The 1,153,433-nt window shown below is 45.1% G+C and overlaps 11 protein-coding genes and 3 long non-coding RNA genes across 31 annotated transcripts; 6 read left to right on the top strand and 8 right to left on the bottom strand.

Moving 5' to 3' along the window:
- Positions 1-66,424: 66,424 nt before the first annotated feature.
- On the bottom strand, positions 66,425-87,789 carry tsfm (Ts translation elongation factor, mitochondrial). The gene is made up of 6 exons (XM_069906091.1): positions 87,699-87,789; positions 77,660-77,815; positions 75,162-75,290; positions 69,697-69,819; positions 67,676-67,760; positions 66,425-66,970 (listed from the first exon to the last, which is right to left on the bottom strand). The coding sequence occupies exons 1-6, from the start codon at positions 87,744-87,746 to the stop codon at positions 66,552-66,554; spliced, it is 960 nt and encodes a 319-aa protein (XP_069762192.1). The 5' UTR covers positions 87,747-87,789; the 3' UTR covers positions 66,425-66,551.
- A 10,919-nt stretch (positions 87,790-98,708) lies between these two features.
- cyp27b1 (cytochrome P450, family 27, subfamily B, polypeptide 1) lies at positions 98,709-154,023 on the bottom strand. Its single transcript, XM_069906088.1, has 9 exons — positions 153,801-154,023; positions 133,111-133,301; positions 121,137-121,330; positions 115,817-116,017; positions 114,333-114,496; positions 111,711-111,877; positions 110,823-110,904; positions 106,177-106,374; positions 98,709-105,083 (listed from the first exon to the last, which is right to left on the bottom strand). The coding sequence occupies exons 1-9, from the start codon at positions 153,993-153,995 to the stop codon at positions 104,970-104,972; spliced, it is 1,506 nt and encodes a 501-aa protein (XP_069762189.1). The 5' UTR covers positions 153,996-154,023; the 3' UTR covers positions 98,709-104,969.
- On the top strand, positions 153,855-160,113 carry LOC138747133 (uncharacterized). The gene is made up of 2 exons (XR_011347330.1): positions 153,855-154,192; positions 154,518-160,113. It is a non-coding gene; the product is annotated as an uncharacterized lncRNA (long non-coding RNA).
- mettl1 (methyltransferase 1, tRNA methylguanosine) lies at positions 157,922-176,127 on the bottom strand. 3 transcript variants are annotated; one of them, XM_069906083.1, is made up of 6 exons: positions 175,999-176,126; positions 175,541-175,704; positions 172,414-172,598; positions 161,723-161,836; positions 159,232-159,333; positions 157,922-158,401 (listed from the first exon to the last, which is right to left on the bottom strand). In XM_069906083.1, the coding sequence occupies exons 1-6, from the start codon at positions 176,076-176,078 to the stop codon at positions 158,252-158,254; spliced, it is 795 nt and encodes a 264-aa protein (XP_069762184.1). In that variant the 5' UTR covers positions 176,079-176,126; the 3' UTR covers positions 157,922-158,251. The 3 variants fall into 3 exon arrangements, with proteins under 3 accessions (XP_069762184.1, XP_069762185.1, XP_069762186.1); XM_069906084.1 differs by having other exon boundaries at positions 175,986-176,063; XM_069906085.1 differs by lacking the exon at positions 161,723-161,836 and having other exon boundaries at positions 175,999-176,127.
- On the top strand, positions 175,971-292,431 carry LOC138747131 (uncharacterized). Of its 11 annotated transcripts, none has more exons than XR_011347323.1 (5): positions 175,971-176,484; positions 245,588-245,663; positions 255,959-256,082; positions 287,875-287,993; positions 291,164-292,431. XR_011347323.1 is itself a non-coding variant. In XM_069906086.1 (2 exons), the coding sequence occupies exons 1-2, from the start codon at positions 176,334-176,336 to the stop codon at positions 193,797-193,799; spliced, it is 618 nt and encodes a 205-aa protein (XP_069762187.1). In that variant the 5' UTR covers positions 175,971-176,333; the 3' UTR covers positions 193,800-193,906. The 11 variants fall into 11 exon arrangements, 1 of the variants encoding a protein (XP_069762187.1); XR_011347324.1 differs by having other exon boundaries at positions 245,588-245,676; XR_011347327.1 differs by lacking the exon at positions 245,588-245,663.
- LOC138747129 (E3 ubiquitin-protein ligase MARCHF9-like) lies at positions 240,167-298,570 on the bottom strand. The gene is made up of 4 exons (XM_069906082.1): positions 298,193-298,570; positions 279,556-279,711; positions 256,600-256,792; positions 240,167-240,489 (listed from the first exon to the last, which is right to left on the bottom strand). The coding sequence occupies exons 1-4, from the start codon at positions 298,568-298,570 to the stop codon at positions 240,167-240,169; spliced, it is 1,050 nt and encodes a 349-aa protein (XP_069762183.1).
- Positions 298,571-443,334: 144,764 nt separating this feature from the next.
- cdk4 (cyclin dependent kinase 4) lies at positions 443,335-483,321 on the top strand. Of its 2 annotated transcripts, none has more exons than XM_069906054.1 (9): positions 443,335-443,567; positions 460,774-461,136; positions 463,232-463,367; positions 464,091-464,258; positions 470,927-471,036; positions 472,446-472,496; positions 473,007-473,142; positions 476,902-476,992; positions 483,160-483,321. In XM_069906054.1, the coding sequence occupies exons 2-8, from the start codon at positions 460,865-460,867 to the stop codon at positions 476,989-476,991; spliced, it is 963 nt and encodes a 320-aa protein (XP_069762155.1). In that variant the 5' UTR covers positions 443,335-443,567; positions 460,774-460,864; the 3' UTR covers position 476,992; positions 483,160-483,321. The 2 variants fall into 2 exon arrangements, with proteins under 2 accessions (XP_069762155.1, XP_069762156.1); XM_069906055.1 differs by lacking the exon at positions 443,335-443,567 and adding an exon at positions 451,908-452,230.
- On the bottom strand, positions 475,528-503,476 carry tspan31 (tetraspanin 31). Of its 2 annotated transcripts, none has more exons than XM_069906057.1 (6): positions 503,317-503,476; positions 497,233-497,400; positions 493,178-493,258; positions 490,910-491,050; positions 489,146-489,256; positions 475,528-475,633 (listed from the first exon to the last, which is right to left on the bottom strand). In XM_069906057.1, the coding sequence occupies exons 1-6, from the start codon at positions 503,377-503,379 to the stop codon at positions 475,610-475,612; spliced, it is 588 nt and encodes a 195-aa protein (XP_069762158.1). In that variant the 5' UTR covers positions 503,380-503,476; the 3' UTR covers positions 475,528-475,609. The 2 variants fall into 2 exon arrangements, with proteins under 2 accessions (XP_069762158.1, XP_069762157.1); XM_069906056.1 differs by lacking the exon at positions 475,528-475,633 and adding an exon at positions 483,294-486,418.
- A 7,985-nt stretch (positions 503,477-511,461) lies between these two features.
- LOC138746967 (uncharacterized) lies at positions 511,462-539,960 on the bottom strand. The gene is made up of 3 exons (XR_011347214.1): positions 539,816-539,960; positions 514,240-514,416; positions 511,462-512,604 (listed from the first exon to the last, which is right to left on the bottom strand). It is a non-coding gene; the product is annotated as an uncharacterized lncRNA (long non-coding RNA).
- A 277-nt stretch (positions 539,961-540,237) lies between these two features.
- Positions 540,238-541,278, bottom strand: LOC138747102 (uncharacterized). Its single transcript, XR_011347307.1, has 2 exons — positions 541,197-541,278; positions 540,238-540,784 (listed from the first exon to the last, which is right to left on the bottom strand). It is a non-coding gene; the product is annotated as an uncharacterized lncRNA (long non-coding RNA).
- On the top strand, positions 540,299-992,013 carry LOC138747101 (arf-GAP with GTPase, ANK repeat and PH domain-containing protein 1-like). Of its 2 annotated transcripts, none has more exons than XM_069906050.1 (18): positions 540,299-540,537; positions 702,533-702,591; positions 709,204-709,291; positions 735,852-735,937; positions 753,464-753,605; positions 766,776-766,910; positions 772,383-772,507; positions 777,484-777,636; positions 785,688-785,774; positions 789,997-790,101; positions 791,806-791,953; positions 794,719-794,856; positions 925,687-925,824; positions 951,429-951,583; positions 952,638-952,728; positions 971,275-971,497; positions 980,274-980,529; positions 989,914-992,013. In XM_069906050.1, the coding sequence occupies exons 1-18, from the start codon at positions 540,375-540,377 to the stop codon at positions 990,109-990,111; spliced, it is 2,490 nt and encodes an 829-aa protein (XP_069762151.1). In that variant the 5' UTR covers positions 540,299-540,374; the 3' UTR covers positions 990,112-992,013. The 2 variants fall into 2 exon arrangements, with proteins under 2 accessions (XP_069762151.1, XP_069762150.1); XM_069906049.1 differs by having other exon boundaries at positions 925,684-925,824.
- Positions 992,014-1,003,882: 11,869 nt separating this feature from the next.
- Positions 1,003,883-1,065,854, top strand: LOC138746509 (zinc finger and BTB domain-containing protein 39). Its single transcript, XM_069904734.1, has 3 exons — positions 1,003,883-1,004,019; positions 1,060,661-1,060,875; positions 1,062,001-1,065,854. Exon 3 carries the CDS (start codon positions 1,062,104-1,062,106, stop codon positions 1,064,198-1,064,200), a length of 2,097 nt encoding a protein of 698 aa, XP_069760835.1. The 5' UTR covers positions 1,003,883-1,004,019; positions 1,060,661-1,060,875; positions 1,062,001-1,062,103; the 3' UTR covers positions 1,064,201-1,065,854.
- Positions 1,065,855-1,100,207: 34,353 nt separating this feature from the next.
- On the bottom strand, positions 1,100,208-1,108,217 carry LOC138746627 (G-protein coupled receptor 182-like). Its single transcript, XM_069904917.1, has 4 exons — positions 1,108,063-1,108,217; positions 1,104,483-1,104,622; positions 1,104,135-1,104,216; positions 1,100,208-1,102,515 (listed from the first exon to the last, which is right to left on the bottom strand). The coding sequence occupies exons 1-4, from the start codon at positions 1,108,215-1,108,217 to the stop codon at positions 1,101,510-1,101,512; spliced, it is 1,383 nt and encodes a 460-aa protein (XP_069761018.1). The 3' UTR covers positions 1,100,208-1,101,509.
- A 10,817-nt stretch (positions 1,108,218-1,119,034) lies between these two features.
- On the top strand, positions 1,119,035-1,148,581 carry prim1 (DNA primase subunit 1). 3 transcript variants are annotated; one of them, XM_069906006.1, is made up of 13 exons: positions 1,119,035-1,119,174; positions 1,123,419-1,123,477; positions 1,124,196-1,124,302; positions 1,125,436-1,125,509; positions 1,128,617-1,128,753; positions 1,128,851-1,128,909; positions 1,130,161-1,130,271; positions 1,134,253-1,134,328; positions 1,138,313-1,138,445; positions 1,141,442-1,141,511; positions 1,144,071-1,144,168; positions 1,144,681-1,144,779; positions 1,148,320-1,148,581. In XM_069906006.1, exons 1-13 carry the CDS (start codon positions 1,119,060-1,119,062, stop codon positions 1,148,337-1,148,339), a joined length of 1,158 nt encoding a protein of 385 aa, XP_069762107.1. In that variant the 5' UTR covers positions 1,119,035-1,119,059; the 3' UTR covers positions 1,148,340-1,148,581. The 3 variants fall into 3 exon arrangements, with proteins under 3 accessions (XP_069762107.1, XP_069762106.1, XP_069762108.1); XM_069906005.1 differs by having other exon boundaries at positions 1,123,419-1,123,576; XM_069906007.1 differs by lacking the exons at positions 1,128,851-1,128,909; positions 1,130,161-1,130,271; positions 1,134,253-1,134,328 and having other exon boundaries at positions 1,123,419-1,123,576.
- The last annotated feature ends 4,852 nt before the right edge of the window (positions 1,148,582-1,153,433 follow it).

The following is a 1,153,433-nucleotide window of genomic DNA, read 5'->3' as shown; positions in this document are numbered from 1 at the left end:
TCTGAGGTTAGGTTGGTGAGTGAAAGGTCACAGTGGGTGGTGGTGGTGTGTAATTTCACTCAGAAGATGGTGGTAGTGTGGAATTTATATTATCAATTAGGATCTTTTGTAAAACAGTTAAGTGGTCGACATATGATTTTATTACCTGAATCTAGTTTTGAAGAATATGTACTTTCAATACCAAAAAAGGGATATATATCTGATTTGTATTGTATTTTACAAGAAATTGTTAGTAAAAAAGACTGGGATAAAGATAAGTTGAAATGGGAAAAAGATTTAGGACATAAAATAGCTGAAGAAGCTTGGATGGAAATTTGTCAGAATAGTATTCGGAAATTAATTAACGCTAGACTAGCGATGATTAATTATAATTTTATTCATCAGCTATATTTACCGCAGGAGAAATTAAAAAAATTTGTTCTTAGTAAGTTGGATTCTTGTTTTCGATGTGATCAGAGGGCCAATACTTTTTTGCATACTGTTTGGCTTTGTCATCGATTGCAACAGTTTTGGAAAGGTATTCAATCTATTTTTAACAGTTTATATAATATCTATCTTGTATTAGATCCCGATATATTTTTATTAGGGAACATGCAATCATTAATTGATTTAGGTTTAGAGGATTATCAGATTTCCTTTATCTATTTAGCTTTAGTCGTGGCTAAGAAATGTATAGCACTTACTTGGAAAGATAAAAATATATTAACTTTAGATAAGTGATATTTGGAGATGAAATTTTGTTTGACTATGGAAAGGATATCTTTTTCAATTCAGGATAAGATGTCTTTTTATAAGTTAAAGTGGACTCCGTTTGCTAATTATATGCATTTAAGTTTGATTTAAATATATGTCTAAGCGTGATATTTTAGTATTGATAAAAAAAATTTTGTTGTTAGAATTTTTTTTAGGCTAAGTTTTATCTCTTTTTTTGTAAGTGGTATTTTTTTTCAATACATAATATTGTTAATTTTATTAACTCTTCACTCTTTAGCTTGGGGGGGGGAGGGCTGGACTAATTTTAAGTTAGATTACTAATATTGTGTTACAATTAACGGAGGGGGGTTATTTTGTGTAGTTTTCTGATGTAATATTGTAATCATACCATTTTAATTTTTTTAATTTATCTTTAAATGTAATTCTCTATTGTATTCATGTTATAAAATTTTAAATAAAGTCTTCAAAAAAAAAAGAGTTTGGTGGCAGTGTGGAATTTCACTCAGAGTGTGTTGGAGCATGGAATTTCACTCAGACTATTGTGGGGATGTATAATTTAACTTGGTGAGTGGCGGGGTGTGGAATTTCTCTCAGAGGGTGGTGGGTGTGTGGAATTTCACTCAGAGAATGGTGGCTGAGTTGCATTTCACTCAGAGGATAGTGTGGGTTTGGAATTTCACTCAGAGGGAGGTGGGTGAGTGGAATTTCAATCAGAGGGTTGTGGGGTGTGGAATAACACTCAGAGGGTGGTGGGAGTGTGGAATTTCACTCAGACTGTGGTGGGGGTGTGGAATTTCACAGAGATTGGTGGGTGTGGATTTCTCTCAGAGGGTGGTGGGGATTTGGAACTTCATTCAGAGTGAGGTGGGGGTGTGGGATTTCACTCCGAGGGTCGTGGTGGTGTGCAATTTCAATCAGAGGGTGGAGCGTGATTGGACTTTCATTCAATGAGTGGTGGGTTGTGTGGAATTTCACTCAGAGTGTGTTTTGGTGTGGAATTTCACTCAGACTGCGGTGGGGCTATGTAATCTCACTTGGAGAGTGGTGGGTTGTGGAATTTCTCTCAGAGGGTGGTGGGGATTTGGAACAATTCAGAGGGTGGTGGATGGATGGAATTTCACTCAGTGGCTGGTCGGGCTGTGGAATTTCAATCAGAGGTTGATGGGTGAGTGGAACATAACTCAGTGGGTCACGGGGGGGTTGAATTTCACTCAGAGGGTGGTGGTAGTGTGGAATATCACTCGGAGAGTAGTGGGAGTGTGGAATTTCACTCTGTGGTCAGTGAGATATGTAATTTCACTCAGAGTGCAGTGGGGGTGTGGAATTTTAATCAGAGGTTAGGTTGGTGAGTGGTGGTGGTGGTGTGGAATTTCACTCAGAAGGTTGTGGTAGTGTGGAACATCACTTCGTGGGTGGTGGGGGTGTGGAAATTAACTCAGATAGTGGTGGGTGTTTGGAATTTCCTCACTCAGTGTGTGGTGGGAATGTGGAATTTCACTCAGAGGGAGGTGGGTGAGATGAATTTCATTCAGTGTGTGCTGTGTGTGTGGAAGTTCACTCAGAGGGAAGTGAGTGAGTGGAATTTCAGTCAGAATGTGGTAGCGTGTGGAATTTCACTTAGTGGGTGGTGGGGGTGTGCAATTTCACTCAGAGGGTGGTGTGTGAGTTGAATCTCACTCGGTGGGTGGTGAGGGTGTGGAATTGCATTCAGAGGGTGGTGCGGGTTTGGAACTTCATTCAGAGTGAGGTGGGGTGTGCGATTTCACTCAGAGGGTGGTGGAAGTGTGGAAGTTCACTCAGTAGGCGGTGGGGTGTGGAATTTCACTCAGCATGGTGGTGTGGAATTTCACTCAGAAGGTGGTCACTGAGTAGAATCTCACTCAGAGGGTGGTGTGGGTGTGCAAATTCACTCAGAAGGTGGTGGTAATGTGGAATTACACAGAGTTTGGTGGCAGTGTGGAATTTCACTCAGAGTGTGTTGGGGCATGGAATTTCACTCAGACTATTATGGGGATGTATAATTTAACTCGGTGTGTGGCGGGGTATGGAATTTCTCTCAGAGGGTGGCGGGAGTGTGGAATTTCACTCAGTGGGTGGTGGGGTGTGGAAGTTCTCTCAGAGGGTGGCGGGAGTGTGGAATTTCACTCAGAGGGAGGTGGGTGAGTGGAATTTCAATCAGAGACTTGTGGGGTGTAGAATAACACTCAGAGGGTGGTGGGAGTGTGGAATTTCACTCAGACTGTGGTGGGGGTGTGGAATTTCACAGAGAATGGTGGGTGTGGATTTCTCTCAGAGGGTGGTGGAAGTGTGGAAGTTCACTCAGTAGGCGGTGGGGTGTGGAATTTCACTCAGCATGGTGGTGTGGTATTTTACTCAGAAGGTGGTCGCTGAGTAGTATCTCACTCAGAGGGTGGTGTGGGTGTGCAATTTCACTCAGAAGGTGGTGGTAATGCGGAATTATACAGAGTTTGGTGGCAGTGTGGAATTTCACTCAGACTGTGGTGGGGATGTGCAATTTCACTCAGGGAGTAGCGGAGTGTGGAATTTCTCTCAGAGGGTGGCGGGAGTGTGAATTTCACACAGAGGGTGGTGGGGTGTGGAAGTTCTCTCAGAGGGTGGCGGGAGTGTGGAATTTCACTCAGAGGGAGGTGGGTGAGTGGAAGTTCAATCAGAGGGTTGTGGGGTGTGGAATTTCACTCAGACTGTGGTGGGTGTGTGGAATTTCACAGAGAATGGTGGGTGTGGATTTCTCTCAGAGGGTGGTGGGGGTTTGGAACTTCATTCAGAGTGAGGTGGGGGTTTGAGATTTCATTCCGAGGGTCGTGGTGGTGTCCAATTTCAATTAGAGGGTGGAGCATGATTGGACTTTCACTCAATGGGTGGTGGGTGTGTGTAATTTCACTCAGAGTGTGTTTTTGTGTGGAATTTCTCTCAGAGGGTGGTGGGGATTTGGAACTTAACTCAGTGGGTAATGGGGGGGTGGAATTTCACTCAGAGGGTGGTCGTAGTTTGGAACATCACTCGGAGGGTGGTGGGAGTGTGGAATTTCACCCTGTTGTCAGTGAGATGTGTAATTTCACTCAGAGTGCGGTGGGGGTGTGGAATTCTAATCAGAGGTTAGGTTGGTGAGTGGAAGGTCACTCAGTGGTGGTGGTGGTGTGGAATTTCACTCAGTAGGTGGTGGTAGTGTGGAACATCACTTCGTGGGTGGTGGGGGTGTGGAATTTCACTCAGATAGTGGTGGGTGTTTGGAATTTCCTCACTCAGTGTGTGGTGGGAATGTGGAATTTCACTCAGAGGGAGGTGGGTGAGATGAATTTCATTCAGTGTGTGCTGTGTGTGTGGAAGTTCACTCAGAGGGAAGTGAGTGAGTGGAATTTCAGTCAGAATGTGGTAGCGTGTGAAATTTCACTTAGTGGGTGGTGGGGGTGTGCAATTTCACTCAGAGGGTGGTGTGTGAGTTGAATCTCACTCGGTGGGTGGTGGGGGTGTGGAATTGCATTCAGAGGGTGGTGCAGGTTTGGAACTTCATTCAGAGTGAGGTGGGGGTGTGCGATTTCACTCAGAGGGTGGTGGAAGTGTGGAAGTTCACTCAGTAGGCGGTGGGGTGTGGAATTTCACTCAGCATGGTGGTGAGGAATTTCACTCAGCATGGTGGTGTGGAATTTCACTCAGAAGGTGGTCGCTGAGTAGAATCTCACTCAGAGGGTGGTGTGGGTGTGCAATTTCACTCAGAAGGTGGTGGTAATGTGGAATTACACAGAGTTTGGTGGCAGTGTGCAATTTCACTCAGACTGTTGTAGGGATGTATAATTTAACTCGGTGAGTGGCGGGGTGTGGAATTTCTCTCAGAGGGTGGCAGGAGTGTGGAATTTCACTCAGTGGGCGGTGTGGTGTGGAATTTCATTCAGAGGGTAGTGGGAGTGGTGAGTTTCACACAGAGGGTGGTGGGGGTGTGGAATTTCACAGAGAATGGTGAGTGTGGATTTCTCTCAGAGGGTGGTGAGGGTTTGGAACTTCATTCAGAGGGTGGTGGAAGGGTGGAATTTCACTCAGTGGCTGGTCGGTGTGTGGAATTTCAATCAGAGGTTGGTGGGTGAGTGGAACTTACTCAGTGGGTCGTGGGGGGGTGGAATTTCACTCAGAGGGTGGTGGTAGTGTGGAAGTTCACTCAGTAGGCGGTGGGGTGTGGAATTTCACTCAGCATGGTGGTGTGGAATTTCACTCAGAGGGTGGCGAGAGTGTGGAATTTCACTCACACTGTGGTGGGGGTGTGGAATTTCACAGAGAATGGTGGGTGTGCGTTCTCACTCAGAGGGTGATGGAAGTGTGGAAGTTCACTCAGTAGGCGGTGGGGTGTGGAATTTCACTCAGCATGGTGTTGTGGAATTTCACTCAGAGGGTGGCGAAAGTGTGGAATTTCACTCACACTGTGGTGGGGGTGTGGAATTTCACAGAGAATGGTGGGTGTGCGATCTCACTCAGAGGGTGGTGGAAGTGTGGAAGTTCACTCAGTAGGCGGTGGGGTGTGGAATTTCACTCAGCATGGTGGTGTGGAATTTCACTCATAGGGTGGCGAGAGTGTGGAATTTCATTCACACTGTGGTGGGGGTGTGGAATTTCACAGAGAATGGTGGGTATGTAAATTCTCTCAGAGGGTGGTGAAGGTTTGGAACTTCATTCAGAGTGCGGTGGGGGTGTGGGATTTCACTCATAGGGTCGTGGTGGTGTGCAATTTCAATCAGAGGGTGGAGCGTGATTGGACTTTCACTCAATGGGGGTGGGTAGTGTGGAATTTCATTCAGAGTGTGTTTGGATGTGGAATTTCACTCAGACTGTGGTGGGGCTGTTTAATCTCACTAGGAGAGTGCTGGGGTGTGGAATTTCTCTCAGAGGGTGGTGGGGATTTGGAACTTCATTCAGAGGGTGGTGGATGGGTGGAATTTCACTTAGAGGGTGGTGCGTGATTGGACTTTCAGTGGGTGATGGGGGTGTGGAATTTCAATCAGTGGTTTGTGGGTGAGTGGAATTTCACTCAGAAGGTGGTGGTAGTGTGGAATTACACTCAGAATGTTGCGGGGATGTGGAATTGCACTCAGAGAGTGGTGGGCATTAGAAATTTCTTCACTCAGATTGAGGTGGGTACGTGGAATTTTACTCAGAGGGTGGTGGAGTTGTGGAATATCTTCACTCAGTGTGTGGTGGGAATGTCGAATTTCACTCAGAGGGAGGTGGGTGAGATGAATTTCATTCAGTGTGTGCTGTGTGTGTGGAAGTTCACTCAGAGGGAAGTGAGTGAGTGGAATTTCAGTCAGAATGTGGTAGCATGTGGAATTTCACTTCGTGGGTGGTGGGGGTGTGTAATTTCACTCAGAGGGTGGTGTGTGAGTTGAATCTCACTCGGTGGGTGGTGAGGGTGTGGAATTGCATTCAGAGGGTGGTGCGGGTTTGGAACTTCATTCAGAGTGAGGTGGGGGTGTGCGATTTCACTCAGAGGGTGGTGGAAGTGTGGAAGTTCACTCAGAAGGCGGTGGGGTGTGGAATTTCACTCAGCATGGTGGTGTGGAATTTCACTCAGAAGGTGGTCACTGAGTAGAATCTCACTCAGAGTGTGGTGTGGGAGTGCAAATTCACTCAGAAGGTGGTGGTAATGTGGAATTACACAGAGTTTGGTGGCAGTGTGGAATTTCACTCAGAGTGTGTTGGGGCATGGAATTTCACTCAGACTATTATGGGGATGTATAATTTAACTCGGTGTGTGGCAGGGTATGGAATTTCTCTCAGAGGGTGGCGGGAGTGTGGAATTTCACTCAGTGGGTGGTGGGGTGTGGAAGTTCTCTCAGAGGGTGGCGGGAGTGTGGAATTTCACTCAGAGGGAGGTGGGTGAGATGAATTTCATTCAGTGTGTGGTGTGGGTGTGGAATTTCACTCAGAGGGAAGTGAGTGAGTGGAATTTCAGTCTGAATGTGGTAGCGTGTGGAATTTCACTTAGTGGGAGGTGGGGTGTGGAATTGCACTCAGTGAGTGGTGGGCATTTGGAATTGCTTCACTCAGATTGAGGTAGGTATGTGGAATTTCACTCAGAGGGAGGTGGGTGAGTGGAATTTCAATCAGAGAGTTGTGGGGTGTGGAATAACACTCAGAGGGTGGTGGGAGTGTGGAATTTCACTCAAACTGTGGTGGGGGTGTGGAATTTCACAGAGATTGGTGGGTGTGGATTTCTCTCAGAGGGTGGTGGGGATTTGGAACTTCATTCAGAGTGAGGTGGGGGTGTGGGATTTCACTCCGAGGGTCGTGGTGGTGCGCAATTTCAATCAGAAGGTGGAGCATGATTGGACTTTCATTCAATGAGTGGTGGGTAGTGTGGAATTTCACTCAGAGTGTGTTTTGGTGTGGAATTTCACTCAGACTGCGGTGGGGCTATGTAATCTCACTTGGAGAGTGGTGGGCTGTGGAATTTCTCTCAGAGGGTGGTGGGGATTTGGAACTTAATTCAGAGGGTGGTGAATAGATGGAATTTCACTCAGTGGCTGGTCGGGCTGTGGAATTTCAATCAGAGGTTGGTGGGTGAGTGGAACATAACTCAGTGGGTCATGGGGGGGGTGGAATTTCACTCAGAGTGTGGTGGTAGTGTGGAACATCACTCGGAGAGTGGTGGGAGTGTGGAATTTCACTCTGTGGTCAGTGAGATATGTAATTTCACTCAGAGTGCAGTGGGGGTGTGGAATTTTAATCAGAGGTTAGGTTGGTGAGTGGTGGTGATGGTGTGGAATTTCACTCAGAAGGTGGTGGTAGTGTGGAACATCACTTCGTGGGTGGTGGGGGTGTGGAATTTCACTCAGACAGTGGTGGGTGTTTGGAATTTCCTCACTCAGTGTGTGGTGGGAATGTGGAATTTCACTCAGAGGGAGGTGGGTGAGATGAATTTCATTCAGTGTGTGCTGTGTGTGTGGAAGTTCACTCAGAGGGAAGTGAGTGAGTGGAATTTTAGTCAGAATGTGGTGGCATGTGGAATTTCACTTAGTGGGTGGTGGGGGTGTGGAATTTCACTCAGAGGGTGGTGTGTGAGTTGAATCTCACTCGGAGGATGGTGAGGGTGTGGAATTGCATTCAGAGGGTGGTGCGGGTTTGGAACTTCATTCAGAGTGAGGTGGGGGTGTGCGATTTCACTCAGAGGGTGGTGGAAGTGTGGAAGTTCACTCAGTAGGCGGTGGGGTGTGGAATTTCACTCAGCATGGTGGTGTGGAATTTCACTCAGAAGGTGGTCACTGAGTAGAATCTCACTCAGAGGGTGGTGTGGGTGTGCAAATTCACTCAGAAGGTGGTGGTAATGTTGAATTACACAGAGTTTGGTGGTAGTGTGGAATTTCACTCAGACTCTGGTGGGGATGTGCAATTTCACTCAGGGAGTGGCGGGCTGTGGAATTTCTCTCAAAGTGTGGCGGGAGTGTGGAATTTCACACAGAGGGTGGTGGGTGTGGAAGTTCTCTCAGAGGGTGGCGGGAGTGTAGAATTTCACTCGGAGGGAGGTGGGTGAGTGGAATTTCACTCAGACTGAGGTGGGGGTGTGGAATTTCACAGAGAATGGTGGGTGTGGATTTCTCTCAGAGGGTGGTGGAAGTGTGGAAGTTCACTCAGTAGGCGGTGGGGTGTGAAATTTCACTCAGCATGGTGGTGTGCAATTTCACTCAGAAGGTGGTGGTAATGTGGAATTACACAGAGTTTGGTGGCAGTGTGGAATTTCACTCAGACTGTGGTGGGGATGTGCAATTTCACTCAGGGTGTGGCGGAGTGTGGAATTTCTCTCAGAGGGTGGCGGGAGTGTGGAATTTCACTCAGTGGGAGGTGGGGTGTGGAATTTCACTCAGCATGGTGGTGTGGAATTTCACTCAGAAGGTGGTCGCTGAGTAGTATCTCACTCAGAGGGTGGTGTGGGTGTGCAATTTCACTCAGAAGGTGGTGGTAATGTGGAATTACACAGAGTTTGGTGGCAGTGTGGAATTTCACTCAGACTGCGGTGGGGCTGTGTAATCTCACTCGGAGAGTGGTGGGGTGTGGAATTTCTCTCAGAGGGTGGTGGAGATTTGGAACTTAACTCAGTGGGTCATGGGGAGGTGGAATTTCACTCAGAGGGTGGTGGTAGTGTGGAATATCACTCGGAGGGTGGTGGGAGTATGGAATTTCACTCTGTTGTCAGTGAGATGTGTAATTTCACTCAGAGTGCGGTGGGGGTGTGGAATTTTTATCAGAGGTTAGGTTGGTGAGTGGAAGGTCACTCAGTGGTGGTGGTGGTGTGGAATTTCACTCAGAAGGTGGTGGTAGTGTGGAACATCACTTCATGGGTGGTGGGGGTGTGGAATTTCACTCAGATAGTGGTGGGTGTTTGGAATTTCCTCACTCAGTGTGTGGTGGGAATGTGGAATTTCACTCAGAGGGAGGTGGGTGAGATGAATTTCATTCAGTGTGTGCTGTGTGTGTGGAAGTTCACTCAGAGGGAAGTGAGTGTGGAATTTCAGTCAGAATGTGGTAGTGTGTGGAATTTCACTTAGTGGGTGGTGGGGGTGTGTAATTTCACTCAGAGGGTGGTGTGTGAGTTGAATCTCACTCGGTGGGTGGTGGGGATGTGGAATTGCATTCAGAGGGTGGTGCAGGTTTGGAACTTCATTCAGAGTGAGGTGGGGGTGTGCGATTTCACTCAGAGGGTGGTGGAAGTGTGGAAGTTCACTCAGTAGGCGGTGGGGTGTGGAATTTCACTCAGCATGGTGGTGTGGAATTTCACTCAGATGCTGGTGGGTGAGTGGAATTTCACTCAATGGGTTGTGGGTGTGGAATTTCTCTCAGAGGCTGGTGGGGGTGTGTGACTTCACTGAGAGCATGATGGGGTGTGGAATTTCACTCAGAGGGGATGGGAGTGTGGAATTTCACTCTGACTGTGGTGGTGGTGTGGAATTTCACTTGGAGAGTGGTGGGGTGTGGAATTTATCTCAGAGGGTGGTTGGGGTTTAGAACTTAATTCAGAGTGAGGTGTTTTGCAGGTTTTCACTCAGAGGATGGTGTGTGTGTGGACGTTCACTCAGTAGGTGGTGTGGTGTGGAATTTCACTCAGAAGGTGGTCGCAGAGTAGAATCTCACTCAGAGTGTGGTGTGAGTGTGGAATTTCACTCAGAAGGTGGTGGTAGTGTGGAATTACACTCAGAGAATGGTGGCTGAGTTGCATTTCACTCAGAGGATAGTGTGGGTTTGGAATTTCACTCAGAGGGAGGTGGGTGAGTGGAATTTCAATCAGAGGGTTGTGGGGTGTGGAATAATACTCAGAGGGTGGTGGGAGTGTGGAATTTCACTCAGACTGTGGTGGGGGTGTGGAATTTCACAGAGATTGGTGGGTGTGGATTTCTCTCAGAGGGTGGTGGGGATTTGGAACTTCATTCAGAGTGAGGTGGGGGTGTGGGATTTCACTCCGAGGGTCGTGGTGGTGTGCAATTTCAATCAGAGGGTGGAGCGTGATTGAACTTTCATTCAATGAGTGGTGGGTAGTGTGGAATTTCACTCAGAGTGTGTTTTGGTGTGGAATTTCACTCAGACTGCGGTGGGGCTATGTAATCTCACTTGGAGAGTGGTGGGCTGTGGAATTTCTCTCAGAGGGTGGTGGGGATTTGGAACTTAATTCAGAGGGTGGTGGATGGATGGAATTTCACTCAGTGGCTGGTCGGGCTGTGGAATTTCAATCAGAGGTTGGTGGGTGAGTGGAACATAACTCAGTGGGTCATGGGGGGGTGGAATTTCACTCAGAGGGTGGTGGTAGTGTGGAACATCACTCGGAGAGTGGTGGGAGTGTGGAATTTCACTCTGTGGTCAGTGAGATATGTAATTTCACTCAGAGTGCAGTGGGGGTGTGGAATTTTAATCAGAGGTTAGGTTGGTGAGTGGTGGTGATGGTGTGGAATTTCACTCAGAAGGTGGTGGTAGTGTGGAACATCACTTCGTGGGTGGTGGGGGTGTGGAATTTCACTCAGATAGTGGTGGGTGTTTGGAATTTCCTCACTCAGTGTGTGGTGGGAATGTGGAATTTCACTCAGAGGGAGGTGGGTGAGATGAATTTCATTCAGTGTGTGCTGTGTGTGTGGAAGTTCACTCAGAGGGAAGTGAGTGAGTGGAATTTCAGTCAGAATGTGGTAGCGTGTGGAATTTCACTTAGTGGGTGGTGGGGGTGTGTAATTTCACTCAGAGGGTGGTGTGTGAGTTGAATCTCACTCGGTGGGTGGTGAGGGTGTGGAATTGCATTCAGAGGGTGGTGCGGGTTTGGAACTTCATTCAGAGTGAGGTGGGGGTGTGCGATTTCACTCAGAGGGTGGTGGAAGTGTGGAAGTTCACTCAGTAGGCGGTGGGGTGTGGAATTTCACTCAGCATGGTGGTGTGGAATTTCACTCAGAAGGTGGTCACTGAGTAGAATCTCACTCAGAGGGTGGTGTGGGTGTGCAAATTCACTCAGAAGGTGGTGGTAATGTGGAATTACACAGAGTTTGGTGGCAGTGTGGAATTTCATTCAGAGTGTGTTGGGGCATGAAATTTCAGTCAGACTATTGTGGGGATGTATAATTTAACTCAGTGTGTGGTGGGGTGTGGAATTTCTCTCAGAGGGTGGTGGGGATTTGGAACTTAACTCAGTGGGTCATGGGGAGGTGGAATTTCACTCAGAGGGTGGTGGTAGTGTGGAATATCACTCGGAGGGTGGTGGGAGTGTGTAATTTCACTCTGTTGTCAGTGAGATGTGTAATTTCACTCAGAGTGCGGTGGGGGTGTGGAATTTTTATCAGAGGTTAGGTTGGTGAGTGGAAGGTCACTCAGTGGTGGTGGTGGTGTGGAATTTCACTCAGAAGGTGGTGGTAGTGTGGAACATCACTTCGTGGGTGGTGGGGGTGTGGAATTTCACTCAGATAGTGGTGGGTGTTTGGAATTTCCTCACTCAGTGTGTGGTGGGAATGTGGAAGTTCACTCAGGGGGAAGTGAGTGTGGAATTTCATTCAGAATGTGGTAGCGTGTGGAATTTCACTTAGTGGGTGGTGGGGGTGTGTAATTTCACTCAGAGGGTGGTGTGTGAGTTGAATCTCACTCGGTGGGTGGTGGGGATGTGGAATTGCATTCAGAGGGTGGTGCAGGTTTGGAACTTCATTCAGAGTGAGGTGGGGGTGTGCGATTTCACTCAGAGGGTGGTGGAAGTGTGGAAGTTCACTCAGTAGGCGGTGGGGTGTGGAATTTCACTCAGCATGGTGGTGTGGAATTTCACTCAGATGCTGGTGGGTGAGTGGAATTTCACTCAATGGGTTGTGGGTGTGGAATTTCTCTCAGAGGCTGGTGGGGGTGTGTGACTTCACTGAGAGCATGATGGGGTGTGGAATTTCACTCAGAGGGTGATGGGAGTGTGGAATTTCACTCTGACTGTGGTGGTGTGGAATTTCACTTGGAGAGTGGTGGGGTGTGGAATTTATCTCAGAGGGTGGTTGGGGTTTAGAACTTAATTCAGAGTGAGGTGTTTTGCAGGTTTTCACTCAGAGGGTGGTGTGTGTGTGGACGTTCACTCAGTAGGTGGTGTGGTGTGGAATTTCACTCAGAAGGTGGTCGCAGAGTAGAATCTCACTCAGAGTGTGGTGTGAGTGTGGAATTTCACTCAGAAGGTGGTGGTAGTGTGGAATTACACTCAGAGAATGGTGGCTGAGTTGCATTTCACTCAGAGGATAGTGTGGGTTTGGAATTTCACTCAGAGGGAGGTGGGTGAGTGGAATTTCAATCAGAGGGTTGTGGGGTGTGGAATAATACTCAGAGGGTGGTGGGAGTGTGGAATTTCACTCAGACTGTGGTGGGGGTGTGGAATTTCACAGAGATTGGTGGGTGTGGATTTCTCTCAGAGGGTGGTGGGGATTTGGAACTTCATTCAGAGTGAGGTGGGGGTGTGGGATTTCACTCCGAGGGTCGTGGTGGTGTGCAATTTCAATCAGAGGGTGGAGCGTGATTGAACTTTCATTCAATGAGTGGTGGGTACTGTGGAATTTCACTCAGAGTGTGTTTTGGTGTGGAATTTCACTCAGACTGCGGTGGGGCTATGTAATCTCACTTGGAGAGTGGTGGGCTGTGGAATTTCTCTCAGAGGGTGGTGGGGATTTGGAACTTAATTCAGAGGGTGGTGGATGGATGGAATTTCACTCAGTGGCTGGTCGGGCTGTGGAATTTCAATCAGAGGTTGGTGGGTGAGTGGAACATAACTCAGTGGGTCATGGGGGGGTGGAATTTCACTCAGAGGGTGGTGGTAGTGTGGAACATCACTCGGAGAGTGGTGGGAGTGTGGAATTTCTCTCTGTGGTCAGTGAGATATGTAATTTCACTCAGAGTGCAGTGGGGGTGTGGAATTTTAATCAGAGGTTAGGTTGGTGAGTGGTGGTGATGGTGTGGAATTTCACTCAGAAGGTGGTGGTAGTGTGGAACATCACTTCGTGGGTGGTGGGGGTGTGGAATTTCACTCAGATAGTGGTGGGTGTTTGGAATTTCCTCACTCAGTGTGTGGTGGGAATGTGGAATTTCACTCAGAGGGAGGTGGGTGAGATGAATTTCATTCAGTGTGTGCTGTGTGTGTGGAAGTTCACTCAGAGGGAAGTGAGTGAGTGGAATTTCAGTCAGAATGTGGTAGCGTGTGGAATTTCACTTAGTGGGTGGTGGGGGTGTGTAATTTCACTCAGAGGGTGGTGTGTGAGTTGAATCTCACTCGGTGGGTGGTGAGGGTGTGGAATTGCATTCAGAGGGTGGTGCGGGTTTGGAACTTCATTCAGAGTGAGGTGGGGGTGTGCGATTTCACTCAGAGGGTGGTGGAAGTGTGGAAGTTCACTCAGTAGGCGGTGGGGTGTGGAATTTCACTCAGCATGGTGGTGTGGAATTTCACTCAGAAGGTGGTCACTTAGTAGAATCTCACTCAGAGGGTGGTGTGGGTGTGCAAATTCACTCAGAAGGTGGTGGTAATGTGGAATTACACAGAGTTTGGTGGCAGTGTGGAATTTCATTCAGAGTGTGTTGGGGCATGAAATTTCAGTCAGACTATTGTGGGGATGTATAATTTAACTTGGTGTGTGGCAGGGTATGGAAGTTCTCTCAGAGGGTGGCGGAAGTGTGGAATTTCACTCAGTGGGTGGTGGGGTGTGGAAGTTCTCTCAGAGGGTGGCGGGAGTGTGGAATTTCACTCTGACTGTGGTGGTGGTGTGGAATTTCACTTGGAGAGTGGTGGGGTGTGGAATTTATCTCAGAGGGTGGTTGGGGTTTAGAACTTAATTCAGAGTGAGGTGTTTTGCAGGTTTTCACTCAGAGGGTGGTGTGTGTGTGGATGTTCACTCAGTAGGTGGTGTGGTGTGGAATTTCACTCAGAAGGTGGTCGCAGAGTAGAATCTCACTCAGAGTGTGGTGTGAGTGTGGAATTTCACTCAGAAGGTGGTGGTAGTGTGGAATTACACTCAGAGAATGGTGGCTGAGTTGCATTTCACTCAGAGGATAGTGTGGGTTTGGAATTTCACTCAGAGGGAGGTGGGTGAGTGGAATTTCAATCAGAGGGTTGTGGGGTGTGGAATAATACTCAGAGGGTGGTGGGAGTGTGGAATTTCACTCAGACTGTGGTGGGGGTGTGGAATTTCACAGAGATTGGTGGGTGTGGATTTCTCTCAGAGGGTGGTGGGGATTTGGAACTTCATTCAGAGTGAGGTGGGGGTGTGGGATTTCACTCCGAGGGTCGTGGTGGTGTGCAATTTCAATCAGAGGGTGGAGCGTGATTGAACTTTCATTCAATGAGTGGTGGGTAGTGTGGAATTTCACTCAGAGTGTGTTTTGGTGTGGAATTTCACTCAGACTGCGGTGGGGCTATGTAATCTCACTTGGAGAGTGGTGGGCTGTGGAATTTCTCTCAGAGGGTGGTGGGGATTTGGAACTTAATTCAGAGGGTGGTGGATGGATGGAATTTCACTCAGTGGCTGGTCGGGCTGTGGAATTTCAATCAGAGGTTGGTGGGTGAGTGGAACATAACTCAGTGGGTCATGGGGGGGTGGAATTTCACTCAGAGGGTGGTGGTAGTGTGGAACATCACTCGGAGAGTGGTGGGAGTGTGGAATTTCACTCTGTGGTCAGTGAGATATGTAATTTCACTCAGAGTGCAGTGGGGGTGTGGAATTTTAATCAGAGGTTAGGTTGGTGAGTGGTGGTGATGGTGTGGAATTTCACTCAGAAGGTGGTGGTAGTGTGGAACATCACTTCGTGGGTGGTGGGGGTGTGGAATTTCACTCAGATAGTGGTGGGTGTTTGGAATTTCCTCACTCAGTGTGTGGTGGGAATGTGGAATTTCACTCAGAGGGAGGTGGGTGAGATGAATTTCATTCAGTGTGTGCTGTGTGTGTGGAAGTTCACTCAGAGGGAAGTGAGTGAGTGGAATTTCAGTCAGAATGTGGTAGCGTGTGGAATTTCACTTAGTGGGTGGTGGGGGTGTGTAATTTCACTCAGAGGGTGGTGTGTGAGTTGAATCTCACTCGGTGGGTGGTGAGGGTGTGGAATTGCATTCAGAGGGTGGTGCGGGTTTGGAACTTCATTCAGAGTGAGGTGGGGGTGTGCGATTTCACTCAGAGGGTGGTGGAAGTGTGGAAGTTCACTCAGTAGGCGGTGGGGTGTGGAATTTCACTCAGCATGGTGGTGTGGAATTTCACTCAGAAGGTGGTCACTGAGTAGAATCTCACTCAGAGGGTGGTGTGGGTGTGCAAATTCACTCAGAAGGTGGTGGTAATGTGGAATTACACAGAGTTTGGTGGCAGTGTGGAATTTCATTCAGAGTGTGTTGGGGCATGAAATTTCAGTCAGACTATTGTGGGGATGTATAATTTAACTTGGTGTGTGGCAGGGTATGGAAGTTCTCTCAGAGGGTGGCGGAAGTGTGGAATTTCACTCAGTGGGTGGTGGGGTGTGGAAGTTCTCTCAGAGGGTGGCGGGAGTGTGGAATTTCACTCAGACTGTGGTGGGGGTGTGGAATTTCACAGAGAATGGTGGGTGTGGATTTGTCTCAGAGGGTGGTGGAAGTGTGGAAGTTCACTCAGTAGGCGGTGGGGTGTGAAATTTCACTCAGCATGGTGGTGTGGAATTTCACTCAGAAGGTGGTCGCTGAGTAGTATCTCACTCAGAGGGTGGTGTGAGTGTGCAATTTCACTCAGAAGGTGGTGGTAATGTGGAATTACACAGAGTTTGGTGGCAGTGTGGAATTTCACTCAGACTGTGGTGGGGTTGTGCAATTTCACTCAGGGTGTGGTGGGCTGTGGAATTTCTCTCAGAGGGTGGCGGGAGTGTGGAATTTCACTCAGTGGGAGGTGGGGTGTGGAATTTCACTCAGCATGGTGGTGTGGAATTTCACTCAGAAGGTTGTCGCTGAGTAGTATCTCACTCAGAGGGTGGTGTGGGTGTGCAATTTCACTCAGAAGGTGGTGGTAATGTGGAATTACACAGAGTTTGGTGGCAGTGTGGAATTTCACTCAGGCTGTGGTGGGGATGTGCAATTTCACGCAGGGAGTGGCGGGAGTGTGGAATTTCACTCAGAGGGAGGTGAGTGAGTGGAATTTCAATCAGAGGGTTGTGGGGTGTGGAATAATACTCAGAGGGTGATGGGGGTGTGGAATTTCACAGAGAATGGTGGGTGTGGATTTCTCTCAGAGGGTGGTGGGGGTTTGGAACTTCATTCAGAGTGAGGTGGGGGTTTGAGATTTCATTACGAGGGTCGTGGTGGTGTCCAATTTCAATTAGAGGGTGGAGCATGATTGGACTTTCACTCAATGGGTGGTTGGTAGTGTGTAATTTCACTCAGAGTGTGTTTTTGTGTGGAATATCTCTAAGAGGGTGGTGGGGATTTGGAACTTAACTCAGTGGGTCATGGGGGGGTGGAATTTCACTCAGAGGGTGGTCGTAGTTTGGAACATCACTCGGAGGGTGGTGGGAGTGTGGAATTTCTCTCAGAGTGCGGTGGGGGTGTGGAATTTTAATCAGAGGTTAGGTTGGTGAGTGGAAGGTCACTCAGTGGTGGTGTGGGTGTGCAATTTCACTCAGAAGGTGGTGGTAATGTGGAATGACACAGAGTTTGGTGGCAGTGTGGAATTTTATTCAGATTGTTGTGGGGATGTATAATTTAACTTGGTGAGTGGCGGGGTGTGGAATTTCTCTCAGAGGGTGGCAGGAGTGTGGAATTTCACTCAGTGGGCGGTGTGGTGTGGAATTTCATTCAGAGGGTAGTGGGAGTGGTGAGTTTCACACAGAGGGTGGTGGGGGTGTGGAATTTCACAGAGAATGGTGGGTGTGGATTTCTCTCAGAGGGTGGTGAGGGTTTGGAACTTCATTCAGAGGGTGGTGGAAGGGTGGAATTTCACTCAGTGGCTGGTCGGTGTGTGGAAGTTCACTCAGTAGGCGGTGGGGTGTGGAATTTCACTCAGCATGGTGGTGTGGAATTTCACTCAGAGGGTGGCGAGAGTGTGGAATTTCACTCACACTGTGGTGGGGGTGTGGAATTTCACAGAGAATGGTGGGTGTGCGATCTCACTCAGAGGGTGGTGGAAGTGTGGAAGTTCACTCAGTAGGCGGTGGGGTGTGGAATTTCACTCAGCATGGTGGTGTGGAATTTCACTCAGAGGGTGGCGAGAGTGTGGAATTTCACTCACACTGTGGTGGGGGTGTGGAATTTCACAGAGAATGGTGGGTATGTAAATTCTCTCAGAGGGTGGTGAGGGTTTGGAACTTCATTCAGAGTGCGGTGGGGGTGTGGGATTTCACTCATAGTGTCGTGGTGGTGTGCAATTTCAATCAGAGGGTGGAGCGTGATTGGACTTTCACTCAATGGGGGTGGGTAGTGTGGAATTTCACTCAGACTGTGGTGGGGCTGTGTAATCTCACTAGGAGAGTGCTGGGGTGTGGAATTTCTCTCAGAGGGTGGTGGGGATTTGGAACTTCATTCAGAGGGTGGTGGATGGGTGGAATTTCACTTAGAGGGTGGTGCGTGATTGGACTTTCAGTGGGTGATGGGGGTGTGGAATTTCAATCAGTGGTTTGTGGGTGAGTGGAATTTCACTCAGAAGGTGGTGGTAGTGTGGAATTACACTCAGAATGTTGCGGGGATGTGGAATTGCACTCAGAGAGTGGTGGGCATTTGAAATTTCTTCACTCAGATTGAGGTGGGTATGTGGAATTTCACTCAGAGGGTGGTGGAGTTGTGGAATATCTTCACTCAGTGTGTGGTGGGAATGTCGAATTTCACTCAGAGGGAGGTGGGTGAGATGAATTTCATTCAGTGTGTGGTGTGGGTGTGGAATTTCACTCAGAGGGAAGTGAGTGAGTGGAATTTCAGTCAGAATGTGGTAGCATGTGGAATTTCACTTAATGGGTGGTGGGGTGTGGAATTGCACTCAGAGAGTGGTGGGCATTTGGAATTGCTTCACTCAGATTGAGGTAGGTATGTGGAATTTCACTCAGAGGGTGGTGGGGTGTGGAATTTCACTCAGAGGGTGGTGGGGTGTGGAATTTCACTCAGCATGATGGAGATATGGAATTTCACTCAGAGGGTGCTGGGAGTGTGGAACGTCACTCGGAGGTGGTGGGAGTGTTGAATTTCACTCAGAGCTTGTTGGGAATGTGGGATGTCGCTCAGAGGGTGGTGGGGTGTGGAATTTCACTCAGTGGGCAGTGAGGTGTGGAATTTCACTCAGCGTGGTGGAGATATGGAATTTCACTCAGAGGGTCGTGGTGGTGTGCAATATCAATCAGTGGTTGGTGGGTGCGTGGAACTTAACTCAGTGGGTGGTGGTTGCGTGGACTGAAACTCAGAGTTTGGTGGCGGTGTGGAATTTCACTCAATGTGTGGTGCGGATGTGGAATTTTAATCAGAGGTTAGGTTGGTGAGTGAAAGGTCACAGTGGGTTGTGGTGGTGTGTAATTTCACTCAGAAGATGGTGGTAGTGTGGAATTTATATTATCAATTAAGATCTTTTGTAAAACAGTTAAGTGGTCGACATATGATTTTATTACCTGAATCTAGTTTTGAAGAATATGTACTTTCAATACCAAAAAAGGGATATATATCTGATTTGTATTGTATTTTACAAGAAATTGTTAGTAAAAAAGACTGGGATAAAGATAAGTTGAAATGGGAAAAAGATTTAGGACATAAAATAGCTGAAGAAGCTTGGATGGAAATTTGTCAGAATAGTATTCGGAAATTAATTAACGCTAGACTAGCGATGATTAATTATAATTTTATTCATCAGCTATATTTAACGCCGGAGAAATTAAAAAAATTTGTTCTTAGTAAGTTGGATTCTTGTTTTCGATGTGATCAGAGGGCCAATACTTTTTTGCATACTGTTTGGCTTTGTCATCGATTGCAACAGTTTTGGAAAGGTATTCAATCTATTTTTAACAGTTTATATAATATCTATCTTGTATTAGATCCTGATATATTTTTAATAGGGAACATGCAATCATTAATTGATTTAGGTTTAGAGGATTATCAGATTTCCTTTATCTATTTAGCTTTAGTCGTGGCTAAGAAATGTATAGCACTTACTTGGAAAGATAAAAATATATTAACTTTAGATAAGTGATATTTGGAGATGAAATTTTGTTTGACTATGGAAAGGATATCTTTTTCAATTCAGGATAAGATGTCTTTTTATAAGTTAAAGTGGACTCCGTTTGCTAATTATATGCATTTAAGTTTGATTTAAATATATGTCTAAGCGTGATATTTTAGTATTGATTAAAAAAAATTTTGTTGTTAGAATTTTTTTTAGGTTAAGTTTTATCTCTTTTTTTGTAAGTGGTATTTTTTTTCCATACATAATATTGTTAATTTTATTAACTCTTCACTCTTTAGCTTGGGGGTGGGGGAGGGCTGGACTAATTTTAAGTTAGATTACTAATATTGTGTTACAATTAACGGAGGGGGGTTATTTTGTGTAGTTTTCTGATGTAATATTGTAATCATACCATTTTTATTTTTTTAATTTTTCTTTAAATGTAATTCTCTATTGTATTCATGTTATAAAATTTTAAATAAAGTCTTCAAAAAAAAAAGAGTTTGGTGGCAGTGTGGAATTTCACTCAGAGTGTGCTGGAGCATGGAATTTCACTCAGACTATTGTGGGGATGTATAATTTAACTTGGTGAGTGGCGGGGTGTGGAATTTCTCTCAGAGGGTGGTGGGTGTGTGGAATTTCACTCAGAGAATGGTGGCTGAGTTGCATTTCACTCAGAGGATAGTGTGGGTTTGGAATTTCACTCAGAGGGAGGTGGGTGAGTGGAATTTCAATCAGAGGGTTGTGGGGTGTGGAATAACACTCAGAGGGTGGTGGGAGTGTGGAATTTCACTCAGACTGTGGTGGGGGTGTGGAATTTCACAGAGATTGGTGGGTGTGGATTTCTCTCAGAGGGTGGTGGGGATTTGGAACTTCATTCAGAGTGAGGTGGGGGTGTGGAATTTCACTCCGAGGGTCGTGGTGGTGTGCAATTTCAATCAGAGGGTGGAGCGTGATTGGACTTTCATTCAATGAGTGGTGGGTAGTGTGGAATTTCACTCAGAGTGTGTTTTGGTGTGGAATTTCACTCAGACTGCGGTGGGGCTATGTAATCTCACTTGGAGAGTGGTGGGTTGTGGAATTTCTCTCAGAGGGTGGTGGGGATTTGGAACTTAATTCAGAGGGTGGTGGATGGATGGAATTTCACTCAGTGGCTGGTCGGGGTGTGGAATTTCAATCAGAGTTTGGTGGGTGAGTGGAACATAACTCAGTGGGTCATGGGGGGGTGGAATTTCACTCAGAGGGTGGTGGTAGTGTGGAACATCACTCGGAGAGTGGTGGGAGTGTGGAATTTCACTCTGTGGTCAGTGAGATATGTAATTTCACTCAGAGTGCAGTGGGGGTGTGGAATTTTAATCAGAGGTTAGGTTGGTGAGTGGTGGAGGTGGTGTGGAATTTCACTCAGAAGGTGGTGGTAGTGTGGAACATCACTTCGTGGGTGGTGGGGGTGTGGAATTTCACTCAGATAGTGGTGGGTGTTTGGAATTTCCTCACTCAGTGTGTGGTGGGAATGTGGAATTTCACTCAGAGGGAGGTGGGTGAGATGAATTTCATTCAGTGTGTGCTGTGTGTGTGGAAGTTCACTCAGAGGGAAGTGAGTGAGTGGAATTTCAGTCAGAATGTGGTAGCGTGTGGAATTTCACTTAGTGGGTGGTGGGGGTGTGTAATTTCACTCAGAGGGTGGTGTGTGAGTTGAATCTCACTCGGTGGGTGGTGAGGGTGTGGAATTGCATTCAGAGGGTGGTGCTGGTTTGGAACTTCATTCAGAGTGAGGTGGGGGTGTGCGATTTCACTCAGAAGGTGGTCACTGAGTAGAATCTCACTCAGAGGGTGGTGTGGGTGTGCAAATTCACTCAGAAGGTGGTGGTAATGTGGAATTACACAGAGTTTGGTGGCAGTGTGGAATTTCACTCAGAGTGTGTTGGGGCATGAAATTTCAGTCAGACTATTGTGGGGATGTATAATTTAACTCGGTGTGTGGCGGCGTATGGAATTTCTCTCAGAGGGTGGCGGGAGTGTGGAATTTCACTCAGTGGGTGGTGGGGTGTGGAAGTTCTCTCAGAGGGTGGCGGGAGTGTGGAAGTTCACTCAGAGGGTGGTGGGAGTGTGGAATTTCACTCAGACTGTGGTGGGGGTGTGGAATTTCACAGAGAATGGTGGGTGTGGATTTCTCTCAGAGGGTGGTGGAAGTGTGGAAGTTCACTCAGTAGGCGGTGGGGTGTGAAATTTCACTCAGCATGGTGGTGTGGAATTTCACTCAGAAGGTGGTCGCTGAGTAGTATCTCACTCAGAGGGTGGTGTGAGTGTGCAATTTCACTCAGAAGGTGGTGGTAATGTGGAATTATACAGAGTTTGGTGGCAGTGTGGAATTTCACTCAGACTGTGGTGGGGATGTGCAATTTCACTCAGGGAGTGGCGAGGTCTGGAATTTCTCTCAGAGGGTGGCGGGAGTGTGGAATTTCACATAGAGGGTGGTGGGGTGTGGAAGTTCTCTCAGAGGGTGGCGGGAGTGTGGAATTTCACTCAGAGGGAGGTGGGTGAGTGGAATTTCAATCAGAGGGTTGTGGGGTGTGGAATAACACTCAGACGGTGGTGGGAGTGTGGAATTTCACTCAGACTGTGGTGGGGGTGTGGAATTTCACAGAGAATGGTGGGTGTGGATTTCTCTCAGTGGGTGGTGGGGGTTTGGAACTTCATTCAGAGTGAAGTGGGGGTTTGAGATTTCATTCCGAGGGTCGTGGTGGTGTCCAATTTCAATTAGAGGGTGGAGCATGATTGGACTTTCACTCAATGGGTGGTGGGTAGTGTGTAATTTCACTCAGAGTGTGTTTTTGTGTGGAATTTCACTCAGACTGCGGTGGGGCTGTGTAATCTCACTCGGAGAGTGGTGGGGTGTGGAATTTCTCTCAGAGGGTGGTGGGGATTTGGAACTTAACTCAGTGGGTCATGGGGGGTGGAATTTCACTCAGAGGGTGGTGGTAGTGTGGAACATAACTCGTAGAGTGGTGGGAGTGTGGAATTTCACTCTGTGGTCAGTGAGATGTGTAATTTCACTCAGAGTGCGGTGGGGGTGTGGAATTTTAATTGAGGTTAGGTTGGTGAGTGGAAGGTCACTCAGTGGTGGTGGTGGTGTGGAATTTCACTCAGAAGGTGGTGGTAGTGTGGAACATCACTTCGTGGGTGGTGGGGGTGTGGAATTTCACTCAGATAGTGGTGGGTGTTTGGAATTTCCTCACTCAGTGTGTGGTGGGAATGTGGAATTTCACTCAGAGGGAGGTGGGTGAGATGAATTTCATTCAGTGTGTGCTGTGTGTGTGGAAGTTCACTCAGAGGGAAGTGAGTGAGTGGAATTTCAGTCAGAATGTGGTAGCGTGTGGAATTTCACTTAGTAGGTGGTGGGGGTGTGCAATTTCACTCAGAGGGTGGTGTGTGAGTTGAATCTCACTCGGTGAGTGGTGGGGGTGTGGAATTGCATTCAGAGTGTGGTGCAGGTTTGGAACTTCATTCAGAGTGAGGTGGGGGTGTGCGATTTCACTCAGAGGGTGGTGGAAGTGTGGAAGTTCACTCAGTAGGCGGTGGGGTGTGGAATTTCACTCAGCATGGTGGTGTGGAATTTCACTCAGAAGGTGGTCGCTGAGTAGAATCTCACTCAGAGGGTGGTGTGGGTGTGCAATTTCACTCAGAAGGTGGTCGCTGAGTAGTATCTCACTCAGAGGGTGGTGTGGGTGTGCAATTTCACTCAGAAGGTGGTGGTAATGTGGAATTACACAGAGTTTGGTGGCAGTGTGGAATTTCACTCAGACTGTGGTGGGGATGTGCAATTTCACTCAGGGAGTGGCGGGGTCTGGAATTTCTCTCAGAGGGTGGCGGGAGTGTGGAATTTCACTCAGTGGGCGGTGGGGTGTGGAATTTCTCTCAAAGGGTGGCGGGAGTGTGGAATTTCACTCAGTGGGCAGTGGGGTGTGGAATTTCATTCAGAGGGTAGTGGGAGTGGTGAGTTTCACACAGAGGGTGGTGGTGTGTGGAATATCTTCACTCAGAAATTGGTGGGAGTGTGGAATTTCACTCAGAGTGTGGTGGGTGTGTTGATTTTCACTCAGAGGGTGGTGACTGAGTTGCATTTCACTCAGAAGGTAGTGTGGGTTTGGAATTTCACTCAGAGGGAGGTGGGTGAGTGGAATTTCAATCAGAGGGTTGTGTCTGAGTGGAATCTCACTCAGTGGGTGGTGGGGGTGTGGAATTTCAATCATAGGTTGAGTGGGTGAGTTTATGTTCACTGAGAAGGTGGTGGTAGTGTGGAATTACACTCTGAGTGAGTGGTGGGGGTGTGGAATTTCACTCAGAGTGTCGTGGGGTGTGGTATTTCACTCGGAGGGTGGTGGGAGTGTGGAATTCACTGAGACGGTAGTGTGGATGTGCCATTTCACTCAGAGGGATGTGGGCAAGTGGAATTGGTGGGGTTTGGAATTTCACTCAGAGGGAGTTGGGAGTGTGGAATTCCACTCAGAGGGTGGTGGGGTGTGGAATTTCACTCAGCGTGGTGGAGGTGTGGAATTTCACTCAGAGGTTCGTGGTGGTGTGCAATTTCAATCAGAGGTTGGGTTGGTGAGTGGAAGTTCACTCAGTGGCTGGTGGGGTTGTGGAATTTCACTCATAAAGTAGTGGTAGTGTGGAATTACACTCAGAGTGTGTTGGGGTGTGGAACTTCACTCAGACTGTGATGGGGGTGTAATTTCACTCGGAGAGTGGTGGGATGTGGAATTTCTCTCAGAGGGTGGTGGGGCCTTGGAACTTCATTCAGAGTGTGGTGGGAGTGTACAAGTTCACTCAGTGTGTGGTGGGTGTGGAATTTCAGTAAGAGGGTTGTGGGAGTGTGGAATTTCATTCAAGAGGTGGTGCAAGTGTGGAATTTCACTCAGACTGTGGTGGGGGTGTTCAGATTCACTCGGAGAGTGGTGTGTGTGCCATTTCCCTCAGAGGGTGACGGGGGTTTGGAACTTCATTCATATTGTGGAGGGGTGTGGAATTTCACTCAGAGTGTGGTGGGGGTATGGAATGTCTTCACTCAGATAGCAGTGGGAGTGTGGAATTTCACTCAGATGCTGGTGGGGGTGTGGAATTTCACTCAGAGGGTGGTGGGTTGTGGAAATTCACTCGGAGAGTGGTGGGATGTGGAATTTCACTCAGTGGGTGGTGGGATGTGGAATTTCACTCAGCGTGGTGGAGGTGTGGAATTTCACTCAGAGGTTCATCGTGGTGTGCAGTTTGAATCAGAGGGTGGTGCGTGAGTGGAATTTCACTCAGTGGCTGGTGGGGGTATGGAATTTCAATCAGAGGTTGGTGAGAGAGTGGGTTCACTCAGTAGGAGGTGGGGGTGTGGAATTTCACTCAGAAGGTGGTGGTAGTGTTGAATTACACTCAGAGTTTGGTGGAGGCGTGGAATTTCACTCAGACTGTGGTGGGGGTGTAATTTTACTCGGAGAGTGGTGGGGTGTGGAATTTTTCTCAGAGGGTGGTGGGTGTTTGGAACTTCATTCAGAGTGTGGAGGGGGTGTGGAATTTCTCTCAGAGGGTGGTTGGTTGTGGAAATTCACTCAGTGAGCGGTGGGGTGTGGAATTTCACTCAGTGTGGTGGAGGTGTGGAATTTCACTCTGAGGTTTGTGGTGGCGTGCAATTGCAATCAGACGGTGGTGCGTGAGTGGAATTTCACTCAATGGGTGGTGGGGGTGTGGAATTTCAATCAGAGGTTGGGTTAGTGAGTGGAAGTTCATTCAGTGGGTGGTGGAGGTGTGGAATTTCATTCAGAGTGTGTTGGGATGTGGAATTTCTCTCAGAGGGTGGTGGGGATTTGGAACTTCATTCAGAGTGTGGTGGGGGTGTGGAATTTCTCTCAGAGGGTGGGGCGGTGTGGAATACCTTCAATCAGAGGTTGGTGGGAATGTGGAATTTCACTCAGAGTGTGGGAGGTGCATGGTCTTTCACTCAGAGGATGGTGGGTGAGTTGAATTTCATAGAGGGTGCTGTGGGTGTGGAATTTCACTCAGAGGGTGGTAGGGGAGTAGAATTGCCCTCATAGCGTGGTGGGGTGTGGGATTTCACTCAGAGCAAATTGGGAGTGTGGAATTTCACTCAGAGGGTGGTGTGGGTGTGGAATATCTTCACTCAGAGGGTGGTGGTTTGTGGAATTTCACTCAGCGGGCGGTGGGGTGTGGAATTTCACTCAGCGTGGTGGAGATGTGGAATTTCACCCAGAGGGTCGTGGTGGTGTGCAATTTCAATCAGAGGGTGGTGCGTGAATTAAATTTCACTCAGTGAGTGGTGGGGTGTGGAATTTCACTCAGAGGGTGGTGGGTGTGTACTATCTTCACTCAGAGGTTGGTGGGAGTGTGGAACTTCACTCAGAGCGTGGTGAATGAGTAGACCTTCACTCAAATGGTGGTGGGTGAGTTGAAATTCACTCAGAGGGTGGTGTGGGTGTGGAATTTCACTCAGAGGGTGGTGTGTGATTGGACTTTCACTTAGTGGGTGGTGGGGGTCTGTAATTTCAATCAGAGGTTGGTGGGTGAGTGGAATTTATCTCAGTCGGTGGTGGGGGTGTGGAATTTCACTCAGAGGGTGGTGGGCGTGTGGAATTACACTCAAACTGTGGTGGGTGTGGAATTACACTCGGAGTGTGGTGGGGGTGTGGTATTTCACTTGGAGGGTGGTGGGAATGTGGAATTTCACTCTGTGGTCGGTGAGGTGTGGAATTTCACTTAGAGGGTGGTGGGTGTGGAATTTCACTCAGAGCATGGTGAAGGTATGGAATGTCTTCACAGAGGGTGGTGGGGATGTGGAATTTCACTCAGAGGGTGGTGGGCGTGTGGAATTACACTCAAACTGTGGTGGGTCTGGAATTACACGGAGTGTGGTGGGGGTGTGGTATTTCACTCGGAGGGTGGTGGGAATGTGGAATTTCACTCTGTGGTCGGTGAGGTGTGGAATTTCACTTAGAGGGTGGTGGGTGTGGAATTTCACTCAGAGCGTGGTGAGGGTATGGAATGTCTTCACAGAGGGTGGTGGGGGTGTGGAATTTCACTCAGAGGGTGGTGGGATGTGGAATTTCACTCAGTGGGTGGTGGGATGTGGAATTTCACTCAGCGTGGTGGAGGTGTGGAATTTCACTCAGAGGTTCATCGTGGTGTGCAGTTTGAATCAGAGGGTGGTGCGTGAGTGGAATTTCACTCAGTGGCTGGTGGGGGTATGGAATTTCAATCAGAGGTTGGTGAGAGAGTGGGTTCACTCAGTAGGAGGTGGGGGTGTGGAATTTCACTCAGAAGGTGGTGGTAGTGTTGAATTACACTCAGAGTTTGGTGGAGGCGTGGAATTTCACTCAGACTGTGGTGGGGGTGTAATTTTACTCGGAGAGTGGTGGGGTGTGGAATTTTTCTCAGAGGGTGGTGGGTGTTTGGAACTTCATTCAGAGTGTGGAGGGGGTGTGGAATTTCTCTCAGAGGGTGGTGGGAGTGTAGAATTTCACTCAGTGGGTGGTGGGGTGTGGAATATCACTCAGAGGGTGGTGGGAGTGTGGAATTTCAGTCAGAGGATGGTGGGGTGTGGAATTTCTCTCAGAGGGTGGTGGGGTGCGGAATTTCACTAAGAAGGTTGTGTGAGTGTGGAATATCACTCTGAGGGTTTTGGGGGTTTTGAAATTCACTCTGAGTGTGGTGGCGGTGTGGAATTTCACTCAAACACTGGTGGGGGTGTTGAATGTCACTCTGAGTGTGGTGGGTTGTGGCATGTCTCTCAGTGGGTGGAGGGGGTGTGGAATTTCACTCAGAGTGTGGTGGGTGTGGTATTTCACTCTGTGGTCGGTTAGGTGTGGAATGTAGAGGGTGGTGGGGCTGTGGTTGTTCACTGAGAAGGTGGTGGTGTGTAAAGTTTCTTCACTCAGAGGGTGGTGGGGATGTGTAATTTCACTCCGAGTGTGGAGGGAGTGTGGAATTTCACTCAGAGTGTGGTTGGTGTGTGGATATTCACTCAGAGGGTGATGTGGTTGTGAAAATTCACTCAGATCATGGTGGGGGTATGGAATGTCTTCACTCAGATTGTGGTGAGAGTATGGAATTTCACTCAGAGAGCGGTGGGAGTGTTGAATTTCTTCACAGAGTGTGGTGGTAGTGTGGAATTTCATTCAGAGAGTGGTGGGGGTGTGGAATGTGTTTCTGGCCAAAGTGGTAAAAGTGGGTTCGATTTTAATATTCAAGGAAAAAGAGTTGGATAGGTATACGGATGAGAAGCATATGGAAGGTTATGGGCCTAGTTTCGGTCAATGGGACAAGATGGGAGAAGGTTTTCACCATGGACTAGAAGGTTCAAACTTGCCTGTTTCTGTGCTGTAATTGTATATTAATTTATATATGACTTAATTATTTGGAGCGAAGAAGAGTGAGATGGAATTTGTTCGAGGTTTACACGATTTTGAGAGCTGCAGACAGAGTGGATGCGAGGAGGCTTTTGCTACTGAGATTCGGGGAGATCAATACGAGAGGTCATAGTGTATTTGGAAAATTTTATTTTTAATTTGCATCAATATGTACATCTAAAACCTTCATCATGTAACAATACATTATAATAAAAATGATAAAAAATAATATATAATATTTTTCTTTTTATCCCCCTCCCCCAAAGAAGAAGAAAAGAGAGTAAAGAGAAAACACCTGGATTTATTTATTATTCACTATTCGTATATTCCTAACATATTATTCTATCCTGTACATATTAATTGGGATGAGCAGGTGTTATGGACAATGTGGATGGACTCTTACTGAATTTCCGTATGCCATTAATCCAACCTTATACAATGATCCGACTTCTGTGTTACTGCAACACAGCTCCGTGCCTCACTGTTGCTGCTCTCATAAATTTTCGTTGATATTTGTCTTACTTAAATTTAGTGTCATATAAATCACCAAGCAAAAATATTCTGGGATCTTTTGGTATCTGTATCTTCATAATTTGTCTCAATAATATATTCAAATCTTTCAAAATTTTTCCCACTTTTTCACAAGACAAAACTGTTTCTTTGTTGCATTGAAATATTTGTCAGAACAAGTTGAATTAATTGCATGTAATTTATACAGAGTGTAGTATAATTGGTGCTAAAATTATATTGTACCATTTGATATTGAACATTAATTGTATTGGTTCCACTCTCCTGGCACAATCTTGACCAGGCCCCATCATGAACTTGTATATTTAAATCTTTCTCTCATCTTTTGTTTTCACTTAAATCGTTCCTTTTTCTGCATTTTGTCTTGTAATTATATACGTATTAGTAATAAATTTTCATTAAATGTATGAATTATTAAATATTCAAATAAGCTCTGTTCCGGGTCAAAATTTGCACCTAATTTCTTTTTTAAATATGATTTAAGTATGAAAAAATAGTTTTATTTGGTATATTATTTTTCTCTTTCATTTGTTCAAAAGTCAAGAAAAAAAGAACCTAAGAAACAATCTTTTATCTATTTATCCCGTTATAGTGGCAGATCTCAAAGAAAGGATTATTTAAAGCAAAAGGAATAAGTGAATTCTGCTTTAACATCGTCTTAGCTAATTGGTGGTTCTTAATTCCTCTTTCTACACGAATCGCATTCCATATCTTGAATAAATGTTTTAAAATGGGTTTTCCTTTCAAAAGTTCCTCATTCCATTTGTACAAATAAAATGTTCTGGATTAGTTTCTCCTATATTATCCATTTCAATCTGTACCCATGTTGTCTTCTCCCCAATTTGATAACAGCAGGATAGAAATCTTAATTGAGCTGCTTTATAATAATTTTTAAAATTCGGCAACCGTAATCCTCCCTGATCAAATTTCTAAGTTTGTTTTTCCAAAGCTATCCTAGGCATTTTATCACAGCAAATAAATTTTCTTACACTTGTATTTAATTATTGAAAAAAAACTTTGTTGGTATAGGAATGGGTAATGACTGAAATAAATATTACAACCTCAGAAAAATATTCATCTTTACACAATTTACCCTTCCTATTAAAGTTATTGGTAAATTTTTCCATCTCTTTAAATCTTTTTTTTGTAATGATAGGTAATTCAATTCAAATAAATTATTTAATTTTCTAGCAATATTAATTCCTAAATATTTAGTTGTTTCCTTTTGTCACTTAAACTTCATCATCTGCTTACTTGATGTATAATCCCCATCATTCATTGGCATCACTTAACTCTTTCCCTCATTGACCCTATAATCTGATATCAAACCATATTCTGCCAAATTGTACGTTTCTTTTCCTCAATTATATTTCTGGTTCTGTTAAATATAACATAGCATCATCTGCAGAGAGGTCACAGTTTTAAGCTGAAAGGGGAAAGGTTTGGTGAAACATTAGGGGGAAGTTCTTCACTCAGAGAGTTGTGAGAGTGTGGAATGAGCTGCCATCTGATGTGGTCTTGAGTTTTAAGAATAAACTGAATATATACATGGATGGAGAGGTCTGGACGGTTATGGAGTGGGTGCAGGTCAACAGCAGATGAGAAGGGCTGAATGGCCTGTTTTCTGTGTTGTAGCATTTTATGGTTCTATGAAGAACCATATTTTCAAAGAAGTCTGAGGAGATTTGGCAGGTTGTCAAATACTGTATCAAACTTCCACTTGCAACGATATGATCCAAATGCAGGCAAATGGGACTAGACCAGAATACCAACTTGGTCAGCATGGTCGAGTTGGGCTGAAAGGACTATTCCATGACTCTATACTGTGGAGAAGTATACCAACTGGTTGCATCACAGTCTGGTTTGGAAGCTCGAATGCCCAGGAAAGCAGAAGGCTGCAGAAAGTGGCTAACCTCACCAAGCCTGTTCATGGGAACCAGCCTCCTGCCTATTGGAGATGCTGCCTCCCGATATCCACGAATGATCTGGACGAGGAGACAGGGTGTAGTGGGACTCAATTTGCTGGTGACACTAAATTGAGTGGAAAAGCAAATTGTGCAGAGGAGACGGAGAGTCTGCAGGGAGAGGTTGAGTGAGTGGGCAGATGGAGCACAATGTTGGTCAAATGTGAGGGTATCCACTGCAGAAGGAAGAATGGAAGATCAGAATATTATTTAAATGGAAAGTGATTGCAGTATGTTGCTGTGCAGAAGGACTTGGGAGGCTTTGTGGATGAATCACAAAGGCCTGGTTTGCAGGTGCAGCAGGATATCGAGGAGGCAAATGGAATGTTGGCCGTCATTGCGAGAGGGATTGAGTTTAGGAGCATGGAGGTTCTGCTACAACTGTACAAGGTCCTGGTGAGGCCACATCTGGAGAACTGCATGCAGTTCTGGTCTCCTTACTTGAGGAAGGATGTCCTGGGTTTGGAGGCAATGCAGAGGGGGTTCACCAGGTTGATTCCAGAGATGAGGGGGCTGACCTATGAGGAGAGATTGAGTCATCTGGGACTGGACTCACTGGAATTTAGAAGAATGAGAGAAGATCTTATAGAAACATATAAAATTATGAAAGGCGTAGATCAGATAGAGGGAGGTAAATTGTTTCCATTGGTGGGGGAGACCAGATTGAGGGGACATAGCTCAGGGTTGGCAACAGGATGTATGTTTTAGAGGGGGGCAATTAGTGAGTTAGAAGGGGGTCAGGATCTGACCTGTCGATGGGGGGTTGGGGGTGCTAGTAGGAGCCTACCTGTTGTTGAGGCCATCCCTCTGATGTGGGTCAAGAGGAGGCTCTTTTTATTGCATCAAGCTTGATACATGCTAGTGACGACGTGGCCGGGGGAAGTGGAGAATCGCTAGGAGGGAGTGGGGCAGGTCTGATAGTCAGGGATGGCCCCAACCATATGGGAGGTGGGAACAGCACCTTGTTTAGGGGGGCAAAACCCACAGATACCCCTCTCCCCTGCCGCCATCCCTGACATGGTCTCAAGATCCAGGAGAGTCAATTAAGGATGGAGATGAGGATGGACTGGTTTTCCTAGAGGGAGATGAATCTGTGGAATTCACTGCCCATAGAAGCAGAGGTGACCTCAGTAAATATATTTAAGACCAGGTTGGATAGATTTTTACTTAGTTGGGGAATTAAGGGATACGGGGAAAAGGCAGGTGGTTGGAGATGAGCCCATCATCAGATACGCCATAATCTCATTGAATGGCGGAGCAGTGTCGACGGGCCGGATGGACCACTCCTGCTCCTAGTTCTGATGTTCTTGTGCTCTCACAAAGGCATCCAACATCACTGTGGTCACAACCTCTTCTCACTACCACCTTCAGGCAGAAGGTACAGAAGCCTGAAGACCACCTCCTCCAAGTTCAAGATCAGTTTTTCCCCCAATGGCCAAGTTCACTCTCTTGAACCTGCCCATGCTACCCCAACCCTGACCAGAAACTACTCTGGGACCACCTCGCTGTATATTTGAAACATCATTTTTCTTTTACACAAAATTGAAAAAAAGGACTATTAATATATCCTCTTAGATTTGACATCTTTTTTTGTCTTGTGCACAAATATGGTCTTTTAATTTATGTGATTACTTTTGGTGTGTCTTGCACACCTGCAAAGTTGCAGCAAGCAAGAATTCTGTATGTTGTACAACCATTCATATTCTACTTGGGTGGCAGGAAGTCAGGGGAACACAACCCAGTCCTCGTCAAGGGGTCAGTAGTAGGGAGGGTCAAGAACTTCAAATTCCTGAGGGTCAACATCTCCAAGGATCTGTCCTGGAGCCTCCACGTTGATGCAATCGCGAAGAAGGATCGCCAGCGGCTAGACTTTGTCAGATGATTGAGGAGGTTCGGTACGTCACCGAAGACTCTTGTAAACTTCTACAGGTGGACCGTGGAGAGAATTCTGGCTGGTTGTGTCACTGCCTGGTACGGAGGCTCCAACTCTCAGGACAAGAAAAAACTCCAGAGGGTTGTTAACTCACCATGCAACATCACAGGCACCAGACCACTCCATTGAGGACGTCGACATGAGGCAGTGTCTTAAAAAAGCAGCCTCTATCCTCAAAGACCCCCACCCCCCAGGCCGGGCCCTCTTCACTCCGCTACCCTCGGGGAAAAGGTCCAGGAGCCTAAAGATGGGCATCCAGCGGCACAAGGACAGCTTCTTCCCCACTGCCATCAGATTCCTGAATGATCATTGAACCACAGACACGGCCTCACTTTTTGTGCAGTATTATTTTTATTTTTTATAGAAATGCTGTAAGATGGTTATAATCTGAATGTTTACACTGTGAGGCTGCTGCAAAACACCACATTTCATGATTTGTTCATGACAATAAATCCTGATTCTGATTCAGAAACCTAATAGAATGAAGACTGAATTTTTCCATCTCAGGTAACTCACTCCCTGTATGTTACTTCCCAATCCAAACAGTCCATGTTAGTTCTCTCTCCCTTTGATTACCTTTTCCATCCCTCCCCTTACCTTCCCTCACCTGGTTTCATTTGCCAATTAACCACATACTTATTACCCCCTGATGTGCTATCTATAACTCAAAAGACTGGAGTTTCAGAACAATTGGCTTTTATTTACCATAAGCTTGTAGGGTGTGCTGTGACCCAGGTTTTCTGGGGAGGGGCTGTGGTGTTGAAGCTTTTATACAGGGTCAAAAGGGAGGAGCCACAGGTCCAGTCACAGGACAGGGTGGAGCCAGAAGCAGTTCACCACAGACAACATTGTTTCATCTCTCCTATTCCCTCTCCCACTGGTTCCATCTGGCTTATCTCTGCCCCCACCCCCCACCCCCATTCTGCCCCTTATCTGTTTCCACTTCACCAACTAGCCCCTATCTCAATACTCAGGTGGAGAGGGTGAGCAGATTTAAGATCTTGGGAGTCACTATCTCGGAGGATCTTTCCTGGACCTAACACACCAATGGCATCATGAAGAAGGCACGCCAGCGCCTCTATTTCCTCAGGAGTTTACAGAGGTTCGGTATGACATCATAAACCCTGGCAAATTTCTACAGAGGTGTGGTGGAACGTGTGCTGACCGGTTGGACTGGGATGGGGACACCAATACCCCTGAGGGTAAAGCCCTCCAAAAGGTAGTGGACACAGCCCAGGACATCACAGGGAAAACCTTCCCCACCATCGAAAACATCTACAGTGAACACTGCAGTCAGAGAGCAGCAGCAATCATCAATGACCCACACCACCCAGCACACGCTCCGTTCTCGCTGCTGCCATCAGGAAAGAGGTGTAGGTGCCACAACTCGCCCACCAGGTTCAGGAACACCTGCTCCCCCCCCCCCCCCCCCCACCATCAGACTCCTCAACGACAAACTCAATCAGGGAATCATTTAAGGAATTTCACTGCTGCACTTTATTGATTTTTTTTTCCCTCTCTGTATTGCACAGTGGTTACTGTTTTTGTACTACAAATAAGTGGTCATTCTGCCTCACCCACAGGAAAAGGGATCTCAAGGTTGGATGGGATGTCACAACAATAAATGTGAAATCATCCACCCATTCCCTACGTCTCCCCTGCCCCTCTCCTCCTCCCTTTCCCACTCCCCTCCCCTCTCCCCCATCCCTTCTTCCCCCTTCCCCACCGCTCTCATAGAGTATCACAGCACAGAAAACAGGCCCTTCGAGTCTGTGCTGAACTATGATTCTGCCCAGTCCCACTGCCCTGCACCTTGTCCGCAGCCCTCCATCCCCCTCCCATCCATTTGGAAATTGAGCCCGCATTCACCTCTTCAGCAAACAGCTCGTTCTACACCCCCATCGCTCTCTGTGTAAAGATGTTCCCCCTAAACTGTTCCCCTTTCACCCTTAACCCATGTCCTCTGGTTTGTATCTCACCGACCCCCAATGGGAAAAGTCTACCTACATTCACTCTGTTGGTCCCCGTCATAATTTTAAATACTTCAATCAAATCTCCCCTCATTCTTCTACGCTCCAGGAAATAAAGTCCCAACCTGTTTAACCTTTCCCTGTAACTCAGTTGCTGATGTCCAGGCAACATCCTAGTAAATCTTCTGTGATGGATGTTCAATTTTAACTAGGTGAGGAGAATGGAGAAGTAATTTTTAATATTTGCTTCTTTGATATTCAGTAATAAAATGTCTTTTTAATTAAAGATTACCACAATAGGGAATTCCCCTGTACAAACTGACAAGGACGAGCAGGATTTTTCAAAAGCCCCAAATGACATTTTAGTTTCATGTTGATAATGTTACTCCCCCCATTCATAATATTAAATGTGTTTAGAGGGAACTAGACATGGATACTTTCCAAACTCTTTGGCTAGTTTAAATGTGTGTCCAATGGCCTGTTGGCCAGACAAAGACTTCAGCGCTTGTCAACCATGTTGATTCCAGAGATGAGGGGGTTTGGCCCAAGAGGAGAGATTGAGTCGCCTGGGACTGGACTTGCTGGAATTTAGAAGAATGAGAGGGGATCTTATAGAAATGTATAGAATTATTAGATCAGATAGAAGCAGGTAAGTTGTTCCCATTGGTGGGAGAGACCAGAACTAGCGGATGTGGCCTCAAGATTCAGGGGAGTAGATTTAAGACGGAGATGAGGAGGAACTGCTTTTTCCAGAGGGTGGGGAATCTGTAGAATTTGCTGCCCAATTGAAGCAGTGGAGGCGACCTCAGTAAATATATTTAAGACCAGGCTGGTTAGATTTTAACATTGTCGGGGAATTAGGGATATGGGGAAAAGGCAGGTGGGTGGACAAGAGCCCATAATCAGATCAGCCATGATCTCATTGAATGGTGGAGCAGGGTCGATGGGCCGAATGGACAACTCCTGCTCCTAATTCTGATGTTCTTGTGTGGTGCATTAGGGTTAACAAGTTTTGGTGTTGAATTTCACTCCATACTTCTAGAAAATTGACCTGGAAGGTCACCATGTGTTGGTGAAGAAGGACAAGGGGAAATTATGTTTGTTTCTGATCTCTTTGGCTGATCTTGGTCAGATTAAAAGAAAACGTGTTTCCATAGCCTTGGGTGTTACAAGGTGCTTTGCAGTCAAGTCCTAGTAAAAAATAATAGATTTGTGAAGGGTCATCCCTGATTGAATTTTCACAAAAGTAGCTGAAGTCGTGGTCCAGGAATCTATATGAATGCTATTTGTATGGCCTTCCTAAAGGCATTTCATGAAACCCCTGGTAAATTTAATTAGAGTGATGCAGTGTGGAAACCAGGCCTTTGGAGCAACATGTCCATGCTGGCCAAAATCCCCCTCCCACACTAATCCCACCTGCCTGCCTCATTGAAGTTTGTAGAAGAACAAAATATTGTCGTGAATGTTTTTTTAAAAAAACCAGCTAAGTGACAAGAGATTGAATAGGAAACATGCACAGGTACTTAAATTTTCAGGTTGTCACCTGAAAGATCTGTAATTACTCAGGATATTTATAAACGACTTGGTTGAGCAGCCATGTTTAATTCGAAGGCAGAAAACATTGTTGGCAACGTAGGGAATAAATTAAATAAATAAACAGCTAGAATGTGAGTGTCCTCATCACGGGCTCAGTAATGCAGAGGGTCATGAACTTCAAATTCCTGGGTGTCAACAACTCCAAGGATCTGTCCTGGAGTCTCCATGTTGATGCCATCACAAAGAAGGATCGCCAGTGGCTATACTTAGTGAGGCATCTGAGGAGATTCGGTATGTCACCGAAGACTCACGTAAACTTCCACAGGTGGACCGTGGAGAGCATTCTGGCTGGTTGTGTCACTTTCTGGTATGGAGGTGCCAACTCTCAGGACAAGAATAAACTCCAGAGGGTTGTTAACTTGGCCTGTGACATCACAGGCACCAGACTTCACTCCATCGAGGACATCTACATGAGGCGGTGTCTTAAAAAAGTAGCCTCTATCCTCAAGGACCTCCACCACCTAGACATCAGGGAAAAGGTGCAGGAGCCTGAAGACGAGCACTCAGTGGCGCAAGGACAGCCCCTTCCCCGCTGCCATCAGATTCCTGAATAATCAGTGAACCACAGACACGGCCTGACTTTTCATGCACTGTTTTATTTTTTATAGTAATGTCATAATATGGTTATAATGTGAATGTTTGCCCTGTGACGCTGCCGCAAAACACTGAATTTCTTGACTTGTTCACGACAATAAATTCTGATTCTGATTCAGACTGTCCCTAATTTAACTCCATTTTGGTGAGATACAAAGTATAAGACATGGGTTAAGGGTGAAAGGGGAAACGTTTGGGGGTTACTTTGGGCAGCACAGTTAGTGGAACACTGCTACAGTGCCAGCAACCAGGGTTAGAATCGTGTGCTGACTGTAAGGAGTTTGTACGTTCTCCCCGTGTCTGCGTGAGTTTCCTCCGAGGGCTCCAGGTTCCTTTCACCGGGCTCGTGGGCCAAAATGACCTGTTACTATGCTGTATGTCTAAATTTAATATAAAAAATTAAAGGGAACTTCACACAGAGAGCGTTGGGGGTGTGGAATGAACGGAAGTGATGAATGTGGTCTCAATTTTAACATTTAAGAATTTGGTCAGGTAGATGAATGGGAGAGGTGTGGAGGGAATATGGACTGGATGCAGGTCAGTGGGGCTAGACAGAATAATAGCTCAACACAGACGAGAAGGCCTGTTTGTGTGCTGTTATGTTCTAATGGGATGACCAATGTCACCTGCCCATCTGGGCTGTGGTTGAGGTCTCAATGCCTTCTGGGGTAGGGGAAGGTTGGGCTCATTCTCCTGCGCACACTGGAGCGGTCATGCAGCGGGTGGGAGGGAGTGCGCATGCCGTCACATGATGGTGACGGGCGAGTCAGGGAGCACGCGTGCGGTCAGGTGACAACGGCTCAGTGCCTCCCGCTGCGGGGGGGGGAAGGTCTGGCCAACGCTCGGAGCTGGCTCCAGCGCATGCACCCCTTGTGCCTGCTGTTCCCCCCCCACCCCACCCCTGGCAACCGGTGCCTTGTGATGGGAGCTATGAGTGATTTCTGAAGTGTTCCTAACAGGGTAGCTCACCGTTTGCAGTTTCTGGGTGACCTGGCAGTCCGTGTTGGGGGGGCAGTCAGCAAGGTGATACCTAGGGGCGAAGGGGGTTGTATTCCTGATGACTCCGCTCAACCCAGCGTCTGGGCTGGGGTAGGACCCGGTGATGCCCCATTCTCCCTCCCACCCCAAATGAACAGAAATAAACATACTGAGAATAACAATACAAATACCTTAAAACAGCAAAACAAAAAAGAGGCAGAAAAAAAGATTTAGGGAGGAGGATCCTACTGGGCCTCAATCTTGGCATTCCGGGCCTACTGTCCACTGTTCCTTTTATAGAAAGTCATTAGGAAGGTTAATCACACCCGCGTTCTAATGAACCGCAGGTATGGTTTCCACATCTCAACGAACGTGTCATACCTCCTCAGATTCCAGATGATTTTCTCCAGGGGAACACAGCTCTACATCTCCATGTTCCATCATGTGGTGTGAGTCAGATTTCCAGGTAACGGCTATTTGTTGAGGAGGTGACTAAGAAGATTAATGAGGGTAGAGCAATAGATGTTGTTGTGGTGCACTGTTAGCCAGAATCAGACGCACACAAGGTAAAGACTGTACAACAGGCTTTAATCCACAAAGACTTCCACAGAGCCAGGCTGGCTGTGGCTGCAGCAACTCTGAGTGACGCCCAGGAGGCCAGCACAGGCTTATATCCTGGAGGGTGATTGACACCTGATCGGGTGGGGCTTGATCCATTCAGGCCGACTGAATGGCAGCCGGCCAGGTGTTGTCCTGTCCCCTTACACTCCTGCGGGTACAGAGGTTGCCCCCTGCAGTAGGCTGGTGGTGTACCATTCACCCATTTCTTTAAAATTGTCCCGGAGGGGGTGGGGGCAGTAACAAGGAATCACACCAACTATGTACACACAATATTTACAGGTTGAGACGATTCGGTGGCCACTGGGGTCTCTGTGACCATCGTAGGACTGGCTCCTAGTCACTGGTCAGAGGGCAAGTGGGGGGGATGGCGGCAGGGGTGTGTGGCTGGTGTGGTGCTGCGCGGAGGGGTGGCCAGCGGGGCCGGGGTCGACGTATGCGGGTCGTATTGGATGGGTGGGGGACCGGGTTTGTCTCCTAAGCCTGAAACGGGCCCCTGGTGGTCAAGGAGGCCCTGTGTGCCCCATAGCTGTCTGGGGACGGGGATGTATGCCCCGGTCAGCATCATCCTGGGTTGGAGGGTGGCATGGTGTGGTGGGTGCTCCTGCTGATGCCAGGTCCATGGTTGAGACGGTGTCCTCCCTGCCACTGCCGAACCTAACGTAAGCGTAGTTATGGTTTGCATGAAGGAGGAAAACCTGCTCCATCAGGGCTTCAGCCTTGTGTGTCCGTACGTGCTTACACAGAAGCACCGGTCCTGGGGACGTGAGCCATGCTGGGAGTGACATTCCAGTCGCTGACCTCCTGGGGAATGAGAAAAGACGTTCGTGAGGGGTCTCGTTGGTAGCCGTGCACAGCAGTGACCGAATGGCATGGAGCGCCTCGGGCAGGTTGTCCTGCCAGAATTCAACGCCCCACCGTTTTAACCTGAGAGCCAGGAGGATGCCTTCCAGACCACCCCATTCTCGTGTTCCACTTGCCCATTGCCTCTTGGGTTATAGCTTGTCGTGCGATGGTCGCGATGCCCCTCGCCATCAGGTACTGGCGCAGCTCGTCGCTCATGAAACTAGACCCTCGGTCACTGTGGATGAAGGCGGGGGTAGCCAAACATGGTGAAGATCTGCCCCAGGGCCCTGATGACAGTGGCTGTGGAGATGTCCGGACAAGGGATGGCAAAAGAGAAACATAGGTACTCGTCCGCTACCGGGAGGAAGTAGACGTTTTGGTTCGTGAAAGGCAGGGGCCCTTTGAAGTCCATGCCAAAATGCTCGAAAGGCGAGTAGCCTTTACATGGGCCTGGGGGAGTCGGAAGAAGCGGTCTTTACACTCCGCACAGACCTGACAGGCCTCCGTCATGTCCCTGACGTCCCTGATGGTGTATGGCAGATTTCAGGACTTAATGAAACGGTACAACTGGGTGACGCCCGGATGGCAGAGGGACTCATGCAATGGCTGCAACCTGTCATCATGTATAGACGCGGAGGTGCGAGAGAGTCGTTAAACTTTCCGGGGCGGTACTGGTTGTCGTAGCTGTAAGTTGCCAGCTCGACCCTCCAGCGCAGGATCATGTCTTTCTTGATCTTGCTCTTGTGGGAAGTGTTAAACATGAATGCCATGGCCCACTGGTCCGTGAGGAGCGTGAATCTCCTGCTGGCCAGGTAGTGGTGCCGGTGGCGGACCGCTTCCACAATCGCCTGGGCCTCCTTTTCAATGGCGGAGTGCCGTAGCTCGGAGTCATGGAAGATCCTGAAAAAGAAGGCGACAGGGCGCCCCCCCCTTGATTGAGAGTAGCAGCGAGGGCCACCTCGTAGGCATCGCTCTCCACCTGGAAGGGGGAGTCCTCATTCACAGCCTGCATCGTGCCATCCGTAATAACTTGCCTAATGCAGGTGAAGGCTGCCTGCGCCTCAGGTGGGAGGGGAAAAGTTGTGGCTTGGGCCAGTGGGCAAACCTTGTCTGAGAAGCGAAGGACCCACTGCAAGTAATAAGAGAACAGGCCCAGGCACCTGCGGAGGGTCTTTAGCGTGGGGGGGGGCAGAGGTAACTCCATTAATGGGTGCATCCTTTCCGGATCTGGGCCGACGACTCCATGGGCCATGATGTACCCCAGGATGGCAAGGCGGGTGGTGCTGAACACACACTTCTCCTTGTTGTAAGTGAGGTTCAGCCCCCCCCCCACCCCCAGCCGTCTGGAGGAATTTTTCCAGGTTAGCATTGTGGTCCTGCTGGTCATGGCCGCAGATAGTGACGTTATCCAGATACAGGAACCGCCTTCAGCTTGTGCCAGTCTACCATGCGATCCATCTCCCGTTGGAAGATGGAGACCCCACTCGTGACCCCAAAAGGAACCTGGCGGAACTGGTACAGGCGTCCGTCAACCTCAAAGGCAGTGTAGAGCTTGTCCTTCGAGTGGATAGGGATTTGGTGATACACCGACTTCAGGTCAATCTCATTGACCATGTCGGCGATCCTCGGCAGGGGGTAGGCATTCAGCTGGGCGTACCAATTAATGGTCTGGTTATAAACAACGACCATCCTCGGCTTACTTCCCCCTTTGACCGGGTTGACTTGGGTTCTCCAAGGGCTGTTACTGGGCTCTATAACGCCTTCCGTCAGGAGTCGCCGCACCTCCACCTTGATGAAGTCCCTGTCTGCAGCACAATAACGTCTACTTCTGGTGGCGATTGGCTTGCAGCCTAGCGCAAGATGTAGGAAGAGCGCCGGTGGGGTGATGCGCAGTGTGGAGAGGCCGCAGGTTGGTCGGGGCTGTAGGTTGATGTGCTGTGCAATTTGAGTGGAGGTTGGGGCCCCCCGAAGGCAAGGGTGACACTCTGCAGGTGGCACTGGAAATCCAGGCCCAGGAGGAGTGGTGCGCAGAGTTTGGGCATGACCAGGAGCTTAAATCTTGTGTAAGCCTCCCCTCCCACCGTTATATTGACCAAGCAGTGCCCGAGGGTACCAACAGTCTTATCCTTGGCAGCGAGGGCGATCGAGCAGGTGGTGGGGTGGACCTTTAACCTTAGGGAGTGGGCCACACTTGGGTGAACGAAGTTCTCAGTGCTGCCACTGTCCAACAGGCACTTTGTTACCTGCCCACTGACTCGCATGTCCATCATCGAGCGCCCGAGATTGTGGGGAATGTCCCTGGTCAGCGTGGTGGCGGCCAGGACCATCGCGGAGTTGGAGTCGTCGCTATCCAGAGGGATGGGGAGCATCGAAAGGGAGGTCTGGTCATCGCCCGTGTTGACCACTTCGGCATCGGTCGTGAGGTGCAGCATGCGGTAGCCAATGGGCTCCGGAGGTGTGGGGAGTGTCGGTAGGGTGGCCTGGTCATTGCCTGTGTTGACCAAGTCATTCTCAACATCATCGGGGGTCCTCCGTGTCAGGCGCTGCCTGGCCCAAGATGGCAGCGGCACATGGGGAGCCGCTGCGTGGCTGGCCTCCTTCCCCAGCCATGTCCGCTGCGCCAGGGAAAGTGACGTCATCATGGCCGGTGGCAGTGATGTCATTACATCAGCTAGAAGTAACGTCACACTGTGAGCCGGAAGTGCTGTTGCTGTAGCTCTCAGCGAGCGACAAGGGCGAGGGCTGATGCAGATGCTCGGGGCACACACTGCGACAGTTGCTGGCGGGGCCGGATGTTGCGCGGTTGAAGTCGGGGAAGACGGAAGTCATCACGGGGACAATGGCGCCATCCGGCACGCGCTCATGGGTGGGGGGTCCGCGGAGGAGGTAGGGAGATCATAGAGGGCCGCTGAGCTGCCGGCAGGTTTAGAGAGGCACACTTTTGCAAAGTGGCCTTTCTTGCTGCATCGGGAACAATACAGGTTCTTAGCTGGGCAGTTTTGGCGTGATCGTCGATCTGACCCACACCAGGACTCATAGTACTTACAGGGGCGCTGGGCACCTGCCGCAGCGACGTTCTCCTCCCCAGCTCGGCCTGGGGCTGCAGCTGCAGTGTGAGAGGGCCATGAGGGAGCCTGGGGGAACCTGGAATTGAAGGCTTCAATGTGCAGGGCTGCTGCTTCCAGCATTTGGACCACTTCCACAGTCCTGGTTAGGGCATAGATGTTGTCTTCCAGCAGCTTCTGCCGGATGGCCATCGAGCGTAGCCCTCGGACGAAGGCGTCCCGGATCAGCATCTCGACCTCCTCTACACCTACCCGGGTTCAGCCAGACATGGTCGGGCCAACTCTCACATGACCCAGGTAAGACTCAGCCTTCTCCCCGGGTTGCTGGGCTCAGGTGTTGAGGAGGTACCTTGCACAGACCACATTCGTGAGGGGCTTGTACAAGTTCTTGAGAGTGTCCATTGTGGTCTTGTACGTGGTGCAGCCTTTGGTTACCTGGAAGGCTTGGGGACCCAGATTTGACCGGAGTAGGACCAACCTCTTCCAATCGGAGTCCAGGATGTCGCCCTCGTGTGCCTCAATGTTTGCCTCAACTGTGTGCTGCCAGATCTCGAAGCGTGTCTGGGCTTCCAGGTGGTGTGGGTCTACCTCGAGGCTCCCTGTGCACAGGAATTTTTCCATGGCAGCCGTGGGAAAATTTTGTGGATTAAATTGTGGTGCACTGTTTGACAGAATCAGACACACACAAGGTAAAGACTGAACAACAGGCTTTAATCCACAAAAACCTCCACAGAGACAGGCTGACTGTGGCTGCAGCAACTCAGTGTGAGGCCTCGGGAGGCCGGCACAGGCTAATATCCCAGAGGATGATTGACACCTGACTGGGTGGGGCTTGATCCATTCAGGCTGACTGATTGGCAGCAGGCAGGTGTTGTCTTGTCCCCTTACTCTCCTGCAGGTACAGAGGTTTCCCCCTGCAGTAGGCTGGTGGTGTACCACCACAGTTGTCTATATGGATTTCAGTAAGGCCTTCGATAAGATTCCTCATGGAAGATTGGTAAGGAAGGTTCAGGCATTAGGTATTAATGTTGAGATAGTCAGATGGGTTCAATGGTGGCTAGAAAATAGATGCTAGAGAGTCATGGTGGATAACTGTCTATCAGGATGGAGGCCAGTAATGAGCGGTGTGCCTCAGGGCTCGGTGTTGGGTTCCTTGTTGTTTGGCATTTACATTAATGATTTGGATGATGGGGTGGTAAACTGGGTGAGTAAATATGCAGATGCTACAAAAATAGGGGGAGTTGTGGATAGTGAGGATGGTTTTTGTGGACTGCAGAAGGATTTGGCATGCTGAGAAGAGTGGGCTGAAAGATGGCAGATGGAATTTAATGTAGATAAGTGTGAAAGGCTTCATTTTGGGAAGAATAATCATAACAAGACATGGGCAGTGAAGGGAGGGCATTGAGGAATGCAATGAGGATTCCAAGAGAGATCTTGGAATAATAGTTCATCATTCTTTGAAAGTCGATTTTCATGTGGATAGGGTGGTGAAGAAGGCTTTGGTATGCTGACATTTATAAATCAAAGCATAGAATTTAGGAGCTCAGATATGATATTGAGACTGTTCAAGGCATTGGTGAGGCTAAGTTTGGAATATTGTGTGCAGTTCTGGTCCCCAAATTATAGGAAGGCTATCAATAAGGTAGAGAGGGTGCAGAGAAGATTTACTAAAATGTTGCCTGGATTGCAGTATCTAGAATACAAAAAAAGATTGAGTAGACTGGGAGCGTAGAAGGTTGAGGGGGGGATTTGATAGAGGTATTTAAAATTATGAGGGGGGGATAGACAGAGTAGATGTGAATAGGCTCTTCCCCTTGAGGGTAGGGGAGATTGGAACGAGGGGTCATAAATTAAGGGTTAGGGAGCAAAAGTTTAGAAGTAACATGAGAGGAAGCTTCTTCACTCAGAGAGTGGTGGCTAAGTGGAATGACCTTCTGGAAGAGGTGGTCGCAGCAGGGTCAATTTTGTCATTTAAGAAAAGGTTGGATAAGTGCTTGGATGTGAGTGGATTAGAGGGTTATGGACAGGGAGCGGGTAGGTGGGATTAGAGGAGTTTACTTAAATCGGTGCGGACTAGAGGGTCCAAGATGGCTTGTTCCTGTACTGTCATTGTTATATGGTTATATGGTTATTTCCTGGCCAGTGCCAAGGCAACTTCTACAAATTGAATTTAGTATTTGGACAGTCATGGACTCGCGTATCCCACAACAGGAACAGCATTGGATCCTGTGGATATTCCATCCCTGTAATTTTCTCCAGAATGTTTCCCAGTTCTACCCAAAAGGGTCTTGCCCTGGTGCATGGTCAGGTTGAATGTACAAAGGTTCCTGTCTCCATGCCACATCTAAAGCACAATTCTGCCATCTGACTTTACCTTATGTGATTTGTTTTGTGGTGTGAGGTAAATTAAATTGCACCAGCTAATATTAATGACCGCTCTCATGCTGTGCCAACACAAGTCAGACCAGCACCCTCCTGGATTGCTGTTCCTAAATCTGACTCCCATCTCTGCCTTGATTTATGGAGCCCCAATTTCAGGCCCTCATTTTGGAACAGGAGATACAACGCAGAAATGAATCTACATGTGATCCCCTTTTGAATTAGAGCCTACACATCACCAGGGCCTAAATTGCCCCTCCAAAAAGATTTTAATTGAAGATAGCAAAATAAGATCCTGTTTGACAGATCAAATTTATTTTTTAATTGCTCAAATGACATGAGCTACCCCCTCTCCTAACAGTCCTCGATACATCGGATCCCTTTCCGGCACCAGGTGTCCAGGATCTTGTTACCCATGGTTATACGTATCAATTTATTCTGGGTTGGGGTGTTTTTGGGGACAACCCCACTTTTGACCCAATAATTTGGTTTATCTTTTGCCATGTTTGAATTATGTTGACATTTTTCCTGTTATTAATTTAGTATCCCATTTATATACAATCTCTCCTGCTATCTTCTCCCCTACCATGTGCAGCCCAATTTGTGCCCAGGAGAGAATACCATCCTCCTCAAAGAATGAAGTGATAAACCTCGACTGGGCCGCCCAATAATATTTTTTGAAGTCCGGGAGCCTCATTCCTCACAGACTATAATCCCAAGTCATTTTCTCCATGGAGACTCTGGCTACTTTACTCCTCCACAGAAACTGTCTGGCACATCCATTAAGTCTCTTAAACGAATTCTGGGACAGTGGTATGGGCAAAGATTGAAAAAGATATTGTAGCCTTGGCATCACATTCATTTTAATGCAGTTAACATCGTTATTGGCAGGTTTGTCCATCTGTGCAGGTCCTCATCGAACTTTACAAGCAGGGGGAGGTAATTCAGTTTATATAAATTTTGTAGGTTGTTGTCTACCTTTATCCTTAGATACTTAATCCCCTTTTGTGGCCACTTGACCGTATTCTCCCGTTGATACTCCTCATAATCCCCTTTTGTAAGTGGCATTATTTCACTCTTATCATAATTGATTTTGTGTCTCGAGATTTTACTGTAATCTTCCAGTATGGTCTGTAGCCTGACCAGTGACCCTGCTGGTTCTGTCAAATATATCAACACATCATCGACAAATAAGTTGATTTTATGTTCTTCATGGCCCACTTTAAATCCTTTAATACCTGGATCCCAGTGAATGACTTCTCCCAGCGGTTCATAGCCAATATGAATAGAGCCGGGGACAGCAAACAACTGTCTACTAGATCTGGTCAGTGGGAAGGCTGGAGATATTTGCCCGTTAGTGACAACTTTGGCCCTCGGTTTGTGGTATAACACCTTGACCCAATTTATGAATGATCATCCCAACTTAAATTTTTCCAGCTCTTTAACCAAGAAATCCCATTTCAGTCTATCAAAGGCTTTTTCTGCATCTAGGGCCATGGCTATGCTTGGATCCACCCTAGACTGTGCCAGGTGTATTATATTAAGGAGTCTACTTGTATTGGCTGTGAATTGCCTTTTCTGTATGAACCCCACATGATCTGGGCTTGTTAACTTTGGTAGATATCCAGCCAACCTGCTTGCCAGAGCTCAGGTGAAATTGATCTATAAGAACATGGCTTCAATGGACCCTTATCCATAATTATTGCCATTGAGAAGGTCTCCAGGAGAGTATGTGTCTCAGCCACCTGTTCCACTATGTCCATGGACAGTGGCATCAAACGGTCCTTGAACTCTTTGTAAAATTCAGGAGGGAAACCATCCTCCCCTGGAGATTTACTAGTTTGTAGTGAGCTCAGTGCTTTTACTATTTCTTCCTCAGAGAAGGGAGCGTCCAATCCTTCCCACTCCTCAGGCTCTAAATTTGATCATCCAAATTAGACAAGAATTCCTCCATCTTTTCAACGTCGCCCATGGACCCAGATTTATACAATTTCATGTAAAACTGCCTAAATGCTTTGTTTATTTCCTTCAGTTTGTATGAAATCCTGTCTGTCTTGTTTTGAATCACATTAATTGTCCTTCCAATTTCCTCTGCCCTCAAATGCCAAGAGAGTACCTTATGGGCTCTTTCCCCCAGCTCGTAGGACCTTTGCTTAGATTTTAGTGTTGCTTTTTCCATCTTTTATATTTGCATAGAGTTGTACTTGAGCTTTTTATTTGTTAACATTTGGTCTCCTTCCTTGGGCCTGATTTTTGATCATCCTCTTCCAATTGAGTTATCTCTTGTTCCAATTTATTGACCTCCCTCATATTCTTTCTTAGTGCCTTTAGTATAACCAATTATCTGACCTCTCAAGTAGGCTTTTAATGTAACCCATTACAGAAATTTGTCAGCAATGGAGGTACAGTTCGTCTCGCAAAATATTTCTATTTGAGCTCTAATGGAGCTTCAAAATTCTGGTTTTCTCAACAGCAATGGGTTAAGGTGCCACCTGTATGCTATAGTTTGTTTGTCTGGCATGACAATAATTAAAGGTGAATGATCTGATAATAGCCTTGTCGTGTTCTCAGTTTCCACAATCCTACCCTCCAACTGGGAAGAGGCCAGAAACCAATCAATTCTGGTATAAAGTCATGTTGCTTCAAGTAGAAGGAATAACCTCTCTCCCTCAGGTGCCCCCGTCTCCAGGCATCCACCAGATTTAGCTCTTTTGTGAGGGCAAAGTTGTTTTTGCCTCCCTAGCACTCGTCACTTTCTTCGCTGACATGTCCAATACAAGATTCAGGCAAAAGTTTAAAATCCCCTCCAATTAAGACATTTTCCCACCCCTGCCAAGTGTAAAAAGACACTTTGTATAAATGTTTCATTATCAAAATTAGGATTGTATATATTCATTAGCGTCCAGGATTCTGAATATATTTGACAGTGTACCATTACAAATCTTCCACCTTCACTGGGACATTTTTCCCTATTAGAACAGCTACTCCCCTAGCCTTGGAATTAAAGGAGGACACTATCATGTATCCCATCCAAACCCTTTTTTAATTTTTGATGTTTGCTACTCTTCTAAAAAAGCCACATCTACCTGCATTTTTTAAACATGTGCCAAGACTCTCTTCCTCTTCACTTACCTATTTATACCATTAACATTAAAACTTTAAAATGTAATTGTTTCATCCATTGTCTCAGAGCTCTTCCCTCAAGTTACTTCCCTTTATCTCTCTCCCAAAGTATTTACCCAGTCCATATTGCATGACTTTTTGGCTCATTTTAAATATAAAATGAATTCCATGGACAGTGGCATCAAAAGGTCCTTGAACTCTTTGCAAAATTCAGGAGGAAAACCATCCTCCCCTGGAGAATTCAAAATAAATACTGGAAAAAAATCTAAAAAGTAAAAAAAAACCAAACAAATAACATTCTCCCCAGACACCTATTCTTGCCCCCTCCCACCCATCCTGGCACCAGCCCATGAATTTTTTACACCATCTCCCTCCTCATCCTGGAGTCATTCCACCCATCTTCCTGCCTCACTGCCTCCTCCAGAACTCCCAAAAAACTTTTTTTAACTTTAACATTCATGATAAACAAAGTGTAACAAATAATTTACAACCAGATTGTCCTTTGCCTTTGGTCCTCTCTTTTGTTATCTCAATGCCTCTCTGGCTTATGCAAAGAATTTCTTCTCCCCCCCCCCCCACCCCGGCAATAACACCCTCAGGGTCGCTGGGTGTAACAATGTAAAAAGTCAATTCCCTTATCCCTTAAAAGTTTCTTAACTGGGTCAAACTCCTTATACCTTTTTAGAAGCACTGTACTAATGTGTGGATAAAAGAGGACTTTACCCCCCTGAACTCTACCAGGCCACCTCTCTCCTTCGCACCCACAGCCGCTTGCGTAAAATTCCTTCCCTATACTGATACTTCAGGAGTTTAGTCAGGACAGAGTGAGGCCTCTGCCCCGGACCTGGCTTTGGGAAGAGAGTCCGATGGGGCCCTTTCTATTTGGAAGTCCCGCCCCCAACTCTTTCTTTTCCCAATATCTCAGGGATCCATTCCCTGAAAAACACTGCCGGGTCTTTCCCTTCAACCACCTTCCTTACCCTTACAATTTTTATATTATTTCTTCCACTGAAGTTTTCTAGTTTTTCCCATACCTTTTCTCTGTCCTTTGCCCAGGCATCTCTATCATTTTCTAATCTTTCTATACTGTCTTCCACCCTTTCACCCTCTCCTCCACTGCAGCCAACCTCCCAGGCAATTCTCCCACGGCTTTCCTGATTTCTCCCATTTCCATTGACAAGTCTTTTAAAACTTTCTTTAGTTTGTTCTCTGAGGCCCCACCACAGCCTCTATCACCTCTTTAATGTCTTTCATGGAGGGGTCCGAGCCCCCTCTCTCTCTTTGTTCTGTTTTTCTCCTGTACCCGAGGTGCCGGGCCTCCTTGCCGACCGATCTCCTCCTCACCGTCTGTGCCGCTTCCCGACGTCCCCATCACAGGTTCAGGTTCGCCAGTGCTGCCAGTGGACTGCTCCCGCTGTTCATGGGGCTTATCCTGCGTTGCAGGCTGGGCCGCTTCCACAGGGCTGCCCGTATTTTATTTTCTCGGCCTTTCGGTGCGGGGTCGAGGTCGCCCGCACCTCCCTCTGTCCTTCCGACGTTCCCAGCACTGACACCGCTACTGGCCTTTTTCTCAAGCCACTCGCAGGGCTCAGCTTGTGGTGCAGGCATCACCTCTCCTGCAATGTTGCTTGGGCTCTTTCCCAGGCCCACCGACAGACATGGCCCGGTGCCATCATGATGGCAGCCGGCCAATCCAGGTGAGTTGTCCATTTACGAGGTGGATCGCAACTCCATCCCTACTTTCCTTGCTCGTGAAGGCTCCGTCATCTTTCCTGTCACGAGGTGCTGGGGTTGGCAATTTTTTTGGGGTGGACTGGAGTGGGATTTCTTCATTAAAGTGCTGGAATTCTTTCCTCCCCATTCCTTTGACATTTTTTTTTCTGGCTGTTTTTCATTAGTTTCACTTTGCTTTTCTTGGAACTCTGGTTCCTATGTGACTCCCACTCCTTTTTTTTAATCTCTGTTGCGCATGCTCCCTCTCTCTCTGGCACTCTGGCTCGTGCCCTGTCGCGCCGCCTCTCTCAGGCCCCTGGGCCCCCCCCTCGGGTGCCCAGCCCCCTCCCCACAACCTCCACCTCCCCTCTCCCCACCCCTCTGCCCCACCCCCCCTCCCTCCCTCCCTCTCCCACACCCCTTCTTCTCTTTCTCCCCCCTTTCTACCCCCTCTCTTTCTCCCCATTTCTCCCCCTCTCTTTCTCCACTCAGTCTCTTTCTCTCTTGCTCACTTTCTCTTTGTTGCTCACTCTCTTTCTCTCTCTCTCTCTCTCTCTCGATGTGGTTTCGTGAGTATTTACTACATTTTTGTTTGGAATAGTTCTTGGAAAATTATAGGAATGTAGGAAGTTAAAGATATTGAATGGAAGCTATAGAGAGGTTTTAAAAACAAAGATGAAAATGTGGGGCCCTGGCTGAATCTCTGCTGTTTCAGATGTTTGGGTAGTACTTGTAGAGAGACAAGAACGTCACCACTGAGCGGTGGAGCAACTGTCTTTTGACAGAACGTTCATAAACTCTAGTCCTTCATCTGAGTCACTGGTCGCCTCAAACACAGTTCATCTGAACGCAGTGATGAGTTCTTGTTAATATGGACCTTGCTTTCTTGGTAAATGAGCTTTAATCCAAAATCATCCCTGAAATAATATTTGCTAGGTAAATCATATTGGCAAAAGGGTTCTGGCATAAACACTACTTCACAGAGCCAAACTCCATCAGTCCAAGTTTCACCTTTGAACCTGGCCAACAAAAACATTGCTCCAGTTACCGTGAATTCGGCCAGTCTGATGTTGCCTGGCAACATGGGTGCCAGGAATGACCAAAGTCATAGGGATGACTGATATTTTGATGATTTCTGGAGTATGAACCAACTGCCTGCAGCAAGCTTGATTTGCAGCCACTATTTTATAAATTTGTTTTTCAAAAACTTTTGGCTGCCACAGACTAGATGGGCTGAATGGCCTGTCTTCTGTGCTGTAGCATTCTATGGAAGACTGGATTAAGCAAGCCCAGTGCACTTTATTCAGTGGAATTTTATAAGTGAGGGTCTCCATTTACTGTTTATAGTTTTATTATTGACTATGTTCCATTTTAACAATTGAAACCTGTTATTAAGTGGAAATAGATGTCAAATTATCCCAACTGTTTGGCTGGTTTGGAGTGCAGATGACAGGCTATGTTGTCAGCACCTGATGTTCTTCAGTACGAGTTTCAAAATTCTCTGGAGCATCATAAAGGCTGAATGGCTAAAGGTAACATTGGGACTTAGGCAGGAACACCCCACATTTGATTCTTACCAAATCTAATGCATGACTGTGTGTGAGTAGCAGCCTCTCGGAGAGCAGCGACAGTTGCATCAAAATTCTTGCTTGCTGTGGCCTAGCGAGTGGATAAGATGCACCAACAATGGTAGAAATTAAATTACTGCAGTATTCCTGGACCAAGAAAAAGATAATAAATATAAATTGATAGATAAATGTTCATTGTAAAAACATGACACTGGAGAATCTCAGCAGGTCAAACAGTGAACTTTATGTAGCAAAGATCAAAATACAGAACCAACGCTTAGGGCTTGAGCCCTCCATCAAGGTACAGACAAAATGTTGGCAGGTGTCCAAACAAAAGGGTGGGGGTGGGGGTGGAATGCAGACCCACAGGCGGGAGGTAATAGGTGGATAAGGGAGGGAGGGCACAGCAGCAAACAGGGGGTGGGGGGATGGCCCTGTGAGTGGAGAGGGAAGGGGGTGGAGAGATAGAAGAAAGAAGACAGAGGGGAAGGGGAGGGATATCGGAGAATAGGTTGTCCGAACAGAATGGTAGGGGGAGAGGGGTAGGGGGATCCATACCTTGATGAAGGACTCAAGCCCGAAAGGTTGGTTCTCTACCTTGATCTTTGCTATGTAAAGGACACTATCTGACCTACTGAGTTTCTCCAGCGTTGTGTTTTTACTACGGATGTTTGGGAGGGGGACAGGGAAACTGTTCTTGAGCCGAGAGATGCTGGACTTAACCCTTTGGACTCTGGTCATTTTTAACCTTTCGTCATGTATACGCTGGACTGGGCCGGTGGGTAAACCTTTACAATATTACAGTATGTGGTTGGGTATAAAACCAGTCCTGGAAAACTGGGACATGGAGTCCAAAGTGTTAAGGCTTCTCACTGCTACCCTCAGGCAAAAGGTACAGAAGAGATTGTGACTGGGGTGGTGGGGATCCTTCATGATGTTGGCTGCCTCACGACCTTGCTGGATTTGCCACTTTGTGCAGCTTGCTGTGTTCCTGGGCACTCGATTTTTCCAAGCCAAGCCATGATGCTCCCACTATACCCCTCTGTGGATGCTGAGGGGGAATTGCTTGGAGCTGATTGCAACACTCCACGGTTGTCAACCCTGCCAATACTTGGTCAGGCTTGTGCATTCTTTGAAACAGACACTTGGGATGAAGTGCCAGTGAGTATCTGGCATCCGAGGAATGTTCTCCTGCAGGAGATGGCGCCAGGAGAAAAGGAGTTTCTTATTTTGGGACCTGAGCATTGCAGGCAAGGCCAGCATTTATTGCTCAGCCCTGATTGTCTTAAATGCCCTCTCAGTTTAAGAGTGAGTCATATTGGAAGGACTGGTGTTGTCTGGAGGCCAAAGATTTCCTCCCCAGTACAATTAATATGGCATTTTAGGACAATGCTTTTTTTAAAAGAATAAACTCCAAATTGGTCATTAATTCCACATCGACGTGGATAACAGAGCTAAGCATGGATGAGCTCGTTGGAACACAATTCATAGGAAGAGGCGAACATAATGGAAATTTATCTGAGCTATTTTGAGCAAATCATTTGATGAGTGCCTTTTAATTATGCACATTTAACAACCCAATCAGTTAGCGATCAAATGGCAGAAATGTTCCCAGATTTATGATCCTTTACACAATTTTATTTTTTTTAACCATGCCTCACTATCAAATGTTCCCAAGATCGCTACTGGATATGTCTTCTACAATGCCCCATTAATGAAGTCAAAGGGTTATTTTCCATTCCGAAAGCTGGAGAAATGTGCTCTGCAGTCTTCCAATAAATCTACTTTGGTTTGGAAATGGCACTCGAGTCAGATACCAAAGGAATAAAAACGAAATGTTCTCTTGGTTTCAATCTGGATGAAGTGTAACTTTGTTGGATTAATAACTAGATTTGATCACGGTGAATTTCCATTAAAATCTCTGGGCTTCTTTGGGGTATATTTTAAATGCCTTGTGAAGGTTTTCAACACAGAGAAGCTGGATTTGATGTAGTTGCACTCTGTTATTGTAAACAGCTGCACTTCATCTTGGCTTTTGTTCAGTGTAAACAAACCTAGGGTTCAATCCTGGACCCAATGCACTCCCTAGTGGACTCTGGTTGCCATAACAACTAGTACCACAAGCACTTGCCAATTTGAGTGGAGCTAACTGGGAAAACAACCATTACCAACGGATGTAGCCGAGACTGTTAAATACAAAGTGTGGTATTAAACCATCTTCACTACTGCTAAAGATTAGCTGGGAGTGGGATAGACAGGCATGAGTTTTCAGAAGACTTGCTTTTTAAAACGAGTGGTTGATTTGACAAATGAGTGTCTTGGGAGCTGGATGCTGTCCCCTGTCCATATTGTAGGATCTTCCTTGGGTACTTTGTGGCTTTTTTGACTGGATATCTCGAAGTTCAATTGACTTCCAATTAAGATTACGGTAAAACCCCTGGTATCCGGCACCTATGGGGATCGGTAGATGCCGGATAAGTGCATTTCCCAGTTGCTTGAGACTTACTCTTACAACGCCTAACTAATACACCTGCATTAAGAATAAACCATTCAAAAGACAAAAGTACAACACTGTACTCACACTGAACTTGCATGAATATATAAATCTTAAAGCATTTTACTTTATTTTCAGTCATTCTTTGAAAACATTTACCAGTCGCTGCAGGTTCCTCCCCCTCCACGGAGCTGCTCGAAAGACGAACAATAACATTAGAGATAATTAATCCCCTCCCTCCCCCAGGTTTACAGATGAAGCCTTTGACCAGGGCGACTCTTACTCAGCAGGGATCAGGAGACACTTTGAGAGAGTCACCCCAATGGCGAGCAGCATCAACCAGTTCTTCATCCTGGGCGATCCCCATTGCTGTTTCACACAACTTTGAATATTCAACCAGCTGCTACGAGCAAAGCCCGACCAAGGCTCTCCCTCTGCTGGCTGGATATTGGCTCCCATCATCACCAAAGGTTTACGTGTGACTTCAGAGAACATTTAATTTTACAATTTTAAACTTGAGTTTTTTTATCTGTTATTTTAGTCTTGTTTATTTTAATTTTTAAATTTCTTTTTCTTTTTTTTTATGGTTGCTTGAGGCTGCCGGTTGCTTGAATTCCGATACCAAGGTTTTACTGGTGTTTTTATGTATGTGTGTGTGTGTGTGTGTGTGTGTGTGTGTGTGTGTGTGTGTGTGTGTGTGTGTGTGTGTGTGTGTGTGTGTGTGTGTGTTAATGTGAGGGTGGGAGTTAGTGTGTGTGTGTGTTAATGTGTGTTAGTGTGTGGGTGTGAGTATGTGGGTGCAAGTGTGTGGGTGGTTGTGAGTTAGTGTGTGTGTGTTAGTGGATGTGTGAGTTAGTGTGTGGGTGGGTGTGTGTGTGTTAGTGGGTGTATGAGTTAGTGTGTGGGTATGTGTGTGTGTGTGTGTGTGAGTGTTAGTATGTGGGTGGGTGTGTGTGTGTTAGTGGGTGTGTGAGTTAGTGTGTGTGTGAGTGTGTGTATGTGTTTGTTAGTTTGTGGGTGTGTGAATTAGTGTGTGTGTGTGTGTGTGTGTGTGTGGGTGGGTGTTAGTGTGTTGGTGGGTGTGTGTATTAGTATGTGTGTGTTAGTGTGTGTGGGTGTGTTAGTGTGTGGGTGTGTGTGTGTTAGTGTGTGGGTGTATGTGTATGTGTTAGTGTGTGGGAAAGGGACAGCTGCACAGGAGGTGCCTTGGAGCACACTCTAGCTCCTGTCCCTTTGGGCTGTCAGGGTTGGGGCAGCCAGCACGGGACATCAGCCCAGCCCTGACAGCCCGTGCCGGCAGCCCCTGCCCTGACATCCCATGCCGGGGGCCAGGGGCAGCGGGGAGGGGGGCTGTCAGGTGTTCACCAGTTGATTGTCGTCCCTCCCCTTAGCAGCTGCTTTCAGGCGGCTGCATTCAGGTGCCGGGGGGACTTTAGTGCTCTGGCGATTATCCCTCCCGGAGGAGGGTTACAAAGTTTGCCTCGCAGGCACCTTCTGCACTTCCAGTTGGCCTCCCGACAGCCCCATATGGGCATAATACTGCACAAACCATGGCAAAGATTATATGCTTTGGATCTTGGCCAGTTCCTTTACACTTCCACACTTTGCTCTTACCATCATTCTGATACAGGTTAATTAATCTTGGCCTCATCTGTCCACAAGACCTTTTCCCAGAATTCTGCAGGTTCTTTTAAATACTTCTTGGCGAACTGTAATCTGGCCATCCTGTTTCTGTGGTGAACTAGTGGTTTACATCTTGCAGTGTAGTCTCTGTATTTGTTCATGAAGTCTTCTGCAGACAGTCGCCATTGACACACCCACACCTGCCTCCTGAAGAGTTTCCGACCTGTCGGACAAGCGTTTGGGGATTTTTCTTCATTATGATGAGAATTCTTGTGTCATCAGCAGTGGAATCTTCTTTGGATACCAGTCCCTCTGCAATTACGGAGCTCACCAGTGTGCTCTTTCTTCTCAATGATGTTCTGAACTGTTGATTTTGGTAATCCGATGGTTTGGGCGATGTCTCTTACTGTTTTATTCTTGTTTTGCAGCCTCATAATGGCTTCTTTCACTTTTATTGGCACAACACTGGTCATTGTGTTGAAAAATGGCAACTACAAACTCCAAAGGTGATCAAAAGCTTAGAAGCTCTCTTATCCCTGCACCAATGAAGCAATTAAACGTCCCTGAGTAACCACAAACACCTGTGAAGCCAAGTGTCCCAAACATTATGGTGTCCTGAAATGAGGGGAACCATGTATAAAAAGTGCTATAATTTGGCTGGGATTTGGATCTCGGAAAGAAACCCCTTTTAACTCTGCATTACTGCAATTTCACAAATCACTTTTTGTTTTTTTGTGAATGGGTGGTTATTTGTTCCAGTTTCTTATGAGAAATAAGCAGGAAAAGAGCTACTGGACTATTCAAATGATCCTGTGTGTCCTAATTCTGTGTACTACGCCAGCCATTCCGAAACCTTTTTTTTTGGCTATGGCCCCCTTAGGATTCTGCTCAAAGTTTATGGGCTCCCTTCCTTGTGAAGCAGTCACATTTAGTTGGTTTCTTCTGTACTTCTCTCCGACCAACTACATACAAAATATTGTATGATTTCAGTCTGTGCCCCCCCCCCCCCTTAAATGTGCTGTGGCCCTGAGGTGGGGAGAGGGTGATGTCTGGCCCATTGGGAATGGCTGTACTACACTGTAGATGCTGTCCATTCCATAATCTGTGATGTCATCTCCTCCTAGGAAAACTAACCTTGATTAATTAGAATGGGAAATGTGGCAAATGCCTGCCTAGAAAACAAAGATTTAGAATAAATGGACACTCTCCATGCTGAGGGGATGTAATTGGTGGAGTACACCAGGGATTGGTTCTTGGCTCAGAGTTAACATAACAAAGAAAACATAAGAGTTTCCCTTCCCTCCCCTGAGGACATTGATTCTGTAATGGGATTTGTATATTGAGTGGGCAAAACCTGGCAATTTTGCAAGAGTCCAACACCCATTTTGGGCCCAGGTCCTGGATCCCCCTTTTGTATCTTTTTATCATACAACATTACAACACGGTACAGGCCCTTTGGTCCTCAATGTTGTGCTGACCTAGATAATTCTTACCAAAAAAACCTAAACCCTTCCTGCCTTGTAAATCTCTATTTATCTTCCATCCATGCGCCTGCCTAAGAGTCTCTTAAATGCCCCTAATGTTTCAGCCTCCATCACCACCCCCAGCAAGACCTTACTTTGTACATGTTCCCTGGTGTTTGCTACTCCCGCCCTGGGAAACAGGTGCAGACTGTCCACCTTCTCTATGCTTCTCAGATTCTTGCAGACCCGTTGCTTGAATTATTACGACAGAGAAATAATTTTACGAGTGGCTATTAGAAATGCACAACAGAGAAAATCACCCTTGATGATTCAAAATAATCGAGTTTTCTTCTATGCGGATTTGAGTCAAGAAGTTATGTTCCAACGACGGGAATTCAATCCTGCTAAAGAGTTGTTGTGGAAGAAAGGTTACAAGGCAATCCAGCTGTTTTGAAGGTTTTTCAAGATGGTTGCCAACCAAAGTTCTTTGATTCTCCAAAGGAAGCTATAGCATTTGCTCAAGAGCTGCCAATTACTCAGTTTCAACAGAGACGTAGTCCGCCGTGATCTCTAAGGAGACAAGAGATGGAAGAAAAGAGCCGTGCTCCAAGAAGGAATGGTTGTAATGGTGACTTGGCATTTGGAGCTGATTAAAAGAAGAGTTGTCCTTTTTTTTTAATGTTTTTTTTTAAAAAAAGGGGATATTAAATAATGAGGATGTTAGTTTAAGATGAAGTGAGAGTTGGGGGAGAGAACTGGATAGGCACTATTTCCTGAAAGTCATCTGCTACGTGTGAGTTATCTCACACCCATTTTTTTTTGGGAGTTACCGCATTGCGCGGTTTAGACGGGAGGGGGTATTTTTAACCTCCTACCCGTTTTTTTTCCCTTTTTTTTGTATTATTAGATTAAAGAGTGAAGGGGTTTTTTTTTGTTTAAATATTTAAAAAAAGCATAAGAAAGTATTTGATTGTTTAAAAAACTAAAAATTGATGTGGTTTTTTTTGTAAAGTTTATTCAGTAGATAAGGAATATCTGAAATTTAAATTTGAATGGGATGGATAAGTTTTTTTTTAATATTTTTTCTTTAACTTTAAGGTGAAAGGAGTGCTAATTCTGGTGTATATTATTTTGCTATTTTAGTTATAGAACGAAGGGAATAATGGTGAAAGTTATAAATTGAATTGTACAATTCTTAATGAGGCTTGAATTTTGTTTGTGGTTTATGCTCCATTTGTTGAAGATATAGATTTCGTTGTAGATGTGTTTTTTATTATTTGGATATCTGAATTTTAACGTAAGGATTGGGGATATTTAAATGTGGTATTGGAGCTTTTATTGGATAACTATTCAAGAGTAAAAGGGAAAAATGGTGGAAGAGTACTAAAATTGAATTGTACAATGCTTAATGAGGTTTGAATTTTGTTTTAAGATGGTGGTTTATGTGACTAATATGATGATAGATGTGAAGTTAGTTGATATTTGGTGAAGGTTTATCTCTATAGAGAAAGTTTTTTTTCATCTTTTTTTTCATGCTACAATTTTTTTTTTAAGAATTATTGTTTAAGAATTTTTGATAGATAATGTTACTAACTTTACTAATTTTTTATATTAAGTTTGAGTTAAATATATGTTTCATCTTAACTCCATTTGTTAAATATATGCATTTAAGTTTGATTTAAATATGTTTTTTAAGTCTGATATCTTAGTATTAATTACTTTTTTTTGTTAGTATTTTAATCGGTTATGTTTTTGTTTTTTTTTGTAAGTGGGTTTTTTTCCTCACATATATTATTAACTTTATTAATTCTTCACTCTTTATTTTGGGGGAAAGGGGGGGTTGGACTAATTTGAGTTGGGTTATTAATGTGTAATAATTATTGGGGAGGGTATAGTTTATTTAGATTACTGATATTGTATTGTAATTTTATTATTTTATTCTTAATTTTTTTTAATGTAATCCTATATGTTATTCATGTTATAAAATCTTAAATAAAGTTTAAAAAGAAGATTCTTGCAGACCTCTATCAACTCTCCTCTCATTCTTCTACACTCCAGAGAGAGAAGTCCCAGCTCTGCTAACCTTGCCTCACAAGAATTATTTTCCAATCCAGGCAACATCCTGGTAAATCTCCTGAGCACCCTCTCCATCACTTCGACATCCTTCCTGCAATAAAGTGACCAGTATGGTGAATGCATCCAATTTGCCACAGTGGGGACTTTGGATTCCTATCTGGCATTAAAACACTTTACTTCTGTCTATGAAGAAAAGTTAGAGACCATTTGACTGCTTTACCTCAAGAGGAATTTTTCTTTTGGTCATTTGAAGGAATAATTGTTCAGCCGGTGATGAGTTGGATTATGTTCGAATTGGGATCTGGCTATTGCCTGTTTCAAGTAATCCAGGATAGGCTGTTAGTTGGTCTATTCTCGATAACTTGTAGCAGGAGATGGTCTGCATTGCGTCTGCAGAGATTTTACAACACAGGTGCTTACCGCGGTCAAAAGTAGTATGCGTGTAATAGTCGACCTCCTAAATTTAACTTTTTTTTGTACAAAAAAATGGTCTTTAAAAACTCAACTTTTATATGAGTATATATGGAAATACTCCCTCTCCTAAAGTCTCCATGGATCTTGAGCTTTTGAGATGAACAATCAAATATTGTTGAGAAACTCAAAAGATGCAGATACTGGAATCTTGAACAAGACAAAGAATTGCTGGAGGAACTCAGCAGGTCAGACTGCATCCATGGGGAGAAATGGTCAGTCAACACTTCAAGTTGATATCATTTATCAAATATTGTAGATAATTTCCAGTTTACTTGCAGTCTTGCTTCTAGTTTTGTATCAAGAGAACTTGCAGAGATGAATTATTTGAAATAATGGGAGAACTATTTGTATGTGTGCAATTTACAGCCATTTTGGCAGTTATCTATCTCCTTTTAGTGGCATTAAACTGGTTAAGGTAAAATGCACGAAGAATTGGAAAATGCAGTTATTTCTCCTGTAATCTGCTTCCCCATGCCATCCATTTGCTCATTGTTGGGTCTCTGCCAGGGGTCTTTCCATACCCTGGCGTTCTCTGGAAGGCTACAGACCATGGTAAATGAAATTAGCATCGTGGGCGAGCCACCTGTGTGTTCTTCAGCCTCCGAGCCCCTCACTGGTCCACTATTGTGGTCACCATCCCATGAGTCATCTCCCTGCTTCTCCTTCTAAAATGGAGGGGGGGTGGTCTCCGTATTTCCTGGTGCCCTGCGCCAGTCCGTCTGCTTCCCTGGAGTCTGTAATCCCTCGTGGCCACCACCATCTTGGGCCCAGATCCTGCGGTCATGGGATTTGAAAATAAACTACTGTCAGCTCCTTTAACAGGCCTTTTAAAGCCTTGACGGAGCCAATGGCAGTCAGACTAGAGAGTTGGACCCTGTGGGGGAGTGCTATGACTCTATTCCCAGTGGGTCCTTTTTTTTTTGAATCCATGGTGATATCCTCAATGATGAATAGGGCTCATTTAATGCTGGTTTGTTTTGATTCAAATTCTGAATCATTCCAAGGGAGACCTGCCCCCAAGGCCTGTCTCTCACTCTTGGAGATAGCCAAACTTGGCACAAGCAGGGGGTGAAATTGCTACATTTGTGGTACCTGAAGGCATAATTTTTTCCATGAGTGGATTAGAGTCCCCATTTTAATGAACACACTTGATGCACCTGAGCCTCTGCGGAAAGTTTCTGCAAATTGGCCCCTTTTCCCAAAAAATGCGTCATGAAAGAAAACAGTTTTTCAGTTTCATTCAAAATTTTTTATCTGTTGAAATGCTCCTGGCCTCTGTCTCCGGGCCGCTCCAGTTTCCTCTCGCATACAAATGACTTGTTGGATGGTAGGTTAATTGGCTAATGTAAATAGTGTAGGTGCATGACAGGAGCATTGGGATATTTTTTTTTTAATTTTTATTTTTCACACTATGAACCATATTAATCAAATACACACAAACATTTCCCTCTTGAATATACATAGTGGCATTTTCTCCCCTTTTACCCCCCTCCCTTCTTTCCCTCCTTCCCACCCCTCTCCAAACCCATTAAATGTTCAACATAAACAAGAAAATTGTGTCATCTACTTTTACACACTGGATCAGGTCTTCTCATTCTATAATTTTAGGGGGTGGAGGTCCGAGGTAGGCCCTCTCTGTTGTGTTCCATATACGGTTCCCAAATTTGTTCAAATAATGTGACTTTATTTTTTAAATTATATGTTATTTTTTCCAATGGAATACATTTATCCATTTCCATGTACCATTGCTGTATTCTCAGGTTCTCTTCTGATTTCCAAGTTGCTACTGCGAAGGCTATCATAATAAATCTTTTTTGCGCTTCATCCAGTTTGAGACCTAATTCTTTATTTCTTATATTACTTAGTAAAAAGATCTCTGGATTTTTCGGGATGCTGCTTTTTGTGATTTTATTTAATACCTGATTTAGATCTTCCCAAAACTTTTTCACTTTCTCACATGCCCAAATTGCATGTACTGTTGTTCCCGTTTCCTTCTTACAGTGAAAACATCTATCTGATACTGTTGGATCCCATTTATTTAACTTTTGGGGCGTGGTATGTAGCCTGTGTAACCAATTATATTGTATCATGCGTAACCTCGTATTTATTATATTTCTCATAGTTCCAGAGCATAACTTCTCCCATTTTTCATTTTTTATCTTTATGTTTAAATCTTTTTCCCACTTTTGTTTGGGTTTATAGCTTATTTCATCATTTTCTTTCTCTTGCAGCTTGATGTACATGTTTGTTATAAATCTTTTAATTATCATTGTTTCTGTAATCACATATTCAAAGCTGCTTCCTTCTGGTAATCTCAGTCTACTTCCCAAATTGTCCTTTAAGTAGGTTTTCAGTTGGTGGTATGCAAACATTTTTGTTCAAATGATAATAAATTATTCCCCAAAAAACTATTTTCTATTCTTTTAATCCCTTTTCTCTCCCATTCTCTAAAGGAAAGGTTATCGATTGTGAAAGGGATTAGTTGATTTTGCGTCAATAATAATTTTGGTAGTTGGTAATTTGATTTTTTTCCTTTCTTCTTCCATGTGTTGAGTAAATGGTGCAGTACTGGTGAACTTCTATATTGCACCAGTTTTTCATCCCACTTATAAAGTATATGTTCTGGTATCTTCTCCCCTATTTTATCTAGCTCTATCTTGGTCCAATCTGGTTTTTCCCTTGTTTGATAAAAATCTGAGATACCTTAATTGTGCTGCTCTATAATAATTTTTAAAGTTTGGTAGCTGCAAGCCACCTTGTTTGTACCATTCTGTTAATTTACCTAGTGCTATCCTCGGTTTCCCCCCTTTCCATAAGCATTTCCTTATTATTCTCTTTAGTTCATTGAAAAATTTCTGTTAAGGGAATTGGTAACAATTGAAATAGGTAATGTATCCTTGGGAAGATACTTAGGTATCGGATTCCTTGTGTTTGCGAGCATTGGGATATTGACAGGCATGTACCCCGCTTTATGATGTGGGTGGGAAGGGAAGGTTGAGAACCACTGCTCTAGACCCAATTATTACTGAAATATTTTGCTTGAGAAGAATTGTCATTGGCCCATTTCCTCTGGAGTTCTGAAACCGTGCACATAATGAGTCAATGAAGGACAATTCAAACAGTGGTTTTCAAACTTTTTCTTTCCACCCACATTCCACCTTAAGCAATCCCTTACTAATCACAGAGCATCGATAGTATAGGGATTACTTAAAGTGGGATGTGAGTGGAAAGAAAAAGGTTCAGAACCACTGCTTTATGCAAATTCCCTCTTATGAAGAAACCTGTATTCACTTTTACAGAAGGATTTTTGCTTTTATGAAAGCAGTGAGCCGTTATAGAGGCTGCACACACTCAGAACACAGAGAGCAGTTCTTCCTCTCTCTCCTACATCCCAGTTTCTTGTATCTCCCACCACCCTAACCTCCGAAGACTCAGCCTAACTGCACTGTACATACATTTTTTCTACTTTATAGGCTGTGCATTCCTGCTTTTAATAAATGTGTGTTATTTTAGGTTTTATGAGTTATTTGGTGGTGTGGCGGCGCACATCTCTGTGAGCGAACTGGCCCCGTTTGTACCGCCGCGCTGGCGGGGCAGCTGCAGAAGATGGCGCTGTCAGGGCTTGCTTATTGCCTTGTGGCTTAGGCCACAGCTCACGCTCCAGACCATTTGATGATGTCACTGCTGCGCGGGGCTGTACTCCCGTTGGCCTTAAAGGGGCACGCACGAAATTCAAATAAACAGTTCTACTGGAAAACCCACCGAGTTCAGTGGTGTGCGTTTCTGTGTAGCAGCTGCTACATTGGTGACCCCACAGAGCCCAAACGATATCTGGTCTCAAAACATGGATTCGTCGGCAATCAGCGCTGTCTCCATGAAACTCCCCCCCCCCCCCACCCCCCCGGACCCCGCATGTGGTTTGGGCAGGTGGAGGCACAGTTTCATCTTCAGCAGATCACCTTGGACTCCACCATGTTCTACCACGTGGCACATGGTGATTGTCCTCGATGAAGAAATGGCGGCCAGAGTGGATGACCTGATCCACGATCGTCCTGAGGAGGGTAAGTACATCACCCTCAAAACCCTGCTCTTCGGCACCTTCGGTCTCTCCCGTCGGCAGCGCATGGCCAGGCTGATGCACCTCGATGGCCTGGGGGACAGAGCCCCGTCCACCTTGATGGATGAGATGCTCGCACTGGCAGAAGGTCACAAGCCCTGCCTGATAGAAACATAGAAACATAGAAGATAGGAGCAGGAGTAGGTAATTCGACCCTTCGAGCCTGCTCCGCCGTTTAATGAGATCATGGCTGATCTTAAAGTTCAGTATCCCGTCCCCGCCTTCTCTCCATAACCTTTAATACCCTTATACTGAAGAAATATATCTAATTCCCTCTTAAATATATTTAATGAGCCTGCCTCTACTGCCCTCTGTGGCAATGAATTCCACAGATTCACCACCCTCTGGGTTGCCTATTATCCTCAAACCATGGCCCCGGGTTCTGGATCTTCCCATCATCGGAAACATCCCATCTGCATCCACTCTGTCCAGTCCTGCCAGAATTTTATATGTCTCTATGAGATCCCCTCTCAATCTTCTAAACTCCAGCGAGTACAATCCCAATTTGCGCAATCTTTCCTCATAAGTCATTCCTGCCATTCCAGGTATCAGCCTGGTGAATCGCCTCTGCACTCCCTCCATTGCAAGAACATCCTTCCTTAGATAAGGTGACCAAAACTGCACACAATACTCCAGGTGTGGTCTCACCAAGGCTAGCGGACGAAGACTTCTCAGACCCCAGGAAGGTCGCGGCCCACGCCGACGTGTTGTGGTGGACGAAGCGAGAGAATGAGGCCACCATGAACCAGGTCACCCGCCCTGCGCCCAGCCGACCATAGCCCCCCCCCCCAGAAAGACGACGGAGGAATACCAGTCAACCTGGTGCTTCTATCACTAATACTGGGGAGCACAAGCCCACAAATGCTGCCAACCCTCCTCATACCAGGGAAACGACCGGGCCAGCCACCACTGATGGCTGTGACGGCTGGCCACATGAATAGCCTCTTACACATGGTGGACAAGACCAACGGACAGCGTTTCCTGGTGGATACCAGAGCAGAGTTGAGCGTGCTGCCCCCAACTGCCCTCGAGACCTGCATGACAGCATGAGGCCCAATCCTGTTTGGTGTTTGAACGACTCCAAAAGAAGACCTCCAAGTTTTGTCCGTAGAACTTGTCTACAGTGCACCACTGTCGCTACCAGGGGAGTTTCTCAGAGCAAACGCCGAGCCTGGAGGTGAGACGCCGACATTACTCGCAGACCTCTGCAGCAAGCTCGCCTCATTAATACCCCCACCGCCGACCCACCACGGCAAGCACCTGGCAAACGTCCCCAAAGAGCTGGACTCAGCGGAGTTCGTGTTCGTCCGGTGGGGCCCTCACCCGGCCCCCCTGCAGCGCCCGTATGAGGGCCCGTACAAAATCCTCCAGTGATCGGAAAAAGCCTTTACTCTAGACATTGGGGGCAGGCAGGAACTTTTCACAGTTGACTGGCTAAATCCAGCACACATGGACTTAAACCAGCCTGTGCAGACGGCACAACCTAAACGGAGGGGCCGGCTGCCCAAGCGGTGGGATGTGTAAGCTGGTTCTGGGGGGGTTGGTGGCGCACATCTCTGTGAGCGAACCGACCCCGTTTGTACCGCCACACTGGCGGGGCAGCTGCAGAAGATGGTGCCGTCGGGGTTTACTTATTGCCTCGTAGTTTAGGCCACAGCTTGCGCCCCGAACCACGTGATGACATCACCGCTGCGCGGGGGGGAACTCCCGTTGGCCTTAAAAGGGCATGCGCAAAATTCAAATAAACAATTCTACTGGAAACCCCAGAGTCCAGTGGTGTTTTCTGTGTGTTGCAGCTGCTACAATGGGTTATTTTTTTGGGGTCTGGGAAACTGGGAAAGCTAAAAAAAATTCCAATAGAAATCAATGGTAATCGCTTCTTCACTTTACATCATTTAAGCTAACGGAAGGTTTCATAGGAACGCTCTAGTTTCGTAACGCAGGGCATACCTGTTCCAGGAAATTAGTGAGAAGATGGGATGGGAGCTGGTATGTACTGGGCAGGCCAAATGTGCTCCTATGTTGTAAAAAAAAAATGAAATTTGGCCACCAAGCCCCAAATGAGCTTCACTTTTAAGATTCAGAGAAGTTACAGGGAAAGTTACCTGGATCGTAGAAGAATGAGGGGAGATTTGATCGAGGTATTTAACATTATATGTGGGGAATAGATAGAATAAATATAGATAGGCTTTTGCCACTAAGGTTAGGTAAGATACAAACCAAAGGACATGGGTTAAGGGTGAAAGAGGAATCACTTAGGGGGATGATCATGAGGGGGATCTTCTTCACACAGAGAGAGCAGTGGGAGTGTGGAATGAGCTTCCAGCTGAAGTGGTGAATGTAGGCTCTATTTTAACATTTAAGAGGAATTTGTACAGGTACATGGATGGGAGAGGTACGGGGGGGCTTTGGGCTGGATGCAGGTCAGTGGGACTAAGCAAAAACATGGTTCGGCACAAAGGAGCCTGTTTCTGTGCTGTAATATTCAATGGTTTTAAGAATATTGCCCATCAGTGAACATTTGAATGCAAGTTTTTCTCAAAGAATGGTGTGAAAATGTTTTGGGTGAGAGATTTTTTTCAGAATAGGAAATCAGGTTTAAAAATTCAGAATCCTTGCACTTTGCGAAAAGTGGATCGTACAACGACATTCTCCTTGAACTCCTCCCATTCCTTCCAATGGAAGTCTGACCACCACAGCAACAGTGGAACCTCTCCCAATGTATACCCATTCCCTATTCTACATAACTTAGCCCCTTCAGTGTTTAAATGTGTGGTTTGGTCCTGCTTTGCATGGAATGGTTGAGTTTGGCAAAATAATGATGGCAAAATCTGTGGGAATTGTAATGACTGTTTTGTTCACTTACAACTTTCAATTCTAAGCATCTAATTTCTGGCTAAAGTAACTGTTCTTCACACGCTATTGGTGACAAATAAAAATGATTTCAGAGCCAACTAACTTAAAAACTTTGTGTGTTTTTTTTTAAACATAGATGTCAATGCTGGACAAGTTTTGGCCACCAAGGAGTCAGGTACTACTTAATCACAGTGGGATTATATATCTGTGGTAAATAGTAACATTGCTACTGCATATGTCATTAACTAAGCTCTGGGGGTGCTACATGTTCAGGAGTATAAATGGCTTCAAATTCTTCAAACACTAATTTAGTTATATTTCCATCTTTTTAAGCAGCAGCAGGATTGAAGTATCCTCCAGTTACACATTAATTGGGTGTTTATTATTTCCTGAGAACTAATTTTCTATTTGGTAACAAACTGTGTTGATAATGTGCACACCTGAATAACCTACATCCTGCTACTCGGCAGTGATGGATGTGCACTGCTCAATTTAAAGAAAGAATAGTGGAGAGCCATATTTTGTTAGATCAGTTCATTGGTGAATGTGCCATCCGGTGCAGAAGTTCTTAATACAATCCAAGGTAGTCCTGGCTTCTGTCATTACTCAGGGACCTCGTTCACCCCAAAAGCTAAACCTGCCTCACACTGAAGAATGGACACTTACAGAATTCCAATGTAAAACTACCTCTCAACCAATTTAAATCGAGCTTGTATGAAGGACAGGAAGAGACTGATTTAATTCTTATAAAATGGGTTACAAATTGTCCATTTTCAGACATTAAAGTGAAGTAATAATACTAGCAAAAAACAATTCAGCAGGTGGAGTATATTCTAACTATACATTCTCCCCTGCCTCAATTACTTCACCACATTCATACCGCACAAAGTCCAGTACTGACACTCCGTTTGTCTGCAGCAACTGTCCAACCGTTGTGCCAGGGTCCAGCAGGAAAGGCTGAGCCAACAACTTGGTCTCGGAATCATCACCAGGTGGGTCATCCACCGAGCCCACAGACAGAGGCATCATTCCCACAATATGTTGTCCCAATCTGCGGCCAAGGTCGGAGAGCTGTTCTTTGGCATTCTGTTCCAGGGCCCTGTAGATCACGAACCCACCATATTTTCCAAACGTCATCTTTGTGAGAGATGGGTTATCCACTGGAAGCTCTCCGTGCACATAAGCGCCAATGTACCAGTCAGACGGCACAGCCACCCAGGCAGCTCTTCTAATTGCCATGTTCTCACCAAGGTTACCTTGAAAACAGAAAACACAAGGTGCAAATGCTGGACTCCTGTGCAAACACTGAGCTGCTGAAGGGTCTCAGTGGGTCAAGCAGCATTCGAGGGTAGAAATGGTCAGGACCCTTTATTGAGACTGTAATAGACCAAGATGACTCTTCATGACTAAAGCTGAATAAACGGAAATCTCCAAGTTGCAAAGTGAATGCTAACGAGGAAACTGCATAAATCAACTTTTAAACATTGCCATCTTTAGCATACGATAATTTGAGGAGGTTGGGAAGTGTTAGGGGTGTGGTGGAGGTAGGTCATTGCTGAGGAATAAATACTTGATGCTAACACCGGGTGGAAGACTTGCCTCTCCTCCTCCATCACAAACTCAAGTGCATCTCCACGTTTTGTAAATGCTACATCACTCCCATGAATTTTCCTCTCACTTTTCCCTACACTCTTGTCTCCCAACTCGCTTTTTCCTGCACAGTCATTGCCTCCTCTGTGTGATGTCTTCTGCATTATTTTTCTTTGCAGTGCAAAGGATGTGAAATGTAAACCTTTCTCTCCCCCTCTATCTCTCCTTCCACCAATAATCTGCACCAAACTAGTTACCATCACATTCACATCCAAAATATTTACCTTGCAGTTTACCAAGAATACCAAAGGCAGCACTGAAAGAAAAAAGCAAAACAGCTCATTGGTCCAGGATTGTACTTCCAAACTTACCAATAGCCAGGGCGAGCTGGTCAGCAAGAGTACGGCCGTCCAAACTAGTTTTCAATTTCTTTACTTCTTCGGCCACAAAGGAACTCTGAAAAGTCATGAAGACATTTTTACTATGTACAGAATTATAAAATTGTCATTTCAATTAGAAGTGCTCTCTCAACCCATCTTTTGAGCTAAGATTTTCAGCTAGAATCTGCAGGACGGAATGGTGGCTGAAGGGTTTATTGAGAGCAGGTGAAAATGACTTGGGGCACCATTTCCCCTTTCTCTCGAGGTGGCAGTGTTGGGCTTCCATTTTGTACATTGTACAGATAAAACCCCTGCCATTGCTTTGTGTGACACCAGTGCATTGGTATTTTCCCCAGAGGGAAGCATGGAATAATTTGAAGCTGCTTCCATACAAGGATGGTGGATAGTGTTCAAAGGAAAGGTGGTCAATCCTTGATAGTACAGCAAATCTCCACAACCTGCCTTTTGGGGGAACACCGGCATCAAGCTAAGCAAGAATCCCTGGGACATTGCACCAAAGGAAGGCATTTTTTTCTGCATTCAAAGAATAAAATACTGCAGATGCTGGAAATGTAACATTGAAAAGAGAACATGCTGGAAGTAGTCAGCTGATCAGGCAGCACTGGCTAAGGGTGAAACAGTGTCAATGATCCTTCATCAGAGGTTTGTCAACCTGAAACATTAACTCTGTCTACATCAGAGAGACTGGGCGCAGACTGGGAGATCGCTTTGTCGAGCACCTCGTCTCTGTCCGCCACAATAGCGTGGGTCTCCCAGTGACCACCATTTCAATTCCCCATCCCATTCCCTTGCCAACATGTCTGTCCATGGTCTCATGCACTGTTAGACTGAGACCACCCGTAAATTGTGGGAAACCTCATTTTCTGACCTATGCATCCTTCAACTGGATGGCAGTAACATCAACCTTTCTGGCTTTCATGAACCCACCCCACCCAATCTTCTTCCCCCTGTCACCTTTTCCCCCAGCTCTGTCTCTTCTTTTCCCTCTGTGTCCTTTCAGAGCCAAAAATCAATTCTCACCTTTCCTCTTATCATATCCAACTAGACCCTTATGTTGTCCTGGACTCCTCCCCCAGCCATTCTTCAGCCTTTATTCTGGCACCTTCCTATTATTGGCTTATACCCTGAAGGCCTGACACATCAGCAACGTGCCTTTACCTCCTACGGACTCTGCGAGACCGGCTGACTTCCTCCAGCATTTCTAGGTGTTTTACATTAACTATTGCTCTCCTCAGATGCTGCCTGATGTGCTGAGTGTTTTCAGCATTGCTCCTGTGTTTCTCTATTTGGTGGAAACTCATTAATGAATTGTGGTAAATGAAACCAACCCAAATAATCTCTTTTCTTACTGTCTGTTGGTAACTGCTCTGATCCTGTCACCCCGATGTCTGGACGAATGGTTCACCACACCAGGCTTGAAGTGTCTAGTGGAAGTTAGATTTTTTTCAAACACAGCTTCACACAACCCTACAAGGGAACAGTATTGGCTGGATCAGCTGAGAGAAGTTTTTCCAATACTCTCCAGCCATTCTCAACCATTATTTTTTGGCTATGGCTCCCTTAGGACTCTGCTGAAGGTTTATGGGGCCCCTTCCCTGTGAAACAGTCAAGTTTAAGTGGCTTCTTCCATACTTCTCTCCCACCGACTACATAAAAAATATTGTACGATTTCAGTCTGTGGCCTCCCTTAGATGTGCTGTGGCCCCCCCCAGGTGGGCTGTATGGCCCCCACTGAGAATGGCTGCGAGTCTCAGCAATTGAGCAGCACAGGCTTAACTCCGCCAGGAAGGTCCTTCAACCATGCAGGCCAGACTCCACCACTGCCCAATGGGCTCAGGTAGAATGTCCCCTTTCAGTGTGGGTATCAAGATAAAACCAAATATCTACAAATATAAACTGCTGCTTCTGTGACTGAAGACTCAAACAACGGCAATGAATGTTTGCTGGCATAGACAAGATGGGAAGGGAGAGAGATAGAAGTATGGACAAACCTTGACATAATCAGTTAGGTTTGTCTGTTTGGCACGACAATGTTCCATTGTGGCAATGCCTGCCAGCTGCACCAACTCCCGAAACTTTATATTCCTGGCAACAAAGTCCGTTTCACAATTCACCTGCGAGGGAAGAAACATTTTATTTAAAAATGTCCAGCTAATTCACACAAAGGCACAGAATTGTATAGCACAGAAGTTCATTGTACCCAACATGCCAAGGTCATTTCTCAATACCCATCCTATGAGTTTCATGGCCCTGCTCTTTCTGCAGACCACTGCAATTTTCCTTAATTTAGAGAGACAGCACAGTGATAGGCCTTTCCGGCCCATGAACCTGTGTCACCCAAATACACCCCTGTAACCAGTTAATCCCCTTACGTCTTTAGAACGTGGGAGGAAACCCACACAGACACGGGGAGAACATACAAACTCCTTACACTCAGTGGCGGATTCAAACCCCAGTCACTGGTGCTGTGACAGCGTGGCGCTAACCACTACGCTAATCGTGCAGCCCCAAGATGTCCTTTTCAAACAGATCTCCAATTCCATTTTGAAAATCATTCTTTTTTTAAAAATATTTTATTTAAATTGAACATCACAAACATAACAATTGTTACTACAGTTAAGTACATACATAATGTGATTAATCTTTTTATATATTAAAACCCCCCCAAACCTCCCCACTAATACCCTCCCTCCGCCCTACCCCAACTACAAAGAAAGAAAAAGGAGATCATTATTTAATACTTGAAATTTTATAACTTAAAAGCTTCTTGGCTGCGGAAGCTGAGACATCCACTGGAGCGGACTGAGACCTCATGTTTTTTTTAAACTTTATTTATTCGTTCAAAATACAGATAGTAAATAACATATACAACAATGAACTAGAAACATGAACGATATATTTTATAGAAAAAAAAAGAAAAAAGAAACCCCCCCCCCACCCCTTCAGCCAGCTCTCCTAAGGAGAGCCATAAAGGAAGGAAAAAAAAATTAAGGAAAAATTGAACATACATATTAAGATCTAATCAACGTAAATCAAACTGTAAATATTCTGAATATAACAACCACTTACTAATAAAAAAACTATAGTTATCATGCGATAACATTATTAAACAATATTTCATCTCATTATGCCATCTATTAATATCAATCATATCTGTATCTTTCCATGTACTAGCAATGCATTTTTTCGCTACAAATAATGCTAAATATACAAAAGCAAGTTGAAATTTATCTAATCACAAACCTTTCAGAGATTGCAAACTGCCCAATAAAGATATTATCGAATCTAAAGGTATTTTAATCTTAAACAGGTATTCTAAAAACAATTGAATTTTCTTCCAAAAAGATTATATATATATATATATATATATATATATACACATAACCAGTCAGCATGAAAAAAAGTTCCAACAGAATTACCACATCTAAAACACGAATCTCGTTCACGAAAACCATACTTTTTTAATTTTTCAGGTGTTAAGTATAATTAATATAATTAATCATTGCATAGCGTGTATTTATCAGTCTAATTACACTATCATAACAAATATCTAATCAATCATCTTCGGATAAAATAAAACCAATATCCACTTCCCATTTACCTTTGAATTTATCCCAACTTTTTTTATTCATACCATCCTATAATATTTAATACGTAAATGAAATATAACCCTTCTCTGGCATCTTCATAAGAAAAGTCTCAAATTTAGTCATTTCAGGTAAAATCATATCCCTACCAAACACACGTTTTACCAAAGGTCGAATTTAATAATAAAGAAACAAAGAGTTCTTATCAATACCATAGCTGTCCCTCATCTTTACGCTTAATCGGACTGTTGAAACCTCGAATATTAAAAATAGCAAATCTCAACTTTGACATATCTACTAATATTACTAAAGACCAATAATATCTTTATACGAAAACTCAAATCAACGTATATAGGCCCTCCAATAGGAGGAAAAAAAAATCACAAATTAAAAGCTAAATAAAATGAAAAGAAAAAAAAAAATAACCCCCCCCCCCAAAAAAAAACTACCAAAAGGTAGTAATCCCTAAACAAAATTTGGGTGTGGATCACCCACCAGTGGCTGATGAATAATAGAACCTAGAACAAATCTCTTCCTCCCCAGCCAAACAAAAAATAATCTCAAAATATCATAATAACATAAAAATTAAAATAAGAATAAGAAGATTCTTCTATTCATCCAAGAGGTTCCAAACTTGGAGATCCCATTTCAAAAGAAGTTGGACTCTTTCCATTCCCGTTTTTCCCATTTCTGCCATTTCTTCCATTTCCAGAACAACCAGATTTTTCTTTAGGAGAAAATGGTGGACTGCGTCTTTGTCCTCTTATATCAGGCAATGAATCAGCAAAAATCATTGCTTCACGATCATCCACAAAAAACTGAGATTGATAGTCTCCATGAAACACCTTCAACACTGCCGGATAGCGAAAAGTACTTACAACCTTTACGCCACAAAACTTCTTTAACTGGATTAAATCGACGTCGACGATGAATCTTGACTCAAATCAGGATAGAAAAAAACTCTGCTATTCTGAATCAATAACCAAGTTTGTTGTTTTCTCGCATTTGGCACTGCTAGTCGAAGTATTGCTTCTCTGTCCAAATAACTCAAACATTGAATTATTACTGGTCTCGGTGGTTGACCAGGTAAAGGTGATCTCCTTAAAGCTCTATGAGCTCTTTCCAATACCAAGCCTTCAAAAAAAAAATTCTTGCCCTAGTACTTGTGGGATCCAGTCTTTAAAAAAATGAAGAGGATCTTGTCCTTCCATACCTTCTGGCAAACCAACAATTTTCACATTATTCCTTCTGCTTTGATTCTCCAAGTAGTCTATTTTCTTCTCTAACTCCTTCTCACGTTCTCACAATTCTATAACGGATTTTTCAACCTTCAACACTTTTTCTATATTAGAAGCCACTTGCTGTTTACATTCCAAAAAAGCAGACTGAATTTTAAAAAAATATTCACAAGATGCTTTAACTGTATTCAATTCTGAACTCATAATTTGAGCCATCTCATTCATTATAGGCTGGATGACAGCATTTAATTGCTTACATTGTAGATCAGAAAAGCTCAGCTCTGCTTTCTCTAATGTAGTGGCAGAACCAGGTAACTGCAGCTCCTGCTGCAATTCAACAAAAGGCATTTTAGCAGTTTTACTGCAGGTCTGGACTCCCAGCGACGGCACCCCGGCTTCCTCAGGGGGTCGACGCTGGTCTCCCCCCGCAGCTTGTTGTTTTTCCAAAAAATCACAGATAAGATCGAAATCTCCAGGTTGGAGTGGTGCCTGAAGCATTTCAGACAATGGAGTCGGCTTCCTGAGTGCTCCCTCCGTTAAAATCGGCAGGCTGCCAGAATCAGGATCCACTTCTTGGGAACACGCACCTTCCTCCAGAGAATGAGTAATTCCAGCGCTATCCTTCACTTGGTGAGTAGTAGACATTTTTTTTTTAGATCCCACAGGCAGTCTTTGTGGTTTAGGCACTAAGGAAGTTAAACCTGAAGCTGTAGCAAGTTGTTTAGGCCCCAAATCTTCAACACTTCGAAAATGTAACTTCTTCTGCACTTGAGGTTTAATCTTCTTACCATTAATGGCCATAACGGTTCCTTAATACTTTAAACTAAAATTTATAAAATTTAAACTTGAAAACAAAGGGTTAAAAACGAGTACTTAAAAGTCCGGCCAGAGAGGTCGAGATTCCACGTCTAGACTCCATGCCATCTTGCCACGCCCCCTGACCTTATGTTTCAAGTTAGGGCTCCAGACTTTAATAAAAAATGAATATTTATCTCTCAAATTATATGTAATCTTTTTTTAAAGGAATGCAGGCTTTCATTTCATTATGCCATCTCTTCATCCCTAAATTCAAATCGGATTTCCATGTAATAGCTAAGCACTTTTTGGAAACTGCCAGTGATAAGCGCAAAAATTCAATTTGATAAATATTTAATTTCAATCTTAAAGCTATTGATTTAATATCTCCTAATAAAAACAACATTGGATCAAAAGGTACATTTATTTTTAATATTTGCTTTAAAAATAATTTAACTTGTAACCAAAATCTTTTAACCTTAGGACAAGTCCATGTTGAATGAAAAAAGGTACCTACCTCTTGGCCACATCTGAAACATAGATCTGAAGAACTAAGCTAAAAAAAATTTCAATTTCAATGGAGTCACAGTTGATGTAAAAATGATACTGCACTAATCTATAATGTACATTTATTACCTTCGTAATAACATCTTTACACATATTTCTCCAAAAATTTTCAATCTTTCTATCAAAATCCACCCCATTTTATTCTTGATTTATGAAGATTAGGTTAAGGTAATTTATTTTGTAACAACTTATACATTTCAGAAATACATTTTTTCAAATCATCTTTAGTAAGTAATAATTCTAACGAAGACTGTCTAGGTGGTTTTAAATCATGACCTAATTTTTAACTTGGTAATAGCAAAAAAAAAGTATTTTGAAGAAATTTGGAATTTTTCTTTTATGCAATTAAAGGACAAAAATTTCCCAGCTTCAAAACAGTTTTCAACTTTTTAAATTCCCTTTTGATTCCAAACTTTCAAAAATTGATTATCTACAGTGAAAGAAAAAAGTTTATTCTGATACAAAGGTGTTTTCATTGAAATCTTAGCTTTTCCACCTGTCTAATCATCAATTTTATTCCATAATTCAATTAAATGTTTTAGAATTGGTGGGTCTATTCCAGTTAATAATTTTGAATTCCATTTATAAATGAAAATTATTCTTGAATCTGCTTCTAATGCCCTTCCAGGCAGCACGTTCAACATCTTTTTTTTAAAATTGTCATCTACCTTCTCGTTCTTCAGCAATATTTTCAGCTTGTCAATTTTTTTCCTTTTAATTAGTTCAAATTAAATCTCCTGCCCGTTACAGACATCATGGCCAGGTCTATGGTTCCCACACTCATTCTAATTGCACACAGAACAACTCGTGTGAACAGAGATTCAGAGGGTACTTCAAAAGGAACTGAAGGGTGGAACAGTTAGTGCAACACAGTTAGAGCACTAGCGATGGGGACCTGGGTTCGAATCTTGTGTTGTCTGTAAGGAGTTTGTACTTTCTCCCTGTGTCCGTGTGGGTTTTTCCCGGGGGCTCCAGTTTCCTCCCACCCTCCAAAATGTACCAGGGTTGTAGGTCAATTGGGTGGCACAGGCTTGTGGGCCGAAAGGGCCTGTTACTGAGCTGTATGAATATCCATTTAAGATGATTTAAGAAAGAACACCTGAAAACTTGCAGGTTAAGGGGAGACAGCAGAAGGCGTGGAACTAACTGGAGAGTTCTTTTAAGGGGCGACACAGGCAGAATCCTTCAGTGCTGTGGCACTCTGTAATATAATACATTTGTAACTATTTAATGCACAGAGTCACTTGTCCAAAAGTTGTTCATCCATACCTCCACCAGTACAGCTGAGTTTCCATCATGCAGCAGTCCAATGAGACCCTCTTTTGTCTTCCGGCCTTGCAATTTAGAAGCTTTGCTCCATCCTTCCTTGTGGGCCTGTTGGTGCAGCCAGGCTTCAGCCTTTGAAAAGAAGTCATCATTGACCATCAGTTAAAAGTGGGTACATCCACACAGAGATGGTGGCGTGAGAGTCTCTCCTCCTCCCTCCACCCAGCCACCCACTTTCTGCTTCCATTTCTCGGAGCGACTACACAGGTTTTCTGAAGCAGATGATGCAACAGAAAAATCAGCTTTATTGAAAGCCACTCAAGCTCCTCCGTGAGAAAGCAGGGGTTGTATTTGGACGGCACGGCACGGGCTTATGGGCCGGAAAGGCCTGTTACGGTGCTCTATTTAAAATAAACAAGCCAGATTACACTGGACAACAAATATTTTGCTTCCTGAACACTTTTGGGTGTATTTTATGGATTCTGGGTTGCTGATCACGAAAATCACCGGAACATTTTACTATCACGTACCATTTTTTTTAGATTTAACCTATTTTTGTGATTTCCTGTCATATTTTAAGTCTACTAGTATATTGCCCACAAAGCAAGCTATTTTGGTCAGTCCAAGCATGCCTGTGCATGCACTCAGTCCAGGTGCTATGGAAATGTTTTAGGCCTGGGCATGCTTCGTCAGAATAAATGCAGACAGGCTATAAAAGCAGCTCACATACACAGATGCAGTGCATTACATTGATAAAGATTGAACGCATGTTGATGAACATGTTCTTCAGGCAATAGCACAGTGAGTGTACTTAACAACGGTATTTATTGTCTTCAGGAAGATTCCATACAGTAAAAATGTCTTGTCAATATCCAACAGCTGCGATACATTCTGTTACATTTGTGGCGAGTATACGCTTAAGGCTCAAAGACGCAGCGTGAATGCACTGATTAAGAAAGCCTATGAGCTCTAGTTTGGTTGTAAAATTGGTGACCAAGACAAACCCTGTGCTCCTCATATTTGTTGTGCAGCATGTGCAGTTAACTTGAGAGCTTGGCTCAGAGGGACTCGGAAGTAGATGCCATTTGCAGTCCCAATTATATGGTGAAAACTTCTCCAAATTCCTATGTGATACAGCAAATCTGTAATTATTTTTGTGTTCAGCTTGAAGTTGTCTATTATAATCCCCAATTTTGTTTACAGGAAGCAAACCTTTTGAAAAGATTTGTTGTCCAGTGTTATTTCATCAACTGATCAAATGGTAGAAGAGGTGTGAATTGCACTTTACAACACTTTAAGTGTTTAATTTGCAGTGAAGCACATTTTAAGGTCCTGGAGGGCAAGATTTAATTTAAAATCTTTTTTTTAATGTAAATGAACTACAACACTGGGCAAACTCAGCAAGTCAGGCAGCATCTGTGCAGCTAAGTCCTTCGCCATGCATGAACACATTAAAGGTTAAACTCATCAGTGAAGGATTTAAATTTAAGTCCTTGGGAGTCACTATCTCAGAGGATCTTTCCAGGACCCAACACGCTTATGGCATCGTGAAGAAAGCATGTCAGCACCTCTACTTCCTCAAGAGTTTGTGGAGGTTTGGTACGACATCGTAAAACCTGGCAAATTTCTACAGAGGTGTGGTGGAAAGTGTGCTGACTGGTTGCACCATGGTCTGGGACAGGGACACCAATACCTTCGAGCATAAAGCCCTGCAAAAAGTAGTGAGCACAGCCCAGGACATCACAGGCAAAACCCTCCCCACCATCGAGAACATCTACAGGGAACGCTGCCTTCAGAGAGCAGCAGCAATCATCAAAGATCCACACCACCCAGCACACGCTCTGTTCTCACTGCTGTCATCAGGATAGAGGTATCAGTGCCACCAGGTTCAGGAACAGATGCTCCCACTTCACCATCAGACTCCTTAACTACAAACTCAATCAGAGACTCTTACTTTTGCTCTTTATGTTTTTCCTCTCTGTATTGCAGTCAGTTTGTTTACATTTCTTTATTTGTTTACATGTGTACAGTTTGTTTGCACTAGCAGTAAGTGGTGATTCTGCCTGGCCTGCAGGAAAAAGGATCTCAGGGTTGTATGTGAAGTCATGTATGTACGCTGACAATAAATCTGAATGCTGTAGATATAAGACCCTGTGCACACTAGTGTATTGTTTATACTAAAGAGCTCCCACATTGATTTCTGATCTGGATACAGTTACTTCCTTCTACACCAGGGTTAGAAAGGGGCACAAGGGACTTCTGCTCCAGGACATGATCCAATGGAGCCAGGTTTGCCAGTGATGCCTCCCTTGCTGAGCAGCCTGCTGGAACTTAAAGCCAAGTTCTGTGTGCAAATGACCCTAGAGATGATGCTGACATCAATGGAACCATTACATGGCCTTCAAGACCGGGTGGAGGGAGGAGGTTAAGTGCATTGACGATGGGGTCTGACAGAATAAGAAGTGGGAGTAAGGCCATTCAGCCCTTCGGTTTTCAACTACCTGTTGAAAGTCACTGTCGAACTTTTCCAAGGCCTTCTTACAATTTGTAAACGTGTATCCTGTCTTTTTCCGGAGTTTTATGAGAAGCTCTTTGTCAGCTGCTATCAATCTAGCTCCTGAACAGTGGAGAAACTGGGTTGGTTGTGTGGCGAAGACCTGCAGAAGACAAAGAGCAAAATCTCAAAGACAATGAATAGAGTTTTCGTCTGTGCACTTCTACATCTGCAGCTGAACATCATTCTTTAGTTCACAATCTTGGCCAACACTCACTCTCAGGGACTACTAACAACAACGTAGAGTCATGGAAATGTGTAGCACAAGAAGCAGCCATTATGGTGCCAGTACAGTGCATGGAAACTGAACCTGCCCAATCCTAGCTCTGTAGGCCACAACACATTCAGCACACATCCAGGTATCTTTGAACTATGAAACACAGGGAGAATTCAACAGGTAAAGCGGCATCTGTGGAGGCAAAAGGTGTAAGTTGGCGTTTTGGATTGAGAACTTGCATCAGGACTGAGAGGGAACAGAAAAAACTGTCAGTACATAACAGTGTAGGGGGCGAGAGGCTGGTGTGTAATCGAGCGGAAGGGGATGATGAGCAGATGGAACCACCACGCACACACAGATGCTGCTTGACCTGCTGAATTCCTCTAGCAGCTTGTTTGCTACCATGACGAAGGGTCTTCACTTTAAAACATTGGCCATTTCACTTCTCAAAGATGCAACCTGACCTGCTGAGTATTTCCAGCCTTTTGTGTTTTTACTTCAGATTTTGAACATCTGCAGTTCCCCACCCCCCCAAAATATTTCAAATAAAAAGGCATCAAAAACTTTTCAGCCGGGGGAGTCACGTGATGGAGTAGTGGCTGGACGGCCACTTTTCTCCAGAAAAGTCGGGAAAAACAAAGGAAAACACAAAGGCACAAAAATAAAAATTAAAGAAAAGTGAGTATAAAGGTGGAAAGAAGATGGCGACGAAAAAAGAAAAATCGAAATCAACGGTAAGAAGAGAGGAAGAGAAGACAATGGAAGAAGAAGGAGAAGGCCTTACCTGCTCGAAGAGGCCCGCGGTGGAGAGAGAAACCCGCTCCCTCAGGTCGGTAAAAAGTGGACTACAAAAATGGCTCGCTGAGCTGAGTAAAAGTGCACAACCGCGCATGCAAAAAAACACACCGACGGGAGGGGTGACCAGCTGGGGAGTCGATCTCCACAGCCGGCAATGACAGCTGCAGAACACCTGCAGCAAGAGGAGAACATAGAAGACAACGAAAACAAGAAAGAAGAGAAGAAAAGGGCAACAAAGAAACAACAGATGGCCAACCCAGAGGAAGAAGAAGAGGAAGAGGAAGAGTACAGTGAAATAGAAGAAGAAGGGAAAGGCAAGATAAAGGATATACTTTCTCTTATTAAAGAATACATGGAATCATTTAAAGAATGGCAAGCGCAAGAATTTAATGATTTAAGAAGAAGAATAAACAATACAGAAGAGAAAATGAATAAAATAGATATGACCTTAACAGAAATGGGAAAGAAAATGGACAAGATGGAAGAGCGGGAAGCAGCAGTAGAAATGGAGGTAGAGGACTTAAAAAAGAAATTAGAGGAATCTAATAAAAAAGTTAAAGAGACACAAGAACTGTTAGCTCAGAAAATAGATATAATGGAAAATTATAACAGAAGAAATAACATAAAGATAGTGGGCCTTAAGGAAGATGAAGAAGGCAAGAATATGAGAGAGTTTATAAAAGATTGGATCCCCAGGATCCTAGGATGTCCAGAACTACAGCAAGATATGGAAATAGAAAGGGCACATAGAGCATTGGCCTTTAAACCACAACCACAACAAAGGCCAAGATCTATTTTAGTAAAATCCCTAAGATATACTACAAGAGAAAAGGTACTGGAGAAGACAATGGAAAAAGTAAGAGAGGGCAACAAGCCACTGGAGTACAAAGGGCAAAAAATCTTCATTTATCCAGATATAAGTTTTGAACTCCTGAAGAAGAGAAAGGAGTTCAATACAGCAAAGGAGATTTTATGGAAGAAAGGGTATAAATTTATACTAAAGCATCCAGCGGTATTGAAAATATTTATTCCAGGACAACAAAACAGACTATTCTCGGATCCAGAGGAAGCACGAAAATTTGCAGAACAATTACAAAATAGACTGAGGGATGAAGACGTGTAACGAGAGTACAAAAGACTGAGAACTAAAAAGACACATAAGTTTTGAACTCCTGAAGAAGAGAAAGGAGTTCAATACATCGAAAACGATCTTAAGGGGGAAAAAAAAACTATTCTTGGATCCAGAGGAAGCAAGGAAATTTGCAGAACAACTACAAAACAACCAGAGAGATGAAGATATGTAATAAGAGTAAAAATGACCACGATTTATATGTATGTGGGTAAAGAGGTATATGTGTGTATATGTATAATGTGCATACATGAATGTATCCGTATTTAGAGGAAAATATAGATAAGAATTAATAAGGGAAGGAAATGGAATAGAGGGAATAAGGAGGGAACTAAAAGAGTGACCTTTGTTACATATGAAAAGTGAAATCTTTTCTGGGGGGGTGCTGGGTGGGGAGGAGTTGCGGTCACTGCAAAATCAGCTGACGCTTGCGAGTGAATTCGCAAATCCAAATGGAGAGGGGAGATGTGGTTGTCCGACAAGGGATAAAGGACAACTCAGGAGGGGAAGGGGAGATTGGGGCAAAAGAAGTTTTAAATAGGAGAATAAGGAAAATGTTTGATGTTTTAGGAATGTTGTCTTATAAAGGGTTCAAAACAAGAAAACAGAAATGGATAAGAAGGAAAGGTAATGATGGAGAAACGGAAAGGGAAGATAAACAAAGTATAAAATGGCTACGTTGAACTATATGACTTTAAATATTAATGGAATACATAACCAAATTAAAAGGAAGAAACTGCTAAATTTACTGTAAAAAGAAAAAATTGATATAGCATTTGTGCAAGAAACACATTTAACTGAATTGGAGCACAAGAAATTAAAGAGAGATTGGGTAGGACACGTAACAGCAGCATCGTATAATTCAAAAGCAAGAGGAGTAGCTATATTAATTAGTAAAAATGTGCCATTTAAAATAGAAGAGGAAATAAAAGATCCAGCAGGGAGATATGTAATGATAAAATGTCAGATATATTCGGAGTTTTGGAATCTACTCAATGTATATTCACCTAACGAAGAAGATCAAAAGTTTATGCAAGATATCTTTTTGAAGATAGCAGATACGCAAGGGAACATATTAATAGGAGGGGATTTCAACCTGAATTTGGATTCAAATATGGACAAAACTGGGAAAAAAATTAACAGAAAGAACAAAGTAACCAAATTTATAATTAAATCGATGGAAGAAATGCAACTTTTGGATATATGGAGGAAACAACACCCAAAGGAAAAGGAATATTCATATTACTCGGCTAGACACAAAACATACTCAAGAATAGACCTATTTTTGTTATCAGCTCGTATGCAAAATAGAGTAAGAAAAACAGAATATAAAGCTAGAATACTATCGGACCATTCACCCTTAATATTGACAGTAAAGTTAGAGGACATCCCTCCAAGAATGTATAGATGGAGATTAAACCCCATGTTACTTAAAAGGCAGGATTTTAGAGAATTCATTGAAAAACAAATTAAAATGTATTTTGAAATAAATACGAAATCAGTGAAAGATAAGTTTATACTATGGGATGCAATGAAAGCATTCATTAGAGGGCAAATAACAAGTTATGTATCCAAGATGAAGAAGGACTATAATCAGGAAACAGAGCAGTTGGAAAGGGAAATAGTAAATATAGAAAAAGAATTAGCAATGAAGGAAGATACAACTAAAAGAAGAGAATTGGCGGATAAAAAAATAAAATATGAAACACTACAAACATATAAGGTGGAGAAAAATATAATGAAGAAAAAACAGAAATATTATGAACTAGGTGAAAAAACGCACAAAATCCTAGCATGGCAGCTTAAGACAGAACAAGCTAAGAAAATGGTATTGGCATCAAGGAAAAAAGACAAACAAATTACATATAATCCAAAAGAAATTAAGGAAAACTTTAGAGAATTCTATGAACAATTATACCAAACTGAAAACGAAGGGAAAGAAGGGAAAATAGATGAATTTCTGACTAAAACTGAACTACCAAAACTACAAATAGAGGAACAAAATAAATTAACAGAGCCATTTGGAATAGTAGAAATACAAAGAGATAATAAAAAAATTACCAAATAATAAGACACCAGGAGAGGATGGATTCCCAATAGAATTCTACAAAATATTTAAAGACTTATTAATTCCGCCCCTCCTGGAAGTAATCAACCAGATTGATAAAACACAAAGCTTACCAGATTCATGTAAAACAGCAATAATTACAGTAATACTAAAGCAAGGGAAAGATCCACTCTCACCAGCGTCATATAGACCAATATCTTTACTTAACACAGATTATAAGATAATAGCTAAACTATTAGCAAACAGATTAGCAGAGTATGTACCGAAAATGGTAAATTTAGACCAAACTGGATTTATCAAAAAAAGACGCACAACAGACAATATTTGTAAATTTATTAACTTAATTTATGCAGTAGAAGGGAATAAAGCACCTACAGTAGCAGTTGCTTTAGACGCAGAGAAGGCCTTTGACAGAGTAGAATGGAATTATTTGTTCAAAGTATTGCAAAAATTCAGTTTACCGGAGAAGTATATTAATTGGATTAAAGCATTATATAAGGGACCGTTAGCGAAAGTGACAGTAAATGGACATGTATCAAAGCAATTTAACTTAAGCAGGTCAACACGGCAGGGATGCCCACTATCATCTTTATTGTTTGCGTTAGCTATAGAACCACTAGCAGAATTGATAAGAACAGATAATAATATAAAAGGAATAAAAATAAAAGACAAGGAATATAAAAGCAGTTTATTTGCGGATGATGTTATAGTGTACCTAACAGATCCAGAACTATCAATAAAAGAATTATATAAGAAATTGAAGGAATATGGAGAAGTGTCGGGTTACAAGATCAACGTAAATAAAAGTAAAGCAATGCCTATGAATAATGCGGATTTCTCAAAATTTAAGAAGGAATCACCATTTAGATGGCAAATGCAAGCAATAAGATACCTAGGTGTACAAATAAACAAAAATCTCGGCCAACTATATAAACTCAATTATTATCCACTAATGAAAAAATTACAGGACGATTTAGAGCATTGGAAAGATTTACCACTAACACTAATAGGAAGGATAAACTGTATTAAAATGAACATTTTTCCAAGGATATTATACTTATTTCAGGCATTGCCAATACAACTGACAGAGAAATTCTTCAAGGAGTTAAAGAAAATAATAAGGAAATTTTTATGGAGAGGGGGGAAACCGAGGATAAATTAACAGAATGGTATAAACAAGGAGGCTTACAACTGCCAAATTTTAAAAATTATTATAGAGCCGCACAATTAAGATACCTATCAGATTTTTATCAAACAAGGGAAAAGCCAGATTGGACGAGATTCTTCTTTTGGCTTGGCTTCGCGGACGAAGATTTATGGAGGGGGTAAAAGTCCACGTTGGCTGATGGAGGACCTCAGTTTTCTTCAGGCTGACTTCCAGGCCAAACATTTTGGCAGTTTCCACAAAGCAGGACATCAAGCGCTGAAGAGCTGGCTCTGAATGGGATTAGAATTAGATAAAATAGGGGAAAAGATACCTGAACACATATTATATAAATGGGATGAAAAATTGGTACAACATAGAAGTTCTCCAGAATTACATCATCTCCTCAATATTTGGAAGAAGATTCATGTAGAAAGAAATAAAACAAATTATCAATTACCAAAACTAATATTGAGGCAAAACAAGTTACTCCCTTTTACAATAGATAACATTTCCTTTAGAGAATGGGAAAAAAAAGGGATTAAAAGAATAGAAAATTGTTTTTCAGGAAATAGATTCTTATCCTTTGAACAAATGAAAGATAAGTACAATATAACTCAAGATACAGTGTTGGCATATTACCAATTGAGATCCTACTTGAAGGATAAATTAGGAAGCAGCTTGAGTTTGCCAGAGGGAAGTAACTTTGAATATGTGATCACAGATACAATGTTAATCAAAAGATTTATAACAAATATGTATATTAAACTGCAAGAAAAGGAGAATGAGGAAACAAATGGTAAAACTAAACAAAAATGGGAACAAGATTTAAATATAAAGATAAAAAAGGAAACATGGGAGAAGTTATGCTCCGGAACGATGAGAAATACAATAAATACGAGGTTACGTATGATACAATATAACTGGATACACAGACTATACATTACACCTCAAAAGTTAAATAAATGGGACCCAACAGTATCTGATAAATGTTTTCGATGTAAAAAAGAAAGGGGAACAACAATTCATGCAATCTGGACATGTGAGAAAGTAAAAAAAATTTGGGAAGATCTAAATCAGATATTAAATAAAATAACAGAAAACAATATACCAAAGAATCCAGAGATCTTCCTCCTAAGTAACATAAAAAACAAAGAATTTGGAATTGATTTGGAGGATACACAAAAAAGATTTGTTAAGATAGCTCTCGCCGTAGCAAAAAAATGTATTATGTCAACCTGGAAATTGGAAGATAATTTGAAAATACAACAATGGTATATAGAAATGAATAAATGTATTCCATTGGAAAAAATAACATATAGTTTAAGAAATAATATTGAAATATTCGAACAAATTTGGGAGCCTTACATTAACTACAATAGCGAAAACCTACCGGGGACAGTCATTACCTAAGTTAACGGAAGGAAAAGGAAATGAAAAGAATGGACTCAGTAGAATTTCTGGTGTATTTTTATTGAATGACAACATTGTCTGACTGGTTTAATGTATCCTAGAATGTATACCTTAAATGGACGGGAGGGGGGAGGTAGGGAGGGTGGGATGGGAGGAGGGAGGGGGGGGGAGAAAATGGCACTGTATATGTGTGAAAAGTAAAAAGTGTGTACCATGGTTAATGTGATTTATGGTGTGAAAAATAAAAAATTAAAAATTAAAAAAATAAAAAAAATTTCAGCCCATTATCCCTGTGCCAGCTCCTCAAAAGAGCTCTCCAGTTAGTTTCACCTGCTCTCCGGAACTTTCCCACAGCTCCCAGATTTCTCCTTTATAAATGTAATAGATTCAATTCAAATTACACTGGACAACGAAGATTTTGCTTCCTTGACATTTTTGGGTCTATTTTATGGATTTTGGGCTGCTGATCATGAAATTCACCTCAGAATTTTCCTATCGTGTACGTTTTTTAGATATAACCTATTTTTGTGATTTCTTGTCATATTTTAAGTCCACTTCAAGCCGACAAAACCATGAAGTGCAACATGTCATTGAAAATTAATTTCCTGAATTCGCACTTGAACTCCTTCCCGGCTGATCTTGGTGCCGTCAGTGACAGACATGGTGAAAGGTTTCACCAGGACATGGTGACCATAGAAAAGCAATGTCAGGGTAACTGGAATCCGTCAATGCTGGCCGACTATTGTTGGACACTGACATGAGAGGCATCAGATGCAGAGTACAAACAAAATTCAGTGGCAAAACATTTTTAGGTCAGTTGAACTAACGCAATGTGTCAGCATCATTATGCAATTAAACAGGCTCAATTCAATAATAGGTAATGTTTCTCCAATTTCCTACGTGGTACAGCAAGTTTCTCCAATTTCCTATGTGGTACAGCAAATCTGAAATTATCTTTGTGTTCATCTTGAAGAAGTCTATCATAATCCCCAATTTTTTCAGGATACAAACCTTTTGAAAAAAATTTGTTATCCAATCTTATAGAAGACCCATTCTATCCAACATAGTGTCTTAAACCCACTACCATCAAAAAGATGGTACAGGCACATTAAAATCAGGACCACCAGGTTGGAGAATAGCTTCTTCCCACAGACTGTGGAAACTTATTCATAGTGTTAATTGTATAACTGATTTATAAAAATGATATATATTTGATTATTTATTGACCATTATATACAGTGTATTGTTATTGTGTGTGCACCGTGGTCTGGAGGGATGCTGTTTTGTCAGGTTGTATATGTACAATGAGATGATAATAAACGTGAACTTGAAGAATCTATTTCCACACACAGATCACAATGCAAGATATAATTAAAAAGGTACTCTCCCCTCTAATTCTGATTACCTAAAATCTTTGATCGTTATCCCTTCTTCCATTACAAGTCAATAAGATGAAAGAAAAAGAGGATTATGAGGTAGGAAGGGTTTAGTATTTTTTTTGGTCGGTATATATATGGGATGGAACAACATTGGGGGCTGAAGGGCCTGTACTGTGCTTTGTTCTATCTATGTTACATTCTACAGGAGCTGAAATAGGCTATTCAGCCCATCGAGTCTGGCCCACCATTTCTCACTCAGCCCCACTGCCTGGCCTTCTCCCCATAACCTTTGATGCCCTGGCTAATCAAGAACAATATCATTCACTGCCTTAAATACACCCGATGGCCTGGCCTCCACAATCACCTGTGGCAATAAATTCCAGATTTACCACACTCTGGCTAAAGCAATGTCTCTACATCTCTGTTTAAGTGGATGCCCTTTACTCCTGAAGGCTTCTTTGAACAACTTGGCTCATCCATTTTGTGACTGCTTAACTCAAACTCATCCACAGTTTAGTCCTCCTCATCTCAATTAGAAGAAGCACGGTGACCTTCTAACAGAAAATTGGTGAAGCTCTGAGTTTTGTGAATATGCAGGGTTGGACAATGGCTTGACGAGATTCATTATAGAGGGAAGGATTCTGCTGACCAGCTTTGGGAAGGACAGGTATTTTCCCGCATTATGCAATGAATGGCTGGGAAATATGAGGTAAAACAAATTGAGTGAGGATATTGATCTCAACAGACAAATGCAACATTGCCTCAGCAGGAGGATGGATAGCCCGATGCCCTCTGCTACCTGAGGAAACAGCAGTCCCATCCCAAACCATTGCTCCCTCTTCATCCAACACTCGTGGATTAAGTTAAACATGGGCAGCATGGCAAGTACAACACTATTAAGCGTCAGACCGGGTTCGAATCCTGTACTGTCTTTAAGGAGTTTCCTCCAAGAGCTCTGGATTCCTCCCACCGTTCAAAGCATAGGGTAGGGGGGGGGTATAAGTCAACTGGGTGTAATTGGGTGGCATGGGCTCGTGGGGTGAAAGGGCCTGTTACTGTGCTGTATTCTTTTTAAAAAAAAGCATTATAATAACCCTTTCGCTCGTAAAACATGAAAGTCTGTAGGCACAGTGAAGTAAAAATGCAACACTGGAGAATCTCAGCAGGTCAAACAGTGAACTTTATACAGCAAAGATAAAGATACAGAACCCACGTTTCGGGCTTGAGCCCTTCATCAAGGTATGGACAAAATGTTGGCAGGTGTCCAAACAAAATTATGGGGGGGGGGGGAGAGAAAGAAAGGAGCACCATCCCAAGCTTCATCAAGGTATGGAAGAAGGAACTGTGCTCCTCCCCCTGTCCCCACTATTTAAGCGCCTGCCGACATCTTGTCCGAATCTTGATGAAGGGCTCAAGCCTCAAGTTCACCGCTTGACCTGCTGGGTTGCTCCACCTTGGTGTGGAGGTTCAGCCACTGTGAACCTCCTCTCCAACGTCAGCACATCCTCTCCGAAACGAGGAGCCCACAACTACTCCCAACACCTCGGACCAGAGCTCTTCGACCCAATTCTGGCCCATTCCCATCCCTGCCGGCCTTGAGGCGGGTCGCGCCTGATCTCCACCAATCAGAGACAAGCGCTCGGCGGAGGCCCCGCCTCTGATTGGACAGACCGCGGCTCATCATCCCCTCACTCCCGGCACTTCAGTTTGACCACGCCGCATCCGGCTTTCGAAAGAGAGATTTATTTCCTTCCCCCCCGCCCCCCAAAAAAAACTTCAGCGTTTTTTTTAATAAAAAACCGCTCGTCACTGATGAACTTTATGAATGTTTTAATTACCCTGGAGATGCCGAATCGAGCGCTCCGCAGGGCACACAGGATGAACATGACAGCAGACACCACAGTCGGCTTCAAGCTGCGGTAGCCGACGGCGAGCCAACGAGGACAAGCCTCGGCAGTACCGAACGCCAGGAGAACGCATTTCGAACCCGACTCCTGCTGCTCCTCGACATCTACTGTGCTGTTCAAGCAAGCATCAGCGCAGAAAACAGGCCCTTCGGCCCTTCGAGTCTGCGCCTAGTCCTACTGGCCTGCACCCCGACCATGGTCCTCCCCTCCAAGTACCTGTCAAATTCTTCCTAATGTTTTTAAATTTAAATTTAGACATTCTTTGGCTTGGCTTCGCGGACGAAGATTTATGGAGGGGGTAAAAAGTCCACGTCAGCTGCAGGCTCGTTTGTGGCTGACCAGTCCGATGCGGGACAGGCAGACACGATTGCAGCGGTTGCAAGGGAAAATTGGTTGGTTGGGGTTGGGTGTTGGGTTTTTCCTCCTTTGCCTTTTGTCAGTGAGGTGGGCTCTGCGGTCTTCTTCAAAGGAGGCTGCTGCCCGCCAAACTGTGAGGCGCCAAGATGCACGGTTTGAGGCGTTATCAGCCCACTGGCGGTGGTCAATGTGGCAGGCACCAAGAGATTTCTTTAGGCAGTCCTTGTACCTTTTCTTTGGTGCACCTCTGTCACGGTGGCCAGTGGAGAGCTCGCCATATAATACGATCTTGGGAAGGCGATGGTCCTCCATTCTGGAGACGTGACCCATCCAGCGCAGCTGGATCTTCAGCAGCGTGGACTCGATGCTGTCGACCTCTGCCATCTCGAGTACCTCGACGTTAGGGGTGTGAGCGCTCCAATGGATGTTGAGGATGGAGCGGAGACAACGCTGGTGGAAGCGTTCTAGGAGCCGTAGGTGGTGCCGGTAGAGGACCCATGATTCGGAGCCGAACAGGAGTGTGGGTATGACAACGGCTCTGTATACGCTTATCTTTGTGAGGTTTTTCAGTTGGTTGTTTTTCCAGACTCTTTTGTGTAGTCTTCCAAAGGCGCTATTTGCCTTGGCGAGTCTGTTGTCTATCTCATTGTCGATCCTTGCATCTGATGAAATGGTGCAGCCGAGATAGGTAAACTGGTTGACCGTTTTGAGTTTTGTGTGCCCGATGGAGATGTGGGGGGGCTGGTAGTCATGGTGGGGAGCTGGCTGATGGAGGACCTCAGTTTTCTTCAGGCTGACTTCCAGGCCAAACATTTTGGCAGTTTCCGCAAAGCAGGACGTCAAGCGCTGAAGAGCTGGCTCTGAATGGGCAACTAAAGCGGCATCATCTGCAAAGAGTAGTTCACGGACAAGTTTCTCTTGTGTCTTGGTGTGAGCTTGCAGGCGCCTCAGATTGAAGAGACTGCCATCCGTGCGGTACCGGATGTAAACAGCGTCTTCATTGTTGGGGTCTTTCATGGCTTGGTTCAGCATCATGCTGAAGAAGATTGAAAAGAGGGTTGGTGCGAGAACACAGCCTTGCTTCACGCCATTGTTAATGGAGAAGGGTTCAGAGAGCTCATTGCTGTATCTGACCCGACCTTGTTGGTTTTCGTGCAGTTGGATAATCATGTTGAGGAACTTTGGGGGACATCCGATGCGCTCTAGTATTTGCCAAAGCCCTTTCCTGCTCACGGTGTCGAAGGCTTTGGTGAGGTCAACAAAGGTGATGTAGAGTCCTTTGTTTTGTTCTCTGCACTTTTCTTGGAGCTGTCTGAGGGCAAAGACCATGTCAGTGGTTCCTCTGTTTGCGCGAAAGCCGCACTGTGATTCTGGGCACGATAATAGACCATTCCAGCCCAGAGAGCGTGCTGCCCAATTACACCCATAATCAAACTCACGGTACATTTTCAATGGTAGGAGGAAACCGGAGCTTCCCCCCCCCACCCCCACCCGGGAAAAACATGCAGACATGCAGAGCGTATAAACTCCTTACAGACAGTGTGGGATTCGAATCCCAGTCACTGGCGCTGTAGACATTGCACTATCCATGTCGCCCTGTGTTAAAATTGAGTCTGCATTCACTACTTCAGCTCATTCCATACCCCCACCACTCTCTGAGTGAAGACATTTCCTCTAAACTTCTCCTCTTTCACCCTTAACTCATGTCCTCTGGTTTGTATCTCACCTACCCTCAGTGGAAAACTCATTTACTCTTTCTATCCCTTTCATAATTTTAAATACCTCCATCAAATCTCCCCTCATTCTTCTACGCTTCAGGGAATAAAGTCTTAATCTGTTTAACCTTTCCCTGTAACTCAGTTCCTGAAGTCCGGGCAACAGCCGAGTAAATCTTCTCTGCCCTCTTTCTATCTTATTGATCTTTCCTGTAGTTGGGTGATCAAAACTGCATACGATTCTCCAAATTTGGCCTCACCAATGTCGTATACAACTTTACCATAACATCCCAACTCCTGTACTCAATACTTTGATTTATGAAGGCCAAGATGCCAACCCTATCTTTACAACCCTATCCACCTGTGACACCACTTTCAGGGAATTATGTATCTATATTCCTCCCAGATCCCTCTGTTCTACTGCACTCCTCAGTGACCAGTTACCGTGTCTATCCTTCCTTGGCAACATAATCAGAGTCAGAATTTATCATTATGCACGTCATGAAATTCATTGTTTTGCGGCAGCATCACAGGTGCAAACATTTCCTGTCATATTTTAAGTCCTTTTCAAGCAGACAAAGTCATGAAGCATGTCTTTGAAAATTCATTTCCTGCATTCACACGTGGACTCCTTCCCGGCTGATCCTGGTGCCATCAGTGACGAACAAGGTGAAAGGTTTCACCAGGTAATTACCACCTTATAAAATAAATTAAAATATTGCACAAAGCGTCAAAGTGAGGCAGTGTCTGTGCTTCATTGATCATTCAAGAATCTGATGGCAGCGGGGAAGAAGCTGTCCTTGTGCTGCCGAGTGCTTGTCTTTAGGCTCCTGTACCTTCTCCCCAATGGTAGCAGAGTGAAGAGGGCATGGCCTGGGTGGTGGGGGTCCTTGAGGATAGAGGCTGCTTTTTTAAGACCCCACCTCATGTCGATGTCCTAGACATCTGTGATGTCACAGGCTGAGTTTACAACCCTCTGGAGTTTATTCTTGTCCTGAGAGTTGGCACCTTCATATCTTTCGTAGAGAAAATAAACCCCCCCCCACCAACCCCGCCAAAGTATGAACAGATATAAAACAACCTAACAACACTATTTAGATTCTTTTGGTGTCTGAGACACCATTCTCCCCTCCAGAACACTACGATAGTTTAACAAACCATTCATTTAGTTCCTTATACATGACTTTGACAACAAAGATTTTGCTTCCTGAACACTTTTGAGTGTATGTTATGGATTTTGGGCTATTGATCACAAAGACCACCTTAACATTTTCCTATCACATACCATTTTTTAGATATAACCTATTTTTGTAATTTTCTGTCATATTTTAAGTCTACTGGTATGTTGCCCACAAAGCAAGTTGTTTTAGTCAGTCCAAGCCTGCCTGTGCATGCACTCAGTGCAAGTGCTATGCAAATGTTGTCTTAGGCCTGGGGATGCTGTGGTGAATGTCTTCCAAGCTGCCTGTCTCCCCTCTGGCGAGCCTTGCTGTACTAACATTGGCTGTGAATTATCTCTACTGTTAACTCTATATGCATCTATTGTCTTTCATTATTGTACCATGAGTTTCTGCTAATAAAAGCCATGATTATTGTTTGACCACATTGTCTTTGTCTACTTCATCAACTGGCACTTCAGATGCCTAGTCCTGATAAATGCAGGCAGGCTATAAAAGCAGCTCACATATAGAGATGCTGTGCATTACATTGATATAGATTGAATGCATGTTGATCCACATGTTCTTCAGACAATAGAACAGTGAGTGTAGTTAACAACAGCATTTATTGCTTTCAGGAAGATTCAATACAGCAGAAATGTCTTGTCAATGTCCAACAGCTGCAATACATTCTGTTAAATTTGTGGCAAATATACACTTAAAGCTCAGACTACATCCAGCTGATTGACAACCTGCTTCAAAACACGTCATTGAAAATTAATTTTTTTTGAATTTGCACTTCTTCCCTACTGATCTTGGTGCCATCAGTGACAACCACAGTGAAAGTTTTCACCAGGACATTGCGACCGTGGAAAAGCAGTATCAGGGTAACTGGAATCCGTCAATGCTGGCCGACTATTGCTGGACACTGACATGAGTGGCATCAGATGCTTAGTACAAATGAAAATCCTTTTTAGGTCAGTTGAACTAACGCAATGTGTCAGCATCATTATGCGATTAAACATGTTAAATTCAATAAAAGTTAATGTTTCTCCAACATCCTGCATGATTTAAAAAAATTTAAATTTAGACCTACAGGCCCTTTCAGCCCATGAGTCCTTGTCACCCAATTACACCCAATTAACTTGCACCCCTAGTACGTTTTGAACGGTGGGAGGAAACTGGAGCCCCTGGGGAAACACGCAGACAAGGGGAAAGCGTAAAACTCCTTGCAGACAGCGTGGAATTTGAACCAGGGTCACTGGCGCTGTAACAGCATTGTGCAAACTGTGACACTAACCAGGCCGCTCACTTTTCTGAAATTATTTTTGTGTTCAGCTTGAAGTTGTTCATCATAATCCCCAATTTCCTTAATGGAAACAAGCATTTTAAAAAAAATTGTTGCCCAGTGTAATTATTTGGCGTACCTCGATGTCACATCCTCCATGACCATGCTATCACTGAATTTATTTGACCAACCATTTATCCCCATGTCTTCATCTCCTGAACCCTTGAAAATCCTTGATTTCACGCCCCACTCCCATGCTCGCGTGTCTGTCCATGGCCTCATGTACTTTCCCACTGAGTCCACCCGGAAATTGGAAGAACAACGTGATTTTCCATCTGGCCACTCTCCAACCAGATGGTATTAACATCGATGTCTTCAGTTTCTGCTAGCCCACTCCCCGTTCTCCCTCCCCTCCCCATCCCCCTCTCTTCTTTCCTTCATCTCTCCACCCATTCCCTTTATTCACAGAGCCATCCCCCCCCTCCCCCTGTTTGCTGCTGTCCCCTCCCTCCTTTCTCCACATATTACCTCCTGCCTGTGGGACCACCTTCTGCCCCTGTCCCCCTCTCCCCCTCACCATTTTGTCCAGGTGCCTGCCCACATTTTCCCAAACCTTAATGAAGGGCTCAAGCCCAAAACGTGGGTTCTGTATCTTTATCTTTGCCACATAAAGTACACTGTTTGACCTGCTGAGATTCTCCAGCCTTGTCTTTTAACTTTTTATCTCCTTGGAAACATCTATAATTCTGTCTCATTTACCAACCCTGAATTTATTTGACTAACCATTTGTGTCTTCAGTAGCTCGACACCCCCTTTTTAAGCCTCCCCACCTCTAAACTTAACCCTCCTTTGAGACATACCTTGAATACCATTTCTCCGACCAATCTCATATTCCATCACAGTTCAGTGTCAAATTCAATTAATCAATGCTCCTGTGAAATGCCTTGAGATATTTTGCTCAATTTTGCCATGTAATTAATTAAGTGCTGCTATTCTGAGATCAAAACTGCAACTCGACACCTCCTAACAAAATGTTCAATTAAAGAATATAAATTAAATTCTAGTTCATCAACACACTATTTCTTCCCGCCCCATCTCTCTCTTTTCCCTTTGTCTCCTTTCCCAGAGACAAAATTCTCACCTTTCCCCTTATCATATCCAATTAACACCTTTTGTTCGACTGTTCTCCTCCCCTGGCCAGTCTTCAGTCTTTATTCTGACACCTTTCTGTTTTTGGCTTATACCATGAAGAAGGGCTCAGGCCCGAAACGTTGATCATATATCTTTACGTGAGACCGGCCTGGTTCCTCCAGCATTTCCGTGTGTTTTTACTACAATCACAGCATCTGCAGACTTCTGTGTTTCCCTCAAGGTCTTCTGCTTCCTCTTGAATCTTCCCTCAACAGGAATGTCACTATCATTACAAACAGTGACTAACTTTTGGGGGGCGGCACAGTTAGCGCAACATTGTTCCAGCCCAGGGACTGGGGTTCAAATCCCGCGCTATCTGTAAGGAGTTTGTACATTCTCCCCGTGTCTGCATGGGTTTTCCCCAGGTGCTCCAGTTTCCTTCCCACCTTTCAAAGGTCAGTTGGGTGTAAATTGGGCGGCATGGAGTTGTGGGCTGAAACAATCCGTTACCGTGCTGTATGTCTAAAACAAAAGCTGTTTCACGCGAAACACTTTGGGATTTTGGTATGATGCAGAAAATATCTATGCAGTTTGGTTTGTGGCGTGGCAGCCTTTATTGCCAAAGTAAGGAAGCCTTGGCAGGATTATATAGAGACTTTAGTGTTGTTTGATCTACAACCCCTTGGAGGCAGTATAACATAGATTCATTGGGCTGATTAGGTCAAATAATGTTGGCTTAAACCAGTGGTTCTGTGGTTTGTAAGGGATTACTTAAGGTGGTATGTCAGTCGGGAAAAAAGGTTGAGAACCACTGCCAAGACTCTTGGAAGTTTAGTGTAGGATGATCTAACTGAGATATAGAAGATTCAAAGAATGAGTTCAGTTTACCCTAGTACATTTTGTACTATTTTTTAAAAAGGAATATATGCATCAGCACAACATCAAGGGCCTGTAGTGTTCTGTGTACATGCTGAGTGCAAATGAGGTGCAGCTGATGGCATTAAGAGTGAAACACAAAAGTCTTCAGGTGCTGTGATAGTAGTAAAAACACACAGGGATGCTGGAGGAACCCATCTGGTCTTGTAGTGTCCGTAGAAGGCCTGAGCCCTTCCTCAAAGGTATGGAAAAAGCAGGTGGGCATCTAAATAAAGTCTGGGGAGAGAAAAAGGGAAGAATGGGAGGGGGAGGAGTCCAGTTCAACAAAAGGGGTTAGTTGGATCTGATAAGAGGAAAGGTGAGAATTGATTTTAGGTCTGTGAAGAGACAGGAGGGAAAAGGGAAGAGAGAAACACTTCTCACCTTTCCTCTTATCAGATCCAACTAACCCCTTTTGTTGAACTGTTCTCCTTTCGGGCAGTCTTCAGTCTTTATTCTGATGCCTTCCTGCTCTTTACTTATACCGTAAGGCTCAGGCCCGAAATGTCAGTCATATGGACACTGTGAGACCGGCTGAGTTCCTCCAGCATTTACTATGTGTTTTTACATGAAGTGTGCTGCCTGGGGCAAGGTATAAGCCACAGCAGAAAGGATCCAGACTTAATCAACACTCTTCCTATTGTCCTGAACTTAGAAAAGCCTGCCAGGACCACCCCAGAACAAACATACCAATGGGTCTGGTGCCACTGTCAGCATTCCTGAGTGGCTGGTCTGCCAAGTAAACTGGAGTCGAGGTGAAAGAGGACCTTTGACTCAAGCCCAGCTGGCTCCACACCTTGGCTCCAGATTCAGTTTGGTTTTACCACCAGAGAAAAAAGTACAAATATGAAAATAAATTGCTGTCAACGTGACAGCCTAAAAACAAACAACAATAACTAGGACATCTCTGGTGACTAGCAACCCACCGCCAAGCAGTGCGTATGGTTATATCAGCATGTGAACACACGGTGTCCACGCTCTCTGACCCGCTCGCTCTGGATCCAGCTGTATGTTGCTGACACAATATTCTGAGTCAGTAGAGCCATAAAATTCCTATCAGCAATGAGGGGGAATTAAGTTCAAGAGTCGAGAGGTCATGTTGCAACTCTACAAATCTCTGATGGGACTACGTTTAGAATATTGTGTTCACTTCTGGTCACCTCATTATAGGAAAGATGTGGAAGCTGCGGAGAGGGCACAGAGATTTACCAGGACTTTGCCTGGATTGGGAAACAAGCCTTATGAGGCAAGGTTAGCAGAGCTGGGACTTTTCTCTTTGGAGCGAAGAAGGATGAGATTCTGAGAGGCAGAGATAGACAGCTAGCGTCGGTTTCCCAGGGCAGGATCATCAAACACCAGAGGACATGTGTACAAGGGAAAGGGAGAGAAGTTCAGGGGAGATATCAGGGGGAAGTTTTTTTTACACAGAGAGTTGTGGGTGCCTGGAATGCCCTGCCAGGGGTGGTGGTGGAGGCTGGAACATTAGGGGCTTTTAAGAGACTCTTCGACAGGCACAGGGATGGAAGAAAAATAGAGGGTTACAGGGTAGGGAGGGCTTAGTTTTAGTTTGGTAGCAATACATTGGTCGGCACAACATTTTTAAAAAATTTTTTAAATTTTTCACACTATGAACCATACTAACCAAAACACACACAATTTCCCTCTTTTTTTTAAACTTTATTTAAAATTTTATAACATGAATAACATATAGGATTACATTAAAAAAAATTAAGAATAAGATAATAAAAATTACAATACAGTATCCGTAATCTAAATAAACTATACCCTCCCCAATAATTATTACACATCAATAGCTCAACTCAAATTAGTCCAACCCCCCCCTTTCCCCCCCAAAATAAAGAGTGAAGAATTAATAAAGTTAATAATATATGTGAGAAAAAAAACCCACTTACAAAAAAAAACAACAAAAACATAACCGATTAAAATACTAACAAAAAGAAAAGTAATTAATACTAAAATATCAGACTTAAAAAAACATATTTAAATCAAACTTACACAATTTCCCTCTTGAATATACACAGTGTCATTTTCTCCCCTTTTCCCCCCTCCCTTCCCTCCCTACTTCACCCCCCCCCCCTCCCCACCCACTCAACGTTCAACCTATATGATACATTAAACCCATTAAACAATGTCATCACACAATGAAAATAAACAAGAAATTTGTGTCATCTACTTTTACACACTGGGTCAGTTCATTTCGTCTTCTTCTCCTTCTGTCATTTTAGGTGGTGGAGGTCCGCGGTAGGACTTCTCTGTTGTGTTCCATGTACAGTTCCCAAATTTGTTCGAATACTGTGATGTTATTTCTTAAATTATATGTTATTTTTTTTCCAATGGAATACATTTATTAATTTCTATGTACCATTGCTGTATGCTCAGACTATCTTCTAATTTCCATGCTGACATAATACATTTTTTTGCTACTGCTAAGGCTATCATAATAAATCTTTTTTGTGCTCCATCCAAATCGAGTCCAAGTTCTTAGAAGAAAGATCTCTGAATTTTTTGGTCTGTTGCTTTTTGTGATTTTATTTAATACCTGGTTTAGATCTTCCCAAAACTTTTTCACTTTCTCACATGCCCAAATTGAATGTACTGTTGTTCCCGTTTCCTTCTTAAAACGAAAACATCTGTCTGATACTGTTGGGTCCCATTTATTTAACTTTTGGGGCGTGGTGTATAGCCTGTGTAACCAATTATATTGTATCATGCGTAATCTCGTGTTTATTGTATGTCTCATAGTTCCGGAGCATAGCTTTTCCCATGTTTCATTCTTTATCTTTATGTTTAGATCTTGTTCCCATTTTTGTTTGGGTTTACAGCTTGTTTCCTCGTTCTCTTTCTCTTGCAGCTTGATGTACATGTTTGTTATAAATCTTTTAATTATCATTGTGGGTTGGCACAACATTGAGGGCCAAAGGACCTGTACCATGCTGTCGTGTTCTATGAAAAACATCTCTGGCTGAAGAAAGTTGAACAGGAAAGTCTGCAGACTCTATGATTGTCATGCAATGCACAAATGTGCAGGAGAAATCTGTCATTTTTTTCCCCACCACCATTTGGGGCCCCAAACAGTCCTTCCAGGTGAAGCAACACTTCACTTGTGAATCTGTAGGGGTCGTCTACTGTATCCAATGCTATGGTCTCCTCTACATTGGAGAGACTGGGCGCAGACCGGGAGATCATTTTGTTGAGTTCCTTTGCTGTCTGCTGCAATAACAGGGACTTCCCAATGATCACCTGTTACAAGATCAAACCAGCAACCACAAAGAAGGCAGGGGTAAAGATGAACAATTACTTTATTAACAAAAAATTCACCTTCAAACTTTAATTCAAAATCCCCCCTTTTATAACAATCCCCACTGGTTACTATGCAAATTTCTATAACAGCGTAAAACTAATAAATTCCCCAGCCTAAATATAACATGTAATTAAAGTCTAAGTTATATTTCCAACCAACCCACAGAAAAACAAACACAAAACACACAAGACTCACAAAACTTCGATCTCAACTGAAGCAAAGATCATAAACAAAATTCAGTTTGTTTGGTGAACTGAAGCCAAAAGATCTTTGAGAGAGGAGAGAGAGAGAGAGAGAGAGAAAGAGAGAGAGAGAGAGAGAGAAAGAGAGAGAGAGAGAGAGAGAGAGAGAGAGAGAGAGAGAGAGAGAGAGAGAGAGAGAGAGAGCACGCACAAAATTCAAAGTTGTCTTGTGTTGCTGCAGAGAGAGGAACAATGTCTTGGTCCAGATCCTTCTGGCTGCCTTCAGAATAGTCATCCCTTTACGAAATGCCCAACATTCTAAACTGTCCTACAGACCATGACTCATGCTCTGGGCCTCCTTCCACTCCGTAGCACCCCCAGTGGTGGTTTATCGTCCAAGTCCAGAGATTTTTAGATCATTTTCTGCACATGCTCAGTCCGTTTCCCACTCTCTCAGCAGTCCACCTTTACCTTGGCTCTCTAAGGCAAACTGTCACTTTTTAACATTAAACCACACAACACATAGGCCAATACACCACCCATTTCAATTCCGCATGCCATTCCCACACCAACACATCTGTCCATGGTCTCAGGCACTGCCAAACTGAAGCAACATGCAAATTGTGGATCAACACCTAATGTTCCGTCTGGGCACTCTCCAGTCAGATGGCACTGACATCAACCTCTAGTTTCTGTAAACCCACCACCCCCCAATCTCTCTCTTTCCCTATTGCCCTGTCTCCTTTCCTCCAACTCCCCACACCCTTTCCTCTCCAGAGAGCTACCCCCCCTCTCTCAACATTCCTCAGCTTTTCTCTCTTCTACCCTCACACCTGTTAGCCTGCGCATCTCCCCCTGCCTCTGCCCCCCTGCCCCCAACCCTTTTATTCAGGTGCTTGCCGGCTTTTTGCTCATACCCTGACGAAGGGCTCAGGCCCAAAACGTTGGTCACCCTTTACTTCCCTACAGACGCTGCGTGACCTGCTGAGTTTCTCCAGCACTCTTCTGGATGAAGAGACCCATTCGATACTGTTAGCGCAAGATCAATTATGGAATTTGATAAATGAAGAAATAGGTACGGGGAAAATTTCAGTGAAGACACCTCTGTACCAGAATAAACTTTTTCCTTTTATGCTTAATAATCAACTTTTGAAAATATGGGATCAGAAAGGAATTAAAATTGTACAAGATTGTTACAAAGAAGGAAAAATATGTAATTCCACAAAGTACTCTTTTTTTGTTATTACCAAATTCGAGCTTTACTCTTGGATAATCCTGAACATACTTTAAGATTGCCAAGGCAGTCAAAATTTGAAATTTTGCTTATGGAAGAAAAAAATTTATATCTGAAATGTATTCATTATTACAGAATAAAATTACAGAATAAAACTGATGGCCACTTATTCTCTGAAAGTTTTGGACGTTCAGCTTTGAGAAACTCACTTTGGAAGGTAAAAATCCAAGAGGAAAGTACACAAAAGTACAGTAAAAGTCCAAAAATCCAGTTGCCAGAAATCCGGACCACTCAAGAATCCGGATTTCTTGAAAACACTTGATTTTTGCTTGCATGCGTGTGTGCGTGCCTTGCATAAGCACCACAGATGTACTGACCGAGAATCCATAAAATCCAAAAATTACCCAATCCCTGAGCAGTACAGATTTTAGGACTTTTGCTGTAAATAGCAGGACCCTTGGATGCATTGATGTCCAGAGGAATCTTGAAGAGCAAGTCCATCACTCCCCGAAAATTACAACGTAAGTGGGTGAGGTGTACAACGTGGATGAGGGGTACAATGTGGCTGAGGAGTGCAATGTGAGTGAGGTGGTATAACGTGGGTAGAGGGGTACAACATGGGCAAAGTGTACATTGTGGGTGAGGAGTACAATGTGAGTGAGTGGTACAATGTGGGCAGGGTGGTACAACATGCCTGCTTTCATTGATCATGGCATTGAGTATAAAAGTCAGGAAGTCAGGTTGAGGTTGTACAAAACTTTGGTGAGGGCACATGTGGAGTATTGTGTGTTGTTCTGTTTTCCACATTACAGAAAGGATGTGGAGGCTTTGGAGAGGGTGCAGAAGAGCTTCACCAGGATACTGTCTGGATTAGAGAGACTATTTGCAATAAGGAGAGGTCGGACAAATGTGGGTTGTTTAATCTGGAACGTCATAATGATACCATTAGTTTCAGGTTAATTATGGAAAAGGATAGGTCTGGTCCAAAGATGGTCTTTGAGTGGGGGAAAGCCAGATTTGAAAAATGAGAAGGGATTTGCAGGGAGTAGTTTGGGCTGATCTTTTTTCTGGAAAGGACGTTGAGGAGAATTGGGGAACATTTAAAAGTGAGATTTTGAGAGTGCAGAATCTTTATGTTCCTGTCAGGATAAAAGGCAAGGCCAAATGTTCAAGGGAGCCATGGTTTTCTAGAGAGATTAGGAAGTTGGTTTGGGATAAGAGGGAGGCTTATATTAAATACAAGAAGCAAAGGATTGATGAGATGTATGGACGATACATAGATTGTAGAAAGAACCTTAAGAGGGAAATTAGAAAGGCAAAAAGAAGGTACGAGAGGGCTATAGCAAATAGGGTGAAAGGAAATCCAAAGGGTTTTTACAAATATGTGAACAGCAAAAGGAAAGTTAAGGATAGAATAGGTCCACTGGAAAATCAGAGCGGAAGAATGTGTGAGGAACCATATGAGATGGGGAAAGATATTGAATAAATTCTTCTCATCAGCGTTCACGAGGGAAAGAGATATTGAATTGTGTAGGATAGGTGAGGCAAAGGGGTTAGTTATGGAAAAGATAAAGATTAGTAAAGAGGGGATTTTAGAACTGCTGGGGTATATAAAGGTAGATAAGTCTCCTGGTCCTGATGGGATTTTTCCCAGGTCCTTAAGGGAGGTCAGGGAGGAAATAGCAGAGGCCCTGAAGGTGATTTTTCAACGGTCACTGGAGGAAGGTGTGGTGCCGCGGGATTGGCGGGTTGCAAATGTGGTTCCGCTGTTTAAAAAGGGTGCAAGGAGAGAGCCAAGAAATTATCAGCCAGTAAGTTTGACATTGTTGGTGGGGAAACTAATGGAAGGAATTCTTAGAGATAATATGTATAAATATCTGGAAAGGCAGGCATTGGTCAGGGACACCCAACATGGGTTTGTGAGGAGAAAGTCTTGTTTGACAAATCTTGTTGAATTTTTTGAAGAGGTGACCAGAAAGGTTGATGAAGGTAGAGCAGTTGATGTGGTCTATTTGGATTTTAGTAAGGCTTTCAATAAGGTTCCACATGAAAGGTTAGTGAGGAAGGTTCAGTCTCTAGGGATTAATATAGAGATAGTCAGATGGGTTCAACGGTGGCTGGAAGATAGGCACCAGAGCGTCTGTCAGGATGGAGGCCGGTGATGAGCGGTATGCCTCAGGGATCGGTGTTGGGTCCTTTGTTGTTCGTCATTTACATTAATGATTTGGATGACAGGGTGGTAAATTGGGTGAGTAAATATATGGACGATATAAAAATAGGGGGAGTTGTGGATAGTGAAGATGGTTTTCATGGACTACACAAGAATTTGGACTGTTTGAAAAGGTGGGCTGAAAGGTGGCAGATGGAGTTTAATGTAGGTAAGTGTGAGGTGCTTCATTTTTGGAAGAATAACCAAAATAGGACATATTCAGTGAAAGGGAAGGCATTGAGGAATGCAGAGGAACAGAAGGATCTTGGAATAACAGTTCAGTGTTCCTTGAAGGTAGATTCCCATGTAGAAGGTGAAGAAGGCTTTTGGTATGCTGGCCTTTATAAATCATAGCATAGAATATAAGAGCTGGGAGGTGATGTTGAGACTGTTTAAGGCTTTGGTGAGGACAAGTTTGGAGTATTGTGTGCAGTTCTGGTCTCCAAATTATAGGAAGGATATCAATAAGGTAGAGAGGGTGCAAAGAAGGTTTACAAAAATTTTGCCTGAATTCCAGTATCTTGAATACGGAGAAAGATTGGTTAGACTGGGTCTTTATTTGTTGGAGCGAAGAAGGTTGAGAGGGGATTTGATAGAGGTATTTAAAATTATGAGGGGAATAGATAGAGTAGATGTGAATAGGCTCTTTCCCCTGAGGGTAGGGGAGAATGGAACAAGGGGTCATAAGTTAAGGGTTAGGGGGCAAAACTTAAGGAGTAATACAAGAGGATGCTTCTTCACTCAGGGTGGTGGCTGAGTGGAATGACCTTCTGGAAGAGGTAGTTGTGGCAGGGTCAATTCTGTCATTTAAGAGGAAGCTAGATGAGTACGTGGATGTGAGGGGGTTGGAGGGTTATGGTCAGGGAGCAGGTAGGTGGAACTAGTGGAATTTCACGTAAATGGGTGTGAACTAGAGGGGCCAAGATGGCCTGTTTCCAAACTATAAAATGTTATATGGTTATAAAATGAAGCGTTTATTTGACAGGAAAGCTCAAGTGAGGAATTTTAAGACAGGAAGTAAAGTTTTAATTTTGTTTCCAACACATGTTTGGAGAGCTAAATCAAAACTGAATGATGTTAACTATGTTGTTAACACTCCAGATCGAAGGAATAAAACTCAGGTTTGTCGTATAAATATGTTGAAACCTTATTATGAGGATAAGGGTAGTGAAGAACAATCTGTATCTGAGGTGTTAGTTGTTGACAGAATTGATCATAAGATTATGGAAACAGAGTCTTATGAGGGTAACCTTAAAGAAACCATGGTTCCTGTGTTCCTGTCTAACTCAGAAATTTTGGAAAATTTGGAGGAAAAGTTAGGCCATCTTAAATCACAAGAACTGATGCAGTTGAAAGAAAGAATTTTGAAATATACAAATTTGTTTCTTGATGTGCCAGAAAGGACATCAGTGATTTATCATGATGTGGATATGGGAGAAGCAAATCCGTACTGTAAATTGTTATATAGTTATATATGGTTGGAGTCTGAGGGGTGACCTGAGAGAAGCATGTAAAAATATGAGAGATAAATAACACTGGACAATGAAGATTTTGCTTCCTGAACACTTTTGGGTGTATTTTATGGATTTTGGGCTACTAATCATGAAAATCACCTTAAAATTTTCCTATCGCGTACCTTTTATTTTAGATATAACCTATTTTTGAGATTTACTGCTATATTTTTAGTCTATAAGCATACAAAACCATGAACCACAGAACATTACAGCACAGAAAGAGACCCTTTGGCCCTTCTAGCCCATGCTGAACTATTATTTTCCCTTGTTCCACTGACCTGCATCCTGACCATAGCCCTCCAATCCATGTACCTGCCCAAATACTTCTTAAAAATTAAAATTTACCCCACATTCACCACCTCAGCTCTGCGTGAAGATGCCTTCCCCTGATCCCCATAAACTGTTCCCCTTTCACCCTTAACCCATGGCCTCTGGTTTGTATCTCACCGACTCTCAGTGGAAAAAGCTCACCTACATTTACTCTGTCTAGACCCCTCATAATTTTAAATACCTTGATCAAATCTCCCCTCATTCTTCTACGCTCCAGGGAATAAAGTCCTAACCTGTTTTGTCTTTCCCTGTAACTCAGATCCTGAAGTCCGGGCAACATCCTAGTAAATCTTCTCTGGCCTCTTTCTTTCTTATTGATATCTTTACTGTAGTTAGGTGACCAAAACTGCACACAATACTCCAAATTTGGCCTCACCAATGTCTTATACAACTTTAAAATAACATCCCAACTCCTGTACTCAATACTTTGATTTATGAAGGCCAAGATGCCAAAAACCGTTTTTACAACCCTATTCACCTGCAATTTCAGGGAATTGTGTATCTGTATTCCCAGATCCCTCTGTTCTACTGCACTCCTCAGTGCCCGACCAGTTACCGTGTATGTCCTTTCTTGGTTTCCCCTTCCAAAATGCAACACCTCACACTTGTCTGCATTAAATTCCATCTGCCATTGTTCAGCCCATTTCCCAGCTGGTCAAGATCCCTCTGCAAGCTTTGGAAACCTTCTTCACTGTCCATAACACCTTCAATCTTTGTGTCATCTGCAAATTTTATGGTCCAATTTACTACATTATCATCCAGATCATTGACATAGATGACCAACAACAATGGTCCTAGCACCGATCCCTGAGGCACACCACTAGTCACAGAGGTCCGGTCATCCACCACTACTCTCTAGCTTCTCCCGTGTACCCAATGTCAAATCCATGGTGACTACCTTCCCATGAATACCTAGTGTCTGAACCTTTCTGACCAACTTCCCATGTGGAACCTTGCCAAAGTGCAGCATGTCATTGAAAATTAATTTATGCATTCGCATATGGACTCCTTCCCTGCTGATCTTGTTGCCGTCAGTGACGAACAGGGTGAAAGGTTTTACCAGGACATTGCAACCATGAAAAAGCGGGATCAGGGCAACTGGCTGACTATTGTTGGACACTGACATGAAAGGCATCAGATGCTGAGTACAAATGAAAATCAGTAGCAAAGAATTTTTAGGTCATAATGTGTCAGCATCGTTATGCGATTAAACATGCTAAATTCAATAAAAGTTAATTTAATGTTTCTCCAGCTTCCTGCATTATACAGCAAATCTGAAATTACCTTTGTGTTCAGTTTGAAGTTATCGATCATAATCCCCAGTGTTTTTTTCCAGGAAGCGAACCTTTTGTAAAATAATCGTTGTCCAGTGCAATCACTTCAATCAGTCTTTTAACTAGGGTAGAAATATCAAAAACTAGAAAATTTAAATTTAAGGTCATAAGGAAAAAATTTGAAGTGTTGGAAAATGGGATTGATGTGGATGGATGCCCACTGGTGAGTGTAGACATAGTGGGCTATTCCCATGCTATCACTCCACAGATTTGAAGGCAATGTTGATCTAATCAGGAAATAGACTGGGTGTCCACCAGTCTCTTGCCTTGGTTTATGATGGCGATGTCAACACAAGGAGCAGCGACTCTGACAGTGTTTGGGATACTGTCAGTGGTTGAACCAAAGCTTCCCTACTGTTCTTCCACAACAGGGCAAGTGGGAGAGAGAAAGATGTCCAAGCCAGCAAGTCATTGGGACTGACTTAAACTGCTGTTGTGGAGCTTCAGAGGGTTGAGGTCAAAAGGATTTGGGCTCTCTCATTTGGAGTGCTGAGGCTGTTCACAGTACACCTCGTCATCGGTCGACAAATTGAAGATTGATCTCCTTCTCTGGCACCAGGACAGTTCTGGTCATTGGCTTGATGATGCTTCCCTCAATCTCCTGTCTCACCTCAAAGTGGGTCATGATCTGAAAAGGAATCAACACATCGGGATCGGGATTAGTTCAGTGAGGAAGATTTGACAATGCAGACAGGACATTGCATTTGTCAGGGGGTAATATTGGTGCTTGAAGGGTTAAAATGTAAAGACCAGCTGTTTTCCCTCAGATCAATTGTCAAGCTGAGCATAAGTTCACAGCAAGAGGGTTCAATCAGATACAGAGTTCAGAACAAGGGCTGCCAGTTTAAATTTACAGCCTAAACCTTTGGCAGGGAGTGTTGGGAAGCTTTATCTCACAGAGAGCAGGGGAAATCTGACATGTTCTCACCCGGAAAGTGCTGACCTAACTGTTGAATTCAAGTGGGAGTGTAATTTGAAAGTCTGTAGACGCTGTGATTGTAGTAAAAACACACAGAAACGCTGGAGGAACTCAGCCAATCTCGCAGCGTCCATAGGAGGTAAAAATATATTTCCGACGTTTCAGGTCTGAGCGTTTCTTCGAGGAATAGGCAAAGAAAGCTGCAAGACCAGCTGAGTTCCTCCAGCATTTTAGTGTGTTTTTACTATTTCAGGCAGGAAAGCGGCACAGTCACCTGTCCAACTGAATGGTGTAACAGGCCAGAGAAGGGCTAAACCTTTCCAAACGTGACAGGTTCTGGGTCTGGAGTTACCGTAAACCAGATAAGCCAAGGTCAGCTATTCTGTTCATTACTGATTGCTTTGTCCTTTTAAAATAGAAGCATTCATCAGATTCATGGTCACTTGGACCGATGCCAATTTCTTATTCCCACTTTGCCATTCTATTTCATAAGGTTGAATTCCCAGTTTCCAATGTGGGACTTGAACTTCCACCTTCCACACCTTAGGGCGGCACGTTTGGCGTAGTGCTTAGCGCAAAGCCTTTATGGCGCCAGCAATTCGGTTTGAATCCTGCGCTGGTATGTAAGGAGTCTGTACGTTCTCCCCATGTCTGCATGGGTTCTCCCCGGGGGCTCTGGTTTCCACCCACTGTATAAAATGTACCAGGGGTTGTAGGTCAATGGGATGTAATTGGGCGGCATGGGCTGAAGAGGCTGTAGGTCAAAATGTAAAATTTAAATCTGCACAGAGCTCCAACGTACTCTTGCCAGAGCCAGGTAGACTTCCAGCTCTGCGATTCTTCTGCCAATGCAGCTTCGCTTCCCAAAGCCAAAAGGAATCGAAGCGTAAGGATGAAAAGTGTCGTCCTTGTGAAGCCATCGCAACGGCTGAAAACATTCGGGGTTGGGGAAGATATCTTTGTCTCTTGAGGTTGCATAGTGACACAGAGTAATCAGAGTCTGGGCAGAAGGATGGAGAACAGAGCTTCATCAGAACAATGATCTGTCTGTCTCTCTCTCTCACACACACACACACACACACACACACACACACACACACACACACACACACACACACACACACACACGCATCATAACCAACAAAACACTTGGATGCTCAGAGAAATCTCAGAGTCTCTGAGTGACAGGTTGCTGCTTAGGGTTGAAATCCATAGATCTCTCAAGGTCACCGCGCAAGTTGATAGGATAGTTAAGAAGGCCTATGGGATGCCAGGCTTCATTAGTCGGGGGATTGTGTTCAAGAGTCGAGAGGTTATGCTGAAACAAATCTCTGGCTGTCACCTCATTATAGGAAGGATGTTGGAGAGGGTGCAGAGGGGATTTACCAGGAAGTTGTTGGATTGGAAAATATGTCTTATGAGGTAAGGTAAGCTGGACTTTTCTCTTTGGAGCATAGAAGGATGAGAGGAGACTTGGTAGAGGTCTACAAGATTCTGAGGCATCGATAGGGTGGACAGAAAGTGCCTCTTTTCCCCCAGGGCAAGATCAGCAAACACCAGAGGACATGTAAAAAGTGAAGGGAGGGACGTTTAGGGGAGATGTCAGGGCAGGTTTTTTTTTTAAACACAGTGAGTTGTGAGTGCCTGGAATGCCATTCCAGGGGTGGGGGTGGAGGCTGAAACATTAGGGGCATTTAAGAGACTCTTAAGACGGGCACATGGATAAAAGGAAAATAGAGGGTTACGGGGTAGAGAGGGTTTAGTATTTTTATTTGGTAGGAATCTATCAGTTGGCACAACATCGTGGGCTGAAGGGCCTGTATCACTTTTTCTCATTCATTCGTTTAATATCTGCTTCTACATACATAAGAAATCAAAGGGATTTGGTACAGAAATAGTTACATTTAAGCCAATTAAGTGGTCTCACAGTAAAGACACACAAAGGTAGCTTCCATGGAAGAGAACAGATCATCGTTTCAGCCAAAAGGAGATATGCTGGAGACCGCAGATGCTGGAATCTAACGCTGAGCATGATCTGCTGGAGGAGCTCAGCAAGTCGAGCAGCATCAGCAGGGGAAAAAGAATGGTCGACATTCCTTCTGTGTTGTGTACGCGAGAGTGTGCGGAAGTGTGCAGAAAGAAGTATGGATTTATGGGAGTGTGAATCTCTGCAAGAGGGGGCAGAACGCGCACGCAGGGCAGTGCAAGGAGGAGAGCGCTCACACAGTCTGCGAGTAAGTGTATTTGTGTGCTTGTCTGCAAGGGTGAGGGGTGCAACAGATCTTAAAAGGACTCAGAAGGAAAGGGGAGAGGGAGGGAGAGAGAGAGAGCGAGACTCTCGCTCTCTCTCCTTTCACAGACCAAAAATCAATTCTCACCTTTCTTCTTATCATATCCAATTACATTATTGTTACACACACAAGTACAGGTTGTTGTACTTCTTTAATCCGGCAACATTGGGACCTGGTCATTGCTGAACCACAGAAAATGACCCCTAAGGGAACCCCCTATGTAAACATAACAAAGGTAAAGTTTAAAACAGGAAATAATACTGTGGGGCAGCGCGGTTAGTGCAACGCCTTTACAGTACCAGTGGTCAGGACCGGGGTTAGAGACCAGCGCTGTCTGTAGGGAGTTTGTACTAACGGCTGCAGATTCAAACGTTTCAGGCCACAGGAGTTGCCAGGCCACAGAGCGCCGGATAAGGGAGGTACAACCTGTACAGGTACACTGAAAGACTTGCTGAAGCCACACAGGTATGCAAACCACACTAACAACAACTTAAGTATAATAAACACATGAGCTACCATGCAGAGAAAATAAATCAGATAATAAATATAAAAAGGAAAGAAATAAGTAATAAATATTCACTGTTGGCTGAGAGTGCGAAAAATGTGTTGGCAGTAGTGCAAAGGTCACTAGGTGTTAAGTACATTTCTGTGGGAGGCCTCTTCCAGCTGGTTGCACCTAATAATTTGTTTTAAGAAAACACCAAATTGTCAGAAAGTGCGCAGTAAACTAAATATTATATTCCATTAGAGGGGCATGTCCTTCCACTGTTCAATAGTGGGGTTGTAAGGCCTGCTACCAAGGTACACTCGTGTTCCTTCCCAGTGAGAGGCCCTTGAATCTGTGCAGGTCTTGGTCAGGTTGGGGGGTGGGGGCCCTTGTCTGAAAATACATCGGCAGTTCTCAAAGGCCTGGCACCAACTGAAGCAATCGAGGGAAGAGCGAGGCGCTAGACACATGGGGAAGCCACTTGTAGGGGCACAGAAGCAACTGCGTTCCTTGGATTGAGTGGGTGAGGTCCTGCTGCAGAAGGGCGGTGACCTTCTGTGGGGTTGAAGGGCTGCCCTTGTGGAAGTATGGGCAGTCACCAGTCCCAGTACAACCCGACTGCCATTGGGGACAGATCCGCCGGTGTGAGGGAGAAGGGTAGAGAAAGGCTAAAAAGGAAAAACAAAAGTAATGGCGGTGCTACCAGAGCTGCTGTAATGGCCAGTGGAGCCGACCCGTGGAGACATCGCTCCCCCATGGAGTCCAACCATCTGGTCCACATACCAACGGCTCTGTACAGGCTTTAAATGGCCTGTTAGGGAGCCAATGGTGATTTATTTTAAAATCCTCCAACTGTGGAGTCTGGTCCCAAGACGGCAGTGCCTATGTACGGCAATGCCCATGAGGGGCTTTTAGACTCTGGGGCAGCAGCAGGCCAGGAAGCAGGGCACTAGTAATGGGGGAACACATTTGAAAAGGAGGAGATGACCCCAAGGATGGTGACCAGGGCAGTGGACCAGCAAGAGGCTCTGCGGTTGAAGAGCCCACACAGGAGGTGAGCTGTTGGTGAGGAAGCCAACACAGGCTACCGGTGACTTAAGGTCAAAGGACTCATACTGGGCTGCTGGAGACTGGCTCATGCAAACCAAGTATCGGAACCAGGATTCAAAAGGGCGCTGAGGGCTCCCGTTAGGCCTCGGGCGCTGAAGGCTTCCTCACCGTGTTGGAGGTTGGGATCTGGAGCTTGGGTTTCCGACGGTTCAAACTAAACTCTGTGTGGCTGCAGAAGCACTGGAGGTGAATCCGCGGACACTCAGTAACTCAGAGAGGGCTCTCTTTTGCTTGAGAGTGCACCGAGCGGTGCCGGGTAACTGCTTCCTGAGTCAGACGAGGAGTGTACATGGAGTGTGAGTGGTTGCAGCCCTCTTTGACCACCTGAAGGGGCTACCCCTCAAATTCTGGCTGCATTTCAGCTCCCGCACTCCTGATCTACAGTCGCCCAGTGCTTGTGGGGGTTGCTTTTGGGCTCGGCCAAACTAGCTATTCACGGGTCAAGATGGCGGCAGTCAAGTATCCAGGGTGAGCCAACTGCCTGCCCTTCTTTCGGGGTTACGTAAAGGAGCAGGAGCATGCAGTATCCGAGGGGATACCACCAGGGTATTGAATGCATTGTCAGTAGTGATAACTGGGTTTTCATCTGACCTGCAAAGTGTACATAACAGAGGGGGTGGTATTAATTTGCCACTTATTGCGAATGTAATTAGTACAGTATGTTTAGATGTTGTTCTGTGTACAATTTATGTAGCTTTATGTTATTTGAATAAACCTGTATACGTTAAAAATACCTCTCTTTTACTTCTCTTTCGCTAACTGTAAGGGGTTCTGGGCAATACTCATAGCGAATTCTTCTCTGCCTTATGGCAGACTAAGGCAATTTTGTGCAATATTACATTTCTGTTTTATTACATGTCCTCGGGACAGCTGCGGTGAAGAGGAGATGAATGCAGATTCGCAAAGAGTGTGTGGAGAAAGATACAAGGGTTTTTGTGACAGTTCATCCCCAGCAGCAGTGTGACAGAGGACTCTCTGATCTGTGGGTTGTTCCTGGGGACACACACTGTCTGACATCCAGAACTGCTGGTGAAAGATGCTTTGGCCTGCCTGAAACCTGCTGGTCTTTCAGCCCATGGAGATGTCGGTGAGGGAACGCTGCCGACCGGCACATTCCAGACTGCAGGAGTACGTGCTGAGGAACACACTGAGGCTGGGTGCAGCCAACATGAGGGCACTGTGGGGAAGGACCACAGTCTAGAGTCCTCCCATTACTGGTAACTGAGGGGCTGACACTGAGGGGAAGTCCCTCAAACAACAGCGGGAGGGGAAGTGACAAGGTGCCACAGGGGTGGTAAAGGGGTATTAAGAAAAGAATGAAGAGAATGTATCGATACGATTGACATTATGAATGTAAAAAGTCTTGAACAGTTTTCTTGCATTGCAAATAATTTATTGTGAATAAAGTATATTTTTGGAAAAAAAATTGCATGACAATAAATAGTATTTGATCTGATCTCACATCTGCACACATTTCTCCCAGTCTCTTACCCCCAGCATTAAATAGCACCTGCAATGTCGCCAAATACTTCAAAGCCACTAATGAAACACTGCACTCACTTTTTGGGGAATGATGTATTCACCAATCTGGATATCTTTATTTGGAATCACACGAGCATTACCTGGTATGACAGGATATAGCCTAGGAAATGCAAAAAAAAAAAGCGGGGACATTTACAGGCGTGTTTCAGTGGCACGTGCAGTCAGAAACCAGAGGTTGGGAGAAAAGGAAACGTGGGGTGGGCTTCTAGCACATACCCAAGACTGTGCCAACAGCTCAACTCTCCTCCAGTCTTAGAACTGGTCTGAGACCAATGGGGAGGTCAGTACAGTTGCTGTAAAGGATCCTCAAAACAGCAGAGAGGGTCACTGGGGTCTCAGTATCTTTGACCCACTACCATCAGGAAGGAGGTACAGGAGCATCAAAATCAGGACTGCCAAGCTGGGAAATTGCTTCTTCCCGCAGGCAGTGAGATCGATGAACAGTGTCCTGCAACTGAGAAAATCATCCCAAAATATTTATACATATTTAGCACAGTTAGTGTAGCAGTTAGTGCAATGGTGTTACAGTGCCAGAGACCGGGGTTCAAATCTGGCACTGTCTGCAAGGTGTTTGCACATTCTCCCCTTGCCTGCATGGGTTTTTCCTGGAGGTTCAAAATAAACTGGGTCTAATTGGGTGGCATGGGTTCATGGGCCAAAAAGGCCTGTTACTGTGCTGTATGTCTAAATTCAAATTTTTAAAAAAATCTTCATGTGTATATGTGATTACATTCCATGTATTGTGTGCACCATCATCTGGAGAAACGCTGTTTCATTGGGTTGGATATGTACAGTTGGATGATAATAAACTTGAACTTGAGAGAAGGGGTGGAGGGAAACGGGTGGGGAGAAGATGGATGAAGAAACCAACACTTGCCATCCAGCGACACCCTTTCCACCGCTCACCTCAGTACTTCTTTCACAACGGCTTTCAGAAGGGGAATCTTTGCCACATCCGCAGCTGAGGGGAAGGGCTTGTCGCCAACAGTCTCTCTTATTTCCCGGTGCAGGGCTGCCTGAATATCTGGGTGTCGGGCCAACTCGTAAAGACTCCATGACATTGTGCTAGAAATCTACCCAAATGGGAGAAGGGAACACAGCGAATCAGAATTAGCATTAAAGAGAAGGCCGAGGTCCCCGGTTAACTTTCAGTCAATGCTGCAAGCTTTCAACTGGGGAAGGACAGTGATGCATTGAGTAAAATAGCTGCCTCACTCCTCCAGAAACCCCGGTTCAATGCCAACTTCTGTGTGGAGTTTGCATGTTATCCCTGTGACCTCGTGGGGTTCCAGGTTCCGGTTTCAACTCGTGTCCCAAAAACGTGTGGGTTGGTGGTTGAATTGGCTGCTGTGAATCACCTGCAATGTGTGAGTGGTAGAATCTGAGGGGGGGGCGGTGGGAGGTGGGGAGAGTTCATGGGAATGTGGGAAAAATGCTTGGAGAATGAGATTACTCTGAGAGCTGGCAGAAAGTAGCCACCTTTGTTGTGAGGAAGCATTGGAGATGAGAACGAGCGTGAATTCTCCCTCGACTCTCCGATCAGTGTTCCAAGCTGGAAGCAGACCTCTTGCTCAAACTTTGAGATTGTGGTCTTCTGTCATCTAGACTGTGAGGCAGAGAGGACGGTATGGAGGGAGGAAGAACTTTAATTTCCTGGGTGTTAACATCTCAGAGGATCTGTCCTGGAGTTTCCACGTCATTGCAATCACAAAGCACCTCACTTTGTGAGGTGTCTAAGGAGATTCGGTATGTCACCAAAAACTCTCATAAACCTCTACAGGTGGACCGTGAAGAGCATTCTCGCTGGTTGCATCACTGCCTGGTATGGAGGTGCCAACTCTCAGGACAAGAATAAACTCAAGAGGGTTGTTAACTCAGCCTGCGACATCACAGGCACCAGACCACTCCATTGAGGACATCTACAGGAGGCGGTGTCTTAAAAAAGTAGCCTCTATCATCAAAGACCCCACCACCTAGGCCATGCCCTCTTCACTCTGCTACCATTGGGGAAAAGGTACAGGAGCCTAAAGATGGTCACTCAGCAGCACAAGAACAGCTTCTTCCCCACTGCCATCAGATTCCTAAATGATCAATGAATCACAGACACTCCCTGACTTAACTTTTTCTAACACTATTTTTATTTATTCTGTAAGGTGGTTTATATAAATGTTTGAACTGTGACGCTGCCGCAAAACAACAAATTTTGTGACATGTTCATGACAATAAATTCTGATTCTGACTGTTGGAGGGGAAGGGAGGGAATACCACACAGTCGGAGGGGGAGTGCTGGATATCTGAAGGAACTTCCATCTTTGGATGAAACCTCAAACTAAGGCCCCATCTGCAATAGTGCATCGATACAAAAGATGCCAATACTTTGAAAAGAAGGTGAATTGTGGTCAGTATTTAGACCTCAAAGACCATCTCTTCAAAACTAAACCATCTGAATGCGATGACTTTATGAAATCTTGTTGTGCATAAATTGGAGGCTATGTTCCAACAGCACCCACACCTCGTCCATTGGGAGGTCCTGAGAGAGATGCAGTGGAAAAACTTTGATTCCCACATGGATGTTCTGGCCCCTGGTCCTGCCTTTACTCTACATCAGACATTCCTAACCTATTTTTTGGCTATGCTACTCTTTGTTCTCTGCTCAAAGTTTCTGAGTCCCCTTCCCTGTGAAACAGTCATGTTTAGGTTTCTTCTGTACTTTTCTCCTCCCGACTACATAAAAAGAACACAAGCAGTGGAGGTGGGCAGGCTGCTCCACCATTCAGCAAGACTCAAAGGTGGCCTCAGTCCCACTTTCCTGCTCACACCTCATGTCCCCAGGTGTCCGTGTGAATGGACTCAATGGGTCTGCCTCAGAGTCTCTAAGGATTTGTGACCCTCTGAGAAATTCCTCCTTAAATGTGCAACTTTTTAATTCCAAATTCACATGTCCCAATTCTAGAATCCACACCCTGTCAAACCCCTTCATGAATCAAGGCGTTTCCAGCAGGTCACCTCTCCTCCTTCTGCACCAGCCATTCTCAGGAGCAAAGCCTGATTTCCCATCTGGGAACTCTCCAACCAGATGGCACTAATGTCAACTTCTCCGGTTTTTGCTAGCTCACTCCCAGTTCTCCCTCTCTTCCCTGTCCCTCTCTCTCCTTCCCTCCAGCTCTCCACTCACAGAGCCATTCCCCCTCCCCTTGTTTGCTATGGTGCCCTCCCTCCCTTATCCACCTATTACCTCCTGCCTGTGGAACCGTGCTCCTCCCCCCAACCATTTTGTTCAGGAGCCTGCCAACATTTTGCTTATACCTTGATGAAGGGCTCAAGCCTGAAACATTGCTTATGTACTTTTATCTGTGCTACATAAAGTGTTTTTACTTAAATGTGTTGTGGCCCACAGATTAAAGGGAGGGGGGAGTGGAGAGCCGTAGGCCACCCGTTGAGAATGGCTGCTCTAGATCAACCACCCCACCTCACTGTAGATGATACTTCCTGCAGCTCACAAAAGGAAACAATGGCACAAGCACTCACGGTATCCACACCAGCCAGCAACAACTCAGTGATGTTTCCATAAATGGTTCTCATCGGGAGATTCTGAGATGACAAGTAGTAGGTGAGGAACTTCCCTTCAACTGGTTGGCTTTTTGCTAGTTTCTGCTGAATTTCAACCATCTTTCTGTCGACGTGCCCTTTGGCTGCACAGATTCAAGATTCAATTTCTTGTTACACACAAAATACATAAAGAAGTGAGACACGAAAGTGAAAACCCAACACTGGAGAAACTCAGCAGGTCACACAGTGTCCTTTATACAGCAAAAATAAAGATACAGAACCAACGTTTCAGGCTTGAGCCCTTCATCAAGGTTTGGACAAAATGTCGGCAGATGCTCGAACCTTTTATCTTTATCTTTGCTACATAAAGTAGGTACAGGGTGGCGCAGTTAGCGCAACGCTGTTGTAGCGCCAGTGATTGGGATCGGGGTTCGAATCCCGCACTGTCTGTAAGGAGTTTGTACATTCTCCCCATGTCTGTGTGGGTTTTCCCCGGGGGGCTCCTGTTTCCTCCCACCGCTCAAAACATACAGGAGATTGTAGGTTAATTGGATGTAAATTGGACGACACGGACTTGTGGGCCACGCTATATGTCTAAATTAAAAAGCATGCTGTTTGACCTGCTGAGTTTCACTAGCATCATCTTTTTACTTCAACCACAGTGCCTGCAGACTTCCATGTTGTACTTTAGTGAAATATGAAAGTTTGCAGGCGCTGTGATTGTAGTACAAGCACAGAAATGGTGGAGAAACTCAGCTGGTCTCGTAGTGTTCATAGGAAGTAAAGATATATTACCAACATTTTGGTTCGGAGCCCTTCCAGTTGCAAGATCACTGAGTTCCTCCAGCATTTCTGTGTTTTTACAAAATAGACAAAAACCTTTTTCCTTTGTTTCAAGGAGAAATATTCCACCATATTACTTCCCCAATCGCTACTTCACACAACCTGCCAGTCGAGTTTCTGGCTCAACATCTGTCTGACCTTGTTTCTTTGGAGCAGAGAAGAATGAGGGGTGATCTTATTGAATTATGTAAATAGTAAAGGGTGGTGAGGTTGAGTCATGACAAACTGAGATGTGTAGAAATATGGCAGAGGAAAAGGAATTTGTGGAGTTCTCTACCTCAGAGGGTGGGGCAGGTCGATCATTGGGGTTGGGGTGATTTAAAAAAGAGGAATATGAATGTTTGAAAGATTAGGTGATTGGGATTGTGGGGGAACTGGGTCAGAAGAGGAGTTGGGGACCTGAGGCCAGGATCACACTGATTGGTGAGGTAGGATTTAAGGGGCTGAGGGACCTCCTATTTCCTTTGTGTTCTACCCCTCTACCCATGCCAAACAATTTCAAGATTCTTTTTTTTGAAATATTGCTCAGAATTAGCATCACGTTGAAGCAGAACCTTCTTGGATGACCTTCCCACCCCACGCCCTCAGCCTCGACATACTCGGCAAAGCAGACCCCTCACCAAAAGCAAACATGTAATCCCAGCAGGTAACAAATCTCCGCCAGGGTTCCGGGTAGATTTTGTGCAGGAACTTAGGCATCACCATGGTGAGGAGTGTCATTTGGAACATCGTGTTAATTGACTGAATAAATTCTTCCGTTTCTTTGGGAACATCAGTGTTGAGGCAGCCAATTTGGGTCTCGAAGAGCACAGCTGAGATACCTAGAAAGGATGGAGTTAAACAAGAAAGTCTGCAGATGTTGGGGTTGCCGTGCAGTACACAAAAGTGCTGGGATAAACTCAGCAGGTCACGTAACATCCACAGGAAGTGAAAGGCAACCAGAATTTCAGGCCGGAGCCCTTTGTAACTAAAAAAGGGCCCAGGCCAGAAACATTGGCTATCCTGTGGATGTTGCGTGACCTGCTGAACTTATGGAGCTTGTTTAGGTGGTGCTAGGGTTTGAATCCGCCATTGTAAGGCATTTGTACATTCTCCCCGTGTCTGCATGGGTTTCCTCCCACGTTCTAAAGACGTACATGATTAGTACAGTAAAACCCCAGTATCCGGCACCTGTGGGGATTGATAGATGCCGGATCAGCAGGTTTTCCTGTTGCTTAAGACTCACTCTGACAATGCCTAACTAATACACATGTATTATGAATAAACAGTTTAAAAGACAAAAGAAAGTGGAAAATATACAGCTATTTGAAAAAAAAGTATTGTAGTCCTTAATTATGTAAAGTTCACATTAATCAGGTAATACCCATAACTTACAAAATTAAAATTTACATTTGAACCCCGGTCACTGGCAATGTAACAGTGTTGTGCTAACTGCTACGCTAACCGTGGCGCCATTGTAATTAACCCCCACCCCCCAAGTTTACAGATGAAGCCTCTGACCGGGGCAACTCTTACTCAACAGGGATAAGGAGACCCTTTAAGAGAGTCACCCCAACGGCGAGCGGCATCAACCAGCTCTTCATTCTGGGTGACCCCCATTGCTGTTTCACACAACCTTATTCAACCAGCTCTTCAGCGCTTGACGTCCTGCTTTGCGGAAACTGCCAAAATGTTTGGCCTGGAAGTCAGCCTGAAGAAAACTGAGGTCCTCCATCAGCCAGCTCCCCACCATGACTACCAGCCCCCCCACATCTCGATCGGGCACACAAAACTCAAAACGGTCAACCAGTTTACCTATCTCGGCTGCACCATTTCATCAGATGCAAGGATCGACAATGAGATAGACAACAGACTAGCCAAGGCAAATAGCGCCTTTGGAAGACTACACAAAAGAGTCTGGAAAAACAACCAACTGAAAAACCTCACAAAGATAAGCGTATACAGAGCCGTTGTCATACCCACACTCCTGTTCGGCTCCGAATCATGGGTCCTCTACCGGCACCACCTACGGCTCCTAGAACGCTTCCACCAGCGTTGTCTCCGCTCCATCCTCAACAACCATTGGAGCGCTTACACCCCTAACGTCGAAGTACTCGAGATGGCAGAGGTCGACAGCATCGAGTCCACGCTGCTGAAGATCCAGCTGCGCTGGATGGGTCACGTCTCCAGAATGGAGGACCATCGCCTTCCCAAGATCGTGTTATATGGCGAGCTCTCCAATGGCCACCGTGACAGAGGTGCACCAAAGAAAAGGTACAAGGACTGCTTAAAGAAATCTCTTGGTGCCTGCCACATTGACCACCGCCAGTGGGCTGATAACGCCTCAAACCGTGCATCTTGGCGCCTCACAGTTTGGCGGGCAGCAACCTCCTTTGAAGAAGACCGCAGAGCCCACCTCACTGACAAAAGGCAAAGGAGGAAAAACCCAACACCCAACCCCAACCAACCAATTTTCCCTTGCAACCGCTGCAATCGTGTCTGCCTGTCCCGCATCGGACCTGTCAGCCACAAACGAGCCTGCAGCTGACGTGGACTTTTTACCCCCTCCATAAATCTTCGTCCGCGAAGCCAAGCCAAAGATTCAACCAGCTGCTATAGCAAAGCCCGACCAAGGCTCTCCCTCCGCTGGCTGGATATTGGCTCCCATCTTCACCCAAGGTTCAGAGAACATTTACTTTTACAATTTTAAACTTTTATTTACATTTTTAATTTATTTTCCTGAATTTTAGTGTTAGTTGCTTGAGATTGCCGGTTGCTTGAATTCCTGATAACAGGGGTTTTACTGTAGGTTAATTGCTCAGATGGGTGTTTTTGGGTAGTGTATGCACATGGGTGGAGAGGGCCTGTTATCCTGCTGCATATCAAAATTATTTTTATTTTTAAATTCCTTTTCCCCACCCCTCACCCTCGCCTCCTCCCTAGACAAGACAGATTGGAGGGGAGTCACGTGATGGAGTAGTGGCCGGACGGTGAACTCCAGCCCTCTCCAGAAAAGTCGGAAAAAACAAAGGAAAACACAAAGGCACAGAAATAAAAATTAAAGAAAAGTGAGTATAAAGGTGGAAAGAAGATGGCGACGAAAAAAGAAAAATCGAAATCAACGGTAAGAAGAGAGGAAGAGAAGACAACGGAAGAAGAAGGAGAAGGCCTTACCTGTTCGAAGAGGCCCACAGTGGAGAGAGAAACCCGCTCCCTCAGGTCGGTAGAAAGTGGACTACAAAAATGGCTCGCTGAGCCGAGTAAAAGTGCGCAACCGCGCATGAAAAAAAACACACCGACGGGAGGGGTGACCAGCTGGGGAGTCGATCTCCACAGCCGGCAACGACAGCTGCAGAACACCTGCAGCAAGAGGAGAACACAGAAGACAACGAAAACAAGAAAGAAGAGAAGAAAAGGGCAACAAAGAAACAACAGATGGCCAACCCAGAGGAAGAAGAAGAGGAAGAGGAAGAGTACAGTGAAATAGAAGAAGAAGGGAAAGGCAAGATAAAGGATTTACTTTCTCTTATTAAAGAATACATGGAGTCATTTAAAGAATGGCAAGCGCAGGAATTTAATGATTTAAGAAGAAGAATAAACAACACAGAAGAGAAAATGAATAAAATAGATATGACCTTAACAGAAATGGGAAAGAAAATGGACAAGATGGAAGAGCGGGAAGCAGCAGTAGAAATGGAGGTAGAGGACTTAAAAAAGAAATTAGAGGAATCTAATAAAAAAGTTAAAGAGACACAAGAACTGTTAGCTCAGAAAATAGATATAATGGAAAATTATAACAGAAGAAATAACATAAAGATAGTGGGCCTTAAAGAAGATGAAGAAGGCAAGAATATGAGAGAGTTTATAAAAGATTGGATCCCCAGGATCCTAGGATGTCCAGAACTACAGCAAGAAATGGAAATAGAAAGGGCACATAGAGCATTGGCCTTTAAACCACAACCACAACAAAAACCAAGATCCATTTTAGTAAAATTCCTAAGATATACTACAAGAGAAAAGGTACTGGAGAAGACAATGGAAAAAGTAAGAGAGGGCAACAAGCCACTGGAGTACAAAGGGCAAAAAATCTTCATTTATCCAGATATAAGTTTTGAACTCCTGAAGAAGAGAAAGGAGTTCAATACAGCAAAGGCGATTTTATGGAAGAAAGGGTATAAATTTATACTAAAGCATCCAGCAGTATTGAAAATATTTATTCCAGGACAACAAAACAGACTATTCTCGGATCCAGAGGAAGCACGAAAATTTGCAGAACAATTACAAAATAGACTGAGGGATGAAGACGTGTAATGAGAGTACAAAAGACTGAGAACTAAAAAGACACATAAGTTTTGAACTCCTGAAGAAGAGAAAGGAGTTCAATACATCGAAAACGATCTTATGGGGGGAAAAAAAACTATTCTCGGATCCAGAGGAAGTAAGGAAATTTGCAGAACAACTACAAAACAACCAGAGAGATGAAGACATGTAATAAGAGTAAAAATGACCACGATTTATATGTATGTGGGTAAAGAGGTATATGTGTGTATATGTATAATGTGCATACATGAATGTATCCGTATTTAGAGGAAAATATAGATAGTATAGACAAGAATTAATAAGGGAAGGAAATGGAATAGAGGGAATAAGGAGGGAACTAAAAGAGTGACCTTTGTTACATATGAAAAGTGAAATCTTCTCTGGGGGGGGGCTGGGTGGGGAGGAGTTGCGGTCACTGCAAAATCAGCTGACGCTTGCGAGTGAATTTGCAAATCCAAATGGAGAGGGGAGATGTGGTTGTCCGACAAGGGATAAAGGACAACTCAGGAGGGGAAGGGGAGATTGGGGCTAAAGAAGTTTTAAATAGGAGAATAAGGAAAATGTTTGATGTTTTAGGAATGTTGTCTTATAAAGGGTACAAAACAAGAAAACAGAAATGGATAAGGAGGAAAGGTAATGATGGAGAAACGGAAAGGGAAGATAAACAAAGTATAAAATGGCTACGTTGAACTATATGACTTTAAATATTAATGGAATACATAACCAAATTAAAAGGAAGAAACTGCTAAATTTACTGAAAAAAGAAAAAAATTGATATAGCATTTGTGCAAGAAACACACTTAACTGAATTGGAGCACAAGAAATTAAAGAGAGATTGGGTAGGACACGTAACAGCAGCATCATATAATTCAAAAGCAAGAGGAGTAGCTATATTAATTAGTAAAAATGTGCCATTTAAAATAGAAGAGGAAATAATAGATCCAGCAGGGAGATATGTAATGATAAAATGTCAGATATATTCGGAGTTTTGGAATCTACTCAATGTATATTCACCTAACGAAGAAGATCAAAAGTTTATGCAAGATATCTTTTTGAAGGTAGCAGATACGCAAGGGAACATATTAATAGGAGGGGATTTCAACCTGAATTTGGATTCAAATATGGATAAAACTGGGAAAAAAATTAACAGAAAGAACAAAGTAACCAAATTTATAATTAAATCAATGGAAGAAATGCAACTTTTGGATATATGGAGGAAACAACACCCAAAAGAAAAGGAATATTCATATTACTCGGCTAGACATAAAACATACTCAAGAATAGACCTAGTTTTGTTATCAGCTAGTATGCAAGATAATATAAGAAAAACAGAATATAAAGCTAGAATACTATCGGACCATTCACCCTTAATATTGACAGTAAAGCTAGAGGACATCCCTCCAAGAATGTATAGATGGAGATTAAACCCCATGTTACTTAAAAGGCAGGATTTTAGAGAATTTATTGAAAAACAAATAAAAATGTATTTTGACAAGACAGATTGGAGGTGCTGTAAATACCCAGCAGGCTGAGCAGCATCTACAGAGAGAGAGAGGAAAGTTTCAGGCCTTAGATCCTTGGTCAGGACTGGCAGGGTGGGGCAGGAAGGGCAGGGTGGGTGTCAGTTTGTTCATCCCTCACCTTCCAAGCTGAACTTGTAAAGCTCTCCCGCCAGATCCTTCACCAGGAGGCTGCTGCTCACCCTCTGCTGGCGGAGATGGTGGATCAGGTCAGTGACGACTTTGTTGAGGATGCCGCTGTATGCTGCCACTTCCTTTGGCTTCAACATGTGCTTGCTGAGGGTGCTACGGAGCTCCTGCCACTCCTCGCCCTCCCTGCAAGAAAGAGAAACTCTGAGCAGAGCTGGGAGAACCCCTGATGGAAGTAAAACATGAAAGTGCAGACACCATGATTGAAATAAAATAACAAGGCTGGAAAAACTCAGCAGGTCAAACAGTGAACTTTATGAGGCAAAAATAAAAGTACAGAACCAACGTTTCGGGCTTGAACCCGCTCATCAAAGTATGGACAACATGTGGGCAGGGGGAGGAGCATGGTCCAACAGGCAGGAGGTAATTAGTGGGGGAGGGAGGGAGCACCAGCAAACAAGGGGAGGGGGGGATGGCTCTGTGAATGGAGAGGGAAGGGGGTGGAGAGATGGAGGAAAGAAGAGGGAAAGGGAAGGGAGGGAGAACGGGGAGTGGGCTAGCAGAAACCAGAGACGTCGATGTTAATGCTATCCGGTTGGAGAGTTCCCAGATGGAAAATTAGGTTGTCTTGGTTTGACAGCACAAGACAGTGGACAGATACATCAGTGTGGGAGTGGGGCACTGAATTGAAATGGTTGGCCTCTGGGAGATCCCTGTCACTGGGAGATCTCTGTGGGACTGTGCTCCCTCCCCCCACCATTTTGTTCGGGCACCTGGCAACATTTTGTCCATACCTTGATGAAGAGCTCGAGCCTGAAACATGGGTTCTGTATCTTTATCTTTGCTAGATAAAGTTCACTGTTTGACTTCCTGAGTTTCTCCAGCACTGTATTTTTACCCCAATGGCCCACTGGCTGGTTACACGAGCCTTTAGGTACATTACCTGACAATTGTCTTCGACAGGGTTTGGGAGCAAACTGACTGAAACAACCGGCTAAGCCCTGCAGTTTCCAGATCAACTCCTATCCCACCTCCCCTTCATGCTTACTTACTTTTAGATTTTCCATTGGAAACACCAGCAATTTCATTCAAGGAAAAAAAAACCCAGCATCTGTCTATACGGACATATTTGGATAGCCAGGGACTGATTAGGGATAGTCAACATGGCTTTATGTGTGGTAGGTCGTGTTTAACCAATCTTATAGCTTTCGAGTAGGTTACCAGGAACATTGACGAAGGAAAGGCTGTGTATACTGTCTACGTGGTCTTTAGTGAAGCCTTTGACAAGGTTCCATATGGGAGATTAGTCAGGATGGTTCAGACGCTCAGTATTATAACATATAACATAACAATTACAGCACGGAAACAGGCCATTAGGCCCTTCCAGTCCGCACCGAACCTTCATGGTGAGGTAGTGAACTGGATTCAACAATGGCTAGACTGGAGAAGCCAGAGAGTAGTGGTGGATGGTTGCTTTTCATACTGGAGGCCTGTGACTAGTGGTGTGTCTCAGGGATCGGTGCTGGGACGATTGTTGATTGTCATCTATATCAATGATCTGGATGATAATGTGGTAAATTGGATCAGCAAGTTTGCAAATGACACTAAGATTGGAGGCGTTGTGGACAGTGAAGAAGGTTTTCAAAGCTTGCAGAGGGATCTGGACCAGCTGGGAAAATGGGCTGAACAATGGCAGATGGAAATTAATGCAAACAAGTGTGAGGTGCTGCATTTTGGAAGGACAAACCAAGACAGGACGTACACGGTGAATGGTAGGGCACTGAGGAGTGCGGTAGAACAGAGGGAACTGGGAGGAATACAGATACATAATTCCCTAAAAGTGGCATCACAGGTAGATAGGGATGTAAAGGGAGCTTTTGGGATCTTGGCCTTCATAAATCAAAGTATTGAGTACAGGAGTTGGGATGTTATGTTGTACAAGACATTGGTGAGGCCAAATTTGGAGAATTGTGTGCAGTTTTGGTCACCTAACTACAGGAAAGATATCAATAAGATAGAAAGAGTGCAGAGATGATTTACTAGGATGTTGCCTGGACTTCAGGAACTGAGTTACAGGGAAAGGTTAAAGAGGTTAGGACCATTTCCTGAAGCATAGAAGAATGAGAGGAGATTTGATAGAGGTATCTAAAATTATGAGGGGGTTAGACAGGTAGACAATTTCCACTGAAAGTAGGTGAGATACAAACCAGAGGACATGTGTTAAGGGTGAAAGGGGAAATGTTTTGGGGAAACTTCTTCACACAGAGAGTGATGGGGGTGTGGAATGAGGTGAAGTGGTGAATGTGGGTTCAACTTTAACATTTAAGAGGAATTTGGACAGGTACATGGATGGGAGGGGTGTGGAGGGATATGGATTGGGTGCATGTCAGTGGGACTAGACAATAAAAAAAATGGTTTGGCATTGACTAGAAGGGCCAAATGGACCTGTTTCTGTGCTGTAATGTTCTATACATTCCCACAATGTGGTCAGGCCTGTTAGGTCTGCATTGTTCATGAATGAGTGAGACAAACACCAGGCTGAGTCGAAATCAGGGTTCTTTGTTCTTTATTACCGGATTGTAACACTTGCGACTAACAAAGTTAGTCGGAGAATGCATTCTGCCGTTATCAGCAAAATGGTGATTTTTTATACCCTTGGATATGTGCTTAGAACATCATCATATCATTACTTGTCCAATGACTAAAACTGTTGCTATCCTTTCCCTGCTAACTTCCTGCCTCTCAATCCATCAATGTCTCTCTTATCTTGTAAGTACAAGGATGCATTCACATCTTGTTACTGCCCTGTACATTCCCATCTCATGATGTTTTACCTAACAGGAGTACAAGGACACCTCCCCTTCTTGTTACTGCCCTGTACAGGGTAACTCCCTACACATTCCCATCTCATGATGTTTTACCTTACAATCCCTCCTTTGTCCTCTTTAGAGGACAATCTCGCCCTGACTATGCTACCACCGCGTTACATTAGTTCACCTATTATTGCCAAGCTCTATACGGGTTCTGTTCACAGGGTAGTTCGGCTGGTGGGCGAGGGCTCCCCCAACCCTCCTTTGCGTACACCCCCCATCCGTCACCCCGATCCCATTGCCCGTTTACAAGTTTCATCCCATTTGCCCCCAAGCAAAAAACTAGCTAACCCCCCGTACATTAGTAAATTCCCAAGTTAACATATGGTCTACAATCTAATTCATAATACTTGTTCTACAATCTGATTAATAATGTTTGTGTTACAATCAATGTTATAATATTTGGGTTACAAGCAAGGTTAAAATTATATGTGTAACAATCTAATTCACAATCCCTCCTTCCCATCACATTCCCCTTCAGACTCCAGATCGATCTCAGCAACTTTCTCCGCCTCCTGTAATGTGAGATAGTCTTGCTCCACAGCCTGCACAGCTTGATATTTCGGAGGCAGTTCATCACGGTCAGCAAAGGCTTTCTCTATGGTCCTCGTGACCAGCGTTCGAATGCATGGAATACAACAACAGCCACAAGTGATAAAAATTGATACAGAAATGAACAAACCCAGCAAAAGTTGTCCTAACAATGTGCTCCATCTCCCAAACACTCCCTGTAACCAGAATAAAACAGGATTGGAGACTCCAGACTGGGCTTTTAATTCTTTCGCCAATGCCCTAAGTTTCGTTAACCCCTTAGTGAGTGATCCATCTGGCCCTGTGTTATTAGAGATAGAAGTGCAGCATAGATCTCCAAACATAGCACACACTCCACCTTTCTCTGCCAGGACCATATCAATCGCTATCCTATTCTGAAGTGTCATAAGGGAAGTTTCTGACAGTTGTTGATGTATTGCCTCAACAACGTCCCTGGTCAAATTTGCAAGGCGCTGGACATTATAGTGAATAAGGTTGATCCTATTAATATTCTTATTTACAGTGATGGGAAATATTGCACTAAAAACAGGAAAGCTTTCAAACCCAGCTGCAATCTCATCGGCTAATTTAAATTCGTCCGGAATATTCCGGGCTTGGCCAATGGCATCAATCCATACCCCATCAGGGTTCCTTCCTCCCGGCCCCAAGAGTCCAACACTCCTCCTTTTTCTCCACAGCCAACTCTCTGTGTGGCGCAATTCTAGGGAATCCTCGTCTCCCTCCTGCCTTTTGACAATCAGCACTGGCGCATTAAGGGTTACTAGAGCACACCGACCATCCCAGTTAGCGGGGAGCCAGTTGTACAGCACTCTTCCTCCACAAAACTCATCTGTGTAGTCATGCAATCTGCTACAAGTCTCCTTAGTTTCAGATTCATTTTTTTTGTTATGGGACCTCAAAATCATCCCCTGTATATGTTCATGATAACCAGTAACCTGTTTGGCTGCCCTGTCAGGCACCCATGTGGCGTTTTCCCTGCTAATAGTAGGTCGTCTACACACTGAATCAGTGTAACATCTTCCGGGAGCTTTAATTTCATTAGGATTTCGCTAAGGGCCTGATTGAACAGTCCTGGACTGTCCTTATAACCCTGAGGTAATCTAGTGTATGTGTACCGATGTGTTTGGTAAGTGAAAGTTAACCAGTCTTGCCATTCCTCAGCTAAATTCAAGCAGAAGAATGCGTTTGCCAGATCAATGACAGTATAGTATTCGTGCTCCGGACTCAGAGCCCTAAGTGCTACATATGGGTCTGGGACTGGTCTCCCGATGGTCTTGGTAGCCAAGTTAATCTCCCGGAGGTCGTGTACCATCCTCCAGTCTTTTCTACCCGGTTTGGGAACAGGCATGATGGGCGTGTACCACATACTGTCAGGTGCCGCCCTTAAAACCCCTGACTCCATTAACCCTTCTATCGTTCCTTTAATACCCTCCTCCTGACTGGGCGACAAGCGGTATTGTTTTCTCCATATTGGTTTCTGCCCGGGGTTGGCCAATTCTAGAAATACCTCTCCTTTTATTACTCCCACATCATAGGGCCCCGTTGTCCATATATGTGGACTCAGATTAGAAAGATATTTGTCTGAGTCTCTGTGATCAATATTTTCTCCTTCTATGGCTCGGTCTCTTTCTACTTTCTCATTCACTACCTGGTCCCATGCTTCAATATTCAGTCTGACAAATTTTCCTCCCTCCGAGGTGGAATATCCCGGGATTTCTGTCTGCCTGTATTCACACCCTATCGCTTCCTTTACCATCGGACCCAGCTGTCGAGCGTGATGATCTTTGGCAATACCCAAGGTCACATGAGGCACACTTTCCACTCCTAAGCAGAACCACTCCATTGTTCTTCTGTCATGACAACCATAGCAGCTATTCCCTCCTTACCTACAAAGATAAATGGACAATGTATCGTTTCTGTCTTCCCTTCTTTTAGAGAGTCCCACCTCTCCTCATATTCCTGGTCCGGGTGGATGGTGTAGTTTAATGTAACATGCATAGGATCTAGTGGATAATGGTAATCCCCATACCGAGGAATACTGGCCCTCCACTCAAAAAACTGTTTAATCAGCCCTGGGCCTGGTTCATCATACAGTAGCCGACTCCAGAAAATACTAACCTCCACAGAGTCTTCTGAAGCGTTAGATGGGGTCATTACTATAAACTGTCCTCCCCTTCTTATTGTATCCCCTGGGTATGTTAACCGAAGGCCCTTCTCAGAACATTGTATGGTTATTCCTAGTTTGGTAAGAATGTCCCTTGCTAATAAATTAATGGGTCAACTTGGCACAACCAGGACAGGCGTTTTAACCCTTTGTCGTCCAAATGTCACGTCGATGTTATCTGTATAGGGCTGTGTTTCCCTTATCCCGGAGAATCCTATTGTAGATAATGTTTTGCCCGAAAATGTGCTCCCTGGGGGTTTTTTTAATCACTGTCGTAACTGCTGCCCCTGTGTCAACCATAAATTCAATTTTTTCTCCATTTACCGTCCCCCAAATTTTTGGTGGCTCCCAGGGAGGCGTGATTTTTGATTCTCCTGGGCACCTTCAATAATCAAATTCAGCACCTTCCTCAATATAGTCATTACACTGAGGTGCCTGGACTTGTTGATCACTCTGCCACCCCCCGATTCTCTGGGGCCCATCAATGTGTCCACCCCTACCCCTTGCTTGTCCTCTTAAGTTTCCTCCTCTTCCCCGATAGCCTCTAATAGAGGGTAATCTTTTTCCCCTTGCTCTCCCAGCCTCCGGACAGTTCCGCTGGTAGTGTCCAGGATTTTGGCAGTACCAGCATACTGCATGTTCCCCTCTATACATTGTACCTAGCTGTCTTTCCCAACCATTTCTTACTTGGGGTCCCGGATTTATCACTGGCCCCATGACCTGTGGGACTATCTGTTGGGCCGCTAATTTAACCCCTATATGTTCTATGGCTCTCACCAATTTATCGGTTGTTTTGTCCACCTCCTTCTGGGACGCACTTTCTGACTTAGCATGCTCTGATTGACGATGTCGTTTGATTGCATGTGTCAGGTGTCTTTTCCACAAATCCTCTGACATTGTCTCTAATCCCACAATGTCCCTTAATTTTGCTTGAACCGTAGCAGGTAGTCCGTTTATTATCCCATTACGAAAGTGAGCCCTTCCTAAGGGGCTGTGGTCGGGTCTTTCTCCAGTCCCTGTTTCCCATAAGTCCCATGCTCGAGTGAAATACTCGTGTGCAGTCTCTCCTTCCTTTAGTTGAAGGGTTACCAAGGCATCCAAACTATAGGGTGTAGGAAATGTTTCTCTAAGTGCTTCCCAAAATTTATTCCGAAGTGGGTTAAATTCTATTTCATCCCCCAATTTACTGCTTCTTACAATTCTCTCTATTTGCTTCAGGGCCCCTTCTGCCTTTAATTTTATCATGATAGTTCTGACATCTGCGAGTGCTAATTGTTCTTGGCAGGTTTCTCGCTCAAAACAAGAAATCCATGGACTAGCCCCATTACTCAACGGAGGTAGTTTTTTCATTAAACTCTCTAAGTCCATTCGTGACCAGGGTACATATTTTTGAGTTCCCCGTCCCGTGATCAGTAATGGGCATTGATATCTCAATTTTGGGGATTTCTGCTCCTTCTTTACTCTTGGCATGCATTTATTTATCCCACCTTGTTCTGACTCTTCTTCGTCACTGTCACTGTCCCTATCAGCTTCCAATGTCTCAGGGTCAAAGGTATATTGGTCACGTTCATCTCTAAGATAATCTTTTCGGCCATAGTTTAGTTGTTTCACATCTTTCTCTTTTGTTCTAACTATGTCCAGGTAGGCATGTCTATTTTTCTCCCTCCCGAGTCTTTTCCTTTTACTTTCCTCCCATGGTGGATCGTATCTCGTTTCCTCATCTGTACTACACTTTTCGTCCTTTACTCCTATTACCATTCCTTCAGCTTTAATTTCTCCTGACAGTGTTGTAGTTATCTTTTCCACTTCCTTCAATACACCTACCATTAATTCTTTTTGATCCTCACTGATCTGCCCCAGCACATTAATATCTCTGGTTAAGTTTTTAATGTTAACCTGAACCTTTTTCATGTTCCATTTCTGTATCTCTAACTCCTTTTCTATTTTCTTGGACTCCAGAGGGGTCTCCACATCTATTACTCCCCCTTCTATTTTTATTAAAGGGGCCTGTACCTCGTCTGATGTGTCCCTATTCCCGTGGTTCTTGTCACACCCCAGTGTCTCAATATCTGAATATAAGGGACGTGACTCCAGTGTCCCATCTGGGGTGCCAGAGAGAGAGAGAGAGAGAGAGAGAGAGAGAGAGAGAGCATAGCGAGAGAAAGAGATAGAGAGGCAGATACACAGAGCACAAGAGATAGAGAGAGAAAATGCCTTGCACTGGCCCCACTGGGAGAAAAGTCTTCAGATTAACACTTTCGTTTCAAAGGTTTTAAAAGGTTCTCATCCTGTGATCACTGGTCTGGATCAGATTGGGTCTCCCACCACTGGGAACTATCACTCCTTCCTTCCCTCCCACCTCGAGTGAGCTACATGTCAGCCCACAATGTCTGCCCTGATCCCGCAATGGTGGGGGTGCGGGAAAGAGGGAGGGAGAGAGGATAAAACAGGATCCCATTTGATGCGGAGCTGGAATTGTGGGCACAAAATTAAAACCAAATTGTATTTCTCTGCCCTGCCCAACCTGGGGATTTCAGGGCAGCACCGCCACAGATTGGGATTGGGAGGGGGAGTGGGTGAGAGAGGAGGGGGGGGGAGAAGAGAGAGAGGGGGAGAGAAGAGAGAGGGGGGAGGGTGAAAGGAGGGAGGGAGAGAGCAAACCCGGACACTTCGTGGCTGGAAACTGGAAACAGGCACTTTTCCTTTCCCTTCTGTGTTTTGTTTCTTCCAGCTTATCTAAGCCTCTACGTTTTAAAATTTTTTTTTCCTCACCTGTCAGGAACATCTCAGTGCCCCCGGGTAACCAACCCCTCTTCCTCCAGCGGTCTACACATTTTCGGAGCATTTTTTGTTTTTCCAATGCCGCATTACTGGTATTTCGCTCCTCTAATTCCTGATTAATTTCCTTAATAACTTGGTCAAAAGTCTTAGCAGGCAACTGTACAGCCATAGCTGCGGGACCGCTTTCTAATGCCTGTTTTAATTTAGGTTTTTGTCCGTTTAGGGGATCTATGTCAACGAAAATTACTTTTAAAAATGTCTCCTTGCAAGCTGGATGACTAATATCTTTTAAAAGAACAGTCTCTAAGTCTTGTCCTCCAATTGACTTCAGACTGTCCTGTATACTCTGATTGCTCGTTTTCCACTCTCTGTTTTCCCAAAGGGGTCTGAAAGTTAAATTACAACTAGAAAACCAAATATTTGGGCTATACTTTTGTCCTGTTTCCCTGTACCAATCTATGAATTTACGTAACTTTATCTCCTTGGTGATGTTGGGAATACCCTCATTTAACTTATCAAAAGTATTTCGAATAAACTGGGTGTCTCTTAGGAGTTTGTCAACTTTTTCATTAATATCTCCTACCTGATCCGGACACAGCTGTCGCAGCCTTCTGTCGTCGTTCTTGTTCACCAGGCAGGCGTCCCTGAGTACTTTTTTTGTTGTCTCAAGGTCTCTAGTGTCTGCTGTGGTATTCCACCACGGCGAATTGGGGAAATAAATTCTTAACTTCTCAAGTGTACAGACATTATCATACCTACCGGACATTTATAAGTCAGTCTCTCAGATACAATTGAGGCCAATAAGCCTGAACCTTTGTTTTCTTTCAAAGCCCAACCTTCACGTGGGAGATTTCTCCTCTTAATAACCAGTTTAGGGCAGAAAACTCAGGTCCTCAATTGTTTATAGACCACCTTCTCACTCTATTGGACTTTGCAACGACACAATAAAGACTTTTAAACTCTAGTAGTTTCTTGCGAAGCACTTAATAAATGTCATTCAAACACCTTAAGGACTTTTATCTTGTCTGTAATCACTTACGTGTTACAATCCTGGCATGCGACCTTCAATTGTGGTCGTCTAATTTGTCCGATCTCCAGTTCTTACTGACAATCATAAAGATTTAAAAAAAAGAGAATTTTGTTAAAACAGGCTTCTCTGGACCTTTTTATCAGCCGGCTGAGATGATTGTCAGAAAAAACAGAAACCGTCGTCCAGTGTTCACTCACCCATCACGTCGGGGTCACCAAATTGTTAGGTCTGCATTGTTCATGAATGAGTGAGACAAACACCAGGCTGAGTCGAAATCAGGGTTCTTTGTTCTTTATTACCGGATTGTAACACTTGCGACTAACAAAGTTAGTCGGAGAATGCATTCTGCCGTTATCAGCAAAATGGTGATTTTTTATACCCTTGGATATGTGCTTAGAACATCATCATATCATTACTTGTCCAATGACTAAAACTGTTGCTATCCTTTCCCTGCTAACTTCCTGCCTCTCAATCCATCAATGTCTCTCTTATCTTGTAAGTACAAGGATGCATTCACATCTTGTTACTGCCCTGTACATTCCCATCTCATGATGTTTTACCTAACAGGAGTACAAGGACACCTCCCCTTCTTGTTACTGCCCTGTACAGGGTAACTCCCTACACATTCCCATCTCATGATGTTTTACCTTACAGGCCTCAGCCTGGATTTCCCAGAACGATGACTGGAATCCAAAGAGGAATTCCACAAATAAGGCCGCTTCTCCTGGAATTTGGAAGGATACTAAGGGGACCGGACAACATAGACCCCTCTTCTGTTGACGGGGAAGCCCAGCACCAAAGGGGAGCCTCTGAATGTCGGAGCCAAGATTTCAAGTGTGGATTTTGGAAAGCTGAGGGCAGTGGGAATGGGGAATTGAGATGCTGGGTAGATTATTAACCAAGGGTTAGAGCAGCCACAAACTCACTGAATGGTGGAACAGACTCACGAGAGACTGAATGGGTTCCTCTGTTGATACACTGTTAAAGAAACACCCCAGCAGATGCTGTAAATCTCAAACAAAGGCAAGCGATGCCAGAAGTACTCTACAGTCCATGGAGTGAGTAAAACAAAATTACAGTGCCGATCCAAAACATGGACTTTGTTTCTCCCTCTGCAGCAGCTGCCTGACCAGCTGAGTGTGCCATTGCTGCGGAACCTTTGCCGGGAGCACCCTCTACCACCCACGGTCCTGATACAGGGTCACAACCCAAAACGTCAACTGCAATTTTCTCCATAATGTTTGGGACAAAGATTTTTGTTTCCTCTATTTGCCCCTGTGCTCCACAGTTTTAAACAATTCAGATGCGATTAAAGTGCACAATACAGATTTTATTCCAAGTTATTTGTATACATTTTGATTTTACCATATAGAAATTGCATTTCATTACATTTCAGGGCACATTATGTTTGGGACATTTGGCCTCACTGGAGTTTGTGATTACTCAGGTTATGTTTAATCGCTTCATTAGTACAGGTAATAAGAGAGCTGAGCTTGCTTCTAAGCTTTTCAAGTCACCTTTATTTAACGTTTGTACCATGTTCGCATGATAAAAACAAGGTAGCGTTTCTTCAGATTTACATAAATACAAGTTAGAATAGACGTTAAACACGTAAACTATTAAATAACAGTCACAGGTACACTGTGCACAAATGTTCTGGGAGTTCAAGAGTCTGATGATCTGGTGGGGGGAAAAAACTGTTGCCCAATCTGGACGTAAGGGCCTGAAGTTCTGCAGTACCTCCTACCAGATGACAGAAGGGAGAACAGTTTACATGAGGGGTGTGTGGAGTCCTTTACCATGTTTATTGCCTTTCACCTGCATCAAGTGTTGTCGATGTCTTTCAATTATCTTTTCCACTGACTTCACTATCCTCTGCAGGGTCTTGTGGTCCAAACCAAACCAGGCTGTGATGCAGTTGCACAGGATGCTCTCAATACATCCTCTGTAGAATGTAGTGAGGATGGAAGGTGGGGATGAACTTGCCTCAGCCTTCGCAGGAAGTAGAGGCACTGCTGGGCTTTCTTGATTATGGAGTTGGTGCTAAGGGACCAAGTAAGATTCTCCGCCAGGTGCACTCAACGGTGGAGCCTTGAAGAAGGGCTCAGGCCTGAAACGTTGGCAATATGTCTTTCTCCTTTAGATGCTGAAAATACCGGCTGAGTTTCTCCAGCATTTTGGTGTATTTACCCTTGAATAAAATCTGGAACGTGCACTTTAAACATGAGAATTGTTTGATTATAAATTTAAAACCGTGGCACACAGGGGCAAATAAAGGAAACAAAATGCATTTTTCTCCCAAACGTTATGCAGGGCACTGTATTCTCCTCGCCCAGATACTGCTCAACCTGCTAAGTTCCTCCAGCAGTTTTGTTTGTTTTTTTTTGCTCCAGACCCCAGCATCTGCAGTCTTGTGCCCCTGCTTTCGATAACGCTGAGGGATCAGAGGCAGGCGGTCAAGCCTAGGGGCAAGGGGGGGGGGTTCAACTTCCCCAAGCAGAATCAGATCCACACACTCCACCAAAGGTAGCCCTTCCACTCAGACACACACCCACGATGGTCTACTCACGCAGTGAGGAGCCCGTACGCATGGCCCCTGTGTTGCCTATAATCTTTCCAAGAGGATAAATCCGATCGGATTGGATGCTGGCCTTCCTGTCGCAAAACCTGTTCAATTAACACTGGATCTGCAATGTGTACAGTGAGGATCGGACCAAAACTTGCCTTCCATACTGGTCCATACTTCTCTTTGCCCTCGACCTGTTAAACAAGATGGGAAAGTGATTAGGGGGATGAGTTTATTGTCTTATACATCGTACAATGTACAGATGCAGCAAAATTCTTACTTGCTACAGCTGAAAAGGTATTTTGTAAAACAGACTTCAGATTTATTGTCAGAGTACATACATGATATTACATACAACCCTGAGATCCTTTTTCCTGTGAGCACGGCAGAATTATCACATTGGCAATGCAGAAAAACTGTAAAAAGCGTACACTTATAAACAAATAAAGAAATGTAAACAAACAGCACTACAGAGAGAAAAAAAAATCAATAAAGTGCACAACTTTACATAATTAAATGAGTCCCTGATTGAGTCTGTCGTTGAGGAGTCTGATGGTGGAGGGGTAGCAGCTGTTCCTGAACTTGATGGTCCTGATGGCAGCAGCGAGAACAGAGTGTGTGCTGGGTGGTGCGGATCTTTGATGATTGCTGCTGCTCTCCAACGGCAGCGTTCCCTGTATATGTATTCGATACTGGGGAGGGTTTTGCCCGTGATGTCCTGGGCTATGTCCACTACCTTTTGCAGGGCTTTACACTCAGGGGTATTGGTGTCCCCATCCCAGACCATGATGCAGCCAGTCAGTACACTTTCCACCACACCTCCGTAGAAATTTGCCAGGGTTTCTGATGTCATAACAAACCTCCGCAAACTCCTGAGGAAGTAGAGGTGCTGACGTGTTTTCTTCACGGTGCCTTTAGCGTGTTGGGTCCAGGAAAGATCCTCCAAGATGGTGGCTTCCAAGAACTTAAATTTGCTCACCCTCTCCACCTCTGATCCCCCCATTGACACTGGATCATCCACCTTTGGCTTTCCCTTCTTTTTTTTTTTTTTAATTTTTTTATTTTTCACACCATAAATCACATTAGCCATGATATACACTTTTTCTAATCAGATTTTGGTGACATTGAGTGTGAGATTGTTGTTGGTGCACCATTCAGCCAAGTTTTCAATCTTCCTCTTGTATGCTGACTCATCACCCCTTTTTATACAAACACTACCATGTCATTCACTGTCAGTGAATTTGTAGATGGTGTTATTGTCATACCAAGCGACACAGTCAAATAAAACAACTATAATAGTTGACTTCATTAAATATTTCCATTCGTTCCAGGATGAGCCAGCATTTAATTGTCCATCCCTTGAGAAGGTGGAAAGCATGGCTGGCGTAGGAGTTAGCATAAAGCAATTACAGCGGCAGCAATGGGAACCAGACCTGGGTTCAAATCCCATGCTGTCTGTAAGGAGTTTGGACGTTCTCCTCATGTCTGCGTGGGTTTTCTCCGGGGGCTCCATTTTCCCACCACTCTTCAAAAACATACTGGGGCCGTAGGTTAATGGGATGTAATTTGGGCAGCACGGACTTGTAGGGCCGAATTGGCCTGTACAGTGCTGTATGTCTAATTTTAATTTAATTTAAAATATAGTGGACAGCTTCCTTCTTGAACCATTGAGGAGTGGGTGGGTGGACACACATTGCTGGTCAGAAAGGGGATCCAGGATGTTGACCCAGTGGCAGTGAAGGAACGGCCAGATTCTGATATCCTGACAGGAAGCTCTGTCATGATAATAGGGACAGCCCTTTCACATCAGTGAAAACATTTAAGACGTTCATGATAGTTAAGTACAATGATCTGTATTCAAATACTCTTCCAATATTTTTAAACTAGATAGTTAAAAATAATTCAGTTTTCAAATTGCAGAGTAAAACAAGACCTCCAAGGTAGTAATCTCTGGATTGCTGCCGGTGCCACGCGCTAGTGAAAATAGAAATAGGAGGATGTGGAGGATGAATGCGTGGCTAAAGAGATGGTGCAGGGGGCAAGGGATAAGATTTCTGGATCATTGGGATCTCTTCTGGGGAAGGTCGGACCTGTACAAAAGGGACGGACTCCACTTGAACTGGAGAGGGACCAATGTGCTGGCAAGCAGATTTGCTAGAGCTGTTGGGGAAGGTTTAAACTAGTTTGGCAGGGGGTTGGGGAACAGAGTGTGAGAGCAGTGTCAAGGGAGCATGGCCACCTAGATAGGAATAATAACGATAACAAAGGTAGGATGGAGATTAGGGTAAAAGGTAGAAAAGAGAATATATGTGAGGGTCATTCTCTGAAATGCATATATTTTAATGCAAGAAGCATAGTAAACAAGGTAGATGAGTTTAGAGCATGGACAGATACTTGGAGTCATGATATTGTGGCAATTAGTGAGACCTGGCTACAGGAGGGGCAGGACTGGCAACTTAATATTCCAGGATACATTTGTTTTAGATGTGATAGATCAGGGGGTAAAAAAGGGGAGGAGTTGCTCTGCTTGTTAAGGAAGACATTACTGCGGTGAGGTGGCAGGATGGTCTGGAGGGATCGTCCATTGAGGCTGTTTGGGTGGAGGGGTGAAGGAGGCATGAGGGTTCTAATAGGGGTGTATTACAGACCACCAAATGGGCCAAGAAAATTAGAGGAACAAATTTGTAGGGAGATAACGTATATGTGTGAGAATCATAAGGTAGTGATCATGGGAGATTTTAACTTCCCTCACATTGATTGGGATACCCATACAGTTAGAGGGCTGGATGGGCTAGAGTTCATTAAATGTGTTCAAGATTGTTTTCTAAATCAATTAGTAGAAGAACCGACTCGGGACGGTGTAATACTAGATCTCCTGTTAGGGAATGAGCTAGGTCAGGTATCGGACATTAATGTTGGAGAACAAATTGGGTCTAGTGATCATAACTCTGTTAGTTTTCGGGTAGTTTTCGGGAGGAGCAAGGAGGGGCCTAAAGTTGAGGTTCTGGATTGGAGAAGAGCAAATTTTGAAGGAATAAGAAGGGATTTGGGGAGTATTGAGTGGGACAGGATATTTTCAGGTAAGGATGTAAATGAAAAATGGAGGATATTCAAAAAATAAATTTTGAGGGTACAAAGTAGATATGTCCCAGTGAGGATCAAAGGAAAGGCTGGAAGTCATAGGGAGGCTTGGTTTTCGAAGAATATTAGAAATTTGGTTAGGAGAAAAAGGGAGGTGTACAAGAGGTATAAAGAGCAGGGAGCTGAGAGTTTGAAGGAGGACTACAAGGAGTGTAGAAGGAATCTTAAGAAATAAATTAGAAAGGCCAATAAAAGGCACGAAGAGGCTTTGGCAGACAGAGTAAAAATAAATCCAAAGGGTTTCTATAGGTACATTAAAAGTAAAAGATTACTGAGGGATAAAATTGGACCCCTTGTAGATAGGGAGGGTAGGCTGAGTGAGAAGTCAGAGGAAATGGGGGAAATTTTGAATGAATTCTTTGCCTCGGTATTCACGAGGGAAAAAAAAATTGAACCAGTTGAAGTAAATAAAAATAGTGGGGAGATCAAGGATAACCGAGGAGGTAGTGATGGCTGTGTTGAAAAAGATAAAGGTGGATAAATCTCTGGGACCGGACAAAATATTCCCAAGGACACTCAGGGAGGCTTGTGGACAGGTGGTGGGGCCATTAACAGAGATATTTAGGATGTCACTGGCCACGGGGGTAGTGCCAAAGGATTGGAGGGTGGTGCATGTGGTTCCGCTGTTTAAGAAAGGGTCCAAATGTAAACCTGGGAATTATAGGCCCGTGGGTCTGACGTCTGTGGTGGGTAAGTTGATGGAAAGTGTTCTGAGGGATGGTATTTACAAATATTTGGAGGTACAGGGATTGATAGGGAGTAATCAGCATGGTTTTTTCAGGGGTAGATCATGCTTGACAAACCTGATTGAGTTTTTCGAGGGGGTTACAAAAAAGGTTGATGAAGGGAAAGCTGTGGATGTGGTCTATTTAGACTTTAGTAAAGCTTTTGACAAAGTTCCCCACAGGAGGTTAGGAAAAAAGGTGGAGGCATTAGGTATAAATAAGGAGGTAGTGCAATGGATTCAGCAATGTTTGGATGGGAGGTGTCAGAGAGTAGTGGTGGAAAATTGTTTGTCCGATTGGAAGCCGGTGACTAGTGGAGTTCCTCAGGGATCGGTCCTGGGTCCACTATTGTTTGTTATATATATTAAAGATCTGGAAGTAGGGGTGGAGATTTGGATAAGCAAGTTTGCGGATGATACAAAGATTGGTGGTGTTGTGGACAGTGAGGAAGATTACCGTAAATTAAAAGGTGATTTAGGAAGGCTGGAGGTGTGGGCTGAGAAATGGCTGGTGGAACTTAATACAGATAAGTGTGAGGTGTTACATGTTGGAAAGGCAAATCTAAATAGATCATATGCATTAAATGGTAACGACATGGCCTGTTTCCGCTCCGTAAATGGTTATATGGTTATATTGAGATGTGCAGAGCAACAAAGGGATTTAGCAGTGATGGTAAATAGTACCCTCAAGGCTGATACTCAGGTAGATGGTGTGGTGAAGAAGGCATTTGGAATGTTGGCCTTCATCAGTCGGAGTATTGAATTCAAGAGTAGGGAGGATATGATGAAATTGTACAAGGCATTGGTGAGGCCAAATTTTGAGTACTGTGTACAGTTTTGGCCACCAAATTATAGGAAAGATATAAACAAAATAGAGAGAGTGCAGAGAAGGTTCACGAGAATGTTTTTTTTTTAAATTTTTTATTTTTCACACCATAAACCACATTAACCATGATACATACTTTTTCCTTTTCAAATATATACAGTGCCATTTTCTCCCCCCTCCCAACCTCCTCCCATCCCACCCTCCCTACCTCCCCCCTCCCATCCATTTAAAGTACAAAATCTAGGATACATTAAACCAGTCAAACAATGTTGTCATTCAATAAAAATAAACAAGAAATTCCACTGATTCAATTCTTTTCATTTCCTTCTCCTTTCGTTAATTTAGGTAGTGAATGTCCCTGGTAGGTTTTCTCTATTGTGTTGCAGGTAAGGCTCCCATATTTGTTCAAATATTTCAATATTATTTCTTAAACTATATGTTATTTTTTCTAATGGAATACATTTATTCATTTCTATATACCATTGTTGTATTTTCAAATTATCTTCCGATTTCCAGGTTGACATAATACATTTTTTTGCTACGGCTAGAGCTATCTTAACCAATCTTTTTTGTGCATCCTCCAAATCAATTCCAAATTCTTTGTTTTTTATGTTACTTAGGAGGAAGATCTCTGGATTCTTTGGTATATTGTTTTCTGTAATTTGATTCAATATTTGGTTTAGATCTTCCCAAAATTTTTCTACTTTCTCACATGTCCAGATTGCATGAATTGTTGCTCCCATTTCATTTTTACATCGAAAACATCTATCAGATACTGTTGGGACCCATTTATTTAACTTTTGAAGTGTAATGTATAGCCTGTATATGCAGTTATATTGTATCATACGTAACCTCGTATTTATTGTATTTCTCATCGTTCCAGAACATAACTTCTCCCATGTTTCCTTTTTTATCTTTATATTTAAATCTTGTTCCCATTTTTGTTTAGTTTTACCATTTGTTTCCTCATTCTCCTTTTCTTGCAGTTTAATATACATATTTGTTATAAATCTTTTGATTACCATTGTATCTGTAATCACATATTCAAAGTTACTTCCCTCTGGTAAACTCAGACTGCTTCCTAATTTGTCCTTCAAGTAGGATCTCAATTGGAAATATGCCAGCACTGTATCTTGAGTTATATTGTATTTTCTTTCATTTGTTCAAAGGATAATAATCTATTTCCTGAAAAACAATTTTCTATTCTTTTGATCCCTTTTTTCTCCCATTCTCTAAAGGAAATATTATCTATTGTAAAAGGGAGTAACTTGTTTTGCGTCAATATTAGTTTTGGTAATTGATAATTTGTTTTATTTCTTTCTACATGAATCTTCTTCCAAATATTGAGTAGATGATGTAATACTGGAGAAGTTCTATGTTGTACCAATTTTTCATCCCATTTATATAATATGTGTTCAGGTATCTTTTCCCCTATTTTATCTAATTCTAATCTGGTTCAATCTGGCTTTTCCCTTGTTTGATAAAAATCTGATAGGTATCTTAATTGTGCGGCTCTATAATAATTTTTAAAGTTTGGCAGTTGTAAGCCTCCTTGTTTATACCATTCTGTTAATTTATCTAGTGCTATCCTCGGTTTCCCCCCTTTCCATTAAAATTTCCTTATTATTTTCTTTAACTCCTTGAAGAATTTCTCTGTCAGGTGTATTGGCAATGCCTGAAATAGGTATAATATCCTTGGAAAAATGTTCATTTTAATACAGTTTATCCTTCCTATTAGTGTTAGTGGTAAATCTTTCCAATGCTCTAAATCGTCCTGTAATTTTTTCATTAGTGGATAATAATTGAGTTTATATAGTTGGCCGAGATTTTTATTTATTTGTATACCTAGGTATCTTATTGCTTGCATTTGCCATCTAAATGGTGATTCCTTCTTAAATTTTGAGAAATCCGCATTATTCTTAGGCATTGCTTCACTTTTATTTACGTTTATCTTGTAACCCGACACTTCTCCATATTCCTTCAATTTCTTATATAATTCTTTTATTGATAGTTCTGGTTCTGTTGCGTTCTAGGAGCCGTAGGTGGTGCCGGTAGAGGACCCATGATTCGGAGCCGAACAGGAGTGTGGGTATGACAACGGCTCTGTATACGCTTATCTTTGTGAGGTTTTTCAGTTGGTTGTTTTTCCAGACTCTTTTGTGTAGTCTTCCAAAGGCGCTATTTGCCTTGGCGAGTCTGTTGTCTATCTCATTGTCGATCCTTGCATCTGATGAAATGGTGCAGCCGAGATAGGTAAACTGGTTGACCGTTTTGAGTTTTGTGTGCCCGATCGAGATGTGGGGGGTCTGGTAGTCATGGTGGGGAGCTGGCTGATGGAGGACCTCAGTTTGCTTCAGGCTGACTTCCAGGCCAAACATTTTGGCAGTTTCCGCAAAGCAGGACGTCAAGCGCTGAAGAGCTGGCTCTGAATGGGTAACTAAAGCGGCATCGTCTGCAAAGAGTAGTTCATGGACAAGTTTCTCTTGTGTCTTGGTGTGAGCTTGCAGGCGCCTCAGATTGAAGAGACTGCCATCCGTGCGGTACCGGATGTAAACAGCGTCTTCATTGTTGGGGTCTTTCATGGCTTGGTTCAGCATCATGCTGAAGAAGATTGAAAAGAGGGTTGGTGCGAGAACACAGCCTTGCTTCACGCCATTGTTAATGGAGAAGGGTTCAGAGAGCTCATTGCTGTATCTGACCCGACCTTGTTCGCAAATAAACTGATTTTATATTCCTTGTCTTTTATTTTTATCCCTTTTATATTATTTTCTGTTCTTATCAATTCTGCTAGTGGTTCTATAGCTAACGTGAACAATAAAGGTGATAGTGGGCATCCCTGCCATGTTGACCTGCTTAAGTTAAATTGCTTTGATACATATCCATTTACTGTCACTTTCGCCAATGGTCCCTTATATAATGCTTTAATCCAATTAATAATTTAATCCAATGAGATAGACAACAGACTCGCCAAGGCAAATAGCGCCTTTGGAAGACTACACAAAAGAGTCTGGAAAAACAACCAACTGAAAAACCTCACAAAGATAAGCGTATACAGAGCCGTTGTCATACCCACACTCCTGTTCGGCTCCGAATCATGGGTCCTCTACCGGCACCACCTACGGCTCCTAGAACGCTTCCACCAGCGTTGTCTCCGCTCCATCCTCAACATCCATTGGAGCGCTTACATCCCTAACGTCGAAGTACTCGAGATGGCAGAGGTCGACAGCATCGAGTCAACGCTGCTGAAGTTCCAGCTGCGCTGGATGGGTCACGTCTCCAGAATGGAGGACCATCGCCTTCCCAAGATCGTGTTATATGGCGAGCTCTCCACTGGCCACCGTGACAGAGGTGCACCAAAGAAAAGGTACAAGGACTGCCTAAAGAAATCTCTTGGTGCCTGCCACATTGACCACCGCCAGTGGGCTGATATCGCCTCAAACCGTGCATCTTGGCGCCTCACAGTTTGGCGGGCAGCAACCTCCTTTGAAGAAGACCGCAGAGCCCACCTCACTGACAAAAGGCAAAGGAGGAAAAACCCAACACCCAACCCCAACCCACCAATTTTCCCCTGCAACCGCTGCAATCGTGTCTGCCTGTCCCGCATCGGACTTGTCAGCCACAAACGAGCCTGCAGCTGACGTGCACTTTTTACCCCCTCCATAAATCTTCGTCCGCGAAGCCAAGCCAAAGAAGAAAGAATCCAATTAATATACTTCTCTGGTAAACTGAATTTTTGCAATACTTTGAATAAAATAATTCCATTCTACTCTGTCAAAGGCCTTCTCTGCATCTAAAGCAAATCCTACTGTTGGCGCTTTACTCCTTTCTACTGCATGAATTAAGTTAATAAATTTACAAATATTGTCTGTTGTGCGTCTTTTTTTAATAAATCCAGTTTGGTCTAGATTTACCATTTTCGGTACATAATCTGCTAATCTGTTTGCTAATAGCTTTGCTATTATCTTATAATCTGTGTTAAGTAATGATATTGGTCTATATGACGCTTGTGCGAGTGGATCTTTCCCTTGCTTTGGTATTACTGTAATTATTGCTGTTTTACATGAATCTGGTAAGCTTTGTGTTTTGTCAATCTGGTTGATTACTTCCAGGAGGGGAGGAACTAATAAATCTTTAAATGTTTTATAGAATTCCATTGGGAATCCATCCTCTCCTGGTGTTTTATTATTTGGTAGTTTTTTTATTATCTCTTGTATTTCTACTATTCCAAATGGTTCTGTTAATTTATTTTGTTCCTCTATTTGTAGTTTTGGTATTTCAATTTTAGTTAGAAATTCATCTATTTTCCCTTCTTTCCCTTCGTTTTCAGTTTGGTATAATTGTTCATAGAATTCTCTAAAGTTTTCCTTGATCTCCTTTGGATTATATGTGATTTGTTTGTCTTTTTTCCTTGATGCCAATACCATTTTCTTAGCTTGTTCTGTCTTAAGCTGCCATGCTAGAATTTTGTGTGTTTTTTCACCTATTTCATAATATTTCTGTTTTGTCTTCATTATATTCTTCTCCACCTTATATGTTTGTACTGTTTCATATTTTATTTTTTTATCTGCCAATTCTCTTCTTTTAGTTGTATCTTCCTTCATTGCTAATTCTTTTTCTATATTTACTATTTCCCTTTCCAACTGCTCTGTTTCCTGATTATAGTCCTTTTTCATCTTGGTTACATAACTTATTATTTGCCCTCTAATGAACGCTTTCATTGCATCCCATAGTATAAACTTATCTTTCACTTATTCCGTATTTATTTCAAAATACATTTTAATTTGTCTTTCAATAAATTCTCTAAAATCCTGCCTTTTGAGTAACATGGAGTTTAATCTCCATCTATACATTCTTGGAGGGATGTCCTCTAACTTTACTGTCAATATTAAGGGTGAATGGTCTGATAATATTCTAGCTTTATATTCTGTTTTTCTTACTCTATCTTGCATACGAGCTGATAACAAAAATAGGTCTATTCTTGAGTATGTTTTATGTCTAGCCGAGTAATATGAATATTCCTTTTCCTTTGGGTGTTGTTTCCTCCATATATCCAAAAGTTGCATTTCTTCAATCGATTTAATTATAAATTTGGTTACTTTGTTCTTCCTGTTAATTTTTTTCCCAGTTTTGTCCATATTTGAATCCAAATTCATGTTGAAATCCCCTCCTATTAATATGTTCCCTTGCGTATCTGCTATCTTCAAAAAAATATCTTGCATAAACTTTTGATCTTCTTCGTTAGGTGAATATACATTGAGTAGATTCCAAAACTCCGAATATATCTGACATTTTATCATAACATATCTCCTTGCTGGATCTATTATTTCCTCTTCTATTTTAATTGGCACATTTTTACTAATTAATATAGCTACTCCTCTTGCTTTTGAATTATACGACACTGCTGTTACGTGTCCTACCCAATCTCTCTTTAATTTCTTGTGCTCCAATTCAGTTAAATGTGTTTCTTGCACAAATGCTATATCAATTTTTTCTTTTTTCAGTAAATTTAGCAGTTTCTTCCTTTTAATTTGGTTATGTATTCCGTTAATATTTAAAGTCATATAGTTCAGCGTAGCCATTTTATACTTTGTTTATCTTCCCTTTCCGTTTCTCCATCATTACCTTTCCTTCTTATCCATTCCTGCTTTCTTGTTTTGAACACTTTATAAGACAACATTTCTAAAACATCAAACATTTTCCCTATTCTCCTATTTAAAACTTCTTTAACCCCAATCTCCCCTCCCCCTCCTGAGTTGTCCTTTATCCCTTGTCGGACAACCACATCTCCCCTCTCCATTTGGATTTGCGAATTCACTCGCAAACGTCAGCTGATTTTGCAGTGGCCGTAACTCCTCCCCACCCAGCCCCCCCCAGAAAAGATTTTAATTTTCATATGTAACAAAGGTCACTCTTTTAGTTCCCTCCTTATTCCCTCTATTCCATTTCCTTCCCTTATTAATTCTTATCTATATTTTCCTCTAAATACGGATACATTCATGTATGCACATTATACATATACACACATATACCCCTTTACACACATACATATAGATCGTGGTCATTTTTACTCTTATTACATGTCTTCATCTCTCTGCTTGTTTTGTAGTTGTTCTGCAAATTTCCTGGCTTCCTCTGGATCCGAGAATAGTCTGTTTTGTTGCCCTGGAATAATTATTTTAAGTACCGCGGGGTACCTTAACATAAATTTATATCCTTTTTTCCATAAGATCTTTTTCGCTGTATTGAACTCCTTCCTCCTCTTCAGGAGTTCAAAACTTATGTGTCTTTTTAGTTCGCAGTCTTTTGTACTCTCGTTACACGTCTTCATCTCTCAGTCTATTTTGTAATTGTTCTGCAAATTTTCGTGCTTCCTCTGGATCCGAGAATAGTCTGTTTTGCTGTCCTGGAATAAATATTTTCAATACCGCTGGATGCTTTAGTATAAATTTATACCCTTTCTTCCATAAAATCGCCTTTGCTGTATTGAACTCTTTTCTCTTCTTCAGGAGTTCAAAACTTATATCTGGATAAATAAAATTTTTTCGCCCTTTGTACTCCAGTGGCTTGTTTTCCTCTCTTACTTTCTCCATTGTTTTCTCCAGTACCTTTTCTCTTGTAGTATATCTTAGGAATTTTACTAAAATGGATCTTGGCTTTTGTTGTGGTTGTGGTTTAAAGGCTAATGCTCTTAGTGCCCTTTCTATTTCCATTTCTTGCTCTAATTCTGGACATCCTAAGATCCTGGGGATCCAATCTTTTATAAACTCTCTCATATTCTTGCTTTCTTCATCTTCCTTAAGGCCCACTCTCTTTATATTATTTCTTCTGTTATAATTTTCCATTATATCTATTTTCTGAGCTAACAGCTCTTGTGTCTCTTTAACTTTTTTATTAGATTCCTCTAATTTCTTTTTTAAGTCCTCTACCTCCATTTCTACTGCTGCTTCTCGTTCTTCCACCATGTCCATTCTTTTTCCTATTTCTGATATGGTCATATCTATTTTATTCACTTTCTCTTCTGTACTGTTTATTCTTCTTCTTAAATCACTAAATTCTTGTGCTTGCCATTCTTTAAATGAATCCATGTATTCTTTAATAAGAGAAAGTATATCCATTGTCTTGCCTTTCCCTTCTTCTTCCATTTCACTGTACTCTTCCTCTTCCTCTTCTTCTTCCTCTGGGTTAGCCATCTGTTGTTTCTTTGTTTTCTTTTTCTTCTCTTCTTTCTTGTTTTCGTTGTCTTCTACATTCTCCTCTTGCTGCTGCTGTTCTGTAGCTGTTATTGCCGGCTGTGGAGATCGACTCCCCAGCTGGTTGTCCCTCCCGTCGGTGTGTTTTTTTGCATGCGCATCGCGCACTTTTACTCGGCTCAGCGAGCCATCTTTGTAGTCCACTTTCTACCAACCTGAGGGAGCGGGTTTCTCTCTCCACCGCGGGCCTCTTCGAACAGGTAAGGCCTTCTCCTTCTTCTTCCGTTGTCTTCTCTTCCTCTCTTCTTACCGTTGGTTTCGATTTTTCTTTTTTCATCGCCATCTTCTTTCCACCTTTATATTCACTTTACTTTAATTTTTATTTTTGTGCCTTTGTGCTTTCCTTTATTTTTTTTGAACTTTTCTGGAGAGGGCTGGAGTTCACCGTCCGGCCACTACTCCATCACGTGACTTCCCCGGTTCACTAGAATGTTGACAGGATTTCAAGGTTTGAGTTACAGGGAAAGGTTGTGCAGACTAGGGCTTTTTTCTCTGGGGCGTAGAAGATTCAGGGGGGACTTGATAGAGGTGTTTAAGATTTTAAAAGGGACAGACAGAGAAAATGTGGATAGGCTTTTTCAATTAAGAGTGGGGGAGATAGGGAGGAGTCACGTGATGGAGTAGTGGCCGAACGGTGAACTCCAGCCCTCTCCAGAAAAGTCGGGAAAAACAAGAGAAAATACAAAGGCACAGAAATACAAGTTAAAGAAAAGTGAGTATAAAGGTGGAAAGAAGATGGAGACAAAAGAAGAAAAATCAAAATCAACGGTAAGAAGAGAGGAAGAGAAGACAACGGAGGAAAAAGGTGAAGGCCTTACCTGTCCGAAGAGGCCCACTGTGGAGAGAGGAGCCCACTACCTCAGGTCGGTAGAAAAAGAACTACATCAATGGCTCACAGAGCCGAGTAAAAGTGCGCAACTGCGCATGAAAAAAAACACACCGACGGGAGGGGGGACCAGCTGGGGAGTCGATCTCCACAGCCGGCAACGACAGCTGCAGAACACCTGCAGCAAGAAGAGACCACAGAAAACAATGAAAACAAGAAAGAAGAGAAGGAAAGGGCAACAAAGAAACAACAGATGGCCAACCCAGAGGAAGAAGAAGAGGAAGAATACAGTGAAATAGATAAAGGGAAAGGCAAGGTAAAGGATATACTTGCTCTTGTTAGAGGATACATGGAGTCATTTAAAGAATGGCAAACACAGGAATTCAATGATTTAAGAAGAAGAATAAACAACACAGAAGAGAAAGTGAATAAAATAGATATGACCTTAACAGAAATGGGGAAAAAAATGGACAAGATGGAAGAACGGGCAATAGCAGCAGAAATGGAGGGAGAAGACTTAAAAAAGAAATTGGAGGAATCTAATAAAAAAACTAAAGAGACACAAGAACTACTAGCTCAAAAAATAGATATAATGGAAAATTATAACAGAAGAAATAACATAAAGATAGTGGGCCTTAAGAAAGATGAAGAAGGCAAGAATATGAGGGAGTTTATAAAAGAGTGGATCCCTAAGACCCTAGGATGTCCAGAACTACAGCAAGAAATGGAAATAGAAAGGGCACATAGAGCATTGGCCTTTAAACCACAACCACAACAAAAACCAAGATCCATTTTAGTAAAATTCCTAAGATATACTACAAGAGAAAAGGTACTGGAGAAGACAATGGAAAAAGTAAGAGAGGGCAACAAGCCACTGGAGTACAAAGGGCAAAAAATCTTCATTTATCCAGATATAAGTTTTGAACTCCTGAAGAAGAGAAAGGAGTTCAATACAGCAAAGGCGATTTTATGGAAGAAAGGGTATAAATTTATACTGAAGCATCCTGCGGTATTGAAAATATTTATTCCAGGACAACAAAACAGACTATTCTCGGATCCAGAAGAAGCACGAAAATTTGCAGAACAATTACAAAAATAGACTGAGGGATGAAGACGGGTAATGAGAGTAAAAATGATCACGATTGATATGTATGTGGGTAAAGACAAAAATAGACTGAGGGATGAAGACAGGTAATGAGGGTAAAAATGACCACGATGGGCATACGTGAAAGTATCTGTAATTAGAGGAAAACATAGATAGTATAGACAAGAATTAATAAGGGAAGGTAATGGAATAGAGAGAATAAGGAGGGAATTAAAAGAGTGACCTTTGTGGCATATGAAAAGTGAAATCTTTTCTGGGGGGGGCTGGGTGGGGGAAAAGAGCGGTCACTGCAAAATCAGTTGACGCTTGCGAGTGGATTCACAAATCCAAATGGAGAGGGGAGATGTGGTTGTCCGACAAGGGATAAAGGACAACTCAGGAGGGGAAGGGGAGATTGGGGATAAAGAAGATAGAAATAGGAGAATAAGGAAAATGTTGGATGTTGTAGGAATGTTGTCTGGTAAAGAGTTGAAAATAAGAAAACAGAAATGGAAAAGGAGGAAAGGTAATGATGGAAAAACGGAAAGAGAAGATAAACAAAATATAAAATGGCTACGCTGAACTATATGACTCTAAATATTAATGGAATACATAACCAAATTAAAAGGAAGAAACTACTAAATTTACTGAAAAAGGAAAAAATAGATATAGCATTTGTCCAAGAAACACACTTAACTGAATTGGAGCACAAGAAATTAAAGAGAGATTGGGTAGGACATGTAACAGCAGCATCATATAATTCAAAAGCAAGAGGAGTGGCTATATTAATTAGCAAAAAATGTGCCATTTAAAATAGAAGAGGAAATAATAGATCCAGCAGGGAGATATGCAATGATAAAATGTCAGATATATTCGGAGTTTTGGAATCTACTTAATATATATTCACCTAACGAAGAAGATCAAAAGTTTATGCAAGATATCTTTTTGAAGGTAGCTAATACGCAAGGGAACATACTAATAGGAGGGGATTTCAATCTGAATTTGGATCCAAATATGGATAAAACGGGGAAAAAAATTAACAGGAAGAACAAAGTAACCAAATTTATAATTAAATCAATGCAAGAAATGAAACTTGTGGACATATGGAGGAAACAAAACCCAAAAGAAAAGGAATACTCATACGACTCGACTAGACATAAAACATTCTCAAGAATAGACCTATTTTTGTTATCAGCTAGTATGCAGGATAGAGTAAGAAAAACAGAATATAAAGCGAGAATGCTATCGGACCATTCACCCTTAATACTGACAGTAAAGCTAGAGGACATCCCTCCAAGAATGTATAGATGGAGATTAAACCCCATGCTACTTAAAAGACAGGATTTTAGAGAATTTATTGAAAAACAATTAAAAATGTACTTTGAAGTAAATACGGAATCAGTGAAAGATAAGTTTATACTATGGGACGCAATGAAAGCATTCATTAGAGGACAAATAATAAGTTATGCAACCAAGATGAAGAAGGACTATAATCAGGAAACAGAGCAGTTGGAAAGGGAAATAGTAAACATAGAAAAAAAATTAGCAATAAAGGAAGATACAACCAAAAGAAGAGAATTGGCGGATAAAAAAATAAAATATGAAACATTACAAACATATAAGGTGGAGAAGAATATAATGAAGACAAAACAGAAATATTATGAACTAGGTGAAAAAACACACAAAATCTTAGCATGGCAGCTTAAGACAGAGCAAACTAAGAAAATGGTATTGGCAACAAGGAAAAAAGACAAACAAATTACATATAATCCAAAAGAAATTAAGGAAAACTTCAGAGAATTCTATGAACAATTATACCGAACTGAAAACCAAGGGAAAGAAGGGAAAATAGATGAATTTTTGATAAAATTGAACTACCAAAACTACAAATAGAGGAACAAAATAAATTAACAGAACCATTTGGAACAGTAGAAATACAAGAGATAATAAAAAATTTGCCAAATAATAAGACACCAGGAGAGGATGGACTCCCAATAGAATTCTACAAAACATTTAAAGATCTATTAATACCGCCCCTCCTGGATGTAATCAACCAGATTGATGAGACACAAAACTTACCAGATTCATGTAAAACAGCAATAATTACAGTGATACTAAAACAAGGGAAAGATTAACTCTCACCAGCGTCATATAGACCAATATCTCTGCTAAACACAGATTATAAGATAATAGCTAAACTATTAGCAAACAGATTTGCAGAACAGGTACCGAAAATGGTAAATTTAGACCAAACTGGATTTATCAAAAAAAGACGCACAACAGACAATATTTGTAAATTTATTAACTTAATTCATGCAGTAGAAGGAAATAAAGCACCTGCAGTAGCAGTTGCTTTAGACGCAGAGAAGGCCTTCGATAGAGTAGAATGGAATTACTTGTTCAAAGTATTGCAAAAATTCAGTTAACCGGAGAAGTATATTAATTGGATTAAAGCATTATATAAGGGACCGTTAGCGAAAGTGACAGTAAATGGACATGTATCAAAGCAATTTAACTTAAGTAGGTCAACGCGGCAGGGATGCCCACTATCACCATTATTGTTTGCGCTAGCTATAGAACCACTAGCAGAATCGATAAGAATAGATAATAATATAAAAGGAATAAAGATAAAAGACAGGGAATATAAAATCAGTCTATTTGCGGATGATGTGATAGTGTACTTAACAGAACCAAAACTATCAATAAAAGAACTATATAAGAAATTTAAGGAATATGGAGAAGTGTCGGGATACAAGATAAACGTAAATAAAAGTGAAGCAATGCCTATGAATAACGCGGATTTCTCAAAATTTAAGAAGGAATCCCCATTCAGATGGCAAATGCAGGCAATAAGATACCTAGGTGTACAAATAAACAAAAATCTAGGCCAATTATATAAACTCAACTACAATCCACTAATGAAAAAATTACAGGACGATTTAGAGCATTGGAAAGAGCTACCACTAACACTGATAGGAAGGATAAACTGTATTAAAATGAACATTTTTCCAAGGATACTATACTTATTTCAGGCATTGCCAATATAACTGACAGAAAAATTCTTCAAAGAGTTAAAGAAAATAATAAGGAAATTTTTATGGAGAGGGGGGAAACCGAGGATAGCACTAGATAAATTAACAGAATGGTATAAACAAGGAGGCTTACAACTGCCAAACTTTAAAAATTATTATAGAGCTGCACAATTAGGATACCTATCAGATTTTTATCAAACAAGGGAAAAACCAGACTGGACGAGATTAGAATTAGATAAAATAGGGGAAAAGATACCTGAACACATATTATATAAATGGGACGAAAAATTGGTACAACATAGAACTTCTCCAGTATTACACCATCACCTCAATATATGGAAGAAGATTCATGTAGAATGAAATAAAACAAATGATCAATTACCAAAGCTAATATTGACGCAAAATAAGCTACTCCCTTTTACAATAGACAACCTTTCCTTTAGAAAATGGGAAAAAAAAGGGATTAAAAGAATAGAAAATTGTTTTTCAGGAAGTAGATTCTTATCCTTTGAACAAATGAGAGATAAGTACAATATAACTGGAGATACAGCGCTGGCATATTACCAACTGAGATCCTACTTGAAAGATAAATTAGGAAGCAATTTGAGTTTACCAGAGGGAAGTAACCTTGAATATGTGATTACAGATACAATGTTAATCAAAAGATTTATAACAAATATGTATATTAAACTGCAAGAAAAGGAGAATGAGGAAACAAATGGTAAAACTAAACAAAAATGGGAACAAGATTTAAATATAAAGATAAAAAAGGAAACATGGGAGAAATTATGTTCTGGAACGATGAGAAATACAATAAATACGAGGCTGCGTATGATACAATATAATTGGTTACACAGACTATACATTACATCGCAAAAGTTAAATAAATGGGACCCAACAGTATCTGATAGATGTTTTCGATGTAAAAAAGGAAGGGGAACAACAATTCATGCAATCTGGACATGTGAGAGAGTAGAAAAATTTTGGGATGATCTCAATCAGATATTAAATAAAATAACAGAAAACAATATACCAAAGAATCCAGAGATCTTTCTCCTAAGTAACATAAAAAATAAAGAATTTGGAATTGACTTGGAAGATGCACAAAAAAGATTTGTTAAGATAGCCCTAGCCGTAGCAAAAAAATGTATTATGTCAACCTGGAAATTGGAAGATAATTTGAAAATACAACAATGGTATATAGAAATGAATAAATGTATTCCATTAGAAAAAATAACATATAGTTTAACAAATAATATTGAAATATTCGAACAAGTATGGGAGCCTTACATTAAATACAATAGCGAAAACCTACCGGGGACAAACATTACCTAAGTTGATGGAAGGAGAAGGAAAGAAAAGAATGGACTCTGTAGAATTTCTGGTGTATTTTTGTTGAATGACAACATTGTCTGACTGAATTAATGCAACCTAGATTGTATACCTAAAATGGATGAGAGGGGGGGGGTGGGGGGGTGGCTTGGGAGGAGGGAGGGGGGGGGGGGGAGAAAACGTCACTGTAAATGTGTGAAAAAGAGAAAGTGTATATCATGGCTATTGTGATTTATGGTGTGAAAAATAAAAAAATTAAAAAAAAAGAGTGGGGGAGATTCAAACTAGGGCATGGTTTAAGATTGAAGGGGGAAAATTATAAGGGGAACATGAGGGGAAATTTCTTTACGCAAAGGGTGGTAGGGATGTGGAATGAGCTGGTAGGGATGTGGAATGAGCTTCCGGCAGACATGGTTAAGGTGGGATCATTGGTTACATTTAAGGATAGACTGGAAAGTTACATGGAGAGGAGAGGAGGGGTATGGACCAGGTGCTGGTCAGTGGGACTAGGAGGGTGGGGATTTGTTATGGCATGGACTAGTAGGGCTGAACTGGCCTGTTCTGTGCTGTAAGTGGTTATATGGTTAAAACCAAGGCAAGTCAAGTTTATTGTCATCTGATAGCACAAGTACAACCCGATGAAACAGCATTCTCTGGTCCTTGGTGCAAAACATACAGACATTCAACCAGACATAACACACATACAGACAAATATTACACATGCAGGACAAGTATTCATACATATAAATAAAGTTTCATGAATATGAGAGTCTTAGGTGGTCAGTGTGAGCAGTTCTTTTGGTCGTTCACCATTCTCACTGCCCGTGGGAAGCTGCTGTTCCTCAGCCTGGTGGTGCTGGCTCTGATCCTCCTGGATCTCTTTCCTGATGGGAGTATCTGAAAGATGCTGTGTGCAGGGTGGAAGGCGTCCTCAATGAATTCAGGCAATGGTCCCAGTAGATCATGTTGATGTGAAGGGCGGGGTGGGGGGTGGGGGAAGACTCCAGTGATTCTCTCTGCTGCTCTCATGGTCCTGTCGATTGACCTCTGATCCATTTCTCTGCAGCAACCGTCCCCACACTGTGATGCAGCTGGCCAGGATGCTCTCGATAGAGATCCTGTAGAAGGTTGACATAATAGTGGCCAATTGCCTTGCCCGGTTCAGTCTTCTCAGGAAGTGCAGTCGCAGTTGTGCCTTCCTACTGTTGATACTCAAATCTTTGCCTCCAACTTTTAAAATTGCGAGTAGTAATTGAGATTGTAATATTCGCCTAAAAGTAAAATCCTGGAATTTGAAAAAGAGACATTGCTGGAAATACTCAGCAGGTCAGTCAGCATCTAATATCCGTGCCACTGTCACCCAATACAGATGACCTTCGATCCACTCACATTCTTTGGCTTGGCATCGCGGACGAAGATTTATGGAGGGGGTAAAAGTCCACGTCAGCTGCAGGCTCGTTTGTGGCTGACCAGTCCGATGCGGGACAGGCAGACACGGTTGCAGCGGTTGCAGGGGAAAATTGGTTGGTTGGGGTTGGGTGTTGGGTTTTTCCTCCTTTGCCTTTTGTCAGTGAGGTGGGCTCTGTGGTCTTCTTCAAAGGAGGTTGCAGCCCGCCGAACTGTGAGGTGCCAAGATGCACGGTTTGAGGCGATATCAGCCCACTGGCGGTGGTCAATGTGGCAGGCACCAAGAGATTTCTTTAGGCAATCCTTGTACCTTTTCTTTGGTGCACCTCTGTCACGGTGGCCAGTGGAGAGCTCGCCATATAACACGATCTTGGGAAGGCGAGGGTCCTCCATTCTGGAGACGTGACCCACCCAGCGCAGCTGGATCTTCAGCAGCTTTACCACATACCACTTTAAGTAATCCCTTACTCAGCACAGAGCATCTATGGCATCAAATACCACCATAGATAGCCCTAGCAGTAGCAAAAAAATGTATTATGTCAACCTGGAAATTGGAAGATAATTTGAAAATACAACTATGGTATATAGAAATGAATAAATGTATTCCATTAGAAAAAATAACATATAGTTTAAGAAATAATATTGAAATATTCGAACAAGTATGGGAGCCTTACATTAAATACAATAGCGAATACCGGGGACAAACATTACCTAAGTTTATGGAAGGAGAAGGAAAGAAAAGAATGGACTCAGTAGAATTTCTGGTGTATTTTTGTTGAATGACAACATTGTCTGATTGGCTTAATGCAACCTAGATTGTATACCTAAAATGGATGAGAGGGGGGGTGGGGGGTGGCTTGGGAGGAGGGAGGGTGGCGGAGAAAAAGTCACTGTATATGTGTGAAAAAGAAAAAGTGTATATCATGGCTAATGTGATTTATGGTGTGAAAAATAAAAAATGTAAAAAAAAACAAAAAAAACCCACCATTTGTAAGGGACTACGGTGGTATATTGTGGGGGGTGGGGGGAAGAGAGGTTGAGAACCGCTACCTTGGAACACGTTGCTCTTACCTGCAGCTCATGTAACCTGGCCATCCCTTTATTGAAGAAGAGATTGTAAGCAAAGCCGACAGCGCTAGGACCCGGCATGTCAGCCACAGTTCTCAGGCTCTTCTGTCTTTTGGTCAAGAATGGTTTCGCCAGCATCCCTGCAACATACCTGTAGCACGCGGAGAAGCGCTTAGCCAGCTTTAGAAGTAAAGACATTACAAATACCCGATTAAGATAATGCAAATCATCCTCACCTTCATTCCGTGGGGGTTTATATTGCAACAACCCCGGCTGCCTGCGGACGTATGAATTTTTATAAGCCGCCGAGCCAATCAGGAGTGCTAAGCTGGTATCGTTTGATACAGCACGCCGGTTGTTTCAGAGGACGTGCCGGCGAGGTTTGCGAAACAATGGTAAGAGGCTAATGAATTTTGGGGATAAGATCACAGAGATAAGAAAAGATGAAACGGCTCTATCGCTGTTGCTTTTAAAGATTAAGAAATTGCAAAATAGTCAGGTTTCAAGCATAGTTTATTTGAGGGGGAAGATTTCCAGTCCCCCCCAAAAAATGATTTCAGTTCTTGTTTTTCCAGAGCATCGTGCCTTTTTTTTGGCATTTTCCTCTTTCGAAGGTTTGGTAACTTAGAGGTGTCATTTATCGATATTTCGTTTCATCGTAATATTGCCCTGCTTTAAATTAAAGGTAGAGACGAAGACTCACTAATGTGTTTCTTATAGTGATCAGGAGAGGGTCAAAGGGGCAGAAAAATATGGGGTCATCAGAGCTCACGGTGCCCTGTGGACACGGGATACACGCCAGCACCAACAGGAACGTTGCAAATGGAAAACTACAAGAAAGCATTGAATTACTGTGTCTTGGAACACGCAACGGGAGAATGTCCTTTGCGAAGTAGATACACAGATTACAACAGAATTGGTGACATTCTGTACCTGATTTCCAAATCACTAAATGAAGGGTCCGGTCCGTGGTTCAAATTTCACCACAGATTATTTGACTGTTGGGGCCTTCACCTGGTGCAAAGAAATTAGTGTTTGTTATTGCCCATTCCCTAATTGTCTGTGAGGTGGTTGTGAAGGGGTTTTTACAAAGGTCATAAAAAAAAGTCTAACCATTTAACCTTGACATTCAATGGCAATACACCACCAAGACCCCAACCATTATATTCTGGAACAGCCACACAACACCATGGCTAGGCTGGGCTTCCTACTGCATGCAACACCCCAAAGACTTTCCACCATCTACAAAGCATACATTCAGTGTGATCAAAGATTCTCCACTGATCTGGATGAATTAAGCATCAGGAGCTCTAAATCTCAACACCAATCCAGAGAATAACAGTCTGCCTGACTGGCACCCTGTCTATTATCAGCATACTGTGGCTGCATTGCGTATCATGTACAAAAGACTGCAGCCACCAAGCTGCTCTGACATCACTGACCTCCAGTACCAAGGAGCAGGCATGGAAACCTCACCTGCTGTGTACTCCCTACTGTCACATGTGACACTGAGTTGGAACTATAAACACTGGACCTTTAATGTCACCGGGGTCTAAATCCTGGCTTCCCTTCCACGATAGCACTCGCTAGAAGGTCCGCAAAGGTTCATCTCCACCTTCTCCGATTCCTCTGAAGGGTTTTGGCCTGAAACATCAACTATCTTTTGCCTTCATTGGACCTGCTGAGGTCTTCCAGCATTTTGTATTTCTCCAATAAATTACTGGGGATGTACATATCTCAAGAAATGAATACTTTGATGGAATTTTTTTAAAAAGTAAGCCTGCAGCTAATTTGGTCTATTTTACACAGTTATGCATGACCCTTTTCTATGAACCTGAACATTGCTTTATTATACCCATTTAGTAAGCAAAAATATAATCGCATCACATGCCTTAATGGTGAGATCATGTACTTTTCAATAATTCTGCCGATTTAAAAAATAAACTCCATTTTCTGGGTTCCAAGTATTGACCACATTTCTGGATTTAAAGCTCCTACAATTTACCGGTGTTAATTAAATAGAAGGAATACTTTGTCATGAATAGCAGTCCATTGGAATAAGTTTGGTCACAAACAAACAAAGCCAAGTTGCACATGATTTTATTTTATTTTATTTTTTTTTTTAAATGTAATTTTACCGACCCACTTGTTTTAATTGCATCCAGTGAATGATGAGGAACCTTGTGTTCAGTGTTAAGATGCTGTTTCCTTTTGCAGAACATTTTGAAACCACCTGGGCTTTGAGCAGATTTCATCTTTTTGCCAGAAGGGACAGCCAGGTCCATCCAAATGAGAATCCCATGCAAATACTTTCCCCACATCTCCACTTGGGCAGATCAGTGGGGAAAAGCTTTCCACCTAGATTTTGTTTTATATGCAAACAACTCATCAAGATCAACAGATGTCAATTCTGCCCTGTAACCTTGGTGAACAAATATTGACTTAAAAAAAAATCCAGATATTCCTTTTTAAGCCATTTTCATTTACAAGGACACAAAAAAGCCTTCCACATATTCCCTCCACCCAAAATAACTCTTATCTAATCACCAGATTCTGGGTCAAAAGCTTTAAAGCCTTGTGTGGTTCTTTGCAGCCCTAATTCACATGATCAGTTACTTATTGTCCTTTTACAAACCTTGTGCTGTAATTAACAACTCATCCATCTGAAAACACAACAACTTTGATGCAAACAGCCCAAGACTCAATGTCTAAGATAAAATAGCAAACTTGATCTATGACTGGTGTCAAGGTGAACATGAGCCAGTTGAATCTGATCCATTATCAAAGTCTACTGCAATTAGTATAATTTTTAAAATTTTAGACATACTGCACAGTAATAGTTTGGCCCACGAGCCCATGGTGCCCAATTACATCCAAATGACCTACAACCCTGGTGCATTTTGAATCGTGGGAGAAACTGGAGCACCCAGAGGAAACCCACGCAGACACAGGGAAAATGTACAAACTCCTTACAGACAGCATGGGATTTGAACCCTGGTCAATGGCACTGTAACAGAGTTGAGCTAACCGCTATGCTAATTGTGACATATAGATTTGTAGATTTTAGATTTACAGAAGTTTTGTGTGTGGAAACCAATTCTGACTGGTTTCATCACAGACTGGTTTGGTCATTTGTGTGTCTGGGAACACAGGTCACAGAAAGTAGCAAACCTCGCCAAGTTCATCACAGGCTCTGACCTCCATCCGTTGAAGACATCTTCATGAGGCGCTACCTCAAGAAGGCAGCCATCATCATAAAGGACCCCCTCATCCTCTTCTCACTGCTATCTTCAGGCAGAAAGTACAGAAGCCTGAAGACCAGTACCTGCACATTCAAGAACAGTTTTTTTTTTAAAAAAGTTATCATGCTCTTATACCTCCTGTTACTACACAAAGGCCTGCACTATTGAAATACCATTTTGTTTTCCTCTTGTACCAATTGTAACTGTGAATATTTATTATGCATCTTTTATATTCATCATATCTTTCCACACTAGGGTATTGTAGCTGGTTTTTTTAAAAAAAAAAGTACCTGTTTGGCTGCAGCAAGAATTTCATTGTTACTTTGTGTCTATCATATGGATGTGCAGCAGTCAATTTGTACACTGCAAGATCCTATGAACAGCAAAAGAAATGGATGGCCAGTTAATCCAACTTTTGACGGTAAATGTAGAGGGAGGAGAATTGGCCACTTCAGTGCCATAATGCTCCTTTGGTGAGAGAATCTTTTTATTCAAACAAATAAAAGGTCTCACTACTGAAATCTCCAACAGTGCATCACTCCCTGAGTTCCACACTAAACTCTTAATTTGACTTGGCAAGAACTGTATTTCAAGGGTAGATGACACAGCAGATAGTCATCCTAAAAAAAGTCAGTTATTTAGAACTGTAATGTTGCATTAAGCCTGCCTGATAAATTCTTGCATGTGTAGAGAATGAAAACCATCACTTTTTATGATTGCTGGATGCTCCAAAGCTGCTAAATTATTTCTGAAGTGTAGTCATTGCTGTGATTCAAGTAACACCATTAGAAGCTGTTGAGTAGAAGTAAATGCCTTAGAATATTTGTGTTATCACACAAATCTGAAAAGCTTGCTAAAATAAACAGCAACAATGACAACTGAAAATGTCAAGTAGGATTTCTTATATCGGGTCATTATAATCATACAGTTTTTTAAATAAAAAATCACTTGAGGCAATCTTAGGAAAAAAAATTAGAACTTCTCAAAAATGGCACAAGCAGTTTTTCAATGCTTCTACTGCGCGGTATCAAAATACCTACCCATCATGCAATTATAGTTTGCAATGTTCGGCATGCTAGATTTGTTTGAAACACAAACTGCAGATGGTGGAATATTTATTGTATCTGGCTTGAGCTTTTTTGAAAAAAACCACAATGTGGAGGATTCTTCAATGCAATGTCGTCATTTGCTGGGAGGCAAGGAATGATATCCTCATGACTTTTCTCCTTCAGTTTTTGGCTTCAGGTATTTTTCCCCCTCAATTCGTCGGAACACAGCAGTAAAGTTCTGTCCGCCACTCCTCAATACTTTTTTACCTTCTTCTGTGCATACACCCAGACGGTCGACAATTATGTCATCCTTCTAGTTTAAATAAAAAGATAAGCTTCAGAAAAGTATCCTCCATGGCTGCGAAGGTCAAAGGAGAAAGGGGCAACTTGCTCCCTCGCCTTTGTGGAACGGGAAGTGAGAGAGCACAATGACAGTAATACAGGGGCAACACAAAACAGAAAATTCTGGCTCCAAATTGCAAAAGGCTCCAAAATGACAACATTTTGCAACAAATGTGCTCTGACAGGAAGACGAAAGATAATCTGAGAAGGTTCTACTGCATGCATGGTTAAACATGGTGGCAAAATTGAAACCAACCTTTCAGTTTGAAATTTGCAAGATTCCCAATTAGTCTGAGTGAGAGGATGGATCAGCTCACGATTAGAATGGTGAAGCGAACTCGACGGGCTGATGGGCCTACTTCTACTCCGATAGCCAGAAGGAATTCTGGACTTCAGAATGTTGGTGCTTTTAGAAAATAAATCCCAATTGGTACAAGCATCACATTGATCTTCTATCCCCTTTTGCACATGTAGGTTTCTGAGGGCAAAGGCAGGATATCAGCTGATGATTAAAGAGGCTCAGCGCCCAGGGCTGAGGGAGTGACAAATAAGATTAATTTTCTCAATTCCTGCTAGACAGGGCACTTGGCTGATTGGGCCAGAACAGGATAGGGCTAAAGAAGCTCTCACCAAATCACACAAAATGAAATGTAGCCTTGGAAAGTTAGCAATAAAAAGTAGAAAATACTGGTCAAATAACAAAAGCACAAAGCATTTGGAATACATATTATGCTTTAGCAGTACACCCAAGACAAAACACCACAATCGTGTCCTGACATAAAAGTCATATGTAATTCTCACCAAATCCTCTGGTTGTACATCTTCAAACAATGGGTGCTCCGTGAAGTGTTTGACCATCCACTCGTGTACTTCCTGCACATCAGTAATGGTATAGACCAAACCCTATTGTGGAAAAAGTACAGATAGTTACCAAAAAAAATTAAATGTGGTCTTACAGAAATTACTTCATAAAACTACATGTTGAATTTTGAAAAGAAATTCAATATTTTTCATTAGAAGTTTTCAAATGAGTTGCTTTTGATTTCTCATTTCTATATTAATACTGTAAATGGGTTGGGGCGGACTCCAGAAGCATGTAAGCAGGTAAAGTGAATGAAGTGGACAGATGATGCATCAAAACAGCAGGGTTACGATGACCACCATGATGTAATCAAACCAAGGTAATCTACAATTATAATTTTTTTATAAAAATCACACCAAGACCCACAACAGGATTACCAAAGAAACATTTAGACCAGAAGACATAGGAGCAGAAATAGGCCATTCAGCCCATCAAGTCTGCCCCACCATTCAATCATGAGTTGATCCATTTTCTCTCTCAGCCCCACTGCCCGGCCTTCTTCCCTTAACCTTTGATGCCCTGGCTAATCAAGAACCTATCAATCTATGCCTTAAATACACAAGAGTGCAAGAGTATGTATCAGGTCAAATGACAAACTGGTCGAGGAGGAAAGAGAAATAGAGAGATTCAAGGAAGGGAATTCCTGAGCTTGGTACCCAGACAGCTGAAAATACACCTATCTATGGTATGATGAACCACAGACACTGCCTCACTGACTTTTTTTTTGTAAGGTGGTTGATATAAATGTTTGCACTGGTGATGCTACTGAAAACAATGAATTTCGTGATCTATTCACAACAATAAATTCTGATTCTGAGAAACTGGATCTGAACTTACTTGAGAGTCCAATACATGTCTGTGGTTAAAAGACTAAATTCTACATTTGCTCCCCTTATTTAAGAATACACTGGGATTGGAGGAAGCCTAAAAGATTCACTGGACTAATTCCTGGAATGAGAAGGATGTCAAGTTCATTGTCACATGTACAGAGGTGCAGTGAGAATGGTTGTTTTGAGAGCAGTCCAGCTAGTCAACCCATACATAGTACAGCAAGTAAAACTGCAGAGGGCAGAGATCAGTCAATACAAAGTCATTTTACTGGTGCGAGGTTTAGGAATCTGATCATGGGGTGGAGAATGGGGGGGGGGCAATTGTCCTTGAATCTTGTGGTGCATGGTCTCACAGTTGTAAATCAATAGTTTGGGGGAACCACATTCACAACTCTCTCTGCTGTTTCCTGCAGTCTTGGGCACAACAGTTTCCATCCCATGCAGTGATGTGCACAGACAGGATGCTTTCAATGGTGCACCTGTAGAAGTTGTAATAGAAAGCAGGTGACGTAGTGAATTTCAAAGTTCAGATTTATTGTCTGATTACATAGATGACATCACATACAACCCTGAGATTCTTTTTCTGTAGCCTTACTTAGGAAGTAGGAATTTTTGAGGGAATAGGGGCACTGGTTAGCTTCCTTGGCTATCATGTCAATGTGGTTGGGCCAGGACAGGTCACTGGAAATATTTACCCCAAGAAACAGTCTTCATTCAACTTGGCACTGCTGATGTGGATCAGGGAGTGAGGACCATCCCTCCTCCAAATGGCCCATACCTGCTCCTATTTTCTTATGATTTCAAAATTCAATTTATTGTCATGTAATAAAACCATTGTCATATTACACAAAATACAGCAGACAGATTCACCATCAGCAGAAATTGCCTGAAGTGCTTTTTACGGTCAGAGAAAGAGAAGCAAAAGAGAGTCCCCCAAGAGTCCCTGTTTCCGTGGATTCACCTCCAGCGCTCCCACAGCCACAGAGTCCAGTCCAAATCATTAGCAACCTGAGCTCCAGATCAGATCCTCCGACACGACCATGAAGCCAGCATCCTCAGCAATACCTGGTACCCTTTCAGCCAGTTCTGAGCCAGCCTTCAGCAGTCCACAGCCTGGTGTGAGTCTCTTGACTGCAGTCTCCAGCAGTCTTCGTGGGTTCCTCACCTCGAGTGTCCAACAGTCCACCGCCTTTGTGGGTCCTGCAACCGCAGAACTCTTCACTGGTCTGCTGCCGTGGTCACCAACCTGTGGGTCTTCTCCTTCTCAGACAGTGGTGGTGGCACAGACCTCAGTTGCGTATTTTAAATAAAACCTCCTGTTGGCTCTATTAACGAGCCGTTCAAAGCCTGTGCAGAGCTGACAGCAGTCAGACTGGATGGTTGAATCCTGTGGGGAAGCGCTGTGACTCCACTCCCCATGGGCCCGCACCAGCAACAGCGCTGCCATTTTTTCTTTGAACAGCCCAAATGTTGCTGGCTTCTTCTCACAATTACTCAACAACGAAAAGGTTCTGTGCACCAAATGTGATTCCACCTTTCCCAAGACGAAGGGCTGCTTGTGCATGCTTTCAAATGACATTCAAAATTAAAAGCTACTTACCCCCACACGCAGAATATAGGCATATTCAGCCAGCAACGTTGAGCTTATAATTCTCCATTTATGTTTCGTCTTTTTAAAATGAGGATCCGGAAAAAGAAAGAACATCTTGCTTAACTGCAAAGATAAACATAGTTTACAGATGTTCTTTCAAATGAAAGCAATGTGCTTTCGAGAAAGGGAAAATGGATAAATATTGAACATCGGAAACAACAGTGAGCTGTTCAACCCCTCAAGTCTGAATACTAATTTTGTATCTTGTGTATTTTTCTGCTCAATTCCTTAACTCCTTTAAGTAAATTTAAATTTAGACATGCAGCACAGTGGGGGCATGGCAAGATGGCGTAAGGATCAGACGTGCCTTCCAGTCCTCTCCTGACTCTATCTTATTGTTTTGTCTAGAAATGCCCGTTAAAATTCTTTAAAAGTTTAGATAATTTCAGTGCTTTTTATGATGGTACAATTGGTGGAAAAGAGCAAAAAAAAAAAACGACAACAGATCATCAAAAAACTACATTTTCCAAAAGTTCAAGTTTTGGAGCCTACCTACAGGAAAGACACCGGGACTCAGCGTGAAATGGATCCCAGGAGAGAGGTACAGTGTTCGGATGTAGAGCTCTATGTTACATCGGTAGAGCCCCCTAAAGAGGGCGCCAAACAGCCTTTAGAACAAAGAGTTACTCAAAGGCATTTGTCAGCTGTAGAAGTGGCGCTGCAAACTGCATCTCTTGAGATACAAGAACCTATACAACTTGATGTACTGGGAGAATTTAATACATTATGGACTGGGGAAAACCCCGGTCAGCGTCCTCCAGTCATTGCTGGAGAGGCTGTGGCTGGGGTTTCCACACGCAGTCATACTACAAGGAAGGCAACCAGAATGAAGGAAGGAATAGAAGATCCTTTGGAGAAGAAGCAGGAATCTGTTGAGCCAAAATCTCTTCCAATTGAAAAGATTTTTGTGAATCTTGAATCTAAATTATCTTATACAATGCAGGGATTATTCAAGATCATGACTGAACTTGGTACTAGGTTTAATACTTTGGAGCTTTTAGGCTTGAAGTGAGAGATAAATTTAATTCGTGTGAAGAAGATATAGACGAAATACGGGATCAAGTTTTTTTTTTATAAATTTTTTATTTTTCACACCATAAATCACAATAGCCATGATATACACTTTCTCTTTTTTACACTTTTTCTCCCCCCCCCTCCCTCCTCCCAAGCCACCCCCCCAACCCCCCCTCTCATCCATTTTAGGTATACAATCTAGGTTGCATTAATTCAGTCAGACAATGTTGTCATTCAACAAAAATACACCAGAAATTCTACAGAGTCCATTCTTTTCTTTCCTTCTCCTTCCATCAACTTAGGTAATGTTTGTCCCCGGTAGGTTTTCGCTATTGTATTTAATGTAAGGCTCCCATACTTGTTCGAATATTTCAATATTATTTCTTAAACTATATGTTATTTTTTCCAATGGAATACATTTATTCATTTCTATATACCATTGTTGTATTTTCAAATTATCTTCCAATTTCCAGGTTGACATAATACATTTTTTTGCTTCGGCTAGGGCTATCTTAACAAATCTTTTTTGTGCATCTTCCAAGTCAATTCCAAATTCTTTATTTTTTATGTTACTTAGGAGAAAGATCTCTGGATTCTTTGGTATATTGTTTTCTGTTATTATATTTAATATCTGATTGAGATCATCCCAAAATTTTTCTACTCTCTCACATGTCCAGATTGCATGAATTGTTGTTCCCCTTTCTTTTTTACATCGAAAACATCTATCAGATACTGTTGGGTCCCATTTATTTAACTTTTGCGGTGTAATGTATAGTCTGTGTAACCAATTATATTGTATCATACGCAGCCTCGTATTTATTGTATTTCTCATCGTTCCAGAACATAATTTCTCCCATGTTTCCTTTTTTATCTTTATATTTAAATCTTGTTCCCATTTTTGTTTAATTTTACCATTTGTTTCCTCATTCTCCTTTTCTTGCAGTTTAATATACATATATGTTATAAATCTTTTGATTAACATTGTATCTGTAATCACATATTCAAGGTTACTTCCCTCTGGTAAACTCAGACTGCTTCCTAATTTGTCCTTCAAGTAGGATCTCAATTGGAAATATGCCAGCACTGTATCTTGAGTTATATTGTATTTTCTTTCATTTGTTCAAAGGATAATAATCTATTTCCTGAAAAACAATTTTCTATTCTTTTGATCCCTTTTTTCTCCCATTCTCTAAAGGAAATGTTATCTATTGTAAAAGGGAGTAACTTGTTTTGCGTCAATATTAGTTTTGGTAATTGATAATTTGTTTTATTTCTTTCTACATGAATCTTCTTCCAAATATTGAGTAGATGATGTAATACTGGAGAAGTTCTATGTTGTACCAATTTTTCATCCCATTTATATAATATGTGTTCAGGTATCTTTTCCCCTATTTTATCTAATTCTAATCTGGTTCAATCTGGCTTTTCCCTTGTTTGATAAAAATCTGATAGGTATCTTAATTGTGCGGCTCTATAATAATTTTTAAAGTTTGGCAGTTGTAAGCCTCCTTGTTTATACCATTCTGTTAATTTATCTAGTGCTATCCTCTGTTTCCCCCTTTCCATAAAAATTTCCTTATTATTTTCTTTAACTCCTTGAAGAATTTCTCTGTCAGGTGTATTGGCAATGCCTGAAATAGGTATAATATCCTTGGAAAAATGTTCATTTTAATACAGTTTATCCTTCCTATTAGTGTTAGTGGTAAATCTTTCCAATGCTCTAAATCGTCCTGTAATTTTTTCATTAGTGGATAATAATTGAGTTTATATAGTTGACCGAGATTTTTATTTATTTGTATACCTAGGTATCTTATTGCTTGCATTTGCCATCTAAATGGTGATTCCTTCTTAAATTTTGAGAAATCCGCATTATTCATAGGCATTGCTTCACTTTTATTTACGTTTATCTTGTAACCCGACACTTCTCCATATTCCTTCAATTTCTGATATAATTCTTTTATTGATAGTTCTGGTTCTGTTGCGTTCTAGGAGCCGTAGGTGGTGCCGGTAGAGGACCCATGATTCGGAGCCGAACAGGAGTGTGGGTATGACAACGGCTCTGTATACGCTTATCTTTGTGAGGTTTTTCAGTTGGTTGTTTTTCCAAACTCTTTTGTGTAGTCTTCCAAAGGCGCTATTTGCCTTGGCGAGTCTGTTGTCTATCTCATTGTCGATCCTTGCATCTGATGAAATGGTGCAGCCGAGATAGGTAAACTGGTTGACCGTTTTGAGTTTTGTGTGCCCGATGGAGATGTGGGGGGGCTGGTAGTCATGGTGGGGAGCTGGCTGATGGAGGACCTCAGTTTGCTTCAGGCTGACTTCCAGGCCAAACATTTTGGCAGTTTCCGCAAAGCAGGACGTCAAGCGCTGAAGAGCTGGCTCTGAATGGGCAACTAAAGCGGCATCGTCTGCAAAGAGTAGTTCACGGACAAGTTTCTCTTGTGTCTTGGTGTGAGCTTGCAGGCGCCTCAGATTGAAGAGACTGCCATCCGTGCGGTACCGGATGTAAACAGCGTCTTCATTGTTGGGGTCTTTCATGGCTTGGTTCAGCATCATGCTGAAGAAGATTGAAAAGAGGGTTGGTGCGAGAACACAGCCTTGCTTCACGCCATTGTTAATGGAGAAGGGTTCAGAGAGCTCATTGCTGTATCTGACCCGACCTTGTTCGCAAATAGACTGATTTTATATTCCCTGTCTTTTATTTTTATTCCTTTTATATTATTATCTATTCTTATCGATTCTGCTAGTGGTTCTATAGCTAGCGCAAACAATAATGGTGATAGTGGGCATCCCTGCCGCGTTGACCTGCTTAAGTTAAATTGCTTTGATACATGTCCATTTACTGTCACTTTCACTAACGGTCCCTTATATAATGCTTTAATCCAATTAATATACTTCTCCGGTAAACTGAATTTTTGCAATACTTTGAACAAGTAATTCCATTCTACTCTGTCGAAGGCCTTCTCTGCGTCTAAAGCAACTGCTACTGCAGGTGCTTTATTTCCTTCTACTGCATGAATTAAGTTAATAAATTTACAAATATTGTCTGTTGTGTGTCTTTTTTTGATAAATCCAGTTTGGTCTAAATTTACCATTTTCGGTACCTGTTCTGCTAATCTGTTTGCTAATAGTTTAGCTATTATCTTATAATCTGTGTTTAGCAGAGATATTGGTCTATATGACGCTGGTGAGAGTGGATCTTTCCCTTGTTTTAGTATCACTGTAATTATTGCTGTTTTACATGAATCTGGTAAGTTTTGTGTCTCATCAATCTGGTTGATTACATCCAGGAGGGGCGGTATTATTAGATCTTTAAATGTTTTGTAGAATTCTATTGGGAGTCCATCCTCTCCTGGTGTCTTATTATTTGGTAATTTTTTTATTATCTCTTGTATTTCTACTGTTCCAAATGGTTCTGTTAATTTATTTTGTTCCTCTATTTGTAGTTTTGGTAGTTCAATTTTAGTCAAAAATTCATCTATTTTCCCTTCTTTCCCTTCGTTTTCAGTTCGGTATAATTGTTCATAGAATTCTCTGAAGTTTTCCTTAATTTCTTTTGGATTATATGTAATTTGTTTGTCTTTTTTCCTTGTTGCCAATACCATTTTCTTAGTTTGCTCTGTCTTAAGCTGCCATGCTAAGATTTTGTGTGTTTTTTCACCTAGTTCATAATATTTCTGTTTTGTCTTCATTATATTCTTCTCCACCTTATATGTTTGTAATGTTTCATATTTTATTTTTTTATCTGCCAATTCTCTTCTTTTGGTTGTATCTTCCTTTATTGCTAATTTTTTTTCTATGTTTATTATTTCCCTTTCCAACTGCTCTGTTTCCTAATTATAGTCCTTCTTCATCTTGGTTGCATAACTTATTATTTGTCCTCTAATGAATGCTTTCATTGCGTCCCATAGTATAAACTTATCTTCCACTGATTCCGTATTTACTTCAAAGTACATTTTTAATTGTTTTTCAATAAATTCTCTAAAATCCTGTCTTTTAAGTAGCATGGGGTTTAATCTCCATCTATACATTCTTGGAGGAATGTCCTCTAGCTTTACTGTCAGTATTAAGGGTGAATGGTCCGATAGCATTCTCGCTTTATATTCTGTTTTTCTTACTCTATCCTGCATACTAGCTGATAACAAAAATAGGTCTATTCTTGAGTATGTTTTATGTCTAGTCGAGTAGTATGAGTATTCCTTTTCTTTTGGGTTTTGTTTCCTCCATATGTCCACAAGTTTCATTTCTTGCATTGATTTAATTATAAATTTGGTTACTTTGTTCTTCCTGTTAATTTTTTTCCCCGTTTTATCCATATTTGGATCCAAATTCAGATTGAAATCCTCTCCTATTAGTATGTTCCCTTGCGTATTAGCTACCTTCAAAAAGATATCTTGCATAAACTTTTGATCTTCTTCGTTAGGTGAATATATATTAAGTAGATTCCAAAGCTCCGAATATATCTGACATTTTATCATAACATATCTCCCTGCTGGATCTATTATTTCCTCTTCTATTTTAAATGGCACATTTTTGCTAATTAATATAGCCACTCCTCTTGCTTTTGAATTATACGATGCTGCTGTTACATGTCCTACCCAATCTCTCTTTAATTTCTTGTGCTCCAATTCAGTTAAGTGTGTTTCTTGGACAAATGCTATATCTATTTTTTCCTTTTTCAGTAAATTTAGTAGTTTCTTCCTTTTAATTTGGTTATGTATTCCATTAATATTTAAAGTCATATAGTTTAGCGTAGCCATTTTATATTTTGTTTATCTTCTCTTTCCGTTTTTCCATCATTACCTTTCCTCCTTTTCCATTTCTGTTTTCTTATTTTCAACTCTTTACCAGACAACATTCCTACAACATCCAACATTTTCCTTATTCTCCTATTTCTATCTTCTCCCCTTCCCCTTCTGAGTTGTCCTTTATCCCTTGTCGGACAACCACATCTCCCCTCTCCATTTGGATTTGCGAATCCACTCGCAAGCGTCAACTGATTTTGCAGTGACCGCTCTTTTCCCCCACCCAGCCCCCCCCCAGAAAAGATTTCACTTTTCATATGTCACAAAGGTCACTCTTTTAATTCCCTCCTTATTCTCTCTATTCCATTACCTTCCCTTATTAATTCTTGTCTATACTATCTATGTTTTCCTCTAATTACAGATACTTTCACGTATGCCCATTGTCTCTATTCACTCTTATACCTCTTTACCCGCATACATATCAATCGTGGTCATTTTTACCCTCATTACTCGTCTTCATCCCTCAGTCTCTTTTTGTCTTTACCCACATACATATCAATCGTGATCATTTTTACTCTCATTACCCGTCTTCATCCCTCAGTCTATTTTTGTAATTGTTCTGCAAATTTTCGTGCTTCTTCTGGATCCGAGAACAGTCTGTTTTGTTGTCCTGGCATAAATATTTTCAATACCGCAGGATGCTTCAGTGTAAATTTATATCCTTTCTTCCATAAAATCACCTTTGCTGTATTGAACTCTTTTCTCTTCTTTCGGAGTTCAAAACTTATATCTGGATAAATGAAGATTTTTTGCCCTTTGTACTCCAGTGGTTTGTTGCCCTCTCTTACTTTTTCCATTGTCTTCTCCAGTACCTTTTCTCTTGTAGTATATCTTAGGAATTTTACTACAATAGATCTTGGTTTTTGTTGTGGTTGTGGTTTAGGGGCCAATGCTCTATGTGCCCTTTCTATTTCCATTTCTTGCTGTAGTTCTGGACATCCTAGGGCCTTAGGGATCCATTCTTTTATAAACTCCCTCATATTCTTGCCTTCTTCATCTTCCTTAAGGCCCACTATCTTTATGTTATTTCTTCTGTTATAATTTTCCATTATATCTATTTTTTGGGCTAGTAATTCTTGTGTCTCTTTAGTTTTTTTATTAGATTCCTCCAATTTCTTTTTTAAGTCTTCTACCTCCATTTCCGCTGCTATTGCCCGTTCTTCCATCTTGTCCATTTTTTTCCCCATTTCTGTTAAGGTCATATCCATTTTATTTATTTTCTTTTCTGTGTTGTTTATTCTTCTTCTTAAATCATTGAATTCCTGTGTTTGCCATTCTTTAAATGACTCCATGTATCCTCTAACAAGAGCAAGTATATCCTTTACCTTGCCTTTCCCTTTATCTATTTCACTGTATTCTTCCTCTTCTTCTTCCTCTGGGTTGGCCATCTGTTGTTTCTTTGATGCCCTTTCCTCCTCTTCTTTCTTGTTTCTATTGTCTTCTGTGGTCTCTTCTTGCTGCAGGTGTTCTGCAGCTGTCGTTGCCGGCTGTGGAGATCGACTCCCCAGCTGGTCCCCCCTCCCGTCGGTGTGTTTTTTTTCATGCGCGGTTGTGCACTTTTACTCGGCTCTGTGAGCCATTGTTGTAGTTCTTTTTCTACCGACCTGAGGTAGTGGGCTCCTCTCTCCACAGCGGGCTTCTTCGGACAGGTAAGGCCTTCACCTTTTTCCTCCGTTGTCTTCTCTTCCTCTCTTCTTTCCGTTGATTTTGATTTTTCTCCTTTTGTCTCCATCTTCTTTCCACCTTTATACTCACTTTTCTTTAACTTGTATTTCTGTGCCTTTGTATTTTCTCTTGTTTTTCCCGACTTTTCTGGAGAGGGCTGGAGTTCACCGTCCGGCCACAACTCCATCACGTGACTCCTCCCCGGGATCAAGTTTTTGATGTGACCAAAATGGTCGAAGACTTACAAATTCAAAATAAAAATTTGGTGAAAAAGATTGATTATTTGGAAAATCAATCCAGACGGAACAATATAAAGATTATTGGTTTGCCGGAAGGTATGGAGGGACCAGACCCAAGAAAATTTTTTACTGAATGAATTCCGCAGGTGTTGGGTCAAGAACATTTCCCGGAAGGTATAATACTGGAACGTGCTCACAGAGCCTTGCGTAGAAGACCTATTTCAGGTCAAAGTCCAAGACCTGTTTTGGTTCGTTGCTTGAATTATTATGACAGAGAAATAATTTTACGAGTGGCTATTAGAAATGCACAACAGAGAAAATCACCCTTGATAATTCAAAATAATTGAGTTTTCTTCTATGCGGATTTGAGTCAAGAAGTTATGTTCCAACGACGGGAATTCAATCCTGCTGAAGAGTTGTTGTGGAAGAAAGGTTATAAGGCAACCTTTAGATATCCAGCTGTTTTGAAGGTTTTTCAAGATGGTTGCCAACCAAAGTTCTTTGATTCTCCAAAGGAAGCTATAGCATTTGCTCAAGAGCTGCCAATTACTCAGTTTCAACAGAGACATAGTCCGCCGCGATCTCTAAGGAGACAAGAGATGGAAGAAAAGAGCCGTGCTCCAAGAAGGAATGGTTGTAATGGTGACTCAGCAGTTGGAGCTGATTAAAAGAAGAATTGTCCTTTTTTTTTTCTCATGTTTTTTTTAAAAAAAGGGATATTAAATAATGATGATGTTAGTTTAAATGAAGTGAGAGTTGGGGGAGAGAACTGGATAGGCACTATTTCCTGAAAGTCATCTGCTACGTGTGAGTTATCTCACACCCATTTTTTTTTGGGAGTTACCGCATTGCACGGTTTAGACGGGAGGGGGTATTTTTAACCTCCTACACGTTTTATTTTCCTTTTTTTGTATTATTAGATTAAAGAGTGAAAGGTTTTTTTTTGTTTAAATATAAAAAAAAGCATAAGAAAGTATTTGATTGTTTAAAAAACTAAAAATTGATGTGGTTTTTTTTGTAAAGTTTATTCAGTGGATAAGGAATATCTGAAATTTAAATGTGAATGGGATGGATAAGTTTAACTTTAACTTTAAGGTGAAAGGAGTGGTAATTCTGGTGTATATTATTTTGCTATTTTAGTTATAGAATGAAGGGAATAATGGTGAAAGTTATAAATTGAATTGTACAATTCTTGATGAGGCTTGAATTTTGTTTGTGGTTTATGTTCCATTTGTTGATGATATAGATTTCGTTGTAGATTTGTTTTTATTATTTGGATATCTGAATTTTAACATAATGATTGGGGATATTTAAATGTGGTATTGGAGCTTTTATTGGATAACTATTCAAGAGTAAAAGGGAAAAATGGTGGAAGAGTACTAAAATTGAATTGTACAATGCTTAATGAGGTTTGAATTTTGTTTTAAGATGGTGGTTTATGTGACTAATATGATGATAGATGTGAAGTTAGTTGATATTTGGTGAAGGTTTATCTCTATAGAGAAAGTTTTTTTCATGCTACAATTTTCTTTTAAGAATTGATTATTGTTTAAGAATTTTTGATAATGTTACTAACTACTAATTTTTTTATATCAAGTTTGAGTTAAATATATGTTTCATCTTAACTCAGTTTGTTAAATATATGCATTTAAGTTTGATTTAAATATGTTTTTTAAATCTGATATCTTAGTATTAATTACTTTTCTTTTTGTTAGTATTTTAATCGGTTATGTTTTTGTTTTTTTTTTGTAAGTGGGTTTTTCTTTCTCACATATATTATTAACTTTATTAATTCTTCACTCTTTATTTTGGGGGGGAAAGGGGGTGTTGGACTAATTTGAGTTGGGTTTATTAATGTGTAATAATTATTGGGGAGGGTATACTGAAAAAAATTAGGGATTATGATAGACAACTTCAAGCTGAACACAAAGATTATTTCAGATTTGCTGTATCACGTAGGAAATTGGAGAAACATTAAATTAACTTTATTGAATTTAGCATGTTTAATGTAAAGCGAATATTTGTAAAGTGGGGCATACCTATATATCGAAAAAACAGTACGTGATAGGAAAATTTAAGGCGATTTTCATGATCAGCTGCCCAAAATCCATAAAATACACCCAAAAATGTTCAGGAAGCAAAATCTTCATTGTTCAGTGGTTTCGGAAAATTTCAGAACAGTACTTCTAGAATTTAGATTTTGTGGGACAAGAGCATTGCCAAAAATGGCAACATTGAATGCCTCCCCTTGAACTGAGTTGCCTCTTTGGTCATTTCAAAGGGTAGCTGAGAGTTAAATATTGGCCAGATGGAATATTTTCTAAAGGACATGGTCAAACTGGATTCGTTTTAACAATACCAAGTGCCCTGCTATACAGGCCAGGATATACAATCCAAACTGATCAAAGGAATGAGAGAACGCTGAAGGCACCTTTCAGTAAAAAAAAATACTACAGATGCTCATTTCAACTTCAGATTTAATAGAATTTAAACCTCCAGTTTCTGTGGTGGTGGCATTTGAACTTGGCTTTGGATCATTAGTTGAGATAAAAACAGAATACTGGAGAAAGGTATGTGTGATGAGATACCCCGATGAAGGGCTCAAGCCCAAAACATTGGTTCTGCATCTTTATCTTTGCTGTATAAAGTTCACTGTTTGACCTGTTGAGTTTCTACAGCATCGTGTGTTTACTTCAATCATTGCATCTGCAAACTTTCCTGTTTTACTTCTTACATTGGTTATTTACCTTTGCTACATAAAGTTCACTGTTTGACCAGTTGATTTTTCCAGCTTTGTGTTTTTACTTCAAACAAGGTGTCTGCAGACCTTCATATTTTACTTCATTAGTTGAGGTTTCTGGATTATTACTCTAGTTATATAACCAGAATCAGTCACTGAACGAGCCAAGTACTGTACCTGTCCTTTGTTGAAAAAATTTGGTAAATACTTCATTGCGTTGCTTCTGATGCAAGCGATGTTCTGGTATTTCCCAGGGTTTGAAGCTCTCAGAGATTTGATACGATCTATGACATAGTCGGATACCTTCACTCGAATTTCGAGCCCCAGAATTAATGAATTGGGAAAGAGAGGAGACAACTCAACTGCAAGACAAAAATAAATGTGTGTCATTAGCATTGGGCTAGGTTTTAGTGCTGACTTTCCCGGAATAATAGATATTTGACATGTGCCAAATACCAAACAAATCTGCCCACACTCGATCCCATCCTCCACACGTCACAAATGAAGCACACACAAATCTCTGCTGTACAGAGATGTCAACATGCTTAAAGTTGCACCAAAACAGTAGCAAATTGGACAAACAGTATCTTGCATTCCAAAGTAAAAGACAAAAGTCTGCAGGAGGTAATAGGTGGATAAGGGATGGAGGGTACACAGCAAACGAGGGGAGGGGAGGGGGATAGCTCTGTGAATGGAGAGGGATGGGGTAGAGAACTGGAGGAAAGAAGTCAAATGGTTGGGGAAGAGAGGGAGAACAAAAAATGGCCGAGCAGAAACCAGAGAAATCAATTTTAATGCCATCTGGATCAAGAGTGCCCAGACAGAAATTTAGTTGTTGCTCCTCCAATTTACAGGTGGTCTTGGTTTGACAGCACGAAGCCATGGACAGACACGCAACTATGGGGGTGGGGCACTAAATTGAAATGGTTGACCACTGGAAGATCCCCATCACTGATGCAGACAGAGCGAAGGTGCTCAGCGAAGCCATCTTCCAGTCTGTGTTCAGTCTTTCCAATGTAGAGAAGGTCATAATGGGAGCACCGGATGCAGTAGATGACTGCCTGAAGATTCACAAGTGAAGTATTTCTTGTATAGGGCCCCAAATGGTGGTGAGGGAGGAGATGTCGGCCCAAGTGTGGCTCTTCCTGTGGATGCAGGAGGAGATGCCAAGGGGCTGATTAATGGAAGGGATGAGTGGGTGAGGGAGCGGTCCCTACGAAAGGGAGAGAAAGGAAAATGTGTCTGGTGGTGGGTTCATATGGCAGAAATTATGGAGGATGGTGTGATGGATGTGGAGGCTGGCAAGGTGATAGATGAGGACAAGGGGAATCCTGTTTTTGTTGACGTCTGGGGGCGGAGGGGGCCAGGGCAGATTTGGAGGAGTTTCAGGCAAGGACTGAGTTGATGGTATTCCTTGTATTCCATATTGGCAATCCCCAATCAGACAGCATTGATATTTTTGTTAACGCCTCCCCTGGTCTCTCTCGTTCCCTCAACCTACTTTCCTCTAGCTCTCCTTCTCCTGTCAGAGAGCTTTCTTTTAAAAAAAAATATTTTAATTTTGATTTTCAAATACTCAAATTCAGACAAGACACTATGTTACAACATTTATGTATAACACACGGAGTCCATTTTTCCCCTCCCCACGTGCCCCAATACAACCAAGAATAAAGTTATATAAAATTAAACAAATACAAAAAACACAATTACTGTTGAGGTCAAAGACCCTTGCGAAAAACTGAAAAAATCCCAGGTACTTAAATAAAAATGGGTAAGGGACAAAAAAAAAACAAGAGCATCTTATCTATGCCACGTCCCACTTCTTTGATCCCAATAGGTTCCCTGCTGGGACGATTTGTTTCATTTCCTTCATTCCGAAGGGGTGAAATTATGTCTGTTTACCTATGAGTTTCAAATAGGGTTGCCACACTTTAATGAACGTGTCATAATTCTTCCTTAAATCATACATGATTTTCTCCATAGGAATGCAACTCTGCTTTTCCATATTCCATTGTGTAATATTTAGTTGGGAGTCGGGACTTCCACATGACCGCTATACGCCTCCTGGCTACCGACAAGGTGACCTTCACAAATTGAATATGGTTCTTGGGTAGTTTAAAATTCATGTCCATAATGCTTCCCAGAAGGTACAATTCCGGATCCACTCTTACAATTTTTTTTCAGAATATTCCCCCCTTCCCCCAGCAGGATCTCACCTTTGCACCCAACCAAGTTGAGTAGGTAAAGGTACCAATTTCCACACCACACCTAAACCACAATTCCAAGATTTCTGATTTAGATTTAGTAATTTTCGTGGTGTGAGATTCAGTTGATGCAAGAAATTATATTGCACTGTATCTACCATTAATGACTGCTGTTATGCTGTCCCGACACAGATCTGACCAGCACCGCTCGTGGATTGTTGTGCTCAAGCGTGACTCCCACTGTTCCCTCAACCTGTGTTAACCAGGCTTCAGGCCGTCACTTTGGAATAGGAGATACATCATAGAAATAAACTTAAGCAGATTCCCCCTTCAAATTAGAATTTCCATGTCAGTACACATGGGCAAGGTCATGGATGGTCCCAGTTTGTCCCTCAAAAAAAATCTTAGTGGCAGATAGCAGAAAAATGTTCTATTAAACAAATCATATTTATTCCTCAAATGCTCGAATGACATGAGCTATCCTTGCATGTCACAATGCTCGATACACCTGATCCCCTCTGGCAACAGGTGAGAGCTCCCCTTCTTAGCCCTCTGCCCCCTATCACTTCTCAACTTCTTTCTCTTCTACCCTCCCACCTATAACCACTTACCTGTTAGCCTGTGCTCCTCCCCCTCCTTCCCACCACCTTTTTACTCAGGCATCTTCCCAGATTCATGAAGGGCTGAGGCCTTAAATGTTAATTGCCTTTCTTCCTACAAACACTGCTTGACCTGCTGGGTTTCCCCAGCTCAGTTGTGTTTTGTACTCTGCTGAATCATCTTTTCATTCTCTATGGGCTCCATTACCATCCTCTTTCACCTTCCATTATCAAACCTTCTCCCCTGCTTTCCACCAACCACAGACCTAGTCTTCTCACCTCCCACTTCCCCTTCAGCTTCAATTATTTCTCTCAATTTTTTTTTCCAGTTATGATGAAAGATTACCAAATTGAAATATTAATTTGGACCCTCTCTCCACAAGTGGAGACCCTCTCCAACATTTTTCTGTTTTATCTTGCTTGAAAAGACAGTCTAGGGTTTTTCATTAATTAAAACAAACTTTGACACAGGCAAAAACATTTCTCCAATAACACTCTTACCAAGTAGGCCTCCATAGCCACACCCTATGTCTGCAAATTCCACCTGAAACTTCACATTCTTGTTGTCAGTAAGATTTTTTTCACCATCATGATCCTGTTCAGAACATGGTTGGAAATATTCAGGGTAGTACTTAGACCAATCCATCTCCTCAGGCTTAACAGGGCTAGAGACAAAAAAAAACCTCTTTACATCCATAATCTCCCCCCCCCTCCCCCCCCCCCCCCCCCCCCCCTCCCCCCCCCCCCCTCCTCCTCCCCCCCCTCCTCCTCCCCCCCCCCCTCCTCCTCCCCCCCCTCCCCCCCCCCCTCCCCCCCCCTCCCCCCCCCCCCCCTCCTCCCCCCCCCCCTCCTCCCCCCCCCCTCCTCCCCCCCCCCCCCTCCTCCCCCTCCCTCCCCCTCCCTCCCCCCTCCCCTTTCTCCTTCCCCTTCTCCTTCCCCCTATTACCACAATTACTCACTACTCGAAGGCGTGATCCGCCATCGGATTGGAGTGAGCACGCTGTCGGTAGTAACGTTTTTGAGGAGCCGGCATCGCCATACCCACCGCGCGACACACACAGGCCGGCGCCCCCAAGCTACGTCATCAATACGCGAAAGAAGTCACATGAGCAGCTGCCGTTGCCGAGGAGACGCGAGGAAAATGGTAGCGGCAGGAAGATGCGGTCGTTGTCTGAGAAAAGTTAGGACTCTTTTAGGAAAAAGCGAAAATATATAAGTAAAATACTTCAGTTGGAGAAAAACAGAAGTCAAAACAGAAAATGGTGGAAACGCTCTGTGGAAAGAAGCAGAGTTGATGTTTCTTTCATGGCATCAACCTTCCCTTCACATTGATCTGGACCTCCTCGTTGTTCCAATGAAGATCAAGTTCAGGGAAGAACTTATCTTCCAACTGGGTATTCTGTATTACAGCTTTCAGTCCTCAACGCTGAGTTCAACAATTTCAGGTAACCAGCAATTCAATCATATAATCTTTCATAGGAATTAATTTCAAATAATGATTCTTCTTCCCCAGCTATACCTTCCCTGGCCACTTTATCCAGGTCTGTGTGCCACGCTTTAGGAGCAAGAAGTAAAACACAAAAGTCTGCGGACACAGTGGTTGGAGTAAAAACACGGTGCTGGAGAAACTCAGCAGGTCAAACAGTGTCCTTTATGTAGCAAAGATAAAGATACATAACCCACAATTTGAGCTTGAGCCCTTCATCAAGGTACGGGCAAAATGTTGACAGGCATCCAGTTCATCCTGCTGACTTATCCAAACCAGAGTGGAAGATGTGGCATCACCACCAGGGCTGGAAATCAAAAGGTAACATCATTGCTGCAAAATCCAAACCACAGTTAACTACTAAGAAACAAGCAGAGGTCAAAAATTACACATTACATACAGTGATCTTGTACTTCAACAAACTCCAGCAGAGCAATTTTAAAAATGTAACAGGATCAAAATTCAACAGAACGATAGGAACTGCTAATCTTTTAAAGTAAGCATCGTTACACAAAGTCAACTTATTCAAAATGAGATCCAGTTTACAATTTTAAACTTGTCATTGTATTCCAGTAATCTCTGGCACAGTCACAGGATCCATCACAGTTTTTCCAGCCTGTTCTTCTTTGGCTTGGCTTCGCGGACAAAGATTTATGGAGGGGTAAAGTCCACGTCAGCTGCAGGCTCATATGGTTGTAACCTCCAGGTCCATGTAGTTGAGGAATCCACCTCAATGAGTACAACAGGAATGTCAACAGTCATTTGAATTGGTATCAGGTGGTACGACACTGCTGAAGAATGGCTGAATAGAATTAAAAACACAGTGCTGGAGAAACTCAGTTGGTCTTTTATGTAGCAAAGATAAAGATGAATAACCAATGTTTTGGGCTTGAGCCCTTCATCAAGGTATTCTGAGAGCAGCAGGGATTACATATAGGGAGCAGAGAGAGAGAATCCTTGATGAAGGACACAAGCCTGAAACATTGGTATGCATCTTTGCTACATAAAGTACACTATTTGACCTGCTGAATTTGTCCAACATTGTGTTTTTACACGTTAGGAACAATTTCACAGCTTTGGAGAAAATGAAGTGGTTGACCAAAATAATTTCAGGGATGAGGAACTTCTGGCAGAGATTTCTGCATCTTCATTTAGCCAAAGGGAAGGCACTGGAGGACAGCTAATGTGGTCCAGTGCGATACACAAAAGTGGAAGAGAAACTTGGAGTGGAACACAAAAGTCAGCAGACACTATGATTGTAGTAAAAACCTGGAGGAACTCAGCCGGTCTCGCAGCATCTAAAGGAGGTAACGATACATTACTGACATTTTGGGCCTGAGCCCTTCTTCAAGATATGAGCAAAAATAAAGACTGGAAAGAGAAATATGGAATAATGGGATGGGGAGGAGTCCGGATCAACAAAAGATGTTAATTGGATATGATAAGAAGAAAAGTGAGTATTGATTTTGGCTCTGTGAAAGGAGACAGGGGGTAAAGGGAAGAAAGAGAGAGACCGAACATTAACATTGACTTTAGGTTCTGTTAAATCCCCCCCCCCCCCATCTTCGTCCCCCATCTCCTTTCCTCTTGCTCTGTGTGTCTCTCTCTCTCTCCCCCTCTGTCTCCTTTCGCAGAACCAAGATCACCTCCCCTTTCCTCTTATATTCAATTAACATCTTTTATCTGTTGGTATTGTCTCCTCCCCCTCCCAGCTTTCTCTTTCAGTCTTTACTGAGATCCCTGCCTCCTTTGTGCTTATACCTTGAAGGAAGGGTTCAGGCCCAAAACGTCTTTACCCAGAGAAGTGTGAATCTGTGGAATGCTCTGCCACAGAGGGTGGTAGAGGCGGATTCGCTGACTATGTTCAAAAGAGAGTTAGATAAGACTCTTGTGGGTAACGGAGTTAAGGGTTATGGGGATAAGGCTGGAAAGGGGTACTGATGGTAATGATCAGCCATGATCTAAAATGGCGGTGCTGGCCCGACGGGCCAAATGGCCTACTCCAGCTCCTATTGTCTATTGTCTTTACCACCTATGAACACTGCGAGACCGGCTGAGTTCCTCCAGCATTTCTGGGTGTTTTTGGTAGAGAAACTCAACAGACCATGCATTATCCATAGGAAGTAAAAGGCAATTAACTTTTTTTTTGATGGCTAATTGTTTTTATTTGAGAAAGGCAGCAGGGATAAGCCAGGAAACTACTGACTGGTGAGCCTTGGATCACTAGTGGGAAAGGAATTGGAAGGGATTTATTTGCATCTGGAAATACAAGGACTGATTAGACAATGAAGATTTTGCACTTTTGGGTGTATTTTATGGATTTTGGGCTGCTAATCATGAAAGTCACCTTAAACTTTTCCTATCATGTACTTTTTTCTTCGATATAACTTATTGTAATTTTCTGTCATATTTTAAGTCGAGTATATTGCCCACAAAGCAAGCTGTTTTGGTCAGTCCAAGCATGCCTGGGCATTCACTCAGTGCAGGTGCTATGTAAATGTTGTCTTAGGACTGGGCATGCTTAGTCAGGATAGATGCAGTCAGGCTGTAAAAGCAGCTCACATATACAGATGCTGTGCATTACATCAATTATAGATTGAACGTATGTTGATGCACATGTTCTTCAGGCAATAGCACAGTGATTGTACTATTTATATATACAACAGTATTTATTGTCTTCAGGAAGAATCAATATTGCAGAAATGTTTCGTTAATGTTGCAACAGCTGCGATACATTCTGTTACATTTATGGCGAATATATGTTCAAGACGCAAAGATGCACTTATTAAGAAACCTTATGAGCTCTACTTTTGTTGTAAAATTGGTGACCAAGACAAACCCTGCGTTCCTCACCCTGCGTTGAGGGTTTATGTAGCATGTGCAGTCAACCTGAGAGTTTGTGTCAGCATCATTATGTTAAATTCAATAAAAGTTAATTTCCAACATCCTACATGATACAGCAAATCTGAAATCATCTTTTGTGTTCAGCTTGAAGTTGTCTATCATAATCCCCAATTTTCTTTCAGCAAGCAAACCTTTTGAAGAAAAATTGTTTCCAGTGTTAGCTATGACTTTGTATGTGGGAAAATCACATCTCATGAAGTTGAATGCTTTCTGAAGAGATAACCAAGAGGACTAACAAGGTCAAAGTTATTGTATTCAATCCTCCTTTATGTAACTTGTTTATGATCTCTCGCTCCTCGAAATCTGACTTCTTCAACATCTCTGCTTTTAATCACTCAACTACTGGTGAACAACTCCAAGAAGCTTTTCTCATTTAAAATGCTCTCTAATGTCTTCTAGCAATTGTTTGTATGCTCAAGATTCAACCATCTGAAGCTTTTTCTGTGTGTCTCTTCTATAATATCTCCTTGTGTGCCTTGATATCAGACTTTTTAGTCCTTGGGATAGTCTTCTGCAACTAAGTAAATAAAATAAATGCAAGTTGAATTTTTCCAATGTACACATTGAGGGTTTAGGTTAATCGCCTCAATTTGCTTTTGTGACACAAAGCTATAACCTATTTATTTGGGAACATGCTCCTGTGTCGGTATTGTGCAGTGCAACTTCAGCCGGAGATTTGATTCTTAAAAGCGTCATTTGCTCTATCTGTGTATGATTCCAATGAAATACTGGAAATGACAGAGGTTTGCAACAGTGGAATTTAGGTTAGCTTGTGCACTGGTGCCAAAAATACAAAGTACAGCAATGCAGTGACGTGGAACTTAAAGCAGTGACCTGTCCAATGCAAAATGTTTTTATTAGTAAATGCAATCATAGTGCTATCAGGCAGGTGATGTATCTATTTAGAATAATTAAAGAGCGATAGTTGATAGACATTAATGAATTGAATGTGTTCTAACAACAATCCATTAAGTTGATGTCCAGAATGTGTTTTTTTAAAATTCCAGTTTATTAAATTTGCAGAGTTTAAGCCAGTGGTTTTCAAACTTTTTCTTTCCACTCACATCCCACTTTAAGTAATCCCTATGCCATAAGTGTTCTGTGATTAGTAAAGGATTACTTTAGGTGGGACGTGGGTGGAAAGAAAAAGTTTGAAAACCACTGGTTTAAGCCCCCAGCTGCTGTGCTTTTGCATTTATGAATACAAATTTGTGAATACTAGTAACTTCACCACTACGACATTAAATAATAATAATTGGAGATTTCAGCTATTTGCATCTCAGCCAAAGATCAGTAAACTGACATCAAGTAATAATGCTGTTACAAAAGTAACAATCCGTAACATCAATTGATGAGTGATGAGTTTAAGTCCCTCTTAATTAAATAATTTTGTGATGCAGTGACAGTTATTGAAAAACGACTGGGTTGTAATAATGTTATTCAGAGAAAGAGTCTGCCATCCTTACCCAGTTTGACTGATATGTGACACTAGACATTCAAGGATCGTTGAAGAATGAGTAATGTTGTTTGCATCTCACAGAATGTTTACACTGCAGAAGGAGACCATTCCACCCATTGTTGCTGTGACTTGCAGAGCTACAGACCCATTGTCCCCTGTCCCTGCTTGCACTGGGTCTGTTGCTTTGCAAGTGGACATCCAAGTATTGTTTAAAAATGGGGAGGATTTCTTTCCTGCATCTTCTTTCATGCAGTGAAGTTCAGAATTCTACTATTCTCTAGATGAAAAAAAACTTTCCTCACCTCCCCTCTCATTTTTCTACCAATTATTCAAATTGCTGCCCCTTGGTTTTTGACCCCTGTGCTAGGGAAAATTGATCCTTCCTGTTACTCTCCCGAGGGCCATCATATTCTTGTACACCTCAATTAATTCTCTCTTCAGCCTCTTCTATTCCATACTAAAAAAAACAACCAGAGAACATAAGAAATAGGAGCAGGAGTCGACTATCATGGCTGATCTGATGAGGGGCTCATCTCCACCTACCTGCCTTTTCTGGATATCCCTTAATTCCCCTATGATGTAAAAATCAATCTTGTCTTAAACATATTTACTGAGGTCGCCTCCACTGCTTCAGTTGACAGCGAATTCCACGGATTCCCTCCTCATATCTGTCCTAAATCTACTACCCTGAATCTTGAGGCTCTGTCCCCTAGTTCTAGTCTCCCCCACTGATGGAAACAATTTACCTACCTCTATCTTAATTTCTTAATTTTATACATTTCTAAAAGATCCCCTCTCATTCAGCGAGTTCAGTCCAAGATGATCCAATCTCTCCCCATAGGCTAACCCCTCATCTCTGGAATCAACATGGTGAACCTCCTCTGCACCGCCTCTGATAGCCTGCTACACCTGCAAACCAACCTTTTGCTATTCATGCACAAACACTCCCAAGTTTTTTTGCACAGCAGCACGCTATAGGGTGTGCCATTTAAATAATATTATGATCTTCCATTTTTCCTTGTAAAGTGATAATCTCACATTTACCAACATTGTACTCCATCTGCCAGACTCTTGCCCACTCAATCTATCTATCTCTCTGCAGACTCTCCATGTCCTCTGCACAATTTGCTTTTCCACTCAATTTGGAGTTTAGAGCTTATCCAATCTTTACTCACAGTTACAATTTTTCAGACCTGGGAACGTCTTCATAAATCTCTGCTTCAATCACTTCTTTCCTTCAATGTGGTCACCAGAATGTCGCATGGTAGTCAAGTTGTGACCTACTGTAGCAGGCCAAGCAACCATGCGAGTAAATGGGGTGAATCGCTGCAATACACGGTCAGTCCTAGATGGCACGAGCTCCCCTTCACTGCTGAGAAGGAGCCCACGCCTAGCGACACGTGCAAGCTAAGCCACCTTCCACTTCAGCGAAGCGCCCCGCTGGCCAGAGAGTGACACCACGACACGGTGCCATCACTTCTGGAAACCGGCAGGTATGTCTCCAGAAGTGGGTGGGCCAGCGCGGAGATGCGGCGGATTCAAATCAATAAACTCACTCTTTGGTTCACCCTCACACTGTGCAGACGTGTCCTTACTCTGTAGCACTGCCGCAGCAACCACTGCACTTATGTATATTTCGGCATATAAGTTGAGTCTTGAATCCCTAAAAAATCTCTCAAAAAATAGAGTTCAACTTGTTCGCCAGATATACTTTTGAGACCTTAAATTCAAATATAAAAAAAAACGCTCGATGGCGATTCGGCATATAAGTCAACCATTGAAAACCAATTTGGTATAATACAACTAATCTTCATTCCACCAGCATATTAGAAAAAAAAATTATTGAAAAAAAACATTTAGAATCCTTCAAAATCTCATTGTCTAAGGCAAAGATCATGGCAAGCACATTCATACTCTCACTGTTTAAACAGTTATCATATGGGTCCCAGTCTGATGAGGCAGCTTCAGCTTAGTCATTAGTGTCCCACAATAAATCATCTTCCGTACCGTCAATTGCACAAGAGAAAAAGACTAGCAGAAAGAACAAGGTAGCCAAATTTATGGTTAAATCAATGCAAGAAATACAACTTTTGGATATATGGAGGAGACAACACACAAAGGAGAAGGAATACTCATATTATTCGAATAGACATAAAACATACTCAAGGATTGACCTGTTCCTGTTGTCAGCCAACATCCAAGGGAGAGTTGGGAAAATGGAATATAAAGCTAGATTGTTATCGGATCACTCACCCCTGTTATTAGCAATAGAGCTGGAGGACATCCCACCAAGAACATATAGATGGAGATTAAACTCCATGCTACTTAAAAGGCAGGATTTTAGAGAATTTATTGAGCACCAATTAAAATGTACTTTGAAATAAATACGGAATCAGTGAAAGACAAATTTATATTATGGGATGCAATGAAAGCCTTCATCAGAGGGCAGATAATAAGTTATGTAACTAAGGTGAAAAAGGACTACAATCGGGAAATAGAACAGCTGGAAAGGGAAAAAGTAAGTACAGAAAAAGGAGACTGTACAGCAACAAGGGAAGATGCAACAAAAAGAGAATTGGTGGACAAAAAAAAATACGAAGCACTACAAACGTATAAGGTGGAGAAGAACATAATGAAAATAAAGCAGAAGTATTACGAGCTAGGAGAAAAAACACAAAATACGAGCTTGGCACCTTAAAACAGAACAAGCTGAAAGAACGGTATTGGCATCAAGGAAAAAGGACAAACAAATTACATATAACCCAACAGAGATCAATGAAAACTTTAAGGAATTCTACGAGCAATTATACTGAACTGAGAATGAAGGGAAAGAAGACAAAATAGATGAGTTTCTAGCTAAAATTGAACTACCGAAATTGCAAGAAGAGGAGCAAAACAAATTGATAAAACTATTTGAAATAGAGGAAATACGAGATATATTAGAAAAGCTACTGAACAATAAAATGCCTGGGGAGGACGGACTCCCAATAGAATTCTATAAAACATTTAAAGGGTTACTAATTCCTCCTCTCCTGGAAGTAATGAACCAGATAGAAGAAACACAAAACTTGCCAGATTCATGTAAAACAGCAATAATTACAGTAATACCAAAAACGGGGAAAGATCCACTAACACCAGCGTCATATAGACCAATATCTCTACTTAACTCAGATTATAAGATAATAGCTAAACTATTAGCAAACAGATTGTGTGCCAAAATCATGACTGTGTACCAAAAATAGTAAAACCAGATCAAACTGGATTTATTAAGAAAAGACAAACAACGGACAATGTTTGTAAGTTCATTAATTTAATCCATGCAGTACAAGGAAATAAGACACCAACAGTGGCTGTTGCTTTAGATGCAGAGAAAGCCTTTGACAGGGTAGAATGGAATTAATTATTCAAAGTATTACAGAGGTTCAACCTACCAGAGAAATATATTAATTGGATTAAAGCATTATATAAGGGTCCAATGGCGAAGATGACTGTAAATGGATCTATATTGAACTAATTTAAATTAAGCAGATCAACTAGGCAGGGATGTCCACTATCTCCCTCACTGTTCACTTTAACAATAGAACCATTGGCAGAACTGATAAGAACAGAAAATAAAATAAAAGGGATAAAAATAAAAGAGAAGATGACATCATAGTATACTTAACAGAACCAGAATTATCAATAAAAGAATTACATAAGAAATTGAAAGAATTATGGAGAAGTATCGGGGTACAAGATCAACGCAAATAAAAGTGAAGCGATGCCAATGAATAATGGGGATTTCACAAAGTTTAAAAAAGAATCACCATTTAAATGGCCAACACAAGCAATCTGATACCTAGGTATTAGACTAGATAATAATCTAGGCCATTAATGAAGAAATTGAAAGATGGATGACTTAGAACATTGGAAAGATTTACCACTAATGCTGATAGGAAGGGTAAATTGCATTAAAATGAATATCTTCCCAAGGATACAATACCTATTTCAATCGTTACCAATTCCCTTAACAGAGAAATTCTTCAATGAGCTAAAGAAAATAATAAGGAAATTCTTATGGAAAGGGGGGAAACCGAGGATAGCGATAGATAAATTAACAGAATGGTACAAACAAGGTGGTTTGCAGCTACCAAACTTTAAAAAATTATTATAGAGCAGCACAATTAAGGTATCTATCAGATTTTTATCAAACAAGGGAAAAACCAGATTGGACCAAGATAGAGCTAGATAAAATTATACACTTATAGTGGGATGAAAAACTGGTGCAATATAGAAGTTCACCAGTACTGCACCATCTGCTCAACATTTGGAAGAAGATTCACGTAGAAAGGAAAAAAAACAAATTACCAACTACCAAAATTATTATTGACGCAAAATCAACTAATCCCTTTCACAATCGATAACCTTTCCTTTAGAGAATGGGAGAGAAAAGGGATTAAAAGAATAGAAAATAGTTTTTTGAGAAATAATTTATTATCATTTGAACAAATGAAGTAAAAATATGGAATAACTCATGGTACAATGTTTGCATATCACCAACTGAAAACCTACTTGAAGGACAAATTGGGAAGCAGACTGAGATTACCAGAAGGAAGCAGCTTTGAATATGTGATTACAGAAACAATGATAATTAAAAGATTTATAACAAACATGTACATCAAGCTGCAAGAGAAAGAAAATGATGAAATAAGCTATAAACCCAAACAAAAGTTGGAACAAGATCTAAACATAAAGATAAAAAATGAAATATGGGAAAGCTGTGCTCCGGAACTATGAGAAATATAATAAACACGAGGTTACGCACGATACAATATAATTGGTTACACAGGCTATATATCACACCCCAAAAGTTAAAAAAAAATGGGATCCAACATGATCAGATAGATGTTTTCACTGTAAGAAGGAAACAGGAACAGTACATGCAATTTGGGCATGTGAGAAAGTGAAAAAGTTTTGGGAAGATCTAAATCAGGTATTAAATAAAATCACAAAAAGCACACCATACCAAAAAATCCAGAGATCTTTCTTCTAAGTAATATAAGTAAAGAATTAGGTCTCAAACTGGATGAAGCGCAAAAAAGATTTATTATGATAGCCTTAGCAGTAGCAAAAAAATGTATAATGTCAACTTGGAAATCAGAAGAGAACCTGAGAATACAGCAATGGTACATGGAAATGAATAAATGGGGGGGGCGTGGCAAGATGGCTTCAGGTTTATCTTCCTTCGTGTCTAAGCCACAAAAACTGCCTGTGGGAGCTGAAAAAAAAATGTCTACTACTCACCAAATGAAGGATGGCGCTGGAATTACCCGTTCTCTGGAGGAAGGTGTGTGTTCCCAAGAAGTGGATCCTGATTCTGGAAGCCTTTCGATTTTAACGGAGGGAGCATGCAGGAAGATGACTCCATTGTCTGAAATGCTTCAGGTAGCATTCCAACCTGACAATATCAATTTCCTCCGTGATTTTGTGAAAAAACAATGAGCTTCGGGGGGGGGGGAGACCAGTGTCGACCCCCTGAGGAAGTTGGGTTGCCGTCGCTGGGAGTTCAGACTTGCAGTAAAACCGTTAAAATGCCTTTTGTTGAGTTGCAGCAGGAGCTGCAGTTACCTGGTTCTGCCACTACGTCAGAGAAAGCAGGGCTGCGCTTTTCTGAGAAGCAGTTAAATGCTGTCATCCAACCTATAATGAATGAGCTGGCTCAAATGAATGTTAGCATAAATTCAGAATTGAATACAGTTAAAGCATGTGTGGAAGCATCTTGTGAAGATTTTTAAAAATTTCAGGCTGCTTTTTTGGAATGTAAACAGCAAGTGGCTTCTAATACAGAAAAAGTGTTCAAGGTTGAAAAATCCGTTATAGAATTGCAAGAATGTGAGAAGGAGTTAGAGAGGAAAATAGACTACTTAGAGAATCAAAGCAGAAGGAATAATGTGAAAATTGTTGGTTTGCCAGAAGGTATGGAAGGACAAGATCTTCTTCGTTTTTTTTAAAGATTGGATCCACAAGTACTAGGGCAAGAATTTTTTTCTGGAGGCTTGGTACTGGTAAGAGCTCATAGAACTTTAAGAAGAACACCGAGACCTGTAATGATTCGATGTTTGAATTATTTGGACAGAGAAGCAATACTTCGACTAGCAGTGCAAAATGTGAGACAATGACAAACTCCATTATTGATTCAGAATAGCAGTTTTTTAAAATCCTGATTTGAGTCAAGAGGTCATTCAACGTCGAAGTTGATTTAATCCAGTTAAAGAAGTTTTGTGGCGTAAAGGTTATAAGTCTACTTTTCGCTATCCGGCAGTGTTGAAGCTGTTTTATGGAGACTATCAATCTTGGTTTTTTGAGAATGATTGTGAAGCAATGATTTTTGCTGATTCATTGCCAGATGTAAGAGGACAAAGACGTAGTCCACCATTGTCTCCTAAAGAAAAATCTGGTTGTACTGGAAACGGAAGAAATGGCAGAAATGGGAAAAACGGGAATGGAAAGAGTCCAACTTCTTTTGAAATGGAATCTCCGAGTTTGGAATCTCTTGGATGAATAGAAGAATTTTTTTATTCTTATTTTACTTTTTATGTTATAATGATATTTTGATGTTATTCTTTGTTCGGCTGAGGAGGGAGAGATTTGCTCTAAATTCTGTTAGTCATCAGCCACTGGTGGGTGATCCACACCCTAATTTTGTTTAGGGATTACTACCTTTTGGTAGTTTTTTTTGGGGGTGGGGGGTTTAATTATATTTTTTATTTTATTTTTTTAATTTTCATTTTATTTAGCTTTTAATTTGTGATTTTTTTTTTTCTCCTATTGGAGGGTCTATATACGTTGATTTGAGTTTTCGTATAAAGATATTATTGGTCTTTAGTAATATTAGTAGATATGTCAAAGTTGAGGTTTGCTACTTTTAATGTTCGAGGTTTAAACAGTCCGATTAAGCGTAAGTGAATTTTGGCGTATATTAAGAAAATGAAAATTGATGTTGCTTTTTTACCAGAAACACATTTGAATGTTAAAGAAAGTGTGAAATTGAAGAAGGACTGGGTAGGGCATGTATATTCTTCTTTATTTAATTCCAGGGCTAAAGGTGTAGCAATTTTGATACATAAAAATTTATCTTTTGAATTACAGTCACTGGAGGAAAAGGCAGGATGTATTCTTAAATTGAATTGTAAGATTTTTAGTGAATTTTGGACTTTACTTAATATTTATCCCCCAAATGTAGATGATGAAATATTTATTTCAGATGCATTTTTATATCTGGGTCAGGCTAATGATAACGTTTTAGTTGGTGGTGATTTTAATTGTGTTTTGGAACCTATATTAGATAAATCTCCGAAGAAAGTTAAGAAATCTAAAATGGCAGTTCAGGTTCAAGCGTTGATGAAAGATCTTAATTTAGTAGATATTTAGAGATGTCTTAATCCGACAGAGAAAGATTTCTCCTTTTATTCATCTAGACATGAATCGTTTTCAAGGATTGACTTTTTTTTTTAGTATCGGCACATTTACAAGGGAAAATACAACAAGCGGAAATCAAAAGTAGGGTGATTTCAGATAATTCTTTGTTATACTTTACATATGCAACCTATGAGAAAATTCAAGTGGCCTATTGTTGGAGGTTTAATACAATGTTATTAAAAAATACGGAATTTATTGATTTTTTGAAAAAACAAATTAATTTTTTTTGAAAGAAAATTCTAATTCTGTTCAAAGTAAGTTTGTATTATGGGATGCTATGAAAGCTTATTTGAGAGGACAAATAATTAGTTAGACTTCTAAAATAAAAAAAAGAATCGATTAAATCAAGAGTCTTGAATTAGAGAAACAGATTGATGAGTTAGAAAAGGAATTTCAGAAAGATGCTACAGAAGATCAGAAAATAGAATTATCTAGGTTGAAATTGGAATATAATACTTTGCAATCTTATCAATTTGAATGTATGATTAATAGGATTAAACAACGGTATTATGAATGGGGAGAGAAAGCACATAAGGTATTGGCATGGCAATTAAAGAAAGAACAGGTTTCGAGGTCTATTAATGCTGGGAGATGAAATTCTCTTATCACTTATAAACCTTGTGAGATTAATGATGAATTTTGTTCATTTTATAAAAAGTTATATAGATCTACATTCTAGTGCGAGGAAGAGACAAACGAGACGTGCTCCACACCAAGGTCATGCCCAGTGCGGAATGCCACACTGACCACCGGCTTGTTTGCTGCAAGCTCAACCTTCACTTCAAGCCAAAGTTCAAGAACAGTGGAGCCCCCAGAAAGAGGTTCAATGTTGGAAACTTGCAGGCAGACGAAGTGAGAGGAAACTTCCAGGCAAACCTCCAAGCAAAGCTCGAGGATGCAAACTGCCTCACGGACACGTCTCCTGAAACCCTCTGGGATCAGCTGAAAACGGCCATACTGCAATCCACTGAAGAGGTACTGGGCTTCTCCTCCAGGAAAAACAAGGACTGGTTTGACAAAAACAACCAGGAAATCCAGGAGCTGCTGGCAAAGAAGCGATCTGCCCACCAGGCTCACCTTGCAAAGCCTTCCTGGCCAGAGAAAAAAACGAGCCTTCCGTCTCGCATGCAGCCATCTTCAGCACAAACTCCGGGAGATCCAAAATGAGTGGTGCACTAGCCTCACCAAACGAACTCAGCTTAGCGCCGACATTGGCGACTTCAGGGATTTTTATGAGACACTAAAGGCTGTGTACGGCCCCTCACCCCGTCCAAAGCCCGCTGCGCAGCTCCGACGGCAAAGTCCTCCTCAGCAACAAGATCTCCATCCTCAATCGATGGTCAGAACACTTTCAATCTCTTTTCAGTGCCAACCGCTCAGTCCAAGAATCCGCCCTGCTCCAGCTCCCTCAACAACCCTTGAGTCTAGAGCTGGATGAGGTCCTTAACTGGGAAGAGACATATAAGGCAATTGAACAACTGAAAAGTGGCAAAGCAGCAGGTATGGATGGAATCCCCCTAGAGGTCTGGAAGGCTGGTGGCAAAACTCTGCTTACCAAACTGCATGAGTTTTTCATGCTCTGCTGGGACCAAGCAAAGCTGCCTCAGGACCTTCGTGATGCCATCATCATCACCCTGTACAAAAACAACGGCGAGAAATCAGAATCCTCAAACTACAGGGGAATCACGCTGCTCTTCATTGCAGGCAAAATCTTCACTAGGATTCTCCTTAATAGACTAATACCTAGTGTCGCTGAAAATGTCCTCCCAGAATCACAGTGTGGCTTTCGCGCAAACAGAGGAACTACTGACATGGTCTTTGCCTTCAGACAGCTCCAAGAAAAGTGCAGAGAACAAAACAAAGGACTCTACATCACCTTTGTTGACCTCACCAAAGCCTTCGACACCGTGAGCAGTCTCTTCAATCTGAGGCGCCTGCAAGCTCACACCAAGACACAAGAGAAACTTGTCCGTGAACTACTCTTTGCAGACGATGCTGCTTTAGTTGCCCATTCAGAGCCAGCTCTCCAGCGCATGAGGTCCTGTTTTGCGAAAACTTCCAAAATGTTTGGCCTGGAAGTCAGGCTGAAGAAAACTGAGGTCCTCCATCAGCCAGCTCCCCACCATAACTACCAGCCCTCCCACATCAACAGACTCGACAAGGCAAATAGTGCCTTTGGAAGACTACACAAGAGAGTCTGGAAAAACAACCACCTGAAGAAACACACAAAGATCAGCGTGTACAGAGCCGTTGTCATACCCACGCTCCTGTTCGGCTCCGAATCATGGGTCCTCTACCGGCATCATCTATGGCTCCTAGAATGCTTCCATCAGCGCTATCTCCGCTCCATCCTCAACATTCATTGGAATGACTTTATCACCAACATCGAAATACTCGAGCTGGCAGAGTCCGCAAGCATCGAATCCACGCTGCTGAAGACCCAACTGCACTGGGTGGGTCACGTCTCCAGAATGGAGGACCATCGCCTTCCCAAAATCGTGTTATATGGCGAGCTCTCCACTGGCCACCGAGACAGAGGTGCACCAAAGAAGAGGTACAAGGACTGCTTAAAGAAATCTCTTGGTGCCTGCCACATTGACCACCGCCAGTGGGCTGATATCGCCTCCAACCATGCATCTTGGCGCCTCACAGTTCGGCGGGCATCAACCTCTTTTGAAGAAGACCGCAGAGCCTACCTCACTGACAAAAGACAACCAGCCAACCAATTTTCCCTTGCAACCGCTGCAACCGTGCCTGCCTGTCCCACATCGGACTTGTCAGTCACCAACGAGCCTGCAGCAGACGTGGATATACCCCTCCATAAATCTTCGTCCGCGAAGCCAAGCCAAAGGAAAAGAAGATATAGATCTGAAGGAAAACAAGAAAATGGATCGATTGATCTTTTTTATCACAGTTGAATTTACCGACATGAGAGGATACAGATATACAGGAGTTGGAAGCACCATTTACTGACTTGGAAATTAAAATGGCTATGATGGAAATGCTGAACGGTAAATCACCTGGTAACGATGGATTTTCGGTTGAATTTTATAAAATTTTTTGTGATGATTTTTCTACAGTGTTTGGAGGTGTATTACGTCAAGTTGGAGAACACTATGAATTACCTGAGTCTTGTTCTAGTGCTTTAATTACAGTAATCCCAAAAAAAGTTAGAGATCCTTTGAAAGTATCTTATAGACCAATTTCGTTGTTAAATGTAGATTATAGCTGAAATTTTAGCGAATAGAGTGGCTAAATTTTTACCTAAGTTGATTCATATGGATCAGACAGGTTTCATAAAGAATAGTTTGATTAATAGATTTCGTCAATCTTTAGATCACCTGATGGTGATATCTTTAGATGCAGAAAAAGCATTTGATAGAGTTGAGTGAAATTTTTTGTTTAAAGTTCTGGAGAAATGTAAGTTTGGTCCTATCTTTATTGGTTGGATTAAGGCTTTGTATAGTAAAGCGGTAGCTAGAGTATTGACGAATGGCTTGATTTCGGAACCGTTTAAATTGACTTGATCAACTCGTCAAGGTTGTCCTTTATCACCAACTTTGTTTGCGTTAGTGATTGCTGATAAGACAAAATACATAGATACAAGGTATGAAAGTTTTAGATGAGGAATATAAAATTAATTTATTTGCCGATTATGTTTTGGTGTATTTAACAAATCCAGCTCAATCACTTTTGCACTTGAAGGAATGTCTGATACAATATGGATGTCTTTCTGGATATAAAGTTAATTGGAAAAAAAGTGCAATATTACCGGTAAGTGAAGGAGATTATTCAGTTTATAAGAATATTATTAATTTGAAATGGACTGATCAAATTAAGTATTTGGATATAATTTTGAATGTTAATTATCAATCTTTATATAAATTAAATTATGTTCCGTTAATAAAAAAAATTAAAACTGATTTGATTAAATGGAAAGATTTACCTATTAATTTATTGGGTAGGATAAATAGAATTAAGATGAATATTTTTACGCATATGCAATATTTGTTTCAATCTATTCCGTATTTACTTGATAATATTTTTTTTCGAGATTTGAATAAAGTGGTTAGGGAGTTTTTATGGAGAGATAAATTTTCAAGAGTAGCTTTGAATAAATTAACTTGGAAATATGAGTTAGGGGGATTACGTTTACCACATTTTTAAAATTATTATGCCCAACTTAAATTTATTAGTAGTTCATTGATGGATTTGGAACGGCCCCCTAGTTGGGCTAAAATTGAGATGGCAAATATTTCTGAATTTAAAATACATCAATTTTTGTTTAGATGGAATATAAATTTGTTACAGCAACATAATGTGCCTATATTAAAACATTTAATGAAGTTATGGATAAAGAAAAAGAAAATTATAGGCTCTAGGGGTGAATTATAGGCTCTAGGGGTGAATTATCGGCTTTGACTCAGTTGTATAATAATCAACTTATTTCTTTTTCAATACACAATCGAAGTTTATTACATTGGAGATTTAAAGGTGTGGAAAATTTGGGAGATTGTTTTAAAGACGGTAAATTTTTATCTTTTAATCAGATGAGGGACAGTTATGGTATTTATTTTTTCTTTGTTTCTTTATTATCAAATTCGATCTTTGGTAAAACATGTGGTAGAGATATGATTTTACCTGAAATGACTACATTTGAGACTTTTCTTATGAAGGTACCAGAGAAGGGTTATATTTCATCTATGTATCAAATATTACAGGATGGTATGGATAAGGGCGTGGCAAGCTGGCGTAGAGTCTAGACGTGTAATCTCGACCTCTCTGGCCGGACTTTTAAGTACCCGTTTTTTAACCCTTTGTTTTCAAGTTTACATTTCTTAAATTTTAGTTTAAAGTATTAAGGAACTATTATGGCCATTAATGGTAAAAAGATTAAACCTCAAGTGCAGAAGAAGTTACATTTTCGAAGTATTGATGATTTGGGGCCTAAACAACTTGTTACAGCTTCAAGTTTAATTTCTTCAGTGCCTAAACTACAAAGACTACCTGTGGGAGCTGAAAAAAAAAAGTCTATTACTCACCAAGTGAAGGACAGCGCTGGAATTACCTGTTCTCTGGAGGAAAGTGCGTGTTCCCAAGAAGTGGATCCCGATTCTGGCAGCCTGCCGATTTTAACGGAGGGAGCACGCAGGAAGACGATGCCATTGTCTGAAACACTTCAGGAAGTATTTCAACCTGAAGATCTCGATTTCCTCCCTGATTTTTTGAAAAAACTGCGAGCTGCGGGGGGAGACCAGCGTCAACCCCCTGAGGAAGTCGGGGTGCCGTCTCTGGGAGTCCAGACCCGCAGTAAGACCGTTAAAATGCCTGTTGTTGAGTTGCAGCAGGAGCTGCAGTTACCTGGTTCTGCCACTACATTAGAGAAAGCAGGGAATGGAAAGAGTCCAACTTCTTTTGAAATGGGATATCCGAGTTTGGAACCTCTTGGATGAATAGCAGAATCTTCTTATTCATATTTTACTTTTTACTTTATTATGATATTTTGAGATTTTTTTGTTCGGCTGGGGAGGAAGAGATTTGTTCTAGGTTCTATTAGTCATCAGCCACTGGTGGGTGATCCACACCCAAATTTTGTGTAGGGATTACTACCGTTTGGTAGTTTTTTTTGGGGGGGGGGGGTTTGTTAATTATTTTTTTCTTATTTTTTTTAATTTTCATTTTATCTAGCTTTTACTTTGTGATTTTTTAAATCCTTTTGGAGGGCCCATATATGATGATTTGAGTTTTTATATAAAGATATTATTGGTCTTTAGCAATATTAGTAGATATGTTAAAGTTGAGGTTTGCTACTTTTAATGTTTGAGGTTTAAACAGTTCGATTAAGCGTCACGATGAGGAACAGATATGGTATTGATAAGAATTCTTTGTTTCTTTATTTTTAAATTTGATTTTTGGTAAAATGTGTGTTTGGTAGCGATATGATTTTACCTGAAATGACTAAATATGAGGCTTTTCTTATGAAGGTACCAGAGAAGGGTTATATTTCATTTATGTATTAAATATTATAGGATGGTATGGATAAAAAGGGTTGGGATAAATCCAAATGTGTATAAAGATTAAAATACCTTTAGATCTGATAATATCTTTATTGGGCAGTTTGCATCCTCTGAAAGGTTTGGGATTAGATAAATTTCAACTTGCTTTATCTGCATATTTAGCTTTATCTGTAGCGACAAAATGTATTGCTAGTACGTGGAAAGATATGATTGATATTAATAGATGGCATAATGAGATGAAATATTGTTTAATAATGGAAAAATTACATATGTTTTGCGTGATAACTATAGTTTTTTTTATTACTAAGTGGTTTTTATATTTACTTTTTGATTTACGTTGATTAGATCTCAATATGTATGTTTAATTTTTCCTTAATTTTTTTTTCTTTCTTTATGGCTCTCCTTAGGAGAGTTGGCTGAAGGGGAGGGGGGGTTCTTTTTTTTTCTATAAAATATAACGTTCATGTTTATGGTTAATTGTTGTATATGTTATTTACTATTTGTATTTTGAACGAATAATTAAAGTTTTAAAAAAAGGAAATGAATAAATGTATTCCATTGGAAAAAATAACATATAATTTAAAAAATAAAGTCACATTAATTGAATAAATTTGGGAACCGTACATTTAACACAACAGAAAGGTCCTACCGCGGACCTCCACCCCCTAAAATGATAGAATGAGAAGACGACGAAATGAACTAACCCAGTGTGTAAAAGTAGATGACACAATTTTCTTGTTTATTTTCATTGTGTGATAACATTGTTTAATGGGTTTATTGTATTGTATATGTTGAACGTTTAATGGGTTTGGAAGGAGGTGGGAAGGGAGGGGGGAAAAAGGGGAGAAAATGCCACTGTGTATATTCAAGAGGGAAATGTTTGTATGTATTTTGGTTAATATGGTTCATAGTGTGAAAAATAAAAAAAATTTTAAAAAATTGCACAAGAGATACTGCACTTTTTAAACTATTTTATTACAGTCTCCACTTTCATTTTATCTCATGCTTTGAGCACAAAGTCACACAGCACATTAAGTGATGCAGCACACATTGCCCCACCTTTTGTGAACGATATTTCTGCACTCGACATCCATGTATTCTATTCCTTTTTTTTCACACTATAAACCACATTGTATTCCATTCCTCATGCACATGTTCTTTGAATGGCTTGTTCAAGCAGACTTCGAGAGGTTGTAAGAGACGTCACACCACCTGGGATAACCGCCATGTAAGTATTATGTCGTGCTAATCCACTTTTAGTCTTCTAATTTAAGTGGCTACGAAACATATCCCAGACCAGCAAACTCCATTCTTTGTGCAAACTTCCTGGGCGCCTGTTCCATTTCTGGCCTGACCATAGTTTTACACCATTTTCATCCATCTACCATTTTTCATGAAAATGTACAAAGATACTTTTTTTTTTAAAATTTTTTATTTTTCACACCGTAAATCACAATAGCCATGATATACACTTTTTCTTTTTCACACATTTACAGTGACTTTTTCTCCCCCCCTCCCTCCTCCCAAGCCACCCCCCCACTCCCCCCCTCTCATCCATTTTAGGTATACAATCTAGGTTGCATTAATTCAGTCAGACAATGTTGTCATTCAACAAAAATACACCAGAAATTCTACAGAGTCCATTCTTTTCTTTCCTTCTCCTTCCATCAACTTAGGTAATGTTTGTCCCCGGTAGGTTTTCGCTATTGTATTTAATGTAAGGCTCCCATACTTGTTCGAATATTTCAATATTATTTGTTAAACTATATGTTATTTTTTCTAATGGAATACATTTATTCATTTCTATATACCATTGTTGTATTTTCAAATTATCTTCCAATTTCCAGGTTGACATAATACATTTTTTTGCTACGGCTAGGGCTATCTTAACAAATCTTTTTTGTGCATCTTCCAAGTCAATTCCAAATTCTTTATTTTTTATGTTACTTAGGAGAAAGATCTCTGGATTCTTTGGTATATTGTTTTCTGTTATTTTATTTAATATCTGATTGAGATCATCCCAAAATTTTTCTACTCTCTCACATGTCCAGATTGCATGAATTGTTGTTCCCCTTTTTTACATCGAAAACATCTATCAGATACTGTTGGGTCCCATTTATTTAACTTTTGCGGTGTAATGTATAGTCTGTGTAACCAATTATATTGTATCATACGCAGCCTCGTATTTATTGTATTTCTCATCGTTCCAGAACATAATTTCTCCCATGTTTCCTTTTTTATCTTTATATTTAAATCTTGTTCCCATTTTTGTTTAGTTTTACCATTTGTTTCCTCATTCTCCTTTTCTTGCAGTTTAATATACATATTTGTTATAAATCTTTTGATTAACATTGTATCTGTAATCACATATTCAAGGTTACTTCCCTCTGGTAAACTCAAATTGCTTCCTAATTTATCTTTCAAGTAGGATCTCAGTTGGTAATATGCCAGCGCTGTATCTCCAGTTATATTGTACTTATCTCTCATTTGTTCAAAGGATAAGAATCTACTTCCTGAAAAACAATTTTCTATTCTTTTAATCCCTTTTTTTTCCCATTTTCTAAAGGAAAGGTTGTCTATTGTAAAAGGGAGTAGCTTATTTTGCGTCATTATTAGTTTTGGTAATTGATAATTTGTTTTATTTCTTTCTACATGAATCTTCTTCCATATATTGAGGAGATGGTGTAATACTGGAGAAGTTCTATGTTGTACCAATTTTTCGTCCCATTTATATAATATGTGTTCAGGTATCTTTTCCCCTATTTTATCTAATTCTAATCTCGTCCAGTCTGGTTTTTCCCTTGTTTGATAAAAATCTGATAGGTACCTTAATTGTGCGGCTCTATAATAATTTTTAAAGTTTGGCAATTGTAAGCCTCCTTGTTTATACCATTCTGTTAATTTATCTAGTGCTATCCTCGGTTTCCCCCCTCTCCATAAAAATTTCCTTATTATTTTCTTTAACTCTTTGAAGAATTTTTCTGTCAGTTGTATTGGCAATGCCTGAAATAAGTATAGTATCCTTGGAAAAATGTTCATTTTAATACAGTTTATCCTTCCTATCAGTGTTAGTGGTAGCTCTTTCCAATGCTCAAAATCGTCCTGTAATTTTTTCATTAGTGGATTGTAATTGAGTTTATATAATTGGCCTAGATTTTTGTTTATTTGTACACCTAGGTATCTTATTGCCTGCATTTGCCATCTGAATGGGGATTCCTTCTTAAATTTTGAGAAATCCGCGTTATTCATAGGCATTGCTTCACTTTTATTTACGTTTATCTTGTATCCCGACACTTCTCCATATTCCTTCAATTTTTTATATAGTTCTTTTATTGATAGTTCTGGTTCTGTTAAGTACACTATCACATCATCCGCAAATAGACTGATTTTATATTCCCTGTCTTTTATTTTTATTCCTTTTATATTATTATCTATTCTTATCGATTCTGCTAGTGGTTCTATAGCTAGCGCAAACAATAATGGTGATAGTGGGCATCCCTGCCGCGTTGACCTGCTTAAGTTAAATTGCTTTGATACATGTCCATTTACTGTCACTTTCGCTAACGGTCCCTTATATAATGCTTTAATCCAATTAATATACTTCTCCGGTAAACTGAATTTTTGCAATACTTTGAACAAGTAATTCCATTCTACTCTGTCGAAGGCCTTCTCTGCGTCTAAAGCAACTGCTACTGCAGGTGCTTTATTTCCTTCTACTGCATGAATTAAGTTAATAAATTTACAAATATTGTCGTGCGTCTTTTTTTGATAAATCCAGTTTGGTCTAAATTTACCATTTTTGGTACCTGTTCTGCTAATCTGTTTGCTAATAGTTTAGCTATTATCTTATAATCTGTGTTTAGCAGAGATATTGGTCTATATGACGCTGGTGAGAGTGGATCTTTCCCTTGTTTTAGTATCACTGTAATTATTGCTGTTTTACATGAATCTGGTAAGTTTTGTGTCTCATCAATCTGGTTGATTACATCCAGGAGGGGCGGTATTAATAGATCTTTAAATGTTTTGTAGAATTCTATTGGGTGTCCATCCTCTCCTGGTGTCTTATTATTTGGTAATTTTTTTATTATCTCTTGTATTTCTACTGTTCCAAATGGTTCTGTTAATTTATTTTGTTCCTCTATTTGTAGTTTTGGTAGTTCAATTTTAGTCAAAAATTCATCTATTTTCCCTTCTTTCCCTTCGTTTTCAGTTCGGTATAATCGTTCATAGAATTCTCTGAAGTTTTCCTTAATTTCTTTTGGATTATATGTAATTTGTTTGTCTTTTTTCCTTGTTGCCAATACCATTTTCTTAGTTTGCTCTGTCTTAAGCTGCCATGCTAAGATTTTGTGTGTTTTTTCACCCAGTTCATAATATTTCTGTTTTGTCTTCATTATATTCTTCTCCACCTTATATGTTTGTAATGTTTCATATTTTATTTTTTTATCCGCCAATTCTCTTCTTTTGGTTGTATCTTCCTTTATTGCTAATTTTTTTTCTATGTTTACCATTTCCCTTTCCAACTGCTCTGTTTCCTGATTATAGTCCTTCTTCATCTTGGTTGCATAACTTATTATTTGTCCTCTAATGAATGCTTTCATTGCGTCCCATAGTATAAACTTATCTTTCACTGATTCCGTATTTACTTCAAAGTACATTTTTAATTGTTTTTCAATAAATTCTCTAAAATCCTGTCTTTTAAGTAGCATGGGGTTTAATCTCCATCTATACATTCTTGGAGGGATGTCCTCTTGCTTTATTGTCAGTATTAAGGGTGAATGGTCCGATAGCATTCTCGCTTTATATTCTGTTTTTCTTACTCTATCCTGCATACTAGCTGATAACAAAAATAGGTCTATTCTTGAGTATGTTTTATGTCTAGTCGAGTAGTATGAGTATTCCTTTTCTTTTGGGTTTTGTTTCCTCCATATGTCCACAAGTTTCAGAAAATGTACAAAGATACTTGATGGGAATTTTATTTTAGGTTTAATTTTGCATTTGAAGATGACCATGGGTCTTAACTTTGTCCCTTCGGCCATGTACGATAACACTGCGGTAAACCTGGTCCTTTCGTGTCCTGTACTTCTGGTTTGCACAGTTTTAACACCTTTCCATTCCACTGTTCTATTGCCTGTCATGTCAAAATTCATGAGGGTTTTGTCCATGTTTCCAATATTTGCCAATGCAAACTGGTGTTTCTGCCGGTTACGTATAATAAAACTGTTGAAAACGTACAACTTTATGATCAAGGTCTTTTGGTAGTTTCTGTGCAATTTTTGTTTTTTGTCGTAATACGGGATTTTTCCTGTTCATGAAGCCTACTGTAGCTGCAAAATCTTTACTGCTTTCTGGGTGCGACTTTGTCCACCTCTTAATTTATTTTGTGTGACTGTGTAGCAATCTTGCCTCTGTTCACGTACCCATGCTGCGCTGTGATTTTTCAACTCTGGCCAATGAGCAATTCCCCTTCTCATCGAACATTGTTTTTTTGGTATTTTTCTTAAAATCTCTTCTTTCTTTCTCCAATCCATTACCAACTTCTCAAATACATCAAATTTTCTTGCAGCAATGCAGTTGCTGGATTGTCGGACCATTTCTATTGCTTTTAACCGAACTCGCTTCATATTTTTGTTGTTTTGCTGGAGCCTCCACGATAACAACTACTCTCAGCCAATGCCCAACGGCTCAGTTATCGCAATTTTTGGTGGTTGACTTGTACGCCCGATATATGATAAAGCCATTAAAATGGCAAAATTTTAGGAGAAACTAGGATGCTTCTTCACTCAGAGAAGGTGGCTGAATGGAATAATCTTCTGGAGGAAATAGTTGAGGCTGAGTCAATTCTTTCATTTAAGAGGAGGTTGGATATAGACATGGATAGGAGGGGGTTGGAGGGTTATGGGCGGAGAATAGGCGGGGGGTGGGTAATTAGCGGAGTTGTTTGAGTGAACCGGCGTGGACTTGAAGGGCCGAGATGGCTTGTTTCCAGCCATAAACTGTTATATGGTTATAAATGAGGCTGAAAATGGGGACCCGACTTATCTGCCAGTCGACTTATACACCAAAATATACAGTAACTAGCTTGATTGTTTGAAAAGGGAGGAAAGAGTAGAAAGAACAAGTGTTCTGGCATAACCTTCCTGAAAACACACAGGAGAATGCAATACACAAATGTGCTGGATGCTGAATAAGGGTTTCAGCCTGAAACATCGACTATTCTCTTTCTCCCACTGCTGCTGCTTGAATTCCTCCTGCAGATTGTCTTCAGTTACTCTGACAATAATAAAAAGGTTCTGTGTGCCTTTTTGTCCAGCTTATGGACCTCTCCTGTCAGCATTAAGGAGCTGGAGCTGCACACACCAAAGTCCTCCCTCTGTACCACTCTATATTTTCCTATTTTCTATGTATTGCCTTGCTCTGTTATGCCTCCCCAAATACGTTACCTCATTCTTCCTGAATTGGACTAAATTTTGTTTGCTATTTTCTCTGCGCAACTAATCAGACCATTTATATCTTCCTGCAGTCTAAAGATTTTGTCCTTAGTGACAACCACAAGGCCAATTTCTGTCTCATATGCAAATTTGTTTATCATGCACCTTTAAAAAAAATAATCAGACATGAACTCTCCTTAACAAATCTCTACTGACTGTCCGTGATTAAAACACAAAAGTCTGCAGACACTGTGGTTGAAGTAAAAACACGACGTTGGAGAAACTCAACAGGTGAAACAGTGAACTTTATGTAGCAAAGATAAAGGTACAGAACCAACATTTCAGGCTTGAGCCCTTCATCAAGGTAGGAGCAAAATGTCGGCAGGCACCCGATCAAAACGGTGGGGGGGAAGGGGCAATGGGAGAAGCACATTCCCACAGGCAGGAGATAATAGGTGGATAAGGGAGGGAGGGCACACTAGCAGACGGGGTGGGGGGAGGGCTTTGTGAATGAAGAGGGAAGGAGTTGGAGAGAAGAATAATTTTTCTCAAAGTCTGCTGGGGTAACTATTGGGTTGCTCATCCATAACTTTCCCGGTGACCTGCTTTCTTGAATAACTGTGGCCCAGGGAAGTGTAAGTGCTCGCACAGTGCTGTTGAGTAGGGTGTTCCAGAAGCTAGACCCGGTAGCAAATCATCCTGCCAAACATGCTGATAAACACTGCTTTAGCAACATGTTTTTGGGACCAATTTTCACGAATTCTCTCAGAATTCCCTGAAACTGAAGCTATGGAACAGGAGAAATTCTTGGCATTCCCAGGCACCTGGCAGCACTGCAAATGTGATTTCAGGGTTTGATAGTTATATTAATGTATCAGAATATGGGAAACATTTAGCAAAGTGCTCCAGTTCTCATTAACACAGAGAATGCATTCAAGGCTGAGAAACACTATCTGAGGAAAACACAAATTATCTGATTTATTGAACAAATTAGACATTGAAACCCATTGACTTGACACTGATCGATGGATTTCTAGTTCCTTGGAGGGAATCTCTTATGTTGCACACTAATTGATGCAGTATTTCCCCAATGTGATGACTATTTAGCTTGGAAGAGCTCTCGAGAGTGGCTGGCAGTAGATCCTCCTCTGCATGTCCCTTGCTTTTCTTTCTCCTGGTTTGTCTTTGGTCTCTAGAGGCTCGGAGACAAGCCTGAGGGTTGGCACAAAGATGGACGGTAAGATGAAAGGGGACAAGGGAGAGACAAAATACCTGAGGACCTCCTCACTAATGGTGGATCTGGTGGGTGGGTGGAAATTTATGAAGAAAGAAACCATTACAGAGAGCTTAATGTTCCATGTCAACCCCAGCAGATTTTGAGGAAAATTATTCTTCTGTCTTTCATTCAATTAAAGATTTCAGGATGACTAACTTGACAGAAACAATTAGAAAAATGGACTAACTTTGTCTGATATTAATTCACTTTTGCACTCATGACAATCCCATTGTGCTTGTTAAACCTGAGCAGCTATTATTTTTGCTCCCTTTAGTCTTCTTCAATTTTAATTTTATCGGTTCAGTTGGACAAATGTCATTCTATTAAAACAACTCCTATTTAATTCAATGCAAGGTACCAGACTCAAAAACCTGCTCATACAAATTTAATGATGCACCACATATCTGTAGTCAACTGCAGGAATGGTTAGATTGTATTTTGCTGACACATGAGCCAGGCATTTGCTTGTTTTCTCTGAACTCCTTAGGACTATAATGACAAGGCTCTGGATAGAAATAGCTGTCAGTGATCTTTTAAACATTTTTTGGCATTCAGCATGGTAACTGGCCCAAGAGCCCATGCCATCCAATTGACCTACAACTCCAGTGGGAGGAAACCGGAGCACCTGGAGGAAATCCATGCAGGTCATGGGAAAAACGTACAAACTCATTACAGACAGCGTGGGATTCGAACCCTGGTTGCTGGTGCTGTAGTGCTAACCGTACCACCTTGCAGGATCTTTGACATTTTTGAAAAGACCAGAGATCTTGCAGGATCTTTGAAAATTTTCTGCCGTTTCAACATCGGGATTATTAACTTTTCAACACAAATCACCATCTGACCAGTGCAGAGAGGGATGATGTATGAATGGGTTCATTTCTGAGCCCCTAATAACATCAAAGTAGGTTGAAAGTAGATTTACTTTGGACAGCCAAATGTGAAATGTGAGTAGAAGTTGGCCATTAAGCCCCTCAAGCCTCCTCTGCCATTCATTAAGATCATAACTAACTGGAATCAATACATCACAATGTGGCTTTCCCTCTACCACCTTCAACTCAGCCCTCACTCGCATATCGTCTATTTGCCGCACATCTGCCCTGGCCCCCTTCGCTCCCATGCACAACAAGGACAAGATTACCTTTGTTCTCACCTACAACCCCACCAGCCTCTATGTCCAATATATCCTCCTCTGCCATTTCCGCCAACTAATACATGATCCCACCACCAGATATGTATTCCCCGCTCCTCCCCTCCATGATTCCCTTGTCCACTGCTCCACTTGCGCCCACACCTCCTCCCTCACCGCCATTCGGGGCCCCAAACAGTCCTTCCAAGTGAAGCAACATTTTACTTGTGTATCTGCAGAAGTCATCTGCATTCAGTGCTCCCTTTGTGGCCTTCTCTACATCGGAGAGACTGGGGGTAGACTGGGAGATTGCTTTGTTGAGCACCTCAGCTCTATCCGCCGCAATAGCATGGATCTCCCAGTGGCCACCCTTTTCAATTTCCCATCCCATTCCCTTGTTGACATGTCTATCCATGATCTCATGCACTGACAGACTGAGACCAGCAGCAAATTGGAGGAACAACACTTCATCTTCCAACTGGGAACCCTCTATCCTATTGTTAACACAGGTGCACCTCAAGGATGTGTGCTTAGTCCACTGCTCTACTCATTATACACCCATGACTGTGTGGCCAGATACAATTCCAATGCTATCTACAAATTTGCCAATGACACCACAGTTGTGGCAGAATCACAAACAGCAATGAGGAAGCGTACAGGAGGGAGATAGACCAGCTCATTGTGTGGTGTCACGTCAGCAACCTTGCACTCAACATTAGCAAAACCAAGGAGATTGTGGACATCAGAAGGAAGTCAGGGGAACACGACGCAGTCCTCATCGAGGCCTCAGGAGTGGAGAGGGTCAAGAACTTCAAATTTCTGGGTGTCAACATCTCCAAGGATCTGTCCTGGAGCCTCCATATCGATGCAATCACGAAGAAGGCTCGCCAGCAGCTATACTTTGTGAGGTGTCTGAGGAGATTTGGTATGTTTATGGAGGCACCAACTCTCAAGACGAATAAACTCCAGAGGCTTGTTAACTCGGCCTGTGAATTCACAGGCACCAGACTTCACTCTATCGAGGACGTGTAAGAGGCAGTGTCTTAAGGAAGCAACCTCTAACCTCAAGGACCCTTACCACCCGAGCCATTCCCTTTTCACTCTGCTACAATCGAGAAAAAGGTGCAGGAGCTTAAAGACAGCACAAGGACAGCTTCTTCCCCACTGCCATCAGAACCAAAGACGCAGCCTGACTTTTCATGAATGTTTGCACTATGATGCTGCCACAAAACACTGAATTTCATGGCAATACAATTCTGATTCTGACTTGCTAATACACTATCAATAACTCATGATTAATAGGCCTTAATCACCGTAAACTGCAAGCATGTCTCACATGTTGCTGGCCCGGTTCCAAGACAGGTACTGAGGGAGGGGTTTGGACGTAACAGCCCGATTGTGTTGCCGGTAGTCGTGGGGGGAGGGGGAAATGGGAGTGGTGGTACTGATTGATTGATCATGGGGGCTCTTCCATCTTGGTACTCCACGTAAGTGTACTGGAGGTTCACGTGGAGGAGGTGGACCTTCTCAACCAGGGGGTCTGCCTTTTAGCTCCTGGTGTGTCTCTGGAGCAGAACGGGCCCTGGGCTAATCAGCCAGAACGGCAGCATGGTTCCTGACGCCAACTTCCTGGGGAAGGAAAACAGCCTTTCATGTGGGGTAGCATTTGTAGTGGTATAGAGGAGGGACCTGATAGCATGGAGTGCCTCTGAGAGAAACTCTTACGACTGAGAAACGGGCAGGCCTTTCGACCTGAGGGCTAGGAGGACTGCCCTCCAAACTGTGGCATTCTCCCTTTCCACCTGGCTGTTCCCTCAGGGTTGTAGCTAGTGGTCCATCTCGTGGCTATATCCTTGGCCAGCAGGAACTGGCACAACTCATAACTCATAAAGGAGGACCCCCAGTCATTATGAATATAGCAGGGGTATCTGAACAGAGTGAATGGGTTGCACAGTGTCTTGATGACCATGGCCGTGCTCATGTCTGGGCAGGGGGATGGCGAGAGTACCCGTTCCGGTGGTGGAGGGCAGGGGGCCTTTGAAGTCCATACTCAGATATTCAAAGGGGTGGGTGGCCTTAATCAGGTGAACTTCCTCCGACTGGTAGAATTGTGGATTGTACTCTGCGCAAACCGGGCAGTTCTGTGTCAATTCCCTGATGTCCTCGACCCAGTACTGGAGGTTGCGAGCTCCAGCGAAGTGGTAGAGTCTGGTGACCCCCAGGGTGGCAGAAGTTGTGGAGGACTTGGAGGCGGTCTGTCTGTGCGTTGGCACATGTCCCTTGAGACAGTGCATCAGGGGGCTCGTTGAGCTTCCAGGGCCGGTACAAGATCTCGTAGTCGTAGGTGGATAGTTCAATTCTCCACCTCAGGATCTTGTCGTTCTTGATTTTTCCCTGTTAATTTGTTATTAAATATAAAAGTGACTGGACATCGGTAAGTCAGCAGGGTAAAAGGTTTGCCGAGCAGTAGTGCCTCCAGTGGCGCACTGCTTCTACTATGGCCTGGGCCTCCTTCTCAATGGCTGAATGCTGGAGTTTGTGGCACTGGAGGGTGTAGGAAAAGAATGCCACGGGCCTACCTGCCTAGTTAAGCGTGGCAACCATGGCAAAGTTGGACACATAAATCTCCACCTGAAATGGGATGAATTTGTCCACAGCGTGCATCACCACCTTGAAGGCTACTTGGGCTTCTGCTGACGGAGGGAAGGTGGTTGTTTTCACCAGGGGGTGGGCCTTATCTGCGTAATTAGGGACCCACTGGGTGAAATAGGAGAAGAACCCCAAGCACCTTTTCAGAGCCTTGAGGCTTTGGGGTAGTGAGATTTCCAGCAGGGGGCGTATATGGTCAGGATTGGGCTCAATGACTCCATTCTCCACCACGCAACCAAGTATAGCCAGATGTGAAATGCATAACACGTATTTCTTCTTGTTATCTGTGAAGTTTAGTTTTTTTGTCGTCTGGAGAAATTTTTGTAGGTTGGTGTCATGGTCCTGCTGGTCATGTTGTCCAGATAGGGGAATGTGGCCTTCAACCCGTTGTTGTCCAATGGACATTATGTGTCCATCTCTGTGGCATAATGAGGAATTTAAAGTTTTTGTATTTAGTGTCATGAACGGTTAATGTCATGGTGCAGCTGCCATGGATCTCAGTTAAGTGGGATCTGGAAGCCAAAAAGACTTTGCACCTTGCTGGAGTCACTGCAAGGGAGTAGCACTGTACTGTGACTTGGAGTATGAAATTTTCCGAGCTCCCGGTATCAAACAGGCAGTTTGTAATGTGACCATTTACCTCAATGTCCATCTTGGACCTGGCTAGATGATGTGGGCTGTTCTGGTCCAGGATGATCGAGGCCAACGTCTGGTTGCTGCCCAATCCGCTGCTACTGTACTGGCTTGGTGGTGCCCTCCAAGATGGCGGCCCCCATGGCATGCACAAGGTGCTGTTCCTCGCCGCTGCAAGTGGTGCCATCCTGGGCTGTCGTCCCCATGGTCCCGCCGAGCTATCCTTTCCGACCGAAAATAACACAGTCCAAGATGGCGACAGCTGCTGCCCACACGCGGTGCTGCTGCAGGAGGGTTTGGACCTACACACCCTTTCTTAGTGCCCCCTCTTCCCGCAGCTGCTACATGGCCACAGAAGTGGCATTTCAGGTGCTTGATGGTGGCGACTTGGGATCTCCCTTATAGGTCATCATCATAAAAAGTGAAATAGACTTTTTTTTTTACTTGAGTCAGCTATAATGTGGGGTTTCCTCATAAAAAAGCCTTCTCTCCCTCCTCTCTGTCTCCTTTCACAGAGCCAGAATCAATTCTCACCTTTCCTCTTATCATATCCAATTAACACCTTTTGGCTGTTAGGTCTGGACTTCTCCCTCTCCCTTAATCTCTCGTCTTTAATTCAGGCGCCTTTTATACTGTGAAGAAGAGCTCAGGCTCGAAACGTCGGTAATATATCTTTATCTCCTACGGACGCTGCAAGACCAACTAAGTTCCTCCAGCATTTCTGTGTGTTTTTACTACAATCACAACATCCGCGACTTTTGTGTTTCACTTAATGCATCAGTTCCATCCAGACTGATTTTCCCTAAACTCTTAAAATCTTTCTCCAAAGTAAAAGGATTCAAAAGATTCACCACCTTGAGCGAAAGAGTCCCTCATTTCAATTTCAAGTGGCCATCCCCTGAAACAACTCCCCCCAGTTTGTGTTCTCAGAATAAAATACTGCAGATGTTGGAAATCCAAAACAAAAGCAGAAAATGCTGGACCAGGCTGAACAGGTCAAGCAGCAGGGAGAGAAACTGAGTCGAGGCTTCAGGTCACGGATCATCCATCAGAATGAGCAAGCAAGTGTGTTCAATTGCAGAGATGGAGGGAGGAGAGAACAGGAGGACTTTGGTGATCAAGTGTAGACCAAAGCTATCAAGGTAACAACTATTTTAAAAGCTGACAGTTGGGGACAGAAACAAAAAAGAAACAAATAGAGTGGTAGCACATGTAGAGAGAAAAAAATGAACAGAATGATAATCTAATTAAGTCCCAAGGTGCAAATGAGGTGCTGTTCCTTCAGCTTTTGTTGGGTATTGGAGCTCTGCATAAGACGTGCCAGACAGAAGTCAGAGTGGGAGTATGGCATAGAATTAAAGTGATAGGCAATTGGAAACTCAAACCTGCCCTTATAACCTGAATGGAGGTGTTCTGCAAAGATTAAATTGTGTACACCAAATGCAATGCACAAAAGCTCATTAGCATTTTTATTGCAACTTACTGGCACCTCAAATTGGGCTTGAACTTACAGCACCTGGTCTGCCGAAGACTTGAGTACAGAGAAACAAGCCGACTGCCATTGAATGGGCACAAGTTCTCACAGCGGGTAGTGAATCGCTGGGATTCTCTGCACCAGTGAACGGCGAGAGTTATATCGTTGGAAGTATTTAAAGTGGAGATGGTTAAAATATTTGATAGATCGAGGAGTCGAGGTGGGTGGAGAAATAGCACAGATGAGGAGTTGAGGCCAGCATAGATAAGCCATGATCACATTAAATGGTAGGCCAAGCTTGAAGGTCCTGATGGCCTTATCCTGCTCCTATTTTCTTGAATGCCAAAATAATAGATGACTGTAAACTGAATTTTTAATAAGCTACATAAAAAAAATAATTACATCTTTACTTCCAAAAACAAACAGTTTGTGGAGGTATCCAAAGAATTATAGAATTTTGCCACCAAACAATGGATGAGAATCTGAGAAATGAATGTGGATTATTCAAACATTAGGAACCAATGGGGCTCAGAATTCTGAGTCATTTATGGGTTGTGTGCATTGCTGGAAAGGTTGGCATTTTCTTCCTATCCTCAGTTGAATGGAGTGGTTAGCTGGGTCATTTCTGAAGGAAGTTAGGAATCAATTACAGTAGAATCCCCATTATCCGGCACTTATGGGGATCACGGATGCCATGGATATGAATTTTCTGGTTGACTGGACTCACTCTACCAATGCATTTGCATTAAGAATACACCATTTAAAAGACAAAAGACAGTGCAAAATGGAAAGTAATTTGAAAAAAATCAGTATTGTCATCTTTAATTATGTAAAGTTCACTTTAATCAGGTAATTCCCGTAATTTACAAAATTTAAATTCAAACCCCAGTCTCTGCCGCTGTAACAGTGTTGACTAACCATGCTACTGTCATAAGTAACCCCCACAAAATCAGGGGTCATCCTATACACTGGGTCTAAAACCTGAACCTTGTTCCGGTCAGGCCTTTGGTGCAACCTGGTTCACCTCCATGCAATGTTCCGGTCAGGCCCTCTGTTCACCTTCCTCATCTGACATCCCGACTCACCTTCACGCATCCTGGTCAGGCCCTCAGCGGACCTTCCTCGTGCTAACAACCTGGCTCCCTCCACGCAAGTGGTGACAGCAAAAAGAATGCGTGTGCTTGAGGGGCATCACTAGTTCAGCGGGGCAAACCTGAGCGTGTGCAACGGAGTCTCAGCGCTGCCCTGCGGGATCCATCTGCCATATAACCATATAACCACTTACAGCACAGAACAGGCCAGTTCGGCCCTACTAGTCCATGCCATAACAAATCCCCACCCTCCTAGTCCCACTGACCAGCACCCAGTCCATTCCCCTCCTCTCCTCTCCATGTAACTATCCAGTCTATCCTTAAATGTAACCAATGATCCCGCCTCAACTACGTCTGCCGGAAGCTCATTCCACATCCCTACCACCCTTTGCGTAAAGAAATTTCCCCTCATGTTCCCTTTATAATTTTTCCCCTTCAATCTTAAACCATGCCCTCTAGTTTGAATCACTGTCTTGGGTAAACTTATACCTCTCATTTTGTTCATTTTAGATTGGTCACAGTGTTTGAGCTACCGAAAGAAAATAGACACACACACCGAGAGCAGTTCAGTTTATACAAATGTTTATTACTAATTCAAAAGCTGATTTCACACTACAATATGCAAGCCCTTCCCAACTATACTTATCAACGCTTGGACTGCCGAAGCGAGGCAACGACTGCACACTTGTAGTAGGTTGTCAGGGCGCTGGTAGCAGCTTCTCCACCTCCCCCGACCGGGACGTTGCTCGGACTCTGGCTGTTCTTCCTTCTTGACAAGGGATGTTCTCACCCCTCGGAGAGTCTAAACTTCAGCAGCAGGACCACAGGCTTATATACCCCAAAAACAATTAATCATGCGCCTACTCCTTCTAATATTTGTCAGTCAAATCAAAACTGAACATTACATTCTACAATTTAGAAGATTAATTATTATGGAACCAGGATGTTATAATTTCCTGGTTTATCTCATAGATACAAAGACTTATTAAAACTTCTCGAGCAAGACAGGTTGTGACCAATTCGTCAATTTCAGAGTGTTGCATTTGACAACTGCTTTCCCTGGGCCTCACAGTGGAATTCCATTTCAAAGTGTATCTTCAGATAAGTCCCCATGGCTGAGTTTAATTACATCTGCTAGTTCTGAAAGTAAGGTGACCTGCGTGTGGACCCAGTGTCGTCAGTTCCACATAAGCAAAAAGCATCTGGGTACATGGTTTTAATCCTCCATTACATTCCACCCCTTGGTCACAATCTGTCATTTGCGAGGCCTAACCAGTATTTGAGTACAGAGGGAGCGAAAAAAGAGAAATCAAAACAACAATTACAAAGATAAGCAATGACGCGAGCAACCAACGGAGGATAGTGTGGCCCACTCCCCCAAATGTAGCAGTTAGCCATGAGAAAGGATTCCAACCAAGGCTCAAATTATCCTTGTTGGCCACAATACCCAGATACTGGAGCTCACGAACAGATTTTGAAACATGCTGAACAATAACATATTTATATAAGCTGCACTTGAGGCTGGTGACCGAGGACTTCCTTGGTGTAATGCATCGGACCGTGTTTCCCACGGGTAACTCCCTTGGAATGTCCTCGACATTACAAATCCAATTGCTGGCATCAAAGCAGCTGTTAAGCCAGATCACCAGGAGTGTAAAATGGAGAACCTGGAACAAAGAAGTCTGACACATGTCACTCACGATACCATAAGCGTTCAGTGTTTAAACAGACTAAATCATCCTGTCCCTCAATAGCTACCCACCGAGTATTACCCTGGGCAGGTGTCACTATTTCCCCTTTTACAGGAGGGCCACTACCTGGTGGTGCCACCCATACCTTTTGTCCAACATTCTCTAGTTCGGGGATGGGGGGCAATGACTGTTATTCTTCTGGAATAGGCTGTAATTCAGGAGCGTGAAGAAGTCGGTGGAAAGGTGTACCTCCTTTTAAAGGGCGATGATTCAAATTGTCGACTGCCTGCTGCAGCACATGGCAGCATCCCTTCTGGGTCCCCAGTGATGTTAACAAACGAATTTGTTCCTTCAGTAGGCCGTTCATTTGTTCAACTAACTCGGCAGCCTGCGGGTAATAAGGAATATGGTGGACCCATAAAATACCGTTGTCATTTGCCCAATCACAGATTGCTTTCCCGGAGAAGTGCGAGCCATTATCAGAGTGAATCTCCTCTGGAACATCATAACGATAAATCAAATGGTTTAGTCCTTGGATAGTGCTAGCTTGGTCAGCAGTCTTGGTGGGAAAAGTAAAAACCAGGCCCGAAAAGGTGTCAACCATTACTAGGACGTAATGTTTACCCATACAGTCTAGCGTGGGGCCTATGTAATCAATTTGCCAGACCGCAGCTGAGTGAGCACCCCGTTTTATTCGGCCATGCGGACCAGGTGGAACGGTATGGAACTTCACAAGCTGACATTCTGGGCATGTACGTACGACCATGCGGACATCATCCCGATGGATGGATAAAGCATGTGTACGGGCCCACATAGCTGATCCCTTCTCCCCCAAATGACCACTCTGTTCATGTGCCCATCGAGCCAGGGGGATGGTATCAGCACAGTTGATAGTGGCAAGCTGATCTGCTACTGCATTATGTTGAGTCATGTTAGTCGCCATATTGGTATGGGCATCAACGTGATAAACGGTTATCTCACGGTGGTGGGAAGCATCCCACAACAGCTGCCACAACTCTTTGCCCCATACTGGGCGGTCATGTATCATCCAGTTGTTCTTTTGCAAATCAGGCATCCATACCACAAGTCCATTAGCCACAGCCCAGGAATCAGTAAACAGGCGAAGAGGGTGATCATGGGGATTTAGTGGTAAAGTGACTGCCTTCAACTCAGCATACTGACTGGAGCCACCATCCCCCTCCTCCGATAAGTGAGTTCCTGACCTGGGAAGGTAAGCCACCTGTTCGTGTACGCGGCCCACCCCTTCAGGCCCTCTGGTCGCACGACTCTGAATATACCACTTCCATTTAACAATAGAAGACTGCTGAGCCCGCCCGATCTTTAGATTAGCATTATTAGCCAGGACCCAATTCATTATAGGAAGTGCAGGTCGCAATTGAACATCTGCATCGCCTGTCATTCTTTCAGTCTCTAGCAGGGCCCAGTAACAGGCTAGTAACTGTTGTTCAAAAACAGAATAACGAGTGGCAGCCTCAGGCATGGTACGTGACCAGAATCCCAGTGGGACTCGGCGACCCTCTTGTTTCTGCCAGAGGCTCCAGGAGGCCACATCATCAATATAATGGTGAATTGAGAGGGAAGGCGATACTGGAAGGTGGGTGAAGGTATACTGGCGCCCCTTCCAGGTAAAGGCAAACTGATCCTGTGAGTCCTCAGCTATAAGAATACTGAAGAAGGCGTTTGCAAGATCAATGACAGCATACCGTGTTCCTGAGTTCCCAGTAGCAATGTTTTCAATAAGGGTGACAATGTCCGGAACTGCTGAAGCAAGTGGTGGGGCATGTTTGTTCAAAAAACGATAATCAACTGTCATTCTCCAGGAGCCGTCCGGCTTCTGGACCGGCCAAACAGGGCTATTAAAGGGCGACGTTGTGGGCCTCACTACCCCTTCTTCTTGCAGAGCATTGATGGTGGCAGTAATCTCTTCCTGCCCCCCAGGGAGACGATATTGTGGAATGCACACTGGTTTCATGGGGGCTGGCACCATCACAGGATCCCACTTAGCCTGACCCACTACTAGTTTTTTTTGTAATAGTTCGAATTCCAAATTCAAATCCCCCTTGGCTAGTATTAAGGGCCATACCGGCCAACATATTAATACCCAGGATACACTCGTCAGTAGCAGCCACCAGGGCATGTAACCAGACAGGGGAAGGGCTATCACCCACCATGGCACAGACTTTTATTTCCTTTGCCAGGGTGACCGCTCCTCCCAACCCCTCTATTCGAAAGGCCGGTCCAGTCCAGAGGTCGGGATTACCAGGAATCACCGAGTGCTCTGTACCGGTGTCGACCAAAGCCAAGTATTGGCGATCATTACCCCCACCCCAGTGGATTGTTAACGGTATGTAGGGCCGCGGATCCCCGTGTGTGCGCCGTGTCTCGATGGAGTAGACACGGGAATCCTGCCCACACCTTCAGGCTTCAGAAGGGTTCGGGGGCTTCCAGGACCACATGCTATTGTTATCTTTAAGAGCCTGTTTAACCCATTGTTTTACCTCATTATGAGTAACTGGAGCAGGAGAAGCCGGATCGATAGAAGCAGCAGTGGGAACAGAAGGCACAGCTGGGCCAGGAGGACTCAGCAGCTGGGGATGATGTTCCCCTGCCTTCCTCTCATAAAGGGCATAAAGGACCGCAGTAGGTTTCCCATCAATATCACTTTTAGGTACACCTAACTTTAACAAGGTTAGAAAAAGGTCCTTCCTTGTCGGTCCTCTCTTTTCATCCTGCTTATCTGATTTAACCTGGGCTGTACATGAGTGGATTTTACCTCCCAGTTCTAATTCTCTAGGCCCAGATAAGGCGTGCACCGCCTCAGACACAGAGTGCCCAATTAGTGGACTAGTTATGGACAGAACCAATCCCTGTGTGGTGGGTTGGGCGGAACGAACCAATCTGGTATGCATTCCGGCAGTGAATATCTCTTCATCAGGGCTCCCCCCATGTACCCACAGCCTCAAACGCCCTCCATACAAGGCAGAGGCCAGGGCCTGTTGACGAATTAATGCTATACCCTCCTCTGGGGTTCTCCAATTGTTTTGCAAATGTAAATCCCAATCTATTGGTGATGGGTATACTCGTAGCAGGGCATCCCCTAGAGTAGTAAGTAAGTAATCCATCTCTCTCCCTCTACCCCTCAGCTCAGCAGTGACCCGGATATCAGTAGTCAATGTTCCTAATCCCAACAATTCCTCAGGGGTTAAAAATACATTACCCCCTCCTTGTTCCCAGACATGCAGGAGCCAGGCCGCCAGAGTTTCTCCTGCCTTTTGCCTAAATCGATCTCCAATGGCAGCCAGCTCTTTTACAGAGAAATCACGTATCTTTGACTCCTTCCGACCCCTGTTCCCACTTTGGCTCACAGGGTCCTCCACCCAGTCTAGGGGAGGAGGTGGAGGCCATCCAACAGAGGGAGTAGGCCATAGAGCATAAGCAGGGGTTTGGGTATTTTCCCCTGGGTCCACATGGGAAACCGGGGTATCTATCCCTTCCATCTCTACCCTTACTTCATCCCCCCTTCTGTCTGTTTGGGAAATCTGCTGCCTTATAGGGCGGGCGTGAACAGCAGATGGAGAGGGTAGTATGTTAGACACATGCTGAGGAGTATCTGCATTATTACCATTGTCATTCCAGATATTCCCATCCCAATCCTCAATTACATCAGGATCGTCACCATTCCTTATCATGGCATGAATACGATATGGATCGTGTTCTACTCCATGCCTTTCCTTATCTGCACAGAGCTGCTGCCGGAGTTTAATATTACGGCAAATCATTTGGACATGCTTATCTTCCCATTCTTTGGCTCTGTCCTGACTGGTGCGAACAATCTCGCTCATCATGGAACAGCATTGTCGCAGGACTTCTAGCTCCTCCTCTAATTGCTTTCTTTTGCACTGAGATTCTACTTCTCTTTGAATTAATTCTGCTTCACGCTGAACGGGGTGGCGTAATGCTGTGGCCAGCAACCAAAAACCATTCGTCAGTGTTCCCTTTTTATCAGGAAATTTACTTTCTCGAAGGAGAGTGGCAACCCGTTCTCCCAGAGGTGCACTTGATGAGTCTAACTTCTCATCCCAACTAATGGGTGGTCCCAACAAAGACAGGGTATTGGCCAACATGCCAAACTCATCGTCTTTGGAAGTCCATCCAGGAATCAAGAACTGCTCAGGGCTCACCTCTTTCTTTCGGCGAAACATCTTGAGACCAACCCTGCTCGCAGCGCCAATTGTCTTGGGTAAACTTATACCTCTCATTTTGTTCATTTTAGATTGGTCACAGTGTTTGAGCTACCGAAAGAAAATAGACACACACACCGAGAGCAGTTCAGTTTATACAAATGTTTATTACTAATTCAAAAGCTGATTTCACACTACAATATGCAAGCCCTTCCCAACTATACTTATCAACGCTTGGACTGGTCCCAACTGCTGAAGCGAGGCAACGACTGCACACTTGTAGTAGGTTGTCAGGGCGCTGGTAGCAGCTTCTCCACCTCCCCCGACCGGGACGTTGCTCGGACTCTGGCTGTTCTTCCTTCTTGACAAGGGGTGTTCCCACCCCTCGGAGAGTCTAAACTTCAGCAGCAGGACCACAGGCTTATATACCCCAAAAACAATTAATCATGCGCCTACTCCTTCTAATATTTGTCAGTCAAAATCAAAACTGAACATTACATTCTACAATTTAGAAGATTAATTATTATGGAACCAGGATGTTATAATTTCCTGGTTTATCTCATAGATACAAAGACTTATTAAAACTTCTCGAGCAAGACAGGTTGTGACCAATTCGTCAATTTCAGAGTGTTGCATTTGACAACTGCTTTCCCTGGGCCTCACAGTGGAATTCCATTTCAAAGTGTATCTTCAGATAAGTCCCCATGGCTGAGTTTAATTACATCTGCTAGTTCTGAAAGTAAGGTGACCTGCGTGTGGACCCAGTGTCGTCAGTTCCACATAAGCAAAAAGCATCTGGGTACATGGTTTTAATCCTCCATTACAATCACCCCCACTCTTAATTGAAAAAGCCTATCCACATTTACTCTGTCTGACCCTTTTAAAATCTTAAACACCTCTATCAAGTCCCCCCTGAATCTTCTACGCTCCAGAGAAAAAAGCCCTAGTTTGCACAACCTTTCCCTGTAACTCAAACCTTGAAATCCTGTCAACATTCTTGTGAACCTTCTCTGTACTCTCTCTATTTTGTTTATAGCTTTCCTATAATTTGGTGACCAAAACTGTACACAGTACTCCAAATTTGGCCTCACCAATGCCTTGTACAATTTCATCATAACCTCTCTACTCTTGAATTCAGTACTCCGATTTATGAAGGCCAACATTCCAAATGCCTTTTTCACCACACCATCGACCTGAGTATCAGCCTTGAGGGTACTATTTGCCATCACTCCTAAATCCCTTTGTTGCTCTGCACATCTCAATAGCCTACCATTTAATGCATATGACTGTCACATTTGTGGCCCGAAATGTGAAGTTAATAAAACATTGAACACAAGTTTTATCAGGTAAACTTCTCAGTGTCTTTATTTTCCAGTTTCCTTTGTTCTCCTGCTTGTGCTCTTATCTCTCCCTCATACCACGTGACTTCCAGTACATCTCATACATATTCATTATCATGACATCCCTCCTTTAATCAGAAATAAACTTTACCTTCACTTACCAATATCCCTCAGAAACATACAAATATCGTAACTAATGGTAATACTATAACTCAACTACATAAAATTTACTTCCTACAGCACTCATACATGCACTTTATGATATAAGATTAAAATACTGTCCCAGAGTTCTTATTAAAACTATGGCACAAAGTCTTCGTATCGTTTGGGCGCTTTCAGGTTTCGTTTCGGCCTGCCTGCGATATTGTCGTTGCTTCTCGGTTGTTCACACTCAGCGTCGGAAATACTGCTCGCCACGGCTTCGGGTGTTTCTGGTGCTCTAGTCACTTCATCAGGAGTGCTGGTAACTGCCTCTGGAACATCATCAGGTCTCTCAGTTTCAGCATCTCGTATTGGCCTTTCAACCTCTTCGCTCGATGTATCTCTGGACACCTGATACATTTCTCTTATACAGGACTCCAGTCGGAGACTTGACTGTCACCATACTGCCACTTCTGGATACGACAGTATAGGGTTGATGGTAATAAGGTGTGTCTAGCTTACCACCAGTTTCATGCCTCACTAGAACATTATCTCCTGGCATGATGTCTGAGTACTTGGCTCCACGTTTCGAATCTGTGTACAGCTTTGCTGCACCTTTCTTTTCAGCATCGTGGTCCCTCATCTCCTGGTCGTCTCGGATTTCCTTTATTTCTGGCATTTTTGTGCGGATTTTTCTCCCAAAAAATGCTTCTGCAGGACTTTTTCCAGTGGTTGCATGAGGCGTTGCTCGATAGACAGCCACATAAGATAGCAATGCTTCTCGCCAATTTTGTCCTTCTGCGTGTGCAATCCTCAATCGTTTTTCAATGGACTGATTTTGTCTCTCTACTTCTCCGTTGGCTTGCAGCCATTTCGGAGTTACTTTATGATGGTGGATACCTGTGGTCCTCATGTATTCTGCAAATGTCTCTGAAATGAATTGTGGACCATTGTCAGAGTATAATGTAACAGGTAATCCATATCTTGCGAATATCTCTGCTAATGCTTGTATTGTTTTTTCAGTGGTTGTGGACTTCAACACCACGTACTCATAGTATCTGCTGTAGTAATCTATCACTACCATAATTGATTCACCCGTCGCTAAAGGTCCAAGAAAATCAACAGCTACGTCGATCCATGGTCCTGTCGGGAGTTGCGTACTCCGGATCGGTTCTGGTGGATTACTCCTACTTGTGATTTGACGTCCGTGACAAGTTTTAACAAATTTCTCTGCGTCTTTATCACAACCTGGCCACCATACCTTGGTCCTGAGGTTTTGCTTGGTACCAACAATACCTAGGTGTCCTTCATGCGCTAAGGATACGATCTTCGGTCTCAATCTTTGCGGTATCACCAATCTGCAACCTCTCAATACACACTGTCCGATGCAACAAAGTTCGTCTCTAATGGGAATGTAAGCCTTGTGAGTACACTTGTCCCATTGTCCACTCTGTATGCATTCTCTTACTTCCATGAGTTCTGGATCACGTTCGGATTCTCTCTCGACGATTTAGATTTGCCTTTCCAAAATGTAACACCTCACACTTATCTGTATTAAATTCCACCAGCCATTTCTCAGCCCACACCTCCAGCCTTCCTAAATCACCTTTTAATCTACGGTAATCTACCTCACTGTCCACAACACCACCAATCTTTGTATCATCCGCAAATTCGCTTATCCAATTCTCCACCCCTACTTCCAGATCGTTAATATATATAACAAACAATAGTGGACCCAGGACCGATCCCTGAGGAACTCCACTAGTCACCGGCCTCCAATTGGACAAACAATTTTCCACCACTACTCTCTGAGACCTCCCATCCAACCATTGCTGAATCCATTGCACTACCTCCTTATTTATACCTAATGCCTCCATCTTTTTTCCAAACCTCCTGTGGGGAACTTTGTCAAAAGCTTTACTAAAGTCTAAATAGACCACATCCACAGCTTTCCCTTCATCAACCTTTTTTGTAACCCCCTTGAAAAACTCAATCAGGTTTGTCAAGCATGATCTACCCCTGACAAAACCATGCTGATTACTCCCTATCAATCCCTGTACCTCCAAATATTTGTAAATACCATCCCTCAGAACACTTTCCATCAACTTACCCACCACAGACGTCAGACTCACGGGCCTATAATTCCCAAGTTTACATTTGAACCCTTTCTTAAACAGCGGAACCACATGCGCCACCCTCCAATCCTTTGGCACTACCCCCGTGACCAGTGACGTCCTAAATATCTCTGTTAATGGCCCCACTATCTGTCCACAAGCCTCCCTGAGTGTGCTTGGGAATATTTTGTCCGGTCCCGGAGATTTATCCACCTTTATCTTTTTCAACACAGCCATCCAATTTTATCCCTCACTAATCTTTTACTTTTAATGTACCTATAGAAACCCTTTGGATTTATTTTTACTCTGTCTGCCAAAGCCTCTTCGTACCTTTTTTTGGCCTTTCTAATTTCTTTCTTAAGATTCCTTCTACTCTCCTTGTAGTCCTCCTTCAAACTCTCAGCTCCCTGCTCTTTATACCTCTTGTACACCTCCCTTTTTCTCCTAACCAAATTTCCAATATTCCTCGAAAACCAAGCCTCCCTATCTACTTTGTATCCTCAAAATTTATTTTTTGAATATCCTCCATTTTTCATTTACATCCTTACCTGAAAATATCCTGTCCCACTCAATACTCCCCAAATCCCTTCTTATTCCTTCACAATTTGCTCTTCTCCAATCCAGAACCTCAACTTTAGGCCCCTCCTTGCTCTTCCCTAAAACTACCTGAAAACTAACAGAGTTATGATCACTAGACCCAATTTGTTCTCCAACATTAATGTCCGATACCTGACCTAGCTCATTCCCTAACAGGAGATCTAGTATTATACCGTCCCGAGTCGGTTCTTCTACTAATTGATTTAGAAAACAATCTTGAACACATTTAACGAACTCTAACCCATCCAGCCCTCTAACTGTATGGGTATCCCAATCAATGTGAGGGAAGTTAAAATCTCCCATGATCACTACCTTATGATTCTCACACATATACGTTATCTCCCTACAAGTTTGTTCCTCTAATTTTCTTGGCCCATTTGGTGGTCTGTAATACACCCCTATTAGCACCCTCATGCCTCCTTCACCCCTCAATTCCACCCAAACTGCCTCACTGGACGATCCCTCCAGACTATCCTGCCACCTCACGGCAGTAATGCCCTCCTTAACAAGCAGAGCAACTCCTCCCCCTTTTTTACCCCCTGCTCTATCACATCTAAAACAAATGAATCCTGGAATATTAAGTTGCCAGTCCTGCCCCTCCTGTATCCAGGTCTCACTAATTGCCACAATATCATGACCCCAAGTATCTGTCCATGCTCTAAACTCATCTACCTTGTTCACTATGCTTCTTGCATTAAAATATATGCACTTCAGAGAATGACCCTCACCTATATTCTCTTTTCTACCTTTTACCCTAATCTACATCCTACCTTTGTTATCGTTATTATTCCTATCTAGGTGGCCCAGCCTTATTCACTCAAATTTATTTATTTCCTCAAATTTTTTTTTCTGGTTGATTGAATCCCAAATAATTGGGATTCTATTGTATATTCATAGAGTCTGGTGTCACATATAGGCCAGATCTGAGAAAAAAGACAGATTTCTTTGCGCAAAGGACATTTGTAAACCTGCAGATTCATAGTTAATGTTGCTAAGATTGCCTTTTAGTTCTATGGTTATTGTACTGACTGAATTTACCGTATATAAACATGTAAAGGTTGAATTTTGTGGACCAATGTTTAGATTAAAATTTAGGGGGTTGACCACATGCATACTACTCTGACCACGGTAAGTACCGGTGTCATTCAGGGTGTCAGGAGCTCTGATGGACAGGCAACAGGCTGGGAATGGGTGGTAAGTCTGTGTTCGAGACGTTGGGAACTCTAATGGGCATGGGTGGCTGGGGCCTAGGTGAGAGCCTGTGGTCAGGGAGTTGGGAGCTCAGATGAGAGGGCGGTTGGGTCGTGGGTGAGAGTCCATGGTTGGGACATCAGGAGCTTGGATAGGCAGCCAGCCGGGGCCTAGGCGAGAGTCTACTGTTGGGGCATTGGGAGCTTGGATGGGAGGGCAGACGGGGCAGAGGTGAGATTCCACGGTTGGGGCATCAGGAGCTTAGATGGGCGAGTGGGCAGCCGGGGCCAAAAATAGGGGGGGGTCGACTTTTACATGCAATATATGGAAAATACCAGGTTTTTATGCCAAAAATAGAGGGGCAACCTTTACATGGTATCAGCTATTATACGTTTATATACAGTAAGTTTCCTAGCTGGTATGGTGGGATTTTAACATAAATTTATGGATCGATAGTCTAGTCCTCCGCTAGTCGTTATAAATGTTTGGCATTGCAGCATGAATTCCTAAAAAACCTGTAAATATTCAAGAATGAAAATGGAACTTGACTTTTCAGACATCATAAATCAGACCTCTGTAGATTTAAGGTCTCCTGCCAGCACCCAACTTGTCTGGTTGGTTGTTTTATTTGCTGTGTGGCCTCATGACAGGGTAAAGTAAAATAAACTGTAACAAGGTTACACTTAAAACGTTAACCCTGATCTGGGATGGCACAGTTATCAAGGAGGGACCATCTCTCTGGAGACACTTACCAAGAGATTTATTAATCCACCAACCACTCTGTGAACACAGAAACGAATGAGAGCTTATAATGTGGCATACATTTTATGCAGAGGGTGCCCTGAAACTGTTGTCAGTAACTTGCACCAAGATGTAAAGTATCTGCCATTTCACATGAATATTTGGAATAAAAATGCTGGAAGAACTCAGCAGGTCAGGCAGCATTTGTAAAAAGAGGAACTAGGAAAAGAGCCTTCATCGGAACTGGGAAAAGGAGAAAACAAGTTATTCCAGGTTGTAGAGAAGGGAGAATTTCTGCAACAGGGTAAAATAATGGACGTGCCCAGCAGGCTAGGATATAAAAGAGAAAAAATAAGATAGAAAAAGCAAATTATTTGAAGTTAGAGAATACATTATTAAGTCATGCAGGCTACAACATGTCCAGATGTCAGATGGGGTCAAATTATTACTTCCACTTCCTATTCATTCCATGTGCACAATATGAACTAACCCCATTCCTGCAACGACCCCGCTCAATGTTTGTGGAAACTCCAAGCAACGGAGTTTCTGAGTTTTGTGCTTCTTGCCTACGAACCCTGTGTTTCAGTGAGCGTATTCTTGACATTCCCTCTGTGCCCAATGATGGTTTAACTGTGGGGTTCAACATTTTATTGACTTGCAATAAAACCTTGCATTTTGGAGTCAAAATTACATTGGGCTTCAGTTTAAATTTGCTTGGTGAATTTCTACACTTGAACAATTTGAGACTGATGACAACTTTACATTTCTATAGCACCCTTAAGAGAAGAAAATGTCCCATGGGGCTTTACTGGAGCATTACACTAGACAGCCGCCGCCGCCTACCCTCAGCCTGGACCGGGGCCGCCGCTGCTCTCCCTGTGCCCGGACCGGGGCCGCCGCCTCCAACTCTCTGCCCGGACCGGGGCCTCCGCCTGCCTCACTCGACCGAGGCCGGGGCCGCCATCTCCCCCTTGCTCCTGCCCGGATCGGGCCAGGCTGAGGGTAGGCGGCGGCCCCGGCCTCAGTCGAGTGAGGCAGGCGGAGGCCCCGATCCGGGCAGAGAGTTGGAAGCAGCGGCCCCAGTCAGGGCACAGGGAGAGCAGCGGCGGCCTCGGCCACGGTCCGGGCAGTATGGACCGACCTAGGAGGGGAGGCAGGCCCCTCCAGCCCGGGTAAGAAACCTGCATAGGAGAAGGCCACTCCGATATAAAACCTACGACCCAAGGACCTCGCTGCCACGTCCCAGCTTGCTCGGCCACGACACATGAACCATGGGTGTAAAGGGTGGGGCCAGTACTGCGCGCACTGCACTCCACCTAAAAGCTCCTTTGCGCAGGCCCGAGGACAGGTCCACGTCATCCCCCTCCACGTCCTCCCCCTCAAAAGATGCTCACAAACTCAAGCTAGCATGCTGGAACATCAGAACCATGCTAGACAAGGCTGACAGCCACCGACCTGAACGTCGGTCTGCCCTCATTGCACATGAACTCCTCAGACTTGACATCGACATAGCCGCTCTCAGTGAAGTCCGCCTGGCAGATGTAGGCAGCCTCCAAGAACGCGGCGCGGGCTACACACTCTACTGGTCTGGCAAGCCTTCGGATGAACGACGCCTATCTGGTGTAGGCTTCATGGTCAAGAACTTCATTGCCTCCAAACTCGAAAACCTTCCGACAGGCCACTCGGACCGAATCATGTCCATGTGACTCCCCCTTCAAAACAAGCGTTGCATCACCCTCATCAGTGTCTATGCTCCAACCCTCCAGGCGGAAGCAGCAGAAAAGGACAAGTTCTACACTGACCTGCGCAACCTCATCCAACGCACCCCTACAGCCGACAAGGTTGTCATCCTTGGCGACTTCAACGCTCGCGTCGGCAAAGACTCAGAAACCTGGCCAGGAAACCTGGGCAAGCACGGCGTCGGCAAGTGCAACGACAATGGGCGCCTCCTGTTGGAGCTCTGCGCAGAACAGCGGCTTGTCATTACAAACACCCTTTTTCAGCAGAGGGACAGCCTTAAGACTACCTGGATGCATCCCCGATCCAAACACTGGCACCTCCTGGACTACATCCTGGTGCGAGAAAGTGACAAACGAGATGTGCTCCACACCAGGGTCATGCCCAGCGCGGAATGCCACACTGACCACCGGCTGGTTCGCTGCAAGCTCAACCTTCATTTCAAGCCAAAGCCCAGGAACAGTAAAGCCCCCAGAAAGAGGTTCAATGTTGGAAACCTGCAGTCAGACGAAGCGAGAAGAAACTTCCAGGCAAACCTCAAAGCAAAGCTCGACGATGCAATCCGCCTCACGGACCTCTCCCCTGAAACCCTCTGGGATCAGCTGAAGACTACCATACTGCAATCCACTGAAGAGGTACTGGGCTTCTCCTCCATGAAAAACAAGGACTGGTTCAACGATAACAGCCAGGAAATCCAGGAGCTGCTGGCAAAGAAGCAAGCTGCCCACCAGGCTCACCTTACAAAGCCGTCCTGTCCAGAGAAGAAACAAGCCTTCCGTCGCGCATGCAGCCATCTTCAGCGCAAACTCCAGGAGATCCAAAATGAGTGGTGGACTAACCTCGCCAAGCGAACCCAGCTCAGCGCGGACATTGGCGACTTCAGGGGTTTCTACGAGGCTCTAAAGGCTGTGTACGGCCCCTCACCCCAAGTCCAAAGCCCGCTGCGCAGCTCAGACGGCAAAGTCTTCCTCAGCGACAAGATCTCCATCCTCAACCGATGGTCAGAACGCTTCCAATCTCTTTTCAGTGCCATCCGCTCAGTCCAAGATTCCGCCCTGCTCCAGCTCCCTCAACAGCCCCTAAGGCTAGAGCTGGATGAGGTCCTTGCCCAGGATGAGACATATAAGGCAATCGAACAACTGAGAAGTGGCAAAGCAGCAGGTATGGATGGAATTCCCCCAGAGGTCTGGAAGGCTGGCGGCAAAACTCTGCATGTCAAACTGCATGAGTTTTTCAAGCTTTGTTGGGACCAAGGAAAACTGCCTCAGGACCTTCGTGATGCCACCATCATCACCGTGTACAAAAACAAAGGCGAGAAATCGGACTGCTCAAACTACAGGGGAATCACGCTGCTCTCCATTGCAGGCAAAATCTTCGCTAGGATTCTCCTAAATAGAATAATACCTAGAATATTCTCCCAGAATCACAGTGCGGCTTTCGCGCAAACAGAGGAACTACTGACATGGTCTTTGCCCTCAGACAGCTCCAAGAAAAGTGCAGAGAACAAAACAAAGGACTCTACATCACCTTTGTTGACCTCACCAAAGCCTTCGACACCGTGAGCAGGAAAGGGCTTTGGCAAATACTAGAGCGCATCGGATGCCCCCCAAAGTTCCTCAACATGATTATCCAACTGCACAAAAACCAACAAGGTCGGGTCAGATACAGCAATGAGCTCTCTGAACCCTTCTCCATTAACAATGGCGTGAAGCAAGGCTGTGTTCTCGCACCAACCCTCTTTTCAATCTTCTTCAGCATGATGCTGAACCAAGCCATGAAAGACCTCAAAAATGAAGACGCTGTTTACATCCGGTACCGCACGGATGGCAGTCTCTTCAATCTGAGGCGCCTGCAAGCTCACACCAAGACACAAGAGAAACTTGTCCGTGAACTACTCTTTGCAGACGATGCCGCTTTAGTTGCCCATTCAGAGCCAGCTCTTCAGCGCTTGACGTCCTGTTTTGCGGAAACTGCCAAAATGTTTGGCCTGGAAGTCAGCCTGAAGAAAACTGAGGTCCTCCATCAGCCAGCTCCCCACCATGACTACCAGCCCCCCCACATCTCCATCGGGCACACAAAACTCAAAACGGTCAACCAGTTTACCTATCTCGGCTGCACCATTTCATCGGATGCAAGGATCGACAACGAGATAGACAACAGACTCGCCAAGGCAAATAGTGCCTTTGGAAGACTACACAAAAGAGTCTGGAAAAACAACCAACTGAAAAACCTCACAAAGATTAGCGTATACAGAGCCGTTGTCATACCCACACTCCTGTTCGGCTCCGAATCATGGGTCCTCTACCAGCATCACCTACGGCTCCTAGAACGCTTCCACCAGCGTTGTCTCCGCTCCATCCTCAACATTCATTGCAGCGCTTTCATCCCTAACGTCGAACTACTCGAGATGGCAGAGGTCGACAGCATCAAGTCCACGCTGCTGAAGATCCAGCTGCGCTGGGTGGGTCACGTCTCCAGAATGGAGGACGATCGCCTTCCCAAGATCGTGTTATATGGCGAGCTTTCCACTGGCCACCGTGACAGAGGTGCACCAAAGAAAAGGTACAAGGACTGCCTAAAGAAATCTCTTGGTGCCTGCCACATTGACCACCGCCAGTGGGCTGATATCGCCTCAAACCGTGCATCTTGGCGCCTCACAGTTTGGCGGGCAGCAACCTCCTTTGAAGAAGACCGCAGAGCCCACCTCACTGACAAAAGGCAAAGGAGGAAAAACCCAACCCCAACCAACCAATTTTCCCCTGCAACCGCTGCAACCGTGTCTGCCTGTTCCGCATCGGACTTGTCAGCCACAAACGAGCCTGCAGCTGACGTGGACATTTACCCCCTCCATAAATCTTCGTCCGCGAAGCCAGGCCAAAGAAGAAGACACTAGACAACAAATTTTTACAAAAGATTTGGTTCCTGAAAAAAAAATTGTGGATTATGATCAACATCTTCAGATTTGCTGTATCACGTAGGATATTGGAGAAACATTAAATTAACTTTTATTGAATTGAGCCTGTTTAATCGCATAATGATGCTGACACATTGCGTTAGTTTGATGGACCTAAAAATGTTTTGCCGTTGATTTTAATTTGTACTCAGCATCTGATGTCTCTCGTGTCAGTGTCCAACAATAGTTGACCAGCATTGATAGATTTCAGTTGCCCTGATACCGCTTTTCCACAGTCGCAATGTCCTGGTGAAACCTTTCACCGTGTCCGTCACTGACGGCACCAAGATCAGCCGGGGAGGAGTCCACGTGCGAATGCAGAAAATGAATTTTAAACGACATGTTGCACTTCATAGTTTTGTCTAGTTGTACAGGCACACTGAACTCAAAACAGTCAACCAGTTTACCTACTTCGGCTGCACCATGTCATCTGATGCAAGGATCGACAAAGAGATAGACAACAGACTCGCCAAGGCAAATAGTGCCTTTGGAAGACTACACAAGAGAGTCTGGAAAAACAACCACCTGAAGAAACACACAAAGATCAGCGTGTACAGAGCCGTTGTCATACCCACGCTCCTGTTCGGCTCCGAATCATGGGTCCTCTACCGGCATCACCTACGGCTCCTAGAACGCTGTCTCCGCTCCATCCTCAACATTCATTGGAATGACTTCATCACCAACATCGAAGTACTTGAGCTGGCAGAGTCCGCAAGCATCGAATCCATGCTGCTGAAGACCCAACTGTGCTGGGTGGGTCACGTCTCCAGAATGGAGGACCATCGCCTTCCCAAGATCGTGTTCTATGGCGAGCTCTCCACTGGCCACCGAGACAGAGGTGCACCAAAGAAGAGGTACAAGGACTGCTTCAAGAAATCTCTTGGTGCCTGCCACATTGACCACCGCCAGTGAGCTGATATTGCCTCCAACCATGCATCGTGGCGCCTCACAGTTCGGTGGGCAGCAACCTCCTTTGAAGAAGACCGCAGAGCCCACCTCTCTGACAAAAGACAAAAGAGGAAAAACCCAATACCCAACCAACCAATTTTCCCTTGCAACCGCTGCAACCGTGCCTGCCTGTCCCGCATCGGATTTGTCAGTCTCCAACGAGCCTGCAGCAGACGTGGACATACCCCTCCATAAATCTTCGTCCACGAAGCCAAGCCAAAGAAAGAACAGGTAATAGACTTAAAATATGACAGGAAATCACAAAGATAGGTTATATCTAAAACATGGTACGTGATAGGAAAATTTTCATGATCAGCAGCCCAAAATCCATAAAATACACCCAAAATTGTTCAGGAAGCATAAGTAGACAAAGTTTGACAATGAGTAGATATAAAGGCAGATGATTGAAAGGAACACACTATGAGAGAGGTTTTAAGGAATGAGTTTGAAAGAGGGGAGAGAGCCAGTGAGGTTTAGGGAGAGAATTCTGCCACTTAGGTGTCAAGCAGTTGAAGACATTGTCACCAATGCTGAGAAATCTAGCTGGTTCAGCTGTATAAAGATCCTGGCTAGCAGAGCAGCGTATGCTGCCTCAAATGACTCAGCTCCTGACCCCACAAAACTTTTCCAGCATTGTCACGTCAAGTTTGGGAATACTATCCACTAATCTGGATGTGTCCCACTCTAACAACGCTGAAGACTCTTGACATCCAGGATAAAGTAATGCTCCCTCAGCCACCAGCATACAGTGGCTGCGATGTACCATCTACAAAGAGTACTGCAATTACTTACTGAGGCTACCTTCACAGCCCCTCCAAACCTGAAATCTCTATCACCAAGAAATACAAGGCCAGCAGGTATCACAAGATATAGGAGCAGAAGTGGGCCCATCGAGTCTGCTTTGCCATTCTAATCATGAGTTCCACTCACTGGCTTTTTCCTCGTAACCCTTGATGTCCTGACTAATCAATTACCTGTCAATCTCTGCCTTAAATACACCCAACAACCTCGCTTCCACAGCCACCTATGGCAACATGTTCCACAGACTCACAACTCTCTGACTAAAGAAATATTTCCGCATCCGTTTTAAATTGACGCCCTTTTATCCTGAAGTTATGCCCTCTTGTCCGAGAATCTTCTACCATGGGAAACATCCTTGCTACATCTACACTGTCCAGGCCTTTCAGCATTCAAAATATCTCTCTGAGGTTCCACCCCCCCCCCCTCCCCTTTATTCTTCTGTGCTCCAACAAGTACAGTCCAAGAGCTGTCAAATGTTCCTCATAGGCTAACCCTTTCATTCCTGGTATCATTCTATTATATAATCTCTGAACCCTCTGCAATGCCACCATGTCTTTTCTCAAATAAAGTGCACAAAATTGGGTCTATTTAAGGCAGAGATTGATAGGTATCTGAATAGTCAGGGTATCAAGGGTTATGGGGAGAAAGCCAGGGAGTGGGGCTGAGTGGGAGGATGGATCAGCTCATGATTAGAATGGCAGAGCAGACTCGATTGGCCAATGGGCCTACTTTTGATTCTATATCTTATTTTAAAATGTAGACATACAGCACAGTAACAGGCCAATTTGGCCCTACGAGTCTGTGCCGCCCAAATTATACCCCATTAACCTACACCCCGGTATGTTTTTCAAGGGTGAAAGGAAACAGGAGCCCTGAATTAATCCCACGCAGACATAGGGTGAACATACAAACTCCTTCTGTACACAGTACTCCAAGTGAGGTCTCACCAGTGCTTTATAGAGTCTTTATGTGGAACCTGTGGTTCAAGTCATTCTGATTTGGAACTAAATTCTTTGTCACTGAGTCAAAATCCTGGCATTCCCTGCGCAGCTAGACTGTGAATACCTTCACTGAAGATTGCAGTGACTCAGGAAGTCAGTTTGCTATCACTTTCTCAAGGACAATTAGGGATGGACAATAAATGCAGGCCTGCTACTGACATCGTCATTCCATAAATGAATCTGATGAGATAAATCTGCCTACGAGCTTTTGCTAAAAAGGAATTCATTGTACACAAAGTGGTTCAGGATGTTTTGAGACCTGCAATAGAGGCTATATTACAAGCTCTTTCTATTTGATTGCTAAGCGATAATAGCTTTTAAACAAAACACATTTTTCAGAGTTTTCTTTGGAAAACAATTAGCTGAAGGTTCCTGCAGCGAATCTTCGTCAAAATTAATTGGATGCTTCTCCATTAATACTTAACTATAATTATTAATGGAAACAGCATTTAAAAATAAAATCTGCAACAGCTGGAATTGAATGCGGTCCCTCAGGCTTTCTACTACATGCTAGCTTTCAGTGCAATTCTGTTTTAGTGCAGGGTATCAGATTATAAAGACAGGCTTGGATTCATACAGCACCATTCACAATAGACCAAAATCTTTCACAACCAGTGAATTAACTTTTTGGAGTGCAGATATAATGTTGGAAATCTGACAGCCAATTTGCACACAGAAAGATCTCACAAACTACTCTGTGGGGATGCGATAATGACCAGAGTATTGCTTCATTAATTTTGAGTGAATGATAAATATCGGTCACAGTACATCAAGGAGAGCTCCCCTGAACATCTTCTGTCATGTTATCTATAATTCTATCTGAGCTGTTAAAAGTCTCATCCAAAGGACAGCAGCTCCAACAGTTCACCACACTCTGGTGCCATTGCCTTCAGCTGCCTGCCTCCCCACAACCACCCCCCTCCCATCCCCATCCCCAAACTCGAGAACTCCTACCCTCAATCTCTCTGCCCTCTGGCTGAGATTTTGATTACCGGTTTTTCATCTCCTGTCAAATTTTGACGATTCTCCAGTGAAACACTTTGAGATGCTTTAGCTACCCTGGTGGTGCTTAAAATTATTGTGGTTAGGATATCATTGATTGCTTTGGGGGTGGTGAGAGAATAGAAATTCGGCACTTTTAAATCAGTGATAATTTATAACAATGCAGTATTAGGACGTTCACTGTTATAACCTACAGATCAAGCCACACAGGCTGAGATCTCCCAGCGGCCACCCATTTCAATTCCCCATCCCTTGCTGACATTTTTTTCCATGGTCTCGTGCACTGCCAGACTGAGACCACCTGTAAATTGGAGGAACAACACCTCATCTTCCATCAGAGCTCAACTGGATAGCATTGACATTGACTTCTCTGGCTTTTGTTAAACCCATCCCCCCTTCTTCCCCGTCACCTTTGTCCTGCTCTGTCTGTCTCTCTTTTTTTCCCTCTGTCTCCTTTCACAGAACTAAAATCAATTCTCACCTCTCCTCTTATTATATCCAATTAACTCCCCAACCAGCCTTGTCTTTATTCTGAACCTTCCTTGCTTATTGCTTGAGAAAAGGCTCAGACCCAAAATGTCAGTCATAAATCTTTACCTCCTATGGATGCTGGAAGACTGGCTGAGTTCCTTCAGCATTTCTGTGTGTTTTTACTACACTCAATATTTGTTCAATTTACTCCTAGTTTGATTTTATTAGATTGAGGTTTAATTTAAAATGATAATTTATAATGTTCAACACTAATAGGAGAAGGGCAAAGTAAACCGAAATGTGTTCTGGGGCTGCATTGAGGCCAGGCTTAGTCAAGCATGATATTACCTCACTGGGTCCCCTCCACAATGGGGTGAATAATTTGGGAGGCTCAGTACCTCCAACCCGGTCTGGCTGCTGTCATCTGAGTCAGAGGGGAGGAAAAAGACATGCATTTCTATAGTCTTTCACAATCTCAGAGTGTCTCAGGACACTTTGAAGACAACTAATCATGGTCCATGTTATGTGGGAAATGTGGCTTCAAGCTGCCACAAACATTTAACTTTATCATGACTGGGTCGAGCAAGAGACCACAAGGATAACACTCATCTTCAAAAGTCACAGTGGGATGCTTTGCAATCTTTTTATTTAGACATACAGCATGGTAACAGGCCCTTCCAGTCCACGAGCCTGTGCTGTCCAATTGCACCCAATTAACCTAAAACCCCTGTACGTTTTTGAACGGTGGTAGCCCCCAGAGGAAACCCACGCACATACAGGGAAAACGTACAAGCTCCTTACCGACTGCAAGATTCAAACCCAATTCCTGTCACTGGTGCTGTAACAGCATTGCGCTAACTACTACGCTAAATGTGTTCCCATGTAAGAATGCAGGAAGGCCATGACTTATTGTGCCATTTGAAAAATGGCTCCTCCATAGGGTAGCAGTCCTCTCTGTGAATGTAGTGCTCTATCAAGGCAGCCCTTCTGACATTCAACGCTGTACTCAGTTACAGGCTAGTTTTTTGGATTCACGTCTCTGGAGCTGTATTTGAATCCACAACTGTCTGACTCAAGAGGTGAGAGAGAGGTAAATGACTGGGTAGGGGTCTGGCAGATGGAGCAACTGTTGGTCAATGTGAGGTTATCCACTTTGGAAGGAAAAATGGAAGATCAGATTATTATTTAAATGGAAAGTGATTGCAACATTCTGCCATGCAGAAAGCCTTGGGAGTGCTTATGGATGATTCACAAAAGGCTGGTTTGGAGGTGCAGCAGGCCATCAAGAAAACAAATGGAACATTGGCCTTCATTGCGAGAGAGATTGAGTTCAGGAGCAGGGAGGTTTTGCTGTACAAGGTACTGGTGAGGCAGCATCTAGAGAACTGCATGCAGTCTGGTCTCCTTAATTGAGGAAGGATGTGCTGGCTTTGGAGGCATTGCAGAGGAGGTTGACTCCAGAGATGAGGGGGTTAGCCTATGAAGAGAGATTGAGTCGTCTGGACCTGGACTCGCTGGAATTTAGAAGAATAAGAGGGGATCTTATAGAAATGTATAAAATTATGAAAGGCATAGATCAGATAAGAGCCAGGTAAGTTGTTCCCATTGGTGGGGGAGACCAGAACTTGGGGACATGGCCCCAAGATCCAGGGGAGTGGATTTAGGATGGAGATGAGGAGAAACTGCTTTTCCCAGAGGGTGGGGAATCTGTGGAATTCACTGCCCATTGAAGCAGTGGAGGTGACCTCAGTGAATATATTTAAAACAAGGTTGGATAGATTTTTACATAGTGGGGGAATTAATGGATGTGGAGAAAAGGCAGGTGGGTGGAGATGAGCCGAACATCAGATCAGCCATGATCTCATTGAATGGCAGAGGAGGCCCGATGGCCGGATGGACAATTCCTGCTCCTATTTTTATTATGTTCTTATGTTTCAATTAGTTCTAGAAGACGTACCATTTGAATACCATGAGTAGCAAGTGAGAAATGACAGAGTGAAGAACCTTTCATTGATTGGAATAGGAGTCTCTGATCCTCTGAATGAAAGTTGTTATGAGCCCAAAGGACCCCAAAACGCAGCAGCAATAGACATTCACCAAGACAAGTAGTTACTTAAACAAAAGTTGTTTTTAATTATCTTTGAACATGAAAACAGAATCAAACTTTAACTTATCTCTGTACTTAACTAACCCAAATTAACCTCTTTCTAATTCTAAGTGCATGTGTATGATATGTGTGTAAATTTAAGAAAAGTTCTTTGGTTCACAATTCAATCTCACTTCTCCTTCTTCCAAATTCTCTGGATGCAGGCAATTATACTGTGCGCATGTATAAAGTTCACCAGGCTTTGGTGCTTGGAAAGTAAATGTTTACCGCTCAGGAAGGTTCTTGTAGGGGTCGCAGAGAAAGATTTGTTGTTCCAGCATTTCCACCACCATTAATCACCTCAATGTCTCACTGATGAAACTTGCCCTATCAGGGTTCTCCAGATGATAACCTCTTTCTTTCAGGCTACCACAGAGTTCCTTTCTGTTCCCCTTATTCCAAGAGAAACATCAGACAGATAGCACTTTCAGCCATCTGCCATTCTGGAACTTTCTATTTCCAACAAGCTTCTCCTGGCTTGCACTGTTCAGCTGCTTTCAGTGTCACACACACTAGCTGAGAGAACTTGTCTCCACTCTCTCTCTCTCTCGCTCTTCAACTGAGACTGCTAGAAAGCCCATGTGACTCTCTCACTTACAAAACCCCCACCTTCTTCAGCAAACCACAGGAGTTCTCCTTCTTGATCAAGCAGTTGTCTGAGGTAAACAAAACCCAGGAGTGACCTTTCTGTGAGCACTTTTTAAAAAGGTCAGAAGCCTTATAGTTATTTAACTAGCCAGCCTGTCTCCAATTCAAACAATGTCTATTCATTTCAATCTGCACCTACTTGTGAAATGTGCATAAAATTCTCCATTGTTTCTGTAAAGTTCACTGAATATGAATTCTTCAATATTTCAATTAAGATCTGTTTTAAAATGTGTGTATGTATGTAACCTACTCTCATCTTACCAAATTCTCCCAATATTTATGCATTACAAAGTCTCCCAGGGATCAACTAACATCCATCGCTCTACGGCTGAGTCTTGTAATTACAACCTCACACTCTGGGGAGAATGTCAGGAGAAATCCAACAATTAATAACTAATAACTAACACTCTGTTTTTAAAATCTCAAATCATTTCTTTGTGCACTATTATACTGATTTGGAACTGAGTTGATTTGGACCTAAGAAGGATTGTTTTACTTCACTGGATTTAATATAAGCCGCACACCCAGTGCGGTGAAGGAACACAAGAAATGGGAGCTAAACAAGCCTTCACGTACAACAACGTGCACGTTGCCCTGCTCAATCACCAGAGGCAGCAACAACTTGGTTCTATGTAGTGAATGAGACATGGCAAAAAATACAGTGGGGTGTAAATGAGAAAAAACCTGGTTCTTCCTTTAACACATTCCTTAAATCGGCCTCTTTGACTTGGTGTTGCATAATGATGATGTGTTTATTGTCATACATCTTGTACAATCTGCACATGCACTCAAATTCTTACCTTCTGCAGCTGAACAGGTACTTTGTGGGGGGAAAAAAACGATATAAATATCAACCATAAAATCCCTAAGTAGTAACAAAAATGGGTGTGGGGTTGACCGCAGTGTGAGCCCAAATCTCCCTCCAGACCCCCAATAACAAAGCATATTAACGTGTCCCAAAGCGACATTGACTTAGTTTCAGATAATCAGTTGTTCCATCCTTGTATCTCATATTTCCAGCTTTTTAGTTTTTTTCTTTCAGTTATCTTTTTAATTTTTCTTTCTGTTAATTTTAGATTTCAGTGATGTACTCTTTACGCATCCTCCTGCGACTCCTTTTGTCCCTTATCAACCTCTCTCAGAAGGCACTGCCTCCACTTGTATCGTTCAGTCTCTCCCAGTAACCATCCTAGCACGGACCTCCCCATTTGTTCTCCCTGGCCCTCCCTTCTAACTTCTGGTTAATGGATAGAAAGAGAGGAAATGAACAGATCTTTTTCTGGTCAGCAGGCTGTGACTAGTGGGTGCCACAAGGATTGGTCAAGAAGTGATTTGTGATTTGTGTTTGAGGAAATAAAAAAAACATATTACTGCCATCCACTCTAGAAGTGTTTCCCCAATTTTATTCCAGACAGAAAAAAACAGAAAATGATGGAAACACTCATCAAGCCAGACAGCATCTGTGGAGAGAGAAACAGAGTTAATTAAATTTTTTAATATTTAGATATATAGCGCAGTAACAGGCCATTTTGGCCCACAAGTTTGTGCCACCCAATTTACACCCAATTAACTTCCACCTCTGGTACGGTTTGAACAGTGAGGAAACCAGAGCCCCCGGGGAAAACCCACGTAGACATGGGAGAACGTACAACTCCTTACAGACAGCACGGGATTCGAACCCAAATCCTGATTGTTGGCACTGTAACGGCATTGTGCTAACTGCTACGCCAACCGTTATTTCAGGTCATAAAACTAGACAAAGAAATAGGAACATTTCAGGTCCAGGATCCTTCATCAGATTTTGAATGTACCGCCTCTGCAGTTTTTTAGGTCAACATTTCAATTCAATTACTTTTTGTCAGAACTGGGATCATTTAGAAAACAAGCATGTTTTAAGTTTCAGAGAAGGTAGAATGGTGGGGAGCAGGGAGGACAAAGGGAATGTCTGTAGAAACACAAGAACTATAGATGCTGGAACCTTGAACAAAAAATGAGATGCTGGAGAGAGTTAGGAGGTCAGCCAGCATGCATGGAGGGAAATTAACCATCTCGAAAAAGGGACCTGACCTAAAACATTGACTGTCTATTTCTCTCTCCATGGATGCTGCCTGACCCACTGAGTCTCAGCAACTTCTTATTGTTTGCTCAATGGAATGTTTGTGATCAAAAGGAAATGGATGACACAGATTGGCATCCATTGAAAGAGGGTGATGAAGGCTTGTTAATGGCAGCTAGTCTTTTGGAGGTGGTGTTAAGTGCAGTTAAGTTCCAATCATCTGGCATCCGATTGTTTGGAAGTCCTGATGGTCTGGCACCTTACTCATCTGGAGTGTGAGTGGAGGGTCCAGAGTGCAAGCAGGCTATGCAGTCAGAGCCTAAGGTCCAGAGTATAGCTGGGGCCGGGTAGTGTGGCTGGAGCTGGGATTGTGGTTCAGAACGCCAGATCAGGAATGTGGTTAAGTTTGATACTGCAGTGTAACATGTAAAAAATGTTAACTCAGTGTGTGAATATGAGTATGAATAGGAGTAAAGTTCAATAGTCCAGAAATCTGCTAGTCTGGCATCACCACAATCCCAAGAGTTTTGGATTACACTGGACAATGAAGATTTTGCTTCCTGAACACTTTTGGGTGTATTTTATGGATTTTTTCCTGCTGATCATGAAAATCACCTTAAAACCTTCTTATCATATACTGTTTTTTTAGATATAACCTATTTTTTGTTATTTCCTCATATTTTGTCTGCTTGAAGTAGAAATGTCATTGAAAATTCATTTTCTGCATTTGCACTTGGACTCCTTCCCTGTTGATCTTGGTGCAGCCAGTGACGAACACGGTGAAAGGTTTCACCGGGACATTGAGACCATGAAAAAGTGGCACCAGAGCAACTGGAATCCGTCAATGCTGGCCACTGACACAAGAGGCATCAGATGCTGAGTACAAACAAAAATCAGTGGCAAAACATTTTTAGGTCTACATTTGCAAACTGAACTGGGGTACACTGTAGTCACCCAATATGCATTTGTTTTCTCCAATGTTGAAGAGTTGTAGAGTTATACAGTTATTCTTTCCAACTCGTCCATGCTGATCAAGGTATCTACCTGGACTAGTCCCATTTGCCTGCATTCTGCCCATTGCCCTCTAATCCTCATCTATGTTTCCGCCCAAATGTCTCTTAAACATAATTCTACCTGGTTGCACCACTTCCTCTACCATCCTGTGTCAAAAAGTTGTCCCTCAGATCCCCTTTGAATCTATTCCCCCTCACCTTAAACCTGTGCCCTTTAGTTTGAGATTTCTCTCCCCAAGATTTAAAAAAAACTGTGGCAATCCACCTTATTCATGCCCCTCATGATGAACCTCTACAAGGTCACCCCCCCCCCCCCCAACAGTGATCCCTCTAAGCTATGCGCGCAGAAAGGAAATCAATGAGCGCACATTTGTGTGCCTGCACACTGTGGGTTCTGTGTGCGTGTGCGAGCACACTGATCATTTGTGTGCATATGTGCATACACAGCCGAGATGGAACACCACCCCTAAGCCATCCATGCTCCAAGAAATACAGCTCCAACCTATCCAGTATCTCTTAGTAATTCAAGCAGACCAGTCCTGGTGTGACTCTTTTCTACACCCTCCTCTAGTTTAATCACATCCTTCCTATAGTGTGCCGACCAGAACTGTACACAATATTCCAGGTGCAGTGTCATAACGTCCTATTCAGCTGCAACAGCTTGTCTTTTACTACCTAGAAATTAATCTCATTTGGGTCACATCCTTGCATATGGATCACCCATTTTATTAGATGCTTCCTAGCAATTTCACAATTGATGCAAACCTTTCACTATGCAAAGAACTGTGCCAAGGAAGCTCCAAATAAATTAAATACTCTGCCCCACCACTACTGACCTCAGATCTAGTAAACCTATTGTTAGTGTTTTTTAATGCAAAACAATTAAAATGCAATTCATTTTAATTAAAGGGTTTGCAACATCGCTCATCCACCCCTTAAGAGACTAATTTTAATCAAAGGTTAGCTGATATCAAAAAAGCCTTTCCAGGATAAATAAGGCAAAAAATGTGATGGAATACTCTGCACTTTCCTGGATGGGTGCAACAGCACCCAAGATCAACGCAATTCAAGATTGGCAGTCCCTCTATCACCAGCACACCATAGCTGCATTGTGCATCTTCTAAAACTGCAATGCAGTTACTTTTCCAGGCTAATTAAACAACACCTCCCAAACCCACTGCTTCTGCTACTTAAAAGAGCCAAGAGACCATTGCTTGTGATTTACTCCTCCAAGTCCCACATTATCCTGACTTGGAAACATATTGCTCCAGAATCTAAATCTTGCAACTTCTTACCTAAACAGCACCAGGACTGCAGCAGTTCGAGGAAGTGGCTGACCACCACCTTCTGACTGGCAATTTGAATGTGCAATAAATGTCAGTCTTGCAGGCAACACTCACTATCCTCTGAATGAATGTAAAACAATCTTTATTGGTGAAAAGCAGTAGTATCTGTGCAAGAACTGTGTTGGGAGAATCAGCCCAGAACCAACAGATTCCACATGCATTGCTTTTGCATCACTATTATTTCAAATACAAAAGACAGTTTGATTTGAATTATGCTCTTTAAGAACCTGTCTTTTCCCCTCGGTGATCCTTATGGCATCAGAAAAGGATAGATTTCAGAATCCAAGCTCTCTGCAAATAGAAATAAATAAGCATGTGGGAGACATTGGGCCTAAGGAATTCACATTGAAACCACATCTGTTTAGAAAGCACAGGCTTTTTGTCACTGCAGGTGGCAATCGAAGTGCTGAAGATTGCTGCAACATAAAAGGCAGTTATGTTGCCATGACAGCATGCCTCAAAGGTTCCTTACAATGAAGCTATAGATCAGGAACAGCAATGATGAGACGTTACTGTATGTTGTGAAAAAGCACAGGGCCTCTAATCTCCATTTGGCAGTCAGTTCGAACAAATGTCAGAAAATGTTGCATCCAGCAAGAAGGCGGCCCTTACAATGAAATGACATGTTTTTACTTAGCAAAATTCTCTTTGCCACTTTAAAGACAGAGAAAAGATTTCCATTTCCATAGTGCCTTTCACATTCCTTCAGGATGTCTCAAAATCCTTTACAGCTCATGCGGTAAATGTTTTGATAAGGCAGCCAAATCACAAAGCAAGATCCTACCACAGCAATGTTATAACGTCCAGGTCATCTATTTTAGCAAGTTTTATGCAGCGTTGTTTAAATATTGTCTGCAGGAGACCAGGAGGAACTTGATCTCTCTTTTCTTATGGAAATATATTGCAGTTCCTTCATCTTTGCTGGGTATAAATCCTGGAAGTCCCAAGCAACAGCAGTATCTTCTGCAGTGATTCATAAGTGTAGTTCAACCCCATCTTCTCAAGGAACAAATGGGGATGAGCAATAAATGCCGTCCTCCCAGGGATGCCTACATCCTGTCAATAAATAAAACTCCATACTCAAGCGAAGGGGTGGCCCTGTGATTGCATTGATCACGAGACATAAATGAGAGAAGGTCAAAATGAAAAACAGACTTTCACAACCTTGGGACATGTAGCCAAGGGTGTCCTTTTTGTGCAAATTGACAGCTATGTTCCTTGCATTACAACAACTAAATTTCAAAAGAACTTCATTAGCTTTAATGACTTTTGTGATGTGATTCCAGAAATGAGAGACTTTGTTCAATACCTAAACTCCAGAAAGGAGCCTCAGACCAAGCAATGCCAGATTCACTCTCCTGACTAAAGTGTAATGCTTGCTTGAAAAACACAGCTGAAGGCAAAATGTTTCCTTTTAAAATCTGATAAGCCACAAAACCTAATTCAACCCAATACCGCTCTCAGTCCAGAGTCCCATAGGTAGGATTTGGAGGGCAGAAATAAATTTTAATTTAGACATATAGCATGGTAACAGGTCCTTTCAGCCCATGAGCCTGTGTCACCCACTTGACCTACAACCCCCAGTATGTTTTGAATGGTGGGAGGAAACTGGAACCCCTGGGGAAAACCCACACAGACACAAGGAGAATGTACAAACTCCTTACAGACAGCGTGGGATTCAAACCCTGATCCCGATCGCTTGTGCTGTAACGACATGCAGGTCTCCAACCCTCATTAGGCACTTGCCACCTAACTGTGTGAAGCCTTCACCTTCTCGTTTCAGTGAGTAGAGAAACTGCTCTGCCATTGGTCATCCAAAGTGAAGAGTAAATTAGGAGATCAACTCTAGTATCTACTGAGTATTATTAACCTTTTATTCTTTCCACCTCAAAGTTGGGTCCTTGTTTTGTAACACTTTTAGCTCCTCTGTCTACCATCCTTCACTGAAAAATGCTTTTATCTAAATCAAATAATAAAGCAAAACCAGATCGATGGTTTCTTTAAAATGGGAAGGGGTCTGGATGTTCAAATATTGTCATATGATATGGTAACGAATGTCAGGATGAAATATTTCTGCCACGTCAAGGTTATTAAAACGACACAAAAGGAACTTTATACTGAATTGTATTTTAATATATAAAAAAGTGCCCTGTACATTTTAGAATACATTCTTTCCTTTTGAGGTGGACTACTTTCAATTTATTGGATAAACATCTGTGAAACCAAGATAGGGCACTCCTATATATATATATATATATATATATATATTCAAATGCACTTTGAAGTACCTTGTTAGGGCACTCTTGTATATATTAAAATACACTTCACAGTACCAAGATTGGACACTTATTTACATATCAGAATAGACATTATTGGAGCAAGATAGGAACTCCCAGAGGTACATATAAACAAAATCCATAATACCGAGTTGGGAGACTGTGTATAAATGATGCTCCTAATAATCCTCAGACCTATATTTACAGCTCTCTGAAGACACCCTCCTAAAAAATCAGAAATTTATTTGCATATAAATTATTTGCCTCCTGGTTTGAGTTAGGAGTCGAGAGAAACAGTGACATGCAATAACTTAAAGATGAAGAACACATAGAACTTATTGCCAAAATCCCCCAACATCCTGGAACTGACGATCATTATTGCACTTGCTGCTTTTTGAGTTTTTCACCAAACTATCTTGTCTTCCATTTCTCTCCAAATCAGTTCCCTCCCTCCCTCTCCCTCCCCGCGACCCCCCCCCCCTTGTTTCAGAAGAGATCATTTTTTAAAAAATGGTTTAGAAAAGAATAAAGATGGCAAACTCCAGGCGTAGAGATTGAGGTCCAGTGTGTCCCATTACACTGTTACCATTCTGAGCCTCTAGTTTTACTCATTCTCACATTCCCAGCAGTACTTTGCCACATGTACTTTAAAGTTTTTGCTGTTTTTGTTTGAAATGAGGTTCAGTGAGTGGTCTCTCTTGTTTAGCTTTAGACAGTTGTAACTCGCATAACCAGCTCTCTGTTTGCACTGTTATTATTCTGATGGTTGTTCGGTCTCAGATAGCTGAGAATGTGCAGGATGGTATATCCACAGTGATGATTTAAAATGGTTCCAGTGCGCTGATTGGAACTCCTGTCATTGTTTGATGAGTGGTTCGTCCGTGAATTCCTTCCCCCTATCTTGCTTGTCCCACTAACGGCTTCCCCAAGGTCTTTGGATTTTTCATAGTTCAATACCTTCCACTGTTGATTCACAGCCTGCCAACGCTTAAAGATTCGGTACACAGATGATCCCTCGTGAATGATGAGGCCTGGCAAAAGAGCATGCAAATTGTTAAGACCAAAAATTTGCACATCCTGTAATCACAGTATAAAGTCACAAGGGGCATGGATAAAGTGAATGCTCACAGTCTTTTTCCCAGGAGAGACATAGCGGGCACAGATTTAAGGTGAGAGGGGAGAGATTTAAGAGGGTCCTGAGAATCAACATTTTCCACAAAGAGGGTGGTCCGCATCTGGAACCAGCTGTTAGTGGAAGCTGTAGGTGGGTACTATTATAATGTTCAAAAGACATTTGGACAAAAATATGGATAGGAAGGGTTTAGAAGAAAATGGACCAAATGCAGGCAAATTGGACTAGCCCAGAAGGCATGGACAAGTTGGGCTGAAGGGCCTGTTCCATGCTAAAGGACTCTGACAGAGAGTGTACCTCTACCTCTGACTACAAGCCTCGTCATTTAAATTTGACCTTCACTATTAATCAAATCCATTGTACAGATGAGCCCAACCATTGACTGGGCCACTCGGCACTTTTCCTTCAGCAGCTCTCTGAGCTGCATGGATGAGGACATCCTGGTGTGGGATGGCTTGAATCAGATGGGAAAGAAAGGGGCTGAAAAGGAGAATGGAGAAGGGAGCAATATTGACTTTAAAAATATTACAGCAGTGGAAAGGATGGCACGTTACAAGATCGTCCAATGAGACCATTATGGTTTGAACAAAATAAATCAGTAAATCACACGACTGGGAGGGTAGTCTAGACCTCCAAACAATCAAGGGAGATAGAAAGGAAAATTTATGAGAAGTGATAAAACAATAGGGTGGGTACAGTGGGTGAATTTCAATTAATTGAATATTAACAGGGATACAGCCAGTGTGAAATGTATAAATTAATTAAGAAATCCAATTTGGAATTCAGTAGAAACTTCTTCAGCTAAAAAACTGTGAGAATGTCCAACTCAATACCACAGGAAATGGTTAAGGTATGGATTTAAGGGGATACTTTACAAGCATTTAGGATTGCATGGGATGATACTGATTTATTTATATGGGGAAAGATGGGAATGAACACCAGTATTGGTTGTTTTCCTCAGACAAGAATACCAAGGGAGACTATGCATTAGTACATAGCAGGAACCACAGATTTAAAGTGGTGAAGGATTAGAGAGGAGATGAGGTGATGTTTTTCTAACCAGAGGGTGGTGAAGGCAGAAATCCCTCCCTACATTCAAATATGACTTGGAAATGTACTTGTTGGAAGGAGGGATTAGGCTAGATAGCTTTTTGATCAACACCACAGACAGTGGTCTGAACAGTCTCTTTTACTGTGGTAAATTTTCAATGATTCTCCAACTCGAAAGGTGGTATCGGAGTAGGGCATGTGCAACTACTGATTGCCTGCTACAACAGGCCCTGCAACAGTTTGTTCTGTTAGGTCCAATAAAGGTGAGCCACTCTCAAATGACAGCACTTCACTATAAGTCGCATGTCTATATGCATTTTTAAAACTTTATTAGTACAGCCCACAAGCCCATGCCACCCAAATACCCCAATTAACTTACAACCCCCAGTGTGTTTTGAATGGTGGGAGGAAACCAGAGCACCAAGAGAAAACTCCTTACAGACAGCGCCAGATTTGAACCCTGGTTGCTGGCACTGTAACAGCGTTGAGCTATCCGTGCCACCCACAAACATTACTAGATTATTGGAGGTGCAAAATAAATGCAGACATCCAGATCTCTCCTCCATGAAGCCATTTCAATTAAGTGATAAAGCCATTTCACCTGAAGCATGTGTTTGAAAGGAAATGAGGAAACCTGGCCCAGATTTTAAGACGTGGCTCTCATCATTTGACTGAAAAGAAGCTGGAACATGTTGCCATGTGGGAAATGAACATTTAAAACACAGGAAATGATATCAAAGATATCTTTGACTTCCATTGGTCTGGTCAGTGACAAGAGACCCCAGGCATTCTTCATTGAGTCAGCAGGCACCCCAGTCACTGCAGGTGTTGCTCACACTGCATTGAACAGGGCCTTTTTGTATAGCTACCTTGTCAAGGCCAACATCTCCATCCTGCACAATTGATCATTACTCCCTCCCACCTCCCCAGTTACAAACCATGGGGTGTGAACAGAACAGTTCAAGGGTGTGTGTGTTGGGGGGGGGGGGGGTGGCGGCAAAGATCTCTATTAAAGATAGCTGAATTATCACTTCCAAAGTTTTTACTTGGCCTTGTAAGTTGAGTGATTATTAAAGACCCCTTTATTCCTTGCGGCAAAGAAGTTAATTTTCTATGAAAAGTTTGATGGAAAACGCAAGTATGACTTCCACCAGAGGCACTAACAAGGCAATTGAGAGTATCAGCTGTTATAAGATCATCTCCCTCCTGTTGCTCAGTGGAGTAAGAGAAATTCCATTTTGTACTTTGTGAGTTGCAGTCTTGCATTAACCTGAGTGTCTGAATCCTATTGACTAGTCATCAGCTCAGTTTCCAGATTACAGTCTTAAAGCCTCCAGCCTGGTCTCTTGCATTTCCTCTTCTCGCTGTACCTTCCTCGAGATTAGCGAGATCAAGAATAAACTAGGTGACCATTTATCAGAGCACCTGCACTGTTCACAATAGCTATCTTGAGCTCCTAGTTGCGTGACATTTCAACTCCCTTTCCCCATTGCTACACTGACTCGTCTGTCCTCAGCTTTCCCCATTGCTACACTGACTCGTCTGTCCTCAGCTTTCTCCATTGCTATGGAGAGGACAAGCACAAAATTGAAGAACTATAACTCGTATTCTTCTTGGATGACCTACAACCAAATGCCCTGAACAAACAACTTTCCAATTTCAGGAAACTCACACTCCTTGCCTTCCTTTCCCACTTCTGCCCGACCTCCAAGATTCTCTTGCCCTATTTTTCGCCTTTTCCATTCTCCCTGTTACCTAGATTCATTACTGCCTCACCTGGCTCTCTCTGCCCATCACCCACACACCCGTCCACCTGGGTTTCTCTCCCTTGGCCCAGCTTTTTTATCCCCTCCCTCATCTGCATATCATCCCTCCTTTACCTGGTTCCACTTGTCATCCAACAGCCTCTGTTTCAGAACTATCCTTTCCCCTCTTGGCTGCATTGGCCCATAATCTCCCACCTGGTTGCACCTATCACCCACTGACGCATTTCTCCTTTCTCAATCTTCCTTCAACATTCAGTCCTGATGGAGGGTCTTGAGCCAAAATATCAACCACTCCTTTGCCTCCATAGATGCTGCTTGATCTGTTGGGTTCTTAGTTGTGGAATCATAGAGTTTTACAGCACAGAAACAGGCTCTTTAGCTCAACTTGACCATACTGATCAAATTGTCCACTTAAGCTCGTCCCATTATTCTGCATTCAGCCAGCAGTTTGCATTTTTGCTGCAGTTTTAAAGTGCTCTACTTCTACTGTTTTCCCTTCCATTCCCTAAATCTGACCCTGGATTACCCTGATAGGTTCTTGATTACAATAGACTGCAGATCCTGGAATCTTGAGCATTGAATCTTGAGCCCATTCACACCTCCATAATTTCACCCCTTCCTCAGCTTGTCTGTTGCTCAAGCCCATCTGCCCCACTGGTTTATCTCGACTTCACCATTTCAACATATTTTCGGCCATTTCACTCTCTGTCAGGACATTCAAAAACTCTGCTGCCCATGTCTTACATGGAGTCCTGTTCATCCATCCACCCCCGGGCTCACTGATCTCCACTGACCCCTTCCTCAACTTTGCAATTCTTATCCTCGACTTCAAATCCCCTGATGGGTTCACCCCTCCCTTTCTCTGTAAAAACCCCCCCTGTCCTGCCAACCCTCTGAGATCCTGGTCTCTCAATCATCCCCCAAATTGAATCACCATTCCATCGCTGACCAGCCAGCTGTCTGGGCTATAAGGACCAGAATTCCCTCCCTAAGCCTATCTGCTTCTCTCTCATATCCTTAAGATGTTCCTTAAAACTATCCTCTTTGATTAAGTTTTTAACCTGTCTGGGGTCTGTCCTTATGTGTCAATTTTTGTTTTCAAGAATCCTGTGAGGGAATAAGGAAATGGTTTTTGATTTTTAGACATAAAGCACGGTAACAGGCCCTTTCTGCCCATGAGCCCATGCCGCCCAATTTACACCCAATTGAGGTCACTGACATGTTGTGAAACCCCACACACTCCTGCAGGGTCCTAACACACCATGAAACACCATTCTTGTGAATCTTCTCTGGAGAAAACTGAAAATACCCAGATGCAAAGGGATCTGGGAGTCCTCGTGCAGGATCGCCTGAAGGTAAACTTACATGTTGAGATGGTGGTGAAAAAGGCGAATGCAATACTGGCATTCATTTTGAGAGGAATTAAATATATGAGCAGGGATGTGATGTTGAGGCTTTATAAGGCCCTGGTGAGACCTCACTTGGGAGTATTTAAGAAAAGATGTGCTGACGTTGGGGAGAGGGTACAAAGGAGGTTCACAAGATGATTCCAGGAATGTTTGTCAGCTCTTGGCCTGTACCCATTGGAATTTAGGAGAATGTGAGGGGAATCTCATTGAAACATTTAAAATGTTGAAAAACATGGACAGAGTAGATGTAGAAAGGATGTTTTCCAAGATGGGAGAGTCTCGGACAAGAGGGCACAACTTCAGGATGGAAGGACGTCCGCTAGAACAGAGATGCATAGGAATTTCTTCAGCCAGAGGGTGGTGAATCTGTGGAATTTGTTGCCACAGACGGTTGTAGAGGCCAAGTCATTGGGTATATTTAAGACAGAGACTGATAGGTTCTTGATTAGCCAGAGCATCAAAGGTTACAAGAAGGCCGAGCAGTGGGGCTGAGTGGGAAAGTGAGCTGAGTCAGTTCATTAAATGGCGGGGCAGACTCGATGGGCTGAATAGCCTATTGTATTTCTGCTCCAATGCCTAATGTCTTACAACCCAGTAGACTTTTGAACAGTGGGAGGAAACTGGGTCTCCCGGAGTAAACTCACACAGATATTGGGAGATCATAGTGCAGATCTGAACCCTGATCGCTGGCACTGTAACATCATTGCATTAACTGCTACACTGATGTGGTGAATGGCTGATCCCTAAACTTGACCATTTATTTTTTTTCTAGATATTCTTTGTTGTTTCCACTGAAAAGTAATGGAGAGTTTCCTGACTAATTTGAGTTCACCAGAACTCCCACTGAGGTAGGCCAGGCAGGTATGGTGCCTTTACTTTAAACTAGAAGCCAGCCATTAAGATTATAAAGCAAGGTATATTTTTGAAAGTTTAAAAGCATTAAACAGATTCGAATTGGGAAAATTCTACAGACAATTCTACATAATTGATTTGCTTGCAAATTCCCAGTGCTCCTTTGCCCTAGTTGTTACTGGTATGGTAGCAGTGGTTTAAATTCTAGACTAACAACCAGAGGCTTGGCCCATTGATCCAGTGACACAAGTTTAGATCCCACCACTATGATGGGGAGTTTATTTCAGGTAATTAAATAAATATGGAATTTAATGGGAAACATGAGCAATTCAAATGATGACACTCCTGGATATCAAAATCCACCTGATTCCTTTAGGGGTGGAAATTTGCTTTCCTTCTCCAGTCTGGGTTATCCGTGACTGGTTCACAAGATCACAATCATAAGATATAGGAGCAGAAGTGGGCCCATTGGCCCATCGAGTCTGCTCCACCATTCTAATTCATCCACCTACTCAGCCCCACTCCCCAGCTTTCTCCCTGTAACCCCTTGATGCCCTGACTAATCAAATACCTGTCAATCTCTACCTTAAATACACCCAACGACCTCACTTCCACAGCCGCCTGTGGCAACGTTCCACAGACTTCACAACACTCTGACTAAAGAAGTTCTTCTGCATCTCTGTTTTAAATTGACGCCCTTTTAGCCTGAAGTTATGCCTTCTTGACCTAGAATCTCCAACCATGGGAAACATCCTTGCCACACCAACTCTGTCCAGGCCTTTCAGCATTCAGCAGTCCTCCCTCATCCTTCTGTACTCCAACAAGTACAGTCCAAGAGCTGACAATTGTTCCTCATATACTAACCCTTTTATTTCTGGTATCATTCTAGAAAATCTTCTCTGAACCCTCTCCAACGCCAACACATCTTTTCTCAAATACGGCTCCCAAAACAGTACACAGTGCTCTAAGTGAGGTTTCACCAGTCTCAACGTTACATCACTGTTCTATCCCTCTAGAAATGAAAGCCAATGTTGCCTTCGCCTTCTTCCCCACCGACTCAACCTGGAGGTCAACCTTTTTTTTAAAATTTTTTATTTTTCACACCATAAATCACATTAACCATGGTACACACTTTTTCCTTTTCACACATATACAGTGCCATTTTCTCCCCCCCCCTCCCTCCTCCCATCCCACCCTCCCCACCCCCCCCCCTCCCGTCCATTTAAGGTATACAATCTAGGATACATTTAACCAGTCAGACAATGTTGTCATTCAACAAAAATACACCAGAAATTCTACTGAGTCCATTCTTTTCATTTCCTTCTCCTTCCATCAACTTAGGTAATGATTGTCCCCGGTAGGTTTTCGCTATTGTATTTAATGTAAGGCTCCCATATTTGTTTGAATATTTCAATATTATTTCTTAAACTATATGTTATTTTTTCTAATGGAATACATTTATTCATTTCTATATACCATTGTTGTATTTTCAAATTATCTTCCGATTTCCAGGTTGACATAATACATTTTTTTGCTACTGCTAGAGCTATCTTAACAAATCTTTTTTGTGCACCATCCAAATCAATTCCAAATTCTTTGTTTTTTATGTTACTTAGGAGGAAGATCTCTGGATTCTTTGGTATATTGTTTTCTGTTATTTTATTTAATATCTGATTTAGATCTTCCCATTCCGGAGATTTTTTGGCCTAAGTCATTTTATCTTGGAAACTCCTATTGTACTAAATTTCCTTTTTCATCCCTCTCTAATTGATCAAGCTTATTTACTCTGGAAAGTTAAAGGTATAACATGCTTTTCGGATTTATTCTTGGATAACTCTTTCATGTCATTTGAACAATTATCCATGAAATATGATTTACCTCGATCTCATTTCTTTCGATATTTGCAGATTAGGAGTTTCTTAGTTTCGACTTTACCCTCTTTTCCCAATCGGGAGACTACGACTGTTTTAGAGGATATACTATATTCAAAATTCCCTCCAAAAGGTGTGATATCTAAATTATATAATATAATTACAAAAATAAATTCTGGGACTTTTGAAAAGTTTAAAAATGATTGGGAAAGAGAACTCAACCTTCATATTTCTAATGAACATTGGAATAAAATTCTGCGACTGGTAAACTCTTCTTCTCTATGTGCAAAACATTCACTAATACAGTTTAAAGTTGTTCACAGAGCTCATATGTCTAAAGATAAACTCCATCGCTTTTATTCTCATATCGATCCTATATGTGATAAATGTCAATTGGAAATAGCTTCCCTTACACATATGTTTTGGTCCTGTCCCTCTTTACAGAATTATTGGAAGGAAATTTTTTCCATTATATCTACTGTTTTGAATATTGATTTACAACCACATCCCATTACTGCAATTTTTGGATTACCTATGATAGATTTGACTTATTTATCTCTTCCTGCGGATCGTATGATTGCTTTTCTTACACTAATGGCTAGAAGATCTATACTATTGAATTGGAAAGAGGTTATTCCTCCCACTGTTTTCCAATGGTTTACCCAAACTGTACTATGTTTAAATTTAGAGAAAATTAGAAACTCTGTCTATGAATCCCCTTCTAAGTTTGAGTTAACCTGGCGACCATTTATTCAATATTTGTGGTGAGTTGATCTGGCTCTGTTTTCTTTCTATGATTATGTATGATAATTGGGCTGTAAGATGAGATCGGAGTGATCGGCGTGGTTTAGCTATATCTGTAGGTTTTTTTTTAAAGTTTTTTTTAAATTCAGATTTGTTTTTTCTTCTTTTTTGGGGTTTTTTTTCTCTTTTTTCATATATTGTTATTAATTATCTTTTTTTTAGAGATAGTTCACACCCTAAACTGATCTAAAAAAAATTTTTATGATATATTTTTATTCTGTAATATTATTGTTTAATATCTCTGTATTAATTCATTACTTACTATGTATTTTTTATATCTCTTTGAACTGTATGTGTTTATAAATTATAATAATAATAAAAAGATTGAAAAAGAAAAAGATCTTCCCAAAATTTTTCTACTTTCTCACATGTCCAGATTGCATGAATTGTTGTTCCAATTTCATTTTTACATCGAAAACATCTATCAGATACTGTTGGGTCCCATTTATTTAACTTTTGAGGTGTAATGTATAGCCTGTGTATCCAGTTATATTGTATCATACGTAACCTCGTATTTATTGTATTTCTCATCGTTCCAGAACATAACTTCTCCCATGTTTCCTTTTTTATCTTTATATTTAAATCTTGTTCCCATTTTTGTTTAGTTTTACCATTTGTTTCCTCATTCTCCTTTTCTTGCAGTTTAATATACATATTTGTTATAAATCTTTTGATTATCATTGTATCTGTAATCACATATTCAAAGTTACTTGCCTCTGGCAAACTCAAACTGCTTCCTAATTTATCCTTCAAGTAGGATCTCAATTGGTAATATGCCAGCGCTGTATCTTGAATTATATTGTACTTATCTTTCATTTGTTCAAAGGATAAGAATCTATTTCCTGAAAAACAATTTTCTATTCTTTTAATCCCTTTTTTTTCCCATTCTCTAAAGGAAAGGTTATCTATTGTAAAAGGGAGTAACTTGTTTTGCGTCAATATTAGTTTTGGTAATTGATAATTTGTTTTATTTCTTTCTACATGAATCTTCTTCCAAATATTGAGGAGATGATGTAATACTGGATAACTTCTATGTTGTACCAATTTTTCATCCCATTTATATATATATATATATGTGTTCAGGTATCTTTTCCCCTATTTTATCTAATTCTAATCTCGTCCAATCTGGCTTTTCCCTTGTTTGATAAAAATCTGATAGGTATCTTAATTGTGCGGCTCTATAATAATTTTTAAAGTTTGGCAGTTGTAAGCCTCCTTGTTTATACCATTCTGTTAATTTATCTAGTGCTATCCTCGGTTTCCTCCCTCTCCATAAAAATTTCCTTATTATTTTCTTTAACTCCTTGAAGAATTTCTCTGTCAGTTGTACTGGCAATGCCTGAAATAAGTATAATATCCTTGGAAAAATCTTCATTTTAATACAGTTTATCCTTCCTATTAGTGTTAGTAGTAAATCTTTCCAATGCTCTAAATCGTCCTGTAATTTTTTAATTAGTGGATAATAATTGAGTTTATATAGTTGGCCAAGATTTTTGTTTATTTGTACACCTAGGTATCTTATTGCTTGCATTTGCCATCTAAATGGTGATTCCTTCTTAAATTTTGAGAAATCCGCATTATTCATAGGCATTGCTTCACTTTTATTTACGTTTATCTTATAACCCGACACTTCTCCATATTCCTTCAATTTCTTATATAATTCTTTTATTGATAGTTCTGGTTCTGTTAAGTACACTATAACATCATCCGCAAATAAACTGATTTTATATTCCTTGTCTTTTATTTTTATTCCTTTTATATTATTATCTATTCTTATCAGTTCTGCTAGTGGTTCTATAGCTAACGCAAACAATAAAGGTGATAGTGGGCATCCCTGCCGTGTTGACCTGCTTAAGTTAAATTGGTTTGATACTTGTCCATTTACTGTCACTTTCGCTAACGGTCCCTTATATAATGCTTTAATCCAATTAATATACTTCTCCGGTAAACTGAATTTTTGCAATACTTTGAACAAATAATTCCATTCTACTCTGTCAAAGGCCTTCTCTGCGTCTAAAGCAACTGCTACTGTAGGTGCTTTATTTCCTTCTACTGCATGAATTAAGTTAATAAATTTACAAATATTGTCTGTTGTGCGTCTTTTTTTGATAAATCCAGTTTGGTCTAAATTTACCATTTTTGGTACATGCTCTGCTAATCTGTTTGCTAATAGTTTAGCTATTATCTTATAATCTGTGTTAAGTAAAGATATTGGTCTATATGACGCTGGTGAGAGTGGATCTTTCCCTTGCTTTAGTATTACTGTAATTATTGCTGTTTTACATGAATCTGGTAAGCTTTGTGTTTCATCAATCTGGTTGATTACTTCCAGGAGGGGCGGAATTAATAAGTCTTTAAATGTTTTGTAGAATTCTATTGGGAATCCATCCTCTCCTGGTGTCTTATTATTTGGTAATTTTTTTATTATCTCTTGTATTTCTACTATTCCAATTGGCTCTGTTAATTTATTTTGTTCCTCTATTTGTAGTTTTGGTAGTTCAATTTTAGTCAGATTTTCATCTATTTTCCCTTCTTTCCCTTCGTTTTCAGTTCGGTATAATTGTTCATAGAATTCTCTGAAGTTTTCCTTAATTTCTTTTGGATTATATGTAATTTGTTTGTCTTTTTTCCTTGATGCCAATACCATTTTCTTAGCTTGTTCTGTCTTAAGCTGCCATGCTAGGATTTTTGCGTTTTTTCACCTAGTTCATAATATTTCTGTTTTTTCTTCATTATATTTTTCTCCACCTTATATGTTTGTAGTGTTTCATATTTTATTTTTTTATCCGCCAATTCTCTTCTTTTAGTAATATCTTCCTTCATTACTAATTCTTTTTCTATATTTACTATTTCCCTTTCCAACTGCTCTGTTTCCTGATTATAGTCCTTCTTCATCTTGGTTACATAACTTATTATTTGCCCTCTAATGAATGCTTTCATTGCATCCCATAGTATAAACTTATCTTCCACTGATTCCGTATTTATTTCAAAATACATTTTAATTTGTTTTTCAATAAATTCTCTAAAATCCTGCCTTTTAAGCAACATGGGGTTTAATTTCCATCTATACATTCTTGGAGGGATGTCCTCTAACTTTACTGTCAATATTAAGGGTGAATGGTCCGATAGTATTCTAGCTTTATATTCTGTTTTTTTTACTCTATCTTGCATACGAGCTGATAACAAAAATAGGTCTATTCTTGAGTATGTTTTATGTCTAGCCGAGTAATATGAATATTCCTTTTCCTTTGGATGTTGTTTCCTCCATATATCCAAAAGTTGCATTTCTTCCATCGATTTAATTATAAATTTGGTTACTTTGTTCTTTCTGTTAATTTTTTTCCCAGTTTTGTCCATATTTGAATCCAAATTCAGGTTGAAATCCCCTCCTATTAATATGTTCCCTTGCGTATCTGCTATCTTCAAAAAGATATCTTGCATGAACTTTTGATCTTCTTCGTTAGGTGAATATACATTGAGTAGATTCCAAAACTCCGAATATATCTGACATTTTATCATTACATATCTCCCTGCTGGATCTATTATTTCCTCTTCTATTTTAAATGGCACATTTTTACTAATTAATATAGCTATTCCTCTTGCTTTTGAATTATACGATGCTGCTGTTACGTGTCCTACCCAATCTCTCTTTAATTTCTTATGTTCCAATTCAGTTAAATGTGTTTCTTGCACAAATGCTATATCAATTTTTTCTTTTTTCAGTAAATTTAGCAGTTTCTTCCTTTTAATTTGGTTATGTATTCCATTAATATTTAAAGTCATATAGTTCAATGTAGCCATTTTATACTTTGTTTATCTTCCCTTTCCGTTTCTCCATCATTACTTTTCCTTCTTATCCATTTCTGTTTTCTTGTTTTGAATCCTTTATAAGACAACATTCCTAAAACATCAAACATTTTCCTTATTCTCCTATTTAAAACTTCTTTAGCCCCAATCCCCCCTTCCCCTCCTGAGCTGTCCTTTATCCCTTGTCGGACAACCACATCTCCCCTCTCCATTTGGATTTGCGAATTCACTCGCAAGCGTCAGCTGATTTTGCAGTGACTGTAATACCCCCCTACCCAGCCCCCCCAGAAAAGATTTCGCTTTTCATATGTGACAAAGGTCACTCTTTTAATTCCCTTTATTCCTTTTCCTTCCCTTATTAATTCTTGTCTATATTATCTATATTTCCCTCTAAATACGGATACATTCATGTATGCACATTATACATATACACACATATACCTCTTTACCCACATACATATAAATCGTGGTCATTTTTACTCTTATTACATGTCTTCATCTCTCTGTTTGTTTTGTAGTTGTTCTGTAAATTTCCTTGCTTCCTCTGGATCCAAGAATAGTTTTTTTTTTCCATAAGATCGTTTTCGATGTTTTGAACTCTTTCCTCCTCTTCAGGAGCTCAAAACTTATGTCTTTTTAATTTGCAGTCTTTTGTACTCTCGTTACACGTCTTCATCTCTCAGTCTATTTTGTAATTGTTCTGCAAATTTTCGTGCTTCCTCTGGATCCGAGAATAGTCTGTTTTGTTGTCCTGGAATAAATATTTTCAATACCGCTGGATGCTTTAGTATAAATTTATACCCTTTCTTCCATAAAATCGCCTTTGCTGTATTGAACTCCTTTCTCTTCTTCAGGAGTTCAAAACTTATATCTGGATAAATGAAGATTTTTTGCCCTTTGTACTCTAGTGGCTTATTGACCACTCTTACTTTTTCCATTGTTTTCTCCAGTACCTTTTCTCTTGTAGTATATCTTAGGAATTTTACTAAAACAGATCTTGGCTTTTGTTGTGATTGTGGTTTAAAGGCCAATGCACTATGTGCCCTTTCTATTTCCATTTCTTGCTGTAGTTCTGGACATCCTAGGATCCTAGGGATCCAATCTTTTATAAACTCTCTAATATTCTTGCCTTCTTCATCTTCCTTAAGACCCACTATCTTTATGTTATTTCTTCTGTTATAATTTTCCATTATATCTATTTTCTGAGCTAACAGTTCTTGTGTCTCTTTAACTTTTTTATTAGATTCCTCTAATTTCTTTTTTAAGTCCTCTACCTCCATTTCTACTGCTGCTTCTCGTTCTTGCACCTCGTCCATTCTTTTTCCCATTTCTGATAAGGTCATATCTATTTTATTCATTTTCTCTTCTGTATTGTTTATTCTTCTTCTTAAATCATCAAATTCCTCCGCTTGCCATTCTTTAAATGACTCCATGTATTCTTTAATAAGAGAAAGTAAATCCTTTATCTTGCCTTTCCCTTCTTCTTCTATTTCACTGTACTCTTCCTCTTCCTCTTCTTCTTCCTCTGGGTTGGCCATCTGTTGTTTCTTTGTTGCCCTTTTCTTCTCTTCTTTCTTGTTTTCGTTGTCTTCTGTGTTCTCCTCTTGCTGCAGGTGTTCTGCAGCTGTCGTTGCCGGCTGTGGAGATCGACTCCCCAGCTGGTCACCCCTCCCGTCAGTGTTTTTTTTCATGCGCGGTTGCGCACTTTTACTCGGCTCAACGAGCCATTTTTGTAGTCCATATTCTACCAACCTGAGGGAGCGGGTTTCTCTCTCCACCGCGGGCCTCTTCGAACAGGTAAGGCCTTTTCCTTCATCTTCCGTTGTCTTCTCTTCCTCTCTTCTTACCGTTGGTTTCGACTTTTCTTTTTTCGTCGCCATCTTCTTTCCACCTTTATATTCACTTTACTTTGATTTTTATTTCTGTGCCTTTGTGTTTTGCTTTTTTTTTCTGACTTTTCTGGAGAGGGCTGGAGTTCACCGTCCGGCCACTACTCCATCACGTGACTCCTGGAGGTCAACCTTTAGGTTATCTTGTATGAGGACTCTCAAGTCCCTTTGCACCTCAGAATTTTGAATTTTCTCCCCATCTAAATAATCGTCTGCCATCTGTTTCTTCGACCAAAGTGCATGACCGTCCACTTTCCAACATTGTATTTCATCTGCCATCTCTTTGCCCATTCTCCTAATCTATCCAAGTCTCTCTGCAGCCTTTCCATATCCTCAATTAGGTTCAAGGCAATTAGGAATGGAAAATAAATGTGGGCTTTCATCCTTGTCTCATATTATGTATTATTAAAGAACTTTAAAATTTCTGATCACTACAAAGTGGACCTGGTTTTCACAACTAAGAAATTCTACTTGGGGGAGGGTTCTCGGAGTTTGAAACCATTACAGTGATAAGGAGGAGTGAGATCATGTGGGGATTTGAATTTAACCGGAACATACGAGGGTTGGTTTGCCATAAATAGTGCATCCAAAACTACCCAGACCGATAGGCTGTGTGAGGATGGCTGTACTTCAAATAAACTGGGTGGCATTGCCAGTTTCCTCATGCTCCTATCGGTCTGGGTAGTTTTGGATGCACTCTTTATGGCAAACCAGCGCTCGTATGTTCCCGGTTAAATTCAAATCCCCACACGATCTCACTCCTCCTTATCACTGTAATGGTTTCCAACCCCAAGAACCCTCTGAGATCTTTGTGCTCATCAATTCCTGGCTTTTTTTGATAATTCTTGAATTTATTCCTCTATTGGTGGCTGTTCCTTCAGCTGCCTGAGTCTCAAGCTCCAGAATTTCCTCCTCAAACTGCCCTACCTTTCTGTCTCTGCGCTCCTGAAAACCTACTTCTTTGGCTGAGATTTTCATCACATGTCCTGACATCTCTTATTGTGACTCAGTGTCAAATGCTTTTTGATAACCTTCTGGCAAGACTTTTTGCTACATTCCGAACACTATAAAAGTTGTTATTTCTTGGTTTGAGTACACTTTGGGGACTCAGAGCAGGTGGCGATATTAAACATACCCTCAGCCAACCAAAGAATATCCTTCCTAAAAGTAGATTAGGGGACATTATCATAATGCTTTCTGATATTCTCCATTTCAAAATATGTTATATTATTCAACAATGTGTCCTCTGACTTACCGCAAGCAATATGTTTATCATGTCCTCAGCCTCAGTGGCATTCTGGTCTTGTGATTCCACAAGATTCTTGTAATCTCTTCAGCCTGATTAGATCCCATGACGGTCAGCAAGTCCCCACGGAATTGTAACCTTCAGATCCAAAGCATTGCCTGATCCATCTGGGCACTCAACGAGGCTGACGTGGCTAGGCGCTATGATGGAGCACAACACGAAGGTACCCTCATCACTTGCACCCTTCTGGTGTCACCAAGGAGCCTAGGCCAGGATGGCCAACCATCCCCCAGGAAAGTTCAAGACTGACTGAGTGGGATATGTCCCTCCCATTTGCATCTTTGTCATCCTGATAACTATGGTTAACATTGTACAGCCCACAAACATTATTTTGCAATGCAGGTCAGCATATAAACCTCGTTCAGCAGAAAGAATAAAACATTATAAATGTGTCTGGGAACACTCTAACTGAAGAATCTGTTTAATATTGCTGATTGGCCAGTCATGAGTCCACTCAGAGAGCATCATGGGAGTTTTGTCTCACTCCAGATACAACCCAAAGGGATGGAGAGGGAGCTCCACTCTCAAGATGCTTTGAGGCCTTTCTGCACATGCTTAGTAAAAATGAGGAAGGTTTGGCCCAAATAAGAAAAAAAATTGTGATTTTTTTTTAGAAAAGTTAATGTCCATCAAGCCAGAGATGGGAACCAGGCAGCAGACAAGAAGTGGCAGATTTGCAATTTATAGCGCCTCATCGTATTGCTGAGAAACATCTCATTGAATGAATTGCTATGAGAGGTAAGTCACTGTTGCAGAGCCAAATACGGCAGGCAATTTGCGCACAGTAAGAACGAACAGCAATAAAATGAATGGCTCGCTAATGTGTTTTTTTCAGGAGATGATCATTTGCCAGGATATTAGGAAAATTCCCTGCCCTACATCCAAGAGTGTGTTAATATTGTGTCATGGGAAGGATTATAATGCCCGCTCTGAGATGGACAGAACGGTGGTGTGGCGATTGGAGGGACAATGTAGATAATGTGCTCAAGTCCTGGAGTGGGGCTTGAAAGTGCAGTCAACCGAGTTAACCTGAAACCTACTGAAGACAAGATGTACACTGCTGGGGAGAGAAGAAGGCAGGAAAATGGGAAAGGTTCCACATTTCTTGAGGTGCTGAGATGGAACAAGTTAGTCTGGAAAGCAAGAATCCTAAATTAAAAGTTGGTGCAAAACTAGCGCATCTGAACCTTGGTTGTCACTTGGACACTGCCCACAGCACGATCTACAGTTTGACCATTGATACAGCGATGCTCACCTATACAGACGACATCCATGAAGCCATACATCCCGTAACAGATCTGGAAGAGCAGGTCCTGTCTCTGCCACTTAGCCGACGGACTGAGGGAGGACCAAATTAACCAGGAGATGCTAGCAATTAGGAAGAGGGAGCCAAGGATGATTGCGGCTATCTGCACCTTTTCAATCACTGTGAGGGAGATTGCCTGCCACTGGAATGGGAATGGTGAGGGCACAGAAGATGGGAGAATACAAGGTGGAAAGAGAGAGTGGCAAAATGGTGTGACAGACCAGAGACAAGACAAGGGGAGGTAGAAATAAAGCAGAGAAAGAACAAGTAAGAAAGGGGTGGGTGGGGAGAAAAATTAAGAATGAGTGAGAGAGGGATTTCAACACAAGTGAATGAGGGGCCAGGGTTGGGAACGAGAGGGAGAGAGAAGAACATTAAAGCTAAGCACCTGTAGCTAGTATCACATGACTTAATTGCAATTGCGCATGAAATTATGACCTCTTGGGACACTCAATCCCAGGGAGTCAGTCACCTGAAGGTCTGGCCCACGAGATGGCTCAAGTTAGAGCTGAAAGAACAAGACCTGTTGACTGCTCCAAAAAAAAGGCACTCTAACATGACAGATCGATTGGCATTGGGATGCAATTAGCCATTACAGTGCGGAGCAGCTCCAGATTAAGCACAAAATGGATACAGGGGAACAGTTGCCTGGGCTCTGTACCAGCTAAGGTGCCTTCAATCAAATTTCAGAACGGTGTGGTTCCATTGTCAAATGTGGGCTGGGATAACAACAAGTAATGTGGTTGTGGTCTCTGCAGACAATGAGAAGTTGGTGGAACTCAGTGAGACAAGCAGCATCCATGGGTAGAAATTGACAGTCAACATTTCAGGTTGGGACCTCTCAACGCTGTCTGACCTGCTGAATCCTTCCAGGTTCTCTTTGTTTGCTCAAGATTCCAGCACCTACATGAGTTCCTTCTGCCTTGGGTTTGTGTCTGGGTTTCCATTTCTGCTCTCCCCTCATTCCCCCCATCCCTCACTTCCATACCTTCCTTTAACTCACTCCTTTTCCCCAGCAGAGACAAGATACTTGCTCTCTCACCTTCCTGGGTTGGATTTTGACTTGGGGGGGTGGGGGGGTTGAAAGGACACCATTCTCACCTACTCGGCCAATCTGCCTACCATTTCCTTCATAAATTGTATCCAGCCTCACTTGCCTTTATCTTGGCCTATTTGTTTTGGTTAAACCTCCTTTCCCTCTGTGCCTGGGTCATATCCCTGTCTGAATGTGGCAAGGGATGGCAGCTCTTTCAGAGCTAACTGCGTTGGTGAAGCCAGGAAGGGGTTTGAGAGGTTCAGATGACACAAGTTTCAATTCACTTGATGGCAGGCAGCAGATGTTAATGAACTATGTGTGAGAATAAAGTAAATATTGTAAACAAGGCAGCGTAAATCTCCAACAGCAAATCTCTCCCTCCCCCCCCCCCCCACTCCAATTTCTGCCACCTAGAAGGGCAGCAGGCACATTGGAACACACCACCTACAGGTTCCTCTCCAACGTCCCACACCATCCTCACTTGGAAGTATAAAGTCCTAGTCAGACAGCATGAAAACAGGCCCTTCAGCTCACCAATGAACATTATGCTGATCCCATTTTATTGTCCATACATTCCCATCAACTTCTCCCAGATCTTACACTCAACCAAGCACTCAGGTAAACTTATAGCATCCAATTAACCTCCCAGGAATGTGGGAGGAAACAGACAAAAAAAAATCAGGGTGGCACGGTTAGCACAACAATGTTACAGCGCCAGCCACCCGTGTTCAAATCTGACACTGTCTTTAAGAAGTTTGAAATTTCACCCCGTGTCTGTGTGGATTTTCCCTGGGTGCTCTGGTTTCCTCCCACCCTTCAAAACGTACCAGGGTTTGTAGGTTAATTGGTGTAATTGGACAGCACGGGCTCATGGACCGAAAGGGCCTGTTACCGTGCTGTATGTCTAAAATAAAGGTCCAAGCTCCACACAGACAACACCAGGGGTCAGGACTGAACCCAGATCATTTGAGCTGTGAGACACCACTAGCTGCACCTTTGTCACTGGATCTAAATCCCAAAACTCCTCGCCTAACTGAACCATGGGAGTACCATCATAAGAAGAAAAGCCACAGTTTAAGGCACTGGCTGACCACTACATTTTCAAGGGGGATTTACATCCGGGTAATAAATTCTGGCTTTGCTTGTGATGTCCCAATCACGTAAGGGGATAAAAAGGGGAAGCAAGTCAGGAATGTATTTGGTTGGGATCTCTGTTATATAAATGACCTTTGGTGCACATCCTGTAATTCCTTTCCCTCCTGAGTTCAAATCTTGCTGCAGCAGGTGAAAAAAACAAAAGACTTGGAAAGAAATATCACAACCTAAGCCCAATCTTGTTCACCTCCACACTTGTTTTCCAAGTGGCAACCCTTGGGAGTAGGAAAAACACACAGAAATGCTGGAGAAACTCAGCAGGTTTTGTAGCATCCATAGGAAGTAAAGATAATATGACCGACATTTCAGGCCTGAGCCCTTCCTCAAAGTATAAGCCAAGAACAGAAAGTCACCATTCCCTTGCTGATGTCTGCCCATGGTCTTGTGCACTGCCAAACTGAGACCACCTGCAAATTGGAGGAACAACACTTCATCTTCTGACGGGGCCCTCTCCAACCAGATGGCATTCACATCGACTTCTCTGGGTTTCATTAAACTACCCCTCTCCTCTTGTTCTTTCCCCCAAATCTCTCTCTCTCTCTTCCCTTTTCCCTCTGTCTCCTTTCTCAGAGACAAAATCAATTCACACCTTTCCTCTTATATCCAATTAACTCCTTTTGTTGGTCTGGACTCCTCCCCCAGCCAGTCTTCAGTCTTTATTCTGACGCCTTTCTGTTCTTGGCTTACACCTTGAAGAAGGGCTCAGGCCTGAAATGTTAGTAATACATTTTTATCCCCTATAGATGCTGCAAGATTGGCTGAGTGTGTGTCTTTTCTACAGTCATGGTGTCTGCAGACTTTCATGTTTCACTCTTTGGAGTACGAATCCAGGCTGATCCTGGAGCACCAAGGCAGCACCTCCTGGTGGCCTGTCCGCCCTCTCTTCTGGGTGCATTATCTAACCTGGTTGAGGGAAGGCCATAGAATGGCAGCCAAGCCAGCACAGAGAGATTTAGCACAGAGCAGGAATTTGACCATGCCATTTTCCGCGTTTGTAGAGCGCCCCTGAAACCCACCAGCCAATTCTATCATCCATTGAGTTGTGGAGCAAGAAGTGATCAGTCAAACACAGTCTGAGGGATGGGTGACCTTTGCATAGTCTTTATTTAGCGTCTCCAGGTGAGCTACCTATGGCACCATCATCCTCTATCCAGGACCTGCAACAAATTGTATGGAGAGCAACAGGATCAAGAATAAGATTTGTGGTGGAAAGTGTGCTGACCGGCTGCATCACTGTCTTTACGGCATAAAGCCCTCCAAAAGATAGTGGACTCAGCCCAGGACATCACAGGCAAAACGTTGAGAACATCTACAGGGAACGCTGCCGTCGGACAGCAGCAGCGATCATCAAGGATCCACACCACCCAGTGCACACTCTGTTCTCGCTGCTACCATCAGGAAAGAGGTGTAGGTGCCACAAGACTCGTCCACCAGGTTCAGAAACAGCTGCTCCCCCTCCCCCATCAGACTTCTCAACAGCAAACTCAATCAAGGACTCATTTAAGGATCTGACGTGCACTTTATTGATTTTTTTTCTCTCTCTCTGTATTACACAGCTTGTTTACATTTCTTTATTTGTTTACATGTGTACAGTTTCTTTTGCACTACCAATAAGTGGTAATTCTGCCTCTCCCACAGGAAAAAGAATCTCAGGGTTGTATGTGATGCTATGTATGTACTCTGACAATAAAACTGAAATCAATAAATCTGAAATAAAGGCCAGCATCTATTTACAAGCCACTATGACCCTGAAGTAGAACGGAAAAGATCAGGGGAGGTACTTGCACTGATTTCTCTGAGGACTGACATGGAAGTGTGGGGGAAGTAACTTTATTGGGAGGGACACTCCGCTTGGCAAAACTAGTCATACTAAGTTGCTGATGGAGCAACGGTTAGACAAGAAATGGTGCAAACTCAGGTGGAGTTGTGAAGGCGGATAACCTGTCGTCTTTAGGACCCAAAAGTAGACTGAAAGCTTTGCCATGCAATGTTCATGTACACATGTCACATATCAAACATCTGAAAGAAAAAGAGACTTGAATTTCTATGACAGCCTTTCATGACCTCAGGGCATCCAAAAACACTTCACAGTCACTGTCCATTCATAACACCTTAATCAGCTATTCCTGATGAAGGATTTCTGACCAAAAGTTGGACTATCTATTGCCTTCCATGGATGCTGCCTGACCCAAAAGTGAAAAAACACAATGCTGGAGAAACTCAGCAGGTCAAACAATGTACTTTATATAGCAAAGATAAAGATACAGAACTGACATTTCAGGCTTGATACTGTTTTTACTTCAACCACAGCAGACTTTCGTGCTTTATTACCTAACAACTACTGTCTGCCTGATCTGCTGAGTTTCTCCAGCATGCTCCAATTTTACACCATCTTTTCTTTATCACAGTCACTGATTTTTAGTAAAATAGAACATCCCGGGGGCTTTGAAACAGCACAGGTGACCAAAAGCTGTTTCAAAGTGGGAGGAGGGAATTAGGAAGGGAGTTCCAGAGCCTAGGACCAGGGGAGATGAAAACATGGCCACCATTGCTGGCAGTGCCACACTCCTGAAGTTGCCGGCATGGTCAGATCAGCTTGGATTTTTTTCCTGAAGTCTCTGCACTTGACCTCTGACTTCTTGACTCTGAGGAGAGGCAGTGCTGCCCTCAGTATCCCTCATCGAGTTGGCAATGAGCCCAAGTACCTGCGAGATCTAAAAAGTGATCCGGAAAATCCAGGCACATGGAACATCCAGGTAGAAGGTGGTAGACTAAAAGAAAGCAGAGATTGGCAACGCTTAAAATATGTTGGGCATGACAAGCAGGTGTCACAAAACAGATCCGAGGGAAAGGTCTTCAAGGCCATACTTGAGTAAACAATATTAATCATTGATGTGCACCAGGAAGGGCTGGTATAAATGATGATCCAACTAGATGAACAGGTGGTGATGCAACAAATTAGTTTGGCAGAAGTCTCCAAAATTGTTATTTGCTTGGCAACGGTTTTTAGTAAGCAAATTGGCCAAGTGGGTTGGTTGTCACTCATGGTGCAGTGAATTGAAGCAGCAATGCCTCACCTACCCCTTCGGATCCCAATAATGCATTTTTGCTGGTGACAGCGGCTGAGAAAAGAAGCTGGAGCAAAGCTGCGCTGGCAAGGATTGCAAAGCCCACAAGATCCAGGCCCAATTTGAGGAGGAGGTCAGCGAGCAGAAGCAAAGCCACGTCTGGCATCAAAATCATCAAAAAAGAGCTGAGGCCCAAAATGTCGGCAATATATCTCATATGAAAACTGCAAGACCAGCTGTGTTCCTCCAGCATTTCTGAGTGTTTTTACTATTAGAATGAAGGGCAGAACGGTGAATGTAGTGGTAACGGTGAGTGAACCCAGGTTCAAATCCTGCACTGTCTGTAAGGAGTTTGTACGTTCTCCCCAAGTCTGTATGGGTTTCCTCCCACTGTTCAAAACTTACCGGGAGTGTAGGTTAATTGGGCGGCACGGGCTCGTGGGGCCGGAAGGACTTGTTTCCAGCTGTATGTCGAAATTAAAAATTAATTAAAGTCTTCCTGCCCAGTGATCATACACCAGAGAATCAGATTCACTGGAGGGATCACTTGGGAATGGTTCACCAAAGCAGGAGCTTGACATTTGAGTTACAGTGTTGGGAAATTTTAATTTTTTATATAAATTTAGAAATATAGCACGGCAACAGGTTCTTTCAGCCCACGAACCCATGCCACCCATTATACCCAATTGACCTACAACCCACAGTACACTTTGAAGGGCGAGAGGAAACTGGATCTTCCCCCCCTCCCCCGCAGGAAAACTCATGCATACACGGGGAGAACGTACAAACTCCTTACAGACAGCACTGGAATCAAACCCTGGTCCATATCACTGGTGCTGTAATAGCATTGCACTAACTGCTACACTAACCATGCCTCCAAAAACGAAATGTAGTCAATTTGTGCACAGTAAGCTCCACAAACAGCAACGTGATTACAAACAAGATATTCTCAGGGGTGTTAGTTAAACAATAAACATTGAACTGAGTCACAGGGAACGATGAAGCTGCAAGCTGTCTGTCTAGCAGTACGTCGAGTGATTCGCACCTGTGCTGCAACACCTAGGGATCAGATCTCAGCTAACAGGAATTCTTCTAGCTATGTGTGTCTGTTGAAGATTTTTTTTAGGAAGATAAAGCAAGAGGTCTTGTGCCAGAGTCTTGGCTGGATTGAAATAAGAAAGTCTGCAGATGCTGTGATTGTAGTGAATACACAAAATTGTTGAAGAAGCTCAGTAGGTTCAGCAGCTGGATAGTTGAAATGCAGGCCACCTGGCAGAGAAATGGATCAGTATGGTTTCTGGTCAATCTACAGTACCTTATGAGTGGCATAGAGGATTCCTGGAGTCTCCCTCCCCCCCCACCTAGACATGATCTACTGAGATTGTTGTCTGAAGAGGGCATGCAAAATCATTGAGGACCCCTTCCACCCTGCACACTGCATCGTTCAGCTGCTTCCGTCGGGGAAGAGATACAGGAGGATCAGAGCCAGCACCACCAGGCTGAGGAACAGCTTCATCCCACGGGCAGTGAGAATGGTGAACGACCAAAGGAACTGCTCTCAGTAACCCTCCGAGACTCTCATTTTCACAAAACAATTTTTTTTGTATAAATGAATACTTGTCCTGCATGAGTATTGTTTGTCTGTATGTGTTATGACTTTTGCACCGAGGACTGGAGAACGGTCTTTCATTGGGTTGTACTTGTGCAATCAGATGACAATAAACTGGATTTGATTTGACTTGACTTGAATCTGCCTAGAGCCCTCAGCAATGGTATGGAACCCAAGTGAAGTGGTGACTTGGCTCTCTGCTCCGTCGTGGGCTCGAAACTTTGGCATCCAGAGAGCTCACCTCAGGTGTGGCTGAGACTGTCCCACCACAAGCACCAGTTAAAGTGCTCTGATAGGTGGTACCAGACACCCAATCTGGCATGGGTGTTGCAGGGTTTAGTGCAGGGTCACCTCAAAGTGGGTGGGCCACCAGAATCACTGCAGGTGATCTGAGTTTCAGTTGGCAAATTTGCTCTTCTATAAAAGTTATCCCATTAGAGAAATAGTTGTCATTGCATGCAATCCACACACCAACAACCAAGTATGAGAAAATAAGAAATAGGAGCAGGAGTTGGCCATCCAGCCCTTCGATCCTGCTCCGCTATTTATTGAGATCATGACTGATCGGATGATGGGCTCATCGCCACCTACCTGCCTTTTCCCCATATCCCTCAATTCCCCAACTTTGTACAAATCTATCCAAACATGTCTTAAATATATTTACTGAGGTCACCTCCACTGCTTCAATGGGCAGCGAATTCCATAGATTTATCACCCTCTGGGAAATGCAGTGCTTCCTCATTTCATCCTAAATCTACTATCCTGAATCTTGAGGGTATGAGGCATGGAAGGAACTGCATAGCAGGTTGTGCAGGGGTGATAGTGTGTGGGTTAGAGGATGAGGTAAGTTCACAGCGATAGTGATCAGAGGGATGGGCCAATGACCCCGAGTCCTTCCACCTATACTCATTGAACAAGTTCCTCTGACTGATCATCCAGCCCCAACGAGAACCTCTTCTCAAGAACAGAGGCTCCTGGATACATCTTGGATGAAGATCTCCTCCAAGGAATTGAACAAGAAGCTTCTTCCTGATTAGGATACAAGCACTCATCTTGTGGAGTCACTGAAACTCAATACATGAGAACTATGGTGCAGGAAGTGGTCATTTCACCCATCAGACCCATGCTGACCAAGCAAGAGATACTAAGTAAAAACACAAGTCTGGAGAAACTCAGCAGGTCAAACAGTGAACTTTATATAGCAAAGATAAAGATACATAACCAACATTTTCGACTTGAGTCCTTCATCAAGGTATGAACAAAATGGTGGGTGGGGAGGGGGAGGAGCACAATCCAACAGGCAGGAAGTAATAGGTGGATAAGGGATGGAGGGTACAGCAGCAAACAAGGGGATGGCTCTGTGAATGGAGGGAAGTGGGTGGAGAGCTGGAGGTAAGAAGGGAGAGGGATGGGGAAGGAAATGAAAATGGGGAGTAGTCTAGCAGAAACCGAAGAAGTCCATGTTAATGCCATCTGGTTGGAGAGCACCCAGATGGAAAATTACATGTTTTTCCTTCAATTTACGGTGGCCTTGCATGAGGCCATGGACAGACATGTCATTGCAGGAGCAGAATTGAAATGATTGGCCACTGGGAGTTCCCCGTCACTGATGCAGACAGAGAGAAGGGTCTCAGCGGTGATTTCCCAGAATGCGTCCCATTCTCTCTGATGTAGAGAAGACCACAACAGGAGCATCAGATGCAGTAGATGACTCTTAGTATCTCATAGATACTAAGACTGGATCCAACTGCTGGCTGTCACATTCTAGCCTCAAAGTAAAATTTTCTGGTTAAGAACAAGACTTACTGCAGCTGCCCTCTTCTTCATTCAACAGGCGGAAGTGGCAACTCAGCTCCAGAGGCTGAAGTTCATCTTCCAATGAAAGACTGTGGTGAATGTCTGCCAAGAAACTCGTGCAGCACTCAAGCCAGAGCTGTTGATAATCGACCAGTCTGCCCTGAGGGCCAGAGAAATTTTCAACCACTGGATTGCTTGTTTCGATTACTACATGGCTTGAAATAATGTGGTTGATACAGTGGGGCCACCAGAACTCTCTGTTGGGTGAGGTCCCTTTTGCCATAACGCAAGGAGCTACCACTCTAGCTATAGCCCGGGAACGTCTGACTGCTTATTATGCAGCGCCACGGAATGTGGTGCTTGCTCGACACAAGGAAAGTGATGCTGCCTATGCACTGGCTCTCAACTCGCTGGCAAACGAATGTGATGTCAGGGCAGTCAATGTGCAACAACACCTCAATGCCTTGAAGCTGGATGCTTTGTCAACGGGATTGACTCCAGTTACATCTGACAGAGGCTGCTGGAGACGGAGCCCTTAACCTACGACCGGGCAGTCACTCTAGCCAAAACACTGAGAAGTGCTATGCGGTCCAATGAAATGCTAGAAACCGAAAAGGAAACATCCAGGAGTGCTGGAACCCCGAAGGAAAGAAAAAGGCAAACTCCTGAAAAATGCTACTTCTGTGATAAGAGCTGGCAGCCCCAGACAGAAGTGTGTGGCTCGATTTGCTACCTGCAGCTATTCTGAGAAACTCCGCCACTTTGCTAAAGCTTGTAAGGCGAAAAGTACTCCCACTGATAAGAAGAAGAAGAGAAGCACCAAGAAAATGCGTCCTGGAGCTGCAGGAATGGAAGACAACTGTGAAAAGGGGGAATCTTCAGACGAGCAGGCTGAATCGACTTCGTGATGGCGAGGTGAGATCCCCTGTGATAGCTCAATTGACTCCAAAGCTTGGAGGATGTTACGGACTGGAATGGTCGACTATGAAGGGGGAGGTGAATGGTGAGACTTTTGATTGTCTAATAGACTCGGGGAGTGCTGACAGCTACATCCACGAGAGAGTTGCCAGAGCCTTAAATTTGTGGAGATATCCAGCGAAAGATATCGATGGCTTGTAGTGAACTTACAAAAACTGTACGGGACAAGTGTAAAATTACTTTAAATTTGCAGGGACATTGCCTGGCTGATGTGTGGCTCTTTATTATGCCAGAGCTCTGTGCCCCTGTGGTACTGGGTTTAGATATTCAATCTCAGATGAACAGTATAGTGTTACATTTCAGTGGGCTACTACCCACACTTACCATTCCCTGCGCTAGTTACTGTGGTCTGTCCACTTTAAAGATCAAAGCTCCCTCCCTTTTCAGTGATTTATCCCCCAAGTGTCGGCCGATTGCCACTAAGAGCCGTTCTTACAGCAAAGAGGATAGTGAGTTTATCAAAGCTGAGACCCAGAGATTGCTTAAAGAGGGAGTAATTGAACCCAGTAAGAGTCCGTGGCGAGCCCAGGTGGTAGTTGTGAAAAATCACACTAAGAAACGACTGGCTATTGACTACAGCCAGACAATCAACTGTTACACTAACCTGGATGCCTACCCCCTGCCAAGCATCAATGAAATGATTAATCAGATAGCGCAATACAAAGTGTACTCCACTATCGATCTCAAAGCAGCTTACCACCAAATCCCCATTAAAAAAAAGGAACGACCCTATACAGCCTTTGAGGCTGATGGGTACCTTTAAAAGGGTACCTTTTGGAGTCACTAATGGTGTGTCAGTGTTTCAGAGGAAAATGGATAAGATTGTTAGGACGTACGAGTTACAGGGTACGTCCTGAGCACAACAACAACTTAAAGAAATTTTTAGCAACAGCTAAAAAACTCAATCTTACATTTAATGAGGACAAATGTGTGTTCAACACGACTGAGCTACCCATTCTGGGCTACATTGTCCGCAAGGACGAAATCCGCCCCAACCCGGAAAGAATAGTCCCCCTTAAGAAGTTACCACCCCCAAACTCAGCAAAAGCCCTTAAAAGGTGTATGGGATTCTTTTCCTACCACTGCAAATGGGTTCGGGACTACGCCACGAAGGTACTAAATCTTTTCCTCTCTCCAATGGCCTTGAAGGCTTTTGAGAGAATTAAAGCTGATATTGCCAAAGCTGCACTCTCGTCCATTGATGAGGATGTCCCATTCCAAGAGGAAACTGATGCCTCAGATTGTGGCTTGGCAGGAACCCTTAATCAAAAGGGCAGATCTGTGGCATTCTTCTCCCGCATGTTACGCGGACCTGAACTTAAACATCCTGCCATTGAAAAAGAAGCCCAAGCTATTATTGAAGCTGTTCGCTACTGGAGACACTTTCTAGCCGGCAGAAAATTTACTCTTGTCACTGATCAGAAATCTGTAGCCTACATGTTCAGTACTAAACACAAAAGTAATATCAAGAACGATAAGATGGCACGCTGGCGAATAGAACTCTCAACTTATAATTATGAGATCCAGTACAGGTTAAATGATCCCTCTGACACATTGTCATGAGCTGCTGGAGGGGCTAAAAGAGATCCATAGCAGACTGTGCCACCCAGGAGTCACGAGATTCTTCCACTACATAAGGGCTAACAACCTTCCTTACTCTCTGAAGTATTGCGGTTTGCATTCTGCGCAAACAGGACAGCTTTTAGTCAATTTCTTGACTTCTTCCAAAGCTCCAGAGGCCACTCTCATCAAGGCAACCCGACCTTTTGAGAGGATTAGCTTAGATTTTAAAGGGCCGTTACCTTCCAACAACAAAAATGTATATTTCCTTACTGTAATTGACGAATATTCCAGGTTTACCTTTGTGATACCCTGCCCTGACGTCTGTCTCATCAGCATCTGTCATTAAGTCACGACAAAATTTTCAGCATTTTTGGTTTTCCCAATTACATTCATACCGATGGAGGCTCAGCATTCATGAGCCCTGAACTGTGGCGAGCCCTGCTACGAAAGGGGATTGCCACCAGCTGTACCACTAGCTACAACCCGCAGAGCAATGGGCAGGTTGAAAGGGCTAATGCTACAGTCTGGAAGACTGTTAATCTTGCTTTAAAATCAATGGTTACCCTGTGTGATAGTACAGATTCTATCACCAATGTATATATGTATAGATTGTAGTGTAGGATGACTGTGATTGGCTGAGAGCATAGGCACACCTACTGGCAGGATTGCTCCTAGCAAGACCAGGTCATTCTGGACTGGTCGACCTACATGTGATATGCTCCAGTCTTTTAGTTAATAAAAGCCTTGGTTTGGATCAACAAGTCTTTGGTTCTTTTGACGCGCTCTACAATTTTATTAACTAAAAAGTTTTGAAGGGATGGAGCATATGCTACAGCTGGAATGTCTCGACATCGACCCACAGTCAGCTACAGCCTCAAATGACTTTAAGCACTGGGTGAGATGGTTCGAAACATACTTACAACTCTCTGACCCTGCTGTGATACATCGACTACTAATATTGATGACTATGGTGTCCCTGAGAGTCTACCAGAGCATCCAGGACGCGACCACCTATGCCACAGTCACATGAAGGTGCTGAAAGGGGTCTACGAACGACTGGTGAACAGGGTCTATGCTCGGTACAAACTTGCAACAAGGAGGCAACAGCCCGGTGAGTCCTGTAGAGCTTATATTCAGGCATTAAGGGCAATGGGCAGGGACTGTGCCTGCACAGATAGAACTGCTGCGGAGACCACAGACGATCTCATTCGGGATGCATATGTGGCCGGGATTCGATCGAATGAGGTGAGGCCGTGCCTGCTAGAGCACGGGGGAGAAAACCTAGAGGATGTGATCTGGATCACAGAGTCAATGGAGGCTGCGGTCTTAAGTATGGACGTCTACTCTCGGGGCTGGACCCCACGCTCTGATGTGAGTAGGATGCCCTCCCTCTAATCTACTACTCCCTGGCACACCGACGGCCTGTCAGCTGCCGCTTTACTGCCCGATGCGACCCCGAAGTGTTATTTCTGCAGGAGGAACAAGCACAGCAGGTCCCAGTGCCCGGCGAGAAAAGCCAGGTGCCAGAAATGCCTTAAAAACGGCCATTTTGCTGTAGTCTGTCGCTCCAAAATGGCCACCGTCAAACACAGTGCCTCGCGTGAAGCCCAACCACCACCCTCCCATTCAAACACTTCTTCCTCAGAGCTCTCGTCCAATGAGAGCGAGGGCTCCACTGCGCGACAGTGCCTGACGTCACGGGGCAGACATCGAGCGCGTAAGATACAACCCATCCTCGCCGCAATGACGTTCACCCTCCTTCACAAAGCAACGTCCGACCAGGCCCCAGCCCTGACCTCAACGGGCGCCGCCGCTGCTGCTGACCAGGGACACGCCACACACGCCGCTGCGACCGACCCGGTACCCACCGCTGCGACCGCCGACTTTGCACCCCACCACTGACAGCAAGTAGCGACCCCCAACACTTACCGTTGGCTGGCCGACACCCCCAGCAGGCTGCAGGCAGCAACACCAACTCCTCAACGCTGTCTCTTCAGGCCCAACTGTTTGTGTGACGTCATCACGCAGGACTCCACTGTCCCCATTACAAGTCTCTGCATCAGTAACCCTAGACCAGGACTTCCCCCAACCTCTCACAAAAGCTATGGAACTGATTAAAGTGCATGGACATTATACCAATTGCTTATTTGACTCGGGGTCAACTGACAGTTTTATCCGCCCAGACCTGGCCCATCGTTGCGGACTGGCTATTCTCCCCACTGCCCAGAGGATTTCATTGGCGACCAGATCGCACTCGACTAGGGTAAAGGGGTATTGCGGGGCGACCCTGAAAGTCCAGGGCATCACGTTCACAGACATCAAACTATTAGTCTTTCCCCAATTGTGCGCCCCTGCACTGCTGGGACTGGATTTTCAGTGCCAGTTTCAAAGCGTTTTCCTGCACTTTTGGGGGCCTCACACTCCATTCTCTGTATGTAACCACTCCACCCCGGACACCTCCTGCCAGCGGCAGCCCGAGCCACCCACCCCCAGGGCCTCACCTGTAGCCTCTCCACCCACCGAGTTGCTCTGCCAGCGCTCTTCGCAAATCTCACCTCTGGCTGGAAGCCTGTGGCCACCAAAAGCCGGCAATATAGTTATGAACACAGGAAATTTATCACTAGCGAGGTGCGCAGACTGCTGGACGAGGGCATTATTGAACCTAGCTCGAGTCCCTGGAGGGCCCAGTTGGTGGTTGTTAAAAACGGGGAGAAGCTGCGGATGGTGGTTGACTACAGCCAGACAATCAACCGCTTTACGCTTCTGGATGCGTACCTCCTTCCACGGATCACGGATGTGGTGAATCAGATTGCCCAATACCGCGTATTCTCCACCATTGACTTACGTTCGGCCTATCATCAGCTCCCGATCCACCGAGAAGACCGACCTTTCACGGCCTTTGAAGCGAATGGGTGGCTGTATCAATTCCTCAGGGTACCCTTTGGGGTCACAAATGGTGTCGCGGTCTTCCAGCGGGAAATGGACCAGAATGGGCTGACTGCTACTTTCCCGTATCTGGACAATGTCACCATCTGTGGCTATGACACGGAGGATCATGATGCCAACCTTGAGAAATTTTTTCGGACTGCAATTTGGCTAAACTTGACCTACAATTTCGACAAGTGTGTTTTCCGAACCACTCGACTCGCAATTCTGGGCTGTGTGGTGGAGAACAGGGTGGTCATGCCGGACCCTGACTGCATGCGTCCCCTCATGGACTTGCACCCCCCCCCCCAACTCCCTGAAGGCACTCACACGCTGCCTGAACTTTTTCTCCTACTATGCCCAATGGGTTCCACACTATGCCAACAAGGCACGGCCACTCATCAAGACCACCTCATTCCCCCTGTCAATTGAAGCCAGAGTGGCCTTTGACTGCATCAAATCGGACATCGCTGCTGCAACGCTGCAGACCATCAACGAGTCCATCCCATTCCAAGTTGAGAGCAATGCATCCGACTTTGCACTGGCAGCCACTTTGAACCAGGCCGGCCGGCCGGTAGCCTTCTTCTCCAGAACCCTCCAGGGTCTTGATAGCTGACACTCTGTCGAGAAGGAGGCCCAGGCCATAGTCGAAGCAGTACGTCGTTGGAGACACTACCTCACTGGCAGGCGCTTTACACTGCTGACCGACCAACGCGTGGTCTCCTTCATGTTTAGCAATACCCAGCGAGGTAAGATCAAGAATGACAAAATCACTAGGTGGAGAATCGAGCTCTCCACCTTTAATTATGACATACTGTATCGGCCTGGTAAACTCAACGACCTGCCAGATGCGCTCTCCAGGGGGACTTGCGCCAACATACAACTGGACAGGCTACAGAGACTCCACGAGGAGCTCTGTCATCCAGGGGTCACTAGGTTTGCGCATTTTGTCAAAGCTCGCAACCTGCCTTACACGGTCGAGGAGATTTGCTCAATGACCCGAGCCTGCCCGGTGTGCACTGAGTGCAAGCCCCACTTCTTCCGTCCGGAGAACACCCACGTCATCAAAGCCACCCACCCCTTTGAGCGTCTCAGCGTGGACTTCAAGGGGCCCCTACTGTCAACCAACCGTAATACCTACATCCTTATGACCATCGACAAGTACTCCCGCTTCCCGTTCACTGTGCCCTGCTGGGACATGATTGCCTCCTCAGTCATAGAGGCCCTGCACAGCATCTTCGCCATCTTCGGGTACCCCAGTTACATCCACAGTGACAGGGAGTCCTCGTTTATGAGCGCAGAGCTGCGGCAGTACCTTCTGGAGCATGGTATTGGTTCAAGCAGGACCACCAGCTATAACCCACGCAGTAATGGGCAAGTCGAAAGAGAGAATGCCACCGTCTGGAATGAGGTTTAGCTTGCACTCCGGTCCAAAGGTCTCCCCACCTCCCGCTGGCAGGACGTGCTCACTAGTGCCCTACACTCCATCCGCTCTCTCCTGTGCACCGTGACCAATGCCACCCCCCATGAAAGGATATTCTCTTTCCCGAGGAAATCCAAATCGGGAACAACCATACCGGCGTGGCTCACGGTTCTCAGGCCGGTCCTCCTACGACGCCACGTCCAGTACTCAAAGAACAACCCCTTGGTTGACCGAGTGACTGTTCCATGCGAACCCGCATTATCCCTACGTTGAGTACCTCGACGGGTGGGAGGACACAGTCTCGGTAAGGGACCTAGCCCAAGCTGGATCAGGCGCAGCAGTGCCTTTAACCCAACCTCCCCCTATTCCTTCTTCCCCAGGTCATGTGCTTGAACAGAGGGACCAGCACCACCCCACCAGCTCAGGCCAGTGGCCGCACCCTATGGGCCTGCCAGCGACATGACTCCGGCGACCCCAATCCCGGCGCCACGGCGGTCACGCTGGATGGTCAGGCCCCCTGACCGGTACAGCCCCTAATCTCCATCCACCCTGGGGTCAGTTCTCAAAGAAGGGGTGAATGTGATAGTACAGATTCTATCACCAATGTGTATATGTACAGATTGTAGTGTAGGATGACTGTGATTGGCTGAGAGTGTAGCCACACCTACTGGCAAGTCTTAAAGGATTGCTCCTTGCCAGACCAGGTCATTCTGGACTGGTCGACCTTGATGTGATATGCTCCAGTCTTTTAGTTAATAAAAGCCTTGGTTTGGATCAACAAGTCTTTGGTTCTTTCGACGCGCTCTACAAACTGTTACCCGGTGGCAGGAGGTGCTGCCTGAGGCACTACATTCTATTCGGTCTTTATTGTGTACTGCAACAAACCAAACACTTCATGAACGTATGTTTGCCTTTCCTAGGAAATTAGGAACTGTGATGGACATACTGTATCGGCCTGTTTATCTGAGCCTGGAACTGTGCTGCTGAAGAGCCACGCTCGGGCATGTAAAACAGACCCCCTAGTCCAACCAGTTCAGTTACTGCATACTAACCCCAACTACGCTCATGTTAAATTCCCAGATGGGATTACTGAAACTGTACCCCTAAGAGATCTGGCCTCGCCTGGTTCGCCCCTTCCTCGCACCCCTACTCAGAGGGAGCCTGAGAGGTTGGACTCACCCCCCCCCACCCCCACCACCCACCAGCTTGTGACCCCTAGTAAGCTTTCAGATGGCCATGCTGAGGCTCCACTGCCTCACGCTGGCGATTCTGGAGCGGGCCCAGAAGTTATTCCTTCCCACACTACAGACCCAGGAACTGTACCAGTTCCCAAGGTTGCAAAGGACCCACCTGTTTTGAGACGAAGCACCAGAATTCGTAAACAACCTGATAGGGTGACATATTCATAAAACATCTCATTATATTTAGATTGCTTGCTAGATACTGGCGTATTTTGGCTGTTAGAGTCTTTGGCTTGGCTTCGCGGACGAAGATTTATGGAGGGGGTAAATGTCCACGTCAGCTGCAGGCTCGTTTGTGGCTGACAAGTCCGATGCGGGACAGGCAGACACGGTTGCAGCGGTTGCAGGGGAAAATTGGTTGGTTGGGGTTGGGTGTTGGGTTTTTCCTCCTTTGCCTTTTGTCAGTGAGGTGTTAGAGTATCTCAAGGCCAAACATGGTATCCATGTATCATTTGCTTCAGTCTTTCCTAGCAGCTGTCCTTTTGATTTTAACCCTTCTTCTGCCGGGGGGAGACTGTGGTGAATGTCTGCCAAGCTGCCTGTCTCCCCTCTGGCGAGCCTTACTGTACTAACATTGACTGTGCATTATCTCTACTGTTAAGGACACTCCCCTTGGATATAACTATATGCATCTATTGTCTTTCATTATTGTACCATGAATTTCTGCTAATAAAAGCCATGCTAATAAAAGTCTACTTCATCAACTGGCACTTCAAAGACACATCTTCACAAGAGGTGAATGCCCACAGCTCACTGGGAGGGAAGTATTCTGCATAGTTGGTACCCAATCAAAGGACAATATCACTTCGAGCTCACAGAAGGTGCAGGATTGCTTACAAGAGGCCAAATGGTGATATCACCAATGATCCTGCACGCTGCCCCTTCACTCTACAGCTCCTGAAACTGTTTGACAATGCCTTCGTGACCTCAACCACACGATCATCTCTCTTGGCAGTCCTGAACTTGTGTAAGATATGTATGTGGACTACAGGAGGAAGTCAAGGGAACATGACCCAGTCCTCATCGAGGACTCAGTAGTGGAGAGGGTCAAGAAGTTCAAAATTCCTGGGTGTCAACAACTCTGAGGATCTGTCCTAGAGCCTCCATGTCGATGCAATCACAAAGAAGGCTCGTCAACGGATATACTTTGTGAGGTGTCTGAGGAGATTCTGTATGTCACCAAAGACTTGAAATCTTCAACAGGTGTACTGCAGAGAGCATTCTGGCTGGTTGCATCACTGTCTGGTACAGAGGTGCCAACACTAAGGACAAGAATAAACTCTAGAGGGTTGTTAACTCGGCCTGCGACATCACAGGCACCAGACTGCACTCCATTGAGGACAACTACAAGAGCTAGTGTCTTAAGAACGCAGCCTCTATCCTCAAGGACTCCCCACCACCCTGGCCATGCCCTCTTCACTCTGCTACCATCGGGCAAAAGGTACAGGAGGCTAAATACGAGCACTCAAGGCACAAGGACAGCTTCTTCCCCACTTCCATCAGATTCCTGAATAATCAATGAACCACAGACACTGCTTTACTTTGACTTTTTCTTGCACTATTTTTATTTACTTTGTAAGGTGGTCTATATAAATTTTTGCAATGGAAAATAACAAATTTTGTGTTTACGACAATAATTTCTGATTCTGATACTGACAAAGAACAGGGGTGTCTGCTGCGTTGCCAAGTGCAGCTGGATAATTTGCATTTCTATTGCGTTTTTCGTGAGCACAGCATGTTCTAAAAATGCTTCGCAGCCATCCAAAGCAAAGGGAAATGCGCAGCCAATTTGGGCTCAGCAGGCTCCCTTAAACAAGGGTGCAGTGAACGTCTAGGTTCTCTGCTGTTGGCCACTGGATTAAGGTAAATGTTGACCTGGGTCTGCGGGAAGAACTCTCCTTCAAATAGCGCCATGTGAATTTGTAGTGCCCCTCGTGCACCCAAGAGGTCTGATGGGGCCTTGGACGAACATCACGTCCAAGATGGTACCTCCGACACCAGCCTCTCCCACAGTCATCTATCTATGCCATGTAGTACAGGTCCCCTCCAGAGATACAGAGGGGCTGCCTCAGCTGAATGGATCAGATCTGTTAAATTTATTAATGTTCTAACCACCTTCCTGCTTCCAGTTCTTCCCCATCCCACCCCAATGCTCTTTGCTGGATAGTGCATGTGTGGAGATGCCAGTATTGCCACAGGATCAGGCAGGACTGCAACACTACTCAGAATTAAACAGTCTAGCTGCCCCCTGGGCTCACAACAGATTCACACAGAACAAAATCAAGCTCTTTGGCTCACTGTTTCCACACCACACACTAAGCACCCATGTACACTAATCTCATGCTAATCACATTATTATTTCCCCACATTCCCATCAAATCTACCCCATCTCCACCTAGATTCCACAAACGACGCAATTTATAGTGCCTATTAACCTACCAGTCAGCACATCCTTGGGTTGTGGGAATAATCCCATTTGGTCACAGAGAGAACATACAAACTCCACACAGCGAGCACCAAAGATCAGGACTGAACCAGGATCTCTGGAGCTGTGCGGCAGCAGCACTCTGCCATCTGCAGTGCCCTCCATAATGCTTAGGACAAAGACAATTTTATTTTCCTTTATTTGCCCGCATGCTCCACAGTTTTAACCCTTTGGACTCAGTGTCCCTGTTTTCAGGGACTACCAACAAGCGCATATACACCATGTCCCCGTTTTATGAGACTGGTTTTATACTCAACCACCAGCTGGGTCGTACTGGTGCTTGTACTGAGTACAGTATACAGAGTACAGTATATATTATGAAAGGTTAAAAGTGGCTGGTGTTCAAAGGGTTAAATTTGTAATCAAACAATTTTCACGTGATTCAAGGACATGTTCCAGATTTTATTAAAAGGTTTTTGTGTGCATTTTGGTTTGATCATGTGGAAATGTCAACACTTTTTATACATGGTCCCCTCATTTCAGGGCACCATTATATTTGGGACGTAGTAATGTTAAAGTATATTAAAATAGTCATGTTTAGTACTTTGTTGCATACCCCTTGCCTGCAATGACTGCTTGAAGTCTGTGATTCATAGACATCACCAGGTGTTGAGTATCTTCTCTGGTGATGCTCTGCCAGGCCAATACTGCAGCATCTTCAGCTCCTGCTGGTTTCGGAGGCTTGTCCCCTAAGGTTTTCTCTTCAGCATATGGAAAACATGCTCAATTGGATTTAGATCTGGTGACTGACTTGGCTATTCAAGAATTTTCCAGTTTTAGTCTTTGAAAAACTCCTTTGTTGCTTTAGCAGTTTGTTTGGGATCATTGTCTTGCGATAGGATGAAGTGCCGTCCAATGGGTTTGGAGGGATTTGCTTGAACCCGAGCAGATAAGATCTTTCTATACACCTCAGAATTCATTTTGTGACTGCCATCATCAATGAAGGTAAGTGCCCAAGTACCTGTGGCATCCGTACATGCCCAGGGCCATAACACCCCCACCACCATGTTTCACAGGTGAGATGGTGTGCTTTGGATCTTGGCCAGTTCCTTTACACTTCCACACTTTGCTCTTACCATCATTCTGATACAGGTTAATTAATCTTGGCCTCATCTGTCCACAAGACCTTTTCCCAGAATTCTGCAGGTTCTTTTAAATACTTCTTGGCAAACTGTAATCTGGCCATCCTGTTTCTGTGGTGAACTAGTGGTTTACATCTTGCAGTGTAGTCTCTGTATTTGTTCATGAAGTCTTCTGCAGACAGTCGCCATTGACACACCCACATCTGCCTCCTGAAGAGTTTCCGACCTGTCGGACAAGCGTTTGGGGATTTTTCTTCATTATGATGAGAATTCTTGTGTCATCAGCAGTGGAATCTTCTTTGGATACCAGTCCCTCTGCAATTACGGAGCTCACCAGTGTGCTCTTTCTTCTCAATGATGTTCTGAACTGTTGATTTTGGTAATCCGATGGTTTGGACGATGTCTCTTACTGTTTTATTCTTGTTTTGCAGCCTCATAATGGCTTCTTTCACTTTTATTGGCAGAATACTGGTCATTGTGTTGAAAAATGGCAACTACAAACTCCAAAGGTGATCAAAAGCTTAGAAGCTCTCTTATCCCTGCACCAATGAAGCAATTAAATGTCCCTGAGTAACCACAAATACCTGTGAAGCCAAGTGTCCCAAACATTATGGTGTCCTGAAATGAGGGGAACCATGTATAAAAAGTGCTATAATTTCTACATCGTCAAACCAAAATGTACACAAATAAATAAAATCTGGAATGTGCATTTTAATAATTTGTGAATTGTTTGATTACAAATTTAAAACTAGAGCTCAGGGGCAAATAAAGGAAACAAAAAGTGTCTTTCTCCCAAACATTATGGAGGCCCCTCTGTAAAGAGTGACCAAGCAGGTCAAGTACCTAAGGGCAGCTGATGCCTGTAAAGTTTTGCCTTTGGTCCCCAAGGGTTGGGGAGGAGGGAGTGATAAACAAAGTTGACACCTAGAAATAGGGTGAAATGACGAGATATTCTCTGTGGACAAAGCATGTTCTACTTAACATTTCTGGAATCCCCCCTCATCTGTCTGATACTTCACATATGTGTGGCCATTTATTAACAGCAGACAACTGGCCAACATTTGCGGCACAGAATTGTGGCCAGTGCAAGGTTTGCCTGCTTGCTGGTAAGACATGCTTGCATCATTAAGCAGTCAGTGCCCCCTATCTATTCCATCTTCTCCCTTTTAAGCCATATTCTACCTTCTCTCTCTCTTACTCAGTCTCCCATTCTGTTCTCCTCTCTTCCTCTCCCTCCCCCTTTTCTACCTTGTCTCTCTCCCTCTATGCACCCCATCACCTTCCTCCTCTCTCTCTTGTGATTTTTTAAGCCATTATCAGGAAACGGATGTCTAATCTCTCAGTTCACATAGTACCCCACTGTGGGTGTGAGCCAAAAGCTGTCATTAATGCATGCAGCGTGGAAGAGACCCCACTGACTCTGGTCTCAGGTCTCTGAGACAAGGACACATTTTCAACAGATTGTTTAATAGCAAAATGTTGCTGTGCGAACAAGTTCTTCAATGGAGTTATACAACCACCAGCATCCACATTATAATCCTCTGAAATGCAAGTGGGAAAGAGAGTGGAGAAGACAAAGCTCAAGCATGGCAATGAGGGGTTTGTAACTGGGTAGCGCAATGTGCGGGAACTCCAATGAATGGCAACCTTTTGATTTTTCACAGGCATTTCATCAATGGCCTTGCACCCCCTTACCACACAAAATCATGCTCTTCAGCTGCTAATGTGATGGTCTGCTACTGGTCCACTGCCAGAACTGCAGCCAGAAGACCCTTTCCCCTCTCCACACCCTCTCATTCCTGTCTTTTCTTACCAGGAGATGGCCCCAGCCTGTGAGCAGTTCCTGTTTGACTCAGGAGCTGGCGCCAGTGAACCCTAACTTCCCTCCCTCCCCAATACCTCACTCTCATTCAAAGTTATTTATTTATTTATTTTTATTTAAACATACAACATGGTAACAGGCCCTTGCAGCCTATGAGCCCGTGTTGCCCAATTACACCCAATTAACCTTCAACCCCAGTACATTTCGAAGGGTGGGAGGAAACCGGAGACCCCAGGGAAAACCCATGCAGACACAGGGAAAACGTACAAACTCCTTACAGACAGCACGGCATTTGAACCCTGGTCACGATCGCTGGCGCTTGTAACAGTGTTGTACTAATCTCTATGCCAACTGTGCTGCCCCAATGACCATTCCTATTGGAGCTGCTCACCATGATCCGCAGAGGAACCATGGAGATGAGGTTCCCACTTGCTAGTCAGGGTGGCAGAGGGTTAAAAGTAGCAGTGAAACATCAAGGGGCATCTCCATTGGACTGGAAGCTGTAGTGCATGTAAACATTCAGCCACAGGACTAATCCCAGCTCCCAGCTCTTGATCATGACACAGGAAGTGCCCGTTCAGTGACTTTCAGTTTCTTGTACCCTGACTCAAGCCGTGATCTGTCATGGAGAGGCCAAGGTGGAAACAACTATCGGCAGACAGGAAGTGCGTCATCGGCCCGTTTCTTTCACCCTGCATGACAGGGAACACGTGCAACTGACCTGCAGGGGGTTCTTGGTGCTGATCGCCAGGACTTGGTACTTAAAGTAGCAGAGTTCACAGCTCCAGGAGCCTCGCTCGCTGATCCAGCGGATTAGGCACGGCTGGTGGGTGCAGCGCACGGAGCCGTCGCAGCGACAGGGGCTCAGTAAATCACCCTGCAAAAACAACAGAAGACACAGTAAGCAGCAGGTCACTCATGCTTTGCGGTAGGTGACAAGCAACTGTCTTCCCACCACAAGAACATCAGAAATAGGATCAGGAGTGGTCTGTCGAGCCTGCTCCACCATTCAATTAGGTCATGGCTGATCTGATGATCGACTCTTCTCCACCCACCTGCCTTTTCCCCATATCCCTTAATTCCCCGATTATGTAAAAATCTATCCAACCTGGTCTTAAATATATTTACTGAGATCGCCTCCACTGCATCAATGGGCAGCGAGTTCCACAGATTCACTCCCCTCTGGGAAAAGCAGTTCCTCCTCATCTCCGTCCTAAATCTACTCCCCTGAATCTTGAGGATATATCCCTTAGATCTAGTCTTACCCCACCAATGGAAACAACTTACCTACCTCCATCTTATCTATTTCTTTCATAATTTAATGTGTTTTTATAAAATCCCCTCTTATTCTTCTAAATTCCAACCAGTCCCAAACAGTGCCTCAAACAGCAAAACACGGGGACACACTTTAAGACATAGCAGCAGAAATAGTCTATTCAGCCCATCGAGTCTGCCCCACCATTTAATCATGAGCTGATCCATTTTCCCACTCAGCCCCACTGCCCGCTTTCTCCCCATAATCTCCTTTGATGCTCTGGCTAATCAAGGACCTATCGATCTCTGCCTTAAATATACCCTACCCAATGACCTGGCCTCCACATCTGCCTGTGGCAACAAATTCCACAGATTCACCACCCTCTGTTTGGAAGAAATTCCTCCGCATCTCTTTTCTAAGTGGATGCCCTTCAATCACTTCAATCACTGCTCACCCTTTCAACTCACCATCAAATCACATCACAGCCTTTCTCAATCTCAGTCACTTGGTGCAATGTGTGAAATTGTGGCTGTCAATTTGAGCCCACAAACAGCGGCAAGAAAATGGCCCAATAATCTGGTTCTTTTCGAAAAGAGATTGTGAATGAAATTCTTGTTCATTTCAAATAGCAACCAGGTGATCATTAATCCCTTCTGAGGAGAAAAACGGGTTTAATGTCTCATTCTAAAAAACAAGTGCTCCAACAGTGCAGCAGGTTCCCTTGAGCAGCCCAACATTCTCTCTGTCTCCACAGTGGGACTTGAACCCACAACCTTCAAACTCAATGAGGAATCCTGCACAGTGAATACACACACACACACACACACACACACACACACACACACACACACACACACACACACACACACACACACACACACACACACACACACACCAAGTAAATGGATGCAGCTCTCACTTTTGTTTCCTAAGGTGGAGCTGAACCGTGTTGCTCCAGTCGTCTCCAACATGTCTTGGAGCATACTGATTTACATCGACTGTGATAGCACAGCCCACACATACATCGAGTCTATTATTATCCATTCTAGATGGTACAATTACAGATGACAACCCCACAGGGATCCTGAATCACTCCAGCCTTGTTATTCTCACACTACATTAAAAAATACTTTTCGCATGAGATCACACTGAACACTACACTTACCATGATCTTTTTTTTGGTGAGACTTACTCCCCCCACTACTTACCCACCTCCACTGGGATTGTATGCAAAAAAGGGCACTCTTCATGTGTCAGCCCAGACAATGAGAGGGCTGCCAGGCTAATCAAGGATGGCATACTTTGCAGTCATGTCTGATCCCATTAAGCACTCCATATTTACATGCAGCATCCACGTCTACATGCAGCATCAAATTTCTGCGCAGTGACTGAGTGAGAAATTCTGCGATAATTGAAAGGGCACCAAAGTGCTCCTGGGCAATTCTTGGATGTCACGACAGCTATAGTTATCACCATTTGGGGCTCCAAATTGTCGTTCCAAGTGAAGCAACATTGTACTTGTGAATCTGTACCCCCCTCTGGAACTGGATCCTTGACTTTCTCATTGGAAGACCACAGTCAGTACGAATTGGAAACAACATCTCCTCCTCACTGATTATCAACACAAGTGCACCTAAGGGGGATGTGTGCTTAGCCCACTGCTCTACTCATTATACACCCATGACTGTGTGGCCAGGCACAATTTCAATGCCATCTAGTTTGCCAATGACACCACAGTTGTTGGCAGAATCACAAGCGGCAATGAGGAAGCGTTCAGGAGGGAGATAGATCAGGATGATTGTGGACTTCAGGAGGAAGTTAGGGGAACACAATCTTCATCAAGGGCTCAGAAGTGGAGAGGGTCAAGAACTTCAAATTCCTGGGTATCAACATCTCCGAGGATCTGTCCTGGAGCCTCCACGTCGATGCAATCACAAAGAAGGATCACCAGCGGCTCGATTCGGTACGTCACCAAAGATTCTCGTAAACTTCTAGAGGTGGACCGTGGAGAGCATTCTGGCTGGTTGTATCACTTTCTGGTATGGAGGTGCCAACTCTCAGGACAAGAATAAACTCCAGAGTGTTGTTAACTCGGTCTGCGACATCACAGGCACCAGACTTCACTTCATCGAGGACATCTACATGAGCTAGTGTCTTAAAAAAGCAGCCTCTATCCTCAAAAACCCCCAACACCCAGACCATGCCCTCTTCACTCTGCTACCATCAGGGAAAAGGTACAAGAGGCTAAATATGAGCACTCAATAGCACAAGGACAGCGTCTTCTCTGCTGCCATCAAATTCCTGAATGATCAATGAACCACAGTCACAGCCTGACTTTTCATGAATGTTTCCACTATGATGCTGCCACAAAACACTGAATTTCATTGCTTGTTCATGACACTAAAATTTTGATTCTGAATCTGCAGGGGTCATCTACTGCATCCAGTGCTCCCGCTGTGGTCTGTTCTACATTGGAGAGACTGGGCGCAGACTGGGAGATCGCTTTGTTGAGTGCCTCAGCTCTGTCCATCGCAAAACCGTGGGTCTCCCAGTGGCCACCCATTTCAGTTCCCCACCCCATTCCCTTTCTGACATGTCTGTCAATGGTCTCATGTACTGTCAGACTGAGATACCTGCAAATTGGAGGAACAACACCTCATCTTCTGTCTGGGCACTCTCCAACCAAGATGGCATTAACATCGACTTCTCTGGTTTCTGTTAAAACCCACCCCTCCTTCCCCCAGCTCTGTCTCTCTCTTCCCTTTTCCCTCTGTGTCCTTCCACAGAGCCAAAATCAATTCTCACCTTTCCTCTTATCATATCCAACTAACCCCTTTTGTTGGTCTGGACTCCTGCCCCAGCCAGTCTTCAGCCTTTATTCTGACACCTTCTTGTTCTTTGCTTATTTCTTGAAGAAGGGCTCAGGCCTGAATCGTTGGTAATATATCTTTGTCTCCATTGGATGCTGAAAAGACCGGCTGAGTTCCTCCCGTATCTCTGTGTGTTTTACTGTAATTACAGTGTTTGCAGACTTTTGTGCTTCACATAGGTCATCGTAATGGCTATCCCTCGACGTCGAGGATGATGGACTTCGTTCCATTTTCCACAGAGCAAAGATGCCTCTGTGTGTGTGTGTGTGTGTGTGTGTGTGTGTGTGTGTGTGTGTGTGCTTCTTTAATGTCCACTTCATGTTTCACTCCAAGAAGCACACGATACTTCACAAATCAATCAATCAATCCCAATGGCATGAAAATCCCGATGATCCGAGCTGATTGATTTGTTGCAGCCTTCGTCCACCTTCACAGCCATTGAATTCAGAGTAACTTCATTCACTTGTTCCACTGTTGAGGTCTTGCTTGGATTGTTCTTTGTGGACCATAGCTCCAGACGCCATTGCTCTCAGGATCACAGAACCACACAAGCTGATGGGCAGAGTGAGAATGAATACTTCACCCTAGTTACTTCTGAAGAGATTGGTAGAGGGTTGGTAGTAAATTTTATTGTGTTGTCACTTCCTTTAAATTAAAACACAATTTATCAGGGATTAGGACTGAGATTGGAGCAGGAATTTCAGTCTCGATCAGGCCAAGGAAGCAACAGCCAATCCTCGCACAGCAAACAGTGGAGCCTCCTTCTCTACAGCCACCTTGAGAGCACAGCGCTATCTCAGCTCTGCACAGGAGTTCTGCCTGAGACCTTTGTGAACTTAAGATTAAAGCTGGTTATGGGATAAGCAGGTCTGTGCATTTAAAACCAAACAAACTATACTTCAGGATAATAGAGTGCAGAACGACTGTTCTGAAGACATCTCATGCTTGATATGGGGCAGAGCCACAAAAACAGTGGCTGGATAAGCCACCCACACAGTCTGAGGTCAAACACACACAAATGTCACATAGCCTGCACTCCCCTCTCATTAGAGTTAAATCCTTTTGTCAAAAATTATCATTAGCTCTTCTTTCAATCTTTGGCAGGATGCATTTGGGTTTCTGGCCACACATTACTCAAACCATCATCACCTGCCAGCCATGGATTAGTGAATGGCACTCACAAGTTGAACATAGCACATTACAGCACAGTACAGGCCCTTCGGCCCTCGAGGTTGTGCCAACCTATATATTCCTTCCTAAAAAAAATTAAACCCTTCCTACCTCATAACCCTCTTCTTTCATCCATGTGCCTGTCTCTTAAATGCCCCTAATGTTCCAGCCTCTACCACCATCCCTGGCAATGCATTCCAGGCTCCCGCAACTCTGTGTAAAAAAACTTACCCCTGATGTCTCCCCAAACTCAATGATTTTGCGCACTCTCTTCAGACAATAATCCCAGTAGATCGCATCAATTGGAGGGGGAAGGGAGACTCCAGTTATCCTCTCTGCCACCCAAAGTTGACACTCAGCCCCGTCAGGTAGGCAGACAGTGCTGAATAAATGGTCCAAATTGTTTAAAAAAAAGTAGCAATCTCTGTTGCTCTCTCCATATCCAAGAAGAATGAAATGATGTACTTTGAAATGTTTGTCAATATCAGAAGCCCCAATTTGAAGGCAGGTCAGGTTATCCCTGTTCAGATTGGGGGTATCTTCTTCATCTAAACTTGCAATGAGGCACACTTAACCTTGATGCAAGCACTGAAGGAAAGTGGTTATCAAATCTTAATTTTCTGTATTTATGATTCCTCATCAAGAGAGGAAAGATATCAATAAGATTGAAAGAGTGCAGAGGAGATTTACAAGGATGTTGCCAGGACTTCAGGGAACTAGGACTTTATTCCCTGGAGCATAGAGGAGATTTGATCGAGGTATTTAAAATTATGAGGGGGATGGACAGAGTAAATGTAGGTAGGCTTTTTCCACTGAGGGTCGATGAGATACAAACCAGAGAACTTGGATTAACAGTGAAAGGGGAAATGTTTTGGGGAAACATAAGGGAGAACTTCTTCACACAGAGTGGTGGAAGTGTGGAATGAGTTCCCATCTGAAGTGATGAATGCAAGCTCAATTTTAACATTAAAGAAAAATTTGGACAGGTACATGGATGGGAGAGGTATTGAGGCCTATGGACTGGGTGCAAGTCAGTGGGACTAGGCAGAGAAATGGTTCAGCACAGACTAGAAAGGCCGAAGGGGCCTGTTTCTGTCCTGTAATGTTCTATGGGAACTATGATAGACACAGAGCTGGTGTTCAAATCTCTTGAGATTAAGTTTTATTTGGAAGACTTTAGGTCTTAATGGGCTCTTGATTCCTGCCAACCTGCAGCAACCATGGACAAACACAAAGGAACGGTGATGCGCAGCACCTCGTGAGATCTCACAATTGGGTGCCAACAAGTCACGAGCTATTATGGGAAGCAGCTTGAGCTCTCTTGTCCTTTTTCTGCTGATGTGCTGCTGAGGTGCGGGTCTCAGACCCCCAGTCAAGATGAACACCTGCAATCGTGCTGGCGTACAGGGTGCAGAGACAAGCCCTCACCTCCCCTCCCCCATCCTCCGGGTTAGAGGGACGCCAGAGAAAAGTAATTGCATAAATTCACAATTAAGTGTGAATCATGATTGTTGTAAACAAACTGCATCACCAGATCCTGCTCCAACAGTGTCATCAAGTTTGCAGATGACATGACAGTGGTTCACCTCATCAGCAACAACAATGAAACGCACTACAGGTGGAATATCTTGTGAAATGGTGCGAGAGAAACAACCTGAATCTCAACGTGGACAAGACGGAGATGATCATGGACTTCAGGAGGACCAGGAATGGCCACCCTCCACTACACATCAACAAATATAGTCGAAAGAGTGGAGAGCATCAAGTTCCTTGGGGTTCACTTAACTAGTGACCAATCGTGGACACACATCTCCTCACTTGTCAGGAAGGCTATCGGCCATTATGTCAACTTTCTATAGCAGTGATTTTCCACAAGATCCAGAGTTGTACCTTCTGGGAGATATAGGGGGTGTGAGTTTTACACTGTCCAAATATCAAATTCAGTTCATGAAGGTTGCCCTGGCAGTAGCCAGGAAGTGTATAACGGTTACGTGGAAGTCCGACTCCCAATTAAATACCACACGATGGAATGTGGAAATGCAGAATTGCGTTCCCCTGGAGAAAATCATGTACAATCTGAGGAGGAAACACGACACATTCGTTAAAGTGTGGCCACCCTATTTGAAATACAGGGCGCACAGATGTGACTAGTTCCCCCTCCCTTCAAAATATGGACACGATAAAAATCTGTCCTGGCAGGGAAAGGAGTGGAGTCATGGCCATTTTTTTTTTTAGTTTGTTTTTAGTTCTTTCTTTTTATTCCTTACCTGTGTTATTTAGTGAGCGAGGTTGTGTTTTACTTAGGTTACGGTGAGGGCTGTGAACCCCACTAGTACTTGTGTTTGGGGATGGGAGAGGGAAATAAATACAGACTCAGTATGTTATATGAATGTTGGAAAATATGGTATTGGTTGTCTTACCAGTTGCTTTATGAGTCTATGAAAACCAAATTAAAATATTCAAAAAAGCCTTCTCAACTTTCCCTTTCCACTCACATCCCACCTTAAGCAATCCCTTACTAATCACAGAGCACCGATGGCATAGGCATTACTTAAAGTGGGATGTGAGTGGGAAGAAAAGTTTTAAAATCACTGCTATAGATTAAATACTTGTCCTGAATGTGTATTATTTGTCTGTTCGTGTGTTTGTCTGGTTGGGTGTCCGCATGTTTTGCACCAAGGACCAGAGAATGCTGTTTCGTCGGGTTGTACTTTACTAGACTTGATTCTGCGATGTCTTTGAGGGAGGGAACAGTCAAACCGTCCTCACCCGGTCTAGTTTATATGTGATGCCACGCACTTATCTGCCTCTTCAGTTCAGGGGTACTAAAGATGGAGAGTAAATATTGGTTTGCCAGTGAGAACATCCCATGAAGGAATAAGTAAAAGCACAATTTCCTCTCGGTATGGCAACATTGAGACGTAGAAGATCCATGAGGGAATGGAAAAGGCTCACTGTGAATCTCACTGTGATTGTGGGCGGCACAGTTAGCGCAACTCTATTACAGTCCCAGTGACCAGGATTTGAATCCTGCACTGTCTGTAAGGAGTTTGTACATTCTCCCCATGTCTACGTGGGTTTCCTTCGAGGGCTCTGGTTTCCTCCCACCCTTCAAAATGTACCAGGGCTGTAGGTCAATTGGGTGTAAATTGGGCAGCATGGGCTCATGGGCTGAAATAGTCTGTTAACGTGCTGCATGTCTAAAATTTAAAAATAAAAAAAACCTAAGGATGGATTGATTGAAACCTCGAGAAAAGAGGAACACAGCCCTGATGTCCAAAGTCTTGTTTCACAGAGTGTGAGCAACCGACCAGTGCATCACATTCCTGGAAGGATGTAGCGAGGCAAAAGGCCTGGAATTGTTTCAGAAACAATTGGAGTGGAGAGTGTTAGGTCTCTTTGGATGATGAGGGGATAAGTGGGCTTCTCCATCTCCAACAACTTAGTGATCCATTCAAAGAGAAATGCAAGGTCAAGCAGCGGGTGGGTAGCATTGGGCATAAGAGTAGGATGGTTGCAACCCCGCATGCCCAACAACTAACTTATACAGACCATGGTGTTAAGGGCTGTTCTGTACTGTGTCAACTAAAGCCAATAGATCCAATTGGCTGGGCTGGAAGCCTCAGGAGCAAAGATCACCAACCTGAAACTCTCTCTCTCTCTCTCTCTCTCTCTCTCTCTCTCTCTTTCTCTCTCTCTCTCTTTCTCTCTCTCTCTCTCTCTCTCTCTCTTTCTCTCTTCACAGATGCTGCCTGACCTCTTTGGTATTCCCACAGTTTTTCCTGTTTTATCGTGAACAAATATTGTGAAAAGGGCTGGCAGGCTGCTGAGGGATGAGTCAATCGAACGCAAGTTGTCATGACGGTAAGATTAGTTTAATTGTAGCATCGGAAGCCATTTGGCCCATCTTTTAAATGCAAGGCAAAAAAAGCTATCAAGACTAATAGCTCTCCATCTTGTTGGTCACAACATATCAAGTAATCATCAGCATGTTGTAAAGGTTTCCGGATCGGGTTCTAGGCACGGCACAGTTAGCATTGGGGCAGCAAGGTTGGCGCAGCAATTAGTGCATCACTGTTACATCACCAGTGATCGGGACCAGAGTTTGAATCCCGCACTGTCTGTAAGGAGTTTGTACGTTCTCCTTTTGTCTTCATGGGTTTTCCCCGGGGGCTGTGGTTTCCTCCTACTGTTCAAAACGTACTGGAGGGTTGTAGGTTAATTGGGTGTAATTGAGTGGCACGGGTTCATGGGCCAGAAGGGCCTATTACTGGGCTGTATGTCTAAAAAATCGGGGTGGTAAGTGGGGGGAATGAAAAGATGCAAATTTACTTAACTCCCCTCTTTCTAAGAATCAAGTTATTGACCTCTTTGTTATATAGATTTACACAGCATGGAAACAGGCCACTCAGCACAACATGCACACACCAACCAAGGTCCATATCTTTCCCAACAATGTATGCTGGGCCTTTTGTAATATCATGCACCTCAATGTTCTTTTTGTCGCCCACTGTCCCAAAGAAAACAACATATACAGCCATTCTTAACTCAAACTAGTCCTAGCAACATCCAAATAACTTTTACTTCATTTTTGTACCATCCCATTCTTCCTGCAATGTGGTGACCAGAACTGTACAAGGAAAGCAAGATCTAGCCTAATCTGGCCTCCTTTGTACATTTCCAACATGACCTTTGTATTAAAATGTCTGCTCACATCCATTCCATAGAACCATAGAATATTACAGCACAGAAAACAGGCCATTTGGCCCTTCTAGTCTGTCCTGAACTATTATTCTGCCTAGTTCCACTGACCTGCACCCAGTCCATAGCCCTCCATACCCCTCCCATCCGTGGATCTGTCCAAATTCTTCATAAATGTTAAAACTGAGCCAACATTCACCATTTTCAGCTGGCAGCTCATTCCACACTCCCACCACTCTCTGTGTAAAGAGGTTCTTCCTAATGTTCTCCCTGAACGTTCCCCTTTTCACCCTTAACTCGTCCTCACATAACCTCAGTGGAAAAAGCTTATTTGCATTTACTTTATCTATACCCCTCATCCAGGTCATTTATAAAAATCACAAAGAGTAAAGGACCCAGAACAGATTCTTTTAAGGGGAACATTCAGGGGATCCTCATTACACTGAATGGTGGGAGCATGGAACGAGCTGAAGTGGTGAATGCAGGCTCAATTTTAACATTTAAGAAAAATTTGGACAGGTACATGGATGGGAGGTCGCGTGCGCTCAGGTCAGTGAGACGAGGCAGAATAATAGTTCAGCACAAACTGGAAGGGCCGAAGGGCCTATTTATGTACTGTAATGTTTTATGGTTCTAAGATACTAGATATCTGCATGTTCAGAGGTCTAGCTCCAAGTCATCGATAACTCATTCACTAAAGCAATATGAGTGAACACACTTAGATAATATTCGCAAAACCAAATGTTCTACCTATACAACACCCACTCTCCACCAATAGAGATCGATGACAAGACCCTGGAAAACATGGACCATTTCCCATATTAAGCCAGTTAGGATGATGAGATTCAGCATGGTATTTCAGTGTGCCAACAACTGCTCTTTGCCAACTGAGTAAAAGGACATTTGACAACCGAGACCTCAGATCTGGCACAAAACTGACGGCCTTGCAGGCAGCAGTGATTTCTGCCCTCCTGTACACTTCTGAGTCACAGACTATGTACAGCAAGCATCTCAAGCCGCTTTCAGGTGGAATCACCAGATGAATGGGGCTCCGGAGCTGGCTGCAGGTGTCTGCGAAGGGACATTCAGATGGCAGCGCTGAAGGTGGTGTTCTGCCACCTGAAAGGTCTGCAGCGGGGAGAGGTGCCGCGGAGAAAACGGCGGCTCCTGAGTCGGGGCAGGGCAACTGTCTGACAGCCCCCCTCCCCACTGCCTGATAGCCCCCCCCCCCCCCCGCTGTCTGACAGCCCCCCGGCGTGGGACTACGGGGCTGTCGGCAGCAGGTAGGGAGGCTGTCAGGCGCGGGGAGTTGGGTCGCCCCCTGCTAGGCACCTGAAAGTGGCTAGCTGCTTTGCCTGGTGCTGCTTTCAGGTGCCTAGGGGGAGCGCTCGGAAGTGGAGAATATACCTCCCTGAGGTGGGTTGAGTAAGTGCTCCTTGGGGACGGGTTTTCCGCTTTCAGATGGCCTCCCGACAGCTGCATTTGGGTATTTTAGCCAGCTTTACATTCGGGTATTCTGGCCACCTGAAAGCGGCTTCAATGCGCTGGAGAAGTACCACCAACACATCCAATTGACTGGCAGGCTAAGTGAACCAATGTCAATATCCACTCCCAGGGCATCGAAGCTTCTGGTGACACAGGTATGTAAACATATGAATCAGGAGCCAGTCAAGCCAGCTCAGTCATTTAATAAGATCTGAGCGTAATCTCAACTCTACATTTCCGTCAACCTTTCATCCACTTGCTTATCAATGACTAATGTACTTCTGCCTCAATAATAGTCATAAGATTCTGATTCCCAAAACATTCTGACTCTATTATATTCTATATATTCCCTGTAATAGTTAATGGACAAATAGTATTCTATTGTTACAGTAACTAACCAACCAACCAGTCCAGAAGTAAAACACAGAAGTTTGCAGACACAATGGTTGAAGTAAACACGATGCTGGAGAATCTCAGCAGGTCAAACAGTGAACTTTATGTAGAAAAGATAAAGATACGTCACTGACGTTTCAGGCTTGAGCCCTTCATCAAGGGATGGGCAAAATGTTGGCATGCGCCCAAACAAATGGTTGGGGGGAAGGGGTGGGGGAGGAGCACAGTCCCAAAGGCAGGGGGCGATAGGTGGATAAAGGAGGGAGGGCACACCAGGAGGGGGGATGGCTCTGTGAATGGAAGAGGAAGGGGGTGGAGAGCTGGAGGGAAGAAAGAGGAATGGGGAAGGGAGGGAGAACAGAGAGCAGGTTAGCAGAAACCAGAGAAGTTGACGTTAATGCCATCTGGTTGAAGAGTGCCCAGATGGAAAATCATATTGTTCCTCCAATTTACAGGTGGTTTCGGTGAGATAGTACACTAGATCATGGACAGACTTGTCAGCATAGGAGTGCGGTGCAAAACTGAAATGGACGGCCACTGGGAGATCCCCGTCACTGATGCAGACAGAGGGAAGGTGTTCAACAAAGCGATCTCCCAGTCTGCCCCCAGTCTCTCCAATGTAAAAAAGGCCAACATGACCATCTTTGGGATGTGGGGGAAACTGGAGTACCTGGGGGAAACCCAAGAGGTCACAGGAATAGGTCCAAATGCCATGCAGAGAACACAGAGATCATAATCAAACCTGGGGTGCCAGACCTGTGAGGCAGAAACACTACCAGCTGCCCTACCGTGCTGTCAATATTCAGATATCTGGTCCTTTGATTCAGAAACACTGGTTTCAACCCCACAACAGCTTGGAAGTTTAACTTCAAGTAAACAAATTTATTGGATTGTATTCAGTACAGTAATTATTGAGGGAGCAGAGGTGGAGAGGGTGAGCAAATTTAAGATCTTGGGAGTCTCTATCTTGGAGAATCTTTCCAGGACCCAACACACCAATGGTATCTTGAAGAAAGCAGGTCAGCGCCTCTACTTCCTCAGGAGCTTGCAGAGGTTTGGTACAACATCGGAAACCCTAGCAAATTTCTACAGAGGTGTGGTGAAAAGTGTGCTGACCGGCTGCATCACGGTCTGGTATGGGGAGACACCAATACCCCTGAGCATAAAGCCCTGCAAAAGGTAGTGGACACAGCCCAGGACATCACAAAAAAAAACCTTCCCCACCATTGAGAACAACTATGGGGAATGCTGCCATTGAAGAGCAGCAGCAATCATCAAGGATCCACACTCTGTTCTCGCTGCTGCCATCAGGAAAGAGGTGTAGGTGCCACAAGACTCACCCCACCAGGTTCAGGAACAGCTGCTCCCCCTCCACCATCAGACTCCTCAATGGCAAACTCAATCAGGGATTCACTTAAGGAATCTTACTTGTGCACTTTATTGATTTTCTTTTCTCTTTCTCTGTATTGCACAGCTTGTTTACATTTCTTTATATGTCTACATTGTGAATGTTTTTTTTTGCATTACCAATAAGTGGTAATTCTGCCTCACCCACAGGAAAATGAATCTCAGTGTTGTATATGATAATAAAGTGGAAATCTGAATATTGGAATAAAAAACGTTGATAGTCATGAAACTAGCAGAACATTGTAAAATCTGCCTGATTTACTAAATGTACTTGATAAAAATAAATCTGTTGCCCTTCCCCACTCTGGGTCCATATCCGACTCCAGTTCCATACAATGTGCTCGATGCTGAAATGGCTCAGCAACGTGGCAGCACAGTAGTTAGTGCAACCCTTTACAGTGTCAGTGATCGAGACTGGGGTTCGAATCCCATGTTGACTGTAAGGAGTTTGTATGTTTTCCCTGTGTCTGTATGGGTTTTCCCCAGGGGCTCCGATTTCCTCCCACTGTTCAAAACATACTGAGGGGTGTAGGTTAATGGGGTGCAACGGACTAGTGAGCTGAAATGGCCTGTTACCGTCCAGTATGTCAAAATTTAATTTTTTTAAATTTAAATGTAAAATCACTCAATGCAAAGGACATTTCCTGCTAATGAATACTCAACAAAAATGTGCTACTGTCAAGACAACAATTTGAGGTGCATGCATTTCCCCCGACCAGGATCAACATCCAGTTCACAGCACGTGAATAACACCTTATGCTCTACAGCAGGGGTTCCCATGTACCCCTAAAAATTAAGAATAAAAAAAATCACGACATTGTGCAATCTGGCTGCAGATTACAACACAGTGTAGTGTACAGGAGTAGTTCTTCTCTCAATGTGCCCCTGAAAAGTGCAAATGTACCACTGGGGGTACATGTACCCCAGGTTGGGAACCCCTGCTCTACAGGATCAAATATTCATATTTACCATTGCTGACTGTTCTCTTGTACGTAACATGAGATGTGTCAAAGAAATCCTCATTCAACTGACACTTGGGAGAGATTTCACCTTCTCATTTAAACGACGCCTACAACCTTGGTGGAAATTGCAAAAGTAGGAAATCTGCCCACCATGTTTACAGTTTCTAATAGACAACAACCAAAGAGGAAATCTTGCCCGAGCATCAGAATTACAGAGGAGGGTGGGTGTGTGGAACGAGCTGCCAGAGGATCTGATAGAGGCGGGGATAATTATACTGTTTGAAAGACATTTGATATGATGTAAAAAAGTACAATCGTGCATTGCTTAATGTTCACAATACGTTCTGTGAAATAGAACGTTATGTGAACACCATATTACAGTAACATAGGTGTTTATTATGACTATCAAGACATATGTATTACAGGTTTTATATATATATATATACTGTATCATCATACACCTGGCAGCGCAATCACTTTGTCTACAAGATACATGAGATACACGTGTTGTATGCGGGAAGCCGCTACGTCCATTCTCCAATCAGTATTTCTGAATTATGCAGTCGGACATTGCCCGAGCAGATGTTATGTGGCGCATGACTATTTAGCACAAAAGTCTGAAGACATTGTGGTCGAAGTAAAAATTCAATGCTGGAGAGAAACTCGGCAGGTCAAATAGTGTAAAAATACATAACCGACGATGGGGTGGCACGGTTGGCGAAGTGGTTAGTGCAACGCCTTTACCACACTAGTATCAGGACTTGGGTTCAAATCCCATGCCGTCTGTAAGGAGTTTGTATGTTCTCCCCGTGTATGGTGGGGTTTCCCCGGGGGCTCCAGTTTCCTCATTTGAGTGTAATTGGGTGCTACGGGCTCAGGGGCCAAAAGGGTCTGTTACCATACTGTATGCCTAAAAATAATAAAATATAAAGGACACTATTTGACCTGCTGAGTTTCTCCAGCATTATTTTTTTTTTTACTTTGACATGATGTAGTGTGGATTGTGGAGGGTCACATGACCTCTCCATCTGGAACTTAGTTGAAAGTCGCATCACCTGCCCATCAAGATTGGACTCTACCCACCATGTGGTGCACACCTGACCACTGACCCCTTTAATCACCTAGTGATTACCTGGGCCAGACTCCCCAGCTCACTGTACTATAAAGCCCACCACATGCAGCAGCCCATTCTCTTTGCTCCTTACTATGGACGCTGCTCAACACCAGGTCGTGAACTGTGGACATCGCTGGAAGAGTCGTTGGTAAGGCGTGCATTACACTGAGAGTGGGACCGTAGTATTGTGTAGGGATACTTTGCATTGGGCCATATCCCATTCGAACAGAGAACCTGGAGTACGTGATGAGGTCCCTGTATAGTAAGAGTGTTCTAGTTACTGAATATTATTGCACCTGTGTGAGGCAGAGTAAACAGCCACTGGTATCGGAGATCGCTGTATCCGATGTGACTACTTACATTGTTTGAAGTACTGAGTGTTGTTTTGTGTCTTCCCCGATACTATTTCCCCGTGTGTGCAATAAAGATCATTCTTTCTTTGTTCAGCCTGTGTCTGGACTCATCTCTCTGTGAACCCTCATTTGATCTCATGTAACACATGGACAGGAAAGGTCCAGAGGGAAATGGGCATAACGCAGATAAATGGGACTAGCTCAGGTAGGCAACATGTGTTGGGCCTAAGGATCTGTTTATAGATTCAGATTTATTGTCAGAGAACACACATGACATCACCTACAACCCTAAGATTCTTATTTTCTGCGGGCAAGGCAGAATTACCACTTATTGGCAGTCCAAAGCAAACTGTACACAGCGTATCCATGTAAATAAATAAAGAACTGTAAACAGATAACAAATGTAAACAAACAGACTGTGCAATGCAGAGAGAACAAAGAAAATCAATGCAGAAGTGAGAGTCCTTAAATGAGTCCCTGATGGAGTTTGTTGTTGAGGAGTCTGATGGTGGAGGGGGAGCAGCTGTTCCTGAACCTGGTGGGGTGAGTCTTGTGGCACCGATACCTCTTTCCTGATGGTAGCAGCGAGAACAGAGTATGTGCTGGGTGGTGTGGATCCTTGATTTCTGCTGCTCTCCGATGGCAGTGTTCCCTATAGATGTACTCGATGGTGGGGAGGGTTTTGTCTGTGATGTCCTGCGCTGTGTCCACTACCTTTTGCAGGGCTTTATGCTCAGGGGTATTGGTGTCCCCATCCCAGACCATGATATAGCTGGTCAGCACACTTTCCACCTCACCTCTGTAGAAATTTTCCAGGGCTTCTGGTATCATACCAAACCTCCGCAAACTCCCATGGGGTTGCCTCTTGATGATCTTAATGCACCTCACATGGACACCATTACAAAGCAGTCACTACAATGCAACTCAAAAACAGAGAGCATAATTCCAGTAGATGAGAATCATCAGCTAAACTGCATGACAATATTACAGCATCAAAATAATTTTTAATCCATTGTTTTTTATTGCTGCTGTGTAACCGTGCTTTGCTTTTAGAGTGAGGGATTATTAATGGTATAAGTAGTGCAAAATTTGTTAACTCACCAGGAAGAAATGGTCAGTATATTTTATGCAATTTCACTGAAGTGATTAAACTTGGTTTAAAAAAATCAGATGCTGTCTCAGCACCCATACAACAAACAAGATCTGATCTGCCTCTTCATCAGGCCTCAACAAAAACCATGACAGAATCCCACCCTTTGGCCCCCTTGAGCCTCCAACACCATAGAACATTACAGCACAGGAACAAGCCCTTTTAGTCTGTGCCAAACTATTATTCTGGCTAGTCCCACTGATCTACACCCAGCCCATAGCCCTACACACCTTTCCCATCCATGTTCCCGTCCAAATTCCTCTTAAATGTTCCTCTTCAGCTCGTTCCATATTCACACCACTCTTTGCGCGAAGAAGATCCCCCTCATGTTCCCCCAAAACTTTTCCCCTTTCACCCATTAACCCATGTCCTCTGGTTTGTATCTCACCTACCTATTCAATAAGGTCATAGCCAATTCTCTACCTCATCCATTTTCTTCCCGATCCCCAATTCCCCTTGTGTCCAAAAATCCATCTGTCTTGGTTGAAATGCAACAATTGAACAATTAGAGCCCTCTACTCTGGCTATTAGACCCAAGTTTGGATCAGCTTTGAAAGAAATGAAAAGTCCTTGGGTTTGAGTCAGATCAGGCCAGACAACCTCTTTATAACCAAATTTTTAAAACTGTCACTGTTTAACTTGATTATTGGGTGGTTGTGTGCATATTCAGGGTAGGGGGAGTTACTTATTAAAAAAAGTAAAACATGAAAGTCTTCAGACACTGTGATTGAAGTAAACACACGATGCTGGAGAAACTCAGCAGGTCAAAAAGTGAACTTTATATAGCAAAGATAAAGATACAGAACCCACGTTTTGGGCTTGAGCCCTTCATCAAAGTGTGGACAAAATGTCGGCAGGCGCCCGAACAAAATGATGGGGGGGAGGGGCACGGTCCCACAGACAGGAGGTGGTTAAGGGAGGGAGGGCACACCAGCAAATGGGGGAAGGGGGGGATGGAGAGGGAAGGGGGCGTAGAGCTGGAGACAGAGGGATGGGGAAGGGAGGGAGAACCAGGAGTGGGCTAGCAGAAACCAGAGAAGTCAATGTTAACGCCATCTGGTTGGAGAGTGCCCGCATGGAGGAGTGACTTGAATTGGAAAGCAAGAGGGAGCATGAAGAAATGAGGCAGAGAAGCAGACTTGAGGCAGGCAGATAGATAGATAAGAGGGGTGTACAGTGCACAGTGAAGCCCACTTGCTGGAGCCCTGAGCTGGTCCAATGAACCTTCCTTCCCTTACTGCACAACTCAGAACCAAACTATAGGTTCAGGTGAAGTATCCAAAAAAATGATGGTCTCAAACTCAAGTCGAGCTTGGTTTGGCCACGGTTCAGTTCATGTTGAGGGAGGTCAGTTTTTTTTTAAATTATATTCCCCAGCAAACCTCACTCTGCTGATCAATTGCAAAGATTTTCAGGCTCTGGCTGAAGGAGTGACCTTTTATTTTGAGACAATCCCTGCCCCTTTCCACAACTACACATTCCAGCTATGGGCTTATCCACCCTGTAAAATCCATTTCAAATTCTTGTGTTTCACTGATTATGAACCAATCCTAGACAGTCCTAATACACAACCTCTTCATCCCAGAAATCAATCTTGTGATTCCAAGGCCAGTATGGCGACCAAAGCATGCACAGTCCACAAGATATGGTCTCAGGAAAGCCCTGTAAAATTGCAGCGTCTTTAGGGTGATAAAGACCCACAGACCATTTTCCCTTACCACTGAACTGTCCCATCTTCAGGCAACTTCACACCACTCTTCCATCACCCCACCCCCCCCCCCCCACCCCCCACTGTCCCTGTACAAGAGCATCCACAACTTTGATCGCATCATTTTCTGCCAAAGGCATCCCTAACCTTACCCTTTGAGATGCTCTTTTTAAACCTGCATGCATTTACAACATCCTCTGATTGCAAACAGGCACCAAATGCAGTTCCCAGTGCCACCCCTTGAATTTTAATCTGTCATCCATAAAAGATACAAAGTACATGTGACAACAAACAATTCAATTCAATTGTAAAATAGGTTTAGAAAGAGGCCATTCAGCCCTCCTGTCTGCTAGGACGGTTGATTGACATCTTTGCTCCATACCCCTCAATTCCCATATAGTTAAATAGAAACAATTAAAATTACGTTTTGACATTTTAAACGACTTCTCGACTCAACAGCATTTTTTGTGTGTGTGTGTGGGGGGGGGGGGGGAAAGAGTTCCAAATTTTGTTGTGTAAAATCCATTCCGCATCAGCCCCCCTCATGACTCCAATTTGAATAGTACCTTCCCTTAAGAAACCGAGGAATCCTTTAATCATTCCTGGACACTTTAGATAAGCCCTTAATCTACACCCGAGGAAGAAACATCTTAATACAGATCTGGATACAAATCATTTGCAGAAATGCACAAGGTTTGATATTTCGGTCTTTTAACAATTCTGAGCCTTAGTGGCAATGCTGAGAATGAGAGGGATATGTGGTCTCTCAACACCTCTCCTCTCGTTGTACCTGGTCTGGTCCCTGGAAACAAATTCTGCACAGAGGGCTCCTCATTCCACTCTCGCTGCTGTTCAGGGACACGGAGTCCATACCGGTTTGGAGCGCACCATTCCTCTCCTTGTCGTCGTCTCCTCCTGCAGCACCGCTCGACCCGTAACAATCCTCGTCGGCCCGGGACGAGCAATTGGGGAACGGAGGCCAGCCGCATCCCGATCTGGCCAGCCGTCCTCCACCTCCTGCTCCCCCTCCCTCTTCTTCTCTTCCTCCTCCTCCCCTTCTCCGGCCCGTCTCCAAATCCTGCTCGTTCCTCTGCATCGCGAAAGATCTCATCAAAAGCAGCACCTTCAGGTCATTGCAAACCATGCGGATGTGATACTTGAACATCATTTACATCTGGTGTTTGCACTAAGTCGTATGCAAGAAAAAAAACACAAAAAAATGTAAAGGAGTCAATTATTGATCGCTGGATAATAAAATATATGCAGCCAAATAGAAAACCAGCAGTGGGATGGCCAGATTCCGCGCTGCGTTAGGGAATGGCCAGTGCCATTGTCTCCGCGCCTCCCATTGTGCTTGACTGTCTACCCGAGAGCAATAGGACATTAACCGGGGCTGCCTGGCTCCGCTCGCCTCCGCGCCACCCCCGTCCTCCCCGGCACCAGTGACCACCCTCCTGTCACATTCCCGAACCCGCGCACGTCTGCACCGACCGAGCAGCCCAGATGTGTGTGCGCTTTTCCACCCAAGCCCTGCCTTTTATCTCCTTGCTAACCCCCCCCCCCACTCCTCCACCCCCCCCCCCACTCCTCCCCCCCTTCCCCACAACAAATCCCCTCTCAAAAGCCTCTTCCCAAATAAATCACCACCCCCAAGCCCAGGCGCCACTGCCTGGACATTTCAACCACCTCCACACCTCCGCTTCCGGTACTAATATTTTTTATGAAAAACAGTTATTGCTTCCTTTCCCCCCCCCCCCCCCCAATGGTGACAAACCCCTTCCCCGAACTGCGCGTTGACGTTGCCCACGTGTGAATTTCCCGCTCGATCTTAAGTAATGTCTTGTCAATTTCATTGGGGTTTCAGGGATGGGCCATATTGGGATCCCCCGCATCCCCTGAGTGAAACATAATTGGCTATAGCGAGATCTGTGGAGAGGCAGAATGACCACTTATTGGTAGTGCAGAAAAAAACTACAAACTACACAGAGTACACAAGTCAACAAATAAAGAAATGTAAACCAACTGACTGTGCAATACAGAGAGTGAAAAAAATCAATAAAGTGCAGAAGTGAGAGTCCTTAAATGAGTCCCTGATTGAGTTTGTCCTTGAGGAGTCTGATGGTGGAGGGGGAGCAGCTGTTCCAGTGGCAGCAATGAGAACTTGACAAGGTCCTGCATGGGAGGTTAGTCAGTAAGGTTTAGACGTTATCTATTCATGGTGAAGTAATGAAGTGGATTTAACAATGGCTGGATGGGAGAAGCCAGAGAGTAGTGGTGGATGATTGCTTCTCAGACTGGAGGCCTGTGACCAGTGGTGTGCCTCAGGGATAGTTGTTGTTTGTTCTCTATTTCAATGATCTGGATGATAATGTGGTAAATTGGATCAGCAAGTTTGCAGATGACACTAAGATTGGAGGTGTTGTGGACAGTGAAGAAGGTTTTCAAACCTTGCAGAGGGATCTGGACCAGTTGGGAAAATGGGCTGAAAAAATGGCAGATGGAATTGTAGTAGAGCACGTCGAAAGAACCAAAGACTTATTGCTCCAAACCAAGGCTTTTATTAACTGGAGCATATCACAAGTAGGTCGACCAGTCCAGAATGACCTGGTCTGGGTAAGAGCAATCCTTTAAGACTTGCCAGTAGGTGTGGCTACACTCTCAGCCAATCACAGTCATCCTACACTACAATCTGTACATATACACATTGGTGATAGAATCTGTACTATCACAGGAATTTAATGGAGACAAGTGTGATGTGTTGCAATTTGGAAGGACAAACCAAGAAAGGACATACACAGTAAATGGTCGGGCACTAGGGAGTCCAGTAGAACAGAGGGATCTGGGACTACAGATACACAATTCCCTGAAAGTGGTGTCACAGGTGGATGGGGTTGTAAAGAGAGCTTTTGGCATCTTGGACTTCGTAAATCAAAGTATTGAGTACAGGAGTTGGGATGTTTATGGTAAAGTTGTATAAGACATTGGTGAGGTGTAGCATTCGCGCTACGTGGCCGTGGAGAAGAACGACACACACACACCAAAACCTTGGAGTCAAGACTGGTTTATTGCACTGGCCGTTGTGCTTATATGGCCTCAGGTGCTGATGTCAGGGCTCCGCGTAATCAGAGCGGCCAGCGTTCCTGCCGCACTTCACTGTCTTCCTGCCGTACGGAGGTCACCTGGGACAATGACCAGTGTCACCCCCGGGTCCGTACAGTCGCCGCATTCATCAGCCATTTCGTGGGCCAGTCTGCATCTCCGTGCGCAGGCCGCTACATGACCCCCCCCCCCCCCACCCCAGAACCGGCGACCAGGCCATTATCCATTGACTTGGATGGTCTGCCCCTGTGTTGTGGGAGTATAGACCAGCTCCACTGAGCGTCAGTGAGATACAAGCCAGAGCACATGGGTTAAGGGTGAAAGGGGAAAGGTTTAGGGAAAACTTCTTCACACAGAGAGTAATGGGAATGTGGAATGAATTCCCAGCTGAAGTGGTAAATGCGGGCTCAATCTTTTAACATTTAAGAAGAATTTGTACAGGTACATGGATGGGAGAGGTACGGAGTGCTATGGAGTGCATGTAGGTCGGTGGGACTATGCAAAAAAATGGTTTGGCACAGACTAGAAGGGCTGAAGGGGCCTGTTTCTGTGCTGTAATTATTCTATGGATATATGTTTCTAACAGAGCGTGTTCAGGATGGCGTGGATCCTTGATGATTGCTGCTGCTCTCCGACAGAAGCGTTCCCAGATAGTGGGGAGGGTTTTGCCTGTGTTGTTCTGAGCTGTGCCCACTACCTTTTGAAGGGCTTTATGCTCAGGGGTATCGAACATTACAACCCAAGATGTTGTGCTGACCAATATATAACAAAAAAAATTTAAACCATCCAGACCTCATAACCCTCTATTTTTCTTCCATCCATGTGACCATCTAAGAGCCTCTTAAATGCCCGTATTGTACCAGCTTACACCATCATCTTGATGTTTTCACATTGGCATCTGACTGCAATTTTTGGGGTTTTGGCAATATACCGAAAATAAAAACAGAACATGCTAGATCACTCAGCAGGTCAGGCAGCATCTGTGGAGAAAGAAACAGTTGGAAAAACAAGTTGGAGACTCTTGGAGCTGGGAAAGAGGGAAAATAAAATGAAAACTAATTTGTTGTTTTTTTTCTTTCTTTCCCAGTTCTGACCAAGGATTTCAAACTGAAATATAAAGTGTTACTCTCCCCATAGATACTGCCTGACTTTAGACATCCAGCACGGTAACAGGCCCTTTCAGTCCACAAGCCTGTGCCACCCAGTTACACCCAATTGACTTACAACCCCCGGTATGTTTTGGAGGGTGGAAGGAAACCGGATCCCCCAGGGAAAAACCCACGTGGACACGGGGAGAATGTGTAAACTCCCTATAGGCAACATGGGATTCGAACCTTGGTCACCGGTACTGTAACAGCATTGTGCTAACCACCCCAGTCTCTGACCTGATGAATGGACCCAGCATTTTCTTTACAGATTTCAAGCATCTCTAGGTTTTTAATTCTAGTAAACCTGAAACAGTCTCCTCTCAGATCAAGGGTATCCAAATGTCATCGTTTTGCGTCAATTTTTTGTCTAATTAGATCTTTGTTGAACACTTGTAAATGTTTTACCCAAGTGAAGATTCTGTATAATGTACATTGTTTTGTGGGAAAGACCATACAGTTTACCTCAGACTGATATGGTGCAACCTTACATGTAGCACCAATCTATAAAGCATCAATGCAGGTTGAGAAATGAGGTTTATCCCAATCCATTCACCCTCCCACCAGATGGAATAATTAAAAAGTGGTGTTGGTAATTCAGCACATCATGAAGAGGATAAGAAGTGAGGAAAATACCAAAAAGGGGTGAAACACAAAAGTCTGCAGAGGCTGCAATTGTAGTAGATGCACAAAAATGCTGGAGGAACTTAGCAGGTCACGCAGCGTCCATCGGAGGTAAAGAAGGTCTGAGAAAAAAGTAGGCAGGCGTCTGAATGAAAAGGCTTGGGGAGGAGCACAGACCAAGGGGCAAGAGGCCATCATTGGTCATGGATAGGAGGGCAGGAGCAGAAAGGTGAGAATTGATTGGGGAAGTTCTGAATGAAGACAGAGGGAATGGAGGAATGGAGACAGAGGGAATGGAGACAGAGGGAAAGAGAGAGAGAGAAAGTCCCATATTTCACCACTTCCACTTAGAAGGAAGGAACAACTCACTGTATGAAGATTTACAAATTGCGGCCACAGCACATCTTGCAATGCCAAAACTGTCTCACTATCCTTCTTCTTCTTTGGCTTGGCTTCGCGGACGAAGATTTATGGAGGGGGTAAAAAGTCCACGTCAGCTGCAGGCTCGTTTGTGGCTGACAAGTCCGATGCGGGACAGGCAGACACGATTGCAGCGGTTGCAGGGGAAAATTGGTTGGTTGGGGTTGGGTGTTGGGTTTTTCCTCCTTTGCCTTTTGTCAGTGAGGTGGGCTCTGCGGTCTTCTTCAAAGGAGGTTGCTGCCCGCCAAACTGTGAGGCGCCAAGATGCACGGTTTGAGGCGTTATCAACCCACTGGCGGTGGTCAATGTGGCAGGCACCAAGAGATTTCTTTAGGCAGTCCTTGTACCTTTTCTTTGGTGCACCTCTGTCACGGTGGCCAGTGGAGAGCTCGCCATATAACACGATCTTGGGAAGGCGATGGTCCTCCATTCTGGAGACGTGACCCATCCAGCGCAGCTGGATCTTCAGCAGCATGGACTCGATGCTGTCGACCTCTGCCATCTCGAGTACTTCAACGTTAGGGATGTAAGCGCTCCAATGGATGTTGAGGATGGAGCGGAGACAACGCTGGTGGAAGCGTTCTAGGAGCCGTAGGTGGTGCCGGTAGAGGACCCATGATTCGGAGCCGAACAGGAGTGTGGGTATGACAACGGCTCTGTATACGCTTATCTTTGTGAGGTTTTTCAGTTGGTTGTTTTTCCAGACTCTTTTGTGTAGTCTTCCAAAGGCGCTATTTACCTTGGCGAGTCTGTTGTCTATCTCATTGTCGATCCTTGCATCTGATGAAATGGTGCAGCCGAGATAGGTAAACTGGTTGACCGTTTTGAGTTTTGTGTGCCCGATGGAGATGTGGGGGGGCTGGTAATCATGGTGGGGAGCTGGCTGATGGAGGACCTCAGTTTTCTTCAGGCTGACTTCCAGGCCAAACATTTTGGCAGTTTCCGCAAAGCAGGACGTCAAGCGCTGAAGAGCTGGCTCTGAATGGGCAACTAAAGCGGCATCGTCTGCAAAGAGTAGTTCACGGACAAGTTTCTCTTGTGTCTTGGTGTGAGCTTGCAGGCGCCTCAGATTGAAGAGACTGCCATCCGTGCGGTACCGGATGTAAACAGCGTCTTCATTGTTGGGGTCTTTCATGGCTTGGTTCAGCATCATGCTGAAGAAGATTGAAAAGAGGGTTGGTGCGAGAACACAGCCTTGCTTCACGCCATTGTTAATGGAGAAGGGTTCAGAGAGCTCATTGCTGTATCTGACCCGACCTTGTTGGTTTTCGTGCAGTTGGATAATCATGTTGAGGAACTTTGGGGGACATCCAATGCGCTCTAGTATTTGCCAAAGCCCTTTCCTGCTCACGGTGTCGAATGCTTTGGTGAGGTCAACAAAGCACTCTACATCACTACCCTTCACTCAATAAGAAAATGGAGGATATGAACATTTTTTAAAACTGCAGATTTGAAAACCAGAAAGTTCTGGAAACGCTCAGTAAGTCAGGCAGCATCTGTGGAGAGAGAAACAAGACCCTTCATCAGTGTAATGGAGGTTATGCTTTACTTAACCACCAGCATTCTCTGTGTTTCTCTTTTCTGGAATAAAGTAGGTTGATAGGCGACCTCAGGAGTTTTTAAAATAATGGAAAGTTTTAAGAGCAGATACAATGAGAACATTTCCACTTGTGGAAACTATTTAAAGAGTGGTGCAAGTATGGAACTTGCTCCCACCTGAATGGTTGAAGTGAATTTAATGGGTCAAGCATATGAGAAATGGAGGGTCCAATACCTCTGAGGGTAAAGCCCTGCAAAAGGTAATGGACCCAGCCCAGGGCATCACAGGCAAAAACCCTCCCCACTATCGAGAACATCTGCAGGGAACGCTGCCGTCAGAGAGTAGCAGCGATCATCAAGGATCCTCACCACCTAGCACATGCTCTGTTCTCGCTGCTGCCATCAGGAAAGAGGTCTAGGTGCCACAAGACTCGCATCACCAGGTTCAGGAACAGCTGCTCCTCTTCCACCATCAGACTCCTCAATGACAAATTCAATCAGGGACTAATTTAAGGACTTTTCACTTTATTGATTTTCTTTTGTTCTCTCTGTATTGCACAGTCAGTTTGTTTACATTTATTATCTGTTTACAGATTTTAAATTTATTTACATGTTTACACTGTGTACAGTTTATTTTTTGCACAACCACACCTGCAGGAAAAAGGAATCTCAGGCGATGTCACGTGTGTTCTCTGACAATAAATTTGGAATCTGATAAATGACATGAGGAGGATTGAGTGGAGCATAAAATTCAGAAGGGACTAATGAGGCCAAATGGCCTGTTTTAATATTCTCCTGTACATAAAATACACGTGTCTCAAGTCAAATGATCCTGCTTTTATTCTATGTGATAAGTGTAAAATCTTTGAAGCTTCATTGATTTATATGTTCAGGGATTGCCCTAATTTAGAAAAAATTTGGAAAAATATTTTCCATACTTTATCAGTGAATCTTAAGGTCAAATTAGAACCATGTCCTTTCATTTGGTTTTTCCCAGGAAGAGATTTCCTTGACTTCATCCTAGCTTTTACCTCACTGATAACCAGACGAGCAATTCTAATGAAATGGAAAGATAACTCTTCACCCACTCATATATTTTTGTTTAAATTTTATTTTTGATTTTACCCTCCTGCTTTATGAACAATGCAGGAGATCAATTTTACTTTACAGAGCACTTTGTATCGAGTCTTCTTCCCCCCACTTCCCTCCCCCCACCCCATCCTCCCTCCCAACCCAAATTAACAAAAATAAACATACATTAATAACTGAGAATAACAATTCAAATACATTAAAACAACAAAACAAAAATGAGGCAGAAAAAATATTTAAGGAGGGGGATCCTACTGGATCTCACAGTTATTTCCTCAATCTTGACATTCCAGGCCTACTGTCCACTGTACTTTTATAGAAAGCCATTGGGAAGGTTAATCACACCCACTCATATCTAATGGTTACATGATATTATGTCTTATTTAAGTCTGGAAAAAATTAGATACAGCATTAAAGGTGTGAAATGTGAATTTGATAAGATATGGGGCCCATTCATGGATTACTGTCACAACCTGAAGGTTTAAAAGGGACGGATGCTCCGGAGACTCCCAGTCCGGTATCTGAAAGTCATTATTTGATCCATATCTTCATAATTTATGCAAGTTAACCTTGTTTAGAGGGAGGGGTTAGATTAGTAAAAATAAATTAAACAAAACATAATAAATATAATATCCTCTATAATCATATGTAAATGGTGTACCTACTAAGACACAGCTTCAAACAGCAGAGATTCTTTGGATCATTTGAGATTCCTTTGAACATTTTACCCTAAGAGAGCTCATAGCATGATTCTTAAATTGGTATTCTCAAAATTATGCTTGGTATTTAAATGACTTCCCTCCTTTAATAAAAGCAAAACAAACATGCAAAATGACTACCCAATCTCTGTACTTGCCAATTTAGCATAAAAGTCTCCCAATGCTTTTGGGATGATGTACCCTCCTCCATCACCATCTCATACGATCTGGGCATGGTGTGTGTTGGGTTATAACTTACTTCTCCAACATCTGATATGGCTTCATTCTCACTGTTTCCAGACATTAGCTGTGGTGGGGCAGAGCTGTTTTCTTGTAGCCATTTGCAATTGTTTGCTGGTTTTATTTGGCCATGAATAATACCTGCATCTTCATCTTTGAGTTGCACAGCTAAAGTAATTGCTTGTGTTGAACAGTCCTCTTGATCCTGTCATTGTGCATCTTTATCAGTGCAATCTGCTGTACTGTAATGCTTCCAAGAACTGGCAATGATGCCTTTGTAGTCCATTTTGATAAAATCCACATAACAACTCTGGATTTTTGATGTAGCGGGTGTTGTTTCCACAGAATTGACCTTGTGTGACACCAGATACATTGTTTTCATCTGGTGCTCTAAATCTGACCTTGTCTCTACACAGCTCATCTTGCCCCATGGACTTTCAATTACCTCTTTTTCATTCACCATTTGTAGAAATGATTTTCCAATCCATAGGGTTCACACTTTTTGCCCAGATGCAGGGTGTGTCTGCATGGGTTTCTTCCAGATACTCTGGTTTCCTGCCACCATTCAAAAAAGGTACTGGGAGGTAATTGGGTGGCACAGGCTCGTGGACATGAAGGGCCTGTTACTGTGCTATATGTCCAAATTTAAATTTTATAAAAATTAAAGTAAAATTTAAATTTCTTTCTCAGCCACACATGTTGCCATCTAGTTGGGATATCCAAGCCACCTGTTGTTCTGCTTTTTGTCGCATTGTCTACACTTCCTTCAGTAGGCCTTCCAACATTTCTAGACATGCTTTGAATAGTTCTGCAGCTTTGCAAGTGGTTTTCCAGAGTTAACCATGTCCTGCATAACAGGCAGTCCCTTGGGCTGGACGCTGCAAAAAAAAAATCTCATCTCCATTTTAATCTGTAAAATATTATTCACTAACAGCCTTTATTTCTTTCAGAAAGTGGCAAAGGATTCTTATGCTCCTATTTGTGTATAAAGAACCAGTAATGGTTGACTTTTTCATTTCTAGACAGATTGCAATATGCTTGTAATGCATTCTCCATGGTCTCATTTGGTACAATTCTCTTTCCTTTTTACCAATGAGATGCAGTGATATCTCAACTTTGGAGACGCAAGAGACTGCAGATGCCAGAAACTGGAGCAAGAAGTAAACTGTGGGTAGAACTTGGTAGGTCAAGCAGTACCCGTGGAGGCAACAGAATGGTCAATGCTTCAGAATGAGACCCTCCATCAGGACTGAGATTGTAGAGGGAAGGAAAAGTATGTACAAATGAGAATGAGGGGTGAGATAAGGGTTGGTAGGTGATAGATGGACTGGAGAGGGGTGGGGATGATGGGCAGATGAACGAAAAGGGAGAAAGAGGAGTGTTGAGACAGTAGTTGGTAGGTGACAAAACACGAAAATCTGCCATGGTTGAAGTAAAAAGACAATGCTGAAGACATTCAGCTGGTCAAACAGTGTCCTGTATATCACAAAGATACAGAACCAACTTGAGCCCTTCATCAAGGTTCTGCATCTTTATTGTTGCTATATAAAGGACACTGTTTGACTAGCTGAGTTTCCCCAGCATCGTGTTTTTAGTTGGGAGGTAGTAGCTGGAAATAGATAAGGAGGGAAAAACGCAGATGGAGCTGGATGGAGTGAGGGGAGAAGGGAGGGTCATGACAAGTCTGGTAGTGGTGCCATATAGAGGAGGGATGATGGGCAAATGGAACCAGGTTGGGGAGGGAATATGAAGCAAGGGAGAAGAAACCCAGGTAGATAGGTATGTGGGGTGATGGGTAGAAGGAGTCTGTACGGGGGGTGGGTGATGCATCTTGGTAGTGCATGTGAGGCAATGGATGGAAAAGATGGACAAAGGGAGAGAGGCCCTGAGTGGAAAATTCAATATTCATATCATTGCTGTGGGCTACTTAAGCAGACTATGAGGAGTCTTTCTTCTAGCTCGCATGTGGCCTCACCATGGCAATGGAGAAGGCTGAGGAGAGACAGGTCAGCGTGAGAATGGGATGGAGAGTTGAAATGGCATGCATTCAAGCTCAGGGAAGACATTGTGGTCTGAGCGAGCATGGCACAGGGAAATGGAGCAAATGTGTGTGAGGGTTCCATCAGAGGGAAGACACATTTCCGGAAGAAGGGGGACACATCAGAGGTTCTAGACTAGCAAACCTCATCTTGAAAACCAATGCACCAGAAGTAAAACAGGAAAGTCTGCAGACATCGTGGTTGATGAAGGGCGCAAATCCAAAACATCTGTTATGTATCTTTATCTTTGCTACATAAAGTTCACTGTTTCACCTGCTGAGTTTCTCCAGCCTTGTGTTTTTACACCTTAACTGACCTCTGTTCTTGGTTATCTGACAGAGCCAGCTCGAAAGTTCATGTAAACTCTCCCCTCCATTATCCCTATTTTTTGCTTTCCTGAAGAACAAGTGACAGGGGTAGATTCATTTGTTCCATCATGTACTACCTCACTTGCATTACAGCTCCCTGTCTCTCAGTGCACATCCACACGTTATCTCAATTGGGAGGGATTCATTATTCTATTCAGATACAGAGTGTAAATGACATTGTTTCATCAACCAGCACTTCTGACATCATTAGATGGTATGAGCTTGTGGGCCAGAAGGGCCTGTTACCGTGCTGCATGTTTAAATTAAAATTGTCTCAGTGTCTTTTCCTCATTCAATCATTCAGAAACTAGAGAAGAGCCAGTTATCTGAATGAACTAAGTGCTTTATTTAACAAAAGATAACTGCAGTTCTCCACTGCATGTCCTTCAATTATAATCAGCTTATTGTCATATACATAAATATAATGTACATATGCCCAAAATTCTTACTTGTTGCAGCCAAATAGATACTTTGCTTAAAAAAACTCCAATAGTGCAATGGTATTACAGCGCCAACGACCCGGGTTCCAATCCAGCACTGTCTGTAAAAATTCCTTGTGTCTGCTCCAGCTCTCTCTCACCCTTCAAAACATACCAGGGTCATAGGTTATTTTAGGTATTTGGGTGGTATGGGCTCATGGGCCGGATGGGCCTGTTACCATGTTGCATGTCTAAATTAATTTAAATAGTAGACATTAAAAAGAGATAATGTAAAAGATAGATGATAAATATTCATATTACAGTAGTGCAAGTGTAGGGCACTACCAGTAACCACAGAGACAAGCTGAGGGAACGATAGGCTTTAACACACAGAAAAACCTTGCTGGCCCGGATCCAGGTATAGGATTGGCGGCAAGGGAAAGGTGGCTCGACCTTTATGGCCCAGGACCACGGGGGAGGAGTCATAGGGTATGAGACATCCATGGGCGGGCCAGCTCCATATATCCAACAGACAATGATAACTATATACAATGGAGGAAACATATCACCACATTCACCCCTCCTTTTAGAACAGAAACCCCCTTAGGTCTGGAACTGAAAAAAAAATGACAAGACTAAAGATTTAGTCTCACCAATGACCTCCTCTGTCTATGGGACCTGCGGGGAGCAGGGGTAGGAGTAGTCTGCTGTTCTGCCAGCCGAGTGTCTACAGGGAGGGTCACTGTTGGACTAGACGGAGATGGGACTGTCTGTGTCGGGGCGATGTCGGTCACAGAACTGAAGGGAGGTGGGGTCAGTGCCCTGATGGGAGCCAGTCCTGTTGGAGTGAGGTTCGCGGGAGGTGGTATCCCAGGCGAGTCTGCCCCTAACAGTGAGCCCCAGTGTAGGGTAATGTGAAATGCAGGGTGAACAAGGGTATAACGGGTGGTTCCGGGCTCTCCGGCATGTGCCAGATCACGGATGGGTACAGGGTCCTCGTGGTCATCGGGGTACCTCACAAAGGCATACTGAGGGTTCGCATGAATGAAGTGCACCTCTTCGACCAATGGGTCAGTCTTATAGCCCCTCACATGCCTCCTGAGCAGGACCTGCCCTGGTGTCACCAACCATGGGGGAATCGAGGAACCAGTCGCCGATTTCCTAGGAAAGGCAAACATGCATTCGTGAGGGGTGGTGTTCATGGCGGTACAAAGGACCGAGTGGATGGCGTGCAATGCCTCTGGCAGGACATCCTGCCAGCACGACACTGGCAGGTCTCTGGACTTCAGGGCCAGGAGCACAGCCTTCCAAATGGTGGTGTTCTCCCATTCCACCTGTCCATTACCCCTGGGGTTATATCTGATGGTCCTACTGGTGGCTATGCCTCTGGCGAGAAAGCACGGCCACAGCTCCTCACTCATGAATGAGGATCCCCAATCACTGTGGATGTATTTGGGGTACTCGAACAAAATGAAGATACTGCGTAGTGCCTTAATCACTGTGTCTGAGGTCATATTTGGACAGGGATGGTAAAAGAGAACTGGGAGTATTCGTCAATAATGTTCAAGAAATAAATGTTCCTGTTTGACGAGGGAAGGGGGCCCTTCAAATTGACACTCAGTTGTTCAAATGGGCGAGTGGCCTTAATGAGGTGTACCTTGTCAGGTCTGTAGAACTGCGGCTTGCATTCTGTGCAGACCCGTCAGCATCTGGTCACAGACCTGACATCCTCAACAGAGTACGGGAGATTCCGAGTTTTGATAAAGTGGAACAGTCTCATAACTCCGGGATGGCAGAGGGAATCATGTGGGGCTTGGAAACGGTCAGATGTGCTCTGGCGCATGTCCCCCGGGATAGGGCATCAGGAAAATCGTTGAGTTTTCCTGGCCGGTACAAGATATCATAATTATAGGTGGAGAGCTCAATTCTTCACCTGAGGATCTTGTCATTCTTGATTTTACCCTGCTGCTGCATGTTGAACATGAAAGCGACGGCCTGCTGGTCCGTCAGCAGGGTAAACCATTTACTGGCCAGGTAGTGGCACCAGTGGCGCACCGCCTCAACAATTGCCTGCGCCTCCTTCTCGACCGAGGAGTGCCGTGTCTCAGGGCCGTGGAGGGTACGGGAAAAAAAGGCTACTGGCCTGCCTGCCTGGTTTAGTGTGGTGGCCAGAGCGAAGTCGGAAGCATTGCTCTCCACCTGAAAAGGGATGGATTCATCCTCAGTATGCATCATGGCCTTAGCAATGTCCTCTCGGATCTGTTGAAAAGCAACCTGGGCCTCCGCTGATAATGGGAATCTTGTGGACCTATTGAGGGGGTGGGCCTTATCGGCGTAGTTGGGCATCCATTGCGCATAGTAGGAGAACAGCCCCAGGCTCTTCTTCAGTGTTTTCAGAGTGTTTGGGAATGGGAGCTCCATCAGGGGCCGCATGCAGTCGGGGTTGGGGGCAATGACACCATGTGCCCCGACGCATCCTAGGAGAGTCAGGCAATTGGTATTAAAGACACACTTGTCTTTATTGTATGTAAGATTGAGGACCTTGCAGTCTGCAGAAATTTAGCTAGGTTAGCGTCGTGGTCCTGCTGATCATGGCCATAGATGGTGACATTAGGTAGGGGAAGGTTGCTGCCAGATTGTGCTCCTCAACCATCCTGTCCATCACCCTCTGGAATGCGGAGATTCCGTTGGTGACACCAAAGGGAACCCGGAGAAAATGAAAAAGTTTCCCATCGGCCTCAAAACCTGTATAAATTTGATAATTGGGGCAGAGGGGAAGCTGGTGATAGGCCGACTTAAGGTCAATGGTCGAGAATACACGACATTGTTGACCATGTCGGCTATCCGGGGAAGGGGGTAAGCATCCTGCTGGGTGAAGCGATTGATAGTTTGACTGTAATCAATGACCATCCGTGGCTTGCTCCCACCCCTGACCACCAGAACCTGGGCTCTCCAGGGGCTGGTACTCAGGGCGATGATCCCCTCCACCAGGAGTCGCTGAACCTCAGCCCGGATAAACGCCATGTCCTCGGCGCTATAGCGCCTGCTCTTGGTAGCGATGGGTCGACAATCCGGGGTGAGGTTCGCGAATAGTGATGGAGGGGATACCCGAAGGGTGGTGAGGCCGCGGGCTGGAGCTGGGGGAAGAGGGAAGGGTCTGCGAGTTGTGGGTTGCTCACTGTGAGGCCTCCGAACGCCATTGTCGCACTCTTAAACTGGCTTTGAAAGTCCAAGAACAAGAGGATTGGCGCACAGAGTTGGGGCATAACAAGTAGCGAGAACTTATCATAACACTCATCCCCCACCATCAGAGATGCAACACAATACCCCCCGATGTCAGTTTGGTGGTCTTTGGCTGCTACCGATATCGAGCCGCTCAACGGCCAGACTGGGAGCAAGAGTCTGTGGGCAACGTCTGGGTGAATAAAACTCTCCGTGCTGCAGCCATCAAATAGGCAGTTCATTTTATGTCCATTCACCTCGATCTGCATCGAGTGGGCAATCGGATGAGGGTTGGTCTGATTCAGCATTACAGATGCCAGGATCGGTGTGTCATCTTTGTCATCGACGTGGAGGCCCGATGCACAAAATGGTGACTTCCATGTTGACCACGCGGTCATGGCTGCCGAGGTTGAGGAAGAAGGCGGAAGGGGCGTCAGTGAAGTGGGCTGCGCCTGCTCAGACCATGCAGAAGGCGGGGGCTGTGGTGGGTTAGATGGTGCCCCTCTCTGCACGCAAGCGGTATGTACCAGAAGTAGGGGCAGGATCCGCCCATCAGCCGTGCACACCGCGCTGCTTCGAGTGGAGGTCTTAGCTTGACATACCCATAGATTGTCTCCCCTCTTTCCGCAGCCTGAGCAGCTTGCGCCCCTCACCGGGCAAAGTCGTCGTGGATGCTTCGCCTGCCTGCAGTAAAAGCACTTCGTGCATTTACCACTGCTGCTGTCGTCGGGTCGCCTGTCTCCAATGCCATCTCCCAAGATGGCGGCATTTTTAGCATGCAAATGGAGGACCCGCTTATGCCCGCGATCGATTCTGTGCCACGCTGGGCAAAGTCTAGAGTACTGATTAACTATATGGCTCACTTCAGTGGCAACTGATCTTCTTCGAGGAGACACTGCCGAATGTAGTCGGACCTCAATCCCGACACACAGGCGTCCCGGACTAGGTCTTCGACGCACTGGGCCATCTGTACCGGACCTGTTGAACTACCCCCCACAGTCTTTCCCCAGCACAAACAGGGCACGAATGAATTCTTTGGCCGACTCACCAAGTTGTTGCTTGTGGGAAGCCAGGAGATAATGTGAGTAGACGTCGTTGATCCTCGGTTTATAGAGGGCCCGGAGCTCCGCCTTGGTGAATGTGGTACAGTCCCTGATTGGCTGGAACGCTCATTGGCCTGCAGTACCTCGAACTTCTTTTTGTCAGAGTCCACCAGATCGGCAGCGGCCTTGATAAAATTACCAAAGCAGCTGATCCACTGCTCATAGAGTTCAGACACTCCTGGGAGTTGGGGGTCCACTTCCAGTCGATTGGGGCACAGCAGTTTCTCCATTACCGGAGAGATAATTTCTGAGTATTAAATTGTAAGGCACTGCCAGTAACCACAAAGACTGGGCTGAGGGAATGATGGAACAATGGGCTTTAATACACAGAAGAACCTTGCTGGCTCGCATCCCAGGATAGGAATGGCAGGGAGGGAAAGGTGGCTTGACTTTTATGGCCCAGGACCACGGGGGAGGAGTCATAGGGTATGAGTCATCCGTGGGTGAGCCAACTCCATATATACAATCGACAATGATAACTATATACAATGGAGGAAACAGCAAGTACACCTGTCGAATTCTGATATAGTATTCGACAGCATGCCAAATTTCCTCAGCCTTCTTGGATAGAAGAGGAGTTAGTCTGCCATCTTCACGGTTGCTGGCTCCAGAAAACGTCCTCCTCTATGTGGATTCCCAGGATTGTGAGGTACTAAGCCTCTCCACCTTCAAGACAGACAGCTTCAGTGACAAACAAGAGATCTACTGGAACCTTCAATGCCAAGTAGTCTAAGTGGATACATACTCAATATTACATAAGGCACATTAATTACTCAAATTGACTTCTTGCATAAACTGACTCAATCTAGCCTAGCCAGCAACTAGCTAATGTAAGTTCAACACAGTATTTTAACTCGCAACACATATAAAAGCCCCAAAAGGCCTTATACAACATTCTCTCCTCATAGATGACATTATTTAACTGCACACCGAAATGCTGGAGGAGCTCAAGCCAGTCTTTTCAGCGTCTACAGGAGACAAAGATACATTGCTGACGTTTCAGGCCTGAGCCTTTCTTCAAGGAAAAATCAGAAAAGCAGGATGTATCAGAAAGTCTCAGAATTCAAAGAATGGGGGAAGAATCCAGACCAACAAAAGGTGTTAATTGGATGTGATAAGGGACTGTAAAATTTATCATGTCTGTCCGAAAGGAGACAGGGAATGGAGAGATGACAGTGGGAGTGGGGAGGGGGAGGAAGCAGGGGTTGGGGTTTAACAAAAGCCAGAGAAGTCGATGTTTTAAAGGCACTTGAACAGGTATTTAGATTGGAAGGAAGTGGAGGATAGAGGCTTAATGCATGCAAATAGGATTAGCTTTGATAGACATCACAGTGTGCTGACCAACTGCATCACGGTCTGGCATGGGGGCACCAATACCCCTGAGCATAAAGCCCTTCAAAAAGTTGTGGACACACCCCAGGATATCACAGGCAAAACCCTCCCCACCATCAAGAACAACTATGGGGAACGCTGCCATTGGAGAGCAGCAGCAATCATCAAGGATCCACACCATTCAACACACGCTCTGTTCTCACTGCTGCATCAGGAAAGAGGTGTAGGTGCCACAAGACTCACACCACCAGGTTCAGGAACAGTTGCTCCCTCCACCAACAAACTCAGTCAGGGACTCATTTAAGGACTCTGACTTGTGTACTTCATTGATTTTTTTCACTCCATTGCACAGTCAGTTTGTTTACATTTCTTCATTTATTTACATGTGTACATTGTGTGCAGTTCTTTTTTCACTACCAAAAATTCTGCCTTGCCTGCAGGAAAAAGAATCTCAGGGTTGTATGTGATATCATGTACTCTGACAATAAATCTGAAATCTGAGTTGGCGTGGGAAAGGTGGTCCACAAGAGTCCGTTTCTCTTCTATATGATTCAATGAACTCTGCTTCCCTTTGAAATAGTTTTACATGATTGAAAATTAAATTTAAACTTAAATTTAGATATACAGCACAGTAACAGGCCATTTCGGCTCACAAACCTGTGCCGCCCATTGACCTACATCCCCCAGTACATTTCAAATGGTGGGAAGAAACCAGACCACCCAGGGAAAACCCACACAGACACAGAGAGAATGTACAAACTCCTTACAGACAGCACGGAATTTGAACCTGGACCTGATCGCTGGAGCTGTAACCTTGTGGATCATTTTATATCCATGAGAAAGAATAGATTGGGCTTCAGCTTAACAGCTCATCAGACAGATAGCACTTCTGACTGACCCTGCTCCATGAGAATGCTTGAAAGGATGGTCAACACTAAATCCACCACACTTTTTAAAAAATATTTTATTTTAGTTTTCACAGACTTACAAAATATAATAAACAAAGCCATTCATGGACATAATCATACCCAAAGTCCATATTTGTCCTAACACGCGCCCCCCCCAACCACCCACCTCAGCGTATACATTCCAAAAAACTTATCTCCATCTCTCTCACCATGGGGCACATGACCCCTATCAAAACCTGTAATGAAATCACAATGGCAACGCCATTCAAAGAAAGCACTAAAAAGAAAAGAAACTCAAAAGGAAAAGAAACCTAAGGGCCTGGAAAGAAAAGGGCAGGTGCGCCGTCTGCACCAAGTCCTGTTTCTGTAATCATACCTTGGGCCGTACTGGGATAATTTAACCTTATCCCTATTTAAAAGGGAGGAATCTATCTGAATACCAATGTACTGTAAGTAAGATTGCCATACTCGACTGTATGTGTCATGTTTCCTCCATAGGTTCTATGTGATTTTCTCCAGGGGAATGAAACTCCCATGTTCCACCATGTGGTATTTAGCTGGGAGTCGGACTTCCATGAAACCGCTATACATGTCATGGCTACTGCCAAGGCAATCTTCACAAACAAAATTTGGAATTTAGTCAGTCTAAACTGCACTTCTCCAATATCCCCCAAGAGGAACAGCTCTGGGTCCTGTGGAAAATCCTCTCTTGTAATTTTTTTTATAATATCCCCTAGGTCTTCCTAGGGCACAGCCAGGTAGAGTCAACCCAAAGTTCCCACCTCCACACCACATCTAAAACACATTTCTGAAATCTCAGACTTTGATCTGTGTAGTTTTTGAGGTGAAAGTTTCAACTGGTGCAGGAGGAAGTTATACTGCACCATCCTGAATCTGGCATTGATGACCCCGTCACACTGTCCAGACACAGGTCCTGCCACCCTCTATCATTGATTGTTGAACCCAAGTCCAACTCCCATCTCTCCCTCAACCTTTGTAGGCCTGGTTTCAGACCCTCATTTTGGGATATGTAATACATCTTAGAAATAAATTTACACACATTCCCTTTTCAAATTAGGATCTCCATGTCACTACATTTAGACAGGGTCATTGCTGGTCCCCATTTTAAACCACCACCACCCTTTAAATAGTACCTGTATATAGAACGAAGGGCTACAGATCCAAAAGGGGAAGGTGCATGGATTCACAACCTGCCACATGTCTTGTAAACTTCCCACAATTTTGTGAATCTGTAACCTGATGCAAACTGAGAGTGCTACCAACTGAGCTGTAACTCAATTAGTGTGAATCAACCAGAGATTAAAACCTATTTTAATCAGAGATTGCAGTTTACTTCAGGATTCATGGAGCTATTGAGGCTGAGTCAGAATGATCAGTTGAAGGTTTCAAGAGTAATATTGCACACATAGAGCATAGAACGGGGCAGCACGGTTGGTGTAGCGCTTAGCGCAATGCTGTTACAGCGCCAGCAATCAGAACCAAGGTTGAAATCTGGCATTGTCTGTAAGGAGTTTGTACCTTCTCCTCATATCTGTGTGGGTTACCTCTGAGGGCTCCAGTTTCCTCCCACCAGTCAAAACATACCGGGGTGGGGGGGTGGAGTTGTAGGTCAATTGGGTGTAATTAGGTGACAAGGGCTTGTGGTCCAAATTTAAACATAGAACATTTCAGCACAGTACAGGCCCTTTGGCCCATGATGTTGTGCCAACATCTGCTCATCAAACTAAACCTTCCCTACCTCGCACACATAGCCCTCAATTCTTATTGCATCCATGTGCCTGTCTAAGAATCTGTTAAATGCCCCTAATGTTCCAGCCTACATCACCACCCCGGCAATGCATTCCATGCTCCCGCAATTCTCTGTGTAAAAAAACCTACCACTGACGTCTCCCGTAAACTTTCCTCCCCTCACCTTGTACACATGTCCTCTGGTGTCTGCTACTCCCACCCTGGGAAAAAGGTGCTGACTGTCCACTCTATTTATGCCTCTCAGAATTTTGTAGAACTTTATTAAGTCACCTAAGATTTCTATGGAGCCTGGAAAATGGAACCGAGGACTGACAGCTTTCAGGTGAAGAACACGGGGATACTGTTAGCGTAGCGGTTGGTGCAACACTTACAGCACCAGTGATTTGGACCAGGGTTCAAATCTGGTGCTGTCTGTAAGGAGTTTTTACGTTCTCTCTGTGTCTGCTTGGGGTTTTCCCCGGAGACTTTGGTTTCCTCCACCCTTCAAAACATACCGGGGGGTTGTCAGTCAATTGGGTGTAATTGGGCGGCATGGACTCGTGAGCTGAAAGAGCCTGAATGGGGCATATTTGTGTATCATCAGAATCAGAATTTATTGTCATGAACATGAAAAACAAAATTCATTGTTATGCGGCTACATCACCATGTGAACATTTATATAAATCACCTGACAAAATAAATAAAAATAGTGCAAGAAAAAGTAAAAATCAAAGTGAGGCCGTGTCTGTGGTTCATTGTTCATTCGGGAATCTGATAGCAGTGGGGAAGAAGCTGTCCTTGTGCCGCTGAGCGCTCATCTTCCTCTTTACCAGATTTCAAATATCATTTGAAAACCAAGGTTCCCTATGCCTGTTAACTTTGCCTTTAATCCTGACAGGAACATACAAACTTTCCACTCTCAAAACTTCACCTTTGAAGGTCTTCCACTTACTGAGCACATCCTTGCCAGACAATAATTTATCCCAATCCACTCTTCCTTGATCCTTTCTCATTTCCACAAAATTTGCCTTTCTCCATTTTAGAATCTGAACTCTAGGACCAGACTTATCCTTATCCATAATTAACTTGAAACTAAAGATATTGTGGACATTGGACCCAAATGTTCGCCTACACATACTTCTGTCACCTGACCTGTCTGATTCCCTCATAGGAGATGAGGGAATCATCTCATTGCATCCTCTCTCGTTGGTACCTCTATATAATTGATTTAGAAAACTTTCCTGAATATATTTCAAACTTCAAGCCATCCATCCCTTTTAGAGTATGAGAGTCCCAGTCAATGTGTGGAAAGTTAAAATCTCCCACTATTACAACTTTCTATTTCTTACATTTGTCTGCTATCTCCCTTCACACTTGCTCCTCCAATTCTCTCTGACTATTGAGCAGTCTATAAATGCAACCCTATCAGTGTGGTCACATCTTTCCTGTTCCTCAGCTCCACCTATATGGCCTCTGTAGACGAGCCCTCTGGGCTGTCCTGTCTAAGCACAGCAGTGATATTTTCCCTGACTAGCAGAGCCACTCTTCCCACTTTCATCCCTGCCCCCGGCCCCCCATCTCGTTTGAAACAACAGAACCCTGGATCATTGAGATGGCAGTCCTGCCCCTCCTGCAATCAACTGTCACTAATAGTAATAATGTTGTAATCCCACATGCCAATCCATGCCCTAAGCTCGTCTGCCTTTCCAACAATATTTCTAGCATTGAAATAAATACACCCGAGAACATTTCTTTCATGTATAAACCTTTCATTTCTGTCTATACATGCAGCCATCACATGACATTTATCTTCCTCCACCTCACTATCTGCTCTAACACTCTGGTTCCCATCACCCTGCCAATCTAGTTTAAACCCCCCAGAGCAGCACTAGCAAACCTATCAGCCAGGATATTAGTCCCCCTTCAGTTTAGGTGCAAACTGTCCCATCAGAACAGATCCCACCTTCCCTGGAAGATAGCTTAATGATCCAGAAACATGAAGCCCTCCCTCCTGCACCAACTCTTTAACCACATATTTAGCTGCATTAATTTCCTATTTGTAGCTTCACTAGCAAATGGCACGGGTAGTACTCCTGAGATCACAACCTTGGAAGTCCTGTTCTTCAACCTAGCGCCTAACTCTTTGAGCTCATCCTGCAAGATCTCTTCACCCTTCCAACATGGACAATGACATCTGGTTGCTCACCATCCATCCTGAGGATGCCATGAACTCAATCTGAGATATCTCGGACCCTTGCACCAAGGAGGCAACATACCATCTGGGATGCTTGATCTCTTCCACAGCTCTTATCTGTCCCCCTAATTATGGAATCGCCTATCACTACAGCTCGTCTCTTCTCATCCCTTCCCTTCTTAGCCACAGAACCAGACTCAATGCAAGAGACCTGATCACCGTGGCTTGTGCCTGGAAGGTCTCCCCCCCTCCCCACCCCCCCACCCCACAGTATCCAAAATGGTATACTTGTTAGTCAGGGTAACACCCACAGGGGTGCCCTGCACTGCCTGCCTGTTCCCTTTCCCTCTCCTGACCGTTACCCATCTACCCTCCTCCTGCATCCCAGGTGTAATAATGTCCGTGTAACTCCTGTCAATCACTCCCTCTGCCTCCCAAATGTTCCAGAGTTTATCCAACTCCAGCTCCAATTCCTTAACTCAGGAGTTACAGCTGAACAGATGAAGTTGTCAGGGAACTGCTGGCTTCCCTGATGACCCACATCCTGAAAGAAGAGCATTCCCCTGCCTTGGCTGCCATATCCAATCTCTCTAACTCTCTCTCTGTCTTTCTAACATACTCTATCTCTAAGTATCTCCTTCTACCTCTATTTCTCTCTATTTAACGCTTCTAATTCTTAATCTCCTCTCGGTCAAGCTCTCGCTCACTTCTTCCCTGGGTGATCCCCTTCCTCGTGGTGTCCTGGGCCTGCTGTGCTTCCCCAGCATTGTGTTTTTACTTCAACCACGGTGTGTGCAGACTTTTGTGTTTTACTTCATGATAGCAGGTGCACGCTGGGATGAAGGAAACGGCAGATCTGGCCTGGAGCATGTCCATGGAGAGGGAGGCCAAAGGTTTTAACAGTGATGTGTTGGAGGCAGAAGGTTGGAAATGACCACTAAAGGGTGGCAAAACATGTGTGAAACCCATCACCCACAGCTGGATTGAGACTGATTCAAGGCTAGCAATGATGCCAGGTCTTGCCAACCAGAAACAATCCCCAGTGCCAGTATAAAGATGCAGCTATTTTGCATTTTTGAGCTAACCCTTTAATTATTCCTTATTCTGTGTATAATGCAGAGAAAACAAACAAAAACCACCTGCAACTGCAGCACAATTGCAGTAATTAGTTCTAAAATGTTATTTGTTGCTTCTGTACACTTATTTTAAGCACTTTTAAGATGAAGTGATGGTAAGTGCACTGGAGTCTAGACACTGCCCCTCTGCTGTGTGGAATCTGCATAATTACAACGTGTTATACAGCTGTCTCCAAGAACATGGGTGGAAATATCTTGCTGCATTCCTTTTTTTAAAAGGGTCTGAGTTTGAGGTGAATGTTCCAAATGCCCAAACACCAATTCATGAGGAAGGTGAAGGAAAAGGTGCTTCAGTTGCTCTCAGACCCAGATGGTAGAGAATTTTAAATGTGTGCTGAATCTTTCATTCTTGAGATGGAGGAAAAACTTGCCGCGATTGTCCATGTGAAAATGCACAGAAATGCTGGAGGAACTCAGCCGGTTTCGTAGTGTCCATAGGAGGTAAATCTATATTACTGACATTTCGGGCCTGAGCCCTTTGTCAAAGTGTGAGCAAAAAGCAGGCAGGGGTCTGAATAAAAGAAGAACAGCAGGGGGAGGAGTTCAGACCAACAAAAGGTATTAATTGGATATGATAAGAGGAAAGAGTGAAACACGGAAATCTGCAGACGCTGTGATTGCAATAAAAACACTCAGAAATGCTGGAGGAATCTGGCCGGTCTCGCAGCGTCCATAGGAGATAAAGATATATTACTGACCTTTGGGCCTGAGCCCTTCCTCAAGGAATAGGCAAAGAAAGAATAGGATAAGAGGAAAGATGAGAATTCTCTCTTCCCTTTTCCCTCTGTTTCCTTTCCCAGAGACAAAATCAATTCTCACCTTTCATCTTATATCCAACTAACTCCTTTTGTTGGTCTGGGCTCCTCCCCCGGCTGTCTTTATTCTGATGCCTTTTTGTTCTTTGCTTATACCGTGAAGAAGGGCTCAGTCCTGAATCATCAGTAATGTCTCTTTACCCTCCTCCAAGTTCCTCCGGCATTTCTGTATTTTACTACAATCACAGCGTCTGCAAACTTTCGTGTTTCACACCATTGCCCATGTACCCACAGGGTTGCATCAAATTTTGGCAAAGTCTCCCATTTACAAAGTTTCCAATCTTTGCTTTAACTACTTCCATGGCCTTGTTCCTCAGCTGCCTCTGGTCTCCAAAACTCACCACAGTTCCCGCTCACCTCTGATTCCAGCTTCTTGCCTATTCATCGCTCCCCTTGCTCCACCACTGACAGCCATGTCTTCAGCTACCTTGGTCCTGAGTTCTGGGTTCTCCTGCCCAGACCCCACTACCTCTTTTATCCCCATGAAAATCTTCCTCTTGAACCTGCCCAAAAATTTCGAGATGTGACCGTCTCTAACTGAAGGTGCTCACTAAGTGAGAGCTGTTGTTGCCAGAGGCCAGGCATCAACAAGTCACGTGGAAGATCCCTGTCACTGATGAAGAATCCTGTAACTGGGAGATCTCACACTGATGTGGATCCCTGTCATGGGGAGATCCCTGCCACTGATGCAGAATTCTGTAACTGGGAGATCTCACACTGATGTGGATCCCTGTCATGGGGAGATACCTGACAAGGATGTGGATCCCTGTCACTGAGAGATCCCTGTCACTGGGTGATCTCACATGGATGTGGACCATTATCACAGGGAGATCCCTGTCACTCGGTGAATCCCTGTCACTGATGCGGATTCCTGTGACTGGTGCAGAATCCTGTCAATGGGAGATCTCACACGGATGTGGATCCCTGTCACTGATGCAGATCCCTGACACTGCGAGATAGCTGTCATGAGGAGATCCCTGTCACTGGAAGATCCCTGTCACTGAGAGATCCCTGTCACTGGCATATTCTTGTCACTGATGCAGAATCCTGTCACTGGGAGAACTCACACTGATGTGGATTCTTGTCACTGGGAGAACCCAGTCACTAATGAGGAATCCTGCCACATTGAGATCTCACATGCATATGGATCCCTGTCACTGAGAATCCCTGTCACAGGGAGATACCGGTCACTGGGAGATCCCGGTCACTGGGAGTTCCCTATTACTGGGAGATCCTGGTCACTGGGAGATCCCTGTCACTGGGAGATTCTCACTGATGCAGATCCATGTCACTGGGAGATCACTGTCATTGGAAGATCCCTGTCACTAGATGATCCTTGTCATTGGGATGTATCCCTGTCACTGGGAGATCTCTGTCACTGGGAGATCCCCATCACTGGGAGATCGCGGTCACAGATGCAGATCCCTGTCACTAGGAGATCCCTGTCACTGATGTGGATTCCTTTCATTGTGAGATTCCTGTCACTGGGAGATCCCTGTTACTCATATGGATCCCTGTCATTGGTTGATACCCATCACTGGAAGATTATTGTCATTGGGACATCCCCGTCACTGTTGTGGTTCCCTGTCATTGGGAGATCCCTATCACTGGGAGATTCCTGTCACTAGGAGACCCCTTTCACTTGGCGATCCCAGTCACTTGGAGATCCCTATCTCTGGGAAATCCCTGTCACTGATGAAGATCCCTGTCACTGGGAGATCCATGTCAATGGGAGATCCCTGTCACTCCTAGTGATCCCTGTCACTAGGAGATCCACTGATGTGGATCTCTGTAACTGGGAGATCCTGTCATTTGGAGTTCCCTGTTACTGGGATATCCCATCACTGGATGATCTTTGTCACTGGGAGATTCCGGTCATTGGGAGATCCATGTCACTGGGAGTTCCCTGTCACTGGGAGATCCCTGTCACTGATATGGATCCCCATCACTGGTTGATCACTGTCACTGATTGATCCCTGTCACTGATGTGGATCCCTGTCACTGATGTGGATCCCTGTCACTTGGAGATGAATGTCACTAGAGATCCCTCTCATTGGGAAATCCCTGTCACTGCTGTGGATCCCCATCACTAATTGATGCCTGACACTGGGAGCTCCCTGTCACTGGTTGATCGCTGTCACTGATTGATCCCCATCACTGATGTGGATCCCTGTCACTGGGAGATCCCCATCACTGCTGTGGATCCCTGTCACTGATTTGGATCCCTGTCAATTGGAGATCAATGTTATTAGAGATCCCCCTCATTGGGAGATCCCTGTCACTGCAGTGTATCCCCATCACTGGTTGATCCCTGTCACTGATGTGGATCCCTGTCACTTGGAGATCAAATGTGACTAGAGATGCCTGTCACTGGTTGATCCCCGTCATTGGTTGATCCCTGTCATTGGGAAATCCCAATCACTGATGCAGACCCCTGTCACTGGGAAACCCTTGTCATTGATGTTTTTTCCTGTCACTGGGAGAACCCTCTTACTGGGTTATCCCCATCACTGGATTTTCCTTGTCACAGGGGGATCCCTTACACTGGTTGAACCCCGTTACTGATGCAGATCCCTGTCTGCTATATGGATCCCTGTCTCTGGGAGATCCCATCACTCATGTGGATCCCTTTCACTGCTGTCCATCCCTGTCACTGTGTGATCCCTGTCACTGGGAGATACATGTCGCTTATATGGATCCCTGCCACTGGGAGATCCCAGTCATTGGGAGATCTCTGTCACTTGGACACCCCAGTCACTGGGAGATCCCTGTCACTGGGATATCACGGTCACAGATGCAGATTGCCATTGCTAGGAGATCCCTGGCACTGAAGTGGATTCCTGTCATTGAGAGATCCCTGTCACTGGGAGATCATAGTCGCTAGGAGATTATTGTCACTGGGATATCCCCGTCACTGCTGTATTTCCCTGTCACTTGGAGATCCCCATCACTGGGAGATCCCTGTCATTGGGATATCCCTTTTGTTTGGAGTTCCCTGTTACTGAGATATCCCTGTCACTGGATGATCCTTGACACTGGGAGATTCATGTCACCAGGAAATCCCTTTCACTGGGAGATTCATGTCACTGGAAGGACCCTGTCAATGGGAGGTCCCTGTCTGTGGCAGATCATTGTCACTGTAATGGATCCATGCCTCTGGGAGATCACTGTCATTGGGAGATCCCTGTCACATGGAAACTCTCAGTGATTCAGATCCCTTTCACTGCGATATCACTGTCATTGAGTGATCCCTGTCACTGGGAGATCCTGCTCTCTGGTGTGGATCCCTGTTACTGGGGATCCATGTCACTGGGAAATCCCATTCACTGGAAAATTCATATCACTGTGCGATCCCTGTCAATGGGAGATCTCTGACTCTGGGGGATCATTGTCATTGATGTGGATCCATGTCACTAGGAGATCACTGGCATTGGGAGTTCCCTGTCACTTGGAGAACCCTGTCACTGATGTGGATTCCTGTCACTGGGACATCCCTGTCTCACTTATGTGGATCCCTGACACTGGGAAGTCCCTGTCACTGGTTGATCACCATCACTGGAAGATTATTGTCACTTGTACATCCCCATCACTGCTGTGGATCCCTGTCACTGGGAGATCACCGTCACTTACATGGATCCCTGTCACTTGGAGATGAATGTCACTAGAGATCCCTCTCATTGGGAGATCCCTGTCACTGCAGTGTATCCCCATCACTGGTTGATCCCTGTCACTGATGTGGATCCATGTCTCTGATGCGGATTCTTGTCACTAGGAGATCAACGTCACTAAGAGATCCTTTTCCTTGGGAGATTCCTGTTACTGATTCAGTTCCCTTTCACTGGGAGATCACTGTCATTGTGAGAACCCCGTCACCGGAAGATCCCGGTCTCTGATGTGGAACCCTGTCATTGGGAGATCCATGTTACTGGGAGATAATTGTCACTGATGTGGATCTCTGTAACTGGGAAATCCCTGTCACTGGGAGATCCATGTCACTTATGTGGATCCCTGTCACTTGGAGATCGCAGTCACTTGGCGATTCCTTTCACTAGATGATCCTTGTCATTGGGATGTATCCCTGTCACTGGGAGATCCCTGTCACTGGGAAATCCTTGTCACTGGGAGATCTCTGCCACTGGGAGATCAAAGTCACTGAGAGATCCCCATCACGGGGAGATCCTGGCCTCTGGTGTGGATCCCTGTTACTGGGAGGTCCATGTCACTCAGAGGTACCTGTCAATGGGAGATCCCTCTCTCTGGGAGATCATTGTCACTGATGTGGATCTCTGTAACTGGGAGATTCCTGTCACTTGGAGCTCCATGTCACTTATGTGGATCCCTGTCACTGGAATTTCCCTGTCACTGGAAGATCTCTGCCACTGGGAGATCCAAGTCACTGGGAGATCGCAGTCATGGACACAGATCCTTGTCACTAGGAGATCCCTGTCATTGATGTGGACTCATGTCACTCAGAGGTCCCTGTCACTGGTTGATCGCTGTCATTAGGAGATCCCAGTCTCTGCTGTGGATCCTAGTCACTGGTTGATCACTGTCACTGATTGATCCCCATCACTGATGGGGATCCCTGTCACTGGGAGATCCCTGTTACTGCTGTGGATCCCAGTCACTGATGTGGATCCCTGTCACTTGGATATCAATCTCATTAGAGATCCTTCTCTTTGAGAGATCCCTGTCACTGCAGTGTATTCCCATCACTGGTTGATCCCAGTCACTGATGTGGATCCCTGACATTGGGAGATCCCAGTCACTGATGCAGAACCCTGTCACTGGGAGACCCTTGTCATTGATGTCAATTCCTGTCACTGGGAGATTCCTGTTACTGGGATATCCCCTTCACTGGATTTTCCTTGTAACAGGGCGATCCCTTACACTGGTTGATCCCTGTAACTGATGCAGATCCCTGTCTGTGATATGGATCTCTGTCACTGGGAGATCCCGTCACTCACGTGGATCCCTTTCACTGCTGTGGATCCCTGTCACTGGGAGATCCATGCCGCTTATATGGATCCCTGTCACTGGGAGATCCCAATCATTGAGAGATCCCTGTCACTGGAAGATAGTGGTCACGGATGCAGATCCCTATCGGTAGGAGATCCCTGTCACTGATGTGAATTCCTATATTTGGGAGATCCCTGTCAATGGGAAATCCCTTTCACTGGGAGATCCATGTCACTGGGAGGTACCTGTCAATGGGAGATCTCTGTCTCTGGGAGATCATTGTCACTGATCTGGATCTCTGTAACTGGTAGATCCCTGTCACTGTGAGATCAATGTCACTTATGTGGATCCCTGTCACTGGGAGATCGCAGTCACTGGGAGATCCCTTTCACTAGATTATCCTTGTCATTGGTATGTATCCCTGTCAATTGGAGATCTCAGTCACATGGAGATCTCTGCCACTGGGAGATCCAAATAACTGGGAGATCTCCATCACTGGAAGATCGCGGTCATGGACGCAGATCCCTGTCGCTAGGAGATCCCTGTCTCTGGGAGATCCCTGTCGCTGATGTGGATTCCTGTCACTGGTACATCCCCATCACTGCTGTGGTTCCATGTCACTGGGAGATCCCCATCACTGGGAGATCCCCATCACTGGGAGATCCCTTTCACTAGGAGATCCCTTTCAATTGGAGATCCCTGTAATTTGGAGATCCCTATCTCTGGGAGATCTCGGACACTGATGCAGTTCCCTTTTACTGGGAGATCACTGTCATTGGGAGTTCCATCTAACTGGGAGATCCACATAATTTGAAGATCATTGTCACTGGGAGATCTAAGTCACTGGGAGATCTCTGTCACTGTTATAGATCCCTGTCACTGATATGGATTCCCGTAACTGGTAGATCCCTGTCACTGAGAGATCCCTGTCACTGGCATATCCTTGTCACTGATGCAGAATCCTGTCACTGGAAGATCCCTGTCACTGATGTGGATCTCTGTCTCTGAAAGATCCATGTCATTGGGCGATCCCTGTCAATGGGCGAACCCTGTCTCTGGGAGATCTCTGTCACAGATTGGGATCCCTGTCACTGGGAGATCCCTGTCTCTGGAAAGTCCCTGTCTCTGGGAGATCACTGTCACAGGAAGATGCCTGTCACTAAACAATCCTTGTCACTGGGAGATCCCTGTCTCTAGTAGGACCCTGTCTCTTGGAGATCACTGTCACGGGGAGATGCCTGTCACTGAATGATCCTTGTCACTGGGAGATCATTGTTCCTGGAATATCAGTAACACTGGGAGATCCTGTCAGTGGGATCTCCCTGTCACTGATGTTGATCCCCATCACTGATGTGGATCCCTGCCACTGGTTGATCCATGTCGCTGGAAGATCCCCATCTCTGCTGTTGATCCCCATCACTGGATGATCCCTGTCACTTGTTGATCCCCATCATTGATGTGGATCCCTGTCACTGGTTGATCCCCGTCACTGCAAGAACATTATCACTGTTAGAACCCCATCACTGCTGTGCTTCCCTGTCTCTCAGAGATCCCTGTCATTGTCGTAGATCCCTGTCACTGGTTCTTCCCGATCACTGATTGACCCCATCATTGATGAGTCTGCCTGTCACTGGGAAGATCCCGTCACTGCTCTGGATTCCTTTATTTGGAGATCCCGATCTCTGGGTTATGCCTGTCACTGATGTGGATCCCCATCACTTGGAGATCCCTGTGACTGGTTCATCCCTGTATCCAGGAGATCACGGTCACTGATATGGATCCCTGTCACGTGGAGATCAATGTCACTAGAGATCCCTCTCATTGGGAGTTCCCTGTCGCTGCTCTGTATCCCAATCACTTGTTGATCCTTGTCAATGGGAGATCCCTGTCACTGGTTGATCGCTGTCATTGGGAGATATCTGTCACTAATGTGGATTCCCCAACACTGTTTGATCCCTGAAACTGACTGACCCCCATCACTGATGTGGATCCCTGTCTCTGGGAGATCCATGTCACTGGGAGATCCCTGTCTGTGGCAGGTCACTGTCTCCGGTAGATCCCTGTCTCTGGGAGATCACTGTCACAGGGAGATGCCTGTCACTGTATGATCCTTGACGCTGGGAGATCATTGTTCCTGGAAGATCAGTGACACTGGGAGATCTTGTCACAGGGTGATTCCTGTCACTGATGTGGTTCCCCATCACTGCTGTGGATCCCTGTCATTTGGAGATCAATGACACTAGAGGTCCCTCTCATTCGGAGATCCCTGTCACTGCAGTGTATCCCCATCACTGGTTGATCCCATCATTGATGTGGGTTCCTGTCACTTGTTGAAACCTGTCTCTGATATGGATCCGTGTCACTGGTTGATCCCCGTCACTGCAAGAAAATTATCACTGTTAGAACCCCGTCACTGCTGTGCTTCCCTGTCTCTCAGAGATCCCTGTCATTGTCGTAGATCCCTGTCACTGGTTCTTCCCGATCACTGATTGACCCCATCATTGATGAGTCTGCCTGTCACTGAGAAGATCCCGTCACTGCTCTGGATCCCTTTATTTGGAGATCCCTATCTCTGGGATATGCCTGTCACTGATGTGGATCCCCATCACTTGGAGATCCCAGTGACTGGTTCATCCCTGTCTCCTGGAGATCACGGTCACTGATATGGATCCCTGTCACGTGGAGATCAATGTCACTAGAGATCCCTCTCATTGGGAGTTCCCTGTCGCTGCTCTGTATCCCCATCACTTGTTGATCCTTGTCACTGGGAGATCCCTGTCACTGGTTGATCGCTGTCATTGGGAGATATCTGTCACTGATGTGGATTCCCCGACACTGTTTGATCCCTGAAACTGACTGATCCCCATCACTGATGTGGATCCCTGTGTCTGGGAGATCCCTGTCTCTGGGAGATTTCTGTCACAGGGAGATGCCTGTCACTGTATGATCCTTGACACTGGGAGATCATTGTTCCTGGAAGATCAGTGACACTGGGAGATCCTGTCACTGGGTGATTCCTGTCACTGGGATCTCCCTGTCACTGATGTGGTTCCCCATCACTGATGTGGATCCCTGCCAATGGTTGATCCCTGTCATGGTGTGATCCCCATCACTGCTGTGGATCCCTTCACTGGTTGATTCCTGTCACTTGCAGATCCCTGTCACTGACGTGGTTGCCTGTCACTGGCAGATACCTGTCACTGACGTGGATCCCTGTCACTGGTTCTTCCCAGTCACTGATTGATCCCCATCATTGATGAGGATCCCTGTCTCTGTGCGATCCTTGTCACTGATGTGGATTCTTCTCACTGGGAGATCCCTGTCATTAGGAGATCTCTGTCACTGGTTGCTGGTTGATCCCTGTCACTGATAGATACCCGTCACTGATGTGGATCTTTGTCACTGGGAGATCCCTGTCGCTGGTTGATCGCTGTCATTGAGAGATCCCCGTCACTGATGTGGATCTCTGTCACTGGGACATCCCTGTCACTGCTGTGGATCCCTGTCACTGATGTGGAATCCTGTCACTTGGAGATGAATGTCACTAGAGATCCCTCTCATTGGGAGATCCCTGTCACTACTGTGGATCCCTGACACTGGGAGGTCCCTGTCACTGGTTGATTCCCATCACTGGAAGATTATTGTCACTGGGACATCCCCATCACTGCTGTGGTTCCCTGTCACTGGGAAATCCCCATAACTGGCTGATCCCTGTCATGAGGAGATCCCTTTCATTTGGAGATCCCTATCTCTGGGATAACCCTGTCACTGGAAGATCCTTGTCATTGGGAGATTCCGGTGATTGGGAGATTCCAGTCATTGGGAGATCCATGTCACTGGAATTTCCCTGTCACAAGGTGACTCTCTCTGCTTTAAATCCCGTTCACTGGGAGATCACTGTCATTAGGAGTTCCATGTTACTGGGAGATACCCATCATTGGATGATCATTGTCGCTAGGAGATCTCTGTCATTGATATAGATTCCTGTCACTGATATGGATGCCCGTCACTGATTGATACCCGTCACTGATGTGGATCCCTGCTACTGGGAGATCCCCGTCATTGCTGTGGATCCCTGTCATTTGAAGATCAATGACACTAGAGATCCCTCTCATTCGGAGATCCATGTCACTGCAGTGTATCCCCATCACTGGTTGATGCCATCACTGATGTGGATCCCTGACACTGGTTGATCCCTGTCATTGGGAAACCACAGTCACTGAAGCAGATGCCTGTCCGTGGGATATCCTTGTCATTGATGTAGATTACTGTCACTGGCAGATCCCAGTCACTGGGCGATCGTGGTCGCTGATGTGGATCTCTGTCTCTGGAAGATCCATGTCATTGGGTGATCCCTGTCAATGGGCGATCCCTGTCTCTGGGAGATCTCTGTCACAGATCAGAATCCCTGTCACTGGGAGATCCCTGTCTCTGGAAATTCCCTGTCTCTGGGAGATCACTGTCACAGGAAGATGCCTGTCACTGAACGATCGTTGTCACTGGGAGATCCCTGTCTCTAGTAGGACCCTGTCTCTTGGAGATCACTGTCACGGGGAGATGCCTGTCACTGAATGATCCTTGTCACTGGGAGATCATTGTTCCTGGAATATCAGTAACACTGGGAGATCCTGTCAGTGGGAGCTCCCTGTCACTGATGTGGAACCCCATCACTGATGTGGATCCCTGCCAATGGTTGATCCATGTCGCTGGAAGATCCCCATCTCTGCTGTGGATCCCTGTCACTGGATGATCCCTGTCACTTGTTGATCCCCATCATTGATGTGGATGCCTGTCACTGGTTGAAACCTGTCTCTGATATGAATCCCTGTCACTGGTTGATCCCCGTCACTGCAAGAACATTATCACTGTTAGAACCACATCACTGCTGTGCTTCCCTGTCTCTCGGAGATCCCTGTCATTGTCGTAGATCCCTGTCACTGGTTCTTCCCGATCACTGATTGACCCCATCATTGATGAGTCTGCCTGTCACTGGGAAGATCCCGTCACTGCTCTGGATCCCTTTATTTGGAGATCCCGATCTCTGGGTTATGCCTGTCACTGATGTGGATCCCCATCACTTGGAGATCCCTGTGACTGGTTCATCCCTGTCTCCTGGAGATCACGGTCACTGATATGGATCCCTGTCACGTGGAGATCAATGTCACTAGAGATCCCTCTCATTGGGAGTTCCCTGTCGCTGCTCTGTATCCCCATCCCTTGTTGATCCTTGTCACTGGGAGATCCCTGTCACTGGTTGATCGCTGTCATTGGGAGATATCTGTCACTAATGTGGATTCCCCGACACTGTTTGATCCCTGAAACTGACTGACCCCCATCACTGAAGTGGATCCCTGTCTCTGGGAGATCCATGTCACTGGGAGATCCCTGTCTGTGGCAGGTCACTGTCTCCGGTAGATCCCTGTCTCTGGGAGATCACTGTCACAGGGAGATGCCTGTCACTGTATGATCCTTGACGCTGGGAGATCATTGTTCCTGGAAGATCAGTGACACTGGGAGATCTTGTCACAAGGTGATTCCTGTCACTGATGTGGTTCCCCATCACTAATGTGGATCCCTGCCAATGGTTGATACCTGTCATGGGGTGATCCCCATCACTGCTGTGGATCCCTGTCATTTGGAGATCAATGACACTAGAGGTCCCTCTCATTCGGAGATCCCTGTCACTGCAGTGTATCCCCATCACTGGTTGATCCCATCATTGACGTGGGTTCCTGTCACTTGTTGAAACCTGTCTCTGATATGGATCCCTGTCACTGGTTGATCCCCGTCACTGCAAGAACATTATCACTGTTAGAACCCCATCACTGCTGTGCTTCCCTGTCTCTCAGAGATCCCTGTCATTGTCGTAGATCCCTGTCACTGGTTCTTCCTGATCACTGATTGACCCCATCATTGATGAGTCTGCCTGTCACTGAGAAGATCCCGTCACTGCTCTGGATTCCTTTATTTGGAGATCCCTATCTCTGGGATATGCCTGTCACTGATATGGATCCCTGTCACATGGAGATCAATGTCACTAGAGATCCCTCTCATTGGGAGTTCCCTGTCGCTGCTCTGTATCCCCATCACTTGTTGATCCTTGTCACTGGGAGATCCCTGTCACTGGTTGATCGCTGTCATTGGGAGATATCTGTCACTGATGTGGATTCCCCGACACTATTTGATCCCTGTCATGGGGTGATCCCCATCACTGCTGTGGATACCCTCACTGGTTGATTCCTGTCACTTGCAGATCCCTGTCACTGACGTGGTTGCCTGTCACTGGCAGATACCTGTCACTGACGTGGACCCCTGTCACTGGTTCTTCCCAGTCACTGATTGATCCCCGTCATTGATGAGGATCCATGTCTCTGTGCGATCCGTGTCACTGATGTGGATTCTTCTCACTGGGAGATCTCTGTCACTGGTTGCTGGTTGATCCCTGTCGCTGATAGATACCCGTCACTGATGTGGATCCTTGTCACTGAGAGATCCCTGTCTCAGGTTGATCGCTGTCATTGAGATATCCCCGTCACTGATGTGGATCTCTGTCACTGGGACTTCCCTGTCACTGCTGTGGATCCCTGTCACTGATGTGGATCCCTGTCACTTGGAGATCAATGTCACTAGAGATCCCTCTAATTGGGAGATCCCTGTCACTACTGTGGATCCCTGACACTGGGAGGTCCCTGTCACTGGTTGATTCCCATCACTGGAAGATTATTGTCACTGGGAAATCCCCATAACTGGCTGATCCCTGTCATGAGGAGATCCCTTTCATTTGGAGATCCCTATCTCTGGGATAACCCTGTCACTGGAAGATCCTTTTCATTGGGAGATTCCGGCGATTGGGAGATTCCAGTCATTGGGAGATCCATGTCACTGGAATTTCCCTGTCACAAGGTGACTCTCACTGCTTTAAATCCCATTCATTGGGAGATCACTGTCATTAGGAGTTCCATGTTACTGGGAGATACCCATCAATGGATGATCATTGTCACTGGGAGATCTCTGTCATTGATATAGATGCCTGTCACTGATAGATACCTGTCACTGATATGGACGCCCGTCACTGGTTGATCCCTGTCACTGATTGATCCCCGTCACTGATGTGGATCCCTGTTACTGGGAGATCTCCGTCATTGCTGTGGATCCCTGTCATTTGGAGATCAATGACACTAGAGTTCCCTCTCATTCGGAGATCCCTGTCACTGCAGTGTATCCCCATCACTGGTTGATCCCATCATTGATGTGGATTCCTGTCACTAGTTGATCCCTGTCACTGGGAAATCCCAGTCACTGTCGCAGATGCCTGTCCCTGGGATATCCTTGTCACAGATGTAGATTCCTGTCACTGGCAGATCCCAGTCACTGGGCGATCGCGGTCGCTAATGTGGATCTCTGTCTCTAGAAGATCCATGTCATTGGGTGATCCCTGTCACAAGGCGATCCCTGTCTCTGGGAGATCTCTGTCACAGATCGGGATCCCTGTCTCTGGGAGATCCCTGTCACTGATGTGGATCCCTGTCATCGTGAGATTAATGTCACTGAGAGATCCCTCTCACTGGGGGATATCTATCACTGATGTGGATCCCTGTCTCTGGTAGATCACCGTCATTGGGAGTTCCCTTTTACTGGGATATCCCCATCACTGGATTTCCCTTGTCTCATGGTTATCCCTGTCACTGCTTGATCCCCATCACTGATGTGGATCTCTGTCACTTGGATCTCAATGTCACTAGAGATTCCTGTCACTGGTTGATCCCCGTCACTGATGTGAATCCCTGTCACTGGTTGATCCCTGTCATTGGGAGATCCAATTCACTGATGGAGATCCCTGTCGCTGGGAGATCCTTGTCACTGATGTGGATCCCTGCCTCTGGGAATTCCATGTCACTGGGAGATCCCTGTCTCTGGGAGAGCCCTGTCACTGATGTGGATCGCTGTCTCTGATGCAGATCATTGTCACTAGGAGATCAATGTCACTGAGAGATCCCTCTCATTGAGAAATCCCTGTCACTGATGTGAATCCCTGTCACTGTGAGATCAATGTCACTGGGAGATCCCTCTCATTGAGAAATCCCTGTCACTGATGTGAATCCCTGTCACTGTGAGATCAATGTCACTGGGAGATCCCTGTCTCTGGAAATTCCCTGTCTCTGGGAGATCACTGTCACAGGAAGATGCCTATCACTGGGAGATCTCTGTCACTGGGAGATCCTGGTCTCTGATGTTTATCCCTGTCACTGTTTGATACAAGTCATTGGAAGATCCTGGTCTCTGATGTGGATCCCTGTCTCTTGGAGATCCATGTCACTGGGAGATACCTGTCTCTAGTAGGACCCTGTCTCTTGGAGATCACTGTCACGGGGAGATGCCTTCACTGAACGATCCTTGTCACTGGGAGATCATTGTTCCTGGAATATCGGTGACACTGGGAGATCCTGTCACTGGGTGATCCCTATCACTGGGATATCTCTGTCACTGGGAGATCCTGGTCTCTGATGTTTATCCCTGTCACTGTTTGATACAAGTCATTGGAAGATCCTGGTCTCTGATGTGGATCCCTGTCTTTTGGAGATCCATGTCACTGGGAGATACCTGTCTCTAGTAGGACCCTGTCTCTTGGAGACCACTGTCACGGGGAGATGCCTATCACTGAACGATCCTTGTCACTGGGAGATCATTGTTCCTGGAATATCGATGACACTGGGAGATCCTGTCACTGGGTGATCCCTATCACTGGGATATCTCTGTCACTGGGAGCTCCCTGTCACTGATGTGGATCCCCGTCACTGATGTGGATGCCAGTCACTGGTTGAAACCTGTCTCTGATATGGATCCCCGTCACTGCAAGAATATTATCACTGTTTGAACCCCGTCACTGCTCTGCTTCCCTGTGTCTCGGAGATCAATATCATCGTCGTAGATCCCTGTCACTGGTTCTTCCCGATCACTGATTGATCCCCATCATTGATGAGTTTCCCAGTCACTGGGAGATCCCGTCACTGATGTGGATCCCTGTCATTTCGAGATCGATGACACTAGAGGTCCATCTCATTCAGAGATCCCTGTCACTGCAGTGTATCCCCATCACTGGTTGATCCCATCATTGATGTGGATTCCTGCCAATGGTTGATCCCCGTCACTGCAAGAACTTTATCACTGTTAGAACCCCGTCACTGACCTGCTTCCCTGTCTCTCGGAGATCCCTGTCATTTTCGTAGATCCCTGTCACTGGTTCTTCCTGATCACTGATTGATCCCCATCATTGATGAGTCTCCCTGTCACTGGGAGATCCCATCACTGTTCTGGATCCCTTTATTTGGAGATCCCTATCTCTGGGATATGCCTGTCACTGATGTGGATCCCCATCACTTGGAGATCCATGTGACTGGTTCATCCCTGTCTCCTGGAGATCACGGTCACTGATATGGATCCCTGTCACGTGGAGATCAAAGTCACTAGAGATCCCTCTCATTGGGAATTCCCTGTCGCTGCTCTGTATCCCCATCACTTGTTGATGCTTGTCACTGGGAGATCCCTGTCACTGGTTGATCGCTGTCATTGGGAGATATCTGTCACTGATGTGGATCCCCGACACTGTTTGATCCCTGAAACTGACTGATCCCCCATCACTGATGTGGATCCTTGTCTCTGGGAGATCCATGTCACTGTGAGATCCCTGTCTGTGGCAGGTCTCTGTCTCTGGTAGATCTCTGTCTCTGGGAGATCACTGTCACAGGGAGATGCCTGTCACTGTATGATCCTTGACACTGGGAGATCATTGTTCCTGGAAGATCAGTGACACTGGGAGATCCAGTCACTGGGTGATTCCTGTCACTGGGTTCTCCCTGTCACTGATGTGGATCCCTGCCAATGGTTTGTCCCTGTCATGGGGTGATCCCCATCACTGCTGTGGATCCCCTCATTGGTTGATTCCGGTCACTTGCAGATACCTGTCACTGACGTGGATCCCTGTCACTGGTTCTTCACAGTCACTGATTGATCCCCATCATTGATGAGGATCCCTGTCTCTGTGCGATCCTTGTCACTGATGTGGATTCTTCTCACTGGGAGATCCCTGTCATTAGGAGATCTCTGTCACTGGTTGCTGGTTGATCCCTGTTGCTGATAGATACCCGTCACTGATGTGGATCCTTGTCACTGGGAGATCCCTGTCGCTGGTTGATCGCTGTCATTGAGAGATCCCTGTCACTGATGTGGATCCCTGTCACTGGGACATCCCCGTCACTGCTGTGGATCACTGTCATTGATGTGGATCCCTGTCACTTGGAGATCAATGTCACTAGAGATCCATGCCTTGCATTGGGAGATCCCTGTCACTACTGTGGATCCCTGACACTGGGAGGTTGCTGTCACTGGTTTATTCCCATCACTGGAAGATTGTTGTCACTGGGGCATCCCCATCACTACTGTGGTTCCCTGTCACTGGGAAATCCCCATCACTGGGTAACCCCGGTCACGAGGAGATCCCTTTCATGTGGAGATCCCTATATCTGGGATAACCCTGTCACTGGAAGATCCTTGTCATTGGGAGATTCCGGTGATTGGGAGATTCCAGTCATTGGGAGATCCATGTCACTGGAATTTCCCTGTCACAGGGTGACTCTCACTGCTTCAGATCCCGTTCACTGGGAGATCACTGTCATTAGGAGTTCCATGTTACTGGGAGATACCCATCATTGGATGATCGTTGTCACTGGGAGGTCTCTGTCACAGATTTAGATGCCTGTCACTGGTAGATACCTGTCACTGATATGGATGCCCGTCACTGGTTGATCCCTGTCACTAATTGATACCCGTCACTGATGTGGATCCCTGTTACTGGGAGATCCCCATCACTGCTGTGGATCCCTGTCATTTGGAGATCAATGACACTAGAGGTCCATCTTATTTGGAGATCCCTGTCACTGCAGTGTATCCCCATCACTGGTTGATACCATCATTGATGTGGATCCCTATCACTGGTTGATCCCCGTCACTGCAAGAATATTATCACTGTTAGAACCCCGTCACTGCTGTGCTTCCCTGTCTCTCGGAGATCCCTGTCATTGTCGTAGATCACTGTGACTGGTTCTTCCCGATCACTGATTGACCCCATTATTGATGAGTCTGCCTGTCACTGGGAAGATCCCATCACTGCTCTGTATCCCATTATTTGGAGATCCCTATCTCTGGGATATGCCTGTCACTGATGTGGATCCCCATCACTTGGAGATTCCTGTGACTGGTTCATCCCTGTCTCCTGGAGATCACGGTCACTGATATGGATCCCTGTCACGTGGAGATCAATGTCACTAGAGATCCCTCTCATTGGGAGTTCCCTGTCGCTGCTCTGTATCCCCATCACTTGTTGATCCTTGTCACTGGGAGATCCCTGTCACTGGTTGATCGCTGTCATTGGGAGATATCTGTCACTGATGTGGATCCACGACACTGTTTGATCCCTGAAACTGACTGATCTCCATCACTGATGTGGGTCCTTGTCTCTGGGACATCCATGTCACTGTGAGATCCCTGTCTGTGGCAGGTCTCTGTCTCTGGTAGATCTCTGTCTCTGGGAGATCACTGTCACAGGGAGATGCCTGTCACTGTATGATCCTTGACACTGGGAGATCATTGTTCCTGGAAGATCAGTGACACTGGGAGATCCAGTCACTGGGTGATTCCTGTCACTGGGTTCTCCCTGTCACTGATGTGGATACCTGCCAATGGTGGATCCCTGTCATGGGGTGATCCCCATCACTGCTGTGGATCCCCTCACTGGTTGATTCCTGTCACTTGCAGATCCGTGTCACTGACGTGATTCGCTGTCACTGGAAGATACCTGTCACTGACGTGGATCCCTGTCACTGGTTCTTCCCAGTCACTGATTGATCCCCGTCATTGATGAGGATCCCTGTCTCTGTGCGATCCTTGTCACTGATGTGGATTCTTCTCACTGGGAGATCCCTGTCATTAGGAGATCTCTGTCACTGGTTGCTGGTTGATCCCTGTCGCTGATGGATACCCGTCACTGATGTGGATCCTTGTCACTGGGAGATCCCTGTCGCTGGTTGATCGCTGTCATTGAGAGATCCCCGTCACTGATGTGGATCCCTGTCACTGGAACATCCCCGTCACTGCTGTGGATCCCTGTCATTGATGTGGATCCCTGTCACTTGGAGATCAATGTCACTAGAGATCCATGCCTTGCATCGGGAGATCCCTGTCACTACTGTGGATCCCTGACACTGGGAGGTTCCTGTCACTGGTTGATTCCCATCACTGGAAGATTATTGTCACTGGGACATCCCCATCACTGCTGTGGTTCCCTGTCACTGGGAAATCCCCATCACTGGGTGATCCCGGTCACGAGAATATCCTTTTCGTTTGGAGATCCCTATCTCTGGGATAACCCTGTCACTGGAAGATCCTTGTCATTGGGAGATTCCGTTGATTGGGAGATTCCAGTCATTGGGAGATCCATGTCACTGGAATTTCCCTGTCACAGGGTGACTCTCACTGCTTCAGATCCCGTTCACTGGGAGATTACTGTCATTAGGAGTTCCATGTTACTGAGAGATACCCATCATTGGATGATCGTTGTCACTGGGAGATCTCTGTCACTGATTTAGATGCCTGTCACTGGTAGATACCTGTCACTGATATGGATGCCCGTCACTGGTTGATCCCTGTCACTGATTGATCCCCGTCACTGCTGTGGATCCCTGTCATTTGGAGATTAATGACACTAGAGGTCCCTCTCATTCGGAGATCCCTGTCACTGCAGTGTATCCCCATCACTGGTTGATACCATCATTGATGTGGATCCCTGTCACTGGTTGATCCCCATCACTGCAAGAATATTATCACTGTTAGAGCCCCGTCACTGCTGTGGTTCCCTGTCTCTCGGAGATCCCTGTCATTGTCGTAGATCCCTGTAACTGGTTCTTCCCGATCACTGATTGACCCCATTATTGATGAGTCTGTCTGTCACTGGGAAGATCCCATCACTGCTCTGGATCCCTTTATTTGGAGATCCCGATCTCTGGGATATGCCTGTCACTGATGTGGATCCCCATCACTTGGAGATCCCTGTGACTGGTTCATCCCTGTCTCCTTGAGATCACGGTCACTGATATGGATCCCTGTCACGTGGAGATCAATGTCACTAGAGATCCCTCTCATTGGGAGTTCCCTGTCGCTGCTCTGTATCCCCATCACTTGTTGATGCTTGTCACTGGGAGATCCCTGTCACTGGTTGATCGCTGTCATTGGGAGATATCTGTCACTGATGTGGATCCCCGACACTGTTTGATCCATGAAACTGACTGATCCCCATCACTGATGTGGGTCCTTGTCTCTGGGAGATCCATGTCACTGTGAGATCCCTGTCTGTGGCAGGTCACTGTCTCTGGTAGATCCCTGTCTCTGGGAGATCACTGTCACAGGGAGATGACTGTCCCTGTATGATCCTTGACACTTGGAGACCATTGTTCCTGGAAGATCAGTGACACTGGGAGATCCTGTCACTGGGTGATTCCTGTCACTGGGTGATTCCTGTCACTGGGTTCTCCCTGTCACTGATGTGGTTCCCCATCACTGATGTGGATACCTGCCAATGGTGGATCCCTGTCATGGTGTGATCCCCATCACTGCTGTGGATCCCCTCACTGGTTGATTCCTGTCACTTGCAGATCCATGTCACTGACATGATTCCCAGTCACTGGCAGATACCTGTCACTGACGTGGACCCCTGTCACTGGTTCTTCCCAGTCACTGATTGATCCCCGTCATTGATGAGGATCCCTGTCTCTGTGCGATCCTTGTCACTGATGTGGATTCTTCTCACTGAGAGATCCCTGTCATTAGGAGATCTCTGTCACTGGTTGCTGGTTGATACCTGTCGCTGATGGATACCCGTCACTGATGTGGATCCTTGTCACTGTGAGATCCCTGTCGCTGGTTGATCGCTGTCATTGAGAGATCCCCGTCACTTATGTGGATCCCTGTCACTGGGACATCCCCGTCACTGCTGTGGATCCCTGTCACTGATGTGGATCCCTGTCACTTGGAGATCAATGTCACTAGAGATCCATGCCTTGCATTGGGAGATCCCTGTCACTACTGTGGATCCCTGACACTGGGAGGTTCCTGTCACTGGTTGATTCCCATAACTGGAAGATTATTGTCACTGGGATATCCCCATCACTGCTGTGGTTCCCTGTCACTGGGAAGTCCCCATCACTGGGTGATCCCGGTCACGAGAAGATCCCTTTCATTTGCAGATCCCTATCTCTGGGATAACCCTGTCACTGGAAGATCCATGTCATTGGGAGATTCCGGTGATTGGGAGATTCCAGTCATTGGGAGATCCATGTCACTGGAATTTCCTTGTCACAGGGTGACTCTCACTGCTTCAGATCCCGTTCACTGGGAGATCACTGACATTAGGAGTTCCATGTTACTGGGAGATACCCATCATTGGATGATTGTTGTCACTGGGAGATCTCTATCACTGATTTAGATGCCTGTCACTGGTAGATACCTGTCGCTGATATGGATGCCCGTCACTGGTTGATCACTGTCACTGATTGATCCCCGTCACTGATGTGGATCCCTGTTACTGGGAGATCCCCATCAATGCTGTGGATCCCTGTCATTTGGAGATCAATGACACTAGAGGTCCATCTCATTTGGAGATCCCTGTCACTGCAGTGTATCCCCATCACTGGTTGATACCATCATTGATGTGGATCCCTGTCACTGGTTGATCCCCGTCACTGCAAGAATATTATCACTGTTAGAACCCCGTCACTGCCGTGCTTCCCTGTCTCTAGGAGATCCCTGTCATTGTCGTAGATCCCTGTCACTGGTTCTTCCCAATCACTGATTGACCCCATTATTGATGAGTCTGCCTGTCACTGGGAAGATCCCATCACTGCTCTGGATCCCTTTATTTGGAGATCCCTATCTCTAGGTTATGCCTGTCACTGATGTGGATCCCCATCACTTGGAGATCCCTGTGACTGGTTCATCCCTGTCTCCTGGAGATCACGGTCACTGATATGGATCCCTGTCACATGGAGATCAATGTCACTAGAGGTCCCTCTCATTGGGATTCCCTGTCGCTGCTCTGTATCCCCATCACTTGTTGATGCTTGTCACTGGGAGATCCCTGTCACTGTTTGATTGCTGTAATTGGGAGATATCTGTCACTGATGCGGATCCCCGACACTGTTTGATCCCTGAAACTGACTGATCCCCATCACTGATGTGGATCCTTGTCTCTGGGAGATCCATGTCACTGGGAGATCCCTGTCTGTGGCAGGTCACTGTCTCTGATAGATCCCTGTCTCTGGGAGTTCACTGTCACAGGGAGATGCCTGTCACTGTATGATCCTTCACGCTGGGAGATCATTGTTCCTGGAAGATCAGTGACACTGGGAGATCCTGTCACAGGGTGATTCCTGTCACTGGGATATCCCTGTCACTGATGTGGTTCCCCATCACTGATGTGGATCCCTGCCAATGGTTGATCCCTGTCATGGGGTGATCTCCATCACTGCTGTGGATCCCCTCACTGGTTGATTCCTGTCACTTGCAGATCCCTGTCACTGACGTGGTTCCCTGTCACTTGCAGATACCTGTCACTGACGTGGATCCCTGTCACTGCTTCTTCCCAGTCACTGATTGATCCCCGTCATTGATGAGGATCTCTGTCTCTGTGTGATCCTTGTCACTGATGTGGATTCTTCTCACTGGGAGATCCCTGTCATTAGGAGTTCTCTGTCACTGGTTGCTGGTTGATCCCTGTCGCTGATAGATACCCGTCACTGATTTGGTTCCCTGTCACCGGGAAATCCCCGTCACTGCGTGATCCCTGTCATGAGGAGATCCCTTTCATTTGGAGATCCCTATCTCTGGGATAATCCTCTCACTGGAAGATCTTTTTCATTGGGAGATTCCGGTGATTGGGAGATTCCAGTCATTGGGAGATCCATGTCACTGGAATTTCCCTGTCACAGGGTGACTCTCACTGCTTCAGTTCCAATTCACTGGGAGATCACTGTCATTAAGAGTTCCATGTTACTGGGAGATACCCATCATTGGATGATCGTTGTCATTGGGAGATCTCTGTGACTGATATAGATGCCTGTCACTGGTAGATAACTGTCACTGATATGAATGTCCGTCACTGGTTGATCCCTGTCACTGATTGATTCCCGTCACTGCTGTGGATCCCTGTCATTTGGAGATCAATGACACTAAAGGTCCCTCTCATTCGGAGATTCCTGTCACTGCAGTGTATCCCCATCACTTGTAGATCCTTGTCACTGTGAGATCCCTGTCACTGGTTGATCGCTGTCATTGGGAGATATCTGTCACTGATGTGGATTCCCCGACACTGTTTGATACCTGAAACTGACTGATCCCTATCACTGATGTGGATCCCTGTCTCGGGGAGATCCATGTCATGGGGAGACCCCTGTCTGTGGCAGGTCACTGTCTCTGGTAGATCCCTGTCTCTGGGAGACCACTGTCACAAGGAGATGCCTGTCACTGTATGATCCTTGACACTGGGAGATCATTGTTCCTGGAAGATCAGTGACATTGGGAGATCCTGTCACTGGGTGATTCCTGTCACTGGGTTCTCCCTGTCACTGATGTGGTTCCCCATCACTGATGTGGATACCTGCCAATGGTGGATCCCTGTCATGGGGTGATCCCCATCACTGCTGTGGATCCCCTCACTGGTTGATTCCTGTCACTTGCAGATCTGTGTCACTGACGTGATTCCCTGTCACTGGCAGATACCTGTCACTGACGTGGATCCCTGTCACTGGTCCTTCCCAGTCACTGATTGATCCCCATCATTGATGAGGATCCCTGTCTCTGTGCGATCCTTGTCACTGATGTGGATTCTTCTCACTGGGAGATCCCTGTCATTAGGAAATCTCTGTCACTGGTTGCTGGTTGATCCCTGTTGCTGATAGATACCCGTCACTGATGTGGATCCTTGTCACTGGGAGATCCCTGTCGCTGGTTGATCGCTGTCATTGAGAGATCCCTGTCACTGATGTGGATCCCTGTCACTGGGACATCCCCGTCACTGCTGTGGATCACTGTCATTGATGTGGATCCCTGTCACTTGGAGATCAATGTCACTAGAGATCCATGCCTTGCATTGGGAGATCCCTGTCACTACTGTGGATCCCTGACACTGGGAGGTTGCTGTCACTGGTTTATTCCCATCACTGGAAGATTGTTGTCACTGGGGCATCCCCATCACTACTGTGGTTCCCTGTCACTGGGAAATCCCCATCACTGGGTAACCCCGGTCACGAGGAGATCCCTTTCATGTGGAGATCCCTATATCTGGGATAACCCTGTCACTGGAAGATCCTTGTCATTGGGAGATTCCGGTGATTGGGAGATTCCAGTCATTGGGAGATCCATGTCACTGGAATTTCCCTGTCACAGGGTGACTCTCACTGCTTCAGATCCCGTTCACTGGGAGATCACTGTCATTAGGAGTTCCATGTTACTGGGAGATACCCATCATTGGATGATCGTTGTCACTGGGAGGTCTCTGTCACAGATTTAGATGCCTGTCACTGGTAGATACCTGTCACTGATATGGATGCCCGTCACTGGTTGATCCCTGTCACTGATTGATACCCGTCACTGATGTGGATCCCTGTTACTGGGAGATCCCCATCACTGCTGTGGATCCCTGTCATTTGGAGATCAATGACACTAGAGGTCCATCTTATTTGGAGATCCCTGTCACTGCAGTGTATCCCCATCACTGGTTGATACCATCATTGATGTGGATCCCTATCACTGGTTGATCCCCGTCACTGCAAGAATATTATCACTGTTAGAACCCCGTCACTGCTGTGCTTCCCTGTCTCTCGGAGATCCCTGTCATTGTCGTAGATCACTGTGACTGGTTCTTCCCGATCACTGATTGACCCCATTATTGATGAGTCTGCCTGTCACTGGGAAGATCCCATCACTGCTCTGTATCCCATTATTTGGAGATCCCTATCTCTGGGATATGCCTGTCACTGATGTGGATCCCCATCACTTGGAGATTCCTGTGACTGGTTCATCCCTGTCTCCTGGAGATCACGGTCACTGATATGGATCCCTGGCACGTGGAGATCAAAGTCACTAGAGATCCCTCTCATTGGGAATTCCCTGTCGCTGCTCTGTATCCCCATCACTTGTTGATGCTTGTCACTGGGAGATCCCTGTCACTGGTTGATCGCTGTCATTGGGAGATATCTGTCACTGATGTGGATCCCCGACACTGTTTGATCCCTGAAACTGACTGATCCCCCATCACTGATGTGGATCCTTGTCTCTGGGAGATCCATGTCACTGGGTGATCCCTGTCTGTGGCAGGTCACTGTCTCTGGTAGATCCCTGTCTCTGGGAGTTCACTGTCACAGGGAGATGCCTGTCACTGTATGATCCTTCACGCTGGGAGATCATTGTTCCTGGAAGATCAGTGACACTGGGAGATCCTGTCACTGGGTGATTCCTGTCACTGGGTGATTCCTGTCACTGGGATCTCCCTGTCACTGATGTGGTTCCCCATCACTGATGTGGATCCCTGCCAATGGTTTGTCCCTGTCATGGGGTGATCCCCATCACTGCTATGGATCCCCTCATTGGTTGATTCCGGTCACTTGCAGATACCTGTCACTGACGTGGATCCCTGTCACTGGTTCTTCACAGTCACTGATTGATCCCCGTCATTGATGAGGATCCCTGTCTCTGTGTGATCCTTGTCACTGATGTGGATACTTCTCACTGGGAGATCCCTGTCATTAGGAGATCTCTGTCACTGGTTGCTGGTTGATCCCTGTCGCTGATAGATACCCGTCACTGATGTGGATCCTTGTCTCTGGGAGATCCCTGTCGCAGGTTGATCGCTGTCATTGAGAGATCCCCGTCACTGATGTGGATCCCTGTCACTGGGACATCCCCATCACTGATGTGGTTCCCTGTCACTGTGAAATCCCCATCACTGGGTGATCTCTGTCACGAGGAGATCCCTTTCATTTGGAGATCCCTATCTCTGGGATATGCCTGTCGCTGATGTTAATCCCCATCACTTGGAGATCCCTGTGACTGGTTCATCCCTGTCTCCTGGAGATCACGGTCACTGATATGGATCCCTGTCACGTGGAGATCAATGTCACTAGAGATCCCTCTCATTGGGAGTTCCCTGTCGCTGCTCTGTATCCCAATCACTTGTTGATGCTTGTCACTGGGAGATCCCTGTCACTGGTTGATCGCTGTCATTGGGAGATATCTTTCACTGATGTGGATTCCCCAACACTGTTTGATCCCTGAAACTGACTGATCCCCATCACTGATATGGATCCCTGTGTCTGGGAGATCCATGTCACTGGGAGATCCCTGTCTGTGGCAGGTCACTGTCTCTGGTAGATCCCTGTCTCTGGGAGATCACTGTCACAGGGAGATGCCTGTCACTGTATGATCCTTGACACTGGGAGATCATTGTTCCTGGAAGATCAGTGACACTGGGAGATCCTGTCACTGGGTGATTCCTGTCACTGTGATCTCCCTGTCACTGATGTGGTTCCCCATCACTGATGTGGATCCCTGTCACTGGGACATCCCCATCACTGATGTGGTTCCCTGTCACTGGGAAATACCCATCACTGGGTGATCCCTGTCACGATGAGATCCCTTTCATTTGGAGATCCCTATCTCTGGGATAAACCGCTCACTGGAAGATCTTTTTCATTGGGAGATTCTGGTGATTAGGAGATTCCAGTCATTGGGAGATCCATGTCACTGGAATTTCCCTGTCACAAGGTGACTCTCACTGCTTTAAATCCCGTTCACTGGGAGATCACTGTCATTAGGAGTTCCATGTTACTGTGAGATACCCATCATTGGATGATCGTTGTCACTAGTTGATCTCTGTCACTGATTGATCCCCGTCACTGATGTGGATCCCTGTTGCTGGGAGATCCCCATAACTGATGTGGATCCCTGTCATTTGGAGATCATTTACACTAGAGGTCCCTCTCATTCGGAGATCCCTGTCACTGCAGTGTATCCCCATCACTGGTTGATCCCATCATTGATGTGGATTCCTGTCACTGGTTGAAACCTGTCTCTGATATGGATCCCTGTCACTGGTTGATCCCCGTCACTGCAAGGATATTATCACTGTTAGAACCCCGTCACTGCTGTCCTTCCCTGTCTCTCGGAGATCCCTGTCATTGTTGTAGATCCCTGTCACTGGTTCTTCCCGATCACTGATTGATCCCCATCATTGATGAGTCTCCCTGTCAATGGGAGATCCCGTCACTGCTTTGGATCCCTTTATTTGGAGATCCCTATCTCTGGGATATGCCTGTCACTGATGTGTATCCCCATCACTTGGAGATCCCTGTGACTGGTTCATCCCTGTCTCCTTGAGATCACGGTCACTGATATGGATCCCTGTCATTTGGAGATCAATGTCACTAGAGATTCCTCTCATTGGGAGATCCCTGTCACTACTGTGGATCCCTGACACTGGGAGGTCCCTGTCACTGGTTGATTCCCATCACTGGAAGATTATTGTCACTGGGATATCTCCATCACTGCTGTGGTTCGCTGTCACTGGGATATCCCCATCACTGGATTTCCCTTGTCTCATGGTTATCCCTGTCACTGCTTGATCCCCATCACTGATGTGGATCTCTGTCACTTGGATCTCAATTTCACTTAGAGATTCCTGTCACTGGTTGATCCCCATCACTGATGTGAATGCCTGTCACTGGTTGATCCCTGTCATTGGGAGATCCAATTCACTGATGCAGATCCCTGTCGCTGTGAGATCCTTGTCACTGATGTGGATCCCTGCCTCTGGGAATTCTATGTCACTGGAAGATCCCTGTCTCTGAGAGAGCCCTGTCACAAGGAGATGCCTGTCACTGTATGATCCTTGACACTGGGAGATCATTGTTCCTGGAAGATCAGTGACATTGGGAGATCCTGTCACTGGGTGATTCCTGTCACTGGGTTCTCCCTGTCACTGATGTGGTTCCCCATCACTGATGTGGATACCTGCCAATGGTGGATCCCTGTCATGGGGTGATCCCCATCACTGCTGTGGATCCCCTCACTGGTTGATTCCTGTCACTTGCAGATCTGTGTCACTGACGTGATTCCCTGTCACTGGCAGATACCTGTCACTGACGTGGATCCCTGTCACTGGTTCTTCCCAGTCACTGATTGATCCCCATCATTGATGAGGATCCCTGTCTCTGTGCGATCCTTGTCACTGATGTGGATTCTTCTCACTGGGAGATCCCTGTCATTAGGAGATCTCTGTCACTGGTTGCTGGTTGATCCCTGTTGCTGATAGATACCCGTCACTGATGTGGATCCTTGTCACTGGGAGATCCCTGTCGCTGGTTGATCGCTGTCATTGAGAGATCCCTGTCACTGATGTGGATCCCTGTCACTGGGACATCCCCGTCACTGCTGTGGATCACTGTCATTGATGTGGATCCCTGTCACTTGGAGATCAATGTCACTAGAGATCCATGCCTTGCATTGGGAGATCCCTGTCACTACTGTGGATCCCTGACACTGGGAGGTTGCTGTCACTGGTTTATTCCCATCACTGGAAGATTGTTGTCACTGGGGCATCCCCATCACTACTGTGGTTCCCTGTCACTGGGAAATCCCCATCACTGGGTAACCCCGGTCACGAGGAGATCCCTTTCATGTGGAGATCCCTATATCTGGGATAACCCTGTCACTGGAAGATCCTTGTCATTGGGAGATTCCGGTGATTGGGAGATTCCAGTCATTGGGAGATCCATGTCACTGGAATTTCCCTGTCACAGGGTGACTCTCACTGCTTCAGATCCCGTTCACTGGGAGATCACTGTCATTAGGAGTTCCATGTTACTGGGAGATACCCATCATTGGATGATCGTTGTCACTGGGAGGTCTCTGTCACAGATTTAGATGCCTGTCACTGGTAGATACCTGTCACTGATATGGATGCCCGTCACTGGTTGATCCCTGTCACTGATTGATACCCGTCACTGATGTGGATCCCTGTTACTGGGAGATCCCCATCACTGCTGTGGATCCCTGTCATTTGGAGATCAATGACACTAGAGGTCCATCTTATTTGGAGATCCCTGTCACTGCAGTGTATCCCCATCACTGGTTGATACCATCATTGATGTGGATCCCTATCACTGGTTGATCCCCGTCACTGCAAGAATATTATCACTGTTAGAACCCCGTCACTGCTGTGCTTCCCTGTCTCTCGGAGATCCCTGTCATTGTCGTAGATCACTGTGACTGGTTCTTCCCGATCACTGATTGACCCCATTATTGATGAGTCTGCCTGTCACTGGGAAGATCCCATCACTGCTCTGTATCCCATTATTTGGAGATCCCTATCTCTGGGATATGCCTGTCACTGATGTGGATCCCCATCACTTGGAGATTCCTGTGACTGGTTCATCCCTGTCTCCTGGAGATCACGGTCACTGATATGGATCCCTGGCACGTGGAGATCAAAGTCACTAGAGATCCCTCTCATTGGGAATTCCCTGTCGCTGCTCTGTATCCCCATCACTTGTTGATGCTTGTCACTGGGAGATCCCTGTCACTGGTTGATCGCTGTCATTGGGAGATATCTGTCACTGATGTGGATCCCCGACACTGTTTGATCCCTGAAACTGACTGATCCCCCATCACTGATGTGGATCCTTGTCTCTGGGAGATCCATGTCACTGGGTGATCCCTGTCTGTGGCAGGTCACTGTCTCTGGTAGATCCCTGTCTCTGGGAGTTCACTGTCACAGGGAGATGCCTGTCACTGTATGATCCTTCACGCTGGGAGCTCATTGTTCCTGGAAGATCAGTGACACTGGGAGATCCTGTCACTGGGTGATTCCTGTCACTGGGTGATTCCTGTCACTGGGATCTCCCTGTCACTGATGTGGTTCCCCATCACTGATGTGGATCCCTGCCAATGGTTTGTCCCTGTCATGGGGTGATCCCCATCACTGCTATGGATCCCCTCATTGGTTGATTCCGGTCACTTGCAGATACCTGTCACTGACGTGGATCCCTGTCACTGGTTCTTCACAGTCACTGATTGATCCCCGTCATTGATGAGGATCCCTGTCTCTGTGTGATCCTTGTCACTGATGTGGATACTTCTCACTGGGAGATCCCTGTCATTAGGAGATCTCTGTCACTGGTTGCTGGTTGATCCCTGTCGCTGATAGATACCCGTCACTGATGTGGATCCTTGTCTCTGGGAGATCCCTGTCGCAGGTTGATCGCTGTCATTGAGAGATCCCCGTCACTGATGTGGATCCCTGTCACTGGGACATCCCCATCACTGATGTGGTTCCCTGTCACTGTGAAATCCCCATCACTGGGTGATCTCTGTCACGAGGAGATCCCTTTCATTTGGAGATCCCTATCTCTGGGATATGCCTGTCGCTGATGTTAATCCCCATCACTTGGAGATCCCTGTGACTGGTTCATCCCTGTCTCCTGGAGATCACGGTCACTGATATGGATCCCTGTCACGTGGAGATCAATGTCACTAGAGATCCCTCTCATTGGGAGTTCCCTGTCGCTGCTCTGTATCCCAATCACTTGTTGATGCTTGTCACTGGGAGATCCCTGTCACTGGTTGATCGCTGTCATTGGGAGATATCTTTCACTGATGTGGATTCCCCAACACTGTTTGATCCCTGAAACTGACTGATCCCCATCACTGATATGGATCCCTGTGTCTGGGAGATCCATGTCACTGGGAGATCCCTGTCTGTGGCAGGTCACTGTCTCTGGTAGATCCCTGTCTCTGGGAGATCACTGTCACAGGGAGATGCCTGTCACTGTATGATCCTTGACACTGGGAGATCATTGTTCCTGGAAGATCAGTGACACTGGGAGATCCTGTCACTGGGTGATTCCTGTCACTGTGATCTCCCTGTCACTGATGTGGTTCCCCATCACTGATGTGGATCCCTGTCACTGGGACATCCCCATCACTGATGTGGTTCCCTGTCACTGGGAAATACCCATCACTGGGTGATCCCTGTCACGATGAGATCCCTTTCATTTGGAGATCCCTATCTCTGGGATAAACCGCTCACTGGAAGATCTTTTTCATTGGGAGATTCTGGTGATTAGGAGATTCCAGTCATTGGGAGATCCATGTCACTGGAATTTCCCTGTCACAAGGTGACTCTCACTGCTTTAAATCCCGTTCACTGGGAGATCACTGTCATTAGGAGTTCCATGTTACTGTGAGATACCCATCATTGGATGATCGTTGTCACTAGTTGATCTCTGTCACTGATTGATCCCCGTCACTGATGTGGATCCCTGTTGCTGGGAGATCCCCATAACTGATGTGGATCCCTGTCATTTGGAGATCAATTACACTAGAGGTCCCTCTCATTCGGAGATCCCTGTCACTGCAGTGTATCCCCATCACTGGTTGATCCCATCATTGATGTGGATTCCTGTCACTGGTTGAAACCTGTCTCTGATATGGATCCCTGTCACTGGTTGATCCCCGTCACTGCAAGGATATTATCACTGTTAGAACCCCGTCACTGCTGTCCTTCCCTGTCTCTCGGAGATCCCTGTCATTGTTGTAGATCCCTGTCACTGGTTCTTCCCGATCACTGATTGATCCCCATCATTGATGAGTCTCCCTGTCAATGGGAGATCCCGTCACTGCTTTGGATCCCTTTATTTGGAGATCCCTATCTCTGGGATATGCCTGTCACTGATGTGTATCCCCATCACTTGGAGATCCCTGTGACTGGTTCATCCCTGTCTCCTTGAGATCACGGTCACTGATATGGATCCCTGTCATTTGGAGATCAATGTCACTAGAGATTCCTCTCATTGGGAGATCCCTGTCACTACTGTGGATCCCTGACACTGGGAGGTCCCTGTCACTGGTTGATTCCCATCACTGGAAGATTATTGTCACTGGGATATCTCCATCACTGCTGTGGTTCGCTGTCACTGGGATATCCCCATCACTGGATTTCCCTTGTCTCATGGTTATCCCTGTCACTGCTTGATCCCCATCACTGATGTGGATCTCTGTCACTTGGATCTCAATTTCACTTAGAGATTCCTGTCACTGGTTGATCCCCATCACTGATGTGAATGCCTGTCACTGGTTGATCCCTGTCATTGGGAGATCCAATTCACTGATGCAGATCCCTGTCGCTGTGAGATCCTTGTCACTGATGTGGATCCCTGCCTCTGGGAATTCTATGTCACTGGAAGATCCCTGTCTCTGAGAGAGCCCTGTCACAAGGAGATGCCTGTCACTGTATGATCCTTGACACTGGGAGATCATTGTTCCTGGAAGATCAGTGACATTGGGAGATCCTGTCACTGGGTGATTCCTGTCACTGGGTTCTCCCTGTCACTGATGTGGTTCCCCATCACTGATGTGGATACCTGCCAATGGTGGATCCCTGTCATGGGGTGATCCCCATCACTGCTGTGGATCCCCTCACTGGTTGATTCCTGTCACTTGCAGATCTGTGTCACTGACGTGATTCCCTGTCACTGGCAGATACCTGTCACTGACGTGGATCCCTGTCACTGGTTCTTCCCAGTCACTGATTGATCCCCATCATTGATGAGGATCCCTGTCTCTGTGCGATCCTTGTCACTGATGTGGATTCTTCTCACTGGGAGATCCCTGTCATTAGGAGATCTCTGTCACTGGTTGCTGGTTGATCCCTGTTGCTGATAGATACCCGTCACTGATGTGGATCCTTGTCACTGGGAGATCCCTGTCGCTGGTTGATCGCTGTCATTGAGAGATCCCTGTCACTGATGTGGATCCCTGTCACTGGGACATCCCCGTCACTGCTGTGGATCACTGTCATTGATGTGGATCCCTGTCACTTGGAGATCAATGTCACTAGAGATCCATGCCTTGCATTGGGAGATCCCTGTCACTACTGTGGATCCCTGACACTGGGAGGTTGCTGTCACTGGTTTATTCCCATCACTGGAAGATTGTTGTCACTGGGGCATCCCCATCACTACTGTGGTTCCCTGTCACTGGGAAATCCCCATCACTGGGTAACCCCGGTCACGAGGAGATCCCTTTCATGTGGAGATCCCTATATCTGGGATAACCCTGTCACTGGAAGATCCTTGTCATTGGGAGATTCCGGTGATTGGGAGATTCCAGTCATTGGGAGATCCATGTCACTGGAATTTCCCTGTCACAGGGTGACTCTCACTGCTTCAGATCCCGTTCACTGGGAGATCACTGTCATTAGGAGTTCCATGTTACTGGGAGATACCCATCATTGGATGATCGTTGTCACTGGGAGGTCTCTGTCACAGATTTAGATGCCTGTCACTGGTAGATACCTGTCACTGATATGGATGCCCGTCACTGGTTGATCCCTGTCACTGATTGATACCCGTCACTGATGTGGATCCCTGTTACTGGGAGATCCCCATCACTGCTGTGGATCCCTGTCATTTGGAGATCAATGACACTAGAGGTCCATCTTATTTGGAGATCCCTGTCACTGCAGTGTATCCCCATCACTGGTTGATACCATCATTGATGTGGATCCCTATCACTGGTTGATCCCCGTCACTGCAAGAATATTATCACTGTTAGAACCCCGTCACTGCTGTGCTTCCCTGTCTCTCGGAGATCCCTGTCATTGTCGTAGATCACTGTGACTGGTTCTTCCCGATCACTGATTGACCCCATTATTGATGAGTCTGCCTGTCACTGGGAAGATCCCATCACTGCTCTGTATCCCATTATTTGGAGATCCCTATCTCTGGGATATGCCTGTCACTGATGTGGATCCCCATCACTTGGAGATTCCTGTGACTGGTTCATCCCTGTCTCCTGGAGATCACGGTCACTGATATGGATCCCTGGCACGTGGAGATCAAAGTCACTAGAGATCCCTCTCATTGGGAATTCCCTGTCGCTGCTCTGTATCCCCATCACTTGTTGATGCTTGTCACTGGGAGATCCCTGTCACTGGTTGATCGCTGTCATTGGGAGATATCTGTCACTGATGTGGATCCCCGACACTGTTTGATCCCTGAAACTGACTGATCCCCCATCACTGATGTGGATCCTTGTCTCTGGGAGATCCATGTCACTGGGTGATCCCTGTCTGTGGCAGGTCACTGTCTCTGGTAGATCCCTGTCTCTGGGAGTTCACTGTCACAGGGAGATGCCTGTCACTGTATGATCCTTCACGCTGGGAGATCATTGTTCCTGGAAGATCAGTGACACTGGGAGATCCTGTCACTGGGTGATTCCTGTCACTGGGTGATTCCTGTCACTGGGATCTCCCTGTCACTGATGTGGTTCCCCATCACTGATGTGGATCCCTGCCAATGGTTTGTCCCTGTCATGGGGTGATCCCCATCACTGCTATGGATCCCCTCATTGGTTGATTCCGGTCACTTGCAGATACCTGTCACTGACGTGGATCCCTGTCACTGGTTCTTCACAGTCACTGATTGATCCCCGTCATTGATGAGGATCCCTGTCTCTGTGTGATCCTTGTCACTGATGTGGATACTTCTCACTGGGAGATCCCTGTCATTAGGAGATCTCTGTCACTGGTTGCTGGTTGATCCCTGTCGCTGATAGATACCCATCACTGATGTGGATCCTTGTCTCTGGGAGATCCCTGTCGCAGGTTGATCGCTGTCATTGAGAGATCCCCGTCAGTGATGTGGATCCCTGTCACTGGGACATCCCCATCACTGATGTGGTTCCCTGTCACTGTGAAATCCCCATCACTGGGTGATCTCTGTCACGAGGAGATCCCTTTCATTTGGAGATCCCTATCTCTGGGATATGCCTGTCGCTGATGTTAATCCCCATCACTTGGAGATCCCTGTGACTGGTTCATCCCTGTCTCCTGGAGATCACGGTCACTGATATGGATCCCTGTCACGTGGAGATCAATGTCACTAGAGATCCCTCTCATTGGGAGTTCCCTGTCGCTGCTCTGTATCCCAATCACTTGTTGATGCTTGTCACTGGGAGATCCCTGTCACTGGTTGATCGCTGTCATTGGGAGATATCTTTCACTGATGTGGATTCCCCAACACTGTTTGATCCCTGAAACTGACTGATCCCCATCACTGATATGGATCCCTGTGTCTGGGAGATCCATGTCACTGGGAGATCCCTGTCTGTGGCAGGTCACTGTCTCTGGTAGATCCCTGTCTCTGGGAGATCACTGTCACAGGGAGATGCCTGTCACTGTATGATCCTTGACACTGGGAGATCATTGTTCCTGGAAGATCAGTGACACTGGGAGATCCTGTCACTGGGTGATTCCTGTCACTGTGATCTCCCTGTCACTGATGTGGTTCCCCATCACTGATGTGGATCCCTGTCACTGGGACATCCCCATCACTGATGTGGTTCCCTGTCACTGGGAAATACCCATCACTGGGTGATCCCTGTCACGATGAGATCCCTTTCATTTGGAGATCCCTATCTCTGGGATAAACCGCTCACTGGAAGATCTTTTTCATTGGAAAATTCTGGTGATTAGGAGATTCCAGTCATTGGGAGATCCATGTCACTGGAATTTCCCTGTCACAAGGTGACTCTCACTGCTTTAAATCCCGTTCACTGGGAGATCACTGTCATTAGGAGTTCCATATTACTGTGAGATACCCATCATTGGATGATCGTTGTCACTAGTTGATCTCTGTCACTGATTGATCCCCGTCACTGATGTGGATCCCTGTTGCTGGGAGATCCCCATAACTGATGTGGATCCCTGTCATTTGGAGATCAATTACACTAGAGGTCCCTCTCATTCGGAGATCCCTGTCACTGCAGTGTATCCCCATCACTGGTTGATCCCATCATTGATGTGGATTCCTGTCACTGGTTGAAACCTGTCTCTGATATGGATCCCTGTCACTGGTTGATCCCCGTCACTGCAAGGATATTATCACTGTTAGAACCCCGTCACTGCTGTCCTTCCCTGTCTCTCGGAGATCCCTGTCATTGTTGTAGATCCCTGTCACTGGTTCTTCCCGATCACTGATTGATCCCCATCATTGATGAGTCTCCCTGTCAATGGGAGATCCCGTCACTGCTTTGGATCCCTTTATTTGGAGATCCCTATCTCTGGGATATGCCTGTCACTGATGTGTATCCCCATCACTTGGAGATCCCTGTGACTGGTTCATCCCTGTCTCCTTGAGATCACGGTCACTGATATGGATCCCTGTCATTTGGAGATCAATGTCACTAGAGATTCCTCTCATTGGGAGATCCCTGTCACTACTGTGGATCCCTGACACTGGGAGGTCCCTGTCACTGGTTGATTCCCATCACTGGAAGATTATTGTCACTGGGATATCTCCATCACTGCTGTGGTTCGCTGTCACTGGGATATCCCCATCACTGGATTTCCCTTGTCTCATGGTTATCCCTGTCACTGCTTGATCCCCATCACTGATGTGGATCTCTGTCACTTGGATCTCAATTTCACTTAGAGATTCCTGTCACTGGTTGATCCCCATCACTGATGTGAATGCCTGTCACTGGTTGATCCCTGTCATTGGGAGATCCAATTCACTGATGCAGATCCCTGTCGCTGTGAGATCCTTGTCACTGATGTGGATCCCTGCCTCTGGGAATTCTATGTCACTGGAAGATCCCTGTCTCTGAGAGAGCCCTGTCACAAGGAGATGCCTGTCACTGTATGATCCTTGACACTGGGAGATCATTGTTCCTGGAAGATCAGTGACATTGGGAGATCCTGTCACTGGGTGATTCCTGTCACTGGGTTCTCCCTGTCACTGATGTGGTTCCCCATCACTGATGTGGATACCTGCCAATGGTGGATCCCTGTCATGGGGTGATCCCCATCACTGCTGTGGATCCCCTCACTGGTTGATTCCTGTCACTTGCAGATCTGTGTCACTGACGTGATTCCCTGTCACTGGCAGATACCTGTCACTGACGTGGATCCCTGTCACTGGTTCTTCCCAGTCACTGATTGATCCCCATCATTGATGAGGATCCCTGTCTCTGTGCGATCCTTGTCACTGATGTGGATTCTTCTCACTGGGAGATCCCTGTCATTAGGAGATCTCTGTCACTGGTTGCTGGTTGATCCCTGTTGCTGATAGATACCCGTCACTGATGTGGATCCTTGTCACTGGGAGATCCCTGTCGCTGGTTGATCGCTGTCATTGAGAGATCCCTGTCACTGATGTGGATCCCTGTCACTGGGACATCCCCGTCACTGCTGTGGATCACTGTCATTGATGTGGATCCCTGTCACTTGGAGATCAATGTCACTAGAGATCCATGCCTTGCATTGGGAGATCCCTGTCACTACTGTGGATCCCTGACACTGGGAGGTTGCTGTCACTGGTTTATTCCCATCACTGGAAGATTGTTGTCACTGGGGCATCCCCATCACTACTGTGGTTCCCTGTCACTGGGAAATCCCCATCACTGGGTAACCCCGGTCACGAGGAGATCCCTTTCATGTGGAGATCCCTATATCTGGGATAACCCTGTCACTGGAAGATCCTTGTCATTGGGAGATTCCGGTGATTGGGAGATTCCAGTCATTGGGAGATCCATGTCACTGGAATTTCCCTGTCACAGGGTGACTCTCACTGCTTCAGATCCCGTTCACTGGGAGATCACTGTCATTAGGAGTTCCATGTTACTGGGAGATACCCATCATTGGATGATCGTTGTCACTGGGAGGTCTCTGTCACAGATTTAGATGCCTGTCACTGGTAGATACCTGTCACTGATATGGATGCCCGTCACTGGTTGATCCCTGTCACTGATTGATACCCGTCACTGATGTGGATCCCTGTTACTGGGAGATCCCCATCACTGCTGTGGATCCCTGTCATTTGGAGATCAATGACACTAGAGGTCCATCTTATTTGGAGATCCCTGTCACTGCAGTGTATCCCCATCACTGGTTGATACCATCATTGATGTGGATCCCTATCACTGGTTGATCCCCGTCACTGCAAGAATATTATCACTGTTAGAACCCCGTCACTGCTGTGCTTCCCTGTCTCTCGGAGATCCCTGTCATTGTCGTAGATCACTGTGACTGGTTCTTCCCGATCACTGATTGACCCCATTATTGATGAGTCTGCCTGTCACTGGGAAGATCCCATCACTGCTCTGTATCCCATTATTTGGAGATCCCTATCTCTGGGATATGCCTGTCACTGATGTGGATCCCCATCACTTGGAGATTCCTGTGACTGGTTCATCCCTGTCTCCTGGAGATCACGGTCACTGATATGGATCCCTGGCACGTGGAGATCAAAGTCACTAGAGATCCCTCTCATTGGGAATTCCCTGTCGCTGCTCTGTATCCCCATCACTTGTTGATGCTTGTCACTGGGAGATCCCTGTCACTGGTTGATCGCTGTCATTGGGAGATATCTGTCACTGATGTGGATCCCCGACACTGTTTGATCCCTGAAACTGACTGATCCCCCATCACTGATGTGGATCCTTGTCTCTGGGAGATCCATGTCACTGGGTGATCCCTGTCTGTGGCAGGTCACTGTCTCTGGTAGATCCCTGTCTCTGGGAGTTCACTGTCACAGGGAGATGCCTGTCACTGTATGATCCTTCACGCTGGGAGATCATTGTTCCTGGAAGATCAGTGACACTGGGAGATCCTGTCACTGGGTGATTCCTGTCACTGGGTGATTCCTGTCACTGGGATCTCCCTGTCACTGATGTGGTTCCCCATCACTGATGTGGATCCCTGCCAATGGTTTGTCCCTGTCATGGGGTGATCCCCATCACTGCTATGGATCCCCTCATTGGTTGATTCCGGTCACTTGCAGATACCTGTCACTGACGTGGATCCCTGTCACTGGTTCTTCACAGTCACTGATTGATCCCCGTCATTGATGAGGATCCCTGTCTCTGTGTGATCCTTGTCACTGATGTGGATACTTCTCACTGGGAGATCCCTGTCATTAGGAGATCTCTGTCACTGGTTGCTGGTTGATCCCTGTCGCTGATAGATACCCGTCACTGATGTGGATCCTTGTCTCTGGGAGATCCCTGTCGCAGGTTGATCGCTGTCATTGAGAGATCCCCGTCACTGATGTGGATCCCTGTCACTGGGACATCCCCATCACTGATGTGGTTCCCTGTCACTGTGAAATCCCCATCACTGGGTGATCTCTGTCACGAGGAGATCCCTTTCATTTGGAGATCCCTATCTCTGGGATATGCCTGTCGCTGATGTTAATCCCCATCACTTGGAGATCCCTGTGACTGGTTCATCCCTGTCTCCTGGAGATCACGGTCACTGATATGGATCCCTGTCACGTGGAGATCAATGTCACTAGAGATCCCTCTCATTGGGAGTTCCCTGTCGCTGCTCTGTATCCCAATCACTTGTTGATGCTTGTCACTGGGAGATCCCTGTCACTGGTTGATCGCTGTCATTGGGAGATATCTTTCACTGATGTGGATTCCCCAACACTGTTTGATCCCTGAAACTGACTGATCCCCATCACTGATATGGATCCCTGTGTCTGGGAGATCCATGTCACTGGGAGATCCCTGTCTGTGGCAGGTCACTGTCTCTGGTAGATCCCTGTCTCTGGGAGATCACTGTCACAGGGAGATGCCTGTCACTGTATGATCCTTGACACTGGGAGATCATTGTTCCTGGAAGATCAGTGACACTGGGAGATCCTGTCACTGGGTGATTCCTGTCACTGTGATCTCCCTGTCACTGATGTGGTTCCCCATCACTGATGTGGATCCCTGTCACTGGGACATCCCCATCACTGATGTGGTTCCCTGTCACTGGGAAATACCCATCACTGGGTGATCCCTGTCACGATGAGATCCCTTTCATTTGGAGATCCCTATCTCTGGGATAAACCGCTCACTGGAAGATCTTTTTCATTGGGAGATTCTGGTGATTAGGAGATTCCAGTCATTGGGAGATCCATGTCACTGGAATTTCCCTGTCACAAGGTGACTCTCACTGCTTTAAATCCCGTTCACTGGGAGATCACTGTCATTAGGAGTTCCATGTTACTGTGAGATACCCATCATTGGATGATCGTTGTCACTAGTTGATCTCTGTCACTGATTGATCCCCGTCACTGATGTGGATCCCTGTTGCTGGGAGATCCCCATAACTGATGTGGATCCCTGTCATTTGGAGATCAATTACACTAGAGGTCCCTCTCATTCGGAGATCCCTGTCACTGCAGTGTATCCCCATCACTGGTTGATCCCATCATTGATGTGGATTCCTGTCACTGGTTGAAACCTGTCTCTGATATGGATCCCTGTCACTGGTTGATCCCCGTCACTGCAAGGATATTATCACTGTTAGAACCCCGTCACTGCTGTCCTTCCCTGTCTCTCGGAGATCCCTGTCTTTGTTGTAGATCCCTGTCACTGGTTCTTCCCGATCACTGATTGATCCCCATCATTGATGAGTCTCCCTGTCAATGGGAGATCCCGTCACTGCTTTGGATCCCTTTATTTGGAGATCCCTATCTCTGGGATATGCCTGTCACTGATGTGTATCCCCATCACTTGGAGATCCCTGTGACTGGTTCATCCCTGTCTCCTTGAGATCACGGTCACTGATATGGATCCCTGTCATTTGGAGATCAATGTCACTAGAGATTCCTCTCATTGGGAGATCCCTGTCACTACTGTGGATCCCTGACACTGGGAGGTCCCTGTCACTGGTTGATTCCCATCACTGGAAGATTATTGTCACTGGGATATCTCCATCACTGCTGTGGTTCGCTGTCACTGGGATATCCCCATCACTGGATTTCCCTTGTCTCATGGTTATCCCTGTCACTGCTTGATCCCCATCACTGATGTGGATCTCTGTCACTTGGATCTCAATTTCACTTAGAGATTCCTGTCACTGGTTGATCCCCATCACTGATGTGAATGCCTGTCACTGGTTGATCCCTGTCATTGGGAGATCCAATTCACTGATGCAGATCCCTGTCGCTGTGAGATCCTTGTCACTGATGTGGATCCCTGCCTCTGGGAATTCTATGTCACTGGAAGATCCCTGTCTCTGAGAGAGCCCTGTCACAAGGAGATGCCTGTCACTGTATGATCCTTGACACTGGGAGATCATTGTTCCTGGAAGATCAGTGACATTGGGAGATCCTGTCACTGGGTGATTCCTGTCACTGGGTTCTCCCTGTCACTGATGTGGTTCCCCATCACTGATGTGGATACCTGCCAATGGTGGATCCCTGTCATGGGGTGATCCCCATCACTGCTGTGGATCCCCTCACTGGTTGATTCCTGTCACTTGCAGATCTGTGTCACTGACGTGATTCCCTGTCACTGGCAGATACCTGTCACTGACGTGGATCCCTGTCACTGGTTCTTCCCAGTCACTGATTGATCCCCATCATTGATGAGGATCCCTGTCTCTGTGCGATCCTTGTCACTGATGTGGATTCTTCTCACTGGGAGATCCCTGTCATTAGGAGATCTCTGTCACTGGTTGCTGGTTGATCCCTGTTGCTGATAGATACCCGTCACTGATGTGGATCCTTGTCACTGGGAGATCCCTGTCGCTGGTTGATCGCTGTCATTGAGAGATCCCTGTCACTGATGTGGATCCCTGTCACTGGGACATCCCCGTCACTGCTGTGGATCACTGTCATTGATGTGGATCCCTGTCACTTGGAGATCAATGTCACTAGAGATCCATGCCTTGCATTGGGAGATCCCTGTCACTACTGTGGATCCCTGACACTGGGAGGTTGCTGTCACTGGTTTATTCCCATCACTGGAAGATTGTTGTCACTGGGGCATCCCCATCACTACTGTGGTTCCCTGTCACTGGGAAATCCCCATCACTGGGTAACCCCGGTCACGAGGAGATCCCTTTCATGTGGAGATCCCTATATCTGGGATAACCCTGTCACTGGAAGATCCTTGTCATTGGGAGATTCCGGTGATTGGGAGATTCCAGTCATTGGGAGATCCATGTCACTGGAATTTCCCTGTCACAGGGTGACTCTCACTGCTTCAGATCCCGTTCACTGGGAGATCACTGTCATTAGGAGTTCCATGTTACTGGGAGATACCCATCATTGGATGATCGTTGTCACTGGGAGGTCTCTGTCACAGATTTAGATGCCTGTCACTGGTAGATACCTGTCACTGATATGGATGCCCGTCACTGGTTGATCCCTGTCACTGATTGATACCCGTCACTGATGTGGATCCCTGTTACTGGGAGATCCCCATCACTGCTGTGGATCCCTGTCATTTGGAGATCAATGACACTAGAGGTCCATCTTATTTGGAGATCCCTGTCACTGCAGTGTATCCCCATCACTGGTTGATACCATCATTGATGTGGATCCCTATCACTGGTTGATCCCCGTCACTGCAAGAATATTATCACTGTTAGAACCCCGTCACTGCTGTGCTTCCCTGTCTCTCGGAGATCCCTGTCATTGTCGTAGATCACTGTGACTGGTTCTTCCCGATCACTGATTGACCCCATTATTGATGAGTCTGCCTGTCACTGGGAAGATCCCATCACTGCTCTGTATCCCATTATTTGGAGATCCCTATCTCTGGGATATGCCTGTCACTGATGTGGATCCCCATCACTTGGAGATTCCTGTGACTGGTTCATCCCTGTCTCCTGGAGATCACGGTCACTGATATGGATCCCTGGCACGTGGAGATCAAAGTCACTAGAGATCCCTCTCATTGGGAATTCCCTGTCGCTGCTCTGTATCCCCATCACTTGTTGATGCTTGTCACTGGGAGATCCCTGTCACTGGTTGATCGCTGTCATTGGGAGATATCTGTCACTGATGTGGATCCCCGACACTGTTTGATCCCTGAAACTGACTGATCCCCCATCACTGATGTGGATCCTTGTCTCTGGGAGATCCATGTCACTGGGTGATCCCTGTCTGTGGCAGGTCACTGTCTCTGGTAGATCCCTGTCTCTGGGAGTTCACTGTCACAGGGAGATGCCTGTCACTGTATGATCCTTCACGCTGGGAGATCATTGTTCCTGGAAGATCAGTGACACTGGGAGATCCTGTCACTGGGTGATTCCTGTCACTGGGTGATTCCTGTCACTGGGATCTCCCTGTCACTGATGTGGTTCCCCATCACTGATGTGGATCCCTGCCAATGGTTTGTCCCTGTCATGGGGTGATCCCCATCACTGCTATGGATCCCCTCATTGGTTGATTCCGGTCACTTGCAGATACCTGTCACTGACGTGGATCCCTGTCACTGGTTCTTCACAGTCACTGATTGATCCCCGTCATTGATGAGGATCCCTGTCTCTGTGTGATCCTTGTCACTGATGTGGATACTTCTCACTGGGAGATCCCTGTCATTAGGAGATCTCTGTCACTGGTTGCTGGTTGATCCCTGTCGCTGATAGATACCCGTCACTGATGTGGATCCTTGTCTCTGGGAGATCCCTGTCGCAGGTTGATCGCTGTCATTGAGAGATCCCCGTCACTGATGTGGATCCCTGTCACTGGGACATCCCCATCACTGATGTGGTTCCCTGTCACTGTGAAATCCCCATCACTGGGTGATCTCTGTCACGAGGAGATCCCTTTCATTTGGAGATCCCTATCTCTGGGATATGCCTGTCGCTGATGTTAATCCCCATCACTTGGAGATCCCTGTGACTGGTTCATCCCTGTCTCCTGGAGATCACGGTCACTGATATGGATCCCTGTCACGTGGAGATCAATGTCACTAGAGATCCCTCTCATTGGGAGTTCCCTGTCGCTGCTCTGTATCCCAATCACTTGTTGATGCTTGTCACTGGGAGATCCCTGTCACTGGTTGATCGCTGTCATTGGGAGATATCTTTCACTGATGTGGATTCCCCAACACTGTTTGATCCCTGAAACTGACTGATCCCCATCACTGATATGGATCCCTGTGTCTGGGAGATCCATGTCACTGGGAGATCCCTGTCTGTGGCAGGTCACTGTCTCTGGTAGATCCCTGTCTCTGGGAGATCACTGTCACAGGGAGATGCCTGTCACTGTATGATCCTTGACACTGGGAGATCATTGTTCCTGGAAGATCAGTGACACTGGGAGATCCTGTCACTGGGTGATTCCTGTCACTGTGATCTCCCTGTCACTGATGTGGTTCCCCATCACTGATGTGGATCCCTGTCACTGGGACATCCCCATCACTGATGTGGTTCCCTGTCACTGGGAAATACCCATCACTGGGTGATCCCTGTCACGATGAGATCCCTTTCATTTGGAGATCCCTATCTCTGGGATAAACCGCTCACTGGAAGATCTTTTTCATTGGGAGATTCTGGTGATTAGGAGATTCCAGTCATTGGGAGATCCATGTCACTGGAATTTCCCTGTCACAAGGTGACTCTCACTGCTTTAAATCCCGTTCACTGGGAGATCACTGTCATTAGGAGTTCCATGTTACTGTGAGATACCCATCATTGGATGATCGTTGTCACTAGTTGATCTCTGTCACTGATTGATCCCCGTCACTGATGTGGATCCCTGTTGCTGGGAGATCCCCATAACTGATGTGGATCCCTGTCATTTGGAGATCAATTACACTAGAGGTCCCTCTCATTCGGAGATCCCTGTCACTGCAGTGTATCCCCATCACTGGTTGATCCCATCATTGATGTGGATTCCTGTCACTGGTTGAAACCTGTCTCTGATATGGATCCCTGTCACTGGTTGATCCCCGTCACTGCAAGGATATTATCACTGTTAGAACCCCGTCACTGCTGTCCTTCCCTGTCTCTCGGAGATCCCTGTCATTGTTGTAGATCCCTGTCACTGGTTCTTCCCGATCACTGATTGATCCCCATCATTGATGAGTCTCCCTGTCAATGGGAGATCCCGTCACTGCTTTGGATCCCTTTATTTGGAGATCCCTATCTCTGGGATATGCCTGTCACTGATGTGTATCCCCATCACTTGGAGATCCCTGTGACTGGTTCATCCCTGTCTCCTTGAGATCACGGTCACTGATATGGATCCCTGTCATTTGGAGATCAATGTCACTAGAGATTCCTCTCATTGGGAGATCCCTGTCACTACTGTGGATCCCTGACACTGGGAGGTCCCTGTCACTGGTTGATTCCCATCACTGGAAGATTATTGTCACTGGGATATCTCCATCACTGCTGTGGTTCGCTGTCACTGGGATATCCCCATCACTGGATTTCCCTTGTCTCATGGTTATCCCTGTCACTGCTTGATCCCCATCACTGATGTGGATCTCTGTCACTTGGATCTCAATTTCACTTAGAGATTCCTGTCACTGGTTGATCCCCATCACTGATGTGAATGCCTGTCACTGGTTGATCCCTGTCATTGGGAGATCCAATTCACTGATGCAGATCCCTGTCGCTGTGAGATCCTTGTCACTGATGTGGATCCCTGCCTCTGGGAATTCTATGTCACTGGAAGATCCCTGTCTCTGAGAGAGCCCTGTCACAAGGAGATGCCTGTCACTGTATGATCCTTGACACTGGGAGATCATTGTTCCTGGAAGATCAGTGACATTGGGAGATCCTGTCACTGGGTGATTCCTGTCACTGGGTTCTCCCTGTCACTGATGTGGTTCCCCATCACTGATGTGGATACCTGCCAATGGTGGATCCCTGTCATGGGGTGATCCCCATCACTGCTGTGGATCCCCTCACTGGTTGATTCCTGTCACTTGCAGATCTGTGTCACTGACGTGATTCCCTGTCACTGGCAGATACCTGTCACTGACGTGGATCCCTGTCACTGGTTCTTCCCAGTCACTGATTGATCCCCATCATTGATGAGGATCCCTGTCTCTGTGCGATCCTTGTCACTGATGTGGATTCTTCTCACTGGGAGATCCCTGTCATTAGGAGATCTCTGTCACTGGTTGCTGGTTGATCCCTGTTGCTGATAGATACCCGTCACTGATGTGGATCCTTGTCACTGGGAGATCCCTGTCGCTGGTTGATCGCTGTCATTGAGAGATCCCTGTCACTGATGTGGATCCCTGTCACTGGGACATCCCCGTCACTGCTGTGGATCACTGTCATTGATGTGGATCCCTGTCACTTGGAGATCAATGTCACTAGAGATCCATGCCTTGCATTGGGAGATCCCTGTCACTACTGTGGATCCCTGACACTGGGAGGTTGCTGTCACTGGTTTATTCCCATCACTGGAAGATTGTTGTCACTGGGGCATCCCCATCACTACTGTGGTTCCCTGTCACTGGGAAATCCCCATCACTGGGTAACCCCGGTCACGAGGAGATCCCTTTCATGTGGAGATCCCTATATCTGGGATAACCCTGTCACTGGAAGATCCTTGTCATTGGGAGATTCCGGTGATTGGGAGATTCCAGTCATTGGGAGATCCATGTCACTGGAATTTCCCTGTCACAGGGTGACTCTCACTGCTTCAGATCCCGTTCACTGGGAGATCACTGTCATTAGGAGTTCCATGTTACTGGGAGATACCCATCATTGGATGATCGTTGTCACTGGGAGGTCTCTGTCACAGATTTAGATGCCTGTCACTGGTAGATACCTGTCACTGATATGGATGCCCGTCACTGGTTGATCCCTGTCACTGATTGATACCCGTCACTGATGTGGATCCCTGTTACTGGGAGATCCCCATCACTGCTGTGGATCCCTGTCATTTGGAGATCAATGACACTAGAGGTCCATCTTATTTGGAGATCCCTGTCACTGCAGTGTATCCCCATCACTGGTTGATACCATCATTGATGTGGATCCCTATCACTGGTTGATCCCCGTCACTGCAAGAATATTATCACTGTTAGAACCCCGTCACTGTTGTGCTTCCCTGTCTCTCGGAGATCCCTGTCATTGTCGTAGATCACTGTGACTGGTTCTTCCCGATCACTGATTGACCCCATTATTGATGAGTCTGCCTGTCACTGGGAAGATCCCATCACTGCTCTGTATCCCATTATTTGGAGATCCCTATCTCTGGGATATGCCTGTCACTGATGTGGATCCCCATCACTTGGAGATTCCTGTGACTGGTTCATCCCTGTCTCCTGGAGATCACGGTCACTGATATGGATCCCTGGCACGTGGAGATCAAAGTCACTAGAGATCCCTCTCATTGGGAATTCCCTGTCGCTGCTCTGTATCCCCATCACTTGTTGATGCTTGTCACTGGGAGATCCCTGTCACTGGTTGATCGCTGTCATTGGGAGATATCTGTCACTGATGTGGATCCCCGACACTGTTTGATCCCTGAAACTGACTGATCCCCCATCACTGATGTGGATCCTTGTCTCTGGGAGATCCATGTCACTGGGTGATCCCTGTCTGTGGCAGGTCACTGTCTCTGGTAGATCCCTGTCTCTGGGAGTTCACTGTCACAGGGAGATGCCTGTCACTGTATGATCCTTCACGCTGGGAGATCATTGTTCCTGGAAGATCAGTGACACTGGGAGATCCTGTCACTGGGTGATTCCTGTCACTGGGTGATTCCTGTCACTGGGATCTCCCTGTCACTGATGTGGTTCCCCATCACTGATGTGGATCCCTGCCAATGGTTTGTCCCTGTCATGGGGTGATCCCCATCACTGCTATGGATCCCCTCATTGGTTGATTCCGGTCACTTGCAGATACCTGTCACTGACGTGGATCCCTGTCACTGGTTCTTCACAGTCACTGATTGATCCCCGTCATTGATGAGGATCCCTGTCTCTGTGTGATCCTTGTCACTGATGTGGATACTTCTCACTGGGAGATCCCTGTCATTAGGAGATCTCTGTCACTGGTTGCTGGTTGATCCCTGTCGCTGATAGATACCCGTCACTGATGTGGATCCTTGTCTCTGGGAGATCCCTGTCGCAGGTTGATCGCTGTCATTGAGAGATCCCCGTCACTGATGTGGATCCCTGTCACTGGGACATCCCCATCACTGATGTGGTTCCCTGTCACTGTGAAATCCCCATCACTGGGTGATCTCTGTCACGAGGAGATCCCTTTCATTTGGAGATCCCTATCTCTGGGATATGCCTGTCGCTGATGTTAATCCCCATCACTTGGAGATCCCTGTGACTGGTTCATCCCTGTCTCCTGGAGATCACGGTCACTGATATGGATCCCTGTCACGTGGAGATCAATGTCACTAGAGATCCCTCTCATTGGGAGTTCCCTGTCGCTGCTCTGTATCCCAATCACTTGTTGATGCTTGTCACTGGGAGATCCCTGTCACTGGTTGATCGCTGTCATTGGGAGATATCTTTCACTGATGTGGATTCCCCAACACTGTTTGATCCCTGAAACTGACTGATCCCCATCACTGATATGGATCCCTGTGTCTGGGAGATCCATGTCACTGGGAGATCCCTGTCTGTGGCAGGTCACTGTCTCTGGTAGATCCCTGTCTCTGGGAGATCACTGTCACAGGGAGATGCCTGTCACTGTATGATCCTTGACACTGGGAGATCATTGTTCCTGGAAGATCAGTGACACTGGGAGATCCTGTCACTGGGTGATTCCTGTCACTGTGATCTCCCTGTCACTGATGTGGTTCCCCATCACTGATGTGGATCCCTGTCACTGGGACATCCCCATCACTGATGTGGTTCCCTGTCACTGGGAAATACCCATCACTGGGTGATCCCTGTCACGATGAGATCCCTTTCATTTGGAGATCCCTATCTCTGGGATAAACCGCTCACTGGAAGATCTTTTTCATTGGGAGATTCTGGTGATTAGGAGATTCCAGTCATTGGGAGATCCATGTCACTGGAATTTCCCTGTCACAAGGTGACTCTCACTGCTTTAAATCCCGTTCACTGGGAGATCACTGTCATTAGGAGTTCCATGTTACTGTGAGATACCCATCATTGGATGATCGTTGTCACTAGTTGATCTCTGTCACTGATTGATCCCCGTCACTGATGTGGATCCCTGTTGCTGGGAGATCCCCATAACTGATGTGGATCCCTGTCATTTGGAGATCAATTACACTAGAGGTCCCTCTCATTCGGAGATCCCTGTCACTGCAGTGTATCCCCATCACTGGTTGATCCCATCATTGATGTGGATTCCTGTCACTGGTTGAAACCTGTCTCTGATATGGATCCCTGTCACTGGTTGATCCCCGTCACTGCAAGGATATTATCACTGTTAGAACCCCGTCACTGCTGTCCTTCCCTGTCTCTCGGAGATCCCTGTCTTTGTTGTAGATCCCTGTCACTGGTTCTTCCCGATCACTGATTGATCCCCATCATTGATGAGTCTCCCTGTCAATGGGAGATCCCGTCACTGCTTTGGATCCCTTTATTTGGAGATCCCTATCTCTGGGATATGCCTGTCACTGATGTGTATCCCCATCACTTGGAGATCCCTGTGACTGGTTCATCCCTGTCTCCTTGAGATCACGGTCACTGATATGGATCCCTGTCATTTGGAGATCAATGTCACTAGAGATTCCTCTCATTGGGAGATCCCTGTCACTACTGTGGATCCCTGACACTGGGAGGTCCCTGTCACTGGTTGATTCCCATCACTGGAAGATTATTGTCACTGGGATATCTCCATCACTGCTGTGGTTCGCTGTCACTGGGATATCCCCATCACTGGATTTCCCTTGTCTCATGGTTATCCCTGTCACTGCTTGATCCCCATCACTGATGTGGATCTCTGTCACTTGGATCTCAATTTCACTTAGAGATTCCTGTCACTGGTTGATCCCCATCACTGATGTGAATGCCTGTCACTGGTTGATCCCTGTCATTGGGAGATCCAATTCACTGATGCAGATCCCTGTCGCTGTGAGATCCTTGTCACTGATGTGGATCCCTGCCTCTGGGAATTCTATGTCACTGGAAGATCCCTGTCTCTGAGAGAGCCCTGTCACAAGGAGATGCCTGTCACTGTATGATCCTTGACACTGGGAGATCATTGTTCCTGGAAGATCAGTGACATTGGGAGATCCTGTCACTGGGTGATTCCTGTCACTGGGTTCTCCCTGTCACTGATGTGGTTCCCCATCACTGATGTGGATACCTGCCAATGGTGGATCCCTGTCATGGGGTGATCCCCATCACTGCTGTGGATCCCCTCACTGGTTGATTCCTGTCACTTGCAGATCTGTGTCACTGACGTGATTCCCTGTCACTGGCAGATACCTGTCACTGACGTGGATCCCTGTCACTGGTTCTTCCCAGTCACTGATTGATCCCCATCATTGATGAGGATCCCTGTCTCTGTGCGATCCTTGTCACTGATGTGGATTCTTCTCACTGGGAGATCCCTGTCATTAGGAGATCTCTGTCACTGGTTGCTGGTTGATCCCTGTTGCTGATAGATACCCGTCACTGATGTGGATCCTTGTCACTGGGAGATCCCTGTCGCTGGTTGATCGCTGTCATTGAGAGATCCCTGTCACTGATGTGGATCCCTGTCACTGGGACATCCCCGTCACTGCTGTGGATCACTGTCATTGATGTGGATCCCTGTCACTTGGAGATCAATGTCACTAGAGATCCATGCCTTGCATTGGGAGATCCCTGTCACTACTGTGGATCCCTGACACTGGGAGGTTGCTGTCACTGGTTTATTCCCATCACTGGAAGATTGTTGTCACTGGGGCATCCCCATCACTACTGTGGTTCCCTGTCACTGGGAAATCCCCATCACTGGGTAACCCCGGTCACGAGGAGATCCCTTTCATGTGGAGATCCCTATATCTGGGATAACCCTGTCACTGGAAGATCCTTGTCATTGGGAGATTCCGGTGATTGGGAGATTCCAGTCATTGGGAGATCCATGTCACTGGAATTTCCCTGTCACAGGGTGACTCTCACTGCTTCAGATCCCGTTCACTGGGAGATCACTGTCATTAGGAGTTCCATGTTACTGGGAGATACCCATCATTGGATGATCGTTGTCACTGGGAGGTCTCTGTCACAGATTTAGATGCCTGTCACTGGTAGATACCTGTCACTGATATGGATGCCCGTCACTGGTTGATCCCTGTCACTGATTGATACCCGTCACTGATGTGGATCCCTGTTACTGGGAGATCCCCATCACTGCTGTGGATCCCTGTCATTTGGAGATCAATGACACTAGAGGTCCATCTTATTTGGAGATCCCTGTCACTGCAGTGTATCCCCATCACTGGTTGATACCATCATTGATGTGGATCCCTATCACTGGTTGATCCCCGTCACTGCAAGAATATTATCACTGTTAGAACCCCGTCACTGCTGTGCTTCCCTGTCTCTCGGAGATCCCTGTCATTGTCGTAGATCACTGTGACTGGTTCTTCCCGATCACTGATTGACCCCATTATTGATGAGTCTGCCTGTCACTGGGAAGATCCCATCACTGCTCTGTATCCCATTATTTGGAGATCCCTATCTCTGGGATATGCCTGTCACTGATGTGGATCCCCATCACTTGGAGATTCCTGTGACTGGTTCATCCCTGTCTCCTGGAGATCACGGTCACTGATATGGATCCCTGGCACGTGGAGATCAAAGTCACTAGAGATCCCTCTCATTGGGAATTCCCTGTCGCTGCTCTGTATCCCCATCACTTGTTGATGCTTGTCACTGGGAGATCCCTGTCACTGGTTGATCGCTGTCATTGGGAGATATCTGTCACTGATGTGGATCCCCGACACTGTTTGATCCCTGAAACTGACTGATCCCCCATCACTGATGTGGATCCTTGTCTCTGGGAGATCCATGTCACTGGGTGATCCCTGTCTGTGGCAGGTCACTGTCTCTGGTAGATCCCTGTCTCTGGGAGTTCACTGTCACAGGGAGATGCCTGTCACTGTATGATCCTTCACGCTGGGAGATCATTGTTCCTGGAAGATCAGTGACACTGGGAGATCCTGTCACTGGGTGATTCCTGTCACTGGGTGATTCCTGTCACTGGGATCTCCCTGTCACTGATGTGGTTCCCCATCACTGATGTGGATCCCTGCCAATGGTTTGTCCCTGTCATGGGGTGATCCCCATCACTGCTATGGATCCCCTCATTGGTTGATTCCGGTCACTTGCAGATACCTGTCACTGACGTGGATCCCTGTCACTGGTTCTTCACAGTCACTGATTGATCCCCGTCATTGATGAGGATCCCTGTCTCTGTGTGATCCTTGTCACTGATGTGGATACTTCTCACTGGGAGATCCCTGTCATTAGGAGATCTCTGTCACTGGTTGCTGGTTGATCCCTGTCGCTGATAGATACCCGTCACTGATGTGGATCCTTGTCTCTGGGAGATCCCTGTCGCAGGTTGATCGCTGTCATTGAGAGATCCCCGTCACTGATGTGGATCCCTGTCACTGGGACATCCCCATCACTGATGTGGTTCCCTGTCACTGTGAAATCCCCATCACTGGGTGATCTCTGTCACGAGGAGATCCCTTTCATTTGGAGATCCCTATCTCTGGGATATGCCTGTCGCTGATGTTAATCCCCATCACTTGGAGATCCCTGTGACTGGTTCATCCCTGTCTCCTGGAGATCACGGTCACTGATATGGATCCCTGTCACGTGGAGATCAATGTCACTAGAGATCCCTCTCATTGGGAGTTCCCTGTCGCTGCTCTGTATCCCAATCACTTGTTGATGCTTGTCACTGGGAGATCCCTGTCACTGGTTGATCGCTGTCATTGGGAGATATCTTTCACTGATGTGGATTCCCCAACACTGTTTGATCCCTGAAACTGACTGATCCCCATCACTGATATGGATCCCTGTGTCTGGGAGATCCATGTCACTGGGAGATCCCTGTCTGTGGCAGGTCACTGTCTCTGGTAGATCCCTGTCTCTGGGAGATCACTGTCACAGGGAGATGCCTGTCACTGTATGATCCTTGACACTGGGAGATCATTGTTCCTGGAAGATCAGTGACACTGGGAGATCCTGTCACTGGGTGATTCCTGTCACTGTGATCTCCCTGTCACTGATGTGGTTCCCCATCACTGATGTGGATCCCTGTCACTGGGACATCCCCATCACTGATGTGGTTCCCTGTCACTGGGAAATACCCATCACTGGGTGATCCCTGTCACGATGAGATCCCTTTCATTTGGAGATCCCTATCTCTGGGATAAACCGCTCACTGGAAGATCTTTTTCATTGGAAAATTCTGGTGATTAGGAGATTCCAGTCATTGGGAGATCCATGTCACTGGAATTTCCCTGTCACAAGGTGACTCTCACTGCTTTAAATCCCGTTCACTGGGAGATCACTGTCATTAGGAGTTCCATGTTACTGTGAGATACCCATCATTGGATGATCGTTGTCACTAGTTGATCTCTGTCACTGATTGATCCCCGTCACTGATGTGGATCCCTGTTGCTGGGAGATCCCCATAACTGATGTGGATCCCTGTCATTTGGAGATCAATTACACTAGAGGTCCCTCTCATTCGGAGATCCCTGTCACTGCAGTGTATCCCCATCACTGGTTGATCCCATCATTGATGTGGATTCCTGTCACTGGTTGAAACCTGTCTCTGATATGGATCCCTGTCACTGGTTGATCCCCGTCACTGCAAGGATATTATCACTGTTAGAACCCCGTCACTGCTGTCCTTCCCTGTCTCTCGGAGATCCCTGTCATTGTTGTAGATCCCTGTCACTGGTTCTTCCCGATCACTGATTGATCCCCATCATTGATGAGTCTCCCTGTCAATGGGAGATCCCGTCACTGCTTTGGATCCCTTTATTTGGAGATCCCTATCTCTGGGATATGCCTGTCACTGATGTGTATCCCCATCACTTGGAGATCCCTGTGACTGGTTCATCCCTGTCTCCTTGAGATCACGGTCACTGATATGGATCCCTGTCATTTGGAGATCAATGTCACTAGAGATTCCTCTCATTGGGAGATCCCTGTCACTACTGTGGATCCCTGACACTGGGAGGTCCCTGTCACTGGTTGATTCCCATCACTGGAAGATTATTGTCACTGGGATATCTCCATCACTGCTGTGGTTCGCTGTCACTGGGATATCCCCATCACTGGATTTCCCTTGTCTCATGGTTATCCCTGTCACTGCTTGATCCCCATCACTGATGTGGATCTCTGTCACTTGGATCTCAATTTCACTTAGAGATTCCTGTCACTGGTTGATCCCCATCACTGATGTGAATGCCTGTCACTGGTTGATCCCTGTCATTGGGAGATCCAATTCACTGATGCAGATCCCTGTCGCTGTGAGATCCTTGTCACTGATGTGGATCCCTGCCTCTGGGAATTCTATGTCACTGGAAGATCCCTGTCTCTGAGAGAGCCCTGTCACAAGGAGATGCCTGTCACTGTATGATCCTTGACACTGGGAGATCATTGTTCCTGGAAGATCAGTGACATTGGGAGATCCTGTCACTGGGTGATTCCTGTCACTGGGTTCTCCCTGTCACTGATGTGGTTCCCCATCACTGATGTGGATACCTGCCAATGGTGGATCCCTGTCATGGGGTGATCCCCATCACTGCTGTGGATCCCCTCACTGGTTGATTCCTGTCACTTGCAGATCTGTGTCACTGACGTGATTCCCTGTCACTGGCAGATACCTGTCACTGACGTGGATCCCTGTCACTGGTTCTTCACAGTCACTGATTGATCCCCGTCATTGATGAGGATCCCTGTCTCTGTGTGATCCTTGTCACTGATGTGGATACTTCTCACTGGGAGATCCCTGTCATTAGGAGATCTCTGTCACTGGTTGCTGGTTGATCCCTGTTGCTGATAGATACCCGTCACTGATGTGGATCCTTGTCACTGGGAGATCCCTGTCGCTGGTTGATCGCTGTCATTGAGAGATCCCTGTCACTGATGTGGATCCCTGTCACTGGGACATCCCCGTCACTGCTGTGGATCACTGTCATTGATGTGGATCCCTGTCACTTGGAGATCAATGTCACTAGAGATCCATGCCTTGCATTGGGAGATCCCTGTCACTACTGTGGATCCCTGACACTGGGAGGTTGCTGTCACTGGTTTATTCCCATCACTGGAAGATTGTTGTCACTGGGGCATCCCCATCACTACTGTGGTTCCCTGTCACTGGGAAATCCCCATCACTGGGTAACCCCGGTCACGAGGAGATCCCTTTCATGTGGAGATCCCTATATCTGGGATAACCCTGTCACTGGAAGATCCTTGTCATTGGGAGATTCCGGTGATTGGGAGATTCCAGTCATTGGGAGATCCATGTCACTGGAATTTCCCTGTCACAGGGTGACTCTCACTGCTTCAGATCCCGTTCACTGGGAGATCACTGTCATTAGGAGTTCCATGTTACTGGGAGATACCCATCATTGGATGATCGTTGTCACTGGGAGGTCTCTGTCACAGATTTAGATGCCTGTCACTGGTAGATACCTGTCACTGATATGGATGCCCGTCACTGGTTGATCCCTGTCACTGATTGATACCCGTCACTGATGTGGATCCCTGTTACTGGGAGATCCCCATCACTGCTGTGGATCCCTGTCATTTGGAGATCAATGACACTAGAGGTCCATCTTATTTGGAGATCCCTGTCACTGCAGTGTATCCCCATCACTGGTTGATACCATCATTGATGTGGATCCCTATCACTGGTTGATCCCCGTCACTGCAAGAATATTATCACTGTTAGAACCCCGTCACTGCTGTGCTTCCCTGTCTCTCGGAGATCCCTGTCATTGTCGTAGATCACTGTGACTGGTTCTTCCCGATCACTGATTGACCCCATTATTGATGAGTCTGCCTGTCACTGGGAAGATCCCATCACTGCTCTGTATCCCATTATTTGGAGATCCCTATCTCTGGGATATGCCTGTCACTGATGTGGATCCCCATCACTTGGAGATTCCTGTGACTGGTTCATCCCTGTCTCCTGGAGATCACGGTCACTGATATGGATCCCTGGCACGTGGAGATCAAAGTCACTAGAGATCCCTCTCATTGGGAATTCCCTGTCGCTGCTCTGTATCCCCATCACTTGTTGATGCTTGTCACTGGGAGATCCCTGTCACTGGTTGATCGCTGTCATTGGGAGATATCTGTCACTGATGTGGATCCCCGACACTGTTTGATCCCTGAAACTGACTGATCCCCCATCACTGATGTGGATCCTTGTCTCTGGGAGATCCATGTCACTGGGTGATCCCTGTCTGTGGCAGGTCACTGTCTCTGGTAGATCCCTGTCTCTGGGAGTTCACTGTCACAGGGAGATGCCTGTCACTGTATGATCCTTCACGCTGGGAGATCATTGTTCCTGGAAGATCAGTGACACTGGGAGATCCTGTCACTGGGTGATTCCTGTCACTGGGTGATTCCTGTCACTGGGATCTCCCTGTCACTGATGTGGTTCCCCATCACTGATGTGGATCCCTGCCAATGGTTTGTCCCTGTCATGGGGTGATCCCCATCACTGCTATGGATCCCCTCATTGGTTGATTCCGGTCACTTGCAGATACCTGTCACTGACGTGGATCCCTGTCACTGGTTCTTCACAGTCACTGATTGATCCCCGTCATTGATGAGGATCCCTGTCTCTGTGTGATCCTTGTCACTGATGTGGATACTTCTCACTGGGAGATCCCTGTCATTAGGAGATCTCTGTCACTGGTTGCTGGTTGATCCCTGTCGCTGATAGATACCCGTCACTGATGTGGATCCTTGTCTCTGGGAGATCCCTGTCGCAGGTTGATCGCTGTCATTGAGAGATCCCCGTCACTGATGTGGATCCCTGTCACTGGGACATCCCCATCACTGATGTGGTTCCCTGTCACTGTGAAATCCCCATCACTGGGTGATCTCTGTCACGAGGAGATCCCTTTCATTTGGAGATCCCTATCTCTGGGATATGCCTGTCGCTGATGTTAATCCCCATCACTTGGAGATCCCTGTGACTGGTTCATCCCTGTCTCCTGGAGATCACGGTCACTGATATGGATCCCTGTCACGTGGAGATCAATGTCACTAGAGATCCCTCTCATTGGGAGTTCCCTGTCGCTGCTCTGTATCCCAATCACTTGTTGATGCTTGTCACTGGGAGATCCCTGTCACTGGTTGATCGCTGTCATTGGGAGATATCTTTCACTGATGTGGATTCCCCAACACTGTTTGATCCCTGAAACTGACTGATCCCCATCACTGATATGGATCCCTGTGTCTGGGAGATCCATGTCACTGGGAGATCCCTGTCTGTGGCAGGTCACTGTCTCTGGTAGATCCCTGTCTCTGGGAGATCACTGTCACAGGGAGATGCCTGTCACTGTATGATCCTTGACACTGGGAGATCATTGTTCCTGGAAGATCAGTGACACTGGGAGATCCTGTCACTGGGTGATTCCTGTCACTGTGATCTCCCTGTCACTGATGTGGTTCCCCATCACTGATGTGGATCCCTGTCACTGGGACATCCCCATCACTGATGTGGTTCCCTGTCACTGGGAAATACCCATCACTGGGTGATCCCTGTCACGATGAGATCCCTTTCATTTGGAGATCCCTATCTCTGGGATAAACCGCTCACTGGAAGATCTTTTTCATTGGGAGATTCTGGTGATTAGGAGATTCCAGTCATTGGGAGATCCATGTCACTGGAATTTCCCTGTCACAAGGTGACTCTCACTGCTTTAAATCCCGTTCACTGGGAGATCACTGTCATTAGGAGTTCCATGTTACTGTGAGATACCCATCATTGGATGATCGTTGTCACTAGTTGATCTCTGTCACTGATTGATCCCCGTCACTGATGTGGATCCCTGTTGCTGGGAGATCCCCATAACTGATGTGGATCCCTGTCATTTGGAGATCAATTACACTAGAGGTCCCTCTCATTCGGAGATCCCTGTCACTGCAGTGTATCCCCATCACTGGTTGATCCCATCATTGATGTGGATTCCTGTCACTGGTTGAAACCTGTCTCTGATATGGATCCCTGTCACTGGTTGATCCCCGTCACTGCAAGGATATTATCACTGTTAGAACCCCGTCACTGCTGTCCTTCCCTGTCTCTCGGAGATCCCTGTCATTGTTGTAGATCCCTGTCACTGGTTCTTCCCGATCACTGATTGATCCCCATCATTGATGAGTCTCCCTGTCAATGGGAGATCCCGTCACTGCTTTGGATCCCTTTATTTGGAGATCCCTATCTCTGGGATATGCCTGTCACTGATGTGTATCCCCATCACTTGGAGATCCCTGTGACTGGTTCATCCCTGTCTCCTTGAGATCACGGTCACTGATATGGATCCCTGTCATTTGGAGATCAATGTCACTAGAGATTCCTCTCATTGGGAGATCCCTGTCACTACTGTGGATCCCTGACACTGGGAGGTCCCTGTCACTGGTTGATTCCCATCACTGGAAGATTATTGTCACTGGGATATCTCCATCACTGCTGTGGTTCGCTGTCACTGGGATATCCCCATCACTGGATTTCCCTTGTCTCATGGTTATCCCTGTCACTGCTTGATCCCCATCACTGATGTGGATCTCTGTCACTTGGATCTCAATTTCACTTAGAGATTCCTGTCACTGGTTGATCCCCATCACTGATGTGAATGCCTGTCACTGGTTGATCCCTGTCATTGGGAGATCCAATTCACTGATGCAGATCCCTGTCGCTGTGAGATCCTTGTCACTGATGTGGATCCCTGCCTCTGGGAATTCTATGTCACTGGAAGATCCCTGTCTCTGAGAGAGCCCTGTCACAAGGAGATGCCTGTCACTGTATGATCCTTGACACTGGGAGATCATTGTTCCTGGAAGATCAGTGACATTGGGAGATCCTGTCACTGGGTGATTCCTGTCACTGGGTTCTCCCTGTCACTGATGTGGTTCCCCATCACTGATGTGGATACCTGCCAATGGTGGATCCCTGTCATGGGGTGATCCCCATCACTGCTGTGGATCCCCTCACTGGTTGATTCCTGTCACTTGCAGATCTGTGTCACTGACGTGATTCCCTGTCACTGGCAGATACCTGTCACTGACGTGGATCCCTGTCACTGGTTCTTCCCAGTCACTGATTGATCCCCATCATTGATGAGGATCCCTGTCTCTGTGCGATCCTTGTCACTGATGTGGATTCTTCTCACTGGGAGATCCCTGTCATTAGGAGATCTCTGTCACTGGTTGCTGGTTGATCCCTGTTGCTGATAGATACCCGTCACTGATGTGGATCCTTGTCACTGGGAGATCCCTGTCGCTGGTTGATCGCTGTCATTGAGAGATCCCTGTCACTGATGTGGATCCCTGTCACTGGGACATCCCCGTCACTGCTGTGGATCACTGTCATTGATGTGGATCCCTGTCACTTGGAGATCAATGTCACTAGAGATCCATGCCTTGCATTGGGAGATCCCTGTCACTACTGTGGATCCCTGACACTGGGAGGTTGCTGTCACTGGTTTATTCCCATCACTGGAAGATTGTTGTCACTGGGGCATCCCCATCACTACTGTGGTTCCCTGTCACTGGGAAATCCCCATCACTGGGTAACCCCGGTCACGAGGAGATCCCTTTCATGTGGAGATCCCTATATCTGGGATAACCCTGTCACTGGAAGATCCTTGTCATTGGGAGATTCCGGTGATTGGGAGATTCCAGTCATTGGGAGATCCATGTCACTGGAATTTCCCTGTCACAGGGTGACTCTCACTGCTTCAGATCCCGTTCACTGGGAGATCACTGTCATTAGGAGTTCCATGTTACTGGGAGATACCCATCATTGGATGATCGTTGTCACTGGGAGGTCTCTGTCACAGATTTAGATGCCTGTCACTGGTAGATACCTGTCACTGATATGGATGCCCGTCACTGGTTGATCCCTGTCACTGATTGATACCCGTCACTGATGTGGATCCCTGTTACTGGGAGATCCCCATCACTGCTGTGGATCCCTGTCATTTGGAGATCAATGACACTAGAGGTCCATCTTATTTGGAGATCCCTGTCACTGCAGTGTATCCCCATCACTGGTTGATACCATCATTGATGTGGATCCCTATCACTGGTTGATCCCCGTCACTGCAAGAATATTATCACTGTTAGAACCCCGTCACTGCTGTGCTTCCCTGTCTCTCGGAGATCCCTGTCATTGTCGTAGATCACTGTGACTGGTTCTTCCCGATCACTGATTGACCCCATTATTGATGAGTCTGCCTGTCACTGGGAAGATCCCATCACTGCTCTGTATCCCATTATTTGGAGATCCCTATCTCTGGGATATGCCTGTCACTGATGTGGATCCCCATCACTTGGAGATTCCTGTGACTGGTTCATCCCTGTCTCCTGGAGATCACGGTCACTGATATGGATCCCTGGCACGTGGAGATCAAAGTCACTAGAGATCCCTCTCATTGGGAATTCCCTGTCGCTGCTCTGTATCCCCATCACTTGTTGATGCTTGTCACTGGGAGATCCCTGTCACTGGTTGATCGCTGTCATTGGGAGATATCTGTCACTGATGTGGATCCCCGACACTGTTTGATCCCTGAAACTGACTGATCCCCCATCACTGATGTGGATCCTTGTCTCTGGGAGATCCATGTCACTGGGTGATCCCTGTCTGTGGCAGGTCACTGTCTCTGGTAGATCCCTGTCTCTGGGAGTTCACTGTCACAGGGAGATGCCTGTCACTGTATGATCCTTCACGCTGGGAGATCATTGTTCCTGGAAGATCAGTGACACTGGGAGATCCTGTCACTGGGTGATTCCTGTCACTGGGTGATTCCTGTCACTGGGATCTCCCTGTCACTGATGTGGTTCCCCATCACTGATGTGGATCCCTGCCAATGGTTTGTCCCTGTCATGGGGTGATCCCCATCACTGCTATGGATCCCCTCATTGGTTGATTCCGGTCACTTGCAGATACCTGTCACTGACGTGGATCCCTGTCACTGGTTCTTCACAGTCACTGATTGATCCCCGTCATTGATGAGGATCCCTGTCTCTGTGTGATCCTTGTCACTGATGTGGATACTTCTCACTGGGAGATCCCTGTCATTAGGAGATCTCTGTCACTGGTTGCTGGTTGATCCCTGTCGCTGATAGATACCCGTCACTGATGTGGATCCTTGTCTCTGGGAGATCCCTGTCGCAGGTTGATCGCTGTCATTGAGAGATCCCCGTCACTGATGTGGATCCCTGTCACTGGGACATCCCCATCACTGATGTGGTTCCCTGTCACTGTGAAATCCCCATCACTGGGTGATCTCTGTCACGAGGAGATCCCTTTCATTTGGAGATCCCTATCTCTGGGATATGCCTGTCGCTGATGTTAATCCCCATCACTTGGAGATCCCTGTGACTGGTTCATCCCTGTCTCCTGGAGATCACGGTCACTGATATGGATCCCTGTCACGTGGAGATCAATGTCACTAGAGATCCCTCTCATTGGGAGTTCCCTGTCGCTGCTCTGTATCCCAATCACTTGTTGATGCTTGTCACTGGGAGATCCCTGTCACTGGTTGATCGCTGTCATTGGGAGATATCTTTCACTGATGTGGATTCCCCAACACTGTTTGATCCCTGAAACTGACTGATCCCCATCACTGATATGGATCCCTGTGTCTGGGAGATCCATGTCACTGGGAGATCCCTGTCTGTGGCAGGTCACTGTCTCTGGTAGATCCCTGTCTCTGGGAGATCACTGTCACAGGGAGATGCCTGTCACTGTATGATCCTTGACACTGGGAGATCATTGTTCCTGGAAGATCAGTGACACTGGGAGATCCTGTCACTGGGTGATTCCTGTCACTGTGATCTCCCTGTCACTGATGTGGTTCCCCATCACTGATGTGGATCCCTGTCACTGGGACATCCCCATCACTGATGTGGTTCCCTGTCACTGGGAAATACCCATCACTGGGTGATCCCTGTCACGATGAGATCCCTTTCATTTGGAGATCCCTATCTCTGGGATAAACCGCTCACTGGAAGATCTTTTTCATTGGAAAATTCTGGTGATTAGGAGATTCCAGTCATTGGGAGATCCATGTCACTGGAATTTCCCTGTCACAAGGTGACTCTCACTGCTTTAAATCCCGTTCACTGGGAGATCACTGTCATTAGGAGTTCCATGTTACTGTGAGATACCCATCATTGGATGATCGTTGTCACTAGTTGATCTCTGTCACTGATTGATCCCCGTCACTGATGTGGATCCCTGTTGCTGGGAGATCCCCATAACTGATGTGGATCCCTGTCATTTGGAGATCAATTACACTAGAGGTCCCTCTCATTCGGAGATCCCTGTCACTGCAGTGTATCCCCATCACTGGTTGATCCCATCATTGATGTGGATTCCTGTCACTGGTTGAAACCTGTCTCTGATATGGATCCCTGTCACTGGTTGATCCCCGTCACTGCAAGGATATTATCACTGTTAGAACCCCGTCACTGCTGTCCTTCCCTGTCTCTCGGAGATCCCTGTCATTGTTGTAGATCCCTGTCACTGGTTCTTCCCGATCACTGATTGATCCCCATCATTGATGAGTCTCCCTGTCAATGGGAGATCCCGTCACTGCTTTGGATCCCTTTATTTGGAGATCCCTATCTCTGGGATATGCCTGTCACTGATGTGTATCCCCATCACTTGGAGATCCCTGTGACTGGTTCATCCCTGTCTCCTTGAGATCACGGTCACTGATATGGATCCCTGTCATTTGGAGATCAATGTCACTAGAGATTCCTCTCATTGGGAGATCCCTGTCACTACTGTGGATCCCTGACACTGGGAGGTCCCTGTCACTGGTTGATTCCCATCACTGGAAGATTATTGTCACTGGGATATCTCCATCACTGCTGTGGTTCGCTGTCACTGGGATATCCCCATCACTGGATTTCCCTTGTCTCATGGTTATCCCTGTCACTGCTTGATCCCCATCACTGATGTGGATCTCTGTCACTTGGATCTCAATTTCACTTAGAGATTCCTGTCACTGGTTGATCCCCATCACTGATGTGAATGCCTGTCACTGGTTGATCCCTGTCATTGGGAGATCCAATTCACTGATGCAGATCCCTGTCGCTGTGAGATCCTTGTCACTGATGTGGATCCCTGCCTCTGGGAATTCTATGTCACTGGAAGATCCCTGTCTCTGAGAGAGCCCTGTCACTGATGTGGATCGCTGTCTCTGATGCAGATCATTGTCACTAGGAGATCAATGTCACTGAGAGATCCCTCTCATTGAGAAATCCCTGTCACTGATGTGAATCCCTGTCACTGTGAGATCAATGTCACTGGGAGATCCCTGTCTCTGGAAGGTCCCTGTCTCTGGGAGATCACTGTCACAGGAAGATGCCTATCACTGAATGATTCTTGTCACTGGGAGACCATTGTTCCTGGAATATCGGTGACACTGGGAGATCCTGTCACTGGGTGATCCCCATCACTGGGAGATCTCTGTCACTGGGAGATCCTGGTCTCTGATGTTTATCCCTGTCACTATTTGATACGTCATTGGAAGATCCTAGTCTCTGATGTGGATCCCTGTCTCTTGGAGATCCATGTCACTGGGAGATCCCTGTCTCTAGTAGGACCCTGTCTCTTGGAGATCACTGTCACGGGGAGATGCCTGTCACTGATGTGGATCCACGTCACTGATGTGGATCCCTGCCAATGGTTGATCCATGTCGCTGGAAGATCCCCATCATTGCTGTGGGTCCCCGTCACTGGATGATCCCTGTCACTTGTTGATCCCCATCATTGATGTGGATTCCTGTCACTGGTTGAAACCTGTCTCTGATATGGATCCCTGTCACTGGTTGATCCCCGTCACTGCAAGAACATTATCACTGTTAGAACCCCGTCACTGCTGTGCTTCCCTGTCTCTCGGAGATCCCTATCATTGTCGTAGATCCATACCACTGGTTCTTCCCGATCACTGATTGAACCCCATCATTGATGAGTATCCCTGTCACTGGGAGATCCTGTCACTGCTCTGGATCCATTTATTTGGAGATCCCAATCTCTGGGATATGCCTGTCACTGATGTGGATCCCCATCACTTAGAGATCCCTGTGACTGGTTCATCCCTGTCTCCTGGAGATCACGGTCACTGATATGGATCCCTGTCACGTGGAGATCAATGTCACGAGAGATCCCTCTCATTGGGAGTTCCCTGTCGCTGGTCTGTATCCCCATCACTTGTTGATGCTTGTCACTGGGAGATCCCTGTCACTGGTTGATCGCTGTCATTGGGAGATATCTGTCACTGATGTGGATCCCCGACACTGTTTGATCCCTGAAACTGACTGATCCCCCATCACTGATGTGGATCCTTGTCTCTGGGAGATCCATGTCACTGGTTGATCCCTGTCTGTGGCAGGTCACTGTCTCTGGTAGATCCCTGTCTCTGGGAGATCACTGTCACAGGGAGATGCCTGTCACTGTATGATCTTTGACGCTGGGAGATCATTGTTCCTGGAAGATCAGTGACACTGGGAGATCCTGTCAATGGGTGATTCCTGTCACTGGGATTTCCCTGTCACTGATGTGGTTCCCCATCACTGATGTGGATCCCTGCCAATGGTTGATCCCTGTCATGGGGTGATCCCCATCACTGCTGTGGATCCCCTCACTGGTTGATTCCTGTCACTGACGTGGTTCCCTGTCACTGGCAGATACCTGTCACTGACGTGGATCGCTGTCACTGGTTCTTCCCAGTCACTGATTGATTCCCGTCATTGATGAGGATCCCAGTCTCTGTGCAATCCTTGTCACTGATGTGTATTCTTCTCACTGGGAGATCCCTGTCATTAGGAGATCTCTGTCACTGGTTGCTGGTTGATCCCTGTCGTTGATGGATACCCGTCACTGATGTGTATCTTTGTCACTGGGAGATCCCTGTCGCTGGTTGATCGCTGTCATTGAGAGATCTCCGTCACTGATGTGGATCCCTGTCACTGGGACATCCCTGTCACTGCTGTGGATCCCTGTCACTGATGTGGAACCCTGTCATGGAGATCAATGTCACTAGAGATTCCTCTCATTGGGAGATCCCTGTCACTACTGTGGATCCCTGTCACTGGTTGATCCCTTCACAGATGTGGATCCTTGTCACTTGGAGGTCAATGTCACTAGATATCCCTGTCACTCGTTGATCTTCATTACTGATGTGGATCCCTGTCACTGGGATATTCCCATCTCTGCTGTGGTTCCCTGTCAGTGGGAGATCCCCATCACAGGGAGATCCCAGTCTCTGGGAGATCACTGTCACAGGGAGATGTCTATCGCCGAATGATCCTTGTCACTGGGAGATAATTGTTCCTGGAAGATCAGTGACACTGGGAGATCCCTGTCACTGGGTGATTCCTGTCAATGTTTGATCCCTTTAACTGATGTGGATCCCTGCCAATGGTTGATCTCTGTCACTGGGAGATCCCTATCACTTGGAGATCAATGTCACTAGAGATCCTTCTCATTGGGAGATCCCCGTCACTGCTGTGTATCCCCGTCACTGGTTGATCCCTGCCACTGATGTGTATCCCTGTCACTTGGAGATCAATGTCACTAGCGATCCCTGTCACTGTTTGATCCCCATCACTAATGTGGATACCTGTCACTGGTTGATCCCTGTCATTGGGAGATCCCAGTCACTGATGCAGATCCCTGTTGCTGTGCGATCCTTGTCACTGATGTGGATTCTTCTCACTGGAAGATCCCTGTCAATGGGAGATACTGGTCTCTGATGTGGATCCCTGTCTCTGGGAGATCCATGTCACTGGGAGATCCCTGTCACTGGGAGATATCTGTCTCTGGAAGATCCTTATCACTGGTGGGAATCCCTATCACTGGTTTATCCCTGTCATTAGGAGATCCCTGTCATTGGGAGATCCCTTTCACTGACATGGATCCCTGTCACTGGTTGATCCCTGTCACTGATTGATCCCCGTCACTGCTGTGGATCCCTGTCACTTGGAGATCACCACCACTGCTGTGAATCCCCATCACTGATTGATCCCTGACACTGGGAGATCTCTTTCACTGATGTGGATCCCTGTCACTTATGTGTACCACTGTCATTGGGAGATCCCCATCACTGCTGTGGGTCCCCATCACTGGTTGACCCCTGTCACTAGGATATCCCTGTCACTAATGCAGATCTCTTTCACTGGGACATCATTGTCACTGGAAAATCCCCGTCACTCTGAGATCTCTGTAATTAATGTGAATCCCGTCACTGGGAGATCCCTTTCACTGGTTGATCCCTGTCTCTGGGAGATCCTGTCACTGGTTGATCCCCATCACTGGTGTGGATTCCTGTCATTGGTTGACCCCTGTCACTGGGAGATCCCTGTCACTGGGAGATCCCTGTCACTGATAGGGTTCCCTGTCACTGGTTGATCTCTGTCACAGGGAGATCCCTTCCACTGGGAGATCACCGTTGCTGGTAAATCCCGGTCACTGTGAAATCTCTGTCATTAATGTTGATCCCATCACTGGAAGATCCCAGTCACTGGGAGATCCCTTTCACTGGTTGATCCCAGTCACTGGGAGACCCCTGTCGCTGATGTGGATACCCATCGCTTATGTGTATCACTGTCATTGGGAGATCCCCATCACGGATGTGGATCGCCATCACTGGTTGATCCCTGTCACTAGGAGATCCCTGTCACTAATACAGATCCCTTTCAGTGGGAGATCACTGTCACTGGAAAATCCCTGTCACTGTGAAATCTCTGTCATTAATGTGGATCCTATCACTGGAAGATCCCCATCACTGGGAGATCCCTTTTACTGGTTGATCCCTGTCACTGTGTGATCCCTGTCACTGGTTGATCACAGTCACTGGGAGATCCCTGTCACTGATGTGGACAGAGTAAAGGTGTTTAGCAAAACGATCAACATCCAGTGCTGATGCCTTCTCTGCTTCGGGGAGACTGGACGCAGACACGATGATCGCTTCACCGGGCCCTCTCCAACTGGACGGCACCAACATCAACTTCTCAGTTTCTGCTCCCCCTCTCCTTGTTCTCCTAACCCCATCCCTCCGTCTCCTTTCCTCCAGCTCTCCACCCTTTCCCTCTCCATTTACAGAGCCATCCCCCCTCCCCCATTTGCTGGTGTGTTTCCTCCCTTTACACCTCCACCCACAAGATCACAAGATAAAGGAACAGAAGTAGCCCATTCAGCCCATTGAGTCTGCATAGCATATCCACCCTGAGCTAAACTGTTATCACATCTCGTTCCAATTTCCAGCCTTTTCCCCATATCCTTTGATGCCCTGACTAATTCAATCAACCCCCAATGATCCGGCCTCCACAGCTGGATGTTGCAACAAATTCCACAAATCCACGACCCTCTGGCTAAAGAGGTTTCCCCTCATCTCTGTTTTAAATGGGTTCCTTCTCATTCTAAGACTGTGCTCTCTTGTCCCGGATTCACCCACCAAGGAAAACATCTTATTCACATCTACTCTGTCCAATCCTTTCAGCATTCAAAATGTTTCTATGGGAACCCTCTCATTCTTCTATACTCCAATGAGTAGAGTCCAAGAGTAGCTAAATGTTCCTCATTTGTTAAGCCCCTACATTCCAGGAATCATCCAGGTAAATCTTCTCTGTATTCTCTCCAAGATCATTACATCCCTTCTAAGATAAAGGGCCAAAACTGCACACAGTTCTCCAAATGAGGTCTTACCCTTGCCCCATAGAGCCTCATCAGCACCTCTTTACTCTTGTACACTATTCCCCTTGAAATGAATGCCAACATAGCTCTCGCTTTTTTTTACTGCCGATCCAACTTGGTGGATGACCTTTAGGTTATTCTGTATGAGGACACCCAAGTCCCTTTGCACTTTTGAATTTTCTCCCCATCCACATAATAATCTGCCTGTTTATTTCCTCTTCCAAAATGTACAACTGTACATTTCTCAACATTGAATCTCATCTGCCATTTCTTTGCCCTCTCTCCTAAACTGTCCAAGTCTCTCTGCAACCTTTTGGTTTCTTCAACACTTCCTACTCCACCACCTATCTTGGTGTCATCTTCAAACTTCACCACAATTTAAATTTCCATTGGGTCCCTGGGAATGTGTTAGTATTTACAAGGCATCCCCAGGTTTGTCAATATTTACAGGTGGTACTCAGGGAATGAGTCAGTATTTACACTGGGTCTCCATTGGAAGGTTCCCAGTGTTTATATGGGGTCCACAGGAATAGTCACTGTCTTACCATACTGCGCAGAAACAGGCCTTTCTGCCCACCATGTCTGTATTGACATTTTTCTTATCTGGATTGATTCCATTTGTCAAGTTAAGTTTACTGTCATCCGATTGTACAAGTATAACCCAACGAAACAGCATTATCCAGTCCTCGGTGCAAAACACATAGATACACAGCCAGACATCTCACACATACAGACAAACAATCCACATGCTGGACAAGTATTCATCTATACAAATAGGTAAATAAATACTGTTTCATAAATATGAGAGTTTTGGATGGTGTATTGTGCCAGATGGAATCTGTGGGAATGTGGATGGTTGAGGGTCACGTGACCTTTGTAACCTGGTCGGAATTCGTATCACCTGCCAATTAGTTCACACTTGACTATTGGCCCCTTTAATCACCTAGTGATTACCTAGGCTGGACCCGCCAGCTGACTGTACTATAAAGTCCACCACGTGCAGTAGTGCACCACTTCCTCTTTTGCTCTTCAGTCCTGAGAAAAACCTTGCTCTACTCCAGGTCTTGAACTGTGGACAATGCTGTTGGAGTCGTTGGTAAGGTGTGCTCTACCCAGGGATCAGGGCCGTTAGATAGCATTGGAGCCATGCCCACATCAGACAAGGAATGGTGGGAAGCGTATTGTAATCCTTGGTTGTTATAAGTCTTCACTAGTATCAGTAGTGTTAAGTCCGATGTGACTGGGTTGGTACTGTCCTTGTATGTCTGTACACAGTTGCTAGTATCAGTAGTGTTAAGTCCGATGTGTTGTAGTGTTTGTATGAGTGTAAGCAGTTGCTAATATCTCCATTGCAGGCAAAATCTTCGCTAGGATTCTACTAAATAGAATAATACCTAGTGTCGCCGAGAATATTCTCCCAGAATCACAGTGCGGCTTTCGCGCAAACAGAGGAACTACTGACATGGTCTTTGCCCTCAGACAGCTCCAAGAAAAGTGCAGAGAACAAAACAAAGGACTCTACATCACCTTTGTTGACCTCACCAAAGTCTTCGACACCGTGAGCAGGAAAGGGCTTTGGAAAATACTAGAGCGCATCGGATGTCCCCCAAAGTTCCTCAACATGATTATCCAACTGCATGAAAACCAACAAGGTCGGGTCAGATACAGCAATGAGCTCTCTGAACCCTTCTCCATTAACAATGGCGTGAAGCAAGGCTGTGTTCTCGCACCAACCCTCTTTTCAATCTTCTTCAGCATGATGCTGAACCAAGCCATGAAAGACCCCAACAATGAAGACGCTGTTTACATCCGGTACCGCACGGATGGCAGTCTCTTCAATCTGAGGCGCCTGCAAGCTCACACCAAGACACAAGAGAAACTTGTCCGTGAACTACTCTTTGCAGACGATCCTGCTTTAGTTGCCCATTCAGTGCCAGCTCTTCAGCGCTTGACGTCCTGCTTTGCGGAAACTGCCAAAATGTTTGGCCTGGAAGTCAGCCTGAAGAAAACTGGTCCTCCATCAGCCAGCTCCCCACCATGACTACCAGCCCCCCCCACATCTCCATCGGGCACACAAAACTCAAAACGGTCAACCAGTTTACCTATCTCGGCAGCACCATTTCATCAGATGCAAGGATCGACAATGAGATAGACAACAGACTCGCCAAGGCAAATAGCGCCTTTGGAAGACTACACAAAAGAGTCTGGAAAAACAACCAACTGAAAAACCTCACAAAGATAAGCGTATACAGAGCCGTTGTCATACCCACACTCCTGTTCGGCTCCGAATCATGGGTCCTCTACCGGCATCACCTACGGCTCCTAGAACGCTTCCACCAGCGTTGTCTCTGCTCCATCCTCAACATCCATTGGAGCGCTTTCATCCCTAACGTCGAAGTACTCGAGATGGCAGAGGTCAACTGCATCGAGTCCACGCTGCTGAAGATCCAGCTGCGCTGGATGGGTCACGTCTCCAGAATGGAGGACCATCGCCTTCCCAAGATCGTGTTATATGGCAAGCTCTCCACTGGCCACCGTGACAGAGGTGCACCAAAGAAAAGGTACAAGGACTGCCTAAAGAAATCTCTTGGTGCCTGCCACATTGACCACCGCCAGTGGGCTGATATCGCCTCAAACCGTGCATCTTGGCGCCTCACAGTTTGGCGGGCAGCAACGTCCTTTGAAGAAGACCGCAGAGCCCACCTCACTGACAAAAGGCAAAGGAGGAAAAACCCAACACCCAACCCCAACCAACCAATTTTCCCCTGCAGCCGCTGCAACCGTGTCTGCCTGTCCCGCATCGGACTTGTCAGCCACAAACGAGCCTGCAGCTGACGTGGACTTTTACCCCCTCCATAAATCTTCGTCCGCAGAAGCAGTTGCTAATATCAGTCGTGTTGAGCCTGATGTGACTGATTATATGGTGCTTTTTGATTGAGAGTACTAGTGTGTGTTACCCCTGTTGCAATCCCCTTACGTGTGTTTTAATAAAGATCTTTCCTGTGTTCAGCCTGTGTCCAGACTCATTTCTCTTTGAACCCACCGAAATTTTCAATTCCCACACAACAAATGGTCAGTGTGACCAGTTCCTTGGGTCGTTCACCATTCTCACTGCCCGTGGGAAGAAGCTGCTCCTCAGCCTGGTGGTGCTGGCTCTGATTCTCCTGGATCTCTTTGCTGCATTAGGATTCTCTCCTACTCTGCCTTGACTGTTTAAATGCCTGCCGAAATGCCTTTCAGGTATCTGATACCACATCTTCCTCTGGCAGTGTTTCACAGATTTCAACTATCCTCTTTGTAAAACAAAAACTTAACCTTCAAATCCCCTCTCAGCACTTTTTAGAGGTGGTTCCTCCAGATCATATGGACCCGTAAGAAGGCCTTAGATTCTCTCCTTAAAACACACCATCTCTCTTCCTTGGAGACACCCCTCAAAACCTTTCTCTCTGACCAAGGTTTTGGGCATTTGTTTTGACATGTTTTTCTGTGGGCTGTCTTTCAAAAGATATAAAAGCATAAGAAATAGGAGCAGGAGTAGGCCATTCAGCCCATCGAGCCTGCTACACCATTTAATGAGATCATGGCTGATCTGACGATGGTCTCATCTCCACCGACCTGCCTTTTCCCCATATCCCTTAATTTTTTTTTATGTAAAAATCTAACTGAACCTTAAATATGTTGAATGAAGTAGCCTCAACTGCTTCACCTGGTAGAGAATTCCACAGATTCACTACTCTCTGGGAAAAACAGTTTTTCCTTATCTCTGTCTTAAATCTACTCCCCTGAATCTTGAAGTTGTGTCCCATAGTCTGGTCTTCCCCACCAATGGGAACAACTTTCCTGCCTCTATTGATAACACTTGGCGGCACTGTTGGCATAGCGGTTAGTGCAATACCGTTACAGCGTCAGCAGTCAGGACCTGGGTTCAAATCCCATGCTGTCTGTAAGGAGTTTGTACGTTCTCCCAGTGTCTGCATCAGTTTTCCGCAGGGGTTCCAGTTTCCTCTACCCTTCAAAACGTACCGGGGGCTGTAGGTTAATTGGGTGTAATTGGACAGCACGGGCTTGTGAGTCGAAAGGGCCTGTTACTGTGCTGTATGTCTAAAAAAAAATTTTTTTAACCATATAACCATATACAGCACAGAACAGGCCAGTTTGGCCCTACTAGTCCATGCTGGAACAAATCCCCACCCTCCTAGTCCCATTGACCAGCACCTGGTCCATACCCCTCCAATCCTCTTCCCTCCATGTAATTATCCAGTCTTTCCTTAAATGTAACATCCTTGCTTCAACCACCTCTGCCGGCAGCTTATTCCACATCCCAACCACCCTTTACGTGAAGAAATTTCCCATCATGTTCCCCTTATAATTTTCCCCCTGCAATCTCAAACCATGGCCTCTGGTTTGAATATACTCCACTCTTAATTGAAAAAGCCTATCCACGTTGACTCTCTCTGTCCCTTTTAAAGTCTTGAACACCTCCATCAAATCCCCCCTCAATCTTCTACGCTCCAAAGAAAAAAGCCCCAGGCTGCTCAACCTTTCTCTGTAACTCAAACCCTGACATCCTGTCAACATTCTCGTGAACCTTCTCTGCACTCTCTCTATTTTGTTTATATCCTTCCTATAATTCGGTGACCAAAGCTGCACACAGTATTCCAAATTTGGCCTCACCAATGCTTTGTACAATTTCATCATAACATCCCAACTCTTGAATTCAATATTCCGATTTATGAAGGCCAACATTCCAAATGCCGTCTTCACAACACCATCTACCTGAGTATCAACTTTGAGGGTACTATTTACCACAACTCCTAAATCCCTTTGTTGCTCTGCACTCCTCAAATTGTCTACCATTCAATGTATATGACCTATTTAGATTTGCCTTTCCAAAATGCAACACTTCACACTTATCCGTATTAAATTCCATCAGCCATTTCTCAGCCCACTCTTCTAGTTTTCCTATATCTCTTTTTAAGCTACGGTAATCTTCCTCACTGTCCACAATACCACCAATCTTTGTATCATCTGCAAACTTACTTATCCAATTCACCACCCCTTCTTCCAGATCGTTAATGTATATAACAAACAATAGTGGACCCAGGACCGACCCCTAAGGAACTCCACTAGTCACCGGCCTCTAATTTGACAAACAATTTTCTACCAGTACTCTCTGACACCTCCCATCTATAAGGTTTGTTAAGCATGATCTACTGCTGACAAAACCATGCTGACTACTTCCAAATATTTGTAAATGCCATCCCTCAGAACACTTTCCATCAACTTATCCACCACAGACATCAGACTCACAGGTCTATAATTTCCAGGCTTACATTTGGACCCTTTCTTAAACAGCGGAACAACATGAGCCACCCTCCAATCCTCTGGCACTACCCCCGTGACCAGTGACATTCTAAATATCTCTGTTAATGGCCCCACTATCTGTACACTAGCCTCCCTGAGTGTCCTTGGGAATACTTTGTCCAGATCTGAAGATTTGTCCACCTTTATCTTTTTTTTAACACTGCCATCACTACCTACTTAGTTTTCCTTATATGATTCATGACCTCCCCACTATTTTTCTTTACTTCAACTGGTACAATTTTTTTTTCCTAATGAATACCGAGGAAAATAAATCATTTAAAATTTAAATTTGAATAGCTCCCTTAAATGTTGAGCACAAGGAAAACTTAAACATTTCCATGTTTCTCATATTTAAAATAAATGTCTAATGTTCCTTTACTGGAAGAATTGGTGAAATCTCGCAGCCACAGTAAGAAAACATTGTTGCCACTGCTCCTGTTAACTTGAACTTTCACTTCTTAATAAAAGCTCCTTTTACACAGCCATTAAAATTTAGAAATTAACTAAATTTTAATTGCTTCACCTACCTGTATAAATGCAATGACAGTGGAATGTGGGATCATTTTCAATTCATATCTAATACCACTAAGGTAGGTAGTATCAGTGCTGATGCATTTTGCAATGGCTTCAATCTAAAAGGGTTCACACAGGACGCCAACGCTCTAATGCTACATCACACCTGTGATGTCCCGGGTCCCGCCTCCTTTTGTTCCGGCTTGCTTATGTAAAAGGTCACACTGACCAGAGATTTCTTGGTTCAGTATGAACGATCCATGCTGCCTTTAAAGACGGGTCATTCATGCGCCAATCAAGTGGGATTTCTGTGTAAAAAGGTCTAAAGATTTTGGCGCCCAGTCAATCCTTTCAGCAGAATGCTGCCTGTTGTGTCATCTTATCTGGTAAGGAGGCTGGAAATGTTCATGCAAAAGTGTTGTGTAAAAGCTGGAACCCACCATGCTCAAGCCTTCCTCCTGCATCAGAAAGGTTTCCCTCCTGAAGCACGATCCCGAAATCTTGTTTGATGATGTGAGCACGGCGCTGAGAGAGTGCTGCATTTTTGGAGGGGCAGAGCCAAAGGTGTGCTGGTTATCTTGCTGTGTTTTGGGAGGATGTTTTGTGCAATTAGGCTGCGGGGCCTCAGTGACTACAGTTCAAAGTCATTGGCTGCAAAGCACTTTGCAATATCATGAAAGGGATGGGAATGGTGATATGGAAATGCGCGTTCTTCTTTCTATTCTTTCCCCCAGTCCTAGGCCTTGGCCATACCAAAGAGAGCAAAAAAAAACCTTGTGTTGAAACACGACTATGCAAAACTAACAGCCTGCTATTGTTATCCCTGTTGTCTATGGATTCACACAGGGATAACATGATTAATGTCTGGCTGAATTCAGTTGTCACTGGAGAGTGATCTATTGATAATATCAAGGACAACACCACTGAACATACAAAGATTAAAAGCATGGTCAAATGTGAAGGATCCATCATGCAGAACTGACCTCCCCTCCTGAACAGCACAGTGGGAACATCTTAGATGCACAGACTGCAGCTGCTCAAGAAAGCAACTTAATTCCACCTTCCTTGCAGTGATTTGAGATGGGAAATCAATGCTGCCCATGCTAGCAGCACCCATATCTCATTGGAAGAATAAAAATACACTGTGGGAGGCAGCAGAAAACTGCCCAGTGAAGAAGAGTTGATATTTCAGGTCAATTATCTTTTATTAGAACCCAACCTGAAAGGAGTTTGTGGAGGTTTGGTATGACAAATTTCTATAGAAATGTGATGGAAAGTGCGCTGACTTGCTGCATCACAGTTGGGTACGGGGACACCAATACCCCCAAGTGGAAAGCCCTGCAAAAGGTAGTGGGCACAGACCAGGACATCACAAGAAAAACCTTTCCCACCATCGAGAACATCTACAGTGAACGCTGCCGTCGGAGAGCAGCAGCAATCGTCATGGATCCATACCACCCAGCACACGCTCTGTCTCGCTGCTGCCATCTGGAAAGAGGGGTCAGTGCCACAAGACTTGCACTACCAGGTTCAGGAACATCTGCTTCCCCTCCACCATCAGACTCCTCAACAACAAACTCCATCAGGGACTCATTTAAGGACTCTCACTTCTACACTTGATTGATTATTTTCTCTCCATATTGGACAGTTGGTTAATTTTTTTTTTGTTTATATGTCGTTTTTTTTGCACAACCAATTAGTAGTAATTCTGTCTGGCCCACAGGATAAAAGAATCTCAGGGTGGTATGTGATGTATGTACTCTATGACAATAAATCTGAAATCTGAATCTGAATCTAAACATTAGCACTATTTCTCCCTCCGCTGAAGCTGCCTGACACATTTATTTCAAATTATCCACCATCTCCAAATATTAAGGAGTTAAGGAATTATAAGTTAAGGGACAAAGCCCAGCTTGAACGTGACAAACCTAACTGCCAAACTCTGCAGGTGAAGAATAGTGTATGGTCAGTTAAACTTAATGAACAACATCAACCATCAGCTTTGCTAATGTCACTCAGATTTATTGAGCCCAAATCATTTTAAAGGATATTTCCAGTGAATAGTTGCACTAGATGAATTATTTTTCAGCATCGCATAAGGATATTTATTTGAATATAGATCATTTTAAGAGCTTGGCTGGTGGTGGCGTGAAGTCACTACAGTGAAGCTTCCATTGTCATGAGCATTTGAACTGTCCCATGAGGGGCTGCATTACCAATCACTTCAGAATTAAATTTTGCAGATCTTATAAAGTCTGCATGCAGAAAACCTTGGCAGCAACCTTCACCACGCTAAAACTAAGAAATAGAAAGCGTCCTGGCTGGCTGCATCACACTGTGATGTAGAGCACTGGATCGGAGGTCAATCTGCAGCACCATAAGAGCAGCAGAGAGGATTATTGGAGTCTCCCTCCCCCACCCCCCCCACCCCATCGATGTGATCTACCAGCATCGTTGACTGAAGAGACCTTTCAAGATCGGTAAGGATCCCCTCCACCATGCACCCAATGTGGTGGTACACCACTAGCCTACTGCAGGGGGAAACCTCTGTACCTGCAGGAGATCAAGGGAGGAGAAGGCAACACCTGGTCGGTTGTCAATCAGCCAACCTGAATGGACCAAGCCCAACCCGGTCGGCTCTCAATCACCCTCTGGGATATAAGCTTGATCCGGCCCTTCAAAGACAGTCTCAGAGCTTGCAGCAGCTCTCCTCACAGCCAGCTCTGTGGAAGTTTATGTTGAATAAAGCCTGGAGAACAGACTTTATGTTTTGTGTGTTTGCTTCTGTCTGACAGCACACCACAATTTATTCAACATAAAATGTGAAACTGCTATGGAAAAGCTCCTGAGTGCCAGGAGCCTCGAAATCGACCCATGCCATCTGGAAGCGTAAGCACGCTTCGAGATCTGGAAGCACACGGTTGAAGCAATCATCAAAGACTGCATCGGGTACTCAGAAGCGATGAACACCCTCGTTACCATGTATAAACTAGCCACGAACGTGGTCTTCGCAAGGTACCTCCTAAATATCCGTGCCCAGCTGCCCGGGGAGATGGCCGAGTCCTACCTGGGAGCCCTGCATGAGTTAGCCTGACCTTGTCTGGCTGAACCCAGGGTAAATGAAAGGGAGGTTGAGACACTGATCAGAGACGCCTATGTCCAGGAGTTATGCGCAAGAGCCATCAGGCAGAAGCTGCTTTTTTTTATATAATTTTTTATTTTTCACACTGTGAACCATATCAACCAAAATATGTACAAACGTTTCTCATTAAATTTACACTGTGGCCTTTTCTCCCCTTTTCCCTCCCTCCCCTCTACCCACCCCCTCCAAAACCAATAAACCACACATGTCAAACTCTGGCCCGCGGGCCAAATTTGGCCCGCGATATAATTATATTTGGCCCGCAAGATCATATCAAAAATATATTAGAGGTGGCCCGCTGGCCGCCGCGCCAGTATAGCGCATGCACAGTAACCGCTGTGTCCCAGGGTGGGAGAGGGAGAGAAAAATCCTGGTTCTTGAAAAGTAGTGGTGGGTAGTTTTATAAACACGCTGCCGTGTCCCCCCGCCCACCCCCCCACCGCAGCGCGGCCTGGCCGGTGTCAGGGGAAGCCAAGGCCACTTCCCAGCACCCAGAACCCCAGTGGCACAGCGTTTCTTGGAGCTGCAGATGGAGTCAGGACGCCAGAGGGAAGATTGGGGCTCCCCGCCGGGCGATGGGGGTGCCGGCCGCCGGCCGCCCTGCGCCTTCCCACTGGACCAGCAGCGGGTGCCTGGAGTACACGTGGAGAGCGAGGCTGGTCAGGCAGGTAGGGTGGAACCCCCCGCCAATCTCAGGAGCGGCGTGGGCTGGATCGGGATTAGCTGCGCTCACCTGCTCCTCCACTGCTGACCGGGATCCCAGCACGGTCCTGAGCGTGGAGACTGCCCTGGAAAGGTCCTGGGACACCGGCACGGAAAGAAAAGGGGGATCCGGGAGAAACTCAGCAGGTCAAAGGGGGGTACGAGAGAAACTCAGCAGGTCAAGGGGGAGGGGTCCGGGAGAAACTCAGAAGGTCAAGGGGAGGGGGTCCGGGAGAAACTCAGCAGGTCAAGGGGGGGTCCAGGAGAAACTCAGCAGGTCAAGGGAGGTCCGGGAGAAACTCAGCAGGTCAAGGGGGGTCCGGGAGAAACTCAGCAGGTCAAAGGGGGATCCGGGAGAAACTCAGCAGGTCAAGGGAGGTCCGGGAGAAACTCAGCAGGTCAAGGGAGGTCCGGGAGAAACTCAGCAGGTCAAGGGGGTTCCGGCAGAAACTCAGCAAGTCAAGGGGGGTCTGGGAGAAACTCAGCAGGTCAAGGGGGGTCCGGCAGAAACTCAGGGGGGTCCTGACCTCACCAGGACCGTTGCCCACTCCCCCTCCCTGCCGCAGGCCGACCCGCGACTCACGGTGACGGGGCCGCTGATCCGCTGAGATGCCACCCTGCAGCGAGAGCCGATGCCCCCGCACTGTTGTTGTCCAACCCGATCGCCCGCAAACCCCGCCCTCCCGCACACAGGCCTGAGTAAGGATTATGAACTTTAATCTCAGGATAAAACGATCTTCCAATAGTTTCATGTCACAGTGATAAATATATTCCTGGTTAAAAATGGTCCTGCACCTGGATACAAGCTCATTAGGCATAAAACTTGAAAAGTGTGTAAATCAAAGGATATCTGTACCAATGGAAAAAGGGCATGGCAAATAACCCTGCTAGAGTTCATGCCCACAATCAGTCACCCATTTGATTGTTTCAGGAATCATGTTATTCTCCCACATTCTCAATAGCCCTCAGATTTTACTAGCAACATTTGACAAATCCTCTATAGAGAAATATTATTTATTGAATATTTTATTTCTCATTTGTTAATGCTTCTGGAAAGAGTTTATCCAAAACTATTATTAAACATTTATTTTAATAAGAAAAAGTTTAACATTACATATGTTGAAAGAAGAGAAAACATGCAGATGTTGTTGAAAATTTTCAATAAATATTTAGTTCGGCCCTCGACTTAGTCCAAGTTTTTAATTTTGGCCCTCTGGGAATTTGAGTTTGACACCCCTGCAATAAATATTCAACATATACAATACAATAAAACCATAAAACAATATTTTCACACAAAGAAAAATAAACAAAAAAAATGCGTCATCTATTTATTACACACTGAATCTAGTCATTTTGTCTTCTTATCATTTTCATTCTCATTTTAGGGGATGGAGGTCATAGGCAAGCCCTCTCTGTTGTGTTCCATGTTCGGTTCTCAAATTTGTTCAAACATTGTGACTTTATTTTTTAAATTATGTTATTTTTTCCAGTGGAATACATTTATTCATTTCCATGTACCATTGCTGTATTCTCAGGCTCTCTTCCATTTTCCAAGTTGACATTATACATTTTTTTGCTATCGCTAAGGCTATCATAATGAATTTATTTTACACTTTATCCAATTTGAGGCCTAATTCTCCACTTGTTATGTTACTTAAAAGAAATATCTCTGTTCTTTTTGGTATGTTATTTTTTGAAATTTTATTTAGTATCTGATTTAATTCTTCTCAAAACGTATTTACTTTCGTACATGCCCAAGGTGCATGGAATGTCGTTCCCATTTCCTTCTTACAGCGGAAACATCTATCCGATAATGTTGAATCCCATTCTTTTAATTTTTGAGGAGTAATATATACCCTGTGTAACCAATTATACTGTATCATGCGTAACCTTGTGTTTATTGTATTCCTCATAGTTCCAGAACATAACTTTTCTCATACTTCATTTTTTATCTTTATGTTTAGATCCTTTTCCCACTTCTGCTTAGGTTTGTAGTTTATTTAATTTTCCTTATCTTGCAGCTTAATGTACATGTTGGTTATAAATCTTTTAATTATCATTGTGTCTGTAATCACGTATTCAAAGCTGCTTCCTTCAGGTAATCTCAAGTTGTTTCCCAATTTATCCTTTAAATAAGCTTTCAATTGATGATATGCAAACATTGTACTATGAGTTATTCCATATTTGTACTTCAACTGTTCAAATGTTAATAAATTATTTCCCAAAAAACAGTTTTTCATTCTTTTGATTCCTTTTCTCTCCCATTCTCTAAAGGAAAGGATGCCTATTGTAAAAGGGATTAGCAGATTTTGTGTCTCTCGCAATTTTGGTATTTGATAATTCATTTTTTTCCTTTCTAAGTGGATCTTCTTCCATGTATTAAGTAAATGATGCAGTACTGGTGAGTTTTTATATTGCACCAGCTTTTCATCCCACTTATAAAGTATATGTTCTGGTACCTTTTCCCCTATTTTATCTAGTTCTATCTTAGTCCAGTCTTGTTTTTCCCTTGTCTGGTAGAAGTCTGATAAATTCCTCAATTGAGCACCTCGATAATAATTTCTAAAATTTGATAACTGTAAATCACCTTGATTATACCTCTCTGTTAATTTATCTAATGCTACCCTTGGATTCCTCCCTTTCCACAAGAATTTCCTTATTATTCTCTTTAGTTCATTAAAGAATTTCTCTGCTAAGGGAATTGGTAACGATTGAAATAAGTATTCCTTGGGAAGATGTTAATTTTAATGCAATTTACCCTCCCTATCAACATTAGCGGTAATTCTTTCCACTAAGTCTTCCTGCAATTTCTTTATTAGTGGCTGATAATTTAGTTTGTACAAGTGGCTTAAGTTATTATCTAACCTGATCCCTAGGTATCGGATTGCTTGTGTTTGCCATTTAAATGGTGATTCTTTTTTAAATCCTGTATAGTCTGCATTACTCATTGGCATCACTTCACTTTTATTTGCATTGATCTTGTACCCCGATATTTCTCCATATTCCTTCAATTTCTTATGTAATTCTTTTACTGATACCTCTGGTTCTGTTAGGTATATTATGATGTCATCTGCAAATAAGCTGATTTTATACTCCTTCTACTTTATTTTTATCCCTTTTATTTTATTTTCTATTCTTTTCAGTTCTGCCAAAGGTTCTATTGCTAAGGCAAACAATGAGGGGGATAATGGACATCCCTGTCTAGTTGACCTACTTAATTTAAAGTGACTCGATACATATCCATTTACTGTTACCTTTGCCAATGGTCCATTATACAATGCTTTAATCCAATTTACATATTTTTCTGGTAGATTGAATTTCTGTAATACTTTAAATAAGTAATTCCATTCTACTCTGTCAAAGGCTTTTTCTGCATCTAGAGCAACAGCCACTGTTGGTTTCTTATTTCCTTGAACTGCGTGAATTAGATGAATAAGTTTGCAGACATTGTCTTCTGTTCATCTTTTCTTAATAAATCCAGCTTGATCTTGTTTTACTATTTTAGGTACACAATCGGCCAATCTGTTTACTAATAATTTCGCTATTATCTTATAGTTTGAATTAAGTAGAGATATTGGTCTATATGATGCTGGTGTTAGTGGATCCCTCCCCGTCTTTGGTATTACTGTAATTATTGCTGTCTTACATGAATCTGGCAAGTTTTGTATTTCTTCTATCTGGTTCATTACTTCCAGGAGAGGCGGAATTAATAACTCTTTAAATTTTTTATAAAATTCTATTGGAAATCCATCCTCTCTTGGCGTTTTATTGTTCGGCAGCTTTTTTAATATATCCTGTACTTCCTCTATTTCAAATGGTTTTATTAGTTTGTTTTGTTCCTCTTCTTGCAATTTCGGCAGTTCAATTTTAGCTAAAAATTCCTCTATTTTATCATCTTTCCCCTCGTTCTCAGTTTGATACAATTGTTCATAAAATTCCTTAAAATTTTCATTAATCTGTGTTGGATTATATGTAATTTGTTTGTCATTTTTCCTTGATGCCAGTATCATTCTTTTAGCTTGTTCTGTTTTAAGTTTCCAGGCTAATATTTTATGTGTTTTTTTCTCCCAGTTTGTAATACTTTTGCTTTGTTTTCATTATGTTCTTCTCCACCTCGTATGTTTGTAATATTTCATATTTAATTTTTTTGTCCACCAGTTCTATCCTTTTCATTATATCATCCCTCTTTACTAATTCCTGCAGAGGTCGACAGCATCGAGTCCACGCTGCTGAAGATCCAGCTGCGCTGGATGGGTCACGTCTCCAGAATGGAGGACCATCGCCTTCCCAAGATCGTGTTATATGGCGAGCTCTCCAATGGCCACCGTGACAGAGGTGCACCAAAGAAAAGGTACAAGGACTGCCTAAAGAAATCTCTTGGTGCCTGCCACATTGACCACCGCCAGTGGGCTGATAACGCCTCAAACCGTGCATCTTGGCGCCTCACAGTTTGGCGGGCAGCAACCTCCTTTGAAGAAGACCGCAGAGCCCACCTCACTGACAAAAGGCAAAGGAGGAAAAATCCAACACCCAACCCCAACCAACCAATTTTCCCCTGCAACCGCTGCAACCGTGTCTGCCTGTCCCGCATCGGACTTGTCAGCCACAAACGGGCCTGCAGCTGACGTGGACTTTTTACCCCCTCCATAAATCTTCGTCCGCGAAGCCAAGCCAAAGATCTCCCTTTCCAACTGCTCTATTTCCCGATTGTAATCCTTTTTCATCTTAGTCACATAATTTATTATCTGCCCTCTTATGAAGGCTTTCATTGTGTCTCATAATATAAATTTGTTTTCCACTGATCCTGTGTTTATTTCAAAATATGTTTTAATTTGGCGTTCAATAAACTCCCTAAATTCCTGTCTTTTAAGTAGCATGGAGTTTAAACTTCATCTATATGTTCTTGGTGGGATGTCCTCCAGTTCTATTGCTAATAATAGGGGTGAATGATCTGATAGTAGTCTCGCTTTATATTCAGTTTTTCTAACTCTCCCTTGAATATGAGCTGACAACAAAAACATATCAATCCTTGAGTAAGTTTTGTGCCTACTCGAATAATATGAAAATTCCTTCTCTCTTGGGTGTTCCCTCCTCCACATATCCATAAGTTTCATTTCCTGCATTGATTTAACCATAAATTTGGCTACTTTATTCTTTTTGCTTTTCTTTTGTCCAGTTTTATCTAACATTGGGTCCAAATTAAGGTTAAAATCCCCTCCTATCAATATATTTCCTTGTGTGTCTGCAATCTTCAAAAAAATATCCTGCATAAACTTTTGATCCTCCTCATTAGGAGCATATATATTGAGCAGATTCCAAAATTCTGAGTATATCTGACACTTTATCATTGCATACCTCCCTGCCAGATCTATTATTTCCTCCTCTATTTTGATTGGTACATTTTTGTTAACTAGTATGGGTACACCTCTAGCTTTTAAATTATAGGATGCAGCCGTTACGTGTCCTACCCAGTCTCTCTTTAGTTTGTTATGTTCCGCTTCAGTTAGATGCGTTTCCTGTACAAATGCTATATTTATTTTTTCCTTCTTCAATAAATTTAGTAGCCTCTTCCTTTTAATTTGACTATGTATTCCATTAATATTTATCGTCATATAGTTCAACATGGCCATCTTATATCTTGCATATACCTCTTTTCGACCTCTTCACCACCTCAATCCCCCTTTTCCCCATTTTCATCTCTTAGTTTTCTCTTATTACACTTAATGTACGACGACACATTTAAGACATAAAGTACCCCCGCAGTTCCCACATCCACTAATACCTTAACCCCAAAATTTCCCCCCCTCTCTGAGTTGCCCCACACCCCTTGCCGGGCAACCACAACTCCCCTTTTCATTTGGGTTGCGATCTTGTTCGCAACGTCAACTGATTTTGCAGTGACGGTTATTCCCCCTCTACCCAGCCCTCTCCAGAAAACACTTTTTTAACACGTATAACAAAGCTCTCTCTCTTCTTTTTTTCCCCCTTACTCTCTTCCTTCCCTTCTCTTTTCCCTCTTTAGTTGTTTACTTATACATTGTTTTTACATCTTTATATATACTTTATTGCCATTCTTCATTTTTGTTGCATCTCTTCATCTCTTCTCCTGTCCTCCAAACGTTCTGCAAATTCTTGCGCTTTCTCTGGATCCAAGAACAATTGGTTTTGCTCCCCGAGTATAAATATTTTAAGCACGGCTGGATGTCTTAATATGATTTTGTAACCTTTTTTCCATAAAGTTGATTTTGTTGTATTAAATTATTTCCTCTTTAAGAGTTCAAAACTTATGTCTCCTTGGTAAAAAAGTATTTTTTGACCCTTGTATTCCAGTGGTTATTATCTTCTCTAATTTTATTCCTTGCCCGTTCCAGTATATTTTCTCTTGTCCTATATCTCAAAAATTTTACTAAGATGGATCTTGGTTTTTGATGTGCCTGTGGTTTCTGAGCGAATGCTCTGTGTGCCCTTTTTATTTCCATTTCTTCCTGCATTTCTGTCATTCCTAAAACCTTCGGGATCCATCCTTTTATAAATTCCTTCATGTCTGTGCCGCTATTCAGGCCCACTATTTTTATGTTGTTTCGCCTACCATAATTTTCCAACATATCATTTTTCTGAGATAACAACTCTTGTGTCTATAATTTTTTTGTCACTTTCTTCCAATTTTTCTCTTTTTTTCTACAGCCTTTCCCGCTCTTCCACACTCTCTACTCTTTTCCTATTTCTGTCATTACCAGTTCTAACCTTTGCATTTTATCTTCTGTTCTTTTCATTTTCCTTTTAATTCCATTAAACTCTAATGACCACCATTCTTTTAGTGATCGCATTTGTTCTTCAAAAAAGACTTTATCTACATTCTGTTCATCAGTTTTACCTTTTATTTCTCTTTGTCCATCAGTTTTACCTTCTATTTCTCTGTGAAGATCTTGGTCTTCTTCTTCCTCTTCTGTGTCTGTATCTGTGTTTGTGTCTTCTTCTCTTCTTTATGCCTGTGCCTCTTCTGTTTTTCCTGATGAGCTGCTTGTATCTCTTTGTCGAGCCTCTTCTTCCTGGGCCTCTTGTTGCTGTTCCTCCCCTCTTGGCCTACTCGTCTGTTATGCTTCTCGACATTGATCTTCTTGTCGATCTTCCCTCCCTCCGTCTGTCTTCCACGTCTGTTTCGTCGCACCCTCTTCTGCTGTCTTCCTCGTCCTCCAGCTGAGAGCCCTGGTGTCGGGCGTCTCTCAGCTGCTCAGTTTGTGACAGGCCGCTCCTCTGCTGAGCTCCCCTCCCACCGGTGTCCTCTTTCTCCTTTGATTGCGCACTGCGCACTTTTGTTTGGCTCCAAGAGCTATTTTTGTAGCGTACCGGCTGGTGGGTTGCGACTCTGTAGGGCAGGTACTGACCTCGAGGGTTGGGTGCTCCTCGTCACCACAGCATCCTGTTCCTTCCTGCAGGTAAGGCCTTCTTCCTTCTTTTCCGGCGACTTTTTTACTTCTTTTTTTCCAGCTGTTCTTACTTTCTCCTTCTTGGAAGCCATTTTCTTTCTCTTCTCTGTATTCTATTTCTTGTACTCTATTTCTTTTATGGTTTGCTTTTTTTCTAACTTTTTTTTCTATTTTCCTGAAGAGGGCTGGTTTTCCCGACCGGCCACTACTCCATCACGTGACTCCTCCAGGCAGAAGCTGCTAGAGGACAATATCTACTCCTTGGCCAAAACAGTGGAGATAGTCCGAAGGAGGCAGCAGCCCTGCGCACCGAAGCCTTCGTATCCAAGCTTCCTCAGGCCTCCACGTGGTCAGTACAGATGGCAGCTATGGCCCAAGACCAGACAGTGGACCAAAACATCGCTGCTGCAGGCGCTCAGCGGCCTTGTAAGTACTGTGGGTCCTGGTGTGGGTCTGATCGTCAATCGTGCCAAAACTGTCCAGCCAGAAACCAGTACTGTTCGAGATGTGGCAAGAAATGCCACTTTGCCAAAGTATGCCCCTCAAAGCCTGCAGGCTGCTCAGCGGCCCTCTATGACCTGCCCCCCTCCTTCTCAGTCCCTGCCATGTGTGATTGCCGGACGACACCATTGACCCCGCAGCTACCTCGGCTTCCCCAACCTTGGTGGCCCAACTTCCGCCCTCGCCGGCAACAATCGCTGTGTGCATGCCATGCGCCCAGACCAGCCCTTTCCCTTGCCAGCGCCACCTCGCAAAGACTACAACGATGTCACTTCCGGTCCACGGAATGACGTAACTTTCGCTGCCTGTGATGACGTCACCAGCACCGACTGCCGACTATGTAATGTCACTTCTCCCGGTGCAACTAGCGTAGCCAGGGAAGAAGGTCAGCCATGCCTCACACTCCCACGCGGCACCGCCATCTTGGGCTGGTCAAGCACAGGCACCTCCGCCACCCTGGCCCCCCCAGGCCTACAACGAAGACAGTACTGATGACTATGATGATGTGGTCAACATGGGCGCTGACCAGGCTGTCCTACTGACGGACCCCACGCCTCCAGACGCTGCTGATCGCCACTTATCACACCCCACACCTTCGGAGAGCTCCACCAGAAAAACATTCACTTCTCACGGCGCCTGCAGAGGATGCTGCCGGCTACAATTCAACTCCACCGTCAGGGATTGATGACTTGGACCCCAAAATGGTCCAAGCAGCCACTATCCTGACCAGAGATATCTCTCTCAGCCTCAGGCGCTCCATAATGGACGTCAAAATCAACGGGCAGGTAACAAAGTGCCTAATCTACAGTGGCAGCACCGAGAGCTTTATTCATCTGAGCATGGCCCACTCCCTAAAGTTCCAAATCCACCACACCACCATGTCTATTGCCTTTGCCGCCCAGGACGACTGGCTTCCAAAATCAAGGCTCATGGGATTGGGGGCAAAGTATTGATGTGGATTGAGAACTGGCTGGCAGGTAGAAGACAGAGAGTTGGGATAAATGGCTCGTTTTCTGAGTGGCAGGCGGTGACCAGTGGGGTGCCACAGGGATCTGTACTGGGACTCCAGCTGTTCACAATTTACATTAATGATCTGGATGAGGGGATTGGATGTAATATCTCCAAATTTGCAGATGACACTAAGCTAGGAGGGGTTGTGTGCACGGAAGAGGGGGTCAGGAAGCTCCAGTGTGATTTCGATAAATTGAGGGACTGGGCAGATACATGGCAAATGCACTACAATGTGGATAAATGTGAGGTTATCCACTTTGGTAATACAAACCGGAGGGCAGATTACTATTTGAATGGCAATAGATTAAGAGATGGGGAAGTGCAGAGAGACCTAGGGGGTACTTGTACATCAGTCTCTGAAGGCGAGCATGCAGGTACAGCAGGCGGTTAAAAAGGCGAATGGTATGTTGGCCTTCATATCAAGAGGGTTTGAGTATAGGAACAAGGATACCTTACTGCAGCTCTACAGGGCCTTGGTGAGACCCCACCTGGAGTATTGTATGCAGTTTTGGTCACCTTATCTAAGGAAGATGTTCTTGCAATGGAGGGAGTGCAGAGGCGATTCACCAGGCTGATATCTGGAATGGCAGGAATGACTTATGAGGAAAGATTGCGCAAATTGGGATTGTACTCGCTGGAGTTTAGAAGATTGAGAGGGGATCTCATAGAGACATATAAAATTCTGGCAGGACTGGACAGAATGGATGCAGATGGGATGTTTCCAAGGATGGGAAAATCCAGAACCCGGGGCCATGGTTTGAGGATAATAGGCAAACCATTTAGGACCGAGATGAGGAGGAATTTCTTTACCCAGAGGGTGGCGAATCTGTGGAATTCATTGCCACAGAGGGCAGTAGAGGCAGGTTCATTAAATATATTTAAGAGGGAATTAGATATATTTCTTCAGTATAAGGGTATTAAAGGTTACGGAGAGAAGGCGGGGACGGGGTACTGAACTTTAAGATCAGCCATGATCTCGTTGAATGGCGGAGCAGGCTCGAAGGGTCGAATGACCTACTCCTGCTCCTATCTTCTTCTATGACTGAACTATTAATACCCTCGGGTGCTGCTCTGCTGATCTGACTGTAGGGGGGGGAGACATACACTGGGTTCAGGCTCCTGGTCATGCCCATACTCGGTGCCCCGGTCCTCCTGGGCTTAGAATTTCAATGCCACCTGCAAAGCATCACCCTTGCCTTTGGGGGGCCCTTACCCCCACTCATGCTCCACAGCGCGTCATTCAATCAGCCCTGGCCAACCTGCAGCCTCTCCACTCTGCACATGCCCCCCCCCCCCACCCCCGCTCTCTTCTCATGCCAGACTGCAACCCGATAGCTGTGGACAGAGACTTCATCAGGGCAGAGGTGCGACAGCTTCTGGCGGAAGATGTTATAGACCCCAGCAACAGCAAATGGAGACCCCAGCAACAGCACATGGAGAGCCCAAGCCCTTGCCCAGACACCTCCATGGCCACCATCATCAGGGCACTGACACAGATCTGACAGTGAGGGGCATCGTGACTAGTCACATGACTAGTTACAACCCGAGAGGTAATGGACAAGAGGAATGCAAAAACGGAGTAATCTGGAAGGCGGTTCTCCTGGCCCTGGTCAAAGGAGTGGTCCATAGAATACTAGCAGGACACCCTCCCCGAGGCATTCCATGCTATTAGGTCACTCCTGTGCATGGCTACCAATGAGACCCCTCACGAACGCCTGTTTTTGTTCCCCAGGAGATGGGCAACGGGAACATCTCTCCCATCATAGCTCGCGTCCCCAGGACTGGTGCTCCCGCGTAGACACGTGCAGGCACACAAGGCCGAACCCCTGGTCAAGCAGGTGTTCTTCCTACATGCGAACCACAACTACGCCTACGTTAGGTTCAGCAGCGGCAGGGAGGACACCCTGGCACCAGTAGGAGCACCCACCACAGCATAGCATCCTCCAGCCCAGGACCACGTCGGCCTGACACACTCCCCCAACCCAGGACAGCTATGGAATGCTCAAGACCTCCCCGGGCACCAACGACTCACTCCTACAGTGGGGGATGAATCTTGCCCCCCACCCATCCAATGTATCACACACACCTCAACCCCGGCCCCCCCCGGCCACCCCTCCATGCTGCACCACGCCAGCCGCTCTGGCCTCCGCCCCCAGCACCCACTTACCCTTGCCGACCTGTTGATCAGGAGCCAACCCTGTGATGGTCAAAGAGACTCCAATGACTGCCAGACCATCTGAACTGTAAATAATGTATATATGCTTTGGGGTTCTGGTAGATCACAGACTGCAATCTCCCCCCCCCACCACCTCGGGACAATTTTAAAGAGTGGGGTGAATGTGGTGGTACACCGCCAGCCTACTGCAGGGGGCGACCTCTGTACCTGCAGAAGAGTATGGGGACAAGGCAAAACCCGGTCGGCTGTCAATCACCCTCCGGGATATGAGCTAGATCCGGCCCCTTGAGGTCAGTCTCAGAGCTTGCAACAGCACTCCTCACAGCCAGCTCTGTGGAAGTTTATGTTGAATAAAGCCTGTAGAACAGTCTTTATGTTTTGTGTGTTTGTTTCTGTTTCATAGCGCACCACACCCAGCATCGTTCAGCTGCTCCCATTGGGGAAGAGACACAGGAATATCAGAGCCAGCACCACCAGGTTGAGGAACAGCTTCTTCCCACGGGCAGCGAGCATGGTGAACAACTGAATGAACTGCTCATACAATCGCTTATTATTTAACAATCTTTATTTATTTTTAGATATGTACTACATATAAATTGCTTGTAAATATGTGATCTATGCCTGTCTGTGTTTGCAAGTTTTTGCACCACGGACTGAAGAACGCTGTTTCGTCCAGTTATACTTTAGTACAGTAATAATAAACTTGAACATTGAACAGAAAGACTGACAGGTGGTATATCTTCAGTGCTTTGAAGTCATTGCTTTTCAAGAGTACTCTCCTAATGATGGCACCAGCTTGAAATTTGGGTCACTCAAACTCTCAGGCATTATTAAAATCTTCCAAGATGGAATCATGCCTGATCCTGGTTGGAGTGATGAGGGTTAGTTGACAGGTGAGAGGGTTGTAGGAAGTGGACGGGAATGGCAGTGGTGGACGCTTGATGAAAGTTTGAGTTATTTAGTGGTGACTGGGATTATAACAGCACCGTGCATTTTTGTTTTCATGTCCCAAGGTGCTTCATTAGCAAATGAAAATTCACATCAGAGAATTTAGGACAGTTGGAAGATGCTTATATCAAGGGGCTCCTTGAAAAGATAGGAAGGCAAAGAGGTGAAGTAACTCTGGGATGGAATTGCCGAGCTCAGGTACGACCATCCATGATTAAAGTCAGGGGATGGTCAAAGAGGCCACGTTGAAGCAGTGTGGAGATTTCAGAGGGTTCTTGGCTTGGAAGAAATTACAGAGGTGACGCCACAGAGGAAAGTTAAAGCAATAGTGGAAATGAGCAGAATTAGGAACAGGTGGTGATCTTGGGATTGCTGCCTGTGCCACACACCAGCAGAGTTGGTGTCAGAACAAGTCTAATCGGGGGCATTAGGGTAACCGCATTGGGGTGGGGGGGGGGGGCGGAAGGACACAAACTGACATTCAAGAACTCACTCTGTGGAGGAGGGGAGCAGGTGCCATACCTATCATGGATCTCCTTCATCCACTGTGCCCGCCACACTTCCCCCTTCCCCCTCCCTCCAGTGTTTCATACAAACCCACATGCTTATAGTATGTGGAGACAAAACCACGTGATTCATTTTGGTGACACCCCCTCTGATAGTGTCACCCGGGTGCAGTCTGCACCTCCCTAGTGACACTAGTGCTGCTGGTGGGTGGGGGGCCCAATAACTTATTTGGGGGGGAATGACCCTCCCATGACACTGCGTGCCAGAGATGGCAGGAATAGGAAGTTGCGGCTGATGAATGCATGGTTGAAGAGTTGGGGCAAGGGGCAGGGGTTTAGGTTTGTGGATTATTTGGATCTCTCCTGGAGAAGGTCTGACCTATACAGACAGGACAGGCTGCACCTGAACTGGAGAGGAACCAATATCCTGGTGGGCAGTTTTGCTAATGGTGTTGGGGAGGGGTTAAACTACTTTGGCAGGGGGGTGGGACCATAATGTGAGGGCAGAGATTAAACCAAATAGTGGAAAGGATGGTGCAATGTGTTGTGGCTGTGTGAGGAAGGGCAGTGCTGCGGTCATCGGGAGTGGTGCTGCCCACCACTGATGGCGATGTTTGGGGGTAATAGCTCGCATGCGCAGGTGTGTTAAGCGTCAGTTTACGATGATAGATCTTGGATGCAGGAGGAAGAGAGTGAGAATGTCAGGATCACCTGTGTGGCAGTAAGTCAAAGGAAAGGTCAGAGGAGTTCAGCCAGCTGGTGTTTGGGGAGTTGAAGAATGCAGTATTGTATCTAGTTAATAATAAAAAGAAAGTTGATCTCATGGTGGCTGAAAGAAATGAGTGAGTATACTCTTTATTTATCTGTAAGCTGTGGTAAATCAGTGTTGTTTCAGCTGGCAGGGGAAGAAGTCAGTCGGAGGGTTTGAAATGTGTCTATTTCAATGCAAGGAGTATTAGGAATAAAGGAGATGAACTCAGAGCCTGGATCAGTGCATGGAACTACGATATTGTGGTCGTTACAGAGACAAGGCTGATGCAAGGATAGGATTGGCTGATCCAGGTAACGGGGTTTAGATGCTTTAAAAGGGATGGAGGACATTGCAGAGGGAGTGTGCGCTGAGTCAGTATGGGTGGAAGTCAGAAATTGGAAGGGAGCCATCACTGTACTGGGAAAAGTCTATAGACCCCTAAATTTCCCCCGGGACACCGAGGAACAGATATGTCATCAGAGTTTGGAATGGTGCAGAAATTGCAGAGTGTTGTTATGTGATTGTAAAAAGTCAAAAATACTTCTCACTGCAGGTAAATCCATAGACATTCAGTGACTCTGAAGAGACTCTCATTTGTTTCTCTTTCTCTCGTACTGTAAGAGGCACCGGGAAACACTAATGGCGACTCTTTGTCTGCCTTACAGCAGGAAAAAGGCAATTTCATGTAATATTATATGTTCTGTACTATTACAAGACAATAAGACGATCTTGAATAAGGTGGTTCAGCGGTAGAAAGAGAGGAATCAGGAAATGTCATAAGGGTGGAAAATGGAGCACTTACTGTTGGTTTGAATAATACATGGATGAAAACTTATCCCAGCATTAAATAGGACATCAAGGTGGTAATATAAGTAATTTGTTTAAACTAAATTATTTGCCATTGTTAAAAAAATTGGACGAGGATTTGAAAAGATGGAAATATTTACAAATAACGTTAATAGGATGAGTGAATTGTATTAAAATGAATATTTTTCCAAGAATACAACATTTGTTTCAATCATTGCCCATTCAAGTACCAGAATTTTTCTTATGAAACTTAAATAAAATAATACATGAATTTCTTTGGAAAGGTAAGATGCCAAGAATTGGTTTAGAAAAAATAATGTGAAAATTTGATCAGGGTGACTAAGTCTACCAAATGTTAAGAATTATTTTAAAGCAGCTCAATTGAGGTTTTTGTCCTCCTGTTATCAATGGGGTGAAAAACCAGCTTGGATTCGAATAGAAATGAATAAAATTGGTGAAACTATTCTGGAGTTAGTTCTCTATAAATGGAATTGTGAGTCGTTTAAAGGAACTAAAGATTTTTCCATATTGAAGCATATTTTAAACATATGGAACAGAATTCATATTGAGAGAGGAATTAAAAATGATCAATGACCAAAAATGTTGTTAAAACAAAATCATCTTCTTCCTTTTATTTTAAATAATTCTTTATTTGATAATTCGTATAGTGAAGGTTTACAGAGAATAAAAGATTGTTTCTTAGGATCTTTTTTCTTAACTTTTGATCAATTAAAAGATGAACACAATGTACATAATAATACAATTTTGGCATATCAATTAAAAATGTATTTGAAAAAGAGACAGGGAGGAGATTTGATACTCCCTAAACAAAGTCAATTTTAAGATATAATAGCAGATATAATATGTTGTTTAGAAATGTATTACTAAGATATATATATATATCTTTGGCTTGGCTTCGCGGACGAAGATTTATGGAGGGGGTAAAAAGTCCACGTCAGCTGCAGGCTCGTTTGTGGCTGACCAGTCCGATGCGGGACAGGCAGACACGATTGCAGCGGTTGCAAGGGAAAATTGGTTGGTTGGGGTTGGGTGTTGGGTTTTTCCTCCTTTGCCTTTTGTCAGTGAGGTGGGCTCTGCGGTCTTCTTCAAAGGAGGCTGCTGCCCGCCAAACTGTGAGGCGCCAAGATGCACGGTTTGAGGCGTTATCAGCCCACTGGCGGTGGTCAATGTGGCAGGCACCAAGAGATTTCTTTAGGCAGTCCTTGTACCTTTTCTTTGGTGCACCTCTGTCACGGTGGCCAGTGGAGAGCTCGCCATATAATACGATCTTGGGAAGGCGATGGTCCTCCATTCTGGAGACGTGACCCATCCAGCGCAGCTGGATCTTCAGCAGCGTGGACTCGATGCTGTCGACCTCTGCCATCTCGAGTACCTCGACGTTAGGGGTGTGAGCGCTCCAATGGATGTTGAGGATGGAGCGGAGACAACGCTGGTGGAAGCGTTCTAGGAGCCGTAGGTGGTGCCGGTAGAGGACCCATGATTCGGAGCCGAACAGGAGTGTGGGTATGACAACGGCTCTGTATACGCTTATCTTTGTGAGGTTTTTCAGTTGGTTGTTTTTCCAGACTCTTTTGTGTAGTCTTCCAAAGGCGCTATTTGCCTTGGCGAGTCTGTTGTCTATCTCATTGTCGATCCTTGCATCTGATGAAATGGTGCATATATATATAAAATTACAAGAGACTGTAAAGAAAAAAGATGTATATAAATCAAAAATCCAATGGGAGAAAGATTTAAATATTCAATTTCAGAAGGAGATTTGGTCAAAATTATGTTATGAAAGTGTTACAAATACCGCAAATGTTAGATATCAAATGGTTCAATATTATTTTCTTCATCAAGTTAAATGGACTTAATCCTAATTATTCAAATAACTGTTTTTGCTGTGCAAAAGAAGTAGGGACTTTTTTGCATTTAGTGTGGTCTTATGAAAAAGTGGAAAGGTTTGGAATGAACTGAATTTATTGTTAGGGCAAATTATGAAGATAAAGATACCAAAGAATCCAAGAATATTTTTACTTGGAGATATTTATGAAAAGGATATAAAATTGAAATTGGACAAATACCAAGAAAAAATTTTAAGTCTTGCAATAGCATCTGCAAAGAAATGTATAGTCATATCATGGGGGGGGGGTTAACAAAAGAAAGAGAAGTTGGTATTAATCCCATCTGGTTGGAGAGTGCCCAGATGGAAGATGAACCATAGAACGTAGAACACTACAACAGAGAAACAGGCCCCTTCGGTCCTTCTAGTCTGCGCTGAACCATTTTTTTTGTCTAACCCCACTGACCTACACCCAGCCCATAGCCCTCCGTACCCTTCCCATCCATGTACCTATACAAATTCTTCTTAAATGTTAAAATTGAGCTGATATTCACCACTTCAGCTGGACGCTCATTCGACACTCCACCACTCTCTGTGTAAAGAAGTTCCCCCTCGTGTTCCCCCTAAACTTTTCCCCTTTCACTCTTAACCCATGTTTTCTGGTTTGTATCTCACATACTCTCAGTGGAAAAAGCCCACCTTCATTTACTCTGTCTATCCCCCTCATAATTTTGAATACCTTTATCAAATCTCCCCTCATTCTTCTACACTCCAGGGAATAAAGTCCTAACCTATTTAACCTTTCCCTGTAACTCCGTTCCTGAAGTCCGGACAACATCCTAGTAAATCTTTTCTGTACTCTTTCTATCTTATAGATATCTTTCCTGTAGTTAGTGCACCAAAACTGCACACAGTCCTCCAAATTTGGCCTCACCGATGTTTTATACAGCTTTACCATAACATCCAAACTCCTGTACTCAGTACTTTGATTTATGAAGGCCAAGATGCCAAAAGCTCCCTTTACAACCCTATCCACCTGTGATGCAACTTTCAGGGAATCATCGATCTATATTCCCAGTTCCCTCTGTTCTAGTCCATTCCTCAGTGCCCGACCACTTACCGTGTATGTCCTTTCTTGGTTTGTCCTTTCAAAATGCAACACCTCACAATTGTCTGCATTAAATTCCATCTGCCATTTTCAGCCCATGTTTCCAGCTGGTCCACATTCCTCTGCAAGCTTTGAAAACCTTCTTCACTGTTCACAATGACTCCAATCTTTTATAGTGAAAATTAGTGATTTGTAAAGACAGGTTTCCTCTGTCTTTAAACTGCTCCAATGGAGGATCGGTTACTCCAACGTGCTCCACCTAAGGGGGAAGTGTCAGAGGGGCAGCAGTGTCGCTCCATCTCCTCCATAAAAGGACTGGCGCTGAATGTGGCTCCAAAGGGGTCCTTTGTGATGACCTCTGTTTCGTGATGACGCCGTCAGCCTACGTGTCCCAGAAGCGTGAATTTTAAAGAACCCATATGGTTAATAGAGGTGACTACGTTGCACAGGAGATCTGCCTGAGCCCTAAAACTGCACAGATCTCCACCAGCGTTCGTACTGCTACAGAGTTCTGTATTGTGTGGTTTTATGTTAAAAAATTACAGTTTGCCTTAGAGAGCCAAAGTGAAGGTGAACTGAAGGCTAACCAGTTAAAAGTTAACTGAAGGTGAACTGCTGAGAGAGTAGGAGACGGACTGAGCATATGCCGAAAATGAAAAAAATTTCTGGACTTGGACGATAAACCACCACTGGGGGTGCTGAGGAATGGAAGAAGGCCCAGAGCATGAGTCATGGTCTGGAGGACAGTTTAGAATGTTGGGATTAAAAAAGGATGAACATTCCAAAGACAGCCAGAAGGATCCGGACCAAGCCGTTGTTCCTCTCTCTGCAGCAACACAAGAAAACAACTTTGAATTTTGTGCTCTCTCTCGCTCTCTCTCTCTATCTCTCTCTCTCTCTCTCTCTCTCAAAGATCTTTTGTCTTTACCAAACTGAATTTTGTTTATGATCTTTGCTTCGGTTGAGATCGAAGTTTTGTGAGTCTTCTGTGTTTTGTGTCTAAATTTTTCCGTGGGCTGGTTGGAAATATAACTTAGACTTTAATTACATATGTTATATTTAGGTTGGGGAATTTATTAGTTTTACACTGTTATAGAAATTTGCATAGTAACCAGTGGGCATTGTTATAAAAGGGGGGGGCGATTTTTAATTAAAGTTCGAAGGTGAATTTTTGTTAATAAAGTAATTGTTCATCTTTACCCCTGTGTGATATGCCTTCTTTGTGGTTGCTGGTTTGATCTTGTAACAGTACCTACTCTTCAGTCACCATATTGAGTAAAGGCCACTTTCCCTTCCCGGCGTGTATGTTTCATGTCACGGTGGCAGGCGGCACTACACTACTAGTCCCACCTCCCTCTGCTTTCTGATGCTGGCTCGTAATTCACTCCTGCATAAAAGCACCACACGATCCACATTTTCGGTTGTCAGCATAAAAGGTAAATTTGGCTTTTTTAAAATAACTTGAGCAGGCAATGATGCACCTTTTGTGCATAAAAACCCATTTAGTGTCATCTGCAAACTTGCTGATCCAGTTATCATCCAGATCATTGATACGGTTGTCAAACAACACTGGTCCCAGCACCGATTCCTGAGACACACCACAAGTCACATGCCTCCAGTCTGAGAAACAACTATCCACATTACTCTCTGGTTTCTCCCATCCAGCCATTGTCAAATCCAGTTCACTACTATGAGATGTTGTTCCTCCAATTTGCAGGTGGTCTCAGTCTGACAGTTCATGAGACCATGGGCAAACACGTCAGCAAGGGAATGGGATGGGGAATTGAAATGGGTGCCCATTGGTAGATCCATACTACTGTGACAGACAGAGCCGAGGTGCTCAACGAAGCGATCTCCCGGTCTGCGTCCAGTCTCTCCGATGTAGAGGATACCAAATCGGGAGCCCCAGATGCGGTAGACGGCCCCTGTAGATTCACGTGAAATGTTTCCTCACTTGGAAGGACTGTTTGGGGCCCCGAATGGTTGGGTGGGGGGGGGGGGGAGGAGGTGTGGGCACAAGTGGAGCATCTCCTGCAGTCACAGGGGAAGGTAATCGACCTGAGATGTTTTTTTTTTAAATTTTTTATTTTTCACACCATAAATCACGTTAGCCATGATATACACTTTTTCTTTTTCACACATATACAGTGACTTTTTCTCCCCCCCCCCCCTCCTCCCAAGCCACCCCCCAACCCCCCCCCCCACTCATCCATTTTAGGTATACAATCTAGGTTACATTAAGCTAGTCAGACAATGTTGTCATTCAACAAAAATACACCAGAAATTCTACTGAGTCCATTCTTTTCTTCTCTTCTCCTTCCATCAACTTAGGTAATGTTTGTTCCCGGTAGGTTTTCGCAATTGTATTTAATGTAAGGCTCCCATACTTGTTCGAATATTTCAATATTATTTCTTAAACTATATGTTATTTTTTCTAATGGAATACATTTATTCATTTCTATATACCATTGTTGTATTTTCAAATTATCTTCCAATTGCCAGGTTGACATAATACATTTTTTTGCTACGGCTAGGGCTATCTTAACAAATCTTTTTTGTGCATCTTCCAAGTCAATTCCAAATTCTTTATTTTTTATGTTACTTAGGAGAAAGATCTCTGGATTCTTTGGTATATTGTTTTCTGTTATTTTATTTAATATCTGATTGAGATCATCCCAAAATTTTTCTACTCTCTCACATGTCCAGATTGCATGAATTGTTGTTCCCCTTTCTTTTTTACATCGAAAACATCTATCAGATACTGTTGGGTCCCATTTATTTAACTTTTGCGGTGTAATGTATAGTCTGTGTAACCAATTATATTGTATCATACGCAGCCTCGTATTTATTGTATTTCTCATCGTTCCAGAACATAATTTCTCCCATGTTTCCTTTTTTATCTTTATATTTAAATCTTGTTCCCATTTTTGTTTAGTTTTACCATTTGTTTCCTCATTCTCCTTTTCTTGCAGTTTAATATACATATTTGTTATAAATCTTTTGATTAACATTGTATCTGTAATCACATATTCAAGGTTACTACCCTCTGGTAAACTCAAATTGCTTCCTAATTTATATTTCAAGTAGGATCTCAGTTGGTAATATGCCAGCGCTGTATCTCCAGTTATATTGTACTTATCTCTCATTTGTTCAAAGGATAAGAATCTACTTCCTGAAAAACAATTTTCTATTCTTTTAATCCCTTTTTTTCCCCATTTTCTAAAGGAAAGGTTGTCTATTGTAAAAGGGAGTAGCTTATTTTGCGTCAATATTAGTTTTGGTAATTGATAATTTGTTTTATTTCTTTCTACATGAATCTTCTTCCATATATTGAGGAGATGGTGTAATACTGGAGAAGTTCTATGTTGTACCAATTTTTCGTCCCATTTATATAATATGTGTTCAGGTATCTTTTCCCCTATTTTATCTAATTCTAATCTCGTCCAGTCTGGTTTTTCCCTTGTTTGATAAAAATCTGATAGGTATCTTAATTGTGCGGCTCTATAATAATTTTTGAAGTTTGGCAATTGTAAGCCTCCTTGTTTATACCATTCTGTTAATTTATCTAGTGCTATCCTCAGTTTCCCCCCTCTCCATAAAAATTTCCTTATTATTTTCTTTAACTCTTTGAAGAATTTTTCTGTCAGTTGTATTGGCAATGCCTGAAATAAGTATAGTATCCTTGGAAAAATGTTCATTTTAATACAGTTTATCCTTCCTATTAGTGTTAGTGGTAAATCTTTCCAATGCTCTAAATCGTCCTGTAATTTTTTCATTAGTGGATTGTAATTGAGTTTATATAATTGGCCTAGATTTTTGTTTATTTGTACACCTAGGTATCTTATTGCCTGCATTTGCCATCTGAATGGGGATTCCTTCTTAAATTTTGAGAAATCCGCATTATTCATAGGCATTGCTTCACTTTTATTTACGTTTATCTTGTATCCCGACACTTCTCCATATTCCTTCAATTTCTTATATAGTTCTTTTATTGATAGTTCTGGTTCTGTTAAGTACACTATCATATCACATCATCCGCAAATAGACTGATTTTTATATTCCCTGTCTTTTATTTTTATTCCTTTTATATTATTATCTATTCTTATCGATTCTGCTAGTGGTTCTATAGCTAGCGCAAACAATAATGGTGATAGTGGGCATCCCTGCCGCGTTGACCTGCTTAAGTTAAATTGCTTTGATACATGTCCATTTACTGTCACTTTCGCTAACGGTCCCTTATATAATGCTTTAATCCAATTAATATACTTCTCCGGTAAACTGAATTTTTGCAATACTTTGAACAAATAATTCCATTCTACTCTGTCGAAGGCCTTCTCTGCGTCTAAAGCAACTGCTACTGCAGGTGCTTTATTTCCTTCTACTGCATGAATTAAGTTAATAAATTTACAAATATTGTCTGTTGTGCGTCTTTTTTTGATAAATCCAGTTTGGTCTAAATTTACCATTTTTGGTACCTGTTCTGCTAATCTGTTTGCTAATAGTTTAGCTATTATCTTATAATCTGTGTTTAGCAAAGATATTGGTCTATATGACGCTGGTGAGAGTGGATCTTTCCCTTGTTTTAGTATCACTGTAATTATTGCTGTTTTACATGAATCTGGTAAGTTTTGTGTCTCATCAATCTGGTTGATTACATCCAGGAGGGGCGGTATTAATAGGTCTTTAAATGTTTTGTAGAATTCTATTGGGAGTCCATCCTCTCCTGGTGTCTTATTATTTGGTAATTTTTTTATTATCTCTTGTATTTCTACTGTTCCAAATGGTTCTGTTAATTTATTTTGTTCCTCTATTTGTAGTTTTGGTAGTTCAATTTTAGTCAAAAATTCATCTATTTTCCCTTCTTTCCCTTCGTTTTCAGTTCGGTATAATTGTTCATAGAATTCTCTGAAGTTTTCCTTAATTTCTTTTGGATTATATGTAATTTGTTTGTCTTTTTTCCTTGTTGCCAATACCATTTTCTTAGTTTGCTCTGTCTTAAGCTGCCATGCTAAGATTTTGTGTGTTTTTTCACCTAGTTCATAATATTTCTGTTTTGTCTTCATTATATTCTTCTCCACCTTATATGTTTGTAATGTTTCATATTTTATTTTTTTATCCGCCAATTCTCTTCTTTTGGTTGTATCTTCCTTTATTGCTAATTTTTTTTCTATGTTTACTATTTCCCTTTCCAACTGCTCTATTTCCTGATTATAGTCCTTCTTCATCTTGGTTACATAACTTATTATTTGCCCTCTAATGAATGCTTTCATTGCGTCCCATAGTATAAACTTATCTTCCACTGATTCCGTATTTACTTCAAAATACATTTTTAATTGTTTTTCAATAAATTCTCTAAAATCCTGTCTTTTAAGTAGCATGGGGTTTAATTTCCATCTATACATTCTTGGAGGGATGTCCTCTAGCTTTACTGTCAGTATTAAGGGTGAATGGTCCGATAGCATTCTCGCTTTATATTCTGTTTTTCTTACTCTATCCTGCATACTAGCTGATAACAAAAATAGGTCTATTCTTGAGTATGTTTTATGTCTAGTCGAGTAGTATGAGTATTCCTTTTCTTTTGGGTTTTGTTTCCTCCATGTGTCCACAAGTTTCATTTCTTGCATTGATTTAATTATAAATTTGGTTACTTTGTTCTTCCTGTTAATTTTTTTCCCCGTTTTATCCATATTTGGATCCAAATTCAGATTGAAATCCCCTCCTATTAGTATGTTCCCTTGCGTATTAGCTACCTTCAAAAAGATATCTTGCATAAACTTTTGATCTTCTTCGTTAGGTGAATATATATTAAGTAGATTCCAAAGCTCCGAATATATCTGACATTTTATCATAACATATCTCCCTGCTGGATCTATTATTTCCTCTTCTATTTTAAATGGCACATTTTTGCTAATTAATATAGCCACTCCTCTTGCTTTTGAATTATACGATGCTGCTGTTACATGTCCTACCCAATCTCTCTTTAATTTCTTGTGCTCCAATTCAGTTAAGTGTGTTTCTTGGACAAATGCTATATCTATTTTTTCCTTTTTCAGTAAATTTAGTAGTTTCTTCCTTTTAATTTGGTTATGTATTCCATTAATATTTAAAGTCATATAGTTCAGCGTAGCCATTTTATATTTTGTTTATCTTCTCTTTCCGTTTTTCCATCATTACCTTTCCTCCTTTTCCATTTCTGTTTTCTTATTTTCAACTCTTTACAAGACAACATTCCTACAACATCCAACATTTTCCTTATTCTCCTATTTCTATCTTCTTTATCCCCAATCTCCCCTTCCCCTCCTGAGTTGTCCTTTATCCCTTGTCGGACAACCACATCTCCCCTCTCCATTTGGATTTGCGAATCCACTCGCAAGCGTCAACTGATTTTGCAGTGACCGCTCGTTTCCCCCACCCAGCCCCCCCCAGAAAAGATTTCACTTTTCATATGTCACAAAGGTCACTCTTTTAATTCCCTCCTTATTCTCTCTATTCCATTACCTTCCCTTATTAATTCTTGTCTATACTATCTATATTTTCCTCTAATTACAGATACTTTCACGTATGCCCATTGTCTCTATTCACTCTTATACCTCTTTACCCGCATACATATCAATCGTGGTCATTTTTACCCTCATTACCCGTCTTCATCCCTCAGTCTATTTTTGTCTTTACCCACATACATATCAATCGTGATCATTTTTACTCTCATTACCCGTCTTCATCCCTCAGTCTATTTTTGTAATTGTTCTGCAAATTTTCGTGCTTCTTCTGGATCCGAGAATAGTCTGTTTTGTTGTCCTGGAATAAATATTTTCAATACCGCAGGATGCTTCAGTATAAATTTATACCCTTTCTTCCATAAAATCGCCTTTGCTGTATTGAACTCTTTTCTCTTCTTTAGGAGTTCAAAACTTATATCTGGATAAATGAAGATTTTTTGCCCTTTATACTCCAGTGGTTTGTTGCCCTTTCTTACTTTTTCCATTGTCTTCTCCAGTACCTTTTCTCTTGTAGTATATCTTAGGAATTTTACTACAATAGATCTTGGTTTTTGTTGTGGTTGTGGTTTAGAGGCCAATGCTCTATGTGCCCTTTCTATTTCCATTTCTTGCTGTAGTTCTGGACATCCTAGGGTCTTAGGGATCCACTCTTTTATAAACTCCCTCATATTCTTGCCTTCTTCATCTTCCTTAAGGCCCACTATCTTTATTTTATTTCTTCTGTTATAATTTTCCATTATATCTATTTTTTGAGCTAGTAGTTCTTGTGTCTCTTTAGTTTTTTTATTTGATTCCTCCAATTTCTTTTTTAAGTCTTCTACCTCCATTTCTGCTGCTACTGCCCGTTCTTCCATCTTGTCCATTTTTTTCCCCATTTCTGTTAAGGTCATATCTATTTTATTCACTTTCTCTTCTGTGTTGTTTATTCTTCTTCTTAAATCATTGAATTCCTGTGTTTGCCATTCTTTAAATGACTCCATGTATCCTCTAACAAGAGAAAGTATATCCTTTACCTTGCCTTTCCCTTCATCTATTTCACTGTATTCTTCCTCTTCTTCTTCCTCTGGGTTGGCCATCTGTTGTTTCTTTGTTGCCCTTTCCTTCTCTTCTTTCTTGTTTCTATTGTCTTTTGTGGTCTCTTCTTGCTGCAGGTGTTCTGCAGCTGTCGTTGCCGGCTGTGGAGATCGACTCCCCAGCTGGTCCCCCCTCCCGTCGGTGTGTTTTTTTTCATGCGCGGTTGCGCACTTTTACTCGGCTCTATGAGCCATTGTTGTAGTTCTTTTTCTACTGACCTGAGGTAGCGGGCTCCTCTCTCCACAGCGGGCCTCTTCGGACAGGTAAGGCCTTCACCTTTTTCCTCCGTTGTCTTCTCTTCCTCTCTTCTTACCGTTGATTTTGATTTTTCTTCTTTTGTCTCCATCTTCTTTCCACCTTTATACTCACTTTTCTTTAACTTTTATTTCTGTGCCTTTGTATTTTCTCTTGTTTTTCCCGACTTTTCTGGAGAGGGCTGGAGTTCTCCGTCCGGCCACTACTCCATCACGTGACTCCTCCGACCTGAGATGTTAATACAGTTTCTCTCCAGATAAAGTGCTTGACCACCTGAGTATTTCCAGCATTTTCTGTTTCTAATTATTGTTTAAGATGCTGGTGAGGAATACTTTCTGTTGGCAGAACTATTGATGTCTGATGTTAGTTCTCAGGGCAAGAATACAACCGGCTTTATAGATGCGATCCAATAGCTTTCAGCCCAAAAGATATTAGCAAATTTGAAGGAAACAAATTGTTTTTTCTCTATGTGACTGGCAGCAGAAAAATGAATAAAAAGAATGAATGTGGTTTTAAAAAGCACTGGTCAAATTCTTGGAATGCCCCAAAACATTTCACAGCCTATTACTCCCTTTGAGATGCAGAGAAGCTCTGCATTTGGATGGGTGGGACAAAGTGGCTGTTGCTCTCAGAAGCTGGTCTTCATGGATGTAGGGGTTCTTTAGGGAATTGAACAACATCAAGTCACCTTCGGCAATGACCTGAAGACACACAGCAGATGCTGGAATCCGAAACTGATCACAACATGCTGGTTTTGTAGTGGGTTAAGGTTCTGATGCTGCTCGACACACAAGACCATAAGATAGAGGAGCAGAAGTTGGCCATTCGGCCCATCGAGTCTGCTCTGCCATTCCATTCCACCCAGCCCCTCTCCTTGGCCTTCTCCCCATAACCTATGATACCCTGACTATTCAGATACCCATCAAAATCAGAACTTATTGTCATGAACATGTCACAAAATTCGTTGTTTTGTGGCAGCGTCACAGGGCAAACATTTAAATTTAAATTTTCATTTCTATAAACTGCATTTCAAAATAAATAAAGTAGTGCAAGAAAAGAAAAAGTCAAAGTCAGGCAGTGTCTGTGATTCATTGATCATTCAGGAATCTGATGGCAGCGGGGAAGAAGCCATCCTTGTTCCGCTGAGTGCTCGTCTTTAGGCTCCTGCACCTTTTCCCCAATGGTAGCAGAGTGAAGAAGACATGGCCTGGGCAGTGGGGTCTTTGAGGATAGAGGCTGCTTTTTTAAGACACCGCCTCATGTAGATGTCCTCGATGGAGTGGAGTTTGGTGCCTGTGATGTTGCAGGGCAAGTTAACAACCCTCTGGAGTTTATTCTTGTCCTGAGAGTTGGTGCCTCCGTACCAGGCAGGGATGCAACCAGCCAGAATGCTCTCCATGGTCCACCAGTAGAAGTTTAGGAGAGTCTTTGGTGACATACTGAATCTCCTCAGACACCTCACAAAGTCTAGCCGCCGGTGAGCCTTCTTCGAGATTGCATCAAAATGGAGGCTCCAGGACAGATCCTTGGAGATGTTGACACCCAGGAATTTGAAGTTCTTGACCCTCTCCACTACTGAGCCCTCAACGAGAACTGGTTCCTGTTCTCCTGACTTCCTCCTGAAGTCCACAATCATCTCCTTGGTTTTGCTAATGTTGAGTGCAAGGTTGTTGTCGTGACACCATTCAACGAGCTGATCTATCTCCCTTCTGTACGCTTTCTCATTGCTATCTGTGATTCTACCAACGACTGTGCTGTCATCAGTAAATTTGTAGATAGCATTTAAATTGTGCCGGGCCACACAGTCATGGGTGGGTAGTGATTCAAGCAGTGCCTTAAATGCACCCAACGACCTGGCCTCCACAGCTGCCCATGATAGCAAATTCCAGATGATCCACTGAGTTCTTCCTGCAGATTGTTTTTAGCTTCAGTTTGATCTTCCTTGTTCAGAGCCAGTACAACACCTACACTGAACCCGACCTTGAACTTCATTGCAAATTGCAAAGTGCAGTTCGACTCTCTTCACCATTGCAACAATTCTGCACTGAACAATCATATTGCACAGCCTCCTTCTACATTGGATTGCAACCCTTCATGCTACAACCTCTCAATCATACTACAGCACCCATGCACTGCCCCCCCCCCCCCCATGCACCTCTTTCACTCTATTCCCAAAGCACTGCACTGTAAACACAGTTCGAAAACTTCCATCAGGTCACCCCTCATCATCTCTCTACTGCAGCCCTGTACCCCCAAATTGTAACACTCCCACACTATACCTCATGCTGAAATGCTGCTATATGGATATGCAGCCCTGCACTTAGATTCAGATTTCAGATTTTTTGTCAGAGTACATACATGACATCACATATAACCCTGAGATAATTTTTCCTGCGGGCGAGGCAGAATTACCACTTAATGGTAGTGAAAAAAAATGTATACAGGGCATACATGTAAACAAATAAAGAAATGTAAACAGACTGCGCAATACAGAAAATAAAAACGTCAATCAAGTGCAGAAGTGAGAGTCCTTAAATGAGTCCCTGATGGAATTTGTTGTTGACGGTGGAGGGGGAGCAGCTGTTCCTGAACCTGATGACGTGAGTCTTGTGGCACCTACACCTCTTTCCTGATGGCAGCTGCGAGAACAGAGCGTGTGCTGGGTGGTGAGCTCTCTGACGGCAGCCTGTAGATGTTCTCAATGGTAGGGAGGGTTTTGCCTGTGATGTCCTAGGCTGTGTCCACTATCTTTTGCAGGGCTTTATGCTCAGGGGTATTGGTGTCCCCCCATACCAGACCGTGGTGCAGCCGATCAGCACACTTTCCACCACACCTTGAGAAATTTGCCAGGGTTTCCAATGTTGTATCGAACCTCTGCAAACTCCTGAGGAAGCAGAGGCCTGCAACACCAACTGCACCACCCTGCCCACTACAACCCACTCAATGGATGTAATCAGCACCACACTGCAGTGCTGCATTTTAATTTTAGACATGCAGCACGGTAACAGGCCCTTTGGCTAACAAGCACATACTGCCCAATTTACACCCCATTGACTTACAATCCTTGGTACGTTTTGAAGAGTGGGAGAAAACTGGAGCATCCAGAGGAAACCCACGCAGACACGGGGAGAAGGTACGAACTTCTTATACACATCGTGGGATTCGAATCCGGGTCACCGGTGATGTAATAGAGCGGCGCTAATCGCCATGCCAACCATGCTGCCCTGCACGTATTCACACTGCAAACTGCATATCGCAGCCATCGCACACCATCCTTCACCCACATCAAACCTGGGGCTCCTAACTAGCGTGCAATCTATAACACGTCTACACCGTGCCCATCCCGAGCAGCCACACTGCACCCACCCTCCACATCCCTACACTGTACATTCCCCACACACTGCAAGAGTCCACCCGCTGCATCCACTCCCTACAAACCCTCATAAATCACTCCTTGGACATTGCACTCCCTACACACTGCAGTCCCCACCCCTACCATTGCACCCAGCTAACCCCATCCAAAGTAATACACAGCTCCTCTCCATGTAGATTCCATCAACCCTAACCACCAAACTCAGATGCAGCCCTTAATCTGCACACAGGAATACAAAGCTAATCCATGCATCTGTCCTCATAATTTATCTGGGTAACTGGAGAGAACATTCACCTGATTATTTTCCAAAAGAATGCCACCATTCAATAACGTTTGATAGTTCCACATGATTCAAAAAGCACGACGGAGCAAGAAGGAGAGTGTGTCTCTCATCCACTGATTCAGTTAGGCTTATCATTGCGGAAGGTTGTATATTTTTGCACACAGACGGTTGACCTTGAGAACACCTGATGAGGTCCAGAGAGAGAAGCCATTTTCTCCAGACTTGACCAGTCTATTACAGTCTCCATTGGTGTGTTTTTACCTTTGCAATTCATGAATGCAAAGCAGCATAATAACAGCTAACAGCTCAGTTTGCATTGAGAATAACATGTGTTTAATTTAATTTACAATTTAGACGTAAAGCACAGTAACAGGCCCTTCCAGCCCACGAGTTTGTGCCACCCAATTGACCTACAACCCTGGTACGCTTTTGAACAGTGGGAGGAAACCAGAGCCCCCAGGGAAAACCCACTCAGACATGTGGTTGAATGTACCAACCCCTTGCAGACAGCGCCGGATTTGAACCCCGATCGCTGGCGCTGAGGCAGTGTTGTGCTATCCGCAACGCTAACTGTGCCACCCGACACATGTGACACATCGCTTCGAATACTTGGGTTGGTAGATTTAAACAGCGAGATTTTCTTATCACAACGGTAAATCTGGTGATTATCAGCTGGTTTCTGCTCCTGAAGGCTCTCTTTTGAACCTTGCCATTTCATAATAACAGGAGGGCAGGATGTCGTGTGTATTGAGATACAGTGAGAATATCACTCCAGCATATTGGTCAGGTATTGCAAAATGTCGCGACTCTCTGGCACAACTTTGGATTTTAAAAATATCACAGGAAGCACTGTAAAAGCAAAGTAAACAAGATTACTCATGACAATGGTCACTCTGGGTTTCTAACAATTTGACCTAACAGGAAAATTAGATTCACTCTCAGCAGCTTCCTGTCGTCCCAGGAGCAGCTCGGTTTGGATAGGTGGACGGGAATCCAGCACAAAGTTTATTGTCATCCGACTGGACAAGCACAACCCGACGAAACTGTGTTCTCCGGTCCTTGGTGCAAAACATGCAGACACACACCCAGACGCGACACTCAACCGGACATACAATACACACGTAGGACAAGTATTCATATATACAAGTAAAGAAATATTGTTTCATGAATATGAGAGTCTCGGAGGGTCAGTGTGAGCAGTTCCTTGGGTCGTTCACCATTCTCGCTGCCCGTGGGAAGAAGCTGTTCCTCAGCCTGGTGGTGCTGGCTCTGATCCTCCTGGATCTCTTCCCCAATGGGAGCAGCTGAAAGATGCTGTGTGTGGGGTGGAAGGGGTCCTCAATGATTTTGCACACCCTCTTCATGCAATGATCCCAGTAGATTACATCAATCGGGGGGGCGGGAGACCCCAGTGATCCTCTCTGCTGCCATTATGATTCTGTGGATTGACCTCCGATCCATTTCTCTGCAGCAACCGTACCCATACTGTGATGTAGCCGGCCAGGACGCTCTCGATAGAGCTCCTGTGGAAGGTGCGGGGATGGTTGCTGCAGAGAAATGGATCGGAGGTCAATCCACAGGATCATAAGAGCAGCAGAGAGGATCATGGGGGTCTTCCTCCCCCCCAGCGATGTGATCTACCGGGATCATTGTCTGAAGAGGGCACATAAAATCATCAAGGACCCCTTCCACCCGACACACAGCATCTTTCAGCTGCTCCTGTCGGGGTTAGAGATACAGGAGTATCTGAGCCAGGCTGAGGAACAACTTCTTCCCACGGGCAGTGAGAATGGTGAATGACCAAAGGAACAGCTCACACTCACCCTCCAAGACTCTCATATTCACAAAACAATATTTATTTATTTATTTGTATAGATGAATTGCTTGTCCTGTATATGTATTGTTTGTCTGTATGTGCGTTATGTCTGGTTGTACTCTGCGTGTTTTGCATCGAAAACACGCAGTGCATCTTTCACCGAGTTGACAGTGCTCCAGCAGCTCTGGATGTCAGACAGTGTGTCCCCCCAGGGAACAGCCTGCAGATCAGAGAGTCCTCTGTCACGCTGCTGCTGGGGATGGACCATGACATGGACCCTTGAATCCTACCCCACACACTCTGAGTGAATCTGCATTCAGCAAAGAGGTGGGCAACTCTCTTCACTCTACTGCAGTCATTTTGGGATCAACATGCATGGTGGGTGATGTTCCAGTGATACTGGAAGGATTTGACTGGGAGGGCTCCTCTCGCTGCCAGCCAGGTAAAATTTGTGAGCCATGCCATTGAGGCATTCCACCAGATGACCTGGATGGTTTACTCGGGGAACCACTCCACTGGATCAATTGAGTCCTCGTCTCTCGGTGTCTGCAGGACATTCCATGTGATCATAATCTGATAGCCTTGTGGTCAAAGGTGTTGGTCTGGAAGAACATTTTGATGGATAGGTTGTGTGGCAAAGTCCAGGGACATTGCGTAGCCAGGGACATCCTTCACAACACCTGAAACCAGTAGAACCTAGCACGTGGTACCCTTGTACTTTGGTTCCACGCACAGCCTGATGCAGCAACACACTAAGTTGGTCATCAGGATGAGGGCTACATTGGTTACACCCTTGCCCCTGTTGTGGCGACTTGCACATGGCAACCCTTTGGATCCTAAGTGTGCAGGGGATAGTGGACCAGTCAGACTCGTTACTGAAGAGCATTGCCTTGCTTTATCTCTGGTTTACCCTAGCATCTGATGCCACTCAAATTGGCTTGATGGGGAAGCTATCTGTTTCCCACCCATTGATTTGGACTGCACTACAGATATCCATGTAGAGCATTTAATCCAATTCCAGATTCTCTCTGCAAAGCCCATTTTGAAGATCATATCTGTCATGTACATGTGTGATATCTGGTTGAAAGCCTTCTCCTGGTCTAAGCTGACCATACAGGTGTCCTGCACAGATGAGATGGTATCTCTGAGCTTCCTGACCAGAACCGTGCAGGTCTGGTCAGGGTGGATCACCTGCCCAGGGCAGACATGATTCAATTGGCAATGGCCTTGGACAGGATTTTGTAGTTGATGTTTAACAATGATATGTGTCTCCAATTCCTGATATCCTCCTTCTCCCCCTTCTGTTTGAAGATGAGAGTGATGACACCCTTCCTCATGGAGTCTGACATGCTTTCTGCCAGGAGCATAACATTGTATACTTCCAGCAGGTCCAGGCCCATCCAGTCCCACAGTGCTCAGCCGGTAGGCCATCACTTCCGGGAGTCTTACTTGACCTGAAGGAATGGATGGAGTCCATCAGTTCCCCTAGAGTAATTGGCTGATCCAGATATTCCCTTGTGCTGACATCTAAGACCTCTGTGATAGAGGACAGAAAGTTTTGGCAGGCCATTCTGTCTGTAGCCCTCATGTTGTATAGTTTGGCATAAAAGGACCTGCTGATCCTGTGAATGCGAGGATGTGATTGAGCTGTCCTCTTCCTTTTGGCTGTGGATCACAGAGCTCCCTCTGTGAACCTTTTGGAAGAAGAAACATGAACACTTCTCATCCTTGCTCACTGTGCGGATTGTGGATCGGAAGGTGAACTTGGAGGACTGAGAAATCAGGAGAACATGATCCAGTCCTCATTGACGGGTCAGCAGTGGAGAGGGACAAGAACTTCAAATTCATGGGTGTCAAAATCTCTAAAGATCTGTCCTGGAGCCTCCATGTTGATGCAATCACAAAGGCAGCTCACGTGTGGCTAGACTTTGTGCGATGTCTGAAGAGATTGGATATGTCACCAAAGACTCTCATAAACTTCTACAGGTGGACCGTGGAGAGTATTCTGGCTGGTTACGTCATTGTCTAGTACGGAGGTGAAGAAAAATCTATAGAAGGTTGTTAACTTGGCCTGTGACATCACAGGCATCAGATTTCACTCCATCCAGGACATCTAGAAGAGGTGGGGACAGCCTCTATCCTCAAAGACCCCCCACTACCCAGGCCGGGCCCTCTTCACTCTGTTACCATCAGGGAAAAGGTACAGGAGCCTGAAGACGAGCGACACAAGGACAGTTTCTTCCCCTCTGCCATCAGATTCCTGAATGAACCACAGACACTGCCTGACCTTGTCTTTTCATGCACTATTTTTATTTGTTTTGTGAGGTGGTTTATATGAATGTTTGCTGCAAAACAACAAATTCCATGACATGTTCTGATTCTTAAATTCTATTGTTTCTGTTGTGGTGGTTCACCACAAGGCAGGCGAACCGGCCCCGCTTGTAAGCCATGCGGTGGGGCAGCCAACCAAAATGGTGCCGCCAGGGGTTTCCATTCCTTCCAGGTCAGGGCTCAGAAACCCGCGCTTGGGGACCATGTGATGCCCGGATGACGTCAGCGCCCTCCAGCGCGGTTCTCAGCCAGGTCTGGGCTGGGAGTATAAGTGCAGCCCAGCAGCCTGCAATAAACTAGTCTGCTCACTGAGCTCAACCCGTCTGGTTGTGCGTGTTATTGCAGGAGCAGTGTAGCCGCCGCTACAATTGGTGACCCCAACTGGTTCAAATGTCTTTGAACTCATGAGCGAGCCTGGGATCAGTGCTATAGCCGTGAAAATGCCTGAATTCTGGGTTCACGAGCCGGAGACCTGGTTTGTCCACATGGAGGCCCAGTTTCACCTCCGCCAGATTTCATCCGACAGGACCAAATTCTACCATGTGGTCGCTGCCCTGGACCAGGCCACTGCCAGACGCTTGCTGCACCTTGTTCAGCACCCACCTGCTGATGACAAGTACGAGACCATCAAGCGAGTGCTTACCAGGTCCCTCAGACTATCCAGACACCAGTGCGCCGCTCGGGTGCTGCACCTCGATGTCCTGGGGGACAGGACCTCGATGGAACTGATGGACAAGATGCTGGCGCTCATGGGTAAGCACAGCAACTGCCCACTTTTTGAGTGCCTCTTCCTCGAATATATACCCGGGAACATCCGCCCACTGCTGGTTCAGGAGAGCTTCACTGACCTGAGGAAAGTCGCCCAGAAAGCCCAAGAGCTATGGCTTGCACGATTCTCAGAAGGCTCAGTGGTTCAGCAGGTCATGAGGCACGGGCACAACCACGCCAAGTCCACCCCTAGCTCTGCGGTAGAGCACCCGGCCCCTGCAGGGGCCCCCAAGAGCATAACCAAGGACACAGCATCCGCTTCAGGCCTACCACCAGCGCTGGGGAGCCAAGGCTTGGAAGTATCGTTAGCCCTGCTCGTTCCAGGGAAACGACCAGGCTGGCCGCTGTTAATGGCTGCGGCGGCTGGCCAAGGGCACAGCCTTCTCTACCTGCAGGACTCAGTCAGCGGCTGGCAGTTCCTCATTGACACTGGAGCCCAGATCAGCATCATCCCGGCCACGGCCATTGAATCCAGAAACCAACCTCGTGGACCTCCCCTCCGTGCGGCCAACACAACAGCAATCCGGACAAGACAGTCCACTTCCAGACCAGCCAACAGAATTTCACGTGGAGGTTCACCATCTCATCCCTCCTGACTGCCATCCTGGGTGCAGATTTCCTCCTCACACACGAGCTTCTGGTGGACATTCGAGGTAGGCACCTGGTTGATGCCCGTACCTTCCAGGCCATTCGCCTTGATGCCTCCTGCTCAGAGCAACCGCAGATGGCCACTATCAGCACGCCCAGAGATGAGTTCTAGCAGATCCTGGACGAGTTCCCGACACTCCTCAAGCCACATTTCTCTGCTGCCTCGCCACACCACGGGGTGTTCCACCACATCCCCATCCAGGGCCCACCGGTTCATGCCAAGGCACGCCAGCTCCCGCCTGACAAGCTCCAGGTAGCGAAGGAGGAGTTTTCGCACCTGTTGGAGCTGGGGATCATTCGGTGGTCCAACAGCCCATGGGCCTCGCCGCTCCACCTGGTCCCGAAAGCCTCCAGTGGCTGGCGTCCTTGTGGAGACTATCGACAGCTCAACGAGGCAACCGTTCCTGACCGTTAACCCATCCCTCACATCCAGGACTTTACGGGCAACCTGAATGGCGCGAGGGTCTTCTCCAAAGTTGACCTGGTGCACTCTGAGGACATACCCAAGACGGCCATCATCACCCCCTTTGGTCTGTTCAAATTCCTGCGCATGCCGTTCGGGCTCAAGAACACCGCTCAGACCTTCCAGCCAGCGCCTCATGGACTCGGAGGGCAGGGACTTGGATTTCGTCTTTATTTATTTGGCTGACATCCTTGTCGCTAGCAAGGACCGGTCACAACACAAGGCCCACCTATGTGCCCTTTTCTCCCGGCTGGCCGACTTCAGCCTTACCATCAACCCGGCCAAGTGCCAGTTCAGGAAAGAGTCCATGCATTTCCTGGGCCATAACATCAAGGCTGAAGGAATCACGCCCGTTTGCTACGAAGGTTGCTGCCATCAGGTAGTTCCCACGCCTGAACAGCCTCAAGGGGCTGCAGGAGTTCGCGAGTGTGGTCAACTTTTACAACCGCTTCATCCCGGGAGCTGCGCGCATCATGCAGCCACTGTTCGCCCTCATCGCAGCCAAGCACAAGACGCTCGCTTGGAACCCAGAAACCTGCACCACATTCGAGGCCACCAAGGACGTCCACGCAAAGGCTGCCATGCTCGTCCACCCGCGACTTGCATATGGCACTCTCTGTCAATGCCTTGGCCACAGCCGTCGGTGCCGTCCTGGAGCAGTAGGTGAATGGGCATTGGAAGCCGCTGGCATTCTTTAGTCACCTGCCAGAATGCAAGTATAGTGCCTTCGACTGCGAGTTACTGGGCATGTACCTGGTGGTGCGGCATTTCCACTATTTTTTGGAGGGGAAGACTTTTACCATCTTCACCAACCACAAACCCCCCCACTCAGGTCATCAGATCGTGATGGCAAAGGATCCCTGGTCGGCCCGCCAGCAGCGTCACCTCTCCTTCATATTGGAGTTTACGATGCACTCTCACGACCAGCCATCTGCGCGCTGACGCCCGGCCTCGACTTCGACCAGTTCGCCCAGGACCAGGAAGCTGATGAGGAGACAAGGGCCTTCAAGACCTCCCGACTCTGAGCGGCGAACGCACCATCCTGTGCGATATCTCCTTGAGCACCCCGCGGCCAGTGGATCCTAGCAGTGGCACAGGCAGGTCTTCCATCACATCCACGACCTTTCACATCCGTCCATCAGATCCACGGTTCGGATGGTGGCAGAACAGTTCATATGGCATGGGCTACGGAAGCAGATCACGGGCTGGGCCAGAACATGCACCCATTGCCAGACGTCCAAGGTGCACAGGCACACCAAGGCGCCTGTACAGGAGTTCGAGCATGTCCGAGAATGATTCAGCCACATTCACGTGGACATCGTCGGGCCCTTACCCATTTCCTGGGGCAACCGTTACCTGTTTATGGTGGTGGACCGCTCCACTCGCTGACCCGAGGCGATCCCGATGCCAGACGCCTCCACCGACTCCTGCTCCCGAGCCCTGTTGCATGGTTGGGTCGCCCGGTTCGGCGTCCCAGCTCACCTCACCAGCGATCGGGGCGCCCAGTTCACATCTGCGCTCTGGGCACAGCTCACCAACATGTTGGGGATACAGCTACACCGCACCACAGCCTACCACCCACAGGCTAATGGACTGGTTGAACGTCTGCACCACCACCTTAAGTTGGCACTCAAGACCCGCCTTACCAGTCCTGACTGGACGTGCGAACTGCCTTGGGTGCTCCTGGGCATCCGCTCCACTCCCAAGGAAGATCTGCAGGCATCATCAGCTGAGCTGGTCTACAGATCGCCGCTGGCACTACCTGGTGAGTTCATCAACTCACCTCACAATCCCCAGCGGTCGCCGCATGAACTACTTCCTCACCTCAGGGCATGCTTGGACTCCTTCGAACCCCCACCGCCACCCAGACATGGCACCCGCCTGACTCACATTCCTGGCGAACAGCTTTCCGTGGAGTTCGTTTTCGTTCGGCGGGGCCCGACCGTGGCACCTCTGCAGCAACCATACGAGGGGCCGTACAGGGTTATACAGCATTCCGGCTCGACGTTTACGCTGGACTTGGGCGGCAGGCATGAGCTGTTTACCATGGACAGGCTGAAGCCAACACACCTCGATCCCACCGAGCCTGTGGTCATTGCCCAGCCCAAGAAGCGAGGTCGCCCGGCAAAAAAGGACATTGGCACCAGTTCTGGGGGCGGGGGGGGGGGGGGTGGCTGCATGCCGGTTCACCAGAAGGCAGGCGAACCGGCCCTGCTTGTAAGCCACGCGGTAGGGCAGCCGGCCAAATTGGTGCTGTTAGAAATAGAAGTACCTTTAAAGAAATTGCTCGAGACAAAAATTGAGAACAAAGAACATTTATTTTACAACAATGCAAAGTTGGGTGCTTCCCCTTACCCTGGGAATACACACATATACTGGGGCTCACCCAACTTTTATACAGTTGATTTCAGTATAGGAATACCCTCCCCCTTACATTCTTCTGCCTCCTGCTGGAGAGGTTTGGCATTAGGCAATCCTGCCTGCCTACGTGCAGTTTCAGTACACTTGGAGGACCAGGGGGTATCCTGTGGGTGCCCCATCATGTCATTGTCCTTATTCACACCTTCCTGATTCTCTGGGCTACAGTCTCTTAATATGCAGAGTTGACTCATTCTATCTAGGGTTGGCTAATTTCATATGTATAAATCTGTGTATGGTTAGCTAATTAGAAATGTATGACTTGGTACTTCTGTCCAGGGCTAGGAGACCCTTATCTGATCCAGACTACCTCAACTTCCTACATTCTATTGTTCCTTACCACTCCTTATCTTAGTCTTATGGTGGCTCTTGTCACAAAGACTAGAAGATTCTTATGTTAATCGTGCTGACTCTGCTTTCCTGCATCCTAATTCCCAAGCTCATCCTGTTTGTACTGGCTACAGCCATTAACTGATGTATGAATTTTAGTTTCCTTCATGTTCATAATTTTAGATCAGTTTTCCCATCTCTCACAGTGCCGTTGGGGGTTTTCCTTCCTTCCAGCTTGGGGCTCAGAAACCCACGTTTGGGGACCATGTGATGCCCGGATGACATCAACACTCTCTAGTGCGGTTCTCAGCCAGGTCCAGGTTGGGAGTATAAGTCCAGCCCAGCAGCCTGCAATAAACTAATCTGCTCACTGAGCTCAACCCGTCTGGTTGCGTGTGTTATTGCAGGAGCAGTGGAGCTGCCGCAACAGTGTGATGATTATCTTTATACTGTTCATAGCAGTGCTAATGTGCTGCTAATCTGAATCTCCCAGTGGTTGCCCATTTCAGTTCCCATCCCATTCCCTGGCTGACATGTCTGTCCATGGTCTCATGCACTGCCAGACTGAGTCCACCTGCAAATTGGAGGAACAACACCTCATCTTCCGTCTGGGCGCCTTCCAACTGGATGGCATTAACAATTACTTCTCTGGCTTTCGTTTAAACCCCCCACCCCACCCCCTTCTTTCCCTGTCATCTCTCCTTTCCCTGTCTCCTACCAAGCCCCTTATCACATTGTGAGAAACAGGAGTACCTTCACAGAAATTGCTCGAGACAAAAATGTCAGGTGCTTCCCCTTTACCCTGGGAATACACATACACTGGGGCTCACCCAACTTTTATACAGTTTATTTCAGTATAGAAGTACCTTCCCCCTTACATTCTTCTGCCTCCTGGATAGGTTTGGCATTAGGCAATCCTGTCTGCCTACGTGCTGTTTCTGTGAACTTGAAGGACCAGGGGGTATCCTGTCGGTGTCCCATCATGTCATTGTCCTTATTTCACAAACCTGCCTTTGTTCTTATTCACACCTTCCCGACTCTCAGGGCTACAAACTTCTTATGAGGAACTTGCTAATTCTGTCTCAAAGGCTAGAAGACCCTTATCTTATTCAGACTAACTCTACTTCCTACATTCTAATATCTATCCTTATCCTAGTCATACTGGCTTTATTCATTATACATATATCCATACTAGTTTCCTCATCTTTCATATTTTCATATTAGTTTTACTCATCTCTCACAATCCTCACTTTTCTTTTAGCTACGCTTCGTGAATTCTCAACTGGAATGTATTATTTGTAAACTTGGTCTTTTTCCCAGCTGGTCAGTAAACGAACTGCAGTCTCAGCATCATCAGACAGAATTTAGGAAACATACATCCTTTGGGTTCTAGTGATCTGACGAGGGGTCCGTTGAATTAAATACTGCACACAAGTCTTTAGGCAGGGGAGCACCATAATGGTCAGAATAGCGAGTCCAGCTGCTATAAGGGCTGTGGGTATCAGACTCCAGTTACCAATAAAAAGTCTAGTCCATCCCACACCGGACCGAGGTTGCCAAGTCTGAACCTGGGCATGGGAAGATTTTCAAACTCCTGAAGAAGTGTCTTTAACCGCCTGACCGTTGTGAGCATTGTCATTAACCAGTCTTTCACAAACGCTGCCTTCAGCAGCCAACGAGTAATCGAGAGCCAGGCGGTTTTGTTGAAATGTGGCTCGTATCTGTCGTCTTTCTTCAGCCCATAAATTCAGGGCCATCGCTATCTGTTCGGTGATGATCTCCAAGGCTTCCTGTCGTTCTTAACATTCCGAATGTCTGTGTGACCCAAAGGATGATTTACAGGAGACCAAGTTGGGGAGGGGTGTTTCTTGTCACTGGACCTGTGAGTTGCAGCTTGTCTGTGAACATTAGCATAAGTATTCACTCTATCTCTGCTACATGTACAATCCTGACTAACATTCTGTCTGTCATTGTCCCACCATCTTCTTTGTGCTATCCCTTTAAAACTCCTAATTTTAATACCTGTAGAGGCCAAAATACAAATCAAATCTACTCCCCTAGGGCCGTTCTGTTCCCCTGGTCCATGATGGGATCCTATATTAACCCATACCCCACTATGACTATACTCTATACCTGCGCCCTGTCTACATTCTAAAGGTAAATAATTGTCACCTCCTGTTCCAGGATGACTTAATACATTGTGAGCAATTTGGTGATTTCCAAAAAATTGGGGACCAACAAGTAAACGAAACAGCAAATGGTAAAAACAACATTACAGCACTTTTTCCCGGCGTAGTGTAACTTTCAGATCAGAAGGATGAAGGACTGCACGCCAGGTGGAGGGTAGATTATCAATGTCATTATTCTGCAGTTCAGCAGCTCGTTTAATTCGTTGGATGTGGCTCCATCCCTTTTCTTTCATTCGCACGGCAGTGTCTGTAATCAAAAGTACACAATAGGGGCCATCCCAGACAGGTTTTAGTTGGTGATCTTGCCATGCTTTTACATATACCCAATCACCAGGTTGAATAGAATGAATAGGATACTCCAGGGGTGGGGTTTGTCGTAAGTCATACAGAGAAGTAGAAAGTCCCTGTAAATATTTAGATATGTACTGGTCATTAGCATCAGGGATAGGGGTATCAGTGTGGAATCCCATGTAACGAAGACCAAACATAATTTCATATGGTGAGACAGCAAGGTCCTTACGAGGAGCTGTGTGAGTCCTAATTAAAGCTAAGGGTAAGCATTTAATCCAGGAGAGGCCAGTTTCCTCATGAAGTCCCCCTTCATGAGCTGATTTTTCAAGGTCTGATTCATTTGTTCAACACGGCCTGAGCTCTGGGGGTGCCATGGGGTATGTAGCTGCCAATCTATTCCCAGTATTTTACACACACCCTGGAGTACCTGAGAGGTAAAATGTGTACCTCGATCTGAGTCAATGGTTTGAATCATACCGTATCGTGGAATCACAGACTCCAGTAGTATCCTGATAACGGTGCTGGCACGATCATTAGGGGTCGGGAAAGCCTCAACCCATCGTGTGAAATGATCTACCATCACCAGGAGGTATTTGTAAATTCCTATCTTAGGTAATTCCGTAAAATCAATTTGTATCCGTTGAAACGGGCGTACAGCTATATCGCGACCACCAGGCATTACCTGGCGCATAACTTTCTTATTTACTCTCTGACAGATTGGACAACCCCGAGTACTCTGCTTGGCTATAGTGTATATTCCCGAGCAATGAAAAGACCGTACAAAAGTATCCACAAGTGCCTGTGTTCCCCAATGTGTCTGCTGGTGGAGCTGATCAATAATTTGCCGAGCCAAGGCTTTGTTCAGCACTTGGCGTCCTTCTGCCGTCCACCACAACCCATCAACAGTTTGACGCATTCCCTGGTCTTTCATGTAAACCTCCTCTTCCCGTGAAAAGATGGGAGTCTTTTGAACCTCATATGGGGTGGGCAGTAACAGCTGCATGTCTATTTTCTCCGTGAGCGCAGCCTGTTTGGCAGCTGCATCTGCCTGTCTGTTTCCCTGTGCTTCAGGACTGTCACCACTTTGATGGCTTCGTACATGAACTACAGCTATTTCCTCAGGTAATGTAAGAGCATCTAGAGATTGGACAATTAAGTTTTCATGGATCAACTTTTGTCCTTTTCCAGTTATCATTCCCCGCTCTTTCCAGATCTTCCCAAAGGTGTGCACTACACCAAAAGCGTACTTTGAGTCTGTGTAGATCGTGCCCACCTTGTTCTTTAGACCCTGGAGAGCTCTACAGAGGGCATACAATTCACAAGATTGTGCTGACCAATGACCAGGAAGGCGACCGGCTTCAATCACTACTCCTTCCTTCCCATCCACTACACTATACCTGCTATAGCGAGTGCCATCAATGCAACGGGAAGATCCATCAATAAACCACCTTTCACCCTCCTGTAAAGGCTCATCGCTTAAATCCTCTCTAATTTTGGTCTGTAAATCTATTACCTCTAAACATACATGCTCTAACTCATTCACGGTATTGTCAGAATTTGGAGAAACCAAGAAAGCTGCTGGATTGTGTTCTTTATTCGTAATCAGGGTCAAATCATCCCTATTCATTAGGATCGCTTCATATTTTAAAATTCTAGAATCTGTAAGCCACCTTCCAGCACGTTGTAAGAGAATATTGCGGACTGTGTGAGGGGTGTGAACTATCATCGGGGCACCAAATGTAATCTTTCGTTCTTCCTCAACTAAAATAGCAGTGGCTGCGAGGGCTTGCACACATTCTGGCCAACCACGACAAACAAGGTCTAAAACTTTTGACAGAAAAGCAACTGGCTGTCTACAGCCTGCCCTCTCTTGTGTTAGTACTCCGGTGGCTACACCTCCTTTCGCATTGGTATATAGGTCAAATGGCTTATTTAGGTCGGGTAAAGCCAACACTGGGGCACTAATAAGGCGCTGTTTCACCAAGTTAAAATCTTTAATCTCTTCCTCTGTCCAGACAACAGCTTCGCCCCCTAGAATCGTGAGTTTATCATAGAGAAATTTGACCAGGCTAGAATAATTTTCAATCCAGATTCTACAGTATCCCACTAAACCAAGGAATTTCCTAAATTCTTGGGCATTCTTGGGAGGTGGGATCTGTAGAATACCACGTATTCTCTCTGGACTTATTTTCCTAGTTCCCTGACTTACCAGATGACCGAAGTATTTAACTTCTGATTGAACAAATTGTAATTTGGATTCGCTCACCCTGAGACCCTTATTCTCCAGAAAATTCAAAAGTTCAACAGTATACTGTTTAACTAATTCGTACGTTTTTTCCCGTAATTAACAAATCATCAACATATTGTATCAACTGGCAATTCTCTCTCCGAGGAGCCTCGTCTAGTACTTGTTCTAAGACCTGGCCGAATAAATTTGGTGATTCTGTAAAGCTCTGGGGAAGGACCATCCACCGGTATTGAATCTTGCATCCAGTAAAAGGATTTTCTCATTCAAAGGCAAACATGTCTCTGCTCTCCGTTGCTAACGGACAGGTCCAAAAAGCATCTTTGAGGTCAATCACACTAAACCATTTACTATGGGGATCGATTTGACCCATTATCGTATAGGGATTAGGTACAACCGGGTGACGGGTGAGAATAATTTTGTTCAGCTCCCTCAAGTCCTGCACTAATCGATAGGTACCGTCTGGTTTTTGGACAGGTAAAATTGGGGTATTAAAAGGTGACATACAAGGTTCGAGTATACCATCTTTCACCAACTGGTCAATTACTGGCTGCAGCCCCTTTCAGCCAGCCATAGGAATTGGGTACTGTTTCCATCTAATTACTTGCTCAGGATCTTTTAAAGTAACTTGCAGGGGAGGAATATCTAAGACTCCTCTATTGCCTCTTTTTGCCCATACTCCAGGATTTATTAGTTCCCAATCTTCCTCGCTTAATAGATACAATTGAACCCCGATATCCGATTCCTGTGGTCTGGTGCTGATAGCCAATTGGTCCTGTAAATCTCGTCCTAACAAACTCCAGCTTGGGGAACTAGTAAAATATCCTCTGTCATTATCTTTTCTCCCATTTGTATTCTTACATTCCTTAATACAGGGACCGTAAAATCTCTTCCTCCTACTCCCAAAATCATCACTGTCCCCTCTATCTTAACACCTTCGGGTGGTTGTAAAATACTAGACCGGGCTGCCCCAGAATCAACTAAAAATACCATCTTGTCACTGTGGGGTCCTATGCTTAAATTGACCAATGGTTCTCCGTGCAGCCCCACGGTGTATATTGACTGAGAACCGTGACCCCCCCATTCATAATCTGCTTTCATCAGGCCGTAAGATCGCGTCTCCCTGACTCGCATTGGGCATTCTCTCTTAAAATGTCCCTCCTTTTTACAATGGTAGCAAGCTAATGCTCCTGTTTCCCAATTTCTACCAGGGTCTCCATGGGTCCCGGGAATGGTCGTCGTCCCCGGAATTCTCCTCTACCCCTGCCTCTGCTCTGGTTTCTAATTCCCCACTCCTGGCGCTCCTCCCAACGTCCAGGAGCTGGCACACAGCCCCTACCCTTTCCTTGCTGTCCCTCCACGACTTCCTTGACTGCCTGCATCAAAATCTTAGCCTTTCCTTTCTGTTTATCCTCAGACCTCTGGACGTATGCCCTTTGTGTGACCTGTAAAAGCTGTGTTATTCCCCGCTCATGCCAATTCTCAGTCTTTTGCAATTTCCTTCTAATGTCTGGGGCTGAGTTTGTAACGAAGCCCGTTAATACCAATTGTTCACCCGCTGGGGATTCTATATCCAGACCCCCATATTGCTGTATGGCCGTATGCAATTTATTCAGAAATGCAGAGGGGGGTTTCCTTGGGACCCTGGGGAACCTCAAATGCTTTCCTAAAATTCTGTCCCTTTGGAACAGATTCCTTGATTCCTTTTATCAGATTAACCCTATATTCCTCCATTAATGTGCGACCATCATTAGTATTCTTATCCCAATTTGGTTTTGCCAGGGGGAATTTAAGTTCCCCAGGTATCGCCTCTGGTCCCCCTTGGTGTTCCCTATCCCAGACTCTAATCCCTGCCTGCCGAATCATTCCACGTTCATCCAAAGTGAACAGGGCCCTAAAGATCGATGTTAACTCATCCCATGTATATATATTTGGTCCCAAAAATTGATCTAATTGTTCGGCACATCCCTGAGGATCCTCTATCAGGGAGGTCATTTCTCTCTTAAAGTTACGCACCTCCGTACTAGTCAGGGGCACATTTATGAAACCGAGACCTCCTCCCACGGGAACTTCCCATAAAGGTCTCATCCAGTTAATTTCTGGCTTATTATGTCTAGGTTCCTGCTCTCCGGGAAATGAATCAAAGGGTTTTGCCCTTTCTTCCCGGAGGATCTCACTGTTCAGAGTCCCAGTCTCCTCCCTCTCTTGTCAATAGAGGTGGTAATCTAGTACTTTGTGATCGGGTCATCATACCACCCCTACTTTCTTCTCCTTTCTTGAGCTGTGGGGGAGGAGAGGAAGGTGAAGAAGGGTAGAGCATAGGAGAGAGGGGAAAGATAGGAGCCGGCATAGGAGGAGCATAAGGTGGAGGAAGGGAATGTAACACATCCCATTCTTGTGTTTCAGGGACAAAAGGGTCCTCATCCTTCTTGTCCTTACATTCCTCTTCATTCAAAACCAGTTGATCAACCAATCCACTTAGCCAGCAGGCTGCATATTCTCTGCTCTCAATATTATCTCTTTGGTTTTGATAGAGCCAGATGTTCAATGCCTGACACATCCAGTCCTCATCGGACCCGAACTTTGGCCAATATACCGAATTCCCTTTTATTGGGCTTTTAACCCATTCCAGACAGCAATACATGACCATGGCCTGTTTGTCTTTCCCGCGGGTTCTCCCCGCACCCCAATCAGATAGCATTAAACCTAACGAACTTTGCTTAGTTATCTGATCATCCCGTCCTTCCCTAGGACTATCTTCCATGCTACTCACACCTCCCATACTAACAGGTAAGTAAAATTCCTCTTACCTGGATCCAGTAGCTATTCCTAGCGCGCTTCCTTAACGTCCTCCCGTCATTTGTTCTCAATGACTCTTCTCGGATATCACTCGCTTCATCCACTGACCAGTCACCCGCCGCCTGTGAGTCCAGCTGAATCAGCCGGGGTGCACCTACCCTCGACGTCGGGCACTCTGTCAGTGGAGGGAGTGGGATCCCGGACGAGCCCCCATTTGTGAGAAACAGAAGTACCTTCACAGAAATTGCTCGAGACAAAAATTGAGAACAAAGAACATTTATTATACAACAATGCAAAGTTGGGTGCTTCCCCTTACCCTGGGAATACACATACACTGGGGCTCACCCAACTTTTATACAGTTGATTTCAGTATAGAAGTACCCTCCCCCTTACATTCTTCTGCCTCCTGCTGGAGAGGTTTGGCATTAGGCAATCCTGTCTGCCTACGTGCTGTTTCTGTGAACTTGGAGGACCAGGGGGTATCCTGTCTGTGTCCCATCATGTCATTGTCCTTATTTCACAAACCTGCCTTTGTTCTTATTCACACCTTCCCGACTCTCAGGGCTACAAACTTTTTATATGCAGAACTTGACCCTTATCTTATTCAGACTAACTTTACTTCCTACATTCTAATATCTATCCTTATCCTATTCATACTGGCTTTATTCATTACACATATATCCATACCAGTTTCCTCATCTTTCATATTAGTTTTACTCATCTCTCACAACATCCAATGAACAGCAATAAACTTTGTGAAAGACTCCAAACACACGTTAATGGTTCTCCCTTCTGCCATCTGGAAGGCGGTATCGTTGCACGACGTTCAGATTGGGCAGCAGCTTTTCCCCCAGGTCATCAGGCTCCTGAATTCCCAGAACGAATGTGGATAGTGTCCCGTGGATTTTTACTGCATACGTTTTAATATTTTAACTTCTATTGTAACTTATATTTCTGTAAATATAGTCCGTGGTCCTGGAGAAAGCTTTCGTCTTTCCCGTGTGAGTCTGGTATGAACGACAAATAAAGGGGACTTGACTTGTATGGATTCCTCCCCCATTCTTTGAATTCTGAGACTCTCTGATACAGCTGCCTTTTCTGATTTTTCCTTGAAGAAGGGCTCAGGCCTGAAACGTCAGCAATGTATCTTTGTCTCCTATAGACGCTGAAAAGACCAGCTGAGTTCCTCCAGCGTTTCGGTGTTGCTACCACAATCACAGCGTCTGCAGCCGATGGTGTTTCATTCTTGTTCATGTCCCCCGTCGGTACTGATGCAGGGAACTCGACCCAAAACTGAAGACTTTTGTTTTGGCCCCATCCAGATACTGTTCGTTTGGGAGTTTTTCCTGCCTTTCTGTTTAGATACCGGATTCTTGGATCTGAGGTTCATCTGTCTTTGACCTCCCCCCACTTTCTTTTTAAAAATTGGTTACTTTCAACCAATCAGCGCGGGCTGGGCTGGTCACCGGCGGCAGATCCACCAATAGGGGCGCGCAGAAGGGAGTCAATCATGGCAGCGGAAGGACAATGCACTTCATGTTCTAACTTCTAAACGGGCCACTTCAGTGGAGGGGTTCATCCTTTCCAACGCCAATTATTTTCAATATTTATCCATTGCACACCGCTTTTGCAAATAGTACTTCAACAGAGAGCCGGCGAAGGACCATGATTTTGTTTAGAGATTGATTGGAACAAATCGGGTATCTCAGGGGCTCCAGTGAAAGTTTCGTGACCACGGTAAGTCACGTTGTTGGTGGAGGAGAGGGGGGTGGTTTCCATTCATTTTGCAAAGCCAAGCTCTGTCGTGGGGAAAGAAGAGGGGAACTGTTTGCGATGCGTTTGCAATTTGGTTGGAGCAGGCAAGGCGTGCCCGGGAGACGCTGGGTGATATTCACAATGAAATGGACAAGTTGAAATGACACTTTCGAGTTGCATATGGACCTCCCGAGGCCTTTGTTGTGCACCCGTGTGTCCGATTGGACTTGGATGGGTCTCGAGCGGAGATTTTGGCCCTGTTCAGAGGCTGGTTAAACGATTACTTAATACTGCCACGTTTATCTTTAAATGCAGCGATGCGTTTTCATATCCAAGCAGATATTTCGGGTCTCAATCCACTGAGGGGAGGAGTGGTGGTTCCACCACCATTTCTTTTTTAATCTTTCCTTGATTGAAACTTTCTCTGTTTTGGGTGGAAACGAGGCCTTTCTCTCTAGATCCAGTCATTCACGTTTCAATGATTCAGAATTTAGTTTTCTGAAGTTGAATCCGTGTAAGGTTTGCCTGCCAGGGACTGGTGACTGGTGTTGCATTATGTGTCTCACAAACCGATCGTTCAGCCCCTCTGCTTTTTGTACTATATTGTTTCTGCTGGACAGGAGCTTCCTTCCACTGCTTCACATCCTGCTATTTCCCTCCCCTCCTTTGTGCATTTATCCAGGCACATGGCCCTCCCTCGTCCTGTTAAGCACCTTCATGTGTGGCTGCATCAGGCTGTGTGTGGAACCAAAGTACAAGGGCACTACGTGCTGAGGCTCTACCTGACCCAGGTGTTGCAAAGGATGGGCCTGGCCCTGGTACGACATAATGTCCCAGTCAGCTGGATTTTGTCGCATCACCTATCCTTTGGAAAAATTCTTCCAGACCAACACCTTTGACCACGAGGCCATTGGGTAGTGGTCAGCATGGAACATGCTGCAGACACCGAGAGATGAGGACTTGATGGCTCTTAAGTGATGATTCCCTGAGCACCAGGTCTTCTGGCAGAATGCATCGTCACCGTGGCTCACAAACCAGCACCAAAACTTGGCCTGGCTGGAGGTGACAGTAGTCTTCCCAGTCAGATCCTTTACGTACAACCGGAACATCACCACCACACATGTTGTCCCTGAGATGACTGTGGTGGAGTCAGTCACCCACCTCTTTGCATAATGCTGACTTGCTAAGAGTGTGTGGAGAAGGATATAAGGGTCCCTGTCACAGTTCATTGCCAGCAGCAGTGTGACAGAGGACTCTGACTTATAGGCTGTTCCCAGGGACGTGCACATCCAGAACTGCTGGAAGACCATCAACTGGGTAAAATATGCACTTTGGCCTGCCTGAAACCTGTTGGTCTTTCAGCACGTGGAGATGTCAGTGAGGGAGTGCTGCTGACTGGCACATTCCAGGCTGCAGGAGTACATGCTGAGGGACCCATTGAGGCTGGGTGCAGCCAACGTGAGGGTACTTTGAGGAAGGACCACGGTCTAGAGCCTTCCTATTACTGGGCGTTGTGGGGATAAGACTGAACAGAAGGGGGGGGGGGAAGAAATGACAAGGTGCCACAGTGGTGGTAATGGTATAAATGGAATCCATTGTAATAATGATAGGAATGTATGGTTCTGAAAGTAAGAGTGGGAACAGACTCTTATAAAAGCAGATTACCCACAAATCCAATTTTGCCTCCTATCGATACTGTGTGACCTGAGTTCCCTCTGTGTTTTCACCATAATTCCATCTTTTCCATTTTCCTCAATCGCACCCATGCCACCCTGCAAAAGCAAGCTCCACATTCGGATGTTGCAAGATAGGTGACCAAATAAAATGAAAGCTCATGGTTTTTGCCTCATTGGTGCTGATAACTGTGGTTTTTATTGATAATTGCTCTTTGAGTTTGTCACTGTCTTGAAATGCCAGCAATCCCTTTGAAGGCTGTGGTGATCTATTTTGCACATCTCAAAGGTCATGACTAGTTTTCTTGACTCAGTTGAGGAGCAGGAGAGTGGAGTCGCATTTTCTGAAGGGGGGAATAGCTTGGATGTCCTGGAATGGAAACCCTCATCCTGGGAGCACGTGGGGTGGAGATGGGGGAATCAAGAGAAAGGAATAGAATCCTCACAGGAGAAAGGGTAATCGAGGAAATGGTGGGAGTCAGTGGGTTTATAAAAGATCTCTGTAGATATTTTATCTCTCAAAATGGGGGAAAGGGAGAGAATTTCCAGAGGTGAACCAAGTTGTGGTCAGGGTGGAAGTTGACAGCACCCATGTAGTTGTCGCTGTAACGCAGGAACATCACTGTGGTGGCCTCATGTACTGTCCCACTGAGGCCACCTGTAAATTGGAGGAGAAATATGTGACTTTTTTTTCCGTGTGACGCTCTCCAACCGGATAGCATTAACATGGACTTCTCCAGTTTTTGCTGGCTCACTCCCTGTTCTCCCTTCCCCATTGCTTTCAACAGCTGTCAGTTCTGTATATTAATCCAGTGGGCACCTTTTGAGTGATTGGCTTGTTCAGACAGACTGTTCTTTAAAGTTCAGATTTATTGTCAGAGTCAATCTCTGCGGGCCAGGCAGAATTCTACTTAACAATAACTAAACTCTCAAGGAAAAGATGTGCATATTTAAAACCATGTAAACTGCAAATACAATAATCAATGAAGTGCACAAGTCGAGAGTCCTTAAGTGAGACCCTGATTGAGTTTGTTATTGAGGAGTCTGATGGTGGAGGGGGAGCAGCGATTCCTGAACCTGGTGGTGTGAGTTTTCTGGCACTGACCCCTCTTTCCTGATGGCAGCAGCGAGAACAGAGCGTGTGCTGGGTGGTATGGATCCTTGATGATTGTTGCTGCTCTCAGACAGCAGCGTTCAGTGTAGATGTTCTCTATAGTGGGGAGGGTCTTTCCTGTGAAGTTCTGGGCTGTGTCCACTATCTTTTTGGAGGGCTTTATGCTCAGGGGCATTAGTGTTCCCATACCAGACCATGATGCAGCCGGTCAGCACACTTTCCACCACACCTGTAGAAATTTGCCAGGGTTTCTGGTGTCGTGCTAACCCTCTGCAAACCCCTGAGGAAGTAGAGGTACTGACATGCTTTCTTCATGATGCCATTGGTGTGTTGACTCCCAAGAATATAAATGTGCTCACCCTCGATCCCCCAATGATCACTGGATCGCCCACCTCTGGTTTTCCCTTCCTGAAGTCAACACTCAGCTCCTTAGTTTTGGTGACATTGAGGGTGAGGTTGTTGTTGGTGCACCCTTCAGCCAAGTTTTCAATCTCCCTCCTGTACGCTGACTCATTCCCTTCCTTTATACAACCCACGTGTAGATTTGTATGTGGATGTGGTTAATTTTTTTTATTTTGGTGTCTTTCGAGAATCATTTTGGTGTCTCAGCAGAACGCATGATCCAATTTGTGGACTGATTGTTCTGAGTTTTATCAGAAGGCACTGTATATTTTGGCATATAAAATGACCTTGAAGAACCCAATAAACACACCAAAAACTTCTGGTTGTATGTGGTCTTATAGGCCAGATGCAAAAACATTACCGTAAAATTTTACTCAAAATACCACTCGATTGGTTCCACAACCCACCCGACAACAAATTTTTAAGCTGCTGGTATATTAGAAAGAACTTTTATTTAAAAAAAAATTCGATGCCTGCAGGCTAAAAACTATAATTGATATCTTTCCTGTAGTTAAGTGATCAAAACTGCACACAATGCTCCAAATTTGGCCTCACCAATGTCTTACACAACTTACCATAACATCCCAACTCTTGTTCTCGGTACTTTGATTTATGAAGGCCAAGATGCCAAAAAGCTTTCTTTACAACCCTATCCACTTGTGACCCTGCTTTCAGGGAATTATGTATCTATTCTACCGCACTGCTCAGTGCCTAACCATTCACAGTGTATGTCCTTGGTTTGTACTTCCACTTACAACTTTACCATAATGTGCCAACTCAGTATGCCAAGAGCTATCTTTACAGCCCTATCAACCCCTTGAAGTCTCTAGTTAACAGTGCTCTGAACTTCCTTGCCACATAATCCGTGCCATGTCCTCTCCTTGCTCTCTCCCTCTTCTTCCCCCAGCCTCGTTGTAAGTATCTGATCTGTTTAATACAGTAGGGAGCCTCCTGGTCTTTGACTCAAAGGTAGTTGTATGGAGTTCTCAACTGATCTGCTCGAGATGGGTGACCTGCACGGTTCAATAGTGGCATTACAAATGACTGAAAGCAAGAGAATTGTCTGAGCTAAACACTGCGGATGTGAATTCTCCAAGAGCTCTCTTTCCACATCCATCGCTGAATTCTTTGTTTTACCTCTCCCTCATTTTTTCCCTACCTGTCTACTTTTTAAACCTCATCCCCTGCTGTTCTTCACAAATGCTCCCTGTGGGAGTGGGTCCCACACTCCTCCCGCTCTCGGAATTCCAAGTGGGGTTTCTTCGAGTCGACCCTATTTCTCATATCTCCAAGTCACTATTATTTGGGATTTTAGATGACCCAGAATCTAATGGGGGAGTTTTGATGCAACTTCATGGGGTGCTGATGAGATGATGCAGAAGTAATAAAGAATTGTGTGCTTTGCATTGGGAGCCATACAGAGAAGGTTGTCTATGTTGATTCTTGACATGAAGGGTTGACCTGTGAAGAGCTGAGCTGATGGGAGTTTGGAACAGCCATTCTCAACGAGGGGGATGGGGGTGGCCACAACACTTTTAAGTGAAAGCCTTGTTTTCTCTTCACTTCGTACAACAAATATTTTCCATGCTTTTTATGTAGCTACTCTTTGCAGATGATGCCGCTTTAGTTGCCCATTCAGAGCCAGCTCTTCAGCGCTTGACGTCCTGTTTTGCGGAAACTGCTAAAATGTTTGGCCTGGAAGTCAGCCTGAAGAAGACTGAGGTCCTCCATCAGCCAGCTCCCCACCATGACTACCAGCCCCCCCACATCTCCATCGGGCACACAAAACTCAAAACGGTCAACCAGTTTGCCTATCTCGGCTGCACCATTTCATCGGATGCAAGGATCGACAACGAGATAGACAACAGACTCGCCAAGGCAAATAGCGCCTTTGGAAGACTACACAAAAGAGTCTGGAAAAACAACCAACTGCAAAACCTCACAAAGATAAGTGTATACAGAACCGTTGTCATACCCACACTCCTGTTCGGCTCTGAATCATGGGTCCTCTACTGGCATCACCTACGGCTCCTAGAACGCTTCCACCAGCGTTGTCTCTGCTCCATCCTCAACATTCATTGGAGCGACTTCATCCCTAACATCGAAGTACTCGAGATGGCAGAGGCCGACAGCATCGAATCCACGCTGTTGAAGATCCAACTGCGCTGGGTAGGTCACGTCTCCAGAATGGAGGACCATCGCCTTCCCAAGATCGTGTTATATGGCGAGCTCTCCACTGGCCATCGTGTCAGAGGTGCACCAAAGAAGAGGTACAAGGACTGCCTAAAGAAATCTCTTGGTGCCTGCCCCATTGACCACCGCCAGTGGGCTGATCTCGCCTCAAACCGTGCATCTTGGCGCCTCACAGTTCGGCGGGCAGCAACCTCCTTTGAAGAAGACCGCAGAGCCCACCTCACTGACAAAAGACAAAGGAGGAAAAACCCAACACCCAACCCCAGCAAGAAATTTTCCACTGCAACCGTGTCTGGCTGTCCCACATCGGACTTGTCAGCTACAAACGAGCCTGCAGCTGACGTGGACATTTACCCCTCCATAAATCTTCGTCTGCGAAGCCAAGCCAAAGAAAGAAGGAGAAAAGTGTGGAAGAAACCAAAACTTGACTGCTTCACGGGGAAGGGAACCCGTAAACTAGTCCGAGAGGGGTCATAGCCAAAATAAATGTTGAATGGCTGTTGTAAAATAAAACACACGATGCTGGAGAAACTCAGCAGGTCAAACAGTGAACTTTATGTAGCAAAGATAAAGATACAGAACCAACATTTTGGGCTTGAGCCCTTCATCAAGGTTTGGGCAAATGTTGGCAGGTGCCCAAACAAAATGGTGGGGGAAAGGGGCAGGGCGACGAGCGCGGTAAGACAAGCAAGTGATAATACAGTGAAACCTCATTAGAACGCGATTCGTTAATCTACGGAATTGCTTATAGCGTGGGTGTCTGTGGACCCCAAACATTGACTTTAGGAGGCCAGGCTAACAGTGGTGAACAGCCACAAACTCAAAAATGGTCTCTTATGACTCATTGACAAGATGTGTGTGTTAATATGTGGAGTTTAAAGGTCTTGTTATAGGGTTTGAGTCACAGTCGTCTGTTTCCCTGCTTCCTGAATCATGACGTGTGCATCTGTTCTGCGACTCGGCTGTAACACGGTATGAAATCTTGGACCTCAGCTACTGCGTTCTAACTAGGTTTTTCTGTAGGTGGATAAGGGAGGGAGGGCACAGCAGCAAACAGGGGGAGGGGGAATGGCTCTGTGAGTGGAGAGCTGGAGGGAAGGAGAGAGAGGGACAGGGAAGAGAGGGAGAACGGGGAGTGAGCTAGCAGAAACAGGAGAAGTTGACGTTAGTGCCATCTGGTTGGAGAGTTCCCAGATGGGAAATCAGGCTTTGCTCCTGAGAATGGCTGGTGCAGAAGGAGGAGAGGTGACCTGCTGGAAACACCTTGGTTCATGAAGGGGTTTGACAGGGTGTATATTCTAGAAATGGGACATGTGAATTTGGAATTTAAAAAAAGTTGCACATTTAAGGAGGAATTTCTCAGAGGGTCACGAATCCTTAGAGACTGAGGCAGAGCCATTGAGTCCATTCACACAGTCACCTGGGGACATGAGGTGTGAGCAGGAAAGTGGGGCTAAGGCCACGATCGAGTCTTGCTGAATGGTGGAGCAGCCTGCCCACCTCCACTGCTTGTGTCAGCAAGTGCTGGGGGACTGCGGGGAGGCAGAGATTTGGTTTAGATAGCCCGTCAGCACACTTTCCACCACACTAACCTCTGCATATTCTTGAGGAAGTCGAGGCGCTGACATGCCGCCTTCATGATGCCATTAGTGTGTTGGGTCCAGGAGAGATCCTCTGAGATGGTGGCTCCCAAAAACTTGCTCACTCACCCTCTCCACCTCTGTCTCCCATTCGCAGGTCCTTTAACTTTCTGGACTTGCTGGCTCTTTGCTCAGAGCAGGTGTTCAGCCTATTTTGGAGGAGTGTAGGTTATGGACAACATGCAACGTGAAAGTCTGCAGACACTGTGATTGAAGTAAAAACACAAGGCTGGAGAAACTCAGCAGGTCAAACAGTGGATTTTGTGTGCCAAATATACAAATGTGTTTCTTTATCTTTGCTATATACGTTTGCCCTGTTGAATTTTTCCTGCATTTTCTTTTTACACAACGGATAAGGAGGCTAGGCTGCCTTGCTGCGCCATAGAGCAGGGTTCGATCCTGACCTCTGCCACTGATTGGAGGAGTTTGCATGTTTTCGCAGTGACCTCGTACATTCCACTACCCCCCCATGGTTCTCCAGTTTCTTTTTAAAATTTAGACATGCAGCACGGTAACAGGCTCTTTCAGCCCACGAGCCCGTGCCACCCAATTGACCTACAACCCCTCGATATGTTTTGCAGGGAGGGAGGAAACTGGAGCCCCCAGGGTAAAACCAACGTAGACACGGAGAGAACGTACAAACTCCTAACAGACAGCACGGGATTCCTTCCACGTCCCAGAAGCATGCAGCTAAGGTGAATTAGCTGCTGTGAATCTCCCCTAAAACGTCAATAAGGTGGCAGGAGAATTAAAATGGAGTTGATGATTTCAGAGAGTGAGTGGGTCAGAGGGAAGTAATTGAGGAGGCTCAGGGTTGCTGTTAGCCAGGATGGACTTGATGGGCCTTATCTGCCTCCTGTGTTGTGAAACAAATATTAGAAATCAGGCAGCTTCAGTGAGGACTGCTGCTTAAAAATGTCCATCCATTAGTATTTGAGGTGAAATGGAAGCCAAAGAAGGGAGAGAAATAGATTGACCAGGATCCTGTAGCCTCTGGCAATGTGCAGTGGATATCAGCAGACAGAACTGTTGCTATGGTAATGGCATTGGGTGCAGGACAGTTGGCAAACAAACTGTACACCTTTTTTAAAAAAAATGACTGTGGCGGGTGAGCAATGTAAGAAGCACAGCCACCACGCTGAGGATCATTAATGACGGTTTTATTTGAATTTGGCGCGTGCCATTTAAGGGCAGCATTGGTTCAGTCACCACGTGTGTGATGACGTCACAATCGCTGCCCGGGGGGGGGGGGGGGGGGGGGGGCGTGTGCCACACGGGAGGTTTGAGTGAGGAAGAAACTCCCGACGGTGCCATCTTCCCAGGGCTGCCCCGCCACGTGGCGTTACAAGTGGGGCTGGTTCGCCCTGAGCGAGTGTGCCACCACACAACCTCCCCCCCCCCCCCCCCTCCACCCCCAGAACTGGCTACGCGTCTCGTCGCTTGGGCCTGGTCATCTGCACCGGCTACGACATGTCCACCATGAAAAGTTCGTCCCTCCCTCCCAATGTCTAGTGTGAAGGTTCAGCTGGACCGGTGTGAGACCTTGTACGGGCACTGTAGCGGTGCCGCCTGTGGTCCTCTCTGAACGAACACGAATTGGGCAGAGTTGAATTCCTTGGGGAGGTAGGCCGGCTGAATGCCGTGGTATGCTTGGGATGGGGGGCCAATCTCTTGTGGAGGTCCGCCAGCAGGTTTGCGTTCCTTGGGTGCAGTGTTGAGTTCTGGGCCGAAGAACTTGCTGGGCAGGGAGAGTGGTGTGCCGTATACTATTTCTGCCACCGAGGCTTGCAGATCCTCCTTGGGTGCCGCCCTGATTCTGAGGAGGACCCAGGGATCGTCTGCCACGAGGACTTAAGGTGCTGATGGAATCTCTCCACCAAACCATTGGACTGTGGATGGTAGGCCGTAGTGTGGTGGAGCTTGACCCCCAGGAGTTTCGCCATTTGGGTCCACAGAGCAGATCTGAACTGGGCACCCCTGTCACTGGTGATGTGCGCCGGGACCCTGAACCGGGCAATCCACTGGTTGATCAGGGTCCTGGTGCAAGTCTCCGCAGAGGCTTCCTTGATGGGGATTGCCTTGGGCCATCTCGTGGCTCGGTCCGCCACCATGAGTAGGTACCGCGCCTCCCTGGACACACCGGCAAGGGGCCAATGACATCTACGTGGATGTGCTGAAAATTGCGAGCCGCTGAGTCGAAGTCCTGGATGGGAGCCTGCATGTGTCAGTGGACCTTGGAGGCCTGGCACCTGGTGCAGTTTCTGGCCAGCTCCGCCACCTCTTTCTTAAGCCCGTGCCACATGAACCGCTCCGCAACCATCTGCATAGTCGTCTTTACCGCAAGGTGAGCGAGGTCCTGTATCAGACTGAAGACCTCACTCTCCAGTGCGGTGGGACTACCAGATGCGACATACCTGTTGACACGTCGCAGAGCAGTGTGTCCGGGCTGTTGGGTACTTGGACATCCTTGAGTTTGAGACCTGAGATGGCGGTCTGCAGGGCTTGCATCTCTGCGTTGGTTCGCTGGGCCTGGGCTAGTTGTGCGTAGTCCAACCCGGGGGGGTAAGCGTGTTGATGGCCAGGAGGGAGAGTACGTCTGCCACCACCTTGTCCTTGCCTGCCCTGTGCCGGATGTCGGTAGTGAACTCTGACACGTATGAGAGGAGGTGCTGTTGTCTGGCAGTCCACGGGTTCTTGGCAATTGCCAGTGCCTGGGTGGGGGGCTTGTGGTCCTTGAAGACTGTGGAAGGCCTGCCCTCGAGTAGCAGAAATGGCAGATGGCCAAGTACAGCGCCAGGAGCTCCCAGTCGAAGGCGCTGTATTTGAGCTCTGGCGGTCACAGCTGCTTGCTGAAAAAGGCCAGTGGGCGCCATTGTCCATCAAGCCATTGTTCCAGGACCCCCGGCTACTGTAGCTGAGGCGTCCATGGAGAGTGCCATGTGCGCCTCCGGCCGTGGGTGCACCAGCAGCGTCGCGCTAGCAAGGGCCTCCTTTGTCGCCGCGAATGCCTTGTCCACCTCTTCCGGCCAGGATAAGGTTTTTTCTTTGGTGGCCATCAGCATGAACAATGGACACATGGTACGGGCGGCCCCAGGGATGAAATGATGGTAAAAGTTCACCATCCCCTCGAACTCCTGCAGGCCTTTAAGGGTGGGAGGTTTGGGGAAACGTTTGGGGCGCTGGGGCAGCCCCACCCACCAAAATGGTATGCCCCAGGAACTGGAGGGACTCCTTGCTGAACTGGCATTTGGCCGCATTGACCGTAAGGCTGAAATCTGCCAGCCCGGCAAAGAGGGTGCGGTGTGGAGGTGAGCTTTGTGTTCGCCGTGGTTCCGACTGGCAATGAGTATATCGTCCAGGGAGATAAACACAAAGTTCAAGTCCTTTCCCACCGCTTCCATCAGGTGCTGGAACATCTGGGCCGCATTCTTTAAGCCAAATGGCATGCGGAGGATCTCAGAGACCGAAGGGGGTGACAATGGCTGTCTTACCCCACGTCGTCTGGGTGCACTGGGATCTGATCAGCCTTAAAAGGCTGCTGCAGCGTTGCCTGGTCCACCTGAAAGGGCCTTTTTTTTTCAGAAGCGCCTTGTAGAGCTTCTGGATCTGATGGAGGCGGTGCAAATGGTGCCACAGCGCCACCTGTCATAAACATGCGGCACAGCAATGGCTGTCTTCCCTACCCATATTCCACCACGCAGCGAGAACTGTTGTGGGAAACAGAGCAGTTCCACCTGCGTGGGGATTATGGGGGGGATTATGGGTAGGGAAGACCGCCATTACTATGCCACATTTTGAGCCACAGAGAGCAGCCCGGGTGCAGGAGCACTGTGACAGCCTGCACTGGCCGCCCCCCCCCCCCCCCCCGACATCCCCTGCCCCGACGTCCCTTCCTCAGTAAGGCAGGATCTGTCAGGCAGTGGAGAGTTGGGTCGCCAGCTGATAGTCATCAACCCGCCCCAAAGCAGCTGCTTACAGCGGCTGCACTTTCAGGTGCGTCAGCGGAACCCGGCTCTCTGCCGATTATCCCTCCCAGAGGAGGGTTGGTGTCGGAGCCTCGGAGGTGCTTTTGGAGCATTCAGTTGAGTACTTCCTTAGCCACAAGGGGGAAGATTATGCGGCTTTACATGGGGTGTTCAGGCCACCTGAAAGGGCCTACTGACATTATTGCTTTCCATTAAACCTGCTTGCCTTTTCTTTCCCTTTCCCCCATTTCCTGCCTTTCCAGTTCTTTCACCCACACAACCCTGTCATCCCCCCTCCCCCTCATTTCTGCTGTCCCCTCCCTCCTTTCTCCACCTTTCAACTCCTGCCTTTGCCACCTCCCATTCTTGTTTGGACAGTTGCCAACGTTTTCTCATCCCTTGATGAAGGGCTCAAACCCAAAACGTGAGTTCTGTACTTTTATCTTTGCTGCATAAAGTTCACTGTTTGACCTGCTGAGTTTCTCCAGCATTTGTTTTGTTTTATATTTTATTTATGATTTTCCAGTCTTGAACTCAGTTATCAACATTATCAGCATCAATGTTAAGATGCTCAGCATTGACAACAATTTACAATTTTCCATATTCTACAGTTTCCGTCCTTTTTCCTCCCTTCCACCCCAAGCATTTGGTTTTTTAAATTCCACTTGACTCTGGTTTGAACTTTGAGTGTACGCTCTGCTTCTGAACTGCTATCTAATACCCCTCCACTAATGTTCCTGCTAATTTTTAGTCGTCAGTGTGCACAAAAATCTTGTGTAAATTTTTTTTTCTTGTGACAAAAGTCTGTGCACACTGTATGTTTGAAATGGTTTCAAGATCATTTTGGCCCAGCCTATCTCTCATGGCTTTAATAAAACTATATTTGCATGTTTTAGTACCAAGTAACAGTCACATTCTGCGAAGTAACATATTTAGTTAAGATTTAATTCTTATACTTTGAATGGCTTTGTTCAGTTTGTTGCTCCTTTAAATAAACATCAATGAGTATTTCTTACTTTTATGTCTAAATAAATTAATAACAATAACACCCATCAATTCACTGATTAAGATTATGAAAGTTGCTCGAAATGGTTAAATCAAAACTCATTCAAATATAATTATTACATTAGTTTTGATCACTAACTTTGTGTGTGTGTGTGTGTGTGTGTGTGTGGTGTGTGTGTTATGTACAGTGTAGAGGGAACACCTCTAGAGCCCACCTCACTGACAAAAGGCAAAGGAGGAAAAACCCAACACCCAACCCCAACCAACCAATTTTCCCCTGCAGCCGCTGCAACCGTGTCTGCCTGTCCCGCATCGGACTTGTCAGCCACAAACGAGCCTGCAGCTGACGTGGACTTTTACCCCCTCCATAAATCTTCGTCCGCGAAGCCAAGCCAAAGAAGAGGGAACAGTACCCTGCAGCTTCTCCTTGCAGTTGTAAGATGGTTTACCTTTGCCTTATTCGGCAGGTGGGACAGCAGTGCACGGTCTCGTGAGGCGTGGGACTCGCTGGGCCATGCATTGAAGTATCAGCCCTGATTTCTCTGGTGTGGTGACCTGGATGGTGTGATTACAGGATGGCAAAGCATGCTTTACTGGGTGTCTGGCTTGGTGGAAGCACCTGAAGAATACAATTCACTCTCTCTGTGCACAATTTGACAATTACATTTTATATTAATTTTTTTTTTAAGTGTGGACATTCAGGCCATTTCAGCCCATGAGCTGGTGTCAACCCAACTACATCTCATTAACCTACGTTTTGAGGTAATTGCCTGACAGTGTAAGGAGGATGTGAGAAAAGCCTTTGGAATACAGTAAAACCCCGTATATATGGCACCTATGGTTTGGTGGGGGGTGGGGGGGGATGGAGGGAGGAACTGTCTTCGCTGTTGTTCCTTTTACCAGGCAGTTGAAATTTCATCTTCATTGATGTGACAGAGAATTCCCTTGTGTACCTCTTCCTTGGTACTGCTGAGTTTGATGGTGCCCAGGGTAGTGGTAGTGGTTCAAGGAGCGTGGGGGTGTTGGGAGTTTGGACCCACCATTGCTCACAATGTACATGTGACATGGGGTCTGCCAATGTATCAGCAACATGGTAGATGATTGGCAGCTCATTGGAATAGAGAAGGATGAGGGGGAAACCTCATAGACATTTTGAATGCTGAAAAGCCTGGACATTGTAGATGTGGCAAGGATGTTTCCCATCGTAGGAGATTCTAGGACGAGAGAATCACTTCAGGATAAAAGGACATCAATTTAAAACCGATGCGGAAACATTTCTTTAGTCAGGGTCGTGAGACTGGAACATGTTGCTGCAGGTGGCTGTGGAAATGAGGTCGTTGGGTGTATTTAAGGTAGAGATTGACAGGTATTTGATTAGTCAGGGCATCAAGGGTTACGGGGAGAAGGCTGGGGAGTGGGGCTGAGTGGGAGGATGGTCAGCTCATGATTAGAATGGCAGAGCAGACTCGATGGGCCAACTTGTGCTCCTATATCTTGTGATCCTGTGTAATTAGTATTCCTGCCACAGTGTCTAGACTTTTGTGTTTTACGAATGAAAGGGTTATCACTTTTTAATCCTACAGCATAGTAACAGGCCCTTCCAGCCCACGAATCCGTGCTGCCTAATTATAGCCAATTGACCTACATCCCAGTCGGTACATTTAAACAGTGGGAGGAAACCGGAGCCCCCAAGGAAAATCCACATAAACACTGGGAGAACGTACCAGCTCATTACAGACAGTGCGGACCCTGTCGCTGGTGCTGTAACAGCATTGAGCTAATCGCTCTGCCAACACTGCTGCCCTAAATAGTGATTTTTTTTTCCTCTCTGTTCTGAAGTGTCTCCCTACCTTGTAGCTGTTTACTACACAGGAGTGACCCAAATTCCAAATATCGGTAGATGTCTGTAAATTTAGACTGTTTAAAAAGAATGGACCATATGTTAATCATTTTTGACCTGATCACATTTTATTATATAAAAGTCTGTCTTTTCAGTAAGAGGATGGATAGATTCAGCGGTGATCCTGAGTATCTGTTAATCACTTTTGGGATCAATCACATCAACTGTCCTTCCTGGCCTTGAGAAGAACAATCAATAGTGGTCAACAGTGATCCTGGCTGAGCATCTGCTAATTACTCAAACTTTTCTGTCAGATACTTTAATGTTAATCCCCCCTCCCCTTCTTTCCACCCCCCCCCCCCCCACCCTTAGTCATTCCATTTCATCAGGGAAGTTTAAATTGCTGTTGTATTAACTTAAGACATTCCATACATACGACTGCAAAAAGGTATTAATTTTAAAAAGTAAATAAAAAATGTATGTAAATCTAAAAATTGCGCTTGGTCGTATGTCCACCAGTGCTAACCGCTGACTGTCAAGCAATATCCCGGCATTGTGTACATTGCAGCATCTCTGTTCTCAGGCAAAATGAATGCGGGGGTTGACAGGAGAGAGAGAGCAGGGTAGTGGGATCAGTGTGGGGACAGATACAGGGCTGTGGGGAGAGAGCAGAGCAGTGGAACCAGTGTGGGGAGCAAATGCGTCTGACTTGTGTCCATTTCAAGATGTTGTGAGAGATGGGAAAATTGACCTAAAATTATGAACATGGAAGAAACTAAAGTTCATCAGTAAAATGGCTGAAACCAGTTCAAACAGGATAAGTTTGGGGCTTAGGATGCAGGAAAGCAGAGTCAGCACGATTAACATAAGAATCTTCTATCCTTTGTGACAAGACCATAGGACTAAGATAAGGAATGGTAAGGTACAATAGAATGTAGGAAGTTGAGGTAGTCTGGATCAGATAAGGGTCTCCTAGCCCTGGACAGAAGTACCAAGTCATACATTTCTAATTAGCTAACCATACACAGATTTATACATATGAAATTAGCCAACCCTAGATAGAATGAGTCAACTCTGCATATCAAGAGACTGTAGCCCAGAGAATCAGGAAGGTGTGAATAAGGACAATGACATGATGGGACACCCACAGGATACCCCCTGGTCCTCCAAGTGTACTGAAACTGCACGTAGGCAGGAAGAATTACCTATGCCAAACCCATCCAGGGGGCAGAAGAATGTAAGGGGGAGGGCATTCTGATACTGAAATTGACTGTATAAAAGTTGGGTGAGCCCCAGTATGTGTGTGTATTCCCAGGGTAAGGGGAAGCACCCAACTTTGCATTGTTGTAGTAATAAATGTTCTTTGTTCTCAATTTTTGTCTCGAGCAATTTCTTTAAAGGTACTTTAATTCCTAACAATGTGACTGCTCAGTCAGAACTTGGACACATGTCAAGGAGTATCTACAAATATTTGGCTGGGCTGGCGGTGAAGGGAGCCCTCCCAGTGAGATCCTTCTTGCATAACCGGGGCATCATCCTCCATGCACGTTGTCCTGGGGACGGCTGCAGTGGAGTGGAGACTGTCGCCCACCTCTTTGCTGAATGTAATTTGCAAAGGGTGTTTGGAGAGGGATGCAGGGGGCTTTGTCATAGTTCATCCCCAGCAGCAGTGTGACACAGGCATCTGGTCTCTGGGTTGTTCCCAGACCTCCGAACTACTGGAAGATCATCAACTTGGTGAAAGACGCACTTTGGTCGACCTGAAACCTGTTGGTCATTCAGCCAACGGAGATGTCGGTGAGGGAATGCTGCTGACCGGCACATTCCAGGCTGCAGGAGTACGTGCTGAGGGACGCCCTGAGGCTGGGTGCAGCCAACGCAAGGGCACTATGGGGAGGGACCACAGTCTCAAATCCTCCCATTACCGAGCACCGAGGGCAAGTCCCTCAAACAACAGGGGGGAGAAACAACAAGGTGCCACGGTGGTGGTATTAAGAGAAGAATGTGAAATGTACATTGATAGACACTGTTTTAAAGTTTTGAACAGTTTTTTCCTGTTGTAAATCATTTACCCGATATGATTGAAACTAAGTCTGGAACAGTTTTTACTCCTGTAATGTTTTGGGGGGGGAAAGGGCTAAGAGAAAGAAACCCATGTGCAGAGCAAGAGGTTTTGAAATAACCACAACCTGAATCTCCCCACAATTAAAGGCAGGTATAAACTTTTTATCAGGTGGGCACCACAGGAGTTCGTGTGTTCTGAATGGTGATAACTGTGAACATGTAAATATTGTGCAATTGAAATACTGTATTACATGATTTCTTGTAATCGAAAACTATACCATCTTTTTAAAAGGGAAATGATAAAGGCCTCGGGTGCTGACGGCTTCCTAACGATTCGGAGCCCAGGGTGGAGGAGGTGCAATCTGGACTGGGGCCTGTGAGCTCTGGTTATGGGGCACGTTGCAGGCGGCTGCATCCATGGCCACCATTTTAGACCTGCAGCACAGTAACAGGCCCTTCCGGCCCACGAGCCTGTGACACCCAATTACAGCCAATGAAACTTCCACTCCCGAGGTGAAGAGCAAAAGTCTGCAGCCACTGTGATTGTAGTACAAACACAGAAATGCTGGAGGACCTCAGCGGGGCTGAACATTACTAATGTTTCAGGCCTGAGCCCTTCCTCAAGGTGTGAAGGTATAATTGTTGGTTATGTATCTTCTAGCGGATGCTGTGTGACCTGCTGAGTTAAATTTTAAGTTAATATTTTTTAATTTAACATTTTTAAAATTTATAAAATTTAGCCACACAGCACAGTAACAAGGCTTTTCAGCCCATGAGCCCGCACCACCCTATTAATCTACACCCTATGTTTTGAAGAGTGGGAGGAAACCAGAGCCCCTCCCCCAGGGAAAACCCACACAGACACGGGGAGAGTGTACAATCTCCTTGCAGACAGTGGGGGGTGGTTTGAACCCTGGTCCCGATCGCTGGTGCTGTAAAGGTGTCGTTCTAACCGCGATGCCAACCCTCCAGCATTTGTGTTTTAACCTACAATTCCTGTACATTTTTGAAGGGTGGGAGGAAACCAAACACCAATACAGGTAGAATGTCAAACTCACTGGGCTGGATTCGAACCCAGGTCGCCAGCACTGTAATAATGTTGCGCTAACCATGCTGTGCCATGATGTTTCTGAAGGGACTGTCTCGTTTGCTTTTCTCGTTTGTTGTTTTTAAAAATGGGGCTAGATTACTCAGTGACTTTTTTTGCCTTTGCAAGGCAAACAAAGGGATGATTCTTGTGTATCTTGTGCATGATAATAAATTATAAATTAAATGCTGCTGCTTTGTCCCAGGTGGGGACTTTGTACTTATCCTCGAGCAGAGACCCCGTGTCTGCAGACTGTGGAGCAGAGGAACAAGAGGCGACTCACTGCACAGTTTCCAATGAATTCCTTCCAGGCGAAGTTCAGCCATTTGGAGGCTGTGGGGAGCTGGGAGATGGAGCAGAGTTCCGTGACTCAGTACGAGCCTGTGGCAGAGATTGGGGTAGGTGCCTATGGCACAGTCTACAAGGCCCGAGACTCGCGGAGCGGCAAGTTCGTGGCCCTCAAGAATGTGAGGGTGCACCGGGATGAGGATGGCCTCCCTGCCTCCACCGTCAGGGAGGTAGCCCTGCTGAAACGCCTCGAACGCTTCGACCACCCCAACATCGTCAGGTGAGGTCTCCGGAGAGTTTGGGGGTGGGGGACTGGCTGCTGGGTTGTTGGGAAGGCTGCACTTCACGGCTCGCTCATTGAAATTGTTCAGTTTGGATGTGCATTTTCTTTGATGTGTTCCTTTCCTGTTGTGAGCCATTTCAGCGCTGATGGAGCACCTTTACCACCCAGGACTAACCCACCATCACTTTCCTGGAGGAAAGCAGAAAGGTCAATGGAACATTATAGCATAGAAACAGGCCCTTTGGCTCTTCTAATCTGTGCTGAACTACTATTCTGCCTAGTCCCACTGACCTGCACCCAGTCCACAGCCATCCATACCCCTCCCATTCACTGACCTGTCCAAATTCTTAAATGAGAAAATGAGCCCAATTTCACCACTTCAGCTGGCAGCTCGTTCCACACTCCCACCACTCTCTGTGTGAAGAGGTTCTCCCTTGTGTTCCTCCTAAATTTTCCCCTTTCATCCTTAACCCACATCCTCTGGTTTGTATCTCTGGAAAAAGCCGACCTACATTTACTCTGTCTAGACCCCCACCCCCCAAGTCTCCCCTCATTCTTCTACGCTCCAGGGAATATAGTCTGAACCTGTTTAACCTTTCCCTATAACTCAGTTCCTGAAGTCTGGACAATGTCCCAGTAAATCTTCTCTGCACTCTTTCTATCTTATTGATATCTTTCCTGTAGTTAGGTGACCAAAACTGCGCACAATACTCCAAATTTGGCTTTACCAATGTCTTGTACAACTTTACCATAACATCCCAACTCCTGTACTCTGATTTATGAAGGCCAAGATGCCAAAAGGTCTCTTTACAACCCTATCCACCTGTGATGCCACTTTCAGGGAATTATGTATCTGTATTCCCAGATCCCTCTGTTCTACTTCACTCCTCAGTGCCTGTCCATTCACTGTGTACATCCTGCCTTGGCTTGTCCTTCCAAAATGTAACATTTTTCTTCATTAAACTCAATCTGCCATTTTTCAGCCCATTTTCCCAGCTGGTCCAGATCCCTCTGCAAGCTTTGAAAACCTTCTTCACTGTTCACGACGCCTCCAATCTTTGTCATCTTCAAATTTGCTGATCCAATTTACCACATTATCATCCAAATCATTGATATAATGACAAACAACAAAGGGCCCAGCACCAATCCTTGAGGCCCACCACTAGTCACAGGGGCCCAGTTTGAGAAGCACTCTCTGGCTTCTCACATTTCTCCAATGTAGAATACAGTTTACGACTTCTGCATGAACACAGAGTGCCTGAACCTTCCTGACTAACCTCCCAGGCGGGACCTTGTCAAAGTTCACATAGTGAACCTCCATAGCCTTTCCTTCGTCCTCTTTCCTGGTAAGTTCCTTGAAGATTGGTGCTATCCTAGCTTGTGGTCACATTCCAAAACTTCATGTGGATCTTTGCCACCTTGTCCATGACTGTCCATCATCACTGGTGTTGGTCAGGTTTATAGTTTCCAATTTTAGTTACAAACATTCCCTCGGTTTATTCCATCTCTCTCCCTTCTCTGCATCTTAAAACGTGCTTTATTTCTAACTTTAGATTTACCAGGATGCTTCAATGTATTCCTGTTCATTTCGCAATCAGCATTTGCCTTGGAAATCGCTTTTTTTTGGGGGGGGGGGGTGGGTGCTAGTGGAGAATCAGAGAGGCTGTGAGACCTTCAGGAGAGGATTTTGGGGTGATGCTCTCACCATCTTGTCCTCCCATGGTCACTGAAGGAGATGGGGTGGATAAGGTGGGTGGAGCGCAAGACTATTTGTCCCATGGTGGGGGTTTCTGAAGTAAGATAACATGGGTGTGAGATGAAGGGTAGGAAGATTAGTGGATCTGAGGGGGAAATTTTTGATGCAGCTTGTGGTTGGAACCTGGAACAGTTGACTGATAAGGTGCAAACAGAGATTCTATCTTGTTTAAGAAAACACCTGGAAAGCATTTGAAAGGCTACAGTCCAAAAGCAGGTGGATGAGACTTGCAGAGATCTCATTGGCCAAAGGGCCTGTTTCTGTGATGTCTTGGGAGGGGGCTTTGAGATGTCTGGGTGTTTGGTAGCCACTGAGTGCCTGTGTGCCTTGTTGCAGGTTGTTTGATGTGTGTGCCACCATGAGGGCGGACCGTGAAACAAAAGTCACCCTGGTGTTCGAACACATAGACCAAGATCTGAAGACCTACCTGGAGAAAGCTCCGGCGCCTGGGATACCAGCTGAGACTATAAAGGTAAAGAACCGGGCACCTCACAGGGCCCTTTCTGACATCCTGCTGCTGACTAGCAGAAAGGAGGTGGATATGGTGATCAGGCTTTCCTTTTTTCCATTCCCCCCCCCCCCCCCCCCCCCCCAGCAACCCCTAAGTAAAATTTGTCTGGGAGGAGGGATTCCTTTGACAGCAAAGCCAACTGTTAAAGCTGCTGCGGAGTGGGATCTTGCTGTGCATACAGCAGCTGCCAGGTTTCCCCACAGTGCACCCGTTTTATAATTTTTTTTTAGCCAAATAGTCCCTTCTGGTCCACGAGCCCATGCTGCCCAATTAATCTACAACCTTCCTGGTACATTTTGAAGGGAGGGAGGAAATTAGCACCCCTGGGGAAAACCCACTGAGGCACTGGGTGAATGTGCAAACTCCTTACAGACAGCGCAGGGTTCAAACCCTGGTCCTGATCGCTGGCGTGGTAACAGCGTTGCGCGAACCACTACACCAACCATGCTGCACTCCAGAAAACTTTTATTGACTGTGAGCACATGAGGATGTTGCATCAGGTGCTACAGAAATGCAAAGCTATGGTGTGTTCCTATCTGTTGGTAATCAAGAATATTTTGTAGCTGGGTGGGGAGGGGGCAATGGGAGGGTGGGCATTGGTGGGGGAAGAACAGGAGGGTGGGAGGGGGTGGGTGTTGGCTGTGGCTTCTCTTTCCAGGTGTGTTGTGTGGTTTTCCTGGCAAGGACCTGACGAAGCAGCTGCTGAACGGCCTGGTGTTCCTGCATTCCCACGGTGTTGTGCACAGGGATTTGAAGCCGGAGAACATCCTCGTGACCAGTCGGGGCCAGGTGAAGCTTGCGGACTTTGGCCTGGCTCGGATCTACAACTGCCAGATGGCACTGACTCCGGTGGTAAGCAAGATTCCAAGCTCGGTGGAGGGTCTGGTTAACGTGACCTTTTGTGTATATTCTACCTGGAAAAATTGGTCCCAAAAACTTGACTATTGCGAATATATACGATAGTTCCACTCAGTGCAGTAAAGCCCCTGGTATCCAGTACCCATGGAGATTGGTAGATGCCAGATAAGTGAATTTTCTGGTTGCTTGAGATTGCGTGTTGTGTAATTGGTGAACTAACGGTGAGGTGCTTCAATTAAAAATTTTTTAACCTATTCTGTACGTTTTCTTTTGCCGGTTGCTTGAATTCTGGATAACGAGGGTTTTACTGAAGTTCTCCTGGGTTCTAGTTGGTGAGAAATCCTCATTAGTGAGAAAACTTGAGAGAAATTCTCGATGTGGCTTGGCTTCTCAGAGATTTGACATCCTAACTGCTGAGGGGCAGAAATCTCCCAGAATGGCCTGTTGCCACTGAAATTGTTGGATTCATGGGCCTCCAATTATCGATAGACTTTCCCACTTCTTCTTTTCAGCTAACATTGCCTAATCAAAGCAGAGCAGGCAAACCAGCCCTTTGCCTGAGACATTCTCACCCTTTTTTCCTGTCTATGGCCCCCCTTGGGATTCTGCTCAAAGTTTAAGAGCTCCCTTTCCCTGCAAAGCCGTCAAGTTATGGTTTCTTCTGAACTTTTATCACTGACGACAGAAAAAAAAATTTGTTACATGAGCTGAAAAGAAAACAAGGCTTTTACTTAAATATAAACACAATGCTGGATAACTCAGCAGGTCGAACAGTGTAATTTATGTAGAAAAGATGAAATGCATAACTAACGTTTCGGTCTTGAGCCCTTAAAGGCTTTTACTTAAATGTGCTGTGTGCCCCAATCGGGTGGGATGGATGTTGTAGGGCCTCCATTGAGAATGGATGCTTTGGCCCAACTCGTCGTGTCATTCAAGACACAATCTGTCTGCCTGTGTTCGATCCATCACCCTCTGAACCTTTCCCATTCACAGACCTGTCCAAATGTCTGTTATACGGTGTGATTGTCCCCACCTCCACCACTTCCAGTGCGTTCCACACACCCACCACCCTCTGTGTGAAGAAGGTGCCCCTCGGGTCCCCTTTAAATCTCTCCCCTCAAACCTGTGCCCTCTAGTTTTAGACTCCCCGACCCTGGGGAAAAGACTATGACTGTGGCAAACCACTCTCTGTATATTTATCTGTCGGGGCACACCCACTGGCCGACTGGACCTGTGGCCCCTCCCACACATGCCTGAATAAAGGTGACTGGCCCTCAGCTCCTCCTCAGTTCTGGACAATCGACCAGCACAGATGTGCCTCTGTTCTATTGTGAATAAAAGCCTGTCAGCCAATAACTTCCAGTCTTTTGGAGTTTTTGATGGTGCATCAATTTTAGTCTCAATAAATTTTGACAATGAAGCAGATCCTAAAGCCGAGGAAGTTGGAAATACCCTCAATGACCTGAAGCCTCCACACTTTGAACTTTGGCTGTGTTGCTTTGAAGCCTTCCTGCAGATATCATCAGCCATAGTTTGATCTGAGAATGACAAGCTGCAGGGACGATACTCGCAGGTCGGGCCCTTGGTATACTCAATGATCAGGGACGCCATGTTGTACCCACAGGCAGTGGACATTCTGAGGGGCCAGTACCTGAGGAAGGTAAATGAGGTCTACGTGAGACACCTGGCCACCCGAAAACAGCGACCTGGGGAAATCAAGCGCAGAGTATCTCCGGGCCCTGCAAACTCTCGGATGGGCCTGCAACTGCCAGGCCGCGTTACAGCCACTGAGGACCTGATTAGAGATGCGCATGTCTCGGGCATTGGGCCCAATTACATCCATCAGAGACCGTTGAGCAAGGTGAGCTCAACGCGGAAGGTGGTCAAACTGGCAGGCAGGCTAGAGGTGGCCCTCCAGAATGTGGAAGTTTACTCGGCCAACAAGTCGACTATCTCGTGGTTACCCCAGGCACTGCATCTTAGGATACCCTGCTACATCCCACCGGCAATCTGACTATGGCCACTGTACTCTGTTAGCAGCTGACACCTCTATTGCCACATCCTGCTAGTGACCCAACCACAGCTGCTGTACTCCACGAGCACCCGAAGTGCTACTTTTGTGGCCTGAGCAAGCACTCGAGGAAATGCTGCCCAGCAAAAGATGCGGTCTGCTCCAGCTGCGTGAAGAAAGGGCATTCATTATGTAAAAGTGTGCAAGTCCAAGTCACTCCAACCCAGCAACGCCAAATGCAGGCTGTGTGGGCTGCCATCTTCAAGACCCAGCAGCACTGCGTGGTGGTCGCCATCTTGGATGCCGCCATCTTTGAGAACCAGCAGTGACGTGGGGGCTGCCATCATACAACCAAACATACAAGCTCTTCACTGCAGCTATAGACAGTGACCCGACACTGGCCTCCATCGTGCTGGATCAAGGTAGTCCTCACTAACTCGGCAGATCGATGATGGACATTCAGGTAAACGGCCACGTGACAAGCTGTCTGTTCGATAGTGGGAGCACAGAGAGCTTCATCCACCCTGACATGGTGCACGGCTCTACTCCCTCGCAGTTAGGCCAGTGAGTCACCGTCTCCTTGGCCTCAGTCCTCTACGGCTGATGTCCGTGACTACTGCGTAGTGACCCTGACCATGCGGGGCACAGTCTACAAAGACTTTAAACTCCTGGTGATGTCACAGCTCTGCGCTGCCATGCTACTGGGACTGGACTTTCAATGCCACCTTAAAAGTGTGATTGGAGTAAGATGGGCCCTGCCCCTCTCACTTTCTGTAACCAGCAGTTCTTAAACAGCCCATGGTGCTTCACCAGAAACCACCCCCCCACCCAACTCGCCTCTTTCCCCCACCATTTCAAGCCAATAACCTGGAGATTATCCATGGAACACTACCTCCACTGCTGTTCACTAACCTCACCCCCAATTTTAAAGCCGTTGCCACTAAAAGTAGGCGGAACGGGGCCTTTATTAGGTTTGAGGTGCAGCAGCTACTCAATGAGGGGATCATTGAAGCCAGCACCAGCCCTCGGAGAGCCCAAGTGGTGGTGAGGAATTGGAAGAAAAACCGGATGGTCATCGACTACAGTCAGACTATTAACAGATACATGTAGCTGGACGTGCACCCTCTTCCCCACAAAGCTGATGTAAACCAAATCTTGCAATATTAGGTTTTCTCCACCATTGACCTAAAGTCAGCATACCACCAGCTTCTTATTCGCCTGGAGGACTGCCAATATTCTGGTTTTGAGGTGGATGACCGCCTCCACCAGGGTCTCGGTCTTCCAGCGAGAGATGGACTGAATGGTAGACCAGTATGAGCTGCAGGCTACATTCCCATGTCTGGACAACAACACTATTCCTCCAGACAGCCAAACTCCTTAACCACTCATACAATAAGGATAAATATGTATTTCACACAACCAGCCTTGCCATCCTTGGCTGCGTCATGGAGAATGCAGTCATCGGCCCTGACCCCAATCACGTGCCCCCTTCCCTACAGCCTCAAAGCCCTGAAAGGGTACCTGGACTTCTACTATGCCCAGTAGGTCCCCAATTACACAGACAAGGCCTGCTCCCTCATTAAATCTACCTCCTTTCCCCTGCCACCAGAGGTCCATGCAGCTTTCAGCCACGTCAAGGCACACATTCACCAGGCTATGATGCATGATGTGGACAAATCCACCCTGTTCTAGGTGGAGTGCAATGCATCTGATTTTGCTCTGGCTGCCACACTTAACCAGGCAGGCAGACTGTAGCTGCCTTTTCCCGCACCCTCCAGGGCTCCGAAATTCAACGCTCCTTTTGTTGAGAAGGAGGCCCAAGCCATTTTTAAGGCAGCAAACAATTTATCTTACTGACTGACCAACGTGCAGTGGCTTTCATGTTCGACAACCAGCGAGGTAAAGTAAAAACTGACAAGATATTGAGGTGGAGAATTGAACTTTCCACCTACAATTATGTCTTGTACTGGCCCAGGAAACTGAGCCCCCAGATGCCCTATCCCATGGAACATATGCCAGTGCACAAATAGACTGGTTACAGGCCCTCCACAATGATCTGCCACTCTGGAGTCACCAGGTTCTTCCACTTTATCAAAGCCCACAATCTCCATCGTACTCCATCGAGGAAATCAGGACCATGACTAGAAACTGCCAGGTCTGTGCAGAGTGCAAACCGCACGTCTATCGACCAGATAGAGCACATCTGATAAAGGCAACCCGCCCCTTTGAACATTGATTTCAAGGTACCCCTGCCCCTCCTCTGACTGCAATGTGTACTTCCTCTGCATCGCGTTTCCTGTTTGCCATCCCCTGCCCGGATGTGACAACAGTCACTGTCATCAAGGCCCTACGCAATCCTTTCACCCTGTTTGGGTATCCCTGCTATATCCATAGCGACCAGGGGTCCACTTTCATGAGTGATGAGCTGCGCCAGTAGCTGCTGACCAGAGGCATCACCATGAGTAGGGCCACCAGCTACAACCCCTGAGGGAACAGGCAGGTGGAAAAGGAGACTGCCATGGTCTGGAAGGCCATCCTCCTTGCCCTGCAGTGTAGAGGCCTTCCAGTGTCCCTCTGGCAAGATTACCTCCTGAGGCACTCCACTCAATTGGATACTCCTATGTGCGGCCATCAGAGCCACTCTGCATGAAAGTGTGTGTTCCTTCCCTAGGAAATCTGCTTTGGGGACCATGCTGCTGGCCTGGCTGATGTCCCCAGGGCCAGTCTTACTCCAGAAGCACATGAGGAGCCACAAGTCTAACCCACTGGTCAAAAGGGCCCGCCTCCTCCACACCGACCCCCAATACACCTATGTGGTGTACTCTGATGGGCACGAGGACACAGTGTCTTTTAGAGACCTGGCGCCCACAGGGGTTCTGGGGACCATTACTGATCATTCCACATCACCTCGCCTATCATCACCCACAATGCACCAGGGCCATGGCATGTTGCCCCAGCCCCAACAGATGGCAAGCCCGACTCGACAACGGCATACAGGCGTCCCAGGCTGTCTAGGACCCCATTGCTGCAGCCAGGTCTACAACAGCTGCAGATCAGACCACCCGAAATGCGATTAATGATAAATGTGGAAAACCACTGTTTGTATATTTAACCGTCTGGACACACCCCTTTGGGTGACTGTACCTATGGCTCCTCCCATTCCACAGCCCCCTCCCCAGCTCAGAAGCGTTGACCAGCATGGACGTGCCTCCATTCTATTGAATAAAAGCCTGTCAGTTTCACAAAACTTCCAGTCTTTTGGAATTATTGATGGTGCATCAGTGACAGTCCATCTTATTCATGCCCCTTATGGTTTTATAAACCTCTTGATGAGCCCCCACCCCTCAGCTTCCTATGTTCCCAGACTCCCCTTCCATCTCGAGCTTTCATGGAACTGTCCAGCACAGGAACCGGCCCTGTGGCTCACGGTCTTTGCCGAACATGATGCCCAATCAAACTAAAACGTGTACACCCAGTGTATTCCTTTACTATGCTAATAATTCACCAGCAAAATCTAGGATGAACCTGTTCTATGACTTAATGAACATTAGTATGTACATAATAGTCTTGTATGGACAATAGATACAGAGGAATTGACAAAGTACCTGTTAAATGGCTTACTGACCAGTATGTGATCTCTTAATTATCCGGAATTAAGAGTATGGCTGCAGAGGGATTGCTGGTGCCATCCTGATTACTGCTATCTGATCAATGCTGAGGTGCTAAGATCGAATACAGGACATGCCTGCAGCATGAGGTCGCTGTGCCCTAATCAATGGTGTCAGGCTGAAATATGCAAGAGTACCTGACAGCTGATGTACAAGAAGCAGCCGCGGACCATGTTTGGGGCCCATGTTGTCAGGTCTGAAGCTATTCCCGAGGTCTGAACAGTGAAGAGGTCTGAGCTCCATGCTTGCACCTGATAGATATCCCTCCTCTCCCTTATATTCCCATGTCTACCTCAAAGCCTCTTAAACGCTCTTGGATTTTTTTGCACTCTTGAGCTTGATTGCATCCTTCCTCTAGAATTGTATGCAAAATAAAACCATGCCTTTGGTCCGTAAGACCGCAAGACATAGGAGCAGAAATAGGCTATTCAGCCCATCATTCAGTCATGAGCTGATCCATTTTCCCAACTCAACCCTACTGTCTGGCCTTCTCCCGATGACCTTTGATGGCCTGGCTACTCAAGAACCTATCAAACTCTGTCTTAAATGCACCCAATGACCCGGCCTCCACAACAGCCTGTGGCAACAAATTCCACAGATTCACATGAAGGCTGAAAAAGTTCCTCTGCATCTCTGTTCTCAGCGGACACCCTTTAATCCTGAATTTGTCCTACTCTCCCACCATTGGAAGCAGCCTTTTAAAATCTACTCTGTCCATGCCTTTCCACATTCAAAATGTTTCAATGAGATCCCCCTCCCTCAAATTCCAACAAGTGCAGGCCAAGAGCTGTCAAACCATTCATTCCCGGAATCATTCTTGTGAGCCTCTTCTGAAGGCTCTCTAATGTTAGCACATCCATTTTTGAATGAAAAGCCCAAAACCTGGACTTCTGAGAAGTTTGAGGGGTAGGGTACCACTGTGCTTAAGTTTTGTAACAGTCCAGTCCTTTGTATTGCACTTATTTTGTGTTTGGCCTGACTAGGTGGTGACGCTGTGGTACCGTGCCCCAGAGGTCTTGCTGCAATCAACCTACGCCACCCCTGTGGACTTGTGGAGCACAGGCTGCATCTTTGCTGAAATGTTTTGCAGAAGGTCAGTGCTGGAACACAGCTTAAAACCTCGTGAAAGGAAGGGGCCAGTGCTCACAGGCACCCTGAGTTGTTAGTTGTTTTGAAAGATGTGGTAAGGCCCTTTCAGATAGGGCAAAAGTCCAAATGTAAAGGCGGAGAACCTCCACTAAAATGCATAACCACATACCTTTATGTGGAGGCCGTCTCCAAGCCACAGAATCCAACCCCTCTGAGAGAGGGATAATTGGTGGAAGCACTGTGCTCCGCCAATCAATCTGAATGTACATCTGTGCTAAGTGGCTGTTGATGGGCGGGCTGATGATGCCGTCATCCTGCGATCCATCTCTCCCCTCTCCCTCCAAGTCAGGGCCGGTGTGGGGGTGGCTGGTGCAGGCTGAGACAGCCACACCAGGCCGCTTTGGCCTTCAGGGCCGCTCTCTGTGGGTGAAAATGCGGCAGAGCAATGGCTGTCTTCCCTACCCATAATTCCCCACCCAGCTGGAACTGTTCTGAGAACCACAGAGCAGTTCCAGCTGCATGGGGGATTATGGGATGGGAAGACGGTCATTGCTCTGCTGCGTTTTATATGACAGGTGGCGCTACGGCACCAGTCGCCCCACCTCCATTGGATCCAGACAGCACAACAAGGCTTCTCTGGATATGAATGGGACGCTGGAGCAGCCTTTTAGGGCTGCTGTCTGAAAAGTAAGTTCTTTGTTTTCCATCCGCTCCTGTGGCCGGCCTCAAGGCAGAGGGTTTAACTGAAATGGTCTACGTGAGAATGTCACTTAATTGAGCAGACACAATGTGGGATACAAGTGGTGGCTGTAGATGGTGGCATGGGAAGAGAATCGTGGATAAATTTTGGGTGGCATGGTTAGCGCAATGCTATTACAGCGCCAACGACTAGGGTTCAAATTGGGTGCTGTCTGCAAGGAATTTGTACGTTTTCCCTGTGACTGCGTGGTTTTTTTTGTGGGGGCTCCAGTTTCCTCCCACCCTTCAAAAATGAACTGGGGGTTGTTGGTCAATTGGGTGTAATTGGGCAGTACGGGTTGAAAGGGCCTGTTACTGTGCTGTATGCCTACATTTAAATTGGAGCTGGTCGAGTGTGATCAGGCCCTTGGGGCAGGGGATGTTGTATTGGGAGAGTGTTGGGAGCTGGAATGGGTTTGCGTGTTCCATCAGTGGGTCTGGAGGGATGAACTTGCTGATGGTCCCGCCACTTACTCACGAAATGCAGCTGCTTGCCTCTACTTACTCAAGGAGTGTTGGGAATGGACTGTCTGATATCCTGTAAATCAGTATTGTGATGAACCAATGGGGTAAGGCAGTTACTGGGTAGGGGCTCTTTATATCTTCTGGTGTTGCCCAAATTAAAAGTATTCTCTTCATTTGGGACTTACCTGTTCTCTTTTGTCTTTTTTACAGGCCCTTGTTTTGTGGGAAATCAGAAGTTGACCAATTAGAAAAGATTTTTGAGTAAGTGTGCTTGTTGAATTCCAGTGACTGGGCTGCAGGGAGGGTTGGAGGGGTAATTCTGGGAAGCATCACCCAATTGGGGTAGCCTGGAGAGGAAGCGAGTCTTCCAGTCTGCGTTTGACACAATAGGGTTCAGAATGATGATTGGTTGACTAGCAGTTTTGTCCAACCACAGCTCACAGAACTTCCTGCTGATGAAGGATGCCTGACCAATGAAATCTGTGCAAATTGGCCTGTTGCTTTGACTTGTGGCGCAAACCTCTTGCAATTAAATGCTTAATTTATTCCAGATTTTTGGCAAAGTAGTCAATATTTGACCATTAAACAGTTATCATTTTTTTTCCTCTCCGGCCAATGCTGTTTCTCTGCGCAAATTTGGCTGCCGTGTTTCTTGCGTTTCAAATGTTTCACCAGCTTGTGAGGCACTTTGGGACATCCTAAGTTGGATGTAAGCGGTGCTGTGGAAATTGGAGTCTTTTTTTTCTTTATTGGAAACTTCTTTGCTTTCAGCCTGACGGGGCTCCCGCCAGAGGAGGACTGGCCAGAGGATGTGACGCTGCTGAGAAATGCCTTCACCAGTCGCCCTCCACAGTCGGTCAAGAACTTTATCCCTGAAATGGATGATTTGGGGGCAAGTCTGCTGCTGGTGAGAAGAAATGGCCAGTTTAAAGTGGAGTGCCAGGATTGGACGAGTGGGCAGCCAAACCATTTTTGTTCTGGCCGAAAATTCATTGATTAAATTTTTTTAATTTAGACATACAGCACGGTAACAGGCCATTTTGGCCCACGAGTCCATGCCGCCCAATTTACACCCCATTATCCTACACCCCTAGTATAATTTTTAAAAATTTAAATGCTTATTTTTTTTTTAAATTTTAAATGTCCATTTATTTATTTATTTTTAGGGGTGGGAGGAAACCCACGCAGACACGGGCAGAACATACAAATTCCTTACAGATAGCATGGGATTCGAACCCTGGTGCTGTAAAGGCGTTGCACTAACCGTGCCAGCTCCATCAGAGGTTGATTCCACGTTCTTGTGGACGGCACCATGGGAGGCCTTGAGGTCCACTCCACGGAAGTGTTGCCTGTTTAACCCCCGTACCACCCTTTGGCTGATCAGACCCATGTAAACAATTGGCAGTGCATCTCTTTCATCCCCCTCTGGGCACTGCCCAGCATCTTTGCTGGCAGGGATTCATTGAGACTCTGCCATCCATTGGGCTGGACCATAATAGAATATGGGCACAGCTCTGTGGGCGACATACCAGCCAATGGTGCCCTCACTGCTGCCCTCTTCCACCCTCACTACTATGTTTTTAAATCTGTCTTTCGATGCAAGATTCCTTTTAAAATGTAAATATCGACATACTGCATTGTAACAGGCCCTTCTGTCCCCCAAGCCTGTACCCCCAATTAACGTACGGCCCCCCCCCCCCCACATCGAATGGTTGGAGGAAACCCATGTAGACACGGTGGGAACGTACAAGTTCTAACAGCATTGCGCTAACTGTGCCGCCCTTGATTGTCACGTGATGTACAACATTTCCTTCTGCCTGCCACAAGGCAAAGAGTCGCCATAAGTATCGCCCCTTGCAGTAAGAGGAAAGGAGTGGAAAAAGAGTCAGAACCCCTTTTCACACTGGCACCTTATCCTTGTAATTAACGGCTAATATAACTGGTTAAAGGGCCAGTGCGAATGTTCATGAATCTGCACGTAGGATCAAATCACCCTAGGGATGGGACGCCTAGGAAGGGTGTATCGTCCCCGGGGTCATCTGATGCCTGCGTGCTAATTAGCTCAGTGTGAAAGGGACATGGACTATCCAGGGACAAAATAGTGACATGTGGATGACATTTTGTGTGAATGCAGGAACGTGAAGGGTACAAGATTTAAAAAGGTATAAACTTTGATCATAATTTAGTAAATTGAATACAATGTATCATCTTTAAACAAAATTAATCATGCCTAATTATAACATAATTAAACTTTATGTACAACATATAGTATGAGCCCTTCAACCCCTGTTGTGCTGACCTATAGAAAACCTTTATAAATTTATAAAGGATTGTGGGAAAGTGGTGTAAAACACCTAGCGGAACAATTAAAGACCATAGGAAAGTCAGAGAGAGCAATGGTGGACCTACGCTCCCAGAATTCCATAGGGCAGAGAGGGCTGTATGCATGGAGCACGCATGGAGGGGTTTCTCTGCCACACACAATTCTGGGAGGACAGATCTGCCATCGCTCTGTGTCAATCAGATGTCACTGGGGGAGGATAGGTGGCTGGTGGTGAATGTGAAAGGATGCAAAGAACTGGTTGTGGTTTGTTTTTGTGAATGGCAAAAACGGCTTCTTGAACCAGTTCATTGAATGGCCAATGTACAGGTGAGCTGGTGTGAAAAGGGCTGGAGTGTCTGTGGATTCACGCCTCCAGTGCTCCCACAACCCTCTGCAGCTGCGCTGCCCCCGAACTCCAGATCTAAACTTCTGACATGATAGGAAGCCTTCAGCCCCTCTTGCCCTAAGCAGCTTCACAAATCCTAGTTCCGAGAATCCCTCAACTGGGTCACTGACCACCTGCAGCTTGTGAGTGTCCTTCAGCCGCTGAGGCCCTTGTAGGTTTGCTACTATGGTCACCTTCCCTATAGGGTCATCTCTACTTCTACTTGTCAACAGGAGATGTTCTGTGTTACTGGTGCCTTGTGTGGCTTCTGCAGAATCTGCAACCCGTCTTGGCTGCTCCTGTGATCAGCAATAGCCATCTTGGGCCCAGACCGTGGTTGTAAGACTTTAATGGGGGGGGAAAAAAAGCCACTGGTTTTAATAGGCCATTCAAATCCTGTTCAGAGCTGCTATTTGTTGGAACTGGGCTGTTGGATCTGATGGAGTAGCGTTGTCTCTCCGCTCCTCGACAACACCAGTGGCAGTGCTGCCATTACAGAGGTTGTGCAGGGAGGGAAAGGAACAGTAGTCATGTGGCACAAGAATGACTGGATACCTGGAAGCTTCCATCTGCATGAACATCGACCAAGGAGGTTTCAATGCCCTTTCTTGCCTCTCGATTCTGTCATCAGGTGTTCAGGTGCTAAAGTTCAGGCACCCTGCTCCATCATCCCATCAACGTTCTTGAGTACTGTATATACACATGTAATAGTCAATACAGTGTTCAATAAGTCTCCCCCTCCCCTATTTTTGACCCCGGCCACCCACCCATCCAAGCTCCCGACACTCCGAATGCGGACTTGCCACAGTGTCCTGGCCTAAAAATTGGTCCACAAGATTTGACCATTACATAGATACAGTTGTCTAACCATGTTCAAATGTCCAGTCTGCCCTCTCCCCACCCTTTTTCTCAAATCCAAAGGTCCCAGGTGTACCCACAAGCCCAGTGCAGTACTGAGAGGTGCTGCCTTTCTAGTGAGATCTTCATCCAAGCCCTTGTGGCTCTGAAGATGTCTCTCCTCCCCCACCCACTTTTGATGCTTCTCCATTCCTGGACATTACCTGGTCATTTACACTCCTTGTGCGCAAATTGGCTGCATTTTCTGCATTGAAAGAGGCTGCAACTTCAACAGCACATTGTTGACTAAATGCTTCGGCAGGTCCTGAAAAGGTGCTGCAGAAATGCAATTTATTTTTCTTCCCTCTTGCTCTCATTCATACTGTGGTCTCCTCTCGATCAATGACTCCAACCTCCTCAGCTCTCCAGTCCACTGCCTGGCCCCTTATTTGCACTGAATCTTGATTGGCCAGCACCCTTGCTGACTGACACTGAGTCCAGGTCTGGGGAGAGGGTCAATTTAAAAATTCCTGAAGTGTTTTCTAGTCTCGCCACAAGTTCTGCTGCCTCATGGGCCCCATCGCCTTTTGATCTCCGCACTCCAACTCTGGCCTCTTTGTTTGCCCGTGATTTTGGATCACTGTTGTTTGCAGCGTTGCTTTCAGCGGGCCTCCCTCTGCTGCTGCCCAACCCCTGTCCCTCTGCCTCCAAAGATTTGGTGGCCCTAAAACAGAATAAGTTTTACTGAAGACCCATTGGCATTACCGAAGGAAGTGTGATAGTCCTTCTGCTGCCTGGGCCCATGATTGCTGGGCCTGGCTGTGATTTGTGCCAGGTTGATATTTACTCCCAAGCAGATGATCAGTTTGCTCCTGTCTCTGGGAGTTGGCTGCCAGTGGCGTGCACTCCTCAGGCTTCCCATCTCTCTGGGACATTTTGCAAAACGCTACCGAAAAGCAAGTTGGCCTTGCTGTCTGTATCCAGCGAGAACATTGATTTGTTTGTGAAATAAAACTGGGCTGTGAGCTCCCTTGTCAAAGTGTCTCATTGGAGATATGTCTGTGTCAGTTCTGTGATGACCAGGCGAGGGAGTCCCTGACATCCTTTCTTTTATGTTCCAGGAACTGCTAATATTCAGCCCGAAGAAGAGGGTCTCTGCCATAAATGCCCTGCAACATCCTTATTTCCTTGGCCAAAGCTCTGAGGTTTAAGGTGATTGATTGTGACCTGCACAAAGCAAACTGTAAATGGCTTTAAAAGCACAATACTGGACAAAGTCAGCAGGTTAAACAGTATACAGAACAGAATATCTGTGGAATTTGCTGCCCATTGAAGCAGTGGAGGCGACCTCAGTGAATTTAAGACCAGGTTTACATTATTGGGGAATTGAGGGATATGGAGGAAAAGGCAGGTGGGTGGAGATGAGCCGATCATTAGATCAGCCATGATCTCATTGAGTGGCGGTGCAGACTCGACGGGCCAAATGGCCGACTCCTGCTCTTATTTCTGACATTGTGTTCTTAATGTAGGAAAGATAAAGATACATCACAAAAGTTTCAGGCTTGAGCAATACTTTTTAAAGGATGATGTTTGACCTGAGTTTTTCCAGCATTGTGTTTTTACTTTAAATGGCTTTGCTTTCTTGCCCACACTCAGGGCCCCAGAGCAATGCACAGCTTCCTGACAGATTTATGGGGGGGGGGGGGGGTGGGAGGGGGTGGCGAGGGGAAGGTGAAAACGAAGTGGAGCTTTGACCATTTGGGGATCTTGCTGCTGGATTTGTGTTGACCTGTGATGCTATTTTCTCTGGGTAAAGCCAGTGAGCAGGTGGTACTTTGCCACTGGATTGGGCGAACCTGTGGTCCGTCAGCTTTGAGTGTGGGAGTGCTCTCTGGGTTTGTCTCTGTGCCAGTCCGTTGGTGCATGGAAGACTGGAAATTTGGTACTCCAGCAACTCCCAGGGGAAGCAGTCGAGCACTCGCACTCCAAAATAACCTCACCCCTCTAATTGGCAGACTGAGCCTTGTCTCGCTAGGGCTTTTCAACAGAAGCTTGCCAACTTTCTGTAGCTAGAGGAAAGACACCACCCATGGTCAAAGAGGTGGGGGGTGGGGGGGGGGGTTTAAACAGCGTGAGCCCATATGGCCTGGCAACTGAGATAAAGGGAAAGGGTGAGGTAGGGGGAAAGGAAAATCCCCATTATCCGGAATGGGAGCAACTGGCAAAAAAGTTGCGTTTTTTTTAAAATTAAAGTTTAAAATTGATGCACTCTAGTGGTTAGTTTGTCGATCCACACAACATGCAATCTCCAGCAACTGGAAAATTCACTTATCTGGCATTTGCCAATCCCCATAGATGCCAGATACTGTGGGTTTTAATTAGATTTTTATTAGATTTATTTTTTTAAATCAAAGTTAGACGCACAGCATGGTAACAGGCCCTTTCAGTCCACGAGCCCGTGCCACCCAATTAACCTACAAGCCCTGGTATGTTTTTGAATAGTGGAAGAAAACCAGAGACCCTGGGGAAAACTCATGCAGACACAGGGATAACGTATAAACTCCTTACAGCACGGAATCCGAACCCCGGTCGCTGGTGCTGTAACCGTGTTGTTGGTAACCACTACACTAACCAGGCCTTTTACTGTATTTTCATCCTCTATTCCCACTCCCTCAGACTGCTCTGTATCAGTATATTGAACTTCTTAAAATATCCTTGCCCTATTTTTATTTTCCTCCTTAAGATCCCAATCAATCAGTGTCAACAAAGCATTTCCTCCAGTGGCCTGTATTTTGCACCAAGCTTCAGCAGCCTGGCCTGCTGTGCTGTGCATGTAACTGTTCCCACCTTTGACTTTTTGTTAATAGCATTGAATTGTCCTTTGTCTCTGGCCAAGAAATCTCCCAAGTTCCACTTCTCACCAGCTCTGGGATGGATTATAGCACCTAATGGCCTTTGGATTCTGCTGGATTAAACGGCAGCTGGCAGTACAAAGAGCCCCATCTTGTGTCGGTCCGGTGTGATTTGGGCCTATAACCGGGGAGACTTTGGGTGGTGAAAATGATCTGAAATTGATTGTTGATACTACAGTCTGGATTCTGTAGCATGTAAATCACCCGTTTTTTATACATACAACTTGCTTTTAAAAGGTCACAGTGAAGGCAGATGAAGCAGTTTTATCAAAGACTGCACCTTTTGATCAGAAAATGTTATCTCTTTTTGTTGGGCAGTGACAGAGCATGTCATTTTATTCACTTGCTTTAGCAGTCATTTGTCTTATTTTGGCGAGCAGTGGTTCAGTGGTCTACATTAAACTAATCTGACTTCTCCGGTTATGGCAACTGTTTGATTTGTGAAGAGCTGAGAGCACAGTAATCATGTTGGAGAGGGAAAGGCTGTTCAGTGACTTCAAGTGTCGGACTCTGGCTTTACCCTACCCTCAATTTAGTCTATGTGTCGTCTGAGTCCAGCGTACTCGTTGAATGAAATGATAGGAGAAGGTATTCGATTCAACAATCAGTTTATTACACAGCACAAGAATAAAGCTTAACAGAGCTCAGGTTCAGTCGTTAGTTCATAGGTCACCTGCTCATTGAGCTATTCCTCAAGACTGACCCGTACTGTCCAGTCTCTTCTGTTTATATAGATCAAAAGTTGGCTTTTTTTGATAGGCTCCTTGCCTAAGATGTATCTCAAGCGATTTCCTGCTCTGCAATTATCTATGGTGTAGACCTCGTATCTTAATCCCCAAGGCCAGAATATCCTGTTGTTTTGATCAGAAGTCAATTCATACCCCAGATATTTCTAATTATTCTTTTGTTCTCGTCTGGCCATAGTCTTCTGTTCTAATCAACACCTCCCGTGTATCCTTATGACTTAGTATTCTTACTAAATTGGTTTATCCATTTTGTTTGTCTCATACATTCTCAGTCATGGTACTCTTATCACTTATCCTTGCAATCCACTTATCGTCCTGTCTCTAGCCTGTTTCAGAATAAATCACTGTCCCTATGGTTCCTCCAACTTCATCCTGTCTAACTTCTCTTATCTGCTATCCTATTATTCTCTTGTGTGTTTTACAATTAGCAGTGTAACCTTGGGGATGAAAGTATTTTCTCTCTTTGTATTTGGAGGCAGCAAATTCTACACGTACTATAATCAGCCAACTTTTCTACATACTGTGGCTGTTACTTAATTGCATTAATATTTCCCTTAAACAGTATAATTGAAGTAAATAGTAAATTGTTACATAGTAATGGATTAATGAATACATAATGAATAGTACATAGGCATATTTTCCATGATTACAACTCCTTGGTTCCAACACTAGGTAATATCCTGTTAGCTTTGTGCCCCCCCCCCCCCCCCCTTCACCCCCAACACCAGTTGCAGATTACTGAATCAGTGACTTTGTGGAAGGATTACCTTTATGATGAGATGGGGCACCAAAATATTGGATTAAATACATACAGCACGGTAACAGGCCCTTTCGGTCCATGAACCTGTTTCAATCAATTAACCTACAACACTTGGCTCTTGAGGTCCCAAAACACTAGGAAAATGCTGTCTTGAGCTTTATTGTTGATTCTCCATCACTTTGTGCCAATCGATTGGCGTGTATCTGGGCTATGCATCCAACACCAGCCGTACGTAACTTATTAAACCAGGATTGAGTTTGACTGATAATGAATTTTGAGGGCAAGTGGTCTCTATTGTTTCCTGATATTGGGGCAGTTCTCATTAATCACTGCCCATAAAGCAATGTCATGGGTGAGGACTGGACCACTCAGTTTAATCAAGCTGATTGAACACTTAAGGTTTAATTTATTTTTATCCACCATATTCCCTAAAACAGCTCTTCTCAACCATTTCCATTTGCATACCATCTTCAGATTTGTCAAGAGTGCATAGTGACATCACATACAACCCTGAGATCAGTTTTCCTGCAGGTGCTGCAGAATGACCACTAATTGGTAGTGGGGGAATTCCAAACCTTGAGTCTTGTTATCTTGTCTGCTGCAAAGTTTAATGAAGATCCAGTGCAGTAATTTTCTGGCCAGACTCGGGGTGGCCGTAGTGAGAAAAATAAATGGTGACAAGATGGTCTAGCAAGACCTGGTCTTGGTGGCTGCATCACTTAACCACCCCCCCCCCCACCTCCCCTGGCCCCATTGTATGGGGGGGCAGTGGTGCTTCACTTGGGGTGTAGCTTGGAGGCCAAGGGGGCAGCAGGCTGAAAAGGTTTTGGAACCAGTCTTAAACGAATGCCTAATTGAGTTGGTCATTGAGGAGTCTGATGGTGGAGGGGGAGCAGCTGTTCCTGAACCTGATGGGACGAGTCTTGTGGCACCTACACCTCTTTCCTGATGGCAGCAGTGAGAACAGTGTGTGTGCTGGGTGGTGTGGATCCTTGATGATTGCTGCTGCTCTCCGATGGCAGCGTTCCCTGTAGATGTTCTTGATGGTGGGGAAGGTTTTTCTTGTGATGTCCTGGGCTATGTCCACTACCTTTTGCAAGGCTCAGGGGTTTTGGTGTCTCATGGGATAATTTAATCTGTTTGAATTTTCTTGGCTTGTCCTCTGCAGTGAGCCCAAGATAAATTGAATTGTTGATTGTTGTGCAGTATCAAACTTTGTTTTGCAAGCTATCTGGACAAGTTGACCTAGCCTTGAGTACAACAGGGTATGGGGTAGTGTTGGAGAAAAAGTTTAATTAAATCAATGCAAGGACAGCATCCATTTAGTAATGAGAGAATAATCTGGTAACAGCAGGGAAGAATCTAACTTTGAATCTGATGTGCCTTGTCCTGCCTTTGTCTCTGTTGTCAATAGACCCTCTGCTTGAATGAGACAAACATCAGCCTTCTGTCCTGAGTAAAGTGTAATCTTGCAGTAATCTGCTCATTGTGTATTAGCATATTGCTCTCCTTATTTCAGATGATTTAATTAATTCTGTATTTGTCTGAAAATTGCAAGAATTGATATGGGAGCTGCGTGTGTCTGTTGGGTGCAATGCAAAGCTCTTGTAGCTGTACCTTTTAGATGCAGGCATTGGGAAGGAGGGGTTGTGGGTAGGGGTACAAATGTACCATTTATTGGTAAAATGATATGAAAATCTGGGTGATCAGCAGGTTGTTCTGATGGCAAAAAAAATCTCAGATTGGATCTGCAAGACACCCCTCTCCTCGCCCCTCTATGCAAGTTATCCAGTTACAAGGAGAAGTAGCTCGACTGCTCAAACTTGTTTGCTTTACAATTAGATCCGAGTTGATCAGTACCCTAATTCTATTTACCTATTTAAATGTGTTGGAACTTAAGGCCCTGTCACCCTTCAAGTTTGATATTGTGTGATCCAATCCTGTATCCATGTTTTCCAATGTCCTTTTAGAACATGGGACATTACAGCAGCCCTTGACATTGTGCTGGCCTATATATTACTACCAAAAAAGTACTAAACCCTTCCTTACCTCATAACCCTCTATTTTACTTTCATCCATGCCCAAGTCTCCAGTCCTAATGTTTCAGCCTCCACCACCACCACCCCCCAGCAATGCATTCCAGGCACCCATAACACTGTATTGTTTTTTAAAAACTTACCCCTGATGTCTCCCTTAAACCTTCATTTTGTACAAATGTCCTTTGGTGTTTGCTATTCCTGTCCTGAGATGTCTACCTTATTCTTTTCTCATTCTTTTCTCCAAAGAGAGAAGTCCTTGATCTGCTAACCTTTTGGTTAACAAATCTTCATTTCACTGGTCATTTGCAAAAAAATAACAAGGGTTTTTAAGATTTCTTAAAATAAATTTAGACATACAGCATGGTAACAGGCCCTTCTGCCCTGTTGCATCTGATTGACCTACACCACTGGTATGTTTTAAATGACGGGAGGAAACTGGATCACCCAGAGGAAACCCAGGGAGAACATGCATACTCCATACAGACAGTGCTGGATTCTAACTCTAGTTGCTGATGCTGGAATTGTGTTGCGTTGGCCTCTGCACGTTTCTCTCCTTCGCTGTACGTAGGATTCTCCAACTTTGGCAGTGGAAGGCCTGGTGTTGGGTTTTAAGGTTCATGGTTGGCATGGAGCATCAGTTTGTCTCAACCTCTGGTGCCTGAATGAGTTTGCTCTGGTTTCCTCCCACATCCCAACCATAGTGGGTGTATAATTAATTGGTTACTGTAAATTATTCTTGAGTTGATAGAAATTAAAAAAAAATTCCAGCAAGGCAAGTGAATGGGATGATGGACATGTCCTCCAAATCTTGATGGCAAAGATTTTTTATCTACATGTAAAACTTTTGATATTTGAAAAATAATTTCTGTCCAACTGGAAGTTTATAGGATTGTAATTAAAAACAATGAAATTTCCTTTGCAGGTTTCACAGGACGACACTGTTGAATGCAAGGAAATTGGGTCTGAAGATTCCTCTGAACCCACAGGCTCATTTGCCACCTATCTTAATCATCAAACATCTTCTACTGCCTAAAGCTACAAAATACTGACAAAGTGTTTGAATTAGTAAAGCATTTATTACAAACTTTGTTTTCACTTCATTTTGCACAAGCCAGTTGAAAGCAGTTTATAATGCTCTGAATGTTGGAAATCAAGATTGTGGATGCACAACCTGGCCCATGCAGGCACATCAAGATGCACAGTAGACAAATAGTTTAACATCTAATATTTTTGGTTCCTTGTTAAATCCTTCCCTCAATGTTTTTTTCACAAGGCATCTATTGCTGCTCCTTGGATCAACTCTGTCCAACTTGCCACTTGTTTGATGGTGGAGCTTCTTAACCAACCTGAAATCTAGCACCTGCCAATTCTGTATTAATTGCCACCTTAATGGAGGCTGCCTTCACGAGACTCTTGATCAAGAGTATTTCTCTCCTCCTCTTCCTCCCCCCTTGATTAATCTGAAGCTAGGGTATTTTGGTGCTGGAAGCTATAATTTCTCAAAGTTGGAGTTGTTCAACAATGACCTCAATAGGACCTCAACCCAGCTCCACATCTAGAATGCTAACCAAATCATATGCAATCTCTTATGGCACTGAAAATACCTCAACAACTTGTCTGGATTCCCTTTAGAAAGAATAAAGACAATACAGTTCTTGAAATCTATTGATACAATTACTCAGTGCTAATTCATTGCTGGTAGAAATGATCCCCTGACCATCATGCTGTACTCGGTTTGCTCTGGAACTACTGGACCTGTTGGAGATGGTCTGTGATCCAGAAATCCCAACATACACAACTGGCCTATGCCCACTGCATTGGCCTTGTAAAGTGCATTTTATTTTTTGGAGTGGGGGAGGAAACTGCGAGACTTGTTATTTATATATCTCAAAAATGCAGTTATCTAAACCATATGAAAGTTGGGGGTTGAGAAGGTAATATTTATAAGATTTCAATCTCAAGCTAATACTCCCACAAAGGCCAAAAACATGCAAAATGACAAAATAGAAGCTGAAATGACAAGCTTTTAATAGCAGCAATATTCCTTATGAAGATTGTGTAAACAGTTGGATAATTTAAGATGTATAATGCTATTTGTAAAATGGCACAAAATACCCCAGGAATACAACAGGAAATGTATACACAATCCCCTCAATGAAAGATTAAAAATTATTGCATATTGAGTTCATTTTACAATACAATTCTTATTTATTACCCACCCAGAGTTGAACCGAGTATCTAGCGAGTTGCTATACTTCAAACGGCATTTTCTAAGCTAGTGCAGAGGACAGTTAAAAGTAAATTTTCTCAGTCTAACCAAAAAAATAGTGAGATGCTTCCTTAAAAGGATCTCATTCTTATTCAAAGAAACATGATCAAATAGGTTCATTGACACTGGCTTTTTATTTTCAACTGTTCTTTGAAAGGTCAAATTCAGATCCCTAATGAGACATTAATACTTGTGACTTGTATACAGACCAAGATGGTTTCTCCCACCCCCACCCCTTCAATTATTAGCAAAGGAAAATGGAAAAACCTTGGTAAGAAACCCAGGTCTGGTCTTGCTTTCACTGCTTGCATGTGGACCAAATTGTTTTCTGTGCTGTCAGCAATTCTCACCAACTACATTAGTCAGTGGACAATTCGCTGAAGATCATTTATTTTGCGTTTTAACTTGTGTTCATGTGAAAGGTTAGCTCTAGGCCAGCTTTTCACTTTGTTAATAATAAAGCTCAAGAACTGGTGAACTCCTGCATCAATCACCTTAAGACTTCACTCCTAACATGGGTTGCATTCTGCTCCAACAAAGTGAAAAAGATAACTAAAACATGAAGAAAGTGAACAAAAGCCTCAGTTTAAAAGAAAACCAGCAGAATTCCTTCTCTTTGTAGATGGGGACCATAGTGGTTCTTGCACTTCTCCAATAGAATCCAGGTGCTGAGACAAACTAGTGGCACATTATGGGGAGTTGATGCTGATATATCTACCAGGTCTTTTAATTATTAACTTAAAATATCCAGCCCCTAAAATACTCCTGCTTTGTTCGTAGCTCAACACGTACTTTTAACATTTGACCCGATAGAATTCTTCTTTACTGAAATGCATACAAAATTGAACATATACACCAAATAGCAAATAGTCTCATATTCAAAACAGAACACTTAAATGCTGTTGCACACTAGCCATGGTTTTCACAGACGACACCTATGCACCTCAACATTCTGAGATGTAAGAATCCCTGACAAAAAAAAATCAAATGTGGCTCCAATCATTAACATACTCCCTCAATAATAAATTGAAACAAAAAGAAACAATTTCAGTAGTATTTGGTACATTAACAATTGAACATTATGACAAGTGGTTAAACCAGGACTGGTTATTCACATTTCCTTTCTACCCCACCCCCTGCTTTTTCTACTCAATTCTGCTCAGTCACAGTTGCCAGACAGAGGGATCGTACATCAACAACCAGAAGTTGTTACACCTCTTAAGTCGGGTGTCACCCAGAGGATATGCCTGCATCAGCTCCCCTGACACAGCAGCGCAGAGGTCAAACCTGTGCCCAACGTAGGAATTTGCAATCAGTACTGAAAAATTAAATTTAACTTGCTTGTAAAAGTTTTAGACAACAAAAAAGTTCATTTTAATCAAAAGTTATTTAGAAAGGAGGGGTTGAATTCTTGCCTCACTTCAGTTCGGTCCTCCAAACCTAGCTAAACATTATTAGTAGCTGCAATTATGTGAAAGGTCTAGCATTTCTAACTGCATTAGAAAAGAAACAAGCTCCATATACTATTTCTAAAATTATCTCAACACTGCACATTTTTCAAATCCTGATCTTGTACCCATTAAAGTGGAAACACAAGAATTTCACATTAAGAATGGAGGGATTGGTTAGCACAGCTCCAATTTCACTGAGACTAGTTAGCCACAGCACTGAGGTAATCCACCAAGCAGTGTGGCCATTTGCTTCATCCCATCACGTTCAAGTGAAGCTTCTTCTGTTTTTATCGTTGTTAAGGGTTTTGATTAAAAAAATAATCCCTTGGAAAGATACATTTGTTGAGCAGCTACAGGATACAACTGTCAGGAGACTGAAGAGGGTCCTACAAAAAGGCACTAGGATTTGCTCGGGGGTCTTTCTGGTTCCTAAACCGCATTGCAAGCCAAACTCCAAGAATCTGGTGGAAGAGGAGAAAACGTAAGCGTACATGACTGTCACCTTTACACCCTTCCTCTGATGAATCATTCCACAACACGGACACAAATGAAACCCTGAACATTAAAGTGGCAGAGGAAAAAAAACCATCAGCATCCCAGAGCAACTTACATTTCTATCAATTGGCCCTCAGAGGCATCAGCCACATCAACTGGAATTTAAGAAAAGGTTCAGAACACAATACAGCACCAACATTAGTGTTATCAATAGTGAGAAGTTAGCCCAAGGCTACAGGATAATATTGGCTGGTACGCTGGACCATACAATGGCAGATATAATTTATTCCTAATAAGTTTAAGGTTATATAGTATGGGTAGAATACATGCTACATGTACAGATTATTGGAACATTACCACTCACACAAAAAAACCCAGTAAAACCCTGGTAGAGACGCTTTAAGGTTTATACAAGTACAATGTAGTATTTTTGTCTTTTAAACTATTCTCAATGCAGGTGTATTAGTTAGGTATTTTAAGAGCAAGTCTCAAGCAACTGGAAAGTACACCATCAATCTCCATAGGAGCCAGATACCAGGGGTTTTACTGTATTTTGTTATGAATCAGAATTTATTGTCATGAACAAGTCATGAAATTGGGTGTTTTGTAAAGGCATCATAGTGCAAACATTATAACCATCTTACAACATTGCAATATTAAAAAAATAAACGAAAAGTCAGGCAGTGTCTTTGGTTCATTGATCGATCATTCAGGAATCTGATGGCAGCGGGGAAGAAGCTGTCCTTGTGCCGCTGAGTGCTCGTCTTTCGGCTCCTGTACCTTTTCCCCGATGGTAGCAGAGTGAAGAGGGTATGGCCCGAGGGGTGGGGGTCTTTGAGGATAGAGGCTGCTTTTTTAAGAAACTGCCTCATGTGAATGTCCTCGATAGAGTGAAGTCTGGTGCCTGTGATGTCGCAGGCCGAGTTAACAACCGTCTGGAGTTTATTCTTGTCCTGAGAGTTGGCGCCTCCATACCAGGCAGTGACAACCAGCCAGAATGCTCTCCATGGTCCACCTGTAGAAGTTTACGAGAATCTTCAGTGACATATTGAATCTCTTCAGACACCTCACAAAGTATAGCCAATGGTGAGCCTTCTTTGTGATTGCATCAACATGGAGGCTCCAGGCCAGATCCTTGGAGATGTCAACACCCAGGAATTTGAAGTTCTTGACCCTCTCCACTACCGTGCCCTCGATGAGGACTGAGTCGTGTCTCCTGACTTCCGCCTGAAATCCACAATCATCTCCTTGGTTTTGCTGATGTTGAGTGCAAGGTGGTGGTTGTTGTAGTTACACCATTCAACAAGCTGAGCGATCTCCCTCCTGTACTCTTCCTCATTGCCATTTGTGATTCTGCCGACAACTGTGGTGTCATTGGCAAATTCATAGATAGCATTGGAGTTGTGCCTGGCCACACAGTCACGTGTGTATAATGAGTGGAGCAGTGGGCTGAACACGCATCCTTGAGTTGCACCTGTGTGGTCTTCCGATGAGAAAGTCAAAGATCCAGTTGCAGAAGTGGGTGCAGAGGCCTAACATATGTAGCTTCTTGACCAGCACTGAGGGAATAATGGTATTGAAGGTCAAGCTGTAGTCAATGAAGAGCAGCCGCATGTACAATTTGCTGTTTTCGAGGTGATCCAGAGCCGAGTGGAGAGCCAGCGATATTGCATCTGCCGTGGAGCGATTGTGACGAGAACTGCATCGTCAACTTAACAGCTCTCCAGAAACGGTCAGAATGACACCTTCCTGTTCTTGACTTATACCATGAAGGGCTTCAGGCCTGAATCGTCGGTAATATATCTTTACCTCCTGTGGATGCTGCGAGACCGGCTGAGTTCCTCCAGCATTTCTGTGCATTTTTACTGCAATCACACACCTGCAGACTTTTGTGTGTTCAGTTATTGTCTGCCCCTGAGAAGCTGGCAGTGAGCTCCTCCCACAGTGCCACCTGAGATTTTGAACCAGTGATGGAACAGCGACACTTTACCACGTTAGGATGATGTGACTCGAAAGGGAAGGTACAAGGGGTGACATTTCCACATATATGAAGTCACTGTCCCTGGTGAGTCATAGGTTGAGGGTGTTTGGAGTAGCCTGCTCTACATTGTGTAGGTGCCACGCATTTCAAAGAACCAGAGTTTATTTTTAATTTCTGAATCAGTAAAAGTCCCAAATATCCAGATGGTATGTGTGTGTGTGAGAGAGAATATTTAACACAGGTAATTTTATCACAGAGAAATTAATTTGTATAATGTCTTTTTCTTTTACATTATTCATTTTTAACATAATTTCAAGAATTACATCCTCATTCGTTGGTAGGAAAAAATGTTTAGATTTTTATTGAGTGTCAGGTAAATTTTTCTTTAAAACTGCTTGTTTTTAATAAATGAAGCCTGCTGTATTTACTAATGAATAAACTGATCTGTTCATCTCTTCTTTATTCCTCCATAATTTGAATTTTAAAAGTACTGCCCAAAAATCTGGAATGACCCAATCCCCAACCAGTCCGGATTTTAGGACTTTTACTGTATATCCAAAAAGCCCACACACACAAAATAATTAATCAACAGATTATGTTAAGTTTGTAAGCTTTGGGATTTCAAACCAAGATGAACTATGGTGACTGAGATGAGAAATCCCTTTTGAAATTGCACAGTTACAAGTTGCTTTGCAAGAGTCACAAATCTCACCTCAGTGAAGCTGAAGAAGAGGCCCACGCCTCCCAGGATCCTCAAAGCCTCTCCAGCATGGGTCAGCATCACATCGCCACAAGTTTCACAGTGAAGAGCAAATCTGCAGGACTGTCACAAAGGGAAAAGAAACACAGACACAACTATTGAATATTTGAACCCTTTCTGCATGGATTACACAAGTCCACTTAAACAAGGCAATACTTTGAGTGAATTGGAGGGCACAGCACAGACAACGTGTTTTAGTTTTAATTTTTATTCTCATTTTCATTGTTTATCCCCCCCCCTTTATTATTTATTTAATATTTGGAGTCCAGTAGCATGTTGTTTTTCTTATGTGTATCTGTATAAGTTAAGAGGGAGGGGAGGAAATAAGGAAAGGGAGAGGGGAAAATACTGGACTCTGAATTATATTGTGTAGAAGGAAAATATACTATATTGTTTGCTTGGATTTGCACGAGTGTTGAAAACAAAATAAAAAAGGCAATATTTTTGGAGGGTCGCTATCTGAACATAGGATTCCTTTCAAACACACGCTTAATGCCACAATACCTTTGGTCACCTGAGATTATTCACCCTCCCCCTCCCTCATTTCCCACAAGCACCATCTCAACAAGAGAGTGAAATGGAAATGCAACTCAAACCTGCACTCGTCAAGACAAGGGCAGTGATCAACTTATCTCCATTGCAAATAAGAACACAAGAAATAAGAGCAGGAGTCGGCCATTCAATGACTGATCTGATGATCGGCTCATCTCCACCAACCTGCTGCCTTTTCCCCATATCCCTTAATTCCCCGACTATGTAAAAAGCTATCGAACCTGATCTTAAATATATTTACTGAGGTCGCCTCCACTTCTTCAATGGGGAGTGAGTTCCACAGATTCACCCTCCTCTGGGAAAAGCAGTCCCTCCTCATCTCCGTCCTAAATCTACTCCCCTGGATCTTGAGGCCACGACCCCTGGTTCTGGTCTCCCCCACCAATGGGAACAACTTACCTACCTCCATCTTATCTATTTCTTTCATAATTTAATATATTTTTACAAAATCCCCTCTTATTCTAAATTCCAACGAGTCCAGTCCCAGACGAATCAATCTTTCCTCATAGGCCAACCCCCCCCTCATCTCTGGAATCCACCTGGTGAACCCCCTCTGCATCGCCTCCAAACCCAGTCCATCCTTCCTCAAGTAAGGAGACCAGAACTGCACACAGTTCTCTATATATGGCCTCACCAGGACCTTGTACAGTTGTAGCAGAACCTCCCTGCTCCTAAACTCAATCCCTCCAGCAATGATGGCCAACGTTGCATTTGCCTCCTCGATATCCTGCTGCACCTGCAAACCAACCTTTTGCACTTCATTCACAAACCCACCCAAGTCCTTCTGCACGGCAACATACTGCAATCACTTGCCATTTAAATAATATTCTGATCTTCCATTTTTCCTTAACCTCACGTTTACCAACATTGTACTCCAACTACCAGACTCTTGCCCACTCACTTAACCTGTCTTTATATCTCTGGAGACTCCCCATCTCCTCTTTGCAATTTTCTTTAATAAACACTCATGTGGACAACTAGGAGCTTGACATGTGACATTTCTGACCACAGAAGTCTAATGGGATGGGGCTATCTATGGTAAAGGAAATTGCCTAGAACCTTAAAGGGATAAATACAGACCACGTTACCGCTCAATGCAGAGCTGCTCTGTGCTTTCAAGCATTTATAAAGAGTGTCAAGAATTCAACATGAAACATTACTCACTGCTAAACACATATTATAATTAATCACATAGATGTCACTATTTTCTGTATCATTCATAAATCCACAGCAGTTCAGTTGGTTTTCTAGATCTTGTCTTGTTGCATTTGACATTCTGGTCCAAGTCAGTTTTAGCAGACATTCCTAAACAAAAAAAAAAGTTCACTGCACACCAACATCTAAACAACCATCTGTGAAGTGTATCAGTGCATGCAGCATTCAGAGCAAGTGGGTTAGTGTGTGGATAAGTCTAGAACGAGACTGAAATTAAAGTAGCACATGCAAAAAGAAAAAAAATCAAAAATCCACCTTTCAATAGCCCAGTGTTTGGATTATCACTGGACAATTTTTTTCCTCCCCCACAAGGTTTGCTTCCTGAACAAAAAATGGGGATTATAATAGACAACTTCAAACTGAACATAATTTCAAATTTTCTGTATCACATAGGAAGTTGGATAAACATTAAATTAACTTTTATTGAATTTAGCATGTTTAATTGCATAATGATGCTCTCGGGTTGACTGCACATGTTGCAGAACAAATGTGAGGAGCCCAGGGTTCGTCTGGGTCACCAATTTTATAACCGAACTAGAGCTCATAGGCTTTCTTAATAAGTGCAGTTATGCTGCGTCTTTGAGCCTCAAGCGTATACTCCCCACAAATGTAACAGAATGTATCGCAGCTGTTGGACATTGACGAGACATTTCTACTGTATGGAATCTTCCTGAAGACAATAAATACAGTCGTTAAGTACAATCACTGTGCTATTGCCTGAAGAACATGTGCATCAACATACGTTCAATCTATAATTGATGTAATGCACAGCATCTGTATATGTGAGCTGCTTTTACAGCCTGTCTGCATCTATCCTGACTAAGTATGCCCAGGCCTAAGACAATATTTACATAGCACCTGGACTGAGTGCATGCACAGGCATGGTTGGACTGACCAAAACAGCTTGCTTTGTGGGCAATATATAGTAGAATTAAAATATGACAGGAATTCACAAAGATAGGTTGTATCTGAAAAACAGTATGTGATATGAAAATTTTAAGGTAGTTTTTCTGATCAGCAACCCTAAATCTATAATATATACCCAAAAATGTTCAGGAAGTAAATCTTTGTTGTGCAGTGTTATTTACAGGTCACACACACTCCCCCCCCCCCCCCCCCCCCGCACCCCCCCCCCCCACCCTTAACTCTGGCCCACATTAGACTAGCTTGGACTGGAACTCTGGCTGCACAAGTAGTTATTTTCCTAACACACTGACACAAAGTCCTTCAGTTCTTCATGAAAGAGATTTAAAATGAACTTTTCACCTGCCTCATTACATACACTTTAAAAAAATAAGTACTATTTTTGTAATCCTAGACAACCAAGAGCCACAGTTACGAGAAAAGTAGTGTAGCAGGCATTCAAAGTTTAACTAACACCATCCCAGCTATTTGGCAACTGCTCGTAACAAGACAGTAATTCTTGTTTAACTGTATGTGAACCGCTACAAAAAGTTACACTGGGCATTTGATGCAGCTTCCTTTAAATTGCAGGCTTCCAGGCAGCACGGTTAGCGCAGCAGTTGGCGCAGCAATTGGCGCAGCAGTTGGCGCGACACTATTACAGCACCAGCGACTGGGGATCAAATCCCACACTGTCTATAAGGAGTTTGTGCGTTCTCCTCGTGTCTGCATGGGTTTTCCCCGGGGACTCTGATACCTCCCACATTTTAAAACGTACCAGGGGTGTATGTTAATTGGGTGTAATTGGGCAGTACGGGCACGTGGGCTGAAAGGGCCTGTTACCGTGCTGCATGTCTAAATCTAAATTTAAAAAATAGGGAATCATTTTAATTTTTAAAAAGAGAAAGCACATTTAGAGTCTGGGGCACACTGGAGTATGCTAACTCAGCCATTCTCCACCCTTTTTTTTCTGGCCATAGTCCCCCTTCAGACTTTGCTCAAAGTTTATGGGACCCCTTCCCTGTGAGGCAGTTGAGTTTAGTTGGTTTCTTCTGTACTTTAATTTTTTTTTTTTTTTTTTCTTACAGCACGGTAACAGGACATTTCTCTCCTACTGACTACATATATTAAAAAAATTATTTCAGTCTGTTGTTCCCCCCTTAAATGTGCTGTGGCCTCCAGGGGCGGGGGCCGAATGGCTGAGCTAACAAGATAGCAAAAAAAAATGACTGTGCTCCTTTGAGTTACCAATCAGGCTTCAAAAAGACAAACATAACACTAATGTATCAGAGCAATGTACAGTGCGAAGTGTACCTGTTGACGGCGGTTGAGTGCCAGGCATGAACAAGAAACTCCAAACTGAATTATAAAGACCAGGAATAAAATAACCATGTACTGGAGTGAAAGCAAAGTCAAGGAAGCAAACGAGGGATAATTAATAGAAAGGAGCAGCTCAAATGCTGCACGTCTAAAACTAGCCAGGAAGGCCATTCGATAAAGTCTGTTGGAACTCATGAATTTTCACTGTGTCGACAAACAAGTGCTGTCACGCAAAACCAAAAGAGTACAAAACTCAGCATTGGCAGACTTTCGTATTTCCCTCAGGTTAAATGAGAACATTTTCTCTACACTCAAACCCAAATGTCACTGTAAATCCATTAAAGCTCCCAAAGATGAACCATTACTGACTGCTCCAATCTAGCAGAAATTTATTTCATGTGTAACAATACTGGGACACAATACACCTTAAAACTCTCAAATCCTTTTGTTCCAACATAATAACTTAATATCCTGCATTTTGTTTAATAATCTGGTCTCTTAATCAATATAGATGCAGTTTTCCCATTGTACCTAAATATTATAGCAAAGGTTGCATTTAAAGGCACAAATATGGAATCATAGACACTGCACCACACAGAGTCCAGTGCACTGTGGTTGTGTTATTGGAGCAATATTGCAAAGATGATCAAGCTGAATGCATTATGCGGAAACACAAATTCAGTTAATTTAATAATTCTGCAATAAAATGTAGGGACAGTAATCAAACTGGTCATGGGCGCCAACTGTGCTACCACAGTACCCCTTCGTTCGTGATTCAGAGGATTGGACAAACAAAGCAGAAGCAAGAGTTTAAATCCAAATTCAGCAGCTGTGGAATTTAAATTGTCAATGATCTGGAGTTTGGAAAAGTAACAGTACCTAACACACACAAAACATGAAAGTCTGCAAACACCGTGATTGAAGTAAAAACACAATGCTGGAGGAACTCAGCAGGTCCAACAGTGTAAAGGTTCCATTATTGTCTTTGTAACATTACATTTAGAACGTAACCTACATGAAATTACTCATTTAGAGTCGCCAGTTTGTCCAGTACCCCTCACAGAAACGAGGCCCAGCAAGAAACAAACTCGTGACTCCTGGTTTACTAGGCCAGGGCTCTAACCACTGAGCTATCAGAGCCTCCAGCATATTTTAGCAAAGATAAAGATACGTGACCGATGTTTTGGGCTTGAGAAGGTATGGAAAAATGTCAGAAGGCATCCGAACAAAATGGTGGGGGGGAGGGGCATGGCCCCACAGACAGGAGGTAATAGGTGGATGGCACACCAGCAAACGGGGAGGGGGCTTGGCTCTATGAATGGGGAGGGAAGGGGGTGGAGAGCTGGAGGAAAGACAGAGGGAAGGGAAGGAGAACAGAGAGTAGTTAGCAGAAACCAGAGAAGACGGCAGAGGGATGGAGGAGAGAGGCAGAGCGAGCAAAAATCAACGTTAATGCTATCCGGTTGGAGAGGGCTGAGGCAGAGAATTAGGTTTTGCTCCTCCAATTTATGAGTGATCTTGGTTTGACATGGGAGCGGGGCGCAGAATTGAAGTGGTCGGTCACTGGGAGATCCCCGTCACTGATATAGATAGAATGAAGGTGCTCAGTGAAGCGATCTCCCAGTCTGCGTACGGTCTCTCTGATGTAGAAGGCCACAACGGGAGCATTGGATCATTCCTAGAGATACACAAGTGTGAGCAGTTCCTTTGGTCACTCAACATTCTCACTGGCCATGGGAAGAAGCTGTTCCTCAGCCTGGTGGTGCTGGCTCTGATCCTCCTGTGTCTCTTCCCTGATGGGAGTAGCTGAAAGATGCTGGGTACAAGGTGGAAAGGATCCTCAATGATTTTGCGCATCTGCTCAGTGGATCATGTCGATGGTGGGGGTGGGGGTGGAGAGGAGGAAGACTCCCTTGATCCTCTGCTGCTCTTATGGTCCTGTGAATTGACCTCTGATCCATTTCTCTGCAGCAACCGTACCCATACTGTAATGCAGCCGGCCAGGACACTCTCGATAGAGCTCCTGTAGAAGGTTGATATGATGGTGGCCGGTACCCTTGCCCATTTAAGTCTTCTCAGGATGTGCAGTCATTGTTGAGCCTTTTTGACAAGTGAGGAGATGTTGAGTGTCCACGATAGTCACTAGTTAAGTGAACCCCAAGGAACTTGGTGCTCTCCACTCTCTCTACTACAGAGTTGTTGACATGTAGTGGAGGATAGGCGTTCCTGGTCCTCCTGAAGTCCACGACCATCTCCTTCATCTTGTCCACGTTGAGACTCAGGTTGTTACTCTCGCTCCATTTCACGAGATTTTCCATCTCCTCTCTGTCGTGTAACTCATCGTTGTTGCTGACGAGGCCGACGACTGTCGTGTCATCTGCAAATTTATTGACTCTGTTGGAGCTTGATCTGGTGATGCAGTTGTGGTTAAGTAGCATGAACAGGAGCAGGATGAGCACACAGCCTTGAGGTGCATGATACTGACTCAGACAGATTGTGGTCTTTCTGTTAGGAAGTCCAGGATCCAGTAACAGATAAGGGCGTTGAGCCCCAGAAAGGATAGCTTCACTGACACTCTGCAAGGATGTGAACTGAGCCCTCTACTTGTACTCCCTCTACACCCATCACTCGATAGTCAAATCTTCAAATTCACTAATGACACCACAGTGATAGGCCAAATATCAAATAACAAGACAGAACCTAGTGGCCTGGTGCCAGGATAACCTTCCTCTCAACATCAGTAGACAAAGGCCAAGGCTTTGATGTCATAGATGTCAGGATGGGGGGAGGGGGGGGGGGTGGTAGAGCCTATATCCCTGTCCACATCAATGGCAGTGAAGTGGAGACAGGAAATAGCTTCAAGTTCCTCAAAGTGAACATCTCCAATGATCTGACCCAAACATGTTGGCAGAATGGTCAAGTAACTACACCAACAGATCTACTTTCTTTGAAGAAGTTTGGCATGGCCCCCTGTCCCACAACATCTCCTACAGGTGCCCATTGAGAGCAGACTTACTGGGTGCATCACAATGGGGAACGGCAGCTGCTCTGCTCAGGATCAGAAGCTGCAGAAGGTGGTGAATGCAGCTCAGAACATCATGTAAACCCCCCTCCCCTCTATGGATTCCATCTACATCTCCCACTGTCTGGCAGCTGACATCCTGAATGATCCATCCCACCCCAGAGACTCTCTTCTTCCATCTCCCCCCATATTGGGAGTGCAAGATTCCGCACCAACAGGCTTAAAGAATCAGGTTCCTAAATGAATCCTACCCAATGCTCACTCACTGCCCTTGCTGCATACTAATTGATGGGACAGTATGGGTGGCATAGCAGTTTAGCTTGATGCTGTTACAGCATCAGTGATCGGGACCAGGGTTTGAATCCCACGCTGTCTGTAAGGAATTTGTATGTTCTCCCTATGTCTGCGTGGGTTTTCCCCAAGGGCTCCAGTTTACTCCCATCATTTGAAACATAACAGAGTGTAGGTTTATTGGTAAATTGTAACTTTTAAATTGTAAATTGAAAATTGTAAATTTTCAGGTAAATTGTAAATTTGTCGGCACAGACTTGTGGGCCGAAATGGCCTGTTACCACGCTTTATGTCTACATTTAAATTTTAAATTTAAAAAATTTTTTTAATAATTTTCATTTTAACTGGACATTGTGTAATTGTGCTTTTTGCCCTGCCAATTTATATGGCTGTAGGAACATTAGAATTGACTTGCTAGACTGACCTCCCCAGAAACTTAAAGTTCCTGGTTTCATCATAACCTGCTGGGAAGTCGCGAGCACAGGCCATGGATTTCCATCTGCATCAATTGTCTTCAAGGATCACTTGTACAAACCTTCCAGTTATCATTTTCACCAAGTCCCAGGAGTAGGCATCGACCTTGTCATCGACCTATTGCAGAGAAGGGAATTGAGAGCCAAAGGTCAACTCAGATTTGGAGGGCAGGGAGTAGGGAGGGGAAAGAAAAATTATGTTGCATGACACAGCAATTGTACACAATTCAATGTTGAGGACAAATAAACCAATGAAAGGATACAAAGAACAGCATGACCTGATGGTGATTCACTGCTCCGACAAGTCCAACAACAGCAATGAGAAGGAGGAACACTCCCACAGCAATGACTCCACCAATGACATTGATACTGGAAACGATGCCGTAGCTTTTCCCCCATCCTGCCACCCCGATAAGTAACAGTCCGACCAACTGCAAGTGAGAGAGAGAGAGGGGGAAAAAATGAGAACAAGTAGGGATGGTATAGTTAGTGCAATGCCTTTACAGCGCCAGTGATCAGGATTTGAATCCCGCGCTATCTGTAAGGAGTTTACAATTTCTCCCCATATTTGCGTGGGCTTTCCCTGGGGGCTCCGGTTTCCTCCCACCCTTCAAAACGTACCAGGGATTGTAGGTTAATAGGGTATAATTGGGTGGCACGGGCTTGTGGGCTTACTGTGCTGTATCGCTAAATAAATAAATAAATAAATAAATAGACAGACAGATAGATAGATAGATACATAGACAGACCATATTAGTTTCACAGAGCATCCATAATCTGTCTGCAGTGGACATTTTGACCTCCCGGTTGCTGCCAAATCACCTTCCCCTCCCATGCCCGCATTCCCTGGGCTTACTCCATGCCAGAGTGAATGCCGATGTAAATTAGAGAAACACCTCACATTCTGCCTGTAGTCCACAGCCCAATGGTAACCACATACAATTTTCTAATTTCAGGTAACAAAAACCTGTACCCCTTATTCTGTACCCCTTCTGCTCTTCCTCTCCCTTTTTCTGCCCCTTTCCCAACCATTCTTAGATTTCACCCCCATCTTCCCACTGGATTCTTCCAGACTACCCCTTCCCCCATCCCCTCTGTCATTACCATTTATTCTTATCAGATTCCTACACTGGCAGCCTTCAAATCACCCACCACCCCACTCCTGGGATGACTCACCTTCCTCGACCTTTTCTTGCCTCTCCGTTTTTCTTGCCTCTCTTGTTTCCTGAACACTTTTGAGTATATTTTATAGATTTTGGGCTGCTGATCATGAAAATCACCTTAAAATGTTTCCTATCGTGTACTTTTTAAAAGAGATACAACCTAAAAAATAGGTTTCCTGACATGTTTGAAGTCTACTAGTATATTGCCCACAAAGCAAGTTGTCTTAGGCCTGGGCATGTTTGGAAGGTCTTGGCCACTACAGAACATCAAACTACACCCAGCTGATTTACAATCTGCTTCAAGTAGACAAAACCATGAAGTGAAACATGTCGTTGAAAATTCATTTCCTGCATTTGCACTTGGACTCCTTCCCGGCTGATCTTGGTGCCGTCAGTGACAAACATGGTGAAAGGTTTCACTGGGACATTGCGACCGTGGAAACGCGATATCAGGGCAACTGGAATCCATCAATGCCGGCCGACTATTGTTGGACACTGACACAAGCAGCATCAGATGCTGAGTACAAACGAAAATCATTTTTAGGTCAGTTGAACTAATGCAATGTGTCAGCATCATTATGTGATTAAACAGGCTCAATTTAATAAAAGTTAATTTAATGTTTCTCCAACTTCCTACGTGATACAGCAAATCTGAAATTATCTTTGCGTCTTTTTCAGGAAGCAAACCTTTTGAAAAATATTTGTTGTTCAGAGCATCTGTCCGTCATGCTTCACCCTCTCTCTGATTCACCAATCCCACACTCCTATCCCTCCTACTCTGCTCTCTTGGCACCAACATTTCCCTCTCTACATCCCAGGTCACTATGAAGGGCTTCGGCACAAAATCCCCAACACTCATGCTGATCGACTCTAGCAGATTGTGTGCTCCAGCAGAGGTTGCGAAAACCTCACAGAAAAGGCATTTTTTTTCCTTAAAAGTGTAACCATGCCAAAATTTGCACCTTTAATATGAAAATATTTAATCCTTCCCACCACCTTTGGATGGACAGTTATAATGCAAAAAAAACTGGATTAAAACAAATCAAAATAAAGGTTAGTTCCCTGATTAAATTGCTTTTGAATTCTTTTGAGACTAATCACATTATTATAAGGAGCTGACGTGTATCTGCATCATAAACAGGCCACGTAGCCTTTTTGTGCAATAGAACCAAAAGTCCAGCAATTCTCTTATCAAGCTTTGCACTAAGCTGTTCATCAAAATATCTCAAGGAGAGATAATTTTATGTAGACATTATGTCTCTGCTGGAAGATCAGCTATCAGGAAACAAAATTCAAAAGGTTACTACATTTGATTAACTGGTTACACAAAGGTTAATACCCTTTAGCCATTGAACAATATTCAAATCAAAAAGCTGCTTTAGCATGTGTTAGAGACTCACCCAAAAATTAGTGAAGTATTCATCAGTAATTAAACCAACTCCCCATTTCAACATTCAATTTACTGTTTATAGTAATAAAACAGTGTCCTACTACATGAAATTTCCTTTTGCCTGCTGCAAGGCAGATAGATTCGCCATCGGCAGAAATTGCCTGAAGTGCCTCTTAGTCAGAGAGAGAAGCAAAAGAGAGTTCCCCCAGAGTCACCAAATGTCCATAGATTCTCCTGTAGCCACACAGAGTCCAGTCCAAACCATCGGCAACCCGAGATCCAGATCCCAACCTCCAGCATGGTCAGGAACCTTTCAGCACCTTCTTGCATCCTGGTTCTGATATCTGGCACCCCTTCAGCCAATTTTGAGCCAGTCTCCAGCAGCTCACAGCTTCCGTGGGTTCCTCGCCTTGAGCTGCCAGCAGCCTGCTGCATGCATCGGTCTTTCAGCCGCAGAGCGCCCGTCACTGGTCACCGTCCCGTGGGTCCTCTCCTCTGCTTCTCCTCAGACGACGTGGGGAGGGGGTGATGGTCTCCCCATTTTCTGGTGCCCTGCTCCAATCCTCCGCTCCCCTGGAGTCTACAGCCCTTCATGGCCGCTGCAGATCAGAAGCACCGCCATCTTGGGTGCAGACTCTGCAGTCACAGGATTTTAAATAAAACTGCTGTTGGCTCCTTTAATGGACTATTAATTTGATTACTTTGGACAGAACAAATTTACTCCCCAAATCATGTCTACAGGTTTTGGTCACCAAGCTACAGGAAAGATATCAACAAGATATTTGGGCGGTACTGTTGGCGTAGCAGTAGGCATGCCAGCGATTGAGACCAGGGGTTCGAGTCCGGTACTGTCTGTAAGGAGTTTGTACATTCTCCCCAAGTCTGTGTGGATTTACTCCGTACTCAGGTTTCCTCCCACTGTTCAAAATGTACTGGATGTAATTGGGCGGCATGGGCTCATGGGCCAAAAGGGACTGTTACCATGCTGTATGTCTATATTTAAAAACCATTAAAAAATTGAGAGTGAAAGAGTGCAGAGAAAATTTACTGCCTGGACTTCAGGAACTGAGTTATAGGAAAAGTTAAACAGGTTAGGACTTTATTCTTTTGGGAGTGTAGAAAAATGAGGGGAGATTTGATCGAGGTATTTAAAATTATGAGGGGGGACAGACAGAGCAAATGTAGGTTGGCTTTTTCCACTGAGGGTAGGTGAGATACAAACCAGAGGACATGGGTTAAGGGTGAAAGGGGAAAAGTTTAGGGAAACAGGAGGGGGAACTTCTGCACACAGAGAGTGGTGGGAGTGTGGAACGGTCTGCCAGCTGAAGTGGTGAATGTGGGCTCAATTTTAACACTTAAGAAGAATTTGGACAGGTTTCTGGATGGGAGGGGTATGGAGGGCTATGGACTGGGTGCATGTCAGTGGGACAAGACAGAATCATAGTTCAACACAGACTAGAAGGGCCAAAGCGCCTGTTTCTGTGCTATAATGTCCTATGGTTCAAAGTTAACAAACATTCAAGCTTTGCCACCTCCAGCAACCACTGCATGATCTTCATCAGTCAACAGCACTTCCTTGCAGCCTTCAGCCCTTTTTTCTTCCAATACCACTCCTATTTCCCTCAACGTATTTTTGCTGATGCACAGAAGTATTAAAAGCGTGGATATTTGTGCAGGCTTTGATTCTCTTCCAATGCTACAAGGCCACATGAATGGCAGTTTGCAGTGACAGGTTTAGTCCCCTGACTTCAGACTAGTTCTGGAGGCCTTGGAGCAAAGCATCTTTTTGTATGGACCCCACATCATGGTAGGTCACTTGAAACTGCTGACATGGCACAAATTTTGCATCCTCACGATCACAACTTCCACCAGGCTTCAAACCAAAGTACACAGACAATTCAAAAGTATAACATCCAACATCCTATTTGTTCCAACTGATCCAAAGAGACTTCTTTCAAGCATTACAGACAGCCCTCTCCTTTCCCTGCAATGATCTCAGCATCTCCTTGAGCTTCCAAAATGGAAAGAGGAAAGTGATGGAAAGGTGGGATACAAACTGTACAAATTCATCCAAATGCAGAGCTAGAATTAAGCATCCCAAAAGATGTCGCATCACAGTGTCATCACAAAGCAACATTAGACCTATCAATCCAAATGCAAATACATTAAAATCAATGTGTGCAAGTACAGGGAAACATGGGCCAGATGATATCAATGTTGTAACAACCATAGTCCTAACCAGTCGACCTTTTTTTTGTTGCAATTCCAGACAAGCAAAAAAAACTTTGTTCATTCAAAGCTCCCAAGCTTACCACCCAATAAAACCCAAAAGAGTTTTTACTAAGCCAAATTAACACAGCAGTATCAATCTTGATGGTCATCAACCTAACTAGAAACATCACAGTAAAAACAGCTGATCTTTTCAGCAACTGTAGGAGACAAAGATATATTGCCAATGTTTCAGGAAGGGCTCAGGCTCAAAACGTTGGCAATAGATCTTTGACTCCTTTAGATAGCTGAAAAGACCGGCCGGGTTCCTCCAGCATTTCGTTGTGTTTTTACTACAATCACAGCGTCTGCAAACTTTTGTGTTTCACTTAGAAATCTGCATCACAGGCCAATGAGTCGTTCTGCAATCTTCTTCTGCCCCTTGATCCAAGGACTTAGTGTCATAAATAAAACACAAAAGTCAGCAGATACCATGGTTGAAGTAAAAAGATGGAGAAAATCAACAGGTCAAACAGTGCAAATAGAGCAACGTTTCGGGCTTAAGCCCTTCAAACCTTGACAACATTCGAGTTTGCTTTGGGAAGTAACTTCTAACTGTTTCAACTTTAGCACAAACCAGGACCTTGGAATTCATTCCATGCCCCCTCGAGGGTGAAGGGAGGCATATTAATAGATGTATTGATGGGGAAGATAGATAAATATTTGCAAGATCAAGGAATTGAGGGCTACAGAGAACTGACACTAGATTTGAAAGCCAGTATAGACCAGCCATGATCATATTGAATAACAGGGCAATCTTGAAGGGCAGTTCCTGTTGTCGAGTTAAATACGAAAGTTTGCAGTATGGGATTGAAAAGCAATTGTGTGTATTCCACTGTTTCTGTTTTTTTTTGTGTTTTGAAGTCACAAAAAGAGCATAGATTTCATAAATGTTAGATTTTTTTAACCACTTCAGAAGGGTACATCTTTGAATTGCATTGCATCACAACTTTATGTTGTCTAATCTGATAAATTGAACCAAACTTCACCTACACATATTTCAAAATATCAACTGTTGAAAAGAAACAAAAATAGTGACACATGTAAAATGGAAACAAAGTTAATGTGTCCTGTGATCTGGTTGAAGAGCGCCCGGACAGAAGATGAGGTGTTGTTCCTCCAATTTGCAGGTATCTCAGACTGACAGTACATGAGACCATGGACAGGCATGTCAGAAAGGGAATGGGGTGGGGAACTGAAATGGGTGGCCACTGGGAGACCCACGGTTTTGCGATGGACAGAGCTGAGGCACTCAACAAAGCGATCTCCCAGTCTCTCCAATGTAGAACAGACCACAGCGGGAGCACCGGATGCGGTACATGTGAAGTGTGCTTCACTGGGAAGGACTGTTTGTCACCACTCACTGACAATTGGAGAACTGGACGTGCTTCTTGCTGTTAGCTGGCGAGGAGACGCGACGCACTGCGCATGCTCCCGGAGCCTGGCCCGACTCGTCCGCTCCAACCGCTGACACATCTCCCCTCCCTGCCACAGTCGGTCCCAACCCCGGCCTCAAGTTCACTTACTATGTATACCACGTTTAAAGCGATGAGGGCATTTTTCGAACAGGTAAAACCACCGCAGACCATTGTTAAACTCGCTCTCCTCAGTCAGCAAACTGTAATTCCTCCAACTACAATGACAATGGAGTCCGTGCCCGGCTTCCACCTCTCGCAGCCCATTGGTGCTCCTGAGCGCCCTCTGTCTTTAATGGTCTTCATTGGTCCATAGCTCTGTCAGTCAACCAAGAGGCGTGACAGATTCCTTCCCACCCGCCTTCACGTTCAAGGCCTTTTGCGGATTGGAAGAAGGATTGGCGATCTGTTTTGCACCGAGAAAAACGGCACGGTCATATCATTGGTTGGCCTGGCTGTCAATCACATTGCTGTCGCCCGAAGAAATTGCATCATATCTACTCGCCAAAGGTAGGAGGGGCGATCATTGGAAAAGTCCTTCACTTTTTACAGAACTAACTTTAGATTGTTCTATTATCGTATCTTAAGGTATGTTAGTTGTTTTTCTCCTCCAATACTATTGATTTTTTGTATCTATTTCCATTTTTATTCAGGTTCATATATAGTTCAGATTTAATGTCAGAGTACATCACATCACATACCACCCTGAGATTCCTTTTTCCTGCAGGCCAGGCAGAATTACCACTTATTGGTAGTGCAAAACAAACTGTTACCAGCATTCACAAGTAGACTAATAAAGAAATGTAAACAAACTGCAATACAGAGAGGAAAAAAAATAATCAATCAAGTGCAGAAGTCCGAGTCCTTAAATGAGTCCCTGATGAAATTTGTTGTTCAGGAGTCTGATGGTGGAGGGGGAGCAGCTGTTCCTGAATCTGGTGGTGCGAGTCTTTTGGCACCTTCACCTCTTTCCAGATGGCAGCAGCTGGAACAGAGCATGTTCTGGGTGGTGTGGATCCATGACGATTGCTGCTGCTCTCTGACAGCAGCGTTCCCTGTCGATGTTCTCAATGGTGGAGAGGGTTTTGCCTGTGATGTCCTGGGCTGTGTCCATTACCTTTTGCAGGGCCTTTAGCTCGGGGGTATTAGTGTCTAAATACCAGACCGTGATGCAGCTGGTCAGTACATTATTTTATATTTAGTTTTTCAAAATGTAGACATGCAGCACGGTAACAGGCCATTTTGGTCCATGAGCCTGTGCCGCCCAATTTACAACCCATTAACCTATACCCTAGTAATTTTTCAAAGGTGGGAGGAAAGCGTAGCCCTTGTGGAAAACCCATGGAGACTTGGGGAGAATGTATAAACTCCTTGCAGACAGCACAGGATTCAAACCCCATTCCCATTATTACAGAGAAAGTAACCTAAACAGTTTTAAGCCTGTTTCCTCACCAGCAAGAGAAGAAACAGTATATAAAAAAGAACGAAAAGAAAAAGGAGAGTAGCTGAAGTAACTATTGGTCTCTTAGAGGATGAAACTGGGGAATAACTAACTAATAGAACATAGAGAAATGGCATAGATTCTAAATAATTATTTTGGTTAAGTCTTCCTTGTAGAATATACAAAGATGTTTCAAAAATAACACTGGACAACAAAGGTTTGCTTCCTGAACACTTTTGGGTGTCTTTTATGGATTTTGGACTGCTGTTCACAAATTTACTACCAATCTACAAGGGACACGGGTGTTTTCAAAGGTCGATTTAATCAGCGGTTATCATCAAATCCCAATGCACCCCAAGGACATAACTAAAACTGCCATAATCACCCCCTTCAGCCTGTTCAAATTCATGAGGATGCCCTTCGGGCTTAAGAACGCTACTCAGATTTTTCAACGGCTGATGGACGCAGTAGGCCGGGACTTCCCATTCGCGTTCATCTACCTGGACAATTTCCTTATTGCCAGCCACAACCATTCAGAGTGCACGGCCCACCTCAGACAAATATTCATCTACCTGCAAGTGTTCGGGCTGACCATCAACCCCGCCAAGTGTCAGTTCAAGCAGAACACAATTGACTTCCTGGGGGATCGGATCGACAGGTATGGGGTGAAACTACTGCCCGAGAAGGTGGAGGCCAGTTCACGAAACTTCGCACCATGAAAGGGCTGCAGGTGTTCACTAGCATGATTAACTTCTACCATCGATTCATACCGGCAGCAGCTTGGATCATGCGCTCCCTTTTCAGGCACATGGCAGGTAAAAATCAAGACATTGACTGGGACAGGGAGGCCTCGGAGGTGTTCTAGAAGACTAATTCCACCTTTCTGGTTCACTCCAGGCTGGAGGTGTCCACTGCCCTTATGGTGGACACCTCCAGTACAGTGGTCAGAGCAGTTGTCAAACAGCTAATCGATGGGCAGTGGCAGCCCTAGTCTTTTTTAGCAGGCACCCCCAGCCCCTTGAACTTCAATGCAGCACCTTTGATCAGGACCTATTGTTGCTGTACCTGGCGGTTAGGCACTTCCAATACTTTCTGGAAGGTGGACAATTCAAGGTCTTCACAGAACACTAACCTTCGCCTTCCACAAAGTGTCTGACCAGTGGTTGGCCAGGCAGCAGAGGCACCTTTCCAAATTCACCACGGACATCCAGCACATTGCCGGCATGTACAATGTGGTAGCTGATGCTCTCTTCCATCCCGCCATCGAGTCCGTCCACACCCTATCCCAGGGCATAGACTATTCAGCCCTCTTTGGCTTGGCTTCGCGGATGAAGATTTATGGAGGGGGGTAAATGTCCACGTCAGCTGCAGGCTCGTTTGTGGCTGACAAGTCCGATGCGGGACAGGTAGATGCGGTTGCAGCGGTTGCAGGGGAAAATTGGTTGGTTGGGGTTGGGTGTTGGGTTTTTCCTCCTTTGTCTATTGTCAGTGAGGTGGGCTCTGCGGTCTTCTTCAAAGGAGGTTGCTGCCCGCCGAACTGTGAGGCGCCAAGATGTACGGTTTGAGGCGATATCAGCCCAGACGATGCCGCTTTAGTTGCCCATTCAGAGCCAGAACTTCAGCGCTTGACGTCCTGTTTTGCGGAAACTGCCAAAATGTTTGGCCTGGAAGTCAGCCTGAAGAAAACGGAGGTCCTCCATCAGCCAGCTCCCCACCATGACTACCAGCCCCCCCACATCTCCATCGGGCACACAAAACTCAAAACGGTCAACCAGTTTACATGACAACCTAAGATCCTGGTGCTTTCTGGGCTGTGGCTGGAGGATATTGTCATCGCTCTCGGCAACCAGATGCTCCTCTGTGACATTTCCACCAGCAAACACCCTCCCCATCATGCCAGCAACATGGAGATGGCAGGTCTTCGACACAGTGCACAACCTGTCACATCCGGCCATCAGAACTAAGTAAGGCACAGGCTCCACAAACAGTTCAGTCAGGGTCCAAGACCTGCACGCTCTGCCAGGCATCCAAGGTGTAAACTCACACTAAAGCACCTCCCCAGGCTTTTGAGCCAGCACGGCGTAGATTCAGCCACATCCACGTCGACATTGAGGGGAACAAGATACCTCCTCACTATGGTTGACCACTTCACGAGGTGGCTGGAGGCAGTCCTGATGACTGACACAACCATGGACACCTGTGCCAGGGCACTAATCAACACCTGGGTGTCCAGGTTCGGAGTCCTGGAACATCTCACTTCCGACAGGGGAGCACAGTTTACCTTGGGGCTCTTGGCGGTGTTAGCCAAACTATTGGGAACCCAACTCCACCATACCTCGGCACTTCACCTGCAGACCAACGGGTTGTTGGAGCGGTTCCACAGACACTTAAAAGCTGCCCTGATGGCTCATCTCAAGAGGGCCAACTGGGTGGATGAACTGCCTTGGGTCCTGGAGATACGCACCACAGCAGAAATGGTCTACAGCGCACTCTTAGTAATCCTGGGGGAGTTCGTGACCACCACTAAGGATCCAGAAACCCTCACGGTTGCACTGAAACAGCTGAGAAAAAGACTTGGAACCTTTCTTGTCAAAAACCTCGTTAACGTCTATGTGGACAACATCCACTGTCCTCTCCTCGTCATTTCTCTTGGTCACCTCTTCAAAAAATCAATAAAATTTGTGAGACACGATTTGCCACACACAAAGCCAGGTAGACAATCACTAATCAGTACAATAGAAAGAATACAAAGAAAGCTGTATTCACTTTTACAAAAGGATTTGAATGGGTTTTCGCTTTTATGAAAATAGCGTCCAATAATAGTGAATAGGGCTTGGCTTTATGCCATTTCGGCTGATGAAAGTTTTCATAAAGCGGGGTATACACATACTTCTTTTTCCAAATGCACACAAATCCTGCCTCCAAAAATCCTTTCCAATAACTTTTCTGTTGCTGATTTGAGGATTAATGACCTGTAATTGCCTGTCATATCCCCACTGCCCTTCTTAAATACAAGCAACCCCTGCATTATGGAAAGGGGGGGACTTTACATTCTTGGAAAATGGTCACAAAGAAGAGTCATTGCGCACTCAAGAAATAAGAGTTGTCACATAAATTCTGTAAGTGTGATTTAATTTCATCTCTCAAATTATTGGGGAGTGATTTGTGAATTCTGTAGGGGTAAATTTCCATAACCTGAATGGCTGTGATGCAGAGGTGGCCTTTAAAGGCACAATGGGACATGGGTTAAGGGTGAAAAGGGAAAAATTTAGGGGGAACTTCTTCACACAGAGTGGTGGGAGTGTGGAACAAGTTGCCAGCTGAAGTGGTAAATGTGGGCTCAATTTTTAATATTTTAGAAGAATTTGGATAGGTACATGGATGGGAGAGGTATAGAGGGCTATAGACTGGGTGCAGGTTAGTGGGACTAGGCAGAATCATAGTTCAGCACAAACTAGAAGGACCAAAGTGCCTGTTTCTGTGCTGTAATATTCTATGGTTCAAAGCTAACAAACTCTCAGCTTTGCCACCTCCAGCAACCACTGAGGATCCTTGATGATTGCTGCTGCTCTCTGAGAGCAGCATTCCCTGTAGATGCTCTCGATAGGGGAGAGGATTTTGCTTGTGATGCCCTGGGTTGTGTCAATTACATTTTGCAGGGCTTTACGCTCTGAGGTATTGGCGTCCTTATACTAGACTGTGAATCAACCAGTCAGTACACTTTCCACCACACATCTGTAGAAATTTGCCAGGGTTTCTGATGTTGTACCAAACCTCTGCAAACTCCTGAGGAAGTAGAGGTGCTGATGTGCTTTCTTCACAATGCCTTTAGTGTGTTTGGTCTAGGAAAGATCCTCCAAGGTAGTGACTCCCAAGAACTTAAATGTGCTCACCCTCTCCACCTCTGATCCCCCAATGATCACTGGATCGCCCACCTCTGGTTTTCCCTTCCTGTAGTCAACACTCAGCTCCTTAGTTTTGATGACAGTGAATGTGAGGTTGTTGTTGGTGTACCATTCAGCCACGTTTTCAATCCCCCTCCTGTATGCTGACTCTTTGCCCTTTTTATACAACCCACTACCATGGTATAGTCGGTGAATTTGTAGATGGTGTTATTGTCATACTGAGCCACACAAGTCATAGATGTAAAGTGAGTAGAGCAGGGGGCTAAGAACGCAGCCCTGTGGTGCTCTGGTACTAATGGGGATTGTGGAGGAGAAGTTCTTACCAATCCTCTCTGATTGTGATCTGGAGGTGGGGAAATCCATGATCCAATTACTGAGTCCCAGGTATTGGGAATTTGCTGCTCAGTATTGAGAGATCTGGGCCTAGACAGCTGAAAGCATGACAGCTATTAATGTAGCTATCAAGATTGGGATCATCAAGAGGCCAAACTTGGAAGAATTAAGGAAATTTTAAAGATTTTAAACAACCAGCCAGGTTCCAACTTCTTTATCTCTCATGGGGACACATAAGAGACCTGAGACGTCGATGATACCTTTTCTCCTTCTGATACTGCTCGACCTGCTGAGTTCCTCCAGAAGATTGTTGTTTTAGATGTTTCATGTTATTTGCTGAAGCTTTTGTGGACTCCAGCATTTTTAAAATATGTACTTAAGGAACAGCGTCCTATCATTCCATGAAAATAACTATTGTATGCAACGGTGGTAATTTTTCCCTCAATGTACGTCCCACAGACATTAAGTGTACAGGTCCTATCAAACGTGTCTGCAGTTCAGTTCTTCCTAGAGATGGTGCTGTTGTACTAGGTACTGTCAATGTAGAGCACCTCATTCATTGTTTGTCACATGACAGTTTTTAACAGCATTTTATAATCTAACACCCTAATGATGTAATTTAATCAAAGTATTCTCACAAATTCAGTGACTGATATTTCTGGTGTCCGTAATTAAATCTTAAGTGAACCATTTTTGAAAAGAATTTGTAACAATATGATGAAGTTTATTCTTCAAATTGTCTTTTCACAATTTATCTTTGGCATTATATTATATAGGTTGGCGCAAGATCGAGGGCTGAAGGGTCTGTACTGCGCTATAGCGTTCTATGTTTAACACAAGAAGACAGAGAAGAGGAGACCACTCGGTCCCTCAAGCCTGTCCCACATTCAATGGGATCATGGTTGGTTGGTTCCAGACCTCAGCTTCTCTTCTGTGCCAGTTCCCACAGCCTTCAATTCCCTAAAAAATGTATCTACCCCTCTTTAAATACATCCAGCGATCTGTTCAATGCATCCCTTTGTGATAGCGAATTCCAGAGGTTCACCACCTTCTCCAAGAAGAAATTTTTGTATACAGTAAAAACCTCCGGTATCCGGCACCTATGTGGTTTGGTAGATGCTGAATATATGAATTTTCTGGTTGTTTGAGATTGCGTGTTGTGTGGATTGGCAAACTGACCGATGGGATGGGGGCCTCCAATTTAAAATTTTTGTATTTTTTTACCTACATTTTTTCTGCAATTTTTTTTTTTTGCTTGTTGCTTGAGGCTACCAGTTGCTTGAATTTTGGATAACGGGAATTTTACTATACCTTTGTTTCAAATATCAACCCTTTATCTTGTAGCTATGTTTCCTCATTCAGTACTCTCCCACGAATGGAAACCTCCCCACAGTGACCCAGTCATGCCCCTTTCGAAGTTAAACAAGAAAGTCTGTGGACACTGGGGTTGAGTTCATTACACAAATTCAAGCCAGAGCCCTTCATCAGATTTCTATGAACCTATCATTGTCGCTTTCGGATCTTGCATCTTTCAGCAATATCACCCACCATTCTTCTAAACTCCAGAGAATACAGGCCCAACATGCTTTGCCTCATTTAAAAGAGCAATCTGCTCATCCCAGGCATTCTGTCTGATGAATCTCTTTTGGACTGCTCCAATGCTACAACACTAAACCCCCCCCCCCCAGATCTAGCTCCCATGGGAGATTGATAGATGGTAGATAAGTGAATTTGCCAGTTACTTGAGATTACGTGTTGTGTGATTGGTGAACTAACGGTGTGGTGCACTAATTTTAATTTTTCATATTTTTGACTTATTTATTTTCTACAAATTTTTTGTTTGAATTCCTGATAACAGGTATTTTACTGTCCAGGTATGTCTTATTTTATTAGACATACAGCATGGTAAGAGGCCCTTTCGCTCAATTACACCCAATTGACCAACAACCTCAGTACGTTTTTGAATGGTGGGAGGAATCTGGCACAATGCAGCACCAGCGATCAGGACCGGGGTTAGAATCCCGCGCTGTCTATGAGGAGTGTGTACATTCTCCCGGTGTCTGCATGGGTTTTCCCTCGGTTACCTCCCATTGTTCAAAATGTACTGGGGGTTGTTGGTCAATCGGGTGTAATTGGGTGGCATGTTTTCGTGGGCCAAAATTGCCTGTTACCATGCGTAATGTCTTTTTAAAAAAAAGAAACCCATGAAGAGACAGGGAGAACATACAAACTCCTTACAGACAGCGTGGAATTCAAACCCCGGTGCTGGCGCTGAAACAGCATTGCACTAACCACTACGGTAACTGTGCTGCCCACGGTTTGCATAGTGGTTAGTTTTGTTTGCGGTATGGCCTCATCACCAATCGTAACAAAGATTTAAGATCATTTTATTCTCTTCCAATAAAACAGAAAATGTGATATTACATGAAATTTCCTTTAGTCTACTGTAAAGTAGCCAAAGATACACTATCAGCAGAAATTGTCCAGTGCCCCTTACAGCCAGAGAAAGAGAAGAGAGATTCTTTCCCCCCCCCCACCCCCCCACCTCCCTCCAGAGTCACTGAGGTTTGCCTCTGATGCTCCTGCAGCCTCCACAGCCACACAGGCTTCAGTCCAAAGCATCGGCAACCCAAGCTCCAGATCCAAATCTCCGACATGGTTAGGAAGCCTCCAGCACCCTTGGCACCCTCTTGCGTCTTGGTTCCAATACCTGGTTTCCCCCTCAGCCAGTCTCAAGCCACTCTCCAGCTGTCTGCAGCCTGGTGTGAATTCCTTGACCACAGTTGCCTGCAGCCTGAATGGATTCCTCGCTTCAAGTCACCAACAGCCCAGCCATCTGTGTGTTCTTCAGCCTCAGAGCCCTTCACTGATCTGCCGCTGTGGTCCCTGTCCAGTGGGTCATCTCATCTGCTTCTCCTTCTCAAATGGGCGGAGGGGGGGGGATGGTGACAGTCTCCCCATTTTCTGGTGCCCTGCACCAGTCCTCCACTCCCCTGGAGTCTACAACCCTTGTGGCTACTGCTGAACATGGGCGTGCCGCCATCTTGGGCCCAGACCCCGCAGTTGTGGAATTTTAAATAATATTACTGTCAGCTCCTTTTACAGGCTGTTTTAAGCCTGTTTGGAGCTGATGGCAGTTGGACTGGGCGGTCGAACCCCACAGGTCCACACCAATGCTGGCATTACAGCAACTTCAGCAACGCTGCCATTTTTTTCTTCTCTCTCTTCCCCATTTCTAAACTCTAACTTCTTTGCAATCAGAATCAAAATCAAAATTTTTTGTCATGAACATGACATGAAATTCGTTGTTTGCAGCAATATCACAGGTACAAATATTGCTAAAAATTACATTAACAAATAAATACATAGATTGGTTCAAAAGAAGACAAATTGAGGTAGTCTCTGTGGTTCATTCAGAAATCTGATGGTAGAGGGGAAGAAGCTGTTTTTCTGCCTTTGAGTGCTCGTCTTTAGGCTCCTGTACCTTTTCCCCGATGGTAGCAGTGTGAAGAGGGCATGTCCTGGGTGGTGGGGTCTTTGAGGATAGAAGCTGCTTTTTTAAGATACCGCCTCATATCGATGTCCTCACAGGAGTGAAGTCTGGTGGCTGTGATGTCGCAGGCTGAGTTAACAACCCTCTCGAGTCTATTCTTGTCCTGAGAGTTGGCGTCTCCACACCACGCAGTGATGCAACCAGCCAGAATGCTCTCCACAGTCCACCTGTAGAAGTTTACTAGATTATTTGCTGACATACCAAATCTCCTCAAACTCCTTTAATCGAAGGTCAACCTGTTTTCTTAATTACAGTGAAACCCCGATTTAATGCAAATTCGGATATAATGCTATGAGTCATTAGACTCATCGCAGGAGTGCGGACATCCATGTATTAACTACAAAGAATGGGCAAGTGGTGGTGTGAGATACAAGTTACAATACCTCTGCACCAGACATGCTCTGCATCTCTCTGTCCAGTCCCAAGGGTGTCATAGCACCGAGGCAGTGGGAGAGCACGGGAAACCTTGACCAGTTTCTCTCGCCGCAGGAGTATACAAACAGGAGGCATCTATTCTTACACAGCTCTGCAGCCCTGGAGTCCCTGTGCACGGGTCGGCAGTCTCCAGAACTGCTGGCTGCAAAGACGGTCGTTCGAATTACATCGACCACTGGGCTTGACGCTGCCTATGAACCAAGCAGTAGTATCAGGAGAGAACCAGAGCTGCCACCATCATCCAAGCAGCTTGGAGAGGTCACCAAGGTTGGTGAGCAATCGCTGGCCAGGCACGAGCTGGAGCAAAGATCTAGGCTTTGTTCTGAGGTTACCAGATTAGGTGGAGGAGGAAGGCAGCTCTGGGGGGGAGTCCAGGCAAGTATCCTCAGATACGGTCAGGGGATAATCCCGAGAATGTCCACCTGCGCACGAGAGCGGCATGGGATTTCAGATCCTGAAAGGTTGCAAACCAGAGACCGCAGCTCAAGGCCGAGGGATCAGCAATTTGGATCAAGCGCAATGCTTGCTACAACCCCTGCAAAGTGACCAGACATGTGAAGGCATCGGGGGAAGACATGCACTGAGATGGGTACCTTATAAGCACTGTCAAAGCATATCGCCAGCCTGAGATAAACCAGGAGATTGGCACTGACCCTAGAATAAAAAAAGATAACATACCGGGTCAGGTGGAGGATCTCAATAGTACTTCGTTTTGGGGGAGCAATGCCAGCGAATGCCCCCTCCTTGGTGCCGACTCTGATCTTAGACATGGTCATGCTCATACAGTGAAACCCGATTTAGTGTGACCCTGCTTTTTTTGCGTTGCGGTTTTTTTTTTGGACTCAAACTTTCACATTATAACAGGGTTTCCATGCTGGAACTTGCATGTTAATATGTTGTGTTTCCTGCACTAGAACACCTGGATCTCTTTGTGCTTCACTCATTTCCCTCTCTCTTTCTCCATTTATTAGATAATAATATGTTATTTGATTCTTCCTCCCAAAGTGCATGACCTCACACTTTCTCATATTAAACTCCATTTGCCAGTCTTCTGCCCACTCACTCAATTCTATCCAAATGCCATCAAGTCACAATATCCACATCACAATGTGGCCTTCCAGTAATTCTGTCATCTTTTTATGCCTTCATTAAACATTATAATGAAGCTTTTACATGGGCGTTGCCTTGAAACCTTCACTTAAGATGCTGACTGATTTGAATTTGGATTGCTCGTAAAAAGTCACGGAACTGTAGCTGCTATAAACCTGAAATAAAAACAGAAAACGCAGAAGAGAGAAGATCCTATTATGGAAGAAAAAAATTCAACTGTGAAGGCGGATTCTCTGCCCTCGTGTCGCTGAACCTACCTCTATAAATGCTCAGCATGCACCTCCAAGATGCCGACTCCAATCCCTTCTCAGACTGGTCACAGAGGTGGAGCGGAGTGCTCCACCTCAGTCCATAAATGTACTGCTGGTGCAAGTGGCTGGCTAGGGGCGGGCTGATGACTTCTTCAGCTGTGATCCAGAACCCAGTCATTCACCCTGCATTGAAACAGAAAGAGGTTCCTGTTATAAGACCTGAGGCTCCTTCCTCCAGCTCTTCTGCCCGGCGCTGCCCCTCCGGCATGCCGAACCTGGCTCTTCATTCCCTCTTTCGTCCATTGGACTCCCCAGCTCGCTTCTCTGTGTCTACTCCTCATCATCTTGTAACAGTAACACTGCATAAGTGCTGGAGGTCAGAGTCCCTCGGTGTGCAGGAGGGGCAGCGCTGGGCAGAAGAAGGATCAATGGCTGTCTGTGTTACCCATAATCCCCCATGCAGCTCGAACCACTGTGTTTCCTGGAGCGGTTCTTTCCAAGAGTGGTTCCAGCTGCATGGGGGAATTATGGGTAACAAAGACGGCCATTGCTCGCTGCATATGTATGCTGTCATGTTGATGGGCGGGGCTATGACACCAGTCACCCCGCCTCCATTGGCTCCAGAGGACGCAACGAGGTGCCGCTCTTCATAAAAGCGACGCTGCAGCAGCCTTTTAGGCCTCCTCTAAAAAAGGGTAAGTGCTCATTTTTCTCAGCCAATGGAGCCAGCCTCAAAGTGGGGCCCCTCCATAAAAACAACTAAAGAGAAGGAGGAAGGAGAGAGAGGGGAGGGAGAAGAGAGGGAGGAAACCTCAGAGCGGAGTGGGGGGTGGAGAGATTGCATGCACATTAGCATCTGTGGAGAGAGAAAGAGTTGTCAGGAACATTTCATTAGAACTAGGAAAGAGAAAAAGCAAGTTGCTGACAGAATTGGGGAGGGAGGCACAGGTCAAAGGGCATATTTCTGTTGGTGCATAGTGATCGAGCTAATGAATTAATTAGAGCAGTGAAAGAGAAAACAAAGGAACACCTAAAGGCTGTGAAAGGTGGGTCAAAGCGGTGGGAAATATCCAGCAGATAAGGAAGTGTCAATGGAGAGAGAAAAACTGAGTTAATATTACAGATGGATAGCCTAGACCAGCCATTCTCAACCTTTTTTTGGCTATGGCCCCCTTAGGCCTCTGCTCAAAATCTATGGACCCCCTTCCCTGTTAAGCAGTCACGTTCAGTTGGTTCTTCTGCACTTCTCTCTGACTGACTACTTTTTAAAAAAATTATAATTTCAGTCCATAGCCCCCCCACCCCCCCATAATGTGCTGTGGCACTCAGGGGTCTGTAAGGCCTCTGCCAGGCATCCAAGGTGCAAATTCACATTAAAGCACCTCCCCAGGCTTCTGAGCCAGCACATCCACGTTGACATTGAGGGGAACAAGATACCTCGTCACTAAGGTTGACCACATCACGAGGTGGCCGGAGGTAGTCCTGATGGCCGACACAACCACAGAGACCTGTGCCAGGGCACTAATCAACACCTGGGTATCCAGGTTCGGAGTCCTGGAACATCTCACTTCTGACAGGGGAGCACAGTTTACCTTGGGGCTCTAGGCTGTGTTAGCCAAACTATTGGGAACCCAACTCTACCGTACCACGGCACATCACCTGCAGACCAAGGGTTGGTGGAGCAGTTCCACAGACACTTAAAAAGCAGCCCTGATGGCTCATCTCAAGAGGGCCAAATGGGTGGTTGAACTGCCTTGGGTCCTTCTGGGGATACGCACCACAGCAGAAATGGTCTATGGTGGACCCTTAATAATCCTGGGGGAGTTCGTGGCCGCCACTAAGGATCCAGAAACCCCCATGGTTGCACTGAAACAGTTGAGAAAAAGACTTGGTATTCCTAGCCCCTCCACAACCCCCGCCGCTCAGCCAGCCCAAATCTTTCATCCCCAAGGACTTGCACACCTGTGAATATATTTTTCTGTGAAAAGGAGCATACCAGGCACCCCTCCAATAGGAGGGGCTGAACAGAGAAGTCAGGCACAATGGGTCAATGTGTGTATTGGACATTGCTGGCAAAGAGGAAACCTTCACCCTCGACTGCCTGAAACCGGCCCATGTAGACATTAACCAGCCAATCGAGACTCACTACCCACTACGCAGAGGTAAGCTGCCCAAAGCGGCAGCAAACACTCCAATCACTGGTTCTGTGGGGGTGGGGAGTGTCGTGTAGTGGCCCACTAACTGAATCGTGACTCGGCTCACAAAATGGCTGGCAAACGCAGCGATGGCGAGGGCCCCGTAGGGACCAACAGCTATCGTCCTGCATGACCTCCTGCATGGCGGGAAACAGCGGGAATGCTGGCCAGTCGGACGCTGGCACTACGATATCATCACTCCTGTTGTCAGAGTTGGCAGTCCAATAAATCAGTCTTCGATCTCGACTCAACTGTGTGTGTATTCTTAGTCCACACTTTGCATAGCGCACACGCTACAGTCTAGCCATTTTCTCATATTTATGCATCTGAATGACAGCATTGCAGCCAGACATTCATTTACAAGATAATTACCCAGTCGAAGAAATGGCAGCAATATCACAAATACTGAGACATACTGATTCGGAGAATCACAGAATTATTTAGGAATTAAGGCAACTTCCATGGGTCCAATTCCACGTCTCTGCCACGTGGCCTTGTAAATCATTTCCCTCAAATGTTCATGCATTTCCTTCTTGGGAATCTCAGTTGACTTTGTTTCCATCACCCTCATTGGCAGTGGGTGATCATCAACGCAGTTCTTATCCCTCCTTCCCTTCTGAGCCTCAGGGGCAGCCCCTGTGCCAGAGACCTGACCCCCATGACTCGTCCCTGGTAGGCTGTTCCTCCCAGCAGTATTCAATGCCGAATACATGTTGGTGAGGGGCACTTCCACAGGGGTACTCTGCACTGGCACTCTCCCTCCTTTCCTTACAGTCACCCAATTCCCTGACTCCTGCCTTCTAGGGGTGACCGTCTCCCTGTAACTCCTCTCTATCACTGCCTCTGCTTCCCTTATGATCCTCAGTTCATCCAATTGCAACTCAAGCTCCCTAACACGGTCGCTCATGAGTTGCAATTGGATGCACCTTTTGTGTAGTCGTGAGGAACAGCTGTGCTATCTCTGACTTCCTACATCCCACAATTGGAGCATTTGACTACCCCAGCTGACTCTATTACCTCCTTTCTCAATGTATATAGGTTATTTAAAAAGAAAAACTAAACAAATAATACTAAAAGACTAACCGAAAAGGACACCTTACCACTCAGGGAGCTCCCTCTTACCGAAGTCCCTCGAGCCAAAGTCCCAAGTCTCCACTCCTTCCCTGCCCCAGTCCTCACTGGCCGCTCCCTCCCCTTTCACTCCTTTTTATAGGCCCCTTGACCAATTAATCCCGTCACTTTCACCAAGCTCCTCCTCCGACTCTTTTTCATTGCCGTATTTTACTGTATTGTGTCCATAAACTCTCTGTCATGCCCTGGTGCCTATGCTTGGGAAAACAGTTTTGTAAAGGCGAGTTTTAAAAAAAAATTTATTAAGATTTTAAATCACATCAAAAAGTGTATATATATATATATATAGTATTGAAATCAAATTATATGTGAATATTTTCAACCCTCACTCTCTCCCTCCAAACTTCCCTCCCTAACCCTCCCCCTTTCTAATCTAATAATAAAAATAAAAGATAGATTATGGTTATATGGTTAAAAGAAGAAATATGTAGATAATATAGGAGAATGTCAATCTAAAATATAAATATAAATTGATTTGAATTGTGGAGTACAGGTTCACCACTCAGATGAGATATTGAGGGATCTTTCAACTTTTAAGCCAACACTTTGTATATGGGCTCCATATTTTCAAAAATAAATGATACTTATTGCATAAATTATGAATAATTTTTTTCAAGCGGAATACATGAATGCAATTCTGCATGCCATCTCTCTAACCCTAAATCTACATTAGATTTCTATGTAGTAGCAATACATGTCTTTGAAACAGCTAAAGTAATTTGTAAGAATTCTATTTGATACATGGTTAATCCCAATTTAATACAAGTATTTTTAATATCTCCTCACAAAAATATCATAGGATCTATTGGGAGTGTAACTTCTAATACTTTATTCAAAATTTTTTACATTTTGGACCAAAATGTATATACTTTTGGACAAAACCAAGTGGAATGTATAAAAGAACCTACTTCTTTGTTACATCTAAAACATTAATCTGATAATGTCGAATTAAATTTATTTAACTTCTTAGGTGTTAAATATAATTGATGTAAAAATTATATTGTACTAACCTATACCTAACATTAATAATTTTAGTCATAATTTGTGTACATATCTCTTTCCAATGATTTTCATCTATTTTAACATTTATATCAGATTCCCATTTTAATCTTGATTTATGAATTCCCAATTTCAGATCGTTTTTCTGAAACCTATACATTTCTGAAATAAACATTAATATCTCCATTAGTTATTAATACTTGCATTCTGTCTGGGTAAAGTTAAATTCTGACCTAATTTTTTGATTTAAAATGTTCTTACTTGATAATAAGCAAGAAGTGTATTGTTTGGTATATTAAACCTCTTTCATTCTTTGAAATCGTGTATTATTTTAATTCCTTTTTGAAACCAAATTTTTAAAAAGTTATTACTACACAAGCAAAATACTGTAGATATTGGAAATTTGGAATAGAGCAGAAAATGCTGAATTTATTTGGCAGGTCAGGTAGCAACTGTGGAGAAACAGTTAACATTTAAGATTGACAAACTTTCTGTTGAATTCAACACCTATTGAATGACTGCCTGTTGATTAGAACCATAAAATACTTCAGCACAGAAAATAAGCCATTTGGCCCTTCTAGCCTATGCCGTAACATCATTCCTCTAGTCCCACTGACCTATGCCCATTCCATAACCCTCCAGACCTCTCCCATCCATGTATCTATCCAATTTATTCTAAAAACTTAAGAGTGAGCCCACATTTACCATTTCAGATGGCAACTCATTCCACACTCCCACCACTCTCTGAGTGAATGAAGATCTACCGGGACCAATGCCTGAAGAGGACGCACAAAATCAGTGAACCGGTGCGGACTCGAAAGGCCAACATGGCCTGTTTCCGCTCCGTATATGGTTATATGGTTCCCCCTAATGTTCCTCCAAAGCCTTTCCCCTTTCACCCTAAAGCCATGTCCTTTCATATTTATCTCTCCTAATCTAAGTGAAAAGAGCTTACTTGCATTTACTCTGTCTATCCCCCTCAGAATTTTGTAAACCTCTATCAAATCTCCCCTCATTCTACACTCCAAGGATTAAAGTCATAACCTGTATAATCTTTCACTGTAACTCAACTCCTGAAGACCTGGCAACATCCAAGTAAATCTTCTCTGCATCCTTTGAATCTTACAGATATCCTTCCTGTAGTTAGGTGACCAGAACTGCACCCAATACTCAAAATTTGGCCTCACCTATGTCTTATACAACCTCACCATAACATTCCAACTGCTGTACTCAATTCTTTGATTTATAAGGCCAAGATGCCAAAAGCTTTCTTCACAACCCTGTCTACCTGTGATGCCACTTTCATGGAATTATGTTTCTGTATTCCCAGATCCCTTTGTTCATCTGTACTCCTCAGTGCCCTACCATTTACTATGTATGTCCTACCTTGGTTTGTCCTTCCAAAATACAATGCCTCACACTTGTCTGCATTAAATTCCATCTGCCATTTTATGGCCCAATTTTTCAATTGGTCCATTCCCTCTGCAAGCTTTGAAATCCTACTTCACTGCCCACAACGCCTCCAATCTTAGTGTCATCTGCAAACCTCCTGATCCAATTGACCACATTATCATCCAGATCATTGATATAGAAAACAAACAACAATGGTCCCAGCACCGATCCCTGAGGCACACCACTAGTCACCAGCCTCCAGTCTGAGAAGCAATCATCCATCACTACTGTCTGTCCTATTCAGCCAATTTTGCATCCAGTTTACAACCTCTCTATGGATACCTAGTGTCTGAACCTTCTGAACTAACCTCCCATGTGGGATCTTGACAAAGGCCTTACTAAAGTCCATGTCGATAACATCCATAGCCTTTCCTTCATTTACTTTTTTGGTAACCTCAAAAAAATTCCAAAATTTGTTAAACATGACCTAGCATGCACAAAGCCATGCTAATTATCCTTAATCAGCCTTTGGCTGTCCAAATACTTGTATATCCGATCTCTCAGAACACCTTCCAATAATTTACCTACTAATGTTTACTTTCAGTAAATTTTGTTTTCAACTCTGAATGAACTGCAATGGTTTCAGACTACTTCTTAATCCCATGTACAAACTGGGTAACTTTATTTTTCCTTTTGTATGCAGGTTCATTTGAACCTCATTTAAAGGAGACACACACTTCCACGTGTATGCTAATGAGCCCCAGTTATAGAGTCATAGAGTTATACAGCATGGAAATGAGCCCTTCTCCCCAGCTCATTCATGCTAACCAAGATGGCTTCCTGAGCTAATCCCATTTGGCCCATTTCCCTCTAAACCTTTCCTATCCATGGACCAGTCCAAACATTATAATTGTACCCACCACGACTACCGCTTCCTCTGGCAGCTCGTTTCATATACACACCATCACCTGTGTGGGGGAAAAAGTTGGATCCCCTTTAAATCTCTCCCCTTAAACCTGTGCCCTCTAGTTTTAGACTCCACAACCCTGGGGAAAAGACTGTGACCACCCACCTTATGGCCCTCATGGTTTTATAAGCCTCTATAAGGTCCCCCCTCACTCTCTTCCACTTCAGGGAAAGAAGTCCCAGCCTCTCCTTGTAACTCCAGTCCTCCAGTCCCGGGAACATCCTGGTGAATCATCTCTGTACCCTTTCCAGCTTAATTACATCCTTCTGTTGCCAAGCCCCCAATTTAATTCCCTTGTGGCTACTGGAATTACAGTGGACACGATGAAATGACCACACAAGGTGTTTTTTAGAGTGAATCAAACGTATTTACTCTTCAAAACCCGTGCAACCTTTTAAAAGTCCGAATCACACGCCCGACACGCGCTGGCATCATCACCCTCTGATCTCATATAGTCAGTTCAATGCCTTCTGGGAGCTGTAGTGCCGCCATAGCACCAGAACCAGCTGAAAGGTTTGTGTGTCTCTTAGATGGTCAACCTGTGCAACAGACTGTTGGCTGCTGCAGTGGGGACGACTTGTCCACATGAGCTGGTTTAAGCCTGTCAATAGTGAAAAACTGTGGCTTCCCTCCAGTGTCCAAAATACAGGTCGAACTAGTTTGTCTGAATATCCTGTAAGGTCCTTCATAGGGCATCTGCAGAAAGGATGGTGGCTTCACAGCAACGGCTGCAGACTCCATGTTTGTCCAAAAATACGTTTTTGGACTCGTAGGGGTCACCAATTGTGGCCACTGGAATCGCAGTGGACACGACGAAATAACCACACGAGGCATTTTTAGAGTGAATCAAACGGATTTACTCTGCATTGCCCTGCAACCTTTTAAAAGCCCGACTCATGCGCCTGACACGTGCTGATGTCATCATGCACTGACGTCACATAGTTGGTTCAATGCCTTCTTGGAGCTGTAGTGCCGCCATAGTGCTGCTGCACCCTTTCTTTGTTTGAAAGACTGTTCGTGACCTTGGTGAACTGATTATCCAAATTCACGTCCTCTCCATGCTTGTGTTTGGATCTCAACGGGGCCTCACCTCTTCCTGTCTCTGTAACCTCCACCCTTCCACTCAGAGGTGAGACTAGAACTAGGGAATGGGGGCTCACAATTTGGGAGAGTAGATTTAGGTCGAGATGAAAGGAACTGCTTCTCACAGAGAGTGCTAGATCTGTGGAATTCTCTGCCCAAGGAAGCAGTGAAGGCTGCCTCATTAAATGTATTTAAGGCACAGTTAGATAGATTTTTGTATGATAAGGGAGTTAAGGATTATGGGGAAGGGATGGGTAAGTGATAGGTTTCTGAAGATCTATCTTGGGATCTCCAAGTTGATGCAATCATGAAGGTGGCTCGCCAGTGGCTATACTTTATGAGGAGTTTGTGGAGATTTGGTTCATCACCAAAGACACTTGCAAATTTCTACAGGTGTACCATAGAGAGCATTCTGATTGGTTGTATCACTGTTTGGTTTTAAAGTGCCAATCACAGCACAGGAAAAGACTACAAGGAGTTGTGAACTTGGTCTGTGCCATCACAGGTGCCACTCTTCACTCCACTGAGGACATCTACATGAGTCAGTGTCTCAAGAAAGCAGCCTTTATCCTCAAGAACCCTCACCTCCTAGGATAAGGTACAGGAGTCTGAAGACAAATACCCACTGGAACAGAAACAGCTTCTTCCCCTCCGCCATCAGATTCCTGAACGGACCCACAGACACGGCCGCACTTCCTCTCTTCTTTTGCACATTTTATTTATTTTTAAAAATGTAATGTGTAGCAATATTTGCACCTGTGATGCTGCCGCAAAACAACACATTTCGTGACATGTTCATAACAATAAATTCTGATTCTGAAGTGGAACTGAGACCACGGCCAGATCAACTGTCATCTTATTGAATAGTGAAGCAGGCACGACGGGCCGGATGGCTGATTCCTGCTCCTGTTTCTTATGTTCTGATGTTAACACCTTGAGAACTGTGCATTCCTCTTGTGTAACCTTAACTTTATTCATCCCACCATTGACAGTCTGTCTGGGTCATCCTGAGCTCTGGATTCTCTTTCCAAACCTCTTTGGGAATTCACTTAATTTTCCCAGATGTTGTTTAATACCAAATCCTTTGGCATTGGGTCATCTGAACACATTTCCTCTTTACTTCGATGGTGTTGTATAAATGCAGTTTCTTTCTTTGTGGCATGCACGCAAAAAATTAATCTCCCCTCCCTCTCCCTTGTATGTAAGGATTGCAATAGTACTAATCTCTGCAGATGCCAGTAAATCATAAGGTATCTTAGTCCCCTGTCACTTCAGCCTTGGGGAAAAGCTAATAATGGATTACAATACCTTCAGAGTATTTCCAAATGCTTTTGGAAATGTTGTGCCCTTATTTTGACTATTTTAATCACTCTTTCTGACTAAACCACGTATGCACATATTTATTTTGAAATTCAAATGCACTTTCTGTACTGAGGCTGTGGAAATTTTGTTGCATTTTTATGTCCTTTAATCCAGATTTTTTTTATTAGATAGACCAGATGTGGTCTTTTTCAAATGAAAGCTTAATGCTTAAAAATCATGCTCTGAAGGATTAATCTTGCCTGTGCTTTGAAATTATATTATTTGTGTTTATCAGTGATATTGAAGTCCGTGAAGTTGTAAGTTGATTTTATAAACTTTTTTTTAACCTACTGCAAATGTAAGGAATTTGAAATAAAACTGAAAAGTGTTGAAAATGCATGACCCATCTAGCAGACTAAATTGGAAGCCCTTGGTCTGTGTCTGATCTGCTGTTACCTGATGAGATTTTCTTTTTGGAAGTCATGTTGCTGCAAGTGGCCTGGTTTAAAACACGGACACCAAGCATCTTTCCATTAATGGCTTGTTTTACTATTATATAGCCTTCTCTGACACTTGTATTGCTATGATTTCCTGAATAGCTTGTGTGTTGCAAATAGGTTGTCTCTTGCATCTTTCTTTCTTCCATTCTCTTCAGTGGCTGAGTCTTTGGTCAGGGACTACAGTCCAGAATGTCCTTGTATCAGTCAAAGTTCGTGAAGGTGAAAGTTTTTCTCTGAACCTCATGACCAGAATCAGAATTTATTGTCATGAACATGTCATGAAATTTGTTGTTTTGTGGCAGCATCACAGTGCAAACATTGATATAAATAAAAATAGTGCAAGAAAAAGACAAAGGTTCATTGATCATGCAGAAATTTGATGACAGTGGGAAAGAAACTGTCCTTGTGCCGTTGATTGCTCGTCTTTAGGCTCTTGCACCTTTTTCCTGATGGTAGCAGAGTGAAGAGAGCATGGCCTTGGTGGTGGGGGTCTTTGAGGTTAGAGGCTTTTCTTAAGTCACTGCCTCGTGTAAATATCCTCGAAGGAGTGAAGTCTGGTGCCTGTGATGTCGCAGGCTGAGATAACAACCCTCTCGAGATTTTTCCTATCTTGTACATTGGCAATTCCATATCGGGCAGTGTTGCAACCAGCCAGAATGCTCTCCATGGTCCACTTGTAGAAGATTCCGAGAATCTTTGATGACGTACCGAATCTCCTCAAACTCCTTACAAATTCTAGCCATTGACGAGCCTTCTTTGTGATTTCATTGACATGGAGGGTCCAGGACATATCCTCAGAGATTTTGACTCCCAGGAATTTGAAGTTACTGACCCTCTCCACTGCTGACCTCTCAATGAGAACTTGTTTGTGTTCTCCTGACTTCCTCCTGAAATCCACAATCATCTCCTTGGTTTTTCTGACGTTGAGTGCAAGGTGGTTGTTGTTACACCACTCAACGAGGTGATCTATCTCCCTCCTGTATGCTTCCTCATGGCTGTCTGTGATTCTGCCGACAACCGTGGCATCATCGACAAACTTGCAGATAGCATTTGAATTGTGCCTGGCCACACAGTCGTGGGTGTAGAGTGAGTTGAGCAATGGGGTAAGCACATATTCTTGAGATGCACCTGTGTTGATTATCAATGAGGATGAGACATTGTTTCTGATTTGCATTAACTGTGGATTTCTGATGAGAATTCAAGAATCTATTTGCCGAGTGGGGTGCAGAGGTCCAGAAGTTGGAGCTTGTTGACCAGCACTGAGGGAATGATGATGTTGAAAGCTGAACTGTAGTCGATGAAGAGTATTATCCTGATGTATGAGTTGCTGTTATCTAGATGATCCAGAGCTGAGTGGAGAGCTAGTGATACTGCGTTTGCTGGGGAGCGATTATAATGGTAGGCAAATTGCAGTGGATACCAGCAAAGACCATGCTGGTATCATTGAAAGATCAGTCAATATCGGCCTTGTTTCAGAATCAGGCCATGGGTGTGAGGCTCACCCAGAACCTTGACCACATCATGAAGGTTGACGTTCCTAGTGTGGCAACATTAGAGTATGGGACATTAACTCGAGGTCCCGATTAGCCTCTTGGATTTGTAAAGATCTCACAATGTTGTTCAGTGTGCGGCTCAATAGTTACCTCTCAACCACCGGCACTAACACCTGTTTTTCTTTTATACCTTACTCTTTAGGGGAAATTGCTGTGTTACAAGTGTAATCATGTAAGCCAATTTACAAGGAGCACTTCAAAAGTATTTCAGTGGCTGTACTTTGGGTTAGCTTGAGATTGTGAAAAGTGTGATAAAAATACAATACATGGTGCGATACACGAGTCTCAATGTGGACAAGACAAAGGAGATAATTGTGGACTTGAGGAGGATGAAGGTCAACCATTCTCCATTACACATCAACAGTTCCTTTGTGGACAGAATGGAGAGCACAAAGTTCCTTGGTGTACACATAAAGGACGACATCCTGGACCCACAACACCTCCTCATTAGTCAGGAAGTCAGGAGGGCAAGGCTACCAGCCCCCATCTTGACAACTTTTTGCAGGAACACTATTGAGAGTGTCCTGTCTGGCTGTATCACTGTGTGGGATGGTAGCTGCAAAACATCAGACCCTTTCCATTCAGTGGACAGTATCTTCAACCCACTACCGTCAAGAGGGAAGTACAGGAGTGTCGAAGTCAGGACTGCCAGGCTGGGAGAATAGCTTCTTATCGCAGGCTGTGAGGCTGACGAACAGTATCGTGTAACCGTGCAAATCACTCCAAATATTTTTATATATTTATGTTATATTTATTCACTGTGTATTGTGTGTTTTTGTGCATGTACTGTATTCTGGAGAGACGTTGTATGATCAAATGGTAATAAACTTGAAGGTCCTTCTTGTACATAATATTTAAACATTTAGTCTGGTACCACTCTGCTGTGTAGGCTCTACACACGGACCATTAATATTGAGGACAGGTAAAGACCGCATGCCCCTCTTTGATACCTAATAACTTACCCATCAAACTCCATTTTATTTTAGACATACAGCACAGTAACAGGCCCTTTCGGCCCACAAACCCATGCCACCCAATTACAACCCACGGTACATCTTGAATGGTGGGAGGAAACTGGACCACACAGATATGGGGAGACCTACAAACTCCTTACAGTCAGTGCGGGATTCGAACCCCGGTCCCGATCGGTGGCGCTGTAACAGCGTTGCACTAACCGCTACGCCAACTGTGCTGCCTCTTTAGTTTGACAAATGGGTGAGGTATCAGACAGACATCAGTGACTGCTCAAGGGCTGGCTGTGGTGGGAATTAAACCAATATTTATCTACATCTGGAAGATATGTTTCTGCAAAGGTCTGGAAAGAGGTGTAGTGTTTTTTTGTCGAGGTTCATCCCAAACAGGTGCGTATCACAGAACTCTTTTGCTGCAAGGGCTGTTCCCAGTGATGCACATTGAGAGAGCTACACCTCCAGACTGGACGAGATTAGAATTAGATAAAATAGGGGAAAAGATACCTGAACACATATTATATAAATGGGACGAAAAATTGGTACAACATAGAACTTCTCCAGTATTACATCATCTCCTCAATATTTGGAAGAAGATTCATGTAGAAAGAAATAAAATAAATTATCAATTACCAAAACTAATATTGACGCAAAATAAGCTACTCCCTTTTACAATAGACAACCTTTCCTTTAGAAAATGGAAAAAAAAAGGGATTAAAAGAATAGAAAATTGTTTTTCAGGAAGTAGATTCTTATCCTTTGAACAAATGAGAGATAAGTACAATATAACTGGAGATACAGCGCTGGCATATTACCAACTGAGATCCTACTTGAAAGATAAATTAGGAAGCAATTTGAGTTTACCAGAGGGAAGTAACCTTGAATATGTGATTACAGATACAATGTTAATCAAAAGATTTATAACAAATATGTATATTAAACTGCAAGAAAAGGAGAATGAGGAAACAAATGGTAAAACTAAACAAAAATGGGAACAAGATTTAAATATAAAGATAAAAAAGGAAACATGGGAGAAATTATGTTCTGGAACGATGAGAAATACAATAAATACGAGGCTACGTATGATACAATATAATTGGTTACACAGACTATACATTACACCGCAAAAGTTAAATAAATGGGACCCAACAGTATCTGATAGATGTTTTCGATGTAAAAAAGAAATGGGAACAACAATTCATGCAATCTGGACATGTGAGAGAGTAGAAAAATTTTGGGATGATCTCAGTCAGATATTAAATAAAATAACAGAAAACAATATACCAAAGAATCCAGAGATCTTTCTCCTAAGTAACATAACAAACAAAGAATTTGGAATTGATTTGGAGGATGCACAAAAAAGATTTGTTAAGATAGCCCTAGCCGTAGCAAAAAAATGTATTATGTCAACCTGGAAATTGGAAGATAATTTGAAAATACAACTATGGTATATAGAAATGAATAAATGTATTCCATTAGAAAAAATAACATATAGTTTAAGAAATAATATTGAAATATTCGAACAAGTATGGGAGCCTTACATTAAATACAATAGCGAAAACCTACCGGGGACAAACATTACCTAAGTTGATGGAAGGAGAAGGAAAGAAAAGAATGGACTCAGTAGAATTTCTGGTGTACTTTTGTTGAATGACAACATTGTCTGACTGGCTTAATGCAACCTAGATTGTATACCTAAAATGGATGAGAGGGGGGGTGGGGGGGGTGGCTTGGGAGGAGGGAGGGGGGGGGAGAAAAAGTCACTGTATATGTGTGAAAAAGAAAAAGTGTATATCATTGCTAATGTGATTTATGGTGTAAAAAATTTAAAAAAAAAAGAGAGAGAGAGCTACACCTCAACCTCCTCAGGAGCATGAGGACATTTGGCATGTTCCTGACATCCTCAACAACTTTGACAGATCGCACTATGAAGAGCATCTTGTCACGATGCATTCACTGTGTGGAACGGGAACTCCTCCGCCCAAGGCTGCAAGAAACTGCAGAGAATTGTGAACACAGCTCAGACTGTAACACAACACCCCCCCACCCCAACTCCAACTACACCTTCTGGCATCTCAGAAAAGCAGCCAACACGCTAAAGAATTCAACCCACCCAGATTGCACTCTTCTCCCTCCTCCTGTTGGGAAGAAGATTCAAGGCAAGAAATCATGCACCAGATTCGAGGGCAGTTTCTCTTCCACTGTTATGAACCTCACAGTGGCAAAATAGTGTTGCCCTGATTCCATTGAAACTGATCTTCTCTCTGTACTGTGTTTTATTCTGCTGCATTTGTGTATGGATAGACTTGTCCATAAGGCATAGGAGCAGAATAGGCTGTTCATTCAGCCCATCGAGTTTAGCTCCACTGCCCGCCTTCTCCCCATAACCTTTGATGCCCTGGCTAATCAAGGACCTATCAATCTCTGCCTTAAATATACCAAATGACTTGGCCTCCGCATCTGCCTGTGGCAATAAATTCCACTGATGCACCACCCTCTGGCTGAAGAAATTCCTCCGCATCTCTGTTCTGAACAGATGCCCTTCAATCCTGAAGTTTTACCCTCTTGTCCGAGACTCTCCCACCATGGGAAACAATATTTCTACATCTACTCTGTCCACGCCTTTCAACATTCAAAATGTTTCAATGAAATCCCCTCGTTCTCCTAAATTTCAACAATAGCATGCAGAACAAACCTTGTACTTCAGCACATGTGACAATAAATGTGAACCTGAAAGGTGAGACCAGATGCAGGTTGAGTGATCACTTTACCTATTGCCTAGTTCTGTTCAGCAGAGCGCTACATTTGTTACATTGCTATTTGTTACATTGTCATTGGGCGGCAATTTGTTACATTGCTGTTGGGCGTCAAGTCCAAACATTTTAAGACACACATGTCAAACTCTGGCCCGCGGGCCAAATTTGGCCCGCGATATAATTATATTTGGCCCGCAAAATCATTTCAAAAATGTATTAGAGGTGGCCCGCTGGCCGCCGCGCCAGTATAGCGCATGCACAGCTAATACTACAAATCCCAGAATGCATTGGCGTCAGCCTGCTAATCGCCCCCACCTCCTCTGTTTACGTTGCAGGGTCTCACTGTGGACTCTGGTTTTGGGGCCTGGCCGGTGTCAGGGGAAGCCAAGGCCGCTTCCCAGTGCCTGGAACCGGAGGCCTCGGGCCTGACCTCGCCAGGACTGTTGCCCACTCCCCCTCCCTGCCGCAGGCCGACCCGCGACTCACGGTGACGGGGCCGCTGTTCCGCCAAGATGCTGCCCTGCAGCGAGAGCCGATGCCCCCACACTGTCGTTGTCCAACCCGATCGCCCGCAAACCCCCGCCCTCCCACACACAGGCCTGAGTAAGGATTATGAACTTTAATCTCAGGATAAAACGATCTTCCAATAGTTTCATGTCACAGTGATAAATATATTCCTGGTTAAAAATGGTCCTGCACCTGGATACAAGCTCATTAGGCATAAAACTTGAAAAGTGTGTAAATCAAAGGATATCTGTACCAATGGAAAAAGGGCATGGCAAATAACCCTGCTAGAGTTCATGCCCACAATCAGTCACCCATTTGATTGTTTCAGGAATCATGTTATTCTCCCACATTCTCAATAGCCCTCAGATTTTACTATTCAACAGCACACTAGCAACATTTGACAAATCCTCTATAGAGAAATATTATTTATTGAATATTTTATTTCTCATTTGTTAATGCTTCTGGAAAGAGTTTATCCAAAACTATTATTAAACATTTATTTTAATAAGAAAAAGTTTAACATTACATATGTTGAAAGAAGAGAAAATATGCAGATGTTGTTGAAAATTTTCAATAAATATTTAGTTCGGCCCTCGACTTAGTCCAAGTTTTTAATTTTGGCCCTCCGTGAATTTGAGTTTGACACCTCTGCTTTAAGATAATATTTACTTGGGCTGTATGCTGCTGTGCAAGGAACCCGGAGTAAACCCCTGCTCTCTGCCACTCTCACAGCAGTGAATCACCCAATGATTGTGGTGGAGGGCTTGATGTTGGGTGGGCTAGAGCAAGCCATGTGATACCCAGCCACTGAGATGTGGGGCTCAGGACTGCACCCTGGTCGACACGGTGAGTATGGACCATTGGTGGGGACTGACAGCACTTGCCCTATGTTTTGACAGAGCACACGGATCCTACAGTCACCTCCTGATGCATGCAACTTCCCATCTTTTATTGACTACAAATCTCTCCCCCACCCTCCCAGCCCAGTGATTTCTCTGTTATCATCATGACTTGCTTTGTGAATGAAGATCCAGGAAGGATCGTAGACGTGGGCATGTCCTTTGAGCCTCCACAGTGGATTTTTTAGGTGGAGGGCAGAATTGGACCCACCCAGGGTTTATCTGCCACAGCCGAGCAAGCTGGGATGGAGACAGCCAGGTCCCTACGTTTCAGGTGTTATGTTGGGGTGTCCTTCTCCTAGATGGATGGCCTGATGAGACTAACAAGCCCCCATCTGCCCAGGTTTGAAATCAGAGTTTCTTTCTCTTAGGCATCCAGTTATTCTGCCAGACACTCGGTCGCACCATGATGTAGCAAACTCAGTGAAAATGGGGGACACTAAAGAGTAAATGTTGCTATGGACACAGTAATGTAGGAGAGGCCATTTGCAGTGACCTCATGTCTGGAAAAACAGATAGTGGCCACACAGCAATCACTACACCGAGAAAGGAGAGGCGATGGATTACACGTGCACTTTCCCTGGTTGAGCGGGACATCAGGCCCAGACCTCACCCATCCCCCTTGTTTCTCTGTATTGACAAACTAAATGGCAATTGCTGGCCGTTGCTACCACAGAGAAATCTCTGAGCTAGGGAGACACACAACACAGTACAGACCCTTCAGTCTTCAATGTTGTGCCAACCCTTATATTCCTTCTTAAAAAAAAGTACTAAACCCTCCCTATCTCATTACCCTCTGTTTTTCTTCCATCCATGTATCTAAGAGTCTTTTAAAAGCTCCAATGTTCAAGCTTCCACCACCATCCCTGGAAAGGCATTCCAGGTGCCCACATCTCTCAGTGTAAAACTCTCAGTGTCTCTCCTAAACTTCCCTCCTTTCACTTTGTACAGATGTGCTCTGGTGTTTTCTGATCCTGGTTTGAGTAACAGGTGCTGGCTTTCCACCCTATCAATGTCTTTCATAATTTTATAGTCTCCTCTCATCCTTCTACGCTCCAAAGAGAAAAGTCCCAGCTCTACTAACCTTGCCTTGTAAGACTTGTTTCCCAATCCAGGCAACATCCTGGTAAATCTCCTCTGCACCCTCTGTTCGTCCACACTCTTAAGTAACTGACCATTAACCCTGTACTCAGCCTTTTGGTTTGTCCTTCCAAAATGCATCACCTCACACTTATCTGAATTGAACTCCATCTGCCATTTTTCAGACCAACTCTGCATCCTGTCTATATATCCTTATAACCTACGACAACCTTCAGCTCCATCCACAACTCCTCCAACCTTTGTATCATCCACAAACTTACTGACCCATCCATCCGCCTCTTCATCTAGTTCATGTATAAAGATCATAAAGAGACATGTACAGATGAACAAAGAGAAAAGGGGTGATGAGAGAGAGGGTGCAGGATCTGTGCGGTCTGTCAATGCATGGAACAAGTGCTGTCAGTCTCCACCAATGGTCCACACTCACCATGTCGACCAGGATGTAGGCCCGAGTCCCACATCTCAGGCAGAGATAAGATAGAGGAAGGAAAGTTGTTTCCATTGGTGGGGAAGACCAGAACTAGGGACATAGCCTCAAGATCAAGGGGAGTAGATTTAGGACGGAGATGAGGAGGAACTGCTTTTCCCAGAGGGGGGTGAATCTGTGGAATTCACTATCCATTGAAGCAGTGGAGGCGACCTCAGTAACTCTATTTAAGACAAAGTTGGATAGATTTTTACATAGTCGGGGAATTAATGGATATGGAGAAGAGGCAGGTCGGTGGAGATGAGCCGAACATCAGATCACCCATGATCATATTGAATGGCCGAGCAGGATCGATGGGCCGGATGGCCGACTCCTGCTCCTATTTCTTAGTTCGTATCTCAGTGTTGTCAGCCTTATTTGCTCTCACCCACCCAACACCAACTATTACAGCCAACCTATCCACACCAAGCACTTCTGCAAAAGCAAGAGAGAGGGCACAAGGTTCATTCATTAAAACTGCTAACATCGAAGTACTCGAGATGGCAGAGGTCGACAGCATCGAATCCACGCTGCTGAAGATCCAGCTGCGCTGGGTGGGTCACGTCTCCAGAATGGAGGACCATCGCCTTCCCAAGATCGTGTTATATAGCAAGCTCTCCACTGGCCACCGTGACAGAGGTGCACCAAAGAAGAGGTACAAGGACTGCCTAAAGAAATCTCTTGGTGCCTGCCACATTGACCACCGCCAGTGGGCTGATATCGCCTCAAACCATACATCTTGGCGCCTCACAGTTTGGCGGGCAGCAACCTCCTTTGAAGAAGACCGCAGAGCCCACCTCACTGACAAAAGACAAAGGAGGAAAAACCCAACACCCAACCCCAACCAACCAATTTTCCCCTGCAACCGCTGCAACCGTGTCTGCCTGTCCCGCATCGGACTTGTCAGCCACAAACGAGCCTGCAGTTGACGTGGACTTTTACCCCCTCCATAAATCTTCGTCCGTGAAGCCAAGCCAAAGATACATGTAATATGTAATGGCCCCTTTTTAGTGCTGATTCTATTGGCATGCTTGTCCCAGGGGGAGCATCCTGAGCATTAGGGGAAGTACCAGGTTATCAGTGAAAGATGAAAATCAAAAGTAACAGAGCTCACATTTCAGATTACACCCTTTCTGCCGAAAGGTCTTTAACCTGAAATAGTGACTCTGTTTCTCCTCCCACAGATACTGTTGAGTATTTCCATCATTTTCTATTTTTGTTGTGGTGATGTTACAACAGGTTCTACCTGTCCCCAGCGTTGCGAAGGATGGGCCTGGTCTCATTGTCGTGGAACATTGGATTTAGTTGGTCCGTGTTACTTACTGTGTTGTATGTCTAAAAATGTAAATAAATGGTCCTCATTGAGGGGTCAGCAGTGGAAAGGGTTAAGAACTTCAAGTTCCTGGGTGTGAACATCTCTGAAGATCTGTCCTGGAGGCTCCACGTTGATGCCATCACAAAGAAGGCTTGCCAGCGGCTAGACTTTGTGAGGAATTTGAGGAGATTCGGTATGTCTACAGGTGAACCTTGAAGAGCATTCTGGCTGGTTGCATCACTATCTGGGACAGAGGCGCCAACTCTCAGGACAAGAATAAACTCCAGAGGGTTGTTCACTCAGCCTGTGACATCACAGGCACCAGACTTCACTCCATCGAGGACATCGACCAATCACAGACACTACCTCACTTCCTGTTATTTTTGCATTAATTAATTTATTTTTAAATGTAATTTAATGCACTCTAATACTGTCCAAAACAACAAATTTCAAGACATGTTCATGACAATAGATTCTGATTCTGTGGTGTATCAATTGTCAGGCCCGAGGCCTCCGGTTCTGGGCATGCGTCTTGATGAATGGGAGAACAGACTTGAAGGGTCAAAGACCCAATTTTTAAATCTCTTTTATGTTCTTATTTGGAGAAAAAAAAAATTCGACTTGTGTTTTTTTAAATATCTTGAGCACTCTGGCCCAGTCTTAACTATAAACAAAATGAAGAAAGCTGCATGGAGAATTTTTATTAGCCCTTGCAGTGCTCCTGTGGTGTTTGCTGGTGGGTAGGAACACAACTGCTTATCAGGAGAATCCGAATTTATTGTCATGAAATTCGGTGTTTTGCAGCAGCATCTTATCATAACCATTTTACAACATTACTATAAAAAAATAAAATAATAGTTCATGAAAAGTGAGGCCGTGTCTGTGGTTCATTGGCAGCGGGGAAGAAGCTGTCCTTGTGCCACTGAGTGCTGGTCTTTTGGCTCCTGGACCTTTTCCCCGATGGTAGCCTGAAACCCTCTGGGATCAGTTGAAGACTACCATACTGCAATCCACTGAAGAGGTACTGGGCTTCTCCTCCAGGAAAAACAAGGACTGGTTTGACGAAAACAGCCAGGAAATCCAGGAGCTGCTGGCAAAGAAGCGAGCTGCCCACCAGGCTCACCTTACAAAGCCGTCCTGTCCAGAGAAGAAACAAGCCTTCCGTCGCGCATGCAGCCATCTTCAGCGCAAACTCCGGGAGATCCAAAATGAGTGGTGGACTAGCCTCGCCAAACGAACACAGCTCAGCGCGGACATTGGCGACTTCAGGGGTTTCTACGAGGCTCTAAAGGCTGTGTACGGCCCCTCACCCCAAGTCCAAAGCCCGCTGCGCAGCTCAGACGGCAAAGTCCTCCTCAGCGACAAGATCTCCATCCTCAACCGATGGTCAGAACACTTCCAATCTCTTTTCAGTACCAACCGCTCAGTCCAAGATTCCGCCCTGCTCCAGCTCCCTCAACAGCCCCTAAGGCTAGAGCTGGATGAGGTTCCCACCCTGGATGAGACATATAAGGCAATCGAACAACTGAAAAGTGGCAAAGCAGCAGGTATGGATGGAATCCCCCCAGAAGTCTGGAAGGCTGGCGGCAAAACTCTGCATGCCAAACTGCATGAGTTTTTCAAGCTTTGTTGGGACCAAGGTAAACTGCCTCAGGATCTTCGTGATGCCACCATCATCACCCTGTACAAAAACAAAGGCGAGAAATCAGACTGCTCAAACTACAGGGGAATCACGTTGCTCTCCATTGCAGGCAAAATCTTCGCTAGGATTCTACTAAATAGAATAATACCTAGTGTCGCTGAGAATATTCTCCCAGAATCACAGTGCGGCTTTCGCGCAAACAGAGGAACCACTGACATGGTCTTTGCCCTCAGACAGCTCCAAGAAAAGTGCAGAGAACAAAACAAAGGACTCTACATCACCTTTGTTGACCTCACCAAAGCCTTCGACACCGTGAGCAGGAAAGGGCTTTGGCAAATACTAGAGCGCATCGGATGTCCCCCAAAGTTCCTCAACATGATTATCCAACTGCACGAAAACCAACAAGGTCGGGTCAGATACAGCAATGAGCTCTCTGAACCCTTCTCCATTAACAATGGCGTGAAGCAAGGCTGTGTTCTCGCACCAACCCTCTTTTCAATCTTCTTCAGCATGATGCTGAACCAAGCCATGAAAGACCCCAACAATGAAGACGCTGTTTACATCCGGTACCGCACGGATGGCAGTCTCTTCAATCTGAGGCGCCTGCAAGCTCACACCAAGACACAAGAGAAACTTGTCCGTGAACTACTCTTTGCAGATGATGCCGCTTTAGTTGCCCATTCAGAGCCAGCTCTTCAGCGCTTGACGTCCTGCTTTGCGGAAACTGCCAAAATGTTTGGCCTGGAAGTCAGCCTGAAGAAAACTGAGGTCCTCCATCAGCCAGCTCCCCACCATGACTACCAGCCCCCCCACATCTCCATCGGGCACACAAAACACAAAACGGTCAACCAGTTTACCTATCTCGGCTGCACCATTTCATCAGATGCAAGGATCGACAATGAGATAGACAACAGACTCGCCAAGGCAAATAGCGCCTTTGGAAGACTACACAAAAGAGTCTGGAAAAACAACCAACTGAAAAACCTCACAAAGATAAGCGTATACAGAGCCGTTGTCATACCCACACTCCTGTTCGGCTCCGAATCATGGGTCCTCTACCGGCACCACCTACGGCTCCTAGAACGCTTCCACCAGCGTTGTCTCCGCTCCATCCTCAACATCCATTGGAGCGCTCACACCCCTAACGTCGAGGTACTCGAGATGGCAGAGGTCGACAGCATCGAGTCCACGCTGCTGAAGATCCAGCTGCGCTGGATGGGTCACGTCTCCAGAATGGAGGACCATCGCCTTCCCAAGATCGTATTATATGGCGAGCTCTCCACTGGCCACCGTGACAGAGGTGCACCAAAGAAAAGGTACAAGGACTGCCTAAAGAAATCTCTTGGTGCCTGCCACATTGACCACCGCCAGTGGGCTGATAACGCCTCAAACCGTGCATCTTGGCGCCTCACAGTTTGGCGGGCAGCAGCCTCCTTTGAAGAAGACCGCAGAGCCCACCTCACTGACAAAAGGCAAAGGAGGAAAAACCCAACACCCAACCCCAACCAACCAATTTTCCCTTGCAACCGCTGCAATCGTGTCTGCCTGTCCCGCATCGGACTGGTCAGCCACAAACGAGCCTGCAGCTGACGTGGACTTTTTTACCCCCTCCATAAATCTTCGTCCGCGAAGCCAAGCCAAAGAGCAGAGTGAAGAGGACTTGGGGTATTTTTTTAAGACAGTCTCATGGAAATGACCTCAATGGAGTGAAGTCTGGTGCCCGTGATATTTGTGCTGTCACATCTGGCTTCATCTAATTGCTCATTTTCCTTGGACTCTTGACACTTTCTCTAAACTTTTCCGCCTCTCCCCATCCTATTAAAAGCCCATTAAATCTTGTGTGTTTTGGGGTAAAAACCCTTCTCCATTAACAATGGCGTGAAGCAAGGCTGTGTTCTCGCACCAACCCTCTTTTCAATCTTCTTCAGCATGATGCTGAACCAAGCCATGAAAGACCCCAACAATGAAGACGCTGTTTACATCCGGTACCGCACGGATGGCAGTCTCTTCAATCTGAGGCGCCTGCAAGCTCACACCAAGACACAAGAGAAACTTGTCCGTGAACTACTCTTTGCAGATGATGCCGCTTTAGTTGCCCATTCAGAGCCAGCTCTTCAGCGCTTGACGTCCTGCTTTGCGGAAACTGCCAAAATGTTTGGCCTGGAAGTCAGCCTGAAGAAAACTGAGGTCCTCCATCAGCCAGCTCCCCACCATGACTACCAGCCCCCCCACATCTCCATCGGGCACACAAAACTCAAAACGGTCAACCAGTTTACCTATCTCGGCTGCACCATTTCATCAGATGCAAGGATCGACAATGAGATAGACAACAGACTCGCCAAGGCAAATAGCGCCTTTGGAAGACTACACAAAAGAGTCTGGAAAAACAACCAACTGAAAAACCTCACAAAGATAAGCGTATACAGAGCCGTTGTCATACCCACACTCCTGTTCGGCTCCGAATCATGGGTCCTCTACCGGCACCACCTACGGCTCCTAGAACGCTTCCACCAGCGTTGTCTCCGCTCCATCCTCAACATCCATTGGAGCGCTCACACCCCTAACGTCGAGGTACTCGAGATGGCAGAGGTCGACAGCATCGAGTCCACGCTGCTGAAGATCCAGCTGCGCTGGATGGGTCACGTCTCCAGAATGGAGGACCATCGCCTTCCCAAGATCGTATTATATGGCGAGCTCTCCACTGGCCACCGTGACAGAGGTGCACCAAAGAAAAGGTACAAGGACTGCCTAAAGAAATCTCTTGGTGCCTGCCACATTGACCACCGCCAGTGGGCTGATAACGCCTCAAACCGTGCATCTTGGCGCCTCACAGTTTGGCGGGCAGCAGCCTCCTTTGAAGAAGACCGCAGAGCCCACCTCACTGACAAAAGGCAAAGGAGGAAAAACCCAACACCCAACCCCAACCAACCAATTTTCCCTTGCAACCGCTGCAATCGTGTCTGCCTGTCCCGCATCGGACTGGTCAGCCACAAACGAGCCTGCAGCTGACGTGGACTTTTTTACCCCCTCCATAAATCTTCGTCCGCGAAGCCAAGCCAAAGAGCAGAGTGAAGAGGACTTGGGGTATTTTTTTAAGACAGTCTCATGGAAATGACCTCAATGGAGTGAAGTCTGGTGCCCGTGATATTTGTGCTGTCACATCTGGCTTCATCTAATTGCTCATTTTCCTTGGACTCTTGACACTTTCTCTAAACTTTTCCGCCTCTCCCCATCCTATTAAAAGCCCATTAAATCTTGTGTGTTTTGGGGTAAAAACCCTTCTCCATTAACAATGGCGTGAAGCAAGGCTGTGTTCTCGCACCAACCCTCTTTTCAATCTTCTTCAGCATGATGCTGAACCAAGCCATGAAAGACCCCAACAATGAAGACGCTGTTTACATCCGGTACCGCACGGATGGCAGTCTCTTCAATCTGAGGCGCCTGCAAGCTCACACCAAGACACAAGAGAAACTTGTCCGTGAACTACTCTTTGCAGATGATGCCGCTTTAGTTGCCCATTCAGAGCCAGCTCTTCAGCGCTTGACGTCCTGCTTTGCGGAAACTGCCAAAATGTTTGGCCTGGAAGTCAGCCTGAAGAAAACTGAGGTCCTCCATCAGCCAGCTCCCCACCATGACTACCAGCCCCCCCACATCTCCATCGGGCACACAAAACTCAAAACGGTCAACCAGTTTACCTATCTCGGCTGCACCATTTCATCAGATGCAAGGATCGACAATGAGATAGACAACAGACTCGCCAAGGCAAATAGCGCCTTTGGAAGACTACACAAAAGAGTCTGGAAAAACAACCAACTGAAAAACCTCACAAAGATAAGCGTATACAGAGCCGTTGTCATACCCACACTCCTGTTCGGCTCCGAATCATGGGTCCTCTACCGGCACCACCTACGGCTCCTAGAACGCTTCCACCAGCGTTGTCTCCGCTCCATCCTCAACATCCATTGGAGCGCTCACACCCCTAACGTCGAGGTACTCGAGATGGCAGAGGTCGACAGCATCGAGTCCACGCTGCTGAAGATCCAGCTGCGCTGGATGGGTCACGTCTCCAGAATGGAGGACCATCGCCTTCCCAAGATCGTATTATATGGCGAGCTCTCCACTGGCCACCGTGACAGAGGTGCACCAAAGAAAAGGTACAAGGACTGCCTAAAGAAATCTCTTGGTGCCTGCCACATTGACCACCGCCAGTGGGCTGATAACACCTCAAACCGTGCATCTTGGCGCCTCACAGTTTGGCGGGCAGCAGCCTCCTTTGAAGAAGACCGCAGAGCCCACCTCACTGACAAAAGGCAAAGGAGGAAAAACCCAACACCCAACCCCAACCAACCAATTTTCCCTTGCAACCGCTGCAATCGTGTCTGCCTGTCCCGCATCGGACTGGTCAGCCACAAACGAGCCTGCAGCTGACGTGGACTTTTTACCCCCTCCATAAATCTTCGTCCGCGAAGCCAAGCCAAAGACAAATCTTGTGTTTTTTGGGATAAAAATCAAACATTTGTTTATGTAGCCGAATATTTTCCCAACGTTGCTCAGTGTTATTAAAAACACAACGCTGGAGAAACAGTGTACAAGTCGAACAGTGTACTTGAGAAAGATAAAGAAACAGAAGCAACGTTTTGGGCTTGAGCCCTTCATCAAGGGATGAGCAAACTGTAAATGCACTGCTGAGTTTCTCCAGCATTGCGATTTTACTTCAACCACGGCGTCTGCAGACTTTCGTGTTTTATATCTGTGCTATTGCTTCGCTTGGTAACATTTCTGAAAGTGCATGGGACATTTCTGTACCTTAAAGGCGCTGTAATAACCGTTGCTGTTAGGTTTGACTTCAATTCCAATCCACCAGGCAGCAACAATAACACGACGCTCCCGCCCAATTCAATGTTGTGGAGTGGAGCCTCTTGCACGGCTGTTTCGAGACGGTGCAAGCAGTCTGTGCATTTTGGGGGCTGTTGTCGCTCTGTGACTGGATCGCGGACCGTGCACAACCATTGGAGGGCAATCAAACTTGATAGAATTGTTTCACTCTCTCAAACTTTGGACCTAACCCACAAGCTGACGTCAGTGGAGTGGATGTCAGTATCAGGTAGTGAAACTGAACACACAGGTTGCGAGTTGCGGAAGTGCTCTCTGCACGAGGTACGAGCCAGATATTTCAGCACCGTTAAGAAGCTCAAAGAATCTTTTATTTAAAAAGAAACACCAAGTCCTTCATCTTGCAAGTTCTGTTTATTTTTATGGGTGGGGTTTTCGGGTGGGTTTGGGAGCGTTTTGCAAGGAACAGCATGGGGGAGATCTGCGCCCCCGCAGGGACATCGACGACGCACAGAGGAGCACAGCACAGACGATGAATTCTCAGAAGCAGTTGACCTATTCCATGGCCATCCGTGGCGAAATCCAGAGGTTTGAGAGCGTCCAGCCCAATATTTACAACGTCTACAAGTTGCTGCACCGCGTTAGCGACCCCACACTGCGGAGCACCATTGAAGAAGTTGTCACACGCATTGAAGGTGAGCAGGTGCATCTACTCGTTGCGAAAACCTGCTGCGAGATTCTAGTCTCTTACATGCTGGCGGGGGGCGGGGGGGTATCTTTCACTGACTTTTTACCTTCTGGGAAAGCGTTTCGAGTTAGATGGCGAACGCGCGTTTAACTTGGAAAGTTTCTTTGAAATTCCCTTATTTGCACCTGTATAAGCTGTCGCTGTAGGTTCCGGCAACCCCCAAAAAACCTGTCATCTGACGTGTTCATTTAATCCTGGGGAGAAATGTTTAATGCATTAACCAGTCGAGTATGACAGCCAGTACCGTAACTTCGCGAAGAATCCTTCTATAGAACATTACAGCACAGAAAACAGGCCCTTCAAGTCTGTGCCAAACTATTATCCTGCCTCGTCCCACTGACCTGCCCCCAGTCAACATCCCTCCATATCCTTCCCATCCGTGTACCTGTCCACATTTTAAAAAAATGTCAAAATTAAGCCCGCATTCACCACTTCAGCTGGTGGCCCGCTTCACTCTCATACCACTATGTGTGAAGAAATTCACCCTAATGTTCCCCGAAACCTCTCCTCTTTCATCCTTAATCCATGTGCTCTAATTTGTATCTCACCTAACCTCAATGGAAAAAGCCTACTTGCATTGACTCTCCCCATCATTATTCCAAATACCTCTATCAAATCTCCCCTCATTCTTCTGCCGTGTGTCATGTTTATCGGGAAGGTGCTGTTTGTTGCTACAAGGCACCAATTTTCTTTTGGATGTAAAGCCGTGCGATTGTGACATTTCGCGACGCTATTTTCATTTTTTTTTAAATGAAGATGTATGAACTGGCGATGTGTGGTAGCAAATGCCCAGTTGGTTGTTAAATCTGTCTCTCTGCAGGCAGAGAATACATAACCAGAGTTTAACCACTGACCATTCCCCCCCCCCAACTTACAATTCGACCACAGAGCTAAACGTCACCGTCCATGGTTTTACTTCCAAAGGACATGCATTTCGTGTGCTGATGAGTTCGGGGTTTTTTAAGTTCAAGGAACATGGGCCTTGAATGTTGTTTCTGTAATTTGGAGGTCACTGACTGCACTTGTGTGAGGTTTCTTGTGCCAAGTTCGAGGGAGGAAAGGCTTAATTTCATATTTAAAATGCACGGAACAGACAATAAACCCAAACACAGGAATAGACAAAAGTAACGGAGAAAGAAAATTGATCAAAGCAAACATAAGTTTTCAGTGACAACTCTGGGTATTTTGGAAGGAGAAGGGCTTGGCGTGAGTTGATGGACACAGGGTGTGAGAGGTGAATTCTCAAAGTCTTCTCCCTTTTCTGAACAGAAACTCCATGAAATGGGGTGTCCCATCAAAGTAACTTTTGAATTTGGCAGCGTGCTTTCTTCAGTAATGTCTTTCATAAATTCTGAGGTCACTTTAATGTCGCCAGTTGTGACGAAAAATGGTTCCTCAACAAGATTCTGGTTGGAGGAGTCACGTGGCCGGTCGGGTAAAACCAGCCCTCTCCAGAAAAAAAGTCAAGAAAAGACAAAGCTTAACAAATGTAAAGTATAAGAAATAGAAGATAAAGTTGCAGAGAAGAGAAAGAAGATGGCACCCAAGAAGGAAAAAGTAAAAACAAGGAAAAAAGAAAAGTCACCGGAAAAGAAAGAAGAAGGCCTTACCTGCATGAAGGAACAGGGAGCCGTGGTGGCGAAGAGCGCCCGATCTCCGAGGTTGGTGCCAGCCCCGTGGAGTCGCGACCCCCCGACCAGTGGACTGCAAAAATGGCTCTCTGAGCCAAACAAAAGTGTGCAGTGCGCAATCAAAGGTAAAAGGAAACACCGACAGGAGGGGGGCTCAGCCGAGGAGTGGGCAACCACGGCGCGACCAGCTGAGGGACGCCCGACACCAGGGCTCTCAGTTGGAAGATGAGGAAGGCGGCAGGAGAGGGAATGAGGAACCAGGAGAGGAAGAAAGTCGACGGTGTGAACGGCAAGAGGAGCAGCAGCAGGAGGCCTGGCAGATGAGCAGCCCAGGAGGGGAGGATCAACAATAAGAGGCCCAGCAAGAAGAGGCCCGAAAAAGTGATACAAACAACTCATCAGGAGAATCAGAAAAGACACAGATACAAAGAGAAGAAGAAGACCAAGATCTTCACAGAGAAATAGAAGGTAAAACAGATGGAGAGAATATAGATAAAGCCTTTTTTGAAGAACAAATGAGAGCATTAAAAGAATGGTTGTCATTAGAATTTAGTGCAATTAAAAGGAAAATGAAAAGAATAGAAGATAAAATGCAAAGTTTAGAACAGGTAATGACAGAAATAGGGAAAAGAGTAGAAAATGTGGAAGAATGAAAAACGGCTGTAGAAATGGAAGTAAATGACTTAAGAGAAAAATTGGAAGAAAGTGACAAAAAAATTAAAGAGACACAAGAGTTGTTATCTCAGAAAATTGATATGTTGGAAAATTATAGTAGGCAAAACCACATAAAAATAGTGGGCCTGAAGGAAGGTGAAGGCGGCAAGACATGAAGGAATTTATAAAAGAATGGATCCCGAAGGTCCTGGGAACAACAGAAATTCAGGAGGAAATGGAAATAAAAAGGGCACACAGAGCATTCGCTCAGAAACCGCAGTGACATCAAAAACCAAGATCCATCTTAGTAAAATTTTTGAGATATACGACAAGAGAATATATATTGGAGTGGGCAAGGAATAAAGTTAGAGAAGTTAATAAACCATTGGAATACAAGGGTCAAAAAATATTTTTTTTTACCCAGACATAAGTTTTGAACTCTTAAAAAAGAGGAAAGAGTTTAATACAGCAAAATCAATTCTATGGAAAAAAGGTTATAAATTCATGTTAAGACATCCAACCGTGCTTAAAATATTTATACCTGGGGAGCAAAACAGACTGTTCTTGGATCCGGAGGAAGCACAAGAATCGCAGAGCTTTTGCAGGATAGAAGGAGAGATGAAGAGATGTAATAAGAATGAAGAAAGGTGATAAAGTATATATAAAGATATAAAAACAATGTATATGTAAAGAGCTAAAGAGGGAAAAGAGAGGGGAAGGAAGGAAGTAAGGGGGAAAAAAAGGAGAGCTTTGTTATATGTGTAAAAAAAAAAAAAAAAAAAAAAATGTTTTCGGGGGATTTGTGGGGGAGAGAATAACCATCACTGCGAAATCAGTTGACACTTGCGAGCAAGATCGCAACCCAAATGGAAAGGGAAGTTGTGGTTGCCTGGCAAGGGATAAGGGGCAACTCAGAGAGGGGGAAGGGCATTTGGGATAAGCGCATACAGAGCCGTTGTCATACCCACACTCCTATTCGGCTCCGAATCATGGATCCTCTACCGGCACCACCTACGGCTCCTAGAACGCTTCCACCAGCGTTGTCTCCGCTCCATCCTCAACATCCATTGGAGCGCTTACATCCCTAACGTCGAAGTACTCGAGATGGCAGAGGTCGACAGCATCGAGTCCACGCTGCTGAAGATCCAGCTGCGCTGGATGGGTCACGTCTCCAGAATGGAGGACCATCGCCTTCCCAAGATCGTGTTATATGGTGAGCTCTCCACTGGCCACCGTGACAGAGGTGCACCAAAGAAAAGGTACAAAGACTGCCTAAAGAAATCTCTTGGTGCCTGCCACATTGACCACCGCCAGTGGGCTGATAACGCCTCAAACCGTGCATCTTGGCGCCTCACAGTTTGGCGGGCAGCAACCTCCTTTGAAGAAGACCGCAGAGCCCACCTCACTGACAAAAGGCAAAGGAGGAAAAACCCAACACCCAACCCCAACCAACCAATTTTCCCCTGCAACCGCTGCAATCGTGTCTGCCTGTCCCGCATCGGACTTGTCAGCCACAAACGAGCCTGCAGCTGACGTGGACTTTTTACCCCCTCCATAAATCTTCGTCCGCGAAGCCAAGCCAAAGAAAAAGAAAAGACAAAGAATATTGGGTGTGGGAATTGTTGGAGTATTTTATGTTTTAAATGTGTTGGCATACATTGAGTTTAAAAAGGGAAAACTGAGAGATGAAAATGGGAAAAAGGGGGATGGAGGTGGTGAGGAAGCGGAAAAGAGGTGTAAACAAGATATAAGATGGCCACGTTGAACTATATGACTATAAACATTAAAGGAATACATAACCAAATTGAAAGGAAGAGGCTACTAAATTTACTGAAAAAAGAAAAAAATAGATATAGCATTTGTGCAGGAAACACATCTAACTGAAGTGGAAATTAAAGAATTAAAGAGAGACTGGGTAGGGCACGCAGCGGCAGCATCATATAATTCAAAAGCTAGAGGAGCCATATTAGTTAACAATAAATACAAGGTTACGCATGATACAGTATAATTGGTTATCACTCCTCAAAAATTAAAAGAATGTGATCCAACATTATCAGATAGATGTTTTCGCTGTAAGAAGGAAATGGGAACAACAATACATACAATTTGGGCATGTACGAAAGTGAATACGTTTTGGGAAGATCTAAATTAGATATTAAATAAAATCACAAAAAATAACATACCAAAAAATCCAGAGATCTTTCTTTTAAGTAACATAAGAAGTAATGAATTAGGCCTCAAACTGGATAAAGTGCAAAAAAGATTCATTATGATAGCCTTAGCAGTAGCAAAAATGTGTGTAATGTTAACTTGGAAAATGGAAGAGAGCCTGAGAATACAGCAATGGTACATGGAAATGAATAAATGTATTTCATTGGAAAAAATAATATATAATTAAAAAAATAAAGTCACATTATTTGAACAAATTTGGGAACCATACATGGAACATAACAGAGAGAGCTTGCCTCGGACCCACACCCCCTAAAATGATAAGAAGACAAAACAATTTGATTCAGTGTGTAAAAACAGATGATGCATTTTTCTTGTTTATTTTTCATTTTGTGAAGATATTGTTTTATGGTTTTATTGTATATGTTGAATATTTATTGATTTTGGAGGGGGGAGGGAGGGTAGGGGGAAAAAAAGAGAAAATGCCACAGTATATTTAATGAGAAAATTTTGTATATCTTTTGGTTGATATGGTTCACAGTGTGAAAATTTTTTTTAAAAAACTATATTTAAAAAAAACAATGTTCTGGTTAAACAATAAGGTGGCAAATTAACATAATTTAAAAAATAATAATTTCCTCTCTTAATTCCCCTCTCTAATTCTGTATCAGTCAGATCTCTGTACCCCTCCTCTTGATCATCTTCATTGAATGTTGTTTGTAACACTCCAGTGAAATGGGATATTGAAGATGGAAGTTATTGCTTTTTGATATTTCTTTGTTCTTGTGTAATGGAAATCATTTTATCCTGACTCCAAAGTCCTTGGGTAGGTTTTGAAACTGCAATTCCTCTTTAATCAATCTCTGTGATTAGTGAGGGATTGCTTCAGGTGATATGTGAATGGAAACAAAAAAGCCAACAATGAAGGGAAGATTCTGCCTGACCAACCTAATGGAATTTTTTGAGGTAACCTCAAGTAGGATGGACGAAGGAGAGGCTGTGAATGTTGTGTATTTGGATTTTCAAAAGACCTTTGATAAGGTGCTGCATAAGAGGCTGTTTAATAAGATGAGATCCTGTGGAATTACAGGAAAGATATTAGATTGGGTAGAGCATTGGCTGATGGGCAGAAAGCAAAGGGTGGGAATAAAGGGATCCTGTTCTGGTTGGTGTTCCACAGGGGTCTGTGTTGGGGCCGCTTCATCTTACAATGATGTAGATTATGGATTGAATGGTTTTGTGGTGAAGTTTGAAGATGACACCAAGATAGGTGGTGGAGTAGGAAGTGTTGAAGAAACCAAAAGGTTGCAGAGAGACTTGGACAGTTTAGGAGAGAGGGCAAAGAAATGGCAGATGAGATTCAATGTTGAGAAATGTACGGTTGGACATTTTGGAAGAGGAAATAAACAGGCAGATTATTATTTGGATGGGGAGAAAATTCAGAAGTGCAAAGGGACTTGGGTGTCCTCATACAGGATAACCTAAAGGTCATCCACCAGGTTGGATTGGCAGTAAAGAAACCGAGAGCTATGTTGACATTCATTTCAAGGGGAATAGTGTACAAGAGTAAAGAGGTGTTGATGAGGCTCTATGGGGCAAGGGTGAGATCTCGTTTGGAGAACTGTGTGCAGTTTTGGCCCTTTATCTTAGAAGGAATGTAATGATCTTGGAGAGAATACGGAGAAGATTTACCTGGATGATTCCTGGAATGTAGGGGCTAACATATGAGGAATGTTTAGCAACTCTTGGACTCTACTCATTGGAGTGTAGAAGAATGAGAGGGTTCCCATGGAAACATTTTGAATGCTGAAAGGATTGGACAGAGTAGATGTGAATAAGATGTTTCCATTGGTGGGTGAATCCAGGACAAGAGGGCACAGTCTTAGAATGAGAAGTTACTTATTTTAAACAGATGAGGAGAAATCTCTTTAGCCCGAGGGTCACGGATCCAGTTGTGGAGGCCAAATTGTTGGGGGAGTTTAAGAGGGAGATTGATAGGTATCTAATTAGTCAGGGTATCAAGGGATATGGGGAAAAAGCCGGAACTTGGAATTAGATGTGAGAACAATTTAGCTCGGGATGGATTTGCAGACCAGACTCAGTGGGCTGAATGGGCTACTTTTGTTCCTTTATCTTGTGACTGGATCAATAAACTCCATTGTACATCTCTAGTCCAGTGGTTTCAAACTTTTTCTTTCCACTCACTTAGCACCTGAAGTAATCCCTATGTGCCATAAGTGCTCTGTGATAAGAAAGGGATTGCTTCATGTGGTACATGAGTGGAAAGAAAAAGGTTGAAAACCACTGTTTTAATCATCCCTAATTGACTCGTTATGTGGACGGTTTCATAACTCCAAAGGAAATAGACCAATGACAATTTTTCTCAAGCAAAATATTTCAGTCACAATTGCATCTAGAGCAGTGATTCTCAACCTTCCCTTCCCACTCATATCCCATCTTAAGCAATCCCTTGCTAATCACAAAGCACCTAGAGCATAGGGATTACTTAAGGTGGAATGTGAATGGAAAGAAAAAGGTGGAAAACCATTGCTCTAGTCTGATCATTCACAATCCAAACTTCCATGCTGAGTTTTTTTGTTGTGGGGGCTCCTTTTTTGTGGAGCCCTAGTTCAGCTGCACCATGGTAAATCCAACACTTGGGGGGAAAAAAAACTCTGTGGTGCTCCCTTCCCTTGGTGCCCTAAGCATGTGTTTAATGGTTAATCCAGGCCTGGCTCAGGCTCGAAACGTCAGTAATATATCTTTACCTCCTATGGATGCTGTGAGACCAACCGAGTTCCTCTAGCATTTCTGTGTTTTTACTACAATCACAGCGTCTGCAGACTTTTGTTGCAGACTTTTGTGTTTCACTCCTCTCTAGTTATTGACCTTTCTGTCAAATGAAATTATTCTTTTCTTGTTAAGAGCACAGAGGACCCCAAAACCCAGTAGCAATAATATTCACCAAGACAAATGGTTACTTAAACAAAAGTTGCTTTTAATTATCTTTAAACATGAAAACAGAATCACACTTTAACTTAACTAACCTAACTTAATTCTAATTCTAAGCGCACGTGTATGTAATGTGTGTGTAAGTTCAGAAAAGTTCTTTGGTTCACAGTCCAATCTCATTCCTCCAAGTTCACTTGTTGCAGGCAATTCTTATACTGTGCATGGAATTTAACATTTCTAAAGTTCACCAGGCTTTGGTGCTTGAAAGGTAAATGGTTACCACTCAGGAAGGTTCTTGTTGGTTTTCAGAGAGAGATTTGTTGTTCCAGGATATCCACAGCTGATTCCATTTTAATCAGCCACTCCAGTGTCTTGCTGATGAAACTTGCCCCTTCAAGGTTCTCCAGATGATAACCTCTTTCTTTCAGGTCATCTCTGAATTCTTTTTTGTTTCTCTATTCCAAGTGAAAGATTAGACAGCCAGTCCTCTCCTCTTTCATGAACCACAAGGGCTTTAACCAGGCCATCTTCCAAATGGGGCTTGCCAGCTTGTCCTGTTCTAGTCCCAGCTGCCTCTGCTGGCTGTAACACTGTAGAATGATCTCTGTCTCTCTCTCTCTCTCTTACAGAAAGAAAGTCTGTTTGACTCTCTCTGCTTGCAAAACCATAGAACAGCAAGCTCTACTCCAGACAGAAGGCGGCTCTGACAAGCTCTTTCATCTGTTGCCTTTTTGCATACAATATTCCATTAGTGAAGTCTCTTGGGCACTCTCCAAAGCTCTTGCAAAAGCTGTGGAGCCAATATGTCTAGCATTAGCAGAGCTCCAGTATTTCAAATAAGATTTGTTTTAAAGTGTTTGTATGTAACCTACTCTACAAACTTTCCCAATTTATCTCCCAAAAACATATCTGTATACTCTGTCACATTCTCTATTCACCATATCCAGGGCTCTTTACGCATCCATTAAATTTCTCCTTGGCCTCATTTTCTCCAAAGCATGCAGCTGGTGTACAGATGAGCAGGAGACTTAATAGAAGTCTACAAGATTCTGATAAGCATAGATAAGGTGGACAGCCAGCACCTTTTACCCCAGGGCAGGAATAGCAAACATCAAGACACACCTCTTTCCAATATTTTTATTGAGTTTTATATATATGCTCATACATAGGTAATAATAAGAATATATCCAACAAAGTAAATGTATAGTTACAAATGGCTGTAAATCACCTATGAAAGAGACAAAAATGTATAGAAAACCAAAAATTATTCTAATAATCTAACCCTTCCCTTGTGAAGTTATGATTAAACATGAAAGAAAGGACAACCAATCCATAAAATGGAATCCAATAATCTTATAAATTCTGAAAATAATTAAGGACCCCATAAATTTAGAAAATTTAAGTTCATTACATTGGTAGAGCATCTATTTTTTTCGAGAGTCAAGCATGCCATCACATCAGATAACCTGTGTAGGAGGGACACCATCCTTCCATCCCATCAGTATAGCCCTTCTGGCAATAAGAAGAGCAAAGGCAACTACATGGGATTGTAGCCCAGACAAATTTAAATCAGATGACTTACTTACTCCAAATAGGGCAGGAAAAGGATTAGGAGCCAAATTAACATTAAGAACTAAAGGCAAGGTACAGAAGATACTTTCCCAATAATTGGAAAATGAGGAACATGACCAAAACTATGAAATAATATATTTTCTTCAGTCTTACATCTATCACATTTTGGCGAGAAGTTAGAATAAAATTTAGCCAATTGAACTTTGGAAAAGCTCGATGAACTACTTTAAATTGTAATAATGAGTGTCGGGCACAAAGAGAAAATGAATTGACCAGTTTCAAGGTAGAATCCCATGTAGCATCAAAAAATTCTTGTTGAAAATCTTGCTCCCATTGTTTTTTAGTCTTGTCCAGGGAATTACCACTAGACATCAATAATAATTCATATAGAACTGATAACAACTTTTTAGTATTCGGTTTAAGATGATAAATCTTCTCTATAACCTTAAATTCCAAATCTTGAAGGAGTTTTAATAAAAAGGAATTTAAAAAACTCCTCATCTGTAAATATCTTAAAAAATGTTTAGTTATTTTGAATTTAGAAGATAATTGTTCAAAAGAGGCCAAATTTTGGTCAGTAAAGAGACCTTGGAAAGTTTGGATACTAAACTCTGACCATTGACAAAAAACAAAATCTTGTACCAAAGGTTTTTTTTTAAAAAAGGAATTAGCTAAAAGAAGACTGATTAATAAAAATCTATGGCATCCAAAATGTTTTCTAAATTGAAACCAAATCCTCAACATATGTTTAACAACAAAATTAACAGTTAATTTAGAAGCAGAAAATGGTAATGGAGCTCCAATCATTGAAATGAGGGAATACTTCTTGGTAGAATCAAATTCCAAATGAATCCAACTTGCAACATCCTGAATCATGATGAATCCAAAAATTAATATATCTAATATTAACTGCCCAATAATACAATCTAAGATGAGGTAACGCCAATTCCCCCTCACTCTTCAGGATTTTCAAAGAAAGTTTTATTAAGACGATGGCATTTATTTCTCCAGACATGGAAGAGATAATATAATTGAGCAAATCAAAAAAGATTTTGGGAACAAAAACAGGTACAGCTTGAAAAATATATAGGAATTTAAGCAGAATATTCATCTTAATAACATTAATACGGCCATTTAGGGAGATTGAAAGAGGAGACCACTGAACAAAAGATTTCTTAACATGGTTCATTAAAGTAAGAGTGTTCTCCTTAAACAAATAGTTGAAATTCTCAGTAATACCTAAATAATTAAATTGATTTGTAACAATTTTAAAAGGAATGGCAAAATCTAGAGAGCTAGAGGAGTTGAAGACAAACAACTCACTTTTTTGGATATTTCATTAATATCCAGAAAATTGACCAAATTGATGAAAGAATGATAAAACAGCTGGAATCGAACACCCATACAAAGTGATGGGAGGAAAGTTTTGGGAAAACATCAGGGGTAAGATTTTTTTTTACACAGAGAGTTGGGGGTGCCTGGAATACCTTTCCAGGGGTGGTGGTGGAGGCTGGAACATTAGAAGCATTTAAGAGAGGCACATGGTTGGAAGAAAAATAGGGGGTTACGGGCAAAAAGGGTTTGGTATTTTCTTTTATGGTAGGAATATATAGGTCAGCACAACATCGAGGGCCAAAGGGTTGCTGTAGTGTTCTGTTTTTAATTTTTAATATGGACATACAGACACCTTGTAGTTAAACTTCTTCAGCTCTGATAATATCTTCATGCATTTCCTCTGCACCTTCTCAATGCCATCATATCCTTCCTGTAATGTGGTGACCAGACAGTGTACAGTTTTTGAGCTGTAGCCAAACTAATATACTTTAAGCAAGGCTTCTTTATCCAACAAGTGATGAGCAATAACCTGGGCATGGCAATTGGAAGGTGGCTGCAATCCATGCCCCTGAACCTCAGCAAGAAGTCAATACTTTCATCACCAAGCAAGTTGTCCTATTGGCAAATTAATATGTTGGTTTATTTGGTCCAAATATGAGGCTCTCACTATGTACTTGTATGAGGTTCTGGGCCCTGTAAAATTTACCATAATAAAAACACTGCAGACAACTGTGCAACATATTTAAAAATTACCATCAAGAATGGCAGTTTCTATGTTTTAGTGCTTTTGAGAGTGAGGAATGGGGCCTCAGTGAGTCGATGAATTGTTATGTTTCGTGGCATCGAAAGCCTCAAGCACACAGAAACTTCAATTAGATTTTATTTCAGGGGGCATTTGAAGCAGATGCATGTTACAGGTACGCGTGGCAATCCTAGATGTGCTTACAGGGTTCATTTGGAGTGAGAGACTGTTCCCCTCCCCTCCCTACCCCTCCCCACACCACACATCTGGGTGCAGAGATGATGTCTGGTGAGTGCAAATATCATGTGGGTGTGGATTTCACACACTGCCACGAAGTGCACACTGGCGTTTTTTTTATGTACAACCCAGCAAAATGATGATTTCTGTAAATGCACAGAACTAGAGAGACAGTTTAAGATACTGAATTGTTATGAATGTGGCAGACTGCGGATGTGGCTGTTGGGCCGGGTACAGGAAACAGAATAGAAGGTTGAATTTCAAACTGGGTGGTTTTGTGGTTCATTGGCATTTTTATTTTGAAGGATGGTTTTAAACAGAAAGGCGATTTGAAAAATATTTTCTCCCCAAAATGGAATATTATTATTTATTTCTTGTTTTATCCACGAAAAATTCAGAAGCATTTGACAGTTCATGTTACAAGATTTGAATCATGTGATCTTTGGGAAAGCCTGTAAATATTTAATCAGTGTCATGTATTCTTGTCTCAAATTGGCATCAGTTGAAACTAGGGTAGCTTTATCCATTATGTGTTTCTGGGCAATTTGTAGCTTCTTGTTGAAGATCAATGATCACTGGGGGATAGAGGTGGAGAGGGTGAGCAAATTTAATTCTTGGAAGTCACTATCTTGGACGATCAAATGCCATCATGAAGAAAGCACGTCAGCGCCTCTATTCCTCAGGAGTTTGCAGAGGTTTGGTACAACATTGGAAACCCCGGCAAATTTCTACAGAGGTGTGGTAGAAAATGTGCTGACCGGCTGCACCACGGTCTGGTGCAGTGACACCAATACCCCTGAGTACAAAACGCTGCAAAAGGTGGTGGACACAGCCCAGGACATCACAGGCAAAACCCTCCCCACCATCGAGTACATCTACAGAGAACGCTGCTGTCGGAGAGCAGCAACAATCATCAATACCCACACCACCCAACACACGCTCTGTTCTCGCTGCTGCCATCAGAAAAGAGGTGTAGGTTCCACAAGACTTGCCCACCAGGTTCAGGAACAGTTGCTCCCCCTCCACCATCAGACTCCTTAACGACAAACTCAATCAGGGACTCTGTATTGAACAGTCAGTTTGTTTACACTTCTTTATCTGTTTACATGTTTTACGCTGTGTACAGATTTTTTTGCACTACCAATAAGTGGCAATTCTACTGCCCACAGGTTAAAGGAATCTCAGGGTTGTACGTGATGTCATGCATGTACTCTGACAATAAATCTAAAATTTGGTGGATTATTTTTAAGGTTCAGAACTGTCAGGCACTAATGCTGCCTAATTACTGTGTTTGAGAGAGGAAAATATCAATTCTAAATATTCATGGAAGGGGAAGGGGTGAAAACTTGTCCCTTTTTTCCACTTCTGAATTCTCTCCTCTTAACTATGCTCCCTTTGACTAATATCACATCCAAAGGACTACATTCGAAGTGGAAGTATAGGCATTGAACATCAGAAGGCTGCTTGCAACTTAAACACAAATAGTGTAGAGAATAAATCCTTTTTCCATCATATCATTGTGCTTTAATGGACAGCACACTTGCCCCAGGGTTAAAAATGTTGGTTCAGCTCCCATTCCTAAAGATTGGAGCAGAAAAATCTAGGTTAACTCTTCTGAGCCATGTGTGGGAATGCTGCTCTGTCATAGGTGGCCTCTTCAAATGAAATGTTCAACCAAAGCTCCAATTGCTGTCTCAAGTGGATGCAGAAGTCCCCAATAATATCACTTTGAAAAGAAGAGCCATCTCCCATGACAATGCCAATGTTTATTCTTCAACCAACAGCATGTTGCTGTGTATAAATTGGATGCTGCATTCCCTATATTGCAACATTGCGGGCTAAGTGTGATGTGAAAGGTGTTGCACATGCCTTTCTTTCCAATACTCAACCCCATTGAAGCAAATGGATAGCAGAAGTAAAACAAAGCACAACAACCTTGCACACATTAGCAAAACTAAGGCACTGATTGTGGACTTCAGGAGGGGAAACCGGGAGAACATGACCAAGTCCTCATCGAGGGATCAGCAGTGGAGAGGGTAAGGAGCTTCAAATTCCTGGGTGTCAACATCTCTGAAGATCTATCCTGGAGCCTCCACATCGATGCAATCACGAAGACAGCTCATCAGCGACTAGACTTCGTGAGGTGTGTGAGGAGATTTGGTATGTCACCGAAGACTTGCAAATTTGTACTGATGCATTCTGGCTGGTTGCATCACTCTCTGGTTCAGAGATCCCAATGCGCAGGACAGGAAAAGACTACAGAGGGTTGTGAACTCTGCCTGCACCGTCACAGGCCATAGTCTTCACTCCATCGAGGCGGTGTCTTAAGAAAGCAGCCTCTATCCTCAAGGACCCCCACCACCCAGGCCAGGCCCTCTTCACTCTGCTACCCTTAGGTGCAGGAGCTTGAAGACAAGCATCCAACAGTACAAAAACAGCTTCTTCCCCTCTGCCATCAGATTCCTGATTGCACAGTGAACCACAGACACCACCTCACTTTCTCTTATTTTGTGCTAATTTATTTATTTTAAAATGTAATTTATAGCAATATTTGCACCTGTAATGATGCCACAAAACAATAAACTTTGTGACATATTCATGACAATAAATTTTGATTCTGAACCCTTCCCTCAACACCTCTCACCCTCTGCTTGCCCAAGGACGCCAACTTTAATGCCTCACTCAAACTGCCACCTGCTTAGATTAACTAACTTAGCACAGATCAGTAATAAAGGTGAGGAGTGATTGTTATGATTTTTAACCATACTGGATGTGAATCTATCCACCAAACCTGAAATAATTGGATTATTCAAAATACTTATCAAAGACTTAAAGTTAATCTGGTCTCATCTAAATTTTACATTTAGACATACAGCACAGTAACAGGCCCTTTCGGCCCACGAGCCCATGCCGCCCAATTACACCCAGTTGACCTACAATCCCCAGTACATTTTTCAAACAGTGGGAGGAAACCCACGCAGACACGGGGAGAATGTACAAACTCCTTACTGAAAGCATGGGATTTGCACCCCAGTCTCTGGTGCTGTCACAGCGTTGTGCTAACTGTGCTCCCTGTATTCAGATTTATAAACAGAGGAAATACATGACATCACATACATGATTGGCATATAGTGGTGAAGTTTAACTCTGAGTTTTCATTAATCTGTGCAATCCATAGGTAGATATCCCTTACAATATGGTCAGTTTGAGTGTTGTATAGGAATAAAGAGTGGAAGGTAAAGGTTTTTTTTTTAACTTCTGCTACCCATTTGCTCATGTCTGGATGAGCACAGGAATAAACATCAGAAAGAAGACGTATTTGTTTTTGCTCATGGAAATAACTATTGCTCTATCACAATCTTTGCCCAAGACTCGTCAGATAATTTCTACCTTAGCTCAGCGCCTCTTCCATGGTTTGTTCTGGTCAGTAATTGACAACATATGGTCATACTTGTTCATACCACTGGCATCGTGCAGGGAGCTCAAGCCAGTGCTCCTGTTTTCTTAAAGGGGAATGCTGAGGCTTCTGTAAAATCAGAAATGTTCCAACCACCTCCTGTGCTCCCCTCAGCATCCTTACTACAGGTAAGATCTTTGCCCGAATCAACCTGTGGATGTTGAAATGTATGAGGGATGGACAGACGGGAGTGGGGCGCAGAACTTAAATGGTTGGCCACTGGGAGATCCCTGTCACTGATGCAGACAGAGTAAAGGTGCTCAATGAAGCAATCTCCCAGTCTGCGCCCAGTCTCCCCATTGTAGAGAAGGCCACAGAGGGAGCACCGGATGCAGTAGATAACTCGCGCGGAACATTCCCCCCTACCACCGTGTTTGCTGCTGTGCCCTCCCTCCCTTAACCACTGCAGATCTATCACCAATGTATATAGTGTATATAGTTACAGTATCTAGACTGTGCTTACAGCGATTGGCTGAGAGCTAAGCCACGCCTATTGTCTGGGCCTTAAAGGATTCTGAAAGTATCTTGCTGTAGCACGTCTTTCACATCCTGTTTACTTTGCAGAGGTAATATCAATGCGTGGACTTAACCAAGGGTGCAGTGCTAATTTTTTAGGTGCAGGAGCTCACCAAAAAAGGCAACAAGGAGAGCCTGGTGCAGTCCCATAAGGTGTCTGGAGCACCTCACCCCATGAAGTGCTGGAGTGGCCCCCTGAGGTGTCGGAGTGGAGTTCCGGTGAAATCTGGTAGCACTGCACCCCTGGACTTAACAAGTATCTTTGTCAGGTGTTGACTGTCTATAGCAGTGATTCTCAACCTCCCCCACGCCCCCCCACCCCCCCAACTTCCACCTTAAGTAATCCCTATGCCATAGGTGCTCTGTAGTCAGTAAGGGATTTCTTAAGGAGGTATGTGAATGGGGGGGGGGGTGGGGGGGGGGGAGGTTGAGAACCACTGGTCTATAGGAAAATTATCAGTGCAAAGGACAAACCCCCCCACCCCTTTCCTTGGTCAGCAGCTAATAATTTGAAGGAAGTTGACATTTTCTGAGCTCGCATCAGGATGCATTTATATTTTTTGAGGTGCAGGACCACCGAAGTCTTGAATAATTCAAAATCTGACCTGCTGTCTGGAAGAAGAATCTCGGATCTAAAAGTAACAATTGACTCGCCATCAAATGCTATTTGTGAGAGGCAGTTATAAATTTCTCCCACTCTGTGTCACTAATTTCCTTCCCAAAGCACTCTTTTTTTTTTGACTTTTCCTCTTCGTCCCAGATTTCCCATCCAGTGAACATACTCTCCATCTACCCTGTCTCTTCTCCTTAATAATTTACCATCTGAATTCCAGATTGTACAACGCTCCTTGTAATCTAACCTTGCTGTCCAGGCAAGGTATTCTGGTACATCAACACTCCATCGTCCAAGGTCCACGTATCCTTGCCCTTTTCTCAGCCATTGTTTGCGGCTGAGATTTGGTCTCCCTTCCTCAGCTAGTGAGCTCTGTACACGCTGCTTTTAGAAGGCAAATGCAGCTCCACCTAGTAATGAATGTCACCTCCCTGTGCTTGCATTCCGTGGCTTGATTAGTAAATGCATAGTCTACCATTTGCCTTTGTAATTGCTTTATCTCACAGTCTAGTTAGTCTCAGCGATCTATGAATGTTAACTTCAGCATTCCACTTTTCCTTTATTTTTAGAACCCTGTTATTTATTCTGCATTCCCATGCATAATTAACCTCCCAAATGCCCAAACTCACCTGTTCTGTAATCCAGGTCCTGTCACATGATATGTGTGTGTGTGTGTGTGTGTGTGTTTGCTTGATCATATTCAAATGGAAACTAAAAACATTTACCTGCAAGACCTGCCATTCCTCAAAGCCAAAAGCATTTATGAGTAGACCAACCTCCCTTGACAAACACAAAGAAATGTTGGTGCAAAAGTAAAAACACAATGCTGGAAAAACTCAGCAGGTCAAACAGTGTACTTTATAGAGCAAAGATAAAGATACAGAACTAATGTTTCAGGCTTGAGCAAGGTATGAAAAAATATAGACAGGGACCTGAACAAATTGGTGGGAGGGGGAGGGGCAGGGTAAGGAGCATGGTTCCACAGGGCAGGAGGTAATGGGTGGTTGTACAGCTCGTCGAAAGAATCAAAGACTTGTTGATCCAAACCAAGGCTTTTATTAGCAAAAGACAGGAGCTCTTCACAGGTGGCCGACCAGTCCGGAATGATCCGACCTGGCTAGGGACACAACCCTTTAGGGCCCAGACAGTAGGCGTGGCTTAGCTCTCAGCCAATCGCTGTAAGCACAGTCTAGATACTGTAACTATATACACTATGTACATTGGTGATAGATCTGTACTATCACAGTGGTTAAGGGAGGGCAAACACGGTGGTAGGGGGGAATGTTCCGCGCGAGTTATCTACTGCATCCGGTGCTCCTTCTGTGGCCTTCTCTACAATGGGGAGACTGGGCGCAGACTGGGAGATTGCTTCATTGAGCACCTTTACTCTGTCTGCATCAGTGACAGGGATCTCCCAGTGGCCAACCATTTAAGTTCTGCGCCCCACTCCCATCTGTCCATGGCCTCATATACAATCCCACTAAAACCACCTGTAAATTGGAGGAACAACATGTGATTTTCCGTCTGGGTACTCTCCAGCCAGATGGCATTAATATCAACTTCTCCAGATTTTGCTAGCCCACTCTCCGTTCTCCCTCCTTTCCCCATCCTTCTGTCTCCTTTCCTCCAGTTCTTCACCCCCTTCCTTCATTCACAGAGCCATCCCCCTCCCCCTGTTTGCTCCTATGCCCTCCCTCCCTATTACTTCCTTTCTGTGGGACTGTGCCCCTCCCTCTTGCTCTCCCCCCACCATTTTGTTTATACCTTGATGAAGGGCTCAAGCCTGAAACGTTGGTTCTGTATTTTTATCTTTGCTACATAAAGTTCATTGTTTGACCTGCTGAGATTCTCCAGCTTTTGTGTTTTTAATTCAACTGCGGTGTCTGCAGACTTTCCTGTTTTACAAAAATGTTAGTGTGCCTTTTATATAAAATAAAACTCACTACTTAATGGGCTGCGACTGTTATAACAAGTAGAAACGTTGTTATGACATCTCTGCATATGATAGTTGTAGGAAATAATCACGATCTGGTGTCAACAGATCTGGGGAAGAGCAGCTGTAACCTGGCGATGACTGAGTTGGAGATATTCCCTTACTGAAGTACAAACCCTCAGTCCCAGTCTCCAATGATACCTCGATGAAGGGTTCAAACCCGAAACGTTGGACCTGTATCTTTATCTTTGGCACATAAATTTCACGATTTGACTTGCTGAGTTTATCTTGCCTTGTTTTTTTACTTCAACTGTGGTGTCTGCAGACTTTCGTATTTTACTCTTGAATGTCAGTCCCAGATTTCAACCTTGTCACTGATTTGTGTATTTTTGACTATCCTCTGCTCATTGACAACATCATTCCAGCACTTCAATCAAAAGTGTTGATGATTTGCAGCTTGCTGCTGTCATTATTAAAATAAATGGAAGGCTGTGTAATGTGAAGGATGTGAATTCTAGCCTGATTAGAGAGAGAGGGACAGATGGGGGCTGATGAGAGAGAAGGAGAAGTGCGGGACAGGGGGAGGAAAGAGGAATGCTCCTGCTTCCTCACACACCCTCAATTTATTTACTTTAGGCATGTAACGGGCCATTTCAGACCACAATTCCATGCCATTCAATTTACACCCAATTAACCAACAACCCCTGGTACCTTTTTGAATGGTGGGAGGAATCTGGAGCCCTGGGGAAAACCCATGCAGACACGGGGAGAATGTACAAACACTTTACAGACAGCGCAATATTCGAACCCGTGTCCCAATCGCTGGTGCTGTAAAGGCGTTGCACTAATTGCTACGCCAATCGTGCCACCCTTCACCCCTTCTCTCTCGCTGGCATTCCCCTTGCACCCCCTCTCTCCCTCAGATTTATTGCCATGATATCACATACAATCCTGGAATTCTTTTTCCTGTGGGCCAGGCAGAATTACCACTTATTGGTAGTGCAAACAAAAACTATACACAGTGTAATCATCTAAACAAATAAAGGACTGTAAACAGATAACAAATGTAATTAAACTGTGCAATTCAGAGAGAATAAAGAAAATCAATAAAGTGCAGAAGCCTTGTATGAGTCCCTGATTGGAGTTTGTTGTTGAGGAGTCTGATGGTGGAGGGGGAGCAGCTGTTCCTGAACCTGGTGGGGTGAGTCTTGTGGCACCTACACCTCTCCTGATGGCAGCAGCGAGAACAGAGCGTGTGCTGGGTGGTGTGGATCTTTGATGATTGCTGCTGCTCTCCGATGGAAGCGTTCTCTGTAGATGTTCTCGGGTGGGGAGGGTTTTGCCTGTGAGGTCCTGTGTCCACTACCACTGCGCTGCCCTCTCCTTCACTCCCTCCCTCTCTCTCCCTCACCTCTTTGTTCTCCTCCACCTGACCTTCTCTACCTCAAATCCCTTCACCCCACTTTCCCCAAACCCGTCTCTCCCATCCTCATCCCCTCCAATCTCTCTCACCCTTGCTCCACTCTGCCTCACCCGCTCCCTCAGACCACCCCCAGTCTCCTTGTCTTCCCCTTTCAGCACTAATTGCACATGGTTGAGAAGTTTAGATTTGTTCAGGCCAATGGTTACTTTTCCATTCCCCTCTGCCATTAGTTTCTCTGATACATTTTTTTCTTTTTTCCATTTGCCCGACCTTTTCTGCCAATGACTGCATGTAAGCTGGTTCTTATTTTCGACTTCTATTTTCTTATCAAAGTTTATGACAAGTAAAATAGCATCTGAGCTGAACCTGCCCCATTATCTTGGACCCCTTCCCTTCCACCTTTTTCTTTTTCTGAGTGCTTTTCAAAGTATTCCTTGAGGACAGCTTGCTATTACCTGGTCCATCTGTAACTCAAAAGGTGTATCCGGGGGAAATCACATGGGCCCTAGCTGTGCCTGCCTTTTTTTTGCTACTCGGATTAGCCCTTGTTCCAGACCAACACTGCACCACTCCCCAACTCTTTCTCTGCCACATCAAGGACTGTGTTAGTGCTGCCTCCATGCAGAGCTCCCCAATTTGATCAACTTTGCTACTAACTTCAAATTTACTTGGACTATTTCTGACACCTCTCTTCCTTTTCTAGATCTTTCTGTCTTCATCTCGAGAGACAAACTATACACTGGCATTTACTGTAAACCCACTAACATCCAGATCAGCCATTCTCAGCGGGACCACCGCACATTTAAGTGGCATGGTTGGCGTAGCGGTTAGTCCAATGCTTTGCCAAGTCACCTTTATTTATCATTCATACCATGCTCACACGGTAAACATGAGATATCATTTCTCCAGGACCACGGAGCATATTTACATTAATATAAGTTAGAATGGAAGTTAAGCACATAAAATATTAAGACTTGTACAATAATAGTCCACAGTATCCTATACCCAAATGTTCTGAGAGTTCAGGAGTCTGATTGCTTGGGGGAAAAAAACTGTTGCCCAATCTGGACACAAGGGCCCGAGTGCTGCAGTGCTCCAGATGTCAGAAGGAAGAACAGCTTACTTGACAGTGGTTTACAGCACCAGTGATCGGGACTGGACCGGGTTTGAATCCTGCGCTGTCTGTAAGGAGTTTGTATGTTTTCCCTGTGTCTGTGTGGGATTTCTCCGGGGACTCTGATTTCCTCTCACCCTTCAAAAACATACCAGGTGTAGGTTAATGGGATGTAAATTAGGTGGCACGGACTCATAGGGCTGAATTGGCCTGTTACCATGCTGTATGTTTAATTTTTTTTTTAATTAAAAGCTTTGTTTTCTTTTCACCTTGCATAACAAATATTTTTTGTTTTTTATGTCGTTGGGAGGAGAGAAGTACAGAAGAAACTGTGTACAGATTTTGTGTTACCAATTAGTGGTAATTCTGCCTCACTTACAGGAAAACGTATCTCAGGATTGTATGTGATGTCATGTATGTCCTCTGACAATAAATCTGAAATCTGATTGATTCTCAAAATGAGGTTTTCCACTCCAGGACATCCTCCTTTTTCAGGAAACATGGCTTTCCCTCCACTGTGGCTGATGGAGCCACATCTCCACTGTTCCCCTCATTTTTGCCTCCCCTACCCACAGAGAACAGAGGTAGTGTTCCCTTGGTCCTCAGCTTTTACCCTCCCAGCCTGTGCATCCAGCACCTCATTCTTTGACATTACTGCCAGCGATCCCACCCTCTCTCACTGGTTCGCTCACCCTTCCCTGCCCCCAGGCACATTCCACTGCAACCATAGGAGGTGCAACACCTTGACATCAATTTGCCACTTCCCAAGCTCAAGGACTTCATGAGGGAGCTGTCCTGAGCTAAATGAAGCAAGGCCTCAGCAGCTTGCAATTGCGATGATTTTTTAAAAATCACCACCCTACCTGGTAGAGACTGAGTAGTTAAAATACTGTGGCCATCGGTGTCATGGCAATTCTGATTTCAATGTACTTTTCAACTGGCAGCTAGGGGCACCAATTGATGCTGACAGAGCCCTCTTCAAATATGCAGGCAGACGTTGGTACTCAGCATTTGAAAGTGATAGAGAATCATCCGCAGAACGGAGAGGCAGAAGGTCTTTTGCTTTTGGGCAACCAATTAACTGAACCATTTCACTCTGCCCTGAATGGAGAACCCATTCTGATTTCCCTCCTCGAGCCACATGACAGTATTTTAAGATTTTTCTTGCAGCGTCAGGGAGGGCAGGAGTACTCCTGCAGACTTTGCAAGGTGAAACCGATCAGAAGCCTCCTTTTGATTTGCCGACAAGCCTTCTCTTGCCTCCTCCACCACTGAAAACCCAATTGACCAGTTGCCACTGCCTTCTTGCCTTGGAAGAACATAGACAAGGAACACTACAGCACAGTACAGGCCCTTCAGCCCTCAATGTGGTGCTGACCCATATTCTTCTTTTTCTTTGGCTTGGCTTCGCGGACGAAGATTTATGGAGGGGGTAAATGTCCACGTCAGCTGCAGGCTCGTTTGTGGCTGACAAGTCCGATGCGGGACAGGCAGACACGGTTGCAGGGGAAAATTGGTTGGTTGGGGTTGGGTGTTGGGTTTTTCCTCCTTTGCCTTTTGTCAGTGAGGTGGGCTCTGCGGTCTTCTTCAAAGGAGGTTGCTGCCCGCCAAACTGTGAGGCGCCAAGATGCACGGTTTGAGGCGATATCAGCCCACTGGCGGTGGTCAATGTGGCAGGCACCAAGAGATTTCTTTAGGCAGTCCTTGTACCTTTTCTTTGGTGCACCTCTGTCACGGTGGCCAGTGGAGAGCTCGCCATATAACACGATCTTGGGAAGGCGATGGTCCTCCATCCTGGAGACATGACCCACCCAGCGCAGCTGGATCTTCAGCAGCGTGGACTCGATGCTGTTGACCTCTGCCATCTCGAGTACTTCGACGTTAGGGATGAAAGCGCTCCAATGAATGTTGAGGATGGAGCGGAGACAACGCTGGTGGAAGCGTTCTAGGAGCCGTAGGTGATGCCAGTAGAGGACCCATGATTCGGAGCCGAACAGGAGTGTGGGTATGACAACGGCTCTGTATACGCTTATCTTTGTGAGGTTTTTCAGTTGGTTGTTTTTCCAGACTCTTTTGTGTAGTCTTCCAAAGGCGCTATTTGCCTTGGTGAGTCTGTTGTCTATCTCGTTGTTGATCCTTGCATCTGATGAAATGGTGCAGCCGAGATAGGTAAACTGGTTGACCGTTTTGTGTGCCCGATGGAGATGTGGGGGGGGCTGGTAGTCATGGTGGGGAGCTGGCTGATGGAGGACCTCAGTTTTCTTCAGGCTGACTTCCAGGCCAAACATTTTGGCAGTTTCCGCAAAACAGGACGTCAAGCGCTGAAGAGCTGGCTCTGAATGGGCAACTAAAGCGGCATCGTCTGCAAAGAGTAGTTCACGGACAAGTTTCTCTTGTGTCTTGATGTGAGCTTGCAGGCGCCTCAGATTGAAGAGACTGCTCACGGTGTCGAAGGCTTTGGTGAGGTCAACAAAGGTGATGTAGAGTCCTTTGTTTTGTTCTCTGCACTTTTCTTGGAGCTGTCTGAGGGCAAAGACCATGTCAGTAGTTCCTCTGTTTGCGCGAAAGCCGCACTGTGATTCTGGGAGAATATTCTCGGCGACACTAGGTATTATTCTATTTAGGAGAATCCTAGCGAAGATTTTGCCTGCAATGGAGAGCAGCGTGATTCCCCTGTAGTTTGAGCAGTCTGATTTCTCGCCTTTGTTTTTGTACGGGGTGATGATGATGGCATCACGAAGGTCCTGAGGCAGTTTTCCTTGGTCCCAACAAAGCTTGAAAAACTCATGCAGTTTGACATGCAGAGTTTTGCCGCCAGCCTTTAAAAAAAATACTACCTTGTAACCCTCTATTTTTCTTCCATCTATGTGCCTGTGAAAGAGTCTCTTAAGCACCCCTTATGTTTCAGCTGCCAAGTCCATCCCTAGCAAGGCATTCTAGGCACCCACAACTCTTTTTTAAAATAACCTTTTCCTGATGTCTCCCCTAAACTTCCCTCCCTTCACTTTGTACAGACATCCTTTGGTGTTTGCTCCTCCTGCCCTGGGAAATAAACCACTTTCTGTCCACACTATCTATGCCCCTCATAATCTTGTAGACCTCTATTAAGTCTCCTCTCATCCTTCTATGCTCCAAAGAGAATAGTCCCAGCTCTGCTAATCTTGCCTCATGACTTATTTTCCAATCCAGGCAACATCCTGGTAAATGTGAGGAACTGTAGTGTAGGGCAGTGTAGACATTAACACCACTTGGGCTCAAGCTGATGACCTTGGGAATTATCTCCCAACCTCCCATAACCCCACCCAGTTGAATAATTCCTGATATTCTGACAGTGGTTTCTGTCCAGACTCAGATTTCAGATTTACAGGTTGTAAATCCTACTTACGACCTATGTGACTTGTGACTTCATACACGTGACCGAAAAAACATACTGTATAATTTTTTTTAAATAAAGAAAAAATATGTAAATATTAAAATTATGTGTTAGGTCCTGGGGATCCAGGGGCTTTTCATTTTAGCCAACATGGTGGTGGCCATAGGCCAGGTGGGTGCCGAGACTCCGCTGCTGCCGAATGTGTTCTATTTTTGGGCCAGAAAGGTAGTGGCACACCTGGTGTTCGAGGTGGTGGAGGTGAGTGCAGGCCAGGTGCCAGTGGTGGAGGAGAACGGGCCTTTCCAGTGCCAGGTGGGCTGGGACACGGGACGAAGTGCCGCGGCTCCAGTTTAAGAACATGTCGGCCCAGAGTAACGTGTCCAACTTGGATCCATATCAAGATCCAACCGGTCAGTCAGAATGGAACAACAGTAAGGATCTTGGAACTCAGTGTCAAGCTGCCTGAGTCAACACTGGTATTCCCTCAAATGTTTCTTTTGTGCTGGTTTGACCTGGTTACTGGGAAAGCCAAGTGTAGCTTGCAGCAAGAACTGTCACAGCAGACTTTTGTGATCAAACTCTGGCATTGTGAACCAGTGTGTTTTGAGTACTACATCACAAGATGTAGGAGCAGTCGGCCCATCGAGTCTGCTCTGCCATTCTAATCATGAGCTGATGCATCCTCCCACTCAGCCCCACTCCCTGGCCTTTTCCCCATAACCCTTGATGCCCTGACTATTCAGATACCTATCAATCTCTGCTTTAAATACATCCAATGACCTCACTTCCACAGCCGCCTGTGGTAACAAGTTCCACAGACTCACAACCCTATGACTAAAGGAAATTTATCTGGATCTCTGTTTTAAATTGATGCTATTTTATCTTGATATTATACCCTCATGTCCTAGCCTCCCCTATCATCAGAAACATCTTTGCCACATCTACTTTTAGCATTCAAAATTCTGCTGAGGTCCCCCCCTCATCCTTCTGTTCTCCAACAAGTACAGTCCAAGAGTCAACAATCATTCCTTGTATATTAACCCTTTCATTCCTGGTATCATTTGTAGTGGACTGCATGGTGTCGTTTTCTTTCCTGAATCCTCAATCCTTGGTTACTTCAGCTTCCAAGACCAGTGAGTGATGTGAATGAGCATCAGTGGTCAGGTTTCACATGGAGCCTTTCCCGTTCTTGGGAGATCAGATCAATAATATGATCCACCATCGCAGACCTCTGGGAGAGTGAATGAATTGGTTTGAATTGGTAATAATTTTTCATTATCACCAGATCTTATTCCTCATGATCCATTTAAAGGCCATCCCCCACCATCCCCCACGTTACAGCTGTTCAGGCAACAGAAATTCACAAAAGGAGACAGATACAGGTATATCTTTTTTAAAAAAAAACCTTTAGATTGGCACATGGACTGGAAAAGTTAGGGATATGGGCTGAACACAGGCAAATGGGATTAGCTCGTTGATTAGATAACTTGAACTGCTCATACAAACCCTCCGTGACTCAACTATTTAACAAATAATATTTATTTAGATATTTGTTCACAAGTACTCTGCACATGTATCATTTGTATGTGTGCTACATCTGTATGTATGTTATTAAAGAGAAAATGTAATATTACATGAAATTTCCTTTAGTCAGATTTCAGATTTATTGTTAGAGTACATATATTTTTTTTTATTTTTCACACTATCAACCATACTGACCAAACTACACACAAACATTTCCCTCTTGAATATACACAGTGTCATTTTTTCCCCTTTTCCCTCCCTCCCTCCTTCACCCCCCCTCCCCAACCACTCAACGTTCAAGATATATGATACATTAAACCCATTAAACAATGTCATCACACAATGAAAATAAACAAGAAAATTGTGTCATCTACTTTTACATACTGGGTCAGTTCATTTCGTCTTCTTCTCCTTCTGTCATTTTAGGTGGTGGAGGTCTGCGTTTGGACTTCTCTGTTGTGTTCCATGTACGGTTCCCAAATTTATTCGAATACTGTGATGTTATTTCTTAAATTATATGTTATTTTTTCCAATGGAATACATTATTGTCAGAGTACATATATGACATCAAATACAACCCTGAGATTCTTTTTTCCTGTGGGTGAGGCAGAATTACCACTTATTAGTAACGCAAAAAAAAACATTGGACTCAATGTACACATGTAAACAAATAAAGAGATGTGAACAGACTGTGCAATGCAGAGAGAACACAAGAAAATCAATAAAAGTGCAGAAGTCAAGAGTCCTTAAATGAGTCCCTGATTGAGTTTGTTGTTGAGGAGTCTGATGGTTGGTCACTGAATTATAGGAAGGATATAAACAAAATAGAGAGAGTGCAGAGAAGGTTCACGAGAATGTTGACAGGATGTCAGGGTTTGAGTTACAGAGAAAGGTTGAGCAGCCTGGGGCTTTTTTTCTCTGGAGCGTAGAAGATTGAGGGGGGATTTGATGGAGGTGTTCAAGATTTTAAAAGGGACAGAGAGAGTCAATGTGGATAGGCTTTTTCAATTAAGAGTGGGGGATATTCAAACCAGAGGCCATGGTTTGAGATTGCAGGGGGAAAATTATAAGGGGAACATGAGGGGAAATTTCTTCACGCAAAGGGTGGTTGGGATGTGGAATAAGCTTCCGGCAGAGGTAGTTGAAGCAAGGACGTTATTTACATTTAAGGAAAGACTGGATAATTATATGGAGGGGAGAGGATTGGAGGGCTATGGACCAGGTGCTGGTCAGTGGAACTAGGAGGGTGGGGATTTGTTCCGGCATGGACTAGTAGGGCCAAACTGGCCTGTTCTGTGCTTTATATGGTTATATTGACTGTTCCTGAACCTGGTGGTGCGAGTCTTGTGGCACCTACACCTCTTTCATGATGACAGCAGCCAGAATAGAGCATGTGCTGGGTGATTGTGGATCTTTGATGATTGCTGCTGCCCTCTGAAGGCAGCGTTCCCTGTAGATGTTCTCGATGTTGGAGAGGGTTTTGCTTGTGATGTCCTGGGCTGTGCCCACTACCTTTGGAGGCTTTATGCTCAGGGGTATTGGTGTCCCCATCCCAGACCATGGTGCAGCCAGTCAGCACACTTTCCACCACACCTTTGTAGAAATTTTCCAGGATTTCTGATGTCATACCAAACCTCTACAAACTCCTGAGGAAGTAGAGTTGCTGACATGCTTTCTTCATGATGCCATTGGTGTGTTGGGTCCAGGAAAGATCCTCCAGGATAGTGACTCCCAAGAATCTAAATTTGCTCCCCCTCTCCACTTCTGATCCCCCAGTGATTACTGGATTGCATAGCTCTGGCTTTCCTTTCCTGAAGTCAAGAATCAGTTCCTTAGTTTTGGAGACATTGAGTGCAAGGTTGTTGTTGGCAGAGAAAGATTCGCTATGAGCAAAAATTGTCCAGGTGCCCCTTACAGCCAGAAAAAGAGAAGCAAAAGAGTGTCCTCCCAGAGTCACTGAGTGTTCGTGGATTCACTCCAGCGCTTCCGCAGCCACACAGAGTCCAGTCCAAATCATTGACAAGCCGAGCTCCAGATACACACCTCTGGCACAATCAGGAAGCCTCCAGCACCCTCTGGCATCCAGGTTCTGATACCTGGGACCCCTTCAGCCAGTCTCCAGCAGTCCACACCCTGGTGCGAGTCCTTTGACCACATTCATCAGCAGCCCACATCCTAAATTGGTACCTCGCTTCCAGTAGCCAACAACCCACCCACTGCCTGTGTGTTCTTCAGACCCCGAGCCCTTCACTGGTTCGCATCGTATTGCACCGAGGACTGGAGAATGCTGTTTTGTTCGGTTGTACTGGTACAATCTGATGATAAATAAACTTGAGCTCACTGGAATCACTAGGTGGGTGCAGACTGTATCAGGTGACTGCATCAGAGGGGGTGACACCAAAATGACTGTCTATAAAATTTAAATGCAGTGTTTCAGCAGAAATGTATTATTTTTATAAAAATATCCCTGTAGTTAGCTATAACAACAAAAACATTTTTCATAAGCCCAGTTTACATGTATCAATAGAGCTACAATCTGAAACTTGATGCTCATTTACTTTTTGAACAACCTTTGTTGTTGTTCCCCAATGACAATGAAGCTTTGAATCATATGATTTTGCCTGCACATGCTGCTGTTTTTATTGCTGTTGGTATTTTTATAGTCAGTAATTTCATCATTTTCTAGTGTTTTAGCTAGAATTTTGTGGTCATTAGTATTTGTAAATACGTTTAGGCTGTGTGTATGATATTGTCATTTAAAGGTGTAATTTTAATTTTGCTGGTTGTTTATCTCACTACTATTGCCGTTACATTCAGTGATATACGGGAATTATGATTTACAAGTAACATTAGTACAAAAAATATTACTAAGGATTCAGTATGGTCTAGAATGGGAGGAGGTCCATGTTGGGTGGGGGAGGGATGACACCATGAGTTACCCACACTGGGTGACACCAACACTAGTGACGCCACTGCTTGAGCTTGAACTAAACTTTGCTGGGGTGGTCAAGTTGGGCCAAAGGGTCTGTAAAACTCTGACTCTCAGATAGGTTTTTGGAAAGTTTTCTGCATGATTTGAGTTTTTTTTTTCTTTTTCCCTGACCTTGTGATTGGGGACAACAGTCCTGTCTGGTTCAGCCAAAGCTGCTATATTCGTGTTCTGATTTCACAAGGCGATTGCAAGGATATCGTCTCTTTGTACAAAACTTTAATGTTGCAAGAAAAAAACTCAAGTAGCTTCGTCAGTGTGTTATCGAATGAAATTTGACACTGAGGTACAACCGAATTTTGGGGCATTTAATCTTTAGTAAGGTGTTTTAAAACAGTGGTTTTCAAACTTTTTATTTCCACTCACATAGCACCTTAAGTGATCCCTTACTAATCCACAGGGTTTACTTAAGGTGGAATGTAAGTGGAAAGAAAAAGGCTTGAAAACCACTGTTTTAATTGTCCCTAATTGACTCGTTATGTACACAGTTTCAGAACTCCAAAGGAAATGGGCCAATGACAATTTTCTCAAGCAAAATATTTCAGTAACAATTTGATCTGGAGCAGTGATTCTCAGCCTTCCCACTCCCATCTTTTTATATCTGGATATCCATCGCGTAGGATGGACAATGATTCCTTTCAGTCAGTTTGTGGGCTTTGATATGTACATCCTGGAGTGGCTGTACAGGCCGATCCTTGACAGTCATTGCTTGCCATACACTTGGCAAGTGAGGCCTGGAGGGGAAACGGGGGCAGAAGTTCTGTTGTGGCACTTCCTGTACCTTTCCTCTGTTGCCTCTTTGAGCTTGTTCTCAACAGGGTCCACGCCTTTTCTGATGGTGTCCCTCCACTGTGAGCCATCTTGAGCCCCATGTCGATGGGGCAATGTCAGCTTTGAGGCTCCTGTGCAGAACATCCTTGTGCCATGGTCGCTGGCCTCCTCGTTTTTGGGTACCACTGGACAGATGGCCGTACAAGAAGTCCTTGGGCAATCTTCTGTCAGGCATTCTGAGAACATGTCCTGCCCAGTGCAGTTGGGCTGACATCACCAGGGTTGAAACTGCTGGCATTCTGCTCGAGAACAGACCTCAATATTGGAGACCTGGTCTCGCCAGGTGATCTTCATCAGGGAACGTAGGTGACGTGATGCAGCTGCAGCTGACATAAGTGACTCTGATATGGGCACACATCCATATAGCAAGGCTGATATGACAATGCCCCTATACACCTTGCACTTGGTGGCCAACCTGATGTTCTGTGACCAAACCCGATCTTTCAGCTGCTCAAAGGCAAAGCAGGCCTTTCTGGTTCTTGATGCAATCTCTACATCTAGAGAAGCTGAGGATGTTATGGTGCTGCTCAGGGAGCCAAACTTGTTGGCAGCATTGAGACAAGTATCCTCAATGAGGACAGTTGCTTCTTTGTAGCGTGACCCAGGGGCCAGTTGGTACAAAACCTCTGTCTCTTTCAGACTGATTGTCAATCCGTAGCTCTTGGCAGCACTGGCAAAGCGACACGTGATCTCATGTAAGTGTTCGAGAGAGTGGACAACCAGTACACAGTCATCAGCAAACTAGCTCATGCGTCATAATGTCCCACTCACACGCTACTTTAAGTAATCCCTTACTAATCACAGAGCACCCATGGCATAGGGATTACTTGAGGGGGTATGTGAGTGGAAAGAAAAAGTTTGAAAACCATTGTTTTAAAGGAAAAAGAAAAGGTTGTGATGGTAAAGATTGCAGTTTTGGAAGAGCAGGGCTCAGATGTTTAAATCAACAACTGAATCACCAAGACCAAGAAAGAAGGCAGGTTTAATCATTAGAACATAGAACACTACAGCACAGTACAGGCCCTTCAGCCCTCAATGATGTGCTGACCCATATATTCCTACCAAAAAAAACCTAAACCCTCCCTACCCCAACCCTCTATTTTTCTTTCATCCATGCGCCTGTCTAAGAATCTCTTAAGTGCCCCTCTCACAACTCTCTGAGTGAAAAACCTACTCCTGTCGTCTCCCCTAAACTTCCTTCCCTTCACTTTGTACAGACGTCCTCTGATGTTTGCTACTCCCACCCTGCGGACAAAAGCATTGGCTGTTTGGGGAGGTTTACAAGGATGATCCTCAGAGAGAAAGGTTTTCATATGAGGAGTGTTAGAAGGTTTTAGGACTTTACTCACTGGAGTTTAGAAGAATGGGGATGGGGGGGGATCTCATGAAACCTATCAAATACTGAAAGTATATCCAAATAAAATGGATATGGAGAGGATGTTTCCAACAGTGGAGGAGTCTGGGACTAGAGGGCTCAGCTTCAGAATACAATCCATTTAGAAGAGAGATGAGGAGGAATTTCTTTATCTAGAAGGTGGTGAATCTGTTGGAATTCATTGCCACAGATGGCTGTTCTTTATTTGGAAGGGAATCAAATGTTGCCGGGAGAATGGAGTAAAAAAGGATAGTAAATCAGCCATGATGAAATAGCAGGGTGGACGCGATGGGCCAAATGGTCTAATTCCACTCTTTTGTCTTCTGATCTAAATCTGTCAAAACCTTTTTTAGGTTGTAACTAACAGAATCAGTGAGGGCAAACCAGTGGATGTATGTATGGGTGTACCTCACTTTATGAAACTAGGGCGTTCCTATGAAATCTTTCGTAAGCCAAAATGGAGGCTATTTTTATAAAAACGAAAATCCATTCAAATCCTTTTGTAAAAGCGAACACATTTCTTTGTGAAAGAGAATTTTTTTGATTCGAGTATTTGTAAAGCTGGGTATACCTGTATTTGGACTTTCAGAAAGTCCTTAATAACATGCCACTCAAGATTACTGAACCAAATTAGATTGCACAGAATCAGAGATGATATACTGGCATGGACTGAGGATTGATCAACAGACAACGCGCAGGAATAAATGGTCAATTCAGGGTTGGGTGGTCTTGAAGTGCTGGATGGAACATATGTGGAAAGGTTATGAGGTAGTAGTAAAAACTAGAAAGGCAAGTAATTATTAAATAGTGTTCACAAAGACCTAGTATCCTTGTGTACAAATAATTGAAAGTTAACATGCAGATTCAACAAGCAATTATATGATGACTTTTATTGCAAGTCTAAATGCAAGAGTGGGGTCATTTTGTTTCTCCAGTGATACAGAGCTTGGGAACATTATGTACAGTTCTGATGTACTAAGGGAAGATGGGGTGCAATGCATGTTCTCATTACTGAAAGTGTTTACAAGCTTGCCTTGTGAGGAGAGCTACGTAGACTTGACCAGCCATTCTTAATGGTGGGATGGGGGAGAGGGGGAGTTGGTCCACAGCGCATTTAAATAAAAGCCTTGTTTTCTTTTCACCTCACATAACATGAAGGTTTTTTTGTGTAGTTGGAGGAGAGTACGGAAGGAACCAAAACGTGACTGTTTCACAGGGAAGGGGTCCCATAAACTTTGAGCAGAGTCCTTGTGGTGCCCAAGCTGGAAAAAGGTTGCAAATGGCTGGTCTAGACCAGCCATTCTCAACGGGGGAGAGTGCAGCACATTTAAGGGGGGGGGGGGGCGGGGGCACAAAATGAAATTAAATTACAGTATTTTTTTTAAAATGTAGACCTACAGCACGGTTACAGGCCTTTTCTGTCCATGAGCTTGTGCTCCCCAATTAGACCCAATTGACCTACAACTCTGGTACATTTTGAATGGAAACCGGAGCCCCTGGGAAGAAACCCATGCAGGAATGTGGAGAATGTACAAACTCCTTACAGATAGCGTGAGATTTGAATCCCAGTAATTTGTAAACTTGTGCCTGTGAAGCAAAGTTCCCAGCAGGATTGTAGGGACTCCTATCTTTCTATTTAACTTTGTTTTTTTTTATTTTAATTTTTAAGGGTAACTGGTCCTTTCGGCCCACAAGCTTATGCTGCCCAATTGACCTGATGCGTTTTTGAATGGTGGGAGGAATCCAGAGCCCCCGAGGGAAAACTCATGCAGACATGGGGAGAACGTACAAACTCCTTACAGATAGTGTGGGATTCGAACCCTTGTTGCTGGTGCTGTAAAAGCGTTGTGCTAACTGCGATGCTAACCATACCACCTCATAAATTATTTTTATGTAGTCGGTAGGAGAGAAGAACAGAAGAAACCAACTAAACGTGACTGCTTCACAGGGAAAGGGGCCCATAAATTGCGAGCAGAGTCCTTAGGGGGCTGTCGCAGAACAAAGATTGAGAATGGGTGGTCTAGACAAATATTCACTGGAGTTTAGAAAAATATGAGGTGATCTCATTCAAATACACAAAACTGTTACAGGGGTTGATGAGTTAGGTACAAGACTTGTGTTCTCCCTCACTGGGCTGTCTTGAACAAAGTGTTACAGTCTGAAAATAAGTGAGTAGCTGTTCAGGATGGAGAAGAGAAGAATTTTATTTCACCCGAATGAGAGTGAATCTTTGGAATTCTCATTATAGGAAGGATGTGGAAGCTATGGAGAGTGTGCAGAGGAGATCGACCAGGATTTTGCCTGGATTGGAAAATAAGTCCTTATGAGGCAAGGTTAGCAGAGCTTGGACTTTTCTCTTAGAAGTGAAGAATGGTGAGATGATTATGCAAGACATAATCTGGTGGACAGCCAGCGCCTGTTTCCCAGGGCAGGAATAGCAAACACCAGAGGACATGTGTACAATGTGAAGGGAGGGAAGTTTAGGGGAGATGTCAGGGGTAAGTTTTTTTTACACAGAGAGTTGTGGGTGCCTGGAATGCCTTGCTAGGGAAACATTGGGGGCATTTAAGAGACTCTGGGAGGACAGACACATGGATGAAAGAAAAATAGTGGGTAATGGGGTAGGGAGGGTTTAGTACTTTTTGTTTAGGACTGAAGGGCCTGTACTGTGCTGTATTGTTCTATGGTCTATGTTCTAAAAACACAATGCTGGAGAAACTCAGCAGGTCAAACAGTGCACTTTATCTTGTAAAGATGAAGATGCATAACCAACATTTTGGGCTTGAGCCCTTCATCGAGATATGACAAAATGGAGGCAGGTGCCCGAACGAAGTGTTTTAACTCTCTAGCCAAGATGGCTACCAAGTATCTTTCAGAATCAGAGTGATCGTTTGTTTTGGGTTTTGAAGGACTCATTGGATGTGGAATTAGTACAAGAAAGTGCACTGAGGTTAAAGACCACCAATGATCTTACTGAAAGGAAAAGAAGGCATGGGGGAGGGAGGGGAAATGTCCAAAGCATCGTGCTTTTTTAAAAATTGTTCTTAATGTGAATGATGTACCGATCAAATAGACCAATTTATCTTAAACAGTCAAGCTTCTTTTCAAATTGTACTTCTCCCTTGATTTTTCAAATCATAAGGACATAGGAGCAGAATTGGGCTTTGGAACTGGACTCATCCACTTTCTAAGGGGTATGAGAAGGTTTGGCATGTTGTCGAGCAAATCCCTCAAGCTGCTACAGGTGCACTGGTGGTCAAAGGTTCTGGAGAGAAGGCAGGAGAATGGGATTGAGAGCCATGATTCAAATAGCAGAGCAGACTTGATGGGCCGAATAGCCTGATTCTGCTTCTACATCCTTATGATCTGAAAAATCAAGGCAGAAGGTAATTTGAAAATTTGATTGACAAGATGGTATTCAAGGTGTTTTGAGAGGAGCAGAGAGCTTTGCAGCCATTTTAATTAAAGGCAATCCCATGAGTGAGTGGAGTGAGGAGACTGATTATTTAACAGGAACTATTAGTGCAATCATTTTTGATTGTAGCATTGGAGGCTAAAAATGTTTAAAAATGTACAAGAGATTCGGGAAAGGTGCCACATAGAAGGTTTATCCATAAGATAAGAATGCATGAAGTTAAGGGTGATGTAATAGCATGGATAGAGGATTGGTTAACCCATGGGATACAGGAGTGTTTTTCTATTTGGCCATCAGTGGTGAACTGGGTGCCACAAGGATTGGTGCTGGGCCCACAACTTCTCACGATGTAGACTAATGATCCGGAAGAGGGGACTACGTTTGCTGATGACACTAAATTGAGTGGAAAAGCAAATTGTGCAGAGGAGACAGAGAGTCTGCAGGGAAAGGTTGAGTGAGTGGGCAAGGGTCTGGCAGATGGAGAACAATGTTGGAAAATGTGAGAGTATCCACTGCAGAAGGAAGAATGGAAGATCAGAATATTATTTAAATGGTAAGTGATTGCAGTATGTGGCCATGCAGAAGGACTTGGGAGGGTTTGTGAATTAAGTGCAAAAGCCTGGTTTGCAGGTGCAGCAGGATATCAAGGAGGCAAATGGAACGTTGGTCGTCATTGCGAGAGGGATTGAGTTTAGGAGCAGGGAGGTTCTGCTACAACTGTACAAGGTCCTGGTGAGGCCACATCTGGAGAACTGCGTGCAGTTCTGGGCTCCTTACTTGAGGAAGGATGGACTGGGTTTGGAGGCGATGCAGAGGGGGTTCACCAGGTGGATTCCAGAGATGAAAGGAATAGCCTGTGAGGAGAAATTCAGTCGTCTGGGACTGAACTTGATAGAAACAAATAAAATTATGAAGGGCATAGATAAGATAGAGGGAGACAAGTTGTTTCCATTGGTGGGGGAGACCAGAATGAGGGGACATAGCCTCAAGATCCAGGGCAGTAGATTTAGGATGGAGGTGATGAGGAACTGCTTTTCCCAGAGGGGGGTGAATCTGTGGAATTCACTGCCCATTGAAGCAGTGGAGGCAACCTCAGTAAATAGATTTAAGACAAGGTTGGACAGATTTGTACATAGTGAGGGATATGGGGAAAAGGCAGGTAGGTGAAGATGAGCCAATTATCACATCAACCATGATCACATTGAATGGTGGAGGTATTGGCATAAATACCTTTAATTGTCACTTTTATCCATGGCTGGTGTCTTTAATAAGTCTATAATGGATGTGAAAATTATTCTTGTGATTTAATAATTCACAGAAGAGCAGCTTGTACAATAGAGGTCAGAACTGCTACTGCTGCATTAGATTATGGTGAAGTGGTTACCATAGCAATAACAGTGGGCATGTTTTTTTTCCCCAATGGCGCAAGTCCCTTGTCTGGGATAGTGAAGGACTTGGCTGTTTGTTTTAATACATGTTTGAAATCTTCAGCTTTCCTTTAAAACATATGTAGATCTCAAACCTCGACAGACTGAAGCACAAGAATGTGCCATCCATTTTGCCACCCAAAAACTCTGAATAATGTCTGTCCCCTTCCTTGGTAGGTGGTGACTCTTGACAGTGCCTGGGTTCCACAAGACCCATCGAGGTCCTTGTGTGTGAGCTGAGACGATGACAGTTGGCAGGCTATTGAATCAGGTGGGCGGTGCAGTGAAATTAGATTTGTAAGGAAGCATAAAACCTAATAGCCCCCATTTCAATTCCCTCTGAGGCCTTACTTCCCCACCACATCCTCCCACCCATAATTTATGCAGCCTCTTCAGATAATAAACATCAGAAATAGAAGCAAGAGTCGTCCATCCAACCCATTGAGCCTGCTCCTCCATTCAATGAGATCACGGATGATCTGATGATCGGCTCATCTCCACCGACCTGCCTTTTCCCCATATCCCTTAATTCTCTGACTATGTAAAATGAGAACTCTTCCAATTCTACAAGCTGCCTTCATCTCTGGGTATTTCCAGATCTGATCTGTGGCACATCCCCACTGTGCCACTAGCAGCCCAGCCTTCTGGGTTCTAAGCTCTAGAATTCCCTCCCCATACCTCTCCATTTTTTTCTTTCTCTCTTTGAAGAAGATGCTTAAACCTATTTTTTTTTTGCGGGTACATCATTGTCCGATGTTTTGTCAGCTTCTTGAATTTAATTTTGAGGCTCCCTCAAGACCTGTAACCTAATATGATAGGGAAGATTTATAATTTCAAACCTGATCATAAACGAATGTTATCAGTCCTATTTTTAAGATCTAGGGATAGTTCCCTGGACAGAATTAAAAAAACTAGGGAACAAGATTTCCAACAGTCATTTTCTGAAATGACATGGGACTCTATTCTGAAACGAATGCATCTTTGTGCAAGACATTCACTATTACAGTTTAAGGCTGTAGACCGGGCCCACTATCCCAAAGTCCATTTGACTAAATTCTACTCTAATCTCTGCTCTAAATGTGACAGATGTCTAACTGAAGAAGGTTCACTGTACCATATGTTCTGGTTATGTCCTTCTCTTTCCAATTTTTGGGAAGGGGTATTTCGTACCTGGTCTTTAGTTTTAACATTACTTTGACTCCAAATCCTTCTCTCGCTCTTTTTGGAATAAGTGGGCCATCAGGTTTGATATTAACTGCCGTTGCCCTCACCTCCCTTATCGCTAGAAGGGCCACATTAATAAGGTGGAAAGATGGTGTCCCTCCCACTCACACGCAACGGTTCTCAGATATGACGGCATGTCTGACTTAGGAAAAATGAATTCACTGCTGAAATGAATCTTAATTTTGTGTCTTCGTGGGGCTCTTTTTTCAATTATTTTCAAAATTTGTTCAGATTAATTATTTTCTGGTTTATGACCCCATTGGTTCCCATATTTTTAAAATTATCAGTAGTGGTCTGTCCATGTTAAGCCAAAAGTCTCTGTAGGGTGCAGGAGACTCACCGGGCTGTGGAGGGGCTGGAAGGGGACCAGATATCAGCACTGAGAAGTGATTGGGTGGGGGGGGGGGGGGGGGCAAGGGTCCCTGACCATGTCAGAGGTTCAGATCTGGAGTTCGGGTTGCTCATGATTTATACTGAACTCTGGGTGGCTATGAAGGCACTCGGTAACTTGTGGGGGGTGGGGGGGGAGGTGTGGGGGACCTCTTTCTGACTGCAAGAAATGTAAGAGGCACTTCGACAATCTATGCTGGAGGCGAATCTGTCTGCCTAAACGGGCTGTTCAAAGCCCATGTGGAGGTGAGAGCAGCCAACTGGGCAGCTGGACCCCGTGGGAGCGCTACATCTCTGCTCCCTCACACCCTGCGGGTCTGCACCAGTATCGGCGCTGCTGCAACAGCATTGCCATCTTCATCATAGGATAGTACTTTAATTTTTTTTATTTCAAATTTCAATACCGTCTATTATTCTATAAGATTCTGTTTTATTCTCGTGTATCTTATGTAACATTTATATGGTGGAAACGAATAAAAACACTGAAAGAGATTCAATCTCCTGTGAATCATCATTTGCGTGCAGAAAACAATGGCAACGCTGCCAGAGTTGCTGTCACAGCAGTTCTGCCACTGGGGCGGACGTGGGAGAGTGGGGAGCTTCTCCGCAGGGTCCCACTGCCCCGCCCAAGGACCGGTGGCTCTGTACAGGCTTTAAACGGCCTGTTAAAGGAACTGACAGTGGTTTAGTTTAGAATCCTGCGACCGTGGGGTCTGAGCCCAAAATGGCGGTTCCTGTGTTTGGTTGTGGCCTCGATGGGTTGCAAATTTTGGGGAAGGAGAGGATGGCGCAGGGGAGTAGAAATCAGGGAGATAACCTTCCCCACCATTACCCCCCTCCCCCCCCACCCCAGTTTGAGAAGCAGAAGCAGAGGAGATGACCCACGAGATGGTGACCACAGCTGGAGACCAGTGAGGGGCTCTGTGACTGGCTGTTGGGAGACTCGAGGTGAGGAACCCACGCAGGCTGCTAGCGACTGCGGTCAAGGGACTCACACTAGGCTGAGGACTGCTGAAGACTGGCTGAAGGGGTTCCAGGTATCGAAACTGGGATGCGAGAGGGTGCTGATGGTGATGAGGGCTTCCTGATTGGATCTGGAGCTTGGGTTGCCAATGGTTGGGATTGAATTCTGTGGGGTTGCAGAGGCTGAGGGCATTCTGGATGTGAATCCATGGACACTCAGGGACTCTGGGGGGAACTCTCTATTGCTTCTCTTTTTCTGACTGTAAGGGGCGCCTGGAAATTTCTGCTGATGGTGAATCTTTGCCTTATGGCAGATGAAAATTAATTCAGTGTAATATTACACCTATATTTTATTACATGACAGTAACAGAATCTTGAATCTTCATTTTGGAAGAGGTTCTGAGGAAATGCTGAGTGTCACTGGAATTGTTGAAATTTTTTTCCTCAAGTGCTGCCAGTGTACAGGACGACTAACCTCAAACATATTGCAGTTGATTTTGTTCTCTATTGGTGACTCTGGGAGGGGCGGTGGGAAACTGTGATAGTACAGATCTATCACCAATGTATATAGTGTATATAGTTACAGTATCTAGACTGTGCTTACAGCGATTGGCTGAGAGCTTAGCCACGCCTACTGTCTGGGCCTTAAAGGGTTGTGTCCCTAGCCAGGTCGGATCATTCCGGACTGGTCGGCCACCTGTGAAGAGCTCCTGTCTTTTGCTAATAAAAGCCTTGGTTTGGATCAACAAGTCTTTGATTCTTTTGACGAGCTCTACAGAAACACTCTCTTTTGCATTCCTTTCTCTGTTTCTCTGACTGTAAGGAGCGGCTGGTGATGCTAATAGCAAATCAATTCTGGCTTTTAGACTGCAATGTTGGGAAAATTGCAAAAAAAATTAACATAATTACTGCTTATGTGGTTGATCACACTGGGTGCCTTTTTAGACTGCAAGTCCCTGAGTGCAACAGTCCCAGTGGTTGGGCATGTAGTGGAGTGGATGACAGTCAACAAATTTTTCCGGTAAGATTTATACTGCAGGCTTCCTCCAAAAAGTTGTAGAGGTCCTGCAGGATAAATCACATCCAAAAGTGGCAGCTACTTGCATATCCATAGCTCAGTTTGAACCCTAATCATCTCTCAGAGACATTGCCAAACAACAGGCAATGTACTTGGGCTGATTGGGCATCAGTGTGGAAGAATAGAAGGACCTTGGAGTCCAAATCCATAGATCTCTCAAGGTTTTCACGCAGGTTGATAGGATAGTTAAGAAGGGCTATGGGATGCTGGGCTTCATTAGTCGGGGATTGAGTTCAAGAGTCGAGAGGTCATGTTGAAGCTCTATAAAACTCTTTCTAAATACACCTTTTTTCCTCCTTTATTTATTTAATTTCTAATCAATGTGAAATTATAAACAAAATAAAAAACATTCCAGATCTATAAAATAAAATACCAGAACTGAACTACATGTTGATGTACAAAGAAGGAAGAATCAACACATGATCTCGATGATCAAATTCTGCACTATTGATTATAAACGCAAAATTACACACCGGGCCGATCCTTCAGAGAAAAGTAGGAAACAGGAAAAAAAAGACCCCCTCCCCCAAAGGAAAAGGAAAAAAGGGGTAACTCTCCCATGTAATGTGACAAAATCATCTATTTCCCCAAACACATTAATTTCATACAGATGAAACATGACGTGATTCATCCAGAGCTACTTCCTCCCTTAAGGGATAAGTGTCTTGACATAGACATCGCTAGGGATACTGGAGATAGTGGTGTTGGAGACCGGAGGGGGGATTCATCAAAAGTTAACCCTGGTGAATCTGAAATAAGGGTTCCATATTCTTAAAGACATGTTGTAACAATTTCTGAGGCTGTAAGTAATCTTCTCCAGGAGAACACAACTATGCATTTCTGACTTCCAACACGTCAGACTCAGATGGGAATCCGATTTCCAAGTCGTGGCTCTGCATTTCCTGGCCGCTGCTAAAGCGAGTTCAACAAATTTCAATTGATATTTTGACAGCCTCGTTTTAGGGCTTGTATCTGCTAATTTCCCCAATAAAAACAATTCTGGCACCGGAGGGTATTGAATTTCAGTAATTTGTTCCATGAGATTCCCCAAATCTTCCCAGAAGGATCAAACCGTAGGGCATGACCAGGTCAAATGCAAAAAATATCTTGACTGCATCGAAAGCATAAATTAGATAGTTCAGATTTCAATGTATTTAATTTTTGCTGAGTAAGGTATAGCTGATGCAAAAAATTATATTGCACCAGCTGATACCTGACATTAATTGTATTGCTCATGCTGTCCAGACCAGCAAAATGGATCAATTTCTATACCCAAATCGGATTCCCCTCTCTCTTTCCTAAATACACTTGGAGTAATGTGCTCAGTTCTGGTCACCTCATTATAGGAAGGACATGAAAGCTATGGAGAGGGTGCAGAGGAGATTCGCCTGGATTGGAAAATAAGTCTTATGAGGCAAGGTTAGCAGAGCTGGAACTTTTCTCTTTGGAGTGAAGAAGGATGAGAGGAGACTCAATAGAGGCTACAAGATTCTGAGAGGCAGAGATAGAGTGGACTGTCAGTGCCTTTTTCTAGGGCAGGAACAGCAATCAGCAGAGGACATCAGTACAAGTGAAGGGAGGGAAGTCCAGGGGAGACTTCAGGGGTGTTTTCTTTTACACAGAGAGTTGTGGGTGCCTGGAATGCCTTGCCAGGGGTGGTGGCGGAGGCTGGAGCATTAGGGGCATTTAAGAGACTCTTAGACAGGTGCATGGATGAAAGAAAAATAGAGGGTTACGGGATAGGGAGGGATTTTCTTTTGAAGGAATATATGGGTTGGCACAACATTGAGGGCTGAAGGGCCTGTACTGTGCTATAATGTTCTATTAGCAAAAACTTTGACAAAGAGATTGAAATTAAGGATCACCTTGAGAGGTTGTGATGGTAAGGAAAGGCATTTCAGATCTATAGGCTCTTGAAACGTTTTACATTTTTAAAATGTAGAGATACAGCATGGTAACAGGCCATTTTGGCCCATGAGTCTGTGCTGCCCAATTATACACAATTGACCCAAAACCCCAGTACGTTTTGAACAGTGGGAGGAAACAGTAGCCCCCGGGAAAAACCCATGCAGACACGGGTAGCACGTACAAACTCCTTACAGCCAGCGCAGGATTCGAACCCTGGTCTCAATTGCTGGTGCTGCAACTGCGTTGTGCTAATTGTTATGCCAACTGTGCCGCCCCCAATCTGAAGGCCTGACAGTAAAGCAGGGAGCGAGAGGCCAGAATTGGAGAAGACCAGTCAGACCAGAGTTGAAAGACCAGCCAGATTTGAGAGAGCATACTTGAGGGATCAGCGATCACCCTGGCCAATTGTAAACAAGGTTCGTAGAGGCAAGGTCTGGAGCCGAGAGTTTTTCTGGGCATATGGGAGGGCATTCATGACCAATATTCATCATTTAATCATGAGGCCTGAAACAAGAGGAAATTCGAGAAAGTGGATTCTCACTGGTTCTCATTCTGGGTGGTGTCCGTGATTCTGCCTTTAATATTGTAGCTGAGCTGTTAGTAAACCCATAGTCTCTGGGGGAAGTGGAGAACAGCCAAAGGGAAGAAACAACCTGTTTAACTTGGTACTGGAGTTTGCTTCACAGTGTCAGTTTGATTTAAGTTTACCTAATGCACGCAAAGGATTCATTGTTTCTTTTGATTTTCAGCACTTAGCTGAGTACATTGTGTTTCATGAAACTTCTTTTATTCTCGTCTTCAGCTGGCATTAGGTTCTGCTCAATGAAAATTAAAGATGAGCATTTCTATGGTCTTGGTGGGATCAAAGTAAATCAGAGCAGCCAAAGCTTTTTTTGAAATTATCACCTTTGAAAAAAATAATGGCCATCATCAATTAAAAAAAAAATAATTTAGACATGAAGCAGGGTAACAGTACACGAGCTCATGCTGCCCATTTACACCCAGTTGACCTACACCCCCATTATATTTTGAAGGGTGGGAGGAAACTGGAACCACGGGGAAAACCCACGCAGATACGGGGAGAACGTACAAACTCCTTACAGTCAATGCGGGATTCAAACCCCGATCGTTGGCACTGTGACTGCGATGCGCTGACTGCTACGCCAACTGTGCCATCCCATTTCGGCACAGCAGGCTCTCAAAAACAATGTGAAAAAGACCAAATAATCTACCCCTCCCCCCTGTGAAATTTGGTTTAAGTATTGGCCCATCACAATTGAAATAGCTCCAAACCGAGGCTCCCTGAGAGAGCAAACTATTTAACCTGTCATCCAAAAGAGAGCACCATTATTCTCAGTTGTGGCCTCCCTTGGCACCATTTCCCCCCCCCCCCCTCCAACCCGCCCCCTCCAACATTGCAATTAGTAGCCTGCATCTTTGGCTGGAATCTCTGTGATACAGGTGCTTAACTTTCTGACAAGAGAGCTGTTTGTGGAGCCATGGGTGAAAAATATGCGGCAATATGCAGTTCAAACAGGGTCTGTGGGGCCCCTCCCATATTTTCACTCCAGATCCAGATTTCAGATTTAATGTCAGAGTACATACATGACATCACATACAACCCTGAGATTCCTTTTTTCCTGTAGGCAAGGCAGAATTACCACTTATTGGTAGTGCAAAAAAAACTTTACTCAATGTACACATGTAAAAAAAATAAAGAAATGTAAACAAACTGTACAATACAGCGAGTGAAAAAAAATCAATAAAGGAGTCAGATTCCTTAAATGAGTCCCTGATTGAGTGTTGAGGAGTCTGATGGTGGAGGGGGAGCAGCTGTTCCTGAACCTGGTGGTGCGAGTCTTGTGGCCCCTACACCTCTTTCCTGATGGAAGCAGCGAGATCAGAGCGTGTGCTGGGTGGTGCAGATCCTTGATGATTCCTGCTGCTCTCCGACGGCAGCATTCCCCATAGATGTTCTGAATAGTGGGGAGAGTTTGCCTGTGATATTGCAGGGTTTAACATTCAGGGGTATTGGTGTCCCCATCCCAGACCATGATGCAGTCGGTCAGCACACTTTCCACCACACCTCTGTAGAAATTTGCCAGGGTTTCCGGTATCATACCAAGCCTCTGCAAACTCCTGAGGAAGTAGAGGCGCTGACGTGCTTTCTTCACAATGGCATTTGATCCTCCAAGATAGTGACTCCCAAGAATTAAATGTGCTCACCCTCTCCACCTCTGATTTCCCCTAATAATCACTAGATCATAAACCTCTGGTTTTCCCTTCCTGAAGTCAACAATCAGCTCCTTGGTTTTGGTGACATTGAATGGTGCACCATTCGGTCAAATTTTCAATCTCCATCTCACTGTTCTGTTCTCAATTCCTTGCACCTCTTGTCTGCTGACATTTGATGAGATTTGGAAGTCCGAATTCTGCTTCTTTTATTCTGCAGCCTCTTCTCAGCTGAACACACCCAGTCCCTGAATGCATGGTGAGTCCTGACTTCCTTCAAGATCGGTGGCTGCGTTTCCTGCTTTTATTTCTAATTCCTGAGTCACAATTTAAACATACAGGGTGGTAACAGGCCCTTGCGGCCCACAAAACCCGTGCTGCCCAATTTACACCTCCGGTACATTTTGAATGATTGGAGGAAACTGGAACCCCCAGAGGAAACCCATGCAGAAATGGGGAGAACATACAAACTCCTTACAGTCTTGTCTTTTGAACCATCTGAGACAGCACAGGATTTGAACCCTGGTTTCAATTGCTGGTGCTGTAATGGCATTGCGCTAACCACTGCACCAAACGAGCTGCCCTAAACGTGCTGCCCCAATTCTCAAGTTTTCTGCGACCAGGAATTTGGTGAGAGTAGCTCTGCGACCTCAGTGACTCCTTGTGGAACGCATCCCTTCAGTTCATCCACTCGGGTTGGTGGTTACATGAAGTTGTATCCACTCCATCTCAAGTCAGATTTTTCAAAGAGCGTTACTGTGACATGGAATGTATGTTTGAAAATTTATTCATGGAACACAAGTGTCACATGAAAAGAAAAAATGCTGGAAGTACTCAGCAGGTGGGACAGATATTTCCTGCATTTTCTGTTTTAATTTAATTTATCTAGTATTACCAGGTTGATTCCAGAGATGAAGGAGTTTGGCCTATGAGGAGAGATGAGGCATCTGGGACTGTACTTGCTGGAATTTAGAAGAATGAGAGAGGATCTTATAGAAATGTATAGAATTATGAAAGGCATAGATCCGATAGAGGTAGGTAAGTTGTTCCCATTAGTGGGGAAGACCAGAACTTGGGACATAGCCTCAAGATTTGGGGGAAGTAGATTTAGGATGGAGATGAGGAGGAACTGTTTTTCCCAGAGGGTGGGGAATCTGTGGAATTCACTGCCCATTGAAGCAGTGGAGACGACTTCAGACTTAAGACCAGGTTGGATAGATTTGTACATAGTCGGAGAATTAAGGGAAATGGGGAAAAGGCAGGTGGGTGGGGATGAGCTGATCATCAGATCAGCCATGGTCACATTGAATGGCGGAGCAGGCCCAACAGGCCAGATGGCCGACTCCTGCTCCTATTTCTGATGGTCTTATCTGCAGTTTTTTGACTTTAGAAAGGCCTGATGAATTCTCACTCTGCAGCTGTAAGTGACTGAATATTTTGGGGGTTGGATTAGGAGTATATTGTTGCCTTATCAATGATGGAAAGATGTTGGAATGTCACTCAATACCAGGGCTCTGACTTGCTGTAGCCAGAATATTTTATGTGGCTGGACTGGTTAAGTTTTTATAGTCAGTGGTAACCATCTCCACCTCCATCCCCACCCCCCCCCCCCCCCACCACCCCCCTTCCATTGGCAGTACCTGTGTATCTTGGCCTGGTGAGGAAGACACAGAACTTGTTAGGAAGATGCAACAGTGACTGCACTTCCTGAGAAGACTGAAGTGGGCAAGGCTATCAGCCACCATCTTGTCAACCTTCTGCAGAAGCTCTAATGAGAGCGTCCTGGCCGGCTACATCACAGTGTGGTATGGATGCTGCAGAGAAATGGATCGGAGGCTAATCCACAGGACCAGAAGAGTGGCAGAGACACTGGTGTCTCCCATCAACCCCCCCCCCCCCCAATCATTGGGATCTAACGGGATCATTGAGTGAAGAGGGTGTGCAAAATCATTGTGGACCCCTTCCACTCAACACATTTCATTGTTCAGCTGCTCCCGTCGGGGAAGAGATGCAGGAGGATCAGAGCCAGCACCATCAGACTGAGGAACAGCTTCTTCCCACGGGCAGCAAGAATGTGAACAAACAAAGGAACAGCTCACACTTACCCTCCAAGACTCTCACATTCACAAAACAATATTTATTTGTATATATGAATTCTTGTCCTGCGTATGTATTGTTTGTCTGTGCATATATTATGTCTGGTGTCTGCGTGTTTTGCCCCAAGGACTGGAGAACACTGTTTCATCGGATTGTACTTGTGCAATCAGATGACAATAAACTTGACCTGATTTGAAGATGTTTGAGGACATTTAGCAAAAGTTCACTGTGATACCTTGTTTGTCGAAATTGTGGTTGGCTTGCTGCAAGGAAGAAAATGGGCCAGGCTCATCAAGGGGATATGGAGCAATAAATCAACCTGAGCGGTTTGGCTTCCTCACTGGCTGCAGTGCTGCACAACTGAGGTTGAGCTGTGCAGGCCCATGCATGATTGAGGTGTCGATTTTATCACCAAACCACTGCCTTCTGGTTCCCTCTGTGTGCTGCTGGGTAACTTCTTTTAGCTCCAGCTCTGCTTTGTCTGCGTGCACAGCTAGATGGAATGGAAGATACTGAGTGCAGAAGTTCTTGTGTTTTCTTTTCTGCTCCCCCCTTCCTCATTGGGACAGAGTTGGGGGTGTGGGGAGTGAGGCATTGGGGCATGTGGGAGATTGGTGGAATTTTCCCAACTTTGAGTTAGAGTTTTTAAATATTGTCATCAACTGAACTAAAAGGCATGCATATATCTGTAGGAACAACCATTCTAAAGGAGTATTGCTGCTGCTGACCTTGGGCTCAGCACTCTGCATTTTGGTCAGGTGCCATTCCCAACGGGGGCTATACACCTCCTACCCCTGGGGGGGCTACAGCACATTTAAGGTGAGGGCCACAACTGAAATCATAACTTTTTTTAATGTATGGAAGAAACCAACTAAACTTGACTGGTTCACAGGGAATTAAATTTTTCTTTTAAAAAAAAGTTTAGACGTGCAGCATGGTAACAGGCCGCGGCGCCCAATTTACTCCCAATTAACTTACACCCCCGGTACGTATCAGAGGGTAGAAGGAAACTGGAGCCCCCCAGGGTAAACCCACACAGACACTGGGAAAACATACAAACTCCTTACAGACAGCGCGGGATTCGAACCCCAATCACTGCTGCTGTAAAGGCATTGCACTAACCGTTATGCCAACTGTGCTGTCATAAGGGGGAAGGGGACACATAAACTTTGAGCAGAGTCCTAAGGTAGCCATAATCAAAAAAAAAGTTGAGAATGGCTGCTCTGGAGCACAGGGTAAATGTGAAACATGGGGTTCAAGTAAAGCGGGGGGGAATGTGAAAATGAAGATTTTGCTGTGCATCAAAGAAACTGAAACAAACACTGCCACGCACTTTCTACCTTTTCGTTTCTGCCTCCTCCCCCTAACCCCTTCACTCTTCTATACATCTCGTGTCATCATATTCTCCTGTCAAGTATTTCCTGCGCTAAACAAAAGTTGGCAATTTTGGGGGGGTTTGTTTAGTTCTTTTCCTCTTGGTTGATGAACAAGGGAGGTTAGAAGTCAAGTTTACAGTCATCTGATTGTACAAGTACAACCTGACGAAACAGTGTTCTCCGGTCCTCGGTGCAAAACACGCAGACACCCAACCAGACATAACACACATATAGACAAGTAATACATATGCAGGACAAGTATGTCATCTATATAAATAAATATTGCTTCATGAATATGAGAGTCTCAGATGGTTAGTGTGAGCAGCTCCTTTGGTCGTTCAGCATTCTCACTGCCCGTGGGAAGAAGCTGTTCCTCAGCCTGGTGGTGCTGGCTCTGATACTCCTGGATCTCTTCCCTGACGGAAGCAACTGAAAGATGCTGTGTGCGGGGTGGAAGGAGTCCTCAATGATTTTGCACGCCCTCTTCAGTCAACGATCCTGGTAGATCACGTTGGGGGGGGAGGGTGAGGGGGGGTGGTGAGGGGGAAAAAGAGGGAGATTCCAGGGAAGGAGATTGGCTATAACAGTAAAATTTTTATCTGTGCATTTGCCACTTAACACAGAAAATGGGAGCCTTGAGACCGATAACCATAAAATTTGCAGGCACTCATAAAAAGAAGCAGTATTCCTCATTGCTTAAACACATTCACGTCAATTGAAAATATGCTCATCTGTTTTCAATTAAACAGAAATTTCTGATTGAAAGATTCAATCATATTCTCTACCTTCCATAATTTTCTACTGAAGGCAGCCAACGCACAGCCACCACATTCCTATTGCCCAATTCACTCTCAAATTTGCTTCACCTTTCTTCCAACTCATCTCATCCTTAAGAGCCTCCTTACATGGGATCTTTTGCGACTGGATCCTTGACTTCCTCATCACCTCACAAGACTGCGAACTTATCCTCTGCTCTGTTCCCTCTACATCAATGATTGTAAAGCTAAATTCAGCAATCTATAAATTCATTGACTACCTCACCATTAGAAGCCAAATACAGTAAAACCCCTGGAATCCTGCACTTATGGGGATAAGTGTATTTCCCGGTTGCTTGAGACTTACTCTTACAATGCCTAATCCATACACCTGCATTAAGAATAAACCATTTACAATACAAAAATACTATACTGTTCTTGCACTGAACAAACGTCACTTGCATGAATATATAAACCTTAAAACATTTTACTTTAAGTCACTTTCTTTGAAGACATTTAACCGTCACTGCATCTGTAGGTTCCTCCCCCTCCACAGAGCTGCCCGAAAGACAAACAATAACATTATAGATAATTAACCCACCCCCAAGTTTACAGATAAAGCCTCTGACCAGGGAGACTCTTACTGAGCAGGGATTGAACAGCACGGTACAGGCCCTTCAGCTCTCGATATTGTGCTGACCCATATATTCCCTTATATTCCTTAGAAAAAAAACTAAACCCTCCCTACCCCGTAACCCTCTATTTTTCTTCCATTCCTGTGCCTGTCAAAGAGTCTCTTAAATGCCCCTAATGTTTCAGCCTCCACCTCCACCCCTGGCAAGGTATTCCAGGCACCCACAACTCTGTATAGTTTTTTAAAAAAAACCTTACCCCTGATGTCTCCCCTAAACTTCCCTCCCTTTACTTTGTACAGATGTCTTCTGGTGTTTGCTATTCATCCCTGGGAAACAGGTGCTGGCTGTCCACCTGATCAATGCCTTTCAGAATCTTGTAAACAAAATCTTAAAATTTATTTTCCTCGAATTTTTTTCCAGTTGCTTGAATTCTGGATCATAGGAGTTTTACTGTATTTATATATATATATATATATATATCTCCATTTATATTTATTGTTCTCTTTTCCTGTGGTAATATTGTGGTAATTTAATGTATATGAGTTTGCTACGTACCTGTGGTAACTACAGCAAGTTAGAATGTTGATATATCTGTACATTGTTTGCTGTATCTGTATAACTACGAGGATTTTGGTACCAGTGTTTGTTGTTATCGAATATTCTTTCCAATCCTTAATCAATATGTCCACGTTTCGGGGCTGTTCCTTTCTTCAAGGTGTAAGCATAAAGCAGGTAGGAGATCTTAATCAAGACTGAGAGAGAAAGGGGAAGAGCGGAAGGAGGAAGAGTCCAGACCAACAGAAAAAGGGGTTAATTGGATATGATAAGGGAAATGGTGAGAAGGTGGTTTTAACAGAATCCAGAGAAGTCAATGTCAATGCCATCCAATTGGAGGGTGCCCAGACAGACGGTGAGGGGCTGTTCTTCCAATTTGCAGTGCACGAGGCCATGGACAGACACATCAGCAAGCGAATGGGATGGAATATTGAAATGGATGGCCACTGGGAGATCCACACTATTGCGGTGGACAGAGCCGAGGTGCTCATCGGAATTGTGGAGCACAGGATTTTTTGGTTCCTGACTTGGTGATGAGTGCCAAATGCAATGCCCTGAGTGACAGGCTGACTTGACCATCAAATCCCAAGCTACCTGTTGCTCTCGTCTCACAAATGAAAGGAAAACAGCCAGGAGAGTTATTACACAGCCAAGCCACCTCGGAATGTTTCTAAAAGCAGCTTGCAGCAGAAATAAAAGGCTCTTTAAGTAAAGTTGGACAAAAAAAATCACAACATGGTGAATGCACCATAAGCTTGAATTGTTACCTGATTGTGCTACATTTGGCTAATTGGACTGCCGTTCCACAATGTGGGCCCCTTGTGTCATTATGAATTCCTTGCATTGATTTAATTATAAATTTGGTTACTTTGTTCTTCCTGTTAATTTTTTTCCCCGTTTTATCCATATTTGGATCCAAATTCAGATTGAAATCCCCTCCTATTAGTATGTTCCCTTGCGTATTAGCTACCTTCAAAAAGATATCTTGCATAAACTTTTGATCTTCTTCGTTAGGTGAATATATATTAAGTAGATTCCAAAGCTCCGAATATATCTGACATTTTATCATAACATATCTCCCTGCTGGATCTATTATTTCCTCTTCTATTTTAAATGGCACATTTTTGCTAATTAATATAGCCACTCCTCTTGCTTTTGAATTATACGATGCTGCTGTTACATGTCCTACCCAATCTCTCTTTAATTTCTTGTGCTCCAATTCAGTTAAGTGTGTTTCTTGGACAAATGCTATATCTATTTTTTCCTTTTTCAGTAAATTTAGTAGTTTCTTCCTTTTAATTTGGTTATGTATTCCATTAATATTTAAAGTCATATAGTTCAGCGTAGCCATTTTATATTTTGTTTATCTTCTCTTTCCGTTTTTCCATCATTACCTTTCCTCCTTTTCCATTTCTGTTTTCTTATTTTCAACTCTTTACCAGACAACATTCCTACAACATCCAACATTTTCCTTATTCTCCTATTTCTATCTTCTTTATCCCCAATCTCCCCTTCCCCTCCTGAGTTGTCCTTTATCCCTTGTCGGACAACCACATCTCCCCTCTCCATTTGGATTTGCGAATCCACTCGCAAGCGTCAACTGATTTTGCAGTGACCGCTCTTTTCCCCCACCCAGCCCCCCCCAGAAAAGATTTCACTTTTCATATGTCACAAAGGTCACTCTTTTAATTCCCTCCTTATTCTCTCTATTCCATTACCTTCCCTTATTAATTCTTGTCTATACTATCTATGTTTTCCTCTAATTACAGATACTTTCACGTATGCCCATTGTCTCTATTCACTCTTATACCTCTTTACCCGCATACATATCAATCGTGGTCATTTTTACCCTCATTACCCGTCTTCATCCCTCAGTCTCTTTTTGTCTTTACCCACATACATATCAATCGTGATCATTTTTACTCTCATTACCCGTCTTCATCCCTCAGTCTATTTTTGTAATTGTTCTGCAAATTTTTGTGCTTCTTCTGGATCCGAGAACAGTCTGTTTTGTTGTCCTGGAATAAATATTTTCAATACCGCAGGATGCTTCAGTGTAAATTTATATCCTTTCTTCCATAAAATCGCCTTTGCTGTATTGAACTCTTTTCTCTTCTTTAGGAGTTCAAAACTTATATCTGGATAAATGAAGATTTTTTGCCCTTTATACTCCAGTGGTTTGTTGCCCTTTCTTACTTTTTCCATTGTCTTCTCCAGTACCTTTTCTCTTGTAGTATATCTTAGGAATTTTACTACAATAGATCTTGGTTTTTGTTGTGGTTGTGGTTTAGGGGCCAATGCTCTATGTGCCCTTTCTATTTCCATTTCTTGCTGTAGTTCTGGACATCCTAGGGCCTTAGGGATCCATTCTTTTATAAACTCCCTCATATTCTTGCCTTCTTCATCTTCCTTAAGGCCCACTATCTTTATGTTATTTCTTCTGTTATAATTTTCCATTATATCTATTTTTTGAGCTAGTAATTCTTGTGTCTCTTTAGTTTTTTTATTAGATTCCTCCAATTTCTTTTTTAAGTCTTCTACCTCCATTTCTGCTGCTATTGCCCGTTCTTCCATCTTGTCCATTTTTTTCCCCATTTCTGTTAAGGTCATATCCATTTTATTTATTTTCTTTTCTGTGTTGTTTATTCTTCTTCTTAAATCATTGAATTCCTGTGTTTGCCATTCTTTAAATGACTCCATGTATCCTCTAACAAGAGCAAGTATATCCTTTACCTTGCCTTTCCCTTTATCTATTTCACTGTATTCTTCCTCTTCTTCTTCCTCTGGGTTGGCCATCTGTTGTTTCTTTGATGCCCTTTCCTCCTCTTCTTTCTTGTTTCCATTGTCTTCTGTGGTCTCTTCTTGCTGCAGGTGTTCTGCAGCTGTCGTTGCCGGCTGTGGAGATCGACTCCCCAGCTGGTCCCCCCTCCCGTCGGTGTGTTCTTTTTCATGCGCGGTTGCGCACTTTTACTCGGCTCTGTGAGCCATTGTTGTAGTTCTTTTTCTACCGACCTGAGGTAGTGGGCTCCTCTCTCCACAGCGGGCCTCTTAGGACAGGTAAGGCCTTCACCTTTTTCCTCCGTTGTCTTCTCTTCCTCTCTTCTTTCCGTTGATTTTGATTTTTCTCCTTTTGTCTCCATCTTCTTTCCACCTTTATACTCACTTTTCTTTAACTTGTATTTCTGTGCCTTTGTATTTTCTCTTGTTTTTCCCGACTTTTCTGGAGAGGGCTGGAGTTCACCGTCCGGCCACTACTCCATCACGTGACTCCTCCTGTCATTATGAATTCAAGTCAAGTTTATTGTCATCTGTTTGCAGAAGTACAGTAAAATCCCCTGGGAACCTAGAGAGATTGGTAGATGCCGGATCTGTGACTTTTCCAGTTACCCGAGACACACTCTTACAACGCCTAATACACCTGCATTAAGAATACACAGTTTAAAAGATAAAAGACAGTGCAAAATGTAAAGTAATTGTAGTCTTTAATAATATAAAGTTAATTTTAATCAGGAATTCCTGCAACTTACAAAATTTACATTTAAATTAAAATCCCTGGTCACTAGTGCTGTAACAATGTTGCACTAACCGCTACGCTAAACGTGCTGCCGTCATAATTAACTCCATCCCCCAAGTTTACAGATAAAGCCTTACCTATTACTAATAAAGATAAAGACACACGAGACAGGGATAGGGAGTTGCCCCAGTGATACCGGCCGGCTCTTCATCCTGGGCACCGCCATTTTATTCAAACACTACTTTATTTAAACAGCTGCTGTGGGCGGGACAATACTGGGGCACTCTGCTGGTTGACTGTTTGCTCTCATCTTCACCAAGGGGTTGTGTATGGCTTCAGAGAACATTTAATTTCACAGTTTAAAACTTTTATTTAAAGCTTTATTTATTTCCTCTTTTTTGCTGGTTGCTTGAATTCCAGATACCGAGGATTTTACAGTACAACCTGACGAAACAGCATTCTCCAGTCCTCAGTGCAAAGCACACAGACACACAACCAGACAAAACACACAGTCAAACAATACATATGCTGCACAAGTATTTAGAATCAGAATCAAAATTTATTGTCATGAACATGTCACGAAATATGTTGTTTTGTGGCAGAGTCACAGGGCAAACATTTCTATGAAACCACTATAGTCGCGATGAGAGAAAGTAGTCTAGCTCGAATAGTGTCCAGTGGAAAATCTTTATTGGTTTTTCACATGCACTTTTTAAAATAACCCTCCCAGGAAGCCTCGCATACCACGGGTGGAAGCGACGTCATTTTCCGGCCTCCTGTTTGCCCCGCAGTTAGTGTCTTCTCAATGGCTGACGTTTGCAGCGCACTCATGACTTTTTGAGCCAGTTCAATACGCAGTTAGGTGAGCCGCCACACCACCTTACAACAAATAAAAGTAGTGCTAGAAACAGTCAAAGGCAGTGATTTATATAAAGGCAGTAAGTCAGTGGTTCATTCTTCATTCAGGAATCTGATGGTGGAGGGGAAGAAGCTGTCCTTGTGCCGCTGAGTGCTCGTCTTCAGGCTCCTGCACCTTTTCCTCAATGGTAGCAGAGGGAAGAGGGCATGCCTGGGTGGTGGGGTCTTTGAGGATAGAGGCTGCTTTTTAAGACACAGTCTCATGTAGATGTCCTCGATGGAGTGAAGTCTGGTGCCCGTGATGTCGCAGGCTGAGTTAACAACCTTCTGGACTTTATTCTTATCCTGAGAGTTGGTACCTCCATACCAGGCAGTGATGCAACCAGCCAGAATGCTCTCCACGGTCCACCTGTAGACGCTTTCGAGAGTCAGCAGTGACATATTAAATCTCCTCAGGCACCTCACAAAGTATAGCCTCTGGTGAGGCTTCCTTGTGATTGACACCCAGGAATTTGAAGTTCTTGACCCTCTCCACTACTGAGCCCTTAATGAGGACTGGTTCCTGTTCTCCTGATTTCTTCCTGAAGTCCACAATCATCTCCTTGGTTTTGCTGATGTTGAGTGCAAAGTTGTTAGTGTAACACCACTCAACTATTCATATATACAAAAAAAAGTTATTGTTTTGATAATATGACAGTCCCTGAGCAGTTCCTTTGGTCATTCACCGTTCTCACTGCCTGTGGGTAGAAGCTGTTCCTCAGCCTGGTGGTGCTGGCTCTGATCCTCCTGTATCTTTTTCCCGATGGGAACAGCTGAAAGATGCTGTGTGCGGGGTGGAAGGGGTCCTCAATGATTTTGGCATGCCCTCTTCAGACAACAATCCCGGTAGATCACGTCGATATGGGGAGGGAGACTCCAGTGAAGTGTGTATCAGTCAGAGACTTCATCAGGTTCCACTGCCCCATCGAACCCCAAGTAATTTCCTTTCCCCATCTTTCAATCATTTAGCCAACTTTTACAAAAGACTAATTTCATTCTTATTTTGTCTCTCCTTGTGGTATTGCATTTTAAAGCATCTGCTCAAATTATACTGAATGGTTTACACACTGTCTCAAAGTTGCAGTTGTCTCAGGAGCAGGGACTTGAGGTGGACCCTATCTTTGCTGTCATTTGCCTTTTCTACCCACAGCCCAGTTTCCTCTAATACTAGCCATGTATCGTGGGATGCTCTGCGATTAATTTTCGGCAGAGCCTCTGACGCCAGGACTTCACTACCTGGCTCTCGATTTATCTGCTATAATCCAATGCTTCTTTTTAAACTGACTGGGTAGTGATTTCAAACTACTCACTTTTAAAAAAATGTAAATGTAAATTTAAAAAAATTTAGACATACAGCATGGTAACAGGCCATTTTCAGCCCAATTTACACCCTATTAATCTACACCCCCCCGGTAAGTTTTGAATGGCAGGAGGAAACTGGGGCTCCCAGGGAAAACCCACGCAGGACTGGCACAGGGCACCAGAAAGCAGGGTGACCACCACCCTCCACCCCCCCAGTTTGAGGAGAAGTGCAAGATTTGAACCCGGGTCCTGATCACTGGACCTGTAAAGGCATTGAGTTAATCGCTACGTTAACTGTGCCATCCTTAACTCTGTCCTGATTTTTTTTGGGTGAATGAGAAATTATGAAGCCTTGAAGTGCTCAATATATGTACCAAACAGGCATCATGGTAAAACCATTCTCTGAATAGTTGTGGCCAACAAGCTCTTTATACCAACCAGCCAGGATTTATTGAGCTGGATAGACCAGATTTATCCAGCTCCATTCTACAATCAAGTGCAAGATCGTTGACTAAATCACAAATTCCCTAACGTAATACACAAAAGTGCTGGAGAAACTCAGCGGGCCCAAAACATTGGTTACCGTTTACTTCCTGTAAATGCTGCATGACCTGCTGAGTCTCTCCAGCATAAGAACATTAGGAATAGGAGCAGGAGTGGTCCATTCAGCCCATCAGGCCTGCTCCACCATTCATTGTGATCATGGCTGATCTGATGATGGGCTCATCTCCACCCACCTGCCTTTTCCCCATATCCCTTAATTCCCTGACTGTAAAAATCTATCCAACCTGGTCTTAAATATATTTACTGAGGTCGTCTCCACTGCTTCAATGGGCAGCGAGTTTCACAGATTCACCCCCTCTGGGAAAAGCAGAGTGTTTCTCTGAAAAAGATTAGTGGAGTTAAACCGAACGGATTGTAGTACAATACAGAGAAGTGTGCACAGTTCTGGTCTCCTTACTTGAAGGCTTTGGAGGCGATGCAGAGGAGGTTCACCAGGCTGATCCCAGGGATGAGGGGCTTAGCTTATGAGGAGAGATTGAGGCGTCTGGGAATGGACTCGCTGGAATTTAGAAGAATGAGAGAGGATCTTATAGAAACGTATAAAATTATGAAAGGCATAGATCAGGTGGAGGCAGGTAAGTTGTTCCCATTGGAGGGGGAGACCAGAACTAGGGGTCGTAGCCTCAAGATCCAGGGGAGTAGATTTAGGACAGAGATGAGGAGGGACTGCTTTTACAACAAGCACCAATCCAATTTTTGTGGAATCGAACTGAGTTTATGAAACCCGAAGCTTCCAGAGTAAGGGGTGGGGAGATACCGCAGGAGCTCCCCACGGTAAAAACAGCAGTACCGAGGGAACACCGCACTGTGAGGGGGAGGGGGTTTTGAGAATGAGGAACTTTGCACTGTCGGATGGGAGGTGCTAAGGGAACACTGCGCTGTCAGAGTGACAACGATGTTCTGCTGGAGGGGTGGCCCTCAGGGAGCATCATGTTGTCAGAGTTGCCATGCTACTGTCGACCCCATCAAGCCCTGTATATATAAAAAAAAATGTTCATACATTTCAATAAGACCACCTCTGCCTTCTAACATTTCAGAGTACAGAATCGGTCTGCTTAATCTCTCCAAAGCCACCAACCCAGGAATAAATCTGGTGACCTTTCACTGCTTATTTTGACAAGAGTCTAAGTCTTTCCTTTCACAAGATCACAAGATATAGGAGCAGAAGTAGGCACATCATGTTTGTTCCACACATTCTAATCATGAGCCGATCCATCCTCCTTCTCCCCGTAACCCTTGATACCCTGACTATTCAGATACCTATGCCTTAAATACACCCAACTAGGTAACGAGTTCCACAGACTAACGAACCTCTGACTAAAGAAATGTTTCCATATCTGTTTTAAATTGATGCCCTTTTATCCGGAAGTTATGCCCTCTTGTCCGAGAATCCCCTACCATGGGAAACATCCTTGCCACATCTACTCTGTCCAGGCCTTTCAGCATTCAAAGTATCTCTCTGAGGTCCCCCTCATCCAACAAATATAGTTGAAAAATTGTTCCTCATATGCTAATCCTTTTGTTTCTGGTATCATTCCTTTGACTTAGTACTGTCTCTAAATAGTCACCTTTCCTGTTGCTTCAAAACTATGTATTTAATGTTAGACATTTGTTGTATATCATCATACCTTTTTGTGGTGCTTCCCAGTATACAATGGCCAACCTGCACTTCATACCTTCAAACTTTGCTCTGAAGCATCTGGTTTCAGGTTGCTCCTGCTGCTGTGTTTCTGACATTTCAACAGTAACCCCACTTCAAAGGGCATTTTGATAACCGTGAAGTGCTTTGGGATGACCTGTGGTTGTGAAAGGTTTTATGGAAATGCACATTTTGTTCTTTTCTTGAAAAGCTTTGTTTGAAACCAAGGTGATTAACTTCTCTCATTATGGAGGCTAGTCTTGCCCAGCATTCTCTGAGGCAGAGAAAGCCTTCTATTAAAGCTATTCTATTAAATATAGAAACAGTGCAATATTACACGGAATTTGCTTTTGTCCGCCATAAGGCAGACAGATTTGCCATCGGTAGAAATTGCCCGAAGCGCCTCGCTGTCAGAGAAAGTCGTCATTCTCTTCCCTCCCCCCCCTCCTGAGTCACCGAGTGTCTGTGGATTTGCCTCTAGCACTCCTGCACCACAGAGAGTCCAGTCCAAACCATCGGCAGCACGAGCTCTAGATCCGAACCTCCGACACAATCAGGAACCCTTCAGTGCCCTTGGCACCCTCTCACATTCTGGTTCCAATACCTGGTGCCTCTTCAGCCAGTCTCTGCAATCTGGTGTGAATCCCTCAAATGCAGACACCTGCATCTTGTGCAGGTTCTTCACCTCGAGTCACCAAAACCCGCCTCCTGTGTGTTCTTCAGCCGCCCAGCCCCTCACTGTTCTGCCGCCACGGTCTCCTTCCCTTAGGGTCATCTCCTCTGCTTCTCCTCAATCTGGGGAGTTGGGAGGTGGTGGTCACCCTGCTTTCTGGTGCCCTGCGCCAGTCCTCTGCTTCCCCAGAGTCTGCAACCTCTCAAGACTGCTGGTGAACACATGGGCCACTACCTTGGGCCCAGACCTCGCGGTCACAAGAATTTTCAATAAAACCATCATCGGCTCCTTTAACAGGCTTTAAAGCCTGTATGGAGCTGTCCGTAGACAGGCTGGGTGGTTGGATCCCTGGGAGCGCTGTGTCTCCACTCCCACGTCCACACCAGTGACAGAGCTGCCATTTTTTCCACAAGTTCACATGGGCAAGGATGGGCAGCTGGACCAGAAAGAAATTTTAAATCAGCCCATGATTATAAGAAAGACTATGTTAGATTTGTAGGCCCCAGGCCTCCTGCTGAAGCCAAGAATTCTATAACCTTGCTGGAGTTGAGGTTTCAAAAAAAAAAGAGACATGATCTCATTGAAGCCAGAGCATAGTGGTGGATGATTGCTTCTCAGACTAGAGGCCTGTGATTAATGGTGTGCCCTATGGATTATGGATTGGTGCTAGGACCAGTGTTGTTTGTCATCTATATCAATGATATGGATGATAATGTGGTAAATTGGATCAGCAAGTTTGCAGATGACACTAAGATTAGAGGTGTTGTGGACAGTGAAGGTGTTTTCAAAGCTTGCAGAGGGATCTGGACCAGTTGGGAAAATGACAGATGGAATTTAATGCAGACAAATGTGAGATGTTGCATTTTGGAAGGACAAACCAAGAAAGGATATACATGGTGAATGGTTGGGCACTGAGGAGTGTGGTAGAACAGAGGGATCTGGGAATATAGATACATAATTCCATGAAAGTTGTGTCACAGGTGGATAGGGTTGTAAAGGGAGCTTTTGGCATCTTGGCCTTCATAAATCAAAGTATTGAGTACAGGAGTTGGGATGTTATGGTAAAGCTGTATAAAACATTGGTGAGGCCAAATTTGGAGTATTGTGTGCAGTTTTGGTCACCTAACTACAGGAAAGATATCAATAAGATAGAAAGAGTGCAGAGAAGATTTACTAGGATGTTGCCCAGACTTCAGGAACTGAGTAAGAGGGAAAGGTTAGGACTTCATTCCCTGGAGCATAGAAGAATGAGGGGAGATTTGATGGAGGCATTTAAAATTATGAGGGGAACAGATAGAGTAAATGTAGGTCGGCTTTTTCTACTAAGGGTAGGTGAGATACAAACCAAAGGACATGGGTTAAGGGGTGAAAGGGGAACATGAGATGGAACTTCTTTACAGTGGTGGGGATGTGAAACAGGCTGCCAGCTGAGGTGGTGAATGTGGGCTCAATTTTGACATTTAAGAAGAATTTGAACAGGTACATGGATGGGAGAGATATGGGGGGAGCTATGGGCTGGATGCAGGTCTGTGGGACTAGGCAAAAAAAAATGGTTCAGCACAGACTAGAAGGGCCGAAGCGGCCTGTTTCTTTGCTGTAATGTTCTCTGAAACCTGTGGAATTCTGAGAGGAACTGACTCTTTCCTCAGGGTAGAACCAAGGATTTCAGTCTCAGAGTAAGGGGTTGGATATTCAGGTGAGGAAGAACTCTTCGGATTTCTCTCCCCTAGAGGGTTGTGGAGGCAAGTCTTTCTCAGCGTTCTCTGAGGCCCTCTACTAAAGCTACTGCATCAAATATGACAGAGTCCCTCGTGCGAGTTTGGCCATCTGACTGCTGGGCCAGAAAGAAATTGGAATATTTAAGGTTGAGCTTAATGATTTTTTTGTTGAACGGTAAGGGAATTGAAGGATATAGGAATTGGGTGGGATAGTGAACTTGAGGCACAGAGACTCGCGTGGCTTTGATTTTTTTTTGTTAATATATTCTATTGATGGCTCAGCTGTTAAGGGTTACTTAGCTTGTAAGCATAGAAATGAGCCCTTCTTTCCACCAGTCGAAAGCCTCTAACCTTCACTGCTGCAATTCCAACAAAGCCAATCGAGTCACTGAAATTATCTGTGAAGAGATTGAAGGAGCAAAAAGCAAATTAGAAGCATCAGGTTTTGGGAACAGATTGATTTGTGTGCTGCAAACAACAAACATACAGGTTATAATGCAGAGAATGGATACTCCTATGGCAAATTTATTCCTTTAATGTGCTTTTACTTTCTTTCCAGCCACTTCCAATCTAATTTTTTTAAGCCATCTTTTCTTTCCCTTCTTTTGAGATAATTGCACACCTCCTTTAGGCCTTACGAATTGTGGTTAACAGGGTACACTTTCGTGTGACACCTTTTCTTGTGTTATGAACACTCTCAAAACAACTTACCTCAAATGAGAAATGATACGTGGCTGTAGACAAATCCGGCTTGCTGAGCAATCTTTTGTGCAGAGAATCTTGCTTTAATCCAATCACTGGACCAAATTAGAAACCGGAGAAGTTAATGTTTCAATTAAATGTAATTTTAAATTAAGACATGCAGCACGGTAACAAACCCTTTTGGCTCATGGGCCTGTGTCACCCAATTACATCCAGTTGACCTGCAAACCCTGATATTATCTTGAACGGTGGGAGGAAAACCCATGCAGACATGGGGAGAACGTACAAAATCCTTAAAGACACCGCGGGATTTGAACCCAAGTCCTGATCGCTGGCTCTGTAACAGCATTGCGCTAACTGCTATGCCAACTGTGCTGCCCTTTCCTTGAGGAATGGCTCAGCTGCAAAATGTCGGAAATATATCTTTACCTCCAATGGATGGTGCGAAACTGGCTGAGTTCCTCCAGGATTTTGGTGTGTTTTTAAGTCGATGTTAATGCCCTCTGGTTAAAGGGTGCCCAGATGGAAGATGAGGGTGTTGTTTCTCCAATTTGCAGGTGGTCTCAGTCTAGCAGTGCACTAGACCATGGACAGACACGTCAACAAGGGAATTGAAATGGGCGGTCACTGGCAAGGCCTCAGGCCCGAAATGTCGGTAATATGGCTTTACCTCCTATGGACGCTGCAAAACCAACTGAGTTCCTCCAGCGTTTCCGTGTGCTTTTACTGCAATCACAGCATCTACAGACTTTTGTGATTCACGCCCACAGAAGTGCTCCCAACTTCAAGGGAATCAGAGCCATAGAAAGTGGGAGTTGCTGAGCTCTTGTTTGGGAGAGAAGTGTTTGACCAAAAAAGGGAAACCAAGTTTTCTGTGGATTTTCCTCTCAGCAGTAAGATGAGAAGGACAGTTGTTGGAATATTGTGTTCAGTTCTGGTCACCTCATTATAGGAAGGATGTGGAAGCTATAGAGAGGGTGCAGAGGAGATTCACCAGGATGTAGCCTGGACTAGAAAATAAGTCTTGAGGCAAGGTCAGCAGAGCTGGGACTTTTCTCTTTGGGGCATAGAAAGATGAGAGGAGACAAAATACGTTCTATTATGTATTTTACACAGCCGCTGCGTTCCAGAAGATTATAGCCATTTTCCGGGAACCCATGCTGTGTAAAAAGTTTGGAGCGGGAATGAGGATGCCATTCCCATTCTGATATTTTGTCTTCTAGACCCCTAGTAAGTTTTCCGGAATGCCTGAAAGTTAACTGCAGGTATTCCATGAACAATAGGCTAATGAATAGGATGTATCGATGATGCACGTTGTAAGACCCGGCTCTTCAATTACCGCACTGCCGATATGCTGCCTAAGCTCGTGTAAGAAAACGGAGATTTTGACTTCTGATCATTTGTGTGTGAACAACCAATGCTGAGACTTCTGACATTCTTCAGACCGGTAAAATCATACAAATTTTATCTTTTAAAAAAACCCATAACAGATGAGGTGGACAGTCAGCACTTTTTTCCCAGGGTGGGAGTAGCAAACACCAGAGGACATGTGTACAAAGTGAAGGGAGGGAAGTTTAGGGGAGACATCAGGGGTAGGTGTTTTTTACACAGAGAGGTGTAGGTGCCTGGAATGCTTTGCCTTGTTGGAATATTGTGTTCCGTTCTGGTCACCTCATTATAGGAAGGATGTGGAAGCTATGGAGAGGGTGCAGAGGAGATTCACCAGGATGTTGCCTGGATTGGAAAATAAGTCTTGAAGCAAGGTCAGCAGAACTGGGACTTTTCTCTTTGGGGCATAGAAAGATGAGAAGAGATGAAATACAGTCTATTATGTATTTTACACAGCCGCTGTGTTCCAGAAGATTATAGCCATTTTCCCGGAACGCATGCTGTGTAAAAAGGTTGGAGCGGGAATGAGGATGCCATTCCCATTCTGATATTTTGCCTTAGTGGTGGAGACTGGAACATTAGGGGCATTTAGGCACACGGATGAAAGAAAAATAGAGGGTTACAGGGTAGGGAGAGTTTCGGTTTTTTTTTGGTAGAAATATATTTATTGGCACAACATCGTGGGCCAAAGGGCCTGTACTGCTGTCGTGTTCTAGAAACGGAAGAGTCTCTTGGTTAGGTGTCCTGGTGGCTGCAAGTGTACATTAAATCAGGCAGGAAGTGGGTTGGGTGCCTCAGACAGTTAAATGTTATACTTTATTTATAGTAACACTGTGTAAATCTAATGGCATCTGGATGCCATACATTAGAAAAACAGTTGGCCCCCTGGGAGAGAATGCTGCATGCACAGGCAATAAAATGTCACAGACTAATAAAGAAACTGGTGGAGTGTGGCCATGCCTAAAAGATCTGGTGTAGGATTTTAACAGAGGACGGGCACAGTTACTATAGCGGTCAGCAAGATTCCTTTATTGTCATGTAATAAAGTAGGTGTAATATTACATGAAATTGGCTTTAGTCTGCCATAAGGCAGATAAATTTGCCATCAGCTGAAATTGCTGGTTGCCCCTTGTAGTCAGTGAAAGAGAAGCAAAAGAGTGTTGATCCCCCCCCCACCCACCCACCAGAGTCACCAAGTGTCCGTGGATTCACCTCCATTACTCCCATAGCCTCACAGAGTCCAGTCCAAACCATCAGCAACCCGAGCTCCAGATCCGAACCTCCAACACAATCAAGAAGCCTCCAGCACTCTCTCGCGTCCCAGTTCTGATACCTGGTACCCTTTCGGCATGTCTCCAGCCAGTCTCCAGCAGTCCACAGCCCAGCGTGAGTCCTTCGACAGCCATCGGCAGCAGCCCGCAGTCCTCTGCCCCTCATTGGTTTGCTGCCATGTTCGCTGTCCCATAGGGTCATCTCCTCTGCTTCTTCTTCTCAAATGGGGGGGAGGGGCGGTCTCCCCATTTTCTGGTGCCCTGAGCCAGTCCTCTGCTCTCCCAGAGGACTGCTGCTGATCGGAGGCGTTGCCATCTTGAGCCCAGTCCCCACGGTCACAGGATTCTAAAATAAACCACTGTCAGCTCCTTTAACAGGCTGTTTAAAGCCTGTACAGAGCCACCGATAGTTGGACTGGGCGGAGGGACCCTGCAGAGGACTGCTGTGTTTCTACTCCCCGCTCTCCCACGTCTGCACCAGATGCAGCACTGCCATTTAAAAAAAATAATCTTTTCTTAATAGCATAACGCTATTACAGCGCCTGTGACCCAGATTCAAATCCCATGCTGTCTGTAAGGAGTTTGCACATTCTCCCTGTGTCTGCGTGGGTTTTGCCCCCAGGGGCTCTGGTTTCCTCCCATTGTACAAAACGTATGGGGGTGTAGGTTAATGGGTGTATTTGGGCAGTATGGGCTCATGGGCCGAAAGGGCCTGTTATTGTGGTGCATGGCTAAAATTTTAAAAAAATTAAAATGTAAAAATGTTAGAAATGCTGAGCAGGTCAGGCCGCATCTGTGGAAAAAGAAATAGGCAGCGTTTCAGGAGTCAGAACTGTGAGAAAAGCCACTCCAACTCATGGAGATGTCGTATCCCGATCAAAGCTGACTCACCACTCACTTATCACACACTTTATTCAGTCATGAAACGATTGATCCCTTGCCTGTCAGAACCTGCCTCCAAGTGACTGGAACGACTGTGTGACCCTTAACATTGGATGCAGGCAGGTTATAAAAGCAAAAGCCTTCTACTCAAGCCAAGGTTTAAGGTTGTAATGTAATGATACAGTAAAACCCTGGTAACTGGCACATTCAGGGATTGGAAGATGCTGGATAAGTCAATTTTCTTGTTGCTTGAGATTGCATGTCATGTGGATTGGCGAACTAATGCTGAGGCATACCAATTTTAAACTTCCATATATTTTTATCTTATTATTTTCCTTTTTTATTGGCTGGTTGCTTGATAATGGGTTTGTTTTACTGTACATGTAACATACATGATATATTTCAACTTTTGTCTGCTGTAAGGCAAACAACGAGTCGCCGCTAATATTGCCCAGTGCCCCTTACAGAACAAGAGAAAGAGAAGCAAAAGAGAGTCCCTTCAGAGTCGCTGAGCATCCGCGGATTCACCTCCAGCCCTCCTGTGGCCAAGTACTGTTCCTGCTGCCTTGGGAAAGCAGACCACACATTAAAGGGCCCATCCCAACATTTCAATTGTGAATCTGCAGGGGCCATCTACTGCATCCGGTACTCCTGTTGTGGTCTCCTCTGCATTGGCGAGACTGGATGCAGACTGGAAGATCACTTTGTTGAGCACCTCGTCTCTGTCTGCCGCAATAACGTGGATTTCCCAGTGGCCACCCATTTCAATTCCCTGTCCCATCCCCTTGCTGACATATCTGTCCATGGTCTCATGCACTGTCAGACTGAAGCTACGTATAAATTGGAAGAACAACACTTCCAACTGGATGGCATTAATATCGATTTCTCTGGCTTTCGTTAAAACCCCACCCCCTTCTTCCTCTGTCATCTCTCCATTCCCTGTCTCCTTTTGTACAGATGTGATAAATTCTATCAAGTCCCTTATCATATCCAATTAACACCTTTTGTTGGTCTGGATTCCTCCCCCATTGTTTGAATTCTGAGACTTTCAGATATATTCTGGTTCTGCCTTTCCAGATTTTTCCTTGAAGAAGGGCTCAGGCCCAAAACGTCAGCAATATTTCTTTGTCTCCTATGGATGAGGAAAAGACCGGCTGAGTTCCTCCATCATTTTGGTGTTTGTATTACATTCACAGTATCTTCAGCCTATTGTGTTTCTCCCATCCCATCCTGATCACACCTTCCCTGCTCCTTTCCTGTTGGGCAGACAATATATGAATTTGAAAACCAATCACCACTAGATTCGAGGACAGTGTCCTGCCTGCTATAATCAGATTATAGAACAGACATCTTCAGTAAAATATTGAAATCCCTCCACTGCTTTAAATTTTAAAAGGGCCCATACCATCCAATTACACCCAATTGGCCCACAAACCTGGTACATTTTTGAAGGGTGGGAGGAAATCGGAATCCCTGGGGAAAACCCATGCAGCCAAGAGGAGAACATACAAACTACTTACAGACAGTGCAGGATTCGAACCCCGTTTGCTGGTGCTGTAACAGCATTGCGTTAACTGTACCACCCCTACCCCTACGCTAACCTTGCTGCCCCTTTGTTAACCATGCCATCTCTACACTAACCGTGCCTTGTTAACCATTTTAACTGAAATTTTTTCTCTTCAACATACTCTTGTTACATTTCACACTACCTGTTGTATTTGAATATGAGCTGACTTGTCTGGATAGCCCGCAAAACCAAGTTTTTACTATATCTCAGTGCATGTGACAATATGCAATTCAATTCTGCTGATATGCACAAATACTAATTTTGTCCTCGTTCAGTATTTGTCACCTTTAAACGTCATTATTCCAATCTACTCCTGGCATCCCTTCCTCATGTTCTCCGTGGATTGTCACCATGTCGTGATGGTGAAGCTTATGTGGTTCTGTGATTCCCAAGTGCGATGGCATCTGGAGCTATGGTCCCAGTAGGGCCACCTATGGTGGTAAGGTCGAGGATGAGGTCCCTAACAAAGAACAATCCAACCAAGTCCTCAACGGTGGAACAGGTGAGCAAAGTTACTCTGAACTCAATGGCTGTGAAAGCGGATGAAGACTGCAACAAATCCATCAGCTCCAATCGTCGGGATTTTCATGCCATTGGAACTGGTTGATTTATTTGTAATGTGTGCTTCTTGGAGTGAAACATCAAGTCCACGTTAAACAAATACACGCACAGGCTTCTTCGCTCTGTGGATCAAGGAATGAAGGCTGTCATCCTCGACCTCGAGGGATAGCCATGACTGACTATCACCCTTCCTCATTCAACTCTCCACAAACAGGAGCTTGTCCAGACTCTACTGCCTGTGATAACCTTGCACCAAGTCCTGTTCACCATTACCCCAATGCTGGGTGACGTTCAGTTCCTGTTTAAACAACACCTCATCCCTCTGTATTGTAATGTCCTCCAGCTCAAAGATCCAGTGGGATATGTACACTCCTCCAATTCTGGCCTCTGAAAGGTGTGCGTGTCCGTCCGAGCTTTGGATCACCTGCCTAATATCAGATCAGATTTATTGTCAGAGTTCATACATAACATCACACATAACCCTGAGGTTCTTTTTCCTGTGGGCGAAGCAGAATTTCCACTTATTGGTAATGCAATTCATTCCAAACGTAACGGGGTGTAGGTTAATTGGGTGTAATTGGACAATACGGACTCGTGGACCGAAATGGCCTGTTACTGTGCTGTATGTCTAAATTTTAAAACATTTAATTTTAAAAAAACTGTACACAATGTACACATGTAAACAAATTAAAGAAAAGTTAACAGACTGTGCAATACAGAGAGAATAAAGAAAAATCAATAAAGTGCACAAGTAGAGTCCTTACATGAGTCTCTGATTGAGTTTGTCATTGAGTCTGATGGTTAATGAATAATGTTCAATTCTTTCTTTTCCACTCTTTTTATTGAATTTTAATATAAGATGAGACCTACAGTAGGCAATGTACAGAGAGAATAAAGGTAAATGATTGACAGCAACTAGTGAAAAGTAATAGTCTTCATCTCCCCATACACAGTCAAAGAGTCAAAGAGGGAAACAAAGAATTCACATTATACTAAGCCCCCTGTACTAATCAATATATAAATAAGTATGAAAAACAAAATCCACAAAAAAAAAGACTGGAAAGCCTTGGAAAAGGATTAATCAGACATAAGAGGGTCCCCTCGCCCACGCGAGAAAAGTGATGATATCAGGAAGGGACAACTCCAAAGGGAAAAACATTAGAAATTATATCAAACAAAAATATTAGATGAATGGGCACCGTTTCTTCAAATTTAATAGAAGAATCAAATGTAGCCCTTCTAATTTTTTCTAAATTAAAATAAGCTATGGTTTGAGAAACCCATTAGACTACAGTAGGAGGAGTGGAGTCCTTCCATCGAAAAAGAATTGCACTCCTAGCCATTAGGGTAGCGAAAGCGATCATCCACTGAGCAGAAGCCGGACAGTGATCGACATCTGCTCCTTAAACATCAAAAAGAGCAGTGAAGGGATATGGCTGTAAATCCATTGCAAGAATGACTGAAAGAGGACCAAAGATAGCTTTCCAAAACCGGACAGGACCAAAACATATGGGTCAATGAGGCCACTTGTGAATTACACCTGTCACAGATGCTGTTTGATTCTTTAGGTTGGAAATAAAGTGGAACTTCCTGATCATGCTAACAATAAGAGGAAAAAGAAGAGTTTTGTTCCCCACCCCCGGCCCCCACCCCTCCACCTGAACCAAAAGCCAGCTGTAGCGTTCAGTCTAGGTTCCACCCAGTGATGTGCACCCTGTCATTACTATTGCCAAGTGCAGCTTGTGCACCAATCACAACTTTGCTCCACGGGAGACGACATTTGTTTGTACCCCTGGCCACTCCATTGACGCTGCTGAATAGATGGGGCCAGGCCAACTTGCAAAAGTAACCCAGAGACGCTTTGCATATTGTCAAGACTATGCGATTAACCAATCAGACCCCTTCTGCTGGCTTTCTCTCCAATTATTTTAAACGCTTTCGCTCAGTATCAGGTCTGGTGGTTTGTACAGGGGAGCGAGGATGCTCATAGTGACAGCGAATGCTGCTCTGTAATTGGCCAATTGCTGGTACTGCTCAAGAGTGCATTTTTAACCAGTTTGCGTGCACTCTGCAGTAAGACACGAAGGTCTCCAGACACAGTGATTGAAATAAAAACACAATGCTGGAGAAACTCAGCAGGTCAAACAGTGGCCTTTATATAGCAAAGATAAAGATGCATAATTAATGTTTCGGGCTTGAGCCCTTCACCAAGGCATGAGCAAAATGTCGGCAGGCGGCCCCCTCTCCCCCATCGACGTGATCTACTGGGATTGTTGCCTGAAGAGAGTGCACAAAATAACTGAGGACCCCTTTCGCCCTGCACCCAGCATCTTTCAGCTCCTTCCGTCGGGGAAGAGACACAGGAGGATCAGAGCCAGCACCACCAGGCTGAGGAACAGCTTCTTCCCACGGGCAATGACATGGTGAACCACCAAAGGAACAGCTCACACTAACCCTCGGAGACTTTCACATCATGAAATAATATTGAATTATTTGTATATTTGAACACTTGTCCTGCATGTGTATTATTTGACTGTCTGTGTGTGTTATGTCTAGTTGTGTGCGTGTTTTGCACCGAGGACCAGAGAACACTGTGTCGGCAGGTTGTACTTGTGCAATCAGATGACAATAAACTGGACTTGAAAGAAAATTATAAAATTCTGTGGACATTGTGGTTGAAGTAAAAAACACACATATCTGGAGAAGCTCAGCAAGTAAAAGTGTCCTTTATGTAGCAAAGGTAAAGATACATAACTGACGTTTTGAGCTTGAGCCCTTCATCAAGGTATGAAAAAATGCCAGCAAGCGTCTGAATGACTCGACTGAACTGAGCAGCATTGATAAGTCGTGGCCTTTTGAAATGGCAGAATATGCCTTCTTGTGCTCACCATACATACTGTATGTAAGAATGTATCTTCCTGGACTCACCTTGGTGGAGAGGGTTAAAATCCTGGGAGTTACTATCTCGGAGGATCTTTCCTGGACCCAGCACACCAATGCATTGTAAAGAAGGCACGTTAGCACCTCTGCTTCCTCAGGAGTTTGTGGAGTTTGGTACGACACCAGAAACCCTGGTAAATGTCTACAGAGGTGTGGTGGAAAGTGTGCTGACCGGCTGCATCACAGTCTGCTATGGGGGCACCAATTCCCCTGAGTGGAAAGCCCTGCAAAAGGTAGTGGACACGGCCCAGGACTTCATAAGCAAAACCCTCCACACCATCGAGAACGTTTACGGGAAACGCTGCCGTCGGAGAGCAGCAGAAATCAAGGATCCACCCCACCCAGCACATGCTCTGTTCTCGCTGCTGCCATCAGGAAAGAGGTGTCGGTGCCATAAGACTCGCCCCACCAGGTTCAGGAACAGCTGCTCCCACCATCAGACTCTTCAAACAACAAACAACAAACTCAATCAGGGACTCATTTAAGGGCTCTGACTTGTGCACTTTATTAATTTTTTTAATTCAGTTGGTTTGTTTACATTAGTTATCTGTTTATACCTTTTTATTTGTTTACATGTATGTGCTGTGTACAGTTTACCAATTAGTGGTAATTCTGCCACACCCATAGAAAAGAGGAATCTCAGGGTGATATATGATTGTCATGTATGTACTCTTGACAATAAATCTGAAATCTGAACATTTCATTTCATATGTTTCTAATCTGAGATAGCCTCTTTTCCCAAATTGGAAAAATCGACCAGAATTCCTGGTTCGAATTTGTCACACAGGAGTGAAATACGAAAGTCTGCAGACATTGTGATTGTTGAAAAAACACCAAAGCATTGGAGGAACTCAGCAGGACTCGTATCGTCCTCAAGAAATATAACTAATGTTTTGGGCCTGAGCCCTTCTTCAAGGTCTGAGAAAATAGCAGGTGGGCACCTGAATAAAAACCCTGAGGGAAGAGGGAAGAAAGGGCAGGAGGAGGAGCAGAGGCCAACAGGCAAAAGGCCAACATTGAGCATGGATAGGAGGAAAGGAGGGAGGAAATGAGGCAGGGAAAAGGGGGAAGAGAGAAAGCATTTTAACACAGAAACTTCGGAAATATTCTGAAGAAAATGAGCATACTTACCTCTGCTGTGTACCGATGTGGTTGTTCACACTTTTACACAGCCTTCCTGTGTTGCGGAGTTTATTGGAGGGGGAACGTCGTATTCATTAGGTCTGTTTCTTACAGAGTGGCTATGGTCAATTTACACTGCAGCTGCTCCGTAAAAATGTGTAGGGGTCCCAGTGGAAAAATTACAGGATGGAATTTGATTAAAAAAATTCTGTCCTGACATTTTTACACTGCCACCGGAGCTGAATACTTCCTGAAATTTTCTGCTGTTCAGTGGCTGTGTAAAAGTGCCTCGAGAGAAACAAAGCTAGAGGCAGGGAGACTTGCCCTTTCATGCAGCCAAAAAGCCCGAGTGTAAAGGTGGAGATTCTCCACCCTTGCATTGGGAGACTTACCTCCATGAATGCGCTGTGGCCAGCTCCCAGGTGCCAACTGCAATCCTCTCAGAGGAAGGGTGACGTCATAAGTCTGAGATGCAGGAGTGAGATTTTTTTTTTAACTTTTTCTTTTTCGCACCATAAACCACATTGACCAAGATACATACATTTTCCTTTTCAAATATATACAGTGTCATTTTCTCCCCCCCCTCCCTCCTCCCATCCCACCCTCCCTACCTCCCCCCCCATTCATTTAAAGTACAAAATCTAAGATACATTAAACCAGTCAAACAATGTTGTCATTCAATAAAAATAAACAAGAAATTCCACTGAGTCAATTCTTTTCATTTCCTTCTCCTTTCGTTAATTTAGGTGGTAGATGTCCCCGGTAGGTTTTCTCTATTGTGTTTCATTTATGGCTCCCATATTTGTTCAAATATTTCAATATTATTTCTTAAATTATATGTTATTTTTTCTAATGGAATACATTTATTCATTTCTATATACCATTGTTGTATTCTCAAATTATCTTCCAATTTCCAGGTTGACATAATACATTTTTTTGCTACGGCTAGAGCTGTCTTAACAAATCTTTTTTGTGCATCCTCCAAATCAATTCCAAATTCTTTGTTTTTTATGTTACTTTGGAGGAAGATCTCTGGATTCTTTGGTATATTGTTTTCTGTAATTTTATTTAATATCTGATTTAGATCTTCCTAAAATTTTTCTACTTTCTCACATGTCCAGATTGCATGAATTGTTGTTCCCATTTCTTTTTTACAACGAAAACATCTGTCAGATACTGTTGGGTCCCATTTATTTAACTTTTGAGGTTAATGTATAGCCTGTGTATCCAGTTATATTGCATCATACGTAACCTCGTATTTATTGTATTTCTCATCGTTCCAGAGCATAACTTCTCCCATGTTTCCTTCTTTATTTTTATATTTAAATCTTGTTCCCATTTTTGTTTAGTTTTACCATTTGTTTCCTCATTCTCCTTTTCTTGCAGTTTAATATACATATTTGTTATGAATCTTTTGATTATCATTGTATCTGTAATCACATATTCAAAATTACTTCTCTCTGGTAACCTCAGACTGCTTCCTAATTTGTCCTTCAAGTAGGATCTCAATTGGTAATATGCCAACACTGTATCTTTTTTTTTTTTTTTTTAATAAAATTTTTTATTTTTCACACCATAAATCACAATAGCCATGATATACACTTTTTCTTTTCCACACATTTACAGTGACTTTTTCTCCCTCCCCCCTCCCTCCTCCCAAGCCACCCCCCCACCCCCCCCCTCTCATCCATTTTAGGTATACAATCTAGGTTGCATTAATTCAGTTAGACAATGTTGTCATTCAACAAAAATACACCAGAAATTCTACTGAGTCCATTCTTTTCTTTTCTTCTCCTTCCATCAACTTAGGTAATGTTTGTTCCCGGTAGGTTTTCGCTATTGTATTTAATGTAAGGCTCCCATACTTGTTCGAATATTTCAATATTATTTCTTAAACTATATGTTATTTTTTCTAATGGAATACATTTATTCATTTCTATATACCATTGTTGTATTTTCAAATTATCTTCCATTTTCCAGGTTGACATAATACATTTTTTTGCTACGGCTAGGGCTATCTTGACAAATCTTTTTTGTGCATCTTCCAAGTCAATTCCAAATTCTTTATTTTTTATGTTACTTAGGAGAAAGATCTCTGGATTCTTTGGTATATTGTTTTCTGTTATTTTATTTAATATCTGATTGAGATCATCCCAAAATTTTTCTACTCTCTCACATGTCCAGATTGCATGAATTGTTGTTCCCCTTTCTTTTTTACATCGAAAACATCTATCAGATACTGTTGGGTCCCATTTATTTAACTTTTGCGGTGTAATGTATAGTCTGTGTAACCAATTATATTGTATCATACGCAGCCTCGTATTTATTGTATTTCTCATCGTTCCAGAGCATAACTTCTCCCATGTTTCCTTTTTTATCTTTATATTTAAATCTTGTTCCCATTTTTGTTTAGTTTTACCATTTGTTTCCTCATTCTCCTTTTCTTGCAGTTTAATATACATATTTTTTATAAATCTTTTGATTAACATTGTATCTGTAATCACATATTCAAGGTTACTTCCCTCTGGTAAACTCAAGTTGCTTCCTAATTTATCTTTCAAGTAGGATCTCAGTTGGTAATATGCCAGCGCTGTATCTCCAGTTATATTGTACTTATCTCTCATTTGTTCAAAGGATAAGAATCTACTTCCTGAAAAACAATTTTCTATTCTTTTAATCCCTTTTTTTTCCCATTTTCTAAAGGCAAGGTTGTCTATTGTAAAAGGGAGTAGCTTATTTTGCGTCAATATTAGTTTTGGTATTTGGTAATTTATTTTATTTCTTTCTACATGAATCTTCTTCCATATATTGAGGAGATGGTGTAATACTGGAGAAGTTCTATGTTGTACCAATTTTTCGTCCCATTTATATAATATGTGTTCAGGTATCTTTTCCCCTATTTTATCTAATTCTAGTCTCGTCCAGTCTGGTTTTTCCCTTGTTTGATAAAAATCTGATAGGTACCTTAATTGTGCGGCTCTATAATAATTTTTGAAGTTTGGCAATTGTAAGCCTCCTTGTTTATACCATTCTGTTAATTTATCTAGTGCTATCCTCGGTTTCCCCCCTCTCCATAAAAATCTCCTTATTATTTTCTTTAACTCTTTGAAGAATTTTTCTGTCAGTTGTATTGGCAATGCCTGAAATAAGTATAGTATCCTTGGAAAAATGTTCATTTTAATACAGTTTATCCTTCCTATCAGTGTTAGTGGTAGCTCTTTCCAATGCTCTAAATCGTCCTGTAATTTTTTCATTAGTGGATTGTAATTGAGTTTATATAATTGGCCTAGATTTTTGTTTATTTGCACACCTAGGTATCTTATTGCCTGCGTTTGCCATCTGAATGGGGATTCCTCCTTAAATTTTGAGAAATCCGCGTTATTCATAGGCATTGCTTCACTTTTATTTACGTTTATCTTGTATCCCGACACTTCTCCATATTCCTTCAATTTCTTATATAGTTCTTTTATTGATAGTTCTGGTTCTGTTAAGTACACTATCACATCATCCGCAAACAGACTGATTTTATATTCCCTGTCTTTTATTTTTATTCCTTTTATATTATTATCTCTTCTTATCGATTCTGCTAGTGGTTCTATAGCTAGCGCAAACAATAATGGTGATAGTGGGCATCCCTGCCGCGTTGACCTGCTTAAGTTAAATTGCTTTGATACATGTCCATTTACTGTCACTTTCGCTAACGGTCCCTTATATAATGCTTTAATCCAATTAATATACTTCTCCGGTAAACTGAATTTTTGCAATACTTTGAACAAGTAATTCCATTCTACTCTGTCGAAGGCCTTCTCTGCGTCTAAAGCAACTGCTACTGCGGGTGCTTTATTTCCTTCTACTGCATGAATTAAGTTAATAAATTTACAAATATTGTCTGTTGTGCGTCTTTTTTTGATAAATCCAGTTTGGTCTAAATTTACCATTTTCGGTACCTGTTCTGCTAATCTGTTCGCTAATAGTTTAGCTATTATCTTATAATCTGTGTTTAGCAGAGATATTGGTCTATATGACGCTGGTGAGAGTGGATCTTTCCCTTGTTTTAGTATCACTGTAATTATTGCTGTTTTACATGAATCTGGTAAGTTTTGTGTCTCATCAATCTGGTTGATTACATCCAGGAGGGGCGGTATTATTAGGTCTTTAAATGTTTTGTAGAATTCTATTGGGAGTCCATCCTCTCCTGGTGTCTTATTATTTGGTAAATTTTTTATTATCTCTTGTATTTCTACTGTTCCAAATGGTTCTGTTAATTTATTTTGTTCCTCTATTTGTAGTTTTGGTAGTTCAATTTTAGTCAAAAATTCATCTATTTTCCCTTCTTTCCCTTCGTTTTCGGTTCGGTATAATTGTTCATAGAATTCTCTGAAGTTTTCCTTAATTTCTTTTGGATTATATGTAATTTGTTTGTCTTTTTTCCTTGTTGCCAATACCATTTTCTTAGTTTGCTCTGTCTTAAGCTGCCATGCTAAGATTTTGTGTGTTTTTTCACCTAGTTCATAATATTTCTGTTTTGTCTTCATTATATTCTTCTCCACCTTATATGTTTGTAATGTTTCATATTTTATTTTTTTATCCGCCAATTCTCTTCTTTTGGTTGTATCTTCCTTTATTGCTAATTTTTTTTCTATGTTTATTATTTCCCTTTCCAACTGCTCTGTTTCCTGGTTATAGTCCTTCTTCATCTTGGTTGCATAACTTATTATTTGCCCTCTAATGAATGCTTTCATTGCGTCCCATAGTATAAACTTATCTTCCACTGATTCCGTATTTACTTCAAAGTACATTTTTAATTGTTTTTCAATAAATTCTCTAAAATCCTGTCTTTTAAGTAGCATGGGGTTTAATCTCCATCTATACATTCTTGGAGGGATGTCCTCTAGCTCTATTGCCAATAACAGGGGTGAGTGGTCCGATAATAGTCTAGCTTTATATTCCGTTTTCCTAACTCTCCCTTGAATGTGGGCTGGTAACAGGAATAGGTCTATCCTTGAGTATGTTTTATGTCTAGTCGAGTAGTATGAGTATTCCTTTTCTTTTGGGTTTTGTTTCCTCCATATGTCCACAAGTTTCATTTCTTGCATTGATTTAATTATAAATTTGGTTACTTTGTTCTTCCTGTTAATTTTTTTCCCCGTTTTATCCATATTTGGATCCAAATTCAGATTGAAATCCCCTCCTATTAGTATGTTCCCTTGCGTATTAGCTACCTTCAAAAAGATATCTTGCATAAACTTTTGATCTTCTTCGTTAGGTGAATATATATTAAGTAGATTCCAAAGCTCTGAATATATCTGACATTTTATCATAACATATCTCCCTGCTGGATCTATTATTTCCTCTTCTATTTTAAATGGCACATTTTTGCTAATTAATATAGCCACTCCTCTTGCTTTTGAATTATACGATGCTGCTGTTACATGTCCTACCCAATCTCTCTTTAATTTCTTGTGCTCCAATTCAGTTAAGTGTGTTTCTTGGACAAATGCTATATCTATTTTTTCCTTTTTCAGTAAATTTAGTAGTTTCTTCCTTTTAATTTGGTTATGTATTCCATTAATATTTAGAGTCATAAAGTTCAGCGTAGCCATTTTATATTTTGTTTATCTTCTCTTTCCGTTTTTCCATCATTACCTTTCCTCCTTTTCCATTTCTGTTTTCTTATTTTCAACTCTTTACCAGACAACATTCCTACAACATCCAACATTTTCCTTATTCTCCTATTTCTATCTTCTTTATCCCCAGTCTCCCCTTCCCCTCCTGAGTTGCCCTTTATCCCTTGTCGGACAACCACATCTCCCCTCTCCATTTGGATTTGCGAATCCACTCGCAAGCGTCAACTGATTTTGCAGTGACCGCTCTTTTCCCCCACCCAGCCCCCCCCAGAAAAGATTTCGCTTTTTATATGTCACAAAGGTCACTCTTTTAATTCCCTCCTTATTCTCTCTATTCCATTGCCTTCTCTTATTAATTCTTGTCTATACTCTCTATGTTTTCCTCTAATTACAGATACTTTCACATATGCCCATTGTCTCTATTCACTCTTATACCTCTTTACCCGCATACATATCAATCGTGGTCATTTTTACCCTCCTTACCCTTCTTCATCCCTCAGTCTATTTTTGTCTTTACCCACATACATATCAATCGTGATAATTTTTGCTCTCATTACCCGTCTTCATCCCTCAGTCTATTTTTGTAATTGTTCTGCAAATTTTCGTGCTTCTTCTGGATCCGAGAATAGTCTGTTTTGTTGTCCTGGAATAAATATTTTCAATACCGCAGGATGCTTCAGTGTAAATTTATATCCTTTCTTCCATAAAATCGCTTTTGCTGTATTGAACTCTTTTCTCTTCTTTAGGAGTTCAAAGCTTATATCTGGATAAATGAAGATTTTTTGCCCTTTATACTCCAGTGGTTTGTTGCCCTCTCTTACTTTTTCCATTGTCTTCTCCAGTACCTTTTCTCTTGTAGTATATCTTAGGAATTTTACTACAATAGATCTTGGTTTTTGTTGTGGTTGTGGTTTAGGGGCCAATGCTCTATGTGCCCTTTCTATTTCCATTTCTTGCTGTAGTTCTGGACATCCTAGGGCCTTAGGGATCCATTCTTTTATAAACTCCCTCATATTCTTGCCTTCTTCATCTTCCTTAAGGCCCACTATCTTTATGTTATTTCTTCTGTTATAATTTTCCATTATATCTATTTTTTGGGCTAGTAATTCTTGTGTCTCTTTAGTTTTTTTATTAGATTCCTCCAATTTCTTTTTTAAGTCTTCTACCTCCATTTCTGCTGCTACTGCCCGCTCTTCCATCTTGTCCATTTTTTTCCCCATTTCTGTTAAGGTCATATCCATTTTATTTATTTTCTCTTCTGTGTTGTTTATTCTTCTTCTTAAATCATTGAATTCCTGTGTTTGCCATTCTTTAAATGACTCCATGTATCCTCTAACAAGAGCAAGTATATCCTTTACCTTGCCTTTCCCTTTATCTATTTCACTGTATTCTTCCTCTTCTTTTTCCTCTGGGTTGGCCATCTGTTGTTTCTTTGCTGCCCTTTCCTCCTCTTCTTTCTTGTTTCCATTGTCTTCTGTGGTCTCTTCTTGCTGCAGGTGTTCTGCAGCTGTCGTTGCCGGCTGTGGAGATCGACTCCCCAGCTGGTCCCCCCTCCCGTCGGTGTGTTCTTTTTCATGCGCATCGCGCATGCGCGACTCCTCGCGCATGCGCGGTTGTGCACTTTTACTCGGCTCTGTGAGCCATTGTTGTAGTTCTTTTTCTACCGACCTGAGGTAGTGGGCTCCTCTCTCCACAGCGGGCCTCTTAGGACAGGTAAGGCCTTCACCTTTTTCCTCCGTTGTCTTCTCTTCCTCTCTTCTTTCCGTTGATTTTGATTTTTCTCCTTTTGTCTCCATCTTCTTTCCACCTTTATACTCACTTTTCTTTAACTTGTATTTCTGTGCCTTTGTATTTTCTCTTGTTTTTCCCGACTTTTCTGGAGAGGGCTGGAGTTCACCGTCCGGCCACTACTCCATCACGTGACTCCTTGCCAACACTGTATCTTGAGTTATATTATATTTATCCTTCATTTGTTCAAAGGATAATAATCTATTTCCTGAAAAACAATTTTCTATTCTTTTGATCCCTTTTTTCTCCCATTCTCTAAAGGAAAGGTTATCTATTGTAAAAGGGAGTAACTGATTTTGCGTCATTATTAGTTTTGGTAATTGGTAATTTGTTTTATTCCTTTCTACATGAATCTTCTTCCAAATATTGAGCAGATGATGTAATACTGGAGAACTCCTACGTTGTACCAATTTTTCATCCCATTTATATAATATGTGTTCAGGTATCTTTTCCCCTATTTTATCTAGTTATAATCTAGTCCAATCTGGCTTTTCCCTTGTTTGATAAAAATCTGATAGGTATCTTAATTGTGCGGCTCTATAATAATTTTTAAAGTTTGGCAGTTGTAAGCCTCCTTGTTTATACCATTCTGTTAATTTATCTAGTGCTATCCTCGGTTTCCCCCCTTTCCATAAAAATTTCCTTATTATTAACTCCTTGAAGAATTTCTCTGTCAAGTGTATTGGCAACGCCTGAAATGGGTATAGTATCCTTGGGAAAATGTTCATTTTAATACAGTTTATCCTTACTATTAGTGTTAGTGGTAAATCTTTCCAATGCTCTAAATCGCCCTGTAATTTTTTCATTAGTGGATAATAATTGAGTTTATATAGATGGCCGAGATTTTTATTTATTTGTATACCTAGGTATCTTATTGCTTGCATTTGCCATCTGAATGGTGATTCCTTCTTAAATTTTCAGAAATCCGCATTATTCATTGGCATTGCTTCACTTTTATTTACGTTAATCTTGTAACCCGACACTTCTCCATATTCCTTCAATTTCTTATATAATTCTTTTATTGATAGTTCTGGTTCTGTTGAGTATACTATAACATCATCCGCAAATAAACTGATTTTATATTCCTTGTCTTTTATTTTTATCCCTTTTATATTATTTTCTGTTCTTATCAATTCTGCTAGTGGTTCTATAGCTAACGCGAACAATAAGGGTGATAGTGGGCATCCCTGCCTTGATCTGCTTAAATTAAATTGCTTTGATATATATCCATTTACTGTCACTTTCGCCAATGGCCCCTTATATAATTCTTTAATCCAATTAATATACTTCTCTGGTAAACTGAATTTTTGCAATACTTTGAATAAATAATTCCATTCTACTCTGTCAAAGGCCTTCTCTGCGTCTAAAGCAACTGCTACTGTTGGCGCTTTACTCCCTTCTACTGCATGAATTAAGTTAATAAATTTACAAATATTGTCTGTTGTCTGTCTTTTTTTAATAAATCCAGTTTGGTCTAGATTTACCATTTTAGGTACATAATCTGCTAATCTGTTTGCTAATAGTTTAACTATTATCTTATAATCTGTGTTAAGTAATGATATTGGTCTATATGACGCTGGTGCGAGTGGATCTTTCCCTTTCTTTGGTATTACTGTAATTATTGCTATTTTACATGAATCTGGTAAGCTTTGTGTTTTGTCAATCTGGTTGATTACTTCCAGGAGGGGAGGAATTAATAAATCTTTAAATGTTTTATAGAATTCTATTGGGAATCCATCCTCTCCTGGTGTTTTATTATTTGGTAATTTTTTAATTATCTCTTGTATTTCTACTATTTCAAATGGTTCTGTTAATTTATTTTGTTCCTCTATTTGTAATTTTGGTAGTTCAATTTTAGTTAAAAATTCATCTATTTTGCCTTCTTTCCCTTCATTTTTAGTTTGGTATAATTGTTCATAGAATTCTCTAAAGTTTTCATTAATCTCCGTTGGATTATATGTGATTTGTTTGTCTTTTTTCCTTGATGCCAATAGCATTTTCTTAGCTTGTTCTGTCTTAAGCTGCCATGCTAGAATTTTGTGCGTTTTTTCCCCTAGTTCATAATATTTCTGTTTTGTCTTCATTATGTTCTTCTCCACCTTGTATGTTTGTAGTGTTTCATATTTTATTTTTTTATCTGCCAATTCTCTTCTTTTAGTTGTATCTTCCTTCATTGCTAATTCTTTTTCTATATTTACTATTTCCCTTTCCAACTGCTCTGTTTCCTGATTGTTGTCCTTCTTCATCTTGGTTACATAACTTATTATTTGCCCTCTGATGAACGCTTTCATTGCATCCCATAGTATAAACTTATCTTTCACTGATTCCGTATTTATTTCAAAGTACATTTTAATTTGTCTTTCAATGAATTCTCTAAAATCCTGCCTTTTAAGTAGCATGGAGTTTAATCTCCATCTATACATTCTTGGAGGGATGTCCTCTAACTCTATTGTCAATATCAAGGGTGAATGGTCTGATAATATTCTAGCTTTATATTCTGTTTTTCTTACTCTATCTTGCATACGAGCTGATAACAGAAATAGGTCTATTCTTGAGTATGTTTTATGTCTACCCGAATAATATGAATATTCCTTTTCCTTTGGGTGTTGTTTCCTCCATATATCCAAAAGTTGCATTTCTTGCATCGATTTAATTATAAATTTGGTTACTTTGTTCTTTCTGTTAATTTTTTTCGCAGTTTTATCCATATTTGAACCCAAATTAAGGTTGAAATCCCCTCCTATTAATATGTTCCCTTGCGTATCTGCTATCTTCAAAAAAATATCTTGCATAAACTTTTGATCTTCTTCGTTAGGTGAATATACATTGAGTAGATTCCAAAACTCCGAATATATCTGACATTTTATCATTACATATCTCCCTGCTGGATCTATTATTTCCTCTTCTATTTTAATTGGTACATTTTTACTGATTAATATAGCTACTCCTCTTGCTTTTGAATTATACGACGCTGCTGTTACATGTCCTACCCAATCTCTCTTTAATTTCTTATGCTCCAATTCAGTTAAATGTGTTTCTTGCACAAATGCTATATCAATTTTTTCTTTTTTCAGTAAATTTAGCAGTTTCTTCCTTTTGATTTGGTTATGTAGTCCATTAATATTTAAAGTCATATAGTTCAACATAGCCATTTCATACTTTGTTTATCTTCCCTTTCCGTTTCCTCATCATCACCTTTCCTTCTTATCCATTTCTGCTTTCTTGTTTCGAACACTTTATAAGACAACATTTCTAAAACATCAAACATTTTCCTTATTCTCCTATTTAAAACTTCTTTAACCCCATTCTCCCCTCCCCCTCCTGAGTTGCCCTTTATCCCTTGTCGGGCAACCACATCTCCCCTCTCCATTTGGATTTGCGAATTCAGTCGCAAGCGTCAACTGATTTTGCAGTGACCGTAACTCCTCCCCACCCAGCCCCCCCCGGAAAAGATTTCAATTTTCATATATAACAAAGGTCACTCTTTTAATTCCCTCCTTATTTCCTCTATTCCCTTTCATTCCCTTATTAATTCTTATCTATACTCTATATATTTTCCTCTAAATACGGATACACTCATGTATACACATATATACATACACATCTATATATATATATATTTTTATATATATATATATATATATATATATATATACACACATACATATAGTTCATGGTCATTTTTACTCTCATTACATGTCTTCATCTCTCTGCTTGCTTTGTAGTTGTTCTGCAAATTTTCGTGCTTCCTCTGGACCCGAGAATAGTCTGTTTTGTTGCCCTGGAATAACTATTTTAAATACCGCTGGGTACTTTAACATAAATTTATATCCTTTTTTCCATAGGATCGTTTTTGCTGTATTGAACTCCTTCCTCTTCTTCAGGAGTTCAAAACTTATGTCTGGATAGAAAAAAATTTTTTGACCTTTGTCTTCTAGTGGCTTTTTGTCTTCTCTTATTTTCGTCATTGCTTTCTCCAATATATTTTCTCTTGTTGTATATGTTAAGAATTTTACTAAAATGGATCTTGGTTTTTGCTGCGGTTGTGGTTTCGGGGCTAGTGTTCTATGTGCCCTCTCTATTTCCATTTCTTCCTGTAATTCTGGTCTTCCTAGGACCCTGGGGATCCAATCTTTTATAAATTCTCTCATATTCTTGCCTTCTTCATCTTCCTTAAGGCCCACTATCTTTATATTATTTCTTCTATTATAGTTTTCCATTATATCTATCTTCTGAGCTAACAGCTCATGTGCCTCTTTAACTTTTTTATTAGATTCTTCTAATTTCTCTTTTAAGTCCTCTACTTCCATTTCTACGATTATTTCTCGTTCTTCCACATTATCCACTCTTTTTCCTATCTCTGATATGACCATTTCTATTTTATTCATTTTTTCTTCTGCACTCTTAATTCTTCTTTTTATCTCATTAAATTCTTGTAATTGCCATTCTTTCACTGATTCCATATATTCTTTAAAAAAAGATATATCCATTGTCTTGCCTTTCTCTTCTTCTTCCATTTCTCTATGTTCTTCTTCTTCTTCTTCCTCTGGGTTGGCCATCTGTTGTTTCCTTGTTTTCTTTTTGCTCTCTTCTTTCTTGTTGTCGTTATTTTCTATGTTCTGCTCCTGTTGCTGTGTTGCAGCTGTCACTCTCAGCTGTGGAGATCGCAGCTGTTCCCCCCTCCCGTCAGTGTGTTTTTTTCATGCGCATCGCGCATGCGCGGTTGCGCACTTTTACTCGGCTCTGCGAGCCATTTTTTAGTCCCGAGCTCGGGACTTCCACTGACCTGAGGGAGCGGGCTTCTCTCTCCACGGCGGGCCTCCTCGGACAGGTAAGGCCCTCACCTTCTTCTTCCGACTTCTTCTTCTTTCATCTTCTCTTCTTCCCGTTGTTTTCGACTTTTCTCTCTTCGCTGCCATTTTCTTCTCACCTTTATTTTTACTTTGTTTTAATTTTTACTCTTGTACCTTTGTGTTTTGTGCGTTTTTTTTCATCTTTTCCGGAGAGGGCTGGAATTCCCTGACTGGCCACTACTCCATCACGTGACTCCTCCCGGAGTGAGATTTTTAATGGCCTTAATGGTGGTGCACAGGATTTCTGCCTGGGTACTAAGATTGGCAGCAAACATTGCAATCATCTGTCTTACCTGCTCTGGGGCTCCCACAATCCACTATAGGGCTCTTTCTGCGTCGGTGCGTAAGAATGCCGTTGACGTCAGCCTCAGAGGGCACTATGAGGGGTCGCTCAACGTGAATGTGTCGCAAGAGCAGCCTTTTAGGGCTGCTCCATGAAAGGTAAATTTATATTTTCACTCTGAGCTTATAGCCGGCCTTCAGGCGGCGGCCTGGCAGGAAAGGGCCTATAGGGGAAGGGGAGAGACGGAGGGGAGGGCTAATAGAAATTCTGGAAATGACAGAGATGGAGTTTTATTTGTGAAGCAGGTGGTCTCAAACTGGCAGTGCATAGACAAACATGCTGTACTTATTGTAATTCCCACTATTGGATAAAAATCTAATCAGCTGATGATGAATGACATTCATTAACTCTCTTGGATGAACTCGGAAGACTTTAGGAATTGAGCTCTTCTGAGAGCAACTGCAGGTGAGTCTTCAAAGCATCATAGAAACAACTTTTGCATTTTGTTACTCTTCGGGCTGTTAGTTATGATGTGTATAAAGTCTTTTCCTCCCCCCACCGCCCAGCCTCCTGTGCTCCAAGAAGAAAAGTCCCCGCCTATTCTTGCAATTTAGTCCCGATAACATGGGAATGAAGCAAGACAGCAAGCTCCGACAGGGTGACACTTACCAAGTGAAAATGGCAGTGCTTCTGGAATGGCAGAGCTAGCGCGGCGTTGGAAGAGCAGGGAGCGGAGATACAGTGCTCCTGCGGGGTCCGACTGCCCAGTTTGACTGCCATCAGCTCCGTACAGGCTTTGAGCAGCCTTTTAAGGAGCTGATGGTAGTTTTATTTAAAATCTTGCAACCGCAGGGTCTGGGCCCGAGATGGCAACATCTATGATCGGCAGCAGCCACAAGGGGTTGGAGACTCTGGGGAAGCAGAGGATTGTTGCAAGGGGGGGGGGGGGGTGTGGGAACACCCCATTTTGAGAAGAAGCTGGGGAGACAACCCACGGGACAGTGACCAGTGAGGGGGCTCTGCAGCTGAAAGACCCACGCATGCAGTGGGCTGTTGGTGGTTTGAGGCGAGGAACCCACGCAGGCTGTGGGCTGCTAGCAATTGTGGTCAAGGGATTCACAGCAGGCTGCAGACTACTGGAGACTGGCTGAAGGGGTACCAGGTATCAGAACCAGAATGATTTGGATTGGACTTCATGTGGCTGCAGGGACTGCGGAAGGCAAATCTATAGACTCTCAGTGACTCTGGGGGAACTCTCTTTTGCTTCTCTTTCCTTTACTGTAAGAAGCGCTTCAGGTAATTTCTGCTGATGGCGAATCTGTCTGCCTTACAGCAAACAAAAGGCAATTTTGTGTAATACGACACTATTTTTTTAACATGACAATAACTTGAATCTTGATTAGTGGATGGGGATGAACTTTGACCCTGGGACATTGAGGGGAATTCCTACACTGTTTTGAAAGCAGTGGCTGGGGCATCTTTTGTGGTCACCTGAGAGGGGAGAAGGGGCCTAGTTTAACGTTTCATCTGAATGATGGTGCTACCTCGTCTGAGATGGTCTAAGCAGGTGAGGAAGTTCTGGCCAGACAGGTTGCCTCAGAGCGCCAGTGTCCCGGCCTCAGCCTTGACCCCCGCCACTGTCTGTGTGGAGTTTGCATGTTTGCAGTGTGCAGTTCTGGTCATCTCACTACCGGAAGGATGTGGAAGCCATAGAAAGGGCGCAGAGGAGATTTACAAGGATTTTGCCTGATTTAGGGAGCATGCCTTATGAAAACAGGTTGAATTAACTCGGTGCTTTCTCCTTGGAGCGGCAGAGGATGATAGAGTGTTTAAGATGATGAGAGGCTATTGGTTGCCAAGAGGACACAGTTTAAGGTGCTGGGGAGAAGGTACAGAGGAGAATCAGGGGTAAGTTTTTACACAGGGAGTGGTGGGTGCATGGAATGGACTGTCAGCAATGGTAGTGGAGGATGATATGTTAGCATCCTTTAAGAGACTTTCGGATAGGTACGTGGAGCTTAGAAAAATAGAGGACTCTAGGTAAGCCTGGTAATTCCTAAGATAGGGACATGTTCAGCACAACTTTGTGGGCTGAAGGGCCTGTATTGTGCTGTAGGTTTTCTATGTTCTCCTTGCAACCTTCTCCTGGGTGTGTCAGTTTCCTCCAATATCACAAAGACGCGCGGGGTTGGTGGCTTAATCAGTGCTGTAAATTGTTCCCCAATGTGCAGGTGAGGAGTAGAATCTGGGGGAGTTGACGGGAATGCAGGAAGACTTAAATGGGTTTAGCGTAGGTGTCATGTAATAGGTCATTGTTGGTTGGCATGGACTCGATGCGCCAACTTGATGTTTCCATGTTGGATCTCTCTATAATTTTATAATAATTCTTTGAGAGGAGAGACAAAGCATTGACAGGGTACACAGTCGGAATTTTTTCCCCAGGGTAGGGCTATTACAGCACCAGCAACATGGGTTCAAATCCCGCGCTGTCTGTAAGGAGTTTTACGTTCTCCACATGTCTGCATGGGTTTTCCCTGGGGGCTCCGGTTTCCTCCCACACTTCAAAAACATACCGGCGTTGTAGATTAATTCGGATATTTTGGCGGCATAGGCTGGATAAGCCGTACATTTAAATTTAAAAATGCGTCACATCCTGGTGAGCGTGAGGCAAGTATTTTTTCCACAGAGTGGCGGGTGTCTGGAACAGGCTGCCTGGGGTTGTGGTGGAAGTGGATATGATAGTGTCGAAGGCTTCCTGATGACCAGGGATATGGATCCTGTGCAATCAACAGAGATTTAGTTTGTTTTTCGGCATCATATTCGGCACAGAAGGGATGGGCCGAAGAGCCCGTTCCTGTGCTGGACTGTTGTCTGTTCATCAGAAAGCAGGCTTGTCAGCACAAGCCATGGGGATACAACTTGAAGCTGCCCGAAGACCGATTGGATGCATCAAATGCTCTGCAGCACACGTGGGCCGTGTCATGGAGTTATTGGAACTAGTTGGCCTGACCCTGGGAGACTCGATCCTTCCTCCACTACTGTTTTATTGATCCGTCTCTGCGTTGTAAGGCTGCATGATCTCTCCCCATCACCACCCTGCTCTCCTCAACAGAAGTCCCTCACCTGGTCTGTAGTTCCATCCAAACATCTCCAGCTGCCTTTCTGATTTTTCCCTCCTTGATACCAATCCCCTCATCCTCCTCCAGTCTATGACCCTCTGAGGTTCACAGCTCTGCTGCCAGTCATGATAGTTTTTCCGACCTTTCTAGTATTGCTCCAGTATTTGCTGCCGTGAGCTGCAGCGAGGCTGACGCTAACTGACACTTATTTTTTATTGTGTCACTAAATTTCTGCTCGTTAAAACCTCCTTGTATTTATGCTTTGTCACATTAAAGTAATTTGCATGATTTGTGCTCAGTGACCAGATGGTAAATGTCAATGTGAGAGATGAGGGCCAAGTGCCGTAATCTCTGGGCCTTGTGTATTGTCCCTTAAATAAGCAGCACTCCTGTGCATTGGTAATGAAGGCCTTTATGTGTTCTGTACTTACTGATGATTCCTTGGGGAAGAGGAGGCTGGTCTGTATGGCGTATGTTAATTCTTTTTTTTTGAATAGAGATTGTAATTAGAATTTACCTGCTCTCTGATGGGCCACACACTTCACTGTTTATCTGTGATGAGAAGAGGTTCCTGATTGCTTCCAATGATTGTAGCATGTTGAATGCAGAACCCTGTCTCAGTCACAGCATGAGGGACAAGCCATTGTAGACTGAGGTGAGGGGTGAGTTTCTTCATTTCTGTGGAATGCCTGTGTCCTAGAGAACAGTGATTAGAACCATAGAACATTACCACACAGAAAACAGGCCCTTCAGCCCTTCTACTCTGTACCTAACTATTATTCTGCCTACTCCCATTGACCTGCACCCAGTCCATAGCCCTCCATACCCCTCCAATCCATGGACCTGTCCACATTTTTCTTTAATGTGAAAATTAAGCCCACATTCACCACCTCAGCTGGCAGCTCATTCCACACTCCCACTGCTCTCTGTGTGAAGAAGTTCCCCCTAAACATTTCCCCTTTCACCCTTAACCCATGTCCTCTGGTTTGTCTTTCACCTACCCTCAGTAGAAAAAAGCCTATCTACATTTACTCTGTCTGTCCCCCTCATCATTTTAAATACCTCTATCAAATCTCCCATCATTCTTCTATGTTCCAGGGAATAAAGTCCTAACCTGTTTTCTCTTTCCCTGTAACTCTGTTCCTGAAGTCCAGGCAACATCCCAGTCAATCTTCTCTGCACTCTTTCTATCTTATTGATATCTTTCCTGTAGTTAGGTGACCAAAACTGCACACAATTCTCCAAATTTGGCCTCACCAATGTCTAACACAACTCCTGCACATAGTGCTTTGATTTATGAAGGCCAACATGCCAAAATCTCTCTTTACATCCCTGTCTACCTGTGGCGTCACTTTCAGGGAATTATTTATCTGTATTCCCGGATCCCTCCAACTCCCTACTGTACTCCTCAGTGCCCGTCCATTTACCGTCCTATCTTGGTTTGTCCTTCCAAACTGCAAGACTGATTATCCGAGGCAAAGATTATGAAAGGTTTAGGCAAAAAAGTGGAGTTGAGAGTGTGAATTCTAGGACCCCCTCCCCCCCTTTCCCGTTCTTGGAAAGAAACTCTTAACCTCCTCTCCAATCCACCTCCTAATTAACAACATCAAAATGATTTTTTTTAAAAACCCTGTAGCTGCTGGAAGTGTGAATGAAAAGCAGAAAATGCTAGAAACACTGCAAATTGGACTGCATCTCGAGTCAAGTTTACGATCATCTGATTGTACAAGTATAACCCGATGAAACTGCGTTCTTCGGTCCTCAGTGCAAAACACACAGACACCCAACCAGATATAACATACATACAGACAAATATTACATATGCAGGACAAGCATTCATCTATACAAGTATATTTTGTAAATATGAGAGACTCGGAGGGTCAGTGTGAGCAGTTACTTTGGGCGTTCACCATTCTCACTGCCCGTGGGAAGAAGCTGTTCCTCAGCCTGGTGGTGCTGGCTCTGATCCTCCTGTGTCACTTCCCTGACGGGAGCAGCTGAAAGATGCTGTGTGCAGGGTAGGGGTCCTCAATGATTTTGTGCATCTTCTTCAGACAATGATCCCAGTAGATAATGTCTATTGGGGGGGAGGGAGACTCCAGTGGTCCTCTTTGTCACCCTTAGGCTCCTGTGGATTGACCTCCAATCCATTTATCTGCAGCAACCATACCACACCATGATGCAGCTGGCCAGGATGCTCTTGATAGAGTTCCTATAGAAGGTTAACCTAATGGTGACTGGTAGCTTTGCCCACTTCAGATTTCTCAGACTTCTCAGGACAGTCGCTGTTGTGCCTTCCTGACAAGTGAGGAGATGTTGAGTGTCCACGATAGGTCACTTGTTAAGTGAACCTCAAGGAACTTGAGGGTAGAGAAGCAGTTAATGTTTCTGGTCCAAAGCTCAGCTATTGGGGCTTTGTCCAGATACATCAATTCTGTTTATCTTTCCGCAGATACTGCTGAATTTGAATCAATGTGTTCAGCTGTGTAGCTCTCTCCCCATGGAAATAGTTCCTTCCTGTTCTGTCTGTTTCCCTTTCTCATCCATTTTCCAACTGGAGCTTTTGCATTGAGGAGACGACCCTAAGGTCGGTCACACACACACACACACACACACACACACACACACACACACACACACACACACACACACACACACACACACAGTGACCTGCAGGTGTGGAATCCACATGTGCTGCGGGCAACATGAAGTCAAAGGTCAACAATACCTCATCTTCCGACTGGGCACCCTCCAACTGGATGGCATTAATATCAACTTCTGTGGCTTTTGTTAAACCACCCCCCACTGCTTCCCCCATCATCTCTCCATTCCCTGTCTCCTTTTGCACAGACATGATAAATTCTACCTAGTACTTTATCATATCCAATGAACACCATTTGTTGGTCTAGATTCCTCCCCCATTATTTGAATTCTGAGACTTTAATGGTATATCCTGCTTCTGCCTTTCTGATTTTTATTTGAAGAAGGGCTCAGACTTGAAACATCAGCAATATATCTTTGTCTCCTAAAGACGCTGAAATGACTGGTTGAGTTCCTCCAGTATTTCAGTGTGTTTACTTCAATTATAGTGTCTGTAGCCTATCGCGTTTCACTCAAAGGACTCACACTGGACTGCTGGAGACTTGCTCATGAGAACCAGGTATCGGAACTGGGATTCGAGGCAATGCTGAGGGCAAGAAGGACGCTGAAGGCTTTCTCATCGTGTCAGGAGCTTGGGTTGTCCATGGATCAAACAGAAGCCTGTGTGGCTGCGGAAGGGCTGGAGACAAATCCATAGACATTCAGTGACTCTGAATGCTTCTTTCTCTCTTCTGTAAGGAGCGCTGGGCAATGCACGTGCTAATGGCGAATCTTTGTCTGCCTCATGAAAGACTAAAGGCAATTTTGTGTAATGTTACATATCTGTTTTATTACAAGACAATAAATAGGATCTGATCTGGATCAAGCCATTTGCCCTTTACTACTCCATTCCCAGGTTCTCCAGGCTACTGCAGTGCATCACACCATCAACCAAAGCTTGTGTGGAAATTAGACAAAGAGCTGATTTAACTCCTTGACTTCATTTGGTCATTCAATGACTGATCTTGGCATTTGCTTATCAGGGATATGGAACTATCAATGTTCTTGTTTAATGAAAATCTGTCCACTTCAGTTTTGACATTTTTTTTATTGACCCACCCCTCCCAGCCTCAGTACTCTGTGTTTATTTGGTACAGTGAGAAGGGTTCTTCTGCAGCAGTCTAACAAGTTACCTCTAAAGAGCATGGTTTACAGAGTACAGGTACTCCCTGATCTGTGACCTATGCGACTTCTGTCCACTCGCACATATGGCAAAATTTTTAATATAAAAAATATAAAGAAAAAAAATGTAAAATTTACACAGTTTGTGTTGTATTTGAGAAACTATAACAGGGATACAGTGCAGGTAAGAGCCAAAACGTGCATACTTACTTTGTTATTCGGCATCCCGGGGTCCATAGGCGGCGTGGCCATCTTGATTCCTGTACGCAAGCGCAAGTCTTGGGTTGGTGCGTGTGCAGTGGGTTCGCGTATTGGAGTTTGGTTGGCACATGTATGAGAGTAAAGCGTGCAAATTCAATATCGTCAGGGCACTTAACTCTTGCACATGTGCCAACTGAAGACTCACACAAGCACACAGGAGCCAAGATGGCTGCGTCCAGCCTTCAGACCCTGAGATGCCAACTAACAAGGTTAAGTACGCAATTCCAATATATGTCCATTCTGAGATGCGACCGGTCATCCAGAACAGAGCACAGACGTACATCGGGGAGTACCTATATAGTGTAACAATGCAAAGGATGATCAATTCGTACCAAGCAAGGGCAGCGTGAGAGCACTGTGTGGGGTTCATTCAGGAGCCTGTGAGGAAAAAACTGTCTTTAAGCCTGTTGGTGCAGGATTTCACACCCCTGAGCCTTCTCCCTGATTGGAGGAGAGATAAGAGTGTGTCCAGGATGAGATGGGTCTTTCAGGGTGTCAGCTGCCTTTTCCAGGTAGTGGGAGATGTAGATGGAGTCGATGCAGGGGAAGGAGGTTTTAAATGTAGACATATAGCACGATAACAGGCCATTTCGGCCCATGAGTCCATGCCACCCAATTAACTACAATCCCCGGTATGTTTTGAACAGTGGGAGGAAACCAGAGCCTCTGGGGAAAACCCACGCAGATACAGGGAGAATATACAAACTCCTTATAGACAGCGTGGGATTTGAACTCCAGTTGAGGTCCCAATTACTGGTGGTGTAAAGGTGAGCGCTAACCGCTACTCCAATTCATAATATTCTGAGCTGCATTCACTACCTTCTGCAGCTTCTCCCAAACTTGAGTAGATTAAAATAGTCAAATAGAGAGTTAGGAAAGAAGTTAAAAAGCAGGACCTCAAGGGTGGTGATCTCAGGATTGCTGTCTGTGCCACGTGCCAGAGAGGGTTGGAATAAGAAGTTGTGGCAGATGAATGTGTGGCTGAAGAGTTGGGGCAAGGGGCAGGGGTTCAGATTTGTGGATCATTGGGATCTCTTCTGGGGAAGGTCTGACCTGTACAGACAGGACCAATATCCTGGTGGGAAGGTTTGCTAGATCTGTTGGAGAGGGTTTAAACTAGTTTGGTGGGTGGGGGGTTGGTGGGAATCAGAATGTGAGGGCAGAGATTAGGGTAGAAGGACACAAGCATGACACTATGTGCTCTGAGTTGGTGACGAAGGACAGGCAGGGGAGAAAACATAGCCAGTTAGAGGGGTTGAAATATGTTGATTAAAACGCTAGGAGTATCAGGAATATAGGGGATGAACTTAGAGCATGGATCAGTACGTGGAACTACGATGTTGTGGCCGTTACAGAGACGTGGCTGGAGGAAGGGCAGGATTGGTCAATGCAGGTACCGGAGTTCAGGTGTTTTAAAAGGAATAGGATGGGAGGTAAGAGACGGGGGACGGGGGCGGGGGGGGGGGGGAGGGGGGGGGGAGGGAGAGTAACATTACTGATCACGGCTCTAGAAAGGGAGGAGGCTGCAGAGGGAGTGTCCACTGAGTCAGTGTGGGTGGAAGTCAGAAATAGGAAGGGAGCTATCACTTTTCTGGGAATAGTCTATAGGCCCTTAAATAGCCCCCGGGACACCAAGGAACAGATAAGCAGAGAGATTTTGGAATGGTGCAGGAAATACAGGGGTGCCATTATGGGTGATTTCAACTTCCCTAATATTAACTGGCACTTTTCTGACAGCAAGAGGGATAGATGGGGCTGAATTTGTCAAGTGTGTTCAAGGACTCCTGACACAGTATGTGGACCAGCGAACGATCCCGTACTGGATCTAATTCTGGGTAATGAACCTGGTCAGGTGATGGACCTCTTGGTGGGGGAGCATTTTGGTGAGAGTGACCATAACTCCCTGAGCTTTAGTATAGCTATGGAAAAGGATAAAAACAGACAAAATGTAAAGTGTTCAAATGGGGAAGGGCTAATTACGATGGGATGAGGCAGAAACTAATGAGTGTAAAATGGAAACAGATGTTCAAGGGAGAAAGCACAGAAGTAATGTAGAGGAAGTTTAGGGACCACTTAAGCAGGATTCAGGATAGAGTTGTCCCTGTGGGACAGGGAAAAGATGGTAGGAAAAGAGAACGGTGGTTGACGAAGCAGGTGAGGCAGCTCGTTGAGGGGAAGAAGGAAGCATATGTTAGATATAGGAAGCAGGAAAGGCTCATTAGAAATGTATGGTAGCCAGGAAGGAGCTTAAGAAAGGACTTGGGAGAGCTTGAAAGGGGCATGAGAATGCCCTGGATGTAGGATTAAGGAGAACATCAAGGCGATCTATGCGTATGCGAAGAATGGAACGAGAATGAAGGTGGGGCTGCTACAGGATAAAGGAGGCAACATGTGCCTGGAGGCAGAGGAGGTTGGGGAGGTCCTAAATGAAGACTTTGCGCAGTATTCACCAGAGAAAAGGACTTTGATCAGGGTGAGGTCGGAATAGAACAGGCCTGTGTGCTGGACAATATGGAGATTAAGGAAATGGAAGTGTTGGATCTCCTTGTATCAGATGCGATATACCCCAGGCTTCTGTGGGAAGTGAGAGAAGAGATAGCTGGGGCAGTAGATATGATCTTTGAGTCCTCTTTGGCCACTGGAGAGGTGCCAGAGGATTGGAGAATGGCAAATGTAGTCCCCTTGTTTAAAAAGAAGGAAGAGGGAGAATCCTGGGGATTATAGACCAGTGAGTCTTACATCAGTGATGTGTAAGCTAATGGAGAGGATCCTTAAGGATAGGATCTATGAGCATTTGGAGAGGTCCAGTCTACTCAAGGATAGTCAGCATGGCTTTGTGAAGGGAAGGTTGTGCGTCATGAGCCTAATTGAGTTTTTTTTAGTTGGTAACAAAAATTGCTGAGGGTCGGTGGTAGATGTGGTCTATATGGATTTTGTAAGGCATTTGACAAGATCCCCCATGAGAGGTTCATCCAGAAAGTCTTGTGGCATGGGATCAGTGGGACCTTGGCTGTGTGGATAAAAACAATTGGCTTGGAGGTAGAAAGCAGAGAGTAGTAGTGGAAGGAAAGTTTTCTGCCTGGAAGTCAGTGACTAGTGGAGTGCCGCAAGCATCTGTTCTGGGACCCCCCCCTGCTCTTTTAATAAATTTGAATAAATTAAATTTTAATAAATTACCTGGATGAAGAGGCAGATGGATGGGTCAGTAAGTTTGCAGATGGTACGAAGGTTTGGGTCAGTAAGTCTGCAGATGGCACAAAGGTTAGAGGAGCTGTGGGTGGAGCTGAAGGTTGTCAAAGTTTACAAGAGGATATAGACAGGATGCAGAGTTGGGCATAAAAGTGGCAGATGGAGTTCAATCCATATAAGTGTGAGGTGATGCACTTTGGAAAGACAAACCAGAAGACTGAGTACATGGATAATGGTCGGTTATTTAAGAGTGTAGATGAACAGAGGGTTCAAATCCATACAGCACTCCAGGTTGCCGCACAGGTTGATAGGATAGTTAAGAAGGCCTATGGGATGCTGGGCTTCATTAATGGGGGAAATTGAGTTCAGGAGTAGAGAGGTCATGTTGCAAATCTCTGGTAAGTGCACACTTAGGGTATTGTGTTCAGTTCTGGTCACCTCATTATAGGAAGGATGTGGAGGCTATAGAGAGGGTGCAGAGGGGATTCACCAGGATGTTTCCTAGATTGGGAAACAAGTCTTACGAGGCAAGGTTAGCAGAGCTGGGACTTTTCTCTTTGGAGTGTAGAAGGATTAGAGGAGACTTGATAGACAAGATTATGAGAGGCAAAGATAAGGTGGACAGCCAGTGCCTGTTTCCCAGGGCAGGAGTAGCAAACACCGGAGGACATGTGTACAAAGTGAAGGGAGGAAAATTTACGGGAGACATTGAGATAAGTTTTTTATGCAGTGAGTTGTGGGTGCCTGGAATGCATTGCCGGGATGGTGGTGGAAACTAAAACATTGGGGGTATTTAAGAGACTCTTCGACAGGCACATGGATGGAAGAAAAATAAAGGGTTATGGGGTAGGGAGAGTTTAGTACTTTTTTGAAGGAAAATAAGGGTTGGCACCACATCGAGGGCCGAAGGGCCTGTACTGTGCTATGTTCTAAAACACATCATCTTCTCTAACAAGCTTGACTCGAAGATTCCACCCCATTATTTCTGGGCTTGCCCATGCCCAACTGCATTACCTCCCCCAATCCCCAACTCTTACACCAAATTCAAGTTCAATTTAATTTTTTTAAAATTTAGACATACAGGACTTTAACGGGTCCTTTCAGCCCACAAGCCCATTCGGCCCAATTACACCCAATTGACCTAAACCCACGGTGTATTTTGAATGATGGGAGGAAACCGGAGCACCTGGAAAAAACCCACGCAGACACTAGGAGAACGTACAAACTCTTTATAGACAGTGAGGGATTTGAACCCGGGTTGCTGGTGCTGTAATAGTGTTGTGCTAACCACTATGCCATTTGCTGCCCTTTGTCACATTATACCACTTGGTACAGTGAAAAGGGTTCTTCAGAGGAAATTGTTTCAAACCCTGATCAAAACCTTCAACTATAATCAATTGGATCCTGCCTTAACCTTCAACATTCAAGGGAACACAAGTCTTTCATTTTCGCCCTGTATTAGCCCAGGTGATTGGGGTTCAGCTTTCCTTGCTTGTGGCACTAAAGCACGTTACTTCAACCCCAGTTTACTGAATCACTCAGGACACATTTCAACATGGTTTATCAGATTGGGGAAAGGTCAGAGTGGCAGAGTCTGTCTAATTTTATACCATTAGGGACAGCACTCAGGTAATTTCCAAAGTGGAGTACAACAATAAAATGTAAAGTACTGAGAATAACAGGTTGCTCACTAGACAATGGTTCCTTTCTTATAGCATGGCTTTCCCTGGTAAACATTGCACTGCATGATACTCAAAGAAAGCTTTTTATTAATCAAGCTTGCTTCATGAAACCTTTTCAGTGAAATGATTACAAGTCTGTTTCAAACACACACACAAGAATGTCTCACTACCTGTGCTGGTTTGGAACTTCAACACTTCCAGTTTGGTTAGGATGCACTTGGAGGGGATAGTTGCGTCAGGGTCCCTTCTGTCATTTCAGTGAAGGTTGGATGTGTACATGGAGGTGAGGGGGTCGGAGGGTTATTGGCAGTGAGCGGGAGGGGGGAATAAGTGGAGTTGTACAAATGAACCGGTGCGGACTCGAAGGGCCGACATGGCCTGTTTCCGCACTGTAAATGGTTATATGGTTATGGTTATATGGGACAGACGTCTTGACCTCCTTGCCTCTCAACTTCAGAAGCTGTGCGAAAAGTGGTGCCATACACTATGTGGCTTGCTGAATGCAGATCAGGACTTAGGGGTCCTGGTCAAATATTTTGCCCTTTCCTAAGCCTGCAACTAACGCCTATAATACTTACTGAAACCAGAATCGACTGCCACTGAATGCTAAGCCTTTCTATTGTGAAATTAGCTAAATGGTGAAGTGGTACTGGAACTTCAAGACCTAGTGGAACTCCAGGAAAGGCAGTAATCAACAAAGTTTGATATCACCATGCCTCAGAAGCAAAAAAGTTGCAGGACAAAATGGAGAGGTTCATGCTCGAGCTGTAACAAAGTTCTGGTCAAATTACAGCAGAAATATTGCACTCAGTTCACGTCACAGGTGCTGGGCAAATATTATTGCCAGAATATATACACGACATAACATACAACCCTGAGATCATTTTTCCTGCAGGTGAGGCAGAACGACCACTTATTGGTAGTGCAGAAAAAACCCCTCACTCAACATATACGAGTAAATAAAGAAAGAAATGGAAACCAACTGTGCAATAGAGAGGAAAAAAAAATCAATGAAGCGCACAAGAGTCCTTAAATGAATCTCTGAGTTGGTGATTGAGGAGTCTGATGGTGGAGGGGGAGCAGCTGTTCCTGAACCCGGTGGGGTGAGTCTTGTGGCACCTACACCTTTTTCCTGATGGCAGCAGCGAGAACAGAGCGTGTGCTGGGTGGTGTGGATCCATGACGATTGCCGCTGCTCTCCGACGGCAGCGTCCCCCGTCGATGTTCTTGATGGTGGGGAGGGTTTTGGCTGTGATGTCCTGGGCTGTGTCCACTACCTTTTGCAGGGCTTTCCACTCGGGGGTATTGGTGTCCCCATACCAGACCATGATGCAGCCGGTTGTCAGCGATGAAGAAATGCTTGGGAAAAAAACAGGTTCCCAAATTCCTCCTTGCTGACCATGATGGAGCTTGGAGGATTAGTGATAAAGCAGGCAACTCCGGGAACAGGTTAGCGATGGGTGATTCTTGTTCTGTACACCAACCATTCTCAACAAGGGCCATACATCTCCTCCTGGAGGCCACAGCACATATAAGGGGGACCATGGAATGAAATCAAAATTGGATACAGAAGAAATCAACTAAACGTCTGCTTCATAGGAAAGGTGGCCCATAAACTTTAAGCAGAGTCCTGGGGGGGGGGGGGGGGCATAACCAAAAAAAAAGTTGAGAATGGCTCCAATACACCCTTAGCACATTAGCCACCAGCTCCATGCTTCTCTTTGGAAAGTGGCCATTCCAGGTTTGGGAGTCTTTGCCCAGTTCTTTTGGCTCCAGGCTGCACTTGATCACCTCTCAGGGACTGGCTGAAAATTCCATCTTTACTGTCCACAAGGAAGCTCCAGCGCACAAATGTGTTCCTTGGAACCCACCCCCCCCCCCCCCCCCCCCCCGGCTTCCTGCAGGAAACTAGCTGAAACCTGAGGAAGTAATTGTGCATTTTATTTTGGCATTCCTGGACCCAACACACTAAAGACATCGAGAAGAAAGCACGTCAGTGCCTCTATTGTGTACGTTGAGTACAATCTTTTTGCACGAGCAGTAAGTGGTAATTTTGCCTCAACCGCAGGAAAAAGGAATCTCGGGGTTCATGAATGTGCTCTGACAATAAATCTGAAATCTGGAAGAAGTTTTTTTTTACAGGCCAATAATAAGAAATAATAACTAGAATATAAAAACATTAATTTGGAATATTATTTGACATTGTGGGAAGAGGGAAAAGGAGACAACAAAAGACAGCTTTAGAACTGCTAAAAGGCAAGTCAAGAGTGGGATTTGCAAATCGACTTCCCATGAATTTCTAAGATGACTGCCATTAAAAATGGTTTATTCTAATTTTAAAAAAGCACATTAACTATTTTGTTCTACATCAGACATCACCTGAACTGAGCACCAATTGGCCACCATGCCTGACAGGTGATTTAACGTCCTTAAAGCCACTGGTCACTACAGAGCTGACTTTATTTGGTGCATTGCAGACCCAGTTTCTCTTCGTAGATCACATCGACATACACAGCCGACGGACTTGTAGATTTGATGTTGAAAATGTTGTAATCCTGCCTGTGATTTACTTAAATTGTTATTGAGATTGACAGTTATGGTCTTCCCGAGCTTTTCGAAGGCAGGTGCTCCGAGGTATCCACCCCTTTTCCTGTTGAATTTTTTTTTGTTCTTGCAAATTGTAGCTCACACAAGCAGCTCGCTGGCTCTTTTCCCGTTGATGTGGAATATGTCATTCTGCATCCATGTTCCTACTCCAGCAGTAATTGCCTTACTGACAAATAAGAGATGGATTTCTACCCGAGTGATTAACATTGAGCAACTTATCGTCTCCCTCCCTCCCACCCCACCACTCTCCCCACCCTCGTTCCCCCTCTTCCTCACACCCCCCCCTCTCTAACCCACCCTCCTGTGATCTCTGTTGGTTCTCAGCATCATGTTCTGTCATCCCGGAGTCACTACTAAGCACGATGTAGGGGATTTTTTTTAAACGAGTTTAGAGGGGGGGGGGAGGTGGGGGAAGTACTGGGGTCATGTGGGAAGGGGGGAATAACCTTGGAGCTGGTAGGGGATGGGGATTCCAGCCCACGTTTTGCAGGCAACCCTCCCTGAGCGTCTCAGACCTGAATCAATGTGAATTTTCAATGTATACTCTGGTGTCTTCATTATCTCATCAAGCTGTTTGATCTGAGATCTGTAGCAAGGGTTTATTCCAGGGAATTAGGGCTTGCTTATTTTTTTTCTTCTTCTTGTCCACCACCCCCTCCCCTTCCCAAGGCTCCCCAAGCCTTATCATATTTTGATGTAATTTATTTTAACCCTCACCCACCCTTTTGGCACCTGAAATATAAATAGGAGTATGTCCGGAAACCTTGGAAAGAGCACTGCAGCTGTGGTAAGGGAGTGAGGGGAGGGAGGGAGGGGGGTGGGGTGGGGGGGGGGGGGGGTAGGTGTCTGTATTGTGTAATGAGGATGCTCAGATGCCTTGGATGATCTCTGTTCTGCAACGCAAAGCATGCACCCTTTTGTATTGCATGGTGGAAGCCAGGAAGCCGAGCCCACAGAATTCTTGTCCGGATGGGGGGGTCTGTGCTGGAACGATGAACCTTTTGGAGCCCTGTGCTGCTCCCTTCGTCCTCTGAACTCATGAACAGAGGAGCAATCTTCCAGCGAAGGACTACTTTTCATATCTCTCTCACGCTCGTGAAATTAGAGCCTCTGGCTGATGGAGGCAGGGGGAGCGGGACCTGCCAGGAGGGGGGAAAAGCCACCCCATCTGAAGAGGAGGAAACTGGCGAGGAGAGCTCTTTATGTCGCGAATCCGCCCGACATCTGAGGTCCCCACTGAACGCTCTGGGAACAATAGACGGCAAGTTGGTCACTGGCGGTGCCGAAGCATTGGGGGATCTCGGGGCAGCTCGGGACTGGGGGGGTGAATGTCCAAGCAAGAGCCGGCGACAGCCGTCGCCGGGATCCGTGCGTGAAGGCGAGCATGCCGGGTCGCTGCCCCGTCCCCTGGCCCGTGTCCAGCCCGCGGGGCCGCCTCCGAGCCGGGAGAAGCCCTGGATCCCCGAGGCAAGCCTCAGCCAAGCACCCCCGCCCGGGAGAGCTGTCGGCCCCCGGGAACTCCCGGAGCAGAACTGGCCGAGCAAGCAGCGGGAGATTGAAAGGGAGCCGCCGCTCGAGAAAGTGGAGCCTGCCTCTCAGCAGGCAGTGAAACACAAGCCCCAGTCCCTGCCGGTGATCGCCGAGAAGACCCCGGGTGCGCTGAGAAGTCCCAGCGGCGACCAAGGTCAAAAAGAAGCAAAAGCCTTGGGGAGGAAAGCGAAGCAGGTCCGGCAGACCAAGCGCCTGTCTTGGCAGGAGAACGACATGAAGATGAAGATCCAAGGCAGCGGCAAGAAGTGTCCCAGAGTGGAAACCCCGCGGGGCGCTGGGGAGATGCTGCACAGGGGAGTGAACCCGTCTGTCAAGGGCAAGAGCAGAACCTTGGATAACAGTGACATTCACACGTTGACAGAAGAGCTGGAGTTGGGCCAAAGCGTCCCCACCCCAGAGAAAAGCAAGGCCAGTGCCCGGGATCGCAAGATGCTGAAGTTTATCAGTGGAATCTTCACAAAGGGCATAGGCTCTGGGTCTATCTCGTCTGCTCGTGGTGGATTAACTCAAAAGGAGTGTGCTGCCGGTGCCAGAGGGTCTTCTCCAAGCCAAAGTAAGCTCAAACTTAGCTCGAATTACTCCTAAGGGTTTATTCGTGTTTGTCCAGTTCCTCAAAGAAAAAAAAGTGCTTCTTTTAAAAGAGAGAAAAAAAAACTGGCATTCTGGATTCCTCAATGGGCCATTCTCCAAGCCAAGAGTTGGTTCAATCCCAGGCCACTATTGTCCAATTCAGCCACGTTCTTGCTTGCTCCCCACTTGCTTGCTGAAGTTATTGAGAGAGTGTTAGGCAGGCGAATCCTGTCCATAGAAGGCATGTTAGCTCACGGGGATTGTGTCTCCCTAATTCCAAGGGAGCTGAGGCCAATTGTGAAACCCCGTTTGGAATCACCAGCTAACACCTGCACCGCCAGGCAGTAAGTCCGAGATTGACAGGTATTTGATTAGACAGGGCATCAAGGGTTATGGGGGAGAAAACCGGGGAGTGGGGCTGAGTGGGTGGATGGATCAGCTCATGATTAGCATGGTGGAGCAGGCTCGATGGGCTGATGGACCTACTTCTGCTCCTACTTGTGATCTTGTGAATCAGGGATTTTAGAGAGAAATGAAAATCGCCCAGCCATCCATGGAGGTGGGGGTGGGGTTCAGAAAGTCACCCTACCCATTCTGTGGTACAGGTGGTTCCAGGCCTATGCTGTATGGTTGACAATGCTGGTAAGAGATGGGCAGTAAGTTCTGCATTATGACTGCCACCCACAACAAAGCTTGTTGTATCTTGAACAATGGAGTTGTTTCTATGAGCACAAAGAAGTGAAGGGATAATTTGACATTGGTGTTTGAAGCAGATCACGTTCAACGATAAAGGAGCTGAGCACGCGATATCCCAGATATAAAATTGCGATTCTGGGCAGACTACAAGAAAGTCTGTTTTGAACAGAGAAGGTAGTGAAACATTGAGTGCAGAGTTTCAACAGAAACTACATATGGGTCAGCACAACATCGAGGGCTGAAGGGCCTGTACTGTGCTGTCGTGTTCGATGTTCTATGTACATTAACGCTGGTGGGAAAATTAATGTGAGAGGGAGAAGGGGGATGTTTAATGTCACTTTTGAATGATGCTTCCCCCCTTCCCTCCCCCACACAGTACAACGCTCTCTCAGCTCAGTCTCTCTGATGGTGCAATGCTGTCTCAGCACTAGCCCTTTAGGGCAGAGCACCCTTCATACTGCCTTGTCCAGTACTGCACTAGAGAGCCAGCCAAAATATTTTGCTTTCTATGTCCAGAGTAGAAGTTCGACCCACAGCGTTCTAAGTAGAGTTGAGAGTACTACCCAGTGACCATCTATAAAGAGGGGCTCCACTTCAGCAAGTGTGCTCTTCTCCCGTTTGTCAGTCATCATTTCATCAAATGACTCCGCCGGGATGGATGCTGTGCTGAGTGGAATTGAGTCTTGGACCAGTTTGCCTCACTGAGTCTGCTGAGTACTGTGAAAGTCATCCCATGCTATAATAAAATAAACAGCAGAAGCAATTAAGCATACAACAGTTTCTTTATTCAGCCTTGTTAACGCCAGCGGGAGTGAAAGGTACAAAGAAAGAGTTCAGTAACTCATTCTCCACACTGAGCCCCACTCAAAGCATACAGAGGGTTTTACCCACTTTTATACAACTTTGGGCAGGGGTCTGTATGAGACCCTACAAGTTTCACACAACTGGCATTCTCTGTTTTTACAATAACACGTTCCCTTGTGGTGTCTGCAAATGGCTAAATGTCAGGGTGTCCTTACTCTTGGCTTGTTTAATTTTACTACATTCTTTGTGGTGTTAGTTACTATCTCACTACACTACAGGGAAGGTCATGTTAGAAGGTAATTACATTCCCAGCATGTTACAAGGCAACTACTTTCTCACCTAATTCATTAACCCTTTGTTAAGCATATTTATTATTTTTTCACATATGGTAACCTTGGAGACCATAGCTTCTCCCCCAACCACATCCCCTACCTGAAGTGCCCAACACAATCTAAACCAGCCATTCTCAATGGGGGTTGTATTGCTTCCCCCTGGGGCCACAGCACATTTAAGGAGGGGAGAGAGGCCATGAACTGAAATTATCAAATTTTTTAAATGATTTTTATATGGTCGGTCGGAAGAAACCAACTAAATTTGACTGCTTCATGGGGAAGGGGGCCCATAGACTGTGAGCAAAGTCCTCAAGGGGCCATAACCAAAAGAAAGATTGAGAATGGCTAATTGAAATCAATACAGGTGGCTCTTGATGTTACAGGGACCCAGAGATCTACGTGCCACAACAGTTCAGGGCCTGCAGAGTGGACAAGTGGAATAAAAGGGATAGATTTCCACTTGTAAATTAAATTTCAATAGTGTTACAGAAGCTGTCAACAAAATGCATGAAATTCCTACAATACTCTTTTTTTAAAACATGCTCCTGTTCTGTCTTTGCTCTTGTGGACAGGTCTCTGAGGGGAATTTAGATGTTTGGACAGAGACATACACCACAGTAACAGGCCCTTTTGGCCCACGAGCCTGTGCCGCCCAATTACACCCCATTAACCTACAACCCTCAGTACTTTTCGAAGGGTGGGAGGAAACCGGAGCCCACGGGGAAAACCCATGCAAACAAGAGAAGAAAGTACAAACTCCTTACAGACAGCATGGGAATCGTACCCTGGTCACCAGTGCTGTAACAGCACTACGCCAACCGTGCCGCCCTACAGAATGTTTCGACATTTACGGGACAGATAGGTATAAGCAGTGGCTCAGTATAACAGAGATCAACACAGTGCAGGAGCCCACTTTGTCCATCATTCCTATGCTAGCTCTTTGAAAGAGCGAGGCAATTATTCTGATCTACCTGCACCTTCTGCCTGACTGAATAAAAATATTGCCCTCTATCCACTGTCTGTTTGAAAGCTCCTTTTAAATCTGCATTGTCCATTTTTTTCAGACAGTATGTTCTTTTGCTCATTACTTTAAATCTGTGTACCCTGGTTACTGACCCTTCTGTTAAACTAAACAATCTATCCTTATTTATTCTCTGAAAAACCTTTGTTATTTTCAACACTTCTATAAAATCTCCTCGGAACCTTCTTTGCTCCAAGTAGACAATTCTGGCCTTCTCCAGTCTCTTTACATAACTGGCCTTTCTTCCCTGGTGCCATCGTGTGGGATCTCCTTTGTGCTTTCTCTCTCTTTGACAGCCTTCCTAAAATATAAGCTTTAACATTGACTTCTCTGGTTTCCGTTGATACCCCCTGCCCCCATTCTTCCCTGTCTCCTTCCCCAGAGCCAAAATTAATTCTCACCTCTTATCATATCCAATTGATAAATTTTGTTGGTCTGGACTTCTCCCCCTCCCATTCTTCCCCCTTTCTTTCTCGTCTTTAATTCAGACCCCTGCCTGAGGAAGGGCTCAGGCCCAAAACATCGGTAAATATATCTACCTCCTGTGGATGCTGCGAGACCTGCATAATTTCCTCCAGCATTTCTCTGCTTTTACCACAGTGCTTGAACTGGAGCTGAGCTGGTGGTTTATAAATCAGTGATTTTACATCTGTTCCTAGCAGACAATTGCAGAAACTTTGCAAACTGCCTGCAGTGCCTGGCTGATCATCTGGAGACTTGCTTTCTCTTGCTCACCTCTGCCTGTGCTCCCTGTATAAATCAACTTTGAAACACCTTCTGTTCCCTGACCATCCACTCCTTGCCTCCTCTGACAACTTATCTGATAATAATTAAGTCCATTTCAAATTCTGGTGTCATATCCCTGTCACGTTTCAAACTCATCCTTGCCATCACAGAGGTTGTTTGTGTCCACTTCTGCAACATCTCCGCATTCTTCCCCATCCTCACTCATCTAGTGCTGAAACCATGTAGAGTAAAAACCCTGGTATCAAACATTCAAGCAACTGGCAGCCTCAAGCAACCGGCAAAAAAATCGAGGAAAATACATTTTAAAAATTAAGATAAATAAAAATAAAATAATAGGTAAAAAATATGTAAGTTTAAAATTGTAAAAGTAAATGTTCTCTGAAGTAACACATAAATCTTGATGACGATGGGAGCTAATATCCAGCCAGGGGAGGGAGAGCCTTGGTCGAGCTTTGCTCATAGCAGCTGTTTGAATAAAGTTGTGTGAAACAGCAATGGAGGATGAAGAGCTGGTTGATGCTGCTCACCACTAGGGTGACTCTTAAAGTGTCTCCTTATCCCTGCTGAGTAAGTTGCCCTGGTCAGAGGCTTCATCTGTAAATTTGCATAGTGGGGGGGGGGGGCTAATTACCTCTAATGTTATTGTTCATCTTTTGGGTGGCTCCGTGGAGGGGGAGGAACCTGCAGATGCAGTGACAGGTAAATGTCGTCAAAGAATGTGACTGAAAATAAAGTAAAATGCTTTAAGGTTTATATATTCATGCAAGTGAAGTTTGTTCAGGTTAGGTATAGTAATTTTTAGTCATGCAGCATGGTAACAGGCCCTTTCGGTCCATGAACCCAATTACACCCAATTGACCTACAACAACCGCTGGTACATTTTAAAGGATGGGAGGAAACCCGAGTGCCCAGAGAAAACCCATGCAGACACAGGAAGAATGAAAAATTCCTTATAGTCATTTGTATTTTAAACTATTTATTCTCAATGCAGGTGAATTAGTTAGGCATTGTACCATTAAGTCACAAGCAACCGGAAAATATACTTATCCAACGCCTACCAACCCCATAGATGCCAGATACCAGGGATTTTTACTGTATTTTGTCTCCTCCAGACTCAGCTGATCCAACCTGTCCTGATTCGCTTGCCTTGTTCCACCCTCAGTACCCTGAGCTTACCGAAAGTCCTAACTCACATCTAGTTCTATTCACCCTCTATACCCTCTGTTCTGATGGATGTGTCCTGAGAACACCTCTATTTGAAAATTGTTAGCCAGCCTTGTCTAAATGTCCCTCTCATTCTGGCCTCTTATTTTCTCCTGACCTTCCACCAGTTGCAGTTACCCAGGCCCTGGAACTCTCCATCCATCCGCGCTCTCCTTTAACAAATAGTTGGTGTAGCAATTAGCACAACACTGTTACCATGTAGGGAACCGGGGTTTGAATCCAGCGGTGTCTGTAAGGAGTTTGCACGTTCTCCCGTGTCTGCGTGTGTTTCCTCTGGGTGCTCTGGTCTCCTCCCACCATCCAAAAACATACGGGGGCTGTCGAGAATTGGGTGTAATTGGGCGGCACGGGCACGTGGTCCAGAAGGGCCTGTTACGATGTTGTATGTCTAAATTTTTTTAAAATTAAAATAAAAAAATTTAAACTTTTTAAAACCGTTTTCTTTGACCGAGTTGAAGGTTATCTGTCTTGATAGCTCCTTACCTTTTGTTTCACAATAGAACCTTAGAACATTACAACACCAACAGGCCCTTCAAGTCTATGCCAAACAATTTTTCTGCCTAGTCCCACTGACCTGCACCAAATCCACAGCCCTCCACACCTCTCCTATCTATGTCCAAATTCTTCTTAAATGTTAAAATTGAGCCCGCATTCATCACTTCAGCTTGTTCCACACTCCCGCCACTCTCTATGTGAATAAATTCCCCATGAATGTTCCCCCTAAACCAGTGGGTCTCAATCTTTTTCTTTCCACTCACCTACCACCGTTAAGTATTCCCTATGCCATCAGTGCTCTGTGATTAGTAAGGGATTGCTTAAGGTGGTGGTAAAGTGGTATGAAAGAAAAAGGTTGAAAACCACTGTTTTAATCGTCCCTCATTGACTCGTTATGTGCACGGTTTCAGGACTCCAAAGGAAATGAGCCAATGACAATTTTTCTCAAGCAAAATATTTCAGTAACTAGAGCAGTGATTATCAACCTTCCCTTCCCTTCCCTTCCCACTCACATACCACCTCCGATCCATATTTCTGCAGCAACCGGACCCCACTGTGATGCAGCCGGCCAGGATGCTCTCCATCGAGTTCCTGTAGAAGGGTAACATAATGGTGGCCAGTTGCATTTGCTGTTGCACCTTCCTGACAAGTGAGGAGATGTTGAGTGTCCACGATAGGTCGCTAGTTAAGTGAAATCCAAGGCACCTAGTGCTCTCCACTTTCAAGTCGTTTCCAGAAACCAGAGCAGATCAATCTCGGTTGGCACTCCCAGTGCATGCTGAGGCAATGCAACTCTGTCAGTGGTGCTGTCTTTCAGACCAGGCTCTCTTAGGTAGAGGGAAAACAATTTCTGGTACCATTCAAAGAAAATGAGGGGCATTAACCTCATATCCTGGCCAGTATTTATCCCGCAGCTTTCATTATAAAAGTGCATTCTGGCCAGTTTTCACAGGACTCTTTGAGGGGGCGTGTTGTTGTTCATTACACAATCCACAGGAACATAACAGTTTCCCTCCCCTCATCGACGTGATCTACTGGAATCATTGTATGAAGAGGGTGCGTAAAATCATTGAGGACCGTTTCCACCCCACACACAGCATCTTTCAGCTGCTCCCGACGGGGAAGAGATACAGGGGTATCAGAGCCAGCACCACCAGGCTTCTTCCCATGGGCAGTGAGAATGGTGAACGACCAAAAGAACTGCTCACACTAACCCTCCAAGACTCTTATATGTATGAAGCAATATTTATTTGTATATAGGAATACTTGTCCTGCATGTGTATTGTTTGTCTGTCTGTGTGTTATGTCTAGTTGTGTGTCTGCGTGCTTTGCACTGAGGACCTGTGTTGTCGGGTTGTACTTGTGCAATCAGATGATAATAAACTTGATATTGACTTGACTTGATTGCACAGGTGACCATGCTTTGACATATACTTAATTGACCATAAAACATGGTGGGATAGCTTGAAAGGTGCTGCAGAAATCCAAGACCTTTTGGTCGTCCATTGAGAACTGTCCCTGCCTCACCATCAAGTGTCAGTGATGTGAAGCTTAAATTATTAAAGAGGCTTGGCTGAAGTCTGAGCAAAGCTGCAGATGTCTGTAATCAATATGGAGTAGATAAAGAACATGTGCGTTTCTCCTCCTTCGTGACCTATCATGCCCTCCGCTTTCAGTTGCCAATGCTTGGATATCAACCATATTGCGTTGTCTATCTCTCTGACCGCAGTCAAGTTTTTGCTTTTCTACCTAGTAACTGTTTCCAATTTCAGATTTATTGTCAGTACATACATGATATCACATACAGCCCTGAGATTCTTTTTCCTGGGGGTGAGGTTTGCACAGCTAACTGGCTGTGCAAGAAAAAACTGACTTGATATACACATGTAAACAAACTGTGCAATACAGAGAGAGAGAAAAAAAATCAATAACGTGCACAATTCAGAGTCCTTAAATGAGTCTCTGATTGAGTTTGTTGTTGAGGAGTCTGATGTGGGAGGGGGAGCAGCTGTTCCTGAACCTGGTGGGGCGACTCTTGTGGCACCTACTCCTCTTTCCTGATGGCAGCAGCAAGAACAGAGATCCTTTTCCCTGTGGGCGAGGCAGAATTACCACTTACTGGTAGTGCCAAAAAACTCTACACAGATAAAGAAATGTAAAGAAACTGTGCAATACAGAGAGAGAAAAACATCAATAAATTCTGATGATGGAGGGGGAGCAGCTGTTCCTGAACCTGGTGGTGCGATTCTGTGGCACCTAGACCTCTTTCCTGACAGCAGCAATGAGAACAAAGCGTGTGCTGTGTGGTGTGGATCTTTGATGATTTCTGCTGCTCTCTGATGGCAGTGTTCCCTGTAAATGTTCTCGATGGTGGGGAGGATTTTACCTGTGATGGCCTGGGTTGTGTCCACCACCTTTTGCAAGGCTTTACGCTCAGGGGTATTGGTGTCCCCACATGTGTCTTTTGCCAATTGTTTGTATGTGTTTTGACATTCATTTCCATTCTTAACTAGTGGAGGACTAGTAGCTCTTTGTGAATTTTTTATAAATGATCTGGATGAAGAGGTGGAAGAATCGGTCAGTAAATTTGCAGATGGTACAAAGGTTAGAGGAGTTGTGGGTGGAGCTGAAGGTTGTCGTAGGTTACAAGACGATGTAGACAGGATGCAGAGTTGGGTGGAGAAGTGGCAGATGGAGTTCAATTCAGATAAGTGTGAGGTGATGCATTTTGGAAGGACAAACCAGAAGGCTGAGTACAGGGTTAACGGTCGGTTACTTAAGAGTGTGGATGAACCTTGGGGTCTAAATCCATACATCACGCAGGTTGATAGGATAGTTAAGAAGGTCTATGGGATGCTGAGCTTCATTAATAGGGGGATTGAGTTTAAGAGTCATGAGATCATGTTGCAACTTGACAAATCTCTGGTGAGACCACACAGAGTATTGTGTTTTGTTCTGGTCACCTCAGTATAGGAAGGATGTGGACGCTATGGAGAGGGTGCAGAGGAGATTTACCTGGATTGGAAAATAAGTCTTATGAGGCAAGGTTAGCAGAGTTGGGTCTTTTCTCTTTGGAGCGAAGAAGGATGAGAGGAGACTTGATAGAAGCTACAAGATTATGAGAGGCATTGATAGACAGCCTGTTTCCTAGGGTAGGAATAGCAAACACCAGAGGATGTGTGTACAAAGTGAAGGGAGGGAAGTTTAGGGGAGACGTCAGGGGTAAGTTTTTTATGCAGTGAGTTGTGGTGGCTGGAACATGAGGGGCATTTAAGAGACTCATAGACAGGCACAAGGATGGAAGAAAAATAGAGGGTTATGGGGTAGGGAGGGAATACTTTTTTTGAGGAATATATGGGATGGCACAACATCGAGGGCCGAAGGGCCTGTACTGTGCTATAGTTTTCTATGTTCTAACAATTTCCTATCTCCGTTTTTGCCCTGGCCTAGCAGAGTCCACCACTCATTAATGCCAGGCTTGTGTGTGTGTGTGAGAGAGAGAGAGAGAGAGAGAGAGAGAGAGAGAGCAGGGGTGTTCCTCTTTTCACAGTCACTAATGCAGGTGGAAATCTTGGTACAAAGAGGAAGATAAGAAAATACTAAGGGTCACCTGTGTCAATTCGTGCAGTGCACAGAGACCCCACTCCGTTTGCCTTCTCTATTTCTCTGTTAAATCTAAATTGTGGTTTACAGAGAGAATCTTTGGACTTGTGAGCACCTCTCTCTCTCTCTCTCTCTCTCTCTCTCTCTCTCTCTCTCAAGGGAAGCCTCAGTTCCTGAATGGACTGCTCCAAGGAATCGATTGGTGTTGGAGCTGCTGCCTTAGCAGCTGAAAGAGTATCTGCCGTTGCAGCATATGTGCCAAAGGGGAGGACAGCAAGGGCTGGCGATGTTGCAAGGAGAGGCTCAGCAGGCAGGCTGCTGATGCAGACAGCACGAGCCAACTGCATTAAAGCAGCGACTCTCATGTGGATGATTAATGAGATATGTGCCTTCCTAGTTCAGCTCTGCCGCCCTGTAGGGATGGTGGGGGAGTCCTTCAATGCCAACAAGGCATTGACTCTTCTCTTCCCTTCTCCCAGTGTAATTAAAACTTATTATAAACAACAAAATAGACAGCTGGGTGGAGAAAGCAAAGAGGAAAGGGATGCTGGATACTTTGGTGCTCTGCAGACATCATTGTACTCAGTTAGCTGGTCTGTACATTTTGTCTTTTGGCATTTTTAATATAGTACCTTATTGTTTATAAAGCCAGAAATTTCGAGGAATACTCAGCCGGTCAAGCAACATCTAAGCAGGGGTGGCCAACCTTTAATTTTTTAATTTAGACACACAGCATGGTAACAGGCCATTTTGGCCCATGGGGATGTAGGTTAATTGGGGGCGGCACGGACTTGTGGGCTGAAATGGCCTGTTACTGTGTTGTATGTCTAAATTAAAAATTAAAAGGTTTTCCACCCTGATAGAGAGAGAAAAATATCGCATGTTGGTGACCTTGCATCAGAATTGATTTCAGTTTCCCAACGTTGAAATCCATTTACATTTGTTTGACTCGAGGGAAGTGTTGTCCAATGTTCTAATGACAGTGCAGCACAAATTCTTCAGCTTCATTCACTGTCAACATTGCTCACTGTGGGGGAATCTAGGGCCTTTAACTTCACCTTCTTGTCACTCCTACAGAGACTGTAAGCTTGTATTTGAACCCTATGATCAAACCAGTGGCCGATTAACTATCATCCGGGCCCTAGGCTGAGCTTTAGTAAGGCCCCCCCCTGACCTTGCCCCGAAATGGGCTTGGTCTACCCCCAGCACCCTCACTCCCCGTCACAGGCCTGGCTACCCCTCGCTCCCCATTGAGGGCTTGGCCACCTGCTACTGTCAGACATCACCGGCCGTGCACCCCTTCCATTGTTCACTTACAGGTGACGGGCTGGACACTGGTATTTTGGAGCCCCCTCCTCTTCATGCTGCCACCGCCTGCTCCCGTCTCTGGCCCACAGTCACTGACTTCACCTGTGCAGTAAGTGTGAAATGATAAATTGAGAGCAGGCTACCCTTAACTTCATGTAGATGCTGCGTGACCTGCTCCAGTACATTTGTTTATTGACCTACAATCACAGCGTCTGCAGTCTGAAGTCATGGGCATGGTTCTGCAGTCATGGGCATGGTCCTGCAGCTGCAACTCCCCGCGAGATTGCAAGTCCCTAAAAATGTTTACTTCTAAATGTTTATATGTTTGGGGCTTAATTTAGATAACAAAATAGTATTTTTAATATTCCAGATATAAAAATAATATATGCAAAAGTGCTGAAATGTCTCGGGCGACGCGGCCTCCAGGCCCCTAGGCTTCAGCCTACTCAGCCTAATGGTTAATCCGCCACTTGATCAAATGCACACTGGTTATGGCATTTTAGCAAATGTGTCACGATGAGAGGCTAAGGGCAGATGCTGGACTTTCTCCTGTAGCTGACTTGCCAGGTCTGTTCCCCAGTTCTGAGCAAATAAAAAGATGTTGGAGAAATTCAGCAGGTCAGACAGTGCACTTTATACAGGCGCTCCTCAACTTACAATGGGGCTATGTTCCAGCAAACCCATCATAAGTCGAAAAAAAAACAAACGTCGAGAAAGAATACTGCACCTACCATTTTTTATCATTACATTTTGAATACTTTTCTGCAATGAAAAAACCATTAACATACACAGCTAAAAGCACACTGATCATGAAGAATGTCTGAAGCATTGAGATTGTGACCGTGGTTGAGTCAGCATCGTGAGAGAGCCTGCTGTACGATACCCTCACACATATCGCAAGCACAGGAACAGATTGGAATTAGAAATTGAAAGTACGTATTCGAACCATTGTAACTTCCAAAAATCGTAAGTTGGACCATCGTAAGTAGGGAAGCACATGTATAGCAAAGATAAAGGTATATAACCAACATTTTGGGCTTGAGCCCTTCATTGAGGTATGAAAAAATGTCAGTAGGCTTCTGAACAAAATACAAAACGCTAATTATGTATCTTTAATTTTGCTATATAAAGGTCACTGTTTGACCTGCTGAGTTTCTTCAGTGTTGTGTATATCCAGGAGGAGAGGTGAACCCAAGTGTATCGGGGGGGGGGGGGGAGGAGTGGGGGTAAAAGAGGCAAGGAAGAAGCTAGGGAGGGGCTAATGTTTCTATCTACCTCCCAGTGATTTCACCCTCTACCTGGTCTCTCCACTTCTCCCACCTTCTGTCTAACCCAGGTTATGGCAGGCATGGCGCATGCCAGGGCTGCCACTTGAAGGAGGGAGTGCCACATGAAGGAGGCCCCTACCCCTCCCCCCCGCTCAGCGCTGCCGCCACCCTGGACATATAAGGAACACACACGTGTTTCTTCTACGCTTAGTACACTCGTCCTCGTTCTTCATCCTAACGTTCACTTTCAACTGATACAACGGCAAGTACAACATGATGGCCACTAGGGCCAGCTCTCGCAAGACCTCCTTGTCGCCATTTAGCACCATAAACACTATTTAGCGTAGATACGTTCCCAGCCCCACCTTACCCCACTCTTTTTTTTCTCCTCCTCATTGACCATTTCTCTCCACGGACACCGACCCACTGAATTCCTTATTGTCAGAGTATGTATGATAAATTAAAGTTGACACACTTGGCGTAGCAGTCAACACAACGCTGTTACAGCACCAGCGATTGGAACTGGGGTTCGAATCCCGCACTGTCTATAAGGAGTTTGGTTTGTACGTTCTCCCCGTGCCTGCATGGGTTTTCCCCGGGGGTCCCCTCCCACCATTCGAAATGTACATGGAGGTTGTAGGTCAATTGGGTGTAATTAGGTGGAATGGGCTCGTGGGCCTGTTACCACGCAGTATGTCTAAATTAAATTAAATTATGACATCACAGGAGATTCTTTTTCCTGTGGATGAGGCAGAATTACCACTTATTGGTAATGCAAAAAATATTGTATATTGTAAACAAATAAAGAACTGTAAACAGATAACGACCTGACTGTGCAGTACAGAGAGAAGAAAAAACCCAATAAACTTGCCAAGTACGAGTCCTTAAATGAACTTCTCATTGGTCTTTCAGTATTCCAGTGTCTGCAGTTTTTGTGTTTCTCTTGAGTTCGTGGGGAAGGCCCTCTGAAAAATGTTTCCCTCAGAGTCACTTCACACCATGCAAAAGAAGTTCCCTGAAAAATGCTGAGACTTTTGAGATGCAGGAAATGAGGTCTATCACATCAGCAATGACATGAAACCACTGAAAAGGAGAAATAGGCTCTTGGAGAAAACCCAGTGGGGTAACTGATGATTTGTTCAAGTTCATTTGTCATCTGATTGTACAAATACAACCCGACGAAACAGGTTCTCCGGTCCTCGGGACAAAACATGCAGACACATAACTCATATACGGACAAATAATATATATGCACAGCACATATAAATATTCTTAATAAATAGAATCATGGTGAGTTATCTTTAGCGTTCTCACTTCCCTTGGGAAGAAGCTGGTAGTTCTGGCTTTGATACTTTTGCATCTTTTTATCCCTGATGGGAGTAGCTGAAAGATGTTGGCGGTAGGGGCCCTTCACCGATTTTGCAAGATTTAAATAAGTTCCTTTAATGAAAAAATAGTAGTTCAGGCACGGCAATGGTTCGCATTCTAAATGGATTAAGCACTGGGTGCTGTCTGTTCAAGATCCTGCAGCTGTCATTGTCCAGCAAGAGAAGGCCAAGGAAGAATAGGCTTTTACTTTGCATGGTACATGCACGTGTGTTAAAATCAATTTGGAGCAGAATGATGTGAAGTAGATGATGTCGGTCACCCTGCTGCACAATAAGACTGAATCATCCAATTGTGGTGGTCAGTTATTATCGAAAAATGAGATAGTCCCATTGAGGGTGATGGTGTGTGGGGGAGGGGCTGGACAGGGAAGGTGTTGAATAGTAATATCTATTTGCTCAGGCTGGGAAGTTGGAAGGTATCGTGTGCTTAAGTGGTATGGCTTGGTACAACAATAACACCATCTACAAATTTGCCGATGATACCATGATACCACGGTAGTGAGTTATATAAAGGATGGGGATGAGTCGCCATGCAGGATGGAGACCGAAAACTTGGCCGAACGGTGCACCAACAACAACCTCACACGCAACGTCACCAAAACCCAATTGTTGACTTCAGGAAGGGAAACCCAGAGGTGTAAGATTCAGTGATCTTTGGGGGATCAGAAATGGAGACAGTGAGCAAATTTGAGTTCTTGGGAGGATCTTTCCTGGAGTCAACACACCAATGGCATTTTGAAGAAAGCAGGTCAGTGCCCTACTCCCTCAGGAGTTTGTGAAGGTTTGATATGACACTGGCAACCCTGGCAAATTTCTACAGGTGTGTGGTGGAAAGTGCACTGACTGGCTGCATCATGGTCTGGGTTGGGGACACCAATACCTCTGAACGGTAAGCCCTCCAAAAGGTAGTGGGCACAACCCAGGGCATCACAGGCAAGACCCTCCCCATTATCTACAGGGAATGCTGCCTTTGGAGAGCAGCAAGAATCATCAAGGATCCACACCACCTAGCACACGCTCTATTCTCACTGCTGCAATCAGGAAAGAGGTGTAGGTGCCACAAGACTCGCACCACCAGGTTCAGGAACAGCTGCTCCTCCCCCCCCCCCCCCTCCCCACACCATCAAACTCCTCAACAACAAACTCTAGATTTAATATCTTCAGATTTATGTTTTAGATGTGGTAAAGAGATGGGTACTTCATTCGACTTTGATCTTTCCTAAAGTTGAGACTTTCTGGATACAAGTTCAATTATTTTTGGAAAAAATATTAAAAGCTAAACTCCCATTTGACTTAATGTTGTTTTTATTAGGAGATATTAAAATGATTAGTTTAAAAGTAAGTTTAACTATGTATCAAGTTGAATTTTTACATTTAGTTTTAGCTGTATCTAAATGTTTAGCTATCACGTGGACACCTGATTTGGTGTGGGGAATGCAAAGATGGCCTACTGAAATGAAATCTTGTATTCCTCTTGAAAAGATAACATATAATTTACAGGATATATATCATTTCTTTTTGGAGCCCATATTTACAAATTCTTGGTTTGAAGATATGAGTTCTCGATCCATTCTGGTGATGATTCTTGGTTTCACAGCCGCAAAGTTGAATTATATATATAATTGATGATAATTGTAGGGGAAGGAGGGAGAGGAGGGAGAGGTGGGTTGGGGGGGGGGTTGTTTTTCATCTATATTGTCCACATATATTTTTTCTGTATATGAATTTTATTAGAATTAGATGTAATTGTTGTTTTAAAATTTTAAAATAAAGTATTAAAAAAAAATTCAACTGCAGTTTTCATAAGAAAATTGGATATTTATTTAAATCATAAAGATTTGGGGAAGGGTATGCGACGAATAGGTAGCTCGCACTGGCAACTAAAACATGATTCTGGTGAACATGTACACAAAAATTAATACATTCCTGGCTCTGATTTATCTATTGATGTAAATGATGACCATTTAGGGACAGTTTTTGGAAAGTCTGGGGTGGGGGGGGGGGGGGGGAAGAGTGTTTGTAAATATCAAATTTGTTATTATTGATATTGATTTTTTTAAATCTTCACTTTTTTTCCACTGAAGTGATGGAAGTCTAGTGAGCATTTAACATATTTGTTCGTCCACATCTGTGATTAGCCCAGTTTTCAATCTCTTCTGCCACTCGGTGGTAATTGTTATTGAGTGGGACATAGAATTCCAAATGAATGTTGAACTAAACTTCAGGTGACTTTAAAATTTGCAATCACTAACTGGGAAATTATTTTAGAATCCTGGCACAAATTTGTGTAGAGGAATGCATTGAGGTAGGAAGGGTTTTGTTTTTTTTTGGTAGTAATATGTAGGTCAGCACAACATCGAGGGCCAAAGGGCCTGTACTGTGCTGTAATGTTCTATGAACATAAATTGTTACAACCAATCAGGGCCACATTTAAAGGCTCTGACTTCTGCAATTTATTGATTTTTTTTCTTTCTGCATTGCACAGTCAATTTGTTTACATTTCTTTATTTGTTACACGTATATGCTATGTACAGTTTCTTTTGCACGACCAATAAGTGGTAATTCTGCCTCACCCACAAGAAAAAGAATCTCAGATTTGTATGTGATGTCACGTATGTACTCTGACAGTAAATCTGAAGTCTGAAAATATCTGGATCCTTCATATGTTCACTCCAGAGATTATTTCTGTTACAATTTGCTTGCAGTTGCTCGTTTCCAAGATCTCTTAACCAAATTCTTCTCAATCTTTTTTCATTCCACTCGTATCCCACTTTAAATAATCCCTATGCCATCAGTGCTCTGTAATTAGTAAGGGATTACTTAAGGTGGGATGTGGGTGGAAAGAAAAAGTTTGAAAACCACTGTTTTAATCGTCCCTCATTGACTGGTTATGTGCACGGTTTCAGAACTCCAAAGGAAATCGGCTAATGACAATTTTTCTCAAGCAAAGTATTTCAGTAACAATTGGGTCAAGAGCAGTGATTCTCAACCTTCCCTTCACATCCACATTCCACCCTAAGCAATCCCTTACTAATCACAGAGCACCGATGGCAGAGGGATTACTTAAGATGGAATGTGAGTGGGAAGTAAAAGGTGGAGAACCACTGCCTTAATCCTTTTGGTTTGGGTACTGATGGCTCCGCACAGTATTTAAAAGGCCTGTTATATAGGAGCCAACGGTAATTTATTTTAAAATCCCACGACCATGGGATCTGGGCTCTAGAGGCAGCCCCTGTGATTGGCCTCGAGGGATTGAAGACTCTGGGGAAGCAGAGCACTGAAAAATGGGGAGACAATCCCCCCATCCCGTTTGTGAAGGAAAAGCAGAGGAGATGTTCCACGGGACGGTGACCACGGCGGCGGACCAGTGAGGGAGGCTCTGAGGCTCACAGGTAGCGAGCTGTTGGCGTCTCGAGACGAGGAACCCACGCAGGCTGCGGGCTGCTGGCGACTGTAGTCAAAGGACTCACACCAGGCTGGAGACTGGCTGGGAACTGGGCTGAAGTGGTACCAGGTATTGGAACTGGGTTTCGAGAGGGTGTCAAGGGCATTGAAGGCTTCCTGTTCTTCACAGAGGTTCGGAGCTGGATCTTGGGTCGCCGATGGTTTGGACTGGACTCTACGGCCACAGAGGCTGCGGGACCACTGGAGGCTCATCCATGGACACCCAGCAACTTTGTGGGGGGGGGGGGGGGAACGGACTCTCTTTTGCTTCTCTTTCTCTGACTGTAAGAAGCGCCCGGCAATTTCTGCCTTACGGCAGAGTAAAGCGAATTCCGTGTGATATTACACCTGCTTTATTGCATGACAATAAAGGAATCGTGAAATGAAGGGATGATTAAACTCACAATGCAACCTACCTTTCTTCGTCACTATTATTTGCTCCTTCTAAATCAAAAATGACCAGATCTAGCAAATCCTGTGCCTTACCACGGTTAGATTTGAACCCTGCTCCAGAGACATGAGCAGATTAATTGAGGCTGATACTGGCAGGAGTGCTCTGCTGTTGAAGGGGCTGCCTTTCGTCTGAGACGCCAAGTGAGGGTCCTGTCCGTTCCCCCAGCGTTCTGTTTTGAAGATAGCAATGATAGGACAAGGCAGGAGAAATCATGCTGCTGTCACCACTGAGATGTGGATTGGATGCACATGTCCTTGAGATGTAACTATCCTGTATCTTTCTGGAGAAATTATCCTCCTCTTGTTGGAAGGAGCTACTGTCGTTTTTTATTCTTCTCTTTCAACAGTGCTCCTTAAGTAGGCACTCTTCATGTTCTGTACCAGACACATTTTGCTTTGAGTCTCTAACTCATTGGTGATATGCTGCTGCCAAGAAATGTGTTAAAATTATTGATCTGATCCGCTTCCGGCATCTTTTCAAGGAACGTTCCGGATGGCAATAGCTGAGCATTTGGACAGTTTGCACAAATCGTTTTTGGTAGATGGTGATCTGGTTGGCAGTTCATTGATTGGATGTTTTAAACCAGCTATTCTCGTCAAGTCAAGTTTATTGTCATTTGATTGCACAAGTACAACCCGATGAAACAGTGTTCTCCAGTCTTCGGTACTAAACATGCAGACACACAACCAGGCATAACATACACATAGACGATGAATACGCATGCAGGACAAGTATTCATACATACAAGTATGTTATAAATGTGACAGTCTCGGAGGGTCAGTGTGAGCAGTTTCTTGGGTCATTCACCATTCTCACTGTCTGTTGGAAGAAGCTGTTCCTTAGACTAGTGGTGCTGGCTCTGATCCTCCTGGATCTCTTCCCTGACGGGAGCAGCTGGAAGATGGTCCTCAATGATTTTGCGCACCTTTTTCAGACAATGATCCCAGTAGATCACGTCGATGGTGGGAGGGAGACCCCAATGATCCTCTCTGCCACTCTTATGCTCTTGTGGATTGACCTCCGATCCATTTCTCTGCAGCAACTGTACCCACACTGTGATGCAGCTGGCCAGGACACTTTCAATGAAGCTCCTATAGAAGGTTGACATGATGGTGACTGGTAGCCTTGCCTGATTCAGTCTTCTCAGGAAGTACAGTCACTGTTGGACCTTCCTGACTAGGACCATTTAAGTAAAAGCCTTGATTTCTTTTCACCAGGGGGCCCATAAACTTTGAGCAATGTCCTGGGAGGTGGGGGGGGGGGAGGTGGTGGGGGCAGAGCTGAAAAAAGGTCGAGAATGGCTGGTTGAGATGAAGCAACAAGTCAAAACCAGTGTTATTCAAGTTCACAGAAGTAGAACCATAGAACATTATGGGACAGAAATAGGCCCCTTTGGCCCTTCTAGTCTGTGCCAAACCATTTTTTTGCCTAGTGATTAAATTGGTTTGTGTTTTGCTCCTTTAGTCTATGAATTACATACTCTCTCGTAGTTTCTGAAGTCCTTGACGTTGTAATAGATTCTGAGCTTTCTGTTTCACTCCATGTTAATTGACTCTCTGTGTATTTAGAACAGTCACCTCAACTTGATTAAAATAAGAACACAATGTTTCCCCATGGCGTTGTTACGATTCTTTCGTGTTTTCAACTCTCTCTCATCTAGTCAGGAACATTTCAGTGTTGAAAACATTGTTGATGCAATTGTTGATCCATGTTGATGCAATCATGAAGAAGGCTCACCAGTGGCTATACTTTGTGAGGTGTCTGAGAAGATTCGGTACGTAACCAAAGACTCTTGAAAACCTCTACAGGTGTACCGTGGAGAGTGTTCTGGCTGGTTGCATCACTGCCTGGTACGGAGGTGCCAACTCTCAGGACAAGAATAAACTCGAGAGTTGTGAACTCAGCCTGCGGGGGCTGTGGCAAGATGGCGTAGAGTCTAGATGTGTAATCTCGACCTCTCTGGCCAGTACCCGTTTTTTAACGCTTTGTTTTCAAGTTTAAACTTTTAAAATTTTAGTTTAAAGTATCAAGGAATTATTATGGCCACTAATGGTAAAAAAGATTAAACCTCAAGAGCAGAAGAAGTTACATTTTTGAAGTGCTGAAGATTTGGGGCCTAGACGACTTGATACAGCCCCAGGCTCAAGCTCTTCATTGTCTAAACCTCAAAGACTGCCTGTGGGAGCTGAAAAAAAATGTCTATTACTCACCAAGTGAAGGATGGTGCTGGAATTACCCGTTCTCTGGAAGAAGGTACGTGTTACCAAGAAGTAGATCCCGATTTGGAAAGCCTTTCGATTTCAATGGAGGGAGCACGCAGGAAGACGACTCCATTGTTGGAAATGCATCAGGAAGCACTTTAATCTGAAGAAATCGCTTATCTTCGTGATTTCATGAAAAAACAACGAGATGCAGGGGGAGACCAGCGGTGACCCCCTGAGGAAGTCAGGGTGCCGTCACTGGGAGTCCAGACCCGCAGTAAAACTTTTAAAATGCCTTCTGTTGAGTTGCAGCAGGAGCTGCAGTTACCTTGTTCTGCCACTACGTCAGAGAGAGCAGGGCTGAGCTTTTCTGACCTACAGTGTATGCAATTAAATGCAGTTATTCCACCTCTAATGAATGAGATGGTTCAAATGAATGCTGGTATAAGTTCAGAATTAAATACAGTTAAAGCACGTGTGAATGCATCTTATGAAGAATTTTAAAAAATTTCAGACTGCTTTTTTGGACTGTAAACAACAAGTGATTTCTAACACAGAAAAAATGTTGAAGGTTGAAAAATCAGTCATAGAATTGGGAGAACGTGAGAAGGAGCTCGAGAGGAAAATAGACTACTTGGAGAATCAAAGCAGAAGGAATAATGTGAAAATTGTTGGTTTGCCAGAAGGTATAGAAGGACAAGATCCTCTTTGTTTCTTTAAAGACTGGATCCGCAAGTATTAGGGCAAGAATTTTTTTCTGGGGGATTGGTACTGGAGAGAGCCCATAGAGCTTTAAGAAGAACATCCTTAGCTGGTCAACCACTGAGACCGGTAATAATTCGATGTTTGAGTTATTTGGACAGAGAAGCAATACTTCGACTAGCAGTGCAAAATGCGAGACAACTACAAACTCCGTTATTGATTCAGAATAGCAGAGTTTTTTTAAAAAATCCTGATTTGAGTCAAGAGGTCATTCAACGTCGATTTAATCCAGTTAAAGAAGTCTTGTGGCGTAAAGGTTGTAAGTCTACTTTTGGCTACCCTGCAGTGTTGAAGGGTATGGAGACTATCAATTTCGGTTTTTTGAAAATGACCGTGAAGCAATGATTTTTGCTGATTCATTGCCAGATATAAGAGGACAAAGATGTAGTCCACCATTATCTCCTAAAGAAAAATCTGGTTGTTCTGGAAACGGAAGAAATGGCAGAAATGGGAAAAATGGGAATGGAAAGAGTCCAACTCCTTCTGAAATGGGATCTTTGAGATTGGAATCTTCTGGATGAAAAGAAGAATTTTCTTTTTCTTATTCTATTTTTTTTGTTATTTTGATGTTATTGATTGTTTTGCTTGGGAGGGAGAGATTTGCTCTAAGTTTTTTACTAGTCATCAGCCACTGGTGGGTGACCCACACCCAATTTTTGTTTAGGGGATTACTACCTTTTGGTAGTTTTTTTTTGGGGGGGGGTTCTCTTTTTTTCTTTATTTTTTTTATTTTCATTTTAGTCAATTTTTAATTTGTGATTTTTTTTCCCATTGGAGGGCCTATATACGTTGATTTGAGTTTCTATATAAAGATATTATTGGTATTTAGTAATAATAGTAGATATGTCAAAGTTGAAGTTTGCTACTTTTAATGTTCGAGGATTAAACAGTACGATTAAGCGTAAGCGAGTCTTGGCGTATATTAAGAAAATGAAAATTGATATTGCCTTTTTACAAGAAACACATTTGAATGTGAAGGAAAGCATGAAATTAAAAAGGGACTGGGTTGGGCATGTATATTCTTCTTCATTTAATTCTAGAGCTAAAGGTGTAGGAATTTTGATACATAAAAATGTATCTTTTGAATTACAATCAATGGAGGAAAAGGCAGGATGTATTCTTAAATTGAATTGTAAGAGTTTTAGTGAATTTTGGACTTTACTTAATATTTATGCCCCAAATGCAGATGATGAAATATTTATTTCAGATGCATTTTTATGTTTGGGTCAGGCTAATGATAATATTTTAGTTGGTGGTGATTTTAATTGTGTTTTGGAACCTTTATTAGATAAATCTCCGAAGAAAGTTAAGAAATCTAAGATGGCAGTTCAGGTTCAAGCGTTGATGAAAGATCTTAATTTAGTAGATATTTGGAGACGTCTTAATCCGACAGAGAAAGATTTCTCCTTTTATTCATCTAGACATGAATCGTTTTCAAGGATTGACTTCTTTTTAGTATCGGCACACTTACAAGGGAAAATACAACAAGTGGAATATAAAACTAGGGTGATTTCAGATCATTCTTTGTTATATTTTACATATGCATCTTCTGAGAAAATTCAAGTGGCCTATCGTTGGAGGTTTAATACAATGTTGTTAAAAATATGGAATTTATTGATTTTTTTAAAAAACAAATTAATTTTTTTTGAAAGAAAATTATAATTCTGTTCAAAGTAAGTTTGCATTATGGGATGCTATGAAAGCCTATTTGAGAGGACAAATAATTAGTTATACTTCTAAAATAAAAAAGAATCGATTAAATCAGAGTCTTGAATTAGAGAAACAGATTGATGAGTTAGAAAAGGAATTTCAGAAAGATGCTACAGAAGATCAGAAAAAAGAATTATCTAGGTTGAAATTGGAATATAATACTTTGCAATCTTATCAATTTGAATGTGTGATTAATAGGACTAAACAACGGTATTATGAATGGGGAGAGAAAGCACACAAGGTAGTGGCGTGGCAAAGAACAAATTTTAAGGACTATTAATGCCGTTAGACAAAATTCTCTTATTACATAAACCTCATGAAATTAATGATGAATTTTATTCATTTTATAAAAAGTTATATACATATGAAGGAAAGCAAGAAACTGGATCTATTGATCTTTTTTTGTCACAGTTGAATTTACCGATATTAGAGGATGCAGATATACAGGAGTTAGAAGAACCATTTACTGATTCAGAAATTAAAATGGCTATGCTGGAAATGCCGAACGGTAAATTGCCTGGTGATGATGGATTTTCAGTTGAATTTTATAAAATTTTTTACATTGTTTGGGGATGTATTACGTCAAGTTGGAGAACATTATGAATTATCTGAGTCTTTTTCTAGTGGTTTAATTACAGTAATTCCAAAAAAAGATAGAGATCCTTTGAAAGTATCTTCATATAGACCAATTTTGTTGTTAAATGTAGATTATAAAATATTAGCGAAAAGATTGGCTAAATTTTTACCTAAGTTGATTCATATTGATCAAACAGGTTTTATAAAGAATAGATATGCTTCAGATAACATTTTGCGCGTGATTAGTTTGATTAATAGATTTCAAAAATCTTCAGATCACCCGATGGTGATATCCCTAGATGCAGAAAAAGCATTTGATAGAGTTGTATGGAATATTTTGTTTAAAGTTTTGGAGAAATTTAAGTTTGGTCCTTCTTTTATTGGTTGAATTAGGGCTCTATATAGTAAACCGGTAGCTAGAGTATTGACAAATGGTTTGATTTCAGAATCCTTTAAGTTAACTCAATCAACTCGTCAAGGTTGTCCTTTATCACCAGCTTTGTTTGCGTTAGTGATTGAACCTTTAGCACAGCTGATAAGACAAAATACACAGATACAAGGTATGAAAATTTTAGATGAGGAGTATAAAATTAATTTATTTGCTGATGATGTATTGGTGTATTTAATAAACCCAGCTCAGTCACTTTTGCACTTGAAGGAGTGTTTAATACAATATGGATGTCTTTCTGGATATAAAGTTAATTGGGAAAAAGTGAAATATTACCGGTAAGTGAAGGAGATTATTCAGTTTATAAGAATATTATTAATTTGAAATGGACTGATCGAATTAAATATCTGGGTATAATTTTGAATGTTAATTATCAATCTTTATATAAATTAAATTATGTTTCGTTAATGAAAAAAATTAAAACTGATTTGATTAAATGGAAAGATTTACCTATCAATTTAATGGGTAGGATAAATACAATTAAGATGAATATCTTTCTGCGTATACAATATTTGTTTCAATCTATTCCGTATTTACTTGATAATTTTTTTTTCGAGATTTGAATAAAATGGTTAGGGAGTTTTTTATGGAGGGGTAAATTTTCGAGAGTAGCTTTGAATAAATTAACTTGGAAATATGAGTTAGGGGGATTACGTTTACCACATTTTCAAAATTATTATGAAGCAGCCCAACTTAAATTTATTAGTTCATTGATGGATTTAGTATGGCCTCCTAGTTGGGCTAAAATTGAGATGGCAAGTATTTCTGAATTTGAAATGCATCAATTTTTGTTTAGATGGAATATAAATTTGTTGCAACAATATAATGTGCCTATACTAAAACATTTAATGAAGTTATGGATAAAGAAAAATAAAATGACAGGCTCTAGGGGTAAATTATCGGCTTTGACTCTGTTGTATAATAATCAACTTATTTCTTTTTCAATACATAATCGAAGTTTATTGCATTGGAGATTTGAAGGTGTGAAAAATTTGGGAGATTGTTTTAAAGAGGGTACATTTTTATCTTTTAATCAGATGAGGGAAGGTTTTGGTATTGATAAGAACTCTTTGTTTCTTTATTATCAAATTCAATCTTTTGTAAAATGTATGTTTGGTAGGGATATGATTTTACCTGAAATGACTAACTTTGAGACTTTTCTTATGAAGGTACCAGAGAAGGGTTATATTTCATCTATGTATCAAATATTACAGGATGGTATGGATAAAAAGGGTTGGGATAGATCTAAAAGTAAATGGGAAGCAGATACTGATTTTATTTTTTCCGAAGATGATTGGTTAGATATCTGTTATGATAGTGTAACTAGATTGATAAATGCACATTATGCAATGATTAACTACAATATTTTACATCAATTATACTTAACACCTGAAAATTTTTAAAAGTATGGTTTTCATGAATCAGATTTGTGATTTAGCTTCGGTGATACGGTTAGAACTTTTTTTCATGTTGTTTGGTCATGTATACACATACAATCTTTTTGGAAGAAAATTCAATCGTTTTGAGAATATCTGTATAAGATTAAAATAGTTTTAGATCCAACAGTATTTTTATTGGGTAGTTTGCAACCTCTGAAAGGCTTGGGATTAGATAAGTTTCAGCTTGCTTTTGTATATTTAACTTTATCCGTAGCCAAAAAATGTATTGCTAGTACATGGAAAGATACAAATATGATTGATATTAATAGATGGCATAATGAGATGAAATATTGTTTAATAATGGAAAAAATTACTTGTTTCACGTGATAATTATAATTTTTTTATTAATAAGTGGTTGTTATATTCAGAATATTGACATTTCAATTTATATTGATTAGATCTTAATATGTATATTTAATTTTTCTTTAATATTCTTTCCTTTTTCTTTCTTTATGGCTCTCCTTAGGAGAGTTGACTGAAGGGGGGGGGTTATTTTCTTTTTATATATATAGTTCATGTTTATGGTTAATTGTTGTATATGTCATTTATTATTTGTTTTTTGAACGAATAAATAAAGTTTAAAAAAAAACTCAGCCTGCGACATCACAGGCACCAGACTTCACTCCATCGAGGACATCTAAATGAGATGGTGCCTGAAAAAAACAGCCTCTTTCCTCAAAGACCTCACCACCCTCCAGGCCATACCCTCTTCACTCTGCTACCATCAGGGAAAAGGTACAGGAGCCTGAAGTCGAGCACTCAGAGGCACAAGGACAGCTTCTTCCCCGCTGCCATCAGATTCCTGAAGGATCAATGAGCCACAGACATGGCCTGACTTTTCATGCAGTATTATGGTTATTTTTTATAGCAATAAGATGGTTTGCACTTTGATGCTGCTGTAAAAAAACCAAATTTCATGACTTATTCATGACAATAAATCCTGAATCTGATTCTGAGGTAGATTGGGCACCATGACAACACAAAAGGAATTGAATGCTGGCTTTTCATTGTGACTTGTAATTGCTGTTGTTTTGATGCAAGTTGCCTAAAATTGACGTGGCTAAATCATGGAGGACCCCAGCAATCTCTGTGTGTGGGCCTGCATATACAAAGGCAAACAATTTTTCTCTTACACCCTTCCAAGCTTTTAAAAGTTCCTTTTATTGTCATGTAGCAATATAAAAAATATAATAGGCATGATGTACTTCAACTTTTCCCTGTCGTAAGGCAGACAAAGAGTGTCCATTAGTGTTTCCCGGCGCCCCTTACAGTAAGAGATAGAGAAGCAGAAGAGAATCCCTTCAGAGACACTGAGTGTCCATGGATTCGCCTCCAGCGCTCCCGTAGCCTCTGCAGCCATACAGAATCCTGTTCGATCCATTAGCCTTCCGACACGATCTGGAAGCTTTCAGCATCCGCGGCCCTCCTTGCCCTCAGCACCCTCTCGAATTCCAGTTCCGATACCGGGTTTCCATGAGGTAGTTCCAGCAGCCCTCAACCCATGTGGGTCCTTCGACCGCAAGCTGCCTGCACCCTTGCCCTGCTTTCTGGCCTTTACCTTTCTTTCGAAATCATTTTAAATGCTTTGCCAGACCATTTCTAAATGTAATTATTTTTCGAATGTGACCATACAAAGTCTTGAAATGGCATCCAGCAAGATGGTCCAATCCTGCTGACAAACACAACCTTATGGTGGGGCTTTTGCAAGGAAACACCTGCCCTTAGTCATCCTGCTTAGAACATAAGAAATAAGAACATGAGTGGTCCATTCGGCCCGTCGAACCTGCTCCACCATTCAATGAGATCATGGCTGATCTGATGTTCGACTCATCTCCACCCACCTGTCTTTTCTCAAAAATCTATATAACCTTGCCTTAAATATATTTACTGAGGTCGCCTCCACTGCTTCAATGGGCAGTGAGTTCCACAGATTCACCCCCATCTGGGAAAAGCAATTCCTCCTCATCTCCGTCCTAAATCTACTCCCCTGAATCTTGAGTCTATGTCCCCTCGTTCTGGACTCCCCCACCAATGGGAATAACTTATCCGCCTCTATCTGATCTTTGCCTTTCATAATTTTATACGTTTCTAGAAGATCCCCTCTCATTCTTCTAAATTCCAGCAAGTCCAGTCCCAGGCGACTCAATCTCTCCTCATAGGCCAAACCCCCTCATCTGTGGGGGGTTATTTTGTGAATGGTTTTCAGATTCTAGCATCTTTCTAAATTGGGAGCATGAAAGTAGTGATCATTCAATTTTAAATCTACTTCCTCTGCTGCCCTAGTTTCCTTTTGGGGAATTTATTATCAGCATTTTGTCACCCAATGAGTTTGGGAAGAGACAGTTGCACATGACATGGAGCAAAGTCAATATTCTCACAAAACTAAGTCTATTTATAAGGAGCAAACTGAAACTTCTTTCAAAGGCAGGGTAATTTCTGAAGAGGAAAAGAAGTACAGCGAATGGAGTACAGTTACATTTATAGTTACATCAATTTTTGTTCTCAGACTTGGTTGACTGTTGAATTTCCCCAGTCATGCCCTCTTTGGCTGTCCATAGCATTATAATTATAGATTCAGATTTCAGATTTATTGTCAGAGTACATATATGACATTACATATAACCCTGAGATCCCTTTTCCCCGTGGGACCACTAATCGGTAGTGCAAAAAAAAACTGCACACAACGTAAACAGGTAACAAATATAAGCAAACTGACTGTGCAATACAGCGAGTGATAAAAATCAATAAAGCTCACGTCAGAGTCCTTAAATGAGTCCCTGATGGAGTTTGTTGTTGAAGACTCTGATGGTGGAGGGGGAGCAGCTGTTCCTAAACCTGATGATGCGAGTCTTGTGGCACCTACACCTCTTTCCTGATGGCAGCAGCGAGAACAGAGCATGTGCTGGGTGGTGTGGATCCATGATGATTGCTGCTGCTCTCCAATGGCAGTGCTTCCTGTAGATGTTCTCAATGGTGGGGAGGGTTTTACCTGTAAAAACACAATGCTGGAGAAACTCGGGTATAGAACCGACGTTTCAGGCTAGAGCCCTTCATCAAGGTATGGAAAAATGTCGACATGTGTCCGATCAAAAGGGAGGGGAGGTGTGGTTGCAAAGGCAGGAGGTGATAGGTGGAGAAGGGAAGGAGAGGACAGGAGTGATCAAGAGGAAGAGGGATGGCTGGGTGAAGAGAGGGAGAAGGGAGGGAGGAGAACTGGGAAGGGGGGAGTGGGGAGAGGAGAGCAGGTTAGCAGAAGCCGGAGAAGTCAATGTTAATACCATTTGGCTGGAGAAGGCACAGAGGCAAAATCAGGTGTTGTTCCTCCAATTTTCAGGTGGTCTTGGTGGGACAGTATATAAGGCCATGGACGGACATGTGAGTATGAGAGTGTGACACAGAACTGAAATGGTTGGCTACTGTGTTTTTCCTGTGATGTCCTGGGCTGTGTCCATTACCTTTAGGAGGGCTTTATGGTGTCCCCAAAACAGACCGTGATACAGTCGGTCAGCACACTTTCCATCACACCTCTGTCGAAATTTGCCAGGGTTTCCGGTGTCGTACCAAATCTCCACAAACTCCTGAGGAAGCCAAGGCACTGTCGTGCCTTCTTCTGGCCTTTTCCCTTGAACACTTGTTTCCTTTCTACCTTCTCCTTCCTCATTCCCATTTGTTGATAGATAATGTCATTTATGAGCAGAGAGAAACATCGTGCCCTCCATATAGAAGAGTTATAATTTCTTATAAAAGAAAATAAGAGTAAGAGTCACCCATCTGATCAATCGAGAGACGCTGGACGAACTCAGCCAGACTGGCAGCATTCAAAGAAGGTCAAGATTTATCACAGACGTTTCAGGCCTGAGCCCTTCCTCAAGGTGTGAGTAAAATGCAGGCAGGGGGTCTGAATAAAAGAAATGGCAGGGGGTGAATGAGTGTAGACCAACAGACAAAAGGTCATAATTGGATATGGAGAAGAGGCCAGGAGAGAGGGAAGATGAAAATTGATGGGGGAAGGGGGGTTGGCTCTGTGAATACAGAGATGGGTAAAGGAGACTGAGAGAAGATGGAAGAGAGAGAGACAAAACTACAGGAATGCGAGGGGGTGCTAACAGAAACCGAACATCTGTCTTCCAGTTGGAGGGCACCCAGATGGAAGATATTGTTCCTCCAATTTGCGGGTGGTCTCAATCTGGCAGTGCATGAGACCCTGGGCTGACATGTTGGCAAGGGAATGGGGCGGGGAATTGAAATGGGTGGCCACTGGGAGATCCACACTATCCTCTTCTGGACGCTGCAAGACCTACCAGGTTCCTCCATCTGGCTATTCTGTGTGTTTCGTTCCATCTGAACAATCGAGCCTGCTCAATAAGATCATGATGAATCTGACTGTGGACTCAGCTCCACTTTCCTGCTCCTTCTCCATCACCCTTAATTCCCCCATTCTTCTCACAGTGTAACATTGGTTTGTGAATGAGTTCGACAGTGTGACCTAGTTATGAGAGAGATTCCCTCAGTGTAACCTTGTTATCTGTTGTAAAAGCCTGGTTTGCAGGTGCAGCAAGATATCGAGGAGGAAAATGGAATGTTGGTCATCATTCTGAGAGGAATTGAGTTTAGGAGCAGGGAGGTTCTGCTACAACTGTAGAAGGTCCTGGTGAGGCCACATCTGGAGAACTGCGTGTAGTTCTGGGCTCCTTACTTGAGGAAGGATGGACTGGGTTTGGAGGCGATGCAGAGGGGGTTCACCAGGTGGATTCCAGGGATGAAGGGAAAAGCCTGTGAGGAGAGATTGAGTCGTCTGGGACTGAACTTGATAGAAGCATATAAAATTATGAAGGGCATAGATAAGATAGAGGGAGATAAGTTGTTCCCATTGGTGGGGGAGACCACAATGAGGGGACATAGCCTCAAGATCCAGGGGAGTAAATTTAGGATGGAGATAAGGAGGGACTGCTTTTCCCAGAGGGAGGTGAATCTGTGGAACTCGCTGCCCATTGAAGCAGTGGAGGTGACCTCAGTAAATAGATTTAAGACAAAGTTGGACAGAATTTTACATAGTCAGGGAATTCCGGGGAAAAGGCAGGTGGGTGGAGATGAGCCCATCATCATTTAATGGTGGAGCAGGCTCAACAGGCCAGATGGCTGACTCCTGCTCCTATTTCTGATGGTCTTATGTCTTCAAGATATTTAACGAGGCAGGCTCTATCTGAGGTATCATGTCAACAAAGGAAACTCAGTTGGCCAGTGCTCCCCCTTGCAACCCCAACAAATCACATTGCAATGGAAGAGTGTCCCTGAGGGAATGTCTGTGGGCAGTGGGAGGAGATTCGATGGAGGTGAGGGTTGGGTAGATTTTGCAATACATGGGCAGAGGAAGGAGGTTGCAAACTGGCGGAACAAGATCGAGGGATGATTGTGAACTTGTTAGAGGGTCTCCCAGACTCGTTCTTGTCCACTTTCCAGTGACGTAGGGTCAAGTCACCTGCCTGGCCAGTGTCACAGAACAGGGCATTGGAATGAAGAGGAATCAAATAAATGTACTACTTGTGTTTTCAGGAAGCATAGTATCAGCCTTTCACTCTTCTCTGTTGCTCCTCAGTAAAAGTGTCAGAGTTTCACAGTGAGAGTCTCTGATTAATTTTCATGAGCTTGGGGTGAAGTGAGCAGCACTCCACAGGAAACTTGAAGCAGTGATGTTACATGTAGAAACCTTGATGTGACTCATTGTAGGAGGAGGAAAGGAAATATTTTAACATTGTAAGGGAGGATTAAGATGTGTTTGCATTTTGGTAACAGATTTCCCAAATAAAATCATTGATATTTAATTTTCATTTTCAAAAGGTACACTGAAGTTTCGCCTTGCTGTAAAACTAACCATTGATCTGTTCTGTAAAGATTTTTGAGCTGTGACACTCCAGTGTGGAACTGAGTGAATTCCATGTTTTTTAAATTTAAATTTAAATGTAGACATACAGCACGGTAACAGGCCCTTTTGGCCCACAAGTCCGTACTGCCCAATTATATTCCCCCCACCCCCCGGTACGTTTTGAATGGTGGAAGGAAACCTGAGCTCACTTTAGAACGTGCAAACTCCTTACAGACAATGCGGGATTGTTGGAGGTATTATTTTTTAGATGTTAAACTGAGGTCGTCTGGTCTCTCAGCTGGATGTGAAACATCCAGGGAGAAAAGTCCCAGCCTCTCCTTGTAACTCCAGGCCTCCAGTCCTGGGAAAATCCTGGTGAATCTTTTCTGGCCCTCCTTTTCAGCTCAGTGACACTACTGCTGGGTGCCCAGAACTGTGCACAATACTCCAAATGTCCTGTAATGGGATGTCCCTGTTTCTGTACTTAGAATGAAGGGGGATCTCATTGAAACATTTTGAATGTTGAAAGGCGTGGACAGAGTAGATGTAGAAAGGTTGTTTCCCATGGTGGGAGAGTCTAGGACAAGAGGACACAACTTCAGGATAGAAGGGCGTCTGCTCAGAACAGAGATGCGGAGGAATTTCTGCAGAGGGTCTGTGGAATTTGTTATCACAGGTGGCTGTGGACGCCAGGTCATTGGGTGTATTTAAGGCAGAGATTGATACGTTCTTGATTAGCCAGGGCTTCAAAGGTTACGAGGAGAAGGCCGGGGAATGGGGCTGAGTGGGGAAATGGATCAGCTCATGATTAAATGGCGAATCAGCTCATAATTAAATGGGGGGGGGGGGGGAGACTCGATGGGCTGACTGGCTAATTTCTGCTCCTATGACTTTTGAAGACAAGCATGCCAAACACTCAGAACATTCCCATCAGCTCATTCTTCATTCAGAACATTCCCATTCCCACCATCTGCTTTCCCAAAATCTATCCCTTCTCGACTCCAATTCTACCACCACACACCTACTCCTGACCTATCATATAGACCATTCGTTTACCCCACTGATGCTGCTTATCCCCCCCTAAGTTCATCCAGCAAATTTTTGCTTTGCAACCTGCTAACACATCTTTGTGATGTGGCAGGAAATTGTAACCTCACCCCACCCCCCAACCTGCTGCTGGTGTGGACTTGCAGAGAGCGGGGTGTGAAGTAACAGGGTCCAACTGCCCAGTCCTATTTGCTCTATTCAGGCTTTAAACGAGGAACCCACGGAGGCTGCTGGTGGCTGCGGTCAAGGGACATGCACCAGGCTGTGGTCTGGCTTAAGACTGGCTGAAGAGACACCAGGTATTGGAATGAAGATGCCAAGGGCTTCTTGATCATGTCAGAGGTTTGCATCAAGTGCTTGGGCTGCTGATGGTTCGGACTGAAGACTGTGTGCTGGAGGAGAATCCACGGACACTCAGTGGCCCCTTTCACACCACCAACCCTCCTAGGAAGTGGGTGGGTAAACGTACCAGGCATGCTGAACTTGGGAGCCTTTCTCACTGCATCATGATTCACCTGGTTGGGGGGGGGGGGGGGGTGGTCCCGCCTCCAGCGGTGACAATGCGAGAGCAGGTTGTGCTTTCACACCGCCACATCACTGGGAACGGACCTGCTAAATTAGCCAGTTAACCCACACGGCATTGGCAGTGTGTGACTCCTGGGGGGGATTCTCTTTTGTTTCTCTTCCTCTGGCTGTAAGGTGCGCTGGGCAATTTCGGCTGATGGTGAATCTTTGTCTGCCTTACGAAAGGAAATTTCATGCAATATGACATTTTCTGTTTTATTATGTGGCAATAAAATAATCTTGAATGTGGTCACAGGGAGAACGTGTAAACTCCACACAACCAGTGCCCAAGTTGTGCTGTGTGAGGAACAGATTTGACGGGTCCAAGAAGCAATGAATCGAGGCACAGATAATGCCGCAAGGGAAATTCTCCACAAGGAATCACAATCACTCACACACTCACTGAGTAATCCCATCAAGACGCAACAAAACAAGTTACAATTATAAACCGCGCTAGATATACAGTAGCGGGAAATGCAACAACAGTACCCACCAGCCCTCGACCTCATGCAGATACAGCACCAACATTAAATAAGGAGAAAGAAGCATGGTGCAATGATGGTTCATTAGTGGCACCACAAAGCTCCGCACCCATTACTGACACAGACCTCGGTATTGATCCTCCACCATCGGCTCTGGCTCATGACCTGGAGTGGAGCTTGTGTCCATTCCTCAGGGAAAAGAGACCTGGCAGCTCCATGTATCGGGGTTTACACTTCCTCCCCCACCCTCTCTGGTCAACGGGGCCAGCCAAGGTGATGAACAGAGCCAGTGGCGACCTGTGTGGCCTTTTGAAAAGGCCAATGACAAGGTGGGTGCTCAGCACGGGTTGTCTTGACCTTGATTGGCAGATGTGGTGGCCTCCGACCAGGTTCCAGCCGGAGAGATCACGTGGCTCTCCCCAATTCACATTCAAGGTTAAAGATTCCTTCATTGTCATGTAATAAAGACGGTGTAATATGACATGGAATTTGTTTTCTTCACTGTGAGGCAAACTGATTCATCATCGTCAGAAATTGCCTGAAGCGCCTCTTACAGTCAGAGAAAGAGAAGCAAAAGAGAGATCCCCTCCAGAGTCACCAAGTGTCCGTAGATTCACCTCCAGCGCTTCTGCAGCCACGCAGAGTCCAGTCCAAACCATCGGCAACCCGAGCTCCAGATCCCAACCTCCAACACAATCAGGAAACCTTTAACACCGTCGCCACCCTCTTATATCCTGGCTCTGATACCTGGTACCCCTTGAGCCAGTCCCCAGCAGTCCGCAGCCAAGCGTGGATCCCAGTCACCAGCAGCCCATAGCCTGTGTGCTCTTCAGCCACAGAGCTCTTCACTGGTCCTCTACCGTGGTCACCATCACGTGGGTCATCTCCTCTGCTTCTCCCTCTCAAACAGAGGGGAGTGGGTGTTCTCTCCATTTTCTGGTGCCCTGCGCCAGTCCTCTGCTTCCTTGAAGTCTGCAGCACCTCGTGGCCGCTGCTGATCATAGACACCACCATCTTGGGCACAGACCCCACGGTTATGGGATTTTCAAATAAAGCCACCATCGGCTCTATTAACAGGCTGTTTAAAACTTGCACGAAGCTGACAGAAGTCGGACTGAGCATCCAGACCCTGCAGGGGAAGTGCTGTGTCTCCACTCCCCACACCAGCGGCAGCGACCAGGTTCCAGCTGGAGAAGTCACATGGCCCTCTACAATCCATGCTACAAGATGACAGCTCCAAATACAGGTGTCAGCGGTGGTTCCATCGATCTCCCCTTCTGAGTTTAGAACATATGGGCGGCACGGGGGTGAGGGTTAGTGCAACCCTTTACAGTGCCAGCAACTGGGACTGGGGTTCGAATCCCGTGCTGTCTGTAAGGAGTTTGTACGTTCTCCCCGTGTCTGCGTGGGTTTTCCCCGGGGGCTCTGGTTTCCTTCCACTGTTCACAACGTACCAGGCATGTAGGTTAATGGGGTGTAAATTGGGCGGCATGGGCTCATGGGCCAAAATGGCCTATATGGCTAAATTTAAATTTAAAATGTAAAACTGCAGTGCAGTACAGGCCCTTCAGCCCTCAATGTAGCCCTACGAAAAAAAGGTAAACCCTCCCTACCCCATTATTTTTTTTCCATGCCTGTGCCCGTTGAAGAGTCGCTTTAATAGCCCCAATGTTTCAGCCTCCACCACCATCCCTGTCAAGGCATTCCAGGCACCCACAACTCTCTGTGTTAAAAAAAAGCTTTAGTTTTCACTTCCAGCACCTTTCTGAATAATGGTCCCAGACCTGAGACGTTCAACCGTGTTTCCCTCCATGGGTGCTGCCTGAATTGCTGAGTTTTTCCAGCATTTTTCTGTTTTTAATGCCTAACCACGTAATCCAAGCTGGCCTTGTGGTGAGGGAACACTTTCCACAGCCTCGCCTTATGGACAAGCTAACTGAACAAGGCCCCATCTGCTCTCCCAGACGAACACCTTATGGTGCTAAATCAGGGGGAAAAAAGACATCCACACCAGGTTGCTTTTCAAACCAATCTGGTCATTATCACGTTGCTGAGGGTGGGAACTGGCTGTCCACAAATCACTGTATTTCTCACATTGCATCAATCGTTCCACTACAATAGGATCCATCATTTGGCTAAAGCCAATTGGGGAAATGTTGTTCAAAGTAAAAACACGACGCTGGAGAAACTCAGCAGGTCAAACAGTGAACTTATTTGTTGCAAAGATAAAGATACAGGTCCAATGTTTCGGGTTTGAACCCTTCATCGAGGTATCATTGGAGACTGGGACTGAGGGTTTGTACTTCAGTAAGGGAATATCTCCAACTCAGTCATCGCCAGGTTACAGCTGCTCTTCCCCAGATCTGTTGACACCAGATCGTGATTATTTCCTACAACTATCATATGCAGAGATGTCATAACAACGTTTCTACTTGTTATAACAGTCGCAGCCCATTAAGTAGTGAGTTTTATTTTATATAAAGGGCACACTAACATCTTTGTAAAACAGGAAAGTCTGCAGACACCGCGGTTGAAGTAAAAACACAAAAGCTGGAGAATCTCAGCAGGTCAAACAATGAACTTTATGTAGCAAAGATAAAGATACAGAACTTGATTAGCTTGAGCCATTTCAAGCTTGAGCCCTTCATCAAGGGATGGGCAAAATGTCAGCAGATGCCTGAACAAATGGTGGGGGGAGAACCGGGCTGGGGGGCACAGTCCCACAGACAGGAAGTAATAGGAAGGAAGGGCACACCAGCAAACAGGGGGAGGGGGGATGGTTCTGTGAATGGAGAGGGAAGGGGGTGGAGAGCTGGAGGGATGGGGAAAGGAGGGAGGTCAATGTTAATGCCATCCGATTGGAGAGCATCCAGAAGGAAATTTAAATGTTGTTCCTCCAATTTACGGATGGTCTCAGTTTGACAGCACATGAGGCCATGGACAGACACATCAGCACGGGAGTGGGGTGCAGAATTGAAGTGGTCGGCCACTGGGAGATCCCTTTCACTGATATGGATAGAGTGAAATGATCTCCCAGTCTGCGTCCAGTCTCTCCGATGTAGAAGGCCACAATGGGAGCACCGGATGCAGTGGATCACTCCTGTGGATACAGAAGTACCTAACCCACCGCAATTGGTGACGATGAGCAGCTACATCTCCTCAACGATCACACAAAACACTGGCCCTCCACAAGGATGTGTACTCCCTCTGTACCCACTACTCTACAGCAAAACACTGTTCCAACTTCTCTACTTGGCTCTGCCTGCATCGAGGAACCGTGCTCCTTCCCTACCCCTCTCCCCCACCATTTTGTTTGGGCGCCTGCCTACAGTTTTCTCATAACTTGACGAAGGGCCCAAGCTCAAAACATTGGTTATCTTTGCTACATAAAATCCACTGTTTGACCTGCTGAGTTTCTCCAGCCCTTCTGTTTTTACTTCATCCGCGGTAACTGCAGACCTTCGTGTTTTACTACTGGGGATATGTTGTTATTCCTTTTATTGTCATTATACATTAAAAATGTTATGAACATGATAAACTTCAACTTGAGCATTGCCCAGCACCCCTAACAATAGGAGAAAGAGAAGCAAAAGAGAGTCCCTTCAGAGTCACTGAGTGTCCGTGAATTCATCTTCGGCCCTCCCACAGCCTCTGCAGCCACATAGATACCTCCTGTTCGATCCATCAGCGACCTGAGCTCCAGCTCCAAACCTCCGATGCAATCAGGAAGCCTTCAGTGCCCAGGGCCCCTTCAGGAACCTTGCTTGCCCTCAGCACTCTCTTGAATCCCGGCTCCAATACCTGGTTCCCATGAGCTCCAGCAGCCCGTGTGGGTCCTTCCACCACAAGTCACCATCAGCCCACAGCCAGTGTGGGTCCTTCAGCCTCTGAACTCCTCGCTGGCCTGCTACCGTAATCACCATCCTGTGGGGTCGTCTCCCATGCTTCCACTTCTCAATGGGGGGGAGGGGGAATTCTGCCCATTTCTGGTGCCGTGCTCAAGACTGCTGCTCCCCACTGAGTTTGCAACCCTTCATGGTATGCTGCCCAGCCTAGGCACCGCCATCTTGGGCCCAGACCCCGAAGTTGCTGGATTTAAAACAAAAACACCGTCGGCTCCTATGACAGGCCACTTAAAGCCTGTTTGGAGCTATTAGCATCAGGTCCAGGCAGTAAGACCCTGCGGAGTAGTACTGTGCCGAGACCGCATCTCCAGCAGTGCCGCTATTTTTTTCATTGGTTCTTCATTGGCTGAAAAGCCAATTGCAGACATCCTGATGGTGGCTTTTAAAGGCGCAACTTCATTCCTGCACTACAATACTGGGGTGCTTGGAGAATCACATGCCTCTTCAAGGACCCTCGACTTCACACAACATGATGGTGCCACTTTCCGCTGAACTTTTGGGCATTGCTGTCACTGTTATTTCTTCAAAATGTTACTTTTGGCTGTTGTGAATCAGAATTTTCTGATCATGTCAGGGGTTGGGATCTGGAGCTCGGGTCACCAATGGTTTGGACCGGACTCTGTGCAGCTGCAGGGGCTGCGGGAGTGCTGGAGGCAAATCCACGGGCACTCAGTGTCTCTGGGGGACTCTCTTTTACTTCTCTCTCTCTCTGACTGTAAGAGACGCTTCAGGCAACTTCTGCCAATGGTGAATCTGTCTGCCTTATGGCAGATGAAAACAAATTCCATGTAAAATTACACTGTCAATAAAGGAACCTTGAACCTCAATGATTCTTCTTTCAAAAATTTCAGAATGGAGTGTCGTTCCCACCTCCCTCCCCTGTACAAGTGAGCAGCAAGCGGGGCTGTACAATTAGCACATGGAATCAATCAAAATGCAAATATGCTTATTTGTGCTGAACAGTTAGTGCTGACAGCAGGCATTCCACTGGTGAAGAGAGAGGGTGAACCTAAACAATGCAAGTACCTCCTGAGACTATTTGGCTTCCCGATTTGTTATTTGCTCTTCCAGTGGATCGCAGGATAAATTTGTTAAATAGATACCTTTATTGAATCAGTATTTTTTCAGGACAACTGTATGATGGCGTAGTTGAATATCAATATCTATCTATATCTACAGGGCATGCTGCTGTCAGAGAGCAGCAGCAGTCATTAAAGATCCACACCACTCAGGACGGGCCTTATTACTGAAAATTAAAAATGCCTGGGAATGGGACCTAAATTTGACTCTATCAGATGAAGATTGGGATGTTATTTTTAAGCTATTTCAAAGCTCTTCGGTATGTGTTTGTCATTATTGCAATTCAAAGTGGTTCGTAGAGCGCATGTGTCTAGGGCTCGATTGTCTCACTTTTATCCTGATACAAGTTCCTGTTATGATAGGTGCAAGAGAGAAGAAGGTTCCTTAATTCATATGTTCTGGACTTGGCCTCGTCTGGAAAAGAACTGGAGAGAGATCTTCCACACCCTATTTCTAATTCTGAATATAAAATTAGTGCCAAATCCTTTGGTCGCTTTCTTTGGTCCGACAGGAAAGGACAGTGTTCTTTTGTCTTCCGTTAAGAATCGTATTTTTCCTTTTTGGCGAGACATGCGATTTTTACTTAAATGGAAGGATGCTGCCCTGCCCACTCACGGCCAATGGCTGAGGGACCGCATGTCCCATCTGAATATGGAAAAGATTCGGTATTCAGTTAACCATTCAGGTCTAAGGTTTTGGATGTTGTGGGAGTCATTCATGACTCACTTTTCCACCTTATAATTTGTCAACATTATTTGACTGTCTGACCTATAATCCTTTATTCTCCCTTTGCTTTTATTACAATGGTGGAAAGGGAAGGGCTGGAATTTTTTTCTTCTCTTTCCCCCTTTTTTCTTTTGTTGGAATATAATATTCTACCCAGACTGTGATTTATGGATGTGTTTTTCATTGTCTATACTTGCCTTGAGGTACCGATTGTTGAATAGCCATGTGTAATACGTCACAGTGGATTTTCATTGTATTTTTAAATTTGGATTGTTTAAAACAAATAAAAATAATTTAAAAGAAAGGACATGCTCCGATCTCGCTGCTGCCATCAGGAAAAAGGTATTGGTGCCACAAGACTCACACCACCAGGTTCAGGAACAGCTGCTACCCCTCCACCATCAAATTCTTGAACAACAGTGGTTGGGGGGTAACTATCCTCATTTAGACACTCTTTTAAGACTCAAATGCTTGATATTTAGAACATAGAACAGGCCCTTCTGCCCATGATGTTGTGCTGACCTGTATATACTTACCAAAAAATAACTAAACCCTTCCAACCTGGTGTTGGAGCCCCTTAAATGCCCCTAATGTTCCAGTCTCCACCACCACCAGGCATTCCAGACACCCGTAACTTTCTGTGTAAAATCCTGACATCTCTCCCAATCTTCCCTCCCTTCACTTTCCTCTGGTGTTTGTTACTCCCTCCCTGGGAAACAGGCACTGGCTGTCTACCCTATCTATGCTTCTTATAATCTTGTGAACTTCTATCAAGTCTCCTCTCATCCTTCCTTGCTTTATGACTGTATATTTATATTTAATTTGCATTTGCACAGTTTACAGTTACGGGTATAGATTTGCTAAGCCTGGCCCATAAGAAAAAGAAGCATCAATTTAAAACAATATTTTTTTTTATTTTTCACACTGTGAACCATATCAACCAAAATATGTACAAACGTTTCTCATTAAATTTACACAGTGGCATTTTCTCCCTTTTTTCCCCCTTTCCCTCCCTCCCCTCTTCCCACGCCCCCTCCAAAACCCATAAATATTCAACATATACAATACAATAAAACCATAAAACAATATCTTCACACAAAGGAAAATAAACAAGAAAAATGCATCATCTGTTTGTTACGCACTGAATCTCGTCGTTTTGTCTTCTTATCATTTTCATTTTAGGGGGTGGAGGTCCGAGGCAAGCCCTCTCTGTTATGTTCCATGTATGGTTCTCAAATTTGTTCAAATAATGTGACTTTATTCTTTAAATTATATGTTATTTTTTCCAATGGAATACATTTATTCATTTCCTTGCACCATTGCTGTATTCTCATGCTCCCTTCCATTTTCCAAGTTGGCATTATACATATTTTTGCTACAGCTAAGGCTATCATAATGAATGTTTTTTTGCACTTTATCCAATTTGAGGCCTAATTCTTTACTTCTTATGTTACTTAAAAGAAATATCTCTGTTTTTTTTGCTATGTTATTTTGTGTAATTTTATTTAATATCTGACTTAGTTCTTCCCAAAACTTTCGTACATGCCCAAATTGCATGTAATGTTGTTCCCATTTCCTTCTTACAGCGGAAACATCTATCCGATAATGTTGAATCCCATTCTTTTAATTTTTGAGGAGTAATATATACCCTGTGTAACCAATTATACTGTATCATGCGTAACCTTGTGTTTATTGTATTCTTCATAGTTCCAGAACATAACTTTTCCTATGCTTCATTTTTTATCTTTATGTTTAAATCCTTTTCCCACTTTTGTTTAGATTTATAGCTTATTTCATCATTTTCCTTACCTTCCAGCTTAATGTACATATTTGTTATAAATCTTTTAATTATCATTGTGTCTGTAATTACATATTCAAAGCTGCTTCCTTCTGGTAATCTCAGTCTGTTTCCCAATTTATCCTTTAAATAAGCTTTCAGTTGATGGTATGCAAACATTGTACCGTGAGTTATTCCATATTTGTCTTTCAACTGTTCAAATGTTAATAAATTATTTCCCAAAAAACAATTTTCTATTCTTTTGATTCCTTTTCTCTCCCATTCTCTAAAGGAAAGGTTATCTATTGTAAAAGGGATTAGTGGATTTTGCATCAATAATAATTTTGGTATTTTGTAATTCATTTTTTTCCTTTCTAATTGGATCTTCTTCCATGTATTAAGTGAATGATGCAATACTGGTGAGCTTTTATATTGCACCAACTTTTCATCCCACTTATAAAGTATATGTTCTGGTACCTTTTCCCCTATTTTATCTAGTTCTCTCTTAGTCCAGTCTGGTTTTTCCCTTGTCTGCTAAAAATCTGATAAATACCTTAATTGTTCAGCTCTATAATAATTTCTAAAGTTTGGTAACTGCAAACCACCTTGGTTATTCCTCTCTGTTAATTTATCTAACGCTACCCCCAGTTTCCTCCCTTTCCACAAGAATTTCTTTGTTATTCTCTTTAGTTCATTAAAAAAAAATTCTATTACGGGAATAACGTTTGAAATAAGTATTGTATCCTTGGGAACACGTTCATTTTAATGCAGTTTACCCTCTCTATTAACGTTAGCGGTAATTCTTTCCAATGTTCAAAGTCTTCCTTCAATTTCTTTATTAGTGGCTGATAATTTAGTTTGTACAAATGGCTTAAGTTATTATCTAACCTGATCCCTAGGTATCGGATTGCTTGTGTTTGCCATTTAAATGGTGATTCTTTTTTAAATTCTGTATAATCCGCATTACTCATTGGCATCACTTCACTTTTATTTGCGTTGATCTTGTACCCCAATATTTCTTCAATTTCTTATGTAATTCTTTTATTGATATCTCTGGTTCTGTTAGGTATACTATGATGTCATCTGCAAATAAGCTGATTTTGTACTCCTCCTCTATTTTTATCCCTTTTATTTTATTTTCTATTCTTATCAGTTCTGCCAAAGGTTCTATTTGCTAACGCAAACAATGAGGGGGATAATGGACATCCCTGTCTAGATGTCTAATTTAAATTGGTTCGATACATATCCATTTACTGCTACCTTCGCCAATGGTCCATTATACAATGCTTTAATCCAATTTATATATTTTTCTGGTAGATTGAACTTCTATAATACTTTAAAAGAGTAGTTCCACTCTACTCTGTCAAAGGCTTTTTCTGCATCTAAAGCAACAGCCACTGTTGGTTTCTTATTTCCTTGAACTGCATGAATTAGATTAATAAGTTTACAGACATTATCCGCTGTTCGTCTTTTCTTAATAAATCCAGTTTGATCTTGTTTTACTATTTTTGGTACACAATCGGCCAATCTGTTTGCTAATAATTTCGCTATTATCTTATAATCTGAGTTAAGTAGAGATATTGGTCTATATGATGCTTATGTTAATGGATCCTTCCCCGTCTTTGGTATTAGTGTAATTATTGCTGTCTTACATGAATCTGGCAAGTTTTGTGTTTCTTCTATGTGGTTCATTACTTCTAGGAGAGGCGGAATTAATAACTCTTTAAATGTTTTATAAAATTCTATTGGAAATCCATCCTCTCCTGGTGTTTTATTGTTCGGAGGTTTTTTTAATATACCCTGTATTTCTTCTATTTCAAATGGTTTTATTAGTTTGTTTTGTTCCTCTTCTTGCAATTTCGGCAGTTCAATTTTAACTAAAAATTCCTCTATTTTATCATCTTTCCCCTCGTTATCAGTTTGGTATAATTGTTCATAAAATTCCTTAAAATTTTCGTTAATCTCTGTTGGGTTATATGTAATTTGTTTGTCCTTTTTCCTTGATGCCAATAGAGTTCTTTTAGCTTGTTCTGTTTTAATTTGCCAGGCTAATATTTTATGTGTTTTTCTACCAGCTCGTAATACTTTTGCTTTGTTTTCATTATGTTCTTCACCACTTTATACGTTTGTAATGTTTCGTATTTTATTTTTTTGTCCACCAATTCTCTCCTTTTCGTTATATCATCCCTTTTTACTAATTCCTTTTCTGTACTTACTATCTCCCTTTCCAACTGCTCTATTTTCCGATTGTAATCCTTTTTCATCTTAGTTACATAACTTATTATCTGTCCTCTAATGAAGGTTTTCATTGCGTCCCATAATATAAATTTGTCTTTCACTGATCCTGTGTTTATTTCAAATTATGTTTTAATTTGGCATTCAATAAACTCTCTAAATTCCTGCCTTTTAAATAGCATGGAGTTTAACCTCCATCTATATGTTCTTGGTGGGATGTCCCCCAGTTCTCTTGCTAATAACAGGGGTGAATTATCTGATAGTAGTCTAGCTTTATACTCAGTTTTTCTAACTCTCCCTTGAATATGGGCCGACAACAAAAACAAATCAATCCTTGAGTATGTTTTGTGCCTACTTGAATAATAGAATATTCCTTCTCTCTTGGATGTTGCCTCCACCATATATCCATAAGTTTCATTTCCTGCATTGATTTAACCATAAATTTGGCTACTTTATTCTTTTTGCTTGTCTTTTGTCCAGTTTTATCCAACATTGGATCCAAATTAAGGTTAAAATCCCCTCCTATCAATATATTTCCTTGTGTGTCTGCAATCTTCAAAAAAATATCCTGCATAAACTTTTGATCTTCCTCGTTAGGTGCATATATATTGAGCAAATTCCAAAATTCTGAGTATATCTGACACTTCATCATTGCATACCTCCCTGCTGGGTCTGTTATTTCCTCCTCTATTTTGATTGGTACATTTTTGTTAACTAATATGGCTACACCTCTCACTTTTGAATTATAGAATGCTGCTGCTACGTGTCCTACCCAGTCTCTCTTTAATTTGTTATGTTCCGCTTCCATTAGATGCATTTCCTGCACAAATGCTATATCTATTTTTTCCTTCTTCAATAAATTTAGTAGCCTCTTCCTTTTAATTTGGTTATGTATTCCATTAATGTTTATAGTCATATAGTTCAACGTGGCCATCTTATATCTTGCTTACACCTCTTTTCCACCTCCTTGCCACCTCCCTTTTTCCCATTTTCATCCCTTAGTTTTCGCTTATTAAACTCAATATACGACAACACATTTAAAACATAAAACACCCCAACAGTTCCCACACCCAATAATACCTTAACCCCAAATGCTCCCCCCACTCTCTGAGTTTCCCCTTATCCCTTGCCAGGCAACCACAACTCCCTTTTATACATCAATGTTTTATACTGTTCTGAGCTGGGCATCTGGCCAATGATGACACCGAGTCATTTAAATGAGCCATTGGTCAGGTGTGCACTAATGGGTGGGTGGAGTCCATCCTTGATTGGCAGGTGATGTGACTTCCGAATAAGACAGGGAGGTCATGTGACAATCCACAATGTTCCAGACAGGGAGGGCAGGTGTTCTTCCACAGTCCACATATAACGCATAACAGCTGTGATCTAACTGAATGGTAAAACAAGCACAAGGGGCTGAAGACTGATTTCTGAATCAAGAGGAAGAAGAGAATGTTTTTTGTTTCAAAATTCCTCGTCTCCTTCAGGCTTTTAGTGGTTGTAATTCTGTGGGCTTGATGGGTAACTTGTCATGAATCAATGTGTCGTGAGAGGGAGTTGCATTGAAGGCAAATCTAAGCCAATTGTAGGTACCATTGGATGGGAAAACAGACAATAAATACAAAATTTAGATTATAAATATTCATAGTTATTCTACTGCAAAAAAAAGTGACTTTGCAATAGTGCAAACAACCCTTCTGTGGTGTGGGACCAGTTACTGATGGTGAATCATGAGGAGATTCAAGAGCCTGATAGCCATTGGAAATAAACTTGTGCTTTAATCTAGAAGTGTCTGCCTGAAGATAGTGAGAAGAGGTTGTGACCAGGGTGATGGGGGTGAAAGACAAAAGTCTGTGGGCACTGTGACTGTAGTAAAAACTCACGGAAATGCTGGAGGAACCCAGCCAGTCTCGTAGCGTCCATAGGAGGTAAAGATATATGTCCGACGTTTCGGGCCTGAACCCTTGTTCAAGGTATTAGCCAAGTACAGGAAGGTGTCAGAACAAAGACTGAAGACTGGCTGGGGGAGGGGTCCAGACCAACAAAAGGGGTTAGTTGTATATGATAAGGGGAAAGGTGAGAATTGATTTTAGCTATGTGAAAGGAGTAGAGGGAAAAGGAAAGAGAGAGAGAGCTGGGAGAAAGGTGATAGGGGAAGAAGAAGGGGGGGGGTGGGTTTAACAGAAACTGAAGTTGGTGTTAATGCCATCTGGTTGGAGGGTGCCCAAATGGAAGATGAAGTGTTGTTCCTCGAATGTACAAGTGGTCTCAGTCTGTCAGTGCATGAGACCATGGACAGTCACGCCGGCAAAGGAATGGGATGGGGAACTGAAATGGGTGGCCAGTGGGAGACCCACGCTATTGCAGCGGACAGAGCAAAGGTGCTCAACATAGCGATCTCCCGGTCTGCGCCCAATCTCTCCGATGTAGAGGAGACCACAGCGGGAGCTCCGGATGCAGTATATCACTCCTGAGGATTCACAAGTGAAATATTGCTTCATTTGAAAGGACTATTTGGGGCCCAGAGTGCTGGGCGGTGGTGGGCACAAGTGAAGGTCCTAAGTGGGTATTGGGGTAGGTGATGGAGTTCCTTCATGATGTTGCCATTAGAATTCTTTTCCCATATCATTGGAGCCTTTGTTTGAATCTGTTTCCATGTTTCATGCAAAGAAAATATATTTGAATTTAAATTATCTTTAAATGAATTCATTTAAATTAATTTCCAATGTATGCTCTGGATGAATTGGGAGCGCGCACCGCATGATCATAAGGATGGACTTAAAGAACCTCTCAAACTTAGTGAAAAATCCCATCGGCTCTCACAAGAGTATTATCAAACAAAATGTTAATGCGAGGTCACGTGGAGTGGCTGAGAGACCCATGGAAGTGAGAGGTTTTAAGAAATCAGAATCAGGTTTGTCATATGAACTTGTGTCAGGAAGTTCGTTGTTTTGCGGCAGCAAAACAGAATGAGGTGCAAAATTACCATAAATTACAATTCCATAAATACAAGATTAAAATAAATAAATAGCTCATGTTAAGAAAGGGAAAAAGTGAGGCAGTGTCTGTGGCTCATTATCCGTTCATTAATCTGATGGCAGAGAGGAGGAACCTGTTCCTGCTCCGTTTGGTGCTACTCTTCAGGTTCCCGTATCTTTTTCTCGATGGTGGCAGCATGAAGAGGGTGGTGAAGAAGAGTTTAATAGCAACAATTTATGATTTGATCCTGAAAATACATCCAGTGATAACTGACAAAATTAAGAATGAATGGGAAAGAGAACTTCAGATCCCTTTACCTATGGAGACATGGGTGAAAATTCTCCAATTCTTCAATTTGTGCTTGACACTCTCTGATACAGTTTAAGGTGGTTCATAGGGCCCATACGTCCAAGGACAAGCTCGATATAAACCCCATCTGTGGCAGATGTCATTCTGAGGTGGGTTCCCTGACACATACATTTTGGATCTGCCCTTCCCTGAATAAATATTGGAAAGATATTTTTGATATTATTTCAGTCCAGTTTTGCCCATGGACTTACAACCTCCTCCTATTACTGCATGTTTTGGACGACCAGTTTTGGACTCTGGCCACTGATCTGCTTCCGCTTGTCGTGTGATTGTGTTGGTGACTTTAATAGCCAGGAGATCCATTCTAGTCAAATGGAAAGACCCTAAATCACCAACTATGTTTCAATGGGTTTCCCAAACTAGAGCATGTTTACATTCCGATAAAAATTAGAAGTGGCGCTGTTAACTCTTCGGTTAAATTTGAAGAGACATGGAGACCATTTATTCAACATTTTCATCTGATATAAGTTAATCCTTTCCAACAGTTTTTTTATGACTGTAGAGGAGCGGAATTAACCACAAAATAATTATTTAACCACTGATACATGGTAGCCCAGCTTTTGTGGATATTTTTGTAAAAAAACTTGATTCCTTTTCATGTTTGGCCTTTAAGAGATTGGGAGGCTCAGTTTCCACATGTTGCTTGATGTCTGTGTTTGTATGTGTTAACCGTTGTTAATGCAACCCCCATCTCTTTGTACCATTAATCTGAAATTTAATACAAAGATTGAAAAAGAAAGAAAGAAAGAGGGTGGTGGGGGTCCTTGAGGATAGAGGCTGCTTTTGTAAGACACCACCTCTTGTAGATGCCCTTGATGGAGTGAAGTCTGGCGCCCATGATGTCACGGGCTGAGTTCACAACCCTCTGTTCACAGCCTGCTCCTGTCCTGTGCGTTGGCACCTCCGTGCCAGACAATGATGCAACTGGTCAGAATGCTCTCCACAGTAGGCCTGTAGAAATTTGCAAGTGACTTTGGTGACAAACTCCTCATGAAGTATCTTCAAACAGAGGAGCTTGAAGGTGGAAAGAGAGCCCAAGAGGTTGAGAGAAGAGATTCCTGTGATTGTGGCTCAGGCTGCTGAAGGCTGCCAGTGATGGAAATCTGGGGTGGGGGTGGGGGGGGGGGGTGATCAGGAGCATTTTTTAAAAAATATTTCCAAACAATTAATAATTCACAAGATGAGGATGCCCTCTGAATTTATTGTCCAACTCTAATTGCCCTTTATCAGAGGGGGAAGCTGGTAGATTTCTTTCCCTCAAACCAGATGGGGCTTTTATAACAATGCAGCTGTAATTGTGTTTACTTTTTATGAGACTGGTTTTAAACTTCGGACTTACTGAATTGCTTGAGTTTAATTCCCCAGCTGCCACACTGGAGTTCGAACTCATGTCTCTAGATTAACAGTCCAAAATTCTGGCTGCTGAATCTAGTAACTTAACCACTGCAGTACCTGACAACAATCTAGCATCAAATCAACCACCCTACCGTGTTCTGAAGACCACAGGAAAATGAGAACCATCATGCTTAACATAATTCATGCAAGATGTCAGAAATGGGAGCAGGAGTCATCCATCCGGCCCGTCGACCCTGCTCCACCATTCATGACTGACCTGATGATGGGCTCATCTCCACCCACCTGCCTTTTCCCCATATCCCTTAATTCCCCGACTATGTAAAAATTATCCCTTGCCTTAAATATATTTACTGAGGTCACCTCCACTGCTTCAATGGCAGTGAATTCCACAGATTCACCCCCCCACCCTCTGGAAAAAGAAGTTCTTCATCATCTCCATCCTAAATTTACTCCCCTGAATTTTGAGGCCACATCCCGTAGTTCTAGTCTCCCCCATCAATGGGAACAACTTACCTACCTCAACTTTATGTATGCCTTTTATAATTTTATACATTTCTATGAGATTCCCTGTCATTCTTCTAAATTCTAGCAAGTCCAGTCCTAGATGACTCAATCTTTCCTCAAAGGCCAACCCCCTCATCTCTGGAATCCACCTGGTGAACCCCCTCTGCATCGCCTCCAAACCCAGTCCATCCTTCCTCAAGTAAGGAGCCCAGAACTGCACACAGTTCCCCAGATGTGGCCTCACCAGGACCTTGTACAGTGCAGCAGAACCTCCCTGCTCCTAAACTCAATCCCTCCAGCAATGACGGCCAACGTTGCATTTGCCTCCTCGATATCCTGCTGCACCTGCAAACCAGGCTTTTGCACTTCATGCACAAACCCTCCCAAGTCCTTCTGCACGGCAACATAGTGCAATCACTTTACATTTAAATAATCATCTGATCTTCCATTTTTCCTTCTAAAGTGATAACCTCACATTTAAGCCAGCTCCATCTCCCTCCTTAGCGACATGATTTATCTGCCCTGCGAGCTGATGGGTTTTTGTTATGGTGTGGTAGGGAGGTGAGGTGGAACATGCAGAATTTCAGCTTGCTCTTGCTGAGATCAGAAACAGGATTTATTATCATGATCAAGTCATGAAATGCAGTGTTTTGCCGCAGAATCATAGTGCAGAAATTCACATTATAACCATCTTACAACATTCCTCTAAAAAATAAAAATGAAAAGTGAGACAGTGTCTGTGGTTCATTGATCATTCAGGAATCTGATGGCGGCGGGGAAGAAGCTGTCCTTGTTCCGTTGAGAGCTCGTCTTTAGGCTCCTGTACCTTTTCCCTGATGGTAGCAGAGTGAAGAGGGCATGGCCTGGACAGTGGGGTCTTTGAGGATAGAGACTGCTTTTTTAAGACACCGCCTCATGTAGATGTCCTCGATGGAGTGAAGTCTGGTGCCTGTGATGTCACAGGCTGAGTTCACAACCCTCTGGAGTTTATTCTTGTCCTGAAAGTTGGCACCTCCATACCAGGCAGTGACACAACCAACCAGAATGCTCTCCACGGTCCACCTGTGGAAGTTTACGAGAGTCTTTGGTGACATACCGTATCTCCTCAGACATCTCACAAAGTCTCGCTGCTGGTGATCCTTCTTTGGGATTGCATCAACGTGGAGGCTCCAGGACAGATCCTCGGAGATCATGACCCCCAGGAATTTGACATTCTTGGTCCTCTCCACTACTGAGCCCTTGATGAGGACTGGGTCGTGTTCCCTTGACTTCCTCCTTAAACCCACAATCATCTCCTTGGTTTTGCTGACGTTGAGCGCAAAGTTGTTGTTGTAGTGACACTATTTAACGAGCTGATCTATCTCCCTCCAGCACACTTCCTCATTGCTGTTTGTGATTCTGCCGACAACTATGGTGTCATTGAAAAACTTATAGATGGCATTGGAATTGTGCCTGACCACACAGTCGTGGGTGTAGAGTGAATAGAGCAGTGGCCTAAGCACACATCCTTGGGGTGCACCTGTGTTGATCGTCAGTGAGGAAGAAATGTTATTTCCAATTCATACTGACTGTGGTCTTCCAATGAGGAGGTCAAGGATCCAGTTGTAGCTTGTTGACTTGCACTGAGGAGATAATGGTGATACTGAAATGGTGGTTCAACTATGAGGTCACTACAAGGAGAGGGCCATTCAATGTAAGGTTAATGTGGTCTGTGCTCTGGCAAGGCCCGCACTCTGAATCATGCTGCAGTTTTCAGTTCCCTGGAAAGAAAGCAAATCTCTTTCTTTTTTTTGGGTCAACTCCATTCAAATTGATTGATGACTTCTATAATTGGGACGCTGAAACAGGCCTTCGAGGAGTGAACCACTTTGGCAGGAGATTAAAATTGGGTGCTGTGCATGGTGAATTCATTTTGTGTGAGTATCCTGAAGGTATCGATGAATCCATAAACGTTCCATGGCAGTTGTAGGTCAATAGGGTGTATTTGGGCGGCACGGGCTTGTGGGCCAGAAGGGCCTGTTACCATGCTGTCTATCTAAATTTAAAAGCATTAAGCTCTTCCAGGTTGGTTGCAGAGTCCTGCTCCCAATTGTCTGTCCCAATCTCTGAAGAGTGATGATAGCTATACTTTTAAAAAAAAAATTTAGACATATAGCACGGTAACAGGCCATTTTGGCCCAGGAGTCCGTGCCATCCAATGACACCCAGTTGACCTACAACCCCTGGTATGTTTTGAACGGTGGGAGGTAACCGGAGCACCTGGAGGAAACCCATGCAGACACAGGGAGAATGTACAAACTCCTTACAGACAGCGTGTGATTTGAACTCCAGACCCAATCGCTGGTGCTGTAACAGTGCTGCACTAACCGCTACGCTAACCGTGCCACCCAGTTAATGACCCAGGCCATACCCTCTTCACACTATCAGGATAAGATACAGGAGTCAAAAGACGAGCACCCAACGCCACAAAAACAGCTTCTTCCCCTCCGCCATCAGATTTCTGAATGGACAATGACCCACAGACACTGTCTCACTTTTTCTCTTCTTTTACACTAATTTTCACTATCCTGCATGAGGACCTCAGGTCCATTTGCACTTCTGAATTTTGAATTTTCTCCCTATCCAAATAATAATCTACCTGTTTATTTCCTCTTCCAAAATGTACAACCGTACATTTCTCAACATTGGATCTCCCCATAACTGTCCAAGTCTCTCTGCATCATTCAATCCATAATCTAAATCATCAATATACATTGTAAGATGAAGCAGCCCCAACACAGACCCCTGTGGAACACCAACCAGAACAGGATCCCTTTATTCCCACCCTTTGCTTTCTGCCCATCAGCCAATGCTCCACCCAATTTAATATCTTTCCTGTAATTCCATGGGCTCTCATCTTATTAAACAGCCTCTTATGCAGCATCTTATCAAAAGTCTTTTGAAAATGCAAATACACAACATCCACAGCCTCTCCCTTGTCCATCCTACTTGAGGTTACCTCAAAAAATTCCAAGAGGTTGGTCAGTCAAGATCTTCCCTTCATGAAGTCCAACTACTGACGTCAGACTGATAGGTCTATAATTTCTTTTTTTCTGCCTCCCTCCTTTCTTAAACAGCAGAACTACATTTATGACCTTCCAATCCTCCGAAACTATGCCAGTGTCTATTGAATTCTGGAAAATCATTTCTAACGCTTCCACAATCTCCAAAGCCACCTCCTTCAGAACCCGTGGGTGAACCTCATCCAGTCCTGGAGACTTGCCTATCTTTAGTCCATTCATTTTACCAAGCACTATTTCTCTAGTAATCCTGGCTGTACTTAATCCTATACCCTGAGACCTCTGACTATCAGCTATATTGCTAATGTCTTCCTCAATGAAGACTGACACAAAATAAGTATTTAGTTCCTCTGCCATCTCTTTGATACCCATTATAATTTCTCCAGCATCATTTTCATTTTTAAATTTTTTTATTTTTCACTCTATGAACCATATTAACCAAAATACACACAAACATTTCCCTCTTGAATATACACAGTGTCATTTTCTCCCCTTTTTCCCCCATCCCTCCTTCTCACCCCCCTCCCCACCCACTAAACGTTCAACATATATGATACATTAAACCCATTAAACAATGTCATCACACAATGAAAATAAACAAGAAAATTGTGTCATCTACTTTTACACGCTGAGTCAATTCATTTCGTCTTCTTCTCATTCTGTCATTTTAGGGGGTGGAGGTCCGCGGTAGGCCCTCTCTGTTGTGTTCCATGTACAGTTCCCAAATTTGTTTGAATACTGCGATGTTATTTCTTTAATTATATGTTAATTTTTCCAATGGAATACATTTATTCATTTCTATGTACCATTCCTGAACTCTCAGGCTCTCTTCTGATTTCCAGGTTGACATTATACATTTTTTTACTACAGCTGAGGCTATCATAATAAATCTTTTTTGTGGTTCATCCAAATCGAGGCCTAGTTCTTTACTTCTTATATTACTTAGAAGAAAGATCTCTGGATTTTTTGGTATGTTGCTTTTTGTGATTTTATTTAATACCTGATTTAGATCTTCCCAAAACGTTTCCACTTTCTCACATGCCCAAATTGCATGTACTGTTGTTCCCGTTTCCTTCTTACAGCGAAAACATCTATCTGATAATGTTGGGTCCCATTTATTTAACTTTTGGGGCGTGGTGTAACCAATTATATTGTATCATGCGTAACCTCATGATTATTGTATTTCTCATAGTTCCAGAGCATAACTTTTCCCATTTTTCATTTTTTATCTTTATGTTTAGATCTTGTCCCACTTTTGTTTGGGTTTACAGTTTATTTAATCGTTCTCTTTCTCTTGCAGTCTGATGTACATGTTTGTTATAAATCTTTTAATTATCATTGTGTCTCTAATCACATATTCAAAGCTGCTTCCTTCTGGTAACCTCAGCCTGCTTCCCAATTTGTCCTTCAAGTAGGTTTTCAGTTGATGGTATGCAAACATTGTACCGTGAGTTATACCATATTTGCACTTCATTTGTTCAAAGGATAATAAATTATTTCCTAAAAAACAATTTTCTATTCTTTTGATGCCTTTTCTCTCCCATTCTCTAAAGGAAAGGTTATCTATTATGAAAGGGATTAGTTGATTTTGCGTCAGTAATAATTTTGGTACTTGATAATTTGTTTTTTTCCTTTCTACGTGAATCTTCTTCCAAATGTTGAGCAGATGGTGCAATACTGGTGAACTCACATGTTGCACCAGCTTTTCATCCCACTTATATAGTATATGTTCAGGTACCTTCTCCTCTATTTTATCTTGTTCTAATCTGGTCCAACCTGGTTTTTCCCATGTTTGATAAAAATCTGATAGATATCTTAATTGTGCTGCTCTATAATAATTTTAAAAGTTTGATAGCTGTAAGCCCCCTTGCTTGTACCATTCTGTTAATTTATCTAGCGCTATCCTCAGTTTTCCCCCTTTCCATAAGAATTTCCTTATTATTTTCTTTAGCTCAATGAAGAATTTCTCTGTTAAGGGAATTGGTAACGATTGAAATAGGTATTTTATCCTTGGGAAGATATTCATTTTAATGCAATTTATCCTTCCTATCAGTGTTAGTGGCAAATCTTTTCAATGTTCTAAGTCATCTTATAATTTCTTCATTAATGGCTGATAATTTAATTTGTATAGATGGCCTAGATTATTATCTAGTCGAATACCTAGGTATCGGATTGCTTGTGTTAGCCATTTAAATGGTGATTCTTTCTTAAACTTTGTGAAATCCGCATCATTCATTGGCATCGCTTCACTTTTATTTGCGTTGATCTAGTACCTTGATACTTCTCCATATTCCTTCAATTTCTTATGTAATTCTTTTATTGATATCGCTGGTTCTGTTAAGTATACTATGATGTCATCTGCAAATAGACTAATTTTATATTCCTTCTCTTTTATTTTTATCCCTTTTATTTTATTTTCTGTTCTTATCAGTTCTGCCAAGGGTTCTATAGCTAACGCGAACAGTGAGGGAGATAGTGGACATCTCTGCTGAGTTCACCTGCTTAATTTAAATTGGTTTGATATATATCCATTTACTGTCACCTTCGCCAATGGTCCCTTATATAATGCTTTAATCCAATTAATATATTTCTCTTGTAGGTTGAACCTCTGTAGTACTTTGAATAAATAATTCCATTCTACTCCGTCAAAGGCTTTCTCTGCGTCTAAAGCAACCGCCACCGTTGGCATCTTATTTCCTTGTACTGCATGGATTAAGTTAATGAACTTACAGATATTGTCCGTTGTTCGTCATTTCTTAATAAATCCAATTTGATCTAGTTTTACTATTTTTGGTACACAGTCGGCCAATCTGTTTCCTAATAGTTTAGCTATTATTTTATAATCTGAGTTAAGTAGAGATATTGGTCTCTACGATGCTGTTGTTAGTGGATCTTTCCCCGTCTTTGGTATTACTGTAATTATTGCTGTTTTACATGAATCTGGCATGTTTTGTGTTTCTTCAATCTGGTTCATTACTTCAAGGAGAGGAGGAATTAATACGTCTTTAAATGTTTTATAGAACAGCATCATTTTCCAATCGGTCCTATATCTACCCGTGTCTATATACTTCATATATTTTAAAAAAACTTAGAATCCTTTTGTAGATTATTTGCCAGCTTCCTTTCATAATTCATCTTTTCTTTCCTAATGACTTTCTTTGTCTCTTTCTGTAAGTTTTTAAGTTTCCCAGTCCTGTTTTCCCACTCATTTTTGCTTCCTTGCCTGCCCTCCCTTTTGCTTTTATTTTAGCTTTAACCTCTCGTTAGCCCCACTTGTGCCATTTTTCCATTCATAATTTTCTTTTTCTTTGAATATATCTATCCTGCACTTTCTTTATTTCTTGTAGAAATATCATCCAATTTAGCTCTCCCATCCCTCCAGCTAGCTTACTTTTCCAGTCAACTTGGGCCAATTCCTCTCTCACACCACTGTAATATTGACACACCTGATATCAGCTTTTCCTTTTCAAATTTGAAACTGAACTCGATCATGTTATGATCACAACTTCCTGAGGGTTCCATTACTTTTAATTCCCTAATCACCTCAGGTTCATTGCACATCACCCAATCCACAACCGCCGATCCCTTGGTGGGCTTATCAACAAGCTGTTCCAAAAAGTCATCCTGAAGACATTCTGCAAACTCTCTTTCCTGAGATCCAGTCCCTTCCTGACTTTCCCGCTCCTGTGGCTCAAGAAAGCAGCATCTATCATCGAGGACCCAGGCCATGCTACCATCAGGAAGGAGCTACAGGAGCCTGAAGACGAGCACTCAGCGGCACAAGGACAGCTTCTTACCGACGGCCATCAGATTCCTGAATGGAGAATGACCTACAGACACTACCTCACTTTTTATCTTTCTTGCACTACTTATTCATTTTTAAAAATCTCGTATTTATGATAAAATCTATAGTCATTTTTGTACCTTGTTCTGCACCTGATTCTGAGGGTTCAACAGTCACTTCATGTGGTCACACTCTTGCCTCTTAAGTCAGATGGAGGAATGAACCCAGAGCTCGAGTCCCCCCCCCACCCCTGCTCTCAAATGAACACAGAGGACTTTTCTGCACTCTTTCAAAACGGAGCGTGGGTGTGGGCTCCATGTCCCTTGCACAATGTGATTGAAACGAGGTGATTTGCTTCTGATCACATATGCTGCACTAATTGGCTCTTGACTTCCCTCAATACAGTTGCGGTGACATTTCAGAAGTACTCAAGAAACCATAAGGTGCTTTGGAAAGTCCGAACTGGGACATGAACTGGTGAAGTAAAAATACAGTGCTTTTATTTAGTTTAATTTAGACATCGAGCACGGTAACAGGCCCTTTCGGCCCACAAGCCCATGCTGCCCAATATACACCCAATTAACCTACACCCCTGGTACGTTTCGAACAGTGGAAGGAAACTGGAGCCCCTGGGGAAACCCACGCAGACACGGGGAAAACGTATAATCTCCTTACAGACAGTGTGGGATTCAAACTCCGTTCCCGACCATTGGTGCTGTAAAGGCATTGCGCTAATTGCTACACCAACCGTGCCGTTTTTCATGTAGGGTAGTGGTGGAGGCCAGAACAATAGGAGCATATAAAAGATACTTTATCTTCCTTTCATCCATGTGCCATCTAAGTATCTAACGGTTATGAGGTAAGAGAGGGTTTTTTATATTTGGTACATACTGGGTGGGTCACGTCTCCAGAATGGAGGACCATTGCCTTCCCAAGATCGTGTTATATGGCAAGCTCTCCACTGGCCACCGAGACAGAGGTGCACCAAAGAAGAGGTACAAAGACTGCTTAAAGAAATCTCTGGTGCCTGCCACATTGACCACCGCCAGTGGGCTGATATCACCTCCAACCGTGCATCTTGGCGCCTCACAGTTCGGCGGGCAGCAACCTCCTTTGAAGAAGACCACAGAGCCCACCTCACTGACAAAACCCAACATCCAACCCCAACCAACCAATTTTCCCTTGCAACCTCTGCAACCGTGCCTGCCTGTCTCACATCGGACTTGTCAGTCACCAACGAGCCTGCAGCAGACGTGGACATACCCCTCCATAAATCTTTGTCCGCGAAGCCAAGCCAAAGAAGAAGAACATATAGGTTAGCACAACATGGTGGGCCAAAGGGCCTGTACTGTTCTGTAATTCACTGTCTGTTGGATGTAAGAGAGAAGCTGTTAACCCTACATTGGAGAGAGTAAAACAGAACAAAGCTTTTCTTTTACAACTTATGACATATCAGCTCTCAGAGAAGAGCAATCATATTTTAAATGTTCTTCCAGAAAACTTGCAAATGATTCAAGATTCCTTTATTGTCATGATTTTTTTTAACCAAAAGTAGACTTTATTCACAAAGGTAAAACCATTCAGAGTCTGTTCCCGCCCTTATTTTTATATCCACTGTGCACTGCTACATTTGATTGATTCTATTCTATTCTGTGGAACCTTGTCGTTATCCTCCCCCCCACCCCCCACCCACCCACTATTGTTTGAGGGACTTCTCCTCAGTGCCCAGTAATGGGAGGATTTGAGACTGCAGTCCTTCCTCACAGCACCCTCGCGTTGACTGCACCCAGCCTCAGTCCATTCTTCACCACGTACTCCTGCAGCCTGGAATATGCCGGTCGGCAGCGTTCCCTTACCAACATCTCCGTGGGCTGAAAGACCAGCAGGTTTCAGGCCAACCAAAGTGAGTTGATGGTTGTCCAGCAGCTCTGGATGTCAGACAGTGTGTTCCCCCGGGAACAGCCTGCAGATCAGGTAGTCTTCACGCTGCTGCTAGGGATGGACCTGACTGGGAGGGCTCCTCTCACTGCCAGCCAGGTCAAGTCATGGTGCTTGTTTGTGGGTCTGCATTGGGTGCCGGAAGAAGAGTGAGGCAATGCTGTTCAGTAACAGGATTGACTGGTCCACCAGCCCCTTCACAGTCAGATCTGACTATCTGACGGTGTTGGGGATCTGGTTTGGTGGGCTGAGGCATGTCACAAGAATTGGTTGGAGTGGATCGCAAAGATCCAATAGAATTTTAATTTTTTTTTAAATTTAAATTTTAAATTAATTTTAATAAAATGTAGACATACAGCATGGTAACAGGCCATTTCGGCCCACGAGTCTGAGCTGCCAATTTACATCCAATTAACTACACCTCTGGTATTTTTGAACGGTGGGAGGAAACCGGAGCCCCCGGAGAAAACCCACGCAGACACAGAGAGAATGTATCAACTCCTTACAGACAGCACGGGATTCAAACCCGGGTCCCGATTGCCGGCGTCGTAAAGGCATTTCGCTAACCGCTACGCCAACTGTTCCACCCAAATTGGGTATGTGGGCACGACGTTCCTTCTCAGTAATGGGGAAGAACCTGGTCATCAGGTGTGAGGTGCTCTCGGGTCTGCTGTACGTGGAGCAGATGTGGCCCATCCCCTGCACCTCCGCCATGGCAGTCAGCAGAGCAGTTTTCTGGTTTATATGGGGATCCAAGATGGAAAGGATCCGAAGGGTTGTCACGTACAAGTCGCTAAACAGTGAGGGCAAGAGTGTACCCAACGTGGCCCTCCCTCATCCTGATGTGTGTGGCTGCATCAGGCTGTGCGTGGAACCAAAATACGAGGGCACTATGTGCTGCTATGTGCTGTTATGTGCTGAGGCTCTACCTGACCCAGGTGTTGCAAAGGATGGGCCTGACCCCAGTGCTATGCAATATCCCAGTCAGCTAGACTTTGCCACATCACCTGTCCTTCGTAGAGGTTTTCCAGACCAACACCTTTGACCACAAGACTATCAGGTAGTTGTCAGCAAGGAACGTCTTGCAGACACTGAGAGATGAGGACTCGATGGATCCAGTGGGGTGGTTCCTTGGGCAGATCGTCCAGGTCATCTGACAGAATGCCTCAACGCCAGTGCAAGGAGAAAGAAAAATTTGGTTTAGACAATGACCTCAGCCCCTGTGGCTAAACATTGGGATCAATCAGTCCAACATCGGCTGCGCCTCGAGGTTATGCAGGACATCTCGTTTAAATTATTGAGAAAACAATGTTTGTTCATTAGAAATGATTTAGTAGTTTACATCAATGTCTTTTAAAATTATAAAACTGATTTTCGTGACATTCCTGAACCTGGCCCAAAAGACAAGGTGTGAAATTTGTGGGATAAAGTTGACGTACAGAAGGCTTTTTTCCAAAAGTTGCCAGGGAAACCAGAACTGGGGGCTGTTAATCAAAATTTGTTACTAATCAATGCAGTAGGGAGTTCAGAAGAATTTTTAAAATACCGAGTGGTGGTCACATTATCCCCTTGCTAAAATTTGTACGATCTGCTGACCATTTCAGAATCATAGGGCAGTTTCACTTTCAAAAAGGAACCTGGGTAACCATCTTGGACATTTCTGAGTGATATCAGGGACGTCTTAACAGTATGTGTGAGGGTGGTTACATCAGCTGCCACAAAACGCAGAGCACCAGAAATCGGGAGGGCACCTCATCATTGAGGAGGGGAAGCAGAGGAGATGGCTCTACAGGGAAGGTGACCATGGTAGATCAGTTGGTGAGAGACCCACACCGGCTGCAGGTGACTTGTGGTTGGTGGACCTCAACGGGCTGTGGGATGCGGGCGACTTGCGATCAAAAGATCCAAGCCAGTCTGCGGCTGCTGGAGACTGCCTCATGGGAACCAGGTCATCAGAACTGGGACTCGAGAAGATGGTGAGAGCAAGAAGGACCCCAGAAAGGCCTCGGGCACCAAAGGCTTCCAGATCGTGTTGGAAATTTGGAGCTGGAGCTCAGGCGGCCAATAAATCGAATAGGAGTCTGTGCAGCTATAGAGGCTGTGGAAGCGCTGGAGGCGAATCCATGGACACTTGGTGACTCTGGGGGTAAAGTGGCGGTGCTGCCAGAGCTGCTGTAATGGCAGCGCTGCCACTGGTGCACACCCAGAGGGAGAGAAAACGCTCCTGCGGGGTTCAAACGCCCGGTCAACTGCCATTACAGGCTCCATACAGGCTTTGAACGGCCTGTTAATGGAGCCAACGTGAGTTTTTATTCAAGATCCTGTGACCGTGGGGTCTGGGCCAAGATGGCAGTGCCTCTGATTGGCAGCAGTCATGAGGATTTGTAGACTCCAGGGGAGGGGAGGACTGGAAACCAGAAAACGGGGAGAGCACCCCCCCCCCCCCCCCGACTGAGAAGGAGAAGCAGAGAGATGATCCATGGGACGGTGACCACGGTGGGGTTCTCTGTGGCCGAAAAACCTAAGCATGCGGCAGGCCGCTGATGACTCGAGGCGAGAAACCCACGGCTTGAAGGGGTACCAGATATTGGAACCAGGATGAGAGGGGGAGCCGAGGGTGCTGAAGGGTTCCTAATCATGTCGGAGGTTGGGATCTGGAGTTCGGGTCGCCGATGGTTTGGACTGGACACTGTGCGGGTGCAGGGGATGTGGAAGCGCTGGAGGTCAATCCACGGACACTCAGTGACTCTGGGGGGAACTCTCTTTTGCTTCTCTTTCCCTGACTGTAAGAGGTACTTCAGGCAATTTTGCCAATGGCGAATCTGTCTGCCTTACAGCAAACAAAAGGCAATTTCATGTAACAGGACATTGAGAATAAATTGTATCTTGAATCGTGAAGGGACTCTCTTCTGCTTTTGTTTCTGTCGTACTGTGAGGGGTGTTTCTGTCGTACTGTGAGGGTGTTTCTGTCGTACTGTGAGGGGTGTTTCTGTCGTACCGTGAGGGGTGCTGGGCGACACTAATGGAGACTCTTTGCCTTATGGCAGGCAGAAGGAAATTTCTTGTAATATTTATTACATGTTCTATACTATTACATGACAAGAAAGGAATCTTGAATCTTGTGTTTCTGGTCCCCTGTGTGAACTGGGATTCTGCTAGAGAGGACAACTGGAGTTTGAACTTGCTAACACAGCAATTGCAATTAGAAGTGGCTTCCACGCTCGTGTAACATGGTGCAAACCTCTCCACTGCAGCTTGAAATCCATGCTTCAGAGCAGAATGCGTACATTTTGAGGAAGCTGATGTAACCATACTCACATGTACTGTTAAAACCTCATTTCTACAGGGTTGACGCCAGTGGGAGGGGGGCATTTCTACCCCCCCTGCGAGGTGCGGTGTCCCCCTGTACGGTCGCGGCCATCGCTCACTGTCAGACCCGCCTCCACCCCCTCCTGTGTCTAGCTTGACGCACGCTCACGACTCTCAACCCACCCCTTGGCCACGACACTAGCATGCGTCATGCACCCTCGTCTCCTATATCGGAGGGGCAGAGGGTGTTAACGTTCATCAGCACGTAAGTCCCAGCATCCAATATCACCCTCCACCCCGCCACTGAATGCGTTTCTGAGCATTCCACTGTGCCCCCTCCCCCCCAACACACTAATGCCCCCCTCTAACATTTGTTCTAGCACCGAGCCTACACTTCTAACAGGACATTAGATTCAGAAATATCCATGATGGTTAGCCAGTATCTTCTATGATGGTGAAACTGCCCCATGATACTGAAATGGTCAGCAGATCAGGCATATCCTTGCAAGGGGAGCATGTGACCACCACTCCCTGTTAAAAAATTCTTCTGAACTCCCTACTGCATCCTTTAGTTGTTATTAACAGCCCCTGGTTCTGGTTTCCCTGGCAAGTTTTCGATCAATTCTCACCTTTCCTTTCTCCTGCCTTCCTCTCCATATCCAATATCACCTTTTGTCTGTTGGTCTGTACTCCTTCCCCTGCCCTTCTTTTAATTCAGACGCCTGTCTGCTTTTTCCACACCTTGAGTAAGGGCTCAGGCCCGAAACGTCGGAGATATATCTTTACCTCCTGTGGATGCTGTGAGACCTGGTGAGTTCCTCCAGTGCCTCATTGTTTTTACTACAATCACAGCATCTGCAGACTTTTGTGTTTCACTTATAAAAAGTCTTCTGTACGTCAACTTTATCCCACAAATTTCACACCTTGTCTTTTGGGCCAGGTTCAGGAATGTCTCAAAAATCAGTTTTATATCATTCTAAAAGACATTGATGTAAACTACTAAATCATTGCTGACGAACAAGCATTGTTTTCTACTGAATTTAAATGAGTTTCCCTGCATAACAGGCAGCACAGTTGGCGTAGCGGTTAGCACAATGCCTTTACAGTGCCAGCGATCGAGACCTGGGTTCAAATCCTGTGCTATCTGTAAGGATTTTGTACGTTCTCCCCGTGTCTGCGTGGGTTTCTTCCAGGGTCTCCGGTTTCCTCCCACAATTTGAAAGATACTGGGGTTCTAGGTTAAGTGGGTGTAAATTGGGTGATTTTGGCTCGTGGGCCATAAGGGCCTGTTTATGTGTTGAATGTCTAAATTTTAAATTTAATAACCTTGAGGTGCAGCCAATTGTTGGACTAATTTAGAGACCCCACCCCCATCTCTTGTCTCCATTTCTTTAGCGCTCTCTCTCTTCCCTTTTCCCTCTGTCTCCCTTCACAAGGCCCCAAACAACTCCCCTCCCCCAATCAATTCTCACCTTTCCTCTCCTGTCCTCTTATCATCTCCAATTAACACCTTTTGTCTGTTGATCTGGAATCCTCCCCCTCCCATTCTTCCCTTTCCACCAGCATTTTTATTCAGACTCCTGCCTGCTTTTTGTTCACACCTTGAGGAAAGGCTCTGGCCTGAAACGTCGGTAATGTATCTTTACCTCCTGTGGACGCTGCGAAACTGGCTGCGTTCCTCCAGTGTTTACTGTGTTTTTACTACAATCACAGGGTCTGCAAATACTCATTGGACTGAATGATTCCCCAATGCCCAACTTGCCACAGATGCTGACGGCGACTGGGGTTTGAATCCAGCGCTGTCTGTACGGACTTCGTATGTTCTCTCCATGTCTGCACGGGTTTACAGATTTCAGATTTATTGTCAGAGTATATACAACCCTGAGATTCCTTTTTCCTGTGGGCGTGGCAGAATTACCACTAATTGGTAGTGCAAAATATACTGTTCACAGTGTAAACATGTAAACAAGTAAAGAACTGTAAACAAACTGTGCAAATACAGGGAGAACAAAAAGAAAATCAATAAAGTCCTTAAGTGAGTTTAACATTGAGTCTGATGGTGGAGGGGTAGCAGCTATTCCTGAACCAGGTGGTGCGAGTCTTGTGATACCTCTACCTCTTTCCTGATGACAGCAGCAAGAACAGAGCGTGTGCTGGGTGGTGTGGATCTTTGATGATTGCTGCTGCTCTCCAATGGCAACGTTCTTTGTAGATGTTCCCAATAGTGGGGAGAGTTTTGCCTGTGATGTCCTGGGCTATGTCCACTATCTCTTGCAGAGCTATGCACTTGGGGATGTTGGTGCCCCCATACCTGACCATGATGCAGTTTTTCAGCACACTTTCCACCACATCTCTGTAAAAATTTGCCAGGGTTTATGATCTCATACCATCCACAAACTCCCCAGGACCTCCAGTTTCCTCCCACCGTACAAAACGTACTGGAGTTGTAGGCTAACTGGTGTAATTGGGCGGCACAGGCTTAGACATACAGCATGGGCTGTATGTTACCAGGCTGTATGCCTAAATTTATTTTTAAATGGTCAAAACCAAAGCCTTGTTTCTTTTGCAAAGCAAAGATGTTTAGTCTGAACATTATTTGAATCTGCCTTAGTTTTGTCAGTTATGTCTGATTGGACAAGCTCTCTAATTCATCCCAATGCCTGCTCTTTGCCCCTGGGACAGAATATTTTTCCTCGTCAAGTCCTGAATTAATTCCCTTTTGAAAATTCCTATTGAATCACCCTTTGGGACAATATATTCCCGGTCCCAACAACTAATAGTTTTTTTTTTAATTAAAGCTTCTTTTTGTTCCCTCTGTCTCCTCTTTGCCAGTCATCCATAGTCTGTATCTCCAGTCAGTTTGACCCTCCTGCCACTGGAAACAGTCTCTGCTTATTTTGCTTTTCAAAAGCATTCATGACACTCTTCTAGGGTCCAAGAAAAATGACTCAGCTCCTCAATAGAACTGAGGTCCCTCAGCCCCCGAACCACGTCTCTTTAGCGCATGCCTCAAAGCCTTGCCATCCTTTCTGAAGTACTGTGTCAGCTCAGGACCAACGAGTGGTTTTTTTTAACGTTTAGTACAACTTCTTTGTTTTTACACCACCCTGACGATTTTGTTCTTCGCTTGCTTTTTTTCCAACATTTTTCCGCATTAAATTCTATTTGCAATGTGTCTGTGGATTTTACCCTGTCAGACTGAGACCACCCACAAATTGGAGGAACAACACCTCACCTTCCACCTGGGCACCCTCCAACCGGATGGCATTGACATAGACTTCTCTGGTTTCCATTAAGAACCGCCCCCCCCCCTTTCTTCCCCATCGTCTTCTCCCTAGTTCTCTCTCTCTCTCTTCCCTTTTCCTTCTGTCTCCTTTCACAGAACCAAAATCAATTGGGTGTAATTGGACGGCACAGCCTCGTGGGCCAAAAGGGCCTGTTACCATGCTGTATGTCAAAATATAAAATATAAATCTTATCATATCAAATTAAGACCTTTTGGCTCCACCCCCTCCTATTTTTTTTCTCTAGTCTTTAATTAAGACACTGTAGCAGCCCATAGCCCGGTCCACAAGCTGACACTGCAAACAGCCGTTGAACACAGCGATCGAACAAACAGCACATGGGATGAGACGCCCACTCCCATAGGCCACAGGAATAGCGGTCGAATCAACTAATCATTGCCCGTGGATCACGGTGGGGGGGGGGAGGGGTCCAATTCAGGACAGCCAATCGGCAGCCAACCCCGCTCAAGCCATGCCCCAGTGGTGACCTGGCCGGCTGACTATAAAAGGCAGACCTGCAGCCCAATAAAGTGAGTGTCAATTACATTGCTAGTCTTCTTTCTTCAATCTCGAGCTATAACTGAGCAACCCTACTACAATGGCTACCTGCTTTTTGCTTATACTATACCTTAAAGAAGGGCTCAGGCCCGAAACGTCAGTAATATATCTTCACCTCCTATGGTCATGGCAAGACCAGCTGAGTTCCTCTCGCATTTCTCTCTCTGTGTCCCCCTACTCCTTCCTCTTTCTCTCCCCCACCACTTTGTCTCTCCCTCTCCCACCCCTTTATCTCTCTCTCTCCCCCACCCCTTCCTCTCTCTCCCCCACCCTTTCCTCTCTCTCTTTCCCACCCCTTCATCTCTCTCTCTCTTCTCCACCCCTTCCTCTCTCTCTTTTCCACCCCTTCATCTCTCTCTCTCTCTTCCCCACCCCTTCCTCCCTCTCTCTCTCTCTCTTGCAAAAGAAAGAGAGAGAGTGAGAGAGAGAGGAAGGAGTGGGGAAGAAGGACAGAGAGAGAGGGAGAGAGAGAGAAGGGAACACGTACACAGAACACTACAGCACAGTATAGAAGGTGGGGAAGAGGGACAGATAGAGAACATTTTTATCCTTTGACTTTTAACAGGGAAATAGATGATGTGGGCAGCTCCCATATATAATTTTCAGGTTGTGTTTTGCAGCCAAATCTTTCCTTGCTCTTTCGCTGCTAACCTGTTCATTTTCTTTTCTCCACAGAGGCCTTTGTGAGCAGTCAAGAATGGACATTAAGCCGCTCAGTTCCAGAGCTCCGGTTGGTAAGTTTATCCCATTTTCTTGCTCCTCTGTTACAAGTCCAGCAGGCACTATTGTGGCTGTCATTGGTGGCCCCTGTGGTTTGTGCCCCTGTTTCTGTAACATACCTGCTGCAAACTCAATAAGAAACGAATGATTAAGGATGATCATCCTGTGGCTTGGAGTTTCTATGTCATCGATAGTGTAGCGGTTAGTGTAGCGGTTAGCGTAACGCTATTACAGCGCCAGCAACCCAGACCTGGATTCGAATCCTGCGCTGTCTCTATGTTCTTGCCGTGTCTGCGTGGGTTTCCTCCGGGTGCTCCAGTTTCCTCCCACCGTTCAAAACGTTCCAGGGGTTGTAGGTCAATTGGGTGTAATTGGGCGGCGTGGGCTCGTGGGCCGAAAGGGCTTGCCTAAATTTATATTTTAAATTTAATACAGGAAAACAAAACAACCAATCTAGAGGCCTGCAAGTGCCACAAACTCTTGCCTCCAACATACTCCACAGACATAGATTGCCTTTTGTTTCCCTGTGATGAACAGTCATTTTGTTTTGCTCCTCTTCTCTCCTCTGTCTGGATTAGTTACATAGTCAGTATGACCACGTGGCCATAAAGATGGCAAACTGTATTTCTCAGCTGTAGATGAAGGGAATGTACTTACTAGTTAACCTACCTACACATGCGAGAGAGAGAGGGGGGAGGAAGAGGTGGGAGAGAGAGAGAGAGAGAGAGAGAGAGAGAGAGAGAAAGGGGTGGGGAGAGAGGAAGAGAGTGAGATAGATGAAGGGGTTGGGGAGGGAGAAAGATAGAAAGAGAGACAAAGGGGTAGGGAGAGAAGGGAGAGAGAGAGAGAGGAAGGGTAGGAGAGAGAGACAAAGGGGTGAGGGAGAGAGAGGAAGTAGGGGAGAGGGAGAGAGACAAAGGGATGGGGAGAGAGGGGGAAGAGAGGGGTAGGGAGAGAGAGAGAGTAGGGGAGAGAAAGAGAGAGACAAAGGGGTGAGGGGGAGAGAGAGAAGGGATAGGGGAGAGAGAGGAAGGAGTAGGGGAGAGAGACAGAGACAAAAGGGCAGGGGAAAGAAGGAGCGAGAGAGAGAGAGAGAGAGAGAGAGTTTTATCTCAGTCACATCCTGTTTTTCTGCTGAAGTTGTACCTTATATGCACTCAGTACTGAGAAAAAACTTGTTGCTTTCATGGAATGATGGAATCGTACTGCATGGACGTCTAACCCACCTTGACCACCCTGACCTTACTGCCCATCCACACTAATCCCTTTCACCCGTATTTGGACCATATCCTTCTATTGCCTTGAGCCAGGTGCCGTCCAAGTCTGAGAGTTTATTGTCACGTACACAAGTACATTGACATTCTTTCTTGCTGAAGCCACTTGCTGATCTCTTTTGTTAGCGCCAGTCAGTTGGAAGACACTGAACACTTCTATTTATACCACACACTCTAAAGCAGCCATTCTCAACATTTTTTTGGCTATGGCCCCTCAGGACTCTGCTCAAAGTTTATGGGCCCCCTTTCCTGTGAAGCAGTCAAGTTTAGAACATAGAACACTATAGCACAGTACAGGCCCTTTGGCCCACAATGTTGTGCCAACCCATATATACTTACCAAAAAAACCCTAAACCCTTTCTTCCTACCTCGTATCCCTCTATTTTTCTTTCATCTATGTGCCTGTCTATGAGTCTTTTAAACGTCCCTGTTATTCCAGCCCCCACCACAACCCAGTGTCGGCACCATGGAGGGGATTCACAGGCATAGACCCCCCGCCACCATCGAGGTGCTGCATCCCCCCCCACTCACGGCCATCACACGCTGTTAGCCTCGCCCCCCCACCCATGTCACTAGCATCCGTCAAGCATCACCAGCATCTAGATAGCAAGCGCCTCTCCACCTGTCCCCGGCTGAATCCATCGGCACAGGTAAGTCCCACGCATCAGACAACACTCCCCCAGTCCTCCCCATTGGCACATTTTCAGTAGGCAGCACCCCCTGTTGGCACATTTTCAATCGACCGCACCTCCCTTCCCTTCCTCCCCCCGCCGAGCAACTTCTCGAGCACTGGAATGTGCCCATTTCTAATGTTCCAATTACTTCCTCTAACATTTGTTCTGGTGCTGACCGTGGCAAGGCATTCCAGGCACCCACAATTCTGTATTAAAATAAACTACCCCTGACATCTCCACAAAACTTCCAACCCTTCACTTTGTACACATGTCCTCTGGTGTTTGCTAATCCTGCCCTGGGAAACAGGCACTGGCTGTTCACCCTATCTATGCCTCTCATAATCTTGTAGACCTCTATCAAGTCTCCTCTCATCCTTCTTCGCTCCAAAGAGAAAAGTCCCAGCTCTGCTAACCTTGCCTCATAAGACTTATTTTCCAATCCAGGCAACATCCTGGTAAATTTCCTCTGCACCCTCTCCATAGCTTCCACATCCTTCCTGTAATGAAGTGACCAGAACTGAACACAATACACTCAGTGTGGTCTCACCAGAGATTTGTCGAGTTGCAACATGATCTCTCTAATCCTGAACTCAATCACCCTATTAATGAAGCCCAGCATCCCATAGGCCTTCCTAACTATCCTATCAATCTGTGTGGTGACCTTGAGGGATGTATAGATTTGGACCACAAGGTCCCTCTGTTCTTCCACACTCTTAAGTAACCGACCATTAACCCTGTACTCAGCCTTCTGGTTTGTCCTTCCAAAAGGCATCACCTCACACTTATCTGAATTGAACTCCATCTGCCACTTTTCAGCCCAACTCTACATCCTGTCTATATCCCCTTGTAACCTACGACAATGTTCACCCACAACTCCTCCATCCTTCGTGTCATCCACAAACTTACTGACCCATCTATCTGCCTCTTCATCCAGGTCATTTATAAGAAAATCACAAAGAGCAGGGATCTTAGAACAGATCCCTGCGGCCCTCCTCTAGTCATTGACCTCCAGCCAGAATACTTTCCATCTACTTCTACTCTCCACTTTCTTCCTACAAGCCAATTTTTTTATCCCATGCCTCATGAGTCTCCTTTGCCAAATGCCTTACTAAAGTCCATTTACACCACATCTATTGCCCTACCCTCATCAATTTCTTTTGTTACTTCCTCAAAAAACTCAATTAGGCTTGTGAGGAACAACCTTCCCTTCACAAAGCCAGGCTGACTATCCCTGAGTAGACTGGACTTCTCCAAATGCTCATAAATTCTTTCAAGAATCCTCTCCAATAGTTTCCACATCACTGACGTAAGACTCACCAGTCTATAATTCCCAGGATTCTCCCCATTAGCTTTTTTAAACACTTGCCATTCTCCAATCCTCCGGCACCTCCTCTGTGGTCAAGGAGGACATAAAGATCTTACCCAATGCCCCAGCAATCTCTTCCCTCCTTCCCATAGCAACCTGGGGTATATCACTTCCAGCCCCAGGTACCTATCAATCCAAATGTTCTTAAGAAGATCCAGCACTTGCTCTTTTTAATCTCAACATAAGCCTGTTCTATTTTGACCTCACTTTGACTAAGGTCCTTTTCTCTGGTGAAATCTAAAGCATTTAGGACCTCCCCAACCTCCTCTGACTCCAGGCACATGTTGCCTCCTTTATCCTTTAGCAGCCCCACTTTCACTCTCGTCATCCTTCTGTTCTCCACATGCATGTAGAACACTTTAGGGTTCTCCTTAATCCCACATCCCAAGGCCTTCTCATGCCCCCTTCTAACTCTCCCAAGTTCTTTCTTAAGTTCCTTCATGGCTACCAGATTCTTCTCCTGAGTCCCTCCTGTTTTCTGCTTCCTATATCTAATGTTTGCTTCCTTCACCCCTTTGACGAGCTGCCTCACCTGTTTTGTCAACCACGGTTCCCATTTCCTCTCATCATTTCCCTGTCCCAGTGGGATAAACCTCCGGAACCCCATGCAAGTGGTCCCCAAACATCCTCCACATTACCTCGGGGTTCTCCCGTGAACAAACAATTTACTCTCACTAGTTTCTTGCCTCATCCCATTGTGATTAGCCCTTCCCCAATTAAACACTTTCCCATTTTGTCTGCTTTTAGCCTTGTCCATAGCTATGCTGGAGCTCGGGGTTGTGGTCACTCTCATCAAAATGGTCCCCCACTGAGAGGTCCGTCACCTGACCAGGTTCATTACTCAGCACCAGATCCAGTCTGGCCTCTCCTCTCGTCGGCTGGTCTACAGACTGTGTCAGGAATCCTTCTTGGACACACCTGACAAATTCTGCCTCATCTTTCCCTCTTGCAGTCAGGAGGTGCCAGTCAATATTTGGGAAGTTTCCCATAACAACAACCCTGTTATTTTATTTGCTCCAAACTCTGCCTGCTTATCTGTCCCTCGGTGTCCCGCAGGTAGTTAGTTTCTTCCGTACTTATCTCTATTACTAACTGCATAAAAAACACATAAAAAATATTTGATCATTTCAGTCCATGGACTTCCCAAAAATGCACTGTGGAGAATGGCTGCTACAAAGGAATAGTATCCAACTTAAGGCATTAGACAAGTGAAGTGGACTCTGCAACTGGCCCAGCCGATCTTCAATCAGTGGCAGTGTAAAGACAAGTGATGGCCGTCAATGCTGTGCACTGGAGGTGTGTCCACTCTGCACATGTCCCACAGCGTGAGCTTCGCTTCGTCAGTTGGGCCAGAGATGGTGCACAACAGTGAGCGAGCATAGAAACAAAGGTCAGAGGGAGATAATTTCTGCTCCTAACCATTCCCAGTTGAACTCTCAGCCCCTTTATACACTGAGGCAGATTTGTGTGGTCTACACTGGTGACCCTAATCATGGAGCTCAGCGGGAAAAGGGGGTGGAAATAACAGTGAGGTGCAGCAAGACATATAGGAAAACAGAAAGCCATGCGACTCTTCCATTTTCAGAATCAGAATTTATTGTCATGAACATTTATCGTAATTCATTGCTTTGTGGCAGCATTTCAGGCTCCTGTACCTTTTCCCTGATGGTAGCAGAGTGAAGGGAACATGACCTGGATGGTGGGGGGTCCTTGAGGATAGAGGCTGCTTTTTTAAGTCATCGCCTCTTGTAAATGTCCTCAATGGAGTGAAGTCTGGTGCCTGTGATATCGAAGGCCGAGTTAACAACCCTCTGGAGTTTATTCTTGTCCTGAGTGTTGGCGTCTCCGTACCAGGCAGTGATGCAACCAGCCAGAATGCTCTTCGCGGTCCACCTGTAGAAATTTGCAAGTCTTTGGTGACATATTTCAAACTCCTCACAAAGTACAGCCGTTGGCGAGCCTTCTTGGTGAAGTAGTGAACTGGATTCGACAATGGCCAGACGGAAGAAGCCAGAGAGTAGTGGTGGATGATTGCTTCTCAGACTGGAGGCCTGTGACTAATGGTGTGCCCCAGGGATCGGTGCTGGGACAATTGTTGTTTGTCATCGAAATCAATGATCTGGATGATAATGTGGTAAATTGGATCAGCAAGTTTACAGATGACACTAAGATTGGAGGCACTGTGGACAGTGAAGAAGGTTTTCAAAGCTTGCAGAGGGAATGGACCAATTGGGAAAATGGGCTGAAAAATGGCAGATGGAATTTAATGAAGACAAATGTGAGGTGTTGCATTTTGGAAGGACAAACCAAGAAAGGACATACACAGTAAATGGTCGGGCACTGAGGAGTGCAGTTGATCAGAGGGATCTGGGAATACAGATACATAATTCCCTGAAAGTGGCGTCACAAGTAGATAGGGTTGTAAAGAGCGCTTTTGGCATCTTGGCCTTCATAAATCAAAGTACCGAGTACAGGAGTTGGGATGTTATGATAAAGTTCTATAAGACATTGGTGAGGCCAAATTTGGAGAATTGTGTGCAGTTTTGGTCACCTAACTACAGGAAAGATATCAATAAGATAGAAAGAGTGCAGAGAAAATTTACTAGGATGTTGCCCAGACTTCAGGAACTGAGTAAGAGGGAAAGGTTAAATAGGTTAGGACTTTAATCCCTGGAGCGTAGAATAATGAGGGGAGATTTGATAAAGGTATTTAAAATTATGAGGGGGATAGACAGAGTAAATGTAGGTTGGCTTTTTCTACTGAGGGTGGGTGAGATACAAACCAGAGGATGTGGGTTAAGGGTAAAAGTGGAAAAGTTTAAGGGGAACTTCTTCACAGAAAGTGGTGGGAGTGTGGAATGAGCTGCCAGCTGGAGTGGTGAATATGGGCTCAATTTTCAAATTTACGAAGAATTTGGACAGGTATGTGGATGGGAAAGGTCCGAAGGGCTATGGACAGGGTTCAGGTCAGTGGGACCCAGCACAAAGAAAATGGTTTGGCAGAGACTAGAAGGGCAGAAGGGGCCTATTTCTATGCTGTAATGTTCTATGGTTCTATCACTCCCTCTGGCTATCAGGTATGTATTCTCATAATCTGGGTGCAATGTCTCCTCAATTTGTGGATACATTTGTGTGCCCACTTTACTGACACTGATAATGAAACAATCTGCAAAGCCTTCTCTTTCTGGGGAGGAGGGGGGGCACGGAAAAGAACCCTGCAGTATCCACATTCCCAATAAGGGTAACCCCCTCGGTCCTGGGACCATACCTGCTTTGATCCAGAAATTCTCTAATGTCTTGGTTCCATTGCAGGGATTGGTTGGCAGTCTGCGCAGTGGCAAGTCGGCCCTCGTCCATCGATATCTGACTGGCACTTACATCCGGGATGAGTCTCCGGAAGGTGAGGCCCTAATTCTTTGGAGTTCTTTGGAATTTTAGTCCTTCAATTAAGGTAGCAATGTGATTCTGAATGTCACTCCCAATGTGGGCCCAAGAGTGGCTGTGTTGTATTAGAATTTTTTTTAAATTGGACATACAGCAAGGTAACAGGCCCTTCTGGCCCATGAGCCTGTGCCGCCCAAATATACCAACACCCCCGGTATGTTTTGAACAGTGGGAGGAAACTGGAGCCCCAGGGGAAAACTCATGCAAACACGGGGAGAATGTACAAACTCCTTAAAGACAGCGCGGGATTTGAACATGGGTCACTGGTGCTGTTACAGCGTTGTGCTGACCGTTACACTAACCATGCCAACCACATTGTTAATTGAAAATTTGTAAAAAATCAACATTTCATTAAGTTTAACATTTGCTACTTTAACAAGGTTTTTCAATGCCCCCTCACCCTGACCTCAGATCACGTCAAATTAAATTTTAAATTCAGACAAACAGCACAGCACTAGGCCCTTTTGGAAACATGAGCCCATGGCGCCCAATTTACACCCAATTAACCTACAAACCCCGGTACGTTCTGAATGGTGGAAGGAAACTGGAGCCCCCAGGGAGAACCCATGCAGACATGGGGAGAACGAACAAACTCCTTATAGACAGGGCCAGTTTCAAACCCAGCTTGCTGGTGTTGTAACAGCATTGTGCTAACTGCTACGCTACCCGTTCCGCCTACTTGAGGAAGAGGCTTTGGGCATTAAGGAGTCGAATACTGGCCCATTTCTTCCACTGGTCGACCTTAGTGTGAGCTGTTCCTTTGGTCATTCACCATTCTCACTGCCCATGGGTAAAAGCTGTTCCTCAGCCTGGTGGTGCTGGCTCTGATCCTCCTGTATCTCTTCCCTGATGGGAGCATCTAAAAGATGATGTGTGCAGGGTGAAAGGAGTCCTCAATGATTTTGTGCGCCCTCTTCAGACAACGATCCCAGTAGATCATGTCGCTGGGGGGAGGGAGATTCCAGTGATCCTTTCTGCCATCCTTATGGACCTGTGGATTAACCTCTGATCCATTTCTCTGCAGCAACCGTACCCACACTGTGATTGACTTCTTGAAGTTCACAAAATTAGAATACTTCTAAAAACAAATTCTTTTTAAATGATTAAAAAATTGAAACACTTAAAATAATTAGGAAACAATTAAATATGCAAATTACCTCAGTGCTGGAGAAATTCAGCAGGTCACGTGCTGAGGGGACACTGCGCTGTCAGAGGGGAGGATCCTGTGGGAGTGCTGCAGCATTGGGAGGGCTCGGGTACTGCTGAGGGTGAGCTACAGAAGGGCGGTGATGTGGAAGGGGCAGGGCTCACAGAGCGCCACACTGTGCTGAGGGTGTACCGCGTTGCCAGGGGAATGGTGCTGCGGGAGTGCCAGGTTGTTGAGAGGGCAGTGCTGGCAGTGCTGAAGGTCACCCGATGTCTGAATGAGCTCACTGACTAGAGTGGCCAGACATCCGGTTTTAGGCCAGACAGTCCGGCTTTTGAGCAGTCTGTCATCTGTCCGTCGCCACCTCGAGCCGAACATTAATTTGTCCTCCATTTTGGGGTGAAGGGGCAGAAAGGGCAAGGGAGGGAAGCACTTACCATGTTAAATGTGGCATCCCGGGGTCTGTAGGCTGTGCAGGGCCACCTGTCTAGCCGGCACTCGCACATGTGCACAAGAAGAAACATGGCTGTATACGGCCTACGGATCCTGGGATGCCATATTTAATTTGGTAACTGCCCCCTCCCATGCACAAGTGCCGGCTGACGCATGCACGATGGATTTGAGTACCGGGGCCACTGGCGTAACTAGCGTCACTTCCATCGGAGGGTAGGAGAAGTGCGATGGCGGTGCTTGGAGGTTCATGGCAAGTAAGGAACCCTCACCACCAACCTCCCCCCCACCCCTCCTGCCCTATCGCTGTCAGAGGCAGCGGTTTGAGGTGGCTGAAGGTGCTGCCTTTGGGAATGGACCATAACACAAAAAAGCATTTGCACTCCGCCTCTGTGGCAAGATTTCCAAGAAGAGCAGAGCAGTTATAGAAATGTATAAAATTAGGCAAGGTGTAGATAAGATAAAGGTAGGTGAGTTGTTCCCATTGGTGGGGAGACCAGAACGAGGGGACATAACCTTAAGATCCAGGGGAATAGAGTTAGGACGGAGATGAGGAGGGACTGCTTTTCCCAGAGAGGGGTGAATCTGTGGAATTCACTGCCCATTGAAGCAGTGGAGGTGACCTCAGTAAATAGATTTAAGACCAGGTTGGATAGATTTTTACATAGTCGGGGAATTAAGGGAAATGGGGAAAAGGCAGGTGGGTGGAGATGAGCCCATCATCAGATCAGCCATGATCACACTAAATGGGGGAGCAGGCCCAATGGGCTGGATGGACCACTCCTGCTCCTATTTCAGGTGTTCCTGGTGTTTATTTTGACAGACAGGCTGTTTGTGGGAGCTTGCTGGGCATGTATTTCTTACTTTACAACCAGGGACTGCATTTCAAAAGTACTTTCTCGGCTGAGCACTTCGAACTGTCCTGACAAGAAGATGCAGTAGAAATCTGCTCCTCTTTCAAGAAATTTGCTGTTCAATTCGCTTCTATTAAAGTGGCCAACACTTGGATCTTTCATCTCACCCAACCCCCTCCCAGCTTCCAAGTTCCAATGTTTTAAATTTTAATGTAGACACACAGCACAGTAACAGGCCATTCCAGCCCATGAGCCTGTGTTGCCCAATTACACGAAATTGACCTACAGCCCCCGGTACATTTTTAATGGTGGAAGGAAACTGGAGCCCTCTGAGAAAACTCACGCAGACATGAGGAGAACATACAAATTCATTGCAGACAGCGTGGGATTTGAACCCTCATCCTGATCGCTGGTGCTGTAAGTGTTGAGCTAACCACTATGCCAACTGTGCTGCCTGAACTCTAAAGAAAACTCCACTCTGCAAGAGAAGTGGAAAAGAAAAGTGGAAGCAGCATCACAGGGCAAACATTTGTATAAACCACCTTACAAAATTAATTAAAAAAAATAGTGTATGAAAAGTCAAAATGAGGCAGTGTCTGTGGTTCATTAATCATTCAGGAATCTGATGGCAGTGGGGAAGAAGCTGTCCTTGTGCCGCTGAGTACCCGTCTTTAGGCTCCTGTACTTTTTCCCTGATGGTAGCAGAGTGAAGGGGGCATGGCCTGGGTGGGGGGTATAGATCAGTCATGAGGCCCTTTCTAACTGCCATGTAAAATGGGGTTGATTGGGCAATTTGCACGGTTAGCGACCCAGTTACATGGCGATTTGAAAGGGTGGAACTGGGCCAACCTGGTTAGAATCCAACAGGGTCCCTGATCTACCTCAGAGGTGCTCAGGGAACCCAGTAAAACTTACCTGGGCTTCCTGGTCCAGTGGTTTGAAAGGGGTATTGGCTGACTTGGTTACTCAGGTGACATCAGCGCTTGCATCACAGGGGAAGCCCCGGCTAAGGTGCCACTGCTGCGATCAAGGGGAGAGTGGGGGCTGCATTCGGGCGGGAGAGAGGTCGCTGCAATCGGGCGGGAGAGAGGTCGCTGCATTCGGGCGTGAGAGAGGTCGCTGCTGTGGGGGCAGAGGTAGCTGCTGCGATCGGTGAGGGGGGGAGAGGATGCTGCCGCGATCGGGGGAGAGAGGTTGCTGCAGGGGTGGGGAGAAAGGTCGCTGCAGGGGTGGGGAGAAAGGTCGCTGCAGGGGTGGGGAGAATGGTTGCTGCTGCGGGGGGGGGAGATAGGTCGCTGCTGTGATCGGAGGGGAGAGTGGGGGGCTGCGATGTGCCGCTGCTGCAAACTCTGCTCCGGTTCGTGACAACAGCTCAATGAGGGAGTGCAGGAGCAATGACTGTTTTCCTTACCCATAATCCTCCACACCACTGCAACCGCCCCCCTCCTTCCCCCCATTCGCAGCAGCAGCACACTGCTCTTGGGGGAGGGGATACAACTGACAAGGTGGATGGGATTGGCGACTGATGGGGGGGGGAGACCATTGATGGTGGAGGTAGTGACTGATGGGGGGGGGGTCTACTGACAGCCGGTTGGGTGGGGGGTGGGTGGGCGGAGAGACTGATGGCCAATACTTCCTGTGAGTGCATGATGTGTCACTCACCGCATCATCGTGGGGCTGGGTTGGCAATTTAACAGGTAGGTTCGCCTGTGATTTGAAAGGTGCATCCTGCACCTATGACCCAATAATCACACCAGGGTCCCAGGAGGGCTACCTGGGTGCTGCAGTTTGAAAGGGCCTACTGTGTTCATATCCTGTATATCTGGGTTACTGGGGTTCTGGGGGGGGGGGGGATTCTTCATGCTGGCGCACTCCGGTGGCAATGTTCTGTTACTTTGCATCCTCGATGTATGTACAGTACAACTCCGATTCTCTGAAATCCTCAATTATCTGAAATTTTTAAAAAATTATGGATAAATGAGGATATCTGAAACAAATCAGAAATCCTCATTTATCCAAAGTTTTTTGGAGCTGAACTGACCACAGATGTAGCGCAGACCTTAGACTTCCGGCAGGAATCGGGTTGTTGGGCTCCTAGCGGCAGCAGGGACCTCGGGCTCCTGATGGCAGTGGGGCCTCAGTGGAGAGGTGTTGGGGACTGGTGTGGCCAGCATTTTTTCTGGTGAGAATTAAACATTATTCTAATGCTTAAAAAGCCTTCCCTTGTTGGTTGTTGTTGTTTAAACTCTGGTACGTGATTTACTGGGCTGTTTTTAAAAAAATGACCAGTTCTCCGAAAAAACCGTTTATCCGAAATAGGCCTGGTCCTAACCATTTTGGATAATCGGAGTTGTACTGTAGTTAATAAACTAGGTTTGAAGTTAATCCAATTGCTTTCCTTTATCCAAACTTGCAACGTGGTCCTTGTACCACTGAATTGGGTGACTCATCCAAAGCAGAAGTAAAAAACTGACTTCCTTCATCTGACTCTATATTTAATCTCATATCAAATCTTTTCACTTGTTCGACATCTTTTATCTGCTGCAGATGGTGTGAAAAAAGAGATAAATCTTGTAAATGTGAATTTGGAATTCATGCGTTTGCAGCTTCCAGATCTATAACTCTGCATCGTATTAGATCAGCTCGGTGTTTTTCACCTGTAATCGTGGAAGTGTTGGAATCTTCACTTTGATCAAGTAGCAATGAATCTTCACACTCCTCTGCAAGCTTTTTCCTTCTATTTTCTCTTCTAACTGAAATTCGTCACCTTATATGTTCTTCTTGTGCACTTTCATCATCTCTTCACAGTCCACTTGTTTAATCCTTTCCATTTCAACAGACAGGGTCGAAGATATTTGTAATGTGGAACCGATAAATTCATAGCCCTTGCCCTTTTCTAGTTTACCCCCACCCTCATCCGAACAAGAGATTGGAAGGGAAATGGGTGTTGTAGAGGGGCCCAGTGATGGAGGAGGCCGGAGGTGTGTGAGGGGAGGAGGAAGGCGGTAGCATCTTCAACCAAGGATGAACGTCGCATCTCCACTTTCCGCACTTGGTGGCTGAGGGAGTTTCATGGCCACAGAAACAGATTCCATTAGAACTGAGGGATTAGAAATGAACAGCACTGTTTGACTCAAGTCCAGTGTGAGATTAAGGTATTGGGGCTTGTGGAATATATTTGAAAGGGGCCGGCTGGCACATGTGTGTGGGTGGGTGGGGTGGGGGAAGGTGAGTGTGACTGCAGCACAAAGATGAGGTTGGAGGAACCTACTATTTTATACTGTAAAATGAAGCTGGAAATTAGAATCCTTTAAGGCAACATCACTTCCAGTTCACAACATGTTTATTTCTTCATTTATTGCCACTGGCGGGTCGATTATCCTGACATAGAGTATTTTTATTGTAAAAATGGATACTGTCATTACTTGTGGTGACTCTCACTCTCCCTCTCTCTCTTCCTCTCTCTCTCACCACCCCTCTCTCTCACCACCCCTCTCTCTCCCCACTCCCTCTCTCTCCCCCTCTCTCTCTCCCACTCTCTCCCTCCCTCTCTCTCTACTTCTCTCTCTGCCCCTCTCTCTTCCTCGCTCTCTTCGCCTCTCCCTCTCTCTCCCTCTCGCTCTCCCCCTGTCTCCTTCTCTCTCTTCCCCTCTCCCTTACTCTCTCTCTTCCTCTCTCTCTGTCTCTCTCCCTCCCTCTTTCTCCCTCTCTCCCTCCCCCTCTCTCCTCTCTCTCCCCTCACTCTCGCTCTCCCCGCCTCTCTCTCCCCTCCCTCTACCTCCCTCCCTCTCCCCCTCTCTCCCCCTCTCTCTCCCTCTCTTTTCCTCTCTCTCTCTCCCTTTCTCCCTCTCTCTCCCTCTCTCTCTCACACTCCCTCTCACTCTCCCCCTCTATCTCCGTCTCTCTCCCTCTCTTTTCCTCTCTCTCTCTCCCTTTCTCCCTCTCTCCCCCTCTCCTTCTCTCTGTCCCTACCTCTCCCCTCTTTCTTCACTCTCCCTCTCTCTTTTCCTTTCTCGCTTCCTCTCTCTTCCTCTCTCTCTCTGTCTCCCCCTGTCCCCCTCTCTCCCTCTCCCCCTCTCTTCTTCTCTCTCTCCCTCTCTCTCCACTTCTTTCTTCCTCTCTCTTCCTAACTCTCTCTCCTCCTCTCTCTCCCCTATCTTGTTCTCTATCTCCCTCTCTCTCTGCCATCTTTCCTTCCCCTCTCCCTCTTCTCCCCGTCTCCCCCTCTCTCTCCCTCTCCCCCTCTCTCGTTCTCTCTCTCCCTCTCTTCCTCTCTCTCTCTCCCTCTCCCTTCTTACCTCTCTCTCCCTTTCTCTCTCCCCCTCTCTCTCCCTCCCCCTCTCTCTCCCTCTTTCCTCCTCTCTCTCTCTCCCTCCCCCTTTCTCCCCCTCTCTCTTATCTCTCCCCCTCACTTCCCCTCTCTCCCCTCCCTCTCTCTGTCAATCCCCCCTCTCTCTCCTCTCTCTCTCTCCCTTCCCCTCTCTCTCCCTCTCCCCCTCTCTCCCTTCCCTCGCTCTGTCTCTCTCCCTCCTTCTTTCTCTCTTCCTCTCTCTCTCTCTCTCTCTCCCTCTCCCTTTCTCTCTCCCTCTCAATATTATGCTTTGACCGTGTAAATAAACAGCAAATGCAGGAGTTGAAATAATTAGCCATCTCTGTGCCTCTGTGGACGCGTCGCTATCAGTCAGGAACAGGTGGGAAGATTTCCACTTGCTGCCTGCCTTGCAGCACCTTTACTGAGTTGCTCTGTTTCGCTTCTTCTGATACTCTTGGCATTTTTGTGGCACCAAATCGATTAAGGGATCCAGATTCCAGTATCGCTCCCTGGTCTTAGTCACAATGGACTCCTCGTCGGACTGAACTGACCTCATTGACTCCAGTAGGAAACAATAAAGGCTGTTGGCATTTCCAGGCAGATTATTGTGGCTAATAACGAAGTAATTATAACGCCCCTCCTGGAATAACCAGTCCGCACACTTGCCTCCAATGGCAACGAGCCTGTGTCTCGTTTTGCCAAGTATTGGGAGATGTCATGTTCTTGGTTTTCTGTCTTGTTAAGCTCCACGTTCCCGGTGAGACAGTACGGCAATGAGACCAAACTTGAACATTCGTCGCCGTAAAGAATCTTCCACGTTAAAACAAAACATCCTTATGGCAGCCGGCTCAATGCGGGATCAATGGCCGTCTTCGTTCCCCATAATCCCCCACGCAGCTGGAACCGCTCTGCCTTTCCCTGGTGCTGACCCTGGCAGAGCGGTTCCAGCTGCTAGCGATTTTAGCCAAATGATCACCTTGAATCAGGATTATTAACACAGACTCTCAGTTTGATATTCTCATCACCGCTGCACATAGATGAGAACAAAAATGTTTCTGTTCATAATTCATAGTCCCATCATAAACAGCAGGGCCTTTAAAATGCAGGGACCGTAGCATATGCTGCGTTCACTACTATGTTAATCCGGCCCTGCTCAAGTAGTGGCAACTTGTTAATAATGGCCAGCAGCTGATAAAACTTAATGGTCAATCAATTAACCTTAAATATTCTTTGTGAGGCCTTTGTGCCTTTAATTGGACCCAGCGGACATGAGCTCATATTTCAGCCACGATAATGGATCTTTCTTCTGAATGTATCATCCCCTCAAGGCCTCCAGGTTACAAGTACTGAAGTAATTGAAGTTTAATCGATTGCTCTGCATATCTCGTGTTACATCCTCAGTGGGGAACAGATGTTCACTTAATGGTTGATGCCCGAGTCACTGGCCATGCCAAGGCGCCCAAGCATGATGCCATGAGAATGCCGTGGGCACCACATTCAGCTAAGACTGACTCTTCCACGAAGGCTGAAGCCTTTCAATGCCAGAGAAAGACTCGCCACTTGGGTGAGATGGAGGTAGATTTCGACCTGCTGAATATTGCTGGAACTTCGGCAGCATCTAGTGTGCTGACCGACAGCATCACTACCTAAAGGTAGTGAGCACAGCCTAGGACATCACAGGGGTGGTTCTGCCGCGTCTGAGGGAAAAAGGATCTCGGGGTTGTACGTGATGTCATGTACGTACTCTGACAATAAATCCAAAATCTCCAGTATGTGTGGACAGCACAGTCTCTGGTGGAGAGAATTTCCCCATCAATGCTTGGTTAGTGGGAGGCACAATTTAGAACAAGTCACAAAATTTGTGTTTTTGTGGCAGCATCACAGTGCAAACATTCACATAAACCACCTTACCCTGTGACATCAGGGCTCTGTGGTTAGTAAGGGATTACTTAAGGTGGTATGTGAGTGGAAGAAAAAGTTTGAAAACCACTGGCGTAGCAGGTAGTGCAAACACCTTCACAGTACCAGCGATCGGCATCAGGATTTGAATCCTGTGCTGTCTGTAAGGAATTTGTACGTTCTCCCCATGTCTGCGTGGGTTTCCCCCGGGAGCTCCAGTTTCCCCCCACTCTTCAAAAACGTAGCAGGGGTTGTAGTTAATTGGATGTAATTGGGTGGCACGGGCTCGTGGGCCAAAATGGCCTGTTACCATGCTGTATGTCTACATTTAAAGTTTTTTTTAAATTAGAGGGGAGATGAGGAAAAGGGTTTTCACCTTGATGTCCTTCAAGAGCCGTGACCTGCACAGATATGGTGCTGGAAGGTCACTTCAGGCTGGGAAGCTCTTTATCAACTGGTATTGATGTGATAGGCTGAGCCGCCTCATCGAGTCACAGAACTTTACTGCCGGAAACAGGCCCTTTGCTTCATGCCAACCAGATTGTTTGCCCACCCAAGCTTCACCCATTTGCCTGCAATTGGCCCACAGCCCTCTAATTCAGTGGTTCTCAACCTTATTTTTCCACTCACATCTGGCGATCCATCCCGTAGGTTGATGATGGTCCCTTTTAGTCAGTTTGTGGGGTTTGATACGAGATACCCCACTCCTCAGAAAGAAACAGTGTGTGCATGAATAGATTTAGGTGAGTAGGGGTTGCAAAGGTCCAGACCCACCCTCTCAACATCCCCTTCCAGATCCAGCAGCATGGTGAGGTCCAAGATGACTGGAGGAAGTTGTTGCAGTGAATGGCCAGAACAAGCTTCGATGCAAGGGATGCCCTTTCCGCGCTTCACACCACGTGTTTGCTAGATGGCCGTTCACCCTACGAGAGGGTTTGTCCACCCTTTGACAGGTCTTGTTTTTCATCATGCAGGGTGTCTAGCCACCCTCTGCACCAGGCAAGCCTGGTGGGGGAGCCAGTTTGGTCACTGACTACCCGACCATGCGACAGGTAATACTGGGTTACATGGTACCAGGAGCATAGAAACATAGAAGATAGGAGCAGGAGTAGGTCATTCGGCCCTTCGAGCCTGCTCCGCCATTCAATGAGATCATGGCTGATCTTAAAGTTCAGTACCCCATCCCCACCTTCTCTCCGTAACCCCTAATTCCCTTATACTGAAGAAATAGATCTAATTCCCTCGTAAATATATTCAATGAACCTGCCTCTACTGCTCTCTGTGGCAATGAATTCCACAGATTCACCACCCTCTGGGTAAAGAAATTCCTCCTCATCTCGGTTCTAAATGGTTTGCCTATTATCCCTGAATCATGGCCCCGGGTTCTGGACTCCCCCACCGTTGGAAACATCCCTTCCGCATCCATTCTGTCCAGTCCTGCCAGAATTTTATATGTCTCTATGAGATCCCCTCTCAATCTTCTAAACTCCAGCGAGTACAATCCCAATTTGCGCAATCTTTCCTCATAAGTCATTCCTGCCATTCCAGGTATCAGCCTGGTGAATCGCCTCTGCACTCCCTCCATTGCAAGAACATCCTTCCTTAGATAAGGTGACCAAAACTGCACACAATACTCCAGGTGTAGTCTCACCAAGGCCCTGTACAGCTGCAGTAAGGTATCCTTATTCCTATACTCAAACCCTCTTGATATGAAGGCCAACATACTATTTGCCTTTTTAACCGCCTGCTGTACCTGCATGCTCGCCTTCAGAGACTGGTGTACAAGTACCCCTAGGTCTCTCTGCACTTCCCCATCTCTTAATCTATTGCCATTCAAATAGTAATCTGCCCTCCGGTTTGTATTACCAAAGTGGATAACCTCACATTTATCCACATTGTAGTGCATTTGCCATGTATCTGCCCAGTCCCCCAATTTATCCAAATCACACTGGAGCTTCCTGACCCCCTCTTCAGTGCACACAACCCCTCCTAGCTTAGTGTCGTCTGAAAATTTGGAGATATTACATCCAATCCCCTCATCCAGATCATTAATGTAAATTGTGAACAGCAGGGGTCCCAGTACACATCCCTGTGGCACCCCACTGGTCACCGCCTGCCACTCAGAAAACGAGCTGTTTATCCCAATTCTCTGTCTTCTATCTGCCAGTCAGTTCTCAATCCACATCAACACCTTGCCCCCAATCCCATGAGCCTTGATTTTGCATGCCAGTCGTTTATGTGGAACCTTATCGAAGGCCTTTTGGAAATCCAGGTACACCACATCCACTGGCTCTCCCCCATCTATTTTACCTGTCACCATCTCAAAGAATTCCAATAGATTTGTCAAGCACGATTTACCTTTTGTAAATCCATGTTGACCCTGTCCAATCCCTTCTCTGCTAGTCATATGCTCTGCTATTACATCCTTAATAATGGATTCCATCATTTTGCCCACTATTGGGCCTATAATTCCCCGCTTTTTCTCTACTCCCTTTTTTAAATAGTGGGGTAACATTAGCTACCCTCCAATCCATGGGTACTGATCCTGAGTCTATCGAGTTCTGGAAAATAATTCTTAAAGCATCTGCTATCTGAATGTCCACTTCTTTAAGTACCCTAGGATGTAGATTATTAGGCCTTGGGATTTATCGGCCTTCAATCCCTTCAATTTCCCCACGACCATGTCCTCAGAGATACTGATTTCTTTCAGCTCCTCCCTTGCATTAGTCTCAATGTTTCCCAACATCCTTGGGAGGTTATTTGTATCCTCTCTTGTGAAAACAGAACTAAAGTAAGAATTTAATTGGTCTGCCATTTCCTTATTCCCCATTATATATTCCCCTGATTCTGACTGCAAGGGACCTACTCTGGATTTCACCAATCTTTTCCTCTTGACATATCTATAAAAGCTTTTGCAGTTGGTTTTTATGTTTGCCACAAGCTTACTTTCGTAATTTATTTTTGCTCTCTTGATTAATCCCTTTGTCCTCCTTTGCTGCATCTTGAACTGTTCACAGTCTTCGGATTTGGTACTTTTTTTGGCCAATTGATATGCTCTCCCTTTGGACCTAATGCTGTCTCTAATTTCCCTTGTTATCCACGGTTGAGTCACCTTTTTTAGTTTATTTTTATGCCAAACTGGTATAAACAGTTTCTGCAATTCTTCCATTAGATCTTTGGATGCTTTCCATTTTCTATCCACCGTCAACCCCCCCATAAACACCACCCAATCAATCTTACTCAACTCCCGTCTCATACCATCATAATTCCCTTTATTTAAATTCAGGACCTTAGTCTTGGTTTTAATTTCTTCACTCTCCATGTCGAGTGAGAATTCGATCATATTGTGATCGCTCCTACCCAAAGGGCCTCGTACAACAAGATTGTTGATTAGCCCCTTATCATTGCATAATACCCAATCTAAAATGGCCTGCTCCCAAGTTGGTTCCTCGACATATTGGTCTAGATAACCGTCCCGTAAACATTCAAGGAATTCCTCCTCCTCAGTATTTTTACTAATTTGGCTAGTCCAATCTATATGTAAATTAAAGTCTCCCATGATGACAGCTGTTCCCTTATTGCATGCTTCTCTAATTTCTCTTTTTATGCCTTCCCTCACCTCTACATTACTATTTGGAGGTCTATATACCACCCCCACTAACGTTTTCTGCCCCTTGCTATTCCTCACCTACCCATATAGATTCCGCATCTTCCGAGTTAATATCTTTTCTGTCAATCGTGTCGGTCCCTTCTCTCACCATCAATGCTACCCCACCCCCTTTTCTTTCTTGCCGATCCCTCCTAAATATTGTATACCCCAGGATGTTAAGTTCCCAGGCTTGCCCACCTTGCAGCCATGTTTCTGTAATCCCAATCAAATCGTATTTGTTTGTCTCAATTTCCACAGCCAATTCATCTACCTTGTTCCGAATGCTTCTTGCATTAACATATAAAGCCTTCAGATTTGCCTTTTTCACCCTTCTTGCTCTTTCTGATTTTTTACTTTCGCTGCCTCACCCAACTTTTCCTAGTTTATCTTTCCTGTCCTTTGCCCTATCATACAGGTTCCCATTCCCCTGCCAAATTAGTTTAAACCGCATCCGACGGCTGCACCAAACCTAGCTCCCAATATATTGACCCCTTTTGGGTTCAGGTGTAACCCATCCTTCTTGTAAAGGTCATGCCTTCCCCAAAAGAGATCCCAATGGTCCAAGAAGCCAAAACCCTGTCTTTTACACCAGCCCCTCAGCCACACATTCATTTGTCTTAACCTTTCATTTTTGTCCTCAGTTGCACTTGGCACAGGTAGCAATCCAAAGATCACCACCCTGGCGGTCCTGTTTCTTAGCTTCTGTCCTAGCTCACTGTAATCCTTTTTTAGTACCTCCTCCCTCTTTTTATCTATGTCATTGGTACCCACATGTACCAAGACATCAGGCTGCTTGCCCTCTCCTTTCAGAATACTCTGGACCCGATTTAAGATATACCGCACCAGGGAGGCAACACACCATGCGGGTATACCTATCTTGCTCACAGAATCTCTTGTCTGTACCTCTGACAATGGAGTCCCCAATGACCACTGCATTCCTTCTTACCTTTTGTACCACCTTACCAGGCTCAGTGCCATCAACCTGATCACTGCGGCCAGCTTCTGTCAGGTCATCTCCCTCAACAGCATCCAACACAATATACCTGTTGCTGAGAGGAGTAGTCACAGGTGTGCTCTCCATTTTCCAGGCATTTTTCTTCCCTCCCCTGACAGTTACCCACTTACCTGACACATCTGGTCTCGGGGTAACTATCTCCCTGAAAGTTGAATATACTAACTCCTCACTCTCCCTTACCAGCCGCAGGTCCTCAAGCTGCAGCTACAGATCCCCAACTCGGTCCTTAAGGAATTGCATCTCGGTGCACCTGACGCAGATGTGGCTATCTGGGAGGGTGGAACTCACCCATGGTTCCCACATCTGACACCCAGTACAAAGCACTAAGCCCATAGGCATGACTGAGTTAAAGTAATGCCGCTTACCTTTCTCCTCGCCTGCTTTCACCTAAGCCTGTTCACCCAAAGCCTGGAAGTCCCACTCCTTTGCCGCGTCGCTCGCTCGCCGGGCCGCTCACCTCACCTTCTTGTCACTATCACCAAGCTCCTCCAGCTCTGACTCTCAGCCAAACCAAGTAGGCCCAAGCCCCGGTAAGCCCCCGACTTTTATAGGTTACCTTCTCGTCACTTTCCCCAAGCTCCTCCTCCTCCTCCGACTCACAGCCCGACTCTCTCCGAGCTCCTCCTCCGACTCACAGCCGATTCAAGTAGGCCCAAGCCCCGGTAAGCCCCCGACTTTTATAGCTTACCTTCTCGTCACTTTTCCCAAGCTCCTCCTCCTCTGACTCACAGCCTGACTCTCTCCGAGCTCCTCCTCCGACTCGGATAAATAACCTGACACTCAACCTATGACACAGGATTCCTAAGGTGCTCTGTGGTTAGTAAGAGATTAGCTAAAGTGGTGTGTGAGTGGGAAAAAAAGGTTGAGAATCTCTGCTCTAATTCTTTCCCGTGTCTAAATTAGTTAAACCCCTGGTATCCAGAATTCAAGCAACTAGCAAAAAACTCAAGGAAAATTCATTTTAAACATTAAAATAAACAAGAATGAAATAAAAGGTTAAAAAAAACCACACAAATGTTATCTGAAGTAACACTTAAACTTTACGTGAAGATGGGAGTCAATGTCCAGTCAGCGGAGGGAGAGCCTTGGTTGGGCTTTGCTCCTAGCATCTGTTTCAATAAAGTTGTGTGAAACAGCAATGGGGGTTGCCCAGGATGAAGCTGCTCGCCGTTGGGGTGACTCTCTCAAAATGTCTCCTTATCCCTGCTTAGCTAGAGTCGCCCCGGTCAGAGGCTTCATCTATAAACTTGGGGGAGGAGGGTTAATTATGGTTTGTCTTTCAGGCGGCTCCGTGGAGGGGGAGGAATCTGCAGATGCAGCGATGGTTAAATGTTTTCAAAAGAAAGTGACTGAAATAAAGTAAAATGCTTTGAGGTTTATATATTCATGCAAGTGAAGTTTGTTCAGTGTAAGTACAGTGTAGTGTTTTAGTCTTTTTTTTCTTTTGACATGTTTATGCATCTGGAAAATACACTTACCGGAATCTAACAATGCTCATAGGTGCTGGATTCCAGGGGTTTTACTGTATCTTTTAAATGTTACCATTGTCTACACCTCTGCTCAGCTCGTTCCACACACCTACCACCAACTAATTTGGCGTGAAGAAGGTGCCCCTCAGGTCCCCTTTAAATCTTCCACTTTGAACCTATGCCCTCTAGTTTTAGACTCCCCGACCCCGGTAAAGGATTCCCCCTGTGTCATCAGCTTTCTATGATTCTAAAGCACTTTTAATGCAGCAAAAATGCAGCACTTCACATGAGCTTTAAACAAACCAATGAAAAACAAATTGATTTTTAACTTTGCCACGGGTTTCCACGCTGTGATTCGCAGGCAGGTTCACATTGTCGCAATTGGCCCATCATGGACTAAATGGAGAAATTCACTGATTCCCTGCAAGGATACAGAACTGTCCAAATAAACTCTTAACCTGAGATGCTCGGAGCAAACCTACACACTTTTCTTTTGAAAATCCATTTGACTTTAACATAGAAACATTTTTTTTCTCTCAGTGCCATTTCCAGAGGTTTACAGGGAGCAAATCAGTCAAATTGTGTTTTTACCTTATATGGGATTTTGAATTTTCAAGGACGACCTATCCTGGACCCACAACACCACCTCATTAGTATGGAAGGTGCAGCAGTGCCTACACTTCCTAAGGAAGTAGAGGAGGGCAAGGCTACTGGCCCCCATCTTGACAACTTTTTGCAGGAGCACAATTGAGTGTCCTGTCTGGCTGCATCACTGTGTGGGACGGTAGTTGCAAAACATCAGATCAGGATACAGAGGTTCCTTAAAACAGCCGAGAGGATCACTCGGGTCTCCCTTTCTCAATAGATGACAATTACTGGGAGCATTGTCTAAACTGGGCTTAAGGAATTATTGGTGACCCTTTCCATTCCGTGCACAGTATCTTCAACTCACTACCATCAAGAGAGAAGTACAGGGGTGTGAAAGTCATGAGTGCCAGGCTGGGGAAAAGCTTCTTCCCACAGGCTGTGAGACTGATGAACAGTATCATGTAACCGTGTAGATCAGTGGTGCTCAACATTTTTTCTTTGCACTCACGTATGATTGGCGTAGTGGTTAGCGCAATGACTTTACAGCGCCAGCGATTGGGACCCGTGTCTGCGTGGGTTTTCCCCAGGGTTTCCGGTTTCCTCCCACCATTCAAAATGTACCGGGAGTGTCGGTTAATGGGGTGAAAATTGAGTAGCACAGGCTCGTGGGCCAAAATAGCCCATAACCATGCTGTATGTCCCACCTTAAGTCTTTCCTTTGGCTTGGCTTCGCGGATGAAGATTTATGAAGGGGTATGTTCACGTCTGCTGCAGGCTCGTTGGTGACTGACAAGTCCGATTCGGGACAGGCAGGTACGGTTGCAGCGGTTGCAAGGGAAAATTGGTTGGTTGGGGTTGAGTGTTGGGTTTTTCCTCCTTTGTCTTTTGTCAGTGAGGTGGGCTCTGCGGTCTTCTTCAAAGGAGGTTGCTGCCCGCCGAACTGTGAGGCACCAAGATGCACGTTTGGAGGCGATATCAGCCCACTGGCGGTGGTCAATGTGGCAGGCACCAAGAGATTTCTTTAAGCAGTCCTTGTACCTCTTCTTTGGTGTACCTCTGTCTCGGTGGCCAGTGGAGAGCTCGCCATAGAACACGATCTTGGGAAGGCGATGGTCCTCCATTCTGGAGACGTGATCCATCCAGCGCAGTTGGGTCTTCAGCAGCATGGATTCGATGCTTGCGGACTCTGCCAGCTCGAGTACTTCGATGTTGGTGATGAAGTAATTCCAATGAATGTTGAGGATGGAGCGGAGACAGCGCTGATGGAAGCTCTTAATCTTCACCTTAAGTAATTCCTTACTAACCACACAGCACTTATGGTATCAGATGTCAAGAGGACAGCTTCCTGCCCCTCCACCATCAGATTTTTGAATGGAGAATAAACCACAGACCCTACCTCACTTTCTCCGATCGTACTGAATTATGTTTGAAATGTAATTTAAAGCAATATTTGCACTGTAATATTTGTTGCCGCAAAGCAATAAGTTTTGTGACATGTTCACGACAATAAATTCTGATTCTAAACAATGTTCCCTCGAATTCTTAGTCGTTAGTGTGCGCAAAAATCATAGGTCATGCAAATATTTTTCCTGTGACAAAAGTCTGTGCAAATGTAAACTTGAAACAGTTCCAAGATTATTTTAGCCTCTCGTGGCTAATAAAAATGTATTGGCATGTTTTAATATAATAGAAGTATGATTGCATGCTATAAAGTAATGTATTTAGTTACTTAAGTATAATTATTAATTACTACATTATTTCAGGTCACTAACCTTTTGTGCGCACGTTAACTTCCTTTGTGCATTGGTTGCAGTGTGCGTGCACACAGCTTAGAGGGAACAGCAGTTCTAAATGTTGACTGACCATCCCTCTCCATGGATGCTGACTGACATACTGAGTCCCTTCTTTGACCCAAATCCCACGACAGTTTCTGATGTAACTCTGCTCTTCCCTCCCCCAGGACAATATCACTGGACAACAAAGATTTTGCTTCTTGAACACTTTGGGGTGTGTTTTATTGGATTTTGCACTGCTGCTCACAAAATACACCTTCAAATTTTCCTATCACATACCATAACCATAACCATGGAAACAGCATGGAAACAGGCCATGTCGGCCCTTCAAGTCCGTACCGGTTTACTTGAACAACTCCACTAGCTCCTCCGCAAACTCCTGAGGAAGTAGAGGCTTTCTTCATGATGCCATTGGTGTGTTGGTTCCAGGAAAGATCTTCCGAGATAGTGACTCCCAAGAACCTACATTTGCTCTATGTTAAGACCATTTGTTAGATATAACCTGTTTTGTGATTTCCTGTTTTGGTCAGTCCAAGCATGCCTGGCCATGTACTCAATGCAGGTGCTACATAAATATTATCCTCGGCCTGGGCATACTTAGTCAGGATAGATGCAGACAGGCTGTAAAAGCAGTTCACATATCCAGATGCTGTGCATTACATTGATTATAGATTGATACACATGGCAATAGCACAGTGATTGTACATAACAACAGTATTTATTGTCTTCAGGAAGATTCCATACAGTAGAAATGTCTCGTCAATGTCCAACATCTGCGATACATTCTGTTACATTTGTGGCGAGTATATGTTTAAGGCTCAAAGACACAATGTGACTGCACTGATTAAGAAAGCCTATGAGCTCTAGTTCAGTTGTAAAATTGGTGACCCAGACAAACCCTGGGCTCCTCATATTTGTTGTGCAACATGTGCAGTCAACCTGAGAGCTTGGCTCAGAGGGACATCATGTGATTAAACATACTAAATTCAATGAATGTTAATGTAATGTTTCTCAAAATCTGAAATTGGCTTTGTGTTCAGCTTGAAGTTTTCTATCATAATCCCCAATTTCTTTTCAGGAAGTAAACCTTTTGGGGAAATAAATCATTGTCCACTGCCTTAAAAAAAATGAATGATATATGTGGGATCTTGCTGTGTGCAACCTGTGCGCTTCACTGACTGGGAGCTGCTTTGTTGAGGTGATAAAAGGTGTTATATAAATACAGGGCCTTCGTTTGTACTTGGAACTATTGCCAACGTAATGGTGGCTTGTGCTCTGGAGAGTGCAAATGATCAAGGTTCAGGATTCCTTTATTAGTACAGAATGTATAATATCACACAAAATCGCCTCTCCCTGCTGTAAGGCAGACAAAGAGTCTCCATTAGTGTTGCCCGGAGCCCCTTACAGTACGAGAGAAGGAGATGCAGAAGAGAGTCCCTTCAGAGTCATTGAGTGTCCATGGATTCGCCTCCAGCCCCTGCAGCCTCGACAGCTGCACAGACTCCTGTTCGATCCATTGGCCGCCCGAGCTCTGAATCTGAACCTCTATCACGATCAGGAACCTTTCAGTGCCCGAAGCCTTTTGGGAGCCCTTTCTTGCCCTCAGCTCTCTCTCGAATCCCAGTCCCGGTACCTGGTTCCCATGAGCCAGTCTCCAGCAGTCCATGCAGGTCCCCTGACCGCAAGTCATCCACAGCCTGTGTGGGACCCACAGCCACTGAAGCCCCTCGCTGGCCCACTGCCGTGGTCACCATCCTGTAAGGTCGTCTCCTCTGCTTTTGTTTCTCAGTGGGAGTGGTGGGGTGTTACATACCTTGCTCAAACAAGGAGACGTGTTGAGGAACTCAGCAAGTCAGGCAGCATCCATGAGCAGAAATGGTCAGTCAAAGTTGGGTACATGCTCCCAACCTCAAACACGGACTAACCATTTCTATCCGCTGTCTGACCTGCTGAGTGCCTCCAGCGATTCTTTGCCTGCTCAAGGTTCCAGCAACTGCGGCCTTTGTGTTTCTCTTTCTACCTTATCTTCTCTTGATGTTGAAGTTGTAAATTCTTGATGGAAATTTGCTTGAAAACAAATAGGAAGGACAAAATGTTCAGCCCAAGAAGAAATAAATTTTGGTTCGTTCCCCATTAAATGAAACCATCTCATGCTTTTACCTAAACAGGTGCAATTATAATCATAATGTGATTCACCAGAAGCAATAAAAGAACACACTTTGTTCAGATGAAGATGAAAAAAATCTACCAGCCAGTGGAGGTCAGTTCGTTTAACACTGTTGTTTGGGCAATCGCTGAAAGCAATAATTAGGGACAAAATTATCACTGGAATAAATTTAAAGAAGCATTACCAGGGATTTGTTGAAAGAGATAATTAGGCTTCAATTTGTAACTTACCATATGTTTTGTGTGACTAGCCTGAATTTGAATATTACATTTAAATAATAAATTTAGACATACAAGCCCTTCCAGTCCACGATCCTGTGCAACCCTCAGTATGTTTTGGAGGGTGGTAGGAAACCAGAGCTTTAGTCACAAGCAGTGAACTTCTTCAGAACAAGAAAACCCACGTAGACATGGGGGAAATGTGCAAACTCCTTGCAGACAACTGCGAGTGAATTCAGACTATTCAAATTCAGGATATTCACTTAAAGCCTAAGTTACAAATTGAAGCCTAATTATCTCTGTTGATACCTTAAACACCTTGAGAGGGCCAAACGTTCCCGGAGACCCTCCAAATTGCCCATGAGCACTGAGTGCTCCTTCTCCAGGGATGTGTGGGCACATGGGTGTCCTCACAAGAGAGGCAGGCAGTCAGCCCGAGATGAGCCCTCGACTGCCTACAGCCTGGACCCATGAGGACAACCCTCAGCCGACCCTCCCTCCTCCATACCGGATGCCCAAAGATCGCAACTCAACCAAGCCACTGAAGTGACAGACTCAAGTGAATCGACTCAACTCATGACTAGACCCACCACTTTGGCATTTCATAGACGATTCATGGATTTCCCCTTCATTTTCACACTTGCTGTAACAGCTGGGGGTGCCCTTGCTACTGTTAGGTCTGCTTTGTTCATGAATGAGTGAGACAAACACCAGACTGAGTCGAAATCAGGGTTCTTTGTTCTTTATTACCGGATTGTAACACTTGCGACTAACAAAGTTAGTCGGAGAATGCATTCTGCCGTTATCAGCAAAATGGTGATTTTTTATACCCTTGGATACATGCTTAGAACATCATCATATCATTACTTGTCCAATGACTAAAACTGTTGCTATCCTTTCCCTGCTAGCTTCCTGTCTCTCAATCCATCAATGTCTCTCTTATCTTGTAAGTACAAGGATGCATTCACATCTTGTTACAGCCCTGTACAGGGTAACTCCTTACACATTCCCATCTCATGATGTTTTACCTGACACTACCCACCATTGTCTTTGTACATTTTCCAACTGTGATAGTTGGGGACAAGTATCATGACTGCATTCTCATCTTCCAGAGATGCAAAAGAATTTCTGGCCTCAAGGACGTTGAAGTCGCTGGTCCAGTGCAACTCCTGTAGGGCTCAGGTCTTTCGGAAGATGGATCTGACATATTTATGAAAAACAAATTAGACCACTGTATAAACATTAATCCACAAAAAGAAATGGCAAGTCTTGTGTAAATTGAAGTCGTACCAACTCCGTCTCCTCAGATTGCACTATCCCGTATTCCCCACGTCAAAAACGAGAGTCCGAGATGCAAGTCCTTTACCCAAACGATGAGATAGCAGAGCGATGAACAGAAATCACCGGATGCTTCACAAACCGGCTCTCTGGCAATCCGCCAAAGCCTCCCGAACTCCTTGAAGGTGAGGCTGAGGTTCCCAGGCCTTTGCGATGCCGTTGAAATGTCATCAACAACTGACCACCACTAATCAGTGATGAACTGGTGTTGAAGTCACCGATGTAAACTTTTAATGACCAAATTAGGTGAAAGATGGTCGTTCTACGGTGGAGTAAATCCACCCGAGCAAACTGCCAGCTAATTGCTTGAACTGTGCAGTTGGAGACAGCAGAGCTTTTGTCACAAGCAGCGAACTTCTTCAGAACAAGAATTCTGCCCGAGTACTCCCACACCTCACACACCAAAACTCAGTTCAATTCAAATCCTGTTTCAGCCTGTTTAAATCGTTTATCATTCTCCGTCTTCCCTGTGGTACAGCACCACTCCAACAATTTGACCTTCCCACAGAACTCCCCCTCCCACAGCGGGACCTCCCTTCGGTACTGACCCGTCACCTGTATAGTGCTCCCTTGCGCCCTGTGACAAAGAGCATCCCCTCACCATAATGAGACATCCCCTCAGCACTGCCCTGGAGCAACATTCCTTTGCCAAAATCTATACAGGAGAGTTTGAATGTACATCTTTCAGATTCTGAGGTGCGCCAGCTGACCAGGACATTGAGCACGGAGCTGCTTTTATGATACTGGATCATTACAAATTCAACCATGCAAATTTGTGCAAGTGGCGTGGCCTTTCGGGAGGGGAGAAGTGACCAGGTTAGACAGATGTTCTGACTCACCTCTTGGAGAAGGTATGTTTGTGGAAACCGGATACATGAGATTTGACTGGATGATGTCTCCCGCCACTCATCTGAAGATTGGCTAGGTGACTGAAATTCCACAGTCCTGTGATAAAACAAGAGGCACTTCATGTGGTTCGCCCCTCTCGCCAGTGGCTATACTTTGTGAAGAGTTTGAGGAGATTCGGTACGTCACCAAACTCTCTTGCAAATGTCTACAGGTGGACCATGGAGAGAATTCTGGCTGGTTGCAGAGGTGCTGATGCATAGGACAGGAAAAAAAACTCCAGAGGGTGGTTAACTCGGCCTGCGACATCACGGGCACCAGACTTCACTCCGTCGAGGACATCGATATGAGGCGGTGTCTTAAAAAAGCAGCCTCTATCCTCAAAGACCCCACCACCCAGGCCATGCCCTCTTCACTCTGCTACCATCGGGGAAAAGGTACAGGAGCCTAAGGACGAGCACTGAGCGGCACAAGGACAGCTTCTTCCCCGCTGCCATCAGATTCCTGAATGATCAATGAACCACAGACACTGGCTCACTTTTTCTCTTCTCTTTGCACTAATTTTATAAAAAATATAAGTTGTAGCAATATTTGCACCTGTAATTCTGCCGCAAAACAACAATTTTGTGACCCATGTTCATGACATTAAATTCTGATTCTGTCTCCATTCTTCCTTGTTTGAAGTTCATCCTGCAGCGCACATGACCTCCTGGCCACAGTGATGCCAAGCGCTTTCTTGGTGTGTGTCTCTTGGGTCCACTGTGGTTAACAACACTCATTGGATCTGTCCCTGGAACTTACATCTTCTGCCACTCCACTCTGCCCTTCCCTTTCTGCCTCAATTCTCATACACCTAACAACGTGCAGGGGAACTGAACCACGGCATGCGTTCCCACTGGATACTCTGGTATTTTTTTTCTCTCCCTGGACCTTCCTTTCTGTAAAAACACGATGCTGGAGCAGCAGGTGAAGCTTTATATAACAAAGGTAAAAATCCATCATGAATGATTGCACTAAGATGCTGCTGCAAAACACTGAATTTCATGGCAATAAATCCTGATTCTGACTACCGTTTCGGGCTTGAGCCCTTCATCAAGGTGTGGACAAAATGTCCAGGACGCCTGCTGACATTTTGCCCACACTTTGCTGAAGGGCTCAAGCCTGAAATGTCGGTTCTGTATCTTTATCTTTGCTACATAAAGTCACTGTGTGATCTGCTGAGTTTCTCCAGTGTCGTGCTTTTCCTTCAACCACGGCATCTGCAGACGTTCGTGTGTTACTCCTGCCTTCCTTTGTCTGGGAGCATGATTGTGAAATTCTTGAAGACCCTGACAGTTCGGGGGAATCCACGTTCAACGCAGTGAACCGAAAATGTGCCTCTGTGAGGGCGGGTGGGCCGTTGTCAAATGAAGGCAGAAAGAATCATTATTTAAAGTGGTTCTGAGTTATCTAATGGCTCTATTAAATCTGCCCAAAATAAGGCTTTTGTCAAGGTTAAAAGGAGAGTTCATCAATGTGCGAGAACTTTTATTTTTAAGATTTTTGTTTCATTAATTTCTGGAAGGAGGGTGCAAAACATTCTCCATTTCTAAAGCGTACATTGATTTTTTTTTCAGAAAGTCTGTTTCACTTTACAGGATGCGGTTAAACAGGCTAATTTCTAACAGGATGTGGTCCAGTCACACCAGTCCATTGGAACACTGTCTCTTTGAAATGTACCTAGTCGTTTTGGAGACTGTATTTTTAGTTTGGTCTACCTGCACACACCCTTTCCATCAAGTCGTGACAGTTTAACGTTTTATTTCATGACTGGAAAAGTTCTTTTACAGCAGTGGTTTTCAAACTTTTTCTTCCCACTCACATCCCACTTTAAGCAATCCCTATGCCGCCGGAGGCCCGAGGACCCGCTGCCGCCCGGGGGGGCCCGAGGTCCTGCCTGAGTCCCCCTGAGGTAACGGCCGCATCGCAAGGAGAGGCAGCCAGCCGAGACCGGGCCTGCCCGCACCGCTGCCCGAGCACCGAACACAGGCCGCCGTCGCCAGGCAAACCCCGGCAACCCGCACAGCCCGACCGTTGGCAGCCGAGCCCCGGGCCGGGAGCGGTCAATGAGAACTGTTTAGTGTATTTCAGAGTTTAATACACAGCTCAAAAACCAATAGTCTAAACACGAACAACTGTGAACTCCATTGCAGAGTTCTCTCCAGTCTTAAAAAAAATTTCTACTAGAACTTTTCTTTCTGATCCTCAACCAATGCTGCATCCCCTTTACTCGGCCGCGGCAGGAGTAAACGCACGCAGGCTAATTCCAGGGCGCACCACTCCATAACTGTGGACAGCGGTCGTAGATCTCCAGAAATGGTTTGACCTAAAAGGGGAGGCAGACCTCTTCAGCCTGGTTAAGCAACCTGCATAGGAGAAGGTCACTCCGATATAAAACCTACGACCCAAGGACCTCACTGCCATGTCCCAGCTTGCTTGGCCACGGCACATGAACCATGGGTGTAAAGGGTGGGGCCAGTACTGCGCACACTGCACTCCACCTAAAAGCTCCTTTGCGCAGGCCCGAGGACAGGTCCACGTCCTCCCCCTCAAAATTGTCAGTCACCAACGAGCCTGCAGCAGACGTGGACATACCCCTCCATAAATCTTCGTCCGCGAAGCCAAAGAAAAGAATGCCATGGTGCTCTGTGACTCGTAATGGATTGCTTAAGGTGGGATGTGGGTGGAAAGAAAAAGTTTGAAAACTACTGTTTTAATCATCCCTAATTGACTCGTTATGTGCATGGTTTCATAACTCCGAAGGAAATGGGCCAATGACCATTTTTCTCAAGCAAAATATTTTGGTAACAATTTGGTCTAGAGCAGTGGTTCTCAACCTTCCCTTCCCACTCACATCCCACCTTAAGCAATTCCTTACTCATCATAGAGCACCGATGGCACAAGGAATACTTAAAGTGGGATGTGAGTGGGAAGAAAAAGGTTGATATCCAGTTTTACAGCAAGCAACCAAGATGGTCTGTGACTGTGGGACTGAGTGGTTGATTGTTAACATTGTTATTTTGATGGGGGTCAGAAGTATTGCTGACACTTTGCATTATTTCGCCAAGGCTTTCAGTTTTTCAAGCAAGTGAAATACGTACTGAGTTGTGAGATCTCCAAAATCCCCACACCGAACACTGCCCTCCCACCAACAATCCCACATTCCGACTCTCATTGAACTAATCCGTTAATCCTGAATGGAAGATCCTGCCTGCAGCACTGCCCTTTTTTGTCTTTTTGGTGGTAAATCAATACTGCCCCTTTATTATTCTCAATCCAAAAGTTACAAGTACTACATTAAATTTATTAAATTTGAATTTAGCCATACAGTACGGTAATAGGCCCTTTCGGCCCATGAGTCTGTGCTGCCCAATGACACCCAATTGACCTACAACACCCCCGTTACGGTTAGAATGGTTGGAGAAAACTGGAGCCCCTGGGGAAAACACACTCAGACACAGGGAGAACGTGCAAACTCCTTATAGACAGCGCGGGATTCAAACCCGGTCCTGATCATTGGCGCTGTAACAATGTTGCGCTACCCGCTACGCCAACCGTTTACAATTCGGGCTGTTCACACAAAACCTAAGTTACAATTGAAAGCATTGCTTCCCACCATTGCCTTTGTGCATTTTCCAACTGTGATAGTTGGGGACAAGTATCATGACCACATTCTCATCTTCCAGAGATGCAAAAGAATTCCTGGCCACAGGGGTCATTGAGGTCACTGACCCAACACGACTTCTGAAAGACCCAGATATTAGACGATGGATCTGACATATTAATGAAAAACAAATTGGACCACTGTATAAACATTAGTCCACAGCAGGAGAGGGCAAGTCTCATGCAGATTGAAGTCGTACCAACTCAGTCCTCCTCAGATTGCACTATCTCGTATTCCCCATGTCGAAGATGAGAATCCGAGATGCGAGTCCTTTACCTGAATGATGAGATAGCAGAGCGATGAACAGAAATCCCCGGATGCTTCACGAATTGGCTCTCTGGCGATTCGCCAAAGTCTCCTGAATTCCTTGAAGGTGAGGCCGAGGCTCCCAGGCCTTCGAGATGCCGTTGAAAAGTCATCAACAACCAACCACCACTAATCAGTGATGAACCGGCGTTGAAGTCACCGATGTTAAACTTTTAATGAGCAAATTAGGTGAAAGATAATCATTCTGTGGTGGAGTAAATCCACCCGGGCAAACTGCCAGCTAATTGCTTGAACTGCGCAGTTGGAGACAGCAGAGCTTTTGTCACAAGCAACAGACTTCTTCAGAACAAGAATTCTGCCCGAGTACTTCCACACCTCACACACAAAAACTCCGTTCAATTCAAATCACGTTTCAGCCTGTTGAAATCATTTATCATTCTCCGTCTTCTCTGCGGTGCACACTGAGACTTCTGCGCTACGGCTCCCACAGAGTGACCCCCACTCCTCCCAGCACCACGCTGGAGTACCATCCCCAAACTTTGTGCTCGGAAACGTAACTTACAATGGAGAGAGTGCGTCCCTCTGAGCCACAGGTGAACCCATCAGAGCAGTAAGGAGCTTGTTTCACAGCAGTTAAACATGACCTATTTCCCTGGCGTTCTCCTGTAGTCAGACATTGCACCCAGTGAATGTCCCATACTTTGCAGTTGAAAACGTGAAATATTTGAGGGCCAGGGGAAGTCTCATGGCCGTCTATTTGTCTGGAGCACGATTAACAGCTCCCTCCCACTTCCTTGCCAGGTGGTCGATACAAGAAAGAAATCAGCATCAATGGTCAGAGCCACTTACTGCTGATTCGAGATGAGGGAGGTCCTCCGGACGCACAGGTGAGTGTTTACCAAAACTTTTTGACCTGATGCAGAGGCTCGTTGATCTGGGGGGGAGGGGGCTGGTCAGAATAGATGCCAAGATCCGACCGTGGAATGCCAGTGCCCTTCCCCTTGCCTGAGAACAGGAAGGGGTGAGTGTAGCACTATCAATTAGACCCCACAGACCAGAAGTCGAGTTTAATAGGCTTTAATCGCTATAAATTCACAGGCACCACTATAAATTCCAAGGCAGTATGATGGAGGGGATTGAGCGGTACCACCATTATAGGGATCCTGAGGGGGAGGGATTACAATATCAGGGGCGGGCCAACCAGTACAATACCTGTAATACAGTGTCCCACCACATTGAGCAGGTCCAAGAATGACTGGGCAGTGGTCAAGAAGGCTGGCCATCTTCAATGTATTTGGCATTTCATGGTAACAGACATGATTAGCATATAAGGGGGAGGTGAGATCATTGTACACTGTCGGTTGGCTGGGGCTTTTCATCAAAGGAAATACTTTAATTTAGACATACAGCACGGTAACGGGCCATTCTGTCCCACGAGCCCGCAGCGCCCAATTACACCCAATAAACCTACTACGTTTTTGAACAGTGGGAGGAAACCGGAGCCCCCTGGGAAAACCCATGCAGACATGGGGAGAACGAACCAACTCCTTACAGACAGCGCGGAATTCGAACCTGGGTTGCAGGTGCTGTAAAGGCATTCACTACCTGCTACACCAACTGTGGCACTCTCTATCATTTCAATTTGACAATTCACTATTGAATATTTTCTGCACTGCGCCCTTCTTCTTTGTTTACATTTCTCTCTTTTGTGTACATTGTCTTTTTTTATATTTTTTAAATTTTTCACACATGTGAACCATATCAACTAAAATACATACAAACATTTCCCTCTTAAATATACACAGTAGCATTTTCTCCCCTTTTTTCCCCCCTCCCTTCCCAACCTCCTTCCCACCCCCCTCCAAAACCAATAAATATTCAACATATACAATACAATAAAACCATTAAACAATGTCATCACACAATGAAAATAAACAAGAAAAATGTGTTGTCTACTTTTACACACTGGATCAAGTCATTTTGTCTTCTTATCATTTTAGAGGGTGGAGGTCCGAGGCAACTCCTCTCTGTTGTGTTCCATGTACGGTTCCCAAATTTGTTCGAATACTGTGATGTTATTTCTTAAATTATATGTTATTTTTTCCAATGGAATACATTTATTCATTTCTATATACCATTGCTGTATTCTCAGGCTCTCTTCTGATTTCCAAGTTGACATTATACATTTTTTTGCTACAGCTAAGGCTATCATAATAAACCTTTTTTGTGCTTCATCCAAATTGAGGCCTAGTTCTTTACTTCTTATATTACTTAGAAGAAAGATCTCTGGATTCTTTGGTATGTTGCTTTTTGTGATTTTATTTAATACCTGATTTAGATCTTCCCAAAACATTTCCACTTTCTCACATGCCCAAATTGCATGTACTGTTGTTCCCGTTTCCTTCTTACAGCGAAAACATCTATCTGATACTGTTGGGTCCCATTTATTTAACTTTTGGGGCGTGGTGTATAGACTGTGGAACCAATTATATTGTATCATGCTTAACCTCGTGTTTATTGCATTTTTCATAGTTCCGGAGCATAGCTTTTCCCATTTTTCATTTTTTATCTTTATGTTTAGATCTTGTTCCCACTTTTGTTTGGGTTTACAGCTTATTTAATCGTTCTCTTTCTCTTGCAGCTTGATGTACATGTTTGTTATAAAACTTTTAATTTTCATTGTGTCTGTAATCACATATTCAAAGCTCCTTTCTTCTGGTAATCTCAGTCTGTTTCCCAATTTATCCTTTAATTAGCCTTTCAGTTGATGGTATGCAAACATTGTACCATGAGTTATTCCATATTTGTACTTCATTTGTTCAAATGTTAATAAATTATTTCCCAAAAAACAATTTTCTATTCTTTTAATTCCTTTTCTCTCCCATTCTCTGAAGGAAAGGTTATCAGGGACAAGTCGTGGGGGTCAGATCTCTGGCACAGGGGCTGCCCCTGAGGTTCAGAAGGGAAAGAAGGATAAGAATGGGATTCTTGTAGTTGGGGACTCATTAGTCAGAGGGACAGATAGAAGGTTTATGGGATGAGATAGGGGATCCAGGTTGGTATGTTGCCTCCCTGGTGCCAGGGTCAGGGATATCTCTGATCGAGTACATAGCGTTCTGCAAGGGGAAGGAGAACAGCCAGAAGTCGTGGTCCATGTGGGGACCAATGACTTAGTTAGAAGTGGGGATGAGGTCCTGAAACAGGATTATGTAGAATTAGGTAGGAAGTTAAAAAACAGGACCTCCAAGGTAGTAATCTCTGGATTGCTGCCCGTGCCACGAGCTAGTGAGGGTAGAAATAGGAGGATGTGGAGGATGAATGTGTGGCTAAAGAGAAGGAGCAGGGGGCAAGGGATAAGATTTCTGGATCATTGGGATCTCTTCTGGGGAAGGTCAGACCTGTACAAGAGGGACGGACTCCACTTGAACTGGAGGGGGAACCAATGTGCTGACAAGTAGATTTGCTAGAGCTGTGGGCGAAGGTTTAAACTAGTTTGGCAGGGGTGTGGGGAACGGAGGGTGAGAGCAGTGTCCAGGGAGTATGGCCACCTAGCTAGGAATAAAAAAAAAATAAAAAAGGTAGGATGGAGATTAGGGTAGAAGGTAAAAAAGAGAATATATGTGAGGGTCATTCTCTGAGATGCATATATTTTAATGCAAGAAGCATAGTGAACAAGGTAGATGAGCTGAGAGCATGGATAGATACTTGGGGTCACGATATTGTGGCAATTAGTGAGACCTGGCTACAGGAGGGGCAGGACTGGCAACTTAATGTTCCGGGATACATTTGATTTAGATGTGATAGATCAGGGGGTAAAAAAGGAGGAGGAGTTGCTCTGCTTGTTAGGGAGGACATTACTGCCGTGAGGTGGCAGGATTGTATGGAGGGATCGACCAGTGAGGCTGTTTGGGTGGAATTAAGAGGTGGAGGAGGCAAGAGGGTGCTAATAGGGGTGTATTACAGACCACCAAATGGGCCAAGGGAATTAGAGGAACAAATTTGCAGGGAGATAACGTATATGTGTAAAAATCATAGGGTAGTGATCATGGGAGATTTTAACTTCTCACACATTGATTGGGATACCCATACGGTTAGAGGGCTGGATGGGCTGGAGTTCGTTAAATGTGTTCAGGATTATTTTCTAAATTAGTTAGTAGAAGAACCGACTCGGGATGGTGTAATACTGGATCTCCTGTTAGGGAACGAGCTAGGTCAGGTAGCGGACATTAATGTTGGAGAACCAATTGGGTCTAGCGATCATAATTCTGTTAGTTTTCGGGTAGTTTTAAGGAAGAGCAAGGAGAGGCCTAAAGTTGAGGTTCTGGATTGGAAAAGAGCAAATTTCGAAGGAATAAGAAGGGATTTGGGGAGTATTGAGTGGGACAGGATATTTTCAGGTAAGGATGTTAATGAAAAATGGAGGATATTCAAAAAAGAAATTTTGAGGGTACAGAGTAGTTATGTCCCAGTCTGGATCAAAGGAAAGGCTGGAAGTCATAGGGAGGCTTGGTTTTTGAGGAATATTGGAAATTTGGTTAGGAGAAAAAGGGAGGTGTACAAGAGGTATAAAGAGCAGGGAGCTGAGAAGTTGAAGGAGGACTACAAGGAGTGTAGAAGGAATCTTAAGAAAGAAATTAGAAAGGCCAAAAAAAGGCATGAAGAGGCTTTGGCTGACAGAGTAGAAATAAATCCAAAGGGTTTCTATAAGTACATTAAAAGTAAAAGATTAGTGAGAGATAAAATTGGACCCCTTGTAGATAGCAAGGGTAGGCTGAGTGAGAAGTCTGAAGAAATGGGGGAAATTTTGAATGATTTCTTTGCCTCGGTATTCACTAGGGAAAAAATTGTTGAACCAGTTGAAGTAAAGAAAAATAGTGGGGAGGTCATGAAGCATATAAGGATAACCGAGGAGGTAGTGATGACTGTGTTAAAAAAGATAAAGGTGGATAAATCTCCCGGACCAGACAAAATATTCCCTAGGACACTCAGGGTGGCTAGTGGACAGTTAGTGGGGCCATTAACAGAGATATTTAGGATGTCACTGGCCACGGGGGTGGTACCAAAGGATTGGAGGGTGGCGCATGTGGTTCCTCTGTTTAAGAAAGGGTCCAAATGCAAACCTGGGAATTATAGGCCTGTAAGTCTGACGTCTGTGGTGGGCAAGTTGATGGAAAGTGTTCTGAGGGATGCTATTTACAAATTCTTGGAGGTACAAGGATTGATAGGGAGTAATCAGCATGGTTTTGTCAGGGGTAGATCATGCTTGACAAACCTGATTGAGTTCTTCGAGGGGGTTACAAAAAAGGTTGATGAAGGGAAAGCTGTGGATGTTGTCTATTTGGACTTTAGTAAAGCTTTTGACAAAGTTCCCCACAGGAGGTTAGGAAAAAAGGTGGAGGCATTAGGTATAAATAAGGAGGTAGTGAAATGGATTCAGCAGTGGTTGGATGGAAGGTGTCAGAGAGTAGTGGTAGAAAATTGTTTGTCCAATTGGAGGCCGGTGACTAGTGGAGTTCCTCAGGGTTCGGTCCTGGGTCCATTATTTGTTATATATATTAACGATCTGGATGTAGGGGTAGAGAATTGGATAAGCAAGTTTGCGGATGACGCAAAGATTGGTGGTGTTGTGGACAGTGAGGTAGATTACCGTAGATTAAAAGGTGATTTAGGAAGGCTGGAGGTGTGGGCTGAGAAATGGCTGATGTAATTTAATACAGATAAATGTGAGGTGTTACATTTTGGAAAGGCAAATCTAAATAGGTCATATACATTGAATGGTAGACAATTGAGGAGTGCAGAGCAACAAAGGGATTTAGGAGTTATGGTAAATAGTACCCTCAAGGCTGATACTCAGGTAGATGGTGTGGTGAAGAAGGCATTTGGAATGTTGGCCTTCATAAATCGGAGTATTGAATTCAAGAGTAGGGAGGTTATGATGAAATTGTACAAGGCATTGGTGAGGCCAAATTTGGAGTACTGTGTACAGTTTTGGTCACCAAATTATAGGAAAGATATAAACAAAATAGAGAGAGTGCAGAGAAGGTTCACGAGAATGTTGACAGGATTTCAGGGTCTGAGTTACAGGGAAAGGTTGTGCAGACTTGGGCTCTTTTCTCTGGAGCGTAGAAGATTGAGAGGGGACTTGATAGAGGTGTTTAAGATTTTAAAAGGGACAGACAGAGTAAATGTGGATAGGTTTTTTCAATTAAGAAAGGGGGAGATTCAAACTAGAGGACATGGTTTAAGATTGAAGGGGGAAAATTATAAGGGGAACATGAGGGGAAATTTCTTTACGCAGAGGGTGGTGGGGATGCGGAATGAGCTTCCGGCAGACGTGGTCGAGGCGGGATCATTTAAGGAAAGACTGGATCGTTACATGGATAGGAGGGGACTAGAGGGGTATGGGTGCTGGTCAGTGGGACTAGGAGGGTGGGGATTTGCTATGGCATGGACTAGTAGGGCCGAACTGGCCTGTTCTGTGCTGTAAGTGGTTATATCTTTGGCTTGGCTTCGCAGACAAAGATTTATGGAGGGAGTAAAATGTCCACGTCAGCTGCAGGCTCGTTTGTGGCTGACAAGTCCGATGCGGGACAGGCAGACACGGTTGCAGGGGAAAATTTGTTGGTTGGGGTTGGGTGTTGGGTTTTTCCTCCTTTGTCTTTTGTCAGTGAGGTGGGCTCTGTGGTCTTCTTCAAAGGAGGTTGCTGCCCGCCGAACTGTGAGGCACCAAGATGCACGGTTTGAGGCGATATCAGCCCACTGGCGGTTGTCAATGTGGCAGGCACCAAGAGATTTCTTTAGGCAGTCCTTGTACCTCTTCTTTGGTGCACCTCTGTCACAGTGGCCAGTGGAGAGCTCGCCATATAACACGATCTTGGGAAGGCGATAAAAGGGATTAGCTGATTTTGCATCAATAATCATTTTGGTATTTGGTAATTTTTTTTTCCTTTCTAAGTGAATCTTCTTCCATATATTGAGTAAATGATGCAATACTGGTGAGCTTTTATATCATACCAGCTTTTCATCCCACTTATAAAGTATATGTTCTGGTACCTTCTCCCCTATTTTATCGACCTCTATCTTAGTCCAATCTGATTTTTCCTTTCTCTGATAAAAATCTGATAAATACCTTAATCGTGCTGCTCTATAATAATTTTTAAAGTTTGGTAACTGCGAACTACCTTGGTTGTACCTCTCTGTTAATTTATCTAACGCTAACCTTGGTTTTCCCTTTTTCCTCCCTTTCTACAAGAATTTCCTGATTATTCTCTTTAGTTCATTAAAAAATTTCTCTGTTAAGGGAATTGGTAACGATTGAAATAAGTATTGTATCCTTGGGAAGACATTCATTGTAATGCAGTTTACCCTCCCTATCAACGTTAGCGGTAATTCTTTCCAATGTTCTAAATCTTCCTGCAATTTCTTTATTAGTGGCTGATAACTTAATTTGTACAAGTGGCTTAAGTTGTTATCTAACCTGAATCCTAGGTATTGGATTGCTTGTGTTTGCCATTTAAATGGTGATTCTTTTTAAAATTCTGTATAATCCGCATTGGCATCCCTTCACTTTTATTTGCATTGATCTTGTACCCCGATATTTCTCCATATTCCTTAATATTCCTCCATACTACTTATGTGGTTATTTTATTGATATTTCTGGTTCTGTTAAGTATGCTATGATGTCATCTGCAAATAAACTGATTTTATACTCCTTCTTCTTTATTTTTATCCCTTTTATTTTATTTTCTACTCTTATCAGTTCTGCCAATGGTTCTATTGCTAAAGCGAACAGTGAGAGAGATAATGGACATCCCTGTCTAGTTGACCTACTTAATTTAAATTGGTTCGATACATATCCATTTACTGTTACCTTCGCCAATGGTCCATTATATAATGCTTTAATCCAATTAATATATTTTTCTGGTAGATTGAACCTCTGTAATACTTTGAATAAATAATTCCATTCTACCCTGTCAAAGGCTTTTTCTGTGTCTAAAGCAACAGCCACTGTTGGCTTCTTATTTCCTTGAACTGCATGAATTAGATTAATACATTTACAGACATTATCTGGTGTTTGTCTTTTCTTAATAAATCCGGTTTGATCTTGTTTTACTATTTTTGGTACACAATCGGCCAATCTGTTTGCTAATAATTTTGCTGTTATCTTATAATCTGAATTAAGTAGAGATATTGATCTATATGATGCTGGTGTCAGTGGATCCTTCCCCGTCTTTGGTATTACTGTAATTATTGCTGTCTTCCATGAATCTGGCAAGTTTTGTGTTTCTTCTATCTGGTTCATTTCTTCCAGGAAAGGAGGAATTAATAACTCTTTAAATGTTTTATAGAATTCTATTGGGAATCCATCCTCTCCAGGCGTTTTATTGTTCGGCAGCTTTTTTAATATATCCTGTACTTCCTCTATTTCAAATGGTTTTATCAGTTTGTTATGTTCTTCTTCTTGCAATTTCGGCAGTTCAATTTTAGCTAAAAACTCTTCTATTTTATCATCTTTCCCCTCGTTCTCAGTTTGGTATAATTGTTCATAAAATTCCTTAAAGTTCTCATTAATATCCATTGAATTATATGTAATTTGTTTTTCCTTTTTCCTTGATCCCAATACAGTTCTTTTTAGCATGTTCTGTTTTAAGTTGCCAGGCTAATATTTTGTCTGTTTTTTCTCCTAGTTCATAATACTTTTGCTTTATTTTCATTATGTCCTTCTCCACCTTATTTGTTTGTAATGTTTTGGGTATTTTTTGTCCGCCAATTCTCTTCTTTTAGTTATATCATCCCTTGTTGCTAGTTCCTTTTCTGTACTTACTATCTCCCTTTCCAATTGTTCTATTTCCCGATTGTAATCCTTTTTCATCTTAGTTACATAACTTATTATCTGCCCTCTGATGAAGGCTTTCATTGCGTCCCATAATATAAATTTATCTTTCACTGATTCCGTATTTATTTCAATACTTTAATTAATTTGGCGTTCAATAAACTCTCTAAATTCCTGTCTTTTAAGTAGCATAGAGTTTAACCTCCATCTATATGTTCTTGGTGGGATGTCCTCCAGTTCTATTGCTAATAATAGGGGTGAATGATCTGATAGTAGTCTAGCTTTATACTCAGTTTTCCCAACTCTCCCTTGAATATGGGCCGACAACAAAAGCATATCAATCCTTGAGTATGTTTTATGTCTACTCGAATAATATGAGTATTCCTTTTCCCTTGGGTACTGCCTCCTCCATATATCCATAAGTTTCATTTCCTGCATTGATTTAACCATAACTTTGGCCACTTTATTCTTTTTGCTTGTCTTTTGTCCAGTTTTATCCAACATTGGATCCAAATTAAGGTTAAAATCCCCTCCTATCAATATATTCCCTTGTGTATCTACAATCTTCAAAAAAATATCCTGCATAAACTTTTGATCCTCCTCGTTAGGCGCATATATATTTACCAAATTCCAAATTTCTGAGTATATCTGACACTTTATCATTATATACTTCCCTGCTGGATCTATTATTTCCTCCTCTATTTTGATTGGTATGTTTTTATGAATTAATATGGCTACACCTCTAGCTTTTGAATTATATGATGCTGCCGCTGCGTGCCCTACCCAGTCTCTCTTTAATTTATTATGTTCCGCTTCAGTTAGATGCGTTTCCTGCACAAATACTATGTCTACTTTTTTTCAGGAAATTTAATAGCCTCTTTCGTCTAATTTGGTTATGTATTCCATTAATATTTATAGTCAGATAATTTAACATGGCCATCTCATACCCTGTTTACACCTCATTTCCACTTCCTCACCACCACCATCCCCCTTTTCCCCATTTTCATCTCTCAGTTTTCCCTTTTTAAACTCAATGTATGACAACACATTTAAAACATAAAATACTTCAACAACTCCCACATCCAATATTCCCTTAGCCCCAAATGTCCCCCAGCTCTCTGAGTTGCCCCTTATCCCTTGCTGGGCAACCACAACTCCCCTCTCCATTTGGATTGCAAACCCGGTCGCAAGCGTCAACTGATTTCGCAGTGACGGTTATTTTCTCCCACCCAACCCCCCCAGAAAAGACTTTTATTCACATATAACAAAGCTCACCCTCTTTTTTTTCCCCTTACTTCCTTTCTTCCCTTTTCTTCCCCTTTAGTTCTTACATATACATTATTTTTACATCTTTATATGTATTTTATTGCCGTTCTTCATTTTTGTTTAATCTCTTCATCTCTCCTTCTGTCCTGCAGGCGTTCTGCAAATTCTCATGCTTCCTCCAGATCCAAGAACAGTCTGTTTTGCACCCCAGGGATAAATATTTTAAGCACAGCTGGATATCTTAACATAAATTTATAACGTTTTTTCCATAGGATCAATTTTGCTGTATTAAACTTCTTCCTCTTCTTTAAGAGTTCAAAACTTATGTCTGGGTAAAAAAAATATTTTTTGACCCTTGTATTCCAATGGTTTTTTGTCTTCTCTAATTTTATTCCTTGCCCATTCCTACGTTATCTTTTCTTGAGTACAGTTTGCACTACTGATAAGTAGAAATTCTGTCTGGCCCACAGGAAAAGGAATCTAGTGAAACAGAAGTTTTCAGATGCTGTGATTGTAGTAAAAACATACAGAAACGCTGGAGGAACTTGGCCGGTCTCACAGCATTCACAGCTATATTACCAACGTTTCGGGCCTGAAGAAGGGCTCAGGCCCAAAATGTCGGCAGTATATCTTTAGTCTTCTATAGACGCTGAAAAGACTGGCTGAGTTCCACCAGCATTTTGGTGTGTTTTTACCACAGGAAAAGGAATCTCATGGTTGTATGTGATGTCATGTATGTACTCTGAGAATAAATCTGAATTTTGAAATTTGAAAGAAGCTAGGGAGGGTCTGAGGTGATAAGACAGATGGACAAAGGCGTAGAAGAAATAAAATGGCAAATGGTTATTTAGATGGGGTGAAAATTCAAAATTACGAGGTGCAGAGGGACTTGGGAGTCCCTGTGCAGGATCCCCTAAAGGTCGACCTCCAGGCTGAGTAGGTGGGGCAGAAGGTGAATTCATATCTAGAGGGATAGGATATAAGAGCAGGGATGTGATGTTGAGGCTGTATTAGGCATTGGTGAGACCTCATGGAGTACAAGGTACAGTTCTGGGCTCCTTATTTAAGGAAGAATGTGCTGGCATTGGAGAGGGTTCAGAGAAGATTCACAAGATTCCTGGGATGAATATGATATCACATTTTAGTGTATGAAGAACGTTTGATAGATCTTGGACTGAATTCCTTGGAGTTTAGAAGAATGAGGGGGGGGGGGGGGGAACCTCATAGAGGCATTTCAAATGTGGAAATGCCTGGACAGAGTAGAAGTGGCAAAGTTGTTTCCCATGGAAGGAGAGTCAAGTACAACTTCAGGATTGAAGTGCGCCCATTTAAAACAGAGATGCGGAGGAATTTCTTTTGTCAGAGAATGGTGAACCGTGGGAATTTGCTACCACTGGTGGCAGTGGAGGTCAGGTCATTGGATGTGTTTAAGGCAGAGATTGATAGGTATCTGAATAGTCAGGGTATCAAAGATTATGGAGAGAAGGGAGGGAAGTGGGGTTGAGTGGGAGAATGGATCAGCTGATGATGAAGTGGTGGAGCAGACTCGACAGGCCGAATTACCTACTTCTGCTCCTATAACTGGTCTTGTGGTAGAAGTGGAAGGACAGGTGGAGGGAGAGTCCACGAGGGGGTGGGGGTGAAGTCTGAGAGAAAATTAAGCACAAGAGTGGGTAAAGAAGAGAGGGACCAGATGGGGGTGAGAATTACTTAATATTCAAGAAACCGATGTTGATGCTGTTGGGTTTGGCCTGGGAATGTTCTGGGCTTATATTAATATATGGATCAATGGCAACACTGCCAAACTATAACAAGAGCGCTGCCACTGGTGCGGACCTGCAGGAAGAGGAGACACAGCGCTTCCCCACGGGGTCCAATTGCCAAGTCAAACTGTCCTTAGCTTGGTACAGGAGCTGACTGTGGTTTACTTTAAAATCTTGTGCCCCCGGGGTCTGGGACCAAGATGGGGGTGTCTATGGTCGGCGGCAGCCATGACTCTGGGTTGCAGACTCTGGGGAAGCGGAGGACTGGCGCAGGGCACCAGGAAACAGGGAGACCACCCACTGTCTCTGTTGGAGAAGGAGAAGCAGAGTAGATGACCCACAGGACGGTGACCAGTGAGGGGCAGTCTGCGACTGATGAACACACAGGCAGCGAGCTGCTGGTGATTTGAGTTGAGGAACCCACGCAGCCTACGGACTGGCTCAAGACTGGCTGAAGGGGGTACCAGGTATAGGAACTGAGATGTGAGAGGGTGCCAAGGGCTTCCTGATCGTGTAAGAGTTGTGCATCTGGAGCTCGGGCTGCCGATGGTTTGGATTGGACTCTGGGTAGCTGCGGAGGCTGTGGAATGCTGGAGACGAATCCGCGGACACTCAATGACTCTGGGGAGAACTGTCTTTTGCTTCACTTTCTCTGACTGTAAGGGGCGCCAGGCAATTTCTGCAGACAGTGAATCTTTGTCTGCCTTACGGTAGACTAAAGGAAATTTTGTGCGATATCACATTTTCTGTTTTATTACATGACAATAAAAGAACCTTGAATATTGTCCACTGTGCTTTGATGGGACTGGGAAGAATGAAGATGGGACAAGGGGGGGAACAGTCAACACAGCGCTGCTACTGCACCAGTGACTTAGGTTCAAATCCCGTGCTGTCTGTAAGGAGATTGTACATTCTCCCCATTTCTTTGTGGGTTTCCTCCAGGGGCTTTGGATTCCTCCCACCTTTCAAAACGTTCAGGGGTGGTAACTGAGTTTGGGTGAAATTGGGCGGCACGCTCTCATGGGCTGAAAGGGCCTGTTACACAATTTCAAACCTCAAATTCATCCAGCATTTGAATAGAAGAACAGAGGGACCTTGGGGTCCAAATCCAGACATCCCTCAAGGTCACCGCGCAGGATGATAGGATCGTTAAGAAGACCTATGGGATGCTGGGCTTCATGAGTCAGGGGATTGAGTTCAAGAGTCATCAGGTGATGTTGTAGCTCTATCAATCTCTGGTGAGACCATACTTCGAATATTGTGTTCAGTTTTCGTCACCTCATTATAGGAAGAATGTGGAAGCTATGGAGAGGGTGCAGAGGAGATTTACCAGGACGTTGCCTGAATTGGGAAACAAGTCTTATGAGGCAAGGTTAGCAGAGCTGGGACTTTTCTCTTTGGAACGTAGAAGGATGAGAGGAGAATTGATAGAGGTCAACAAGATTCTGAGAGGCAGAGTGTTTCCCAAGAGGCAGGGGTGTTTCCCAAGGCAGGATCAGCAAAAACCAGAGGACATGAATACAAAGTGAAGGGAGGGAAGTTTAAGGGAGACATCGGGTCTCTTTTACAAAGAGAGTTGTGGGGGCCTGGAATGCCTTGCCTGGGGTGGTGGTGGAGGCTGGAACATGAGGGGCATTTTAGAGACTCTTAGACAGGCACAGGGATGGAAATAGAGGGTTATCAGGTAGGGAGGGTTTCTTTTATTGTTTAGGTATATATGGGTCAGCACAACATGGCTGAAGGGCCTGTACTGTGCTGTAGTGTTCTATGTTCTATGAACATTTGAACTGCTCAAGGTTCATAATAACTTGTTCCACTAATATGCTGATTAATGAGCTCTGCCCTCTTCATATAAAAGGTCAATTTTGTCGATCTGCGCACTCTTGATTGTCATATTGTTCCTTAAACAAATAAAAATCATGGCCCAACATGATAGTGTGGCACAGTTCACATAGTGGTTAGCGCAACGTCTTTACAGTGGCAGCGACCAGGACCAGGCTTCGAATCCCGCACTGTCTTTAAGGAATTGGTAAGTTCTCCCCTTGTCTGCGTAGGTTTTCCCTGGGGGATCCGGTTTCTCCCATCATTTGAAACGTATCAGGGGTTTGTAAGTTAATTGGGCGGCACGGGCTTGTGGGCCGAAATGGCCTGTTACTGTGCTGCATGTCTAAACCAAAATATATAAAATTTAAATGGAACTATTACAGATTGATATGAGTAAAAAGACAAAAAATGCTGGAGAAACTCAGGATGCTTGACTTGCTGAGTTTCTCCAGCATTGCATTTATACTTCAATCACGGCATCTGCAGGTTTTCGTTTTTTACTACAGATATATGGTTAGTGGTTTGATTTACATCATGAACTGAAAGATGTCCCTGGGCACAGTTGTCAGTTACCCAGAGTCCGAGGCTCGCTTCACTTGCAAACCAGAGACTGGGTTGGGGTCAGCGCCAAGGCGGGGGCATCAGTGGGCATTCCTCCCCCCCCAAATAAGGTGCTCTGCCCCTTCAAATAGTCACTAGCGTCTAGGTTGACACACACTAGCAACTGTCCACCCGCCCCTGGCCTCGTCACTAGTGTACGTCAACCATCAGTAGTGTCTAGTGATGCTTGACGCAATAAAAGCAGCGCCCTTGACTCTTATGTCGGAGGGGTGGAGGTCCCAGCATCTAATAGCACCCACCACCACCCCCCCCCACCCGATCTCTCTGGTCCCTCCACTCCTCACCTTTTTGTTTCCTTCTACTGAACTCAGTTGACTCAAACCCTTCCAGATGAGGCAGAGATTCAAGTGCACTTCTTCCAACCTGGTCTACTGCACTGCTGTTATGAGCCCAGAGGACCCCAAAACCCAGCAGCAATAGATATTCACCAAGACAAATAGTTACTTAAACAAAAGTTGCTGTTAATTATCTTTAAACATGAAAACAGGGTCAAACTTTAGCTTATTACTATTAACTTAACCTAACTTAACTCCCTTCTAATTCTCAGCACATGTGTATATAATATAAATTCAGAAAAGTTATTTGATTCACAGTCCAATCTCACTTCTCATTCCTCCAAGTTCACTGGTATCAGCTAATTCTTATACTGTGCACAGAATTTAACATTTATGAATCTTCACCAGGCTTTAGTGCTTGAAAGGTAAATGGTTTCTGCTCAGGAAGGTTCTTGTCGGTTTTCAGAGAGAAATTTGTTGCTCATTGAACACAAACTGATTCCTTCCGATCAGCCACTTCAGTGTCTTGCCAAAGAAACTTGCCTCATCAGAGTTTTCCAGATGATAACCTCTTCCCTCCAGGTCACCACAGAGTTCCTTTTTGCTTCCCTTATTTCAAGTGAAACATTATGCAGCCAATCCTCTCCTCTTGTATGGACCACAAAGGCTTTGACCAGTCTGAACTAAGAACTCACAAGCCTTCTTCAAAATGGTTTTTTTCCCACAATCTTGCCAGCTTGTCCTGTTCCAGTCCCAGCTGCTGCTGAACTGTAGAACTAAATTCTCTCTCTTTCTCTTTCTCAGAGAAAACCACATGACCTTCCTAGCACAGCCAACTGCACTCAGACTGCAGCTCCGAACCTAATCTTCCGAGTTCTGTTCATCTGTTGCTTTCCAAAACATAAACCATTACTCCACAGCATGTCCAATTAACACCTACTTGTGAAGTCTCTATAGGCATTCTTCGAAGGTTTTGCAAAGGCACTCGGAGCCTGGACTGTCTGGCTTGAGCAGAGCTCCAGCATTTTAAATGAGATCTGTTTTGAAGTGTTTGTAGTGGCCTACACTGAAAAACTTGCCACAATTTATCTCCTTTAAAACATAATTTGTCACAGTGTTCGCAATTAAATTTAGATATACTAACAGGGTAACAGGCCCTTCCGGCCCACAAGTCCATGCTGCCTAATGACACCCCATTAACCTACAACCCCTGGTACTTTTTGAATGGTGGGAGGAAACTGGAGCCCCCAGGGAAAACTCACGCAGACACGGAGAGAACGTACAAACACCTTGCAGATAGCCCAGGATTCGAATCCAAGTCCTGGTTGCTGGTGCTGTAAAGGCATTGCGCTAACGACAATGCTATCTGCCTCCTCTGCATTGGTGAGACCAAGCAGGGCATCTGCTGTCTGTCCACCACAAACAGCCATCTCGGCCTTCTAATTACACATTGTTTTAACTCTCCTTCCCACTCACACCAGTCCAGCCTCTATCTCCAGTCACAAAGAGGTCAAATAGAAACAGGAAGAGCAACATCTTATCTTCTGCTTGGGTATCTAACCCTATAGAATGAATATTGGATGTTCCACTTTCAAACCCATGCGCCACACACACACACGCATGCACCCACCCACCCACCCACCCACACACACACTATAAGAGCATGGATTTGATGTTGAGGTTTTACAAGGCACTGGTGAGACCTTACATGGAGTATTATGAGCAGTTTGGGCTCCTCATTTAAGAAAGGATGTGCTGACATTGGAGAGGGTTCAGAGGAGGTTCACATGATGATTCCAGGAACAAAAGGGTTTTCTGAGGAGCTTTTGCCAACTCTTGGTCTGTACTCGTTGAAATTTAGGGGAATGAGGGTGGGATCTCATTGAAGCATTTTAAATGTTGAAAGGAGTGGACAGAGTAAATGTAGAAAGGTTGTTTACCCTGGTGGGAGAGCCTAGGACAAGAGGGCACAACTTCAGGATTGAAGGACATCTGCTTAGAACAGAGATGCAAAGGAATTTCTTCAGCTGGGGGTGGTGAATTTGTGGAATTTGTTACCACAGGCGGCTGTAGAGGCCGGGTCATTGGGTGCATTTAAGGCAGAGATTGATGGGTTCATCATTAGCCAGGACATCAAAGATTATTGGGAGAAGGCTAGGCAGTGGGGCTGAGTGGGAAAATGGACAGACTCGATGGGCTGAATAGACTATTTCTGTCTTTATGTCTTGTGGTCTTATGATCTTATCTCACCTCTCCTATGTACTGCTGTGCACTGGCAATCCTTCCTCTTCCCTCTCAGTGTTGATGCAAGGTCTCGGCCTGAAACGTTGACATACATTTTGCCTCCATAGATGCTACTTGTCCTGCTAAGTTCATCTGCTTTTTTTCCTATTTCTTTCAATGGTTGTTTTGACTTCTGCTCAGGAGTCAGAAGCCTGTCTGGGCTTGCATTAATTGGAATCTCTGGGCAACCTTCAGCCTCCTGGTACTGGTCAAACAACTTCAGTGGCCAGGGCCAGCAGTGTTGGCATGGCGGTCAGCGCAACGCTTTTACAGCATCAGCGATCGGGACCTGGGTTCGAATCCCACGCTATTTATAAGGAGTTTGTACATTCTCCCCATGTCTGCGTGGGTTTTCTCCGGGGGCTCCAGTTTCCTCCCACCGTTCGAAACTTGTCAGGGGTTGTAAATCAATTGGGTGTAATTGGGCAGCACGGACGCATGGGTTGAAATGGCCTGTTACCCTGCTGTATGTCAAAAAAACCCAGCTCTGCTCTTGATTATACTCCCTCTAAATGTAGACGTCACAGTAACAGGTCCTTCCAGCCCACAAGTCCATGCCACCTAATTACACCCTATTAACATACAACTCATGGTATATTTTTGAACAGTGGGAGGAAAACAGACCACCCAGTGAAAACCCACACAGACGTGGGGAGAACGTTCAAACTCCTTACAGACAGTGTGGGATTCAACCCCAAGTCACTGGCGCTGCAACAGCGTTGTGCTGACCGCACGCTAACTGTTCTGCCCTTTCTGTTACACATACAATAAACCCCACCCCCGTATCCAGAATTCAGTCCACTAGAAGCCTCAGGCAACCAGTAAAACTCTCAAGGAAAATAAATTTAAAAAAATCTAAGAATAAAATAGCAGGTAAAAAATACTCCAGTTTAAAACGGTAAAAGCAGATATTCTCTGAAGTAACACATTAACCTTGGGTGAAAATGGGAGCCAATATCCAGCCAGGGGAGGGAGAGCCTTGGTCGGGCTTTTCTCATAGCAGCTGTTTGAATAAAGTTGTATGAAACAGTAATGGAGGTCGCTGAGTAAGAGTCACCTCAGGCAGAGGCTTTATCTGTAAACTTGGGGGAGGGAGGGGGTTAATTATCTCCAATGTTATTGTTCATCTCTCGGGCGGCTCCGTGGAGGGGGAGGAACCTGCAGATGCAGCAACGGGTAAAGGTCTTCAAAGAAAGTGACTCAAAATAAAGTAAAATGTTTTACAGTTTATAAATTCATGTAGGTGAAGTTTGTTCAGTGTAAGAACAGTGTAGTATTTTCACCTTTTAAACTGTTTATTCTTAATGTTAATGAGGCATTATGAGAGTAAGTCTCAAGCAACTGGAAAATACCCTTATCCGGCATATACCAATCCCCATCGGTTCCGGATACCAGGGGTCTTACCGTACTTTAGTTTCAAGCATTTAGAGTCATATAGGTATTGTGATTTGGGAATTGGACCATGTATTTCAGAATCAGATTTTATTGTCATGAACAAGTCATGGAATTCGGTGTTTTTTCCATTGTTCCCTTCTCTCCTCTCCACAGTTTTCCATGTGGGTCGATGCTGTTATATTTGTCTTCAGCTTGGAAAATGAGAAGAGTTTTCAGACCATCTACAATTACTATACCCGGCTGGTGAACTACAGGAATGCAACTGAGATTGCTGTGATGTTGGTGGGATCACAGGGTAAGAGTATGTGGTGTTCAGACGGGTTCAAAGAGATTCAAGGCTGGATACGTGTTATTAACAAACAGTGGTCTTTATTTACGCACAGGGGAATTCACAACATGAGTACACATACACACACACACTCATAGCGATCCATCCCGTAGAATGATGATGGTTCCTTTCAGTCACTTTGTGGGGTTTGATATGTGCGGTACAGGCTGATCCCTAACAGGCATTGCTATGCATGCACCCACAAATAAATCACTGCTAAACAACCTCAACTCCCGATTGGGAAGACGAGAGTTAAACACAGTGTCCGTCACCCATAAGCATGGTATACAGGTATACTTCACTTTACAAATCTAGAGCAATCCTAGGAAAACTTTTGTAAGTCGAAATGGTGTAAAGCGAAGACCCATTCACTACTAATGGAGGATATTTTCGTAAAAGCCAAAACCCATTCAAATCCTTTCATAAAAGTGAATTTTCGTAAAGCAGGGTATACCTGTACCGAGTACACAAATAAATGAGGGTTAAATTTACAGTGTCCACCACCCATAGGCACGATATTCCACATAACTCGTGAATCTGGTCTCAATGTCACCGCTGTTCGGGATCTGGGACTGGCCCATCGCAGTCGGCCCTCCAGGGCTGCCTGTGGCTCACAGTTCAACAAGGTTCTTCAAGGAACAGCAAAAAGAAAGAGCAAGAGCTCCATGTGTGGGCTTTTTAAATGCAGGGCCCACGCACATGACCTGCAGGGGATGGGGGGGGGTGGGGCAACGCACATCAGCCTCACCTGTGGGCAGCTCTAACAATTGATTGGCACCTGGAGGACCAATCACATGTCAGCTGCAAGGGCCAATCACACATCAGTCTCACAAGTGGGCAGATCCGACCCTTAGAGTGGAGCTCGGGTCCATCACAGAAGTGAAAGAGGAAGGTGGCTCACATGCGGTGTGCTTTTTATAGTGCCATCAGCTGGAGAGTCCAGCCCAGGTATCGATGAGGTGATTAAAGAGGCACTGACCAGGTGTGTGCTGACCTGTGGACAGGCCTTGATCTTGATTGGCAGGTGAGGTGACTTCCAATTAGGTTCCAGGTGGAGAGGTCTCACATGACCCTCCACAGTCCATATTCCCACCAGGTTCCAGTCAGTCGGGGTCACACAACCCTCCGCAATCCACACTACAGGTTGGATTGGAACCTCTGGTCATTCATGAAAATCACTGAGGCTCTGGGGACTTTGGGCCCACACCTCGTGTCAGATTCAGAATCAGAATTTATTGTAAAAACACAAAATGCTGGAGAAACTCAGCAGGTCAAATAGTGTCCTTTATGTAGCAAATACAGAACCAATGTTTTGGACTTGACCAGCTGAGTTTCTCTGGCATTTTGTGTTTTTACTTCAACCATGGTGTCTACAGATTTTCGTGATTTACTTCAGAATTTATTATCATGAATAAGTCACAAAATTCATTGTTTTGCAGCAGCATCACAGGGGGCAAACATTTATATAAACCATCTTACAAAATAAATAAAAATAGTGCATGAAAAGACAAAGTCAGGCAGTGTCTTTGGTTCATTGATCATTCAGGAATCTGCTGGCAGCGGGGAAGAAGCTGTCCTTGTGCCGCTGAGTGCTCATCTTTAGCTCCTGTACCTTTTCCCCACTGGTAGCAGAGTGAAGAGGACATGGCCTGGGGGGTGGGGGTCTTTGAGGATAGAGGCTGCTTTCTTAAGACACCGCCTCATGTAGATGTCCTCGATGGAGTGTAGTCTGGTGCCTGTGATGTTGCAGGCTGAGTTCATAACCCTCTGGAGTTTATTCTTGTCCTGAGAGTTGGCACCTCCATACCAGACAGTGATGCAACCAGCCAGAATGCTCTTCATGGTACACCTGTAGAAGTTTACCAGAGTCTTCGGTGACGTATGGAATCTCCTCAAACACCTCATCAAGTATAGACATTGGCGAGCCTTCTTCGTGATTGCAGAGACATGGATGCTCCATGTCAATTGAAGATCCAGTGCGAGATCTCCCTGTGAGATCCAGTGGCACCCCACTGCCTTGGCTGCTCGTGGGCTTGGTGGGAGCCTGCAAGGCCTTGCCATAAACTGCACACCCCAAGTACGATTCTAGTTGAGAGGGAAATGACAAACTGAGAGAACATCTTTCTGACAATGAAATTAACTGATTCGGAGACCTCAAGTATCATTTCACCGACTTCATTTCGCATGAAGAGTCAGTAGTCTCCACCGCTATCCGACTCCCAATTTTACTTCTACAAGCTTGTACAGGGAAACAAACAAGCTATAAACTTGTCGAAAACTACATCAACACCTTTACGACAAAATATTTTGCATTAAAATCAGTTTTGTCGAAGGAGAGTGTCAACTACCACTGCTAGTGCCCTTGACAACGGTTAAGACTTCTCAATAATTTCTCATTGAAAGATGATGTATTAAAATGGGCTGTTTGCCAACTATGTTAGTGTCAATGTCAAAGTTACAGAACAAACTTTCTTTCACAGCATGTCAGCGTCAATCTTCATAACAGTTTTTCCACACCTTCCCAATCAGATTTGAGCATATTACAGCCCCAAACTCCAAAGGCCATCTGGGGTTCCCATCGACGTGTTCAGCTCGAAGTCCAGTCAGGGAAGTGTGCCCCGCCTGGGATTTTGGCATTGTTCGGAAAAGGAAGGCTGGGACAAGACCACACACAGTGCTGAAGACATTCAGCAGGTTCAGAGGCATCTGGAGAGATGCAGCGTTCTCGATTTTGTTCAATAATTTGAATTGTTAGCCTCGTTTCTTTCTCCACCAACAATGTTGAACCTGCTGACTAACTCCAGCGTTTTGTGAGGGCTTAATCAGTTTAGCCTCTCAGAGCTATGTTCCTTTGTCTGTCGGAGTCTGAAAGTACTGCCAACTTGTGAATAAAGGGACATTTTTCCCAGTTTATATTGAGACCCCACGAGTATGCTTTCAGAAGTGCAGACCCGTCTGCAAAAGAAAATACGAGTTCTGAGCTGCAGAAGAATGAACACAAAGGTTTCACACGCGATCTTGGGAGAGATGAGAAGGTGAGGCATGGTGTGCTGGGCGGACTGCCTACTGAATCTACTTCTCAGCTGCTCCTTAGAACATCTCTCAAAAGTGTTTGGTTACTGGTCATCACCTGTGGCTGGGAGTCAGAGAATCCTACGTTTAAAGTGTTAGACAAATGGATGTTGTTGTTTTAGCATCATCTACCACCAGCGAGCCATGTTAAGCCACTGATAGAGGCTTAATTCAGTTTGAGTGGCAATTCAGGTAGAGCCCAGTTCCGTTCCCAGAATAAACCCCAAAAATCCTATTCCAAAGTTGATACAAAGCCTCATACTGAGTGTGCATAGTTGGCGTAGCGATTGCAGCGCCAGCAATTGGGACCGGACCAGGGTTCAAGTCCTGTGTTGTCTGTAAGAAGTTTGTATGTTCTCCCTGTGTCTGTGTGAGTTTTCCCCGGGGGCTCCAGTTTCCTCCCACCCTTCAAAACATACCAGGGTGTAGGTTAATGGGGTGTAAATTGGGTGGCACGGGCTCGTGGGCTGAAATGGCCTGTTACTGTGCTGTATGTCTTTTTAAAAAAGGATGGTGGTGTAGAGGAGGTTCACCAGGTTGATCCCAGAGATGAAGGGGTTGGGCTATGAGGAGAGACTGAGTTGTCTGGGGCTGGACTCGCTGGAATTTAGAAGAATGAGAGGGGATCTTACAGAAACATATGAAACAGATAGAGGCAGGTAAGTTGTTCCCATTGGTGGGGGAGACCATAATGAGGGGACATAGCCTCAAGATCCAGGGGATTCAGGACAGAGATGAGGAGGAACTGCTTTTCCCAGAGGGAGGTGAATCTGTGGAATTTGCTGCCCATTGAAGCAGTGGAGGTGACCTCAGTAAATAGATTTAAGACCAGGTTGGATAGATTTGTACATCGTTGGGGAAAAGGCAGGTGGGTGGAGATGAGCCCTTCATCAGATCAGCCATGATCTCAATGAATGGCGGAGCAGGGTTGACGGGCCAAATCGATGACTCCTGCTCCTATTCTTATGCATTTGAATAGACAACTTCTTCCAACCTTAGGAGTAATTTCATGGGATCATAGCAACTGAAGTCAGAATGTCCAATGACACCTTTCTCATCTGTTCATCTCGGCACAAGAAAGGAAGAGGCTGGAAAGACAGAGTTAATGTTTCCGCTCTTCTCTGCACGAGCCGTCCAGTATTTTCTGCTTTTATTTAAGATGTCCAACATCGACAGTTTTAAAAAATTTTCATTTTCTGTAAGTTTCCTCTGGCATTTGGCTTAATGGTTAGCGCAATGCTGTTACAGCGCCAGTGAACAAGGTTCAAATCCCGCGCTGTAAGGAGTTTGTTTATATGTTCTCCCTGTGCCTGTGTGGGTTTTCCCCGGGGGCTCTGGTTTCCTCCCACCCTTCAAAGCATGCCTGGGGATATAGGTTAATTGGGCAGCACGGGCTCATGGGCCGAAAGGGCCTGTAGATCTAAATTAAATGTTACATTTTCTTTTTCTGTAGTTTGGACTTCCTGCAAAACCTCGATTGTGACCCAGTGTATTTGGCACACCGTACGTGCATGTGCGTGTCCCTGTGTCCGTGTGCCCACACCCAGCTTTGAGTGAGACCACCCCACAAACTACCTGCCTCCTCCCCATCCGATGGCCTGCAGAAGAATCCGTAGTTCCCACGTCAGTCTCCTCCAGAACCCATAGAACCAGAGTGGAGACATGTCACTGTCGATCCTGAGGGGATGTCCAAGCATCCGAGCAGAGTTTCACTCACCCACCCCCTCCTCCTTCTCCACATCCACCCCAACGAGATTCAAGCCAAGCCTCTTCCTTCCTTATTTTCTCCCCTCCCACGTGTTCAAAAGGCTCTTTAATTCAGGCTGAGTGACTGGTGAAGACAGAGTGAGAAATAAAAATTTAGAAATTTTTTAAAATTTAGACATACAGCAGGGTAACAGGCCCCTTTGGTCCACGAGCCCATGCTGCCCAATTACACACAATTGACTTACACCCCCCGATACGTTTTGAACGGTGGGAGGCAGACACGGGGAGAAGGTACAAACTCCTTATAGACATTGCCGGATTCGAACCCCAGTCGCTGGCGCTGAAACAGCGTGGTGCTAACTGTGCTGCCCACATGCTCTGCTAAAACTGACCTGTGCAACAAAACATTGGATTGTTCCATCCCCCGAGAGCTGGATATTTTATAAACTCAATCTCTATGAAGGCCTAGAGGCAAAATCCTAGGAAAATTGGGGGGGGGGGGGGAAATGAGGGGGGAGGGGGCATGCAGAGAGCAGTGGTGCTAAAGTTAATGTTGTGGTTTAAAGCTTTAAGTTTGGGTTATTGCTCATAAATTCTTCACAAAATAAATTAACAATTCATGAGGGGAGATATTCTCTCACAAAGCTGGAGGCTGATGAAGCTGATCCTTAATCAGCGTCAAATTACACGATGCTAAGACGCTGCTAGAGTCAGAGATTTACAACAACCACCCCCCCCCCCCCCCCCGACACTGAGTCAGGCCCTTAAGGCCACCAGGTCTGTATTACCAAAGACCAGCTCCATTCACCCTGCTCTATTGACCCCTCATCACCCACCACCTCCACCCAGATTATACCATAGAAACATCAGAAATAGGAGCAGGAGTGGTCCATTCGGTCCATCAAGCCTGCTCCACCATTCAATGTGATCATGGCTGATCTGATGATGGGCTCATCTCCACCCACCTGCCTTTTCCCCATATTCCTTAATTCCCCGACTATGTAAAAATTTATCCAACCTTGTCTTAAATATATTTACTGAGGTCGCCTCCACTGCTTCAATGGGCAGTGAATTCCACAGATTCACCCCCTCTGGGAGAAGCAGTTCCTCTTCATCTCCATCCTAAATCTACTCCCCTGGTCTCCCCCACTAATGGGAACAACTTACCTGCCTCTATCTTATAACCATATAACCATATAACAACTTACTTACCACTTATTGATGCAAAATCAGCTAACCCTTTTATCGCCTTCCCAAGATCGTGTTATATGGCGAGCTCTCCACTGGCCACTGTGACAGACGTGCACCAAAGAAGAAGTACAAGGACTGCCTAAAGAAATCTCTTGGTGCCTGCCACATTGACCACCGCCAGTGGGCTGATATCGCCTCAAACCGTGCATCTTGGCGCCTCACAGTTCGGCGGGCAGCAACCTCCTTTGAAGAAGACCGCAGAGCCCACCTCACTGATAAAAGACAAAGGAGGAAAAACCCAACACCCAACAAATTTTTCCCTGCAACCGCTGCAACCGTGTCTGCCTGTCCCGCATCGGACTTGTCAGCCACAAACGAGCCTGCAGCTGACGTGGACATTTTACTCCCTCCATAAATCTTTGTCTGCGGAAGCCAAGCCAAAGATATAACCACTTACAGCACAGAACAGGCCAGTTTGGCCCTACTAGTCCATGCCGTAGCAAATCCCCACCCTCCTAGTCCCACTGACCAGCACCCGGTCCATACCCCTCTAGTCCCCTCCTATCCATGTAACGATCCAGTCTTTCCTTAAATGTAACCAATGATCCCGCCTCGACCACGTATGTAGGAAGCTCATTCCACATCCCCACCACGCTTTGCGTAAAGAAATTTCCCCTCATGTTCCCCTTATAATTTTCCCCCTTCAATCTTAACCATGTCCTCTAGTTTGAATCTCCCCCTTTCTTAATTGAAAAAGCCTATCCACATTTACTCTGTCTGTCCCTTTTAAAATTTTAAACACCTCTATCAAGTCCCCTCTCAATCTTCTACGCTCCAGAGAAAAAAGCCCAAGTCTGCACAACCTTTCCCTGTAACTCAGACCCTGAAATCCTGTCAACATTCTCGTGAACCTTTTCTGCACTCTCTCTATTTTGTTTATATCTTTCCTATAATTTGGTGACCAAAACTGTACACAGTACTCCAGATTTGGCCTCACCAATGCCTTGTACAATTTCATCATAACCTCCCTACTCTTGAATTCAATACTCCGATTTATGAAGGCCAACATTCCAAATGCCTTCTTCACCACACCATCTACCTGAGTATCAGCCTTGAGGGTTCTATTTACCATCACTCCTAAATCCCTTTGTTGCTCTGCACATCTCAATTGTCTACCATTTAATGCATATGACCTATTTAGATTTGCCTTTCCAAAATGTAACACCTCACACTTATCTGTATTAAATTCCATCAGCCATTTCTCAGCCCACACCTCCAGCCTTCCTAAATCACCTTTTAATCTACAGTAATCTTCCTCACTGTCCACAGCACCACCAATCTTTGTATCATCCGCAAACTTGCTTATCCAATTCTCCACCCCTACTTCCAGATCGTTAATATATATAACAAACAATAGTGGACCGAGGACTGATCCTTGAGGAACTCCACTAGTCACCGGCCTCCAATTGGACAAACAATTTTCTACCACTACTCTCTGACACCTCCCATCCAACCATTGCTGAATCCATTTCACTACCTCCTCATTTATACCTAATGCCTCCACCTTTTTTCCTAACCTCCTGTGGGGAACTTTGTCAAAAGCTTTACTAAAGTCTAAATAGACAACATCCACAGCTTTCCCTTCATCAACCTTTTTTGTTATCCCCTCGAAAGACTCAATCAGGTTTGTCAAGCATGATCTACCCCTGACAAAACCATGCTGATTACTCCCTAGAAATCCCTGTACCTCCAAATGTTTGTAAATACCATCCCTCAGAACACTTTCCATCAACTTGCCCACCACAGACGTCAGACTCAAGGGGCTATAATTCCCAAGTTTACATTTAGACCCTTTCTTAAACAGCAGAACCACATGCGCCACCCTCCAATCCTTTGGCACTACCCCCATGGCCAGTGACATCCTAAATATCTCTGTTAATGGCCCCACTATCTGTCCACTAGCCTCCCTGAGTGTCCTTGCGAATATTTTGTCCGGACCCGGAGATTTATTCACCTTTATCTTTTTCAACACAGCCATCACTACCTCCTCGGTTATCCTTATATGCTTCATTACCTCCCCACTATTTTTCTTTACCTCAACTGGTTCAATATTTTTTTCCCTTGTGAATACCGAGGCAAAGAAATCATTCAAAATTTCCCCCATTTCCTCTGACTTCCCACTCAGCCTACCCGCACTATCTACAAGGGGTCCAATTTTATCCCTCACTAATCTTTTACTTTTAATGTACTTATAGAAACCCTTTGGATTTATTTTTACTCTGTCTGCCAAAGCCTCTTTGTGCCTTTTTTTGGCCTTTCATAATTTTATACATTTCTACAAGATCCCCGCTCATTCTTCTAAATTCCAGCGAGTCCAATCCCAGACAACTCGACCTCTCTCATAGGCCAACCCCCTCATCTCTGGAATCCACCTGGTGAACCCCTTTTGCACCGTCTCCAAACCCAGTCCATTCTTCCTCAAGTACGGAGCGCAGAACTGCATGCAGTTCTCCAAATGTGGCCTCACCAGGACCTTGTACAGTTGTAGCAGAACCTCCCTGCTCCTAAACTCAATCCCTCCAGCAATGACGGCCAATGTTCCATTCGCCTTCTCGATATCCTGCTGCACCTTCAAACCAACCTTTTGCACTTCATGCACAAACCCTCTCAAGTCCTTCTGGACAGCAACATACTGCAATCACTTACCATTTAAATAATATTCTGATCTTCCTTTTTTCCTTCTGCAGTGGATACCCTCACATTGTGCTCCATCTGCCAGACCCTTGCCCACTCACTCAACCTCTCCCTGCAGACTCTCCGTCTCCTCTGCACAATTTGCTTTTCTACTCAATTTAGTGTCATCAGCAAACGTAGACACACGACACACAGTCCCCTCGTCCGCATCGTTTATGTACACCGCGAACAATTGCGGGCCCAGCACCGACCCCTGCAGCACACTGTTCACTGTGATTGCCAGCCAGAGAAACAGTTCATCGAAATGAGCCTTTCTCAATGGGAGGCCACAGAATATTTAATGTGGTGGGGGGGGGGGGGTGCATGAACTGAAATCCTTAATAAGGGAGGGTCCCAAGATGTATAGGGGTAGGAGAGAAGTACAGAAGAAATTAACTAAACGTGACTGCTTCACAGGCAATTGGGCCCATAAACTGCGAGCAGAGTCCTAAGGGGGCCATAGCCAAAAATGTTTTGGGAATGACTGGTCTACTTGCTGGGTGCAAGTTAACTTGTCAATATTTGGAATGTAGGAGGAGGCAGCAGGGTTGGCGTAGCGGTTAGCACAACCCTATTATAGCACCAGCGATCAGGACTAGACCAGTGGCTTTGAGTCTAAATTTTTTTTAAATAAATTTAAAACATTTAAAATTTAAATTTAAGAAATGGGAGCACCTTAAGGAAACCCATGGGGTCACAGGGAGAGTGTGGAAACTCCACACGGGCAATACCTGAGGTCAGTATTGAACCCGGGTCCATGGAGCTGGGAAGGAGCAGTATTATTAGTGACACTGCTGTGATTGTGATTGGCAGCTCCCAGGAGAGCAGGGAGCAGGGACACAGCCCTGCTTTGCAGGGTCCTATCGCCCGGTCCCAATGCCAACGGCTCCGTACAGGCTTTAAAAGGCTTGTTAAAAGAGCCAACAGCGTTTCTTTTTTAATCCTCCAACCATGTGCTGAAGATGGCGGTGCCTGTACTGGGCAGCATAACACAAAGGGTTGCAGACTCCAGGGGAGCTGCGGAATGGCGCAGACCACCAGAAATGGTGGCACCCCCCGTTTCCCCCCCCCGCCCCCGTTGAGAAGTGGAAGCACGGGAGATGGCCCTACAGGACGGTGACCATGGCAGTGGACCAGTGATGGGTTCACTTGGAAACTTGCGATCGGGGGACCCACGCAGGCTACTGGAACCAGGTATCAGAGCCAGGATTCGAGAGGGTGCTGAGGGCAAAAAGGGCTCCCGAAGGGGCCTTGGGCGCTGAAGGCTTCCTGATCGTGATGGAGGTTTGGATCTGGAGCTCAGGCAGCTGATGGATCAAACAGGATTCTGTGCAGCTGCAGAGGCTGCGGGAGGGCTGGAGGCGAATCCATGGACACTCAGTGACTTTGAAGGGAACTCTCGTTTGCTTCTCTTTGGCCAATACTCATAGAGACTTTTTTTGACTTAGGGCAGACAGGAATTGAAGTATGTCGTGTACATTACATTTTTAATGTATTATTACATGAAAATAAAAGGAACCTTTGATATCTGAATGTTAGGTAATCTGTGAATTGCCAAAATGTACTGTGTGGGATACAGCCACAATCAGGGTTTGGTGAAGGCCCTTCACTTTGATGCTAAATTGTGTCCTTTACATGTTAGAGATAACCTTTGGCTGCTCACCAAAGAATCCTCCTCACTGACTGGGCCATAGAACCGTAGAGCGTTATAGCACACAAACAGGCCTTTCAGCCCTTCGAGGCTGTGCCAAACTATTATTCTGCCTAGTCCTACTGATCTGCACCCAGTCCATACCCCTCCTATCCATGTACCCGTCCAAATTCTTCTTAAATGTTAAAATTGAGCCCACATTTACTACTTCACGTGGAGTGAAACACGAAAGTCTGCAGACAACGTGATTGTAGTAAAGACACAGAAATGTTGGGGCATCCACTGAGTTCCTCCAGCATTTTTGAATCATCACTGCAGGTAAATCCACAGACTCTTTTTTGACAGCAAGGCCAGAAAAATCTTGAAAAAATGTTAACATAAATTAACATAATTAGTCACCTTGTGGTCATTTACACTCCACGCCTTAAGTTCCTGTGCACGTTAGTCCTGGTGCTTTGACGTGGAGCAACATGGCCTACGTCTGTAACTGACATCCGACGTGTGATGTCACTGCTCTGCATCCAAGAAGGCATCCATGGCTGTTGATCCTCAGACCATGCTGAAGGTAGCAACGAGCATGTATGGCATTAATCGCACGAAGCGTGAATTCATGCATTTTGTAAATGCCTTGGTGATGTGGCAAGGAATGAGTTTGAGGAGAGAAATGGAGCAGGCTGGTTGTCGCATGCTGGATGTCGAATTCATGAGGTGAGTTTTGTGGTGTAATTTGGACTGCAGGCTTCCCCTGAAAAGTTGTAGGGGTCCTGCAGGATAAATCACATTGCACGAATTGACTCCATATTCCTATGCATTCCTTTTTAGGAATGAGGTGGCAAATTACATGCCTGCAGTCTAAAAACCCTCAGTGACTCTGAAGGGACTCTCTTTTGCTTCTCTTTCTCTGACTGTTAGGGGTGCTGGGCATGCTCATAACGACTCTTTGTCTTGCGACAGGCAAAAGGCAATTTTGTGTAATATTACATGTTCTGTACTATTACAATAAAGGAATCTTTAAAGGGTGGCACGGTTGGCGCAGCACCTTCACAGCGCCAGTGATCGGGACTGGGGTTTGCATCCCGCGCTGTCTGTAAGGAGTTTGTACATTCTCCCTGTGTCTTTGTGGGTTTTCCCTGGGGGCTACGGTTTCCTCCCACCGTTCGAAATGTATCAGGGGTGTGGGTTAATGGGGTATAAATTGGGCAGCATGGACTCATGGGCCAAAACAGCCTGCTACCACACATTTAGTTTAAAATTTAAATTTGAAAGCTTGAATCTGTACTCGGTATAATGTGACATCTTAAACTTACAAACTCAAAACGATAACCCGGCCGACGCAGATCACTGGTGTAGAGATTCACAACGTTTGAAGGGCAGACATTCCTCTTCTCAGTGCTGACGTTCCAGCCCCCTCATTATGCAACAGAGCCTTCTAGTTTTAGACTTTCCTGACAGGCAACAGAGCCCACTCAGAATCTTACACACCTCAGTAAGATCACCTTGTGTTCTGCTACAATAAGATCTTGATTTCATCACCAAAGCCAGAGGTCAAAGGAAGGTAAGTGAAAAGACACATTTTACCAGGGTCTTTGCCTGCATTCATTTCAATACCATGAAAGACTCAAAAGCAAAAGGTAATTTTAAGGCAAGCATTCAGCTCCATGACGAATCACCACAATCCATATTTACTGTTAAAAGCTATAATTTAAACATTTAAATACAAAAATAAAAATATACTTTACAGAAAAGGCCAGCATCCGACATGTTCACATTCCAATTGTTTCTGGAAGTAACTGGATTTGAATTATTCTTGCCTGCCTATCATCGAAATTAGCCTCAAGTGGATTGCATTTGTAAATCTAAATGTAAAATTAAATTTAGACCTACAGCGTGGTAACAGGCCCTTCCAGCCCACGAGCCTGTGCCGCCCAATTACACCCAATTGACCTACACCCATGGTACGCTTTTGAACGGTGAGAGGAAACCAGAGCCTCCAGGGAAAACCCACACAGACACACGAAGAGTGTACAAACTCCTTACTGCCAGCGCAGGATTCGAACCCCGGTCCTGATCACTGGCCCTGTAACAGTGTTCCGCTAACCGCTACGCTAATGGAGCAGTTCTTTACTAGTTCTTGCCAGCTGCTTCCTCAAAAGTTTGCGGTGGTTTGGTATGACATTGAAAACCTTGGCAAACTTTTGTAGATGTGTGGTGGAAAGTGTTCTGCATCATGGACTTGGATGGCAACACCAATACCCTTTCGAGCGTAAAGCCCTCCAAAAGGCAGTGGACACAGCCCAGGACATCACAGGCAAAACCCTCCCCACCATGGAGAACATCTATGGGGAACACTGCCATCGGAGAGCAGCAGCGATCATCAAGGATCCACACCACCCAGCACATGCTCTGTTCTCACTGCTGTCATCAGGATAGAGGTATCAGTGCCACCAGGTTCAGGAACAGCTGCTCCCACTTCACCATCAGACTCCTTAACTACAAACTCAATCAGGGTCTCATTTAAGGACCATGACTTGTGCACGTTATTGATTACTGAATGTTTATATTTTTCTGTATTGCATTCTGTGTGTTTACATTTCTTTCTTTGTTTACATTTCTCTGACTTGTGTACGTATTTTTTTCTTGAGTACAGTTTGCACTACCGATAAGTAGAAATTCTGCCTGGCCCACAAGAAAAGGAATCTCAGGGTTGTATGTGATGTCATGTATGTACTCTGACAATAAATCTGAACTTTGAACTTAGAAAGGTTTGCTTCCCTTGTTTGCAGATGCCATCAGTGCCACCAATCCACGAGTCATCGACGATGCCCGTGCACGGAAACTATGCGCGGACCTGAAGCGTTGCATGTACTATGAGACCTGCGCGACATACGGACTCAATGTTGATCGAGTGTTCAATGAAGGTAATGGCTTTGCAATTCGACTCGGTGTTCACTCTCCAGCATAAAAGGGAAAGAGAGCCTTGCATTCCTTTCACCTAAACAGTTGGCGTCAGGTCTGATTGAACCTCAATACCATCATGCTGGTCAGTGGGTAAAGACTAGGCAATGGGTACCTTCTTCAATCGTCATGGTCCTCCTACCCTCTCCTCCAAACGAGATCGGCAGTGACCAAGGTTGCTTTTATTGTCACGTAATAATACATTAAGAAAGTAATATATGATATACTTTAACTTTTCCCTGCTGCAAGGCAAACAAAGAGTCTCCATGAGTATTGCACAGTGCTCTTAACAATAGTAGAGAGAGATGCAAACGAGAGTCCCTCCAGAGTCACTGAGTGTCCATGGATTCACCTCCAGCCCTCCCACAGCCTCTACAGCCGCACATACTCCTGTTCAATCCGTCAGTGACCTGAGCTCCAGCTCCAAATCTCCGGCATGATCAGGAAGACGTCGGTGCCCGAAGCCCTTCAGGAGCCCTCCTTGCCCTGAGATAGTCAGAGATATGACCAAAGATAACAGTTGGGCCCCGACGATATTGTCTCTGGGGCTTGTAATTAATGATGTTCCCTCCAAGCTGCCAATTTTGCACTTTGGATTCTACTGTTGTAGAGTCATCAAGTCATACAGCATGGGAACAGGCCCTCCTCCCTGCCAACCCAGTCCCCGACCCGAGTTTATCCCCTTTCCCTGCGTTCGCCCCATCTCCCTATGAACCTTTTCCATCCACGGACCTGTCCGTTAAACGGTGTGTTTGTCCCCACCTTCACCTCCTCCTGTGACAGCCGTTCCACACATCCACCACCCTCTGTGTGAGGAAGGTGCCCCTCAGGTCCCCTTTAAAAATCTCTCCCCTAAAACCAGTGCCCTCTAGATTTAGTCTCCCCGACCCTGGGGAAAAGACTGTGAACACCCACCTAATCCACGCCCCTCGAGGTTTTATAAACCTCTATAAGGTCCCCCCTCGGCCTCATCCACTCCAGGGAGAAAAGTCCCAGCCTATCCAGCCTCTCCATGTCACTCCAGCCCTCCAGTCCCGGGAACATCCTGGTGAATCTTTCCTGCCCCCTTTCCAGCTCAGTGACATCCTTCCCACAGCTGGGTGCCCGGAACTGTGCACAATACTCCATGTGCAGTTTCCAAGTGTTCTCTGATGGTTCATTTGGAGGGTCGCTGACTCTGTCAGAGTGAGGTCTCTTCTCACTGTGGTAGAACTGGAGCACTGACATATGTGACCAGTGGCTGCCTCCTATTTTATTTACACTCACCATCGTCTCGGAAGACCCCACTCACAAAGGTAGTGGATTTGGCTCCTCATTAGGCTGCAGAATGTGAATGAGCTTTAACAGTTTCAAGATTCAAGATATACAATTTATTGTCATGTAATAAAAACAGTGTCATGTTGCATGAAATTGCTTTTTTGCAGGCTGTAAGGCAGACAGATTCGCCATCGGCAGAAATAGCCTGAAGCACCTCTTACAGACAGAGAGAGAGAAGCAAAAGAAAGGTCATTTTCCCCCCCCCCCCACCCCCCCACCCAGAGTCACCGGGTGTCCGTGAATTCACCTCCAGCGCTCCCATAGCCACACAGAGTTTAGTCCAAACTATCAGCAACCCGAGCTCCAGATCCCAACCTCTGACCCGGTCAGTAAACCTTCGGTGCCCTCGCCACCTTCTTGCATCCTGGTTCCGATACTTGGTCCCCCTTCAGCCAGTCTCCAGACTTTAGTGTGAATCCCTCGACCTCATTCTCCAGTAGCCCGCAGCCTGCGTGGGTTCCTCGCCTCGGGTCGCCAACAGCTTGCCACCTGTGAATCTTTCAGCCTCAGAGCCCTCTCACTGGTCCCCCACCGTGTTCAGTGTCCTGGGCTAGCCCTCTGCTTCCCCGGAATCTGTAACCCCTTGTGGCTGCTGCCAATCACAGGTGCCACCATCTTGGGCCCAGACCCCGCGGTCGTGGGATTTTAAATAAAATCACCATCGGCTCCTTTTACAGGCTGTTTAAAGCCTGTATGGGCAGCGCGATGGGTAGCAGTCTGGCTGTGACAGGATGTCTGAAGCACAAGAGAAAGGAGGGAAGCCAATCAGCTTAGAAGAGGAAGGCTCTGCTGTAGGCAGTGGGTGCATACACTGATCCACAAATAGCCCTGGTGTTGGATACAGTAAAAACCCTTGGTATCCAGAATTCAAGCAACCAGCCAAAAAAATTTTTAAAATTAAATGAGTAAAATGATATTTAAAAATACTCAAGTTTAAAATTGTAAATGTTCTCTGAAGTCACTCATAAACCTTTGGTGACGACGGGAGCCAATATCCAGCCAGTGGAGGGAGAGCCTTGGTTGGGCTTTGCTCGTAGCAGCTGGTTGAATTAAGTTGTGTGAAACAGCGATGGGGGTCACCCGGGATGAAGAGCTGGTTGATGCCGCTCGCCGTTGGGGTGACTCTCTTAAAGGGTCTCCTTATCCCTGCTGAGTCAGAGTCACCCCAGTCAGAGGATTTTTCTGTAAACTGGGGGGAGGCGGGGGTTAATTATCTATAATGTTATGGTTCGTCTTTCGGGTGGCTCCGTGGAGGGGGAGGAACCTGCAGATGCAGCGACGGTTAAATGTTTTCAAAGAATGTGACTGAGAATAAAGTAAAACACTTTAGCATTTATATATTCATGCAGGTGAACTTTGTTCAGGGTAAGAACAGTGTAGTTTTTGTCTTTTGAACGGTTTATTCTTAATGCAGGTGTATTTGTTAGGCATTGTAAGAATAAGTCTCAAGCAACCGGGAAATGCACTTATCTGCCATCTACCAATCCCCATAGGTGCTGGAAACCAGGGGTTTTACTGTACTAAGCACGATCAGGCTTGAATGCTGGTAAGCTCTCTCAAGTGTCTGAGCAACTCAAGGTGGCAGTTTTCCATGAATTGTCGTCTTCTCCTCCCCGAAACATCTGCTTCATGTGCTATCTGCCTGATAATCTCAGGGGAAATGTTAATTTTTATTGCTGCTGACACCAAGGGGCACTTTACAGGCAGATGGGCTACAGAGTGGATTTTTCAGGCCACAGCTCAGCTGCTGTCAGAAGAAGCTATGCACCAAGTCGTGCTGATTCGCACAGTTCCCTCTCCTCTCTGTGTGGTTGATCTGGAAGCATTTTAATTTTCTTCAACACTGTTAATGCATCTCAATTACGTCGGTAGCAATTTTGGAGGAATAGCTTTTGGGCATTTTGGTGTTTGTTAAAATGTCATCAAGAGAAATGAGAGGGTGTCTGTAGAAGAATAACAGGCATGGACGGAGCGGGGCGAATGGGTCAAACAAAATATTTTTTCTCTTGCCAATACTAATTGATGTATCGTTGATGTTGTCCTCAGCTTTTCGGGGTGTCTGAATAATTATCCCTCTCTCTTAATTTTATTTGCTTTGGAAAGGAAATGTCTTTAAATTGTAGAAAGTGCTGGAGACAATCGCTCCGGGGTAAAAGAGACAAAGTTAACGTTTCAGCCCCGAGACGCTTTGACTGGACATTCGCTCTGTTTCTCTCTCCACTGGTACTGTCTAACCTGCTGATTATTGTATACCATCTAATAGTTGACCCCCCCCCTCTCTTATTTTGGCCCAAAAATCGGGTGTTTTTGTATGACCCATGTAAAAGTTGACCCCCCCCCCCCACCCTGTTTTTGGCCCCGACCTCCCACCCACCGGAGCTTCTGTCACTCCAACCAAAGATTCTAGCCCCAGCCACCTGGCCATCTGAGCTTCTCACTGCTGATCCACACCTCAGCTGCCCACCCAACCGAGCTCCCAAAGCTCCAGTTGAACTCCTGACCGCGGGTTCATGCCCTGGCCACCCGGCCATCTGAAACCCTGACACACCAGCCACCCTCGCAGCCGAGCTCCTGGCGCCCCGACCGCAGACTTACCACCTGGTCCGGGCCATCTGAGCTCCCAACACCTTGAACAACACAGGTACTAACCATGATCAAAGGTTTGACCCGTGTAAAAGTCTGACCCCCTTTTTTGGCCTGAAGAAGTGATCCAAAAAATTTGACGATTACACAAGGAAAGATGGTATTTCCAGCATTTTCTGTCTCTGTTTCAGATTCCCAGCATCTGCCGGATTTCTCTCCCACCCCACCATCTCATTTTTAAATTGTGTTTTCCTTTGATTTGCCCGACCTCTGATTTCAGAAAACGTGGCTACACGTTTCCCTGCCTGGAGGTCAGCTGCGAATCAGGATCGATCAGGAAAGAAGGCAGAAGTTTTACATCAGATGAAATGCAGCCCAACCCCCTCCCCAACACCCCTGACAATCTCTCCCACCAAAAGGCCAGAATGCTGAGCTACACACAGCTTAGCCATCACCTTTTCAGTTTCAAAGAACCTGATGGATCTAAACCACTGGATTGCCAGCATCCACTGTTTAAGGGGCAGTCACGAAACCAGAAGGCAAAAAGAAATTGCCAAATGCAATAGAGTTTGATTCAAAATCCGCGCAGGTGCATTAAATAGTTTGGATGAAAAGTTATAGTTTCTTTCTCTTCTTCTCCATTGGCAGCCTCTTGTTAACAAACATCAAACATTACACCACAGTACAGGCCCTTCATCCCTCGATGTTATGCCGACCCATGTCATTCGTCATTCAGGTGCCTTGCCATTGGGAGTGGACGATCGTGTCTCTCCATCTATCACGATCTCTGACCCTCCGAATTGTAGTTGTTGCCTTCCCTGTTCTCCTTCGGTGAAGGCTCCATCTTTGAGCCGAGACCGTAGTTGATGTTGAGTTCATGATTACACAAGGGAAAAATATACTGAAGTGGTTTCCTGTTGCCTTCTTCAGTTGCAGTGCCTGTACTGGACAGGTCACCCTGGCCATTGATCAGCAGATTCATCTACCTTGTAACCCTCTATTTTTATTCCATCTGTCTAAGAGTCTCTTAAATGCCCCTAATTTTTCGGCCTTCATCACCATCCCCGGCAATGCATTCCAGGCACATGCATAAAAAACCTACCCCTGACGTCTCCCCTAAACTTCCCTCCCTTCACTTTGTAGAGATGTCCCCTGTTGCTTGCAACTGCCCCCCCCCGCCCCCCGGGAAACAGGTGCTGCCTGTCCACCCTATCTATGCCTCTCAGAATCTTGTAGGCCTCTCATCTCTCTTCATTTCAAATAGAAAAATCCCAACTCGGCTAACCTTGCCTTGTAAGACTCGTTTCCCAATCCAGGCAACATCCTGGCAAAGCCCCTCTACACCCTCTCTATAGCCTCCACATCCTTCCTATAATGAGGTGACCAGAAGTGGGGTCTCACCAGAGATGTTGAGTCTTCACAGGCGAGTGTGAAGCTGCCAATGAAAATGATTGTTTTAATTTTGATCCCATACAGGCATCCTGTTTCAGAGTCCAGCAACTTCACGAAAGCCCTTGTTTTCCTCTCTCTTACAGTTGCCCAGAAGGTCTCAGCGATAAAGAAGCAGCAACACCTCTTTGTCACGTCGTGCAAGTCTCTGCCGAGTTCTCCGAGTCATTTGGCCAGCTCCACCCCAGTCAGTGCCATTCACGCTGGTCAGGTGAGAGCAAGTGGGCATCGGCATTATATCCTGAATCCAGTGATGGGCTCACTTGCCTGTCTCTGCCTGGACGGGCCGTCACTTTCGATGTAGTCCTGTCAGGAGAGACAGATACAGGAACCAGGAGTTGGCCATTCAGCTCCTCAAGCCTTATCCACCATTCAGTGAGGACAAAGCTGACCTCATTGTAGCCTGAACATATTCCCACCTTGCCTCTGGTGACCTTTCACCCCCCTTGAGAAAGAGCATTCCAAAGATTCTCAACCGGTGGCGCAGTTGGCATAGCACTTACAACATTAGCGATTGGGATTCAAAACCAGTGCTGTCTGTAAGGAGTTTGCATGTTCTTCCTGTGTCTGTGTGGATTTTCCCCAGGGCTCTGGTTTCCTCCTGCCCTCCAAAACATACTGGGGGTGTAGGTTAATGGGGTGTAAATTGGATGGTATGGGCTCGTGGGCCGGAAGGGCCTGTTATCGTGCTGTAGGTCTACAGTTAAATTTACATTTAATTTAAAAAGTAAATTTAAAATGTCAGTCTCAGAGAGAGCACTCTGTCGTGAATGGCAGACCCTTTATTTTTAAACAGCGACCACCCCCCCCACCTCCTTTTTCTATATTCCCGTTACATCTGCTCTCAGCTTCTGAACTCCAGCGGATGTAATCCCAGTCCACCCATACTTCCTCCATGTGACAACTCACTCATCCCAGTTTTGTAACCCTCTCTGAATTACATCAAATCTACGAAGATCCTTCCTTCAATTAGCCCCTGCAGGTCTCTCACAAGGTGCCGGAGTTGGAGTAATTGGTTTGTGAGCACATGGGAAGAACTTTTATTTCTAGATATTAAACTATATGGGAATTGGAACAGGAAATTTTCAGGGAGGTTGAAGATCAGCCATGATCTCAATTAGTGGTGGAGTCTGTTTGAAGGCCAAATAATCTACTCCTGCTCCTAATTCTGATGTTCTTATGGGGACATGGCCTCATGATCCAGGGGAGGAGGAACTGCTTTTCCCAGAGGGGGGAGGGAGTCTGTGGAACTCACTGCCCATTGAAGCAGTGGAGGTGACCTCAGTAAATATATTAAAGACCAGGTTGGATAGATTTGTACAAAGTAGGGGAATTAAGGGATATGGGGAAAAGGCAGGTGGGTGGAGATGAGCCCATCATTGGAGCAGCCATGATCTCAATGAATGGTGGAGCAGGCTTGACGGGGCGAATGGATCACTCCTGCTCCTATTTCTGATGTTATATTCTTATCTAATGAGCTAATGGAAAGGGTTTTCCTTTCAAATTTAATTTGGAACCATTTTTTGATTAAGATATGATGCAGAAGGCCTCTGTGAAACATTCCCACGTGTGGGGACTTCTCACTGGTTCCCTGGCTAATATTTATTCTGAAGACAGATTATTCCGCTGCTGTTTGTGGGAACTTGCTGCGCACAAATTGGCTGCTGCATTTCCCACATTGCAACATAGATTTGTGCGTCACAAATCCTTCCGTCATTGCAAAGTGCTCTTATCTGTCTAGAAGGAGCACGAGGGGAGGAGGTTTCAAGCTCTGGGTCCTGCCAGGTTCTGCTGCTTCAGCAAAGAAAGAGCCCGAGACATGAATCCGTGTCCCTGATGTCCCACATTTTGTGTCTCACTCATCTTTGGGTTTTCCCCAGGGGCTTCGGTTTCCTCCCACCATTCGAAAAGCACCGGGGTGGGGGGGGTGGTTGTAGGTCAATTGAGTGTAAATTGGGAGGCACGGACTCATGGGCCGAAAGAGTCTGTTACTGTGCTGTATTTTTTTTTAAATAGATGAACAATTTGCACCTGTGAGTCAGGTGTGTAATCTAGGTGTTGCATGACTCAAGGTTCATGGTTGCTTTTATTGTCACCGAATAATTCATTAAAAACCTAGCATACATGGTATACTTTAACTACTGCCTGCTGTAAGGTGTTGCCTGCTGCCCCTTACAGCACGAGAGAGAGTCCCTTCAGAGTCATCGAGTATCTGTGGATTCACCTCCAACCTTTCCGCAGCCTCTGAAGCCGCACAGACTCCTCCTGTTCAATCCATCGGCCGCCCGAGCTCCAGCTCCGAACCTCAGGAAGTAGCCTTCAGTGCCCGAGGCCCCTTCAGGAGCCCTTCTTGCTCCCAGCACCCTCTCGAAACCCAGCTCTGATAGATACCTGGTTCCTGAGTGCCAGTCTCCAGCAGCCCACAGCCCATGCAGGTCCCCTGACTGTAAGTTGCCCACGGCCTGTGTGGGTCCCTTCAGCTACTGAGCCCTTCGCTGGTCTGCTTCCATCAAACTGAGACCTTCGCTGGTCTGCTTCCATCAAACCAAGCGGCGGTGATGTTTGATACACTCGTGGGCTGAAACTCAGGCCTGTTGTGTTTGCCATTAAGAGTTAACAATGAACTGTGTAAATCGCTGCTACTGTGGATCAATAGGATGCAGAGTATGTTCTTTAATCAATTAATCAGCAGATCAGTTCAAGGTTTCACCTTGGGACTGATTTGAATCAATGTTTGCAAGATGTATTTTGGGCAATAGTGTTTCTGACATCCGTGTCATGTTCTATTGTTGTTTAACTCAAACCACTAAGCAACCTGCACCAGTGGAGGTTCTCCTTCCTCAATACAAGTTCTTGTATGTTCAAGTTTTTTGCCATCTGATTATACCAGTATAACCAGGCGAAGCAACGTTGTCCGGTTTATGGTGCAGAACAGTACAATAAGCGCGCTCAGACATAGCACACATAAAAACATAAGAAATAGGAGCAGGAGTAGTCCATTCAGCCCGTCGAACCTGCACCACCATTGAATGTGATAATGGCTGATCTGATGGACTCATCTCCACCCACCTGCCTTTTCCCCATATCCCTAAATTCCCCTTCTATGTAAAAATCTATCCAACCTGGTCTTAAATATATTTACTGAGGTTGCCTCCACTGTTTCAATGGGCAGCGAATTCCGCAGATTCCCCACCCTCTGGGAAAAGCAGTTCCTCCTCATCTCCATCCTAAACCTACTCCCCTTGATCTTGAGGCCATGTCCCCTCGTTATGGTCTCCCCCACCAATGGGAACAACTTACCTGCCTCTATCTTATCTTTGCCTTTCATAATTTTATACATTTCTACAAGATCCCCTCTCATTCTTCTAAATTCCAACGAGTCCAGTCCCAGACGACTCAATCTCTCCTCATAAGCCAACCCCCTCATCTCTGGAATCAACCTGGTGAACCCCCTCTGCATCGCCTCCAAATCCAGGACATTCGTCCCCAAGTAGGGAGCCCAGAACTGCATGCAGTTCTCCAGATGTGGCCTCATCAGGACCTTGTACAGTTGTAGCAGAACCTCCCTGCTCCTCAACTCAATCCCTCTAACAATGACGGCCAACGTTCCATTTGCCTCCTCGATATCCTGCTGCACCTGCAAACCAACCTTTTGCGCTTCATGCACAGGCACTCCCAAGTCCTTCTGCACGGCAGCTGCTGCAAACATACAAATGATACCTATGCCCAGAACATAGGCACAGATATTAAAATAAATATTCTTATTCAGTCACGGAGAGTTGTTTTAGCAGTCATTTGGTAGTCTCACTATCCGTGGGAAGAAGCTGTTCCTCAGCCTGGTGGTGCTGGCTCTGATACTCCTGAATCTCTTCCCTGATGGGAGTAGCTGAAAAAAGCAGTGTGCAGGATGGAAGGGTCTTCAATGATTTTGCGCGCCCTCTTTAAACAATGGGGTCTGCATTCTCGCTCATTGTAAATGCAGGAGCTTATCAACGGGTTGGCTGAACATCAGGTAAGCCCAGTTGCATGCTGGGGCATCGATCGGGTTTAGCTACAAACAATTGAGCGCCAGCGACCTGGGGTTTGAATCTGGCGCTGTCTGAAAGGAGTTTGTAAGTTCATCCCCGTGTCTGCGTGGGTTTTCCCCAGGGGCTCTTATTTCTTCCCACCCTTCAAAATGTACCAGGGGTTGTAGGTTAATTTGGCACTACAGGCTCATGGCCCGAAAGGGCCTGTTTCTGTACTGTATGTCTAAATTTTAAAAATTAATTTGTGGGTGTTGTGAAGTGGGAACTGCTGCACCATAATCGCCCACAAACAGCAAAGTAGTGGCCACCAGGCATTGAGGGCACTGTGAGAAATGTCCTGGCTCCAATTTAGTAACTTACCTTGGGCCTTGGTTTAATGTCTCAGACAAATCTTTATAATTTTTTTAAAATTTAGACATTGAGGCCCTTTTGGCCCATGAGCCCGTGCCGCCCAAATACACCCCATTAACCTTCACGAGAAGTATGTTTCAAATGGTGGAAGGAAATCGGAGCCCCCGGGGAAAACCCATGCACACATGGGGAGAACATACAAACTCCTTACAGACAACGTGGAATTCGAACCCTGGTTGCTGGTCGATGGCACTATAATGGCGTTGCACCCACCGCTGCGCCAACAATGGCGCCCCAAAACCCAGAAAGTGCCACCCTTCCTGGAGGAAGGGTGCTGGAATCTGGAGCCAAACGTAAACCGCTGGAATAACTCTGCAGGCCTGGCCACATCCCTGGAAGCAGAGGGAGGGTTGTCCTTTCAGGTCATTAAGATCGAGCTGCTGAGTTTCTCCAGAAGTCTGTTTTTTTGTTCCATTGCATCTGGACTTGGGTGAAAGAGTTTGGCCAAGAGGTGTGCCCATCAGGAGGCCCCAGGCTTTTGATGTCACAAAGCACGACCCAAATGGGTAAACATGGGGTGACCCTTTTGCTTTTCACAAGGTCGTCCAAGATCGTTTTTTTTTATTATTTTCTCCACAACAGGAAGTTCAAAAGCAAACCAGTGTAATTGCAGGGAGGTGGTTTTAAGCACCTGCAGTCTTTCCCCTTGGTACATAAGGCCCTGTGAGTCTTCAAATCCAGTGGAAAAAGAGTGCCGAATCCTTCAGAATCTTTATCTCGGCTTTCCGCCATGCTGTATCTTTTGCAGGCAAGCAATGGTGGCAACGTGAGTGAGTTTTCCTCTTCCCTTCCATCCACTCCAAACATCAGCCATCGGGAACTGGTAACTGACATCACTCAAGTGTCCGGGACCCCTGGATCTGTCCACAAACATGCAAAGCGACGCCCCAGCCTGTTCGCGGTAAGTATTGTGTTTTCCTATTGTGTCTTGCACGAGATTATGGGAAAGCAGGCCAATTTCCACAGGTCTGCTTTCACAATTCCTTTACTGTCGTGTAATAAAAACAGTGCAATATTACGCAAAATTCGTTTTTGTTTGCCGTAAGGCAGACAAGATTCGCCATCAGCAGAAATTGCCAGAAGCGCCCCTTACATTCAAAGAAAGAGAAACAAGAGAAAGCCTCCCCAAAGTCACCGAGTGTCTGTGGATTCTCCTCCAGCGTTCCCGCAGCCTCAAAGAGTCCAGTCCTAACCATCCAGCATCCCAAGCTCCAGATCTGAACCTGCAACACGATCAAGAACCTCGGCACAACTCTCACATCCAGGTTCCGAAACCTGGTTTCCCTTCAGCCAGTTTTGAGCCAGTCTCCAGCAGTCTGCAGCCTAGTGTGAATCCCTCGACCACAGTTGCCAGCAGCCCACAGTGGGATCAGTGTGGAGACTGATACGGGGCTGTGGGGAGAGAGCAGGGCAGTGGGAATCAGTGTGGAGAGAAAGTGGGGCAGTGTAATCAGTGTGGGGACATACAGGGTTGTGGGGAGAGAGCAGGGTAGCAGGATCAGTGAGGGGATACAGGGCTGTGGGGAGAGGGGGACAGTGGATCAGTGTGGGAACTGATACAGGGCTGTGGGGAGAATGGGGCAGTGGGATCAGTGTGGGGACTGATACAGGGCTGTGGGGAGAAAGTGGGGCAGTGGGATCAGTGTGGAGACTGATACAGGGCTGTGGGGAGAGAGTGGGGCCATGGGATCAGTGTGGGGACTGATACACGGTAGTGGGGAGAGAGTGGGGCCGTGGAGACTGATACAGGGCTGTGGGGAGAGAGTGGGGCCGTGGGATCAGTGTGGGAACTGATACAGGGCTGTGGGGAGAGAGTGGGGCCATTGGATCAGTGTGGGGACTGCTACAGGGCTGTGGGAAGAGAGTGGGGGAGTGGAATTGGTGTGGGGGCTGATACAGGGCTGTGGGGAGAGAGTGGGGCAGTGGAATCAGTGTGGGGACTGATACAGGGCTGTGGAGAGAGAGGGGGACAGTGGATCAGTGTGGGGACTGATACAGGGCTGTGGGGAGAGAGGGGGACAGTGGATCAGTGTGGGGAATGATACAGGGCTGTGGGGAGAGGGGGACAGTGGATCAGTGTGGGGAATGATACAGGGCTGTGGGGAGAGAGTGGGGCCGTGGAATCAGTTTGCATATACAATGTACAATTTTCTGTAGCTAGTGATTGCTTTTTCTAAATTGCTGCAGAATTGTTCACGGTAACTGAATAATTATGGTATCACGGACATATATGTGGTCATATGTTGCCCGAACGACATTCAGCAGCTCCTACCTGTATTGCCGATGTTTCAGGCCTGAGCCCTTCTTCAAGGTATGAGTGGGATAAGTGCCACTGGTACCACAGGCAGCTTGGTCAAATTGGGGTAAAGGGCCAGTGTTTGGTGCTGTATGGCTCAATGGCCCTGTACAGCTGAGGAGGACACTGTTGGAGGCTTAATTCTACAATGCAACACATTGGTTTGGACAACATGACAGGAGGGGTGGTGGGAATGTGTGAGATGGAGGGGGCATGAGGGAGGGTCATGTGGCAATCAGGAAGGGGCAGTGAAATGGGTGGTTGGTGCCTGCCCAACCAGTGAATAAGATCACGGTTGACCTTGAACCTCAGTACCATTTTTTCTTCTCTGGCTCCGTATTCCTGCATAATCAATGACTGAACCTCCACACCCTTTCAGGTGCACAAATTCCAGAGCTTCACCAGCCTCCGAATAAAGACATTCCTTGTTGTCTGAATGGCCTGAGATGATGTTTCCCAGTTCTAGATTCCCCCAGCTGGCGAAAACATGATCCCTGCTTCTACCCGTGTGATTGAATTAACCCGGTGCTGTAAAAACACAAAGCTGGAGAAACTCAGCACGTCAAAGAATATCCTTTGTTACGAGCCCAAAGGACCCAAAACCCAGCAGCAATAGACATTCACCAAGACAAGTGGTTTTTAAAACAAAAGTTATTTTTATTCAACTGCAAACATGAAAATAGAATCAAACTTTAACTTAACTCTATACTTATACTATACTCTATACTAACCCAAATTACCCCCTTCTAATTCTAAGTGCACGTGTATGTAATGTGTATGTGTGGATTTAAGAAAAGTTCTTTGGTTCACAGTTCAATCTCTCTTCTCCTTCTTCCAAGTTCTCTGGTTGCAGGCAATTCTTATATTGTGCACAGAATTTAACAGGTATAAATTTCACCAGGCTTGGTGCTTGAAAGGTAAATGTTTACTGCTCAGGAAGGTTCTTGTAGGGTTTGCAGAGAGAGATATTTGCTGCTCCAGGATTTCCACAACTGAGGTACCACCACTAGTCACCTCAGGGTCTCACTGATGAAACTTGCCCCATCAAGGTCTTCCAGATGGTAACCTCTTTCTTTCAGGTTATGACAGAGTTCTATTCCTTTGTCTATTTCAAGAGAAACATCAGGCAGATAGCACTTCCAGCCATCTACTGCTCAGGAACTTGCTTTCATCAGCTTCAAACAGTTTTCCCTGTACTGCACTTTACAGTTTCTTGTCAGTTTCCCACACACTGACTGACTGACTGACTGAGCTGTTAACTCAACTTTCTCTCTTTTCCAACTGAAACTCCAAAGAGAGCATGTGACTCGTGTCTTGCCAAAACCCCACCTTCTCCAGCAAACAACAGGAGTTCTTTCTTCTTCTCAAGTTGTTATCTTAGGTAAACAATCCAGGAGTGCCCTTTCTGTATACTCTGTCAAAAGCCTTGAAAAGAGCTTCCACTAGTCATCCTGTCTCCAGTTCCAAACAATGGTCATTCATTTTATGACATCAGTTCAATTAACACCTACTTGTGAAAGGTGCTTACATTCTCCAAGAGATCTTCAATATTTCTTCAGTCTTTCAAACATGTTATTCTTTGGCTCAGATTCTATGTGAATCAGGATGTCCATAACCCATGAATTAGTACAGCCAATTCTTAGATCTTTGAACTGCAATCCACTTAATAATAACATGTAGAAATAGTAAACACTGAGCGAGGAATATTGGTAATTCCAGATTATGCGGCTCTCTCCCTCTGCTGGCTCACTGTTGCTTTTCTTTGTTTTTGCTGTCTCTCTCTCTCTATTCCCCTGTCTCTCGCTGTTATTCTCCTTTCCCCTTCTCTCTGTCTCTCTCTCTTTCCCTTGCTTCCCCCTTGCTCCCTGACTCCCCTGCTCCTTCCTCACTTTCTTGCCTCACTCCCTGCGCCTCCCTCCTCACCTTCACATCTCTCTCCCTCCCCTTGTCCCGCTCAGCCTTTATCTCTCTCTCCCCTCCCCTTACTCTCTCTCCTCTCCCCCTTGTCCCTCTCAGCCTTTATCTCTCTCCCCTCCCCTTACTCTCTCTACCCTTTATCTCTCTTTCTCTCCCTTCACCTCTCTTTCTCCCTCTCCCCCTCTTTCTCTCATTCCTCCCCTTTCTCTCCCTCTGCCCTTTATCTCTCTCTCCTCCACTCTCTGTTTTTATCTCTCTTCCTTTCTCTGTCTCCCTCTCTCCCTCCTCATTTCTACCCTTTATCTCGCTCTCCATCTCTCTCTCCGTCTCCCTTCTCTCTTCCTCTCTCCATCTCCCCCTCTGTCTCTCACTCACTCCCCTTACTCTCTCTACTGTGTATCTCTCTCCCTCTCTCTGCCCTTTATCTCTCTCTCTCCCCCTCTTTCTCTCCCCTTACTCTCTCTCTACCCTTTATCTCTCTCTGCCTCTCTCTCCTCCCCTCCCTCTCTCTCTGCCCTTTATCTCTCTCTGTCTTTTTCTCTCCCTCTCTCTCTCTCTCTCTCTCTCTTCCCCCCCCCTCCCTTTCCTGGCAACAATCACTATACCTTTGCATCACCACTCTTCAGGAGAAGCATCAAAAGTGGCTTCAATTCCTGAATGAGATGAGCAATGGTTTTCAGTCAACAATGAGAATGAAGCAGATCAGTCATGTAGCTGGGAGACAGTCACCAAGCAGCAGTCAAACACAGGAGTGGCCAATCCACTTGCTTGCTGTTATTTTTGACAGAAACACAAGAATTGCAGACACTGGAACCTTGACAAGCCGGAGGGACTCAGCAGGTCAGGCAGCATCCGTGGACATGGTCAACATTTCAGCTCGGGGGGGGGCCTTTATCGAGACCCAGAATCGTTGACGGTCCATTTCTCATAAGAGCATAAGAAACAGGAGCAAGAGTCAGCCATCCAATCCCAACCTTGGGAAATCTACCCAACCTTGTCTTAAATATATTTCCTGAGGTAATTTCCACTGCTTCAATAGGCAACGAATTCCACAGATTCTCTTCACAGATACTCCCTGACCTGCTAACTTTTCCCCATTTTTTTTTACAACTGAGCAGTCATTTTGATTTGTGATTCAATTTTTCTCCCCCCCCCCCCCACCTGGACAAATAACATTTTGAGCAAAATAAACCTCGCAGAGTTCATCCCACACTCATAAGTATTGATCCAGTTGTGCAGTTCTCTGAAGCAATTTTTTCTTCCACAACCTTGTCCCTCCTTCACAGTCTTCATTAAGGCTTTTGCTGCTGACCTAGATTTGTGCCTGAACCTTTGGTCCTGAACCTCTGCCCCCACCCTTAAAACGAGGTCTCATTGTCACAAGATCACAAGATGTAGGAGCAGTTGGCCCATCGAGTCTGCTCCTCCATCCCGTAACCCCTTGATGCCCTGACTAATCAAATACCTGTCAATCTCTGCCTTAAATACACCTAACGACCTGACTTCCACAGCCACCTGTGGTAACAAGTTTCACAGACTCACAACCCTCTGACTAAAGAAATATTTCCACATCTCTGTTTTAAATTGACACCCTTTTATCCTGATGTAATGCCCTCTTGTCCTAGAATCCCCGACCATGGGAAATATCTACTCTGTCCAGGTCTCTCAGCATTCAAAATGTCTCTATGAGGTTCCCTCTCATCGTTCTGTACTCCAACAAATTCAGTCCAAGAGCCGACAAATATTCCTCATATACTAATCCTTTCATTCCTGGTATCATTCTAATAAATCTTCTCTGAACCCTCTCCAATGCCAGCACATCTTTTCTCAAATACGGTGCCCAAAACTGTACACAGTACTCCATATGAGGTCTTTGCGGCACTTACAATGGGATCCCGTTACCAGGCTTATCTTCCCCTCTCTGCCTCCTGCCTCTGTGACTCTCTTGTCCATTCATCCCTCCCCACCAATCGTTCCACCCCCCCCCCCCCCACCGGCCCTTTCCCCTGTGGCCGCAGGAGGTGCCACACGTGCCCATGCCTCTTCCCTCATCACGGTCCGGGGCCCCAGACAGTCCTTTCAAGGGAAGCAACACTTCACTGTGTATCCACAGGAGTGATCTACTGCATCTGGTGCTCCCTTTGTGGCCTTCTCTACATCAGAGAAACTGAACGCAGACTGGGAGATCACTTTGCTGAGCACATTCACTCTGTTCTGCACCAGTGACAGGGACCTCCCAGTGGCCAACCATTTCAGTTCTGTGTTCCACTCCCATACTCATGCATCTGTCCATGACCTTATGTACTGTCCCACCAAGACCACCTGCAAATTGGAGGAATATCACCTGATTTTCCATTTGGGCCCTCTCCAACCGACTGACATTAATATAATCTTCTCCTAACCTGCTCTCTCTTCCCCCTCCCCCCTTCCCTTCCCCTTTCCAGTTCTCCTCTCCCCATTCCCCCTCCCTTCAACCAGCCATTCCTCCTCCCCTTGCTTACTGCTGTTCCCTCCCTCCCTTCTCCACCTATCACCTCCTGCCTTTGCGATTACATCCCCTCCCCCCAATCTTTTGTTCGGATGCCTGCCGACATTTTCCATACCTTGATGAAGGGCTCTAGCCCGAAACATCGGTTCTGTATTTTTACCATTGCTATATATAGCTGGAGTTTCTCCAGCTTTGTGTTTTCACTCCAAGTGAGGCCTCACCAGTGCCCTCTAGAGTCTCAACTTCACATCCCAGCTCTTATATTCTATCCCTCTAGAAATGAGCGGAAACGTTGCATTCGCCTTCTGCCCCACCGACTCAGCCTGGAGGTCAACCTTTAGGGGATCCTACACGGGGACTCCCAAGTCCGTCTGCACCACGGAATTTTGAATTTTCTCCCCATCTAAATAATCGTCTGCCCTTTTATTCCTTCCACTAAAGTGCTCGACCGTCCACTTCCCAACACTGCATTTCACCTGCTACCTCTTTCCCCATTCTCCTCATCTATCCAAGTCTCGCTGCAGCCTTTCTGTGTCCTCAGCACCACCCACCCTACCACCTATTTTGGTGTCACCTGCAAATTTAGCCACAAACCCAAATCATTTATATACAATGTAAAGAGAAGCAGCCCCAACACCGAGGCCAGCAGAACACCACTGGTAACCGGTTGCCAACCAGAATAGGATCCCTTTATTCCTACTCTCTGTCTCCTGAAAGGACCCATGCGAGTACCCTTCCTGTCATTCCATGGGCTCTCATCTTGATCAGCAGCCTAAATACACAACATCCACTGCCTCTCCCCTGTCTGTCCTACTTGTGATCTCTTCATAAAATTGTCCATGATATACATTCACTAAGATCATCACACCAGGTTGTTCTGATTGGGATGATACACTGACATCTGGTGAGAGCTCCTCTCATCCTTCTAAACTCTACAGTCCTAGCCCACTTTAGTATGGCCTCATATGGCAAATTCTCTCAAGGCTATCGTACTATTTGCTCTGTTAATTCAAGTCAAGTCAAATCTGATTGCACAAGTACAACCTGATGAAACAGCATTCTCCAGTCCTTGGTGCAAAACATGCAGACACAAAACCAGACATAACACACACACAGACAAACAATACAGATGCAGGACAAGTGTTCTTACATATAAATAAATATTATTTCATGACTAAGAGTCTGGGAGGGTCAGTGTGAGCAGTTCCTTTGGTCGTTCACATTCTCACTGCCCGTGGGAAGAAGCTGTTCCTCAGCCTGGTGGTGCTGGCTCTGATCCTCCTGTATCTCTTCCCCGACGGAAGCAGCTGAACGATGCAGTGTGTGGGGTAGAAGGGGTCTTCGATGATTTTGTGCGCCCTCTTCAGACAATGATCCCAGTAGATCATGTTGATGGGGGGAGGGAGACCCCAGTGATCCTCTCTGCCGCTCTTATGATCCTGTGGATTGACCTCTGATTCATTTCTCTGCAGCCGGCCAGGACGCTCTCGATAGAGATCCTGTAGAAGGTTGACATGATGGTAGCCGGTAGCCTTGCCTGATTCAGCTTTTTAAGATAAGGTTCAATTCATTGTCATGTAATAAAGACAGTGCAATATTACATAAAATGTGTTTTCATCTGCCATAAGGCAGACAGATTCGCCATCGGCAGAAATTGCCTGAAGCGCCTCTTACAGTCAGAGAAATAGATGTAAAAGAGAGCTCCCCCAGAGTAACTGAGTCTCAGCAGATTCACCTCCAGCGCACCCGCAGCTACAAAGTCTAGTCCAAACCATCAGCAGCCTGAGCTCCAGATCCCAACCTCTGACACAGTCAGGAACTTTTCCACACCTTCGGCACCCCCTCGCATCCTGGTGTGAATCCCATGACCGCAGTCGCCAGCAACCCGCACCCTGTGTGGGTTCCTCGCCACGAGTTGCTAACAGCCTGTGTATTCTTCAGCCTCAGAGTCAGGAAAGGCAGTTGCTGTTTTGCCTTCCTGACCAGTGTGGAGATGTTGAGTGTCTATGATAGGTCACTGGTTGACTGGACTCCAAGGAACTTGGTGCTCTCTACTACAGACTTGTTGATGTGTAGTGGAGGGTGGTCATGCCTTGTTGCTTCTGCAAATTAATGAATCATTTATTGCCATTACACTGTGATATTGACTGGCACCGTGTTGACCATTCTGTAACAATAACAGGGGGAAGGTCAGGCTGCAGCTTTTGTTGAGGACAGGCCCTTCAACCTTTCTTTTCTGTTCTCCCCTTAGGCTCGGCGAGGAAGCGATACGGAGAGGCGGAGCCTCGACAGTAAGTCGGATAACATTGGTAGTGGCCGCGCCATCCCAATTAAACAGGTAGGTTTCAGCCAGCCCTGCAATCCAACCCCAAATGAGTTGCCCTTGCTTCATCCCAGCTCCTCACCTTCACCAGAGAGAGGACCCTCCCCGCACCAGGGGCTGAAATGCACAACCAGGTGGATTACTGAAGCAACCAGCAGTCATGGAAACTCTGCATTTGACTTACCACTGCCTCCATCGGGCTGAATATCATCAGCAGGAAGAGCAGAGGAAGGCAGGGGGACGTGGAACATAAGAACATCAGAAACAGGAACAGGAGTCGTCCATCCGGCCCGTCAACCCTGCTCCACCGTTCAATGAGATCATGACTGATCTGATGATGGGCTCATCTTCACTAACCTGCCTTGTACCCATATCCCTTAATTCCCTAAAATGTAAAAATCAATCCAACCTTTACTGAGGTCACCTCCACTGCTTCAATGGGCAGCGAATTCCACAGATTTCCCCCCCACCCTGGGAAAACCAGTCCCTCCTCATCTCCGTCTTAAATCTACTCCAATGAATCTTGAAAACCTGTCCCCTATTTTTGGTCTCCCCCACCAGTGGGAACAACTCCATCTGATTGATCTATGCCTTTCATAATTTTATACGTTTCTGTAAGATCCCCTATCATTCTTCTAAATTCCAGCGAGTCCAGTCCCAGACGACTCAAATCTCTCCTCATGGGCCAACCCCTCCTCTGCACTGTCTCCAAACCCAGTACATCCTTCCTCAAGTATGGACCAGAACTGCACGCAGTACTCCAGATAACACTGGACAACAATTTTTTTTCAAAAGGTTTGCTTCCTGGAAAAAATTTGGAATCATTATAGACAACTTCAAGCTGAACATAAAGATAATTTCAGATTTGCTGTAACACATAGGAAGTTGGAGAAACATTTAGATGTACGTACAGCACGGTAACAGGCCCATGAGTCCATGCTGCCCAATTTATCCCCCATTAACCTACACACCCAATACATTTTGAATGATGGGAGGAAACTGGAGCCCCTGGAGAAAAACACACACAGTTATTAACTTTTATTGAATTTAGCATGTTTTATCACATAATGATGCTCTCAGGTTGACTGCTCATGTTGTACAACAAATGTGAGGAGCCCAGGATTTGTATTGTCTCGGTCACCAATTTTACAACTGAACTAGAGCTCATAGGCTTTCTTAATCAGTGCAGTCACGCTGCGTCTTTGAGCCTTAAGCGTATACTTGCCACAAATGTAACAGAATGTATCGCAGCTGTTGGACATTGACAAGACATTTCTACTGTATGGAATCTTCCTCAAGGTAATAAATGCTATTGTTAAGTACAATCACCTGAAGAACATGTGCATCAATCTATATATATCAATGTAATGGACAGCATCTGTATACGTGAGCTACTTTTATAGCCTGTCTGTATTTATCCTGACTAAGCATGCCCAGGCCTAAGATAACAGGGGCGGCACAGTTAGTATAGTGATTAGTTCAACATTGTTCCAGTGCTAGCGATCAGGACTGGGGTTCAAATCCCACACTGTCTGCAAGGAGTTTATACATTCTCCCTGTGTCTACATGGGTTTTCCCTGGGGGCTCCGGTTTCCTCCCACCCTCCAAAATGTTCTGGGGGTAGTAGGTTAATTAGGTGTAACACGGGCTCATGGGTCGAAATGGCCTGTAACCATGCTGTACGTCTAAATTTTTAAAAAATGTAATTTAATATTTGCATAGCACCTGGACTGAGTGCATGCCCAGGGCATTCTTGGACTGACCAAAATAGTTTGCTTTGTGGGCAATATACTAGTGGACTTAAAATATGACAGGAAATCACAAAAATACGTTATATCTAAAAAAATGATACTTGATAAGAAAATTTTAAGGTGATTTTTGTGATCAGCAGCCCCAAATCCATAAAATACACCCAAATGTGTTCAGGAAGCAAAATCTTCATTGTCCCATGTAATCTGGAAGTCAGACATCGAGATGCTAACTTTCAGAAAACATGAAGGAACTAAAGAGGGATCAGACAGTACGGAGAATCACACATCCTCTCTTTGACTGCTCAATGCACCACTGGGAGGAAGAAACTCAGGAGGATGCCAGGAGATTCTTCAATAAGCACCGCAGAGTCAGAGGATCAAGCCCAGACACACGTGCAGATCCTTCTCCTGCTACAGTCAAGGTGGTCGACGAGAGAAAGGAACTCCAAGTGATGAAGAACCAGCAAGACTCACTCTTGGCCTCAGAATCCTCCGTGATCATCTTACCATCCAGCCTTCGCTCGGCAGAGCAGGGCGAGACGTGCTCACATTATATCTTCCAAAAGGTTCACAGAGGGAGCTCTGTGATCCACGGCTTTCAGGGAAAGGATGGCTCAGTCACATCGACACACACACTGAGGATCTGCAGGTCCTTCTGTTCTGTGGTCCCACTGACCTCTGTCGACTTAGCAAGCAAAGGACTGATATCCAAATCCAGTTCCTTCGTTATAAATCATTCCATTGCTTCACTCTTCCTGGTCCACATCACCTCCTCCAGCTCAATATCCCAGCTCTTGCCCTCCACTAATTCAGCATTGCATTCAAAAACTGCAGATAGCTCCATGTTCTTAAACAGACAGATGGATGTGGGAAAAATGGAGGGTTACGGGTGTGAGGTAGGAAAAGATTCAATTGTTGTGGTGTAGGCTGGCATAACATTATGGGCCGAAGGGCCTGTTCTGTGCTGTAATGCTCAATGTTCAGATTACAAAACAGCTATTGTGCCCAAACAATCCAGCTCAGTGATTTTTCTTACCTACAACACAGTAGAACTGATTCTGACCATTGAAACCCGTGCCACCCAATTGACCTACAACCCACGTATGTTTTTGGAAGGTGGGAGGAAACCAGAGCCCTCCCCCCCCCCCCCCGGAAAAACTCACCCAGACACGGAGAGAATGTACAAACTCCTTACAGACAGCTCAGGATTCGAATCTAGGTCGCTGGCTCTGTAACAGTGTTGCGCTAAATGTCCCAACCCTCAGCACCAAACACAGATGACACTCAGAGTGGAGGCGTTGTGGACAGCGAAGAAGATTTTTAAAGCTTGCTGAAGGATCTGAACCAGCTTGGAAAATGGGCTGGAAAATGGCAGATGGAATTTAATGCAGACAAGTGTGAGGGGCTGCCTTTTGGAAGGACAAATCAAGAAAGGACATCCACAGTAAATGGTCGGGCACTAAGGAGTGCAGTAGAACAGAGGGATCTGGGAATACGGATACATAATTCCCTGGAAGTGGCGTCACAGGTGGACAGGGTTGTAAAGAGAGATTTTGACATATTGGCATTCATAAATCAAAGTATTGAGTCCAGGAGTTGGGATGTTATTGGAATGTTGTATAAGACATTGGTGAGGCCAAATTTGGAGTATTGCGTGCAGTTTTGGTCAACTAACTACAGGAAAGATATCAATAAGATGGAAAGAGTGCAGAGATGTTGTCTGGACTTCAGAAACTAAGTAAGAGGGAAAGGTTAAACTGGTTATTCCCTGGAACGTAGAAGAATGAGGAGAGATTTGATAAAGGTATTTAAAATTATGAGGGGGATAGACAGTGTAAATGTAGGTCGGCTTTTTCCACTGAGGGTCGATGAGAATCAAACCAGAGGTCTTGGGTTAAGAGTGAAAGGGGAAAAGTTTAGGAGGAACTTCTTCACACAGAGTGGTAGAAGTGTGGAATGAGCTTCCAGCTGAGGAGGTGAATGTGAGCTCAATTTTAACATTGAACAAGAATTTGGGCAGGTACATGGATGGGAGAGCTATGGAGGGCTATGGGCTGGGTGTAGATCAGTGGGACTAGGCAAAAAAATGGTTTGGCATAGACTAGAAGGATCGAAGGGGCCTGTTTCAGTGCTGTAGTGTTCTACGGTTCAAACAAGAAAAGAGTGCTGATTTTATTTTCCCAATCTGCTCCCAGATCTCTTTGAGCTTCATGCACTGTTCCAGTTTCAACTACAAACCGGGAAAACTAATTCCACAGCCGCTCAGCTGTTGTCCAATCTTCTGTTATAAGTATCTTTTGTTTAATGCGACCTCCACGGGCCTGTTCATCCTGGCTTATCCTTGCACCATTTGGGACAAATCCCAACTGTCACCTATGCGCTGTGACAATAAAGGTCCCGAGTTCACAGATCACTCCTCAGCTAAGGGCTCTGGGGCACGCAGGTTGGTTCTCACGGAGCAGCCTCATGGATGTGTTTCCTTGCAGGGAGTGTTGTTGAAGAGAAGTGGAAACACCCTAAACAAGGAATGGAAGAAGAAGTATGTGACACTCTGCAACAACGGGATCTTGTCCTACCATCCCAGTTTGCACGTAAGTAGACTGGAAGAGCTTTGGTTCGTGGTCGAGGCAGAGGTGGCTTTAACCAATTTCTGCTGTTCCTGGGTGGTCGGAGGGAACCATGCCGACAGCACTATCCTTCACCAACACACTATGCAATAGACCACTCATTGATGGTCTCTGAAAGGGCTCCAGGAGAACACAGAGGCGTTTCAAGACTCCCAGATGTTGTTCTGGTTAATTGGAAGCCAAGTAGCTTCTATTTTCTGAAGTAAAACATGAAAATCTGCAGACACTGGTTGAAGTAAAAACACGACGCTGGAGAAACTCAGCAGGTCAAACAGTGAACTTTATGTAGCAAAGATAAAGATACAGAACCCACGTTTCGGGCTTGAGCCCTTCATCAAGGTACGGACAAAATGTAAGGGTAGAAGGGGCAGAGGGAAGGGCGCGTTCCCAAAGACAGGAGGCGATAGGTTAATGCCATCCAGTTGGAGAGTTCCCAGATGGAAAATTAGGTGTTGTTCCTCCAATTTACAGGTTGTCTTGGTTTGACAGCACGAGACCGTGGACAGATACATCAGCACGGGAGTGGGGCACTGAATTGAAATGGTCGGCCACTGGGAGATCTCTGCAGGACTGTGGTCCTCCCCCTGCCACTCCCCCCCCCCTCCCCATAATTTTGTTTGGGCACCTGCCAACATTTTGCTCATCCCTTGATGAAGGGCTCAAGCCTGAAATATGGGTTCTGTATCTTTATCTTTGCTACATTAAAGTTCACTGTTTGACCTACTGGGTTTCTCCAGCGTCATGTTTACTTCAACCATGGTGTCTGCAGACTTTAGTGTTTCACTCCTGATTTGATGGGAAACTTTTCCATTTCTCACCCATTCCTCCCTGAATCCCACTTTGGAGAGCATGTCTATCGGGTCTTCTGGCCCTGGTACATCAGACGTATCCCTTAAAAAAAAACCCCACTCCAGTCTCCCTCAGTGACTCCCCCGGGGACTCTCTCAGTGTCTCCCCCACCCACCAGGTCCCCCTTAGTCCCCCTGGGGTTTTCCTCAGTCAGTCCTTGAGGATTTCCCTCCATCACTTCCCGTGTCTCTCTTCCCAAGGATCTCTCTCCATCACTCCCCAAGGTTTTCTCTCTCTCTCTCTCTCTCTCTCTCTCACACACACACTCTCCTTCCCATCTCTGTCTCTCACCCTCTCTCTCTCCCATCTCTCTCTCTCACATACTCTCTCTCCCATTTCTCTCACACACACTCTCCCATCTCTCTCTCACTCACACTCTCTCTCTCTACCCCCTCTCTCTCCATCTCTCCCTTTCTCACTTTTTCTCTCTCTCTCTCTCCCACCCTCTCTCTCTCTCTCTCTCTCTCTCTCTCTCTCTTTCTTCCCCCCACCCCCCTTCGATGGTCTACTTCAGTGTCCCTACGTGCTGGTCCTTTGCCATGTCCGCAAGAGGCTTCCCTCTGCCTTTGCCCCTATTCCGCTTGACGGACTCCCTCCATCTCCCCAAGGGGTTCAGTGGTGTGTGAATGGATTCCATCAGGGTCGGATGGAGAGGGGGAAGACTCTGCAACTGAGATGGGAGCATGGTCTATAACAGGTGTGGGGTCACTTCATCCACTTTGAACCCCAGATGAAGTTGTAAGTTATGTCAGATTCTCAGACTAAGATCCTTGTAAATCCTGGTGGCCCCTGCTGAATTGTTTTTGCCTTTTGGTGCAGGATTATATGCAGAACATCCATGGGAAAGAGATTGACCTTCTCAGGACCACAGTTAAGGTTCCGGGAAAGCGCCCACCACGTGCTGTTTCAGCCAGTGGCCCCTCCACTAGCCTGAATGGTCTCATGGGCAGTGGACAAGAAAGTGTGGGTAAGTGCAGGGTGGCACATGGTCAAATTCAGAGTTCAGATTTATTGTCAGAGTACATACGTGACATCACATACAACCCTGAGATCTGTTATCCTGCAGGCCAGGTAGAATTACTACTTGTTGGCAGCTGTAAACTGTGCTCAAGTAGAATGAAATCTGAACAAACTGACTGTGCAAATACAGAAATTATAAATATTCAATAATAAATAATGAGCAAAGTGAGAGTCCTTAAATGGGCCCCTGATTGAGTTTGTCATTAAGGAATCTGATGGTGGAGGGGGAGCAGCTTTTCCTGAACCTGATGGTGCGAGTCTTGTGGCACCTACACCCACCTCATTCCTGATGGCAGCAGCGAGAACAGAGTGTGTGCCGGGTGGTGTGGATCCTTGATGATTGCTGCTGCTCTCTGATGGCAGCGTTCACTGTAGATGTTCTCGATAGTGGGAGAGGTGGAAAGACCAGTCTAGGATGAAAACATGGTGGGGGGGGGGCGGGGTAGGGAGGAGAGGGGAGGTTGAGAGAAAACTCAGAAAGATGGAAACTATGGAAGTGGATCGGCATTTGGTGGGGGAGGGGGGGTACCTAAAATTGGAAAATTCAGTGTTCATGCTGTTTGGATCCAGGAAGAATATAACGTGCTGTTTCTCAACCTGGATGAGGCCGGGGATGGACACGTCTGCATGCGAGCAGTGAAAAGAATTAAAATGGCTGGTGACCAGTAGTCCATAAGTTCCAGACTGCACTCAGGGCAGAGAGCCTGTGATCTGTGCATGTCTTGTGATACCTTGGCCAAACTTTGACACTGGAGGAGCCCAAGGTTAGATATTCAAAGTTCAAATTTATTCTCAGAGTGTATGCATGTCATCACATAGACACCTTAAGTGAGTGGGCAAAGGTCTGGCAGATGGAGCATAATGTTGGCAAATGTGAGGTTATCACTTTAGAAGGAAAAATAGATCAGAAGATTATTTAAATGGCAAGTGATTGCAGCAGCTGCCGTGCAGAAGGACTTGGGAGGGTTTGTGCATGAAGTGCAAAAGGTTGGTTTGCAGGTGCAGCAGGATATCGAGAAGGCAAAAGGTATCAGCAGTAATCATCAAGGATCCACATCCCCCCAGCACACACTCTGTTCTCGCTGCTACCATCAGGAAAGAGGTCTAGGTGCCACAAGACTCACACCACCAGGTTCAGGAACAGCTGCTCCCCCTCCACCGTCAGACTCCTCAATGACAAACTCAATCTCAAGCTCCTTTTACAATGCCTCTTCAAGGTGGTAATATTGGAAAAATATTTTTTTTAAAAAAAAAGGTGGGAGTATTGCACCTTTATTGCTCTGTTCTGTGTAAAAGGTATGAAAACGGAATGGGGGTGGGGGTCATTGTAGTCCCGCCTTTAAGACGGCAGCAGAGGTTGTCACAGCGCCGAATCGCTGTTCAGTGTTTAAAAAAGAAGGCAAAGTCGGCTTAATGATGAGTCCATTTTGTGGGATTTGTGTGTAAGAAGAGCCAGGGACTCATTTAAGGACTTTTACTTTTCACTTTATTGATTTTTTTAAATTCTTTCTGTATTGCAGTCAGTTTGCTTACATTCATTATCTGTTTACATGCTCGCGCTGTGTACAGTTTATTTTTTTGCACTACCAATTAGTGGTAATTCTGCAGCGCCCGCAGGAAAAGAGAACCTCAGGGTTGTATGTCATCCCATATATGTTCTCCAGCAATAAATCTGACATCTGAAAAAATCTGGGACTTTGGCCTTCATTGCTGTTCTGTGTAAAAAGTACATATTGAATTTAGGAGCAGGGAGGTGAGGCCACATCTGGAGAACTGCGTGCAGTTCTGGTCTCCTTACTTGAGGAAGGATGGACTGGGTTTGGAGGCAATGCAGAGGGGATTCACCAGGTGGATTCCAGAGTTGAGGGGGTTGGCCTATGAGGAAAGATTGAGTCGTCTGGGACTGGACTCACTGGAATTTAGAAGAATGAGAGGGGATCTTATAGAAACATATAAAATTATGGAAGGCAAAGATAAGATAGAGGTAGGTGAGTTGTTCCCATTGGTGGGGGAGACCAGAACTAGAGGACATGGCCTCAAGATCCAGGGGAGTAGATTTAGGACGGAGATGAGGAGGAACTGCTTTTCCCAGAGGGGGTGAATCTGTGGAATTCACTGCCCATTGAAGCAATGGAGGCGACCTCAGTAAATAGATTTAAGACAAGGTTGGATAGATTTTTACATAGTCAGGGAATTAAGGGATACGGGGAAAAGGCAGGTGGGTGGAGATGAGCCCATCATCAGATCAGTCATGATCTCATTGAACAGTGGAGCAGGGTCGACGGGCCGGGTGGCCGACTCCTGCTCCTAATTCTGATGCTCTTGTTCATACAACCCTGAGATCCTTTTTTTTCCTGGAGAGCTTAATAAGTAATTTGGAAAATGAGGAGAGAGAAGAAACAGGAAAAGCAGCATTATGGGATGGCGGCTCTTGATTGCAACAGTTGGTTGCAGGAACAAAGAAATTGTTTATGTCTTTTCATGTCTTGAATATAGAGGAGGGTTCTACTCCCTTCCAAAGGGCAATTCCAAATGAATCTTGTGCCCTACAATATGGCCAGGTCTGAGTTTGGTGCTATTTGAATGCAAGAGCCAGAGTATGAACTGTGCTGGGGCTGTGGTGATGAATGGTGTTCTTCACTGCAGCTAGGTTGCTTTACTGTCAGGACACCGAAGACTCAATAACGCTGCATGTTGTCTCTTGCCCCATAGACTCACTACTTTCCAGCAGTTTAGACCCTGTTGCTGAGAAGGCAATCAGCAGTGATGCCAAGGTCAAAGGGAGCCTTCTGACCCGCTACCCCAACATCAGTGGTGACCAGTGGAGTGAGAATATCTTACAGACTCCGGGTAAGCAAAAACCTTCAGATCTACAAGTTATGGCATGTTGGTTTACCTCTGACAAGCAGCAAAAGAGATGAAGTAAGAAAGATCTTCCAGTCTTTCAACTGGATGGCATGATTAGCCACAGTGCTGTTACAGTAAAATCACAGTAAACGCTGGAGGAATGCGGCCGGTCTCGCAGTGTCCACAGGAGGTAAAGATACATTACCGACGTTTCGGGCCAGAGCCTTTCCTCAAGGTGTGAGCGAAAAGCAGGCAGGCGTCTGAATAAAAATGCTGGTGGAAAGGGAAGAATGAGAGGTGGGGGGGAGAGTCCAGACCAACAGACAAAAGGTGTTAATTGGAGGCGATAAGAGGAGAGGAGAGGAAAGGTGCGAATTGATTTGGGGAGGGGAGTTGTTTGGGGCCTTATGAGGGGAGACAGGGAAAAGGGAAGAGAGAGAAAAAAAAAACAGAAAGGTGACAGGGGGACAAAGATGGGGGGGTGAGTTTAAACAGAAACCAGAGAAGTCGATGTTAATGCCATCCGGTTGGAGGGCGCCCAGTCGGAAGTTGAGGTGTTCCTTCAATTTGTGGGTGGTCTCAGTCTGGCAGTTCATGAAACCATGGACAGACATGTCAGAAAGGGAATGGGGTGGGGAGTTGAAATGGGCGGCCACTGGGAGATCCATGCTATTTGTGGTGGACAGAACCGAGGTGGTTAACGAAGCGATCTCCTGGTCTGTGCCCAGTCTCTCCGATATAGAGGAGACCACAGCGGCAGCACCGGATGTAGTAGACTGCCCCTGCAAATTCACAACTGAAGTGTTGTTTCACTTGGAAGGACTGTTTGAGTCATGGATGTGGTGAGGGAGGGGGTGTGGGGACAAGTGGATCATTTCCTGCAGTCAGAGGCGTAAGGGACGATTGTTGGGGAGGGAGGAGTGGACAAGGGAGTCACAAGGGACAAGGAAGTCCCTGCATCAGGACTCCTCGCTCTCCTTTTCTTCTCTTTCCACCAGCTTTTTAATAGGCTCCTTGCCTGCTTTTTGCACACACGTTGAGGAAGGGCTCAGACCTGAAACATCAGTAATATATCTTTTCCTCCTGTGGATGCCGCGAGACCAGCCGAGCTCCTCCAGCATTTCTCTGTGTTTTTAAAACAATCACAGCATCTGCAGACTTTTGTGCTTTACTAGCACCTGATGAATGCCTAGTTCCCCTGTGCCATTTTTTAAAATTTAAATTTAGACATACAGCACAGTAACACGTCCTTCTGGCCACGAGCCCGTGCTGCCCAAATACCAGATTAACCTGTTCCCAGCACCTTCAAGTGATTGCACTTGATTTTGATGAAGACGATTGCTTGTACGTGGAAAGATATAAATATGATTGATATTAATAGATGGCATCATGAGATGAAATATTGTTTAATAATGGAAAAATTACATATGTTTCGCATGATAATTATATTTTTTTTATTAATAAGTGGATGTTATACAGGGAGTATTTACATTTCAATTTATATTGATTAGATTTTAATATGTATATTTAACTTTTTTTTAATATTCTTTCTTTTTTCTTTTTTATGAGAGTTGGCTGAAGGGGGGGGTTCCTTTTCTTTTTTCTATATATAAAAAAATGTTCATGTTTAATTGCTGTATATGTCATATATTATTTGTTTTTTGAACGAATAAATAAAGTTTAAAAAAAAGATTGCCAATCAGCAACGAGTCTAACCAGGGGAGGGCGACATTGTCCACATAATAAAAAGGCTTTGGCCTGAGTGACTGCTGCTGGAGATCGTCACCACTCTTATTCCTATGTCCATCCTGGTGCTGTGCAGGACACAAACAAAACTTAGGAGAGAGGACAGCCTTGCCCAACTCCTGATTTGATTATCTCCTAGTGCCCAACCATTTCAACTCTGCATCCCACTCCCGCGCTGACACGTCTGTCCATGGCCTCATGCTGCCAAACCAAGACCACCTGTAAATTGGAGGAGCAACATCTGATTTTCCGTCTGGGAACTCTCCAGCTGGATGGCATTAACGTTGACTTCTCCGGTTTCTGCTCGCCCACCCTGTTCTCCCTCCCTTCCCTTTCTCCCTCTCTTCTTTCTTCCAGCCCACCACCCCTTTCCTCTCCATTCACAGAGCCATCCCCCCCCCCCCACCCTGTTTGCTGGCGTGACCCTCCATCCCTTATCCACCTATCACCTCCTGTCTGTGGGACCCTGCTCCTCTCCCCCACCCCCACCCTTTTGTTCGGGTGCCTGCCCACATTTTGTCCACACTTTGATGAAGGGCTCAAGCCTGAAGCATTGGTTCTATATCTTTATATACCCTCATAAAGTTCACTATTTGATCTGCTGAGTTTATCCAATGTCGTGTTTTTACTTCAACCACAGTGTCTTCAGATCATGTTTAACTCCTGATTTGATGGGAAACCTTTCCATTTCTCACCCATTCTCTCCAAATCCCAATTTGGAGAGCACGTCTATCAAGTACGTCCAGTGTCTCCATGTCCTGTACCTGGGCAATTGTATCCCTCAGCAGCACAAGGCTGTCAGAGATCGTCCAGCTTGCGTGTGGCCCAGAACAGCAGTGACGCAATTGTTGAGGATCTTGGACAGTCGTGGTGGGCGGCCGATTCCTGCCGTCTCCCTCCTCACATGTCTGCATTGCCACCATGTTGATGCTTTCCTAGCAGCAGTCGCTCCTTAGGTCAATGTGCCTGCATCCTCCAATGCCAGAGCGGATGGTCTCTGATCTCAGATTCAGGGCCACAGAGTTAGCATAGCAGTTAGCACAGCACTGTTCCAGCGCCAGTGACCCATGTTCGAATCCCGCACTGTATGTAAGGAGTTGGTACCTTCTCCCCGTGTCTGTGTGGGTTTCCTCTGGTTTCCACCCACCCTTCAAAACATACCAAGAGTTGAGGGTTAATTGAGTGTAATTGGTGGAAAGTGTGTTGACGGTCTGGGATGGGGACACCAATACCCCTGAGTGTAAAGCCCTGCAGAAGGAAGTGGACACAACCTAGGGCATCACAGGCAAAACCCTCCCCACCATCGAGAACATCTACAGGGCACAGCTGCTGTTGGAGAGCAGCAGCAATCATCAAAGACCCCACACCACCCAGCCCACGATATGTTCTCCCAGCTGCCATCAGGAAAGAGGTCTCGGTGCCCCAAGACTCACACCACCAGGTTCAGGAACAGCTGTTCCCCCTCCACCATCAGATTCCTCAACAACAAACTCCATCAGGGATTCATTTAAGGATTCTTACTTTTGCACTTTATTGATTTTCTTTCCTCTCTGGATTGCACAGTTGGCTTGTAAACATTTGTTATCTGCTTACAGTTCTTGACTTATTTACATGTTTACACTGTGTACAGTTTATGTTTTGCAGTACCAATTAGTGGTGATTCTGCCTGGTCTGCAGGAAAAAAGAATGTGATGTCCTATATGTACTCTGGCAATAACTTTGAACTCTGAAATCTAACATGGTGTGGCTCATCGCTGGTCCATGGCCCACTGGTTGAGAACCACCAAAACCGATTTGAAATGCTGACCTACCCCACCGCCCACCCACCCCACTTCCCTTTCTCTATGACTCATTCTAGACACACCAGCTTGAGAAAGCCGAGCAAAAGCAACACCAGCCTCATCTCTCCCCAAAGAAGGCTGATTCAGAGTCGATGACTATTGGAAACTCCCACCCAGAAGTCAAAGTCATCATCTCCCCAAATGGTGTTGATGTACGTTTTCACAATCAGATATGGTTCAGGGATTGATGACAGCACCCCCTTGAAGCATTACTCAGCTGAAGCTGACCTGAAGTCACCAGAACCTGAATGCTCTGTGTTAAATTGCTCTGTTAAATCCAACAAGTTTATGCAGCTCAACACGTGGCAATAAAGTGGCCCAGGGGAGAAATTGCTTTCCACACTGACATTTACAGGGTTGCACTTCCTCATTACAAATGAATTATAACCAGTGAAATGTGCATGTTATAAATGTGCTAACAAATGATTGAAGCAATCTAACCCCCACTCCTCACCCTAACGCTTACTCCACTAACCCTTACTCCTCACTCTAACCACCACTCCTCACCCTAACCCTTACTCCTCACTCTAACACTTACTCCTCACTCTAACCCCCACTCCTCACCCTAACCCTTACTCCACACTCTAACCCTTACTCCTCACTCTAACCCCAACTCCTAACTCTAACCTTTACTCCTCACTCTAACCCCTAATCCTCACTCTAACCCTTACTCATCACTCTAACCCTTAATCCTCACTCTAACCCTTACTCCTTACTCTAACCCTTACTCCTTACTCTAACCCTTACTCCTTACTCTAACCCTTACTCCTCACCCTAACCCTTACTCCTCACTTTAACCCTTACTCCTCACTCTAACCCTTACTCCTCACTCTAACCCTTACTCCTCACTCTAACCCCTACACCTCACTCTAACCCTTATTCCTCACTCTAACCCTTACTGTAACCCTTACTCCTCACTCTAACCCTAACTCCTCACTCTAACCTTTACTCCTCACTCTAACCCATACTCCTCACTCTAACACTTACTCCTCACTCTAACCATTAATCCTCACTCTAACCGTTACTCCTCACTCTAACCCTTACTCCTCACTCTAACCCTTACTCCTTACACTAACCCTTACTCCTCACGCTAACCCCCACTCCTCACTCTAACCCCCACTCCTCAACCTAACCTTCCTCCTCACTTTAACCCTTACTCCTCACTCTAACCCATACTCCTCACTCTAACCTTTACTCCTCACTCTAACCATTAATCCTCACTCTAACCGTTACTCCTCACTCTAACCCTTACTCCTCACTCTAACCCTTACTCCTTACACTAACCCTTACTCCTCACGCTAACCCCCACTCCTCACTCTAACACCCACTCCTCAACCTAACCCTTCCTCCTCACTTTAACCCTTACTCCACACTCTAACCCTAACTCCTCACTCTAACCCTTACTCCTCACTCTAACCATTAATCCTCACTCTAACCGTTACTCCTCACTCTAACCCTTACTCCTCACTCTAACCCTTACACCTTACACTAACCCTTACTCCTCACGCTAACCCCCACTCCTCACTCTAACCCCCACTCCTCAACCTAACCCTTCCTCCTCACTTTAACCCTTACTCCTCACTCTAACCCATACTCCTCACTCTAACCCTTACTCCTCACTCTAACCCTGACTGTAACCCTTACTCCTCACTCTAAACCTTACTCCTCACTCTAACCCTTATTCCTTACTCTTACCCTTACTCCTCACTCTAACACTTTCTCCTCACTCTAACCCTTACTCCTCACACTAAGCCTTACTCCTCACTCTAACCCTTATTCCTCACTCAAACCCTTACTCCTCACTCTAACCCTTACTCCTGACTCTAACCCTTACTCCTTACACTAACACTTACTCCTCACTCTAACCCCCACTCCTCACTCTAACACTTACTCCTCACTCTAACCCCCACTCCTCACTCTAACCCTTACTCCTCACTCTAACCCTTACTCCTCACTCTAACCCTTACTCCTCACTCTAACCCTTAATCCTCACTCTAACACTCACTCCTCACTCTAACCCTTACTCCTTACTCTAACTCCTCACTCAAAACCCCACTCCTCAACCAAACCCCCACTCCTCACCCTAACCCTTACACCTCACTCTAACCCTTACTCCTCACTCTAACCCCTACACCTCACTCTAACCCTTATTCCTCACTCTAACCCTTACTCCTCACGCTAACCCTTACTGTAACCCTTACTCCTCACTCTAACCACTACTCCTCACTCTAACACTTACTCCTCACTCTAACCCTTACAGTAACCCTTACTCCTCACTCTAACCCTTACTCCTCACTCTAACCCTTACACCTCCGCTAAGCCTTACTCCTTACTCTAACCCTTACTCCTCACTCTAACTGTTACTCCTCACTCTAATCCTTCCTCCTGATCTAACCCCAACTCCTCACTCTAACCCTTACTCCTTACTGTAACCCTTACTCCTCCCTCTAACCCTTACTCCTCACTCTAACCCTTACTCCTCACTCTACCCCTACTCCTCACTCTAAGCCTTACTCCTCACTCTAACCCTTACTGTAACACTTACTCCTCACTCTAACCCTTACTCATCACTCTAACCCTTACTCCTCACTCTAACCCTTAACCCTCACTCTAACCCCCACTCCTCACCCTAACCTTTACACCTCACACTAACCCCTACTCCTTATTCTAACCCCAACTTCTCACTCTCACCCTTACACCTTACTGTAACCCTTACTCCTCCCTCTAACCCTTACTCCTCACTCTAGCCCCCACTCCTCACCCTAACCCTTACTCCACACTCTAACCCTTACTCCTCACTCTAACCCCAACTCCTAACTCTAACCTTTACTCCTCACTCTAACCCCTAATCCTCACTCTAACCCTTACTCATCACTCTAACCCTTAATCCTCACTCTAACCCTTACTCCTTACTCTCACCCTTACTCCATACTCTAACCCTTACTCCTTACTCTAACCCTGACTCCTCACCCTAACCCTTACTCCTCACTTTAACCCTTACTCCTCACTCTAACCCTTACTCCTCACTCTAACCCCTACACCTCACTCTAACCCTTATTCCTCACTCTAACCCTTACTGTAACCCTTACTCCTCACTCTAACCCTAACTCCTCACTCTAACCTTTACTCCTCACTCTAAACCATACTCCTCACTCTAACCCTTACTCCTCACTCTAACCATTAATCCTCACTCTAACCGTTACTCCTCACTCTAACCCTTACTCCTCACTCTAACCCTTACTCCTTACACTAACCCTTACTCCTCACGCTAACCCCCACTCCTCACTCTAACCCCCACTCCTCAACCTAACCTTCCTCCTCACTTTAACCCTTACTCCTCACTCTAACCCATACTCCTCACTCTAACCTTTACTCCTCACTCTAACCATTAATCCTCACTCTAACCGTTACTCCTCACTCTAACCCTTACTCCTCACTCTAACCCTTACTCCTTAAACTAACCCTTACTCCTCACGCTAACCCCCACTCCTCACTCTAACACCGACTCCTCAACCTAACCCTTCCTCCTCACTTTAACCCTTACTCCTCACTCTAACCCTAACTCCTCACTCTAACCTTTACTCCTCACTCTAACCCATACTCCTCACTCTAACCCTTACTCCTCACTCTAACCATTAATCCTCACTCTAACCGTTACTCCTCACTCTAACCCTTACTCCTCACTCTAACCCTTACTCCTTACACTAACCCTTACTCCTCATGCTAACCCCCACTCCTCACTCTTACCCCCACTCCTCAACCTAACCCTTCCTCCTCACTTTAACCCTTACTCCTCACTCTAACCCATACTCCTCACTCTAACCCTTACTCCTCACTCTAACCCTGACTGTAACCCTACTCCTCACTCGAACCCTTACTCCTCACTCTAAACCTTACTCCTCACTCTAACCCTTACTCCTTACTCTTACCCTTACTCCTCACTCTAACACTTACTCCTCACTCTAACCCTTACTCCTCACTCTAACCCTTACTCCTCACTCAAACCCTTACTCCTCACTCTAACCCTTACTCCTGACTCTAACCCATACTCCTTACACTAACACTTACTCCTCACTCTAACCCCCACTCCTCACTCTAACCCTTACTCCTCACTCTAACCCTTACTCCTCACTCTAATCCTTCCTCCTGATCTAACCCCAACTCCTCATTCTAACCCTTACTCCTTACTGTAACCCTTACTCCTCCCTCTAACCCTTACTCCTCACTCTAACCCTTACTCCTCACGCTAACCCTTACTGTAACCCTTACTCCTCACTCTAACCACTACTCCTCACTCTAACCCTTACTCCTCACTCTAACCCTTACAGTAACCCTTACTCCTCACTCTAACCCTTACTCCTCACTCTAACCCTTACACCTCCGCTAAGCCTTACTCCTTACTCTAACCCTTACTCCTCACTCTAACTGTTACTCCTCACTCTAATCCTTCCTCCTGATCTAACCCCAACTCCTCACTCTAACCCTTACTCCTTACTGTAACCCTTACTCCTCCCTCTAACCCTTACTCCTCACTCTAACCCTTACTCCCCACTCTAACCCTTACTCCTCACTCTACCCCTACTCCTCACTCTAAGCCTTACTCCTCACTCTAACCCTTACTCCTCACTCTAATCCTTCCACCTGATCTAACCCCAACTCCTCATTCTAACCCTTACTCCTTACTGTAACCCTTACTCCTCCCTCTAACCCTTACTCCTCACTCTAACCCTTACTCCTCACGCTAACCCTTACTGTAACCCTTACTCCTCACTCTGACCACTACTCCTCACTCTAACCCTTACTCCTCACTCTAACCCTTACAGTAACCCTTACTCCTCACTCTAACCCTTACTCCTCACTCTAACCCTTACACCTCCGCTAAGCCTTACTCCTTACTCTAACCCTTACTCCTCACTCTAACTGTTACTCCTCACTCTAATCCTTCCTCCTGATCTAACCCCAACTCCTCACTCTAACCCTTACTCCTTACTGTAACCCTTACTCCTCCCTCTAACCCTTACTCCTCACTCTAACCCTTACTCCCCACTCTAACCCTTACTCCTCACTCTACCCCTACTCCTCACTCTAAGCCTTACTCCTCACTCTAACCCTTACTGTAACCCTTACTCCTCACTCTAACCCTTACTCCTCACTCTAACCCTTAACCCTCACTCTAACCCCCACTCCTCACCCTAACCTTTACACCTCACACTAACCCCTACTCCTTATTCTAACCCCAACTTCTCACTCTAACCCTTACTCCTTACTGTAACCCTTACTCCTCCCTCTAACCCTTACTCCTCACTCTAACCCCCACTCCTCACCCTAACCCTTACTCCACACTCTAACCCTTACTCCTCACTCTAACCCCAACTCCTAACTCTAACCTTTACTCCTCACTCTAACCCCTAATCCTCACTCTAACCCTTACTCATCACTCTAACCCTTAATCCTCACTCTAACCCTTACTCCTTACTATCACCCTTACTCCTTACTCTAACCCTTACTCCTTACTCTAACCCTGACTCCTCACCCTAACCCTTACTCCTCACTTTAACCCTTACTCCTCACTCTAACCCTTACTCCTCACTCTAACCCCTACACCTCACTCTAACCCTTATTCCTCACTCTAACCCTTACTGTAACCCTTACTCCTCACTCTAACCCTAACTCCTCACTCTAACCTTTACTCCTCACTCTAACCCATACTCCTCACTCTAACCCTTACTCCTCACTCTAACCATTAATCCTCACTCTAACCGTTACTCCTCACTCTAACCCTTACTCCTCACTCTAACCCTTACTCCTTACACTAACCCTTACTCCTCACGCTAACCCCCACTCCTCACTCTAACCCCCACTCCTCAACCTAACCTTCCTCCTCACTTTAACCCTTACTCCTCACTCTAACCCATACTCCTCACTCTAACCTTTACTCCTCACTCTAACCATTAATCCTCACTCTAACCGTTACTCCTCACTCTAACCCTTACTCCTCACTCAAACCCTTACTCCTTACACTAACCCTTACTCCTCACGCTAACCCCCACTCCTCACTCTTAACACCCACTCCTCAACCTAACCCTTCCTCCTCACTTTAACCCTTACTCCTCACTCTAACCCTAACTCCTCACTAACCTTTACTCCTCACTCTAACCCATACTCCTCACTCTAACCCTTACTCCTCACTCTAACCATTAATCCTCACTCTAACCGTTACTCCTCACTCTAACCCTTACTCCTCACTCTAACCCTTACTCCTTACACTAACCCTTACTCCTCATGCTAACCCCCACTCCTCACTCTAACCCCCACTCCTCAACCTAACCCTTCCTCCTCACTTTAACCCTTACTCCTCACTCTAACCCATACTCCTCACTCTAACCCTTACTCCTCACTCTAACCCTGACTGTAACCCTACTCCTCACTCGAACCCTTACACCTCACTCTAAACCTTACTCCTCACTCTAACCCTTACTCCTTACTCTTACCCTTACTCCTCACTCTAACACTTACTCCTCACTTTCACCCTTACTCCTCACACTAAGCCTTACTCCTCACTCTAACCCTTACTCCTCACTCAAACCCTTACTCCTCATTCTAACCCTTACTCCTGACTCTAACCCTTACTCCTTACACTAACACTTACTCCTCACTCTAACCCCCACTCCTCACTCTAACCCTTACTCCTCACTCTAACCCTTAATCCTCACTCTAACCGTTACTCCTCACTCTAACCCTTACTCCTGACTCTAGCCCTTACTCATTACACTAACACTTACTCCTCACTCTAACCCCCACTCCTCACTCTAACCCTTACTCCTCACTCTAACCCTTACTCCTCACTCTAACCCTTAATCCTCACTCTAACACTCACACCTCACTCTAACCCTTACTCCTTACTCTAACTCCTCACTCTAAACCCCACTCCTCAACCTAACCCCCACTCCTCACCCTAACCCTTACACCTCACTCTAACCCTTACTCCTCACTCTAACCCCAACACCTCACTCTAACCCTTATTCCTCACTCTAACCCTTACACCTCACGCTAACCCTTACTGTAACCCTTACTCCTCACTCTAACCACTACTCCTCACTCTAACCCTTACTCCTCACTCTAACCCTTACTGTAACCCTTACTCCTCACTCTAACCCTTACTCCTCACTCTAACCCTTACACCTCCGCTAAGCCTTACTCCTTACTCTAACCCTTACTCCTCACTCTAACTGTTACTCCTCACTCTAATCCTTCCTCCTGATCTAACCCCAACTCCTCATTCTAACCCTTACTCCTCACTCTAACCCTTACTCTCCACTCTAACCCTTACTCCTCACTCTACCCCTACTCCTCACTCTAAGCCTTACTCCTCACTCTAACCCTTACTGTAACCCTTACTCCTCACTCTAACCCTTACTCATCACTCTAACCCTTACTCCTCACTCTAACCCTTAACCCTCACTCTAACCCCCACTCCTCACCCTAACCTTTACACCTCACACTAACCCCTACTCCTTATTCTAACCCCAACTTCTCAGTCTAACCCTTACTCCTTACTGTAACCCTTATTCCTCCCTCTAACCCTTACTCCTTACTCTAACCCTTACTCCTCACTCTAACCCTTACTCTTCACTCTAACCCCTACTCCTCACTCTAACCCTTACTCCTCACTCTAACCCTTACTCCTCACTCTAACCCCTACTCCTTATTCTAACCCTTACTCCTCACACTAACCCCTACTCCTCACTCTAACCCCCAATCCTCACCCTAACCCTTACTCCTCACTCTAACCCCCACTCCTCAACCTAACCCCCACTCCTTAACCTAACCCTTACTCAACACTCTAACCCTTACTTCTCACTCTAAAACCTACTCCTCACTCTAACCCTTACTCCTCACTCTAAACCTTAATCCTCACTCTAACGTTTACTCCTCACTCTAACCCTTACTCCTTACTCTAAACCCTACTCCTTACTCTAACCTTTACTCCTTACTCTAACCCCCATTCCTCACCCTAACCCTTACTCCTCACTCTAACCCTTACTACTCACTCTAACCCCTACTCCTCACTCTAACCCCTACTCCTCACTCTAACCCCTACACCTCACTCTAACCCTTACTTCTCACTCTAACCCTTACTGTAACCCTTAATCCTCACTCTAACCCTTACTCCTCACTCTAACCCTTACTCCTCACTCTAACCCTTACCCCTCACTCTAACCCTTACTCCTCACTCTAACCTTTACTCCTCACTCTAACCCATACTCCTCACTCTAACCCTTACTCCTCACTCTAACCATTAATCCTCACTCTAACCGTTACTCCTCACTCTAACCCTTACTCCTCACTCTAACCCTTACTCCTTACACTAACCCTTACTCCTCACGCTAACCCCCACTCCTCACTCTAACCCCCACTCCTCAACCTAACCTTCCTCCTCACTTTAACCCTTACTCCTCACTCTAACCCATACTCCTCACTCTAACCTTTACTCCTCACTCTAACCATTAATCCTCACTCTAACCGTTACTCCTCACTCTAACCCTTACTCCTCACTCAAACCCTTACTCCTTACACTAACCCTTACTCCTCACGCTAACCCCCACTCCTCACTCTTAACACCCACTCCTCAACCTAACCCTTCCTCCTCACTTTAACCCTTACTCCTCACTCTAACCCTAACTCCTCACTAACCTTTACTCCTCACTCTAACCCATACTCCTCACTCTAACCCTTACTCCTCACTCTAACCATTAATCCTCACTCTAACCGTTACTCCTCACTCTAACCCTTACTCCTCACTCTAACCCTTACTCCTTACACTAACCCTTACTCCTCATGCTAACCCCCACTCCTCACTCTAACCCACACTCCTCAACCTAACCCTTCCTCCTCACTTTAACCCTTACTCCTCACTCTAACCCATACTCCTCACTCTAACCCTTACTCCTCACTCTAACCCTGACTGTAACCCTACTCCTCACTCAAACCCTTACACCTCACTCTAAACCTTACTCCTCACTCTAACCCTTACTCCTTACTCTTACCCTTACTCCTCACTCTAACACTTACTCCTCACTTTCACCCTTACTCCTCACACTAAGCCTTACACCTCACTCTAACCCTTACTCCTCACTCAAACCCTTACTCCTCATTCTAACCCTTACTCCTGACTCTAACCCTTACTCCTTACACTAACACTTACTCCTCACTCTAACCCCCACTCCTCACTCTAACCCTTACTCCTCACTCTAACCCTTAATCCTCACTCTAACCGTTACTCCTCACTCTAACCCTTACTCCTGACTCTAGCCCTTACTCCTTACACTAACACTTACTCCTCACTCTAACCCCCACTCCTCACTCTAACCCTTACTCCTCACTCTAACCCTTACTCCTCACTCTAACCCTTAATCCTCACTCTAACACTCACACCTCACTCTAACCCTTACTCCTTACTCTAACTCCTCACTCTAAACCCCACTCCTCAACCTAACCCCCACTCCTCACCCTAACCCTTACACCTCACTCTAACCCTTACTCCTCACTCTAACCCCTACACCTCACTCTAACCCTTATTCCTCACTCTAACCCTTACACCTCACGCTAACCCTTACTGTAACCCTTACTCCTCACTCTAACCACTACTCCTCACTCTAACCCTTACTCCTCACTCTAACCCTTACTGTAACCCTTACTCCTCACTCTAACCCTTACTCCTCACTCTAACCCTTACACCTCCGCTAAGCCTTACTCCTTACTCTAACCCTTACTCCTCACTCTAACTGTTACTCCTCACTCTAATCCTTCCTCCTGATCTAACCCCAACTCCTCATTCTAACCCTTACTCCTCACTCTAACCCTTACTCTCCACTCTAACCCTTACTCCTCACTCTACCCCTACTCCTCACTCTAAGCCTTACTCCTCACTCTAACCCTTACTGTAACCCTTACTCCTCACTCTAACCCTTACTCATCACTCTAACCCTTACTCCTCACTCTAACCCTTAACCCTCACTCTAACCCCCACTCCTCACCCTAACCTTTACACCTCACACTAACCCCTACTCCTTATTCTAACCCCAACTTCTCAGTCTAACCCTTACTCCTTACTGTAACCCTTATTCCTCCCTCTAACCCTTACTCCTTACTCTAACCCTTACTCCTCACTCTAACCCTTACTCTTCACTCTAACCCCTACTCCTCACTCTAACCCTTACTCCTCACTCTAACCCTTACTCCTCACTCTAACCCCTACTCCTTATTCTAACCCTTACTCCTCACACTAACCCCTACTCCTCACTCTAACCCCCAATCCTCACCCTAACCCTTACTCCTCACTCTAACCCCCACTCCTCAACCTAACCCCCACTCCTTAACCTAACCCTTACTCAACACTCTAACCCTTACTTCTCACTCTAAAACCTACTCCTCACTCTAACCCTTACTCCTCACTCTAAACCTTAATCCTCACTCTAACGTTTACTCCTCACTCTAACCCTTACTCCTTACTCTAAACCCTACTCCTTACTCTAACCTTTACTCCTTACTCTAACCCCCATTCCTCACCCTAACCCTTACTCCTCACTCTAACCCTTACTACTCACTCTAACCCCTACTCCTCACTCTAACCCCTACTCCTCACTCTAACCCCTACACCTCACTCTAACCCTTACTTCTCACTCTAACCCTTACTGTAACCCTTAATCCTCACTCTAACCCTTACTCCTCACTCTAACCCTTACTCCTCACTCTAACCCTTACCCCTCACTCTAACCCTTACTCCTCACTCTAACCCTTACTCCTCACTCTAACCACTACTCCTCACTCTAACCCTTACTCCTCACTCTAACCCTTAACCCTCACTCTAACCCCCACTCCTCACCCTAACACTCCTCACCCTAACCCTTACTGCTCACTCTAACCCTTACTCCACACTCTAACCATTACTCCTCACTCTAACCCCCACTCCCAACTCTAACCCTTATCCCTCACTCTAACCCTCACAACTCACTCTCATCCTTACCCCTCACTCTAACCGTTACTCTTCACTCTAGCCCCCACTCCACACTCTAATCCTTATTCCTCACTCTAACCCTCACTACTCACTCTAACCCTTACTCCTTACTCTAACCCCTACTCCTCACTCGAACCCTTACTCCTCACTCTAACCCCTACACCTCACTCTAACCCTTACTCCTTACTGTAACCTTTACTCCTCATTCTAACCCTTACTCCTTACTCTAACCCTTACTCCTCACTCTAACCCTTACTCCTCACTCTAACCCTTACTACTTTAACCCCTACTCCTCACTCGAACCCTTACTCCTCACTCTAACCCCTACTCCTCACTCTATCCCTTATTCATCACTCTAACCCTTACTCCTCACTCTAACCCCAACTCCTAACTCTAACCTTTACTCCTCACTCTAACCCCTAATCCTCACTCTAACCCTTACTCATCACTCTAACCCTTAATCCTCACTCTAACCCTTACTCCTTACTCTCACCCTTACTCCTTACTTTAACCCTTACTCCTTACTCTAACCCTGACTCCTCACCCTAACCCTTACTCCTCACTTTAACCCTTACTCCTCACTCTAACCCTTACTCCTCACTCTAACCCCTACACCTCACTCTAACCCTTATTCCTCACTCTAACCCTTACTGTAACCCTTACTCCTCACTCTAACCCTAACTCCTCACTCTAACCTTTACTCCTCACTCTAACCCATACTCCTCACTCTAACCCTTACTCCTCACTCTAACCATTAATCCTCACTCTAACCGTTACTCCTCACTCTCACCCTTACTCCTCACTCTAACCCTTACTCCTTACACTAATCCTTACTCCTCACGCTAACCCCCACTCCTCACTCTAACCCCCACTCCTCAACCTAACCTTCCTCCTCACTTTAACCCTTACTCCTCACTCTAACCCATACTCCTCACTCTAACCTTTACTCCTCACTCTAACCATTAATCCTCACTCTAACCGTTACTCCTCACTCTAACCCTTACTCCTCACTCTAACCCTTACTCCTTACACTAACCCTTACTCCTCACGCTAACCCCCACTCCTCACTCTAACACCCACTCCTCAACCTAACCCTTCCTCCTCACTTTAACCCTTACTCCTCACTCTAACCCTAACTCCTCACTCTAACCTTTACTCCTCACTCTAACCCATACTCCTCACTCTAACCCTTACTCCTCACTCTAACCATTAATCCTCACTCTAACCGTTACTCCTCACTCTAACCCTTACTCCTCACTCTAACCCTTACTCCTTACACTAACCCTTACTCCTCATGCTAACCCCCACTCCTCACTCTAACCCCCACTCCTCAACCTAACCCTTCCTCCTCACTTTAACCCTTACTCCTCACTCTAACCCATACTCCTCACTCTAACCCTTACTCCTCACTCTAACCCTGACTGTAACCCTACTCCTCACTCGAACCCTTACTCCTCACTCTAAACCTTACTCCTCACTCTAACCCATACTCCTTACTCTTACCCTTACTCCTCACTCTAATACTTACTCCTCACTTTCACCCTTACTCCTCACACTAAGCCTTACTCCTCACTCTAACCCTTACTCCTCTCTCAAACCCTTACTCCTCACTCTAACCCTTACTCCTGACTCTAACCCTTACTCCTTACACTAACACTTACTCCTCACTCTAACCCCCAGTCCTCACTCTAACCCTTACTCCTCACTCTAACCCTTACTCCTCACTCTAACCCTTAATCCTCACTCTAACACTCACACCTCACGCTAACCCTTATTCCTCACTCTAACCCTTACACCTCACGCTAACCCTTACTGTAACCCTCACTCCTCACTCTAACCACTACTCCTCACTCTAACCCTTACTCCTCACTCTAACCCTTACTGTAACCCTTACTCCTCATTCTAACCCTTACTCCTCACTCTAACCCTTACACCTCCGCTAAGCCTTACTCCTTACTCTAACCCTTACTCCTCACTCTAACTGTTACTCCTCACTCTAATCCTTCCTCCTGATCTAACCCCAACTCCTCATTCTAACCCTTACTCCTTACTGTAACCCTTACTCCTCCCTCTAACCCTTACTCCTCACGCTAACCCTTACTCTCCACTCTAACCCTTACTCCTCACTCTACCCCTACTCCTCAATCTAAGCCTTACTCCTCACTCTAACCCTTACTGTAACCCTTACTCCTCACTCTAACCCTTACTCATCACTCTAACCCCCACTCCTCACCCTAACCTTTACACCTCACACTAACCCCTACTCCTTATTCTAACCCCAACTTCTCAGTCTAACCCTTACTCCTTACTGTAACGCTTATTCCTCCCTCTAACCCTTCCTCCTTACTCTAACCCTTACTCCTCACTCTAACCCTTACTCTTCACTCTAACCCCTACTCCTCACTCTAACCCTTACTCCTCACTCTAACCCTTACTCCTCACTCTAACCCCTACTCCTTATTCTAACCCTTACTCCTAACACTAACCCCTACTCCTCACTCTAACCCCCAATCCTCACCCTAACCCTTACTCCTCACTCTAACCCTTACTACTCACTCTAACCAGTACTCCTCACTCTAACCCCTACTCCTCACTCTAACCCCTACACCTCACTCTAACCCTTACTTCTCACTCTAACCCTTACTGTAACCCTTAATCCTCACTCTAACCCTTACTCCTCACTCTAACCCTTACTCCTCACTCTAACCCTTACCCCTCACTCTAACCCTTACTCCTCACTCTAACCCTTACTCCTCACTCTAACCACTACTCCTCACTCTAACCCTTACTCCTCACTCTAACCCTTAACCCTCACTCTAACCCCCACTCCTCACCCTAACACTCCTCACCCTAACCCTTACTGCTCACTCTAACCCTTACTCCACACTCTAACCATTACTCCTCACTCTAACCCCCACTCCCAACTCTAACCCTTATCCCTCACTCTAACCCTCACAACTCACTCTCACCCTTACTGTAACCCTTACTCCTCACTCTAACCCTTACTCCTCACCCTAACCCTTACTCCTCCGCTAAGCCTTACTCCTCACTCTAACCCTTACTCCTTACTCTAACCCTTACTCCTCACTCTGACCCTTACGACTCACTCTAACCCTTACTCCTCACTCTAACCCTTACTCCTCACTCTAACCCCTACTCCTCACTCTAACCCTTACCCCTTACTCTAACACTTACTCCTCACTATCACCCTTACTCCTCACTCTAACCCCTACTCCTCACTCTAACCCTTACTCCTCACTCCAACCCCTACTCCTCACTCTATCCCTTATTCTTCAATCTAACCCTTACTCCTCACTCTAACCCTTACTGTAACACTTACTCCTCACTCTAACCCTTACTCCCCACTCTAACCCTTACTCCTTACTCTAACCCTTACTCCTCACTATAACCCTTACTCCTCACTCTAACCCCTACTCCTCACTCTAACCCTTACTCCTCACTCCAACCCCTACTCCTCACTCTATCCCTTATTCTTCAATCTAACCCTTACTCCTCACTCTAACCCTTACTGTAACACTTACTCCTCACTCTAACCCTTACTCCTTACTCTAACCCTTACTCCTCACTCTAACCCTTACTCCTCACAATAACACCTACTCCTCACTCTATCCCTTATTCTTCACTCTAACCCTTACTCCTCACTCTAACCCTTACTGTAACCCTTACTCCTCACTCTAACCCTTACTCCTCACCCTAACCCCTACTCCTCACTCTAACCCTTACTCCTCACTCTAACCCTTACTCCTAACTCTAACCCTCACTACTCACTCTAACCCTTACTCCTCACTCTAACCCTTACTCCTTACTCTAACCCCCACTCGTCACCCTAACCCTTACTACTCACTCTCATCCTTACCCCTCACTCTAACCGTTACTCTTCACTCTAGCCCCCACTCCACACTCTAATCCTTATTCCTCACTCTAACCCTCACTACTCACTCTAACCCTTACTCCTTACTCTAACCCCTACTCCTCACTCGAACCCTTACTCCTCACTCTAACCCCTACACCTCACTCTAACCCTTACTCCTTACTGTAACCTTTACTCCTCATTCTAACCCTTACTCCTTACTCTAACCCTTACTCCTCACTCTAACCCTTACTCCTCACTCTAACCCTTACTACTTTAACCCCTACTCCTCACTCGAACCCTTAATCCTCACTCTAACCCCTTCTCCTCACTCTATCCCTTATTCATCACTCTAACCCTTACTCCTCACTCTAACCCTTACTGTAAACTTTACTCCTCACTCTAACCCTTACTCCTCACACTAACCCTTACTCCTCACTCTAACCCTCACTCCTCACTCTAACCCTTACTCCTCACTCTAACTCTTACTCCTCACTCTAACACTTACTCCTCACTCTAACCCTTACTCCTCACTCTAAACCTTACTCCTCACTCTAAACCTTACTCCTTACTCTTACCCTTACTCCTCAATCTAACCACTACTCCTCACTCTAACCCTAACTCCTCACACTAACCTTTACTCCTCACTCTAACCCATACTCCTCACTCTAACCCTTACTCCTCACTCTAACCATTCATCCTCAGTCTAACCGTTACTCCTCACTCTAACCCTTACTCGTCACTCTAACCCTTACTCCTTACACTAACCCTTACTGCTCACTCTAACACTTACTGCTCACTCTAACCCCCACTCCTCAACCTAAACCCCATTCCTTACCCTAAACCTTACTCCTCACTCTAACCACTACTCCTCAATCTAACCCTTACTCCACACTCTAAACTTTAATACTCACTCAAACCTTTACTCCACACTCTAACCCTTACTCCTCACTCTAACCCTTAATCCTCACTCTAACCCTTACTCCTTACTCTAACCCTTACTCCTCACTATAACCCTTACTCCTCACTCTAACCCCCACTCCTCACTCTAACCCTTACTCCTCACTCTAACCCCTACTCCTCACTCTATCCCTTATTCTTCACTCTAACCCTTCCTCCTCACTCTAACCCTTACAGTAACACTTACTCCTCACTCTAACCCATACTCCTTACTCTAACCCTTACTCCTCACTCTAACCCTTACTCCTCACTCTAACACCTACTCCTCACTCTATCCCTTATTCTTCACTCTAACGCTTACTCCTCACTCTAAACCTTAATCCTCACTCTAACCCTTACTATAACCCTTACTCCTCACTCTAACACTTACTCCTCACTCTAACCCTTACTCCTCACCCTAACCCCTACTCCTCACACTAACCCTTACTCCTCACTCTAACCCTTAGTCCTCACTCTAACCCACACTCCTCACCCTTACCCTTACTCCTCACTCTAACCCTTACCCCTCACTCTAACCCCCACTCGTCACCCAAACCCTTACTACTCACTCTCATCCATACCCCGCACTCTAACCCTTACTCTTCACTCTAGCCCCCACTCCTCACTCTAATCCTTATTCCTCACTCTAACCCTTACTCCTTACTCTAACCCCTACTCCTCACTCGAACCCCGACTCCTCACTCTATCCCTTATTCTTCAATCTAACCCTTACTCCTCACTCTAAGCCTTACTGTAACACTTACTCCTCACTCTAACCCTTACTCCCCACTCTAACCCTTACTCCTTACTCTAACCCTTACTCCTCACTATAACCCTTACTCCTCACTCTTACCCCTACTCCTCACTCTAACCCTTACTCCTCACTCCAACCCCTACTCCTCACTCTATCCCTTATTCTTCAATCTAACCCTTACTCCTCACTCTAACCCTTACTGTAACACTTACTCCTCACTCTAACCCTTAACCCTCACTCTAACCCCCACTCCTCACCCTAACACTCCTCACCCTAACCCTTACTGCTCACTCTAACCCTTACTCCACACTCTAACCATTACTCCTCACTCTAACCCCCACTCCCAACTCTAACCCTTATCCCTCACTCTAACCCTCACAACTCACTCTCACCCTTACTGTAACCCTTACTCCTCACTCTAACCCTTACTCCTCACCCTAACCCTTACTCCTCCGCTAAGCCTTACTCCTCACTCTAACCCTTACTCCTTACTCTAACCCTTACTCCTCACTCTGACCCTTACGACTCACTCTAACCCTTACTCCTCACTCTAACCCTTACTCCTCACTCTAACCCCTACTCCTCACTCTAACCCTTACCCCTTACTCTAACACTTACTCCTCACTATCACCCTTACTCCTCACTCTAACCCCTACTCCTCACTCTAACCCTTACTCCTCACTCCAACCCCTACTCCTCACTCTATCCCTTATTCTTCAATCTAACCCTTACTCCTCACTCTAACCCTTACTGTAACACTTACTCCTCACTCTAACCCTTACTCCCCACTCTAACCCTTACTCCTTACTCTAACCCTTACTCCTCACTATAACCCTTACTCCTCACTCTAACCCCTACTCCTCACTCTAACCCTTACTCCTCACTCCAACCCCTACTCCTCACTCTATCCCTTATTCTTCAATCTAACCCTTACTCCTCACTCTAACCCTTACTGTAACACTTACTCCTCACTCTAACCCTTACTCCTTACTCTAACCCTTACTCCTCACTCTAACCCTTACTCCTCACAATAACACCTACTCCTCACTCTATCCCTTATTCTTCACTCTAACCCTTACTCCTCACTCTAACCCTTACTGTAACCCTTACTCCTCACTCTAACCCTTACTCCTCACCCTAACCCCTACTCCTCACTCTAACCCTTACTCCTCACTCTAACCCTTACTCCTAACTCTAACCCTCACTACTCACTCTAACCCTTACTCCTCACTCTAACCCTTACTCCTTACTCTAACCCCCACTCGTCACCCTAACCCTTACTACTCACTCTCATCCTTACCCCTCACTCTAACCGTTACTCTTCACTCTAGCCCCCACTCCACACTCTAATCCTTATTCCTCACTCTAACCCTCACTACTCACTCTAACCCTTACTCCTTACTCTAACCCCTACTCCTCACTCGAACCCTTACTCCTCACTCTAACCCCTACACCTCACTCTAACCCTTACTCCTTACTGTAACCTTTACTCCTCATTCTAACCCTTACTCCTTACTCTAACCCTTACTCCTCACTCTAACCCTTACTCCTCACTCTAACCCTTACTACTTTAACCCCTACTCCTCACTCGAACCCTTAATCCTCACTCTAACCCCTTCTCCTCACTCTATCCCTTATTCATCACTCTAACCCTTACTCCTCACTCTAACCCTTACTGTAAACTTTACTCCTCACTCTAACCCTTACTCCTCACACTAACCCTTACTCCTCACTCTAACCCTCACTCCTCACTCTAACCCTTACTCCTCACTCTAACTCTTACTCCTCACTCTAACACTTACTCCTCACTCTAACCCTTACTCCTCACTCTAAACCTTACTCCTCACTCTAAACCTTACTCCTTACTCTTACCCTTACTCCTCACTCTAACCACTACTCCTCACTCTAACCCTAACTCCTCACTCTAACCTTTACTCCTCACTCTAACCCATACTCCTCACTCTAACCCTTACTCCTCACTCTAACCATTCATCCTCAGTCTAACCGTTACTCCTCACTCTAACCCTTACTCGTCACTCTAACCCTTACTCCTTACACTAACCCTTACTGCTCACTCTAACACTTACTGCTCACTCTAACCCCCACTCCTCAACCTAAACCCCATTCCTTACCCTAAACCTTACTCCTCACTCTAACCACTACTCCTCAATCTAACCCTTACTCCACACTCTAAACTTTAATACTCACTCAAACCTTTACTCCACACTCTAACCCTTACTCCTCACTCTCACCCTTAATCCTCACTCTAACCCTTACTCCTTACTCTAACCCTTACTCCTCACTATAACCCTTACTCCTCACTCTAACCCCCACTCCTCACTCTAACCCTTACTCCTCACTCTAACCCCTACTCCTCACTCTATCCCTTATTCTTCACTCTAACCCTTCCTCCTCACTCTAACCCTTACAGTAACACTTACTCCTCACTCTAACCCATACTCCTTACTCTAACCCTTACTCCTCACTCTAACCCTTACTCCTCACTCTAACACCTACTCCTCACTCTATCCCTTATTCTTCACTCTAACGCTTACTCCTCACTCTAAACCTTAATCCTCACTCTAACCCTTACTATAACCCTTACTCCTCACTCTAACACTTACTCCTCACTCTAACCCTTACTCCTCACCCTAACCCCTACTCCTCACACTAACCCTTACTCCTCACTCTAACCCTTAGTCCTCACTCTAACCCACACTCCTCACCCTTACCCTTACTCCTCACTCTAACCCTTACCCCTCACTCTAACCCCCACTCGTCACCCAAACCCTTACTACTCACTCTCATCCATACCCCGCACTCTAACCCTTACTCTTCACTCTAGCCCCCACTCCTCACTCTAATCCTTATTCCTCACTCTAACCCTTACTCCTTACTCTAACCCCTACTCCTCACTCGAACCCCGACTCCTCACTCTATCCCTTATTCTTCAATCTAACCCTTACTCCTCACTCTAAGCCTTACTGTAACACTTACTCCTCACTCTAACCCTTACTCCCCACTCTAACCCTTACTCCTTACTCTAACCCTTACTCCTCACTATAACCCTTACTCCTCACTCTTACCCCTACTCCTCACTCTAACCCTTACTCCTCACTCCAACCCCTACTCCTCACTCTATCCCTTATTCTTCAATCTAACCCTTACTCCTCACTCTAACCCTTACTGTAACACTTACTCCTCACTCTAACCCTTACTCCTGACTCTAACCCTTACTCCTCACTCTAACCCTTACTCCTCACTATAACACCTACTCCTCACTCTATCCCTTATTCTTCACTCTAACCCTTACTCCTCACTCTAACCCTTACTGTAACCCTTACTCCTCACTCTAACCCTTACTCCTCACCCTAACCCCTACTCCTCACACTAACCCTTACTCCTCACTCTAACCCTTACTCCTAACTCTAACCCTCACTACTCACTCTAACCCTTACTCCTCACTCTAACCCTTACTCCTCACTCTAACCCTTACTCCTTTAACCCGTACTCCTCACTCGAACCCTTACTCCTCACTCTAACCCCTACTCCTCACTCTATCCCTTTATCATCACTCTAACCCTTACTCCTCACTCTAACCCTTACTGTAAACTTTACTCCTCACTCTAACCCTTACTCCTCACTCTAACCATTCATCCTCAGTCTAACCGTTACTCCTCACTCTAACCCTTACTCGTCACTCTAACCCTTACTCCTTACACTAACCCTTACTCCTTACACTAACCCTTACTCCTCACTCTAACCCTTACTGCTCACTCTAACCCCCACTCCTCAACCTAACCCCCACTCCTTACCCTAAACCTTACTCCTCACTCTAACCACTACTCCTCAATCTAACCCTTACTCCACACTCTAAACTTTAATACTCACTCAAACCTTTACTCCTCACTCTAACTCTTACTCCTCACTCTAACCCTTAATCCTCACTCTAACCCTTACTCCTCACTCTAACCCTTACTCCTCTCTCTAACCCCTACTCCTCACTCTATCCCTTATTCTTCACTCTAACCCTTCCTCCTCACTCTAACCCTTACTGTAACACTTACCCCTCACTCTAACTCATACTCCTTACTCTAACCCTTACTCCTCACTCTAACCCTTACTCCTCACTCTAACACCTACTCCTCACTCTATCCCTTATTCTTCACTCTAACGCTTACTCCTCACTCTAAACCTTAATCCTCACTCTAACCCTTACTATAACCCTTACTCCTCACTCTAACCCTTACTCCTCACTCTAACCCTTACTCCTCACCCTAACCCCTACTCCTCACTCTAACCCTTACTCCTCACTCTAACCCTTAGTCCTCACTCTAACCCACACTCCTCACCCTTACCCTTACTCCTCACTCTAACCCTTACCTCTCACTCTAACCCCCACTCGTCACCCTAACCCTTACTACTCACTCTCATCCTTACCCCTCACTCTAACCCTTACTATTCACTCTAGCCCCCACTCCTCACTCTAATCCTTATTCCTCACTCTAACCCTTACTCCTTACTCTAACCCCTACTCCTCACTCGAACCCTTACTCCTCACTCTAACCCCTACACCTCACTCTAACCCTTACTCCTTACTGTAACCCTTACTCCTCAATCTAAACCTTACTCCTCACTCTAACCACTACTCCTCACTCTAACCCTTACTCCTCACTCTAACCCTTAACCCTCACTCTAACCCCCATTCCTCACCCTAACACTCCTCACCCTAACCCTTACTGCTCACTCTAACCCTTACTCCACACTCTAACCCTTACTCCTCACTCTAACCCCCACTCCCAACTCTAACCCTTATCCCTCACTCTAACCCTCACAACTCACTCTAACCCTTACTGCAACCCTTACTCCTCACTCTAACCCTTACTCCTCATCCTAACCCTTACTCCTCCGCTAAGCCTTACTCCTCACTCTAACCTTTACTCCTTACTCTAACCCTTACTCCTCACTCTAACCCTTACTCCTCACTCTAACCCTTACTCCTCACTCTAACCCTTACTCCTCACTCTAACCCTTACTCCTCACTCTAACCCCTACTCCTCACTCTAACCCTTACTCCTTACTCTAACCCTTACTCCTCACTATAACCCTTACTCCTCACTCTAACCCCTACTCCTCACTCTAACCCTTACTCCTCACTCCAACCCCTACTCCTCACTCTATCCCTTATTCTTCAATCTAACCCTTACTCCTCACTCTAACCCTTACTGTAACACTTACTCCTCACTCTAACCCTTACACCTCACTCTAACCCTTACTCCTTACTCTAACCCTTACTCCTCACTATAACCCTTACTCCTCACTCTAACCACTACTCCTCACTCTAACCCTTACTCCTCACTCCAACCCCTACTCCTCACTCTATCCCTTATTCTTCAATCTAACCCTTACTCCTCACTCTAACCCTTACTGTAACACTTACTCCTCACTCTAACCCTTACTCCTTACTCTAACCCTTACTCCTCACTCTAACCCTTACTCCTCACTCTAACACCTACTCCTCACTCTATCCCTTATTCTTCACTCTAACCCTTACTCCTCACTCTAACCCTTACTGTAACCCTTACTCCTCACTCTAACCCTTACTCCTCACCCTAACCCCTACTCCTCACTCTAACCCTTACTCCTCACTCTAACCCTTACTCCTCACTCTAACCCTCACTACTCATTCTAACCCTTACTTCTCACTCTAAGCCTTACTCCTCACTCTAACCCTTACCCCACACTCTAACCCCCACTCGTCACCCTAACCCTTACTACTCACTCTCATCCTTACCCCTCACTCTAACCCTTACTCCTCACTCTAACCCTTACTGTAACCCTTACTCCTCACTCTAAACCTTACTCCTCACTCTAACCCTTACTCCTCACCCTAACCCCTACTCCTCACTCTAACCCTTACTCCTCACTCTAACCCTTACTCCTCACTCTAAACCTTACTCCTCACTCTAACCCTTACTCCTCACTCTAACCCCTACTCCTTATTCTAAACCTTACTCCTCACTCTAACCCCTACTCCTCACTCTAACCCCCAATCCTCACCCTAACCCTTATTCCTCACTCTAACCCCCACTCCTCAACCTAACCCCCACTCCTTAACCTAACCCTTACTCACAACTCTAACCGTTACTACTCACTCTAAAACCTACTCCTCACCCTAACCCTTACTCCTCACTCTAACCCTTAATCCTCACTCTAACGTTTACTCCTCACTCTAACCCTTACTCCTTACTCTAAACCCTACTCCTTACTCTAACCTTTACTCCTCACTCTAACCCCCATTCCTCACCCTAACCCTTACTCCTCACTCTAACCCTTACTACTCACTCTAACCACTACTCCTCACTCTAACCCCTACACCCCACTCTAACCCTTACTTCTCACTCTAACCCTTACTGTAAACCTTACTCCTCACTCTAACACTTACTCCTCACTCTAACCCTTACTCCTCACTCTAACCCTTACCCCTCACTCTAACCCTTACTCCTCACTCTAACCCTTACTCTTCACTCTAACCCTTACTACTCACTCTAACCCTAACTACTCACTCTAACCCTTACTCCTCACTCTAACCCTTACTCATCACTCTAACCCTCACACGTTACTCTAACCCTTAATCCTCACTCTAACCCCTACTCCTCTCTCTAACCCCTACTCCTTACTCTAACCCTTACTCCTTACTCTAATCCTTACTCCTTACTCTAACTCTTAATCCTCACTCTAACCCTTACTCCTTACTCTAACCCTTACTCCTCACTCTAACCCCTACTCCTCACTCTAACCCCTACTCCACACTCTAACCCCTACTCCACACTCTAACCCCTACTCCTTACTCTAACCCTTACTCCTTACTCTAATCCTTACTGCTAACTCTAACCCTTACGCCTCACTCTAACCCTTACTCCTTACTCTAACCCTTACTCCTCAATCTAACCCTTACTACTCACTCTAACCCCCACTCCTCAACCTAACCCCCACTCTTTACCCTAACCCTTACTCAACACTCTAACCCTAACTCCTCACCCTAACCCTTACTCCTCACTCTAACCCCCACTCCTCAACCTAAACCTTATTCCTCACTCTAACCCTTAATCCTCACTCTAACCCCTACACCTCACTCTAACCCTTATTCTTCACTCTAACCCTTAATCCTCACTCTAACCCTTACTCCTCACTCTAACGCTTACTCCTCACTCTAACCCCTACTCCTCACTCTATCCCTTATTCATCACTCTAACCCTTACTCCTCACTCTAACCCTTACTGTAACCCTTCCTCCTCACTCTAACGCCCACTCCCAACTCTAACCCTTATCCCTCACACTAACCCTCACAACTCACTCTAACCCTTACTGTAACCCTTACTCCTCACTCTAACCCTTACTCCTCACTCTAACCCTTACTCCTCCGCTAAGCATTACTCCACACTCTAACCCTTACTCCTTACTCTAACCCTTACTCCTCACTGTAACCATTACTCCTCACTCTAACCCTTACTCCTTACTCTAACGTTTACTACTTACTCTAACCCTTACTCCTCACTCTAACCCTTACTCCTCACTCTAACCCTTACTCCTCACTCTAACCCTTACTCCTCACTCTAACCCCTACTCCTACCTCTAACCCTTACTCGTCACTCTAACCCTTACTCCTCACTCTAACCCCTACTCCTCACTCTAACCCCCAATCTTCACCCTAACCCTTACTCCTCACTCTTACCCCCACTCCTCAACTTAACACCCACTCCTTACCCTAACCCTTAGTCAACACTCTAACCCTTACTGCTCACTCTAACCCTTACTCCTTGCTCTAACACTTACTCCTCACTCTAACCCCCATTCCTCAGTCTAACCCTTACTCCTCAGTCTAACACTTATTCCTCACTCTAACCCTTACTCCTTACTCTATCCCCTACTCCTCACTCTTACCCTTCCTCCTCACTCTAACCCTTACTCCTCACTCTAACCCTTACTCCTCACTCTAACCCTTAGTCCTCACTCTAACCCCTACTCCTCACTCAATCCCTTATTCTTCACTCGAACCCTTACTCCTCACTCTAACCCTTACTCCTCACTCTAACTCTTATTCCTCACTTAACTCCCACTCCTCACTCTAATCCTTATTCCTCACTCTAACCCTCACTATTCACTCTAACCCTTACTTCTCACTCTAACCCTTACTCCTCACTCTAACCCCTACTCCTCACTCTAAGCCTTACTCCTCACTCTAACCCCTACTCCTTCCTCTAACACTTACTCCTCACTCTAACCCTTACTCCTCACTCTAACCCTTACTCCTCACTCTAACCCTTACTCATCACTCTAACCCTTACTCCTCACTCTAACCCTTACTCCTTACTCTAACCCTTACTCCTCACTCTAACCCTTACTCCTTCCTCTAACACTGGCTGCTCACTCTAACCCTTGCTCCTCACTCTAACCCTTACTCATCACTCTAACCCTCACACGTTACTCTAACCCTTAATCCTCACTCTAACCCCTACTCCTCACTGTAACCCTTACTCCTTACTCTAATCCTTACTCCTTACTCTAACTCTTAATCCTCACTCTAACCCTTACTCCTTACTCTAACCCTTACTCCTCACTCTAACCCTTACTCCTCACTCTAACCCCCATTCCTCACCCTAACCCTTATTCCTCACTCTAACCCTTAATCCTCACTCTAACGCCTACACCTCACTCTAACCCTTATTCCTCACTCTAACCCTTAATCCTCACTCTAACCCTTTCTCTAACCCTTACTCCTCACTCTATCACCTACTCCTCACACTATCCCTTATTCTTTACTCTAACCCTTACACCTCACTCTAACCCTTACTGTAACCCTTACTCCTCACTCTAACGCTTACTCCTCACTCTAACCCTTACTCCTCACACTAACCCTTACTCCTCACTCTAACACTTACTCCTCACTCTAACCACTACTCCTCACTCTAACCCTTAACCCTCACTCTAACCCCACTCCTCACCCTAACACTCCTCACCCTAACCCTTACTCCTCACTCTAACCCCCACTCCTCAACCTAAACCCCCACTCCTTACCCTAACCCTTAGTCAACACTCTAACCCTTACTCCTCACTCTAACCCTTACTCCTCACTCTAACCCTTACTCCTTACTCTAACACTTACTCCTCACTGTAACCCCCATTCCTCACCCTAACGCTTACTCCTCACTCTAACCCCTACTCCTCACTCTATCGCTTATTCATCACTCTAACCCTTACTCCTCACTCTAACCCTTACTGTAACCCTTACTCCTCACTCTAACGCTTACTCCTCACTCTAACCCTTACTCCTCACACTAACCCTTACTCCTCACTCTAACACTTACTCCTCACACTAACCCTTAACCCTCAATCTAACCCCACTCCTCACCCTAACACTCCTTCTCCTAACCCTTACTCCTCACTCTAACCCTTACTCCCCCCTCTAACCCTTACTCCTCACTCTAACCCCCACTCCCAACTCTAACCCTTATCCCTCACACTAACCCTCACAACTCACTCTAATCCTTACTGTAACCCTTACTCCTCACTCTAACCCTTACTCCTCACTCTAACCCTTACTCCTCCGCTAAGCATTACTCCACACTCTAACCCTTACTCCTTACTCTAACCCTTACTCCTCACTGTAACCATTACTCCTCACTCTAACCCTTACTCCTTACTCTAACGTTTACTACTTACTCTAACCCTTACTCCTCACTCTAACCCTTACTCCTCACTCGAACCCTTACTCCTCACTCTAACCCTTACTCCTCTCTCTAACCCCTACTCCTACCTCTAACCCTTACTCCTCACTCTAACCCTTACTCCTCACTCTAACCCCTACTCCTCACTCTAACCCCCAATCCTCACCCATCCCTTACTCCTCACTCTAACCCCCACTCCTCAACTTAACCCCCACTCCTTACCCTAACCCTTAGTCAACACTCTAACCCTTACTGCTCACTCTAACCCTTACTCCTTACTCTAACACTTACTCCTCACTCTAACCCCCATTCCTCAACCTAACCCTTACTCCTCACTCTAACCCTTACTCATCACTCTAACCCTTACTCCTCACTCCAACCCTTACTCCTTACTTTAACCCCTACTCCTCACTCTAACCCTTACTCCTCACTCTAACCCTTACTCCTCACTCTAACCCTTACTCCTCACTCCAACCCTTACTCCTTACTTTAACCCCTACTCTTCACTCTAACCCTTACTCCTCAGTCTAACACTTATTCCTCACTCTAACCCTTACTCCTTACTCTATCCCCTACTCCTCACTCTTACCCTTACTCCTCACTCTAACCCTTACTCCTTCCTCTAACACTTGCTCCTCACTCTAACCCTTACTCCTCACTCTAACCCTTACTCATCACTCTAACCCTCACACGTTACTCTAACCCTTAATCCTCACTCTAACCCCTACTCCTCACTGTAACCCTTACTCCTTACTCTAATCCTTACTCCTTACTCTAACTCTTAATCCTCACTCTAACCCTTACTCCTTACTCTAACCCTTACTCCTCACTCTAACCCTTACTCCTCACTCTAACCCCCATTCCTCACCCTAACCCTTATTCCTCACTCTAACCCTTAATCCTCACTCTAACGCCTACACCTCACTCTAACCCTTATTCCTCACTCTAACCCTTAATCCTCACTCTAACCCTTTCTCTAACCCTTACTCCTCACTCTAACACCTACTCCTCACTATATCCCTTATTCTTCACTCTAACCCTTACTCCTCACTCTAACCCTTACTGTAACCCTTACTCCTCACTCTAACGCTAACTCCTCACTCTAACCCTTACTCCTCACACTAACCCTTACTCCTCACTCTAACACTTACTCCTCACTCTAACCACTACTCCTCTCTCTAACCCTTAACCTTCACTCTAACCCCACTCCTCACCCTAACACTCCTCACCCTAACCCTTACTCCTCACTCTAACCCCCACTCCTCAACCTAACCCCCACTCCTTACCCTAACCCTTAGTCAACACTCTAACCCTTACTCCTCACTCTAAACCTTACTCCTCACTCTAACCCTTACTCCTTACTCTAACACTTACTCCTCACTTTAACCCCCATTCCTCACCCTAACCCTTAATCCTCACTCTAACCCCCACTCCTCAACCTAACCCCCACACCTCACCCTAACCCTTACTCCACACTCTAACCCTTACTACTCACTCTAACCCCTACTCCTCACTCTAACCTTTACTCCTCACTCTCACCCCTACACCTCACTCTAACCCTTTTTCCTCACTCTAACCCTTACTCCTCACTCTAACCCCTACACCTCACTCTAACCCTTTTTCCTCACTCTAACCCTTACTCCTCAAACTAACCCTTACTGTAACCCTTACTCCTCACTCTAACTCCTACTCCTAACTCTAACCCTTACTCCTCACTCTAACCCTTACTCCTCACTCTATCCGTTACTCCTCACTCTAACTCTTACTCATCACTCTAAACCTTACTCCTCACTCTAACCCTTACTCCTCCCTAGAATCCTTATTCCTCAACTAACCCCAACTCCTCACTCTAACCCTTACTCCTTACTGTAACCCTTACTCCTCCCTCTAACCCTTGCTCCTCACTCTAACCCTTACTCCTCACTCTAACCCTTACTCCTCACTCTAACCCCCACTCCTCAGCCTAACCCTTATTCCTCACTCTAACCCTTACTCCTCACTCTAACCCCCACTCTTCACCCTAACCCTTACTCCTCACTCTAACCCTTACTCCTCACTCTAATCCCTACTCCTCACTCTAACCCTTACTCCTCACTCTAACCCTTATTCCTCATGCTAACCCTTACTCCTCACTCTAACCCTTACTGTAACCCTTACTCCTCACTCTAACCCTTACTCATCACTCTAACCCTTACTCCTCACTCTAACCCCACTCCTCACCCTAACCCTTACTCCTCCCTCTAAGCCTTACTCCTCACTCTAACCCTTACCCCTCACTCTAACCCCTACTCATTACCCTAACCCTTACTCCTCACTCTAACCCTTACTCCTCACTCTAACCCTTATTCCTCACTTAACTCCCACTCCTCACTCTAATCCTTATTCCTCACTCTAACCCTCACTACTCACTCTAACCATTACTCCTCACTCTAACCCTTACTGCTCACTCTAACCCCTACTCCTCACTCTAACCCTTACTCCTCACTCTAACCCCTACTCCTTCCTCTAACCCTTACTCCTCACTCTAACCCTTACTCCTCACTCTAACCCTTACTCCTCACTCTAACCCCTACTCCTCACTCTAACCCTTACTCCTCACTCTAACCCCTACTCATCACTCTAACCCTTACTCCTCACTCTAACCCTTACTCCTTACTGTAACCCCAAATCCTCACTCTAACCCTTACTCCTCACTCTAACCCTTACTCTTCACTCTAACCCTTACTACTCACTCTAACCCTTACTCCTCACTCTAACCCTTACTCATCACTCTAACACTCACACATTACTCTAACCCTTAATCCTCACTCTAACCCTTAATCCTCACTCTAACCCTTACTCCTTACTGTAACCCCAAATCCTCACTCTAACCCTTACTCCTCACTCTAACCCTTACTCCTCACTCTAACCCTTACTACTCACTCTAACCCTTACTCCTTACTCTAACCCTTACTCCTTACTCTAATCCTTACTCCTTACTCTAACTCTTAATCCTCACTCTAACCCTTACTCCTTACTCTAACCCTTACTCCTCACACTAACCCTTACTCCTCACTCTAACGCTTACTCCTCACTCTAACCCTTACTCCTCACACTAACCCTTACTCCTCACTCTAACACTTACTCCTCACTCTAACCACTACTCCTCACTCTAACCCTTAACCCTCAATCTAACCCCACTCCTCACCCTAACACTCCTTCTCCTAACCCTTACTCCTCACTCTAACCCCCACTCCCAACTCTAACCCTTATCCCTCACACTAACCCTCACAACTCACTCTAACCCTTACTGTAACCCTTACTCCTCACTCTAACCCTTACTCCTCACTCTAACCCTTACTCCTCCGCTAAGCATTACTCCACACTCTAACCCTTACTCCTTACTCTAACCCTTACTCCTCACTGTAACCATTACTCCTCACTCTAACCCTTACTCCTTACTCTAACGTTTACTACTTACTCTAACCCTTACTCCTCACTCTAACCCTTACTCCTCACTCGAACCCTTACTCCTCACTCTAACCCTTACTCCTCTCTCTAACCCCTACTCCTACCTCTAACCCTTACTCCTCACTCTAACCCTTACTCCTCACTCTAACCCCTACTCCTCACTCTAACCCCCAATCCTCACCCATCCCTTACTCCTCACTCTAACCCCCACTCCTCAACTTAACCCCCACTCCTTACCCTAACCCTTAGTCAACACTCTAACCCTTACTGCTCACTCTAACCCTTACTCCTTACTCTAACACTTACTCCTCACTCTAACCCCCATTCCTCAACCTAACCCTTACTCCTCACTCTAACCCTTACTCATCACTCTAACCCTTACTCCTCACTCCAACCCTTACTCCTTACTTTAACCCCTACTCCTCACTCTAACCCTTACTCCTCACTCTAACCCTTACTCCTCACTCTAACCCTTACTCCTCACTCCAACCCTTACTCCTTACTTTAACCCCTACTCTTCACTCTAACCCTTACTCTTCACTCTAACCCTTATTCCTCACTCTAACCCTCACTCCTTACTCTAACCCTTACTCCTCAGTCTAACCCTTACTCCTCAGTCTAACACTTATTCCTCACTCTAACCCTTACTCCTTACTCTATCCCCTACTCCTCACTCTTACCCTTACTCCTCACTCTAACCCTTACTCCTTCCTCTAACACTTGCTCCTCACTCTAACCCTTACTCCTCACTCTAACCCTTACTCATCACTCTAACCCTCACACGTTACTCTAACCCTTAATCCTCACTCTAACCCCTACTCCTCACTGTAACCCTTACTCCTTACTCTAATCCTTACTCCTTACTCTAACTCTTAATCCTCACTCTAACCCTTACTCCTTACTCTAACCCTTACTCCTCACTCTAACCCTTACTCCTCACTCTAACCCCCATTCCTCACCCTAACCCTTATTCCTCACTCTAACCCTTAATCCTCACTCTAACGCCTACACCTCACTCTAACCCTTATTCCTCACTCTAACCCTTAATCCTCACTCTAACCCTTTCTCTAACCCTTACTCCTCACTCTAACACCTACTCCTCACTATATCCCTTATTCTTCACTCTAACCCTTACTCCTCACTCTAACCCTTACTGTAACCCTTACTCCTCACTCTAACGCTTACTCCTCACTCTAACCCTTACTCCTCACACTAACCCTTACTCCTCACTCTAACACTTACTCCTCACTCTAACCACTACTCCTCACTCTAACCCTTAACCTTCACTCTAACCCCACTCCTCACCCTAACACTCCTCACCCTAACCCTTACTCCTCACTCTAACCCCCACTCCTCAACCTAACCCCCACTCCTTACCCTAACCCTTAGTCAACACTCTAACCCTTACTCCTCACTCTAAACCTTACTCCTCACTCTAACCCTTACTCCTTACTCTAACACTTACTCCTCACTGTAACCCCCATTCCTCACCCTAACCCTTAATCCTCACTCTAACCCCCACTCCTCAACCTAACCCCCACACCTCACCCTAACCCTTACTCCACACTCTAACCCTTACTACTCACTCTAACCCCTACTTCTCACTCTAACCTTTACTCCTCACTCTCACCCCTACACCTCACTCTAACCCTTTTTCCTCACTCTAACCCTTACTCCTCACTCTAACCCCTACACCTCACTCTAACCCTTTTTCCTCACTCTAACCCTTACTCCTCAAACTAACCCTTACTGTAACCCTTACTCCTCACTCTAACTCCTACTCCTAACTCTAACCCTTACTCCTCACTCTAACCCTTACTCCTCACTCTAACCCTTACTCCTCACTCTATCCGTTACTCCTCACTCTAACTCTTACTCATCACTCTAAACCTTACTCCTCACTCTAACCCTTACTCCTCCCTAGAATCCTTATTCCTCAACTAACCCCAACTCCTCACTCTAACCCTTACTCCTTACTGTAACCCTTACTCCTCCCTCTAACCCTTGCTCCTCACTCTAACCCTTACTCCTCAGTCTAACCCTTACTCCTCACTGTAACCCCCACTCCTCAGCCTAACCCTTATTCCTCACTCTAACCCTTACTCCTCACTCTAACCCCCACTCTTCACCCTAACCCTTACTCCTCACTCTAACCCTTACTCCTCACTCTAATCCCTACTCCTCACTCTAACCCTTACTCCTCACTCTAACCCTTATTCCTCATGCTAACCCTTACTCCTCACTCTAACCCTTACTGTAACCCTTACTCCTCACTCTAACCCTTACTCATCACTCTAACCCTTACTCCTCACTCTAACCCCACTCCTCACCCTAACCCTTACTCCTCCCTCTAAGCCTTACTCCTCACTCTAACCCTTACCCCTCACTCTAACCCCTACTCATTACCCTAACCCTTACTCCTCACTCTAACCCTTACTCCTCACTCTAACCCTTATTCCTCACTTAACTCCCACTCCTCACTCTAATCCTTATTCCTCACTCTAACCCTCACTACTCACTCTAACCATTACTCCTCACTCTAACCCTTACTTCTCACTCTAACCCCTACTCCTCACTCTAACCCTTACTCCTCACTCTAACCCCTACTCCTTCCTCTAACCCTTACTCCTCACTCTAACCCTTACTCCTCACTCTAACCCTTACTCCTCACTCTAACCCCTACTCCTCACTCTAACCCTTACTCCTCACTCTAACCCCTACTCATCACTCTAACCCTTACTCCTCACTCTAACCCTTACTCCTTACTGTAACCCCAAATCCTCACTCTAACCCTTACTCCTCACTCTAACCCTTACTCTTCACTCTAACCCTTACTACTCACTCTAACCCTTACTCCTCACTCTAACCCTTACTCATCACTCTAACCCTCACACGTTACTCTAACCCTTAATCCTCACTCTAACCCTTAATCCTCACTCTAACCCTTACTCCTTACTGTCACCCCAAATCCTCACTCTAACCCTTACTCCTCACTCTAACCCTTACTCCTCACTCTAACCCTTACTACTCACTCTAACCCTTACTCCTTACTCTAACCCTTACTCCTTACTCTAATCCTTACTCCTTACTCTAACTCTTAATCCTCACTCTAACCCTTACTCCTTACTCTAACCCTTACTCCTCACACTAACCCCTACTCCTCACTCTAACCCCTACTCCACACTCTAACCCCTACTCCACACTCTAACCCCTACTCCTTACTCTAACCCTTACTCCTTACTCTAATCCTTACTGCTAACTCTAACCCTTACTCCTCACTCTAACCCTTACTCCTTACTCTAACCCTTACTCCTCACTCTAACCCTTACTACTCACTCTAACCCCCACTCCTCAACCTAACCCCCACTCCTTACCCTAACCCTTACTCAACACTCTAACCCTAACTCCTCACCCTAACCCTTACTCCTCACTCTAACCCCCACTCCTCAACCTAACCCTTATTCCTCACTCTAACCCTTAATCCTCACTCTAACCCTTACTCTAACCCTTACTCCTCACTCTAACGCTTACTCCTCACTCTAACCCCTACTCCTCACTCTATCGCTTATTCATCACTCTAACCCTTACTCCTCACTCTAACCCTTACTGTAACCCTTACTCCTCACTCTAACGCTTACTCCTCACTCTAACCCTTACTCCTCACACTAACCCTTACTCCTCACTCTAACACTTACTCCTCACTCTAACCACTACTCCTCACTCTAACCCTTAACCTTCACTCTAACCCCACTCCTCACCCTAACACTCCTCACCCTAACCCTTACTCCTCACTCTAACCCCCACTCCTCAACCTAACCCCCACTCCTTACCCTAACCCTTAGTCAACACTGTAACCCTTACTCCTCACTCTAAACCTTACTCCTCACTCTAACCCTTACTCCTTACTCTAACACTTACTCCTCACTGTAACCCCCATTCCTCACCCTAACCCTTAATCCTCACTCTAACCCCCACTCCTCAACCTAACCCCCACACCTCACCCTAACCCTTACTCCACAATCTAACCCTTACTACTCACTCTAACCCCTACTCCTCACTCTAACCTTTACTCCTCACTCTAACCCCTACACCTCACTCTAACCCTTTTTCCTCACTCTAACCCTTACTCCTCACTCTAACCCCTACACCTCACTCTAACCCTTTTTCCTCACTCTAACCCTTACTCCTCACTCTAACCCTTACTGTAACCCTTACTCCTCAATCTAACTCCTACTCCTAACTCTAACCATTACTCCTCACTCTAACCCTTACTCCTCACTCTAACCCTTACTCCTCACTCTATCCGTTACTCCTCACTCTAACTCTTACTCATCACTCTAAACCTTACTCCTCACTCTAACCCTTACTCCTTACTGTAACCCTTACTCCTCCCTCTAACCCTTGCTCCTCACTCTAACCCTTACTCCTCAGTCTAACCCTTACTCCTCACTCTAACCCCCACTCCTCAGCCTAACCCTTATTCCTCACTCTAACCCTTACTCCTCACTCTAACCCCCACTCTTCACCCTAACCCTTACTCCTCACTCTAACCCTTACTCCTCACTCTAATCCCTACTCCTCACTCTAACCCTTACTCCTCACTCTAACCCTTATTCCTCATGCTAACCCTTACTCCTCACTCTAACCCTTACTGTAACCCTTACTCCTCACTCTAACCCTTACTCATCACTCTAACCCTTACTCCTCACTCTAACCCCACTCCTCACCCTAACCCTTACTCCTCCCTCTAAGCCTTACTCCTCACTCTAACCCTTACCCCTCACTCTAACCCCTACTCATTACCCTAACCCTTACTCCTCACTCTAACCCTTACTCCTCACTCTAACCCTTATTCCTCACTTAACTCCCACTCCTCACTCTAATCCTTATTCCTCACTCTAACCCTCACTACTCACTCTAACCATTACTCCTCACTCTAACCCTTACTGCTCACTCTAACCCCTACTCCTCACTCTAACCCTTACTCCTCACTCTAACCCCTACTCCTTCCTCTAACCCTTACTCCTCACTCTAACCCTTACTCCTCACTCTAACCCTTACTCCTCACTCTAACACCTACTCCTCACTCTAACCCTTACTCCTCACTCTAACCCCTACTCATCACTCTAACCCTTACTCCTCACTCTAACCCTTACTCCTTACTGTAACCCCAAATCCTCACTCTAACCCTTACTCCTCACTCTAACCCTTACTCCTCACTCTAACCCTTACTACTCACTCTAACCCTTACTCCTTACTCTAACCCTTACTCCTTACTCTAATCCTTACTCCTTACTCTAACTCTTAATCCTCACTCTAACCCTTACTCCTTACTCTAACCCTTACTCCTCACACTAACCCCTACTCCTCACTCTAACCCCTACTCCACACTCTAACCCCTACTCCACACTCTAACCCCTACTCCTTACTCTAACCCTTACTCCTTACTCTAATCCTTACTGCTAACTCTAACCCTTACTCCTCACTCTAACCCTTACTCCTTACTCTAACCCTTACTCCTCACTCTAACCCTTACTACTCACTCTAACCCCCACTCCTCAACCTAACCCCCACTCCTTACCCTAACCCTTACTCAACACTCTAACCCTAACTCCTCACCCTAACCCTTACTCCTCACTCTAACCCCCACTCCTCAACCTAACCCTTATTCCTCACTCTAACCCTTAATCCTCACTCTAACCCTTACTCTAACCCTTACTCCTCACTCTAACGCTTACTCCTCACTCTAACCCCTACTCCTCACTCTATCGCTTATTCATCACTCTAACCCTTACTCCTCACTCTAACCCTTACTGTAACCCTTACTCCTCACTCTAACGCTTACTCCTCACTCTAACCCTTACTCCTCACACTAACCCTTACTCCTCACTCTAACACTTACTCCTCACTCTAACCACTACTCCTCACTCTAACCCTTAACCTTCACTCTAACCCCACTCCTCACCCTAACACTCCTCACCCTAACCCTTACTCCTCACTCTAACCCCCACTCCTCAACCTAACCCCCACACCTTACCCTAACCCTTAGTCAACACTGTAACCCTTACTCCTCACTCTAAACCTTACTCCTCACTCTAACCCTTACTCCTTACTCTAACACTTACTCCTCACTGTAACCCCCATTCCTCACCCTAACCCTTAATCCTCACTCTAACCCCCACTCCTCAACCTAACCCCCACACCTCACCCTAACCCTTACTCCACAATCTAACCCTTACTACTCACTCTAACCCCTACTCCTCACTCTAACCTTTACTCCTCACTCTAACCCCTACACCTCACTCTAACCCTTTTTCCTCACTCTAACCCTTACTCCTCACTCTAACCCCTACACCTCACTCTAACCCTTTTTCCTCACTCTAACCCTTACTCCTCACTCTAACCCTTACTGTAACCCTTACTCCTCAATCTAACTCCTACTCCTAACTCTAACCATTACTCCTCACTCTAACCCTTACTCCTCACTCTAACCCTTACTCCTCACTCTATCCGTTACTCCTCACTCTAACTCTTACTCATCACTCTAAACCTTACTCCTCACTCTAACCCTTACTCCTTACTGTAACCCTTACTCCTCCCTCTAACCCTTGCTCCTCACTCTAACCCTTACTCCTCAGTCTAACCCTTACTCCTCACTCTAACCCCCACTCCTCAGCCTAACCCTTATTCCTCACTCTAACCCTTACTCCTCACTCTAACCCCCACTCTTCACCCTAACCCTTACTCCTCACTCTAACCCTTACTCCTCACTCTAATCCCTACTCCTCACTCTAACCCTTACTCCTCACTCTAACCCTTATTCCTCATGCTAACCCTTACTCCTCACTCTAACCCTTACTGTAACCCTTACTCCTCACTCTAACCCTTACTCATCACTCTAACCCTTACTCCTCACTCTAACCCCACTCCTCACCCTAACCCTTACTCCTCCCTCTAAGCCTTACTCCTCACTCTAACCCTTACCCCTCACTCTAACCCCTACTCATTACCCTAACCCTTACTCCTCACTCTAACCCTTACTCCTCACTCTAACCCTTATTCCTCACTTAACTCCCACTCCTCACTCTAATCCTTATTCCTCACTCTAACCCTCACTACTCACTCTAACCATTACTCCTCACTCTAACCCTTACTGCTCACTCTAACCCCTACTCCTCACTCTAACCCTTACTCCTCACTCTAACCCCTACTCCTTCCTCTAACCCTTACTCCTCACTCTAACCCTTACTCCTCACTCTAACCCTTACTCCTCACTCTAACACCTACTCCTCACTCTAACCCTTACTCCTCACTCTAACCCCTACTCATCACTCTAACCCTTACTCCTCACTCTAACCCTTACTCCTTACTGTAACCCCAAATCCTCACTCTAACCCTTACTCCTCACTCTAACCCTTACTCTTCACTCTAACCCTTACTACTCACTCTAACCCTTACTCCTCACTCTAACCCTTACTCATCACTCTAACCCTCACACGTTACTCTAACCCTTAATCCTCACTCTAACCCTTAATCCTCACTCTAACCCTTACTCCTTACTGTAACCCCAAATCCTCACTCTAACCCTTACTCCTCACTCTAACCCTTACTCCTCACTCTAACCCTTACTACTCACTCTAACCCTTACTCCTTACTCTAACCCTTACTCCTTACTCTAATCCTTACTCCTTACTCTAACTCTTAATCCTCACTCTAACCCTTACTCCTTACTCTAACCCTTACTCCTCACACTAACCCCTACTCCTCACTCTAACCCCTACTCCACACTCTAACCCCTACTCCACACTCTAACCCCTACTCCTTACTCTAACCCTTACTCCTTACTCTAATCCTTACTGCTAACTCTAACCCTTACTCCTCACTCTAACCTTTACTCCTTACTCTAACCCTTACTCCTCACTCTAACCCTTACTACTCACTCTAACCCCCACTCCTCAACCTAACCCCCACTCCTTACCCTAACCCTTACTCAACACTCTAACCCTAACTCCTCACCCTAACCCTTACTCCTCACTCTAACCCCCACTCCTCAACCTAACCCTTATTCCTCACTCTAACCCTTAATCCTCACTCTAACCCTTATTCTAACCCTTACTCCTCACTCTAACGCTTACTCCTCACTCTAACCCCTACTCCTCACTCTATCGCTTATTCATCACTCTAACCCTTACTCCTCACTCTAACCCTTACTGTAACCCTTACTCCTCACTCTAACGCTTACTCCTCACTCTAACCCTTACTCCTCACACTAACCCTTACTCCTCACTCTAACACTTACTCCTCACTCTAACCACTACTCCTCACTCTAACCCTTAACCCTCAATCTAACCCACTCCTCACCCTAACACTCTTTCCCCTAACCCTTACTCCTCACTCTAACCCTTACTCCTCCCTCTAACACTTACTCCTCACTCTAACCCCCACACCCAACTCTAACCCTTATCCCTCACACTAACCCTCACAACTCACTCTAACCCTTACTGTAACCCTTACTCCTCACTCTAACCCTTACTCCTCACTCTAACCCTTACTCCTCCGCTAAGCATTACTCCACACTCTAACCCTTACTCCTTACTCTAACCCTTACTCCTCACTGTAACCATTACTCCGCACTCTAACCCTTACTCCTTACTCTAACGTTTACTACTTACTCTAACCCTTACTCCTCACTCTAACCCTTACTCCTCACTCGAACCCTTACTCCTCACTCTAACCCTTACTCCTCTCTCTAACCCCTACTCCTACCTCTAACCCTTACTCCTCACTCTAACCCTTACTCCTCACTCTAACCCCTACTCCTCACTCTAACCCCCAATCCTCACCCTAACCCTTACTCCTCACTCTAACCCCCACTCCTCAACTTAACCCCCACTCCTTACCCTAACACTTAGTCAACACTCTAACCCTTACTGCTCACTCTAACCCTTACTCCTTACTCTAACACTTACTCCTCACTCTAACCCCCATTCCTCAACCTAACCCTTACTCCTAACTCTAACCCTTACTCATCACTCTAACCCTTACTCCTCACTCAAACCCTTACTCCTTACTTTAACCCCTACTCCTCACTCTAACCCTTACTCTTCACTCTAACCCTCACTCCTTACTCTAACCCTTACTCCTCAGTCTAACCCTTACTCCTCAGTCTAACTCTTATTCCTCACTCTAACCCTTACTCCTTACTCTATCCCCTACTCCTCACTCTATCCCTTACTCCTCACTCTAACCCCTACTCCTCACTCTATCCCTTATTCTTCACTCTAACCCTTACTCCTCACTCTAACCACTACTCCTCACTCTAACCCTTAACCCTCACTCTAACCCCACTCCTCACCCTAACACTCCTTCCCCTAACCCTTACTCCTCACTCTAACCCTTACTCCTCCCTCTAACCCTTACTCCTCACTCTAACCCCCACTCCCAACTCTAACGCTTATCCCTCACACTAACCCTCACAACTCACTCTAACCCTTACTGTAACCCTGACTCCTCACTCTAACCCTTACTCCTCACTCTAACCCTTACTCCTTACTCTAACCCTTACTCCTCACTCTAACCCTTTCTCCTCACTCTAACCCCTACTCCTACCTCTAACCCTTACTCCTCACTCTAACCCTTACTCCTCACTCTAACCCCTACTCCTCACTCTAACCCCCAATCCTCACCCTAACCCTTACTCCTCACTCTAACCCCCACTCCTCAACTTAACCCCCACTCCTTACCCTAACCCTTAGTCAACACTCTAACCCTTACTGCTCACTCTAACCTTTACTCCTTACTCTAACACTTACTCCTCACTCTAACCCTTACTCCTCACTCTAACCCTTACTCCTCACTCTAACCCTTACTCCTTACTTTAACCCCTACTCCTCACTCTAACCCTCACTCCTTACTCTAACCCTTACTCCTCACTCTAACCCTTACTCCTCAGTCTAACACTTATTCCTCACTCTAACCCTTACTCCTTACTCTATCCCCTACTCCTCACACTTACCCTTCCTCCTCACTCTAACGCCTACTCCTCACTCTAACCCCTACTCCTCAATCTAACCCCTACTCCTCACTCTAACCCCTACTCCTTACTCTAACGCTTACTCCTTACTCTAATCCTTTCTCCTAACTCTAACCTTAATCCTCACTCTAACCCTTACTCCTCACTCTAACCCTTACTCCTTACTCTAACCCTTACTCATCACTCTAACCCTTACTCCTCACTCTAACCCCCAATCCTCACCCTAACCCTTACTCCTTAATCTAACCCCTACTCCTCACTCTAACCCCTACTCCTACCTCTAACCCTTACTCCTCACTCTAACCCTTACTCCTCACTCTAACCCCTACTCCTCACTCTAACCCCCAATCCTCACCCTAACCCTTAGTCAACACTCTAACCCTTACTGCTCACTCTAACCTTTACTTCTTACTCTAACACTTACTCCTCACTCTAACCCTTACTCCTCACTCTAACCCTTACTCCTCACTCTAACCCCTACTCCTTACTCTAACCCTTACTCCTTACTCTAATCCTTACTCCTAACTCTAACCTTAATCCTCACTCTAACCCTTAATCCTCACTCTAACCCTTACTCCTTACTCTAACCCTTACTCATCACTCTAACCCTTACTCCTCACTCTAACCCCCAATCCTCACCCTAACCCTTACTCCTTACTCTAACCCCTACTCCTCACTCTAACCCCTACTCCTCACTCTAACCCCTACTCCTCACTCTAACCCCTACTCCTTACTCTAACCTCTACTCCTCACTCTAACCCCTACTCCTCACTGTAACCCCTACTCCTCACTCTAATCCCTACTCCTCACTCTAACCCCTACTCCTTACTCTAACCCTTACTCCTTACTCTAATCCTTACTCCTTACTCTAACACTTACTCCTCACTCTAACCCCCACTCCTCAACCTAACCCCCACTCCTCACCCTAACCCTTACTCCACACTCTAATCCTTACTACTCACTCTAACCCCTACTCCTCACTCTAACCCTTACTCCTCACTCTAACCCATACACATCACTCTAACCCTTATTCCTCACTCTAACCATTAATCCGCACTCTAACCCTTACTCCTCATTCTAACCCCTACTCCTCACTCTATCCCTTATTCTTCACTCTAACCCCTACTCCTCACTCTAACGCTTACTCCTCACTCTAAACCTTACTCCTCACACTAACCCTTACTCCTCACTCTAACCACTACTCCTCACTCTAACCCTTAACCCTCACTCTAACCCCACTCCTCACCCTAACACACGTCCCCCTAACCCTTACTCCTCACTCTAATCCTTACTCCTCACTCTAAGCCTTACTCCTCACTCTAACCCCCATTCCCAACTCTAACACTTATCCCTCACACTAACCCTCAAAACTCACTCTAACCCTTACTGTAACCCTTACTCCTCACTCTAACCCTTACTCCTCACTCTAACCCTTACTCCTCCGCTAAGCATTACTCCTCACTCTAACCCTTACTCCTTACTCTAACCCTTACTCCTCAATGTAACCCATACTCTTCACTCTAACCCTTACTCCGCACTCTAAACCTTACTCCTTACTTTAACCCTTACTCCTCACTCTAACCCTTACTCCTCACTCTAACCCCTACTCCTAACTCTAATCCTTACTCCTCACTCTAACCCTTACTCCTCACTCTCACCCCTACTCCTCACTCTAACTCTTACTCCTCACTCTAACCCTTAATCCTCACTCTATCCTTTACTCCTCACTCTAACCCTTACTCCTCACTCTAACCCTTAATCCTCACTCTAACCCTTACTCCTCACTCTAACCCCTACTCCTAACTCTAATCCTTACTCCTCACTCTAACCCTTACTCCTCACTCTCACCCCTACTCCTCACTCTAACCCTTACTCCTCACTCTAACCCTTAATCCTCACTCTAACCCCCACTCCTCAACCTAACCCCCACTCCTCACCCTAACCCTTACTCCACACTCTAACCTTCACTACTCATTCTAACCCCTACTCCTCACTCTAACCATTACTCCTCACTCTAACACCTACACCTCACTCTAACCCTTATTCCTCACTCTAACCCTTACTGTAACCCTTACTCCTCACTCTAACCACTACTCCTCACTCTAACCCTTACTCCTCACTCTAACCCCTACTCCTCACTCTATCCCTTATTCTTCACTCTAACCCTTACTCCTCACTCTAACCCTTACTGTAACCCTTATTCCTCACACTAACCCCCAATCCTCACCCTAACCCTTACTCCTCACTCTAAACCCCACTCCTCACTCTAACCCTTACTCCTCACTCTAACCCTTACTCCTCACTCTAACCCTTAATCCTCACTCTAACCCTTACTCCTCACTCTAACCCCCATTCCTCAACCTAACCCTTACTCCTCAATCTAACCCCCACTCCTCAACCTAACTCCCACTCCTCACTCTAACCCTTACTCCACACTCTAACCCTTACTACTCACTCTAACCCCTACTCCTCACTCTAACCATGACTCCTCACTCTAACCCCTACACGTCACTCTAACCCTTATTCCTCACTCGAACCCTTACTCCTCACTCTAACCCTTACTGTAACCCTTACTCCTCACTCTAACCACTACTCCTCACTCTAACCCTTACTCCTCACTCTAACCCCTACTCCTCACTCTATCCCTTATTCTTCACTCTAACCCTTACTCCTTTCTCTAACCCTTACTGTAACCCTTACTCCTCACTCTAACCCTTACTCCTCACTCTAACCCTTACTCCTCACTCTAATCCTTACTCCTTACTCTAACACTTACTCCTCACTCTAACCCCCACTCCTCAACCTAACCCTTACTCCTCACTCTAACCCCCACTCCTCACTCTATCCCTTATTCTTCAATCTAACCCTTACTCCTCACTCTAACCCTTCCTGTAACCCTTACTCCTCACTCTAACCCCCACTCCTCACTCTATCCCTTATTCTTCACTCTAACCCTTACTCCTCACTCTAACCCTTCCTGTAACCCTTACTCCTCACTCTAACCCTTACACATCACTCTAACCCTTACTCCTCACTCTAACCCCCACTCCTCACCCTAACCCTTACTCCACACTCTAATCCTTACTACTCACTCTAACCCCTACTCCTCACTCTAACCCTTAATCCTCACTCTAACCCATACACCTCACTCTAACCCTTATTCCTCACTCTAACCCTCAATCCTCATTCTAACCCTTACTCCTCACTCTAACCCCTACTCCTCACTCTATCCCTTATTCTTCACTCTAACCCCTACTCCTCACTATAACGCTTACTCCTCACTCTAAACCTTACTCCTCACACTAACCCTTACTCCTCACTCTAACCACTACTCCTCACTCTAACCCTTAACCCTCACTCTAACCCCACTCCTCACCCTAACACTCCATCCCCCTAACCCTTACTCCTCACTCTAAACCTTACTCCTCACTCTAACCCTTACTCCTCACTCTAACCCCCATTCCCAACTCTAACCCTTATCCCTCACACTAACCCTCAAAACTCACTCTAACCCTTACTCCTCACTCTAACCCTTACTCCTCACTCTAACCCTTACTCCTCCGCTAAGCATTACTCCTCACTCTAACCCTTACTCCTTACTCTAACCCTTACTCCTCACTGTAACCCTTACTCCTCACTCTAACCCTTACTCCGCACTCTAACCCTTACTCCTTACTCTAACACTTACTTCTCACTCTAACCCTTACTCCTCACTCTAACCCATACTCCTAACTCTAATCCTTAATCCTCACTCTAACCCTTACTCCTCACTCTAACCCTTTCTCCTCACTCTAACCCTTAATCCTCACTCTTACCCTTACTCCTCACTCTAACCCCTACTCCTAACTCTAATCCTTACTCCTCACTCTAACCCTTACTCCTCACTCTCACCCCTACTCCTCACTCTAACCCTTACTCCTCACTCTAACCCTTAATCCTCACTCTAACCCTTACTCCTCACTCTAACCCTTACTCCTCACTCTAACCCTTACTCCTCACTCTAACCCCCACTCCTCAACCTAACCCCCACTCCTCACCCTAACCCTTACTCCACACTCTAACCCTTACTCCTTACTCTAACCCCCACTCCTCAACCTAACCCCCACTCCTCACTCGAACCCTTACTCCTCACTCTAACCCTTACTCCTTACTCTAACCCTTACTCCTCACTCTAACCCTTACTACTCACTCTAACCCTTACTCCTTACTCTAACCCTTACTCCTCACTCTAACCGTTACTCCTCACTCTAACCCTTACTCCTCACGCTAAGCCTTACTCCTCACTCTAACCTTACTCCTCACTCTAACCCTTACTCCTTCCTCTAACACTTATTCCTCACTCTAACTCTTAATCCTCACTCTAACCCTTACTCCTCACTCTAACCCTTAATCCTTACTCTAACCCTTACTCCTCACTCTAACCCTTACTCCTCACTCTAACCCTTACTCCTCACTCTAACACTTACTCCTTCACGCTAAGCCTTACTCCTCACTCTAACCTTTACTCCTTACTCCTACCCTTACTCCTCACTCTAACCCTTATTCCTCACTCTAACCCCTACTCCTAACTCTAACCCTTACTCCTCACTCTAACCGTTACTCCTCACTATAAACCTTACTCATCACTCTAATCCTTACTCCTCACTCTAACCCTTACTCCTCACTCTAATCCTTACTCCTCATCTAACCCTTACTCATTACTCTAACCCTTGCTCCTCACTCTAACCCTTACTCCTCACTCTAACACTTATTCCTCACTCTATCCCTTACTCCTTACTCTATCCCCTACTCCTCACTCTTACACTTCCTCCTCACTCTAATGCCTACTCCTCACTCTAACCCCTACTCCTCACTCTAACCCCTACTCCTTACTCTGACCCTTACTCCTCACTCTAACCCCTACTCCTCACTCTAACCCCTATTCCTTACTCTAACCCTTACTCCTTACTCTAATCCTTACTCCTTACTCTAACCCTTAATCCTCACTCTAACCCTTACTCCTCACTCTAACCCTTACTCCTTACTCTTACCCTTACTCCTCACTCTAACCCCCACTCCTCAACCTAACCCCCACTTCTTACCCTAACCCTTACTCAACACTCTAACCCTTACTCCTCACTCTAACCCTTACTCCTTACTCTAACCCTTACTCCTCACTCTAACCCTTACTCCTCACTCTAACCCTGAATCCTCTCTCTAACCCTTACTCCTCACACTAACCCCCACTCCTCACCCTAACCCCTACTCCTCACTCTAACCCTTAACCCTCACTCTAACCCCACTCCTCACCCTAACACTCCTCACTCTAACCCTTACTCCTCACTCTAACCCTCACTACTCACTCTAACCCTTACTCCTCACTCTAAGCCTTACTCCTCACTCTAACCCTTACCCTTCACTCTAGACCCCACTCGTCACCCTAACCCTTGCTCCACACTCTAACCCTTGCTCCTTACTCTAACCCCTACTCCTCACTCGAACCCTTACTCCTCACTCTAACCCTTACTCCTCACTCGAACCCTTACTCCTCATTCTAACCCCTACTCCTCACTCTATCCCTTATTCATCACTCTAACCCTTACTCCTCCCTCAAACCCTTACTGTAACCCTTACTCCTTACTCTAACCCTTACTCCTCACTCTAACTCTTACACCTCACTCTAACCCCAACTCCTCACTCTATACCTTACTCCTCACTCTAACCCTTACTCCTTACTCTAACCCTTACTCCTCACTCTAACCTTTACTCCTCACTCTAACCCTTACTCCTCACGCTAAGCCTTACTCCTCACTCTCACCCTTACTCCTCACTCTAACCCTTACTGCTCACGCTAAGCCTTACTCCTCACTCTAACCTTTACTCCTTACTCTAACCCTTACTCCTCACTCTAACCCTTACTCCTCACTCTAACCCCCTACTCCTAACTCTAACCCTTAGTCCTCACTCTAACCGTTACTCCTCACTCTAAACCTTACTCATCACTCTAATCCTTACTCCTCACTCTAACCCTTACTCCTCAGTCTAATCCTTACTCCTCATCTAACCCTTACTCATTACTCTAACCCTTGCTCCTCACTCTAACCCTTACTCCTCACTCTGACCCTTACTCCTCACTCTAACTCCCACTCCTTACTCTAATCCTAATTCCTCACTCTAACCCTCACTACTCACTCTAACCCTTACTCCTCACTCTAACCCTTACTCCTTACTCTTACCCCTACTCCTCACTCTAACCCCTACTCCTCACTCTAACCCCTACTCCTTACTCTATCCCTTTCTCCTTACTGTAACCCTTACTCCTTACTCTAACACTTACTACTCACTCTAACCCTTACTCCTTACTCTAACCCCTACTCCTCACTTCGAACCCTTACTCCTCACTCTAACCCCTACTCCTCACTCTAACCCTTACTCCTTACTCTAACCTTTACTCCTCACTCTAACCCCTCCTCCTCACTCTAACCCCTACTCCTTACTCTAACCCTTACTCCTTACTCTAATCCTTACTCCTTACTCTAACCCTTAATCCTCACTCTAACCCTTACTCCTCACTCTAACCCTAACTCCTTACTCTAAACCTTACTCCTCATTCTAACCCTTACTCCTCACTCTAACCCTTACTCCTCACTCTAACCCTTACTCCTCACTCTAACCCTTACTCCTTACTGTAACCTTTACTCCTCAATCTAACCTTTACTCCTTACTCTAACCCTTACTCCTCACTCTAACCCTTATTCCTCACTCTAACCCTTACTCCTTACTCTAACCCCTACTCCTCACTTTTACCCTTACTCCTCACTCTAACCCTTACTCCTCACTCTAACCCCTACTCCTCACTCTAACCCTTACTCCTTACTCTAACCTTTACTCCTCACTCTAACCCCTACTCCTCACTCTAACTCCTACTCCTTACTCTAACCCTTACTCCTTACTCTAATCCTTACTCCTTACTCTAAACCTTACTCCTCATTCTAACCCTTAATCCTCACTCTAACCCTTACTCCTCACTCTAACCCTTACTCCTTACTCTAAACCTTACTCCTCATTCTAACCCTTACTCCTCACTCTAACCCTTACTCCTCACTCTAACCCTTACTCCTCACTCTAACCCTTACTCCTTACTGTAACCTTTACTCCTCACTCTAACCCTTATTCCTCACTCTAACCCTTACTCCTCACTCTAACCCTTACTCCTCACTCTAACCCTTATCCCTCACACTAACCCTCACAACTCACTCTAACCCTTACTGTAACCCTTACTCCTCACTCTAACCCTTACTCCTAACTCTAACCTTTACTCCTCACTCTAACCCTTAATCCTCACTCTAACCCTTACTCTTTACTCTAACCCTTAATCCTCACTCTAACCCTTACTCCTCACTCTAACCCTTACTCCTTACTCTAACCCTTACTCCTCACTCTAACCCCCACTCCTCAACCTAACCCCCACTCCTTACCCTAACCCTTACTCAACACTCTAACCCTTACTCCTCACTCTAACCCTTACTCCTCACTCTAACCCTTACTCCTCACTCTAACCCTTTCTCCTCACTCTAACCCTTACTCTTCACTCTAACCCCTACACCTCACTCTAACCCCTACTCCTCACTCTAACCCTTAATCCTCACTCTAACCCTTACTCCTCACACTAACCCCCACTCCTCACCCTAACCCCTACTCCACACTCTAACCCTTACTACTCACTCTAACCTCTACACCTCACTCTAACCCTTACTCTTCACTCTAACCCCTACACCTCACTTTAACCACTACTCCTCTCTCTAACCCTTACTCCTCACTCTAACCCTTACTCCTCACTCTAACCCTTACTCCTCACTCTAACCCTTACTCCTTACTCTAACCCTTACTCCTCACTCTAACCCTTACTCCTCACTCTAACCCACAATCCTCACCCTAACCCTTACTCCTCACTCTAACCCCCACTCCTCAACCTAACTCCCACTCCTTACCCTAACCCTTAGTCAACACTCTAACCCTTACTCCTCACTCTAACCCTTACTCCTCACTCTAACCCTTACTCCTTACTCTAACACTTACTCCTCACTCTAACCCCTACACCTCACTCTATCCCTTATTCTTCACTCTAACCCTTACTCCTCACTCTAACCCTTACTGTAACCCTTACTCCTCACTCTAACCCTTACTCCTCACTCTAACCCTTACTCCTCACTCTAACCCTTACTCGTTACTCTAACTTTTACTCCTTACTCTAACCCCTACTCCACACTCTAACCCCTACTCCTCACTCTAACCTCTACTCCTTACTCTGACCCTTACACCTTACTCTAATCCTTACTCCTCACTCTAACCCTTACTCCCCACTCTAACCCCTACTCCTCACTCTAACCCTTACTCCTCACTCTAACCCCTACTCCTCACTCTATCCCTTATTCTTCACTCTAACCCTTACTCCTCACTCTAACCCTTACTGTAACCCGTACTCCTCACTCTTACCCCTACTCCTCACTCTATCCCTTACTCATCACTCTAACCCTTACTCCTCACTCTAACTCCCACTCCTCACCCTAACCCCAACTCCTCACTCTAACCCTTACTCCTCACTCTAACTCCCACTCCTCACTCTAACCCACACTCCTCACCCTAACCCTTACTCCTCACTCTAACCCTCACTACTCACTCTAACCCTTACTCCTCACTCTAAGCCTTACTCCTCACTCTAACCCTTACCCTTCACTCTATACTCCACTCGTCACCCTAACCCTTGCTCCACACTCTAACCCTTGCTCCTTACTCTAACCCCTACTCCTCACTCGAACCCTTACTCCTCACTCTAACCCTTACTCCTCACTCGAACCCTTACTCCTCATTCTAACCCCTACTCCTCACTCTATCCCTTATTCATCACTCTAACCCTTACTCCTCCCTCAAACCCTTACTGTAACCCTTACTCCTTACTCTAACCCTTACTCCTCACTCTTACTCTTACACCTCACTCTAACCCCAACTCCTCACTCTATACCTTACTCCTCACTCTAACCCTTACTCCTTACTCTAACCCTTACTCCTCACTCTAACCTTTACTCCTCACTCTAACCCTTACTCCTCACGCTAAGCCTTACTCCTCACTCTCACCCTTACTCCTCACTCTAACCCTTACTGCTCACGCTAAGCCTTACTCCTCACTCTAACCTTTACTCCTTACTCTAACCCTTACTCCTCACTCTAACCCTTACTCCTCACTCTAACCCCCTACTCCTAACTCTAACCCTTAGTCCTCACTCTAACCGTTACTCCTCACTCGAAACCTTACTCATCACTCTAATCCTTACTCCTCACTCTAACCCTTACTCCTCAGTCTAATCCTTACTCCTCATCTAACCCTTACTCATTACTCTAACCCTTGCTCCTCACTCTAACCCTTACTCCTCACTCTGACCCTTACTCCTCACTCTAACTCCCACTCCTTACTCTAATCCTAATTCCTCACTCTAACCCTCACTACTCACTCTAACCCTTACTCCTCACTCTAACCCTTACTCCTTACTCTTACCCCTACTCCTCACTCTAACCCCTACTCCTCACTCTAACCCCTACTCCTTACTCTATCCCTTTCTCCTTACTGTAACCCTTACTCCTTACTCTAACACTTACTACTCACTCTAACCCTTACTCCTTACTCTAACCCCTACTCCTCACTTCGAACCCTTACTCCTCACTCTAACCCCTACTCCTCACTCTAACCCTTACTCCTTACTCTAACCTTTACTCCTCACTCTAACCCCTCCTCCTCACTCTAACCCCTACTCCTTACTCTAACCCTTACTCCTTACTCTAATCCTTACTCCTTACTCTAACCCTTAATCCTCACTCTAACCCTTACTCCTCACTCTAACCCTAACTCCTTACTCTAAACCTTACTCCTCATTCTAACCCTTACTCCTCACTCTAACCCTTACTCCTCACTCTAACCCTTACTCCTCACTCTAACCCTTACTCCTTACTGTAACCTTTACTCCTCAATCTAACCTTTACTCCTTACTCTAACCCTTACTCCTCACTCTAACCCTTATTCCTCACTCTAACCCTTACTCCTTACTCTAACCCCTACTCCTCACTTTTACCCTTACTCCTCACTCTAACCCTTACTCCTCACTCTAACCCCTACTCCTCACTCTAACCCTTACTCCTTACTCTAACCTTTACTCCTCACTCTAACCCCTACTCCTCACTCTAACTCCTACTCCTTACTCTAACCCTTACTCCTTACTCTAATCCTTACTCCTTACTCTAAACCTTACTCCTCATTCTAACCCTTTATCCTCACTCTAACCCTTACTCCTCACTCTAACCCTTACTCCTTACTCTAAACCTTACTCCTCATTCTAACCCTTACTCCTCACTCTAACCCTTACTCCTCACTCTAACCCTTACTCCTCACTCTAACCCTTACTCCTTACTGTAACCTTTACTCCTCACTCTAACCCTTATTCCTCACTCTAACCCTTACTCCTCACTCTAACCCTTACTCCTCACTCTAACCCTTATCCCTCACACTAACCCTCACAACTCACTCTAACCCTTACTGTAACCCTTACTCCTCACTCTAACCCTTACTCCTAACTCTAACCTTTACTCCTCACTCTAACCCTTAATCCTCACTCTAACCCTTACTCTTTACTCTAACCCTTAATCCTCACTCTAACCCTTACTCCTCACTCTAACCCTTACTCCTTACTCTAACCCTTACTCCTCACTCTAACCCCCACTCCTCAACCTAACCCCCACTCCTTACCCTAACCCTTACTCAACACTCTAACCCTTACTCCTCACTCTAACCCTTACTCCTCACTCTAACCCTTACTCCTCACTCTAACCCTTTCTCCTCACTCTAACCCTGACTCTTCACTCTAACCCCTACACCTCACTCTAACCCCTACTCCTCACTCTAACCCTTAATCCTCACTCTAACCCTTACACCTCACACTAACCCCCACTCCTCACCCTAACCCCTACTCCACACTCTAACCCTTACTACTCACTCTAACCTCTACACCTCACTCTAACCCTTACTCTTCACTCTAACCCCTACACCTCACTCTAACCACTACTCCTCTCTCTAACCCTTACTCCTCACTCTAACCCTTACTCCTCACTCTAACCCTTACTCCTCACTCTAACCCTTACTCCTCACTCTAACCCTTACTCCTTACTCTAACCCTTACTCCTCACTCTAACCCTTACTCCTCACTCTAACCCACAATCCTCACCCTAACCCTTACTCCTCACTCTAACCCCCACTCCTCAACCTAACTCCCACTCCTTACCCTAACCCTTAGTCAACACTCTAACCCTTACTCCTCACTCTAACCCTTACTCCTCACTCTAACCCTTACTCCTTACTCTAACACTTACTCCTCACTCTAAACCTTACTGTAACCCTTACTCCTCACTCTAACCCTTACTCCTCCGCTAAGAATTACTCCTCACTCTAACCCTTACTCCTCACTCTAACCCTTACTCCTCACTCTAACCCTTACTCCTCACTCTAACCCTTACTCCTCACTCTAACCCTTACTCCTTACTCTAACCCTTACTCCTCACTCTAACCCTTACTCCTCACTCTATCCCCTACCTCTCAACCTAACCACCACTCCTCACCCTAACCCTTACTCCACACTCTAACCCTTACTACTCACTCTAACCCCTACTCCTCACTCTAACCTTTACTCCTCACTCTAACCCCTACACCTCACTCTATCCCTTATACTTCACTCTAACCCTTACTCCTCACTCTAACCCTTACTGTAACCCTTACTCCTCACTCTAACCCTTACTCCTCACTCTAACCCTTACTCCTCACTCTAACCCTTACTCGTTACTCTAACTTTTACTCCTTACTCTAACCCCTACTCCACACTCTAACCCCTACTCCTCACTCTAACCTCTACTCCTTACTCTGACCCTTACACCTTACTCTAATCCTTACTCTTCACTCTAACCCTTACTCCCCACTCTAACCCCTACTCCTCACTCTAACCCTTACTCCTCACTCTTACCCCTACTCCTCACTCTATCCCTTACTCATCACTCTAACCCTTACTCCTCACTCTAACTCCCACTCCTCACCCTAACCCCAACTCCTCACTCTAACCCTTACTCCTCACTCTAACTCCCACTCCTCACTCTAACCCACACTCCTCACCCTAACCCTTACTCCTCACTCTAACCCTCACTACTCACTCTAACCCTTACTCCTCACTCTAAGCCTTACTCCTCACTCTAACCCTTACCCTTCACTCTAGACCCCACTCGTCACCCTAACCCTTGCTCCACACTCTAACCCTTGCTCCTTACTCTAACCCCTACTCCTCACTCGAACCCTTACTCCTCACTCTAACCCTTACTCCTCACTCGAACCCTTACTCCTCATTCTAACCCCTACTCCTCACTCTATCACTTATTCATCACTCTAACCCTTACTCCTCCCTCAAACCCTTACTGTAACCCTTACTCCTTACTCTAACCCTTACTCCTCACTCTAACTCTTACACCTCACTCTAACCCCAACTCCTCACTCTATACCTTACTCCTCACTCTAACCCTTACTCCTTACTCTAACCCTTACTCCTCACTCTAACCTTTACTCCTCACTCTAACCCTTACTCCTCACGCTAAGCCTTACTCCTCACTCTCACCCTTACTCCTCACTCTAACCCTTACTGCTCACGCTAAGCCTTACTCCTCACTCTAACCTTTACTCCTTACTCTAACCCTTACTCCTCACTCTAACCCTTACTCCTCACTCTAACCCCCTACTCCTAACTCTAACCCTTAGTCCTCACTCTAACCGTTACTCCTCACTCTAAACCTTACTCATCACTCTAATCCTTACTCCTCACTCTAACCCTTACTCCTCAGTCTAATCCTTACTCCTCATCTAACCCTTACTCATTACTCTAACCCTTGCTCCTCACTCTAACCCTTACTCCTCACTCTGACCCTTACTCCTCACTCTAACTCCCACTCCTTACTCTAATCCTAATTCCTCACTCTAACCCTCACTACTCACTCTAACCCTTACTCCTCACTCTAACCCTTACTCCTTACTCTTACCCCTACTCCTCACTCTAACCCCTACTCCTCACTCTAACCCCTACTCCTTACTCTATCCCTTTCTCCTTACTGTAACCCTTACTCCTTACTCTAACACTTACTACTCACTCTAACCCTTACTCCTTACTCTAACCCCTACTCCTCACTTCGAACCCTTACTCCTCAATCTAACCCCTACTCCTCACTCTAACCCTTACTCCTTACTCTAACCTTTACTCCTCACTCTAACCCCTACTCCTCACTCTAACCCCTACTCCTTACTCTAACCCTTACTCCTTACTCTAATCCTTACTCCTTACTCTAACCCTTAATCCTCACTCTAACCCTTACTCCTCACTCTAACCCTAACTCCTTACTCTAAACCTTACTCCTCATTCTAACCCTTACTCCTCACTCTAACCCTTACTCCTCACTCTAACCCTTACTCCTCACTCTAACCCTTACTCCTTACTGTAACCTTTACTCCTCAATCTAACCTTTACTCCTTACTCTAACCCTTACTCCTCACTCTAACCCTTATTCCTCACTCTAACCCTTACTCCTTACTCTAACCCCTACTCCTCACTTTTACCCTTATTCCTCACTCTAACCCCTACTCCTCACTCTAACCCTTACTCCTTACTCTAACCCTTACTCCTCACTCTAACCCTTACTCCTCACTCTAACCCCTACTCCTCACTCTAACCCTTACTCCTTACTCTAACCTTTACTCCTCACTCTAACCCCTACTCCTCACTCTAACTCCTACTCCTTACTCTAACCCTTACTCCTTACTCTAATCCTTACTCCTTACTCTAAACCTTACTCCTCATTCTAACCCTTAATCCTCACTCTAACCCTTACTCCTCACTCTAACCCTTACTCCTTACTCTAAACCTTACTCCTCATTCTAACCCTTACTCCTCACTCTAACCCTTACTCCTCACTCTAACCCTTACTCCTCACTCTAACCCTTACTCCTTACTGTAACCTTTACTCCTCACTCTAACCCTTATTCCTCACTCTAACCCTTACTCCTTACTCTAACCCCTACTCCTCACTCTTACCCTTCCTCCTCACTCTAACCCTTACTCCCTACTCTAACCCTTACTCCTCACTCTAACCCTTACTCCTCACTCTAAGCCTTACTCCTCACTCTAACCCTTACCCTTCACTCTAGCCCCCACTCGTCACCCTAACCCTTGCTCCACACTCTAACCCTTGCTCCTTACTCTAACCCCTACTCCTCACTCGAACCCTTACTCCTCACTCTAACCCTTACTCCTTACTCTAACCCTTACTCCTCACTCTAACCCTTACTCCTCACTCTAACCCTTACTCCTTTAACCCCTACTCCTCACTCGAACACTTACTCCTCACTCTAACCCCTACTCCTCACTCTATCCCTTATTCATCACTCTAACCCTTACTCCTTCCTCAAACCCTTACTGTAACCCTTACTCCTCACTCTAACCCTTACACCTCACTCTAACCCCAACTCCTCACTCTAAATCTTACAACTCACTCTAACCCTTACTCCTTACTCTAACCCTTACTCCTCACTCTAACCTTTACTCCTCAATCTAACCCTTACTCCTCACGCTAAGCCTTACTCCTCACTCTCACCCTTACTCCTCACTCTCACCCTTACTGCTCACGCTAAGCCTTACTCCTCACTCTAACCTTTACTCCTTACTCTAACCCTTACTCCTCACTCTAACCCTTACTCCTCACTCTAACCCCCTACTCCTAACTCTAACCCTTAGTCCTCACTCTAACCATTACTCCTCACTCTAAACCTTACTCATCACTCTAATCCTTACTCCTCACTCTAACCCTTACTCCTCAGTCTAATCCTTACTCCTCATCTAACCCTTACTCATTACTCTAACCCTTGCTCCTCACTCTAACCCTTACTCCTCACTCTGACCCTTACTCCTCACTCTAACTCCCACTCCTTACTCTAATCCTAATTCCTCACTCTAACCCTCACTACTCACTCTAACCCTTACTCCTCACTCTAACCCTTACTCCTTACTCTTACCCCTACTCCTCACTCTAACCCCTACTCCTCACTCTAACCCCTACTCCTTACTCTATCCCTTTCTCCTTACTGTAACCCTTACTCCTTACTCTAACCCTTACTACTCACTCTAACCCTTACTCCTTACTCTAACCCCTACTCATCACTTCGAACCCTTACTCCTCACTCTAACCCCTACTCCTCACTCTAACCCCTACTCCTTACTCTAACCCTTACTCCTTACTCTAATCCTCACTCCTTACTCTAACCCTTAATCCTCACTCTAACCCTTACTCCTCACTTTAACCCTAACTCCTTACTCTAAACCTTACTCCTCATTCTAACCCTTACTCCTCACTCTAACCCTTACTCCTCACTCTAACCCTTACTCCTCACTCTAACCCTTACTCCTTACTGTAACCTTTACTCCTCAATCTAACCTTTACTCCTTACTCTAACCCTTACTCCTCACTCTAACCCTTATTCCTCACTCTAACCCTTACTCCTTACTCTAACCCCTACTCCACTCTTACCCTTCTTCCTCACTCTAACCCCTACTCCTCACTCTAACCCTTACTCCTTACTCTAACCCTTACTCCTCACTCTAACCCTTACTCCTCACTCTAACCCCTACTCCTCACTCTAACCCTTACTCCTTACTCTAACCTTTACTCCTCACTCTAACCCCTACTCCTCACTCTAACTCCTACTCCTTACTCTAACCCTTACTCCTTACTCTAATCCTTACTCCTTACTCTAAACCTTACTCCTCATTCTAACCCTTAATCCTCACTCTAACCCTTACTCCTCACTCTAACCCTTACTCCTTACTCTAAACCTTACTCCTCATTCTAACCCTTACTCCTCACTCTAACCCTTACTCCTCACTCTAACCCTTACTCCTCACTCTAACCCTTACTCCTTACTGTAACCTTTACTCCTCACTCTAACCCTTATTCCTCACTCTAACCCTTACTCCTTACTCTAACCCCTACTCCTCACTCTTACCCTTCCTCCTCACTCTAACCCTTACTCCTTACTCTAACCCTTACTCCTCACTCTAACCCTTACTCCTCACTCTAAGCCTTACTCCTCACTCTAACCCTTACCCTTCACTCTAGCCCCCACTCGTCACCCTAACCCTTGCTCCACACTCTAACCCTTGCTCCTTACTCTAAACCCTACTCCTCACTCGAACCCTTACTCCTCACTCTAACCCTTACTCCTTACTCTAACCCTTACTCCTCACTCTAACCCTTACTCCTCACTCTAACCCTTACTCCTTTAACCCCTACTCCTCACTCTAACCCTTACTCCTTTAACCCCTACTCCTCACTCGAACCCTTACTCCTCACTCTAACCCCTACTCCTCACTCTATCCCTTATTCATCATTCTAACCCTTACTCCTCCCTCAAACCCTTACTGTAACCCTTACTCCTCAGTCTAACCCTTACTCCTCACTCTAACCCTTACACCTCACTCTAACCCCAACTCCTCACTCTAAACCTTACAACTCACTCTAACCCTTACTCCTTACTCTAACCCTGACTCCTCACTCTAACCTTTACTCCTCACTCTAACCCTTACTCCTCACGCTAAGCCTTACTCCTCACTCTCACCCTTACTCCTCACTCTAACCCTTACTGCTCACGCTAAGCCTTACTCCTCACTCTCACCTTTACTCCTTACTCTAACCCTTAATCCTCACTCTAACCCTTACTCCTCACTCTAACCCCCAACTCCTAACTCTAACCCTTAGTCCTCACTCTAACCATTACTCCTCACTCTAAACCTTACTCATCACTCTAATCCTTATTCCTCACTCTAACCCTTACTCCTCAGTCTAATCCTTACTCCTCATCTAACCCTTACTCATTACTCTAACCCTTGCTCCTCACTCTAACCCTTACTCCTCACTCTGACCCTTACTCCTCACTCTAACTCCCACTCCTTACTCTAATCCTAATTCCTCACTCTAACCCTCACTACTCACTCTAACCCTTACTCCTCACTCTAACCCTTACTCCTTACTCTTACCCCTACTCCTCACTCTAACCCCTACTCCTCACTCTAACCCCTACTCCTTACTCTATCCCTTTCTCCTTACTGTAACCCTTACTCCTTACTCTAACCCTTACTACTCACTCTAACCCTTACTCCTTACTCTAACCCCTACTCATCACTTCGAACCCTTACTCCTCACTCTAACCCCTACTCCTCACTCTAACCCTTACTCCTTACTCTAACCTTTACTCCTCACTCCAGCCCCTACTCCTCACTCTAACCCCTACTCCTTACTCTAACGCTTACTCCTTACTCTAATCCTTACTCCTTACTCTAACCCTTAATCCTCACTCTAACCCTTACTCCTCACTCTAACCCTAACTCCTTACTCTAAACCTTACTCCTCATTCTAACCCTTACTCCTCACTCTAACCCTTACTCCTCACTCTAACCCTTACTCCTCACTCTAACCCTTACTCCTTACTGTAACCTTTACTCCTCAATCTAACCTTTACTCCTTACTCTAACCCTTACTCCTCACTCTAACCCTTATTCCTCACTCTAACCCTTACTCCTTACTCTAACCCCTACTCCTCACTCTTACCCTTCTTCATCACTCTAACCCCTACTCCTCACTCTAACCCTTACTCCTTACTCTAACCCTTACTCCTCACTCTAACCCTTACTCCTCACTCTAACCCCTACTCCTCACTCTAACCCTTACTCCTTACTCTAACCTTTACTCCTCACTCTAACCCCTACTCCTCACTCTAACTCCTACTCCTTACTCTAACCCTTACTCCTTACTCTAATCCTTACTCCTTACTCTAAACCTTACTCCTCATTCTAACCCTTAATCCTCACTCTCATCCTTACTCCTCACTCTAACCCTTACTCCTTACTCTAAACCTTGCTCCTCATTCTAACCCTTACTCCTCACTCGAACCCTTACTCCTCACTCTAACCCTTACTCCTCACTCTAACCCTTACTCCTTACTGTAACCTTTACTCCTCACTCTAACCCTTATTCCTCACGCTAACCCTTACTCCTTACTCTAACCCCTACTCCTCACTCTTACCCTTCCTCCTCACTCTAACCCTTACTCCTTACTCTAACCCTTACTCCTCACTCTAACCCTTACTCCTCACTCTAAGCCTTACTCCTCACTCTAACCCTTACTCCTCACTCTAACTCTTACTCCTTACTCTTTCTCTTACTTCTCACTCTAAGGCTTTTTCCTCACTCTAACACTTACTCCTTACTCTAACCCCTACTCCTCACTCTTACCATCCCTCCTCACTCTAACCTTACTCCTCACTCTAACCCTTACTCCTTACTCTAACCCTTACTCCTTACTCTAATCCTAACTCCTTACTCTAACCCTTAATCCTCACTCTAACCCTTACTCCTCACTCTAACCCTAACTCCTTACTCTAAACCTTACTCCTCATTCTAACCCTTACTCCTCACTCTAACCCTTACTCCTCACTCTAACCCTTACTCCTCACTCTAACCCTTACTCCTTACTGTAACCTTTACTCCTCACTCTAACCTTTACTCCTTACTCTAACCCTTACTCCTCACTATAACCCTTATTCCTCACTCTAACCCTTACTCCTTACTCTAACCCCTACTCCTCACTCTTACCCTTCTTCCTCACTCTAACCCCTACTCCTCACTCTAACCCTTACTCCTTACTCTAACCCTTACTCCTCACTCTAACCCTTACTCCTCACTCTAACCCCTACTCCTCACTCTAACTCCTACTCCATACTCTAACCCTTACTCCTTACTCTAATCCTTACTCCTTACTCTAAACCTTACTCCTCATTCTAACCCTTAATCCTCACTCTAACCCTTACTCCTCACTCTAACCCTTACTCCTTACTCTAAACCATACTCCTCATTCTAACCCTTACTCCTCACTCTAACCCTTACTCCTCAACCTAACCCTTCCTCCTCACTTTAACCCTTACTCCTCACTCTAACCCATACTCCTCACTCTAACCCTTACTCCTCACTCTAACCCTGACTGTAACCCTACTCCTCACTCGAACCCTTACTCCTCACTCTAAACCTTACTCCTCACTCTAACCCTTACTCCTTACTCTAACACTTACTCCTCACTCTAACCCTTACTCCTCACTCTAACCCTTACTCCTCACTCTAACCCTTACTCCTTACTTTAACCCCTACTCCTCACTCTAACCCTTACTCCTCACTCTAACCCTTACTCCTCACTCTAACCCTTACTCCTCACTCTAACCCTCACTCCTTACTCTAACCCTTACTCCTCACTCTAACCCTTACTCCTCAGTCTAACACTTATTCCTCACTCTAACACTTACTCCTTACTCTATCCCCTACTCCTCACTCTTACCCTTCCTCCTCACTCTAACGCCTACTCCTCACTCTAACCCCTACTCCTCACTCTAACCCCTACTCCTCACTCTAACCCCTACTCCTTACTCTAACCCTTACTCCTTACTCTAATCCTTACTCCTAACTCTAACCCTTAATCCTCACTCTAACCCTTACTCCTCACTCTAACCCTTACTCCTTACTCTAACCCTTACTCATCACTCTAACCCTTACTCCTCATTCTAACCCCCAATCCTCACCCTAACACTTACTCCTTACTCTAACCCCTACTCCTCACTCTAACCCCTACTCCTCACCCTAACCCCTACTGCTCACTCTAACCCCTACTCCTTACTCTAACCTCTACTCCTCACTCTAACCCCTACTCCTCACTATAACCCCTACTCCTCACTCTAACCCCTACTCCTCACTCTAACCCCTACTCCTTACTCTAACCCTTACTCCTTACTCTAATCCTTACTCCTAACTCTAACCCTTACTCCTCACTCTAACCCTTACTCCTTACTGTAACCTTTACTCCTCACTCTAACCTTTACTCCTTACTCTAACCCTTACTCCTCACTCTAACCCTTATTCCTCACTCTAACCCTTACTCCTTACTCTAACCCCTACTCCTCACTCTTACCCTTCTTCCTCACTCTAACCCCTACTCCTCACTCTAACCCTTACTCCTTACTCTAACCCTTACTCCTCACTCTAACCCTTACTCCTCACTCTAACCCCTACTCCTCACTCTAACTCCTACTCCTTACTCTAACCCTTACTCCTTACTCTAATCCTTACTCCTTACTCTAAACCTTACTCCTCATTCTAACCCTTAATCCTCACTCTAACCCTTACTCCTCACTCTAACCCTTACTCCTTACTCTAAACCTTACTCCTCATTCTAACCCTTACTCCTCACTCTAACCCTTACTCCTCAACCTAACCCTTCCTCCTCACTTTAACCCTTACTCCTCACTCTAACCCATACTCCTCACTCTAACCCTTACTCCTCACTCTAACCCTGACTGTAACCCTACTCCTCACTCTAACCCTTACACATCACTCTAACCCTTACTCCTCACTCTAACCCCCACTCCTCACACTAACCCTTACTCCACACTCTAATCCTTACTACTCACTCTAACCCCTACTCCTCACACTCACCCTTACTCCTCACTCTAACCCATACACCTCACTCTAACCCTTATTCCTCACTCTAACCCTTAATCCTCATTCTAACCCTTACTCCTCACTCTAACCCCTACTCCTCACTCTATCCCTTATTCTTCACTCTAACCCCTACTCTTCACTCTAACGCTTACTCCTCACTCTAAACCTTACTCCTCACACTAACCCTTACTCCTCACTCTAACCACTACTCCTCACTCTAACCCTTAACCCTCACTCTAACCCCACTCCTCACCCTAACACTCCATCCCCCTAACCCTTACTCCTCACTCTAAACCTTACTCCTCACTCTAACCCTTACTCCTCACTCTAACCCCCATTCCCAACTCTAACCCTTATCCCTCACACTAACCCTCAAAACTCACTCTAACCCTTACTGTAACCCTTACTCCTCACTCTAACCCTTACTCCTCACTCTAACCCTTACTCCTCCGCTAAGCATTACTCCTCACTCTAACCCTTACTCCTTACTCTAACCCTTACTCCTCACTGTAACCCTTACTCCTCACTCTAACCCTTACTCCGCACTCTAACCCTTAGTCCTTACTCTAACACTTACTCCTCACTCTAACCCTTACTCCTCACTCTAACCCCTACTCCTAACTCTAATCCTTAATCCTCACTCTAACCCTTACTCCTCACTCTAACCCTTTCTCCTAACTCTAACCCTTAATCCTCACTCTAACCCTTACTCCTCACTCTAACCCCGACTCCTAACTCTAATCCTTACTCCTCACTCTAACCCTTACTCCTCACTCTCACCCCTACTCCTCACTCTAACCCTTACTCCTCACTCTAACCCTTAATCCTCACTCTAACCCTAACTCCTCACTCTAACCCTAACTCTTCACTCTAACCCTTACTCCTCACTCTAACTCCCACTCCTCAACCTAACCCCCACTCCTCACCCTAACCCTTACTCCACACTCTAACCTTTACTACTCACTCTAACCTCTACTCCTCACTCTAACCATTACTCCTCACTCTAACCCCTACACCTCACTCTAACCCTTATTCCTCACTCTAACCCTTACTCCTCACTCTAACCCTTACTGTAACGCTTACTCCTCACTCTAACCCCTACTCCTCACTCTATCCCTTATTCTTCACTCTAACCCCTACTCGTCACTCTAACCCTTACTGTAACCCTTACTCCTCACACTAACCCCCAATCCTCACACTAACCCTTACTCCTCACTCTAACCCCCACTCCTCACTCTAACCCTTACTCCTCACTCTAACCCTTAATCCTCACTCTAACCCTTACTCCTCACTCTAACCCTTACTCCTCACTCTAACCCTTAATCCTCACTCTAACCCTTACTCCTCACTCTAACCCCCATTCCTCAACCTAACCATTACTCCACACTCTAACCCCCACTCCTCAACCTAACCCCCACTCCTCACTCTAACCCTTACTCCACACTCTAACACTTACTACTCACTCTAACCCCTACTCCTCACTCTAACCATTACTCCTCACTCTAACCCCTACTCCTCACTCTAACCCTTATTCCTCACTCTAACCCTTACTCCTCACTCTAACCCTTACTGTAACCCTTACTCCTCACTCTAACCACTACTCCTCACTCTAACCCTTACTCCTCACTCTAACCCCTACTCCTCACTCTATCCCTTATTCTTCACTCTAACCCTTACTCCTTTCTCTAACCCTTACTGTAACCCTTACTCCTCACTCTAACCCTTACTCCTCACTCTAACCCTTATTCCTCACTCTAACCCTTACTCCTCACTCTAACCCTTACTCCTCACTCTAACCACTACTCCTCACTCTAACCCTTACTCCTCACTCTAACACTTAACCCTCACTCTAACCCCCACTCCTCACCCTATCACTCCTCACCCTAACCCTCACAACTCACTCTAACCCTTACTGTAACCCTTACTCCTCACTGTAACCCTTACTCCTCACTGTAACCCTTACTCCTCACTCTAACCCTTACTCCTTACTCTAAATTTTACAACTTACTCTAAACCTTACTCCTCACTCTAACCCTTACTCCTCACTCTAAACCTTACTCCTTGCTCTAACCCTTACTCCTCACTCTAACCCTTACTCCTCACTCTAACCACTACTCCTCACTCTAACCCTTACTCCTCACTCTAAGCCCTACTCCTCACTCTATCCCTTATTCTTCACTCTAACCCTTACTGTACCCCTTACTCCTCACTCTAACCCTTACTCCTCACTCTAACCCTTACTGTACCCCTTACTCCTCACTCTAACCCTTACTTCTAACTCTAACCCTTACTCCTCACTCTAACCCTTACTGTAACCCTTACTCCTCACTCTAACTCTTACTCATCACTCTAACCCTTACTCCTCAATCTAACTCCCACTCCTCACCCTAACCCCTACTCCTCACTCTAACCCTTATTCCTCACTCTAACTCCCACTCCTCACCCTAACCCCTACTCCTCACTCTAACGCTTACTCCTCACTCTAACCCTTACCCTTCACTCTAACCCCCATTCGTCACCCTAACCCTTACTCCTCACTCTAACCCTTACTCCTTACTCTAACACTTACTACTCACTCTAATCCTTTCCCCTCACTCTAACCCTTACTCTTCACTCTAGCCCCCACTCCTCACTCGAACCCTTACTCCTCACTCTAACCCTTACTCCTTACTCTAACCCTTACTCCTCACTCTAACCCTTACTCCTCACTCTAACCCTTATTCCTTTAACCCCTACTCCTCACTCAAACCCTTACTACTCACTCTAACCCCTACGCCTCACTCTATCCCTTATTCATCACTCTAACCCTTACTCCTCCATCAAACCCTTACTGTAACCCTTACTCCTCACTCTAACCCTTACTCCTCACTCTAACCCTTACTACTCACTCTAACCCTTACACCTCACTCTAACCCCTACTCCTCACTCTAAACCTTACTCCTCACTCTAACCCTTACTCCTTACTCTAACCCTTACTCCTCACTCTAACCCTTACTCCTCACTCTAACCCTTACTCCTCACGCTAAGCCTTACTCCTCACTCTAACCCTTACTCCTCACTCTAACCCTTACTCCTTACTCTAACCCCTACTCCTCACTCTCATCCTTACTCCTCACTCTAACCCTTACTCCTTCCTCTAACACTTACTCCTCACTCTAACCCTTTCTCATCACTCTAACCGCTACTCCTCACTCTAACCCTTACTCCTCACTCTAACCCTTACTCCTCACTCTAACCCTTACTCATCACTCTAACCCTCACTCCTTACTCTAACCCTTACTCGTTACTCTAATCCTTACTCCTTACTCTAACTCTTAATCCTCACTCTAACCCTTACTCCTCACTCTAATCCTTACTCCTTACTCTAACCCTTACTACTCACTCTAACCCTTACTTCTCACTCTACCCCTTACTCCTCACTCTAACACTTACTCCTCACGCTAAGCCTTACTCCTCACTCTAACCTTTACTCCTTACTCTAACCCTTACTCCTCACTCTAACCCTTACTCCTCATCTAACCCTTACTCATTACTCTAACCCTTGCTCCTCACTCTAACCCTTACTCCTCACTCTAACACTTATTCCTCACTCTAACCCTTACTCCTTACTCTAACCCCTACTCCTCACTCTTACCCTTCTTCCTCACTCTAACCCCTACTCCTCACTCTAACCCTTACTCCTTACTCTAACCCTTACTCCTCACTCTAACCCTTACTCCTCACTCTAACCCCTACTCCTCACTCTAACTCCTACTCCTTACTCTAACCCTTACTCCTTACTCTAATCCTTACTCCTTACTCTAAACCTTACTCCTCATTCTAACCCTTAATCCTCACTCTAACCCTTACTGCTCACTCTAACCCTTACTCCTTACTCTAAACCTTACTCCTCATTCTAACCCTTACTCCTCACTCTAACCCTTACTCCTCAACCTAACCCTTCCTCCTCACTTTAACCCTTACTCCTCACTCTAACCCATACTCCTCACTCTAACCCTTACTCCTCACTCTAACCCTGACTGTAACCCTACTCCTCACTCGAACCCTTACTCCTCACTCTAAACCTTACTCCTCACTCTAACCCTTACTCCTTACTCTAACACTTACTCCTCACTCTAACCCTTACTCCTCACTCTAACCCTTACTCCTCAATCTAACCCTTACTCCTTACTTTAACCCCTACTCCTCACTCTAACCCTTACTCCTCACTCTAACCCTTACTCCTCACTCTAACACTTACTCCTCACTCTAACCCTCACTCCTTACTCTAACCCTTACTCCTCACTCTAACCCTTACTCCTCAGTCTAACACTTATTCCTCACTCTAACACTTACTCCTTACTCTATCCCCTACTCCTCACTCTTACCCTTCCTCCTCACTCTAACGCCTACTCCTCACTCTAACCCCTACTCCTCACTCTAACCCCTACTCCTCACTCTAACCCCTACTCCTTACTCTAACCCTTACTCCTTACTCTAATCCTTACTCCTAACTCTAACCCTTAATCCTCACTCTAACCCTTACTCCTCACTCTAACCCTTACTCCTTACTCTAACCCTTACTCATCACTCTAACCCTTACTCCTCACTCTAACCCCCAATCCTCACCCTAACACTTACTCCTTACTCTAACCCCTACTCCTCACTCTAACCACTACTCCTCACCCTAACCCCTACTCCTCACTCTAACCCCTACTCCTTACTCTAACCTCTACTCCTCACTCTAACCCCTACTCCTCACTATAACCCCTACTCCTCACTCTAACCCCTACTCCTCACTCTAACCCCTACTCCTTACTCTAACCCTTACTCCTTACTCTAATCCTTACTCCTAACTCTAACCCTTAATCCTCACTCTAACCCTTAATCCTCACTCTAACCCTTACTCCTCACGCTAATCCTTACTCCTTACTCTAACACTTACTCCTCACTCTAACCCCCACTCCTCAACCTAACCCTTACTCCTCACTCTAACCCCCACTCCTCACTCTATCCCTTATTCTTCACTCTAACCCTTACTCCTCACTCTAACCCTTCCTGTAACCCTTACTCCTCACTCTAACCCTTACACATCACTCTAACCCTTACTCCTCACTCTAACCCCCACTCCTCACCCTAACCCTTACTCCACACTCTAATCCTTACTACTCACTCTAACCCCTACTCCTCACTCTCACCCTTACTCCTCACTCTAACCCATACACCTCACTCTAACCCTTATTCCTCACTCTAACCCTTAATCCTCATTTTAACCCTTACTCCTCACTCTAACCCCTACTCCTCACTCTATCCCTTATTCTTCACTCTAACCCCTACTCCTCACTCTAACGCTTACTCCTCACTCTAAACCTTACTCCTCACACTAACCTTTACTCCTCACTCTAACCACTACTCCTCACTCTAACCCTTAACCCTCACTCTAACCCCACTCCTCACCCTAACACTCCATCCCCCTAACCCTTACTCCTCACTCTAAACCTTACTCCTCACTCTAACCCTTAATCCTCACTCTAACCCTTACTCCTCACTCTAACCCTTACTCCTCACTCTAACCCCCACTCCTCAACCTAACCCCCACTCCTCACCCTAACCCTTACTCCACACTCTAACCTTTACTACTCACTCTAACCTCTACTCCTCACTCTAACCATTACTCCTCACTCTAACCCCTACACCTCACTCTAACCCTTATTCCTCACTCTAACCCTTACTCCTCACTCTAACCCTTACTGTAACACTTACTCCTCACTCTAACCACTACTCCTCACTCTAACGATTACTCCTCACTCTAACCCCTACTCCTCACTCTATCCCTTATTCTTCACTCTAACCCTTACTCGTCACTCTAACCCTTACTGTAACCCTTACTCCTCACACTAACCCCTAATCCTCACACTAACCCTTACTCCTCACTCTAACCCTTACTGTAACCCTTACTCCTCACACTAACCCCCAATCCTCACACTAACCCTTACTCCTCACTCTAACCCCCACTCCTCACTCTAACCCTTACTCCTCACTCTAACCCTTAATCCTCACTCTAACCCTTACTCCTCACTCTAACCCTTACTCCTCACTCTAACCCTTAATCCTCACTCTAACCCTTACTCCTCACTCTAACCCCCATTCCTCAACCTAACCCTTACTCCTCACTCTAACCCACACTCCTCAACCTAACCCCCACTCCTCACTCTAACCCTTACTCCACACTCTAACCCTTACTACTCACTCTAACCCCTACTCCTCACTCTAACCATTACTCCTCACTCTAACCCCTACTCCTCACTCTAACCCTTATTCCTCACTCTAACCCTTACTCCTCACTCTAACCCTTACTGTAACCCTTACTCCTCACTCTAACAACTACTCCTCACTCTAACCCTTACTCCTCACTCTAACCCCTACTCCTCACTCTATCCCTTATTCTTCACTCTTTCCCTTACTCCTTTCTCTAACCCTTACTGTAACCCTTACTCCTCACTCTAACCCTTACTCCTCACTCTAACCCTTATTCCTCACTCTAACCCTTACTCCTCACTCTAACCCTTACTCCTCACTCTAACCACTACTCCTCACTCTAACCCTTACTCCTCACTCTAACCCTTAACCCTCACTCTAACCCCCACTCCTCACCCTATCACTCCTCACCCTAACCCTCACAACTCACTCTAACCCTTCTGTAACCCTTACTCCTCACTGTAACCCTTACTCCTCACTGTAACCCTTACTCCTCACTCTAACCCTTACTCCTTACTCTAACTTTTACAACTTACTCTAAACCTTACTCCTCACTCTAACCCTTACTCCTCACTCTAAACCTTACTCCTTGCTCTAACCCTTACTCCTCACCCTAACCCTTACTCCTCACTCTAACCCCTACTCCTCACTCTAACCCCTACTCCTCACTCTAACCCCTACTCCTTACTCTAACCCTTACTCCTTACTCTAATCCTTACTCCTAACTCTAACCCTTAATCCTCACTCTAACCCTTACTCCTCACTCTAACCCTTACTCCTTACTCTAACCCTTACTCATCACTCTAACCCTTACTCCTCACTCTAACCCCCAATCCTCACCCTAACACTTACTCCTTACTCTAACCCCTACTCCTCACTCTAACCCCTACTCCTCACCCTAACCCCTACTCCTCACTCTAACCCCTACTCCTTACTCTAACCTCTACTCCTCACTCTAACCCCTACTCCTCACTATAACCCCTACTCCTCACTCTAACCCCTACTCCTCACTCTAACCCCTACTCCTTACTCTAACCCTTACTCCTTACTCTAATCCTTACTCCTAACTCTAACCCTTAATCCTCACTCTAACCCTTAATCCTCACTCTAACCCTTACTCCTCACGCTAAACCTTACTCCTTACTCTAACACTTACTCCTCACTCTAACCCCCACTCCTCAACCTAACCCTTACTCCTCACTCTAACCCCCACTCCTCACTCTATCCCTTATTCTTCACTCTAACCCTTACTCCTCACTCTAACCCTTCCTGTAACCCTTACTCCTCAATCTAACCCTTACACATCACTCTAACCCTTACTCCTCACTCTAACCCCCACTCCTCACCCTAACCCTTACTCCACACTCTAATCCTTACTACTCACTCTAACCCCTACTCCTCACTCTCACCCTTACTCCTCACTCTAACCCATACACCTCACTCTAACCCTTATTCCTCACTCTAACCCTTAATCCTCATTCTAACCCTTACTCCTCACTCTAACCCCTACTCCTCACTCTATCCCTTATTCTTCACTCTAACCCCTACTCCTCACTCTAACGCTTACTCCTCACTCTAAACCTTACTCCTCACACTAACCCTTACTCCTCACTCTAACCACTACTCCTCACTCTAACCCTTAACCCTCACTCTAACCCCACTCCTCACCCTAACACTCCATCCCCCTAACCCTTACTCCTCACTCTAAACCTTACTCCTCACTCTAACCCTTACTCCTCACTCTAACCCCCATTCCCAACTCTAACCCTTATCCCTCACACTAACCCTCAAAACTCACTCTAACCCTTACTGTAACCCTTACTCCTCACTGAAACCCTTACTCCTCACTCTAACCCTTACTCCTCCGCTAAGCATTACTCCTCACTCTAACCCTTACTCCTTACTCTAACCCTTACTCCTCACTGTAACCCTTACTCCTCACTCTAACCCTCACTCCGCACTCTAACCCTTACTCCTTACTCTAACACTTACTCCTCACTCTAACCCTTACTCCTCACTCTAACCCCTACTCCTAACTCTAATCCTTAATCCTCACTCTAATCCTTACTCCTCACTCTAACCCTTTCTCCTAACTCTAACCCTTAATCCTCACTCTAACCCTTACTCCTCACTCTAACCCCTACTCCTAACTCTAATCCTTACTCCTCACTCTAACCCTTACTCCTCACTCTCACCCCTACTCCTCACTCTAACCCTTACTCCTCACTCTAACCCTTAATCCTCACTCTAACCCTTACTCCTCACTCTAACCCTTACTCCTCACTCTAACCCCCACTCCTCAACCTAACCCCCACTCCTCACCCTAACCCTTACTCCACACTCTAACCTTTACTACTCACTCTAACCTCTACTCCTCACTCTAACCATTACTCCTCACTCTAACCCCTACACCTCACTCTAACCCTTATTCCTCACTCTAACCCTTACTCCTCACTCTAACCCTTACTGTAACACTTACTCCTCACTCTAACCACTACTCCTCACTCTAACGCTTACTCCTCACTCTAACCCCTACTCCTCACTCTATCCCTTATTCTTCACTCTAACCCTTACTCGTCACTCTAACCCTTACTGTAACCCTTACTCCTCACACTAACCCCTAATCCTCACACTAACCCTTACTCCTCACTCTAACCCTTACTGTAACCCTTACTCCTCACTCTTACTCTTACTCATCACTCTAACCCTTACTCCTCAATCTAACTCCCACTCCTCACCCTAACCCCTACTCCTCACTCTAACCCTTACTCCTCACTCTAACTCCCACTCCTCACCCTAACCCCTACTCCTCACTCTAACGCTTACTCCTCACTCTAACCCTTACCCTTCACTCTAACCCCCACTCGTCACCCTAACCCTTACTCCTCACTCTAACCTTACTCCTTACTCTAACACTTACTACTCACTCTAATCCTTACCCCTCACTCTAACCCTTACTCTTCACTCTAGCCCCCACTCCTCACTCTAATCCTTATTCCTCACTCTAACCCTCACTACTCACTCTAAGCCTTACTCCCAACTCTAACCCCTACTCCTCACTCGAACCCTAAATCCTCACTCTAACCCTTACTCCTTACTCTAACCCTTACTCCTCACTCTAACCCTTACTCCTCACTCTAACCCTTATTCCTTTAACCCCTACTCCTCACTCAAACCCTTACTACTCACTCTAACCCCTACGCCTCACTCTATCCCTTATTCATCACTCTAACCCTTACTCCTCCATCAAACCCTTACTGTAACCCTTACTCCTCACTCTAACCCTTACTCCTCACTCTAACCCTCACTCCTCACTCTAACCCTTACACCTCACTCTAACCCCTACTCCTCACTCTAAACCTTACTCCTCACTCTAACCCTTACTCCTTACTCTAACCCTTACTCCTCACTCTAACCCTTACTCCTCACTCTAACCCTTACTCCTCACGCTAAGCCTTACTCCTCACTCTAACCCTTACTCCTCATTCTAACCCTTACTCCTTACTCTAACCCCTACTCCTCACTCTCATCCTTACTCCTCACTCTAACCCTTACTCCTTCCTCTAACACTTACTCCTCACTCTTACCCTTTCTCATCACTCTAACCGCTACTCCTTACTCTAACCCTTACTCCTCACTCTAACCCTTACTCCTCACTCTAACCCACACTCCTCAACCTAACCCCCACTCCTCACTCTAACCCTTACTCCACACTCTAACCCTTACTACTCACTCTAACCCCTACTCCTCACTCTAACCATTACTCCTCACTCTAACCCCTACTCCTCACTCTAACCCTTATTCCTCACTCTAACCCTTACTCCTCACTCTAACCCTTACTGTAACCCTTACTCCTCACTCTAACCCTTACTCCTCACTCTAACCCTTATTCCTCACTCTAACCCTTACTCCTCACTCTAACCCTTACTCCTCACTCTAACCACTACTCCTCACTCTAACCCTTACTCCTCACTCTAACCCTTAACCCTCACTCTAACCCCCACTCCTCACCCTATCACTCCTCACCCTAACCCTCACAACTCACTCTAACCCTTACTGTAACCCTTACTCCTCACTGTAACCCTTACTCCTCACTGTAACCCTTACTCCTCACTCTAACCCTTACTCCTTACTCTAACTTTTACAACTTACTCTAAACCTTACTCCTCACTCTAACCCTTACTCCTCACTCTAAACCTTACTCCTTGCTCTAACCCTTACTCCTCACTCTAACCCTTACTCCTCACTCTAACCACTACTCCTCACTCTAACCCTTACTCCTCACTCTAACCCCTACTCCTCACTCTATCCCTTATTCTTCACTCTAACCCTTACTGTACCCCTTACTCCTCACTCTAACCCTTACTCCTCACTCTAACCCTTACTGTACCCCTTACTCCTCACTCTAACCCTTACTCCTAACTCTAACCCTTACTCCTCACTCTAACCCTTACTGTAACCCTTACTCCTCACTCTAACTCTTACTCATCACTCTAACCCTTACTCCTCAATCTAACTCCCATTCCTCACCCTAACCCCTACTCCTCACTCTAACCCTTACTCCTCACTCTAACTCCCACTCCTCACCCTAACCCCTACTCCTCACTCTAACGCTTACTCCTCACTCTAACCCTTACCCTTCACTCTAACCCCCACTCGTCACCCTAACCCTTACTCCTCACTCTAACCCTTACTCCTTACTCTAACACTTACTACTCACTCTAATCCTTACCCCTCACTTTAACCCTTACTCTTCACTCTAGCCCCCACTCCTCACTCTAATCCTTATTCCTCACTCTAACCCTCACTACTCACTCTAACCCTTACTCCTTACTCTAACCCCTACTCCTCACTCGAACCCTAAATCCTCACTCTAACCCTTACTCCTTACTCTAACCCTTACTCCTCACTCTAACCCTTACTCCTCACTCTAACCCTTATTCCTTTAACCCCTACTCCTCACTCAAACCCTTACTACTCACTCTAACCCCTACGCCTCACTCTATCCCTTATTCATCACTCTAACCCTTACTCCTCCATCAAACCCTTACTGTAACCCTTACTCCTCACTCTAACCCTTACTCCTCACTCTAACCCTTACTCCTCACTCTAACCCTTACACCTCACTCTAACCCCTTCTCCTCACTCTAAACCTTACTCCTCACTCTAACCCTTACTCCTTACTCTAACCCTTACTCCTCACTCTAACCCTTACTCCTCACTCTAACCCTTACTCCTCACGCTAAGCCTTACTCCTCACTCTAACCCTTACTCCTCACTCTAACCCTAACTCCTTACTCTAACCCCTACTCCTCACTCTCATCCTTACTCCTCACTCTAACCTTTACTCCTTCCTCTAACACTTACTCCTCACTCTAACCCTTTCTCATCACTCTAACCGCTACTCCTTACTCTAACCCTTACTCCTCACTCTAACCCTTATTCCTCACTCTAACCCTTACTCATCACTCTAACCCTCACTCCTTACTCTAACCCTTACTCGTTACTCTAATCCTTACTCCTTTCTCTAACTCTTAATCCTCACTCTAACCCTTACTCCTCACTCTAATCCTTACTCCTTACTCTAACCCTTACTCCTCACTCTAACCCTTACTCCTCACTCTAACCCTTACTCCTCACTCTAACACTTACTCCTCACGCTAAGCCTTACTCCTCACTCTAACCTTTACTCCTTACTCTAACCCTTACTCCTCACTCTAACCCTTACTCCTCATCTAACCCTTACTCATTACTCTAACCCTTGCTCCTCACTCTAACCCTTACTCCTCACTCTAACACTTATTCCTCACTCTATCCCTTACTCCTTACTCTATCCCCTACTCCTCACTCTTACCCTTCCTCCTCACTCTAACGCCTACTCCTCACTCTAACCCCTACTCCTCATTCGAACCCTTACTCCTCACTCTAACCCTTACTCCTTACTCTAACCCTTACTCCTCACTCTAACCCTTACTCCTCACTCTAACCCTTATTCCTTTAACCCCTACTCCTCACTCTAACCGTTACTCCTTACTCTAACCCTTACTTCTCACTCTAACCCTTACTCCTCACTCTAACCCTTACTCCTCACGCTAAGCCTTACTCCTCACTCTAACCCTTACTCCTCACTCTAACCACTACTCCTCACTCTAACCCTTACTCCTCACTCTAACCCCTACTCCTCACTCTATCCCTTATTCTTCACTCTAACCCTTACTGTACCCCTTACTCCTCACTCTAACCCTTACTCCTCACTCTAACCCTTACTGTACCCCTTACTCCTCACTCTAACCCTTACTCCTAACTCTAACCCTCACTCCTCACTCTAACCCTTACTGTAACCCTTACTCCTCACTCTAACTCTTACTCATCACTCTAACCCTTACTCCTCAATCTAACTCCCACTCCTCACCCTAACCCCTACTCCTCACTCTAACCCTTACTCCTCACTCTAACTCCCACTCCTCACCCTAACCCCTACTCCTCACTCTAACGCTTACTCCTCACTCTAACCCTTACCCTTCACTCTAACCCCCACTCGTCACCCTAACCCTTACTCCTCACTCTAACCCTTACTCCTTACTCTAACACTTACTACTCACTCTAATCCTTACCCCTCACTTTAACCCTTACTCTTCACTCTAGCCCCCACTCCTCACTCTAATCCTTATTCCTCACTCTAACCCTCACTACTCACTCTAACCCTTACTCCTTACTCTAACCCCTACTCCTCACTCGAACCCTAAATCCTCACTCTAACCCTTACTCCTTACTCTAACCCTTACTCCTCACTCTAACCCTTACTCCTCACTCTAACCCTTATTCCTTTAACCCCTACTCCTCACTCAAACCCTTACTACTCACTCTAACCCCTACGCCTCACTCTATCCCTTATTCATCACTCTAACCCTTACTCCTCCATCAAACCCTTACTGTAACCCTTACTCCTCACTCTAACCCTTACTCCTCACTCTAACCCTTACTCCTCACTCTAACCCTTACACCTCACTCTAACCCCTACTCCTCACTCTAAACCTTACTCCTCACTCTAACCCTTACTCCTTACTCTAACCCTTACTCCTCACTCTAACCCTTACTCCTCACTCTAACCCTTACTCCTCACGCTAAGCCTTACTCCTCACTCTAACCCTTACTCCTCACTCTAACCCTAACTCCTTACTCTAACCCCTACTCCTCACTCTCATCCTTACTCCTCACTCTAACCCTTACTCCTTCCTCTAACACTTACTCCTCACTCTAACCCTTTCTCATCACTCTAACCGCTACTCCTTACTCTAACCCTTACTCCTCACTCTAACCCTTACTCCTCACTCTAACCCTTACTCATCACTCTAACCCTCACTCCTTACTCTAACCCTTACTCGTTACTCTAATCCTTACTCCTTACTCTAACTCTTAATCCTCACTCTAACCCTTACTCCTCACTCTAATCCTTACTCCTTACTCTAACCCTTACTCCTCACTCTAACACTTACTCCTCACTCTAACCCTTACTCCTCACTCTAACACTTACTCCTCACGCTAAGCCTTACTCCTCACTCTAACCTTCACTCCTTACTCTAACCCTTACTCCTCACTCTAACCCTTACTCCTCATCTAACCCTTACTCATTACTCTAACCCTTGCTCCTCACTCTAACCCTTACTCCTCACTCTAACACTTATTCCTCACTCTATCCCTTACTCCTTACTCTATCCCCTACTCCTCACTCTTACCCTTCCTCCTCACTCTAATGCCTACTCCTCACTCTAACCCCTACTCCTCATTCGAACCCTTACTCCTCACTCTAACCCTTACTCCTTACTCTAACCCTTACTCCTCACTCTAACCCTTACTCCTCACTCTAACCCTTATTCCTTTAACCCCTACTCCTCACTCTAACCGTTACTCCTTACTCTAACCCTTACTCCTCACTCTAACCCTTACTCCTCACTCTAACCCTTACTCCTCACGATAAGCCTTACTCCTCACTCTAACCCTTACTCCTCACTCTAACCCTTACTCCTTACTCTAACCCCTACTCCTCACTCTCATCCTTACTCCTCACTCTAACCCTTACTCCTCACTCTAACCCTTACACCTCACTCTAACCCCTACTCCTCACTCTAACCCTTACTCCTTACTCTAATCCTTATTCCTCACTCTAACCCTCACTACTCACTCTAACCCTTACTCCTTACCATAACCCCCACTCGTCACCCTAACCCTTACTCCTCACTTTAACCCTTACTCCTTACTCTAATCCTTATTCCTCACTCTAGCCCTCACTACTCACTCTAACCCTTACTCCTCACTCTAACCCCTACTCCTTACTCTAACCCTTACTCCTCACTCTAACCCTTACTCCTCACTCTAACCCTTATTCCTTTAACCCCTACTCCTCACTCTAACCGTTACTCCTTACTCTAACCCTTACTCCTCACTCTAACCGTTACTCCTCACTCTAACCCTTACTCCTCACGCTAAGCCTTACTCCTCACTCTAACCCTTACTCCTCACTCTAACCCTTACTCCTTACTCTAACCCCTACTCCTCACTCTCATCCTTACTCCTCACTCTAACCCTTACTCCTCACTCTAACCCTTACACCTCACTCTAACCCTTACTCCTCACGCTAAGCCTTACTCCTCACTCTAACCCTTACTCCTCACTCTAACCCTTACTCCTTACTCTAACCCCTACTCCTCACTCTCATCCTTACTCCTCACTCTAACCCTTACTCCTCACACTAACCCTTACACCTCACTCTAACCCCTACTCCTCACTCTAACCCTTACTCCTTACTCTAATCCTTATTCCTCACTCTAACCCTCACTACTCACTCTAACCCTTACTCCTTACCATAACCCCCACTCGTCACCCTAACCCTTACTCCTCACTTTAACCCTTACTCCTTACTCTAATCCTTATTCCTCACTCTAGCCCTCACTACTCACTCTAACCCTTACTCCTCACTCTAACCCCTACTCCTTACTCTAACCCTTACTCCTCACTCTAACCCTTACTCCTCACTCTAACCCTTATTCCTTTAACCCCTACTCCTCACTCTAACCGTTACTCCTTACTCTAACCCTTACTCCTCACTCTAACCGTTACTCCTCACTCTAACCCTTACTCCTCATGCTAAGCCTTACTCCTCACTCTAACCCTTACTCCTCACTCTAACCCTTACTCCTTACTCTAACCCCTACTCCTCACTCTCATCCTTACTCCTCACTCTAACCCTTACTCCTCACTCTAACCCTTACACCTCACTCTAACCCCTACTCCTCACTCTAACCCTTACTCCTTACTCTAATCCTTATTCCTCACTCTAACCCTCACTACTCACTCTCACCCTTACTCCTTACCATAACCCCCACTCGTCACCCTAACCCTTACTCCTCACTTTAACCCTTACTCCTTACTCTAATCCTTATTCCTCACTCTAACCCTCACTACTCACTCTCACCCTTACTCCTTACCATAACCCCCACTCGTCACCCTAACCCTTACTCCTCACTTTAACCCTTACTCCTCACTCTAACCCTTACTCCTTACTCTAACCCTTACTCCTCACTCTAACCCTTACTACTCACTCTAACCCTTACTCCTTACTCTAACCCTTACTCCTCACTCTAACCGTTACTCCTCACTCTAACCCTTACTCCTCACGCTAAGCCTTACTCCTCACTCTAACCTTACTCCTCACTCTAACCCTTACTCCTTACTCTAACCCCTACTCCTCACTCTCATCCTTACTCCTCACTCTAACCCTTACTCCTTCCTCTAACACTTATTCCTCACTCTAACCCTTACTCATCACTCTAACCCCTACTCCTCACTCTAACCCTTACTCCTCACTCTAACCCTTACTCCTCACTCTAACCCTTACTCATCACTCTAACCCTCACTCCTTACTCTAACCCTTACTCCTTACTCTAATCCTTACTCCTTACTCTAACTCTTAATCCTCACTCTAACCCTTACTCCTCACTCTAACCCTTACTCCTTACTCTAACCCTTACTCCTCACTCTAACCCTTACTCCTCACTCTAACCCTTACTCCTCACTCTAACACTTACTCCTTCACGCTAAGCCTTACTCCTCACTCTAACCTTTACTCCTTACTCCTACCCTTACTCCTCACTCTAACCCTTATTCCTCACTCTAACCCCTACTCCTAACTCTAACCCTTACTCCTCACTCTAACCGTTACTCCTCACTATAAACCTTACTCATCACTCTAATCCTTACTCCTCACTCTAACCCTTACTCCTCACTCTAATCCTTACTCCTCATCTAACCCTTACTCATTACTCTAACCATTGCTCCTCACTCTAACCCTTACTCCTCACTCTAACACTTATTCCTCACTCTATCCCTTACTCCTTACTCTATCCCCTACTCCTCACTCTTACCCTTCCTCCTCACTCTAATGCCTACTCCTCACTCTAACCCCTACTCCTCACTCTAACCCCTACTCCTTACTCTGACCCTTACTCCTCACTCTAACCCCTACTCCTCACTCTAACCCCTATTCCTTACTCTAACCCTTACTCCTTACTCTAATCCTTACTCCTTACTCTAACCCTTAATCCTCACTCTAACCCTTACTCCTCACTCTAACCCTTACTCCTTACTCTAACCCTTACTCCTCACTCTAACCCCCACTCCTCAACCTAACCCCCACTTCTTACCCTAACCCTTACTCAACACTCTAACCCTTACTCCTCACTCTAACCCTTACTCCTCACTCTAACCCTTACTGCTCACTCTAACCCTTACTCCTCACTCTAACCCTTAATCCTCTCTCTAACCCTTACTCCTTACACTAACCCCCACTCCTCACCCTAACCCCTACTCCTCACTCTAACCCTTAACCCTCACTCTAACCCCACTCCTCACCCTAACAATCCTCACTCTAACCCTTACTCCTCACTCTAACCCTTACTCCTCACTCTAACCCTTATCCCTCACACTAACCCTCACAACTCACTCTAACCCTTACTGTAACCCTTACTCCTCACTCTAACCCTTACTCCTCACTCTAACCTTTACTCCTCACTCTAACCCTTAATCCTCACTCTAACCCTTACTCATTACTCTAACCCTTAATCCTCACTCTAACCCTTACTCCTCACTCTAACCCTTACTCCTTACTCTAACCCTTACTCCTCACTCTAACCCCCACTCCTCAACCTAACCCCCACTCCTTACCCTAACCCTTACTCAACACTCTAACCCTTACTCCTCACTCTAACCCTTACTCCTCACTCTAACCCTTACTCCTCACTCTAACCCTTTCTCCTCACTCTAACCCTTACTCTTCACTCTAACCCCTACACCTCACTCTAACCCCTACTCCTCACTCTAACCCTTAATCCTCACTCTAACCCTTACTCCTCACACTAACCCCCACTTCTCACCCTAACCCCTACTCCACACTCCAACCCTTACTACTCACTCTAACCCCTACACCTCACTCTAACCCTTACTCTTCACTCTAACCCCTACACCTCACTCTAACCACTACTCCTCTCTCTAACACTTACTCCTCACTATAACCCTTACTCCTCACTCTAACCCTTACTCCTCACTCTAACCCTTACTCCTTACTCTAAGCCTTACTCCTCACTCTAACCCTTACTCCTCACTCTAACCCACAATCCTCACCCTAACCCTTACTCCTCACTCTAACCCCCACTCCTCAACCTAACTCCCACTCCTTACCCTAACCCTTAGTCAACACTCTTACCCTTACTCCTCACTCTAACCCTTACTCCTCACTCTAACCCTTACTCCTTACTCTAACACTTACTCCTCACTCTAACCCTTAATCCTCACTCTAACCCTTAATCCTCACTCTAACCCTTACTCCTCACTCTAATCCTTACTCCTTACTCTAACACTTACTCCTCACTCTAACCCCCACTCCTCAACATAAACCTTACTCCTCACTCTAACCCCCACTCCTCACTCTATCCCTTATTCTTCACTCTAACCCTTACTCCTCACTCTAACCCTTCCTGTAACCCTTACTCCTCACTCTAACCCTTACACATCACTCTAACCCTTACTCCTCACTCTAACCCCCACTCCTCACCCTAACCCTTACTCCACACTCTAATCCTTACTACTCACTCTAACCCCTACTCCTCACTCTCACCCTTACTCCTCACTCTAACCCATACACCTCACTCTAACCCTTATTCCTCACTCTAACCCTTAATCCTCATTCTAACCCTTACTCCTCACTCTAACCCCTACTCCTCACTCTATCCCTTATTCTTCACTCTAACCCCTACTCCTCACTCTAACGCTTACTCCTCACTCTAAACCTTACTCCTCACACTAACCCTTACTCCTCACTCTAACCACTACTCCTCACTCTAACCCTTAACCCTCACTCTAACCCCACTCCTCACCCTAACACTCCATCCCCCTAACCCTTACTCCTCACTCTAAACCTTACTCCTCACTCTAACCCTTACTCATCACTCTAACCCCCATTCCCAACTCTAACCCTTATCCCTCACACTAACCCTCAAAACTCACTCTAACCCTTACTGTAACCCTTACTCCTCACTCTAACCCTTACTCCTCACTCTAACCCTTACTCCTCCGCTAAGCATTACTCCTCACTCTAACCCTTACTCCTTACTCTAACCCTTACTCCTCACTGTAACCCTTACTCCTCACTCTAACCCTTACTCCGCACTCTAACCCTTACTCCTTACTCTAACACTTACTCCTCACTCTAACCCTTACTCCTCACTCTAACCCCTACTCCTAACTCTATTCCTTAATCCTCACTCTAACCCTTACTCCTCACTCTAACCCTTTCTCCTCACTCTAACCCTTAATCCTCACTCTAACCCTTACTCCTCACTCTAACCCCTACTCCTAACTCTAATCCTTACTCCTCACTCTAACCCTTACTCCTCACTCTCACCCCTACTCCTCACTCTAACCCTTACTCCTCACTCTAACCCTTAATCCTCACTCTAACCCTTACTCCTCACTCTAACCCTTACTCCTCACTCTAACCCTTACTCCTCACTCTAACCCCCACTCCTCAACCTAACCCCCACTCCTCACCCTAACCCTTACTCCACACTCTAACCTTTACTACTCACTCTAACCTCTACTCGTCACTCTAACCATTACTCCTCACTCTAACCCCTACACCTCACTCTCACCCTTATTCCTCACTCTAACCCTTACTCCTCACTCTAACCCTTACTGTAACCCTTACTCCTCACTCTAACCACTACTCCTCACTCTAACGCTTACTCCTCACTCTAACCCCTACTCCTCACTCTATCCCTTATTCTTCACTCTAACCCTTACTCGTCACTCTAACCCTTACTGTAACCCTTACTCCTCACACTAACCCCCAATCCTCACACTAACCCTTACTCCTCACTCTAACCCCCACTCCTCACTCTAACCCTTACTCCTCACTCTAACCCTTAATCCTCACTCTAACCCTTACTCCTCACTCTAACCCTTACTCCTCACTCTAACCCATAATCCTCACTCTAACCCTTACTCCTCACTCTAACCCCCATTCCTCAAACTAACACTTACTCCTCACTCTAACCCCCACTCCTCAACCTAACCCCCACTCCTCACTCTAACCCTTACTCCACACTCTAACCCTTACTACTCACTCTAACCCCTACTCCTCACTCTAACCATTACTCCTCACTCTAACCCCTACTCCTCACTCTCACCCTTATTCCTCACTCTAACCCTTACTCCTCACTCTAACCCTTACTGTAACCCTTACTCCTCACTCTAACCACTACTCCTCACTCTAACCCTTACTCCTCACTCCAACCCCTACTCCTCACTCTATCCCTTATTCTTCACTCTAACCCTTACTCCTTTCTCTAACCCTTACTGTAACCCTTACTCCTCACTCTAACCCTTACTCCTCACTCTAACCCTTATTCCTCACTCTAACCCTTACTCCTCACTCTAACCCTTACTCCTCACTCTAACCACTACTCCTCACTCTAACCCTTACTGCTCACTCTAACCCTTAACCCTCACTCTAACCCCCACTCCTCACCCTATCACTCCTCACCCTAACCCTCACAACTCACTCTAACCCTTACTGTAACCCTTACTCCTCACTCTAACCCTTACTCCTCACTCTAACCCTTATTCCTTTAACCCCTACTCCTCACTCAAACCCTTACTACTCACTCTAACCCCTACTCCTCACTCGAACCCTAAATCCTCACTCTAACCCTTACTCCTTACTCTAACCCTTACTCCTCACTCTAACCCTTACTCCTCACTCTAACCCTTATTCCTTTAACCCCTACTCCTCACTCAAACCCTTACTACTCACTCTAACCCCTACGCCTCACTCTATCCCTTATTCATCACTCTAACCCTTACTCCTCCATCAAACCCTTACTGTAACCCTTACTCCTCACTCTAACCCTTACTCCTCACTCTAACCCTTACTCCTCACTCTAACCCTTACACCTCACTCTAACCCCTTCTCCTCACTCTAAACCTTACTCCTCACTCTAACCCTTACTCCTTACTCTAACCCTTACTCCTCACTCTAACCCTTACTCCTCACTCTAACCCTTACTCCTCACGCTAAGCCTTACTCCTCACTCTAACCCTTACTCCTCACTCTAACCCTAACTCCTTACTCTAACCCCTACTCCTCACTCTCATCCTTACTCCTCACTCTAACCCTTACTCCTTCCTCTAACACTTACTCCTCACTCTAACCCTTTCTCATCACTCTAACTGCTACTCCTTACTCTAACCCTTACTCCTCACTCTAACCCTTATTCCTCACTCTAACCCTTACTCATCACTCTAACCCTCACTCCTTACTCTAACCCTTACTCGTTACTCTAATCCTTACTCCTTACTCTAACTCTTAATCCTCACTCTAACCCTTACTCCTCACTCTAATCCTTACTCCTTACTCTAACCCTTACTCCTCACTCTAACCCTTACTCCTCACTCTAACCCTTACTCCTCACTCTAACACTTACTCCTCACGCTAAGCCTTACTCCTCACTCTAACCTTTACTCCTTACTCTAACCCTTACTCCTCACTCTAACCCTTACTCCTCATCTAACCCTTACTCATTACTCTAACCCTTGCTCCTCACTCTAACCCTTACTCCTCACTCTAACACTTATTCCTCACTCTATCCCTTACTCCTTACTCTATCCCCTACTCCTCACTCTTACCCTTCCTCCTCACTCTAACGCCTACTCCTCACTCTAACCCCTACTCCTCATTCGAACCCTTACTCCTCACTCTAACCCTTACTCCTTACTCTAACCCTTACTCCTCACTCTAACCCTTACTCCTCACTCTAACCCTTATTCCTTTAACCCCTACTCCTCACTCTAACCGTTACTCCTTACTCTAACCCTTACTTCTCACTCTAACCCTTACTCCTCACTCTAACCCTTACTCCTCACGCTAAGCCTTACTCCTCACTCTAACCCTTACTCCTCACTCTAACCACTTCTCCTCACTCTAACCCTTACTCCTCACTCTAACCCCTACTCCTCACTCTATCCCTTATTCTTCACTCTAACCCTTACTGTACCCCTTACTCCTCACTCTAACCCTTACTCCTCACTCTAACCCTTACTGTACCCCTTACTCCTCACTCTAACCCTTACTCCTAACTCTAACCCTCACTCCTCACTCTAACCCTTACTGTAACCCTTACTCCTCACTCTAACTCTTACTCATCACTCTAACCCTTACTCCTCAATCTAACTCCCACTCCTCACCCTAACCCCTACTCCTCACTCTAACCCTTACTCCTCACTCTAACTCCCACTCCTCACCCTAACCCCTACTCCTCACTCTAACGCTTACTCCTCACTCTAACCCTTACCCTTCACTCTAACCCCCACTCGTCACCCTAACCCTTACTCCTCACTCTAACCCTTACTCCTTACTCTAACACTTACTACTCACTCTAATCCTTACCCCTCACTTTAACCCTTACTCTTCACTCTAGCCCCCACTCCTCACTCTAATCCTTATTCCTCACTCTAACCCTCACTACTCACTCTAACCCTTACTCCTTACTCTAACCCCTACTCCTCACTCGAACCCTAAATCCTCACTCTAACCCTTACTCCTTACTCTAACCCTTACTCCTCACTCTAACCCTTACTCCTCACTCTAACCCTTATTCCTTTAACCCCTACTCCTCACTCAAACCCTTACTACTCACTCTAACCCCTACGCCTCACTCTATCCCTTATTCATCACTCTAACCCTTACTCCTCCATCAAACCCTTACTGTAACCCTTACTCCTCACTCTAACCCTTACTCCTCACTCTAACCCTTACTCCTCACTCTAACCCTTACACCTCACTCTAACCCCTACTCCTCACTCTAAACCTTACTCCTCACTCTAACCCTTACTCCTTACTCTAACCCTTACTCCTCACTCTAACCCTTACTCCTCACTCTAACCCTTACTCCTCACGCTAAGCCTTACTCCTCACTCTAACCCTTACTCCTCACTCTAACCCTAACTCCTTACTCTAACCCCTACTCCTCACTCTCATCCTTACTCCTCACTCTAACCCTTACTCCTTCCTCTAACACTTACTCCTCACTCTAACCCTTTCTCATCACTCTAACCGCTACTCCTTACTCTAACCCTTACTCCTCACTCTAACCCTTACTCCTCACTCTAACCCTTACTCATCACTCTAACCCTCACTCCTTACTCTAACCCTTACTCGTTACTCTAATCCTTACTCCTTACTCTAACTCTTAATCCTCACTCTAACCCTTACTCCTCACTCTAATCCTTACTCCTTACTCTAACCCTTACTCCTCACTCTAACACTTACTCCTCACTCTAACCCTTACTCCTCACTCTAACACTTACTCCTCACGCTAAGCCTTACTCCTCACTCTAACCTTCACTCCTTACTCTAACCCTTACTCCTCACTCTAACCCTTACTCCTCATCTAACCCTTACTCATTACTCTAACCCTTGCTCCTCACTCTAACCCTTACTCCTCACTCTAACACTTATTCCTCACTCTATCCCTTACTCCTTACTCTATCCCCTACTCCTCACTCTTACCCTTCCTCCTCACTCTAATGCCTACTCCTCACTCTAACCCCTACTCCTCATTCGAACCCTTACTCCTCACTCTAACCCTTACTCCTTACTCTAACCCTTACTCCTCACTCTAACCCTTACTCCTCACTCTAACCCTTATTCCTTTAACCCCTACTCCTCACTCTAACCGTTACTCCTTACTCTAACCCTTACTCCTCACTCTAACCCTTACTCCTCACTCTAACCCTTACTCCTCACGATAAGCCTTACTCCTCACTCTAACCCTTACTCCTCACTCTAACCCTTACTCCGTACTCTAACCCCTACTCCTCACTCTCATCCTTACTCCTCACTCTAACCCTTACTCCTCACTCTAACCCTTACACCTCACTCTAACCCCTACTCCTCACTCTAACCCTTACTCCTTACTCTAATCCTTATTCCTCACTCTAACCCTCACTACTCACTCTAACCCTTACTCCTTACCATAACCCCCACTCGTCACCCTAACCCTTACTCCTCACTTTAACCCTTACTCCTTACTCTAATCCTTATTCCTCACTCTAGCCCTCACTACTCACTCTAACCCTTACTCCTCACTCTAACCCCTACTCCTTACTCTAACCCTTACTCCTCACTCTAACCCTTACTCCTCACTCTAACCCTTATTCCTTTAACCCCTACTCCTCACTCTAACCGTTACTCCTTACTCTAACCCTTACTCCTCACTCTAACCGTTACTCCTCACTCTAACCCTTACTCCTCATGCTAAGCCTTACTCCTCACTCTAACCCTTACTCCTCACTCTAACCCTTACTCCTTACTCTAACCCCTACTCCTCACTCTCATCCTTACTCCTCACTCTAACCCTTACTCCTCACTCTAACCCTTACACCTCACTCTAACCCCTACTCCTCACTCTAACCCTTACTCCTTACTCTAATCCTTATTCCTCACTCTAACCCTCACTACTCACTCTCACCCTTACTCCTTACCATAACCCCCACTCGTCACCCTAACCCTTACTCCTCACTTTAACCCTTACTCCTTACTCTAATCCTTATTCCTCACTCTAACCCTCACTACTCACTCTCACCCTTACTCCTTACCATAACCCCCACTCGTCACCCTAACCCTTACTCCTCACTTTAACCCTTACTCCTCACTCTAACCCTTACTCCTTACTCTAACCCTTACTCCTCACTCTAACCCTTACTACTCACTCTAACCCTTACTCCTTACTCTAACCCTTACTCCTCACTCTAACCGTTACTCCTCACTCTAACCCTTACTCCTCACGCTAAGCCTTACTCCTCACTCTAACCTTACTCCTCACTCTAACCCTTACTCCTTACTCTAACCCCTACTCCTCACTCTCATCCTTACTCCTCACTCTAACCCTTACTCCTTCCTCTAACACTTATTCCTCACTCTAACCCTTACTCATCACTCTAACCCCTACTCCTCACTCTAACCCTTACTCCTCACTCTAACCCTTACTCCTCACTCTAACCCTTACTCATCACTCTAACCCTCACTCCTTACTCTAACCCTTACTCCTTACTCTAATCCTTACTCCTTACTCTAACTCTTAATCCTCACTCTAACCCTTACTCCTCACTCTAACCCTTACTCCTTACTCTAACCCTTACTCCTCACTCTAACCCTTACTCCTCACTCTAACCCTTACTCCTCACTCTAACACTTACTCCTTCACGCTAAGCCTTACTCCTCACTCTAACCTTTACTCCTTACTCCTACCCTTACTCCTCACTCTAACCCTTATTCCTCACTCTAACCCCTACTCCTAACTCTAACCCTTACTCCTCACTCTAACCGTTACTCCTCACTATAAACCTTACTCATCACTCTAATCCTTACTCCTCACTCTAACCCTTACTCCTCACTCTAATCCTTACTCCTCATCTAACCCTTACTCATTACTCTAACCATTGCTCCTCACTCTAACCCTTACTCCTCACTCTAACACTTATTCCTCACTCTATCCCTTACTCCTTACTCTATCCCCTACTCCTCACTCTTACCCTTCCTCCTCACTCTAATGCCTACTCCTCACTCTAACCCCTACTCCTCACTCTAACCCCTACTCCTTACTCTGACCCTTACTCCTCACTCTAACCCCTACTCCTCACTCTAACCCCTATTCCTTACTCTAACCCTTACTCCTTACTCTAATCCTTACTCCTTACTCTAACCCTTAATCCTCACTCTAACCCTTACTCCTCACTCTAACCCTTACTCCTTACTCTAACCCTTACTCCTCACTCTAACCCCCACTCCTCAACCTAACCCCCACTTCTTACCCTAACCCTTACTCAACACTCTAACCCTTACTCCTCACTCTAACCCTTACTCCTCACTCTAACCCTTACTGCTCACTCTAACCCTTACTCCTCACTCTAACCCTTAATCCTCTCTCTAACCCTTACTCCTTACACTAACCCCCACTCCTCACCCTAACCCCTACTCCTCACTCTAACCCTTAACCCTCACTCTAACCCCACTCCTCACCCTAACAATCCTCACTCTAACCCTTACTCCTCACTCTAACCCTTACTCCTCACTCTAACCCTTATCCCTCACACTAACCCTCACAACTCACTCTAACCCTTACTGTAACCCTTACTCCTCACTCTAACCCTTACTCCTCACTCTAACCTTTACTCCTCACTCTAACCCTTAATCCTCACTCTAACCCTTACTCATTACTCTAACCCTTAATCCTCACTCTAACCCTTACTCCTCACTCTAACCCTTACTCCTTACTCTAACCCTTACTCCTCACTCTAACCCCCACTCCTCAACCTAACCCCCACTCCTTACCCTAACCCTTACTCAACACTCTAACCCTTACTCCTCACTCTAACCCTTACTCCTCACTCTAACCCTTACTCCTCACTCTAACCCTTTCTCCTCACTCTAACCCTTACTCTTCACTCTAACCCCTACACCTCACTCTAACCCCTACTCCTCACTCTAACCCTTAATCCTCACTCTAACCCTTACTCCTCACACTAACCCCCACTTCTCACCCTAACCCCTACTCCACACTCCAACCCTTACTACTCACTCTAACCCCTACACCTCACTCTAACCCTTACTCTTCACTCTAACCCCTACACCTCACTCTAACCACTACTCCTCTCTCTAACACTTACTCCTCACTATAACCCTTACTCCTCACTCTAACCCTTACTCCTCACTCTAACCCTTACTCCTTACTCTAAGCCTTACTCCTCACTCTAACCCTTACTCCTCACTCTAACCCACAATCCTCACCCTAACCCTTACTCCTCACTCTAACCCCCACTCCTCAACCTAACTCCCACTCCTTACCCTAACCCTTAGTCAACACTCTTACCCTTACTCCTCACTCTAACCCTTACTCCTCACTCTAACCCTTACTCCTTACTCTAACACTTACTCCTCACTCTAACCCTTAATCCTCACTCTAACCCTTAATCCTCACTCTAACCCTTACTCCTCACTCTAATCCTTACTCCTTACTCTAACACTTACTCCTCACTCTAACCCCCACTCCTCAACATAAACCTTACTCCTCACTCTAACCCCCACTCCTCACTCTATCCCTTATTCTTCACTCTAACCCTTACTCCTCACTCTAACCCTTCCTGTAACCCTTACTCCTCACTCTAACCCTTACACATCACTCTAACCCTTACTCCTCACTCTAACCCCCACTCCTCACCCTAACCCTTACTCCACACTCTAATCCTTACTACTCACTCTAACCCCTACTCCTCACTCTCACCCTTACTCCTCACTCTAACCCATACACCTCACTCTAACCCTTATTCCTCACTCTAACCCTTAATCCTCATTCTAACCCTTACTCCTCACTCTAACCCCTACTCCTCACTCTATCCCTTATTCTTCACTCTAACCCCTACTCCTCACTCTAACGCTTACTCCTCACTCTAAACCTTACTCCTCACACTAACCCTTACTCCTCACTCTAACCACTACTCCTCACTCTAACCCCTAACCCTCACTCTAACCCCACTCCTCACCCTAACACTCCATCCCCCTAACCCTTACTCCTCACTCTAAACCTTACTCCTCACTCTAACCCTTACTCATCACTCTAACCCCCATTCCCAACTCTAACCCTTATCCCTCACACTAACCCTCAAAACTCACTCTAACCCTTACTGTAACCCTTACTCCTCACTCTAACCCTTACTCCTCACTCTAACCCTTACTCCTCCGCTAAGCATTACTCCTCACTCTAACCCTTACTCCTTACTCTAACCCTTACTCCTCACTGTAACCCTTACTCCTCACTCTAACCCTTACTCCGCACTCTAACCCTTACTCCTTACTCTAACACTTACTCCTCACTCTAACCCTTACTCCTCACTCTAACCCCTACTCCTAACTCTATTCCTTAATCCTCACTCTAACCCTTACTCCTCACTCTAACCCTTTCTCCTCACTCTAACCCTTAATCCTCACTCTAACCCTTACTCCTCACTCTAACCCCTACTCCTAACTCTAATCCTTACTCCTCACTCTAACCCTTACTCCTCACTCTCACCCCTACTCCTCACTCTAACCCTTACTCCTCACTCTAACCCTTAATCCTCACTCTAACCCTTACTCCTCACTCTAACCCTTACTCCTCACTCTAACCCCCACTCCTCAACCTAACCCCCACTCCTCACCCTAACCCTTACTCCACACTCTAACCTTTACTACTCACTCTAACCTCTACTCGTCACTCTAACCATTACTCCTCACTCTAACCCCTACACCTCACTCTCACCCTTATTCCTCACTCTAACCCTTACTCCTCACTCTAACCCTTACTGTAACCCTTACTCCTCACTCTAACCACTACTCCTCACTCTAACGCTTACTCCTCACTCTAACCCCTACTCCTCACTCTATCCCTTATTCTTCACTCTAACCCTTACTCGTCACTCTAACCCTTACTGTAACCCTTACTCCTCACACTAACCCCCAATCCTCACACTAACCCTTACTCCTCACTCTAACCCCCACTCCTCACTCTAACCCTTACTCCTCACTCTAACCCTTAATCCTCACTCTAACCCTTACTCCTCACTCTAACCCTTACTCCTCACTCTAACCCATAATCCTCACTCTAACCCTTACTCCTCACTCTAACCCCCATTCCTCAAACTAACACTTACTCCTCACTCTAACCCCCACTCCTCAACCTAACCCCCACTCCTCACTCTAACCCTTACTCCACACTCTAACCCTTACTACTCACTCTAACCCCTACTCCTCACTCTAACCATTACTCCTCACTCTAACCCCTACTCCTCACTCTCACCCTTATTCCTCACTCTAACCCTTACTCCTCACTCTAACCCTTACTGTAACCCTTACTCCTCACTCTAACCACTACTCCTCACTCTAACCCTTACTCCTCACTCCAACCCCTACTCCTCACTCTATCCCTTATTCTTCACTCTAACCCTTACTCCTTTCTCTAACCCTTACTGTAACCCTTACTCCTCACTCTAACCCTTACTCCTCACTCTAACCCTTATTCCTCACTCTAACCCTTACTCCTCACTCTAACCCTTACTCCTCACTCTAACCACTACTCCTCACTCTAACCCTTACTGCTCACTCTAACCCTTAACCCTCACTCTAACCCCCACTCCTCACCCTATCACTCCTCACCCTAACCCTCACAACTCACTCTAACCCTTACTGTAACCCTTACTCCTCACTGTAACCCTTACTCCTCACTGTAACCCTTACTCCTCACTCTAACCCTTACTCCTTACTCTAACTTTTACAACTTACTCTAAACCTTACTCCTCACTCTAACCCTTACTCCTCACTCTAAACCTTACTCCTTACTCTAACCCTTACTCCTCACTCTAACCCTTACTCCTCACTCTAACCACTACTCCTCACTCTAACCCTTACTCCTCACTCTAACCCCTACTCCTCACTCTATCCCTTATTCTTCACTCTAACCCTTACTGTACCCCTTACTCCTCACTCTAACCCTTACTCCTCACTCTAACCCTTACTGTACCCCTTACTCCTCACTCTAACCCTTACTCCTAACTCTAACCCTTACTCCTCACTCTAACCCTTACTGTAACCCTTACTCCTCACTCTAACTCTTACTCATCACTCTAACCCTTACTCCTCAATCTAACTCCCACTCCTCACCCTAACCCCTACTCCACACTCTAATCCTTACTCCTCACTCTAACTCCCACTCCTCACCCTAACCCCTACTCCTCACTCTAACGCTTACTCCTCACTCTAACCCTTACCCTTCACTCTAACCCCCACTCGTCAACCTAACCCTTACTCCTCACTCTAACCCTTACTCCTTACTCTAACACTTACTACTCACTCTAATCCTTACCCCTCACTCTAACCTTTACTCTTCACTCTAGCCCCCACTCCTCACTCTAATCCTTATTCCTCACTCTAACCCTCACTACTCACTCTAACCCTTACTCCTTACTCTAACCCCTACTCCTCACTCGAACCCTTACTCCTCACTCTAACCCTTACTCCTTACTCTAACCCTTACTCCTCACTCTAACACTTACTCCTCACTCTAACCCTTATTCCTTTAACCCCTACTCCTCACTCAAACCCTTACTACTCACTCTAACCCCTACGCCTCACTCTATCCCTTATTCATCACTCTAACCCTTACTCCTCTATCAAACCCTTACTGTAACCCTTACTCCTCACTCTAACCCTTACTCCTCACTCTAACCCTTACTCCTCACTCTAACCCTTACACCTCACTCTAACCCCTACTCCTCACTCTAAACCTTACTCCTCACTCTCACCCTTACTCCTTACTCTAACCCTTACTCCTCACTCTAACCTTTACTCCTCACTCTAACCCTTACTCCTCACGCTAAGCCTTACTCCTCACACTAACCCTTACTCCTCACTCTAACCCTTACTCCTTACTGTAACCCCTACTCCTCACTCTCATCCTTACTCCTCACTCTAACCCTTACTCCTTCCTCTAACACTTACTCCTCACTCTAACCCTTTCTCATCACTCTAACCGCTACTCCTCACTCTAACCCTTACTCCTCACTCTAACCCTTACTCATCACTCTAACCCTCACTCCTTACTCTAACCCTTACTCGTTACTCTAATCCTTACTCCTTACTCTAACTCTTAATCCTCACTCTAACCCTTACTCCTCACTCTAATCCTTACTCCTTACTCTAACCCTTACTCCTCACTCTAACCCTTACTCCTCACTCTAACCCTTACTCCTCACTCTAACACTTACTCCTCACGCTAAGCCTTACTCCTCACTCTAACCTTTACTCCTTACTCTAACCCTTACTCCTCACTCTAACCCTTACTCCTCATCTAACCCTTATTCATTACTCTAACCCTTGCTCCTCACTCTAACCCTTACTCCTCACTCTAACACTTATTCCTCACTCTATCCCTTACTCCTTACTCTATCCCCTACTCCTCACTCTTACCCTTCCTCCTCACTCTAACGCCTACTCCTCACTCTAACCCCTACTCCTCATTCGAACCCTTACTCCTCACTCTAACCCTTACTCCTTACTCTAACCCTTACTCCTCACTCTAACCCTTACTCCTCACTCTAACCCTTATTCCTTTAACCCCTACTCCTCACTCTAACCGTTACTCCTTACTCTAACCCTTACTCCTCACTCTAACCGTTACTTCTCACTCTAACCCTTACTCCTCACGCTAAGCCTTACTCCTCACTCTAACCCTTACTCCTCACTCTAACCCTTACTCCTTACTCTAACCCCTACTCCTCACTCTCATCCTTACTCCTCACTCTAACCCTTACTCCTCACTCTAACCCTTACACCTCACTCTAACCCCTACTCCTCACTCTAACCCTTACTCCTTACACTAATCCTTATTCCTCACTCTAACCCTCACTACTCACTCTAACCCTTACTCCTTACCATAACCCCCACTCGTAACCCTAACCCTTACTCCTCACTTTAACCCTTACTCCTTACTCTAATCCTTATTCCTCACTCTAACCCTCACTACTCACTCTAACCCTTACTCCTTACTCTAACCCCTACTCCTCACTCGAACCCTTACTCCTCACTCTAACCCTTACTCCTTACTCTAACCCTTACTCCTCACTCTAACCCTTACTACTCACTCTAACCCTTACTCCTTACTCTAACCCTTACTCCTCACTCCAACCGTTACTCCTCACTCTAACCCTTACTCCTCACGCTAAGCCTTACTCCTCACTCTAACCTTACTCCTCACTCTAACCCTTACTCCTTACTCTAAGCCCTACTCCTCACTCTCATCCTTACTCCTCACTCTAACCCTTACTCCTTCCTCTAACACTTATTCCTCACTCTAACCCTTACTCATCACTCTAACCCCTACTCCTCACTCTAACCCTTACTCCTCACTCTAGCCCTTACTCCTCACTCTAACCCTTACTCATCACTCTAACCCTCACTCCTTACTCTAACCCTTACTCCTTACTCTAATCCTTACTCCTTACTCTAACTCTTAATCCTCACTCTAACCCTTACTCCTCACTCTAACACTTACTCCTTCACGCTAAGCCTTACTCCTCACTCTAACCTTTACTCCTTACTCCTACCCTTACTCCTCACTCTAACCCTTATTCCTCACTCTAACCCCTACTCCTAACTCTAACCCTTACTCCTCACTCTAACCGTTACTCCTCACTATAAAGCTTACTCATCACTCTAATCCTTACTCCTCACTCTAACCCTTACTCCTCACTCTAATCCTTACTCCTCATCTAACCCTTACTCATTACTCTAACCCTTGCTCCTCACTCTAACCCTTACTCCTCACTCTAACACTTATTCCTCACTCTATCCCTTACTCCTTACTCTATCCCCTACTCCTCACTCTTACCCTTCCTCCTCACTCTAATGCCTACTCCTCACTCTAACCCCTACTCCTCACTCTAACCCCTACTCCTTACTCTGACCCTTACTCCTCACTCTAACCCCTACTCCTCACTCTAACCCCTATTCCTTACTCTAACCCTTACTCCTTACTCTAATCCTTACTCCTTACTCTAACCCTTAATCCTCACTCTAACCCTTACTCCTCACTCTAACCCTTACTCCTTACTCTAACCCTTACTCCTCACTCTAACCCCCACTCCTCAACCTAACCCCCACTTCTTACCCTAACCCTTACTCAACACTCTAACCCTTACTCCTCACTCTAACCCTTACTCCTCACTCTAACCCTTACTCCTCACTCTAACCCTTACACCTCATTCTAACCCTTAATCCTCTCTCTAACCCTTACTCCTCACTCTAACCTTTACTCCTCACTCTAACCCTTACTCCTCACGCTAACCCTTACTCCTCACTCTAACCCTTACTCCTCACTCTAACCCTTACTCCTTACTCTAACCCCTACTCCTCACTCTCATCCTTACTCCTCACTCTAACCCTTACTCCTTCCTCTAACACTTACTCCTCACTCTAACCCTTTCTCATCACTCTAACCGCTACTCCTCACTCTAACCCTAACTCCTCACTCTAACCCTTACTCCTCACTCTAACCCTTACTCATCACTCTAACCCTCACTCCTTACTCTAACCCTTACTCGTTACTCTAATCCTTACTCCTTACTCTAACTCTTAATCCTCACTCTAACCCTTACTCCTCACTCTAATCCTTACTCCTTACTCTAACCCTTACTCCTCACTCTAACCCTTACTCCTCACTCTAACCCTTACTCCTCACTCTAACCCTTACTCCTTACTCTAACCCTTACTCCTCACTCTAACCCTTACTCCTCATCTAACCCTTACTCATTACTCTAACCCTTGCTCCTCACTCTAACCCTTACTCCTCACTCTAACACTTATTCCTCACTCTATCCCTTACTCCTTACTCTATCCCCTACTCCTCACTCTTACCCTTCCTCCTCACTCTAACGCTTACTCCTCACTCTAACACCTACTCCTCGTTCGAACCCTTACTTCTCACTCTAACCCTTAATCCTTACTCTAACCCTTACTCCTCACTCTAACCCTTACTCCTCACTCTAACCCTTTTTCCTTTAACCCCTACTCCTCACTCTAACCGTTACTCCTTACTCTAACCCTTACTCCTCACTCTAACCCTTACTCCTTACTCTAACCCTTACTCCTCACTCTAACCCCCACTCCTCAACCTAACCCCCACTTCTTACCCTAACCCTTACTCAACACTCTAACCCTTACTCCTCACTCTAACCCTTACTCCTCACTCTAACCCTTACTCCTCACTCTAACCCTTACTCCTCACTCTAACCCTTAATCCTCTCTCTAACCCTTACTCCTCACACTAACCCCCACTCCTCACCCTAACCCCTACTCCTCACTCTAACCCTTAACCCTCACTCTAACCCCACTCCTCACCCTAACACTCCTCACTCTAACCCTTACTCCTCACTCTAACCCTTATTCCTCACTCTAACCCTTATCCCTCACACTAACCCTCACAACTCACTCTAACCCTTACTGTAACCCTTACTCCTCACTCTAACCCTTACTCCTAACTCTAACCTTTACTCCTCACTCTAACCCTTAATCCTCACTCTAACCCTTAATCATTACTCTAACCCTTAATCCTCACTCTAACCCTTACTCCTCACTCTAACCCTTACTCCTTACTCTAACCCTTACTCCTCACTCTAACCCCCACTCCTCAACCTAACCCCCACTCCTTACCCTAACCCTTACTCAACACTCTAACCCTTACTCGTCACTCTAACCCTTACTCCTCACTCTAACCCTCTCTCCTCACTCTAACCCTTACTCTTCACTCTAACCCCTACACCTCACTCTAACCCCTACTCCTCACTCTAACCCTTAATCCTCACTCTAACCCTTACTCCTCACACTAACCCCCACTCCTCACCCTAACCCCTACTCCACACTCTAACCCTTACTACTCACTCTAACCCCTACACCTCACTCTAACCCTTACTCTTCACTCTAACCCCTACACCTCACTCTAACCACTACTCCTCTCTCTAACCCTTACTCCTCACTCTAACCCTTACTCCTCACTCTAACCCTTACTCCTCACTCTAACCCTTACTCCTTACTCTAACCCTTACTCCTCACTCTAACCCTTACTCCTCACTCTAACCCGCAATCCTCACCCTAACCCTTACTCCTCACTCTAACCCCCACTCCTCAACCTAACTCCCACTCCTTACCCTAACCCTTAGTCAACACTCTAACCCTTACTCCTCACTCTAACCCTTACTCCTCACTCTAACCCTTACTCCTTACTCTAACACTTACTCCTCACTCTAACCCTTACTGTAACCCTTACTCCTCACTCTAACCCTTACTCCTCTGCTAAGAATTACTCCTCACTCTAACCCTCACTCCTCACTCTAACCCTTACTCCTCACTCTAACCCTTACTCCTCACTCTAACCCTTACTCCTCACTCTAACCCTTACTCCTTACTCTAACCCTTACTCCTCACTCTAACCCCCACTCCTCAACCTCACCCCCACTCCTTACCCTAACCCTTACTCAACACTCTCACCCTTACTCCTCACTCTAACCCTTACTCCTCACTCTAACCCTTTCTCCTCACTCTAACCCTTACTCTTCACTCTAACCCCTACACCTCACTCTAACCCCTACTCCTCACTCTAACCCTTAATCCTCACTCTAACCCTTACTCCTCACACTAACCCCCACTCCTCACCCTAACCCCTACTCCACACTCTAACCCCTACTACTCACTCTAACCCCTACACCTCACTCTAACCCTTACTCTTCACTCTAACCCCTACACCTCACTCTAACCCTTACTCCTCACTCTAACCCTTACTCCTCACTCTAACCCTTACTCCTCACTCTAACCCTTACTCCTTACTCTAACCCTTACTCCTCACTCTAACACTTACTCCTCACTCTAACCCACAATCCTCACCCTAACCCTTACTCCTCACTCTAACCCCCACTCCTCAACCTAACTCCCACTCCTTACCCTAACCCTTAGTCAACACTCTAACCCTTACTCCTCACTCTAACCCTTACTCCTCACTCTAACCCTTACTCCTCTGCTAAGAATTACTCCTCACTCTAACCCTTACTCCTCACTCTAACCCTTACTCCTCACTCTAACCCTTACTCCTCACTCTAACCCTTACTCCTCACTCTAACCCTTACTCCTTACTCTAACCCTTACTCCTCACTCTAACCCTTACTCCTCACTCTATCCCCGACTCCTCAACCTAACCCCCACTCCTCACCCTAACCCTTACTCCACACTCTAACCCTTACTACTCACTCTAACCCCTACTCCTCACTCTAACCTTTACTCCTCACTCTAACCCCTACACCTCACTCTATCCCTTATTCTTCACTCTAACCCTTACTCCTCACTCTAACCCTTACTGTAACCCTTACTCCTCACTCTAACCCTTACTCCTCACTCTAACCCTTACTCCTCACTCTAACCCTTACTCGTTACTCTAACTTTTACTCCTTACTCTAACCCCTACTCCACACTCTAACCCCTACTCCTCACTCTAACCTCTACTCCTTACTCTGACCCTTACACCTTACTCTAATCCTTACTCCTCACTCTAACCCTTACTCCCCACTCTAACCCCTACTCCTCACTCTAACCCTTACTACTCACTCTAACCCCTACTCCTCACTCTAACCCTTACTCCTCACTCTAACCCATACACCTCACTCTAACCCTTACTTCTCACTCTAACCCTTACTCCTTACTCTAACCCTTACTCCTCACTCTAACCCTTACTCCTCACTCTAACCCTTTTTCCTTTAACCCCAACTCCTCACTCTAACCGTTACTCCTTACTCTAACCCTTACTCCTCACTCTAACCGTTACTTCTCACTCTAACCCTTACTCCTCACGCTAAGCCTTACTCCTCACTCTAACCCTTACTCCTCACTCTAACCCTTACTCCATACTCTAACCCCTACTCCTCACTCTCATCCTTACTCCTCACTCTAACCCTTACTCCTCACTCTAACCCTTACACCTCACTCTAACCCCTACTCCTCACTCTAACCCTTACTCCTTACACTAATCCTTATTCCTCACTCTAACCCTCACTACTCACTCTAACCCTTACTCCTTACCATAACCCCCACTCGTCACCCTAACCCTTACTCCTCACTTTAACCCTTACTCCTTACTCTAATCCTTATTCCTCACTCTAACCCTCACTACTCACTCTAACCCTTACTCCTTACTCTAACCCCTACTCCTCACTCGAACCCTTACTCCTCACTCTAACCCTTACTCCTTACTCTAACCCTTACTCCTCACTCTAACCCTTACTACTCACTCTAACCCTTACTCCTTACTCTAACCCTTACTCCTCACTCTAACCGTTACTCCTCACTCTAACCCTTACTCCTCACGCTAAGCCTTACTCCTCACTCTAACCTTACTCCTCACTCTAACCCTTACTCCTTACTCTAACCCCTACTCCTCACTCTCATCCTTACTCCTCACTCTAACCCTTACTCCTTCCTCTAACACTTATTCCTCACTCTAACCCTTACTCATCACTCTAACCCCTACTCCTCACTCTAACCCTTACTCCTCACTCTAACCCTTACTCCTCACTCTAACCCTTACTCATCACTCTAACCCTCACTCCTTACTCTAACCCTTACTCCTTACTCTAATCCTTACTCCTTACTCTAACTCTTAATCTTCACTTTAACCCTTACTCCTCACTCTAACCCTTACTTCTTACTCTAACCCTTACTCCTCACTCTAACCCTTACTCCTCACTCTAACCCTTACTCCTCACTCTAACACTTACTCCTTCACGCTAAGCATTACTCCTCACTCTAACCTTTACTCCTTACTCCTACCCTTACTCCTCATTCTAACCCTTATTCCTCACTCTAACCCCTACTCCTAACTCTAACCCTTACTCCTCACTCTAACCGTTACTCCTCACTATAAACCTTACTCATCACTCTAATCCTTACTCCTCACTCTAACCCTTGCTCCTCACTCTAACCCTTACTCCTCACTCTAACACTTATTCCTCACTCTATCCCTTACTCCTTACTCTATCCCCTACTCCTCACTCTTACCCTTCCTCCTCACTCTAATGCCTACTCCTCACTCTAACCCCTACTCCTCACTCTAACCCCTACTCCTTACTCTAATCCTTACTCCTTACTCTAACCCTTACTCCTCACTCTAACCCCCACTCCTCAACCTAACCCCCACTTCTTACCCTAACCCTTACTCAACACTCTAACCCTTACTCCTCACTCTAACCCTTACTCCTCACTCTAACCCTTACTCCTCACTCTAACCCTTAATCCTCTCTCTAACCCTTACTCCTCACACTAACCCCCACTCCTCACCCTAACCCCTACTCCTCACTCTAACCCTTAACCCTCACTCTAACCCCACTCCTCACCCTAACACTCCTCACTCTAACCCTTACTCCTCACTCTAACCCTTATTCCTCACTCTAACCCTTATCCCTCACACTAACCCTCACAACTCACTCTAACCCTTACTGTAACCCTTACTCCTCACTCTAACCCTTACTCCTAACTCTAACCTTTACTCCTCACTCTAACCCTTAATCCTCACTCTAACCCTTACTCATTACTCTAACCCTTAATCCTCACTCTAACCCTTACTCCTCACTCTAACCCTTACTCCTTACCCTAACCCTTACTCCTCACTCTAACCCCCACTCCTCAACCTAACCCCCACTCCTTACCCTAATCCTTACTCAACACTCTAACCCTTACTCGTCACTCTAACCCTTACTCCTCACTCTAACCCTCTCTCCTCACTCTAACCCTTACTCTTCACTCTAACCCCTACACCTCACTCTAACCCCTACTCCTCACTCTAACCCTTAATCCTCACTCTAACCCTTACTCCTCACACTAACCCCCACTCCTCACCCTAACCCCTACTCCACACTCTAACCCTTACTACTCACTCTAACCCCTACACCTCACTCTAACCCTTACTCTTCACTCTAACCCCTACACCTCACTCTAACCACTACTCCTCTCTCTAACCCTTACTCCTCACTCTAACCCTTACTCCTCACTCTAACCCTTACTCCTCACTCTAACCCTTACTCCTTACTCTAACCCTTACTCCTCACTCTAACCCTTACTCCTCACTCTAACCCGCAATCCTCACCCTAACCCTTACTCCTCACTCTAACCCCCACTCCTCAACCTAACTCCCACTCCTTACCCTAACCCTTAGTCAACACTCTAACCCTTACTCCTCACTCTAACCCTTACTCCTCACTCTAACCCTTACTCCTCACTCTAACCCTTACTCTTTACTCTAACACTTACTCCTCACTCTAACCCTTACTGTAACCCTTACTCCTCACTCTAACCCTTACTCCTCTGCTAAGAATTACTCCTCACTCTAACCCTCACCCCTCACTCTAACCCTTACTCCTCACTCTAACCCTTACTCCTCACTCTAACCCTTACTCCTCACTCTAACCCCCACTCCTCAACCTAACCCCCACTCCTTACCCTAACCCTTACTCAACACTCTCACCCTTACTCCTCACTCTAACCCTTACTCCTCACTCTAACCCTTTCTCCTCACTCTAACCCTTACTCTTCACTCTAACCCCTACACCTCACTCTAACCCCTACTCCTCACTCTAACCCTTAATCCTCACTCTAACCCTTACTCCTCACACTAACCCCCACTCCTCACCCTAACCCCTACTCCACACTCTAACCCCTACTACTCACTCTAACCCCTACACCTCACTCTAACCCTTACTCTTCACTCTAACCCCTACACCTCACTCTAACCCTTACTCCTCACTCTAACCCTTACTCCTCACTCTAACCCTTACTCCTCACTCTAACCCTTACTCCTTACTCTAACCCTTACTCCTCACTCTAACCCTTACTCCTCACTCTAACCCACAATCCTCACCCTAACCCTTACTCCTCACTCTAACCCCCACTCCTCAACCTAACTCCCACTCCTTACCCTAACCCTTAGTCAACACTCTAACCCTTACTCCTCACTCTAACCCTTACTCCTCACTCTAACCCTTACTCCTTACTCTAACACTTACTCCTCACTCTAACCCTTACTGTAACCCTTACTCCTCACTCTAACCCTTACTCCTCTGCTAAGAATTACTCCTCACTCTAACCCTTTCTCCTCACTCTAACCCTTACTCCTCACTCTAACCCTTACTCCTCACTCTAACCCTTACTCCTCACTCTAACCCTTACTCCTTACTCTAACCCTTACTCCTCACTCTAACCCTTACTCCTCACTCTATCCCCTACTCCTCAACCTAACCCCCACTCCTCACCCTAACCCTTACTCCACACTCTAACCCTTACTACTCACTCTAACCCCTACTCCTCACTCTAACCTTTACTCCTCACTCTAACCCCTACACCTCACTCTATCCCTTATTCTTCACTCTAACCCTTACTCCTCACTCTAACCCTTACTGTAACCCTTACTCCTCACTCTAACCCTTACTCCTCACTCTAACCCTTACTCCTCACTCTAACCCTTACTCGTTACTCTAACTTTTACTCCTTACTCTAACCCCTACTCCACACTCTAACCCCTACTCCTCACTCTAACCTCTACTCCTTACTCTGACCCTTACACCTTACTCTAATCCTTACTCCTCACTCTAACCCTTACTCCCCACTCTAACCCCTACTCCTCACTCTAACCCTTACTACTCACTCTAACCCCTACTCCTCACTCTAACCCTTACTCCTCACTCTAACCCATACACCTCACTCTAACCCTTATTCCTCACTCTAACCCTTAATCCTCATTCTAACCCTTACTCCTCACTCTAACCCCTACTCCTCACTCTATCCCTTATTCTTCACTCTAACCCCTACTCCTCACTCTAACGCTTACTCCTCACTCTAAACCTTACTCCTCACACTAACCCTTACTCCTCACTCTAACCACTACTCCTCACTCTAACCCTTAACCCTCACTCTAACCCCACTCCTCACCCTAACACTCCATCCCCCTAACCCTTACTACTCACTCTAAACCTTACTCCTCACTCTAACCCTCACTCCTCACTCTAACCCCCATTCCCAACTCTAACCCTTATCCCTCACACTAACCCTCAAAACTCACTCTAACCCTTACTGTAACCCTTACTCCTCACTCTAACCCTTACTCCTCACTCTAACCCTTACTCCTCCGCTAAGCATTACACCTCACTCTAACCCTTACTCCTTACTCTAACCCTTACTCCTCACTGTAACCCTTACTCCTCACTCTAACCCTTACTCCGCACTCTAACCCTTACTCCTTACTCTAACACTTACTCCTCACACTAACCCTTACTCCTCACTCTAACCCCTACTCCTAACTCTAATCCTTAATCCTCACTCTAACCCTTACTCCTCACTCTAACCCTTTCTCCTCACTCTAACCCTTAATCCTCACTCTAACCCTTACTCCTCACTCTAACCCCTACTCCTAACTCTAATCCTTACTCCTCACTCTAAGCCTTACTTCTCACTCTCACCCCTACTCCTCACTCTAACCCTTACTCCTCACTCTAACCCTTACTCCTCACTCTAACCCTTACTCCTCACTCTAACCCTTACTCCTCACTCTAACCCTTACTCCTCACTCTAACCCCCACTCCTCAACCTAACCCCCACTCCTCACCCTAACCCTTACTCCACACTCTATCCTTTACTACTCACTCTAACCTCTACTCCTCACTCTAACCATTACTCCTCACTCTAACCCCTACACCTCACTCTAACCCTTATTCCTCACTCTAACCCTTACTCCTCACTCTAACCCTTACTGTAACCCTTACTCCTCACTCTAACCACTACTCCTCACTCTAACGCTTACTCCTCACTCTAACCCCTACTCCTCACTCTATCCCTTATTCTTCACTCTAACCCTTACTCGTCACTCTAACCCTTACTGTAACCCTTACTCCTCACACTAACCCCCAATCCTCACACTAACCCTTACTCTTCACTCTAACCCCCACTCCTCACTCTAACCCTTACTCCTCACTCTAACCCTTAATCCTCACTCTAACCCTTACTCCTCACTCTAACCCTTACTCCTCACTAACCCTTAATCCTCACTCTAACCCTTACTCCTCACTCTAACCCCCATTCCTCAACCTAACCCTTACTCCTCACTCTAACCCCCACTCCTCAACCTAACCCCCACTCCTCACTCTAACACTTGCTCCACACTCTAACCCTTACTACTCACTCTAACCCCTACTCCTCACTCTAACCATTACTCCTCACTCTAACCCCTACTCCTCACTCTAGCCCTTATTCCTCACTCTAACCCTTACTCCTCACTCTAACCCTTACTGTAACCCTTACTCCTCACTCTAACCACTACTCCTCACTCTAACCCTTACTCCTCACTCTAACCCCTACTCCTCACTCTATCCCTTATTCTTCACTCTAACCCTTACTCCTTTCTCTAACCCTTACTGTAACCCTTACTCCTCACTCTAACCCTTACTCCACACTCTAACCCTTATTCCTCACTCTAACCCTTACTCCTCACTCTAACCCTTACTCCTCACTCTAACCACTACTCCTCACTCTAACCCTTACTCCTCACTCTAACCCTTAACCCTCACTCTAACCCCCACTCCTCACCCTATCACTCCTCACCCTAACCCTCACAACTCACTCTAACCCTTACTGTAACCCTTACTCCTCACTGTAACCCTTACTCCTCACTGTAACCCTTACTCCTCACTCTAACCCTTACTCCTTACTCTAACTTTTACAACTTACTCTAAACCTTACTCCTCACTCTAACCCTTACTCCTCACTCTAAACCTTACTCCTTACTCTAACCCTTACTCCTCACTCTAACCCTTACTCCTCACTCTAACCCCTACTCCTCACTCTATCCCTTATTCTTCACTCTAACCCTTACTGTACCCCTTACTCCTCACTCTAACCCTTACTCCTCACTCTAACCCTTACTGTACCCCTTACTCCTCACTCTAACCCTTACTCCTAACTCTAACCCTTACTCCTCACTCTAACCCTTACTGTAACCCTTACTCCTCACTCTAACTCTTACTCATCACTCTAACCCTTACTCCTCAATCTAACTCCCACTCCTCACCCTAACCCCTACTCCTCACTCTAACCCTTACTCCTCACTCTAACTCCCACTCCTCACCCTAACCCCTACTCCTCACTCTAACGCTTACTCCTCACTCTAACCCTTACCCTTCACTCTAACCCCCACTCGTCACCCTAACCCTTACTCCTCACTCTAACCCTTACTCCTTACTCTAACACTTACTACTCACTCTAATCCTTGCCCCTCACTCTAACCCTTACTCTTCACTCTAGCCCCCACTCCTCACTCTAATCCTTATTCCTCACTCTAACCCTCACTACTCACTCTAACCCTTACTCCTTACTCTATCCCCTACTCCTCACTCGAACCCTTACTCCTCACTCTCACCCTTACTCCTTACTCTAACCCCTACTCCTCACTCAAACCCTTACTACTCACTCTAACCCCTACGCCTCAATCTATCCCTTATTCATCACTCTAACCCTTACTCCTCCATCAAACCCTTACTGTAACCCTTACTCCTCACTCTAACCCTTACTCCTCACTCTAACCCTTACTCCTCACTCTAACCCTTACACCTCACTCTAACCCCTACTCCTCACTCTAAACCTTACTCCTCACTCTAACCCTTACTCCTTACTCTAACCCTTACTCCTCACTCTAACCCTTACTCCTCAATCTAACCCTTACTCCTCACGCTAAGCCTTACTCCTCACTCTAACCCTTACTCCTCACTCTAACCCTTACTCCTTACTCTAACCCCTACTCCTCACTCTTACCCTTCCTCCTCACTCTAACCCTTACTCCTTACTCTAACCCTTACTCCTCACTCTAACCCTTACTCCTCACTCTAAGCCTTACTCCTCACTCTAACCCTTACCCTTCACTCTAGCCCCCACTCGTCACCCTAACCCTTGCTCCACACTCTAACCCTTGCTCCTTACTCTAACCCCTACTCCTCACTCGAACCCTTACTCCTCACTCTAACCCTTACTCCTTACTCTAACCCTTACTCCTCACTCTAACCCTTACTCCTCACTCTAACCCTTACTCCTTTAACCCCTACTCCTCACTCGAACCCTTACTCCTCACTCTAACCCCTACTCCTCACTCTATCCCTTATTCATCACTCTAACCCTTACTCCTCCCTCAAACCCTTACTGTAACCCTTACTCCTCACTCTAACCCTTACTCCTCACTCTTACCCTTACACCTCACTCTAACCCCAACTCCTCACTCTAAACCTTACTCCTCACTCTAACCCTTACTCCTTACTCTAACCCTTACTCCTCACTCTAACCTTTACTCCTCACTCTAACCCTTACTCCTCACGCTAAGCCTTACTCCTCACTCTCACCCTTACTCCTCACTCTAACCCTTACTGCTCACGCTAAGCCTTACTCCTCACTCTAACCTTTACTCCTTACTCTAACCCTTACTCCTCACTCTAACCCTTACTCCTCACTCTAACCCCCTACTCCTAACTCTAACCCTTAGTCCTCACTCTAACCATTACTCCTCACTCTAAACCTTACTCATCACTCTAATCCTTACTCCTCACTCTAACACTTACTCCTCAGTCTAATCCTTACTCCTCATCTAACCCTTACTCATTACTCTAACCCTTGCTCCTCACTCTAACCCTTACTCCTCACTCTGACCCTTACTCCTCACTCTAACTCCCACTCCTTACTCTAATCCTAATTCCTCACTCTAACCCTCACTACTCACTCTAACCCTTACTCCTCACTCTAACCCTTACTCCTTACTCTTACCCCTACTCCTCACTCTAACCCCTACTCCTCACTCTAACCCCTACTCCTTACTCTATCCCTTTCTCCTTACTGTAACCCTTACTCCTTACTCTAACCCTTACTACTCACTCTAACCCTTACTCCTTACTCTAACCCCTACTCCTCACTTCGAACCCTTACTCCTCACTCTAACCCCTACTCCTCACTCTAACCCTTACTCCTTACTCTAACCTTTACTCCTCACTCCAGCCCCTACTCCTCACTCTAACCCCTACTCCTTACTCTAACCCTTACTCCTTACTCTAATCCTTACTCCTTACTCTAACCCTTAATCCTCACTCTAACCCTTACTCCTCACTCTAACCCTAACTCCTTACTCTAAACCTTACTCCTCATTCTAACCCTTACTCCTCACTCTAACCCTTACTCCTCACTCTAACCCTTACTCCTCACTCTAACCCTTACTCCTTACTGTAACCTTTACTTCTCAATCTAACCTTTACTCCTTACTCTAACCCTTACTCCTCACTCTAACCCTTATTCCTCACTCTAACCCTTACTCCTTACTCTAACCCCTACTCCTCACTCTTACCCTTCTTCCTCACTCTAACCCCTACTCCTCACTCTAACCCTTACTCCTTACTCTAACCCTTACTCCTCACTCTAACCCTTACTCCTCACTCTAACCCCTACTCCTCACTCTAACCCTCACTCCTTACTCTAACCTTTACTCCTCACTCTAACCCCTACTCCTCACTCTAACTCCTACTCCTTACTCTAACCCTTACTCCTTACTCTAATCCTTACTCCTTACTCTAAACCTTACTCCTCATTCTAACCCTTAATCCTCACTCTAACCCTTACTCCTCACTCTAACCCTTACTCCTTACTCTAAACCTTACTCCTCATTCTAACCCTTACTCCTCACTCTAACCCTTACTCCTCACTCTAACCCTTACTCCTCACTCTAACCCTTACTCCTTACTGTAACCTTTACTCCTCACTCTAACCCTTATTCCTCACTCTAACCCTTACTCCTTACTCTAACCCCTACTCCTCACTCTTACCCTTCCTCCTCACTCTAACCCTTACTCCTTACTCTAACCCTTACTCCTCACTCTAACCCTTACTCCTCACTCTAAGCCTTACTCCTCACTCTAACCCTTACTCCTCACTCTAACTCTTACTCCTTACTCTATCTCTTACTTCTCACTCTAAGGCTTATTCCTCACTCTAACACTTACTCCTTACTCTAACCCCTACTCCTCACTCTTACCCTTCCTCCTCACGCTAACCTTACTCCTCACTCTAACCCTTACTCCTTACTCTAACCCTTACTCCTTAGTCTAATCCTTACTCCTTACTCTAACCCTTAATCCTCACTCTAACCCTTACTCCTCACTCTAACCCTAACTCCTTACTCTAAACCTTACTCCTCATTCTAACCCTTACTCCTCACTCTAACCCTTACTCCTCACTCTAACCCTTACTCCTCACTCTAACCCTTACTCCTTACTGTAACCTTTACTCCTCACTCTAACCTTTACTCCTTACTCTAACCCTTACTCCTCACTCTAACCCTTATTCCTCACTCTAACCCTTACTCCTTACTCTAACCCCTCCTCCTCACTCTTACCCTTCTTCCTCACTCTAACCCCTACTCCTCACTCTAACCCTTACTCCTTACTCTAACCCTTACTCCTCACTCTAACCCTTACTCCTCACTCTAACCCCTACTCCTCACTCTAACTCCTACTCCTTACTCTAACCCTTACTCCTTACTCTAATCCTTACTCCTTACTCTAAACCTTACTCCTCATTCTAACCCTTATTCCTCACTCTAACCTTACTCCTCACTCTAACCCTTACTCCTTACTCTAAACCTTACTCCTCATTCTAACCCTTACTCCTCACTCTAACCCTTACTCCTCACTCTAACCCTTACTCCTCACTCTAACCCTTACTCCTTACTGTAACCTTTACTCCTCACTCTAACCCTTATTCCTCACTCTAACCCTTACTCCTTACTCTAACCCCTACTCCTCACTCTTACCCTTCCTCCTCACTCTAACCCTTACTCCTTACTCTAACCCTTACTCCTCACTCTAAGCCTTACTCCTCACTCTAACCCTTACTCCTCACTCTAACTCTTACTCCTTACTCTATCTCTTACATCTCACTCTAAGGCTTATTCCTCACTCTAACCCTTACTCCTTACCCTAACCCCTACTCCTCACTCTTACCCTTCCTCCTCACTCTAACCCCTACTCCTCACTCTAACCCTCACTCCTCACTCTAACCCCTACTCCTCACTCTAACCCCTACTCCTCACTCTAACCCCTACTCCTTACTCTGACCCTTACTCCTTACTCTAATCCTTACTCCTCACTCTAACCCTTCCTCTTCACTCTAACCCTTCCTCCTCACTTTAATCCTTACTCCTCACTCTAACCCTTACTCCTCACTCTAACCCTTACTCCTCACTCTAACCCTTACTCCTTACTCTTACCCTTACTCCTCACTTTAAACCTTCCTCCTCACTCTAACCCTTCCTCCTCACTCTAATCCTTACTCCTCACTCTAACCCTTACTCCTCACTTTAACCCTTACTCCTCACTCTAACCCTTACTCCTCACTCTAACCCTTTCTCCTCACTATAACCCTTACTCCTCACTCAAAACCTTTCTCCTTACTCTACCCCTTACTCCTCACTCTAACCCCTACTCCTCACTCTAACCCCTACTCCTTACTCTAACCTTTACTCCTTACTCTAATCCTTACTCCTTACTCTAACCCTTAATCCTCACTCTAACCCTTACTCCTCACTCTAACCCTTACTCCTTACTCTAACCCTTACTCCTCACTCTAATCCTTACTCCTCACTCTAACCCTTACTCCTCACACTAACCCCCACTCCTCACCCTAACCCCTACTCCTCACTCTAACCCTTAACCCTCACTCTAACCCCACTCCTCACCCTAACACTCCTCACTCTAACCCTTACTCCTCACTCTAACCCTTATTCCTCACTCTAACCCTTATCCCTCACACTAACCCTCACAACTCACTCTAACCCTTACTGTAACCCTTACTCCTCACTCTAACCCTTAATCCTCACTCTAACCCTTAATCATTACTCTAACCCTTAATCCTCACTCTAACCCTTACTCCTCACTCTAACCCTTACTCCTTACTCTAACCCTTACTCCTCACTCTAACCCCCACTCCTCAACCTAACCCCCACTCCTTACCCTAACCCTTACTCAACACTCTAACCCTTACTCGTCACTCTAACCCTTACTCCTCACTCTAACCCTCTCTCCTCACTCTAACCCTTACTCTTCACTCTAACCCCTACACCTCACTCTAACCCCTACTCCTCACTCTAACCCTTAATCCTCACTCTAACCCTTACTCCTCACACTAACCCCCACTCCTCACCCTAACCCCTACTCCACACTCTAACCCTTACTACTCACTCTAACCCCTACACCTCACTCTAACCCTTACTCTTCACTCTAACCCCTACACCTCACTCTAACCACTACTCCTCTCTCTAACCCTTACTCCTCACTCTAACCCTTACTCCTCACTCTAACCCTTACTCCTCACTCTAACCCTTACTCCTTACTCTAACCCTTACTCCTCACTCTAACCCTTACTCCTCACTCTAACCCGCAATCCTCACCCTAACCCTTACTCCTCACTCTAACCCCCACTCCTCAACCTAACTCCCACTCCTTACCCTAACCTTTAGTCAACACTCTAACCCTTACTCCTCACTCTAACCCTTACTCCTCACTCTAACCCTTACTCCTTACTCTAACACTTACTCCTCACTCTAACCCTTACTGTAACCCTTACTCCTCACTCTAACCCTTACTCCTCTGCTAAGAATTACTCCTCACTCTAACCCTCACTCCTCACTCTAACCCTTACTCCTCACTCTAACCCTTACTCCTCACTCTAACCCTTACTCCTCACTCTAACCCTTACTCCTTACTCTAACCCTTACTCCTCACTCTAACCCCCACTCCTCAACCTAACCCCCACTCCTTACCCTAACCCTTACTCAACACTCTCACCCTTACTCCTCACTCTAACCCTTACTCCTCACTCTAACCCTTTCTCCTCACTCTAACCCTTACTCTTCACTCTAACCCCTACACCTCACTCTAACCCCTACTCCTCACTCTAACCCTTAATCCTCACTCTAACCCTTACTCCTCACACTAACCCCCACTCCTCACCCTAACCCCTACTCCACACTCTAACCCCTACTACTCACTCTAACCCCTACACCTCACTCTAACCCTTACTCTTCACTCTAACCCCTACACCTCACTCTAACCCTTACTCCTCACTCTAACCCTTACTCCTCACTCTAACCCTTACTCCTCACTCTAACCCTTACTCCTTACTCTAACCCTTACTCCTCACTCTAACACTTACTCCTCACTCTAACCCACAATCCTCACCCTAACCCTTACTCCTCACTCTAACCCCCACTCCTCAACCTAACTCCCACTCCTTACCCTAACCCTTAGTCAACACTCTAACCCTTACTCCTCACTCTAACCCTTACTCCTCACTCTAACCCTTACTCCTCTGCTAAGAATTACTCCTCACTCTAACCCTTACTCCTCACTCTAACCCTTACTCCTCACTCTAACCCTTACTCCTCACTCTAACCCTTACTCCTCACTCTAACCCTTACTCCTTACTCTAACCCTTACTCCTCACTCTAACCCTTACTCCTCACTCTATCCCCTACTCCTCAACCTAACCCCCACTCCTCACCCTAACCCTTACTCCACACTCTAACCCTTACTACTCACTCTAACCCCTACTCCTCACTCTAACCTTTACTCCTCACTCTAACCCCTACACCTCACTCTATCCCTTATTCTTCACTCTAACCCTTACTCCTCACTCTAACCCTTACTGTAACCCTTACTCCTCACTCTAACCCTTACTCCTCACTCTAACCCTTACTCCTCACTCTAACCCTTACTCGTTACTCTAACTTTTACTCCTTACTCTAACCCCTACTCCACACTCTAACCCCTACTCCTCACTCTAACCTCTACTCCTTACTCTGACCCTTACACCTTACTCTAATCCTTACTCCTCACTCTAACCCTTACTCCCCACTCTAACCCCTACTCCTCACTCTAACCCTTACTACTCACTCTAACCCCTACTCCTCACTCTAACCCTTACTCCTCACTCTAACCCATACACCTCACTCTAACCCTTACTTCTCACTCTAACCCTTACTCCTTACTCTAACCCTTACTCCTCACTCTAACCCTTACTCCTCACTCTAACCCTTTTTCCTTTAACCCCTACTCCTCACTCTAACCGTTACTCCTTACTCTAACCCTTACTCCTCACTCTAACCGTTACTTCTCACTCTAACCCTTACTCCTTACTCTAACCCCTACTCCTCACTCTCATCCTTACTCCTCACTCTAACCCTTACTCCTCACTCTAACCCTTACACCTCACTCTAACCCCTACTCCTCACTCTAACCCTTACTCCTTACACTAATCCTTATTCCTCACTCTAACCCTCACTACTCACTCTAACCCTTACTCCTTACCATAACCCCCACTCGTCACCCTAACCCTTACTCCTCACTTTAACCCTTACTCCTTACTCTAATCCTTATTCCTCACTCTAACCCTCACTACTCACTCTAACCCTTACTCCTTACTCTAACCCCTACTCCTCACTCGAACCCTTACTCCTCACTCTAACCCTTACTCCTTACTCTAACCCTTACTCCTCACTCTAACCCTTACTACTCACTCTAACCCTTACTCCTTACTCTAACCCTTACTCCTCACTCTAACCGTTACTCCTCACTCTAACCCTTACTCCTCACGCTAAGCCTTACTCCTCACTCTAACCTTACTCCTCACTCTAACCCTTACTCCTTACTCTAACCCCTACTCCTCACTCTCATCCTTACTCCTCACTCTAACCCTTACTCCTTCCTCTAACACTTATTCCTCACTCTAACCCTTACTCATCACTCTAACCCCTACTCCTCACTCTAACCCTTACTCCTCACTCTAACCCTTACTCCTCACTCTAACCCTTACTCATCACTCTAACCCTCACTCCTTACTCTAACCCTTACTCCTTACTCTAATCCTTACTCCTTACTCTAACTCTTAATCTTCACTTTAACCCTTACTCCTCACTCTAACCCTTACTTCTTACTCTAACCCTTACTCCTCACTCTAACCCTTACTCCTCACTCTAACCCTTACTCCTCACTCTAACACTTACTCCTTCACGCTAAGCATTACTCCTCACTCTAACCTTTACTCCTTACTCCTACCCTTACTCCTCATTCTAACCCTTATTCCTCACTCTAACCCCTACTCCTAACTCTAACCCTTACTCCTCACTCTAACCGTTACTCCTCACTATAAACCTTACTCATCACTCTAATCCTTACTCCTCACTCTAACCCTTGCTCCTCACTCTAACCCTTACTCCTCACTCTAACACTTATTCCTCACTCTATCCCTTACTCCTTACTCTATCCCCTACTCCTCACTCTTACCCTTCCTCCTCACTCTAATGCCTACTCCTCACTCTAACCCCTACTCCTCACTCTAACCCCTACTCCTTACTCTAATCCTTACTCCTTACTCTAACCCTTACTCCTCACTCTAACCCCCACTCCTCAACCTAACCCCCACTTCTTACCCTAACCCTTACTCAACACTCTAACCCTTACTCCTCACTCTAACCCTTACTCCTCACTCTAACCCTTACTCCTCACTCTAACCCTTAATCCTCTCTCTAACCCTTACTCCTCACACTAACCCCCACTCCTCACCCTAACCCCTACTCCTCACTCTAACCCTTAACCCTCACTCTAACCCCACTCCTCACCCTAACACTCCTCACTCTAACCCTTACTCCTCACTCTAACCCTTATTCCTCACTCTAACCCTTATCCCTCACACTAACCCTCACAACTCACTCTAACCCTTACTGTAACCCTTACTCCTCACTCTAACCCTTACTCCTAACTCTAACCTTTACTCCTCACTCTAACCCTTAATCCTCACTCTAACCCTTACTCATTACTCTAACCCTTAATCCTCACTCTAACCCTTACTCCTCACTCTAACCCTTACTCCTTACCCTAACCCTTACTCCTCACTCTAACCCCCACTCCTCAACCTAACCCCCACTCCTTACCCTAATCCTTACTCAACACTCTAACCCTTACTCGTCACTCTAACCCTTACTCCTCACTCTAACCCTCTCTCCTCACTCTAACCCTTACTCTTCACTCTAACCCCTACACCTCACTCTAACCCCTACTCCTCACTCTAACCCTTAATCCTCACTCTAACCCTTACTCCTCACACTAACCCCCACTCCTCACCCTAACCCCTACTCCACACTCTAACCCTTACTACTCACTCTAACCCCTACACCTCACTCTAACCCTTACTCTTCACTCTAACCCCTACACCTCACTCTAACCACTACTCCTCTCTCTAACCCTTACTCCTCACTCTAACCCTTACTCCTCACTCTAACCCTTACTCCTCACTCTAACCCTTACTCCTTACTCTAACCCTTACTCCTCACTCTAACCCTTACTCCTCACTCTAACCCGCAATCCTCACCCTAACCCTTACTCCTCACTCTAACCCCCACTCCTCAACCTAACTCCCACTCCTTACCCTAACCCTTAGTCAACACTCTAACCCTTACTCCTCACTCTAACCCTTACTCCTCACTCTAACCCTTACTCCTCACTCTAACCCTTACTCTTTACTCTAACACTTACTCCTCACTCTAACCCTTACTGTAACCCTTACTCCTCACTCTAACCCTTACTCCTCTGCTAAGAATTACTCCTCACTCTAACCCTCACCCCTCACTCTAACCCTTACTCCTCACTCTAACCCTTACTCCTCACTCTAACCCTTACTCCTCACTCTAACCCTTACTCCTTACTCTAACCCTTACTCCTCACTCTAACCCCCACTCCTCAACCTAACCCCCACTCCTTACCCTAACCCTTACTCAACACTCTCACCCTTACTCCTCACTCTAACCCTTACTCCTCACTCTAACCCTTTCTCCTCACTCTAACCCTTACTCTTCACTCTAACCCCTACACCTCACTCTAACCCCTACTCCTCACTCTAACCCTTAATCCTCACTCTAACCCTTACTCCTCACACTAACCCCCACTCCTCACCCTAACCCCTACTCCACACTCTAACCCCTACTACTCACTCTAACCCCTACACCTCACTCTAACCCTTACTCTTCACTCTAACCCCTACACCTCACTCTAACCCTTACTCCTCACTCTAACCCTTACTCCTCACTCTAACCCTTACTCCTCACTCTAACCCTTACTCCTTACTCTAACCCTTACTCCTCACTCTAACCCTTACTCCTCACTCTAACCCACAATCCTCACCCTAACCCTTACTCCTCACTCTAACCCCCACTCCTCAACCTAACTCCCACTCCTTACCCTAACCCTTAGTCAACACTCTAACCCTTACTCCTCACTCTAACCCTTACTCCTCACTCTAACCCTTACTCCTTACTCTAACACTTACTCCTCACTCTAACCCTTACTGTAACCCTTACTCCTCACTCTAACCCTTACTCCTCTGCTAAGAATTACTCCTCACTCTAACCCTTACTCCTCACTCTAACCCTTACTCCTCACTCTAACCCTTACTCCTCACTCTAACCCTTACTCCTCACTCTAACCCTTACTCCTTACTCTAACCCTTACTCCTCACTCTAACCCTTACTCCTCACTCTATCCCCTACTCCTCAACCTAACTCCCACTCCTCACCCTAACCCTTACTCCACACTCTAACCCTTACTACTCACTCTAACCCCTACTCCTCACTCTAACCTTTACTCCTCACTCTAACCCCTACACCTCACTCTATCCCTTATTCTTCACTCTAACCCTTACTCCTCACTCTAACCCTTACTGTAACCCTTACTCCTCACTCTAACCCTTACTCCTCACTCTAACCCTTACTCCTCACTCTAACCCTTACTCGTTACTCTAACTTTTACTCCTTACTCTAACCCCTACTCCACACTCTAACCCCTACTCCTCACTCTAACCTCTACTCCTTACTCTGACCCTTACACCTTACTCTAATCCTTACTCCTCACTCTAACCCTTACTCCCCACTCTAACCCCTACTCCTCACTCTAACCCTTACTACTCACTCTAACCCCTACTCCTCACTCTAACCCTTACTCCTCACTCTAACCCATACACCTCACTCTAACCCTTATTCCTCACTCTAACCCTTAATCCTCATTCTAACCCTTACTCCTCACTCTAACCCCTACTCCTCACTCTATCCCTTATTCTTCACTCTCACCCCTACTCCTCACTCTAACGCTTACTCCTCACTCTAAACCTTACTCCTCACACTAACCCTTACTCCTCACTCTAACCACTACTCCTCACTCTAACCCTTAACCCTCACTCTAACCCCACTCCTCACCCTAACACTCCATCCCCCTAACCCTTACTACTCACTCTAAACCTTACTCCTCACTCTAACCCTCACTCCTCACTCTAACCCCCATTCCCAACTCTAACCCTTATCCCTCACACTAACCCTCAAAACTCACTCTAACCCTTACTGTAACCCTTACTCCTCACTCTAACCCTTACTCCTCACTCTAACCCTTACTCCTCCGCTAAGCATTACTCCTCACTCTAACCCTTACTCCTTACTCTAACCCTTACTCCTCACTGTAACCCTTACTCCTCACTCTAACCCTTACTCCGCACTCTAACCCTTACTCCTTACTCTAACACTTACTCCTCACACTAACCCTTACTCCTCACTCTAACCCCTACTCCTAACTCTAATCCTTAATCCTCACTCTAACCCTTACTCCTCACTCTAACCCTTTCTCCTCACTCTAACCCTTAATCCTCACTCTAACCCTTACTCCTCACTCTAACCCCTACTCCTAACTCTAATCCTTACTCCTCACTCTAAGCCTTACTTCTCACTCTCACCCCTACTCCTCACTCTAACCCTTACTCCTCACTCTAACCCTTACTCCTCACTCTAACCCTTACTCCTCACTCTAACCCTTACTCCTCACTCTAACCCTTACTCCTCACTCTAACCCCCACTCCTCAACCTAACCCCCACTCCTCACCCTAACCCTTACTCCACACTCTATCCTTTACTACTCACTCTAACCTCTACTCCTCACTCTAACCATTACTCCTCACTCTAACCCCTACACCTCACTCTAACCCTTATTCCTCACTCTAACCCTTACTCCTCACTCTAACCCTTACTGTAACCCTTACTCCTCACTCTAACCACTACTCCTCACTCTAACGCTTACTCCTCACTCTAACCCCTACTCCTCACTCTATCCCTTATTCTTCACTCTAACCCTTACTCGTCACTCTAACCCTTACTGTAACCCTTACTCCTCACACTAACCCCCAATCCTCACACTAACCCTTACTCTTCACTCTAACCCCCACTCCTCACTCTAACCCTTACTCCTCACTCTAACCCTTAATCCTCACTCTAACCCTTACTCCTCACTCTAACCCTTACTCCTCACTAACCCTTAATCCTCACTCTAACCCTTACTCCTCACTCTAACCCCCATTCCTCAACCTAACCCTTACTCCTCACTCTAACCCCCACTCCTCAACCTAACCCCCACTCCTCACTCTAACACTTGCTCCACACTCTAACCCTTACTACTCACTCTAACCCCTACTCCTCACTCTAACCATTACTTCTCACTCTAACCCCTACTCCTCACTCTAGCCCTTATTCCTCACTCTAACCCTTACTCCTCACTCTAACCCTTACTGTAACCCTTACTCCTCACTCTAACCACTACTCCTCACTCTAACCCTTACTCCTCACTCTAACCCCTACTCCTCACTCTATCCCTTATTCTTCACTCTAACCCTTACTCCTTTCTCTAACCCTTACTGTAACCCTTACTCCTCACTCTAACCCTTACTCCACACTCTAACCCTTATTCCTCACTCTAACCCTTACTCCTCACTCTAACCCTTACTCCTCACTCTAACCACTACTCCTCACTCTAACCCTTACTCCTCACTCTAACCCTTAACCCTCACTCTAACCCCCACTCCTCACCCTATCACTCCTCACCCTAACCCTCACAACTCACTCTAACCCTTACTGTAACCCTTACTCCTCACTGTAACCCTTACTCCTCACTGTAACCCTTACTCCTCACTCTAACCCTTACTCCTTACTCTAACTTTTACAACTTACTCTAAACCTTACTCCTCACTCTAACCCTTACTCCTCACTCTAACCCCTACTCCTCACTCTATCCCTTATTCTTCACTCTAACCCTTACTGTACCCCTTACTCCTCACTCTAACCCTTACTCCTCACTCTAACCCTTACTGTACCCCTTACTCCTCACTCTAACCCTTACTCCTAACTCTAACCCTTACTCCTCACTCTAACCCTTACTGTAACCCTTACTCCTCACTCTAACTCTTACTCATCACTCTAACCCTTACTCCTCAATCTAACTCCCACTCCTCACCCTAACCCCTACTCCTCACTCTAACCCTTACTCCTCACTCTAACTCCCACTCCTCACCCTAACCCCTACTCCTCACTCTAACGCTTACTCCTCACTCTAACCCTTACCCTTCACTCTAACCCCCACTCGTCACCCTAACCCTTACTCCTCACTCTAACCCTTACTCCTTACTCTAACACTTACTACTCACTCTAATCCTTGCCCCTCACTCTAACCCTTACTCTTCACTCTAGCCCCCACTCCTCACTCTAATCCTTATTCCTCACTCTAACCCTCACTACTCACTCTAACCCTTACTCCTTACTCTAACCCCTACTCCTCACTCGAACCCTTACTCCTCACTCTCACCCTTACTCCTTACTCTAACCCTTACTCCTCACTCTAACCCTTACTCCTCACTCTAACCCTTATTCCTTTAACCCCTACTCCTCACTCAAACCCTTACTACTCACTCTAACCCCTACGCCTCAATCTATCCCTTATTCATCACTCTAACCCTTACTCCTCCATCAAACCCTTACTGTAACCCTTACTCCTCACTCTAACCCTTACTCCTCACTCTAACCCTTACTCCTCACTCTAACCCTTACACCTCACTCTAACCCCTACTCCTCACTCTAAACCTTACTCCTCACTCTAACCCTTACTCCTTACTCTAACCCTTACTCCTCACTCTAACCCTTACTCCTCAATCTAACCCTTACTCCTCACGCTAAGCCTTACTCCTCACTCTAACCCTTACTCCTCACTCTAACCCTTACTCCTTACTCTAACCCCTACTCCTCACTCTTACCCTTCCTCCTCACTCTAACCCTTACTCCTTACTCTAACCCTTACTCCTCACTCTAACCCTTACTCCTAACTCTAACCTTTACTCCTCACTCTAACCCTTAATCCTCACTCTAACCCTTACTCATTACTCTAACCCTTAATCCTCACTCTAACCCTTACTCCTCACTCTAACCCTTACTCCTTACCCTAACCCTTACTCCTCACTCTAACCCCCACTCCTCAACCTAACCCCCACTCCTTACCCTAATCCTTACTCAACACTCTAACCCTTACTCGTCACTCTAACCCTTACTCCTCACTCTAACCCTCTCTCCTCACTCTAACCCTTACTCTTCACTCTAACCCCTACACCTCACTCTAACCCCTACTCCTCACTCTAACCCTTAATCCTCACTCTAACCCTTACTCCTCACACTAACCCCCACTCCTCACCCTAACCCCTACTCCACACTCTAACCCTTACTACTCACTCTAACCCCTACACCTCACTCTAACCCTTACTCTTCACTCTAACCCCTACACCTCACTCTAACCACTACTCCTCTCTCTAACCCTTACTCCTCACTCTAACCCTTACTCCTCACTCTAACCCTTACTCCTCACTCTAACCCTTACTCCTTACTCTAACCCTTACTCCTCACTCTAACCCTTACTCCTCACTCTAACCCGCAATCCTCACCCTAACCCTTACTCCTCACTCTAACCCCCACTCCTCAACCTAACTCCCACTCCTTACCCTAACCCTTAGTCAACACTCTAACCCTTACTCCTCACTCTAACCCTTACTCCTCACTCTAACCCTTACTCCTCACTCTAACCCTTACTCTTTACTCTAACACTTACTCCTCACTCTAACCCTTACTGTAACCCTTACTCCTCACTCTAACCCTTACTCCTCTGCTAAGAATTACTCCTCACTCTAACCCTCACCCCTCACTCTAACCCTTACTCCTCACTCTAACCCTTACTCCTCACTCTAACCCTTACTCCTCACTCTAACCCTTACTCCTTACTCTAACCCTTACTCCTCACTCTAACCCCCACTCCTCAACCTAACCCCCACTCCTTACCCTAACCCTTACTCAACACTCTCACCCTTACTCCTCACTCTAACCCTTACTCCTCACTCTAACCCTTTCTCCTCACTCTAACCCTTACTCTTCACTCTAACCCCTACACCTCACTCTAACCCCTACTCCTCACTCTAACCCTTAATCCTCACTCTAACCCTTACTCCTCACACTAACCCCCACTCCTCACCCTAACCCCTACTCCACACTCTAACCCCTACTACTCACTCTAACCCCTACACCTCACTCTAACCCTTACTCTTCACTCTAACCCCTACACCTCACTCTAACCCTTACTCCTCACTCTAACCCTTACTCCTCACTCTAACCCTTACTCCTCACTCTAACCCTTACTCCTTACTCTAACCCTTACTCCTCACTCTAACCCTTACTCCTCACTCTAACCCACAATCCTCACCCTAACCCTTACTCCTCACTCTAACCCCCACTCCTCAACCTAACTCCCACTCCTTACCCTAACCCTTAGTCAACACTCTAACCCTTACTCCTCACTCTAACCCTTACTCCTCACTCTAACCCTTACTCCTTACTCTAACACTTACTCCTCACTCTAACCCTTACTGTAACCCTTACTCCTCACTCTAACCCTTACTCCTCTGCTAAGAATTACTCCTCACTCTAACCCTTACTCCTCACTCTAACCCTTACTCCTCACTCTAACCCTTACTCCTCACTCTAACCCTTACTCCTCACTCTAACCCTTACTCCTTACTCTAACCCTTACTCCTCACTCTAACCCTTACTCCTCACTCTATCCCCTACTCCTCAACCTAACTCCCACTCCTCACCCTAACCCTTACTCCACACTCTAACCCTTACTACTCACTCTAACCCCTACTCCTCACTCTAACCTTTACTCCTCACTCTAACCCCTACACCTCACTCTATCCCTTATTCTTCACTCTAACCCTTACTCCTCACTCTAACCCTTACTGTAACCCTTACTCCTCACTCTAACCCTTACTCCTCACTCTAACCCTTACTCCTCACTCTAACCCTTACTCGTTACTCTAACTTTTACTCCTTACTCTAACCCCTACTCCACACTCTAACCCCTACTCCTCACTCTAACCTCTACTCCTTACTCTGACCCTTACACCTTACTCTAATCCTTACTCCTCACTCTAACCCTTACTCCCCACTCTAACCCCTACTCCTCACTCTAACCCTTACTACTCACTCTAACCCCTACTCCTCACTCTAACCCTTACTCCTCACTCTAACCCATACACCTCACTCTAACCCTTATTCCTCACTCTAACCCTTAATCCTCATTCTAACCCTTACTCCTCACTCTAACCCCTACTCCTCACTCTATCCCTTATTCTTCACTCTCACCCCTACTCCTCACTCTAACGCTTACTCCTCACTCTAAACCTTACTCCTCACACTAACCCTTACTCCTCACTCTAACCACTACTCCTCACTCTAACCCTTAACCCTCACTCTAACCCCACTCCTCACCCTAACACTCCATCCCCCTAACCCTTACTACTCACTCTAAACCTTACTCCTCACTCTAACCCTCACTCCTCACTCTAACCCCCATTCCCAACTCTAACCCTTATCCCTCACACTAACCCTCAAAACTCACTCTAACCCTTACTGTAACCCTTACTCCTCACTCTAACCCTTACTCCTCACTCTAACCCTTACTCCTCCGCTAAGCATTACTCCTCACTCTAACCCTTACTCCTTACTCTAACCCTTACTCCTCACTGTAACCCTTACTCCTCACTCTAACCCTTACTCCGCACTCTAACCCTTACTCCTTACTCTAACACTTACTCCTCACACTAACCCTTACTCCTCACTCTAACCCCTACTCCTAACTCTAATCCTTAATCCTCACTCTAACCCTTACTCCTCACTCTAACCCTTTCTCCTCACTCTAACCCTTAATCCTCACTCTAACCCTTACTCCTCACTCTAACCCCTACTCCTAACTCTAATCCTTACTCCTCACTCTAAGCCTTACTTCTCACTCTCACCCCTACTCCTCACTCTAACCCTTACTCCTCACTCTAACCCTTACTCCTCACTCTAACCCTTACTCCTCACTCTAACCCTTACTCCTCACTCTAACCCTTACTCCTCACTCTAACCCCCACTCCTCAACCTAACCCCCACTCCTCACCCTAACCCTTACTCCACACTCTATCCTTTACTACTCACTCTAACCTCTACTCCTCACTCTAACCATTACTCCTCACTCTAACCCCTACACCTCACTCTAACCCTTATTCCTCACTCTAACCCTTACTCCTCACTCTAACCCTTACTGTAACCCTTACTCCTCACTCTAACCACTACTCCTCACTCTAACGCTTACTCCTCACTCTAACCCCTACTCCTCACTCTATCCCTTATTCTTCACTCTAACCCTTACTCGTCACTCTAACCCTTACTGTAACCCTTACTCCTCACACTAACCCCCAATCCTCACACTAACCCTTACTCTTCACTCTAACCCCCACTCCTCACTCTAACCCTTACTCCTCACTCTAACCCTTAATCCTCACTCTAACCCTTACTCCTCACTCTAACCCTTACTCCTCACTAACCCTTAATCCTCACTCTAACCCTTACTCCTCACTCTAACCCCCATTCCTCAACCTAACCCTTACTCCTCACTCTAACCCCCACTCCTCAACCTAACCCCCACTCCTCACTCTAACACTTGCTCCACACTCTAACCCTTACTACTCACTCTAACCCCTACTCCTCACTCTAACCATTACTTCTCACTCTAACCCCTACTCCTCACTCTAGCCCTTATTCCTCACTCTAACCCTTACTCCTCACTCTAACCCTTACTGTAACCCTTACTCCTCACTCTAACCACTACTCCTCACTCTAACCCTTACTCCTCACTCTAACCCCTACTCCTCACTCTATCCCTTATTCTTCACTCTAACCCTTACTCCTTTCTCTAACCCTTACTGTAACCCTTACTCCTCACTCTAACCCTTACTCCACACTCTAACCCTTATTCCTCACTCTAACCCTTACTCCTCACTCTAACCCTTACTCCTCACTCTAACCACTACTCCTCACTCTAACCCTTACTCCTCACTCTAACCCTTAACCCTCACTCTAACCCCCACTCCTCACCCTATCACTCCTCACCCTAACCCTCACAACTCACTCTAACCCTTACTGTAACCCTTACTCCTCACTGTAACCCTTACTCCTCACTGTAACCCTTACTCCTCACTCTAACCCTTACTCCTTACTCTAACTTTTACAACTTACTCTAAACCTTACTCCTCACTCTAACCCTTACTCCTCACTCTAACCCCTACTCCTCACTCTATCCCTTATTCTTCACTCTAACCCTTACTGTACCCCTTACTCCTCACTCTAACCCTTACTCCTCACTCTAACCCTTACTGTACCCCTTACTCCTCACTCTAACCCTTACTCCTAACTCTAACCCTTACTCCTCACTCTAACCCTTACTGTAACCCTTACTCCTCACTCTAACTCTTACTCATCACTCTAACCCTTACTCCTCAATCTAACTCCCACTCCTCACCCTAACCCCTACTCCTCACTCTAACCCTTACTCCTCACTCTAACTCCCACTCCTCACCCTAACCCCTACTCCTCACTCTAACGCTTACTCCTCACTCTAACCCTTACCCTTCACTCTAACCCCCACTCGTCACCCTAACCCTTACTCCTCACTCTAACCCTTACTCCTTACTCTAACACTTACTACTCACTCTAATCCTTGCCCCTCACTCTAACCCTTACTCTTCACTCTAGCCCCCACTCCTCACTCTAATCCTTATTCCTCACTCTAACCCTCACTACTCACTCTAACCCTTACTCCTTACTCTAACCCCTACTCCTCACTCGAACCCTTACTCCTCACTCTCACCCTTACTCCTTACTCTAACCCTTACTCCTCACTCTAACCCTTACTCCTCACTCTAACCCTTATTCCTTTAACCCCTACTCCTCACTCAAACCCTTACTACTCACTCTAACCCCTACGCCTCAATCTATCCCTTATTCATCACTCTAACCCTTACTCCTCCATCAAACCCTTACTGTAACCCTTACTCCTCACTCTAACCCTTACTCCTCACTCTAACCCTTACTCCTCACTCTAACCCTTACACCTCACTCTAACCCCTACTCCTCACTCTAAACCTTACTCCTCACTCTAACCCTTACTCCTTACTCTAACCCTTACTCCTCACTCTAACCCTTACTCCTCAATCTAACCCTTACTCCTCACGCTAAGCCTTACTCCTCACTCTAACCCTTACTCCTCACTCTAACCCTTACTCCTTACTCTAACCCCTACTCCTCACTCTTACCCTTCCTCCTCACTCTAACCCTTACTCCTTACTCTAACCCTTACTCCTCACTCTAACCCTTACTCCTCACTCTAAGCCTTACTCCTCACTCTAACCCTTACCCTTCACTCTAGCCCCCACTCGTCACCCTAACCCTTGCTCCACACTCTAACCCTTGCTCCTTACTCTAACCCCTACTCCTCACTCGAACCCTTACTCCTCACTCTAACCCTTACTCCTTACTCTAACCCTTACTCCTCACTCTAACCCTTACTCCTCACTCTAACCCTTACTCCTTTAACCCCTACTCCTCACTCGAACCCTTACTCCTCACTCTAACCCCTACTCCTCACTCTATCCCTTATTCATCACTCTAACCCTTACTCCTCCCTCAAACCCTTACTGTAACCCTTACTCCTCACTCTAACCCTTACTCCTCACTCTTACCCTTACACCTCACTCTAACCCCAACTCCTCACTCTAAACCTTACTCCTCACTCTAACCCTTACTCCTTACTCTAACCCTTACTCCTCACTCTAACCTTTACTCCTCACTCTAACCCTTACTCCTCACGCTAAGCCTTACTCCTCACTCTCACCCTTACTCCTCACTCTAACCCTTACTGCTCACGCTAAGCCTTACTCCTCACTCTAACCTTTACTCCTTACTCTAACCCTTACTCCTCACTCTAACCCTTACTCCTCACTCTAACCCCCTACTCCTAACTCTAACCCTTAGTCCTCACTCTAACCATTACTCCTCACTCTAAACCTTACTCATCACTCTAATCCTTACTCCTCACTCTAACACTTACTCCTCAGTCTAATGCTTACTCCTCATCTAACCCTTACTCATTACTCTAACCCTTGCTCCTCACTCTAACCCTTACTCCTCACTCTGACCCTTACTCCTCACTCTAACTCCCACTCCTTACTCTAATCCTAATTCCTCACTCTAACCCTCACTACTCACTCTAACCCTTACTCCTCACTCTAACCCTTACTCCTTACTCTTACCCCTACTCCTCACTCTAACCCCTACTCCTCACTCTAACCCCTACTCCTTACTCTATCCCTTTCTCCTTACTGTAACCCTTACTCCTTACTCTAACCCTTACTACTCACTCTAACCCTTACTCCTTACTCTAACCCCTACTCCTCACTTCGAACCCTTACTCCTCACTCTAACCCCTACTCCTCACTCTAACCCTTACTCCTTACTCTAACCTTTACTCCTCACTCCAGCCCCTACTCCTCACTCTAACCCCTACTCCTTACTCTAACCCTTACTCCTTACTCTAATCCTTACTCCTTACTCTAACCCTTAATCCTCACTCTAACCCTTACTCCTCACTCTAACCCTAACTCCTTACTCTAAACCTTACTCCTCATTCTAACCCTTACTCCTCACTCTAACCCTTACTCCTCACTCTAACCCTTACTCCTCACTCTAACCCTTACTCCTTACTGTAACCTTTACTTCTCAATCTAACCTTTACTCCTTACTCTAACCCTTACTCCTCACTCTAACCCTTATTCCTCACTCTAACCCTTACTCCTTACTCTAACCCCTACTCCTCACTCTTACCCTTCTTCCTCACTCTAACCCCTACTCCTCACTCTAACCCTTACTCCTTACTCTAACCCTTACTCCTCACTCTAACCCTTACTCCTCACTCTAACCCCTACTCCTCACTCTAACCCTCACTCCTTACTCTAACCTTTACTCCTCACTCTAACCCCTACTCCTCACTCTAACTCCTACTCCTTACTCTAACCCTTACTCCTTACTCTAATCCTTACTCCTTACTCTAAACCTTACTCCTCATTCTAACCCTTAATCCTCACTCTAACCCTTACTCCTCACTCTAACCCTTACTCCTTACTCTAAACCTTACTCCTCATTCTAACCCTTACTCCTCACTCTAACCCTTACTCCTCACTCTAACCCTTACTCCTCACTCTAACCCTTACTCCTTACTGTAACCTTTACTCCTCACTCTAACCCTTATTCCTCACTCTAACCCTTACTCCTTACTCTAACCCCTACTCCTCACTCTTACCCTTCCTCCTCACTCTAACCCTTACTCCTTACTCTAACCCTTACTCCTCACTCTAACCCTTACTCCTCACTCTAAGCCTTACTCCTCACTCTAACCCTTACTCCTCACTCTAACTCTTACTCCTTACTCTATCTCTTACTTCTCACTCTAAGGCTTATTCCTCACTCTAACACTTACTCCGTACTCTAACCCCTACTCCTCACTCTTACCCTTCCTCCTCACGCTAACCTTACTCCTCACTCTAACCCTTACTCCTTACTCTAACCCTTACTCCTTAGTCTAATCCTTACTCCTTACTCTAACCCTTAATCCTCACTCTAACCCTTACTCCTCACTCTAACCCTAACTCCTTACTCTAAACCTTACTCCTCATTCTAACCCTTACTCCTCACTCTAACCCTTACTCCTCACTCTAACCCTTACTCCTCACTCTAACCCTTACTCCTTACTGTAACCTTTACTCCTCACTCTAACCTTTACTCCTTACTCTAACCCTTACTCCTCACTCTAACCCTTATTCCTCACTCTAACCCTTACTCCTTACTCTAACCCCTCCTCCTCACTCTTACCCTTCTTCCTCACTCTAACCCCTACTCCTCACTCTAACCCTTACTCCTTACTCTAACCCTTACTCCTCACTCTAACCCTTACTCCTCACTCTAACCCCTACTCCTCACTCTAACTCCTACTCCTTACTCTAACCCTTACTCCTTACTCTAATCCTTACTCCTTACTCTAAACCTTACTCCTCATTCTAACCCTTATTCCTCACTCTAACCTTACTCCTCACTCTAACCCTTACTCCTTACTCTAAACCTTACTCCTCATTCTAACCCTTACTCCTCACTCTAACCCTTACTCCTCACTCTAACCCTTACTCCTCACTCTAACCCTTACTCCTTACTGTAACCTTTACTCCTCACTCTAACCCTTATTCCTCACTCTAACCCTTACTCCTTACTCTAACCCCTACTCCTCACTCTTACCCTTCCTCCTCACTCTAACCCTTACTCCTTACTCTAACCCTTACTCCTCACTCTAAGCCTTACTCCTCACTCTAACCCTTACTCCTCACTCTAACTCTTACTCCTTACTCTATCTCTTACATCTCACTCTAAGGCTTATTCCTCACTCTAACCCTTACTCCTTACTCTAACCCCTACTCCTCACTCTTACCCTTCCTCCTCACTCTAACCCCTACTCCTCACTCTAACCCTCACTCCTCACTCTAACCCCTACTCCTCACTCTAACCCCTACTCCTCACTCTAACCCCTACTCCTTACTCTGACCCTTACTCCTTACTCTAATCCTTACTCCTCACTCTAACCCTTCCTCTTCACTCTAACCCTTCCTCCTCACTTTAATCCTTACTCCTCACTCTAACCCTTACTCCTCACTCTAACCCTTACTCCTCACTCTAACCCTTACTCCTTACTTTTACCCTTACTCCTCACTTTAAACCTTCCTCCTCACTCTAACCCTTCCTCCTCACTCTAATCCTTACTCCTCACTCTAACCCTTACTCCTCACTTTAACCCTTACTCTTCACTCTAACCCTTACTCCTCACTCTAACCCTTTCTCCTCACTATAACCCTTACTCCTCACTCAAAACCTTTCTCCTTACTCTACCCCTTACTCCTCACTCTAACCCCTACTCCTCACTCTAACCCCTACTCCTTACTCTAACCTTTACTCCTTACTCTAATCCTTACTCCTTACTCTAACCCTTAATCCTCACTCTAACCCTTACTCCTCACTCTAACCCTTACTCCTTACTCTAACCCTTACTCCTCACTCTAATCCTTACTCCTCACTCTAACCCTTACTCCTCACTCTAACCCTTACTCCTTACTCTTACCCTTACTCCTCACTTTAACCCTTACTCCTCACTCTAACCCTTACTCCTCACTCTAACCCTTACTCCTTATTGCTAATAAATCAGGTGAGAAAATCACAGAGGAAAGAAAACAGTCTTATCACACTTAAATAAAGCAGGATGTAAATCTAGACTCATTCATTGTGAATTTGATGACTTGCTCATGGTGAATTGGATTAGAGAACCACGGAAAACAGGCCCTTCTGCCCTTCTGGTCTTGCTAAACCATTACAGTAAAATCTCCGTTGTCCGGAATTCAAATGACCGGCAAAAAAAAATTGCAGAAAAGAAATCGGTTTAAAAAAAACTGGAAGTTTAAAATTGGTGCCTCTCTCGCAGTTAGTTTGCCAATCAAGCAGTGTGCAATCTCAAGCAACCAGCAAATCACTTATTTGGCTTTGATGCTGGATAACTGAGGATTTTACTGGTTTTTTCCCACTGACCTGTACCCTCTGTAGCCCTCCTGAGATAGGTGTCTGCTCAGCTTTATAATTCCGCAGAGGCCATGGTTCCTTGATCACTCTCAGTGGGATTGGGTTACACGGCTAGGTCCCAAATAAGTCTTGCTTTTCCCATAGTGCCTCTAGGTTGTCTCAAAACAACAGCGTGCCTTTGAAGAGCAGGCAGCATCGCTACTTGTGAAGTGCAGCCTGCAATTTGCCCAGCAGGATTCCAAGTAAACGACCAGGCCATCCACTTCAGTAGCATTGGGCTGGGGATGAATCCTGGTCGTGGGGAGGGCAGGACCAGTCGTCCAGATGGCTCTGTGGAAAAGGCTCTGCAGTGGGACTGATTCACTTTCTGCGTTTTTCCCTTTTTGAAGAAGGCGCTGGCACAGGGGAAGCCACGTGCAGTCCATCAGGTGGCAAGCTGGACTACCCGCCCTCACCCCAGATCAACCGAAAGAAGCATCGCAGGAAGAAGAGTGTCAGCAAGGCTGATGGCGTGCTGAGCCTGGCGGAAGGTGAGCCTGTCGGCGCACCGCTGCACGTCCGGGAATGCCCAACCACTTGTTTGGCGGAGAAACATATTGGCTGTTTTTCTGAAGGTAGCGGGTGGCAGTTTCCGTGGGTGTCAGTGAGGCTGCTAATTCTCCAGAGCAGAGGGGGAGGATGGCTGAATCTTGCTGCTTTGAGATGTTTTCATTTTTTTTAATTTAAATTTAGACCTACAGCACAGTTACAGGCCATTTCGGACCACGAGCCTGCGCCGCCAAATTACACCCCATTAACCAACAACCCCCGGTACATCTCAAATGGTGGGAGGAAACCGGAACCCCCAGGGAAAGCCCATGCAGGCACAGGGAGAACGCAAAATTCTAATCCCGGTCCCGGCCGCTGGTGCTGTAACATTGTTGCCCTAACAGTGATGATTAGAAACAAAGCATTCCCCACCTCCCCTATCCCTGGAATGACATGGAGATCCTCCATGTTCCCGTGGTGGCTCATGGCAAGTGCAGTCAAGAGAGTCCCAATCCCTTGCTGTTTCTCCAGAGCTGTATTCCCTTGAAATATTCCACATTTCACTTTTGAATGCTCCCTACTGAATTGGCATCTCTTCCAGACAGCATATTCCAGATTGCAAACTACTCTCTGAAGAGGAACCCCAGGTGAAGACCATTTAGCAACACTACTTTAGTTCCATTGCCACACTGGCAGTTCTGGCCAGGGCATCATGTACTGCCAGGTTGAGTCCATGTGTGGAACATCTCATGTTCCTTCTCGGCAGGCCTCCAACCAGGCGGCATCAATATTGACCTCCAATTTCCATTTGCTCTCTCTCCTGGCCTCTCTCTATCTCGCTGTCACCTTTCCTCTGGCTCCCCACCCCCTTCCCTGCCTTCTCCTATCAGAGAGCATCTTTCTCAGCTGCCTGACCCCTCCTTCTATTACCTCTCAGTTCGCTTCTTCCCCCTACCATCTGCTTACCTATGCTCCTCCTGCTTCCCCTTCTCTCCCCCCCATCTTGTTCAGGCATGTGCCTGGTTTTTGGCACACCCGAAGAAGGGCTTGGGCCCAAAAGATTGACCACCCCTTGATTTCCACAGATGCTACGTGACCTGCAGCATCCCACACTGCTTTTGTACTTCTTCATTTCTACATAAGTATTCATTGTATATTCTGCGAGTATTTCCCACTGTTGTGAATTAATTTGCAGGCTATTCCGTTGAAGACATTTCTAATGGCTTTAGAGCTTGGAAAGACCATCAAATTTGTTCTGTTTTGATGTAATAGACAGGCAGACGATCATTTAGATGGGGAGAAAATTCAAAATTCTGAGGTGCAAAGGGTCTTGGGAGTTCCCGTGCAGGATACCCTAAAGGTTGACCTCCAGGTTTAGTTGGTGGGGCAGAATGCAAATGCAACGTTGGTGTTCATTTCTAGAGGGATAGCGTAGAAGATCAGGGATGTGATGTGGAGACTCTATAGGGCACTGGCGAGATCTCATGGAGTACTGAACACAATTTTGGGCGCCTTATTTGAGAAAAGACGTGCTGGCATTGGAGAGGGTTCAGAGAAGATTTATTAGAGCAATACCATGAATGAGAGGGTTAGCATATGAAGAATGATTGTTGGCTCTTGGACTGTTCTCGTTGGATGAGGGGGACCTCATAGAGGCATTTTGAATGCTGAAAGGCTAGACAGAGTAGATGTGGCAAGGATGTTTCCCATGGTCGGGGAGTCGAGGACAAGAGGGCACAACTTCAGGATAAAAAGGGCATCAATTTAAAACAGAGATGCAGAGATATTTCTTTAACCAGAGGGTCGTGAGTCTCTGGAACTTGTCACAGACGGCTGTGGAAGTGAGGTCGTTGGGTGTATTTAAGGTATTGTATTAGTCAGGATATCAAGAGTTATGGGGAGTGGGGCTAAGTGTGAGGATGGATCAGCTCATGATTAGAATGGCAAAGCAGACTCGATGGGCCAATTGGCCTACTGCTCCTATATCTTGTGATCTCGTGTAATAATTAGTATTTCTTCCATTGTTTGGCCTCATGAGAGTACAACATTGTATATGGAGTGGGCGAGAGGAAATATAAACTTAGGTTCTGTTCTTATTATATCTTACACACAGTTCAGTGAGCTCACATTGATGACTGACACACTTCTCCGTTGTACCCACTCATATTTCAGAATCGCACTTTGAAAAGGAAAATGTAGATAGAGGTCTTCTCGTCTTCTCCACCACCAGTTGTCCCCAACAGGAACTTGTTTCAGTTCCATTGCTGTCATGTAAACACCTTGCATCATTAGGGAGACAGAAACAGTAAAACCCCTGGTATCTGTAATTCAAGCAACTGGCAAAAAAAATCAAGGAAAATAAATTTTAAAAATTAAAATAAATAAGAGTAAAATAATATTTAAAAATACTCAAGTTTAAAATTGTAAATGTTCTCTGAAGTCACTCATAAACCTTTGGTGACGACGGGAGCCAATATCCAGCCAGTGGAGGGAGAGCCTTGGTTGGGCTTTGCTCGTAGCAGCTGGTTGAATTAAGTTGTGTGAAACAGCGATGGGGGTCACCCGGGATGAAGAGCTGGTTGATGCCGCTCGCCGTTGGGGTGACTCTCTTAAAGGGTCTCCTTATCCCTGCTGAGTCAGAGTCACCCCAGTCAGAGGATTTTTCTGTAAACTGGGGGGAGGCGGGGGCTAATTATCTATAATGTTATGGTTCGTCTTTCGGGTGGCTCCGTGGAGGGGGAGGAACCTGCAGATGCAGCGACGGTTAAATGTTTTCAAAGAATGTGACTGAGAATAAAGTAAAATACTTTAAGGTTTACATATTCATGCAAGTTCAGGGTAAGTACAGTGTAGTATTTTTGTCTTTTAAATTGTTCATTCTTAATGCAGGTCTGTTAGTGAGGCATTGTCAGAGTAAGTCTCAAGCAACCAGGAAATACACTTATCTGGAATCTACCAATCCCCATCGATGCTGGATACCAGGGGTTTTACTGTATATCCATTTTGGTTGAAAACATGCACATTCACTGAGTTGCTGATCATGGAAAATTTAAACTAAGTGTATCCTGAGCTTCTCTTTCTCTGACTGTAAGGGGCGACGAGCAATGTTAATTGTGAGCATTTGTCTGCCTTATGGCAGACTAAAGGCAATTTGTGTAATATTACATTTCTCTTTTACTATGTGGCAATAAATAGTATCTGATCTGAGTTTCTGTCCACTTAAAGGCAATCAGACTTTTTTCCCCCTTCAAAGGAATTGAGCAGAACAATATAATAAAATTCCCTGGTATCCGGCACTTATGGAGATTGGTAGATGCCGGATAAGTGAATTTTCTGGTTGCTTGAGATTGCAGCCTGTTGCAGGGATTGGCAAACTGACCGCTAGGGGCACAAATTTTAAACTTTAGAATTTTTTGCCTTTTTATTTTCCACGATTTATTTTGCCGGCTGCTTGAACGAGGATTTGTACCGAGCTTCACAAACACCCCTGACCTTATTATGCAGCATTTCATCCAGTTCACTTGAAAAGGGGGTTCTAACATTAGTTTTCTAAGAGTTCAAAATTGCCAAGTGAATACGGCTTAAGCTGAACTCAGCAGTTAGATTCGTGTGCTTAGTGCAGTGAGTTTACCACGACAAGACAGAATTATTACACCAAATAACCCCAAACTCATTTGAAATCTCACATGTGAAAATAAGCTCAAGAAAGAAAATGTTTAAAATTGCAATGAACTTATACATGACTTTAAGTATATGTGTTCAGCATGAATTAGTTTCTAGTTCTTATTTAAACAGAATCTGCAAACTCATATAAATTAAATGTGGTGATCATATGAGATTAAATGTGAGGCAGCAAAATTAATCATCAGGAGTTAAGTCGACCATGAATAATGTCACATTGAAGATCTATTTGTAAACAAATTTATCTTGAACGTCCATTGGGACCCATGAAAACTACAGCTGCTGATGTATGTGAAGTGACGAATATGCATACCATGGTGGCAGAATTGTGCAGGGTTACAAATTTCCTGATTACACTGGACAACAAATGTTTCCAAAAGATTCCTGAAAAGAAATTGGGGATGTTGACAGACATCTTCAAGCTGAACACAAAGGTAATTTCAGATTTGCTGTCTCATGTAGGAAACTGGAGAAACATTAAATGAACTTTGATTGAATTGAGCCTGTTTAATCCCATCATGATGCTGACACATTGTGTTAGTTCGACTGACCTAAAAATGTTTTGCCGCTGATTTTCGTTTGTATTCAGCATCTGATGCTTCTCGTGTCAGTGTCCAACAATAGTCGGCCAGCATTGACGGATTCCATTTGCCCTGATACTGCTTTTCCACGGTCACAATGTCCCGGTGAAACCTTTCACCGTGTCCGGCACTGGCGGCACCAAGATCAGCCGGGAAGGAGTCCACGTGCGAATGCAGGAAATTAATTTTCAACGACATGTCGCACTTCATGGTTTTGTCGGGTTGAAGTGGACTTAAAATATGACAGGAAATCACAAAAATAGGTTACATCTAAAAAAAAGGTACATGATAAGAAAATTTTAAGGTGATTTTCGCGATCAGCAGCCCCAAATCCATAAAATACACCCAGCAGTGTTCAGGAAGCAAAATCTTCATTGTCCAGTGATACCAGCCAACCATTGTGCCAGTTTGAAAGAAGTCTGTTCCACACCCCCATTCTAAATGCAAGATCGTTGGTTCCACTTTCCATTGTAACTGGGACCTTTAACGTTCTTTTGTTTGATCCTGACCTACAATGTTGGCTTTGTCCTTATAAATTTTAATTTTAAATTTAAATTTAAATATACAGCACTGTAACAGACCCTTCTGGCCCACGAGCCCATGCTGGCCAATTAGCCTACAACCCCGGAACATTTTTGAATGGTGAGAGGAAACTAGAGCCCCCGGGGAAAACCCAGGCAGACATGGGGAGGGCATGCAAACTCCTTACTGACAGCATGGGATTCAAACCCGGGTTACTGCCACTGTGACAACATTGCGCTAACCATGACAGTAAACATGCCACATCTATGTACAGCTCTACTAATTGCCATCTTGTCAGGCCTGAGCTGTCTGCAACCATTCCACTGAAAGATTCGCCTTGGCTTGCCTGGAGCACAAATCCAGTCCTTTCTTGGATTGATCACACACAGCTCCCATTTTGCTGTCTTGTTTCCCTGTTCATCACAGCTGAGCCCAGCCCTTCCTCCCCTCACCCATCAACTTGCCCACAGGGTCTGTTGGCTGAATTGTGAGCAGGTTACGGCACTAGGTTGGAATGTGTGGAGAAGCTGAATGGAATTCTGCCCGTTTGGGAGGCAGCAGCAGAAAGCGGCTGTGAAATAAATCTCTGTTGCCCCACCTAATTCGGCACATGTCCTTCAAAGATGCAAAGCTGTCACCCCAATGCAGCCTGGTGTGCATGGTGTTAAACTGCCAGATGATATGACGGGCTCAAGCTACTTTTTGGTACCTTTCCAACCTTTTTCTGTCCTCGACCCAAGGATCTGTTGCATCTTTCTGATCGTCACCTTAGCTCCAATTGGCGATATAAACAAAAATCAGGGGCTGTCATACAACTCACTGGGAAAACATTTTGCAAAAATATTGGCCACAAATCATCTGTATTTCTCTGCTCATAAGAGGTTGGAGGCCAGTAACAACTCATTAGAAAAACTGTAGGACCTTTATGTTTCATGTTCTTTGTTTCCCTTTTCCATGCTCATTAGGGCTTGTTGCATAGAAGGCATTAAATAGATTTTTTAAATTTTAAATTTAAATTATTTTAATATTTTTAAAATTTAGACCTACAGCTTTGGCCCACGAACTTATGCCACCCAATTGCATCCAATTGACCTCCAATCCCCGGGTATATTTTTGTGAAGGGTGGGAAAACCCAAATGGACACAGGGAGAACATGCAAACTCCTTACAGACAGCATGGGATTGGAACCACGGTCCCGATCGCTGGCGCGGTAATAGCTTTGCGCTAACTGCTACGCCGACCATGCTACCCCAATGATTTCCCTTTCTGCCTTTTTATTTATGTGAACGTTGAGCCAACTTCAGTTTCAAGTTCAAAGTTCAGATTTATGGTCAGAGTACGTACACGACATCACACACAACCCTGAGATTCCTTTTCCTGCGGCCCAGGCAGAATGACCACTTATCGGTAGTGCAAAGAAAACTGTACTGAACTAAGCAAGAGTATCGAAGTTTGGCAGCGTCGCCCACGTCTCCTTGTAATTCTGCACAGTTAGTGGAAAGGAAACTTCTATGCGAGAGATGGGTCATTGCCACAAATTTGTCTTGTGTCAGTCAGCAACAGTGGGACATTTGGTTAACCATGAGATCTCGTGAAGAGCCCTCCTTCAATGTCATCTGCCTCCTATTAATGTGATACCTAACTCGTTGTTCATTTATAAATTTGCATTTACTGATCTTAACCTATCATGTAATTAAGTGGCTTTCATGGAAATTGTAAACTACTGCCAAAGCTGCTGCCAAAAATAGGGATTCACTTGTGATTATCAACCAGCTGTTGTTCCATTGCATAATGAAAAGACCCACAATTAGGTTTAGATGTGGAGATGTTCACTGATGATTCCAGTAACAGCGTCTCAGCAAATTAACTGAGTCACAAGACGTCAAGCCAGGCAAGGCCTTGGGTGAAAGGCTGTCAACTGCTGTTCTTGTACAAAAGTGCCAGGAAGTGACCATATCCAACCAGGGGGAGTCTCAACACATATTGCCAAGTGGCATTACCATTACTGAGTCCTCTTGCCATCAACGACCCAAGGTAACTGGACCAGCCACGTCAGAGGCTGAGTATCCTGCAGACAGTGACTCACCTACTCACATCCCACTGTCAGGCACAAGTCAGGATTGTGATAGAATATTCACCTTGCCTAGATAAGTGCACCTCCAACTACTCTCTAGTTCTCAACCTTTTTCTTCCCACTCACATTCCACTTTAAGCAATCCCTGACTAATCACAGAGCACTGATGGCAGAGGGATCACTTAAAGTGGGATATGAGTGGGAAGAAAAAGGTTGAGAACCACTGGGCTAGAGCAAATAAAAAAGTAAAAACACAAAACTGGAGAAACTCAGCAGGTCAAACTATGTCCTTTATATAACAAAGATACATAACCAACATTTCAGGCTTGAGCCCTTCATCAAGGGATTTTAAAGCCTTGTTTTCTTTTCACCTCCTGTAACATAATTCTTTTAATGTTTTTTACATAGTCGGTAGGAGAGAAGTACAGAAGAAACCAAAACTTGACCTGCTTCTCATGGAAAGGGGCTCATAAACTTTGAGCATACTGGCACAGTTGGCATAGCGGTTAGCGCAACGCCTTTTTCAGAACCAGCGATTGGGACTGGATCAGGGTTCGAGTCCTGTGCTGTCTGTAAGGAGTTTGTATATTCTCCCGATGTCTGCGTGAGTTTTCCCCGGGGACTCCAGATTCCTCCCACCCTTCAAAACATACCAGGGTGTAGGTTCATTGGATGTAAATTGGACAGCACAGACTTGTGGGGCCAAAATGGCCTGTTCACGTGCTGTATGTCTAAATTTTTTAATTATGAAAATTTAAATAGAATAGAGTCCTAGGGAGGCCATCGCTGAGAAAAGGTTGAGAATGGCTGATCTCGATGAGCAACACCAACTTCGACCTAAATCTTCATTCCCTTCAACATTGACATACAAAGTGCGCTGTAGTTATCTACCGAAACTACTCCAGCAGTACCTCCCAAGCCTGTGACCTCTCCTCCCATGAAGGACAAGGGCCTCAGACACATGCAAACACCATCCCTCCCAGTTGCTCTCCAAGTCACAGGCCAACCATACATGGAAATGTCTCACAGTTCCTGGGCCCTACCCTGGCTCTTCCTCCCTGACAGCTCTGTTCGCATTCCTTCAGCAGAAAAATGAATACGTTTAAAAATGTTACATTAAATTTAAATTTAGATGTGCAGCGCGGTAACAGGTCCTTCCAGCCCATGAGCCCATGCCGCCCAAATGCCCCAATTAACCTACGACCCCTGTATGTCTTTGACACTTCATTTCCTTATTCGTCACCTTTCCAAACACTGATTAACACCTCAACTGAGAGTTTTATTGGACCATTTCAAAGGCATTGAAGAGTCGTCCAGTCTGTTGTGTATCTAGTTTCTGAGTCGGGCTGAACCGGGGAAGGACAACTCCAAGGGACAGCAGTAAACCTGATATGTAACTTCATGGTCAGTGTTTCTGACACTAGCCTTCCACTGTGGATTTATTTAACTAAATAACAGTAGGATTTTATTGTTTTTTTAGTTTAGACATACAGCATGGTAGCCCACGAGCCTGTGCCGCCCAATTGACCTACAATCCCCGGTACATTTTGAACAGTGGAAGGAAAATGGAGCCCATGGGGAAATCCACACAAATACTGGGAAAACGTGCAAACTCCTTGCAGATAGCATGGGATTCGAACCCGGGCTGGCGCTTAATAGTGTTGTACTCGCCATGCTGCCCATGTTCAACTTAATCGACGAGTGTTGGATGGAGAGGGAGCAATGGTTTGGGATGGGACTGCTGTTTCCTCAGGTAGCAGAGGGCATCGGGCCATCCATCCTCCTGCTGAGGCAATGTTGCATTTGCCTGTTGAGATCAATATCCTCACTCAATTTGTTTTCCCTCTTGTTTCCCAGCCATTCATTGCATAATGTAGGAAAATGCCTGTCCTTCCCAAAGCTGGTCAGCAGAATCCCTCCCTCTATAATGAATCTCGTCAGGCCATTGTCCAACCCTGCAGCTTCACAAACCTCAGAGCTTCACCAATTTTCTGTTAGAAGGTCACTGCGCTTCTTCTAATTGAGATGAGGAGGACCAAACCGTGGATGAGTTTGAGTTAAGCAGTCACAAAATGGATGAACCAAGTTGTTCAGATAAGCCTTGTCGTCTTTGAGCCCTCATGTTTCACTGAGATGCAAGGGAAATTCAGGGAACAAGAATGATCTCAGGTTTCAGCTTTATTGTCGAGGTACTTACACGACAACACATCCAACTCTGAGATTCCTTTTCCCTGTGGGTGAGGCAGAATTACCACTTATTGGCAGTGCAAAAAATAACTACACTGCGTACACATGTTAACAAATAAAGGACTGTAAACAGATAGCGAATGGAAATCAGCTGGCTGTGCAATACAGAGAGAATTTAAAACATCAATCAAGTGCACAAGTCAGAGTCCTTAAATGAGTCCCTGATTGGGTTTGGTGTTGAGGAATGTGATGGTGGGGGTGGGGGGTTGGAGCAGCTGTTCTTGAACCTGGTGGTGCGAGTCTTGTGGTACCGACACCTCTTTCCTGATGGTGTGGATCCTTGATGATTGCTGCTGCTCTCTGACGTTCTCAGTAGTGGGGAGGGTTTTACTTGTGATGTCCTGGGCTGTGCCCACTACCGTTTGGAGGGCTTTATGTTCAGGGGTATTGGTGTTTCCATCCCAGACCGTGATGCAGTCGGTCAGCACATTTTCCACCGCACTGCTGTAGAAATTTGCCAGGGTTTCTGGTGTCGTAGCAAACCTCCTGAGAAAAACCTGCGCAAACTCCTGAGGAGAAGTGGCCAAATGAAATGGCAGTGTTGGAAAGTGTCCGGACGTGCACTTTAGTAGAAGGAATAAAAGGACAGACGATTATTTAGATGGGGAGAAAATTCAAAATTCCAAGGTGCAGAGAGACTTGGGAGTCCCCGTGCAGGATCCCCTAAAGGTTGACCTCCAGGCTGAGATGATGGGGCAGAAGGCGAATGCAACGTTTCCGTTCTTTTCTAGAGGGATAGGATATAAGAGCTGGGATGTGAAGTTGATGCTTTACAAGGCTTCACTTGAACCATGGGGTACAGTTTTGGGCTCCTTATTAAAGAAACAATGTGCTGGCATTGGAGAGGGTTCAGAGAAAATTTAGAAGATTGATTCCTGGAATGAATGGATTAGCATATGAGGAACATTTGACGGCTATTGGACTGGACTCCTTGGAGTTCAGAAGAAAGAGGGGGATCTTATCGAGGCATTTCAAATGTTGGAAAGCCTGGACAGAGTAGAAGTGGCAAAGTTGTTTCCCATGGAATTGGAGTCAAGGACAACTTCAGGATTGAAGGGTGCCCATTTAAAACAGAGATGTGGAGGGATTTCTTTAGCCAGAGATCAGTGAACCTTGGGAATTTGCTTCTACAGGTGGCAGTGGAGGTCAGGTCATTGGGTGTATTTAAGGCAGAGATTGATAGGTATCTGAATAGTCAGGGTATCAAAGGTTATGGGGAGAAGGAAGGGAAGTGGAGTTGAGTGGGAGAATGGATCAGCTCATGATAACAGAACATACTTGATGGGCTTAATGACCTCCGTCTGCTCCTATATCTTATGATCTAAGAGGAAGCCTTTCAGCCCCTTGTATGTTTTGTCATTCAGTGATCTGTGCCCAAGTTCCACAAACCTGCCTGTGCCCTGTTATTCTTAGTTAAAATGTGTCTGCATCTCAAGTCTGAAATGAACATTGATGACTGCAAGGATTAGTAAATTCTCAAAATCCAGCACAATCAAAAATAGAAATAAACTTTCTTAACCTTTATTGATAAAAGAAAACTTGGTGATTTTGTGTGTGTGTGTGTGTGTGTGTGTGTGTGTGTGTGTGTGTGTGTGTGTGTGTGTGTGTGTGTGTGTGTGTGTGTGTGTGTGTGTGTGTGTGTGTGTGTGTGTGAAAGAGGGAAAGGGAGAGAGAAAGAGGGGGAAAGGGATAGAGAGAGGGAAAGAGAGAGAGAGAGATGTACAATCATCTTGTACCGTGACTATCATGAGATGAGATGTGCAAACTCATTTTTTAGATTACCATGATGTTGTGGTGAAAGTGTTTCTTCAACAGTTAGTCCTCTAAGTGAAGGTGACCATCCACTTGAGAGCTGGTTCTGACTGTCTTGTTGAATTTACAAAACAGAATTAGTATGAAGAACTTGACGGGGGATGGGAGCCAAGTGGTTATATTACTGGAGTAATGAACCAAAATCAAAAGTTCAAACCCCATCAGAGCAATTAGGGAACTTAAATTCAGTTAATTAAATAAATCTAGAATGGAAAAGATAGCCTTGAAACTGCAAGATTGTTGCCAAACCTTTCTGGATAAGTACAGAGAGGAAACTCTGCCATCCTCATGTGCAAGGTATAGGATTTTTATCTGCCTCTGAACCCGTCCTTTAGGGACAGGCTATAAATGCTGGGCTTTCCAGTCACACTCTCAACTTGTGAATTTTGCGCAAAATCAAATGCATGTTTTGAGACTTTAATCGGTGCTGTTCTGTCTATGCCCAATCTGAGACAGCCTGTGTCGACGCTGCTCAACCTTTCTCCCTTCAGCCAGCCGTTTCCTTTTGCCGTTGTTGATGTGCTCCTGTACTCTGTAGTAATCTCTCCAATGTCTTTCTCCACTTGCTTCTGCCTCTTGCTTTGCTGGATTCTGGGTGCAGCCAAACGCAGGGTGTGGAAATTAAAGCGTTTTGGTAGTTTAAGAAATATATACAGAGCAGGTAACGTATTTTAAATTGTATCCAGTGGCTAGTGCCATTGTTAGTTGTTGTGTGTGTCCTGTCTGCAGTATATCTGTGTTCGAGTGTTTGTCTTGCCTCTTTTTGCATTACAGTTGTAATATTGTATCCACAAATGTTAAATCCTAACTCATGCTCCCCTCTGGGCTATGATTTCCTGTGTATTCTTGTCCTTGTGGTATGGGAAAGCACGCAGGATGTTGGGGTGGAGAAGGGAATCCAAAGTATTTTGTTTTGATGGAGGGAATTAAATTTGTGTTACTGGTTGTATGTGTGCCAAATGTCACTGGACAACAAATTTTTACAAAAGGTTTGCTTCCTGAAAAAATATTGGGGATTATGACAGACAAATTTTTTTTCAAACTTTATTTATTGAAAAAATTATTGGTAAACATACAAAATACAGTTCACAACAAAATTTATATATATATATATATATGAAAATAAGAGAAAAAAAGAAAAAGACACCCCCCCCCACCCCTTTAGCCAGCTCTCTTAAGGAGAGCCAAAGAAATATATATTAAAAAAAAGAATAAAATAAATCAAAGTACCTCTAAATGCATATCTTCTTCTTCTCTTTGGCTTGGCTTCGCGGACGAAGATTTATGGAGGGGGTAAAAAAGTCCACGTCAGCTGCAGGCTCGTTTGTGGCTGACCAGTCCGATGCGGGACAGGCAGACACGATTGCAGCGGTTGCAAGGGAAAATTGGTTGGTTGGGGTTGGGTGTTGGGTTTTTCCTCCTTTGCCTTTTGTCAGTGAGGTGGGCTCTGCGGTCTTCTTCAAAGGAGGCTGCTGCCCGCCAAACTGTGAGGCGCCAAGATGCACGGTTTGAGGCGTTATCAGCCCACTGGCGGTGGTCAATGTGGCAGGCACCAAGAGATTTCTTTAGGCAGTCCTTGTACCTTTTCTTTGGTGCACCTCTGTCACGGTGGCCAGTGGAGAGCTCGCCATATAATACGATCTTGGGAAGGCGATGGTCCTCCATTCTGGAGACGTGACCCATCCAGCGCAGCTGGATCTTCAGCAGCGTGGACTCGATGCTGTCGACCTCTGCCATCTCGAGTACCTCGACGTTATGCATATATTCCAAGTATAATAACCACATTAACAAAAAAAAATAATTATCATGCAAAACATAAGTAATTTTATCCATAACATTACAAGCTTTCATTTCATTATGCCATCTCATTATACTAATCACTGTCTTATCCTTCCATGTACTTGCTATAAATTTTCGAGCTATGGACAACGCTAAATATACAAATGCGATTTGAAATTTATCCAACCCCAATCCCTTTAAAGGAATCACATAGCACAGTAAAAGAACAGATGGATCTAATGGTACTTAATCTTATACAATTTTTCCAAAATTGACTTAATTTCTCCCCAAAATTGTTGTACATACATATAAGACCAAACAGCATGTAAAAAAGTTCCAACACACGTACCACATCTAAAACAGGAATCTGAATTACTAAAGCCATATTTTTTCCATTTCTCAGGAGTTAAATATAACTGATGCAAAAAATTATAATTAACCATTCCATATCGTGCATTTGTCAATGTAGTAACACTATCATAACAAATATCCATCCAGTAATCTTCAGGAAAAGCAAAAGAAATAATTTTCCCATTTAAACTTAGATTTCTCCCATTCTGACTTATCCATATTATCTAGTAATACTTGATACATAATAGAAATATAACCCTTTTTAGGCACAGAAGAAATCAAAGACTCAAACTCCGACAATACAGGTGAAACCATCTCTCTACCATACATTTTTTTTTAACCAATGACCGAAGTTGATAATAAACAAATAAAGAAGGTTCAGCAATATCAAAACGCTCTTTCAATTGAATAAAAGAAAGAAATTTACCTTCTACAAAACAATCCTGCAATATTTTTATACCCTTAAAATCCCAATTCTTCAAATGACTATTAAACAATGAAAAAGGAATAAGTTGATTATTATATAATGGTGTTAAAATAGATAAATTACCCTTTGAATCTATAGTCTTATTCTTTTTTGTCCATAACATCAATAAATGTTTTAATATCGGCACATCATACTCCCGTAATTTATCTATATTCCACCGAAATATAAATTGATGTACTGCAGTTTCAGAAATACATGCCATCTCAACTTTAGCCCAACTTGGAGATTGATCCAAATCCATCAAACGACTAATAAATTTAAGTTGGGCTGCCTCATAATAATTCTGAAAATGAGGTAATTGCAATCCACTTAATGCGTACTTCTAAGTAAGCTTATTTAATGCTACCCTTGGTAATTTACCATTCCATAAAAATTCCCTAGTAGCTTTATTTAAATCCTGAAAAAAGTTCCTTGTAAGAAAACACGGTATTGATTGAAACAAGTATTGAATAAGTGGGAAAATATTCATTTTAATACTATAAACCCAGCCAATTAAAGTTAACGGAAGGTCTTTCCACTTAATTAAGTCTGCTTTTATCTTTTTCTACAATGGAACATAATTTAATTTATATAAAGATTGATACTCAGTATTCACAATTATTCCTAAATATTTAATTTTATCTGTCCATTTCAAATTAATAACATTTTTATAAACTGAATAATCCCCTTCACCTATCGGTAAAATTTCACTTTTATCCCAATTAACTTTATACCCAGATAATGATCCATACTGCAATAAACATTCCCGTAAATGTAGCAAAGATTGTTCCAGATTTGTTAAGTATATCAAAACATCATCTGCAAATAAATTAATCTTATACTCTTCATCCAAAACTCTCATCCCTTGTATCTGCTCATTTGGCCGTATTAATTGAGCTAACAGTTCAATGACCAACGCAAATAGGGCTGGTGACAATGGACAATCCTGTTGAGTAGAATATGCTAATTTAAATAATGATGAAATCTGTCCATTTGTCACCACCCTAGCAGTCGGATTTATATATAAAGCTTTAACCCAGCCAATAAAAAAAGGGCCAAATTTAAACTTTTCCAAGACCTTAAATAAAAAATCCTATTTGACCCTATCAAAAGCTTTTTCCACATCAAGTGCAACCACTAATGAATGGTTGGGCTGCTGTCGGTATGCATTGGTCAAACTAATTAATTGAAGAATATTATCTGAAATGTCTATTTTTAATAAACCCTGTTTGATCTACATATATCAATTTAGGTAAATAGCAAGCCAATTATTAGCAAGCCGATTTGCTAACAATTTAGCTATTATTTTATAGTCCACCTTCAATAAAGAAATAGGTCTATAGCAGGGGTGTCAAACTCAAATTCACGGAGGGCCAAAATTAAAAACTTGGACTAAGTCGAGGGCCAAACTAAATATTTATTGAAAATTTTCAACAACATCTGCATGTTTTCTCTTCTTTCAACATATGTAATGTTAAACTTTAGGATATAACTTTAGGAGGATAATGTTACAGGTCAGGAGTAGGTAGCTCAAGTTCACCCTTTGCTTGACCTGAGGGAAACATATTTGGTCCCTGTGGAGATGTAGTCAGCATTCACAGGCTGTGTCCATTTTGGCCTGCATCAGGACTCAGCATTTCCTGCTCACTCCTCAGGCTCTAGGCCTCTATTCACCCTCGACCCACCATCCCTCTACCTGACCAGTCCTTTACCCAACCTCTACTCACCCCTCACTCCACTCGCTCTGCCTCTACCCACCCCATCCTATACACGCCCTTCTACTGCCTCTCCCCTCAACCTGTTTACCCGTCTCTCACCCTCTAATCACCCCTCCCCTACTTGCCCTGCCCCTCCCCTTTTACCTCTTCCCTATCCACCCCTCCTTCTACTCATCCCTCCCTCTAACTGCCCCTCGCACCACCATAACTTCCCCTGCCCATTACTCCTCACCTACACCCTCTGCCCACCCCTGCTTACCCACCCACTCAGGCCCAGCGCGCTGCCGATCAGCCTTTGCGGAACAGCGGGGGCCGTGCGCAGCCTGCCATGTCCATCGCGCCGACAGGAAATCACAGGCGCTCGCCCATCCGCCGCACCGCTCGACAGGTGGGAGAAGTGACTGGTTGTGCAGGGAGCCTTCCAACTGGCTTGCCGGCTGATGACATCGACAGACTTCTCGTGTTACAATTTTGTTTTCCCCGTTCTCAAAGTTTGCACGGTCAACCTGCAACACTCTTGCTCCCTCCGCATCCCGTGGATCTGATGCCCGGGTGTTGTTAGGATTCCCAGCAGAAGGTTTGTGGAACTTTACCATTCTGGATTCCTTTTTGAGAATATTCTGGCCATCTTTTAAGGGGGGTGGTTTTAGGGGGGAGGGGAAGGATGTGCAATGAAGGGGGAGGATGGTGGGGGTGACATTACCAAAAAACAGCATTGGCTCTCGCTGCAGGGCGGGCCACCTCTAATACATTTTTGAAATGATCTTGCGGGCCAAATATAATTATATCGGGCTAGAGTTTGACATGTGTAGTCTATAGGAAGACACTTTGAATGGATCTCTATCTTTCTTTGGAATTACAGTAATTAGAGCACTGGAACAAGATTCTGGTAACTCAATGTTCAGTCACTTGTTGTAATATCTCCCCAAACACCAAAGATAAATCTTCATAAAAAACTTTATAAAATTCCACTGAAAACCCATCATCACCTTGTGACTTACCATTAGGCATTTCCAACATAGCTGTCTTAATTTCTAAATCTGTGAATGGAGCTTCCAAATCTATAATATCCTCTTCATCTAATGCTGGTAACTTTAATGTAGATAAAAAAGAATCAATGTACATTATCCTGTTTCCCCTCAGAAGTATATAACTCTTTATAAAATGAATAAAACTCTTCATTGATTTCCTGAGGTTTATAGGTAACTATTGAATCCTTTTTAACAGCATTAATAACCCTTGAAGTTTGCTCCTTCTTTAACTGCCACGCAAGTACTTTATGCCCCTTCTCACCCCACTCATAATATCGTTGTTTAGTTCGATTAAGTAAACATTCAAATTGATAAGTCTGTAACATATATCACAATTTCAATCTGGTCAAAGCTATCTTCTGATCTTCTGTTACTCCCTTCTGAAATTCCTTCTCCAATTCCTCAATCTGCTTTTCTAATTTATTACTCTCAGCTATATACCCTTTCTTAACTTTAGTAGCATAACTAATTATTTGTCCTCTTAAATAAGCCTTTAACGCATCCCATACTAAAAATCTACTTTGAACAGATTTAACATTTTCCGTTAAAAAAAATCAATCTGTTTCTTAACAAAAGCAACAAACTCAGGTTTTTTCAACAACATTGTATTAAACCTCCATCTATAAGATGGACGTACCACCTCCGAACTTTCATAAGAAAAAATAATAAAGAATGATCAGTTATTACTCTACTTTTAAAATCTGCCTGCAATATCTTTCCCTGTAAATGTGCTGACATTTTAAAAAAATCTATTCTAGGAAAGGAACCATGCCTTGAAGAATAAAAAGAAAAATCTTTCTCTGTAGGATTAATCCTTCTCCAGATATCTACCAAATTTAAGTCTTTCATTAAAGTCCCTTTTTGTATCGCCATTTGTATGTATTTTCTAATACATTTTTGGGATTTATCCATTAATGGATCCAAAACGCAATTAAAATCTCCCCCAACTAAAATATTTTCGTTAGCTTGACTTAATAACAAAAAAGCATCTGAAATAAAACATTCATCATCCACATGAGGTGCATAGATATCAATTAAAGTCCAAAGTTCATAAAAAATTTTACAATCCACTTTTAAAACCCTCCCAGCATTCCCCTCTACAGTCTGTAACTCAAAAGATAAATTCATATGAACTAAAATCGCTACACCTTTTGCCTTAGAGTTAAATGAAGAAAAGAAAATGACCAACCCAATCTCTTTTCAATTTCAAGTGTTCTTTTTCAGTCAAATGTGTTTCTTTTAAAAAAGCAATATCAATTTTCATTTTCTTAATATAAGCTAAAACTTACTTTCGCTTAATTGGATTATTTAATCCCTGAACATTAAAAGTTGCAAATTTTAAACTAAACATTTTAGTAAACTATTAATATTCTTTCTTTTCTTTGGCTTGGCTTCGCGGACGAAGATTTATGGAGGGGGTAAAAAGTCCACGTCAGCTGCAGGCTCGTTTGTGGCTGACAAGTCCGATGCGGGACAGGCAGACACAATTGCAGCGGTTGCAAGGGAAAATTGGTTGGTTGGGGTTGGGTGTTGGGTTTTTCCTCCTTTTGCCTTTTGTCAGTGAGGTGGGCTCTGCGGTCTTCTTCAAAGGAGGTTGCTGCCCGCCAAACTGTGAGGCGCCAAGATGCACGGTTTGAGGCGTTATCAGCCCACTGGCGGTGGTCAATGTGGCAGGCACCAAGAGATTTCTTTAGGCAGTCCTTGTACCTTTTCTTTGGTGCACCTTTGTCACGGTGGCCAGTGGAGAGCTCGCCATATAACACGATCTTGGGAAGGCGATGGTCCTCCATTCTGGAGACGTGACCCATCCAGCGCAGCTGGATCTTCAGCAGCGTGGACTCGATGCTGTCGACCTCTGCCATCTCGAGTACTTCGACGTTAGGGGTGTAAGCACTCCAATGGATGTTGAGGATGGAGCGGAGACAACGCTGGTGGAAGCGTTCTAGGAGCCGTAGGTGGTGCCGGTAGAGGACCCATGATTCGGAGCCGAACAGGAGTGTGGGTATGACAACGGCTCTGTATACGCTTATCTTTGTGAGGTTTTTCAGTTGGTTGTTTTTCCAGACTCTTTTGTGTAGTCTTCCAAAGGCGCTATTTGCCTTGGCGAGTCTGTTGTCTATCTCATTGTCGATCCTTGCATCTGATGAAATGGTGCAGCCGAGATAGGTAAACTGGTTGACCGTTTTGCGTTTTGTGTGCCCGATGGAGATGTGGGGGGGCTGGTAGTCATGGTGGGGAGCTGGCTGATGGAGGACCTCAGTTTTCTTCAGGCTGACTTCCAGGCCAAACATTTTGGCAGTTTCCGCAAAGCAGGACGTCAAGCGCTGAAGAGCTGGCTCTGAATGGGCAACTAAAGCGGCATCATCTGCAAAGAGTAGTTCACGGACAAGTTTCTATTGTGTCTTGGTGTGAGCTTGCAGGCGCCTCAGATTGAAGAGACTGCCATCCGTGCGGTACCGGATGTAAACAGCGTCTTCATTGTTGGGGTCTTTCATGGCTTGGTTCAGCATCATGCTGAAGAAGATTGAAAAGAGGGTTGGTGCGAGAACACAGCCTTGCTTCACGCCATTGTTAATGGAGAAGGGTTCAGAGAGCTCATTGCTGTATCTGACCCGACCTTGTTGGTTTTCGTGCAGTTGGATAATCATGTTGAGGAACTTTGGGGGACATCCGATGCGCTCTAGTATTTGCCAAAGCCCTTTCCTGCTCACGGTGTCGAAGGCTTTGGTGAGGTCAACAAAGGTGATGTAGAGTCCTTTGTTTTGTTCTCTGCACTTTTCTTGGAGCTGTCTGAGGGCAAAGACCATGTCAGTGGTTCCTCTGTTTGCGCGAAAGCCGCACTGTGATTCTGGGAGAATATTCTCGGCGACACTAGGTATTATTCTATTTAGTAGAATCCTAGTGAAGATTTTGCCTGCAATGGAGAGCAACGTGATTCCCCTGTCGTTTGAGCAGTCTGATTTCTCGCCTTTGTTTTTGTACAGGGTGATGATGGTGGCATCACGAAGATCCTGAGGCAGTTTACATTGGTCCCAACAAAGCTTGAAAAACTCATGCAGTTTGGCATGCAGAGTTTTGCCGCCAGCCTTCCAGACTTCTGGGGGGATTCCATCCATACCTGCTGCTTTGCCACTTTTCAGTTGTTCGATTGCCTTATATGTCTCATCCAGGGTGGGAACCTCATCCAGCTCTAGCCTTAGGGGCTGTTGAGGGAGCTGGAGCAGGGCGGAATCTTGGACTGAGCGGTTGGCACTGAAAAGAGATTGGAAGTGTTCTGACCATCGGTTGAGGATGGAGATCTTGTCGCTGAGGAGGACTTTGCCGTCTGAGCTGTGCAGCGGGCTTTGGACTTGGGGTGAAGGGCCGTACACAGCCTTTAGAGCCTCGTAGAAACCCCTGAAGTCGCCAATGTCCGCGCTGAGCTGTGTTCGTTTGGCGAGGCTAGTCCACCACTCATTTTGGATCTCCCGGAGTTTGCGCTGAAGATGGCTGCATGCGCGACGGAAGGCTTGTTTCTTCTCTGGACAGGACGGCTTTGTAAGGTGAGCCTGGTGGGCAGCTCGCTTCTTTGCCAGCAGCTCCTGGATTTCCTGGCTGTTTTCGTCAAACCAGTCCTTGTTTTTCCTGGAGGAGAAGCCCAGTACCTCTTCAGTGGATTGCAGTATGGTAGTCTTCAACTGATCCCAGAGGGTTTCAGGGGATGGGTCCGTGAGGCGGGTTGCAACGTCGAGCTTTGCTTTGAGGTTTGCCTGGAAGTTTCCTCTCGCTTCGTCTGACTGCAGGTTTCCAACATTGAACCTCTTTCTGGGGGCTTTATTGTTCCTGGGCTTTGGCTTGAAGTGAAGGTTGAGCTTGCAGCGAACCAGCCGGTGGTCAGTGTGGCATTCCGCGCTGGGCATGACCCTGGTGTGGAGCACATCTCGTTTGTCACTTTCTCGCACCAGGATGTAGTCCAGGAGGTGCCAGTGTTTGGATCGGGGATGCATCCAGGTGGTCTTAAGGCTGTCCCTCTGCTGAAAAAGGGTGTTTGTAATGACAAGTCGCTGTTCTGCGCAGAGCTCCAACAGGAGGCGCCCATTGTTGTTGCACTTGCCGACGCCATGCTTGCCCAGGATTCCTGGCCAGGTTTCTGAGTCTTTGCCGACGCGAGCGTTGAAGTCGCCCAGGATGACAACCTTGTCGGCTGTAGGGGTACGTTGGATGAGGTTGCGCAGGTCGGTGTAGAACTTGTTCTTTTCTGCTGGTTCCGCCTGGAGGGTTGGAGCATAGACACTGATGAGGGTGATGTGACGCTTGTTTTGAAGTGGGAGTCGCATGGACATGATTCGGTCCGAGAGGCCTGTCGGAAGGTTTTCGAGTTTGGAGGCAATGAAGCTCTTGACCATGAAGCCTACACCAGATAGGCGTCGTTCATCCGAAGGCTTGCCAGACCAGTAGAGTGTGTAGCCCGCGCCGCGTTCTTGGAGGCTGCCTACATCTGCCAGGCGGACTTCACTGAGAGCGGCTATGTCGATGTCAAGTCTGAGGAGTTCATGTGCAATGAGGGCAGACCGACGTTCAGGTCGGTGGCTGTCAGCCTTGTCTAGCATGGTTCTGATGTTCCAGCATGCTAGCTTGAGTTTGTGAGCATCTTTTGAGGGGGAGGACGTGGAGGGGGAGGACGTGGAGGGGGAGGACGTGGAGGGGGAGGACGTGGAGCTGTCCTCGGGCCTGCGCAAAGGAGCTTTTAGGTGGAGTGCAGTGCGCGCAGTACTGGCCCCACCCTTTACACCCATGGTTCGTGTGCCGTGGCCAAGCAAGCTGGGACGTGGCAGCGAGGTCCTTGGGTCGTAGGTTTTATATCGGAGTGGCCTTCTCCTATGCAGGTTTCTTACCCGGGCTGGAGGGGCCTGCCTCCCCTCCTAGGTCGGTCCATACTGCCCGGACCGGGGCCGAGGCCGCCGCAGTTCACCCTGTGCCTGGATTGGGGCCGCCGCCTCCCACTCTCTGCCCGGATCGGGGCCTTCGCCTGCCCCACTCGACCGAGGCCGGGGCCGCCGTCTCCCCCTTGCTCCTGCCCGGATCGGGGCCGCCGCCGTCTACCCTTCGCCCGGACCGGGGCCGGGGCCGCTGCTGCTCTCCCTGTGCCCGGACTGGGGCCGCCGCCTCCCACTCCCTGTCCGGACCGGGGCCTCCGCCTGCCTCACTGGACCGAGGCCGGGGCCGCCGTCTCCCCCTTGCTCCTGCCCGTATCGGGGCCGCCGCTGTCTACCCTTCGCCCGGACCGGGGCCGGGGCCGCTGCTGCTCTCCCTGTGCCTGGACTGGGGCCGCCGCCTCCAACTCTCTGCCCGTATCGGGGCCTCCGCCTGCCTCACACAACCGAGGCCGGGGCCGCCGTCTCCCCCTTGCTCCTGCCCGTATCGGGGCCGCCGCCATCTACCCTTCGCCCGGACCGGGGCCGGGGCCGCTGCTGCTCTCCCTGTGCCTGGACTGGGGCCGCCGCCTCCCACTCCCTGCAATATAAACATGTAGTATTAAAAAATGCTCTCCTGTTAATAAACAAAATCTACTCTCCCTCCCCTAATGTTATAAAAAAGTTAATATGAAAAGGAATACAATTAATTCCCCACCCCCCAAAAAAAGAGAAAATAAAAACCACCCAAAGGTAGTAATTCCCTAAAAAACTGGGTGTGGAACACCTCACCAGTGGCAGATGACTATCCAAGATATCAGTGACATCCACCTACCCCCAGCCAGAAATACAATAAATATAATAATGTAATTCAACATCATTAATATATTCAGACCTGGGACTTCAGTCCCAAAGATTGATTCGAATCCTCAACATCACTAGGACTGTGTGTCAAAGCCTCCTTCTTCCCATCTTTCCCATTCTTCCCATTCTTTCCATTCTGTCCATTTCCATGTCCATTGGCCCTTCTTTTAGGTGATGATGGTGAAGTTCTTCCCTGACCCGGTAATGAATTAGCGAAAACCAATGCATCATGATCATTCTCAAAAAATTGAAACTGATAATTGTCATAAAAACCCTTCAACACTTCAGGGTATCAAAAAGCAAACTTATATCCTTTCCGCCACAATACATCCTTGGCCGAATTAAACTCACGTCGACGTCTGATAATTTCTTGACTCAAATCAACATAGGAGAAAACTCAATTATTCTGACTCATCATTGGAGCTCGACTTTGTCTTCCCTTCTGTTCCGCCAACCGTAAAATCGTTTCTCTATCCTGATAATTCAAGCACCAAATTAAAACTGCTCATGATGGTTGACCCGGTAACGGTTTCCTCCTCAACGCTCTATGTGCCCTTTCCAATGCTAAACCACCCGGAGAGAACTCTTAACCTAACATCTCAGGGATCCAATCCTTAAAAATTTTTATTGGATCTGCACCTTCAATATCTTCCGGAAGGCCCACAATTTTTACATTATTTCTCCGGCTTTGATTTGCCAATTAATCGATTTTTAAAATAATTCTCTCTTCTGAATTCCCCAATCCACGAACGAATCTTCCACTTTCTCTATTTTATCTTTATTACGTACAACCTGTGATTACATTCAGAAAAAGCTGTCTCAAGCTTTTTAAAATTTTCTTGTACTGCATCTACTGAAGTAAGGCATTTATTAACATCTCTCTTAAGTGTAGATATATCTTCGGAGACATTAAACATTGTAGATTGCATTTGAGTTATTTGATGAGACATAGTATCCATATGGTAAGCAATCTCTTCCAGCACAGTAAAAATAGAGTTCAGTCCAGATTCCAGTGCCACATCTTGAGACCCACTTTCTACAAGCTCCTCCTCCAATTGTTCCTGTGAACTGGCCACTCGTGCCCCCCCCCCCCCCGCCACAGACCACACACATTCCAATAGATCATGGACACTGGAAGCACTGCGCATTCCCTGCAGGCCCAGGGACGGTCTCCAACACCTTCCTGCGCGTCCCCGACTCCCCCGACGGCAACACGGGCCCAAAGGATCTTTGTTCAATCGGGTCGCCCACGCGCACGACATCACGAACGCATGGGTCGATGTCAGTCGATTTCATCAGGAGGCCGGCGCCATCTTGCGAAGACAAGATCGGCACCAGCGTAATACTTAGCCTAGCTGGGGTTCTCTGTGGCTTAGAAGTTCCTGACGACAACTCCGTGGTTCCAACTGGACAGGTAGGCCTCAATTCTTCAGCACTTTTAAAAAATAGTTTTTTTTGTAATTGAGTCTTAGATTTTTTAATATTATCCGCCATTATAGCCAACTAATGTACTTAGAAGCAAAAATAAAACATTTATATACTTAGATTAAAATTTAAAAACAGGTGTTTTAAAAGAACTGGGGAGGATTAGGACCGCACGTCTGCCCTCTACGCCATCTTGCCATGCCCCCCATGAAAGACAACTTCAAGCTGAACACAAAGATGATTTCAGATTTGCTGTATCACGTAGGAAGTTGGAGGAACATTAAATTAACTTTAATTTAATTTAGCCTGTTTAATCGCATCATGATGCTGACTCATTGTGTTAGTTCAATGGACTTAAAAATGTTTTGCCGCTGATTTTCGTTTGTACTCAGCATCTGATGCCTCACCTGTCAATGTCCAACAATAGTTGGCCGGCGTAGACGGATTCCAGTTGCCCTGATACCCCTTTTCCATGGTCGCCATGTCCCGGTGAAACTTTTCATCACCGTGTTCAGCACTGATGGCACCAAGATCAGCCGGGTAGACGTCCAAGTGTAAATGCAGAAAATGAATTTTTAATGACATGTTGCACTACATGGTTTTGTCTGCTTTAGGTAGACTTAAAATATGACAGGAAAAGGTTATATCTAAAAAACAGTACATAATAGGAAACTTTTAAGGTGATTTTCGCGATCAGCAGCCCCAAATCCATAAAATACACCCAGCAGTGTTCAGGAAGCAAAATCTTCATTGTCCAGTGATATCAGCCAACCATTGTGCCAGTTTGAAAGAAGTCTGTTCCACACCCCCATTCTAAATGCAAGATCATTGGTTCCACTTTCCATTGTAACTGGGACCTTGGCTGTTTTCTCCTTCCCAGGGCAGGGATATCAATTCATTGGCAGGAGCCAGAGATCGAATCTGGGTTTGTTCTGCTTTATCCTGCACACTGGGCAGCAGTTGAACAGATAGAAGGCAACAGCGTCCTTTTGGATAAATTGATTGGATGCATTTTCAGCCACATGGGAATTTTTTTCTCTCACTGATTAACACAGGGGTGGCCAAACCTCTATGGTTGTGGCCCACTTGCAGAAAAAATATAAGGAGTCACGTGGCCAAACAATATTCAGCCTGGCAGTTTTTAAGCAGTTACACTTGCAAGAAAAACAGTATTCTTACACCAGAAAACCCCCTGTGCCCATCGAAAATTCATTTTCTATCAAAATAACTACACGACACCTCTGAGCAGTTTAACTGTTGGCATTCCAGTAGTTTACTAATGTGCTCACATATTACAGGCATTTCAGTATCTATTGCACTTAAATTTATTTTAAATGAATACAATAAAACTTTAAAACTCATTCAAAATAAAAAGCTGGATACAAAATGAAGAGAAAAGATTGAGAAAGGGACAAGGCTGTCTCCAACGTTCTTCCACAATTCTCCGTAAATACAGTTCACGGCCCAAGTGACCACCTTAATGATTATGATGCATCTACTGAAATTTGTAGACAGTTTATTAAAGTTAACAGAGTCCTTGCAAATCAAATAAACCCACTTCCCCTTGACTTCTATGAAAAAGTATTCATTTTCCCACTGTGTCTGAAAATTTCAACACTGCTGTTTTCTGTCTTTTCGGCTCCGCCATGTTTAATCATCTGAGGTAAACGTTTTTTTTAACTGAGTTAAACCTTTTCATCAATGACTAACATTACATTGATCAGTCTAGACCAGTGGTTCTTAACATACCACCTGAACTAATCTCTTACAAACCACAGAGCACCGAACCACTGGTCTCGTAGTTGCTCAAAATGGCAGCGACGTCTAGTGTTGAAACTTAGAAGCACAATGTACAAACAGTGCAATTTATTGTGAGTGGCAACGTTCCAACGGGCCATATTCCACTTTATTTTTAAAATTCACCCTGGGCCACTTAAAAATGGGCAACAGGCCACAGTTGGCCTGGGGGCTGAAGTTTGGCCACCCCTGGATTAATGTGTCACCATATCTCTCATATCTTGTGTGTCCTGATTAATCTGTTCCACATGAATCCAGGGTTCTTTTTGTAGATGCACTGAGTTATCCCACACCAGATCTGTGCTGAATTTGGTATCACTGCAAACAATAATCTTCTCTTTTTCCTCCTCGTTTCCCCTATCGCAGAGCAAGAGGAGAACATCGAGTTCACCATTGTCTCCAGCACGGGACAGATGTGGTACTTTGAAGCTGTGAATTTCGAAGAGAGAGATGCCTGGGTCCAAGCCATTGAAAGTCAAATCCTGGCCAGTCTACAGTCTTGTGAAAGTAGCAAAAACAAGGTAGGTCAGTCGACAAAGGCCAGAGGGTGGATACTGCTACTGCACAAAGGTAACATTCATTCAGCTTTGAATCCACTCAGTGGCTCAACTGTTGTGTGAGGAACAAGGTCAATGGGTCCGAGAAGCAAAGAGTCAGGACACAGATCGGTTGTAACACGTGATGAACAGCCAGTGGCGACCTGTGTGGTCTTTTGAAAGGGCCAATGACAAGATGTGTGCTCAGCATGGGTGGTCTTGACCTTGAATGACCAATGTGGTGGCCTCCGACCAGGTTCCCAATGGAGAGTTCACATGATGCTCCACACTCCCACCAGGATCCATACAGAGAGGTCACGTGACCCTCCACAATCCACATTCTGACTGGGTTCCAAATGGAGAGGTCACGTGACCCTCCACATTTCCACCAGGTTCCAGGTGGAGAGGTCACGTGACCCTCCACGTTCCCACCAGATTCCAGCCAAGAAAGGTCATGTGACCCTCCACAATCCACATTCCCACCAGGTTCCATCCAGAGAGGTCACGTGACCCTCCACAATCCACATTCTGACTGGGTTCCAGGCAGAGAGGTCATGTGACCCTCCATATTCCCACCAACAAACTCCGTGAAGACTGAGCTGCTTCGAATGGGTTGTTTGACCAAGAATGAGAGACTTGAGTCAATGTTCCTGATTCTGAGTACAGATCCTAGACCATTGATCCTGTGACAAGAAATCAAATTCTGTCACGGCAGTTAGGAAATTCAAATTCAAGTGATTTGGAATTTATCTTGAAATAAAAAGGCCAAAACTACTATCTGATTCACTGATGTGCTCTAGGAAGGAAATGTACCATCCTTGCCGAGCTGAGCCTACATGTGACTCCAGGTTCACAGTCTCTGAAATGTGCCAACCAGCCACTCAATGCAAATGGAAATTAGGGCTGGCACAAATAAATGATGGAAAATTCCTGGCACAAGGTGGTTTGAATTCTGCGGGTTTGGTCAACATTGGGCGAGAGCAATGCTTGTCTCTGTCTCTCCCTTGAACTCACTAAATGCAACACCTTGATGTTGTAGGCGCGAATGGACAGTTGGAATGAAGCTGTTGCACTTCAGGCGATAAGGAACGCAAAGGGCAACTCGTTTTGTGTTGACTGCTCCGCTGCAAGTAAGAATCTATCACCCTTTCAATGCCTTGAAGCAGAGACCATTCATAGAAAGTTTGTGTTGCAGCCTTCAAGGAAGCATTGTCTGCTGTGAACTGGGCTTTTTGCCAAATTTCTTTCTCATTGAAGCTACCCTCTCCCCCCCATCACCTCTGCTTTCTTCTCTTTTACCTTCCCACCCATGTCCACCTATGACCTCTTACCTGTTGGTCTACTCTCCATCCCCTGCTCCCTCCTCCCCTCCACCCCGCCCCTTCCTCCCTCCTCTCCTCCTCCCCCTGCCCCTTCCTCTCTCCTCCTCCTCCCTGCCCCTTCCTCTTTCTTTTCTCCTCCCCCTGCCCCTTCTCCCCTCTTTTCCCCCTTCTCCTCCCTCCTCTCCTCCCCTCCTCTCTTCCAGCCCTTCCCCTCTCTTCCCCCTACCATATTATTCTGGTGCCTGCCTGCTCTTTGCTTGTACCTTGACGAACGTTGGTCACCCTTTGCTTCCTGTAAATGCTGCGTGACCTGCTGAGTTTCTCCAGCAATTTGTGTACTCCTTTTTGATTGCCCCATAATTTGAACACTCAGGACCTCCTCAGATCTTAAAACAACAAGGCCAATAAAGAGCCCAATGGAGTCACTGATTGGCCAAAGGCTATCCCACTGCTAATCCTCCCGCACTGACATCTCTCCATGGCCTCCTGTGCTGTCAAACCAAGACCACCCGTAAATTGGAAGAGCAATATGTAATATTCCGTCTGGGAACTCTCCAACCAGATGGCATGAACATAGACTTCTCCGGTTTCCGCTAGCCCACTCCCCGTTCTCCCTCCCCCTTCCATCTGTCTCCTTTCCTCCAGTTCTCCACCCCCTTCCCTCTCCATTCACTGTTTGCTGCTGTGCCCTCCCTCCCTTCTCCACCTTTTACCTCCTGTCCTGTGGGACCGTGCTTCTGAACCTCCTTAAACCCAATGGCATGGACATTGAGTGTTCTAATTTTAGAAACCATATGTATGTGTGAAATAACTGAATTTTGTGGACCAATTTTCAGGTAAAATTTATGGATTGACTATTATAAGCATGCTACTTTTTTTAAATTTTTTTTGTTTTTCACACTATGAACCATATTAACCAAAATACACACAAACATTTCCCTCTTGAATATACAGTGTCATTTTCTCCCCTTTTCCCCCCTCCCTTCCTTCCCTCCTTCCCACCCCCCTCCCCACCCACTAAACGTTCAACATATACAATACATCAAACCCATTAAACAATGTCATCACACAATGAAAATAAACAAGAAAATTGTGTCATCTACTTTTACACACTGGGTCAGTTCATTTCATCTTCTTCTCATTCTGTCATTTTAGGGGGTGGAGGTCCGCGGTAGGACTTCTCTGTTGTGTTCCATGTACAGTTCCCAAATTTGTTCGAATACTGTTACGTTATTTCTTAAATTATATGTTATTTTTTCCATTATGGAATACATTTATTCATTTCTATGTACCATTGCTGTACTCTCAGACTCTCTTCTGATTTCCAGGTTGACATTATACATTTTTTTGCTGCAGCTAAGGCTATCATAATAAATCTTTTTTGTGCTTCATCCAAATTGAGGACTAGTTCTTTACTTCTTATATTACTTAGAAGAAAGATCTCTGGATTTTTTGGTATGTTGCTTTTTGTGATTTTATTTAATACCTGATTTAGATCTTCCCAAAACTTTTCCACTTTCTCACATGCCCAAATTGCATGTACTGTTGTTCCCGTTTCCTTCTTACAGCGAAAACATCTATCTGATAATGTTGGGTCCCATTTATTTAACTTTTGGGGCGTGGTATGTAGCCTGTGTAACCAATTATATTGTATCATGTGTAACCTCATGTTTATTGTATTTCTCATAGTTCCAGAGCATCATTTTTCCCATTTTTCATTTTTTATCTTTATGTTTAGATCTTGTTCCCACTTTTGTTTGGGTTTACTGCTTATTTCATCGTTCTCTTTCTCTTGCAGCTTGATGTACATGTTTGTTATAAATCTTTTAATTATCATTGTGTCTGTAATCACATATTCAAAGATGCTTCCTTCTGGTAACCTCAGTCTGCTTCCCAATTTGTCATTTAAGTAGGTTTTCAGTTGGTGGTATGCCAACATTGTACCGTGAGTTATACCATATTTGTACTTCATTTGTTCAAAGGATAATAATTTATTTCCCGAAAAACAATTTTCTATTCTTTTGATCCCTTTTCTCTCCCATTCTCTAAAGGAAAGGTTATCTATTGTGAAAGGGATTAGTTGACTTTGCGTCAATAATAATTTTGGTAGTTGGTAATTTGTTTTTTCCTTTCTACGTGAATCTTCTTCCAAATGTTGAGCAGATGGTGCAGTACTGGTGAACTCACATGTTGCACCAACTTTTCATCCCACTTATATAGTATATGTTCAGGTATCTTCTCCCCTATTTTATCTAGCTCTAATCTGGTCCAATCTGGTTTTTCCCTTGTTTGATAAAAATCTGATAGGTATCTTAATTATGCTGCTCTATTATAATTCTTAAAGTTTGGTAGCTGTAAGCCCCCTTGTTGTACCATTCTGTTAATTTATCTAGCGCTATCCTTGGTTTCCCCCCTTTCCATAAGAATTTCCTTATTATTTTCTTTAGCTCCTTAAAGAATTTCTCTGCTAAGGGAATTGGTAACGATTGAAATAGGTATTGTATCCTTGGGAAGATATTCATTTTAATGCAATTTACCCTTCTATCAGTGTTAGTGGTAAATCTTTCCAATGTTCTAAGTCATCTTATAATTTATTCATTAATGGCTGATAATTTAATTTGTATAGATGGCCTAGGTTATTATCTAGTCAAATACCTAGGTATCGATTTGCTTGTGTTTGCCATTTAAATGGTGATTCTTTCTTAAACTTTGTGAAATCCACATTATTCATTGGCATCGCTTCACTTTTATTTGCGTTGATCTTGTACCCCAATACTTCTCCATATTCTTTCAATTTCTTATGTAATTCTTTTATTGATAATTCTGGTTCTGTTAAGTATACTATGACGTAATCTGCAAATAGACTGATTTTATATTCCTTCTCTTTTATTTTTATCCCTTTTATTTTATTTTCTGTTCTTATCAGTTCTGCCAAGGGATCTATAGCTAACGCGAACAGTGGGGGAGATAGTGGACATCCATGCCTAGTTGACCTGCTTAATTTAAATTGGTTTGATATATATCCATTTACTGTCACCTTTGCCAATGGTCCCTTATATAATGCTTTAATCCAATTAATATATTTCTCTGGTAGGTTGAACCTCTGTAGTACTTTGAATAAATAATTCCATTCTACTCTATCAAAGGCTTTCTTTGCGTCTAAAGCAACCGCCTCTGTTGGCGTCTTATTTCCCTGTACTGCATGGATTAAGTTAATGAACTTTTAGATATTGTCCATTGTTCGTCTTTTCTTAATAAATCCAGTTTGATCTAGTTTCATTATTTTTGGTATACAGTTGGCCAATCTGTTTGCTAATAGTTTAGCTATTATCTTATAATCTGAGTTAAGTAGAGATATTGGTCTATACGATGCTGGTGTTAGTGGATCTTGCCCCATCTTTGGTATTACTGTAATTATTGCTGTTTTACATGACTCTGGCATGTTTTGTGTTTCTTCAGTCTGGTTCATTACTTCCAGGAGAGGAGTAATTAATAAATCTTTAAATGTTTTATAGAATTCTATTGGAAGTCCATCCTCTCCCGGTGTTTTATTGTTCGGTAGTTTTTTATTTAATATATCCTGTATTTCCTCTATTTCAAATGGTTTTATTAATTTATTTTGCTCCTCTTCTTGCAATTTCAGTAGTTCAATTTTAGCTAGAAACTCATCTATTTTGTCTTCTTTCCCTTCGTTCTCAGTTCGATATAATTGCTCATAGAATTCTTGAAGTTTTCATTGATCTCTGTTGGGTTATATGTAATTTCTTTGTCCTTTTCCTTGATGCCAATACCGTTCATTTAGTTTGTTCTGTTTTAAGCTGCCAAGATAGTATTTTGTGTGTTTTTTTCTCCTAGCTCATAATACTTCTGCTTTGTCTTCATTATGTTCTTCTCCACCTTGTACGTTTGTAGTGTTTCATATTTTATTTTTTTGTCTGCCAATTCTCTTATTTTTGTTGTATCTTCCCTTGTTGCTATTTCTTTTTCTGTACTTACTATTTCCCTTTCCAGCTGTTCTATTTACCGATTGTAGTCCTTCTTCATCTTAGTTACATAACTTATTATCTGCCCGCTGATGAAAGCTTTCATTGCATCTCATAATATAAATTTATCTTTCACTGATTCCGTATTTATTTCAAAGTACATTTTAATTTGGCGCTCAATTAATTCTCTAAAATCCTGTCTTTTAAGTAGCATGGAGTTTAATCTCCATCTATACATTCTTGGTGGGATGTCCTCCAGCTCTATTGCTAATAACAGGGGTGAGTGATCCGATAACAATCTAGCTTTATATTCCATTTTCCTAACTCTCCCTTGGATGTTGGCTGACAACAGGAACAGGTCAATCCTTGAGAATGTTTTATGTCTACTCGAATAATATGAGTATTCCTTCTCCTTTGGGTGTTGTCTCCTCCATATATCCAAAGGTTGCATTTCCTGCATCGATTTAACCATAAATTTGGTTACTTTGTTCTTTCTGCTAGTCTTTTTTCCATTTTTATCCATCTTTGAGTCCAAATTAAGGTTAAAGTCCCCTCCTATACCCTGCGTATCTGCAATCTTCAAAAAGATACCTTGCATAAACTTATGATCCTCTTCATTAGGTGCATATACATTGAGCAAATTCCAGAGTTCTGAGTATATCTGACACTTTATCATTACATACCTCCCTGCTGGATCTATTTCCTCCTCTATTTTGATTGGTATAAGCATGCTACTTTTGACCGCAGTAAGTACCTGTGTTGTTTGAGGCATCATGAGCTGTGGTGGGCGGGCAGCCAGAGCCTTAGAGGGACCCTGCGTTCGGGCGTCAGGGCCTCGGATGGCTGGATGGCTGGGGACCTAGGTGAGAGACAGCAGTCAGAGCATTGGGAACTCAGATGGGTGGGGAGCAAGTCTCAACCGGGTGGTAAGTCAAAAAGTAGTGGGGGAGGGGTAGACTTTTACATGATATTGACTATTACACACATATATGCGGTAACCCTTTCCTCTATGCAGACAAGTGTGAGGTGTTGCATTTTGGAAGGACTAACCAAGAAAGGACGTACACGGTGAATGGTCGGGCACTAATGAATGCGGAAGAACAGAGGGATCTGGGAATACAGATACATAATTCCCTGAAAGTGGTGTCACAGGTGGATAGGGTTGTAAAGAAAGCTTTTGACGTCTTGGCCTTCATAAATCAAAGTGCTGATACAGTAGTTGGGATGGTCAGGGAGCAAATAGCGGGATCACTGACAGTGATTTTTCAAAGATCACTGGAGGATGGGGTGGTACCTCAGGATTGGAGGGTTGTGAATGTAGTTCTGTTGTTTAAAAAAGGCATTAGGTGTAGGCCAAGTAATTATCTGCCAATGAGTTTGACTTCAGTGGTGGGGAAGGTTATGGAGGGTATTCTTCAAGATAGTATATACACATATCTGGATGGGCAGGGATTGATTAGGGGCACCCAGCATGGGTTTGTAAAAGGAAAGTCATGTTTGACGAACCTTGCTGAGTTTTTTTGAGGAAGTGACAAAAAAGGTGGATGAAGGTAGAGCAGTGGATGTGATCTATTTGGATTTTAGTAAGGCTTTTGATAAGGTTCTGCATGGAAGGTTCAGTCACTAGGGATTAGTGACATGGGTTCAGAGGTGACTGGGAGATAGACAGCAGAGAACATGATGGACAACTGGATGTCAGGTTAGAAGCCTGAGACAAGCGGGGTGCCTCAGGGATCGGCGCTGGGTCCCTTGTTTATCATTTATATTAATGATTCAGAGGAGGGTGTGGTTAACTGGGTAAGCAAATATGCAGATGATTTGAAAATAGGGGGAGTGGTGGATAGTGAGAAAGGTTTTCTTGTATTACAGAATGATTTGGTTTGTTTGGAAGAGTGGGCTGAAAGATGGCAGATGAAATTCAATGCAGACAAGTGCGAGGTGCTACATTTCGTTAAAAATATGCAGTTAAGGGGAGTGCATTGAGGTATGCAGAGGAGCAGAGGGACCTGTGGTTTATGGTACAGAGTTCACTGAAGGTGGATTCCCATGTAGACAGGGTGGTTAAGAAGGCATATGATATGCTAGCCTTCATAAATCATACTATAGAGTATAGGAGCTGTATTTATCCTTCCCATTAACTTAATAGGTAAATCTTTCCATTTAATCAAATCAGTTTTAATTTATTTCATTAACGGAGCATAATTTAATTTATATAAAGATTGATAATTAACATTCAAAATTATACCCAGATATTTAATTCGATCAGTCCACTTCAAATTAATAATATTCTTATAAACTGAATAATCTCCTTTACTTACCGGTAATATTTCACTTTTTTCACAATTAACTTTATATTCAGAAAGACATCCATATTGTATTAAACATTCCTTCAAATGCAAAAGTGACTGAGCTGGGTTTGTTAAATACACCAATACATCATCAGCAAGTAAATTAATTTTATACTCCTCATCTAAAACTTTCATACCTTGTATCTGTGTATTTTGTCTTATCAACTGTGCTAAATGTTCAATCACTACCGCAAACAAAGCTGGTGATAAAGGACAACCTTGACGAGTTGATCGAGTTAACTTAAAAGATTCTGAAATCAAACCATTCATCAATACTCTAGCTACCAGTTTACTACATAGATCCCTAATCCAACCAATAAAAGAAGGACCAAACTTAAATTTCTCCAAAACTTTAAACAAAAAATTCCATTCAACTCTATCAAATGCTTTTTCTGCATCTAAGGATATCATCATCGGTTGATCTAAAGATTGTCGAAATCTATTAATCAAACTAATCACACACAAAATGTTATCTGAAGCATATCTATTCTTTATAAAACCTGTTTGATCAATATGAATCAACTTTGGTAAAAATTTAGCCAATCTATTCACTAATATTTTAGCTATTATTTTATAATCTACATTTAACAATGAAATTGGTCTATATGAAGATATTTTCAAAGGATTTCTATCTTTTTTAGGAATTACTGTAATTAAAGCACTAGAACAAGACTCAGCTAATTCATAATGTTCTCCAACTTGTCGTAATACATCCACAAACACTGTAGATAAATCATCATAAAAAATTTTATAAAATTCAACCGAAAATCCATCATCACCAGGCAATTTACCGTTTGGCATTTCCAGCATAGCTATTTTAATTTCCGAATCAGTAAATGGTTCTTCTAACTCCTGTATATCTCCATCCTCTAATATCGGTAAATTCAACTGTGATTAAAAAAAGATCAATCAATCCAGTTTCCTGTTTTCCTTCAGATGTATATAACTTTTTATAAAATTCATCATTAATCTCACGAGGTTTATAAGTAATAAGAGAATTCCATCTAACAGCATTAATAGTCCACGATATCTGTTCTTTCTTTAATTCCCAAACCAATTCTCTCCCCATTCGTAATACCGTTGTTTAGTCCCATTAATCACACATTCAAATTGATAAGATTGCAAAGTATTATATTTCAATTTCAACCTAGATAATTCTATTTTCTGATCTTCTGTAGCATCTTTCTGAAATTCCTTTTCTAACTCATCGATCTGTTTCTCTAATTCAAGACTCTGATTTAATCAATTCTTTTTTTTTATTTTAGAAGTATAACTAATTATTTGTCCTCTCAAATAGGCTTTCATAGCATCCCATAATACAAACTTACTTTGAACAGAGTTAGAATTTTCTTTCAAAAAAAATTTTTGTTTTTTAAGAAAAATTAATAAATTCCATATTTTTTAACAACATTGTATCAAATCAACGATAAGCTATTTGAATGTTCTCAGATGTTTCATATGTAAAATATTACAGAGAATGATCTGAAATCACCCTAATTTTATATTCTGCTTATTGTATTTTCCCTTGTAAATGTGCCGATACTAAAAAGAAGTCAATCCTTGAAAACGATTCATGTCTAGATGAATAAAAGGAAAAATCTTTCTCTGTCGGATTAAGATGTCTCCAAATATCTACTAAATTAAGATCTTTCATCAACGCTTGGACCTGAATTGCCATCTTGGATTTTTTAACTTTCTTCAGAGACTTATCTAATAAAGGTTCCAAAACACAATTAAAGTCACCACCAACTAAAATATTATCATTAGCCTGGCCCAAACATAAAAATGCATCTGAAATAAATATTTCATCATCTGCATTTGGGGCATAAATATTAAGTAAAGTCCAAAATTCACTAAAAATCTTACAATTCAATTTAAGAATACATCCTGCCTTTTCCTCCATTGATTGTAATTCAAAAGATAAATTTTTATGTATCAAAATTGCTACACCTTTAGCTCTAGAATCAAATGAAGAAGAATATACATGCCCAACCCAGTCCCTTTTTAATTTCATGCTTTCCTTCACATTCAAATGTGTTTCTTGTAAATAGGCAATATCAATTTTCATTTTCTTAATATACGCCAAGATTTGCTTATGTTTAATTTGACTATTTAATCCTCGAACATTAAAAGTAGCAAACCTCAACTTTGACATATCTACTATTATTACTAAATACCAATAATATCTTTATATAAAAACTCAAATCAATGTATATAGGCCCTCCAATAGAAAAAAAATCACAAATTAAAAACTAAAAAAACTAAAAATAATAAAGAAACAAAAAGAAAATCCCCCCCCCAAAAAAAAACTACCAAAAGGTAGTAATCCCCTAAGCAAAAATTGGGTGTGGGTCACCCACCAGTGGCTGATGACTAGTAAAGAACTTAGAGCAAATCTCCCCCTCCCCAGCCAAACAATCAATAACATCAAAATATCATAATAACAAAAAAAATAGAATAAGAAAATTCTTCTTTTCATCCAAAAGATTCCAATCTCGAAGATCCCATTTCAGAAGGAGTTGGACTCTTTCCATTCCCGTTTTTCCCATTTCTGCCATTTCTTCCGTTTCCAGTACAACCAGATTTTTCTTTAGGAGACAATGGTGGACTACGTCTTTGTCCTCTTATATCTGGCAATGAATCAGCAAAAATCATTGCTTAACGATCAGTTTCAAAAAACCGAATTGGTAGTCTCAATAAAACACCTTCAACACTGCAGGGTAACAAAAAGTAGACTTATAACCTTTACGCCACAAAACTTCTTTAACTGGATTGAATCGGCGTCAACGTTGAATGGCCTCTTGATTCAAATCAGGATAAAAAAAAGACTCTGCTACTCTGAATCAATAATGGGGTTTGTCGTTGTCTCGCATTTTGTACTGCAAGTCGAAGTATTGCTTCTCTGTCCAAATAACTCAAATATCGAATTATTACCTGCCTCGGTGGTTGACCAGCTGAAGGTGTTCTTTCCAGTACCAATACCCCAGAGAAAAATTCTTGCCCTAATATTTGCGGAATCCAGTCTTTGAAGAAACAAAGAGGATCTTGTCCTTCTATACCTTCTGGCAAACCACAATTTTCACATTATTCCTTCTGCTTTGATTCTCCAAGTAATCTATTTTTCTTTCTTGCTCCTTCTCACGTTCTCCTAATTCTATGATTGATTTTTCCACCTTCAACACTTTTTCTGTGTTAGAAGTCACTTGTTGTTTACAGTCCAAAAAAGCAGTCTGAAATTTTTTTCATTCTTCATAAGATGATTCCACATGTGTCTTAACCATATTTAATTCTGAACTTATACCAGCATTCATTTGAGCCATTTCATTCATTTGAGATGTCAACAAAGGTTTTATAACAGCTTGAATAACTTAATTTAATTACACACACTGTGATTCAGTAAAGCTCAGCTCTGCTCTCTCTGATAGTGGCAGAACAAGGTAACTGCAGCTCCTGCTGCAACTCAACAGAAGGCATTTTAAAAATTTTACTGCGGGTCTGGACTCCCAGTGACGGCACTCCGACTTCCTCAGGGAGTCGCCGCTGGACTCCCCCCGCATTTCGTTTTTTCATCAATTCACAAAGAAAAACGATTTCTTCAGATTGAAGTGCTACCTGATGCATTTCCAACAATGGAGTCGTCTTCCTGTGTGCTCCCTCCATTGAAATCGAAAGGCTTTCCAAATCGGGGTCCACTTCTTGGGAACACACACCTTCTTCCGGAGAACGGGTAATTCCAGCGCCATCCTACATTTAGTGAGTAATAGGTTTTTTTTCAGCCCCCACAGGCAGTCTTTGGGGTTTAGACAATGAAGAGATTGAGCCTGGGGCTGTATCAAGTCGTCTAGGCCCCAAATCTCAAGCACTTCGAAAATGTAACTTCTTATGAACTTGAGGTTTAGTCTTTTTACCATTAGTGGCCATAATAATTCCTTAATACTTTAAACTAAAATTTTAAAAGTTTAAACTTGAAAACAAAGGGTTAAAAAACACGTATTTAAAAGTCTGGCCAGAGAGGTCGAGATTGCACGTCTAGACTCTACGCCATCTTGCCACGCCCCCCTGGTCTCCAAATTATAGAAAGAATATAGATAAGGTTGTGATAGTACAGGTCTATCACCAATGTACATAGTGTATATAGTTACTGTATCTAGACTGTGCTTACAGCGATTGGCTGAGAGCTAAGCCACTCCTATTGTCTGGGCCTTAAAGGGTTGTGTCCCTCGCCAGGTCGGATCATTCCGGACTGGTCGGCCACCTGTGAAGAGCTCCGGTCTTTTGCTAATAAAAGCCTTGGTTTGGATCAACAAGTCTTTGGTTCTTTCGACGAGCTCTACAATTTTTTTAGCGAAAGAATTTTTTTTGAAAGGGATGGAGCGTTTAACTCGGCCAGAAAAACTTGATATCGACCCACAGTCAGCTACAGCCTTCAAAGCCTTTAACTTCTGGCTGCTGAACTTTGAAAACTTCCTGAGATTCATTCAGGTAGAGGAGGATAACCAGCGTCTAACAGCATTGCTGTCTATGGTGTCCTTGAGAGTCTACGAGAACATCCAGGATAAGACCACCTCTTTTCCCCTCTCGACCGAAGCCACAGCGGCTTTCGATCGAATCAAATCTGACATCGCTGCTGCGACGCTGCACGCGATCGATGAGTCTGTCCTGTTTCAAGTCGAGAGCGATGCATCCGACTTCGCCCTGGCAGCCACCTTGAACCAGGCCGGTCGGCCTGTAGCCTTCTTCTCCAGAACCCTCCAGGGTCCGGAGAGTAGACACTCCTCGATCGAGAAGGAGGCCCAGGCCATAGTTGAAGCGGTGCGTCGTTGGAGACATTACCTCGCTGGGAGGCGCTTTACACTGTTGACTGATCAATACGCGGTCTCCTTCATGTTCAGCAACACCCAGCGTGGTAAGATAAAAAACGACAAAATCGCCAGATGGAGAATCGAACTCTCCACCTTTAACTATGACATCCTGTACCGGCCTGGTAAGCTCAACGACCCGCCTGATGTGCTCTCCAGGGGACGTGCGCCAGCATACAGATGGACAGACTACGGAAACTCCATGAGGCGCTCTGTCATCCAGGGGTCACTAGGTTTGCTCACTTTGTCAAGGCGCGCAACTTACCCTACACAGTCGAGGAGATCCGCTCCATGACCCGAGCCTGTTCGGTGTGCGCTGAATGCAAGCCCCACTTCTTCCGTCCGGATAACTCCCACGTTATCAAAGCCACCCGCCCCTTCGAGCGTCTTAGTGTAGACTTTAAGGGGCCCCTACCGTCGACCAACCGTAATACCTACATCCTTACAGCCATCGACGAGTATTCCCGCTTCCCATTTGCTGTAGCCTGCCCAGACACCACTGCCACCTCAGTGATACAGGCCCTTCACAATATTTTCACTATCTTCGGGTACCCCAATTCTATCCACAGTGATAGGGGGTCCTCATTCATGAGTGCAGAGCTGCAACAGTACCTTCTGGAGTGTGGTATTGCTTCAAGCAGGACCACGAGCTATAACCCACGCGGTAATGGCCAGGTCGAGAGGGAGAATGCCACCATATGGAGAGCGGTTACACTGGCTCTCCGGTCTAAAGGTCTCCCCACCTCTCACTGGCAGGAGGTTCTCACTAGTGCTTTACACTCCATCCGTTCCCTCCTATGTACTGCAACAAATGCCACCCCCCACGAAAGGATGTTCCTTTTCCCGAGGAAATCCGAATCGGGAACCACTGTACCGGCATGGCTCACCGTCCCTGGCCCCGTCCTTTTGCGACGCCACGTCCAGCACTCAAAGAACGACCCCTTGGTCGACCGAGTGACTACTCCACGCGAACCCACATTACGCATACGTGGAGTTCCCAGATGGGCGGGAGGACACTGTTTCGGTGCGGGACCTAGCTCAGGACGCGGTAGACCCAGCAAAACCCCCAACTCCTTCTCCAGGCCCCGTGCCGCAACAGAAGGACCAACAGCACCCCAATGACCTGGGCCACCCTGCCGACAAAACGACTGGGGAATTGAGCGACGGAGCAGTCGCACCCGACGAGCCCGCTGGCAACACCACTCCAGTGACCCCAATCCCGGCACCACGGCGGTCACGCCGGATGGTCAGACCCCCTGACCGCTACAGTCCTTGACCTACCCCTTCCTTTCATTCTCTCCCTCGTTTTTGTTTTTTTTCCCAGGGTCAATTCTCCAAGAAGGGGTGAATGTGATAGTACAGGTCTATCACCAATGTACATAGTGTATATAGTTACTGTATCTAGACTGTGCTTACAGCGATTGGCTGAGAGCTAAGCCACTCCTATTGTCTGGACCTTAAAGGGTTGTGTCCCTAGCCAGGTCGGATCATTCCGGACTGGTCGGCCACCTGTGAAGAGCTCCAGTCTTTTGCTAATAAAAGCCTTGGTTTGGATCAACAAGTCTTTGGTTCTTTCGACGAGCTCTACAAAGGTGGAACAGGTGCAGTAAAGATTTACAAGGATGTTGCCTGGCTTACAGGGAGAGATTAAGGAGACTGGGAACGTAGACAACTGAGAGGGGACTTGATGGACGTATTTAAAATTATGAAAAGAATAGATAGACAGACTAGACATAAACAGACTCTTTCCCCTAAGGGCAGGGGAGGTTGGAACAAGAGGCCATGATTTAAGGGTAAGGGGGCAACACTTTAGGAGAAATATTAGAGGTGGCTTTTTCACTCAGTGAGTGGTGGCAGAATGGAATGATCTTCCAAAAGAGATAGTTGCGGCAGGGTCCCTTCTGTCATTTAAGAGAAGGTTGGATGTGTACATGGAGGTGAAGGGGTTAGAGAGTTATGGGTGGAGAAGGGGAGTGGGGAGCTAGTGGAGTTGTTCAAGTGAACCGATGTGGACTAGAAGGGCCGACATGGCCTGTTTCCGTGCTGTAAACAGTTATATGGTTATAAGACATTGGTGACGCCAAATTTGGAGCACTGTGTGCCAAACCACAGGAATGATATCAGTAGGATTGAAAGAGTGCAGAGAAGATTTACTAGCATATTGCCAAGTTTTCAGGAGTTCAGTTACAGGGAAAGATTAAACAGGTTAGGACTTTATTTCTTGGAGCATAGAAGAATGAGGGGAGATTTGATAGAGGTTTACAAAATTATAAGGGGTATAGACAGAGTAAATGTGAGTAGGCTCTTTCCACTTAGATTGGGAGAGATAAATATGAGAGGACATGGTTTTAGGGTGAAGGGGAAAAGTTTGGGGGGGACACTAGGGGGAAGCTCTTCACTCAGAGAGTGGTGGGAGTGTGGAACGAGCTGCCATGGTAAATGCTTAAGTTTTAAGCATTATGTTTTAAGGGTATAGAATGGGTGACAGTCAGTGGGACTAGAGGAATAATGTTATGGCACAGACTAGAAGGGCCAAATGGCCTGTTTCCCATCCTGTAGTGTTCTATGGTTTCTATCTTTTTCCACCTCTTTTTTTGTAAAATTTATTTTAAATTTTAAAAAAGAATACAAAAGAAATATATTATATCAAAACATATATGAAAAAAACCCTTATTCCCCTTACCCCCTCCCTCCCACAACCTATCCCCCCCCCACCCCTTACTATCCCTCCCTCTCCCCAAAGCTTAACATACAGAAAGAAGGTTATTACAAAATATGAATATGTAGCATGGGTTGAATTACAATGCAAATAAAAATAATTACTTAAAATTTAGCTTCATATATTTCAAATATTTTCAAAAAAAGAATAATTATTCCTCAAATTATATGTAATTTTCTCTAAATACAAACATGATTGAATTTCATTATATCACCTCTGTATACTTAGGTCTACATCATTTTTCCAAGTTACCTCTATACATTTCCTAGCTACTGCCAAACTTAAATGAATAAATGCAACACGAAATTTATCTAAACTTGTTGTTAATGGATTCATATATCCTGATAGGCACAGCCATGGATCCATAAACAAATCTATTTGAAATAAATCTCGTAAAAATGTAATAATCTTTTCCCAAAAAAGGTTTAATTTTTGAGCATTCCCACACAGAATGTATAAAAGTACCTACCTGATCTCCACATCTAAAGCACAAATCAGAATCCCTAAAACCATACCTCTTTAACTTTTCCAGAGTTAAATATAACATATAAAAAGTTATAATTCATTAAACTATAACATACATTAACTAATTTTGTAACACTTTGTAGACATAAATCAGACCATGAGGGATAAACATTGCTAACTCCTGTTCCCATTTTATCTCTTACTCTCAACACTCCAGACTCCTTCATTTTTGATTGTAATAACAAATAGATCTCTGAAACAAACCCTTTCTTTCCCTTATCCATAAGCAACATTTCAAACTTCGATTGCCTTGATAATATCAAGTCTCAACCAAACATTAATTAAAAAGTTCCGTATTTGATAATAAGCAAATAATGCGTTTTGTGATGTTCCAAACTTCTCCCTAAGTCTATCAAATGAAAGAAATAAACCTGCCTCAAAACAATCTTCAATTAATACCAAACCTTTTAACTCCCACTCCTTCAAATAAGAGTTATGCATTGAGAAGGGAATCAATTGATTTTGATATAGCAGAGTTTTAATTGAACATATTTCTTTCAAACCTATAGACTGATTCCACTTGTTCCATATTTTAAATAAATTAAGACTGGTACTTTATATGTTTGCAAAAGCAATAACTTCCACTTATATATAAAATTATGTAATGACTTTTCATGTATCTGATCCATCTCCACGTATGCCCACATTGGTGGTTGATTAATATCAAACAATCTTCTAATAAACTTCAATTGTGCTTCCTGATAATAATTTTGAAAATGTGGTAATTGAAGACCGCCCAAATCCTAAGACCACGTCAACTTTTGCATCGATACTCTTGATAATTTACCTTTCCATTAAAAAAAAGTACCGCCTTATTCAATTCTTTAAAAAATTTCCCCGGTACCAAACATGGAATTGATTAAAACAAATACTGAATACATGGATAGATATTCATTTTAACTCAGCCAATTAACATCAATGGTAAATCTTTCCATCAATTCAAATCAGATTTAATTCTTTTTAAAGGTAAATAATTTAAACTATACAAATTCTTAAAGTCCTTATCAATAAATACCCCTAAATACTTAATCTTCTCAGACCATTTAAAATTAGTAATATGCTTACAATGTGAATAATCTTCTTCGGATATTGGTAATATCTCACTTTTCTCCCAATTTACTTTATATCCTGACATTGACCTATAATATTCCAATAATTCTTGTAAAGGTCGTAATGAACTCTTCGGTTTAAATAAATGTATCAATACGTCATCTGCAAATAAGTTAATTTTATAGTCATGTTGTCCAGTTGTAATACCTTGAATTGTCATATTCTGTCTAATCACTTGAGCTAAAGGTTCTATTACTAATGCAAACAAGGCTGGTGACAATGGAAACCCTGTCTAGTTGATCTACACAAATTAAATGCTTGAGAAATCTGACCATTTGTCACCACCTGTGTGGAAGGATTCTTATATAATGCCTTAATCCAACCTATAAAAAATGGCCCAAACTTAAATCTTTCTAACATTTTAAATAAAAATTTCCACTCTACATGATCAAAAGCTTTCTCAGCATCCAATGCTAATATCATTGGTTGATTAACTTTCCGTCTGGATGCATTGATTATTGTAATTAATTTAGTAATATTATCAACTGAATATCTATTCTTAATAAACCCTGTTTGGTGTCCATGTACTAATTTCGGTAAAAAATTAGCTAATCTATTCGCCAAAACTTTTGCTACAATCTTATAATCTACATTAAGTAAAGATATAGGCCTATAAGAACCAACTTTCAATGGATCTCTATCTTTGGTATAACCGGAAGAGCAAGATGTAAGATTGTTAGATAATTCATTCACAGAGTTTGTATTGAAAGAGGCATTACAAGCAATGCCGACGGGTAAATCACCTGGCGAAGATAGATTTACGGTGGAATTTTATAAGGAATTTCATGATTTGTTGTTTCCAATGTACATGGATGTTTTGAGACAGGCCACGGATACTGGACTAATTCCTGAATCATTCTTGAGAGCATCTCTCTTTTACCTGCTCCTCTTCTCACCTTTGTCTCTAACCTTTTCCCCTCCCCCAGTGGTTTCCTCCCATTCCTATCTCTCTCTCTCTCCCTCTCCCACCTTCTTCTGTCCTATCCTCTAACGCTGCCCCTCTGCAGCCACCCCTCTTTCTCCCCCCACTCTTTATATACTTGATAACTCCCTTCCCCACATTCGTCTCATGGAAGCATCCCAGCCGGAACCGTTGAATGCCTGTTTTTCTCTGTGGATGCTGCCTGACCTGCTGAGTTCCTCCAGCCTCTCATTGCTCACTGGTGGAAGCACTCGCTGAGTGAAGCAGCATCTCAAACCAGAACTCCCCACAACCACCGCATGCACACCCCCCCTCCACGCCCACCTTTGGCACCAGCAGCTTATTTTGTGCTCCAGATTATAGCATCTGCAGTTTCTTGTGTCTCCCGCTGACTCTGCTTGGTTTTCTCATGAAACCACCCAATTTATGGTTACACGAAACAATATAAGAACATTAGAAATATGAGCAGGAGTCATCCATTCAGCCCGTCGAGCCTGCTCCACCGTTCAATGTAATCATGGTTGATCTGATGATGGGCTCACCTCCACCCACCTGCCTTCTCCATATCCCTTAATTTCTCAACTATGTAAAAATCTATCCAACATGGTCTTAAATATATTTACTGAGGCCACCTCCACTGCTTCAATGGGCAGCGAGTTCCACAGATTCACCCCCCCTCCGGGAAAAGAAGTTCCTCTTCATCTCCGTCCTAAACCTACTCCCCTGGATCTTGAGGCCATGTCCCCTCATTATGGTCTCCCCCACCAATGGGAACAACTTACCTGCCTCTATCTTATCTTTGCCTTTCATAATTTTATACATTTCTACAAGATCCCCTCTCATTCTTCCAAATTCCAGCGAGTCCAGTCCCAGACGACTCAATCTCTCCTCATAGGCCAACCCCCTCATCTCTGGAATCCACCTGGTGAACCCCCTCTGCATCACCTCCAAACCCAGTCCATCCTTCCTCAAGTAAGGAGACCAGAATTGCATACAGTTCTCTAGATGTGGCCTCACCAGGACCTTGTACAGTTGTAGCAGAACCTCCCTACTCCTTAACTCAATCCCTCTCGCAATGACGACCAATGTTCCATTTGCCTCCTCGCTATCCTGCTGCACCTGCAAACCAGGCTTTTGCGATTCCCAAGTCCTTCTGCACCTCCTTTATTCCAACTTTTTTAAAATCCAACGTGGTGCCGGAGAACCGTGGGGAAATTCTGTGAGCTCCGAGTAGATCCTCCCTTCTTACAACATACAACTCTGGTTTCCCTGTATTCCAACACTTGCTCAATACATTGCTGAATGTACTGCTGTGGACTCAACGTTCGCAGTTAAGATAAATTTGGACAGGTATGTGGATGGGAGGAGTATGGATGGTTGTGGACTGGGTGCAGGTCAGTGGGACTAGGCAGAATAATAGTTTGGCACAGACTAGAAGGGCCGAAGGGCCTGTTTTCAGTGTTGTAATGTTCTATGGTTCTATAGTTCTAAGAATTTTGCTCATTGTACTCAGTGTCTAGTGACAAATGAGCATTAACATCATTCCTGAACAACCATTCAGGAAGCTTTTGACCACTTTAGATGGAGCATGGACCAGAAAATGTGCTGGGCAGAAACAAAATGTTTTTGTGTTAGGTCTAACCCCTCACCAATGATGACAGGGAAATCAGACCATTCCTGATCTTGCCTGCCTGAAGCCTCCAATCTTCTACCAGCCTGTGATCCGAGCCACTTGATAAGGGGCGGAGGGGGAAAATGGAGGCTTGGGAGATGGGCCCAGCAGTCTACACTGTCCCATAACAGCTGTCCAGGCATTTATGGATTTCCACCATTTTGAATGTTTTATCTGTGTTTTCTGCAATGTGACATTTTGTTTCCACCTTCCTAGATCCCACCTGGGCAAGTCTAAACCTAGGGGCACTCATCTGTATTGAGTGCTCTGGAATTCACCGCAACCTTGGCACCCACCTTTCACGAGTCCGATCCCTGGACCTTGATGACTGGCCCTTGGAGCTAACTCTCGTATTGACGTCCATTGGGAACGAGATGGCAAACAGTGTGTGGGAGAGGAGTACTCAGGGGCGCAACAAGCCCACTCCAGAATCTACACGGCAAGTGATCTTTGCTGGGAGAACCAAAGAGGGATTGTACTTCAGATTGTACTTATTAGGGGTATAGATAGAGTTGATGTGGAGAGGCTTTTAACTTTAAGAAAGGGGGAGATATAAATGAGAGGACATGAGTTGAGAGTTCAGGGGCAAAAGTTTAGGGGGGACTTCTTTACTCAGAGAAGAGGTGGGTGTACGGAATGAGCTTCCAGATGAAGTGGTGGAGGCAGGCTCAATATTAGCATTTGAGGAGAAGTTGGAAATGTATATGGATGGGAAAGGAATGGAGGGTTATGGGTTAAGTATAGGTCAGTGGGGTTAGGTGGGAGAAAGTGTTTGGCATAGACTAGAAAGGCCAAGTTGGCCTGTTTCTGCGCTGTAATTGTTATATGGTTCTTTCGGTGGAGGGGGGTGTGTGTGTGTGTGTCTGTGTAAGAGAGTGTGTTTGTGTGTTTATGTCTGTGTGTTTGTCTATTTGTGTGTGTGTTGGGGGGTTGTTTTTGTGGGGTGATGTGCGGGAAGGAACAGAGGTGCAATTATGCATTAAAATGATCTCAACAAAGACGTTTGTGGGGATCTGATGATTGGCTTTCTTGGGGGAAAACTCTTTCACTTTGGAGGGGACAGAATAAGTTTGGTCACGGTCTCACACCAGCGTGGCTGGCCACATTTGTTAGTGCAGCAGAGTTAACAGTCCAGCACCAACCAGGGACTCCAGGAATAGAAATCTGAAAGAACATTCACAATTTGTAGAAGCCCAAAGACCTGTCAATCAAAGCATCAAACTATGAATCAATCTTAACATTGTTTTAGGGAAATTTGCACAAAGACCTCTGCTCCTTCCAGCACGTTAGCCCACAGAAAGAAAAGTGTATCCACAGCACTTTTTGTATCGATGGACCAAACGCCTTGTAGTGCTTTGGAAGTGTCGTTCCCTATTGCAATGTTGGAAATCGACAACGTTCATACAAAGCAAGCTCCTAAATCAGAATTTGTCAAAATTTAAACATGGTTACAGAAATATAAACTAAAGAAGAACAACAGAAAATCCTACCAAAAAGAAAACCCAAGCCTCCCTCCAACCCTAAAATGACCCCCTCCCTCTATCCTACCTCTAGACCCTCTACCCCCCCTAAAAAGGGAAAGAATAGAAAAAAAAACAGCAAACACCATTCATTTACTCAGAACTAGCCTTAAATTTTCAAATTACAATAATCAGTTGTAATGGGTTCCAAATCCTTTTAAATACATAATATTTATCCCTTAGATTATGTTATCTTCTCCATTGTAAAACATGATCTTATTTCCAAATGGCATCTTTATAAATTAAGATCCATTTGATCTTTCCATGAAATGTACATTTTCTTGTCACTGCTAAAGCTAATCTCAAAAACGCCATTTGAAATTGATCTAATTTATATAACAAACCCATTTTGCTAACATCACCAATTAAAAAGATCTTTGGATCTAAAGATCATTTTAATTTGGAGGAGTCACGTGATGGAGTAGTGGCTGGTCAGGAAAACCAGCCCTCTCCAGGAAAATAGGAAAAATGTTAGGAAAAAGCAAAGCGTAACAAAAATAGAATATAAGAAATAGAAGATAAAGATACAGAGAAGAGAAAGAAGATGGCTCCCAAGAACGAGAAAGTAAAAACAACTGGAAAAAAAGTAGAAAAGTCGCCAGAGAAGAAAGAGGAAGGTCTTACCTGCACGAAGGAACAGGACGCTGTGGTGGCGAGGAGCGCCCGACCCTCGAGGTCAGTGCCTGCCCTGCGGAGTTGCAACCCTCCAAAATTGACTCTTGGACCCAAACAAAAGTGCGCAGTGTGCAATCAAAGGAGAAAGAGGACACCGGCGGGAGGGGGGCTCAGCAGAGGAGCAGGCTGTCACAGAGCGAACAGCTGAGGGACGCCTGACACCAGGGCTCTCAGCTGGAGGACGAAGAAGACAGCAGAAGAGGGAGCGATGAAACAGACATGAGAGCTAGACGGAGGGATGACCAACAAGAAGACCAACGTCAGGAAGCACAGCAGATGAGCAGCCCAGGAGGGGAAGACCAGCAACAAGAGGCCCAGCAACAAGAGGCCCAACAAAGAGATACAAGCAGCTCATCAGGAAAAAAGAAGAGACACATACAAAGAAGAGAAGGACACAAACACAGATATAGACACAGAAGAAGAGGAAGAAGAAGACCAAGATCTTCACAGAGAAATAGAAGGTAAAACTGATGGACAAAGAGAAATAAAAGGTAAAACTGATGAACAGAATGTAGATAAAGTCTTTTTTGAAGAACAAATGAGGTCATTAAAAGAATGGTGGTCATTAGAGTTTAATGGAATTAAAAGGAAAATGAAAAGAACAGAAGAAAAAATGCAAAGTAGAATTGGTCATGACAGAAATAGGGAAAAGAGTAGAGAGTGTGGAAAAGTGGGAAACAGCTGTAGAAATGGAAGTGAATGACTTAAAAGGAAAATTGGAAGAAAGTGACAAAAAAATTAAAGAGACACAAGAGTTGTTATCTCAGAAAATTGATATGTTGGAAAATTATGGTAGGCGAAACAACATAAAAATAGTGGGCCTGAAGGAGGGTGAAGAAGGCACAGACATGAAGGAATTTATAAAAGGATGGATCCCGAAGGTCCTGTGAACGACAGAAATGCAGGAAGAAATGGAAATAGAAAGGGCGCACAGAGCATTAGCTCAGAAACCACAGACACATCAAAAACCAAGATCCATCTTAGTAAAATTTTTGAGATACACGACAAGAGAAAATATACTGGAATGGGCAAGGAATAAAATTAGAGAAGATAATAAACCATTGGAATAGAAGAGTCAAAAAATATTTTTTTACCCAGACATGAGTTTTGAACTCTTAAAGAGGAGGAAGGAGTTTAATACAGCGAAATCGACTTTATGAAAAAAAGGTTACAAATTCATCTTAAGACATCCAGCTGAGCTTAAAATATTTATACCCGGGGAGCAAAACAGACTATTCTCGGATCCAGAGAAAACGCAAGAATTTGCAGAACGTTTGCAGGACAGGAGAAGAGATGAAGAGATGTAACAAGAATGAAGAACAGCAATAAAGTATATATAAAGACGTAAAAACAATGTATATGTCAAGAACTAAAGAGGGAAACGAGAAGGGAAGGAAGGAAGTAAGGGGGGGGCAAAGAGAGAGCTTTGTTATATGTGTTAAAAAAAGTGTTTTCTGGAGAGGGCTGGGTAGAGGGGGAATAACCATCACTACAAAATCAGTTGACTCTGCGAATGAGAGCACAATCCAAATGAAAAGGGGAGTTGTGGTTGCCTAGCAAGGGATATGGGGCAACTCAGAGAGGGGGGGAACTTTTGGGGTTAAGGTATTAGTGGATGTGGGAACTGCGGGGGGTACTTTATGTCTTAATTGTGTCATCATACATTAAGTGTAATAAGAGAAAACTAAGAGATGAAAATGGGGAAAAGGGGGGTGGAGGTGGCGAAGAGGTGGAAAAGAGGTGTATGCAAGATATAAGATGGCCATGTTGAACTATATGACTATAAACATTAATGGAATAAATAACCAAATTAAAAGGAAGAGGCTACTAAATTTATTGAAGAAGGAAAAAATAGATATAGCATTTGTGCAGGAAACGCATCTAACTGAAGCGGAACATAACAAACTAAAGAGAGACTGGGTAGGACACGTAATGGCAGCACCCTATAATTCAAAAGCTAGAGGTGTAGCCATACTAGTTAACAAAAATGTACCAATCAAAATAGAGGAGGAAATAATAGATCCAGCAGGGAGGTATGCAATGATAAAGTGTCAGATAAACTCAGAATTTTGGAATCTGTTCAATATATATGCTCCTAACAAGGAGGATAAAAAGTTTATGCAGGATATTTTTTTGAAGATTGCAGACACACAAGGAAATATATTGATAGGAGGGGATTTTAATCTTAATTTGGACCAAATTTGGATAAAACTGGTCAAAAGACAAGCAAAAAGAATAAAGCAGGCAAAATTATGGTTAAATCAATGCAAGAAATGAAACTTACAGATATATGGAGGAGGCAATACCCAAGAGAGAAGGAATTTTCATATTATTCAAGTAGGCACAAAACTTACTCAAGGATTGATATGTTTTTGTTGTCAGCCCATATCCAAGGGAGAGTTAGGAAAACTGAGTAACTACTATCTGATCATTCATCCCTGTTATTAGCAATAGAACTGGAGGACATCTCACCAAGAACATATAGATGGAGGTTAAACTCCATGCAACGTAAAAGACAGGAATTTAGGGAATTTATTGAACGCCAAATTAAAGCATATTTTGAAATAAACACAGAATCAGTGAAAGACAAATTTATATTATGGGACACAATGAAAGCCTTCATTAGAGGGCAGATAATAAGTTATGTGACTAAGATGAAAAAGGATTACAATCGGGAAATGGAGCAGTTGGGGAGGGAGACAGTAAGTACAGAAAAGGAATTAGTAAAAAGGGATGATATAACGAAAAGGAGAGAATTGACGGACAAAAAAATTAAATACAAAACATTACAAACGTAGAAGGTGGAGAAGAACATAATGAAAACAAAGCAAAAATATTGCGAACTGGGAGAAAAAAACATGCAAAATATTAGCCTGGCAACTTAAAACAGAACAAGCTAAAAGAATAATACTGCCATCAAGGAAAAAAGACAAACAAATTACATATAATCCAACAGAGATTAATGAAAATTTTAAGGAATTTTATGAACAATTGTATCAAACTGAGAACGAGGAGAAAGATGATAAAATAGAGGAATTTTTAGCTAAAATTGAACTGCCGAAATTGCAAGAAGAGGAACAAAACAAACTAATAAAACCATTTGAAATAGAGGAAGTACAGGATATATTTAAAAAGCTGCCGAACAATAAAACACCAGGAGAGGATGGATTTCCAATAGAATTTTATAAAACATTTAAAGAGTTATTAATTCCTCCTCTCCTGTAAGTAATGAACCAGACAGAAGAAACACAAAACTTACAGGATTCATGTAAGACAGCAATAATTACAGTAATACCAAAGACGGGGAAGGATCCATTAACACCAGCATCATATAGACCAATATCCCTACTTAATTCAAACTATAAGATAATAGCAAAATTATTAGGAAACAAATTGGCCAATTGTGTACCTAAAATAGTAAAACAAGATCAAACTGGATTTATTAAGAAAAGACGAACAGCGGACAATGTCTGCAAACTTATTAATCTAGATATTGAGATCCTGGTTAAGAAGAAGAAGAGGGCGCACAAAATCAGTGAACCGGTGCGGACTTGAAAGGCCAACATGGCCTGTTTCCGCTCCGTAAATGGTTATATGGTTATAATCCACGCTAGATGCAGAAAAGGCCTTTGACAAAGTAGAGTAGAATTACTTATTTAAGGTATTACAGAAGTTCAATCTACCAGAAAAATATATAAATTGGATTAAACCATTGTATAATGAGCTGTTGGTGAAGGTAACAGTAAATGGATATGCATCGAGTCTCTTTAAATTAAGTAGGTCAACTAGACAGGGATGTCGACTATCCCCCGCATTGTTTGCCTTAGCAATAGAACTTTTGGCAGAACTGATAAGAATAGAAAATAAAAATAAAATAAAAGGGATAAAAATAAAGGAGAAGGAGTGTAAAATTTGCAAATGACATGATAGTATACCTAACATAACCAGAGGTATCAGTAAAAGAATAACATAAGAAATTGAAGGAATATGGAGAAATATCGGGGTACAAGATCAACGCAAATAAAAGTGAAGTGATGCCAATGAGTAATGCGGACTATACAGAATTTTAAAAAGAATCATCATTTAAATGGCAAGCACAAGCAATCCAATACCTAGGGATCAGGTTAGATAATAACTTAAGCCACTTGTACAAACTAAATTATCAGCCACTAACAAAGAAATTGCAGGAAGACTTAGAACATTGGAAAGAATTACCGCTAACGTTGATAGGGAGGGTAAACTGCATTAAAATGAACATGTTCCCAAGGATACAATACTTATTTCAAACATTACCAAAAATTCTTTAAGGAACTAAAGAGAATAATAAGGAAATTCTTGTGGAAAGGGAGGAATCCAAGGGTAGCGTTAGATAAATTAGCAGAGAGGTATAATCAAGGTGGTTTGCAGTTACCAAATTTTAGAAATTATTATAGAGCCGCACAATTAAGGTATTTATCAGATTTTTACCAGACAAGGGAAAATCCAGACTGACTAAGATAGAACTAGATAAAATAGGGGAAAAGGTACCAGAACATATACTTTATAAGTGGGATGAAAAGCTGGTGCAATATAAAAACTCACAGTACTGCATCATTTACTTAATACATGGAAGAAGATCCACTTAGAAAGGAAAAAAACGAATGATCAAATACCAAAATTACTATGCAAAATCTGCTAATCCCTTTTACAGTAGGTAACCTTTCCTTTAGAGAATGGGAGAGAAAAGGAATCAAAAGAATAGAAAACTGTTTTTTGGGAAATAATTTATTAACTTTTGAACAGTTGAAGTACAAATATGGAATAACTCATAGTACAATGTTTGCATATCATCAATTGAAAGCTTATTTAAAGGATAAATTGGGAAACAACTTGAGATTACCTGAAGGAAGCAGCTTTGAATACGTGATTACAGACACAATGATAATTAAAAGATTTATAACCAACATGTACATTAAGCTGCAAGATAAGGAAAATTAAATAAACTACAAACCTAAGCAGAAGTGGGAAAAGGATCTAAACATAAAGATAAAAAATGAAGTATGAGAAAAGTTATGTTCTGGAACTATGAGGAATACAATAAACACAAGGTTACGCATGATACAGTATAATTGGTTACACAGGGTATATATTACTCCTCAAAAATTAAAAGAATGGGATTCAACATTATCGGATAGATGTTTCCGCTGTAAGAAGGAAATGGGAACAACATTCCATGCACCTTGGGCATGTACGAAAGTAAATACGTTTTGAGAAGAATTAAATCAGATACTAAATAAAATTTCAAAAAATAACATACCAAAAAGAACAGAGATATTTCTTTTAAGTAACATAACAAGTGGAGAATTAGGCCTCAAATTGGATAAAGTGTAAAATAAATTCATTATGATAGCCTTAGCGATAGCAAAAAAATGTATAATGTCAACTTGGAAAATGGAAGAGAGCCTGAGAATACAGCAATGGTACATGGAAATGAATAAATGTATTCCATTGGAAAAAATTACATAAAATTTAAAAAATAAAGTCACAATGTTTGAACAAATTTAAGAACCGAACATGGAACATATCAGAGAGAGCATGCCTAGGACCTCCATCCCCTAAAATGAGAATGAAAATGATAAGAAGACAAAATGACTAGATTCAGTGTGTAATAAATAGATGACGCATTTTTCTTGTTTATTTTTCTTTGTGTGAAAATATTGTTTTATGGTTTTATTGTATTGTATATGTTGAATATTTATTGGTTTTGGAGGGGGTGGGTAGAGGGGAGGGAGGGAAAAGGGAAAAAAAGGGGACAAAAGGCCACTGTGTAAATTTAATGAGAAACGTTTGTACATATTTTGGTTGATATGGTTCATAGTTTGAAAAATAAAAAAATTATTTTAAAAAAAGAAAATTTTATTTTTAAAATGTTTTGTAGACAATCTCTTACTTTATACCAAAAACCCCCAACTTTATCACAAGACTATACGGAGTGTAAAAACGGACCTTTTTGATCATTACACCGAAAACACAGATCCAAAGCACTCAGCTTGCATCTTTTCCAACGTTCTGGGGTCAAGTATAATTGATGTATAAAATTATAAGTTACCAGTCTATACCTAACATTTACTAATTTTGTCATACTATCTCTACAAATATTCCTCCAATGATCATTTTCAAATTTAACCCCCAAATACTTCTCCCATTTAAGTCGTGATTTATGCAACTCAATCTTAGTAATTTATACATTTCAGAAATAAAACCCTTCTTCCCTCCATCCCGGACCAACACTTCAAATTTCGATTCTTTAGGTAAAAGCAAATGTCCCCCAATTTCTTTAGTGATGTTGATTGAAGGATCAATATTGGCCCCTAAGACTCCAGGGAGTTCTCTGCTCTTCTTCAGAATGATCCCATTGGATCTGTTACATGCAAGATTCAAGATTCTTTTATTGTCATGTGATAAAACAGTAAAATGTAATATTACACTAAATTCCCTTCTGCCTGCCATAAAGCAAAGAGTCCGCATTAGTGTTGCCCCTTACAATCAGAGAGAGAGAAGCTAAAGAAAGTCCCTTCAGAGACCCTGAGTGTCCATGGATTTCCCTCCAGTGCGCCCGGGGCTTCTGCAGCCGCACAGACCACTGTTCAAACCGTCACCAACCTGAGCTCCAGATCCAAACCTCCGATACGAGGATCTCCCGCCTGGGAGATCTGGCACTTGGCATCTGACCCAGTAGATTTGCTGCAACCTAGATGATGGCACCTTTGGTACTGCGTCGAAAGTGGCTGAGAATCTGGGGTGGGACATGAACCGTCTCCTGATTCAGAGTGCTGGCCACGATTGCGAGACCCCTGTACTCCCTCTCGTCCCACGACATCTTCACCAGAGTCCCATACACAGTAGGCTTTTTCAGGCTTGAATCTTTGGTCATTACTACCTGTGACACATCATTTTTCTTCTCCACCCAACAACCCCCCCCCCCCCCCCCCCACTCTCTGTCAACCATCCCTCCCACCTTGGCCCACGTTCCTGTCACAGGGAAGAAAGGGAGAATTGGATCCGAGCAAAGTATGAGCAGAAGCTCTTTGTCACACCCTTGAAGTACCGCGATGTTCCCATTGGAAAGCAGCTGATCCGAGCTGTCGTGGAGAAGGACCTTCACAACATTCTCCTGCTACTTGCTCATGCCAAAAAGGAGCACATCAACGAATGCACTGAGGACAAGGAGAAGCGGACAGCTCTGCACCTCGCCTGCGAGCTCAAGGACGTGGTGATAACGCAGCTTCTGGTCTGGGTAGGTTTCTCTCAGTCAAAACACACAGAGATGCTGGAAGAACCCAGCCAGTCTCACAGTGTCCATAGGAGGCAAAGATATATTACTGACGTTTCGGGCCTGAGCCCTTCCTGTGTGTGAAAGCAGACAGGCATCTGAATTAAAAGCTGGAGGGAGAAAGGGAAAAGCATGTGAGGGGGAGGAGTCCAGACCAACGGACAAAAGGAGTTAATTGGATACGGTAAGAAGAAAGGTGAGAATTGATTTTGGCTCTGTGAAAGGACACAGAGAGAAAAGAGGGAGAGAGAGCTAAAGGAAAGAAGGGGAAGAAGATAGTGATGGGGGGGGTGGTCTAATGGAAACTAGAGGACGATGTTAATTCCTTTCAGTTGGACGGTGTCCAGACGGAAGGTGAGGTGTCGTTCCTGCAATTTGCAGGTGGTCTCAGTCTGGCAGTGCATGAGACCACGGACAGACATGTCAGCAAGGGATGGGACGGGGAATTGAAATGGGTGGCCACTGGGAAACCCAGGCTATTGCAGCGGACAGAGCCAAGGTGCTCAACGAAGCGATTTTGCAGTCTGTGCCCAGTCTCTCCAGTCTCAGCATTTAATTCAGGTGCCTGTCTTTTTTCATTTATATACCTTGAAAAGGTCTCAGGCCCAAACCATCAGTAATATATCTCTACCTCCTTTGGACATTGCGAGATCTGTTCTGCACTCTTTCTAACTTAATGACATGCTTCTTACAAATGGGTGACCAGAACTGCACACAGTGTGGTCTCACCAATGACGTGTACAGGTATATCATAGGTCTCAATGTCTGTATTCAGTACCACTGTCCAGTAAAGGCAAGTGTTGGGCCCTCTCTGGTCAGCCTCTCAGTATAGTCATTGAGGAAGCTCTCTTGGACAAACCCTTGGCACTATGGATAGCCAAGTCCATATAAGGTAAATTAAAGTCTCCCAGTAATACTACCCTACTCTCCTAGTTGGGAGTATTTGTGCATGATTCACAAAAGGTTGGTTTACAGATACAGCTGGCTATCAAGGAGGTAAATCAAACGTTGGCCTTTATTGTGAGAAGGATTGAGTTTAGGAGCAGGGAGGTTCTGCTACAACTGTACATGGTCCTGGTGAGGCCACATCTGGAGAACTGTGTGCAGTTCTGGTCTCCTTACTTGAGGAAAGATGTCCTGGGTTTGGAGGCGATGCAGAGGAGGTTCACCAGGTTGATTCCAGAGATGAGGGGGTTGGCCTATGAAGAGAGATTGAGTCGTCTGGGACTGTACTTGCTGGAATTTAGAAGAATGAGAGGGGATCTTATAGAAATATATAAAATTATGAAAGGCATAGATCAGATAGAGGCAGGTAAGTTGTTCCCATTGGTGGGGGAGACCAGAACGAGGGGACATAACCTCAAGATTCAGGGGAGTAGATTTAGGATGGAGATGAGGAGGGACTGCTTTTCCCAGAGGGGGGTGAATCTCTGGAATTCACTGCCCATTGAAGCAGTAAATATGTTTAAGACCAGGTTGGATAGATTTGTACATAGTCGGGGGATTAAGGGATATGGGGAAAAGGCAGGTGGGTGGAGATGAGCCGATCATCAGATCAGCCATGATCTCATTTAATGGCGGAGCAGGCTTGACGGGCCGAATGGACCACTCCTATTCCGTATATTCATATGTTCTTACTATTCTTACACCTATCCATGATCTCCCTACACATCTGCTTCTCTAATTCCTGATGGCCATTGGAAGTGTCTATACTATAGCCTCATCAAAGTAATTATTCCCTTCTTGTTTGGATGTTCTACCCATATGGACTCACTGGGCAATTTCCCATAAATATCCTCTCTGACCACTGTTGTTATGCTCCCTCTCATCAAATCAGTAACCTCTCATCCCCCTCCCCACCCCCTCTTTTCTTACCCACACCTGCAGTGTCCAAACCCTGGTCCACGGAGTTGCCAATCATGCCCTTCTCCCAGCCATGATTCTGCTTTTATAACCCAGTCCCCCAAACCAACCCACTCCAAGTTTGTCTACCTTATCTGTTAGGCCTCTTGCATTGAAATAAATGTGGTTTAAAGCAGGGTCTTTCCTTTCTCTTTGCCTGTCCTGTCTACTAGTTCTCTTTCACTGCAATATTTGCCTCTAACGTCTCACCTACCTGATGCTGGGTCCCACCCACTGACAATCTAGTTGAAGCCATCCCGAGTTAACATCAGCAAGTCTCCCTCCCCCTTATATTTAGTTGAAAAGAAACACATTTTATTTGGAGGAGTAAATTCTATAAAACACAAGTACAATTCTTGTAAATAAAAAACAAAACATTCCACAAGGTCACAGATGAACTGTCGCAGGAAGAAAGCTCCACAGAGGGATTCTTCCTAGAACGTGGCTGAGGAGTAAGTTCTGTGTCTTCATTTCGCTAACTCCTACTGTTGGCTAATTTTTATATTTTGTTATCCTCAGTAAAACCTCTGGTATCCAGCATATATGGGGATTAGTAGATGCTGGATAATTGAATTTCCCGGTTGCTTGAGATTGCGTGTTGCACAATTGGCAAACTAATGACGAGGCGTGCCAATTTTAAACTTCCATATTTATTTTTATTTTGCCGGTTGCTTTTTAGGCTGCCGAATGCTTGAATTCCGAATGACAGGGGCTTTCCTGGATTTTCCTTCACTGGTCATCTTGTAATGACATTAACTGGTTCATTTCTGCTATTCCTTTGATCAGTTAGATATTTCTGCTGTTACTGAATTTATTGAGTTTAGTAAGAAGCATTTTGGCTTCGGACAGTACCTATCTGTCACAGAATCAGATACAATTTACTTGGTGAAGCAGGTAACATGCAAACAATGAGTACATGGGGATACTCAGCAAGTCAGAAAGTGATCATGGGTAGAAATTGAAATTCAGCATTTTAAATTTAAATTTTAAGTTTAGACATTCAGTACGGTAACAGGCCCTTTTGGCACACAAGCCCATGCTGCCCAATTACACCCGATTGACCAATAACTAGATGTTTTTGAAGCGTGGGAGGAAATTGGAGCACCTGGAGAAAACCCACACAGGTCACAGGGAGAAAACTCCTTACAGACAGTGCCGGATTCAAACCTGGATGCTAGAGCTGTAACAGCATTGCACTAACCTTGCCACCCTTGGGTCAGGACCCTTTGTGAAGATTAAACTGGGAAGAGGTGATCTCAACATCAAGGGGTTGGGCGGGGGGGGGGGGGGGGGTGGAAGCAGCTGCGGAGGGGCCATGAAGTGATAGGATATCGGACAGAGGTAGAGTATAGGGTAGAGCAGCCATTCTCCACTTTTCTTTTCGGCGATGGCCCCATCAGGACTCTGCTCGAAGTTTTTGGGCCCCCCTTCCCTGTGAAGCTGTCAAGTTTAGTTGGTTTCTTCCATACTTCTCTCCTACCGACTATATACCAACTATGTTGTGATTTCAGCCTGTGGCCCCCCACTTAAATATGCTGTAGCCCTCAGGTGAGGGGACGTACAGCCCCCATTGAGAATGGCTGGGATAGAGGAAGAGACCCCTGGGAGGAGGGAGGGTGAGAGAGGAAAGGAAGAGCAACAGTAGTTGAAGAAGACGTGGAAAGAGTGGAACCAGATAGAGATGGGGGTTCTCTAAAATTATAAAATCTCTGTTCATGTTGTTGGGTCATCTGATTGTACAAGTACAACCTGACGAAACAATGTTCTCCAAGTCCTCAGTACAAACACGCAGACACACAACCAGACGTAACAATGCATATGCAGGACAAGTATTCAAATATACAAATCAATAAATATTGTGCCATGAATATGAGAGTCTCAGAGGGTCAGTGTAAGCAGTTCCTTTGGTCGTTCACCATTCTCACTGCCCGTGGGAAGAAGCTGTTCCTCAGCCTGGTGGTGCTGGCTCTGATCCTCCTGTATCTCTTCCCTGATGGGAGCAGCTGAAAGATGCTGTGTGTGGGGTGGAAGGGGTCTTCGATGATTTTGCACGCCCTCTTCAGACAACAATCCCGGTAGATAATGTTTATGGGGGGGGGGGGTTAAAGGAGACTCCAGTGGTCCTCTCTGCTGTTCTTATGATCCTGTGGATTGACCTCTGATCCATTTCACTGCAGCAACCGTACCCACACTGTGATGCAGTCGGCTAGGATGCTCTTGATAGAGCTCCTGTAGAAGGTTGACGTGATGGTGGCCGGTAGCCTTGCCCATTCAGTCTTCTCAGGAAGTGCAGTCACTGTTGCACCTTCCTGTTAAGTGAGAAGATGTTGTTTTTTCTTAAAGTTCACATTTTGCCTCGCTCTGGCAATTAAATGAGGCAACTAATGTGTGGGAATTGAATGGACGGCTACTAGTTTTGAGAAAGAGTCCTGACCCAAAATGTTGACTGACTATTTCTCTCTGCGGCTGCTGCCTGACCTGCTGAGTCCCTCTTCGTTTGCTCCAGGTCTTGCAGTGTTTGTGCTCTCTCAAGACTTAGATGGCATCCAGGTTACTTCTTCAATCCAAAATGTATTTACTGAAACCAAGGAGATGATTGTGGACTTCAGGCGGAAGTCAGGGGAACACGATCCAGTCCTCATCGAGGGCTCAGAAGTGGAAAGGGTCAAGAACTTCAAATTCCTGGATGTCAACATCTCCGAGGGTCTGTCCTGCAGCCTCCATGTCGATGCAATCCCAAAGAAGGATCGCCAGCGGCTAGACTTTGTGAGGTGATTGAGGAGATACGGTATGTCACCAAAGACTTTCATAAACTTCTACAGGTGGACTGTGGAGAGCATTCTGGCTGGTTGCATCACTGCCTGGTATGGAGGTGCCAACTCTCAGGACAAGAATAAACTCGAGAGGGTTGTTAACTCGGCCTGCGACATCACAGGCACCAAACTTCACTCCATTGAGGACATCGACATGAGGCAGTGTCTTAAAAAAGCACCTTCTATCCTCAAAGACCCCCACCACCCAGGCCATGCCTTATTCACTCTGCTACCATCGGGGAAAAGGTACAGGAGCCTGAAGCACTCGGCAGCACAAGGACAGCTTCTTCCCCACCGCCATCAGATTCCTGAATGATCAATGAACCACAGACACTGCCTCACTTTGACTTTTTTTTCTAGCACTATTTTTATTAATGTTTTACCGTAGTTATATAAATATTTGCCCTGTGATACTGTAACACAACAAATTTTGTGACATATTCATGAGAATAAATTCTGATTCTGAAATCAAATTGAAATTCCCCAGCTGCCGTGATGGGATTTAAACCTATGGCTGCAAGTTTTTCTGCAGCCCAGTCAAACTAGTACCCTAATCATCCTCTGGATTTACTACACTGGCAGGACAAGGACTGGATGGTGGCATGCAGTGAGGGGGACTGTGGGCACACAGTGAACTTTCACTCTTTTCCGCTGCCCACATCCACCAGATCCCCAGTTATTCGAGGGTAGCCCTGCTGCACTTTCCACCAGAGACCCCAGCTCACTGCTCTCTGTGTGGAGTTGTCAAGTTCTCCGTGTGACTGCGGGGGGAGGGGGTTTTCTCCCACATCCCAAAAGCATGCAATTAATTGCCGCTGTAAATTGCCTCGCATGTGAAGGTGAGTTGATGGGAATATGGGAAGAAGACCTAGATGAAGAGGCGGAAGGGTGGGTCAGTAAGTTTGCAAATGATATGAAGGTTGGAGGAGTTGTGGATGGAGCTGAAGGTTGTTGTAGGTTACAAGGGGATATAGACAGGATCCAGAGTTGGGCAGAAAAGTGGCAGATGGAGTTCAATTCAGATAAGTTTGAGGTGATGCACTTTGGAAAGACAAACCAGAAGGCTGAGTCTAGGGTTAAGAATGTGGATGAACAGAAGGACCTTGGGGTCCAAATACAGACATCAATCAAGGTTGCCGCACAGGTTGATAGGATAGTTAAGAAGGCCTATGGTACGCTGGGCTTCATTAACAGGAGGATTGCGTTCAAGGGTCAAGAGGTCAGGTTGCAACTCTACAAATCTCTGGTGAGACCACACTTGGAATATTGTGTTCAGTTCTGGTCACCTCATTATAGGAAGGATATGGAAAGGGTGCAGAGATTTTCCAGGATGTTGCCTGGATTGGGAAACAAGTCTTATGAGGCAAGGTTAGCAGAGCTGGGACTTTTCTCTTTGGAGCGTAGAAGGATGAAAGGAGACTTGATAGAGGTCTACAAGATTATGAGAGGCAGAGATAGAGTGGACAGCCAGTGCCTATTTCCTAGGGTGGGAGTAGCAAACACCAGAGGACGTCTGTACAAAGTGGAGGAAGTTTTAGGGGAGACATTGGGGGTAGGATTTTTAGACAGTGTTGTGGGTGCCTGGAATGTTTTGCCAGGGGTGGTGGTGGAGGCTGGAACATTGGAGACTCTCAGACGGGCGCATGGATAGAAGTAAAATAGAAGGTTACAAGGTAGGGAGGGCTTAATTTTTTTTTGTAGGAATATATAGGTCAGCTCAACTTCAAGGGCTAAATGTGCTGAAATGTTGTACTCAGATTGTCAGCACGGACTAACTGGTCCATGGGACGTGTTACTTTTCCACAGCACTCAATCTGTGTTCCTTGCTGAGGGAATTTAAAATATACAAAATGGAGCATTTGGATCTCAGTCAAGGGAAAGTAATCAACTTTGATGAATCATTTATGAACAAATTACGTTGTAGATTTCTTTGGCCAGCTGCGCATCACAGAAAGTGACAAAGTCCATCACACAATCGGAGAAGCTATTGCTAAGCAACCAAATGCAGCATCTGTTTTTTCTGTAGCTTGGTCAACCGAGTTGTCGAGAAACTGCCAGCCATCTAGAGAGAAAGGGAGAGGGGGAGAGATATATAAATAGAGAGAGAAAGAAGGTGAGAGAGGTCAGAGGGTAAAAGAGAGGGGGGAGCGGGGAGTGAGAGGAAAAGAGAGAGAGGGTAAGAGAGGAAGAGAGTGTGAGGAGTGAGAAGGAGAGAGGAAGACAGAGAGAGTGAATGGAAATGAGAGAGTTGGCCGAATGGTGCAGCAACAACAACCTCACACTCAATGTCACCAAAATTAAGGAGCTGAGTGTTGGCTTCAGGAAGTGAAAACCAGAGGTGTATGATCCGGTGATCATCGGGGGATCAGAGGTGGAGAGGGGAAGCAAATTTAATTCTTTGGAGTCTATCTTAGAGGATCTTTCCTGGACCCAACACATCAATGGCATCATGAAGAAAACATGTCAGCACCTCTACTTCCTCAGGAGTTTGCGGAGGTTTGGTACGACATCGGAAACCCTGGAAAATTTCTACAGAGTACTGACCGGCTGCACCATGGTCTGGGATGGAAACACCAATACCCCTGAACGTAAAGCCCTCCAAAAGGTATTGGACACAGCCCAGGACACCACAGGCAAAACACTCCATCAAGAATATCTACAGGGAACACTGCCGTCAGAGAGCAGCAGCAATCATCAAGGATCCACCCCACACAGCACATGCTCTGTTCTCGCTGCTGCCATCAGGAAAGAGATGTCGGTGCCACAAGACTCGCACCACCAGGTTCAGGAACAGCTGCTCCCCCTCCACCATCAGACTCCTCAACGACAAACACAATTAGGGACTCATTTAAGGACTGACTTCTGCACTTAATTGATTTTCTTTGTTCTCTCTGCATTCCACAATCTGTTTACATTTGTTATCTGTTTACAGTCCTTTATTTACATGTTTACGCTGTGTACAGTTTTTTGTACAACCAATTAGTGGTGATTCTGCCTCAACCGCGGGTAAAAGAATCTCAGGATTGTATGTGACGTCCTGTACTCTGACGAAAAATCTGAATCTGAGAGAGCGAATGAGAAAGAGCGAGAGTGTGGTGGAGAGAGAGGGAAAGAGAGTGTGTGTGTCTGTATGTGTGTATGTGGGGGGAGGGGAGGGAGAGAGATAGAGAGAGATAAAGACAGAGTGCTCCTTGCTCTTTTTCATGCGATGTCGGACAACCAAAACTTGCCCAGTGGGAACCACTCAGTGGGTAATTAGCCACGATGAAACAGGCTGATAAAATTAAAACTAGATGATCACGTGGGTAGTGTTTGCTCTTTGGACTGGGATACGCTAACAGCGACAGTCTCGATGGCAGAATTTTAATTTTATAAGTCTCCTTCACATTTGTAATCCTCTCTCACTCCTGCATTGCTGTTGGGATGAATCGCTGCAAGATTAAAATTGTCAATCCCTCCCATTGTATGAAGTGTCTGCCCCCACCAACCCCTCAGGCAGCGCAGCCCAGACTCCACCCACCCTCTGGGGGAAAGATTCCTCTCTTTGGATCCTCTTCCGAATCTCCGCCCTCTCACTTTGCACCAATGCCCTTTTCTTTTAGACAAAAGCCTCGCCTTCCATTCAGTGCCCAGCTCCCTTCCTTGCCTCACCAAGGCGTCAGAAGCTGTTCGATCTCTCCTTGGGTCTAAATCCATATATCCCTCAAGGTCACCGTGCAGGTTGACAGGATAGTTAAGAAGGCATATGGGATGCTGGAATTCATTAATTGGGGGATTGAGTTCAGGAGTAGAGAGATCATGTGTCAACTCGACAAATCTCTGGAGGGACCACACTTAGAGTAGTCTTCAGTTCTCGTCACCTTTTGATATGGAAGCTACGGAGAGAGTGCAGAGGAGATTCATCAGGATGTTGCCTGGAGTGGAAAATAAGTCTTATGAGGCCAGGTTTCTCTTTGGAGCATACAAGGATGAGAGGAGACTTGATAGAGGTCTACAAGATTCTGAGAGGCAGAGATAGGGTGGACAGAGATAGGGTGGACAGACAGCATCTGTTCCCCAGGGCTGGATTAGCAAACACTAGAGGACATCTGTACAAAGTGAAGGGAGGGAAGTTCAGGGGAGACGTCAGAGGTAAGTTTTTTTATACACAGAGAGTTATGGGTATCTGGAATGCCTTGCCAAAGGTGGTGGTGGAAGCTGGAACATGAGGGGGATTTAGACAGGCACATGGATGAAGGAAAAATAGAGGATTACGGGGTAGGGAGGGTTTAGTACTTTATTTTGAAAGGAAAATATCAGTCAGCACAACATCAAAGGCCGAAGGCCCTGTACTGTGCCGTAATGTTCTGTGTTGTATATTCTAGGATCTTAAGCACTAGGTCCTACCCACATGCTGTGTGTAAAGGTATATAAAGGTTTGGCCCAACACTTTTAATGACCTTTCTCCTCATCCATGTGCCCCTAAACCGGCAGAGATTTGCCTTCCTGGACAAGGAATAAGTGGGATAGTGGCAGGAGCCTCGATCCTGGGCAGTGAGGCCTCGGAAAGGTTCATTTGAGGGAATAGGGGAATCTTTTGACAAACAAAATGTCCCAAAGTAACACATTTGTCTTGGTTTTGTCTGCTCCGCAGTATGGAATTGATGTGAAGGCACGAGACGCGAACGGAAAAACGGCCCTGCATCATGCCCGACAGGCAGGCAGCCAGGAGTGCATGGATGTCCTACTGCAACATGGCTGCCCCAGCGATGGCTGCAGCACAACGCCCAGCATTAGCAGGAAAGGTCTCGGCGCCAGCCTCAGAAGAACTGACTCCAGGTTTCCACATTGAAGAGAAACCCTGAAGCTCCTTTCCCACACCTCGACAATCCCAAAGGGCAGCCTCCACTCTTTTCTCAAACCTCTTCCCTCACGCCTACTCCATTTTATTGCAAGATTTGGTGATCAGAAGGTGCACTTCATGGAAGCTCAATGCAAATCCTTCAATAAGCAACAAGATCAGTTGTCCCAAAGCCTTCTAACTGAGCAATTGAAACTGCTGTTCCTCAACATGAGAGCTGTTCGATGTTTTAAGGTTCCCCCCCCCCCCCCCACCACCTGGTTAGTGTAGCAGTTAGCGCAACGCTGTTACAATGCCAGCAACCAGGGTTCAATTCCCGCGCTGTCTGTAAGGAGTTAATATGTCCTCCCTGTGTCTGCGTGGTTTCCCCTGGGCGATCTGGTTTCCTCCCACCCTCCAAAAACATACCGGAGGATGTAGATTAATTGGGCAGCATGGGCACGTGGGGCCAAAAGTGCCTGTTACTGTGCTGCATGTCAAAAAAATCTTAAGATAACAAGGGTGGTCCAATTTGTGGAGCAGTTTTGGAGGCAAAGATTTGATAAATCCTTGAAAAAACAAGAATTGAAAGTTGTTTGCACAAATCAAAAGCAGTGATGTGCTGGAGCTCTCCGCTGCAGTATGTTACAGAGGCCAGTTTTTAGCTTCGAATGTTTTATATTTGACAAAATGAAGATGTTGTCAGTTTTATTTTCTAACTGTTTAAATGGTGGTCCTACAAGTACCAAATGTTCCCTTGCAGTTATTTTTTATTTTTCAAACGTGCAATTGTATTTAAATTTGTAAAGGAAATTTGTGTGTAATATTGGATATTACAGTATTTAGTGAAATGTGAAAGTACAGAACCTTATTTCGTATGATCCTCTAAAGTACAAAGGATAGGTCTTGTGGTGGATAGGAGAATCAGTGATGGGAGAAGCGGGGGTCTAAGTTGTCCATCCGACAGGTTGCAAGGCCAGATTTTGCCCACTGAGGTACCATTAATGCAATCTTACAGTGACCTGTAACCTGGCACACTACATTGTGCCCAAGACTCCAGAACCAGATTTATTGTTAGAGTACATACATGACATCACATGCAACCCTGCGATTCCTTTTTCCAACGATCCGAGGGAGGATTTGAAGACATGTGCTTTGATCCAGTGCGAAGAAACAAGGGCTATGGACTGACATATGGTGTGGCAGCAAGGAAATGTCTGCAGCTCAAACTAACCTTGTAACCGCAACAAAAGGGCCACCATCTGACACAAAGGTAGTCAAGGAGAGAAGCAAATCGAAAAGCCCTTTTTTCGAAGTAAGTTCCAAGTTAGAAAGAAGAGTCAGAAGTTTCAAGTCTCACTCTGGACACCAGAGCACAAAAAACCTGGGCTAACACTGCATTATGAAGAGAATGCTATCGTGTTGGCAGTACTGAGGGAGTGCTAGACTATTGGAAACACCAAGTTCTGGATACAACATTAAACCAAGGTCTTATGTTGATGTTAACGATCCCACAGCAATCCTTTGAAGAGCAAGGACGATTTTCCTGACAGTGTCCGAGCCAATATCTACCCCTCGAACAGGAAAACAGATGATCTATTTTAATAATTATATTTCTGCGTACGGGAGCTGGCTGGACACATGTCGAGTGCCTTGTTTCCTACTTCCAAATGTCTGCAATTGAAAAGTGTTTTGTTGGCTGTCATGCTGAGGTTGTGAGGTGCACTGTAAGAAATCCAGTTCTCTCTCTCCACTGGCATAGTGCAGACGTGGCTTTAATATATCTGGTTCTGCTAAGATATCAGCCAGCAACCACAGAGAGGTTCAAAACCAGAATTGTTACCAAGCTTTTGCACAATGTCAGGGTGACATTTAGAGGTAGCTTAGATCATGTTCCATAGTTTAGCCCAGTGGTTCTCAAACTTTTTCTTTCCACTCACATCCCACTTGAAGTAATCCCTGTGCCATCAGTGCTCTGTGATAAGTAAGGGATTGCTTAAGGTAGTATGTGGGTAGAAATAAAAAGTTTGAAAACCACTAATCATCCCTAATTGAGTTGTTTTGTGGACGGTTTCATAACTCCAAAGGAAATGGGCCAACAACAATTTTTCTCAATCAAAATATTTCAGTAACAATTGGGTCTAGAGCAGTTTCAACCTTACCTTCCCACCCACATCTCACTTAAGCTATCCCTTACTTATCACAGAGCACCGATGGCACAGGGATTACTTCAAGTGGGATGTGAGTGGAAAGAAAAAGTTTGAAAGCCACTGGGCTCTTTAGTCAGTTGAGTGAAACTTAGAAGTGGGGAGAGAAACCAAAAGGTTTGCATTTTTTTTTAAAAAATTGTATAGTGTACACAATTACTTGAGGAAGGGTTCAGGCCCAAAACGTCGGTAATATATCTACCTCCTATGGACACTGTGAGACTGGCTCAGTTCCTCTCGCTGTTCTGTATTTTGAGTACAGAAGTGCTGTTCTCAAGGTTTTATTTTCCACTCAGAACCTTGAGGGAAAAACCTAGGATTGGAAAAATGTGGATTGGGAGGCAGATACAAAACTGGTTGAGGTGAGGCAAGGCTGAGAGGCCGAGTTGTAGATTATTGGAGGAAATAATACTGACACTAGTTCATCTGGGATTGCACTTGCTGGAATTTAGAAGAATGAGAGGGGATCTTATAGAAATGTATAAAATTATGAAAGACTTATCTTTATAAGTTAGAGGCTGGTAAATTGTTCCCATTGGTGGGGGAAACCAGAACAAGGGGACAAAGCCTCAAGATCCACGGGAGAAGATTTAGGATGGAGATGAGGAGGAACTGCTTTTCCCGGGGGGGGGGTGAATCTGTGGAACTCGCTGCCCATTGAAACAGTGGAGGCGACCTCAGTAAATATATTTAAGACCAGGTTGGATAAATTTGTACATAGTCGGGGAATTAAGGGATATGGGGAAAAGCCAGGTGGGTGGAGATGAGCCCATCATCAGATCAGCCATGATCTCATCGAATGGCGGAGCAGGGTCGTTGGGCTGGATGGACCACTCCTGCTCCTTATGTTCTCAGTCGACCAAGCCAACTGCAATCACTGCTGTTTAAGGTCACGTGACATCCACCATTCTCAACCCAATGGCTGGACTTTTGTAGCTTTTGCATTAACTTCCCTAGTTCCCATCAATAATTCTCTGGCTGAATATATTGGGGGAGAGGGAGGGGGTGAAGGCAGGGAAATGATAAACAAGGATAAGAAGGCAGGCTGGGTTCTCCTTCAACTCATGTAGCAGCTTGCCTCTGAGCAGGAGGGTTGTGACACAGAGACCCCCTGCCTACCCACCCTCCTTCCTAACATCCCATGCAGTATTGAGGGAGTGCTGCACCATCAAAAGGACCACCCTTCAGGTAGTCCTTTAAAATGAGTTCCCATACTGCCTGTTCTGGTGATCCAGGTGGGGATACAAGGTTCCACGGCGCAGCAAGGAGTTCTCCTGGTGTCCTGGCCAATGTGTCATTTACCTTCACCAACAGCACCAAGGATAGTTTGATTTAATTGCGGCTTCTGCAATCTTGCTGTACGCAAAATGGCTGTTGCATTTACCTCCAAAGCAACAGTTGCTGCACCTAAAAGCAGTCCCAGGTACATGAGGTGCCTTGGGACATCTCTGAGAGACGCATTAAGGCGCAATATAAAATGCAAGCCTCCTCAAAGCAAATTTTGCAGCACACTCGGGGGAGAGTGAAGGAATGGGCTCAAAAAGTGTTGGCAGTAAGCCTTTGAGCAGAATATCGAGCTCTGCAAACCGTGGCTCGAGCTTCTTTTCAATATTTGGGGGAGTGCTGTAATAATTGGCACAGCCCGTGTACAATGGTGTCATGTGTAGCACACTGATATTGCTGCACTCTTCTCCTCCCCTCCCCAACTAGACTTCATCCCTTTTGTCAGTTTTTAGTACACCTTGAGGCGGTCATGATAAATAGACAACCTGCTCTTCACAGAATAGAAATCCAAACAGAAGTTCTGTTTACTCCTTGCTTGATGGTGTCCGGATGTGTGAAAGATGTTCCAGGTTTTCACTGCCTTTGTGTGAGAACAAAACTTCCTGGTTTCACTCGTGAACAGCTGATTTCTATCACTGCCCTTGTTCTGGATTTCCACATTAACAGAAAAAACCTCCCTTTGTAATTGTCCTTTTTATCATTTCAAACCTGAATTAGATAGTCCCCTCAGTCTTCTAAATTCAAAGGAGTTAGAAAGTCGAATTGTCACCCTTTTCAGCATTTAGGAAGTTTGCATCTTTGAATATATATCTTCAATTGTAGACACAAGCTGGCTTTGCAACATTGAAGTAAATATTTCTTTCAGAGCTTCTATTCCTGGAACTTTTACAAAAACTTTGCAAGGTGTTTGAATGATTTCAACGCTTAGAAATGTCAATGCTTCTTGTGAACAATTTCTCTGTGTGTTGGGCCACTTTTATATCCATTTGACTTCATTACTGGATATATAACGCTTATAGCTAGTTTCCATTTTACTTGTTTTTACTTAAACGATTGTATCTGTAAACTGTTTCTTAAACTGTGATTTCCCTTGTGAATTGTGATACAATTCCATTGAAGTGAATTTGAAAGTGAAGATATTCCCAGTGACTTTTTTGTGTCCCCTTCTTGGATTTAGTCAATCAGGTAACAATTAATTCTGCTTCCCTCACCTTTCCAAACCATTGCAACTCGCCACACAACAGCTTTTACCCTGATCTCCTCTTTTCATCCTCCCTGCTGAAGGAAGTGCTCCTTACACATCGAATGGCAGTTTAAAACTATTATCACTCTGGTTCAATCTCCCCCAACACAGAAAAAAACCGCAAACCTGAAAATGTCCTTTATCTTCCTGGACATGCAGGATACCTGATAAAACCGTCTTCTTTTTCACGAAAACAATTCCTAATTACGTTTGCAAGTGGCTTTCGTGAAGTTAAACCCCGAACTACATCTCACTGCATTTGGACATGAATAAACAATATTCGGAGAGGGAGCTGCAAAGGGGGATTAAGGGCTTCAGATGCAATCACACAAACGAGCAAAATGTGTTTATGAGAAAACAGGTGGTTAAAGATGAAAGCCTGATTTTCCAGAAAATAACACTTGATCTTGAACTTGGCGGAATCACTTGAAATGTATGAGAAGGTTTTCTGAAATGTTGCAAATGACCGGTAATTGGAACAGGTTCCCTCAGGCAGGCCGGGGGTCAAACTTAGCGCACAGACAGGATGGGCTGGCCAGAGGGTCGCTTTTGCACTGTGCACACACAGTTTCCTTGTTCGAACACCAACTAGGCCCTCAGATTTCCAGCCCACAACCTTGCTTTGTTTGGGGGGGGGGGGAGAGGAGGTCAGCAGACCACATAAGGATGGGTCAGTTCAACACCTCTTCCATCTTTCCCCCAGTCCTTCACCTTCCAAACGTGCGGTCCCCGTGAATGCTGGTGTTTCCGTCCTGAGAAATTCACACGGCGGTTCTGCATGGAAGGCGTTGCCAGCCCCGTTCAGGTCTTCCAGACTTTTGTGCGCTCCAGCAAGCGCTCTTGTCCACTTCAGCTCAACCTGCCGAGACCCTCAGTGCGCAAATCAGGGCTCAGCCCACCCACCTCCCCCCTCCAAATTGGGATAAGCGTGTTTTCCAGTTGCTTGAATTGCATGCTGCGTGATTGGTGAACTTACCACGAGGGTGCGCCAATTTTAAAGCCGCATTCATTCATTCATGCTAGCTATCTATTCATTTATTTATTCATTTGCCGGTTGCTTGAATTCCAAATAACAGAGGTTTTACTGTATTTGGATCTGTTGTTCATGCGAGGAATGTTCCCAAATAGATGCTGCCTGGACAGCTGGCACTGGAATAAAGCCGGCTGTAAGGCTTGGTTTCCCGTGCCATTCTTGCAACCAGGACAATCAAGAAAGTCTCGCCTGTTTCAAGGCACGTTTCACAGCTGCTTGAAGTAGCACGCAGCCCTGGGGTACCTGGGAAGGACTGTGCAACATTTAATACCCAGCCTTTCAACAGGAAGAGCTGTCTCTGCACAGCAGCAGACAGTGGAACTCTGACTCAGCCCTATTTGGCAAAGATGGGTGATCACTGAACACCTGGAGGTTTGTGAAGAGAGAATCCTACGGTGGCAATGGCGGCGATCAAAACTTCTCAACATGACTGTCCTTAAATAATTCATCTCCCTAAACTAAAGATAAAATTCAGAAGCCTGAATCAATGCTGGTGCTCCCATTGTGGTCTTCTACATCAAGAGACTGGGAGGCTTGTTGAGCACTTCAGCTCTGTCCACCACAATAGCCTGGATCTCCAAGTGGCCACCCGTTTCAGAGGTATTTAAAATTATGAGGGCGATAGACAGAGTAAATGTAGGTAGACTTTTTTCCCCTGAGGGTAGGTGAGAAACAAACCAGAGGACATGGTTCGACACAGGGAGTGGTGGGAGTGTGGAATGAGCTGATGTGAATATGGGCTCAATTTTAACATTTAAGAAATATTTGGACAGGTACATGGTTGGGAAAGGTATGGAGGGCTATGGACTGGGTGCAGATCAGTGGGACCCGACAAAAAGAAAATGGTTTGTCACCAACTAGAAGGGCCAAAGGGGCCTGTTTCTATGCTGTAATGTTCGATGGTTCCAAGGCAGTGGTTTTCAACCTTTTTCTTCCCACTCACATCCCACTTTAAGTAATCCCTATGCCATCGGTGCTCTGTAATTAGTAAGGGATTGCTTAAGGTGGGATGTGGGTGGGAAGGGAAGGTTGAAAACCACTGTTTTAATGGTACCTAATCGACCCGTTATGTGCATAGTTTCAGAACTCCAAAGGAAATGGGCCAATGACAATTTTTCGCAAGCAAAATATTTCAGTAACAATTGGGTGTAGAGCAGTGGTTCTCAAGCTTCCCTTCCCACTCACAACCCACCTTAAGCAATCCCTGACAAATCATGGAGGACTGATGGCATAGGGATTACTTAAGGTGGAATGTGAGTGGGAAGGGAAGGTTGAGAACCATCGATCTAAGGGTTCCGGCCCAAAACGTCGGTAATATATCTTTACCTCCTGTGGACGCTGTGAGACCAGCTGGGTTCCTCCAGTGTTTCTGTGTGTGTTTACTTCCCATTCTAACTGCCTGAAGCTGCCAGAAATGATGAAGCATTGGCAACAAAATCAAAATCAAGAAATGATGGAACCCCCCCCCCCCCCCCACAATCAATCCAGATGATGTACAAAACCAAATAAAGCCCAAGTGAACAGAAAATGCAACAACCTAATGCTCTTAATGGCCAACAGAACATATGGATAACTTTGAATTGGCCAAATGCCTGGAATCTCCATGGCACTTTATTTGAATAGGCAATGAATGTAAATGCACATTACATTTCCAACCAGAGAGGACTCCAATTTAATGTCAAAACAGTGCATCAGAAAAATCAGGCTCGTTATATCTGCTATGCATGAAATTGGAATCCGAGTTCCAGAAGATTGTACATCATGCAACAATGGGGGCTTTAGAGGTTATTTCTTTATTGATCAAAGTAATCTTGTTAAAAGTCATGTTTCCTGTGTAACTTCACTTTGAAGATTAACTTAGGCAATTGTGTATGCGGCTGAGAAGAACATTGAATCTCCCTTGTTTGCTCTAGTTTCCATCTGCTAACTGGCAGTAACTTGATGTACCAATTGAAAATCATTGCCCTTTGCTTATGAAATACTAGCTGGGGCTTTAATCACACCTGCAGGTTTGGCCATTAGCCGGATGTATTAATAGATTTGATGGACTGAAAATATTTATATGGAGTGCATTGAATTGGAGGAGATAATCCAAAGATTCACAATCCTCTGGGTGAATAGATTTCTCGATGGAGTGGCTGGTTCTTATGCCGACACCCTGATTTCAGACGCTCAGCTGGGAGGCAATGTCTTTCCCGTATCCACTCTCCACTCTGTCAAGCCCCGTAGGAGTTTTACATGGTGCAGTAAGGTCACCTGCAACTCTTCTGAAGGCTGGAGACTCCAGCTATTGCGACCTTGTATGACAAACCCGTCCATCCCAGGAATCAATATGATGAACTTTTGCTGCATTTCTTTTTGTCGTAAGTAATTTGAAATGTGAAAAATCCTTCTTTAAATAGAGTGACCAGACCTGAAAACAATATTTCAGAAGTTGTCTCACTAGAGGTAATATAATTGGAGCAAGACTTGTACTCAAACTCTCTGAGAATAACAGTGAGCATGCTTGTTGGCCTTTCAAATTGTTTGCTGAACCTATGTGGTAACTTTTAGTAATTTGTGTGCAAGGGCATCCCTCTGTACACCAGTATTTTTCAATCATTCATTTTAAAAATATTCCACCTTTCTATGTTTTACTACCTAAGTGGATGATGTCACATTTCCCACAATGCTTCATCTGCCCCCATTCACTTATCCTATCCATAATCCCCATGCTAGCTCCCAATATTAGTTCCATTCTTCTCGCTACCTACACCCCTTGCTCCCATTTGATTCCTTTGTCACTAACATGGTTAGTGCAACGCTTTACAGCGCCAGCGATCAAGACCAGGGTTTGAATCCTGTGTTGTCTGTAAGGAGTTTGTACGTTCTCCCCATGTCTACGTGCATTTCCTCCGGGGGCTCCAGTTTCCTGAGAATGAGAATGAGAACTTTGCAGGGATATCTGTGGGAGGACAGGTTCATCAACTGAATCTTTATGTGGATGATATTTTATTATTTGTGTTGGACCCTGGTCGGTCAGTGTTGTGACTTTTGAATATTATGAAGTTTATCCTAGATTCTCAGGATGGACAAACTCAGAAGCATCACCATTGACGGCCTACTGCCCTGCATCTGATTTTTACCCTGGCCAATTTCATTGGCCAAAGAAGGGTATATGATATTTAGGTGTTAATTTTTCCCCTCAACTGGAGGATTTAGTAAAGGTAAAATTTGATCCATTATGATGTAGATAGATGGTCATCCTTGTACTTATCAATGTCGGGAAAGGTAAATGCCTTGAAGATGACTGGTATTCCAAAGATTAATTATTTGTTCCAATCGTTACAAGTCCAAATCCTATTAACATTTTAAACAATTTGATAAAATAATTAAGGCTTTTATTTGGAATGGTAAACACCCACGCTTGAACCTTGATAAATTACAATTGACAGTTGAAAGTGGGGGCTTAGTTTTGCCAAAGTTAATGTACTATAATTATGCTTTTACTCTGAAGCATTTAGCACGTTGATCCCTCCCTCCAGAGAGAGCACCTCCTTGGCATTACATTGAGTGTTCTGCTCTTCCTCCTATCCGACTATTACAATGTTTGTCTATCAAGTTACCTCTTGAGGCAAGATCTCACCCAATTTGCATTTGTTCCGGAATAAATTAGCCAGATGATTTAAATTTAATTCATATTTGAGTGAAGCCTCGAGTATTTGGAGAATCCAAGGTTGTGTATTGATAAGTCCCCTTTTTTTCTGGAGGGAAAGGTATAATTAAATTGGGAGACCTTTATAATGGTGACAATTTAAAATCTTTTGATCGATTAATCCAACAGTCTGATATCTCCATCTGCATCATGTGCTACACACAACTTTTGGTTCTACATAGAAACCCCCACAAGTGACTATGATACTCTCTACTGTACTGGCTGCATAGGGCAAAGTTCACAGAGCCTCATTTTATTATTCAGCCTTAACACAAATCTCAGTACACGTGCTTTGGGCTTGTCCCAGAATACAGGAATTTTGGGTGATGATACATAAGTATATTGGTGAAGTTTCAGGTATTCAAATTCCTTTTTGCCCCGGACTCTTTGTCTTGGGAGACACACTTGGGGATAAATACTCTCAAAATTGAATTCAGACAAGTATAATGGCAGGAAGACAAATTATACTTGGGGGATGGAAGAATTTTATGAGTGGGCCCTCCAAAATGGCCAAAATGAACACACATCCTACAAACAGTTGGATAAATTGGAAAAATGGGGCAAATATCTAGGTTTCTGAGGTGTTGGGGGGTGGGGTGGGGGGAGAATTCTGTTAGTAGAGGTCGAAATAGACACACATGGTTATTATCTTGATATTTATTTGCTGCCATGTTTGTTTCTATTTTATGGATAAGTTTATGTTTTGTAATTTATGATTTACATAACTTTAACAATGAAGACTGGGGAAACTTTTTTTTAAAGAACTCCATAAAATTTAAATCATAAAAAAAAATTCACCCCATGGATGAGCGGCATCAACCAGCACTTCATCCCGGGCGACCCCCATCACTGTTTCACACAACTTTGAATATTCAAACAGGTGCTACGAGCAAAGCCCGACAAAGGCTCTCCCTTCGCTGGCTGGATATTGGCTCCCACCTTCACCCAAGGTTTATGCGTGACTTCAGAGAACATTTACTTTTACAGTTTTAAACTGACATTTTTATTCTTATTGATTTTATTTTTTTTAATTTATTTTCCTCAGATTTTTTTGCCAGTTGCTTGAATTCCGGATACCAGGAGTTTTACTGTATTTGGGTGGAAGGGAAGGCCCTGTTCCCCTGACATATCTCTGAAATATCTAAAAAATTTAAAGCCTAAGATAACCTGAGGCAGAGGATGTGGGGAAGGTGTTCGATAAATATTTTGCAACTTCCTTCAATGTAGCGAAGGCAAACAAGTGGGAAATATCAGATTGGATAAACACTGTGACAAAAGGAAATTCAAGTAGCATGGGGTTTATCATTTTTTTTATTGCCAGGAGCAGATGGAGTAGCAAGGTGGATCTGAGTGAACATTTCTGTTAACCCTTTGGACTCTGGCCATTTTTAACCTCTCATAATATATACTCTGGACTGGGTCCCTGGGTCAACCTTTACAGTACGAACACTAGGATACAGAGTATATGAGCATGTTGGTAGTTCCTGAAATCAGGGACCTGGAGTCCAAAGTTAATGTTGGTTGGTTATTTCAAAGACAGGAATAAACCAAGTCATTACAGGCCAGTTAGTTTACCTCAGGGAGAGTACAGATCCTCATTTTGAGAGGCATGGATTAATTTTATTTTTAAAATAATTTTAATTTTGACATGCAGCACGGTAACTGGCCATTCCAGCCCACGAGTCTGTGTTGCCCAATTACTCCCAATTTACCTACAACCCCCAATATGTTTTTGAAGGGTAGGAGGAGCCCCTGGGGAAAACCCACGCAGACACAGGGAAAATGTACAAACTCTTTACAGACAGCGCGGGATTCGAAGCCAGGGGTTGCAGGCGCTGTAACAGCATTTTGCTAACCACTACGCCAATCATGCTGCACCCATCTAACTGTGCTGCCCCGTGTTTTGGGGGACATTTAACTTATGAAAGGAAGGTTATATCTAAGAGATAGTTTGGTTATTTGATGTGGTTTGATGAGGGCAGTATGTGCAATGTCGCCTTCAGAAGTCTCAGCTAACACTTTTGTCAAAAAAAGTAAAAGTCTATTTTGAACAAGAAACAAAGCTGAAGGAATTAGAATTAGAAGGAGCAAGACAGAGAGAAAAAAACAGAAGGGATGAAAGGATTGGGGAAGAAGGAAGCAAAATGAAAAGAAAGATATGAACTGGAGAACATGGAACATGAATTAGCAGAGAACACAGAGGTTGATGCTCATGCATCAGTTTCCTGTTCACTGTGGCAGCCTTGAATTGAGGTATGGCTTTTGATTTATGACCTGCCATGAGCCCTCCGAACCAGGAGGATAAAGTAATGATCCCTCTGAGAAAAAGTCACCCCAAGTCCTTGCAGTCAATTGGAAACACTTAATCTGAGTAAATCGGGAGGTAAAGAGTCTTCTGAACCAATCATCTTCAGCCTTGAGTATTGAGTACAATTTAGACTCCATATCTAACAATCTAACAACATTCATAGAAATGAGAAACAGCCTAACAAACAAGAAAATAGCAATTGACGTCCGCCTTGGAACTCTCAGCTGCTACATTCTTCCTGCATTGATGTCTGGCTGCGGGTCATGGACCATCACAAATGCACTGGGGAAAAAGAATCAATTTAGCAGAGATGCGGTTTCTCAGAAGAATGCCGTGCAGATCATATAGGGACAGGATAACAAATGAAGAAGTTCTACAAAGAACGAAAACAAAATGTAATTACTTAGAACAATCAGAAAACAACCATCAAAATTGTTTGGACACATCATGCGAAGAGATACATTGGAACATTTAGTTACAACTGGAAGGCTGGAAGGAAAAAGAAGCCGAGGCCGACGGAATGAAAATGATCGATGGATTAACATCATGGTTAGAAACAGGGAGGCGACAACTACAATTCAGAGGGTCAGAGACCGTGATAGATGGAGAACATGATAACCCTCACTGGATGGCAAGGGATCTGAAAGACAGCTAACAAAGGCTCTACTTGGGTATACAGTCAAGAGGACTTAAATGACCAAACTACGCCGTGATGCAACCAGTTGCACCATATCTGCAGAAGCTTGATGGGGTGCTTGGCCACAGACCTCTTAGAAAGTGGAGGCATTGAGGAGAGGTGGTAGAGTGGGGAGAGGGGGTAATGGGGAGAGTGTAGAACATTGAGCTCTGTTACACTGAGCACTGGCACACCTCAGGGCTGTGTGCTCAGCCCACTCGTGTTCACATTACTGACCCATGACTGCATTGTCAGGTCCAGCAAGTTTGCAGATGACTCAAAAGTATTTGGCCTCATCGGCAGCAAGAATAAGTCACACTGCAGGGAGGAGGTGGAAAACCTTGTGAAACGGTGCGAGAGTAACAACCTGAGTCTCAACGTGGACAAGATGAAGGAGATAATGATGGACTTCAGGAGGACCAGGAACACCCACCCTCCACAACACGTCAACAACACTGTAGTAGAGAAAGTTCCTTGAAGTTCACTTAACTTGTGACCAATTGTGAATATACATCTCCTCATTTGTCAGGAAGGTGCAACAGCGACTGTACTTCCTGAGAAGACTGAATCAGGCAAGGCTACCGGCCACCATCATGCCAACCTTCTATAGGAGCACCATCGAGAGTATCCTGGCCAGCTGCATCACAGTGTGGGTACAGTTGGTGCAGAGAAATGGATCAGAGGTCAATCCACAGGACCATAAAGCTGGCAAAGAGAATCACTGTGGTCTCCCTCCCCCCAGCGGGATTGTTGTCTGAAGAGGGCAAGTAAAATCATTGAGGACCCCTTCCACCTTGCACACAGCATCTTTCAGCTGCTCCCGTCGGGGTAGAGACACAGGAGGATCAAAGCCAGCACCACCAGGCTGAGGAACAGCTTCCCACGGGCAGGGAGAATGGTGAACGACTAAAGGAACTGCTCACACTGACCACCCAAGACTCTCACATTTACAAAACATACTTGTATACATGAATACTTGTCCTGCATATGTGTTGTTTGCCTGTGTGTATTATGTCTGGTTGTGTGTCTGTGTGTTTTACACCGAGGACTGGAGAACGTTGTTTCGTCAGGTTGTGCTTGCACAATCAGATGACCATAAACTTGATCTTCTCGGTTATGCCAATGTTCTGGCTCCAAGAGAGGTCCTGTCTCCAGAGATCTCGACTGAGGATTTAGCCATTGAAGACTCTAATTGGGAGGAAATATATCAACGCAGAGGCTGATGAGTCTGTGGAGGGCTCAGACACATTGGACCTGCTGGCATCGCCTGTGGGCAGTGAGGGCACTCTGAGCTGGAGGAAACGGATCCTCCCAGCCGCGGGTGGCGCCAGAGTGCAGCACCCCTCCTGTGGCACCAGTGCGGTGCCTCTCGGCCAGTCCGGTGGGTCGCCCAGCCAACAGTGTGTCAGGTGGCCGTGGCCGTTGGGTGGTGAAATGATGGGGCAGATGCCGGGAACCTGACGCCGAGCAGGACGGTAATTGCGGGATGGGCGGGGGTGGGTGGGGGGAGGGGCGGCCGGGCCTGCGGTGACCCGGGGGAGAAAGAAGATGTCTGAGGGCCGAGCTCTGGCCTTTGTTGGCACCGAGTCAGGGTGCGGACGGATCCCAGCCGGAAACGGCAACAGCCGGGTCGGTCAGCGGCCCGGGAGCAAGGAGAGCGGAATCAGGATGACGACGGAGGCAGGCCGTCGCCCAGGGTTACGGCGGCACAGAGCCACGAACTAACTATCCTGACTCCTCCCCCCATTCCCTTATATCACCCACTCAACCACCTCTACCCACTCTATCCCCACTCGACGCCCTCTCCCCATCATACCCACTCCCATTAATCTCTCCCCATTACCCTCTCCCCATTCTCCCATTAACCCCATTACTGTCACCCCATTAACCCCTTCACCCTGTTACCCCTTCACCCCATTACCCCTTCACACCAATACCCCTTCACCCCAATACCGCTTCACCCCAATGCCCCTTCACCCCAATACCCCATTACCACAATACCCCATTATTCCTTTTCCCCATTAACCCCTCTCCCCATTAAACCCTCTCATTAAACTCTTTCCCCATCACCCCTTCTCCCCATTAGTCTCTATCCATTACCACTTCTCCCCATTAGTCTCTACCCATTGCCCCCTCTCCCATTACCTTCTCCCCATTTCACTCTCCCTGTTACCCCTCTCCCATCAATCTCTCCCCATGGCCCCTTCTCCCCTTTTTCCCCATTACTGTCTCCCCATTAACCTCTTCACCCCAATACCCCTTCACCACATTATCCCTTCTCCCAATTAGACCATCTCCCCACTAATCCCTCTCCCCACCAATCCCTCTCCCCATTGCCAATCTCCCCATTGCCCCTCTCCCCATTGCTCCTCCCCATTGCCCCTTCTCCGCATTGCCCCTTCTCCCCATTGCCCCTTCTCCCCATTGCCACTCACCCCATTACCCCTTGTCCCACTGACCTCCTCCCCATTAAACCCTCACCCCATAACCCCTTCTCCCCATAACTCTCCCCATTGCCACTTATTCTCATTACCACTTCACCCGAATACCCCTTCACCCCAATACCCCTTCACCCCAATACCCTTTCACCCTAATACCCTTTCACCCCAATACCCTTCACACCAATACCCTTCACACCAATACCCTTCACCCCAATACCCCTTCACCCCAGTACCCCTTCACCCCAATACCCTGTTACCACAATACCCCATTATTCCTTTTCTCCATTAACCCCTCTCCCCATTAAACCCTCTCATTAAACTCTTTCCCTATCACCTCCCCATTAGTCTCTATCCATTACCCTTCTCCCATTAGTCTCTAATCTTTGCCCCCTATCCCATTACCTTCTCCCCATTTCACTCTCCCTGTTACCCCTCTCCAATTAATCTCTCCCCATGGCCCCATCTCCCCTTTTTCCCCATTACTGTCACCCCATTACTGTCTCCCCATTAACCCCTTCACCCAAATACCCCTTCACCACATTATCCCTTCTCCCCATTAGACCCTCTCCCCACTAATCCCTCTACCCACTAATCCCTCTCCCCCTTGCCGCTTCTCCCCATTACCCCATCTCCCCATTGCCCTCACCCCATTACCTTTTATCCCCATTACCCCTTTCTCCCCATTATCCCTTGTCCCACTGACTTCCTCCCCATTAAACCCTCACCCCATAACCCCTTCACCCCAATACCACTTCACCCCAATACCCCATCACCCCAATACACCTTCACCCCAATACCCCATCACCCCAATACACCTTCACCCCAATACACCTTCACCCCAATACCCATTCAACCCTAATACCCCTTCAACCCCAATACCCATTCAACCCCAATACCCCTTCACCCCAATACCCCTTCACCCCAATACCCCTTCACCCCAATACCCCTTCACCCCAATACCCCTTCACCCCAATACCCCTTCACCCCAATACCACTTCAACCCCAATACCCCTTCACCCCAATACCCTGTTACCACAATACCCCATTATTCCTTTTCTCCATTAACCCCTCTCCCCATTAAACCCTCTCATTAAACTCTTTCCCTATCACCTCCCCATTAGTCTCTATCCATGACCCTTCTCCCCATTAGTCTCTAATCTTTGCCCCCTATCCCATTACCTTCTCCCCATTTCACTCTCCCTGTTACCCCTCTCCAATTAATCTCTCCCCATGGCCCCATCTCCCCTTTTTCCCCATTACTGTCACCCCATTACTGTCTCCCCATTAACCCCTTCACCCAAATACCCCTTCACCACATTATCCCTTCTCCCCATTAGACCCTCTCCCCACTAATCCCACTACCCACTAATCCCTCTCCCCCTTGCCGCTTCTCCCCATTGCCCCATCTCCCCATTGCCCCATCTCCCCATTGCCCCTTCTCCCCATTGCCCCTTCTCCCCATTGCCCCTTCTCCCCATTGCCCTCACCCCATTACCTTTTCTCCCCATTACCCCTTTCTCCCCATTATCCCTTGTCCCACTGACTTCCTCCCCATTAAACCCTCACCCCATAACCCCTTCTCCCCAAAACACCTTCACCCCAATACCACTTCACCCCAATACCCCTTCACCCCAATACACCTTCACCCCAATACCCCTTCACCCCAATACCCCTTCAACCCCAATACACCTTCAACCCCAATACCCCTTCAACCCAATACCCCTTCAACCCAATACCCCTTCACCCCAATACCCCTTCACCCCAATACCACTTCAACCCCAATACCCCTTCACCCCAATACCCTTCACCCCAATACCCTTCACCCCAATACCCCTTCACCCCAATACCCCATTACCACAATACCCCATTATTCCTTTTTTCCATTAACCCCTCTCCCCGTTAAACCCTCTCATTAAACTCTCCCATCACTCTTTCTCCCCATTAGTCTCTATCCATTACCCTTCTCCCCATTAGTCTCTAATCTTTGCCCCCTATCCCGTTACCTTGTCCCCATTTCACTCTCCCTGTTACCCCTCTACCATTAATCTCTCCCCTTTTTCCCCATTACTGTCTCCCCATTAACCCCTTCACCCCAAAACCCCTTCACCACATTATCCCTTCTCCCCACTAATCCCTCTCCCCGCTAATCCCTCTCCCCACAAATCCCTCTCCCCACTAATCCCTCTCCCCACTTATCCCTCTCCCCACTAATCCCTCTCCCCACTAAATCCTCTCCCCAGTAATCCCTCTCCCCACTAATCCCTCTCCCCATTGCCCCTCTCCCTATTGCCCCATCTCTGCATTACCCCTTGTCCCACTGACATCCCCATTAAACACCCCATAACACCTTCTCCCCCTTACCCCTTCACCCCAATACTCCTTCACCCCAATATTCCTTCACCCAATACCCCTTCACCCCAATACCCCTTCACCCCAATACCCCTTCACCCCAATACCCCTTCACCCCAATACCCCGTTACCGCAATATCCCATTATTCCTTTTCCTCATTAACCCCTCTCCCCATTAAACCCTCTCATTAAACTCTTTCCCCATCACCCCTTCTCCCCATTAGTCTCTATCCATTACCCCTTTTCTCCATTAGTCTCTACCCATTGCCCCCTTTCCCATTACCTTCTCCCCATTTCACTCTCCCTGTTACTCCTCTCCCATTAATTTTTCCCCATGGCCCCATCTTCCCTTTTTCCCCATTACTGTCTCCCCATTAACCCCTTCACCCCAATACCCCTTCACCCCAATAACCCTTCACCCCAATATACCACCCCAATACCCCTTCACCCCAATACCCCTTCACCCCAATACCCCTTTACCCCAATACCCCTTCACCCCAATACCCCTTCACCCCAATACCCCTTCACCCCAATACCCCTTAACCCCAATACCCCTTCACCCCAATACCCCTTCACCCCAATACCCCTTCACCCCAATACCCCTTCACCCCAATACCCCTTCACCCCAATACCCCTTCACCACAATACCCCTTCACCCCAATACCCCTTAACCCCAATACCCCTTCACCCCACTACCCTTCACCCCATTACCACAATACCCCATTATTCCTTTTCCACATTAACCCCTCTCCCCATTAAACTCTCTCATTAAACTCTTTCCCCATCACCCCTTCTCCCCATTAGTCTCTATCCATTACCCCTTTTCTCCATTAGTCTCTACCCATTGCCCCCTTTCCCATTATCTTCTCCCCATTTCACTCTCCCTGTTACCCCTCTCCCATTAATCTCTCCCCATGGCCCCATCTTCGCTTTTTCCCCATTACTGTCTCCCCATTAACCCCATCACCCAAATACCCCTTCACCCCAATACCCCTTCACTCCAATACCCCTTCACCCCAATACCACTTCAACCCCAATACCCCTTCACCCCAATACCCTTCACCCCAATACCCTTCACCCCAATACCCCTTCACCCCAATACCCCATTACCACAATACCCCATTATTCCTTTTTTCCATTAACCCCTCTCCCCGTTAAACCCTCTCATTAAACTCTCCCATCACCCTTTCTCCCCATTAGTCTCTATCCATTACCCTTCTCCCCATTAGTCTCTAATCTTTGCCCCCTATCCCGTTACCTTGTCCCCATTTCACTCTCCCTGTTACCCCTCTACCATTAATCTCTCCCCTTTTTCCCCATTACTGTCTCCCCATTAACCCCTTCACCCCAAAACCCCTTCACCACATTATCCCTTCTCCCCATTAGACCCTCTCCCCACTAATCCCTCTCCCCACTAATCCCTCTCCCCACTAATCCCTCTCCCCACTAATCCCTCTCCCCACTAATCCCTCTCCCCATTGCCCCTCTCCCCATTGCCCCTTCTCCTTATTGCCCCGTCTCCCAATTACCTTTTGTCCCATTGACCTCCCCATTAAACCCTCACCCCATAACCCCTTCTCCCCAATACCCCTTCACCCCAATACCCCTTCACCACATTATCCCTTCTCCCCATTAGACCCTCTCCCCATTAGACCCTCTCCCCACTAATCCCTCACCCCACTAATCCCTCTTCCCACTAATCCCTCTCCCCATTGCCCCTCTCCCCATTTCCCCTTCTCCCCATTGCCCCGTCTCCCCATTACCCCTTGTCCCACTGACCTCCCCATTAAACCCTCACCCCATTACCCCTTCTCCCCAATGCACCTTCACCCCAATACCTCATCACCCAATACCCTTCACCCCAATACCCTTCACCCCAATACCCCAATGCCCCTTCACCCCAATGCCCCTTCACCCCAATGCCCCTTCATCCCAATGCCCCTTCACCCCAATGCCCCTTCACCCCAATGCCCCTTCACCTCAATGCCCCTTCACCCCAATGCCCCTTCACCCCAATGCCCCTTCACCCCAAAGCCCCTTCACCCCAAAGCCCCTTCACCCCAATGCCCCTTCACCCCAATGCCCCTTCACCCCAATGCCCCTTCACCCCAATGCCCCTTCACCCCAATGCCCCTTCACCCCAATGCCCCTTCACCCCAATGCCCCTTCACCCCAATGCCCCTTCACCCCAATGCCCCTTCACCCCAATGCCCCTTCACCCCAATGCCCCTTCACCCCAATGCCCCTTCACCCAATGCCCCTTCACCCCAATGCCCCTTCACCCCAATGCCCCTTCACCCCAATGCCCCACCCTATACCCCTTCACCCTATACCCCTTCACCCCAAACCCCTTTACCCCAACACCCCTTCACCCCAACACCCCTTCAGCCCAATACCCCGGTATTCCTTTTCCCCATTAACCCCTCTCCCCATTAAACCCTCTCATTAAACTCTTTCCCCATCACCCCTTCTACCCATTAGTCTATCCATTACCCCTTCTCTCCATTAGTCTCTACCCATTGCCCCCTTTCCCATTACCTTCTCCCTCTTTCACTCTCCCTGTTACCCCTCTCCCATTATTCTCTACTCATGGCCCCTTCTTCCCTTTTTCCCCATTACTGTCTCCCCATTAACCCCACCCCAATACCCCTTCACCCCATTATCCCTTCTCCCCATTAGACCCTCTCCCCACTAATCCCTCCCCACTAATCCCTCACCCCACTAATCCCTCTCCCCACTAATCCCTCTCCCCACTAATCCCTCTCCCCACTAATCCCTCTCCCCACTAATCCCTCTCCCCATTGCCCCACTCCCATTAATCTCTCCCCATTTCCCCATCTCCCCATTAACCCCTTCACACCATTAACCCCTTCATCCCATTGCCCCTTCTCCCCATTTCCCCTTTTCCCCATTGCCCCTCTCCCTATTACTCCATCTCCCTATTACCCTTTCCCATAACACTCACCCCAATACTCCCTTCTTCCCATTACCCCCTCTCCCCATTACCCCCTCTTCCCATTACCCCCTCTCCCCATTACACACTCCCCATTACTACATCCCATTGCCCCATTACCCCTTCGCCCCATTACGTTCACCCCAATATTCCCTTTTTCCCATTACCCTCTCCCCATTAATCCCCATTACCCTTTCTCCCCATTCCCATCTCCCCATTATCACATCCCCATTACCTCTCATTACCCCATACCCTCTCCCCATTATCTCTTCTACCCATTAAGCCTTCTCCCACTTACCCCTTCTACCCATCACTCCCTCTCCCCATTACCGCCACTCTCCATTACCCCATTCTCCCTGTTACCCTGTTCACATTTCCCAATCTCCCCATCACCCCTTCTCCCCATCACCCCTTCTCCCCATTTCCCCTTCTCCACATTACCCCCTCACCATTACTACTCCCCTCTAACCCCCCTCGCCATTAACCCTTCTCCTCATTACACCTCCCAATTAACCCTTCCACATTACCCATTCTACCCATTACCCATTCTACCCATTACCCCTTCTCCCCAATACCCCTTCACCCCAATACCCCTTCACCCCAATACCCCTTCACCCCAATACCCCTTCACCCCAATACCCCTTCACCCCAATACCCCTTCACCCCAATACCCCTTCTCGCCATTAGACCCTCTCCCCACTAATCCCTCTCCCCACTAATCCCTCTCCCCATTGCCCCTCTCCCCATTGCCCCTTCTCCTTATTGCCCCGTCTCCCAATTACCTTTTGTCCCACTGACCTCCCCATTAAACCCTCACCCCATAACCCCTTCTCCCCAATACCCCTTCACCCCAATACCCCTTCACCCCAATACCCCTTCACCACATTATCCCTTCTCCCCATTAGACCCTCTCCCCATTAGACCCTCTCCCCACTAATCCCTCACCCCACTAATCCCTCTCCCCATTGCCCCTCTCCCCATTTCCCCTTCTCCCCATTGCCCCGTCTCCCCATTACCCCTTGTCCCACTGACCTCCCCATTAAACCCTCACCCCATTACCCCTTCTCCCCAATACACCTTCACCCCAATACCTCATCACCCAATACCCTTCACCCCAATACCCTTCACCCCAATGCCCCTTCATCCCAATGCCCCTTCACCCCAATGCCCCTTCACCCCAATGCCCCTTCACCCAATGCCCCTTCACCCCAATGCCCCTTCACCTCAATGCCCCTTCACCCCAATGCCCCTTCACCCCAATGCCCCTTCACCCCAATGCCCCTTCACCCCAATGCCCCTTCACCCCAATGCCCCTTCACCCCAATGCCCCTTCACCCCAAAGCCCCTTCACCCCAATGCCCCTTCACCCCAATGCCCCTTCACCCCAATGCCCCTTCACCCCAATGCCCCTTCACCCCAATGCCCCTTCACCCCAATGCCCCTTCACCCCAATGCACCTTCACCCCAATGCCCCTTCACCCCAATGCCCCTTCACCCCAATGCCCCTTCACCCCAATGCCCCTTCACCCCAATGCCCCTTCACCCCAATGCCCCTTCACCCAATGCCCCTTCACCCCAATGCCCCTTCACCCCAATGCCCCTTCACCCCAATGCCCCTTCACCCCAATGCCCCTTCACCCCAATGCCCCTTCACCCCAATGCCCCTTCACCCCAATGCCCCTTCACCCCAATGCCCCTTCACCCCAATGCCCCTTCACCCCAATGCCCCTTCACCCCAATGCCCCTTCACCCCAATGCCCCACCCTATACCCCTTCACCCTATACCCTTTCGCCCCAAACCCCTTTACCCCAACACCCCTTCACCCCAACACCCCTTCAGCCCAATACCCCGTTATTCCTTTTCCCCATTAACCCCTCTCCCCATTAAACCCTCTCATTAAACTCTTTCCCCATCACCCCTTCTACCCATTAGTCTATCCATTACCCCTTCTCTCCATTAGTCTCTACCCATTGCCCCCTTTCCCATTACCTTCTCCCTCTTTCACTCTCCCTGTTACCCCTCTCCCATTATTCTCTACTCATGGCCCCTTCTTCCCTTTTTCCCCATTACTGTCTCCCCATTAACCCCACCCCAATACCCCTTCACCCCATTATCCCTTCTCCCCATTAAACCCTCTCCCCACTAATCCCTCCCCACTAATCCCTCACCCCACTAATCCCTCTCCCCACTAATCCCTCTCCCCATTGCCCCTCTCCCATTAATCTCTCCCCATTTCCCCATCTCCCCATTAACCCCTTCACACCATTAACCCCTTCATCCCATTGCCCCTTCTCCCCATTTCCCCTTTTCCCCATTGCCCCTCTCCCTATTACTCCATCTCCCTATTACCCTTTCCCATAACACTCACCCCAATACTCCCTTCTTCCCATTACCCCCTCTCCCCATTACCCCCTCTTCCCATTACCCCCTCTCCCCATTACACACTCCCCATTACTACATCCCATTGCCCCATTACCCCTTCGCCCCATTACGTTCACCCCAATATTCCCTTTTTCCCATTACCCTCTCCCCATTAATCCCCATTACCCTTTCTCCCCATTCCCATCTCCCCATTATGCTCTCCCCATTACCCCTTCTCCCCATTACCCTCTCCCCATTATCACATCCCCATTACCTCTCATTAGCCCATACCCTCTCCCCATTATCTCCTACCCATGAAGCCTTCTCCCACTTACCCCTTCTACCCATCACTCCCTCTCCCCATTACCGCCACTCTCCATTACCCCATTCTCCCTGTTACCCTGTTCACATTTCCCAATCTCCCCATCACCCCTTCTCCCCATCACCACTTCTCCCCATTTCCCCTTCTCCACATTACCCCCTCACCATTACTACTCCCCTCTAACCCCCCTCGCCATTAACCCTTCTCCTCATTACACCTCCCAATTAACCCTTCCACCTTACCCATTCTACCCATTACCCCTTCACCCCAATACCCCTTCACCCCAATATCCCTTCAACCCAATACCCCTTCACCCCAATACCCCTTCACCCCAATACCCCTTCACCCCAATACCCCTTCACCCCATTATCCCTTCTCGCCATTAGACCCTCTCCCCACTAATCCCTCTCCCCACTAATCCCTCTCCCCACTAATCCCTCTCCCCATTGCCCCTCTCCCCATTGCCCCTTCTCCTTATTGCCCCGTCTCCCAATTACCTTTTGTCCCACTGACCTCCCCATTAAACCCTCACCCCATAACCCCTTCTCCCCAATACCCCTTCACCCCAATACCCCTTCACCCCAATACCCCTTCACCCCATTATCCCTTCTCGCCATTAGACCCTCTCCCCACTAATCCCTCACCCCACTAATCCCTCTTCCCACTAATCCCTCTCCCCATTGCCCCTCTCCCCATTTCCCCTTCTCCCCATTGCCCCATCTCCCCATTACCCCTTGTCCCACTGACCTCCCCATTAAACCCTCACCCCATTACCCCTTCTCCCCAATACACCTTCACCCCAATACCTCATCACCCAATACCCTTCACCCCAATACCCTTCACCCCAATACCCCTTCACCCCAATGCCCCTTCACCCCAATGCCCCTTCACCCCAATGCCCCTTCACCCCAATGCCCCTTCACCCCAATGCCCCTTCATCCCAATGCCCCTTCACCCCAATGCCCCTTCACCCCAATGCCCCTTCACCCCAATGCCCCTTCACCTCAATGCCCCTTCACCCCAATGCCCCTTCACCCCAATGCCCCTTCACCCCAATGCCCCTTCACCCCAATGCCCCTTCACCCCAATGCCCCTTCACCCCAATGCCCCTTCACCCCAATGCCCCTTCACCCCAATGCCCCTTCACCCCAATGCCCCTTCACCCCAATGCCCCTTCACCCCAATGCCCCTTCACCCCAATGCCCCTTCACCCCAATGCCCCTTCACCCCAATGCCCCTTCACCCCAATGCCCCTTCACCCCAATGCCCCTTCACCCCAATGCCCCTTCACCCCAATGCCCCTTCACCCCAATGCCCCTTCACCCCAATGCCCCTTCACCCCAATGCCCCTTCACCCCAATGCCCCTTCACCCCAATGCCCCTTCACCCCAATGCCCCTTCACCCCAATGCCCCTTCACCCCAATGCCCCTTCACCCCAATGCCCCACCCTATACCCCTTCACCCCAAACCCCTTTACCCCAACACCCCTTTACCCCAACACCCCTTCAGCCCAATACCCCGTTATTCCTTTTCCCCATTAACCCCTCTCCCCATTAAACCCTCTCATTAAACTCTTTCCCCATCACCCCTTCTCCACATTAGTCTATCCATTACCCCTTCTCTCCATTAGTCTCTACCCATTGCCCCCTTTCCTATTACCTTCTCCCTCTTTCACTCTCCCTGTTACCCCTCTCCCATTATTCTCTACCCATGGCCCCTTCTTCCCTTTTTCCCCATTACTGTCTCCCCATTAACCCCACCCCAATACCCCTTCACCCCATTATCCCTTCTCCCCATTAGACCCTCTCCCCACTAATGCCTCCCCACTAATCCCTCTCCCCATTAATCCCTCTCCCCACTAATCCCTCTCCCCACTAATCCCTCTCCCCACTAATCCCTCTCCCCATTGCCCCTCTCCCATTAATCTCTCCCCATTTCCCCATCTCCCCATTAACCCGTTCACACCATTAACCCCTTCATCCCATTGCCCCTTCTCCCCATTTCCCCTTTTCCCCATTGCCCCTCTCCCTATTACTCCATCTCCCTATTACCCTTTCCCATAACACTCTCCCCAATACTCCCTTCTTCCCATTATCCCCTCTTCCCATTACCCCCTCTTCCCATTACCCCCTCTCCCCATTACACACTCCCCATTACTACATCCCATTGCCCCATTACCCCTTCGCCCCATTATGTTCACCCCAATATTCCCTTTTTCCCATTACCCTCTCCCCATTAATCCCCATTACCCTTTCTCCCCATTCCCATCTCCCCATTATGCTCTCCCCATTACCCCTTCTCCCCATTACCCTCTCCCCATTATCACATCCCCATTACCTCTCATTACCCCATACCCTCTCCCCATTATCTCTTCTACCCATTACGCCTTCTCCCACTTACCCCTTCTACCCATCAGTCCCTCTCCCCATTACCGCCACTCTCCATTACCCCATTCTCCCTGTTACCCTGTTCACATTTCCCAATCTCCCCATCACCCCTTCTCCCCATCACCACTTCTCCCCATTTCCCCTTCTCCACATTACCCCCTCACCATTACTACTCCCCTCTAACCCCCCTCGCCATTAACCCTTCTCCTCATTACACCTCCCAATTAACCCTTCCACCTTACCCATTCTACCCATTACCCCTTCACCCCAATACCCCTTCACCCCAATATCCCTTCAACCCAATACCCCTTCACCCCAATACCCCTTCACCCCAATACCCCTTCACCCCAATACCCCTTCACCCCATTATCCCTTCTCGCCATTAGACCCTCTCCCCACTAATCCCTCTCCCCACTAATCCCTCTCCCCACTAATCCCTCTCCCCATTGCCCCTCTCCCCATTGCCCCTTCTCCTTATTGCCCCGTCTCCCAATTACCTTTTGTCCCACTGACCTCCCCATTAAACCCTCACCCCATAACCCCTTCTCCCCAATACCCCTTCACCCCAATACCCCTTCACCCCAATACCCCTTCACCCCATTATCCCTTCTCGCCATTAGACCCTCTCCCCACTAATCCCTCACCCCACTAATCCCTCTTCCCACTAATCCCTCTCCCCATTGCCCCTCTCCCCATTTCCCCTTCTCCCCATTGCCCCATCTCCCCATTACCCCTTGTCCCACTGACCTCCCCATTAAACCCTCACCCCATTACCCCTTCTCCCCAATACACCTTCACCCCAATACCTCATCACCCAATACCCTTCACCCCAATACCCTTCACCCCAATACCCCTTCACCCCAATGCCCCTTCACCCCAATGCCCCTTCACCCCAATGCCCCTTCACCCCAATGCCCCTTCACCCCAATGCCCCTTCATCCCAATGCCCCTTCACCCCAATGCCCCTTCACCCCAATGCCCCTTCACCCCAATGCCCCTTCACCTCAATGCCCCTTCACCCCAATGCCCCTTCACCCCAATGCCCCTTCACCCCAATGCCCCTTCACCCCAATGCCCCTTCACCCCAATGCCCCTTCACCCCAATGCCCCTTCACCCCAATGCCCCTTCACCCCAATGCCCCTTCACCCCAATGCCCCTTCACCCCAATGCCCCTTCACCCCAATGCCCCTTCACCCCAATGCCCCTTCACCCCAATGCCCCTTCACCCCAATGCCCCTTCACCCCAATGCCCCTTCACCCCAATGCCCCTTCACCCCAATGCCCCTTCACCCCAATGCCCCTTCACCCCAATGCCCCTTCACCCCAATGCCCCTTCACCCCAATGCCCCTTCACCCCAATGCCCCTTCACCCCAATGCCCCTTCACCCCAATGCCCCTTCACCCCAATGCCCCACCCTATACCCCTTCACCCCAAACCCCTTTACCCCAACACCCCTTTACCCCAACACCCCTTCAGCCCAATACCCCGTTATTCCTTTTCCCCATTAACCCCTCTCCCCATTAAACCCTCTCATTAAACTCTTTCCCCATCACCCCTTCTCCACATTAGTCTATCCATTACCCCTTCTCTCCATTAGTCTCTACCCATTGCCCCCTTTCCTATTACCTTCTCCCTCTTTCACTCTCCCTGTTACCCCTCTCCCATTATTCTCTACCCATGGCCCCTTCTTCCCTTTTTCCCCATTACTGTCTCCCCATTAACCCCACCCCAATACCCCTTCACCCCATTATCCCTTCTCCCCATTAGACCCTCTCCCCACTAATGCCTCCCCACTAATCCCTCTCCCCATTAATCCCTCTCCCCACTAATCCCTCTCCCCACTAATCCCTCTCCCCACTAATCCCTCTCCCCATTGCCCCTCTCCCATTAATCTCTCCCCATTTCCCCATCTCCCCATTAACCCCTTCACACCATTAACCCCTTCATCCCATTGCCCCTTCTCCCCATTTCCCCTTTTCCCCATTGCCCCTCTCCCTATTACTCCATCTCCCTATTACCCTTTCCCATAACACTCTCCCCAATACTCCCTTCTTCCCATTATCCCCTCTTCCCATTACCCCCTCTTCCCATTACCCCCTCTCCCCATTACACACTCCCCATTACTACATCCCATTGCCCCATTACCCCTTCGCCCCATTATGTTCACCCCAATATTCCCTTTTTCCCATTACCCTCTCCCCATTAATCCCCATTACCCTTTCTCCCCATTCCCATCTCCCCATTATGCTCTCCCCATTACCCCTTCTCCCCATTACCCTCTCCCCATTATCACATCCCCATTACCTCTCATTACCCCATACCCTCTCCCCATTATCTCTTCTACCCATTACGCCTTCTCCCACTTACCCCTTCTACCCATCAGTCCCTCTCCCCATTACCGCCACTCTCCATTACCCCATTCTCCCTGTTACCCTGTTCACATTTCCCAATCTCCCCATCACCCCTTCTCCCCATCACCCCTTCTCCCCATTTCCCCTTCTCCACATTACCCGCTCACCATTACTACTCCCCTGTCTACCCCCCTCGCCATTAACCCTTCTCCTCATTACACCTCCCAATTAACCCTTCCACATTACCCATTCTACCCATTACCCCTTCTCCCCAATACTCCTTCACCCCAATACCCCTTCACCCCAATGCCCCTTCACCCCAATGCCCCTTCACCCCAATGCCCCTTCACCACAATGCCCCTTCACCCCAATGCCCCTTCCCTCCAATGCCCCTTCACCCAATGCCCCTTCACCCAATGCCCCTTCACCCAATGCCCCTTCACCCCAATGCCCCTTCACCCCAATGCCCGTTCACCCCAATGCCCCTTCACCCCAATGCCCCACCCTATACCCCTTCACCCCAAACCCCTTTACCCCAACACCCCTTCACCCCTTCAGCCCAATACCCCGTTATTCCTTTTCCCCATTAACCCCTCTCCCCATTAAACCCTCTCATTAAACTCTTTCCCCATCACCCCTTCTCCCCATTAGTCTATCCATTACCCCTTCTCTCCATTAGTCTCTACCCATTGCCCCCTTTCCCATTACCTTCTCCCTATTTCACTCTCCCTGTTACCCCTCTCCCATTATTCTCTACCCATGGCCCCATCTTCCCTTTTTCCCCATTACTGTCTCCCCATTAACCCCACCCCAATACCCCTTCACCCCATTATCCCTTCTCCCCATTAGACCCTCTCCCCACTAATCCCTCCCCACTAATCCCTCTCCCCACTAATCCCTCTCCCCACTAATCCCTCTCCCCACTAATCCCTCCCCACTAATCCCTCTCCCCACTAATCCCTCTCCCCACTAATCCCTCTCCCCATTGCCCCTCTCCCCATTGCCCCTTCTCCTTATTGCCCCGTCTCCCAATTACCTTTTGTCCCACTGACCTCCCCATTAAACCGTCACCCCATAACCCCTTCTCCCCAATACCCCTTCACCACATTATCCCTTCTCCCCATTAGACCCTCTCCCCACTAATCCCTCACCCCACTAATCCCTCTTCCCACTAATCCCTCTCCCCATTGCCCCTCTCCCCATTTCCCCTTCTCCCCATTGCCCCGTCTCCCCATTACCCCTTGTCCCACTGACCTCCCCATTAAACCCTCACCCCATTACCCCTTCTCCCCAATACACCTTCACCCCAATACCTCATCACCCAATACCGTTCACCCCAATACCCTTCACCCCAATACCCCTTCACCCCAATGCCCCTTCACCCCAATGCCCCTTCAACCCAATGCCCCTTCACCCCAATGCCCCTTCACCCCAATGCCCCTGCACCCCAATGCCCCTTCACCCCAATGCCTCTTCACCCCAATTCCCATTCACCCCAATGCCACTTCACCCCAATGCCTCTTCACCCCAATGCCCCTTCACCCCAATGCCCCTTCACCCCAATGCCCCTTCACTCCAATGCCCCTTCACCCAATGCCCCTTCACCCAATGCCCCTTCACCCAATTCCCCTTCACCCCAATGCCCCTTCACCCCAATGCCCCTTCACCCCAATGCCCCTTCACCCCAATGCCCCTTCACCCAATGCCCCTTCACCCCAATGCCCCTTCATCCCAATGCCCCTTCACCCCAATGCCCCTTCACCCCAATGCCCCTTCACCCCAATGCCACTTCACCCCAATGCCCCTTCACCCCAATGCCCCTTCACCCCAATGCCCCACCCTATACCCCTTCACCCTATACCCCTTCACCCCAAACCCCTTTACCCCAACACCCCTTCACCCCAACACCCCTTCTGCCCAATACCCCGTTATTCCTTTTCCCCATTAACCCCTCTCCCCATTAAACCCTCTCATTAAACTCTTTCCCCATCACCCCTTCTCCCTATTAGTCTATCCATTACCCCTTCTCTCCATTAGTCTCTACCCATTGCCCCCTTTCCCATTACCTTCTCCCTCTTTCACTCTCCCTGTTACCCCTCTCCCATTATTCTCTACCCATGGCCCCTTCTTCCCTTTTTCCCCATTACTGTCTCCCCATTAACCCCACCCCAATACCCCTTCACCCCATTATCCCTTCTCCCCATTAGACCCTCTCCCCACTAATCCCTCCCCACTAATCCCTCCCCACTAATCCCTCTCCCCACTAATCCCTCTCCCCACTAATCCCTCTCCCCACTAATCCCTCTCCCCATTGCCCCTCTCCCATTAATCTCTCCCCATTTCCCCATCTCCCCATTAACCCCTTCACACCATTAACCCCTTCATCCCATTGCCCCTTCTCCCAATTTCCCCTTTTCCCCATTGCCCCTCTCCCTATTACTCCATCTCCCTATTACCCTTTCCCATAACACTCTCCCCAATACTCCCTTCTTCCCATTACCCCCTCTCCCCATTACCCCCTCTTCCCATTACCCCCTCTCCCCATTACACACTCCCCATTACTACATCCCATTGCCCCATTACCCCTTCTCCCCATTACGTTCACCCCAATATTCCCTTTTTCCCATTACCCACTCCCCATTAATCCCCATTACCCTTTCTCCCCATTCCCATCTCCCCATTATGCTCTCCCCATTACCCCTTCTCCCCATTACCCTCTCCCCATTATCACATCCCCATTACCTCTCATTACCCCATACCCTCTCCCCATTATCTCTTCTACCCATTACGCCTTCTCCCACTTACCCCTTCTACCCATCACTCCCTCTCCCCATTACCGCCACTCTCCATTACCCCATTCTCCCTGTTACCCTGTTCACATTTCCCAATCTCCCCATCACCCCTTCTCCCCATCACCCCTTCTCCCCATTTCCCCTTCTCCACATTACCCCCTCACCATTACTACTCCCCTCTAACCCCCCTCGCCATTAACCCTTCTCCTCATTACACCTCCCAATTAACCCTTCCACATTACCCATTCTACCCATTACCCCTTCTCCCCAATACCCCTTCACCCCAATACCCCTTCACCCCAATACCCCTTCACCCCAATACCCCTTCACCCCAATACCCCTTCACCCCATTATCCCTTCTCGCCATTAGACCCTCTCCCCACTAATCCCTCTCCCCACTAATCCCTCTCCCCATTGCCCCTCTCCCCATTGCCCCTTCTCCTTATTGCCCCGTCTCCCAATTACCTTTTGTCCCACTGACCTCCCCATTAAACCCTCACCCCATAACCCCTTCTCCCCAATACCCCTTCACCCCAATACCCCTTCACCACATTATCCCTTCTCCCCATTAGACCCTCTCCCCATTAGACCCTCTCCCCACTAATCCCTCACCCCACTAATCCCTCTTCCCACTAATCCCTCTCCCCATTGCCCCTCTCCCCATTTCCCCTTCTCCCCATTGCCCCGTCTCCCCATTACCCCTTGTCCCACTGACCTCCCCATTAAACCCTCACCCCATTACCCCTTCTCCCCAATACACCTTCACCCCAATACCTCATCACCCAATACCCTTCACCCCAATACCCTTCACCCCAATACCCCTTCACCCCAATGCCCCTTCACCCCAATGCCCCTTCACCCCAATGCCCCTTCACCCCAATGCCCCTTCACCCCAATGCCCCTTCATCCCAATGCCCCTTCACCCCAATGCCCCTTCACCCCAATGCCCCTTCACCCCAATGCCCCTTCACCTCAATGCCCCTTCACCCCAATGCCCCTTCACCCCAATGCCCCTTCACCCCAATGCCCCTTTACCCCAATGCCCCTTCACCCCAATGCCCCTTCACCCCAATGCCCCTTCACCCCAATGCCCCTTCACCCCAATGCCCCTTCACCCCAATGCCCCTTCACCCCAATGCCCCTTCACCCCAATGCCCCTTCACCCCAATGCCCCACCCTATACCCCTTCACCCTATACCCCTTCACCCCAAACCCCTTTACCCCAACACCCCTTCAGCCCAATACCCCGTTATTCCTTTTCCCCATTAACCCCTCTCCCCATTAAACCCTCTCATTAAACTCTTTCCCCATCACCCCTTCTCCACATTAGTCTATCCATTACCCCTTCTCTCCATTAGTCTCTACCCATTGCCCCCTTTCCCATTACCTTCTCCCTCTTTCACTCTCCCTGTTACCCCTCTCCCATTATTCTCTACCCCTGGCCCCTTCTTCCCTTTTTCCCCATTACTTTTCTCCCCATTAACCCCACCCCAATACCCCTTCACCCCATTATCCTTTCTCCCCATTAGACCCTCTCCCCACTAATCCCTCCCCACTAATCCCTCTCCCCATTAATCCCTCTCCCCACTAATCCCTCTCCCCACTAATCCCTCTCCCCACTAATCCCTCTCCCCATTGCCCCTCTCCCATTAATCTCTCCCCATTTCCCCATCTCCCCATTAACCCCTTCACACCATTAACCCCTTCATCCCATTGCCCCTTCTCCCCATTTCCCCTTTTCCCAATTGCCTCTCTCCCTATTACTCCATCTCCCTATTACCCTTTCCCATAACACTCTCCCCAATACTCCCTTCTTCCCATTACCCCCTCTCCCCATTACCCCCTCTTCCCATTACCCCCTCTCCCCATTACACACTCCCCATTACTACATCCCATTGCCCCATTACCCCTTCGCCCCATTACGTTCACCCCAATATTCCCTTTTTCCCATTACCCTCTCCCCATTAATCCCCATTACCCTTTCTCCCCATTCCCATCTCCCCATTATGCTCTCCCCATTACCCCTTCTCCCCATTACCCTCTCCCCATTATCACATCCCCATTACCTCTCATTACCCCATACCCTCTCCCCATTATCTCTTCTACCCATTACGCCTTCTCCCACTTATCCCTTCTACCCATCAGTCCCTCTCCCCATTACCGCCACTCTCCATTACCCCATTCTCCCTGTTACCCTGTTCACATTTCCCAATCTCCCCATCACCCCTTCTCCCCATCACCCCTTCTCCCCATTTCCCCTTCTCCACATTACCCCCTCACCATTACTACTCCCCTGTCTACCCCCCTCGCCATTAACCCTTCTCCTCATTACACCTCCCAATTAACCCTTCCACATTACCCATTCTACCCATTACCCCTTCTCCCCAATACTCCTTCACCCCAATACCCCTTCACCCCAATACCCCTTCACCCCAATACCCCTTCACCCCATTATCCCTTCTCGCCATAAGACCCTCTCCCCACTAATCCCTCTCTCCACTAATCCCTCTCCCCACTAATCCCTCTCCCCACTAATCCCTCTCCCCACTAATCCCTCTCCCCATTGCCCCTCTCCCCATTGCCCCTTCTCCTTATTGCCACGTCTCCCCATTACCTTTTGTCCCACTGACCTCCCCATTAAACCCTCACCCCATAACCCCTTCTCCCCAATACCCCTTCACCCCAATACCCCTTCACCACATTATCCCTTCTCCCCATTAGACCCTCTCCCCACTAATCCCACTACCCACTAATCCCTCTCCCCCTTGCCACTTCTCCCCATTGCCCCATCTCCCCATTGCCCCTTCTCCCCATTGCCCCTTCTCCCCATTGCCCTCACCCCATTACCTTTTCTCCCCATTACCCCTTTCTCCCCATTATCCCTTGTCCCACTGACTTCCTCCCCATTAAACCCTCACCCCATAACCCCTTCTCCCCAAAACACCTTCACCCCAATACCACTTCACCCCAATACCCCTTCACCCCAATACACCTTCACCCCAATACACCTTCACCCCAATACTCCTTCACCCCAATACCCCTTCACCCCAATACCACTTCAACCCCAATACCCCTTCAACCACAATACCCCTTCAACCCAATACCCCTTCATCCCAATACCCCTTCATCCCAATACCCCTTCACCCCAATACCACTTCAACCCCAATACCCCATTACCACAATACCCCATTATTCCTTTTTTCCATTAACCCCTCTCCCCGTTAAACCCTCTCATTAAACTCTCCCATCACCCTTTCTCCCCATTAGTCTCTATCCATTACCCTTCTCCCCATTAGTCTCTAATCTTTGCCCCCTATCCTGTTACCTTGTCCCCATTTCACTCTCCCTGTTACCCCTCTACCATTAATCTCTCCCCTTTTTCCCCATTACTGTCTCCCCATTAACCCCTTCACCCCAAAACACCTTCACCACATTATCCCTTCTCCCCATTAGACTCTCTCCCCACTAATCCCTCTCCCCACTAATCCCTCTTCCCACTAATCCCTCTTCCCACTAATCCCTCACCCCACTAATCCTTCTCCCCACTAATCCCTCTCCCCACTAAACCCTCTCCCCACTAATCCCTCTCCCCACTAATCCCTCTCCCCATTGCCCCTCTCCCGATTGCCCCTTCTCCCTATTGCCCCATCTCCGCATTACCCCTTGTCCCACTGACATCCCCATTAAACCCTCACCCCATAACCCCTTCTCCCCATAACTCTCCCCATTGCCACTTATTCTCATTACCACTTCACCCTAATACCGCTTCACCCCAATACCCCTTCACCCCAATACCCCTTCACCCCAATACCCTTTCACCCCAATACCCTTTCACCCCAATACCCTTCACACCAATACCCTTCACCCCAATACCCCTTCACCCCAGTACCCCTTCACCCCAGTACCCCTTCACCCCAGTACCCCTTCACCACAATACCCTGTTACCACAATACCCCATTATTCCTTTTCTCCATTAACCCCTCTCCCCATTAAACCCTCTCATTAAACTCTTTCCCTATCACCTCCCCATTAGTCTCTATCCATTACCCTTCTCCCCATTAGTCTCTAATCTTTGCCCCCTATCCCATTACCTTCTCCCCATTTCACTCTCCCTGTTACCCCTCTCCAATTAATCTCTCCCCATGGCCCCATCTCCCCTTTTTCCCCATTACTGTCACCCCATTACTGTCTCCCCATTAACCCCTTCACCCAAATACCCCTTCACCACATTATCCCTCCTCCCCATTAGACCCTCTCCCCACTAATCCCTCTACCCACTAATCCCTCTCCCCCTTGCCGCTTCTCCCCATTGCACCATCTCCCTATTCCCCCTTCTCCCCATTGCCCCTTCTCCCCATTGCCCCTTCTCCCCATTGCCCCTTCTCCCCATTGCCCTCACCCCATTACCTTTTCTCCCCATTACCCCTTTCTCCCCATTATCCCTTGTCCCACTGACTTCCTCCCCATTAAACCCTCACCCCATAACCCCTTCTCCCCAAAACACCTTCACCCCAATACCACTTCACCCCAATACCCCTTCACCCCAATACACCTTCACCCCAATACCCCTTCACCCCAATACCACTTCAACCCCAATACCCCTTCAACCCCAATACCCCTTCAACCCCAATACCCCTTCAACCCAATACCCCTTCACCCCAATACCCCTTCACCCCAATACCCTTCACCCCAATACCCCTTCACCCCAATACCCCTTCACCCCAATACCCCTTCACCCCAATACCCTTCACCCCAATACCCCGTTACCGCAATATCCCATTATTCCTTTTCCTCATTAACCCCTCTCCCCATTAAACCCTCTCATTAAACTCTTTCCCCATCACCCCTTCTCCCCATTAGTCTCTACCCATTACCCCTTTTCTCCATTAGTCTCTACCCATTGCCCCCTTTCCCATTACCTTCTCCCCATTTCACTCTCCCTGTTACCCCTCTCCCATTAATTTCTCCCCATGGCCCCATCTTCCCTTTTTCCCCATTACTGTCTCCCCATTAACCCCTTCACCCCAATACCCCTTCACCCCAATAACCCTTCACCCCAATATACCTTCACCCCAATACCCCTTCACCCCAATACCCCTTCACCACAATACCCCTTCACCCCAATACCCCTTCACCACAATACCGCTTCACCACAATACCCCTTCACCCCAATACCCCTTCACCCCAATACCCCTTCACCCCAATACCCCTTCACCCCAATACCCCTTCACCCCAATACCCTTCAGCCCACTACCCCGTTACCACAATACGCCATTATTCCTTTTCCTCATTAACCCCTCTCCCCATTAAACTCTCTCATTAAACTCTTTCCCCATCACCCCTTCTCCCCATTAGTCTCTATCCATTACCCCTTTTCTCCATTAGTCTCTACCCATTGCCCCCTTTCCCATTATCTTCTCCCCATTTCACTCTCCCTGTTACCCCTCTCCCATTAATCTCTCCCCATAGCCCATCTTCGCTTTTTCCCCATTACTGTCTCCCCATTAACCCCATCACCCAAATACCCCTTCACCCCAATACCCCTTCACTCCAATACCCCTTCACCCCAGTACCGCTTCATCCCAGTACCCCTTCACCCCATTAGACCCTCTCCCCACTAATCCCTCTCCCCATTGCTCCTCTCCCCATTGCCCCTTCTCCTTATTGCCCCGTCTCCCCATTACCCCTTGTCCCACTGACCTCCCCATTAAACCCTCACCGCATAACCCCTTCTCCCCAATACCCCTTCACCCCAATACCCCTTCACCCCTATACCCCTTCACCCCTATACCCCTTCACCCCTATACCCCTTCACCCCAATACCCCCACCCCAATACCCCTTCACCCCAATACCCCATCACCCCAATACCCCTTCACCCCAATACCCCTTCATTGCATTATCCCTTCTCCCCATTAGACCCTCTCCCCACTAATCCCTCTCCCCACTAATCCCTCTCCCCACTAATCCCTCTCCCCACTAATCCCTCTCCCCATTGCCCCTCTCCCCATTGCCCCTTCTCCTTATTGCCACGTCTCCCCTTTACCCTTTGTCCCACTGACCTCCCCATTAAACCCTCACCCCATAACCCCTTCTCCCCAATACCGCTTCACCCCAATACCCCTTCACCACATTGTCCCTTCTCCCAATTAGACCCTCTCCCCACTAATCCCTCTCCCCACTAATCCCTCTCCCCACTAATCCCTCACCCCACTAATCCCTCACCCCACTAATCCCTCACCCCACTAATCCCTCACCCCACTAATCCCTCTCCCCATTGCCCCTCTCCCCATTTCCCCATCTCCCCATTACCCCTTGTCCCACTGACCTCCCCATTAAACCCTCACCACATTATCCCTTCTCCCCATTAGACCCTCTCCCCACTAATCCCTCTCCCCACTAATCCCTCTCCCCACTAATCCCTCTCCCCACTAATCCCTCTCCCCACTAATCCCTCTCCCCACTAATCCCTCTCCCCACTAATCCCTCTCCCCACTAAACCCTCTCTCCACTAATCCCTCTCCCCATTGCCCCTCTCCCCATTGCCCCTCTCCCCATTGCCCCTCTCCCCATTGCCCCTTCTCCCTATTGCCCCGGCTCCCCATTACCCCTTGTCCCACTGATCTCCTCCCCATTAAACCCTCACCCCATAACCCCTTCTCCCCATAACTCTCCCCATTGCCACTTATTCTCATTACCACTTCACCCTAATACCCCTTCACCCCAATACCCATTCACCCCAATACCCCTTCACCCCAATACCCTTTCACCCCAATACCCTTCACACCAATACCCTTCACCCCAATACCCTTCACCCCAATACCCCTTCACCCCAGTACCCCTTCACCCCAGTACCCCTTCACCTCAATACCCTGTTACCACAATACCCCATTATTCCTTTTCTCCATTAACCCCTCTCCCCATTAAACCCTCTCATTAAACTCTTTCCCTATCACCTCCCCATTAGTCTCTAATCTTTGCCCCCTATCCCATTACCTTCTCCCCATTTCACTCTCCCTGTTACCCCTCTCCAATTAATCTCTCCCCATGGCCCCATCTCCCCTTTTTCCCCATTACTGTCACCCCATTACTGTCTCCCCATTAACCCCTTCACCCAAATACCCCTTCACCACATTATCCCTTCTCCCCATTAGACCCTCTCCCCACTAATCCCTCTACCCACTAATCCCGCTCCCCCTTGCCGCTTCTCCCCATTGCCCCATCTCCCCATTGCCCCTTCTCCCCATTGCCCCTTCTTCCCATTGCCCCTTCTCCCCATTGCCCTCACCCCATTACCTTTTCTCCCCATTACCCCTTTCACCCCATTATCCCTTGTCCCACTGACTTCCTCCCCATTAAACCCTCACCCCATAACCCTTCTCCCCAAAACACCTTCACCCCAATACCACTTCACCCCAATACCCCTTCACCCCAATACCCCTTCACCCCAATACCACTTCAACCCCAATACCCTTTCAACCCCAATACCCCTTCAACCCCAATACCCCTCAACCCAATACCCCTTCACCCCAATACCCCTTCAACCCCAATACCCCTTCACCCCAATACCCTTCACCCCAATACCCTTCACCCCAATACCCCTTCACCCCAATACCCCTTCACCCCAATACCCCTTCACCCCAATACCCCTTCACCCCAATACCCCTTCACCCCAATACCCCTTCACCCCAATACCCCTTCACCCCAATACCCCATTACCACAATACCCCATTATTCCTTTTTTCCATTAACCCCTCTCCCCATTAAACCCTCTCATTAAACTCTCCCATCACCCTTTCTCCCCATTAGTCTCTATCCATTACCCTTCTCCCCATTAGTCTCTAATCTTTGCCCCCTATCCTGTTACCTTGTCCCCATTTCACTCTCCCAGTTACCCCTCTACCATTAATCTCTCCCCTTTTTCCCCATTACTGTCTCCCCATTAACCCCTTCACCCCAAAACCCCTTCACCACATTATCCCTTCTCCCCATTAGACCCTCTCCCCACTAATCCCTCTCCCCACTAATCCCTCTCCCCACTAATCCCTCTCCCCACTAATCCCTCTCCCCACTAATCCCTCTCCCCACTAATCCCTCTACCCACTAATCCCTCTCCCCACTAAACCCTCTCCCCACTAATCCCTCTCCCCACTAATCCCTCTCCCCACTAATCCCTCTCCCCATTGCCCCTCTCCCGATTGCCCCTTCTCCCTATTGCCCCATCTCCGCATTACCCCTTGTCCCACTGACATCCCCATTAAACCCTCACCCCATAACCCCTTCTCCCCATTACCCCTTCACCCCAATACTCCTTCACCCCAATACTCCTTCACCCAATACCCCTTCACCCCAATACCCCTTCACCCCAATACCCCTTCACCCCAATACCCCTTCACCCCAATACCCCTTCACCCCAATACCCCTTCACCCCACACCCTTTCACACCACTACCCTTCACCCCAATACCCTTCAGCCCAATACCCCGTTACCGCAATATCCCATTATTCCTTTTCCTCATTAACCCCTCTCCCCATTAAACCCTCTCATTAAACTCTTTCCCCATCACCCCTTCTCCCCATTAGTCTCTATCCATTAGCCCTTTTCTCCATTAGTCTCTACCCATTGCCCCCTTTCCCATTACCTTCTCCCCATTTCACTCTCCCTGTTACCCCTCTCCCATTAATCTCTCCCCATTGTCCCATCTTCGATTTTTCCCCATTACTGTCTCCCCATTAACCCCATCACCCATATACCCCTTCACCCCAATGCCCCTTCACCCCAATGCCCCTTCACCCCAATGCCCCTTCACCCCAATGCCCCTTCACCCCAATTCCCCTTCACCCCAATGCCACTTCACCCCAATGCCACTTCACCCCAATGCCCCTTCACCCCAATGCCCCTTCACCCCAATGCCCCTTCACCCCAATGCCCCTTCACCCCAATGCCCCTTCACCCCAATGCCCCTTCACCCCAATGCCCCTTCACCCCAATGCCCCTTCCCTCCAATGCCCCTTCACCCAATGCCCCTTCACCCAATGCCCCTTCACCCCAGTACCCCTTCACCCCATTAGACCCTCTCCCCACTAATCCCTCTCCCCATTGCTCCTCTCCCCATTGCCCCTTCTCCTTATTGCCCCGTCTCCCCATTACCCCTTGTCCCACTGACCTCCCCATTAAACCCTCACCGCATAACCCCTTCTCCCCAATACCCCTTCACCCCAATACCCCTTCACCCCTATACCCCTTCACCCCAATACCATTTCACCCCAATACCCCATCATCCCAATACCCCTTCACCCCAATACCCCCACCGCATTATCCCTTCTCCCCATTAGACCCTCTCCCCATTAGACCCTCTCCCCACTAATCCCTCTCCCCACTAATCCCTCTCCCCACTAATCCCTCTCCCCACTAATCCCTCTCCCCATTGCCCCTCTCCCCATTGCCCCTTCTCCTTATTGCCCCGTCTCCCCTTTACCCTTTGTCCCACTGACCTCCCCATTAAACCCTCACCCCATAACCCCTTCTCCCCAATACCCCTTCACCCCAATACCCCTTCACCACATTATCCCTTCTCCCAATTAGATCCTCTCCCCACTAATCCCTCTCCCCATTAATCCCTCTCCCCACTAATCCCTCTCCCCACTAATCCCTCACCCCACTAATCCCTCTTCCCACTAATCCCTCTCCCCATTGCCCCTCTCCCCATTTCCCCATCTCGCCATTGCCCCTTGTCCCACTGACCTCCCCATTAAACCCTCACCACATTATCCCTTCTCCCCATTAGACCCTCTCCCCACTAATCCCTCTCCCCACTAATCCCTCTACCCACTAATCCCTCTCCCCACTAATCCCTCTCCCCACTAATCCCACTCCCCACTAATCCCTCTCCCCACTAAACCCTCTCTCCACTAATCCCTCTCCCCATTGCCCCTCTCCCCATTGCCCCTCCCCATTGCCCCTCTCCCCATTGCCCCTCTCCCCATTGCCCCATCTCCCTATTGCCCCATCTCCCCATTACCCCTTGTCCCACTGACCTCCTCCCCATTAAACCCTCACCCATAACCCCTTCTCCCCATAACTCTCCCCATTGCCACTTATTCTCATTACCACTTCACCCTAATACCCCTTCACCCCAATACCCCTTCACCCCAATACCCCTTCACCCCAATACCCTTTCACCCCAATACCCTTCACACCAATACCCTTCACCCCAATACCCCTTCACCCCAGTACCCCTTCACCCCAGTACCCCTTCACCACAATACCCTGTTACCACAATACCCCATTATTCCTTTTCTCCATTAACCCCTCTCCCCATTAAACCCTCTCATTAAACTCTTTCCCTATCACCTCCCCATTAGTCTCTATCCATTACCTTTCTCCCCATTAGTCTCTAATCTTTGCCCCCTATCCCATTACCTTCTCCCCATTTCACTCTCCCTGTTACCCCTCTCCAATTAATCTCTCCCCATGGCCCCATCTCCCCTTTTTCCCCATTACTGTCACCCCATTACTGTCTCCCCATTAACCCCTTCAACCAAATACCCCTTCACCACATTATCCCTTCTCCCCATTAGACCCTCTCCCCACTAATCCCTCTACCCACTAATCCCTCTCCCCCTTGCCGCTTCTCCCCATTGCCCCATCTCCCCATTGCCCCTTCTCCCCATTGCCCCTTCTCCCCATTGCCCCTTCTCCCCATTGCCCCTTCTCCCCATTGCCCTCACCCCATTACCTTTTCTCCCCATTACCCCTTTCTCCCCATTATCCCTTGTCCCACTGACTTCCTCCCCATTAAACCCTCACCCCATAACCCCTTCACCCCAATACCCTTCACCCCAATACCACTTCACCCCAATATCCCTTCACCCCAATACACCTTCACCCCAATACCCCTTCACCCCAATTCCACTTCAACCCCAATACCCCTTCAACCCCAATACCCCTTCAACCCCAATACCCCTTCAACCCAATACCCCTTCACCCCAATACCCCTTCAACCCCAATACCCCTTCACCCCAATACCCTTCACCCCAATACCCCTTCACCCCAATACCCCTTCACCCCAATACCCCTTCACCCCAATACCCCTTCACCCCAATACCCCATTACCACAATACCCCATTATTCCTTTTTTCCATTAACCCCTCTCCCCATTAAACCCTCTCATTAAACTCTCCCATCACCCTTTCTCCCCATTAGTCTCTATCCATTACCCTTCTCCCCATTAGTCTCTAATCTTTGCCCCCTATCCTGTTACCTTGTCCCCATTTCACTCTCCCTGTTACCCCTCTACCATTAATCTCTCCCCTTTTTCCCCATTACTGTCTCCCCATTAACCCCTTCACCCCAAAACCCCTTCACCACATTATCCCTTCTCCCCATTAGACCCTCTCCCCACTAATCCCTCTCCCCACTAATCCCTCTCCCCACTAATCCCTCTCCCCACTAATCCCTCTCCCCACTAATCCCTCTCCCCACTAATCCCTCTCCCCACTAATCCCTCTCCCCACTAAACCCTCTCCGCACTAATCCCTCTCCCCACTAATCTCTCTCCCCATTGCCCCTCTCCCGATTACCCCTTCTCCCTATTGCCCCATCTCCGCATTACCCCTTGTCCCACTGACATCCCCATTAAACCCTCACCCCATAACCCCTTCTCCCCAATACCCCTTCACCCCAATACCCCTTCACCCCAATACCCCTTCACCCCAATACCCCTTCACCCCACACCCTTTCACACCACTACCCTTCACCCCAATACCCTTCAGCCCAATACCCAGTTACCGCAATATCCCATTATTCCTTTTCCTCATTAACCCCTCTCCCCATTAAACCCTCTCATTAAACTCTTTCCCCATCACCCCTTCTCCCCATTAGTCTCTATCCATTACCCCTTTTCTCCATTAGTCTCTACCCATTGCCCCCTTTCCCATTACCTTCTCCCCATTTCACTCTCCCTGTTACCCCTCTCCCATTAATTTCTCCCCATTGCCCCATCTCCCCATTGCCCCTTCTCCCCATTGCCCCTTCTCCCCATTGCCCTCACCCCATTACCCCTTTCTCCCCATTATCCCTTGTCCCACTGACTTCCTCCCCATTAAACCCTCACCCCATAACCCCTTCACCCCAATACCCTTCACCCCAATACCACTTCACCCCAATACCCCTTCACCCCAATACACCTTCACCCCAATACCCCTTCACCCCAATTCCACTTCAACCCCAATACCCCTTCAACCCCAATACCCCTTCAACCCCAATACCCCTTCAACCCAATACCCCTTCACCCCAATACCCCTTCAACCCCAATACCCCTTCACCCCAATACCCTTCACCCCAATACCCCTTCACCCCAATACCCCTTCACCCCAATACCCCTTCACCCCAATACCCCTTCACCCCAATACCCCTTCACCCCAATACCCCATTACCACAATACCCCATTATTCCTTTTTTCCATTAACCCCTCTCCCCATTAAACCCTCTCATTAAACTCTCCCATCACCCTTTCTCCCCATTAGTCTCTATCCATTACCCTTCTCCCCATTAGTCTCTAATCTTTGCCCCCTATCCTGTTACCTTGTCCCCATTTCACTCTCCCTGTTACCCCTCTACCATTAATCTCTCCCCTTTTTCCCCATTACTGTCTCCCCATTAACCCCTTCACCCCAAAACCCCTTCACCACATTATCCCTTCTCCCCATTAGACCCTCTCCCCACTAATCCCTCTCCCCACTAATCCCTCTCCCCACTAATCCCTCTCCCCACTAATCCCTCTCCCCACTAATCCCTCTCCCCACTAATCCCTCTCCCCACTAATCCCTCTCCCCACTAAACCCTCTCCGCACTAATCCCTCTCCCCACTAATCTCTCTCCCCATTGCCCCTCTCCCGATTACCCCTTCTCCCTATTGCCCCATCTCCGCATTACCCCTTGTCCCACTGACATCCCCATTAAACCCTCACCCCATAACCCCTTCTCCCCAACACCCCTTCACCCCAATACCCCTTCACCCCAATACCCCTTCACCCCAATACCCCTTCACCCCAATACCCCTTCACCCCACACCCTCTCACACCACTACCCTTCACCCCAATACCCTTCAGCTCAATACCCCGTTACCGCAATATCCCATTGTTCCTTTTCCTCATTAACCCCTCTCCCCATTAAACCCTCTCATTAAACTCTTTCCCCATCACCCCTTCTCCCCATTAGTCTCTATCCATTACCCCTTTTCTCCATTAGTCTCTACCCATTGCCCCCTTTCCCATTACCTTCTCCCCATTTCACTCTCCCTGTTACCCCTCTCCCATTAATTTCTCCCCATGGCCCCATCTTCCCTTTTTCCCCATTACTGTCTACCCATTAACCCCACCCCAATACCCCTTCACCCCAATAACCCTTCACCCCAATATACCTTCACCCCAATACCCCTTCACCCCAATACCCCTTCACCCCAATACCCCTTCACCCCAATACCCCTTCACCCCAAGACCCCTTCACCCCAATACCCCTTCACCACAATACCGCTTCACCACAATACCCCTTCACCCCAATACCCCTTCACCCCAATACCCCTTCACCCCAATACCCCTTCACCCCAATACCCCTTCACCCCAATACCCTTCAGCCCACTACCCCGTTACCACAATACGCCATTATTACTTTTCCTCATTAACCCCTCTCCCCATTAAACTCCCTCATTAAACTCTTTCCCCATCACCCCTTCTCCCCATTCGTCTCTATCCATTACCCCTTTTCTCCATTAGTCTCTACCCATTGCCCCCTTTCCCATTATCTTCTCCCCATTTCACTCTCCCTGTTACCCCTCTCCCATTAATCTCTCCCCTCGCCCCATCTTCGCTTTTTCCCCATTACTGTCTCCCCATTAACCCCATCACCCAAATACCCCTTCACCCCAGTACCGCTTCACCCCAGTACCCCTTCACCCCATTAGACCCTCTCCCCACTAATCCCTCTCCCCATTACTCCTCTCCCCATTGCCCCTTCTCCTTATTGCCCCGTCTCCCCATTACCCCTTGTCCCACTAACCTCCCCATTAAACCCTCACCGCATAACCCCTTCTCCCCAATACCCCTTCACCCCAATACCCCTTCACCCCTATACCCCTTCACCCCTATACCCCTTCACCCCTATACCCCTTCACCCCAATACCCCTTCACCCCAATACCCCATCACCCCAATACCCCTTCACCCCAATACCCCTTCACCGCATTATCCCTTCTCCCCATTAGACCCTCTCCCCACTAATCCCTCTCCCCACTAATCCCTCTCCCCACTAATCCCTCTCCCCACTAATCCCTCTCCCCACTAATCCCTCTCCCCATTGCCCCTCTCCCCATTGCCCCTTCTCCTTATTGCCCCGTCTCCCCTTTACCCTTTGTCCCACTGACCTCCCCATTAAACCCTCACCCCATAACCCCTTCTCCCCAATACCCCTTCACCCCAATACCCCTTCACCACATTATCCCTTCTCGCAATTAGACCCTCTCCCCACTATTCCCTCTCCCCATTAATCCCTCTCCCCACTAATCCCTCTCCCCACTAATCCCTCTCCCCACTAATCCCTCTCCCCACTAATCCCTCACCCCACTAATTCCTCACCCCACTAATCCCTCTTCCCACTAATCCCTCTCCCCATTGCCCCTCTCCCCATTTCCCCATCTCCCCATTACCCCTTGTCCCACTGACCTCCCCATTAAACCCTCACCACATTATCCCTTCTCCCCATTAGACCCTCTCCCCACTAATCCCTCTCCCCACTAATCCCTCTCCCCACTAATCCCTCTCCCCACTAATCCCTCTCCCCACTAATCCCTCTCCCCACTAAACCCTCTCTCCACTAATCCCTCTCCCCATTGCCCCTCTCCCCATTGCCCCTCTCCCCATTGCCCCTTCTCCCTATTGCCCCGTCTCCCCATTACCCCTTGTCCCACTGACCTCCTCCCCATTAAACCCTCACCCCATAACCCCTTCTCCCCATAACTCTCCCCATTGCCACTTATTCTCATTACCACTTCACCCTAATACCCCTTCACCCCAATACCCATTCACCCCAATACCCCTTCACCCCAATACCCCTTCACCCCAATACCCTTCACACCAATACCCTTCACCCCAATACCCCTTCACCCCAGTACCCCTTCACCTCAATATCCTGTTACCACAATACCCCATTATTCCTTTTCTCCATTAACCCCTCTCCCCATTAAACCCTCTCATTAAACTCTTTCCCTATCACCTCCCCATTAGTCTCTATCCATTACCCTTCTCCCCATTAGTCTCTAATCTTTGCCCCCTATCCCATTACCTTCTCCCCATTTCACTCTCCCTGTTACCCCTCTCCAATTAATCTCTCCCCATGGCCCCATCTCCCCTTTTTCCCCATTACTGTCACCCCATTACTGTCTCCCCATTAACCCCTTCACCCAAATACCCCTTCACCACATTATCCCTTCTCCCCATTAGACCCTCTCCCCACTAATCCCTCTACGCACTAATCCCGCTCCCCCTTGCCGCTTCTCCCCATTGCCCCATCTCCCCATTGCCCCTTCTCCCCATTGCCCCTTCTTCCCATTGCCCCTTCTCCCCATTGCCCTCACCCCATTACCTTTTCTCCCCATTACCCCTTTCACCCCATTATCCCTTGTCCCACTGACTTCCTCCCCATTAAACCCTCACCCCATAACCCCTTCTCCCCAAAACACCTTCACCCCAATACCACTTCACCCCAATACCCCTTCACCCCAATACCCCTTCACCCCAATACCACTTCAACCCCAATATCCCTTCAACCCCAATACCCCTTCAACCCCAATACCCCTCAACCCAATACCCCTTCACCCCAATACCCCTTCAACCCCAATACCCCTTCACCCCAATACCCTTCACCCCGATACCCTTCACCCCAATACCCCTTCACCCCAATACCCCTTCACCCCAATACCCCTTCACCCCAATACCCCTTCACCCCAATACCCCTTCACCCCAATACCCCTTCACCCCAATACCCCATTACCACAATACCCCATTATTCCTTTTTTCCATTAACCCCTCTCGCCATTAAACCCTCTCATTAAACTCTCCCATCACCCTTTCTCCCCATTAGTCTCTAATCTTTGCCCCCTATCCTGTTACCTTGTCCCCATTTCACTCTCCCTGTTACCCCTCTACCATTAATCTCTCCCCTTTTTCCCCATTACTGTCTCCCCATTAACCCCTTCACCCCAAAACCCCTTCACCACATTATCCCTTCTCCCCATTAGACCCTCTCCCCACTAATCCCTCTCCCCACTAATCCCTCTCCCCACTAATCCCTCTCCCCACTAATCCCTCTCCCCACTAATCCCTCTCCCCACTAATCCCTCTCCCCACTAAACCCTCTCCCCACTAATCCCTCTCCCCACTAATCCCTCTCCCCATTGCCCCTCTCCCGATTGCCCCTTCTCCCCATTACCCCTTCACCCCCTATACTCCTTCACCCCAATACTCCTTCACCCCAATACTCCTTCACCCAATACCCCTTCACCACAATACCCCTTCACCCCAATACCCCTTCACCCCAATACCCCAATACCCCTTCACCCCAATACCCCTTCACCCCAATACCCCTTCACCCCAATACCCCTTCACCCCAATACCCCTTCACCCCACACCCTTTCACACCACTACCCTTCACCCCAATACCCTTCAGCCCAATACCCCGTTACCGCAATATCCCATTATTCCTTTTCCTCATTAACCCCTCTCCCCTTTAAACCCTCTCATTAAACTCTTTCCCCATCACCCCTTCTCCCCATTAGTCTCTATCCATTAGCCCTTTTCTCCATTAGTCTCTACCCATTGCCCCCTTTCCCATTACCTTCTCCCCATTTCACTCTCCCTGTTACCCCTCTCCCATTAATCTCTCCCCATGGCCCCATCTTCGATTTTTCCCCATTACTGTCTCCCCATTAACCCCATCACCCATATACCCCTTCACCCTAATACCCCTTCACTCCAATACCCCTTCACCCCAGTACCCCTTCACCCCAATGCCCCTTCACCCCAATGCACCTTCACCCCAATGCCCCTTCACCCCAATGCCCCTTCACCCCAATTCCCCTTCACCCCAATGCCACTTCACCCCAATGCCTCTTCACCCCAATGCCCCTTCACCCCAATGCCCCTTCACCCCAATGCCCCTTCACCCCAATGCCCCTTCACCCCAATGCCCCTTCACTCCAATGCCCCTTCACCCCAATGCCCCTTCACCCCAATGCCCCTTCACCCCAATGCCCCTTCCCTCCAATGCCCCTTCACCCAATGCCCCTTCACCCCAGTACCCCTTCACCCCATTAGACCCTCTCCCCACTAATCCCTCTCCCCATTGCTCCTCTCCCCATTGCCCCTTCTCCTTATTGCCCCGTCTCCCCATTACCCCTTGTCCCACTGACCTCCCCATTAAACCCTCACCGCATAACCCCTTCTCCCCAATACCCCTTCACCCCAATACCCCTTCACCCCTATACCCCTTCACCCCAATACCCCTTCACCCCAATACCCCTTCACCCCAATACCCCTTCACCCCAATACCCCATCACCCCAATACCCCTTCACCCCAATACCCCTTCACCGCATTATCCCTTCTCCCCATTAGACCCTCTCCCCATTAGACCCTCTCCCCACTAATCCCTCTCCCCACTAATCCCTCTCCCCACTCATCCCTCTCCCCACTAATCCCTCTCCCCATTGCCCCTCTCCCCATTGCCCCTTCTCCCCTTTACCCTTTGTCCCACTGACCTCCCCATTAAACCCTCACCCCATAACCCCTTCTCCCCAATACCCCTTCACCCCAATACCCCTTCACCACATTATCCCTTCTCCCAATTAGACCCTCTCCCCACTAATCCCTCTCCCCATTAATCCCTCTCCCCACTAATCCCTCTCCCCACTAATCCCTCTCCCCACTAATCCCTCTCCCCACTAATCCCTCTCCCCACTAATCCCTCACCCCACTAATCCCTCTTCCCACTAATCCCTCTCCCCATTGCCCCTCTCCCCATTTCCCCATCTCCCCATTACCCCTTGTCCCACTGACCTCCCCATTAAACCCTCACCACATTATCCCTTCTCCCCATTAGACCCACTCCCCACTAATCCCTCTCCCCACTAATCCCTCTCCCCACTAATCCCTCTCCCCACTAATCCCACTCCCCACAAATCCCTCTCCCCACTAAACCCTCTCTCCACTAATCCCTCTCCCCATTGCCCCTCTCCCCATTGCCCCTCTCCCCATTGCCCCTCTCCCCATTGCCCCTCTCCCCATTGCCCCTTCTCCCTATTGCCCCGTCTCCCCATTACCCCTTGTCCCACTGACCTCCTCCCCATTAAACCCTCACCCCATAACCCCTTCTCCCCATAACTCTCCCCATTGCCACTTATTCTCATTACCACTTCACCCTAATACCCCTTCACCCCAATACCCCTTCACCCCAATACCCCTTCACCCCAATACCCCTTCACCCCAATACCCCTTCACCCCAATACCCTTTCACCCCAATACCCTTCACACCAATACCCTTCACCCCAATACCCCTTCACCCCAGTACCCCTTCACCCCAGTACCCCTTCACCACAATACCCTGTTACCACAATACCCCATTATTCCTTTTCTCCATTTACCCCTCTCCCCATTAAACCCTCTCATTAAACTCTTTCCCTATCACCTCCCCATTAGTCTCTATCCATTACCTTTCTCCCCATTAGTCTCTAATCTTTTCCCCCTATCCCATTACCTTCTCCCCATTTCACTCTCCCTGTAACCCCTCTCCAATTAATCTCTCCCCATGGCCCCATCTCCCCTTTTTCCCCATTACTGTCACCCCATTACTGTCTCCCCATTAACCCCTTCACCCAAATACCCCTTCACCACATTATCCCTTCTCCCCATTAGACCCTCTCCCCACTAATCCCTCTACCCACTAATCCCTCTCTCCCTTGCCGCTTCTCCCCATTGCCCCATCTCCCCATTGCCCCTTCTCCCCATTGCCCCATCTCCCCATTGCCCCTTCACCCCAATGCCCCTTCACCCCAATGCCCCTTCCCTCCAATGCCCCTTCCCTCCAATGCCCCTTCACCCAATGCCCCTTCACCCCAGTACCCCACCCCATTAGACCCTCTCCCCACTAATCCCTCTCCCCATTGCTCCTCTCCCCATTGCCCCTTCTCCTTATTGCCCCGTCTCCCCATTACCCCTTGTCCCACTGACCTCCCCATTAAACCCTCACCGCATAACCCCTTCTCCCCAATACCCCTTCACCCCAATACCCCTTCACCCCTATACCCCTTCACCCCAATACCCCTTCACCCCAATACCCCTTCACCCCAATACCCCATCACCCCAATACCCCTTCACCCCAATACCCCTTCACCGCATTATCCCTTCTCCCCATTAGACCCTCTCCCCATTAGACCCTCTCCCCACTAATCCCTCTCCCCACTAATCCCTCTCCCCACTAATCCCTCTCCCCACTAATCCCTCTCCCCACTAATCCCTCACCCCACTAATCCCTCACCCCACTAATCCCTCACCCCACTAATCCCTCTTCCCACTAATCCCTCTCCCCATTGCCCCTCTCCCCATTTCCCCATCTCCCCATTACCCCTTGTCCCACTGACCTCCCCATTAAACCCTCACCACATTATCCCTTCTCCCCATTAGACCCTCTCCCCACTAATCCCTCTCCCCACTAATCCCTCTCCCCACTAATCCCTCTCCCCACTAATCCCTCTCCCCACTAATCCCACTCCCCACTAATCCCTCTCCCCACTAAACCCTCTCTCCACTAATCCCTCTCCCCATAGCCCCTCTCCCCATTGCCCCTCTCCCCATTGCCCCTCTCCCCATTGCCCCTCTCCCCATTGCCCCTTCTCCCTATTGCCCCGTCTCCCCATTACCCCTTGTCCCACTGACCTCCTCCCCATTAAACCCTCACACCATAACCCCTTCTCCCCATAACTCTCCCCATTGCCACTTATTCTCATTACCACTTCACCCTAATACCCCTTCACCCCAATACCCCTTCACCCCAATACCCCTTCACCCCAATACCCCTTCACCCCAATACCCTTTCACCCCAATACCCTTCACACCAATACCCTTCACCCCAATACCCCTTCACCCCAGTACCCCTTCACCCCAGTACCCCTTCACCCCAGTACCCCTTCACCACAATACCCTGTTACCACAATACCCCATTATTCCTTTTCTCCATTTACCCCTCTCCCCATTAAACCCTCTCATTAAACTCTTTCCCTATCACCTCCCCATTAGTCTCTATCCATTACCTTTCTCCCCATTAGTCTCTAATCTTTTCCCCCTATCCCATTACCTTCTCCCCATTTCACTCTCCCTGTAACCCCTCTCCAATTAATCTCTCCCCATGGCCCCATCTCCCCTTTTTCCCCATTACTGTCACCCCATTACTGTCTCCCCATTAACCCCTTCACCCAAATACCCCTTCACCACATTATCCCTTCTCCCCATTAGACCCTCTCCCCACTAATCCCTCTACCCACTAATCCCTCTCCCCCTTGCCGCTTCTCCCCATTGCCCCATCTCCCCAATGCCCCTTCACCCCAATGCCCCTTCACCCCAATGCCCCTTCACCCCAATGCCCCTTCACTCCAATGCCCCTTCACCCCAATGCCCCTTCACCCCAATGCCCCTTCCCTCCAATGCCCCTTCACCCAATGCCCCTTCACCCCAGTACCCCTTCACCCCATTAGACCCTCTCCCCACTAATCCCTCTCCCCATTGCTCCTCTCCCCATTGCCCCTTCTCCTTATTGCCCCGTCTCCCCATTACCCCTTGTCCCACTGACCTCCCCATTAAACCCTCACCGCATAACCCCTTCTCCCCAATACCCCTTCACCCCAATACCCCTTCACCCCTATACCCCTTCACCCCAATACCCCTTCACCCCAATACCCCTTCACCCCAATACCCCATCACCCCAATACCCCTTCACCCCAATACCCCTTCACCGCATTATCCCTTCTCCCCATTAGACCCTCTCCCCATTAGACCCTCTCCCCACTAATCCCTCTCCCCACTAATCCCTCTCCCCACTCATCCCTCTCCCCACTAATCCCTCTCCCCATTGCCCCTCTCCCCATTGCCCCTTCTCCCCTTTACCCTTTGTCCCACTGACCTCCCCATTAAACCCTCACCCCATAACCCCTTCTCCCCAATACCCCTTCACCCCAATACCCCTTCACCACATTATCCCTTCTCCCAATTAGACCCTCTCCCCACTAATCCCTCTCCCCATTAATCCCTCTCCCCACTAATCCCTCTCCCCACTAATCCCTCTCCCCACTAATCCCTCTCCCCACTAATCCCTCTCCCCACTAATCCCTCACCCCACTAATCCCTCTTCCCACTAATCCCTCTCCCCATTGCCCCTCTCCCCATTTCCCCATCTCCCCATTACCCCTTGTCCCACTGACCTCCCCATTAAACCCTCACCACATTATCCCTTCTCCCCATTAGACCCACTCCCCACTAATCCCTCTCCCCACTAATCCCTCTCCCCACTAATCCCTCTCCCCACTAATCCCTCTCCCCACTAATCCCACTCCCCACTAATCCCTCTCCCCACTAAACCCTCTCTCCACTAATCCCTCTCCCCATTGCCCCTCTCCCCATTGCCCCTCTCCCCATTGCCCCTCTCCCCATTGCCCCTCTCCCCATTGCCCCTTCTCCCTATTGCCCCGTCTCCCCATTACCCCTTGTCCCACTGACCTCCTCCCCATTAAACCCTCACCCCATAACCCCTTCTCCCCATAACTCTCCCCATTGCCACTTATTCTCATTACCACTTCACCCTAATACCCCTTCACCCCAATACCCCTTCACCCCAATACCCCTTCACCCCAAAACCCCTTCACCCCAATACCCCTTCACCCCAATACCCCTTCACCCCAATACCCTTTCACCCCAATACCCTTCACCCCAATACCCCTTCACCCCAGTACCCCTTCACCCCAGTACCCCTTCACCACAATACCCTGTTACCACAATACCCCATTATTCCTTTTCTCCATTTACCCCTCTCCCCATTAAACCCTCTCATTAAACTCTTTCCCTATCACCTCCCCATTAGTCTCTATCCATTACCTTTCTCCCCATTAGTCTCTAATCTTTTCCCCCTATCCCATTACCTTCTCCCCATTTCACTCTCCCTGTAACCCCTCTCTAATTAATCTCTCCCCATGGCCCCATCTCCCCTTTTTCCCCATTACTGTCACCCCATTACTGTCTCCCCATTAACCCCTTCACCCAAATACCCCTTCACCACATTATCCCTTCTCCCCATTAGACCCTCTCCCCACTAATCCCTCTACCCACTAATCCCTCTCTCCCTTGCCGCTTCTCCCCATTGCCCCATCTCCCCATTGCCCCTTCTCCCCATTGCCCCATCTCCCCATTGCCCCTTCACCCCAATGCCCCTTCACCCCAATGCCCCTTCCCTCCAATGCCCCTTCACCCAATGCCCCTTCACCCCAGTACCCCTTCACCCCATTAGACCCTCTCCCCACTAATCTCTCTCCCCATTGCTCCTCTCCCCATTGCCCCTTCTCCTTATTGCCCCGTCTCCCCATTACCCCTTGTCCCACTGACCTCCCCATTAAACCCTCACCGCATAACACCTTCTCCCCAATACCCCTTCACCCCAATACCCCTTCACCCCTATACCCCTTCACCCCAATACCCCTTCACCCCAATACCCCTTCACCCCAATACCCCATCACCCCAATACCCCTTCACCCCAATACCCCTTCACCGCATTATCCCTTCTCCCCATTAGACCCTCTCCCCATTAGACCCTCTCCCCACTAATCCCTCTCCCCACTAATCCCTCTCCCCACTATCCCTCTCCCCACTAATCCCTCTCCCCACTAATCCCTCACCCCACTAATCCCTCACCCCACTAATCCCTCTTCCCACTAATCCCTCTCCCCATTGCCCCTCTCCCCATTTCCCCATCTCCCCATTACCCCTTGTCCCACTGACCTCCCCATTAAACCCTCACCACATTATCCCTTCTCCCCATTAGACCCTCTCCCCATTAGACCCTCTCCCCACTAATCCCTCTCCCCACTAATCCCTCTCCCCACTAATCCCTCTCCCCACTAATCCCTCTCCCCACTAATCCCTCACCCCACTAATCCCTCACCCCACTAATCCCTCTTCCCACTAATCCCTCTCCCCATTGCCCCTCTCCCCATTTCCCCATCTCCGCATTACCCCTTGTCCCACTGACCTCCTCCCCATTAAACCCTCACACCATAACCCCTTCTCCCCATAACTCTCCCCATTGCCACTTATTCTCATTACCACTTCATCCTAATACCCCTTCACCCCAATACCCCTTCACCCCAATACCCCTTCACCCCAATACCCCTTCACCCCAATACCCCTTCACCCCAATACCCTTTCACCCCAATACCCTTCACACCAATACCCTTCACCCCAATACCCCTTCACCCCAGTACCCCTTCACCCCAGTACCCCTTCACCCCAGTACCCCTTCACCACAATACCCTGTTACCACAATACCCCATTATTCCTTTTCTCCATTTACCCCTCTCCCCATTAAACCCTCTCATTAAACTCTTTCCCTATCACCTCCCCATTAGTCTCTATCCATTACCTTTCTCCCCATTAGTCTCTAATCTTTTCCCCCTATCCCATTACCTTCTCCCCATTTCACTCTCCCTGTAACCCCTCTCCAATTAATCTCTCCCCATGGCCCCATCTCCCCTTTTTCCCCATTACTGTCACCCCATTACTGTCTCCCCATTAACCCCTTCACCCAAATACCCCTTCACCACATTATCCCTTCTCCCCATTAGACCCTCTCCCCACTAATCCCTCTACCCACTAATCCCTCTCCCCCTTGCCGCTTCTCCCCATTGCCCCATCTCCCCAATGCCCCTTCACCCCAATGCCCCTTCACCCCAATGCCCCTTCACCCCAATGCCCCTTCACTCCAATGCCCCTTCACCCCAATGCCCCTTCACCCCAATGCCCCTTCCCTCCAATGCCCCTTCACCCAATGCCCCTTCACCCCAGTACCCCTTCACCCCATTAGACCCTCTCCCCACTAATCCCTCTCCCCATTGCTCCTCTCCCCATTGCCCCTTCTCCTTATTGCCCCGTCTCCCCATTACCCCTTGTCCCACTGACCTCCCCATTAAACCCTCACCGCATAACCCCTTCTCCCCAATACCCCTTCACCCCAATACCCCTTCACCCCTATACCCCTTCACCCCAATACCCCTTCACCCCAATACCCCTTCACCCCAATACCCCATCACCCCAATACCCCTTCACCCCAATACCCCTTCACCGCATTATCCCTTCTCCCCATTAGACCCTCTCCCCATTAGACCCTCTCCCCACTAATCCCTCTCCCCACTAATCCCTCTCCCCACTCATCCCTCTCCCCACTAATCCCTCTCCCCATTGCCCCTCTCCCCATTGCCCCTTCTCCCCTTTACCCTTTGTCCCACTGACCTCCCCATTAAACCCTCACCCCATAACCCCTTCTCCCCAATACCCCTTCACCCCAATACCCCTTCACCACATTATCCCTTCTCCCAATTAGACCCTCTCCCCACTAATCCCTCTCCCCATTAATCCCTCTCCCCACTAATCCCTCTCCCCACTAATCCCTCTCCCCACTAATCCCTCTCCCCACTAATCCCTCTCCCCACTAATCCCTCACCCCACTAATCCCTCTTCCCACTAATCCCTCTCCCCATTGCCCCTCTCCCCATTTCCCCATCTCCCCATTACCCCTTGTCCCACTGACCTCCCCATTAAACCCTCACCACATTATCCCTTCTCCCCATTAGACCCACTCCCCACTAATCCCTCTCCCCACTAATCCCTCTCCCCACTAATCCCTCTCCCCACTAATCCCTCTCCCCACTAATCCCACTCCCCACTAATCCCTCTCCCCACTAAACCCTCTCTCCACTAATCCCTCTCCCCATTGCCCCTCTCCCCATTGCCCCTCTCCCCATTGCCCCTCTCCCCATTGCCCCTCTCCCCATTGCCCCTTCTCCCTATTGCCCCGTCTCCCCATTACCCCTTGTCCCACTGACCTCCTCCCCATTAAACCCTCACCCCATAACCCCTTCTCCCCATAACTCTCCCCATTGCCACTTATTCTCATTACCACTTCACCCTAATACCCCTTCACCCCAATACCCCTTCACCCCAATACCCCTTCACCCCAAAACCCCTTCACCCCAATACCCCTTCACCCCAATACCCCTTCACCCCAATACCCTTTCACCCCAATACCCTTCACCCCAATACCCCTTCACCCCAGTACCCCTTCACCCCAGTACCCCTTCACCACAATACCCTGTTACCACAATACCCCATTATTCCTTTTCTCCATTTACCCCTCTCCCCATTAAACCCTCTCATTAAACTCTTTCCCTATCACCTCCCCATTAGTCTCTATCCATTACCTTTCTCCCCATTAGTCTCTAATCTTTTCCCCCTATCCCATTACCTTCTCCCCATTTCACTCTCCCTGTAACCCCTCTCTAATTAATCTCTCCCCATGGCCCCATCTCCCCTTTTTCCCCATTACTGTCACCCCATTACTGTCTCCCCATTAACCCCTTCACCCAAATACCCCTTCACCACATTATCCCTTCTCCCCATTAGACCCTCTCCCCACTAATCCCTCTACCCACTAATCCCTCTCTCCCTTGCCGCTTCTCCCCATTGCCCCATCTCCCCATTGCCCCTTCTCCCCATTGCCCCATCTCCCCATTGCCCCTTCACCCCAATGCCCCTTCACCCCAATGCCCCTTCCCTCCAATGCCCCTTCACCCAATGCCCCTTCACCCCAGTACCCCTTCACCCCATTAGACCCTCTCCCCACTAATCTCTCTCCCCATTGCTCCTCTCCCCATTGCCCCTTCTCCTTATTGCCCCGTCTCCCCATTACCCCTTGTCCCACTGACCTCCCCATTAAACCCTCACCGCATAACACCTTCTCCCCAATACCCCTTCACCCCAATACCCCTTCACCCCTATACCCCTTCACCCCAATACCCCTTCACCCCAATACCCCTTCACCCCAATACCCCATCACCCCAATACCCCTTCACCCCAATACCCCTTCACCGCATTATCCCTTCTCCCCATTAGACCCTCTCCCCATTAGACCCTCTCCCCACTAATCCCTCTCCCCACTAATCCCTCTCCCCACTATCCCTCTCCCCACTAATCCCTCTCCCCACTAATCCCTCACCCCACTAATCCCTCACCCCACTAATCCCTCTTCCCACTAATCCCTCTCCCCATTGCCCCTCTCCCCATTTCCCCATCTCCCCATTACCCCTTGTCCCACTGACCTCCCCATTAAACCCTCACCACATTATCCCTTCTCCCCATTAGACCCTCTCCCCATTAGACCCTCTCCCCACTAATCCCTCTCCCCACTAATCCCTCTCCCCACTAATCCCTCTCCCCACTAATCCCTCTCCCCACTAATCCCTCACCCCACTAATCCCTCACCCCACTAATCCCTCTTCCCACTAATCCCTCTCCCCATTGCCCCTCTCCCCATTTCCCCATCTCCGCATTACCCCTTGTCCCACTGACCTCCTCCCCATTAAACCCTCACACCATAACCCCTTCTCCCCATAACTCTCCCCATTGCCACTTATTCTCATTACCACTTCATCCTAATACCCCTTCACCCCAATACCCCTTCACCCCAATACCCCTTCACCCCAATACCCCTTCACCCCAATACCCCTTCACCCCAATACCCTTTCACCCCAATACCCTTCACACCAATACCCTTCACCCCAATACCCCTTCACCCCAGTACCCCTTCACCCCAGTACCCCTTCACCCCAGTACCCCTTCACCACAATACCCTGTTACCACAATACCCCATTATTCCTTTTCTCCATTTACCCCTCTCCCCATTAAACCCTCTCATTAAACTCTTTCCCTATCACCTCCCCATTAGTCTCTATCCATTACCTTTCTCCCCATTAGTCTCTAATCTTTTCCCCCTATCCCATTACCTTCTCCCCATTTCACTCTCCCTGTAACCCCTCTCCAATTAATCTCTCCCCATGGCCCCATCTCCCCTTTTTCCCCATTACTGTCACCCCATTACTGTCTCCCCATTAACCCCTTCACCCAAATACCCCTTCACCACATTATCCCTTCTCCCCATTAGACCCTCTCCCCACTAATCCCTCTACCCACTAATCCCTCTCCCCCTTGCCGCTTCTCCCCACTGCCCCATCTCCCCATTGCCCCTTCTCCCCATTGCCCCTTCTCCCCATTGCCCCTTCTCCCCATTGCCCCTTCTCCCCATTGCCCCTTCTCCCCATTGCCCTCACCCCATTACCTTTTCTCCCCATTACCCCTTTCTCCCCATTATCCCTTGTCCCACTGACTTCCTCCCCATTAAACCCTCACCCCATAACCCCTTCTCCCCAAAACACCTTCACCCCAATACCACTTCACCCCAATACCCCTTCACCCCTATACCCCTTTACCCCAACACCCCTTCACCCCAACACCCCTTCAGCCGAATACCCCGTTATTCCTTTTCCCCATTGACCCCTCTCCCCATTAAACCCTCTCATTAAACTCTTTCCCCATCACCCCTTCTCCCCATTAGTCTCTATCCATTAGCCCTTTTCTCCATTAGTCTCTACCCATTGCCCCCTTTCCCATTACCTTCTCCCCATTTCACTCTCCCTGTTACCCCTCTCCCATTAATCTCTCCCCATGGCCCCATCTTCGATTTTTCCCCATTACTGTCTCCCCATTAACCCCATCACCCATATACCCCTTCACCCTAATACCCCTTCACTCCAATACCCCTTCACCCCAGTACCCCTTCACCCCAATGCCCCTTCACCCCAATGCACCTTCACCCCAATGCCCCTTCACCCCAATGCCCCTTCACCCCAATGCCCCTTCACCCCAATGCCCCTTCACCCCAATGCCCCTTCACCCCAATGCCCCTTCACCCCAATGCCCCTTCACCCCAATGCCCCTTCCCTCCAATGCCCCTTCACACAATGCCCCTTCACCCAATGCCCCTTCACCCCAGTACCCCTTCACCCCATTAGACCCTCTCCCCACTAATCCCTCTCCCCATTGCTCCTCTCCCCATTGCCCCTTCTCCTTATTGCCCCGTCTCCCCATTACCCCTTGTCCCACTGACCTCCCCATTAAACCCTCACCGCATAACCCCTTCTCCCCAATACCCCTTCACCCCAATACCCCTTCACCCCTATACCCCTTCACCCCAATACCTCTTCACCCCAATACCCCTTCACCCCAATAACCCATCACCCCAATACCCCTTCACCCCAATACCCCTTCACCGCATTATCCCTTCTCCCCATTAGACCCTCTCCCCATTAGACCCTCTCCCCACTAATCCCTCTCCCCACTAATCCCTCTCCCCACTAATCCCTCTCCCCATTGCCCCTCTCCCCATTGCCCCTTCTCCTTATTGCCCCGTCTCCCCTTTACCCTTTGTCCCACTGATCTCCCCATTAAACCCTCACCCCATAACCCCTTCTCCCCAATACCCCTTCACCCCAATACCCCTTCACCACATTATCCCTTCTCCCAATTCGACCCTCTCCCCACTAATCCCTCTCCCCATTAATCCCTCTCCCCACTAATCCCTCTCCCCACTAATCCCTCTCCCCACTAATCCCTCACCCCACTAATCCCTCACCCCACTAATCCCTCTTCCCACTAATCCCTCTCCCCATTGCCCCTCTCCCCATTTCCCCATCTCCCCATTACCCCTTGTCCCACTGACCTCCCCATTAAACCCTCACCACATTATCCCTTCTCCCCATTAGACCCTCTCCCCACTAATCCCTCTCCCCACTAATCCCTATCCCCACTAATCCCACTCCCCACTAATCCCTCTCCCCACTAATCCCACTCCCCACTAATCCCTCTCCCCACTAAACCCTCTCTCCACTAATCCCTCTCCCCATTGCCCCTCTCCCCATTGCCCCTCTCCCCATTGCCCCTCTCCCCATTGCCCCTTCTCCCTATTGCCCCGTCTCCCCATTACCCCTTGTCCCACTGACCTCCTCCCCATTAAACCCTCACCCCATAACCCCTTCTCCCCATAACTCTCCCCATTGCCACTTATTCTCATTACCACTTCACCCTAATACCCCATCACCCCAATACCCCTTCACCCCAATACCCCTTCACCCCAATACCCCTTCACCCCAATACCCTTTCACCCCAATACCCTTCACACCAATACCCTTCACCCCAATACCCCTTCACCCCAGTACCCCTTCACCACAATACCCTGTTACCACAATACCCCATTATTCCTTTTCTCCATTAACCCCTCTCCCCATTAAACCCTCTCATTAAACTCTTTCCCTATCACCTCCCCATTAGTCTCTATCCATTACCTTTCTCCCCATTTGTCTCTAATCTTTTCCCCCTATCCCATTACCTTCTCCCCATTTCACTCTCCCTGTAACCCCTCTCCAATTAATCTCTCCCCGTGGCCCCATCTCCCCTTTTTCCCCATTACTGTCACCCCATTACTGTCTCCCCATTAACCCCTTCACCCAAATACCCCTTCACCACATTATCCCTTCTCCCCATTAGACCCTCTCCCCACTAATCCCTCTACCCACTAATCCCTCTCCCCCTTGCCGCTTCTCCCCATTGCCCCATCTCCCCATTGCCCCTTCTCCCCATTGCCCCTTCTCCCCATTGCCCCTTCTCCCCATTGCCCTCACCCCATTACCCCTTTCTCCCCATTATCCCTTGTCCCACTGACTTCCTCCCCATTAAACCCTCACCCCATAACCCCTTCTCCCCAAAACACCTTCACCCCAATACCACTTCACCCCAATACCCCTTCACCCCAATACACCTTCACCCCAATACCCCTTCACCCCAATACCACTTCAACCCCAATACCCCTTCAACCCCAATACCCCTTCAACCCAATACCCCTTCACCCCAATACCCCTTCAACCCCAATACCCCTTCACCCCAATACCCTTCACCCCAATACCCTTCACCCCAATACCCCTTCACCCCAATACCCCTTCACCCCAATACCCCTTCACCCCAATACCCCATTACCACAATACCCCATTATTCCTTTTTTCCATTAACCCCTCTCCCCATTAAACCCTCTCATTAAACTCTCCCATCACCCTTTCTCCCCATTAGTCTCTATCCATTACCCTTCTCCCCATTAGTCTCTAATCTTTGCCCCCTATCCTGTTACCTTGTCCCCATTTCACTCTCCCTGTTACCCCTCTACCATTAATCTCTCCCCTTTTTCCCCATTACTGTCTCCCCATTAACCCCTTCACCCCAAAACACCTTCACCACATTATCCCTTCTCCCCATTAGACCCTCTCCCCACTAATCCCTCTCCCCACTAATCCCTCTCCCCACTAATCCCTCTCCCCACTAATCCCTCTCCCCACTAATCCCTCTCCCCACTAATCCCTCTCCCCACTAATCCCTCTCCCCACTAATCCCTCTCCCCACTAAACCCTCTCCGCACTAATCCCTCTCCCCACTAATCTCTCTCCCCATTGCCCCTCTCCCGATTGCCCCTTCTCCCTATTGCCCCATCTCCGCATTACCCCTTGTCCCACTGACATCCCCATTAAACCCTCACCCCATAACCCCTTCTCCCCAATACCCCTTCACCCCAATACCCCTTCACCCCAATACCCCTTCACCCCACACCCTTTCACACCACTACCCTTCACCCCAATACCCTTCAGCCCAATACCCCGTTACCGCAATATCCCATTATTCCTTTTCCTCATTAACCCCTCTCCCCATTAAACCCTCTCATTAAACTCTTTCCCCATCACCCCTTCTCCCCATTAGTCTCTATCCATTACCCCTTTTCTCCATTAGTCTCTACCCATTGCCCCCTTTCCCATTACCTTCTCCCCATTTCACTCTCCCTGTTACCCCTCTCCCATTAATTTCTCCCCATGGCCCCATCTTCCCTTTTTCCCCATTACTGTCTCCCCATTAACCCCTTCACCCCAATACCCCTTCACCCCAATAACCCTTCACCCCAATATACCTTCACCCCAATACCCCTTCACCCCAATACCCCTTCACCCCAATACCCCTTCACCCCAATAACCCTTCACCCCAATATACCTTCACCCCAATACCCCTTCACCCCAATACCCCTTCACCACAATACCCCTTCACCCCAATACCCCTTCACCCCAATACCCCTTCACCTCAATACCCTTCACCCCACTACCCTTCACCCCAATACCCTTCAGCCCACAACCCCGTTACCACAATACCCCATTATTCCTTTTCCTCATTAACCCCTCTCCCCATTAAACTCTCTCATTAAACTCTTTCCCCATCACCCCTTCTCCCCATTAGTCTCTATCCATTACCCCTTTTCTCCATTAGTCTCTACCCATTGCCCCCTTTCCCATTATCTTCTCCCCATTTCACTCTCCCTGTTACCCCTCTCCCATTAATCTCTCCCCATGGCCCCATCTTCGATTTTTCCCCATTACTGTCTCCCCATTAACCCCATCACCCAAATACCCCTTCACCCTAATACCCCTTCACTCCAATACCCCTTCACCCCAGTACCCCTTCACCCCAATGCCCCTTCACCCCAATGCCCCTTCACCCCAATGCCCCTTCACCCCAATGCCCCTTCACCCCAATGCCCCTTCACCCCAATGCCCCTTCACCCCAATGCCCCTTCACCCCAATTCCCCTTCACCCCAATGCCACCACCCCAATGCCCCTTCACCCCAATGCCCCTTCACCCCAATGCCCCTTCACCCCAATGCCCCTTCACCCCAATGCCCCTTCACCCCAATGCCCCTTCACCCCAATGCCCCTTCACCCCAATGCCCCTTCACCCCAATGCCCCTTCCCTCCAATGCCCCTTCACCCAATGCCCCTTCACCCAATTCCCCTTCACCCCAATGCCCCTTCACCCCAATGCCCCTTCACCCCAATGCCCCTTCACCCCAATGCCCCTTCACCCCAATGCCCCTTCACCCCAATGCCCCTTCACCCCAATGCCCCATCACCCCAATGCCCCTTCACCCCAATGCCCCTTCACCCCAATGCCCCTTCACCCCAATGCCCCTTCACCCCAATGCCCCTTCACCCCAATGCCCCTTCACCCCAATGCCCCTTCACCCCAATGCCCCACCCTATACCCCTTCACCCCAAACCCCTTTACCCCAACACCCCTTCACCCCAACACCCCTTCAGCCCAATACCCCATTATTCCTTTTCCCCATTAACCCCTCTCCCCATTAAACCCTCTCATTAAACTCTTTCCCCATCACCCCTTCTCCCCATTAGTCTATCCATTACCCCTTCTCTCCATTAGTCTCTACCCATTGCCCCCTTTCCCATTACCTTCTCCCTATTTCACTCTCCCTGTTACCCCTCTCCCATTATTCTCTACCCATGGCCCCATCTTCCCTTTTTCCCCATTACTGTCTCCCCATTAACCCCACCCCAATACCCCTTCACCCCATTATCCCTTCTCCCCATTAGACCCTCTCCCCACTAATCCCTCCCCACTAATCCCTCTCCCCACTAATCACTCTCCCCACTAATCCCTCTCCCCACTAATCCCTCTCCCCACTAATCCCTCCCCACTAATCCCTCTCCCCACTAATCCCTCTCCCCACTAATCCCTCTCCCCACTAATCCCTCTCCCCACTAATCCCTCTCCCCACTAATCCCTCTCCCCATTGCCCCTCTCCCATTAATCTCTCCCCATTTCCCCATCTCCCCATTAACCCCTTCACACCATTAACCCCTTCATCCCATTGCCCCTTCTCCCCATTTCCCCTTTTCCCCATTGCCCCTCTCCCTATTACTCCATATCCCTATTACCCTTTCCCATAACACTCTCCCCATTACTCTCTTCTTCCCATTACCCCCTCTCCCCATTACCCCCTCTTCCCATTACCCCCTCTCCCCATTACCCCCTCTCCCCATTACACACTCCCCATTACTACATCCCATTGCCCCATTACCCCTTCGCCCCATTACGTTCACCCCAATATTCCCTTTTTCCCATTACCCTCTCCCCATTAATCCCCATTACCCTTTCTCCCCATTCCCATCTCCCCATTATGCTCTCCCCATTACCCCTTCTCCCCATTACCCTCTCCCCATTATCACATCCCCATTACCTCTCATTACCCCATACCCTCTCCCCATTATCTCTTCTACCCATTACGCCTTCTCCCACTTACCCCTTCTACCCATCACTCCCTCTCCCCATTACTGCCACTCTCCATTACCCCATTCTCCCTGTTACCCTGTTCACATTTCCCAATCTCCCCATCACCCCTTCTCCCCATCACCCCTTCTCCCCATTTCCCCTTCTCCACATTACCCCCTCACCATTACTACTCCCCTCTAACCCCCCTCGCCATTAACCCTTCTCCTCATTACACCTCCCAATTAACCCTTCCACATTACCCATTCTACCCATTACCCCTTCTCCCCAATACCCCTTCACCCCAATACCCCTTCACCCCAATACCCCTTCACCCCAATACCCCTTCACCCCAATACCCCTTCACCCCAATACCCCTTCACCCCAATACCCCTTCACCCCAATACCCCTTCACCCCAATACCCCTTCACCCCAATACCCCTTCACCCCAATACCCCTTCACCCCATTATCCCTTCTCGCCATTAGACCCTCTCCCCACTAATCCCTCTCCCCACTAATCCCTCTCCCCACTAATCCCTCTCCCCACTAATCCCTCTCCCCACTAATCCCTCTCCCCACTAATCCCTCTCTCCATTGCCCCTCTCCCCATTGCCCCTTCTTCTTATTGCCCCGTCTCCCAATTACCTTTTGTCCCACTGACCTCCCCATTAAACCCTCACCCCATAACCCCTTCTCCCCAATACCCCTTCACCCCAATACCCCTTCACCACATTATCCCTTCTCCACATTAGACCCTCTCCCCATTAGACCCTCTCCCCACTAATCCCTCACCCCACTAATCCCTCTTCCCACTAATCCCTCTCCCTATTGCCCCTCTCCCCATTTCCCCTTCTCCCCATTGCCCCGTCTCCCCATTACCCCTTGTCCCACTGACCTCCCCATTAAACCCTCACCCCATTACCCCTTCTCCCCAATACACCTTCACCCCAATACCTCATCACCCAATACCCTTCACCCCAATACCCTTCACCCCAATACCCCTTCACCCCAATGCCCCTTCACCCCAATTCCCCTTCACCCCAATGCCCCTTCACCCCAATGCCCCTTCACCCCAATGCCCCTTCACCCCAATGCCCCTGCACCCCAATGCTCCTTCACCCCAATGCCCCTTCACCCCAATTCCCCTTCACCCCAATGCCACTTCACCCCAATGCCTCTTCACCCCAATGCCCCTTCACCCCAATGCCCCTTCACCCCAATGCCCCTTCACCCCAATGCCCCTTCACTCCAATGCCCCTTCACCCAATGCCCCTTCACCCAATTCCCCTTCACCCAATTCCCCTTCACCCCAATGCCCCTTCACCCCAATGCCCCTTCACCCCAATGCCCCTTCACCCCAATGCCCCTTCACCCCAATGCCCCTTCACCCCAATGCCCCTTCACCCCAATGCCCCTTCACCCCAATGCCCCTTCACCCCAATGCCCCTTCACCCAATGCCCCTTCACCCCAATGCCCCTTCACCCCAATTCCCCTTCACCCCAATGCCCCTTCACCCCAATGCCCCTTCACCCCAATGCCCCTTCACCCCAATGCCCCTTCACCCCAATGCCCCTTCACCCCAATGCCCCTTCACCCCAATGCCCCTTCACCCCAATGCCCCTTCACCCCAATGCCCCACCCTATACCCCTTCACCCCAAACCCCTTTACCCCAACACCCCTTCACCCCAACACCCCTTCAGCCCAATACGCCATTATTCCTTTTCCCCATTAACCCCTCTCCCCATTAAACCCTCTCATTAAACTCTTTCCCCATCACCCCTTCTCCCCATTAGTCTATCCATTACCCCTTCTCTCCATTAGTCTCTACCCATTGCCCCCTTTCCCATTACCTTCTCCCTCTTTCACTCTCCCTGTTACCCCTCTCCCATTATTCTCTACCCATGGCCCCTTCTTCCCTTTTTCCCCATTACTGTCTCCCCATTTACCCCACCCCAATACCCCTTCACCCCATTATCCCTTCTCCCCATTAGACCCTCTCCCCACTAATCCCTCCCCACTAATCCCTCTCCCCACTAATCCCTCTCCCCACTAATCCCTCTCCCCACTAATCCCTCTCCCCACTAATCCCTCTTCCCACTAATCCCTCTCCCCATTGCCCCTCTCCCCATTTCCCCTTCTCCCCATTGCCCCGTCTCCCCATTACCCCTTGTCCCACTGACCTCCCCATTAAACCCTCACCCCATTACCCCTTCTCCCCAATACACCTTCACCCCAATACCTCATCACCCAATACCCCACCCTAATAACCTTCACCCCAATACCCTTCACCCCAATACCCTTCACCCCAATACCCTTCACCCCAATACCCTTCACCCCAATACCCTTCACCCCAATACCCTTCACCCCAATACCCTTCACCCCAATACCCTTCACCCCAATACCCTTCACCCCAATACCCCTTCACCCCAATGCCCCTTCACCCCAATGCCCCTTCACCCCAATGCCCCTTCACCCCAATGCCCCTTCACCCCAATTCCCCTTCACCCCAATTCCCCTTCACCCCAATGCCACTTCACCCCAATGCCTCTTCACCCCAATGCCCCTTCACCCCAATGCCCCTTCACCCCAATGCCCCTTCACCCCAATGCCCCTTCACCCCAATGCCCCTTCACCCCAATGCCCCTTCACCCCAATGCCCCTTCACCCCAATGCCCCTTCACCCAATTCCCCTTCACCCAATTCCCCTTCACCCCAATGCCCCTTCACCCCAATGCCCCTTCACCCCAATGCCCCTTCACCCCAATGCCCCTTCACCCCAATGCCCCTTCACCCCAATGCCCCTTCACCCCAATGCCCCTTCACCCCAATGCCCCTTCACCCCAATGCCCCTTCACCCCAATGCCCCTTCACCCCAATGCCCCTTCACCCCAATGCCCCTTCACCCCAATGCCCCTTCACCCCAATGCCCCTTCACCCCAATGCCCCTTCACCCCAATGCCCCTTCACCCCAATGCCCCTTCACCCCAATGCCCCTTCACCCCAATGCCCCTTCACCCCAATGCCCCTTCACCCCAATGCCCCTTCACCCCAATGCCCCTTCACCCCAATGCCCCTTCACCCCAATGCCCCTTCACCCCAATGCCCCTTCACCCCAATGCCCCTTCACCCCAATGCCCCTTCACCCCAATGCCCCACCCTATACCCCTTTACCCCAACACCCCTTCACCCCAACACCCCTTCAGCCGAATACCCCGTTATTCCTTTTCCCCATTGACCCCTCTCCCCATTAAACCCTCTCATTAAACTCTTTCCCCATCACCCCTTCTCCCCATTAGTCTATCCATTACCCCTTCTCTCCATTAGTCTCTACCCATTGCCCCCTTTCCCATTACCTTCTCCCTATTTCACTCTCCCTGTTACTCCTCTCCCATTATTCTCTACCCATGGCCCCATCTTCCCTTTTCCCCCATTACTGTCTCCCCATTAACCCCACCCCAATACCCCTTCACCCCATTATCCCTTCTCCCCATTAGACCCTCTCCCCACTAATCCCTCCCCACTAATCCCTCTCCCCACTAATCCCTCTCCCCACTAATCCCTCTCCCCACTAATCCCTCTCCCCACTAATCCCTCTCCCCACTAATCCCTCTCCCCATTGCCCCTCTCCCATTAATCTCTCCCCATTTCCCCATCTCCCCATTAACCCCTTCACACCATTAACCCCTTCATCCCATTGCCCCTTCATCCCATTGCCCCTTCTCCCCATTTCCCCTTTTCCCCATTGCCCCTCTCCCTATTACTCCATCTCCCTATTACCCTTTCCCATAACACTCTCCCCATTACTTCCTTCTTCCCATTACCCCCTCTCCCTATTACCCCCTCTTCCCATTACCCCCTCTCCCCATTACCCCCTCTCCCCATTACACACTCCCCATTACTACATCCCATTGCCCCATTACCCCTTCGCCCCATTACGTTCACCCCAATATTCCCTTTTTCCCATTACCCTCTCCCCATTAATCCCCATTACCCTTTCTCCCCATTCCCATCTCCCCATTATGCTCTCCCCATTACCCCTTCTCCCCATTACCCTCTCCCCATTATCACATCCCCATTACCTCTCATTACCCCATACCCTCTCCCCATTATCTCTTCTACCCATTACGCCTTCTCCCACTTACCCCTTCTACCCATCACTCCCTCTCCCCATTACCGCCACTCTCCATTACCCCATTCTCCCTGTTACCCTGTTCACATTTCCCAATCTCCCCATCACCCCTTCTCCCCATCACCCCTTCTCCCCTTTTCCCCTTCTCCACATTACCCCCTCACCATTACTACTCCCCTCTCTACCCCCCTCGCCATTAACCCTTCTCCTCATTACACCTCCCAATTAACCATTCCACATTACCCATTCTACCCATTACCCCTTCTCCCACTTCCCCTTCTCCCGATTAGTGCCTCTCCCCATTGACCCCTTCTCTGCATTACCCTCTCCCTATTACCCCTCCCCATTTCCCATCTTCCCATTACCCCCTCTCCCAAATACCCTCTGTGCATTACCACTTCTCCCTATAACCCCTTCTCCCCTTTACCCTCTCTCCATTACCACTTCATCCCATTGCCCCTTCTCCCCATTAATCGCTCCCCATTACCCACTCCTCATTACCCACTCCCCATCACCCCTTATCTCCATTACCCTCTCCCCATTATCCCTTCTCCCCATTATCCCATCTCCCTGTTACCCCTTCACCCCATTACATCTCCCACTTTCCCCTTCTCCCATTACCCCCTCTCCCCATTACTGCCTCTCTCCATTACCACCTCACAGTTACCACTTCTCCCCTCTCTACCCCCTCGCCATTACCCCTTATCCCCATGAACCTCTCCCCATTACCCACTTTCTCCATTACTCCCTCTCCCCAATACCCTCTCCGCATTACCATCTCCCTATAACCCCTTCTCCACATTAACTCTCTCCCTATTTCGACCTCTCACCATTACCCCTTCTCCCCTATCACCATTACCACTTCTCCCCATTACCCCCTTTCCCGATTACCGCCTCTCCACATTACCCCTTCCATGTTTCCCAATCTCCCCATTATTCCTTCGCCCCATTACCACATCTCCTTATTACGCCTTCACCCCATTACACCTCCCACTCTCCCATTCTCCCCATCACTCCCTCTTCCCATTACCACCTCTCCCCATTACCCCCTCACCATTGCCACTCCTCCCCTCTCTACCCCCTCGCCATTACCCCTTCTCCCAATTAACACCTCCACATTACATATTCTCCCCACTCTACCCCTTATCCCCATGAACCCTCTCCCCATTACCCTTCTCCCTATTACCCCTGTCCATTACCCCTCAAAAAGCCCTGAAATAACCCAAAAAATACTGATAAAAATCAGTACTATTTCCTTCTACTGTATGGGAAGTGGCCTTCGCCACAAAATTGCACGTGGCTACGGAAGCAGAAGACCAAAAGTCCGCCTCCCCGGACAGAATATAGATTACTTTAATCAAACAGTTAAGTTATAAGTATAAAATCTTCTTCAAGATCTTTATTCACTTGATCATCATCAAACTCAACCAACTCTTGCAGTCTGTCATCTGTTGTTCAGTTTTCTCTTTCTCAGGTCAAGGTCTGAATAGTTTGACTCCTAGCATCCATACATTGACCTTGTTTAATATTTGCAAGAGAATTTGCAAATTCCAAAGCTTCATCTTTGTCAGTAAAGAAATTTGATTTATTTTCTCCAGAAAACACTAAGTGTGGCTGGGTATCGAAAAGAGAATTTATATTCCTTTTTCCAAAAGACAGATTTCACAGGATTAAACTCCTTCCTTCTTTTCACAATTGACATACTTAAATCTGCATTAAAAAAAACTTTACTATTTGCCACCACTAATGGACCTTGATGCTTTCAAGCATTTTTAGACCGCCAATCTTAATATTGTTTCTCTATCTTGATAATGTAAACATCTAATCAAAATCGAGCGTGGCGCTTGTCCTATTCTAAACCAAGATAAAGCATGCTGACACATTGCAAAGGAATGTGCACTTCAAAAGTACCAGCTTTTTAAAAAATATTTTATTTGGCTCCATACATTAATGGCCAGACACAAAAGAAAATATTCATTTAAATCAAATCAATTATACATGTTACATATTATATACCCCCTAAAATCCCACCAACCTTCTCCCCCCCCATAATAACCCCCAAAGAAAAAAAATGAAAAATAAGAAAAAGATAGAAAGACAAATAAAATGTATTCAAAAGAAAGAAAGAAAGAAAGAAACCTGGTTATCAAAATATCCCCACCATTCACACAGCTTTGGGTTTTCAGTATTATTCATGTACTTATCCCAAGGAGTTAGCAAAGTTCCATGCGGCTTTATAAATTAATACCTACAATGTGTAAATATGGGCATCAAGTTTTTATATTTATCCCTTAAACTATATGTAGTCTTCTCAACAGGTATACAACTATATATTTCCACATGCCATCTTTCCATTCCTAAATGCGAATCTGATTTCCATGTTACTGCTATACATTTTCTTACAACTGCTAGTGCAATTTTCACAAATTCTTTTCATAAAAAATTCAATTTCAATTTTGGTCTTATTGCTGAAATATTTCCCAATAAAAAGAGCATTGGATCCTGAGGAAAATTACTTGCTTGAGTTTAAAAAGTTTGTGATGCTTTGGAAATGTGCTGAGGTGTTGCGCAAGTCCTCACTTTTCCGTCAGTTGCTCAGACACAGGAAACCAAAAGCAATGCAGAATGCTGGAATTCTAAAATAGGAAATTTTCAGCAGGTCTTACCTTGTTTTTCTTCCCACAGATGCATCCTTACCTGCTGAGTATTGTATGGAAACAGCCTGGTTGTGTCAAGACTGGGTTGGAGGTTGAACATTTGCACTCCATTCAGGACATCACTAGAAGTCACGTCCTTTCTCGAGGCCAGTTGGGAGTAAATATTGCCCAAGCCATTAATACGCCCATGCCAAGAACACATCTAAAAGAAATGACTTGCAAAGACCTTGACAGCGAACCAAGGTGCTTTTGGTCTTGGCTCATTATACGTTTTAAAATTGTGATTTAGTGCAAATAGTCCGACGTTGAGACAACTGATGAATATATTGTACCTGCTATAAATTTTTAAATTTAAATTGGGACAGCACGGTTAGTGTAGCGGTTAGCCCAACGCCTTTACAGTGCCAGCGATCAGACAGGGTTTGAATCCCGCGCTGTCTGTAAGGAGTCTATGTGTCCTCCCCCGTGTTTGTGTGGGTTTCCTCTGGGGGCTTCGGTTTCCTCCCACTGTTCAAAACGTACCAGGAGTAGTAGGTTAATTAAGTGTAATTGGGTGGCACGGGCTCATGGACTGAAAGGGGTTGTTACTGTGCTGTATATATAAATTTTAAATTTAATTTTAGACACAGAGCACAGTAACAGGCCCTTTTGGCCCACAAACCCAACTTATCTATGCCTCTCAATTACACACAATTGACCTACAATCCCCTGTACATTTTGTACGATGGGAGGAAACTGGAATACCTGGAGGAAACCCACGCAGACACAGGGAGAACATACAAACTTCTTACAGACAGCGCGGGATTCGAACCCTGGTCCCGATTGCTGGCGCTGTAACATTACACTAACTGTGCCACCCTTGGTAAAATAAGGCATCTCAAGAGTCCTAAACGACAGGTTAGCTGAAAGCATTTGCAAACTTGACACACAATTTTGGAAGTTATGGAATTCTTGTGTGATAATATCCCTTTCTTGCATCACATCCAATAAATTTTCCTGTTCTTGGATCAGCTCATTGGCCATGTCTTTAATTTTTGTTTGGACTCGTCATTTTCATGCATTTGTGTGGAGGCCAATGAACCCCATGTTCTTTTAGACGCCTGCCTCCTCAAGGGTGCTCCTTAAAATCTCTCTTTGACCTAGTATTTGAGTGGATGTCCTTCGGCTCAGAATCAGTTTTGTATCTGGTGTTGCTTGGGACTTTTTAAAATTTAAAGATTATGTGTAAATATGCAAGTGTTATAGTCTTTTGGCTTAAAAGTTCCACTGCCTTGATTTTAAGTCACGAATTGGAGGGAAGGGGCATTTTAAGAATATGATCTTTCTAGTATCTTTCATTGTGACTGATACAGTTGTCCTCATTTGCAGGCTTTTCTCAGTGCAAGATATCCTGGATGAAAGGTATACAGCAAAGTGCTGTACTGGCCAGTGGATTTGAGTTTAGCGGAAGTTTTCAAAAGGACCTGAAATAATGGGTATGAGCATTAAACTGCACAGTGCTGACCACCCCAGTAATCTTCTTAAGGAACTCAATAAGTTTAGGCTCTCCGAAATCATGTGTGATGTAGTCATTATGGTCGGCAACCGGACATTTCCAGCACACAAGTCAGTGTTGGCAGGCGCTGCTGCTTATTTCCAGAAGCTCTTTCTGAATTCAGAGGTTAACTCGGTGAGGACATATGTGGTCGACTTTATCACACCAGCAAACTTTGAAAGAATCTTGAATTTTATCTATACAGCAGAGCTTTTCACGGATCTCATCAATGTCGGCGTGATCTATGAGATGGCGGAGAAGCTCGGAATGCAGGATCTCCTGAAGGCTTGTTACTCAACATTCCCTGACTTAGAAAAAACAGAAACCAGCAAAGTGACAGAGAGGTCAACTGAAGACTACACACATCTTACTGAGTCCTCAAATGAACAAAATCCCCCTGGGGGAAATGCGACGACCACAGGGTCACAGTTTTGTCAAAGTAGATGTTATATCATGCAGGTTGAAGTGGGAGAGGAATTCAAGAGTGAAGAAAGAGCCCTTTCCAATGGGAATGGTCCAAGTGTGTCAGTGATGTACCAGCAGTCAACAAAGAGTGAAGATAACCTGAAGATGGAGTTCAGCCACTCCACACCTACTGAAAGTGTGTCACTGGCCTCGAGTAAAGGTCCTTGCCAGCTGTATGAGATGCAAAATAATGGATATTATCAAACTAATTTATTGATTGGAGGAGAATCACTCAAAGAGAGCAGTAGTTCCTGTGCAGGAAACAACATTGAGCTCCAAGATCATTCAATGAAGGAAATGGAGTGCATGCAGTTTGAAGGTATTGAACCTGATGGCCTTAATTTTGATGAGCACCAGGAGAGCAGAGGTCCTTCTGAGGAGATCATCGAGCTTACAGATGATAGTGAAGACGATAGTCTTGTCTGTGTTAAGGATTTTAACAGTGAAGGAAAGAGCATGCCATGCCAGGTGTGTGGGAAGGAGTTACAAGCTCACGTAGGAGTGATTCGGCAACACGGTAAACTCCACATTGATGCAAAGGAGGGACTGTGCAAAGTGTGTGGCGCCAAGTTCACTGACAGAAGCTCCCGAATCACCCATGTTTTGTCTCATGTTGGAATATTCCTCTTCTCGTGTGATATGTGTGAAATGAAGTTTGTGACGCAGTGGCAAGTAGCTGGACATAGGAAAGCGAAACTCTACGATACGAATATTATTGTCCAGCCCAATACCGTGCTCCCAGCCGAGCCCAATTTCGGGGGCTCTTCAACAGAACTTTTCTGCGCAGTCTGTGGAAAAGCTATGGCCAAAGACTATCTTGCTGTGAAAGAGCATGTCCTTTCTCATCTTGACATGAAAAGTCTCTCTTGCTGTGTCTGTGAACAACCATCCAGATCTTTTTGTAGCCTAATGTGGCATGTTTTGTCCCATATGAATATATCTATTTTTTCCTGTTCTGTATGTGGTAATAGCTTTATAGATCGAACTGTATTAGAGCAACACATGGCCTCGCACCAGGGTATGGAGTATTTATTTGAATGTAATTTTTGCAGTAGAAAGTTTCGATTAGAAGCCTCTTATCAAAATCATGTGAAGATACACAAAAGACATGGTCAACACCAGTGGCTCAAAAAGACTTTAACAACATCACCCGCAGACGAGTCCACTAGCGATGGACACGTGCAAGAGACACATCTTACCCTTTCCTTAAACCACGGCAAAGCCAATCCCAAGGGGAACTGGTATGAATGTGAGTTTTGTCGAAAGAGGTTTTCCCACTCTAGTGAGTTTCAGTATCACCTGCGCATCCACTCAGGAGAGAAGCCCTACGAATGCAAGCTGTGCCACAAATTCTTCAGAGGACGATCGACTGTCAAAAACCATCTAAAGACTCATTCAGGTGCCCTCATGTATTGCTGCACAGTTTGCCAGAGGTACTGTCCTACCTTGAACCTTATGATTAAGCATGTGGAAATACACAAAGATGGAGGCCTGCCTCCTGATTTTAATATTGCACAGACGTTTATGTACATTGTGCATTCCAAACAGCCAGTAAAAATGATGGACTAATCTTTTATTTGAAAAGAAACCAACCCCAATGTTGGTTTGAAAAACTGTATTCAGAATTAGACATAAAATAAATTATCATTTTAATGAATAGTAGAACCTTCAAAACTAAAGTTATTTTTTGAGAGATGTTCATTGACAGAACTTCACAAAAATGTGTAGTTGTCACTAACTTGTACCAGAGCTAATATAACAATGAGGTTTCCACTTTACTGTGTGTGTGTTTATGGTAGATTTATAAGTGTGTGTTTATAAGGTTGTGAATTGACAGTGGAGGCAGCACTGACACGGCCAAAAACAAATGTCCAAACCACACTGTAATTTGAGCATCAAAATCTGCCCTGGCACAGGACAGTAGCTTCAGGGTCTTAGTGTCAAAACGTGTGTACACGTTGTGCGGTTGAATGATGGTACTCAAGTCTCCTGGAAATTGAGAAAATAGATGGGTGAAGGAATTCAAACTTTCACTGTTCTCACGACACAGTTCGTCAGGACCAAGGGAACGTTTATTTTCATGTGACTGTCAAGATTCTACTGAGTTCTGCTGCAATGTTGCATTTGAACTTCTGCTATTGCTCATCAATTTGTTCATGTCATAAATTACATTCACTTGCTTCCCCCATAATTCATTCCCTACCCCTGTCACGTGCCTCCTTTTTTTCCCCACTTTAACCACAACTCTGTATCACGACATCCAGTGAACTTGTTATCCCCGGCTTTTACACTTCAGGAACATGTTGGCCTTGAAACCTTGTTATTTCTCTTTGGAATGCTGCCCACATACAGTTATCTGCCAGTAGATGCTCCCAATCTACCTTTCCCAGGGTCTCCTTTATATTATGGGCGGTACGGTTAGCGTAGTGGTAGCACAATGCTATGGTAGCGCCAGTATCCAGGGTTGGAATCCAGCGCTGTCTGTAAGGAGTTTGTACATTCTCCCCGTGTCTGTGTGGGCTTTCCCCGGGGGCTCTGGTCTCCTCGAGTTCAAAAATGTAATGGTAGTTGTAGGTTAATGGGGTGTAATTGGGCGGCACGGGCTCATGAGCCGAAAGTGCCTGTTACCGTGCTGTATGTCTAAATTTAACTTTAAATTACAAAATTGGCTTTGCCCAAATTTAAGATGTTTATTACTGGTCCATCTATATTCTTTTCAATAACACTTTAAAGAATAAAGAGATAAGGTCACCATCCCTAAAATGATTCCCCACTGACACTCCCTCCACTTGACACATGCTTCCCCAAGGTCAGGGAATGGTCCTTTGCTCATTGATTGCTTTAAACACTTGGCAATCCCAATTAAATTTTAGGAAATTGAAATCCCTCCGTACAATACCCTATTTTTATTGCATCTCTCATATCTGCCTGCATCTCTGTCACCCAATGCCTGTTGGGAGATCTATAATCCACCCCAACAAAGGAACTCATCCTTTTTATTTCTCTGTCCATATGTCCTCATTTACAATATCCTCCCTCAATACTGAAGTCATGCAATCTTTGACTAACAGTGCAAACCCTCCTCCCCTTCTGCTCTCCCATCACTCTTACATGGAAAGTCTAGACCCTGAGGTATTGAATTCCCTATCCTTCAATCATTGTAAATCCCCTTGCTAATTTAATCTTTGTATCAGATTCAAGTTTCAATTTATTGTCATGTAATAAAAAGTGTCATATTACACGAAATTGCCTTTTGCCTGCTGCAAGGCAGACAGATTCGCCATCATCAGGAATTGCCTGATGTGCCTCTTACAGCCAGAGAAAGAAGCAAAAAAGAGTCTCCCCAGAGTCACCGAGTGTCTGTGGATTTGTCTCCAGTGCTCCTGCCGTCTCCTCAGCCACACAGTGTCCAGTCCAAACCATCGGTGACGCGAGCTCCAGATCCCAACCTCAGACACGATTAGGAACCCTTCAGCACCCTCTCACATCCTGGTTCCAATACCTGGTACCCTTTCAGCCAGTTTCGACCCAGTCTCCAGCCGTCCGCAGCCTGGTGCGAGTCCCTTGTCCACGGTCGCCAGCAGCCCGCAGCCTCCATGGGTTTCTCGCCTCAAGTCACCGACGGCCCGCCACCTGTGTGGATCATTCAGCTCACTGGTCCAACGCCATGGTCACCGTCCTGTGGGTTGTCTCCTCTGCTCCTCAGACAGGAGGGGGGGGGGTGTCCTCTCCGTTTTCTGGTGCCCTGCGCCTGTCTCCGCTCTCCTGGAGTCTGCAACCCCTCGTGGCTGCTGTCAATCAGAAGCGCCACCATCTTGGGCCCAGGCCCTGCGGTCGCGGGATTTTAAATAAACTACTGTCGGCTCCTTTAAATGGCCCATTCAAAGCCTGTATGGAGCTGATGGCAGTTGACTGGGTGTTGGACCCTGCGGGAGAGCTGTGTCTCCGCTTGTCCCCGCGTCTGCACCAATGACAACATTGCTGTTACAGCAGCTCAGGTAGGACTGCCATTTTTTTTTCTAAGGCTTTATTAGGCCAGATATGTAGGAAAGTGCAATCATAATCATAAGTGTTTGTTATTGTAGTGCAGCCGATGAATTCTTGATTCTGCATTGGATAGTAACAGAAATTGATTTGAGTCTTGTCAAATGTTTATCTAATGGAGGATGTGTGGAGCCTCTTGAGGTTGCCAAATTATCAATAATTTCCTTTTTTTAATTTGAAAGTTGTGGATTAATCATAGATCATAGAGATATTTGTGAAGGTAACTTCAACGGCACCTACACAAACGTGACTTCTACCACACAGAGGCAGCAGGGAAATAAAGGGCAAGTCGGGTACTGAACTGAAACACGAAAGTCTGCAGACACTGTAATTGTAGTAAAAACACACAGAAACGCTAAAGGAACCCGGCCAGTCTCGCAGCTCCATAGGTGGTAAAGATATGTTACCGACGTTTCAGGCCTGAGCCCTTATCAAGGTATGACTAAAAAGCAGGCTGGGGCCTGAATTTACAGGGCTCTCCATAATGTTTGGGACAAAGACACATGCTTTCCTTTATTTTCCTCTATGCTCCACAGTTTTAAATTTGTAATCAAACAATTCGCATGATTAAAGTGGACATTCCAGATTTTATTAAAAGGTATTTGTGTACATTTTGGTTTGACCATGTGGAAATTTCAGCACTTTTTATACATGGTCCCCTCATTTCAGGGCACCGTTATATTTGGGACGTAGCAATGTTAAAGTATATTAAAATAGTCATGTTTAGTACTTTGTTGCATACCCCTTGCCTGCAATGACTGAAGTCTGTGATTCATAGACATCACCAGGTGTTGAGTATCTTCTCTGGTGATGCTCTGCCAGGCCAATACTGCAGCATCTTCGGCTCCTGCTGGTTTCGGAGGCTTGTCCCCTCAGGTTTTCTCTTCAGCATATGGAAAACATGCTCAATTGGATTTAGATCTGGTGACTGACTTGGCTATTCAAGAATTTTCCAGTTTTAGGCTTTGAAAAACTCCTTTGTTGCTTTAGCAGTTTGTTTGGGATCATTGTCTTGCAGTAGGATGAAGTGCCGTCCAATGGGTTTGGAGGGATTTGCTTGAACCTGAGCAGATAAGATCTTTCTATACACCTCAGAATTCATTTTGTGACTGCCATCATCAATGAAGATAAGTGCCCCAGTACCTGTGGCATCCGTACATGCCCAGGCCCATAACACCCCCACCACCATGTTTCACAGGTGAGATGGTGTGCTTTGGATCTTGGCCAGTTCCTTTACACTTCCACACTTTGCTCTTACCATCATTCTGATACAGGTTAATTAATCTTGGCCTCATCTGTCCACAAGACCTTTTCCCAGAATTCTGCAGGTTCTTTTAAATACTTCTTGGCAAACTGTAATCTGGCCATCCTGTTTCTGTGGTGAACTAGTGGTTTACATCTTGCAGTGTAGTCTCTGTATTTGTTCATGAAGTCTTCTGCAGACAGTCGCCATTGACACACCCACACCTGCCTCCTGAAGAGTTTCCGACCTGTCGGACAAGCGTTTGGGGATTTTTCTTCATTATGATGAGAATTCTTGTGTCATCAGCAGTGGAATCTTCTTTGGATACCAGTCCCTCTGCAATTACGGAGCTCACCAGTGTGCTCTTTCTTCTCAATGATGTTCTGAACTGTTGATTTTGGTAATCCGATGGTTTGGACGATGTCTCTTACTGTTTTATTCTTGTTTTGCAGCCTCATAATGGCTTCTTTCACTTTTATTGGCAGAATACTGGTCATTGTGTTGAAAAATGGCAACTACAAACTCCAAAGGTGATCAAAAGCTTAGAAGCTCTCTTATCCCTGCACCAATGAAGCAATTAAACGTCCCTGAGTAACCACAAACACCTGTGAAGCCAAGTGTCCCAAACATTATGGTGTCCTGAAATGAGGGGAACCATGTATAAAAAGTGCTATAATTTCTACATCGTCAAACCAAAATGTACACAGATAAATAAAATCTCGAATGTGCATTTTAATCACATGTGAATTGTTTGATTACAAATTTAAAACTGTAGAGCTCAGGGGCAAATAAAGGAAACAAAAAGTGTCTTTGTCCCAAACATTATGGAGGCCCCTGTGAAAGGAGGAGAGAATGGGCAGGGGGAGGAGTCTAGACCAAAAGGCAAAGGGCATTAACTGGTATGGGGTAGGAGGACAGGAGAGAGGAAAGGTTCAAATTGATCGGGGGAGAGGGGCATCTGTGAATGCAGAGCTGGCGGAAAGGAGCCAGAGGGATAGGGGGAGAGAGAGACAGAACTAGAGGAAAGGAGACATAGGGATACACCTGTTTGAACAGGACAGACTGCAATATGAGTCCCCCACTCATAAGATCACAGCAAAACAGGAGGAGGAGGACACTCTGCCCCTCAATCCTCTCCCACTATTCAATATTATGGCTTACGTAGCCAATATTATGGCTTAGGCCTGAAATGTCGGTAATATATCTTTACCTCCTAAGGACACTGTGAGACCGGCTGGGGTCCTCCAGCATTTACTGTGTGTTTGCCAAGTCGTGTCCCATTCAGTCACTTTCTTCACTGGGCCTACCTTTCCCAGCAGCGCTGAGGGAGCATGTTCACTGGGTTCAAGAACATAGCTAACCACCACTTTCTCCAGGGCAACCGGTGGGCACCAAAATCCTGGTGTTTGCCAGTGATGCTGATGCCCCATAAGGGAATAAAAAGCCTTTTACAGTAAAAGTCCTAAAATCCAGTCTGCTCAGGGATTGAGTCGGTCTGGATTTTCTGGATTCTCAGGCGGTACTTTTAAAATTCAAATTTAAGAGGAATAAAGAAGAGATGAACAGGTAAATTTTGATAGTTTATTGATGAAAGATTTTTTCATATAAAATACAAAGGACAAAAAAAATTTATCCGTTCATTTTCATGACTTCTGTGCGTCCGAGGTGCTTACACATGTACGCATCCATACAAAACACAGCTAAATTTTAAGGTTGCAATTTCTCAAGAAGTCTGGATTCTCAGGTGGTCTGGATTTCTGGCTCCTGGATTTTTGGACTTTCACTGTATTTGGCAATCTATTACGGGCATGGTTTAATATAACATAAGATTTGTTTTTGTTGTTGCACTGTCTGTCTCAGACGTTCAGATCTACATTGTAACATGAAGCCAATGTACCTTCAGGACTTTTGTTACCAAACCATTCAATGTGAGTGCTCTCAAAATGCTGAAGTTTATCATCTTGTTACCACAATAAGTAAATTTAACAAATATTTAGAAGATTTGATTATATTTGTGATTTTCTCATGCACTTCCTTTCTTTAAAATTGCTTTAAAAATTCCATTCCTTGTGAAATGTTGATCTTTTTCAGTCAAAAAACAGAATTGCCCTTAAATATGAACAAATGCATGAGTTTTAATTTTCTTTGGCTGATTGGCAGTAAACTATAATCCTTTTGCAGTTAATTTTTGTCCTTAGATTTGCATGAAGTCTCAGTTTGACTCTTGGGATGAGAGGCTTAAACTTGAGAAAGTGAATGGGCTCACAAATGAAGTCTTGTATTTCCAGAGCGCCTTTCAGAACATCCCACAGCGCACTGCAGAGCCAACAAAGTACTTTTGAAGTGTAGCCACTGTTGTAATGTAGAGTATAAGAACATAAGAACTAGGAGCAGGAGTCGTCCATCCAACCCGTCAACCCTGCTCCGCCGTTCAGTGAGATCGTGGCTGATCTGATGATGGGCTCATCTCCACCCACCTGCCTTTTCCCCATATCCCTAAATTCCCCAACTATATAAAAATCTGTCCAATCTTGACTTAAATATATTTACTGAGGTCGCCTCCACTCCTTCAATGGGGAGCGAATTCCACAGATTCACCCCCCACTGGGAGAAGCAGTTCCTCCTCATCTCCGTCCTAAATCTACTCCCCTGGATCTTGAGGCTATGTCCTCTCGTTCTGGCCTCCCCTACCAATGGGAACAACTTACCTGCCTCTTTCTTATCTTTGCCTTTCATAATTTTATACATTTCTACAAGATCCCTTCTCATTCTTCTAAATTCCAGTGAGTCCAGTCCCAGACGATTCAATCTCTCCTCATAGGCCAACGCCCTCATCCCTGGGATCCACCTGGTGAACCCCCTCTGCATTGCCTCCAAACCCAGTCCATCCTTCCTCAAGTAAGGAGCCCAGAACTGCCCGCAGTTCTCCAGATGTGGCCTCACCAGGACCTTGTACAGTTGTAACAGAACCTCCCTGCTCCTAAACTCAATCCCTCTCACAATGACGGCCAACATTCCATTTGCTATGTGGCAGGCAATTTGCACACAAGCTCTCATAAACAGCAATGAGATGAGCAAATCTTCCAAACACAGTTTGGCACCTTCAGGAGCTGAGAAAGTGGGGTAACATTTTGTGTGTGGTGTTCAGCCCTACACTTTCCCATAATTATAAAGATTAAACAATATTTGTTGTGGGCTGTTTTAAAGTATCGGAGGGGATTGTAGGTTTGCACAAGGTATTTTATTCCTCCAATTTCAAACATTGTTTTGTAAGTGCTGTGCCATGCAATACTCAGTGAAATAGTATTGCCATGAATCCTAATCTAATAAGAGACGGTAGATGTTGCAATGTGGAGCTGCAATACTCATTGATGTTTTATTTAATGGAACAACAAACTGAACAAAGTCGTTTAAAGTATAGAATAAAATCTTAACTAAAGACGTTACTTTGTAGAATGCGATCGTACTTGTATTATATTAAAACTTGCTTTAATAGCCATGAGAGATTGGCTTTGCCAAAATTATCTTTTTTAAAATATTTTATTTTTTGTTTTCCATCAATAAACAAGAAGATAACATCACAGACTGTTACAAAATACACAGATATATCCGAACAATCTACATACATACATGTGGTGTTTCTCCCCCTCCCTCTCCCACCCCTTTAAAAAAAGGGAAAGAAAAGAGAGAGGCTGGGTGTGGTGTCAGTGCACTGATGAGTATCCACAGAGGCCATGGAGCCACCCCCTGATATAGTCACTTTCATTAATCCATCTATTGGTGGATCTCTGTAAGTCAGGATGTGGCTAGAGCTGTGCTCCCGTGTACATCGGATATGGCTGCCATATTCTAACAAAGGTGCTGTGTCAGTTTCTAAGATTATACGTAATTTTTTCCATGGGAGTACAGCGATGCATCTCCATAATCCACTTACTGATAAGAAGAGGGGAGCCAGACTTTCGGGTCATCGCTAGGCATTTTTTTTGCTATGGACAAATCGATAAATACAAATTGATTTGGAATTTGGTTAATTTGTAGTTTATGTTCGAGGTTCCCCAGCAGGTACAACGTTGCGTCTGGCCGGTAGGTTACCTTCGTTAAAATATATTTTGAGTCAAATGCAAACTTTGTAACAGACAAATTTATATTATGGGATGCAATGAAGACCTTTATTAGGGGACAAATAATTAGTTACATGGCCAAGATTAAAAAAGAATATGATTGGGAAATAGAACAGTTGGAAAAAGAGATAATAACTATAGAGAAAGATTTAATGAGAAGAGGATATATGGAGAAAAAGAGAGATTTGATTCAGAAAAAATTAAAATATGAAACATTGCAAACATACAAAGTGGAGAAAAACATTATGAAAACAAAACAAAGATATTATGAATTAGGAGAGAAAACCCACAAAATATTGGCTTGGCAACTAAAAACAAAACAAGCAACAAGAACTATCATTGCAACAAGGAAGCAGGATAAACAGGTCTCATATAACCCATTAGAGATTAATGGAAATTTAAAAAAATTTATAAGCAATTGCATCAAACTGAAAACCTAGGGAAGAATGACAAAATAGATGAGTTTTTATCAAACATTGAATTACCCCATTACAATTGGAAGATCAAAATAAATCACTAAAACCCCTGACAATTACAGAAATACAGGATACATTAATGACATTTCCGAATGGTAAAGCGTCAGGTAGAGATGGATTCCCTACAGTTTATAAGGTATTCAATAATCCACCCCCCTTAGAGGTAATGAAACAGGTATAAGAGACCCAGAATTTGCCTGACTCATGTAAAATGGCAATATCTTTACTAAATACAGACTATAAATTAATTGCAAAATTACTAGCGAATAGATTGACAGACTCTGTACTGAAATTAGTGATGCTAGATCAGACAGGATTTGTTAAAAATAGAACGGCAGATAATGTCTGTAAATTTATTAATTTGATCCATATGGCACAAACAAACAAAACACCAATTGTGGCAGAAGGTCTTAATGCAGAGAAAGCCTTTGATAGGGTTGAATAGAGTTATCTTTTTAAAGTACTACACAAATTCAAATTACCAGAAAAATGTATTAATTGAATTAGAGCATTGTATAATGGTCCTGTGAAAAAAGTGGTTACAGATGGATATGTTTCAGACCACTTTAAATTGAATAGGTCAACTAGGCAGGGGTGCCCATTATCACCATCCCTGTGTTTGCTTTGGCTATAGAACCATTGGCAGAACTGATAAGAACCCATGATAATGGGAATAAAAGTAAAAAAGGAAGAAATTAAAATTAGCTTATTTGCAGATGATATATTTAACAGACCCAGATAAATCAATAAAAATGTTATATATAAAATTGAAAGAATATGGGGCAATATCAGGATACAAGGTTAATATTGATAAAAGTGAAGTGATGCCGATGAATGAAGTCGATTATACAAAATGTAAAAAGGAATCCCCTTTTAAATGGCAATCATAGGCTATCATATCTTGGTATCAGGATAGATAATAATTTAAATCATTTGTATGTTAAATTACCAACCGTTAATAAAGAAAATACAAGAAAACTTAGAGAAATTGAAAGATTTACCACTAACTCTAATAGGGAGAGTAAACTGCATCAAGATGAATGTATTTTCACGGATACAATACTTGTTCCAAACGTTACCAATTCCCTTGACAGGGGAATTTTTTGTGAGACTGAATAAATTAATAAGAAAGTTTTTATGGAAGGGAAAAAAGCAAGAGTGGCTTTGGAAAAATTAACATGGAGGTATAAACAAGGGGGATTGCAGCTACCAAATTTCAAAAACTATTACAGGGCAGCACAATTAAGATACCTATCAGAATTTTACCAGACAGGAGAAAAACTGGATTGGCTCAAGATAGAATTATATAAACTAGGAGAAAAGGTCCCTGAACATTTATTCTATAAATGGGATGAGAAACTGGTGCAACACAACAATCTACCAATACTACATCATATACTAAAAACATGAATACATCTGGAGCGAAAGATGATAAATTATCAAACACCAAAAATGTAACTAACATAAAAGCCATGAATACCTTTTACAATAGACAATCTATTTTTAAGGAATGGGCAAGAAAAGGAATTAAAAGAATAAAAGATTGCTTTTTGGGAAATAATTTATTGACATTTGAACAGTTAAAAGATAAATATGGAATATCACATGGTACAATATTTTCATATTATCAGTTGAGAATTTATTTAAAAAGAAAAAAATGAGTAGTCTGAGATGACCTGAGAGTAGCTGCTATGAATACTTATTACAGACACCAGGATAGTAAAAAAAATTATTACAAACATGTACAGCAAATTGCAAAACAAAGAAAATGCTGAAGTAATTTATAAACCCAAACAAGGTCGGGAAAAAGATTTAAATATACAAATAAAGAACAAAACCTAGGAGGAACTATGCATAGGGACCATGATTAATACAATAAATACTCAGTTTCGTATGATACAATACAATTGGTTACATAGACTATATGTTACACATCAAAAGTTAAAAGAGTGGAATCCAACAATATTGGACAGATGCTTCCATTGTAAACAAGAAATTGGAACAACATTACACGCAATTTGGACATGTACAAAAGTGATGACCTTTTGGGAGGATTTAAACTTAATATTAAATAGAATTACAAAAAATAAAATACCAAAAGATCCAGAAATCTTTCTGTTAAACAACATAAAAGATAAAGAATTAGATCTAAGGTTCAAAAGAGGTTTACGATGATTGCGTTTGCAGCAGCAAAAAAGTGCATGATGACAACGTGGAAAACGGAGCCCACCTTAAAAAATACAACAGTGGTGAATATAGAAATGAACAAGTGTATTCCATTAGAAAAAATACCTACAATCTAAAAGACAAACATACTTTATTTGAACAAATTTGGGAACCATATAACCAACACGGAAACAGGCCATGTCGGCCCTTCAAGTCTGTACCGGTTCACTTGAACAACTCCACTAGCTCCTCCGCAAACTCCTGAGGAAGTAGAGGCCTTCTTCATGATGCAATTGGTGTGTTGGTTCCAGGAAAGATCTTCCAAGATAGTGACTCCCAAGAACCTACATTTGCTCATCCTCTCAGACAATTAAAATTTGACTTTAACAGTGGTAACATATGTAGGTAGTGATTCTTTCATGATTGAAACCAGAGTGAAGAGAAAGGTAGAGAGAGAACAGGGGCCAGAACTCTGGAGAGACATTGAGTCTTACATAGAGTATATTAGAAACCGCCGGTTTCAGACCTCCATCCCTTGACGCGATAGGATACAATTATGAAAATAATTATGTATGAAATATTGGACGCACTAACTCTTTTTCTTTTCTTTTGTTTTCTTCTATCGTTTATGTATTCTTTCTTCCTTCTTTTCTTTATTTCTTGCTTTAAGTTATGGGGGTGGGAAGGGTGGGGGAGGGGGGGAAAATAAAAATGTCACTGTGTATATATTAATACTTAATATTTGTATATTGTTACTGATGTGGTTCACAGCAAAGTATTAAATAAAAAATTATAAAAAAAAGAAAAGATGTGTACAAAAAAAGTGAAATGTAAACAAGGAAAGAAGTGCAAACAACCTGTGCAAATACAGAAAATATATATTCAATATTAAATAATGTGCACAGAGCCCTTAAATGAGTCCCTGATGGAGTTTGTCGTTGAGGAGTCTGATGGTGGAGGGGGAGCAGCTGTTCCTGAACCTGGTGGTGTGAGTCTTGTGGCACCGACACCTCTTTCCTGATGGCAGCAGCGAGAACAGAGCTTGTGTTGGGTGGTGTGGATCCTTGATGATTGCTGCTGCTCTCCATCGGCAGTTCCCTGTAGGTGTTCTCAATGGTGGGGAGGATTTTGACAGTGTTGTCCTGGGCTGTGTCCACTACCGTTTGCATGGATTTGCACTCAAAGGTATTGGTGACCACTATACCAGATCGTGATGCAGCCGGTCAGCACACTTTCCACCACACATCTGAACCTGAGGTTCTGAACAACTAATTTGGCATCATCTCCATTCCTCCTTCCCTCTCTCCTCTTGCTCAAATAAAACTCAGCATTCATTGCCTATTTCACCTCATCCAAATCGCTCCTACTCCTTCCCTGACTCACTGTCAAACGTTTGCCAATTCTCACCTCCCACTGGAATTCTGCTGATATTATTCCTTCATTATGACGCACTCTTACATCAACCAACAAACATTAAAGGATGTTGCTACCATTTTATTTCTGTAATATTTAAAATGTATAGAGTTTATTCAGCTACTTACTCAAAAACTGAAGCTGAAGGGAAAAATAGTTTAAACTATTTTGGATCAATTTTATGTGAGTCACTAAGTTGGCTACAATCTTGCCTGCATTTGATGGCTGTAGGTACATGTCCCATATCTTGCAGTGATCTGACAGTTTTTCAGTATGAACCTCTGTACCCTACCCACTTGTCTCCCAATCTTTAAATTTGAAATTTAAATTTATAAATTAAATGTTTAAAATTTAGACATACAGCACGTTAACAGACTATTTCAGCCCATGAGGCTGTGCTGCCCAATTTACACCCAATTGACCAACAACCCCCAATATGTTTTGAATGATGGGAGGAAACCGGAGCCCCTGGGAAAACCCACGCAGGTCACACCTGATCAAGGCCACCCGCCCCTTTGAACGTCTGACCATTGACTTCAAGGGGCCCCTGCCCTCCTCCAGCAGAAACCTGTACTTCCTCAACATCGTTGATGAGTACTCCCAATTTCCCTTTGCCATCCCCTGCGTGGACCTGACCATGGTCACAGTCATAAGTGACCACGGTCACTGCACAGCATCTTTATCCTATTTGGTACCCAACCTACATCAACAGTGATTGGGGGTCCTCTTTTATGGGCGACGAGCTGCGTCAGTACCATTTGCCATGGGGCATCGCTACCAGTAGAACCATCAGCTATAACCACCCCCCCACCCCCGGGGAATGGCCAGGTGGAAAGGGAGAACGCCACTGTTCAGAAGGCAGTCCTCCTAACCTTGAAATCGAGAGGCCTACCCATCTCTTATTGGCAGGAGGTCCTCCCTAAGGCACTCCATACAATTAGATCCCTTCTGTGTACAACCACTAATGCCACACTACATGAACAAATGCTTTCCTTCCCCAGGAAGTCTGTGTCAGAGACAATGCTACCTTCCTGCTTGACGTCCCCAGAACCAGTCATGCTTCGAGAAGGTCCCCCTCCTCCACACCAACCCCAATACGTCTACATGGCCTACTCGAAAGGCCACAAAGACACTGTCTCTGTCTGGGACATGGCGTGAATGCCGGTCCCAATCACTGGTGCTGTAAAGGCATTGCACTAACCACTACGCCAACCTTACCTTGACTGTGAACAGAGGTGCTGTAATGAAGTTAATGGTCACTACTCAGTGGGAATTTGCATGAGATGAGAGTTCTCATCTGCCATTGACACAGTCTCTCATCGAGACCCAATGGAAGCCAGCCAGGCACTGAGATTTTTGTCTACATTTCACCCCCAGAAGTAGCAAGCTGGGATGGTGTTCAAATCCAGTGCTGTCTGTAAGGAGTTTATACGTTCTCCCTGTGTCTGTTGGGCTTGTAGAAGCGTGGCTTGCACCTAGCAGTTTCTGGTCAGCGTTTTGCCATTGTCAATAGAATCAGGAAGGTTTCTGGCTTTGACGAAGTGAAAAAGCCTGGTGACCTGGTGGCAAAGGTCATCGTGGAGGGCCTGGAGTTGGTTGGACTGTGCGGTGGCGCATGTCCCCTGGGACGGGATGCATCTGAAGGCTCGTTGAGCTTCCTAGGCCAGTGCAAGATGGCATAGTTCTTGGTGGAGAGTTCTATTCTCCACCTCAGAATCTTATCATTTTTGATTTTTCCCTTCTGCTTATTGTTAAACATAAAAGTGACTGCATGTTGGACAGTTAGCAGGGTAAATCGTTTGCCGGCCAGGTAGTGCCTTCAGTGTTGCACTGCTTCAACGATTGCCTAGGCCTCCTTCTTGATAGAGGAATGCCGGACTTCAGGGCCATGGAAGGTGTGGGAGAAAAACACCACAGTCCTGCCCGCTTGGTTAAGGATAGCAGCTAGGATAAAGTCGGAGGCATCGCTCTCCACCTGGAATGGGGTGGACTCATCCACAGTGTGCATCATGGCCTTGGCAATGTCTCCTTTGATGTGGGTGAAAGCCGCCCGAGCTTCCGCCGACAGGGGGAAGGAGGGTGGCCTTCACCAAGGGTCGGGCCTTGTCCGCGTAATTGGGGACCCACTGGGCTTAGTATGAGAAGAAGCCCAGGCACATCTAGGGCCTTTTGGCTGTGGCAGAGTGGGAGCTCCATCAGGGGGTGCATGCAGTCGGGGTTGGGACTGATGATGCCATGTTCCCCGATGCAGCTGGGGATGGCTAGGCGTGATGTGTGGAACACACATTTGTTTTTATTATGTGAGGTTGAGTACCTTGGCCGTTTGGAGGAATTATTCTAGGTTTGCATCATGATCCTGCAGGTCATGGCCGCAGATGGTGACATTGTCCAAATAGGGAAGCATGGCCTTGAGCCCGTGCTGGTCTACCATCTGATCTATTTCTCTCTGAAGGACAAAGACATATTTGGTGATTCCGAAGGGCACCCGTAGGAAGTGGTAGAGGTATCCATCCGCCTCGAATGCAGTGTCGTGGCAGTCCTCAGGGTGGATGAGAAGCTGATTTTAAATCTATGGTGGAGAAAACCCAGTACCGGGCGATCTGCTTCATCATATTGGCAATTTGTGGGAGGAGGTATACATCCAGCTGTGTGAAAATGGTTGATGGTTTGGCTGTAATCGATCACCATGTGGAGTTCTTCCACGTTTTTGACCACCACGACCTGGAGGTCACATGTCTCTCCACAATCCACACCACACAGACTCAACTCCAAATTTGTTACGGTTCTATATACATCTGGATGCTGGATTCAGCCGAGCTGGCAGGTATGCTTGAGGTGGCTCTCCAGTACATGTGGCCACCTCGTGGTTACCCCAGATGGCACCATCTTGGGACACGCCGCCATCCCTTCGCACCGCTAACGACTCGACCACCTCCGCAACTACCTCCCATCACTTTCGTCCGGCTCCGGTAGTGACCTGACCACAGCCGTGGTGCTAAGGAAGCACCCAAAGTGCTACTTCTGTGGCCTAGGCAAGCATCAGAAGAAACGTTGCCCAGCGAAGGGTTTAACTTGCTCCAGCTGCAGCAAGAAGAGCCACTATGCCAAAGTGTGTAAGTCGAAACCTCTTCCAAGCAATGCCATGTGTAAATTGTGGGGGACGCCGACCTGGACACCTTCATCACCAGGGCCAGCAGCACCTGGTGATATCCTTGGGTGCCGCCATCTTGGGTCCCACCTTCGAGACCTAACATCGCTGCCTGCGTATGGGCCGAGGAGGCTGCCATCTTCAGGATCCAGCAACGTTGCGTGAGGGGCCGCCATCTTGGACATCACTGTCTTTCACAGCAGTGATGTGTAGTGACCCAACACTGGCCTCCATCACACTCAACCAGGACAGCCCACATCAACTTGCCAGATGGATAGTCAGGTAAACAGCTCAGTGATGAGTTGCTTATTCAATAGCGGGATCACAGAGAGTTTCAAACACCCAGACACAGTGCAGTGCCTTTCCCTTACAGTATTGCTGGTGAACCAGAAAGTCTCTTTAGTGGACATTTGGGGCTTCTGTGCAGTGACTCTAATGGTGTGGAGTACTGAATATAAAGACTTTAGGCTGATGGTAATGCTGCAGCCCTGTGCTGCTGTGCTATTGGGACTGGATTTTCAGTGTCACCTTAAAACCATAATGATGGAATTCAATGGGCCCCATCAACTCCTCATTTTGTATAACCAGCAATTTTCGAACCGACCACTGCGTGCAACCCACCTTCTGCAACCGTCTATTGTCATGGCCAACAAAGCAACTGCTCACCATGCACCACCTGCTGGCTCTCGCGGGCACACTTAAAATAATCCCCCCCGTTGTTATTCAGTAACCTCAACCCCGACTGTAAACCTGTTGCCACCAAAGGTAGATGGTACAATCCTGGAGACAGGACCTTTATCCGGACAGAGGTGCAGTGTTTACTCAAGGAGGGGATCTTGAAGCCAGCACCAGCCCTTGGAGAGCACAGGTAGTGGTAGTGTGGAACCAGGAAAAGAACAGGATGGTCATCGACTACAGTCAGACCATCAACAAATACACGCAATTGGTTGCATACTCCCTCCCACGCATCGCAGACATGGTCAATCAAATTGCCCAGTAACGGGTCTTTTCGATCATCAACCTGGTCGGCATACCACCAGCTCCCTATCCACCGGAGGACCACCAGTATACAGCATTCAAGGCATATATCACTGTGAGAAGCAGAGGTGCCTTCACAGATTTCACTCGAGACAAAAATTGAGAACAAAGAACATTTATTTTATAACAGTGCAAAGATAGGTGCTTCCCCTTACCCTGGGAATACACACACATACTGGGGCTTACCCAACTTTTTATACATTCTATTTCAGTACAGAGGTACCTCCCCCCTTAACATTCTTCTGCCTCCTGGATTGGTTTAGCGTTAGGTAATTCTGCCTACGTGCAGTTTGTGTGCCTTTCTGTGTGTAAACTTGTTTACCAGGAAGTGTCATGTCTTTGTTCTTATTCATAAATCTCAACCCCCAGGACTTGCTAAATCTATCTACTTGCTATAAGACCTCTATTCTGTTATACTTGCTTAACCCTTCCTCACACTCCATTCTTACTCCACCCTTATTCAACCCATCATAATTCATTCCTATTTAGCACTTGCTTGAGTTCCCTTATTCCATTATCCCTTCACCCCATCCTAATTCATTCCTATTTTCTTGGCTTCGCGGACGAAGATTTATGGAGGGGTAAATGTCCACGTCAGCTGCAGGCTCGTTTGTGGCTGACAAGTCCGATGCGGGACAGGCAGACACGGTTGCAGCGGTTGCATGGGAAAATTGGTTGGTTGGGGTTGGGTTTTTCCTCCTTTGTCTTTTGTCAGTGAGGTGGGCTCTGCGGTCTTCTTCAAAGGAGGTTGCTGCCCGCCAAACTGTGAGGCGCCAAGATGCACGGTTTGAGGCGATATCAGCCCACTGGCGGTGGTCAATGTGGCAGGCACCAAGAGACTTCTTTAGGCAGTCCTTGTACCTCTTCTTTGGTGCACCTCTGACACGATGGCCAGTGGAGAGCTCGCCATATAACACAATTGCTTAACTTCCCATATTCCATTATCTCTCACACCACTGCCTGCGGGTCACCTTTGGTGTCACAAACATTGTCTCGGTCTTCCAGCGGGAGATGGACTACATGGTGGCCAAGTACGGGTTGCAGGTCACTTTCCCATACCTCAACAACATCACCATCTGCGGCCACGACCTGCAGGACCATGACACCAACATCCAGAAATTTCTTGAAACAGCCAAGCTCTTTAACCTTACATATAATAAGGCAAAGTGTGTGTTCTGCACAACTTGCCTGGCCATCCTTGGCTTTGTCTTGGAGAATGGAGTCATTGGCCCAGACCCTGTTCCTCCTGACCACTCCTGGAGCTTCCCCTCCCACACAGCCTCAAGCCCCTGAAAAGGTGCCTGGGTTTTTTCCTATTATGTTTAATAGGTCCCTAACAATGCAGACAAGGCCCACCCCCTCATCAAAGCCATATCCTTCCCCCTGAGACCAGAGGCTCGTGGAGCCTTCAATCACATCAAGACAGGTATTGCATGCTGTGGACAAATTCACCCCATTTCAGGTGGAAGGTGATTCTGGCAGCCACCCTTAACCAGACAGGCAGGCCAGTCGCACTTTTTTCCCATACACTGCAAGACCCCGAAATTCGACACTCCTTGGTTGAGAAAGAGGTCCAAGCCATTGTCGAGGCAGTGTGGCATTACCTGGCCAGTAAGAAATTCACCCTGCTGACTGATCAACACACTGTCGCATTCATGTTTAACAATCGGCAGTGGGGTAAAATAAAAAATGATAAAATACTAAGGTAGAGGATTGAACTTTCCACCTACAATTATGATATTCTGTACCGGCCGGGGAAACTTAATGAGCCGCCCTGTCCCACGAGACCTGTGCCAGCGCACAGATCGACTGGCTACAAAACCTCCACAATGATCTCTGTCACCCCATAGTTACCAGGTTTTTTCATTTTGTTAAAGCATACAACCTGCCGTACTCCATCTATGAGATCAGGTCCATGACAAAGAACTGCCAGGTCTGTGCTGAATGCAAGCTACACTTGTGCCAGACAGGGCACAATTAATTAAAGCCACTCATCCTTTTGAGTGACTCAGTGTTGATTTTAAAGGACCCCTGCCCTCCACTGACCGCAATGTGTATTTTCTTAACATCATTGATGAATACTCCTGCTTCCCATTTGCTATCCCCTGCTCAGTCATGACTGCTGCCTGTGGTGCGCTGTTAGCCAGAATCAGACACACACAAGGTAAAGACTGGACAACAGGCTTTAATCCACAAAGACTTCCACAGAGCCAGGCTGGGTGTAGCTGCAGTAACTCTGAGTGAGCTTCGGGAGGCCTGCACAGGCTCATATCCCAGAGGGTGATTGACACCCGACCGGGTGGGGCTTGATCCATTCAGCCCGACTGATTGACAGCCACCCAGGTGTTGTCCTGTCCCCTTACACTCCTGCAGGTACAGGTGTTGCCCTCTGTAGTAGTCTGGTGGTGTACCACCACATTCACCCCCTTCTTTAAAATTGTCCGGGGGGGGGGGCGGTGCAGTAACAAGGAATCATACCCACTATACACATACAATATTTACAGGTTGAGACAGTCTGGCAGCCGCCGGGGTCTCTGTGACCGTCATAGGACTGGCTCCTTGGTCACTGGTCGGAGGGGAAGTGGGGGGGCTGGCGGCAGGGGTCTGTGTGACTGGTGTGGTGCCGCTTGGAGGAGTGGCCGGGGGGGCCGGGGTCGACATATGAGGGTCGTATTGGATGGGTGGGGGGGCAGGTTCGTTTCCCAGGGCTGAAGTGGGCCCCTGGTGGTCAAGGAGGTCCTGCGTGCCCCATAGCTGCCTGGGGACGGGGATGTATGCCCAGTCAGCGTCGTCCTGAGCTGGAGGATGGCGTGGTGTGGTAGGTGCTCCTGCTGGTGTCAGGTCCCTGGTTGAGATGGTGTCCTCCCTGCCACTGCCGAACCTAACGTAGCCATAGTTGTGGTTTGCATATAGGAGGAAGACGTGCTCGACCAGGGGTTCGACCTTGTGTGTCCGTACGTGCTTACGCAGGAGCACCGGTCCCGGGGATATAAGCCATGATAGGAGGGAAATTCCAGTCGCCAATTTTCTGGGGAATGAGAACAGATGTTCGTGAGGGGTCTCGTTGGTAGCCATACACAGCAGCAACCGAATGTCATGGAGCGCCTCGGGCAGGGTGTCCTGCCAGAACTCAATGGCCCATCCTTTTGACCTGAGAGCCAGGAGGACTGCCTTCCAGACCACCCCGTTTTCGCGTTCCACTTGCCCATTGCCTCTCGGGTTATAGCTCGTCGTGTGACTGGTCATGATTCCCCTCGCCGTCAGATACTGGAGCAGCTCATCGCTTATGAAACTAGACCCCCGGTCGCTGTGGATGAAGGCGAGGTAGCCAAACATGGTGAAGATCTGCCCCAGTGTAGTGCGCGTTGAAAGAACCAAAGACTTGTTGATCCAAACCAAGGCTTTTATTAACTAAAAGACTGGAGCATATCACATGTAGGTCGACCAGTCCAGAATGACCTGGTCTGGCTAGGAGCAATCCTTTAAGACTTGCCAGTAGGTGTGGCTACACTCTCAGCCAATCATAGTCATCCTACACTACAATCTGTACATATGTATATATACACATTGGTGATAGAATCTGTACTATCATACCCAAGACCCTGATGACAGTGGCCGTGGAGGTGTCCGGGCAAGGGATAGTGAAAGGGAAGCGTGAGTACTCGACCACTACGCTGAGGAAGTAGACGTTTCGGTTCATGGAAGGCAGGGGCCTTTGAAGTCCATGCCAAGATGCTTGAAAGGCCGAGTAGCCTTTACAACATGGGCCTGGGGTTGGCGGAAGAAACGGGGTTTATACTCCACGCAGACCCAACAGACCTCGGTCATCTCCCAGATGTCTCTGATGGTGTACGGCAGGTTCCGGGACTTAATGAAGTGGTACAACCTGGTGACACCCGGATGGCAGAGGGACTCATACAATGCCTGCAGCCTGTCATCGTGCATAGATGCGCAGGTGCGAGAGAGGGCATCAGGGGAGTTGTTAAACTTCCTGGGACGGTTCTGGATGTTGTAGCTGTAGGTTGCCAATTCGACTCTTCAGCACAGGATCTTATCGTTCTTGATCTTGCTCTTGTGGGTAGTGTTAAACATGAATGCCATGGCCCACTGGTCCATGAGGAGGGTGAATCTCCTGCCTGCCAGGTAGTGGCGCCAGTGGTGCACCGTTTCCACAATCGCCTGGGCCTCCTTTTCAATGGCGGAATGCCCTAGCTCGGAGCCGTGGAAGGTCCTGGAGGAGAAAGTGACAGGGCGCCCCTTTTGATTGAGGGTAAGCGGCAAGGGCTACCTCAGAGGCATCGCTCTCCACCTGGAAGGGGGAGTCCTCATCCACAGCCTTCATTGTGGCATCCGTGATGTCTTGCCTGATGCGGATGAAGGCCTGGACACCTCCACGGCCACTGTCATCATGGTCCTGGGTATGATAGAAACATAGAAACATAGAAGATAGGAGCAGGAGTAGGTCATTCGACCCTTCGAGCCTGCTCCGCCATTCAACGAGATCATGGCTGATCTTAAAGTTCAGTACCCCGTCCCCGCCTTCTCTCCGTAACCTTTAATACCCTTATACTGAAGAAATAGATCTAATTCCCTCTTAAATATATTTAATGAACCTGCCTCTACTGCCCTCTGTGGCAATGAATTCCACAGATTCACCACCCTCTGGGTAAAGAAATTCCTCCTCATCTCGGTCCTAAATGGTTTGCCTATTATCCTCAAACCATGGCCCCGGGTTCTGTATTTTCCCATCATTGGAAACATCCCATCCGCATCCATTCTGTCCAGTCCTGCAGAATTTTATATGTCTCTATGAGATCCCCTCTCAATCTTCTAAACTCCAGCGAGTACAATCCCAATTTGCGCAATCTTTCCTCATAAGTCATTCCTGCCATTCCAGGTATCAGCCTGGTGAATCGCCTCTGCACTCCCTCCATTGCAAGAACATCCTTCCTTAGATAAGGTGACCAAAACTGCACACAATACTCCAGGTGGGGTCTCACCAAGGCCCTGTACAGCTGCAGTAAGGTATCCTTGTTCCTATACTCAAACCCTCTTGATATGAAGGCCAACATACCATTTGCAATAGACAATAGATAATAGACAATAGGAGCTGGAGTAGGCCCTTCGGCCCATCGAGCCAGCACCGCCATTTTACAGATCATGGCTAATCACTACCATCAGTACCCCTTTCCAGCCTTATCCCCATAACCCTTAACTCCTTTGCCCACTAGAGTCTTATCTAACTCTCTTTTGAACATAATCAGCGAATCTGCCTCTACCACCCTCTGTGGCAGAGCATTCCACAGATTCACACTTCTCTGGGTAAAAAAATGTTTTCTCATCTCCATCCTAAAGGGCCTACCCTGTATTCTTAAACTATGCCCTCTAGTCCTCGTCTCCCCCATCATTGGGAACAAGTAATCCGACTTCACCTTGTCTATCCCCCTGATGATTTTGTATACCTCAATCATGTCCCCCCTCATCCTTCTAAACTCCATCGGATACAAGTCCAGTTTTTCTAGCCTTTCAGCATATGTCAACCCCGCCATCCCTGGAACTAACCTTGTAAATCTGCGCTGCACACCCTCTATAGCTAGATGTCCTTCCTCAAAATTGGAGACCAGAACTGGACGCAATACTCCAGGTGGGGTCTCACCAGGGCCCTGTACAACTGCAGAAGGGCGTCTCTGTTCCTATACACCAATCCCCTCTTTATGAAAGCCAACATGCCATTTGCCTTCTTCACAGCTTTCTGAACCTGCATGGTAGTCTTCAGTGACCGGTGAACAAGTACTCCCAGATCCATTTGCTCCTCCCCACTCCCTAGCTTGTCTCCATTTAAATAATACTCAGCTTTCCTATTATTGCCCCCAAAATGGATAACCTCACATTTGCTTACATTGAATGTCATCTTCCATTCAGCAGCCCACTCCTCCAACATGTCCAAGTCCCTCTGCATTTTCCTGACATCCTTCTCACACCCCACACCGCCACCCAGTTTCGTGTCATCTGCAAATTTGCTCAAGTTATTAATAATCCCCTCATCCAAATCATTTACATAAATTACAAACAACTGAGGACCCAATAGCGATCCCTGCGGCACTCCACTCGTCACATCCTGCCATCCTGAAAAAGACCCGCTTACCCCAACCCTTTGTTTCCTATTTCTTAACCAATTTCCTATCCATGTCAGCACCTTACCTCCAATACCATGCTCCCTGATCTTGCCCACTAGTCTCCCGTGCGGTACCTTATCAAAGGCCTTCTGGAAGTCCAAATACACCACATCCACTGGCTCTCCCGAGTCCACCCTCTTTGTCACATCCTCGAAAAATTCCAGAAGGTTAGCCAAGCATGACTTACCCTTAAGGAATCCATGCTGACTAGCCCTTATACTATTATTTCTGCCTAAGTGTTCTGCTATTACTCCTTTTATGATAGACTCCAATATCTTCCCCACCACCGACATCAGGCTGACCAGTCTATAATTTCCCGTTTTCTCCCTCCCTCCCTTCTTAAAAATCGGCACCACATCAGCCACTCTCCAATCCTCAGGGACCTCCCCCGAATCTATGGAACTTTGGAAAATGTCGACCAGTGCTTCCACAATTTCCATAGCAACTTCTTTAAGCACCCTGGGATGCAGCCCATCAGGCCCTGGGGTTTTATCAGCCATCAGTCCCAACAATTTACTCACAACCTCCTGTTTCTGGATCCGGATATCCATTAGATCCCCTACTTCACCAGGAAAGTTCCCCAAGTCTCTTGATACCGCATGATCACTACCCCCTAACTGACCATAACCTATATCCTCCTTGGTGAAGACAGTTGCAAAGTATTTGTTAAATTCCTCAGCCATCTCCTTGTTTCCGGTAATAATTTCACCCTTTTCCATTCTTAATGGACCAATTTTAGACCGAACCAATTTCTTCCTCTTCACATATTTAAAAAAGCTTTTGCTATCCTCCATTATATTATTTGCTCATTTCCTCTCGTACTTCATTTTTCCCTCTCTTATGACTTTCTTAGTTACCCTCTGATGCTCTTTGAAGGTTTCCCAATCCTCTAACTTCCCACTCCGCTTCGCTATCCTATACTTACTCCCTTTGGATTTGATATTACACTTGATTTCATTAGTTAGCCACAGCTGCCATTTGCATCTCTTAGAGCCTTTCCTCCACTTTGGAATAAATTTGTCCTGAAACCTGTGAAAAATGTCCAAAAATACCTGCCATTTTTCCCCAGTTGTCCTCCCAGCTAGTGTATCTTTCCATTTTATTTTGACTAGCTCCTCCTTCATAGCTGCATAATCCCCTTTATTTAACTGCAGTACAGATGCTTCCGACTTCCTTTCTTTTTCCCTTTCTAATTGCAGCTCAAAAGTAACCATACCATGGTCACTATTCCCTAATGGCTCCCCTACATCGAGGTTACTTATTAACTCTGCGTCACTCCACAGCACCAAGTCCAGAATCGACTCCCCCCTGGTAGGTTCCTTCACTAGCTGCTCCAAGAAAGTATCTCGTAGACATTCAATAAACTCAGTCTCTTGTGGTCCTGCCCCTGTCTGATTATCCCAGTCCACCTTCATGTTAAAGTCCCCCATAACTACTGTATTGCTACCACTTTGACATGCCACTCTTAATTCCTGATTTATACTTCTACTGATATTTAAGCTACTTTTCGGAGGCCTGTAAATGACCCCCATTATGGTCCTCATGCCTTTACAATTTCTTAATTCTATCCAAACAGACTCTACCCCACCTGTTTCAATGTCTTTCCTTTCAAACGCCTGAATTTCATTTCTTACCAACAGAGCTACCCCACCTCCTCTTCCTAATTTTCTGTCTTTTCTATAGGACGTGTACCTGGGAACATTTATTTCCCAATCCTGCTCTTCCCGCAGCCATGTCTCCGTTACTCCAACAATATCATAACCTCCCATTGCCATTTGTGCCTCAAGCTCATCCATTTTATTCCTTACACTCCGTGCATTCATACACAATACCTTGATACCATATCTCCTTTCTCCCTCCACTTTTGTTCTCGATGCACTTGCCCCTACTCTCCTATTCTTTTTAGTTCCCTTTTTCCTTATTGTTTCACCGTCTAACGGAAACACCCCTATATTCACTCTCCTATCTGCTTCCCTATCAGTCCTGTTCCCTTCCCCCTGCCAAATTAGTTTAAATCAAATCTGACAGCACTTTTAAACCTAACTGCCAGTATATTGGCCCCCATTGCATTCAGGTGTAAACCATCCCTCCTGTAGAGGTCTTGTCTTCCCCAGAAGAGATCTCAATGGTCAATGAACCTGAATCCCTGCACTCTGCACCATTCCTCCAGCCACACATTTAACCTCCTGATTTTATTATTTTTGCCCCCACCCATGTACAGCACAGGTAGCAGCCCCGAGATTACAATCCTGGAGGTTCTGCTTCTTAACCTCCTTCTAAGCTCATGGTAGTCCCTCTTCAGGTTCTCCTCCTTCATCTTATCCACGTCATTTGTACCCACATGCATCAGGACTTCTGGCCGTTCACCTTCCCCCCCCAGGATACTCTGAACCCTATCCGAGACTTCTCGCACCCTGGCTCCTGGGAGGCAACACACCATACGGGAACACTTGTCAGGTTCACAGAATCTTTTGTCTGTTCCCCTGACGATGGAGTCCCCAATGACCACCTTGTTCCCCTTCCTTCCTTTCCGCACCACCGGTTCCCTTGGTGCAACCTCTGGCAGGTTATCTTCCCAAACTACATCCAATACACTATATTTGTTGCTAAGAGCAGTAGCCACCGGGGTGCTCACCACCTTTTTAACTGCCTGCTGTACCTGCATGCTCGCCTTCAGGGACTGATGTACAAGTACCCCTAGGTCTCTCTGCACTTCCCCATCTCTTAATCTATTGCCATTCAAATAGTAATCTGCCCTCCGGTTTGTATTACCAAAGTGGATAACTTCACATTTATCCACATTGTAGTGCATTTGCCATGTATCTGCCCAGTCCCTCAATTTATCCAAATCACACTGGAGCTTCCTGACCCCCTCTTCCGTGTACACAACCCCTCCTAGTTTAGTGTCATCTGCAAATTTGGAGATATTACATCCAATCCCCTCATCCAGATCATTAATGTAAATTGTGAACAGCTGGGGTCCCAGTACAGATCCCTGTGGCACCCCACTGGTCACCGCCTGCCACTCAGAAAACGAGCCATTAATCCCAACTCTCTGTCTTCTACCTGCCAGCCAGTTCTCAATCCACATCAATACTTTGCCCCCAATCCCATGAGCCTTGATTTTGGAAGCCAGTCGTTTATGCGGGACCTTATCGAAGGCCTTTTGGAAGTCCAGGTACACCACATCCACTGGCTCTCCCCCATCTATTTTACCTGTCACCATCTCAAAGAATTCCAATAGATTTGTCAAGCACGATTTACCTTTTGTAAATCCATGTTGACTCTGTCCGATCCCTTCTCTGCTAGTCATATGCTCCGCTATTACATCCTTAATAATGGATTCCATCATTTTGCCCACTACTGATGTAAGGCTCACCGGCCGATAATTCCCCGCTTTTTCTCTACCCCCCTTTTTAAATAGTGGGGTAACATTAGCTACCCTCCAATCCATGGGTACTGATCCTGAGTCTATCGAGTTCTGGAAAATAATTCTTAAAGCATCTGCTATCTGAATGGCCACTTCCTTGAGTACCCTAGGATGTAGATTATCAGGCCCTTGGGATTTATCTGCCTTCAATCCCATCAATTTCCCCAAGACCATGTCCTTAGAGATACTGATTTCTTTCAGTTCCTCCCTTGCATTAGTCTCTATGTTTTCCAACATCCTTGGGAGGTTATTTGTATCCTCTCTTGTAAAAACAGAACTAAAGTAAGAATTTAATTGGTCTGCCATTTCCTTATTCCCCATTATATATTCCCCTGATTCCGACTGCAAAGGACCTACTCTGGATTTCTAAGTTTTTGACATATTTATAAAAGTTTTTGCAGTCGGTTTTTACATTTGCCGCAAGCTTACTTTCGTAATGTATTTTTGCTCTCTTGATTAATCCCTTTGCTGCATCTTGAACTGCTCCCAGTCTTCGGTTGCGGTACTTTTTTTGGCCAATTAATATGCTCTCTCTTTGGACCCAATGCTGTCTCTAATTTCCCTTGTTATCCTTGCGTCACCTTTTTTGGTTTATTTTTATGCCAAACCGGTATAAACGATTTTTGCAATTTCTCCATTAGATCTGTGAATGCTTTCCATTGTCTATCCACAGTCAATTCCCCCATAAACACCACACAATCAATCTTACTCAACTCCCGTCTCATACCATCATAATTTCCTTTATTTAAATTCAGGACCTTAGTCTCGGTTTTAATGTACATATGTACAGATTGTAGTGTAGGATGTAGGTAGGTCAATTGGGTGGCATGGACTCATGGGCTGAAAGTTACCATTGAATCATGTGAGGTTATTGGTACCATATATAAATATTACGTAGTCAGAAAGGGAACAAATAAAGAGGGGAATAAAGAGCAGAAACCTCCCCACCACCTTCAGTGCATGACTTGCTGAGTTCCTCAAGTACTTCAGACGGCTGCGGCCCCGATACGGGCAGGAGCAAGGGGGAGACGGCGGCCCCGGCCTCGGTCGAGTGAGGCAGGCGGAGGCCCCGGTCCGGACAGGGAGTGGGAGGCGGCGGCCCCAGTCCAGGCACAGGGAGAGCAGCAGCGGCCCCGGCCCCGGTCCGGGCGAAGGGTAGACGGCGGCGGCCCCGATACGGGCAGGAGCAAGGGGGAGACGGCGGCCCCGGCCTCGGTCGAGTGAGGTAGGTGGAGGCCCCGATCCGGGCAGAGAGTTGGAGGCGGCGGCCACAGTCCGGGCACAGGGAGAGCAGCAGCGGCCCCGGCCCCGGTCCGGGCGAAGGGTAGACGGCGGCGGCCCCGATACGGGCAGAGAGTGGGAGGCGGCGGCCCCAGTCCAGGCACAGGGTGAGCTGCGGCGGCCTCGGCCCCGGTCCGGGCAGTATGGACCGACCTAGGAGGGGAGGCAGGCCCCTCCAGCCCGGGTAAGAAACCTGTATAGGAGAAGGCCACTCCGATATAAAACCTACGACCCAAGGACCTCGCTGCCACGTCCCAGCTTGCTTGGCCACGGCACACGAACCATGGGTGTAAAGGGTGGGGCCAGTACTGCGCGCACTGCACTCCACCTAAAAGCTCCTTTGCGCAGGCCCGAGGACAGGTCCACGTCCTCCCCCTCCACGTCCTCCCCCTCCACGTCCTCCCCCTCCACGTCCTCCCCCTCCACGTCCTCCCCCTCCACGTCCTCCCCCTCCACGTCCTCCCCCTCCACGTCCTCCCCCTCCACGTCCTCCCCCTCCACGTCCTCCCCCTCCACGTCCTCCCCCTCAAAAGATGCTCACAAACTCAAGCTAGCATGCTGGAACATCAGAACCATGCTAGACAAGGCTGACAGCCACCGACCTGAACGTCGGTCTGCCCTCATTGCACATGAACTCCTCAGACTTGACATCGACATAGCCGCTCTCAGTGAAGTCCGCCTGGCAGATGTAGGCAGCCTCCAAGAACGCGGCGCGGGCTACACACTCTACTGGTCTGGCAAGCCTTCGGATGAACGACGCCTATCTGGTGTAGGCTTCATGGTCAAGAGCTTCATTGCCTCCAAACTCGAAAACCTTCCGACAGGCCTCTCGGACCGAATCATGTCCATGCGACTCCCCCTTCAAAACAAGCATCACATCACCCTCATCAGTGTCTATGCTCCAACCCTCCAGGCGGAACCAGCAGAAAAGGACAAGTTCTACACCGACCTGCGCAACCTCATCCAACGCACCCCTACAGCCGACAAGGTTGTCATCCTGGGCGACTTCAACGCTTGTGTCGGCAAAGACTCAGAAACCTGGCCAGGAATCCTGGGCAAGCATGGCGTCGGCAAGTGCAATGACAATGGGCGCCTCCTGTTGGAGCTCTGCGCAGAACAGCGGCTTGTCATTACAAACACCCTTTTTCAGCAGAGGGACAGCCTTAAGACCACCTGGATGCATCCCCGATCCAAACACTGGCACCTCCTGGACTACATCCTGGTGCGAGAAAGTGACAAACGAGATGTGCTCCACACCAGGGTCATGCCTAGCGCGGAATGCCACACTGACCACCGGCTGGTTCGCTGCAAGCTCAACCTTCACTTCAAACCAAAGCCCAAGAACAGTAAAGCCCCCAGAAAGAGGTTCAATGTTGGAAACTTGCAGTCAGACGAAGCGAGAGGAAAACTTCCAGGCAAACCTCAAAGCAAAGCTCGACGACGCAACCCGCCTCACGGACCCGTCCCCTGAAACCCTCTGGGATCAGTTGAAGACTACCATACTGCAATCCACTGAAGAGGTACTGGGCTTCTCCTCCAGGAAAAACAAGGACTGGTTTGACGAAAACAGCCAGGAAATCCAGGAGCTGCTGGCAAAGAAGCGAGCTGCCCACCAGGCTCACCTTACAAAGCCGTCCTGTCCAGAGAAGAAACAAGCCTTCCGTCGCGCATGCAGCCATCTTCAGCGCAAACTCCGGGAGATCCAAAATGAGTGGTGGACTAGCCTCGCCAAACGAACCCAGCTCAGCGCGGACATTGGCGACTTCAGGGGTTTCTACGAGGCTCTAAAGGCTGTGTACGGCCCCTCACCCCAAGTCCAAAGCCCGCTGCGCAGCTCAGACGGCAAAGTCCTCCTCAGCGACAAGATCTCCATCCTCAACCGATGGTCAGAACACTTCCAATCTCTTTTCAGTGCCAACCGCTCAGTCCAAGATTCCGCCCTGCTCCAGCTCCCTCAACAGCCCCTAAGGCTAGAGCTGGATGAGGTTCCCACCCTGGATGAGACATATAAGGCAATCGAACAACTGAGAAGTGGCAAAGCAACAGGTATGGATGGAATCCCCCCAGAAGTCTGGAAGGCTGGCGGCAAAACTTCATGAGTTTTTCAAGCTTTGTTGGGACCAAGGTAAACTGCCTCAGGATCTTCGTGATGCCACCATCATCACCCTGTACAAAAACAAAGACGAGAAATCAGACTGCTCAAACTACAGGGGAATCACGTTGCTCTCCATTGCAGGCAAAATCTTCGCTAGGATTCTACTAAATAGAATAATACCTAGTGTCGCCGAGAATATTCTCCCAGAATCACAGTGCGGCTTTCGCGCAAACAGAGGAACTACTGACATGGTCTTTGCCCTCAGACAGCTCCAAGAAAATTGCAGAGAACAAAACAAAGGACTCTACATCACCTTTGTTGACCTCACCAAAGCCTTCGACACCGTGAGCAGGAAAGGGCTTTGGCAAATACTAGAGCGCATCGGATGTCCCCCAAAGTTCCTCAACATGATTATCCAACTGCACGAAAACCAACAAGGTCGGGTCAGATACAGCAATGAGCTCTCTGAACCCTTCTCCATTAACAATGGCGTGAAGCAAGGCTGTGTTCTGGCACCAACCCTCTTTTCAATCTTCTTCAGCATGATGCTGAACCAAGCCATGAAAGACCCCAACAATGAAGACGCTGTTTACATCCGGTACCGCACGGATGGCAGTCTCTTCAATCTGAGGCGCCTGCAAGCTCACACCAAGACACAAGAGAAACTTGTCCGTGAACTACTCTTTGCAGACGATGCTGCTTTAGTTGCCCATTCAGAGCTAGCTCTTCAGCGCTTGACGTCCTGCTTTGCGGAAACTGCCAAAATGTTTGGCCTGGAAGTCAGCCTGAAGAAAACTGAGGTCCTCCATCAGCCAGCTCCCCACCATGATTACCAGCCCCCCCACATCTCCATCAGGCACACAAAACTCAAAACGGTCAACCAGTTTACCTATCTCGGCTGCACCATTTCATCAGATGCAAGGATCGACAATGAGATAGACAACAGACTCGCCAAGGCAAATAGCGCCTTTGGAAGACTACACAAAAGAGTCTGGAAAAACAACCAACTGAAAAACCTCACAAAGATAAGCGTATACAGAGCCGTTGTCATACCCACACTCCTGTTCGGCTCCGAATCATGGGTCCTCTACCGGCACCACCTACGGCTCCTAGAACGCTTCCACCAGCGTTGTCTCCGCTCCATCCTCAACATCCATTGGAGCGCTTACATCCCTAACGTCGAAGTACTCGAGATGGCAGAGGTCGACAGCATCGAGTCCACGCTGCTGAAGATCCAGCTGCGCTGGATGGGTCACGTCTCCAGAATGGAGGACCATCGCCTTCCCAAGATCGTGTTATATGGCGAGCTCTCCACTGGCCACCGTGACAGAGGTGCACCAAAGAAAAGGTACAAGGACTGCCTAAAGAAATCTCTTGGTGCCTGCCACATTGACCACCGCCAGTGGGCTGATAACGCCTCAAACCGTGCATCTTGGCGCCTCACAGTTTGGCGGGCAGCAACCTCCTTTGAAGAAGACCGCAGAGCCCACCTCACTGACAAAAGGCAAAGGAGGAAAAACCCAACACCCAACCCCAACCAACCAATTTTCCCCTGCAACCGCTGCAATCGTGTCTGCCTGTCCCGCATCGGACTTGTCAGCCACAAACGAGCCTGCAGCTGACGTGGACTTTTTACCCCCTCCATAAATCTTTGTCCGCGAAGCCAAGCCAAAGAAGAGTGTAGGATGACTGTGATTGGCTGAGAGTGTAGCCACACCTACTGGCAAGTCTTAAAGGATTGCTCCTAGCCAGACCAGGTCATTCTGGACTGGTTGACCTACATGTGATATCAGGTGGTCTCTTCAGGTGGGAGGGAAAAGTTGTAGCGTGGGCCAGTGGGCGGACCTTGTCCGAGAAGCGGGGGACCCACTGCGAGTAATAAGAGAAAAGGCCAAGGCACCTGCGGAGAGCCTTTAGCATGGGGGAGAGGGGTAACTCCATTAATGGGCGCATCCTTTCTGGATCTGGGCCGACAACACCATGGGCCATGAAGTACCCCAGGATGGCAAGGCGGGTGGTGCTAAACACACACTTCTCATTGTTGTAAATGAGGTTCAGCTCCCTGGCCGTCTGGAGGAATTTTAACAGGTTAGCATCGTGGTCCTGCTGGTCACGGCCGCAGATAGAGACGTTATCCAGATATGGGAACGTCGCCTTCAGCTTCCATCTTCTGCTGGAAAAAGGAGACCCCATTCATGACCCCAAAGGGAACTCGGCGGAACTGGTACAGGCGTCCGTCCGCCTCAAAGGTTGTGTAGGGCTTGTCCTTCGGGTGGATGGGGATTTTGTGCTATGCCGACTTCATGTCAATCGTGGAGAAAATCCAGTAGTGGTCTATCTCATTGACTATGTCGGCGATCCTCGGCAGGGGTTAGGCGTCCAGCTGGGTGTACCGATTAATGGTCTGGCTGTAATCCATGACCATCCTCAGCTTACTTCCCCCTTTGACCACCAGGACTTGGGCTCTCCAAGGGCTGTTACTGGGCTCTATGACACCTTCCGCCAGGAGTCGCCGTACCTCCGCCTTGATGAAGTCTCTGTCTGCGGCGCAATAGCACCTACTACTGGCACCGGTAGGGTGATGCGCAGTGTGGAGAGGCTGCAGGTTGGCCGGGGCTGGTATGTTGGCGTGCTGTGTAACATGAGCGGAGGTTGGGGCCCCCCAAAGGCAGGGGTGACACTCTACAGGTGGCACTGGAAATCTAGGCCCAGGAGGACTGGGCCGCAGGGTTTAGGCATGACCAGGAGCCTGAATCCTGTGTAAGTCTCCCCCCCCCCCCCCCCCACCCCACAGTTATATCGGCCGTGCAGCACCCGAGAGTACCAACAGTCTTATCCTTGGTGGCGAGGGTGATCGAGCAGGTGGTGGGGTGGACTTTTAATCTCAGGGAGTGGGCCACGCTCGGGTGAATGAAGCTCTCGGTGCTGCCACTGTCAAACAGGCACTTCATTACCTGCCCGTTGATTTGCACATCCATCATAGAGAACCTGAGGTCGTGAGAGATGTCCCTGGTCAGTATGGTTGTGGCCAGGACCGTTTCAGAATCAGAGTCATCGCTCTCCGGTTGTGCGCAGTGATTTATGGCATCTGGAGGCGTGGGGAGCGTCGGTAGGGCAGCCTGGTCATCGTCCATATTCACAACATCGACGTCGGTCGTGGGGTGCAGCGTGCGGCAACCACTGGCACCTAGGGGCGTGGGGAGCATTGGTAGAGCGGCCTGGTCACCGCCCGTGTTGACCACGTTGTTCTCAACGTTGTCGGGGGCCCTCCGTGTCGGCTGCTGCCTGGCCCAAGATGGTGGCAGCACGTGGGGGCCTGCTGTGTGGCTGACCTCCTTCCCCAGCCGTGTTCATTGCACCAGGGGAAGTGACATCATCGTGGCTGGTGGCAGTGGCATCATTATGTCAGCCAGAAATTACATCACAACGTGAGCCGGAAGTGACATCACTGTAGTTCTCGGTGAGCAGCGCTGGAAAGGGTGGGGGCTGGTCCAGGTGCTCGGGGCACATGCTGTGACAGTCGTTGGCAGGGCCGGATGTTGCACCATCAAGGTCGGGGAAGGCGGAAGTCGTAGCGGGGACAATGGCGCCGCCCAGCACGTGCACGTGGAAGGGTCCGCATGGGAGGTGGGGAGGTCATAGAGGGCCACTGAGCTGCCAGCTGGTTTTGAGAGGCACACTTTAGTGAAGTGGCCTTTCTTGTCACATCAGGAACAATACTGGTTCCTAGCCGGGCAGTTTTGGCACGATCGTTGGTCTGACCCACACCAGGACCCACAGTACTTACAGGGGCACCAGGTGCCTGCCGTAGTGACATTTTCCTCCCCAGCTCGGTCTGGGGTTACAGCTGTAGTGTGAGAGGGCCATGAGGGAGCCTGAAATCGAAGGCTTCGATGTACAGGGCTGCCGCTTACAGGGTTCAGACCACTTCCACTGACTTGGTTAGGGCATAGATATTGTCTTCCAGCCACTTCTGCCGGATGGCCGTCGAGCGTAGCCCTCGGACGAAGGCATCCCCAATCAGCCTCTCGACCTCCTCTGCACCTACCCTGGGTTCAACCAGACACAGTCAGGCCAACTTTCGCAGGTGTCCCAGGTAAGACTCAGCGTCTCCCCGGGTTGCTGGGCTCGGGTGTTGAGGAGGTACCTTGCACAGACCGCATTCATGGGAGGCTTGTACAAGTTCTCGAGAGTACGCATTGCACTCTTGTACGTCAAGCAGCCTTTGATTGCCTGGAAGACATGTGGACCTACCTTTGACCGGATTAGGACCAACCTCTTCCAATCGGAGTCCAGGATGTCGCCCTCATGTGCCTTGATGATTGCCTCGACCGCATGCTGCCAAATCTCAAAGCATGTCTGGGCTTCCAGGTGGCGTGGGTCAATTTTGAGGCTCCCTGCACTCAGGAGCTTTTCTATGGCAGCTGTGGGAAAATTTTGTGGATTAAATTGTGGTGCGCTGTTAGTCAGAATCAGGCACACACAAGGTAAAGACTGTACAACAGACTTTAATCCACAAAGACTTCCACAGAGCCAGGCGCTGTAGCTGCAGTAACTCTGAGTGAGCTTCAGGAGGCTTATATCAGGCTTATATCCCGGAGGGTGATTGACACCTGACCGGGTGGGTCTTGATCCCTTCAGGCCGACTGATTGACAGCCGGCCAGGTGTTGTCCTATCCCCTTACACTCCTGCAGGTTTGTTGCCCCCTGCAATAGGCCAGTGGTGTACCACCACACTGCCACAGTTATCAAGGCCCTGCGCAATCTCTCTACTCTGTTTGGTTTCCCCATTTATATCTACAGTGACCAGGGGCCCTCCTTTAAGAGAGATGAGCTGCGCAAGTAACTGTTGGCCACGAGCAGGACCACTAGCTACAACCCCTGGGGTAACGAGCAAGTGGAGAGGGAGAATGCCATGGTTTGGAAGGCATTCCTCCTGGCCTTGCAGTCAAAGGGCCTCCCAGCCTCCCACTGGCAAGAGATCCACCTGGAGGCACTCCACTCTATCAGGTCCTTGCTATGTATGGCCACAAATGCCACACCACATGAATGTATGTTTTCCTTTCCCAGGAAATCTGCAACAGGGACCACACTACTGGCGTGGCTGACATCCCTAGGGCTGGTCCTACTCTGGAAGCATGTGAAGGACCATAAGTCTGACCCCTGGTCGAAAGGGTCCACCTCCTCCATGCCAACCCCAAATATGCCTATATGGCATACCCTGACAAACATGAAGACACCGTCTCTGTCAGAGTTTTGGCTCCCTCATGGGCCCTGGAGACCGCTGCTGATCACCCCACACTCCCCCTCTCTGTTGAACACTCCCATGATGCACCAGACCCCTGGTACCCTACCTCTGCCCCAAGGGAGGATACACCACCTACCCACCAGCAGAACACTGAGACCGTCCAGGACCCTACTGCAGCGCCACAGCCACAACCGGTTCTATGACAGTCCCAGTGAGCGACCAGACCGCCTGAAAGACTGAACTTGTGACTTTGAATTGTAACTTTGTAAGTTCCACTTCATCCTGCGGGACTCTTTTTTTAAAAAAATTGTTGTGTATAATTGCCTAGTCAGGCACACCTATTGGCTGATTGTACCTGTGGCCCCCTCCCCACAGGCTCCTGTATAAAAGTAACTGTTTAACAGCTTAAGTGCAGGACAGTCGAACAGTATGGAGGTCCCGTTGCTCTTTAGTGAATAAAAGCCTATTGGTTTCTCAACAACTATCTTTCAAGTACAGGTACACAATCCTTTATCTGGATGTCTTAAAATCCGGAAAGCTCCAAAATCCAGCAAGGGGGGGGGAGAGAGGCGGCAGCGCGAGTCGGGTGGGCGAAGGGAGGAGACCGGCAGCATGAGTTGGGCGGCCGAGGGGGGGGGGGGGAGACCAGCAGCGCGAGTCAGGCGGGCGAGAGACCGGCAGTGCAAGTCGGGCGGGCAAGGTGGGGGGGAGATGGCAGGGTGACTGGAAGGGGGTGGGGGTGGATACGGCAGTACAATTTGGGTGGGCTTAAATCTGGCTTTACGAAATACGGAAAAATCCAAAATTTGGAACATGCTGTCCCCCAAGGGTTCTGGATAAAGGATTGTGTACCTGTAATTGATGGGGCATCAGTATCAAAGGTAGAAAATAGTCATTTGGAAAAAAGTAAAAACACAGAAATGCTGGAGGAACCCACCTGGTTTCGCAGCATCCATAGGAGGTAAAGATATGTTACCGACGTTTCGGGCCTGAGCCCTTCTTCAAGATATGAAGGCAGGCAGCTTTGCAATGAAATGCTGGGCCTTTTATTGCTAGGGCAGCACTGTTGGCTTAGTGGTTAGCCCAACGCTGTTACGGTGCCAGTGATCAGGACCTGGGTTTGAATCCCATGCTGTCTGTACGGAGTTTGTCTGTTCTCTCCATGTCTGCGTGGGTTTTCCCCGGGAGCTCCAGTTTCCTCCCACCGTTTGAAACGTACTTGGAGTTGTAGGTCAATTGGGTGTAATTGGGCAGCATGGGCTCATGGGCCAAAAGGGCCCGTGCTGTATGTCTAAATTTAAAAATAAATTTAAATGTCAGTGGGAGGAGTCCAGACCAACAGACCAAAGGTAATAATTGGAGACGATAACCGGACAGAAGAGGAAAGGTGAGAATTGATTGGGGGAAGGGCAGGGGATTTAGTTCTGTGAATTCTGAGTTGGGGAAAAGGAGACAGAGGGAAAAGGGATGAGAGAGAGAGCTGGGGCAAGGAGGCATGGTGGGGGGAGGGGGGGTGGAATTAACGGAAACCAGAGAAGTCAATGTTAATGCCAGTTGGTAGGTGCCCAGGTGGAAGATGAGGTGTTGTTCCTCCGATTTGCTGGTTGTTTCAGTCTGGCAGTGCACATGGACAGACATGTTAGCCAGGGAAAAGAGAAACAGACTTGGCCAATGAAGACGACATTCACAATACACCATTTTCTCAAATGTTCTCAACATTTTATTACAAAAGCTTAGAAGACCATTTCCCTTTCTACTGAACTACCTAGCATGGTTCTGGAATGGCTCACATGCCTGTCTGTCAGGTGTGAACTTCAACAATGATTCTAAAAAGCTCAGCATTGATACTGTGCCTGATTGCACCTGTTTATTACACCACAGTAAGCCTCTCCCGAGCTATGCACTGTGCAGTAAGTGACATTGAAATGCAGGTAAGTCACCACCCTTAACTTGGGTTGCTGAGGTTAATCGCAGCATGGTTTATCATGTCTTAGCAGGTTATCTAGAGCAGACCAGGAATTCAACCCAAGATTATCTGGTTTGGAGAATTTGTACTGCCTTCATATACTAAGCTGTGGAGGGTCTATAAAAGAAGAAAGCTATGCGTTTAAATAACGCCATGTCTCTTTATGTTTTGCGTACAATGAAGTCTTAAAGGTTTAGTCACTTCTTACAAAGGCAAATGCAATTGCCACTTTGCACATGGCAGCATCCCATAAACATCAGAAGAGATAAATCGTCAGTTACATATTCAGATAGTATTCGCTGAGGGAATAGTGTTGACTGGGACATGAGGATTGCCTAAAATCTCTTGACTTTGTTGATCATTTAGCTTCATACTTTACCAGAGCCAGTGTGGATTAAGTGTTCAAATACTGGGCAGGGTGTTGAAACTACAGCCTCAAACCCTGGAATGTTATGGGTTCTTCTGCTTTTATTTATTTTTATTAAAAATCAGTGATTCTTCCTTCTGATTTCTACCCAATGTCGTCCGGTTCTGGAGAGAAAAAAAGGTTTCTGGATCGAGCCAGGAAGAGACACACATGTGTGACTTTTCTCTCCTGTGGCCTGCATCTCTGGGAATCTACAAGGAGAAATTGGAAGGATTCCCATCCTTCTTCACACCGAATGTCTCAGTGCTGGATGACAGCCAGAGAACCACAGCAATCCAATTTCCAAAGCCGACGGAACTCAATTCTGTTTCTGATGATAGTTTGGCTTTTTGGGGGCTGCTGGTTTGAGGGCTTGAGCCAAATCAGAGAACCTTCAGTAGCACTTTCAATGAAATATTGAGAAGCCACATTTTGATTAAAAACTTGGATATTCTAGTTAGTGAACTCTTTGGCTTTGCTGCTATTTTTGCTTAAATAGAATTATTTAATGCTTTTTTGTCCCCTCGTTAACTGTCTGTTTACCAGAAATTGAACAAGAATCAGGAGAAGAAAAAGCCCTGTAAAACTCATTCTGAGTGAAGCACATTTCCCTTCCAATGTACTAAATTACGAAATAAGCACAATATGTCTGGTTTCTGAAGAAATTGAAATATTGTCATCTTCCTTGTCGTCTATTTTGGGCAAGAACTTCACCACACTGGTTGCTAAATGATACCTGAAATCCTTGTGCATAAAGTTGTAGAGGATGGGATTCATGATGCAGTGAGAAAAGGCCAGGCACTCCGCCAGGCTGTGGAAGAAATACATTTGAAAAATTATACAGTCTGTGGACCAATCAAACAGAGAAAGGAATGTGAACAAGAAAAATGGTGACCAACATATCAAGAACACTATGGTATAAGCATATACTAATTTACAGGTCTTTGTGCCTTCTTTGTTATTTATGGCTTTTGCAGCTTTTATCGTGAAGCTGTTACTCACAAGAATAATGGGTACAGGGATTACAAATCCAGAAAGCAGCATTACAGAACTTTCAACATACCAAGCCACCAAGTTATCTATCATGCAGATCTGATACTCAGATCCTAAAATATTATTATATATATATGATGGTATGGATAACAGCACAGCTAGAGTCCACATACATCCGCACACCAGTCTGCGGACACGTCGATCCCTTGATCCTTGAGCCTGAGTTGGGTATCGCAGTGAGAAGAATCTGTCAGCACTCAAGCAGGTTAGGAAAAAGATGTTGCTGTACAGATTAACATCATACAGGAAGGCATCAAGCTTGCACAGAAAGGTGCCCCAGGACCATTCAAAATTGAACCAGATCTCAATCATCCTGAAAGGGATGTCTAAAATGACTCCCATGTCAGCAAGAGCCAAATTAAAAATGTAAAGGTTGCTTTCTTTCTTGGCCTTTTTCATCTGCCAGTTTATCCAAAGGACCAGGGTGTTCTCTACCAGACCAACAGCAAAAAATAATAGATACAGACAAAATTCAGAAATGTGCAGTGCTGTAAAATTCAAAAAGCGAAGATTGATACAGCTGTCATCATTGTGCAAGGTGCTCCCAGGAGTGGTCACAGTGGAGTCTTCCATGGAAAACCTGCAGACATGAGAACAATTGGAAGACTAAGTAAAACCCCTGGTATCCAGAATTTAAGCAAGTGGCAAAAAAAATCAAGGATAATAAATTTAAAAAATAAAAATAAATAAGAATAAAATAACAGGTAAAAAATGCATAAGATTAAAATGGTAAAAGTAAATGTTCTCTGAAGTAACATATCAACCTTGGGGTAAAGATGGGAGCAAATATCCAGCCAGTGGAGGGAGAGCCTTGGTCGGGCTTTACTCGTAGCAACTGTTTGAATAAAGTTGTGTGGAACAGCAATGGGGGTCGCCCAGGTTGCAGTAAACTATGAAGTGCATCATTTTTATTACTATATAAGATTTGTTAAGGCTTTTAAAAATATATTTATTTAGAGTTTAATGAAAAAATATACCCACATATTAATCCAATACAAAGGGGATGGAAAAAAATGGCTCAGACTCAATGGTGAACTTTATATATAATGGATAACTGTAATTTGTGATCAATTACTGGAAATTGAGTTTGAATTTGAAAATTTATAAATAAAATATTTTTTAAAAATGTATAATCCTTCATTCCATCGCATCCAGGGAGATGCCACTAAGTGATGGATCTCTCGCTCGATCAGCATTCCAAAAAACTCTTCCCTCCAGCATCCTCTGGTACACATCTTATTCTTTTAATTAATTTGTGCCCCAAACAAATGTCTGCATTAAATATGGTCTTTACATTGGTTCTGAGATGTAAAAAAATACTCAGCAGGTGAGGCAGCAATTGTAGAGTGAGAAATAGAGTCAGTGTTTCAGGTCAACAGGCTTTCATGGCTTGTTTTTGTTCTCTGTTTCCTTTAAATCAGGGCGCTATAATCAAAGATGTGTCTTGACTGCTGAGTTTCTGAGGAACAGCAAAATGTGAAGCAACAACTGAAGTAACATTTACACTGGACATTTTGCTTCCTGAACACTTCTGGGTATGTTTTATGGATTTGGGGCTGCTGATCACAAAAATCACCTTAAAATGTTCCGATCACGTACCCTTTTTTAGATGTAACCGATTTTTGTGATTTCCTGTCATATTTTAAGTCCACTTCAACCAGACAAAACTATGAAGTGCAACATGTCGTTGAAAATTCATTTCCTGCATTCACACGTGGACTCCTTCCCGGCTGATCTTGGTGCCGCCAGTGACGGACACGGTGAAAGGTTTCACCAGGACATGGTGACCATGGAAAAGCAGTATCAGGGCATATGGAATCTGTCAATGCTGGCTGACTATTGTTGGACACTGACATGAGAGGCATCAGATGCTGAGTACCATCGAAAATCAGCGGCAAAACATTTTTAAGTCAGTTGTTGAACTAACGCAATGTGTCAGCATCATGATGGGATTAAACAGGCTCAATTCAATAAAAGTTAATTTAATGTATCTCCAACTTCTACGTGATATAGCAAATCTGAAATGATCTTTGTGTTCAGCTTGAAGTTGTCTATCATAATCCCCAATTTCATTTCAGGAAGCAAACCTTTTGGAAACATTTGTTGTCCAGCGAATTGATAGAGAGCATTTCTCATTACAACCTATAATGTCACATTGTTCACTTTTCAAAGCAGTATGGGAATAAAGTTGTCACTGACCTTAATGAGTGGTCCTTGGACTGCGCTATGTGAATTGTTCCACCAGAGAAAGAATCTTTGCAAATGATTGTGAGGTTCAACACTTATTGATGTTTGAAGCAGGAAGGAAGGAATATGAGGGGAGATTTTGCAGTAAACAGGAAACAGTAGGAGCTTTATGTAACCAAAATACAAGGGGTCAAAATGAGAGGCAAAGATAATGAATGTTTTGTTTGGCTTTTGCTTTGAAAGGTCAGCATCTTTACTTTCCCAAATGAGGCAAGTAACTGTCAATGACTAAGAGCATACGAATGGAAAATGAAAGAAGAAGCCTCTTCAGGGTGTCAGAATCATATCTTTTTCTCATACCTTTGAGCACCTTTTCCTCAGTGGGAGACATAGGGCATATTCTACAGCTCTCTTTTGTGAAGTTCTGCTGGTTAAGGTCATTATTCATTCGTATTATTCCTATTATTACATGCACCTGGCTCACTTTCATTTGACTGTCACTAAAGAGAACAAATCAAACTGCAAAACTGCAAGCTTTGGAGATTGACTGTGGGCCAAGAGGCTAGAACAGTGTGTACTCAATTTTTCTACTTCTGAAGAGAGAGGGTGGTCCTGGAAAACACAGGTGCAGAAACCATGTGACCAACATGTTAAAGAAACAGTAATCGGTTTGACCTGGGACCATTTTAAGGAAGCAGCACTTGGAGAAGCATCTCTTTGAAGGGAAACTGTGCTGAAGTGGCCTCATGTGGTAATAGACAATTTGTCTGATTTCTCTCTGTAAGGAGAATGAGAATACCCCACCATAGCTAAAGGAATGGTCACTTTTGAAGGGGGATTAGTGTGCCAAACCGTGACCAAAAGGGAAGGTCACTATTTCAGCCACCCACGAAAGGGTTCTGGAAGCTTTGTGAAAGTCACTCGCTTCATGTCCTCTACACAAAGAAAAGGGGAGTTTTGACTTCCACGCGTATGAAAAAGACACTTCTTTGGAAGTAACTCAACAAAGATTTTGTGAGTTTACAACAGTCTGTCACCCCAGTCTCTCCCACCTCATTTGTAAACATTTCTTTACATCAATTTAAGAGTCTTCATGTCAGCACTGGATTGGGCCTGATCTGTAATAGTTTGGGGCATTTACACACACACACACACACACATATATATATTTGCATATAGTTGGGTGTTAAGTTTAGATAAGTTAGATAAGGTGTTACTGGTAATTAATAAATTAAAATATTATTCAAAAGATAACACTGTCTTCTCTGATAGTTATTGCTGCTGTCTGAGTATGTTACACTATCAACATATAACATGTCATTTCTTTGAATTGCATCAGTTTCATGAAGTAGAAGGGAGGCTACATTAAAAGGAATTGGAATAAACAGTTTGGGAAAAAATTGCAATTCTGATACAAAGGAAAGATAAATTGAGTTAAAACTATGACAAAAAAACAATTTACAGAACTCCCCTGTATCTGGAATTCAAGCAACAGACAAAAAAATTGCGGAAAATAATTATTAAAAATTAAAATAAATAAGAATAAAATAACAGGCAAAAAATACATAAACTGTAAAAGTAAATGTTCTCTGAAGTAACACATAAATCTTGGGTGAAGATGGGAGCAAATATCCAGCCAGTGGAGGGAGAGCCTTGGTCGGGCTTTGCTATAGCAGCTGTTTGAATAAAGTGTGAAACAGCGGTGGGAGTCGCCCGGGATGAAGAGCTGGTTGATGGCACTCACTGTTGGGGTGACTCTCTCAAAGTGTCTCCTTATCCCTGTTGAGTAAGTTGTCCTGGTCGGAGGCTTCATCTGTAAACATTGGGGGGAGGGGGGTTAATTATCTGTAACATTATTGTTTGTCTTTTGGGTGGCTCCGTGGAGGGGGAGGAACCTGCAGATGCAGCAACGGGTAAATGTTTACGAAGAATGTGACTGAAAATAAAGTAAAACGCTTTAAGGTTTATATATTCATGCAGGTGAAGTTTTTTCAGTGTAAGAACAGAGCAGTATTTTTGACTTGTAAATAGTTTATTCTTAATGCAGGTGTATTAGTTAGGCATTGTAAGAGTAAGTCTCAAGCAACTGGAAAATACACTTATCTGGCACCTAGCAATCCCTATAGCTGCCGGATACCAGGGGTTTTACTGTATTTGGACACGAGGCCATTGACTAGGAAAACAAGTTGCAGTATGATTTTCAAAATAACTGTACAGGGATGTGTGGCCTTTTGCAATGGATTGTGGGGATTTGGAAAAAAATTAATTTGCTGAGCTCTATACTTAATGACTGGATAACCCCTCCACAATTTGACACTTATTGTGCATTTGGACTTTTTGTTCCATATCCTGTCTCCTGTGTTTTGCTGCTTTCTGGAAAATATTTCCTGGTAGGCTCTCCTGTTTCGGACTCAACAAGAAATGTCAATCAATGAAATATTGCAAAAGAACGGAACATATCGAGGATGCATGAATATGAACAAGCAAATCGAGATTTCGCTTTGGGTAGGTCAGCTTTTCACATTCACAAAGGGAGCAAGAGGGGAATTTGATCATTTAGTAAAAACAATTGTTCTTTTTTGAGGGTTGAGGGAGTTGGGGGAAAGGGGGAAGAATGGGATAAAGGGTCTCTGCTGGTCTGAGGGAACTGGCATCATGCATGTTATGGGTCAAGACTGCATATGATCTACCATTAAATTCAGCATCGGCGCCAGAACTAATGTTAGTGGGGAGCATTAGCCTGTTGGGTGGGGGGGGGGGCATGGTGCAACACTTGAAAACTTGCTCAGTGGGGCAGGGGAGGAGGGGGGTGCTGTTACCGTCATCCGGCCCTCCGATGTAGGTGCTGAGAGTGCTACTGTTATGGCACACGCTAGTGACGCCGGAGTAGGTGGGCCAGGTCTGATGGCGAGCAATGGCCACAACCGTATGGGGGGGAAATGCCTGCGGATGCTTCCCTTTGCACCGACCCTGATTGAATTATATCTTGGTAATTCTTCATCTTTTATTCACAACGGCATGGTTGGCATAGCGGGTAGCACAGTGCCTTTACAGCGCCAGCGATTGGGACTGGCCTGGGGTTCAAATCCCACGCTGTCTGTAAGGAGTTTGTACATTCTCCTCATGTCTGTGTGGGTTTTCCCTGGGTGCTTCGGTTTCCTCCCACCCTTCAAAAATGTATAGGGGCGTAGGTTAATGGGGTGTAAATTTGGCGGCATTGACTCTGAGGGCTGAATTGGCCTGTTACCGTGCTGTATGTCTAAATTTTTTAAAAATTCAGTATACACAACAGCCATGCTGACGGTTTTTGCTAGCCCACTCCCAGTTCTCCCTCCCTTCCCCATCCCTCTCTCTTCTTTCATCCAGCCCTCCACCCCCTTCCTTCTCTGGACCTTGATGAAGGGCTGAAGCCTGAAACATTGGTTCTGTATCTTTATCTTTGCTACATAAAGTTCACTGTTTGACCTGCTGGGTTTCTCCAGCTTTGTGTTTTTACTTCAGTCACAGTGTCTGCAGACCACTCCCAGCAGTGTTAGTGATTTTTTTTTCAACATCATTGGAAGGGAAGTTGTATGTATGGCACAAGAGCTCTTAAAGTGGTAAAAACTATAGGATACATTTTGAGCAGCACCAGACAGGTTTGGGCAGGCTCATAAACACTGGAGTGTTATTTTACAAGAGGACTAACTGTGTGGAGTTTGCAAGTTCTCCCTATGACTGTGTGAGATTTTCCTGGATGATCCAGAACCCCTTCCCTGCTCCCCAACATCTCCAAGATGTGTAGATTGGTGGGTTAATTGGCCCCTGTAAGTTGCCCCAAATTTGTAGGTGAGGGGAAGAATTTGTTGATGAGAATATGGGGAGAATGAAGTCAAATTGGTGTAAATGGGTGTTCAGCATGGAGGGATGGGTCAAAGGGCCCATTTCTATGCTGTGTTACTAAGATTCATCAAGTTCATATGCTTGTTGAAAATTGTAACCTAATGTGATGTAACCTTGCTTTTTAAAATTAAAGCCACATGTCCCAGGAATTGTCTCGGTGCTGCCTGCTATCATTATTATTAACATTTCTCTCTGCCCTTCAGAATTTATCATTATGAACATGTCACAAAATTCATTGTTTTCAGTAGCATCACAGGGCAAATATTTATATCAACCACCTTACAAAATAAAAGTCAAAGTGAGGCCGTGTCTGTGGTTCATTGATCATTCAGGAATCTGATGGCGGTGGGGAAGAAGCTGTCCTTGTCCCACCGAGTGCTCATCTTTGGGCTCCTGTACCTTTTCCCCGATGGCATGAAGAGGCCATGGACTGGTGGGTGGGGGTCTTTGAGGATAGAGGCTGCTTTTTTAAGACCCCGCCTCTTGTAGATGTCCTTGACGGAGTGTAGTTTGGTGCCCATGATGTTGCAGGCTGAGTTAACAACCCTCTGGAGTTTATTTCTGTCCTGAGAGTTGGCGCCTCCATAACAGGCAGTGTTGCAACCAGCCAGAATGCCCTCCACGGTCCACCTGTAGAAGTTTACAAGAGTCTTCGGTGACACACCGAATCTCCTCAGACACCTCACAAAGTATAGCCGCTGGCGATCCTTCTTCCTGAGGGCATCAACATGGAGGTTCCAGGACAGATCCTCGGAAAAGTTGACCCCCAGGAATTTGAAGTTCTTGACCCTCTCCACTACTGAGGCCTTGATGAGGACTGGTTCCTGTTCCCCTGATTTCCTCCTGGTCCACAATCATCTCCTTGGTTTTGCTAACGTTGAGTGCAAGGTTGTTGTCGTTACACCATTCAACGAGCTGATCTATCTCCCTCTTGTACGCTTCCTCATAGCCGTTTGTGATTCTGCCGACAACTGTGGTGTCATGTCATCGGCAAATTTGGAATTGTGCCTGGCCACATAGTCATGGATGCAAAATGAGTAAACCAGTGGCCTAAGAACACATCCTTGGGGTGCGCCTGTGTTGATTGTCAGTGAGGAGGAGATGTTGTTTCCAATTTGTACTGACTGTGGTCTTCCGACGAGGAAGTCAAGAATCCAGATGCAGGAACTCATGGCAGGGCTCATTAGTAACCTGATGACAGATTTAACTGGATTTGTCCAATTACATTTTAATTTAAAATTTAGACCTACAGCACAATAACAGGCCCTTTTGGCCCATGAGCCTGTGCCACCCAATTTACACCCCATTAAACTACACCCCTGGTACGCTTTGAACAGTGGGAGAAAACCGGGGCCCTTGGGGAAAATCCACGCAAATACGGGAAGAATGTACAAATTCCTTACAGCACGGGATTTGAACCCAGGTTGGTGGTGCTAACCGCTACACTAAACTAACTGCTAAACTAAGGCCACTATATACTTGATGGAAGTCCTCGGAATACCCACATGTCAAGGTTAGTAGTTGAAGTAGTTTGCCAGGTGAAGAGTTGACCAAGAGTAATTTGAATGGGCATTATAGCTTTTAAATTTTTAATGTTTAAATAATGGGCCAGAAAGACAGGATCCTGATTGCATTTGTTTAAGAAAAATGAGGAAAGATTAAGCTATTTAAGGTGTGAGTACAATTTAATACATTTTGTCTTGCAGGTTATCATGGAACAGCCTGCACTGAAAGGTAAGTACTGAAATCGTGCTGTTTTAAAATTGTAGATAAAACTCTAAATGTGGAGGTTTTCTTGACCTTGATAACTTGTTAGGAACAAATAATTTACAAGAAGTTAAAAATATACCGAAGCTTGCCTTGGTTATTAAATTCTAGTTGAAAAGATGTAGCCACTTGGAGCATTTCCATACCAGAGCAGTGGCTTTAAAGGAGTCAATTGTACGAATACCTCCATCTGGCCAGCAGAATAAGTTACCACCACTAACAAGCATGCCTTGGGAAATTAAATTCAAAAATTATAGAAATAGTCTTCAAATTGTTCAATCTGTTGTGTATTAACCTCGGACAGGTCCAGGAAATGAGCTCCCTTGGGATACAGGAGCAGGGTGGTACGATCAGCATAGTGGTTAGTGCAATGCTGTTACAGCACCAGTGATTGGGACCAGGGTTTGAATCCCACGCAGTCTGTTGGAAGTTTGTACGTTCTCCCTGTGTCTGCGTGGGTTTCCTCCAGACACTCCGGTTTCCTTCCACTGTGGTTGGGTAATTGGGTGGCACGGGCTCGTAGGCTAAAATGGCCTGTTACCGTGCTGTATGTCTAAATTTAAAAGAAAATTTAAATTTAAGAAGTAGGCAAATCAGCCCATCTAGTCTGCTCCACCAGTCTATCTTAGAACACTGGCACAGTATAGGTCCTTGATATTGTGCAGACCTATATATTCCTAATAAAGTTTTGAAAAAAATAAACCCACCCTACCTTTAATCCATGTGCCTGTCTAAGAGTCTCCAATGTTCCAGCCTCCAACATCATCCCCGGCAAGACATTCTAGGCACCCACTACTCTGTGTGTAATAAAAAAACTTACCCCTGATGTCTCCTCTGAACTTCCCTCCCTTCACTTTGTTCAGATGTCCCCTGGTGTTTGCTACTCTCACCCTGGGAAAAAGGCACTGACTGTCCAATCTATCTATGCCTCTCATAATCTTGTAGACCTCTATTAAGTGGCATCGTGAAGAAAGCTCATCAGTGCCTTCACTTATTCAGCAGTTTGGCATCAGTGCAGATGTGAGATAATGATTTTGGAAAATTGGAATGAGTGGCCACATCTTCTTTCCATTAGGAGAGACTTTGCAGGGGCTGCTACACAAAGTGGTGTGTGCCAGGCAAGGTTTTTGCCAGTATGCCATGCTCAATAGTTCAATGCTTTTGCTTGACATTTTTTTTTAAAGTTTAGACATACAACATGGTAACAGACACTATCAGCTCATGAGCTCATTTAGCGTATATACACATGTAATAGTTGATGCCATGTAAAAGTCAACCCCCCCCCCCCCCCAGCCCCATTTGGCCCCAGCTACCTACCCACTGGTGCTCCCGATGCCCCAGCCCCTGTCTCTCACCCAGGCCCCAGCCACCCATTCACCAGAGCTCCTGGCGTCGCGAACGATGCAGATACTTACCACGGTCAAAAGTAGTGCAATAGTTGACCCCCTGAATTTTACCCTAAAAAATTGGTTCACAAAATTCAACTATTACATGCATACGTATGGTACACCCCATTAACCTACAACATTGGGAGGAAACCAGAGGCCCCGGGGAAAACCCAAACAGACACAGAGAGAAGGTACCAACTACTTACAGGCAGCAGGGGATTCATATCTGGGTTGCTGGCGTTGGAACAGCATTGTGCAAACTGCTACGCTAACTGCGCTGCCCTCGCTCACCGTGCCATTGTTAATAAGCTAAATTTAAAATCTGGCAAGCAGCTAAAAAGTATATGCAACTTCATGAAGCACAAAACCACCAACCTCTCCACCTCTCCACTGCTCCACTAAGCTCTCCACCAAGCTTTCCACCTCTCCACCAAGCTCTCCACCTCTCCACCAAGCTCTCCACTGCTCCACTAAGCTCTCCACCAAGCTCTCCACCTCGCCACCAAGCTCTCCACCTCACCCTCCATCTCTCCATCAAGCTCTCCATCTCTCCACCAAGCTCTCCATCTCTCCACCAAGCTCTCCATCTCCACCAAGCTCTCCATCTCCACCAAGCTCCCCACATCTCCACCAAGCTCCCCACATCTCCACCAAGCTCTCCACCACTCCAATAAGCTCTTCACCTCACCACCCTCCACCTCTCCACCAAGCTCTCCACATTGCCACCAAGCTCTCCACCTCGCCACCAAGCTCTCCACCTCGCCACCAAGCTCTCCACCTCGCCACCAAGCTCTCCACCTCTCCACCAAGCTCTCCACCTCGCCACCAAGCTTTCCACCAAGCTCCCGACCGCTCCACCAAGCTGTCCACCGCTCCACCAAGCTCTCCACCTTGCCACCAACCTCTCCACCTCGCCACCAAGCTCTCCACCACGCCACCAAGCTTTCCACCTCTCCACCAAGATCCCCACCTCTCCACCAAGCTCTCCACTGCTCCACCAAGCTCTCCACTGCTCCACCAAGCTCTCCACTGCTCCACCAAGCTCTCCACCAAGCTTTCCACCTCTCCACCAAGCTCTCCACCTCGCCAACAAGCTCTCCACCAAGCTCTGCACCTCGCCTCCAAGCTCTCCACCTCGCCACCAAGCTCCCCACCGCTCCACCAAGCTCTCCACCGCTCCACCAAGCTCTCCACCGCTCCACCAGGCTCTCCACCAAGCTCTCCACCTTGCCACCAAGCTCTCCACCTCGTCACCAAGCTCTCCATCTCACCACCAAGCTCTCCACCTCTCCACCAAGCTCTCCACCTCACCACTAAGCTCTCCACCAAGCTCCCCACCTCTCCACCAAGCACCCCACCTCTCCACCAAGCTCTCCACTGCTCCACTAAGCTCTCCACCAAGCTTTCCGCCTCTCCACCAAGCTCTCCACCAAGCTTTCCGCCTCTCCACCAAGCTCTCCACCTCTCCAAGCTCTCCACTGTTCCACTAAGCTCTCCACCAAGCTCTCCACCTCTCCACCAAGCTCTCCACCTCTCCACCAAGCTCTCCACCTCGCCACCAAGCTCTCCACCTCGCCACCAAGCTCTCCACCTCGCCACCAAGCTCTCCACCTCGCCACCAAGCTCTCCACCTCTCCACCAAGCTCTCCACCTCTCCACCAAGCTCTCCACCTCGCCACCAAGCTTTCCACCAGCTCCCGACCGCTCCACCAAGCTGTCCACCGCTCCACCAAGCTCTCCACCTCGCCACCAACCTCTCCACCTCGCCACCAAGCTCTCCACCACGCCACCAAGCTTTCCACCTCTCCACCAAGATCCCCACCTCTCCACCAAGCTCTCCACTGCTCCACCAAGCTCTCCACTGCTCCACCAAGCTCTCCACCAAGCTTTCCACCTCTCCACCAAGCTCTCCACCTCGCCAACAAGCTCTCCACCAAGCTCTGCACCTCGCCTCCAAGCTCTCCACCTCGCCACCAAGCTCCCCACCGCTCCACCAAGCTCTCCACCGCTCCACCAAGCTCTCCACCGCTCCACCAGGCTCTCCACCAAGCTCTCCACCTTGCCACCAAGCTCTCCACCTCGTCACCAAGCTCTCCATCTCACCACCAAGCTCTCCACCTCTCCACCAAGCTCTCCACCTCACCACTAAGCTCTCCACCAAGCTCCCCACCTCTCCACCAAGCACCCCACCTCTCCACCAAGCTCTCCACTGCTCCACTAAGCTCTCCACCAAGCTTTCCGCCTCTCCACCAAGCTCTCCACCAAGCTTTCCGCCTCTCCACCAAGCTTTCCGCCTCTCCACCAAGCTCTCCACCTCTCCACCAAGCTCTCCACTGTTCCACTCAGCTCTCCACCAAGCTCTCCACCTCTCCACCAAGCTCTCCACCTCTCCACCAAGCTCTCCACCTCGCCACCAAGCTCTCCACCTCGCCACCAAGCTCTTCCACCTCGCCACCAAGCTCTCCACCTCGCCACCAAGCTCTCCACCTCGCCACCAAGCTCTCCACCTCGCCACCAAGCTCTCCACCTCACCACCAAGCTCTCCACCTCGCCACCAAGCTCTCCACCTCGCCAACAAGCTCTCCACCTCGTCACCAAGCTCTCCATCTCACCACCAAGCTCTCCACCTCTCCACCAAGCTCTCCACCTCACCACTAAGCTCTCCACCAAGCTCCCCACCTCTCCACCAAGCACCCCACCTCTCCACCAAGCTCTCCACTGCTCCACTAAGCTCTCCACCAAGCTCTCCACCTCGCCACCAAGCTCTCCACCTCGCCACCAAGCTCTCCACCTCGCCACCAAGCTCTCCACCTCGCCATCAAGCTCTCCACCTCGCCATCAAGCTCTCCACCTCGCCACCAAGCTCTCCACCTCGCCACCAAGCTCTCCACCTCGCCACCAAGCTCTCCACCTTGCCACCAAGCTCTCCACCTCGCCACCAAGCTCTCCACTTTGCCACCAAGCTCTCCACCTTGTCACCAAGCTCTCCATCTCACCACCAAGCTCTCCACCTCTCCACCAAGCTCTCCACCTCACCACTAAGCTCTCCACCAAGCTCCCCTCCTCTCCACCAAGCACCCCACCTCTCCACCAAGCTCTCCACTGCTCCACTAAGCTCTCCACCAAGCTTTCCACCTCTCCACCAAGCTCTCCACCTCTCCACCAAGCTCTCCACTGCTCCACTAAGCTCTCCACCAAGCTTTCCACCTCTCCACCAAGCTCTCCACCTCGCCTCCAAGCTCTCCACCTCGCCACCAAGCTCTCCACCTCCCCGCCAAGCTCTCCACCTCGCCACCAAGCTCTCCACCTCGCCACCAAGCTCTCCACCTCGCCATCAAGCTCTCCACCTCGCCACCAAGCTCTCCACTTCGCCACCAAGCTCTCCACCTCGCCACCAAGCTCTCCACCTCGGCACTAAGCTCTCCACCTCGCCACCAAGCTCTCCATCTTTTTTTTACACAGCCTTGTGGCTCAATGAAATGAACATTGTTAACTTGCGTGGTGAGGGTTAGCTGGCTTACAAATACAAGTTCCCAATTAGTGCTTATAAATGGTCTTCTCCATCACGAATCAAATGGATGAAACATGAAATGTGTCCCTTTTTCACCAATTTGTATTTAGCTTGCACTTTAGACACCTTATCCAAAATATAGACATAGGGAAGATCTAATATCAGCTAATCCAAGAGTGAGAGGGACAATTTCAAACATTTATAGTTCTATTCAGTCAATTAAAAGACATTCATTTTCCAAAATAAAGACAGAATGGGAACAAGAATTGGAAATGAAAATTGAGGAGGAACTGTGGGAAGAGGCTATTAAGAGAATTTGTTCTACCACCTCCTGCGCTCGGTTGGGACATTCAGTTCAAGGAGCTGCATGGGCTTCACTTTTTTTCAAAATCCAGACTGTCAGTCATTTACCTTGAGGCAGAGGGCAAATGCAATTGGTGTAATGCCACCTTGCCACCTGTCACATATTTTATCAGTGCCCCAAAATACAAGGGCTCTGGAGCAGAGTCTTCAGCACTCTATCCAAAATATTTAAAGTCAATTTGAAACCCTGCCCGTTGACTGCAATATTTGGAAGTTCTGACACCTCCCTAAATTCCCTGCAGAAAGATGCGATAGCATTTACATCCCTATTAGTTGAATCTTGTTACACTGGACGTCTGACAGGGATCCTTCTATTGCACCACAGACTAAGGACATCAGTTTCTTTATTAAACTGGACAAAATCAAATACACATTAAGAGGATCTGGCGGAGAATTTTTCTACAAATGGCATCCCTTTGTGTGTTTCCTCCCAGAATTACGAATGCATACAGAGTGAAAGACTAACTGTGAGATGGTACAATCAGTAATATACCGATGATACTGTCAGCAAAAGTGTCAAGGTGGTCAGGGGGTGGGGAGTTTGGGTGTGTATCTGAGGGTGTATGTGAATGTTTGTGTACACGTGTGCTGGTTTTTCTGTTATAAAAATGAAAATAGGAGCACAGTGTACATCTGTATGATGTGTACAGTTGTTTTTGATGCTCAATCAATAGATTTTGGAAAAAAAAGAAAAAAATGCACTTTGGCAAAGTGGAGATTAGGAGGGGTACCTGAAGGTTTGGTCACAGAGATGGATTTTGAGGGACAGTTGGATTTACGGATTGGAGTTCTTGAAAGCGTACAGGTCTGAGGCAACAGAACCCACAGGATGCTGAAGGTAAGATTTGATTGGTTGAGGAAGGGATTTGCACAGGACAGTTGGTGTTGTAGGGTTGCAATGATAACACTGGACAACCAAGATTTTGCTTCCTAAACACTTGTGGATGTATTTTTGGGGCTGCTAATCACAAAAACCACCTTAAAATTTTCCTATCATGTACCGTTTTTTTAAGATGTAACCTTTTTTTGTGATTTCCTGTCATATTTTAAGTCGACTTCAACCAGACAAAAGCATGAAGTGCAACATGTCATTGGAAATTCATTTCCTGCATTCGCACGTGGACTCCTTCCCGGCTGATCTTGGTGCCGTCAGTGATGAACACGGTGAAAGGTATCACCAGGACATGGTGACCGTGGAAAAGCGGTATCAGGGCAACTGGAATCCATCAACGCCGGCCGACTATTGTTGGACATTGACACGAGAGGCATCAGATGCTGAGTACAACAAAACAATTTTAGGTCAGTCGAAATAATGCAGTGTGTCAGTATCATTACGTGATTAAACATGTTAAATTCAATAGAAGTTAATTTAATGTTTCTCCAACTTCCTCCATGATGCAGCAAATCTGAAATTATTTTTGTGTTCAGTTTGAAGTTGTCTATCATAATCCCCAATTTTTTTCAGGAAGTGAACTTTTGAAAAAATTTGTTGACCAGTGTGATTGAAAATATTGGACACCTTGAGGCAAGGATTACTCAGTGCTCAACATATACATGAACTGCACACCATGGCAAGTAGAACCTAAGGAATGTCACATAATGACATATGGGGAAGGAGAATGGATCAGTAAACGCTGTATGTCAAGAGTGGCCAAACCACGGCTCGCAAGCCATTTGCGGCTCTTTGACATATAATGCACGGCTCGCAGAAATATATGGGCTGAGACCATCCGAGCTCCCGACAGACTGCGGACTCTTTTTTAAAAAATATTTTATTTATGATTTTTCCAAACTCAGACAGTTCCAATAATTCACAGTACAACAATCATATTCATCAAGTATATTTACATTTCTTCTACTGAGTCATTTCTTCTACTGAGTCTGGTTTTATCTCCCCTCCCTGCCACTACACAAAATTACTCATTAACCATTTAAATAAGGAAACTTAACTTACATGAAAAGGCAAGAATGCTTATTTATCATAAAAAACAAGATTCCACTGACTGAGGACAAATAACAAATTAAAAAGGGTCTGTCGGAGCTCAACACCCACCCTCCAGGTCTCTTACATTCATCTTGACTTTGCCTGATTGGAATGGAACCCACCCCCCAGGAGAGGAAGGGCAAGGGAGGGAGTGGGTAGGCAGCAAAGCACAGGGGACCACCTACATCCTTGCACCTATGTAACGCAGGTAAGGTTGCCAGATTTTAAGAAAAATTTCATATTATTTCCTTATAATAATTGTTACTTTCTCCACAGGAACAAAGCTCTGCATTTCCATATTCCAACGTGCAATGCCCAGATGAGAGTCTGACTTCCAGGTAACCACTATGCATGTCCTGGCCACCACCAGAGCAATCAACACAAATTGGATTTGAAATTTGGACAGCCTCATTGTAAGCCTTATGTCCATGATGGTTCCCAACAGGAATAACACTGGGTCCTGTGGAAACTCTTTATTTATGAGTTTTTCTCGGGCTTGGCTTAGCTCTACCCAAAAGGGCCTCACCTTGGAGCACGACCAGGTTGAGTCTGTCTCAATGCCGCACCTAAAACATTCATCCAAAATTTCTGATTAACTTTATTCAATTTCTGTGGCTTGAGGTATAGATGGTGAAGAAAATTATACTGCACCAGTCTATATCATGAGTTAATTATTGTGGTCATGCTATCATGACACAGGTCTGACAGGACTGTTCATCTATCGTAACATCTAGGTCCGACTCCCATCTCTGCCTTTACCTATGAAGCTCCAGTTTCGGGCCCTCTGCTTTGAACAGGGAATACACTGCTGAAATAAACTTTTTTGTGTTCTCTCTTTGAATCAGTCTCCATGTTACTGCACTCCGGTTGGGCCATGGTTGGACCCCATTTGTCTCTCAAGAAAGATCTTAACTGAAAGTAGCAAAAGAGTATCCTATTTGACAAATCATATTTAATTTTTAACTGCCCAAATGACATGAGCTGCCCCCACTCATAACAGTCCTCGATACACCTCTGATTCCCTTTTGGCACTAGGTGTCCAGGATCTTGTTACCAATAGTCAATGCTATTAAATTATTCTGAGTCAGGGGGGCTTTTGGAGTCAACCCCACTTTCTGGCCTATTCATTGATTAATTTTGTTCCACACATATAGTGTATGTTTTAGTAAGGGGTTGTTCTTCCTGCCAGATAACTATTTGACATCCCATTTATAAATACATTCTCAGACTGCAGACTCTTTCCTAGCCCCTGGCTGCCCACCTGCCCGTCCAAGTTCCTGGCGCCCCAGCCACCCTCACACCATCATGAAGTTTTTGAAGTCGAAGCATCATTCATTCCTGACATAGCAACACCTGACAGAGCTAATTCACACAGCCCTGACAATGGATTTTCACTGATTCCAAAGATGGACACTCACAATAATCAGTCAGGATTTTGAAAATATTTGGTATAGGTGTTCTTTTTGATTATTAAAATGTATTCAAATTAGCAATTTAAAAACTACATACATGAATACATGTATTTCATCTTTTTCAATATTTTTATTAATATTGAAATTCCACATCCAAAAATACAGAGTACAAAAGGATATGTTAAAGTCAAAAAGATACATTACTTAAATTCATCCAAGGTTTTCAATTAAACAAATTATATTGTATTAATATTTTATAATAAAAAATCTAAACCCACTACGAAGAAAGCTGTTTAGTCAATAAAAACCAGAATTCTTATCATTACGTCATTAATCAACACTTCTACCTTCATAACAAATCAAAGATGGTGTATTTCTTAATATTAATAAAAATATTTTGTAATAAATATGCACGAAAGAAGAAAAAAGTGCTTTTTTTTTCACGTCTTGTGGCGTTTCTCGTACCTGACGTGAAGCAAGTCTGACACGTCCTTTCCCGAGAGGGACAAAACCCAGTAGCAAGCCTACATCTCCCGGCAAGCTTCGCATGTCGCTTCCGGGGACCGGAGAGGGCTTCCGGTTGAGAGCTTTTGGCGCGATTTTTTATTTTTCCTCCTTCGCGCGCTTAAAATGGCGTTACCCGAGGGCGGGTTTGATGCGTCTGAGTTGCCAGACTTGCTGTCGGTTTATTACAGGCGGCTCTTCCCGTTTTCTCAGTACTTCAGGTGGCTGAGTTACGGCGGCGGTAAGGAGAGAGAAAAAAAAATTAATTGGCTTGCTTCTGAGAATAAATTGATGTGTGTAATGATTTCGATGTAATTTTTTCTCTTCTGCCATTTTGGGCGGATTTTCTGTGGAGAGTGGGGCTGCGCTTTTGTGGAGCTGGCGCGGTGCGAGGGTGAATGCGTCCTGGACAAGGCCGGAGATTGTTGGGGTGAAGCAGGAAGGTCTGCAGAGGGGCGGGGAAAACGCGCCAGAAGTGGTGGACGAGCTCAGCAAAAGTCACGTAGCATCCGATGTTTTGGGCCTGAGCCCTTCAAGGTACGAGTAAAAAGCGGGCAGGCATCTGTATGAAAAGACTGGGGATAAGAGGGGGGGAGGGGGGGGGGGGCGGTGTACAGCCAATAGACGAAAGGTGCGAATTGGGTACGGTGAGACAAAATTTGGAGTATTGTTTGCAGTTCTGGTCACCTCACTACAGAAAGGCTATTAATAGGGTAGAAAAGAGGGCAGAGGAGATTTGCTAGGATGTTGCAGGGACTCCAGGAACTGAGTTACAGTGAAAGGTTAAACAGGTTAGGACTTTATTCCCTGGAGTGTAGAAGAATGAGGGGAGATTTGATCAAGGTATTTAAAATGATGAGGGGGACAGACAGATTAATTGTGGGTCGCATTTTCCACTAAAGGGTAGGTGAGATACAAATCAGAGGACTTGAGCTAGATTTCAGATTTACTGACAGAGTAAACACATGACATCACATACAGCTGTGAGATTCTTTGCCTTCAACCAGGGTCAAAAGGGAAAAGTTTGAGGGTGGGGGAGGACTTCACACATAGTAGTGGGAGTGTAGAATGTGCTGCCAGCTGAAATGACAAATGCGAGTGCAATTTTCACATTTAAGACAAATTTGGTCAGCTATATGGATGGAAGGAGCACGGAGGACTGTGGACTGGGTGCCCTGTTTTCACAGAAAATTTTCACTGGTTCTGTGATAGGCCAGGAGAGGAATGGAGGAGGGGTGTTTGGCTTAGTGAATGCAGATTTGGAGGAAAGGAGATGGGGGAAAAGGAAAGGAGACTTGGGGAAAGCAGTCTGCCCATGGTCTCGTGCACTGGAACCATCTGTAAGTTGGAGGGACAACACATATTCTGTCTGGGCACCCTCCAACCAGATGACATTAACAGACTTCTCTGGGTTTTGTTAAAACCCTATCAATCCCTATGTCTCCTTTCCTCTCTGTCACCTTCTCTCTCTTCCCTGCTACTTGCCCATCCATTTTCAATGAACACCTTTTGTCTGTTAGTCAGTACTCCCACCCCCTGGCCTTTCTTTCCTTCTCCCTAGACTTGTAATTAAGATGTCTGCCTTCTTTTCACTCGTACCTTGAAGAAGAGCTCTGGCCCAAAATGGCAGTTATATATCTATACCTCCTATGGATGCTGCAAGACCTGCTGAGTTGCTCCAGCAGTTCTGTGTTTGTGCAGGAGATTGTTGGAGCCCTCATTACACCCTCAGACACAAAGCTGGTGAGCCCCGTATCAGTGTTCGAGAAGATTCTGAGGGACAGTAATTTATTAAGCTTTAGCAACTGAAATAAACATTCACAATACAAATGGTTTAATAAGAATATCATTCAAAATTAATAAAACATACTTCATTAGTCTTGCAGCCAAAGGGAAAGGCTGGAACTGATTTGGAGAAATCACTGAACAGGAACAGACCTTTCGGTTCATAATGCCCATGCTCGTCATGATGCCAATTTAAACTGTGCATCTGCCAGCACGTGGTCCATTATCCCTCTATTCCCTGCTTGAATGCCCCAAACATTACAGTCATATCTGCTTCCACCTAACAGCACATTCCAGGCACCCACGACTCTGCCAGAAAAGCAAACTTGTCTGTAAATGTTCCCACTCTCACATTAAAGCTATGCCCACTTATATTTCAGCAGTGAGAATGTAGAACGACCATATTTACGAAACAATTTTTTTCCAAAATCTATTGGTTGAGCATCAAAAACAACTTCATACACATTATACGGATGTACATTGTGCTCCTATTTTATTTTTTTTATTTATTTGTATTGATCACTGGTTTTCTAACTTTTTCTTTCCACTCACATACCACCTTGTGAACCCTATGCCACAGGTGCTCTGTGATTAGTAAGGGATTGTTTAAGGTGGGATGTGGGTGGGAAGGGAAGGTTGAGAAACACTGCTCAAGACCCAAATTTTACTGAAATATTTTGCTTGAGAAAATTGTCATTGGCCCATTTCCTTTGGAGTTATGAAACCGTGCACATAATGAAGGACGATTAAAATAGTGGTGGTGAATGGAATTTAATCCAGACAAGTGTAAGGTTACACACTTTGGGAAGTGAAATTCTGTTTGGACATACGGAGTAAATGATAGGAATATTCGGAGCACTGATTTACAGAGGCACCTCAGAGAGCAAGTCCATAGCTGAATGAAAATGGCGATATAGGTGGATAGGGAAATGAAGCTAGGAAAGGCAGACAGGCTTAATGTAAAATGCGGCTGGAGTAGCTTGGTGTCTGTGGTTGGCATGGACGAGGAGTACAGTATGATTCTATGAACTATTGCGCTTCAGCGTGTTAAGAGATTTCATTTCAATGCTAGATTTTAGCATAGCAATTCTCCCACATAATGAGGCAACTGATCCTTGATCATTAAAATTTTTGTGGGCCAACTAAAATTTTGTGCAAAACCTGAAAGAAACAAAAGGGGAGAAAAATTATTTTAATGTGCTTTTGTCAGCAAAATGTCAATTGCCCTTGAAGGAAATGGTGAGTTACTTTGTTGCATTGCTACTGCCCTGAAGGTGATACTACTCCAACAGTTCTGTCACATTGGAATGGCTGAGTTGCACAAAGGGAACAAGAGGCTAGTCTGGATAACAGGAGCAAATTTTCTTCCCAAGACATTAGTGAAAGGAGTAAAAGGACCAACAAAATAGAGAGATGTATTTTGGTTGATAGCACAATAAGCTTGTTGTCTCGTGGATAAATTTTAGAAGCATACTTGGCATCCAAAATGCATTTTTATTCTAGCTACAGCAAAAGTCCTGAGAATCTGGACTCTCAAACATTTTATATTTAGTGGGCTTTTGTGTGCGTGCATGTGGAACCGCCACAGATGCACAGCGGCAACAAACGACCAGGTAATCTTATCACAAAAAAAAATTCATTTGTATAGTCTATTTTTCTTTTACAATGCTCAATTTTAAACATAATTTCAACTATTACACACTTTTTTGTAGTGAAAAACATTTGTTTACATTTTTGTCTTGACTTTATTTTTCTTTAAAACTGGTTCGATAAATGAAGCCTGCTGTATTTGCTAACAAATAAACGATCATTTTCCTCCTTAAATTTGAATTTTAAAAGTACTGCCTGAGATTCGGAAAATCCGGACTGACTCAATCCGGATTTTAGGACTTTTACTGTACAGGTGCTTCTCTACTTATGAGGATTTTTCAAAGTAATGATAGAATCTGTACTTTGAATTTTGAATTTCGATCTGTTCCTGCGCTTTTGATGTGCGGTACGATACTCGCTCTTGATGCTGAGCGATGGCAGTGAAGCCGCAGCATCCACTTGACCAGGCTCGCAGTCTAGTGATGATGCTAACAGGTGTAAACAACTGCAAGTGTAAACAACCAATACTGTGTTGAGAGCATTTTTTAAAATTTTGTTTGTGCGTCCCATGTCTACTAAACACACCTGCTTTGTTTTAGATAAATTTGCCCAGCTGTAGGCTATGGTATGTGTATATTTAAGGTAGGCTAGCCTGGGCTGGGCTAGCTGAAGCTGAACAAAATTTCTTTCAGTATTCAATAAATGACATGAGGTATTCAACACTATTATAAAATAGCTGTGTTAGATGATTTTGCCCAACTGTAGGCTACAGTACATGTTCTGAGCTCAGTTAAGGTAGACTCGGCTGTGATGTTCAATAGGTGCGGTATTCTTTTTCGATTTATGGTTTTTCCACTTACGATGGGTTTATCGGAACATGACCCCATCGTAAGTCGAGGGGCATCTGTCCTAACTTGCAAATTCTTGGAGCTGTTCGTGCCATTTTTTTCATGCTTCAAAATATAACTAATAATCTATTCTAAGTTGCCATTTGTAGGCTGGGAATAGAAGAATGATCCTGAGACTCAAGCTGTCAGATGACCTTGTAGCTCCATACTGTTAACTTTATTTAAAAGGCTTGACAGTTATGCTTTCTGTTTATGCCAACAGTCCCAAAGAACTACTTTCAGAATCGCGAATTCTCCTTCACTCTGAGAGGTGACATCTATGTACGTTACCAGTCCTTCAACAATCAGAATGAGTTGGAGAAAGAAGTGCAGAAAATGGTTCCTTACAAGATTGACATTGGAGCTGTCTATTCTCACAAGGTTACTTTATAGCCATTACTCTTAATGTTTCCAATATGTCAGTTGTATGGCATGGAACAGGACCTTTGGCCTAACTCCATGCCTCGTTCCCATCTAGGCTCATTCCATTTGCCTGCATTTGGCCCATTTTCTCCAAAACCTTTCCTATGTGAATGTCTTGAACATTGTAATTGTACCCTCTTCTACAGCTCCCACTGGCAGTTTGTTCCAGATAGGAAAGGTGAAAAGGTTGTCCCGCAGTCCTCTTCTAAATCTCTCCCCTCTCACCATATACCATAGTTCTAAAATAGTCTATACTGGGAAAAAGACTGAGCATTCACTTTATCCGTGCCCCTCATAATATCACCCCTCAGCCTTCTACACAAGGGAATAAAGTCTCAGTCTATCCATACCATACTCTCCCTATAACTCAAGCCCTCCATTCCTGGCATCATCCTGGTGAAACTCCTCTTTTTTTTCCTTCCAACTTTGTGATGTCCTTCATACTGCTGAGCATCCAAAACTGCACACAGCCTCCAACCTAAGTTTTAAAAGCTTTTTGTGAAGGAAAGATGAGTTATTTGATGAATTGTGCTGCATATTTTCTCTGGCAATATTCTAACTTTTTTTTCTCTTGTAGCCTAGTCAACATAACTCTGTGAAGCCAGGAACTTTCCAAGCAGAAAGTAAAGAGTTGGTCTTTGATATTGATATGACAGATTATGATGATGTGCGAACCTGTTGTAGGTATGGTTATGCTTCTGATCCTTTCACACCAGCCCAGTGCTCCACAGCGTTAAACCAAGGTGTTTGTAAAAGTAACACCTTTCTAGGTTGTGTTATAGGAGATCAACGTTTGGGCATCTCAACTCTGCAGTAACATTGTTCAAATGAACCCCCAAATCCCAATTGAATTTGGCAAGGAGAGTGTGATTAACCTGAGTATAGTTAAAATTTTCATGCGCATCCTCTAGCTGAAGAGTTTGGGTTACCAAGGAATCAAAATGGTAGCGTTGCCACTGTTAAGGACGTGGGCGTTCTTTCTAACTTCTAAGACCACGGAAATCTGTGCCCAAAATGGTGGTCCTCCCCCCCCCCCCCCCCCTGCCAAGAAGGAGAAGCCGGGAGAGGATCCTACAGGGTAGGAAACCATGGCAGTGGATGTGAGGGGACTTGGTGACTGAAGGACTTGAACCAGGTTGTGGGCTGCTGGAGACTGGCTCATGGGAACCAGGATCTATGAGGGTGCCAATGCTAAGCAGGGCTCGCAAAGGGCCTAGGGCTGGGCCAGACAGGGAGGCTGTGCAGCTATGGAGGTTATAGAAGTCCAGGAGGTGACAACATTAAAGGGGGTGGCGTGAATTCACAGATACGCAGTGTCTCTGAAGAGACTCTCTTTTACTTCTCTTTCTCATTGGCAGGGCACGAGACTGGTGGTCCAGGGTAAACAAATTTTGTGTATGTGACCGTAAAGGAATCTTGAATCCTGTGACTGTAACTACTGTATTAAAAAGGGTTTTGTATTTCTATTTGCTATATTTGCAACAAAACTTCAAGAAGATGGGGAATATAATGAGAATATACTCATTCTTGAAATATTGAACTCATGGGTAGTTATTAAACATTATATTTAACAAAATTAAACCTAAAATGGAGTAATATGGAAATTTTTGAATCAGATTACATTAACCACTGACCCTCTGGCTCATTGAATAATTTTAGTTTACAATTTAAAATTCCTTTGTTATGGCCAAGCATTGCTGTTTGCAGGGATGGGTGAGGATTCCAATAACTGCTTTAGACAACAGCTTAGGCAGATTTTGCAGAAGCAAAAGTGTTGGAATTAAACTGAAGGAATTCCATGATGTTATCTTCTTAAGCTCTGCAGACATTTGCCACAAGTGTTGGACACTGATGACCATTGCCATCAAGATCCTGGATCGAGCATTGGACGGTGAGATTGTGTAGTGTTTTTTTCCTCATTTTGGTCATTCTGCTTTTTTCCCCCAATCTTTCCTATGTGCAGCAACTCTTTTTCTTCCACTGCACTGAGTCAAGTGTCTATGTCGTGTTGTGTGTGTTGGTGAGTGAATGGGCAGTGGAGAGCATCATGTTTTTCACAGAACATACAGGAAATTCCCCTTGTTTAGGTTTTATTGTTCTCTTTGACCTGGTCCCTCTGGAGTCCAGAGGAAAATTGTAATATATTTCTGCCTCATCTGAGTTGACAATGGTAGATTATGAAGCTACAACTTGCACTGACCTGCACGTCTTTGGGTGACGGGAGGAAACCCATGCAGTCGTGGGCAGAACATGCAAATTTCACGCAGTGAGCACCAGAGGTCAGGATTAATCCCAGGTTGCTGGTTCTGAGAGGCAGCAGCTGTCGGGCATTTCCATGCTGCCTTGCATGTGCTTCACGTACAAGGATGCTTGTCCCTCAAACCACCAACACCTTTCAATCACAAGGGGCTTAAAGGATGTACCCCTACTTACGAAGGTCCAACTTAAGATTTTTCGATGTTTGCGATGTGCTACTGTCATGATGCTGGGTGATTGCAGCATCACGTGAGAGTATCGTACAGCATATTCTAGCAATCAACCACGCTTACAGTTTATGTAGCGATCACATTCTTCATGCCCAGTGTGCTTTAAGCTGTGTACGTTAATTGTTTTTTCATTGTGGAATAAATTCATTCAAAATTTAATTATAAAAAATGATAGGTTGTGGGGGTGTGAGCAGTGGAAGAAACACAGCCACCACATTGAGGGTCGTTAGCGACTGTTTTTATTCACATTCAGCGCGCCCCTATAAGGGCAGCATGAGCATTGTGACATCATAATCGCAGTCCAGGGTGTGCGCTGGAATGGATGGTGGAGTCAGAGAGAAACCTCTGACGACGCCATTTCCCCATGGCTGCCCCGCCACGTGGCGATACCAGCGGGGCAAGTTCACCATGAGGATCTGTGGCGCCACAACGTATTCTTTTTTGACTTATGATTTCTTCAACTTATGATTCGTTTGTGTTTGCTGCAATGTAATCCCATCGAATGTTGACCATCTGTATACTTCTAATCAATCTGATCAGCGATTTAAACCATGATGGTTTTGGCCAGCCACTCTCAACCATTTTTTGGGCTATGGCCTCCTTAGGATTCTGCTCAAAGTTTATGGGTCCCCTTCCCTATGAAGCAGTCAAGTTTAGTTGGTGTCTTCCATACGTCTGGCCTACCAACTATTAAAAACACAAAAAAAATGTTTGCTTTCAATCTATTTCCACCCCCCCCCCCCCCACCAATAAATGTGCTGTGGCCCCCAGGGGACATATAACCGTTGTTGAGAATGGCTGGTTTAGGCTGGCAGTAACACAGTAGGCAATGCCTTAACTTGGAATTTAAATTTAGACATAACAGCACGGTAACAGGTCGTTTTGGTCCATGAGCCCGTGCCGCCAAATCACACCCATTTGACTTACAACCCTCGTATATTTTGAACAGTGGGAGGAAACCGGAGCCCCCAGGGATGAAGCAGTCACGTTTAGTTGCTTTCTTCTGTACTTTTCTCCTACTGACTGCATAAAAAATATTTTATGCATTCAGTCTGTGCCCCTCCCCCCCCACCCCCAAATGTGCTGTGGCCCTGGTGACAGATTATGTTGTGTTTGTATTGTATATAGATATGTTTTTGGGAGATAAATTGGGGCAGGGTTTGTTAGTGTAGGTTCACATACAAACACTTTAAAACAGATCTTATTTAAAATACTGGAGCTCTGCTAATGCTAGACATGTCAGTGCGAAGAGCCTTCGCAAAGACTTTGGAGAGTGCCCGAGACTTCACTAATGGATTGTTGTTTACAAAAGGGCAACACATGATAGACCATGTTGGAGCAGACTGTCTGGAGGGGAACTATCTGTTCTAGGAGGGTCATGTGGTTTTACAAGCAAAGAGAGTAAAACAGGCTTTTTTTTTCCGAGAGAGAGACAAAGATCAGTTCTGCAGTTTTACAGTCACCAGCTGGGACTGGAACTGGACAAGCTGGAAAGCTTGTGGAAAACCCCATTTGGTTGTGAGTGCTTAGTTCATCCTGGTCAAAGCCCTTGTGGTTCATGCAAGACGAGAAGACTTGCTGCCTAATGTTTCACTTGAAATAAGAGAAACAGAAAGGAACTCTGTGGTGACCTGAATGAAAGCGGTTATGATCTGGAGAACCCTGAGGGGGCAAGTTTCTTTGGCAAGACACTGAAGTGGCTGATTTAAAAAGGGATCAGTTGTGGGTGTCCAGCGAACAACAAATCTCTCTGAAAACCCACAAGAACTTTGAGCAGCAGCCATTTATCTTTCAAGCACCAAAGCCTGGTGAACTTTATAAATATTAAATTCTGCGCACAGTATAAGAATTGGAGAAATGAGAAGTGTGATTGGACTGTGAATCAAAGAACTTTTCTGAACTTACACACACATTACATACACGTGCGCTTAGAATTAGAAGTTAGATTAGTGAAGTCAATTGCAATAAGTTAAAGTGTGATTCTGTTTTCATGTTTAAAGATAATTAAAAGCAACTTTTGTTTAAGTAACCATTTGTCTATTGCTGCTGGGTTTTGGGGTCCTCTGAACTCGTAACACTCTCATTGAGAATGGCAGGTAAACTGCATTTTCCAAAGGCATTGCACAAGAGTGTGTACTGCCACTATTGGACTGGTCTCTTTTGCTGCTGGGACAATTCCAGGATCTTCTTTCCTATGAGGGGGAGCCATTACTCTCACCCTACCACCTTGCTGTGTGCTAAGATCATAAATGTGGACTGGCAGAGAAGGAGCGATCCAAATCACCTGTTTCTGAGCTGTACATTCAAGCACTAGAAGTAATTTTTGTGGCATGACACGCAAGAACTTCAATTTGCTAAACTCCTTTGAAATTTGAGTTGAAAAGAAGAGAGGAGAACAAAGCCCTTTTTTAAATATCTAGCAAAGCCACCAAGTCCATCAATATGTCTGCATATCACTGGGACCCAGACAAATAAAACTTTGATGAATAATTGGTTTGCATTCACTCCGCAGAGGACTTTGGGTTTTTGCATCGTCTTTGGGTATATTCTGGTCGAAGAGGGGTACATTGCTGGGTTTGTGATGAAAATGCACGGAAGCTTTCCCAGGCAGCTCGCTCAGCTATTGCAGAGTACCTGAGTGTGGTCAAGGTACGTGTCTTATGAAAACCCTGAGATTGATTGCTGTTTTATAGAAAGTGCAGCATACAGCTGTTCAGCCTGTTAAATGTGATTGGTTATTTTACAGGGTGGCATTGATACAATTAAGAAAACACATCTGATTCATCCCATTCACCCTTCAATTGAGTAAGTGTTGTAGAGTATGGAAATAGTTCTACTTATGGCTATGGAGAATGTATCCAAAAGTGGTTTGAAGTTAGGAAATGTCACTTGTAGCTCATTGGCACCATTCTGCCTTTGAATTCTTCCATGTGTTTAAGCTCTGTTTCCAGAGATCAAAGCATGAGAGGACCAGTTCCAGGGAATTGCTCACCTCTGGTAAGTCTGTCCTACATTTGGGGCAAGGTGTACCTAGGGCCAGTGTAGGAGGACATTTTAGGTTTTTAGGACTTGCCTTGTCACTGGAGATCTGGAACATGATTAAGGGTGACACAGCATAGCAGTTAGCGAAATGCTGTTACAGTGACTTGGACCAGGGTTCAAATCCAGCGCTGTCTGTAAGGAGTTTGTATGTTCTCGTGTGTACCGGGGGTTGTAGGTCAATTGGGTGTGATTGGGCTCGTGGGGCCAAAGCGCCTGTTACTGTGCTATCTGTCTAAATTGAAAACAAAAGTATGATGCCATTGAAATGCATATTTTCCTTAACATTTTTAAGGGTAGAATGACATTAATGAGTACTAAGAGCTCTATTAATCACAGTGGAGGTCAAGCCCCGACTAGCTATTAAAACTCAAGTATTTTATGTTCTGTGGAGTTTCTGATGTATTGCCAATGTGAAGATTTGAAATATGAACCTACGTCAAGATTTTTGCATGTGACTAGCAGATCTCAGTGAGTTGGAGGATTTTCTATTTAACGAGCATCTTAAGACTTCTGATTCTGTGATGATTAGATAAGTGAAATGGGATTTTTGTGAGATATGGGAGTGTTGTTTTATTGGGCTCATACTCTGATTAGTTTTGTATTTTATGGAAATTTTAAAGTCAGTTATGACTAGCTGTGCACTGAATTTAATGTCTTAGATTTTTAAAAAGTCCAGATGTAAACAAATTTAATTTAAAAAAAAAATTTAGACATAAAGTGAGCCCGTGCTGCACAATCACACCCAATTAACCTATGATGCCCGGTATGTTTTTGAATGGTGGGAGTCCCTGGAGAAAACCCACACAGACATGGGGAGAACATACAAACTCCTTACAGACAGCGCATGATTTGAACCCTGGACCTGATCACTGGCGCTGTAAAGGTGTTGTGCTAACCGCTATGCCAACTCTGCCACCCCCTAGTTTTTGGCAGGATCTAGAGAGCAGAAAGGAAAGGGTTAGTTGGTGTCTGTTTAAACATATCCTTATTGTTAACCCTTTCATTTACCTGCAGGGAAGCTTTGAATGTGATAGATGGTTATTTTGAAAACTATGCTGTGAATAAACAAGATCTCTTTAGCACTAAAGAAACATGGCAAAAGATCTTAGCTTTGGTCCCTGATGATATCCTTTCATCGGAATAAGTCCTATTTGGTGAATCAATTGTTTTAAATTTCATTGCATTTAATTGCTGTGACAGATGGGTTGTTGCATTCTCTGAGTAAATGCTTCTGTCCTGTCCCTGAGCCCATCCTTCAATCAAGCCAAGATGGTCCAGCTCTTGGTGTGTCCACAGTCACACCTAACAAGAAAATTGTTCAACGCCAAAGTCATGTTCTCATGGCTGGTGTGAGAAACATTCTGCTGTTACAGTTTGGACTTTCTTTGATGTTGGGATATGTTCCAGTTCACCTATTGTAGCAACAGGTCTATGGCAGATGGCATCTCACTAGCTCTATACAAAACCCTGGAACACCTGGACAGTAAAGATGAATTGTTCAGGATGCTCTTTATCGGCGTTTAACACCATCATCCCCTCAAAACTGATCAGAAAACTGTAAGACCTGTGACTCAACACTCCACTGTGTATTTGGAGTTACCTCACCTCCAGACCACAATCAATGAGGATTTGTAAGAACATCGTCACAATCTCCAACAGTACCGGAGCACCACAGGGCTGTGTTCTTAGCCCCCTGCTCTACTCAGTTTACACCTACAAATGTGTTGTTCAGTACAACAATACTATGGTAGTGGGTTGTATAAAAAGGGGTGATGAGTCAGCATATGGGAGGGAGATTGAAAACTTGGCCGAATGGTGCACCAACAACAATCTTGCACTCAATGCCACCAAAACTAAGTAGGTGATTGTTGACTTCAGGAAGGGAAAACCAGTGATCATTGGGGGATCAGAGGTGGAGAGGGTGAGCAAATTTAAGTTCTTGGGAGTCGCTTCTTAGAAGATCTTTCCTGGACCAAACACACTAATGGCATCGTGAAGAAAGCACGTCAGCGCCTCTACTTCTTCAGGAGTTTGTGGTGGGTTCGTATGACATCAGAAACCCTGGCAAATTTCTACACAGGTGTGGTGGAAAGTGTTCTGGTCTGGTAGGGGAACATCAATACCCCTGAGCATAAAGCCAGGGCGTCACAGGGACTGCTGCCATCAGGAAAGAGGTCTAGTTGCCACAAGACTTGCACCTCCAGGTTCAGGAACAGCTGCTCCCCCTCCACCATCAGACTCCTCAACACCAAACTCAATCAGGGACTCTCATTTGTGCACTTTATTGATATTTCTTTTGTTCTCTGTATGCACAGTCTGTTTGTTTACATTTCTTTGTTTATATGTGTACAGTTTTTTTTTGCACTAGCAGTAAGCGGTAATTCTGCCTTACCCGCAGGAAAAAGAATGTCAGGGTTGTATGTGATGTCATGTATGTACTCTGACAATAAATCTGAAATCTAAAACTATTATAAATTGGATTTAATGTAAATGCTAGACCTGCTTGCTGTTGCAAGATTCCATCCTAGTAGAACACAAAAGTCTGCAGACACCATGGTGAGGAAGAAACACAATGCTGGAGAAACTCACCTGGATAAACATTGTACATGGTTATCCAACTGCACAAAAACCAACAAGGTCGGGTCAGATACAGCAATGAGCTGTCTGAACCCTTCTCCATTAACAATGGCGTGAAGCAAGGCTGCGTTCTCGCACCAACCCTCTTTTCAATCTTCTTCAGCATGATGCGGAAACAAGCCGTGAAAGACCTCAACAATGAAGACGCTGTTTACATCCGGTACCGCACGGATGGCAGTCTCTTCAATCTGAGGTGCCTGCAAGCTCACACCAAGACACAAGAGCAACTTGTCCGTGAACTACTCTTTGCAGACGATGCTGCTTTAGTTGCCCATTCAGAGCCAGCTCTTCAGCGCTTGATGTCCTGTTTTGCGGAAACTGCCAAAATGTTTGGCCTGGAAATCATGTGACAGATGGGTTGTAGAAAACTGAGGTCCTCCATCAGCCAGCTCCCCACCATGACTACCAGCCCCCCCCCCCCCCCCACAGCTCCATCGGGCACACAAAACTCAAAACGGTCAACCAGTTTACCTATCTCGGCTGCACCATTTCATCGGATGCAAGGATCGACAACGAGATAGACAACAGACTCGCCAAGGGAAATAGCGCCTTTGGAAGACTACACAAAAGAGTCTGGAAAAACAACCAACTGAAAAACCTCACAAAGATTAGCGTATACAGAGCCGTTGTCATACCCACACTCCTGTTCGGCTCCGAATCATGGGTCCTCTACCGGTATCACCTACGGCTCCTAGAACGCTTCCACCAGCGTTGTCTCCGCTCCATCCTCAACATTCATTGGAGCGACTTCATCCCTAACATCGAAGTACTCGAGATGGCAGAGGCCGACAGCATCGAATCCACGCTGCTGAAGATCCAACTGCGCTGGGTAGGTCATGTCTCCAGAATGGAGGACCATCGCCTTCCCAAGATCGTGTTATATGGCGAGCTCTCCACTGGCCACTGTGACAGAGGTGCACCAAAGAAGAGGTACAAGGACTGCCTAAAGAAATCTCTTGGTGCCTGCCACATTGACCACCGCCAGTGGGCTGATATCGCCTCAAACCGTGCATCTTGGTGCCTCACAGTTTGGCGGGCAGCAACCTCCTTTGAAGAAGACTGCAGAGCCCACCTCACTGACAAAAGACAAAGGAGGAAAAACCCAACACCCAACCCCAACCAACCAATTTTCCCTTGCAACCGCTGCAATCGTGTCTGCCTGTCCCGCATCGGACTTGTCAGCCACAAACGAGCCTGCAGCTGACGTGGACATTACCCCTCCATAAATCTTAGTCCGCGAAGCCAAGCCAAAGAAGAAAAGAAAACATAACCAACGTTCTGGAGAAAATTTCCACTTCCAAATTTTTTTTTGAATATTTTATTTTTGATTTTCGTAGACTCATAAAAATTCAAACCAACGATACAATCCCTTTCAACACTCAAATAACATGCTGAGTCTGTATTTATTTCCCCCCCCCCCCCCACCCCAATACATATGGTCATATAAATTATACAGATACAAATACTGATGGGATCAATGACTCCTACAGTAACCTAGGAATAAAACAACCAGGTAGGGAATAAAAAGAAAGAGCTAAAAATAAAACTAGAAAAGCCTGTCATCTGCCTCATGTCCTGCTTCCTTAATCCTACTCATTTCCCTGCTGGGAAGGATTGTTACAGTACCCATATTTCAAAGGGGAGCTGGTCAAATCTGCAAACCCATGTACAGTACAACTCCAAAATGGTTGGGACCAGCAGATTGCTTTTGGCTCATTAATACTACAAAATGCTCGATTCCATTTGCAAATCCTCAGCAAATGAAGTATCTCATCCCTGCACGCACTGTGACCAAGACAACATTGAGGCATTGTCCTCTGAAAAACTGCAACGGGCTCATCATCACCTTCTCAAGGGGAATTGTTTCTGACTATTTTGACTGCATCTGAATCCTGAAAATTAATATTTGATAAACACTAATATAGTGGTTATGTTTTGGGATCAGAAATCCTGGAGTGCATGTTAAAATTCCGCTGTTAGAACAAAATTGTTATGTGATGTGAGTAAGAGTCTTTAATATCCTTTTTGGAAATAGATTTAATATCTAGCTTAATTCCAGGCCCACTCAGTTGTATCAAAAGTGAGGCTGTTCTCTCAGAATAAACTGATTTTTTCAAACTTGTATTTGCTGTCAACTTGTTTGTTTCTCGATAACCATGAAATTCTTAGATGGCATGCACATGCAGAGTGGTGTGACTTGCACGTTGGACTCTGTCATAGGACCACACACAAGGCAAGAGTGGTGCAAATGCTCTGCTGTAAATAACTAGGTCAGGTTGTCCCAGGATGTTACACAACCTCTTGGGAGCATTGTGCAGGACTAATATTGCCAAGAAACTGAATGTTAAGTTCTTTAAGAGTTCCTGTGGTTAAAAAGATGTTGTTTTTAAACTTTGATTTATTAAAGATGTGTTGAGATATTTAAATAAAACAATGAAGTGTGCACAGTTTCCTTAACAAGTGTGCACAGTTTCGAGAGGGATTGCAAAAGGATTTCATGAAAGCACGAAGTTCAGCTGAGCGCTGGAAATTGTTACAAAACAATGTAAGTGGTCACATAATGAAAGCCCTATTGGACACAATGATTGAAAAAGATTGAATGCTAATATTTAAAATGAATGTCATGCAGTTTCTAAAAATGAAATATTTTTGGTTTTGATTGCTGTTTTATAGAAAGTATTGCATTGCTAGTGGAATTCCACAGGTTTTGGTACGTTACAAGTGTAGAGGAAGAGAGATCAGGAAATACATGTCAGGTAGATGCAGACATATTACAAGATACTTGCCTTTATACACGGAAACATAGTACGACAGCATGAAAGTCGTGTTCAAACTGTTTTAAAACTAACTCGACACTTTTGGTCATTTCATTACAGGAAATGTGTGATACTACCAGAGAGAGTGCCGGGGTGTGGGGGAAATTCACAAGGATGTTGTCAGGCTGGGGAGTTGCAGTTTCAGGAAAAAACTCCCCAGGTTGGAGTTGTTTTTGTTGGAACAGTGTAGGCTGAGAGGACATTTCATTGAGGTGAATAAATTGAGGATCAGTGTCGGTGCTACTCAATTGCTCAGCAAAAGGAGGTGTAAAGCACTCCTTCCGTCTGATAATGTACAGGTCACCCCTTTGCAAGGACTCGTACCTGTTTAGCCTCTCAATCAGGGTCACGTGAAGCCATGGATTACAGATGGTGGATGGTTTTTACAGGCAGATTCTATAAATTGGAATTTATGGTTGTAAAACTAAAAATGCTGGGCAGATGAATCTGCTGATCAGTGGCCAGGGTTACCCATCCAGTCCAGACACTGCAACTGAAGAAGGTAACTGGAAACCACTTCAGTATTTTCCCCTTCTGTAATCATGAACTCAACATTGACTACGATCTCAGCTCAAAGATGGAGCTTTCACCGAAGGAGAACAGGGGAGGCAACAACTGCAATTCAGAGGGTCAGAGATTGTGATGGATGGAGAGACTATTTAAAAAGGGAGGTAGAGAAAAAGCAGGGAATTATAGGCCGGTGAGCCTTACATCAGTAGTGGGCAAAATGATGGAATCCATTATTAAGGATGTAATAGCAGAGCATATGACTAGCAGAGAAGGGATCGGACGGAGTCAACATGGATTTACAAAAGGTAAATCGTGCTTGACAAATCTATTGGAATTTTTTGAGATGGTGACAGATGGGGGAGAGCCAGTGGATGTAGTGTACCTGGACTTCCAAAAGGCCTTCGATAAGGTCCCGCATAAACGACTGGCTTACAAAATCAAGGCTCATGGGATTGGGGGCAAAGTATTGATGTGGATTGAGAACTGGCTGGCAGGTAGAAGACAGAGAGTTGGGATAAATGGCTCATTTTCTGAGTGGCAGGCGGTGACCAGTGGGGTGCCACAGGGATCTGTACTGGGACCCCAGCTGTTCACAATTTACATTAATGATCTGGATGAGGGGATTGGATGTAATATCTCCAAATTTGCAGATGACACTAAGCTAGGAGGGGTTGTGTGCACGGAAGAGGGGGTCAGGAAGCTCCAGTGTGATTTGGATAAATTGAGGGACTGGGCAGATACATGGCAAATGCACTACAATGTGAATAAATGTGAGGTTATCCACTTTGGTAATACAAACTGGAGGGCAGATTACTATTTGAATGGCAATAGATTAAGAGATGGGGAAGTGCAGAGACACCTAGGGGTACTTGTACACCAGTCTCTGAAGGCGAGCATGCAGGGACAGCAGGCGGTTAAAAAGGCAAATGATATGTTGGCCTTCATATCAAGAGGGTTTGAGTATAGGAACAAGGATACCTTACTGCAGCTGTACAGGGCCTTGGTGAGACCCCACCTGGAGTATTGTGTGCAGTTTTGGTCACCTTATCTAAGGAAGGATGTTCTTGCAATGGAGGGAGTGCAGAGGCGATTCACCAGGCTGATATCTGGAATGGCAGGAATGACTTATGAGGAAAGATTGCGCAAATTGGGATTGTACTCGCTGGAGTTTAGAAGATTGAGAGGGGATCTCATAGAGACATATAAAATTCTGCAGGACTGGACAGAATGGATGCGGATGGGATGTTTCCAATGATGGGAAAATCCAGAACCCGTGGCCATGGTTTGAGGATAATAGGCAAACCATTTAGGACCGAGATGAGGAGGAATTTCTTTACCCAGAGGGTGGTAAATCTGTGGAATTCATTGCCACAGAGGGCAGTAGAGGCAGGTTCATTAAATATATTTAAGAGGGAATTAGATCTATTTCTTCAGTATAAGGGTATTAAAGGTTACGGAGAGAAGGCGGGGACGGGGTACTGAACTTTAAGATCAGCCATGATCTCGTTGAATGGCGGAGCAGGCTCGAAGGGTCGAATTACCTACTCCTGCTCCTATCTTCTATGTTTCTATGATGGCCCATGTCGAATGGCAAGGCACCTAGATGATGATGAATAGATTGGAGGCCTCTTCCTTTGCAGAAATGTTAGTTCTGAAGAATAGATTTAATTGGTAGAAAGGTTAGAGGGGGAGTCGAATTTTCACTCAACAAGTGATGAACTTCTGGAAGTGTGCTTGAAATGCTGTAACCTGTGAGACTGATCTGCCTGGAAGTAGAATTAATGTAAAATTCATTTTTGGTTGGAATGGATATGACATGGCAAATGGATTCTTTCTTTAAAATTTTTTTCTTTTAAATTTAGACATATGGTACGGTAACAGGCAATTTCGGCCCATGAGCCCAATTACACCCAATTGACCGACAACCCTCGGTATGTTTTTGAATGGTGGGAGGAAACCGGAGTCCCCAGGGAAAACCAACACAGACACGGGGAGAACATAGAAACTCCTTACGGACAGCTAGTCCTGATTGCTGGTGCTGTAACAATGTTGCACTAACTGCTTTGCCAACTGTGCCACCCCTGCAAATTTACTGCAAATTGATTCCAGGCAGTAGCTTCCTTGCCCAAACTGGAGAATGAGTATTTACTAAAACAAGGTGTTGAAAGCATATTTGAGAGTATTACCTTATAACAGACCTTGTCTTGTTTGTGCTTACTCATCTACCTGCTCTTCCAAGGGGGATTGCAGCGCTCATATCTTGCCAGTTCCTTAACCCATGTGAGTCACCTTGGCAGAGATGAGAAAGCTCATTGTGGAGTAGTGATTGAATTTGACAGATTGTGTTCTAAATGGCTTAATCCCAAACATATGGTGTGTTTTTTCTATTATGGAGCATTCAATTGATTGAGCCTGCTTCATTCAATTGGTCACAGGTGTTCATGAAAGAAAGGACCAGAGAGGCTATCATGTCAAGACCATCATTTGTCCCAGAGAATTGCAAATTGATCTCATGTTGACATCTTTTGCTTTTAGTTTGCACTTCAAATCCAAGCAGGTTAAATGTTGACTATTTTGTCTTTTAATTCAGATTTTGTCGATGACAATTGGCTAATGTTTGACTGAAAATAGAAATATTAAACATCAATTGAGTATGAGTCATTATTGTCATGTACAGAAGCAATTAAATTCTTAGTTGCTGTAGCTAAACAAGTACGTAAGATGCACCAACTGCAATAGTATGAATTACCACAATGTGCCATGAGACAAAGAGATAATATAAAAGGATGGATAATAGAGATTCATAGTTGCAGTTAGTGCAAAAAAAGTTACATTTCAAAAGTGCAGAAGGATCTTTTGGTGGTCTGAGTAGTTTATCGGAGTTGTATTGGGAGGTTGAAGAGCACAATCTTTCTCTCGTACTGTAAGGGATGTCGGGTGCACTCATGGCGACTCTTTGCCTTATTGCAGACAGAAGACAATTCCTGTAATATATGTTCTATTATATATATAACAATAAAGGAATCTTGAATGATAGCTGTTGGAGAAATATACCTCTTGAACTTGGGAGGTAGCAATAAGAAGATTATGACTGGGATTTTGTGATCCTTTATGATGGCTGATTTCTTAAGGCCATGCTTGCAACAGTCTTTTAATACAATATTGAAGCTAAATTTGTCATTCATCAAATGGTATTCTTACAGTTGGAAAGAAGTTCAAAAGACTGCCATCTGAAAGAGATCAAGCTGCAGTACTCCTATCCTCGGCTGGATGTGAACGTTAGTAAAAGTATCAACCATCTGCTGAAAAGCCCCTTTTCTGTCCATCCAAAAACAGGTAATTTGTCAGTGTGTCTTTTTGTTACTTTTCAAAACCTCTCTCGTGTCCATTAACTCTACCCTGAGCATCAGCAAAACTCAGCCATTTGCCGAAAAGCCCCTTTTCCGTCCTTCCAAAAAACAGAATGTCTTCCAAGCACCTCTGCTCAAAGTGCTGCAGCCAACTTGCATTTCTCTGGGATATAGAAGGAATCTTGAGAACCCAGAATAAAATGCAATAATCAAATACCACAAAACCATAGAAACAGGTCCTTCTAGTCCATGATGAACTACTCCAATCCATGTACCTGTCCAAATTCTCCTTAAAAATTAAAATTGAGCCCACATTCACCACTTAAGCTGACAGGTCATTCCACATCCCCACCACTCTCTGTGTGAAAAAGTTCTCCCTCATGTTCCCTCTAAACCTTTCACCCTTAACCCATGTCCTCTGATTTGTATCTCATCTACCCTCAGTGAAAAAAACCTACCTACATTTACTCTGTCTAGACCCCTCATAATTTTAAATAATCAAATCTCCCCTCATTCTGCTACGCTCCAGGGAATAAAGTCCTAACCTGTTTAACCTTTCCCTGTAACTCAGTTCCCAAAGTCCAGGCAACATCTTAGTAAATCTTCTCTGCCCTCTTTCTATCTTATTGATATCTTTCCTGTAGTTAGGTGACCAAAACTGCACACAATGCTCCAAATTTGGCCTTATCCATGTCTTATGCAACTTCACCATAACATCCCAACTCCTGTACTCAATACTTTGATTTATGAAGGCCAAGATGCCAAAAGCTCTCTTTACAACCCTATCCACCTGTGACGCCACTTTCAGGGAATTATGTATCTATATTCCCAAATCCCTCTGTTCTACTTCACTCCCCAGTGCCCGACCATTTACCGTGTATGTCCTTTCTTGGTTTGTCCTTCCAAAATGCATCACCTCACACTTGTCTGCATTACATTCCATCGGCCATTTTTCAACCCATTTTTTCCAGCTGGTCCAGATCCCTCTGCAAGCTTTGAAAACCTTCCTCGCTGTCCACAGCACCTCCAATTTTTGTGTCATCTGCAAACTTGCTGATCCAATTTACCACATTACCATCCAGATCATTGATATAAATGACAAACAACAATGGTCCCAGCACTGATCCCTGAGGCACACTTCCACAAACAAGGCACTCAAGACTAGGTTCAAACCCAAGTTTCTGGAACTGTGAGGCAGTGGCACTACTTGCTGAACCTCTCTGAGCAGATTTTTACCATTATTGGCTGTATTAAGACTATCAGTTCACAGATGAAAGGGCTTGGAAGGTACTCTCATATTGTGATGTCCTACTCAAATAAAGAGAGATTGTGGCACAGTGTGACTAATAGAGTTGCTATCACAAAGCTGAGATCAGGATTCAATCCTGACCTTTGGTGTTGTAAGCCCATTTGCTGGGTTTTTTTCAAAAATAAACTTTATTCACAATTAACTATTTACAAAGGAAACCAGTTCAAAATCTTTTACATCTTAAGGCACTTTCAGGTAGCCAAATACCCTGATGTAAAGCTCATATTTGACCTCTATGCGGCTGTCAGGAGGCCACCTGAAAGTGCAGGAGGCGCCTGCGAGGGGCACTTGGTAACCCTCCTCTGGGAAGGATAATCGCCGGAGCACTGAGGTCGCCTCCAGCACCTGAATGCAGCCGCCTGAAAGCGGGATAACAATCGATCCCCACACTGATCTCACTGTCCCATTCTCCCCACAGCCCTGTATCAGTCCCCACACTGTGTGGCGGCCGGTGTGGGATGCTGGGCTGGCTGGCGCGGGCAGAGCAGTGAGATCAGTGTGGGGACTGACATAGGGCTGATGGGGAGAGAGCAGGGCAGTGGGATCAGTGTGGGGAAAGAGAGCGGGGAAATGGAATCAGTGTGGGGACCAACACAGGGCTGTGAGGAGAGCATGAGGCAGTGGGATCAGTGTGGGGACCAACATAGGGCTGTGGGGAGAGCATGAGGCAGTGGGATCAGTGTGGGGACAGCCCGCGCCGGCCGCCCCAGCTCTGACAGCCCGCCACCCCAGCTCTGACAGCCCGCCACCCCAACCCTGACAGCCGAAGGGACAGGAGCCGGAGTGTGCTCCGAGGTGCCTCCCGTGCAGCTATCCCTTTCAGATGGCCAGTGCTGCGCTTTTAGTGCTGCCACCTGAACGACCATTCCACAGGTTCTGCAGGCACATTCTTGGCAGAGAATGCACCTGAAAGCGGCTTTAGAGTCATCCATATATTTTCATCATCCATATATTTTCATCAATGTACATTATTATGTTCATTCTCTACTTAGCACCACTGCAGCACTTTGTAGTTACTCCCCTCTGTTGTTTGAAGGATATCCCCCTCAATCTCACCACCTCAGTTCCTAGTAGCGGAAGGACTCCAGACAAGCCATTCTCAGCAGGAGCTCTATGGGGGGTGGGGGGGGGGGGGTCACAGTATGTTTAAGTAAAAGCCTTGTTCTCTTTTCACCTCATGCATCATAAATATTTGTAATTTTTTTTAATGTAGTCAGAGAAGTTAGGAAGAAACCAAAACTTGAATGCTTCACAGGGAAAGGGACCCATAAACTTTGAGCAGAGTCCTTAGTGAAGAATGACTGGTGTAGACTGTGGTCCTTCCCCTATAGTTCCCTTGTGTTGACTGTGCCAAGCCTCACTGTGTCCCTCAGCACATACTCCTGCAGCTTGGAATATGCCAGTCGATCCCTCACCGGCATCTCCATGTGCTGGAAGACCGATAGGTTTCACACAGACCAAAGTGCATTTTTCACTGAATTGATGATCTTCTAGCAATTCTGGATTTCTGACTCTGCCTGTGTCACTGATAACAGGTAAGAAAGAACTGCTCTCAAAAATCTGTCACTGAGGCTTAGTAGTGTTTTCACATGATTTGTACTGGGTTCCACTGTCTCACTATTAACAATTCTGTCTGCAAGCTGCATAATCAACTTGTTTTGTTGCTGCCTCAGGACGCATTTCGGTGCCCATCGACGTGAAGAATGTGGATAAGTTTGATCCCTTTAGTGTGCCCACAGTGAGGTAGGAATGCATTCTTACATATTTACAAAATGTGTTTTCTATCCTGTGTTGGTGCCATGTATCAAGAATTCTTTTAAGGTACAGCAGTAGCAACACAGATTGGCATTGAAACTTTTTTTTTCTCGATAACTGGTTGCAACAGCTTCTTCTGTGTATCATTTTGAGATTTATAAAATGTCAAAAAATAGTTCATCTTAAAATTTGAGATATATTCAGTTTTCCCCATTTCTACCTTGGTTTTCTTATATCATGAATATTAATGACACTACCACCTACAGGTCAACGAGGTTGAACAGACTTTTGAGCAAATGCTGTATCGTCAACGAGAAAAACAATTTCAAATTTATTGTCAGAGTACATACTTTTTTTTAACAAGCAGATTCTACAAATTGGATTTTATGGTTCTAAAACTAAAACGCTGGGCAGATGAATCTGCTGATCAATGGGCAGGGTGGCCCGTCCGGTTTGGACACTGCAACTGAAGTAGGCAACGGGAAATCCCTTCAGTATTTTTTCCTTGTATAATTATGAACTCCACATCAACTACGGTCTCAGCTCAAAGATGGAGCCTTCACCAAAGGAGAACAGGGGAGGCAATAACTACAATTTGGAGGGTCAGAGATCGTGATGGATGGAGAGACATGGTCGCCCACGCCAAACGGCAAGGCACCTGAATGAATGACATACATGACATCACATACAATCGTGAGATCCTTTTTTCAGCAGGCGAGACAATTATTACTTATTGGGAATGGAAAAGAAAGCTGTACACATGTAAACAAACTGACTGCAATAGAGAGAGAAAAAAAATTGTAAGTCTTTTAATAAGTCATTGCAGTTAGGATCATCAGGAAACCTTGGGATATCTGACCTGAAGTTTTACCTGTTTGACTCCTGTAAAACTGTTGTGTTTGTTTTGTATATAGATATGTTTTTGGGAGATAAATTGGGGCAGGGTTTGTTAGTGTAGGTCACATACAAACACTTCAAAACAGATCTCATTTAAAATACTGGAGCTCTGCTCATGCTAGACATGTTGGTGCAAAGAGCCTTTGCAAAAGCTTTGGAGAGTGCCCAAGAGACTTTGCTAATGGATTGTTGTTTACAAAAAGGCAACAGATGAAAGAACTTATGGAGCCGCAGGTTGTCTGGAGTGGAACTTGCTGTTCTAAGAGGGTCGTGTGGTTTTGTAAGTAGAGAGAGTCAAACAGGCTTTTAATCAGAGAGAGAGACAAAGATCATTTCTGCAGTTTTACGGTCAGCAGTGGCAGCTGGGACTGGAACGGGACTGAGGTTATCATCTGGAGAACCCTGAGGGGGCAAGTTTCTTCGGCAAGACACTGAAGTAGCTGATTAAAAAGGAATCAGTTGTGGGTGACCAGCGAACAACAAATCTCTCTCTGAAAACCGACAAGAACCTTCCTGCCTTTCAAGCACCAAAACCTGGTGAACTTCATAAGTGTTAAATTCTGTGCACAGTATAAGAATTGCCTGCAACCAATGAACTTGGAGAAATGAGAAGTGAGATTAGACTGTGAATCAAATAACTTTTCTAAACTTACACACACATTACATACACGTGCGCTTAGAATTAGAAGGGGGTTAAGTTAGGTTAGTTAAGTCAATAGTGATAAGTTAAAGTGTGATTTTGTTTTCATGCTTAATGATAATTAAAAGCAACCTTTGTTTAAGTAACCATTTGTCTTGGTGAATATCTATTGCTGCTGGGTTTTGGGATCCTCTGGGCTCATAACACTCCCATCAAATGTTGCCTGACATGCTGAGTGTTTCCAGCATTTTGTTTTTATTTACGATTTCTAGCATCTGCAGTTTTTTTGACCATTGCATCCTGTCTTCCCTTGATAAGGGCACAGGCTAATTTACAGCACCCCTCTGGTGCAGAGAGCTTTCTGCTGTTGAACCACATTGGTCTGGTCTGGTTTCTGTTGGCTGTGATGTCACTTTCAATCAGTTACATCTTGTACTTGTAACCATCGATTACTTGAGTGATTTTCAAAATGATTTTTGTAGTCTGGGATTGTCAAACTGCAGTTCTGGCAGAGCACATTGAAGCATCTTGGAAGATGTTAGTTTATTCCCATCATTGCCTTAAAGTGACTTTCCAGTCAGAGGGAAACGTTGCTGAATTTAAGGAAGGGTAAATCTTTTGGACTGCTGTTGATGGTCACCCACAGATTATCTAAAGAGAAGGTGCTCAGACTGTCAGAACTATAGCTTAGCAGGGAGTTAGTATCTTTGGGGATTATGAATCCATTTCCCATTAAATGAGAAGAAACCATCCAAAGTCTCTGCCCGTTTGCAGTTTAGGTGGCCAATCACGAAGTTGGAAATATGACATGTTAGGATGTTGAGTGAGTAGTCAGGTGTCCTTGATATCCCTCCTTATAGGGCAGCATGTTGACTATCTGTTTAAACTTGTCAGTGATGGTCTTGGGTGCTCTAGTACCTCCACCATATGATTAACTCTCCTGAAGGTATCAGAGCAGTGTTTATGGATTAAAAGGTTACAACTCTAATCCTGATGTTGAACTCTTTCAGTTCTCTTTGCAAGGAGCTTGACCAGAAAATTGAGGAAGAGCGGGAGAATGCAAGCACAGAGAATGGTGGGGAGCCAGAGGTGAAGCGTCGCACCAGAGGTAAGAATAGAAAAGGGCGTCTTCCTGTGGAAGGAGCAATCCCTCAGAATGCATCAAGAGATTGTCATCCCTTGTTTTTCCACCTTCCTTTCCTGAAGTACTTGACACCTGCAGAGGAAGGGCAGGCTCTGTGGACACTGATGCACTTGTGCATCATCAAAATGGCCTGTACGTGTCAACAAATGACGATAGGAAATGGACCGTTAGGACTTTTTGTTTCTATTTCGAGCCATGAGATTTTGTGACCTTCCCATGACAGACTTGCTTATTACATAGGCCTGAGATGCACCTCAGGCTTTTCCTAGTGCTTTTAACTACTGCATGGCTGCTTTGTGAGGAAGGTAGGACTGTCAGGTTGCCTCTCATTGTGTGAATTGTCGGAGACGCCACAAGGATTGTGCTGCAGCAAGGGTCAAAAATCTGATATGGAAAGCCATTGGGAGAATTTTTTTCCTACAATGATGGAAACGGATGAGAAATTGTGATTGAACTTTTCATTTCTCTTCACTTAGATTATAAGAAAACAAGTCTCCTGGGACCCGTGAAGATTTTGGAGCAGTTCATAGACAAGATGGAGCAGTCGCGAAAGGGTTTGCGGCTAGAACAAAGTGGTGGGTATCGTGTAGGATTTTCCTACTGCCAAAATACTGGTGGGGAAAGGCTGTGCAGCCTTCTCAGATTTCGTGCAAAGGATTATTCCTTACACCAAGACCATTTAATGTGCAATATGTACATTTTGAAACTTTAGATGCTGCTTTGAGTTAAATGTGAAAGCTTTCCACAAGTGTGGACGTTTGAGCTATGTTTGCTTATTTGAATTCTTGCCTCCTATCGTGATTCAGGAGTATTGCTCCTGAAGGAATGGATTGGCCAGGAGGCTTTTGTTTCCCCTGAATTACAAAAACAAAATGTAACAGGCTCATATAGGATAAAAATATGAATGGGCTCAACTCAGTTCATTGGTTTTGGAATGGTTGTGGTGATATTCTAATATAGTAGAAAGACTGCTTGGGGATTGGGTCGGTCCAGATTCCCGAGCAGTACTTTTAAAATTAAATTTAAGAAGGAATAAAGAAGAGATGAACAGGTAAATGTTGATGGTTTATTCATTAGCAAATGAAGCATACTTCATTTATCACAGAACGGTTGGCGTAGTGGTTTACATCACCAGTCATCGGGACCAGGGTTCAAATCCCACGCTGTTTGTAAGGAGTCTATATGTTCTCACCATGTCTGTGTGGGATTTCTCTAGTGGCTCCGGTTTCCTCCCACCATTCAAAACATACCAGGGGTGTAGGTTAATTGGTTGTAAATTGGGTGGCATGGGCTCGTGGGCCGGAATGGCCATTTACCGTGCTATATGTATAAATTTATATTGAGCAGCTGACAGATGAATCAATGTATCCAGCTGATGTTGAAGGTGCAGTGTTTGTCACCATAGCACAAGATCACCTTTAGCTATCTGGATGGAAAAATAATCATATTTTTCCTTTTAAATCTTCTTTAAACTTTCTCCCTCTCAGCATAGAGCTATGGCCTCTAATATTTTGAGCAACCTGTGGCCTTTGGAATCACAGTGGACACAACAAAATAATCAAAAGGCGTTTCTAGGGTAAATCAAACTAATTTACTCTTCATCACCTGTGCAACCTTGTAAAAGCCAGAATCAGCTGCTGATGTCATCACGTAGTGACATCACATAGCTTGTTTGATGCCTTCTGGGAGTTGTAGTGCTGCTACACACACACCCCCCCCCCCCCCCCCTCAAAAGAACTGGCAGAAAAGTTTGTCTTTATTTTAGGTGGTCGACCTTTGCGACAGACTGTTGGGTGGTTCATGGTGGATCCTGTAGGAAGTCGCTGACCCTCTTAGCAACAGCCTGGTCCAGGCCACTGACGAGATGGTAATAATGAGTGGTGTCCAACTTGACTTTGTGAAGGTGAAATTGTGTTCAGCCTGTTGGAACCACAGTTCAGGCTCCACTGTCCAGAAAGGTGGTAGCTTCACAGCAACAGCTGCAGAGTCCACGTTTGTCAAAAACTACATTTTTGGACTCATCAGGGTCACCAATTGTGGCCACTGGTGTCACAGTGGACACAATGAAATAACCGCACGAGGCGTTTCTTGAGTGAATCAAACAGATCTACTTTTCGTCACCTGTGCAACTTTTTAAAAGCCAGAATCATGCGCTGATGTCATTGCTTACTGACATCACATTGCAGGTTTGATGCGTTCTGAGTTGTAGTGCCGCCATAGCGCTGCTACAAACCGTCAATTTACAAAGCATGACCAGGGCAAGTGGTTATGGGTGAACACGAAATGCACACCAGTTGTCACATAATGCACAAAGATAAACTGCTGATAGGAGCAAGAAGCCATGCCATTGGAACCAGGGAAGTTCATGAGAGAGCAAATTGAGAAAACAAGGCAAGGCGTTCAGTGTTTGTATAATTAGAAAGTTGTTGAGAATACTTAAAACATCTCAACTAGATAGTAGCTTTGTGGTTTATGCTCCATTTGTTGAAGATATAGATTTCGTTGTAGATGTGTTTTTATTATTTGGATATCTGAATTTTAACGTAATGATTGGGGATATTTAAATGTGGTATTGGAGCTTTTATTGGATAATTATTCAAGAGTAAAAGGGAAAAATGGTGGAAGAGTACTAAAATTGAATTGTACAATGTTTAATGAGGTTTGAATTTTGTTTTAAGATGGTGGTTTATGTGACTAATATGATGATAGATGTGAAGTTAGTTGATATTTGGTGAAGGTTTATCTCTATAGAGAAAGTTTTTGTTTTCATCTTTTTTTTCTTATGCTACAATTTTTTTTTAAAGAATTGATTATTGTTTAAGAATTTTTGATAGACAATGTTACTAACTTTACTAATTTTTTTGTATTAAGTTTGAGTTAAATATATGTTTCATCTTAACTCTGTTTGTTTGACCGGTGACCAGTGGTGTGCCTCAAGGATCTGTATTGGGCCCATTGTTGTTCGTTATATACATTAATGATCTAGATGATGGGGTGGTGAATTGGATTAGTAAATATGCAGACGATACTAAGATAGGTGGAATAGTGGATAATGAAGAAGGTTTTCAAGGATTGCAGAGGGATTTGGGCTGCTTAGAAAAGTGGGCTGAAAAATGGCAGATGGAATTTAATGCTGATAAGTGTGAGGTGCTTCATTTTGGTAAGAAAAATCAGAATAGGACATACGTGGTAAATGGGAGAGCATTGAGGAATACAGAAGAGCAGAAAGATTTAGAAGTAACGGTACATCGTTCCCTGAAGGTAGAAACTCACGTGAATAGGGTGGTGAAGAAGGCTTTTAGTATGCTGGCCTTTATCAATCATTGCATGGAATATAGGAGTTGGGAGGTGATGTTGAGATTGTATAAGACGTTGGTGCGGCCTAATTTGGAGTTCTGTGTGCAGTTCTGGTCGCCTAATTATAGGAAGGATATAAACAGAGTGGAGAGAGTGCAGAGAAGGTTTACCAGAATGTTACCTGGGTTTAAGCATCTAGAGCATAGGGAGAGATTGGACAGATTAGGTCTTTATTCTTTGGAGCGTAGAAGGTTGAGAGGGGATTTGATAGAAGTATTTAAGATTATGAAAGGGATAGACAGAGTGGATGTGGATAGACTATTTCCGTTAAGAGGAGGAAAGATTGAAACAAGAGGACATGAGTTAAGAATTAAGGGGCAGAGGTTTAGAGGTAACATGAGGGGGAACTTCTTTACTCAGAGAGTGGTAGCCGTGTGGAATGATCTTCCGGGAGAAATAGTGGCGGCGGAGTCAATTGTATTATTTAAGAAAAGGTTGGACAGGTATATGGATGAGAAGAAGATGGAGGGTTATGGGCATTGTGCAGGGAGGTGGGACTAGAAAGGGGTGTTTGGTTCGGTTTTTTAAGTCTGATATCTTAGTATTAATTACTTTTCTCACATATATTATGAACTTTATTAATTCTTCACTCTTTATTTTGGTTTTTTAATGTAATTCTATATGTTATTCATGTTATAAAATCTTAAATAAAGTTTAAAAAAAAACTAGATAGTAGCAATTTTAACGAAAGAAATCTGACGGATTTACCACTTCAGCCAGATATTCTGTTTAACTTGTTGATTTTTTTCTTCCCCCAGATAGAGAGAGAGATTTTTGATCACAGGAAAATACCTTTTTCAGAGTTGACACCACTTAAAACTTGACTCAAGACCATCATATCTCAAGACCTGAAGACTGATTGCCTCTGTCTTACCTTCAGCACTGTTTCTGTAACTGCAATACTGATTAAAAACTTAAGCAATTATTAAATAAAATGCTTTTCACTAGCTCTTCATGGCCTTCAGCTGACATGGCCAATGGAAAAACAAATTATTGTTTAATAAAATCTACTTATACATGTGTGTGCTTCATGTTAATTATTCCATTTGGGCTCCTGGTCTCCTTGTGGTGAACCCTCCACCTTGAGGCCAGTGACAGGAGCGGATCGAAAATTTCATGCTTACCTTTCAGACAGCAGCCCTAAAAGGCTGCTCCAGTATCGCATTCATATCCAGAGGTGCCTTGTAGTGTCCTCTGGATCTGATGGAGGTGGGACGACTGGTGCTGTAGCACCACCCGTCATAAATGTGTGGCATAGCAATGGCTGTCTTCCCTGCCCATAATCCCCCATGCAGGTAGAACTGCTCTGTGGTTCCCAGAACAGTTCCAGCTGCGTGTGGGATTATGGATAGGGAAGACTGCCATTTGCTATGCCGCATTTTGAGCCACAGCAGCCCCAAAGACAAGCGCCCAATGAGGTGCTGGAGCAGCCAGCTGGGCTGTCCACCTGTCCTGGCAGCCCCTGCTGACTTCCCGTGGTGGGGGGCTGTCAGGCAGCAGGGAGTTTGGCCATGGGCTGATGGAGTCATCAACTGCCCCTAAGCAGCTGTTTACGGCGGCTGCGTGTTCAGGTGCGGTGGTGGAGCACTGGTGCTCCGCTGATTATCCCTCCCTGAGGAGGGTTGGCATTGGTGCCTCAGGCGCTCTGGGCAAATTCAGGTAAGAAATGTTTAGCCACAAATGGGGATACTCTGTGGCTTTATATGGGGGAGGGGGTGGTGGTGCATATTTCTTAAGGCCAATCATCTGGCCCTTTAAGCCTGCTCACCCATTCATTAATATAATAGTTGACCTACCTCTGCTGTAGGAAAATAGCCAGTCTTGCAGTGTCCATAGGAGATATATTGCTGACGCTTTGGACCTGAGCTTGCTTGACAATGACTACCTACCTCCAGCATGTGTTTTTACTTCAATCAGCATGTGTCCCTTAGTTCAGTTGATCCTTCAAAGGATGCCTTCCTTGAAGAAGTTTTCTCTCCAGCAAGAAGGGCATACCTTAAGTCATTCATTCTCAGCGATGAGAAAATCTGCAGGCACAGAGGTCGAGAGCAATACACAAATTTGCTGCAGAAACTCAGCAGGTCATGCAGCATACATACGAAGTAAAGGGTAACCAAAGTTGCAGGCCTGAGCCCTTTGTTCCTGATTATAATATTAGCAAATGGAAGATGCAGGTAAAGGAACAGTAAAAGTGGGAAATTGGTCACTTAATGAGATAAACAATTTTCTCTTGTATTCTTGGAGTGTGAAAAATTAATTTTAATTTAAACATACAGCACAGTAAGGCCATTTCAGCCCATAAGCCCATGCTGCCATATGTTTTGAAGGGTGGGATGAAACCCACACTGACAGGGAAAATATAAACTTACCAACAGCTCTGGATTTGAACTCTGGTCACTGGCGCTGGAACAGCATTGTGCTAACCACTACTTTAGTGGGACATCTGTCCAGCACTTCCAAATATAAGAGCAGAATTCAAATCTGATTAATGTAGGTTTGTCATTGAGAGATTGCTTAGACTTGTTGAGAGGCCGTGAACTGTGTAGCTATAAAAATCCCATTTGCTGCAAAGAAATTAATCCAATCCAATCCAAATCATTTTAGTGTGGTGTTGGGATCAAAAACAGTTAATAGTTCTGCTTCTTGTCGAGATGTCGTGGTCAATATTTGGGCATTTGGCCAAATAATTCCAGTGAATTGTAGGTTTGCATGAAGTTCCATTCAGCTTTATACTTTATACAGTAAACTTTATACAGAGCTGCTCCAACATGCAAATTATATTCAGACACATCCTATAACATATTCACAGTTAAATATTAGATTAGGTGCAGTGACGATTGTAACGAGCCCAGAGGACCCCAAAACTCAGCAGCAGCAATAGAAATTCACCAAGACAATAAGTTACTTAAACAAGTTGTTTTTAATTTTCTTTAAACATAAAAACAGGATCAAACTCTAACATTACTATTAACCCCCTTCTAATGAGTATATGTTCAGGAACGTTCTTTGCTTTAATAGTCCAATCATTCACTTATCCAAGTTCACTGGCATCAAGCAATTCTTATACTGTGCACGGAATTTAACATTTATGAATTTCACCAGATTCTGGTGCTTAAAGTTAAATGGTTACCACTCAGGAAGGTTCTTGTTGGTTTCAGAGAGAGATTCGTTGCTTATTGGACACACACCAACTGATTTTCTTCCATCAGTCACTTCAGTGTCTTGCCAAAGAAACTTGCCCCATCATGGGTTTTCCAGATGATAACCTTGTGGCAGCGCACATCTCTGTGAGCGAACCGGCCCCATTTGTACTGCTGCACTGGCGGGGTAGCTGCAGAAGATGGAGCTATCAGGGCTTGCTCATTGCCTCATGGCTTAGGCCACAGCTTGCGCCCTGGGCAATGTGATGATGTCACTGCTGCGCGGGGCAGAACTCCCGTTGGCCTTAAAGGGGTACGCGGGGAGGAGTCACGTGATGGAGTAGTGGCCGGTCAGGGAATTCCAGCCCTCTCCGGAAAAGTTGAAAAAAAAACGCATAAAACACAAAGGTATAAGAGTAAAAATTAAAACAAAGTAAAAATAAAGGTGAGAAGAAAATGGCAGCGAAGAGAGAAAAGTCGAAAACAATGGGAAGAAGAGAAGATGAAAGAACGTCAGAAGAAGAAGGTGAAGGCCTTACCTGTCCGAGGAGGCCCGCCGCGGAGAGAGAAGTCCGCTCCCGCAGGTCAGTGGAAGTCCCGGGCTCGGGACTACAAAAATGGCTTGCAGAGCCGAGTAAAAGTGCGCAATCGCGCATGCGCGAGGAGTTGCGCATGCGCGATGCGCATGAAAAAAAAACACACTGACGGGAGGGGGGAACAGCTGCGGAGTTGATCTCCGCAGCTGAGAGAGACACCTGAAATACAGCAACAGGTGCAGAGCATGGAAAATAACGACAACAAGAAAGAAGAGGGTAAAAAGAAAGCAGGGAAACAATAGATGGCCAACCCAGAGGAAGAAGAAGAAGAAGAACAGAAAGAAATGGAAGAAGAAGAGAAAGGCAAGACAATGGATATATCTTTTTTTAAAGAATATATGGAATCAGTGAAAGAATGGCAATTACAAGAATTTAATGAGATAAAAAGAAGAATTAAGAATGCAGAAGAAAAAATGAATAAAATAGAAATGGTCTCAGAGATAGGAAAAAGAGTGGAAAATGTGGAAGAACGAGAAATAATCGTAGAAATGGAAGTAGAGGACTTAAAAGAGAAGTCAGAAGAATCTAATAAAAAAGTTAAAGAGGCACATGAGCTGTTCGCTCAGAAGATAGATATAATGGAAAACTATAATAGAAGAAATAGTGATAATAAAGATAGTGGGCCTTAAGGAAGATGAAGAAGGCAAGAATATGAGAGAATTTATAAAAGATTGGATTCCCAGGGTCCTAGGAAGACCAGAATTACAGGAAGAAATGGAAATAGAGAGGGCACATAGAACAATAGCCCCAAAAACACAACCACAGCAAAAACCAAGATCCATTCTAGTAAAATTTTTAAGATATACAACAAGAGAAAATATATCGGAGAAAGCAATGAAGAAAATAAGAGAAGACAAAAAGCCATTGGAATACAAAGGTCAAAATTTTTTTTTCTATCCAGACATAAGTTTTGAACTCCCGAAGAAGAGGAAGGAGTTCAATACAGCAAAAACGATCTTATGGAAAAAAGGATATAAATTTATGTTAAAGTACCGAACGGTACTTAAAATAGTTATTCCAGGGCAACAAAACAGATTATTCTTGGATCCAGAGGAAGCACGAAAATTTGCAAAACAACTACAAAACAAGCAGAGAGATGAAGACATGTAATGAGAGTAAAAATGACCACGAACTATATGTATGTGTGTATATGGGTATCTTTTCTTTGGCTTGGCTTCGCGGACGAAGATTTATGGAGGGGGTAAAAAGTCCACGTCAGCTGCAGGCTCGTTTGTGGCTGACAAGTCCGATGCGGGACAGGCAGACACGATTGCAGCGGTTGCAGGGGAAAATTGGTTGGTTGGGGATGGGTGTTGGGTTTTTCCTCCTTTGCCTTTTGTCAGTGAGGTAGGCTCTGCGGTCTTCTTCAAAGGAGGTTGCTGCCCGCCAAACTGTGAGGCGCCAAGATGCACGGTTTGAGGCGATATCAGCCCACTGGCGGTGGTCAATGTGGCAGGCACCAAGAGATTTCTTTAGGCAGTCCTTGTACCTTTTCTTTGGTGCACCTCTGTCACGGTGGCCAGTGGAGAGCTCGCCATATAACACGATCTTGGGAAGGCGATGGTCCTCCATTCTGGAGACGTGACCCATCCAGCGCAGCTGGATCTTCAGCAGCGTGGACTCGATGCTGTCGACCTCTGCCATCTCGAGTACTTCGACGTTAGGGATGTAAGCGCTCCAATGGATGTTGAGGATGGAGCGGAGACAACGCTGGTGGAAGCGTTCTAGGAGCCGTAGGTGGTGCCGGTAGGGGACCCATGATTCGGAGCCGAACAGGAGTGTGGGTATGACAACGGCTCTGTATACGCTTATCTTTGTGAGGTTTTTCAGTTGGTTGTTTTTCCAGACTCTTTTGTGTAGTCTTCCAAAGGCGCTATTTGCCTTGGCGAGTCTGTTGTCTATCTCATTGTCGATCCTTGCATCTGATGAAATGGTGCAGCCGAGATAGGTAAACTGGTTGACCGTTTTGAGTTTTGTGTGCACAATGGAGATGTGGGGGGGCTGGTAATCATGGTGGGGAGCTGGCTGATGGAGGACCTCAGTTTTCTTCAGGCTGACTTCCAGGCCAAACATTTTGGCAGTTTCCGCAAAGCAGGACGTCAAGCGCTGAAGAGCTGGCTCTGAATGGGCAACTAA

This window comes from Narcine bancroftii, chromosome 12, assembly GCF_036971445.1.
Source record: "Narcine bancroftii isolate sNarBan1 chromosome 12, sNarBan1.hap1, whole genome shotgun sequence".
In the NCBI taxonomy this organism is placed as follows: Eukaryota; Metazoa; Chordata; class Chondrichthyes; order Torpediniformes; family Narcinidae; genus Narcine; species Narcine bancroftii.
Note: the sequence above shows the minus strand (reverse complement) of the source record. Positions and strands in the feature narration are given on the sequence as shown.

Bases quoted from the DNA above. Each gene is read 5' to 3' on its own strand.
- LOC138747131 (XM_069906086.1), top strand. From the start codon at position 176,334: ATGTTTCTTTCATGGCATCAACCTTCCCTTCACATTGATCTGGACCTC. The intron at 176,485-193,332 runs GTAACCAGCAAT...TAATTTCTTCAG, and splicing joins GCTGAGTTCAACAATTTCAG to TGCCTAAACTACAAAGACTA.
- tsfm (XM_069906091.1), bottom strand. From the start codon at position 87,746: ATGTTCATCCTGTGTGCCCTGCGGAGCGCTCGATTCGGCATCTCCAGG. The intron at 75,291-77,659 runs GTAGTTGAAAAC...TTCTTTTCAAAG, and splicing joins TCGACAGTGACTTTCAACAG to GCTGAAGCCTGGCTGCACCA. The intron at 66,971-67,675 runs GTAAGTTTGGAA...TCTGTTTTCAAG, and splicing joins CCAGCTCGCCCTGGCTATTG to GTAACCTTGGTGAGAACATG.
- LOC138747101 (XM_069906049.1), top strand. From the start codon at position 540,375: ATGAATTCTCAGAAGCAGTTGACCTATTCCATGGCCATCCGTGGCGAA. The intron at 785,775-789,996 runs GTAGGTTTCAGC...GTTTCCTTGCAG, and splicing joins GCGCCATCCCAATTAAACAG to GGAGTGTTGTTGAAGAGAAG. The intron at 951,584-952,637 runs GTAGGTCAGTCG...TTGATGTTGTAG, and splicing joins GTGAAAGTAGCAAAAACAAG to GCGCGAATGGACAGTTGGAA.
- LOC138747129 (XM_069906082.1), bottom strand. From the start codon at position 298,570: ATGATGTTCAAGTATCACATCCGCATGGTTTGCAATGACCTGAAGGTG. The intron at 279,712-298,192 runs GTACAACGAGAG...TTGTTTTTGCAG, and splicing joins GTTTCCAGGGACCAGACCAG to GGTGATTTACTGAGCCCCTG. The intron at 256,793-279,555 runs GTCAGTTGCACG...TTCCCATTCCAG, and splicing joins GCACCAAGAACCCCCTGCAG to TGGCAGGCAATCTCCCTCAC.
- cdk4 (XM_069906054.1), top strand. From the start codon at position 460,865: ATGAATTCCTTCCAGGCGAAGTTCAGCCATTTGGAGGCTGTGGGGAGC. The intron at 472,497-473,006 runs GTAAGTGTGCTT...CTTTGCTTTCAG, and splicing joins CAATTAGAAAAGATTTTTGA to CCTGACGGGGCTCCCGCCAG. The intron at 473,143-476,901 runs GTGAGAAGAAAT...TTTATGTTCCAG, and splicing joins TGGGGGCAAGTCTGCTGCTG to GAACTGCTAATATTCAGCCC.
- prim1 (XM_069906005.1), top strand. From the start codon at position 1,119,060: ATGGCGTTACCCGAGGGCGGGTTTGATGCGTCTGAGTTGCCAGACTTG. The intron at 1,130,272-1,134,252 runs TATCCTTTCATC...CAAGTGTGCACA, and splicing joins TTAGCTTTGGTCCCTGATGA to GTTTCGAGAGGGATTGCAAA. The intron at 1,144,169-1,144,680 runs GTAAGAATAGAA...CTCTTCACTTAG, and splicing joins GGTGAAGCGTCGCACCAGAG to ATTATAAGAAAACAAGTCTC.
- mettl1 (XM_069906083.1), bottom strand. From the start codon at position 176,078: ATGGCGATGCCGGCTCCTCAAAAACGTTACTACCGACAGCGTGCTCAC. The intron at 172,599-175,540 runs GTAAGAGTGTTA...TTTGTCTTGCAG, and splicing joins TGGCTATGGAGGCCTACTTG to TTGAGTTGTCTCCTCTCTTT. The intron at 159,334-161,722 runs GTAAGTAGCTTT...TTTCCACAATAG, and splicing joins CCTATATTCTGCGTGTGGGG to GGTTTGGTCTATACCATTAC.
- LOC138746509 (XM_069904734.1), top strand. From the start codon at position 1,062,104: ATGGGTATGAGCATTAAACTGCACAGTGCTGACCACCCCAGTAATCTT.
- cyp27b1 (XM_069906088.1), bottom strand. From the start codon at position 153,995: ATGTCTTTACTTCTAAAGCTGGCTAAGCGCTTCTCCGCGTGCTACAGG. The intron at 121,331-133,110 runs GTGAGTAGACCA...TCTTTCTTGCAG, and splicing joins GCGTACGGGCTCCTCACTGC to GGAGGGCGAGGAGTGGCAGG. The intron at 106,375-110,822 runs GTGAGTGCAGTG...CCTTCTGCCCAG, and splicing joins AATACATCATTCCCCAAAAA to ACTCTGATTACTCTGTGTCA.
- tspan31 (XM_069906056.1), bottom strand. From the start codon at position 503,379: ATGGTCTGCGGTGGTTTTACCTGTTCGAAAAATGCCCTCATCGCTTTA. The intron at 489,257-490,909 runs GTGAGTAATGTT...CCTTTGTGACAG, and splicing joins ATTATAATATGTGTTTAGCA to TCCTGCAGATTTGCTCTTCA. The intron at 486,419-489,145 runs GTGAGATTTGTG...CTCTTCCACCAG, and splicing joins TCTTCTTCAGCTTCACTGAG to ATTCTTGGAGTTTGGCTTGC.
- LOC138746627 (XM_069904917.1), bottom strand. From the start codon at position 1,108,217: ATGATAAATTCTGAAGGGCAGAGAGAAATGTTAATAATAATGATAGCA. The intron at 1,104,623-1,108,062 runs GTAACACAGCAT...TGTTCTCTTTAG, and splicing joins TATGAACTTGATGAATCTTA to TGACAGTCAAATGAAAGTGA. The intron at 1,104,217-1,104,482 runs GTATGAGAAAAA...AACATCAATAAG, and splicing joins TGAGGAAAAGGTGCTCAAAG to TGTTGAACCTCACAATCATT.